Source organism: Sminthopsis crassicaudata, chromosome 1 (assembly GCF_048593235.1).
Source record: "Sminthopsis crassicaudata isolate SCR6 chromosome 1, ASM4859323v1, whole genome shotgun sequence".
Classification (NCBI taxonomy): domain Eukaryota; kingdom Metazoa; phylum Chordata; class Mammalia; order Dasyuromorphia; family Dasyuridae; genus Sminthopsis; species Sminthopsis crassicaudata.
The window spans coordinates 435,323,399-436,356,327 of NC_133617.1; the positions used below are offsets into that span (position 1 = coordinate 435,323,399).

The following is a 1,032,929-nucleotide window of genomic DNA, read 5'->3' on the forward strand; positions in this document are numbered from 1 at the left end:
GCACTTGGAATACAAAGGCAAAACCAAAGAGACCCTCATATTATATCTTACATTTTACAAGGACACAAATACACAGGTAAGACACGTATAAATCATTTAGAAAAGGAGAGAATATTAACAATTAAAACTATAGAAGGCTTTGTGGAATAGATATCTTCTAACCTAGACCTTGAATGTAAATATTGAGAGGAATGAATATATAAGGAATACATTCCAGGGATGGGGGATAGCTTGTGGAAATACTCTGACAGGTATGTAGTGAACTCAGGAAAGAGTTAAGAGTCTAGTTTTGATTTAAATGTAAAACATGAAAAGGAATAATGAGAGATAATTAAGGCTGGAAAGGTAAAAGAGAGCCAGATTGTCAAGGACTTTAAATTCAAGAATAAAGAATATGCATTTTAATCTACAGGCAGTAGAAAACCACTATAGGAGTGACAGTTATATCTATACTCTCAGAAAATTATTTTGGTAGCTGTGGGTAAGAGAAATAGGAGAAAAAGAGAGACTAGACTGGAAGATTAAAAAGTTGTTACAATGGGCCAGGAAGGTGACAAGAGCCTGAAATAGGGTGATAGCCTTGTAACTACACATAACAAGTGGGGAGAAGAGAGATTATGGAGGAAGAAATCATTAAGACTCGGGAACTTATTTGAAAATGGGTATGTAAGGGAAAAGTCAAGAATGACTCAGAATTTATGAAGAATTATTAGGAAGATTGTAGAATTTACCCTTGACACAAATAACAAAATTTGGAGGATAGGTGAATTTAGGAATGAGAGAGGAGGAGAAATATTGAATTTGAATTTAGATATGATGAGTTTGAGATAGATCATTCAGATAAAGACTAGGTATCCAACTGTGAGAATGCCCCATAAAGACATCAATCTATTCTAATTTTAGCATTTTTATTCCATCATGTAAAAAAGATGTATGGATTATATGAATAAGTAATATAAAAATAAGTAAATGAGAGATCCTAAATATTAGTTTCTTGTGAACTGCTTAGTAAAGACTAAATCTGCATGTCTTTATAGAATTCTAATGTTTAATGAGTAATGTTCCATAAAAAGTATTAAATTTGAAAGATAACAGGGTCTTTCAGAAACCAAAGTGAAAAATTTAAACCCTTTAAATTATTCATGAAACTACATTCTCACTGTTCAGACTTGGAAAATGAGAATCAGAAAATGAGAAAATTGGAGCACCTATAACTAATCCAAAAGAATTTTTTCAGGAAACAAGAAAATGTTAAGAGGAAAGGGGACATAAAAATGGATATATTAAAAAGTTATTAAAGAAATGAAATTCAAATTTGTGAATTTTCAAATAAAAAGAAAATGAGCATTAATTTTAAAAAATAATTTAAAGGCTAAGTTTAAGTTTACAAAGCAAAGGAAATTTCAGGTTAGGGACATCAGTAAATCCATATATATCTCTTCCCCCAAAAGAATAGTATATTATAGAATAAAATTTAGGAGTAAACACAATTCTTTATGTATGTGACATTCTGAAGGAAGATTTTTAAACCAATAAGTATACACTAGGTAACCAAAAGTGAATTTTAAGAAATCACTGTCCTTTTCTTTTCAGGGATTCAAAATGCTTTATTTTAGATTCCATATTCAAATTACTTAAGTGAATAGGGAGTGAAAATCTTTTTTGTGACTTATACAAAACCATATAGTGGCCTTTGATTGTAGTTCCAAATGTTTAATTCTCCGTAGGCTTTTTATTTTTAAGATCAAAACTGAAGCATAAATTAAAATTCAGCAGACTGCAACAATTCTTTTTAGATAGACCTACAGATTACAAAAAGAAAAAAAAATTAACCTTAAATGATATTAAAGTACCTAAAGAGTTGCAGTGACCCCTAAAGGGCTTAAAGAAAATAAATTGATTACCATATGGAAAAAATGGAACAAGATACATTGAAAATTTGAGGAATTGTTAATATTTTCACAAGAAACAGGAAAATATTTGGTGACAGTTTAGCTTGTTTTTTTTTTTTTTTATCACACATGTGATGTTACTAGTGAGTTAGATGGAATTAAAGTAATAACTCTATTCTTTGGGTCCAGTTAGCAATTTCAAACATCTAAACCATAGCCATGAACCCAGGAATAGAGAAGAAAAATCTTATAAATGATAAAAGTTACACTATCAATACTTTACTTTGTAGATTAAGACCTACAGGTTTTTATTTTAGTATTTTTTTTTGACAAATTGTTTGAATCCATTTTATACACATTCTAATAAGCTTATTAAGTTATACTATTTCCAGGTCCATAACAAATATGAAGGAACATATTAGTGGGGCACTAAGGTAACCTGTAGAGGTAGAAACATTGACTGCAGTAAGAAGTAACAGCTGACAAACAGAGGGAGAGAAACAATAAAAATTAACAAAAAAGTTAGAAAATCACAGCAGTTTGTGGCTATGGAATACAAGGGCAAAATAGTCTTTTATAAAGTGATAGTCACAAAGATAATTCAGGTATCATGAAAAAGATTAAACTCTTATCCAGTGGAATTATATAATAAGCTTAACTCTCATGCCAACTGTTACAAATGATAAAAGATACTTTTTATTTTTTTAAACTGTTAGAAGTAGGCAGCTTATGTACCAATTGCTATAGATTGCCAACTTCCCTGTTAGGCCTCACTATGTCAATGCCATTTATTTTACCTAAAAATTACCCACACGTTCATTGCCTTTCCCAGTTCTCTGTAATATGCATGGTGGTTGCTGAATATTCTAATTCAAAAAAGATTCAAGACTATTATGTGTTCTTGTTACTGAAGAAAATATGGATAAATAGGACATGATGCCTGCCTTCAAGAAGTTTGCCCTATACACACAAATATTAAGCTAAATGGAGTCCTCCACTAAAACCTTTCCTGAATACTGAATCATAGCAAAGTGCCGATGGGTTTTCAAAGCTGTAACAGAGAAATTCAAGCTCTGAAAGCGAGGAAGATTATGTATTCAAGCCCAACTGTATGTTTCACAAAGGGACCATGGAACATAATTTCAGAGAACTATATGTGACATTCATTTTAGCCACATTCATTCATTAAATCAGTTAGGACATGGAGTTTCAATATGCACCAGATAGAAGCAGAGCATGCAATGATTCTGGTCAGGAAGTGATATTTCATGATCCAACCATTCTGGATGGGCTACCAAACTGTCCATACCCTTTGACCCAGCAGTGTCATAAAAGAGAGAAAAGGAGCCACATGTGCAGAAATGTTTGAAGCGGTTTTTTGTGGTACCAAAGAATTGGAAAACGAGTGGATGCCCTTCAATTGGGGAATGGCTGAATAAATTATGGTATATGAAAGTCATGGAATATTATTGTTTTATAAAAAATGGACAAGCTGACTTTAGAAAGGCCTAGAAAGATTTATATTACATGAACAAGAACCAGAAAAACATTGCACGCAGCAACAGTAAGACTACTATGATCAACTATGACAGACTTGGTTCTTCTCAGCTATTCAGTAATTCAATCTGACTAAACTTTGGATGGAAAACACCATCCGCATGCAGAGAGAGAACTTCAAAGACTGAATGTAAATAGACACATGCTATGTTGACTTTTTTTTTCCTTTTTTTTTTTCTCTTGTGGTTTTTCCTTTTTGTTTTTCTTTCCCAACATATGGAAATATGTAAAAAAAAAAAAAATGAATGTACATGTATGACCCCACAAAAGTGTTTTCACATGTAACTAGGGAAATTTTTAAAAATTAACAGAAAAGATATTTCAAACTATAACTCACTTTCTGTGAGAACTACGGCAAGTAAATGAACCTTACTTGGTCTCAGTTCCCTTAATTCATAAAATGAGGCTATTGGACTAGAGATAGCCTCTATTGAGTCCTTTCCAAATCTAAATTAAGACAATTTAATTTATAGATAATACTCAAGATAAGTAATAGTTATGAGGCCTCGGAAGCAAAGAGCATTTACAAATGAAGGCAGGATCGGGGTAATTACTAAAATTGCTGTATTTAAACCAAGCTTCAGAGAAGTCCACGCTTCCATTAATTAGGCAGACATGGTCTTACTTTGTACAAAAAAAAGGGAAGGTATATTCCGGGAAAGGCCAGACCAGAAAATTCTCTCCTCCGAGGTTGGTCTCATCAAGTCCAGCCGGTTAATTTTACAAACGGGAAAACTTCGGTCCCCAATCCCAATCCCTGGGCCTCTGCATTTTACATGCTGTTGGAGTGCTTTCCTATGGGTTACGTGTCAGGGAAGGTGGTATAGTGGGAAGGAACCTCTGATATCTTGGACTAGCAGTGGTCCTCAAACTTTTTAAATAGGGGGCCACTTCACTGTCCCTCAGACTGTTGGAGGGCCGGACTCAGTAAAAACACAAACTCACACTCTGTCTCCGCCCCTCAGCCCATTTGCCATAACCCGGGGTTTCCAATCTCTAGGTCGCCTTTTTATTGGGGAAGGGGAATGTGTGTGTGTGGAGGGGTTTGAAGTATCCTTCTCAAGGCCACAGAGAGTGGGAAGGCAAGTTTGAACAAGACTCTCAGTCCTCCGCCTCAAAGGCCTCAGTTCTGACAGTACCACGAAGGCCCTTATCATAGTGGGCTCCTCACGCAGCAACCAGTTTCTTCTCCAAGCGTATAAAATGCCCCAAATCCCGCAGGGATTCAGCGTGGGAAAGGAGATGTCGATTTGAAAAGCCCGGTGCTTTCCAAACTCCTTTCAGCCCGCCCGCAAACATCTCCCATCCAGGCCCCGAGATAGAGCTCGGAAAGATCGATGTTCAGCAGTCTAGACCCTACAGACGAGACTAGTGGCACCTGGAGCTGATGACTCCTTCGCCCAGTCCCGCCCAGTCCCGCCCACCCCGTCCCGAGCAAAGGGCTCCGAGACCGTTTACTTCACTTCTAGGCTTTTCCCTTCAGGTGCTAGCGACATGTCCGAGATACAGAGGGACGTTTTCTCCCAAGCGCGGGGCAGGACGCTGAGCGCTTTCTCTGAAGGTATGCTCATCCCCGGCGGGGTCTTTCTCTCGCCCTGGGATGGGGGACGGGGAGGAGCCGAGGCCGCGAGTGGACGGAACGTTCGGAGCGAGGCACGGAGGCGGAGGGGGGAGAACGGCTAGCCTGCCCTCTTTGGCTGATGCTTGAGGTTGCTCTTGGGAGGCGAAAGTATCCGGCGCACTGGTCCCCTCCTTGTGGCGTCGCCGGGGTCCCCTGAGCTTTAAGCTTCCTGAGCGCCTGCCTCGGATCCCTTCTTTCCCCCGACCCCTTCCCCGGCTGCATCTCTCCGCCTTCTTTCTACCCAGAAAATCTACGCGGGGCAGAGGAGGATCGGCGCGGTCAGAGGGAGACCGCTTTCTCTGGTCCTTCCGGTTTTAGGGGAAATTCCCGTGTCTAATGCTGCGTAAAAAAGTTCCGAAAAGCCACACGCCTGGCTGTGGACAGTGTCCGCGTGGGAGAGAGCTGGGCCGCCCTTTTATACTGGCCTGGGGGGAAGGTGGTAAGAGAGGCAGCTCCAGATCCCAAGGATCCTACCGTTGTGCTCTATTAATAATTACTTGTACCCTGTGTTTATTTTTCTCTTTTTTCAACCCTGAGAATACCTTCCATCTATAATATTCTCTTAAACTGCAAAAGAGGAAGTTAGTTTTAAAGCTGGATTGGGAGAGAAAGAGTATTTTGTTCTGTGTTGACTGCAAAATAAAACTTTATTGAGAGTAGAATTGAATTGTTAAAGAGGCCCAGCCGCATTTCTAAGGTTAAGCAAAGTTTCGTTCGGTAGTCTTTAGGTATGAAACACCTGCTGGGTGCGGGCACTGGAGCAAAAAAAAAATAAAACTGTCTTCCAGTGCTTAGATTCTGGGGGGAGGAGGATACAAGTTATTCGTTGATAAAAATGGTTATGATTCCTGGGTAATTGGAACCGTGGGTTCCGCCATAGCATTAGGGTATAAGTTAATGAGTTGCCCTTTGGAAATGGTCGTTTGAGATGTTGACCGTCCATCCAAGTGAAGATTCCAGCAGACAGTCGTTGAGATGAGACCGGACAGGAAAGATATGTTAAAGGATTTTGGATCGGAAGGGACCCTAGATATCTATGTCAATCCCCTCCGGGCTACCCCTCCTCTAACTTGGAACGAACTCTTGACTTGGGTCCCCTAAGGGGACCTCCTAAAACTATTGCTTATAAGCTCCCAATAGCATTTATCTTTAAAAGTCAATTAGCTAAAATGCAATTTACTAAGAAGGCATAATAAAAATTGTCATCCCATAAATAAATGTTAGTAAGAAGCGTGAGAACACATTTATTTTTGCTCCTCTTTTGACTTGCAAGTGAAATGGACATAAGTGAGACAGCTGAGTAAATTCATCGATTACTCTTTCCTCCAGAATCAGGAGCTATGTGATAAAACGAAGTATTGATGATTGTTAATGGCCAGATGGCATGTCACCCTGGCCTTTTAAAGTTAGGACTCTCTTTTTCTGAGGGACTACCCATTCAGTGATTAAGGACTAGATAAAAATTGAAACCAAAGTTGCTGTCCCAAAAGAATCTTTCTATGAGGAGAAAGATCCTGCTAGTTTCTGGACTGACCAAAAATGGTCTGCTGTAAACACTCTGCCTACGGAACCGAGCTAGAGGTGGGGAGGCTTGGACTAGGTGTGGCCTTTCAATGAAAGCCCTTAATCCAATTTGAATTGCAGTGGGATTTTTCAGTCTTTTTTTCTACCCGAGCTACATTTTTGTAACTACAAAATGAAACTTTGCTACACCTAGGGAAGGTGATTAGCATTGGGAAGGTAAGGAGAAGGATTGGCATTTATATCACAGCTACATTTTTATAGCTAAATTTAAAAAAAAAATACAAATAAGTACTTCAATAGTAATATACCCGCTTCTACACATCTTATATCTCTTGTCACTTCAGATTCAGAATTTCATTTTCTTCTTGAGCTGTTCTCTTGCTGCTTCCTTCAGGAATATCATCTCTGCTGGGAAATCATCTGACTTCCTGAATTTGCCTTTCTCCATGAAGATCTGCCAGACAGACTTATCCCTCAAATCTATTGTTATTTATCTTTTCTACTGCTAGGGGTTACTCTTAGCCAGGACGTTTGGTGAGAAAGTATGCAGAAGGGTCACACTCCTTAAAATTATTTTCTGCATTGATGTCAACTCTGGTAAGCTTGCTTTTTAAAGATCACCAGGGATGTGGCCAGTTTGCATGTGTCAACCTTTTTTTCCTCCCCAGAGTTTAATCCACAAAAAACAAAATAGATTGTATCCGTGATTTTATTCCTTCTAAGTAGGCAGACACACATATATGAGAGCACAATTAGAACTGAGCTCAATGTAGACAGAGTCAGGAGGGGTTATAAAAATAAAAAAAATCACAGTTGGGGTGTAATCATGCAGTTTTCTTACGAGGTCACCTCTGGACTAGATTGTTTTTCAGAACTGAGAGTTGATGTGACTCAGTCAAGGTTCAGTATGCCAGTACTGCAAGAAAATTCCTAAATGCTCAGTTTTATCTGATTCCTAAGTTAGTCAGGTCTCTTCTGGATAATAAGGGAGTTTGAGCAAATCAAGGTGATTAGTAAAGTCATTAACTATTCCGTTTTCACAGATGTTAGCAAATTGTCTCATTCCATCAGGGAGAATTCCTTCACATTTTATAGGGGCATAATGATGCAACATTATTCCATTCAATTGACACATTAATAGTTCGGCTTTCTGCTACTTTCCATCTTCTTTGATTTCAATAGGGTTTGGGTAAAATCAATCAGTTTCTACTTTGCCTCCTAAAAGTAAATGCTGAAGTCACTTAAGGTAGTACATAATCAAGGTAGGTTTTCAGGATACCTAGTCAAGTATCATTTTACAATCTTTCAATTTGAATATTATCTTCCTAGAGATGATAATTGAACCCCTAGGAACTGATAGGTTCACTGTGGGAAAGGCTTTGGAGAAGAAAAAAAAACCCTAAGAATAGAGACTTGGGAGACTGGTATATTTGGAGATGAGAGACAGATGATAATTCATCAAGGGAGACTGGGAAGGAAAAGTTTGGCAGGTAGTAGAATGAAGACAAAGCATGGTTTGTGGAAGCCAAATAAGGAGAGTCAGGTTTTGTGTGTAATACAGTTCTGTAGCTCTATATAAATCAGTAGAAAAGATGGAACTCACTGTTGTGATCTTGATTATAAAAAGGGTCTGCTTAAGAGTGGGGTGTGTGTGTGTCTCTGTGTATGTGTAGGTAGTGTAAAAGGTTTTTGCAGTGAATGGGATAAACTGAGTGAAGACCTCTTATAAGAATATGGCTTTGATCTGATCCCTAATTGTGACCTGAGATTGCAATAACAAATTGTGCTACAGCCCAAAGCTGCAGGTGTTTGATTATCTTAGATAAACTCCTCCTGCCCTCCCCCACACTTTTCATTAGCATTCATTTCTTTAAGCATTACCTAATATGGTAAAGAGTGTATTATTGACTAGTACTCTTTGTAGATTTCTACTGGAGTAGATTTCCCAGTTACTATCTAAACCTGGACTCCCCTAACCAATGGTAGAAAAGGTCAAAAGGGTGTCAGGGTTCTGTGTTGGGGTCTATATAATCTTGTGTTTTGTAGTTTATGCTTTGCACTCATTTCCTGAGGACACCTTATCTGTTGTGAGTTTCCCTTTCTCTTGTGATCATAATAAATTCTTTTTTGCTCTTCTGTTTTGAGAGTCTGATTTTAATTTGGATAGGGGTCATAGCTGTCCCACATAGTAGAAAGTAAAAGGTTTGGAATAGCTTCTTGAAAGTATGAGTCAGAGAAAAATAAGGATTTTTGTGTAACAATGAGTGCCCAATTGAAATTATCATGAACAGATATTGGACCCAATTCTGCAGATAGAGAAGAACGTAGACAAGGTTGATAATGTAGATAATGGGGGAAAGGGAGATGTTTGTGGTTTGCTAAAGTGTCAGTGAAAATAGGATTAGAGACCAAAGGTGGACATCTGGATATAATTGCTTACTATGTTTAGTAGAATTAAATTGTGAAGGAAGGAAGTGGAACTCCAAAGGGAGACTGATTAATTAAGAATATGGAATAGGAGAGACTAGAACAAAGAATTAGGAAAAATGAGGCAGAGAAAGAGATGGAAGATTAAGGAATGTTATCAGAGAAAAAAATTTCACAATTTCCTCTATCATGGAGGGAATACAGTTATGTGTGAAAGATAGCAAAATCTAGGGTTTGGCCATCCATGTGTTTACTAAGTTAAAGAGAGAAAGGAGGTTGATGAACTGAAAAATCACTGAGTTCCCAAGTGACATCAGTTTTTGTACATCAGCTCTTGAGTTTGAAAGAAGCCACTGGAGTAGAGAGAAGATACTGCCAATCAGTTACTGAACTCTTTAAAAAAGGGAGGAGAGTGAGCTGAAGGTTTATGGAAACTTCTCTTGTATACCATAAAGAAATGTAAATATTGGCACATGAAGTCAATTTTGTAGGATTTCATGCCAAAACTTGATAACTGCTAATGATGCTAATAATCAGCGCAGGGAAGAGAGTTGTGGGAACCCCTTCTGGTCGGCACAGGCCCTTTGTAAAAGAATTTACAAACTCAAAAAGTTAGACTGGCAAAAAGAAGTTTATTGGCACTGGGAAGTCAGTTTTTGCTAGGAGGCAAGGTCCTAATAGAAAAATAAAAGTCTAGCAGAGGAATCCTGGCAGAGAGATAAAGAGGGGTTAATGCTAAGAAGAGAATGTCTTTTCAGCGGGCAGAGTCCTCACAGGCAGCTATGCCAAGGAGAGAGAGAGATTCCTTGGCATGGCATATCCTGCTTTTAGCCCTTTGCAAAGAAGTGCCCCAAGTTGCCCCTTTTTATAATTTGAAACTTGACTAGAGGCTGGGGGCAGTTTGAGTTGAAATCAGATCAAAATCTTCAAATTGAATAGAAATTTTCCAATTGAATGAGTGTCCCTGGACTAATCTCCAACTCAATAGAGGTCAATAGAAATCTAGATCTCCAGCTCAGTCTAAGTAGGAGTGGTCCTGGACTCCCACCAAGATAACAGAATGAAACCACATTACCTTTATTCCCTGGGCCCGGTCTCTCAGGGGATAGTTTCTCTGAGGGGTTTAAGGAGTTTCTCCCCTTCAAGGAGTTCTCAAGCATTTGCTCTAAAGTCAGGACAGTTTCAGGCTTCCCCATATCACTAATGCAAAAGTGTATATATAAAGAATTGAGTAGTCTCATTAGGGAAATAGGCCATGCTTTCTTTTCCCCAGATCTGTCCTATATGAAATCTAAGTGCAACCTGTCATAGGATCATAGATTTATAGGAGAAAGGCATGTTAAAGATAATCTAACACAACTTCATTCTACAGATGAAGAAAATGAGACAGAAAGGGAATGTAGTTTGTTGAAGGTCACAGGTTATAAGAAGCAGATCTTTATGACCCAAACCCAGATTCTACTATGTAAAACTTCCTAGAATAGGTCATGGTAGTAAGTGATGGTTAGTATTATTGTTATTCTAAGCCTCTCTATATTTTTTCCTTTGGAGAGATTTTTTTAGGCATATCACCAATCTTCAGATCATTACTATGTTGATGGATCCTATGTGCCTAGCACACTCAAGTATTTTAGGGTACCAAAAAGTGGTCTATCTACAAGGGTCATATAGTCTGCAATTTGGAAAAGGGAGACTTATTATGTAAAGTAGTTACTGAACAAGATTGTGATATAATATGCAATTTTTTTACTTTATTTCATTAATTTGAGAAGGACATTCCTCAAAAGGAAATTACCTTAGCCAATGCATAGAAGCAAATTGTAGTCTTGATGTAGGTTGAGGTCCCTTTAAGATTCCTTTCTGATTTCCAACCCCGCCATGGCTGAAGAAGCTAGGATCTTTTGATTCACAAATCCTGGTCAAAAAAGCACCCTTTTGAATGATATCTGGGCTTTCCCAACCCCTACCAGATCTGAGCTGGCTTGGGCTTTCCCAGCCCCCCACTATCTGCTCAGGTTTCCCCAACCCCCACAAACAGCTTCTTCCTTATCTAAAAACCCATTGAATTCTATTCAATGCTAACCCTGGCCTAAACCAGCCAGGAGCCCGGGACTCCACCCACCTTCTAGATTATAAAAAGGGAACTCTGGAGCCCAGTCTCTTTGCAGGAGCCCCCCCAAACATGGTATCCTTCCGGCCATGTTAGGGTTACTGTCCGCCCAGCGACCACCTCTGGCCCTGGCGTCTTTCTACCTTTGCTCTTACTTCTAAATCCCTACAATAAACCTTTTTTATCAATCTAGGTTTTCAGGCCTGTAAATTCCTTTACAGAGCTCTGGACTATCACTGGACTATCCTTGCGCCGACCCAAAAGGGGTTCCCCCTGTCATAACTCTCATCAGTCTTAGATTCTGGGATAGGTTAACTGACTTCTCCAAGGTCACACAGTCATCATTTGTCTGCCTTTTCTCCCATTATTTGGGGGAATCTGGACTTATATTCTAATGTTTTATTAATTTTTTTAGTTTTATTAATTCAATAGTTTTTTTACTTTCAATTTTATTAATCTCTCCTTTTATTTTTAGAATTTCAAGTTTCGTGTTTGGAGGTTTTTAATTTGTTACTTTTCAAGCATTTTTAGTTGCAAGCCCAATTCATTGACCTTCTTTTTCTCTATTTCATGCAAGTAGGTCTCTAGAGATATAAAATGTCTCCTTATTACTGCTTTGGCTGCATCCCACACATTTTGGTATGATGTTTCATTATTGTCATTTTCTTGGGTGAAGTTATTAATTATGTTTATGATTTGGTGTTTCACCCAATCATTCTTTAGGATGAGATTATTTAGTTTCTAATTATTTTTTTGGTCTATTTTCCCCTGGCTTTTTATTGAATGTAATTTTCATTACATTCATTACATTACATTCATGGTCTGAAAAGGATGCATTTATTATTTCTGCCTTACTGCATTTGAGTTTGGGGTTTTTATGCCCTAATATAATTATGGTCAATTTTTATATAGATTCCATGAACTGCTGAGAAGAAAGTATACTCCTTTCTGTCTCCATTTAGTTTTCTCTAAAGATCTATCATATCTAACTTTTCTAATATTCTATTTATCTCTTTGACTTTTTTAAAATTTATTTTGTGGTTTGATTTATCTAATTCTGAGAGTGCAAGGTTGAAATCTCCCACTATTATAGTTTTGCTGTCTATTTCTTCTTGCAGCTCTCTTAATTTGTCTTTTAAGAATTTAGATGCTATATCACTTGGTGCATATATGTTTAATATTGGTACTGCTTCATTATCTGTGCTATCCTTTAGGAAGATATGGTATCCTTCCTTATCTCTTTTAATTAAATAAATTTTTGCTTTTGCTTGATCAGAGATGAGGATGGCTATCCCTGCTTTTTTGGCTTCACCTGAAGCATAGTAGATTCTGCTCCAACCTTTTATCTTTATTCTGTATGTATCACCCTGTTTCAGGTGTGTTTCCTGTAAACAACATATTGTAGGATTCTGGCTTTTAATCCAGCTGCTAACCAGCTTCCTCTTTCCTTTCCTGGAAATGTAACCCAAAAACAAAAACAACAACAACAAAAATTGCCTTTAAAAGAGGTACTTAAATGCTATACCTCTACTTGTTATTATAAAGAGTCAAGTCATAATTAAGGAATAGTTTAAGGCTATATTCCTATGAGAGTATATTCACTCAGTTAATCCCACACAATCCCTCCTTTTATTTATTAACTTTTGAAGACCTCTTACACCCTTCTTGATACATTTCCTCAACCATCTTGTTCTCAGTTTCTAATTCCTCTTTAAAGATAAAATATGAAAGAAAGGAGAAACATTTCTAAGCATTAAAGAAATAAAGATGTTTTTATGTATATCCAATTTTTTTTTTGTCCTAAGCTATCAATTTTCCTTTTCTAGCATGCTTTATCATTTTGATTGCCATCTTGATGTAGATTGAGGTCCCTTTTCTTAAGAAAAAGACTTGAGTGCTTTAAAAAAAAATAATTTTCAAACATCTTAAACCTTTCCAGCTTCTTCAGGTGCACAGAGCATGTTTAGTATCCCTGAAGACATTCCTTTGATTCTTTCTGGGGAAATCCTCCCATGTAATACTGAATAAATACTGCTCCATTAAAATGAGTCACTGCATCTTTTAGGATTTGCCATTATCATTGTATCTTTGTTTCCTCACAAACTAAAGGTATTGAATTAAATGAACTCTAAAATCTCTTTCATTATCAGCATATTTCATAAATATATTTCATATCTCTTAAATCTAGAAAATTCTGCGGCCACAGAAGTAATAGAACACTATATTTTAAAATGTTTCTTAAAAACATAAAAGAGATTATGAATAGTATTGAAAATATAATTCCATGATTTTTTTTTTTTTAAATCTTTAAAGGCGATGAATACATGTTTTAAATAATCAGCTACATTGGCGGAATCATTACTAAATCAAGTATGAGAGAACTACTAGTGTTGTATAAAATCTAAGTTTTATCTCTTGATTATCTGAAATCTTTCAAAATTTAAGCTATGACTTTTATGTAGGCTTTAAATTTATAAAGAACTTTTATCATCATACCCTATGAAGTAGACAGTGACAGGTAAAGGAGATGTGACCAGACATATGCTTGAGCAACTTAACAGAGTTAAAGGATGAAGTTTTTTATTGTATTGGGTCTTTGAAAGGTAAAATGCCCTCACTGATCATATTGGAGGTAGAAAGTACCTGGAGGTAGAAAGCTTCTCTTATATCTTAATTGGTGACTCCCATGAGTTCAATTATCATTTCTGTGCAGATGACTTCCAGAAAATATATCCAATCCTAGTATCTTGAGCTCTAATATCCTATCATCAGTCATTACATATTTCAAACTGAATGTCCTTTTGGCATCTTGAAGGGAGCTTAGTGGCCATCTAATGTTGTTCTTAGTTCTTTCTTTCTTTATTTATATCACTGAATGATGTCATAAAATCATCAGCCTCATTTTCTCTTCCAAAGTTAGTGAAGTCTAGTGACAAGGCAGAAGATAGGAAGATGGATGATAGCCCAGGATGCAGTGAATGGCATCTTCAATGTCTGGCCAAGCTCTAAGCACTTCTTAATGCCTGCTTCAGGTGCTCATGAGCAAATTGTTTTTATGTACCGGTTCTACTGAGGAAGTCTTCACATGCTTGGGGTAGACACTTCCCTAATTCACCAATGGATTTGTGGGCTGTTGGTTATTCTCAACCTGGTTTAGTCTGTCTGCTGAGAGTTTATTGGGGTGTAATTACTGTCTGTGCATGCTACAACTTTTTGGAACCATAGGTGAGAGTTGCGTGAAGATAGACACCCAAGGTAGAGAAGCAGCCCTCACACCAGAGATGCTAATCCTCCCTGAATACCTTATTCACCTCCCATCTAGTTCTGTCTGTATGAAAAAGTAATCCTTACTATAATGTGCCCAGCAATTGGTCGTCCATCCTGTTTGAAGATTTCCAAAGCAGGAAGGTGAGGAATTGCCAGTTTTTCTCTGTTCTTCAGCAGCCCCATTCCATCCAGTCCTTTAGATATCTCTGATCTTCAATAAGTTCTTGACATCAAAGCTAAATTGTTTTCTTTCTACCCATGCCCTCTGAGGCCAAAGAGAACAAGTCTTATTTCCTCTTCCACTTGAAGACAGCTATTATTATCCTCCACTGATCCCCCCAGCCTTCTCTTCTTCAGGATAAATATCCTTAGTTTGTTCAACAAATCTTCATATGTCTTAGACTCAGGGCCCTTCAGTATTCTGGTTGCATTGAACACATTCAAGTTTATCAATGCTTTTTTAAAACTGTGGTGCTAAGAACAAAACAGAGTAAACTACTGTCTGTGCCTCTCCTGTCATATTAATGAGGCATACATTTTCTTTTTTGGATATCCAAGTGTAAGATTTTACATGTATCCCTATTGAATTTCATCTCATTAGACTCAGCTCAATTTTTTCACTTATGAAGATCCTTTTGGATCCTGATCCTGTCAGATACCATGTTAGCTATCTCTTTGTATTTGATGTCATTTGCAAATTGATATGCAGATCATCTATGCCTTCATCCAAGTTATTAATGAAAATATAAATCAACGCAGGAGAAGCACAGATTCTGTGCTAATAACTTCCTTCTCTTTGTCATCCTGTTTTGTAGATGTAGAGACCTTGGGAAGTTTAGTGATTTGTTTTGTTATTTAATTACTTACTATCAGAGCCATTAAGATTTCACCACTGTTTGTACTTTGTGGTGTACTCCCTGGCTTCCTTTGTCCTAACTAAATCTAACCTTTTACAAGAAACTTTCTCCAACCCTTCTTAATTCTAGTGGCTTTCCTCTTTTAATTATTTCCTATTTATCTTATATGCAGTTTGGTTTGTTTATTTGCATGTTATCCTCTTCCTCTCATTAGACTATAAGTGCCTTGAGAGTAGAGATTGTCTTTTTTAACTCATTTTCTATCCCCAGGGCTTAGTGCCATGTCTGGTACATTATAGGAGTTTAAGAAATATTGATTGATTAATTGATTGGTTGATAAAGCTGATTTTTAGATAAATCATAATTTTTCTGAGCAGCTAGCAAAGTGAAAAAGACTTAATTAGTTGGTAGATCCAGGAAAGGTGAAAATTTTTGAAAAGGTGCTAACTGCTTTTAGTTATCACTTGCCTTTAGAGACTTTAGAGAGGTATTAGAAATAGTTGTTTCATAATATGAACCAATAATATTGAAAGCTACTCAGTAGGCAGAAGTGTGATTTGTCTATTTGGCTTTACTGCTTCCTTGAAGAGCTGGTACTTCTGGATTTTAATAGGGCCCCATTATTGGATTTCAGAATTTTATGTGACCACAGAAAATGCCTGATTATATTTGTTACATTACATTCTCACTGGTTCTTGAGGCATATAATTTAGAGAATGTTTTTCGTGGCATATATATCACAATAAATTCTAGGCCACCTATATATAACTATTATATTTAATTTGAGGCAGGGACCTATTTCATAATAAGATTTGATTTGTTTTACCTAAAAGAACTCAAGATTAGTGAATAATGTTAAAGGCAATATTTCTACTACAAAAATGGGATTAAACCCAAGATAAGATTAGAAGTATTGTTGAATACATTTTGGTTGTGATTCCTTACAGAGTACAACTGTGACAAATTGCAAAAATTTCATTTTATTGGCATTTGTTATCAAGCTAAAACCTTTTCCATTTCTCTATTAAGATACTCATCATTCCCATTTCTAAGCAACTGAAACAACAATGTATTATATAAAAGAAGTTTATGTCTAGCCAAAGTATTTTTTAAAAAAGAAAAACAAATATAAAGTGACTTTAGCCAGCCTCAACAGTCAGTTCTTAGTTAAGTATGCAATAACATTGATTTCTAATGGATATGTGTGGCTCCTCTAGGACTGATGTCAACGTCTCCTTGAGAATGAAGAATTAACAACCAGTAGATTAGATTCCTATCACTTCTTTAAAATTGAGTACATATGAGGAGTAGACACCTAAAACAGTAATGTCATTATTTTTACTTTACTCCTTAAAATAGTTATATGATTAAAGAAATTACTTAAAGAAATAGTATAGAATTTCCTTTTTTTTTAAAAAGCCTTGCTTTCAATAATGAAGCACTTCAGATTGTTGATCACTTGCAGTTTTACTAGATAATAAGAGCATAAAGTTAGGCAGTATTTACATAGTCCCAGAAGAATGATTAAAAACTTGATTAATTTGCTTTTATTGCACTTTTATTATGGTATGGCACTGATTAATTGATAATACCAAATAAATACATAATAGTTGATAATAAACAAATAAATAATAACCAAAAGTGTTTAATTTATTGTGTGCAAAAAAAAATCTACTTCATTAACATTTAATAAGCATGTCTAAAAGGTAAAATAAAAATGAAGGAAAAATATACTTGCACAGAAAAATTCAGGGAAAGTATATAATAAATATTAGATATTAAAAGTTAAAATGATTGGTTTTAGTTTTGTTTGTCTTTTAAATAGGATATTGTATTATAAATTGAATGATTTATAGATATGAAAAACAATCTTAAGCTAGTTTAGAAATTAATATTATAACAAGCCAAAATTTAGGAAAAAAGTTGTTGAAGCCTTACTTTTAGTGTAATCTATTTCACAAATTATGTGTAGTCTGTTTATATTTGGGATATAATTCATGCAGCCTTTCCTTATGTCAGTCTAGCATGAACCATTATAAAGGGGAAGGACTAGGGTTGGAAGGATGAAGACACCAAATATTATGCTAGCCTAAGACCAGGCCAGTTAACAGATTAACTTGTGGAATACATAATATCCAAAGAGCTAAACAAAAGTACTGATTAGAGATTCCAAGGGAAAGGAAGAATTAAGGAGCCATAGCAGAAGACATAGTAGAAAATTAATAGTTGGTTTTTTTCAATACAAACTGTTAATTGGAAGCCTGCTGCCATTTACATTGTGGACTTACTTTCCCCACCTCATTCATCATCCATCATCCACACTTCTTGCCATATCTACCTTTTTTCATTTGGCACACCATCCCTTCCCCTATAATACTTCTCCACACCTGGAGATCCTAGCTTGATGAAGTAACTTCCTTCAGTAGAAGACCTCTAAGGTCTAAGGTATTCTAAGGTATGCATTCAGTATACTGACATCCATGTCCTTTTTTTGGACTCCTAGACATGTCAGTCTAATAGGTATTAGAAACAATGATACTAAAGAATATTTTGTGAACTTCCTTTCTTGCATATCTACTATTACTCATAGAGGGTGGGGACTTGGAGGGAGGGTATAGGTCTAGATCTATCTGTGATATCAAAGATCACTTCAGCACTGAATAAATATGCAGCAAAGTGACTAGAATCAGTTGAATCAGCAAATTTACATCCTGAGTGATAGGAGGGGCCTATCCACATTTAAGATAATTTCCAAGAATTGCTGCTGGTTACCCATACTTGGTAACTTGTGCTCCAGCTTCCTTTTGAATTTAGTTCAATTCATTTCTATAAGCATTACCTACTATGTACAAGGCCTTATGCTTGGCACTGGTAGTACAAACGAAAATTAAGTAGGGTCTCTGTATCAAAAAAAAAAAGGGGGTTTTTTGGCTAATACTGTCTAGACAAGTTAACAGGAAAGATATGAGAAAGCATTAGCTACTGGTAAGATGCTTAGAAGAATGGAGGAGAGGGTAGGAATCAGGAAATAGAACTTGATCTGAGTCTGAAGAGGAACTAGGGATTCTAAGAGATAGAGGTGAAGAGGAAAAAACTTGCACACCTAGGGGGACAGTCTATTCGAAAGGTGGAATGTTCTGTACAAAAATCACAAGTAGGTGAGTTTGGCTGGATTGTAGAATGCAGAAGGAGAAGGGAGTAATATGAACTAGTGTGGAAAGATAATTTGTAGCCAGGTTGTGGAGGGTATTAAAGTTTAAGAGAATAGTTTGTATTTTATCCTTAAAATAGGGAGCCACTGAATTTTCTTAACAAGAAGTGATACTCAAACTAGTGTTTTAATTATATAATTTGTAGCTGGGTGGAAGATGGATTGGAGAGAGGGAGAGACTAGAAGCAGGAAAATCAGTTTGGAGCTTATGTTAGTCTAAGAAGAAGTGATCTATCACTATGGTAGTGGCATGTGAAAAAAGAAAAGGCAATGGATTTAAAAGATGTCTCACACACACATATAAAATCAACAATACTTGGCAACTGATTGGGTATGAGGAGTAAGAGAAAAGGAATAGTCATGGGTGACTCCAAGATTGAAAATATGAGAATTTTTTTAAAGAATAAGAAAAGGGAAGAGGGTTTGGTAGGGGGAGTAGAATGACAGAAGGGAAAATAACAATGTTTTGGGCATGATAACCTATCTGTAAAGCATCAAGGTGGAGATGTCAGGAAGGTAAAATGAAGTAGGGCTTAGCAATCCATATTCTACTTCAGATACTTATGTGGTATGTCAAAGATCAGCTTAAGTAATTTCTAGTTTCTACATGTAATCTGTGACTATAAGGACTGGGTGAGCAGGTAGGGAATGTGGAATGAAACTAGTTCATCTAGAAGGTCATGTTTAGGGTGAACAGGTGGGCTGACTTTTTATAACAAATCTAAAATGTGCTATAGAATCATTATGGTAGACATTATGACAACAGAGATATTAAGTACTCTGTGCTTCAAACAGAAGTTGTATGCTATATAAAAAGGAACAACCTTTACCTGAAGGGTTATTAATAGTTCGGGTCAGAAATATTAGCTGCGATGGGGTTTCTATTTGAAGGCAATCATCATATCATCAGGACTTTGAACTTGAAAGGTGTAATGTCCTGTTGGGTTTTCTTGAGGTCTCTGGACCAGCCTTCTTTTCAGTAGAGTGATCACCACAAGAACAGCTCTCTCTCTAGTGGCCTTCAGAGGGGACTTGGTTTCACTGGAGAAAATGCATGAAGACAGGCTAGCCACCCACACAAGACTGAAGAAGATGGAAATGAATCTATCTCTCCTTGGCTCCAAGAGCTTGAGCTCCAGCCTCCAGTCTGCTTGTGACTCTGGCTCTCTCTCTGGCTGAGGCTCCCAGCTTATATGCTCTCTTATAATTACATTATTATAAGTGTGAATCTTGTAGAACTGTATTAAGTACTAAGTACATGTGTTGAACTAGAGAACTGTTAAGCACCATTGTCTTTATCAATTCCACTGACTTAATACCTTGTAAGAATCCTTGTTTCAGAGTTCTGGCCCATAACAGAAAAGAACTTAACATCTTAACCTATTCACTTTACACATGAAAAAATTAAGACCTGATGTAGTTATTTGACTGTTGAAGGTTACACAGGAACAAAGCTGATATTTGAATGTGAATTCTCTGACTCTATATACTTGGACTTTTTAGAGAAAAGGCTATGGAAAACTTAAGATTTCTTTCAGGAGTAGGCAGACAGGAATCCTCTAAGTTAGAAGATTTGTGAGCCATTTTAAGTTTAATCCATCATTACCATGTGACATCATGTTCTTTGAATCAGGAAAAGTCAGTAAAGAAATATAACATCATCTTGCACAGTTACTTGAGGGAGCAAAGAAAGTATGTTTGGGGGGGAGGTAAGATTGTACAAACTTGCTAGATATTTTTTGGGTCCATAGACATAACAATAACAATGGCTGCCTTTGAACATCCACTTCCCCATTTTATGCTTGGACTTAGTGTTCATGATCAAAGCTTTTTTTTTTTTTTTTTTTTTTTTTTAAACAGACTTATTTTAGCTTAAAAAATCAGAACCTATTCTACGTAATTATACAACAACAAAACTGAAAGTTTGAGGGAAATTGATGAGGCAATATAAAATAACCAAACTAAGAAAATAAGAAGTAGAGATAGTAAAGGACCCTGTTGCAGGAAAAAAAATTAGCAAGCCATAAACTACCAAAGGAAAACATCCATTCCACACAGATCAGGTCAATTAATAAGTAAATTTCTTAAACATTAAGGAACAATTAGTTATGCTACAAAAACTATTCTCAGAAATAGAGACAAAAAATTAGAGACATAGCATACTATCATACTTTTATGAAACAACTTTTGCCTTTTTCTTACCTGTGTATTTTGTCATGGATTGAGAAATTCTAATATTTCATCTTATTTTAGACTTATTTTACAGTTATGCATTTGTGCTGTTCTATTATATCAAATTTCTATTTTGATGTAATTATAAACTTCCTTTTTTGCATTTTATTGTTAAGGACTTTTTAAAAAAATAAAATAACTGTTGGCAATATGGTATGCAACAATAGGCATGTTAAACAAACCTAGCAGGATAGCTCTTATCCATTGAACTATTTTATAGTTCATTCAATCAAATTTCACATTATTCAAACTCATATTAATTGTGTCCCAGTTATACTTTATATAACCTGATTAGGATGGAATATAGTGGAACTATAACTTCCCTCTTTGTGAACAGTCTGCCTTTTTTGAAGCTGCCTAAGATCACATTAATATTTTTCATGAATATAGTGTATCATTGAATTTTGGTCCCCCAGAAACCCCAGATCTTTTTCTTATGAACTATTTCCATGTCTTTTCTATTTTGTGGTTGTAAAACTCATTTTTAAAATTTGAGTATAAGATTTTATATTATGTCTATTAAATTTCATCTTTTTTAATTCTTCCCAGACTCTAGGCTATCAAGATTTTTTTTTTTTTTTTTTTGATCTTCACATTGTTAGAAGTAGCTAATGGTACTAGGTTTTTGCATCTCCTAATTTGACAAAATGCCATTAATGTCCTTATATAAGTCATTGGATAAAAATGTTGAATAGGACAGAATCAACCAACATAGATCCCTGAGGTACTTCATTGCACATCTTCCAAGTTGGCATTAAACTATTGATAACTACTTCAGACCTTCAACCAGTTCTGAATACACTCATCTATGAAATTGTCTACCCCATATATCTCAATATCTTGTCCATGAGAAGAGGATAATAGACTTTATAGCATGTTTTGCTAAATACATGTATTTATATATATATACATATATATATATATACACATATATAGCTATGTAACACATGTATATGTGTGTGCACATACATATAGATAAATACACACATATATACATACACACACACTTATCTGTAGCATTCTACTTATTTACTAATCTATCAGTCCTTATCAAAAAAGTAAATTGATGTTAGTCTGGTATGGACTGTTTTTTGTTTTTTAATTGAGTCATGCTAGGTTTTCATAATTGCTATTTCTATATATATCTTCTAATTGTATCTTTAATAATGTATTCAGGAATTTCACAAGGAGCCAAAGACAGCTTCTCAAATATATGATTTGCAAATTCCACTTTCTCCAAGTTTTTTTTTTTTTTTTTTAATGGAGACATTAGACATTTTTCTGTCCTATACTAACTTTATCATTTAAACAAACAAAACAACAACAAAAAAAAAACAGTGACTAGCTCAACAATAACCTCTGCTAATTCAGTATTCTTAAGTGTAGTTTATCTGTCCTACCAACTTGAGGTAGGTTGAGGTAGATAGTCTTTTACTTATCTGTCTATATTTATATTGGGTTTGAACTTGTTTTTAACCATTTTTGTTCTGTCATTTGAAGACCAAAGATTATTTTGGGCAGAAAGAATAAAACCAAAACAAATTGATTAGATCTACCTTCTATCTTCTGGTACCTGATAAATCTATCTGGTATCTTTAAGATCTGGTATCTTGCAGCAGTGATCATTAGGATCATATAATCAAAGATCAAGAAGGAATCTTAGAAATTATGAGTATCTTGCCTTCTCCTTGATTTCCATTAATTCCCTTTCAACAGACATTTCTTCTTGGTGGTGAAATCAGATCCAGATGAAAGCTCTGCTTCTTGGTTCTTGAAGGATTTTGGATTTAGGATTTTTTGAAGGATTAAATTATCACTAAGGCAAAGTAAGAAACTTAACTGCTCTGTTTTGAACAAAGAAAAACTTTCAACATATATCTAGATAAGGGAAATTCACCATCATTTTTATATATAGCTGTGGCAGGCTGTAATATATTCCTCAAACTCCTCATTTCTTTCTTTTTTGTATTTTGTAATATGCTTTAATAACAATATCATCTCTGCTGATCTTCATTCAAACTCTCTCTACCATGATTCCCTACTCTGGTCCCTGGATTTCATATACATGCATGCATATACAAATACATGCGTGTGCATATGTGCATACACATACCTACATATATACATGCATATATTTGTGTATATGTATATACGTATATATGTGTAGACATACACATAGTCACACATGAACATGAAAAGGAAGGAGAGAGAACTTCAAATGTACACATAGAGTGTAGTCAATGGTATCTGTCTATATATACCTATATACACACACACATGAAATTTTCCCTCTCTTTCCTTTTCAATTTAAAATCCTTTTGATTAGATATGCTCTTCTCTAGGGAAGTGCATTCTTACTAGTCCTTATTAGGCATATTCATCTTTGGCTAGGAGCATGTTGTTGTTACATTGTAAACCATAATTTGGATTGATATAAAGAGTAATTTATTAGAAATTGTGGCTTTCCCCCAGTTTTTAAACTATAACATTCTTCTGATTTTTTTTTTTTTTTCTTTAATGTTCTTGAGATCATTGTTTAACTGGTGCATTTTTTTTCCATCTACCACATCTCTCTGTTTAATGAGGCAATACTACTCATTTTCTTCTACCTTATTCCTCTTTAAGAGCCTAGAAATGAGTTTATCCTTTAAACTGTTGTTCTTGGCTGCCATGTTCTCTGCTTGGCAAGGATATTAAGTGCTTACCAATCAAAATGGTTTCTAGGTTTGTTATTTCTCCTTGGTGTGCTAGTTAATTTACATTCATCAACTCATGTAAGAAATGGTTCATATTGATGTATTTTCCTTCATCCAGTTCTCATCTTATAGTGTCAGTAGCTCACTTATATAGTTCGAAGTTCGAACTATTCTATTTGCAAATCATATAGTCTCAACTTTATTTTAATTTGTTGTTATTTTAATCTTTGCTGTACCCATTTTCAGTCATTTCTTATTTGTTAAAATTTAGTTAAGTTTTTAAATTTTTATGATATTACTTTGTGTTAGCTATGCTCAATGAAATTCTTTTCTTGGGAAAAATTAAATATATGTAGACATATTTTCTTTTTCTATATCCACCTTTGCATTGAAACATTGTATTTGTAGGGTCTTACTGAATTTTTATAGAAATTTATTTTAGAATTTTAATTTATTTATGATTTCTTTTCTTATTTTCTGCACCAGATATAATTTTCTTCATAATGTTCTTTTTGGTTAAACTCATAATGAATACTGCAAGACAAGAAGACTTAAGTATGCTATGAAATGATGTTTGAATATATGATATATGATAAAAGTAACTGGCAATTGTTTTATTTGTGTTAGAGTTGGTTGTGACAGCCCTTTTCAAATTACAGTTCCTCACTGTTCTCCCTTTTGTTATTTAGTAGGCAAATAAAAGTAGAGAATAGAAAACTCTAGTATCATAATAAGCTACTATAAAGATTGCAGTAGATTTGTCCCATAAGTGTTATTATAAGGATTGCAATAGATAGTAAAGCTCCATGATTCTTAAAAAGAGAACAGTGGTTTTTGCTTTACCTATGGAGACTCATGAGCATTTGTGGGTTAGACAAGCAAGTGTGTCCTTTGTAGGGACACCAGGTAAAAGTCCTGGAGAATATGGGCCCCCCCAACTGTATTCCCTGATCAGCTGGCTTACATATTCAATGACTGTCACTTAGCCCTAAGAAATTTATTGTTCAATTGTTTTAGTCATGTCCACCTCTTTTTATGACCCCATTTGGAGTTTCCTTGGTAAAGATACTGGAGTGGTTTGCCATTTCCTTCTCCACCACTAGGAAGTCAGAACAGACTACTGAGAATCAGAAAGCTTTGGTCTGACTAGGAACAAGATATTCCTGAGACAGATACCCTTCTTCTCCTATGAGACTTTAGGAACAAAATGTGCAAAGTGCTTACCCAAAAATCATTCAGATATGGACACAAAACCCATTGCAGAAAATAAGATGTGATAATCCATGATACCACCCTTACTGGCTATACTTAGTTACTCAGTTTTAATGTCATATTTCACTTTGGATTTCATTCCATAAATGTACCTATATGTAAATGAAGAAATCTTTTCAAGTTATGCAAGTTTGTATCAAGATAAGAATTGCAAGGCTAATAAGAGTCAAAAAAAAAAACACAAACAAAAACAAAAACAGTGAATTATTGTTGGGAAAGTAGCTATACTGCTAGACTTGGCTAACCCAGGACCTTAGCAGACCTTTGTGCAAAAAAGCTTAGGACTTGGAATGATTAGGCCATATTCACTTCTGTTTATACTTATATCTGTGCAGAAGGAAGTTTGAAATCAAAGCCCTTTCTGGTAGGTTATTGCCCCTCTGAATAATCTAATCCTGCTTCTGTCTCTGAATGTCAAAGTAATACAAGTGATCTTCGGGATATACCCCCACTATCTGCCCTTTACATATGCTGACTCATCTAGAATCTTTCACTGAGGAGATCAGAACTCAATTAAAGTCTTTTTTTTTTTTTTTTTTTAATTTTGTTTTGTTTCTTCCTGCCATATTCAGTTGCCAGACCAAAAAAGAGACATGATTTTGACCTAAGCCATTTAATTTCAAAGAAGTTGTTTAAAATCATTCTAATATCACACTGTTAGGGAAAGTTTTTAAAAAGAGAAAATCTTTCATGGGAGAAAAAAAAAAAGATGAGAAGATGATCAGAGAAAGAAGCATGAGACTTGAAGGACACTTGTGCCTGACTATGTGCCCTCTGGTGGCCATCTGGAGGGTGTGCAGCAGGTCTCAGTCTAACTACTGTTCTCAAATGGGCAATGAAGAAATTCAAGTGTCAGTGGTTACAGGCCAGCTAATAGAAGGTGTAATGCAGTAATCTGAGACAGATATTGTCTTATAGACTTAATTTCTGAAACTAAAATGTTTATGGGGAAATTCCCTATCAATGTGATCTGTAGGTACAGCTAGAAAATACCAGTTGTAAAGAAAAGTGGCTGGGGTAAATTGGGATTTTGGGATTTTATATTGAGTGAAGACAGATCCATTTAGGAGTTTTTAGACTATATGTCATTTTCCCTATAGAAATACAGAAAAATTGAAGTTTCAGATACTATCCAGGAACAGCCCTGTGTCTTATACTTTGTTCATTTCAATTCTGCTTTAACTAAATATTTTTAAATCACTCTTACAAATGAGTAATCCTTTGGAGTCAGATTGTTGAGAAAGATCAGAATATCTAGGAGATGTGTTGAGAAAGAGATCAAAATATCTAGGAGATGAGGGCTGAGTTATTTTGTTAAATGATAAATTATTGAAAGAAATCTTTCTTAACCTTTGACAGAACCTGGGCTGAAGAGCTGAAGGGAAGAATTGCTGCAGGACCTATTCCAAGTTCTAATATATACATACACAAAGACACTTAGAACCTAGAGTGTAGTGAGGCTCTAATGAGAAAATGGATTTAAAACACTTTGCAAACCTTAAAGCAATATGCAAATATCAATTATGTTTAACACTACTTTTAAAAGGTTGGCTGGTGATTACTTCATTTCCCCTGAGGCTCGGAGAACTAGGGAGGGGAAAAGAGAGGAGTGAATACACAGATTCTTAAGTTTAATGTGCAATATTATTAACACTTTTCCAAGTCTAGACAAAATAAACCAAGACCATATTTTTAGCTTTTATCAATCTGAGGTATAAATGCTTGCACTCCCAAATGGTTAAGAAATGTCTTCAAGCACATCCCTGCTTAGGACTTAGCTTCTTGGGTCAAGTTCTGCTAGAAGTTACTTGATCTGGTTCAGGGTTTGACATTTCATGTGTATTTGTATGTTTACACACATACATGTACATGTGTGTAATATATACATTAATTTATCAAATTTCTCAGGCTTAGCCTTGAGTTGTATTTCTTAATAAAGCAAATACTCTTATAGACAATAGCACCCACTTTATATTTTTCTCTCCAAAAAAAAAGTTTGTAGGTCATACTTCCCTTTAGTTACAATTTCTTTATAGCCTTTGGTTTTATTTGTTGTGTTATTGAAAAGACCTGCATTTTATTTGTAGCGACATTGTCAATATTGCTATAATTCACTTCCTCTAGTGTGATTTTAACTCAGTCAACAGTTATCTTTTGTTTTGTTTTGAGGTAACTGGCGTTAAGTGACTTGCTCAGGATTTTACAAGTAGGACATATTAAGTGTCTGAGGCCAGATTTGAATTGAAGTCTTCCTGAATTCAGGGCCAGCACTCCACTGTGGCTTTCTGACAGCCTCACCAGTTAATCTTTATAGATGGACAATGACACCTTTATGCCCTATTGTCATTTCAAATTCAGTATTCTCAAAGTGAAATATTTTCCCCCTAAACCTACCTCTCTTCCAAACATCCCTTTTTTTGTGGAGAGTGCTGCTACACTTTAAAGTCACTCAGGTTAGTAAACTTGAAATAATACTTTATTTTCTCGTCTACCTTATTCCTCATACTGAATCAGTTACCATGTCTTATAGGTTCTGCCCCCATGTTTTTCTCTTTCTTTTCACTTAGCTTTATTACAGGCCCTCATCACTTCTCGCTTGAACTATTATAACAACCTTCTAATTGCTCTCCCTCTTTCATCGTTTTCTGCTCTTTAATCCATTCTCCACATCACTATCAAATAGTCTTCCAAAGTCACAGTTTGATTATATCATTTTCTGCTCATAAATCTTGGTGGCTTCCTCTTGCCTCCATAACTTAACTTTTTGTGTGTGTCCCCTTTATCAATCTGATGAAGCCTATGGATTGACTTCCTCTCAAAATAGTGTTTTTATATAATAAAACAAAATATATAGGATTACAGATGTAAATGAGTTATAAAATAGAGTTATCAAAATTTTTTTAAAGTTCACAAGCCTCAGGTTTAGATCTTTCTGGATCTAGGGCAAAGTTTAAGCTGTCAATTAAAGCCTCTCATCCACAACCTTGAACTAGTCTGCTTTTTCATTTTAACTTAACAGACATTTTTTTAATCATATGCAAGAAACTCTGACTTAATACTGTGGATAAAATTTTAAAAATGAATTTATTTTTTTTTTGCCTTTAAGGGGACTTCCATATCTGGGAACTTCCTTTTGTCTTCTCAGCTTGAGTTCAAAATTATAAACTTTCAGTATAAATTATCAAACGACTTGGCTCCTGTTTTCAAATGCTACAGAGCTCAAGAAAGAAGACATTTGAGAAAAAGCCATTCAGTTTGCCAATTAGAGATAATTGTTGACTTTGTTTCAGTCGAAGGGTAGAGACAGAAACAAAATTGCAGGGAACTGGATAATGAGCAGGTAATGAACAAATAGAAGGAACAAGTGTAGATTACTTTTCTGGAAGTTCAGAAATAAAGAGGAAGAAAAATATTGAAAGTGCTTGAGATTGTAAGGGTTTTCTTCCAGAGTACACATGATGGATAATTTTGCAATTCATTAGAACATCAGCTATTTTTATCTCATTTTCCTAAGCTAATTATTTTTATAAAACCTGTTCATATATTGTATCAGTATATTAAGTACTTGTTCTTCAAAAAGTTGAATTTTGATGACATTATAGAGACCTTGAGTTTTCAAAGGCCAGGCTAGCAGAGCATAAATGTTATTAGAAAATCTTAAGAGTGTGTTCCCTAAAACAGACTGTCTACTGTTTAAAGACCAACCTAGTTAAGAGCTTATCCTTTAATCCTTTAATGATAATAATTAATCGTTTCAACAAGGTATCCAAGATCCTATTCAGATCAGAGACAATAATCACAAGCGATTATTTACTCTCAATCTTCTAGTCAGTATTGCCTTCTCTCCCACTTTCTCTTCTCAGCTAGACACCAACTTATGTCTGTCCCTAACAGAGTCTGAGAGAACTCAAGATCCCTAGCCCATTCAGACCACCTTCTTCCTAATGATGGGAATGAGGGCAGGCTCCTCCAGGCTCCTTGTCTTGAAGGATGAACATGAGTGCTCACTTTTACTGCTTATGATCTGGAAGTCAGCAACTATATTGCTTTAGATACGAAAAAGGACCATATGGCCTTGCTATGTGACTTCCTAAATATCTTTAAGGTCCTCTAGGCCTACAGTTTTGCTAGGGTACTTAAATCTGATCTATTAGTCTACTTTAGTCATTTTTGAGCATAGTGTGTGAGTATCTCATATATAGAAGTTGTTAAGTTGTTAAGTTTGTATCCCCAGTATAGGGCACAAAGTAAGCAATTAAAAGAATTTTTTTTTTAATTCATTGATTCATAAACAAAAGAAAATTAGATATTCTTTAGCATTTGTAAAAGAAAAATCATAACAGAAGACTACTTATGATTCTGAAATAAGTTTTTATGGCAGAGTGGTGAGAAAGGAGTAAGCTGAAGGTACCAATAGTCTCACAATTTTCAGGTAGTCTTTTTGATTTAATTCATTAAACCTTAAATTCAAGGCATTGAGCTAGCTTGTGGGCATATTGGAAGAAAAAGAAAAGAGTCCTTACCTGCAAAGAATTTACTTTGGGGGGCAGATAGCTTGTACAGGGGGACCTGAGTACAAATCTGACCTCAGATACTTAATACTTCCTGCCTGTGTGACCCTGGGCATGTCACTTAATCCCAATTGCCTCAGCAAAAACAATAAATAAAGAAATAAAGAATTGCTTTGCCCTGAGAAAGACATTCAGTAATCATCAATAGAGGCAAGGTAATTTGTGTTTAGTTTAATGCCTGCCACACAATAGGTGCTTCTTTCCTCCTCTACTGAATGCTTTTCTACTGCTCACAAAAACCCTCCCTTGATAATCTACCCATACTGTCATTCTGTATTTCTTCTGCTGTTTATAACTAAACTCCTTGAGAAAGTAGTCTATACACTGCATTTCCATTTCCTCTCTTCTTAACTATCTGTAGTCTATTTTTTCTCATCATTTTTTAGTTGAAACTCCCTGATGCTACCAGTGATCTTTTAATTGCCAATTTTGATTAACTTTTTTCAGACTTTATCCTTCTTGATTTTTACTGCAGCCTTTGATACTTTCAATCATCTTCTTGATAATATTCTCTTCTCTAGGTTTTTTGGGACACCACTCTCTTCTTGTTCTCTTCCTGCATAGGCTATCCACCTGTTCCTACATTCCTTCATCCAGCTCATACCTGTAAACCATGCATATCCCTTATCTATGGAATTTTTTATCTTGGACCCTCTTCTCTTTTCTCTCTATATTTCTGTACTTGGTGATCCCACTAATTCCCATGGACTCAGTTGTCATGTCTCTGCAAATGATTCTCAGATTTGCTTATCCATTCTCACATTTCCAAATGCCTATTAGACATCTTAAACTGGATGTCCAAGAGAGGATTGGGGGAAGAAATGGGGAAGGAGAGGGGTTGGCAGAAGGAAAGGGAGGGAAAGAAAGACAGAAAGAGAGAGAGTGACACACACAGAGACGTCTAGAGATAGAGAATTTTAAGGTTATTGTTGTTTGTCCTTAATTCTTGAAGAGGATCTTACCATCAGAGAGAAGATGCCGTGACATGCAAGTAAAATGGATTTAACTGAGAGAGCTGTGCAGAGTTACCACCCCACTTTCTCCTCTGGAGTAATATGAGTCCAGTAATAAGATAAAGATCAGGATGACTGGAAAATGTCTTCAGAAGAGATAGTACAGATAAACAGTGAATTTGACTTTTATCAAGAAGAATAAAGATTTAAGAAACTGAAAGGCTCTATTACTGTTCTTAATATTTCCCCTATTTTGAAGGTAACTTTCTGAGAAATGACTTGATATAATCATCAAACTAGTAAAGGCCTAAGACTAGGTTTCTTGACTCCAAATCCAGCATTCTACCTAATCTGTCTACCAACCAGCTTTGGGAACTCTCTTGGAAAGCCTTAAGAGAGGTTATAAATTTAGCCCTAGAAAGTACCTTAAGCTTTAATTTCTATCTTAAGAAATGCAAACAATACATATGGAAATTTTTATCTTTTGACATTTTAACCTTGTAGAACCTTAGCTAAATAATATTTAGGCAAAATTACAGTTTTTATAATCGTTACTAAATATAAATAATGAAAACACCACAATTTATCTACCTTCAGAAACTAAAGCCAAAAAAGAAATAGACATAGCATTTTAAAAAAATTACTATTTATCCAGGATTCAACTAGGTTAAATAGAAAAAAACATTTAAATAATAACTCCTTTCTATATTTCCTCTTAAGGCTTTAGTTTCTAAAGGTAGATATTAATGACTCACAAAATTCATTTAAACAGAATAAGGATTCAATAATGAAGTATCATTACCCCCATGCGTAATCACATTAAACTTGCAGTCTTCAAAATGTTAACATTTTCCATGTTGACTAATTTCAAGATTTCATTATGGCACTATATATTCAACCAGATAGTCAAATTTCCAAGTTCCATATTTTATAATTAAAATGCTGGCTCACCCTCAATAGTGCAAACAGTGACATTATGGCAAGAATAGGAAATTTTGAAGTATTAATATATTTCAGAGAGTTGATGTTCATGGTATTTTTAAATCTGGCTTTAAAATTTGCTATTGAAAACTAATATCCTGTGTATAATATTATGTTAATGTTCTTTAATTCATTTTGATTCTATAATTTTGAAACAAAAAAGCTTGGTTTCATTTGCTTATACAATTTATAGATATATATTGCTTATACAATTATATGTTTGAATAATGAATTCTGTGAAGTGGACATACATATTAGAGTTCACTATTCAAAATTAAAATTACATAAAATATAGTCATTGGTTCTAACTATCTCGGAGATTCTTAAATTGGGGCTTGCAACTTTTATTTATTTAATTTAATTTTTGGTGGGTGCATTGTAATACAATTAATTTCCTTAGTAATACTGTATATTTTGTTTTGTCCATTTAAGAACATTCTGAGAAGTGATCTGTAGACTTTCAAAGGGGTCTAGGACAAAAACAAAGGTTTAGGAAAGTTTGTGATAGAAAAATGGTTTATTTGAACAATAGCTTGTTAAAATAACCTACTTAATTTAAGAAAATGCTATGTTTTAACCTGGCTGCTTTCCCTGAAAGATTTTGTATTTCTTTAATTTTCCATTTAAGAAAAAGAGCTTCAGTGGAAATCCCCATTCTACTTCATCCAAGGAGCAGATCCACAGTTTGGACTTATAAAAGCCTGGGATAATTGTGGTGATGATTGGGAAGAGGAGATCAGATTAACAGAACAAGCTGTTCAAGCTATTAACAAGCTCAACCCCAAGCCTAAATTCTTTGTCCTGTGTGGTGACCTCATACATGCTTTGCCCGGTAAGACATAAATAATTAATGGTAATTTTTCTTTTTTTAACTAGTAGCATATATTTAATATATAAATGAAATGATTGATCAAAAAAATAAATCTTTATTCAGCAAGTGTTCTTTGTTTCTCCTTGTGAACATATCAGCATTATGAAACATGTGAAAATTTATTTAATTGGGTAGGGTGACAGTTTTCATAAGTTTTGTTAAATGTGAATAATTGAAAGAATCATAGATTATTCTCTTTCTTTCATTTCCAAAAATAAACACATGAATGCTCTTAGGTGTCCATGTCTATAAATGAGATTTTTTATTGCTTTCCTCCCTCTCATTTTCTGTGAGCCTTTTTTTTTTTCTTTTCTTCTTCTTCTTCTTTTTTTTTTTTTTTTGAATCATTTTCTGCATTCCTATCCCTCTATCTCCCTTCTCTTTGTTTTTTTTTTTCACTTTCAGAAGGGTCACTTCTGCTCTTCATAGCAAACACTATCCTTGGACTTCACTTCTTTGTCCTTTGTTAGAGCCCCCTCCAAGTGGTAGCCCAGTATCAAATCCCTTCTCTTTACCCACATTGTTTTCTTCTTCATCAGGAACTGGATTGTAGAAGGGATGGGCCATGCTTTATCTATTGTAGTCTGACTGTCCACAGCATTGCCTTCCTCCCCAAATCCCACTAATTTTTGCCTTGACTCAAAAAATTCCTAGCTATAGTTTTGGTTGTAGACAGTGTCTATTGTATTACTGCTACTTCAACAACTGTCTTTGACTTTTGTGCCTTTCAGTTTAATAAAGAAAAGGGGAGAGGGAAGGCAGGGAAAGGAAGAGAATAATGAGGGAAAGGAAAGGGGGAACCCCATTTGTCGGCGCATTGATAATCCCATGAGGCACAGTGTCCCCTGTAAATGAATTTACAGGCCCGAAAACCTAGATTGATAAATAAAAAATTTATTGTAGTAATTTGGAAGTAAAGTTCAGTTAGAAAGACGCTAGGGCCAAAGGTGGCCTCTAGGCGGAACCCTTACATGGCCGGAAGGATACTATTTGTTGGGAGGAAGGGGTCCTGCAAGGAGAGAGCTCCAACTCGTCTCTTTTATACTTAGAAGGGAATTGTGGGCGGTACCCCCAAGTTCTTGGCAGGCTATTCAGATAGCTCAGATCCGGTGGGGGCTGGGGGAAGCTGAGCTGATGGTGGGGGTTGGGCAATTAGAAAGGAATCTTAAAGGGACCTCAACCCCCATCAAGAAGAGGCCTTTATTAAGGGAATGAGCATTATTTATTTATTTATTAAGCACCTCCTGTGTACCAGGTACTATGCTAAACATTTTTACAAATATTAACTCATTTAACTCTCACAGTGACTCCATGAGGCATATGAGGCAAAAAGAGATTAAGAGATATGCCAGTAAGTAACTGAGGCTAGATTTGAAACCAGAACTTTTTCACTTTAGGCCCAGGACATTATCACTTTGCAAAATAATTTAAAGAATACAATTTGAAAAACTAGTAGCAAGGGCTCTATATCACCTACTGAATTTAGTTTCTATAGTAGGACCCTAGGTCCAACAATTCTGCTAAAAATTCTTACTATTTTGAAAGCTACTTTAAAACTTGATAATTTAAATATCCTATTTAGAGATATAGTTCTGAGATTAAAATGGAAGTCCTTTGTAAATATGATAATAGCGGCATAGAGCCTGTGAGAAAAGGTTTATTACTAAGATTATTTTCCCATTTTTACTAAGATTATTTTCCCATTTTACGAATAAGAAACTAAATCCAGAGACATTAAAGAACTTGCCTGTGGTTCTTGGCCCTCTAATGTCCTGCCTGAAAGGCTCTGTTTCCATATTTGGTGACATAGACTCCATTAAAACTCTTTTACTCAGTTACTTTTCAGAGACTTTTTCCTCATACTGCATAAAATTCTAACAAGCCTACTGCATTGATCATCTTAATTAGAAATTCAGAATTTTGACATGTTTGATTTCCATTCAATTCATTTCAGTCCAACAAGCAATTATTGTATGCCAACTGTATTCAAGATTTTTTTTAAAATAAAATTTATTTTTTTTATTAATTTGTATAATTATAACTTTTTTTGACAGTACATATGCATAGGTAATTTTTTTTTTTTTTTTACAACATTATCCCTTGTACTCCCTTCTGTTCAGAATTTTTCCCCTCCTTCCCTCCACCTCCTCCCCTAGATGGCAGGCATTCCCATACATATTAAATATCTTACAGTATGTCTTAGGTACAATATATATGTGCAGAACTGAATTTTGTTGTTGTTGTTGTTGTTGTTGCAAAGGAAAAATTGTATTCGGAAGGTAAAAATAATCTGGGAAGAAAAACAAAACAAAAAAAAAATTCTTATAGTTTACACTCATTTCCCAGTGTTTCTTTTCTGGGTGTAGCTGATTCTGTCCATCATTGATCAATTGGAATTGGATTAGCTCTTCTCTATGTTGAAGATATCCACTTCCATCAGAATACATCCTCATACAGTATCATTGTTGAAGTGTGTAATGATTTCCTAGTTCTGCTTGTTTCACGCAGCATCAGTTGATGTAAGTCTCTCCAAGCCTCTCTGTAATTCCTCCTGTTGGTCATTTCTTACAGAACAATAATATTCCATAACATTCATATACCATAGTTTACCCAACCATTCTCCAATTGATGGGCATCCGTTCATTTTCCAGTTTCTAGCCACTACAAAAAGGGCTGCTACAAACATTTTGGCACATACAGGTCCCTTTCCCTTCTTTAGTATTTCTTTGGGATATAAGCCCAGTAGTAGCACTGCTACGTCAAAGGATATACACATTTTGATAACTTTTGGGGCATAATTCCAGGTTGTTCTCCAGAATGGTTGGATTCTTTCACAACTCCACCAATAAATGCATCAGTGTCCCAGTTTTCCCACAGCCCCTCCAACATTCATCATTATTTGTTCCTGTCATCTTAGCCAATCTGACAGGTGTGTAGTGGTATCTCAAAGTTGTCTTAATTTGCATTTCTCTGATCAATAGTGATTTGGAACATTCTTTCATATGAGTGGAAATAGTTTCAATTTCATCATCTGAAAATTGTTCATGTCCTTTGACCATTTTTCAATTGGAGAATGGCTTGATTTCTTATAAATTAGAGTCAATTCTCTGTATATTTTGGAGATGAGGCCTTTATCAAAATCTTTAACTGTAAAAATGTTTTCCCAATTTGTTACTTCCCTTCTAATCTTGTTTGCATTAGTTTTGTTTGTGCAGAAACTTTTTAATTTGGTGTAATCAATTTTCTATTTTGTGATCAATAATGATCTCTAGTTCTCCTTTGGTCACAAATTCCTTCCTCCTCCACAAGTCTGAGAGGTAAACTATCCTATGTTGCTCTAATTTATTTATGATCTCTTTCTTTATGCCTAAATCATGGACCCATTTTGATCTTATCTTAGTATGTGGTGTTAAATGTGGGTCCATGCCTAGTTTCTGCCATATTAATTTCCAGTTTTCCCAGCAGTTTTTGTCAAATAATGAATTCTTATCTCAAAAGTTGGGATCTTTGGGTTTGTCAAACACTAGATTGCTATTTTTAGTCACTATCTTGCCCTGTGAACCTAACCTATGCCACTGATCAACTAGTCTATTTCTTAGCCACTACCAAATGGTTTTGGTGACTGTTGCTTTATAATATAGTTCTAGATCAGGTACAGCTAGACCACCTTCATTTATTTTTTTTTTTCATTACTTCCCTTGAAATTCTCAAGCTTTTGTTGTTCCATATGAATTCTGTTGTTATTTTTTCTAGGTCATTAAAATAGTTTCTTGGGAGTCTGATTGGTATAGCACTAAATAAATAGATTAGTTTTAGGGAGTATTGTCATCTTAATTATATTTGCTTGGCCTATCCAAGAACACTCAATGTCTTTCCAATTATTTAAATCTTTATTTTTTGTGGCAAGTATTTCGTAATTTTGCTCATATAATTACTGACTCTCCTTTGGTAGATATATTCCAAAATATTTTATGCTATCAACAGTTATTTTGAATGGAATTTTTCTTTGTATCTCGTGCTCTTAGATTGTGTTGGTAATGTATAAAAATGCTGAGGACTTATGTGGATTTATTTTGTATCCTGCAACTTTGCTAAAGTTCTGAATTATTTCTAATAGCTTTTTAGCAGAGTCTTTGGGGTTCTCTAAGTATACCATCATGTCATCTGCAAAGAGTGAGAGTTTGATTTCCTCATTTCCTACTCTGATTCCTTGAATCTCTTTCTCGGCTCTTATTGCCGAGGCCAGCGTTTCTAGTACTTTATTGAATAGTAATGGTGATAGTGGGCAACCTTGTTTCACTCCTGATCTTAACAGGGAAAGGTTCCAGTTTATCGCCATTACATATGATGTTTACTGATGGTTTTAAATATATGCTCGTTATTATTTTAAAGAATAGTCCATTTATTCCTATACTCTCAAGCGTTTTTAGTAGGAATGGATGTTGGATTTTATCAAATGCTTTTTCTGCATCTATTGAGATAATCATGTTTTTTATTAATTTGATTATTAATATGGTCAATTATACTAATAGTTTTCTAATATTGAACCAGCCCTGCATTACTGGTATAAATCCCACTTGGTCATAGTGTATTATCCTGGGGATGATTTTCTGTAGTCTTTTTGTTAATATCTTATTTAAGATTTTAGCATCAATATTCATTAAGGAGATTGGTCTATAGTTTTCTTTCTCAGTTTTCAATCTACCTGGTTTAGGTATCATTACCATGTCTGTGTCATAAAAGGAATTTGGTAGGACTCCTTCAATCCCTATTTTTTCAAATTGTTTTATATAGCATTGGAATTAGTTGTTCTTTAAATGTTTGATAGAATTCACATGTAAATCCATCTGGTCCTGGGGATTTTTTTCTTAGGAAGTTGGTTAATAGCTTGTTCTATTTCTTTTTCTGAGATGGGATTATTTAGCCTATTTACTTCTTACTCTAATCTGGGCAAGCTATATTTTTGAAGGTATTCTTCCATTTCCTTTAAGTTATCCAATTGATTGGCATAAAGTTGAGCAAAGTAGCTCCTAACTATTGTTCTAATTTCCTCTCATTAGTGGTGAGTTCTCCCTTTTCATTTTCAAGACTAACAATTTGCTTTTTCTCTTTCCTTTTTTAAATCAGGTTTACTAAGGGTTTGTCAATTTTGTTGGTTTTTTCATAGAACCAACTCTTAGTTTTATTAATTAATTCAATAGGTTTTTTTTTTACTTTCAATTTTATTAATCTCACCTTTTATTTTTAGAATTTCAAGTTTTGTGTTTGTCTGGAGGTTTTTAATTTGTTCCTTTTCTAGCAATTTTAGTTGTAGCCCAATTCGTTGACCCTCTCTTTCTCTATTTTATGCAAGTAGGCCTCTAGAGATATAAAACTTCCCCTTATTGCTGCTTTGGCTGTATCCCGCACATTTTGGTATGATGTCTCATTATTGTCATTTTCTTGAGTGAAGTTATTAATTATGTCTATGATTTGCTGTTTCGCCCAATCATTCTTTAGTATAAGATTATTTAGTTTCCAATCATTTTTTGGTCTATTTTCCCCTGGCTTTTTATTAAATGTAATTTTCATTGCATTGTGTTCTGAAAAGGATGCATTTACTATTTCTGCCTTACTGCATTTGATTTTGAGGTTTTTATGCCCTAATATAATTATGATCAATTTTTGTATAGGTTCCATGAACTGCTGAGAAGAAAGTATACTCCTTTCTGTCTCCATTTAGCTTTCACCAAAGATCTATCATATCAAACTTTTCTAGTATTCTATTTACCTCTTTGACTTTTTTCTTATTTATTTTGTGGTTTGATTTATCTAATTCTGAGAGTGGAAGGTTGAGATCTCCCACTATTATAGTTTTGCTGTCTATTTCTTCTTGCAGCTCTCTTAATTTCTCTTTTAAGAATTTAGATGCCGCACCACTTGGTGCGTATGTGTTTAATATTGATACTGCTTCATTATTGATGCTACCCTTTAGCAGGATATAATGCCCTTCGTTATCTCTTTTAATTAGATCAATTTTTGTTTTTGCTTCATCTGAGATCAGGATGGCTACCCCTGGTTTTTTGGCTTTACCTGAAGCATAGTAGATTCTGCTCACCCTTTTACTTTTAGTTTGAATGTATCACCCTGTTTCAGGTGTGTTTCCTGTAAAAAACATATAGTAGGATTCTGACTTTTAATCTAGTCTGCTAACTGCTTCCTCTTTATGAGGCAGTTTGCCCCATTCACATTTATGATTAGAATGACTAATTCTATATTGCTTGCCATCCTGTTAACCTCTGCTTATGCTTTTCTCCTTTCCTTCCCTCTTACCCCCCCTACCCAGTATTAAACTTGTGAACACCACTTGCTTTTCATAGCCCTCCCTTTTTAATATTCCTCCCGCACCTTAAAGTTTCTCCCCTTATTTTACCCCTTTTCCTCACAATTTCTGTATTCCCTTCCCCTTAGCTTACTCCTTCCCTCTCACTTTTCAATGAAGTGGAAGAAGTTTCACCATAAATCGAATATGTCTATTGATACACAGTATCCTCCTTTCTTTTTCTCAGATATAATAGGTTACCTTTGCCTCTTCATGAGATGTTGTACCACCACTTTACCTTTTTTATGATATAATTTCCTTTCCTCCTCTAGTTTCTAGGACAAATTATACCTGTGTTCTTTACCTATCTTTATGGCAGAAATATAGTTCTTAAGATTTCTTTTTAACTTTTTAGAAATCTCTTGAGTTCTGTATTTGAAGATCAAACATTTTGTGTAGGTCTGGTTTTTTCATCAAGAATAGATGGAATTCATTTATTTTGTTAAATGTCCACCTTCTTCCCTGGAAAACAATGTTCATTTTTGCTGGGTAAGTTATTCTTGGCTGTATACCAAGTTCCTTAGCCTTTCAGAATATCATGTTCCAGGCCCTTCGTTCTTTTAATGTGGACGCTGCTAGATCCTGGGTTATCCTTATTGTGGCTCCTCCATGTCTGAATTGCTTTTTTCTAGCAGCTTCCAGTATTTTTTCCTTTGTCTGATGGTTCTTGAACTTGGCCAATATATTTTTTGGCATTTTGATTTTAGGGCCCCTTTCAGTAGGTGATCGATGAATTTTTTTCAATGTCTATTTTACCCTCTGTTTCCAAAATGTTTGGGCAGTTCTCTTTGATAATTTCCTCAAAAATAGTGTCCAAGCCCTTTTTTCCCTCACATTTTTCAGGGAGTCCAATTATTCTCAAATTGTCTCTCCTGGATCTCTTTTCCAGGTCTGTTGTCTTTCCAATAAGATACTTGACATTCTTTTAAATTGTTTCATTTTTCTGGTTTTGCTTGACTATTTCTTGGTTTCTCCTTGAGTCATCCATTTCTACTTGTTCAAGTCTAATTTTCAATGATGTATTTTCTTCACTCACTTTTTTATATCTTTTTGTAATTGTCCAATTGTGTTTTTAAGTGATTTTTTTTCTTCTATGGAATTTTTTTCCTTTTCATCCATTTTATTTTTTAGAGAGCTGTTTTCTTTTTCCAGCTCACTAATTTTGTTTCTCAGTGATTTGTTTTCTTTATCCACTCTGTCTTTAAATGCGTAGAATGACTTCTCCAGGCTCTCTTGCCTTCAAGTTTCCCTTTCCTTTTCCCATTTCTTTTCTAGCTCTCTTGTGAGAGCCTTTTTGATTTCCTCTCTGAGAGTCTTATGTATTGAGGAGTAGCTCATATCCCCCTTAGGGGATTCCTCTGGAGACAGTCTGCTTTTAGTCTGTTTAGTGTTTTAAGTCTGCTCTCTCTCTATATAGAAGCTGTCGATGATTAGAGCCCTTTTGAATTTTTTGTTCATTTTGTCAGAGCAGGATTCAAAGAAAACAAATTGACAAGAGAAACAATTGGTCTGTTTTTGGGGGGAATGGGGCTGGGTGGTATTACTGGGCTTACTCTACAGACTGGGGGGGAGGGCAGCAGCAAAGTACTAACAGGACAGGGATGGCTGTGCTGCATCTGCACTCTGAGGCTCTGAGAACTCTCTGAGTCACTCTGGGTGGAGGTGGGGATGGGGGTGGCCAGGTTCCTATTCAAGATGTTTTTAAGAAGTGTGATACAAAGATTAAAAATCAAATGTCTTCTACCCTCATGGAGTTTACAATCTAAAATGACTTTACACAATTTGGCTTATAAAAATAAAGCTAATTTTTTTTGTTAAGGGTTTTTAGAACAAAGAATTCCATAGATTTCCAAGCCTTCCTCAGATTAGAAGTTTCAAACTATATATAAATAAAAAAAGACTCCAGTAGCTAGTATTCTGATGTAGCTGTAAAACAGGAAGAAAGAAAGAAAAATTGTTTTTTTTTTTTTTTGTTTTTTTTTTTAAAGGAGGAATTCAAAGAAGCACAGCAACATGGAGCTGTTGTTACTGTAACAGGTCCCAATGATGATATGTTACAGTGTATTACATGACATTTTATTTTTCAAATGATAATTGGGAATCATCAAAAATAAAGTTTTGTTGTATACAGAGCTAAAATTTTAAGTAATTAGGAAGAATCCTGTTAGTCAAAATTGCTTATCCACTGAGATTTCCAGAAAACTGAAATTTAACTACATTGTAAAGGCAGATTATGTAGGACAAAAATATCTAGAAAACTTAATACTGGTTCCAAGTAATCTCTTTTGACTTGGGTAATTTCTTTAAACCTTGGTGGGATCTAGCTTATTATTTTCTTCAATACCAAGCAGGATAGTTCACTCAAAAACACATTATGAGTTTACTTTGGACTTAGCATTTCTCTATCCAATGGTTTTCTTGTTTAAAAAAAAAAAATCATTGTGAAGAAGGGACCCTGAAATTCTAAAAATCCTTGAAGGAGAAAATCTCCTTCAACTCTGCCTCTGTGAGGGACCCCACCAGAGGGAAAACAAACAAGGCAGTTTCATTCTGTTATCTAGGTGGGGTCAGTTCAGTCCTGAAACTCAATGAATTCTTTTCTTTTTCTTTTTTTTTTTTTTTTTTTCTTTTCCTGAGGCTAGGGTTAAGTGACTTGCCCAGGGTCACACAGCTAGGAAGTGTTAAGTGTCTGAGACAAAATTTGAACTCAGATCCTCTTGAATTCAGGGCTGGTGCTCTATCCACTGCGCCACCTAGCTGCCCCAAATTCTTTTCAAATTCAGCCCAAGCTGAATCCCAGATTGTAGAACTTTACCCACTAGCCCCCTTCAGCTTTTAGCCAAAGCTCCTATTATAAAAGAGCCAATCTAAAATCCTCTCTTTGCAGAGGTTCCAAACATGCCATGCTAGGCCATGCTACGTCATGCTAGGCTAAGCCATGCCAAGGAGCCTCTGCCCACTGAATAATATTCTTTTCCAGTGTTACCCTCTCTTTATCCTCACCTTAAGCAGACTTTATGCCTCTCTGTCAGGATTTCTAATCTTACTCCCCAATTCCTATAATACGTTTCTTTTATCAATCTAGGTTTTTGGGTCTGTAAATTCCTTTACAGAGAATCTCTGTGCCACCAGAAGGGAGTTACCCAAAACTCCCTATCCTTGTGCCAAATCCCAAGGAGGTGTAGGAGAGCCGAACCTCCCCATTTGGTTTCCTGAACCCCAAACCTGCCACTAGACCTTATCGTTTAACTTCCTGACCACCAGAAACCCTAATCTCATTTTGGTTTCCTACCAAAGGGAACCCCCAAACCTAAACCTCATCAATTGTAATACCTTTTCCAGGATGATCACATAAAATGTTCTTATGAGTGTTAATATAGTTCGTCCTAGATTATGTTAATGTATTCTGGTATATTATTTCAAAGTGGGAATTTATTAAAAGCTTTCCATAAAATAACATTGCCTCTTTAATACAATATACTAAGTAAATGGCAAAATGTATTTGCTGTGGTTAAGAGACCACATGTCAAACTATTTCCCAAATTGCACCTAGAAAGTTTTGAACTTCTGTCTTGTATAAGAACACAGTGTTATATGAGTGAAATCAATGTGAAGATACAATTTTCTGTTTTAAAAGTTTGTACTTGTAATATTATAAGAATAGGTGAAAGACCCATAATATTTTGAATATTTTAGTTTGAGATTAAATATAAAGTTTTAAAACTAGTCATTCATCTTTTAATACATATCCACCAAGAAAGATTGAGGATGCTAGGCAGGCATGGTAAAGCTCTGCTTTATTTATTGATTTATGTAATATCAGTAATGAAATGCTAGTTGTTAATTATTTTAAGAGCAAACTATGCAAATTTTAATACCCTGTAAATAACATTATTTCACTGTAAAATGTTTCAAGTTCAAAATAAATAAAAATAGCCTTAGTAATAATAATGTTTATTATTAGTTAGCATTCTTTCCATAAATATAGTCAATAAAATGAAGAGTTGGACCAGAGAATTCCCAAAGTTCTTATAGGTCCAAGCGTAAATGAGTCTTAAGTAAGATTTCTTTCCCACATTGTCTTTATTTGGGACATTTTTATTTCATTGTGCAACAGTTATAATAATTCATTACATTTTGTGGGATATGCCAACATTTTCAAACATCTGTAAGATAAAACAGATAATAATAAGTGAAAATTACCAAAATTTTGAGGCTATGGTTTTAATCTTTGTCTCTTGAGCCCAGTGTTACTTTTTAAAACACTTGAAGTTGAAGCCTTGACCTACTTATTATGCTCAGGAGCTTTATTAAATTTAAACAAAGACAGACATATGATAGTCACTGATAAAATTTGAACATAAGCTTTTTCATTGAGCCCTAATATTTTTGGATAATATTACAGATATTTTTTTTCATATGTCCAAATACATGCTTTAATTTGTCCACCTAATTCTTGTTTTATGTTTTAAAGTGTAATTCATTTCTTTTTTATTATTTTTTTATTATTATAATTTATTATAATTTTATATTTATATATAAATTCTCTTGGATAAGTTATAATTTTATATTTATATATATATATTTATATATTATAAATTATAATTTTATTATTATTAATATAACTTTCTTTTTACAAGATATATGCATAGGTAATTTTTCAGCATTAGCCCTTGCAAAACCTACTGTTCCAACTTTTTCCCTCCTCCCCTCACTCCGTCCCCCAGATGGCAGGGAGATCAATACATGTTAAATATGTTAAAGTATATGTTAAATACAATATATGTATACATATCCATACAGTTATTTTTCTGCATAAGAAAAATCGGACTTAGAAATAAGGTAAAATTAACCTGAGAAGGAAATAAAAAATGCAAGCGGACAAAACCGGAGGGATTGGAAATGCTATGTGGTGATTCACACACATTTCCCAGAGTTCTTTTGTTGGGTAGAGCTGGTTCTTTTCATTATTGAACAAATGGAACTGATTTAGTTCATCTCATTGTTGAAGAAAGTCACATCCATCAGAATTGATCATCATGTAGTATTGTTGTTGAAGTATATAATGATCTCCTGGTCCTGCTCATTTCACTCAGCATCAGTTCATATAAGTCTCTCCAGGCCTTTCTGAAATCATCCTGCTGGTCATTTCTTACAGAACAATAGTATTCCATAACATATACCACAGTTTATTCAGCTATTCTCCCATTGATGAGCATCCACTCAGTTTCCAGTTTGCCACTACAAAGAGGCTGCCACAAACATTTTTGCACATACGGGTCCCTTTCCCTTCTTTAATATCTCTTTGGGATATAAGCCTAGTAGTAACACTGCTGGATCAAAGGGTATATACATTTTGATAACTTTTTGAGCATAGTTCCAAATCGCTCTACAGAATGGCTGGATGTATTAACAATCCCACCAGCAATGTATAAGTGTCCCAGTTTTCCCACATTCCCTCCAACATTCAGCATTATCTTTTCCTGTCATCCTAACCAATTTGAGAGGTGTGAAGTGATATCTCAGAGTTGTTTTAATTTGCATTTTTCTGATTAATGATGATTTGGAGCATTTTTTCCTATGGCTACAAAGTTTCAATTTCTTTATCTGAAAATTGTCCGTTCATATCCTTTGATCATTTATCAATTGGAGAATGGCTTGATTTCTTAAAAATTACAGTCAGTTCTCTATATGTTTTGCAAATGAGGCCTTTAATCTCATTCTTTATGCCTAGATCGTGAATCCATTTTGACCTTATCTTGGTGTACTGTGTTAAGTGTGGGTTAATGCCTAGTTTCTGCCATACTAATTTCCAATTTTCCCAGCAGTTTTTGTCAAATAGTGAATGCTTGTCCCAAAAGCTGGGGTGTTTGGGTTTGTCAAACACTAGATTATTAAAGTTATTGACTATTTTGTCCTGTGAACCTAACCTATTCCACTGATCAACTAATCTATTTCTTAATCGATACCAAATGGTTTTGGTACCTTCTGCTTTATAATATAGTTTTAGATCTGGTATAGCTATGCCACCTTCATTTGTTTTTTTGTTTTTTTTTTTTTTTTCCATTAATTGAAAGTCTTGACCTTTTGTTTTTCCATATGAATTTTGTTGTTATTTTTTCTAGATCATTAAAATAGTTTTTTGGGAGTCTGATTGGTATAACACTAAATAAATAAATTAGTTTAGGGAGTATTGTCATTTTTATTATATTTGCTCACCCTATCCAAGAGAATTTGATATTTTTCCATTTGGTTAGATCTGAATTTATTTGTGTGAAAAGTGTTTTGTAGTTTTTCTCATATAGTTCCTGACTTTCCCTTGGCAGATAGATTCCCAAATATTTTATACTATCGGCATTTACTTTAAATGGAATTTCTCTTTGTATCTCTTGCTGTTGGATTTTGTTAGTGATATATAAGAATGCTGATGATTTAAGTGGGTTTATTTTCTATCCTGCAACTTTGCTTAAAGTTGTGGATTATTTCTAATAGCTTTTTAGTAGAATCTCTGGGGTTCTCTAAGTATACCATCATGTCATCTGCAAAGAGTGATAATTTGGTTTCCTCATTACCTACTCTAATTCTTTTAATTTCTTTCTCAACTCTTTTTGCCAAAGCTAGCATTTCTAATACAATATTGACTAGTAATGGTGATAGTGGGCAACCTTGTTTCATTCCTGATCTTATTGGGAATGGTTCTAGTTTATCCCCATTACATATGATACTTACTGATGGTTTTAAATATATGCTACTGACTATTTTAAGGAAAAGTCCATTTATTCCTGTACTCTCAAGTGTTTTTAATAGGAATGGATGTTGGATTTTATCAAATGCTTTTTCTGCATCTATTGAGATGATCATATGGTTTTTGTTAATTTGGTTATTGATATAGTTAATTATGCTAATAGTTTTCTTATTATTGAACTAGCCTTGCATTCCTGGTATAAATCCTAATTGGTCATGGTGTATTATTCTGGTGATAATTTTCTGTAATCTTTTTGCTAATATTTTATTTAAGATTTTAGCATCAATATTCATTAGGGAGATTGGTCTATAATTTTCTTTCTGTTTTTGTCCTACTTGGTTTAGGTATCAGTAACATGTCTGTGCCATAAAAGGAAATTTGGTGGGAGTCCTTCGTTCCCTATTTTTTCAAATAGTTTATATAACATTGGAGTTAATTTTCTTTAAATAGTTGGTAGAATTCACATGTAAATCCATTTGGTCCTGGAGATTTTTTCTTAGGGAGTTTATTAATAGCTTCTATTTTTTTTCCCCTAAAATGGGACTATTTAAGCAATTTACTTTCTCTTCTGTTAATCTGGTAAGCCTATGTTTTTGAAGATAATTATCTGTTTTACTTAGGTTATCAAATTTATTGGCTTAAAGTTGGGCAAAGTAACTCCTAATTATTGCTCTAATTTCCTCTTCATTGGTGGAAAGTTCTCTCTTTTCATTTTTAAGACTAACAATTTGATTTTCCTCTTTCCTTTTTTGAATCAAATTTACCAAAGGTTTATCTATTTTGTTGGGTTTTTTTTTTTTTTTTTTCATAAAACCAACTCTTAGTTTTATTTATTAATTCAATAGTTTTTTTACTTTCAGTTTTATTAATTTCTCCTTTTAATTTTAGAATTTCAAGTTTAGATGGGAGGGGTTTAATTTGCTCTTTTTCTAGTTTTTTTAAGTTACAAGCCCAATTCATTGATCTTCTCTTTCTCTATTTTATTCAAGTAAACCTCTACAAATATAAAATTTCCCCTTATTACCGCTTTGGCTGAATCCCACAAATTTTGGTATGTTGTCTCATTGTTGTCATTCTCTTGGGCGAAGTTATTAATTGTGTCTATGATTTGCTGTTTCACCCATTCATTCTTTAGGATGAGATTATTTAGGTTAGCTTTTTTTAAAATGTAGTTTTTATTGCATTGTGATCTGAAAAAAATGTATTTATTATTTCTGTCTTACTGCATTTAATTTTGAGGTCTTTATGTCCTAGTATATGGTCAATTTTTGCATAGGTCCATGAAATGCTGAGAAGAAAGTGTACTCCTTTCTGTCTCCATTCAGTGTTCTCCAAAATCTATCATACCTAACTTTTCTAATATTCTATTTACCTCTTTAAGTTCTTTCTTATTTGTTTTGTGATTTATCTAATTTTGAGAGTGAAAGTTTGAGATTATAGTTTTGCTGTCTCAAGTAGTTGAGATTATACTTTTGCTGTCTATTTCTTACAGCTCTCTTTACTTCTCCTTTAGGAATTTAGATGCTATACCACTTGGTGCATATATGTTTAGTATTGATATTGCTTCATTGTCTATGCTACCCTTTCACAAGATATAGTTTCCTTCCTTATCTCTTTTAATTAGATCAAATTTTTGCTTTTGCTTGATCTGAGACCAGGATAACTACCCCTGCTTTTTTAAATTTCACCTGAAGCATAATAGATTCTGCTCCAGCCTTTTACCTTTACTCTGTATGTATCACCCTACTTTAAATGTGTTTCCTATAAACAACATATTGTAGGGTTCAGGCTTTTAATTCATTCTGCTGTCCATCTCTGCTTTATGGGAGAGTTTATCCCATTCACATTTATGGTTAAAACTAATTCTGTATTTCCTGCCATCTTATTATCCCTTGATTATGCTTTTCTTTTTCTTTGCCCCCTTATCTCCCTCCTCAGTATTAAACTTATGGGTACCACTTGCCTAACACAGATCTCTCTTTTTAGAATCCCTCCCACCCCCTTTGAGTCCCTTTCTCTTTCTTATACCTTCCCTTTATTATTCTTTTCCTTTTCTCATTTCCTCTCCCACTTTTTAATGAAGTGAGAGAAGTTTCTTTGTAAGCCAAATATGTCTAATATTTCCGCTTTGAGCCAAATCTGATGAGAATAAGATTCACACAATGTTTTTTCCCCTCCCTATATTCCCTCAGATAATGATAGTAATTTCTCTTTTTATCTCCCCCTTTCCCTTTTTCAGATACTATCCCCTTTCCACTTCTGCTTCTCTCTCTCTTTTTTTTTTGTATTATGACAGTAAAATCAAATTATACACATGCTCTTTATGTATGCCCATAACAGAAATACAGTTCTCAAGAGTTCTTTTTATCTTTTTTGCTTCTCTTGAGTCCTATATTTGGAGGTCAAATTTTTTGTTTAGTTCTGGTTTTTTCCATTAGGAATAAATTAAATTCACCTGTTCCATTGAATGTCCATCATTTTCTCTGGAAGAAAATGCTCAGCTTAGCTGGGTAGTTTATTCTTGGATGCATTCCGAGTACCTTTGCCTTTTGGAATATCAGATTCCAGGCCCTTCGATCCTTTAATGTGGAAGCCACTAAATTCTGAGTGATTCTTCTTATGGCTCCTTGGCATTTGAATTTTTTTTTTTTTTTCTGGCTGCTTGTAATATTTTTTCCTGAGTCTGATAGTTCTGAAATTTAGCCATGATGATCCTTGGAGTTTTTATTTTTGGGGTCTCTTTCAGAAGGTGTTTGAGGAATTCTTTCATTGCCTATTTTACCTTCTGATTCTATTATATCTGGGCAGTTCTCTTTGATGATTTCCTGTAAAATAGTGTCTAGCCTTTTTTTTTTTTCATCATAATGTTCAAGAAGTCTAATAATTCTCAGATTATCTCTCCCAGATATATTTTCCAGGTCTGTTGTTTTTCTAAGTAGATACGTAACATTTTTTTCCCTTTTTTGGGGGGGGGGGTTTGCTTGACTGATTCTTGATGTCTCAATGAATCATTCATTTCTATTTGTTCAGTTCTGATTTTTAATGAGTTATTTTCTTCATTAGCTTTTTAAACATATTTTTGTATATGTTCAATTGAGTTTTTAAATGAGTTGTTTTGCTCTATGGAACTTTTTTTCCATTTCACTATTTTTTTTTTTTTTTTTTTTTAACTGAGTTTATTTCTTTTTCCAATTCACAAATCCTTTTTCCTTGGGAGTTCTTTATCTTTCATAAATTCTCCTTCCCTGCACTCCTTGGGAGTTTTCTACCTTTTCCAATTCACATTTCAGGAAGTTGTTTTCTTTTTCCACTCTATCAATTTTTTCTTTTAATGAGTTATATATCTTTTCCATACTCTCTTGCAGAGCTTCTCTTTCCTTTCCCCATTTTTCTTGTAGCTGCCTTTTAAAATCTTTTATAATTTATTCTAGGAGAACTTTATGTGAAGGGGGCCAGGACATATCCCCCTTTGGGGTTTTGTCTGGAGACTGTGATTAGTCTCCTCAGGGTTGGAAATCTGCTCTCTCTCTCTCTGTATAGAAGTTATCTATAGTTAAGTGTTCTCTTTGCTTTTTTACTCATTTGTTTTAAAACCCTTGAGGTCTGCCTTCAGGGCAAGGAGGTTACCAGCTTCCTCTACAGAACAGGGATAGATGGACAATAGCTGTCCTGCAAATGGGCTGCAAATAGAAGTGTGACTGCCCTGGGCAAAGCCCTGTGCAGCAGAAGTTCCTCTGCCCCAGACAGAGAACACCCTCTCAGCAGAAGTGTGGCCGCCCCAATAGCAGACTGTGGTCATACTGAGTCACCCCTGGTGTTGAGAGAGTTTAGCCAAATCCTGTTAAATTCTGGCGTTTTTTGTTTTTTTTTTTGGGGGGGGGTACACTCTACCTTTGGTGTTTGTGTAACTTCTCTGCTGATCTACTGCTTTGCAACCAAAGCAGTGCAACCAACCTGTGGTAGAGTCCTCCCAGCAAATTCTCCACCCACGGAGAACACGCCTGCCCCAGGTGTGCTTAATGTGCTAGCCTCTGTGTTCTGCCTCCCTGCCTGTGATGGCTTCCTCCCGACCGATCAGGACAAACCTTTTCTGGAGTCTTCCAGATTATCTTTTGCTGGTAATTTGTTGTACTCCCAATAGTAGTGGATTCTACCAGTCAAGCACTATTTGAGAGGCTGAATTTGGTAATCACTAGTGAGGATAGAAGGGGAAGTTAGAGTAAAGCATGTGTCCTCTCCTCTATCTTGACTCCGCCCCTCACAGATATGTTTTTTAATAAAACTTTATGTTTGACATCTACACTTAACAGAAAAACTAGGAAAAATTCATGTTTTTTAGAAAATCATTGAAGAATTTCTCTTATGTAACTCTAATATGATTTGATCTGTAAAGTTACAATTTAATATACAGCTTTCATGAACATAACAAATTTATATGTAAAACAAAGTACAATGATTAATTTATGTTACTAGGACTTGTTTGTATTGAATTTTGTTTTGTTTTGTTTTTTGTTTGTTTTTGTTTTGTTTTTTTTTGTTGTTGTTTTTGGGTTTTTTTATGGAGATGTTTTGTTATTGTTGTTGTTGTTTGCTAAATTCAGTGTTAAAATTGTTCTCATTTGTTAACAACTATAGCATTATTTGATCCAGCAGTGTCTCTACTAGGTCTATATCTCAAAGAGATCATATACAAGGGGATAGGATTCATATATGCAAAAAGTGTTTGTGGCAGCCCTTTTTGAACTGACAGGGAACTGGAAATTGATGGATACCCATCGGCTGGGAGATGACTGGATAAATTATGGTATATGAATGGTTCTGTAAGAAATGATCCACAAGATGATTTCAGAAAGAGCTGGAGAGACTTACATGAACTGATGCTTAATGAAGTGAGTAGAACCAAGAGAACATTGTATCTAGCAATTATTTATGTGATGATCAACTGTGATGGACTTGGCTCTTTTCAGCAATGAGGTGATTGCGGCCAATTCCAATAAACTGAAAGAGAATTGAGGACTGAATGTGAATCACAATATAGTATTTTCACTTTTTTTGTTTTTTGTTGTTTGCTTACTTGTTTTTTTCTTTCTCATTCTTTTTCTTTTTTGATCTGATTTTTCTTGAGGAGGATGATAAATGTGGAAATATGTTTAGAAGAATTGTATATGTTTAACCTAGACTTGCTGTCTCGGAGAGGAGTAGGAGAAGGAGGGAGAAAAGTTTGCAAAAAAATTGCAAGGTATTGCAAGAATGAATGCTGAAAATTATCTTTGCATTTATTTTGAAAAATAAAAAGGATTTTTTTTTTGTTTTGTTTTAAGCATAGTATTAGAGAGCAGAGCTAAGATGGCAAAGTAAAGACAGGGAATTACCTAAGTTCTCCCAAATTCCTCTCTAAACAACATAAAAATAACGACTCAAAATGATTTCTGGAGCAGCAGAGCCAGTAAAAGGACAGGATGAAACAATTTCTCAGCCTCATACTACTTAGAAGGTCAATAAAAAAGGTTCGTTTCTCTGGATTAAGAGTGGAGGGCAGTCTAGCTCAAGCCATCACCACCCCACAGCTCTGTAAGCCAACATCAACCTGATTCAAACCCCATGCCTCAGTGCAAGACAATAGTAAGTCTTGGGGGCAACTGAATTAGCAGCAAAACTTCTGTGACTCTCATTTCCTGGGCAATAAAGAGGTTGGATAACTGGCCAAAAGGAAATTACGGGAGATCCTCTGCTGGCACTGGGTTCAAGACTGTTGTTACATAGCCCATATGTGATTCTTGGTTATAATCTCAGGGCAAGAAGGAGAACTAGCAGGAATAGGGTCACTAACAGGCAAGAGTTATAGAACAGGAGAGATTAACCATATCTCTCTTTACATCATACTACCCTGGAAGAACTGAAACTCACTAACCCCTAGAACTACCTCTGAACCCAGCACCAGAAAAAACCTGAAGCTTGGGACAGTACCCCTTTCATTCTGGGAGCAGAGTTCAACTTTAACATAAAGTTAAAGTCAAGAAAAAAAGCTGGGAAAATTTATACTGACTTTATTTTTGTGGCAAGTCCCTTGTAATTTTGCTCATATAATTCCTGACTTTTCATTGATAGATGGATTCCCAAATATTTTATGCTCTCGACATTTGTTTGGAATGGAATTTCTCTTTGTATCTCTTGCTGTTGCAATTTATTGGTGATGTATAAAAATGCTGAGGATTTGTGTGGATTTATTTTGTACCCAGCAACTTTGCTAAAGTTGTGAATTATTTCTAATAACTTTTTATTAGAATCTCTGGGGTTTTCCAAGTATACCATCATATCATCTGCAAAGAGTGATAGTTTGATTTCCTCATTATCTACTCTTATTCCTTCAATCTCTTTCTCGACTCATTGCCGAGGCTAGCATTTCTAATACAATATTGACTAGTAATGGTGATAGTGGACAATCTTGTTTCACTACTGATCTTACTGGGAAAGGTTCCACTTTATTTCCATTACATATTATGCTTATTGACGGTCTTAAATATATGCTCCTGACTATTCCTTAGAATATTCTAAGGAATAGTCCATTTATTCCTATACTCTTAAGAGTTTTTAATAGGAATAGATGTTGGATTTTATCAAATGCTTTTTCTGCATCTATTAAGATGATCATATGGTTTTTATTAATTTGATTATTAATATGGTCAATTATACTAATAGTTTTCCTAATATTAAACCAGCCCTGCATTCCTGGTATAAATCCTACTTGATCATAGTGTATTATCCTGGGGATGATTTTCTGAAGTCTTTTTGCTAATATCTTATTTAAGATTTTAGCATCAATATTCATTAAGGAAATTGGTCTATAGTTTTCTTTCTCAATTTTCGATCTACCTGGTTTAGGTATCAGTATCATGTCTGTGTCATAAAAGGAGTTTGGCAGGACTCCTTCATCCCCATTTTCTCAAATAGTTTATATAACATTGGGGCTAGTTGTTCTTTAAATGTTTGGTAGAATTCACATGTAAGTCCATCTGGTCCTGGGGAGTTGATTAATAGCTTGTTCTATTTCTTTTTCTGAAATGGGACTATTGAAGTAATTTATCTCCTCCTTTGTTAATCTAGGAAGCCTATGTTTTTGGAGGAAGTCATCCATTTCACTTAAGTTATCAAATTTATTGGCATAAAGTTGGGCAAAGTAACTCCTTATTATTTCTCTAATTTCCTCTTCATTGGTAGAAAGATCCCCCTTTTCATTTGTAAGACTAACAATTTGATTTTCCTCTTTCCTTTTTCTGTCTATCAAACTTGTAAAGAACAATTAATTCCAATACTATGTAAACTATTTGGAGAAAAACTATGTAAAATATTTGGGAAAAAATAGCAAAGGAGTCCTTTCAATTCTTTTTTATGACACATATATAGTACTGATACCAAAGAACAAATGTAGTAACTAAATATAGGCCCATTTCCCAAAAAAATTAAATAAAATACTAGCAAGGAGATTATAGCAATACAGCACAAAGAGCCTACGTTATGACCATATGAGATTTATAGTAGATGCAGTATTAGAAAAACTGTCAGCATAATTTATCACATTGATAGCAAAACCAACTGAAATCATATGATTATCTCAATAGATGCAGGAAAAAAGTTTTTAGAATATGCCAATGTGGCATAGATGTTATGGATAGGCAGAGAGCACATTTAACCTCCCAAATACTGTACTGTATTCATCAAAATGCATTTTATATAGGTTATCAGAATTTATAGTACATATAATACATTGATGAAGACCTGTTCCAACCCAGGCAAATAGATCAAAAAAATAATAATGGGAGTGGGGAGAGAAATAGCAAGTAAAAGGAGAAGAAAAAAAAAAGAGTTTTTCCTCTTCAAAGAAATTCTAATTCTGAGGATAAGCTCTCCCCCAGAGATAAAAAGCCTGGGATTGCCCAGAAATCATTGCCTTCTTATCCTCACAGGAAAAAGACAAATTGTTCATAATTCTTCCATGATTCCTTTCAGCAAAGTGTAATCTAACTGGAGAAGTGGACAACTCTCTCCAGCTGTCCTTTTCTATTCAGACTAAATTCTGAAGATTCAGGATAAAACAACTTCTGGATACTTGGAGTACAATTGAAATGTCTCCAGTGGATCCTTGCCACTAAAAAGGCAATCCCTAAGGGAATTCCCAACTTATCCCAAATAGGACCAGCAAACTTAAGTAAAAAGAAGTAAAACAGAATCTGGTAAACTTCAGCTTCAGGTGACACTCCTAAAAAGCATTTGGTACTCCGGTTCTCTTGGAATCAGCTCTTGAAACCCCAACAAGTGCTCTGATAACCTGGTTCAGTTTACAACATCCCTTTGGAGGCTGTATCAGAGACTACAGGTCTAAATTACATGCATAACAAATTACATAATAGCAAAAAATAACAATCAACAAAAATGAAAAGCAATTTAGAGAATTCACTTGGAAGTAGAGAAGAATTGGGGATCATAGCAGGAGAATGAACAAGGGTTGTCTCTAGTGGTAGACCTTAATATAGGTACTGGGAAAGGCCACTATCCTTTACTGCATTATGTCCTTCTCTGCACTCTCTTGTCCTCCACTTTCCATAGAAGATTCTTAATGTTATTTGAATAAAATGTCTACAAAGAAAATATTTACATATATCATTTTATGAAAAGTATGAAAAAAAATTTTTGTTTAAAAAAAAAGGAGTTAATGTCATAACATTAAGCCAAACATAAAGTTTGGAAATCAGTCTCCTAATAAGAATTCTGGATTCTTACTCTCTTCTTTTCATTTAAATATCTCTTTTTTATAGTGTTATTGGTGTGAACTTTCATCTACCTGGATCTATGAATTATGAGTTAAAATCTTTAGGCTCTTCATATTGCTGCCAAGTAAAATTTAGACTTATTGGCCTGGTGTTACTGGATCTCCATCATCTGATGGTGGAGATCATTTTACTTCCCTCTATGTACACTGAGCATTCCCTAAGCAAACTGTACTCTTGTCAGTCTGCTTTCAAAATTTGGGTGTGTATTCGAATCTCCTCTTCTTTATCTACTTTTTTTCTTCCTCAGTGAGATGTCAGGACAGACATTGGGGCTAGACATATAGGTCTGGGAATCCTACCTCTGTCTAGAACTAATTATGGAGTCCAGTAGAACTGATGAGATTACCAAGGGACAAAGTATAGAAAGAGACGAGACCCTTGGTATAGACCCATACCTAGGGATAAAATAAGATCCTGCAAAGGAGTCTGAGAAGGATTAGCCAATAAGGGGGAAGAGAACCAAGTAGGTTAGTAGCATCATTGAAGTTAAGGGAAGAGACTCTGTGTCTGATAGTGTTAACTGTTAACAGTTTCAAAAAGTTTACCTAAAGCAATAGTAATTGCTAACATCTTATGGCATCTGCTATGTGCCAGGTATTATGCTAATACAGATATTCTCTCTTGATCCTCACAACTGTGTGACTTCTGCATTTTACAGATGAGAAAGTTTAAAACAATTAGAGTGACTTGTCCAGATTCTATGTTTGAGGCTAATTTTGAATCTAGGTTTTTCTGACACCAGACCTTGAATTTGTTGCACCATCTGTTGATAACTATAAGTATTGCTAGATTTTAGAAGGAGATTTACATGGTACATTATTTCTTTAAAGATCCCTTCTACTGTTAATACCCTAATATTTTACTTTTATTCATATTTGGAACTTGTAGATCATTGCAAATAAATGCATTTTATTAAGTGTTCACTATCTTTCAGGCAGTATGGTACTAAAAACAGTGGGAATACAAATATAAAAATATAACATTCTTTGATCTCAAGAAACTTATATTCTAACAGGGATTGTATTCCATATAATGCAGTGGTCACCAGGAAATAGAGGGTCTGGAGCCATTGGGACAGGGAATTATTCAGTAGGGCAATCAAAGGGAAAGAAGGTGGATGGCAAGACAGTAGAGGTAGACAGGCATATAAGATATGAAACAAGGCCTGGTCTAATGGTCTGGATTGTTTTAAAACATGCACTTTGAAAAGCAGAAACCATTATTTCATATTGCGATTTCCCATAGAACAGAACTTTTGCTAGAGCTGAGCACTCTTTATAGATTTTCGTTGTCTTGGTTGCAGTTTTCATTTTATATACCATCATCATTCAAGTGATAAAATAATATAGAAATGCTTTTGTAAATATTACAGTCTGAACTTTGCTTTGAAAAATATTCTTTTGGTCTACATTTATCACTCCAACAATATAATTAACCTTAGCCTCTTAATTCTGTGTTTTGTGGCAAGGGTCCTTCCCAAATTTAAATATAACCTATTTCCTTTTTGATATATAGAAACAAGATTTTATAAATGAAGTATGTTACTTGAACTAAAAAAGTTCTTTCAAATGGGGGCTGTCAGAAAAGACAGATAATATGCAGAATAAAGGGCAGATAACCTAGGAAGCAATCAGATGAAATGCCTGGATTTGTTACCACTTCATATCCATTACAAATGCTATTGAGGTAGCTAAGTAATCAGTGACAATGCCTCCATAGACTGATGCTGATTAAAAGTGATTTGAACTAATTTACCTAATATTACTAATTAGGAAACTCAGAATATTACTTGAAAAGTTGTTTTGATTGGGTATGTGACCAGAAATAGTATTTTTGTGAAGTTATTACTGTGTATGGAAATTTTTCCTGTTCTTTCCTCTGAATCCTTGCTATTGATTTCCAGTGTTTGGATTAGGAAGAAGAAAACTGAAAATTGATTATTTCGAGTTTGAGAGAGAAAAGAGTTTTTGGTAAGGAATCATTATCCAGAAGGCTTTATTTTCTATTTACCATTGCCTTCCCCTTTGTGTCATACTCTTGATTCCTGTCATAGATGAAATAGAACCAAAGAAATCTCTTGTCCATCTTTACTTGTAGATTCTTTAGAAAAAATTATAATTGAGAAATAATCAAATTTACCAGAGGATTGCATAGAATAGACCAGACATATACATCCTCTCTTTTAACTTATTAAAATATGCAAACCTCCTTGCTTCTCTTCTAGTTTTTACTCTAAATACTCATTTTCTGGAAATGGTACACTTTATCTCCTTGATAGGCCAGTTTTCTGGTACTAAGTGGAAACACTAAAAAGAATCATGATCCCAAAAGGTTTGAATTACCAGGTAATTGGTCATATGATCAGAACGTATAATAAAAAAGGTAAGAGGTTAGAACATACATTTCTATAGAATGTAGAATTTAGAAACCCATTTAACTAACTTGTTTATTCTCTTCCTAAGGAGTTTATCAATAACTGGTAAGCGCTCTCTCTCTTTCTCTCTCTCTCTCTGTATATGTGTGTGTATACTTTGAGTTGCATTATAAATCAGTTATGTCTTTTTTTTTTGCAAACCATTTGTTATGTACATAATGCACACAAAGGGCTTTAACAGTTAGGTGACTACATATTGCACAGAGTACTGGGCCTGGAGTATTGAAGACTCAATAGCTCAAACTGCTCAAACATTTTAGTTTATAAATAAAGTAACTTTACGTTAACTACAATAACAATTCAATTCAATACAATAACAATTCAAATAACAATTAAATTCATTTGTAGTATACATTGACCTTTCTTTAAAATGTATTATACTGTGCCCTGCCAGGTAGGTAAATCTAGTTAACTAACTATAAAGCTTGAAATAGTTGGGTAATAGAACAACTATAACAATAAATTAATTGAAAGAAAAAAAAAAACTTCTAGAAGCTCTTGTTCTAATAAGCTATAGCTGTTAGAAGTTCATTGAAATGAATCTTGCCTAATAATGTGCATAATTGAAAAAACTGCAGAATCTGGTTAAGCTAAATCTGTTAGTAATGTGATAATGGTAAGGTTTATGCTTGTGAAGTTTCAGATCAATGAATTTATATACAGATGCTAATTAGGAAAGATAAAAAAATCAAAAATGAGATTGTTATAGCACTGAAAATTCACTATTTTCATTATTCACTATATGAAAATTCATTATTTACTATAAGAGTAATCTGTTTAAATGAAGAAATAAATCATACAATTCAGTTCAACAGTTACTTATTAAAATGTTGCTGAAGTTCAAGGCGCTATGCTAGACACTCAGAATACAAAGATAAATTTTAAACAATGCTTTCTTACTGTGATGGTAGTTATAATATTTTGCATTTTAATCCCATCTATCTTTAACCATCTAATACACTTTTCAAATTTTGATGACATTTTTTTTTCTTTTTAATTTCTTGATTTCCCTGGATTCAGTTGATCTTGAAGTTGTGGTTATTTTAAGAAGTAGTAGCAGGAGGGAGAACTTTTTTAGTTTAGAGAAACCTTTTAGTTAAATAACCTTATCTGGAACAATAAATAATATACCTAGTTGAATAAAAGGTCTATTCTTTCAAAGTAAAAATTTTAAGTTACATGTAAATTAAAGTTATTATGTTGTAATCCCAAAATGAGAAATCCAAAGAGCTAGTTTAGTCTATCTCCTTTTTTTTGAATAGTTAATACTCAAATACAACTGAAATAATCTATATTTTTAAACCTCCACAAAGAAAAAGATTGTAATTATGTTATTAGACTGCTATTACTTCTTTTTTTGTCGAAGTATTACTCCCATGCCTCATCATGGCATGGATATGAATGTGCCTAGGTTTTTTAACTTTCTAAACATCTAAAACACAGCTTTTGTCAGGTCCAGTCAAATTGAAAAGGCTTTGAATGCATCACAGCAATAAGGCTATTTCTTTTTTTTTTCTTATTAATTTTATAATTATAACATTTTTTTGACAGTACATATGCATAGGTAATTTTTTACCACATTATCCCTTCTACTCCCTTCTGTTCCAAATTTTTCCCCTCCTTCCCTCCACCCCTTCCCCTAGATGGCAGGCATTCCCATACATATTAAATATGTTATAGTATATCCTAGGTACAATATATGTGTGCAGAACCGAATTTTGTTGTTGTTGTTGTTGTTGTTGCAAAGGAAGAATTGGATTCAAAAGGTAAAAATAATCTGGGGAGAAAAACAAAAAGTGCTAACAGTTTACACTCATTTCCCAGTGTTTCTTTTCTGGGTGTAGCTGATTCTGTCCATCATTGATCAATTGGAATTGGATTAGCTCTTCTTTATGTTGAAGATATCCACTTCCATCAGAATACATCCTCATACAGTATCATTGTTGAAGTGTATAATGATCTCCTAGTTCTGCTCATTTCACTCAGCATCAGTTGATGTAAGTCTCTCCAAGCCTCTCTGTAATTCCTCCTGTTGGTCATTTCTTACAGAACAATAATATTCCATAACATTCATATACCATAGTTTACCCAACCATTCTCCAATTGATGGGCATCCGTTCATTTTCCAGCTTCTAGCCACTATGAAAAGGACTGCTACAAACATTTTGGCATATACAGGTCCCTTTCCCTTCTTTATAGTATTTCCTTGGGATATAAGCCCAGTAGAAGCACTGCTGGATCAAAAGGTATTCACATTTTGATAACTTTTGGGGCATAATTCCAGATTGCTCTCCAGAATGGTTGGGTTCTTTCACAACTCCACCAACAATGCATCAGTGTCCCAGTTTTCCCACAGCCCCTCCAACATTCATCATTATTTGTTCCTGTCATCTTAGCCAATCTGACAGGTGTATAGTGGTATCTCAGAGTTGTCTTAATTTGCATTTCTCTGATCAATAGTGATTTGGAACATTCTTTCATATGAGTGGAAATAGTTTCAATTTCATCATCTGAAAATTGTCTGTTCATATCCTTTGACCATTTATTAATTGGAGAATGGCTTGATTTCTTATAAATTAAAGTAAATTCTCTGTATATTTTAGAGATGAGGCCTTTATCAGAACCTTTAACTGTAAAAATGTTTTCCCAATTTGTTACTTCCCTTCTAATCTTGTTTGCATTAGTTTTGTTTGTGCAGAAACTTTTTAATTTGGTGTAATCAAAATTTTCTATTTTGTGATCAATAATGATCTCTAGTTCTCCTTTGGTCACAAATTCCTTCCTCCTCCACAAGTCTGAGAGGTAAACTATCTTATGTTGCTCTAATTTATTTATGATCTCGTTCTTTATGCCTAAATCATGGACCCATTTTGATCTTATCTTAGTATGTGGTGTTAAATGTGGGTCCATGCCTAGTTTCTGCCATATTAATTTCCAGTTTTCCCAGCAGTTTTTGTCAAATAATGAATTCTTATCCCAAAAGTTGGAATCTTTGGGTTTGTCAAACACTAGATTGCTATTTTTATTCACTATCTTACTTTTTAAATTTCTTGTTGTATTTGTCCAATTGAGTTTTTAAATGAATTGTTTTGTTCTATGTTTTTTCCATTTCACAATTTTTTTTTATTTTTTTTAAGGAGTTATTTTCTTTTTCCGATTCACAAATTCTGTTTTCCTGGGTGTTCTTTATCTTTTCTATTTCAAATTTCAGGGAATTGTTTTCTTTTTCTGCTTTATCAAATATTTCTTTTAATGAGTTATATACCTTTTCCAAACTCTCTTGCAGAGTTTTCCTTTCCTTTCCCCATTCTTATTATAGCTCTCCTTTAAGATCTTTGAAAATTTCATCCGGAGAGCCTTGTGTGGTGGAGACCAGGTTATATCCCTCTTTGGTGCTTCTTCTGGACACAATCTGCTTTTAGTCTCCTCAGGGTTTGAAATCTGTTCTCTTTCACTATAGAAGCTATCTATAGTTAGAGCTCTTTGCCTTTTTACTCTTTTTTTTTTTTTTTTTTTTTTTTTTTTTAAACAAGTTGGGATGAAGTGGAACAGCTGCTCTGGGATATAGCACTGAATCAGTCCCATTGCTGTGTGGGTGTGGCCAGGTCCTATAAGATTCTGGTAATTTGGGGTACACTCTTTACCCTCTGTATTTGTGTTGGATGCTTTATAGCTTCTCTGCTGATCTATTGGCTTACAACCAGGGCAGAGTAGCCAACACTGTGGTAGAGTCCTCTCCATAGATTCTCTGCTTTGAGGAGACTCCTGCCCCCCACCCCCAGTCTGCTCAGCATGCACTGGTCTCTGTGCCTATCTTTCTGCCTGTGCCTAGTCACTTCCTCCCGTGCCTACACTGGATCAAAACAGACCTTTACTGATGATGTTTGGGAATTATCTTCTGCTGGTAATTTGTTGTACTCCCAATATTTGTGGATTCTGCCACTCTAGCATTAATTCAGAAGCTGAATGGCATAATTTGTGTGAGGGTAGCAGGAGATCTCAGAAAGAAGCATGTGTCCTCTCCACCATCTTGGCCAAAAATCCAAAGCAAAGATGTCATATGGCATGGGAGAAGGGATAGGGGAAAGACATGAGGCAGAGTGCTGTGATATATTATAACCCCAAGAGGGAGTCAGGAAAGATGATGTGAAACATAGACAAATTTATGGGGAAATTTAACTTCTGGGATGTGGCATTCCTTGGATTTCTTGGCTGGACACAAGAAGATGGGACAATAAGGTTAAACTGATCCCCATCAGTGTCCTTCCTGCTTGCCTCAGTGAGCAATTCCATCAATATTTCATTCTTTCTCTGCCAACTGCATCCAATTATTGAGGACTTCCTCATAGATATATGTTCATATATATGTACATAGATGTGTTTTGTGTGTGTGTGTATATATGTATGTATATAGCATATGTGTTTACATATGTGGATTTATACATACATAGATATAAAGCTTTGAAGTCAGTGTTTGTGCAGTTTTGATTTTGCTTTTTTACCTATCACCAGAAAGGCAGCATGATACAATAGAACAAGAATTGGTTGGATTTGGAATCAAAGCATATTTGGTCCAAAACCTTGAGAATGGATTGTCTCTAGAATCCTTTCCAACTCTAAATTTGATCCTATTATCACTTTATTTGTCTATATATATATATATATATATATATATATATATATATATATATATATATATAATATATATATATATATATATATATATATTATGTCAATATGCCACAACTTATTCATCTAGTCTCCTGTTTGGATTTTTTTTTTTTTTTGACATGTGAGTGTGTCTAAGGTTGTTTTTTGCTCTTGCAAATACAAAAAAATTTTTTTTTCCTTTTTTTCCCCCTTGAAAAATAAGTATATGTTTATGCATGTATGATTTTGTAATATTTTTGTATAAGCAAGCTCATTTTTCCTCTTCATGATATTTTTTTAATTTTAATTTTTAATTTTAATTTTATTTTAATTTTCCTCTCATGATATTTTTGGAAGAATCCTAGAAAATGGAATCTTTGAGTTAAAAGGTAGATTCTCCAAAATATTAGCACCTGAATGTACTGCCAGCCACAGTATCTGTTTTCTGTCTTACTAACATTGGACTTTACAATTTTTCTTATTTCTTCTGCTCTAATGGATAAAGTAGTCTATTGAGGTCATTTTTATTTTCATTTCTCTGATTATTAGAAAGTTTGACTATCTTTTCATATGTCAATTAAGTTTATGATTCCTCCAGCCTAAATTGACTTTTCATGATTTTTTACCTTTGTTCCTTTGAGGATTATGAAGAACTTGTTTTATAGCTTTTGTTAAATTTAAAATTCCTGTGTACTGTTAAAATGGAAGAAACCTCAAGTCCAAAATGGGGAACCTGGAATAAACCAAAGTCAGATCACAATTTTTATAAAAGTTACTAATGCATTTATTGCCTGAGAAGGAGTTATAAACTGGAACAATGAGATAAAATCATTAAACATCTGTTCCAAAACCTAGTTGGAAAGGGTTTTTAAACTTTTCAAACCAAAAAAATGCAGGGAATTGGGCAGGTCCTAGAAAGGAATGAGGCAGGGAACACCCTTCTCAAAGAGAGGGGGAGATCTAGGAAACCTGGAGGAGTGAGGAATTCCAGGTTTCTAACTTTGACTCTTTGAGATACAAATTAGAAGGCATTCTTGGTAATAAGTAGTTCTAGGCTTCAGCATAAATAATAAAATAAGGGAATGTCTCCAAAAAACTAAAAATGGGGATGTGTTCAAGAGCCCTATAACCAATAGCTCAGGGTAAACCCTGAAGCAAACTTCAAAGCTGGTATGAGCTTAATTGGCTTCAAAGTTCATGATTTTCTTCATGTTGAGCTGATTTATTCTAAATCATAGCAAAGGATTATTGGTATCTCAAGCTACTCTGTATCTTATCTAATATATCTACTCCTTATATAGCCATTCTCAGTTACTTGAATAATTGGGGAGGCTCATGTTAGCCTACCCTTTTTCATACTATGCATCAGTTCCCTATAGTCTTAATGTCAACTTTGTCATATGTTTGACAAATATTTTTCTATTCTGTTTCTTTTTATTTCACTTAAAACATTATTTTATGTTTATTTAATCAAAGAATTGATTTTTGTCTCCAATGATTTCTTTTTGTTTGATAAAAAAGGTATATTATTTCACTTGTTTTGGGTTTTGAAATCATAATTTAGTGCATGATGTATGCTCTAGATCCATACTTTTTTTTTTCTTCATATCATTTAAGATTTATTTTTTTAAAAAAAATTTTTGTGAATGATTTATATATATATATATATATATTTATATATACATATGTGTATATATATATATATATATACACACATACATATATATAGCTTTTTATTGACAAAACATATGCATGGGTAATTTTTCAACATTGATCCTTGCAAAAACTTCTGTTCCAACTTTTCCCTTCCTTCCACCCTCTACCCTATATGGCAGGTAGTCCCATACACGTTAAATATGTTAAAAGTATATGTTAAATACAATATATGTATACATATTTATACAGTTATTTTGCTTCACAAGAAAAAATAGATTTATAAAGAAGAACAATATCTTGGGAAGAAAAACAAAAATGCAAGCAAACAATAACAGAAAGTGTAAATGCTATGTTGTGGTCCACACTATTTCCCAAGTGTTCTTTTGCTGGGTGTAGCTGATTCTCTTTATCACTGATCAATTGGAACTGATTTGGATCCTCTCATTGTGAAGGGGGCCACTTCCATCATCATATAGTATTATTGTTGAAGTGTATAATGATCTCCTGGTTCTGCTCATTTCACTTAGCATCAGTTCATGTAAGTTTCTCCAAACCTCTCTGTATTCATCCTGCTGGTCATTTCTTACAGAACAATATTATTCCATAACATTCATATACCATAATTTGCTCAGCCATTCTCCAATTATTGGGCATCTATTCAATTTCCAGTTTCTAGCTACTACAAAAAGGGCTGCCACAAAACGTTTTTGCACATACAGGTACCTTTCCCTTCTTTAATATCTCTTTGGAATATAAGCCCAGTAGTAACACTGCTGGATCGAAGGGTATGCACAGCTTGATAGCTTTTTGAGTATAGTTCCAATATGCTCTGCAGAATGATTTGGATCCAAACTTTTCTTTGTTTTTTTGTTTTGTTTTGTTTTGTTTTTTATTTTTTTGCATATTTCCCATGATGTTTTTACTGAAGAGAGGTTCCTTTCTCAGTTTATTAAAGTACAGATACAGCAAATACTAATTTTTCATATTTAGTTGATTGTTTCTCAATTTTCTATTCTATTCTACTGGTCCATTTTTCTATTTTTTTATCAATAGCTTTTTAAAAAAATAATTATTCAATTAAAGTACATTTTGATATTTGCTCATTCTTGTCTTTTTCACTTATTTTCATAGTTCTTTATGTTCTTGTTAATGTTTTTTTCCATATGTTTTCTGTTATAATTAATTCTATCCTCTTGGTATTTTGATTGACATTTTATGAAATCTCTGTATTCAGGAAATTTTGCCATTTTTACCGTATTTTCTTAACCTAGCACACCAACATTTTCTTTTAACAGTTTAGCTAACATTTTATTTTGGCAATATCTGTCAACACATGTATGAATCTAATATATTTTTTCAAAAGTTAGCAGCAAGAAAAGTTTGGCAAGTCAGCTAGAAAGAATTTAACTTTACTATAGGTCTGAATTATCAAGCATGTGTGACACCATTGCTGCTGTGGTACAGGAGAAAGTGCTAGAATTATTTGCTGGTAATAGTCCCCAGTATCAGTTGTCATAGATCTTATGATTGATTAGTAATTTTTAGCCTTTGATAGCAAATATATGTGCAGAGTGTTTAGAAAAATATCAGTACTCTATGTTTGCATAATTGCAAACAGAGGAAAACCAATAAATGTTTTCACTTATATACATTTTCAAAAACCATGAAATTCTTTTATACTTCTGCTTTTGGGGAAACCCAAATATTTTTATGTTTTATAAATTTTGATTTTTATTTGTTTTTAACTTTTTTTTTTTTTCTTCATCTGTTTTAAGTGGGCTTACCTGTATGTAATGTTCTGATTAGCTTTCAGGAAGTCTCTTAGACCAGATTTGGTTTCTGCAGAGTAATCACCACAAGAATAGTCAGGAATAAAGTTCAAAGTCTTTATCTTTTTCACAATCTGTCAGTCTGTCTCCTTCTCCTGGGACCTGGCTAGCTTTCTGAAGGCCTTCTGGAATGGGTCTTGGTTTCAGTGGAGGAATGCAGGAGGCAAGAGAGCCACTAGAGGCTGGTCAAGTCTTCTTTCTCAAAGTGCAGGAGGCAAGAGAGCCACCATAATACTGAGCTAAGATGGAATGGCTCTCATCTCAGTGGAGAAGTGAAAGAGACAGGACAGCCACCAAGAGGGTCTTTGAGTCTTTGTTCCTCCCAGATCTCTTAGCTCATCATCATAGATATCAATCTTGTAGAATAGGTGTCAACTTGCAGAACTATACTAAGTGCTAAGTACATGTAAAATAGAGAATCATTATCTTAATGTCATTGAGTTAACACCTTGTTGGAAGATTAAATTATACTGAACTAGAGAACTATTAATCACCATGCTAAACTAGATAACCATTGTCAGTTCTACTGAGTTAACACCTTGTTTCAAGTATACTTCTCCCAAGTTCTGGTTCTCTGTATTTATCTACCTAAAAGAAGAAACTCAAAAAGAATTATTGATGTAATAATTTCATTATATTCTCCTTGTGATTGTTTAATTGAAACAATATCCCTAACCAGTAAATAAGTGCTATGGTATTCACCATCAGAAAAAGGGCTTCATCAGTTTTTTCCTTTGTATTTGTCCATTTTACTAAAACAATCAGAGAAAAATTTTTAGAATCAATATTTATTATTTCACTAGTAGTGAATAATGCCCCACAAAGGAGGCAGCAAGGTGGTAGAATGGGTAGAGTACAAGGCTTGGTTCGAGTCAGAAAGACTCATTTTTCTGAGTTTCAATTCATCCTTATAGACATTTACTACCATTATTGCCCCAAGCAAGTAACTTAACCCCATTTTCCACCATTTCCTCATCAGTGAAATGAGATGGAAAAGAAAATGGCAAACCAATCTAGTATCTTTCCCTAGAAAGCCACAAATGCCATCACAGGGTCTGACATAACTGAAAAACAACTGAACAATAACAAGATTCCTACAAAAGCCATAAATTCTAAAATAGGGTTCAAAGACTTTAGGTTTTGGTTTTTTCCATGAAGAAGGAAGAAATGGCTAGATCTGTGATTTAACTTAGCTTAAGTCCATTTATCCTTTTCTAAAATATAGTTTTGAACCATTTCAAGAAATATTGTTTACATTTCTTTACATTTAAAAAAGGAAGTATTTGTCTTATTTATTTAATTAATTAATTTGCTACAGAGCAGTGTGAAAAATAAGATCCAATTCCATAGAAAACTAGAAAAAGCAACAATAAAGCTAAAAGCAGAAACAAAAAGAAAAGGGAAAAAAATATTCTTCCTACTAAGGGCATAAGTTGTAATGAAACAAATTAAAATTTTCCCCTAACCAAAATGCACTGTTAACTAGTTATTAAATATCACCTTCAAAAAGACTCTTGAAACCATCAGACTAGCCTCCTAGAGTCAGGGCTCTGACACCTCTGGGAGAACACAAAACTAAGATAGTACAGAAACAGAAAGATTCTTCTTGAGATCCTGGTATTCTGACCAACCAAGAGGACCACAGGTCTTCAGATTTATGAGCCCTAGCTTTTATATCTAGGTTAATTATATTCAAAAAAGGCAAGTTAACATGTAAGATGCTTGCTAAATAGCATAAATAAATATTCATTTAATAAATACACAATGAATTGAACAAAATTTCTCTATTGGAAATAATTAATAATTATTATCCATCCCTCCCCTTTTTGAATACTACATTTTAATACAAATTCTTTTATAGAATACTAAGCAATTCAGTGGCCTTTCAAAGACATTTTCATTTCTTAATTTAATTATTAATTTAACTCAATTTTAATTTCTTAACAGGGAAAATAAGGAAAGATAGTTGTTTTTTGTGACAAAGTACTAAGTAGTACATTGGAATTTAAAGCCTTTCAGACAGGTTTTACTTAACTTACTTATTCATACTTTACTTTGCTTAGACTACAATACTACTTCATTAGTATTCCTACAAAGAGAGGAGCAAGGTGACATTCCTTTGCTTACATCTAAAAATTAAGATCACATCTATACCTATAGCAACATCCAAACACAAAAAATGCAATTTTGACTTTTCACGCATCCATTCTCCCCTTTTTGTTCATTTGTTTGCCTGCCAAAGCTGGCATGCCACTTACTAATTTTCAAATCTTAACAAAGTAGTGCATCCTGACAAAAATAATATATACTGATTTCTTTTCCCTGACATTTAAACTAGAGTTTAAAGAACAGCAGGCATTATGGGAAATTTTAAGTGGAAGCTGTCAAACAGAGCTGCCTATTCTGGACAGTAAAGGGTCATAGAGAACATGAAGGTTGGTTATCAAGCGTGGTAAATCATTAATACTTGAAAAAAGCTGCTTCACATGTAGAAATAATATACATGTCCCACACAAGGTAAATTTTTGAGTTCTAGAAGGCTCTTCTCCCCAAATCCAGTCACATTCTATAGTGTTCATTTACAAGATTTTTTCCATTGAAATGACATTTAGAAAGTCTTTCATATCTAACTTAACAGCTTCTAATTCTAATGTTATTTTAAATAATAGACTGTTATAAAGAATCCTTCAGTGCTTTCATGAAGACATTATGGTATTGAATTGACAGTAATCAATTTTAGGGGATTTCTTCTTATTTCTGTTTTTGTTTTCTACACTCATTTTAGGTTTTAACATTTTTAAATTAAATTTTGTTTAATGTATACAAACAACTGCATTAAAATTTCACTTTCAATTATATCACTTCCTTTTAATATCTTCAACTGATGAAATTGTTACAACTTTTCTAATCCTTCTTGAGAATTATGAATCCCAAGGTTATTTAACATGCTTCATTGTCTTGCCTCTAAATCTTTGTGTAATGTGCTAAGCCATCAGGCTAGTTAATCAAGCAGTTGGAATTATTCTCCTAATGCTTCTTCAAGTATTAACTAATTCACTGATTAAATTATAAAATGAAAACAATTTGGGAAATAAATGTAGGTTACCTTTGGATTTTTTCTGCAAATATCATAGCTATTTCTGTATATGATTTCTGTATTAATTTGTTTAGAGAAATCAATCTGTTTCATAATGTATTAAGCATTTTAGCTCAAAACTGAAATGTTATCATCTTTGTACATTAGCAACTATTGTGTAAACATGCATACAAATAGCCATAATAGGAATTATAATAATGTCAATACACTTCCTTTCAGATATTTCTCAGATGTCTTGCTCATCTAGAACAGAGGTTTCCAACACTTAGCAACTTCGTTGCTATGAAGATTTTTTAAGTCAGTATATGGCTGCAGGGATCCTTTTTGTGGTTTAGTGGCCCCTATTACTTTTTTTTCCCAATTTTTTTATTATAACTTTTTATTGACAGAACATATATGCCTGTGTAATTTTTTACAACATTAACCCTTGCACTCACTTCTGTTACAACTTTTCCCTTCCCTTCCTCTACTCCCTCTCCTAGATGGCAGGCAGTCTTATACATGCTAAATATGTTATAGTATATCCTAGATAAAATATATGTGTGCAGAACTATATAGTTCTCTTGTTGCACAAGAAGAATTGGATTAAGAAGGTAAAAATAACCTGGGAAGAAAAACAAAAATGCAAGTAGTCCACATTCATTTCCCAGTGTTCCTTCTGTGCATGTAGCTGATTCTGTCCATCATTGATCTATTGGTACTGAACTAGATCTTCTCTTTGTTGAAAATATCCACTTCCATCAGAATACATCCTTATACAGTATTGTCGTTGAAGTATATAATGATCTCCTGGTTCTACTCATTTCACTCAGCATCAGTTCATGTAAGTTTTTCCAAGCCTCTCTATATTCATCCTGCTGGGCATTTCTTACAGAACAATAAATAACATTCATATACCATAATTTACCCAACCATTCTCTCAATTGATGGGCATCCATTCATTTTCCAATTTCTAGAGTGGCCCCCATTTCTATTTGAGTTTGTCATTACTAGCCTGGCACAAATCTCTTAACCTGGATTTGCCTCAGTTTCCTCATCTGTAAAATGAAGGTAATAACATCTGCCTCACAGGATTGTTGTGAGAATCAAATAAGATATTTATAAAAGCATTTAGTACAGTGCCTGACATCGAAGGCTTATTCTCTTCCCTTTCCCTTACTTCTTATTATAGAAGTATACCTTTATCAATTTATCTTTGTAGTTTCTCTGATAATAGTCATGGTAGCATTGTGCTTAGTATATTTCAACTTTTTAAAAACAGATCAAGAGTAAAACAACTAATTGCTCTGTCACAAAGGAAGCAAACAGTTCTGGATATTTAAAAACTTCTCCTTTTCCAAAATTGAGCCTAAAGTTTTAAATCACCAGTACAATGAATAGAATTTATTTAGTTCTCCTAATGCTAATACAAGTATCCATTTGTAGTCACGTCTGAATATTCTTAGTGATTTGTAAATATGCATTTCACATAGTTTATCAAAAGACATTTGAACAGTGATTAGTGTTTTTGCTTGTTCTTAAAACATGATATGAAATCATTCTGAGTGTCTCAGAAACCATTTATGAAGTAAAATTGCCCTTTCTAATGATTTACCACCTTCTGCCCACAGTATGAAATTCTAAGTACTAGTTGACTAGTTGGCTCAGAGTGACTGTCATATTTTGTCATAATTGCTACCTATTACATTGCTACAATAGGCAATTTGCCCAGTACAGAAATGGGAATATTACATAGTACAATACTTTATTCATGACCATAGCTTGTCATTCCCGTTTTTGTAAATTGAGCTGGAATGAGAAACTTAATCTTTGCTACGTAGTTTTAAAAATGTATACATTGGATTATCAATAATCTAACACTTCAAATTAGTATTAGCAAATACTGTATCTACTCTCATATTTTGTTTTTTTGGAGGAAGCCCAAACAATTCCATGTACATAATTTGCCTTTTTTGGACTCTTGTCAAAAATTTTATCCAACTTCATTTCATCTATTTCGGCTTCTATATCTGAGCCTACCTGGTCCAGAATTTAAATTCTTCTCATTCTCTTTGCCTTAAACCTACCTCAATGAAATAATATGAAGATTAGCCAAGTCACCTCAGGTTTGGCAAGAGAGGTCTTCAAAGCCAAAAGTCCAAATCATTAACTTAAATTTTTTTCTATACTATTCTTCCTATAGAACCACTAGTTCTATTAAGTATCAGGCCTGAATAGGAGATCTAAAGTTCAAAAAAAGGGGGGGGGTGCATTCTTCTGGAATTCTCTCTAAGGCTGGCAAGAAAGTTCAAAAATGAGTATTACATCTTGCTACCATCCCATATATTGATTTCAAGTTTTCAGAATCTGTCTTCCTCTTCCTAACCCAGTTTTCCCCCAGTTTACTCAACTTTGAATTGGAAAAAAAAAAAAAAGTAAGGTGGAAGAAAAAATGTTTATAAAACAATTCCAAAATGAAAAATCCTTTGATTCCTGTTATCTTATATTTTATCTAAATTGTTCAATGATTTTGCCTTGCTAACGGACTTCATGGGAATTTTAGACTACAAGAGGATTTTGATCATAGACAGTTTCTTTCCTGACATGTCTTATAATTTATTAATACAACTATCATACTAGATCATATTATAATAATTTAAAAATGTTTATCTCACAAAACATAACTATTCTATAGGTTTCTTTCAGGTTATATTGTGATACTAGCACAGAAGGGAGATGACCTCTGGAAGCAAATGGATACTGAACTTTAATGAGAGTGGAGAAAGAACAGAGGGAAGCAGTGCCTAAGAGATATGAATTTAGATATTTATTAAAATTTAGATGAAGACTAGAGAAAACAAAGAAAATTGTTAGAAGGAAAACAAGCCTGGCAAGTCAGACAACACACTTTAAAAAAAAAAAAAAACAGTTATTAGTGATCCATTCACTTTATACAGAAATCTTATTTATCTTAACTATGAAATTATATTTATAAATTTTGAACCACCCCAAATTTAAAAGATACATTTGGAAACTATAGCAAATTCAGTAATTTCAAAATAAAATGGGAAGGAGGAAAATGTAATGTACAAATAGCAAGATAATGTAACTAGTTAGGATTTGAGAATTTTTTTAAGCTTAAAATTAAATCATTTCATGTCATAGTTAACATAAACAATACATATATATTAAATAAAAACAAAATCATATTGTAACCAGAAGAAAATTTGAATATTTTTTGTTACACAGAACATGACTACCCCTTATAGCCTCTGAGTCATCTACTTAATGACTTAATAAAATGTGTTTTTTATTACACTCAGCATTTTGGAGCTACTAAAGAACTGGATGCATCATTTTTTGTAGCCTGCATTACCCACAAATTTACCAGACACATTATAATCCGATACCTTTATTAGTCTTGATGGTTAACGATGAAGGACAAACATGAGCACAATGTGTGCTTTTTAAAAATGTCACTCTGCACTCTACAGTATAGTCTAAATCTTTAAATTGGCAATATTATAACAAGGTACAGGCAGTCTCTGAAATATGAACATTTGACTTACGAGCTTTTTATGCATGAAAATGGCTATCCCTATTACCAGAGCCCATGCTACCAAACTTGTTACTGCCTACCATGTCAGTTCAGTGTGCTGTGATATGAATCCACTGTATTCCAAGGCCCAATATTCCCTCAAGGGAAATTGGTTTCACATGCATCCAAGTTCAAAACTGGTCAGCCTAACCCCAAAGAGGGTTAGGTTCTCCCTCTATATTGTTAATGTTCCCATTAAGGGATTCTTCCTGGACAATCCTTAAAACAAAGTTCATGTCTAGAGTCTCTTCAGGTCTGGGTCATAGTATCCTTTCTCATAAAGGCAACATGGACGTGAATTATGGAAAAGCTTTTATTGTTTTCACTACATAAATTGTATAATAGACAAGAGATTTAAAGGACTTCATAAACAAATAAAGGAAACAGGTCATTTTAAAACAATAGATCATTTTAGTGATTATATTTCCCCTAGAAGGGAAAGCCATTTTGTGGAACTATCAAAGAAATAGTTTACATTCCCTTTGAAGTTTTACTGTCTGAACAATTCACAATAATTATTGAGAAGGACTGACAAGATCCCAGTCTCCTAGTCCTTTATCACATGTCTTTAGATGTCTAGCTTCATGGCAGTCCTACTGACTGTCCTCTGAGATATTTGGTTTATTATTCTTTCCTTTTCTTTTTAATTCTTTTTTGGAATACAAACTTAGAAGGGGTATTGCTTAGTCAAAGGATATACACTGTATTATAGGCCTTTGAGCATAGTTCCAAATTGCTTTCTCCAGAATGATTGAATCAGAATACAACTTCACCAACAATACATTAATTACTGTTTTATTTCCACATCCTTTCAAAAAATCGTCATTTTCTTTTTCTATCACGTGTGAGATGGTAGTTAAAAGGGGTTTTAATTTGCATTTTTCTCATTAGTAATGATTTAGATCATGTTTAGTGAGTATAGTTTTGATTGCTTTGTCTAAAAACTATATTTAACTGTTTACTGAGAAATGACTCTTATTTCTATAAATTTGACTCCATTTTCTATGTTTAATATAAGAGAAATTCACTGTAAAATTTTTTTCTTTCACAATAATTGTTACTCTCCCCCATTGCTCATGATGTTGTAAAGCTAGAAACATCTTTTTATCATTGTTGACCTATGTGCAGAAAAAGAAAAGCAGGTATCCACAAATTAGGGCATCTTTGGGTCCCCATTTTCTAGTTATTTAGACAAGTATGTTTCCCAGTTTAATATGCTTTCATTGCTAGATTCAGTTGCCACTGAGAGAAGAATAGAAATCTCTTACTCCCTTCTTGAAAGACAAAGAGAGAATGGTTCAAAAGAGCCAAAATGACTTCTTCAGATCACTTCTCTAGGATAATGGAAAGTTCCTTCATGAAGACTCCTCTCACCCTTCTCACTTTCCCCCATTCTCAGTTATCAGTCATTTTTAGTATCTTCTGCATATCAGAAATTCCTTGTCATGTCAGCAAAAATTACCCTCATTACCTGAACCCCCTACCACCATATGTGGTGTCAACTTGATTTTTAATGTACAGACAATGTTCAATTATGGTTAAGATCCTAGACTTACATATTTTTATCATTTGGTAATACATGGTAGACATAGCCAAAGGCTTTTGATTGTATATGGTGTCATTCACAATGATTGTTTATTGCACATTAGTTGAAAACAGCTCAGAAATTTATCAGTCATTAAAAGTATTATTATTTTCTTGTACTGCTTAATTATGTTAGAAAACAAATGAGAGTTACAATTAATATTATTTAAATATACAAAATAAAAATTTTATATTTCCCCCCCCCCAAAAAAAAAAGATCCTAGACTTAGGCAATTAATTTTTTTTTTAAGAGGAGGGGCACCTCTTATGTGCTAGATAATAAGATTCAAAGGTAAAAACCCCTAAATTCAAGGAACTTATATTTAAGAGAAGAAGGAGTAAGAGAGGGAGGGACAGATAATGTAAAACATATAAAACATTTATATTTAACCTGGGGATAGGGGGATAAGGCTTCATGCAAAAAAATGGTACTTGAGTCTCAAAAGAAACCAGACCTAAGGAGATAGACTATTCCAGGCAAAAGTGTCAACCAAGGATGGATATGTGTGTGTGTATCTTTATATAAATCTATGAATCATTTACAATGAAAATTGAATTCATGGAATAAGATGAGGTTATCAAGTGATAGTAGAAATAGAAAAGAGAGGAGGACTCGGAACTGATCCTTAATGTACACTGACAGTTAGTAGAATTAATGTAAGTTATCTAGCAAAGGAGACCAAGAGCGAAAATCCAGAGAGAAAAGCACATCCAGGAATTTCTAAAACAGGGGGGAAATATTTTTTTTTTTAATCTTGTTACCTTTACTTTTTAATTTTTATTTTCAGTTCTAAATTCCCTTCTTCTCTCCATCCTCCCTGCCTTATTGAGAAATAATGAAATAAAATACTCATCATACATATGAAGTCATGCAAAACATATTTGCCCATTAGCCATGTTTGGAGTGGCGGAAGGAACCAAGAGTAAAGAAACAAAGAAAAATATTTCAGTCTGCATTCAGAGTCCATAAGTTCTCTATCTGGAAGAAGATAGCATTTTTCATCATGAATTGTATTTATACAAATAAGTCCTTTTCCTTATTCCAAATTGTTCTCCACAATGGCTGAACTAGCTTATCAGCAATGCATGAGTAATTCCTATTTTCCCTCCAACATTTGTCATTTTCTCTTTTTGTTAGCCAATCTGATAGATATGAAGTAGTACAACAGAATTGTTTTAATTTAATTCTCTAATTATTAGTGGTTTTGAGCATATTTTCATATAATTATTGATGGCTTTGATTTCTTCTGAAAATTGCTTATAGAACAGTTCTTAATTTTTCATTGTCATGATTCCTTTTGATAATGGATCCCTTCTCTGAGTAATGCTTTTAGATTGATAAAATAAAATACATGAGACTCAAAAGAAACTAAATTGAAATAAGTATGTAATTTTTTTCCCATCCAACTTCATAAACCATCTGAAATCTAAACAAAGAACACTTAGGGATCTGTGGGCCCCAGATAAAGAACACTTTTTCTAGAAGGAAATTATCAGAGTAAAATCTTACACAGCCAAAGAGAACGTTACAAATTGAGATATATCCATTAAAATAATTAGTAATTTTGTAGAAAATAATTTCATTTGAATGATAATGTTAAAAGCCAGATTTCAGAGATTTTAGGAAAAATGAGAAGGAGAGACCACACAAAACAGTTTTTTCAAGGAAGAGATGGTAACATCTAATAAACAAATAATAAAATTGGAGGAGAAAGGGATTTCTCTATGAACAATGCAGAAAAATAATGGAATCCTTACAGTTAGGAAATTCCATCGAACCATAAACTATAATTTCATCTTTCTTTCCCTTAGCTCGTGTCATCTGCGAGAATAATTTGGCTTTCAAAGATCAGTCTACTCACTCCAACATCATATTGATTTTGTTGTTCCCTGACTATTATTGAATTGGGAAGTCTAGTTCCAATTTCAGAAAATAAATGAAAGGCTCTATTAGCAGCTCCTTACATTGTTTCACTGCACTTAACAGTTTTTAAGGTTGCCTTGCCATTTAATATAAATTTTTCTTTTCAAAGTTGTTCTTTCATGCTTGAAATCTGTCAAGAAGCATTTAAGTATTTACACTATGGTAGGCAGTGTTTATGAAGTAATATCTTAGAATTCTAGGAATTGGGAATTGGAAAGATATTACATCCCTGTGGTATTCGTGGATAAGGAATCTTCCCTTGTGTAGACTCTTTTTTGTAAAATGGATTCTCTGCTTCTTTCTAGAAATTATTTGTTGGAAATTTTCATATCTCTGCTTGTAAGCAGCAGCTGTTTCCCCAGCTAGCCCCTTCCATACCTTGATATGTGATATTGAAGATGAGTGAACATCTAAATATATCTTAGCAAGATTTCATCGTCTCCTCTGATTCACAGGTGTGGAAGTGATAAAGCACTTGACTGTGCCATCATCAGCTAGGAAGAATAACTAGAGCTTAGGATATGGTTTATCACTTGAGGTAGTAAGTAGGAATATCTAACAGAATCTGCCACCCAAAGCAATAAGCTTGTTCTTTTCCTTAAAAGGCACTGAAATTGTCCTTGAGACTTAATTGGTTTAGGAAACTAAATCTTAGAGGTTGACTTAACTTCCTGATTCCCTGACAACAGAGATTCAAGAGGAGTTCCACTGAGCAAAAACTGTTAATGATATCTTAATGAGATATGATATAAAACAATTGATCATCTTTTTCTATTTTTTATTTAGTTGATTTAATACATATTCATTTCCCCTTTCAATGAATATTTAAGTTTCTATTATGTTCAAGGTATCACTCTAGGTACTGTGAAGAATTTAGGTAGAAGCCTTGGTCTTCAAACTTTTAGTGGTAAAGGTGAGGCGTTTTTTAAAAAGTCATAGCATTAATGAAATATTTACTAAGTGCTTTCTAGGTGCAAGTCTGTGTTGGGCTTTAAGGATAAGAATGAAATGAAATAGACCTTGGCATTCAGGACCCTACTAGACTGGAGAATACCACATACACAGATAAATCAATAAGATAAGACTACTTCAGAAAGAAGAGATCACTAACACATAGGAAAATCCTTATGGGGGGCGGGGAGGAATGTAGGACCTGAGCTTAGTTCTGTATGAAGAATAAAATGAAGAGATAGATGGGTGATGTGGGGAAAGAATGTGCATTTTAGTAGTTGGCCAGACCATGAATGGCCATAAATGCTAGCCTGGGAGATTTTATTTTTGGCTTAAGTGTGATGTTGGTATTGGTTTGCCACTACAAAAGGGCTGCTACAAACATTTTTGCACATGTGAGTCCCTTTCCCTCCTTTATAATATCTCTGGGATATAAGCCCAATAGAAACACAGTGCTGGATTAAAGAGTATGAACAGTTTGATAGCCTTTTGGGCATAGTTCCAAATTGCTCTCCAGAATGGCTGAATCAGTTCCCAAGTCCACCAATGTATTAGTATACCAATTTTCCTACATCCCCTCCAACATTCATCATTATCTTTTCCTGTCATCTTAGCAAATCTGAGAGATGTATGTATCTGAGATGGTACCTCAGAGTTGTCTTTCTTAATTTGTATTTCTTCGATCAGTAGTAATTTAGAGCACCTTTTTGTAAGACTAGAAATGGTTTCAATTTCTTCGATTGAAAATTGTCTGTTCATATCCTTTGATCAACTGGAGAATAGCTTGAATTCTTATAAATTGAGTCAATTCTATATATATTTTAGAAATGAGGGAAAACTTACTTTCTTATTCTTGCTAAATTGGTTTTTTGTGCAATTTATTTTCCATTTTATATAGTTGATGATGTCTTTTAATCTCAATTTCCCCCATTCCTGTAGTTTTGAACAATTTTTTTCATGCTGTGGACTGCTTTTGCAGTCTTATGAAGCTCAGAACTTTTAAATGCATAAAATGAGATAAAAAGGGACCAATTATATTGAAATACATTATCAAATTTTATTTTAAAATTCATGAAACCTAAGTTGAGAATGCCTGCCTAAGACAAAGCAATCCTTTAATTTTCTCTAATTTTTTAATGGTGTGACCTTTTCTTGGCTAGCAACCTCGCAAATGTTGCCATTGTTACAGTGTGAACCGGACAGCAGCTTTAATGGCTCCACAAAAAAATAAATAAATAAAAATAACTGACATTTATATAGAGTTTTAAGATTTGGAAAGCACTCTACATATACTGTCTCATTTAATTCTCACAACAACACTGTGGAATGGCAAGTATAGACTGAGCCTCTGAGAAAGAGACTTATTTGGTCACAAGGCTACCATGCAGTAGGCATAGGATTTGAACTCAGGTCATCCTGTCTCCAATATTCTGTCCATTATGAAATTCTGCCTTTCCACAATTAAAAACAAAAGTTCTACTGCTGATCAATTTTAGACCCATCTTCATATACAAATAATACGGGAAATAATCCAAGTGTTAGTTAAGTCTTAGTCTTTCTAATTGAGCAGCAGGTAGATGGAAAGCAATTCTTGAATAAAAATTTAAAGTTCATTCATTCAGCAAACATTTATGGGGGTCTAATATGTGCAAGGCACTGAAGTATCAACTTATTTGTTTTCCTTGGGGCCATACTCAGAAGAAGCATTAAAACTTAAGCTTCCTCTTTCATTATTGATGAATGATTCTGTTCAAAGAGTTTTAAAGCAAACTATTTGTGGAAATCTCATGCAGTGACTTGTCTTAGTCAATGTACTGTGTTTTTTTCTTCAGCTTTTTTTTTTTTCAATTGGACAATTCTCCAACATATGGTATATTTAAATCTTGATTTAGATCAAGCATACTAAAATGCAATTAAATCAAATGATATACTTCATGATGATGCAAATGCTTTATGTAATTATTGCATCCCACAATTAAACATTTCATGGTATGGTAAATTAATATAATGGCAGTTAATAAAAGATTGCTCTAATACTTCAGCCACCATAGTAAAATCCCAAATGGATGAGGTGACCTTTCAGGAGTGTAGTTATTCCCAAAGCTTTAATGCATTACATTACATTACATTGGTTATTGTGAACCCAGGCTGCTTTTCTTTTTTTTTTCAACTACACAGGTGTCCACTTAACTACCCATTTCTTCAGATTATGGTTCTACCTTCTGCTGTGAAAATAATCACTATGCTTCATTTAAGCATATCTCACCCAGGACTCCAAATATATATCTCAGTGATTTAGTCCTTCCCTGTCAACTACAAACTGTCACAGTTTAAAAAAAAAAATGTTTTTTGTTACTTTGAGAAGTAGGGGAGTCTATGCTAATTTTAGAAAAGTTTGAATAATAAAAGTAAAATCTCTAGCTACATTTTTCTAATTTTTCTGTTTAAAGACTTTCTCCTCTTCCCCTCCTCCCATTCATGGAAACTTTTTTTTCTCACATATAAACAACTGTTCAAAACCATATTCTGGCTTCCACCTTTGAGGCCTTCAAAATATTTTCCCTTTCCCACTGAGGAGCTACCAGATTGGCTAAATAATGGATACTGCAAATAGTTTTTTTTTTAAAGCACATAAAAAAAAACTAGGAATCTATTTTCACTTGTAGTTCAAAGTCTCTTTTTATGAAAAGTAGTGGCAATGATTTCCATAGCAAATAGATGAATAAAGGAGGGCAAGTAGAAGGAAGTACTGACATGAGAGTCAAAAGGTTTTAATGTTAATTTCAATGATTCTACTGACCAGTTATTAGAACTCGTGACAAGTTTTTCACCAGTTCAAAGTTACAGTGCATAAATGTTATAGAATATTATTGTCCTATAAGAAATGATCAGGAGGATGATTTTAGAAAGTCGTGGGAAGACTTACATGAACTGAGGCTAAGTGAAATGAGCAGAACCAGGAGATGACTATACATGACATCAATATTATACAATGATCAATTCTGATGAATGTGACTCCAACAATGAGATGACTGATGCCAATTCCAATGATCTTGTGATGAAAAGAGCCATCTACACCCAGAGAAAGGACTGTAGGAACTGAATATGAATCACAACATAACAGAATATTTTTGCTATTGTTTGCTCGCATTTTGTTTTCTTACTCATTTACTTTCTTTTTTTGATCTGATTTCTCTTGTGCAGCAAGAGAACTATATAAATATGTTTATACATTTTGGATTTAACATATATCTTAACATGTTTAACATATATTGAATAGCTTGCCATCTAGGGGCGGGGGTAGGGGGAAGCAGGAGAAAATGTGAAACACAAGATTATGCAAGGGTCAATGTGTCAAATTATCCATGCATATGTTTTGAAAATTAAAAGGTTTATTTAAAAATAACAACAACAATATAGGCTACACCATGTTGTGATAACCATTTATTACTTCATTGGCATCATTTCAAAAATAAGTCCAGTAAAAATTCAGTCAAACTAGTGGTTTAATATCACTTCAGTAAACAAGTCAGTTGACAGAATTGTTCTATTTTCAACTGTTAGCCATAGATAAAAACAGGGGATGGTGTGATAGCACCTGACAGGATTGGTAAGTAAATGGTAGGTATTCAATAAATAATTTTTAATGGAGTCAATGAAAATGGATCTTAGGAAAACCTGACAACTCATTTCTATGCTCAGACACCCTCCAATTAATTCTAGATAGGCCCCCTACTAAATAGACTTTTTTAAGGATTTATTTCTTGTAATTCCACCATTGATTTACAGTTTTGTGAATCTAACAGCATGCTAGAATCTTAACAGGATAAGATGTGCCAAAAAGTATTACTGGACTTTATCCATGAAGAAGCTTTCAGTTCCTTTTACCTCTAAATCTCTTTAAAATTCTCTCTTCCTTTATTTCTTCATTTCTTCTTTTTTTTTTTTTTAATTAAAGCTTTTTTTATTTACAAAATATATGTATGGGCAATTTTTCAACATTGACCCTTGCAAAACTTTTTGTTCCAGATTTTCCCCGCCTTCTCTCCATCCCCTCCCCTAGATGGCAGAAAGTCTAATACATGTTAAATGTATTATTATATGTTAAATCCAATATATGTATACATATTTATACAGTTGTCTTGCTGCACATGAAAAATCATATCAAGAAGGAAAAAAAAACTGAGAAAGAAAACAAAATGCAAGCAAATAACAACAGAAAGAGTGCAAATGCTATGATGTAGTCTACACTCAGTTCCCATAGTCTTCTCTCTGGGTATAGATAGCTCTCTTCATCTAAAGATGAGCTGAAAAATTAGAACTGGTTTGAATCATCTCATTGTTGAAGAGAGCCATGTCCATCAGAATTGAACATTATATGTTGTCTTGTTGTTGCCATAATGATCTCCTGGTTCTGCTCCTTTCAATCAGCATCAGTTCATGTAAGTCTCTCAGGACTCTCTGAAATCATCCTGCTGGAGTGCTACTACTAGGCTTATATCCCAAGGAAATACTAAAGAAGGGAAAGGGACCTGTATGTTTCAAAATATTTGTGGCAGCCCTTTTGTAGTGGCTAGAAACTGGAAAATGAATGGATGTCCATCAATTCGGAGAATGGTTGGGTAAATTATGTTATATGAATGTTATGGAATATTATTATTCTGTAAGAAATGACCAGCAGGATGAATACAAAGTGGCTTGGAGAGACTTATATCAACTGATGCTGAGTGAAATGAGCAGAACTAGGATATCATTATACACTTCAATAACAATACTGTATGAGGATGTATTCTGATGGAAATGGATATCTTCAACATAGAGAAGATTTAATCCAGTTCCAAATGATCAATGATGAACAGAATCAGCTACACCCAGAGAAGGAACACTGGGAAATGAATGTAAACTGTTTGCATTTTTTGTTTTTCTTCCCAGATTATTTTTATCTTCTGAATCCAATTCTTCCTTTGCAACAACAACAACAAAAAAAATCAGTTCTGCACATATATATTGTACCTAAGATATACTGTAAGATATTTAATATGTATGGGAATGCCTGCCATCTAGGGGAGGGGTGGAGGGAAGGAAGAGAAAATTTGGAATAGAAGGGAGTACAAGAGATAAATGTTGTAAAAAAAAATTACCTATGCATATGTGCTGTCAAAAAAAATGTTATAATTATAAAATTAATTTTAAAAAACTAAAAAAAAGAAATCATCCTGCTGGAACAATACTATTTCATAACATTCATATACTATAATTTATTTAACCATTCTCCAATTGATGGACATCCATTCATTTTCCAGTTTCTGGCCACTACAGAAAGGGCTGCCACAAACATTTTTAAACATGTGGGTCCCTTTCTTTCTTTTAAGATCTCTTTGGGAGAGATTTTAAAGAAGGGAAAGGAACCTGTATGTGCAAGAATGTATGTGGCAGCCCTCTTTGTAGTAGCCAGAAACTGGAAACTTAATGTATGCCCATCAATTGGAGAATGGCTGAATAAATTGTGGTATATGAATATTATGGAATATTATTGTTCTGTAAGAAACGACCAGCAGGATGATTTCAGAAAGGCCTGGGGAGAGTTACATGAATTGATACTGAGTGAAATGAGCAGGACCAGGAGATCATTATATACTTCAACAACAATACTATATAATGATCAATTCTATGGACGTGGTCCTCTTCAAAAATGAGATGAACCAAATTAGTTCCAATAGAGCAGTAATGAATTGAATCAGCTACACCCAGTGAAAGAACTCAGAGAGATGACTATGAACCACTACAGAGAAATTCCCAATGCCTCTATTTTTGTCCGCCTGCATTTTTGATTTCCTTCATAGGTTAATTGTACACTATTTCAAAGTCCGATTCTTTTAATATAGCAAAATAACTGTATGGACATGTAAACATATATTGTATTTAACTTATACTTTTACATATTTAACATGTATTGGTCAACCTGCCATCTGAGGGAGGGGATGAGGAAAAGGAGGGGAAAAATTGGAACAAAAGGTTTTGCAATTGTCAGTGCTAAAAAATTATCCGTTTATATATTTTGTAAATAAAAAGCTATAACAAATAAAATATTTATCTGATAATCACATAAAAGAAAAAAGATCTCTTTGGGATATAAGCCTAGTAGAAACACTGCTGGGTAAAAGGGTATATATACTTTGATAACTTTTTGAGCATAGTTCCAGATTGCTCTCCAGAATGGTTGGATCTGTCACAGTTCCACCAGTTTTCCCACATCCCCTCCAACATTCGTCATTATCTTTTTCTGTCATCTAAGCCAATCTGAGAGGTGTGTAGTGGTATCTCAGAGTTCTCTTAATTTGCATTTCTCTGATCAATACTGATTTGGAGCATCTTTTTATATGACTAAAAATAGTTTCCATTTTTCATCTGAAAATTGTCTATTCATATCCTTTGACCTGAATTCTTATAAATTTGAGTCAATTCTCTATATATTTTAGAAATAAAGCTTTTTTTTTTCTTTTATTTTATTTTAATAGTTTTTATTTACTAGATATTTGCATGGGTAATTTTACAACATTGACAATTGCCAAACCTTTTGTTCTAATTTTTCCACTCCTTCCCTCCCCAGATGGCAGGTTGACCAATATATGTGAAATATGTTAAAGTATAAATTAAATACAATATATGTATACATGTTTGCTGTGCAAAAAGAATCAGACTTTGAAATAGTGTACACTTAGCCTGTGAAGGAAATCCAAAATGCAGGCGGACAAAATTAGAGGGATTGAGAATTCTGTGTAGCTGGTTCAGTTCATTACTGCTCTATTGGAACTGATTTGGTTCATCTCATTGTTGAAAATGGCAACAACCATCAGAATTGATCATCATATAGTAGTATTGTTGAAGTATACAATGATCTTCTGGTCCTACTCATTTCACTCAGCATCAGTTCATGTAAGTCTCTCCTGGCCTTTCTGAAATCATCCTGTTGGTCATATCTTACAGAACAATAATATTCCATAATATTCATATGCCACAATTTATTCAGCCAGTCCCCAATTGATGGGCATCCATGTAGTTTCCAGTTTCTGGCCACCACAAAGAGGGCTGCCATAAACCTTCTTGCACATACAGGTCCCCTTCCCTTCTCCTTGAGATATAAGACTGCTGGTCAAAGGGTATACAGAGTTTGATAACTTTTTGAGCATAGTTCCAAATTGCTCTCAGAGAAATGAAGTCTTTATCAGAACCTTTGAATATAAAAACAGTTTCCCAATTTATTGCTTCCCTTCTAATCTTGTCTGCATTCATTTTGTTTGTACAAAAACTTTTTAACTTAATATAATCAAAATTATCTATTTTGTGATCAGTAATGATCTTCTTTGGTCACAAATTCTTTCTTCCTTCACAGATCTGAGAGGCAAACTATCTATGTTCTTCGAATTTGTTTATAATATCATTTTTTATGTCTAGATCATAAACCCATTTCGACCTTATCTTGATATATGGTGTTATGTATGGGTCAGTGCCTAGTTTCTGACATACTAGTTAACAATTTTCCTAGCAGTTTTTATCAAATAGTGAATTCCTGTCCCAAAAGCTTGGGTCTTTGGGTTTGTCAAACACTAGATTGCTATAGTCATTGACTATTTTGTTCTGTGAACATAACCTCTTCCACTGGTCAGCTACTCTTATTTCTTAGCCAGTAGTAAATGGTTTTGATGACTGCTGTTGTGTAATATAGTTTTAGATCTGGTATAGCTGGGCCACTTTCATTTGCTTTTTTTTTTTTTTTTTTTTTCCATTAATTCCCTTGAAATTCTTGACCTTTTGTTCTTCCAGATTAATTTTGTTATTATTTTTCCTAGGTCAGTAAAATAGTTTCTTGGGAGTTTGATTGTTATAGATTGCATTGAATAAATAGATAAGTTTAGGTTATATGGTCATCTTTATTATATTCTCTCAACCTGTCTAAGAGCATTTGATAGTTTTCCAATTGTTTAGATCTTACTTTATTTGTGTGGAAGATGTTTTGTACTTTTGCTCATATAATTCCTGACTTTCCCTTTGTAGATAGATTCCCAAATATTTTATCCTATCGACAACTAGTTATTTTAAATGGAATTTCTCTTTTTATCTCTTGCTGTTGGATTTTGTTACTGATGTACTGATGTTTTATTTTTATGTGGATTTTGTTTTATATCCTGCAACTTTGCTAAGATTGTGGATTATTTCTAATAGTTTTTTAGTTGCTTCTTTAGGGTTCTTTAAGTATACCATCATATTATCTGCAAAAAGTATAATTTGGTTTCCTCATTACCTACTCTAATTCTTTTAATCTCTTTTTCTTCTCTAATTGCCAAGGCTTGCATTTCTAATACAATATTGAACAGCAGTGGTGATAGTGAGCAACCTTGTTTCACCTGATCTTATTGGAAATGTCCACTTTATCCACATCATATATGATACTTGCTGATGGCTTTAAATAAATGCTACTGACTGGACTTTTCCTTAAAATAGTCAGTATTCCTTTATTCTCTAGTGTTGTTAATAGGAATGAATGTTGGATTTTATCAAATGCTTTTCTGCATCTGTTGAGATTTTGGTTAATTTGGTTATTGCTATAATCAATTATGCTAATAGTTTTCTTCATTGAACCAGCCTTGTATTCCTGGTATAAAATCCTACTTGGTCATGGTGTTTTATCCAGGGGATGATTTTCTGTAATCTCTTTGCTAATATTTTATTTAATATTTTTGCATCAATATTAATTAGGAAAATTAGTCTATAATTTTCTTTCTCTGTTTTTGTCTTACTTGGTATCAGTACCATGTCTGTGCCATAAAAAGAATTTGATGGGAGTCCTTCGTTCTCTATTTTTTCAAATAGTTTATATAGCATTGGAGTTAATTTTTCTTTAAATATTTAGTAGAATTCACATGTAAATCCATGTGGTGCTGGGGATTTTTTTCTTAGGGAGTTGATTAATAGCTTATAGGCACATCTGCCAAACCACCTGCTTGCAACCAGGATAGAAGAGGCTCAGAGAAGATTCCCAGGTGCCTGGAAGCTACAATGCTCTGACTCCAAGCCCCAGCTTCTTGCCCCACTCTCCCTGTGCTGTGGTCTGGGCTCAGCAGACTGTCTTCCTGCCCACTTGAAACAGACTTGTTCTGAAGTTCTTCCAAGGTATCTTCTGCTGGGAATGTGTTGTACTCCAAATATTTGTTGACTGCAGAATCAGTTTAGAGCCTTAATCTGCTGTTGGTTTGAGAGAAGGTCAGAGGAAGTCACAGAGAGTCATGCCTACTGTCTGTCATCTTGGCTCTGCCCCATCTCTCCCTGCCCCCCCATATCCTGACTTCTTGAACTCACATGGCTGTCATGGTTAGGAATTTCCAGCTCTGATTCATCTATTTATGAGTGAGGAGGGACACAAGAAACAAAAAGACAGCCAAAAAATGTGTCAATTTTGTGTCATTAATGCAAAGCTGGAGAAGGTATCTAGAGGCCCCTCACTGAAGTCTAAGAGAGACAAATGTAGTGAGAAGGAGGAGAAATAGAGAAAGTGACAGACACAGACACAGAAAGTACAAGGAGTGAAAATGGAAGCTACCTCTTTTTTGAACCTTATGCAATCCCTCTAGGCTCTTGGAGAAGACCAAGCACTATCCTCTCAAGAGCCCCTGCAATACCTCTCTAACACCATATAAAAAACCTAAGTTGTTCTTTAGCACAGCTTTTAGACAAACTCAAAATTTCTACCTGAAGGAGAGAGTGCTGCTGATGGGTCTGGGAAATCTCCATTATCCTCAATTTTTTAAATGATTCATCTGAAAGATGACTCTGGAGTGGAAAGTTGCACAACCTTCTCTCACTTAAATCCAATTTACTTGCAAGTCATGGCATTACTTTCCTGATGTCATGGTTCTCTTCAAGAACAAAGGACAAACAACAACTTGTGAATAGCTGTAGTTGTCCCACTGGGGACCCAGTTGGCCAGTTCCAGATGGGCCAAGTCAGCTCTTTCCCCTTCCCCTCTGCTTCAGGCACTGAAGGGAAATCATATCCCTCTGCTCAGCTAGAACATCTTCCACTTTCAATAAGGTCCATTCCAAACCAATTGGGCAGAGATCAAGTTGAGCTAGTGTGTAAGTTTTGATATTAAAATAAAACACTCATAGCACATTTTACAGCTTGTAGGTAGTCTAATTATTCTTATATTTTCTCTTCTTGATCTGTTCTCCAGATCTGTTGTTTTTCTTATTTCACATTCTGTTCCATTTTTTCATTCTTTCTTTAAACTTTTTTTTGTGTTTTTTGGTGTTTTTGTTTTGGTTTGGTTTGGTTTTTTGGTCTCTTTTAGTTTCACAGGCTTCCCCTTGCCTAATTCTAATTTTCAAAAGATTATTTTCATCATTAATACTCAGTATCTTGAAGAAGGATTCTGGGAAGGTGGTGGAACAGGTTGATAAATTTGAAGCTTTCCAGATTTCTCCTACAAATAGAATAAATTTGCATCTCAAGGCCAACATAGACTGATGAAAAATCTAGAAGACTTGGGATCAAATAGGTGATCCTCCTGATATAACCCAAAAAGATTTGAAGAAAGACTTGGGGCTGGGAATTAACCTATGTGAAGTACAAACGTCTCTACACTACTTCCACAAAAACACCTAGTGAGGAGCCCTGGGGTGATCTGTGTGTGGCTGGATCCTCAGCCGGAACCACAGAAACTTTTACCTCTTGGACTGCATGTGGAGTCCAGGTCTGAGTTCAAGAAAGACTGAGTAAATCTCAGCTGATGAGGAGCACCAAGCCCAGTTGTGCTGCAAAAATGCAGGTCTGGAAGGGAAGGAATCAGTACACCTATTGAATGTAGAAGCAGTGTGAGAGGGACACTGCTTGCTGAGGGCATTTGCTGGAGGGTGTTCCAGATCAGAAAGAAGAACTGAAGTAAAGCCACAGGCATCATCCCTACCCCACCCCAGAATTAGAGGTGAAACTGAAGAGAAAAAAAAAAATCTTAGACATTTACTATGGGAACAGGGAAGAGCCAGATTCATCTTCAGGGGAAGACAGTGAAGTAAAAAAGCTTCTACTCCAAAGAGTAACATGAAATGGCTCCCTGCCCAGAGAGAATTTATAGAAGAATTCAAAAATCAAATGAGAGACAATAAGAAAAACTACAAATAAAAACAAGATTATGAAAAAAAGTTAACCAATTAGAAAAGGAGATATAGATTTTCAAAGAGGAAATTTTCAAAAAGGATTTTCCTCAAAGAGGAAAATAATTCTTTGAAATTTAGAATAAGGTAAGGGGAAACTAGTGAAGGAAGATTTGAGAGACCAAGAAATAACAAAACAGATTCTAAAGAATGAAAAAGTAGAACAGAATGTGAAATATAATAAAAATAAGGACAGATCTGGAGAATAGATCAAGAAGAGAAAATAAAAGAATAATTGGGCTACCTGAAAAAGAATCTTGTCATAATAATGCAAGAAATAATCAAAGAAAATTGTCCTGTGTTGATAGAACATGAGGGGGGTAGTAGAAATAGAAAAAATCCACCTATCACCACCTCAATGAGAACCTTTGTGGAAAACATACAGGAACATTATTGCCAAATTTCAAAAATTGCAGATCAAAGAGAAAATTTTGCAAGAAACAAGAAAAAAAATTCAAATAAGGTGGAGCGACAATTAAAATAGTACAGGGACTTAGCAGCAGCCACAATAAAAGACTGCAGGTCTTGGAATTACATCTACCAACAATCAAAAGAACTTGGTTTGTGGTCAAAAATATCATATCCATCAAAATTATCTATAATATTGAATGAGAAAAAATCAACAGTCAGTGAACTTGCAGATTTTCAAAACTATGTCAACCAAATCCTAATTTAATATAATATTTAACATATAAGAGCCAATATCAAAGATCAATGTTGAGGAACTCAACATAGGCAATTTTTTTTTTTTAACATGGGAAATATATACCATATTTCAAGATTGACATCAACAATAGGGTGGCTGAAAAAAAAGATTGGGGCAGAGTTAAGGTAAAAATAGTATTATTATACAAATGAGGTACAGAGGAAGAATAGATACAGAAGCATTAGAGGGGGAAGGAGGGCTTGTAGTTCTGAAAGCCTACTCACATCAAGAATGGGTTAAATAGGCAATATTACACACACACACACACACACACACACACACACACACACACACACACACACCATGAAGGTATAATATCCTCCAAAATATATTAAAAAAATAAGAGGGCAGGGATGGGTGGATGGGGAAGTAAAGGGTGAGGGTAAAAGAGAAGGGAAAGATCCATGGGTGAGAGGAGGTGAAGTAATAAAAAGACAAATTAGGAGCAGAATTAAAGCAAAGGGTCTGGAGGGATAGGAAAGGTGTGTGTGTGTGTGTGTGTGTGTGTGTGTGTGTGTGTGTGTGTGTGTGTGTGTGTGTGTATGCACATATGTATATGTGGTGGGGTGGGGTGTGTATGTATATGTAAGTATATGTCTACATAAACATATCCTTTCTTAACTATAACTGCTTGGGAGTAGAAGGGGGTAGAAGTAAGCACTTTTAACTATGGGATGAGGAGATGCCTCTAGCTTCACTTTAACTCCAGACCCTCAGACCTGGAACCCCCAAACAAGAGTTCATCCGTTCTCCTTCAGTTGCTCATGGCCAGCAGCTTCCCTGTCCCATTGTCTCTGCACTCACAGATGTGCTGGTTCCCTCTCGCCCAGGGCAGCATTTCAGCAGCACAGCTGATCCTGGTGTTCCTAATCAGCCAAGATTCCCTTGTGTCTTCCTGGAGTCAGGCCCTAACTCCTCAGGCATTCAGGAAATGAAAGTTTTTGGAGTTTTCTCCTGAAACCCCAGCCAAACCCAGCTCCCCACTTGCTGTTTCTGCAGAGTTAGCCTGTGGCTGGGGTCTTTCTTTAGGTCTTCTTGGGTTGTACCCAGAGGACTCCTGTTCTGCCCCAGGTCTTCTTGATTTTTCTCTAGTCTGTATTTGCTCTGAGGAGCAAATTTGTCCTCTTTGTGAGGGAAATCTGGAGAGCTTGAAATTTACTGACCTACACTGATATCCCAGAATCCTCCCCTGTTAGCATCTTTAAGACAGCCATGATGGGAATCCAGGCTTTCTCATTCTGGCTTGTTTTTTTTTTTTTTTTTAATTTTTTTTAATTTTTATTTTATTTTATAATTATAACATTTTTTTGACAGTACGTATGCATGGGTATTTTTACAACATTATCCCTTGCACTTACTTCTATTCAGATTTTTTCCCTTCCTCCCCCAACCCCCTCCCCCAGATGGCAAGCAGTCTTATATATGTTAAATATATTACAGTATATTCTAGATACAATATATGTGTGTAGAACCGAATTTTTTGTTTCACAGGAAGAATTGGATTCAGAAGGTAAAAATAACAGTTTACATTCATTTCCCAGTGTTCCTTTTCTGGATGTAGCTGGTTCTGTCCATCATTAATCAATTGGAATTGGATTAGCTCTTCTCTATGTTGAAGAAATCCACTTCCATCAGCATACATCCTCATACAGTATCATTGTTGAAGTGTATAATGATCTTCTGGTTCTGCTCGTTTCACTCAGTATCAGTTGATGTAAGTCTCTCCAAGCCTCTCTGTATTTCTCCTGTTGGTCATTTCTTATAGAACAATAATATTCCATAACATTCATATACCATAGTTTACCCAACCATTCTCCAATTGATGGACATCCATTCATCTTCCAGCTTCTAGCCACTATGAAAAGGGCTGCCACAAACATTTTGGCACATACAGGTCCCTTTCCCTTCTTTAGTAGTTCCTTGGGGTATAAGCCCAGTAGTAGTATGGCTGGGTCAAAGGGTATGCACATTTTGATAACTTTTTGGGCATAATTCCAGATTGCTCTCCAGAATGGTTGGATTCTTTCACAACTCCACCAACAATGCATCAGTGTCCCAGTTTTCCCACAGCCCCTCCAACATTCATCGTTATTTGTTCCTGTCATCTTAGCCAATCTGACAGGTGTGTAATGATACCTCAGAGTTGTCTTAATTTGCATTTCTCTGATCAATAGTGATTTGGAACACTCTTTCATATGAGTGGAAATAGTTTTAATTTCATCATCTGAAAATTGTCTGTTCATATCCTTTGACCATTTATCAATTGGAGAATGGCTTGATTTCTTATAAATTAAAGTCAATTCTCTGTATATTTTGGAGATGAGGCCTTTATCAGAACCTTTAACTGTAAAAATGTTTTCCCAATTTGTTACTTCCCTTCTAATCTTGTTTGCATTAGTTTTGTTTGTGCAGAAACTTTTTAATTTGGTGTAATCAAAATGTTCTATTTTGTGATCAATAATGGTCTCTAGTTCTCCCTTGGACACAAACTCCTTCCTCCTCCACAAGTCTGAGAGGTAAACCATCCCATGTTCCTCCAATTTATTTATGATTTCGTTCTTTATGCCTAAATCTTGGACCCATTTTGATCTAATCTTAGTATGTGGTGTTAAATGTGGGTCCATTCCTAGTTTCTGCCATACTAATTTCCAGTTTTCCCAGCAGTTTTTGTCAAATAATGAATTCTTATCCCAAAATTTGGGATCTTTGGGTTTGTCAAAGATTAGATTGCTATTTTTATTCACTATTTTGCCCTGTGAACCTAACCTATGCCACTGATCAACTAGTCTATTTCTTAGCCAATACCAAATGGTTTTGGTGACTGTTGCTTTATAATATAGCTTTAAATCAGGTACACTTAGACCACCTTCCTCTGACTTTTTTTTCATTAGTTCCCTTGCAATTCTCGACCTTTTATTCTTCCATATGAATTTTGTTGTTATTTTTTCTAGGTCATTAAAATAGTTTCTTGGGAGTCTGATTGGTATAGCACTAAATAAATAGATTAGTTTGGGGAGTATTGTCATCTTTATTATATTCGCTCGGCCTATCCAAGAACACTGAATATCTTTCCAATTATTTAAATCTGACTTTATTTTTGTGGCAAGTGTTTTGTAATTTTGCTCATATAATTCCTGACTCTCCTTTGGTAAATATATTCCCAAATATTTTATACTATTGACTGTTATTTTGAATGGAATTTCTCTTTGTATCTCTTGCTGTTGGATTGTGTTGGTAATGTATAAAAATGCTGAGGATTTATGTGGATTTATTTTGTATCCTGCGACTTTGCTAAAATTCTGAATTATTTCTAATAGCTTTTTAGCAGAGTCTTTGGGGTTCTCTAAGTATACCATCATGTCATCTGCGAAAAGTGACAATTTGATTTCTTCATTTCCTCCTCTAATTCCTTGGATCTCTTTCTCGGCTCTTATTGCCAAGGCTAGAGTTTCTAGTACTATATTGAATAGTAATGGTGATAGTGGGCAACCTTGTTTCACTCCTGATCTTACAGGGAAAGGTTCTAGTTTATCACCATTACATATGATGTTTACTGAAGGTTTTAAATATATGCTCCTTATTATTTTAAGGAATAGTCCGTTTATTCCTATACTCTCAAGCGTTTTTAGTAGGAATGGATGTTGGATTTTATCAAATGCCTTTTCTGCATCTATTGAGATGATCATATGGTTTTTATTAATTTGATTATTAATATGGTCAATTATACTAATAGTTTTCCTAATATTAAACCAGCCCTGCATTCCTGGTATAAATCCCACTTGGTCATAGTGTATTATCCTGGGGATGATTTTCTGAAGTCTATTTGCTAATATCTTATTTAAGATTTTAGCATCAATATTCATTAAGGAAATTGGTCTATAGTTTTCTTTCTCAGTTTTCGATCTACCTGGTTTAGGTATCAGTACCATGTCTGTGTCATAGAAGGAATTTGGTAGGACTCCTTCAATCCCTATTTTTTCAAATAGTTTACATAGCATTGGAGTTAGTTGTTCTTTAAATGTTTGGTAGAATTCACCTGTAAATCCATCTGGTCCTGGGGACTTTTTCTTAGGAAGTTGGTTAATAGCTTGGTCTATTTCTTTTTCTGAGATGGGACTATTTAGACTACTTACTTCTTCTTCTGTTAATCTGGGCAAGCTATATTTTTGAAGGTATTCTTCCATTTCATTTAAGTTATCGAATTTATCGGCATAAAGTTGAGCAAAGTAGCTCCTAACTATTGTTATAATTTCCTCTTCATTAGTGGTGAGTTCACCCTTTTCATTTTCAAGATTATCAATTTGCTTTTTCTCTTTCCTTTTTTTAATCAGGTTTACTAAGGGTTTGTCTATTTTGTTGGTTTTTTCATAAAACCAACTCTTAGTTTTATTAATTAATTCAATAGTTTTTTTACTTTCAATTTTATTAATCTCACCTTTTATTTTTTGAATTTCAAGTTTTGTGTTTGTCTGGGGGTTTTTAATTTGTTCCTTTTCTAGCAATTTTAGTTGTAAGCCCAATTCGTTGGCCCTCTCTTTCTCTATTTTATGCAAGTAGGCCTGTAGAGATATAAAACTTCCCCTTATTACTGCTTTGGCTGTATCCCACACATTTTGGTATGATGTCTCATTATTGTCATTTTCTTGGGTGAAGTTATTAATTATGTCTATGATTTGCTGTTTTACCCAATCATTCTTTAGTATAAGATTATTTAGTTTCCAATTATTTTTTGGTCTCTTTTCCCCTGGCTTTTTATTAAATGTTATTTTGATTGCATTATGGTCTGAAAAGGATGCATTTACTATTTCTGCCTTACTGCATTTGATTTTGAGGTTTTTATGCCCTAGTATATGATCAATTTTTGTATAGGTTCCATGAACTGCTGAGAAGAAAGTATATTCCTTTCTGTCTCCATTTAGCTTTCGCCAAAGATCTATCATATCAAACTTTTCTAGTATTCTATTTACCTCTTTGACTTCTTTCTTATTTATTTTGTGGTTTGATTTATCTACTTCTGAGAGTGCAAGGTTGAGATCTCCCACAATTATAGTTTTGCTATCTATTTCCTCTTGCAGCTCTCTTAATTTCTCTTTTAAGAATTTAGATGCTGCACCACTTGATGCATACATGTTTAATATTGATACTGCTTCACTATTGATGCTTCCCTTTAGCAGGATATAATGCCCTTCCTTATCTCTTTTAATTAGATCAATTTTTGTTTTTGCTTGATCTGAGATGAGGATGGCTACTCCTGCTTTTTTGGTTTTGCCTGAAGCATAATAGATTCTGCTCCACCCTTTTACTTTTAGTTTGAATGTCTCATCCTGTTTCAGGTGTGTTTCCTGTAAACAACATATAGTAGGATTCTGACTTTTAATCCAGTCTGCTAACTGCTTCCTCTTTATGAGGCAGTTTGCCCCATTCACATTTATGGTTAGAAGGACTAATTCTATATTGCTTGCCATCCTATTAACCCCTGCTTATGCTTTTCCCCTTTCCTTCCCTCTTACCCTCCTATCCAGTATTAAACTGGTGAACACCACTTGGTTTTCACAGCCCTCCCTTTTTAGGATCCCTCCCCCACCTTAAAGATCCTCCCCTTATTTTACCCCTTTTCCTCGAAATTACTGTATTCCCTTCCCCTTAGCTTACTCCTTCCCTTTCACTTTTCAATGAAGTGGAAGAAGTTTCACCATAAATCGAATATGTCTATTGATACACGCTGTGTTCATCTCCCTCCTTTCTTTCTCTCAGATATAATAGGTTACCTTTGCCTCTTCATGAGATGTAGTACCACCACTTTACACTTTTTTATGATATAATCTCCTTTCCACCTCTAGTTTCAAAGACAAATTGTACATATGTTCTTTACATATTTTTTTGACAGAAGTATAGTTCTTAAGATTTCTTTTTACCTTTTTAGAAATCTCTTGAGTTCTGTATTTGAAGATCAAGCCTTTTATGTAGGTCTGGTTTTTTCATCAAAAATAGATGGAATTCATTTATTTCATTAAATGTCCATCTTCTTCCCTGGAAAACGATGCTCATTCTTGCTGGGTAAGTTATTCTTGGCTGCATACCAAGTTCCTTAGCCTTTCGGCATATCATGTTCCAGGCCCTGCGTTCTTTTAATGTGGACGCTGCTAGATCCTGGGTTATCATTCTGGCTTGTTAACAACTTTAAGACAGTCCCAATATTTCAGTACACATTCTTGTCACTCCCAAGATCCTACCTTTACTTCCCTTTCCTTTATAGCTGCCTCTGAGTTATAAAAGTAGGCCCCTTCCAAAATCATGTCACAAAATCATCTTTAGATTTTGTGCATGACCTTTTCTTATGAATAAAGGCACCTTTTGATAAAGAGAATGCCATTGTGATTTCATTATCTGCTCCTTGCACCTTGTGCCTCACTTTTTGAATAAGAATTGCTTTCTTGACCTTCATCAGTATCACCAGGCCGTAGCAATAATGTCTGGCACATAGTAGGAACTTAATAAATATGTGATTCCCACAGTTGAAAAACAAGAATTGTACATTTAAAATTTTTATACATCTATTATTATGCATTTTTATTATTTACTAATATATGTCCATGTGTGCTTTTCTAGCCTAATTATCTTTTTCTTTTAATTTTTGTTAAGATGATACATTTAGGCATTTTTAAGTGCTGAGCAATATTTATTACAAATCTAATTTATCTTGCAATCAAGGGCACATCATTGACTTTATATGCAGTGGCACTATTCCTGCCCATCACTAAAAATGACAATGTTTAAGTGTTTATTAACTGGGAATTCTTTTCTCTTAGCATGTCTCTTCTACATGTGTATGTGGCAGAACATTTTCAAGAACATCTTGCATATAACACAGGTGGATAAGGCAGATAGGGCAGTGCTATTTCTCTAGATCCAAAAGACTTTTTTTCTTAAAACTAAAAAAAAGGGAAAACTAAAAGGGAAAGTTATTCTTTCTATTTCAGTTCCTATATATGATAATAAATGTCAATCCAGTGAGTAATGTAAGTGGTAAATCAGCATCCAAATTAGATAAAAATCCAAAATAAAGTCTACAAAACAAAACTTAGTTATCCAAATGATTTGCTAAATTATATTCTTTAGTTATGGGAGCTGGAGATGGAGAATGCTGCAAGTCTCCAGGTCTGTTTTTCATGGCAGGCCTCCATTAGCTGTAGCTATCTGAATGATCATGTGTCAGGGAGTTGGAGTAAATTGAAATGGATAATAAAAAAAATGTGTTATCAGATTTTTTTTTAATAGAAAAAGTCCCAGCTCTGTTGCAAATCAGAGATATTTCACCAATTTTCCTTACTTCTCAAGAGTTCTGGAACAGTGATTGGTAGTATTTTTTTCTGCAGCTAGATCTGTACTATATTTTGGCAAGAACATTGTGTGATTCAAGAGACCGAGGTCTGTCTTAATCCCATTTCTGTTCTGATAACTATATGGCAATAGGAAATATACAGCTATGTGCACCTCAACTTTCTTATCTATAAATGGGTTGAACTAAATGCCCTAGGGTTCTAAGAGTTATTTAGTAACCAGAAAAACCTACTTCATGGAATTATGCTTTCTGTGTTTCAGTTTCTATTTTTAGTAGTTCTTTGATTTACTAATTTCTTCCATTTCCTAAGTACCTCATTTCACATTTCTTAAAAATATAATTACAATCTTAGAGGTAGTTTGATAAAAACTATTTGAATCTAAGCAAAATTGGTATTGTGATCCTAAACAGACTTTGAAAAGTGAGGCAATGGAAAAAGTTTAAAATAATTTAAATATTTTCATTAAGCTTGACTTGTGATGTATTCTAGAATTGAGTTATTCATCGAGTTGTAGTTCCTCTGTGAGAACTCCTAAATTCTAATCTAAGAACACTTTTCACATTTTGTATTTGACACATTAGTTTTTTTTTTAAATACCAAATTATTGGTGAATGTTCCCCTTCCGATATCTTCAACATTAAGAAGATCCAACTCACTTCCAGCTGATCAATGATGGACAGAAACAACTACACCCAGAGAAGGAACACTGGGAATTGAATGTAAAATATTAGCACTACTGTCTATCTACCCAGGTTACTTATACCTTCGGAATCCAATACTTAACGTGCAACAAGAAAATTGGATTTACACACATATATTATATCTAGGTTATACTGTAACACATGTAAAATGTATGGGATTGCCTGTCATCTAGGGGAAGGAATAGAGGGAGGGAGGGGAAAATCTGGAAAAATGAATACAAGGGATAATGTTATAAAAAAATTACTCATGTATATATACTGTCAAAAAAAATTATAATTATAAAATTAATAAAAAAAGAAATGTTCCCCTTCCTCCTGAACAGTTCTCTCTAAACAATTGACATGTTAATCTGTGCACTATAACTGCTTTCATTTTAAATTGCTTTAATTAGTTTTTTCCAAGTTTTGAATAGTCCTTTATATTTAAATACCAGTTCTGTTTGTAGTTATTAACTATGCAATACCAGTTAATGATTTCTCTAACTCCACGTAGGTTTGTGAAACACCTTTATTTATGTCCCTTTAAAATAGAAAAATATAGATGTATAGATAATTTCAAAGCACATTATGGAATAAATTTCCTTTTTTGATTTTTCTTAAAAAGATTGTTTCCTGAGCAAAATCAAAGGAGAAAAAATTTAATAGGAATAAATGGAAAGTTTCTGCATGGGTTAAAAAAAATAACCTGTAGAAATATAGGATAAGGAAATTATCAGTATCAGGAGAAAAAAAGAGATCTGGGCTCTTGTTGACTACCTGCTAAATCTGACTCAACAGTGATATCATAGTTTTTTTGGTTTGTTTTAAAAAAGCTAATAAAATCTTATACCACATTAAGTTGAGAACGTGGGATATTCTCCTGTACTCTGGAATATGGTACTGATACTGAGTTCCATATTATGGAGAATTAAGGTCTTCACAGATGAATAGAAAAGTTTCCCATTAAGATAAGGGTTGGGCTAGAACCTCTTTCTAAAAGCTCTGAGTTTTCTTTAATTCTGTGAAGTGGTGGTTTATTTGTGACTTATAATGGCTAAGATGAATGTGAAAGGCAAACCTTAAAATGGAAGAGTATTATGTATCTAATGAAATGAAGAAAATTTATCATCCTTAATATGTTTTTTTTTTATTTATTTGTTTCTTTTGTTATTGACAGAGATTATTCCCATACCTAAGATATATACTTGAGGAGTAAAATGCACTTTTGGAAGCCACACTAAAACATGTTAGAAAGGTCATAGAAGCAATGAGTTACTATACTAAAGCTCCAAAAGGACTTAATTTATTCACTGGGAATAATTAGCCTCATAATGTAATATTCCACAACTACACCAGTTACATAGTTCTCCCTTTAGGGTTTAATCTCTTAAGAAAATCCCAGATAAATGTAGGCTTTTGATCTTTTACAAAGTCAGACAAAAAAAAGAAACTAGCTATATTGAGTAGAAAATCCAAATTAACCTTAGTACAAGGAAAATCATGTCACCCTTGAGATTTTTGTCAGTCCTGAGAAAACAAAGGGGTTTTAATTAAGATAATGTATCATCTCCATAGCCAAAAACATTCTTGACTAAGAATAAATAAATTGTCATAAAAACCACCAATTCAGCAAAGAGAAACAGTCTTATTAGAAAATCACTTCCCTCCAATGGATGGAAACTAACTCTTTCTCACTACCAAAACAAACAGAGGTTGACTACCTTAGATCTTTATTAGTCTAAGGCAGAACATAAAAGTTTAGAATCACTTCCTGAACCATATTTTATTTTTCTTGTCAGGATGTAGATTATTTCAAAATTAAATGAACCTTAAGATTATTAGCAGTCAGTTCCTATGGACTTTACAAAAGGGGAAACCAACCAGTTACTAAATTTCTAGTCATATTAGTTTTAATATTAATTCCTTAAAAATTAGATTATGCTATTAACTTCAGTCAATTAGTATTTATTAAGCACCTACTATGTGGCAGCAGCTATTGTGCAAAGTACAGGTATGAACAATCTATTAGCTTCCTATCTTAATGACATAAAGTATTCTTTACAATAAATGCTTTCTGGGGGTGGTTCAGAAGGCAAAAAGTTAAAAAGTTAATACAATTTAAAGCCTTTTGTGACTGTTAACTCTTATTCTTCTAGGAACTCCATGGAGAGCAGATCAAACAAAGGATTTAAAGAAAGTTCTTAAGGATATTGATAAAGAAATCCCATTGGTATTTGTCAGTGGAAACCATGACATTGGTAATGTTCCTACATCAGAAGCTATAGATGAATATTGCCAGACTTGGGGAGATGACTATTTCAGCTTCTGGGTTGGAGGAGTGCTTTTTCTTGTCCTGAATTCACAACTATATGTTGATTCTTCTAAGTGCCTCAACTTGAAACAGGCCCAAGACAAATGGCTTGACACCCAACTAGCTATGGCAAAAGAGAAGATGTGCAAGCATGCTATTGTATTCCAGCACATTCCTCTTTTCCTCAAAAATGCTGATGAAGAAGATGATTACTTCAACATAAATAAGCCAGTACGCCTAGAGTTAATGAACAAGTTCACCAATGCAGGTTGGTGGGTTTTGTACTTTTACAATTCTTTTTCTTTATTTTTCATTTTATTTTTGGAAAGTTATTCCTATCTTTTGTAGAAATTAAACTGCCCCAGGTTTTGAGGTAATGAAATTTACATCATTGCTGTCCATTTTCAAAAATTACCTAAGTAAGGAGGAAGTATAGTATCAATTGGAATGGAAACCTGGGATGTTTCTGAGGAAAAATGTTGTCATGTTAAGAACACTAGACTTAAAGTTAAAACATCTAGTTTTCAGTCCTGATTCTATTACTTGGACAATTCCTTTCCTTTCCGAGGCTATCCTCTTGCTAAAAATGAAGGTAGCCGATGTAGAAGATCTCTAAAAGTCTACCAGTTTTTTGATTCTCTTAGATTTAAGCAATAAAGGTAAGCTTGAATGGAGACATGCAAGATCCCATCAGTCAATCACCAACTTAGCTTTATTCTCTGAGAAAGAAGTTGTAATAACTTTCATAATCTGTACAAAGAACAAGTTCAATCAATGCAAGAATATACATTCCTGTTTCCACAGATTGCATATGCTTCTGTAAGGAGGCTACATGAATAGGTGAGCATTAAGAGTAAAACTTTAGTACCTAGGTAACATAGAATAATGACCTGTGGACAAAGAAGATATTTAATTGTTTTGCTTCAGTGAGATGAGTTAAGTTCTTCTCATAATTAAAAATATATTTGGTCTTAATCCTTACTTACCTTAATTACCTATATTAATGTCCCAGTCACAATTGGGTATTTATTTGATAGGAATAGCAGGTAATGGGCTAGCCTTACCAAAAGATTTTGGAAATAATAAAGTAAACAGATTTTAGTTGCAAAAGGTTGTTCTAAATATTAGGAAAGTAATTACTATTAAAAGTATATGAAAAAAAAAAACCTTAACAGAGTCCTTGTAATCTTTATTCATTAGTGTAGTATTTACTTGTGAAGAGTAATAAGCACTTCTCTGAGAAGATTTTCACATAAAGCAAGCATAATAGAAGATATTTTTCAACTGTAGCATGGTTATGTAGTTGGACAACTTCACTTAAGGTCTTTGAATTTTACTCCATGCTTGAAGTATTGAAGAAAACCAATTTATTAACAAGTAAGTTAAGTATTAAGATAGCATCAAAGCCTCTTTGTTTCATTTTCATAGAGACTGTTTTGCAGCAGCAAATAATGTCAGGGAGAACATTTAATTCCACTGAAATTATTTCTTTCAAATCAAATGTTAAACCATGTAAATGCCATCAGTGTGACTGGTATTTGTTAATGCTATATTTACTTCTGTTCCCTATTCTCTGTTTTTGTGGAATTCCTTTATGATAAGATAGAAAACCAAATTTCCCTGCATAGTTAATTATCGTTTGTAAGCATAAACGTAATAACTCATCTCACTTTATGAGATTGAAATTTAAGTCTGAGAAAGGCTATCTCTTTCTGTATGCTTTCATATTGTGATGAATTCTTAATAATCCTGAGAATTTAGAAAGAAGACATCCTTCAAACAGATTCCACATTAACCCTTGATTCTAATTTTGTTAGCTTAACAGATCTCCCCTTTTAATTACTTCCTAAACATCACTTCCCTGCCCCCAAAAAGAAAAAGACAATTGTGGGAAAAAGAATTAGGGTTTCATTTTGACACTACTGTGTCCAATAGGCAAAGTACATGTTTGGTTTAGAAATGTAATTAGGTGGGTTATAATGGTGCATGTAAGCATCTATGAGTAATTTTTTTTTAAATTTGGTTCGTAGCAAATTAATTTCAACCCATTTTAGAAAACTAGAAGTTTGTGATATTTTATAAAAACTTATTAACTTGAAGACCATGATAAAATTATAGGTGATGATAGCAGATTGTATTTAATATATTGCCTCAGACTTTTTCTAAGTAGTATTTTTTTTCTAATACTATTTCAGTCTCATTTTTCTAGTTGTGCTGAAATGCCAGTACTCAAAAATATGTCAAAAGCTCATCAGAATATTAGGATAGCTTTTAATTATGATAATTGTGTTGTGATAAAACAGCCTTTTAAAGAACAAATCCCTCCCCAAACGACCATGGAGGCCAAACCCAAATCCTTTATAGCTATCTTAATGAATAATTCTGAATCATTGTGTGGGATGAATAAATGATTTAATAAGGAATACCAATAATCTTCTCACATTGTTGTATTAATTTTTTTTTTTAAATAAGAGGAGATCTGTGAAGAGAAGGAGGAAGAAGCATACAATAGGGCAATTGAAGAATGCTGAGATGAGTTCTCTTTATCAAATAGTGTGAGCTCTTCATGTCTGCAGGTTTCCCTAGTAACAGATACGTTTGGTTCCTACATTTTGGGCTCATGAAAAATGTTCTTTATATGTGTATTAAATGTTGTCAAATAGATAGTATAAATAAACAGTTATCATGGCAGGACAGATATATGGTTATAAAATTGCACCAGTTAGATTGTATCTTTCTGCCTTGCTCAGAAATAATCAATTTCACTGAATTCACAATTATGAAAATTAGTTTTCCTTTTAAATCATTTTTTTGAGTTTTGAGTTCTAAGAAACAGGTAATAGACAATGATGCCCTAATTGTAACCTTTGTATTTTATTTAGCCATTGTATTTTTTTCAGCATGAAGTTACTATCTTGAGCAATTAATATGTATATCAATTTTTAAAAACTTAATCCCCCAAAATTATTTAGCTTTTAATGAACATTTTCCTCCAGTATCCTTTGTGCCTCTTTCTCTTTTCAACATAGTAATTAGAACCATGTTTTGAAGTACCTCAAGAAAATTTAATAATTATTTCCTGCTAAAAGTTATGTCTTTTCTTAAGTAGAAGTGGAAAGTTGTGATTTAGTGATGGTTTTAGAATCATCAAAATTTGGAAAACAAAATATATAGTTTACAGAGTCTAAAAGGTCAAGTCTTCAAAGTCATTTTAAGCCACAAAAACAGGGCCCAGACCTGGTCACCAAGATAGACTGAGGAAATATTTTCTACTGACCTTCAGAAGGTGAAACCTCCATTACCTCTGGGAATATTCCCCTTGCCAAGTTTCAAAAGACTTAATTGAAATCATTTAGTTCTATGCCAATTAGTAAAGATGCTGAAGAACTACCATAAAGCAGTTCCTAGAAATATTTCAGAGGAAGCCCTTTCTCCTTCCCTCCTTCAAAATATTCATTGTAATTTATAGAAGCATCACTATCAAGTTGCATTGACATAACTCTGCATGGACTGTGTAGAAAAACCTCTTAACAAGATCTGTTTATTATTTATATTCTGTCTGCTCTGAAGGAATTCCTCTGGAATTCATTCATATATGGCACTAAACTTACATAAACTTACTAAACTTACAAAGCTGACTTATTGGCAAACAAGCTTATTTACAAACTTTATACTGTATCCCCTACATGATGTTTAAAAAGTTGCTTACCTAAAAGCCATGAAGCAAAGTTAGCAACTGTATATTATTGCCATTAGTTTCAAATTCATTCCTCAAGAAAATATTTCATTGTAATATTTATCAATCATCAGATTAAAAAACAGGGAAAGAATAACAAACAGTCCTTTTTATTAACATTTTCACAATACAAAGATTCTAGGAGTAAATCCACTTCAGAAATTTTAGCCTTTTGATTTCATTTTCCAAGTTTAGATCTCATTTTCATGTGGTTAGCTACATTTTTATGTTTCAATCAATTTTGTGTAAACATCATGTTTTAATCATTTGATGGCTGTATTTCATTCACTATAAACCTACATAAAAGACCAACTGCAGAAGCTACATCTGGTGTGAAATGATGAATTGCATTTCTCACATTGGAGGTATCCTTAACAGTTGGGCTAATTAAACTTAAAATCATGTCCTTATGATAAATATTTATAAATTGAGAATCTGGTGTTTGTAAATATGTACTATTATGTTTTGAAGTTAAATAGACAACTCTTCCATTGAAAATAAATTATTTTCTTTATTATTTTATTGTTTTCTTCCTACCTACCTTCCTCTCCCCCTAAAAAACCAATGACTTTTGAAAAGTGATGTTTTTGTTTCAGTTGTTGCAAAGAACAAAGGACATAAAAGTACCGATCACTTCTAACTAGATCAAAACTTAACGAAATGAGAATACAAGAATTATTGCTTTTAGTTCATATTAGCAAGAATCAACATATTTTTGCAATTATCTAGTTTGTCATTTGAATAAACATTTTCATATATCAGAAACAAATTTTTTCACTTACCAAAAATTAAATGTTCATCATAAGAAGAGATTTGTTGCTCTCTTATTTTGTGAGTGGGTGGGGCCTGAGAGGGAAAAGACTTCTTTATCAAAATGATCTGGGTTCCATTGCTAATTCTGACACATATTATCTCTATGACTTTAAGCAAATAATTTAACCTCTATGTTTCCTAGGAAACTAACTCTCTAATACTTTCAATTGCGTCTCTTAATTCTCAATGCCTAGCAAAGTGCTTCACATAGTCTCTGAGGCATAATAGAAAAAAAAAAGCTATCAAATTGTTCTTTCACTACATATATTTGCCTCTGTGTTTGTGTGTGTAGTATATGCATTTATATATCCAGTACATGTAGGATTATATATAACAAAAACATTCAAATCCTTTGAACTGACTTAAATTACCCAAAAGGAATCAATTTTGAGAATAATTTACACAATAGTGTCCACTTTTAATTTCACAGTTTAGTCTCATTAGTCAAATATCTTGTGGTACCCTAGATTTACTTAGATCCTGAAACTTTATAACAGCAGCTCCCTCAGTATCATGTGAAGAGCAGTTTGGGGATACATTAGTGTAGCTAAAAATTAGGTTTCTGAGAATGGTAGTTATAATTATCAGTCAATAAGCCATCATTTAGTAAGTATACCCAGTACCAGACTATGCAGATGCTCTGCTAAGCTTTGAATGTATAAAGAAAGCTTAAGAAAAAGTCCCTTTTCTCAAGTTATTCACAGAATTCTTCTGAACTATTTTCTTTTTTTTTTAATTAAATTTTTATTTTATTTTATAATTATAACTTTTTTTTTTTGACAGTACGTATGCATGGGTAATTTTTTATAACATTATCCCTTGCACTTACTTCTGTTCAGATTTTTTCCCTTCCTCCCCCAACCCCCTCCCTCAGATGGCAGGCAGTCCCATACATGTTAAATATATTACAATATATTCTAGATACAATATATGTGTGTAGAATCAAATTTCTTGTTGCATAGGAAGAAGTGGATTCAGAAGGTAAAAATAACAGTTTACACTCATTTCCCAGTGTTCCTTTTCTGGGTGTAGCTGATTCTGTCCATCATTAATCAATTGGAACTGGATTAGCTCTTCTATATGTTGAAGATATCCACTTCCATCAGAATACATCCTCATACAGTATCATTGTTGAAGTGTATAATGATCTTCTGGTTCTGCTCGTTTCACTCAGCATCAGTTGATGTAAGTCTCTCCAATCCTCTCTGTATTTCTCCTGTTGGTCATTTCTTACAGAACAATAATATTCCATAACATTCATATACCATAATTTACCCAACCATTCTCCAATTGATGGACATCCATTCATCTTCCAGCTTCTAGCCACTATGAAAAGGGCTGCCACAAACATTCTGGCACATATAGGTCCCTTTCCCTTCTTTAGTATTTCCTTGGGATATAAGCCCAGTAGTAGTATGGCTGGGTCAAAGGGTATGCACATTTTGATAACTTTTGGGGCATAATTCCAGATTGCTCTCCAGAATGGTTGGGTTCTTTCACAACTCCACCAACAATGCATCAGTGTCCCAGTTTTCCCACAGCCCCTCCAACATTCATAATTATTTGTTCCTGTCATCTTAGCCAATCTGACAGGTGTGTAATGATATCTCAGAGTTGTCTTAATTTGCATTTCTCTGATCAATAGTGATTTGGAATACTCTTTCATATGAGTGGAAATAGTTTTAATTTCATCATCTGAAAATTGTCTGTTCATATCCTTTGACCATTTATCAATTGGAGAATGGCTTGATTTCTTATAAATTAAAGTCAATTCTCTGTATATTTTGGAGATGAGGCCTTTATCAGAACCTTTAACTGTAAAAATGTTTTCCCAATTTGTTACTTCCCTTCTAATCTTGTTTGCATTAGTTTTGTTTGTACAGAAACTTTTTAATTTGGTGTAATCAAAATTTTCTATTTTGTGATCAATAATAGTCTCTAGTTCTCCCTTGGAAACAAACTCCTTCCTCCTCCACAAGTCTGAGAGGTAAACCATCCCCTGTTCCTCCAATTTATTTATGATTTCGTTCTTTATGCCTAAATCTTGGACCCATTTTGATCTAATCTTAGTATGTGGTGTTAAATGTGGGTCCATGCCTAGTTTCTGCCATACTAATTTCCAGTTTTCCCAGCAGTTTTTGTCAAATAATGAATTCTTATCCCAAAATTTGGGACTTTGGGTTTGTCAAACACTAGATTGCTATTTTTATTCACTATCTTGCCCTGTGAACCTAACCTATGCCACTGATCAACTAGTCTATTTCTTAGCCACTACCAAATGGTTTTGGTGACTGTTGCTTTATAATACAGTTCTAGATCAGGTACCGATAGACCACCTTCACTTAATTTTTTTTTCATTACTTCCCTTGAAATTCTCGACCTTTTGTTGTTCCATATGAATTCTGTTGTTATTTTTTCTAGGTTATTAAAATAGTTTCTTGGAAGTCTGATTGGTATAGCACTAAATAAATAGATTAGTTTAGGTCTTCTGAACTATTTTCAAGGTTTCGTATTGTAAATACATGTAACACAATAGAATCAGAATTTGATAAGAATATAACTTGTGGGGGGTGGAGCCAAGATGGCGGAGAAGGCACATGTGACTTTCTGAGCCTCTCTCATACCCTCACTACCAATTATTAAATTCAGCCTCAAAAATAGCACTGAACTGGTAAAATTCACGAAGATTGGAAGTGCAGCAACTCACCAACCAAAGATAATCTAGAAGATCTCCAGAAAAAGTTTGTCCTGAGCCGCAGGAACAGACCAGTTCAGGCAGGGATAGAACCAGAGGCTAGCATTTGGAGCAAACTAGGAGTGGGGGCGGTCTCCGTGATTGGAAGGTTTACAGAAAACTCTCTGCCATAGGCTGATTAGTTTGCTTTGGTTGTGGAGTAGTGGACCACCAAAGAAATTAGAGCCTAGGTTAGAGGTACTCTGAAGGATGCCAGAGCCTAACAGGATCTGGCTGTGCCCACCCAGGACTGGAAGTGACTCAACACAGACCATAATACTGCTCTGCAGTGGCATTCTGCAGCTAGGGATTTTTGCAGGGCAGTCACAAATCTGCCTGGCAGGGGCCACAGCCCAGGGCAGCCTCTAATCTGCACAGTGTGGGGCTCAGCCTGGGGCAATAGAATCCCCAGCTTGACTATGTTCCCCAGGCAGAGACACTTCCAGTGCCGTGAGGGATAGGGCAACTACTAGCTTTGGGAGGAGGGGAGGCGGAGTGATGCTTTTGCTGCTCAGCCTCTAGCCCCAAGGAAGTCACTAATCCTCACAGTGGGACTCCTTGCAGGGCACTTCCACAGCTTGGTTTGTGGGACCCAGGCCTGAGTCACTTTCGGTGGGGAACTTTTTCCCAGAGCACTTCCATAGCTCGGATACTCTTTGCAGCCCATTGACAAGATAACTACTGTCCATATACCAGAGAAAGCTGGTAACCTCCTTGCCCTGAAGGCAGACCCTAAAGGCTTTTTAAAAAATGAGCAAAAAAATCAAAAGGACAATCAATAGCTTCTATACAGAAAGAGAGCAGGTTTTCAACCCTGAGGATACTAATAGCAAACAGTCTCCAGACAAAACCCTGAAGGGGGATATAACCTGGTCTCCATCACACAAGGCTCTCTTAGAAGAAATTATAAAAGATCTTAAAAGATAGCTAGAAGAAAAATGGGGAAAGGAAAGAGAAGCCCTGCAAGAGAGTATAGAAAAGGCATATAACTCATCAAAAGAAAGAGCTGATAAAGTGGAAAAAGAAAATAACTTACTGAAATGTGAAATGGAAAAGGTAAAGAACTCCTAGGGAAACAGAATTTGTGAATTGGGAAAGATAAAGAACTCCCAGTAAAGTAGGATTTGTGAATTGGAAAAAGAAAATAACTCATTAAAGAAATTATTGAAATGGAAAAAAATTCCATAGAGCAAAACAACTCATTTAAAAACTCAATTGGACATATACAGAAAGAAGTTAAAAAAAAAAAAAAAAGGTAATGAAGAAAATAACTCATTAAAAATCAGAACTGAACAAATAGAAATGAATGAAATGAAAAACTAGAAAAAATGTTAAATATCTACTTGGAAAAACAACAGACCTGGAAAATAGATCTAGGAGAGATAATCTGAGGATCATTGGAGTTCCTGAAAATTATGATGAAAAAAAGAGCCTAGATACTATTTTACAGGAAATCATCAAAGAGAACAGCCCAGATATAATAGAATTAGAAGGTAAAATAGGCATCAAAAGAATTCCTCCAACACCTTCTGAAAAAGATCCTAAAATAAAAACTCGAAGGAATATTGTGGCTAAATTACAGAACTATCAAGCTAAGGAAAAAATATTACAAGCAGCCAGAAAAAAAATAATTCAAATACCGAGGTGCCACAATAAGGATCACTCAAGATCTGGTTGCTTCCACATTAAAGGATCAAAGGGCATGGAATCTGATATTCTGAAAGGCAAAGGAACGTGGAATGCAGCGAAGAATAAATTACCCAGTTAAGCTAAGCATTTTCTTCCATGGAAGAAGATGGACATTTAATGAAATAGATGAATTCCATTTGTTTCTAAAGAAAACACCAGATCTAAATAAAAAATTTGATCTCCAACCATAGGATGCAAGAGAAGCAGAAAAAGGTAAAAAAGAACTCTTGAGAACTGTATTTCTGTGGTTGATATACATAAAGAGTACATGTATAATTTGATTTTACTGATGTAAAAAAAGGAAGAAGAAATGGAAAGGGGATAGTGTCAGAAAAAGGGAAAAGGGGAGATAAAAAGAGGGAAACTACATCCCATGAAGAGGCAAAGGAAACCTATCATATCTGAGGGAATTTAGAGAGGGGGAGGAACATTGTGTGAATCTTACTCTCATCAGAGTTGGCTCAAAGAGAAAATAATTAACATATTTGTTTTACAGAGAAACTTCTCTCACCCCATTAAAAAGTGGGAGAGAAAAAGGGAAAAGGAACAAAGTAATAAGGGAAGGGATTCAAAGCGGGGAGGGAGGAATCCTAAAGAGGGAGAGCTATGTAATGCAAGTGATGCCTATAAGTTTAATACTGGGAAAGGGGGGGGGGCAAGAAAAAGAATAGAATCAGAATTTTGTCTCTGAGAGAAGTGACAAGTAGGTTGTTTGATCAATGAATTTTTCACTATTCAGTAATTCAACTATAGGATTGTTCTTTACTCAAATAATTACTTCAACCTTCAACTTCAAATTGCATATATAAAATGTACTTTCGTATACATAAATAGTACTGCTAATTTGTCCAGTAGAATATACACTTTTAAGTTGTTTTTCTTATAGAGACAATAATGAATTTGTCATGTTCTGCCATATTGTCTTGTTCTGTTTCCTTTTTGATTATTTGCATTCATATCAAAGAATTCTGGCTAAAGTTAAGAGATTACCTTTGATCATGGATCAGAATAAAAATTAGCTGGTTCAGTCAGTAATTTAGACCATGTGCTCATTGGCATGAAACTGCAGTCAGCTAGCCTAAAAGTATGAGTCATATTTTGGTAGAATAGGATTCCTAGGTAGGTACTTTGCTAAGTATTTATTACTTAATTTTAAAACATGTCATGCCTATCATTTTTCAGTAGCAAAATTAATCATTCCTACTGTTAAGTCGTATTAGAGCAAAGTTCTTGGAATAAAAATGCTTAAATTTTAAGGAATAAGTTCACAATTGGATTTGATGTCAACTGATTTGACTGTGTTTCATATTTTGCTGTGATAGAAAGTATAGTTTGTAATATAGTTTGGATTTATTTTGCTTATTATTACTGCATCTCTCCATTGAAGCCCTACTTCAGTGACTCGTTGTGGTGGGAGGCAACCCTGTGTTTCCAAAGGCTATACCAGAAAAGCAGAAGGTCTCACTCAACTTCTTTATCAGGTTGGAAGGGCTTAAGGTTTAAGCCCAGCATTTATTTTAAGAGGCTCCTTGCCTAACCATGTACAGATGAGCATTCCCCCAGAAAACTAACTGCTATAAAAGCTAGTATTCATATGTGCCTAGTATGTGCCAGACATTTAAGTGCTGAGCAAATATTGACTCAGCTAATCCTTGTAATAGTCCTGAGAGATAGATATTACCCTCAGGTCACAGCTAGCAAGTACGTTAGGTCAAGTTTTCCTGGCTCCAGACCCAACATTTGCTCTTCTGTGCTGCTTCACTGAACAAAGGGGCTGTGGCAAATCTTGAAAATGATTACTAAGGGGAAAAAATTGGGACCAGCTAGGTGGCATAGTAGATAGAGCAATAGTCCTAGACTCAGAGAGAGCCAAGTTCAAATCTAGCCTTAGACATTTAATAACCATGTGACCCTGGTCAAGTCACTTAAATTCCTTCTAAAAGAAAAAAAAATTCTTACTGAGGCAAGTAAAGATTAGAATTTCCATTAAAGTAACAAGAAGCAATACTCAAGAAATTATAAATCTTTTGAAGTATTGTGTATCCCCCTGGTTTTTTTTTTTTTTTTTTTTACATAGAATTTTATGTCATTAAACCATATTTGTATATATGTGAATAATTCACTTACTGCATATAGAATTCTTCTGCCCAGCTGATAGTATTCTTATTTTCATAAATATGCATAACCATCTGTCATCAATGAATACTCTTATACAAATTTAATTTCAAAATGAGATAATTTACTACTTTTAACTCAGTTCTTTAAAAAAAAAATCACAACGAACTCTAACCATCCATTTTTCTTTATGGCTTTGTCTATACAGAGCCAATAGCGCAAATGTTTTTAAAAAAAAAAAAAAAAAACTTCCTTTGGCACCCTTATACATAACAGCAGCAATGACATTTCCAGGACCATTAAAACACTTTTATGAGTGGGCCCACCTGCCTCCTGTAAATAACTAGTTCAGTGGTTCTACTCATCTGAGTAAGTTGTGGAAGCCTGACTGCTTAAAATTAATTATAGAAAGTTCAAAAATGTTCATATTTAAACATTTAATTCTTTTCACAAAGAACATCTCAAGAATTAGCCAGCTGTCATTAGAGTGTATGCAGCCAGTTACAAGGGAAACCAAGAAAAAGTATTGAAGGATTGGAGAACAGTACAAAGAAAAGCTTTCCATAAAAGGAATTGATAGTTATAAATAACATTATTTCATATATATCCCAGTTGTTTTGCAAATATGGAAGCATATATCAGAGGAAATGAAAACAGTGATCAAACTTTTTCATGTTTTTCATTTGGTTTTTAGTGTCGTTAATTTTATTTTGTTTTGTTTTCACAATAGTCCTGCATTTTCAGTGATAGTATTTTGGATGCTTTCATAAGTAGAACCTCACTGTGCTGGAGAGGTGGGAAAAGGGTTCCAAAATGTTGCATAGTTGTTTATCCATGGTTACTATGCTTTCTCTCGCCATCCAAGTAATCCCTATTTATTGGCAAAGAGCACAATATCAGAACAGAGAAATTATAAACCGATTGTATTTTTGTCAACTTTTAGAAACTTTTCAATTTATGCTACTGTCACATTGCCATCTGGTTTGTAGATTGCTTTTATTGCATATATACCATCTATAATAAAAAGAAAATCAGTTTCACGAAAGATGGAAATGATGTCAAGGAGGTGACTAAACACTGTCATTTACTGAATACTACAACTGTGAAGATTGCTATAGAATTCTGGCTTAAAGGAAAGAGAATTGTGTCAAACTTTTCAAATGGCATGTGAACTCCATCACCCTTTAGGAGCTTCATGAATTAAGTTTTAACATGATTCAGAAGCTGATGATTACCTGTCATTGGTTACCCTTACTATGGCAGGCATGCCATTGTGATATCCTTTACCTAGTTACCAGGTATGAATTTAAATGAGAAGGAAAGGATCACTTTCATACATTTTTTTTTTCCCTAGAGAAATTGCTCAAAAGCATTTCATCCCTAGCTTGGAAGTCATTTTATGACAGCTTTTATAACAGCCACTTGTAATTCTTTTCTTTACTAGAATTATATTAAATCTTGAAACTCTCTTTCCCTTAGAGAACACGAAAAGTAGAAGGAAAGGTACACAAAATATAAAACTGTAGCCACAGATACCTTCATTAATATGCTAAAAACTTTATTTTGTTATTCACACAGTACTAAGTTCTGTGTCAGGTGTCGTATTATGCCTCACAAGCCTTTTTGCCTTTCATTTTGGGAGAGAAATATTCATATCTATGAAATCATATTTATATGAAATTTCATTTCTACAAAGTTCATAATATGTACCCCTTGAGCCTATATGGATTTCTTGTCATTTATGCTAAAATTTATCTTATCAGTTTGATACCAAAGTTATTTCCAAGAGACTTAAGGAAATAAGTCCTTAAAGGAATATCTGTCACTTTGGGATTTCTTTTCCTAGTTATTAAGACTGACGTTAACTTATTTAAAGAGTCCACATTTTGGTAGCTTCAGAGCTCTTCTGTTAAGAAACATTTAACTATTCAGAGGTAAAATGCTTTGTCCCAACAAGCTCCATCTTTAACATTTTAAAGAACATTTGTTTTCTGTGGCCATATAAACTGTATCTTTCTAGACCTCCCTCAAGTATTTTCGGCCCTTAATTCAGATTTCCAGTTTGATACGTGAACATTCCATCAGTCAAAACAAATTTTTAATGAGCCACTTGTCTTGACAGCTGTGTTTAGAATAGAACTTGGAATCTGTGTATACCCTGTAATGTAAATCTAGAAAATTGTAGATTTTGGACTTCCAATGGGTTCCAAACTACACTTTATATAGCTATCTTCTTTTAGAAATGAAGATTAATTCTAACCTCTAAAAGACCTAATATCTAACAATAAAGAAAAGATATTATGATCTACCTAGTCATTCACTTTTTTTATGGCAACTAGAAGCTGATTTTAGTGTAATAAAACCACGTCCTTTCACATTCACAAACAAGGGACAAAATAAAAATCCAAAGAGATTTTGCATAACTTGACTTAGCATTAAAATAAGTTAAGCCTGAAAATTACAAGAGCATAATTAAGCAAGGCAGTATAAAGGTATAGTTATTATGTATAATCATGCTCCTGGGAATTTTGATGCATGAGTAGAGCAAGGTACTTCTATTCTGTCAGAGTGTAATTATTTCATAAGAATGCTGTCCATTTCCCTGGAGTTTGAGAAGTGGTAGACTCACAAGAAATAAAAAGACAGAATTTTTTAAAAATTTAAAAAAATTTTTAAAAAGTAGATGAGGTATTTTTGAGGTTTAAAATATTATAATTTTTTTTTCCTTTCAGGAGTAACTAAAAAAAAAAAAAGGAATCCTCTGCTTCAGGATATCCATTGTATAAATGGAACTCCCTCCCCTCACTTCATTGCTAGTTATTTTTTCAGGTTCTTCAATTTTCACTTTTAAATTAAACTGAAAATAAATAACTTAATATTCTCTTTTCTGTTTTGGCACCATGAAGAATTTGTGATTTCCACTTCTCCCCCATTCTCTGATACTTAAATTGGGGAAAGCATTTAAAACTATTTGAATAATAATATTTTTCATCATTACTGCTTGGCATAGAAAAAATCATTATACAAGTTAGTTCTTAAGCAAGAAACTTGCAAAGTTTGACAACTTTGTGCTGATGCACAAAAAGAGAATATCTCCAAGGTTATAAAATACACCAAACAAGCATCTGTACTCTGGAAGGACCTCAGGTAAAACCTCATTTCAACAACTGCTTGATTTTCTTCTAAAAAAAAAAAAAAGAAAGAAAGAAAAATACAAGAAATGAGAGCAGAAACCATCATGCCTTTAGGCAGTCTGAATATTTAGTGTCACATAGACCAAATAATCTGGACAAGTGACTGAATTCACTATCTGAATATTACAGAGTTCCAACAAAGGGTGTGAATGTAAGATACCCTAAAATGACAGTTTAGGAAAAATCTGTTCCCATCAAAATTATGCATTTTTTCTTTTTTCTTCTTCTTCTTTTTTTTTTTTTTTCTTCTTTTTATTATTATAGCTTTTTATTTACAAGATATATGCATGGGTAATTTTTCACCATTGACAATTGCAAAACTTTTTGTTCCAAATTTTCCCCTCCTCCCCCAGGTGTCAGGTAGACCAATACATGTTAAATATGTTAAAGTATATGTTAAATACTATATGTATACATATCCATACAGTTATTTTTTTAATTATGCATTTTTTTTCATACCAACAGGGAAGCCTTACATGTCTTCTCCACTCTCAGATTTTTCAAAAATCAGTGATTCAGTTTTTGATATGAGGTTGTGTTTCATAAGTTGTTGTTTAACAACCTACATATTTGGTTGGTACACTATAATCCAAGAAATTTTGGGTTTAATATTATTGAAATGCAATTACTGGATTCCCCTCACCTGAAAATCGTGCAATAAATAATTCATTGAAGAGCAAACATTTTTTCTCAGGGTGTGATCTCTTCCTTTGAAATACCTTTAGCACAGAGGAAAATTATATTCTTTTTAAGATTAAGTAGGAAATTTAAGTTTATTAATGCTCTAGGATACTTCCTAGTCATTTACAGACTTAAAGTAGTCCTAAAGTATTTTACTTCCTAGGTCTAAATGTTTTGTTCAAATATTTCTTCATAATTCATGAAGCCTTGACATATAGCACAACCCTATTACCACCAAATAGGCCACATTCAACAATTACTGTGGCCCAAAAGGTTCAAATATCTTGCAGCCTGCTTGATGACTCTCACAGAACTTGGGCTGGTCCTTGGGGACATATTTTCCAAAAGTTGGCCTGCAGACCTAGCCTTTCATTGTAGTAGAACCTATCAACACTTGTGGCATTATAGCCATAGAGAATTCATAGTTAATTTCAATGATTCAATGAACCAGCAGAGTAGCACATTGTTAGGAGTTTTTAAAATAATCATAAAGTTCCAAATTTCATGCATTTGGAATTTGGTTTTCAATATTTCAGACTGCAGTGGTCAACTAGCTGAAGATCCATTTGAAATTTTTAAAAAACATTTGTTGTCTCATATGTTAATGAAAGAGAGGAAAATGTGCAAGAGAAGGAAAGTTATTCATAAATTCTAGACTAAACTGAGTTTATTCCATGTTGTCTTAGATGACTCATACTTCCTTTTACTCTCTTAAAATCCTTGAGAAATCAAAGGGCAGAGATTTATACTTGTAAATCACCTATGCTTGTGAGACACATTTTTCCCCAGTAAAGTAAATAAGCATTCTAGCAATCCAAGTCTACTCTAACCCCAATATAGTATTACAGTGTTATTAGTAGATTCAGCCCAATTCCAGGTACTTGATTGAAGATTTCTATTGAGGAATATCAAGCAAGCTACTTTTGTTTCAGGAGCTTTGATATTGGTAAAGTGCCAAGGAGCACAATTTCTTCTATACTTTACCTTTTCACTGTTTATCAAGGTTATATTTCTTTTCCCTTGAACACTACTGGAAAAAGCATATTGTTGTTCCCTAGCTTTTGATTGCCCTTGAAATGATTACTGAATATTCAGAAGTGTCCACTGATGTGTCATTTTCTCCTACTATTTTTCTGACCTCCTAATGAGGAAAACTGTTTTGATTCATATTTTAAAGCATGCTATAGAGATCAATTTCTTCAGTGAGTTTGTTAGAAAAGCATATTGCAATGCAGTTCACTGGAGAAACAATATAGGCTACACCGGCCTAGCTTTGCTAGAGTTAAAAGTATATAATAAAGTAGCAGTCATCAAAACCATTTGATACTGGCTAAGGAATAAAGTAGTAGATCAGTGGAACAGATTGGGTTCATAAGACGAAATAGGCAATAATTATAGTAATATAGTGTTAGACAAACCCAAAGATCCCAACTTTTGGGATAAGAACTCATTATTTCACAAAAACTGATGGGTAAATTGGAAACTAGTATGGAAGAAATTAAGGCTCAATCCATATCTAACATCACTACCAAGATAAGATCTAAATGGATTCATGATTTAGACATAAAGACTGTTATTATAAGCAAATTAGAGGAACATGGATAGTTTACCTCTTAGATCTGTGGAGAAGGAATTGAATACCAGATAGATAATTTTGATTGTATTAAATTAAAAAGTTTTTGTACAAACAAAATTAATTCAGGCAACATCAGAAGAGAAACAATAAACTGGGAAATAATTGTTACATTTAAGGGTTTTGATAAATATTTTCTAAAATATATAGAGAATTGACTCAAATTTATAAGAATCTAAACCATTCTCCAATTGATAAATGGTCAAAGCATATGAACAATTTTCAGATGAAGAAATTGAAACCATTTGTAGTCATATGAAAGGGTGTTCCAAATCACTGTTGATCAGAGAAATGAAAATTAAGACAACTCTGAGATACTACTACACACCTTTCAGATTGGCTAAGATGATAGGAAAAAACAAGAACAAATGTTGGAAGGAATGTGGGAAAACTGGAACATTAATACATTGTTGGTGGAGTTGTGAATGGATCCAGCCATTCTGGAGAGACATTTGGAACTATGTTCAAAAAGTTATCAAACTGTGCATCCCAAAGAGATCTTAAAGGAGGGAAAGGGACCCACATATGCATAAATGTGGCAGCCTTTTTTTGTACTGGCAAGAAACTGGAAACTGAGTGGATGCCCATCAGTTGGAAAATGGCTGAATAAGTTATGGTATATGAATGTTATGGAATATAATTGTTCTTTAAGAAATGATTAAGAGGATGATTTTTAAAAGGCCTGCATAGACTTACATGAACTGATGCTAAATGAAATGAGCAGAACCAGGAAGTCATTGTACATGACAACATCAATATTATACAGCAGTCAATTCTGATGAACATGACTCTTTACTATAATGAGATGACTGATGCCAGTTCCAATGATCTTGTGATGAAAAGAGTCACCTACACCAAGAGAGAGGACTGTAGGAACTGAATATGGATCACAATATAACATTCTCACTCTTTTTGCTGTTGTTCACTTGCATTTTTTCTTCTTGCTCATTTACTTTCTTTTTTTGATCTCTTGTTTTTTTTTTTTTATCTTTTTTGATTTCTCTTGTACAGCAAGAGAATTGTATAAGTATATATATATGTGTATATATATATATATGTTTATATTTATATGTGATTTAACATACATTTTAACATGTTTAACATATATTGAATTGCTTGCCATCTAGGGTAGGGGGTAGGGGGAAGCAGGAGAAAATCTGAAACACAAGTCTATGCAAGGGTCAACGATGTTAAATTATCCATGCATGTGTTTTGAAAATAAAAAGCTTTAAAGTGAAATGAACAGAACCAGGAGATCATTATACACTTCAACAGCAATACTGTGTGAGAATGTATTTTGATGAAAGTGGATATCCCCGACAAAGAGAAGATCCAATTTAGTTCCAATTGATCAATGATGGACAGAATCAGCTACACCCAAAGAAGGAATACTGGGAAATGAATATGGGCTACTTTTTTTGGGGGGGGGGTTTCCCAGGTTATTTTTATCTTTTGAATCCAATTGTTCTTATGCAACAAGAAAACTTTACAGATCTGCACACATATATTGTATCTAAGATATATTTAACATGTTTAACATGTATGAGACTGCCTGCCATCTAGGGAAGGGGGTGAAGGGAAAAGTTGGAGCAGAAGTGAGTGCAAGGGACAATGTTGAAAAGTTACCCATGCATATGTTCTGTCAATAAAAAGTTATAATAAAAAAAAAGAAAAGAAAAATCTTTATTAAATAACAACAATATAGGCTACACCATGTTGTGAAAATCTATTACTTCATTGTTATCATTTCAAAAATAAAGTCCAGTAAAAAATTCAGTCAAACTAGTGGTTTAATTTCACTTCAGTAAACAGTCAGTTGACAGTTTCAACTGTTAGCATTGAGGGACAGCCATAGATAAAAACTGGGGATGGTGTGATAGCATCTGACATGAGTGGTAAGCAAATGGTAGATATTCAATAAATAATTTTTTAATGAAGTCAATGAAAATGGATCTTAGGAAAACCTAACAGCTCATTTCTATGCTCAGACATCATCCAATTAATTCTAGATAGGTCCCCCTACTGAATAGACTTTTAAAAGTATTTATTTCTTTTAATTCCACCGTTGATTTACAGTTTTATGAATCTAACAGCATGCTAGAATCTTAACAGGATAAGATGTGCCCAAACCTATTACTGGACAAAGTTTTCAGTTCCTTTTAGTCTAAAATCTCTTTAAAATTCTCTCTTCCTTGTTTTCTCCATTTCTTTTTAAAAGTTTTTTATTAAAGCTTTTTATTTACAAAATATATGCATGGGTAATTTTTCAGTATGGACCCTTGTAAAACCTTTTATTCCAGATTTTCCTCTCCTTTTCTCCATCCCCTCCCCTAGATGACAGGTAGTCCATCTCAACACAGTAGTACAAACACAGATAACTAAAAAACACATTAATACATGAAACATAAATAGCAGGAATACAAAACAAAATGCTGAATGATCTCCAAGGTGAGAATTCTAACTGGGGGGGGGGGGGGGCTGGATCAGGAAAGTCTTCATAGAGGTGGTAGAATTTGCTAGGGATTTCATAGGTAATTAATGTTGTAAAAGAAAGACCTCTGCTTCCCCATTGCATCTTTTAAAATGGCAAGAAAAATGAAGTTTAAAAAAAGGATTCTTCAGTTTATATTCAAACTCCATCAGTTCTTTTTCTGGAGGTGAATATCATTTTTTCATCATAAGTCCTTTGGAATTGTCTGAGATCATTGTATTGCTGAGAATAGCCTGCAATATGGCTGTTACTATGTATACTATTGTCCTAGTTCTGCTCACTTTGCTTTGTGTCAATTCATGTAAATCTTTCCAGGCTTTTCTAAAGCTTCTTGCTCATTTTTTATAGCACAATAGTATTATATCACAATCATATAGCACAAGGCTTAGGATGAAAGGAGAGAGCACATAGAATAAACAAGAGGGAAATGCAGTTAGCAATAGTAATTAGGAAAATAATTTTGAAATAAGTTTCTCTGAAGAAGGCCTCATTTCTCAAATACATAGGGAATTGAGTCAAATTTATTATTTCTTCTAAGAGCCATTGCTCAATTGATAAATGATTTAAAAGATATGAACTATGTCCAAAGGGCTATAAAATCATATATATATACTTTGATATACTACTACTACTCGGTATGAATCCTTAGTTTTTTTTATAAAAAGGAAAAGATTCTATATGTACAAAAATGTTTATAGGAGCTTTCTTCTCAAGGCAAATAATTAGAATTTATGAGGAGATACCCATCAAATGGGGAGTGGCTGAATAAATTGTTGTATGTGATTATGAGGGAATATTGTTTTGTAGGAAATGATAAGCAAATTCTGTTAGGATTACAAGGTGAGTTCTCACCTTGTAATCCTAACAAAATTCCTTTCAGGAAAAATCTGGAAAGTCCTCCATGAATTTAAGCAAGTAAAATGTACTGTGCACAATGTAATAGCAATGTTGTGGGATAATCATCTGTAATTGACTTTATAATTCTCAGCAATACAATAATTCAAGACTACTCTGAAGGACTTATGATGAAAAATTATATCCATACACAGAGAAAGAACTGATTGTGTCTGAATACAGATTGACGCATACTCTTTTTTTTTTTTAAACTTTTTTTTTTTTTTGAGGGTTTTTTTAGGGAGAATGGTCTGTTTTCTTTCACAACATGACTTCTTTGAAAATGTTTTGCATAACTTCACATGTGCCATCTTAATGGAGGGTAAGGATAGGGGTGAGGGTGTGAAAAAGGCAAAGAATCCAGTACTTAGTTTTAAAAATAAATATGAAAAAAAAAGTTTTATATATAATTGGGGGAAATTAAAATTTAAAAAGAAAAATCACATACCACACACAGCTTGTTCAGCCATTTCCCAATTGATTGGCATCCCCTCAATGTCCAGTTCTTTACCAACACAACAAGAACTGTTATAAGCTGTGAGCATTTTTGTACAATGCTTTTGTATAAGCATTTTGCTTTTTGCTTTTTTATCTGTGGTTTACAGACTTACAGACTTAGTAGTTGTATTGCTGGGTCAAAGGGTATGCATAGTTTTATAGATCTTTTGGATATAGATACAAATTGTTGTCCAGAATGGTTGAATCAGTTAACAACAGTCCTTTAGTGAAACTTTGTTTTTCCACAGCCCCTCCAACATTTGTCATTTTTCTTTTCTGTCTGAGATTTGTTTTAATTTGCATTTCTCTAATAAGTAGTGATTTAAAGGTTGTTTTTTTTTTTCTTTTTTTTTCCTATAGGTAGCTTTGATTTCTTCATCTGAAATGTATATATCTTTTGACCATTTATCAATTGGGGAATGACTTATATGCATATGTTTGACTTAAGTTTTCTATATGTTTGAGAAATGAGGCCTTTATCAGAAAATGTTTTTAAAATTTTTTTTACTGTTATGATTACTGTGTATTTCCCCCTATTCTATTTTTCCTCATTCTCCTTCTCAAAAGTGTTTTGCTTATGACCATGGCCTTCCCCAATCTGCCTGCCTTCCCCCTTCTTCTGCTATTCCTTCCTCCTCCTACTTATGGGTATAAGACTCAGATTTCTATACCTAACTGAGACTGTATTGGCTCTTTGAACTAATCCTGTTAAGACTAAGATTCAATTTTTATCTGCCACCATTATTATCTTCCCCATCACTATAAAAACTTTTTTCACAGATCTTTTATGTGAGATGATTTATCTCATTCGACTTCTCCTTTTTTCCTTCTCCAAATATATCCCTTCATCTCACCCCTCAGTTTTAATTTTTTTAGATATCATCCTATCCTAGTCAACTTCATATCCATGCTTTTTTTGTTTCTTCCTTTCTGCTTAATAGTGGTTTACTAATCGTTAACAATCCTGATTTAATGATAAAGTTCTTGTAAATTATAAGTATCATCTTCATTTAGCCTTATTAAATCTTTTCTGATTTCTTTTTCCTATTTACTTTTGTATGTGACTCTTGAGTCTTATTATTTGAAAATCAGATTTTCTATTTAGCTCTGGTGTTTTCATCAAGAATGCTTCAAAATCCCTTATATCATTTTTTTTTTTCACTCTTGAAGTATTTTACTCAGTTTTTCTAGGTAGGTGTTTCTTGGTTGTAATTCTACTTCTTTACTCTCAAGAGTATCATATTCCAAGCCCTCCAGTCTTTTAATGTAGTTGCTATTAATCTTATGTTATCCTGACTTGGTTCCATGATATTTGAATCTTTTTTTGTTCATTTTGTTTTGGTTTTTTTTCTGGCTGCTTGAAATATTTTCATTTTGACCTGGGAGCTTTGAAATTTGGCTTTAAAATTCTTGGAAGTTCTCATTTTGGGATCTTTCAAAAGGTGATTGATAGAGTCTTTCGTTTCCTTTTTAATCCTCTGAATCTAAGATATCATGAGAGTTTTCCTTGATAATTTTTGAAAGAAATTTTTTTTTGTTTGGTCATGGCTTTCAGATAGCCCAACAGTTCTTACATTATCTCTCCTGGATCTATTTGCCAGGTCACTTGTTTTTCCAATGAGATATTTTACACTGTCTTCTTTTTTGTTTGTTTTATTGTTTCTTTCATTCATTTCTGTTTGCCCAATTTCCAGTTTTAAGGCGTTCTTTTCTTCAATCAATTTTTCTATATCTTTTGGCCAATTCTCCTCTTTAAGAAGGTCTTTTGGACTTTTGTTCCTCCTTTATCATTTGGTCTATTATGTTAAGTTTTTTGTTTTCTTTAATATTTTTATGCCTCCTGTACCAAGCTGTTGACTTTTTTTTTTCATGATTCACTTGCATCACTCTCATTTATTGTCCCAGTTTTTTTTTTTCTTTTTTACTTAAGTAACTTTTAAAGTCCTTTTTGAGGGCTTCCATGAATTATTTTGTGGTCTAAGATCAGTTTATGTTTTTTGAGGCTTTGGATATAACAGCTTTGACTTTTGTTGTCTTTTTCTGAATTTGTGTTTTGATCTTCCCTCTCATCATAGTAACTTTTTTTGAGGTAGAGATGGTATATGACTTGAAGACCACACAGGACAGTTGACTGGAAGTATAGAGAAAGAACATTTTTTGATCAGCTCTTTTTTTGTTGTTTGCTCATATTTTTTCAGTCTATTTCAGTCACCTACCCCAGGGTAGGTTTCAGGAGGTTTTGTGCTACTGTTTTCAAAGCTAGTTCTGATGGTCTGTAAGTTTTCAGTCCCTCCAAGGTGGCAAAGGTCACTGCTCTTCTGACCTGTTATCTGGTCTGTGAGCCCTGGAGCTGAGATCAGGTTCTCTGCTATCCTGTTGCCATATGCTCCTCCTTGCCCTGGGACTGCAGCCTGGAACCACATATGGGCAATATAACAGAGCCCTCAACAGAATCCTAGAAAAGGGTCCCTTGATTAATTGCCCAACCCCCTTATGTCTGTGGGCTGAGAACCCTCAAGTTGCCACTGCCCATTCAGTTTTCTCCAAAAAGCATGCTGCCTGCCTGCTGGATATGATCTGCTCTGAATTGGGCTCTGTTCTCACCCCAATAAGATAGATCTTGCTTACTGATGTACTTAAGTTGTTTCAGATTAGAAGATTGTTTCACCCTGTTTGTTTGATGGTTCTGCAACTTCAGAATTTGTTTTGAAGCATTATATTCTCTGGAAGGAATTTGGAAGAGCTTAGGCAAATCCCTGCCTTTACTCTGCCATTTTCCATTTTTCTTATAATATCCCACTTCTGTCCAGTTCTTTGGTAATAAGCTGCAGCTTTCTCACACTCATCATGTATCTTTCCCATGCCCTGTTAGGTAACCAACAGCTTTGATCATTTAAACACTGTGATATTCCCTGCTTCTCAGTTATATAGTTATATAGCATTAGCAGAATAATATTTGTGGTTAAAAAAAAATGGTACTTTTTTCAAGGGGAAAACTTACGGGGTAATCAAAAGTACTACCACAGTTTCCCAAATGCAATCCAATCTCCTCTCAACCTCTAGGCCCATAACATCTGTTCCAAATATGCTTATTCTTCAACCAACTCAATGAGCTATATACCTCATTGTATATCATACTCCAGATTAAGAATTTGCATATGGACCACATCTACCCTGCTGCCTGTTTTTGTACCAACCTGTGAGCTGGTAATAGCCTTTGTCATTGTTTTCTATCATTATCATTTTGCTATCAAAAATGCAAAAATAATTTTTAGCTCATAGACTACAAAAACACAGGATTAAACAGTACAGAATTAGACATTGGACTAGATTTGACCTTTGTATAGACAATAGGCATTCTTTATTTGTCTAGTTCCTCCTAACACAGTAAGTTAAACAAGTTTCAGGTTATTAATATAAGATAATAGTTCTTATTTAAAAGACTTGCAGCATCCTCAGACTTGATGCAATTGCCAATGTATTTTGCAATATCTAGAGGTTCTCACCATAAGAAATTCTTTTTGGACTCAAAAGTGAACATTTAAGAAGGCCTTTGAACTGTACAAAAGATCATCTATTCTTTGCCACTTTTTGGGCACTATGCTGCTAAACTTGGGACTGAGGGCCATTTTGTATTTTTCTTTATTTTCTGGGTTGTCATTGCCAAATCACCCAATCATCAGCCTACTCATGATTAGCCTCTTTAAATTTAGCTGCCCCTAAGATTACAGACATGCTTATCATTGGAATTATGATCAATCAATTGATAAGCATTTATTAAACATTTGCTGTGTGCTAGGTGTTGTAGTAGGCATTGGGAACATAAACACAAAGATGAAATATTCTCTGCCCTCAAGGATCTTAAATTCTATCAGGGAAGCAACATGTACACATCTAAGCAAATATAAGATTAATTTCATATATGTTTTTTTTTTGTATATGGGCATAGTAAATGTGTGATGGTTTGATGGTTATGAGGAGGCATCAATAATCAGGGGGAAATCAGGAAAGGCCTTTTGTAAGATATGGCACTCAAACTAAGCTTTAAAAGGGATTTTTTGAAGCCTTTCCAGAATTAATAGCACCTGTCATAGTTTGTACATCACTGGTACCACCTCCCAGGACCTAGAGTCACTTCCACATTTCAAGAAGGCATCAGAGCAGGTTCACATATGGAGCTAGTATAGCATAAGTGCTTAATAAAACTTTATGGGAATGAACAGTACTGTACCAGCCTATTATGAGTAGTAACTACAGAAATTCTACAATTGTCAATGACTAAGGCAAAACATGGCAGCCCTCTTAATTGTTTCTTATCTGAATTACTTTCTAAAAGTACAAGGATAAGAATATCGATGCCTAAGAAAATGAAATCTTGAACCTCAGAGCAGAAGCATTTCCATTTGATATTAAAATAATTGTTCTCTATTCAGTCACATATAGTCTCACCTAACTATTCTAGTCTACTATTGACACCTATAACTTAAATATACTAAATGTCAAACATCTGATTTTTTTTTTTTATTTATCACTTAAACTTCTGTTTCAGTTCTATTATTGAATTTCTGAGTACAAAGCCCTAGAGTATTATGTAAAACAGAATGGGCAGAATTAAGAATGTATCTTTCAAAGAAAGACATTCAATGAAATTGCATTTATAGACCTTCATAATATATGCACTTTTTAGTTGTTACTTAATAAAGAAGAGGAAAAGCCTTTTATTTATTACCAATCCACATAGAATAAATCATCTAAGTTCTCTGAGCTGTGTAAATAGAAAAAAACCCAGCCCAACATCATATTCATACTACCTTCAAACAGTCTTACCACACCCAGGATGGTGGAAATGATAGATTTGAGGTTTGAGAGTAACAGGTACAGGGAATTGGGTCTGATAAATCAAACCCTAAAAATTATAGACATTGATCATTGGGAGCTGGATGCCATCTGGTCTGGTCTCTGGTGAGGTAAAAGCTGACCCTCTCCGAACTCCAAAATTTAGGAAGCCCACAGTACAATATCTTCTCAAATATTATGTATGTCCTTACAGGAATAACTTTTCTTTGCTTAGGCTTAGGTTTCTAAGCCATGAGTTAGAGTTGCAACTTAAGTCCACTGCAACTCATTTTCAAAGAGAAATCAAACAATCTGCTTTTTACTAATGTAATCTGTGGCCCAAGTTCTTTATATCAATATTCAAATGTATTAATAAACATTTAATAGTAACTCATAATAAATAGATCTGGCCATCCTAACCAGTATAAACAATTATTTGGTCAATGTAACCAGGCATGTTTCTCATAACTGTATAAGTCCTATTCAAGCTATTGCTCGCATTTTTAAGAGTTTTGAGTATTTATTTCAAATTCAGAATATTACTCACTCACCCTACTTATGTGACTCTTATGAAACCTTCCAGAACAAAAAAGTTTAAAGCGGTGGGTAGAGCTGATAGACGAGAAAGCAGTTTGGGGGATGTAAAAATCAGAATCAAAGCACCTTAAGAATGGGCAAAATGAGAAAGTAGAATAAATAGTAGAAACACAATGGAGAGAAAATACATAGTTGGTAATCATTACTGTGAGGAAAAAATTTATTGTAAATTCCTCTTATAATATTTCAGTTTTCAAACAAAGAAAACGGAATCAAATTTTTAAAAATAAGAACCATTCCTCATTTAATAAATGATCAAAGGGTATGAACAAGCAGTTTTCAGACAAAGTAATCAAAGCTATCTATAGTCCATTTGAACTACTATCTCATATCTACTTGGCTAATATGACCAAAAAAGGAAACAGGGCTGTGGTAAAATTAAAGCACTAATTAAGGTACTATTGTTGAAGTTGTACACTAATTCACCCTTTCTGGAGAGCAATTTGGAATTATATCTAAAAGGTTTTAAAATCACACATATCCTTTGACCAAGCAATACCATTACTAGGTAATCCCAAAAACATAAAAAAACTAAAAAGGATCTGTGTGTACAAAAAATATTTATAGCAACTGTTTTAGTGGTGGCAAAGAATTAGAAGTTGTGGGGATGTCTAAAGAAGTTATTGTTTATGATTGTGATGGAATTCTACCCTGTTTTAAGAAATGATAAACAGAGGGGCAGCTAGGTGGTGCAGTGGTGGAACACAGCCCTGAAGTCAGAAAGACCTGAGTTCAAATTTGACATTTAACACTTCCTAACTGTGTGACCCTGGGCAAGTCACTTAATCCTAATTGCCTCAGCCAAAAAAAAAAAAAAAAAAAAAAAAAAAGAAAAAGAAAGAAAGAAAAGAAATGATAAGCAGAATATTCTCACAAAAACATGGAAAGACATTATGGATTTATGCAAAGTGAAATGAGCAGAACCAGGAGAACATTGTACAAAGTAGCAACAGCCTTATATGATGATTTACTATGAATAACTTAAGTATCCTCTGAATAATTTAAGTATCCTTAGCAATTCAGTGATCCAAGGCAATTTCTGTAAGGTTTATGATGAAATGTACTGCCAGTCTCCAGAGAAAGAACTGGTAGAATTTGAGTGCAGATCAAAGATAACTGTTTTCTTTACTTTATTTTGGGGGAAGGAAATGTTGTGGTGTTTTCTTTCACAGACTGACTTATATAGAAATGTGTTTTGTACAACTACAGATGTAAAACCTATATCAAATTGCTTGCCTTATCAATAAGATGGAGAGGGGAGGGAAGGCAAGAGAGAATTTGGAACTCAAAATTTGAAGGAAAAAAGGAATGTTAAAATTGGTTTTACCTATAATTAAGGGGAAATATAATATTTAAGAAATTAATCAAAATAATGAAAAAATAACCCCAAAATTCTAAAAAAAATAAGAAATTTAAGTACTTCAGAATTTATAGAGTAAGAGATAAGTTTTTTAAAGTATTATGTAAATTAGTCCCTGACTATTTTAATGGAATTGTTCTTCCAGAAATAGTTTGAAAAATGTTTTCTGAAGGCCCAGTTCTATTGTACTTAATTTCAAAATTTCTGACTGATATTAGTAGGAAAGATGAGATTTTTTTTATTTTTATTTGTATCATTTTATACTGTGGTTTGAATAGTGAAAACTAGAAGAGGGTTGTCTCAGTGTGAAATGGGAGCATTTTCAATTTTCAATTTATATATTTTCAGAGGCAAAAAGATGAAAAAATAGTTCATATATTTTCAAAACCCTGGGACAAGTTACACTCAACAGTGATGGAGTAAGTGACTATGAGCTGTTCCAGCAGTAGGAATTCTTTTGTCTAGACTAGAAGAATAAAAGATAAACACCCTTGAGGAGAAAACAGGAACCAGATCATCTTTTTATTTTAATTTGTCATGCTATAGTTCCAGAAATCTTGCTATGTACAAAAGTGAATTTGTTTTCGTACTTTTCTTTTGTTAATGAAAAATAAAATTAGGAGATTCCTTTATAACCACATTTCCTCCATAATATAGAACCTCTTCAGGGGAAGTTCACTCTCCTATACATACACAGGGAATCATTCATTGCTCACTTAGAATCTCTGCTAAAATTTAGCCTGCATAGTGGGCTTCCTAGCCAGTAGTCTCCTCATTTGTATGTACAGTGGAATTTCAGTTTATAGAATCATATCATGAAATTAGAATTTAGATCTGATGTTTTAAGAAGGTTGAGAGCCTTATGGTCATCTCCTATAATTGCTTTGCATCTAGAATTATAGAAATGCCAAAGGTTTGATCAGCCAAGCCACTAGAGCACAGATCTTTGAGTTTCTCTATAATACACTGCGGGTCTTGGATAACAGATGTTTTGTTTTATTTTGTTTTTAAATGCTTATTTATGAAATTCTGGTGAGAGTAATTATACTGGAATTCAAAGTTCCTAAGTTGGCAACCAAAGTATGTTAACTTAATAAAGAGCCTCTTACTGAAAGTATTAATTGGTATTTGAACAAGATTTCATATTAGCAGTTTGTACCTCCAAAGCCCACTTCTTAAAAATCTGTCACTTCTTTTTGGTCCCTTTGATATAAAAGTGATTACTTATATCTGATTAGGTAACATTCCCAATCAGGCCAGACTTCATCTGCATCTCTTTCTGTGAATGTTTTATACCCAAAGTATACTTTAGTTACTTCTCTTTTTCTGTAGGTTTCTATTTGTTGTTAAATGAATTTCTTATCAATGAATTTATGCTTTGTATGTGACTAATGATATCTATGTAGAACTTTATAGAATTTTAAGATATGCAAAGAGCTTTTACAAATATTATCTCATTAACTTCGTTTAGTTCTATTATTATTCCACTTTTAAAGATGAGAAATCTGAGGCAGACAGGTTATCCCAGGGTCATATAGCCAGAAGGTATCTGAGACTAGATTTGAACTCATACCTTCCTGACAGGTCTGACACTCTACTATGCTACCTGCCTGCCACATTTACAACATTTTCTCAATGATTGCTCTGGCTGACTATGCAAAGATCTATGTTGTTATGTTAAGTAGATGTGCATATGGTAGGTGTGTGTGTGTGTGTGTGTGTGTGTGTGTGTGTGTGTGTGTGTGTGTGTAATATATATTCAAGTAGAATAAAAATTAATGTGAGATTAAAAGAAAATAAATTACTTATATTCTTAGTACTTCCAGCATAACTTTCATGAAATGGCTATTTCTAAAGATAGCTTTTATATTAGACCATGGTGTTAAACTGTGAATTCTACTATTTGAAGTGGAGCCAAGATACAGAATAGAGGGAGCATTCTAACTCTCCCAAAATCCCTTTCCAAACATCTTTAATGTATCAAATTAAATTCTGGAATGGCATGACCAACAAAAAGTTGGGATGAGATATTTCTTAAAGTGTTCTCTAGCACTTTTGTGTAGGGACTGGTCAAGAGCATGTGTTAACATCATCTATGGGTCTTGGAGGCAACAGAGTGACAGCAGCAGCAACAATATTAGGAGTTTTCACAAGTAGACCCCTGTGCTGTCACTGGGTTCACAACTGGATACTATTTGACAACCCCGTTGCCCTAATTTTATGTCACAGTTCCAGGACAGAGGAGCATTTATAGTTACAAAAAGGCAAGGACCCTCATTTTAGTTCACAATTCCAGGACTCAGAAGGAGCAGGGTCCTTCCATAGGCATTGCTTCCAGGGAGGAAGAGTTGTGGAATAAGACAGCAGAGTCCATAGACCAGAAGAGAGCTGTGATTATACCTCTCACACCACCTGGGAAGCATCAAAAACCTACTAGACCTTCTAGAATTAGTTGTGAACATAACAGGGCAGAAAAGCGTGAAGCTTGGTACAGTGATTGCACTCCCCAAGAGGTGAGCTGGGCACAACTCTAATAAAGAATTCAAAATTAAGATATAAACTAGAAAAAAAATAAGCAAAAAAAAAAAAAAAAGAAGAAGAAGAAGAAAAAGAAGAACCAATTATAAAAAGTATTATACTGGTTAGTTAGTTGTCCTTCCTTCTTGAAAAGGACCAAAATGACATCACTATGTTGGGATCAAGGTAAAGTGTATTCGACTTGGATCAGACCAATACAAGGTCAGACACAAATAATTCATTTAAACATTTGGAGTAGAGATGTCTACATTTATGCATCTCACATTTCTTTTGTGCTATTGCAATTCTGCTTTGTTCCTAGAATACAACACCATCTTTGATGAGGACATACCATGCTAGGTATGGTCTCCCATGACTCACAATTCCTGAGAGTGATCTTGTATTGATGTTTCTGATCATCACGTGAGCATTTGCCTTGTGAGTTCTCCATAAAATAGAGTTTTCAGCAAACATGCTTTTGGCATTCAAACAACATGGTCAGCCCATCAAAATTGTATTCTCTGTAATAGAATTAGCTATTTGCTCGAGAAAGGACCTCAGGTGTCCAGAACCTCATCTTGCCAGGTGATCTTCAGAATCTTCCTCAGACAATTCCAATAGAAGCTTCCTATCATGTTTCCTCTCATGGTGCTGTTGGACTGTCCAATCTTAACTATATAACAATGTGATCAGCACAATAATTCTGCAGACCTTCAGGTTGGTAAGCAGTCTCATAATGCTTCTCTCCCACACTTTCCTTTAGAGCCTCCCAAACATCGAGCTAATCTATATAGTAGTAAAGAACTTCTTGGGCAACCAAATTTTGCCATACTTTCCCATAAATCCTCATGATTAATAATATTAAATATTATATAGCATTTAATATATAATAATTAATATAATAGTTAATTCAACAATATAAATAGTATTAAATTCTAATGATTAAAAATATTTTTGAATAGTATTAAAAAGTTCATTAGAGCAATGAAAATGGTATCCAGACCTATATTCTGCTGCTGGCATTTCTCCTGAAGTTGCCGAGCAACAAACATTATATTAACCATTCCTCAACTCTTTCTGAAGCCACACTGTCTCTCAAGTAGGTGACCATATTCTAGGGAAAGGACCAACTTTGTTAAATTAAGGAGGACTCTGGAAAGAATCTTGCCAGCAATGACTTAAGAAAGTCATAGAACAACCTATATTTCTTTTCTTTATAAAGATGGACAATGGAGGCATCTTTAAATTCCTGGGAGATCACCTCTTCTTACCATATAACCCAGAAAATTTCTGTCAACTTTTGTATGAACAGTGGACTCCCTTCCTTGTCTGGAATAGAGTCAATGTCTGCTGTCACATTCAATCACATTCAGAACTTCTCATTTAGTTGGAAGTTTGCCTAGAGAAGGATTGACTTCAATCTGAGTTATAAAGTCAAAGGCTTCAGCAATGATTAACTTATGAGGGTCTTTTGAGGATACTATGGAAATGTTCAGCCCTGAAAACAGCTTAGCTTCTTTTGTACCTGAGGTACGAATCTTCCCTGAGCATTCTATGTCTGAAAAGAAGGAATAAGGGAGTCAGTATTCAAAAGCAAAATAGACTTTTGAGGAAAGAGTTGGGGAAAATGAGGGAGAGGAAGAAAGGAAGAAGAAACAAATAACAGTGAATGGGATGGACTCATCCATAAAATGGAAGTAGAGAGCAGAATGATTTAGAAACCACAATCCTACAATTTGTAGTTTACAAAAAACATACTTGGAATAGAAAGACTCTCACAAAAGGGGTTTGAATGCTTTTATGCTTTAACAGAAGTCCAAAAAGTCAGTGGTAATAATCATCTCAAACAAAAGCAAAATTAGACCTAATTAAAAGAGATAATCAGGATAACTAAATTTTCCTAATTAATTTTGTTAAGACATTGAAGTAATATGAATATAAGCATATATATATATATATATATATATATATATATATTAAAGGACAGAGCATCCAACTTCTTAAAGGAAAAATTAAATAATTATAGGAGAAAATAGACAATAAAACTGTACTAGTGGGAGACCTCAATTTTCCTATTTCAGAACTAAATGAATCTAATCATAAAAATAAATTTTAAAGTTAAGAAAAAAAATAGATATAATTCTGGAGAAAATTGGGAATAGAAAGTAATATGTCTTTTTCTCACTTGCACGTTGTACCACAAACATTGGCCATATAATAAGGTATTAAAAACTTCATAAACAAATAAAGAAAAGCAGTAATATTAAATGCACCCTTTTCAAACCACAATACAATAAAAATTATATTCAAGAAAGAGCTATCAAAGCAAATATTAAAACTTATTTGGAAATTTAAATTATAGTGATAAAGAATGAGTGGGTCAAAGAACAAATACCAGAAATAATAATTTCATTAAAAATAATGACACCAATGAGACAACATAAAATCTGTAAGCTGGAGCCCAAGTAGAAATTATAAGAAAATGTATATCTTCATATACATCAGTTTTAAAAAAGAGAGAACGAGCAGATCAATGCAATTTAAAAAAGAAAAAACCCAAATTGAAAACCCCAATTAAAATCCAAATTGGAAAACCTGAAAATTAAAAGGAGAAATTAATAAAATTGAAAGTAAAAAAAATTTGAACAAATAATACTATGAACTGGTCTAATAAGAAAAACAATAAAATAGATAAACCACTGCTTAATTTTTAGGAAGGAAGGAAAGAAATCAGGAACTGGCTACAAATGAAGATGAAATTAAAGCAATCTATATTAGGCATTTTGTCCAAATGTCCAAAAAAAACCAAAACCCAACCTAATGCATTAAGTAAAATGGTTGAATATTTATAAAAATATACATTCCCTACATTAACAGAATAGGAAAGAGAATAACTTTCTCTAAACTAACCCTATTTTAAACTGAACAAGCCATAAAAGAGGTTTCTAAGAATAATCTCCATGATCAGATGGATTTATAAGTACATTTTACCAAATTTTGTTTTAAAACAATAATCAATTCTATGAATAAGGTATTTGAAAAATGAGTAAAAGATTCCTAAAAAACTTCTATGGCACAAATATTCTTTTGATAACTAAACTAAGGAGAACAAAAGAGGAGAAAATTTCTCATTTCCAAAATATATAGAGAACTGACCCTAATTTATAAGAAACCGAACCATTCTCCAATTGATAAATGGTCAAGGGATATGAACAGACAATTCTCAGAGGAAGAAATTGAAACTATATCCACTCACATGAAAGAGTGTTCCAAATCACTACTGATCAGAGAAATGCAAATTAAGACCACTCTGAGATACCACTACACACCTGTCAGATTGGCTAAGATGACAGGAACAAATAATGATGAATGTTGGAGGGGATGTGGGGAAACTGGGACACTAATACATTGCTGGTGGAGTTGCGAAAGAATCCAGCCATTCTGGAGAGCAATCTGGAATTATGCCCAAAAAGTTATCAAACTGTGCATACCCTTTGACCCAGCAGCGCTACTACTGGGATTATATCCCAAAGAAATACTAAAGAGCGGAAAGAGACATATATGTGCCAAAATGTTTGTGGCAGCTCTTTTTGTTGTAGCTAGAAACTGGAAGATGAATGGATGTCCATCAGTTGGAGAATGGTTGGGTAAATTGTGGTATATGAAGGTTATGGAATATTATTGCTCTGTAAGAAATGACCAGCAGGAGGAATACAGAGAGGCCTGGAGAGACTTAAATCAACTGATGCTGAGTGAAATGAGCAGAACCAGAAGATCACTGTACACTTCAACAACAATACTGTATGAAGATGTATTCTGATGGAAGTGGATATCTTCAACATAAAGAAGATCCAACTCACTTCCAGTTGATCAATGATGGACAGAGGTAGCTACACCCAGAGAAGAAACACTGGGAAGTGAATGTAAATTGTTAGCACTAATATCTGTCTGCCCAGGTTGCATGTACCTTCGGATTCTAATGTTTATTGTGCAACAAGAAAATGATATTCACACACATGTATTGTACCTAGACTATATTGTAACACATGTAAAATGTATGGGATTGCCTGTCATCGGGGGGAGGGAATAGAGGGAGGGGGGGATAATTTGGAAAAATGACTACAAGGGATAATATTATAAATATATATATATATATATATAATAAAAAATTAAAAAAAAAAGAGGAGAAAATTATTGACCAATTTCCCTAGTGAATATTGATGCAAAAAAATTAATAAAATACTAGCAAGCAGACCACAGTAATATATCACAAAGATCATATATTATGATCAAGTGAGATCGTCCATATCAGGAATGCAAGGCTGGTGCAATATCAAGAGAATTGTAAATACAATTAACAACTTAATATATCAATAGAAAAAGTTATTATAATTAATGGTTCAGAAAAGACTTTTTAAAAAATACAACACTGATTTCTATTAAAAACATTAGAAATCATGGGAAAAGTGGAACTATTCTTAAAATGATAAGTAGTATCTATTTAAAACCAAGAGCAAGCATTATCTATAATGGGGATAAACTAAAAACTTTCCCAGTAAGTTCAGGGAGTGAAGCAAGAAGGTTCATTATCACAATTATTTTTCACTATTGTAGTAGAAAGACTAGCTGTAGCAATAAGATAAGAAATTGAAAGAAGAAAAATTGATAAGTAGGAAACAAAACTATCATTATTGGTAAATGAGATGAAATGATTGCATCCTTAGAGAACTTAAGAAAATCAACTAAAAAAAAACCAGCTGAAATAGTTAACAACTTTAGCAAAGTTACATGATTTAAAATAAACTCACATAAATCATCACTATTTCTATCTATTACCAATCCATTTAAAATAACTGCAGACAGTATAAAGTACTTGAAAATCAACTTGCCAAGTCACACACAGGAATTATATGGATACAATGACAAAACACTTTTTCCACAAATAAAAATAGGTCTAAACAGTTGGAGAGATAGTAAACATTCATGAATAGATTAAGCCAATATAATTTACACATGCATATGTATGTGTATATGTAATATAATAAATTGTGATTTGTTTTTGTTATACTTATTTATATTTATATATAATCATGTCAAATAAATGTATTGTATAAAATATATAATTTATTATTATATGTGATATAATAAAATTAAGGAAATATGGAAAAATCTTATTGTTAGAGAAAGGAAGAGTTTATGACCAACAAGAGATATTCGGCCTAGTTTTCTGGAGGACCTTGGGATCAGCCCAAGTCCTTGGTTTTTAGGTGGAGAAGTGATGAAGGAAGGAGAGCCACCATAAGGCTGGTCAGAGATAGAATGTCTCTCTTCCAGTCCTTCTTAGCCCTTATATACCCTATTACAATTACATCATTACAGCATACTATGTATGTGTGGACTAGAGAACCATTACATCACCATACTAAGTACTAAGTATATATGTGAACTAGACAATTATTATTTATCTTATCAGTCACACTGAGTAAACATCCTGCTGTAAGTGTCTTTGCTTCAAGTATATTTTTCCAGGGTTCCCCAATAAGATATATCCTCTATAAGATAGGATGCATTAGTGAGTTTTCCCACATCCCTTCCAACAATTACCATTATCTTTTCCTGTCATGTTAGCCAATCTGAGAGGTGTGAAATGGTAATCATTATCATATTCTGACATGTGTTTGGATCCTTACACTATAATTTGAGATGACTATCCCTCCTATCATCTTCAAATGTGATAATAAGCACAGTGTCTATACATTTATCAGTCATTGGCAAAAAAAAAATAAAACAGTCCCAAAAACAAATCCCTGAGATATTCCACTAGAGGGGTATCCTCAAAGGTGACTTTTGACTACCCTTACGTCAACTGTGCAACCAATTCTTAATATTACCTAACTTTACTATCATCTAATCCACATAATTCCATTTTCAAGAGTTGTAGAAACTGTTTACTTAGACTGTATGGTAGAAACTGTTTACTTAGATGTCAGGAAAGCATTTAGCTAAACAGTTTCTACAATATTCCCTTTAACTAATTTAGCCATCTTTTTTTTTTTTTTTAATGTAGGAAATATACTTAGATATGATCTAATCTTGGTAAAGCCATGTAACTCTAAGACATCCCTCCTTTCCTTTCCAGATCTTTAAAAATCATATCCTCCAGAATACATCATACCGTTTAGTCAGGAATTGGAGTCAGACTTATTGCCCAATAGTATTCTCACCTCTGATCCTACTCTGTTCCAAACATTTGTGCTCCTTCAGTCCTATAGCATCTCTTCTGTTCTCCAGTCTTTCAAAGACTGTATCCTTATCAATTTCTTTTACCTGTTCTTTCTATATGCTTACATTCAGTTTGTCTTAGCTTAGTCATTCAAACTCATTGAGCTGACATCTTATTATCTTCCTACTTAAGGGCTTTAATTCTTGATGATCAATTTTTGTACTCTCATTAAAACATCATTTACCCTATGCTAGGGGCTCTATTTTTTCATTTAAAAAATGCTCCCCTTGCCCCCACCACCAATATAATTAAGAAAGTCCTTTTTGTTAACCTTAGTCTTTAGCAACAGCATCATCTCATTCCAAAAGTTAATTCTTTTGGCTACAACTTCTTTATATGATTCTATTTAATAAAGAAGAATGTAATAGTGAACTGATTCATTTTTCTACTAATTTTGTTTTTTTTAACTCACTAGTCATTGTACAAACACTTCATATTTCAAGTACAAAATGATAAATTAATTTTTGCATATTGTCTAAAAACTGTAATTCTTAGCCTCTTTTTATCCACTCCACTAGCATCACTGTGGAAACAAGGATACAGTACAGAAGATTTTTACATTTTCATCTGTTTCATAGGTCTTTGTAACCAAATAATTCATTACCTAATATAACCAGCCTCTAGCTGCTGAACTTCTTTGTCCTTAACTAAGTTAATCTTCAGGCTACCTGACCCTTACCAAGAGTCAACTTACCAAGACCCTGCTCAAAGTCCTTCCAAGAGAATATAACCTTGCAGAACTTAAGCTTAGATGGCATATTCTTCAAGAACCTCAGGGTACTTCCATGCAAAGATGAGGCATTAAAGTGTATGATATGAGTGGTAGTAAACTATGAATACTATATAAACTATGAAGACTAGACTATCAACTCAATTATATGTCAGGCACTGTGCTAAGCTTTAGGGATACAAAGAAGTAAGGTCCCTATTCTAAAGAGCTTAAAGATGGGGAGATAACATGCAAGCAATTATGTACAATCAAGATATATATATATATATATATATATATGAGAAATATTGAGATAATCTCATAAGAAAGGCACTAAAATTGAGGAAAAGCAGGAAAGCTTGTAGAAAGCAGGACTTTTAAGATTTAAAGAAAACCAGGAGGTTCCAGGCATGAGACACAGCCATTGAAAATGCTGGAATCAGGAGATGGAGAGTGATATTCAGTGAACAGCAAAGACACCAGCATCACTGGCTCTCAGAGTGTTTTGGGGTGGGGGCCGAGGCTGGGAAGATGTCAGGAAGTAAGTCATAAGAAGTCTGGCAGAACAGGAGGAGGCCGAGTTACAAAGAGCTGTAAAAACCAATCAGGATTCTGTATTTGATCTTGATATGATAAGAATCCACTGGAATTTATCCAATAGGGGGTAACATGATCAGACCCGTACTTTAGGGAGATCAGGTTGACAGCTAAGTAGAAGATGAACTGGAGTTGGGGGAAGAGACTTGAGGCCCTCCCATGGTAATCTGGACAGGAGGCGGCGACCTGCACCAGGGGTCAGAGATGTTAGAAAAGTAGCTTAGAACATTTAGAAGGAGCTCAGTAAATGCTTAGTGGTTGGCTTAAGTAAAAAAGAAGAGAAACCAATTGGGGTGATGAAGGTGAATGGTAAGAGAATATGTGCGGGCCTACGGATGGCCCCTGAGTTGGGAGTGTGGGTAACTGGGGTGGGGGGTAACCTCCAAAGGAATAAATGAAGGTAGGAACAAGGAGTGTTAAATTTTAAGATGTCTGAACTGTCCATGTGAGATGTTCAATATTCAGAGATACAAGAGTGGAGGTTGGGAGATAAATTATAAGATAGTTATTTACAGCAGGAGTTCATAGAGGAAAATGTTTTATCTATTTGAAGGGAACAAAAGGCTTCAGGAAGATCACATTCAAGTTGGGCCTTCTAAGATGAGTGTGATGATTTTTTTTTTTTTTTAAATTTGATCTTGATATTTTGAAGCACAGGTGGCGGGCATTCCAAATGGAAGAAACAAGCAAAAATCTAGAAGCAAGAAAGCATTTCACATGTAAAAAGAAGAAATAAACTTGACAAAAGAATAAAATAAGCTATGGTATTGAAGGGAAAGCATGGCAGAGTGAGGAATACAGAGAAACATTAAAATAAAAAAAGATTCGAAAGCAGGGGAGTACTTGGGGTAGTTAAGTGATGCAGTGAATAATGCTGGGTGTGGAGTGAGGGAAGACTTAAAAATAAAAGTTTGTCTTAGCTTTTTAAGCAAGAGACCATTTAGGAATATCTATCACATTGACAGCTACAAGAAAGATGGAGACACTCAAGGGAGGGAAACCAATAAAGAAGCTATTTCAGTAGTCTAGGAAGGTGATAAAGACCTGAACTAACCTTGTATATGAAGAGAAAGATTACTGCAAGAAATGGAGAACCAACAACACTCCAGCTGATGGCTATGGAAGGCAAGATAAAGGACAAGGAGGAACTAAGTGTCTCTGAGGTTTGCAGATCTCTGTGGAAGAACAGTGGCACCTAATAGAAATAAGTGATAATTGCTCTACTCTGAACATAAAGAATTCTAAGCTCTTACCACTACTCTTTTAACTTGGACAGTTCACTTCATATCTCTGAGTCTTAGTCTGTAAAAATCAGAAGGATTGGACTAAAATTAATCTTTAGAATTCCTTCTGTTCTGACTTTTTATAATTCTCTAATTGGTTCCCTTTATCCCAATTGTACATGGAGTTAAGTGGAGCCAAGACTAGACATAGCTGAAAACACATTTTCAGTTTCCATTCTCTGGTATTAGGGCCAAAATGCTCATGTTTCAAAGTATCAGTGGCCCAAAAAAAAAAAAAAAAAAAAAAATCATTGTCAAGAGCCCTAAAGATAAGGGGAAATAAGACAGTTGTTTATTTGTTGTTTTTCTTAAGGTTAGATGATAAAGTTTGACAATTAGGTAAGGACTAAATTCTAAAAGAATAACAACAGGTTGAAGAATGTAGACTTTATACAATAAAAACTGGAACTGGGAGAGTTGTTGGATCATAACTGTCTTGAGAAGATTCTACAAGCAGTCATATGTAGAATATATTGAAATGCACCAATAGTGCCACAAAAAGGTGCATGGTTTATTTTTTATTTTATTAAGCAGGCAGGCTTCTTTGTAAGGAAAGGAACAGGTTATGAACAGAACTGATTAGTTCACAAGTAGTCTCTTTCAAATATATCCCTAGAGTTTTTAAGCACTGTGACCAATCTGAGAATGCTTCTATGATTATATTTGCTGTTATTTACTATAAGCAGGACAGTTCAAAACAACATAATTTTTTTAAAGTATCATATTGTTAAAACCTAAAATATCCAATTGGATTCTTGGTTTAAAAAAAAAAAAAAGCTTTGCTGTTCACATGAAAAATAACCATTAATGTACTTTTCTTTGAGAATGCCAACAAAAATGGCATGAAATTTAAACATAAAAAATGACTTGGAAGTTCTGCCTAAGAATTCTATCAAAGTCATATTGAATTGCAAAGTTCTTAGCATGCATATGATTAATGCATGTTTAATTCTCTACATATAGAATGACCCATTCAATCACGGTATGTATATTCTGTGCACAGTAGAGTGTGCACAGTAGAGCATGTGTGTATGTGTGTGTGTGTGTGTGTGTGTATATATATATATATATATATATATATATATACGTTTGTATATATTTGTCTCTTGACTTTCTTTGGAATCAGAAAACTACTGGTGTTATTTTCTGGAAATGAGTTGGGCTAACAAAACCAAAAATGTCACTTAAGTAGTCTGATCTCTTATTATTTATTATACCATACTTTCGTGTTTCACAATTATAAAGATTTTTTTTTTTAATTAATAGGCATTAAGGCTGTATTCTCTGGACACTACCATAGGAATGCTGGTGGATTCTACAACAACCTTGACATGGTGGTATCCTCTGCAATTGGCTGCCAATTAGGTGAAGATACCCATGGACTTCGTGTTGTGGTGGTCACAGCTGAGAAAATTGTGCATCGCTACTACAGCTTAAATAAACTAACTAATGAAGGAATAGAGGAAGATCTGATGGACATGATTAAGCAAGAATAACAACTTTATAAGTGCCATTTATTTTGCACTTCAGTGCAAAATGTTTTTGTACTAAACAATATTTCAAAGGAGTACTTCACTAAAGAACAATAGCAGAACTTTGAATGTTTGGGAATACATTATACATAAAATTGAGCATTATTCTCTCCTAAGTTAAAAAAAAAAATGAAAGGCTTCCCTCTTTATGGAATTGAACTCAATGACTGATCATTGTGATTAGAATCCCTCTTGCTTGCTGTTGAAGAAACTATTCTGAGGATATGTTTATTGAGTCTTTTATGATAGCATATTGTCAATGATTTCCCATTGTCTTTAATTCCAATCAGATTAATATCTAATCTTTGAAAACACCTCAGTCAGACTACAACTTTGACTCTCAAGGCGTCAACTGTAATAAAATGTACTTGGTTCTGTTAGTCTTTTTGTTGCTTTCTTTTCTGGAGAAAATAACGGCCTCTACTTATTAATGCAAAGAAACATGTATACCTACTAAAATACACCTAGATAACCAACCTGAAATAAGTTCTGATTATTTTATTTTCAGTGATGATATATGAAGTAGAACATAGTTTACACAAATCAGATGTTGAGTATGTTGACTTGAAGCTAGGAAAGTTATATTTCTTCATATAAATTGGCTTGTCATTAAAGGAAACACTAGGAAAAAGTAGATGCAAAGTCATTGAACAGACTATCATATAGTTGATCAAATAGTTTCATAAGTATGAATAGCCCTATTGGATTTTGACTCTGCCTACCATAGTTCAACAAAAAGATTTTAGGCAGTAACCAAGAAATCAGAGGAAAATTATTATTAGGGAAAAAAAGTATTACTTGTGTACTATCATTCTCCACATTGATTATTTGTACTTGTTAATTGTTCGAATTTCTATTGGCAAAATGATTTGTATTATTCAAAATAAGCAATTTTTTATATAGGGAAGTTTCCAAATATATGAACTAAAATTCCTGATCCATATGTTAATTTCCTCCATTTATTCCATTCTTCTATTATTATTGCTTATCTGATTACTCTGGTACTGAAAGGCAACCTCAGATTGCCACTAAAAGTGACTGTCAATGCCATTAGATAGTGCAATGGATAGAATACTGACCAAGTAGATCCAAGCTTCAGAACCTTGGATGGAAACCTAATTCAAGTATGTATTTGTTCTAGGGCCCAAAAAGCAATTATTGGGAAGACCCCTTACTATTTTGTGGTATGACAGCTCTTTGGGAAACTGTAATAATGAAAATAAGTCCCCTGTTCACTCTCTTTGTCTAGGGAAGAAGACACTAATTAAACTGAGATTGAAAAATCATTCTGAAGCATTTGGCCATGGGTGACAGAATTCTCCTTTCAATCAGTACTTTATAGGATCAAATTCCTCACTCAGTTTTCTGAAACTTCAAACTATATTCTGTTTTCTAGCCAACCTGACCTACTGTCTTGACCACTCATGTATTTCCTATATTTTCCTATTTCTCCAATTTTGCCTACGTTCCTGCCTCTTGGAATATCTTTTCTCTGTACCTCTACCTATCTTGAGCAGTGTCTTGAACCAAAATTAATTTTAATTTAAAAGTAAATATGTCACATAATATTTTTATTTGGTGGGGGAAGAAGGACAAGATAGTGCCAAAAAATTATTTTTAATACAATTATAGCATGTCAAAATTCCAGAGTTTGTGGAATAAATTATTTATCTTAATGTTGTCTTCTTGACAATAATGTCACTATGGTAATATTATAGAGACCAGAAAATATCATTTTCTAAAGATATTTCATTGGCATTAAAAAGTAGATAGAAAATAGTCATGTTAAGATTTTACTTTAAATTTTTCAATTATAGGACTACCCACTTCTGAGAGAAAGTAGGTTAAGAGAAAAAGTGTTGACTTCAAACATAAATATTATGACAGTTTTGGAAAAAATACATTATTTTTCATAGAAAGATGCCTAGTTACAAATCATATAATTGGATTTAGACATAAACACAAACACACACACACACACACACACACACATCTTTGTTCAGACCTGAGATTTCATTAGCATGGGAAATTTTTGATTTGGAAATTTACAATAATGTAAAACAATCTTTACAACAATGTAGATCAGCAATATATCTAAAAATTGTTGTCTTGAAAACCTATCTAAGTAATCAGTTACTTGTGGTTCATAACAAGTAGATATGACTTTCTGAATTTCAGCATATTGTACCTTTTTATTGTTTGTCTGGGGAACTAAGTGGCTAAACTGCTTACCCACAGTCACATAACTCATGTGTGTCAGACAGGACAGGAACTCAATTATTCCAAAGCTAGTCCCTTATTTAATTCATAGTGTTGTCACCCTTATATAGACACATATATGTAGTGTAAGCTGTATTGCTTATATAAAAATTTATGGGAAAGGCAACAGGAATACTAGTCACATATAGTAGTAATAAATTTGATTGTTTTAAAGTATAGATATTTTATTGAACTTTTCAAAAATTTTTAGAAATAAAATACAATATGCATCTTTGTAAAACATACCATTTTTCTTCATATAAGATTTTAAATTTTACTGCATTAGAAGAGATCCTTTGTTATCTATTTTTATTCATACTTTCATTTGACTTATATTAACCTACTATGTGTAATACACATAATCTTTAAAAATGCTACCTTATGACATTATAGATGTGCTTGGCATTCATTTTTTGTTTTGTAGGAAATGAAGAGAATATAATTTTATTAGATATATTTTCTTACAATAAAGACTTTTGTCATCTTGCTAAAAGTCTTTAAAAGAATGAATTATCTTTTCCTATTGATGGATTTTTGTTTTCTTTGCTTTCTTTAGTCCAGATGGCATAGTTGTTGATTTTTAAAGTTTTTGCTTCAAGGCTTAATCTGGATAGATAAAATTAATAGCATATAATCAAAACTTTCACATGTAATCCTACTATAATATTTGAATAATAAACAGTGATTTTTTTTTGATGAAGCACATTTATTTTCATACATAGCAATGTTATTTTCACACAAAGTAAAATAAAGAATACCAAAACTGTGTAAACTTGAATTCAACTTTCATATTCCTTGATGCGATTAGTAAATTCTACTAAGGTAGGATAAAATAAATGTGATATTATTGGAGCTCATTTCATTCTGAAATATATTCCCAGTTATTGATTATTAATTTTTCAGTAAAACTATAGACTTAATTGATAAATATGCTATAATGCATTTTAACCAAAGTAATCAGTTACTTGAGGTTCATAACAAAATAGACATAACTTTCTGAATGTCAGTATATTGTACCTTTTTATTGTTTGGCAAAATACAATGGCATTCCCACCATCTGTTTAGAATTTAGAACCATCTGCCTCTCACTAGAGACACTTATTGAATGAATGTATCCAAGTCTTAAAGGTCACAGGCAGTCATAAAAATCACAAAATTTTAGAATTGGAAGGGACTTTACAGGTTAGCTAATCCACATACTAGTTTTTCTAGATAAGGGGACTGGACGTTAGATTTGCCCAAGGTCATAAGAGTAGATAATAGAAAAACTTGAACCCTAAATCTGATACCTAATTTTTTCCATTACACTACAGTATATTTGAAAGATAGCATAATTTAAAAACAAAACCCACAACTGACAAATTAATTCCATTATACAATACTAATTTCACTCTATGCTGTTGTATATGTGTATGACATATACACTTATAACATGTATATATTATTATTAATATATGTATACATGCACTCCTACAGATTTCTTGAAAGTTGCCTAAATAAGAGAAATTAATAATGTCTCTGTCATCATTGAACTAAGTTTTAAAATCTCAATTCCAATTTGTGGAAATTACCATAAAATAAGCCACATAAATAATAGTGGTAACTATTTCTCAAATAACCAATACCTTTAAAAAAATTTTTGGAAGGATTTAAAGAATTTTTTTTTGTCTCTAATATGCTCAGAAAATCAAGTTAGATTACAAAAATTTGAGTGTAAAATTATAATGTGTTGCATTAATTTTTGAGAATGTCACTTAACACAATTGACTTGGAAATGTCTGTAAACAATCATTTGTGTGACAATGTAAACAATTTCATTTTCCATAATATGAAATGCTTTTCATGTCCATCATTCTCTTTTAGAAGAAAATATTCATATTGTACTGGCATTGGATTTTTGAGTAGTCTACAGCTTTTGTTCTCTCTTCCTCTCCTTGCCTCCCCTTGCCTCCCTTCTTCCCTCCCTTCTTCCCTCCCCCCCTTCCTTTCCTCTCTCTTCCCTTTCTCTCTCTCCCTCTTTCTTAACAAAAAATGTTGGGTCAGATGGGATAAAAACTGATTTTAAAAAAGTTAAAACTATTCATATTTTGTGTCTAAAAGAATGACCTTTGGGCTAGAAAGATCAAAGGAAATAAAAATGGTGTATGAAATCCAAGGTGTATGGTAAGAGAGGACTTTGATGAATTCAAAACATCAGAATCAGGTTACACTTCAGTGCAACTCCACTATAAAATAAAGTGGTCACTTTTCTAAAAGCTCATGGAGAATGGGAATGGCAAATAATTTCCAATTTTCACCAAACAGAAAGTGAAGTTTCTAGTAAAATAAAACAATGAGATTGACATATACCTTGCAAAAGTCAAGAACATTTTTAGTCAAATGTTAGTCAATTAACTACTTAACCGATTACAATTAAAATTAATCAACAGATAGAAAAGAAAGAAGTGATATCACAGACTACCAGCATAACTTCATCAAGAACAAGTCATATAAGACTAATCTCAATTGTTTTTTTCAGAGAGTTACTATGGATGAAAGAAATATTATAGATGTTATTTATCTAGATTGGTTTTTTTGGGGGGTTTGGTTTTGTTTTGTTTTAGCAATACATCTGACAACTTTTCATGCTACTTTTGCGTATAAAACAGAAAGATTTAGAATAGATCATACTATCAGTATGAATATTCAGAACAAGTTGGATGGCCAGACTACAAATAGTTGTTAATGATTCAATATAAACTTGAAAAGAGGGTTCCATTGTGATGTCCTCCAAGAAAAATTCTTGGCTGTATGCTGTTCAAAACTTTTATCAATGACTTACCAGTTTCACAGATTACATAACAGATGAAAAAAATCAAAATCCAAGAAAAATGCAACAGGATAGAAATGTGGGACTAGATCTAAGTAAAATAAAATTTAACATGTAAAAATGTAAAGTATTATAAAGTGGGGCTCAAATAATAAATTTCACAGTCAAGAATGGGACATTGCATCTGAAAAAAAGGGAGTTGTTTGTTTTGTTTTGTTTTGTTTGTTTTTTCCAAGGCAATTGGGGTTAAGTGACTTGTCCAAGATCACATAGCCAGAAAGTGTTATGTGTCTGAGGCCACATTTGAACTCAGGTCCTCCTGACTTCAGGGCTGGTTCTCTAACCACTGGTCCACTTAGCTGCCCAAAAAAGGGAGTTTTAAAGGACTACAAGTTCAATATAACCAAGAAAAAATTGAATATGATCATAACAATCATACTTTAATTATACTTTCCATGAAAAAGGGTATGGTAGAACTTTGTGCTGAACAAATATTTTCTAGATTTTTACTCAATTCTGGAATAAGCCAGAGAGCATTTAGATGGTAGCCACCAGGATGGTAAAGGCATCAAGTCCATTTCATAGAAGAATTAATGGAAGGAACTGGGAATATTTAGTCTGAAAAAGAGAAGACAGGAAATATGAAAGCTGCCTTTGCATGGAATAAAAAATAAATTTGTTCTGCTTTGCCCAGTAGACCACAACTAATTGTAGTTGTATTATAAAGAAAAACCCAATAATTTGAGCTATGCAAAAGTAGAATGAGCTGCCTTCCGGGATAGTGAATTACCTTTGCCTGGAGGTCCTTAAGCAGAAGAAAATTATTTATTGGGGATGTTATAGAATTAAGAATTAGGTATAAGTTGGATTAAATGGAGAGTGAACTCCTAACTATTCTCCAGATTTTTTTCCCTCTTCCACCAACTTCCTGCCTCCTGAAACCCACTCTAGTGGTTGGTGTCTGCCTGCCTGTTTATTTCAGAAGAGACCCCCAAGAATCCTTCTAACTTGATTCTCCAGAGTTCATTTCATTTCTTCCTTTTTGCCAGTGAGTTTTAGTGTATGTACCCTTCTTTTTCCTCCTATTTTCTACTCCTCCTTTATATGTTTGTCTTTTCCCATTAGAACATAAGCTCTTTGAGGGGATGGACAGTCTTGTGTGTGTGTGTGTGTGTATGTATATGTAGATATTTATGTATGTATGTATGTATAGATGTAGACATATAAGTAGATATGGACATATATCCACATCACTTAGCATAGTAGTAGCTGGTACACAATAAGCACTTCACAAAAAGTTTTATCAATCTGTGTTAGATGGCCTCTATGATCTTCTGAAACTAAGATATATCATATAAGATTCCAAGATAAATGCAACTATAGGTACAACTTTATTCAATGATCCTTTAATTCATACCAGATCTTAAACCACTCCAAAATAGTAATCACCAAAACAGTTTGATTAAGATCAGTCAAGGGAGATTAGGTATATAATTTATAGAAGCACATGAGCACGGTAGCCTTGTTTCGACCCCAGCTATTCTGGATAGAAAGAATTTTCTATTTTACTAGAACTGCTGGGAAAAGGGAAAGCAGTTTGGTAGAAATTATGTATACACTTCACTGTATAGTAAGATAAGTTCTAAATGCACATAAAGTTAAGACAAAAAAAAAAACCCACATAATTTAAATTGGAGAAGTAAGGAAGAAATTGCCTTTCAGATATATGCATAGAAAAAGAATTCATGACCACAGGAGATGGAATCTGAACTGAAAATGAACAATTTTATGTATAAAATTAAAAAGATTTTTGTACAAGCGAAACCTACACAGCTAAAATTAGAAGGGAAACCAATAATTGGGAAACATCTTCTTAATAAGTTTCTCTAAGTATCTCATTTCTGAGTTATATAAGGAATTGATTCAAATTTATAAACATAAAAGCCATTCCCCAATTGATAAGTCCTAAAAAGATCAGAACAGTTTTACTAAGTACTCCAGGTTTGTCAATAGTAACATTAAAAAAAAAAAAAAAAAAACCTGCTTCAAATCACTAGTAATTAGAAAAATGCAAATTACAACATCTCTCAACCATCATTGACCAAAAAAGGAAAAGGAAAAATGTCAGCAAAACTGCAGGAAAATAGACACATATATACTATTGACAGAGTTCTGAATTGGTCTAGTCCTTTTGAAAAGCAATTTGGTACTATACCCAAAAGTTACTTTGTTTCTTTCCCTCAGCTATACAATTTCTAACCTTATGCTCCAAAGAGTTCAAAGAAGAAAAATATAAACTAATATACAAAAATATTCTCTGTGATATTGTGGGACTTGAGAGCAATGTGATTCAAGCCCTTCATTTGTTCAAGGTCATATAGTTAAGGAAGTAGTGGAGCCAGGCTTTATATCCATATCCTCTGACTTGAGATTCCCAAGATTCGAATATTCTTCTTTTGTCTATTCTCCTAGGATGTTATCGACAGAAACAGGAGCTTTAATACATATATTTTTAAATTTCCTCTTAAACGTTATATCCTCCATGAAAAAGATAACTTTGTCTAGCATGGATTTTCTTATTTCATGCCTCACCTGGTACTATGTGCACGTTGTTATTTATTCTGTTGTATCTTTCAAAGAAGTTTATATGATTTTAAGATGCATAAAATATCCATTTTATGTGGAAGTAAAGACCTTAAGGCATCATTTTGCTATATGGAATCATGTTTTCCCCCAATCAATAAATAATGAGTAGGGAAATCGTGTATCCCCTTCACATTTTAGTTCACTGTGTGTGACTAAAGAATAGTGTTTGCCTGGTGCTAAGTGAAATGAGCAGTACCAGAAGATCATTGTACATGGCCACAGCAAGAGTATACCATGATCAATTCTGATGGGCATGGCTCTCTCATCAACAATGAGGTGATTCAGACCAGTTCCAATGATCTTGTGATGAAGAAAAGAGAGGACAGTGGGAACTGAATGTAGACCACAACATTGTACTTTCACTCTTTTTATTGTTGTTTGCTTGCATTTTGTTTTCTTTCTCATTTTTTTTTCCTTTTGGATCTGATTTTTCTTGTGCAGCATGATATTTGTGGAAATATATATAAAGGAATTGCACATATTTACCATATTGGATCACTTGCTGACTGGGGGGAAGGGGGACAAGGGGGGGGGAAATTTAGAACACGGGGTTTTGTAGGGGTAAATGTTGAAAATTAACCATGTACATATTTTTTAAAATAAAAAAAACTATAATTAAAAAAAGAATAGCATTTGCAAAAGTTTGCTATTAATATGTAGTCATTTTTCAGTTGTGTTTGTTTCTTTCTGATTCTATTTGGGATTTTCTTGGCAAAGATACTGGACTGCTTTTGCATTTCCTTCTTCAGCTCATTTTACATCTATAAGGGACTAAGGCATACAGGGTTAAGCGATTTGCACAGGGTGACACATCTAGGAAGTGTCTGAGTCACATTTGAACTCAGGAAGAAGAAATTGGACAACCTTTTCGATGCTCCTAAACTGCTCCCTGCCTTAACTTGTTTTTTTAATACCAATATTTTCCTGGTGATAATGAATGACTACAAATCATAAACCATCATATTCCTCTCCACTGCCCTGTTAGTAAATTATAATTATGATTCTTTAGAGACTGGTGTTCTGTAAGCAGACTGCAGCACATTAGCAATGATATACACAAGAAATGTTAGTATAAGGTTTGAGGGTGTAATTTTTGAGGCAATATGTCTATTCACAAATCCAAGTTTCTAGCTACATAGTGCTATCTACTAGATCGTGAAGGATATTTATGGGATAATGAGTTATTAATTGAAAAGTCATACTGCATAACCAAAATGGTGAAGTACAGAGTGGGACACAGCTGAATTTTCCCAATATTCCCCTCCAAACAATTTTAAAATAATACCTCAAAATTTTTGAGAGTGTCAGAACCAACAAAAAGTCAGAACGAAAACACAACTGAAAAGGGTTCATATGCAAGGACTGTAACACTAGGGTGAGCATCGGCACACCTGGAGCACCAGTGGTGGTACATCCACAACAGCAATAGGGATCAAACACCTGGTCAGAAAGAGATTACACTGGATCCTTTGCTGGAACGAGTTGCAGCTGGTTGGCAAGTCTATTGACCATAAGCAGTTCTGGCTTGCAGTTCCAGGATAGAGCGGAGTACTTAGATCATTAACAAGAGAGCAGGGATCCTGGTCACAATTCTAGAGTCAAAAGGAGCATAAGCATATGCAGTTGCAGCAGAACAGGGCACCTGGTCACATCACTCCAAAGCCAAAAGGAGCACTAGTATTTGTGTCTGCAAGGGAGTAAGAGCTCTTCCTGGATATAGACCAAGAGAGCAGTGATCACACCTCTCCCAGGATAATCCCTGAAATAGTTCTGAAAATAGCAGCACAAAAAAAGTTTGAAGCTTGGTAGACTGCTTCCCCATCCTCAAGTGAACAGAGTCCAACTTTGATATAAAGTTCAAAGTGAAGAAATAGGCTGGGTGAGCAAACAACAACAACAACAACAATAGCAAAAAATAACTTGTTGCAGGGAAGACCAAAACAAACTCAGGAGAAAACAGCATTGTGAAAATGTCTATAAGCAAAGCCTCAAAGAAAACTGCTAATTGAACCAAATGCCAGCAAAAATTCCTGGAAGTGTTGAAGAGATAAGAATGGTAGGGGGGAAATTGGGGAAATAAAAGAAAATTTGGTAAAAGTGGCACAAAAGAATAAGAAAATAAAACTCAAAAACAGAATTGACAATATTAAGAGAAAAATTCACTGATTAAAAAGAATTCCTTTGGGGCAGCTAGGTGGCACAGTGTATAGAGCACCAGCCCTGAAGTCAAGAGGAGATGAGTTCAAATATGGCCTCAGACACTTTAACACTTCCTAGCTGTGTGACCCTGGGCAAGTCACTTAGCCCCAATTGCCTCAGGGGGGAAAAACCCTCCTTTAAAAACAGAATAGACCAAATGAAAAAAAGTATTTCTTTTTTTGTATTTTGTATTTCAAAAGCTCAGTGAAGAAAATAATTTCTTTAATTTTATTTATTTAAATTAATTTGGACAATAAAATGGAATTGGACAACTGAAAGCTAATAAATCCCGAGACTTCAAGAGTCAACAAAACAAACTCAAAATACTAGGAGAAAAGGTAGAAGAAAATGTGAAATATCTCCTTGGAAAATTGTTTGAGGAAAGATAATTTTAAAATTATTGAACTACCTAAAAGTTGTGATCAAAAAAGGACCTACATCATCTTTCAAGAAATTATCAAGGAATAAAGTAAATAAACTAAATTAAAGCACAGCAGAGAACAAAAGAATAATCTACATGGAAACAAAGAAAATGGACAGTGAATATATAATCTCTTCTATTATTATATATTCTTTCTTGAAATGGAAATCTATTATTACATATTTTGAATCCTCTGTGATGTTTTTCTGGGGGAAGTGACAATATTTGGTTTAGTTTTTTTATTTTATTTTTCTGTCTTTTTTCTATTTTCTCTTATTTTGTATATAAGTTTAAATAAAGAAAAAAGAAAAAAAAAGAAATTGTCAAGGAAAATTGCCCTTTTGTCTTATATCTAGAGGGTAAAATAGAAATTGAAAGAATCTACCAATCCCTCTTGAAAGAGATCCCAAAATAAAAACTCCCAGGAATATTTTATACCAATTTCAGAGTTCTCAAGTCAAATTGAAGATATTGCTAGCAATCAGAAAGAAACATTGATATATGCAGCCTCAGTCAGGGTCACATGAGAGTTAGCTTTTTCCATGTTACAGAAGTGAAGGATTTTAAATATGATATTCTAGAAGTCAAAGGAGCTAGGATTACAACCAAGAATAACCTATTCAGAAAAAAATTGAGTATAATCCTTCAGGGAAGAAATAGATAATTAATAAAAAAGAGGACTTCCAAGTGAAAAATAGAACTCAATAGAAAGTTTGACATTCAAACACAAGACTCAAAAGAAGCATTAAAAGGAAAACATAAAGAGTAATCCTAAGGGACTTGATGGAACTAAACTGTTAATGGAGTTTAACTTACATTCTTGTGTGGGAAGATGACACATGTAATTGACTCCTAAGAATTTTATCACTATTTGGATACATAGAAAGAGGCTGCATAGATAGGGGGCATGGGTGTGAATTGATAATGCTAGACTAGTCTCCAAAAAAAAAAAAAAAAAAAAAAAGTAGGAATGAAAAAGAAGGATGCACTGGGAGAAGAGAGAATAGAATGGGACAAATTTTTTTTCACATAAAGGAGTCATGCAAGGAAGAGCTTTTGTAGTAAAGAGGAAAAATGGAAGGTGGCAAGCAATTGGTTCAAAGAGGGAAGAATATATATACACATTCAGTTGGGTATAGAAATCTTTCTTATCCAATAGGGAGATAGGAGGGGAAGGGATAAGAGATGTGGAAGAGGGAGAACAATAAAAGGAAAGGTAGATTAGGAGAGCTGAATTCTAGTTTCCAATCCATTCTGTTATTTACTTCTGTTCTATGTACGAGAAACATATTTGAGACAGAATGACACATACAGTTGAAATGACACACTGGAGCAAAATCTATTGTACTTCATCTGAAGGGAAGAGAGCAAGGGGTAACAATCATGATCTTAGAAAAAAGCAAAAATTAATTCAATTTAAAGAGATAATCAGGGAAACTACATGTTGCTAAAAGGTACCAGAGACAATATAATAACATAAATTTTACAGCAAGTTTCTCTGAAAAGGCCTCATTTCTCAAATATTTAAAACCTGAATCAAATTTATTTTTTTAAAAATAGGACTATTCCCCCAACTAATAAATGGTCAAAACAAGTTTTCAGAAATAAAAGCTAACCATAGTCATATAGAAATGTTCTAAATCAATATTGATTAGAGAAATGCAAACTAAAACATTCCTGAGATACCACCCCAGACCTATCAGAAATGACAAATGATGGAAAGGATGAGAGAAAGTAGGTACATTTTATATAATTGGTGAAGTAGTGTGAGCTGGCCCAATCATTCTGGAGAACACTCTGCAACTATGTCCAAAGAGCTATAAAACTGTTCTTCCTCTTTGATCCAGAACTACTAAGTCTATACTTGAAAGAGATCAAAGAAAAGGAAAAGGCCCTATATGTACTTGAATATTTACAATAGCTTTTTTGTGATGGCAAAGAATTAGAAATTGAAGGGATGCTCACTGGTTAGAGGATAGCTGAACAAATTGTGGCATAATGATTGTGATGGAGTATTATTGTGTTATAAGAAATTATGAGGGGAGTAATTTGAGAAAAAAAGATTAGTCTTAAATAAAATGATGTAATGTAACGTGAGAAGAATCAGGTGATCATCATACACATTAACAGCCATGTTGTAAAAATGATCAAGTTTGAAAGACTTGGTTACCCTAATCAATACAGCAATGATCCAAGACAATTCCAAAGGACTCATGATGAAAAAAAAAAAAAGTGATCCTCCTGTAGAAAGAAAATTAATGAATTCTGCATATAATTTTCTCTATTTATTTGTTGTGATATGGCTAATATGGAAATGTTTTGCATGATTTCACAAGTATAATTGGTATCATATTGTTTGTCTTCTCAAAAAATAAGGGAGTAGTTGGAGGGAGGAAGAGATCATGGAACTCAAAATTTTAAAAGAGAAGTATATTATAAACATAAAAATATTTTAAAATCATCCTTTACCTTATAGTGGCTGTTCAATTGTATTTTAATTTTCGATTTTCCATCTCTATTCTTTCCTTTTTATTTCCTAATAGATGGTTGGCAATTTTTTCTTATTAGGAAAAAATAGTCTGAATATATAGATCAAGATATACTGCTCTTAATTTAATTGGAACATAATAATATCTATATTTTTTATAATTCTTGTTATATGCCAGGGACCATGCTTTGTAATTATTATCTCATTTGATCCACATAACAATCCTCCTGGTACTATTATTATCCCCATTTTTCAGATGAAGTAGGGGCAGGTACAGTGGGTAGAGTGTTGAAGCTGAAGTCAAGAAGCCCTGAGTTCAAATCCAGTCACAGACACTAACTAGCTGCATGATCCTGGGCAGGTCATTTATCCTTGTTGTCCTCAGTTTTGACATCTATAAAATTAGCTGGAGAAAGAATAACAAAGAAATAAACCATTCTAAGATCTTTGCCAAGTAAATCCCAAAAGGGGTCATAAAGAATCATACTCAACTGAAAGGACTTCACAATCACAAAAACAAATGGGGAAACGAGACAAAATAGATTTTAAGTAACTTGCTCAAGATAACACAACTAGTAAATGTTTGAGGCCAGATTTTATCTGAGTCCTTTCTAACTCTAGGCCCAGCATTCTCTCTACAAAATCATTTAATATGAAAGGAATATAGTATTCCATTTTCTAAGTATTTAGACATTTGGTCAGTTTTCTTGCTTTTTAAAAATCTTGTATCTTCTTTTTAATCTAAGCCTTATTCCTGATGTCAATAGAAGCCTGTGCATTATTCTTTTTATTGTTATTTTATTTAAGATGCTTATTGTTTTCAGGGCTTGTTCTTTTTAATTAAATGTGGTGAATAACATTTTTAAAAATACAGAAAGGGAATTTGGGCATTATTATAGACATTCCCTAAAGATCTGTTGATCTAAAATAATGCTGTAACCAAAAAGTCTAGTAAAATGCCAGACCTTATTATGAAGGAAAGGGGGGGGGAAAGCAATAGAAAATGTTATTTTAAAATTGTATCTCCCAGCTTAAAAATCCCAATAAATCCTTGTATCTTGCTATCATTTCTTACCCAATGGCAACCACAGTCTTCTTTATGTCTACACACACACACACACACACACACACACACACACACACACACACACACACAATCATACATAAACACATTTTTAAAGTTTTTAAATTTTCTTACTACCTTTTATTTTGACAGTATTTTACACCATTTTTCAGAGTCAATCATCAGTTGTCATCCTTTTGAGGCCTTCCTTCAACAACATTCTCCAGGAGAATCCCTGGCTTTCACTTTCTCAACGCCTCCAGTCTATCCTGACAGAGAGAGAGAGAGAGAGAGACACAGAAAGAGAGAGAGAGAGAGAGAGAGAGAGAGAGAGAGAGAGAGAGAGAGAGAGAGAGAGACAGAAAGAGACAGAAAGAGAGAGAGAGAGAGAGACAGAAAGAGACAGAAAGAGAGAGAGACAGAAAGAGAGAGAAAGAGAGAGAGAGAGAGAGAGAGAGAGAGAGAGAGAGAGAGAGAGAGAGAGAGAGAGAGAGAGAGAGAGAGAGAGACTGGTAGACTGATATTCAAAAACAACATTTGTATCATATTACTCTCATGGCATATTGGATAAACTTGGCCTAGAAGCCAGAAAGACCTGGACACAAGTCCAGTCTCTGGTCCATAAAGGTTTTGTGGGAATTCTGCATGTTGGAGTTCCCTATTCCACTGAAATCACAGGTCCCATTCATATCCCTATACTTCCATGTTCAAAACCATCATTGGTCCTCAGTTCTATATGATATCAAGACCAAATAATTTAGCACAGTCTGGTAGTCAAGATCTTCCATGAACTTCTATGTATTGATCAAACTTTTCTCTCACTATTCTCAATAAATCTTTTCTTCTAACTAGTTTCTCCCCCTTCCCTAATCTCTTCATCTATGTTTAGACTGTTCCCTAGACTCAAATACTCTCCCCACTACAAATGCAAATATGGCATTTCTTTAAGGACTCACCACCACCACCATGAGGGTTTCCATGACTACTCTAACCCTTGCTGATCTCTCCTTACTCCGACATCCTACACAAACTTGCTCTTGATGATGTGTGTATGTTTGTGCAGGTGGCTGTGTGGATGGAACAGAGAAGTTGTTTGTGTGGATATATTGTCCTCTTGCAGATAATTATCAGCAGTTTTCTAGAAAGCAGTTTCCTGGAAAGCCAAGGAAACGATCCTATTAGCCAGATCTAACTGCACGCAATTGAATGAACAACCTTTAACATTCATCCACTGGTGGTATATCTGTGACAGACATTGCAGAGAACAAATAATGGACAGCTTTCATGATTCACTGGTTGGTACTAGTCCTGAGGACTAGTAAGGAAGCCCCCACCAGTAGATGGGGAAAAGTGCCTGTGGAGATTTCTGAGAGGATGGAGAAAAGAACTTCAGAGAATGGATAGGGATGGTAGGTTGTCTTCTGTGTCATAGGAAGGAGTTCACTGTGTTGGAGTGTGTGTATGTGTGTGCGAGAGAGAGAGAAAGACAGAGAAAGGGAAACAGAGACAGAAAAAGAGGGAGACAGAGAGAAAGAGAGAGAGAGAGAGAGAGAGAGAGAGAGAGAGAGAGAGAGAGAGAGAGAGAGAGAGAGAAGGGAAGGGAAGGGAAGGAGAGAGATAGAGATAAAGACAGAGAGAGAGTGGGCATGCTTGTAATCATATGTAATAGTATAATGTGTAATTAGAGTAGAAAAACCTTTTGTGGAAATTTCATCCAATAGTGCCAATGTTTCTTATTTATTCCTGGGTCCACTGAGACACTGGGAGGTAAAAGACATGTCCCTGATCTGTAGAGCTAGTAAGTGTCTGAAGTAGAACTTGATCTAGGGATCCAAAAGCTAGTTTTCTAACTGCTACACCTCAATACCTCTCTAGATATCTTCTATACAAGTACACGACCAATCAAATAAGACCATACATATATAGTCTTTTTCCTCTCTCTTTTTTTCCTTCCTATAATAAGCGCCTCCAGGGCAAAAACAGAAGACTTTTATCATCTGCTTTAAATATATGTGGGAAAATGTTTTATTATTTATCATTTATTAGTGTATTGGACCTAGCTTTATGCAGCTAGAAAATTGTCAAACCAACAAGTTTATTGACCTGAACTGTAGAGGTCAGTTGATCTGAGACACTCCAAGAAGAATGGTTGTAAGGAGTACTCAAATTCCACTCAGATTTTGTTTTAGATCCACCCATAACTTATATTTTGGAGTCCCCAAATTAGATCAATGTACCTGTTAAGATACATCTCAAACTGCCCTATTCTGGGGATTCAGTAATGATGCAAATTAGCCTAATGCCCTTATGCTTTTATTTAAATTCTAATGATGTAGACTTCACAGAGTCTAGATGAGGGAGCCACCTCTCTTTCCTGGCTCTCTCCTCTATCAAATAACCAAATAAATTTCTTTCTAAAACTATTTCATTTTCTTTCTCATGTTTTTTCCCTTTTGATCTTATTTTTCTTGCATGGTATGATGAATATGGAAATATGTTTAGAAGCCTTGCATATTTTACTTATGTCAGACTGCTTGCTGTCTTGGGGAGGGGAAAGAGGAGAGCAAAGAGAAAAATTTGGAACACAAGGTTTTGCAAAGATGAATGTTGAAAACTATCTCTGCATATATTTGGAAAAATAATATACTATTTTTTTAAATGTTTAAAAATCATTTCAGATTTGGGAGTGTTTTCATGACTAAATATACATGTGTGTTTGTGTATGTGTGTATATAGATATAGAGATATATGCAGTCTCTGAAGCTGAGATGCAACAAAGTACGGGTCAGTTCTCTGCTGTTTGTGCTAATGTTGGCCTAACAATTAACACCAAGAAAACACATACTCCATCAGCCAGCACCACACCATCCATATGTGGAACCATCAGTTACAATAAATGGTGAATTCTGTGGATAAGTTCTCTTACTTTGCAGTATACTTCCCAGGAATGCCCACAATGATAGGATTGACACACTCATTACCACAGGTAGCTCAGTTTTTGGGAGGTTCTGAAGGAAAGTGTGAGAGAGAAGAGGTATTAGATTGACTACCACATTGAAGTTTCACAGAGCCATTGTGCTGATTTCATTGCTGTATGTCTGTGAAACCTGAATAGCGTGCCAGTTCTATGCCAGGAAACTGAATCACTTCCATGTGAACTGTCTTAGGAAGATTCTGAAGATCACCTGGAAGCCTAAGATACCAGTCACTGAGATTCTTTCTCAGACTAAACTGCCAAGCATTCCAGCTCTACTGCAGAAAGCACAACTCTCTTGGGCTGGCTACATTGTTCAAACACCTAATATATGCTTGCCAATAAAATTATTTTATAGAAAACTCACACAGGGCAAGGCTCACGAGGTGGTCAGAAAAAAAGTGATACAAAGACATTCTCAAGGTCTGTCATAAGAACTTAAGAATCAACTGTATGACACGAGAGATATTGGCACAGAACCACCCAGCATGTTGTGCCCTCATCAAAGAAGGTCCTGCACTCTATGAGCAAAGAAGAGTTGAATTAGCCCAAAGGAAATGTAAGATGCACAAAATTAGAGAAGCTACCCCAAATGTTCATATGGACTATTTGTGTCCAATCTGTGACAGAGCACTCCAAGCTCATTTTAATCTGATTAGCTACAGTAGGACACATTGTAACTTGACTTTAACATAGTGATGTCATTTTTGGTCCTCTTCAAAAATGGACAACAACCAATATAGATATATGTGTTTATTCATACACATATATATATTGTGTGTGTATGTATCCTCATCTAGCACCTACTAGTGTCCAGGCTCATAGTACCATAGTTGTTGCTCGGTATATACCTAAGCATCAGTCATCCTCAGAATTCAAGCCCATGGTGGTCCATCTGTAGTGTGAATCCATCTCACAGTATCTCACAAATTGCTTTTCCAGTGTCATAATATCTTCAATTAGGTTTTTATTAAGTTTCACCTTAGAATTTCTAGAACATTTTTTTTCACTGATCCTCTGAAAAACAAATTCCAAAATCTAGTCAGTCTTTACTTGCAAAGTGAAAGTTTTTATTTATTTATTTGTTTGTTTGTTTAATTATTCCATTTAGTTAAGCCTTTTTCTTCTAAGGAGTTCTGGTAATGAACAAGGCAACCAAAAATATCTATAACAATAAGATTTCTGGGCAGCCTTAACTAGTTATTTAATGGGAATGAGAAGTTCCTAGCACAGATTGGAGGTGGGCAAGAGGGGGGCTGGTTTGATTTACTTCAGCAGAGGTAATTAGCCAATGGACTATTAATACTGCTGCCATGTCTAATTAGCAGTGGCCTGTACTATGTTGGTCACAACATTTCATCTTGTTTGTTTACATAGAAGAAGAGACTTCATATTGAAGCTCCCTTATGAAACAGTCCACCCATGGAGACACTCTAATTATCATTTAAGAAAACAAGCTATTTGATATTGTGTAGACATTTTGGCAGTGTCCCTCCAACAGGGCTGATAATTGTAACTCCTGTCAGGGGATGGTTGGCTTTTCCAAGTGTGATACTGCTGGATGCTCACACTGCTGGGGGATGAGAACAACTACAAACTCTCCCTTGGTTTTGTCTGCTCTGGACAATTTGGTAAAATGTACAATAGAGAATTCACCGCCAACTGCTAAGTTTTTGAATTCTGGGAAGGTAAGAAGTTATCTTTACATGAATATGCTGTGAATCAATAATTCACATTTCAACAATAATTGTACAGCTAACAGGTGAGATCTAATTCCAGTTAATCAAACATAACAGAAAGAAAGGATTCAATAACTGGTGAATTATAGAGAAATTGGGAAATATTAATTGATGCCAATGATAAATTTCTACAATGTCTTTGGCTTTAAAAATCAACATAGAACATATTAATTTGAATTCCCTTATGACAGAATTCTATTTAGTTTTTGACAAGCAAAGATTTTCAACAGTTAATTATGCTCTGAAAATGTCAGCCTCATGGCAACAATGACTTCTCCTCTTACTAAATTATTGGGGCCCAGAAAAATTGCTGAGATGACAGAGAAGGTAAAGAGAAGGCTAAAATCCAGATTTTGTTACCATAATAAGGCCCACCTGCATTTCTAACTGAGGGTCACCTGAAACTTAATGTTCTAGGTTTTCTAGCTCATATGTTGCTCATTATAAGTAGAATAGTAAACAATAATTCTTTCTTACTTTTATTCTACTGAATTTGTCACTTTAGTCAATTGTAATCCATGATATGGGCCAAACGACACTGTTGAAATGTACACACACCTGAAAAGTAATTTGATGCTATGACAAGACTTGCCTCCTTCTGGTGTAATCAGAATGCTATGATACGGACACATCTTCCTTCTCCTTCTCCTCTCCTCCAGAAAGATGGAATTGATACCCAGCCTTGTCTGTAGGTCTTATAGGGGCTTCTCAGAAACCAGAAAAATTTCCTTTTAGCTGCTTTTACTCCTTAATAGAAAAATGAGACATTTATCTCTTAGTAAAAACTTTAATGTCCTTAGGCTACAAGCCTTCTATAAGACCAGGTAAGAGTCACCGCTTACCTGGGGAATGAAGTCAGATTAACAAATACCTTTGAAGCACCTACTCTATGCCAGACACTAAGATAAGCACTAGAGATACAAAGAAAGACAAAAATAGTTCCTGTCCTTAAGGAGCTTACAGTCTAAGGGATAGACAACATGCAATCATAAACTATATGGGATAAATTAGAGATAATCTCAGAGGGAAGGCACTTGTCAGTAAGGAGTATTAGGAAGTTCCTTCCACTTTGGACAACTTGGCAAAATGACTGATATGGTAAAGGTCTCTGATTAATGAGACAGCTTGGGAAAGTGACATGAGCACTGACTGGTTCTGGAGGACTTGTGTTCAAACCTACCTGACACTTATGAGACTTGGTCTTTCTGGCTTCATTTTTCTCCTCCCTGTAATAACGGAAGAACAAATGGATGAGGTAAGTACTCAATGTTCTCTGAGGTCTTTTCCAGCTCCTTAAGTTTCTATGAAGCATTTGAGCTTTCTAACACCAAGGAAGAGAGACAGAAATGGAAAGGAACCAGGGAGGGAATCTCTGCAAGTCATCTATACATAAACAAATAGATAAAAGAAAAATCAAGAAAAAAATGTCATTGAAAATGAAAGAGGAGTACCCAGGAGGAAAGGATAGTGCCAAAGTGTCAAACATTGCAGAGAAACCAAGAATAAGAATTTGTATTCATTTAGCTCTTTGAGGTTTATAAAGTACTTTATATTCATTATCTAGATAGCATAGTGGATAGAGAGCTGGGCCTAAAGTCAAAAAGACCTGAGATCCTGGGGAAGTAATCTCTGCTTCAGGGTCTTCATCTGTAAAATGGGGATAATAATAACATCTATCTCACAGAGTTGTTGCAAGAATCAAATGAAATAATATTGACAGATAAAGGGCTCAGGACAGTACCCGGAATATTGTAGGTATTTATATTTTTATAATATAATATTTACATTATATTATATCATTATATAACATAACTTTATATAATAATACATTTGTATTATGTTATTATATAACATGTTATATAATAATATACTATTTATATAGATAAATATTAACTATTATTTAATCCTGTTTTACAGATGAAAAAAATTGAGCATCAGAGAGCTTCAATGATTTATCCAATATTACATAGAAGTATTATCTAAGATAGGATTTGAACTCATATTTACCTAATTTTCTGGGCCACAGTCATTTAGTAAGAAGAGAATTCATTGTTGCCATGAGACCAACATTTTCAGATCATAATTAACTATTGAAAATCTTTACTCATCAAAATTTACCTGATTTACCAGATGTAACAATTAAGAGATTATTCATAATTTTGGACAGATCAGTTTCAAACTACTTGTAGAGCTAGAAGTCAGGTTGTAAAAGGTTAAGAAAACAATGGAGTGAGAGATGAGCCACCAAAAACAATTGAGCTTTAAACCATGTCTAGGTAATAAACTAATTCTAGTCACAGAAATTTATCTGAATATTTTTCACTCGTAATTACTTTAGTTCCATGGTGAAATTAGCATAAAACTGTCTTTGGTTTTCCGAACTCTTTTGGGCAAAGAAGACTATATAATCTATATTACAGGAAGACTTGAAAGGAACCTTAGAGAAATCCAAAAATAGAATCATGGATCTAAAGTTGAAAGGAACTTTAGTGGTCATCTGCTCCAACCCCCATAATCTAATAGTTGAGGAAACTGAGTCCCAGAGAAGTTAACTAATGTGTCTGAGATTACACAGTTTAGGTAAGTGGCAGAGATAGGATTTAAAACCGGTCCTAAGACATCAAATTCAGCACTCTTTTCACTGTCAGCTATATCTTTGTTTTACAGATGAAGAATCTAAGACCCATAAGAGTGTGCTGTGGTAGAAACAGTACTGTCTGTAGACTCAGAAAACTTCAGTGTGGGTCCAATTTGTACTTTTCACTAGTTCTGTGATTATGGACAAGTTACTTTCCTCATCTGAAAAATGGGAGTCATTGATGGATTGATCTCCTGCCTTACAGTTAGTATGAGGAAAGAAAACTAAAGCTCTTTACTAATTGACTTGCTTTTAATGCACTGAGAAATATTTGAAGAGAGAAAAAAACATCAGGTTGGATCTGAACAGTCAAATTATCAAGAATTTGGCTCATATCCAAATGACAAACATAATTAGAAAAGAAAAAAAAAAGATTATAAAGGTACCAGATTAAAACAAGAGACATATGTTGAGGGCGGTAGCCCTTTGATATTCCTTGTTTGATCTCCTACTTCCTTTGGGACTTGGACCTTTGATACAAGATCTGGTCAAACTAGTTTGGGCTACCTGAGATGGCTGGGGTTTTACAGCCCCCATTCTAATCTGCTCAGATAGACCAAATGCCAGCAGGAAATTCCTTTTTGGGAAGAGACTTCTGTCTGTCCCCAAAAGATAACAAGAGAATCCTTATGTTATTTACATCACTCTCTGGAACCTCCTTACATCACTGCATCTGAATGATTGTGCTCTTGTATAAAACAGAGCCCTCAAAAATCTACTCTTTGCAAAATTGGCCTTGTACCATGCATACATTTTGCCCACCGGCTCTCCGGTGTTTCCATTCTAATCAATAAAGACTTTGTTTCCATACAGCATTAAGTAGCAAATTACTTTGCTGCTGAACCCGCCCTTGGTTACTTTGGGGAAGGAAGGAGAGAGAGAAAAGGAACTGACCCATCTCAGTTTAGACCTCAGTTTACTCCTCATCAACATATATATATCAAGTATCTGTGTGTGTGTGTGTGTGTGTGTGTGTGTGTGTGTGTGTGTGTTTGTGTAAAAAGTCTAAAAGGGTACCAGATGGTTGAAAATTATTATTGTAATTATTGGAGTATCAGAAATGTCAGGCTAAGTCAGACCCATATCTATCCAACCCAATATTCTGTGTATAACATGGACATCAAAAAGATAAGTTGTAGAACAAAGAATACACTTAATCCTCTAGTAACATTATATTTCTAAAGGTTAGTAAGACATCCCTAGTTTCTTTGATGATTCCATGATGAGGACATCATGGATCTGCCATCCATTAATTCACCTAGAATCCCTTTTAAACCTACATTCAGTCTTATCATCCTGTAGGGGGGTCTATATTTTTAAAAGTAATTTTCATCATCATAATCTAGTCACATATTAAACAGAAGGCATTTCTCTGCTTTTCCACAAGTCCTCCTGACTCCAAGGAAATGGCCTTAACAGTGTTTTCACAAAAAAAGGAAAGAGTAAGTCATTTACCACAAATCATTAGTTTAGGATAGCTGCACTTAGATATGCCAAATCATTTAAAGTTAATCTCTCTAATCAATCACCTCAAAGTTTGGGGAGATAGAAGGAGAGATAGAGAATACTGGAAAATAGTAGAAAAGAATAAAATAGCAGTTACAAACCAGAAAAATCTCAACATTCCTGCATGAGTCAGACTCTTGTCACAAAAAAGGACATTGAGAGATCATATACTCAAAACCATAATTTTATAGAAGAAGAAACTGAGGTTTGGAGAGACAAAATAGAGAAATCATCAGACTTCAAGTCAGAAAACCAAAAAACATTGGGGACTTAATTCTGACAAGATTTAGAGAGAGCCTTTTTGAGTTCTCAGAGGAATGGTTAGTAACACTGTTAGTCTAAATTTGATGATGGGTGGGATTAAATGAATCACTTGCAAGTTGGTGAAAGTAGAGTGGCTGATTTTGCCCCATCACAACAAAGATATAAAACAAGGATCCAGAAATATACCTAGTCCATTGAGTTCCACATGACTAGAACTTTGTATGCCCTTAGACCTTTTAGATGACTTGGAAACTATCAGGGAAGGCAGGGCCAAAGACAGTTAGTTATTCTAGACCTTTTCAATGTTGTCTGGGGGTTTGGGGTGAGGAAACTGAATTTAGGTTAATTAGGTCCAGGGAGCAGCTTTGTTTTCAAATAGGTGTAGCTGGAGCTGGTTCTAATGAATGTTAGATTTTCAGTATGAACCTAGAAATCAACCACAATAAATCAGGGCTTGATTTATTTTTTTCGTTTGTGTGTGTGTGTGTGTGTGTGTGTATGTGTGTGTGTGTGTGTGTGTGTGTGTGTGTGTGTGTGTGTGTGTGTGTGTGTGTGTGGCTATGGTGTAGATTGAAGAAAATATTAATAATGCAGACTGATACTTTTTTTTAGAGAGTCCTGTTATTAAACATTTACCAGCACACCCCTGGGCAAAACCTCCCACATTGTGAGGGAGAGGAAAATAGCTGAATCAGGGAAATGCTGGTACTGTTACAAAAGTAGAAAATAGGTCTTCTAAAGGAAGTTTAAAAGACTGAAGTCTATTCAGTGGCAGAATAAGGAGTAGTTTCTATTCTTGTCTTCTAAGGTCTGATCAGACTGCCACTCCCTTTGCTGAATAAACTCCCGAGTCTCCCTTTAGGCCCAAACAAACAAAAACTCATCTATTTGACATTTAAATCTCTTCACCACAGGAATCTGTTCCTTTCTTTCCAAACTTTGGATGTTTTATTACTCACTGTTCTGTATGATGGACACTCACTCTATTCCCCTTTTCTCTGCACCTTTGCACCTGCCTGAAATTCCTTTGGCCTCTTGGAATCCTATAAGCCTCAGCTCACCTTCTGTATGAAACCTTTCCTGATCCCCAGTACTTGGTGCCCTCAGTATCAAAACTACCTTATATTTATTTTGTATAAATTATGTATGTACTTGCTTAATTGTTTTAATTGTACTTAATTGTTGTTTTTGTCTTTGTATTACCAGCACTTAACACTAGGTTTAGCAACATAGTAAATGTTCAATTAGGCTTTTTGATCAGTTGAATTTATAAGGAGTTTGTTTTTTAAAAGATTTCAGTTTAAGAAAATTCAGTACAAGAACCCATTATTAAGCACCTACTCTTTGGACAGCACTGCATTGGTAGTCTAAGGACTCTACTATGTAAATTTAAAGTAGAGGAAAAGGGTCTAGACATAAACAACAGAGAGATCTAAAGCTCATTATATAGAACAGCTTCCTGGCTGTCATGTTGGTAAATCCCCCGGAATGAGCTAGCAAAGAATATGAAGAGTCTGTAGTTCCCAGAACAGAACAACCACATTCACCTTTATGGAAGCAGGAGCCTGTAATAAACATTTTAATTCTATAACAGAGCTTCTTTGGTCAGCCTCACTGGGCATCTATCTACAAGAACTCTCTCGCCCTTGCTTTCTGGCACACCTGGGCAGAGCCAGGAGCTCTGGCTATCGAAAACCACAGGAACTTTTCAATGTTTTTTAATTTACCCAGCTGCACTCAGGCTCTCTGGGGCTTGCCTTAGGCTACCAAAGCCTTGCTCAGAGACATTCGCCTCTCTTGCTTTCTCATCTGGGTGTCTGCTGCTGTTGCGACCACTGTCATCTCCTTGATCCACTTCCTCACCTAAGGTCCTCAAGGCAAAGTACCTGTGGTTGTGGGAGAGATCACTGCCCAAGATCCACTGCCCACTACCTGATTCCTCCTGCAGCTGCTGCCTTTCAGCTTAAGGGCCACACGATTCTATGAGGAAAACTTCCAGGAACATCATTGGTCAATTTTGAAATTTCCAGATCAAAAAGAAAAATTTGCAAGTGACAACAATTCAAATATTCTAGAAGCACAAGACCCAGTGGCAGCTACAACCAAAGAATGCAGGTCTTAGAATACTAAATATGTAAGATAAAAAAACTAGGGTTTCAGCCAAAAATATCATAACCAACAAAATAATTAAATGAATGAAAAAAGGGAATATTAAACAAATTGCCAGATTTTCTGGATATTGTTATCAAAAACAAAAACTCCAGAACTTAATAGAAAATCTGACTTAAAAGAACCGAGAAAAATAAGTAAAGATCAAATACTAAGTTCACAGGACTCAATAAGGACAAACTGCTTATGTTTTATATGTGAAAATATAACCCGTATGTCTAAGATTGTCATTAATAATTGGGTAGTACAAAAGAAAAATTGGGATAGAGCTGAGCATGATGTGATTTTTAAAGGAAAAGGCAAAAACAGTAATTATGTTATAGAAATGTGGGTGTGAGAGCAAGAATCAACACAGAGGAATTAAATGGTAGTGGAGGATTGATAGTTCTGAAATCCTACTCAAATCAAGAATGGGTTAAACAGATAACAATACAAATATATCTAGAAGGGAATAAAACTCTTCAAAATTTATAAAGAAATAAGAGAGAAAAAAAAAGAAATGAGAGGTAGGAAATAGGATGAGATGAGGGATAAAAATCTGAGTAGATTAATAAGAATGGGATAAGGTGTGTAGATTAATGGGATAAAGAGGAAAGGAAGAGGGAGGAAGGAGATAAGGGAAGAGATCCATGGGTGGGTAGAGACAAGCTTGTAGGGAGAAGTAAAGTTAGAAGAGCCAGCAGATATAGGAAATGACTTACACACAAATAACAAAGATCAGGAGTAGAATTTATTAGGAAAAAGATTATAGGGATAGCAATCATTGAACTCAAAATTAAAATCAAAATAAATTCAATCAAAAAAAAAATAGGGAAACTACATTATATGTTGGCAATAATAACTTCATATTATAGTATGTAATGTCTGGGCTAGCTTTTTGAAGAGCCTTGGGACCACCCTTGGTTTCAAGCAGAATAATCACCAAGAGAATAGGAATAAAATCTAAATTCTTTCTTTGCCTCCTTCAGTCTCCCAGTCTAAACCAGTCTGCTCCACAATCTTTTCCAGCTGTCCCCAGTTCCTTTCAGCAATTTGCCAGTCTCCCCCATAGTGCAGGAGACAAAGGATAGTCAAAGATAGAATGCCTATAGCTGACTTTGTCCTCAGTTTAAATACCCTATTATAATTACATCAATTGTAGAATTATTACATCACCACGTTAAGTAAAGTTTCTCTCTATATATTTCCCATTTTCTGTTGTTTTAGAAACACAAGTGGTCACTCCCTCCCTGACTTCTCAGGAAGGTGAGAACACCAAATCAGATATTGTTAGCAGATTTCCTCTGGGCTGAAGAGTCTTACTTGGAAGAGGTATACATAAATCCATCAGCATGGGAGGTATTATACAAGCACATAGTAATATAACTCAGGCTAGTAGTGATGTAACAAACATCATGAATCAACATAGTAATATAACAAACAATATGAATATACATGTCCATAAGTCCTAGGAGGGTATATAAATAACAAATCACACATACACCTCCTTTAGCAGCTAAAAGATAGTCTAAAACCAATCTATTGTCCGTTACTTCATGTGTCAGGGAATCCAATGATTCCTGCAAGTTTTGAAATCATGCAATAGTCTCATCATGTGTCAGGGAATCCAATGATTCCTGTAGATTTTGAAGTCCTGTAGTACTCTCATCAACAATTTTTGATGTTCATGAGTCAATTGTCATCTGATGTTTCTTGGGTCTTCTCCTTTTCTTTGATGGTCTTCTTTTTCTGTCTCTCTCTCTAATGGACAAGGCTTGTTGGCACCCATCTGATTCCTTCTCCGTCTGTAGAGATACAAGCAAACCCTTTCCCCCAAGCAGTTAATATATCTGGTCCTTCCATTCACCATTTTCTGGATTTTTCCACATCACCTGGCAACTATATTGGAGCTGCTCGAACTGGATACTGCCTTCTGTCAGGGTATAAAACCTGTATTCTCCTCAATTGTAATTGCTTTCTCCCATCAGATTGCTTCTCGACTGATTGATCATGTAAACCCTTTCTCCCATCAGATTGCTCCTTGGCTGATTGATCATGTATGAGTACCAAACTTTTAAAGATTCTTTGGGTGTAATATCAGCTGCCATCATGCTTCAAGTGTTTTTTGCCTGGGCCCCTAGAGAGAGCCCCGCTTCCTGTTTTCCTGAGTCTATCTACATTCTGATATCCAATGGAAGCCTCTGTTGCATTTTGGACATAGGGTTTGAGTCTTGTTCTCCCACCCTGTCTTCTATGCCAACAATGAGCTTTCAGATGCCCTACTTTACCACATTGAAAGCATTGATGAGTCTCTCTGGAAGTCCTTTGCCAAAAGAGATCCTGTCTTCCCATGTTGAGATCTTGAAAAGTCTGCATCATAGTCTGGATATAAAAGGTATTTGTACCCATTGTGGCACAGGGTCTTATGATCTCTAAAGGAGCATCCTTGTGTGACTATATTAATAGTGTGCTATGCACTAGTATAAATTCTTCTACAAATCTCATTAGCATTTTCCTTAGCAAGTTGTCTTATAATTTCTGTTGTTACATTTTCACTAATAGTTCATATGACAGCTGTCTTCAGACATCCCATGAAATCAGCAAAGGGTTCATTTGGACCTTGCTCTATGTTTGTGAAGGCTTCCCCTCTATCTTGCCTTCCTGGGAGTGCCCCATGCTTTGATATTAGCAGCAACAATTTTCTCATATGCTGCTATAGGGTAATTAATCTGTGCTAAAGTGTCTGCATAATGACACACACCTGTTAGTTGGTCAGAAGTTATTGGTATATTAACTCCAGGTTGCCTATTTCATTGGGCTTGTATTCTACAGAGTTCACTATACTCAGAAAGCCACAGCCAGTTCTGTCTAGGTTCTAAACATGTCCTTGCTATAAATTTCCAATCATTAGGGGTTAAAATTTCAAAAGCCAAATTCTCTAATATCATCTTAACATGAGATGATGTAGACCCATAAAGAGTGCAAGCCTTTTTCAGATCTTTAATGATTTCCAAATTAAATGGAGTGTATTTCTTTTTTCTTGATCTAAAGAGTCAAATTCTTCAATCACAGGGTATGCTTCTATTTTTAAATCAGATATATCCTGTCCTTCATTTTTAGCTTTAATTAATGCCTTTTGTAATTGTATCATGGGGGTGGACAAAGCTGCTGCATGGATGGTGCTGATTGAGAAGTACCACACTTAATCTTATGCCACTACTTGTTTGGCCATTCCCCAATTAATGGGCATCTCCTCAATTTCCAGTTCTTTGTCACCACAAAAAGAACTACTATAAATATTTTATATGTATAGGTCCTTTTCCTTTAATCTCTTTGGATTATAGACCTAATAGTGGTATTGCTGGGTCAAAAGGCATATACAGTTTTATTAGCCCTTTGGGCATAGTTCCAAATTGTTTTCTAGAATGGTTGGACCAGTTTACAACTGGAGTTATTTTCTTCATATAGCTTTTTTACCTCCTTTTCCATTTGGCCAATTCTAATTTTTGTAGAATTTTTTTTTTCTTTTCCTAAGTTCTTAAGGTTTGTTTGTTTGTTTGTTTGTTTTCTCATGATTCTCTTGCATCACTCTCATTTCTTTCCCCAGTTTTTCTTCTACCTCTCTTTTTTATTTTCAAACTCCCAAATTCTTTCTTGGGAATTCTTTTTGGGCTTAAATTCAATTCATTTTTAGGAGGAGGGTACAGTTTGCACTTAGGCATTTTGATATTATTGTCCTCTTCTGAGTTTGTGTCTTGATCTTCCCTGTCACCATAATAACTTTGTATGGTCAGATTCTTTTTGTTTGTTTTTGTTTTTTGGTTCATCTTTTTCAGTCTTTTCCCTTACTTTTGAATTTGAGTTCTGCTTCTAAGGCACAAGGGACACTGTTTCAAGCTTCTTATGTATGTGTTTGGGGTGGGGGTTATAGACACTGGCTGCTGCTGTATTGATGCTGCTGTGGGGCCCACAGGAAACCCCCATGCTGCAAGAGTATAAGGGTCCACCAAGTGATGTGCTAAATGAGTGAGGTGGGTTAAGGGTGACTGGTGATGTTCAGTGCCACAGGGGTCTGGCAGCTCACATTGTATTGTGTTGAGATACATGTGGATCCTGGTGCTATCTACCTGTTTGCTTAGTTTATTATGCTAAGGCATAATAAAGAGAAACTGGTCACAATACAGCTTAATAATCATAATGGTCATTTGATCTAGATAAGGTTCCCCAAGGAACATTTTCTATGTCCAAAAGGTCAATGTAACTATGCATATCTTTTCATCTATGTCTAGTCTATAACCCAAAAAAGTCATAAAAAGTGAAGGGGACCTACATGCACAAAAATATTAGTTTTTTTGTGTGGCAAAATATTGGAAATTGAGAAGATACCCATGATCTGGGGAATGATTGAAGAAGCTATGATATATGAATGTAATGGAATACCATTGTGCTATAAGAAATGATGAACAGGTGGATTTAAGGAAAACCTGGAAAGTGAAATGTACAGAACCAAGATAACATTGTAAACAGTAACAACAACATTGTATGATGATCAAACTATTAATAACCTAGCTTTTCTCAGCAATACAATGATCCAAGACAATTACAAAGAACTCAAGATGGAAAATACTATTCACATGCAGAGAAAAAAATGATGGACTCTGAATTCAGATCAAAGTATACTATTTTAATTTTTTTGTGTGTATGTGTGTTTCTTTTGGCCTGTTTCTTCTTTTACAACATGACTAAAATGAAAATATTTTACATTATTGCACATATATCATCTGTATGAAATTGCTTAGTGTTTTGGGAAGAGGAGAGGGGAGATGAGAGAGAAAAATCTGAATTCAAAATTTTATAAAAATAAATGTTACAAATTATCTTTGCATATAATTGGAAATAATAGAGTACTATTTTTAAAAGTATACAATAATTAGTGACAGCTATAATTACCTTTCATTGTCCAAGAGGGAGAAAAATAATTTCTCTCATTTTGAAGGAACAAGTATATTTGTGCCATTAAATTAGCAGAAAGATCTTCACTTCAAATCTTAGCAAAATATGGGACCAAACTTGAGATACACTGTACATGAAATGAGACCACATGAATTTTAAAGTATTTTCTCTAACAAGTTTTAAATGATATGTCCACCATAAGACCTGTTTGCAACATAATACCAAGAAATTTCTAGTTTTGGGTGCAGAGCAAATGGAGTGGATTTATTTTGAAATTAGGTTATCCTGCAAAAAGCAGTGTAGTTTTCTGAGTTCAACCTATATCTGAGATCTTCTGAGATCAACCTATATCTTTTTTACTGCCATTGTTAGAAGTTGCCAATCAGCACCAGTTTCACCCAGTGCCAGCAAAGGGTCCTTTATAATCTCTTTCTGACTAGTTATCAAATATCAGCACCCATCCTTTCCCCTGATCCTGGAACTCATGCATCTTTGGGCTTTCCATTTCTGAGCTAAGAGCTCCTCAAGTTGCTACTGCTCTTATCACAGCTGCCTCCAAAGCCTGACTTTGATGATGCTACCATGGGTGCTCTGGGCTAGTCCCAACTCTGGTGTCACAGATCTTTCCTAACCTCATAAATTGTTTTAGGCTAGAAAAGTGTTTTACCCTTTCATTGACTTTGTCACTCCAAAATTCAATTTGAGGCATTATTTTAAAATTGTTTAATACAGAATACAAAGGAAATTTGAATTAATGCCTCTAATTGGCCATTTTAGCTTTGCTGATTCAAAGGACTGATTTAAATAGTATTATACCATTTTATGTGTCCAAATGAATTAAAATATAAATTGCCACTAAGCAAGTTTAGTTGTTCGGATTGATTTTTACTGTTAAGTTTTAAATAAAAGTTTTATTACATTATTATAATTATTTTATTTAAATTTTTCCACTTGATTTTATTTTTATTGATACCATGTTCTAACATTATATTTACTTCTGATTACAACTCTCCTTAATCCCCTACCCAGAAAGACATTTCTTGTAAAAAAATTTTGAAAGAGGGCAAAAACTGTTCAGTAAAACTGAGCATAGTCCTAGACTTACATAAGCTCTAGACTTATTCTCCTTAACTCTGCTTGTTCTAAAGGCCTAGGTTCCTATAGCTTAGCTACATTTCTTTTCTAGGGGAACCTTTGAAGAATTAGAATATTTTTCTAATGTCATTATTCAATTTCCCCATTCCAACATATTCCTCTAAATCATCAAAAGTGATTACTGCTCCAATATTGGTTAACTAATTTATATTCCAATTTAATTAGAAAGAAATTAACATTTATTAGACTTTAAAAAGAATATTTATTGAAAAGATACAGCATGAACAGAAATATAAACACTAATTCCCCAAACTAGAACTCATTCTTTCCTCTTCTGCCTCAAGAGGTTCCTGAGAATTATAGTGACTATTAAACTTTTCCCACTAAATAACATTCCAATTGGTTATGGAACCATTTCTTTCTTGCTGTGGGACTTACCTTCTGGACTTATAGGTCAACTCATTCCCTGGGCTGAATCTCACAAGTCACTTCTGGAGACTACATTTTTCATCTAGGCTTCACAACTGACAAACTGATAGGGTCTCCTGTTCCTGAACCTCTGGTAACTCTTCAAACTTTTCCAAGTTCACATAGTCACTTTATATCCAATACTCCTTAGTTTAAGATCAGAAATGTTTGCAACAAGTATTTCTAATAAATGTCTGTTCTCAAATATATAGGGAATCAAATTTATAAGAATACAACTTATTCTCCAATAAATGGTCAAAAGATATGAACAGGCAGTTTTCAGACGAGAAATCAAAGCAAATCATATGCTCTAAACCTATCAGATTGACTAGTAATATGACAAAAAAGGAAATTGTGATGTACTATTATTATGCTATAAGAAATTACAAGTAGGATAATTTCAGGGGAAAAAATGTAAAAACTTACATGAACTAATGTCTAGTGAAGTGAGCAGACTCAGGAGAACTTTGTATATAGTAATATTGTATGATAAAGAACTATGAATTACTTTACTATTATCAGCAATACAATGATCCAAAAGACTTATAATATGAATGTTATGTAATATTATTATTCACTAAGAAATGATCAGCAGAATGATTCAGAGGGGCCTGGAGAGACTTACATGAACTGATGCTAAGTGAAATGAGCAGAACCAGGAGATCATTATACACTGCAACAAGATTATGATGATCACTTCTGATGGACGTGGCTCTTTTCAGCAGTGAGATGATCCAAGCCATTTCCAATGATCTTGTGATGAAGAGAGCCATTTACATCCAGAGAGAGAACTATAGGAACTGGGTGTGGATCACAACATAGCATTTTCACTCTTTTTGTTGTTGTTTGCTTGAATTTTATTTTTTTCCTTTCTGATTTGATTTTTCTTGTGTATCAGAATAGTTGTATGAATATGTATACATATATTGGATTTAACATTTGTTTTTACCATGTTTAACATATATTGGATTACTTGCCATATTAGGGAGGAGATGCAGGAAGAAGGGTAAAATTGGAATACAAGGTTTTGCAAGGGTTAATGTTGAAAGATTATCCATGCATATGTTTTGAAAATTAAACATCTTTAATAAAAAAAAGAAAAAGAAAAAAAGAAAAGGAACATCACAAAAAGATTCATAATGAAGCATGTTATTTACTGCCAAAGAATGAACTGATATTGTCCAAATATAGACCTAATCATGTTGTTTTCCATGTCTCCTCCCCCTTCTTCTTCCCCTTCCCTCTCCTTCCTGTCTCTTCCTTTTTCTTCTCTTCCCTTTCCCTCCCTCTTTTCTGTTCTAGTTTTCTTGTACAAAATGACTTATATGTCTGCACATGTATAAACTATATCAAATTGCTTGCAATTTCAAGGATTGGGGTATGAGGAGGATAGAATTTGGAACTCAAATGGGGGTTATTCAATTTTATTTCTAAAAAAAAATTAAGACCAAAAAAAAAAAAAAACCCAAAACATAAGAGAGGAAGAAAAATACCAGCATCATATGTTTCAGGCTTCATGGCAACCAGGAAAGAGAAGGGCTGATATTCCTCTTCTATCCAATGGCTCATCATTATTTACATTTTGTATCTCCCATATGATTTGTCTAGTAAGTAAACACCTTTCATAAACACATTTAGTTCTGATCTGGCAGTCAGTTAAAAGGTTTACTTTACCATTTAATAAATGGAGAGAAAATAGTCACAGAATACCAGTGTACATCTGGAATCTGAGGCAGATACCTCGCTATTACACATTTCCAGAAAGAGGTTTCCAAGACTCCAAGGAGGTCATCATCAGGAAGAATAGATTGTGCTTGTTCAGAGGACTGGGACCCTGTTAACAAATACCTCCCAAAAATGCGCTATCCACATTTGACAATGTAAGTAATATTCTATACCCCTGCTCCCCAATTTTTCTAATGAAAGGTAGTGCATCATTTCTTCTCAGAAAAAAATCTTGGTCATTATAAAGGATTCCATTTTAAGTATATATACTTAATCTTCTTGGAATAAGAGAAGTTGTAGCTATAGTTTTGAAAATCTTTTTTGAACATCTGTGATTATCACTAACCAGATTCTTATGGAGGAGTACATGTCAGACTCATCTCCCCAACAGAGGAGGATTGTTGAAAAGCATAAGAATATCTTATAACCTGCCCAATGTGGAACAATTCTAAGTATTCTCATATTCTCAGGTATGGGTTTTGGGATAGTCTGCTATATTAGTCAACACTCACAGAGAAATCTCCACTAAAATCTGGCATGCCTTTCCCAAGAAGATCTTTCGGGAAATAATTGGTAAATAATCTATAGAATCCTATTTAGGGAACAGAGGAGGTGAACTTTCCCCAGAGAATAAAGATAAAATTAGCTTCCAGAATAATAGTAATCTAAACTTGAGGCAAAATGCTTGCACAAGGAATTTTCACCCTTTTCCAATGAAATTTCATTCTTCATTTGGAAAATGGAATTTTTCTTCCACACCACCCCCAGAATATCCAGTTTAGGAAAGTCATGCCTTTGAACTCCAAACTTGAGAGCAATGACAAATTTCTTTTTAAAGTAAGCATAGACTATATAGAATCTAGAGTTACTCTCAACCCACTCATACTGGCAGCCTGCAACCCCAGAATTCAGCACTTTCTTGTCCCTAAGAGTCATGGGATAGCCCTGAAGGGTTGGTGGTTGTCTTTCTAATTTTATATATAGTTCATTTTTTTTCTTGTGGTTTTTCTTTTTTGTTCTGATTTTTCTCTCCCAAGAAGATTCATATAGAAATGTGTATTTGAAAAATTAATATACATGTATAATCATAAAAGATAAAAATTAGTTTAAAATAATAATGTTATAGCTGATGTGTTCCCATTGTTAAACTTCTCCCTATGTTATCAGTTGACATTGGCCAAACTTAAACAGCTTTTAGAAATGGGTATTTATTATAATGTCATAGATGATACCAAACCTCTCAGAGTTCAGGGGAAGGAAAAGCTCAGTCTTAGAGTACATAACAGTGAAAAGGGTAATTTTTATGAATTTCTCTTTGGTCATTCCATCTTTTGCTGATATCTTTGTAAGATCCTGAAATTATCTTACTACAGTTCCCGATGCAAAGATACTATTGCCAGTTATTGAAACTGCTAGAATGCCAATGCAAAGTACAAATCCTTCAATTTTCCAAACTTCACAAGGTCTTCCTACAATCAGGGTGCGGGGAGAAGACCACGACCAAGATAAGATTTGCATTCTTTTCTGTGCCCCTGCAAGTAATTTCTTCTCAGGGGTTACTGAGTTAAATTTTTAATTGGGTTTCCTACTTCAAGTTCTCTCTACTCTATTATAGCCAGATTAGTCTTCCTGAAACATGCCTTTACATCATCCCTTTGCTCAAGAGGAGGGACTTGCCAGACTGGAAGCAAGGAAGATATCCTATATTTTGATTTACTCTATTACTCCGAAAAAGTCTCTTAACTTTTCAGTATTTAGACAACTTTCAGATTATAAATAGCAGGAAAAATGCCAACCTACATTGATAGAGGGGATTTATCATTGGGATTTCCTTATACCAATGAAAGGACAAGCCTGATCCATAAGTATGTGAATATGTGCGTGTTTGTATGTATGTATATATAAATATATATATATAGGTTCTCTATATGTATTATATGTATGTGTATATGTGTGTATATATACAAATATTCTATGACTCAGAGAACAGCTAGGTAGCACAATAGATAGAGCTCTGGGTTTGAAACCAGAAAGACTCATCTTCATAAATTCAAATCTGGCTTCAAACATTTAATACCTGTGTGATTCTGGGCAAGTCACTTAACCCTTTTGCTTCAGTCTTCATCTGTAAAATGAGCTGTAGAAGGAAATGGCAAATCACTATAGTATCTTAATCAAGAAAACGCCAAATAAGATTACACAGGTAATGACATGGCAGAAACAAATCTGCAGAAATAACTCTGTAATAACAACAGCATTCTCTAACTACTCCTTGCATATACATAGAAATGATTTTCAGAGTTACAGAGTAAATCAAATTGATGAATTTGATGAGCTTACAGCATAGAAAGTCTTTGTTGGGGGAGGGGGGGAGGCAGAGCCAACATGGCAGAGAGGACACACACTTCATTCTGAGCTACCTTCTACCCTCAGCTACTGATTACCTAATTCAGCCTCAGAAAGAGTGCTTGACTGGTAGGATCCACGAATATTGGGAATACAACAAACTACCAGATGAAGATAATCTGGAAGATCATCAGAAAAGGTCTGTCTTGACTGGGAGGGAGGAGCCCAGTGCAGGTAAGAAGGCAGAACACAGAGGCTAGCTCATACTAAGCGAACCTGGGGTGGAGTGCAGTCTCTGCAGGTGGAGAATTTTCAGGGAGGACTCTACCACAGATTGGTGGCTCTGCTTTGGTTGCAAAGCAGTAGATCAGCAGAGAAGTTACACAACCACCAAAGGTAGAGTGAACCACAAAATGCCAGAGTTTCACAGGACCTGGCCACACCTACCCAGCACCAGGAGTGACTCAGCACAACCACAGCACAGCTGCAGAGCTTCAGTCCTCAGTCTTGCAGTCTGCAGTGCAGGACTCTGCCCAGAGCGGTGACACTTCTGCTGCTCAGCCACTTATCCCAGAGCAGCCTTGTTCCACACAGCAGGGTTCTGCCCAGGGAAGTAACACTTCTGAAGCAGTGTGGCCACTCTTAGCAGCTACTATCTATCTAACCCTGTTCTATAGAGGAAGCTGAGAACCTCCTTGCCTGAAGGCAGACCTTAAGGGCTTTTTTTAAAAAATGAGTAAAAAATCAAGCAAACTCTAACTATAGATAGCTTCTATACAGAAAGAGAGCAGATTTCCAACCCTGAGGAGACTAATAGCAGACAGTCTCCAGACAAAACCCTGAAGGGGGATATAACCTGGTCCCCTTCACACAGTGCTCTCCTAGAAGAAATTATAAAAGATCTTAAAAGAGAGCTAGAAGAAAAATGGGGAAAGAGAATCTCTGCAAGAGAGTATGGAAAAGGCATATAACTCACTTAAAGAAAAATTTGATCAAGTGGAAAAAGAAAACAACTTCTTGAAATGTGAATTGGAAAAGGTAAAGAACTCCCAGGGAAACAGAATTTGTGAATTGGGAAAGATAAAGAACTCCCAAGAAAGTAAGATTTGTGAATTGTAAAAACAAAATAACTCATTAAAAATTATTGAAATAGAAAAAAAAATCCATAGAGCAAAACAACTCATTTAAAGACGCAAATGGACATATACAAAAATAATTTTAAAAAAAGTTAATGAAGAAAATAACTCATTAAAAATAAGAACTGAACAAATAGAAATGAATGATTCATTGAGACATCAAGAATCAGTCAAGCAAAACCAAGTAGGATTTATACCAGTAAGGCAGGGCTGGTTCAATATTAGGAAAACTATTAGCATAACTGACTATATCAATAACCAAATTAACAAAAAAAATATGATCATCTCAATAGATGCAGAAAAAGCATTTGATAAAATTCATCATCCATTCCTATTAAAAACACTTGAGAGTATAGGAATAAATGGGCTTTTCCTTAAAATAGTCAGTAGTATCTATTTAAAATCATCATATGTAATGGGGATGAACTGGAACCATTCCCAATAAGATCAGGAGTGAAACAAGATTGCCCACTATCGCCATTACTATTCAATATTGTATTAGAAATGCGAGCTTCAGTAATAAGAGTTGAGAAAGAGATTAAAGGAATTAGAGTAGGTAATGAGGAAACCAAATGATCACTCTTTGCAGATGATATGATGCTATACTTAGAGAACTCCAGAGATTCTACTAAAAAGCTGTTAGAAATAATCCACACCTTTAGCAAAGTTGCAAAATACAAAATAAACCCACATTAAGTCATCAGCATTCTTATATATCACTAACAAAATCCAACAGTTAGAGTTACAAAGAGAAATCCCATTTAAACTAACTACTGATAGGATAAAATGTTTAGGAATCTATCTATCTGCCAAGGGAAAGTCAGGAACTATACGAGCAAAACTACAAAATACTTTCCACACAAATAAAGTCAAATCTAACCAATCGGAAAAACAGTAAGTACTCTTGGATAGGGCGAGCAAATATGATAAAGATGACAGTGCTACTAAACATCTATTTTTTTAGTGCTATACCAATCAGACACCCAAAAAAACTATTGTAGTGACCTAGAAAAAAATATCAACAAAATTCATCTGGAAGAACAAAATGTCAAGACTTTCAAGGGAACTAATGAAAAAAAAATCAAATGAAGGTGGCCTAGCTATACCAGATCTAAAATTATATTATAAAGCAGTGGTTACCAAAACCATTTGGTATTGGCTAAGAAATAGACTAATTGATCAATGGAATAGGTTAGGTTTAAAAGACAAAATAGTCAATAACTTTAATAATCTAGTGTTTGACAAACCCAAAGACTCCAGTTTTTGGTATAAGAATTCATTGTTTGACAAAAACTGCTGGGAAAATTGGAAATTAGTGTGGCAGAAACTAGGCATTGACTCACATTTAACACCATACACCAAGGTAAAGTCAAAATGGGTTCATGACCTAGGCATAAAGAATGAGATTATAAATAAATTAGAAGAACATAGGACAGTTTTCCTCTCAGACCTGTGGAGGAAGAAGGTATTTGTGACCAAAGAAGAACTAGAGATGATTATTGATCACAAAATAGAAAATTTTGATTATATCAAATTGAAAAGCTTTTGTGCAAACAAAACTAATGCAAGACAAGATTAGAAGGGAAGCAATAAATTGGGAAAACATTTTTACAGTCAAAGGTTCTGATAAAGGCCTCATTTCCAAAATATATAGAGAATTGACTCTAATTTATAAGAAATCAAGCCATTCTCCAATTGATAAATGGTCAAAGCATATGAACAGACAATTCTCAGACAAAGAAATTGAAACTATTTCTATCCATTTGAAAAGATGCTCCAAGTCATTATTAATCAGAGAAATGCAAATTAAGACATTTCTGAGACACCACTACACACCTGTCAGATTGGCTAGAATAACAGAGAAAGATAATGTAAAATGTTGGAGGAGATGTGGGAAAACTGGGACACTGATACATGGTTGGTAGAATTGTGAATACATCCAGCCATTCTGGAAAACATTTTGGAACTATGCTCAAAAAGTTATAAGACTGTGCCTACCCTTTGATCCAGCAGTGTTATTTATTACTGGGTTTATATCCCAAAGAGATTTTAAAGAAGGGAAAGAGATCTGTATGTGCAAGAATGTTTATGGCAGCTCTCTTTGTAGAGGCCAGAAACTGGAAACTGAGTAGATGCCCATCAATTGGAGAATGGCTGAATAAATTGTGGCATATGAATGTTATGGAATATTATTGTTCTGTAAGAAATGACTAGCAGGATGATTTCAGAAAGGCCTGGAGAGACTTACATGAACTGATGCTGAGTGAAATGAGCAGGACCATCATTATATACTTCAATCACAATACTATATGAAGATCAATTCTGATGGACATGGCTCTCTTCAACAATGAGATGAACCAAATCAGTTCCATTTGTTCAATAATGAAGAGAACCAGCTACACCCAGCAAAAGAACTATGGGAAATGAGTATGAACCACCACATGGCATTTCCACTCCCTTTGTTTTTGTCCCTTTACATTTTTGATTTCCTTCTCAGATTATTTTTACCTTATTTCTAAATCCGATTTTTCTTATGCAGCAAAATAACTATGGATATGTATACATATATTGTATTTAACATATACTTAAACATATTCAACATTTGTTGATCTACCTGCCATCTAGGGAAGGCAGTGGGGGGAAGGAGGGGAAAAGTTGGAACAGAAGTTTTTGCAAGGGTCAGTGTTGAAAAATTACCCATGCATATATCTTGTAAATAAAAAGTTATAATAAAAATACATTTTTTACAAATGAGATACAAAATACCAATTAAAAAACATTTTTGCACATATAAAAAAAGAAAGCCTTTATTTCTGTCTTACTTCGGGGAAGTAGGAAGGAGAATTTTGGATCTGTGGAGTTCCAGGTCCCAACTATGGCGAGGCATCCAAAGCTTCTAGCTCTATTTCCAATCCAAATATTAGTTCCAATCTAAGACAGAACTCCCCACTGCATGGTTCTCTGTATATGCTATGTGCATTCCAGCCTCTTTACTTTTACTTATACTGTTTCCTACCCAGCAGAAAGTTTTCAAAGAGAAGGATGAACAATAACAGCTGGAAATTGTGAAAAAGTATGAGAGCCAGTGGTTGCCAGTAGTCATGCGCATTGCATGACAGGACGTGACTAAGGCTACTTGAACCACCAGGAAAGAGTTACTTATTGTGGCATGTTATTGAGTTCTGTTACAATATTGTTTTCTTTGACACAGCTTCTTAAACTTTTTCCACTCACAACACCCTTTTCACCTGAGAAGTTTTTACATGACCTTGGATACATAGGTATATAAAATAGGTAAACAAATCAAACATTTACTAATAATAAATCATAAAAAAATTTATTTTAAAACAATTCTTTGGTATGCATATAATTTTACCATTTATTAAAAATGAAAGCAAATTTACATTTTAATGAGATGATGTGCCTGTTTATTTTTATATAAACAATTAGATCTTGGTAGAATATTTGATACCTTTTACTGTTACAATTTTTTTTTTCCTGGAACACTGATGCATTGTCTGGGACACTGATGCATTGTTGGTGGAATTGTGAACAAATCCAATCATTCTGGAGAGCAATCTGGAATTATGCCCAAAAAGTTATCAAACTTTCATCCAACAGTGCTACTACTGGGCTTACATCCCAAAGAAATACTAAAGAAGGGAAAGGGACCAAGATGTTTGTGGCAGCCCTTTTTGTAGTGGCTAGAAACTGGAAAATGAATGGATGCCCATCAATTGGAGAATGGTTGCATAAATTGTGGTATATGAATGTTATGGAATATTATTGTTTTGTAAGAAATGACCAGCAGGATGAATACTGAGAGGCTTGGAGAACTAATACTGAGTAAAAGTGGAAGAACCAGGAGATCATTATACACTTCAAAACAATACTGTATGAGGATGTATTCTGATGGAAGTGGCTATCTTGGAAAAGGAGAAGATCTAATTCAGTTCCAATTGATCAATGATGGACAGAATCAGCAACACCCAGAGAAGGAACACTGGGAAATGAATGTAAACTGTTTTCAATTTTGCTTTTCTTCCCAGGTTATTTTTACCTTCTGAATCCAATTCTTCCTGTGCAACAAGAAATTCGGTTCTGCACACATATATTGTATCTAGGATATACTATAATATATCTACATGTATGGGACTGCCTGCCATCTAGGGGGAGAGGGTGGAGGGAAGGAAGGGAAAAATTGGAACAGAAGTGAGTGCAAGGGATGTTGTAAAAAAAATTACCCATGCAATGTACTGTCAAAAAAGTTATAATTATAAAATTTAAAAAATTTAAGTAAAAATAAAATTAAAATTTTAAAAATAAAAAAATAATAAAAACTTTTTCAACTGCCATATTCAGGTATGCAGCCCCACATGGGGTTTCAACCCACAGTTTAAGAAGCTTTGCTGTAAAAGATATCTTCTTTATTTTTTGAGTCTAATATTAGAAACATAGATTAGGTGGTGTTAAATAATTAATTTCCCAGATTGTTTGAGTCAGACATTCTAGGGGGTATCCAGGCCCTTTGGAGACAAGACCTATACAAAGAGTTCCAACATTCCAAGGGCTAAATTGTTAAGATGTGGATAGAAACATGTCTCTAGAGGAAATGCTGTGTTTTAGGGAAAATGTGAGACCTACAATCAGGAGGTCCCAGGATTTGAATCCCAGCACTTAATATTTGTGTACCTCATCTTAAAAATTAGCATTTCTAGTCATTTGTAAGAATGCTCTAAATCACTATTACTTAGAGAAATGCAAATTAAGACAGCTTTGAGATACTACTACACACTGAGATTGACTAACATGATAGGAAAAGATAATGATAAATGTTGGAGGAGATATGGGAAAACTAAGACACTAATACATTGTTGGTGGAGTTGTAAACTAATTCAAACATTCTGGAAAGCAATTAAGAACTATCCAAAGGGCTATTAAACTGTGCATAACCTTTGATCCAACAATATCTCTACTAAATCTGCATCCCAAGGAGATCATAAAAAAGGGAAAAACCCACATGTGCAAAAATGTATATGCCATCGCTTTCTGTAGTGGCAAGGGACTGGAAACTGAGTGGATGTCTATCAGTTGGGGAATGGCTGAATAAGTTATGGTATATGAATATAATGGAATATAATTTTCCTATAAGAAATGATGAGCAAGCTGATTTCAGAAAAGCCTGGAGAGACTTACATGAAATAATGCTAAGTGAAGTGAGTAGAACCAAGAGAACATTGTACACAGCAACAACAAGATTAGGTGATGAACAAGTATGATGGACATGGTTTTTTCTACAATGAGGTGATTCAAGCCAGTTTCAATGAACTTGTGATGGAGAGTCATATACATCCAGAAAAAGGACTATGGGACCAAAAGTGGATCACAACATAGTATTTTCACCTTTTTGTTGTTGTTTGTTTGCCTTTTTTTTTTCTTTCTTATTTTTTTCCCTTTGTGATTTTATTTTATCTTTTTTTTTTTTTTTTTTTTGTGCAGCATGGTAAATGTAGAAACATGTTTCAAAAAAGGGCATATATTTAAGGTATATTGGATAATTTGCTGTGGGGGGGAGAAGGGAAGGAGAAAACTTTGGAACACAAGATTTGCAAGGGTGAATAATGAAAACAACCTTTGCATGTATTTTGAAAATAAAAAGCTATTTTTATGAAAAAAAAATTTAAAAGAATTATTCTCTTTTGAAAAAATGAGCATAATAATGCCTGCAGCATTTACCTCACAGGGTGTTATGAATATCACATGAAATAATGAATGCACAATGTTTTGTAAATCTTCAAGTGCTGTGTGACAGGATGTTGTTGTTAATAGTACTACGCAACCCATAGGACTGGGCTTTCAAGATTCACATGTACTAGGGTCAAATTTTTAGCATTATGTACTCATACAATAATGACATCTTGGTCTCAGACTTTAAGTCAAGAATGATTAGGAGCACCTTTAAACATTATATTTGAGTTTCAGTGATATTGTCAATCTTCCATAGTAAAAAGAATAGTGGCATTCTCCCCCCGCCACTCCCTCTGATTTTAGATGCTTTAAAACAGGTTGCCTCAATGCATCATCTAAGAATAAATTATTAAGATTTGTTTTAATTTTTTCTATTCAGAATTATAATCCTGGCACATGCTTCTGAAAACATTATAGTCTATTTCCATTTAGGCCCACCTTCAATATCATTTAATGAACTATGACCTAACCTTTTCCCTAAAATATTCTGAGATCATATCTTTATAACCGTTTCTGGGCAAATAGCTTAATGGACATTTAGGTGAAGCTCAAACAGAAAGAGCAAGTGAGCAGAAAGTGAAAAACAGAGGGAGAAGATGTAGAGAACAGTATAATAGAGTTAAAAGAATTCAAAGGACCTGGATTCAAATCTTGCTTCTGATACTAGCCTTGTGTAGCCTGGAGTAAGCTTGCTTTAGGCCTCAGGTTACTCTGTAAATGAAAAGGTTAGACTAAATGACCTCTAAAGTCTTTATCCAGCTCCATATCTGGGATCCTTTGGAATTGGAAAGGTTGAGACAGGGAAGGGAGAGAGAAAAAAGAAAATAAGAAGAATGAGGGGACAAAGAGTAGAGAGTGAAAAGGAATGTGTATGTGGGTATATAGAGAAAGAAATAGAGTTAAGATTCAGAGACAGAGACAGAGACGGAAAGATAAGGGAGAAGAAGCCCCAGAAAGAACAGATCCTGCCCAGTGGGTGAGTGAGTGAGTGAGCTAAGACAGCGAACTAGCAGAGCTTGAGCTGCCTGAGTTAGCAGTCCAGGGTGCAAGAAGAGAAGAAAGAGAAGGGGAAGAGGAGGATAAGAACACTCTGTTGACTGCTGTGACCCATTTTTGAAAGTAGACTAATTACTTTTCTGAGAGTATTATCCAAATCCCCAGGTATCCATTCAGCTGAGGAAACAAAAGTTTATTCAACTCTCCGTTTCATTATAATAGCAATTTCCTCACCTTTCCCATGTTGTTAAAGGACCAGTTTTTGTCCTCCTTTAAACCTTGGAGCCTCCATGAAGAAAGCTTGAGTTGAAGTTAATTAGACGGATAATTTATTTTTCATTATCTCTGTTTGTGAGGACCAAAAATAATTGATGATAAAAGTTTGACTACTTTAATGTGAACTCTGAGCTAGGAAGGCAGGGAACTTGATGGTGTTCATTTTTGTGTCTTCAGTACCTAACATGGTCCTGTCATTATTATTTTCCTTTTTAAGTTGAGGACTGTGATTTCATTGGTGTAGGGAACTCTCCATGTGGAAAAACCCTTCACTGATGCAGAGTAGCAATTCATCTGTAATTTACAAGTTTTAGGACACTGAGAGGTAAAGCCATATGGCAACTGAGGCAGGAGCTGAACCCAGGGATGTTCCTTGATGATAGGTACTTTCTTTCTTTTTTTTTTTTAAACTCAATAATAGTGGAGGAGGAAGGAGTTTGTGTCCAAGGGAGAACTAGAGACCATTATTGATCACAAAATTAAACTCAATAATATTTTATTTTTCCAAATACATGCAAAGATGATTTTCAATATTGACCTTTGGAAAACTTAAGATAGCATGGATACCAAAGAAGCACATGAGATGCTCTGACTATGTAAGACCAGTCCTCCTTTTCCCTTTCTACATCTTCCTTAATGATTATCCTTCATGTCATTTCTCTTGTACAGTTCTCATCATATATTCCCCTCCACTATGTGAACTATCATTGCTGCATTACTGGGTGACTTCCAAAGGCAATTTTGAGAGTCCTTTGCCATTTTGTCTTCCAGTCTGTATGCATTTAAGAAATGTTTGTTGGATTAGAGACTGTAGTATTTCAACCATATATCATCACTGGATAAATATTATTGTCAAGAAGATGAGTTTTTGTGTTTGTTTTTTTCTGGTGCATTTTCCCCAGGGAAAATCAGAATTATCTTCCTAAGAATCTAATCTAAATTAAGCACATTTTTAGCTACACACATTTTATTAATTCCACATCAATGCTAAGTGTATAGCCATAACCCTTAGGCAATCCAACTTGCATGACTTTCTTTACAAGTTGCCTTTTGAAGGAATAAGCACAAAAAATCATATTACTTTAGAACAAAGCCAGGACTTTAGGAAGAGAGCGATGCACCAATAACCTGTAGCCTCAATCATAACATGACTAATTTTTTTTCAGTTAACTCATAGGAATTCAGGCAAGAGAAACCCTAGGTTTACTGGGAGTTTTATTAAGAGATTTTAAGAGGAAAGCCAATTATTTATATGTTACTAAAGCCTGAACTGAACCACAATATGTCATATTGCATCCTATGACATTTCCTTAAATATTCCATTCATAAAATTCTCTGCAAAATTGACAATGAACATATAAAATAGACGTTCCTCTGTCTAAGGAAACTTAGCATGTAAAAAATCTGCGTTTATAAAAACAGATTCCACCATATAAGATTAAACCACTGGGTTCTTTTGTATAGTCAGATCTGCTAGAAAATTAAAAATATGATTAGATTGAGTAAGTAGGAAACCAAATTATCACTCTTTGCAAATGATATGATAGTATATTTAAAGAAACCTAAAAAATTGAATAAAAAACTATTAGAAGTAATCCACAATTTTAGCAAAGTTGCAGGATACAAAATAAACCCACATAAATCATCAGCATTTTTATACATCACTAACAAAATCCAACAGCAAGAGATACAAAGAGAAATTCCATTTAAAATAACTGTTGATAGTATAAAATATTTGGGAATCCATCTGCAAAAAGAAAGTCAGGAACTTTATTAGCAAAACTACAAAACACTTTCCACACAAATAAAGTCATATCTAAGCAATTGGAAAAATATCAAGTGCTCTTGGATAGGTCGAGCATATATAATAAAGATGACGATACTACCTAAATTAATCTATTTATTTAGTGCTATAACAAACTCCCAATAAACTATTTTACTGACCTAAAAAAATAACAAAATTCATATGGAAGAACAAAAGGTCAAGAATTTCAAGAGAACTAATGAAAAGAAAAGCAAATGAAGGTGACTTAGCTATATCAGATCTAAAACTATATTATAAAGCATTTGTCATCAAAACCATTTGGTATTAGCTAAGAAATAGACTAGTTGATCAGTGGAATAGGTTAAGTTCACAGAACAAAATAGCCAATGACTATAGCAATCTAGTATTTGACAAACCCAAAGACCCCAGTTTTGGGGATAGGAATTCACTATTTGACAAAAACTGCTGGGAAAATTGGAAACTAGTATGGCAGAAACTAGGCATTGACCCACATCTAACACCTTATACTAAGATAAGGTCGAAATGGGTTTATGATCTGGACATAAAGAATGATGTTAAAAACAAATTAGTAGAACATAGGATAGTTTACCTCTCAGATCTATTGAGGAAGGAATTTGTGACCAAAGAAGAACTAGAGATCATTATTTATCACAAAATAGGTAACTTTGATTATATTAAGTTAAAAAAGTGTTGTACAAACAAAAGTAATGCAGACAAGATTAGAAGGGAAACAATAAAGTGGGAAAACATTTTTACATTTAAAAATTATGATAAAGGCCTCAATTCTAAAATATATAGAGAATTGACTCAAATTTATAAGAATTCAAGACATTCTCCAATTGATAAATGTAAAGGGCTAGAACTGAGCAAATGCACTTGGATAATGGAGCACGTGAGACTAATTGCCAATTGGATAATTCTCTATTAACATGTTTGAAGGTTGATTCCCGCCCCCCCCCCCCAACTATTCTGTGCTGACTTGATTGGTGGGACAAAGAAGGGGAAGTGACTTGTGTGGGTGGACTAAGAGGAGGAAATTGAGGCATTCTCCTGGTGGTGGAGAAAGAAGAAGGTGGTGTGGAGATTACTAGATCTAATCCCCTGACGGCAAACTCAAAAGAGCAAGAATAAAGACTTTTGATCAGCCTGACTCCAGCTGATTTCTGGGAAGACAGAGTTCCAGCATTTGGCGTCCTACGTGGGCCAGGCACCCTGAAGTGCCTCCACTGAAGTCCTCCAGTGACCAGGAGATTAGGTGAGTATTCTAATAGACAAATAAGGAACTTACCTTGTTAAGGACTAAATCAGCAATCTCTTATAGCTGAAATGGGGCAGATGTTAGTTAAAGACATTCCCTCAAACTCAGCCGACCCAGTCCCAGCCCCTGCTCCAACCCCAGCTCCAGCCCCACCCAGGAGTGGTGCTATAGAGAGTATAATTAAGATAATTGAGAAGAGTTTACTTGTAACCTGGGTAAAGATTGATAAACTCTTGGGTACATTAAAATGCACATCCCCTTGATTCTTAGAGGAAGAAAAACTAAATTAGATAACTGGAAGCTAGTGGGACTTCAACTGAAAGAATTTCACACAAAAAATGGGCCTTATTCAATTTCTGCAGAGGTATTTTATATATACAATGTAGTTCAATTGGACTTAAACTATCAAGTTGTAGGAGAAGGAAAACTTTTTAAAATGAACAGAGGAGGAAGTGTGAGGAAAAAAAAGAAAGATCAAGACCTTGCTAGAGGGCAAGGGGATTTAAATGAGGATGTGATGACTCTGATTCTCTTGAAGAAGCTTCAACCCTGCCTAGAGAGCAGATTACTGACAGGCCCACATCAACTCCACCTTCAGGGACAGAGGGAGGAGGAGTAGTGGGAGGGGCGGTGATATCATGAGCACCTCTTCCCCAGCAATCACCAATTCCTATAACTAGATTACAAAAAGGGATTTTTCAAGCTGCCCAAAATGGAAAAGAAATAGATAGTGATTTCAAACTTCAAATTTTTCCCGTGATTCAATAGTATAATTCTGCAGGCCAAGAAAGTAGAAGATATGCTCCTTTTGATATGGACATCCTCAAACACCTGAAAAAAGCTTGCACTCTCTATGGGGCTACATCAGCTTATGTTAAGATGTTACTACAGAATTGCTTATGAAGTTTTAACCCCTAGTGACTGGAAAGCCATTGCAAGGGTGTGCTTAGAACCTGGACAAAATTTATTGTGGTTTTCTGAATATAGTGAGCTCTGTAGGATTCAAGCCCAACAAAATAATCAAAATGGAGTTAATACTTCAATCACCTATGACCTACTAACAGGTGTAGGTTCTTATGCAGAAGCTTCAGTACAGATTAATTACTCCATAACAACATTTGAGCAAATTGCTGCTGCTGCTGCTATCAAAGCATGGGCTTTCTCTCCCCAGTAAAAACGACAAGGGTGAGACCTTCACAAAAATTGTACAAGGACCAAATGAACCCTTTGCTGATTTTGTGGCATATTTGCAGACAGCTGTCATACGGACTAATGGTGAAAATATAGTAACAAATACTTTGGTAAGGCAATTTGCTAAAGAAAATGCCAATGAGGTTGTAGAAGGATTATACTAGGACTACATAAGGATGCTCCTTTAGAGGAGATCATAAGATGCTGTGCCACAGTGGACACAAATACCTTTTATAGCCAGGCTATGGTGCAGACTTCCCAAGATCCCAACATGGGAAGACAGGGTCCCTTTTGGCAAGGGACTTTCAGAGAGACTCATCAATGCTTTCAGTATGGTAAAGTAGGGCATCTGAAAGCTCAATGTTGGCATAGAGATAGAGTGAGAAAACAGGGTGGGAGAACAAGAACCAATACCCCATGTCCAAAATGTAACAAAGGACTCCATTGGGCATCAGAATGTAGACTGATTCAGTGAAATGGGATAAGGGGCCCAGCTCCAGGGCTTAGAGAAAAAAACACTTGGAGCATGATGGCAGCCGATGCGACACCCAGAGAGTGCCCACAAGTTCAATACCCAGACATGACCAATCAGCCAGGAAGCCATCTGATGAGAGAAAGGGATTACATAATCAATCAGTCAGGAAGCAACATAATGGGGAAAAGGGACTACAATTAGGGAGGATAGAGTTGTATGCAGCTGGGACAACTGAGATACCCCCTGGAGAGGTGAAATCTGTTCCTCTCCAGCCTATGGATCCCTTGCCTCCAGGCACAGGAGGCTTGACCATTTCACCTCCTGAGAGTATTTACAAAACAGTGTCCATCCATACACTGATGTGGGAAACTGGGGAATGTGTAGATAACATCAGTCTCTAACACAGGTAGACGATGTGTGACTTATCAACCAGGAGAAGTAGTAGCATCAGGTTTATTGATACAGACCCCTAATAAGCAATCTGGTGACAGTCACCCATGTTCTGACTCCAAGCAGCAAAACCCAGGAATATACTGGACAGCAGCTGTGACAGCTGACCTACCTATGCTCACCATCTATATAAATGGCATACCATTAGAAGGACTGGTGGACACAGGTGCAGATCGCATAGTCATTAGAGGTGCCAACTGGCCCAGTCACTGGCCAAAGATTAAGGCAGACACCTACATGTCTGGGGTAGGAGGATCAATAGCAGCTGAACTTAGTGTTACCCCTTTAAGATGGATATTTGAAGGTGAAACAAGAGTTTTTAACTCCTTTTATAGTTGAAAAAATCCCCATCAATCTATGGGGAAGAGACATTTTACAACAATTAGGGTTAAAAATGAGTACTTTGGTTTTTTAGGCAGGGCTGCTGTTGAAGACCTGCCACTACTTTCACCTGTTCCTATCCAATGGAAAATTGATACACCAGTGTGGATAGAACAGTGGATCTTAAGTAGTGATAAAATTCAGGCCTTATTAGACACAGTACAGGAGCAACATACAACCTTCTCTAAGTCTTTGGAATTCCCCAATATTTGTTGGGGAATGGAATAAAAAAGAAATCTGGAAAATGGAGAATGTTGATTGATTTAAGAAAGGTAAATGAACAGATGGAAACTATGGGAACTCTTCAACCTGGACTTCCATCTCCTATTCAGTTGCCTAGAGAATGGCCTCTGTGGGTTATAGACATTAAGGATTGTGTCTATTCTATCCCTCTAGATAAGGAGGATATGAAAAGATTTGCCTTTTCAGTGCCCAATGTTAACTTAGCTGAGCCTTATAAAAGATATGAATGGACAGTTTTGCAACAGGGAATGAAAAACAGCCCTACTATATGTCAAATATATGTTGCTGCTGCTCTTACTCCAGTAAGAAAAGCATTTCCAAAAGTAATGTTATTACATTACATGGATGACATATTGGGATGTGCACCTGAGGAACAAATATTAGAAGCATGTCTACAAAAAAACCATAGAAACACTAAGGAATTATAAATTGCACATAGCTTCAGAAAAGATTCAAAGACATTCTCCTTTTCAATATTTAGGATATGAAGTATATCCTAAGGTGCTTACAGTTCAGAAACTGTCCTTAAGAACAGAGAAGCTAAACACCTTGAATGACTTCCAGAAATTGATAGGAGATATCCAATGGATGCGTCCCATGCTAGGCTTGACTACCTGTCAATTGCAAACATTATATGACATTTTAAGGGGAGACAGTGCTTTAGATTCACCACACCAGCTCACAAAAGAAGCTCAAGAGGCTTTGAGACAAGTTGAACTGGCTTTATCCAATGTGGTTGAAAGAGTCACTCAAAAACCCTTGGAAATATCAGTTTTTGGTACACAAGAGGCACCCACAGCAGTCCTTCATCAAGGAGACAGTGTGATAGAGTGGGTGAACCTCCCAGCACAACCAGAACAAAGCCTTATTCCTTACCCAGTGCTTGTGGATAGAATTTTATTAAAGGCCATTAAGCAAGCAGCACAATTGTATGGGATAAGACCTGACAAGACATAAACCTTTTATACTAATGCACAAGTTAATGTGTGCTGTGAAACCATCCCAGAGTGGCAAATTTTATTAGCCATGGCTCCAAATTTTACACATGGGTCTCCATTAAAGATAACCAGACTGTTACATAATTGGCGATGGATTCTTGAAGAAAAGGTTTCTAAAGTTCCTCTTAAAGGACCAACTATCTTTACAGATGCATCCAAACATAATATTTGTGCTGTATATTCTCGTGACTTAACTATAAAGAGAGTAATCAGAACTCCTTTTCAGTCCACTCAACAGAATGAATTGTATACAATCATGCTAGCTCTTGCTTATTATCCAGGAGACATAAATATAATATCTGATTCAGCCTATTCAGTAGGTGTGGTACAAAGAATTGCCACAGCCCAAATAAAATTTGTAACCTCCAATATATATCATCTCTTTAAGGAACTTCAAGAGCAAGTGAGAAAGCATCCAGGTAAGATTTATATTTTGCATGTCCACTCCCATAGTGGACTTCCAGGTCCTATTTTTGACGGAAATTCAAAGGCAGATAGCCTTCTAACTATGTTGGCCAACACTCCTTTATTTCAAGGAGCCCAAGAATCTCATTCTAAATATCATCAGGCTGCCTGAGCTTTACATTTACAATTTGGAATAACAAGAGAAGAAGCTAGGAGCATAGTAAAAGCCTGTACAGCTTGTCTTCCTTTCCATGCTCCTACACTCCCTCCAGGGAAGAACCCTTGTGGTTTGAGACCTAATGAAATTTGGCAAATGGATGTGACCCATTATAAATCTTTTGGTTGTCTATCTTTTATCCACATCATGGTAGACACTTTTTCAGGATTCACTTTTACAATGCCAGAAGCAAAAGAGACAGCCCGAGTGGTCACTGAATTCCTCATACAAGCATTTGCGATTATGGGTGTGCCACAAGCAATAAAAACAGACAATGGACCTGCATATACTTCTAAACATTTTGTACACTTTTGTGCACAGTATGATTTTACATACCACTGGCATACCATTTAATCCTCAAGGGCAGACAATAGTAGAGAGAAGAAACAGAGATATTAAGACACTCCTCCAAAAACAATAGAAAGGGGAAGCCACGGGTAACCCTAGAAAACTTCTAAATTTAGTTCTCTATACCATTAATTTTTAAATTTTTGACAAAAATGCACTGGCTTTGGCAGACGAGTTTTATAACCCACCAGAAAGACAGTGTCTAGTGCGAGCAGCTCCACTGTCTTTAGATAATCACCAGGTCATGTGGAGAGACCCAGAAAGTGGTGAATGGAAGGGACCAGATAGGTTAACTGCTTGGGGGAGAGGGTTTGCTTATATATCTCTTTTTTTTTTCAAAATGAATTTTTATTGATTTATTTCATTTTAATAACACCTACATTTCCCAGCATTTCCTTCTTTTTTTCCCATCCCAGAAATTCACCCCTTCTACTAAAGAATTAAAAAGAAGAGGAAAATACAGTTTAGCAAAACCAAGATTACCATCATGAACAAAACATTAAAAAAAAGTTTATATGTAGAAATTATATGTAGAAATGATGAGGTCCTCAGAAACTGGGTATGGTTGGCAGACAGGGACTGGAGTATTCATGAAATTGCTTACTGGAGAGCTGTTTAGCCTTATGGTCCCACTCTCTGTGGAGGTCCCCTCTGCTATGGGTAGTACTTATATCTCCACAGATGGAGAAGGAATCAGATGGATGCCAATGAGCCATATTCACCTTGTCCATCAGAGTGAGACAGAACAGACCCTTGAAACAAAGGAGAAGACCCAAGAAACATCAGGTGGTTCCGTTGCTGACTGTGCCCACCACTGAAAGAACCTGGCTGTTATGGCGTTTGACTCATGGACATCAAAAACTGTTGGACTTGAAAATCCTCAGGAATCATTGGATTCTCTGAGACATCATAAGACTGTTGCAGGACTTCAAAACCTGTAGGAATCATTGGATTCCCTACCATACAAAAAGACTGTTGCAGGACTTCAAAAACTTGTGGGGATCATTAGATTCCCTAACACGTGAAGCAATGGATAATAGATTGGTTTTGGACTATCTCTTGGTTGCTGAAGAAGGCATATGTGTGATTGATGTTTACATACCCTCCTTCTAGGACTTCTGGAAATCTTTTACAAAACCATGTTGATTTATATTGTTTGTTATATCACTACTTACATGTACAATTCATGTTTGTTACACCTCATCGAGCTGTGGGGAGAGTCATCACTAATAGCCTCTGCATTATTGCTGTGTGCTTGTGTAATAACTCCCATGCTGATGGGTTTGTGCATACTTTTCTCTAATAAGACCCTTCAACCCAGAAACCCGCTAGCAATCCCCACTTCCCTTTGGTGCTTTTCATCTCCCTTCCTGAGAAGTCAGGGGGAACATGATCACTTCCTTTTTGGGGTTCTCACCTCCCTGAGAAGTTAGGGATGACGTGACCACCTGTGTTCTAAAACAAAAGAAAGTGGGAGATGTAAAGGGCTAGAACTGAGCAAATGCACTTGGATAATGGAGCACGTGAAACTAATTGCCAATTGGACAATTCTCTATTAATATGTTTGAAGGTTAACCCTCCCCAACTACTCTGTGCTGACTTGATTGGTGGGACAAAGAAGGGGAAGTGACTTGTGTGAGTGGAGTAGGAAAAGGAAATTGAGTTCTTCTCCTGGTGGAGGAGAGAGAGGAAGGTGGTGTGGAGATTATTAGATCTAATCCCCTGACAGTGAGCTCAAAAGACCAAGCCGGCTGATTTCTGGGAAGACAGAGTTCCAGCAATGGTCAAAGGATATGAACAATTTTTAGATGAAGAAATTGAAACTATTTGTAGCCACATGAAAAGATGCTCCAAATGATTATTGATCAGAGAAATGCAAATTAAGACAATTCTGAGATACCACTACATACCTGTCAGATTGGCTAAGATTGACAGGAAAAGATGGTGGCGGATCTTGGAGGGAATGTAGGAGGACTCGGACACTGATACATTGTTGGTGGAGTTAAGCAGATCCGGCCATTCTGGAGAGCTGTTTGGAACTGTGCTCGAGAAGTTATCAAACTGTTCATAACTTTGGTCCAGCAGTCTTTCTATTGAAATTATGTCCCAAAGAGATCTTAAAGGAGGGAAAGGGACCTACATGTACAAAAATGTTTGTGGCAGCCCTTTTTGTAGTGGCTAGAAACTGGAAACTGAGTGGATACCCATCAATTGGAGAATGGCTGAATAAATTATCCATATGAATGTTATGGAATATTATATTCTGTAAGAAATGACCAGCAGGATGATTTCAGAGAGGCCTAGAGAGAGTTATATGAACTGATGCTGCGTGAAATAAGCAGAACCAGGAGATCATTATATACTTCAACAACAATACTATATGATGATCAATTCTGATGGACGTGGCTGTCTTCAACAATGAGATGATTCAAACCAGTTCTACTTGTTCAGTGATGAAGAGAGCCATCTACAACCAGAGAGAAGACTATTGGAACTGAGTGTATATCACAACATAGTATTCTCACTCTCTCTGTTGTTTTTTTTTCCTTCCTTCTTGATCTGATTTTTCTTCTGCAGCAAGATAATTGTATATATATATATATATATATATATATATATATATATATATATATTGAATTTAACATATATTTTAACATATTGAACTACCTACCAGCTAGGGGAGGAGGTGGGGAGAAGGGGAAAATTTGAAATAAAAGGTTTTGCAAGGGTCAGTGTTAAAAAATTACCCATGCATATGTTTTGTAAATAATAAGCTTTCATAAAAATATGATTAGATTTATGCTTCCCTCTCCATTTCTTAAACAAGTAACTTTCATGGAACATTTATTATTTAAGGTTTATTTCTCTTTATGAGAAGCAAAAGGCAAGATTATCTAAATTAACACCACTAAAGGGACTGTTGTTCAAATAACATTTGAATAACTATCATTTTTAAAATTTTTTTTAGTTAAAAAGATAATTGATTCCTTTTTTTGATCAGTCTTAATTTAGTATATTTGGTAGCAAGTGTATCTCCAAATAAGAGATATGGGAGCAAATGAGCCACTATTCAAAGAAAGGAATAGGAAAAAATTCATGTCCAAAACTTAGGTTTCCAAATGAGATCTACTGAAGGATGTTCTATGTAAGACCACACAGGCTGCAAAAGAGGTGAAAAAGGGAGAGTGAAAGTGCTCTTCATCTCCAAATTTGTGTCCATCAAGTTGAGTTGAAATGAGACAGGGAAGAAAGGGGAAAAACAGTGTAAAATTTTCAAAAATGGTTTCCTAGCTTTCTCTTTTTGTACAGGAAAAGTCCTATCTATGATGTATGTTAAGGATGCTCCCTCTCTTCAGTTAGTTCCTAGTACACTGAAATCATAATGATATAAAAGGAATCATTTTCAGTTAGATTTGAAGGTATTATGCAATTAATACTTTATAGATGTGCAGGAGAATAAACATTGGGATGGGCAAAGCATCCCCAGGGAGCTTTCTCTGCCTCTAAATCTCTCAGTTGATGCTGGGAGAAGGGCTATTTTCTCAAGTGAGAGAACAAAGACTTTTTAATTAAAGTGTTTCCCCTAGATAAACTATTGGGGATAGAGAAAAAATTCCCATGGATTTCAATATTAGAAAAACAGGGGTCTCCATTACCAATAAATCCATGTATAAATATGTGTATGAATATACTCTCAAGTATAATTTCACAATATCATATAATATCAATTTATTTATATTCCTAGAGGATGAATGGAACATACTTAAAATACTTCTAAATAGCAAAAATATCCTCCTACATCTAAAGTATAACAATTAGTATTTATAGTATTTATAAAGTTAGCTACATGGTCCAATGGATAAAGCCCTGGGCCAGGAGTCAGGAAGATCTGAATTCAAATGTGGCTTCAGATACTTAATAATTGTGCCACTTACCCTCTGTTTGTCTTGGAGCCAGCTTGATTGCAAGGGTAGAAGAGCACTGGGCCTGGAGGCAGTTCCTCCTGACTTCAAATTTCTTGACTTGGCTTAAAGAAATGAGTAGGATTTGGATAATTATAACAACAACAGTATTTATAGTAGTAGTTAGCATTTACATGCTAACTTGACTTGCTATGAAGGAATGCATAGGATTTAATATAACAACACAACAGCAATAATGATAATAGAAGTTAGGATTTATATAGTCCTTTAAAGTTTACAAATATGATTTCATTTAATTACTCTATGAGACAAATACTATTATCATCCCCACTTTATAAACAAACTGAAGCAAACAGAGGTTAAGTGATCTGGAGTCACACAATTAGGCCAGATTTGAAATTAGGTTTTCTTGATTTTAGGCCCATCTTACTATTCACATGGGGAGAGGAGTAATCAGCCATATGTCTTCAGAGTTGACCTGCTGAAGTACCACTAGATTTGGCATATTTATATTTAGTAAGGATTTAAAAGTCTGTGATGGACACTGGTAGGTGATGACTCTCTAGCTGAATTTAACTCATTTTCCCTTAATTAAACAAATTTCAATTTATATATATGGAAATGAGAATGCAATATATGTAAAGCAAATACATAGATGAGCATTTTATCCAGAGACCTGATCTTGATGCTTTAAAAAATAATTTTCCTTCCTCTAGAAGAAGATGTGGTTTTTTAGGCCATTAAGACTTTATCTTTCTGAATCTTCCTAAGGCTGCGCCAATCTCATTTTAAAATCAGGCAAAGTTATGCATGGAACTCTAATCTCCAAAAATGGATTGTGTAGGGAAGTAGCTACATGAATTTAATGCATGAATCCAAACAGGTCCTGGATGTAGGATTATAAAGATTTAAGTCACCTTATGAAAGAAAGATAAATAAAGGAAATTTACAATGGTTATATTGATCAATTTTGCTGATGACTTTTTTTGTTGTTGGTGGTGGTGGTGAAAAATATTGTTCATTGTATAGGATCGTTCTCTGGTAAGGAGATTGAAAAAAACATAGGGAATTTACAATGCATGTTTACAATGTCAGTTAATCTTAGGAACTTTCCAAGACACTCAAGCTTGGAGTAGGGGAAAAACACAAAAGAAAATCTACAGGTATGTAGGCAATGAAGAGGCTCTGGGGAGACTCCCAGCTCCAGAGAAAAGCTTAGTGGAAAGAAGCCAGGATGGATTATGCTGCTCATTCAACATGGGGCTTCAGAAAAGTCACTTTACCTTGCATCCTAGCCAAACTGAAAGATTTCTGGGGAGAAAACAACAACAACAACAAAAACTACTTACTCTCTGTAAGGTCTTGAGATACTTCCCCTTTTTGGGCTTTTCCCCTTTTATTCTCCTGAAAATTGAGGAAGTTGAACTGTATGTTTTACAAGATCCCACCTAACCCTAAAGTCTATGATCTGTATAAAATCGAAATCAATTGGTGGCCACTGTATGTGGGAGAGGATAAACACTTAATAAATAGCACCTACTTCCTGTCAGGCACTATGCTAAATGCTATTTACAATTATCCCATTTATCACAACAGCTCTGAAAGGTAGATGCCGTTATTATCTGCATTTCATAGATAAAGAAATTGAGGTAAACAGAAATTAAATGATTTGCTCAGGATCACATGCTGGTAAGCAAAGTCATATTTGAACTTAGATCTTTCTGAAGCCATTTAGCTGTCTAATGATAAGAACTGTAATAATAGTGCTGCTGTTATTAGTTCCTGGAAAAACCCTCATGGGCTTTTTGTTAATTAATTTTTGTCAAAAATTAATAGCTCCTACAAAAACCAAGAAATAGCATATTGATTAATATTGATATTAGTAGTAGCAAGAATAATCATATGTTCTCTATTTCTAAGAGTCAAATTGTATGGTTAGAAGAATAGTGGACTTCAAAACCACTTGAAAAAAAAGCTTGACTTAAATTTCATTTTCAACTCTTCCACTGATTTGGAGTCAGGAATCCTTGTGTTAAAATCCAGCCTTGGGTATTATCTCCCTATGTTTTTCTCAATCTCCTTACCAGGGAATGAGCCTATACAATGAAAAATATTTCAGCAACAAAAAAAAGAAAAAATCATCAGCAAAATTGATCAATACAGCCAAAAATCTCTCTCATCCTCTCTGTCTCTTCTCATCTGTAAAATAAAGATTATAGTAACATCTATTTTATAGTATTGTATTATGATTAAATGAGATTAAATGTGAATGATGCCTTGTATATTAAAGCTCTATTAGTGATAGCTTTTATGATCTATTTAAAGTTTAGCCAGGCATGGTGGTGCATGCCTAAAATCCCTCTACTGGGAAAACAGTGGCTTGGTAGATTACTTCTGCTCAGGAGTTCTGAGCTAAAGTCGAACAGCAACTGATTGGATATTAGTGCTAAATCAAACTCCAATAATGATGCAATCCCAAGAAGAGGGAAGTACCAGGCTACCTAAGGGGAAGCAAATTAACCCAGATTATAAATAGATCAGATCAAACTTCTATGTCAATCAGCAGTGAGATCTGACTTTTGAGTAGCCACTGAATTTCCAGCCTAGATGAGATAAACAAGACTTAAACTCAAAAAAATTAGAAATAAACTTAAAATATTGAAGATCTTTAATGACCAAATTCTTTTTCTGATAAAAAGCTATTAGCCTTTTGAATTAACAACCAGATTTTTTTCTTTCTTTAAAAAATTATTCTCAACCATCTGGAACAACAGCCATAGGAAAGGACTCTCCCTCAAAGAGGGGAAGTATCTCAAAGCCTCACTGAGAGTAAAAGATGTCTTAAGAGAGAAATCTACAGAGGTAGACCTTCTGCCCTCATGCTTCTATTCTATTCCTGTATGACCCGAGGAATAAGTGGCAGTTCAATTTTGTTTAGAGCTAATGTATCTTACCTTAGCTAGGAGTTTCTCAGTGCCATGATTCATTTTCTCTTCAGCTTTTTCCTCCATATTATGATTTCAACATCTCCTTACAAATGAGAGGTTTTTTCCTGCTTTGAATGCCTGCCTTATTAACCTGGCCATGCGCCCACCAATTCACTTTCTATCTCTAAGAGATCTAATTAGGTCCCTGAATGAAAAAAAAAAAAAAAAAAGTCTGTCTGATTCTCAACTGAGGGTATTACTGTCTTGGGCAGAAGCAATACCGAGGCTTTAGGAAGGACAAAGAGTGAACACCAATTATTTGGGGAGTACAGACTTCTTCAGTGGTCCTGTGAATGAGGAAGCATAGCACAACAGAAAGGGCTCTGGCTATGGAGTCAGAGGAACTGGGTTAAAATAATTCACTATTTTAAAAATAAATTTTTATTGATACTTTTTATTTTCACATTGTCTAAATTTTTCCCTATAGCCTTCTCAATCTATACAATTCTATAAAATAAAGAATATGCATATATATAAAGCTTTTTATTTTCAAAACATATGCATAGATAGTTTTCAACATTCATCTTTGCAAAACTTTGTTCCAATTCTTTTTACTCCCTCCCTTCTGCTTACTCCCTCCCTAGATAGAGTAATCCAATATATGTTAAACATGTGCAATTCTTATGTACATATTTCCACAATTATCATGCTGCACAAGAAAAATCAGATCAAAAAGGAAGAAATAGAGAAAGAAAACAAAATGTAAGCAAACAACAACAAAAAAGTAAAAAAAAAAAAAAAAAAAAAAAAAAAAACTATGTTGTGATCCACACTCAGTTCCCATACTCCTCTCTCTGGGTGTAGATGGCTCTCTCCATCACAGGATCATTGGAACTGTCCTGGATCATCTCATTGTTGAAAAGAGCCATGTCTGTCAGAATGGATCAACATATAATCTTACTATTGCTGTGTACAATATTCTCTTGATTCTATTTACTTTACTTAACATCAGTAATGAAGAATATTTGTCATCAACACAAAAAGAAAAAAAGCAATCAGCAAAATTGATCAATCCAGCCACAGGTTCTACCCCCTTGGACTCCTCATTTCTGCAAAGAAGTGTGTTTTTGTCTGGGAGAAGGAGAACAGGATAACTTCATCTATCTCTTCTCTGTGGCTAGGCTTATTTTTTGTCATTTTGCAACATTCACTAGGATTGTTTTGTGTTTATTCGCACTATTCATACTGTGATTGTCACTATATGCAATGTTTTCTTGGTCTTGTGTACTTCACTCTGCATCAGTTCATGAAAGCCTCTCCAGACTTTGTCATATTCATCATTTCTTACAGCATAGCAATAATCCATTATATTCAGATACCACAATTTAGCCCTTCTCCAAGCAACAGCATCTACTTTGTTTCTAGACTTCCATTACCACCAAAAAAAAAAAAAGTATTGGACTAAATATTTTGTTATACTTGAGGATTTTCTCTTTTTCAATTCCACCTCTGTTAATTACTGCCTCTAAACCTGGGAAAAGTCACGTTAATTACTCTATGTGTCATTTCCTCATCTGAAAAGTGAGGAAGGTTGTGCTTGATGGCCTCTGAGGTCTATGGGGCCAGCTAAGAGGATGTGCTGGGATCTTTGTCAACCCATCGGCATGTGGTTCGATGACTCTCTTCTTATCTATTATAGACTATATATAACTGTGCTATTGCACTCAACTATCAATAGCCAATTGGGGAATGTTCAGCTTCCAAGACCCACTTTGGGACATTCAAGATGTATCTAAGCATCAACACACTTGCAACACAGGCTAACAGAAGCAAGTTAACAATTGCATTATTGACTCCAGGTGAACACATCAACAAACTCATTAGCAGAACCTATTAACATAAATGGGACTTGAAAACTTTGCTATAATAAAACTACCAGTTTACAGAGAATTTTCATATCACATTATGTAACAAAAATTTAGATATTGCATATTATGTATAAATTTTATATATTACATAACAACTTTTTTTTTTTTTTTAATTTAAGGAGAAAGGGAATATCAGGAAAGAGGAAGTGGGAAGAACTGTACACTCCTGAAGTGGGTGATGTAGACATCAAGAGAGATACAACAAGGCACAGTGGGAGGGGTAAAGGAGAAGACACCACGAAACTGAGTGCTGTGACAGGCTGGCCCAAAGGAAGGTAGCAGCAAAGCCATGACCTATAGTAGGTTTTATAGGGAAATTTTAATTTCAGGGTTGTATCTGGGATTTCTGACAGGGTATGAAAAGATGAGACTGCCCAAGAGCTCTGCAGAGAGTAGACCTAAGGGATTTAACATAACTTGAATTGTCATGGAGCTGAACAGATCTCTATCAAGGCCTTCTCTCTGCTTACTTCAGGGATCAATTCTTTAGTTTCTCTTTGTCCAACACACCATTTAGGACCTAATCACTTTGAGGCAGGAGTTCTACTGTGTTCCAGAAATTGCATTCTTACAATTGTTAGCTCATTTGTTCCTTGTTCAGACATTTTTCTGTTGTTTTATATCTCTCTTTCTCTCTCTTTTTTTTTTTTTTTTTTTTTTTTTTTTTTGAGGCTGGGGTTAAGTGACTTGCCCAGGGTCACACAGCTAGGAAGTGTTAAATGTCTGAGATCAGATTTGAACTCAGCTCCTCCTGAATTCAGGGCTAGTGCTCTATCCACTGCACCACCTAGCTGCCCCCCTGTTGTTTTATCTCAATTATTTTATTTGTAAAATGAGAAACATAAGACTCTAACTTGAAGAAAGAAGTTGGTACAGAACCAGATGATCACTTGTAGTTCTTAGATGTAGGATTTTTTTTAACCTTAAAAATCAGAAATAGATAACAGGAGATGGTACTTGATACCTGGATGGTGATAGAAGAGAAAGTAATAAGCTAGTCAAAAACGAGGATGGTCTGGCAAGGGTGGCAAAATAGATATATTCTGTAATGTTAGCTTTTATTCTCCTTTAAAGGAAATCTTAGTAGAGTGGAAATACCATTGGGTTTGAAATCAGGAGACTGTCAGAAGCCTTAGATTCAAATCCAAGCTCTCTCCCCTCTTACCTATTATTCCTTTGATAAAGGGATGGAATTATGGAGAAGTGATAACGAAGCACTTCCTCTTAGAAGAGCAGTGGAGAAGGTGGTTACAAATCGTGGTAGATTCTGGCATATATGACTGTTCTGTCAATGTATTTTACTTAACTGTTGTTCTTCGTTACAACAAAGATTGGTTTGGAATGAGGATTGGATGAGCTTAGGGAAAAAATATAACTGGTATAAAAACAAAATGCATTAATAAAGCTCTAAAAAATAATGAATTAATTGCACTAGAGAGACAGTGCAGTTTAGTGGAAAAGTTCAAAGCCCTTCTTGATAATTATGTTCTATGTACCCTGGGAAAATCATTTAATTTCTCTAGGCCTCAGTTTTCTCATCTGTAAAATGAGAGATTAAACTAGATGACCTCTAATTGTTCTTCAGCAATAAAATCTTATAATTCTATATAAAGAAAAAAACACAGTTTAGAAAAGAATTAGAAGAGTGGCATTTGGCCCATAAATCCATAATTAATATTTTTTCATCCATGTGTTTCAGTGTCTCCCACATTCACATCTCAGGTGAGCTATAAAAAGATGCTTTACATAATTCATGTGTAAAACAAAAGACTAAATCATGAAAATTAATGTAAAATAAAGAGTTCATCATCCTGTAGCAAAGTGAACTCATGGTTAGCCATGAAATCTGTGCCATATGCCTGAAAAAGCTGGGGTGACCGAACCCCAGATGCTGGTAAACATTGTTAAATAGTCATTAAACTCCAGGATCAGAGTGCTGTGTAAATTCAAATTAAAAAGAGCTATTACCAAGCCTTCTTAACAACGTTTGAATATTCCTGAGAAGAAAAATAAATGTGAAAATTGTCAGTATATCTAGTTCTAGTACATTCTTTGTGCCTCTACTCTAGAGAGCTAGAGAGATAAAATGAATGGCAATAGTTATCATTTCTTTGAGGTTTACAAGTATTATTTCATTTTATCCTCAAAGCAGTTCTGGGAGGTAAGTGCTATTAACATCATTCCCATTTTACCGATGAAGAAATTGAGGCACACATCAAAATCAAATGACTTTAGGGAAAAGCTGAGACCAGATTTGAACTCAGATTTTCCTAACTTCCAGCCTAGTCCTCCATCTACTGCACCACCTAGCTGCCTCTGGGTTGATGTACCAGACTTGAAGTCAAGAAGAATAAGCTCAAGTCCTATTTTCGCTACTTTCTATTGGTGCAACCACAGCAGTCAGACTCTCTGAATTTTAGTTTCTTCATCTGCAAAATGAGACAGTTGGACTATATTACCTCTAAGGTCCCTTCAAATTCTAAATAAGGCCTCTTGGATTTAAAATAAGATAATATGTACATAAAATTTCTTGTAAACCTTAAAATGTCATAGAAATGCTATCGTTATCAATAATAATTATTATTGACATAATATATAAATAAAATAATATTTAATTATTTCTGATTAAATATATAATTATTTTATTATAACTAATTATATTTATTTAAATCTGTTATATATTATAATTACAATAAATATACAATATATTATACATAAGTATATAATTGTAATAATTATAATTAATTATAACATGACTCTTGATTCTACTTTGATAAAGAATTGATTATACAGAAGTCATTCTAAGGACATTTGGGGAAAGAGAACTATCAAGGATCCCTGCCCTTAAATCTCATGCCAGCAGTCTAAAGAGTATTCCCTATAATCTGTTTCATATTCTCAAGGGATATGGCTTTCCTGCTTCGTCTTTCTAGTTATTTTCCTTTCCTTGTCTGGGAGTTTGTTTTTCTTGTAATTTTTAATATGAATCATAGAATCACAGAGAATTAAGTTGGAAGAGGACCTTAGAAATCACATACTCATCACAATGGAGATTTGAAACCTGAAAGGAAACCTAGCTGTCAGTTAGTCCAATCTCATTATTTGACAGATAAAGAAATTGAGGTTACAACCATGCATGTAAAGGGCAGAGTTCCCTCAAGTCCAGGTTCCCTGGTTTCCAGCCAGGTCTTTTCTCATTATAAGGGACAGAATAGAACTTCTTTTTTCAAAGAAATGCTCCTGTTGCTATGCTGTTTAAAAGTGGAATTTGGGGGAATGGATACCTTCCTGTTATCACAGGAACAATAAAGAGACTGTGTAAAATGGAAACTGGTTTGTGAACAGGAAGTTCACAGCACTACTTGAGGCATCATTCACTACTGAAGAAAGAACACTTGGTCTAAAGTTAGGGAGAGTGGGGATAGAGTGCAAGTCCTACCAATTAAAAATAATGTTAATAATAATAACAAGAATTTAGATAGGTATACAAAGCATTGTGTTGAAGTCTTAATGGAGTTTTAAGCTTTAATAGCTCCTCCTTCTTCCTCTTCCTCCTCTTATCTCTCCTTTTCCTTCTCTCCTTCCTCCTGCTCCCCTTCTTATTGTTCTCCCCCTTCTCCCATATATTCAGGCAGTTATGGTGGTACAGAGTTCTGGCCCTAGAATCAGGAAGGGCTGAGTTCAAAGCCAGTTTCAGATTCTAGCTGTGTGACCTTGAGTAAGCTTCTTGACCCATTCTTCAGTTTCTTATATTTAAGTAGGATGACCACCTATCTCTCAAGATGGTTGTAAGGATAAAATGAGATATTTGTAAGGTACTTTGCAAATCTTAAAGCACTATAAAATGTTATTATCACTAATTGATAATTGCAGATGAGGAGACTGAGGCTGAGGCAAGTATATTGGTCTGAGTTTTCTTAGCTATAAAATGATATCAAAACTGATGATCTCTAAAGTCCCTTTCTTTCAACTCCAGTCTATAGCCAAATCAGCAGGGAAAAGAGAAGAAACCAGACTCTGGTTGATAAAGAGCTGATTACCAGCTTTGACTGTACCCTCAGCACACCTTTGCTGGAAACACACAGATGATGTTCAATTACGATTGAATGACTACAGACTTCCTGCTGCTAAAGGTGATCAAGTTCTGTTGGGGAAAGCTGAGAGGCCATTTCCCAGGCCTGAGTTGCAAAGACCTTTATTCCTCTGCTGAAGTAGTCATCAAGGACACGTCTCTCTCTTTAGTTTGGACCTGAAGGCTGCTTCGCATCAAACCAAATTGAGGTCATCAACTCAATCTCCCCTTTCCATCTCCCCTCCCTTGCTCCAAAGAGCTAATGGCAGATGGTAACTGTTTTCAATCACTACCCTCTATCTTCATCCTAATTAAGATGCCTATTCTTTTACTGGGGACTTTTTCAGCAGATGGCAAATTGTGACCTGAGTTAGTTGTCAAATAATCCTCAAAGGATAATGGAAAACAGGCTTCAAAAGGGTGTGGTCTTTTCCACTTTCTGTGCCAGGGCTGAACACTTAAGACAAAGGATATTGGAAAAAATATTCTGTTGGGCTGACTTGGATGGAGAGCCTAAAATAGTCCTTTTTTTAAAAATGAAAAACAAACTAATAGCAAAGGACCTCTCCCACACTCAATGCTCACACTTCAGTCTGGGTATGTAGCTAGCCACACACCCATCTGACATTCAAATTGCTATTGATTCATAAGATGGCTCTAGGATTCTGGGCCCATCTGGTTGGGGATAAATAATAACAAAAATCAATTGATAAATAATTATTAAACACCTGCGACATGCCAGGCACTGTTCTTGGCACTAAGGATACAAAGCCTAAATGAAACAGGCCTAGCTCACAATGAGCTTACATTCAAACAGGGAAGACAACATCTACATATATAAGTATAAATCCAATATATTCAAAATAAACCCAAGTTAATGGAAGAGGGGGGAAAGAGGCACCAGTACCTGGTAAATGTATCAAGAAAGTCCCAACAGAGCACTACATAGAAAGGACATTGACTGGCATCTGGGTTCACCTTTGACATTTCCAACTGACTTCACTTCCCTAGGTCTCCATTTCCTAATCTGCTAAAAGAAAGGTAAAACTAACTCCTTTACAATTCTAGTTCTAAGATCCCAGGTAAAAAGAATGTTTAAACTTATTTTTGAAGGAAATCAGGGACTCCTTATATCTTTTGCAAAAGGTCCCCTTCCCACCACTAGTCTGTTAATCCTTTTCATCTTCTCTTCTTAGCAGAATAGGCTGTAGTCTCCACTCACCCAACCCCCACAAATACACACTGATTTGTAGAGGCTCATAGATACCAAACATAGATCCTCACACTTCTCCCATGTTGTAGGGTTCTAGTCTTACCATTAAACTTTGGGGAGAAGGAAGGATAGAGGGCATTTTCATTGTTCCTCTATATTTTCAACTCAAATAAATGCTTCTTGCTTTTACTTTTTTTTTTCTGGGGTTTCTGGCAGATTTTTGTAAGTTTATCTAAATATAGGCTAATGGAGCAATGGATGATTAGGAAGATTTGGGTTCAAGTTTTACCTTTGATACATAATGAATGTGTGACCATGGGAGAACCATTAACTTCTCAATACCCCTCAGGCAACTCCCTACTTAGGGTACACCCTACTTTGCAAAAAAGATGCTCATTTGTATTACCAGAGGGAGTAATTCTCCAAGAACTCTCAATATTAATGAAACTTTTTTTTAAAGGCAAATATGTATAGTCAACTCTCAGCTAATTTATAGGGCCAATAAATGTCAACCAAATTCTAATGTTAGAAAGAAACTTGACCTAGAAAGATAAGATTACTTTTCCAACGTCATAGATCTAGTTCCAAAATAAAAGAATCCAACAGTCATTTAAACTTGGATTTGAATCACACCATATTAATCTTCTTTTTATTTTCTTTGGTTTAGTCTGACATTAAAGTGAATTTGCTTTCCCTGAACATACACCAGCTGTTGTTAGGGAAAAGCAGCCCAATTGTGTATTAGATGGCAGGGAGAATCCACCAGCCTGGGACTAAACAATTTTGAATAGCAGCAACATTTGGTTGACTTAGTCTGTGCTACAGTATAATAGAAAAGGGGGAAAGAAAGCTTTCTCTAGGATACCATAAGGATCCAAAAACCATATAAGGGCCAAATCTTCCCCTGTCCTGGCCAGGTGTAATGTGGAATGTTTTCTTTTGCTCCCATTAGAGATCATACTTTGAAGAGTTGAGTGCATCCTTCAAGTAAAAAGATCATACAGCCCTTAGCTTAGGTACACTCCCTAAGATTCAAGCCACCGAACCTGCTGTATGCTTCATTTTCTACAAATTGCCTTCCTTAGACTGAATTCCATCATGATCATCTCCCAGGAAATCTCATCACCAGAAAACTCATTATACTTTGGTCATCAGACTTCATCAGTATCCACAGTACCCTTAGTCCTCAACTATGGTTCCAAGAAGCTGTGATATGCCCAGCAGCCACACCCAGGTAAAACCAACATGGCAGATGGGTTAAACCAGGTTGAGGGAAACGAATGTTGGTGAGTTAGGGGGATATCTACCCCAAGCACCAGAAGACTTTCCCCTGCATAACAGGCAGATGAGCACAATTTGTATCAATGGCCATGAAAGTGGCTGAAGCAGGCACTGTGGAGTTCTCAGAGCTTGGTTAGACATTGAAAATGCCCAAGACTTCTGCTACAGCTTGATTCATCACCTGTAAAAGTGACTTTTGTCGTTCTAGTAGCCTCTGATGACTCTGACATCTGGCAGAAGCTGACAAGTGGGCAACTCTATATCACTCAAATTCAATCCCTGCACCAGTCAAGATGTCACCCTAGGTTGTCATTGGTCCTCTTTGAAAGGAAAGATGAACAATCTAATCTATCTCTCTAATTGAAGGAATAGAAAATGGAGCAAAGAACTCCTTCCAATGATTTCATTTACAAAGTATTCCTGGACCAATTAACTCTCCCTTTCTCATCAGCTACACTCCTCAGACTGAACTGCTGGGTATCTTCTTCCCCTTCCCTTTTTAACTTCTCCCACTAGATTGTAAGCTACTAGAGGGCAAAGACTCTTTCTTATTCTTATTTGTATTGATAACACTTAGCACAGTGTCTGAATCAGAGAATATAACTGGATATTGGAAGATCAAAGGAATGCTATAGATAGGACTTTCTTGGACTTTAACAAATTGAATTGAAAAACAGGTCTCAAAGCCAGGAAGACCTGGCTGTAAGACCTCCCTCTGACACATACTGGCTAGATGATCTAGGGCAAGTGACTCAATCTCTCATTGCTCCAGGTAACTATAATTTACAAGACCATAAGGTGCCAACCAGCATTGGTAAAGTGTAAAGGGCTAGAATTGAGCAAATGCACTTGGATAATGGAGCACGTGAGACTAATTGCCAATTGGACAATTCTCTATTAACATGTTTGAAGGATGACCCTCCTCAACTATTCTGTGCTGACTTGATTGGTGGGACAAAGGGGAAGTGACATGTGTGGGTGGAGTAGGAGGAGGAAATTGAGGCATTCTCTTGGCAGTGAAGAGAGAGGAAGGTGGTGTGGAGATTGCTAGATTTAATCCCCTGACTGAGACCCCAAAAAAAAGACCAAGAATAAAGAGTTTTGGTGATCCTGACTCTGGCTGATTTCTGGGAAGATAGAGTTCCATCATTTGGCGCCCAATGTGGGGCAGGCATCCTACCTCTACTGAAGTCCTCCAGTGACCAGGAGATTAGGTGAGTATTCTAATAGACAAATAAGGAACTTACCTTGATAAGGGCTAAACCAGCAATCTCTTATAGCTGAAATGGGGCAGATGTTAGCTAAAGACATTCCCCCTCCCCCCATTCCTGAACACTCAAACCCAGCCTCTGAAGGAAGCTGGAAGCCTATTTCTTCCCCTGAGGCAATTGGGGTTAAGTGACTTGCCCAGGGTCACACAGCCAGAGCAGTGTTAAGTGTCTGAGGTTGGATTTGAACTCGGTCCTCCTGACTTCAGGGCTGGTGCTCTATCCACTGCACTACCCAGCCCACACTAGCTTACAAAAGAAGATCAAGAGGCTTTGAGACAAGTTGAACTGGCTTTATCCAATGTGGTTGAAAGAGTCACTCAAAAACCCTTGGAAATATCAGTTGTTGCTATACAAGAGGCACCCACAGCAGTCCTTCATCAAGGAGACAGTGTGATAGAGTGGGTGAACCTCCCAGCACAACCAGAACAAAGCCTTATTCCTTACCCAGTGCTTGTGGATAGAATTTTATTAAAGGCCATTAAGCAAGCAGCACAATTATCTGGGATAAGACCTGACAAGACATAAACCTTTTATACTAATGCACAAGTTAATGTGTGCTGTGAAACCATCCCAGAGTGGCAAATTTTATTAGCCATGGCTCCAAATTTTACACATGGGTCTCCATTAAAGATAACCAGACTGTTACATAATTGGCGATGGATTCTTGAAGAAAAGGTTTCTAAAGTTCCTCTTAAAGGACCAACTATCTTTACAGATGCATCCAAACATAATATTTGTGCTGTATATTCTCGTGACTTAACTATAAAGAGAGTAATCAGAACTCCTTTTCAGTCCACTCAACAGAATGAATTGTATACAATCATGCTAGCTCTTGCTTATTATCCAGGAGACATAAATATAATATCTGATTCAGCCTATTCAGTAGGTGTGGTACAAAGAATTGCCACAGCCCAAATAAAATTTGTAACCTCCAATATATATCATCTCTTTAAGGAACTTCAAGAGCAAGTGAGAAAGCATCCAGGTAAGATTTATATTTTGCATGTCCACTCCCATACTGGACTTCCAGGTCCTATTTTTGACAGAAATTCAAAGGCAGATAGCCTTCTAACCATGTTGGCCAACACTCCTTTATTTCAAGGAGCCCAAGAATCTCATTCTAAATATCATCAGGCTGCCTGAGCTTTACATTTACAATTTGGAATAACAAGAGAAGAAGCTAGGAGCATAGTAAAAAGCTGTACAGCTTGTCTTCCTTTCCATGCTCCTACACTCCCTCCAGGGAAGAACCCTCGTGGTTTGAGACCTAATGAAATTTGGCAAATGGATGTGACCCATTATAATTCTTTTGGTTGTCTATCTTTTATCCACATCATGGTAGATACCTTTTCAGTATTCACTTTTGCAATGCCAGCAGCAAAAGAGACAGCCCGAGTGGTCACTGAATTCCTCATACAAGCATTTGCAATTATGGGTGTGCCACAAGCAATAAAAACAGACAATGGACCTGCATATACTTCTAAACATTTTGCATACTTTTGTGCACAGTATAAGATTTTACATACCACTGGCATACCATTTAATCCTCAAGGGCAGACAATAGTAGAGAGAAGAAACAGAGATATTAAGACACTCCTCCAAAAACAATAGAAAGGGGAAGCCACGGGTAACCCTAGAAAACTTCTAAATTTAGTTCTCTATACCATTAATTTTTAAATTTTTGACAAAAATGCACTGGCTTTGGCAGACGAGTTTTATAACCCACCAGAAAGACAGTGTCTAGTGCGAGCAGCTCCACTGTCTTTAGATAATCACCAGGTCATGTGGAGAGACCCAGAAAGTGGTGAATGGAAGGGACCAGATAGATTAACTGCTTGGGGGAGAGGGTTTGCTTGTATCTCCACAGATGGAAAAGGAATCAGATGGGTGCCAATGAGCCATATTTGCCTTGTCCATTGGAGAGAGACGGAGCAGACCCGTGAAACGAAGAAGACCCAAGAAACATTGGATGGTTCCGTTGCTGATTGTGCCCACCACTAAAAGAACCTAGCAGTTATGTCATTTGACTCATGGACATCAAAAATTGTTGGACTTGAAAACCCTCAGGAATCATTGGATTCTCTGAGACATCATAAGACTATTGTAGAAATGGAAAGTCCTCAGGAATCATTAGATTCTTGGAGGCATCATAAGACTGTTGCAGGACTTCAAAACCTGGGATCATTGGATTCCCTAACACGTGAAGCAATGGACAATAGATTGGTTTTGGACTATGTCTTGGTTGCTGAAGAAGGCATATGTGTGATTGATGTTTACATACCCTCCTTCTAGGACTTCTGGAAATCTTTTACAAAACCGTGTTGATTTATATTGTTTGTTATATCACTACTTGCATGTACAATTCATGTTTGTTACACCTCATCAAGCCTGCACTGACTGTGGGGAGAGTCATCACTAATAGCCTCTGCATTATTGCTATGTGCTTGTGTAATAACTCTCATGCTGATGGATTTGTGCACACTTGTCTCTAATAAGACTCTTCAACCCAAAAACCCGCAAGCAATCCCCACTTCCCTTTGGTGCTTTTCATCTCCCTTCCTGAGATGTCAGGGAGGGCATGATTATCTCCTTTTTAGTGCTTTCATCTCCCCTCCTAAGAAGTCAGGGAGGGTGTGATCACCTCCTTTTTGGGGTTCTCACCTTCCTGAGAGGTCAGGGATGGCATGACCACCTGTATTCTAAAACAGAAGAAACCGAGAGATGTAAAGGGCTAGAACTGAGCAAATGCACTTGGATAATGGAGCACGTGAGACTAATTGCCAATTGGACAATTCTCTATTAACATGTTTGAAAGTTGACCCTCCCCAACTATTCTGTGCTAACTTGATTGTGGGACAAAGAAGGGGAAGTGACGTGTGTGGATAGAGTAGGAGGAGGAAATTGAGGCATTCTCCTGGTGGTGGAGAGAGAGGAAGGTAGTGTGGAGATTGCTAGATTTAATCCCCTGACTGCGACCCCAAAAGACCAAGAATAAAGATTTTTGGTGATCCTGACTCTGGCTGATTTCTGGGAAGACAGAGTTTCAGCAGTAAAGGGACTTTCCTCACTTGGAAATTTATTCAGTATCTAATCCTATCCTTTCACATTATTATTAAAGAGAAAAAAAGTCAGGCCAGAATGGCATACAATTAAGTAGATTTAGAATTAATTGATTGGCCAAACTCAAATACCTTGTCCAAAGGTTGGGTTTGTTTTGTTTTTTGGTTTTTTTTGGCTGATCTAATATATGTTGAATTAAGAGATATAAATAAAAAGCTTCTCTTGTACTTATTAATGATTCAGTGTCAACTTGGAAAAAGCTATCCAATGAAGCACCCCAGGGGTCTATCACTGGCTTTGTGTTGTTTAGTAAATTCAGTAAATCAATGACTTGAATAAAATCCTTGGAAGCCTCCCTCAACCTATCTTTCTAGCCTTGTTTCATATCACTGCTCTCTATATATTACAGTGTGTCTACATCCAGTCAACATGACCTTCTTGATCTTCCTCATTCATAATTTCTCTTCTCTTATCTCTATTTCTTTGCACTGACTGTCTCCACTCTCCATTCCTGAAATGCCTCTTCAATTCTTCCCTTTAGATATTTAGTTTCCTTCAAGGCTCAACTGAAGGACCAACTACTTTCTTTTTACCTGAGGACTTTGCTGATCCTACCAGCTGCTAGTGCCTTCCCCTTCCCAACCACATACCCCAAAATCATCTCGTAAATAGTTTTCATCTCCTCTGAGAAGACTAAGTTCCTTGAGGGTATTTTCATTTTGATTTTTGTATCTTCAGTGCCTGGTAGGACACCTGGTATGTGGTAACATTTTCCAAATGTTTATTGATTTAAAAATTGAAAAACAGCATTTGTATAGCTCTTAAAAGTTTGATATAACACTTAATAAATATTTTCTGCATTTATTGTCACAACTACTCTGGGAGATAAGTGCTATCATTATCTCCATTTTACTGAAACTGAGACATGAAGAGGTTAAGTGACCTGTCCAGAATCACACAGCTAATAAGTGGCTGAGGTCAAAATTTGAACTCAGGTCTTTTTGAGTTCAAATACCGCATTCTATCTGCTATAGGTTTTATGGACAGGAGAGATTTTATTTTATTTATTTTTTGCTCTTCCCTTTTCCTCCTTCCCCTTCCCTTTCTCTCCCCTTCTCTTCCCTCTCCTTCTTTCCTTTCTCTTCCCTTCCTTCTCTTTTCTTTTCTCCCCTTCCATTATCTTCCTTTGGCTTGCAATGCATTGCTTTCCCTTCTCTTTAATTTCCTTCCTTTTTCTTCCCTTCCTTTCTATTCCCTTCCTTTCTCTTTTCTTCCCTTCTCTTCCTTTCCCTTGCTTTCCCTTGCATTCCCTTGCATTGCATTGCCTTTACTTCTCTTCTCTTTCCCACTCCTCTTCTCTCCTTCCTTTCTTTTTCCTCTATTCTGAACTTACCAAATACCAAATAAAATGAGAATTTCCATATACATAGTAAAACAGAAAAAGACAATTAGACCCATAACTATGGGTCTCTACCATGAGAGCTTGCTTTTCCTGTTAAGTGTATCATAAGTTCAGTTTGTGGCTTTCAAATCTATTTATCTATGGTTCTTTCTAGGCTTCTTGCATTTTTAAAAATTGCAACTGAGTGGTATAATAGATAACCAATGAACTGTGTAACCCTGGACAAGTTATTTGGTTTTATTTTCTAGTATTTAGAGCTTTTCTTTACAATATATATTTTTTAAAAATTTTTATTTTATTTTTTTTATTCATTTTTCCAAATTATCCCCTCCCTCCCTCCACTCCCTCCCCCCGATGGCAGGTAATCCCATACATTTTACATGTGTTACAATATAACCTAGATACAATATATGTGTGTAAATACCATTTTCTTGTTGCACATTAATTATTAGCTTCCGAAGGTATAAGTAACCTGGGTAGATAGACAGTAGTGCTAACAATTTACATTTGCTTCCCAGTGTTCCTTCTCTGGGTGTAGTTATTTCTGTCCATCATTGATCAACTGGAAGTGAGTTGGATCTTCTTTATGTTGAAGATTTCCACTTCCATCAGAATACATCCTCATACAGTATTGTTGTTGAAGTGTATAGTGATCTTCTGGTTCTGCTCATTTCACTCAGCAACAGTTGATGTAAGTCTCTCCAAGCCTCTCTGTATTCCTCCTGCTGATCATTTTTTACAGAGCAATAATATTCCATAACCTTCATATACCACAATTTACCCAACCATTCTCCAATTGATGGACATCCATTCAACTTCCAGTTTCTAGCTACAACAAAAAGAGCTGCCACAAACATTTTGGCACATACAGGTCCCTTTCCGTTCTTTAGTATTTCTTTGGGATATAATCCCAATAACAGCAATGCTGGGTCAAAGGGTATGCACAGTTTGACAACTTTTTGGGCATTACAATATATGTTTTTACAAATTTCTTTACAATTATTATGCTATGCTGTCCTTACAGCCCTGGTTAGTAACTGGCATTATTGCATTTTACAGATGAGGAAACCAAGGTTAAAAGATTTGTTAGATTCATACAGCAAAGTTTGAACTCAGCCACATTTGAACTTAAGTCTTCCAGACTCCAGATCCAGCACTCTATCCACTATACTATCAAGTTCAGCCTCAGTTTCCTCATCTATACAATGGAGATATCACCTACCTGATCTTGTAAGGATCAAATAAGAAAACATATGTAAAGCACTTTGCAGATCTTAAATGGACAATATTTACTTGACAGAATTGTTGTGGGGATCAAACAATTTAACATATTTAAGGTATTTTATATATTTGAAAGTCATATATACATGTTAGTAATTATTATTATTATATGGAAAGTTGCCTTGGAGAAGTAATGGGAAAGCTCAGAAAGTGCTGAGTTTGAGTGTAACCTCCCTGAGAATAGAAGCTGAACTGACCTTCATCCAAAGGTAGGTTCTATGACACATTATCCTTCTTTTTTCTGCTGTGACCTACAGACCTGTCTCCCCAGAGATTCAGGTTCTATCCAGGTTATATGCTCCTTGTTATCTTCATTCCCTGTTGCTCCTGCTCCCAATGGTTTAGTTTTTGCCTTTGAGTAATGCACAATAGGCCTTTATTAGAATATATTTTATCTCATGCATACAATATTATAATAAAGGCTTATTGCCTTATGCAGGGCTAATCTGCCTGATTCTTTTGTGAAACCGCCTCTGACTTTAACTGACAACCACAAAACTCCAAAATCCTCCTAAGAAAATTCTTCTGTCTGTTTAAAAATAAATCAGGCTGGAAAAGTAGTCATCAGTAATTTTTCCTTGGACACAAAGTCAACATCTTTTCCTCATTTATCCTTGCACAACCCTTCTCCAACAGAATGGACTGGACCTGTTTTTCTTGTATGATATTAGTCAGTTTGTCAATTATCTCCCTGGGGATTATTTCCTTTATCTATTACCTGTGGTCTATTTAAAAATCAGAGGCTGATTTCTCTCCTATCACACAGCAGGAGCCCAGGCTACCTTTCCCTAATGGCAGTTGGTTGCATTTCCAGGAAAAACAAATTAGTCTGCTTTTTCTGGGAGAAAAATAAGTACCACATAATGCATTCCAAAATTAAATAGGTAGATTTGAGATTATCCATCAGTGTTTTGAATTATCAATGCTGGTGCTCGTCTGTGTTGACATGAATCAGAGTTACTGTATATTTTTTATTCCAATTATAACACAACCTATTTTGAATGGAGACATATAAAGGACCTGAGATTTCATCAGTATAAGAACTCGCTTCACTCAAAATCCATCTATAATTCATAGTTTTTGAGAATTGTCTGAAGCTCAGATAATTTAAGCTACTTGTTTATTGTTACATAGATAGTAAGGGTCACAGATAAGAGGGCTTGACTCTTGACCCCCAAACTAGGGCTCTATCAATTCTACCACACTATCTTTTTCCAAACAGATAGGATCACTGCTGTTGTTCAATCATTTTAATTGTGTCTGACTCTTTATCACCTCCTTGGGGGTTTTCTAGACAAAGATATTGTAGTGTTTTACCATTTCTTTCTCCAGCACATTTTACAGAGGATGAAACTGAGGCAAACAGGTTTAAGTGACTTCCCTAGAGTCACACAGCTATTAAGTATTAAGACATCTTGATTCTAGAACCAGCACTCTGTCCATTACATCATCTAGCTGTCCTATGACCAAATATACTTAAAACCAAATCAAATATAATTAAAATCAAATTATCTTCCCATCCCCTCAAACATGGTTAAATGGAATAAGTCCATAAGATCACCTGTAGAGCAAGTTTAGTGTTATCTTAATACCAGCATCATGAATCAGGGATCACTGGTGTGTTTAGAGCAGAGGGAAGTTTCAGTGAGCATTTGCTAATCATTAAATCTCACCTTTAGAAAACAAATATAATAGAAAAGGGACAAAACAGAGTGCGGGAGAAAGTACTCAATTGGGAGTTAAAGTAACTAAAAGCCCCATGACCCCCAAGGTCATTAGTCCAGTAATTTAAAACTGGAATAAGAAGTAACAACTGAAAGTAAGAAGTAGTCAGAATCCAGATAGCAACTTCTACTCTCAGTTTTCAGAATTATAGGTCCCTGGGAGTTGCCTCTGCCAGAGGTCAAGCCCAGCAGGAAGAAACTGGCCTTTCATGAGGTCCAGGTAGAATACGGGGCCTTAACCTGATCCCGTATCTCCATTTCCCCCATGGCTCTAGGAGTGGAGTGGAGGAGTTAGACAAGTTTTCCAAGGTACCAAAAGTTTCCAGATAAGGTTCAGGTTATTTTCACCATCACATTGAGGACCTCACTCCACCCATTTCTCCCCCTTTTACCTAAGAATTGTGAATGTATTAAATGGCATCCCTCACTTTGAGCATATTCTTCAACCCCCAAACCCAGATTTGCACAATATAAATTAACCGAGGATTATTCACTTTATAAAAGTATTTAACATAGGATATTCTTAAAAGAATACAGTCTCTAAGATATAAAAAATTATTTCATTTACAAAATCATGTGTTTCTGAAAAACTGGAGCAACACAGTGTTCAATAAAAACTTGTTAATTGATTGAATCATCTACTCAAAATAGTAATATAGAAATAATCATAGATATCCTTTACATAAGATCTCAAAGTTTGTAAAATACTTTATATATAGTGGGTTGAACCTTACAACAACCTTGTGAAGTGATGTCTTTTTTTGACTCATGCATAAATTGAATTTGTGAAGCAGAATTACTCAAAACTGTCAGCCTCACTTTCTCTTCCAGAATCACTGAAGTCCAGTGGCAAGACAAAAGACAAGATAGCCTGGCTATGCCTCAAAATATAATAGATGACCTTGGCTTCTTCAATGGATAACAAGCTCTAACACCTGCTTCTGTCACTTCATGGGCTGTTGGAATGCATTTTTCATATCCACCTAATCCTCTAGGGAAGTCTTCACCTGCTTAGGGTAGCCACCCCCTAAATTACTGGCAGATTTGAGATCTATTGGTTATCCTCAACCTGATTTAACTTGTCTTTCGAAACAGTTGTATCATGTATAGCTGCTATGCTTGCTATAGCATCTTGGAGCCAGTGAGAATTGGGTGGCAGGTAGACAATGAAGGTGGGTGAGTAGTAATGAAAGAGGCTCAATAAGCCTTCACACAAGAGGTGTTAGTTTTCCTTTAATCCCCCTTTTGTGAGGCAAATTCTAGGGATGTTATCACCCCCCTTTTACAGAGGAGAAAGGTAGGATTCAGAAATGATGTCAGGTGATTTGCCCAAGATCACACAGGAAATAAATGTCAGAATAGGGATTTGAATCCAAGCTTTTTTGCTTCCAAATGAAAATCATTTATCTCAGAGCCATTGAATAAAGCAAAGCACTCATACAGAATGAGTGTTCCTTAAACTGTTTCTATGGCACATAGGCTAATGCCATTGTGCAAGCACAGAACATTAAAAATCAGACATTATGAGGTGATCGAGCTTTGTGCTTCATTTAGGGGTAAGGTACAGAGAAATTTCTGTTGTCTCCCTCAATATATTGTTAACTTCATAAGGGCAGGAACCAACTTTTGCCACTTTTTTTGGTATCCCCAGCACTTAGCACAATGCCTAACTCATAGTAGGTGCTTATGTTTACTAACTGATCAGCTTCAACTTATTTTGATTAAATAGCTACTATGACTAAAATATTTTAAAGTGATTTCTGCCCTATGGTGCAGTGACTCTGTTGTCAGTTGATGTGAGTTTGAACCCAGCTCTGACATATATGGTCTGTGTGATCATGGGCAAATACCATGACATCATTAAATTTAAGGAAAGTCATTTCCAGAGGGGAAGAGTGTAAATAACTGGTGGGAGTGGGGGTAGGGGCAGGAAAGGCCTTTTGTAGAAGAAAACACCTGGTCTGTCATGGAAGGCAGCTTTGCACTGGCTCTCCCTCATTCCTGGAATTCACTCCCTCCTCTTTCCAATTTTTAGGAATGCAGAGTTTAGGAATCCTAGCTTAAGTACCACCTTCTTTATGAGATCATTCCTGGTCCCACAAGCTGTTCTTGTCTTCCCTCCTAAGATAGAGTGTATCTGTTTTATACTATCGAGAATTAGCTGATTCTTTTTAGCTGGTTCCCGGGTCCTGTTTCACATCCCATCTAGCCATCAATTTAGGCCACTCCCTTTTCTGACTCTTGCTCTGGCCCCAATAATCAAATCAAATTTAAAACAAAACTATGTTTTTATAATGGGCATGTGAATGATTATCACATGCATGGTCAATTCACCATCCTGTGATTCCCCAGACTAAAATGTCCTTTCTTGACCACCATTGCCATATATTGTCATCCCCTTTAGAATGAATGCTCCTTAATGCATTGCATCTCTTTGTTTCTGTATTCCCAGAGATGGCACAGAACTTAGAATATAAGTCCTTAACAAATGCTTTTTTATTCATTCATTTACCAAATATGACCTTCAGATCCTATTCACAATTATCACATTGATTAGTACTTTATTTGGTTCATAGTCTCCCTATCCCATGAATCTTCATTCATGTTCATAGTTCCTTTAATAACCTGATCATACAATTCCTCAACCTTCTGGATTCTAGCAATTCCTCTCCTGCTCTACTTTAGCTATATACTAATGTGGGTGTATCTCAGACATCATCATCTTCTGGAATCACATATCTTTTCAATAACAACCTCTTATTCTCTAATTTATTCACTGTTCTTATTCATAATAAATTTATTCTTCACCCTTATTATCTCCTGATTCCTTGGCTGATTCCTGTTTATCTGGTCTGTTTTCCCTCATTCTAGCATCACTTGCCTTCATACCCATTTCTGTACACATGATCTAGTCCTTTCAAAATTTCCCTAGCCACTATTCCAGAATTTCTGAGCCCCTTATCTTTTCCTCTTCTTAACGCATAAATATTTACCTCTAAGTAATTCCCATCATTTCATTTCTTCATTGCTGCTTTAAGGCTGAGCATCCCTGAAAAAAAAAAGGTGATGAAATAGAACTGATTTTATTCATTAGAAATTCACTATACATAACTTTTTTTTGGTACCATAGTTGACCATGATACTAATTAAAATAGAAAGTATAAATTAATTTTAAGGAATAGAAAAGCTTTGCATTTAATATCTGCCTCATCAGGCAGAGGTATTGAGAAGGGTTGTATTGAGAAGAGGGAGAAAAAACAACATATTGATAGCTTTCATGAGATCTCCCAAAGAGAAGACTTAGAAGAAAAGAAAAGAAAAGAAAATGGGGCAGCTAAATGATGCAGTGGATAGAGTCCCTGAAGTCAGGACCTGAGTTCAAATTTGATCTCAGAGTCTTAGCATGGCTAGCTATAAAGGAAATAAGAAAGACCACACTTTTCCCAGTCCTAAAAAGGCCTTTGTATAAATCCACTAAATTCAATTTGGATCACAAGCAGAAGAGATTATTGGCATAGGACACAGTGGAGAGAAGATTTATAATAGCTTTGTAAAAGGCTTTCAGAAGACAGACTGAATTAAACCCACAGCTAGTTTCAAGCTTCCCTGTATTTTGCCTCCTGATCAAGGTCAGAGCACTAGTCTCAGTCTAAGCTTAGCCATGAGTTTTCCTACTTGCCCAGCCCCTTGGATTCTCTGGAGCCAACTTGTCCTGGCTTTTTAGTTTACACCTGACTCAAACCTCACCACCTCAACTCCCAGGCAGTCTTGTTCCATCTGGATGTTTGCTTAATCACCCATATGTTCCATTTCAGCCTGTATCCTGATACAGCAATGTAACTTGACTACCAAACTGATAGTCTGCATCTGACATTGGCAGCTCATACTTGTCACTCTAAAGGCAGCAAATTAAAGCAACATTTGGGTTGCTTCTGTCCCCGGGTAGCACCCAAAATCCCAATCCTACTCTCTTGTTGAGCCAACAGCTTCCCAAGGCTGCTAAGTACAAGGGATTTTTGAACTTTTACATACAAGAATTTTCCCATGGATCAGACCTGGGTGGTCCTTATAATGTACTATGTAGTGGGACAAATTTTCCTCCACTTCATCTTTACTTTACTGAAAATAACCTACTATTAGATAACGTGAAACTCTTTCATTAGAAGTGTAGGGGAACTGGAAAGATTGCTAACCACCAAGTTCCTTGACTCCATTAGAGCCAAGACACCATGATGTGATATGGCGGGTTCCTGACCCTAAGTCAGGAAATGATAAAGAATAATCTTCCTCTGGTGGTTCTTTTTTTTTTTTTGGAGGGGGTGGCTTGGCTTTAGGATAAATGAATTTGGGAGGACATTGTGACTGACTATCTATTTATCCTACATTGTGTTTGTGTCAAGTCCCATCTTTAGCTGAAATAAAAAATTTAATGGAAACTCCAACACTCTTCCAGGCAGCCTTGGAAGCTGATTGCATGACATAACAAGGGAGGAGCCAGTTTCACTCAGAGAAGACTGTTCTCAGTTCATTACCACTGCTAAATGCAGAACCCTATCCAATCAGGGACTTAGCTAACCATAGACTAGCCATTACAAACAAGGGAATCCTTAGGTTTTCTATTTCTTTTTTCTAATTTCCCACTTAATGGCTCACCTACTTATGACCTTTGAGATAGAGCTGCCATATCCCCACAAATGAAGTATAACAAAGTACAAAACCTGTCTCCACAATAATTTTGGTTGGTGTGGTTAATAGGGCTTTATTCCTTAGCAAATCCAAAGAGGATGTCTTTTTGAGAATTCTTGGAGCAAGACCAGAGGAAAAGGTTCATGTGGCATTCAACTTCTTTGAGCTCTATTATATCTTGTTAATGAATGAAAATAATAGAATGAAAATATTAAGTGCTACTATATGCTAAACATTATGAATATAAATTAAAAATAAAAGTCTTTGCTCTCAATAACTCAAATTCTAAGTTGGAGAGAGAACACATATAGCATCCAGGTAGATGGCAAAGCATGGTATTCCCCCTGTAGGGGGAATGTAGGATAGATGACAGGCTTAAGGGTCACTAAAATGGCTTAGCAAGTTTCTTCAACTGTAAAACATGGATAATAGCAGTACATTCTTTAAAGGGTTGTGAGTACCATATAAGATGATTTGCATAAAGCACTTAGTGAAATGGATGAATATTTACAAAAAAAAAATGCATTATCCAGATTAACAAAAGAGGAAATAAAATACTTAAATACTCCCATTTTAGAAAAAGACATTGAACAAGCCACCAATGAACTTCCTAAAATACATGTACACCACTCAGCACAGTATTTGGCACTCAACAAATATTTAATAAGTACTTATTCTCTTTCCTATCCTTATCTCTGACAAATAGTACTATGTATCCTGGACAAATCATTTAACTCTTTAATGTTCTGGGACAAGGCTTCTTAAAGTTTTTCTTCTCATAATCTATTTTTGCCCAATAAATTTTACACAACCCTAGGTATACAGGCATATAAATCAAATACTGGTAATATATCATAATTTTGTGACCCCCCCCACATTCACTTGTGAGACCCCATATGGGGATATGACCCATACCTTAAGAAGTTTTGCTCTAAGCAACTCCCTAGGGCTCTAAGTGGCAGAGAAGATGAATAAAATCATAGTTCTTTCTCTATTACCTATATTTTCAGACAGTGCAATTAGCTGGCAGATGAATTATTACCAAAGCCTGAATTTGGACAGTTGACAGATGAATCATCCTAACATGCTCTTCTGTGGATTTTGCAAACACTAATCCTTAAGCAGATCTATTAGAATTCATCTGCCAACAGCAGATGCAGACTCCCTATGTTTAGACTCCAATTGTCTATCATCCAAGGGAGCAAAATGCCTATTTCTGAGCATTGGGTTCTCTCACCTGGGTTCAAGTCCTGCACATTCTGTCTAGATGGTTTGAGTCATTTAACCTCTCTGGATTTCAATATTCTTAGTAATAAAAAATGTTAGAATAGATTATGTTTTAGGCTCTTTCTTCACCTAAATCCTATGATCCCAGGACCTCTGCATATATCTATGCTTCCTTCCAAGCCAATGCTTATCCTTTTCATTATGAACTAACAATTGTCCACTAGGCTTATTAAAAACTTTTGTGCTCCATCATCTGTAATTCTTATAGGCTGGGAGTGCAATATAATGCTTATAAATATCTAATGATATGGAGTATATGATCTGTCTACTATCAACTGGGACAATAAATCAATAATAAACATTTACTAAGTACCTACTATTTGCCAGCCACTGAGCTAAGCACAGGGAAGACAAAAATAGGCAAAAGAGTCTCTGTCCCCAAGCACTGCACAATCTAATGGGAGAGAGAAGAAACATGTACACAAACCATAGGAAATAATTAACAATGGGAAGGCTCTGTAATTAAGAGGGATTGGGAAGACTTCTAGTAAAAGACAGGATTTTAGTTTAGGCTTGAAGGAAAACAGAGAAGCCTGGCAGCACATATGAAGAACGAGAACATTCCAGGTATAAGGGACAACCTGAGAAAATGCTGAGAGCTAAGAGATGGAATGTCTCTGCAACAGTCAGGAGGCCAGTGACATTGGATCTAAGAGTATGTATCAGCCACATGAGCAAAAATTTTTGTAGTAGTTCTTTTTGTAGTGGCAAGAAACTGGAAACTGAGTGGTATGTATACAATGTACACATTATGGTATATGAATGTAATGGAATATTATTGTTCCAAAAGAAATGATCAGCAGGATGATTTCATAAAGTCCTGGAGAAACTTAAATTAACTGATGATAAATAAAGTGAGTAGAACCAAGAGAACTTTGTACACAACAACAAAAAGATTATGTGACAATCAATTCTGGATGTGGCTTTTTTTCAACAATGAGATGATTCAGATCAGTTCTAATAGGCTTATGGATGAAGAGAGCCATCCAAAAAGAGGCCTCTAGAGACTGAATATGGATCACAACATAGTATTTTCACTTTTTTATTGTTTTTTTGCTTGCTTTTTTTTCCCCTTTCTTTTTCATTTTTTTTTGATCTGATTTTTCTTGTGCAGCATTATGAATGTAGAAATATATATAGAAGAATTGCACATGTTTCACATATATTGGATTACTTGCCATCTAGGGGAGGGGGTAGAGAGAAGAAAAGGAGAAAAAAAATTGGAACAAAAGGTTTTTCAAGGGTTACTGTTGAAAACTATCTTTGCATGTATTTTATTTTTTTTAATAGTTTTTATTTATCAGATATGCATGGGTGTTAGGTGATTACTAAGTGCTAAGTCGGTACTTAACAATTCTCTAGTTCACACCTTTGGTTCTGAAAAGGAGTTTACACAACCTTTAAAAAGATCAAGTTTATTGGTTGAAGTAATTTTCCCACAAGCCTTTGAGTTCTCACATACCCATTCTCTGGGAGGATAAAAGAGGGCAGCATTGGGTCTGGAAAGTGAGTCTACTCTAGGACAGAGTTGGGACAGTACTCTAGAGGAAGAAGAGTCCGGCTGGGAGAGTGAGTTGAGATGGCGACATGGAAGGATAATTTAGAGACAACTGGACCTTTATACATGGGTAATTTTACAACATTGACAATTGCCAAACCTTTCGTTCTAATTTTTCCCCTCCTTCCCTGCCCCAGATAGCAAGTGACCAATATATATTCAATATATTAAAGTATAAATTAAATACAATATATGTATACATGACCAAACAGTTGTTGTGCTGCACAAGAAGAATCAGACTTTGAAATAGTATACAATTAGCCTGTGAAGGAAATCCAAAATGCAGGTGGACAAAAACAGAGAGATTGGGAATTCTATGTAGTGGTTCATACTCATCTCCCAGAGTTCTTTCGCTGGGTGTAGCTGGTTCAGTTCATTACTGCTCTATTGCAACTGATTTGGTTCATCTCATTATTGAAAATGGCCACATCCATCAGAATTGGTCATCTTATAATATTGTTGTTGAAGTATACAACGATCTCCTGGTCCTGCTCATTTCACTCAGCATCAGTTCATGTAAGACTCTCCAGACCTTTCTGAAATCATCCTGCTGGTCATTTCTTACAGAACAATAATATTCCATAACATTCATATACCACAATTTATTTAGCCATTCTCCAATTGATGGGCATCCACGTAGTTTCCAGTTTCTGGCCACTACAAAGAGGGCTGCCACAAACATTCTTGCACATATAGGTCCCTTTCCCTTCTTTAAGATCTCTTTGGGATATAAGCCCAGTAGTAACACTGCTGGGTCAAAGGGTATGCACGGTTTGATAACTTTTTGAGCATAGTTCCAAATTGCTCTCCAGAATGGCTTGGTGTATTCACAATTCCACCAACAATGTTATCAGTGTCCCTGTTTTCTCACATCCCCTCCAACATTCTGCATTACTTTTCCCTATCATTCTAGCCAATCTGACAGGTATGTAGTGGTATCTCAGAGTTATCTTAATTTGTGTGATTAATAATGCCTTGGAGCATCTTTTCATATAGTTAGATATAGTTTCAATTTCTTCATCTGAAAATTGTCTGTTCATATCCTTTGACCATTTATCAATTGGAGAATGGCTTGATTTCTTATAACTTTGTGTGTATTTTAAAAATAAAAAACTATTTTTAAAAAAAGAGTACATGTCTGGGAATAAACTTTAAAAGTGCTGTGAGAAGATTAAGATTGATTCTGCATCATTTTCTTATTGATCCTGTTTACAAGTAATTAATTTTGCCCTATATCTGTTTAAGTCATGGCTCCTTGTTTCTGAATTTAATTCAAAGTTCAAGTGGCCTGTAATGGGTTAAGTTAAATTAATGGATTAAGTAAATCTATCTCTCTATTCTTGTCTCAAGCAATTTTGCTAACTTTAGGGAATATGTGAAAGAAAGGGATATCTACTCCACCAAGCTATCCTTCAAGCATATTTGGTTTGCTGTACAAAAGTCTGAGCTACTATCTTCCATTTTGACTCAAACAGTGAATACTTCTTAATCTCATGAAAGAAGAAAAGGGTCGGTGGTAGTCCCTATTACTAAATTTCCAACCAATCACCTTGTTCCTTGAACCTCAGCTCTATAAACAGTCATGCTGTCCAGGGTCCCCTGTTATGATCTGTCCTGTTGTGTTCTTTGTTCTGGAATCCCTCAAACCTATAAAAGTAGAGCTATCCTTTTACTTGAGGTTCTTGGCATAAAGGGAGGCAATGTTTAAATCCATTCATTGACAGATAGTATGCCCCTCCTGATAAATGTTATTTTGCTCAGAGACTTGCCTCATTTTTCCCTTTTGTTAAAATCTCAAACAAGACAAGTGAAAATATCCACTATGCCACCTTGCTGCTCATAAGACAACCTATATGCAGAAAATACAGAGAGATCTAATATTCTTTATGGGCTAATATTCTTAAATGGACCCTAATACTATGAATATAAACATGATTATATTTAATTCAGTGAACATTTATCCAAGTTCTAAGGTGTACAAAACATTGCATTAGATCTTGAGGGAGATAGAAAAATTGAATCTTTGTCTTCATGGAGTTTAGAGATAGTTTTTGAAGGGCTTTGAATTCCAAACAGAGGATTTCATTTTTATTCTGGAGATGATCAAAAGGCATTAAAGTTTAACAAGCAACCCCTTTCAAATTCCTCCAATTCTAGGTAATGGTAACTATTTGCTCTCTTCCTAGGGGGACAATGCCATCTTGGTAGTAGTCGATAGCCTGACCAGATGATTCATTTTTCCCCCTACATAGAACTTTTCACGATGGCTGAGGACATACATCCAGTTCTCCAGTTCCTAAGCCTTCCCTTTTACTTAATTTCTGATGAGAGCCTTAAATCCATCACCTCTTACATGCAGCCAATTGTCAAGTCTAATAGATACTAGTTCTACACTAATCTAGTACAAGCCTTCATCACCATTTGCCTGGACTATTCCAGTAGATCTAGCTATCTGATCTTTCCACTTCAATCCTTCCTTGTCATGTTCATCCCTCATATTGCTGATGGAATAAGCTTTCTTCTGCATAGATCTGACCGGCCACTACTCTGCTCAAAAATTTTTAGTGACTCTTTATTATCTACAAAGAAAAACAATGAAATTCTTTACTTTGATTTCAAGAACATTTTAGTCTCTCTGGACTCTGAACTTAAGCTCTTATGTTACCTCCTGGTACCATCCTACCTTTCCAACGATTATCCCAGATTATTCCTCTGCTGCATACCAGTCAAACTCAACTACTCTCTCCTCATCCCTGAACATGCCTTGTACTTTCCAAACTATGCTCACACTGGTTTATTTTGTTTTTATATTTGTCTTTCCTGTCCTTTTTTACCCTTTGAATACTTTTGTACCCTTTAAATAGCAACATGCACATCACTTCCTTCATGAAGCTTTCTCTGAACTCTCTCTTAGTAACAATCTTCCCTCCATAGTACTTTGTAGTAAAACTGTATGATGTGCTGGACTTGTAACAAACGGTGCCTGACATAGCTATTTGTATTCATGTTTTATCCTATTTTAGACTACAAACTCTATGAAGACAAAGACTCAATTTTGTATCTCTCTCAGGATCTAATACAATGTTCTTGTGCACCTTAGAACTTGGATAAATGGTCACTGAATTAAATATGATCATTTTTGTATTCATAGTGTTAAGGTCCATTTAAGAATACTAGCCCAGAGGTATCGGATCTCTCTGTATTTTCTGCATATATGTAGCCTTATGAGCAGCAATGTGGCAAAGTGGATAGAGCAATGGACCTGGAGGCTAAGAGACTCATCTTCCTGAGTTCAAATCCAGCCTCAGATACTTACTAGTTATGTCAGCCTGGGCAAGTCATTTCACACTCTTTGCTTCAGTTTCTTAAGCTGTAAAATGAGCTGGAGAAAGAAATGACAAATGACTCCAGTATCTCTGTCAAGAAAACCTCGAATGAGATCACAAAGAGTTGAACACAACTGAAATGAGTAAACGATAACAGCAAAGATAGCCTTACAATCAAAGCAAAGCTCTGCCCTTAGTGGATGTATGACCACAGTCCCTGAGTCCCACTTTTCTCACATGTGAAGTGAGGATATTGAAATTGATAGTCCCTTCTAATTCAAAACTTGTGATCATATGATCTCATGATCATGCCATTATTAAGGTTATTAATAGCATCTACTCCTTGTTTCCATTCCTCAGCTACCTAGACTCCTTGATTGTAGACATCATCACTTCCCATAGACTTTGTAATTTAAAGGAAGTGAGGTGATAATGAGGACCTCAAGCCACCACAGGAATGAAGTAGTTTTAAAAAGGGAATCCTCTTGCTCTATTTCCAATCACATTTTTGGATAACTCCCTCTAGATCCTCAGGACCAATCAGAATCAGGGTTAATCAAAGTTCTTGGCCTTTAGGGGGAGAAGTGAAGGAGGCAAGCAAGCCAAAGATGTATCCTCAATTCTGGAGTCCGGAGTCTCCAGCTTCTCTCCTTGTCCTGTAGCCAAATGACACTGACTTCTCTCCCCCAGCCCTTCAATCCTAGCCTACAATTATCTCACCACCAAAACATTCAGCAAGCACCAATGGTGAGGAGAGCCATCACATCACCATCTCATTTAAATATGTATATAGAACCATTATCTCACATTGAATAGGTAATTAGCCTTAAGTAGTCTGCTGTCTGATTAAAAAATACCTTTTCAAAGTTTCAGCTCTCTACAAGTAGGATACTGTTTCTTCCATCAGATGAGATAAAGATAATATATACTCTGCTTTGCAAATTTGGATGACCAATTTCAAGCTGGACAGAACCTCAGAGGCCATCTCATCCAATTCTTATTTTATAAACAAGGCAATAAAGGTACAGATTTAAAAAAAAAAAAAAAAAAAAAAAAGAGAACTAATTTGCCCAGGATCACAGAGATGGTAAGTGACAGTGTCAGCTCCTCTAAATCCAAAGTCAGAATTTTCTCTATTGTTTCATATCACCTCCTTGATAAATAGGTTTATCTATTCTCCCTATTAATGGCTTGATTATAGAATGTTCACATTTAGAACCTTCCAGATTAATTTCTCTCACATTTACTGAACATCTCATGCTCACATTGGCTGCTCATTTATTTGGATGTTTTCCTTTCTCAAAGTAATTTCATTGAGGGAAGGAAGGGAGGGTGTAATTTGGGCCTGCTTATCTACTTTCCTGATTTTAATGTACTTTTTGGCAGCTTCTAAGGAGAGGGAAAAAGAGGGAGGGAAAAAAAAGTAGCCAAGAGATTTAATTACTAGAATATTAGCACCAGCTTGATTAGAATCCTCTCAAGTTAAGGTCCCTTAAAAAAAAAAAAAGAATAGAAAGCAATAGAACATATATATATATATATATACATATATATATTTATTTATATTTATATATGTATTTATATTTATATATATATATATATATATATATAATAGAAAGAATAGAACACAAACACAAAGTATTCAGAGCTCAGTTTTCAATTAGCAAATTATATAGTCTCTCATGTAATTACCTTAGTAATCCAATTCAGCACCACCTAGAGCTAGTTGACTGCATGGAAATAGCAAAAAGTTGAAATTAACAGACCCATTAAGGTAACCTTCCCCCTAGATTTAAGAAAATAACAAAAATAGTCCACAGATAACAGGGGCATCTAGCAAGTGAAGGAAAGAGAGTGGAGGTTTCAAACTCAGAACACCTGGATTCAAATTTCTTCCTCACGTTTTTTCCCTCAGTACTGCTTCCAGATAGATCTCTTAGATCTCTAAGATTTAAAATTACAGAAAAGGTGCAAACCTGTTTTGGTAAGGGAAGTTTTATATCATTGAAATCATAGGTCTCCTCCCTCCCTCCCTCAAAAAATCCTCAGTTATTTAGATGTATTCAGTTGTTTCCTTCCAAGGGAATATAAACTCCTTGGAGTTGGGAGGAAGAGGAACAGACTATTTCTTTTTCCTTTTTCTTTTTCTTTTCTTTCCTTTTGTCTCCAGCATCTATCAGAATGTCTGGCATATCTGCAGAGCCTTATCACAAGGCTCTGCTGTAATGTAATGAGTAAATGTAATCCCCTCTAATGGGGGATTACATTCATTCACCTTTCAGTAGAAATAATAATAATAATCAGCATTTTACAAAGCAGTTTGATATTTATAATACTTTACAAATATCTAATTTTATCTTCACAATAACTCTGTGAAATAGATTCTGTTATTATCCTCATTTTACAAATAAGCAAACTGAGGCTGACAAAGTTAAATGATGTCACACAAGTATTGCAGAACATCATAGAAAAATGGAATATTTACATAAAATATATTTCCTGTCTTTGGGGATATAAAATTCAAATATAGATAGCTCTAAAGCATAATAATGCATGATGAGTGAACTAGACAAGTCCAAAATAAAAGAGTTATAAAAGAAATAAGAGTTCTGAAGGTTAAAGTTTTAACCAAAGCTAGAAAGAGAAGGTGGTTAAAACTGGCAAGGGCTTTATGAAGATGACATTTGTGTTGGAATTTAAAAGGTAGTTTAAAGTTTAGTTAAAGATAAATTTAAAAGATAGCTAAAATTTAACAAGCCAAGACAGAAAGGACTTTCATTCCAAATCAAAGAAAGAATGACAGAAAAAAAGAAAAGAAATAGTCTACCTCCAAAGAATTCCCATTCCTTTGAGAAGGAAACAACCTAAACATATATAAATAAATACAACATATATTAATAAACACAAAAGAACACAGATACAGAATAATTTAGTGAATAGGTCACTGGAAACTAAGGGACCCAGAAAGGCCTGAGAAGGAATCAGCATCTGAACTTAGCCTTGAAGGAAACTAGAGATTCTATGAGGCAGAGATGAGGAAGAGGATTCCTTATTTAAGGCTTTCAAGATGGGAAAATGGATTATTGTGAAATGGAAATAGCAAGCAGGCCAATTTGGCTAGAATATAGGTAGAATAAAGGAAGGTAATAATAGATAGTGAGATAATCTAATGACAAGGAATAGCATAAGCAAGGCACAAGGATGGGGCATATCTGAAAGACAGAGTATACTCTAAGTTTGAATGGAAAAAATAAGCCCATATAAATCAATATCATTTCTTTAAGTTATCAACAAAACCCATCTTCAAGAGAAAAAGGGAAATACATTTAAAATAACTAAAGGTAATATAAAATATTTGGGATTCCACTTGCTAAGACAAACCAGGTACTTTATGAACTTTTTACACAAATAAAATCACATATAAACAATTGGGGAAAAAATAAGTTTGCTCATGGGTAGGCTGAGATAATATAGTAAAAATGACAATTCTCCCTAAATTAGTTTATATTTTGGGGCCATACCAATCAAACTGCTGAAAAAATATATTTTTCAGAGCTAGAAAAAAATAACATAATTCATCTACAAGAACAAAAGGTCGAGAACATTAGGAAATTAATGGAAAAAAAATTGCAAAGGGAGGTGACCTAGCCCTATCAGACCTATAATTATATTATAAAGCGACAGTCATCAAATCCATTTAGTACTGGCTAAGAAATTTAGTGGCAGATCAGTAAGTACACAAGACCCAATAATCAATGACTGTAGTAAGCTTTTGATCAACTCAAAGACTCTAACTTCTGGGATAAGAACTCACTATTTAACAAAAATCAATGGGAAAACTGGAAAATAATAGAAATAATAGAACAGAAATTCTAAAGTAGAATAGAAATAATAGAATAAAAATAATAGAAATTAAAGCATAGGCCAATATATCATCCCTTATACCAACTTCAAAATGAGTTTGTGATTTAGATGTAAAGGGTTAACAAATTAGGAGAGCAAGGGGCAGTTTACTTGCCAGATCTTTGGAGAAACTAGGAGCTTTGTGCCCAAAGAAGAACTAGAAAACATTATAAAATGCAAAATGGATAATATTGATTACATTAAATTAAAAAGTTTTTACACAAACAAAACCAATGCAACCAAGATTAGAAGGAAAACTGAAATCTAGGAAACAAATTTTAAAGACAACATTTCAGATAAAAGTCTCATTTCTAAAATATATAGAGAATTCAGTCAAAATTATAAGAATATAAGTTATGGTCATCAAAGGATATAAATAGGTAATTTTCAGATGAAGAAATTAAATCTATATATAGTCATATGAAAAAATATTCTAAATTACTATTGATTAGACAAATGCAAATTAAAACAACTCTGAGGTTCTACCACACAGCTCTCAGATAGGCTAAGATGACAAGAAAAGATAACTACAAATGTTGGAGAGAGTGTGGGAAAACTGGGACATTAATGCATTGTTGGTGGAGTTGTGAACTGATTCAGCTATTCTGGAGAGCAATTTGGAACTGTCCAAAGGATTTTAAAACTGTGCATATTCTTTGATTCATCAGTGTTACTACTGGATCTATGTCTCAAAGAGATCAAAAAAAGGGGAAAAGGACTCATATGTGCAAAAATGTTTGTAGCCGTTGTTTTTTGTGGTGGCAAGGAATTGGAAACTGAGTGGATGCTCATCAATTGAGAAATATTTGAATAAATTATGGTATATGAATGAAATGAAACATTATTATTCTGTAAGAAATGGTGAGCACATTGATTTCAGAAAAGCCTGGAAAGATTACATGAACTGATGCTAAGTGAAATGAATACAATCAGAACATTGTACACAGTAATAGCAAAATTTTGTGATGATCAACTATGACAAACTTGCCTCTTTTTAGCAATACAATAATCCAAGATAATTCCAAGACTTGGGATGGAAAATGCCATGAATGTGGATCGCAGCACACTATTTTCATCTTTTGTTGTTGTTTGATTTTCCTTTCTTGTGATTTTTCCTTTTGTTCTGATTTTTTCTTTCACAACATGACTAGTATGGAAATACATTTAAAATGATTGCACATGTATAACCTGTATCAGACTGCTTTGGGGAGGAGGAAGAGAGGGAGAAAGAAATCTGGAACTCAAAATCTTAGAAAAATGGATGTTGAAAACTATCTTAACATGTAAGTGGAAAAATAAAATACGATTGAGAACAAAAAATAAGTATAATATCTTTTTTAAAAAATAGTGATAGTTCTTGGCTTTAAAAAAATACTGCTTACCATATTAGGAAAGTTTCATTTATTTCTATGATTTTTATTGCTTTTTAAAAATGTAAATGAATGCTACGTTTTGTCAAGGTTTTTCCCTAGCTATTGATATAATCATGTGATTTTATTGTCTTTTTTGTTGATATGTTATATTTTTATTTGTTCTAATATTAAAACATCCCTCTTCCTGAAATAAACTCAAACTGGTCATAGGCTTGTAAACTGTTTTTAAAAAAAGAAAGAATGGAAGACATCATGCAAGGAAAGGGGTTTGAACTTTACTTGGGAAGCAATGAGGAGCCAATAATATTTTTTGAATCAAAGAGTGAGTGATATGCTTAAAGATTGTTCTTGCCATATGAAGAATGGATTGGAAGGAACGTGAAGAAAGCAGGTGTAAGAAGACCTTTTAGATGTCTCCTTCAATATTTCAGGAATGTTATAGTGAGGACTAGTAGATTGTTAGTAGAGAGCATATATTGTATGTGAAAAAAGCATAAAGGGGGAATAAATAGGACTTAAAATGTCTGTTGTGTACTCCCCACCCCCACCATAACCCACACTCACACCCACCTCCATCTCTCTAGTTATATTTTCTAGCACAAGAATTCCTAATTCTAGCTTTGTAATTTGTAATTTGTAAATCCATTTTGTAATGGCAAATATTTGGGGAGGGGTGAGTCAAATGACTGAGTGGATTCCACCAGAACTATTTGTTCTCTGTGAAAAATCTTAATCAGGTTGACATTTACAAGCTGATCATATTTCTCTCTGTCTTTGCCTTTCAGAAACCAGACAACTTTTTCTCTCACTGACTTTTTAATTGCATGGTGGTACCTTAAGTGAATTACACTATTTATGTATGAGCTCTTCTGTATCCACAGACTTGATTTCCCTCATTACCAACACAGCACAGTGCAAACCTTAGCCACTCTAATGCTCCTGATGAATTGACTTCCCCTGACAGATGATAGTGATTGGGGAAGCCTGGAATACTGATGCTGGAATATTGCAGTCAAGCATATAAAACCTGTGAAGAGACATCATTATCTTCTGGATTCTTTAATGTAAACTCTGTTCTCTTTGCCCAGCTACTTCTTCTCTTATGTACCAGGTTCTAGGAAGGATGCAACTACTCCCAGAAGGTAACAGGATATTGCCTGTGGGATAGGTGGAATATCTAGCATTTGTGGAGGAAAGGGAGATTGTGAGGGAGCATATTTGCAAATATATCTCAATTGACAAATACTGCATGAGATGGATTCTATAATGATAATAATATATTGTTCTTTTTCTTTACAGATTAGGATTCTGAGGCTGAGAAATTAGAAATTCGGCTGTGTAAATATAAGTAAATATGAACCCAGCATTCAATCCACTACAATACACTTCATATCTTTCTGAGTCCTCTGGGTATATAACTCACCTGTTTAATAACAATAACCAAACTCTATCTTTGTATCCTCTACATAGCCTTACAAAAAGAAACTAAGACTGAATGGATATGGTAGAAAGAATCAATCAGTCAATGACTCAGTCAACAAACATTTAAGTGCAACTAAGTAACCAAGTATCATATTAAGTACTGGGGATATAAAGAAAGGTAAAAGATAGTCCCTGACCTCAAGAAGTTCACAGTCTGCAAAAAGTGAGAATTTTATTTGTTCATTACCATGTGTGTTGTCTAAATATTTTTCTTGTATTTTAACATAGCTCACTTGAAAAATTACATTAAATAATGGTGTTGACAGTGAATATTTTTGCTTTATTCCTTATTTTATTGAAAAAAGACACAAGTATTTCTTTGTTATAGATGCTGCTGCTGACTTTAGATTAAATATTACTTGCCATGTTAAGAAAAAGCCAACCTATCCTTATGATTTTGAATGTTTTTTTTCATAGAATTGTGCATCATACTTTGTCAAAAAAGATTTTCAGAATTTATTTATAAGGTATAATATTTATGTTGTTATTAATTTGATCTGTTATAGTTTTCCTAATACAGAACCAACCTTGCATTTTCCATATGACTCCAATCTGGTCAATAGTGGTCATAACATTTTTTAAAATATTGCTGAAAACTCTGCTAATATTTTTTTTATTTAATATTTTTGCATAGATATAAATTAGAAACAATGGTCTCTTCTTTTTTTCATTGTTTTATCTCTCTCTGCTTTATGAAACAAAAATGTATTTGTCTCATAGAAAAAATTTAATAGGCCTTCTTTCTCTATCTTTGTAAATAATTTATATATTATTAGAATTGCTCTGGATGTTTTATAGAATTCTTTTGAACATTTATTTGGTGCCTTGGGTGTTTTTATTTTGTTTTTGAGGGGAGAAATTATCTTTATTATTAGTTAAATTTCTTTTTTCTAAACTTTCTCCAATTTTTGTTTTTGTAATCTAAATATTTATATTATTTATTTACATTATTAATGTTCCCACATAATTGAACAAACTTGTTTTAATACTTTCCTTTATTTCTTTTCTATTTTGAATTCTCATTTTATATTTTTATATAATGGTAATATGCTCTCCCTTTTTTCTTTTTTAATATCAAAATAGCTAAAATTGTGTCTCCCAGTTTACTTTATTGACTAGAGTTTTTATTTTCAACCTCTTTATGCTTTGTTTTTTAGAATTTATATTTTTGCATTGAATTAGACTTTGTTACTCTTCTAGTTTCTCTAGTTACAAATCCACTTTGCTTATGTTTTAGTTTTTTCTCTACATCCAAGATTGCTTTGATATGTTATCTTACTGTCTTTTTCTTTTTTTTTTCTTTTTTTAATTATAGCTTTTTATTTACAAGATATATGCATGGGTAATTTTTCAGCATTGACAATTGCAAAACTCTTTGTCCAACCTTTCCCTTCCTTCCCTCCCCTCCCTCCCCCAGATGGCAGGTTGACCAATACATCTTAAATATGTTAAAGTATAAATTAAATACAATATATGTATACATGTCCATATAATTATTTTACTGTACAAAAAAGAATCGGACTTTGAAATAGTGTACAATTAGCCTGTGAAGGAAATCCAAAATGCAGGTGGTCAAAAACAGAGGGATTGGGAATTCTATGTAGTGGTTCATAATTATCTCCCAGAGTTCTTTTGCTGGGTGTAGCTGGTTCAGTTCATTACTGCTCTATTGGAACTGATTTGGTTCATCTCATTATTGAAAATGGCCACATCCATCAGAATTGGTCATCTTATAATATTGTTGATGAAGTATACAACGATCTCCTGATCCTGCTCATTTCACTCAGCATCAGTTCATGTAAGACTCTCCAGACCTTTCTGAAATCATCCTGCTGGTCATTTCTTACAGAACAATAATATTCCATAACATTCATATACCACAACTTATTTAGCCATTCTCCAATTGATGGGCATCCACGTAGTTTCCAGTTTCTGGCCACTACAAAGAGGGCTGCCACAAACATTCTTGCACATACAGGTCCCTTTCTCTTCTTTAAAATCTTTTTGGGATATAAGCCCAGTAGTAACACTGCTGGATCAAAGGATATGCACAGTCTGATAACTTTTTGAGCATAGACTTCTGGCCAAGATGGTGGAGAGGAGTCACACAGCTGCTTGAGCTCCACGTTTTCTCTCAGAATTTACTTCATGACAAACCTCAGAATTAATGCTTGACCAGAAAAAAATCCACAAATAATTACCGACAGAAGACATCCTTGAAATTCTCCAGACAAGGTCTGTTTTTGCTTGGGGGAGGGAACAAACAGACTAGGTGCAGGCTGAAGGCAAGTAGGGAGAGCAAGGCAGGCAGCTCACACTGCTCAGACTGGAGGGGGGAGGGGTACAATCTCTGCTGTTTCGGTGGAACAACCTTTACCCCAGTGTGGATATTCCATCTTGGCAACAAGCCAGGATAAGCAAAGAAGGTGTAAATACTGGAGGTAAAGAATAAAACCTGGGAAAGCTAACATCTCTTGGGACTTGGCCACCCCCATTCCCACCCGGAGTGACTCAGCCTGTTCTTAGAGCCTCAGAGTCTCAGAGCCCAGACACAGCATAGCCATCGCTATCCTATTAGTACCTCACTATTGTCTCCTGCAGTCTGTAGAGGACGCCCTGTAACGCCATCCAGCCCCATCCCCCCCCAAGCAGACCAATTCTTTCTCTTGTCAGTTTGTTTTCTTTGCTCTAACAAAATGAACAAAAAATTTTAAAAGGGCTCTAAACATTTATAGCTTCTATATGTATAGAGAGCAAACTTTAAACCCTGAAGAGACTAAAAACAGACTGTCCCCAGAGGAATCCCCAAAGGGGGATATGATCTGCTCCTCAATACACAAGACTCTCATAGAGGAAATCAAAAAGGCTCTCACAAGAGAGGTAAAAGGGAAATGGGAAAAGGTAAGGGAAGCTTAGCAAGAGAATCTTTAACGCGTTTAAAGACAAGAGTGGATAAAGAAATCAAATCATTGAGAAACAAAATTAGTGAATTGGAAAAGGTAAACAACTCCAAGGAAAACAGGATTAGTGAGTTGGAAAAAGAAAATAACTCTCTAAAAAATAAAATTGATAAATGGGGAAAAATTCCACAGAAGAAAAAAACTCACTTAAAAACTCATTTGGACAATTACAAAAAGATATAAAAAAAGTGAGTGAAGAAAACACATCATTGAAAATCAGAATTGAACAATTAGAATTGAATGACTCGAGGAGACACCAAGAATCAATCAAGCAAAACCAGAAAAATGAAACAATTGAAAAGAATGTCAAGTACCTTATTGGGAAGACAACAGACCTGGAAAATAAATCCAGGAGAGACAATCTGAGAATAATTGGACTCCCTGAAAAATATGAGGAAAAAAAGAGCCTGGACACTGTTTTCCAGGAAATTATCAAAGAGAACTGCCCAGACATTTTAGAAACAGAGGGTAAAATAGACATTGAAAAAATTCATCAATCGCCTACTGAAAGGGACCCTAAAATCAAAATGCCAAGAAATATAGTGGCCAAGTTCAAGAACCATCAGACAAAGGAAAAAATTTTGCAAGCTGCTAGAAAAAACCAATTCAGATATGGAGGAGCTACAATCAGGATAACCCAGGATCTAGCAGCATCCACATTAAAGAAATGAAGGGCCTGGAATATGATATTCCAAAAGGCTAAGGAACTTGGTATGCAACCAAGAATAACTTACCTGGCAAAAATTAGCATCTTTTACCAGGGAAGAAGATGGACATTTAATGAAACAAATGAATTCCATCTATTCTTGATGAAAAACCCAGATCTACACAAAAAGTTTGATTTCCAAATACAGAAACTCAAGAGATTTCTAAAAAGGTAAAAAGAAATCTTGAGAACTATATTTCTGCCATAAAGATATATAAAGAACACATGTATAATTTGTTCTAGAAACTAGAGGTGGAAAGGAAATTATATATAAAAAAGGGTAAAGTGGGGGTACTACATCTTACGAAGAGGCAAAGGTAACCTATTATATCTGAGAAAAAGAAAGGATGGACATAGTGTGTATCAATAGACATATTCGATTTATGGTGAAACTCCTTCCACTTCATTAAAAAGTGGAAGGGGAAAAGTGAAAAGGGAAAGAGTAAGCTAAGGGGCAGGGAATATAGAAATTGTGAGGAAAAGGGGTAAAATAGGGGGAGGAACTTTAAGATGGGGGAGGGATACTAAAAAGGGAGGGCTGTGAAAAGCAAGTGGTGCTCACAAGTTTAATACTGGGGAGGGGAGTAAGGAAGAAGGAAAGGAGAAAAGCATAAGCAGGGATTAACAGGATGGTAAGCAATATAGAATTAGTCATTTTAGCCATAAATGTGAATGGGGTAAACTCCCCCATAAAGAGGAAGCACTTAGCAGATTGGATTAAAAGCCAGAATCCTACAATATGTTGTTTACAGGAAACACACCTGAAACATTCAAACTAAAAGTAAAAGGGTGGAGCAGAATCTACTATGCTTCAGGTAAAGCCAAAAAAGTAGGGGTAGCCATCCTCATCTCAGATCAAGCAAAAGCAAAAATTGATCTAATTAAAAGAGATAAGAAAGGGCACTATATCTTGCTAAAGGGTAGCATAGATAATGAAGCAGTATCAATATTAAGCATATATGCACCAAGTGGTGCAACATCTAAATTCTTAAAAGAGAAATTAAGAGAGTTGCAAGAAGAAATAGACAGCAAAACCATAATAGTGGGAGATCTCAACCTTGCACTCTCAGAATTAGATAGATCAAACCACAAAATAAATAAGAAAGAAGTCAAAGAGGTAAACAGAATACTAGAAAAGTTTGATATGATAGATCTTTGGAGAAAGCTAAATGGAGACAGAAAGGAGTACACTTTCTTCTCAGCAGTTCATGGAACCTATACAAAAATTGACCATATACTAGGACATAAAACCCTCAAAATCAAATGCAATAAGGCAGAAATAGTAAATGCATCCTTTTTAGACCACGATGAAATGAAAATTACATTCAATAAAAAGCTAGGGGGAAAAAGACCAAAAAATAATTGGAAACTAAATAATCTTATACTTAAGAATGATTGGGTGAAACAGCAAATCATAGACATAATTAATAATTTCACCCAAGAAAATTACAATAATGAGACATCATACTAAAATGTGTGGAATACAGCCAAAGTGGTAATAAGGGGAAATTTTATATCTCTAGATGCCTACTTGCATAAAATAGAGAAAGAGAAGGTCAATGAATTGGGCTTACAACTAAAAATACTAGAAAAGGAGCAAATTAAAAACCCCCAGACAAACGCGAAACTTGAAATTCTAAAAATAAAAGGAGAGATTAATAAAATTGAAAGTAAAAAAAAACTATTGAATTAATTAATAAAACTAAGAGTTGGTTCTATGAAAAAACCAACAAAATAGACAAACTCTTAGTAAATCTGATTTAAAAAAGGAAAGAGGAAAAGCAAATTGTTAGTCTTAAAAATGAAAAGGGAGAACTCACCACTAATGAAGAGGAAATTAGAACAATAATTAGGAGCTACTTTGCTCAACTTTATGCCAATAAATTTGATAACTTAAATGAAATGGAAGAATACCTTCAAAAATATAGCTTGCCCAGATTAACAGAGGAAGAAGTAAATAGTCTAAATAGTCCCATTTCAGAAAAAGAAGTAGAACAAGCTATTAACCAACTCCCTAAGAAAAAATCCCCAGAACCATATGGATTTACATGTGAATTCTACCAAACATTTAAAGAACAATTAATTCCAATGCTATATAAACTATTTGAAAAAATAGGGATTGAAGGAGTCCTACCAAATTTCTTTTATGACACAGACATGGTACTGATACCTAAACCAGGTAGGCTGAAAACAGAGAAAGAAAATTATAGACCAATCTCCCTAATGAATATTGATGCTAAAATCTTAAATAAAATATTATCAAAAAGACTACAGAAAATCATCCCCAGGATAATACACTATGACCGAGTGGGATTTATACCAGGACTGCAGGGCTGGTTCAATATTAGGAAAACTATTAGTGTAATCGACTATATCAATAACCAAATTAACAAAAACCATATGATCATCTCAATAGATGCAGAAAAAGCATTTGATAAAATCCAACATCCATTCCTACTAAAAACACTTGAGAGTATAGTAATAAATGGACTATTCCTTAAAATAATCAGGAGCATATATTTAAAACCACCAGTAAATATCATATGTAATGGTGATAAACTGGAACCTTTCCCAGTAAATCAGGAGTGAAACAAGGTTGCCCACTATCACCATTACTATTCAATATTGAAACTAGAAACGAGAAATGCTAGCCTGGGCAATAAGAACCAAGAAAGAGATTCAAGGAATTAGAGTAGGTAATGAGGAAACCAAACTATCACTTTTTGCAGATGATACGATGGTATACTTAGAGAACCCCAAAGATTCTGCTAAAAAGCTATTAGAAATAATTCATAACTTTAGCAAAGTTGCAGGAAACAAAATAAATCCACATAAATCCTCAGGATTGTTTTGTTTTCCTAATACATCTAGATTGGGGCAGTAGTAAAAGCATAACACCCACATTATTCAATGGATGACAAATATGGCAATACAAACTTTTTTTTTCATGCACAATGTGCTCAGCTACAACTCATCGATGTTCCCCAGGGTCTTTAACTCTATTCCCTGATTCATCCTTACTTATTTCATACTCCCACATTTCTAGGAAGGAATAGTGTATAGTCAGAGATGCAAATTTGTTGGAGGTTTTGGTTGGTGATTTTGTTATTTTCACACAAATCATTTTCATTGAAGCTCAGTGACCCAAGCTAAAGTTATTTTCTTGTGTTTATATTTGGGGATAACTGTGCATCTTAATTATAAGGAAAGAAGGTTTATATACTCACCTGGCTCCCTACCCCCAAATGCTTCCACCTTGAACAGCTCTGGAATCGAAGCATATTGTATGCAATAGAAAGAGAAAGACTCTTGGTTTCAATTTGTTTCAATTCAATGACTTTTTTTTTTTTTTTTTTTTAAACACCTACCTTGTGTCAGGCACCAGGCTAGATGCTGGAGATGATACAAAGATGGTTCCTGCCCTTGAGAAGTTTTACATTCTACTTGGTTGCATAGAATGAGTTTTAGAGTTGGAAATTTTCTAAGAATTATATACTCTAGGTGCCCCATTTTAAAAATGAGAAAGCTAAAGTCCCAGTAGGATTGACTTGTCTAAATTGCATAGGCCAAAACTAGGTTTTGAATTTTCTTCCTCTAACTCCAAACCTTGTGTTTATCTTTTGTACTATGCTTAATAGTTCAGTTTTTGTTATCTAGTTTTTTTGTTTTTTTCTAACTCCTTGCATTGGCCCAGACTAGAACCTGGCCTGGAGTCTGGTATGGATCAAGGACCTTTATGCTGATTGAGCCTATCCCTTCTATAGTCTTTGGAGAGAAAACTAATAGGGAGTTCTGATCCAGATAGAAGTGGGAATATGATACAACCCATTGATTCCAATGATAACAAGACTTTATTGAATGTTGCTTATAAATGGTTACATTAGCAGGACCTTAAAAGAACTTTTCCGCTCTAAATCTACAGTCCCATAATCTATATACCAGGCATTGTGCTAGTCATTTGAAGACAAAAGATACAATTCAAACAGTCTCTGCCCCAATTTTATCCAACTGGGACAGGACTTTCATTCTTCTGGGGTCACAAGTTGACTTACTGAAAAGAATCATTGTTAGCAGATGAAATCAGGCCCAGATGCAGGATATAAAGTAGAAGAGAAAAAGAAGAGAGATTCTGAGAGGCAAATGCGAGTTCCAGGCTTTAAAAATTCTACTCTTATAGACAAACAAGGGGTCAAACTAGAGAAGAAAAGAATAAGAGTTTGATTGGATTCAAAGGTTGCAGATTAAGCAAGTTTTACGCCTTGACATTTATTGATAGGCAATCTCAAATGCAATAAAGTTCTGTTTGCCCTTATTTCCTTTGTTAATTTCCCAGGCATCTACAATCTCTGTCACAAAAGGAAGCCTTGGATAAAACAACAGTCTCAAGCAGGAACATGTTGCAGCCAACTCAAACCAAGTCCCAAAGTCTATTGTAAAATTTTCAATTTGATCACTATTGAGCAGAGAAATGCAAATTAAGACAACTCTGAGATACCACTACACACCTGTGAGGTTGGCTAAAATGACAGGAACAAATAATGATGAATGTTGGAGGGGCTGTGGGAAAACTGGGATACATTGTTGATGGAATTGTAAAATGATCCAACCATTTTGGAGAGCAATCTGGAATTATGCCCCAAAAGTTATCAAAATGTGCATACCCTTTGACCCAGCAGTGTTTCTATTGGGTTTATATCCTAGAGAGATCTTAAAGAAGGGAAAGGGACCCACATTAGCAAAAATGTTTGTGGCAGCCCTTTTTGTAGTGGTTAGAAAACTGGAAAATAAATGGATGTCCATCAATTGGAGAATGGTTGGGTAAATTATGATTTATGAATGTTATGGAATATTATTGTTCTTTAAGAAATGACCAACAGGTTGATTTCAGAAGGCCTTGGAGAAACTTACAGGAACTGATGCTGAGTGAAATGAGCAGGACCAGAAGATCATTATACATGACAGCAACAAGATTATACAATGATTGATGGATTTGGCTCTCTTAAATGAAATGATTCAGACCAGTTCCAACGATCTCATGATAAAGAGAGCCATCTACACCCAGAGAGAGTGCTGTGGAAACTGAGTGTGGGTCACTGTAAAGTCCGGGCTAGCTCCCTGAAGGCCTCAGGAACAGCTGGAATCAGGATAAATTAAAGTCCTTGGTCTTTAGGGGGAGAAATGAAGAAGACAGAAAAAACTGCCACAAGGCTCTCCAAACTGCCACCAACCTCTCTCCACGTCCTGTGGCCAAGTGAGTCTGGCTTGTCTCACCCCACCCTTTAATCCTTGCCTTATCAGTATACACCAAACATTGAGCCAGCACTGAAGAACAGTAAGAAGGGCCATTTTTCCAAATATATGCTAATAGAGTCATTGTCAAATAATAGGTAATTAGCCTTAAGTGCTCTGTTGTATGATTCAAGCACACTTTTTAAGAGTTTCAGACCTTTACAAGGCACAACATAGCATTTTCGCTCTTTTTGTTGTTATTTGTTAGCTTGCATTTTGTTTTCTTTCTCATTTTTTTCCAGTTTGATTTGATTTTTCTTGTGCAGCAAGATAATTATATAAATATGTATACATATATTAAATTTAAAATATATTTCTACCATGTTTAACATATTGGACTACTTGCCATCTAGAGGAGGGGGGAGAGGAGGGGAAAAAATGGAGCACAAGGTTTTGCAAGAGTTAATGTTGAAGAATTATCCATGCATATGTTTTGAAAATAAAAAGCTTTATTAAAAAAAATAAATTTTCAATTTGAGAATTTGTATCTTGGAAATAAGTAATTGTTACACATCTAGGCACAATTTATTGCATTGTTGCCTTCTAACATGAAAAAAATGATAGAGAAAATGTTAATAATGAAGTTTAAACTTAAAAGTGTTTTGTGGATACTTTTTTTTTGAGATCCAAATGTTAAGCATTAATTAGGACACCCATGTCTACAAGTCACTCTTGACTTCTTCAGTAAAACTACTTCAAAAAACAGTATTTGTTGATTTTTAGTTTTATTGACTATTTTTGTTTTTACTTTTTGTTTATTCATTTTTAATTATGTCCTTTCCCCCATGACCCTTTCCTTGTAACATTTAAGAAGAGAAGAAAAAATTAGTTCAGCAAAATTAAACAATGCATTAATCCTGTTTGACAGTACATGCGGTATTACATGACCCTAATTCCTTACTTCTACAATATATATAAGGAGGTGTATTTTCTCAACCCTTCTTTGAAACCAATCTTGGCCAATACAATAAATGTGTTCAGTTTTGGTTTCTTATTATTTATATTTACAGTATTGTCATTTGGTACATTGTTTTCTAGGTTCTGCTTACTTCACCGTACATCAGTTCATTTAAGTTTTCCAAACTCTTTTGCTTTCTTCATCTCCATTAAAGAACAATAATATCTCTTATAGATAGTAGTGTTCCACTATATTTATGTACCACAACTTGTTCATCATTTCCTAATTACTGTTTCTATTTAATTGGTACTATAAAAGGCATTGCTGTAAACATTTTGGTATTTATAGGATCTTTCTGTCTTTCTTTAACCTCTTTGGGGTAGAAGCCTAAATAGTAGGACCTTTAGGTCAAAGAATAGGGACATTTTAGTCATTTTTAAGCATAATGCCAAGATTTCTTTTGTTATTATACCACAGTCAATTTTTAATTTACCACTCTCTTCATTGAAACTTCCATTGTAATAAAAATAAAACCAACCAATACAGTGACTGTATCTGACAATATACACCACATTTTGCACCCATTAAAATCACTGTTCTATGCCCAGGAAAGAGAAACATTTCATCATCTCTTTTCTGAGAATTAGATATCTGAGAATCTGTCTGTCACCAACCACCTACCTGCCTAAATTTCTGTCTTTTGCCTGTGAAATTTGGTACCACCTCAATTATGCTACTCCCACATCCAAGGCACACTTTAGGTCAGTATCTAGTCAAAACCACAGTTTACAAGTGCTTGCTGATGCTTCTCTTATATGAATAACAAAACAAACAAACCTAGAAAACATGGCATTTAGTTAAACAGAATAAGAAAGGAAAATTCTACAGAGTGAACTTTCCCAAAGACTTCTGATTCTGAGCATTTTCACTGCCTACACCACATATTTTCCCTCCTACCTTCCCTTGATTCCTACAAGTCTCAGCTCAAATCCCACACCCTTCCAAAAAAAAGCCTTTTTCAGTCCTCCTTAATCTTAGTGCCTTTCCTTTTAGACTACCCTCAATCTCTGCTGCACTTATCTTGTTTATATTAATTGTTTGCATGTTATCTTCCCTATTAGACTATGAACTTCTTGAGAGCAGAGACTGTTTTTGCCTTTTTTTATATGCCCAACACTTAGCATAGTTCTTGGCACATATTAGGTGCTTAATAAATATATGCTAATTGATGTATGACTGACTGAGAAGGAATATGCATAAGGAATATATAAACATAAAAAAGTATAAAACAAAAATAAAGAAAGTACAGACATAGTCAGGGAACATACATAAAAGAAAGAACATATGTAGGAAACATGAATATCCAGAGTAACTTACATTCTTGAGGCTTCTGCCTCTGAAGTTACTGTAGATCTTGTTATATCCATTTGGTAATTTATCTAGTAAGCTACTATCTCAAAAGAGCTTAAACTATTTTTTTTCACTAGTTTTCTGATGATGTTTACCTGCAAAACCACTGTCATCTGTTTCTGCTCTTACCACCTCTTTGCAATGAGAAGTGGTCACAGTGGATTAAGGCAAGCAGCTTATATGACTTGTTAAACAACTAGTAAGATAATGTGAATGTATATTTGAACTCAGGTCTTCCTGATTCTGAGCCCAATATTGTATTCACTAGCTGCCTAATCTAACACTTTTGTGACTCATGAGTCTCAGCCAGCCAGCCAGTAAACATTTTTTATGCCATTAAGTCTTTTCTTTTGAACTTTTTGCCTCTTCCTCAGAGAATACTCTGTAGATGAGTATTGTTTGTTGGAATTTTAAAAAAATAACTAATTTCTATCATGTCCCTAATATTGTTTGGATCTTTAATGAATAAAATTGGATAAGTAAATACAGCTCTGTTCTGTTTTCCAGAGGCATCAAAAATTACTACTCTCTCATCAACTGCCTCCAATAAAAATGTACAGTCTGGTTCAGTTTGAAGAGGGACATCATAAGCATTTACCAAGTAATGGCACTTGCCTCTTAGAGTTATTATAAGTATCAAATGAGTTAACAATTATAAAGTACAAGGGGTCTGTATCTCAAAGAGATCATAAAGGAGAGGAAAGGCTCCGCATGTGCAAAAATGTTTATAACAGCTCTTTTTGTGGTGGCAAAGAATTGGAAATTCCCATTGGGAAATGGCTGAATAAGCTATGATATATGAATGTAATGAAATATTATTCTATAAGAAATAAGAAGTGGGCTGATTTCAGAAAAGCATGAAAAGATTTACATGAACTGATCCTGAGTGAAGCAAGCAGAACCAGGAGCATTGTATACCATAACAGAAAAATTGTGTGATGATCAACTATAATAGACTTAGCTCTTCTCAGCAATGTAGTGATTGAAGACAATTCCAATAGACTTAGGATGGAAAATGCCATCTGTATCCAGAAAATGAACTATGGAGTCTGAATGTTGATCAAAGCATACTATTTTCACCATTTCTTTTTTAGTTTGCTTTTCCTTTCCTGTGGTTTTTCCCTTTTGTTCTGATTTTTCTTTCACAACATGACTAATATAAAAATATGTTTAAAATGACTGCAAGTATAACTTATACCAAATTGCTTTGGGGAGAGGAGAGGTAAGGGAGGAAGGGAGAAAAAAACTTGGAACTCAAAATCTTACAAATATGATTGTTAAAAACCATCTTTACATGTAATTGGAAAATAATAAAATACTACTGAGGGAAAAAAAAATTTATTAAGTACTTAGCATAGTACCTGCCACAGAATAGGCATGCTTATTTCTTTGACTCACTATGCCATGTTGTCTCTCTTTGTTCATCTGCCAAAAATATCTCTAAGCATATTAGCTGCTAGACTTCACTGATTTCATAGATTTTCCTGATTTAGAGATGTGTGTGTTTTCCTCTATGACTAAAACCTACCCCTGCCCAGTAATTTTGGCTTATTTCTTCATCACGATTCCCTTGGTCAGGCTCATCCTGCTGGCAACTGATCTTCAGTTCTGAGGGGAAAAGGGAAAGGGAAAAGGAGGTGATTAAGTTTTTTCTTTTGTTTCAAATTAAAATTTTAAAGTCTATTGATAAAGGACATTGGCTTTGAGAAATACTGACTTGGAGGATAAAGAAAGCGAGAGCTCATGTCATGGTAGAAAGCCCTGTTGTACAAGGAAGATATCATCCCAGTAGAAGTATACTAGTTTTCAGTTTTCAGCTGCCTTATTTTTCCAGTATTGTAGAAATCCCTTATACTTTGGTTTATTTTCCTTAAGTTTATATTGATATTTTTTATTTCTACATTATCCTTATTTCTACTTATAATTCTCTCCTCTGACTTTCCCAGAAGGCCATCCTTTGTAACAAAGAATTAAAACACAAAAGAAAAAAAAGCAGTTCAAAATAACTACCCCATAAATTAAGTCTGATAATAAATGTAATGTTCATATCCATAATTACCCGACTCTACAAAAAAAGAGGAGATAACATTTTGTCTGCTATTCTTCAAGATCAGGCTCAATCATTATAATTACCCAGCATATTCACTTTTACTGATTTTATTTCCATTTCCATTGTTGTTGGCATTGTCTATATGTTTCCTTGTTTTGATTATTTTTGATTAGCATTGTATCAGTTCATTTAAGTCTTTGCACACTTTTCTGAATTTTTCACATTCAATAATTTTTAGTGGCTCAAAGATATTCCATTACATTTATGAATTGTTTAGCCACTTTGCAATCATTAGACATCTGCAACTACAAAAAAAATTAGTGAGATAAATATTTAGATGAATATAAAGTCATTCTTTCTTTGAGATAATCACGTAATAAATGCTTATTGACTGACAGTTAATTTCCAAAGAGGCAACATAGCATTCAAAAAGGCAACTACCAGGCCTGGTATCAGGAAGACTCATCTTGAGCTCAAATCTGACCACAGGTACTTTTCTAGCTCTGTGACCCTGGGCAAGTCACTTGATCCTGTTTGCTTCAGTTTCCTCCTATGTAAAATGAGCTAGAGAAGGAAATGGCAAACCACTCTAGTATGTATGCCAACAAAATACCAAATGGGATCAACAAAGCATTGGACACAACTGAAACAACTGTAAAAGGATGATATAATCATTGCAGTGCCTATCTCACAGAGTTTTAGAAAGCATTTTCTAAAACTTAAAGCAATGCATAAATTATTATTATTACTATATGTTTTTGTTTAAATCATATGTCAAATATCATAATCTCCATAAAGCCTAACACAGATGTAATACTACTATTGCCAAAGGCTGGATCCTTATATATTTTCATTTTAAATAGCAAGATTTCATATTACTTTTATGTATAACCTACACTGCATTTGTGGGATCACAAAAGCTAAGTTCTCACACAAACTATCTGGTTCATCTTTCTAGCAAATGTTGTCCCTGGAAATTAGAAGTTTGCTTATTATCGTTACATATATAAGGATCATAAGGAAAAAATTGGGCAAGTAGAGTCTAGAAAATTACATATATAATCTATATTTATATATATATATATATGTATATATATATATATATGTGTGTGTGTGTGTGTGTGTGTGTGTGTTAATATATATATATATATATATATGTTAATTACTCATTAATTACTACAATGCAAATGGAAAGAACAACTACACGCCAACAAATCAAAAGTAAATGTAATAAAATTATAAAGGTCAAGCAGGAAGAGATATGAGAATGACAGGGGACCCGAAACTCTAAAAATCCTTGAAGGAGAAAATCTCCTTCAATCCCACCTCAGTAAGAGACTGCCCCAGGGAATCAGATAAAGTGGTTTACCTAGGTGGGGCTGGTTGAATCTTGAGCTAGAGAATTCCAACTCTATACAATTCTTCCATTCAATTCAATTCAAGCTGTACCCAGCCCCATCAAGAGCAATCCCCAGCTCCTAGCCAACTTGAGCTGTCCCAGCCCCCACTAAGACATTCAATATAAAAGAGCCAAAATATGCCCTCTCTTTGCAGAGGTTCCAAACATGCCAGCTATGCCATGCTTGGGATGCCAAGGGCCTATACCCACTGGAATATTTTTTCCAGTGTTACTGATGAGGTCTAGATTTGGGGTACCCAAATGAAATTGAGGTCTAGTGGCAGATTTGGGGTACAGGGAGTCAAATAGAGCTCCCCTGCGACCCCTTTGGATTTGGCACAAGGATAGGGAGTTAAATGAGGTCTAGTAGCAGTGCAAGAATTCCCTGTAAAGGAATTTACCGGCCCGAAAACCTAGATTGATAAAAGAGGTTTATTATGGGGTTTGGAAGTAAAGTTAAAATCTAATTAGTAAAGACTGTTAAGTAAAGAGATGAGGGCACCAGAAACAGTGTTCCAGTGAGCAGAGACCCTTGGCATGCCAGGCGTAAGGCTGGCATATTTCTACCCTCTGCTAAGAGAAGACTCCAGCTTGGCTCTTTTATAATGAGAGATTTAGCTAAAGGGGCCTGTGAGTGAAGTCCCAAGTTGGCTCAGATCCCATGGTGTCTGGGACAGGCCCGCATCTCCTATTGGAATTCAAAAGGATGCTTTTGACCTGAATTTGTGAATCAAAGGTCTTAGCTTCTTGAATTAATAATGCATCAGCTAGGAGGGGCTGGGAATCAGAAAGGAATAAATCAATCTGAAAGAACTAGTTTTTTAAAGGGACCACAACTCGCATCATTGCCCTCTCTTTATCCTCACCTATTTCCCTCACCTATTTCCCTAACCAGACTTTATGCTTCCCTTCCAGGATATCTAACCTTACTTCCAATCCCCATAATAAACCTCTTTTACCAATCTTTTACCAATACCAATCTCTTTTACCAATAAATATCTTTTACCAGACCTTTCGGGTCTGTAAATTCCTTTACAAAGAACCTCTGCGCTGCCAGAAGGGGATTCCCCAAAACTCCCCATCCTTGCACCAAATCCCAAGGGGTTACAGGGGAGCCTAACCTCTCCATTTGGTTCCCTGAACCCCAAACCTGCCACTAGACCTTATCATTTAACTCCCTGACCACCAGAAACCCTAATCTCATTTTGGTTCCCTCAATCTAGACCTTATCAAGAAGATATTTCCAACCCACCCTTTCATGTATGTAAGAAATCCACAAGTATTATACACCACACATATTTTTATTCTTTTTCAAAATATTAATCATTTGTGCTGATTTTTCTTTCTTTTCAAAATAATAATATTTGCCATCTGGGATGGCTCTCTGGGTTATGGGGGATGGCATAGAGGGATACTTGAGATAACTATGATGATGTGAAAAATAGAAAATATCAAATAAAAAAGTTTTTTAAAATGGATTTTTCATTTAATCTATTTTCCTATCAATTCCTAAAATATATAAGGCATTTTAATGAGTGGCTAACTCTTTTTATTGAGTTCAAAGGAAAGATAATAAGTAAAAATACTTGCAAGGAGCTTTATCAGGAATTGTTCCAAATAAACCTGACTCAAGTTCTCCTGAAATAGAAATGCTTATACAGTGGTTTCTCTGATTGGATCAAGACTATAAATGGTAAAGGAGGTATCAACCTGCATCAATAAACATAGTTTCTTCATCTGGGAGTTCCTTATACCAATAAAAACACAGGTACAATCCCTATCTCTATTCAGTTAACTTCAGGTAAATTGGAACCATATGTTCTTGAGAGGCATTATTCTCTCTCCAACCCATTAATTATATAATTGAATCACTACAGTTAGATGCAATTATATAATTAGATAATTAGATGTCCCGAAAAAAAAATAACTAAAGTATAATGTTCTAAAGCTTTTTGGGAGCTAATGGCAGAAATAACAAGGACAAATGAGAAGTCTGAAAAATATGGGCTACAGAAGTCAAAAATGTAGGTTTTCCTTTTTTGAGGGAATCTAAGGGATCTTGAAAAAAATATATAATAAAGATAGAAAACTCCAGCTCAGGGCAGTTAGGTGGTGCAGTGGATACTCTATGGAGCACCAGCCCTGAAGTCAGGAGTACCTAAGATCAAATCTGACCTCAGATACTTAATACTTCCTAGCTATGTGACCCTGAACAAGTCACTTCACTCCAATTGCCTCAGCAAAAAAGAAAGAAAGAAAGAAAGAAAGAAAGAAAGAAAGAAAGAAAGAAAGAAAGAAAGAAAGAAAGAAAGAAAGAAAGAAAGAAAGAAAGAAAGAAAGAAAGAAAGAAAGAAAGAAAGAAAGAAAGAAAGAAAGAAAGAAAGAAAGAAAGAAAGAAAGAAAGAAAGAAAGAAAGAAAGGAAGGAAGGAAGGAAGGAAGGAAGGAAGGAAGGAAGGAAGGAAGGAAGGAAGGAAGGAAGGAAGGAAGGAAGAAAGGAAGAAAGAAAGAAAGTCCTAGCTGAAAATTCTATTTTGACATTACCTAATAAATTTCTTAAATAGCATTTGATAATTTGATTATCAAATCAAATCACTGGGTGTGAGTTGGGGGATACTTCTAGAGAAGTAGTCTAAATTAAAGATAATTTAAAATTATTTTAAATCATATTGGTTTTTACTGAAATTTTGTTTAAAGTTAGGCAATACAGAGAACTGAATAAATAATATAAATAAAACTGAATAAATAAATAAAGCATTTATTAAGCACTGATATATGCAAAGCACAGTGGTAAGCATTGGGAATATAAATAGAAAGGTTAGATAGTCCCTTTGTCAAGAAGTTCATATTCTAGGTGGCGCAGTGGATAGAGCACCAGCCCTGAATTCAGGAGGACCTGAGTTCAAATCTGGTCTCAGACACTTAACACTTCCTAGCTGTGTGACCCTGGGCAAGTCACTTAACCCCAGCCTCAGAAAAAGAAAAAAAACAAAAGTTCATATTCTAATGGGAGAGACAACACATAAGGAAGATTTCAGTTGCAATTCAGATGGGAAAATCCTATGGTCCTCAGGGTGCAGCTGCAAAGCAGTTAGTCAAAAGCATTTATTAAGTTCTTACTGTGTGATACTAAATTATATCAATCTGTGATGTTAAACAATGTCAAGGATTTGGGAGGCAAAAACTTCCATTTCTGAGTATTCAATGTAGCTACAAACCTGTAGGTGGACTCCTGCCATTCAACATCCACCAGTTACTTGTTCAATAAACTAAAAAAAAAAAAAAAAAAAAAAATCACTTTTACTTTCTAAACCTCCCTCAGTTTTCTCATTTGTAAAACATTAGATTAAACTGCTACATCCCTTCCAGCTCTGACATTCTATGGTCCAATTAAAGGCTTATAATCAGATTCTGTGAAGGCAATACCAAGACTGATAAAATCATTGATCTTTTAACATGTTAAAGTAACTAGTTATGAAATTACATAAAAATATAAGTTGATTTAAAGAAATATTATTTATCTCTAAATTTTAAAATGACCATGCCATCTAATCATACCACCTTGCCTTTTGCCCTTCAGCTTTCTCTCCCTTTTTCCCTCCCAATCTTCAATCAACTTTTGGCTTCCATTTAAACTAGACAACTGAGTAGCACAGTGAATAGTGTGCTGAATTGGGAATCAGGAAGAACTGAGTTAAAATCCTAGCTCATATACTTACTAGCTGTGTGACATGGGCAAGTCATTTAACTGCTGTCTGCTTCAGTTTCTTTATCTGTAAAAATGGTGATAATAATAGCACCTATCTTCCAAGGTTGTTGTGAGGACAAAATTATATAATATTTATAAAGTACTTTATGATATATAGTTATATAATATCTAGCCATTATCATCATCATTGTTATTAATAAGACAGAGGAGAAAAGATCATAGACACCTGTCACAGATACTCCATTTTGTGAGGATAAAATGATATGACTTGTAAAGTAATTTGCAGATCTTAAAGTATTATATAAATGCTAGTTATTATTATTCATTATGTTACAGGAAAAAAGAGCAACTACATGTCATAGGTATCCCTCTAGTGACAAAACAGAGTTACTGCCCTTCCACTGAATCACAAGTTAACAACCATATTACAAGTGCTTCTATATATGACTTCTATTTCATTAGTAGTGAGAACATCAAGACACAGGAAGTATATTAGAGCCTCTCATCCAACTCTCTTAGTTTTTGTGTGCTTGAGGCCAGATAAGGAGTAAGCAGCAAAGCAGGTATTCCAACCTAGGACTTCTGATTCTGATATTGTTCTTTTCATGACATCCTGTGAATATGTGGCAATTTGACAGTGGAATAGCACACTTCTTCACATGAAGAATTGAGGTAGATGGAAGACATTTTCAAAGATAGCCTTCCCCATATAATAAGGCTTATCAAATCCAATTTGGGGAATTGGCTATTTTTGCTACTCCTAAATTTTAAATTTGTAAATCAGAGCAAACACTTGACCTATTATTTTGCTTCTTCCAGGATCAGGCTGATTGTATGATGACAAAGAGTATAGAGTGATAAATACCTTATTTTTTTAAGAAAGAAAAGGAAAAAGTACAAGAAAATGGCAGATTACTAGATAATAATGAAATCAGAATACTCTCAGAACAACAAAGGGAAATAAAGGTAAATTAATTTTTCTGAAAATAGCATGTCTTTGAAGAATCGGGTATTTTTCATACATACTAAATACATTACTTTCTCATGCTTGAGCTAGTTTATTCTGGTACTTAGGAACTAAGGAAGTAGAAAGTAGAGGAAACTAAGTTAAGGGTGTCCCAAAAGTTGAAAGTCTGGGAAGTTAATAGAATAGTGATATGCTTGATAGAAAGAGAGAAATTTGGAAGAGGAAGAGTGTTTGTGAAAAAAGATAACTAGTTCTATTTTGGATAGGCTGAGTTTGAGATAACTCTGAAACATTTGGTCAAACTGGCAAAAGACTTGTTGAAGTGGGACTAGAACTCAAGAAAGAGAAACTAGGATTAGATATAAATATTTGGGAATGTATCCAGGAGGAGAAGGTTTGATAAATTGTGTTATATTGTGCAGAAGTCAAAAATGATGAGAATTAAGAAAGGGCCATTAGATTTGGCAATCAAGAGTCGAGGTCAGAAATCATACTGAAGAGGATTTAAAAGAGGATGAGGCTGTTAGCTCTATACTCCAAAGACATCCAAAAAAGGGAAAAGGGCCTATTTGTACAAAAAATATTTATAGCAGCTATTTTTGAGGTAGCTAAAAATTGAAAATCAAAGGGATGCTCATCAATTAGGGAATGGCTAAACAAACTGTGGTATATTATTGTATTGCGATATTATTGTCCTATAAGAAATGACAAGCAGAATGATTTCACAAAAAACCTGGAAAGACTTACAAGAACTGATGCAGGAACAGAACCAAGAAAATGTACACAGAAACAACTATTATTCGATGAACTGTGAATAACTTATTTTCAACAATACGATGATCCAAGACAATCGCATAGGACTAATAATGAAGCGTACTATCCACCTCCAGAGAAACAATTGAATATAGACTGAAGAATGCAATTTTTCATTTAAAATTTTTTCTTTTATTCAAATGTTTTTAACAAAATGACTAATATGGAAATGTTTTAATAATTGTACATATATATTTGATTGCCTACCCCTCTAAGGCAAAAGGGAGGTGAGGGGAGGAAGAGATAGAACTTGGAATTCAAAACTTCAAATAAAAATATTTTTTAAAGTTTTTATTAAAAAGTGTGAGAGGAAAAGGGCTATAAAACTGATCCAGCAATGTCTCTACTGGATCTATATCCCAAAGAGATTATAAAAGAGGGGAAAGGATCCACATGTGCAAAAATGTTTATAGCTTCTTTTGGTAGTGGCAAGGAACTGGAAACTGAGCGAATGCCCTTCAATGCCTTGTTCTATAAGGAAGATGAGCAGGCTTATTTAGGAAAAGCCTGGAAAGAATTACATGAACTGATGCTGAGTGAAGCAGAACCGAGAGAACATAATACACAGCAACAAGAAGATTATGTGATCATCAATTGTGATGAAGTTGGCTCTTTTCAACAATTCAGGCCAATTCCAATAGAGAGTCATCTGCATTGAAAGAGAGAACTCACCTTTCTATTGTTTGTTTGCTTCTTCACCTGAGACTAGAGTAAAGGAGGAGAGGAAAGATGTCTGAGTGAAGTTAAATGAGGAAGAGGAGAGATGAGGGAACACTATGAAATTTCATTGTATAAAGTGATGGTTTGGGGCTGATGCTAAGAGCCTTTGGGAAAGATGAGTTCTGGAACAGCTGCTATAGCAAGAGAAATGATGAATGGATTGAGGAAAAGAGAATGAATATTTTGCTGCAATGAGGAACCAGTTGAGATTAGTAACATAAATTTGTAGAGGACCCAATCTGCATGCATACTTTTGTGATTTCCTCTACCTCTATACTGCAACACATGAAGAGGGATGAAGGAGGTAGATAGGCAGTGGGAATAATTTAGAAATAGAGAATAGTGTAAAATTCAACCAGTTCATCAAGTGATCAAAATAGGAAAGGGAGTAGAGTTCAACTAATGTATTGGAAGTAGCCTGGGAAAGAACCAGAGAGGGAGGGAATAAAAGTTATGGTGAGGATGAAGAAAAGGATTAGGAGTTATAAAGCAAAGGAAAAGATAGAATGGCAATAGAATATGGTGAAATAAAAAGAGAATTTCAGAATTTGGTACATGAAAATGGAATATGTGTAGGTGATGGCAAGATCAAGGGCATGACCATTTCTGCAATAGATTAGGGGACCTTAGTAGACTGATAACCTATTAAGCTTTAGGGTATTTAAGAATACATTAATATTTTGCTGGAATCCTCTAGTATAAGGGCAAGAGTTGAGGATCCTTAACTTCATTGAGGAAGAAAAAGGAAATGTTCAAGATATTGATAGATAATGGCCACCAGGGTTTGGATTAGTTCATAAATTTGGGTAATATAAATCTCACAGGAGGAAAGGTTTCTATGTGAAGGTGATGAAAGATCAATTTCAAAATAGCAATGGAGAAAAAAATTGGCCATAATGAGGCAGTCAGAATACTACTAGCTGTGTGTGTGAATAAGGAGTGTGAGAGGAAGGGGAGCCACTTCTAGAAAAGGGAAGTGAAGGAAGAGCCAGGTCTTAATGAGTGCCAGAGGATGGAAGGAGTAAAAAAAGAAAAAGTTTAAAATTAAAGCCATTACTTAAGATGCAGGTATTCCAGAGGACACAGTGAACAGAGCTGCAGGATGGACTTGTGAAGGAATCAGTAGTTGGGGAGGGGGAATGGGGTTTGCAATTCAGCAGCCTAGGGTTTAGAACCACTGAGATCGAAAGGGAATGAAAGAGTGGGAAAATTCTAATTTGAGAAATGAGTTCAAGCAGAATATTGATGGTTATTAAGAAGTCCTTTGAGAGAGACACAGGGGTTAGACCACGTAAAGGTTGATCCTCATGACAGGAAAGGGTACCCTCCTACCAGGATGGAGGAGCTGGAGGAGGTATGGGATACCAGTCAGGAAGATGTAAAGGATAGCTGGAGGGGCAAGAGGCAAGGTCTGGGTCTCAGCTAAGGAAGTTAGAAGGCAGAGCAGGGTCTTATTTCTATGCTAATTACCTATCTCAGGCTCTAGAGAAGGGCCAGGTCTAAGTTGGATTGCACACAAATTTGAAGTCTAGAAAAGGCAGGGTGAGGTCAGGAAACAGCTGATTGAAAGTCTAGTTTCAATTTGGCGTATATGAAGAAAAATAATATGAAATAAAGATGGGAAAGTATAATGCAGACAGACTGTAGTGGGTTTTGACTATGAGAGGCTAAGGAGTTTGTATTAAGAAGTCATTTTCGTTTGAGCAGGTTGATAGGGGCTGTCTTTCAGGGACACAGAACACCTTTCCAGACCCAGCTTGCAGGCAGCTTATTTATAGAATAATCAACCACATTGAGCCAGTGCTTAGCCTTTAATGGGAGTGGTTTTATTCTTCATAATAAAGATTTACTAGACTCAGGGAAAATCATTAGGGATAAGGTTGTAAATTCAAGTCCACACTAGGTGTGCTATTTGTCAATGCTCACAAAAGCCCAAATTAAAACACACTGATTACTAATTGGGAAAACATCAAGAGCCTTCATTTAGTTTGAACCAAAAAACTCCCAAATCCCACTAATGAAGTAGTCTCTCTCTTTTCCCCTTCCAACACATAAAAGCTAACATTAATAACATTTGGTTTCTACTCACTTTCATGATCAGCTTCTATGACAGGTCTTATTAGCTACAGTAGTTGATTTAAGAGCTCTTTTTTTGTATTTCTGAAATCTCTTTAAAACACAATGTTGTATGTATATGTATATGTGTGTATGGAGATATATAGATATGGATATAGATATAGATATATAGATATCTATAGATATATATAGAGAGGGGGAAAAGATATAACTCTCTCTACATATACTATCTATATATGTATATGAATATATATGTGTATATGTGTGTATGTGTGTGCATGCTTAATTGGCAGGGAAAAGAAGGAGAAAAAATAAAGTAAAAATTACACAGGAGAGAACCAAAGAAAACCTACAGAAAAGCAAAGATGGACAGCTCTGAACACAATATATTAATATTTGTTATATTGCTGTTGTTGCTATTTGTTTTTCTAGATAGATGATGACATGACTTGAAAGTGAATTGGATGTAAGGGAGGAAGGGCTATGCAAAGTCACCAGCCTTACTTTCTCCTCCACAGCCATCTGGGTCCAGTGGCTAGATACAGATCAGGATGATAGGAGATGGCCCTGGATGCAGATTTATTATATAGGCTGGAAATTTATTGCTTTATATTTGAATTCTCTGTTATGTTCTGCTGTGCAGATGACAATTTTTTTCTTTTCTTATTTTGTATTTAAGTTTAAAATAAATTAAAAACAATACTGACTTTTCCCCCCTGAATTTTAAATTGAAGTCCACAGAGGGCCTTCAACTGATGCCAGAATGAAGGAATGTCACATGGGTACTTTCCAACATTCAGGAGATTTAAGGAAGCAATGGCACATACCTCCCTTGATAAGAAAATTCCTGCCTATCAATCACTGAGGCGCATTGGTTAGTCCTGATAAGTCATCAGTGACCCAGTCAGTAAGTCAGGACAATCAAAAGGAGACAAAACCCAACTACAGCAACAAGAGCACTCCCTACAGAATCAGAGGGTGTAGGCTCCACCCTGCCTCTGAAGCTTACATACCTTGAGCAAATCATTTAATTTTTCTGAGCCTCAGTTTCTTCACTTGTAGAATGAAGGGATTGGACCAGATGGCCTCTGAAGCCGCTTTCACCTCTAGATCTGTGAAATGAGGCCTTTGTCATAGAATTTTGCTATAAATTCTTCTTTTGCTTTTTGCTTCCCTTCTAATCTTGGCTACATTGGGGAGTTTTGTGCAAAATCTTTTAAATTTAATGTAGTCAAAATTATTCATTTTATATTCTATGATGTTCCTTATGTTAAATTCTTCTCTTATCCATAGATCTGACAAGTTAACTATTCCAGGTTCCCCTAATTTATGTATGTCTAAATCATTTTATGTCTAAATCATTACTCACCATGATGCTATCTTGGTTTGGTGTTAAATGTTAGTTTATGCCAAGCTGCTTTTCAGTTTTTCCAGCAGCTTTTGTCAAATGGTGAATTTTTTTTCCAAAAAGTTTGGGCCTTTGCATTTATCAAACACTAGGTTACTATAATTACTTATTAATTAATGTGTATTGTATACCCACCACTTTATTTCTTAGCCAGCACCAGATTATTTTGATGATTATCACTTTCAACAAACATTTATAAATATTTACTGTCACTGTGCCAAGAAAGGCAAAAACAGTTTCTACCCTCAAAAATCTTATATTCTAATGGGAAAAAAATAACATATATATAAATAAATATATACAAAGTACATAGTATGTGTGGAGCATGATAAATATATGCCAGAAGAGAATGGAGTGCCATGGGAATGAAATTCTGAAGACACAAAGAGAAATAATTCTGATGTGGAGGAAAAAGGGAAATTAAGACAGATCTTATGAATATACAAGGAACTCATCAACCTATTGAAACATTTAAAAGATGAAGAAAAGATAGAAGAAAGAATGAATAAAGATGAATACATATGCATGACATTGCTATAAGAATAGTGTGAGAGACACTTAACAATTCTTAAATATAGAAAGAAAATCTAGAACACAAAAAGTTTTCTTAAGTTGTATTATAGCAAAGAGAAAGCACCAAAAAAAAGACAAGTCTTCTCCTTTGGGTGGACAGGATGATGAAAAGGACCCAGTAATTCATTACTATTGTTTTTGTTGTAAGGTTTATATTTTATAGGATTTAGATAAGAGTGGGCAATTAAACAATTTTGACAAGACAGCAACTTGACCAAAAGACAAGGAACATAAGGTTGGGTACTCCCATTATAAATTCTTGGATATGATAACAAGAATGCTCTGAGTAGATCCAGAACCTGGAGGAACCCAAAATACCTTGTAGACTTCTCCAGCATTCCTAGAGAATTATTGGGGTCAGTTGATATTCTGGGTATGGACAACCTTTATATAAGGTTGGATTTAATCAGTGCAATGATTTCTTCCTATAATAAAAAATCATTTTTCCTACAACTGTAAACTGAAAATGGCTCAACCTTGAAGATCATGCCAAAAATAGACCTATTAGAAGAAGTGGATAGAGTGCTGAGTCTGGAATCAGAAAGACTTCTCTTCGTGAATTCAAAACCAGTCTCATTTACTAGATGTGTGACCTTGGGATAGACATTAACCTTATTTGCCTCCATTTCCTCATCTATAAAATAATCTGGAGAAGGAAATGGTAAACCATTTTGTATTTTTTCCAAGAAAACTCTAAATAGGATCCATCATAAAGAACTGGACATGACTGAAAATTAGCCTGAAGAAGGAAAGACTTTGGGACAAGGTGGTGGAACACAAACCTATTTTCAAGTATTTCAAGGGCTGATACAAGAATGAGAAATTAGATTTATTCTGTTTAGCTTCAGAGAGTAGAATATGAAGTATTAAATGTAAGCTGCAAAGAGGCAAATTTGAGTTTGATATAAGGAAAATCCAATTGTTAGTGCTGTCTGAATGTGTAATTGGCAGATTGTAGACTCTCTTGCTCTAGTCATTTTCAGAAAATGGCTAAATGGTTACGTTTAAGTGGGGAAAAGTCTTTTTTGGGTATAAGTTGCACTAGATGACCACTGAGATAGATCCCTTCCAATTCTGAAATATTCTAAAAATGATTACTTCACAAGGCATCCTGCTCTATTTTGGCACTTTTACTTCCTTTCCCTTTCCTTTCTTTCCCTTCCCTTCCAGTTCATTCCCTTTTCCCTTCCCTCCTCTTCCCTTCCCTCTTCCTTTCTCTTTTTCTTCCTTTCCTCACATTAAAGCAAGAAAACTAGTCAACTGAGAATCACATATTGTAATTACATTTCCCCAAAGGAGCCCTAGTGCCACCCTTCTTCCCACCCTGCTTCTGAAAAACAAACACCTCTGATAGAACCATTGGAGCCCTTCTGGTCTAGATTATAAGCCACATATAATATAAAATCCATACAGGTAATGAAGATAATCAGGGTGATAAAAGGCTATCATTAGTCACCATCAGCAGTTACAAAACTATCCTTCCAGTAAGAATTATATGTTTTCTTCACTTCTAAATGTGATAGATAATCTACATCCAAGGATACAATGAGCTTGTTGTATCTTTTTGAATAATTGGGGTCACTGAAAGAGGATGAGATGTCTAATTAAGAGCTGATTAGATGAAAACCATGGAAACCAAGGGCTCCCACAGAATAGCAGACAAAATGTAATGAGGCAATAGGTACCAGAGCTGCCCCAAACAACTCCCACTGATCCTGTAGTCATTAAATGAGATTATTTAGGACAAAACATTCCTAATATTTTGTTTTTCTCTTTCTGGACTCGTAAATAGGATAATTACAGGTATTTTTGTGAATAATAACTTCTTAAGAGAACATGAACCCATGCAAAGAACCTTCCTTCTTGCCCATTCAATTCAACTAGCATTTATTAGCCATCTATTATGTGTCAGGCAATGCTAGGTTCTAGGAATACAAAGTTAAAAAAAAAAAAAGTTCCTTCCTTCAGGGAACTCATATCCTACTGTTTCATCATTAAACTATTGAGCCTATGGTAGGCACAATCACTAATCAAACCAAGGATCTGAGCTGACAGGCTAGTTGAGTGATTAAAATACCAAGTCCTAATAGAAAGCAAGTGCAAGACCTAGCAACCATCAGCAATCTTCAGGTAGGACTGGTATTGATGTTGAGTCCACCAGGTCTTTGTTACTCTGTCTTACCCAACCTGGGCTGCTGGATCAATTTAGAAAGGGAAAGTACAGAGCAGCAAAATGGAGGTGTGTGACATTCATTTTAGTTGTGGTTAAGATGTCAGTAGGGCATCAAGGGGGGAGGGAGTTGTCCATCAAGCAGTTGAAGATGATTATAGTTCCTTGAGAACTGTTTAATTTTTTAAACTGTGTATTTTCAATGCCAAGATGCTTAATAAATATGTTGTGATTGGTTGGTTAATTGATGAAGGACTAAAGTCTAAGAGAGAGATTAAAGTGGGATGAATAGATCTGGTACTCATCTTCAAAAATAGTTGAATCTTTGTAAAAGAGAGGATGAGGCTACTGCTAGGTGATACAATGTATAGAACACTGGGCTGGGAATCAGGAAGACTCATTTTCCTGAATTCAAATTGAGCCTTTGACACTTACTAGTGATATGATCTTGGGGCAAATCATTTAGCCTTGTTTGCCTCAATTTCTCATTTGTAAAATGAACTGAAGAAAAAAATGGCAAACCACTCTGGTATCTTTGCCTAGTAAACTTCAAATGGAGTCATGAAGAGCAGGATGTGTGAAAAATTATTAAACAATAACCAAAAAAGAAAGAAATAATGAAAGAAGAGACTATGGCTTAGAAAGGAGGGCATCCACTATTAGGAGGAGGGACAAGGATGATGAATTATGTTGCACAGCAAATAGAGCACTGAACTTGGAGTCTAAAGGTACTGAGTGTAAATTATGAGCTATAGGATTCAGGATAAGTCATTTAATCTCTGCAAGCCTCCGTTTCTTTATCTGTAAAATAGGGATAATGTTAACATGTACCTTTTACAGTTGTGAAAATCAAGTGAAACATCTATAACATGATTCCTATACTTTACATCAAAAGAGACATCATCATTGTTAATAATATTTTATAGTACATTAAGTTTTACAAAGCATTTTTCTTACAATAATAATCCTGTGTGAAAGGTAGTATATTATACTTATCTTATAGTTCTAGAAACTGAGGCCCATAGTCCCTAATTTTGTTTTGTTCAATCATTTCATTCTTGCCTGACTCTTTATGACCACATTTAAGGTTTTCTTGACAAAGATTCTGAAATGGCTTTCCATTTCTTTTCTCTCTTCTTTCCCTTTACAGATGAAGAAACTCAAGAAAAGAGGGTTAAGTGACTTGCCCATAGTCACAGCTAGAAAGACTCTGGAGTCAGATTTGAACTCAAGAAGATGAATCTTCCAGACTCCACAATCAGCACTCTATCCACCACACCACTGATCCGCTCCTACATTCCCCAACAAATGTGGTCAAAAGATAGGAATAGGAAGTTATTTAATAAAGAAATAAAAGCTATCAACAATATGAGAAAATTCTCTAAGTCACTAAAATTAAGCAAAATACAAATCAAAACAGCTCTGAGATGCTATCTCACAATCAAGAGATTGGCATAGATGAGAAAAGAAAAAATGGCAATTGTTGTAGGGGCTGGGGAAGAACAGGCACATATGTTTATGAATTCTGAATAACAGTTTGAAACTTTGGCCAAAAATTAAAACTATACATACCTTTGATTCAGTAATTAGGTATGTACCACCTCTACTGCAGTTCAAGGAGAAAAGGAAAAGACCCATCAGTACAAGAACATTTATAGTAATACTTTATTAGTATTATTATTGTGGCAAAAAACTGAAAACAAAATGTGTCCATATACTGGAAAATGATTGGACATATTATGGTATGTGAATACAATGGAATTTTTTTTACACACCAAGAAATGACGATTATGACAAATTCAGAGAAATAGAAAGTGTATGAATTAATGAAGAGTGAAATGAGTTAGCAGAATTAAAATAATTTATATGATGAACCCCAGTAATGTGAGAAAAAACAACAAAATTTAGCTAAAGTAGCAACGGATCAAGACTTCAAAAGACTGGTGATGAAACCTTGCTGTACTAGAGGTACAGAACCAGATGCATATTCTCATATGGTCTATCTCTTGATTTGTTTTGCTTGCACTGGGTGTCAGAATCCTTGAAGTCTTCGCTCTATCATTGACTAGCCATGTGGCCTTGGGGAAATCACAACTACAACTTTATATCTAAAATGGGGTAGTAATACCTATACTATAAATCTCATGGGGATTTGAGGAAAACACTTTGTGAATCTTGAAGTACATTTAATATGAGTATTATTAATGCTATGGATTCTATGTGGAGAAAGGAAGCATGCCCACTTCTCATAGACCTGTTAAAGAAATGAGTGAAATTATGAGTCTCCCCTACTAGTTCCTAAGCTTCAATTAGACCATTTACAAATTAGTTGATGTATTCATTTACTAATATAACAAATCTTATGTCTCATTGTATAATGATTCTTAATGAGATACAAAATGACTTTTTCAGTGGAAAATATGATTGATTTAAATCAGTGCTGCTACTTGGTCATATGGTCTTGCTTGCTGACTAGTAAAGGTGTCAGGTCACAAAATAAATATTTGATGGCGCAAACAGATGGATGGCACCCAGAAAAACAGGAACAAATTGAAATATGTTAACTCTTTGATGCCAGTAATCACACACAACATTAATTTTTTTCAAAAGTCTGTAGACAGATTCCATTTTAAAATGGTTAATGGTTACTTCAGGGAATTGGCAACCTCCGAGTCAGTTGTTGCTTGTGAAAGACACAGAAGAGAGGTTGTCTATTTATACAAACTAATCCTACAGTGACTATGTGCTAAGAGGCACTCTGCCTTGTACATACCCCTGGCTTTAGGAAGTCCATAAGCCTTGGTTTTGATTTGTTTGTGTTTCTTTTAAAATCCAAGATTCAGTCATTCTCTGTTACCCTCTCCATGTTGATTGCTCTGCAGTATATTAAACTCCTTGAAATTAATAACTTGAAGTCTGACACCACTATCTCTTCCTACAAAGATCTTGCTGTATTTTCATATAAAGTAAGAAAGTCCTTTTGAGGGTCTGAATTACTCCAAGGCAAAATTAACTAAAAATGTACAAGAGTTGGAGTGTACACAACAGTAAGTTCAACTCGCATGTTAAGGAAGTGGTATCAGAAGATCTTCAAACAGCTTAGATTTTAAAGGAAGTTCAGATACAGAGGAATTTTTTTTTTCTCTTCAACCTTGCACTTATTCCTCATGGTAAATCAATAAGTCCATGTGACATGTATACCAAGAGATTCTAGTCATTCAGGATTATCTTGACTTTACCAAGATGTTAGTTTATAGATAACTTATCAGGACAGGACATTAAATATTCCCATTGTGCTATCAGTAAAAAGATATTGTGTCCTTGTTAAGACTCTTTATTGTGTCCCAAAGAAAAGTGAGATAGAAGTCCACTCAGTAACTAAGATTAGAGGAGGGATATTGATGATGATGATGATGAAATCATTTAACTTCCAAAAGCCTAATTCTATGTAAATGTAAATGTAAAAATGGAGAAAAATACCTGTAGAACCTATGTTGTGAGGCTCAAATAAAACCAAAGGGGCAAAACATCTTACAAACCTTAAAATACATATTTTTTATTATTTAAAAAAATACCAATCCCAGGTATGCATTTCCTTTTGGGTCTAAGATAGAAAAGGAAAAGAAGGCATCCTTAATTAATGATAACAACTCATATATCTCAGACGCTTTATAATACACATTGCTTTGTACTCCAAAGTGCTTTATATACAATATTCTCATTTGATTCAATAACCCTTTGAGGTAGGTATTAAAAATGTTCTCACTTTATAGATTAAGAAACTAGGTCTAGAAAGATGTAGTGACTTGTCCAAAGGCACATGGCTACAAACTGAGTTCCAAGATTGGAACTTTGATTATCCAATAATAATTAGGAAATTCCTGATGAGGAACTTTATCAATAGAGATCTGGGGCACTGAGAAATTAAGGGACTTCCATAGTATTACTTAGCAAGCACAAGGTAGTGCTTTAGTGTACTTTTTGTTATATTTTGCTGCTTCTCCAACAGCACCAGACCATCATTACATCATTTGTGATTGGCTTTACTGGAAGGAAATGATCTGAAATGATAAATAAATGAGGTCTGAGTTGGCCCACCTGGCATTTGCCCTTATGGTACTTTTTATACAAAAGTCTCAAAATCATGATGAGATTTTAAATTTAATCAGTCAAAGAAAGGATCTTAGGGCCTCAAATTAGAGGGAGTATAAGATACCTTTTCTTAAATAAAAGCTTTAATATCTTCCCTCCTCTCAATTTGTTTTAAATGAATCATAACATCTGAGTCACTAACCATTCAAGGTATGTGAAGGTCTAGGAATCAGGCTTCAGAAATCAGGATAGAGATGTTCCATTGCTAAAGTAGATTAATAAAATCAGTATCTTTAAAACACTTTTTATGGATTTGATACCCTATTATATATAGCAGATGAAACAGATGATATGATACCTTCAAAGAGCTTGTGACCTAGTTAGGGAAGTAAAACTAACATAGAGGAAGACAGAAAATATTAGAAAAAAGATAGCATATAATTAGTGCAACCAACAAATGCTCTAAGAGTTTGATGGAAAGTGAGTTCAATGAAAGCTGGAATTATTGGAGAAAGTTTCACACATATCTGAGGGGGGAAGAGATGAAGAGCCATTCTAGGTGAAGGAATCCACTTAAGTGGAGGTACACTAAGTTTGTAAGACAGTGGGATCTATATGGGAAACAGAGGAAAACAGGAAATAATTTTGGATACCAGATAAGTGAAGAAATATTATGGAAGAACTTGAAAATCAAGCTGAATGTATAGTAAATATAATAAATAGGAAATCGAGAGACTTTGAACTTTAATCTTAACGTTATTAGCAAAGCCAATTCTCTTGCCCATTATCTGAGATCACAAAGATTGATTCAAGGGTTTCTTGATGATGTCAGTAAATCTATTTAAAAGTCAACCATTCTTTTAGTTATTCCCCACTTCTGCTCCAAACAATATAGCAGAAGGGGAAATGAATTCCAAAAGATAAATTCAAAAAACCAAATTGAATCATTAAAATTTTCTGAGGATGGAAACACAGACAAAACCAAGTTGACATGCTCTTTGGTATATTTGGAAATCTATATTCCAAACAATAGTTTGGTTTAATGTCTGCACTATTCCCATTTATAGTAGTGTTTTAATTAAGCTTTTCCTTCACCCTCTTGAAACCTGATTTTTGAGTGCCAAGATTTCATTCTGCTTTTAAATTATTTTTGCAAGAAGGTATTTGTAGATTCATTACAAGGACATATATTCCCAATTGTGACATCAAGAACTTCTGGCAAAAACAATTGAAAGGTCCTTATGTTTTATTTTGAAAATACATGTGTGGTAGAGTTATTAAATAATCCAACCATTCTGGAGAACAATTTGGAACTATGCCCAAAAGGCTATAAAACTGTGCAAATCCTTTGACCCAGCAGTGCCATTACTGAGTCTGTAATCCAAGAAAATCATAAAGGAGGGAAAAGGACCTATAGGTGCAAAAATGTTTGCAGCAGCGTATTTGGCAAAGAATTGGAAAATTAAGAGATGCCCATCAATTGAAGAATGGCTGAACAAATTGTAGTATTGTTCTATAAAAATGACGAACAAGCTGATTTTAGAAAGGTCTAGAAAGATTTACATGAACTGATGTTGAGTGAAACAAGAAGAACCAGGATACATTGTATACAATAACAGCAAGCATGTGCAATGGTCAATTATGAAAGACTTGGTTCTTCTCAACCGTTGAGTGGATCCGAAGTAATCCCAATAGACTTTGGGCAGAAAATGCCATGCAGAAAAAGAGCTAAGGAGATAGAATGTAAATCATCATATACTATATTCAATTCTGTTTTGTTTTTTCATCTCTCCCATGGCTCTCGCTTTCTGCTCTGATTTTTTTCTCCCAACATGATTCATAAAGCAATGTGTAGTAAAAATAAATAAATTTATCAGGAAAAAAAAGAAAATACATATGTGACCGACTGCTACTTTATCTTCTATACCCTTCGTGATATGGGATTGTGTAATATAATGGATAGAAAACCTGGATTGAATATTGTCTTTGTCACTAGTTATGTGACTTAGGACAAATCACATAATTTTTCTGGCCCTTGAATTTCTCATCTGTAAAATGAAGAAACTGGATTCAGTGACTTCTAAGGACCTTCCCAGCTCTAAAACTATTATTCTATGAACATTTATCTATCTGAATTAAATAATTTCTACAAACTTCTCTCATAAAATCAACACAATGGGCATTTTTTTTTTGATAATGTAGGATTAACCTCTACATATCATTAAACTATGATATATCAATCATATATTATGTGTAATTATGATTAGGAGATAAGAATTGATGTTAAATAATCTTCAAGATGACATGCCTTGTGGTATAACAGAGTTCTACTACAGTTCACATCAAATAAAATTAATGATAACATTATTCTCAATCAAAACCAGGAGTCTAATATAACTTATGGGAAATTTAAGCAAGACCTGTGGATGTTAACAATGTCCATTTAAAAAGTGAACATAAAATAGACAATCATAATAGAACTGAGAATTATTAATAGGCTATAAACAGTATCTTCTAATTTATAAAATGTCACTATTTTTATTTTATTATCATAAAGAGGCATATTTTCAACTGGATTATAACAAAATTACCACAGCTTATTTCAAAAGAAATATTTAATACAAGTTTTTTTTTTTTAGAAAATTAAATACATTTGTTTAAAAATTCTATCATGTAAACCGTAACAGAAGATGGGTTAAAATAATACTACACATTCCAGAACATAAATGCATATCTGTATGCCTTATATACATACACATTACTTTAGAATAAAAATGATCGTTCTTTCCAATATCATTCAGGTAACAAGAGCTCAATCAACAGATAATCCTGATTTGGCCAACTGCCTGCAGGTTTGGGTCCAGACCAATGATGATCTTCTCCTATTGCACTCAACAATCAACACTTCTTGGGACTTATCCTTTTCAGACTGGTGTTTTTTAAGAGTACCCTCTTTGATATGCCTGTCTGAGAAGTTAGGCAGTATTTACTATTCAAAGGGATAATTCCAGTGATGGCTAATATATTGATACGTAGATGAATAAATTCCTTCCAAGAAGAATTCGAGCTAATGAGAATACATTTTATTTTGCAGAAATGCATGTAAGAGCTTTCACTTTTCTTTAACTGGCAGCAACTCTGATGGCCTCTCTATAAGTTGTCATTTTTGACTGTATGTCATCCTGATTATCCTGAGTGCTTCATGTTCATGAATTCTCCCCCATCTCGAATTTAACTTTTCCAAGTTGAACCTGGAGCAATGGTATTTTCCATTCTTTTCATGCAGATAGGAAGTAGGACTAATGAAAAACAAAGAAAATCTGCTCCAAGGTGACTGGATATGATCAAGATAGTGGTTTTCCAAACATGATATAATAACATTAAAATTCTAGTGCTTCTCCTTGAGTATCTAGATCAGTTGAAAAGATTAAATACAGGATCTTTAAAGACTACTAAGCTAACCTTTTCAGACAATAACTGTTCATACAAGCTAGTAGAGCAATCATTTGTTATTATATTTAATTATTGCTTTTAAAAAAATATTTTAAAAGTGACTGGATTGGTTGGGAAGTTGTTCCTTTTGGATGTTTATGGGTCAAATCCCCAAACTTCCATTTTTGGCATTATTAAAAAATAAGCCCATGTGTCAGAATTTAGAGATGTCAGAGACTGACATTTGTCCATAATAAAGCACTTATTGTGGGGTAAATAACTGCTAAAATCACATGTATTTAAATAAGATTGGGAAGAATATAACTTACTATTAGCTCACATCACTTTTAACTCTTCAAAAAAAAAAAAAAAAGAGCATCAGCTCTACACTTTATACATTCGTTCCGATTGATACATTAACTGATGTTTTGTTTTAGAGATATAATCACAATCATATGCTATGGAAACATAAAATGAACTTTTTTGGCACAGAAAGTTCAGATAAAATATACAGTGCTACAATTGTGCAAAAATAGAACAGAGCAAAATTTGGAAAAGCAAACATTTAATGTTAAGTTTAATGAAACAATACACAATATTTTGAAAAGTGTTAATTACAATGGATTTTGTTGAGTATGAAAATGCTTATTTTCCTGGAAGGATCTTTAGCTCTAAGACCATGAAGATAGCTGAAAGATGTAAACACGGGGAAGAGAATAATGAGAAACAGGATCCTATAATTCAAAAAGAAACAAGAGGTAGCCCCTTAGCTCTGGCGGCTGAACAACTTTCAATGTGGGTAGAATATAGTGAAGGAAGCTTTGTCAATATTTTAAGAAGCCATATAGTGTGACCCAGTTTCACAGGTTTTTCACAGATTTCTGACTAGCTATTCCAATTGCTAAGTCACATGACATTAATAGTTTGTTTTATGGCAGGTGAGGAAATAATGGATACAGAGGCAAAAAATTCCCTTCCCTGAAAAGTGGGGACCAAAATCATTGCTACTGAATAAAGGCCTTAATATTTGCCCAAGAATGAGTGGGGGATGGGGTGGGGTTTCAATGATGGATTGAAAGTCATTCTCATAGGAGCATTCTCTAGGCTTCCACTATTGACTTCAAGTTTGCAGTAACTTTTTAAAAGATCACAGAAAGGGAACTGCATTAATATGCTAAAAGAAATGACTGAAAAGCTGAGCAAATTCACCAAAAGTTGTTAGTCAATGAGAAAATCAAGCAAACGAATCTGGGAGACTGTTGCTATACTGTTCTAGAATATGGCTGATTTATATGAAGAATTTCTTTATCTTTTACCTAACCTCTGAAATGTGTCCCATCTATAGTTGAGGGCAGAAGGGCTGAGGAAAGGAGAATGTAACAAGTCATATTGGCTGATTCCTAAATATAAAGCGTGATAGGATGGAAAACGACATGGGATAAGCCTGGGACTAACTAGTTAAAACTAGCCTTTATCTTTCATCGATACCTTGAAGATGATGACAGAACTCTGTCCTACCAAAGTTGAAGACTGAACCAAACCCCAGCCCTTTGACACTTCAAAGGTACCATACATTAATTTTTAGGCCTCTCTGTAACTAACCCCCCAGGTCTCCCTTTTGCTTTGTACATGGTCATCTGTGTAAAGAAATAGGACTTTTCAAGAAAGAATTTTTTTTCATTTAGTTTTGTTAGTGAATATCCATCTGTGTCCATAGTATTTACTCTTGTCCTAAGGCCAGGTAACTAACTATGGCTCCTTCTGAATCATAATAATAGCCTATTTATAAATTTGACCTGTGTAAACCAATAAGAAGTGAGACAGCCCCCCTTTCCAAGTAAAATTTGCTCTAATGTTATAATTGGCCATGGATAAGAACTCATTTGAATGAAGTTGCAGTCTATGGAATTATGCCAAGTTTCCTATAATCATGACTTTTAAATACTTGCCAATATTAATTCCTTCTCCTTGATTTACGACTTTCATTAGATTGTATAAGACCATATAATTTGTTTACAACATGTTTTGACAATCTTTGTGTAAATAAAAACCTAAATTTGACTGGTCTAGTTATTGTCAAACTATGTAATAACATAAAAATTACTTAGTAATCTTAACTTTCTTTACCAATTTATTCTCTTATTATGGACCAAGGTGGTATTATTTTATATGTATGTGTGTGCGTGCTTTCCTAAATAGTAGACTTGTTTTATATTCATGCAGAGAATATGTGCTTGGCAATGACAATTAGAATCATCTCCCCATAGATGATATTCTTATAAACTGTGGCCAAGGATGCCTGTTAGTATTGATGATAATAGTATTGATAATATCAGCTACATAGGTTCAGTTAAGCTATGCTACATAGCTTGTTCATTTAAGTGAACACCCAACAAGACTGACAATAACTGACCCTGATTTCACTAAATCAAACAACTCATAAACCATATTTTCCTTATTGAGAATGAATAAAATATGCTTTTCAACATAGTATTGAGATTTTTTTTTCACAGTCTTGAATTCTTTTGAATTAAAGATCAATACTAGAAGACTAATCTTGAAGAGTCCATAATCTCTCTACTGAATCCAAGGTAATCATAGCCAAGGAAATACCTTTAATTATCTCTTTTTGGTATATCTCTAACTTAAAAACAGAGAAAACATCCTTTTCAAAAAGGAACTTGTTCTTAAAAAGTCAACTGGATGCTTGGCTAAGGCCACCTATAACAATCCTTATGCAATTAGTAGTTTTTCATCTCTATTGTTCTTGAACAAAGAGTTGTAAAGATGGCTGCCTTTTGAAGAGCGGGGAGAACTGAAGTGGGAGATCGTCCTTTAAAAAAAAAACAAAAAACTTTTTTCTTTTTCAATTAATAAGCACTTATTTTCTCTCCCACCTTCTTCCCTGAGTTGAAAGAGATAATACTCTTAATGGCCTATATGTTCTATAGATTTTGACAAGGCAAAATTTAAAATATTCTTGGAGTGATTTTATCCATCTGTCCAATAGATTTGATGTGATCATATGGATCAGTGAAGAGCAAAACGAATATTAATTCTCCAGAACTGGTCAACACTTTTCTAAACTCTTCCTTCCTTCCTCTTCTACTTCCCTCCTTTTTCTCTCTGTCTCTCTTCCTTTCATCCATCATTATAAGCTACTTACAATACAGACCAGAACATCAGAGAAAGATGATATGGGAAGGAGTGAACCTATTGGCTCTAACATTAGGGCTGTGTCCTGGGAGGGAAGGACACAGCTTTATGATCTTAGGTTCAAAAGTGCCATTAGTATTCTTATGATCTGTGACCAGTGTGCATAAACTTATATTTTAGCTCTGTTTCTAAAGAAATCTATTGATTTGTTTCCTATTTGCTTCATTTTCTTACAATTCACCCAACCTCATATGAGGCAATGGGTGAGAGAATTCTGAAGTGTTAAGTGGATTGATATTTGCAGTGAATTATACATGATTCCAAAGTTAAGACTGTCTGTAGTTGCTGTAATTTTTGTGTCATGTGTTCCTTTGAGCTAAAATTAGCAGAAAATGATCTGTACATTAAAGATGATTCCAGAATTTCTACACAATCTTGAAACAGGGAGTTGGATGCTAATAGACAGAACAAGTGCAGTTTGGAACCCTAATGTTTTCCTTTGGGTCATCATGAACTGAATGATTTAAAAAAAAAAAATCTAAATATGGGAAAAGCAGGGAAAAAAATCACCCAGTGAAGATTGAAGCTAAAAAAGAACAGTGGTTTCAAAAATATGGACAACATGCGTAATTCTTTCCCTGTTTAGCATTTGTCTGCCTTGGCTGCTTGACGATGGGCAGACTTTTTTAGTGGGGGAGAATTATGATGAGATGTTTGAAGATGAACACAGATTTACACTGTAAGCAAATTTTAAGTCAACCACTCCCCCAAAAACAAGGGGAAAAAAGACTTGTCAATCAACATTTGGGTTTTTATATGTATCTTAACCACTAGAAATAAAATATTTTCTCTACCTAACAAGATATGGGAGCTATCCAAAGATATTTAAAATGACCCTTCCTGTTGGCACCTGGCTTTTTCTGAGATGTTATTCTTTACCACTTCAAAGTGGGGTTTGTAAACAGAGCCACCAAATTGTTAACAAGAAAACCTTCAAAATAACCAATATATAATAAACCAAAAACAAGATACAGGATCAAACTGAAATACAGGGTTACTTTGGCTTTTAAACTATCTCTGTTTATGTAACTTACAGATACGTTCAACCCTAGATGTTCAAAGCAATCTTCCATGGAGTACTAGGGACAAATGTTCCTATGACTGATAATTCAATGTTCCTGATAAATGGCCCCTGGGATTCTCCTGCTATGATGGAGTATGCATATTGCCAGGGAAGATAATTTGGTGGAGAACCAAAATAATATTTTGTTTCAAGGGTAGGGCTTGATCACTCTGTCTCTGTCTCTGTCTGTCTCTCTCCTGTTGCTCCCCCAGCATTAACCCCTCCCTTACATTCTGTCTATTCTTGACACATTCTAAAATCCCAGAAAGCCAACAATAAGGTGATCTATTGATACTTGGGTTTTGGGGTTGTTGTTGTTTTGATCTATTAATTAAATCTAAGTCCTAATTTCTTCTATATAATTTAACCTTGTGTGAATCACTTGAATGGAGGGTTCCTATAATAATTATTTAAGTCTTAGGCTTTACCTCCTTCCAGGGCAACAATCAAAATATCCCCAGTGACTTTTTTTTTTTTTTTTTTTAAGTTACAGAAGAAAGAAGTCCTAACTATCTCTTGGGAAATACCTGGTAGTGACAAAGAAAGAACTTCTTTTAAGAGATGGAAGTTTCTCCTAAATCTTTGCCTCCTGACACATACTAGATGCTTAATAAAAGTTTACTGACTATATTTCAAATTGTCTGCAGACTGAGTGCAGTGCTAGTCTTTTAATAATTACCATTCCCATATTTTTACATGATTATGACACTTCCTGTTGGTGTCTTCTATCTCAGAACCACAAACTCATTCACCTTTCTTCACAAATCTGCTTTCCAGCCCATTCTGTACTTCTGGACCAGCTTTAATTTCTGAAGCTTCCAGCTTAAAACTGATCTCCATGGCTATGGAGGGTAGTGGGAGGATTATCTCATGATTTTTTTAGGATGTATTGATTTATTCTTTGTGTATTTTGGCATCATATTGACTCACAGCATTATGAGACTGTCATTTAAATACAGAGCACCATGAAAATAAAGTTATATTTGGTTGATGGAGGTTACATTTCTTTGTTTTTGGTCCTTTTTCCCCAACTGTTGAGGCCATACATGAAATTCTTTTCTTTTTCCCCCAAGTTCCAGGTAGGTGATACCACTTTGGAGTTAATGTTCTCTTTCCCTAATTTGATATCTAAACCAAATGTGTTTTCAATGATGGGAAAACAAGGAAGGGTCTCCAAATGAAAATATGGCAGGGGAAAATCTACCAAAAACACCTACTTTTAGAAAAAGAGGGGGAAAAACAAATCATGATTTTGTGGGAAGGGAAGAAAGGTGAATAATGAGGGCCAAAAATATTTAGGTCCTAAATAGCTAGTGAGATGAGCAGTATGGTATAGAAGCCCAGGAACTCAACTCCTAACTGATTTTTTCAGCCTCTGAGTTACCCTAAGGCACAAGATATATTTTTTTCTACAAAGATCGAGTCTTTTTTGCCATTTCTAACCTATCTCATATGTTGAATGACAAAAGAATGCCCAAAAAGGCTTCAGTTTTAATGCTATAGAGGATTTCTGTAACAGCCAAGTTGACAACCTGTCATGGGACCCAACAAAAGGCTCAAAACTCCATTCAAGGTTGGATTACCTTGGTATTAACTTTCTTATTAAACTGTTCAGTCTTATTTGGGGAAAGACCTATATTTAGGGCTGTTCCCCAATCTGTGGCAAAAACAAAGGAATTATTTTAAAAACAAAAAGCCAACAAAATCTTGGACTTACTGGGCTCTTCCCCAAAGGAGTCATAAGAAATATACCATTAGAAAAGAGATGCCTGGAAAAAGCTATTTAGGTCACTTGTACTATTCTGCGTGATGTATTTTTAACATACATAGAGAGCCCCCAAATGATAGCAAAGAGCCTATGGGTAGTAGTTACATAGAAAAAACAAAATAACAGTCATCCTATTTCCCCCCAAAGGAAAAAAGTCAAAGGTTGTTTTCAATCATAGCTTTCTGACAAAGTGAAAAAAATCTCAGTTGTGCACCTCAGAAACAAAAGCATTTGGTCTCTTGACCTGGTGCTCCTTGCACCTCCCACCTGCTGCATCATGTTCTCCTGCAAGAGGCCAAGGGCAGTGAATTTCAGATTGCCTGGGACAGGCACAGCTGGGAAAATTTGAATGCAAATAGGCAGCAGTCAAGGGGAAATCAGTTACAATGCTACTGCATCTCCAGGTGAGGAACCTTTTTCTTAAGAACAATGAGCACGTGCTGCCTTCTGGGTGACCTATTTAATCAGAGTGAGAAACCACGGTGTGGATGGTGTCCTTTTTCCAGGATTAATGTAGCATGACTGATTTTTCCTCTGAGGCTAAGGAGCCAGCTGCCTCAGAGAGGTCAGAAGCACTGGGCCAGTTTGAAAAGTACACAGCACCAGCATCTGGAAGCCTACAAAAGGATCAGAGGTCACCACTCTGTGGTTCCACATTGCGGGGCTCTCTCGGATGATTCCGGGATAACTTAGGGAAGCGTGAAGCCACTCTGGTCCGATTGTTTTTGCTCACTTGATCTCCAGGAGGTGTAATGTCACTGCAATACAGAAAGAGAATGGTTATATATTTACAGAGAATTAGTCATTCATTCCAGGTCTTCATATGCAAAGAGTATACCATGATTCCGACTGCCTGATATAGAAATATGTTATAATCTAAAACCAGCTATCAAGACAATAATAGTAACTTTTATCTGAATAGGTCTTTAAAGATCTTCAAAAACAACTTCCTCACAAAAACCTTAGGAAGTACGCAATTTAAGTATGGTTCCCATTTATAGATGACAAAACATTCTCAGAAAGGTAAGACCCCTTGCTGGTAATATCTCACAGATAGAAGAGTATACTAGAATTCAGATTCAAGTCACTTTGGAATAAGTCTAATCCTTTCTTCACTGTTCCATACTGTCTCTCTACTTACCAGTCCAACTATACCTTAACCTTTATCTAAAGTACATTCAAAGTATTTGTGAAGTACATTATTTTATTTGCAAAACAAGCTTTGTACAAATGGAGCTTCAAGAAAATGTATCCAATCCCTGGAGAGACTTACATGAACTGATGCTAAGAGAAGTTGATGTGGGTTGAGGTCCCTTTAAGATTCCTTTCTGATTCCCAACCCCCCATGGCTGAAGAAGCTAGGATCTTTGATTCACAAATCCTGGTCAAAAAGCACCCTTTTGAATTCCAATAATATCCGGGCTTTCTCAGCCCCCACCAGATTTGAGCTAACTTGGGCTTTCCCAGTCCCCCACTATCTGCTCAGGTTTCCCCAACCCCCACAAACAGCTTCTTCCTTATCTAAAAACCCATTGAATTCTATTCAATGCTAACCCTGGCCAAAACCAGCCAGGAGCCTGGGACTGCCCTCACCTTCTAGATCACCAAGAGCTCCCATTATAAAAAGGGGCAACTCTGGAGTTCACTCTTTGCAGGAGCCCTAAAACATGGTATCCTTCTGGCCATGTAAGGGTCCGCCCAGCAACCAACTCTGGCCCTGGCATCTTTCTACCTTTACCCTTACTTCCAAACCCCAAATAAACATTTTTTTTTTATCAATCTAGGTTTTCGGGCCTGTAAATTCCTTTACTGTCACTATTCCATTTTGCTGTCACTAAGCTATCTTTGCGCCAAACCAAAAGCGGATCCCCCTTTCCTAACTCTCATCAAAGTGAGTAGAACCAAAAGAACATTGTATATAGTAACAAGAAGATATGATGATCAACTATGATGGACTTGGTTCTTTGATTGTGATGGTGATCCTGGTCAATTCCAACAGACTTGTGATTGAGAGACCCATATTCACATGTTACACCCTATGGACTACTCTAACCTGGTAGATCCCCTCTGAGCTACTCTTAATGCCCGTCCGTTGATGGCGCAGCTAGACCACACTTACCCATCTTTGGGCATCAACCCGGATCCCATAGAGACAGACCACCAGAAGGTAAAGATGAAGTGAAAGAGAACTTTATTCTGAGATAGCACATATTTATACCCCACTGATGATATGGGGGAAGGGGGAAGTCCTCTAGGAACCTGGCATAATGGGATAGGCCCGAGAAGGAGAGAGGCGTGCTAGGCTTTGAGAGCACTAAGGAGGGAGGCGTGGTACCTGGAATCTGACACCGCCTCATGGGGTTGTGCCCCACCTCCACATAGGACTCGCCTGCGCCTCAGAACCTCTCATCCCTCAGGTCCTCCCACATGCCTTGAACTGCATTCCTTGCTTCTAGAGGCTTTTTAACCCTTACATTCACACACATACATACTCCTACATGCATCCATAGATACATAACACACATTTATACATACACATTATTTACACATAGACAGCATCTAAAACAATATTAATATGGCTGATATATAAATTTCTCTCTTGATTGAAACTTTTAACTTTGAGATCAATAGTTACTTGCTCTATTTTTTCCTAATAAATTCTATTTCTTATCCTTGTTAATGTGTTTGTACATATCTCTCATTTCCTATCCCTGATGACTTTTCTACATTAGTAATGTGTGCATGTGCATACTTGTTTCACAATTAACCCATTCCCAATGTGAATAGGTTTTCAAAACTACCAACTCTCCTCCCACATCTAAGGCCTCTGTGGTCAATTTTTCCTCTGTACTTAATTCACATAGCATAATTACTATTTTTACTTTTTCCTAAATAGTTTTGCTTTTGAGAATTCTTATTCATCTCTGCCCTAATCTTTCTTAGGAACCCCCCAATTATTATCAATTTTAGACATATGATTTACATTTACATATAAAACATAAACAGATTGTTCTTGTTGAGTTACTTGAAATTAGTCTTTGATTTTTGGTTCTTAATGTTAAATTTTCTATTAAGTTCAGGTTTGAGACAATGCTGAAAATATGTGAGTTCAATGAATGTCCATTTTTTTTCATTCAATATTATGCTTAATTTTGCTGGATATTTTTGGCAGCAGGCTAGTTTTTTTAGACTGTTGATATATCATATTCCTGGGCCTGCAGTCTTTTATTGTATCTGCTGATAAATCCTGTTCAATTCTAATTGTAACTCCAGCATATTTGAATTGGGTTTGTTTGTTTCTTGTAAAATTTTCTCTTTGATCTGAGGGAGTTGAAATTTAGCAACAATGTTGCTATGTGCTTTCTTGGTAGAATCTCTTTGAGGTGGTGATGAGTGGTTTTTTTTTTTCTATTTTTCCCTCTTGTCCTACTATTTTAGGACATTTTTCTTTGATTATTTCTTAGATTATTGTATCAATGTTCTTTTTTTTTTTTTGCCATAGCTTTCAGATGATCCAATTATTCTTATATTTCTCTTTTTCTCTTCTCCAGATTTGCTGTTTTCCTTATATTTCACATTTTCCTACTTTTTTTATTCTTTATATTTTGCTTTGTTATTTCTTGATCTCTTATAGCTTCACTGGCTTCCCCTTGCCCAATTCTAATTTTCAAAGAATTATTTTCTTCTTTAAGAATCTAGTATTCCATTTCTAGTTCGTTGACTTTCCTTTCATAATGTTCTTATTTTATTATTATTTTTTTTTCCCTCAATCTCTCTCATTTGATTTTTAAAGTCTTTTTTTTGGCTACTTCCCCAAAAATAATTTATAGAACTCAATTAACATTCTTCTTTAGAGAAGGAGAAGTTTGTTTGTTTTTTAACTTCAAGGTCTTCCTCTGAAGATGAATCCCAGTTTTCCCTATTCCCATAGTAACTTATTATGGTTGGGTTCTTTCCCCTTTGCCTCCTCATTTTTGTTTTTTAATGAAAACTTATTAGTGTAACCATCTCTAATCTTAGGGTGGGGGAGATGCTGCCTCTGACTTGCCGTCAGCTTTCCTCCCTGACTTGAAACGGCAAACTAAAGCTCTACTTTCCTGCAAATGCCCACAGCCCAAAATGTCACTGCCCCCACTGCTTTTGCATTCCCCATGTATACTAGCTCCTTCTCATTCAATGCCGTGTCTCCACAGCACAGCTGGGCCTGGTGTTCTTTATCAGCAAAGGTTCCTTCCATCTTCTTGGGCTCAGACTTATGATTCCCCACATTGTCTAAGAGGTTCCTGTGGTTGAGTTGAGACTACTTCAAAACCCTGCTAGCTCCAGAGCTTCCAACTTGCTTGAATTAATGTGATACAATTTCTTAAATCTAATTTATGCACAATTCTTCAGATGAACAGTCAATGTTTACACTGCTGTGCTTCAGGTCATAAGACACAAGTTCAAGGCTATTCTCTTAAACATATGGTGACTGCTACTGGGGAAAAGTTGTTTAACCTAAGTCTCAGGGTCTTCATCTGTACTACCTACCCCACAGAATCTATTCAAGAAAAAATGCTTTGTAAATCATGAATCATGCTAAATTATTAATACTATTATCATTCTATTTTAAGTTTTATTATAGATTGGCAGAAAAAACCAACCCTGCTGAAGACGTAGTCCCCTAGAAGGAGAGGAAGTAGTCACTCTTACTAGTACCTTTCCTCTCACTCTAATGGAAGCCCAAAACCCTGAATCCAAGTTTAAGAGCAGTAGCAACCTCTAGCCACAGAAATTACTTCAAGAAAAACATTTGCAGTCCTCATTGAGAGAATGCAACTCTTGTGATATAAAGTACCTGTCATTTTTGCCATTACCAACAATAATAATCTACCAATTGCCACTAATGGGCATGTAAGCCCAAGAGCTTTGGAAGCAGCAGAATTTCCTAGACTGCTGCCCTGGGTTCTAGACTGTTTTTGTTTTTGTGTTCCTTTCATTAAGCAGATGCTTGTGATAAGTATTCATTAATTGATGACTGTAGGTTTTAAAAAATTATCCCCTTTGATAAGTTTTATCCCGTTTTCTAAGTTATACATACCTGACCCAAGTGTAGGGACTCTTTCCTGAAGAAGACTGCTGTAAATCCTAGAATCAATATCACTGCATCCCAATATCCCAGGGTAGAGGTTTTTTAGAAGCAAAGATATTAGAGAAAGGATTTGGAATTGCAGAAGGCAAAATGACACTGGGACTAAAACAGCAATTTACAATAATGTATGGGCAGCTAAGTGAAATAACATAGGTTTTCTTGATTTCAAGTCAGGTGCTCTAAGTTCAAATCTGCCACAGATAGTTACTAGCTATATGAGCATGGGCATGTCACTTAACCCTGTTTGCTTCAGTATCCTCATCTAGAAAATGATCAGGAGAAAGAAATGGCAAACCATTTCAGTATCTTTGCCAAGGAAATGTGATGGACAGTGATATCCAGCTCTGAAAAGTCTGAATGATAACAAAAGGAACAATCTGTGGGGCAAGGGAGATGGGAGAAGAAAAGAGGCACTACAAGTCCCTGGATTGTCTTCAGAAGACCATAACTATTAATACCCAGACTATAACTTTCTAAAGGTCTATTCTTATTCTTTGTTCTTGAAAGATGTCTTTATTACCAGCTGAAATCCAGGGAATTTAAATTCAATAATTATCTTCTCCCTCAAATCCGGTTTATTATATAGGGTTTCCTATGTTCAGGATTTCTTTTTCTCAAGATGTAAGGAAAGGTGATTAAGAATTCTATCTTTAGGTTCCTACTCTCACAAACCCAACCATCAATGAAATTAAGAGGCTGGAGAAGATGAGCTTTTAGAACTAGGTTATTAGGTGCCAATATTTTATCACTCTATGAGAACAGCGTGCCTTTTGGAGTCTGAATATATAACAATGAAGGGATACTTCAGTAGCCAGTGTTTTGGTCTCCACTAGGGCTGTGCTACAGTTAAAATCCAAAGTTAATAAAACCTGGATGCTTGCCTCTTAAGAGGCTGCTTTCAAAAGAAAGCAAATTTGGTGGGGGGTTTTGCCTACAGTCACCATTAGCTCTAAAACATCGAAATAATTATGGCTTCTTCTACTTCTAAAACCAAAGGTAGGAAGGTGAGGAAGCATGTTGACAACATCATTCTAAACAGCATTTATATACTTAAAATGTTGGCAGTAAAGAAAATGCTTTGCTGGAGGCATTGCGGAGTTTGGTAGCTATGTGGCTCTTTTTGCAGAGTAGTGCCTCATTTAAAATGACAGCTTTAAATAAGAGATATTGATTTTTAGCTAAGGTTCACTAAAGGCCTCAATACATCACTAACTCTTCCATATTTAAGTAGAGCACGTATGTCCTCTGTATGAAATTCTTATCCTTCACAATACTTGTTAGATGCAGCTGTGCACCAGTGAGACTTTAAAATGACAATGTCATTTCGTAGCTCACTTTATCAATACAAATCAAGCCACCATAAAAAAGCTCCTAACCATGGTTGTGTGCCAGTGCTCTCAGAGTCGATTTCTGAGGCTTCTTCAGTATTTTCTTAAGAACAGTTTTGTAGTCCAAACCCCTTTGGAGGAGGATTAACAAGGTTAAATAATAAAAAGTTCCAAACATTGGTTTCAATTAAATTTCAGCTCTGCATTTTGTCCTGATAGCGTGGATTTCTTCTTCATGAAAAGGGAATAATTATCAATAGTGGCATAATCCCCACAAGGAATGTTTTCTGTTTCTACAAATCTACCTCCAATAAGCTTCAAGCTCTGATTGGAGTCAACACTGTTGCTGGATGGAGAGGAACATAGGGAGGAAGGGGGAAAGAGAAATTAACTGTTTGTCATATTAAAGTCCCAGAAGGTAAATGTCCATCCTTTTTCTCCCCAATGAGAGTGGCAGTGCTGCTAAAAACCAGTCTTTCTGGTTCAGGCTTGACCTTGCAATTATGCAAGATTCCCAGAGTGGTATGGTCTGAGTCCCGCCCCATAGTTCCATCTGAAAACATCCCTCCATTTAGGTCAGAAAATCCCAACACCACTGACTCAAAGGGTCACAGAATCTTAAAAATCACATTGCCTAACCTTCTCCCCATTTTATAAACAAGAACATTAGGATTTTATATATGACTTCTTAAAGAAAATGCAAGTTAACCAAATAATCAAGACTAGAATCCAAATTTTATGATCCTAATTCGACTCCTTTCAGCTCTCCTTTTTGTGGAGCACTGATTTCCTTGAATATGTAAATAATTGAGACTCATAATACTTTAAATTCCAAATTCTAGAGTAGGAATGAGTTTTTGATCATTTTTTCTCTAAGAGGAGAAACTAGAGTAATAAGAAAACACCAAGTGCTTTATATGAGGGAGTGATGAAAGTGATGTTGTTGGGAAATGTGTAGAGGATGGTTGAATATAAACTGTCTAGCAAATAGTTGTGCCAAAGGATATTGCCTATTTGGCTGGTTTCACTCACAAAAAATTGTCCTTAAGATGAAGTCCCAAGTAATTCATTCTTTGTATTTATTGTCAGCACCTAGCACAGTGTGTGGTACACAGTAGGCTACTGATAAATAAGTTCCTACTGTAAAAATGGGTTCCAGAGGATCCAAACAAACAACAAAGTCTAAGGTAAGGATAATTCTTGGCTTGTTGGTTTTGGCTATTACCTTCTGAGCCAAAAACCTGTTGTGAAAAAAAATCTTTTTACTAATACAACTTCTTGAATGTGTCCCCTAAATGTCAAGAATTTGTCACCTGTTGCACTTAACTCCTAGATCTCTGAATCTATGGGAGTTGCAATATTAAAGTACAATGTCTGGTCCTAAGTAAATGTTTATTGATTGGTTAGAGATGCCCAAGATGTTTCTTACTTCTTTGGTATGCATCTTGCACTTAAGTCTCCCATTCTCTTTGGAATTTCTTTAAAAAGCTTGTCTGGCAGGTAGTTTCTGGGAGCATCCCTAGCATCCATGCTCACTAGGAGCCTATTCGAATGTCACTCTTCTAACGTCCTTTTCTTTTCTCTTGCCATAGGTTGAATGAAGCAAGCTGTGGCAATCAATTTTTTGTTCCTATCAGGTCAGTGCTCAGTCTGTAAACATTCTTGCATTACTTGGCCCTGCATCCTTTTTAGAAAGCTATTCAGTTTTATTGATCTTTTTCTCCTCCTTGCAACCACCAGGGTCTCACAGTGTCAATGTCTGTCTGAGTGGCAACTGCAGAGAGTACTTGAAAGTAATTGCTCTTTTTAATAAGCTTTGGGTCTTTACTCCCTGTCATTGGCATGTATATGAAATTGATCCAAATGATCTAAATTGTCTGACAGTGAGACTACTACTCAAGAAAAGAAGTTTGCTTTCCATTTCACTTATGAACTGGGATTTGAGAGGTAGTCAAATTTTCCATTCAACAGAAGAGTTTTCTTATTTTCAGGGCTACTGTTTATCATGTGAAATCATTATTTTTCCTTCACTGAAATCTGATCTCTCTTCTGAAGAAAAGACTTAAGCAAAACCCTATAACTTCCATCACTGACTCAACTGAATTCCACATGTTTGTAAATACTTTTTACAAGTCAAATATTTTGGCAAGTGAAAGGCAAAAAGAAATCCTGAATTGAGTCTTTTTAGGGAAAAAAATAGACCTTATTTATGGCTTAGCAGTAATTGGGAAGCCTCTGGAACTGCAGGTATGGTATTCAATCAACCCAAAAAAAAAAAAAAAAAAAAAGGTATTGCTTACTATTAAGCATACTATGAATGTATAGTTGGCCAAGGTGCACAACTTATTTGGGAAATAGGAGTAAACAATATATACCCAAATGGCAACTGGAGAATTAGAAAAGGCATCCCCAAGAGATAGTACTTGTTAAATTTTGGATAGTTAAATTTTGGAAAAAAAGTCATTAATATCAAAAGGCAGGAGAAGAGAGGGTATATTTCAGGTTTGATTGACAGCCTGTACAAAGACACAGAGATGGAATGTTATACATAAGGGAAAGCAAATGGGCTTGTTTGGCCTTAAGTATAAGGTATGTGAAGAGGAGTCACATGTAATCTGCTGAAAAGGTAAGCTGGAGCCAGATGGTAAAGAGCTTTAAATGCTAATCAGAGAATAATATAGTATTTTATTCTCACTAAAGCCTCTCAAGTTCTATGAGGTAGGGCATGACTATGGTCAGCCCTGTGCTTTAGGGTAAGACGCTGGTAAGAAACAGATTCCTACTAATGAGAAACCGACCTAGCAAATCACAAATTAACATTATCTATGTTGTGTTTTTATTTATTTTGGTTTTTTATTAATTTTAATTTGGTTCCAGCTGTACTCAGGAATTTTGCAGTTTGCTGCTGCCAGTTTAATATCTTTGCTTTCAGGATATTAATTTAACCAGCCATGAGGAAGGAAAAACTGGAGAGCAGAAAGGTTGGATCAGAGGCCATTCAAGAGACTGCTGAAAGTCTAGGGAAGAGTTGAGGAAGGTGTGAACTTGGGTGGTGGCCACTTAATTGGGGAGAGAGAGAAGCACAATGATTTCATTGCTCCTTGAGCATTTGTCCTATGAAGAATTAGAGCACCTATATGATATGGTGACTTATAGTTTTGTGACCCTTAATGATAATTCAGGAGAGATGACGTTCTCAGGGGCTCCCCACAGAGGAGGGCTTATTTTTGTCTAGGATTCACCTCCTTTTCTTTTTCTTTTTAGATTATATATGTATATTCTTTTTTTTTTTTTTTTTTTTTTTTTTTTTAACATATTTCTATATGAAGTCATGTTGGGAGAGAAAAACCAGGACAAAAGGAAAAAACAGATGGAAAAAAAAAATAGTAAAGAAAAATGAAAATGGTATGCTTTGATCCACATGCAATCTCTATAATTCTCTCTCTCTGGATGCAGATGGCATTTTCTATTACAATTCTATTAGAATTGCTTTGGAAGAGCTAAGTCCATCACAGTTGAGCATCACATAATCTTGTTGTTACTGTGTATAATGTTCCTTGCTTCTGGTCTCTTCACCCAGCATCAGTTCATGTAAGTCTTTCCAGGCTTTTCTGAAATCAGTCTTTATAGATCATTTCTTATAGAACAATAATATTCCATAACATTCATATACCATAACTTATTCAGCCATTTTCAAAGTGATGGGCATCTACTCAGTTTCCAATTTCTTGGCACTACAAAAAGGGCTGCCACAAACATTTTTGTATAGGTGGGTCCTTTTCCCTCTTATGATCTCTTTGGGATATAGTCCCAGTAGTGCTATTTCAGTTCCTTTTCTTTATAGGCAGAAATCTTCATTTTGACATGGAGGTTGAAACTAATAGCTCATAATGAGATTGGGGATTACCTGGAAATTCACTTCATAAAGAGTCACCAGCTCTTTATGAGTCTCTGTTTCCTCATATACAAAATGATGTGAATAGACAAAGATTTTTCTAAGCTTTAAATCCTAATATACTATTTTGTTTTTCCTAAAACTGAATATCAGAGAGAGTAGGACTAGCCAAACAACACAGAATTTGGGCAGGATGCCTGTTCACAGCTGGTTATTATATAAAGTGTGCTTTGAGGCTGGCCACAAGTAAAAACAACAAAAACAAAAACAAAAAACAACTTAGCTAGGTGTTCTGCTCAGAGCCTTTTTTTTTTTTCTGGTGACCCTAGTAATGCCTACCTCCCCAGGCTAATCAGTAATCTTTTTAATAGTTTCTACAATGGCTTTAAAAAAAAAAAAAAAAAAAAAAAAAAAAAGTTTTATTCCACAAATGGCTGTTGCCTTTGGAAATATTTATCTTTAGTGCCACTTTGGAGTTCCATGGGTCATTTCATAAATACACACAGAGGGAACACAGCAATATTCTGCAGCCACCCATCAAAGATTAATAGCCAGTGAGGAAGAAAACAGCAACATGGAAACTGGAAAGAAATATTGGAGTGCCTTAATGGCTCTCCTATTTAAAACAAATCTTATGTCAGATTGTTCTAATCTGTCTTGTTGAGTATTTTGAGGTTCAGAAGTTTAACACATACTTGCCTTCCATAACCTGCCAAGACTTTATACTGATTGTGTAACTGTGACAAGCAGAGTTTCCACTGGCCTTGTAACCTGTCTCAATTGTTTATTAAAGATATTTGATAATTTGCTTCAAAATCCTGCTATCTATAAAGAGAGGTTCAGTGTTGACAAAAAACAGGATTACATTAAACTCAGGATGGGAGTCATAATTCTTGTTTCTTCTGTATTGCTGCTAAAAACAAAACAAAACAAAAACCTCAAACCATAGCTCCAATAAATTTTCTGCAATTTGGCAATGTATTTACTTGTATTCCACCAATAAAATGATAATTGATATTTATAATAATAATGACCATGAACCCATAGCAAGGATTTTAGGTGACTTCTGAATTACTGAAGGGAAATTAAATGATCTTTAGTCTATTTTAGTTTTAATTAAATATTTTGTTGTATTTAAATTATTTGTAAATTTGTAATCTATTGTAGACTATCTATGGTAACTTCATCATGAAGAAGATTTGAATAAAATCTGAATTCCTTAGCATACCAGTAAAGATCCTCCATAATTTAGCTGTAACCTCATATAAAATATTGTGTGTGTGTGTGTGTGTGTGTGTGTGTTTCCTATTAATCTTAGTATTTAAAGCAAGAATTCTTAATGTAGGATTCACATCCCCTCAAGGGGATCCTGAATAGATTTTAGGAGCTCCATGAAACTGGATGGTGTTTAAAAAACAAACAAACAAAAAACCCTTATTTTTTACTAATCTATAACTGAAATTTACAAATTCCTTCAATTATGAGTCTTTTTTTAAAAAAGCTATTCTAAGAAAATTCGGAGGCTTTACCAGAATGCTAAAAAGGTCTATCACAAAAAAAGTTAAAACCCCTAGTCCAAAAGAAATCATTAACTAATTTTTTTCAATAAATGCTGCATATCTTAAAGTGAATGGCATATACACAGCAATGGACTGATCCAAGACAATTCCAAGACTCATAATAGAAAATGCTATCCACATCCAGAGATGGGAAATCTGAATGCAGGTCAAAGCATACTATTTTCACCCTTCCCCCTCCCCCAGGTTTTCTCTTTTGTTCTGTCTTCTTTCATAACATGACTAATATGAAAATATGTTTAATATGATTGCACATGTATAACCTATTCAGATTGCTTGCTGCCTTGGGGAAAGGGAAGGGAGAAAAATCTGGAACATAAATCTTACACAAAAAATTAATACTGAAAGCTATCTATATGTAATTAGGAAAAATAAAATACTATTAACAAAAATTAATAAAGTAACCATGCTACAACCCAACATGAGTGATTTAGTTTACATACATGAAAGTAAAAATAGTGGACAAATTACACAGAACAAAAGGAAAAAGAAAAAGGATGGAAGGAAGAGATCTAATGGAGATACTTAGGAGATAAACTTGAAAATGTTCATTTTTATGGCCTTTTGTTTTTATTCCACAGTCCTTCACTTAATGATAACATTAACACTTCAATTTAACAAAGCCAATCAATACAGAAATTCATTTTATATCTGACAACACAGACCCCATTCTATACTTGTAACACCCATATCTTTTGAGATGAAGCAAGTATGTTTCCTTAACAAACTGAGGAAATAGAATTTCAGTCTATGATAAAATACTGGTTTTATTTATGACAGATTCAAAGTTCAAAATACTAATATTTATCTGATAAATATTTAAATATTTAAAAGAAATATCTAATATTTCTTTCTTCTCTCATTTCAACAATTTTAGCCACACCTAAGAACCATTTTTTAAAAATCTACAACCAAATAATTGTTTGGTTGACTTGTTGTTAAATGTTGACTTAATTTTTTTGTAGTTATAAAGCACTTCACTTACATTTTCTCATTTGATGTTCTCAACAATCCTATGAGTTTAGCAATAGCAAAATTCTTATCCCCAGTTTGCAAATATACAAACTGAGGCTATGTATCTTTTCCAATATTGTTATGTATTCAGTGGCTGAATTAGAACTCAACTTTTGATCTTCCAACTTTTAAATTCAGTGTTCTTTCTACTGTTCCAGATTGTCTCCTGTGATAGCAAGGAAGCTATGATTCCATAGACTACTCTGCTCCTCCTCCCCAGTCCCTACTCCCATCATCCCCACCAGCATTCCTGAAACAACACTGACCTCAGTAAAGCAGAGGTTTTTATTACAAAGGGAGAGAAGTTTCCTACTCAACAAAAATAGGGATCAGCATATGAGCAAAAGAGTGCCACCAAATCTGAGGCATTCTGATGAAGCCCCATTTGGTTTTCACAGAAAACAGATTCCAGAATATTTTCTCATATGGGTCTGGAGATAAGAAATATATTCTTCTTTTGCTAAGCTCATCAGTAAAGTTTAAACCAAGTTTTCTTTGTCCATGTACTCACGCGCACACATACATACATACATACATATACACACAACCTATTTTTCAAAAACAGCATTAGCCTAGTTATGGGGGAATGCCCAGATGCTTAAGTGCCACACAACCATATAGATATTCAATAATGGCTAGAGTCAAACAGGCAGAATCTATTTGTGTGATTGATTTAGGGACCAAAAAGATCAGCAGTTCAAAAAATTCTCTCTATCCCTTCACTGGTCCAGTCATAGGTTGCTATTATTTTTTTAATTTCACACACATTTGGGTGAGAGATCCCGTTAAAATACAGTTAGATTCTGGGAAGGTCAACACATTGAACAATTACCAGATAGTAATTATTCTAATAATTAATTTGTGAGATTAATTCTGTCAAAGACACTGAAATATGTCTGATGGAGTTAGAGCAAATTATAAGGGAAACATCAAATAAAGGGTACCTTTGCCAGCATGACAAATGCAGTATGAAAGTTGTGTTTGTGGGAAAGGGAAAAAATTAGAAGATGACAGGATGGAAGAGCTTATAAGACACAGTTACTCTATTTCACCAATTTTGCCTATGTCTAACTACCTACACATAAATTTTAGAAAAATTATAAGTAATGCTTTATAATATATCTGTATATACAATGTGAATATGTTTATTTCTGAATGTATTAAGAGGCTTGGCCTGGATTCAAAACTTTCTAGATCTCAACACATTTTTTACACTACTGGTTTTAAGAATTATCTTCTAACCAGAAGAAATTAAAACTTTTAGAAATACAAGTATAAATGAAAGGACAGCGAGGTGGCACAGAGTGCTGGGCCTAATGTCAGGAAGACTCATCTTCGTGAGTTCAAATCTGGCCTCAGATAGTTATTGGCTGTATGATTCTGGGTAAGTCAATTAACCTTGTTTGCCTCAGTTTCCTCATTTGTAAAATGAGCTAAAGAAGGAAATGACAAGCCACTCCTGTATCTTTGCCAAGAAAACCCCAATTGGGGTCATGAAGTCAGACATGTCTAAAAGACTGAATAATAAGGATGAGTGAGAAGGTAAAAGGAATGAATAAATTCATCCTTCAGAAGCTGGTGGAAATGGCAAGTGGAATTTAACTAGACCTGATTCTGACTTCCATGAGAATGTTATTGCTGAAGTATAAAGGAAGAAACCCTTAGATATATAAGACAATCTAATGATAGGGTTTGTGTTCTAAGAGAAGAAAGCCAAGCAGAACTTAATATGCACACTGGATTTTTTGTGAGAATATGGCTCTTTACAAATAACCGAAATTCTCATGTGGAAGAAGGATTAGATTTTTTTACTTGGCTTCAGAAGGCATGGAAGATAGAGAAGGAAATCTAGTTTTGAAATAAAGAAAGATGTCCTAATAATTAGAGCTATTCAAAAGTGGAAGGGGCTACTTAAAAGTAGAATGAACAGCCAGTTAGGAGGTAATCTCTTTTCTTTTACTTAAAGTTCTTAAAAACAGTCTGGATTTTAACTTGTTGAAATGCTGTAAAAAGTACTACTGAACTCTTGGCTTCTGAGATACAATCTTGTTGTTAGAGTCCAAAATTTCTCGAAATCTATATGACCTTTATGTCTTCTATTGTCTCTGCCTTTTCTCTCTGGGGGTGTCACACCACTCCTCTTACTGATAGCATGAATGTTCTATGATTTACTATTATGCATTAAGTGTTTTTTCCTCCCGGTTAAAACATTTAAAAGAGAATTTTAATGAAGCACTTCTCTAGAGTGTGGAGGGGATATCTGAAAACTTTCAATCTGCAACAGTCTCAACTCTGAGGGGTAAGAGGAATTTGGTATGAAATTCATTAGGGGTATGGAATCTGAAGTTGGATAGTAGATGATAGTATAGGCCAATCAACAAAAAAGTCAACTTTTCCATAAAAGCCAAACCTGCCTTGGCTAGGGAATTTGTATTCAGGAAATCAATCAGGTCAAGGTCAAAAGAATACTTTCAGACAACCTCAGAGAAATGAAAGGTAATTTCCAGATTGGTCTCTTCTGAGGAAAGATATTTTTAAAAGCTAGATATGAAATGATCTCTGCCATCTACAAAATAAAGAAAAGCTTCCACATAGTTAAAAAGTGAATGCAAGTTAACTAACTTGCAAAGACTTGAAAAGTACGGTCCAGGACTCACCGAAGGAAGTCTTGAGCCTGAGGCTCCCACACCCACTGCTGGAATTACAGAAACACATTCTTTTTTTGTAGTGGCAAGGAACTGCAAACTGGATGCCCTTCAGTTGGGGAATGGTTGAATAATAAGTTATTATATATGAATGTAATAGAATATTAGTATTCTAAAAGAAATGATGAGCAGGCTGGTTTTAAAAAAAGCCTAGAAAGACTTACATATACTGATGCTAAGCAAAGTGAGTAGAATCAGGAAAACATATACTGCAACAAGATTATAAGATGCTCAACTATAATGGATTTTGCTCTTTTCAACAACTATAATGGATTTTGCTCTTTTCAACAATGAGGTGAATCAGGCCAATTCCAATAAACTTGTGATGGAAAGAACCATCGACATCCAGACAGAAAATTATGGACACTGAATATGGATCAAAATATACTATTTTCACCTTTTTTTTTGGTGCTGGTGTTTGTTTACTTGTGGGTTTTTTCTTTCTTTCTCATGTTTCTTTCTTTTCCCCCTCTGATCATGTTTTTTTTGAGCAACATGATGAATATGAAAATGTTATAAAAAATTTCACATATTTAACCTATAGTGGATTGCTTGGAGAAAAAGTTGGTACACCAGGTTTTACAAAAGGGAATGTTGAAAACTATCTTTGCATATTATTTCAAAAAAATTTTAAAAATTATTAAACATTAATATTTACAATATTTATCTAGACATTTGTGTGTAGGACATTTGTATGTAGGGACAAATATAATTTTAAAGCCTTATAAACAGTCTCTATTATTTATAATTTTAACTCTTTGTATTCCCCATACAATATTTTATGGTAAAACACAAGATTAACAAAGAAAGATTTATATGTTGCTGACAGGAAACAGTTTAAGAAATGAGGTAAAAGACTTTGGAGATTCAACATAAATTAATACATGCTATGTTCCTTTTTCTTCTGTTTCTTTATTTTTCTATTGAGGTCTTTCCCTTTTGTTCTGATTTTTCTCTCCCAGCATGATTCACAAGGAAATATGTTTTTTAAAATGTATATATACATGTATGACCAAAAAAAGAGTTATTTTACATTTAACTGAGGGGAAAGAAAAAGGAAAAAAAAAAAAAAAAAAGACATAAAAGCCATCACATCCCCCCCGCAAGGCTGGTGGGGAAGAAAAGAGAATAAGGAGTGGTAAGAATAAGAAATCAGTAGAGGGCATCAACAAGTTAGGTTCTGGACCTTGATGATCAAAATGTGGTTGTCACAATCCATTCTACTCTGCTGCAACAGTAATTAAAAGAAGTTATAAAATTGTGGCAAGTTAAATGCTCCTAAACAATAATTATTCATTCAGAATATATTTACAATCAATTTATCCACTTTTTTTTTGAGCAGTTACTATGTAGTCCCCTGAACTGGACACTTAAAAGAGCATCTAAAATAAATCCAGAAAATTTCTACCCTAGAAAAGCTTTCCATTTGCAGAGGGAGATAAAACACAGAAAGATTCTTAGGAGTGTAATAAAAAGCACATATCTACAAAAAAAGTAAATGTAAAATGGTAAACGGTGACTGGATACAGAACAAACATAACTACCTATCTTTATCTCTTTATCTAGCTCATCTAACTCCATCCTTTTCTCTATAGCTGGAAAGGATTTGTTCATTCAGAAAATATTAAGTACTTCATATAAATAATGAATATATCGTTCCAAGCACTGGGAATGTAGGAGGTAGAGGTTAACTATGTTAGGTCCATCCATTAGGTCCTCTCTATTTTATTAATAATTGTTTGAGTTCTGTAAAACATAAGAGAAATACTATAATGATAATTCAAATTTCCATAACTTTGAATTTTACAATATATACTTTCTTCACTACAACTCTATGAAATAAACCGTACAACATTAATATACATGTTATGAATGAGTTAATAAAAAAAAAAAGACTTGCCCAGATAATTCTAGTAAACATCAATCAGGATTTAAACCCAGGTTGTTCTTGACTCCAAGTGTACTATTTTTTTTTTATTATGTATATATCCCAGAATTCTGACCATTGAATCCCCAGTGTTTTTTCATTTCCAAGTAAAAAGAAACAACAACAAAGTAAACAAAACACAAATGTCTGTTGTCCAGAGTGATTAGGGCATGCACACAAATTTATTGAATGTTCTCATATGAATCTACATCTTTTGAATCCAAAACCAGTATTCTTTCTCCTCTACCATGACATCTGTCCAGAGATACTCCTCATGTGATTTCAGTTTTCTAAATTTAATAGTACAAAGGGAAAGACACAGAACTACTAATTAAGAGATTCTCTGGGCCATAGTGTTGAATTTAATAAGTAGAAAAGTAAATAAGTCTTTTGGTTTGATTTTCCAAGAAAAAACTCATAATTAAACTTATTCCAGGAAACATTGCCCTGTTAATATTCAAGACAGACTTTAATGGTATAATGAATTTCACCTATTAATTATTATATAAAGATCACTTTAAGAGAGATGCTGATAATTACAAATGTTATCAATCCTGAATGGTTGATGGAGATGTACCACTTAACTCACTCTAAGCCACTTCAATTAAAATCTCTCATTACAAGCCATATGCATATTTCTTAAGGGCACATGAATTATGTCACTGACATTTTGGAAGTTCAGTAGCAAATTAACTCAGGGTGGGGGGCTTTGGAGGAATTTTCTGAGGATAGATAAGTCCACAAGGGTTAAACTTCTTCATAATCAAATTGTAGGTATTTCCCAGCTACTTCTTTGCCAAAGCTTTTAGACAAACTACACCACTTCCTAATAACTCAATCAATAATCAATAAGCATTTATAGAGTGCCAAGTAAGTTCTAGAAACTGTGCTAGGTTCAGGGAACACAATGTTAAAAAAATAAATAAAAAAAATTTCTGACCTCAAGAAAGAAATTCTAGAAAATGAAATAATGCATATGTCAAAAATAAGCAGTTATAAAGCCTCTACCATGTGCAAGGCATGTACTAAGCCCTGGGGATACAGAAATAAGCAAAAAGAAAGGTAGTCTTACTTTATGACTTGCTCAAAAGCAGAGGAGCTGAAATTTTAATCCAATGCTCTCTCCTAGCTGCTTACTTCTCTCCCCCCAATAAGAATCAGAATGAATCAGAATCAGAACTCATCTGATTTTAATAGGGAAAGACAACACATAAAAAGGAGCTGAAAAGTCGGGACTGAAAGTATGGTGACACTGCTGAGTCCGATGTGGAGTAAGAAAGGAACGAAGTGGCAGTCTTATGCCCTTCCTTAAAATTAAGGGTTGGGCAAGAATTTACTGATGAGTGAAAATGGTCAGAAAGACATGTTCAAGAGAAGACAAATGAGACCTGGTGGTAAAATCAGTCAGAAGCAAAGCCCAGAGATGAAGTGATTTGGTAAAGGATAGAAAATGACTTTCAATGGATGGAAGTCACTAATAGGTAAGAAAATCAGGAAAGGTTTCATGTAAAAGTGTGACTTGAAGGAAACTAGGCATTTTAAGAAAGTTGAGGAAGCAGTATATTCCAGACATAGTGGATAGCCAGTGCAAATTCATGAAGATAGGAGATAGAATACTGAATATGAAGAACATTAAGAAAACCAGTTTGGCTTTATTACATTGTACATAAATGTGCATAATGTGAAACAAAGCTGAAAAGATAGACAAGGTCTAAGTCATCAAAGGCTTTAAATACCAAATGTAGAAGTTTCCATTTTCAATCTTAGAGGGCATCCTAGAAGTCCAGGGAAGAGACAGGTCAGGATAAAAGAACTGGGTTTCACTTCAGGTTCTCTGACAAGCCAATTTTACCTCAGTCTCGTCAAGCTGCCTCCTTTTTTCCCCCAACACTTTCTATCAGCCATTGGTCAGAATTCTTTGATTCTGCAGTATTAATGTCAAAAAGTAATCAACAGAGAATTACATTTCTGGCTCTCCTTTTGAAAAGTATCATGTTCCTAATTGCATAAAGCTCTGTTTAGAGGTCACAGTGACGAAGGTCCAAAGTGCTCGCTGATGATATGGTCCCTGGTTGATCTTACGCATGTTCTTAGAGATGATGACTTTTTTTTTCTTCTTCTCTTCAAGGATGAAAAGAACTTTCCGAGTTTTATCATTTTATGGTGGTAGTATATAGAAGAAAAACTTAGCCTTCAGAAAAATGTCTTTTTATCAATGTTGGAGGAAATCTAGCCTTCAAAAATGCCATAGCACTGAATTGGCCTATTTTTCCAGAAGAACCAATTAGCTTCCTCTATTTTCTTAGAAGTGAGATGCTTCTGTAGGATGTTAAGGAAGGCAGTTTTCTTGATCAAGAATTTAGTTCTGTTGGCTAGATTGGTGGGATGGGGATGGCAGGGTTGTGTTTCAAAATTGACTTCTTTGATGACAGAACATAAAATGGTGTGATACTATCTATCCTTGGGATGAAAAGGCTTGGATCCTAGCGAGAAGGCATGCATATGCAAATAATCCCTTATTTGATCAGAAGGAACAGGTAGGACTGCAGACATCTGATTTTATACCAACCTTGTCTTCTGATGGACAAAATAAGTAGAATATTGGGACTCTTCAATTCTTCTGCAGGTAGAGGCAAATAAATGATACTCTTTCTGGCAGTTAGAAGTGTGAGCAGCAAGTTTAAATTTTTTTTTGTTTCTTTTTTCCCATCTCTCTGTGGCAGGAACTGGGAATATAGGCTCACATATTGTGTGAACCCCTAGGATAAGCATTAATGAGTAATCTGTGATCACCCTCTTTTTAAAAATAAATAATTATCTGTCATATTTTTATCAGAATAGAAGTCTGAATAATTATAACTGAATTTATATATTATTTAGATTTGCAACTCATTTTACATACTCCCATCTGACCCTCTAAACTCTCTATCCATGATGTCATGCTACTTCTCTAGTGAATCATATTAACTAGAGATCTTATCCATCTAGTTTATGACTGCTTAATTTATGAAACCAATAACCAATATAGGCCAGTAAAGGAATTTTTTGTTGGCTCAATGTGCCTTCTCTAAGGCCCATGATTCAGGCAACTGACATAGTTTGACAAAACAAATGAAATCTACAGGTAGGGTGTTTGCTTAGAAAACAATCTGAGTATTTAGCAGGGAAATAGATCTGGGAGTTATCAAGTATATAAAGGATAAGAGAAAATAAAAGGAATTAGGAAAGGAGAAAAAGGAAATTAGACATTCCACTAAGACTAAAAGAGACACACTTCACTGGCTGGGAATTAACTGCATTTTAATTCCATAGAATTTTCACTGAATTTTAAAACCAGGTAGATTTCATTTGCTTCTGGGTAACAGAGGATTAACGTGACTTCTGTCTCTATTTTGTAGTTCTTGTCATAGATGAGAACACCCGAAGATATCCCAGTGGTCTTACAAAAAGGCCCAACATAAAAACTAGCTTTTGTTTCCTCATCTGTAAAATGAGAGGACTGGACAAGATGATCCAAAATTCCCTTCCACCTTTGAATCTATAATCCTTAAGAACCAATTTTTAGAAAACTACCAGTATAATGTTATAATATTTAATAAGTACATAATTTGTTCCTTGGACTTCTCAAACTCCAAAGAATTTTGCCATGGGAATCATAAAATTTAGAAGAAGGAACTCTGGAAATTATTTAATCTTAATCCCTCATTTTACCAATGGAAGAGAAGGGGAATTTATTTCTTACTCCTTCCATTAATTTTCTCAACTCTTAGTTCTTGTTTTTATCTCAAAATAATTTCTATATTTAATTTGGCAAATTCATCATTTTTCATCAAAAATTAGGGAAAAAAACATCCCTCTCATCATATACAAATCTTATACATTGACTCTCTAATAACAATTCATTTCCATGGCATAAAAGGTTTATAAAATGTTTTGCTATTTTTCAATCAAACACCTTGTTTAGTTCACCAATTTATACCCTGAGTTAATGACAGTCCTTTGGCCAATGAACATATAAAAGAGTTTATATCAGAGAACTTTTCTTTCTTTCTTTCTAAACCAGACCTCATATCTGAGATAAAAATGACCAAAGAAATTAGTTCTTGCTTCCCATGACTTAAGTGCTTCCAATAGAGAGGAAAGTGTGTGTAGCAGAAAGACTACTGTCAAAAGATCTATATGTAAATCCTATCTTTTCTATTTATTAACTGTATATCAATTCTAGGAATACAGCAATATGATCCTCTGCACCTCAGATTTGTCCATCTATAAAATGGGAATAAAGATAATACTTCATAGCGCTGTGAGCAATGCTATTTTAGTACAAAGCATTTACTAGAAGATGACATTTCTCCTATTTAATTTTACTAGCCTTCTATGACTATGATAAAGAGAGAGTGGGGCTGATGACTTTGTGCAACTCTGCCTCACTAAAATCCAAGTCATGTACATGTCAAGACTTCACACTTATGATGTTGTTAGTTTACTTTGAAAATGAAGCATGAATAGCAACAAATTAATAATAATTTTGCATGTACACACTGTGACTGTTGATTGATCTGGATCCTACTCTTTTTCTGATTTACTAAAGTTTGATTTCTTTTGCATGGTATTGTGGCAAGATTCAACTTGACATCAGAAAACCTAATTTTGAGGACTCACTTTACTACTTACAAAGTATATGTGTCAATTATTTAACTTCTCAAATCTCAGATTCTTCAATCTGTAAAATGGCAATAATGATCATTGCACTAGCAACCTGAAGAAGTTATTGTGCAGGAAATACTTTGTTAACTGTAGGATATGCTCTTTTGTAGACAAGTGGATGAAGTAGAATTAGTCCTGGATTTAGAGAAAGAGGACTTAGGTTTAGATTCTGGCTCTGAGAGATTTTTCATCAGTTCAGTGATCTTGAATAAATCATTGAAATCTACTTACTAAATCTGTGACCTTGTGTTAGATCAGTTTCTTCATCTGTAAAATGAAAAGATTGTACTAAATGACCTCTAAATTCCCTTCCAATTCCAAGTCTCTGATTCTAATAAGACACTATTAGAAAAGTGTTTTAACATCAGGGAAGTGGGCTTTTTGGTTCTGATCTAACCTTTCCTTCAGAGAATTTTTACAGGACGAGGCCTAGCATGCCCATTCTCTGAGCACACTTACATTTAGAATGTTGAGTTGTCAATATTGCCAACCACTAAATGAAAAGTTAAACACAGAACCACAATGCATGCTTCCCAGCCATTCAGATTCATTATAAGTTTGGACAAGTGGCTATCAAATAGAATTTTTTGATGAATGTATGGAAGCAACAACATATAGAAAGAAAGGACTATTTCATCCAAAATTTTTTGGTGTTTATTTTGCAAATGGAGAACATCTCTGAAGTGATTATGTACTATGTTGGGAAATTATGCAACTTTAAATACTAGATAAAAGGAAAATTAGATAATTCCTATGATGATTTTATGCATCTCTGAAGTCAAAAATAGCTTTTGGGTTGGAGAACAAGTTGGCCTAAGCATATAAAACCACTGTGAACTCTGAAGAAGCAAATTTAAACCACTGAAACATCATATTTGAAAAAAATACTACAGACCTAAGTACATTCTGTTCACAATACTTTAACCCTGAGGTCCTTTAGAGATTATCTTTGAGTATATACTCTATAGTTTTCCATAGTTTAAGACCTTCAGTGACTGTGAGTCATTGTTTCAGTCTTCTAAATTAAGGCTCATTGCAACTGTCAGGTAGGAAAATTCACAGGTAATATTAAAATTCTTCAATTTTCTTACCAAAAGAATGCCTCAATTGGAGACAAGATGTATTATATGAGTAGAATTACAAAGTACTTAGGTCAAAAATAATTTTTTTATTATGTCCCAAATCTTTTCTATATATGCTATAAATTTATTTTCAATTAAACATAATCTGCAATTTTGTGTTCTCCTCATGGGCTTCTGCCTAAGGAAAAAAACAACTTTCTTCTTAAGAAAAGTCTCAAGATAAAATAAAACTTAAAAGAATAATTATAAAAGCAATCTCAAAAATACATAGAGCTCTTAAAATTAAGGGACTACAGGATAATAGATTTAGAGGATGCCAGCAGGAATTTGATTTGTCACTATCTTTACTGATTAAAAACGAGAAGCTTTAATGCCTTGCCAATGTCATTCGGGTATTAACCCAGGTCTTCTGACTCCAAATCCTGTGCCCTTTCCACTATTCTTTTTTTAAGAAGGAATAACGGAAAGAAAGATAATTTGAGAAAAGATTTCTTTCTTTTGAAACGTTTAGATTTCCCAACAAATATTTTACTCTCAACTGATTCCAGCTGTATGATCCCAATTATATTTTTAATGACTATGACAATAACAAAGAGGCATCAATAATGCTCTTGAAGTGTGAGGGCCATTAACTAGTCTTTCCTCTGGGAAAAGTACCAGTACATTCCTGCAATTTCCAATATCAATCTGTTTGGGACATAGCAGACTTTAGGAGAAATGCTGGAATAGCTCTTGCTCATTGACTAAACTGACCCCCTGAGAGTTGTACATGAATATCAGCATGCCACACCAGGAGAAAGCTTTAAGCTAGTCCAGTTAGCACTGCTCTCTTTTAAAAAATTAATTCTGAAGTTGAAAGTATCCAAGAGGTATCTGGTACAATGGAAATACTGATAGTTTTGAAGACAAAGGACCTAAGTTTGAATCATCACTCCAATACTTACTACCTGTCGTTTAGCCCCCTTAGGTCTCAGGTTCTAGTAAAATGAAGGGGATGGACTAAATACACCCTGACTTTCTTTCTTGACTTTCCTTCTATCAGTGGATAAAGTGCTGAACCTAGGGTCAGGAAGACTCATCTTTGGTAGTTCAAATCTGGCCTCAGAGTAACTCTCTGTTTTAGTTTCTTCATCTATAGAAATAATCTGGAGAAGAAATTGACAAACCACTGCAATAAGTTTTGCCAAGAAAACCATAAATGGGGTTGAACAGTTGAAGACAACTGAAAAATACTAAATAAAATTCCAGAAAAGCTCCTAAACATCTTGTTAATTTTGAAGGGAAGAAAAAGGGGAAGAGGACAGTTAATGGAAGTAATTTCTTTCCCATAATCCCAAAATAGGTCCATAAAATCTAGAATTGGAAGGCACTTCAGAAATTATCTAGTCCAGATTTAGTTGGGGATATTAAAGAAGGCTTCATAAAAGAGGTGTATCTAAGCTGCATCTTAAAAGAAGAAATAGATTAACAGACACAATTGTTTTAGAAGTATGTTCTAGGAATAGGGAACAGCTTATAGAAATGCATGAAAATAAGAAAAGCGAAGATGAGACCAGAGAATGTATCATAGTCCAAGTTGGATGGAATAGAAAATGCTCAAAAGATAAATGCAGTAGGGGCCAGCGAGGTGGAGGGAGGTGGCACAGTGGTTAGAGCACCAGCCTTGAATTCAGGAGGACCCGAGTTCAAATCTGGTCTCAGACCCTTAATACTTCCTAGCCGTGTGACCCTGGGCAAGTCACTTAACCCCAATAACTGCCTCAGAAAATAAATAAATAAAAGACAAGTGCAGTAACATATATCTTGAAAGATATGACAACACGAGACTAAGGAAATCCTCAATTGGTGAATATTTATTAATGGCCTGCTCTATATAAGCAACATTCTGCTCATATATGGAAATACAAAGACAGAAGTGAAACTCCTTACCCTCAAATAGGTCACATTCTAATGAGGGAGACACAATGATTGATAGGAAAAAGAACAAACAATGGAAACACTTCTGACCAGAGATTGTGGAGACCATCTTAGTTAGCTATTCAGTTGTTTGATCGTAAAAATAGACCATTTACCTTTAGTCAGATCACCTCAAAACAACTGGTCAGCAACTTATCCCTTCATGCATGTTTCAGACACTCATGAAATAGTCTTTTTTCCTCTTCATGGAGTTTATGTAAAAATAACCCCTACTTCTTTAACTTTTTTTCAAGTATGTTCTCATACACCTTTGTGATCACTCCTATTACTCTTCCCTAGATCTTCAGTCTCCCTTCTTTGTTCTCCAACAATTAGGAGGAAGTTTCCTAGAAGACTTTGACTAGTTCTTTGTATATAAAAGACAGTTTACTTTCAAACTTTTGAGTTTTGCTAATAAGAATAGAAGAAACAATATATTAATTTATTCAAGCTGTTTTCCTACTCCTGAAAATGCATTCCTCTATCATATTGGAGGGAAAAAATATGTTGGAGTGATAGCTGATTAATTCACCTAATATCTAACTCCTAAGTTTTTCCAGTCATACTTACAATGGTCCTATCTTTTGTGTCTTTAATTTTACTGCCTTTTGAAGAGTCATTTGTTATTAAAGGTCACTGATCCTTTTTTTTTTTTCTTCTATGCTATTAGTGATCTCACATAAGTAATCATAATAACTAGAATATATTGACCAACTTATGCTTGTTCTCAATTTCATCAACTAGGAAGCCTAAAAATCGCTTAAAACTTTATCAGGAATAACTTTAAGATTTGATAATGCCCCACAAGCTAGCACTAAATTGTCAGTCAGCAAGACTCTCAGTGTGGCTCTGACCATCCTTTTATTTCCCCTTTAATATCTATACATAAAACAGTATTAAAGGACATGATTATTCTTCAGGGATCAGAGTGATCACTAATTTATAGCTGACTACCTAGTTCTTGTATGTATGAAAAGCACTGAACCACTGCAAGTAGCTTTAAGAACAACTGGACAGATGTTGAAATGGACTAGTTATACACTGTGGGCCAGAGAAAATGCCAGCCATTTGACAAAGAACCCCACACAGGTTTCATTGAGGGAAAAGTAATATCATATCAGAGATGATACATCTATGACAGAAATATATCCACTCTCACACTAATGCGGCTACCAGAATTCTTAAGCCATTCTTGGACAAAGAAGAGCCTTTGAGCGATTCTTGGTTTACTGTAACTTCTTGGATTTTAGTCAAGTTAGTACTCAGAGGTACAAGAATAGAATGACCCAGATATCTATTTCATATGACTCTGAGAATATTTTTCTTTTATAGGAGTTTTTTCTTTCATATTGGCATATTTCATGTGTTTTTCATATTTCATATGTTCTAAATAATATACCCTAGAGGAACAATACTTCAGGGTAGAATCATGACCCAACTCTTAAGTGTTTGAAAAAAGGTCGGGGAAACAAGCCTCACAAGTCTTGGCTAAACTTGGGAGAAAGTTAAAGCATGGGTTTCAAGAAAAAAGCCCAAGTTACCAACTGCTCTGGTTAGTTCTCTAGAACTGTTCAGATATCAGCTCATCTTTATCCCCTTGAAGTTCTTTATCCCTCTTGGAGAAGTATTCCAATAGATGCCCTAACTAGCAGAAGCCACAGATGCTTTGTCTGGAGGCTTTCTGAGATTCAGTAATCCTGATAAGTTCATGCTTCATCCTAAATCTAAAATTGTGATAGTAAGCAATATGAATACTGGTTCCAGGTATGGATAATTTCTCTGCATAGGGGATCTTGCCACCCTGGTCATGAAAAGCCAGAGTTTGAAAATCACAAACACTAAAGTGGGTGCCGTTTGAGCTACAACCCATGATTGTGTCCACACTACTGCTCTCTCCCTGGTACATCAGCTGCTCTATCACATTTCCTCACCTTCACTCTCTCCATCCCTTCCACCCCCATGGAACAAACCAACACTGAGCACTTCTCTGTGCATCCTCATTCCCAGAGACCTTGCCTTTTCTTTTATGATTCATTTGCCTCCCCATCACTCAAGCATCCCAGATTGTGTGTGCTGCTATTTCTGCCTAGCTTGGGAATGCATTTGTCAATATTCTTGGTTGTGGGATTGCATTCTTGGCAATATACTTCATTACTATAGCAGAGCATCACAAACAGGGAGAAAGAGAATATATCCCCATTGGAAGCTAAGAATAGGAGAATCAAAAGCAGAGGGGAGAGGGGAATGGCAGCCACAGTCTAAAGATAGCCCTTGAGCTAGTGAGAGATTCAAGTTTCTTTAAGTTATGTTCATAATCACATCACTTTCTCTCCTGTTGCAATCTCTTTCTCTTCCCTTCTCTTCCTCTTCCCCTATTCCCCAGGCATATCTTCTCTCTCCTTCCTTTACAGGTAACACAGCCAACTCCCAATTTAGTAGTATAATTCAGAGACACCTGCAGCAGCACAAGCATGACTAACTGTCTGAAGAGTGCCTCTACCAATGAGAAGAGTATGTGTCAGTCCCTTGTTACCTAGGAGACAGGAACACTGCTGTAATGACCCCAAACTTTAACTGGTTGCATGTTCTATTTTTGAGAAGAGTATTAATCTGTTCCTCAGCTATCGGAGAGCTGACCAGGGTGGCTCCAAGAAACTGTTTTCATTGCCCAGGATGGGATGTGTGGTCCTGGTACACTTGGCAGTGTAGGGGAAAGTACAAAGAGGAAGAAACAAATTTGATTGTGGGGGTGGGTAGCATCCCTCAGCCTTTCATCACTAAGGTTGGATACCCAGGAGGCAGAGTACACTAAGGAAATGACCAGTGTGCATGGAGCTTCTGTAGAGAGAGAGACATACACAGACACATACAAGTAAAGAACAATTTAATCATGTGGACTGGTCTTATATAATGACTTCAACAGTTCTGCACGAGCTTGTAGGAGGAAAAGTGTCATGGGGAGCAAGATACTGACACTAGAGAAACTAGTAGGCAGGCTTGTTAAGCAGCCCACCCAGAGTGTCATTAAGCAGTTCTGTATGTCGTTCATTAAAGGGGGAGGGAAATTTAGGTGATTAATTGCGGCTTGTTTTCCCTCCCTGCAGACAAGTACTTTCCTGATGGCTTCAAAGTACAGCAGGCAGCAGAATTTAAACACACACACACACACACACACTGAGAAAAGCTTACTACTTCCAAGAATCCTGTTACCTCTTTTTTTACTCCTGTATCCCCTTACACTCCTCAAAAATTAGAAGTAAAAATATCTGATGTTTCCAAATTTTCATCTGCTCTTTGGAGATCTCTGTAAGAAACTTGTAGTAGAATGATCTCATATCTTGTGATCATTAGGGGACAGCAATAATAGAAAACAAACCATAGAAGGGAGTCTTGCTTTAAATGTGTCTCTTTCAACAGGTCTTTGCATGGAACAACAGGTATAGCTTTGTTTTGGGGGGAAGAGGTGGAGGCATCTGCCCTTCTACCCGTCCAGCCCAGACTAAATGTGACTTACATAGGTTCAGAATACATACACCCTCCAAAATAACATGGCTTATTTCATGATTCAGCAATAACTCCACAATCTTGACCAACCTCTGTGGGTCTGCTGCTCTCTCTGACTATAGTTCATTGTTCCAAGGTTGCTGAAATTAAGCACAATGTTATGTGATAACTTGTGAGGCCAGAAAAGTCTCATATATAGAGCTTCATTATAAACACAGCATGTTAGGATAAAAGTGTTTTAGCAGATGGCTTTGCTTTCATACAGATGTGAAATTGTGAGGCCGTGGAATCACAGCAATTTGTGTTCAGATTCCAGCTCTGTCCTATAGATTCTGTGTGTTTCTGGGCCTCAGTTTCCTCATGTGTAAAAGATGCTGAACTAGATTATCTTTGAGGTTCCTTCCAGATCTAAATCCCCACATCTGTAAATCTAATTTTACCTCTTCCATGAAACCTTGCTTAACTCCTGTATCCCTGTCAGAAGTGATTTCTTCTTCCTCTGATTTAGCACAACACTCTATAATAAACTACAATTACATTTTCCACACTTTTCCTCATTGTGAAAGTTCTTTCCAAGATCTTAAACTTCCAGAAAGTAGAAAACATGGCTTAAGCTTCCTTGTGTTATCCTCAATGCTGAGAACAGTATTAGAAATATCTATTTAAAGGAATTGAATATCTCTTTGAAGGAAGGAATGGAATCTTATATACGTCCTGAATTGGCACTGAAAAAAAGCCTTGATTCAAACCCTTTTTCTTCCATTTACTGTGTAATCTTGACCATGCAATTTAACCTCCTTATGTTTCAATTTCTTCATCTATAAAATCTAAGGTGAGTTTAGATGGTTTTAAAGATATCTTCAAAGTCTAAATCTATGACCATGATTTTTCTTTTTTCCAGTAATCTTTTAAGCAAAGTATTACTTACTTCAGGGGCAAAATAACCTTTCCTATTACATACACAGCACTAATGATCTTGAGTGTTAAATTCACTAGGGAACAGAAAAATCACTTCTTCAACATAATAAAAATAAGGGGTCCATCATTTGCCTGGAAAAGTTTCCTTTCATTTGTTAAAAAGACAAATTAACAAAACTAAATCATGATTCAGCAGAGTTAGGATGCTTCCAAAGCTAGTTTCTTCCACTGAAAAGGTTTGGATGATCAGAGGATTTTTGGCTTAGGAATTTTTGGCATTGGAAACATTAAAAACATTAAAAACAACAACAACAACAACCCAAATCTACCCAAGATAAGCAACTTTCCTAAGAGGAGGAAAGGAAAAATGACAGGTTATTTTTGATACCTTTTGTATTAAGTACCTGATATTCAAACAGTTTCTAGGTCAGTGATAATATAACTGGATTTATTTGCTAGAATTTATCTACACTCATGTCTTATAAATAGAACACATATAATAGGCTGCAGTAAGAATGCTACTTTTAGCCTTGTTAAAGAAAGGAAGTGAAGCCTCAAATAAAAGAGTATAGTTCCACCACACTTTTTAGGAGTGTTCCTATTATTCTAGCTGGTAAATAATCAGAAATTTAGGATTTTGTCTGGAACCTCCAAATTGATCCAGAATGAGTTATGGTAACTGCAAATATTTCTAGTGCTGCAAAATGTCATACACTATAGAGAAATGACCATTCTGGGCACCTTCCCAGAATCCCTAGGAAGGGTTAGTTAAAGTGATAAAAACATGGAAAAGATGGAACAAACCTCTTCCTCTTCCTTCTTCCCACTCTTTCCTCCCTCTATTATGCATACATTTTCTAGACAGAAAAACAGAACTATCAGAAAATTGTTTCACCCAGGAGTTCAGAATAGTAAGCAGAATAGTGAACCACCAGTAATAGGGCATAAAACATACTGGTCTAGAAGCTGGAAAACTTCAGCCATAGTTACAGTTCTGTCACTAACTAGCTGTATAAACTTAAGCAAATCACTTACTGTCTTTGAGTCTCTCTTTCCTGAACAGTACAATGGGGAGCTTGAACTAAATGGCTTTTGTGATCTCTCAGAACTCTAAGCTACTAATTCTAAGCTATTCTAATTGCCAATTTCTCATCTCTTCAAATGAGATAACTTTTTCAAGTTTGAGTTCCAACTGCAGATATTTTACATCCTAGTTTCCTCCTACTCCTTTGCTGTCTATTGGACCTTAGATCTCTAATCTATGTTAGGAATGCTTTCCTTTGCCTCTAACTGTGAAGGTATATACTGAAAATGGTATAAGGGTGTGTGTGTGTGTGTGTGTGTGTGTGTGTGTGTGTGTGTGTATATATATATATATATACAGAGAGAGAGAGAGAGAGAGAGAGAGAGAGACACTAGAATGTTGACATGTAGCCTTTACAATGATACTATGCAGTATCCATGCAGATTTGCTGCATGTCACCTTATGTTGTGCTTACCTCATCCCTTCTAGCAACTGACAGAGTTTTGGTGAGGGGCTGATTCTGTTTCCTGCAGTCATGGTTATATTCTATAAGGCATACTTTTTAATATGGAGCTGCCTTTTCCCCTTCTTTCCTTTCTTCTCATCCCACAAACCACAGAGGCTATAAAGCCTCAGCCAAAAGGGCGTGGGGGCCAAATATAATGAGGAAAGGACCAGATATAGACAGAGAATGAAGATAGTAATCTTTGTCTCTGGCTATGCTCAATAAACAAAGAGATTAAAAACACCAAATGCTACTCAGCAGCAGGAGCTGAGCAAAGTCATCAGTGGTATTAGTGAGCTGGTTAGTGACTAGATATTTCCAGGGGGCCAGCCCACTCATGGAAAAGTGAGCATTGAGAATCATTAAAATGAATTGCCTATAAACATCCCCATAACTGCTAGGACCAGGCAAAGAGCATTTATTATATGAATGTGGAAGCATTAGTCTGGTTTGTAACTATTCTGGACTCTTATCTCCTTCCTCAACATAAACTTCTTAGAGTAAGTTCAATGTAGTATATTGGCCAAATGCATTATGGTGCAGAAACTAAGGGATATACTATTTGTAGTTATTTTTTTTTTTAATCTATAAACAGTATTTGTTTCCTGTGACTCATTTTCTTTCAAGGAATCGTTTCAGGAGTTTTTGGGTTTTTGCCTTAATTTGCCTTAAATGATAGAGTCAGAATACTTGATAAGTAGCAATTATTCTACACACATAAAGTCTACACTTGCAGAGTCCCTTTCTTCTATGCCAAACTTTCTTCCCAAACACACCTTCTTTATTACTTCACCTAATTCTTGATAAGTAGATAGCTAGATAGCATAGTGGATAAAGCCGGGAGTCAGGAAGTCTTCTCTTTACCTGGCCTCAAACACTTTCTAGCTGTGTGTCCCTGGATAAGTCATTTAATTCTGTTTGTCTCATCTGTAAAATAGACTAGAGAGAGAAATGGAAAAACCACTTAAGTGTCTCAACCAAAAAACAAACAAACAAACAAACAAACTCAAATGGGATCGCCAATAGTTAGATATGACTGAAAAACAGCTGAACAACAAAAATCCCTGAGAAGTAGGGAAGGAAAAGATACTATTGTTCTATAGAAGAAGGGAAAATCTGGCATGAATACAAAATAATTAATATGAATTAATATACGTGACAAAAGTAGAACCTGAACCCACATTTCCTGACTCTTAAGCAGGATGTCCTTTTAATAATTAGAATACATGGCTTTCTCCTATAATATTTGTTCTTAAGGCTAAAGGCCAATAGATTAAATAATAAAGAGAGGAAAAGGAAAGCTCTAGCAGGCCTAAGAACACTGAAGAGAAACCTTTTTGGTGAATTGTGGATGTAAAAATGGTGTAAAATAAGGTGTGAGACTCTTCAGGAATTGAACAGCAAAAGAGAAAAGTAGTAGTGTCTCTACTGACTTTTTTCCTAAATGGGAAGTTAACATATCCTCATCCAAGTAGCCATATTACTAATCATCTGAGTGACTTGATTTCCTTTTAAACTCAAAATGGTTTTTTAAATTAAATTCAGTAAATATATATTAAGTACTAAATTCAAGGCATTGTGGTAGGTATTGAAAATATAAAGAAGTTATAATTCCTGCTCTTAAGGAAATTACAAATACCTAAAATAATTAGAATCATATTCAAAATTATAATTTCAAAGTGCTATAAGAAAAATGAGGAGGGTGGGATTGCAAAAAGCTGAGGAAGGATGAGGGTAATTCAAGGAATGCTTCATGTATAAAAGAGTAGTTGTGAATAGGCTGAGACAATAACATATCTTATCATATGTAACTTATCAAACTACTCAAGAATTACTTTCTAGAGCCAGAAAAAAAATCAGTAGGAATATCAAAAGGTCAAGAATCTAAAAGGAAATAATGAAAAAAAAAAAATGGAAGAAAGAAGACCTAACAGATCTCAAATGATATCACAAAGCAATACAGTAATCATTAAGCTCCTCTGCATGGTTAAAAACCAGAGGCTGATCAGTGGTAGAGATTAGGTAAACAAGATAATAGCAAACAAATACTAGCATAGATTTTCAGAAACACAAAGACCTCAGCTGCTAAAGTAAGGAGTCACTATTTAACAAAAACTTCTAAGAAAATTGAAAAGCTTTCAAGAAGAAATTACTTATAGATCAATATTTCATATCATATATACATAAAATAAATTGCAGATGTAGACATGACTTAGGAATAAAAAATGACATAAATTAGAGGAGCAAGGAATAAAATAAATTTTCTAAGGTATGGTTGGGGAAGAATTCATGACCAAACAAAGGATAGAGAGGATCAAAGAAGATAAAATAGATAATTTTGATTAAATAAAAATTTAAAAGTATTTGTGCAAATTAATATACTTGAAATTAGAAGAAAAACAATTAACTAGAAAAAGCTGCAATAAATTTTTCTGATAAAGACCTTACATATGTACAAAAATGTATGTATGTGTACATATATAGGTAGGTAGATATACATTTATATGGAATTTATTCAAATTTATAGGAACAAAAGCCATTCCCTAATAGAAATTTGGTCAAAGCACAAGAATAGGAAATTTTCAAAGGAAGAAATTCTACTTATCAGTAGCAAGATGAAAAATGAATGCTCCAAATTACTAATAGATAAATTCAAAAGAAAGTAATTCTGAAGTTCTAAGTCACAACCATCTGATTGGTAAAAATCACAAAAAGGGGGAAGATAAACGTGTTGAAATGGCTGCAGGAAAGCATGAATAGTAATGCACTTTTAGTGAATTTGTGTGGCCATTCCAGAAAGCAGTTTAGAATTATTCTTCCTAAATCACTAAATTGTTGCATACCCTTTGACTCACTAATATCAGTATTTGACCTTTACCCTAAAGAGCTTTTTGACAAGGCTCATCTATGCATGAACATTGCTATAATCAGTCAATAGGAATTATTAAATACTAACCACTATGTAAGGGCTGGGATTACAAAATAAAAGATAGTCTTGTACTCAAGGAATTCCCAATTTATTGTGGGAGACAATATTTTTTTTCATTAGAACTTTTATTAAGAAAATACCCAATTTTGTGTCCTTATTTCAGTCATGTCTGACTCTTCATGACTCCATTTGGACCTTAATTATTATTTTTAATATAAATTTTATTTTAGTGAGGCAATTAGGATTAAGTGACTTGCTTGGGGGTCATACAGCTAAAAAATGTTAAGTGACTGAGGTTGGATTTGAACTCAGGTCCTTCTGCTTCCAGAGCCTGTATTCTATCCATTGCACAGCGAGCTGCCTTTCCATTTGGAGTTTTTTTTTGGGGGGGGGCAAAGATACTAGAATGGTTTGTCATTTCCTTCTCCAACTCATTTTATAGATGAGGAAACTGAGGCAAACAATGTTAAGTGATTTGCTCATGGTCACAGAGTTAATAAGTATCTGAGGTTGGACTTGAACTTAGAAAGTGGAGTCCTCTTTAACTCTAGATCTGATATCACCTAGCTGTCCTAGAATACATGACAAAGATCTTTTTTTAAAAACTGTACTATATGTTTTTATTAACTCTTCAATGGTATTTTATTTTTCAAATAATATATATAAGTTTTGAACATTCATTTTTTTTGTGAGTTCCAGTTTTTTCCTCCCTCCCTCCTTTACTTCCTCCTCCCCAAAACAGCAAGCAAACCCATCCTGATACAGATTATACATGTACAATCAATTTCTATATTAGTCATGTTGTAAAAGAAAAAATGACAAAAGAAAAAACTTATGAGAAAGAAAAAACCAGCAAAATAAAAGGTGAGGTAAAAAATAGTATCCTTCAATTTGCCCTTAGTCTCCAGAGTTCTCTTACCGGATGCACATAGCATTTTCCATCCAAAGTCAATTGGAATTGCCTTGAATCATCTCAATTGTTGAAAAGAGTCAAGTCCATCTCATCTGATCATCCTATACTGTTGTGCTGTGTACAATGTACTCCTCGTTCTGCTCACTTCACTCAGCACCAGTTCATATACCTAAACGTATTCAGCCATTTCTCAGCTGATGGATATCTATTCAATTTCCAATTCCTTGATATCACAAAAGAGAGCTGCTATAAACATTTTTGTACATATGAGGTTGTTTTTTTTTTCCCTCTCTCTTTTTATAATCTCTTTGGTATATAAATCCAGTAGAGGCACTGCTGGAACAGTTTTAGAGCACTTTGGGCATAGTTCCAAATTATTCTCCAGAATGGCTGAATGAATTCACAACCCCACCCACAATGAATTAAAAGCCAGCTTTTCTACATCCTCTCCAAAATTTACCATTATCTTTTCCTGTCCTCTTAGTCAATCTGAGAGATGTGAGGTAGAACTTGATAGTTCCTCTAATTTTCATTTCTCTAATCAATAATGATTTAGGGCATTTTTTTAATATGACTAGAAATGGCTTTAACTTCTTCATCTGAAAATTGCTCATATCCTTATATCAATAGAAGAATGACTTGTATTCTTATAAATTTGAGTCAATTCTCTATATATTTTAGAAATGAGGCCTATATTAGAAACACTGGCTGTAAAAATTATTTCCCAGCTTTTTGCTTGTAGGAAAACAACATGTAAACAACCATATATAAACAAACTATATATAGGACATTTTCCTCTCTGTTGTTTAAACAGGGAGAAAATATTAAAAGAAGTAGAGAAAGGCATCCTTTGGAAGGTGAGAATGGGATTTGAAGGAAGCCAAGGAAACTAAAAGGCAGAAATGAGAAGGGAATACATTCCAGGCAAAGAGAATAGTAAGTAAAAATGCCCAGATTGAAGAGAAATAGGGTGCCTTATTTAAGTAACAGTAAGAAATCCGGAGTCACTGAACTGAATTGTATTTGGAGAGGGGAGAAAAAAAAAAGGAAGTGGTCAAGTAATGAGTAAAAAGACTGGGAAAATGTGAAAATGATGAAGCATGATGCACACTTCTGAAAAAAAAAAGGACAACAAGCTACAATTTGGAGAATGACATACATATTCAGATATAGTAAATGTGGGAATTTGTTTTGTGAGGCTATGCATATGTTAAAAGAATTATCTTTATTCTGATAGGGGAGATAAGTAGAGTTGGTAGAGAGATAACTAGGATTAGGAATAAAATTTCCCCCACAAAAGAGTAAAGAGCAGAAGGAAAGCCAGTATTAACCACCGACAAACAAGATCCCTTTGAAAGTCACATGCTGACTTTTCTATAAGCTTAAATAGAAAAGCAAGTTCTATACAATAGAGATGCACATTTTCATATGTAATATTTTTCTATCTGATGTATATATATATATGTATATATATATATATACACATATATATATATATATATATATATTTTTTTTTTTTTTTTAATTTAGAGTAAAAGACAATTGGAAAAAGTATTGAGAGAGGGGTGAGGAAGGGAAAGAGGAAGAAGACATCTGAATTTCCTGCGAAAGAAGGACATGAAGGCAAGCAAAGTGGGTTTGAAGGAGAAGCCAAGACATCACAATAGGAGAAAGAAGAATGAGAATGAAGCATATACAATAGGTCTGTTTGGTTGGAAAATACCATGCATGAAATGGTGAAGTATAGAGTAAAGTTAAAAATAAAGGTTAACAATATATAGGGCTTTTAATACAGGATAAGAGATTTATATGGCATTTGGTAAATAATGGTGAATTTTTCAAGCTTTCTGAACAAAGGAGTGATATAATGAGATTGTTATATTATAAATATTAATTCTAGCCTCTGGACCCAGCAGAACAAATTTAATCCCTCTTCCACGGGATAACCCTCTGAAGACTTGAGTACAGCAATCATGTTCCCTCTAAGCATTTGCTTCTTGAAGCTAAACATACCCAGTTCCTCCAACTGATCCTCATATGATATCATTTCAAGATACTTCATGATTGTTACCTTATCCTGAACATTTGATAATGTCCTTCCTAAAATGTGGAGCCCATAATTCAACCTAGTACTCCAAATGTAGTCTAACAATGGAAAAGCATGATAGAATTATAAATTCCCATAGTTTCTTCTAATGCAGCTTAAGATTATATTTGTTTTCTGGAAGCCATATCATGCTACTAATTTATTTTGAATCTGCGGCTCATTAAAATCTACAAGTCTTTTTCAAATTAGCTGCTCTTTAATCTACTCTTGTCCCTCCTATTTGATTCATCCTTCTAAACTTATATAGCTGATTTTTTTTGGGGGGGAGGCACAAGTATTCCATTAAATTTTACATTAGTAGATTCAGTTCAATATAATTTTTAAACTTTTTTGATTCCTATTTTCTAGCGTGTTAATGATTCCTTCCAGTTCTGTAACATCTGCATTTATAATAAACACCAAGTTTTCAAGTCACTGATAAAAATGTTAAGCATTACAGGGTCAAGCAATAAATCCCTGCCTAACATCCACCTTTCTCTCCTTTTTTTCCCAAAAAAACATGATGTGAGAAAATATGCCAAATGCGTTTTTAAAATCTAGGTAAACTATACTTAAAGTCTAATTTTCTCCAAAGAAGAAAAAAAGCTTAGTACTTGATAAAGCCCTAATATTAAATCTCTGTGATCACTTTTCCTTTTTCATGTTTTCCTTTACCATTCCTTTAAAAATTCATTTAAGAATTTTGTCAAGAATCTAAGTCAAATTTCACTCATCTAAAATTTTATTCTCTTTCTTCTTTCATTTCTTTTTTTCCTGAAAATTACAGTTGCCGAAGTCTAATTTCCTGTTTCTATTTCTTAAATTCTTTCCCTGGTTTTCAAAATGAGATTTCCCCTTTTATTCATTGATTACTGTTGGAATTTCATGCTGAAATAACTTCATGCTAAGTTGAAATTCTGACATATACTAAAAAGATGCAGTTTAATTTTATCTTACATTTTAGTGTTTTAACTAATTTTAAATCCTTTTATTTTCAAGTATTTTGAAAGCAATCTAAAACATTTTCATTTAAAATTTTCTTTAATAATTGTGCTTCCACATGTGAAAGCTGCTTGAACTTCATTGCAATTTTCTCCTCATGCTTTCTTAGTTTAATAGTTAAAACAACGGTCTGATAGTAGAAAGCTCTATAGATATTAAGAAATTGGGGGGTGGGGTTGGGTTCTTTGTCATTGTGTATAATTATTGATCTAGTATTTTAATCTACTTCTGATTATCATGCTAGTGTTAGCTAACACTGCACAGTTAACTACACAGCCAAAAGATAAGAAGATAAAATGAAGTTATTTTAACTTTTTTTTTTTTTTTTAAAAGACATTCAACTATTAAAACTGCAATACTGATTGAGATCCAAGTTCTGGTTTTAGAATAAATACCAAATATTTGATTAATAAACTGAAGCAAAACCTCCAATTTTATTTTTCTCTCAAATGACTCTTATAGAGAATATCACAATGCTTTATGGTCTCCCTCTAATTATATGACTTTTGTGGTAACAGAGGATGAGAGGTGATTTCCCAAGGCCATTGAACTGAAGGCTTTGTAATGAAAACCCAGACCAAATGAAACCTGTCTGGCTTTGATACTAGTAATAATCTAAGATTTGGGCTAGGGCCATAGTTCAAATGAGATTTGCAAGAAATCCAAATGACATCTTCAAAGTAGATTTGTAAATTGAGATCAAATTCCTACAAAAGCTGCATAATTTGTAATAATGTGCTAAGTAATAATTCAAATAAAGACCCAAGAATTTACATTTAGAATTTTTCATTTTCAACATTTTTGTAAAATATATTTTAAGAATTTCTTTAAATATTTTCAGTTGCATATAAGTTATTTTAATAATCATTTTTTTTAAATGTTGAATTCCAAATTCTCTCACTCCATCCCATCTATCCTCCATTCTTGAGAAGGCAATTTGATATCAATTATACATAACAAGTGATACGAAATATATTTCCATATTAGTCAAACAGCAAAAGCAAACACAGACAAAAAATAAAACAAAAAAATATATAAAAGGTTTTTAAAAAGTATATTTCAACCTGCATTCAGAGTTTATCAGTTTTCTCTGTAGGCATGGACAGAATTTTTCATCATGAATTCTTTGGACTGTCTTGGATCACTGAATTGATCAGAGTATATGAGTCATTTGTAGCTGATCATCTTAAAATATTGGTATTATTGTATACAGTGTTCACTGGGTTCTATCTTCCCAGGATTTTCTGAAAGCAATCCTGCTCACTCATCATTTCTTAAAGCACAGTAGTAGTCCATCGCAATCATATGCCACAAAATGTTCCGCCATTCCCAAATGAAAGACATCCCTGTGATTTCCAATTTATTGCCACTATAAAAAAAAAAAATTCTATAAATTTTTTTATACAAATAGGTCCTTTTTCCTTTTGGGATACAAACTTAGTAGTGGTAAGGCTGGGTCAAAGGATATCCATAGTTTTACAGCTCTTTGGGCTTGGTTTGAAATTGTTCTCCAGAATGCTTGGACTCAAGACTTCAACAGCACATTAGTATACCAATTTTTCTACATCCCATCAAACATCTGTCATGTTACTTTTCTATCATGTTAGCCAATTTGAGAGTTTTCAGGTGGCATCTCAGAGTTGTTTTAATTTACATTTCGCTAATCAATGCAGATTTGGAGCAATTTTTCATGTTTTCCCCTGAAAACTGCCTGTTCATATTCTTTGACTATTTATCAACTGAGGAATGGCTCCTATTTTTATAAATTTGGCTCAGTTTTCTATCTTTGAGAAATTAAGCTTTTATTAAAGAAACTTGCTGTAAGAATTCTTGTTTCCTTTTAATTTTGACTCTATTAGTTCTGTTTCTGCAAAAACTATTTTCATTATCTATTTTACTTATGATTTTCTCTATTTCTTGGCTGGTCATGAATTCTTTCCTTATCCATATATCTGATAGATTTTTTTTTCATGCTCTCTAATTTACTCATGATGTCACTTTTTATGGCTATATCATTTATCCATTTTGATCTGAATTTGGTATTTGGGGTGAGATGTTAATCTATGTCTAATTTCTGCCAAGCTGCTTTCCAGTTTCCCAATAATTTTTGTTAATTTTTGAGTTTTATGCCCAAACTTTAGATCTTTGGATATATCATATACTAGATTACTATGGAAATTTTCTAATATGTATTATTATGCTTTTAATCAAATTATTTTGAATATATTTGTGTAATATAGTTTAAAATCTGGATCCTCTAAGCTGTCTTTTTAAACATTTTTTTCATTAATTTTTTGATATTCTTTATTTTTATTCTTCCAGATGAATTTTGTTATTATTTTTCCAGCTCTATAAAATAATTTTTTGATAACATGATTGGTATGGCACTAAATAAGTAAATCAACTTAGGTAGAATTGTCATTTTTATAATATTGGCTTGGCCTACCCATAAGTAATTAATATTTCTCCAATTGTTTATAGGGTTGTTTTTGCATTTAAATTGTTTTGTGATCTCATTTATAAAATTGTCTTGACAGGAACACTACCAAATATTTGATACTGTCTGCACTTATTTTTAATGAAATTTTTCTATCTCTTGCTGCTGGGTTTTGTTGGTAATATATAGGAATGCTGAAGACTTATTTTATATCTCATAACATTGCTAAAGTTGCTAATTGTTTTAATTATTTTTTTAGCTGATTCTCTAGGGTTCTCCAAATATACCATCATGTCCTCTGAAAAGGATGTTTCCTCACTGCCTGTTTTTTTATCCTTTCAATTTCTTTTTCTTGTCTTACTGCTATAGCAAGAATTTCTAGCACAATATCAAATAACACTAATGATAATAGACATATTTTTTTCACTCCTGGACCATATTGGGAAGGCTTCATTCAAGTTTGTCTCCATTAGAGATAATGCGTCTTCTTGGTTTATTTATTGGTATTACTTATTTAAAGAAGGCTCTATTGATCCTATGCTTTCTAGTGTTGTTAACAGAAATCAGTGTGGTATTTTGTTAATCTTTTTCTATATCTATTGATATAATCATATGATTCTTTTTTTAATAACATGCTGATCAATTATCCTGATAGTTTCCCTAATGTTGAACCTTCATTCCTGGTATAAATTTCATCTGAACATAGTGAATGATTTTTATAATATATTGCTGCAATTTCTTTTCTAGTATTTATTTAACATTTTTGCTTCAATATCATTAAAACAAATCAGTCTACAGTTTTCATTCCCTTTTTTCTCTCATTTGTTTAGATATCAAAACAATATTTGTACCCTAGAAGGAATTTGGTAGAACTCCTTCTTTACCTATTTTTTCAGGCAGTTTATATAGTATTGGAATTAATTTTTCCTTAAATTTTGGTAGTTTATTTGTAAATCCATCCAATCTTGAGGATTTTTTTCTTAGGCAGTTTATTAATGGCTTGTTAACTTAGGATAGTATTATCAAATATTCTATTTCCTTTCTATTAATATGGACAGTTTATATTTTTCAACTAGTTATCCATTTCATTTATATTGCCAGTTTTAGTGATCTATGACTGGGGGCAGGGAAACAATCTCCTAATAATTAATTTTATCTTAATTGGTGATGCATTTTCCCTTTTCATTTTTGATAATGATAAATTGGTTTTCCTCTTTCTTTTAAAAACCAAACTAATCAATGGTTTGTCTATTTTATTGTGTTTTCCCCCCTATGAAGCCAGCTCCTACTTTTATTTATTAGTACTTTTTAATTTTCAATTTTATTAATCTCTCCTTTGATTTTCAGGATTTTCATTTTGATATTTAATAGGCAGTTTTTAATTAATTCTTTTTCTAGCTTTTTTTTAAGTTGCATGCCCAAGATCTGCTCTTCCTTTCTTCTACTGATGTATGTATTCAAAGATATAAAATTTCCCCTAAGTATTGTTATTATTGTGCATCCCACAAATTTTGGAATGTTGTCTCATCATTGTCATTATCTTTAATGAAATGATTCATTGTTTCTATAATTTGTTCATTAATCCATTCTTTTTTTTTAGGATTAGATTATTTACTTTCTAAATAATTTTTAATTTATGCTTTCATGGCCCTTTATTAAATGTAATTTTTGTTGCATTATGGTCTGGAAAAAGTATATTTCCATATAAAGAAATGAGCTTCTGCATTTGCCATCCCTCCTAAATAATACTGTTTTAATTTTCCTTTTAATCTAAAACAGCATCTGCATTTCCCATTTACAGGTTTAATAGTCTAACTATTGTAAAAGATTTAGGTTGTAAAGCTACAATCAATAAATGACATATGTTCTGTATGTAGCTTATTTACATATTTTATACATTTTTAATCTGATTTTGTTGATGAGTTCTACATGCACATCCATTAGTCTTTTTAAAAAGCAATTCTTTCTTTTCACCAAACAGGCATATTTCTGTTTATGCATTCAGAATTTCAGTCTTAAGAGCTACCTATCTCTCTTGAATATACTTCCTGTTTCACAATATTTAGCAAATGGAATCCACCATCTATCCTCTCCTCAAACACTATTGAAATATGATATTCCAAAATGTAATTGTTGTGTTATATTATTTTTCTTTCTTCTTTTCTATGGTCAAATAGTCATTTGTCCCTAAGAATCCTAGTCTTTCTATTTCAGCAACCAGTTCTTCTCTATCAGAGTCAACTTTAGATTATAATAGCAATAAAGCAAGTCAAAAAAAAACATCAGATGCTGATGTACTTGCAGATGATGATATAGCTAATGTTTTCCATCACTACAATATCATGCTTCCATGGCAATACATTTCCTGTTTCCTTCATTTTTTCTTTTGGCAAGGCATAAAGATAAGACTTGAAATATTTCTGACTGCATCTGATGGAAGCAGCATAAATTACTGTGACTATGGAAAGAAAAAAGAGCTGGATTCTAATTCTATATTGGTAACAAAATAATTGTGAAATTATGCAAAAACACTGAATTTCTCTGGTTCACTTTGTTTTAACGTATAAAATAATGGGATATAATTAGATTATCATTCTATATTCAACAGCTCGAACAGCTTTTTGTTCAGCTCAAAATTAATAATCAATGAGTGTTCGTCATTAAAGTTTTTGTGTATACCAGGAAATGAAATCGCTTCCATCTGAATTGTTTTAGGAAGATTCTGAAGATCAACTGGCAGAAAAAGATCCCAGACACTGAACTCCTTTCTCAAACAAAAGTGCTTATCAATTACATAGTCATGGGAAAGATTAAGTCCTGGAAATATCTTATTCTTTCAGAATGATATGGGAATAAATATACAAAGATAAGAATATTCTAATTTATGAAGTTAGTCAAAAACTTCTACTTTAAAACAATTACAGTACCACAGTTGAGAGACATAAATGCCTAGTCCATAATTTTAGATATTGATGCTATGGCTTATACATATTATATATTGTTGTATGTACATTATAAGTACAATTATATGTACATAATTATGATTGCTCACTCTTGTTATTCATAAAATAAATTGTCAGAAAATGTAAAAGTTTTTTCTGACATTTTGCCTGAACTCTTCCTTTGTGCTTGCTATATTCTCTCCTCTAGCATAATTGCGTATGTCTATATATGTGTTTGTGTGTGTTTGTATGTGTGTAAGTATAGATATAATTTTCCTCATTAGGCTCCTAACATCTCAAAAATAGAATCCATATCATAAAAGTCTTCGTAGACCCAGAACTTGGGACAATGCCTTATACCAAGCAGGTGCTAAATAGATGTTTATTGAGTTGAACTAAATTGAATGATGCTTCCTTATGAACAGAAAAAGGAAGCAAATTCTCTAAATAGAACACTGAGATGCTTATTTCTGTCCTGGGAATTTTATCTTCCAAGTCCAAACATGGTCCTTGCTGCTTTCATGAAATTTTTCAGCAGAAACTCTTAGATACAATGACAATTTATGGGAAATTTATGAAAGACTCAATCAAAGTATATATATTATAGCAACCTCACCACTACATTGGTTTGTCATAGTTAATACTTTACAATAAACTTGCCTTACCAAAAATAGACTGAAAATACATTTCTAAAAATAAATGATGACTATGAGCAAGTGCTCATGTTAAGAAAACTGGTTGGGGATGTGAATATAATTCCTACACATAAATGTAATCTATGGAATAAGTAGAGTAGATGATTTGATCACAAAGTTATAAGCTACTTGTACAAAGAATTACCGTTGATAGCTGGCTTCTTAGTGTTGGAGTGCTGATTTTGAAGTAGCAAAACAGGTTTCTAAATTTTTTAAAATAAAATAGGACAGTGCAATTATATATATGTATACACATATTCACTCACATACACTCACTCTGAATTTACTTGTGTCTAAGCCTTTGCTTATCCAAATGAAAACCAGTCAGAAAGAAGCAAAACCTAAGGACTGAGTCTTCCTAAAAGGATATGAGCATCTCCTCTTCTCAAACCAATCAGAGGCCCTATGTGTGAGAGGCATTTATTTCATAAATGTTTCATATATATTTGATCTAAAAGGGGATTTAGAGGTCATATAGGGCAGCTAATCATTTTGTAAAGGAAGAATCTGAACCCAGTGAGGCAACAAGCTTTTATTAAATGCTTACTATGTGTCAGGCTCTATGTGGTAAGTGCTGAAAATCCAGAGAAAGGCAAAAATAATCCCTGCCCAAAAGAAGTTCACATTCTAATCAAAGAGACAATATGCAAACAGCTACATATAATATTGATCTAAAAAGCAAACTGCATAATCTCACAGGGAAAATACTAGCATTAAAGGAGACTGGGAATGGCTTCTGGCAGAAGATCAGATTTTTGGAGAGATATGAAGGAAGTAAGGGAAAACTAGAGAAAGTAATGAAGAAGGAAAACATTCTAAGTATGGAGGACAGGCAGTGGAAATGCATGAAGCTGGGAAAGTATCTTGTTCTATGAACTGCAGAGACTAGTGTTACTGAATTTGTAGCATACATACAATCAGTCAGTGGCTACTACATGCCAGGGACTAGACTACGGTAAATATTGGGGATACCCAAAAATAAATAAATAAATAAATAAATAAATAAATAAATAAATAAATAAATAAATAAATAAATAAGACAAAAGAAAGTCCCTTATCTCAAGGAGATGATGATCTGATGAGGAAAAAATATCTAGCATTTATATTAATGCCTACTATGTGCCCAATACTGTACTAAGTGTTTTACAAAAAATTATCTCATTTGATCCTCAGTTGAAGAAATTGGGCCAGAGAGGTTAAGTGACTGGCTGGAATTGCATTCAAATCTTCCTGACTCCAGGTTCAGTGCTCTATCTATTATGCCACCTAAGCCTGTAAAGGGAAATAAGACTGGAAAGATAGAAACGGAGCGACATGCCTAGAACTTGAAAGATGAAAGACAGATTTTACAATTGACTTTGGAGACATGGTCAGACTTGTGTTTTGGAAAAATCATATATTATGAAATGGAGTAGAAAAAGGAGGCAAGTAGACCAACCAGGTTATGATAAAAATGAGATATCATATAATTAGGATATGTAACTGTGTGGAAACAGTATGAGAAGAAAGTAGAGGCATAAATGAGAAATATTATGAAGGTAGAACTGACAAGACAACAACAAATTATGGAAGAGTAGTGATCTTGGCACCTAATTTTAAACCTATCTATAATAAGATGTTTCAGCAGTAAACGTTAAATTAGGAGAAGGGGATGATTTGAGGTTTAAAAAAAAAAAAAAAAAAAGTAAGTTCCATTTTGGACATGTTGACTTTAGCTGTCTATAAGGCATCTATTTTGAGATGTCCAAGAAGAAAATGAGACCCTTGAAGTCAGAATAAAAACTGAATGAAGTGAGGTTAAATCAACTTGGCTGAGATCACAAAGATTCTAAGTAGCAAAGATGGTATTTAAATTTCTGACACCATGATTAGTGGTGTTGCCATTATAATCCACTGCTTTGCCAGAAGTATGAAATGCAAAACAGGCCTGTAGTTACATGTACAAAGCATCCAAAAGAAAGTCCTAGAGGGCCAGAGGTAACACACTATTTAGGTGTGTTACTTTATGACACATCTATACATTTTTATCTATTATATACATAAAAAATTCTTGGGTTCTAGAAACCCGAAGGATTTCTATTCTTAAACATAAGGACCCAGGCCTATGAAGAGAAATTTCAGTAGGAAAATTCCCTTTACCAACTGCTATGGAAGTTATAGGCTTAGAGAACAGACAGGGCTAACTGAGTGAGAGGTCACATAAGGAACTGAACATCACAGAACCAATAAAAGTCAGAAGTTGAATCTAAGTCTTCCTAATTTTTTTTTTTGGCTTCATAGAATCTCTAGGCATAATATCTGAAAGGTTTAATGTAAAAAAGAATGGTGACTGAAAACTGTAGATGTTTTATTTTATTTTAGAATTTGTAACAACTCATTATTACAAATTTAGAACTAAAAAATATCCCAGAGGTAATCTAGTCCAAGGCATTTTACCGATGACTATAGACTCAAAAGTTAAATGACCAAAGTCATAAGGGCAATGAAAATCAAATATAGGAATTGAACCCAGAACCTCTGACTTAAAATGTAGTGCTCATCTCACTATACCACATTTCCTCAAACCATCATTTTAAAGAATGGCACTGGAAGGCTGTTAGGTTCTTACTAAGTGCTAATGAGATAATGACAATTTTCTAGTTCCGGCCCTTCCTGCAGGGAGCCTTGTCAAAGGAGGTCTAAAGCAGAGACTATCTCTGGAGTGCTGCCCTCTTTATCCTCCTAAAGAATGGGCGTGGGATAATGCAAGGGCTTCTGGGAAGAACCACTTCAACTTGCTTCTCCCAAGAACGCAAGCTCTTCCCCAGGAATTCACAAGTCAAACTACAAGGAAAGGCCGGAACTAGAAAATTGTTAAGTACCGACTTAGCACTTAGTAAAAAACCCAATATCTCATTATCTCATTAGCACTTAGTGAGAACCTAACAGAAGGCAGATAATATATAATGTTTGTGAAATGACTAAGAACCCTTTGGAGAAAAAGTATCATTAAAAAGTATATTTCTGTCTAAAACATTATACTTCTTTACTTAAAAGTGTACTGAATGCTCTTGTCAAAACTGGAATATTTTTTTCTTTTACAAGCAAAAAATAAACAAGGCTCTTGGGCAAAAAGTCTAATATATCTTTGTATCTTATTTGTGTATCCTTATTTTTTACAAGCCTATTACTCCACATATGTAAAATTAAATAATTTTTAAATCAAATACAAAATATAAAATATGCATTTTATATATTGCTGAATTACATCTTATCCCTAAGTTAAGTTCAACTAGAATTAACATTCCTTAAGTAATACTTTAACCCACCCAGCTTGAAAAATAACTGTTAAAGGAATGTTCTGAATTTGATTTGCCTCCACTTCAGTCAGTGGCTGAGGAATACCTTTTTATTTCAGAGTTGCATACTCACAACTCCACTTGACTAAAGGAAAAGAAATAACTATCATGTAAAGATATTCCATATCTCTATCTTCTACAAATAGTCTTTAAAATTCATGGTGTTTGGGGTTTTTTTAGAAGCAACAGTTTTCCACTGAATTCTTTTTTCCCTCTATCTTTGTCTTCATAATCCAAGCTCCTGATATGATCCCAAGAAATTTAGAAGTCATTTTGGCAGTTTTGAGGATTTGTCCCTTCAATATACCACACACAAAATAAACAGAGTCTGTTCCTCCAATACACAATTCATCAGATAAAGCTTAGCACAAAGCACTGAGGGAATGATCTACTTCTTGTCAAGGAAGTAGTTTCTCTACCTAAATTACTAGAATACCCTGGAAAGGAAAAACACACAAAACACACACACACACACACACACACACACACACACACACACACAAACACACACACACACACACAATTTTATCACAGAACATATCCCTATTTAAAAATTTTAAAAGGTAAAAATATGGATTCTTATTCATTAATTCATTAGCTATTTTTTCTCTGAATAATATTTTCTAAGACAATTCCCAGCTAAGTATCTTATTTACTCTATTTTAAACATAGTTTAAACTCCCATAGAACTCCAATACTCTTTTATAGAACTGGTCACATTGGTTTCACATCAATTATATGGGATTATCTTAAATTTCCTACTAGCCTTAATATTCTGAAGGATAGGTTCATGTGCTATATCCTTCATAGCAATGGGCCTTGCATAGGGTAGGTTCTCAATAAATGTCTGTAGAACATATTTTTAAAGTATCAATAGAGAAATTAAATTAGAAAGGTTCTAAGTTTTATGCGTTAAAATGACAGAAATATATGGCTGAATGCTCAATACTCTTTTACTAAAGCAAATTTAATCCTGCTGAATTGCCAAAGCTTTAAAACTTTGTTCAGACTCATTTTATAGCCTTTCTGCAATTACTAAGCTTCAGTTTTTGAGTTGTAAAGCAAAAGAGTTGAATTGGACAATCTCTAAGGTTCCCTATAACTCTAACATTCTATGATTCTTTGAGAATATTATAAACAAGAATGTTGCAGTGAGGCCTGGAGAGACTTGCATGAACTGATGCTGAGTGTAATGAACAGGACCAGGAGATCATTGTATACTTCAACAACAATACTGTATGATGATCAATTCTGATGGATGTGGCCATTTTCAATGGTGAGATGAACCAAATCAATTCTGTTGGAACTATAGAACAGTAATAAACTGAATCAGCTACACCCAGCAAAAGAACTCTAGGATTATGAACCACTACATAGAATTCCCAATCCCTCTAATCTTGTCCACTTGCATTTTGGATTTCTTTCACAGGCTAATTGTACACTATGTCAAAGTCTGATTCTTTTTTGTACAGCAAAACAATTGTTTGGACATGTATACATATATTGTATTTAATTTATACTCTAACATGTTTAACATGTATTAGTCAACCTGCCATGGGGGGAGGGGAAAAATTAGAACAAAAGGTTTGGTAATTATCAATGTTGTAAAATTACCCATGCATATATCTGGTAAATAAAAACTATTAAAATTAAAAAAAAAATGTTGCAGTGATTTAAGAGTTTTGGACAGGACCTAAGACAGCAACCTATAAAATTTAGGTTTTAAAAGGCACAATTCCACTTTATATAAAATGTAGTTACACTTTCACAACCAGACAAGAGACATATATAGAAAAATGTGTGTGTGTGTGTGTGTGTGTGTGTGTGTGTGTGTGTGTGTGTATGAGTGAGAGAGAGAGAGAAAGAAAGAGAGAGACAGACAGACAGACATAGAGAGAATATTGCTGCTTGTGTGTATTTATAGATAAAGATATATAACAAAGTTGATGATGCATTCTGGGGAGCAAGAAAGACTTGAGTACCAAATTCCAAAAAATCACAATTTAATCCAGCCTTACAGTTACCTAGACCTAGCCTGAGACTTCATATAAGACATTCCCTGCATTATGGGGCAAAGTAGAGATGAGAGAGCATGTCTGGGAAAGTGTGAATTCACTTTTTGATAGTTATTGCTTCTGGATTTAAAAATTAACTTGTGGGCAGAGTTTTTGGTTTTAAATAGGACCAGGAAGGAAGAGCATATTTATTTTAAATGTTTGATATCTTCAGCTGAACTTCCTTAAAAATGAATTAAGTTCTAAGGTCAGCTTACAATTTATATAAAAAAATTGGTAAACAGACTCAAAAACTTGGGGTTGTTGGTGGTTGTTTTTTCATTTTTGTTTTTGGTAACAGAATGGCTAAGCTTTTCTCAATGGCTAGCATAAATGACAAAAGAAAAAAATCAAAAGAATAAAAAGAAATCCTAGAAACATTCTTATTCTATAGAAAGGCAATAAGAATTTCTGAACAAAGGAAAGATTTTGGCCAAAAAACCTTTACAAAATTTTTCCCCACAGGAAAACTATATCAAATGTTTCTAACAATATGCTACATGGAAACAATGAGGATCTCCTTGAATTCCAAAAGGCATCAATTGGGTGATGTGTTTTCTAATAGTCTTTGCTCATTGGACCAGCAACACAATTGCCAGTTTGTCTGCTAATCAAGCTGCACTACCTCTGACCTTCTAGAACAGAAGCCCCAAATTGCATGAAATACTAATCAGCAGAATGAATGAAACATTCCACAATGAAATAATCCCTATTAGAACCAATAAACAATCCGCTTTGGCTTCAGCAAGCTGCCAAGCCTTTTAAACCCAATTACTTCTGAGAGAGACATTTCCTACCCAACATGAACTATTGATTCATGTTTCTATGCAGAGCACCATATCTTATCAAGTTACATCTTAAATACATGACAAATTTTTATTTGGTGCTTGTTAGGATGCAGCTTCCCCTTTGCTGCCATCAATAACTTGTTCTCAGCAGTTTTCCCACTGACAAGGTTAAACCTGACTGTCATAGCAGCTGTGTTTTGCCACCTGTTCAGCTGATCTCCAGCCAACTTGGTTTGCTATTCTTAATACTCTGGGATTAGGTGTTAATTTCTCAGTTTCTTCAAGCTGATAAAGGTTTCCAAATAGTCTATACTTTCCACCATTGTTAAACAAGGGGTAGCTTTATTCACTTTCTCATAAGGATGTACAAAAAACACAAAGCAGTACTGTATCATGTTCCAAGATACTGTCTTTTCGCTGTGACACTGGTCAGACCAAAGGGCAGGGCCAGATGCTTGCAGCTTTGTAATGATCACTGCACATATGTTTAGGAAGAGTATATTCCTGTGATTAAAATCTCCTTCTGCTCCTGACACTCTAGGCTAGTATATTTAATTTCATTTGCAATCCATAGGCTCATTATTAATAATGTGCACTGCTTCCAAATGTGGTTCAATTTGAAGAAAAAAATATAACCACAGTCCCTCCTAGGTAGAGGATGCTGCAAAAGCACTAATTTGACAATTCAATTAATAATATTGCATAAAGGGCTGAAACTCTTGAGTTAATGCACTGAGATCTGACAATCAAGCACTTGAGGCTAATTACTGATTGGACAATACTCTATAAGAATATGTTTGGAAAATGCCCCTTCCCACTATCTTGTGCTGGCCCAATCATCTGGTGTATATAGAGAATTGTGAGAGGGACTAGGGGATAGAGTGAGATTAGCCAGGGTCACTTCTCGGTGGGAGATGAAGAGGTGAGGTCATGGAGATCCTGCATGTCCATTCCCTTCACATCTATTGCTAAAGACCAAGAATAAAGACTAAGGACTTTTGCTTATCCTGATTCAGGCTGATTCTAAGGTATCCAGGGTGCTAAGGCAGTCGTCACAATATTATGTACCTTATTCTCTGTGAAAAACTATAATAGACACCATAGAGCTATACAAGGAAGTATAAAGGTACATACAGTCCCTGACTTCTGGGAATACACAATCTATTTGGAAAAATCACACACACACACACACACACACACACACACACACACACACGCACACACATACACATAATGACCAAAAAAAAGAGTGCTTATTTCTCAAATGAATAGTATAGAAAATAAGGGCTATAGAAGTTTACCACATGTATTTCTAAGAACATCAATAAGTGTGCTTCTGTACAGAATCTATACATTTTGCATGTCATGCAACTAGATAGTACAGGACCTAGAATCAGGAAGACCTGAGCTCAAATCCAGACTTGAATATTAATAAGCTATAAGACCTCTAAGCAAGTCATTCAACCTCTGCCTCAGTTTTCTTATCTGTAAAAGGAAGATAATAATAGCATCTACCTTCCAAAGCAATAATAATTGTAAAGGGCTTTGTAAACCTTAAAGTGCTATATAAATATTACTACTTTTATTATTTATTGCTGTGGATGTTCATTTCACCAAAATGCATAAGTTATAATACCAATAGTCAATTTACAAATTTCCTAGTATCTTGAATATTTATAATATTTTGTGTTTCATTTTTCTTTTAAAAATAGTACTTTGGGGAGCAGCCAGGTGACGCAGTGTATAGAGCATCAGCCCTGAAGTCAGGAGGACCTGAGTTCAAGTCTGGCCTCAGACATACTTCCTAACTGTGTGACCCTGGGCAAGTCACTTAACCCCAATTGCCTTAGCAAAGAAACAAAACCAAAAAAAAAAAAAAATAGTATTTTTTCCAATTATATGTAAAGATAGTTTTTAAAATTCTTTTTTATACAATTTTGAGTTCTAATTTTTGTCTTCTTCCTTCCCTTCTACATCCCCCTTCAAGATGGCAAGTAATCTGATAAAGGTTATTTGTGTGCAATCATATAAATATATTTCTACATTAGTCATGTTGTGAAAAAAAATAAACAAAAACAAAAGGAAACAGCCACAAGGAACAAAACACAAAGAGAAAAAGAGGGAGGGAGGGAGGGAGGGAGTGAAGAAGAAATGGAAGGATGGAGGAAGGGAAGAAGAGAGGAAAGGAGAGAGGGAGGGAGGGAAGAAGGGAGGAAGAGAGGAAGGGAGGAAGGAAGGAAAGAAGTAAAGAAGGAAAGGAAGGAGGGAGGGAGGGAGGGGAGGGGAGGAGGGAAGAAGGAAGGGAAGGAGGACTCTAGCAAATTGGTTCTTTGGGGAACAGTGGAATTTTTGTGTAGGGAAAGGCTCGGGTTTGACTATTCTTCATATGATCCTTTCATTTGAGATATAGTGGACCAAACAAATCTAAACATTTTCTGAAAGAGTTTTAACAATCATCAATATTCCTATTCAAGCAATACACAGAAAAACATTAGCATAACCAAGAGAGTTTAGAAGTTGGGGGAACCAGTATTTCAAAATTCCAATCATAGAAATTATATAATGAAAAAGATAGAAAAATAAAGCTATATTTCCAGAATGGTTAAATGAACAATGCCAAAAACTTCAATGCCTATCAGGTTTCTGCCCTCCAGATAGTAAACATTCATCTCCTGATACAGAAACACTGTAGCCCAGGACTTGAGTACTGAGTTCTGCATCCAATTCAGATAGCAGTGACAACACCAAGGTCAGATTGTTACTCCAAATCAATCACTCACCTCATATTATAGTTTAAGATGGTACACATTATAGTATAGCTAAGTAACATATTGGTAAAATATATTTAACAACTTAAAGAATAAATGTGGCAGCAGAAGTGGAAAAAAAATCAACTTAGTTTTCTGCAGAAAAACTCAGTTGGGAATTTGTGCTGTGACCTACATTATTCTTTCTTCCATCCGAACTTTTTTTCCCTCAAGGAACAGCATAACATGATACATTTCCTAAGGATGAATTAGTTTGCTTAAAAACATTTTAATAACCTGCTAAATGATGGAGCAAAAAAAATCATTCAAGACTTTATCATTTGTAATCCAGTGCCACAAAATGAATTCTTATAAGTTCTTCATTAAGGCAATTTCAAAACATGTGACACTTCTTTCATTCTATGACAGCAACCTCAGTGTATTAGGTCACAGTTCCTCTAATTTAAAAAAGGTAGGAACAATTAAAAGCATAAGATGCTCAGCATAAGGGAGCACTACAGGATGAGACCACCTTTCATGCAGACTGCTTCATAAAGAAAGCAAAATTCAAAGTAATTGGGACTAGTACACTTTTTTGTCATCTTATTTTTCAGTAAGAGCTATTTTTCTTGTTAACATGGATAAGACTTGAACAACAATTTTTATGAGTAATATTTATTTTGCTAAATTTTTAATTAATGTGCTGAGTTAATATGGTATGTTTGGTCATTAATGATTAATTTTTTTTCTTTAACAAAAAATAGTCATAGTAACCTTGGATTAACCTAAAAAAATAACAGAGGGAATTTGCCAAGATTTACAATAATAATAAAGTCCTTGGGAGGTAGTTTTCTTAGGCAAGATTTCTATACTGCTTGATTTCTTCAATGAGAGATGGTTAACTTTTCAGCCCTGACTAAATAACACCCATAACAGTTTGTAGGAACACAGAGTTCCTTTCAGGTAGAAAACTCCTGTATTCAGAAAACACCGATATGCCAAGGAACCTGGCTGCAAATCTAGCTTTATTATGCCAATAAGAATATTTCAATTTCTAAATTTCTTCTTCCTCAAAAAAAAATACATTATGACTTGAGAGAATAAGTAAAGTCAAAGAAAAAAAAAATGCTTTACTGTAGCAATTGAAATATAGACCAATATTTAGTTAAAATTCTGACATCAATATTATGTCATTTGTTAGTCTCCCACAGAATTTCTTTTTTAAATAAGCCCATGAAATTGAACCTTATGTTCACTATGTTAATCAGGCACAAAATGGTTTTTTCCTCAGCTCTGATTAATGGCAACCAGTGCAACTGAAATTACACAACGTGCAGAGATATTCACATTAACATAAAATTTTTATAATTCAACTGAGTGATGTTTGGTAAACAGGTACTAGAAATTACTAGAGTTGCTTTAATCAGAAACATTAACACCTACAATTTTCCCAACTTTTTTTTTTTTTTTTTTTTTTAAATATCAGAAAGCTTGAGAACATGCTTTATAATGGCCTAGCTCTTGGACTGACACAGAATTTTACTGACTGTTCCCATTACTGTATTTCACCAAAATATAAAGAGGGGAGAAAAAAGTCAGATTATTTAAAAGGTGATTCACATATTAATTTTGTGCCTTTAAAAAAATAACTGCCAAAAGAGGTTCGGTTAAAAAAATTTTTTTCTTTTTAAAGGAAAATGACCTGTATGTACAAAAATGTTCATAGTAACTTTCTACTCAAGGCTAAAAATTTGGAAATTGAGGGGGGCCCAATTGGAAAATGGCTCAACAAACTATGGTGTATGTTTATGATGGAACATTACTGCTCTATGAGAATTGATGAGCAGGATGCTGTCAGGAAAAAAAAACAAAAACAAAAACAAAAACAAAAAACACTTAGAAAATTCTCCATCAACTCAAGAAAAGTAAAATGTACCATATACAAAGTTATAGCAATGTTCTGGGATGAACAGCTGTCAATAACTTTGCTATTCTCAATAGTACAATCTTCCACAACTACTCTGAAGGACATATAATAAAAAGTCCTATCCATAACCAGAGAAGGAACTGGTTGCATCCAAATACAGATTGGAGGATTCTCTCTTCCTTTCTCTGTCTTGCTCTCTTTATTTTTAATTTAATTTTTCTTGAGGGTTTTTATTTTCATTAGGGTGGGAGATCTATAGTTTATTTTTACAGCTTGACTTTTATAGAAATGTTTTGTACAACTTAATTGTGATTAAGGATAAAGGAGAGAACTTAGAACTCAAAAAATTTAAAAACAAATGTAAAAATGGGGAGAGACAATTTTAAATTGGGGGCAATATCAAATAAATAAATAAAATTTAAAAGAATGACTGAGAGTGCTTTATGTTTGTAATGTTTGATCCTAAGGAAACATAAAAATAAGGCATTTATGTCACAAATAATTTGCGACAAAACACAATCTTATTCATGTAAGCAAACTCATCCACTGCCTCCTATGGAATAAGGACTTCAATGAAAGACAATAAAATAAAGTATAAAGACAATAATAAAGTATAAAATATAAAATATATAATATAAGTATAAAGTATAAAGACAATAAAATAAAGTATAATTCCACAACAGGCTAAATTGGGCATTTAATTAATAGTATATCTTGTTAAAAATTAGTGATAATTAGTAATAATTAAATAGCACAATCTAGTGAATAAAGACCAGGAGATACTTCTGATATATACTGACCACCTGTGACTCTAGTTGGGCCACCTGACCTTTAGTGCTCCAAGTACTCCAAAGCACTTTTTAGTCTCCAAGTCTAAAATCTGAACAAAAGATGCCAACCAACTTTTGTAGAATGCTCTTCACCTGATAATTCCCTCTGCAGATGAAATCCTAAGTCCAGTAGTGTTATAATGTAGTATAGTAGTACAATGAATCTTAGGTTATTTAAGACTATAGTTTAGGATCTTAAAACCACATTGCTAAAATTCTCATAGCAGAGAAAGTTTGGTAAACACTATACCAATTGCAAAGGTCCAATTAACAATAATAATTATTATTATAATAACAAGCAATACAGTAATTTAAAGTTTACAAAGCACTTTAACTATTAACTTCTTTTATTCTTATAAGAGCCTTAGTAGGTAACTGCTATTATTATTCCCATTTTACAAAAGACAAAACCAAGGCACAAGTTAAATGATTTGACCAGGGGAGTAAAAGTCTGAAGTTGGATTTGAACTTAAGCGTTCCTGACTTCTGGCCCAGTGCTCTATCCACTGTGTAACCTATCTATTATTACCATACCTCTGCCATTTTCTGTGAAAAGCAGCACTAGTTAGGTGAAGCATGAGATTCTAAATATCTGAACAAACTTAAAGGAGGAGAACCTGGCCATAGAACATGTACACATTGATTATGTGTGCACCAGCTCTAGGTGTGCCTAGACTCATCACCAAGAGCAACTCAAGAAAACTGTCTTACTATAAGCATGAAATAGTACTCACACAAAGAAAACATTCATTTTTTGAGTACTGAAAGGAAGTAACACTATACTTTAATGTCAGTGCGTCCCAAAAGTAATTTTGGAATGAGAATAATCAAATCTGTGGAGAGAAATTCTTATCATTAATTGTATGGAGTTTCAATGATACTTTTGAAAATGTGCAAACATGAACTTTGTGGTTCAGTTTTATTTTGCAAATCAAATACAAATTTTAATTGTACACTGGCTATTTGAAAATTTGGTGCTAAGTGTAATTAAGGTAAATTCATAATTGGATAAAAACACACACACACACACACAATAAGGAATGTATTCTCTGTTTCATGTGGTATTTTAAGTTTTTTAAAATCCATCACACGGATACAGTGTTTGAAGAAATTAAATGGTACTTCATTCTGTGGGAGGGAGGGGGGAAGGTTATTTGTTGTTGTTGTTCTTTAAAGACCACATAGTCATTTGTCATATACTCACATGAAAAATGGTATCAACTGAATAAGAGTCTCTTTTTTGGGATTGGCTGCAAACTCAGGGACAGCCTGGATTATTTTGTTCATAACATTTCTTAAGTAATTCTGTAGTTGTTTTCTTCTCTCCTCTACAAACTTGGCATCCTGGGGGGGGAAAAAAAAAAAAAAAAGATTGGTCTACTGAATTGTATGTAATATTTTGATAAGCATGACAGATATTCATGGATCACCTACAAGTGGACTCTACTTGGCTTTTGCCTACCTCACACAGTAATCAGGTCTATACCCTCTCAGCAATCAGTATACATTTTTGTTATTAAAAACTTTTAGTTTTTCTTTTTATCATCAATTATATCAGACAAAGAATAATATATGCAAAATCAGAGGGCTATATAATTAGAACTCTAAACCCTACAACTTCATTTTTGAGTATTTGAAATATAATTGTCATAACTAACATAACTAACTCCCATAGAAAAAATAGCAATTAATAAAGTAGTGTGGGGGCAGCTAGGTGGCGCAATGAATAGAGCACCAGCCTTGAATTCAGGAGGACCCCAGTTCAAATCTAATCTCAAACACTTAACACTTCCTAGCTGTGTGACCCTGGGCAAGTCACTTACCCCCAGTCTCAGGGGAAAAAAAAAGAAAGAAAGAAAGAAAAGAAAACCACACCAAAAAAAAAAAAAAATGTGCTGTATATATGTAATTACAGTGGATAAACATGGAATATTGGCTTTATTAAAGTCGTTAGCAATTACAAATAAATGTAGTGATATTCACAAATATGTATGGATTTCACAGGGCTAGGAATAGGGAATTGGAAATGTGATTTAATTGGTATGGAGAACTCCCATATGACGAATCACCCCCTTATCAACATATGATTGCAACTTCTCTGCAATTTATAGTGTTAGAAAGCTGAATTTTATTCATTTTGCATTTCATCTTGGGAACCCAGAATCAACTAACTCTTTCAATGGTAACACTTTCAAATGCTAAAATCAATAATCAGTGAATGAGGTTTTATGCTGACCTATCTTAATTTCTCCACAGAAGTATAAATAGAATCTCCTTTCTTAACTTTATAAATAGTCCTCCATGATGTACACATTAGCTTATATTCCATTTTCAATTATACATAATATATCAATTATAAAAACTATCAAAAGGAAACACTTTTGGATCCCACATCAGATTCACTATAAGTTATGTCTTGGATCTAGATTTCCAAGTCTAGAGTTATTCAAAACAGTCTTTGGAGCTTTCAAGAAAGAAATTTAGCACCAGATATAGATAATATAAAGCTGCTAAAATGGTTTCAGAAACTTAATATTTTATTAGCTGGTACCTATGAAAAGACATATTTTTGTGTAGGTCAAAATGATAGTGCAAGAAAAGCTTCTTGCAAACAGTGAAGGCAGGGGAGAATCTGTACTGAAGAGGAAACAACTCTACCTGGGATCCAGAAAGAATCTGAGTTTTAGGGCACCAAAGGAAACAGAGAGCTTACACATTTGGGGACTCAAAGACCAAGAGCTTCTAAGATGTTCCTCAGGACCTTACATTTACTTCTATTTATCTGAGTATATTCTTCCTCTTCAACTCCCTACTCCCCACACCCAACTAGAAGAGCAGATGCTTAGAAGCTAGGAGCTTTTCATTTTTGTTTTTATCTCCTCAGCATCTAGAACAATATTCTTGCACACAGTAGACATATGATAAATATATGCTGAATTGTATTGAGCCATCTCAAATGATTTAGGGTATCCTAAAATAATTTTTCCTAGATTCTTCCATAACTGGCTCTTTGCAGGCGCAGAACAACTCAAAGGTTAAAAAAAAAAAACAAGTGCGTTTAAGTAGCAATATCATATAGAGTTTCTAAAGCCCTGTTAATAAAAGTTCATTATTTGAAATAAAAGAGACTGTCCTAGCAGAGTACCCACAAATTCTCAAATACTATTAACTAATCAGAAATTAGGTATTTGCCAGCTTTAGACAAATTTGCTTGTAAACCAACTCTATAAGGAGGCCTTGCCTAGAAAGAAACTGTATCTTACTGTTAGATGCCAATTATAAAAATTTTAGGGATAGGGACTGGGTCTGGGATATCATTGGTACAAGGAACTTCCAAGTGAAGAAACTCCATTTGCAAGTCAACATTTCTCTGAAGTAAATTTATTATCTTTGAGGGTTATTGTCTCAGTGTCAAATCAAATAGAAACAGATTCCTGCTTGTTACATATTGATTTAGAAAACCACAAATTAACATTATTTAAGTTATACTGTGTTTGTATGTTTTTTAAACATTTTCCAATTATGTTATAATCTAGTTCTGGCTGGACTCTGATGATAGTTTTGCTCCAGTACGAATTTGACATTTCTTGGCTCTAAATCATTGGCAGGTTAAGTGAGTTGCCCAAAATCATAAAGACAGTTTGTGTTGGAGATGAAACTTAAATCAGGGTTTTCCTGGCAGTAACACCAGTCCTCCATTAAATCCTGATTTAGAGTCCCTTCCCTCTGTTTTAGATCTGAGAGGTCTTTAGTTAGATTTCAGAGGCTCTGAAAACTTGAATGGGGGGAAAATATATCTTTATTTTCAATAAACTCTAAATGAAATTAACAATTCCTCCAATTATTTAAAAAGTATTTCAAAATGTTTTGAGAAGGAATTCATAGGTTTCAAAGAGTTCCATGACAGGGTGAAGGACCCTTATTTTAGATAGTTCCTTCTAAAGATCTCAGAGAACCATCTCCGATATTTTTTTCACTGACAAAAGAAAGAAATTCTATAACATCTCATACTTCCATCTTAGAACTTTTTGAAAAATTCTTTTTCATTTAGTAATTGAGAGGGAGTAAAGATTATGAGGCAATATGGTATAATGGAAGCTCATGGGACTTCCAGTCAAGAAAGAATTGGATTTCAATCTTACAGAAATGGGGGTCAGCTACATGGCCCAGTGTATAGAGTGCTGTGCTGGCCCTGAAGTCAGGAGGACCCGAGTTCAAATCCAGCCTCATACACTTAACACTTCTTAGCTGTGTGATCCTGGGCAAGTCACTTAACCCCAACTGCCTCAGAAAAAAATTAAACATTAAAAAAAAAAAAAAAAAAGATCAAACTAGAAATACTTAGTTCATTCAGGTTGCTGTGAGGCTCAACTGAAGTAATTTATGAAAAGTATTTTGCAAACTTTATAAAAAATGTACAAATGTCAGTTTGTTAACATCATAACTGATTTTCCTAGACATTTTGAGAGATAAAGAAGTCCATAACAATTGTTTTCAGAGAAGGGATTCTTATATTTTCATGCAGTTTAAGTTCTCCATTTATGTAGGCCCTGGAAATAACATCACTGCTGGCACAACTGAATGAGTGTTGTCTCCTCTGCCTTATCCCATGGTGTGTCTTATAGGCAGAGTACATGACAATGGGCCCAGCTGCTAATATTCTGTAATTTTAATAGCAGCATAATCCCCTTCTGTAGGATACACAATGCTCATGGGCTAAAATACAATACAATTTGTCAGTAAATGTAGCACATTAGATGAGACTAGAATGGCTATTTAGAGAGACTGAAATATCCTTTGTTCAAGAGCCAACCATTTCTATCTCTTTTATTCAGATATTTGGCTTACCTGATTTGAATGTCAAGATATGTTCGGTGGTCTCAAAGTCTCAACCCATTATTAAGCAATTAGAAGGCTCTCAATGGAAAGGTGGTTAATATTCTAAGTTTATGCAGAACTTTTCTAATCAGCCCATGTTTTTAATCTGTACAGGAAATTCCTCAAGGGCTGTACAAGTGCCATTGCTTTTGACAAAATAGCTAATCAACAAAGTAAAGTGTGTGAAATTCTTTTAAAATAATTTTTTTAATGTCATAAAGAAAGAAAGGAAAATTTAAGGTGGCATTTTATTTGCCTTGTAATCAATTCTGCTTTTGAAAAGGAATAGGATTTAGTTCTACATCTGATTTAGAATTGAAAGCCATAGGAAAACCAAGGTCAAAGATTAGCAAAAGGACCTGCCAATTCCTTTAATGTTAGTTCTTTTAATTCCACTTAAAAAATATTTATTCAGTATGTATTATGTGCAGAATGATATGCTTGTAAAAGATAATTTTAAATCCTCACTTTAGGAACTGAGTTTTGTAAAAATGCCTGAAGTTGAGAGATGTTAAGTAATGTATGAACCCAGTCACACAGTTAGCAAACTGTAAGAGGTAGAATCTGTAGACTCCATGCTTAGCACTCTAGCCACTTTTCCAAGAGTGGCTCCAGAAAAGATATAAAGATATATGATGCTGGTAAAACTCATAATATATCTAGCAAAGCCTTCAGAAGACAGAGTGGGCATAGGAGAATTATAATTAATTTTGGAGGATATCTAAATAACTGTCATATATACATGAAAAGATATAAATGAAAACCACAGGGAAAAAACAACTGGCCCCTATTTTAAGATGATGTGATTTTAAAAATATGAATTTACACAAAAGATATGGGGAATGATTATGTGTATTACAAAAGAATTTTAAAATTTATCTTTGGATTCAACAGAGAATTCCTTAAATATTAAGCTGTAGTTAAATAATTTGATAATTTATCAAGGTGATAAAGTAGATAATCCTTTCAATAGTACATATCAAAACCTAGCCAAACTTTTTCATTTTGCGGGACTTTATTTTTCTCTATGTCCTCCCATAAATCATCTACCAAAGTCTACATGCTGGAGATTTTTCCCAAGGTCTCTTTGACAGTAGAGTGGTTTGTATTAGCCATTTCTTATTCTTGTTTTGCAATCAGTTCATATCAATCTGGCTATATATCTCTAATTCTATTTAAAATAGGATACAATTTACCAAAAAAAAACCTTATTTATAAAAAACTGTACAAAATGAAAGACACTAAAATGGATTTGTAATCTTGATGGGGGTGACATCCCCACTGATATTCCTTGTCTGATTTTTGATTACAAGATCTTGTAAAACCAATTTGGGCTATCTGAGCTGGCTTGGATATTCAGCCCCCATTCCAATGATCTGCTCAGATAAGCCAACACCCAACTATCTGCTCAGGTTTCTCCAAAATAGTTTCTTCCTTATCTGAAAAGCCCGCCAAGAATTCGGCCACTGCACTAGGCTTCTTGAAGCAGATAAAAGAACTGAGGTGGAATCATCCATGGTCAGAGAGTTGAAAGATGCCAGCCGAGATGCTTTGCATCAGAGACTCTCTGTCCGGCCGCTTTTGGCATATATCTTCCTCTATCTAATGCCTTTTACTAACCAGACCTTAACCTTGCTTCCATACCTTGCAATAAACATCTTTTTACCTATCTAGGTTTTCGGGCCTGTAAATTCATTTACAGGGGACTCTCACCGCCACTAGACCTGATTTTACTTTGTATCCTTGCGCTGAATCCTAAGGGGTTGCAGGGGAGCTCCATGTGACTCCTTGTACCCCAATCCTGCCACTAGACCTCAATTAATCTTAATCTTAATCCTATTGAGGTATATACCTCACCATTAGGTATTTACCTCAATTATTTGTTCCCTGTTACCTCTTCAATCTCATTGATAGCTCTCTCCAGTGAGGCAGACAGGAACTCATGCCTGCCTGCCTCATGCTATGTAATTCTTGTCTGTCTTCTTAGGAGTTGAAATAGTATTGCAAGGTAGAAGCACTGACAGTTGAGTCAGAGGACCAGTGTTTGAATTTTACCTCTGATGTTTACTACCTGTTTAACTTTAAGCAAGTACTTATCACCTATAGTTTGCTGTATTAGTTTGCTAATTTGTAAAATGAGGAAACTGGATGCAATAATCTGAGAGGTCTCTTCCAGTTCTAGCTTGATAGTCCTATTACACTTGTAAAACCTTTCTGGTAATGAAAATATATTCTTAATACACTCAATCCAATTATGAACAAATTATTTGGAAGGCATTGTGTTATGATAGAACAACAACAATGACAAAAAACTTGGCTTCTTATATTGGCTCTACCACTTACCAGCTAGCTATTTGACATTGGACAGGTCACTACTTCAAAAGGTCTTCATCTTTTCATATGCATAGTAGGTGGTTTAGATTTTATTGAATGTCCTTTCTTATTCAAATATTTTGTGATTCTGTCCATTTTAGATCCATGCCTTCAGTTTAATAGGACATACATTTTATTTTTCTCTCTGAATAAGGAAGATTTCAGAAGTGTATATCTTTTTACCCATGCCCATATTTAAATATGGGGTGTGAGTCCCTAAAACCATCCAGTGAAATGTTATATACTGGTGCTTCCTTTTCATAAGAGTGATATAAAATAATATATATCCTTTGACCATAATTTGATCTAACAAATATATTGTCTCAGCATGATTACATTATTAAACTAAATGACCAGATTCTTCTACTGCAAGTTTAAGTGAACTTATAAATCAGAAACCACTATGGAAAAGCTCACTTGCCTCTGCCATGCCATGGTACCATTTGTTAAAAGAGAATCTTTTTTAATAATTTAATAAAATTTAATTAATTTAATTTTTAAAATTAATGAAATCAAAAAACACTGTACAAAAAAGTCCAAGAAATGCGTTTATAAGTGACTCTTTTTAACATATTAATATCTCTTTAATACATTTGCTAGCTAAAATAGAACAAAAAATCTATTTTAAAGTTCTTTTTTAACAGGTGATCAGTAGCTCTCAAATTAATCAGTGACTACTGATTAATGGTAAGGATGTTCATGGAGTGTGTTTATCATCAGTGGTTACTGAGCACCACTGATAGTTCCTGGGATGAAAACGACTGTTTAAGAATAACACTTAACTGCACAAATAACCAAGGTTTTCTAAATCAACATTATTTATTTGTGAGTTTTCTAGTTTGGCTCCTTGGGTCCCCAATCAAAAAACAGCATCAGAAGCAAGGAAACTGGATGAAAGCCTAGTTTGTATAAAGTGCCAAACAGTTCGGGTAGCCATTTATGAGATCTAACAGCTTGTCTTCTCTGTCTTTCAGTTGCTGTTTTCCTTTCATAATACTATTGTCAATTACACTTTAAACTATTAATAGGGAACATTGGGAATTAGGGCTGACTTTTAAAAAGAGCAGTCAGGACTATTTCAATTGATTCCCCCCCCCAAAGGTTAATTTTATTTTGAACTTAAAAAGGATAAAGATAATCAAATTAAGCATAGCTATTTTAAAAACTATTGAATGTTATGAATAAGGTTGAATTATAAATTCATATAAGACAAGGCTTTCCCTCTCATCCTTTAGTGTGGAGCTGTAGTTTTCTAGGGCATTCCAGGCAATGCCCTACCTACTATATTTCTATTTTGCAAAGAGGCAATTAATTTCTCAGACTAACTTTTGTATGTAGAAGTTTCAAATAACTATTAAGTTAAATCTTGTTAGTTAGCAGATACTTTATACTTGTGTAGTTGTGAATCTAAGAATTTCAAAGAAATCACAAAGGATGCTGAGTGAAATGAGCAGAACTAGGAGATCATTATACACTTCAACAATGATACTGTATGAGGATGTATTCTGATGGAAGTGGATATCTTCAATATAGAGAAGAGCTAATCCAATTCCAATTGATTAATGATGGACAGAACCAGCTACATCCAGAAAAGGAACACTGGGAAATGAGTGTAAACTGTTAGCATTTTTTGTTTTTCTCCCCAGGTTATTTTTACCTTCCAAATCCAATTCTTCCTTTTCAACAACAACAACAACAAAATTCGGTTCTGCACATATATGTTATACCTAGGATATACTATAGCATATTTAACATGTATGGGAATGCCTGCCATCTAGGGGAGGGGGTGGAGGGAAGGAGGGGAAAATTCGGAACAGAAGGGAGTTCAAGGGATAATGTTGTAAAAAATTACTTATGCATATGTACTGTCAAAAAATGTTATAATTATAAAATTAATAAATTAAATTAAATTAAATTAAAAAAAAAAAAGAAATCGCAAAGGAGAAAAAAAGAGAAACCAATCCATTAAGTATAATATCTCAACAACAGGAAAATGTAAAGCCTTTTTTGGATACGTCAGAATGGCACAAATCAATGTCCTCCCAAAAATAGCAGATGTTGCAGGGACTAAAGGAAGATACACTGATGCACTGCTGTTGAAGCTGTGATATTCTGTAAAACAACTTGGAACTATGCCACCAAATTTACTAAAGTATCACCACTTTGATAGTGGTTTAAAAAAAAAAAAATTGACCCAACACAACCACAACTTTATTCCCCAAAGAGAATAAAGAAAAAAAAAAGGTCTTCTATGTTTAAAAATATTTTAAGCAGCTCTTTTTATAATGGCAAAGAATTGCTAGAGAGTATATTTCTGTGTGATAAAAATTTATAAAAGATGGTTTTAGAGAAGCCAGAGAAGATTTGAAGGACCTGATACACAGTGAAATGAGAAGAATCAGGATAATAATTTATACAGTAATAAGGTAAAAGTGACCAATTTTCAAAGTCTTAAAGAACTCTGATAAACCATGGTTCCAGACAACTGATAAAGAATCCTACGCTTCTGACAGATGACGTATATTTAAATATGGATGCTACCAATATGGGAATCTATTCTGTTTCACCATGCACATTTGTTTGAATGTTTTGTTTTGTTTTGTTTTGTTTTGTTTTCTTTCATTGAGGCCGGAGAGGGAAAAAAACATTTGATAATTTAAAATTTTAAATTAAATTTAAAAAAAAGAAAAGTAGGAATATTGAAGAGAGACCTAGGGCTTCCAGGTTTTGCTATTGTACTCAATGATGTTTCTTTCACATGGTTTTTACCTATAGAGCCTCAGCTTAAAAAAGAAAAGTTCCTTAAGCCTTTCAACATTTCTTTTCCTCTTGTTTCAAATTACATAAAAGGTATGTATGTAGCTATCCTAAATTGAAGATTAAATAACTAGGATATGGATAATGAGTCACAATATAAAACTATGCAAACATGGAGTGATGTTTCTTTCACATGGTTTTTACCTACAGCACATCAGCTTAAAAAGAAAAGTGACATATTTTGGTCCTTAAGCCTTTCAACAATTCTTTTCCTCTTGTTTCAAATTACATAAAAGGTATGTATGTAGCTATCCTAAATTGAAGATTAAATAACTAGGATATGGATAATGTCATAATATAAAACTATGCAAACATGTGGAATTATTTTTTTATTACAAATGTAATGCCTAGATTCAATGTCACTATCTTAACAATTGTTTCTTGAGAAAACAATGTGTAATTGCTAATTGAGAAAATAGAGGAAGAACTTCCTTTTATCGGCAATTTAAAAATTCTCCAAGGGGATCTTACAGTTCAATGAATAGTCAATCATTATGGACCATTTTAAGAGTCTCACTGAATGAGATGAGGTGAGATCTTTCAAGACAGTTGTGAAAATCGAGTAAGGCTTCATCTACTTCAGAGTTCGAGTAGGCCTGAAGGACTCTTAAGTTCGAGCAAAGGGCATTGCCTTCCCCTCCTATGACATCTCCCTATTTCATCCAAATATGGGCAACTATGTACTTATTGGTCAAGTTCAATTTCATGGGTAGATCTCGCGTTTAGAATGTAAGACTCTCAGCCAATGAGGATGAGGGTCAGTGGTGGGAGGGGGCGTTTTGCGTTAGGGATTAAAGGTGCTGTCCAGCCCACAGGAGGCGCTTCCTCTCTTCGATAGTCTACTCGAAGGGTGGGACGCCCTTCTCGCGAGAATGTACAATAAACTTTGCTTTTCTCTAGAGCTCTCTCCAGCTTTTTTTATTAAATGGTGACCCCTCACCATTTCCGTACCACACATCCCAAATATTACTAAGTCACTTATATAAGGTTCTGGTATGGTGGTTGTACAAAGCTGCATAAAATATATTCGCCCAATAAACTCAGAGAAATAATAAAATCAAGAGCATAGAGAAAAAAATTGTATTTCTTAATTTTGTTTGGGGAATGAGTTCTAAATGTTCACATTGACTGGTTTAACTGGGCCAGCTGTCTGGATGAGGGAGGTGGGACAGAGGTTTTTGCTGTTCTATTTTCTTTTAAGTCTCTCCTCTTTCCTGGGTCACTTTCCCAAGTGTAGAATCTGCTTCAGGTGATGGTGAATGAGAAAAGATGCAGTGACTACTGGGAGAAGAGTTATTATGGGAAAAGATTCAATCCAAGAGGCAGCGAGGTGAATATTGGTTGCTCTCCCTCTCCCCTTCCCCCCCCTGCACTCTTTCAGAATGCCCATTTCAAGGCTACGATTATCTTTTACTCCAACAAGTAGATAAAAGGGGCAGCCAATGCAAGGGTACAGAAACAGAAGATAAAATATGGAGTCTAGATTGACTGCAACTGAATGAAGGGGAGTAATGAGAACTAAAAAAGGAAAATGGAAGCCAGATGGTGGAGGTCTTTAAATGTCAGGCTGAAGAATTTACATTTTATCTTAAAAGCACCAGAAAGATACTGAAAATTCCTGAACAGGGGAATGATAAAATCAGAACTTGGGAAGATGGCTGTGTGGAGGATGGAATAGAGAGGAGAAAATGAAAGCAGTAAGATTAATTAGGAACATTTTGTAACAGACCAGCACAAAGTAATGAGGGCTCCTGGGTATTGTTTTATGAGCAGAGAGGAGGGTGAATATGATATTATGGACACAGATCTGATAAATGATGAGCTATTGGTGGGACTGGGAGAAGAGGTAGGAAAGAAAAATAAATCTAAGATTATGAACCTGGATGATTGAAAGGATGATGATTCTTTAAACATATAGGGAAGGTCGAAGCATGATCTAATTGGGGTAGGATAACAAGTTCCTTGGAACATGTTGAGCATCTCTATGGAGAAGGCAGGCAGGGAGATGTTGGCCCAGAATAGTAGTGCAAAAGAGATTAGGGAGGCATATGTTTGAGATTTATCTGGGAGTTATCTGAATAGAATATTCAAATCCTTAGGAGCTAAAAGAAATACCGAATTGAGGAAGTATATAGAAATAAGAGAGCTTACAAGAGTGTCTTAGGGAAAACCTATGTGGCCAGACAGATAGAAGAACAAAGAGTAAACTATGTCAAGGAAATCAAGGAAAGGGAGCATCTAGGAGAAAGGGTAGAATGTTCAGAGATGTTTAAAAAAATGGGGACTGCAAAAATAACTTTGGACTTAGCAGTTAAAAGTTAATTGGTAACCTTGGAGAAAAGAATTTCAGTCAACTGACATCATAAGAAGCTAATATTAGAAGGGAAGAAATATGAATGGAAAGTGAAGAAATTGTATAAACTCAGATAGACCATATCATTCCCTTACTTGAGTCTAGAGTATCTTGGATTGCCTCTTGGATAAAACAGAACTCCTCAAACTGGCATTTAAAATCCTTCACAATCTAACTCCAGGCTATACTTTGAGATATTCCACATAGTTTCCTTTTAGACATTCCATGTTCCAACCAAAATGAACAATTAGCTATTTGGTCAAATTTAACATACTCTATTCCTGCATTTGTATAATAAACTATCCCTCTACTTTAGAATGCACACTCTCCTCAGTTTGTAATCTCTTAAAATTCCTTGTTTCCTTCAAGGTTAAACTAAAGAAATATGTATGCCATTTCTGGGTGGAGATTTGTAAATAAGAAAGGAGGAGAACCTTTGCTTTGTTGGAAGTATTCAGCAAAGAGCCTCATGACCCTCAGTGAACCTCAATCCCCTGCCAGGGAACAGAAGCTGAGAGCCCACTGCCAAGAGTTTTTTCTAAGATAGGTCTCTGGTAGTTGTTAATCTTCATATATGTAGGTGGATTACTCTATGTAGGTATTGACTGACACAAGGAGAAGAGATACAAGAAAATAGTTTAAGGGGATTGAAGGGTAAAGTGAAGGCTTTGTAAAGATTGGATAGAATTGAGTCTGTTAGTGGGAAGCAGGAAAGGGATCAGTGAATTAAGAAGATGGATATGAGAAAGGAAATAACTGGGAACAAGTTTTAGGAGGAGAGAGAAGAATCCTATCAATAGAGGAATTGGTATTTCTGGCTCAGTTTTTGCATTAATTTTTATATTCTACTTTTAGGGTCAGGTGAAAACACTTGCCCAGTTTACCATGATTTTCAGCCAACACTGCCCATTAACTCTAGGGATTAATTATTGCCAGTTATCAAAAAGTAGAGAACAAAAGAGGCCAATAAGATCAGCCTATTGTGACATATCTGACATCAATATCTATTTCACTACTTTTCTCTGACAAAATGCATTGATGATTCATGTATTATTGCCTTATAACTGAAGACTTATTCAAGTTAATGTAATAAAAAATGCATCTGGAAAACCATTAGGGATGACGGCTGAGCTTTTTAGCTTCCTTATTGTTATGAAGACCATTATGGATGCATTTGGTAGGAGAAAAAGCAGCTAGAGGGAGGGGAAAAACCTTTACTCAGTTGAGGCTCATAAGCAGATCACCCTCTAAAATTTGGGGGCCTACAAAGGGTGTCTAACAAAACTCCATTTACTTTTTCCTATGTCTCCCTATCCTCAATATGCCCTAGTATCTACTAGATAAGATGTGTAGTTGCAAAAATGATCTGTTTAGCTGTTGTAGTCAAGGCAAAGTTCCTATACAAAAATAAGGAAAACAGATGTATAAGGGAAGACAAAATGGGATGGGAGCATGGAAGGTGGGGACAGAAGTATGATACATTTTCAAGAAAGAGATGGCAATATGACTATACAGGAACTAGGAAAATGCTGAGGACCTGGAAAAATGCCGAGTTATATGATATGGACAGATATAAGATGTGGTGGTAGTGGTTTGGGGAGGTGATAGATTCCTGGTGAAAGTGAAGGAATTTGAAATAATCTCAAAGAATCTTAATTCAACTTAGATCTGAGCAAAAATATCTTCTACAACATATCAAAAAAGCTGCCAAGCAGGCTTTTTTAAAAAGATTTCCAAAGAAGAGGAACTCATTATCTCCATCTCCTTTCTACTTTTCAGTAGCTTTCCTTCTAGAAGAAATCTACCTCTTTGTAATTTCCATCTATTGTACTTAGATGTACCCTTGGAGGCAAAGCAGAATAAATCTACCCCATCTTCTACCTTAAAACCTTTTTGAGTATTTGAAAATAACTATCAGGTTCTCCCTAAATCTCCCTAGCATCTGTTAAGGTTATGTACGATGATCTAGAAAACCATAACTATCCCAGTTGTCCTCCTCTGGAGGCTTCAAGTGTATTAATGCATGTAATATTCATAACTGAACACAAAATTACAAAGTGGGCCTGATCACAATTATGGCAGAACAATTTTGACAAATTTTCCACTTTTGCAAGTTTTCATATACAAGATTTGATGTTGTTCTTAAGTGAGAAAAATCTAGCTAAGTAAATGGAATCCTTTCACTTAGCTAAAACATAATGTCAGGATGAATACCAAGTCACTTACCATGAAGCCTTGAAGATAAACTAGATTTTTCATAGGTAACATCTGGAAAATTGCTATGGCTCATCATACATCACATCTGGCCAAACTTATGAGAAAGAAGTCTTCCCCCCCCCTATAGGAAAATATCTTGGCTGTTTACCTACTAGAAAGAGGCTTAAGATTTTCCACAAAACCTTCCATTTCATGCATCTGTGGGCACCACACAATAAAGCTAGAAAGAAGACTCTGGTTCAGTTAAGTAACCAGTGATCACAGATGAGAGCTGAATGCCAGGCATCTGAAGCTCTATGTGTGTGCAGTGATAAAATTGAATGCAGCTGCATAGAATGACATTTTCCCTTAGAGTTATTACAAAAAATCATTTCTCCAATTACACCAGTTTGTACATGTACACTACAGCTGAGGAAATGATTGTCTAAGCCTGGTGCATTTTTTTATTGCTAACTTTTAACTAGAAATCATAAACCTTGACCTTATTGATTATAGAGAATAATCTCAACATCTGAAAAATAATTCTTTTGTAAAACAAAGTAGTTGTTACAAAATTCTATGCAATTCTATTTTGAAAAATGCTTTCAGGAATATAGGCAACCATAACAGTATTACCTCAACCTCAGTCAGAATCTGGGAGAAATCAACCTCATTTCTAAAATCATTTTAAGCTTCCAGACCCAAAATGCCTGGGGTTAAGGCCAAATCCTTAAAAGCCCTCTAGGTCCCTAATCCAATTCAATTCCCTGACAACAAAAGTTGGGCAAGAAAAGGAGAAAAGGCAGATCAAGTTCTAGTCTCCTTAGGAACAGAAAGTTTTTTTCTGTGTACTTCAGCCTCCCAAGACATCACATTTCTCTCAGTTCCTACAGCTCTTGCTGTATCAATTGCACAATTCAACACTAATTGTATAACACTGAGTAATAATATTATTTAATTATCTTATGTGCGTCTACTTTCCGTTTCCCATTAGACTGTAAGCTCTTTGACGCCAGATCTTATACTGCTGGATCTCTCAGAAACCTATGGCAGAGTTAAGCAGAGAGAAAACCTCAATAAGAGATTTATTATTTACTGGCTAGGTAAATGCATGGACTATTTGTTTGTCCAGTGCCTTATCATACTAGGAAAGCTGGGTCCTCTACTCTTTTCCTGCTCTCCTTATATATAGCTCAGGGGATAAGATTCTTAAACAGAGAAACAATCCTATGATATGGAAAAGTGAGTATCCTTTTGCTGATGAATTAAAATACAAATCAGCTAATCAGTAATCTATGGGATTAGTAGAACTATTGTGAAATCTTAAAATCTTAAACTTGTTCTGCAGGTAATAGATTGCCATTGAAGGTAAAGCTTTGGGATAGCTTGAAAATTTTGATACTCATTTGCCTTCCCTGGCAATGTCCGAAGCTACCATCACTGCAACATAAGACTGGGGAGACCTAACATCAGACTACAAATCAAGCTTCATTTAAACAGATGCATAGAGGGATTGTAATTTATTAAAAAAAACAAAAACAAAAACAAAAACAAAGCATTAGGACTCCAATCAGAAGAGTATTCTCTCTAATCAAAGATAATGGAGGTGACCATCATCTGTAAAGATGGTGTAACAATAGAATCATGGGAACCATGGGGAACAGTGAAGTTCCTTTGCACATAAGAGCTGCTTTCTTGCCAAGGACACTTGCACTCTAAATCCTGATAGGAAATGAGTATACCCAGGAAAGTGAGGACTTCTCACTTGATAATTCCAGACCCAATTTCAAGGGTCTGTTAATCATTAAGGCTCTGGGAAGGAGAACAAAAGACCTGTTCTTCTAGTAGAAATATCTGATCTCCTGCACCTTAACTGCTTAGAGAAGAATCTAACATTATTCAATTACCTGGAGATATTCTAAGAGATGTATAAACAGCTAATTTCTATTTGTTGAGGAAGCCTTAAGTAAACCAAGTCTCCTTGGTTATTCTAGTTTAATGGATTGATTAATTACCTCTAAACAAATCTCTTTGTGAGGGGATTATATGGTTTCTTATAAAATCATTAACTAAGGTAGATTGAATTTATAACTTGGATTCAGTTTACTGAGGAATTTGGGAGATAGGATGCTCATATTGGATAAAGTAAGATAAATGTAAAACTTGTGAAACTTACTATCATAAAATTCAGGTCAAAATTTAACAAGTCCATGCTACTTCCAGGCATAAGATGAAGGGTTGTCATGATTTCTTATGGCTTGTGACTATATAATTTCCTCTGACTTCTGAAGGGGTGACCTCCCTTAAACTGGGGACCCTGCTTTATTGGATGTTCAGTTCTCATGAGATTCTTGAATAAAGCTTCTATTTTTCACTTTGAGAGACCCCTTTTTGAGAGAAGTCATTTGGAGTTGGGATTTGCCATACCACATAGAAAGCCAGGGCTCCTGAATGTCCTGAAATGCCACTTCTCCTCTTTCCCCACTCTTAGCCTTCTTTCTACTATTATACTATGACCACAGAAAATAAGACATCACCTCAGTTTTCTATAAAGTAACAGATCTTTCTTTTGTTTATTGCCTTAGAGATAGGACTACTATTCTTGAAGGTCCTAGGCTTATAACTTGAGTGTACTCTTGGAACTCCTTATTCCACACATCCACTTGGTTCCAAATTCTGTCATTTTTTACTACTACAAGATCTTTCATAGTCAGGCCCTCATCTCTATTCAGACTGTATTTTTGTTTGTTTGTTTGTCAGATAATCAATTTGAATTATTTGCCTAAGATCACATAGGTAGTATGTCTCAAGTAAGGGTCTGAATTTGAACTCAGATCCTCCTGACTCCAGGACTGGCATTCTATCTACTGTGCTACTTAGCTGCTCCCTATTTATTTATTTATTTATTTATTTTTGTTTGTTTGTTTGTTTATTTCTTCTAGACCAGATGTGCCTAAAATGAAACACAAAACAGTGTCCAGAGGACAGCAATATCGACTCAGAAAACCACAAATTATCTATGCTATATTCTATTAAATATTTCCTAATATCATTTCAATCTGGTTTGGGCTTCAGTAACTTTGTCTGCTATATGATATGGCAGTAAATCTGATACCTCTATTCTTTTAAGAGCTCTATAACAGTTTTCTGGTATTATCATTTCAACTCTTTTCAGTTTGCCTTTAAACTATTGCCCTCATTCTCTTTCTAATATGCTGCTAGGACTGATCCCACCATTCTCATTACAATGCTCTTTTACTAAAAATTCTTCCATGTTAGAAGTGAAGGATTCCTTGTGAATCTAAATAGATTCTGAGTGGCTCACTGCCTTGTACTTCAACATGCCAATAGACTGACGGTCTTATCATTGTGGATAATATGTACCCCAACCTGTCCATGTCTTCTCTTTCTGTGTGAGTCTTGTCCATGCTTTCCCACAAATCCCTGCTAGATGATTGGTACACCCAATGTAATAGAGGCCTTCTTCAAGGTCTTAAAAAACAAAACAAAAAAAAAAAAAACCACCTTTTTTTGGGCATCAGAGAAACACTGGGGCAATCTGTCTGTTATCTCCTAATCTTAATACATTTCTGACTCATTTCCTTTTCTGATTATATATTTACTTAACAATATATCTTATGTCCCTTGCTGACCACAGAGCTGTAGAAAAATGAATCATCCTACTTAGGCCTCTTTTTTTATGCCTTGTTTGATAATAAGCAGGTGATCATTGCACAATAATCCCTATAGCTGTAATCATTAAGTAATCTTGTATGATTTTAATATATGGATAAGACTCCTTTTTGGAAAAGAGCCTGTAGGATTTTATTTTCCTCTGTTTTGCTCTGAATTTCCATAATTAAAAATTTAAGTAACTTCTCTGCATTTTTTTCAATGTATAAGTATATAGATTTCAATTGCACTAAAGTTTGTATACCAACTTACAGATCTTTGGTGTTTCTAACCTGAAAAAGCTCCCGGTAGAATGATATCAGACCAAATTTAGGTTGCAAAATAGAAATGCACAGCTTAAAGTGTTGTCATAGATTTTATTTTTCAACTTCCATTGGGGCCCATTGGTCTCTGTCCTTCTGAGCTGGCACTTAAGACCACTATTGGCCAAGATTGCCAGCCAGATGGTTAATATTGGTATTCTAACATTACTGACGAGCTAGTTCACTGTGAATTATTTCACAGTCTGTTGAAAATGTCATAACCATAAATGGCATGATTCAGAAATGCTTCTAATGCCTGTAGTCAAAGGTTTAACAACCCCATAATCAACATTTTGGAGGACATTTTTGACTGCCTAATAGGACCTTCTATGATCAGTGTAAATTCTTTACTACTTATGCCAGAAGGAAAAAAAAAAAAATCACATGCTCAAATGGCACATAGAGAAAAATTTTACAGATTTCCTCATAGCTATCAGATAACATTTCAAATATCTATTTCTTAGCTCACCAATAGCTACAAGGGAAGTAATTCAAATGTTGTCTTTCCTTCAGAGTCTAAGTGACTATCCATTAGGTCTGTTCAATAAAAGCCATGGTCAGCTAAACTAAACAAAGTGATCACCATTAATTTATGTTGCTTAAAAGAATGCTTTAATCTATTTCTTTGGAAATTCACATTCATTTTATAGGGAAGGAGAAATAAAGGGGCATCATAGTTTAATGAAAAAAGTAACAGACTCTTATCTAAGACTATCTAATTGATTCCTAAACCCTAGATTACAGACCAAAGTTTGATACTAATGAGCTGCATTATCTTAAGCTAGTCACTTAAACTCTTCCAATTTGAGTTTCCCTAACTAGAGTTTCTTCCTCTGGAAAGGAGAGGGCGTAATTAGTTGCTCCCTAAGGTATCTTTGCATACAAAATGTCCTTTTATTTAATGACATGCTGTGCTGGTATCAATCTTAGATGACTCCTCATTCTCCATTTCACTCCTGCCATCTACTTATTCCTTATGAATAATAATAAGAGTATTACTATCCCCTAAGTATTATTTCCACAACATGCATAACTATTTCTTCAACTATAGTGAGGATGACAGGAATCTTTTTGCTCTAATCCCCATCCCTCTTCCCACACACATACCCTTCAATTCCAGAAATCCTGAGGGCAGAAAATAAAAGGGTTGAAAAAAGGAAAGCAAAACTTTCTCCCTTATAAAATCTATATTCACATAGAGAGATCTATGGATTAGTATTTTACATCTGTTGTAAAGGCATATTCAAATTCAATGTATCTTTCAAGATATTTTGTGGTCTTCTGAAATTAAATGTTTACACAAATACAAAGCAGTTCAATATGGAATCCAATAGATTTGTAGTAAATGAATGGTTATGATGGTATCCTTGTTACAGGAACATGGGAAATCAGAAGATCTGTGGTATTTTATGTCACATTCTCTTTGTAGCATATATATGACACTCCATATCTCACAACCCAGACTCTTTTAGATACTGTATACTCCACTGAGTTTATTTAGCAGACTTGGATGCTGTAAGGAGAAAATCAATTTGAGGATATAAACAAAGATAAATTTCAGTTCTTGAACTGATGAAAAATGGCCTTTGGAAAGCTAAAAAAAAAAGAGGCCTCACTTGTTTAAATATATTCTCCAAGGTTCCCTGAATTTCACTCTCCACATTCTGAAAGACAGTTCAATAAGTACTACTCAATTCTCTCTGTACACTCACCTAACAAGAGTCAAAAATGGAAAAAGGATAATTGTAGAAGCAACTGAGATTCAAGGTCTGATTCCAATGCCAAGAAGGACCCTCAAAAACTAGCTCATATTTTATTTTCTTTAGAAATGAGCAATACTACTGTAGAAGGACCAGCACATATGACCCAATATACAAACCACTGGTTAGATAGGAAAATCACTAAGGATGCTATTATACCACTGCTGAATACAAATAACGAAGCAGATACTAAAATGGATGAAACAATTTTAAAAAATTGAGAAAACTTTAATATGGAAGAATAGTTCAGATACTGGTACTTTTTGAAAAAAATGAAATATTTTTATATTCTTCCCAGCAATTAAAATTTTCAGTGTGATATAACTGAAGATTGCAATGGTAAGAGAAATCGTCCTTCTACATTTGGTACCTAAAGTATCTGGGAATATTTCTGTATAAAAAGACCCTATTATCCTTTTTTCATTTTCATATTAGTAAGGATTTCTTGCCTTTAATTTTGATGAAAATGACACTGATTATAAATGGGGAAAAATAATGGAAATTCAATAATAAAACCAGATCAGTTTAATTATCAATGGGAGATGTATCATGCTGTTATACCAAATGAAGAAGAATGAATATGCCTAAGGCTCTGGATCACTGTCATTCTATACTGAGGAGCCTGTAAGTGCTTTGAAACTTTTCAGCCTGATTTGGTTTCACTGATAAAGTTTGGAGATGGAGCATTGTTAGGATTCTTACAAGGTGCTAAGTCACTGGAATGAATAGAGACAATAATTATCTAATTTAGCATGGTTGATCTGATCCTACAAGGAGATGTTATGGGCCAGAACTTGAAACAAGGTACTGAGTGGAATTGAGGAGACAATAGTTAAATCTAGTTTAGCATAGATTTAATCCTAGAACAAATAATGGTTTCCTAGTAGTAAAATGATTGGTGTATACTCAGTGGACAACATATAAACAGGAAGTTCTCAGCGCTCTCAGGACTTTGGGAGATTCAGAACTAGGACTGACTTCCAGGAGATTCACAGGGCAGAAACCCACAATCCCACACTCTTGGAGGCAGAATCTGATTCATTCCCATTTCCATGTTTGTGCTGGCTGGAGACATTAGGACAAGACCTTTTGGGAACTAAAGAGAGAGATAGGCCTCTAAGAAAGCTAACTGGGCCCAGAAAAAGATTCAGGATTTTGAAGGACACAATAATGGGTCTCGACTTTAACTCCTGGCTGCATTTGGTGATTATTGGAACTGAAGTGAAACTAAAGCTGCCTCTAGAAGCTCCCCCAAGAAACCTGCTTGCAGAGAGAACGATTATGATTTAGAGAATAAGAACATTACAGAGCATGAGAAAAGAGAATGGACACTAAGAGGACAAACCTGGGGTGGGTAGGGCTCTTTGTGTGTTTGTGTATGAAAGTTAATTTGAGAAAGCACATTTGAAGCTATGCAAAACTACATTTCTAAGATTATCATTAGTAATTGGATAGATAGCCCAAAAGAAAGAGTAAGGGAGAGCTGAATATGATGTGATTCTAAAAAGCAAACCCATGTTGCAAAAATTAAAAACAGTAATTATATATGTGAATAATATGTAGGACCAAGAATTGACACAGATGAATTAAATAGGAGAGGAGGACTGGAAATTCTGAAATCTATGAGGGAATGGGTTAAAGAGAGGGTGTTTGTGTGTGTGTGTGTGTGTGTGTGTGTGTGTGTGTGTGTGTGTGTGTCCCAAGAAGCTTACAGGACCCTCCAAAATCCATAAAGAAATAAGAGATTAAGATTAGGTGAGGTATTGAAAAGTGTATAGATTAAGGAAAGTGGGTTAAGGTGTGTAGATTAATAGGAATGGGATTAAACAAGGAGGTAAAGGGTGGGAGGAGAAGTTAAGGGAGTGATCCTTTGGGTGTGGGCAGTGGGAGTAATAGTAAGGCAAATTAACAGATAGAAATCAAATGGAAGAGTTAGCAGAGATAGGAAACAAGAGATACAAAAACACAATAACAGTGATCAGGAATAGAACTTATTAGGGAAAAAAAATAAAAGTAGATGTGGTAATCATTGATTGCAGACAAAGTTGGACTTTTAAAAGATTTAATCAAGAACTGAATCTACATTATATGTCAGTCATATGAATAGTGTTTTAGATGTATGTGTATGTGCACATCTATATATGTGTGGAGATGAGTGTATAGATACATACATAAATATATTCGTGCTTAACAGCAACCTGCTTAGGGGAAGTGGGGAAAAGGGGAAAAAATAATAAAATTAAAAATACACAGCAGAAAACAAAAGAAAACCTTCAAGGAAGAAAATAAAAAATGGTCACTCATGAATACAAATATCTACTACATACGCTTTCTTGAAATGGAAATTTATTGTTATATTTTTTTAAATCCTCCCTCATGCTTTGCTGGACATATGACAATTTTTTTTTTCTGTTTTTGTTTTTCTAATTTTTTCTTATTTTGCATTTAAGTTTTAAAATAAATATACACATTAAAAATTAAATTAAACGGGAATATAACCTGTATCTTTCTAACTGAACTCAAGACTATCCACTGTCACAGTATTTCCTCTCATTATATGTTGACTATTTCATTTCATAGACACTTTCTACTTTATAGAATTTTTTTAATGCCTTAGTTCTCTTACAAGATCTTTAATCACCATGAAGGTAAGAAATAATTTACTGAGCTTTCTAACTTTCTGAGCATAGTGCTTTACATGTAGTTATGTTAGACACCCAATAAAGATTTGATGGATAAATGGTCACACAAATAACGAATGACCAAGGAAAAAAGACAAATCATAAAACAGAAATTAGTTCAAACTTAATAAGTGATATGATAAAGCAGAATGGAGAAGAATGAACAATCCTTCTCTCATGTGAGAAATACTAATTTCTGCACAATATTTAAAGAGAACATTAAACATGCTTAGGAGAAAAGAAAAATAAGTTATAATTTGTCTCAATGTAAGTTTGGCACATATATAGGGAAATTCCCAATCAAGCTATGACATAAGCCAAGACTCTGAGTCAGCAGCTTAACATCACAATGACAAATAAGAGAAACCAATATGCCAGGCACTGCAACATTTCTCCTACAGTTTAATATCACAAACTTTTATGATTTAAGTAAATAATTAGAAATGATACCTTTGGAAATGATCAGTATTAATGTTAAAAAGAGCACAAATGGATAGGGCCTATCCTTGGTAATTACCCATGTTTAACTGTTCCAATCAGGTATATAAATTAATATTGGCTTAGTAATAATAATACACATTACATGTACATGGTACTTTAATTACAGAGCATTATCACATTCCTCATTTCAACTCTGGTCATCACAACAATTTGTCTTGTGTTTTCAATTTATCATATAATATCATACATTAAAATTATTTACATTTTTCTTTTTCCTAACTAATATGCCTATATGAAAGCATGCATTATTTAATTATTTATATGTTATTTAACCCCTTTCCTCCAAAACGAACACAATCTAGAAATAATAAATTCTTGCTAAATGTTCTTTGAATGAATTACTGAATGAAACCCAAGTGTTCCAGGAACAATATACTCTGCATTGAAATATCAGTAACTTTGAAAAAACCACACCAATTCCATAGGAATGTCTTAGCCCTATAAGCAACAAGCCTTAATGATTATGTCTTCTAAGTTGGCTCTCTAATCACAATATTACTTAAATTACCTTACCCAAAAGGTAATGCCCAAAAGGGCATTTTATAATCAATTCTTATTCTTTAATGAGAGAATTTATAATGGCCTATTCCAGTGCTTGTTCAGATACCTGTATTTATTCAGTTGGCTGTTAAAGTGAAATATTTATAATTTCATAACTATACCAAAGATTTTTTCCAAGCTTAAATGGATTATGATCTGTTTATTAAATATGATATGGGTTATGATCTGTTTATTAAATAAAGTGCTGCATATATGAGTTATTTAGTGAAAAATCTTTGAGAATCACGAGATTTCAGAGTTGGAAGCAACTTTAGGGAACTTTTATTCACCTCATTTTGCAGATAATGAGACTGGAGACTTGGTGATAAGAAATGATTTGTCCAAGTTCATACAACTAGAAAATGGCAGAAATAGTGAAGTGCCCAACTGGCCAATTCCCAGTTTACATGATCTTTTTCAGGTCTCTGTTCATGTTTCCTCATATTATTTTAGTTACCCTTTAATGAAATTTATCCATTTTTGTTGCTTTTAAACAGAGAAACAAATAATAATCTAAACAAAATTATCATATTTTCCAAAACTTGAAAATAATTTTATAGCTATATCTATAAACTTACACTTTTATTTATATTTCAAATGATTTGGGCAGGAGGGATGGAGAGAGGAAGGGATGATATAATTCATACTGAAGGTTAGATTCCAATTGGCCTCCAAATCTCTTCCCTCCTTGGATATTTAACAGCCCACCCTTCCTTTAGGTAACAAACAACTCCCAGACACTGTGTGCCTCATTCACACAATGAAAATATTTTAATGCATATGTTCATCTAAAAATATTCTTTTCTGAGCAGCAGTCTCCCAACGACAACACAGAACCTTAATTTAGATAAAGATACTTCTCTCACACCTGCACTGCACCTAGAGATATGTAATTCTGCTGCCTTAAAAAAAAAAAAAAAAAAAAAAAAAAAAAGTTACTGTATCATTTCCAGCAAGTTTTTTCTAAACCATTATTTATCTACCACTTGCCACACAGACAGAGACCCAGCCATATGCTGGTTGCAGAAAAGGCACTGCTAATGGGGCAAGGGACATAGAATAGGTAAGGTTCAGAAAGAAGTTCTTCACAGAATGCAACAGGTCTGATCTGACTCACAGCAGATACAATTACTTCTATTGAATCCAAAATGAATAGGCTGAACACAAACTACTTATATGCACAAAAAATCAAATACAAAAAGAATGTCTGACATAAAATTCTTCTTTTCCCACTATACTGATATTACATAAAATTATGAACATGGTGGAGTAGTCAAGTCATATCAGTCCATTTTTCTTAAAGGGATGCTACTCAGACCAAGGAAATGATTTACTGCTTTATCTCTAAGTCATTAAAATACAAGGAACACACGTCCATTATTTACCATCTTGGATACCACAATTATTGACTAGCCATCTATCATCTTTAGCACTGCAGAGAAGATCATACTACCAAAAAAGAAAAATAGTTAAATTCAATTATGTACCAAATTAATGCATTATTGTTATTGGCAGTAATCCCTAAAGCAACAGTGAAAGCATGATTTACAATTCTGTAGATCTGTTAAGACACAAATGACATTTCTAAGGGAAATGTCCCTGAAACTGAACATTTTTATTGATTGTATTCTTTTTTGTATTTGAAAAATGACTTCCACTGCCCAGTTGGTGATTTCCACTGGGATTTCCTGTTCTAGCAAAAGGGAAAAACAGAGGGCCTAGGGGGAAAATTTTTTTTAAAGGGGAAAATGGAGATTAAGAAAAAATAACCTATTTATCTTACTAAGTTCTGATTTCCCTCCACACATTCACACACAATTCAAGTATGGCGTATTACAATAAACTATATATCCATTATAAAAGCATACAATGTTATTGTTTATTCTCAGAAGCAAGAGATCAAACCCAAAGATATCTTACTGAAAACTTTAGCACTTGCCTGTTTTTAACAATTGGTATAGCTAACTTTTTGTTCAATACTTGCAGGCAAAAAGCTGATAGGATCACTGTAATTGATGAATCAAGAACTTTTCCTAAATCAGATTTTGAAATGGAAACCTCTCTAGTCTCAGTTTTACTGCTCAATCACCTGTGATGTTATTTTTTCTGTGCCCAATAAAAGTAAGGACAAGTGAAAGATGAAGAGTAATACCATCAGTGGATTTACTCATGATTCTTTGTAAAATTGTACTCAAACTTTCATAGTGACTCTTAGCCACTCTTCCTCTTCCTGCTACTATATTTCTCTTGTTGGTTTTACCCTCTCTCCATGACTTAGATCTTAGGAAAAATAAAGGAAGGAAATACTATTCCAGGAGAAAAAGTCTGGCAGGAAATGTGTCCTCTGACATTCCTTCCTAGTTCAAAGATTTTATATCACTATATTCTACACTTGCCATCATGCTTCTCCTTCCCATAGTATGTCTATATGTATCTAGATTAATCTAAGAACAAGCAAGACTCAGATCTATCCAAACCTGGGTGATATATAGAAATATTCCCTCGTATGGAAATGGCATGGGAGTTAAGTCATAGTTAGAGAACAGCATAGAGTAGAGGGAAGAAAAGTGAGTTTAGACAGAAGACTAGAATTTCTCACTGTGATTCTTACTAGTGTTAATTTAGGCAAGTCATAGTTGTTTTTTTTTTTTTTTTTAATCTGTTTTCACCACAGTTTTGTTTTTTTTTTAATTGGTTATATAGGAATATTAATACCTACACTCAATTCTTCAAAGAGTTATTTCAAGTAAAGAACTACAGAATAGTATGTAAACATAAACAATTATGTTGTATAAGCCAATAGAACAGACTCTTCAGTGTCACTAACAGGTTTTATCTATTATGTGTAAAGCACAGGCAAATAAGTTTAAGATGATACAAAAGGAGGAAAGGGAGAAAGAACTTCTGTAGAGGGCTGGAACTCTGGAGAAGTATATTTGAAACAAGGTGTTAATTCAATGGAATTGATGATATAATGGTTCTCTAGTTCACATATATACTCAGTACTTAGTATGGTGATATAATGGTTTTCTAGTTCACACATATTCGGTCTGCTGTAATGATGTAATTGTACTAAGGTATGTAAAGGCTGAGAAGGACTGGGAGTGACACATTCTATCTTTGACCATCTGGTGGCTCTCTTGCACTCTTCCACTAAGATCAAAGACTGGGCCAGAATAAAGGCTCTAGCCTATATTCTTGACCATTCTCGTTGTGTTTATCCTACTGAGACCAAGGCCTGTCTAAAAGACCACTAGAAAGCTAGCCCGAACGTTACAAACTTCCATTATACAAATGAAAGAATTAAAAAAAAAAAAAAAAGTATAAAACAAAAGAGGCCAAAGGAAAGAAGTAACACTGATTTTAATGTTTACTCATATACCTAAACAGCTTTGCCCTTTTTGATTCCCCCATTTCCTAGATACATTGACATTTATAAGAATTTATTTGGCATGTGTAATACAGGGCACAGGTGACCTACAGAATGATTAACTGTCAGCAATTCTTTGCTTAATCTGCCAATATTCTTAATAAATCAAAAGCAAAATCCTACTTCAAGTCTAACTGATATACCATTATGCTGTGGATAATTTTTTTTATTCTTGTCTTGCAGAAGCTCTCTAATGTAAGAAGTAATGTTACAAATGTTACTATTTATCCTTTTCCCCCCTATTCCATGATGTTTTTATCCAAAGAAACTCACTTCCTTGAGTTTCCAAAGATGATGAAAAATTCATAGATAATTGGAAATAGATGCATAGTTCAACTCTTAGGTTCTTTTTTTCATTGTGACATCAAGTCATTGAGTTCATTGAATCAAAATCTAAACCAAGGATGCCTAAAGTTCACCATTAATAATTTAAAGTCTCAGAGAATCTTTGTTTCTAGACTTAACAAAGAAAACCTGAAAATTTACAGAAAGCCTCATTTCAAAATAGAAGGAAATATAAGTGTGTAACACCTAATAGAAAGTTACTTGTAATAACTTCTCTGTTTTCTGTCTTCAATATGGACTGGCATGTTCAGGTTAATCTAATATTCTGGATGAGAGAGTTAACATATAAACTACAATTGGATTGTAACATCATCAATCAAAATACAATAAGTTAATTTAAACCTTAAAATTATCATTTAGTTTTATTGGATTTTGGGAAAAAAGAAAAAGACTTGCAAACTACTTCAGTATTTTACAATGAGCCATCATTCTGAGCATAGATTATCAACTTATCTATAGCATTGTTGCAGTGCTGACTGATAGGATACAACTACCAGAGGACAAGCTGTTGAACTCTCTTAGTCAATTTGCCAATAACAAAATCCCATCCAACAGAAAAAGCCTAATTTCACTTAATGAAAGGAACCAAACCACTGGAATTTCAGTAGATTATTGGTTAATGACTACTACTTTGTCTTTTAGTGCTTCGTGGGAGGATTCTCTAAGCTTGTGTAAAGATTTTGGTTTACCCAAGAAACTGGCACAGTTGAAAAATTAAATGAACAGAAAATTCCACAGGGGTAATGGTCCTAAAATGAAGAATCAAGCACTAGAAAATTTTGTATTCTCATCAAAAGCAAAGAAAATCTTAATACTGCCCATTTACTGCAAAACTTTATGGACCCCTAGACCTTATCTATATGACAGATGCATTTGAGCAATAAATACATAATGTTACTTACTTTGTGTCCATGTTGAGGAATTTGACCCAGTTCCCAAGCAATTTAATCTCTCTGCCAATAAGAGAGGATGAGAATTTTCATGTGTGACCCAGGGAAAATGTCCCATTATAAAGTAGTATTTTGAGATGTAGGTGAAATTAATTTTGTTGCTGTCTATTTGTTTGTTTTTAAAGCAATATGGTATGGTATAATGAAGAAAACAATGGAAACATGAGTTCAAATCCAAGTCATACAATTAATTTCCTCTATGATTTTGAGTAACTCATTTTATCTAGTTGATAATCAGTTTCTTCATAAATAAAATGAGGGTATCGGAAATGATGTAGTCTATGGATCTTTCTTTGTAGATATAAATCTATGATCCTAAACCTTAAAAAAAAAAAAAAAGAAAAGAAAAGAAAAAGAAAAAAGGTTTTTTTTGCTAAGGTAATTTGAGGTTATGTGACTTGCCCAGGGTCACATAGCTAGAAAGTAAGAAGTATCTGAGGCCTGATTTGAACTCAGGTCTTCCTGACTTAAGAGAAAAAATTACTTGAATTCCCAATGAAATAACTGTTCTTTGATAGTATAACAAGAAAACTTAACATCAGAAACAAAGTTGAATTTCTCTCCATTCCCTCCGGCAGTCACAGGTGTAAAACGCTAAGTAAAATCTTAAGATAATTTTTTTATTAATTACTGATGCAGAATATTAATATCCTGGTCCTATCTGAATGCTTTTAGTTGAGCTGACAGGATTATTATAATTTTCACATCTAATTACAGTTTCTATAAGCAGACTTGCTGCCAAATTTCAACATGTGCATCCAGTAATGCCAAACTGATGAAAATCAATATGTTCAAAATGGATTGTGGGCTGGCATTGGTTATTTGCTTCAAGCAGATTTCTGGCCCAAACCAGCCTTCTCTGCCTTAGCCCATCAGCGCAATACTACAAAAGCTCACTAATAAAAGTATAAACTAGGGCAGCATCTGCAGAACATACCAATCACCCAAAGCTGGATCTGTTCTGTTTTCCTCATCTTTAAGCTTTGCTGAGAGAAGAAAAATTGGCTTTTGGAACAACTTTGCTCCAAATACAAACTATACATCTCTGGTAGAGTGGAAAGGGCAAGAAAGCATAAGACTTCAAATGTAACCTTAGGCAGATCAGCTCAATTTGCTTATCTATAAAATGAAAGGGAAAATATTAGATTCTTTAACAGTCCATGATTTTCTCAGTGACCTTCTAGGCATCTATCGATTTCTATACTGATTTACTGGAAGTAAAGGACCTTAATGAGCTTGGTAAAACTAGAATAATAGGAAAGACTAAAAGAATGCAACTCATTTGGGCTAAAAAACAATACTCACTTTATCTACAATTTCTCCTAGGTATAATGAGAAGAGAAATTATAAAATACTTTGATCTTAAATTTTTCAATAATTATGTGAAAACTCAGGATATATATTAATTTTTCCTATGTAAATTTTCCAATAATTTCAGAGTCTTATGAGAAAAGAAATGCAGTTTAAAAACTATAGTCTCTTTACACAAAAGATTTCTTTCAAGGAAACCCCATTTTCTGAGATCTAATAATTTATTTTTGACTGGTTAGGACTCTAAGTTTACAATACATTCTTATTCAATTTAGATCTATTGCAATTTGCCATTTTCTCCATTATCTTACCTAATTTTATTATTAGTACCCATTATAATATTTATTAGAATTTTAAATAAATGAAAAGTTTAAAAAACACTCCATTAATTCAGAACTTGCACTCAGCTAGAAGCCTTTCATTATACTTTTCCTACCCCATCCACTTTACATTAAACTTTCTTAGTGTAAATAATCCATAATTAGAGATCCTCAACAAATATTCAGGAAAGATCACACATGCTTACCTAATTCTATAGGGATAGCCCTTAATATTTAATTATTATAATCATTAAAATATTATGTCATCATTGAAGGATTCAGGGAAGATGGCAGGTTGGGTTGGTAAATTTCAAGCTCTCCAGATTTTCCCCACAAATAGAACAAATTTGCACCTCAGGAAGAACATAGCCTGGTGAAAATCAAGATGATGGGGTAGAACTGGAATCCTCCAGCTACAACCAGAAAAGATCTGAAGAAAGACCTCAAACTGAGAATTAATTTGTCTGAGTGCAAACACCTTGGGATAGCTCCTCAGAAGCATCAAGTGGGGACCCCTCAGGGTTAGCTAGATATGGCTAGAGCCTCAACGGGGAAACTTGTCAAGTAGGGGTTTGAGTCCTAGAAGGGACATGAACCTTGGTTGATTGAACACACAGCTTTGCTGCTGAGATGTGGCTCTGGGAGAAAAGAAACCAGCATCCAACGAGTGAAGAAGCATGGAGCAGGTATGCGGCTAGCTATGAGAACTTGCTGGAGAGTTGAGCTCATGGTTTGGGGTTCCTGGTCAGAGTGGAGCTGACAGGAAGCTTGAGGCACCCGCCCTCCATGATTAGATGTACTTAATATCAATACTAATACCTTTTATTAAAAAAAAAAAAATTGAACCAGCAAAGAAGAAAAAACGCCACCATTAAAGCATATTATGGGAATAAGGAAGACCGGGGTTCATCTTCAGGGGAGGACACTTTAGATTAAAAAAAAAAAAAAAAAAAAAAAAAAGCTTCTACCTCAAAGAGCAATGTGAAATGGCTCCCTGCCCAGAGATAATTTATAGAACTCAAAAAAAAAATTTTAAAAGTCAATGAAAGACATTAAAGAAAAACTAAAAACAAAAAAAAATCCAAGAAAAGCAAGATCATGAAAAAAATTAACCAACTAGAAAAGGAAGTACAGTGTCAAAGATGAAAATAATTCTTTGAAAATTAGAATTGGGCAAGAGGAAGCTAGTGAAGCTATGAGAGACTAAGACTTAATAAAACAGATTATAAAGAATGAAAAAATAGAATAGAATGTGAAACATCTTGTAATGTCCGGGGTAGCTCTCTAGTGTGCCTCGGGATCAGCCTGAGGCCTTGAGCTTAGTGGAGGAGTGAAGTGAAGGAGGCAGGAGAGCAGCCACCATGTGGCTGATCAAAGATGGAGTCTGGACTCTGGAGTCTGGAGCCTGAAGTCTTCTCTGTGGCTGAAAGCCCCACTGAGAGAACCCTCTGTCTCTGGGATTCCCTTAAATACCCCAGCATGACTACCTCACCACACCACATTGGGCATACACAGCTGTGAACATCACATCACTATTTTACCCTAAGTATACCCAAACTAGATTGACCACCTCATTACATTACATCAAGTATTTGCTTAGAGAACCACCATCTTACACTCAGTAGGTACTTAACTATAAGTACCCTGCTGTCTTAGAGTCAAGTACACCCTTTCAGAGTTCCTCTACAACACTTTATAAGAAAAATGACAGATATGGAACAGATCAAGAAGAGAAAATATAAGAATAATTGAATTGACTGAAAGTTGTGACCAAAAAAGTTGGTATAAGAAAAGAGAACCAGGACACAAGAAAAGTGTCCTGGAGTGATAGAACATGAGAGGAAAGTAGGAGAAAAAAAAAAGTCACCACTTCAAAGGGATCCTTTGTAGAAAACACCCAGAAATATTATTGCCAAATTTCAAAAACTCCAGATTAAAGAGAAAATTTTGCAAGTGACAAGAAAAAAATAATTAAAATAAGCAGGGGCTACAATTAGAATTGTACAAGACTTATCAATTACTAGAATAAAAGACCACAGGTGCTGGAATCATATCTACCAACAATCAAAAAAACTAGGCCTGCAACCAAAAAGTAGTCTCCAGCAAAATTATCTATATTTCTGAATGAGAAAAAAATGGACATTCAATGAACTCCATTGAATTCCAATGAATTCCAGGACTTTCTATCAACCAAACTCAAACTTAACAGAAAAGTTAACATATAAAAGCTAATTTCAGAGATCAATTTTAAGGAACTCAACATGAACAAATTATTTACATGGGAAAGTATACTAAATGTTTAAGATTCACATCAGCAATAGAATAGCTTAAACTGGCAGAGTTAAGGTAAAAATAGTAATCATACAAATGAGGTGCAAAGGAAGAATAGCTACAGAGGCATTAGAAGGCAGGGGAGGACTCGTAGTTCTGAAAATCTCCTCACATCAATAGGTTCAATAGGTAACACTACATATATACGATAAAGGGTATAGTACCCTCTAAAATCTATTAAAAAACAAGGGTGGTGGGGATGAGCAGCTGGAGAAATAAAGGGTGAGGGAAGAAGACAAGGGAGGGATCCTTGGTTTGGGGGAGGTTAAGTAGCAGCAAGACAAATTATACAGCAGAATTTAATTAAAGAATCATCAGGGATAGAAAAGACCTGTGTATGGGGAGGGGGGGGGGTGAGTGTGTATATGTTCATATGTATACACAAACATATCTTTTGTTAATTTGATAACAGAATAGCTTACCAATTTTATTTGCTAAATAGTAAAGGTATATTCCAAAAGAAGGAAAGTGAAAAGCAATTTTAAAGGCAAATATCAGCAATTCTTAATCAATATCAAATGCGAATGACACTTTTGTTATGAAAGTGGCATCTACTGGGCTTTTTTTTTGGTGGGGGGAGAGAATATTTATAGTTCAAAAAACATCAAGAGGATAAAACGCATTACAACTAGGATTTCTGGAACTAAATCATTAATTGAATAAAGCAGGGGAAGAGAGGAAGGAAGGGAGGGAGGGAGGAAGGAAGGAAAGAAGGAACAAAGGAAGGAAAGAAGGAAGGGAGGGAAGAAGGGAGGGAAGGAAGAAGGAAAAAAGGAAGGGAGGAAAGAAGAAAGGAAGGAAGGGAGAGAGGGAGGAAAGAAGGGAGGGAGGGAGGGAGGGAGGGGGGAGGGAGGGAAGGAGGGAAGGAGGAAAGAAGGGAGAAGGGGAAGAAGTATAGAGGGCTGAAACTCTGAGTCGATGCACTGAAGGCTAATTACTGCTTGGACAATACTCTATTAGCATATGCTTAGAAAATGGCCCTTCCCACTATTTTATGTTGGTTCAATCTTTTGGTGTATACAGAGAATTGTGGGAAGGATTAGGGGGTGGAGACAGAGTCACTTGGGGCAGTAGAGAAAGAGAGGAGGGGTAGTGCAGATCCTTCATCCATCCAATTCACTTCTACCCCAAAGACCAAGAATAAAGACCAAGGACTTTTGCTTATCCTGACTCCATCTGATTCTAAGGTATCCAGGGTGCTAACTCGGTCTTCACAAGGAAGGAAGGAAGGGAGAAAGGAGTAGGAGGGGAAGGAAGGGAGGAAGGGGAGGGAGGAGGGAAGGAAGTACAGAAGGGAGGGAAGGAGGCAACAGAAGGAAGGAAAGGAATGAGGGAGGAAAAGATACAAATAAAAGTAAAAAGAAAGCAACTCCTGTTTTCAAGAAGCTTTCATTTCAATAGTGGAAGACAAAACATAATAAAGAGGTGTGAGAAATGGGAAACAAAGAATTTTTAAAGTCCTGCTGATTTCAGTCCAAAATTCTTGAAGAACAGTAAGTTTTGAGAGGTTAGTCACCATGTTGATTTGAAATTTTTGCTCCTGATAACTCTCAAAGATGGCCTACTAAGACAGTGACTGGGACTGAATCTGTGATTCGCACTGGAATGAGAAACTCCCAGATGAAGAAATTCCCTTTATCAATGAAAATCTCTTCAAGTTTTGTCTTAAGGAATTGCCTGGAGCACTAAGAGATTAAATGGTTTTACTTTGGATCCCAAAGCTATTATGTGGGTAAGAACTGATTTGTAGGGAAATGATCAAGAGTGGGTTAGTTGAAACAGAATTAGCAAAAGCACAGAAGTAATGAAACATAAATGAGGACATCAATACCAACTTTTCAATAAGAATCCACAACAGGTCAGAAAAGAAAGAAAGAGAAGGCAAGCAAACAAGAAAATAAAGCAAATCAGTTGAAATTAGGGAGAGAATTAACAGTTCAAAGCCAAAAAAAGGACTAGTAATTCCATTAATAAATAAATTTAATAATAATAATAAATTAAGCAGGCTAAAGAAATCAGGACAATGTAAGGATTACTGCATCTTGATAAGTTCAGTTGATAATACCTGGAAGTGTTACATGGAATTAGTCCTGTTCACATCATCTCCAAAATGTGTAAGTCTGTTGGAAACTCATCTGCAGCTGGGTTGAGAATAATCAGAAACACTATGATCAAGAGCTTGGTATATCAGTATATGGGGTAGATTTTGTGGGGGTTGGTACCAAATTCTATCCACCTACTCCCACTTTAAAAATGAGCCTTATGTGCTTCAGTTACAATAGTCAAGAAAAAAGAACATTTAGACCAGCTAAGATGAAAAGCATGGTCACTAAAAGTCTTCATAGGCACCTTGGGAATTTATCAAAGATGTCTGCTCTATATTTTACCTAACTATGCACCTCAAATCACATTTTCAGCTACTGGGGTAAAAAAAAAAAAAAAAGACCTTAGAAACAGGAAGAATGGAAGGTCATCAATCACCTCAAAGTCTGTGTCAAATACTAATTATGTACAATAGCTACCTTCCTATCGCCTCAAAACTATAATAGTAAACTGTGGAGCCAAGAAAACTAAAACTAACTACAAATGGAATAAATAATGACCAAGGATTTTTGTTAGATACCTCTGATGGCATCTCCTTCATCAATGATTCACACATCACTAGATATTATAATTCAAAAGAGGAAAGAGAGAGTCCTGCTCTGCCTGTATGTTTTGTATGTGTGTTTTGGGACTGTAGAAGTGGAGTAAGAATGGAACCAGGAGAAAGGAGGATATGACCAAACAATGAACGAAAAAAATCTTAATATTATGAAGAAATATAAGTTAAGAGAAGCCTGGATCAATATTCTATATTCAATATATATTCTATATTCAACAACTATAACTAAAACTCCAGAAAAGAATGGGAAATATATGAAAAGACTCTAAGATTATTTGGAAGAACCAATAAAAGAAGTGAAGAAAGAGATAAGAAGTAGAAGACAGATTAGAAGAGAAACTGGAAAACTTTTTTTTTTAATTAAAAAAATTTTTTTTTAAATTAAAGCTCCCCCCTCTTCCCCCCCTCCCCCCACCAAAAACAGTGGACACTTTTTCAACATTAGCCCTTGCAAAATCCTGTACTCAATTTCCCACCTCTTACCCCACCCCCTCCCCTAGATGGCAAGTAGTCCATTATGTGTTAAACATTGTAGAAATATGTTAAATCTAATATATGCATGCATTTTTATATAATTATGCCCCACAAGAAAAAAAAGCAAGAAGCAAAACAAAATGCAAGTAAACAACAACAAATAGAGTGAAAGTGCTATGTTGTGAACCACACTCAGTTCCCTCAATCTTTTCTCTGTGTGTAGATGGCTCTCTTCATCACTGAACAATTGTAACTGGTTTGAATCATCTCAGTGTTGAAAAGAGGTATGTCTATCAGAATCGATTATTATATAATCTTGTTGCCATGTATAATGTGGTTCTGCTCATTTCACTCAGCATCAATTCATGTCTCTCCAGGCCTTTCTGAAATCATTCTGTTGGTCATTTCTTATAGAACAATAATATTCCATAACATTCATATACCATAATTTATTTAGCCATTCCCCAATTGATGGGTATCCACTCAGTTTCCAGTTTCTGGCCACTATAAAAAGGGCTGCCACAAACATTTTTGCACATACAGGTCCCTTTCTCTCCTTTAAGATCTCTTTGGGACATAAGCCCAGTAGAAATACTGCTGGGTTAAAGGGTATGGACAGTTTGATAACTTTTTGGGCACAGTTCCAGATTGCTCTCCAGAATGGCTGGATCCATTCACAATTCCACCAACAATATATCAGTGTCCCAGTTTTTCCACATAGCCTCCAACATTTGTCATTGTCTTTTTCTGTCATTCTAGACAATCTGAGAAGTGTATAGTGGTATCTTAGATTTGTAGAACTAGAATTTCTAAGAATTATCTTATTCTGCTCCCAGAATGGAAAGCCTACTTAATGAGACAATATGACTGATGATTAAAAAAAGTATGTGTGTGTATATATATACACACAATATATAAATTACAATATATATTTTAATATACTTTATATATATATGTGTGTGTGTATATATATAAAGTATATTAAAATATATATTGTAATTTATATATTTGTTTTATGTTATTTTTTGTTATATGTTATTTAACATATATTAAAATAGAGAAATGATTATATATTTCATATATATAAAATACATATATAAGTTATGTTTATAACATATGAATCAATCACTGAATTCACAAGTATATTAGAAGTAATATCTCCTTTTAAAGAAACAAACACTGCTGTTAAAAAGATATAATAGCAACACAACATGTTGGAAAAAATACTGCATTTGGAATCAGAAAATCTGGGGCCTGAATATCATTTTTGCTCCAACTGTGACTTTGGACAATGCATTTACTTTTTCTGGGCCATGGTTTTCTTACCTTTAAAAATGGGAAGTGAGCTGTGGACTAGATGATCTCCTAAGACCCCTTCTGACTGCAAATTTTACTCAACAATGACTTTTTTCAACAACAACAAAAAAAAGTTAGGGAAGGATGTGTGTATGTTTGTGTGTGTTTTTTGAAAGAGAACTATTATCTTTTAACTATGAAATGAAAAGGAAAATAATTGAACAATTCTGGGGGGAAATGAGGATAAAAGCACTGTTCTATGGGTAATATCGGTATCAATTAGTTGACAAACATTAATTCCAACAATTTAGATAAAATAATCCTAATACTGAAATTCAGCTTCTCCATTCAAATAATATTCATACTTAAGTTTCCAAAGAACTTCCATCCTCTTCTGTTTAAGGAAGGAACTCTCAATAAGTCCATAAAGAATTTAGTTTTGGGCTATTTATTGACATCATTCATGATATTTCAGGATCAGGATTCAGATTAGATCTTTCCTGAGTGTGAATTTGGATATAAAAGAAATTTTTTTTTTCCAATTTTAACTTACAAGTAACATGTTCAAATTTGGGAGTCTACTTATACATCTCTTCGGATATAATTTTTTAGGCAAGAAGTGTTTGGCATCTAATTTCTGAAAAAAGACATTAAAAAGAATGTGAATGTACTCATATATAATAAAAATTATTTTTCCTAACTTGTAGAAATCTGTGACTTTCTGCACTAGTAGTTCTTAGCTAGAATTTATTTCCTGGTCTTTTGCACAGTAACACCAATGGGCAGTTTTTCTAAATTCACAAGGTAAGACAAACACATTGTATAAGTGAAAAATCAAAGAACACTAAGACCTTGAGAGAAAAGAAATGAATGCTTCTCTCTCAACCTAGTCCCTGCCCTTCTATGCCCATTGACATTTGAAAATTTCTTAATGTACAAGAGAGGAAAAATCTTTTGTGTGCTCTATATGCAGGCACCAATGGGACTCAACATAGATAACAAATGATTAGAGAAATGGAAAGGAGCCCACAATTTTGTATGGCACTCTATATTTAACCTTGACTTCTACAGGCTAACCCTCCCCTGCCTTTCCTCCTCATAAGTACACAAAGAAACAGTGGGATTCCATAAGTCTAAACCTTTTCTAAGGTTAACTTAATTCCTGCTCTAAATTCTACTCAAGTCACTGTACTTTTTTCTATGGGGATATTTTAAAATGCATGAATCTAAAAGTGCAAAAGGAGCTTTCCTCAATTTAATGAAGTCCAGCCTGATCTTCTATCACACATTGGTATATGTACTTTTAATGAGGATTTAAATGCATAATTTCTACACTAAGTCAAACACTTGAAGCATATATGAAACAGATTTGCCTTGCCTTAATTCTAGGAAAGCAGGTAGTGCAGCCGGATGAACTTTCAGTGAATTAATCTATTAACCCTGTGAAAAATGATAGTTTCTTAAATCTTATTTAGGCTTAATAAATGAATCTTTACTGAACCTAGGCTTTTGATGATGCAAAATTTAGTTTTTTGCTGAGGTAATATTGGCAAACTCTATTCAGATAAGAAACACATCAGTAAGTAGTCCATAATAGTATCTCAGATGTGTAATTTTAAAATACTATTTTTAAAGTTTCCAAGTACTTTCTTGATCTGGAACTCTCTGTGAGATGACGTAGAAATAGAAGAGAAATGAGAAAAAAGAGAAAACAACTTATTAAAGTTGTGAAATAGTTTTTGATCCCAGAATCACAGGATTGTAAGATTCAGATATGGAAAAGACACTGGAGATGATCTAGTCCAAACTTCTCATTTAATAGTTGAGAAAAATGAAGCACAATGAGGTATTAAGTGACTTGTCCAAAATCACACAGATAGTAAGTTAAAAAGCAAGGATTTGAACCCCAGTTCTCTCACTCCAAAGCTGGTGCTTATTACATGATACCTTCTTAGGCCTTATTTAAATCTACCTGCCAAACTTCTCTGCTATGAATAAAGAAGAAAAATCTCATTTATACTTGTTGTTGTTGTTAGCAATCTCCTCTTAGAATTCCAGTCCCTTAAAATCTCAAGATTCCCAGATGAATGGGAAAAAAGATTTTTTAACAAGTATATTACATAATTAATAGAAACACCTCGGAGTAAAAGACACTGCCCAGTAAATAATTTGTTAAGGGCCATAAAAAAGAATCAGTTTTGAAAAGAATTATAAACTATTAACAGAAATAGTTACAAATGCTCCAAATTACATATAAGAAAAAAAGCAAATTTTACTAAAGTTTCACCTTCCATTTAGTAAGCTGACAAAGATGATAAAAGATGGGAACAGTCAATATTGGAGAGGATGAAGAAAGACAGGAACACAAACCCATTGTTCATGAGGCTCTACATTAGTATAACCATTCAGAAAAACAATATGGAATTGTGCAAATAAATTAGTATATATGTCTATACTTTTTGACCCAGATAATGCACTCATGTATGTGTATGCCTCATGAAAGCCATTGAAAAAAAAAAAAGGAAGACTTCATATTCACCAAAATATTCATTGCAGGACTTTCTGTGGTAGCAAAGAATTGGAAAAAAGTAGAGGCTATCAATTAGAGAATGACCACACAAAATACTACAACAAGGCATTGGAATTAGAGAACTGTAAGAAATGATGAATACAATAAAGATAGAGAAGACTGAACATGGAACTGATACAAAATAAAACAAGCAAGAAAACAACATATACAGTAACTAAAATAATGTAAATGGAAAGAGCAGCTACTACAAAACAATAATAGAACATATGTTGCAAAATTATAAAGAACAATTTTGTCTCAAAGAAAAGATATGAGAAAATAGTTAAACATTCCTTTGTAGAGATAGGGGAAGAAAGGAAATTCTACAAGGGTGGAACATTGAAAATGATGTCAGAATTTTTGGATGTATTGCTTGATTTTCTGACTTTCTTCTTCTGCTGCTTCTTTTTCCTTTAGGAGAAAATTCTTTTCAATAACAGATGATTTTCCCGAAGAGGAGATGGAGGAACACAGAGAAATGCAAAAAAATTATCAAAAACCCTATTAAAAATAATCTCAAATTTCTCTATAAGGTTAAACTTGAAGCTTTCTTTTTAATCCCAAGTCTGCGATATTCAAAATTAATTATCAGTTTTAATGCCCATATACTACAGATACAAATATGGAATTTCAGATTTGGAAAAGATCTTAAAAGTAATCTAAACCATTTCTTTCATTTTACAAATGAAAAAACAGAGTCACTCAATCAAAAAGAAGAGTTTTGAATTTCCCTAACCCCCAAACAGATCCTACAGATCTCCTAGAAGTGTCTCTAGAACATCTAGCAGCAGTGTCTGCTTTAGGAGTCAAGGATAAACTAGACACAATGAGGAAAGGAAATTTTAGGGGCCTATACCAAAAAACCAAAACAAAAAAAAAAAAAACCCAACCCAGGTTAACTCTTGATTAGTATTGTTCACAGTATGTCTTGACTTCAAGAGTCAGGTATCAAATTCTCTGAGATTAAACTTCATCATCTGAACTTCCAGATTGTAGCTGATATGAAAGAAAATTATGTTCTAATGCAAACTGCTTGGTATAGATAAATTCTATACTTACAAAAGATAATGAATATATTTGTTAACCAAATATTCTTTAGTTTAAAAAAGCAAGTTCATTAACAAATTGCTCATTACTTAAGAGGATATTTTAATACTTGAATACTTTGAATATAGATGATTACTATCAATGGTTACTGATAAAAAGTTAGTCTTCAAAATAGATATCTAGACAATGAGAGCTGAAATGCATTTAATAAAAGGATAAACTTTGTAGAATATTTGCTTGAATGATATTCTAAAATATATATTCCAGATGTATATTAATTTAACAGTTCTACGGGTTAAGGTAACACAAGATTATTATTCAATCAACCCAAATACATCATAGGATCAAGCTTGGATATTTCTTCATGATTCTATACCCATTATAAGAAAAGACACGTTTTTTGGTCCCAATGATTTTTCTTTGCCAAGCAATAACCAAAAATATTTAGAGAATAAGCCCCTTATGTTATCAAAGCAGTTAAGTGGCCATGTACCAAAACTCACTAGGCTACCAGAATCATTTGGAAGCACTGAGTTATGCAGTTTTACCAATGAACCTATTAGTCTTCTGAGCGTATTGAGAATTCTATGTCCTGAACTCAATCTGTCCTTAAAAATAAGGAAAATCATAAGAATTCTCCAGATCTGTCCTGAGTAGCAGCCAAAGCTTACTTACAGAAAGCAATTATGTCTTACTTAGCCAAAAGGAAAAGAAAAAAAAGGAGTCAAAGTACAATTACTATTGGACAGGCCAATTAAAAGGTTGAGGTGACAGGAGGGCAGGAAAAGAAGATCCTCATTCTAGTACTTCTTAATAAACTAGCAACTATCATATACCTGAATAGCAACATAAGGCCCTAACTCCTAACTTTTGCCCACTTAAAGTAGAGGGGAATAAGATATTTAGTCAGAAATGAAAGCCTTTATCTACAAGTATCACTAAGCATACTTTCTAAGAGTTAAGAGATAGGATGCATAAGTAATGTCACCTTTCAAGGCAAAATTCAAATATTTATATAAAGGATCAGGAGCAAAAAAATAAATAGCAGTATCTTCCTTATATAAACTTAGCTTGAAAACTCATTCTGAGGATTGACAGAGATGGATCTTTCCTATTATATATGTGGTCACAATTAGTTAACTTCCTAAAAAGCAAGGTGGCAATCTACCTAGAAAGTTGTATAGTCAACAACACATAATATACTTTCTGACAATTCATAAACCTTGTATTATTTGGGATTAATTGTGTCCAATCTGTGGCAAAGCATTCTTGAGTTCATATTGGTCCGATCAATCATAATCAGATACACTACAATTCAACTCTAACAGTGATATCATTTTGGTCCTCTTCAAGAACAAAGGACAACTATCATCAATTCTGTGGAAACAATCCTGTTACCAAAATTATTTTATACTGATAGGCACAATGAACTAAATGGGAATTCTTGCAAGATTTGTTCAATGTGATTTTTTTTTTTAAAGAACTGTCTTAAAATAATTACTTTTAAAAACAGATATGTGATTTCATCAGTACAGGGAATTCTAATTGAGGAACAAAACCACTACCAGTAGAGATTAGAATTTTCTTAGAAATTTAGCCTTAGAAGACTTCCAGGGGTGGAGCCAGGATGGCACAATAAAGCCAGGAAGCTGCTGAAGCTCTCTCAGATTCCCTGGAAAACCACATGAAACCAAACTTCTGAACAGAGTTTGACTGAATGAAATCATTTTCAGCTCAAGATAGACTGGAAAAACTTCAAGAATGGTCAGTCTCACTAGGATGAAAAAGCTGCTTAACCAAGGTCAGAGAGACTCTAGGAAAGCTGGTGAGAAGGTTATAACCACGGCAAATCAGCAATCAAGACCCTCATTCCTGGCTCAGTAGAGGAGCAAATTAGTACTTTCATTAGAAAAAACAGCCCACTTGGAAAATAGATCCAGAAGAGATAATTTAAAAATCATTGGCCTACCTGAAGGCCATGACCAAAGAAAGAGAATGGCTAGATAGCATTATTCAAGAGATCATCAAAGAAAACTGCCCTGATATAATAGAAACAGACATAGAAATACTCATTGAAAGAAACCATAAATCACCTTCAGAAAGAGATCCCCAAGGACAACCTCCAAGGAACATTGTTGTGAAACTCCAACAATCTCAAGGAAAAAATATTGCAAGCTGCCAGACAAAACAATTCAAATATCAAGGAGCAACAGAGTCAGGATTACCCAAGATCTGGCAGCTTCTATGATAAAAAATCAGAGGGCCTGGAACACCATATCCAGAAGGCAAAGGATTTAGTGTTACAACCAAGAATTAACTACCCAGAGAGAATCAGCATTATCAGGGGAGGCAATAGATCTTCAATGAAGTAAGAGACTTTCAATCATTTCTATTGAAAAAAACAGAACTAGGGCAACTAGATGTCACAGTGGATAGAGCATAGGCCCTTAAGTCAGGAGGACCTGAGATCAAATATGACCTCAGATACTTAAGACTTCCTAACACTTGCCCTGGGCAAGTCACTTAACCCCAGTGACTTCAGAAAAAAAGAAAAGAAATAAAAAAACAGAACCAAACAAAATTTAATCTATGAACACAGGACTCAAGGGAAGCCTAGAAAGGTAAACAGGGGAATTTTTTAATATATATTATTTAAAAGTTAAATTGTTTATATCCTTAGATAGGAAAATTATATCTGTAACTCTTGAAAACTGCATCTGTTACTGGGACAGCTAGAAGAGGGCATCACATGGACTGAAGATATGGTTGTGAATGAACTCTGATGTAATGAAATTAAAGGAAAAAACAAAACAAAACAAAAAGACATTAAGGGGTGGGAAAAGGTCAATAGTAGGAAAAGAGTAAAGGGGAGTTATAACGGGACAAAGTCAATCACATAAAAAAGGTGCAAAAGACCTATTACAATCCAGGGAAAAAAAGAGTAAAGAAATTTATCTAACCCTATAAAGAAGTAAGAGTAGAAAGAGGAAAGAAAAGGAAAGGGCAGGGTAAAAGAGAGTGCAGAAACATAAGGAAAAAAAGTAAGAGAAGGGGGAAAGGAGTGATAGAAGATAAAATAATGGGTAGGTAGGATGGGTAAAAAAAATACTCATAAGGACAGGGGGGAACTACAGAACCAAAGTATATACAGGGGACAAAATAGGATGGAGGGAAATACAGACAAAGTAGAATTTACACCAGTAATGCAGGGTTGGTTCAATATCAGGAAAACTATCACCAAAATCAACCATATCAATAACAAAACCAACAGAAATCATATGATAATCTCAACAGAAGCAGAAAAACCTTTTTAACAAAATATATCACCCATTCCTATTAAAAAACACTAGAGATCATAGGGATAAAGGGAGCTTTCCTTAAAATAATAAGCAGTATCTATCTAAAACTAACAGCAAACATTATTTGTAATGGACAGAAGCTGGATGCATTCCCAAAAAGATTAGGGGTAAAACAAGGATGCCCATAATCACCACTATTATAAAGCAGTATACTACTAGAAAGGTTGCTTTAGCAATAAGAAAAAGAAATTAAAGGAATTAGAAAAGAAAATGAAGAGATTCTTTGCAGATGATATCATGATATACTTAAAGAATCCTAGAAAATCATCCAAAAACCTACTGGAAACAATTCACAGCTTTAGAAAAGTTGCAGGATATAAAATAAACCCACCTAAATCATCAGCATTTCAGTATATTACTGACAAAGCCCATCAGCAAAAGATAAATTACAATTAAAATAACTGTAGACAGAATAAAATATTTGGGAATCTAACTATAAAGACAAACCCAAGAACTATATGGATAGAATTACTTTTTTTTTTCTTTATTAAAGCTTTTTATTTTTCAAAACCTATGCATGGACAATTCTTCAACATTAGTGTAGAAGGATGGAACTCTGAAAAAGTGTACTTAAATCTAGGTCAACAAGGTATTTATAGCTAAGCATATGCTTAGTACTTAGTATGTAATGGTTGTAGTAATGTTATCTTACTGAAGTATTTAAAGGCTAGGACAACTGGCTCTCTCAGCCACAAACACAAGAGAAGATGCCAGACTTCAGACTCTGGGAATCACCTTTGACTAGCTCCATGGTGGCTGTTCTGCCTCCTTCACTCTTCCACTAAAACCAAGGACTCAGGTTGATCCCGAGGTTCTCCAGAGAGCCAGTCTGGATATTACACATGAACCCTTGAAAAGCGCTATGTTCCAATTCCCCCCTCCCCCTTACCTCAATCCCTTCCCTAGATGCCAAGTACTCCAATATATGTTAAACATGGTAGAAATATATTGAACACAATTACAAAACCCTTCCCACACAAATAAAGTTAGAGCTAAATACCTGGAAAAATATCAATTCCTTCTGGGTAGGCTGAGCTAATATAATAAAAAGGACAATTCTGTCTAAATTGGTCATCTAGTTGTTCAGTGCCATACTGAACAAACTGATAAAAATTTATTTTATATAACTAGAAAAAATAACAAAATTCATCTGGAAGAACAAAAGGTCAAGAATATTAAGGAAATTAGTGAAAAAAACACAAAGGATGGCTTATAACTATAACTATAAACTATATTATGAAGCAGCAGTCAAGCAGTCATCAAAACCTTTTGGTACTGGTTAAGAAGTAGAGTGGTGGATTGGTGGAACAAATTAGATATACAAAATACAATAATCAAGGCCTATAGTAATCTGGTATTTGATAAACCCCCATACTCCGGCTTTGGAATAAAATATTTGATTAAATTTTTTTTTTTTTTTATAAAATTTGCTGGGAAAATTAGAAAATACTATTTCAGAAGCTCAGCATAAACCTACATCTCACACCCCATGCCAAAATAAGGTCAAAATGGGTACACAATTTGAGCATAAAGGATAATACCAATTAAAAAAAAAAAAAAAAAAAAAAGCTAGAAGAACAAGGGATAATTTGCCTATCAGATCTTTGCAGAAGGAAGGAGTTTAACACTAAAGAACTAGAGAACATTATAAAAGGTAAAATGGACAATTCTGATAACATTAAATTAAAAAGTTTCTGCACAAACAAAACCAACAGAAACAAGATTAACAGGGAAGTACAAAGCTGGAAAAAAAATCTTTATAGCCAGTGTTTCTGATAAAGGTCTCTTTTCTAAACTATATAAAGAAATGTGTCAAATTTATAAAAAAAAATAAGTCATTCCTCAATTGATAAATGGTCAAAGATATGAACAGATAACTTTTAGATGACAAAATTAAAGCCATCTATAGTCATATGAAAAAATGCTCTAAATCACTATTAATTAGAGAAATGTAAATTAAAACAACTCTGAGGTATCACCTCACACCTTTCAGATTGGCTAAGATGACAGGAAAAGATAATGATAATGTGGGATGTGGGAAAATTGGGACACTGATGCATTGTTGGTGGAGTTGTGAAATGATCCACCCATTTGGCAGAGCAATCTGGAACTATGCCCAAAAAGTTATCAAACTGTGCATATCCTTTGACTCACCAGTGCGCGAATTTAGGGTTACTGGGTCTATAATCCAAGGAAATCATAAAGAAGGGAAAAAGACCAACATGTGCAAAAATGTTTGTAGCAGCTCTTTTTGTGGTGGCAAAGAATTGGAAAAGGAATGGATGTCCATCAATTGGGGAGTGGTTGAATAAGCTGTGGTATATGAAGATAATGAATATTATTGTTCTATGATGAATAATTCAATTTCAAAAAGACCGGGAAAGACTGACATGAATTGATGCTGAGCAAAACAAATAGAACTAGGAATACACTGTATATAATTACAGCAAGAATATGCAATGATCAATTATAAAAGACTTGATTCTTCTCAGTGATTCAGTAATCCAAAATAATCCCAATAGACTTTGGACAGAAAATGCCATTTGGATTCAGAAAAAGAACTATGGAAATTGAATGTAAATCAATATATACTATGTTCACTTCTTTTTTCTGTTTTCTTTTTTCTCTCATAGTTTTTTTTTTCTTTGATTTTGCTGTGATATTTCTCTCCCAACATGATTCATAAAAAGCAATGTATATTAAGAAGAAATAATTTTTAAAAAAATAAAAGGAAAAAAATCATCATTAAATTGGGTATGGAAACATATTTTATTCTACAGGAAAGTAGGAAGGGAAGGAGATAAGAGAAGGGGAAGAGATCAATAGAGAAAGAAGGGAAGATTAGAGGTGGTGTTTGTCACAAGCAAAGAATTTTTGAGAAGTAACAAGAAGAGAAGATAGAGTACAACTAAGAAGGAGGGAAAGACTTAATAAGCATAACTGTGAAGTTCTTTGATAAAGGCCTCATTTTTTAAATATACAGAAAACTGAGTCAAACTTGTAGGAATATTAGCCCCTCCCCAGTTAATAGATGATCAAAGTATATGAACCAGCAGTTTTCAGATGAAAAAATACAAATTATTTATACTCATTAAAAGGGGAATCACTACTGACTAAGGAAATGCTGAATTAAAACAACTCTAAGATACCACTTCACACACAAAAAATATTGGCTAATATGACATGAAATCAAAATTGCTTATGTTGGAGAGGGTGTGGGAAAATTGGGATAATGATAACACTGTTGGTGGACTTGTAAACTAAGCCACTCTGGACAATCTGGAACTAAGTCCAAAGGGCTTTTAAAACTATGTTATATCCTTGCACCCAGCAATGACACTATTTGTTTTATATCTCAAAGAAATTAACAAAAAAAGGAAAAGCATTCAATATATGCAAAAAATTTACAACAATACGGTTTTATAGTGACAAAGAATTAGTAATTGAGGACATTACCATCAATTGACTGACCACATTGTATTATATTATTGTGATGGAATAATGTGTTGAAAATAAAGATTAAGATGCTTTCAGAACAAAAATAAAACCTAGAAATATTTACAAAAAATTTAAAAATAGAAATTCTGTCTTAGAAAGTTGACCGTAGCATTGAAAGGTTAAGTATCAGGCCTAGGGACACACAGACATTACATATGTATAAGATGTAGTTTGTGAATACAGGTCTTCCTGACTTTGAGGCTAGTTCTGTATCTACTAAGACAGTCTGCCTCTCTAATAGTTACAGAATAATAATCTTATTTTTAATAAATATAACATATAATAGATTTGTCTTATTACTGGTTAAGTAGGTTGCAGTTTTAAAGCATTTGGAGAAAATTTGGAAGGATCCCAAGATTTGTCATAGTCTAAAAATGAAGTTTATATAATTTTTTTTCTCTTTTTAAAGAAAGAGTTTACTCTTTCATAGTGTTGGCAAATCAAAATTATTTTACAGAATTTTCAAATTTCACATTTTTATGGGTCTAATTCCATATTTTCTTAACAGGGGACAGCTAGGTGGTGCAGTAAATAGAGCACCAACCCTGAAGTCAGGAGGACCTGAGTTCAAATCTAGCCTCAGATACTTCACATTTCCTAGTTGTATGACCCTGGGCAAGTCACTTAACCCCAACTGCCTCAGCAAAAAAAAAAAAAAAAGCATACTTTCTTAGATAAAAATGATTTATTTGATCAGAGACTAAAAAGTATTTGATATAGAAATATGCTTTCTTTCTTTGGTATTTGCTATATTATAATTTAATTAGCTTTCTAATCTAATTTTAATATGTGAAATACTGACAAAACACATTTTAATATTAGATGCAAATCAGCTAACACTGTTATCTTCAGTCATTTCTTGAATTTCAATCAATCAATTGTTGTACTGTAATGCATATAACAAATTCTATATTAAACATGAAAGAACTGAATTATGATTAACTCTAATCATAGATTGCCACGATAAATTTGGTAAAGAAGTATCTACAGATTAATTCCCAAAATGGAAAAAAAAAATCAGAACTTACCAAAACTATTTTCTTCCTAGGTTTGACAAACTTCATCTCTTAAAGTCAGAATACAGTATTAAAATGTAGGTTAGTTGAATCACACAAACAAAAATGGCAATTTGCTCTTCCTGATAGGGTACCTTATTTCCAATGGCCTTTTTGGGTGGAAAACTGTAGGCTCTCACTTGAGGATATTTGTTCTGCAACTTGTGATGCAAACTCCTGAATTCTGCATATCTTCTATATACGTTCCATTCATCATCCTTTATCCTGATATAGACCTGTCAGGAAAAGATAGAAAAACATTAAACACTAGGTAGAAAAAGCACATTGAGAGTGCTTCTTAAAACACTTTTGATAGAAGAGCATTCAGGGTCTTCATCCACAGGGATTTGCTATCATAGGATCACAGAACTATAAGTAGTCATTGAAAGTAATATAGTTCAGAACTCCCAAATGCAGCCTGAATCAGATTAAAATGTAATAGGCAAAAGCTTTAAAAAATAAGTAAATAAAAATATGGCACAAGGTAGATAATATTAATTTGTGGTTTTCTAATTCAATATGCAGGGATTTATTTCTAGTTGACTTTTACACAACTGATGTAGTCCATATCCTCCTTTTATATATTTAAATATCTATTATGGTGGTTGATACTGTGTTAGATACTGAGTCTACAAAGACAAAAAAATTAAGTCACTGGTCCTCAAATTCTTACATTCTTATGAGGGAAGAAAGAAGCAACAATATGAACACAGAAAATGAAATACAAAGAAATTGAAGAGGAGAAAAATTGTAGATGGGTAGAAAAGGAGAGTGTTCCAACAGGACTTAGTACTTGAGTTGAACTTTGAGGTAAACTAGGGATTATATGAGGCAGAGGTGAAAAAGGAGGTCATGTCTGGCAAGACAAATAAGCTCTACAAAGGTAAGAAGATGGAAGATGGAGTATCCAGAATTTAAACACAAATCCTCTGCCTTCCTCAGTGCTTTTTTCACTATACCACATGGCTTAAAGATATCCATAGTTAATCAATATAGAACATGCTCACTATTTTCAAACAGGAAGATAAATATATCACCCAAAGTTCAATGGTTGACTGACTTGCTCAAAATGGAAAACAAACTACACGTGTAATTTATCCTCATTCAATATAAATATTTTCAAAACTTCTTTCTTTTTTATGTTTATTTTTTTAAAAGCTTTTTATTTACAGGATATATGCATGGGTAACTTTTCAGCATTGACCCTTGTAAAACCTTGTTCCAACTTTTCCCATTCTTCCTCCCACCCACTCCCTTAGATGGCAGGTAGACCAATACATGTTAAATATGTTAAAGTGTATACAATATATGTATACATATCCGTACAGTTATCAGAATTGATCATCATATAGTATTATTAATGAAGTACATATTGATCTCCTGGTCCTGTTCATTTAACTTAGCATTAGTCCATGTAAGTCTCTCTAGGCCTTTCTAAAATCATAGGTAATTTCTTACAGAACAATAATATTCCATATATTCATATACCACAACTTATTCAGCCATTTTCCAATGGATGGGCATCCATTTAATTTCCAGTTTCTAGCTACTACAAAAAGGGCTGCCACAAACATTTTTGCACATATGGGTCCCTTTCCCTTCTTTAAGATCTCTTTGGGATATAAGCCAAATAATAACACTGCTGGATCAAAGGATATGTACAGTTTGATAATTGCTTTCCAGAATGATTAGATGCATTCACAATTTCACCAACAAAGTATCAGTGTCCCAGGTTTCCCACATCCCCTATGACATTCAGCATTATCTTTTCCTGTCATCCTAGCCAATCTGATAGGTATCTCAGAGTTGTCTTAATTTGCACTTCTCTAATAATGATTTAGAGCATCTTTTCATATAGCTAGAAATAGTTTCAATTTCTTCATCTGAAAATTGTCTGTTCATATCCTTTGACCATTTATCAATTGGACAATGACTTGATTTCTTATAGAGTCAATTCTTTCTATATTTTGGAAATGAGGCCTTTATCAGAACCTTTGGCTATAAAAAATGTTTCCTCAGTTTATTGCTTCTCTTCTAATCTTGTCTGCATTAGTTTTGTTTGTTTAAAAGCTTTTTAATTTGATATAGTCAAAATTTTCTACTTTGTGATCAATAATGATCTCTAGTTCTTCTTTGGTCACAAATTCCTTTCTCCTCCACAAGTCTGAGAGGTAAACTATTCTATGTTCTTCTAATTTATTTATTATCTCTTTGTGCCTAAATCATGAACTCATTTTGATCTTATCTTGGTGTACAGTGTTAAGTGTGGGTCAATGCCTAGTTTCTGCCATACTAATTTCCAATTATCCCAGCAGTTTTTATCAGTGAATTCTTATCCCCAAAACTGAGATCTTTGGGTTTGTCAAACACTAGATTATTAAAGTTATTGACTATTTTATCCTTTGAACCTAACATATTCCACTGATCAACTAGTCTATTTCTTAGCCAATACCAAATGGTTTTGGTGACCGCTGCTTTATAATATAGTTTTAGATCAGGTACAGCCTTCATTTGATTTTTTTTTTTTTTATTAGTTCCCTTGAAAATCTTGACCTTTTATTCTTCCAAATTCTTTCTAGGTCATTAAAATAGTTTTTTGGGAGTCTGATTGGTATAGCACTAAATAAATTGATTAGTTTAGGTAGTATTATCATCTTTATTATATTTGCTCACCCTATCTAAGAGGACTTAATATTTTTCCAATTGGTTAGATCTGACTTTATTTCTGTGGAAAGTGTTTTGTAGTTTGCTGACTTTCCCTTGGCAAATAGATTGCCAAATATTTTATACTATCAGTAGTTACATTAAATGGAATTTCTCTTTGTAACTGTGTTGGATTTTGTTAGTGATATATAAGAATGCTGATGATTTATGTGGGTTGATTTTGTATGGTGCAACTTTGCTAAAGTTGTGGATTATTTCTAATAGCTTTTTAGTAGAATCTCTGGGGTTCTCTAAGTATACCATCATATAATTCACGAAGAGTGATCATTTGATTTCCTCATTACCTAATCTAATTCCTTTAATCTCTTTCTCAAATCTTATCACCAAAGCTAGCATTTCTAATACAATATTGAATAGTAATGGTGATAGTGGGCAACCTTGTTTCACTTCTGATCTTAATGGGAATGATTCCAGTTTATCCCCATTGCATATGTAGCTTACTAATGGTTTTAAATAGATGTTACTGACTATTTTAAGGAAAAGTCCATTTATTCCTATACTCAAGTGTTTTTAATAGGAATGGATGTTGAATTTTATCAAATGCTTTTTCTGCATCTATTGAAATGATCATATGTTTTTTGTTAATTTGGTTATTGATATAGTCAATTATGTTAATAGTTTTCCTAATATTGAACCAGCCCTGCATCCTACTTGATCGTGGTGTATTATCCTAGGGATGATTTTCTGTAATCTTTTTGCTAATATTTTATTTAAGATTTTTGCATCAATATTCATTAGGGAGATTGGTCTATAATTTTCTTTCTCTGTTTTCAACCTACCTGGTTTAGTTATTACTACCATGTCTGCATCATAAAAAAAATTTGGTAGAAGTCCTTCATTCCCTATTTTTTCAAATAGTTTATATAACATTGCAGTTAATTGTTCTTTAAATGTATGGTAGAATTCACATGTAAATCCATCTAGTCCTGGGGATTTTTTCTTAGGGAGTTGATTAACAGCTTATTCTTTTTCTTTTTTCTAAAATGGGACTATTTAAGCAATTTACTTCCTCCTCTATTAATCTGGGAAGCCTATATTTTTGGAGGTTGTCATCCATTTCACTTAGATTATAAAATTTATTGGCATAAAATTGGGCAAAGTAACTCCTAATTATTGCCCTAATTTCCTCTTCATTGGTGGAAAGTTCTCCCTTTTCATTTTTAAGGCTAACAATTTGATTTTCCTTTCTTTTTTCTAATCAAATTTACCAAAGATTTATCTATTTTGTTGGGTTTTTTTTTTTTTTTCATAAAACCAACTCTTAGTTTTATTTATTAATTTAATAGTTTTTTCCTTTCAATTTTATTTTCTCCTTTTGTTTTTAGAATTAAGTTTAATATTTGATTGGAGGTTTTAAATTTGCTCTTTTTCTAGCTTTTTAAGTTGTAAGCCCAATTCATTGATTTTCTCTTTCTCTATTTTATTCAAGTAGGCCTCTAAAGATAAAAAAATTTCCCTTATTAACACTTTGGCTGCATCCCACAATTTTTAATATGTTGTCTCATTCTTGTCATTCTCTTGGGTGAAATTATTAATTGTGTCTATTAATTGTGAATTAATTAATTCATTCATTCACCCATTCATTCTTTAGGATGAGAATATTTAGTTCCCAATTACTTTTTGGTCTATTTACCCCTAGCTTTTTGTCAAATGTAGTTTTTATTGCATCGTGATCTGAAAAGAATGCATTTACTATTTCTGCCTTTCTGCATTTAATTTTGAGGTCTTTATGTCCTAATATATGGTCAGTTTTTGTAAAGGTTCCATGAACTGCTGAGAAGAAAGTGGACTCCTTTTTGTCTCCATTCAGTTTTCTCCAAAAATTTATCATATCTAGTTTTTCTAGCATTCTATTTATCTCTTTAACTTCTTTCTTATTTGTTTTGTGGTTTGATTTATCTAATTCTGAGACTGCAAGGTTGAGATCTTCCACTATTATAGTTTTGCTATTTCTTCTTGCAACTTTCTTAACTTCTTTAGGAATTTAGATGCTATACCACTTGTTTAGTATTGATCGTGCTTCCTTGTCTATGCTACTCTTTAGCAAGATATATTTCCTTCCTTATCTCTTTTAATTAGATCAATTTTTGCTTTACTTGATCTGAGATCAGGATGGTTACCCTTGCTTTTCTGACTTCACCTGAAGCATAATAGATTCTGCTCCAGCCTTTTTACCTTTACACTGTATATATCACCCTGCTTTAAATGTGTTTCCTGTAAACAACATACTGTAGGATTCTTGCTTTTGATCCAGTCTGCTATCTGCCTCTGTTTTATGGGAGAGTTTATGCCACTCACATTTACAGTTAAAACTACTAATTCTGTATTTCCTGCCATCTTATTATCCCCAGATTATACTTTTTTTCCCCCCTTATTTCCCTCCCCAGTATTAAATTTATGGACACCACATGCCTCATGCAGCTCTCCCTCTTTAGAATCCCTCTCACCCCCTTTGAATTCCAGGTCCTGTGAAACTCTGGCATTTTGTGGTTCACTCTACCTTTGGCAGTTGTGTAACTTCTGAGCCACCAACCTGTGGTAAAGTCCTTCCTGCAAATTCTCCACCCTCGGAGACAGCACCCTGCCCCCAATGTGCTCAGCGTGGGCTACCCTTTGTGTTCTGCCTCCTTGCCTGCACTGGCCTCCTCCCACCTGAGCAAGATAGACCTTTTCTGGAGATCTTCCAGATTATCTTCCGCTGGTAATTTGTTGTATTCCCGATATTCATGGATTCTACCAGTCAAGAAGTAGTATTTCAGAGGCTGAATTTGGTAATTAGTAAGTGAGGGTAGAAGGGAGCTCAGAATGAAGTGTGTGTCCTCTCTGCCATCTTGACTCCGCACCCCCCCCAAAAAAACCAAACAAACAAACTTCTTTCTTATTTACAGAGAAGTTATCTTGGATTGCAGACTTCTGAGATGCTTTCATTTATTCCCAACCAGTTCTATGCAAACATTCTGACATAAGCCATGAAAAACCATGTAAACCATATAAGCTTTTCCAACTGAGCTAAGTAATTTGCTCAGTTGGAAAAGATTAAAATAGGAACTAGGTATTTACAGAATGTCACATTGCCTAGGTATGAGCTATTTAGGGCTTTGCATCTGATGAGGTTAATGGTGATGAAGTTAGTGGCAAGTTAGTTGTTAAAATCCCCTTATGGTCACCACACAGGTTCTTCATGAAGGAATTCACAATCCCAAATTAATAACTGGCAAAAATGAAAGTTTATTGTTGGATAGGAAGCCAGTTGGATAGAGACTGACTTCTTCAGTGGCAAAGTCCTATTAGGGAAATGGAAGCTGATACTGAGAAGAGAATGCCTTCTCAGCAGGTAGGGTCCTAGTGAGCTGCTTTGGGCCTTTGCAAAGTCCTGTTAGGGAAATTGCCCTTTAAAAAGAGCCTTGAGACTTCAGATTTCAGAAAGCCAAAGTTCCCAGGCCTAGATGCTTATCAGTATCTGACCCAGATCTTCTAGTGAAATTAACAACAGATCAAAGGGGTACTTTTTGACCAAAATTTCTAATTGAATCAAAGAGTCTGGCATCCCTGAAAGATAACTTATCTGTGGGGAGACTCCAAAAGGGATCACAAATCAAAAGGGAACACAATTTCAGAAAGATAATCTTAAAGGGAACACAGTATCAGCAAAAGATACAGTTTCCCTCCCCTTTCATATCTATTTAGCTAGAAATGTAGCAATAAAAGTTAAAAGGACATAATGTCGAAGCTTCTAGATGAAAAATGATAAATTTAACAAATCATCAGATTTCTTAGTCTAAGTGATATGAAATATCTGAGTATTTAGCCAAACCCATTTTGTCGTTGTTTTTCATCTATAATGTTTTAAGTATAGTCTACAGGTACAGAAGAAATGAGTTTTGGATCTGGTCTCACACTTTAGGAGAAAATGAAAGTAAGGTGTAATAGGTATATTTTGGATATAAAACCTCACTGCTTTCATCAAGATGTTCTGACTTTCAGAAACATGCCTTGTGGGCAAGAATGTCAATGGTATTTTATACTGCACTGAAAGACCTTGAAGCTTCCCTACAGCAACTTCAGCCAAAGGAAAATAGGGAAGGGAGGAGAATGTATTAAAAATATATTTACATGAATTAATAACAGCCTAGAGAATAAAATATCAATGACAAAGTCTAACATGGTTTGCAATTGCTTCATGTCAATAAACTTCTAAAAATCTCTTTGTCATTGCTATAACAATAGGCTTTTCTGCTTTAAGTGGGTTGAAAAACAGCTGAAATGCTTAATAGACAACAATACATTTTGATTTTGCATTTTTTTCACAAAACATTTTGGAGTCAAGAATTTCACAATACAAAGATTCCTTTACAACAGAAGACATAAGTAAAAATCCTAATATGACTCTACAGATAGTCAAAGAATAATATTTTACTCCTTATCACAGAAGAAGCCATTTTCAGCTATATTGAGTTTTTAGGAATATCTATATATACAATGTCAGGTCTCCAGATGAACCCCATTACTTAAAATTTCTTGCTAAAAATCCTAAGGACTCCCTTTAAATGATTATATATGTTTTCCCAACTTTTATAAACCATTCAGGTTTTGCTATTATAGCTCTATATCTCTTTCAAATGAAAACTGACAACCTAAGATTCTTAACCCAGAGTAGGGAAATGGTGAGATCCCTTATGTGCTATACACTTTACCATTGCCTGCTGGTCCACTATGTTCTCAAGTTGACCAGTCAGTAGATATCCCTGACTAAACATCAACATCGATATGGTCCAAAAATTAACTGTGTTCAATAACAGCAAGAAAGAGAAAACAATCACTTCTAGTCATAAGGCCATAAGGCTAATGGGAAATATAAATTTTATCTCTAAGACAACTAGGTAAATCAATCTATTTTTGAAAGGGGGTTATTGATAAAAATTGCATATTACTTGCCAAAACCCAAATGGAAATAAATTTTGAATTATCTTATTTGTTGAGATGGCATTTCATATCTGCCCCTATCCTTTGGCATGAATAATTAACTATAGCTGAAAATCTGGGCATTCACAATTTGAGTTATTGGCTCAGATGACATACTAAGAATGTAAACAAATACTCAAAATCAGAAGCAATTATTTTTCAGAACCATATAATGAAAAAGTCACCACCTCATTACTTTTCTCTTCCCTGTGAGTACTATAATAGCTTATTAAACAGCTTTGCCACTAGTATCTCATTGCCAAATCTATCATATTCACCCATGCCAGATTAAAGCTATAATCATGTCACTCCATTCCTCAAAACCTTTCTATAGATTTCCATTATCTAATGGATTGTATTTATGGCTCTTCACAATCAGGCTTCCTTTGTAACCTTACCTTACAATCTACCTCTTAAAGTATTCAATATTATATTCATACCAAATCCCTTAGTTCCCAATACACAATGCAGCTTTCCCACCTCCCTAACCATTTCTTACATTCTCCCATGTGTCAGGAATACCCCCTCCTTACCTTTCTATGCTTATGGAATCATAAAGTCAAATTCAAATGGCATCTATTTTATTCTAATTCACTATTGCCTCACTCTTGTCCCCCAATCCGGAAATGATCTTTGCTTAACAGCATTTTCTTCTTCCTTTTTAAAATTCTATTTTGTATTGTTGAGAAAGAGCATGGCCAGTATATAAAGTACAGGGCCTGGAGTCAAGAAGAGATATGCGTTCATACCCTGTCTGTATTTACTGCTTGTGTGATGACAGGCTACTCATTTAATCTCTCTAAACCTCTTGTTACTTTAAGATTTAACTACAAAATTATTGATTGGTTACTTCAAGGAAGATCTTACAACTTCCTTTTTTGACTTATTGTTATATTTAATCTCCCTCACTAGAATGTAAGCTAATGAAAACAAGTAGGTGCTACTTTTATAACTCTACCACATCCTGTACTTAATCATTGTCCCATTGTTATTTATTTCAAATTGAGTCCGACATAAAATAATGATCAGGAGTGGAATTTATTTGTTTTTTTTTTTTTTTTTTTTTTAAAAAGCAGGGATAGTAATCATGATCTCAGACAAAATTAAAGCAAAAGTATATTTAATCAAAAGAGAAACTATTTGTCAATAATATTAATCAATATTGTTTTAACTATTCAAAATAACTAAAGAGCAAAAGGTTAAAATGTTGCTGTGGTGTAGGAAATGATGAGTTGAGTGGATTTGGAAAAATATGGAAAACTTGGACTTATGAAGTTAGCCATCTTCAGAGAAATAGAGGACAAGCATAATATAGTACTATATAAATGCATATGAATGCAAATATATGTGATTATAAATGTATGTATATTATGTATGTGCATTGGTATGTTTATATGTATATGACCATGCTTAATTATAACTTTATGGGGTTAGGGGAGAGGAAGGGGAAAAAATAATAAAATAAAAAGTATATTAACAGAGCAAAAGAAAATCTAGGAGGAAGCAAAGAAAAGATGGAATGCTCTGAACACAATGTATTTTATTTATCATTTATTATATAGCTTACTTGAAATGGAAATTTACTGCTTTATATTTTGAATCCTCTCATGCTGTTCTGCACATAGTAATTTTTTTCTTTTTCTATTTTGTATTTAAGCTTAAGAGAAATTAAAAAAAAAAATCTGAAAAAGTCTTTGTGGATAAATACTGCTCTTAATGATTTTCTTACCCCCAGGGAACTAGAAACTAGGAAACCTGGGTTGTAATTCTGGTTTTGATATAATTAACCATCAGTGCATGACAAGGGAGAGCCCCGAAACTCTCACTCTCTCTTGGACTTTGGGGGGAATGCTAAGCTCTTCCCTGAGAGACCTGCCCCAGGGATTAAGATAAAGTGGTTTCATTCTGTTATCCAGGTAGGACTAGTTGAGTCCAGGACCACTCCTACTTAACCAGAGTTGGAGATGGAGATTTCTATCCAGGGAGATTAGTTGGCGATTAGTCCTTCAATTCCTTTATTCTGACTCCAACTCAAACTGTTCCCTGCCCCCACCATATAACAAGCTTCCTTCAGCTCAATTCCTTGTAGAGGACCCAAAAGCAGGAATAATGCCAAGGAACCTCTCTCTCTCCCCCTTGATATAGCTGCGGATCTCTGCCTGCTGAAAAAACATTCTCTTTTCAGCATTACTCCCTCTTTATCTCTCTCACCTATTTCCCTAATAGGATCTTGTAAGGATGCGGTTCCCGGAAAACAAGAGAAGGGAATTGTAAGGGTCCTTTAAATGGGCGGCGCCACAGCACAACAGGAGATTTGAGTGGCACAGAAGTAATCTCTGTGGATAAACAACTGCCTTGTGGATGGGATCCTGGCCATATTGAGATAGCTTTGTAATGGGTGATGGCTCTCTCGCTGGTTGGCTGTGTGTGTGACCTCACAGGCCCTTTATAAGCTCACTGCAGACAGCAAGTCGCTCTCTTTAACCTGGCTCCCTAACCTGGGGTAGCCAAGCCAAGCTGATGGATAGTTGGGAGGTAAGGAGTTTGGTAGTGAACACGTGGGTCTTCAGACCAGGTGTTCACTAGGGAGCTAACAAGTCAGGGTATTATGTGAGTAGGTATGATAAAGGCTTTTAAGTTTACATGTGGCTGTTCTTGAGCGCGCTACCGGTTATTAAACTATAGATTCAAGAGATTGTGGCCAGAGATCTTTTGAAGGCTTCAGAGGAGGCGAGCCGGGTAGAGTTGACACTGCAAAGGTCAGTGGTCAAAGTACTCTGTTGGGCCTTGGACAGACTGGAAATAGTAACTGCCAGGAGGGCATGTTACAGGATCTTATTTACTTCTCTGTTGGGATTTCTCTGCTCGATCTTTATTTCTCTGTGGGGTCCTTGCCACTAAGGAAGTCAGCCTGCAAAAGCTGACTTCTCAGTTCTAATAATAAACTTCTTTTGCCAGTTTAAGCTTTAAGGTTCATAAATAAATTAACAAAGGACCTGTGCCAACCATAAGGGGATTCCTACAACTCCCTGCCCTGCACTGAACCTCATCAGTGAGAAATTGAAAAAGTTACTTTTTCTTGCTTGGTTTCGGCTGTATTCATCTGTAGAATAAAGAGGCTAGATTACCTTCATTCCAACTCTAAAATTCTATGTTTTGGGGGATGAGAGGGAGGAAAGGAGAAAAATCCAACTACTAGAGGCTTAAAGCTTTTTTACATTTTACCTGATATGATTTTCCATTCATAATCTATAGTTTATTTTATAAGAAATAAAGTATTTTTACTTTATGAGGATAGACTTACAGATTCAGTTTGATTTGGGATTTGATTTGGCAGAATTGATTTCCAAGTAAAAAAAAAAAAAAAGAAAAAAATTGTTTGGTTTTTTTCTTTAGGCTACATTCAAGTGAATGTGGTGGTTAAAAGGATATTAGAGCAGCCTCCTATGAATACTGAGCAAAGAGAATGGAATCAAATGACTGAATTAGACAGTAGAAGAATGCAATCACATTTCTGGGGACCATTCTTACATGCTGCACTATTAGCCTCCGTTATTTGAAGCACTGTTAGAGCCTTGAAACATTCCAACACTACAGATGAAAATTCTAGGAATATTACTTTTCCTTGCTTGTAAAGTCTTTTTAAATGCAGAAAATTTTCATATGAAGAATTATTTGTATATGTTGTAATATTTTTACTAGATTTTTCAGAAAATTAAAATAGGATAACTAGACTCACTATTGTGAATGGCTCAGAAAAGCTAAGTTACAAAATTACAAAACATGAAGATATATTTGCTGATATTGGCAAATAATTACAATCCTATGACTGTTTTAAAAGTACCTTTAGAGTATGCTATATTTAAACCAACCTACAGATGGAAAGACAATGTGTTGAGGTATAAAGAATGTTATTCCTACCTCCACTAGGGAAATTAAGAATCAAGAGAAATTCTTTTGAATTCTGACTGTAGCTAGAAACATTTTCTAGCAGTATGACCTAGCTCAAAATTGTTTAACCGCTCTCAGGATCAGGTTCCTCATCATAAAAATAAGGATGATAAATCCAACACTACACCTCATGAGGCAATTACAAAGCTAGTATATTGCCATTTATAAACCCCAAAATGCTGTATAAATGTGAATTATTTTCATAATCAATACCATCATGTAGGCCTCTATCTTTTGCTGCTCAGGCAGACAGGCACAGTGGAAAGAACACTGGCTCTACAGTCAGGGAAGCAGGACTCAAATTTCACTTGGGATGCCTCTGATTATCTCTATGATTTAACGTCCAGGTCCCTCAGTTTTGTCTGTTAAATAAAACTATTTGACTCAATAGCATCTGAGGTCCCTTTCAGCTCTAAATTTATAAACCTATGCCCCGAATCATGTATTTAATCACCAAATACTTGATGTAAGGCAAAATAACACTATGGGGGCAGTTTTTTTTTTATGTCATTTTAAAAAATAAGTCTCTAATAAGTTTAAAATAGGGTTTACGCTTTGAAAGGAATTCATACTAAGGAACAGACTAAAGTGAGGACATATCATGCAAAGATTATTTGGAGAAAATGTATTTACACAGTCACATCTTACTGATCTGTATATTCTCTAGTTTCTAATATAAAGTTTATACTACTTAACTGTTGGCTGAAATGAATTAAACTGAAGTAAGGAATGGCACAAGTGTTCCCTGAGGTTAGTGTCTGACTATGGACCACAAATTCTTAGCTTTGGGCTGCTCTGACTTTCCAGCAAGTGGCTTTAAAAAAAAAAAAAAAAAAAAATTTAAGTAAAAAATGTTAGGAGTTATGAGTTCTTAGAAGGATCTGTTAGCCTGTGATTGGAATGACATGTTCTGTTTACTGTAAAATAAAGAGCAATAAACTTGCTGTAGATAATCTGTATAAATTCTTATTCTTCAGCTCACTAGTTATGTAACTTTGGGCAAGTCAACTTCTCTGAACCTGTTTCTTCATCTGCAAAATAGGAATAATGATGAGGGTTCATGGTACTGTGGAGAAAACATTAACTCTGGAACAAGAGGATCTGGGGTCAAATCCTACGTCTAATGATAATTATCTCTGCATATAGTGGTGGCAACTTTACCTTCTCGGTGTAAAATGAAGGATTTAAGGCAGAATAGATGGTCCTATTTATTTTAGAACTATGATCTTAAGTGCACTTCCAATTTCACAAGGTTGCTGAGAAAATTAAATAAGATATGTATTATAAAGCTACTTTTTTACAAAGGGTAAAAGTTTATTTGGTTTATTTATTCATTTATTTTTTATGACTACTTCAGGATTAGTAATATATCTGCCAGTTTGACCTGGATAAGAATCTCTAAAGTTTATTTGTTTACTACATAAAACACTAAGGCTAAATAAACATGGAGGTAGGAACAGGATGACAATAGAGACTACCTAGAATTTAGCTAAAATGTATATTCCCACAACTAAGTTTACTTTTTTAAAATATATTCAGTCAAACAGTAAATGAATCTAGAGGAAACTAGAAAACAAAAGACAAAATCTAAAGTTTTCTAGTAGCCATTTGCACTGTATTTGAGAAAATTACAATGGGCTGGCTAGACAATTGAATTATTATAAATGAAGAAGAGGGAGGAGAAGAAAATGGAAGAGGAAGGGAACAAGCCTATCTATAACACCTACTATGTGCCAGGTACTAGACTAAGTTCCTTTTACAAATCATATCTCATTTTTTCTTTACAACAACCCTTCAAGATAGATGTCACTATAATCCTCATTTATAGCTGAGGAAACTGAAGCAAAAGGCTAAGTGACTTGTTCAGGGTTAAACAGTAAGGAGGGTCTGAGGTCATATTTGAACTCAGGTCTTCCTGATTCCAGGCCCAAGACTCTTTCCACTGAACCACTAGCTGCCTAGGTAAGATATAAGCCAAAAATCTTGAGAAGGAAATAGAATAAAATTACCAACTTTACAGGGATACATTTGTTATTTGGGTCATATCTAACTCTTCATGACCCCATTTGGTGTTTTCTTGGCAAAGATATTGGAGTGGTTTGCCATTTTCTTCTCAGCTCATTTTATAGATGAGGAAAGAAAAGATAAACATGGTTTAGATGATTTACCCTGAGTCAAATGCTAGTAAGCATTTGCAGACAAATTTGAACATAGGAAGATGAGTCTTTCTGATTCTAGGTCCGGCACTATATCCACTGCACCATTTACATCCATCAGGGAAACAGGGAAGCACCTCCCAATAAAAGATTATTTTCTATGACAGTTAAAATAACTGGCCTAGATAGTTGACTGGTCTTTGAAAAAACAACAACAACAACAACAACACATAACTCATTTAGCACTATTTCTCAATAACTTAGAGATTATTGCTCTGTAACTTTTTCACACTATATGTACTATTATTACCTGTTGTGTCCTATCAAGAGAATTGTGATTTAAATACCCCTAATCCAGTAACAAGTTGGATAGCACATTCACATTTAGAGAACTGCCAATAAATGCAATATATCAAGGGTTTTTAATTTTTCCTCCCTTATAATCGTCTTCAACTGTACAGGAATCAATATCTAGTGTTTTAATACGGGGAAAAGGCTTGTTGGCCTTATATGTGGTTTTTAAAAGCAACAGATCACCTTATGGGCATTCAACAAAAATTTAGAATGAGAAAACACTCTACCATATATATTAGCATGTAAGATAGGTCAAATAAATACCCAACAAGACAGAAGACTAGACAATTTCTCTAATCCCAAATATCAACAAATGAAATTCCTCACAGAGGAATCCTTACAACTATCTACAAGACAAGAAACTAAAAAGTTCAATAAGGCAATAGCCTTTGTAATTAATTAACAGCAAAGAAGAGGAATGCAAACATTTCTTACCTTTGTCTCACCAATCTCTGAGCTCTAGCAAGGTCCAGGACCCTATAACTTATTAGGTATTCTATTTTCTGTTGTGAGGTTCTGTGTGCTCATCTTTTCCTAGCACCCTGTTGCAACTAATAGTGTACTTTGATGTACAATTACTTGTGGAGGCAAGAGTAAAGGAAGGAAAGACTTGATCTCAGCCTGTGGTAAGCCTCTTAAGTTAGAAAAACCCACAACAATAGAAATTGTCCAAATATCTACTAGACTCTCTCCCAACCCTATAAAAAATATAAAATACTGACATCCCAAAAAGAGAACCAAAAAAGGGAGGAAAATGGCATAAGGCATTAATATGTGGCACTTCAGTGGGCCTGAAAAAATGGGGATTAGTATCTAGTTGGAGCCAGGCCTATTTTCATGTTAGGATTCTTACAAGGTACTAAGTTAGTTATCCAATTTAGCATGGTACTTAACAGTTCTCTAGTTCACTAATGTACTTAGTACTTATTAGAGTTCTACTACAAGATTCACACCTTTAAGAGAGCATATATAAGCTAGGAGCCTCAACCAGGATTCAGTTGAGGAGATTCACAAGCCAGAGAAGACAGCTTAAGCTCTCAGAACCAAGACTACAGAAGGCCTCTAAGAAAAACTAGCCAAGCCCCAAGTGAAGGAGACATTAAAGGATTTGGGCTTTAACTCCTGGCTGTATTTGGGGTGATTACTCTGAACCAAAACTAAGGCTGCCTCCAGAAGCCCTCCAAGAAATCTTCTCCCAGAGAACATTACACTTTAGAGAAGAACATTACATTTTCACAGACTGATTAACCATTGTTTAAAGAGTCTGAGACAGATATGAAGTCAATCCTCATGAATAAATCTATTATGAAAGGGTCATAAAATGAGTCACAAAGAAATATAAGGAAAAAGGACTATAACCACCAAAGATATCAGAAGATTAAAATTGAATTTAAAAAACTAGGAGACAAATAGATCAACAGGGAAGGTGCTCAAATCAAAAAGAAAAATGAGCAATAGATTTTTAAAAAGATTGAAAAAAGTTTTAAATGAATATTGCAAGAAAAAAAAAGAAATTGAATCAACATCTCAACATTTCAATAGGACATGGAACCATAAAGAGATGATGCAAAATGATTCAAGATACAAATCAAGATACAAATTTGACAGAATTCTTAAAAGAAGAAATGGCAGAATTTATTGCCTTTACAAAAGAATTAATTAGCATAACAAAAACTTGAATCCACAGTGGTCTTTCCAAAGAAATGTGAGAGAAAACAACAGATTCAGAATATAAATTTACTGAAATGAACAACTGGAAGAGGAGAAGCAAAGTGTAATAACATTAAAAAAACATAATTTGTACATAAGTAAAACATTCATCTCAAAGCCATGATACATAGAGGAGCAAAGGTTTCTTAAAAGAACATGGCAAATCAAACCATAATGTACCATAATGCAGGAAATAATGCAAGAAGCTGCACAGAACTTCTAAATTTAAAAAAAAAAAAATACCCATTATAAAAATCCATGAATTGTCTTTACAAAATAAACATGTTAAAGATCTCCAAACCAAATAATGATTACATTTAATTATTGCAATGACAAAAAATTCTGCAAACTACCCAAAGAAAGACCTTCAGATATAAAGAAAAGAAAGAATGAATAAGACAAAACTATTCTGTGTCCACTAGAAACTATAAAATGGAATGAAATAACATATTTCAAGAAGCAAATGTTCTCCAGTTATAGGCCAAAATGATGTACCCTAAAAACCTAAGCCTCAGCAACAATGAAAAAGATGAATATCCAATAAGAGATATTTGAAACACACATCAAAAAAAAAAAACAAAAAAACCAACCCTATATGATTTTTTTCAAATTTCATCTCTGTTGTTATGCTATGCTACAAATCACAGTCTAAAATAATGCAATAACTTCTCTATTTTTAAAAACAGGAAAAGATGTTATAAAAGAACATAGTAGTCAAAAAGTAATTATGCCAGACTAGATTTGTAATTTGACAGAAAATAAGGTAATATTTACTTCTGTATCCCTTGCAGTGTCTAGTGATACTTCACTAGATCTGTATTTTCATAATTGGAAATATTCCTTCCATTGATACAACTCACAACCCACTCATAAAAGAGAAATTCTATATCCATGTTCTCAATTAAGTAACCTTCACAAGGAAAGGGGCTTTCCTCCAAATGTGAAATTTACATGAATATCAACAGAGCACAATGACTGTCCATTTGTTACTCCCTAGTATTGTAAAAGGCCTCGTACATATCCTTTTCTAGTCATAGGACTCTCTTTATACTCTTGCCACTTTTCCTGTATAATACTTTTTGGTATTATCATATAGTTTGTGAATGTTCACCATGTGACTGTCGCCTTTTGAGTAGTCGAAAACTGGAATTATTTGGAACCTGTGATATTCTCTGACTTCTATGAACACTAAAAGAATACTGATGCTAAAAATATAGGACTTGGTTTCAGAGAAGCTAGGGAGGTGAAAAACATTGGTAATTTCACAAAGGCAATCAGTGTGACCCACGCTCTTCCTATTCTAATCTAAGTTCAATTCCTTGTACACACACAGAATTGGTCCAAGGCCTATGTATGCACTCATAGGCCAATTCCATCCATCCAAATGCCTATCAAAACTATCAAATCTGGACATTTTGGAGATAGTGTTTTGAGTAGTTTCAGACTTATTTTAGAAAGCCCTGAAATGCAATTAATATAATGTCCATATCCTCCCAAGCTATAGGAGAATTCCTCTGAATACAGTAGTAAACAAATAACAGATAAGCAAATGAATGGTAGTAAAATGAAATTCACAGTAACATTATACTAAATAATATTTAATGTTTATTTGATTATTTTGGAGCTTTCAGTACTCCAAGATTTATTATTATAGACTTCAATTATCAGACTATGACTCAACAAAATTTTACCTTTGCAAACTCACATAATATTTGTTTTATGTATACCACTCATCTGAAAAAAAGAGCACATTGTACTCCACACCAAACAACTATTTTCCAGAACAGCTCATTAAGTAGTGAACTCTTGACCAAAGAGGTTTGTTTTTTTTGTTTTTTTGGTTATAGTTTTGTCAGAAACTATATCTGGTGTGCCCTTCTCCTTCAGAACCTTTATAGGAGATTCTTTAAAGCCAAAAAGTCAGGCAGGAATTAAGTTTAGATCAATAACTATACCATTACAATAAGCTTAAAATTAATTATGTAGTTTGAATATTAAAGACTATGTCACTAAAACATTAGAAGATAAGCAGATCAGCTTCACAGCTATGACTGTGGGAAGAAAGAAACAGATATTTAACCAAACAAGGGTTAAAGGTGACTAAAAAAGAGAAAAAGAGATAATTTGAGTACATGAAGTTAAAAAACTTTTCTGCAAACAAAATTAATGCAATTAGGTAATAGAAGTGGAAATTTTTTTATCTAATAACTTTGATAACAGTTTTGTATCTTGACATAGAGACAACTAACAAAAATGTAAAAGAACAAAAGTTATTCCTCAATAAATAATCAATGGATAGAAACAAACAGCAATCAAGAGAAAAAATATATACTATTAGTAATTATATCAAAAAATGTGCCAAATCACTAATAAAGAAAATGTCCATCAAAACAGTTCACAAGGATTCATCATCAAACTAGCAAAGATTTTTTAAAAGATGGGTACAGTGAACAACTGAGGAGTTTTGCAAAGACAGGTACATTAATGCATTGGTGGAGCTATAAATTTTGGAAAATAATGTGGACTTGTGCTAAGAAAAGTGATTAAAAGATCTATGTAGTCATTGACCCAGAGATTCCATACACCCCAAGGAGATCAGTGACAAGAAGGGCAGCTTCATATGCACATATAGCAGAATCTTTTGTAGTAACAAACAACTAGAACCAAAGTAGATATACATAAATAATGGTACATAAATGAAACAAAATATTACTGTAACTACTGGGTTTTAAAAAACAGTGATACTATGACCACAGAGAAACATGAAAAACTTCCATGAACTGATGCAAAATGAAATAAGTAGAAACAATTACACACACATAAACAATACAAAAGGAAAATTTGTCAACAACAAAGTGGAAACTGCATATTATAAAATTATAATGACAAAATTTAGTCACAAAGAAGAGGTATATAATAAGTAATGTCTCTTTTTAAATTATTTTTTTAAAATTTTAGTGAAAAGGAGTATTTAATCTAAAGTTTGGTATCTCAAATAATGGGCTTATGAAACTAAAGATTCCTTTTTCTGTATCCTATAATTAGTTTTTATTTATGAATATTATCATGTAACATATAGCTAGTGTTACTTCATTTTTACATGGCAGTATTTATTCATCTTACTTTTCCATGTGCCATTCTTGACAATATAGATTTCTTTGAAATATTGTTTTAATTTAAACTTTCACTAAATCATAGTGGCCCTTCTGTTACTTTTCCAAATGGGAGAGATTTTACAATCTTTTTGAGACAAACAACAATAGTCCAGAACTAACATGTAAGAAATGATATTTGAAATTCATTCACTCATTCAGCCAACAATAAATAAAATACATATTATATTTACAACACTATACTGGGAGTTAAGATTCTTATTGTTAGCTTCATTAAGAGCAATAATGGATTTAAAGTTTTAAGTCATTATAGCTTAGGAAAGAAAAGAAAGTTTATAATGCGTAGTGTTGCTAAGTGACAATGATTATTAGTTTCTGGTGGTTCATTGAGACTATATAAAAATTTATTTGCTACTATGCTTAGAGATAGTGTTAGGATACATGAAGCAAACATGTACCTTCTCTTTTTTAAAATGAATGATTCCATCTTAGAAAAAAGTTTCCTTTCCATTCAAGATGAGAAGCAAAATATTCCTCTTTGTCCTACTATTTAAAACCTTTTCCTATCTTTGACCTCACAGCCTTTATTTGTAGGCTAAATAGTGATAAAGCTGCATCAAAGCTGAAAACGGGGATAAGTCTAATTGCAAGGGGAATGCAGATAAAAACTATATACTTAAGGTAAATGAGACCTCTTTAAGGCACATGAGACTTCTACATTAACTTATACAAAGAAGTTTATAAAAGGAATTTTCCTTCTCTTCCCCAATAGCTATAGTACTCCTAAATCCAGCTTCTACTGACCTAAGTCAAAATTGCAAGATGTGACTTTTGCCATGACAGATAAAACAGACAAGAAGTATGAGAAAGATGAAGTTTTTTATTACATCCTCTGGGAAAGGTAAAATACGATTTAGGACCTGTTCAGCTGACTTAGCACTAGATTCCTGATACTATCTTTTTTATCAGTTAATATAAGCAAAGCTTTTCCTTTCTGACACCAAATGTTATTAAAATATGGTGCACTGCACTTTGCTCTATTCAATGACAATGCTGTTGGCATCAAAAATTGGAATTTTTCTTCTAAAAATTGAGTTATCCTTAAGATACTCTGAACCAAAAATTCCTTCTTAAAAAAAAAAATTTTAAGTAATTGTTTTTGTGATCAAAGTCACAATAAAATAAATCCCATAAAAATTAGCTACTTTCTGGTTTCCTTTTAAATTAGCTAATTTTATTTTTACTTTTAATTAGCTGTTTAAAAGAATGTGTTGTTATGATTTTTAGCCCTTTCCTGAAGTGTCCAAACAAGGGTTTATATAATAATAAATTTGCTTTTTTGGTTAACTTTGATTAACTTTTACCTATGGAGCTTGATTTCAAGAAATGTTTCACTTTTTCTCCAACTTTTCTTTGATCTTCCAATCTTTAAATTTTCAATGATTCTTTTATTAGTTATTGATTAAAATGTACAAGAGACATCATCTCCTTAAAGCAAGTAATCACCTAGTCTTTTGCTAATTTCTTGCTTTCAGGTTTAGATTCATTTACCAATCTATCTGTTTTTGGTCTATTTGCACATCCAAGATCTTGCTCAGTAAAAGATTTCTCAGATAGAAATGTTCTAAATTCATTTAAGAACCCATTTTTTTCTCTTGACAAGAGTACTCCCATTTATGAACAACAGGTAATTTTAGAGTACAAGATAATTTTCCTTACTTTCCCATATATCATATTCTAATCTCTCTTTTTTAAAAATTTCTTAGATCCTTTGAATTTTCTTATGCAATCTGAACGGCTATGTTATGTTATGTGAAGTGCATTTAACCAGATTGTCTTCTTCATACTGAAACTGAAGTCTGGAAAGTACAATTCTAGGAGTTTTTAAATATTGGTAATCTGAGAACTAGTAACCTGAATATTTTACTAATTTAAATTATCCTGTTTCTGATATTACCAGGCAAATTTCTTGAATGATAGCTTGGAAATGCAGACTCTTTCTTAGTATATTTTTCTGGAAGTTCAATAATTCTCATATTGTATCACTAGCTTCTATTCCCTAACTGTTCTAGTTTGTAGAACTCTCAAGCTTTGGGTTTTTTTTTCTTTCCCGTTTTGTCATTTTTAAATTTTTATCCTATTTTTTTTTCCATCACTGATTTCAACTTGCCTGCTCTTAAATGTGTCCATTTCACTGAGATTTTAGACTGTTTTCTACACGATTCATAGTCATGCTTGTCATCCTATAATTTCACCATCAATGACCTTATTAAAACTTAACAGATGCTAGATTTTTCCTGATATTTCTTATTGTGATTCTAAGCCATTTTGGAAATGAGTTTGTTATGTTCATTTCCTTTTCTAGATAAGTGGTACTTGTTGATATGGACCTCTTCCTTAATCATATAATTTCTTTTTGTGTTATTTTATCCCATAGCATTTATTCATTGTCCTTAGACCTCATTTTTAGATTAATTTATTTATTTTCCTCTGTTGGTTTCTTACTCTTTTTTTGTTATTGTTGTTATTTTACATTTGTCTGGGGTTTTGGAAGGTATGTGAGTTACTCTTCATCAAAATCAATTGCATTGTCTTGTTGGAACTCTCCTTCAGTGACCTTAGAAAGTAAATGCGACAAGGAGACCAAAAAACACTTAGAATCTATCTTAGCCAGCAAAAACTTAATTTCCTGATCAAGAGGTGAGGCAGTCAAGTTTAACACCAATTTAGAATGCAAAATTGTTTGCAAAGTGGTAGGAAGAAATATGGTGGAAGATCATGAATATAACTGCCTCATAACACAGTGACAATCAGCTGAGTTGAAAATGGGACAGCAAAGAATTTGATATGAGATTTAAGTAAACCAGCTAAACTAGAGAATATTTGCAGATGAAACTAGAAATAAGGTAATAGATGTGAAATGAAATGTAGTGCTCATGAGCAACCATAATGAAACTACTACATTTGCAATCTATTATCTTGAAACTCAATGATTTATATGAAGACAAGGTCAAGAGAATAAAGTGAATAAAACTGTCTAGATATGACCCAAATGTGTGTGAAAGGAAGAGAGGTAATACAATTTTTAGATTCAAAGTCAGGAGACTGGAATCTGGGAATCTTACAGTAAATAGCTTTGTGATCCTCATTAAATCACTTAAATTCTCTGAGCTTGAAAGTAGGACCAGATTTCAAATACTACTACAAAATATTGAAGATCAAAATCATTTGGTATTGATTTAAAAACAGAAAAGTCAATCACTGGAAAACTTTTAAATAAACAACAAATAGAAGCAAATGAACCTAGAATTGTGACATTTTATATACCCAAAGATCCCAGAATAATGGGTTAAGGACCCGGTATTAGAAAAAGTATGCTGGAAAACATGGAAACCATTCTGCAGGAATTAGGGTGAGATTAACAGCAGAAATTGTAACCAGAAAATTCAAATGGATATATAACTTAGATTTTTTTAAAGTTAACATAAAAAATAGGTGTAGGTAAGTGACAGAGTAGACAGAGTATTAAGCCTAAAGTTAGAAAGGCCTAAGTTCAAATAGGGCTTCAGATATTTGATAGCTGTATAGTTTTGGGAGAGTCATTTAATTTCTATTTACTTCAGTTTCCTCAAATGTAAAATGGGTATAATATTATTACCTATCTTCTGGTTAAGAAAATCAAATGAAATAATTTTTGTAAAGTGCTTTTAGTGCAGTGTCTAGAACATAATAGTTGTCATATGAAAGATTATTATTATTATTATTATTATTATTATTATATGAATTAGAAGAGCAAAAAAGAAATTTCTTTACAGATTTATGAATAAGGGAAAAAATTCAAGGTCAAACAAGGAATGGAGAGGATCATAAAAGATAAGAAAAATATTTTAACTAAATAAAATTGGAAAGTTTTTTTTGCAGAATACAATAATTTTAGCTGTTGATAAAATAGAAGGGAAAGGAGCAGCTAGGTGATGCAGTGGATAGAGCACCAGCCCTGAAGTCAGGAAGACCTGAGTTCAAATCTGGTCTCAGACACTTAACACTGCCTAGCTGTGTAACCCCTGGGCAAGTCACTTAATCCCAATTGCCTCAGGAAAAAAAAAAAAAGGCAGGGAAAACTCTGCAAAAAAAAAAAAAAAATAATAATAATATATATATATATATATACATATACATATATATATTTAAGGAAGTTCTCATTTCTTATATAAGAAACTAATTAAAATTTCTCCAATTGAGAAATATTCAAAAGATATGAACAGAAGGAAAATATTGAAGCTATGGCTATATTTCAAAAGCCAAATGCAAAAAAAAAATTGGTAATTAATAATTAGAAAAATAGGAATTAACATAACTCTGGTATTTCCCTTTACATCCATAAGGCCAGCAAAGTTGACTAAGAAGGGAAATGACAAATATTAAAGTAGCTCTAAGAAAATAGACGTTGTTTTATTTTTTGATATACTCCTGATGGATCTGTTAAGTGGTCCAGTGATTCTGGAAGCAATTTGGAACTAAGCAAAAAAAGTCACTAAACTCAGTCAATAAACATTTGTTAAGTGCCAATTATGTACCAGAAACTGTGCTAAATTCAGAGAATACCAAAAAAGGAAAAAGGGAGTAATACCTGCCTTTAAGGAGATCACAATCTCAAGAATAATACAACAAGCAAACAAATATGAATAAATAAACTATATATGGGATAATTAAATATATATGAAATAATTAAAAGAGGAAGGGACTACAATTCCTGTAGAATATGTTACAGTTGGGGCTTGAAGGAAGACAGGGAAACTAGTAGCTGAAGATGTGGAAGAAAAGCATTCCAAATTATAGGAGTCATCCAGAGAAGATGTCCAGAGCTACCAGATGAAGTATTTGTTTATGGAACAGCAAAGATATTAGTGTTTCTGGATAGAAGAAAATGCTACTGGGAATAAAGTGTGAGAAGATTAGGAAGAAGATAACTGCTAAACTATGAAGTTCTTTCACTGCTAAATAGAACAATCCTGTAGCCTTGGGATTGTGGTTGGAGTGTAACATAAATGGAATACCCTTTGACCTAGTGAACTCCCGAACCATTTAATATACCACAGTTTAAAAAAAAAAACAAAAAAACTTTTTAACATCAATATGTACTTTAAGATGTTATATTCCTATGAAATATGACATGATTTTAGAAGAACCAGAACTGTATCCAAAAGGTAACAGAAAGAGGGATATAAGCAGGCTGTAGTATATTACCATTGATGACTTGCATGAGATTCAGTATGGAAGATATTTATGTACATAAAGAAGAGTGGGGCTGTTGTCATGTAACATAAAAAAGATAATATACAGATAATCTGAGAATTTCACTGATAAGCATAAAATATTAAAGTTGACAAAGGAAAGCCTAGCACAAAGATAGAATCCTCTACTGAAGAATCACATAAATATATGGCCAACATTTTATATAGGATGAGAAGAATGAGATGGCAAGTCTATCTCCTTTAGTGGACACATAAATCACATGGAAGAGGTCACATATCCATCAAGTATCTGAAAATATGCACCAGTTAGTAAATTGATCATGCAATATCAATATCAGAAGGTGACTATATGATTGATTTTATTATGTGCACTGTAGATGCTGAATATAAAATCAATGATTAATTTTTCACAGATTGATAATATAATATATATATATTATCTTGTCCTCTCTTTTATCCTTTCTGATTCAGTCATTTTACTGAAAATTATCATATTCACTAAAACATAGTAAAAGAAAATAAATGTGATATATCCTATGTGCAGATAAGATGGCTTACTTAGAAAACCCCAGAAAATAAACAAGCAAAGAAAACAAAAAAGAAAGCAAATTAAATAATAGTTTCAGTAAGGTAGAACAAAGACTAAATCTACAAAAATTATCTGCAATTCTATGTATTACTAACAAAAGCTAGAAGGAAAGAAATTCCACTTAAGAATCAAAATACTGGATTTTAATGCACAAAGATACAATGAGGACCAGTATAACTACAAATGAAAAAAAAAAAAAAAGGTCATTACAGAAATAAAGCAAGATAAATACTTGGAGAACCATTCATTGTTCATGGTTGGGTTGTGTCAATATTCCAACAAAGATAATACTATTTATTAATTTAGAGATTGTGTTATGCCACTCAAATGATCAGTGGAATTACTGTCTAAAATTAAGACAAAATAATAGATCTAAAATGCTAAAAGAAACAATGTGAGGAAAGTAAGAATGAAGGGAGCATATTATTATCATAGCAAGCCATATTCTAAAATAGCAAAAAGCCTGAAATATTTGGTACTAATTAAAAATTTTTGAAGACAAATTAGTGGAACAAATTAAATAAAGCAAAAGAAGATAAAAGAGGTATCAAAATACAAAGAAGGTATTTTTTCTACTTCTAAAAAAATGTAGAAAGAAGGCAAAATCAATACCAGTAATAGGGGTTCTTGAATAAATTATAGATTTTGTTTATCCAGGCTACCATTATCTTTCACAAGAACAGATACTGGAGAATCCTTTGAATTGTTAAAATTTCAAGATTATCCAATTAGGTAAGACTGAAACTTTCAGTCCTAATTCAAGAAAAAAGGAAAAATTAAAATTTACTTTCATTGGTGGAAAGAAGTATGTTATTTGGATAAAATATAGTATTAGGTTACTAATTTCATTTTGTCAATGCAAAATTGGTACATAGAATAGAAACAAAGGAAAACTAATGGTTTGTTTAGAGTAAATCAAAATACAGATCTGATCTTTCTGAAATGTAAAGTCATAGTCCTTTATCCTAAATACCAGTTGGTTTTAACTATATATATATATATATATATATATATATATATATATATATATATATATATATATGTATGTATATGGTTTATTTCTATTACCTTACTATTCATTAGCTTTTGTATTTGTGAACTTTGCTATTACAGAATTAGGGTAATTAAAGTACATGCAATCATGAAATTAAAGCAGGTAATTATCATGCTTAATGAACTGTCAAATGCTATGCAGTATTATAAACAAAAACAAAATATACAACATGTGAATTGGGCAGTTGTGCAAAAAAGGTTTTGGCTGTTTCCAAAAAACTATCATTAAGTAGTAGTATTTCTGTATACTTTATGTTATAAGCCTCAAGGGGTTTTTAAGGCCTTGAAATGAAAACTGAGAAATGTGACTTGGACTTCCTACTCAGAAAGATATAAGTACATCTCTTCTCTACTCTTAAAAAAATTAGTCTACCAATGTATTTTTACAGTACCTGTAACTGGCATTACAGTGTACTGTGACGATATGCTTTTCTAGAATAAAAAAAAAAAGAGAGAGAGAGAGAAGACCCAATAAAAGATATTGGGTACCTATAAATGATCATGTGAACTTATTCAAATTAATATAGTAGCAGACATGAAGTAACTTCTTGTCTCTTTACTTGCCTTGGACTTAGAAAGGTACTTCTGGGACTTTCAATTTCTGGGAGCCAATTGGTGAAAGTGCTGTAACTTTCCCATATTCATCTCTAAGCAACTATAAAATAGCACCCCAAAACAAATCTGTTTTGCAACAGAACCAGCAAAAAGAAAGGATGAAACGATCTTTAAGTCCAAGAAACTTAGAAAATACAGGAAAGGTCTTTCCTCAGGTAAAATGTCTAGGAAAGGAAGCATCCTAGAAAGCCAGCACCAGGACCTCTCCTTCCCTCATATGCCTCAGCAGATCAAAGGGACAGCGTAGACTCCAGCTTTGAGAACTGCCATATGCTTCAGTGTGGCCCCAGGCAAACAGCAACCTTTAAGTCCCTAACCAAACATGCAGCTCCCAGTGGCCAGACCACCATGAGCTTCAGTGTGTTATAGCTGGGGCAACAGAAATACCTACCAGCTTCAGCACAACCCAGACATTAGCACTAGGACTCCTGTTCAGCATCAGGTAAGGTGCCAGATCCCTACAGCCTCCAGCAATTCTAGCCACAGCTCAATACGACATCAATGCAGCACCAGATAAATAGCCAAGGCCTGCAGCCCCTGGCACAAGAAACCTGAGACAGTGCCCCTTCTACCCTAGGAGAAGAGCTCCAAATTAAAAGAAAAGGGTCAAAGATGATGAGCAAAAAATAACAACAACAATAACAAAAAGAATCAGACCATATTAAATTATTATGGTGCCAGGAAGATCAAGACACAAACTCAGAAGAAGGCACCAATGTCAAAAGATCTATGGGCAAAGCCCAAACAAATACAGGAAGTGGTCTCAAAGATCAAAAAGAACTCATGGAAGAATTCAAAAGGGGGCTTAAAAATCATTTAACAGAGGTAGAAGAAAAATTGGGAAAAGAAATGAGAGTAATGAAAGAGAATTATGAAAAAAAGTTCCACAAGCTGAAAAAAAGAAAACTTCAAAAGCAGAATTGACCAAATGGAAAAGGGAAATACAAAAATTCACTGAAGAAACCAATTCCTTAAAAAAGTATAACTGACCACATAAGAAAAAAAAAAATACAAAAGCTAATTGAGGACAATAATTCCTGAAAAGTTACAATTGGGCAAATGGAAGCTAATGACTTTTTGAGACATCAAAAATGAATCAAACAAATTCAAAAGAATCAAGAAAATGTAAAATATCTCAGGGGAAAAAAAACTGACTTGGAAAATAAGTCCAAGAGAGACAAAATCAGACATAATTAAAAGGAATTAGATATGGCATATTAGCTGAGATTAGATAAAAAATAGGAATTCTAACAGGTGGAGTCACCCTCACCTATTGAAAGAAAAATATATCTAAGAAACCTAAGTAGCAAAGTTCTATTTGGTTCTTCTCTTCTCCATCAATACAATCTTCAGAATGGAAAAGGAACAATAAACTTAGGGAAGAAGAAATTTTTCCAGAGATAACATCTTATAAAATTCTCTAAGTGAACTAATTTCAACTGGAAGAGATAGATGATAAGTTGGACCACAGAATTAAGATCTGAAAGCAAAATCAAAAAACCCAGCATGCTAGAATTATGAGATAAATTTAATGAAGTGAAATTCAATAAGGTAAGGTATAAAATGTTACATGTGGATTCCAAAAATCAATAGCATAAACATGGTGTGAAGGACACATGGGTACAGAAAAGCAGTTAGGGAGAACAGTAGATAAACCGAAAGCAGAAAGACTTTACTTCAAATAAAGCCACAGCCATTTACTAGTTATGTAACACTGGACAAGTCATTTAATCTGTGTGTCTCAATACTCTCATCTGTAAAATGTGAAAATAATAGCACCTAAGGTTGTTGAAAAGATAAAATGAGCCAATAATTATAAAGTTCCTAGCATGTAGAAGGTTCTATTAGCTATTAGTGGTTAGTTAGCTATTATGGTGATAGTGGTGAAAGGAAAATAAAGTATAATAAAGGCCAGCTTATTTAGGATTTTAAAAGCCAAACAGAGCAAGGTAAAAGGGAATTACTAGAATTTATTAAATGTGGACAAAGGATAATGACATAGTTTAAAAACTGCACTTTAGAATGATCAATTTGACAGCTGAGTGGAAGATAGACTGGAATGGGGAGAGACTTGAGGTACCAAACCACCAATAAGTTGTTACAAGGGCCTGCATGCCAATGGAAGTAGCATCAGAGGAAAGAAGCATAAATAAGAAATATTAACAAAGTAGAAAAATCAGGACTTGATAACTGATTTTATATGGGCAGAGGTGAAATGAGGAGATGGTGAAGAGAGGGATAGCATCTTGGTTATAAGTCTGGGTGACTGAGAAGATGGTGCTCATGGTAGGAATTGGAAAGTTGGGAAGAGGAGGGATTTTGTGGGGAAAGGTAATGACTTCAATTTGAGGCATTCTAAGTTTAAATTCTCCATAAGACATTCAGTTTGAGATGCCTAATAGACAGTTAAATCTCAAAGATTGGAAGTGAGGAAAGAAATAAGACCTAGATAAGTAGAGAATCTGAGAATAATCTGAGATAATTTAAACAGTGGAAACTGTTTATTACCAAGTGAAACAATACCGACAAGAAGAGAAAAAGGGGCCAGGACAGAGTCCTAGAGAACACTCATAAATAGCAGATGCAACCTGGATGAAGACACAGCTATTGAGACTAAGAAGGGGCAGTCAGACAGCTTAGAGGAAAAGCAGGAGAACTAGGAGAAGGTCAAGAAAAGCTAAAAAGAAAAGAATATCAAGGAAAAGAGAGGCTCAGGAGAAGTCAAAAAGGATGAGGATTAAGAAAAGGACAACTTGGCAATTAAAAGTTCCTGAATAATTTTGGAGAAAGTAATTTCTATTGAATAATAACAATAGAAGTCAGACTTCAGAGTTAAGATAATGAGGGAGAGGAAATGAAGTGTGTGTGTAGGGGGCCTTCTCAATGAATTTAGTCACAAAAGGAAAATAAGAAATGAGACAATAACTAGAAAAGATGGATGAGTTAAGTGACAGGTTCTTGAGAATAGGAAAGATATGAAAATGTTTTTGGATAAAAGAAAAGTAGCAAATGAAACAAATGAAAATTAGTAATAAAGAAGTGATGATAGGGGAGGATAGGATCACCTAGACACATACAAAAATTTGTCTGGGCAAAAAGGAGGGCCAACTCCTCATAGGAGATGGGTGAAGGGGTGAATATTTTGAAATATTCATAAAAGGTATATGTGTGTTTATGTATGTATGTGTGTGTTTATACAAATATATATATATAAAAATCATTTTTACAGTACTCGTTAATGTAAAAAAAGACCTGAGGGTTTTAATGGACTGCTGTTTCAAATGGAACAAGGCATCCAAAAAATCCCTGGAGTATCAGGTTATATTAAAAGAGGCACAGTATCTAGAATAATGGTAATGATAGCTATTATTATAATCAACTTTAGTCAGACTATATTTGAGGTATTATAATTAGTTCTGGGCATAATACTATAAGAGGGACACTAAATAAACTGGCATGCATTCTGAGGAAGGTAACCAGAATGATGAGAATCGATGAAATACTGCATATGAAAATTATTTATAAAATTCAAAATGCTACATTAATATAAGATTGTTAAGGGACAGGTCAATTCTCCGAGAGCCTTCATAGCTGTGAATCATAACATTTGAAGAAGTTGCAAGGCAGCCTTTGCTGACACAGGTGTTGCAGACTGAGAATGAGATAAATTGGAGGCAGAGGGAAGAGGAGAGAGGTCAGACAATCCAACAGTCTTAGTCAGAGAGGTCAAAGAGCAGCAACTGCCCTTTCAATCTCGTATCATCTTCTCACAAGAGGTGATCCACTCTGTAGGCCTGGGTTGGATCTCCAACAGCTATGGTCAGGTGACTCCCATGTTACAACATAAATAAGATTTTTTATTATTACTACTATACTATAATGCAATTTTATGCCAAAGAATTTTTTAAAAAGAAAATCATGGCTTATCCCCCAAAATTTATTCTACTTCCTTAACAGCATAAGGAACAAAATGATTTGTGTTTTGGTTAGTGGTCTGTGTTAGTGTATCCTAAGAAAATTTTTCTTTTAATAAAATGTCTTCATGTGCTATTAACTATAAGTACCCTCACTGCTACAACAAAATGACTGAATTACTGTAAGTTCATGCTGATAGTAATAGCATTAATGTCAAATGTTGAAAGTAAGATGAATAACTTAGCATAAAAGAGATGACTTTTCAGTTCAATGGATTATGTAAATGTGGCCACCTAACAAAACATTAAATGTATTATTTACTAGGAAACTTCAGCAAATATACACAATGAAAAACAGTTATAGTATAAAGATTTCAAATTAAAACTTTGGAAATTGGGCAGTAAGGACTCTGTTTATTATTTATTCCAATTTTAAAAATCATCTTTGTAATGACAATTCTAAAATCCTAAAATATCACTTATTAAGACTATTAAATTCAGTAAGAGGTTGACAGAGCATAAACCCAAGTTTAAAACAATATAATAAAAGTTGTGTTGTCTGGAGCTTTATGCCAATCAGAAAGAAAGCTCATAACCTGTCTCATAAATTTTCAGGTTGGAGCAGACCTTCATTGGTGATTAAATATAGTTTGGAGTTAAGTTCTTTATATAGAGATAGATATTTAGATATTTTACAAAACCTGCTAATTTATAAGAGTAAATTTCTTTCACTTAGATGCTAAGGTTTCTAAACCTTTAGAAAAAAGACAACCTAAAAGCAAAATGAATTAACTTCCTTGCCTTGAATTTTAGACTAATTAGTTGCTCAAATCTTTCCACACATATTAAGAATTTTATGGTTCCCCAATAGTTTACTGAAAGACTTACTTCAAAATGAAATTAGACCGGGTCTGCCACTTAGTAGATATGTAATTTTGAATAACTCATTTTCCCTTTTCTGGGCTCTTATTTCCCTTACTCATATTATAAACAGATGGTCTAAATAGTTTTTAGGATTCCTCCAAGATATCCTTTTCAATAATAGGATTGGATTGATGAGTGCCTCTCCATGTACTTCAAACACATTAAGTAAAAGGAACTTTCAGCATAAAAGGCACTGAAAAGTACATCAAGGATCAATTCTTGGTCCCTTGCTGTTTCACATTTTTATGAACGACTTAGAAGATAGCAAAGATGTAATTTATAAATCACACAATTTGTAAATGACATGAAGTGAAAGAAGAGAGTTTACATATTGGACAACAGAAAATTAGGATCCAAAAAGATCTTGGCATAGAAAAATAGACCAGGGGCAGCTAGGTGATGCAGTGGATAGAGCACCAGCCCTGAATTCAGGAGCACCAGAGTTCAGATCTGGTCTCAGACACTTAATACTTCCTAGCTGTGTGACCCTGCGCAAGTCACTTAACCCCAGCCTCAGGGAAAAAAAAAGAAAAAAAAAAGAAAAATAGACCAAATCTCTCTATTAAAATAGTTCATTTCAAAGTTACCAATGATCCCTTTAAAGGCCTTTTCCCAATCTCAATCCATATTGAACTCTCAATTGTACTATGCCTTTCAGAGAATACAAAAGGTAAGCCTTGGTAGCCCATAAAGAAAGCACCATCTATTATAAATTATAGATTTATATATTTATGTATAATTATAAATTTAGAACTGGGAAGGCCTTTGAAGGTCACAGAGTCCAAACATGCTCTACTGGAATTATTGATCAAGAGGTATGGCTTTACATTGCCTAAAAACATGATTTCCTAAAAGACATAATGGCTCTCTGTACCTCAATTTTGTCAACTATAAAATAATTTTGGTGATAATGCCATACATATCAAAAAGATATGCATTAGAAAATCATACAATTAGATGGATTTGGAACCATTTAAAAGGTTAAACCCATAGAATTATTATTAATGATTTAATGTCAGTAAGAAGGTGATCTTTACTGGAGTTCTCCAAGCAACTAAACACTCTTATCAATGATTTAGATCAGAAATGGCATATGTCCAATATGCAGCCTGAATAAGGCCTAAGAAATTATATACTCTAATCCTGACAAAGCAACCACAAGTGACAAAAACCTCCCGTTGTTTAAATTCTTTAAGTTGATATTTTTTTTATTCGGTCCCCAAATGATGTTATAAATATCTAAATGCACAGTAGAGAAAAAAAGAATGACCTCCAGGAAGCAAAGAAAAGATGGACAGTCATGAATATATCTTCTATTATTATATATGCTTTTTTGAACTGGAAATGTTACATATTTTATATCCTCCCTGATATTCTGCTAGGCACATGACAATGTTTTAATTTTGTTTTATTTTTTCCTTTTTGCCCCTTTTTAATTTTTTAATTTTTGCTTTTTCTTATTTTGTATTTAGTTTTAAATAATTTTTTTAAACAACCAAATGACCCTTGGCAGAAAAAAAGATTCCTTACCCTCAATTTAAATAAAGGAGTGGCCAACATGTTTATTAAAATTTGCAGATGTAACAAAGCTGGGAGAAGTAGCACATACACTGATGATGAAATCAGTATTTTAAAATGGTGAGCAATCTAGAACTGTAAAGGGCTAGAACTGAGCAAATGCATTTGGATAATGAAGGACATGAGACTAATTGCCAATTGGACAATTCTCTATTAATATGTTTGAAGGTTGACCCTCCCCAGCTGTTCTGCGCTGACTTGATTGCTGGGACAAAGAGAGGGAAGTGACGTGTGTGGGAGGGGTAGGAGGAGGAAGTGAGACACTGACTCTGAGTCAGTCTTTCCTGGCATTTGAGGGAGGAAGGTGTGTGTGAGATTGATAGACCTAATCCCCTGACCTTGACCATAAAAGATCAAGAACAAAGACCTTCAGTGATCCTGACTCCAGCTGATTTCGGGGAAGACAGAGTTCCAACATTTTGGCACACTACTTCCACTGGAGGCCTCCAGTGACCAAGAGATTAGGTGAGTATTCTAATAGAGATAAGGAACTTACCTTGTTAAAGACTAAACCAGCAATCTCTAATAGCTGAGATGGGGCAGATGTTAGGTATAGACATTCCCTCGGCCTCAGCCAACCTTGCTCCAACCCCAGCCCCTGCTTCAGCCTCATCTAGAAATGCTATAGAGGATATAATTAAGATAATTGACAAGAAGAGTTTACTTGTAACCAGCCCACAAATGGATAATCTTTTAAACTCATTGAATTGCACGTCCCCTAGATTCTTAAAGGAAGAAAAACTAACTGTAGATAACTGGAAGCTAGTAGGACTTGAAATGAAAGAATTTTATTCAAAAAATGGGTCTCATTCTATTTCCCCAGAGGTATTTTATCTATACAACGTGATTCTATTAGACTTAAACTATCACGCAAGTTATAAGAGAAGGAAAAGTTCTAAAAATGAACAGAGGAGGAAGTGTGAGGAACAAAAGATAGAAGATAAGCAAACTCAAGACCTTGCCAGAGGGCAAGGGGATTTGAATGAGGAATTAGGGTGTGATGACTCTTATTATCCTGAAGAAATTTCAACCCCTCCCACAGAGCAGATTATTGATCAGCCCACATCAATTCCACCTTCAGGGCAGAGGGAGGAGGAATAGTGGGAGGGGCGGTGATATCATCAGCACCTCCCCCCAGCAATCACCAACCTCCATAACCAGATTACAGAAAGGGCTTATTGAAGGATTAAAAATGGAAAAGAAATAGATAATGATTTCAAACTTCAAATTTTTCCCATGATTCAACAGCATAATTCTGCAGGTCAAGAAAGTAGAAGATACACTCCTTTTAATATGGATGTCCTTAAAGACCTGAAAAAAGCTTGCACTCTTTATGGGGCTACATCAGCTTATGTTAAGATGTTACTACAGAATTTGGCTTATGAAGTCTTAACCCCTAGTGACTGGAAAGCCATTGCAAGGGTGTGCTTAGAACCTGGACAAAACTTATTGTGGTTTTCTGAATATAGTGAGCTCTGTAGGATTCAAGCCCAACAAAATAATCAAAATGGAGTTAATACTTCAATCACCTGTGACCTACTAACAGGTGTAGGTTCTTATGCAGATGCTTCAGTACAGATTAATTACTCCATAACAACATTTGAGCAAATTGCTGCTGCTGCTATCAAAGCATGGGCTTCTCTCCCCAGTAAAAACGACAAGGGTGAGACCTACACAAAAACTGTACAAGAACCAAATGAACCCTGCTGATTTTGTGGCACGTTTGCAGACAGCTGTTATACAGACTAATGGTGAAAATGAAGTAACAGACACTTGAATAAGGCAACTTGCTAGAGAAAATGCCAATGAAGTTTGTAGAAGGATTATACTAGGACTACACAAGGATGCTCCTTTAGAGGAGATCATAAGATGCTATGCCACAGTGGACACAAATACCTTTTATAGCCAGGCTATGGTGCAGACTTCCCAAGATCCCAACATAGGAAGACAGGGTCCCTTTTGGCAAGGGACTTCCAGAGAGACTTGTCAATGCTTTCAATGCGGTAAAGTAGGGCATCTGAAAGCTCAATGTTGGCATAGAGACAGAGTGAGAAAACAGGGGGGGAGAACAAGACCCAAAACCCCATGTCCTAAACAGAGGACTCCATTGGGCATCAGAGTGTACACTGATTCAGGGAAACGGGATGAGGGGCCCCAGGCAAAAAACACTTCGGGCATGATGGTAGCCAATGCGACACCCAGAGAGTGCCTACAAGTCCAATACCCAGACATGACCAATCAGCCAGGAAGCCATCTGAGGGGAGAAAGGGATTACACAGTCAATCAGCCAGGAAGCAACATGATTGGAGAAAGGGACTACAATTAGGGAGGATAGAGTTGTATGCAGCTGGGACAACTGAGATACCTCCTAAAGAGGTGAAATCTGTTCCTCTAGAGCCTATGGATCCCTTGCCTTCAGGGACAGTAGGCTTGACCATTTCACCTCCTGAGGGTACTTACAAAACAGTGTTCATTCATACACTGATGTGGGAAACTGGGCAATGTGTAGATAATATCCCAGTCACTAACACAGGTAGACAATGTGTGACTTATCAATCAGGGGAAGTAGTAGCATCGGGTTTATTGATACAGACTCCTAATAAGCAATCTGGTGACAGTCACCCATGTTCTGACTCCAAGCAGCAAAACCCAGGAATATACTGGACAGCAGCTGTGACAGCTGACCGACCTATGCTCACCATCTATATAAATGGTATTTCATTGGAAAGACTGGAGGACACAGGTGCAGATCGCACAGTCATTAGAGGTGCCAACTGGCCCAGTCATTGGCCAAAGACTAAGGCAGACACCTATATGTCTGGGGTAGAAGGATCAATAGCAGCTGAAGTTAAAGCTACTCCTTTAAGATGGATATTTGAAGGTGAAACAGGGATTTTTTTCAACTACAAAAGGAGTAAAAACTCAACCATGGGGAAGAGACATTTTACAACAATTAGGGTTAAAAATGAGTACTTTGGTTTTTTTAGGCAGGGCTGCTATTGAAGGCCTGCCAACACTTTCACCTGTTTCTATCCAATGGAAAACTGATACACCAGTGTGGATAGAACAGTGGCCCTTGCTAGCGATAAAATTCAGGCCTTACTAGACATAGTACAGGAACAACTTGACCAAGGACACTTACAAACTTCTCTAAGTCCTTGGAAATCCCCAGTATATGTTGTAAAAAAGAAATCTGGAAAATGGAGGATGTTGATTTATTTAAGAAAGGTAAATGAACAGATGGAAACTATGGGAACTCTTCAACCTGGACTTCCATCTCCTACTTAATTGCCTAGAGAATGGCTTCTGTGGGTTATAGACATTAAGGATTGTTTCTATTCTATCCCTCTAGATATAGAGGATATGAAAAGATTTGCCTTTTCAGTGCCCAATGTTAATTTAGCTGAGCCTTATAAAAGATATGAATGGACAGTTTTGCAACAGGGAATGAAAAACAGCCCTACTATGTGTCAAATGTATGTTGCTGCTGCTCTTACTCCATAGAAAAGCATTTCCAAAAGTAATGTTATTACATTACATGGATGATATATTGGGATATGCACCTGAGGAACAAATGTTAGAAGCATGTCTACAAAAAACCATAGAAACACTAAGGAATTATAAATTGCACATAGCTTCAGAAAAGATTCAAAGACATACTCCTTTTCAATATTTAGGATATGAAGTATATCCTAAGGTGCTTACAGTACAGAAACTCTCCTTAAGAACAGAGAAGCTAAACACCTTAAATGACTTCCAGAAATTGATAGGAAATATCCAATGGATGCATCCTATGCTAGGCTTGACTATCTGTCAATTGCAAACATTATATGACATTTTAAGGGGAGACAGTGCTTTAAATACACCACACTAGCTCACAAAAGAAGCTCAAGAGGCTTTGAGACAAGTTGAACTGGCTTTATCCAATGTGGTTGAAAGTCACTCAAAAACCCTTGGAAATATCAGTTTTTGCTACACAAATGGCACCCACAGCAGTCCTTCATCAAGGAGACAGTGTGATAGAGTGGGTGAACTTCCCAGCACAACCAGAACAAAGCCTTATTCCTTACCCAGTGCTTGTGGATAGAATTTTATTAAAGGCCATTAAGCAAGCAGCACAATTGTCTGGGATAAGACCTAACAAGACATACACCTTTTATACTAATGCACAAGTTAATGTGTACTGTGAAACCATCCCAGAGTGGCAAATTTTATTAGCCATGGCTCCAAATTTTACACACAGGTCTCCATTAAAGATAACCAGACTGTTACATAATTGGCGATGGATTCTTGAAGAAAAGGTTTCTAAAGTTCCTCTTAAAGGACCAACTATCTTTACAGATGCATCCAAACATAATATTTGTGCTGTATATTCTCGTGACTTAACTATAAAGAGAGTAATCAGAACTCCTTTTCAGTCCACTCAACAGAATGAATTGTATACAATCATGCTAGCTCTTGCTTATTATCCAGGAGACATAAAAATAATATCTGATTTGGCCTATTCAGTAGGTGTAGTACAAAGAATTGCCACAGCCCAAATAAAATTTGTAACCTCCAATATATATCATCAGCTCTTTAAGGAACTTCAAGAGCAAGTGAGAAAGCATCCAGGTAAGATTTATATTTTGCATGTCCACTCCCATAGTGGACTTCCAGGTCCTATTTTTGACAGAAATTCAAAGGCAGATAGCCTTCTAACCATGTTGGCCAACACTCCTTTATTTCAAGAAGCCCAAGAAACTCATTCTAAATATCATCAGGCTGCCTGAGCTTTACATTTACAATTTTGAATAACAAGAGAAGAAGCTAGGAGCATAGTAAAAAGCTGTACAGCTTGTCTTCCTTTCCATGCTCCTACACTCCCTCCAGGGAAGAACCCTCGTGGTTTGAGACCTAATGAAATTTGGCAAATGGATGTGACCCATTATAAATCTATATCGTCTATCTTTTATCCACATCATGGTAGACACTTTTTCAGGATTCACTTTTACAATGCCAGCAGCAAAAGAGACAGCCTGAGTGGTCACTGAATTCCTCATACAAGCATTTGCAATTATGGGTGTGCCACAAGCAATAAAAATAGACAATGGACCTGCATATACTTCTAAACATTTTGCACACTTTTGTGCACAGTATAAGATTTTACATACCACCAGCATACCCTTTAATCCTCAAGGGCAGGCAATAGTAGAGAGAAGAAACAGATATATTAAGACACTCCTCCAAAAACAAAAGAAAGGGGGAGCCATGGGTAATCCTAGAGAACTTCCAAATTTAGTTCTCTATACCATTCATTTTTAAATTTTTGACAAAGATGCACTGGCTCCGGCACACAGGTTTTATAACCCACCAGAAGGACAGTGTCCAGTGTGAGCAGCTCCACTGTCTTTAGATAATCGCCAGGTGATGTGGAGAGACCCAGAAAGTGGTGAATGGAAGGGACCAGATAGGTTAACTGCTTGGGGGAGAGGGTTTGCTTGTATCTCCATAGATGGAGAAGGAATCAGATGGGAGCCATATTCACCTTGTCCATTGGAGAGAGATGGAGCATACCCTTGAAACAAAGAAGACCCAAGAAACATTGGGTGGTTCTGTTGCTGACTGTGCCCACCACTGAAAGAACCTGGCAGTTATGGCGTTTGACTCATGGACATCAAAAATTGTTGGACTTGAAAGCCTTCAGGAATCATTAGATTCTCTGAGACTGAAAGTCCTCAGGAATCATTGGATTTTCTGAGCCATCATAAGACTGTTGCAGGACTTCAAAACCTGGGATCATTGGATTCCCTAACATACAAAAAGACTGATATGGGACTTCAAAAACTTGTGGGGAATCATTAGATTCCCTAACACGTGAAGCAATGGACAATTGGTTTTGGACTATCCCTTGGTTGCTGAAGAAGGCATATGTGTGATTGATGTTTACATACCCTCCTTCTAGGACTTCTGGAAATCTTTTACAAAACTGTGTTGATTTATATTGTTTGTTATATCACTACCTGCATGTATTATTCATGTTTGTTACACCACATGACTGTGTGGAGAGTCATCACTAATAGCCTCTGCGTTATTGCTATATGCTTGTATAATAACTTCCATGCTGATGGGTTTGTGCCTACTTGTCTCTAATAAGGCCCTTCAACCCAGAAATCTGCTAGCAATCCCCACTTCCCTTTGGTGCTTTTCATCTCCTTTCCTGTGATGTCAGGGAGGGCATGATTATCAACTTTTTAGTGCTCTCCCCTCTTGAGAAGTCATGATTACCTCTTTTTTGGGGTTCTCACCTCCCTGAAAAGTCAGGAATGGCGCAACCACCTGTGGTCTAAAACAAAAGAAAGCAGGAGATGTAAAGGGCTAGAACTGAGCAAATGCATTTGGATAATGGAGCACATGCCAATTGGAGGTTCCCTATTAACTTATTTGAAGGTTGACCCTCCCCAGCTATTCTGTGCTGACTTGATTGGTGGGACAAAGAGGGGGAAGTGACGTGTGTGGGAGGAGTAGGAGGAAGAAGAGGAAATTGAGACACTCACGCTCAGTCTCTCATGGTGTTTGAGGAAGGAAGGTGTGTGTGAGATTGCTAGACCTAATACCCTGACCTTGACGATAAAAGATCAAGAATAAAGACGTTTAGTGATCCTAACTCCGGCTGATTTCTGGTTAGACAGAGTTCCAGAATAGAACATTCGGTTAGAGCTAGTTATATGAAATTTCATAGAAAAAATTAAATATGGCTTAAAAGTTTTAAAGCTGGATTAAAAAATCAACTTCCCAAGTTCAAGGTGGAACAAAGCTGGCTAGAAAGTACTTGATCTGAAAATGATCTGAGGCTTTAGATGACTGTAAACTCATTGTGAAATAAGCAGTGTGACATGAGTCAAGAAAGCTAATAAAGAATGAAGAGGTAATAATCACATTATCCTAGGTCCTAATCAACACACATCTAAAGTACTGTGATCATTTCTGAATACAAATTTGAAGAAATATATTGATAATCTGAAAAGTATCCAGAGGAATGAAAACAGAATTGTGAAAGGCATCAAGTTCATGCCATAGGACTGGTTAAATGACATTGGAGCTGGGGAAGAAGTAGCCTGGAGAAGAAAAGACTAAAGAGGAGCTGTAGCAATTGTCTTCAAGTATCTAAAGGGCCATCATGTGGTTTACCTATTATGCTTGCTTGCTCCCAGTATGCAGAACTAAGAGCAATAGGTAGAGGAAACTAGACTGTATAGTGACTAAAGGATTGGGCCATATAGAAGTTCAAATCTTGCACTGGACACTAAATAGCTGAGCAATGACTGGACAAGTCATTTAATGTCTTGACTGCCTCACTTTTCTCTTCTGTAAAATGGAAGTGTTAATAATTCCCATGATTGTTCTGATTGTGAGGAGAAAATAAGATAATACATGAACAGCACTTTGTAAGCCAGAAAGCTACATACACATTAGCTGTTATTGTTGTTGGACTTTGAAAAGAGGTACATTTAGACTCAATTTAAGGAAAAACTTCCTAACAATTAAAGCTATCTAAAAGTAGAATGGGTTATTTTCCATTCTTGAAATTTTTCAAGCACAGGGTAAGTGATCACTTGTCCAATTAGACCAGAAGAGAATTTTTTTAGATCCCCTTCCACTCCTAAAATCTATGTGATTTTGTGCTGCCAGAAGAAGAAGCATAGCATCCTAGAGCTGGAAGGAATACTAAAGATGATTTAGTTCAGTCCTTTCAGTTTACAGATGAGGAAATTGAGGCCCAAAGAGGGAAAATGATTTCTTTAATTAACATGACAAAGAGAGAATAGAACCTGGTCTGGATACTTTCCACAATGAAACCAGGTTTTCTGATGCCAAATTCAGTGCTCTTTCCCTTTTTTCACATTGCCTTTTTAGTGTTAGCCACAAAATACTAACCCCTTTTTAAAAATGAAGATTCTAAGGACAAGGGCCAAGAAATGATTTTTTAAAAACAGGTTGTAACTGTAAGTGAAAGAACCTGGTCTCAAACCCATCTACTGCTCTTTAACCTATTCCATACTAACTTACAATTGTGTAAAACTTTTACAGTTGTGAGCTATTATATACATCTTTTAGATGTTAGATATTAGAGATTCACCAGTAAGTGATAAAAATGGGACTAGGCTCCAGATCACAGTTGCCTTCCCCCTCAAATAAGATAAGGGCCATGAAAATGTTTTGAAAAGTTAAAAAGCTCTAACAAATTTGTGATAAATATATTGTAGACTCTGGCCCAGACTATCAAAATAGTGTTAACAACCCATCTTTCATAATCTGTTCAGTAAAAAGTGGTAAGTTGGGTTTCAGGAGCCAAAGGGAACCCCTGCTGTAGTTTATTTTACATTTTGCATCGATATAAGCCAAAACAGCAAGGAAGGTTTACAGTTTCATGATACTACTTTTAATAATAGTATAAGTTTCTATTTCCCTCTGTGCTGATATTCCACAGTCTGAACTTGCACTTTGAGAGTACAACTCCAAATGAGTGGGAGGCAAAATCTGTTTCAAACTCTATAATCACAGGATGAAAAAAATGGGAACACCGTCCTTTTAAATGTTATGGGCTGCACATCTTTTTGTACATAAACAAAAGTATAAGGCTAAGAGAGTGATAAAAGAAAGCAACTCATATCAAAGAATAATTTTCGAATAATTAAAGGGTTTTCAATACCAGAAAACTAACATTAATGTAGAATTTTTTTTTAAGTGATTTGGACTCCCAGAAGACTATTCCCATCTTTTAGAGGATATCTCACATTTCTAAAGACATCAGAGGCTTTTCTAGTAGTTTTACATTGGAAACTAGGTGGCCTAGTGGATAGAGTGCCTAGTCTGGAGTTAGGAAAATTCATCTTCTTGAGTTCTAAGTTGCCTTAGACACATTACTGCTTAGGAAGCAGTAATCTAGCAATGCTATTCAGCAGGACATTATTTTAATGTCATAAAAATTATATTCTTATTCAGTCACAATCACTAATCACCTTTTGAAGAATTGATATCATCTCTCTTCAAATATTTAATCCAAATTGGACTGTACTTCTATTCCACTAGGACATTCATTCCATTTTTCTACCCTCCTACTCATACTGTGAGGCTTTTTTTTTCTAGAAAATAAAATGAATCTTTCTAAACTGATCATATAAATACCATCATTTTCCGCTACAGGTAAAAACTGCAACCATTATCTAGAACATTAACACATAGAGATTTAAATGTATCAATAATTTATTCCAATAACCTCCTTCTTTCATCCCACCTGAGAAGTGTCTGTTTACAGGTGGCTGTGGCAGCCCTACCGGTCAGACTGTTGCCTACTGAAAGAGATTTAAGAATAACTGATACTATGAATATAATACCAGAGCAGCAGAACAAATAATTCTGCACTTCAGCTTAGAAATCTGACTAGTGCTAACTCTGAATATAAATAAAGTATATGATGTCAGACAGCCCTCTCCAACACACACATATCCAAAATGGAAAAGATGCCTCATCAAATAGCCTCTAACTTTCATGTGACCAAATAATAAGAGGGTACTTCTTGTAATGTTCTGATCATCAAGAATATTGTGGATAAAATAAGAATATATTTTTCTTTCACAATCACAGACCATTAGGGCTAGAAAGAGGCTTGGAGATCTAGTGGAAATCTTCTTTTAAACACATTAACATTCATAAATTTTTATTGCCATTCAAGAGACAAGTCATATATGGAAATACATTAGGGAGAGCTTTTACTATAATGGATGAATTGTTCATGAACAACAGGAGAGGATAGTGAAGGATCATTGTAGAAACCTTTGCAAGTTTTTAATTCTGTTCCAATCAATGCAGTAGCATGAATGTTGTAGATTTATTTTATGACTGGTCTTATGGTTTCTTTATGTGATATCATTAGCCCAAGGTGAATTTTCTAAAGTTAAGTCTCCCAAAGTGTTACAAATAAACACAGATGTAAATTGTTTTTGACACAGCTGCAAGATTATGCTCATGGTCTTTAATTTTCCTCTTTGAAAAGCATCCAATTTAAGAATTTCTGCAGTAATCATTTCAGAGTAATGAAAAACCGATGAACAATAGACATTTCAGCTGTGATAAGAGCAGTATTTTGTCCTTTCTTTCTAATGTACATTTTACCAAGATTCATTAGTAATTATAAAGAACCCTCTTATCTTTCCACAAAACCAGATTCTTCTTTGCTTGCAGACCACAAACATCATAATACACCTAATTTACACAATACACTCATTTTTTCTCCATAATGATAAACATAGAAAATTTTCGAGCAATTTATCTCCAAAGAAATAGCCCCACTTGAAGAGTCAAAAAATCTACCTTGCCAACATTTGATCTCAGCTATCTCTTGACTTCCTGGAAGCCACAGACCAAGAGAAAGATTCACCACTTATACTCTGGCTCCATGATAAGAGGAAAATTAGTTTTCAAAGAGTTTATAAATGGGTAAAGGCCGATTTAAGGTAACTAACCCTAAATTCGCGCTAGAAAGAGAATTATCTGCCATAGTAAAAGAAGGGGGATCCCACTACTCAGTACTATTTCTCCAGTTTCTCCATTAGTCAAACTCAAAAAATAGTAATCATAAGTAGCTGTTTTATGTAGTATTCCTGAAGTAGGCACTTAGGGAAGGAGTGATTCAGAAGAAATGGGAAGCACTTTTCTAGTTTAGAGAAAAAAAACAACTTAAGCTCCAAGAAATTATTTTTAATCAACCAGCTACACCATTAAAGCCCTTCAAACTCAGTGACCTACAAGGAACAAAAAAAAAAATGTCGCTCTTTGTAAATATATGTGTATGTAACCTTAGCTGTTAGTAGATAAAGCAAAAATATGACACAATAATAGGAGTATATATGTACAAACTAAAAATTCTTATTGACCATTGATACTTTCTGGTGTTAACTCAGGAGTTTTATCAGGAGTTTTATAATAATTTGAGTCTGTTTTATTGATGTGGCCATAATTCTCTGGGCAAATAAATCTGAGTTTTCTCTGTCAGAGGGAAGTGTGAATTGTAGAAATAGGTCCATAACAAATAAAATAAAATTCTGTGGCCATATATGCAAAAGCAATTTGGTTCAGAGGAAGATAGAGTCTGATCTCGGAATCCAAGATCTGAGTTCTACTTCAGGATTGGCTACTGATTCACTATGAAACCTTGAATCTCCACAGTCCTAATCATAATAGAGAAAGAAAATACTCCGTTTTCCCAAGTCACTTATACTCACTATATTTCTTCTCCATTTCCTCGCAGAGACTCACCAATAAATCTTCTTGAATATTTAGAAAGTCTCTTCTAGAACTAAAATTTTGATTTTAACTCTGAAAGGCTCAACTCCGAGGATCTTTTTTTTTTTTAATTAAAGAATTAAAAAGAAGAAAAAATTTCAGCAAAATTAAGTAAGAACTGGAAAAAGTCTAACATTATATTCAGTGCCCTATACTATGGCATTTCACTTTTTCCAAAAAATGGCAGAGTTTCTTCTCATGTGTTTTTCTTTGGAGACAAACATTTTAATTTTTTTTTTATTTTATTTTTCAATTATTAAAAAGCAGTCTTCTCTCTTCACCTCTTTCCATTCCAAAACTTAACAAAAAAAAAAAAAAAACCAAAATCCTCATAACAAATGTGCATGATCAAGCTATTTGCAATAGCTGTGTTCAAAGAGTCTCACATCTGAACCCTAAGTTCATCATCCCTCTGTTATGGAACAAGATATTAAGTTTTAGCTTAAGTCCTCTGGAATTATGGCTGGCCACTGCAGTGATCAGAGTTCTTAGTTTTTAAAAGTAGTTTCTCTTTACAATGTTGACTGTCCTTGCTCACTTCACTGTTCATCAGTTCATATGAATTTTCCCAGGTTTCCCATTAAGCTTATAACATAAGCAATTTAGCACAGAATCAGATCTATAGATAACAAAGGCATTATGAAATATAAAATGGGTCAATTTGATTATATTAAATTAAAAAGATTTTGCACAAACAAAACTAATGTAGCCAAGATGAGAGGCAGATTTACTCTTGATAAAGTCTCATTTTTCAAATGAATAGAGAACTAAGTCAAATGTATAAGAATACAGATCATTCTCCAATTGATAAATTAGCCAAAGAATATGAACAGGCAGTTTTCAGATAAAGAAATCAAAGCTATCTATTAAGTCATGTGACTTGATGGGCAATTGCCCTTAGTTTCCACAAAAAGAGCCTTTAAGATTTTTGAACGAGAGGGTCTTTTTCCTCTTTCTTTGGTTTATTTAAGATATGTTTCATTTCCTTCCACAGAAAACTCCATTTAAGGGTTCAGCTTATATTCAGTAGCAATATATGTGCTTCTATATTTATGTCTGACAGAATGCCTCAGACTGTTAAGTTTCTAACAAGCAGAAAAAGAAAGTCTACATATATACGTTTCACTATATAGCACCTAGAGTACAATGTATAAGTAAGCATTTAATATATAGTAGATGATGTTAATGAGTATTTATAGCTGTGAAAATAGGGCAAGCATCAGAATACTTTATTAGGCTGAGAGAGAGAAAGAGAAAGGAAATTGATAGATAAATAATCAGCACCCAAAATATGAGTTTTAGGAAATAAAATACACTATGACTAAGAGGAAAAAATGATTTCTCTGCTACCACCAGATTCTTCATAAAGAGGTGGCAGGGTACTATCACCACCTAGAGGTCATATGTAAGTATAACTGTTTCTAAATCATTAACCAGAGTTTGTATGTTGTAGAGCAAGAAGCAAGAGATGTTTCAGAACCTACAGAACTGTGGTATGAGAATCAGCCAGATCTTGTATTCACAAGCACAGTTTGTTGTTCACCTGTAGGTATTTTAAAAAGCAGGTTGTAGAATTGCAGACCAAAGCCAAGGAGTCATCTCACTCTTGCTTAACATTACTCAAGTGCTCTATTTTGGTGACTATTCTATAAATCTCAGGAAAATCATGAAAAAAATTTCCAGTCAAATAACATTTATGTCGTATCAGGAAATTATAGCACAGTCTATTAAATGAATTAAGCAACGAGTATAAATTAAATTAACTTGCAGTATAACTTGAGAAAGTTGTTTAAGCTTTTCTTGCCGTTATTAAAGTAGATATAAAAGGATATAAAAAGAAAATAATGACATCAAACTGGCCTATTTACTGAGAGAAATGTTAAAAGATGGACAGACTCAAGCTTCAATTCTGACACATGATCACTAAATCAAGAATTAAATAAACAGCCACAAATAGAAAGACAGGCTATTCTCCTATTCTCAATCTCTCCTTATCTACTGGGCTCCTTTCTCTACTTTTTACAATATGTCCCCCACAAACTGTCTTTAAAAAACAAAGCAAAACACACACACACACACACACACACACACACACAAATCATCCAATTAACCCAGTTACTTCCTTCAGCTTTTGTACAGTATCTTTCCCTCCATCAAAGTACACTGCAAAGTACACTTCCTAAACCATAGGTATTACTTTTGTGACTTCAATATTTAAGAATTTTTAATGAATATCTATGGCCCCTAGTCCAAGAATTCTTAACTATTTTTGTGTTATGGTCCCTTTCGACCATTTGGAAAAGTTTAAAGATGTCTTTGCAGAACAAGATGAAATATGTAAATTAACTGAGATACAATTGCTAAAAGGATAATTTTTTTAAGTTCACATGTTGAGGGCGGTAGCCCCTTCGTATTCCTTGTTTGATCTCTAATTGCATTTGGGACTTGGACTTTGATGTAGTCAAACTAGTTTGGGCTATCTGAGCTTGGGGTTTTACAGCCCCCCATTCTAATCTGCTCAAACAGACCAAATGTCACAGCAGGGGAAGAGACTTCTGTCTCTACTCAAAAGATAACAAGAGAATCCTTATCTTATTTACATCACTCTCAGGCTGAATGATTGTGCTCTGGTATAAAAGAGAGAACTCAAAAAATCTGCTCTTTGCAAAATGGGCCTTGTACCATGCAGCCATTTTGCCCACCGGCTCTCCGGTGTTTCCAATCTAATCAATACAGACTATGTTTCCATACAGCATTAAGTAGCAAATTCCTTTGCTGCCAAACCCGCCATTGGTTCTTTGGGGAAGGAAGGAGAGAGAAAAAAGGAACTGACCCATCTGGGTTTAGATCACAGTTTACTCCTCATCACACAGATCCTCAAGTTAAGAATTCAGTCTTATTCCAGACCACCTTTCTAGCCTTATTTCATTATTACTATTCCTTTTTTACACATTCTACATTCCAGCAAAATTGGTTACCGGATGTATGTAAACTTAGTAATGTTATCTCTCACCTTTGTACATATAACTCTGTATCTCAGGACAGCATAGGCTATTCTTTCATATATTCTTTTTTCTCTTAGAATCTTTGGCTCCCTTCATGATTCAATTTGGGAGTCATCTCCTTTATATTGTCTTTCTGCCTCTCCTCCCAGTTATTGTTCTTTCTTTCCTTGAATTATCTTGTACTTATCTGCTTCACTGATGTTTAATCCCAATAAATTCTTTGAGAAAAGGAAGTGTTCTTTGTTTTGCCTAGGACCTATCACAAATCGGATGTTTAAAAATATTTGTTGTAGGTCCAATAAGCTTGTTCTATTTTACAAGGTCTTTGGTGTGCTTTAAATTCTTCCAACTAAATAGTTAAATAGTTTCATCTTGAATTTATTTTTGAGGATTTGAAACCTGCAGCAAATCCTATCCTGTCCTGTCCTGTCCTGTCCTGTCCTGTCCTGTCCTATCCTATCCTATCCTATCCTATCCTATCCTATCCTATCCTATCCTATCCTATCCTATCCTATTTGGCTCTTTTATTAAGGGTAGTAGGGTTGGGGAAAGGGACTAGTATGAAATTGTCAAAGTTGTCTCTGAATGAACCTTAGAAGATCAAACAAATATTTGTTGGTCCAACACACTGGGCAGAAAGAAATAACATAACATAATAAAACATAGGGAAATTCATTTAGAGTTGAAAAGGTCTTAATAGTTATCTAGTCCAATATCTTTACTTTTACAGATGAAGAAACTGAGGTCCATCTCTTACTAGAGATGTGTTGAAAGTCCAAATGGTAATAGATGACAGAAATGAACTTCAAATCTGGGTTCTCTTCCACGGGACCTACATTAGCTTGTATTCCCAGAATTTATAATCTAGTTGAAGAGTGAAACAAACATGTAGCCCAAAGGGAGAAATAATTTATTTTTCTTTGCATTATCTGCAATACTTAATGCAGTCTTACATTTTGTAGGTACTTGATAATTTCTGGCATATAAATAGAGTGAATGAGACTTGCCAAATTAGTAGCATACTACATGACTAAATTCTTCTAAACAGTCCATTTCATCAACAAAAACCTAACACTCTGACTTTCAAATAGTATGAGTTGGGCAGATTGGGGGAAAGAAGTCATGATGTGGACCTTTTGCTCAACAGAGATCCATTTTTAACTGACAGGATGAATTTTGTGCACTGGGGGGGGGGGGGGATGGGAGGGGGAAGGGAGCTTAGCAATTCATTTAAATAAACATCACCTCCAGCCTTGAAATAACCCCTTATTACTAATAAGGTAATAAAAGGTAATTACTAATAAGGTAATAAATTACCTAAGGTATAACAAAGGGCACTGACAGCTATAGTCAGAACATGGTGAAATTTTATTTTAAAACACAACTTAAAAAGGACAAAACTGAGGTAAGTGTTAAGTGTGAAATCAACAATTGAAGCTCAGGAATGCAATTCCTACTTTGTCACCCTTCTTTCCTCTCTTTCCTCCTCAGTCCCTAATACTAAATCTTACACATAAGGCTAGCCTTAACTATAATCCTTCCATGAACATGCTGCCATCATTTGATGTTCAATGGCATTTATCTAGGAAAGAACAAGGTCTTATCTAAGCTAATGAGCTCAACCAATATGCAAAAATAGTTATTTCTTATCACTGAAGTGAATTTATGATTATTATGTCTCAGCTTCCACATTTATTCTACTCTAGAGATGCTATAACATAAATATAATTAAATTCTGTACAGCTATAGTAACTTAACTAACATGGAAGGTTAGAAGCTCACAGATTTAGAGTTGTAGAAACTGAAGTCAAAGGGATAAAGGGGGAACTTCCTCAAGACTACAACAGAAATAAGTGGCAAAATCAGGAATAAAACCTAAGGTATCTTACACCAGTTCCAGAATTCTTTATATTATAACATAGATAAACAAGAGCTTTTAAATCTCATAGACATTTCCTTGAAATATAAGCCCAGTAGTAGCACTGCTGGATCAAAGGGTATGCAAAGTTTGATAACTTTTGGGGCATAATTCCAGATTGTTCTCCAGAATGGCCAGATTCTTTCACAACTCCACCAACAATGCATCAGTGTCCCAGTTTTCCCACATCCCCTCCAATATTCATCATTATTTGTTCCTGTCATCTTAGCCAATCTGACAGATGTGTAGTGGTATCTCAGAGTTGTCTTAATTTGCATTTCTCTGATCAGTAGTGATTTGGAACACTCTTTCATATGAGGGGAAATAGTTTCAATTTCATTCATCTGAAAATTGTCTGTTCATATCCTTTGACCATTTATCAATTGGAGAATGGCTTGATTTCTTATAAATTAGTCAATTCTATTTTTTTTAATTTTTATTTTATTTTATAATTATAACATTTTTTTGACAGTACATATGCATGGGTAATTTTTTACAACATTATCCCTTGCACTTATTTCTATTCAGATTTTTTCCCTTCCTCCCCCAACCCCCTCCCCCAGATGGCAAGCAGTCTTATATATGTTAAATATATTACAGTATATTCTAAATACAATATATGTGTATAGAACCGAATTTTTTGTTGCACAGGAAGAATTGGATTCAGAAGGTAAAAATAACAGTTTACATTCATTTCCCAGTGTTCCTTTTCTGGATGTAGCTGGTTCTGTCCATCATTAATCAATTGGAATTGGATTAGCTCTTCTCTATGTTGAAGAAATCCACTTCCATCAGCATACATCCTCGTACAGTATCATTGTTGAAGTGTATAATGATCTTCTGGTTCTGCTCGTTTCACTCAGCATCAGTTGATGTAAGTCTCTCCAAGCCTCTCTGTATTTCTCCTGTTGGTCATTTCTTATAGAACAATAATATTCCATAACATTCATATACCATAGTTTACCCAACCATTCTCCAATTGATGGACATCCATTCATCTTCCAGCTTCTAGCCACTATGAAAAGGGCTGCCACAAACATTTTGGCACATACAGGTCCCTTTCCCTTCTTTAGTAGTTCCTTGGGGTATAAGCCCAGTAGTAGTATGGCTGGGTCAAAGGGTATGCACATTTTGATAACTTTTTGGGCATAATTCCAGATTGCTCTCCAGAATGGTTGGATTCTTTCACAACTCCACCAACAATGCATCAGGGTCCCAGTTTTCCCACAGCCCCTCCAACATTCATTGTTATTTGTTCCTGTCATCTTAGCCAATCTGACAGGTGTGTAATTAAATTAGTCAATTCTGTCTATATTTTGGAGATGAGGCCTTTATCAGAACCTTTAACTATAAAAATGTTTTCCCAATTTGTTACTTCCCTTCTAATCTTGTTTGTAAAAAAGCTTTTTAATTTGATGTAATCAAATTTTTCTATTTTGTGATCAATAATGATCCCTAGTTCTCCTTTGGTCACAAATTCCTTCCTCCTTAACAAGTCTGAGAGGTAAACTATCCTATGTTTCTCTAATTTATTTATGATCTCATTCTTTATGCCTAAATCTTGGACTCCTTTTGATCTTTTCTTAATATGTGGTGTTAAATGTGGGTCCATGCCTAGTTTCTGCCATACTAATTTCCAGTTTTCCCAGCAGTTTTTGTCAAATAATGAATTCTTATCCCCAAAGTTGGGATCTTTGGGTTGGTCAAACACTAGATTGCTGTTTTTATTCACTATCTTGCCCTGTGAACCTAACCTATTCCATTGATCAACTAGTCTATTTCTTAGCCAATACCAAATGGTTTTGGTGACTGCTGCTTTATAATATAGTTCTAGATCAGGTATAGCTAGGCTACCTTCATTTGATTTTTTTTTTCATTGCTTCCCTTGAAATTCTCAATCTTTTGTTCTTCCATATGAATTTTGTTGTTATTTTTTCTAGGTCATTAAAATAGTTTCTTGGGAGTCTGATTGGCATAGCACTAAATAAATAGATTAGTTTAGGGAGTAGGGAAGTATTTTAGTACTTTAGTAGAAGGAAAAGGGACCTGTATGTGCCAAAATGTTTGTGGCAGCCCTTTTTGTAGTGGCTAGAAAGTGGAAAGTGAATGGATGTCCATCAATTGGAGAATGGTTGGGTAAACTATGGTATATGAATGTTATGGAATATTATTGTTCTGTAAGAAATGACCAACAGGATGAATACAAAGAGGCTTGGAGAGACTTACATCAACTGATGCTGAGTGAAATGAGCAGAACTAGGAGTTCATTATACACTTCAACAATGATACTGTATGAGGATGTATTCTGATGGAAGTGGATATCTTCAACATAGAGAAGAGCTAACCCAATTACAATTGATCAATGATGGACAGAATCAGCTACATCCAGAAAAGGAACACTGGGAAATGAGTGTAAACTGTTAACATTTTTTGTTTTTCTTCCCAGGTTATTTTTACCTTCCGAATCCAATCCTACCTTTGCAACAACAACAACAACAAAAAAAAAAAAATTCGGTTCTGCACATATATATTGTACCTAGGAATGCCTGCTTACAGAGAAAAGGATTTCCAGAAAAGAAACCTCCTCCCAGAAAGAAGGATTATAATTGAGAGACAACAGACCTTTACATTTTGGCGCCCAATGTGGGGCAAGGACTTTTGCTTATCCTGACTCTGACTGATTCTGAGCGCTTCAGAGGAGCTAGCCAGGACATAACACAACATGCATTTACAAAGTTGTCTAGCTTGTCTGTGACTCTTTATAGCTTCCTTTTGTCCTTTTTTTTTTTTTTTTTTGCATTTCCTTTAAATGTTTAAAAGACATTTTCCCCCCTTTTCTGTCAATACAATAGTACTGATTATTCCCAAGAAAGCCTCATTCAATTATAAAAGACAAAGGGGAAAAAGCTTATATAGCAAACATAATCCAGCAAAACAAATCTCTGCATTGGTCATGACCAAAAAGTAAATTTGTACTTTAAATCCAACAACACATGGATAGATAATATTGTGTTTAGTCCTTAACAATGATAAGTAAGAGTTCTTTTTTAAAAAAAAAAAATGCATCCTTTTAAATTTTGCAAAGTAATTAGTAAACATTAAGTATTATGATATTTTAAAGGTAGATCATAAAGGAATTATTTTCCCCCTTTGGCAGATATTACCTGTAAAATGTTTAGTACACTGTCTGGAATATAGTAGCCACTTAATAAATTATTTTTTTCTAATTATAGCTTTTTATTTCCAAAATATGTACATGGATAATTTTCAACACTCACCCTTACCAAATCCTGTATTCATAATTTTTCCCCTCCCTTCCACCTCCCTCACCCAGTCAGCAAGTGATCTAATATAAACATGTGCAATTCATCTACATATATTTCCATAAATATCATCAGCAAGAGTTCTTACGTCTTTCAAAATTATTTTTCTTTACAATATTGTTAGAGTGTAAATTATTCTTCTAGTTATTCTCATTTCACTTTGTATCAGTTCACAGAAGTCTTTTTGATTTTCTCTCTTTCAATATTTCTATCAATAAACTATCCCAGTATTTCTTATAGCACAGTAATATTCTATTATGTTAATATGCCATGAAATGTTCAAATATTCCCTAATTGATGGGCACCTCTTTTGTTTCTAATTTTTCATTACAACAAAAATAAGATATTTTCTTGTTGGTTCTTTACTATTTTTGTACATTACCTTTTTCTTTATTCCTTTCTAGGTACAGGCCTAGTAGTAAGTAGTATCTCTGGATCACAGTTTTCTGATTTTTTTTTTAAGTATAATTCTAAATCACTTTGTAAAATGGCTGTAACAATTCACAGATTTACCTCCGGTGTATTAATGTGTCTCATTTCTCACAGCCTCTCTGGTTAATTTTCTTTTATGTCACCTTTGCCAATCTAATAGGTATGACATAGAAACTTAAATATCTTAATTTGCATTTTTCTACTTATTAGTGACTTAGGACATTTTTCTCATATTGCTACATATGGATTTTTCCCTTCAGAAATGCCTATTTGTATCTGTTAGCCACTTATCTATTAAGGAATGGCTCTTGTTCTTCTTTATACATTTAAATGAGTTTCTTATATATCATGGATAGCAAATCTTTTCAGAGAACCTTTCTTGAAAGATTGTTTTCTACGTTAACTCTTTTCCTTCTTTTAAATATTTTTTTTTGTGCAAAACCTTTTCAATGTTAAGCTATAAAAGTTTAGTTAATGGTCTGTGATTTTCTCTTTCCCTTGTTAAGTCACAAGCTCTTCCATCATCCATAGTAATTTGTCTGTTTATGATATATAACAAAATATGTAACCACATACCAATGACATTATTTGGAATTAAGTCTGTATATTTATAAAAAAGTAATTTATAATTGCAAATTTTAGTTCATTTTTTGCTTCTCTAATTTGATTATGATTGGACCCTTTATATCTAAGTCAGGTATCCATTTCACTCTTAACTTAGAATGAAATGTTCTAGTTTTCCAAAAGATTTTCTTCTTTATCCTAATAATTGGGATCTTGAGATTTATCAAATCTCATGCAACTATGTTTCTTTGCATTTGTACCTCGTGTACCTAATCTGCTTCACGTGCACACATTTAAACACATTTAAAGCAGAGTAGTACACAGAGAATAAAGGTAAAAAGCTGGAGCAGAATCTATTACGCTTCAGATAAAATAAAAAAAGCAAGGGTAGCCATTCTGATCTCAGATCAAGCAAAAGCAAAAATTGATCTAATTAAAAGAGATAAGGAAGGAAACTTGCCAAAGGGTACCATAGATAATGAAGCAATATCAATATTAAACATATATGCACCAAGTGGTGTAGCATCTAAATTTCTAAGGGAGAAGTTAAGAGAGTTGCAAATAGACAAAAAAACCATAATAGTGGGAGATCTCAACCTTGTTCTTTTAGAACTAGATAAATCAAAACACAAAATAAATAAGAAAGAAGTTAAAGAGGTAAATAGAATACTAGAAAAACAACATATGATAAATCTTTGGAGAAAACTTAATGGAGACAGAAAGGAATACGCTTTCTTCTTGGCAGTTCATGGAACCTATACAAAACTGGCCATATATTAGGATATAAAGACCTCAAAATCAAATGCAGAAAGTCAGAAATAGTAAGTGCATTTTTTTCAGATCACAATGCAAAAAAAATGGAGAAAAAGAAGGTCAATGAACTGGGTTTGCAACTGAAAAAGCTAGAAAAAGAACAAATTTTAAAACTGAAATCAAATATCAAACTTGAAATTCTAAAAACAAAAGGAGAGATTAATAAAATTGAAAGTAAAAAAAAAAAGATTAAGTAAATAAAACTAAGAGTTGTTTTGTTTGTTTGTTTGTTTTTTGGAGGCTGGGATTAAGTGACTTGCCCAGGGTCACACAGCTAGGAAGTGTTAAGTGTCTGAGACCAGATTTGAACTTAGGTTCTCCTGAATTCAGGGCTGGTGCTCTATCCACTGCGCCACCTAGCTGCCCCTTTTTTTCAGTATTTTTTTTTAAGAGTTGTTTTTATGAAAAAAAAAAAAAAAAAAAAAAAAAAGATAAACCTTTAATTTGATTAGAATAAGGAAAGAGGAAAATCAAATTGTTAGTCTCAAAAATGAAAAGGGAAAACTATCCACCAATGAAGAAGAAACTAGAGCAATTATCAGGAATTACTTTGTCCAACAACTTTATGCCAATAAATTTGACAACTTAAGTGAAATGGAGGAATACCTAAAAAATATAGAATGCCCAGATTAACAGAAGAGGAAATAAATTACATAAATAGTCCCATTTTTAAAAAAGAAACAGAATAAGCTATTAATTAACTCCCTAAGAAAAAATCTTCAGGACCAGATGGATTTCCATGTGAATTCTACCAAACATTTAAAGAACAATTAACTCCAATACTATATAAACTATTGGGGGGGGGGAAGGGAATAAAGGAGTCCTATCAAATTCCTTTTATGACACAGATATGGTACTGATACTTAAACCAGGTGGGACAAAAACAGAAAAAGAAAACTATAGACTAATCTTCCTAATGAATATTGATGCAAAAATCTTAAATAAAATATTAGCAAAGAGATTACAGATAATCAAGCCCAGAATAATATACCACGACCAAGTAGGATTGATACAGGGCTGGTTCAATATTAGGAAAATTATTAGCATAATTGACTATATCATTAACCAAATTAACAAAAAACATATGATCATCTCAATAGATGCAGAAAAAGCATTTGATAAAATCCAACATCCATTCCTATTGAAAACACTTGAGAGTATAAGAATAAATAGACTTTTCCTTAAAATAGTCAGTAGCATCAATTTAAAACCATGTAATGGGGATAAAATAGAACCATTCCCAATAAGATCAGGTATAAAATAAGGTTGCCCACTATCACCATTACTATTCAATATTGTATTAGAAATGGCTAGCCTTTGCAATAAGAGAAGTAGGTAATGAGGAAACCAAATTATTACTCTTTGCAGATGATATGACGCTATACTTAGAGAAATGCAGAAAGTCAACTAAAAATCTATTAGAAATAATCCACAACTTTAGCAAAGTTGCAAGATACAAAATAAATCCATATAAATCATCAGCATTCTTATACATCACTAACAAAATCAAAAAACAAGAGAAACAAAGAGAAATTCCATTTAAAATAACTGTTGATAATATAAAATATTTAAAATTTAAATTTAAATTTAAAATTTAAAATATAAAATTTAAAATTTAAAATATAAAATATAAAATAAGCAAAACCACAAAACACTTTCCACACAAATAAAGTCAGATCTAAGCTACTGGAATCAAGTGCTCATAGTGAATATAATAAAGATGACAATACTCCCTAAACTAATCTATTTATTTAGTGCTATACTAATCAAACTCCGGAGAAACTATTTTACTGACCTAGAAAAAATAACAAAATTCATCTGGAAGAACAAAAAAGGTCAAGAATTTCAAGGGAATTAATGAAGAGAAAAGCAAATGAAGGTGGCCTACCTGTACCATATCTAAAACTATATTATAAAATAGTGGTCATCAAAATCAAAGAAACAGAGAAGTTGATCAGTGAAATGGGTTAGGTTTATAGAACAAAATAGCCAATGGCTATAACAATCTAATATTTCACAAACCCAAAGGCCCTACACCTTTTGGGATAAGAATTTACTATTTGACAAAAACTGCTAGGAAAATTGGAAACTAGTATGGCAAAAACTAGGCACTGACCCACATCTAACACCATATACCATGATAAGGTTGAAATGGGTTCATGATCTAAACATAAAGAATGCTATTACGAACAAATTAGAACAACACAGGATAGTTTACCTTTCAGATTTACGGAGAAGGAAAGAATTTGTGACCAAAGAACTAGAGACCATTACTGATCATAAAATAGATAATTTTGATTATATTAAGTTAAAAAAAATTTGTACAAACAAAATGAATGCAGAGAACATTAGAAGAAAAGCAAGAAACTGGGAAAACATTTTTATATCCAAAGGATCTAAAGGCCTCATTTCTTTTTTTTTTTTTTTTTTTTTTTGAGGCTGGGGTTAAGTGACTTGCCCAGGGTCACACAGCTAGGAAGTGTTGGTGTCTGAGATCACATTTGAACTCGGGTCCTCCTGAATTCAAGGCTGGTGCTCTATCCACTGCGCCACCTAGCTGCCCCCCAAAGGCCTCATTTCTAAAATATAGAGAGAATGGACTCAAATTTATAATAGTTCAAGCCATTCTCCAATTGATAAATGATCAAAGGATATGAACAAACAATTTTCAGATGAAGAAACTGAAACTATTTGTAGCCACATGAAAAGGTGCTCCAAATCACTATTGATCAGAGAAATGCAAATTAAGGCAACTCTGAGATACCATTACATACTTGTCAGATTGGCTAAAATGACAGGAAAAGATAAAGATAAATGATGGAAGGGATGTAGGAAAACTGGGATACTGATATATTGTTGGTGGAACTGTTAACGGATCCAACCATTCTGGAGAGTTTGAAACTATGCTCAAAAAGTTATCAAACTGAGCATATCCTTTGATCCAGCAGTGTTTCTACTGGGCTTATATCCCAAAGAGATCTTAAAAAATATGGTATATGAATGCTATGGAATACTATTGTTCTGTAAGAAATGACCAGCAGGATGATTTCAGAGAGGCTTGGAAAGACCTACATGAACTGATGCTAAGTGAAATGAGCAGAATCAGGAGATCATTATACATGGCAATAACAAAATTATATGACAGTCAATTTTGATGGACATGACTCTCTTCAACATTGAGATGATTCAAACCAGTTCCACTTGTGGAGTGAAGACGAGAGCCATCTGCACCCAGAGAGAGAACCATGGGAACAGAGTATGGAACAAAACATAGCATTCTCACACTCTCTGTTGTTATTTGCTTGCATTTTGCTTTCTTTCTCAGTTTTTCTTTTTCTTCCTTCTTGATCTGATTAATGTTATGCAACAAGATAACTATAAATATGTAGATCCAAAAGGATCTAACATGCATTTCAACATATTTAACATGTATTGGACTATCTGCCAGTTAAGGGAGAGGATGGAGGGAAGGAGGGTAAAATTTGGAACAAATTGTTATACAAGTATCAATGTTGGAAAAATTACCCATGCATATGCTTTGTAAATAAAAAGCTTTCATAATAATTTTTTTTTATTTACTGCTTTTCTAGTTTATTAGCACTGGGTTTCTATAAAATCTATAAAATTTCCTAGCAACAAATTTAGATGAAATATTAAAAAAAAAAAACAGAAAAAAGATCCAATAGTTATAATTCACCTCTTTTCCCCTCACCCAAAGTATTCGATCAATTGTCATGTTTTGTCAAGTCTACCTCCACATTTCTTGTTCTCCATCTGTTGCTCTCTATATTTGACCACCTCATCACCTCTTCGTGTACTATTGTTAAAAGCCTCCTAACTGGTTTTTCTGCTTCCAGCATCTCCTTCTTCCATTCAATTTTAACACAGTGTCAAGATGTTCCAAAGTAAGGCACGTAGGACTGACTATATCAGTTCTCTGTTCAAAAAGCATTAGTGGCTTCCCCACTGACTTCAAGAAAAAGTACTTTATAAAATCCTCATTAATTTGACTCAAGACTTCCTTTCCTGATTTATTCTATATCATTCTCTTTCACATACTCAATATTTTAGTCAAATTAAATCTACTAGTTGTGTTCCACACTTAGCAATTCACCTCCCATATCTGAGTCTTTACACAAGTCATCCTCCATACTTGGAAGGAACTCTTCTTCACCTCTACCTTTGTTTGCCTTTGAGACTCAGCTTATATAATATCTATTGAAGTCTTCTGCATTCACCAAATGTTCTAGTGCTTTCTCCTTTTTCAAAATACCTTCTGTATCTCCAATAGAAGGGAAACTCCTCAAAGACAGGAACTCTATTATAATTTTTAGATTTGTATTCCAAAAGTCTATTACAGTGTCTTCCAGAAATGAAGGTTTTTTTCCTAAATTAAAATTTGTTTCATCAAAAATCCTTTCATGATTTATAGTTCAGAAATAAATTCTACCCATACATACACCCAAACACACACACACACCACACACACACACACACACACACACACACACACACAAGTGTGAATAGCATATTCATATCTTGGTTTATTCATTGTCTTTCTCCATGATGATAAGATAGCCTAATGAGGAACTTTAGGTTATTAACAACTCACTCCCCCTGACACCATGCCCTTTTCTACTGTTTCAATTACATCTAATTAATAATGTATTCCCTTGAGGTAATGAGAAAAATCACTTTGTTTATTTATAGTATTACCAAGAATATTTGTTCACCAGAAGCAATTTTAAGAAAAACCATAAAGTATTTTGCACATGGGAGTTTGCACAGGTTATTTTCTTTTCCATGACCAAAAGTACAGGCATTGATAATCTTGTACATATTTGCGCATAGTATATATATACACATATATACATATACATATACATATACATATATATACACGCAAACACATGTATGTGTGTTTATGTATGTTTATCAATTTTTCTTCAAAATTTTATCATCCAATCAAATGGCAATGACATTCTCTTGGAACTAGTTCAAAGTAAGACTCTAGGCTGTGGTACTATTTTATTATCTAGCAGTCATTAGAATATTTATTTTTGATACTCTCAATCCTGGAAGGATTACTTTTTAAATTAAATTTTTTATTTATTTGTAACACAGTGCTCTATGAATCATGTTGGAAGAGAAAAATCAGAGCAAAAGGGAAAAGCCATGGGAGACATTAAAAAAAAAAAAAAAAAAAAAAAAAAAAGAAGTGAACACTAGTATGTGTCTATTTACATTCTATCTCCATAGTTCTTTTTCTGGATGCAAATAACATTTTCTATCCAGTGTCTATTAGGATTGCTTTAGATAAGTGAATAACTAAGAAAAATCAAGTTTTTCATAAGTGATTATCACATATTCTTGCTATTACTGTATACAATGGTATTCCTGGTTCTACTTGTTTCGCTCAGCTTCACTTCAGGTAAGTCTTTCCAGTCCTTTCTAAAATCAGCTTGTTCATCATTTTTTATAGAACAATAATATTCTATTACCTTTGTATACCACAACAGGTTCAGCTATTCCTCAGCTGATGAGCATCTATTCATTTTCCAATTCTTTGCTATCACGAAAGATCTGCTACAAACATTTTTGTACATGTGGATCCTTTTCCCTCCTTTATGCTTTCCTTGAGATACACACACAGTAATGGCAGTGCTGGGACAAAGAGTATGCATAGTTTGAACATAGTCCTTGATTGCTCTCCAGAATCGTTGCATCATTTCATAACTCCATCAACAATGCATTAGTGCCCCAATTTTCCCACATCCTCTCCAATATTTATCATTATCTTTTCCTGTCATCTTAGTCAACCTAAGAGGTATAGGGTGATATTTCAGCATTGTTTTAATTTGCATTCCTCTAATCAATCATGATTTAGAACATTTTTTCATATATCTTTAGATGACTTTAATTTCTTTATCTGAAAATTGTCTATTCATATCCTTTGACCATTTATCAACTGGGGAATGACTTGTATTCTTACAAATTTGACACATTTTTTAATATATTTTAGAAATGAGACATTTATCAGAAATACTACCTGTGAAGATTTTTTCCTAGCTTTGCACTTCCCTTTTAATCTTGTTTCTGTTGGTTTTCTTTGTGTAGAAACTTTTTAATTTAATGTAATCAAAGTTGTCTATTTTATCTTTCATAATGTTCTCTACTTCTTCTTTGGTCATAAATATCTCCCTTCTCCAAAGATCTGATAGGTAAATTATCTCTTATTCTCTTAATCTGTTTATGGTGTCAACCTTTATGCCCAAATCATGTATCCATTTTGACCTTGTTTTGGTATGGGTTGTAAAATGCAGGTCTATGCCAAGTTTCTGACATATCATTTTCCTGAAAAGATTATTTATGTGATTTCTGAAATCATCATTTTGAGTGAATAAAATTAACAAATTAATTTAAGTTTCATTAAGTTAGTGTCAGTGACTCATTTTTGGCCATGCAGACTCTGAAACAAGCTCACTCACAACTGTATCTTTAGTCATGGGAAGAAAAAGTACTTGTGTAATTACCACATTGTAAAGTAAATCTTCTGAAATTGCTTCAGGTAAATAAATATTCTAGAATATAATATGACTACTATAAATAAACCGAATTATTTTTCTCACTAAGTCAAGGGAAGACATTATTATTAATTAGCAGTAGCCCAAATGGTAAAAGAGAGCACATGGGGGAATATTGTGCTAATATCTTTAAATTAATCATTAGATTGCTTAATTATCATCATGGAGAGGGTCAATGAATAAATCAAGAACTTTAAGGAAAATATTAAAATGTGTCTTCTGGACCTAGAAAAAGATTGTCACAAATAATAAAATTGATCAAAGCCAGATCTATCATCTTATAATATAGAATAATATCCTACACAGTCACATCTTGTTAGCTAATAAAAAAGTAATATAGAAGCATTTAGACAAAAACAATAGCATCTATACACCATAATCATCTAATATGTTTTCACAAACATACTCTGAATAAATATGGATGCTTCTTATGTCATATAATAGATCACAGGATCATATCATAATAGTTTTAGGGTTCAAAAGAATCTTAAAAGTTACTTATGTCCAGTCTTACTTTTTAGATGAGGAAATAGCAGCCAGAGTAATTGCTCACGATCAAAGTAAATGAAAGGGAGGAGAGAAGGGAACAAACATTTATTATAATGCTTACTATGTGCCAGACACTATCTCATTTGATCTTCATTATAGCACTGAGAGGTAGGTATTATTATTATCATCCTTGTTTTACAACTGTGAAACTAAGGTAGAAAAAAGTATTATTATAATCCATGTAATATAGCTCATTAAGTATCTGAGCTTGAGTTTAAATTTACATCTTTCTGATTTCAATCCCAGCACCATATTCATTCTGATACTAGTTATAGCAAATGAAATTCAAACTCAGATCCCTGATTCCAATTAAAGACTTCTTTTATGTGTCATATATGGGAAAACTGCAAAGAAATAGAAAATCCATCCCAAATTAAAGTAAATACCAATGGCAATGAACAATCTAGTTCTATTTTACAGGTTTTTCAGAAACTTTAAAAAATGATGATACAATATATTCACAAGTGAACATGTAAAAATGACAAGACAGTTGTAGTACCAAGAAAATATTGCAACTTTGTGACTTGCCAAAAAGGTCAATAGGTGTTTACCATTTCCTAACTGGAAAGGAATTCAATGGAAAAAGTAATATTCATAGTATCTATCTCAGAATTTACACTAAGGATTATATGAGACAATGTATATAAGTAATAAGTAAAAAGAAAAGCATTATAAAAACAACTGTCACTGTTACTAAACAATAACAAAACTGAGTAAACATTTCCATCTAAGGTGCAATGCAGAGTTTCCTGGAAAAGATGATAACTTTCTAAGAAGTAGTTATTGTTTACTCTGTTTAGAGACATCATTCAGTAGAAGGTAACAATGTGTGCAAAAAGTCTTAAAAGCATAAATCTTTCAAAGGACTGAGCTAAAAGCCTGTGTCAATAACAGAAATTCTGAAATGTCAGACAGGCAAGAAGATAGAAGAGAGAAATGTTATCGAAGTATAGAAATCAGCTTTTAGTTAGTGAAATGAAAAGCTGAACAAGGAAAATAACACTTTATGGTGGAGAGTCTTTTTAAATAATACATGGGGTTTATGCCTTAGACCACAATCTAATTTCTAGTTGAGGGATTTTTAAAATGCATCCAATTAGATAGTTCAATCAACTGGTTTCCATGGTCTCTACTGCAGTGCCAGAAAGAACCTGATTTTGCTCAAGGAATTAAGGATTGGTGGAGTTGTGAAATGATCCAATAATTCTGGAAAACAATTTGGAATTTAACCCAACGGGTTATAAAACTGTGAGACCCTTTGACCTAGCAGTGACACTGGGCCTGCATCCCAAAGGAAAAAGAGGGAACAGGACCCACATGTATAAAAATGTTTGTAGCAACTCTTTTTGTGTTAGCAAAGAATTGGAAAATGAGAAGCCCATCAATTGGAGAAAGACTTAACAAAGTGTGGTATATGAAGATAATGGAATATTACTGTTCTATTAAAAAAAAAAATGATGGACAAACTGATTTTTAAAAGGCCTGGAAAGATTTACATTAATTGATATTGAGTGAAACAAACAGAACCAGGAATACCATTGTATACAATAACAGCAAGAATGTGTGATGATCAACCATGAAAAACTTGGTTCTTCTCAGTGCTTCAGTGATCCAAAATAATCCCAATAGATTTTGGATAGAAAATACCAAGTGCACAAAAAGAACTATGGAGATTGAATGTAAATCAACACGTGCTATGTTCACTTCTTTTTTCTGTTTTATTTTTTCCCTCTCCCATGATTTTTCTCTTTTGTTCTGATTTTTTTCTTCTAACAAGATTCATAAAGCAATGTGTATTAAAAATAAAAAAAAATTTTTTAAAAAGAAGGGACCGACCTCAGGATTATAGTTTTATATCTAAAGGGACATTAGAGGTTACCTAGTCCCTCTTCACTTTATAGATAAGAAAACAGGCCCAGAGGAACACAGTGACCTGCCCAATGTTCTACATCTAGTAAATGTCAAGGTTGATTATTAAATCCAGATTAAAGGAATCCAAATCTAGCATTCTTTTCATTGCATTACAATGTATGCCAAAAAACATATTTACTATTATACATGGCACAATTCCCACATGGTGAAATCTTCAGAGTTCCTTTCCAAGGTTATTTATGCTTACTTTTTTTACCACAAAACTAAGAATTTTTGTGATCCTATAACAAGGTCCCCAGCTGAATGGAAAAAACAAATTTAATGAAAGATGGGGTACACTTTGACCAGAGCTTCAATGGAGAGGACAGAAAAACTGTAAAAGTAAAAACCAAAACTCAAAACCCCACACAAATGACAGTAGGATGAAACCATCAACCCCCTCAGGGCACGAGGACATTACAATGTGGTATGATAATTGATAGTGATGATGATAAATTTTCTTATCTGAAAAGAGACTAGTTTAAATACTCTGCATATCTCAGTATATGCCTGCTCAATAGAATGTAGGCTTCTTGAAGGAAAGAACTATCTTTTTTTTTTTTTTTTTTACTTTTGTATCTGTAATTTCATCAATACCTTAAACAATTAAATGACTGTTGAGTTAATGAATGAATGATTTAAGGGGGAAAAATTCACATAGTACATTTTAGAAATTTATTTCCAAAATGGCTGAAATCACAATATTAAGGAAAAAGTATTTGGTATTTCAATGAGTTTGTCTTCAATATCAAGAGAACAGCTTATACAGAACAGTTCATTCCTTAAAGGAATGGAACAATGGCAGAAATTAGATATGGATCCACACTTAACATCATATACCAAAATAAGATCAAAATGGGTCCATGATTTAGGCATAAAGAATGAGATCATAAATAGATTAGAGGAACAGAGAATAGTTTACCTCTCAGACTTGTGGAGGAGGAAGGAATTTATGACCAGAGGAGAACTAGAGATCATTATCGATCACAAAATAGAAGATTTTGATTACATCAAACAAAAAAGTTTCTGTACAAACAACACTAATGCAAACAAGATTAGAAGGGAAGTAACAAATTGGGAAAATATTTTTACAGTTAAAGGTTCTGATAAAGGTCTCATTTCCAAAATATATAGAGAACTGACTAATTTATAAGAAATCAAACCATTCTCCAATTGATAAATGGTCAAAGGATATGAACAGACAATCTCAGATGATGAAATTAAAACTATATCCACTCATATGAAAGAGTGTTCCAAATCACTACTGATCAGAGAAATGCAAATTAAGACAACTCTGAGATACCACTACATACCAATCAGATAGGCTAAGACGACAGGAAATAATAATGATGAATGTTGGAGGGGATGTGGGAAAACTGGGACACTAATGCATTGTTAGTGGAGCTGTGAAAGAATCCGGCCATTCTGGAGAGTAATTTGGAACTATGCCCAAAAAGTTATCAAACTGTGCATACCCTTTGATCCAGCAGTACTGCTATTGGGCTTATATCCCAAAGAGATACTAAAGAGGGGAAAGGGACCTGCATGTGCCAAAATGTTTGTGGCAGCCCTTTTTGTAATGGCTAGAAACTGGAAGATGAATGGATGTCCATCTATTGGAGAATGGTTGGGTAAATTATGGTATATGAAGGTTATGGAATATTATTGTTCTGTAAGAAATGACCAGCAGGATGAATTCAGAAAGGTTTGGAGAGACTTACATGAACTGATGCTGAGTGAAATGAACAGAACCAGAAGATCGCTGTACACTTCAACAACAATGCTGTATGAAGATGTATTCTGATGGAAGTGGATATCTTCAACATAAAGAAGATCTAACTCACTTCCAGCTGATCAATGATGGACAGAAACAACTACACCCAGAGAAGGAAACTAGGAAGTGAATGTAAATTGTTAGCACTACTGTCTATCTACCCAGGTTACTTATACCTCCAGAATCTAATACTTAAGGTGCAACAAGAAAGTTGGATTTACACACATATATTATATCTAGGTTATACTGTAACACATGTAAAATGTATGGGATTGCTTGTCATCTAGGGGAGGGAGTAAGTAGAGGGAAGGAGGGGAAATTTTGGAAAAATAAATACAAGGGATAATGTTATAAAAAAATTTACTCATGCAAAAAAAAAAAAAGGAAGGGAACAGTTTTGAGTTTTACTGTGATAAAGATAGAGACACTTAAAAAAAATCTAGAAATTGTGAAATCATTAAATGAAAAGGGATCGGAGACTCTACAAATGAAAATTTGGAGAAATTGTGAAACACATTAATTATTTTAGCTCCTTTTATAAAATAAAGTAACCAATGGTTTAGGGAAACTGCAAATTAATTTTGCATAGCATAGTTTGCTCAGAAAATTGAACTTCAAACATAAAAGAAAGTAGAAGAGAAATGTTATTTTATGTTCCCTTGAACAAGAGATTGAAAAATATTCTTAAAATATTCTTCACCAATATTATTTCTTTTTTCATTCTTACTGCCTCACGCCCAGGAGTGAAATAAAGACAAAACAGGGTTCTTCTTTTATTTGTTGTCTTAAAACTTAATTTAAGCATTTATAAAGTTTTTAAACCTTTTATATTCATTATATAGAATGATAAAATATTTAAAAATAATAATCATAAGCCACATGTATGTAGCACTTTAAGGTTTGCAAAATACTTCATTTGATCCTTGGAAGAATCCTAGAAGATAGGTGATATTATTATTATTATCATTTTGTAGGTGAGGAAGATCATGCTTAAAGAGATTAAATGACTTGCCAAGAACACATAATTAGTGAATATATAAAGCAAGATTTGAGCTGAGGTCTCCCTGACTTCAAGTCTAGCATTCTAGACACTACTACCACCTTGTTGTTTCTTAATAAGGGATCAGAAAACTAATTAATTCTAAACTATTACTTTCTTAATATTATGAAAATCAATCCTTAAATTTCTTATGATAGAAGTACTAAAAAAAATCATCAGAATTCAATCTGTCATTAAAGTTAAAGCAAAAGATATTAAATATTGTTAAATTATTTTCAGTCATGTCTGACTCTTCAAGACTCCTTTTTGAAGTTTTCTTGGCGAAGTCATTGAAATGGTTTACCATTTCTTACTCTACTTCATTTTATAGAAGAGGGTCAGATGGATATTTAATGTCTGAGGGCCAGATTTGAACTCAAATCTTCCTTGAACTCTAACCCTGGCCCTTAGATATACTGTACCAGTATATCTAACTTAAAAGTATTGGACATCCTTTGATTTATATGTATTTTATATACTCACATATCTATTTCTAATATAATAAACTGATAATTAAAAAATGTAAGACATTTTCAATTCCGAAGGTCATTTAGAATAATAGAATAATCTGGAAGGGAATCTAAAATAATTTAGTCCACTCCTATCAATTGCTATATAAGGGAATTGATGCCCAGAGAGATTTCTATCCTTTCTAAAACTGCACAACTTAGTCAAAGAGCTGGAACTAATTTCCTCCCAGACCAGTCGTCTTGTGAAAAAACAAAACAATTCCCTTTTTTATTGTATGTGAAATTAATATCTCTAGAGTAATGGTCTTCTATAGCCACTTTCCCAAATATTATTTTGTATATATTTATAATATATTAAAGGGAAGCTAGCTGGAACTGTGCATAGAATTCTGGGCCTGAAGGAAGACTTATCTTCCTGAATTCAAATCTGGTCAGAAGTTAAACTAATTTGCCTGTCAATACAGTTTGTATTAGAACTGGGATTTCTTTAAAAGATTTAGACAGTAAATAAATGCTTGACTCAATATTTTAGAGCTTATAAAGCTCATTATTTCTTTTGATGCACACAACAATATTATGATAAATTCAGGTAATTATTATTTTACATTTAGACAGATGGGAGACAACATCAAAGCTCACTGGGATTAATTGCCTTGCCCAAAGTAGGTTGGAATCCAAATCCAAAACTTCTAACTCTAAAACTAGTATATTTATCATGAATCAATAAGTAAATAAAGCATTTATTAAGCACTTATTATGTGCAAAGCATTGCACTAAGTGGGAAACTTAGTAAATAAGTAATTTGCTTAGTAAGTAATAAGAAAAGTAAGACAATTCTTTCTAGAATCTCACATCTGCCAAATTGGGAAGCAATTTGCTTCCCAAAATCATGACAGTTCCCGAAGAACATTCTAACTATTCCTCTATTATACCATATGTGCAATATGACATATATTATGTGTACCCATTAGACTGAAAGCTCCTAAAGAGCTCTGTGATCGTCTTCCTATGTAATTTTTCATAGTGTCTACTTTATGTTTATTTATAGGTAACTTTTCTCTCTCTTCAAATGTTTTCAGGCTTGAATATCTAGGAAGGGAGAAAAAAAGGCAATTTTGTGGTTGGTTAAGTTTTTCTATCTCCAGAATTTATCTCCAAAGTATCAAGTTTTGAAACTCAGACAAACACTAGGTTCTCGATGAAGGAAAAGATAGGAAACAAAAAACCCAAAAGATTCTAAGTATTTCTCCAAAAAAAAAGCATAGTTAGCAACTTTTTCTCTAAAAATGACTAAAGGTTGTTGCTAAGAAATCTTATGAGGGAAATTCCTTACATAGAGCCAACAGTTTCCAATCTAAACTAGTAAAATATTTATAGGAGCATTCTATAAAGTAAAATAGCATGTGGCATAATTTCTTTCTCTGACCTTTTCAGGATAGAAAATACAATGTTATTCCTCCTAGCAATAGAAGATCAAACCAAAAGCACTATTTAACAAAGCAAAATACATTAAATATGGTATACGATGAAAAGCTGTTTTGCTTTTTTCAATCTGAAGCTGAAAGGCTTCATAGTGGAAACTTTACTGCTATGAAACAAATGAAAGGAAGAAAAGAAGCTTTACAAATTTTCCCAGGTTGTAAGTGATATGATAAAGGACAAGAAGGAATTCTTAATCCAAAGGCTGCCTCGCTGGGGGGAAAAAAAAAAAGGATATTACTGTAGGGAGAGTAAAAATTAAAAAATAAAACTAAAATGGGGGAGCACATTAGATATTATTGTATTTAAATGCAATGGTTATATAATAAATTACATGATAGAATATTTTCTTACCACTAAATTCAGTGATATTAAAACATAAAAAAGAATTTTAATATATTGTTTTCATGAGGGTCTCCCTAAGCATAACAATGTAATTGAGGAATAAGATTTCAAATGGAAATATTTATAGTTTTTTTTTTTTTGTTTTTTTTTTTACTAGAACTGACAACTCCAGGCCTATTGCAATTTAAACCTAATGCTGGTGGCAGCTAGGTGGCATGGTGGACAGAGCTCCAGCCCTTAAGTCAGGGGGACCTGAGTTCAAATCTGACCTCAGATACTTAACACTTCCTAGCTGGGGGGCTCTGGGCAATTGCCTCAGCAAATAATAATAATAATAATAATAATAACAATAATAATAATAATAAAATAAACTTAATGCTGAAACAAACTGAACTGAACTTAAATGAACAAAGAAAACAGAAGTTTCATGGTTCTCACTGAAAGTGAGGTTATCTCTTTCCCTAGAAGAAATGTTGAAGGGGTGGGAAGGCAGGGGCACACCCGGTCTTATGATGATCCAAATAATGATCCAAACTTATGAATAGTCAGTTGACAAGGTCATATGATTTAAGAGAGCACTTAGAACTAATTCATATCTGACTCAATATCTCCATAAAAAAACTAATTTCATTTCTCCCCAAATAGCTCCCTATTTCTACCAAGGATTACATTCTTATTTTTTTTTTTCTGATTTTTTTTTTTATTATATATATATATATATATATATATATATATTTTATAATATTATCCCTTGTATTCATTTTTCCAATTTACCCCCCCTCCCTCTATTCCCTCCCCCCGACGACAGGCAATACCATACATTTTACATGTGTTACAATATAGTCTAGGTACAATACATGTGTGCGAATATCATTTTCTTGTTGCACAATAAACATTAGAATCCGAAGGTACATGCAACCTGGGCAGACAGATATTAGTGCTAACAATTTTCATTCCCCTCCCAGTGTTTCTTCTCTGGGTGCAGCTACCTCTGTCCATCATTGATCAACTGGAAGTGAGTTGGATCTTCTTTATGTTGAAGATTTCCACTTCCATCAGAATACATCCTCATACAGTATTGTTGTTGAAGTGTACAGTGATCTTCTGGTTCTGCTCATTTCACTCAGCATCAGTTGATTTAAGTCTCTCCAGGCCTCTCTATATTCCTCCTGCTGGTCATTTCTTACCGAGCAATAATATTCCATAACCTTCATATACCACAATTTACCCAACCATTCTCCAACTGATGGACATCCATTCATCCTCCAGTTTCTAGCTACAACAAAAAGAGCTGCCACAAACATTTTGGCACATATATGTCTCTTTCCGCTCTTTAGTATTTCTTTGGGATATAATCCCAGTAGTAGCGCTGCTGGGTCAAAGGGTATGCACAGTTTGATAAATTTTTGGGCATAATTCCAGATTGCTCTCCAGAATGGCTGGATTCTTTCACAACTCCACCAGCAATGTATTAGTGTCCCAGTTTCCCCACATCCCCTCCAACATTTGTCATTATTTGTTCCTGTCATCTTAGCCAATCTGACAGGTGTGTAGTGGTATCTCAGAGTGGTCTTAATCTGCATTTCTCTGATCAGTAGTGATTTGGAACACTCTTTCATGTGAGTGGATATAGTTTCAATTTCTTCCTCTGAGAATTGTCTGTTCATATCCCTTGACCATTTATCAATTGGAGAATGGTTCGGTTTCTTATAAATTAGGGTCAGTTCTCTATATATTTTGGAAATGAGACCTTTGTCAGAACCTTTGTTTTTAAAAATATTTTCCCAATTTGTTACTTCCCTTCTAATCTTGTTTGCATTAGTATTATTTGTACAGAAACTTTTTAGTTTGATGTGGATTACATTCTTATAGTCACCCTTCTTACAGCCTTCAGGGTCATCTTTCATTCTTTACTCTTCTTCATTCATCAGATCTAATAAATCTGACATTCAAGTGGTGTAGGGACCCATTAGACCTGGAGTCAGGAAGATGTGAGTTCAAATCTGAACTTAAAACACTTACTGATTATATGACTTCTAATTTGCTGAATGCAAAAAATACATTTCATCATCATTCAATTAGTAAATAAGAATTTATTAAATACTTATAATGTGATAAACACTCTGAGAAGTACTGGGGATACAAAAACAAACATTTAAAAAAAAAAAACCTCTTTGGTCTGAAGGGTGAGACAATCTCTAGCAAGTGTGGAGTCAGGAAGACCTAGATTCAAATTCTACCTTAAAGACACTTAACTTTTCTTGTTCTCTGGTCAGTCATCATTTGTAAAGGAGGAGTATGTATTTTCATCACATAATCACAAACTTAGAATTAACAAAAACCTGAAAGATTTCCTGGATCAAAGTTTGTGATTATGTGATGAAAATACATACATCTATACAAAAACCACATAATATAAATACAAGGTAATTTAGGGAAAGGGGCATTAGAAAATGAGAATGGAGATAAGAATGGCCTCGGATGACAGTAAAGGCCTTTAGTGAATATTCTTTTCCTTTCTTCATGACTTATTTGGTACTAATGAATGAAAGAAGATAGAATAAAATTATTTATATTCTTAAGTTTTTAAGGAATATTGGATGATTTTGACAAGTCTGGAAGACACCTTATTAAAGAAAGTCTTTAACATAGTGTTCTGCTCTACCAGATAAAGTTGTTTATTGAAAGCAATAAACAATAAACACATTAGAATTTTGTATTTTTTACTCCTTTCACTTAGTTGTAAGACTGTAAAGACACCTATGGCTGCAAATATGATTTTTCAAAGCTTCCTGGCTTACTTCTCATATCTTCATCAAAGATGTTCTTAATGTCCATTCATCAGTCTTATATAAGTGTTTTGTAGGGCTAAGAAGGAGTTTATAGACAATGGTATCCTCTGTCATCTTTAAAATACATCTTAGTACGATCTAATACTTTTTCTGTGCCTTTGGAATTCTCCCATGTTGCAGATACTTTGAAAATGCAGCCTTCTGTGACGCCACAATTATGTTTTCTCTAGCACAGATCCCCTAAATGGCTCTTGTTCTAGATTAGTTCCTGTTAGTTTTCCATTGTCAATTCTACTTCTTCATGAAGCACATCTATGGCTGTGAGATTAGAATCTAAATGTGGAGATCCCACTGACCTGGATTTTGAAAACACTTTGTTACAAAAATTTTAAGATCTTTTCTACTTTTTTTCTTTCAATTTGTTTTCCTCCTTTCAGTTTCATACTTAAAAGCTAAGTGGACTAAGGATAATTTTGTTTAAATGAGATCTTCACCAGATTTTATGGATAAGTTTGCTTAATTGGCAAAGAGAATAATTATTTGTTCAAAGGATATAATGGGAAAAAAGTAGGAATGAAGGGATACTAGCATTACCAGATCTGAAATTATATCAGAAAGCACTAATCTTTTTTTTTTTTTTTTTTTTTTTTTTAAGAGTGAAAATGCTGTTATGAACCACACTCATTCCCCACAGTCCTCTTTCTGGGTATAAATGGCTCCCTTCATCACAAGATCACTGAAACTGGTCTGAATTACCTCATTGTTGAAGAGAGCCACGTCCATCAGAATTGATCATCATATAATCTTGTTGTTGCCAGGTACAATGATCACTTGGTTCTGCTCATTTCACTTAGCATCAGTTCATGTAAGTCTCTCCAGGCTTCTCTGAAATCATCCTGCTGATCATTTCTTACAGAATAATAATATTTCATAACATTTATATACCATAACTTGTTCAACCATTCTCCAACTGATGGGCATCCACTCAGTTTTCAATTTCTTGCCACTACAAAAAGTGCTGCCACAAACATTTTTGCACATCTGGGTCCCAGAAAGCACTAATCTTTAAAACCATTTGGCATGACTTTAAAAAATAGAAAAGAGTAGATAAATGAGATCCAGGAACAATTAAAATTTATAAATATAAAACAACTAAGAATATTGTTCAAACAAATAAATAAACAAAGGACACCTAGTACTCACGTTAAGAACTCACTAGTCAACAAAAACAGCTGGGAAAATTGGAAAGCAATGAGACAGAAATTAGGTTTAGACCAACATTTCACAAATATATCACAATAAACCCTAAATAAAAATGTGATTTAAATAGTAAAGGTCATAATTTTTTCAAAAGTATAGATGGGATAATAATTCTTAATTAAATAAGGGACAAAGACAATCACAGAAGATACAATGAACAATTTTAGTTAAATAAAATGAAAATCTTCTAATGTAGTTTGAAATAGAAGAAAAACAATAAAGGGAAAATCTTCACAGCAAATTTTTCTTAGAATTGTCTAATGTCCGGGACATGATACAAGAACAAGCTAAAATTATAAGAAGAGCTACTGTGCAATAGAAAGTTAAAGGATACTTGTAGATAATTTCCAAAAGAAGAAAGATAACTATATGAAAAAATGTTCAAAGTCACTACTAATAAAAAAATGCAAATTAAAGTAGCAGGCTCTACTTGACACTTATCAGATTGGCAAAGATAAGAGGAAAGTGACAACTGTTGGGCAGATTGTGAAAAGAAAAGATACTAATTCGTTCTTGTTGTTGCACCATGGAGCATTTACAAAATGATTAGCTATTTTGGAAATGTGCATCCAAATAAAAAAAAAAATCAGTAAATTGTATATACCTTTTCATACAATAAAACCACTACTAGTCATATATCCCAAAGACATCAAAGACAAAGGAAAAGAACCACTATGTACAAATGTATTTATAATAGTACTTTTTGTTGTGGCAAAGAAATGGGGAGGGGGGGAATGTTTGTCCATCAATTAGATAATGGATGAACAACTTATGTCATATCAATATAATGGAATATTATTATTCTCTAACAAAGGATGAATATGACAAATGCAGAGAAATTTGGGAAGACTTGTGTGTATTAATACTGAAGGAAGAAAAAATAATTTACACACTGAATAATACGAAGGAAAACAATTTTGATAGATTGCTCTGATCAAAGCAGTGATCACCCATAATTTTAGAAGACTGACAATGAAGCAATTTTTCTTTCCACATCTTGGAAGAAAATTGATGGGCAAGAAATACAATATTAAAGCATACACTTTCAGACACTGTCAATATATTGATTCCTTTTGCTTGAATATAGTCATTTATTATAAGGGATGGCTTCTATTTGGGAGATGGAGATGTGTGAATTGGCAGACAGTGATAATAAGTTTGAAAAGAAAGAAAATAGCATAATTTTAACAAATCTTTTTAAATACCAGAAGAGATCAGAAGGAAATTCAAAAGTAGGTACAGATAAAAAGAGTTGCATTATTTTATATAATAAACATTTTTAAAACTTTATTAAAAGTTTCATCTAAAATCTCCTTTTCTGTTTCTCTTTGCATGCTAAAATGTAAAGCTTTGCTCATTTTAAAGCTCCTAATAAAAATACAACTTTATTTGTAAAAACAGAGTGATTGGGGCAGCTAGATAGATGAAATCAAGAAGACCTGAATTCAAATCTAGCCTCAGACACATAGTATTTCCCTGGGCAAGTCATTAACCCCTAGTGCCTCACACACAAAAATAAATTTAAATATTAAATTAAAATTAAGAAAATTTAAAACAGAATGATTGCTGACAGTTTTTAATTTTTATTAATAGCAGTTGTTAGGTTGTCTCCTTACTGTAATAGTTGATTTTATATTGGTTAAACTTTTAAAGAAATGGTCATAATCTGTATCAATGACCATTTCCCCACTTACTTTCCATTTGTGGGTATCTGTTTTTGCGGCTCTTAGAACTTATGATTTCATAGGCTTAGTAAATTCCCAGTAAGGAAACTCCTCCCCTCTATACAGTTCAGCAATTGCTCAGCAATTTGTAATCTTAGCAAGTTTCCTTGGGCACACTGAAAAGTTAAATAGCCCAGCATTACATGTAACAGAGGTAAGACTCAGACTGAGATCATAATCAGTAGCCTGACATCAATAGCCCATTTAAATAGAGTTGGATAGGAGGCCCATTTATCAGAGAAATTTAATACAAATAATTTTTCCATTCCAAAGTTCTTTTGTTCTTAGTTATATCATTGTTATTTGTGTAAAATCTTTTACATCTTACATAAAAAGGTATATTTTCTTTGTTATAAATTTCCTTCCATTTATAATTATAAAAGTTAAAACCTTTCATTCTCCTCTAATTTTTAAATGGTGGTATATTTATATTTAAATCATTTATTCATTTGACATTTATTGTAGTATATGATGTTGATCTAAGCCTTCTTTTTATCAGACTGCTTTTTAGTTTTCTTAACAATTTTTCACATAGAAGGTGGGTACATTAGCTGAGCTTTGATAGAAATTAAGGCATAGATTGTGAGGAATAGTCAGTATAAAAATATAATGATGGAAGATAGATAATAGGTAGGCTGTAGAATTTATTAAAGAGGAGTGACATTGTCAAACCTGCACTTTAGGAAAATAACTTTGGCAGCTGTGATGGAGACAGTTTGCAAGGCAGGGGGGGGGGGGGAGACTTCAGACAAAGAGCATTACAAGAAGGCAACATGAGCTCAAGTAAAATCTAAATAAGCATCAATCAGGAAGAATAAAGAGAAGAATATTGCACCGGATAGAATGCTGTACAATAATACCTCTACACCTGAATTGTCCTATTCCAAACAGAAAAACAGACTTCTTACCCTCAAAAGAGTGTATCTTCTAAATGGAAAAATACAAGATACATAAAATCCAACCAGCATTTGCTATTAAAGGAGGTCCAAAGTGGCATTAATTCAAATTAAAAGCCACCAAGCAAATTTTGTAGAATGTTTTTCTTCCTCCCTCTACCCGTCAGGCAGTTATCATTCATGCTATAGATGAAGAGGAGAAAATAAGGGACAGGAAGCTCTCCTTTTTCATCATTCTCAAGTAATAATACTTGCAGATTAATACAGGGTAAATAGGGTATACAGCTACAGAAGGGATCTGACATAAATAATTCAAATAAGGAAAGATTAATTTGGAATTTAAAGAGATAAAAAATGGAAAAAATCATTTTTAAAATACAAAAGGAGGTAAGAATGAAGAAAAATAGAGGATACACATTTAATACATCTAGGCCACAGAAATAAGCCAGAGAAAGAGATAACCTTAGCAAGGGAGCAAGGACAAAACTACTCTTGTTACCCCAAGAGAATATGGATTTGTGATTTCATTAATATAATCCAATGTAATCAAGAGAGGTAAAATGCCCTCCTCTCTTTGAGTGCCAGCCATAGTCATCATTTAAAAATCTTAAAAATGATTCATCAACACTTTTCTGAAAGGCCTGTTGTAAATTTGCCAATTATTGAGGCTTTTAACTTTTAGAATGTCCAATGTATTGCTAAACTGGAGTTTGCATTCATCCTTAGACAAGTGTCACAGCACTCAGTATTTCAAATAAGCATTTAAGACCTAGACCATAGAGAAATATGTAGTTCCAGATCAAGCAAGTCAATTAGCTTATGTTAACAAATAATTTCTCTTCTTTTCAATATAGTTTGAAAGTATACAATCCTATTTTGCTTACATTCTTAACAGATGAATATGTGTAACTAAACTGTAATTTTAAATGTTACCAACTAATAATAGGAGCCAATCCCCACCCCCTCCCACCACCAACCTTCATGCTGGATTTGTGGTATACTACATTACCTTGTGAACAACTTTCTTCTCAATGGTAGATGTGTATAAAAAAATCCAACAGAAGCAAATGGAGCAAAAGAAAATATAAGCAAAATCACTTGCTCAAAAGATTCAGAAAAAAAAAAAAAAAGTGGGTCTTTCTTGAATCTTTCTATTCTCAAGTTTGGCTATGGATGTACAACCTAAGATAACTGGGTAGGTTTGCTATTAATACAGACTGGCTATGTGATTCTGTGTGCCCTTCCGTACTCTAGGCAGCTGATAACTTGCAAAGCAAATTCTGATTTATCTGCATTGGTAGAGTGTGAAATTACTGACTCCGTCCAAATCTTCCTAATCTCCCCCATGACAAAAAAAATAAAAATCAAATACACATACCATAGAATCTTCCTTCCATCCTTCCTTTACATATTCCTTTCTTATTTCTTTTTGAATTGGAGCTAAATAATCTTTTGGGATATCACACCTTGTTGTTTATATTTGCTTAATGCAAGGTCATACATACTATCATCATCATAGTTGTCTTTAACCTGTTCCTCACAATTCTGTGAATTGCAAGCATTCTTATTCCTTTACAGGATGAGCAAGAGATCTCTACCATAACCCTTAACCTGGAAAAATGATACTGTTGAAGTTTGTTTAGCTATACTAAAGGCTATCTTAAATAATCCAAAGAAAAGAAAAACAAAGAAATATCTATGAGTTTGCAAAGCTGAAGCATCCTCTTGAAATAGTGTCTGGCAGCAAGGCAATCAATAACAGACGTTTGCTATCTGCACCAATAAGTGTGAAGCACACCTTATATTCTCGAATATCACAAGACATACTCCAAGCTGTCACCAACTCTTTGTACTAAAACTAAGACTCACTTTTGCTATTGTTTGATCTATTTTGTCCCTTCTAGAGGGTGCTTACTCAAATACAGCAGACAACAAACTGTCCTCACTTTTGATAATCCAGTTATCTGAAGATAAATCATTGATACATCAAATCATAATAAGTTCAGAGAAAATGGCTCAAAATCCCAAGACTGCAGAATTGGAAGTTCTCTGACATGTCATCTAGTCAAACACCTAACAAAAGCATGACAATAAATGAGTTTCCCAGAATTTCTGCATAAGTTTAAGAATCACTTTGGTATAATACTTTATGGATTTCAAAGCACCCTCATATAAATCATTTTAGTTGACTCTCATCCTGTGAAGTAGGTAAGATGGTTTAATTATTATATCCATTTTATAAGTGAGGAAATGATAGTGACTTGGCCAAAGTCACAGTATGCAGCAAAGAGAAACTATTATCCAATATTTTTAGCTCCTTATCCATATTCTCTGTGTCCCCTTGTGATCAACCCTCAAAAGAATAAGGAACATGAAAGTTACTGGGGTGATAAGGAGCAAATTCACCATTAAAAACTCAGAAGAGAAGCAGAACAATGTCATATAGTAAAAATAGCTGCTAATTGGAATGTAAGAGCCCATGACTCAGAACTCTCTTCCTATTGTTCTTCCTCTAAACACCCCACATACTAGGGTTGTTTTCATTAAAAAAAAAAAAAAGAAAGAAAAAAAAAAGCCAAATTGGACCTTTAATCTGCATAATTCCAATTATTTTCTTTTCAGATAATTTTCTAAATTGTGCATTATAGCAAAAAAGATGGAAGATTTATTATTTAGTCTGTTGTTTCCATTCATAGAGCTAAATAAAATTAGTGTCAAAAGTCCTAAGCTATGCTCACCAAGATACAAGGTGTACACAATTAATTTAGTATGTCATTGTTCTTCAGGTTCTGATAAACTATATAAGTTGGGAATTATAAAATCATAAATTCTGTACTTACAAAGCCTCCAACTTTTAATCTATGAAAGTACTTGAAAAACAAAGATTGGATAACTACTTGTCATTTCTTTTTAAATCGCTTTCATGTATGGATTGGACTAAATGACCACTGACATCCCTTCCAACACTCCAGTTATAAAACTCTTCGATATTACATATGAACCCTGGAAGAACAGACTAATTTTGGGAAATAAATTGCTCAGTCCTATTAAAAAAAAAAAAAAAAGACTCTTTCAAGCATAAAATATGTTTATATAAAAAAGACCTATTCAAGAAATGTGAGCAATTGCTTAGAAGGAATCTACACTTGTTCCTTATGAAAAAATTCTTCTTTCACATTCTATTCATTTAAGTGCTGTGTGAATAGTCATTCATATTCATAATCATGGCAAATGAGTAGCAGAGACAAAAAAGAGTGAGAATTCCATTCCTTCAGCTTAAAGGAATATTCCTTTAAGACAATAAAGAAGTCCTTAAAATCATCAGTTGCCAAGTCTGCCTTCACAATTTCACATCCATGCTCTCCTCAACTGCAACTATAACCAGCCTTATTCAAGCTCTTGCTTTATCTTACCTAGTCTATTTCAATATCCCTTAATTGCTTTCCCATTCTCAGGGCTAACTTTCTCCAATTTATCCTACACACCACTCCCTGAGTAACCCTTTCTAAAGCTCTATGTAAGAAAGAGCTTTATCTTTCTAAAGCTATCTAAGATAGCTATACATAAAATACCTTTAGTGCAACCAAAAAAACTACAAACAAATGATTCTGGCATTCAAGGCAATCCATAATCAAGTTCCAGAATACCTTTCCACATTTATCTTACACTATGCTCTTTCACATTCTTTGTATTTCAGCCTAAATGAACTTCTCTGGCCTTCATTTCTTCCATGCAAAACACATTGTCCCTCAAACCTGGAATGTACTCCTACCTATATCTATTGAATATTCCCTGTTCCTTCAAGGCTCAACTAAGCAGCAGGCACTTCTTTCATGAAGTCTTCTTGACACTAGTCTCCCCACCCCCACCCCAGCTGAACATGAACTTTTCCCTCCTTGAATTTCTCAAAGTACTTTTTCTTGGACCTTTATTTGCATTTTTTCATGCTTTCTTACACTAATGCTATTTATTAGGGGCTCAGCACTACTGCTTTTGTGAAAGAACTAGGACCTCAGACATCCTCCACATGAATTAGAAGTGATCAAAAACTTGAAGTTCTGAGAGGAAATACAATTTCAAGAAACTTCCACTTTACTTTCTACTCTCAGTACTGCAATCAAGAAATTTAGATCAAATCAATTCTATCATAGTTTCTAGATGGAGTATATCTATCTAAACTTCTCTAAGGTTATCCTAGGAATTTTCTAAAATCAAAGCAACCCTCCCTGGCCACAAGAGTAAATGTCCTTGAGCAGAGGGAATGCTTTTGTATTTGCATCCCTTACGCTTATTATCACACTGTGCTGGGCACATTCTAACAAATGCCTTTCAATTTATTCATTCTAGTCCTCCTGCTATAATCATCTCTCTTAGATTCCATCTCCTTCAAAGCACAGGTTTTCTCTTACTCTGAAATATTCCATATTTTTTTACTGACTGCCTACTGAACACTATCTCCACCTAAGATAGTTCATACATATCTAAAACTCAATGTATCAAAAACAGAACTCATGATTCTCTTTGCCCACTTTAAATATGCCCCTCTGCCAAACTTTGTTTTTTCTACTGAGAGCACATACTTCCAGTCAATGAGGTTCCAAATCTCATCCAGAATCAGAGTTAATCTTGACTCTTCCTTCTCCTTTCTCTCTTATATTCACCTAGTTCTCACCTCTCCTTGATTCTACTTCTATAAGATCTATCACATCTGTCCACCTTACACTCCTATAAACTCATATCCCTACTTCTGACTCTAATCACTTCTATTGTTGTAATAGCATACCAAATGAGATCTCAGCCTTCTGTTGCTTTTCTAATACATTATCTAAATAACTGCCAAACTGATATATTGTTAAAGCACAAGTTTGACCATATAACTTCCCTGCTCAAGAAAGCTCAATTATTACCTATTGCCTCTAGGAAAACAAACAAAAAGATCTCTTCTTTTCATCATGTGAGGCCATTCATAATCAACCTTTCTTTTCAAAAACCTTTGACATTCTTAACAAAAAAATGAGCCAATAATGATTGCTGATGTACATTTTAAAAAGTATGCACCAATAAAAACAAATTACAACAAATCATCCCACTAGCTTCTGTAGCTTCCCTCATTCTCTCATTAATTCATAAAAAAATTGAACCATGGTCATCATCAGTTTCATCAATTATTCTTCCTTTAGCCTAAAAGGAAATTAATCCTTTAAGGATTCTTAAATCCCTAAATTTAAAATTAAAATTCCCAAAAAGAAATTAAAGCAGACCTTCTATGACTTAAATGTACTCATTTCCAGAATACTTTTATTAATATGAAATCTATTTTATTTGTTTACTTATTTAGATGACACAACTCTCATTTTTTTTCCTGTTGTCTACCAAAAGCAAGAGTTTGATTACAAAACTTGTAGAATATATCACTGACAAGGTATGGGGATCAATTGTTCAAATATCAAAACAAAAAAATCACTTCCCTCTTTGAGATTAAACTGGCAAGAAGAAAATTGAAATCTGAAAATCATCTTTTCCCACAACCTTCTGTTCTTTGGTCAATTCCTGACTCAGCACTTCTTTCAAACCCACATTGTGCTCATTTCAAAAATGCAGGAACCTCCTATCTTGCTCTCTGAATTGGCTCAGCACATAGTTCCTGGCCAGCACTCAAATCACCCTTCCCCTATGCAATTAAATATCGATTACACAACTGCAGCTGAGTGTTTTCTTATTTTAATCCATAGAATGGACATCACTCTCAGCTTTGATTATGGGTAATTTAAGCCTTTCATATATCCAAATTGTCCCGGTTGATTTGGAGAGTACAATAATAGCATTTTGTACTAAACTTATTTGCAGCTCAAATACTGTTCTAAACTTGTTTTGATTGCTTGTTTGCTGAGAGGGTAACAGTATAAACTCAACAGAATCACATTTGCATTAAGGATAGTGAACATGGGAAGTTGGAGGTGGATGAAAAAATTAAGGAAAACTGAATATTCAATCACATCTACTGAGCCTAAAAACTACTCCTGTGTTCTCATTTAGGCCCAACAAATTTTCCTTCTTTAATCCATATGATTTTCATCATATTTAAAGTAAAAATTCAACTGACACAAACAGCTGTTCAACATAATTCATCTTAGGAAAAAAAGCACTTCATCTAACTTTAAGTATTTGATCTGATTTTATTTCATAACTTATGTGCTGTTTCTTTTAGGGCCCATGCAGTGAGCTTCCTGGCCTCCTTAGCAACAGCATCATTTCCAATAAAATTCCAACAGTTCTGTTTTTAATTTCACCAAAAGACAATCAACACAGTAGCTTGTGGTTTTTCAAAGTTGGAGAGATATGAAACAACCACCTTTATATTTTACTACTGGATTCATTCCAAGTTTCCTTCTTCATTTATCATAATTTTTTTGGTTTACTGTTCACCATTAAACAACAAATCAAACAGTGCCGATTGTTATGACTCATGTCGAAACTGTTTTTAATGGCCAGTATGAGCCAGTTCCATGACAAATGAAGAAAATAATGACTTTGCCCAAAGTCAGAGCTTGAATTTGCAACAAAACCATGTCTTATACCCCGTTATTCTGTGTAGTATTCTTTATACAATGCAATGTTGTTTTGTTTCTAGAAATGGCAGCCTTGACAATGCACACCAAGATCTCTTCCCACTGCCCCCTGCCTAGTTTACACATTATTACTTCATGTCTACATTTCTAAAATAGCATCCTACTGAAACACTCTCTGACTTGTTTTCCTGACAGATTAATCATTCTACAACATTGTATCCATTATTTTAATGGCTTGCCAAAAAAAACTGTCCATACCACTTTCACAACATACAAAATAAAATCCAAATTTCTTGACTTGATATTCAAGGTCTACCACAAAATGGCATCAATCTATTTTTTCTGCCCTATCACCCACTGCTTCCCAAGAACCCCTCATTCCAAAAAGTAAAATGCAATAAAGGCAGCATGGATGGTGTTATAGAAAAGAGACAAGATTCAGATTTAGAATCTAAAGATCCAAGTTCCAATCTTAGTTCTGCCATAACCTATGTGGTATGGGGTAAAGCATTAAATCTCTTGTTGTGCTACAGTTCCCTAAGTTGTTCTGCCTCAGTTTCCCTAATTGTCCTGCCTCACTTTCCCTAATTGTTCTGCCTCGATTTCCATGGTTGCAACCCCCTCTTCTGCTTATTATAATTGAGATAGTTAGGGCTGTGGAGATCTGGCATTCCAAAAGATAAAACTCCAGATGTCCTATCTCAGATATCTAATTGGTATCCTCTAACTCCAGACTTCCAGCTCTAGTTGAACACCTCCTTAACTCCCAATTTGTAAGAATGTATGGTCCTACCCCCAACCTGTCAGAACTGGATTGGTGGTCCCTGCCAGGAGAGAACCGCTCACCAGGGTTTGGACTCCACCCCACTTTGTGGACCCGAATCATATATGTCACTGAGAACTCACATTTGCTGCTAGATGCTTTGGATATCAGTCCTGAGGGTTAACATGCCCCCAGCACAATTGCTCCCTCTCAGAAATCCAAACAATATATTAAAAATTCTCTAATTTCTATCTTGCCTCAGTTTCTCCATCATTACAAAAGCAGATATTCAAAACAGACATAAAGAGGGAGGGTATTTTAAACCTGAGTGAGATGTGAAAAGGCATGCATATATATAGGACACCAGCAAGGGGGGAGGAAGGAATAAACATTTATTACCCATATATTTGCATCATTGCACAAAACTATGTACAAATGTTTTCATCTGATCCTCAAAAAAACCCTGAGAAATAGATGGTAGTATGAAGTCCATTTGATAATTGAGGAAATTGAGGCAGATTGAGTTTAATTGACTTGCCCAGGGTTACACAGTTAGTAGGTGACAGAGGTAGTATTTGAACTCTGATCTTCCTGAATCCAGATCCCATACTTTATCCACCACCCAGATGCCTCTTTGGGGGTACCTGCATGAGGAAGAGCAAATAGGTTGTTATGTCAGACCAAAGGGTATATGAAATGAAGTATGGAACAGTGGATGGAGCCTTACTTAGACTTGAAGTTAAGCCAAGCTAAGTTCAAATCCTGTGAGAGGATGGTAGTTGGATGAACTAGAACCAAGTCACTTGGTACCCACTAGTCAATAAACTCCACTGGCTTCCTATAAGTCCAGGATCAAATAGAAAATCCTCTGTTTGAAATTCAAAGCCCTTCAAAATCTGGTTCCCTCCTACCTTTCTAGTTTTACATCATACCCTTACCCACATGCTCTTTAGTTCAGGATCACCAAGCTCTTTTTTTATTCCTCAAATAAAACCCCATATTTTCACTTGCTAATACCTGATCTGAAATTTTTCTTAATGTTAGTGCCTTTTCTTGTTGTTGTTGTTGTTGATTGTCTCCAATTTGCCCTGTACATATCATTAGATTGTAAGCTTCTTGAAGTCTAACATGTACCTGGGCATACAGGTAGTTTAAAATAATGCTTATTTACTGCTTTCTAACTAACCTTTTTTTGAGTTGGATTCCTATCTGTAAAATGAGGGGATTTAAGCCTGGTATCATCTAAGGCACTTTCCAGTTCTAAATCTATGATCTTATGAATACGGTCAGGGGTTAGGTTATAAAAAGCTTTCAATGCCATAGAGTTTCTGTGTTATGTCAGAGCTAATAAGGAACCACTGGAGTTTATTTATCAAATAATGAAATGAAATCATCAGAACTGGGTTTTAAGAAAATCACTTTCTTCCTAAAAAATATATTTTATACATGATAAGTCATGAATGGGACCAGGTGAAGATTTCTCAAGTCTGAATCTAGGCCTAAGTCCCATGAACCCTATTCCCAGAGTTGGAAGATGGAGCCTTGGACCTCCTGTTGGAAGAAGTCACACAATCTCTGGGCCTAGAGGTCTCTAAAACCTTAGGTCAGCTACAGGAAGTGGCAGGAGTGACATAATCCACAGGAAGCAGACAACATTGGTGATCATTGGTCAAGAATGGTTACTTCCTTTTAGTCTCTCCAATGAAAAGGTTTGGGTCTTTTGCTATTAAACTATTGACAAACACATAGTGGGAGCTGGGATATCTTCGAGGTGTGTCTGGGCCTCTCCCTGCAGGGACTAAATAAATGCTTTATCTTTGTACCTGAAGATGTCTCTGATTAGTTAATTTGGGGAAAGGGGTCTAGTACCCGTCCTACACAGTCAGAGTAGGAGGGAGAGTTGAGACAGAAAGAGTAATTAAGAGGCAAGGAGAAATGAGATGTCTACCAAGATTCTGGAATTTACAAGGGGAAACACTGAGATAGTAATTATTATTGTCAAAAGACAAGACTATTCTAGTCATACTATAACAGTCATTTCAAAATTATCCATAAGATATTCAAAGACAATATCAAAACATGATTATTAAATCCTATTAGACTGCATACTTTCTAGACAGGAGTTTCTATAAACTATAATCATCATTCACTACATAGGCCAGTTCCCAGATAGCTAACCTGAGCAAAAACCAACAAGCATGCCCCATCCATATAAGGCAGTTTGGCAAAATAAAGGGCAGGCCTCAAAACAGGGGTCAGGTCCCAAGACATACACACCCCTGCCCTGTACCAGCTATAGGCCCTGGATAAGGCATAACCTCTCAGCGTACTAGGCAACTCTCTAAGAATTTAAATTACTGACATATCAGTTGAAAAAATTTCTACTCACCTGGAAATTCCCAATACTAGTAAAATCATAAAACCAATCTCTATATTTTATGTCAGATATAAGACAAGAGTCACAGAGAACAAGTTATTCAATGAAACTACATCACAGAAGAAACCATATTTATATTTCAGATACCTGAAATTAATCTTTCCCTAACTTTGGAAGGAGGATATAATAGGATACACATAAACATTTGTGTGTAAATGAAATATAAACAGGATAAACTCTTAGTAACCTCAAAGGGAAGGCACCAAAATTAAAACTGGCATCTGATTGGCATGTCATAATTGATATAACAAAATATTGAATAAAAAAAAAGATGTCATATAACAGTAAACCACTAGGAAGAACCAAGTCTTTCACAGATGATCATCACACATTCTTGCTATTATTGTGTACAATGTAGTCCTGGTTCTGCTTGTTTCACTCAGCATCAGTTCGTGTAAATCTTTCCAGGACTTTCTAAAATCAGCTTGTTTATTTTTTAATAGAAAATAATTTTCCATTACCCTCATATACCACAACTTATTCAGCCATTCTCCAATTGATGGGCATCTACTCATTTTCCAATTCTTTGCTACCACAAAAAGGGCTGCTATAAACATTTTTGCACATCTGGGGTCATAAGCAAGTCTTTTCAAAACATCAGGAATAAATCCCTCTATGTTTGTCTGTCTGCATTTTTTTATTTCCTTCATGGGCTAATTGTACACTATTTCAAAATCCGATTCTTTTTGAACAACAAGACAACTGTTTGGACATGTATACATATATTGTATTTAACTTATACTTTAACATTTAACATGTATTGGTCAGCCTGCCATCTGGTGGAAGAGGAGGGGGAGAAGGAGGGGAAAAGTTGGAACAAAAGTTTTTGCAATTGTCAATGCTGAAAAATTACCTTTTTATATATCTTGTAAATAAAAAGCTATAATTAAAAAAAAAAAAAGAAACATTATCCTTACATATGTTTTGAAAAAAGCTTTTAAAAAAAAGAAGCAGAATGTTATATATTTGCTTGCCATCGAGGAGAAGGGGTGGGAGAAGGGAAGGAAAAATCTGAAACACAAAGTTTTGTAAGGGTGAATGTTAAAAATTATCCATGCTTATGTTTCGTAAATAAAAAGGTGTAATAAAAAAAAAAAAAATCACCTTTGTGAACATAAAAAAAAAAAAAAAAAAAAAAAAAAACCAAAACAAAACACCATCTCAGGAATAAAAATGACAGGAAGGCCTGATGGAGGCCTTTTTTCTTTTTTTTTCTTCTATTTTGTGGAATTTTTAAACTGATCTAACTAAATCAAACCAAACAATAAATTAACAGTCATTCATTCTATTCTTGTGGAAAAGTTGGATGGACTATGAAAACTGGTTAAAGACCAAACTCAAAGAAGCCATTAAAACTTCAATATCAGTTTGTGTCTAAAGGAGCATTTTAGGCATCTGTGTTTGGTCCTGATATATACAACAGTTTTAAGAATGACTTGAATGAATACATAAATGGCATAGTTACCAATCCTCATAAATGACATATGCATGAAGCAGACCCAGACAGCACAGCTCTGATTTCTTCTGTTTTGTTCAGACATACCTGAGGACATACAGGATTGGGGTGTCTCAAAGTTGTTTTGGGTTTAATGAAGAAAAAACTTGCTAATCATTAGAGCTATCCAAAAGTAAAATGGGAGATTTTCAAGCAAAGATTAAATTGTGTCTCATCAGACAGAGGGGATTTTTTTATCCATGTACTGTTGGAAAAGATGATCATTTAGGACCCTTTTGATTCCAAGATGTAGTGGTTCTGTGATCCTCTGTTTTCACACCACCACCAATTTACATCTACTTCTCTCTCATACCAACATTAAAAGCTTAGATGGGAACCAGACAGGTCTCTAAAAATAGAAGAGAAATAACAATAAAAACAAATAGCATTTATAAAGCACTTTGAGGTTTGCAAAGCATTTTATGTTTATCTTATAAGGGAGATGTTTGAGTCACTATTTGCATTTTCCTGAGATTTATCTCTTTTGAAAATGGCCTTTTTATTATAAAGCAGCAGTCACCAAAACAATTTAGTATTGGCTAAGAAATAGACTAGTTGATCAGTGGAATAGGTTAGGTTCACAGGGCAAGATAGTAAATAAAAACAGCAATCTAGTGTTTGACCAACCCAAAGATCCCAACTTTTGGGATAAGAATTCATTATTTGACAAAAATTGCTGGGAAAACAGGAAATTAGTATGGCAGAAACTAGGCATGGACCCACATTTAACACCACATACTAAGATAAGATCAAAATGGGTCCAAGATTTAGGCATAAAGAATGAGATCATAAATAAATTAGAGAAACATAGGATAGTGTATCTCTCAGACTTGTGGAGGAGGAAGGAATTTGTGTCCAAAGGAGAACTAGAGATCATTATTGATCACAAAATAGAAAAATTTGATTACATCAAATTAAAAACCTTTTTTACAAACAAAATTAGAAGGGAAGTAACAAATTGGGAAAACATTTTTATAGTTAAAGGTTCTGATAAAGGTCTCATCTCCAAAATATACAGAGAATTGACTTTAATTTATAAGAAATCAAGCCATTCTCCAATTGATAAATGGTCAAAAGATATGAACAGACAATTTTCAGATGATAAAATTGAAACTATTTCCACTCATATGAAAGAGTGTTCCAAATCACTACTGATCAGAGAAATGCAAATTAAGACCACTCTGAGATACCACTACACACCTGTCAGATTGGTTAAGATGATGACAGGAACAAATAACGATGAATGTTGGAGGGGATGTGGAAAAACTGGGACATTGATGCATTGTTGGTGGAGTTGTGAAAGAATCCAACCATTCTGGAGAGCAATCTGGAATTATGCCCAAAAAGTTATCAAACTGTGCATACCTTTTGATCCAGCAGTGTTACTACTGGGCTTATATCCCAAGCAAATACTAAAGAAGGGAAAGGGACCTGTATGTACCAAAATGTTTGTGGCAGCCCTTTTTGTAGTGGTTAGAAACTGGAAAATGAACGGATGCCCAAAAATTGGAGAATGGTTGGGTAAACTTTGGTATATGAATGTTATGGAATATTATTGTTCTGTAAGAAATAACCAACAGGATGAATACAGAGAGGCTTGGAGGGACTTACATCAACTGATGCTGAGTGAAACGAGCAGAATTAGGAGATCATTATACACTTCAACAACGATACTGTATGAGGATGTAGTCTGATGGAAGTGGATATCTTCAACATAGAGAAAAGCTAATCCAATTCCAATCGATCAATGATGGACAGAATTAGCTACACCCAGAAAAGGAACACTGGGAAATGAGTGTAAACTGATAGCATTTTTTGTTTTTCTCCCCAGGTTATTTTTACCTTCCAAATCCAATTCTTCCTTTACAACAACAACAACAACAAAATTCGGTTCTGCACATATATATTGTACCTATGATATACTATAACATATTTAATATATGGGAATGCCTGCCATCTAGGGGAGGGGGTGGAGGGAAGTAGGGGAAAATTCGGAACAGAAGGGAGTACAAGGGATAATGTTGTAAAAAATGTTATAATTATAAAATTAATTTAAAAAGAAAAAGAAAATGGCCTTTTGGGGAAAGGTAATATAGCAAGGCTAATTGCTTAAAAATACAATTCAGTCTGCTTCTATCTTGACAACTTTTATACAATGATTTAACTATAGTGATAATCTGAATTCATACTTGTAGAAGGAGATGACTATTCCTGAAGAGGTATTTTAAAACAATAAATAAAGCAACTAGATAAATACAATAGATGGTGTAAATAAACTTTTAAAACAAAGATATCTAGTCATATGTACATTTCTTGCACACACACATACAAAACATAATTAATCATGCTAGAGTTATGAAATTATTTCATTTTAAATCCTTCTTTTTCCAGGACTGTGAATGTTTCCAGAATTGGGCAATATACCATTGCTTACCAGGATGGCAAACTGGAATATTTTCTTTCAGGTTTTAAACCATAACCCCAGAGCTCAGCATAGTTATTCATCAGGTCTGACTGCATCTTTCAAACAATGCAGTACTTACTAAGACTGGATCACTGACTGCTGCAAGACAAAGATAAGGGAGGCTCTGAAACCAAACAGGCTGCTTAGCTACTTTACTGCTACAAATCTCTAAGGTAAAGCTTGATAATCAAATTAGTCTATAGCCAGGGTCTAAAGAAAACAATTTCACAACCAGCATCACAAAGAAAACTTAACTCATGACATCAGCTAGATTTTTTGACTCAATTTTTAGCAAATTATGGAAGGTGGAGGTGACATGACAATACAAAATGTGCCAAATAATCAAAAACAAAAACAAAAAACAGAAAGAAATCTCCCTTAAAGCAATAAGAGGGGAGAATGTATAAAAATAAGTCTCCAGTTCACCCCACTGGTAGGCCTGTCTCATGGCCCATTCCCCAATTAAAAGAGTACCTGTGGTGGGTTCAGATATAATAATGCCAGGACTATCATTAAGTGTGACAATAAGCTATCAAGAGCCTTCATTAGTATATCCCTGCTTCTCAGACTATCTTCTTGGCTGCAAACCAACCTCACTCCTTCAGTGAGAAAAATAAATGAAAGAAACAGCAAATAATCATATTAAAAAGAATAATCATGATAATAATAAAGGAAATAAGCACTTTTAAAACATCTACTATATGCCAGGGCACACATGTACTAAGCGCTTTTGTTTTTTATCTTTTAATAAATATTTGATCTCACAAAAACACTGTGGGATTGTGCCTCAGTTTCCTTAACTGTCCTACCTTGGTTTCCCTAAACTGTTCTGCCTCAGTTCCTTGAATTGTTCTGCATCAATCCCCCTGGTTGCAACCCCCCTTCTGACAATTAGGACTGAGATAATTAGGGCTGTAGCTGGCCACTCTGACTTTCCAAAAGATAAAATTCCAGATGTCCTATCTTAGATACCTAATTGGCATCCTCTATTCTAAGTTCAGACTTCCTGGCTCCTAAGTTCTCCTAAGTTATGAAGAATTTATGGTCCTCACCCCCAACACTGAGAGAACTAGATTAATGGTCAGTCCCTGGAAATTCCCACCGCTTACCAATGTTCAGACTCTACCCCCTTGCCTTTGTCTACCTTGATTGTTCAGAGCCATATATATTTCATTGGAATCTACATTCAATGTTGAATGCTTTGAGACTTCAGTCTTGGGACCAAAATGAATCCTTTGGTCCCAGAAAATCTCTCCCTCTCAGAAATCCAAATAAAACATTAAAAACTTTCTATTCTCTATCTTAATTCAGTTTCTCCAGCATTACAATAGCTATTATTATTATGCTCATTTTACAATTAATAAAACTGGGTCAGGAAGAGATTAAATGACTTGCTTAAAAATCACATAACTAGTAAATATTTGAGGCTAGATTTGAACCCAGATCTTCCTGACTCCAAACCTAGTCATCTATCCACTATCCCAGTTACCGCTAATGCTATCTAATGAAATATTACACACAAATTAAGCAATTCTTAAGAAGAAATTTATAACCCTAAAAGATATTAACAAAAGAAAAAAGAGAAAAATGATGAATTGAGTATTCAAACAAAGCAAAGTTACAAATGAATAAGCACAAAGACTGATGTGCTAAATGAAATAGATAAAGATTTAACTATACACATACACAAAACACCTATATGGTGACAAGAAAGGGGAAGAGAGGAGGAGGAAGAGGGAAAAGAGAATTAAAGATTAAATAACCTAACAGAAAACTAAACAATTTTCTCTCCAAAAGAGAAATCATTAAACTCCCAGAGGTGAGGAAAAAAAAAAAAAAATTCTTGTTATAAATGGATTTACAAGTTAATTTTATTAAACTTATTTCTTTAAAAGGTAACTCATAGTATATACATTGCTTAGGAAAATAACGTTTCCTTATCAAAATTCATCGTCATTCATAAAATATATTCCCACTATTTAAACTAGGAAAAGAGTTGGATTTATACAAAAGTATAAGGATACTTGAATATTAAGAAAATTATAAAGATACATCAATTTAATAATAAAAAGTTAAAAATATATGGTCATTTGATAAAATACAGTACTTATTTATGCTTAAAATTTTTTAAGTATTTAAAAGTCCTTATGTGACAAAAAATTTTCTAATGAAAAACTAAGATTTAGCATTATTTAAAACAGAAACTTTTCCAATATGATCAGAGATAAAACAGGGATGCTTATTATCTTTCCACTTCTATCTGATAAGTAAATATAGCAATAAAACAAGAAAAAGGAAATGAACTTATAAATACAGGCAAAATGAGAAAAAATTATAATTTAATGCTCTCAATAAAAAAATTAAGCAAGAAAATAACTAGGAAAGTAGATTACAAAATCAAAAGATATTCTTTAAAAAAAAAAAAAAAGACAGGAAGAAAAAATATATTTAAAATAACAAAATATATTAAATGTCTCTGAGCTAACCTATCACATTACATCCAAGACATATAAATATATGCAGAAACATTTTATAGAAATAAAATAGGTCATAAATATTTTTCACATACTATGAAAAGAAACATTATAGAAAGATTAAAAAACTTAATGAAAAAATTCATAACTAGAGACAAAAAGAAATCATAAAAAGCAGAAAGTGACATCAACTTCAATTAATCAATAAGCATTTATTAAGTACTTATTATGTCCCAAGCACCATGCTAAGTCCTGGGATACAAAAAGAGACAAAAAAGACCAAAAGTCCCTTAAGGAGTTTAAAACCTTTACAAATATACAAAAATACAAAGCAAGGACAAATAAGAAATAATTAACAAAGGGAAGGCACTAGAATTAATAGAGGTTGTGGAAAGCTTCCTGTAGATGGGATTTTAGTTGGCAACTGATAGAAGTCAGAGAGATCAGTAGTTAGAATAAAGGAGGGAGAGCATTCCAGACATAACCAGACATAATACATAGAACTGAGAAATGGAATAATATTTTTGTGGAACAGCCAGGAAGCTATAATCACTGTAGTGAAGAGTATGTGTTAGGAAGTAAGATACAAGAAAACTGGAAAGGCATACATATGTAATTTACTAGCGTTCACATAAATAAAATTATTAAAGATAGAACCTAAAGGGGAAAAACAGAATGGGGAAAATAACTTCTATTACATTTCTATGATAAAAGCTGACATCCACATTAGGAACTGATAGAAATATGACTGAGATCTATTCATCTAATAAAGAAATGTTTAACAGATATGCATAATTTTCAAAAGAAATACAAACTATCAATAATCACCTTCAAAATTCACAATTATTGACAACAGTACTTTATAACTGAGATATGTCAGGATCATAAAGAGGTCTTTATGGACATTACAGGTCATATTGAAGAGGTAAAATAGGCACCAGGAGTGGTAAATAAAATAGATTCAGGAGAACAATAGATTGTAGAAGAATATTATATTAAAATAACATAATAGTGATTCAGTTCATGACGTAAATTATATTATAAGCATCCATCTCATTGCTTTGCTATTTTAGTATGTGAATAGCACACTGAAGTTAGCAAGGAAAGGGGTTTTAACAATTAACAAGGGGAAAGAATTCCCTACTAGAACTCACAATTTAATCAGGAAGTAGCCATTAAAGGGAAGATGTTATGACATGGGAGAGAATGAATACCCTAGGGTTAGTCCTGAATAGGAGTTAGAAAGATCTACACCACTCTTGGATCTTTTATAGGGTAAATTTAAGTGCTGAGATTTGGCAACATAACTTAGCTTTCTAATTGGTGGAGTTTCTAGAGGTCCCCACTAGGAGTGGAACTGTAACAGAAAGTCCACTAGAACAAAATACCCTAATTAAGAACAAAAGGATCACTAAGGCTAAAATGACCCCTTCATTGTCCTTCCCTACTTATCTCAGGGAATATTATAGTCTTATCAGTACTTCTGGGTTTTCGTAGCTAATCAGTTAACTAGGCTAACAAGGACTTCATCAATATGGTCCAACCACCTTATTTTACAGATGATGAAATTGAAGCTCTAAGGAATTAGCAAACTAACAGATGTTTAAAGTTGGAAAAGCTCATTGTTAGGTTAAAAACATCCACATTTACTGCTGGTACTGATGTAAACTGAGATCTTTTTGGGAAAAATGATGCAACCTTTGGGAGGGGCTGGGATACTCCCAAACCCTGGGAAAAATATACCTTTCCCAGACCAGCCTTTCCCAAGTTAAGTGGCTTCATTCAATTGGAGATCTTAGTCTAGTGGTCCTCAAATTTTTTAAATAGGAAGCCAGTTCACTGTCCCTCAGACTGTGGGAGGGCCAGACTATAGTAAAAACAAAAACTGTCTCTGTCTCTGCCCCTCAGCCCATTTGCCATAACTCGGCGGGCCACATAAACATATTCAGTGGCTGCATCTGGCCCAAAGGCCATAGTTTGAGAACCCCTGTCTTAGTCATATCACCCTGCATTGAAACAGATCTTTTGTTTCATTGAAACAGATCTTTTTGCCTGCTCCCTTCAGGAAGTTCCCAGACTCTGGGAAAAGGCCTTCAAATTCCCAGTTAAGTGACTTTATTCAACTGGAGATCTCTGTCTGATTGTCCTTTGTTGATTAGCCCAGACAGCTCCACCCAGGCCAACATTTGCCCATATAATTAGTTGTCTGTTAACATACCTGTGCCCAGTTCTGATTGAGGAGTTTTTGCCCACTAAGAGAGCTTCTTCTTCAACAATAAAATTCCCTTTTCTTGCCACATATTTCGGGTTTGGGAATTCTTTCACGTTGGACCTGTGCTGACCAGAGGGGATTCCCCACCCCAACTCTCAACCACTAGCTTCATCATTTGTACCCCATCAGTACAGCTATGAAATGGAACAACTGTTCTGGAAAATAATTTTAAATTATACAAGAAAAATTTCTAAATATTTCATGTCCTTTAACATGGGTTAGCAAGAAATATTTATCTGTATAAAAATCTTTCATGGTAGCATTATTTTACAACACAAAAAAATGAAGCCAAATATGTGCCCAACAATTATGAATCAGTGGACAAATCTTGGTATAGAGCCTTACTAAGCTCAAAGGAGTAACAAATATGAAAAATGCAGAGAAATATGGAGATCCGTATGGAGAGATGCAAAGCAACGTAAATAGTCAAAAGAAGGCTATAAAACAATGACTATAATCGTGTAAATAAAGTCAATGTGAAAAGATAATAATTTGATTCTGACTAAATCTAACTATCGGTAGTGTCAAATTGAAAGAAAACCTTCTTCACTTGTGTTAATAATAGGTAATAAAAACTCTTTTCTCAAAAAATATATTTTATAATATATAGTATAAATATATACTATAAATATGTTAAATTAAAGGGAGACTGGCCAGGTGTCTTTGGAGGAAATATTTATTGCATCAAATAAAAGTAGCAATTTTAAAAATTCAAACTAGTGCATTTTATCTCGTTTCACTAAATCTACTCCTCTCCATGAAGCGGGTTGGGGTCCCTTTAAGAAACTGTATTTCCTATTGATCTGATTCCTTTCAGATTCCCAGCCCCTCCTGGCTGAGGCATATCCTCCCCAGACAAGTTGTCTTTCCAGGATGCCAGAGCCTTTGATTCAATTACAAATTCTGGTCAAAAAGAATCCCTTTGAATTCCAATAGGAGATCTGGGCTTATCCCAGCCCCCACTGGGTCTGAACCAACTTAGGCTCTTCCAGTACCCACTAGGACACCTATTATAAAAGAGTCAAACTAAAACTTTCTCTTTGCAAAGATTCCAAACATGCCAGCTATGCCATGCTTAATGATGCCAAGGGCCTCTGTCCACTGGAATATTTTTTTCCAGTGCCACCTTCTCTTTACCCTTATCTAGTTCCCTAACCAGACTTTATGCTTCTCTATCAGGATTTCTAATCTTACTTCCAACCCCCATAATAAATCTCTTATCAATCTAAGCTTTGGGGTCTGTAAATTCCTTTAGAGAGAACCTCTGCACTGCCAGAAGGGAGTCCCCAAAACTCCCTATCCTTGCGCTGAATCCCAAGGGGGTGCAGGGGAACCAAAACTCTCCATTTGGTTCCCTGAACCCCAAACCTGCCACTAAACCTTATCATTTAACTCCTTGACCACCAGAAACCCTAATCTCATTTTGGTTCCCTAAATCTAAACCTTATCATTCACAAACTTTTATGAGTGAATTAAGCTTCAGCTACATGGCAGCATGAAAACAGAACTGAACTTGGAATCAGGAAGATTTGAGTTCAAATCTTGCCTAAGGCACTTACTGCCTTGGGCTTCTCGGTATCCTCATTTGTAAACTTGGGATATTGGGTTCCAAAGTCAATGGGCTCCAAAGTTACTACTAAATCCATGATTCTAGTCATTCCCCAAACATGATACTCTACACTCATATATTCACATGAAATACTTCCAAGGCCAAAAGCAAAGTTCCTCTTCATGTCAGCTTCTTGGAATCTTCACATTAAAGACACAGTTCAGGGGCTGTCTCTCCATGAAGAAAATTTTTACCCAATTATCCCCATTCTTACAGTTCTTTCTCTCTTCTGTTCTTAGTCTATTCCTCCTGTTTGCCACAGTTCTCTTTTAATTGTTCTGCCTCAGTTTCCCTAATTGGTCCTGCCTCAGTTTCCCTAATTGTTCTGCCTCAATCCCCTTAGTTTCAAACCCCGCTCTGGTTCATGAAGACTGATATAACTCAGGGCTATTTGCTCTAAGGTTATAAATTGTCAATGTGTAAACTGAGAAAGGGGGACTCCAGACATACTGTCTCTTGCCAGATACTTTCTTAACTCCCAGTTACTAAGAATTTATGGTTCTACCCCCCAACCTGTCAGAGCCAAGTTGATGGTTCCTGCCTGGAGATTCTCTCTCACCAGAGTTTGGACTCCACCCCCCCTCCCTTTGTTTAGTTACTGTGTATAAATATGTCATTGAGAACTCACATTGGCTGCTGGATACTGGCTGGGTGCTGGATTCTTGGAGACGATAGTCTCATTCAGCACTGGAACCAAACCATAGATCCATTTGGTCCTAGTAAATCTTTCCCTTCCAAATAAAATATTAAAAACTCTCTAATTTCTATCTTGCTTCAGTTTCTCCAGAATTACACTCCCTTCCAAATGAATGTATCTTGCGGTTATAGACTATTTCATTTTTATCCTTGTGTACAAGGTTGGACACAAAGCAGCTGCTTAATACACTTTGATGATTTGATGAATTTATTTCTTCATTTAGGTCAGGTAAAATATGTGGTCAGAGAATGATTTTTAAATTAGTAACTAAAATGAAGTCTGAAGATAATCTGTGGTTTTGGTTATTATGCTTATGCCATGTCTATAATAGACAAATATTTATAATTTCTTAAAAGTCTCAATATAGAAAAATAAATTGTTAAATGTTCACAATACACTAACAAAAGCATTAAATTTTCAAGATATATTTTTGTTTAACAGAGATGGATAATTTAAGAGAAACACTAGCATACTTTTATTTCTAATGCTACAGCTTTCTCTCTCTCCTTTTCTCTTAAATATAGAAAACTTAAATCTGGTATATAAGTGTTAGGTTCCTGAACAGATTGAACTAAAGTATAAATGCAACAGACCCAACTATTGGTTAGCAGAGTACCCTCATCCAAACACTATAGCTTTCAAAATGTGGTTCTATTTCTCATCTTCAATCCTATACTCAGAAATTAAAGTACCGCAATGTTTCCCTCCAAATCTTTACTCTTTTGGTTCTCAACTAATACACCTATCTACAATCTGCCTCACAAGTAGGTCAAATGAGTCTAATATTTTAACCCTACATTTTGTAATGTTCATTTATACTTTCATATTCTTTTATTTTGACAGCTGTATCCTTTAATACTTGCTTAGACTCTAATCTGTAAATTACACATTTTTCATAAACTTATCTTTGTCATCCCCTGACAACATCCTCCAAACCTTCCCTGACTGGCTGCTTCTTCCAAACCCAAACACTCAAAGGCAGTCTGACAGCATTTTGCTTGGTGTTGTACTTTCACATGAAGCTGGGATTCACAGTCACTCATGATGCTGCTGTATTCAGCATAAGGAGATAACCTTTAAAGGTTGAAATTAAAATGGCTTTCTTTATCTACAGGGTTTGAATTCACTGTTTTAAGCAGTATCCCTTGCCTAAATAATTCATTATATCATTTTCGATGCTTCTCAAAGCTCAATGAAGAGAACCCTATTCCTTATTAATGTGTATATGAGTTGTTCAAGACAAATTTCAAAATAACAACATATTAAAGCTTATGAATAGTTAGGGGAAAATAGATTGTGATTTATAACGAGACAAATGTTTAGCAGAGAAAAATTCTTTATGCTATAAACAAGAAGGAGACATATGTATATATTACATGTGTATGTAAACACATACCATATACCTTGGAAAAAAACACACAAATGCCAAAATGGACTAAAATGCATAAAGAGTAAGAAGGAAAAGTCAGAAGGAATTTTATAGTGCCAAGAGAGTCAGTTTATAGAATCAAAGAATTAAAAAGAAACTTCATGGGTATAAATAAGTAAAGGAAAAGATACACTCATATAACAGACATTTCCCACCCAATCAAAAATCTCTTCTACAACATCCTTGGATGTTGATCATCTAACAAATAGATCTGGAGCAGCCAAAGAAAATCACAAGAATACATGCTTGTAAGAGATCAGGAAAAGGTAAAAAGTCAATAATAGATCAAATGAGTGATTTATCAGGTCATGAACAAAAAGACAGAAGGAACTTTAAAGATCATCTAATCCAACCCTCTCATTTAAAAACATAGGACCACAAAGGGGAATGGTTATTCAAGTGGTAAAATAATAGAAGCAAAATACTGACTCCAGAATCCAGTGACCATTAAGTACATTGTGATACCTCAAAACAACTACATTTCCCCATAAAAGGAAAACAAACATTTCAAACATCATTAAACTGTCAAGACTATTACATATGCATAGTGTCCACTTAAAATAAAGGTAAAGAGAAGAAAGACTATTAAGTGATTTGGGACAGGAGAGAATAGTGCAAAGATCAAAATATCTGGATGAAATCTCTATGCTAAGAACAATTTATTCTCTTAATTTTCCATAAACATATAAAAGAACACATTGTTATGGATGGCTGCATAGATTACTGTCTATTTAGTAAACTGTGTTTTATATTGCAGGGTTCTGGCACTGAGATAAACCTGTTATGCTAGTAAAACTTGCTGTGTTAATATTCAATATACAGAGAATAAGGTATATTACCTCAGTTTTTAGGGTTTTATGGCTTTGAGCTTGAGGGAATCCATGATGATGAATTCTTCACTCCAGGCATTAGTTTCCATTTCATTGCATGGATTCAAAGGGCTGAGGAATAAAGATTAAGGCAAGGAACAGAATTTGGATGGCCTAGTGAAACTGGAACAGGGTAGAGCCTAGAAAGTATTGATAAAGGGAAATATCTTCAATCAGTGTTCTTTGAGTTTCTTGTTCCCCTGCCTTGCAATATCTTTGTTATTATTCACCTTTGTGAATAATCAATTGTATTGAGTATTTTTTCACAGGAAAGATGCAGGTGGGGTAAGAAGGAAAAGTTAGAGGGAATTTTTTTGGTGCCAAGAGTCCAAGTCAATTTAGAATCAAAGAATTAAGAGTTGAAAAGAAATTTCATGGTCTGAATAAGCAAAGGGAAAGATACACTTATAGAACTTAGTCATCTCTCACTCAATCAGAAATCTCCTCCAAAACATCCTTGGCATATAATCATCTAACTGATAGATTTAGAACAGCCAAATAAAAGCACAGGAGCACATACTTGTAAGGGATCAGGAAAAGGCAAGATATCAATAATAAATTTCAAAAAGTGAGAAAAGACAACTTATGGAGGTCAAAGTAAACAAATAACCCCAAATTTAGGCAAACAGGAAACTGAGTTTAAGACATTGCAAGTCAAAACCTTGAGGCTGAAATCAAGCCAAAGGTTACAACCACGAGTTTCTGAAATGCTTTTTATTTACTTTGTCAAAATAAGCATTACTGGAAAGCAAAGCTAGTTTAGAACCCTCGGCTTACTTGACTAGAGCAAAAGAATATGATTGAGAGGCCTAATAGGACATCAAATGTGGGTATTTCAATACTTATCTTCCTGGAATCTGGGACTAGATCCTTAGAGAATCTTCCAGTCCAACCTGCCCACCCACCGTGGTTCACAACTTCTCAAAACTAGATACTTTTTACATAGTATATCCTGACTCCCTGACATGTGACCATTGTCAAGGTTCCTGTAATCCCTGGGCATCCTATAACTGAATCTCCATTTCCCCTCAGAACTAAAGTCAGAAACATGAAGAAAACTCAATAAAACCATAGATAAGTGCTGAAAGAAATGCTCAAAATAAGTCTTGAAGTAAAGCAATCAATAAGAAAATCTTGTTGACTTTTTTTTAGGAAACAAGCTTGTAGGCATTGGAGCCCCAATAGAGTAGAAGAATCAATAGATCAGGAGTCAAGAGAACTGATATCTAGTCGCCCCAATTAATTGTGTGATCCTAAATAAGCCATGTCTCTTCTTGGGCCTGAGATTTCTCATCCATACATATGAAGGCTGGAAGAGAGGATCTCTAAGTTTTTTGTTTTTGTTTTTGTTTTTTTTTTTTTCCTGTTACTTCCTATGAGTAAGCATTCACTGTTGATTTTTCATTTGGAAGATATTTTGTTTTTTAAAAGTCTGATGGTTTTAATTTAAGGAAAATTAACATGATTTTATAACAATTAATGAAAAAAAAACATTAATAATGCCAATTCTTTAGCACAAAAATATCACCAGCCATTGTTAAATTTATTTTGAATTCTTAGAGTAACAATTATTGGCCATTAGAAAGTTGCTTGTTTGTGAATGTTATTAGTAGAAACAATGTAATTACAACAGAGGGAAAATTTTGTATTTTCAAAAAAAAATGTACTGTCAAATTTAAAAGTTCTCTTATAGATTGTCAAATTTGAGTGTAGATTGGACATCTTCGAGAAAAAAGGGTATCACATACATTCTCATGGTTTAGACTCATCTGATTTCCCAAGCAAAAGGAAGTCTAGAGAGAGGAAAAAGTCAAGGAGACTGATGAGAAAAAAATAGAATTCTTATACTTAGTATATTAAGCCCACCAGCTCATGTAGTTGCAACATACATACATACATACTGAAATGGACAGACACTGTCCTCTGTCCTGTACTCCTGAGACTGAGAATGTTACCCCTATTTGAACTCTGCCTGAAGTCAGAACTATGTTGCCAGCTCTTCACTCCCTAAAGCAGGTGTGTACTGTGCTGTTGTCTCCAGAAACTGCCGATCGCTCTCTGGGAGGAGATCTGCTGTCTCAACTCAAATCTCTGGGACAGATTCTTCTTCCTGTAGAGAGCCCTTGTCTCCAGACAGTTGCCACCAACTCTGGTCCAGAGTACTGACTTCTTCTTCCTCCGGAGAGCCGCCTCAAGTCTGGCCCAGAAAAGACTCTCCATCTCTGGAGTGCCACCCTCTTTTCTCCTCCCAGAGAATGGGCGGGGGATAACGCAAGGGCTTCTAAGAAAAATTACTTCAACCAATGAACTTGCTCCTCCTAAACATGCAAGCTCCTCCCCAGGAGTTCACAAGTAAAACTCCCAGGAAAGGCCGGAACTAGAGAATTGTTAAGACTTAGCACTTAGTAAGAACTTATCATCTCATTATCTCATTAGCACTTAGTAAGAACCTAACTTAATAGGTGGTATCTCCTGTTTCCAATTACAGCCACATATGGCCCCCAGATGTACTGCTCTAACTTTATCAATAACCAAACCTTGTTAACCTTTGCCACCTGTCTGAGAATGGAATTTTAGTGTGATAAATGTTTCATAACATTCTTGTGGTTTTCTCCTATAAATATGTATCCCTGAAACTGTACAGGGCTGATTCCCCAGTCTTGTATTAGGGCAACTCAAGTTGCTGGCCAGCAATAAACATTCTAAACTACATTATTTTGGCTGTCCCTTTCCCTGGAGGTCAAAGAGGGTTACCATCTCTAGAGGGTGGCCACCAAGAAGATGTTCCTTGGCCCCTGTTTTGTGATTTTAGAGAAAAGTTTGGATCCGCTCCTATAAATGATGCTCTTGGACTCAATTAAAGTGAAAGTAAAAAAAAAAATTTTTTTGGAGGCTGGGGTTAAGTGACTTGCCCAGGGTCACACAGCTAGGAAGTGTCTGAGGCCGGATTTGAACTTGGGTCCTCCTGAATTCAGGGCTGGTGCTCTATCCACTGTGCCACCTAGCTGCCCCAAAGTGAAAGTAAAATTTAATTATACAATGCACAGAATACATAAAAGACAAAGCAGAGAAGGGAAGAGAATACATCACCAATTCGAAGAAGCACCAACACTAGATCAAAAGGAAGAATGTGGGAGAAGGCAGGGCTCCAACTGCCGAATCATCCCATGTACTACCATCTTCATGGGTGAAACTCCGAATAGAAAATGCATTACCCACTTTTTAAAGGGATTGGAACAAAGAAGGTTTTGAGCCAAGTAAAGACATCATATAAGTAATGTACCAACAAGGGCTCCAGATGGTTATAGTCAAGTGTTGTTTTGACAAGGGGGCCAGTCCTTATCAACAGCAACTGTTCCAAGGAGTGGCGAGTTCCCTGAATCACATATTTGGAGCCAAAACACAGGTGGTACGTTCCCATCTTATAGGCTAAAAAATGGTCAAGTTCTCATGGGAAAAGGTGCTAAAACAAATGTTGTTATGGGTTAAGGAACGGTCAGGTTCCCATGAAGAAAGTTATATCTTACATTAATTGGGTTTGGATGGTTCAAATGGAAATCAAGTTATTAGGCTCACGTGGAAAGAGTCATGTTCTTTCAATGATTTGAAATGAACTTACTAATAATATAGAAATTTCTGATTCAGCCCCTGACCTTGGTAACCTCCTGCAGACCAGGAGAGTGAGACCTAAATTGATTCGATTTTGCTTCGAGTGTTCTGGAAACTAGTTCAATTTTGGGTGAGTACTCTGGGATAATCGTAAGTGGCTATGCTGGACACAGCATCAATCATCCCCACTGGCCTCCATGGGATGCTGTTGGAGTGCCCTGGTTAGATTGTCTGTCTTTTATGTTCCAGAATTGTTTTTCTACTGTCTCTTTGTGTTTAAATATACTTGTGTCTAAAATGGGAAATTTTGAGTCCAGGGCTCTCCAAGAAGAAGGACCCCTGAAGTATTTCTTGAAAAACTTTAAAGAATTTCAGAAAAATGCTAATGATTATGGCTATAAAGTTATTATCAAGGGGAAACTAATTGAGAATTGTCAAAGTGGCCTACTGTGGAAACCAGGTGGCCACCAGAGGGAACCTTTAATCCCCAACTAATTGAAAAAAATGAAACAAAGTTAGCGATCCTGGAAGGGCAGATCAGATCTCAAATATATTCTTGTCTAATTAGATGGGGTCCCTCTGAAAGCTCTAGTTGATAATACTTCCTCAGAGATCCCCACAAAGACTGAATTTGCTTATGATTTTAAACTTTTTAACTTGTTATACTAATTTGTAAGTAAATGGAACAAGAAAAAAAAAAGCAGCTTGCTTTAGTTAGAGAAGAGGGGAAAAGCAATAAAATTCAAGCTTAGCCTCCTAAAGGGCAAAAATAAAACCTTATTGATTGAAGCCACCTGGGGAAAAGAAGTTTATGCTAATTTCTTTGAAACTCAGGCAGGAGAAAACATTTGATTAGGAATTTTAGGATGATTCTGAAATTGTGGGAAATAATTTTATTATTGCCTGTGCATGCCAGATTTGTTATTTTGAGTATAAGATCTTAAAGCATTTGTTTGAATACTGAAACATCTGATACTGAAGAGGAAACTTTTAAAGTTATATTTGATTTGGTTCAATTTAACTTGCCTGAAACAGGTCACATGCCTCTAATTAGGTAAAGTATGTTGCCTTCTCATGCTTTAAATCCAGCTCTGCTAGATATGTGGGTATTATAGAATTATTTAGCTATTCACTGTATTGGGAATCTTAAAAGTTTTGAAAGAAAAGGACAGGAGAATGAAAGTGATTTAAGAAAGGAGAGAAAAAGTATTGGGAATGTATTTACATGTTGAAAAAAAAGTTGGGTGAGGGAGGGAGATACTGGATCTTTTGTCTTCAAAGGTAAAGATTCAACTCACCCTCCCCCCCCCAACTGCTTCTGCTACTTTAGCATTGAAGCACCTAGTTAGAAAGGTTGTTAGAATTTGTTTAAAGTATGTAGCTTAGAGAAAGAGAAGAGTTAAGTAGGAAGAGGCAAGTTTTTAATGGAAGGACTTCTGTGTGGGGAAATTTGAGTGGGGAACAGGAGGGAATCTTTTGTGCAGATTTAGCTCCCCTTCCCTTCCCTTTCCTTTCCTATCCCCCACCCCCACTAAGTGTGTTCAAGTTGTGGCCACTTGGACGTCTGCTGAAAAGGGCAATCTGTGATTTTAAAAGGATAGGCCTACTTTTAAGTTACTTGACTTGTTTGTTTCTTTGGATACATAATGGTTTCCTTGTTTAAGGAATAGGGTCATAAATGTGATCTATAATTTGGTAGGGTTATTTCTAAAAATTTAATTGATTTTATTTAGAATCTTTCTTTATGTGGAATTGGATATTCTGTATAAGTTTTAATTGATTATACTGATTATATCCTGAGGTTATGCTCATCATTTCAAAGGTCTCTGAACATAATAGTTTTTCCTCTGTCCTTTTGAAAATGCTATGGACAATATACAATTTGGAATTTTTCTATGAATTTTTATGAATTGGGTATTTTAAAGCAAAACGATTTGTATAATGTTCAACTTATGAAATTGTCTACTTAGATATGAAAGATAAGTTGTGAATTTACTGGGATAAATTGTTTACTGTTATCAATGTAAGATCATGGTAAATACCTGTTTGGGATTTATCTGAAATTTTGGTTAATGGGATGTTATTGGAGGTAAATTTTCTTGGGTTTGTAGTTAATATTATTTGAAAGTTCTAAAGCTCCATTGGGACAATTACTGGTGTAAAACTGAGTCAAGGTTATTTAGTCCTTTATGTCCTGAAGGATCAGTTTTTAAATTATTATTTTTTTAATTTTTTTATTTTTTTAATTTTTTTATTTTTTAAATTATTATAGTCATATCCCTGCATTTTTTTCCTCCTGTTTCTAATCAGAGCCAACAGTCAAAAGGAATTGTTAATTCAATTCAATTATGTCATAACTTGCTATTTCCAATCTGGTTATATGTAATCATTATATCCAAATACTTATGAAAATAAGTATTTAGGCTGGTCATCCGTCTGTTACTGGATATTGTGTCTGTGGATATTCAGGTTTTTAAAGGTTTCTAACTAATGAGAGGACAATTAGCATAGTGGTCTGTGAAAACTAATTGTTTTTATTAGGACTATAACCTTTTGTCTGTCCTATGAAGCAAACTTGTTCCTTCACATAAGAGCTGCTGGGCCTCTTCACATTTTGCAGCAATCTCGTGAACCACGTCTTTCTATCTCAGACTATTCTAACCTTTATTGTTAGAATTGTTTTTTGTTCTAGAATTTTGGTTAAATTACAGCTATATTGATCTGCTTCTGGATCAGCCTATTGATGGATTTCAGCACACCATACTCATCCCCCTGCTTGGACTGAGAGTCTGTTCTTCACCCATTCTCAGCATGTAGTTTTTAAATGAGAGATCATAGCCCCTTCTCCTAGTGTACTCTGGACTGATATGGGGAATTTGGGAATGTTTGATGAATGACTGTTAAACCCTGACTGGGTCATCTATTACTTTAAGATTAAGGATGCAACTATATTACTGTGTGTTTACTATTTGGGATGGAAATTGTTACAATTGTGTAACTATATGGGAATTTTAATTCAGTCTTGGGATTTATATGTGTGATGGTTATTTGACAATTTATTGGCTTTTCTTTGGATAATTCCAATTGCTTCAAAAAAAAAAAAAAAAGGAGGAAGAGATAGAAAATTGGAGAAATATGGATTTTTCTTAAAAACACCTGAAAGAATGGGAACCCCTAGTTTCCTGTTCACTTTGCCCTAGGCACTTCTGCCCCAAACCCTATCTCACTAGTTCAGATTGAATTGGAAGTCCTTTAAGCAGTCCTTTTTTGTTTTTACTCCTTGCTCATACCTTCTGAGATGTGGCTGCTGGTTGTGCTTTAATTTTGAAACCCCTTATTCCGTTAGAATTGCCCTGGCAGACTCAGTTTTGGGGACTATTGTTTTAGAAACAACCAAAAATCAGGCACTTTGGGACTTGGCAGTCACCAGTCCTGTAATGCCAGTTTCTTAATTAGGATTTCAGCATTCTCAAAGGACTTTGCAGTTTGATATCAGGCCTCTAAAGTTGGGGGTTTACTTGCCTTGATGGTCTAACTTGCATACTCTGATAACTCTCTCAGAAATCTGGATCCTTCCGGTATCCTAGTAGCAGCCTTGTTTGTTCCTCTGGGTGGGGAAGGTGTAACAACTCTTAAGCCTCACCTTTCTCCCCTAGAGTCTCTGATAACCCATGGGGTTGCCCCTCCTAAAACGTCTTGAGCACTACTGCTGCTCTATAAGCAGAGGCTGAGTTAAATGCACAAATGACTGTAGACCACTTAACTCGCAGTGAATTATCCATCTCAAACTGGATTCTCTGGCTGAGATGGTGCTCCAACTGCAGAGGACCTGACATGTGCAACAGGAAGCCTTTGTACTGCTGTTAACTCTGGGGTTAGACTTATCCTTGCCATAAATCCTTGCATTTTTCTAGTTTTATTTTAGTTTGTTTGCCTCAAATAAGGTTGGTCAAAATTATGGTGCTGAGACCTTCCAAGTATCTAGAGGAAGGTAATTCAATGATTTGAATATTTAGAAGAGAGTGTGGAATGTTGTGCTACAATTCCCTTTTATTGTTCTGACTCAGTTTCCCTGAACTGTTCTGCCTCAATCCCCCTGCTTGCAAACCCCCTTTCTGCTACTTTAACACTGAGATAATTAGGGCTCTGGAGAAGATAATTAAGGTTGTGGAGATCTGACATTCCAGAAGATAAAACTCCAAATGACCTATCTCATTCATACTCAAGTGATATCTCTAAGTCCCAGATTTCCTAGCTCTAGTTGGATACCTCATTAACTCCCAGTCAAAAAGAGGCTTTTAAACTCACTTTCAGGCAGCCTCTGGAAGTGGTGGCTGAACATCATTTAGACCAACTCCTTCATTCTCTCCTGTAATGCTGGATTTCTAATTCCTGCCTCACCCACTATCAAGTTCTGTTGCTTGATAAAACCAGAGTTACATTTGCTCCTCCAAATTCCCTGAATCCTGCCACCCTCTTCGCCTCTGACCTGCCTGAAATTCCCTACACTTCTCGCCCAGACTTGTGAGACACCCCACTCCTGCAGTTGGACTTAACTCTGTTCACAGAAGGGAGTAGCATGGTCATTGATGGACAGCACTAGACTAATGCCGCAGTGGTCTCTTTGTCTGCCACTCTATGGACAGAAAACCTCCCGCCTGGCACCTCAGCACAGCGAGCTAAGCTCATTGCTCTGACCAAAGCCTTATAGCTGGCAGAGGGTAAGAGAATAAATATTTATACCGACAGCCAATACGCCTTTGCAACTGTCCACATATACAGCTACGTTTACAACAGCGTAGTCTGCTCACTGTTGAAAGCAAAAAGTCAGGAAAAAGGAGTACATCCAAACACTCCTAGATTCTGCTTGGTGCCCCAGAGAGGTGGCTATCACCCATGTTCCAACCCACAAGACCGGGAACAACACAGTGACTTGTAGAAATGCTGCTGCTGCTGAGGCCTCCAAAGGTGCAACCAAGCAAATGGGTGAGCTCCCTGACGTGATGGACACCTGTCCCAGATATCCTACGTACGGACCTCAAGATCCTCCTGTCCCAGCTAATGGCCAGTGCTGGGCACCTCAGATGGACATGCGATTCCTCCAAAAGCCTTGGGCTATCCCTTCATTTCGAAGATGCATTCTCTAACTCACTTAGGAGGGACTCACTTATATGATCTCCTTGCCTGTTTCTTTTTTTTTGCCTCAAATGAAATCCCTCACTGAGACCTGTGCCAAGGTGAACCCTACCCATCCCCCCACTGTGCCTACTCTGCACCTCAGAAGACTCACGCCTGGTGAACGCTGGGAAGTCAATTTCATGGATATGGAAACCCAGATTCAAGGAAATTGTTTTCTTTTAGGTTTCATTGACACCTTCTCTGGTTGGCTCAAAGCTTTTCCCGTCAAGTTGGACGTAACTAAGAAACTTGTGAATGCAATTATCTCCTAGTTCAGCCTCCTTTTCTCCCTCAGTCTGACAATGGCCTGGCTTTTGTTTCTAATGTTGTTCAGTCCCTGGCACAGGCCCTTGGGTTCAAGTGTCGCCTTCACTGTGCCTATGGACCACAGAGTTCGGGTCAGATAGAAGGAATAAACAGGACTCTTCAGGAGCACATTTCTGAGCTCCAGTTGGGAACTGGCGAGACCTGGGTAGGACTCCTTCCCTTTGCCCTCTTTAGGGCCAGGTATACTCCAAATCCTTCTGTTCTCTTCCTCTCACCTTTTGAAATCCTATTTAGTGTTTTACCTACTATCCTTCCCCGCATGGGGCAGCATGGCTCTTATGATGTTACTAATGATTCCCTTTTCAAGTCCCTACAGGCTCTCCAGGACACCCAGGCAGCAGTGAGAACTCTCTATCATGGTTCTGCCCAGTCTCCCCCGTCCCAGCCTGCTGGACCAGGCCTCCAATCAGGTGATTGGATCCTGGCCAGAAAATGGGAACCACTACCTGATCTAAGGTGACAGCCAGTTGTTAGCTCTGGGTTCCCAGGTAGGCCAGGACATAAAGGACCTAGAAAATCAGGTCCTTTATCAAATATCCTTCCTGGAAAACTCCTTAAACTCCTTAGCAGAGGTAGTCCTACAAAATTGCCGCACCTTGGATTTGCTCTATCTTAAATAAGGAGGACTATGTACGGCTCTTGGAAAAGCTTGCTGTTTTTATGCTAACAACTTGGGGGTGGTAAGGAAGTCCCTAGCTACAGTCAGAAGATGCACCGAGGAGCAGGAGACTGCCCAACAACAATCAGTGTCCTGGTATCAGTCACTTTTTAACTAGTCCACTTGGATATGACCTCCCTTCTAAACCTTCCTGATAGGCCCCTTACTCTATTTCTGCTAGCTCTACTAATTGCCCCTTGTTTGATTAACTGTTTAACCATATAAATCAGGAAAAGAATCCAGGCAGTTAAGTTGTTTGTTGCCAGGATTGCTTACTCCCCCTGGCCTCTGGCGAGTTCAGCTTCTAAACAGTCACAAGTAAAAGGGGAGAGTGAATTGGATGGACACTGTCCCCTGTCCTGCACTCTTGAGACCATGAAAACATTATTCCAGTTTCAGCTCTGTCTGCAGTCAGAACTATGTTGCCAGCTCTTCACTCCCTAATACAGGTGGTATCTCCTGTTTCCAATTACAGCCACATATGGCCCCCAGATGTACCACTCTAACCTCATAATAACCAAAGACCTTGACAACTTGACAAGCATAAAACTTAAAGAAATATTGTTTCCTTGTTAACCTTTGCCACCTATCTGAGAATGGAATTTTAGTGTGATAAATGTTTTCAGAACATTCTTGTGGTTTTCTCCTATAAATATGTGTTCCTGAAACTGCTCAGGGCTGACTCCCCTAGTCTTGTACTAGGGCGACTCAGTTGCTGGCCAGCAATAAATGCTCTTAAATTTACATTATTTTGGCTCTCCTGTATTTTCTCTCACCCAGGTATTTCAATACATATACACAGGGTCACATAACACTTGTTCATCACAAGAATAAAAGCTGTAAAAATGACAAAGAAAAGAAAACTGTGATTTTTCTCTGCAAGTCCAAGACACAAAAATACACAGGGAACTTAATGCTTCCTAACTGTGTGACCCTAGGCAAGTCATTTAATCCCAATTGCCTCAACAACAACAAAAAACACACAGAGAAAGAAGGTGCTTATAAACTAGAAAGGAAGTAAGATAAATGGCTCAAAAGTATCAATGGATTTTATAAATGCATCATCAAAGTCCCTCAAAAGATACCCAGACAACATTGTTTACATGCTACAGAAACATCTTTAGGAGAAACAAGGAAGCAGTTTAGAAATGTCAGTGGAAATTTTAAACAAAACCATATAAATATTCTATTGTAACAGACCTTTGGGATCTAAGAAACAGACAGAGGCAGTTCATGCTCACAGAGAGCTTATCTAATTATAATATATTGCTGTCAATACAACATATACAATAAAAGATACATGCTAACTTGTGATATAGACACTAAATCCAGAATAACAAAAACTAAGGTATCTTTAAACATATCAATCACAATAACCAGATCCTTACCTGTTGAATTCATGACTTATTACACTTTCTTTAGTCCTCAAGTACTACATTTTCTATCTTCATGTCATAGTTCCTGTGTTTGAGAGATGGGACTAGTCTAAACAGATTTCTTATATCACTTAACCTCTTTTTGTTTCAGTTTCCTCAACTATAAAATGGGGATAATAGCCCCTATGTCTGGGGAGTGTTATCAGGATCAAATGAAATAATATTTGTAAAGTTTTTAGCACAGTGCCTGACACATAGTCGGTGCTGGGTAAAAGCTAACTGCTATAATCATCAATGAGAAATAGGTTTTTTTTCATTGGAGGAAAAAAATGTCAGAAACCAGAGAAAACTCAATTCTCTTCTTCTGAAATTTTGCAAACAATGGTAGATCTAGATGAGAAGAATTTTTTAGTTATCCTTTTACTTATAATATCCACAATCCAAAATAGAGGAAAATGGATCTCTTAGTCAGCCAGCATAAAAGGAATTATATTCTTTGGAATCATTATGTGTACTTGGTTTAAAAGAAAAAGAAAGGGTTTTTGGGTTTTTTTTTGGAGAATATTTGGGTTGAATAAACAAAAAAAAAAAAAAAAAAAAAGATTAGAGGAAGAGGTCAAAGGGCAAGGAAACTAGAGACAGAATGACAATGAGAAAAATCTTGCAGAAATACCTTGATTGTAAAGAACTTCTATGATGAACATCTTAGGCAACTGAAAATTTAGAGTTTAAAAAAATTATCTTATTTTCTTCATATTATTCTTATTATTTTAGAAATGGTAAATTTCCTTAGGTGATTCTCAATTCACTTAAAAGCATATTCTAGAGTTGCCCAGCCAAAAGGTAAGACTATAAACCTTTCCAATTTTTGTTTACCAATTTATGAATAGAACATTAGGCTAAATGTTCTATTCATAAACCAAGTACTCTGAAAGGAATAGCTCCTTCTATGAGGATATGTATGCACACACCTTTCAAGATTTTCTGTATTCATCTACTCTAGAAAGTAGAGAGGTCAGTGCAAAAGAACATTTTTTTTTTTATTCTACAGACTCAAGAACAAGTTACCCCAAAGCCATACTCTCAAAATACACCAAACATTTCCTTTTTCTAACAATGCAATAGGCTATTAAAAGCTCTTCTGAACCTATCCATCAAGATGGACACAGATATCAGAAAAGAATGTAAATGACTGAAACTCTGAGTTGATGCACTGGGGTCAACCAAGCACTTATGGCTAATTACCTATTGGACAATGCTCTATTGGCATATGCTTGGAAAATGGTTCTTCCCACTATTCTGTGCAGGTTCGATCTTTTGGTGTATACAGAGAATTGTGGGAGGGATTAGGGGGTGGAGTAAAATAAGCCAGAGTCACTTTGGTGGTAGACAAGGTGAAAGAAGGTCTTGGAGATCCTGCGTCCATCCCTTTCACTTCTACCCCTAAAGACCAAGAATAAAGACCAAGAACTTTTGCTTATCCTGACTCCTGCTGATTCTAAGGCATCCAGGGTGCTAACTCGGTCTTCACAAGAAGTTAAAAAAAATGTACTTCTTGGATATCTACAACATAAAGAAGATCCAACTCACTTCCAGTTGATCAATGATGGACAGAAACAACTACACCCAGAGAAGGAACACTGGGAAGTGAATGTGTTAGAACTACTGCCTATCTACCCAGGTTACTTATACCTTTGGAATCTAATACTTAATTTGCAATAAGAAAATGGTATTTACACACATATATTGTATCTAGGTTATATTATAACATATGTAAAATGTATGGGATTGCCTGTCATTAAGGGGAAGGAGTAGAGAGAGGGAGGGGATAATTTGGAAAAATGAATACAAGGGATAATGTTATAAAAAAAAATTACTCATGCATAATATCAAAAAATAATAAATAATAAAAAAATTTTGATACACTAAAAAAAATGTACTTCTTTCCTATATTCAGAAAGCATGATTGAATTAAATAATTCTTCTCCATGAAGGGATTTACAAATAAGATTTTCTTTTAAGTTAACTAGTACAATATCTATTCTCCAAAGATGATATCTACTTAGTAACCAACCACTTGCCACCATGGAAAAAAAAAAAAACCACAAAACCAAACAATTTTTAGATAAAGAATATTAAGAAAGATAGACTGTGGAGTTTCATAACCACATTACAGAGAACAGGCATACACTATAGGATTGCAATCAATCTATCAGCTCATCTTTTCTACTGAGATTTCTTAATCGATAATCACTGACCTCTTCTGTTTACATGCCTTAGACTATCTTCTAGCAGTGTGAAATAATGTCCTATTAGATTTCAAATTTAATTCTTCATCCTGAAAATCAGGGCAGAAAGAAGTAAAGGCAGGATTAAATTTCAATGGTAAACCAAAAATCAGACTAGTATTCCAAATGAGAGACTTGTCAGATGACTGAGAATGTCCTGTCCATCCTCTGAACAGACAGCACTAGAGATACACATGACCATATTCTCTGTGGGGTTTTCCTATATGGTTAAATCTCCATCCAAAGTTCTTGTTCAAATTTCATTTTAGAGATAACTTATTTCATGAAAATTATCAAAGAATCCTTAATGAGATAACTTATGAAAATTCCATGATACTAAATGTTCCTAGGGCAACTTAGCATAGACTTTACCATCTGATTAAGCATTATATACATATATGTACATATATGTATTGGTGAACAAAATACATCAGAGTTTTGACACCTTCAATGCAGATCCTTGTGTGTGTGTGTGTGTGTGTGTGTGTGTGTAGAAAGAAGTGTGACCCCCATCCAAAAATGACAACTCAGAGATTTGAGGTTTTAGATTAGAAGTTTTAGAATTAGAATCTTACTATTCTAATTGGTCTGTTCCCAAGTGCTCAAAGAAAGAAGGCCAATTTTACAGAGGCTAATCATGATTTAAATAGTCAAGAAATAAAAATAACAAATTATTAGCCCACCCATCTCCTGTTAGTCATCCCAAAATCATTGGCAAACTCGATCTTTATTCCTTTATTTGTCTTTGGAATACAGATAGGTTTTTGTGGTACTAGGTCTTGGTTAAGCAATAAATGTTTCCAAAAGGGTCTGTTCTGCTTCAAAGGCTAATAATCAATTAAGCCAGAGGGGTTAAAGGTTTCTAAAATAACTAAGGAGATTTGGTTTACCTTTTCTCAATCAACAAATAGAGACAGCCAGTTTGGAAACTTCTCTAATATCTCCAGGCCAGGTGGTTCTCTAAGCAGTTATGTCTTAAATGTTTTCTGCTGGAAGAGCACAGAGCCTAATGATTACACAGGCCCTTGGTGCTGAGTCTTATTATTCTGAAAAGTCTTGTTTCCTGTTCACCCATGGTTAAAGTGTTACAAAGTCAATATGCTTGACTTATTACAAATGTTTGCTCAAGCTTAGCTAGTCACAATACTTAAACTATTTTAAGTTCTTCATCATGATACTTATAGAATTTCATTTTCCAAACTCATCAATTCACTTCATATATTAAAATCTAAATGGTAGGTTTAATCTACCTTAGTTAATGATTCTTATGAGAAACCACACTTATTCCTTACATTTTTGATACATAAAAGATAGACTAAAAACAGGAAACCAAAGAGGAGTCAGTCTCTCTAAGTGATTCTCTAACAATTTTTCTTCAGGTTAGTGAAAAGGGATGATGAGGTCCTTGGTACTTGATAGCTAAGTAGGTCATAGGGAGGAGGATTATCAAGAAAGGACCAAATTAATTCCTAAGGCAAGGTGGGAGGAGCACTGACAGAATAATATCCTTGTGTGGGCCTTATTCTTGTCCTTAAGTGGGCCTTTGTTGAATTCAGGACATTCTTTGTATTGACCAAATTGCCAACATCCCACAGTCACTCATCCAATTAGAAGGCCAAGTTAGGATGTCAACCCTGAAGTTATTTTTCTCCTATAGCAGAAGCTACTATAGCCCTACTTCTTCACTAACTTCTAGAAGAACTGAGCCCATTTTATGGCATTACTAGTTCATTAGGAATTTAGGCATTTTCCCCTTTGTTAACAGCAAGTTCTGCTAGGAAACTTAGCCTGAGCCTTTCTCTTTGTTAACTGCTAACTCCTTTTTAGAGTTAACCCACTTACTAAATGGTTAGTCACATTAAACATCATGATGGTTAATTCCATTTAGGAATTAGCCAGCTTACTAAACATCACAATGACTAGTTCATTAGGAACTTAACCTGCCTTAGTAGTCTCCCTTGCTATGGCATGTTTCTCCTTAGTTCCACTAGGAAATTCCTCTTATTAATAGCTAAAATTCTCTTTTGGAATATAACCAGTGGAATATAAGCAGTGTAATAAAATCTTTGCCTCTTGATTTGAAGATGATCTAAGCCTACAAATTCTTTTGAGACATCACTCAACAGCCAGAAATTCCAATATGGTTTTGGAGGTCCAACTCCCACAGAGTCCTGGGGTTCATTGCTACTGGATCCTCATCAGGGAGTCTAGAAAATACTACTTTGGAAGCATTCTGATACTGAATCAAACTGAAGGTTGAAGACCAACTTCCACGAAGGGTTTCTGATTCCTTGTAATAATCAAACAGTAACAAATCAACGAAGATCTATGTGCAAGAATAGGCTTAGAACAAAGAGGTAAATATTATTAATGACAAATATGAAATTGAATCAAACTAATTATTTTCAACTTCCTTAAAGCAACACAATCAAATATACCTAAGTGCTTCTAGGATCCATGATTTCACTGTTTCTACCAGTTCAAATTGTAACTCTTACACACCCAACTCACTATGGCTTTAAAAAAATCATTATTGGGTAGCTAACAGTCTGATGATATATATCTGCAAAATGATCTAGCAGGCTGCATGGCAGAGTGGAAAAAAAAGGTGGATTTGAAGTCAAAGGGGGCTAGTTTAAATCTTAAAGAGAATTGAACCAGATGACCTTTATATCTAAATTGTCATGATCCAAGAAGGACACCTCACTCAAAATTCTCCTAGGTAGAGAGGAATAATGCAAGATTAAACTTTATTGATGGGACCCTTGTTATTTATCTTTTATTCTCCAAGAGGATCAATGACATCATAAGGGTAATGTCTTGACTTGCAGGTGAACTGGATTTGAGTGAAACAGAACTGCACAGAGACCTCACTCTCTCCTCAAGAGTAATTGAAGTCCTGTGGAAAGATAAAAGTCAAGATTACTGGTGATGGCCCATTAATGTGGCCATTAAGGAGTTATGGTAATCTCTATTATTATAAGATATACATAGGATTTTATTTTAATTTAAATACTTGGAGAGCTGGCAGAGATTGAGAATAAGATTTCATCTTACATAGGGAATTTTCATGTGGCAATTCCCTTCAGTAATGTATATTAATAATTATATTGTAATTTATAATGTTAAAAAGATGTGAAATTTAGTATGATAATATTGTTCAAGTTTAGCTGTTCATAGTTATGTTTTTATTTTTTAAATAAAGTGTAAAAAAATTCAAGGTCATAAAGAATGTCAGCCAAATGTCTTTGATCTTAGATGACTGAACTCTTTTACCTCCTACTCCTACCTCTGAAATCCTTTTGCATTTGCTTATCTATGTACATGCTTTCTCCAGGAAAATATAAGCTTACTGAGGATAAGACTATTTTCATTTTTGTCTTTTTATCCACAGCAATGAGGATAGTGCCTGGTAAACACTAAAAGTGTTAGTAAAGAATTTTTTTAACTTTTATTGAATTGCTGATCATGTATTCCTGTCCTCTAGTGACAACATCCTTAAGTGGCAGATTGTTTACTTGAATTGTATATGTGTGTTTATTTGTGTGTGTATATATTTTTAAAGATTGACTACAAACTGTATTCCTGTGCTTAGCACAATGCCTGACTGACACGTAGTATGCAATTAATAATTTCTTGTTTATTTGACCTGAGAAAATTTGACCTAATAAAGCTTTATCTTCCCATTTGGTACTCCATGTGGTGAACTAGATTTACCTGCAAAGTAGTGTAATAATCATAAATTAAAGGTAAATAATTCCTGTTCATGCCTTTGTTAAGAGAGAATTACAACTAAACTAGATATTAGTTTTATCAACACCCACACTAACAATGAATCATTTCTGTATATAAAAGTGTGGTCTCAGTGACAAGCAAGAGAAAAGTCCGTTTCCTTAAGTAATCTATCAATAATAAAGTATTTATTAGGCATCTCTAATAAAAAGGTTTGCCAAAGCTATCAGTGATCCATAAATTTAACTCTCTATTGATGTTAGTTTCTCTCTTTGGAATCTCAAAATAGTTCCAGTTACTGCCAATTTACTTCTAGGGCTGCCATTGAAGTTTGAGTTCATCAGAAAAAAAAAAAAAAAAAAAAAAAAAAAAAAGGCAATAGAAGTAGTTTCTCACTGGAATCTACTCTGTTCAAGATCATTATATATTTAAATTAATAATGTGTGTGTGTGTATGTATACTTTTTTTTTTTTTTTTTTTTGCTGAGGCAATTGGGATTAAGTGACTTGCCCAGGGTCATACAACTACGAAATGTTGTGTCAATAATATATTTATAATGATGATGTCATAACAGACAGATTAAAAACCTGTTACTACTATATAGTTGGTAAAGGTATTTACTATAGGAGATAAAAGATTTCTATAACACATCTAAATACAAGCAGCTTTGTGGATGTTTATTAAAATCATCAAAAAAGCCTAATATACTGCATTGAAATAAACATAGGCTCCTAATATTCCTTTTAGGCTAAAAATTTCTTTAACCTGTTCAAACATGCAGAGAAACAAATATGCAAATTTATATCAGAAAAAAGCAAATGAAAAAGTCAGGTTTTTTAAAAAGCCTATTTCCATTAGTTTTTTGCTGAATACATGATGCTAGCAATTCCATATGAATAGTCATCTTTATAAACAGTAACCCATTCATCCTACTATGTATAGATAAATTTCCTGAATAAAAAAAGGAAAATTATGTTTATAAGTTTCCTAGATTTAGCCTTATAGATTTCTTTTTTTTGTTGATGACAACATCTTTCTTTCTAGTCCTTGGAATTGGGCTGATACAGAGATCCTCCAGAGAACTAGTCCGGACACAACCGTCCAGGAGCTTATTACCCTTCAAGTGTTTTATTATAATAGCCTCTTTCACCCTGTGTTAATCCATCCTTCATACAGCTACAAAAATAGTCTTTATAACAGTTAGATCTATCTGTTACTTTTCTACTTTAAAATTCTGTGGGTTTTTTTTTTCATTATGAATAAAAAATAAAATAACCTATTTTTACATTTAAGGACATTAGCAATCTGGCTTCAATCTACGATTACTATCTCCATCTTATTATGAATTATTTCCTTTTCATTGACTCCATTCTAGCCTATTATGTAGCTTTACCTGGGTGCTATTTTATTTTATTTCATTTTTTTTGTCCTTATGACCTAGAATTCACTGTCCACTTAGCTGTGCCATATCCACATCCTATCATGCCATCATTTTCCTTCAGGACCTAGCTCAAGTACTATCTGACACTAGAAGTCTTTTCTAATCCCCCAAAGCTGAAAGACCTCCTGGAAACATTTTGGATCTCTCCTACATTCTTAGCTTATATTACTTTGCAAACATAACATATTTGTGTAAGTATATTATCTACCTATTAGAGGATAGCTCTAGAATACCAGAGACTATGAAATTTTTCATCTCTGAAGCATCTATGTCTAGCACAATACCTTTCACATAGCAGACAATTTTTAAATGTTGGTTAAAATGGATTGGATAATTTTTTTTTTTTTAATGATTAGTTATTCTATAAGCAAATGCCAAGTGATTAACATGAACATCTTCCCCAACATCCTTCTTTTTCATTCACCTTCCATCAAATCTTTGGATTCTGTTCCCAGAAGGCTGGCTCTAGAAGGTGATCTTTCAACTTCTTTTGCCCAAAAGCAAACCTTTGAGGCCATCTCTTAACCCAAATCAACTGAATCCCACTTTTCAGGTTACCTAATATGTTATCTTCCTCCATTAGAATATAAACTCTTTGACAGCATGGGCTTTCTTCCTTTCTAATATTTAAATTCATGATGCTTAACACTGCTGTGACTTATTCTCTTCCCCTGCTAGGAAGAAGCTATTATCAGATAATTGTATTATTACATAAATCCCAGTAAATTAGGGAAGTTTAGAAAAAATATACCTGTTGGATCTGGGGGAAAGGGAAGAATTTATGACCAAACAAAGAGACAGAAAACATCACATAAAATAATATGGAAAATTTTGTTTGCATGAAATTAAAAAGCTTGAGCACAAACAAAATAATGCAGTCAAAATGTGAAGGAAAACAGGATACCCGGAGGGAAAATTCATGGCAAATATCTCTGATAAAGGCCTCATTTCTCAAATATATAGGCAACTAAACCAAATACATGAAAATATGAGTCCTTCCCCTCTTGATAAATGATCAAAGGATATGATTAACCTGTTTTCAGAAAAAGAAATCACACCTATCAATGATCACACAAAAAAATATTCTGAATCACTTCTACTTAGAGATCACAAATTTTAAAAACAACACCTGATGCCTACTGGATAGCTAGAAAAGGAAAATCACAAACGATGGAGGTAAAGTAGAACAACTGGGACACTAATGCATTGTTAGTAGTAAATTAGTCTAATCATTCTGAAGAACAATATGAAATTATGCTCAAAGAGCTATAAAACTATATAACATTTATCCAGTGATATCACTAGATTATATCCCAAAGAGATCAAAGAAAAAGGAAAAGGACTTATTTATATGACAATAATTATAGCCATTCTTTTTGTGATGGCAAAGAACTGGAAATCAAGGGGAGATTCATCAACTGGGAAAGGACTACACAAGTTATATATAGTGATTGTGATAGAATTAAAATCTGCAAGGAATTGTACTACAAGGAATGATGAACAGGATACTTTCAGGAAAAAAATTGGGAAGACTTATATGAACTTATGCAAAATGAAATGAATATAACCTGGAAAATAACATGCACAATAACAGCTACTCTGATCAAAACAATCACCCAATTCCTGATTTAGACATAAAAGGTGAGACTAAAGAGAACAAGGGATAGTTTACCTCTCAGATATGTAGAGAAAGAAGGAATTTATGATCAAAGAAGAAAGAGATGTGCAGCATGATAAATGTGGAAAAATATTTAGAAGAATTGTACATGTTTAACACATATTGGATTACTTGCTGTCTAGAGAAGGGGTTGGGAAGGAGGAAGAGAGAAAAATTTAGAACACAAGGTCTTGCAAGGGTGGATGTTGAAAACTATTCATTTACAAGATAGTCTTCAATTATGGTATATTCTGGTAAGCAAAGGCATTGGAACAGAGAGATGTCTTAACAAAGTAATTGATAGTATTATATTTGTATATATTACAGGCAAGAAAAATATAAAAGCTTGTGGAATGTGGGAAATTAAGAAAAGTTTGTGCACATCCAAGCCTGCCTGTTCCTGAGCCAAAGTCAAGGCAACTAAAACAACAAACAAAAAGTTTCAGATGCATCGTTGGAATTCTTGTTCATTAAGTTTTCTTTAATCTCACCTCCTGTAAGACAAGGTAGAGGGAAACCATGACCAAAATCCTTATCTAAGAACTAATAAGGATATGGGAGATAGAAACAGAAACATAGAATTAAGATTAGAGCACTTCTTGCACAAGACATTCTGGGTAATTTTATATTTTAGATAGAGTTGTCTCAAAATCTCAAAAGCTTTTAGAATTAATTTCTGTCTGCATGTTTTGGAAGCTTCTCAAATTTTGTAAGTGCTATGATTCATGATCAACAAAGAGACAAATATAAAATATTTAACACTGTCATGTAGGATGTCCTAATAAGAATTCCAGAATTTAAGAGTTGAGAAGGGCTTTAGAGGTCCTCTAGTTCAAACTGTACCTAAAGAAGAAGTCAGTCTACAATAGATCCAACCATGAGGCATCTAACTTTGGCATGAAAAACTCAAATAAGGAACAGCTCACTACTTCCAGAAACAGGCAATTCTAATTTGGAAGAGTTCTTGATTGCTAAGTCTTCCTCTTTGCAATTTATATCTACTTTCCCTTTCTGTTTCTAGAGCAAAACAGAACAAGTGTAATCTCTCTTCCATATTACACCCTTCAGACATTGGGAAATCTCTCTCCTAAGTCTCTTCCCATTTCAGTAGACTTAGTTCCTTCAGTTGCTCGTAGTCTTTGATCATACTGTTTTTCATCTCTTCAAAAAAATGTCCTGCCCAGAAACAAATATAATACTCCACATGTGGTCTGAATGTCACCTTCCTCTTTTTTGGAAACTCTGTCATTAACGCAAGTTAGGACCATATTGGTTAGCATTTTTGGCTGCCAGATTACACTACTGGTTTATATTAAGCTTATAGTCCACTAGAACTCCCAGATTTTTTTCAGATAAACTATCTAACCTTGCTTCCCTCATTTTGTACTTAAGAAGCTGGTTTTTGAGAGAGCTTTTATGTGTATTCCTATTATGTTATTAGATTTCAGCTTAGCATTTAGTCTCTTGAGAGAGATCTCAGTTTTGTGTCAATTGAAAGTTTAATAAATGCACTTAGGGGTTGAGTTGGCTCCATATACTCCTGGAGTTTCAAGTGAACTTCCCAGTCCTGTTCATCTTTGTAGGGTGATCTATCTGGTTCTAGCTCTGTTCCCTGTTTCAGCTCCAAGTTTCAGAGATGAATTCAGAATGGCTTCATACAACACTGGTACATGCCAGATAAGAGCTCCTGTGGGCCTGAGGTCCCATTTATTAGTGATCAATCAAGCTTCCAAACCTACGTATGTGATTCTATTTAGAGCTCCTATAGGCTTATGCCCTGTTTAATGGAATGTTTTTTATCTCCTCAACCTGTCCCCTCCTTTTCCAAGAACTAACAGGCTTTTGGCTACCATCTATGAAGTCCTGAATTAGTGAAAGAGTTACTGTTTTTATTAATTTGGTCTTCTCTATCACTTTTACATTTGCTGCCCCTGTAGATCTTTGTTAGCCAGAGGAACTCCAATAGTATTTCTTCATGTTGTTATTTTCACCAGAATGTCCCATCTCCCATGGACTTACTTTTCCTGTAGAATTTTGTCAATAGATTGTCATCTAATCTTTCTGTGAACCCTGCATAATTTGTTCTACCAACATGTATGTAGCACATCAGACTATCCACAGCTGTTCTCTGTTTCCTAACATATTCTAAGTTGGAATAATTACAGATTCCCAAACTACCCATTATTTCTCCTTTAGTAATTATAGCTTTTTTTTTTCCCCTGAGGCTGGGGTTAAGTGAATTGCCCAGGGTCAAACAGCTAGGAAGTGTTAAGTGTCTGAGATCACATTTGAACTCGGATCCTCCTGAATTCAAGGCTGCTGCTCTATCCACTGTGCCACCTAGCTGCCCCAATTATAGCTTTTGTTGATGGCATGGATCTCTGCATTTAGTGAGTGGTAAAAGAGGTTAAAGGACAGTGCTACAACTGGGCCTTCAGCTTTTAAAAAAAAGCTAAGGAAGATCAGCAAGAGCTTTGGGTTCATTCTCTAAGAAAGATTTGTGAGATTACATGGATTAAAACCATGCAGGATACAGAAGCTTGGAAATTCTGTGATCGGAACCAAGAGAGGGAGCACCCACACTGATAAAGCCCAGGGGCCATCAAAGTACTATTTATATATATAGCTACCATCACTGTAGAATGACTTTTTCTAAAGCCCACTCTTGCTAATATTTAAGAAAAGGTTGTCTCAGTGAGCAATGAGAAGAAAGATTCTATGTAAACTGTAAGTCAAGACTATGAAAATGATTTAAGACATTTTTCCTTTTAGAAAAATAGAGAAAACTATGGCTTGTCTTGAATTCTCTCATTATTTCATTAAAATTCCTTTGTTTTGTTAAAACTTCTAATTAAATTACAAGGTGACTATATTCTCTGTGATTAATTAAGGAAATATGTAAATATGACTATGAAAACTGTTGGATCTATCCTCCCATTGGTAGATACCATGCATATGCAATGTCCACCAGCTGCTTCTCTGAATGGTGACTGGGGATTGCCTATTGTTCACGTGCTGATCATGCTTTCAAAAATGTATGGCAACAAGGCTCCATGGCATAATAAACGGGAGCTCTTTAGGCACTTTATGAGTCTTCCACATCATTCATCTTGCCTCTGAGATCAAAGGGCTCATATGCCATGAGCTCTCAAAAGACGGCCACAATAACTGGCTCCTGGGGAACAGGGATAGCTACCTGGAAGGGTACCGGAGCGACCACTTCACAGTCAAACACTACTACATGGTCAAGACAAACTCTACGAGGATTCCAGAGGGAGAACCTGCCGAACTGCAGACTCTGGACCAGGCAGAGTGCAGCAGAGATGGTTAGTAACCTAATGGGGCAGAAAGTAGACACCCTACTCCCTTCAGACAGGGAAGTATATGTCAAGACTATATATAAATGCAGGGGTGCACAGTTTAATTAAGAGATATTAGAAATTTCCTGGACATTGTTTACAAAACTTCTCCATGGTTACTTGAGGAGGGCTATTATAATTGTGACAGATGGATTGTTTTTGGTGAACAGCTCACTGCTTTTGATAAACAATGCCCAAGAAAAATACAGAAAAGTTATTTTACTATATATAATCTCATTAAACACAGTCTGAAATCAGAATTAGAAAAGGAGTTCAGGAAATTTACACTTGGAGCACAGACAGAAGAGCCTCTCTTCCTCTCCTGAGCAAGATGATTTTGAATGGCTTCTCCTCTTCTCCACCACCTTCAACCCCACCTTATCCAGACCTACAACCTTTCAAAGAATCTCCTAATATAAAAAAATGAAATAAGAACTGAGGAAAAGCAGGATGAGAAATATAAAACAAAAACCACAGTGACACTTAGCGGACAAAAAGCAAAAGGTAATCAGTTATATTCTTTATCTTCACTTCAAAAAGTTTTGCAGCTGGGTAGAGATCAAGAAAAAGACATGGAGGGGTGGAAAGAATCATATCCTGTTATAGAAGAGGATGACCCTTTTAACCCAGGGCAGAGAAGCAGCAAACATGAACCACTTCCCTTTAAAATTCTAACCCAACTTAAAAACTCAGTTCATAAATATGGACCCATTGTACCTTTTGTTATGTTATGTTACAATTTGAAACAATGTCATGGGCAGTTTTGTCCACCAGTGATTGGAAAGCACTCACATATGCAGTGTTGACTCCAAGCCAGGCAGTGTTCTGGATGACGGAATTTTTAGAACAGATTTGGTTGACTGCTGCTCAGTTTGCTCCTGGAGCAAACATGAAGTTATATTTTGAGAAACTTAGCAGCACTGGGGCCCCAAAACCAACTTGGGGAATGACAACTCAAGTAGGGACAGATATAAATCAGGAATGGAGGAACAGGTATGCAGCTTTAGATGCCAAGAGACAATCAGAGTACTAAAACTCAAGAGCAATGATTATTATCACCTATCCCCTCATGCTGTTTGTGAAGTGTCCATTCAACAGTACCAGAGATTCATTAGCTATCCTAATCATACAAATATATGAGGAAGTGCTATGTCTGTACTATGATTGACACTGACAATATTGAAATATATCTTAACAAGAGATAATGTATAGTTCAAGGAATAGTCATTCCATTTGAATTTACAGTTAAAACAGAAGATAATAAATGCCAGTTAGCCCCACAGATGAATCCAAAGTCAAAGGCCATTGTACATACATATTTTACAAAGGCTATCACACTCACTCAGGCAATACGAACCCTTACTTTTAATAACCAATAGGTTGAAGGATTAATAAGACACTAGAGCTGACAGAACTGTTGTGGCTGCTTCTCAATGGTGTCTTATGACTTCAGCTAACAATAGAGTCACAGGGATAGAGGCAATAAGGAGGCTTTAATGTCTGCTGAACTGGTAAATTGGCAAAAAGATGGAAAGACAAAAACCATTTTTCCTTTAATAATAGTTGGCTTACATATTAACTTTTGGGGTAGGGATATATTGCATCAATTAGGGATGAAAATTACCACAGATTTTTAGGAGGGGTCAGTGCTACTGCAGCTTCCATCACTCTAAAAATGACTACCTGCTAGGATTACAAGGTGAGAACTCAGGTTGTCTAAACAATTCTCTAGCTCAGAATTCACACCTTTGGTTCAGGCCTTTGAAAGGAGTTTGCACCTTTGGACTTCTGGGGGAGAATTTACATGTTTAAAAGAGTTCGTATCTTTAAGAGGAGCAAGTTCATTGGTTGAAGTATTTCTCACAAGCCCTGTTGACTTCTCACTAGCCCATTCTCTGCTAGGATAAAAGAGGAGGGCAGTAGGGGGCAAGGAATTAGTCGGGCTGAGAGATTCAGTTGAGACGGCGGTCTCAACTTAAGAGATGACCGGACCTTTACAACTACCAACACACTGGTATGGGTGGAGCAATGGATCCTGTTCAAAGAGAAAAAAGCCATTCTACATCAATTAGTACAAGAACAATTAAAATTGGGATATATTGAGGAAAGAAATAGCCAGTGGAACTCCTCTGGATTTGTTATAAAGAAAAAAATCTGGTAAATGGAGAATGTTGACAGATTTGATACAAGTTAAACCAGTTTTGAAAGACATGGGTTCTTTACAGGCAGGTTTACCATCCCCAAACATGATCCCCAGGGAATGGTCCTTATGGATAATAAATATTAAGGATTGCTTTTACTCTATCCCTCTTCACCCTGAGGATATAGATAAATTTGCTTTCTTAGTACCAACATATAATTCTCAATGACCTGTAGGGCTGGGGACTAACCCCAGAGATAATAATAGGCCAAATGATATATGGCAAATTGATGTTACACATATGGGAAAAACATGCATTCATGTTACAGTTGATAGTTATTCAGGCTTTGTATCTGCATCCTTTCAATGAGGGGAAACTGCTTCACATGTAATAACTCACCTATTTCACTGTTTTGCCTCTATAGGTATCCCACACACCATAAAGACTGATAATGGACCCTCATATACCTCAAAAATATTAAAATAGTTCTTACAGAGAAATGACCAGCAGGAGGAATACAGAGAGGCTTGGAGAGACTTAAATCAACTGTTGCTGAGTGAAATGAGCAGAACCAGAAGATCAATACACTTCAACAACAATACTGTATGAGGATGTATTCTGATGGAAGTGGAAATCTTCAACATAAAGAAGATCCAACTCACTTCCAGTTGATCAATGATGGACAGAAATAACTACACCCAGAGAAGGAACACTGGGAAGTGAATGTAAATTGTTAGCACTACTGTCTATCTACCCAGGTTACTTATACCTTCAGAAGCTAATAATTAATATGCAACAAGAAAATGGTATTTACACACATATATTGTATCTAGGTTATATTGTAACACATGTAAAATGTATGGGATTACCTGCCATCGGGGGGAGGGAGTGGAGGGAGGGAGGGGATAATTTGGAAAAATGAATTAAAAAAAAAAATAAATAAATAAATAAAATTTAACTTTCACTTTTGAAAGATAAAAAGAAGGAAGAAGAGGCGTTCATCCAACAGGAGGAGAAGACGTGCCCAAAGACCACTAGATAGATGTTTTCTGTATATATGGGATTGCGCTACACACAATCAGGACTGGCAAAAGAGGCCAAAATATGGGCTGGACCCACCATGGCCTAGAATTGTCTCATGGGGAGCAGGGTGTCATGTGACATGTGCTGAGCAGGCAGGGGACGCCCTGTCAAAGCGACACCCTCATCCATGGGACCGTGGCAGTGATGTGTCTCTCTAAATAATGGATCATCAGGTTGGCCCCACACAAGCCTCCATAGGACACATTTTTTTCACATAAGAATTGGGCCGGCAGTTTGGCACAGGGAAAAACATGTTGGGACCTGGTCTTTGGAGAAATGGCAGGAGAACTGAATACCAGCTTTATACAACCAGCCTGTCTGGGAGGGAAATATTATTATGTTGGGAGACTGTAACTATTACCAAAGAAACATTAGATTTTTACAATGTTACCTGTTGGAATTGTATACTGAAATTGAAAATCCTACTGTATTTGTGATCCCTAGAGCTCATGTATCAATGCTTCCTGTCAAAAGTGAGAAAGAGGACTTCTGGCCAAGATGGCGGAGAGGAGGCAAACAGCTTTAAAGATAGAGTGGATAAAGAAATAAAAACTTGAAAAACAGAATTAGTGAGTTGGAAAAAGAAAATAGTTCTTTAAAAAATAAAATTGGTGAAATGGAAAAAAAAAATTCCATAGAACAAAACAACTCACTTAAAAATTAAATTGGACAATTAGAAAAAAATTATTTAAAAATTAAGTGAAGAAAATAATTCAGTGAAAATCAGAAATGGACTTCCGGCCAATATGGTAGAGAGGAGGCCGACAGCTGCTTGAGCTCTTGACTAGCAGACAGCTGCTTGAGCTTCTCTCTCAGGACTTACTTCATGACAAGCCTCGGAGTTAATGCTTGACCAGAAAAGAAACAAACAAATAATCACCAACAGAAGACATCCTTGAAATTCACCAGAGAAGGTCTGTGTTTGCTCCAGGGAGGGGAAGAACAAACCAGGGACAGCCTGTGGGCAAACATCAAGAGCAAGGCAGGCAGCTCATACTGTGCAGACCTGAGGGGGAAGGAGGGAGATCTTTTCCATTTCTGGAAAACGAACTTTACCCCAGTGTGGAAATTCCGTCTCAGCAGCAAGCTAGAATCAGCAGAGAAGGTGTAAACACCTGAAGTAAAGAATAAAACCCCGGAAAACTAGGGTCTCTTAGGACCGGCCACCCCCACCCAGAGTGACTCAGCGCGTTCTCAGAGCAGCACAGCCATCTCTGTCCTGCTAGTACCTCGCTGCTGTCTCCCACAGTCTGTAGAGAAAGCTCGTAAACACCATCCAGCCCCATCCCCTCAAACAGAGCAATTGTTTCTCTTATCAATTTGTTTTCTTCGATTCCCTCTCTGACAAAATGAACAAAAAATTTAAAAGGGCTCTAACCAATGACAGCTTCTGTATGGATAAAGAGCAGACTTCAAACTCTGAGGAGATTAAAAGCAGATTGTCTCCGGAGGAATCCCCTAAGGGGGATATGATCTGCTCCTCAATACAAAAAAATCTCATAGAGGAAATCAAAAAGCCTCTCACAAGAGAGCTAGAAGAGAAATGGGAAAAGGAAAGGGAAGCTTAGCAAGAGAGCCTGGAGAAGTCATTCCATGCATTCAAAGACAGAGTGGATAAAGAAATCATTGAAAAACAAAATTAGCAAGTTGGAAAAGGTAAACAGCTCCAAGGAAAACAGGATTAGTGAGCTGGAAAAACAAAGCAGCTCTCTAAAAAATAAAATGGATGAAATAAAAAAAAATTCCGCAGAAGAAAAAAAAAACTCACGTAAAAACTCAATTGGACAATTACAAAAAGATATAAAAAAGTGAGTGAAGAAAATACATCATTGAAAATTAGACTCAAACAAGTAGAAATGAATGATTCAAGGAGAAACCAAGAAGTAGCCAAGCAAAACCAGAAAATGAAACAAGTGAAAAGAATGTCAAGTACATTATTGCAAACTCAACAGACCTGGAAAACAGATCCAGGAGAGACAATTTGAGAATAATAGGACTCCCTGAAAAATGTGAGGAAAAAAAGAGCCTGGACACTATTTTCCTAGAAATTATCAAAGAGAACTGCCCAGATGTTTTGGAAACAGAGGGTTAAAATAGACATTGAAAAAATTAATCGATCACCTAAAAGGGACCCTAAAATCAAAACGCCAAGAAATATAGTGGCCAAGTTCAAGAACCAACAGACAAAGGAAAAAATATTGGAAGCTGCTAGAAAAAAGCAATTCAGATATAGAGGAGCCACAATAAGGATAACCCAGGATCTAGCAGCGTCCACATTAAAGGAACGAAGGGCCTGGAATATGATATTCCAAAAGGCTAAGGAACTTGGTATGCAGCAAAGAATAGCAAAATTCCCAGCAAAAAATGAGCCTCGTTTTCCAGGGAAGAAAATGGACATTTAATGAAATAAATGAATTCCATCTATTCTCAATGAAAAAACCAGACCTACACAAAATGTTTGATCTTCAAATAGAGAACTCAAGAGATTTCTAAAAAGGTAAAATATGTAAAGAACACATGTATAATTTGTCCTATAAACCAGAGGTGGAAAGGAAATTATATCATAAAAAACCAGTAAAGTGGTGGTACTATATCTCAAGAAGAGGCAAAGGCAACATTATATATGAGAGAAAGAAAGGAGCGGGATGAACATAGTATCAATTGACATATTCAATTTATGGTGAAACTTCTTCCACTTCATTGAAAAGTGGGTGGGAAGGAGTAAGCTAAGGGAAAGGAAATACAGAAATTGTGAGGAAAAGGGGCAAAATAGGGGGAGGAACTTTAAGATGGGAGAGGGATACTAAAAAGGGAGGGCTGTGAAAAGGAAGAGGTGCTCACAAGTTTAATACTGGGGAGGGGGGTAAGATGGAAGGAAAGGAGAAAAGCATAAGCAGGGGTTAACAGAATGGTAAGAAAGCATAAGCAGGGGTTAACAAGATGGTAAGCAATATAGAATTAGTCATTCTAACCATAAATGTGAATGGGGTAAAATCCCCCATAAAGAGGAAACAAGTTAGTAGACTGGATTAAAAGCCAGAATCCTTCTATATGTTGTTTACAGGAAACACACCTGAAACAGGGTGATACATTCAGAATAAAAGTAAAAGGGTGGAGCAGAATCTGCTATGCTTCAGATGAAGCCAAAAAAGCAGGGGCAGCCATCCTCATCTCAGATCAAGCAAAAACAAAAATTGATCTAATTAAAAGAGATAAGGAAGGGCATTATATCTTGCTAAAGGGTAGCATAGATAATGAAGCAGTATCAATATATATTTCCCCCCCCCTGAGGCTAGGGTTAAGTGACTTGCCCAGGGTCACACAGCTAGGAAGTGTTAAGTGTCTGAGACCAGATTTGAATTCAGGTCCTTCTGAATTCAGGGCTGGTGCTATATCCACTGCGCCACCTCGCTGCCCCGGCAGTATCAATATTAAACATATACACACCAAGTGGTGCAGCATCTAAATTCTTAAAAGAGAAATTAAGAGAGCTGCAAAAAGAAATAGACAGCAAAATTATAATAGTGGGAGATCTCAACCTTGCACTCTTAGAATTTGATAAATCAAACCACAAAATAAATAAGAAAGAAGTCAAAGAGGTAAATAGAATACTAGAAAAGTTAGATATGATAGATCTTTGGAGAAAACTAAATGGAGACAGAAAGGAATATACTTTCTTCTCAGCAGTTCATGGAACCTATATAAAAATTGACCATATATTAGGACATAAAAACCTCAAATCAAATGCAGTAAGGCAGAAATAGTAAATGCATCCTTTTCAGACCACAATGCAATGAAAATTACATTCAATAAAAAGCCAGGGGAAAAAGACCAGAAAATAATTGGAAACTAAATAATCTTATACTAAAGAATGATTGGGTAAAACAGCAAATCATAGACATAATTAATAACTTCACCCAAGAAAATGACAATAATGAGACATCATACCAAAATGTGTAGGATACAGCCAAAGCAGTAATAAGGGGAAGTTTTATATCTCTAGAGACCTACTTGCATAAAATAGAGAAAGAGAAGGTCAACAAATTGGGCTTACAACTAAAAATGCTAGAAAAGGAACAAATTAAAAAACCCCAGACAAACATGAAACTTGAAATTCTAAAAATAAAAGGTGAGATTAATAAAATTGAAAGTAAAAAAAACTATTGAATTAATTAATAAAACTAAGAGTTGGTTCTATGAAAAAACCAACAAAATAAACAAACCCTTAGTAAACCTGATTTAAAAAAGGAAAGAGGAAAAGCAAATTGTTATTTTTAAAAATGAAAAGGGAGAACTCACCACTAATGAAGAAGAAATTAGAACAATAGTTAGGAGCTACTTTGCCCAACTTTATTTATGCCAATAAATTCAATAACTTAAATGAAATGGAAAAATACCTTCAAAAATATAGCTTGCCCAGATTAACAGAGGAAGAAGTAAATAGTTTAAATAGTCCCATTTCAGAAAAAGAAACACAATAAGTTATTAACCAACTCCCTAAGAAAAAATCCCCAGGACCAGATGGATTTACATGTGAATTCTACCAAACATTTAAAGAACAACTAACTCCAATGCTATATAAACCATTTGAAAAAATAGGGATTGAAGGAGTCCTACCAAATTTCTTTTATGACACAGACATGGTACTGATACCTAAACCAAGTAGGTTGAAAACAGAGAAAGAAAATTATAGACCAATCTCCCTAATGAATATTGATGCTAAAATCTTAAATAAAATATTAGCAAAAGCAGAAAATCATCCCCAGGATAATACACTATGACCAAGTGGGATTTATACCAGGAATGGAGGGCTGGTTCAATATTAGGAAAACTATTAGCATAATTGACTATATCAATAACCAAATTAACAAAAACCATATGATCATCTCAATAGATGTAGAAAAAGCATTTGATAAAATCCAACATCCATTCCTACTAAAAACACTTGAGAGTATAGGAATAAATGGACTATTCTTTAAAATAATAAGGAGCATATATTTAAAACCGTCAGTAAACATCGTATGTAATGGCAATAAACTAGAATCTTTCCCAGTAAGATCAAGAGTGAAACAAGGTTGTGCACTATCACCATTATTATTCAATATTGTACTATAAATGCTAGCCTCGGCAATAAGAGCCGAGAAAGAGATGAAAGGAAATAGAGTAGTAGGTAATGAGGAAATCAAACTATCACTCTTTGCAGATAACATGATGGTATACTTAAGAGAATCCCAAAGACTCTGCTAAAAAGCTATTAGAAATAATTCACAACTTTAGCAAAGTTGCAGGATACAAAATAAATCCACATAAATCCTCTGCATTTTTATACATTATCAACACAATCCAACAGCAAGAGATACAAAGAGAAATTCCATTCAAAATAATGGTCGATAGCATAAAATATTTGGGAATATAAGTACCAAAGGAAAGTCAGGAATTATATGAGCAAAATTACAAAACACTTGCCACAAAAATAAAGTCCGATTTAAATAAATGGAAAGACATTAAGTGCTCTTGGATAGGGTGAGCAAATATAATCAAGATGACACTTCCTAAACTATTTATTTAGTGCTATACCAATCAGACTCCCAAGAAAATATTTTAATGACCTAGAAAAAATAACAAAATTCATAATAGAAGAACAAATGATAGAGAATTTCAATGGAAGTAATGAAAAAAAAATCAAATGAAGGTGGCCTAGCTGTACCTGATCTAGAATTATATTATAAATCAGCAGTCACCAAAACCATTTGGTATTGGCTAAGAAATAGACTAGTTGATCAGTGGAATAGGTTAGGTTCACAGGACAAGATAGTGAATAAAAATAGCAATCTAGTGTTTGACAAACCCAAAGATCCCAACTTTTGGGATAAGAATTCATTATTTGACAAAAACTGCTGGGAAAACTAGAAATTAGTATGTCAGAAATTAGGCATGAACCCACACTTAAGACCACATACTAAGATAAGATCAAAATGGGTCCATGATAGGCATAAAGAACGAGATCATAAAAAAATTGGAGTAACATAGGATAGTTTACCTATCGGACTTGTGGAGGAGGAAGGAATTTGTTACCAAAGGAGAACTAGAGATCATTATTGGTCACAAAATAGAAAATTTTGATTACATCAAATTAAAAAGCTTTTGTACAAACAAAACAAAATTAGAAGGGAGTAACAAATTGGGAAAACATTTTTACAGTTAAAGATTCTGATAAAGGCCTCATCTCCAAAATAAAAAGAGAATTGACTCTAATTTATAAGAAATCAAGCCATTCTCCAATTGATAAATGGTCAAAGGATATGAACAATTTTCAGATGATGAAATTGAAACAATTTCCTCTCATATGAAAGAGTGTTCCAAATCACTATTGATCAGAGAAATGCAAATTAAGACAACTCTGAGATACCACTACACACCTGTCAGATTGGCTAAGATGACAGGAACAAATAATGATGAATGTTGGAGGGGCTGTGGGAAAACTGGGACACTGATGCATTGTTGGTGGAGTTGTGAAAGAATCTAACCATTCTGGAGAGCAATCTGGAATTATGCCCAAAAAGTTATCAAACTGTGCATACCCTTTGATCCAGCAGTGTTACTACTGGGCTTATGTCCCAAGGAAATACTAAAGAAGGGAAAGGGACCTGTATGTGCCAAAATGTTTGTGGCAGCCCTTTTTGTAGTGGCTAGAAATTGGAAAATGAATGGATGCCCATCAATTGGAGAATGGTTGGGTAAACTATGGTATATGAATGTTATGGAATATTATTGTTCGTAAGAAATGACCACCAGGATGAATACAGAGAGGCTTGGAGAGACTTACATCAACTGATGTTGAGTGAAATGAGCAGAACTAGGAGATCATTATACACTTCAATAACAATACTATATGAGGATATATTCTGATGGAAGTGGATATCTTCAACATAAAGAAGAGCTAATCCAATTCCAATTGATCAGTGATGGACAGAATCAGCTACACCCAGAGAGGGAACACTGGGAAATGAGTGTAAACTGATAGCATTTTTTTGTTTTTCTCCCCAGCTGATTTTTTACCTTCCGAATCCAATTCTTCCTTTGCAACAATAACAACAACAAAAAAATTCGGTTCTGCACATATATATTATACCTTGGATATACTATAACATATTTAATATGTATGGGAATGCCTGCCATCTAGGGGAGGGGATGGAGGGAAGGAGGGGAAAAATTCAGAACACAAAGAGTACAAGGGATAATGTTGTAAAAAATTATCTATGCATATGTACTGTCAAAAAATGTTATAATTATAAAATTAATTTAAAACTTTTTTTTAAAAAGTGAGAAGCAGACCTTAATCCCATTAGAAAAAAGAGAAGTATCATTGAAATAGGATTAGAAATAGAGTTATTGAAACTCCGGGCTCAATTACAATGTGAATTCAGTTGCTGAAAAATCAAACATTGGTTTTATAATACCTCTTTCTTGGTGGTTAAAATTAGAATCATGGATTGCCCTGTGTGTTCTTACATTGTTACTGCTTTGTTGTTGCCCTGTAATATTAGGATGCTTTTATAGATCTTTCTCTGCCATCCTTTCAGAGGTTGTAGCTCAAGTAAGGATTTTTTATCTAAAAGATAAAAAGGGGAAATTGCTAAGGCCACCTCGACCTTTGATGCACAATAAGTTGTCTGCCATATTGCAGAAATGCCCTTGTTGAGCAAGGAGCATTGATTTGTGATCATGGGAAGGAATGTAAGCCGAGGGTCACAGCCAGTGGCTACGTGAACAGGGATGCCTGAACAGGACTTCTCATCTGTGAGCGAGCTGCTGAATTGCTGGATTGGCTCTCCTCCCATTGGCAGATACCATGCATACTCAAAGCCCATGAACTGCTTCTCTGAATGGTGACTGGGGATTGCCTGTTGTCCATGTACTGATTATGCTTGCAAAAATGTATATCAGTAAGTAAGTATATCAGCAAAATAAACTGGAGCTCTTTTCACACTCTATGAGTCTCCCACCTCATTCATCTCATCTCTGAGATCAAAGGGCTCATATATCATGAGATCTTAAAAGGCGGCCACATCAGAAAACAATATTTGTTCTATTTACATTGCTCAGTGAAAGTGTAACATAGGAAAAGCTGAGTGTATCACTAACCTAAGCTACATACAGGGGTGGAGAAGATAGGATCAGAAGTGTACTTTAGGAAAATCACTTTGGCAGCTGTATAGAGATCAAATGAGAGATAGGAAAGACAAGATAGAGAGGTTAATTAAGAGACTAATGAAATAATTCAAGTGAAAGTTAATGAGAGCCTGCACTAGAGTAATAGTGGCTGTGTGAGATGAGAAGAAACAGATGTGAGAAATGTAGCAGAAAAATGACTGATTGACAGAAGCAGAACAAAATTAATCTGGAAATTCAGGTTGAAGCCAAATTTTGGAAGATTTTGCATGATGGGCTAAATAGTTTACATATAATTTAATAGGCAAAAGTCAATGGTTCCTTAAAGCACAGTCAATACAGTGTATGGTATAAAGAAGAAGGAATGAATGCAAGGGATATTGGGTAACTTAGACCAATTGATAATGAATAACAATAATGATTCACATTTGTAAAAGGCTCTGAAGTTGACAAAGTGCTTTCTGCACCACATTCCTGAAAGATAGTAACTACAATGATTATCCCCAATTTACAAGCTGGATATGGAGGTCTAAAGAAGAAAGGGGAATCAATACCACAGAACTAATATATACCACAGAAAACATGCAATTATTTCACAAATAACTATTTCTATTTGATCAGGCTTAATGGTTTCCCCAATTCCTAATCAGTTAAGCACAAAATAATTGCTTTTCATGATTAAGTTTGCTACTTAAAATAAAAGCGGCAGAGACTTTTTGTAATTCCCCATTAGTTAAGGAAAGAAAATAAGACTCTTTAGACCTGTTCCATTATGCCTTCCAAGCCCAGGAGCTATAAAAAGAGCAAAAATGGACTAGAGATTTATTGGCTGTAATCCACTAAATGTGCCAGAATTGTATGAATGACCAAGTTTTACTACATGTCAAGTTCTTGAGGGGAGAGGGAGTAATAGGAAGAACAAAGATGGATTTTGCCCTAGTTTATCTTATCATAACAGCACACAAACCAACCAATGCTGGCTAAAAAACAACAGAAAAATCAAAGACTCAAATGGTAAATTAAATCCAGAGTTGGATTTAGGACTCCTGTGAAACACAAAAGTCACATCACAAGGGACCCAACACAAAAAAAGAAAGAGATTTGGTAAAGCCTCAATCAAGTTCCTGTTTTTAAAAAGTTGGAATGGAATCTATCTGAAAAGAAAAATTTATGCCAACTCCTAGAGATACCATTAATTTTCACATTTCTGCATCAAATTTAATTTCATATTTTTCTGCTTAATGAATTTTTTATCTTCCTAGCTACAGACCTACAAAGTATAAAAAGAGAGACATCTAGGTAAAATAAAAAACAAGTGTCTATGGGGGAAATCTTTGATCTTGGAAAGGAAGACAAAAAGCAATATTTGAGAAAAACCAAAATGTAATGTCCAAAAGCATAATCAATTGACCCAAAAAATGTATCCTGCTTATATACTCTAAGATTTACTATTAAAAGAGAGAGGAAAGATATCATTTTCCTTAGCCCCATAAATATGTTGAGCTAGGACAATTTTTATTTCTTTTTTTTTTTATAATAGTTTTTTTTTAATTTTCAAAATATATGCAAAGAGAGTTTTCAAACTTTACCCTTGCAAAACCTTGTGTTTTAAATTTTTCTCCCTCCTTTCCTCCTACCCTGCCTTTCCTAGATAGCAAATAATCCAATATGCAATTCTTCTATACGTTTCCATATTTATCATGTTGCACAAGAAAAATAGATCAAAAAAGAAAAAAAAAAGCAAGCAAATAATAACCAAAATGATAAAAATATTATGTTATGATCCACATTCAATCCCTACAGTCCTCTTTCTGAAAGCAGATGGCTCTCTCCATCACAAGTCTATTGAAACTGGCCCCATCCATCAGAATTGATCATCACATACAATGTTCTCTTGGTTATACCCCCCCCTTCACATAGCATCCATCAATTCATATAAGTCTCTCCAGGTCTTTCTGAAATCAGCTTGCTGATTGTTTCTTATAAATAATAATATTCCATAACATTCATATACCATAACTTATTCAGCCATCTCACAACTGATGGACAACTACTAGGACAATTATTTCAAGAGCAATGTTGACTTTTTTTTTTTTTTTACAAAATTTAAATACTGAGTAGGTCTTCTTTACTTTAAGTAACATTTAACAAAGATTTTCTGTTCTCTACAGGGAAAGAAGCTAATGCTGAAAGAGATGCTTTTCAGAAATCATGACTACTCATTTTTTTAAAGTAAACTGAGTTTAAATGAAAACAACAGAAGTTAACATTCCTTACAGCCACATTAAAATATTGAAGCATATCATACAAAGAGGCAGATGATTCCAACTGCCCCATATACAATGTAAAATGGAATATAAGTTTCAAACAACATTTACTTCTATACCATCTTGACAAACATAATATTTGCTTCTAAAAGGTATCCATTTCTTTCAGGGACAAAATTAAAAACAATCAGCATTGTCAATGGCAGTACACTTTGGCATAATATATGTCAGCACTGATATTTTGATGTCATTTCCTTTTCACTTCAGATAGGGCCATTTTCAAAAACATAATGACACATAGGCAAAGTTTTCCAAAATACTTCTAAATATATATTGAGTAGCCTTGTCAATTACTAATCAGACACAATGATCGGTAACTGTGTTACTGATGTTAGTAACTATGTTGATAACGTTAGAAAATGGGCAAAAGTAATACTGAAAAAAAAGTATTGTGACAACACTTAGCAACCTCAAAAAAAAGATATCAAAATCTCAAAAGGGCAATTTTTCCAATAATAAAAGCCATTTAGTAAGCACCATTTCTTTTCTTTTCTTAAATCTGAGTTGCATACTCAAATCTCTGGAAGGATGGACAAATCTCTAAAAAGCTCTGAATATAGAAAAGAGAAGTGAGGTAACTTTAATGCTATTAAGTGCTGTAGAAACCATCTCCCTGGCAACTACGTATTTTCTGTATCCATTTCATTCTTGATCTGACTTTCAAAGACTGAAAATTTCCAAATATCTTCTAGACAAAGAAAAATTAATGAAAGAACACTTATTTGTACTTAAAGGTTGCAGAAATCTCTCAGGTGATGGAACATTCTAATTTCATTTTAAAATAGAAGTGTTTGCTTTCTTTTTTCATTTTTCAAGCAACACCTTGCTGCTTTCTCATGATCTCAAAACAGAACAGGAAAACATCCAGACAGCAGGAAATTCGGGAATTTGTGTTTCTTTTGTTATGTTTTCAGGATTTAGGTGAGAAGAGAAATGAATGGAAGAGGTTATTTGGAAATCTGCTTTCTCTAATTTTCTTTTTCTTTTTTTTTTTTTTAAATCAGGTTTCAGATTTTTTCCAATCTTTATTATAGTGATATTATTGCCTAGCTTAACATGAAAGATAAAATAACTTTCCTCTGCAGAAGAAAAAAAATCATTTCTATAAGCAGGATCTCAAATAAATATATATGCAGCTGCATCTAAACCTGCTATTCATACAATTTATTTATTTAACATCCAGGTAAGAAAAATATTACACATTAACATTTTTCACATAGTTCATAAAAAATTAAGTATGGAACTCTTGAAAGGCACCATAAAAAGATAACATTGGAAGTTTGAATCATCCAATTTACAACTCCAAAAGTAAAGAATCAACCAATCTCTACTGTGGATCACTAATAATACATTCCCAAAACAAATCAATCCTGAAAGATGAGAACTCCAAGTATTAACTAGTCTCAATGTATAAAAGGGAAAATAATATAAGTATGTAGGACAATCTAAAACATACAAAATATGGAATAATTCTACTCTATCACCATTACTAGAACCTATTGGCATTTCCATTCATCTCTTTATTTACCACTGATAATAGTGGAAGACTGATGTTCTAATATGTCAACAAGAGCATGGTTTCAAGCAGGCTCCAGTAGTGGCAGAATATTTCTTCCTTATGTTTAATTAACATAAGGAATTTTTTTTAATTTTTAATATTTTTAATTTTTAATAATTTTTGCCTGAACTATCTGACTAAAAAATTAAAAGGCAAAAGATTTCCTGCAGTGGGTTTGATATGAAGAATACAGGGAGTTGGTATACAGAGAAAAGAGAGAAGAAAGCCAAGGAAGGAATTGGATCTGATTTATATATATTTAATGTTCTGACTTTAAGACAGACTGTGTATGATAGCAATAAAATACTATTAGAGACATTTTGATTTTTCTTAATTACGTTTATGAAGTTTGCCTAAGAATAACGGTACTCACCTGATATACATGGAATGCATTTGCAGCCTTCCCTCGAAGAAAAACAGAGGGAATCCAGACATTTATCAGAGCTCGGTTTGATCTAACCAAAATAAAGGGAGAGAAAATGGTCATAATGGGTCACTGTCACTCACTGTTTTAAAATTCTGAAACTAAATGATTTCACTTGAACTTAAAACGAGGGAAAAATAATTTACAAAAAGATGTGTTTTTCTTTAAAGTAAGAGCTATTTCAGTTTAATGTGTCAGTCTATAAACTGTCTTCATGGGAAAGTTGGCTTAAAAGTATTTTTTTCTTCACTAATGGCTAGATCCAAATTACAGCAGAGCAGACAGCATTATAAGCAATGGGAACAATTCAAAATCAACTGTGTCCTAACTATAAAAACAGGATTGCATGGTTGTGGGGGTATCAGACCCTTCTGCTCATTAAAGCTGTTGTAGTGGTAAATGCATTTTCAAGAGTGTTCTCTCTAAAGAGCAGTCATAAAAATTCTCTAACTCTTGCACTTAGAGTATAATTTGAGATGTTTAACATGGAAGCAGTTGTGATGCAATGTTCTCTCAACCTCTAGAGTAAAAAGCATTTTATTTTAACCAGGAAAACAACACTCCAACTTATAGTTATCTCCTGAGGCAGGATTTCATCTAAGCTCAGCTCTACAGTAGTGACCCACTTCAAGAAGAAAATAAGACTTATTGATCACATCCACTCAAACATACACAAACACTCAAAATACAGCCTGCATTTTGAAGCTTCCAATTCAGGTTGAATGCCTAATGAAATTTCTTTTGTAAAAGTACAAGTTCCCAGAGCTAAGGTCTTTAATTTTCCCATGTAGATGTTTCAGGACAAAACTAATCAAGGTATTTTATTAATAAAGATAGCTGCAGTTAGAAAGTCATTCCAGTATCTTCTTTAAAGACCCTCTTAAGGGTCAAAATTTACTATAAATGATACAGATTTCAGGACAAATAGTCTCAATTCTTACTACAGAATTGCCTACCACTCATGGATTCTGTTTCAGGAAACAACAGCTCCCAGAAGGAAAAAAAAAAAAAAAAAAAAAAAAAAATATATATATATATATATATATATACACACATATAAATGATGAGAGAGTTTTCATTTAGCCTAAATTCTCTAAAATCACCAGAATCTAGTTATCAGCTTTTAGGAAAGCTGATACCCATAGAATCTGCTATTTGGTTTTAAACTTCACTCATTTTTAGCCACTCCCACTTTACCTTCTTTAGGATATTAACTTGTTTGGCTCCATTAAATTGTAAGCCTTCACCAAGAAATCCCCAAATGGAAATCAGTCAGACATGACTAAAATAAGTCAATAACATCAACAAAGTCTTGACTACATGGTTAAAACTCAGTACTGCCCTGATACCATAAGATTCTTTCATTTTCTTAATATTCCATTCTTTCTTTCTTACTATTGGATTACTTGCGTCTTCTACTCCTTTCAATCTTGCTTCTTTAAATGCAAGCCATAAGAGGTCTGTTAAAGAAAGTCTCAGAGATGTGAACAACTGGCCTAGAACAAATACATGTTGTTTATCCTTAAATGGGTCATTTATTGTACTCTCTAAGGATCTTGCTTGTGGAGAACAACATTTTCCTTAACCAGTTTTAAACCTACCCTTTACGGGTAACAATCCCTCTTAATATCTTCAATGGATACTAATCATATGCCTTCAGATATACATAAAAAGCCTTCCCCTACAGGGGATATGGAAGGAGGGGAGAAGCATTTTATTTTCTACCTCATTTTATTCCTTAATTTTTTTAAAAATTTACTCAGCATGTCTTTTGGACTTTTTTCCTGATTTCTATCATTTAGTACAAACAATAAGTCTATAATCTACATCAAAATAAAACTTTTTCTTCCTTTTGACTCTACAAATATTCTGCATTAATTTCTGATTGATTCTTTGGGAATACTTTTCTTCTTGTCTACCACTAACTACAAGCATTCTCACAGGATTCACACAGCAACTTTTTGCTCTTTTTCTCCCTCCCATGGTTCTCATGACTTCAATTATATCTCATTAAGATGATTTTTCCAATTAATATTTCAATCCCTCACATTTTCCCTACCTAGTTCCATATCATCAATTTCTCACTTGAAGTACCATCATATCATTTCTTTCTTTTTTTTCTTTTTTTTTTTTCCCCTGAGGCTGGGATTAAGTGACTTGCACAGGGTCACACAGCTAGGAAGTGTTAAGGGTCTGAGACCAGATTTGAACTCGGGTCCTCCTGAATTCAGGGCTGCTGTTCTATCCACTGCACCACCTAGCTGCCCCACCATCATATCATTTCAAACTCATCATGTAAGCCAAGCTTAACCTTTCTGCCTCCCTGCCTCTTCTCCAAAGCTTTCTGTATATACTGTCATAATGATTTCCCTAAAATACCATTTTTATCGTATAACTTCCTGGTTAGAAAACCTTCAACCACAATCTTCTTATGGCTATGTTTTTATTAGTAGAATAATTTTATTGATCATTGGGTCAGAGATTTAGAAAAGTAAAAGAACTTAGATATTATCTGGAAACGGTCCCAGATCAATATCAAAAGTTTCTGTGCTCTATGCATACAAATGCAAAAATTCATTCATTCCTTTCTTCTAGGTTATACACTCTGGGGAAGATAAAGAAGTACTAATTGCCAATATCCTTCCCAAGTCTCAAAATACTATCCCTTGAAATTTTGAAGAAATTATACTTCTAAAGAAATATTCATGCAAATAACACCAAAGTTCAAGGCCAATCCTCTTACACAAAACAAAATCACTACAATTCTATTTGTAAACACTTAAATTATAGCCTTTCATAGGTAATACAGAGTGCCTAAAAGATGGTCCTTGATATAAGTCAACCAGAGATTAATAGGAAATGATGAAACTCTTGCTTTAGTCTCTGGCTATTATTTTTCTTAAATCTTGAAACAAGTCAAAGCTAAGTCAGCTTCTCAAACCCAAGTCATGTAAATAAAAAAAGGACAAGCGCATATACACAAACACATTCAAAATACCATTATTATGTTTGTCATAAGCAACTCAGATTGGAAGGATAATTTCTTTTCTTCTTATGGTATAATAGCTCAGATATAAACCTGGCACTGGGTGCTGATCAAATCAAACAATTTCCATTGTAAAGTACCTCTTTAAGACTTACATTTCAAAATCTGACAAACTTTGGTCTTCAGATGTTTGACTCAAATCTCCAGGCACCTGCCATCATAAGAGAGAAAGAAAAAGCATAACTATTACCATGGTATATGCATCATGATGGTAGAATTCTTCATCTGAATGATTCCTGAACATTTTGCTTTAAGAATGCAACTAAAAAGCCATTCCTGAAAAACAATAAAGGATTTGGGGGATAATGGGAAGGGGGCAAATTGTAGTATTAAAAATATGCCACCAGTAAAAGATCTCAATTATCTTTAAAGAGGGAAATGGTTCTAATCCTATTGCTGAAATCATAGGCATTAAGAGAGTAATTTTGAAACTATAACAGGCTAATTATAATCCCAGGTAGATGGGGTTCAGATGTGTGAATGAAAAATACACCTGGCACAGTATCATATACACAGTGTGCAGAAATAAGATATCAATGTCTACCTTAATCACAGCCCTATTTTCCCCAAATGATAAGTGAGCTTATGTTTATGAAAAGGAATATACAGAAAATCCTCTGTTTGAAGATTCAGAGAGAGGAAGGGATAAAAGAAACTACTTGCCATTTACACACAGGAATCCATTAAGTACAAAGACAATGATAAGTCCCAGGATCATCAGGGGAATAATCATATGTTAAAGTGAAACTACCAATTAATCAATAAACAGTGATTTAATAAGTGCCTACCATGTGCCAGACACAGTGCTGGATAAAGAGAACACAAAAGCAGAAAAGGAAACTTTCCAGTCCTAAAGAAACTGTATTTTACTAACAAAGCCCTGATGTCAATACAAAAACCCAGAATCAGGTACTGGATATATCTCTGGATTGAGCTTCCTAATTTGGTTTGGCCAAGTCAAACTTTGCTGAATTTTCAAGAAGAAAAACAGAATGATGGAGTTGTTGATTAAATAAGAGAAGAAATAAAAACTGTTAACTTATTTCTATTTCCACTGAGAACAGATTAAAAGGAAATAGGCAAAACTGGAATGTGAAGTATTTGGGTTAGAAAAGCAGATTATCTTTCTACCAAAATGGATATTATATACCTGGATGCATTACTGTGATAACAATAATAGTAGCTATTACTGATGCTGCTACTATCCCTACTACTACTTACAATCACAAAGTGCTTTTAATTTATAATAATTTTGAGGGATGTAATATAAGCATGATTAATCCCATTTTGTCAATGAGAAAACTTAGCTTAGAGTCTAAATGACTTTTCCATGTGACATAACTAAAATGAAAGAGCCAGAATTAAATGAAGTCCCTCTTGACTCCAATTCTAAAATTCTTTCTACTATATCAGATAATTTCACTCTCACTATGGTCTCTCCTTCATGGAAATCTAAAAATAGGACTAGTATAGTCATTCGATAATAGTACTAATACAATCTCTGTAGATCCATTCAGATATCCTAAATTAAATTCTCAAGGATCTTTGTTCTCCTAAGATTCATTTGTCTTAAGTGGTTAAACTGAGCTTACTCAAAATAAAATGCCCTATAAAGGGATGTTACTGGGGTGGGTCTTCTTAACTTTTGAACTTTAAACAATTAAGGTTCAATTATACATATATACTCCCTCTATAACTATGCCAATTCTACTCACAACACAGACATAGTTAATATCCTTGTTTCAAAAGATCAGTATTATGATAGAATCCTGCCAGGTTAAACATTAGGAACAGGGACATAACTCCAAAATTACATTTGAAATCAACTCCTAGAAATCATTGAGAAGAGGAGTAAGAGTTTAAAAGACATAATTGGAAATCAAGTCTCTAGACTTATATCTGGATTACACTGGAAAGGAAGCCTTGAGCAATTTCTTTCCTCTCTTAGCTTCTACTTCATGATCCAGGAAATCAGGAGACATTTCTCTCAGGGATACTATGAGGATTAAGTAAATAGATTTGAAGATATATATACATACATATATATATATATATATATATGTATACATACATACACACATATATATATATATATATATATATATAAAAGGCACCAATATGATTATATTGCTACAAATTTTTAATTCTATCTTATTTCATACATAAATTGAAAAGTATTGTGGGACTGAACTTGAAACAAGGCTCTTAAGTCAGTGGAATTGATAGAGACAATGGTTGTTTAGCATGGTGCTTAACAGTTCTCTAGTTCAGTACCACAGTTCTCTAGTTCAGTACCTGCACTTAGTACTTACTATAGTTCCACAAGATTTACACCTATGATGAGACAGGATATAAGCTCGGACAAACTCATCCAGAAGGAGAACTAGGGAAGATCAGAGAACTGGTGGCAGGCTGTCGTCCTTCACTTCTCCAAGATCCGAAAGGCCTCCAGAAAAATTAGCCAAGCCCCAAGTGAAGGAGACAAGACTTTGAAGGAGATAATAAAGGATTTGGACTTTTAACTCTTGGCTGCACTTGTGGTGATTACTGAACTGAAACGAAAGCTGCTCCCAGAAGCCCCCCAAAAAACCTGCTCCCAGAGCACATTACATTTTAGAGAAGAATATTACAGAAAAGATTACTCTTCTGACTAAGCAATTTATAATAAAATACAATTCCTGCCACATCAAGAAAGGCAGAGGTGATGACATGATGGTATACTTAGAGAACCCCAAAGACTCTGCTAAAAAGCTATTAGAAATAATTCAGAATTTTAGCAAAGTCGCAGGATACAAAATAAATCCACATAAATCCTCAGGATTTTTATACATTACCAACACAATCCAACAGCAAGAGATACAAAGAGAAATTCCATTCAAAATAACAGTCGATAGTATCAAATATTTGGGAATATATCTACCAAAGGAGAGTCAGGAATTATATGAGCAAAATTACAAAACACTTGCCACAAAAATAAAGTCAGATTTAAATAATTGGAAAGACATTCAAGTGTTCTTGGATAGGCCGAGCGAATATAATAAAGATGACAATACTCCCCAAACTAATCTATTTATTTAGTGCTATACCAATCAGACTCCCAAGAAACTATTTTAATGACCTAGAAAAAATAACAACAAAATTCATATGGAAGAATAAAGGTCGAGAATTGCAAGGGAACTAATGAAAAAAAAGTCAGAGGAAGGTGGTCTAAGTGTACCTGATTTAAAGCTATATTATAAAGCAACAATCACCAAAACCATTTGGTATTGGCTAAGAAATAGACTAGTTGATCAGTGGCATAGGTTAGGTTTACAGGGCAAGATATATAGCAATCTAATCTTTGACAAACCCAAAGATCCCAAATTTTGGGATAAGAATTCATTATTTGACAAAAACTGCTGGGAAAACTGGAAATTAGTATGGCAGAGACTAGGCATGGACCCACATTTAACACCACATACTAAGATTAGATCAAAATGGGTCCAAGATTTAGGCATAAAGAATGAAATCATAAATAAATTGGAGGAACATGGGATGGTTTACCTCTCAGACTTGTGGAGGAGGAAGGAGTTTGTGTCCAAGGGAGAACTAGAGACCATTATTGATCACAAAATAGAACATTTTGATTACACCAAATTAAAAAGTTTCTGCACAAACAAAACTAATGCAAACAAGATTAGGAAGGAAGTAACAAATTGGGAAAAAATTTTTACAGTTAAAGGTTCTGATAAAGGCCTCATCTCCAAAATATACAGAGAATTGACTTTAATTTATAAGAAATCAAGCCATTCTCCAATTGATAAATGGTCAAAGGATATGAACAGACAATTTTCAGATGATGAAATTAAAACTATTTCCACTCATATGAAAGAGTGTTCCAAATCACTATTGATCAGAGAAATGCAAATTAAGACAACTCTGAGGTATCATTACACACCTGTCAGATTGGCTAAGATGACAGGAACAAATAACGATGAATGTTGGAGGGGCTGTGGGAAAACTGGGACACTGATGCATTGTTGGTGGAGTTGTGAAAGAATCCAACCATTCTGGAGAGCAATCTGGAATTATGCCCAAAAAGTTATCAAAATGTGCATACCCTTTGACCCAGCCATACTACTACTGGGCTTATGTCCCAAGGAACTACTAGAGAAGGGAAAGGGTCCTGTATGTGCCAAAATGTTTGTGGCAGCCCTTTTCATAGTGGCTAGAAGCTGGAAGATGAATGGATGTCCATCAATTGGAGAATGGTTGGGTAAACTATGGTATATGAATGTTATGGAATATTATTGTTCTATAAGAAATGACCAACAGGAAAAATACAGAGAGGCTTGGAGAGACTTACATCAACTGATGCTGAGTGAAACGAGCAGAACCAGAAGATCATTATACACTTCAACAATGATACTGTACGAGGATGTATGCTGATGGAAGTGGATTTCTTCAACATAGAGAAGAGCTAATCCAATTCCAATTGATTAATGATGGACAGAACCAGCTACATCCAGAAAAGGAACACTGGGAAATGAATGTAAACTGTTATTTTTACCTTCTGAATCCAATTCTTCCTGTGCAACAAAAAATTCGGTTCTACACACATATATTGTATTTAGAATATACTGTAATATATTTAACATATATAAGACTGCTTGCCATCTGGGGGAGGGGGTTGGGGGAGGAAGGGAAAAAATCTGAATAGAAGTAAGTGCAAGGGATAATGTTGTAAAAAATTACCCAAGCATATGTACTGTCAAAAAATGTTATAATTATAAAATAAAATAAAAAATTAAAAAAAAAAAAAAAAAAAAAAAAAAAGAAAGGCAGAGGTGAAGAAACAAAGATATGGTAGCATTATTGACAATGTGCTGTTTTTAATGACAGATATTAATTTGTAATTATAGAAATGATTAGCAATGATGGCTTAATCTTAAAAAGGCATAAAAATTCTCTTGATTAAAATATTTTTCTCTCATTATTTTTAGTCACATTCTGGACAGATTAATGTAGTGAATTTCTTTTTTTTTTTTAATTATAGCTTTTTATTTACTATATGCATAGGTAATTTTTCAGCATTGACCCTTGCAAAACCTTCTGTTCCAACTTTTCCTCTCCTTCCTCCTACCCCTTCCCCTAGAGGGCAGGTAGACCAATACATGTTAAATATGTTGAAGTATATGTTAAACACAACATATATATACATATCCATACAGTTATAAAATTCCATATTTCTATTAAAATATGTATCTCTTAGATTCTGGATATCTTACACTTACTAGGGAAACCATATTCTTTGTGCTATATGCCTGTCTTCTGATTCACCTTTCATATCAATCATAATTTAATGATTATAAACTTGAAATTATCACTTAATTATTATAAATGAAAACATTCACTATTTTTTGGGTTCTAATTTATAATCTTATAAAACGCACTATGAAAGCAGATTTCAAGGCAAAAGGTAGGAATGATATGAAGAAAAGAAGTGAAATATTAAAAATATGTATATAGTAACATCCAAGTTCATGTGAAAGCCTGGTCCTCTGAGGCATTAGAAAGAATATTCATATAGGTCTCTTATAAAGCCACCAGTGCTAACTGCACAATAATATTTTATAGGCACTCTTCCTATTCTGTCACAAGCCTAACTGCTCCTTATACTCTGTTCTCCCTGAAGCCACTTAGTTTAGGAATTCACCAAATAGCTCGCTTCTCTTTGCCATGTGCATGGTCTTCCCTTGTGATCTCATCCTGTCTTTCCTGGTGATCTCATCCTCTAGGATCACTTTGATTATCAAGTCTCTGTAGATGATTCCCAAATCTACTTTTTGAGTCATAATGAATATCCAGAACTACAGTCCTGATGGACATTTCTACATGGGTGTCTTGCTGACATCTCAAACAAAAATCAACTGATCTCATCTACTTCACAAACACTCTACCCAACTTCTGTTTTTCTGTTGATGGCAGTTTGAAAGTCTAGTCCCCTTTGTTTTTCTTTTTTCTTCAGCAGCATACATCTAATGAAGTTGTTAGATCCTACCAATATCACTTTATAATATTTCATAATATTTATAATATTATAATAATCACAGAAGATACCAGGATTTTTAAAAATCCAACTTTCTTATTTTACATATGAAGAAATTGAAATCCAGAGAGTACAAATCATATTCTTTCCAATTATGCTGCTATCACCCCAGTTTAGGTCTTTATCCTTCTCACTTTGACTATTATAGTGCCCAACCCCCAACAAAGCTCCTGTCTTATTAGTTTTTCCTCTTTTCCAACAAATCCTCCAAAATTAATAGCAAAATCATCCACTTAACATGTCTTTCTCCTGCCTCAAGACTACATTAAAAACAAACAACAAAAAATCAACTCGTTGTTAATTATAGGAAATAAAACAATCAATCAATCCTGGCACATAAGCTAATGCATAATAGAACTTCAACCTAGTATTAATTACCTCTATTCATCCTACTAGCCCCTTCACATAGTCTACATACCAATCAAATTGAACTTCTAACTGTACCCCAGTTGTGTTCTACATTTTCATCTGTGCAGGCCACCCTTGTGACTAGAAAGCATGACATATATCTTCCTTCTGATATCTTGACACTGCCTTGGGTGACTTTGGTTAACATAACTTCCCTGGAATTCGTATGTAATATAACATAAGGGAATCTAGAATAAAGGCCTTTTTCTACTTTAAATCTGTGATCCTATAGTTTTTTCTCTTCCTTTTCATTAGGATGGGAGATCTATGTATCCTTTCTTGACTTTTATGAAAATGTTTTGCATAACTTTACATATGATTTCTTAATTGTGAGTGGGGATGAGAGAGGACCTAGAACTCAAAAATCTTAAAAACAAATGTAAAAAATGTAAAAAATGTTTTGAATGTAACTGGAGGAAAATATTAAATAGATTGATTTAAAAAAAAAAAAAGTAAAAAGAAAATATTATGTTTTGATCAGTCTCCTTAGTTTTTTCTTTGGCATTAGCTGGCACTTTTCATCATAAGTCTATTAAAATTAAATGTTCTCTCTTATTAGAAAAATTTAACATCTACCTTTTCCATCATTAGTTATATTTAAGGTAATTGGAGGTAACAAATTAACTGTGGCTTGAAAATCATAACCACCCGAGAGCCAACTACAATTTTTACTAAAACTAATTTTTCTGCATCGTGCTTTATTTATTTATTTGTTTCTTTACTTACTTATTTACATAAATAAATATTCATGTTTATATGCTTATAAATAAAAATAAACAAAATTTTAGGCCTAGGTTTATCTCAATCCGGTTAGGGACCTGAGAAACCATTCTGACGTACATAACTAATCTAGTCTAAGGAGTCTGCAATCTAAAAACACTCATATCTTTATCTATCTCTAATCAATCAACCCCTTCACAACCATAAAGTATGTAGGACCTAGTGTGGCACTTAGTAGTAATAGTCATCAAATCCCACTAAGTTCAGCTTCTTCATCTATAAAATGGGACAATACTTATACTACTGTATTAAAAGGTTGTTATAGCTGTAATGTAAATCACATTAGTCAAGTAACCAACTTGTGGTAGTAATAGTAACAGTAGTAGTAGTAGTAGTAGTAGTAGTAGTAGTAGTAGTAGTAGTAGTGATAATGATGATAGAAAATTCACACATTCCAGCCTTCTATTATTTAATTATGAGAAATAATGGGAAAAATTCTGAATTTTCTGCTAAAATGATCAATTGCTCATAGACAAGACAGTGAAGGAATCTATGAATACTTTAAAAAAAATTTCCCTTCCTTTCGAAGGCCTGCTCCATTTTCCCCTTTCATTTCTTATTATAAAATCAGGGGCATTCATTCTATTGGGTTTTAAAATAAAATAAAAAGCAGAGATGACAAGGCTCCCAAATTCAAGTTAAATCCTAGAGAATATGGTGTTCAATATTAGAAATGTGCTCCATAGAAGGTTAAACTCAATCTGCTAAATATGGAAATCAAGTCCTCCTCATAAAGAACAGTTTCTGGGCGAAGAGGGAGGTTAGAGCATTCTATATATTTTCCTTTTAAATGGAGAAAAAGATGAAGTACTAAAGAGAGTGGTTTTTAAATTGCTACCTAGACATTAGGTACAATATACCTTACAGTCTGGAAATGTTGCTTTGAAAATTCCAGCAGTGAACATACTAGCTTCAACTAATCACAAAGTAGTAGCTTCATCTAACTATATCCAAAAGGCCAAAAAGCATTGTAGCATATTCAAAGGCATAATAATCAAAACACTTAGGATCAAGAGCCAAGTCTAAAACGTGCTAACTGTGTAACTCTAGGAAAGTCATTAAGTCCCACTGAAGTTCAGATCTTCTTTTGCATCCCAGATTCAGTGCTCTTTTGATTAGTTTTAGATTTCACAGCATCAATATGAAATATCAAAGAAACTAACATTTAGCATTCTAAGAAACTGAGGCTCTGCATGACTGGCTCAGTCACAAGGTAACTCCAGCATAGTGTTAGGAATAAATGATAAATTTCTTAGTGCTTCCTATATAGGAATGAAAAGTCATTAAGTTTTTTTTTTTCTTTTCATTAAGTTGAGACTCAACATTTAATAATATTAAAAGACAATAAAAATACTTATAGAAAATTAATAATGTAAACAAAAGCTTATTAGAATCTGCTGTCTGATATATGTCTTCCTTATGAAAAGCTGGAGAATGTTCACTATATCCTATAAATTACTGTCTTTTTTTTTTGCTGTTTTTGTAGTAATTTTATTTATTTTTAATACACATTGCTTTATGAATCATGTTGACAAAGAAAAATCTGAACAAAACAGAAAAACCATGGGAGATTAAAAAAAAAAACAGAAAAAAGAAATGAACATAGAAATCAATTCATATTGATTTACCTTCAGTCTCTTTAGATCTTTTTCTGGATACAGATGGCATTTTCTGTCTATTGGAATTGCTTTGGATCACTGAACTACTGAGAAGAACCAACTCTTTCACAGTTAATCATCACATATTCTTGCTGTTATCATGTACAATGAATGTATTCCTGGTTTTGCTTGTTTCGCTCAGCATCAGTTCATCTAAACCTTTTCAGGCCTTTCTATAATCACCTTATTCATCATTTTTTTTTAAGAACAATAATATTCTATTACCTTCATATACCATTACCTGTTCAGCCATTCCTCAGCTGATGAGCAGCCACTCTTTCTCAAATTTCAAAATTTTTGATACCACAAAAAGAGCTGCTACAAACATTTTTCCTTTAAGATTTCCTTCGAATACAGATTCAGTCATGGTATCAAAGGATATGCACAGTTTTATAGCCCTTTGGGCATTGTTCCAGATTGCTCTCCAGAATGATTGGATCATTTCACAACCCCACCAACAATGCATTAGTGTCCAGTTTTCCCACATCCCCTCCAACATTTATCATTATCTTTTCCTGTTGTCTTAGCCAATATGAGAGGTATGAAGTGGTACCTCAGAGTTGTTTTAATTTTCATTTCTCTAATCAATAGTGATTTAGAGCATTTTTTCATATAAGTATAAATAACTTTAATTTCATCATCTGAAAATTGTTTATTCGTATCCTTTGACCATTTATCAATTGGGGAAAATTACTGTCTTCTTGAAAACAAGATGTAATATACCAGCATCCCAGGGAATTATCTCTGTGAAGAACAATTTTAGTGCAAAGAATAAGTACTGTATTAGCAACACCATAGAGAAATAAGTCTTCAAGCACACCAGTCTCTTGAAATGACCCTATCAGTGTCTCTAAAAGAGCTAATGAATGGAAATGAATGTCCAGACACTGACAAAGATGAAATATTAAAGAAATAAAATTTTGAACCTTGTGGCTGATCAGCCTTCAGGCTGATTTATAAGGAGGAATCTATCTATAAAGGCTAGCAAGTGAGTGAAAATACTTGCTTTAATGAGAAACTATGATAAGGCAATCAGAGCATGTGCATATGGGCAATTTATTGCTAATTACATGTATACACTATATTTTTAACATTACAAGTGCTATGATTACATCTGCAGCTGATGAAGCTCAATGTTCACTGTTAATTTGCAGATAAAAGCAAAATGACTCCAGAATCTTTCCTCCCAGAATTCTTCCAGGGGATTTAACTTCTACCACTTAAAAACAATATCTGCAGCCTAGATCTTGCTTCACGTGCACTGATGATACATTTTAAATTAAGCTTCTTAGTTAGTAACCCTGTTTACCAATGTAAAAGATGGTATGTTAGGGTCAATACATTTACAGTTACTGCCAGGGACTAAATGTAGTAGATTTCTTCCATGAAACGTATGGCTAAGTGATAAGATAATTCAGTATATTTCTAAAGCTAGAATCTGATAGCTCTCACTGATACCTCACATTTTCCAATCCTATAGCTTTCTTTGAAATTCCTTGCTGAAATTAGTAATAAGAAGAATAAGAATAATATACTTTCATAGTTGTTTATGACAGATATATAGATATATAAAAAGAGATATTCATGTATGTTATTTCACCTAATCCATACAATAATTCAATGAAGTATAAACTATTCTTAGACCTATTTTACAGATAAGGAAAAAGAAAACTATAATAAGAAACATAAGGAGAGACCAAATTAATATTTTTCGTTTTTCCTTTCTTTTCATTTTTTTCCAAAATGTTTCTTCCATTATTTTCTCCTTAGTTCAACCTCCACTTTCACTCAGTAACTATTTTCTGCCTTTCAGAAACCAAAATCCCTTTGAATTTGTCCCAAGTGCGTCTCGCCTAAAGTTACAAATATGATAAAACAACACTGAAAAATGTATTGGCCATTAGAGAAAGATAATATGCTTCACTGGACTGGCATATTTTCTAACCCCATTAAATGGTTCAGTAAGAAGAGAAGGGAAAAAAAACCCTGAAAAAGCCCAGTTTCTCTTCCAACATATTTTATGACAGGGAAGTTAGGGGCTGCTATTTATATATCAGTAGATAAAATCTGAAAACTGAGCTCTTTTGTTTGTTCTGTTCTATTTCCTGGAACAATGTATCTCTTTTTCCTGGAACAATGTTTTTCCTTCTCAGTTACTTTATCACTATAGTTAAATGTGGCTTTTTCATTTGCAACAGGTTTTAAAATCAGCAATTGGCTGTGTTACAGAGCAGACTGGTTTCTGAATTCCAATATCACAAATAAGGAGAAGGCAAGGTTAGGAGATAGTCCAAGGATACAATGAGTCAAAGAGGAAGGAATGCTCCAAAGTACAATTCCACTTTCACTCTTCCAACATGACCAGAGTCACCTGACCTTTCTCCCAGACCACTTGCTCTGAGACACTGGCAGACTCTTGATGCCTTCAAAATTCAGCCTTTTGGATAAAGTGCACAAGAACACTTCACTGACACAAACGTGCTGTGACCAATTAAACAATGATTCATCACTGCTCAGCAGCGCCTACTATTTGAGATTGATGACTTCTGAAACCAATCACTGAAACCTTCAATTAGAGACAGAAAACATCCCTAATGAAAATCAGAAGCACAGACATCCCTGCCAGAGATAAATCTCCCTAATTTTAAATGTCTGTAGTCAATAAGCGATAAATGATGAAGAACAGCTAATTAAAGATATGAACCATTCTGCAATTTTCAATCCCCTTTATAATCACATGTTCTTCAGCTTGATGCTTCTCTCCCCGTCCCTTCCCTATTTGCAACCTGATTGCTCTTTATACTGATGTTACTCAAGATTGGGTTAAAGCAATTAAAAGTTACTCAATCCTGACCATATAGTACTTCTGTGCAAAGTTTCTGGGAGTTCTAGTGACTCAACTAACATTTAAAAGGAAAATCAGTCATACTTTCTAAGATTTATAAAAATGCATCTGGCCATGACATAAAGAGCTCTCATAGTCTCAGTCTTCTACTAAAGACGCAAAATGTACAGGATTATAAGCTACAAAAAGCAATAACTGCTATTCTTCCTGTTTTGGGGAGTAAGGGTATCATTTCCAATCCGGCCATTTATTTTAAGATATTAAATGCCAACCCTGTCCATATGCTCCTGAAGAAAGAAACACTAGAAGCCCTCTTTCCCTGCACAAAGTAAAAAACCTTCAAAGTGCAAAAGCTGAGCCAATCAAAAGGATGGCCCCCTTCACACTCTCTTAAGAATTGAGTCAAGATCTATACATATTGTAGAGGCAGACATCCAAAAAATAAATAAAAGTGGAGTTTCATCCACACCATACTTCACAAAAAAGAGCACTCTGGCTAAGTTGAGAGCCACTAAAATAAAATGCAAGCATCCTGCTTATAAACAGAAAATGAAATAGACTTGTTCAAATTTCTAAGTGGTACAAAGCCCAAATCATAACACAAGCTGGAGCTAATAATCTACATCACAATGTTGTATATTTAGCTTTTCAGGTAATTAGAACTTTTTTTCATCCATTAGAATGGTAGCCCTGAAATCCATATCTTTTACTTCCCCGTATTTTCAGTAGTATACTCAACATCATGAATATGGGCAGCTAGGTGATACAGTGGATACAGCATGTGACTGGAATGATAAAAACTTCATCTTCCCGAGTTCAAATTCTTTTGCAGTCACTTACTAGCTGTGTGAACCCTAGGCAAGACACTTAACCCTGTTTGATTCAATTCTTCATCTGTAAAATGAGCTGGAGAAGAAAATGGCAAACCACTTCAGTATCTCTGCCAAGAAAAATTCAAATGGGGTCACAAAGAGTGAGAAAACAACTAAAAAACATCTGAACAACAAACCATGAGCAACAAATATGTGTAAAATAGTGAATAATTGAAGGTGGTTGAAGAAAAGAATTTAAGTCGTTTCTCTTGTTTTGTTTTTTCCAAAGTCCTTCATAAAAGTTTTATCTGTGAGATTGGAACTTTCCTTGATCAGTCTCAAAACTTCACATCACACTTAAGGAAAAACAAATGAACAAACAAAAGTCTCTTTAATGTATTTATCATGTAACAGTGACTATTCTAATCTTCTCCTAGATGATAAAGACAAGAGTAGAAAGCATGTCTTCTCCAAATTCTGCAACTCCATAGTACTTAGTACAATAATAGGTACGTGATATATATTTTGTTCTGTTGGGGATGATAGACAGTCTCTGCTGCTAGTCTCTCCCTATTTTAGTGCAATGTTCATTCACACAGCTACCAAATTAATTTTCCTAACCTACAAGTCTGATCATATTACTCCTTCACTCAAGAAATATCAGAGACTCTCTAATACCACAAGGATCAAATGAAACTCCCCAATCTAGTTCTAATCAATATTTCAATGGGTTACTTGTCTTTTCACACTTTCCATAAGTAAGACTTGACTGCTGCACTTCCTCTTACCTCATTCTGTCGTCTCCTCAGAGCTTTAGTGAATGTCTTCTCTTATACCTGGAATGCATTACCTTCTAATCTTTGTCTATCAAAATTCTTTTCTTCCAAGATCTAGGTCCTTTCCTATGACATCTTTCCTCATTTTCCCAGCTTAAAGCACTACTTTCCTCACCAAGTTTTCCTATTAGTATTATATCATTTGTACACTTAAGAGTATTCTCCTACCACAATAGACTCTTAATATCTCATGAAGGACAATAACTATGTGGGTTATATTTTTGTATGCTCAGAATCTAGCACACCACCTTCTAAACAATTTAAGTGTTTTACAAATAGTTCTTAAATTAATGGTTTTAACATGATTTCTTCATCTCTTTATTCTGCTATGTGCTGTAGCACTTTCTAGGAAATCATAAAAGCAGGTGAGCAATAAATGTCTGGTGTGTAGAAAAACATCTACATTGGCCTCTGAGACAATGAAAAGAAGTATATAGCAGGTAATAAGGACAAATACAGGTTTCAATAGATTAACAATCTTAATCTAACATTTCAACAATGATAATGATAAGAATCTTAACATCTTATGACTCACAAAAATATGGTATTCAGATATGATTTCAAGCTTCTGAAGAAATTCAAAATCAAAAGTGAAATACTTCTATTCCCTTGGTTGGTAATGGCCTTCTTCCATCTTTAAGTACAATTTTGTGTTACAAATCTTTAATGCATTTATCATGTAATACTGTATTATCTGTGTTATCCCCCTACAATATTGCCAATGTTTATAGAAAAGAAAATTTATATCAAAAAAATAAACTATAGTAATTCTTGTAAACCGGTAAAGCTGATGAAATGTCATCAACCACAAATTTCTCCCATGTCCCTCCTCCTCTCTAGCATCTAAGATCTTTGTAAATATTATAAAATCTTACAGCTATATTAATTTGCATTTGTTTGTAAAATTTCATTGGGGGGCATATCATCTTCATTATTGTTCCTTGACAGAGGACTATGATCTATTCCAAGGAAATTTCCCCCCAAGAGTGAAGGCTCTTCATGAATGGGCATTTAATGTAAATTACCAATCCACTAAAAAAATCTACCTTTAGTAGCCAACAGAGAATCTTGGTTTGGTGAGAAAGTACATGACTGGAATCATTTATTCTCACCAATATCCAAATAAATCATTAGTTGCACAGAATCAAAAGGCCATGATCTAACTATGGCCCTCATCACTCTTCACCTATACTACTATAACAGTCTTCCTTTTTCAATTCTGCCTTTCCCTTATTCAAATCAATCTCTACACATTTGCCAAACTGATATTCCTAAAATATATGTCTTATCAGGACAACACTCTGCTCAATAAACTTTAGGTATCCATTATTGTTTCTAGGATAAAATAGGAACTTCTCTGTTTGATATTTAAAGACCTTCACAAGCAAGTTCCACATTACATTTCAGTGTGATTTCACATCATTCCTCCTCATTCACACTATTTATGGTCCAGCCAAACTGACCTACTTGTTATTTATTTCTCAAATTTCACCTTCTAAATCAGTAGTTTTGCACATAACTCTTATGCCAGAAATGCTCTCTCTCCTGACCACCTCTCAGAATCTTTAACCTTATTCAAAGCTCAGCTCCAGTATTAAATGGTGCAGTGGAGTGTGTTGGACTTTAAGTCAAAAGGCTCTAACTTTGAATCCTATATCAGAATCTAGGCAAGTCACTTTAGCTCTTATAGCTTTAGGGCCCTCAACTATAAAATAGAAAGAATAAAAACAGAATCTAGGCCACATTATTGTTGTATGAATAATATAAACAAAATGTTTTGCAAATCTAAGTACTTTGTAAATGTTTTAGCTATTATATCACTTCACTATCCAGAGCTCCCTAGCTTTTTATTTACTTACATGTGTGCACATGACTTCTGAGATCCTTCAGTGAAGCTCTAATTCTATGCAATCATGCTATTTACCCTCAATGAATTGTAGTAAGAAGGTAAACACCTTGAGGGCTGGGATTGTTTTCTGTTTTTGTCTTTGTTTTCCCAATATTTACTCTATACATGACAAAATACATTTTGATACATTTTTTAAAAACTTATGGGATTAAAGTGTCTGAAGATATTCTATGAGCATTCCCTAATTGATGAAAGATGCTGAACCACTGACCATTACAAAATGGGAGTCACTTTATTTTTTTTGTTTCTATTTATGCCCTTATAAACAGGGAAAACTACTTCCCTTCTTCTTCCTCCCCAATTCACATATTAAGACAATAATTTAGCTAATATGTGAAGTGCTTTTGATTTTTAGTACTCTTCATATCACCTTCTTTGCCTCAAGTTTCTATCTTCCAAGACAAGACATAAGTCCTCAAAAACCTCCTTGATTAGTGAACATTCACCTTTATCTCTGCCCCAGATGCAACACACTACTTCTCAAACATTCCCATGCCCCTATAATACACTGCCTCCCTTCTTCCCCAGCTTTGCTTCCATCTTCCAGATCTAGTTCTGAGAGCTAGATCAATGATCAATGATAATTTGTTCAAATGGCATTTCTGAGTCCAACCTATCTAAGTTTGGAAAACTTACTACTAACATCCTCACTACTGTAAGGATGGCTACCAGATGATGATGATCTTTTTTTCAGTCATAATAATTCCTCAAATTGTCCACAAATTTATAAAAGATTTATAATATGTTTTAGTGAAAGATTATCCACATGGATATATTCTAGATTCTTGACATATTGAAGAAGTTCTCCAAAAGGAAAAAAAAAGTATAATTTTTTGTAAGGTGCTTAAAGTGGTTGAGGTAACCACAGAACAAACCAGAAAAATTTATATGATACTATGCTGCTAGGCACAGCTATTTCTTCTAGAGGCCAGAGTCTTGACACTTTTTTCTCCCTACTCAAAAAATAAATAAACAAACAAATAAATAAATAATGATTATCCTAGCAACCACTTGGAAGAATTACAGGTGTTTGTTTGGTACAATAATTCAGTACTTTCAGCATTTCCTAATTCAGATGCAACTGAAAAGAGGCTCCCATTAGCTACAGAATCAAATATAAAATTTTCAATTTACTTCAATGTTTTCACAACACAATTCCAACCTATCTTTCCAGTATATGACTCTCCTCCATAAAGCCAAAGTAGTCTTCTTGCTGTTTCTGAGCCAAGACATTCCATCTTTGCTCTCTAGGATTTTGAATATGCTGTTCTCCATTTGAAATCCACTTCTTTCATATCTTTATCTCTCAGAATTCCTTGGATCCTTCCAATTTAAAATAAATCTCCTCCCCTTTTTATTAACTTCTTTAAGATTCCCATACACCCAGATACGAGCACCTTCTTCCCCCCAAAAAAATTTCCTGTCTTTGATTTTTTTTTAAGGCAATTGGGGTTAAATGACTTGCCCAGGGGTTACACAGCTAGGAAGAGTTAAGTGTTTGAGACCAGATTTGAACTCAGGTCCTTCTGACTTTAGGGCTGGTGCTCTATCCAGTGCACCACCTAGCTGCCCTGTCTTTGATTTTGTATGCATTTTGAATATACTTTTCTTTGTACAGGTTGTACCCCCTGGAATTTAAACTCTTTTGAGGTAGGGACCAGTTCAGGGACATCCTTCTAAGCCAAACCTTGATTTTCTATCATATTGTTCTTTCCATATATATTCTAGCTCTGCTGACAACCACCATTGATGGGATAGCTTATCTTTCTAACTGATGGGTAATTTCATTATCACAAGTGTTTAAGTTTAAGTCAAATTTAAAATTGAGCTATCAAAAAAACTCAAGTGCAGCAGAGGTGTGATAGTTACTTATATATGACATATAAAAGCAAACAAACATCCTGGACAAACAAATACACTGTTATCTCTATGTACTTTCAGAGTATGATCCTGTTTCACTACAATTTGACCTAACAAATATCTACATGTTCAACTTTGAGCTAGAAATAGGGAACAGACAGAAGAAGACACGTTCCCTGCCTTCAGACAGGGGAGTCCCATTCAGAAAGATTTTAAAAATACACATGAAATGGTGACAAAGTGAGTGGTACAGACATAAAGATATTGTGTGGGGTCTGCATGGGGAGTTCTAAAATATGAGTGATGTATGCTTGGAATGTTGAAGAAGACTTCGCAGATTTAAACTCATTACATTTAAGCTGGATCTAGAGAATAAGTAGATTTTGGAAAAGCAGAAAAGGGAAAGGAAAAGGACAATGGAAATATAGCAAATATAACAAAGCTAAAAAATAAGAAATGGAAGTGAGTCAATCATTCAGGGAATCTAGAGACAGAGGCACTAAACTTAGGTTTCAGGTACCTGAAACTCCCTGTGTAATTGGGAAATGTTTAACAAAATAAATGAATCACAATACAACACAGATAGTGTTAATTTATGCTTTACAGAATCAGAATATGAGCACCCTTAGGATTCATTTTTTATTTGAGTTTGACATTGTCATTCTAGGTTAGTTACCACCAAACTGGCAGGAACAAGGGAAGTAGCGAAATGTTGTTCATGCTTCATTTTGAAGGGGGACCAATAACATGACAGCTAATGTTTTGATTTGCAGGCAAACTGGATTTAAGTGAGGCAGAGTTGCACAAAGTTCTCAGGCGTATTCTCCCACAGTGTTCAAAGTCCAGTGGCAGGAAAAAAGTCAAGATGACTAGTGATAGACCAGTATGCAGTGGATCATCTTGGCATCTTCAAAGTCTGACCAAGCTCTAAGAATTCCTTGTTTCAGCCACCCTTATGGTCTTTGGAACAAAATGTTCTTATCTCTCCTTTCTGCCAAAAGAAATCTTCACATGCTTGGTGTAGAAGTCCCTCTAATCACCCATGGGTTTGAGACCTGTCAATTTATACTCAACCTGGTTTAGTCCATTTGTCAAGAAAATTTACTGGTGTGTGGCCACTGCACTATTTCTTGAAAACAGTGAATTAGTGAAATAGTTATATAGTGTATAATATTATTTCAGGGCTTATTGTTGGTATCATTCTAATTTTAAATGTAAGCTTTATGCTGCAAAGGAGGATGCATCAGAAGAGGTAGCAGCCAAGTCAAAAGGATTTTCAGTCATTCCACACAATTAGGATCATGGAATCTTGACTGAAAAAGCCATTCTGAACAAAGCTCTTACCAGGTATATTTTTTTATTGATCCTCAAAAATAAAGAAACTTTCAAGAGGGGAAAGGGAACAGGAGGCTTTTTCTACTTCATCAGAATTTAGAGTTGGAATTTCTCTCTTGGACTGATGATCAGCAGTTTCCTAAACATATCACATACCACAGTTGACACTACTAATATTCATAAGTCATAGGAAAAAAGGTCATTGGAATCAAGATTGCAAACTCTAATATAAGAAAATTGTTGTTGTTATTGTTGGAGACCACTGAGATGAATATAAGAACCCTTGAGCTGTGCTTGTCTGCTCCTTGATATTGAAAATTTCTGGTATCTCTGGCTCCTAACAACAAAAGGAAGCAAGGTCTAAGACATTTAGCACTGGGTAGACAGAATTTCAAATAATCATAGGATCTGAAAGATGAAACATTGAGATAGTCCACCGAATCAAGGTAATACTTTTCAAAGTGTATTTGATCCAATATAATCAACTGAATCACTACCTTCAGAGAAAAGTGATACAGATATCAATCAAGATATCAAATGCTTTGAAAACTATATGCAACTCATTAAGCACTTGTGTATCAATTAAAAAACCCATACATTAAATATGGTGTTGGTGATATCTAATTTTTACATTATAGAAAATCATTAGTAGATAAATAACTGAAAACCTAATTTTTACCTAATGGTAAAAAACATGAAACAATCATCTAGCACAAAATGGAAACTCACACTAGGCTATACTATTAAATTGGACTTAACCTTAGATTTCTATTTTATGATTTCAGATTTGGGTTTCTCACGAATTCTATGACTGAAAAAAATCATTTTAGACTGAATCTCCAGAGGAGGAGAAAGAAAGAGGAGAAGAAAGAGAAGGAGAAGAAAATTGGAGTGAGCTAGATTATTTCAGAATTCTCTTTTAATTCTGAAATTAAGTGATTCCTAAAAAGTTACCATGTATGTTCCCCTCACATTCAGACAGGATAACATTTGAATCATCTCAGATAAGTGAAGTCACTTCAAATTAGTGTCCTTATTCTAACAGACTTGCTATTCTCATTTACATTGTTCAATATTTTCACTATCTCTCTGAGAATAAGAGAAAGGGGAGTTGACATTATAATTTACCTTTACAAATTCATATACTCATTCAACAAACATTAAATTCCAAGATGCAATGAGTACTACAGTAATCACGGGGGGAAGATACAAAGGTTTGATTAGACACAATCATTAACTACATGGAGGTTATGCTTTAACAGGGAAAAAGACAAAAATACATATATTTATACATGCAATAAGACCTAAAATAGAGCTGAAAAACAAGGATGTAATTAAGAAGAAGGGAATTATTAACAGAGTAGATCAAAATAAATCAATACTTTGAAATGTGCTTTTTTTTTTCTTTTTTTTTGAGGCTATTGTGGTTAAGTGTCTTGTCCAGGTTCACATAGCTAGTAAGTGTCCAAAGTCACATTTGAATTCTGGTTTTTCTGATTCCATAGTCTGTGCTCTATCTACTGTACTATCTGATTACCCCTGAAATGTATTTCAAATGCTAAATAAGAAAACAAGAAGTAAAGAATGACTGAAAGCATTGTAAGCATGAGCAAAAGCAAGAACAAGGTAGAAATAAGGGAGAGTACCTGAAATGTTCTGAGGACAAAAAGTAATCCAATCTGGCTGGAACTTAAGAGCATATAACTGGCATAAACAGACTAGAAAGATAGAAGCAGAGAATCGTAGCAGACTTTTAATGTCAACTAAAAGCACTTAAATTAGATTTAATAGATGATAAGAAACCAATAATATAGCCAGCTAGATCTGTATGTAAAAATACTATTTGGCCAGTATGGATGCATAGAAGGTTTAAATAAAAAAGAAGAGAATGGCAGTAAAAACCTATGAAATATATTTATAACATAAAAGAGGAAGAAAAGACAGAATATTTTTTTATTTGAGAAGGAAGAATAACATATGATCTCTCAAATTACAAATATATGAGTAAATGGTAGTGTCAAATAAAAATCAAGAAATCAGAAAGAGAAACTAGCTCCATATGAACCATTCACATTAAACAATTGGGAAAGGACCAGAATTAGAAGGGATTCTTAAGAGTTCACCTTAGTCTTTTCAGAGATGTAAAAAACAAACCAAAACAACAACAAGGTTACCCAACTGGTCACTAGCAGAGCTGGGAATCAGAACTAAATTTTTTTCCACTGTACCACAAAAAGATAAAGACAGAAAAGGAGAAATGAAAGTGGCAGAGAAGAATACAAAGAATGTAGTATCTCACAAACCAAGAGGAAAAAAAAGTATAAAGTATAGAAATTAAAGGTCAATCATGTCAAAAGCTGCAGAGAAGTCAAAGAAGGTAAGAACTGAGAAGCAATTACATATGGAGATTAAGAAGTCTTTGACAACATTTATGTAAGAAGATTTAATAGCTGGGAGTCAAACTGCAGAAGATTAAGGAAAGAGATCAATTTTTCAGGCACTTTTAATACTAAGAATAGGAAATGGGATGAAAGATAGAAAAGTTAATAGAGTAAGAGAAGGGTTTTTTTCCCTAGAATTGGGAAGATCTAAGCATTTGGATTTTTTGAGATTAGATTGGCCACAATCTCTCATCTAAGCAGCATAGGAGCTTTGGCTTGCTCTAATTCTGACTTGGGCCATTTTGCCACTCCTCACTAATTTCTTGATCTCTTGTTTCCAGGGCTCATGATGCTGACAATAAATTATTCAATCAATTTAATACACTAAAGCACTGAAAGCCCAGACTTAAATAATCTTATCAACTTCAGCCTCCCTTATAGAAAAAATTACAAATAGGTACTATCATGCCCAGATTAATATTTTATTTTTTAAGTATTGAGGAGATAGAGGAAGAAGAAGAAGGAAAAGCTATAAGAGAAAATTATTGCTGTGGCAAATTCTGGAGGCGGGACTAGGGAATTGGGATTAAAGGTATAAGGATGACACTTAATAAGGAGCAGAAACACTTCTATGATCTGAGGAAAGAAAATTAGAGTGGGCTGTGATGTTAAGAAGTTTGGAAGAACAGAATAAGTGGGCTGATGGAGCTCAGCTCAGATGGCTTTCATTGTCTCAGTCAAGTAGGAGGCTAGCTCATCTGCTTTAAACATGAGAACCTTTTTTAAAGGGTTCTATTAAAAGGTGTGATTTTAGGAGGGATAGAAGTAGTTTGGAACACTGTGGGCAATGAAATTCAGAATTGATAAGAATAGAGTAAGATTGGCCAAGAGCAGAGCAGCAAGAGTTGTATTTTTAGTGTTATATTTGTAATAACATGTTTACCCTGGGCTACAATCAGATCAGTTACATGATTTTTCTCTATCAAAACTGAAGAGAAATGGAGCAGAAGCAAAAATACTGTGATGTGAAGGATGAAAGGAAGGATGTGAAGACAATGTGATATGAAGGAAAACAGGGACAAAGAAAAGTGAATAGACAAGTTCAGGGTCACAAAGTGATTTATCAAAGAAATGGATTTTAACCTGAGCTTCCAAACAAGATCAACTGATTTGTCTTCTAGACACTGCATTTGTAGAACACCAGTTAATAAACATCACATCTTTCTCTCTGCTTTTAAGAACATTAAGCATGACATAATAGAAATACTGTATTTGGAATCAAAAGAAATGCTTGAATTTCAAACCCATCATTTAGTTATATGACATGGAGCAAGTCAATTCATCTCTCTGGGAGTCAGTCTCTTCAAATGAAAAAATAGGAATAATAATAACTATACAACTTGCCTTAGAAAACTGATGAGAACAGAATAAGATAAAGTATAAAAATTACTCTACAACCATAAAGTATTATGTAAGTGACCTATTATTATGACATTTCTAATATATTCTGATATATTGAGTTTTTAACTTACTGGCATTTTGTACAATCCTCATCTTATATATGGATATACATAAGGTGTTCTATTTCCATCCTTATACTCTAGCTTCTTTCAAAGCAGATAACTTTACCACCTTCTAAGTCTTTTTTCCCTTTCCTTTAGCTGCCTAGAAGACTGTTCTATGTAACATGCACACAAACTCTCACTGATTAGCATCATACAAGAATACTTAAAATACTTCTTTTAACCAACAACTTAAATTATTACAAAACACCAATATTAGAACATGATTACTTTGTGCCTTATTAGTGCATATTTATATAAATATGGAACAAATGTGAAAATAAAACTTAACTATGCTATATTTGCCAGTAGATATGAAAAAACCTTACATTTCTAGGAAATTAGAATTTAAACTTCTGTGCCTAGATCTGTCTTATAAAGATAGGCAGCCAGATCTAACCCATTTATATTTTGGAATTTCAGGACAGTGTAAAATTTCTCATTATGATAAGCATTCCAAGAAGAAAGCAGCATCGAAAGCATAAATAACTTTTGGCATTATAAAATATTTCGGACATATTATATATCAATTATTCAAATGAAGAAACCTCAAGGAATGTGTGATCAAGCTTAGGGAATTGGCTAGTCTAAAGAGAAATATGTTTATAGGAGGAAATTCTACTATTCTGTGGCTCTAGTGCAGCACTTATCTTTTTAAAAGGATTCCATATGCATCAGATACTTTTATGTAAAAAATTAATGCTTGAGAGTTACTTTTGTGAAGTGCAGATTTTGCTCATAATCTTTTTCCCCCCCAGAGGAAATTGGGGTTAAGTGACTTGCCCAGGGTCACACAGTAGGAAGTGTTAAATGTCTGAGGGCACATCTGAACTCAGGTCCTCCTGACTTCAGGGCTGGTGCTCTATCCACTGCACCACCTAGATGCCCCCCATAATCTCTTTAAAAATAGCATTTTAAAAAATATCTTCTTCAAGAAGGGAGACAAGTGAAACTTATGATGTCCAAAGTGCATTCAAAAAAAATTTTTTTTTGGAATTTGGAATGCAATATTTTAGAGCTTCTGTGGGACTCCAGATAACTTGGTATTTGAACATTTAATATTCTTAAAGTGCTATTCAGATAAAAGATATATTAAGCTTCCTGCTTAATAAGCACTATGTACTATATGGTTTCAGAAGCACTAAGAAAGTTCCAAGAAGAGTTTTTATTTTATTGTGAAGTTTGTTATAAAACTTCAGATAAGTACTTTTATCCCAATTTAGTAATTTCTGAAACTTGTGTTAGGTGCTTGGATAGACACTTCAGCTAGTTTACAAGAATAATTATGTCAAACTCTTATCCTACAAGTTTTAGAAAAGATTATTCAAATCAAATATCCTAAGTACTTTGGACAATAGAGAGATGAGTTTGAATTCTTGGTATTTCAGAGGTTAAAATGTCTACCTTAAAAATGGACATGTTGAGCAGAGATCAGGAAAGTAATTTGAGCTAGATATATAGATTTAGAATCATCTCCCTAGAGATAATTGAATCTAAAAGACTGGATAAATAACTTGCCTGCAAGAACCTTACTTCTATAGGGAAGATCGCATATACTATACAGTAATATATAATAACACTATGATATATAATAGGGTATTAATATATAACACTGTACTATATGTTATATAATAATATTATGGCATGATATATAGCATATAATAAGCATACAGCATACAAAATAAATATAAAGTAATGTGTAAAGGGATTAGTAACTGGAAAACAATGATCTCTATGTAGGAAGTAATGTTTAAGGAGAGCTTTAAGGGAAACCAAGGATTCTAAGAAGCAGAGTTAAGAAAGGATGTACAAGGTTGCACAATGAATAGAGCACTAGCCCTGAAGTTAGGAGGACCTGAGTTCAAATGTGACCTAAGATACTTAATACTTCCATAGCTGTGTGACCCTGGTCAAGTTGCTTAACTCCTATTGCCTCAGCAAAAAAAGAAAAAAAAAAAAAAAAAAAAAAAAAAAAAAAGAAAGAAAGAAAGAAAAACAAAACAAAAAAAAAGATGTGCAATAAATAATGGATGATAGGCATGGGAGATAGTGTGAGCAAAGAGAAAATAAAATATTGGTGGTAAGGAATATCAAGATGTTCAGCTTTGCTGTAATAAAGAGTTCACAAAGGGGAGTAATGTGGGTCTTGAGCTTTCTCCGTGCCTTTGCTTACTGTCCTTTATCCTTAGAATGTCTTCCATTCCCCTATACACCTGTGGGATTTTTACCCATTCTTTATAGCTTAACTCAAAGGCCATGTCTCTTATGAAGTTTTTCTGTGCTCTACTTTACTTTTGCCTTGGACGTCACATATCACTTTGTTTTACTCTCTAGAAGAGATATCATATAATTCATTTTAATTTAAATAAACAAATATTTAAATATGTAAAGCACCAGGTTAGATACTAGAGATACAAATGGACACAAGTATTTCCAATAAAAAGATATCAGCTCTCAATTATTCCTCTTTTCTCTCTAGCCTGGGGTTATCTTGCCCACCCAACCTGAACTTGCAGGCTGGGGAAACAAGGAAGGTCTTCATAGAGGCAAGAATCAAAATGCTATCATTCAATATCAGAGGGTTAACTATGGTGGAAGAAATATACTACTATTCATAACTACAGCGCCTCATCTCCCATTGGTGTATTTCACATTTAACTAATCATCATCCATAATTACTGATCAGAATTATTTAGCAAATAGAAGGCAAAGCAAGAATAATGAAAATTCAGCATTCTATTTATAAACCTGAGATACACCTTCTCCCTAATGTACACAGTATCTGTAAGGGACAGTATACACAAACTTTGGAAAACACAATGATTAAAGCAATGATGTCAAATTCAAATAGAAATGGGGGCACTAATCCATACATAAGAATCTTTGCAGGCCATACGCTGATTTAGTATAAAAAAGTATAATATAATCTACATGTTATAGAATTTTTATTTATTTTATTAAATATTTCCAAATTATATTTTAATCTGGTTTGGGTATACTCAAGAGTATACACATATGTGCCATATGTGCTCCATAGGCTGCATGTATGATACCTCTGGACATAGATGTCTAGGTTAATTCACAAGTCTTGAATTATGTGTCTCAATCAGTCCTTAGATTCCTCTCAGAAACAGTATGAACCCACAATTTACTGATGAGTGGATCTGCATTTTCACTCTCCTGCTGGGAAAAATCAAGTGTCTTCTTAACTTCTAAGATTTTCTAGTAGCTTCTACTCCTCCTTCTGGGTATCCAAGGCAGTTCTATACTCTATTAGTCAATATAGCAACCATAAGTCTTGGTTAACTGTGGAGCTTCTTTACTTCAGTCTATTATATTATCATAGCACCATTATATTCTTTACAACAAAAGTAACTCCCCAAAGCCTGGAATCTGCATAGCTTTGCCACGTCAGCTCCTTTGGCTAGATTGAGGGAGTTCCACCTCTCAGAGAGTAGATGCCAAAGCAAAGTAGAGTCCTTTTCTTTTAGTCAATTTTCTTAGCAACAATACTTTTCTTCTAATTTTCTCTTCTAAGCAGCTTATCTGCTCTTTTTAGCAACAAGTTTTTTCTCCATTCCGCTTTTTGCAATAAAAGTTTATTGTTCAATTAATTCTTCCTAACAGCAGGTAGTAGTCCAGCCTCTGAGGTTTTGCTATACCTAAGCCCCAAGGATTCTTCAAAGACAGACTAATTTTAAGTAGACTAGTCTACTTTTAAATCAACCATTCCCAGTTCCAAAGTAGGGTCTGTTACATGAAATGATTGGTCTATATCTTATCAATAGGAAAAAAAAATCCACATTTTGGTCAACAACCCTCAACTAGACAATACAACTGTCCCACATAAGAAATAATCCGGTATTAGCAATTTTTAACTATGCATCTCAAAGTCCTCATTTCAGTCATAAGAAGATCAGAACTGGAAAATAGGTCATTACTTTGTCTTTACTCTAAAGCTATGCTTTTATTTGTAGGGCTGGGTTTTTTGTTTTGTTTTTTGCTGAGGCAATTGGGGTTAAGTGACTTGTCCAGAGTCACAGAGCTAGGAAGTGTTAAGTGTCTGAGACCAGATTTGAACTCGGGTTCTCTTGACTTCAGGGCTGGTGCTCTATCCACTGTATCACCTAGCTACTCCTGTGGGGCTGCTTTTTTTTTTTTTTTTTTTAATTATTTTGACAACTATTTTGCTCCTTTCTCTTTATAAAATTATCAAAAATCAGAAGAGGACACCTCTTTATACAGATAAAAACAAAATTGTCATTGGCTCAAGGAAATTACATTCATGAAACCAATGCTTATGTCTTGTCCCTATGCTACACTTAAAAGTCCTTGCTAGATGGCTCAGTGGATAGAGTTACTAAGCCTACTAAGTACTGGTTAGGAAGGCCTGAAGTCAAATTTGGTCTTAGAATTTACTGCCTGTAAAGTATCCCGGATCAAATCACTTAACCTCTCTATTCACTTTCATCCACTGCAAAAGTAAATGGCAAAACGTGTGGATATTATGGCCCAAAGGGTCATGAAGAGTCAGAGATAACTGAAAAGCGACAAAACTCCATAAAATTAGGGACTTTGTCTTACCTATCATTTGTACCACTCCTGGAATCTAACATACATTTAATACATAGAAGGTACTTGATACATGCTTGTATAAATTAATGAATGAAAGAATGAAGGGACTGAGTTATGTTTGCAGCCTAAAAGAACATTAGACTTAGAGGAAATGGGCTCTAGACTTGAGACAAAGAACAGATTTCTTCACCTGTGAAAGCATCAATTTCTTTCTATATAAAACAGGGTTAATCATATTTGCACCAGATGACTCACATAAAAAATACTTTGTGATATATAAAGTACCATATAAGTATATACACATAAGTATACTATATAAGTATATATATATATATATATATATATATATATATATATATATATATATATATATGGATAAATTATTTATAAATTATTGCTAATTGTTAAAAAAAAAAAAAATGAAAACACACCTGAACAGGTTAATTTGGAGGAGCCTGGGAATCCTTTACAATGACCCTTTAACTACACATACACACACACACACACACACACACACTCATTACACAGAAAAGACAGTGGTTTATTGCCAATAGTAAATGAGATCTGTTTCTTTCCTGAATAGCTCCCAAGGGCATCAGGGAGTAATTTAACAAAGACTGAAGCTGGACACAGCTGGTATATGGACAGGGTAGGTATGAAAATATGATTAGTTATCACCACACAGATGTGAGCAAACTACCTAAGAAAAAGATGTCTGTGTCAGGGAGTATGATGTTTTCCTTCATTTTTAGTTTACTTTCCAGTTTATGTTCCTTACTATCCAACAATAAATCCCATTTGTGGTTATGGATCACAATCATCCTGTGAACTTTTTTAATGAACTCCCTTTAATTGTAATAAATAGTTTAACAACACAAAAGTGTATTCAAAATCTGCAAATTAATTGGATGTCCTTCTAAGGGAATAAAAGTAGAACATATATGCCAATATCTGCCAAAATGTTTATTGCAGCCCTTTTTGTAGTGGCTAGAAACTGGAAAATGAATGGATGCCATCAATTGGAGAATGGTTGGGTAAATTATGGTATATGAATGTTATGGAATAACTAGCAGGATGAATACAGAGAGGCTTGGAGAGACTTACATGAACTGATGCTGAGTGAAATGAGCAGAACCAGGAGATTATTATACACTTCAACAACGATACTGTATGAAGATGTAGTCTGACTGAAGTGAATATCTTCAACATAGAGAAGATCTAATTCAGTTCCAGTTGATCAATGATGGACAGAATCAGTTACACCCAGAGAAGGAACACTGGGAATTGAGTGTAAACTGTTAGCACTACTGTCTTTCTACCCAAGTTACTTATACCTTCTGAATCCAATTCTTACTGTGCAACAAGAAATTCGGTTTTACACACATATATTGTATCTAGGATATACTGTAACACATTTAACATGTATGGGGTTGCCTGTCATCTAGGGGAGAGGGTAGAAGGAGGGAGGGGAAAATTCGGAAAAGAAGTGAGTACAAGGGATAATGTTGTAAAAAAAAAAAAAAAATTATCCATGCATATGTACTTGTCAAAAAAAATTATAATTATAAAGTTAATTTTTAAAAAGTAGAACATATCTTGGTAATGCAAAATGGTGTAAGAAGTCTTCAAGAAGCCTACTCCTCCAATTTTTTATTTCCCATCTTCTTTCTAGTGGGAAGCTGTTTAACTCAGTTCCTCATCTATAAAATGAGTTAGAGAAGAAAATGGAAAACCCACTCTGGTATTTTTGCCAAGAAAACCCTAACTGTGGTCACAAAGAAGGGAATACAACCGAAATGATTCAGCAGCAACAAGAAAAAGAGGAAGGGTGTGGAAGAAAAAAATACCAAACTGAAAATAAAATATAGCTGAATTAAAAAAAAAAAAGACAAATAGAAATAATTTAGATAATCATTATAATTCATGAAAAGGAAAGAATGTAAATATATTTAACTTCATAAAGGAAAAGATAAAATGGGCAACAATATCAAATGAGACTGAATTCAAACCAGAAAAACTCAAAAAAGATTTGAACATTTTATTTACTATTCTTTGTGTTATTGTAAAACAAATATGTATTTCAATAATTCATGGGTTTATGATCTAATTTAGTTGGGTAATCTTCAACATTATTGATCATGTACAGCCATATTTGCTTTCGAGAATGGTTATACTAATTTACTGCTCAATCAACAATGTATAAGTATTCCTATCTTTCCACAACCCCGCTAACATTGATTATTCCATCCTTTTCAACTTTTCTATTTTCTTGATTTAGTTCAAACCTGAGGCTTGCTTTTATTATTAGTAATTTAGACTATTTTCTCAAATAGTTTGAAATTCAACTGAGAACTTTATTCATTTATAGAAGCTTAAATTCCGAGACAAGAAAACAATACATATAAATAACTGGTGGCCAGGGAGAGTTATCTTGGTAATGATCTGATTTTTTAAGAGTCATAGTTGGAAAAGGAATTGAGGAAGGATTATGAAGAAATGGCCAGAGGTGAATCTGGATCTGACCTTGATATTGTAAGTAATCTCTAATTAGAAGCCAGGGGAAGAATACTACTAGATGGATTTGGGTCTTGGCTAGTCAGGTACATGCTCATCAGTTAGAAGCTAAGGATTCCAGACCAGGAGGTTGAAAGTAGAGTCTGCAGCATAGAAGAATGAGTAGGAAATGTAGAATGTAGAGGGATGAGCAACTTACTACTAGAAGGTTGGTCATTAAATGGTTAATGGGCCAGAGATCCACATAAAATCATGTTCTAATATGTGACAAATTTATAATCTAGATTTGTAGAGACATGCTCTAAAGAGGTATTGAAGTAACAGAATTAACAAAGAGATAATTACATATCTTTTAAACTGAAAATAACAGTTATGAACTAAATGAAAACAGAGAATATTTTTTTAGTGAACAAAGAGTTTTTACAAAAAAATTGATTGTACTTAAGCAAATTAAAAAAGCAAGAAATTATATACATTCTAAAACACCAGAGCTTAGTAAAATTAAAAACAAATAATAAATAAAATATATGATGCTACATGGTATTAAATAGCAACTAAGTTAAGAGGAAATTTTTTAAAATACCATGCTTTTGAATATAATTCTAAGAACAGCATTTAACAAAATGTATGCTATGCACTCAAGCAAACAATGCCAATTTAGAGCACCAAGTATCTGTAGTAAACAGGGGGAACAAGGAGGAGAGCGGGAAGTAAAGAATCTGAACGAAATCTATATCACAGAAAAATATGTAAAAGAATAATGCGTAAATCTAAAAGAAAGTAGAAAAAAGGAAGATCAGAAATAAATAAAATAGAAAATGCCAAAACCTCAACTGAATTAATAAGTTAAATCAAAAGCTGGGCTTGAAGAGCAATGAAATGAAACTAAGAAAACATTAGTAAATTTATTTTAAAAATGTAAAAAGAAAACACATATCATCAAAATTAGACATGAAAACAGTAACACATAATTATGAAAAACAATGAAACTATCAAGGAACATTACACACACCCTTTTCCTGAAAAATTTTACAACTTAAAAATGAAACAATTCAATAGTCAAAACAGATGTAAATTACCAAAATTAATGAAAAGTAGGAAATGAGGAACGTAAATAGCCTACCTTCAGAAAAAAATTAAAAAATAAAAGTCAAGAATAAATTACCTAGCAAAAAAGACTCAGCTGACTCAAAAGGATTTATGAATGTAAGTTTCCAAATCTTCAAAAGAACAAACCAATTCTGATATTATAAATTTTATAAAAAAGTGAAAGATGGACTGCTACCCAATTATCATTATTAGGGAACTATGGCACTGATTCAAAAGATCCAAAACACACAATAGTTTTGTTTTTTTTTTAAATTATAGGCTAATTGTTATGATTCTTACAAGGTACTAAGACAGTAGAATTGATAAAGACAATAATTATCTAATTTAGCATGGTTCAGTATGATTGATCTGATTCTACAAGGAGATGTTATGGGCCAGAACTTGAAACAAGGTACTGAGTGGAATTGAGGAGACAATGGTTAAATCTAATTTAGCATTGATTTAATCCTACAACAAATAATGGTTTCCTAGTGATATAATGATTGATTGGAGGCTGAAGCTGGCAGAGGCAAAGGACTAGCAGCAAGAGCTCTCGGAACCAAGGAGAGAGACAGGCCTCTAAGAAAGTTAACCAGGTCCAAGGAAAGAGATAATACTTGGAAAGAGAAAATAAAGGATTTGGACTTTAACTCTAGGCTGCATTCAGGGTGATTATACTGAACTGAAACTAAGGCTGCCTCCAGAAGCTCCCCAAGAAACCTGCTCCCAGAGAACATTACCTTTAGAGAAGAATATCACAGCTGATCTCATTAATAAACAAAAAATTCTAAATTATACATACATATATATACATATATATATCTGTGTGTGTATATATATATAAAAATACATACATACACATATATAGGATATATTTTAAAAATAATTTTGCTTAAGGGCATAAATCAGGAAGACAAAGTATGATTTAGTATTAGAAATATTACTACAATTATGAAAATATCATAAACATGCCAAATATGATAAGCATCAATGAAGGGAACTTCAGTGTGTAAACTATCTCTTCTAAAGTAGATAACTATTATGATTAAGTCCTAAAAAGGTGGCTGAGGCACACAAAGATTTATTATCCATTCATGATAGAGAAAAAAAAAACTACATATACAAAAAGAATAGAAAAAGAGGAATTTTCCCCCACAAAAATAATATAAACAATATAAAATACCCACTTCAAACCCAAACCTCTCTCAGAAAATTACTACTTATATGATTTTGGGCAAATTACATTCCTGATTTGGAAAATGATAGTGTAAGGTGAGATAGCTTAAGTCTCTTCTCATTCTAATTCAATAAATTATAATCCTAAAGAATATACAAGGCAAAATGTTCTGATTAAATCTAAATTTTAAAACGATTTCCCAATTTTCATAATATTAAGAATTCTAGTAACCATAGTTAAAAGAGGAAAAAAAGACATCAGCAGAAATAATTTAGGAAACTATTTCGTTTAGTTATTAGTAGTAATAGCTTACTCTGGTCTCAATAAAAAACAGTAACTGAGAAATGAATATATGAAATAAAACTAATAAATTCACTTGAATTTCAGTATTACAGAAATGACAAACCACTCTAGTATCTTTGCCAAGAAAACTTCAAATGGGGTCAAGAAGAATTGGACACAATTAAAACTACTGAAAAACATCATCACCATACCAACAACGTCAGAAAAAGCACTGTTTTTAAAAATCATGTCCAATAATGAAAAAGCAAAAACTATCTATGAAATACAATATTTTTATATAAACATACATATTTTAGTAAAGATGACTGTAAACCATTGACAAGAATAATAGAAGATGTAAATAATATACTCACATATACTTATGACATTAAAATTTCAAACTAAACCCTACAAAATTAAAGCCAAACTTGATCAGTCCCAGAAGAGAGGAGACAATAGACTCCTTTGCAGAGTGGAGAGTTATGGATGTGGATCAATGTATATACACTATCATGCTCTTATTGAACTGTTTTTCTTTCTCTTTTTAAATTATTTTTTATATGGAATAGTTCACAGGGGATAGTGAGGAGTATATTCTGGAAAAAGGAAATGTAAAAATAAAAGATATTGATATGATCATTTTAAATAAAATCCAAGATTGATAGATGAGTCAAAGCACTATAATTAAAAATGACAATCCCTAAATTAAATTAGAAATTTGAGATCATATTAAAGAAGAAAACCCAAAACTCTGAACAATCCTTAAAGGAGAAAATCTTCTTTGATTCTGTCTCAGTGAGGGGATTCCACCCCAAGCACAAACAGTTTTATCTTTGTTATCTGGGTGGGATGGCTCAGTCCCAAAATCCATTGAATTCAATTCAAATTCTAACCCTGACTGAAACCCAGCCAGGAGCCAACCTGGGACTTCACCCTTTGTAGCCAAAAGCTCCATATAGCCCCCCAGAGCCAAACTGGAGCTCTCTCTTTGCAGAGGGTCTAAACATGCCAGCACCATGCCTGGCACCCCGCCTGGCAACCCAAAGGCTCTCTGCCCACTGGAATGTTTCCAGTGTCCTCCTTTCTTTATCCTCACTATTTCCTTTAACTAGGCTTTAACATTACTTCCTCTAAACCCCTCAATATCAATCAAAAAACTATGATGTCCATAATAGAATTGAAAAATACTGCATCAAAATTTATAAATCAGTTTATAATTTAAATTGCATATTATATATGTAATATTATATATATAACAAATCAATTTACAAAAATTATATGTTATATATTTTTTAATTATATATATTATAAATCGATTTATTAAAAAATTAGCATGAGAGGGAGGGAAGCTGATACAGATAAACATTAGCTTCTTTTAGGCTAAGGGATTAAATAAAACAATTATAATCAGAACTATCCGATATTGGGCAAAATTTTTTTTAAAAAACTAAAAACCAGGTGAAAATGATAAAAGTTCAAAAATAGAAACAAAATACCAGATATAAAAATATTAATTCTCAAAAAAAAAAATCAGCAAAAATAAACACTAAGCAAATGATTCCTTATTAAATAACTATTTGCTGGAAATGGGCAAAAAGCTGGATAGATATATCAAAAAACAAACAAACCACACACTTGAGAAAAGTAGGTCACAGAACAAACATACAGTTCTAGTTTTAAAAATCTGTGAAAAAAAATTTAAAAGTAAACACATTTTTATCATCTAATCACATTGAAGAAATTATAAGAGATGAAATACAAAAGAGTTGATTATTAAAATTATGAAATTCTGCATGACAAATAACTATATATTTAAACATTTAAAAATAAGAAACATTTAGGGCAAATAGAATTAAATGGAAATTAACATTTAAAATATATAAGGATTTACTAAAAGAAAAAATTCAAGGGCAATATGTAGTTCCCACTAGCTAGATGTGCAAAGGACATGAAAGATAAACACCTTAAAACAGAATATGCATACACACTTAAACTATTACTTAAAGTAATTCAATTTCAAAACAACAAAAATAACCAAAAGCCATGAAACTCAATTCTAGCAAGGTTGTAGAAAAAAAAGGATGCATATTCAGTAAAAATTTAAATTAACAACAATCTTTTTTTTAGCTATATCTGGAAATATATGAGTCAGAAAATATATGTATTGAGCCAATACTTCCATTGTAAGGTAAACAAGCTAAGAAGTATTCTTAAAAAAAAAAAAAAAAAAGAAAAAAGAAAGAAAAAAGAAATATGATGACAGAAAATAGCATTATTTAGAAACAGAAAGAATGATCAATAAATATAGACCTGATCTATCCATTAAGTGGGGTAATATAACCAATTCAAAAAAAAAAAAAAAATTTAGGGACATAACAAGAAATTTGGAAAGACATATAAAGTAATGTGAAATGAAGAAAACACAGGCAGAGAGTAGATACACTGACTATAACTAACAAGAACAATAAAAGTACAAATATAGAAAAAAATAGATAAAAAAGAGAATATTACAGAGGAAGCAATTACTAAGCTGTTACAGCTATTTTCTGTTTAACTTAATCTTTAAAATGTAAATTGAAAATAAAGCTAAAATGCTTGTTGACTTATTTTTACTATTAAAATAAGTAAATAATAAATTCTCTAAATTCATCAAGAAAATTTCATTTATTAGGAAGATCAGTCTATAAGTTATAGAAGTCAGGTGACTTGCTCATAGTTACATAGCTTATAGGTATCAAAGGCAAGACTTAACCCCACTTCTTTCTTTCACTACTTCATGATACTTTTCCAGTCACAGAAAATGCTAAACATAAGAAAGAAATGGTGACTAAATGCTTTCTCTCCAATGTAATCAAAAGGACCGAAAGGGCAATGAAAATGGGGAGCCATAAGCTTTGAACACATACAGACTGAATGGATTGATAAATATTCTAATCACAACTCTTGGGAGTTTCACAAATAAAGTACTTACTGGTCCTCGAAGATCAATGAGTTCCTGTCTCATTTGGGATACAAGAGCTTCCTTAGCAATCAGAGCTCGGTGAAGTCGTTCATTGAATTCGATAAGTTCTCCATGCATTTCTGCCACCTAAAAAATATACAACCCCAACCAATCAATTAACAAGTGTTTCTCTATTCCAGGCATTAAACTAAGCACTATATATGCAAAAACAAAGGGAAAAAACAAAAGAAAACAAAACAAAGTTAACAAGACTTAAGAAATCAAAACCTCCAAATCAAATGATGACTTTAGTTTCAAGACTACTGCATCACAAATTTATAGATTTAAAGTTGCAAACATTAGCAACACTGAATACAATCCACTCATTTTACACTGAAGGAAACTGAGGCCAAATGAGGTAAAGTGATTTAAGATCATACTGACAATAACTAGTAGAGCCAGAATTTAGACCCAGGTCTTCCCACTGCAAATCTAACACATTTTTCTAAAATTTAAATTTCTTCTTTCTACAGAAGTTAATTCAGAAAATAGAACATGGTTGCTTTTTTGATAAACAAAAAGAAGCTACCTTTTAAGTATACATTGTAATCTTAGTTACATCTAATAATAATTAGATTATTATTGTGATTATAATGTAATAATACAGAAAAGCCTCTGTTTTTGGAGCCTAACATCTCTAGGAATAAGCTCCTTCATAGCTCCTTTTCCAACTGGGTTCTTGTCACCTTTTGATATTTTTATGCCTGAAAACTTTCATGCTTGTTTCTCCAAGCTCTAGCCTTCTAGTGGGATGATATCCTTCCCTCTTTCTAAAATCCCTAGTTCTCTTCTACATTCCTGAATTATTCTAATGAGTGATAGTAGAACCAGGAGTCCATCCACTGCACCTAGAAGAATAGCGACAATTGATATAACAATGTGTCAGATCAGAGGGACAGCACCACAGGCAATTCTCTCCTCTTGTTCTAGTGATATTCTTACTTGTATACTTCTTCCCAGTAACTCTGGAAGTGTCCTCATATTACTTTCTACTACCTAGTAATAGATATTGCCCTGTTGTCCTCTTTTTCTCATTTCCTTCTCCATACTCCTGGGCTTGGGTGTTTCCAGTTAAATTTCACTGCCTTTCCTTGAACACATCAGGGAAAGATATATAGCTTTTCATTTAATGGGATAATCTCATTATACTATAAAGCAATCTTCATGTCCCAGAAGAGTAATCCCTATATTGAACTGGAAAAGAAAATGGGACATTTTTTAAAATGACAAGACTAAAAGAGAATAAGCACATAAATTATTTGATTAAAACTTGATCTGTTATACCACATTTCCTATATGGACCAATATTCCTTTAAAGGATAATTTTATGTAATAATAGCTATAATAACTAACATTTATAGAGTGCTAATGTCAGGCCTTAGGTAAAGCATTTGACAATTACATCATTTGATTAACACAAAAAGTCTGGAAGGTAGGTGCTTTTTATCTCCATTTTATAGATGAGAAAACTGAGGCAAGTAAAATTAAGTGACTTGCCCAAGGTCATATAGCTAGAAAGTGACTGAAGCTGCATTTGAATTTAGGTCTGCCTGATTCCAGCCCCACCACTTAACTACCCAAAGATATCTTCTAATAGGCCTGATGATTTGCACTAACAATTAATATTTTATTATATTTTTATAGACAAAAGCTTTGTGCATAGTGTTCATAGTGTTAAATAAATAGAAATAGAAAACTAATTCATAAATTATTTCCCTATTGTTATAATTAAGCAAAGAGCTTTAATTCAATGCAAGCCTACAGTTAAAGTATAAAATTGATATAATAAAATTAGTATATCTAAGAGAAATTAAATGCTGCTACTTTTGAGATATATTTAGGAAATGGACTTCAGCAGCTCCAGATGAAATTGGACCTGGAAAACAGCTTAAGGAAGGAGGCAAAAATCTTCTGTGGTATAGAATGATAAAAGTCTAACTTTGAATATGGGAAGGAAAAAAGCTTTTAAATACATATCTTTCTAAATGATCACCGGAATTGATTTCAAGTCCAAGATAGTATCCTATGTCAAGAAGTAGGTAACTCCAATTTTAACAATGACTTCATTATTGTTCAATAAAGAGTTAAAAAGAATCATAATATTTTAAACTAAGTATTGAGTTAGTGAAATAAATGGTATCTTAGAGCAGTTATGGGAGAAAAAGGGTAAGTTATAATGGGCCTTTTTCCTATGGAATACAAGTTTAAGAAGATTTTGCTTTCACAAGATACACAACCAAGTTGATTGTATATATTATTTCCTCCCTTAATTACTAGTCCCGTATATCCATCTTGTAGAGGCTAGTATACCAATAAATTGTATTTATAAGATCAATCTAAATACTAGTATTAGTCTCCTTTACGTTAATTGGTGTCCCTTCCTTCCTACACAGAATAGCTGCTTTATATGTTCTAAGTGTATGGCAGGTCTTTATTTCCAACATTTAAAATCTGCCAGGGGAACACTGCAGAGCCAGATGAGGTAAAGAAAGGCAAAACATAAGCAAGCAAGAGCTGCAAGCATAGATCTGGAAGAGAGTGATACCTCTTCACTGGTGTTTGAGTTAAGTCTCTTTCCCCAGTCTTACCCCTAACCTAGTCTCATGGCAAAAAAAGCTGATTTTCATAACTATTATGCTAACAACCATAGAAACTACCATTGCCTAAATGTACCTGCCTAGGACCAGAGTACCAGATGTCAGGCTGTTCATCTCTAGGTCTCTGGTCCCAATTCAGAAATTCTCTGGTCCCAAGCTATGGTCCAGAATGAGAGACTTCATATATTCAGGACTCTGAGCAGAAGTGAATTCGCATACGCCAGGCCAAATTAAGAACATCTCCCATAGACAAGGAATCTTCTGATTGTGCATCATTCACCATTATCTTTAAATGAAACAAAGGAAATAGTACAACTGAATATGCCACTAAGGTTTTTCCAAAAGGACCTAATCATCAAGTATTTACAGACCTTTATGTTCAACACAATCTCCCCTACTCACAGGTCCTAAATTTAGTAGAAAGATTCCTAAAGAACACCCAGACTACTCCTCTTGTTTTATAAATAAATTTAATCTCAAAGAATTTAAGTGTGTGCCACACAAGGTGGCTGAGCAGAAAATTCAAACCCAAATTTAATACTTAATAAAAAATTAACTTTTTCCATTTTTTTTCATTACTATCTCTTGATCATTAAAACAAAAAAAAATGTTATGATCCCTATTCAATGAATCGTTTTTTGAGAGTAAGAGTCTCAGCAGGTGTTATTCCACATTCTGTAGCTAGGAAATTTCCATCTCTTCTTTTTATCCCTATCATGCAAAGTCTCCTAGTCTCCTACTACTACTTTGCTCATTCATTATTATCCTTTAATATTAATTGCACCCTACCCTCATGTCCTTGTCAGGAGGAAGAAAAGGCTTAGTACTTGCTCCTCAGAACTACATCCAGGTCCTCTACTCAGCCTCTACCACTAGGCAACCTCTATTCTTTGGTTCTTTATTACAGTTTTTGATGAAGTGGTGACTCTCTTCCTTGTCAAGATTAAGGCTTTATGCCCTTGATCTTTTTTTTTTGTTTGTTTTTTTTTTTGTTTTTTTTTTTTTTTTTAATTTTTTATTTTATTTTATAATTATAACATTTTTTGACAGTACATATGCATGGGTAATTTTTTACAACATTATCCCTTGCACTTACTTCTATTCAGATTTTTTCCCTTCCTCCCCCAACCCCCTCCCCCTGATGGCAAGCAGTCTTATATATGTTAAATATATTACAGTATAATTTAGATACAATATATGTGTGTAGAACCGAATTTTTTGTTGCACAGGAAGAATTGGATTCAGAAGGTAAAAATAACAGTTTACATTCATTTCCCAGTCCTTTTCTGGATGTAGCTGGTTCTGTCCATCATTAATCAATTGGAATTGGATTAGCTCTTCTCTATGTTGAAGAAATCCACTTCCATCAGCATACATCCTCGTACAGTATCATTGTTGAAGTGTATAATGATCTTCTGGTTCTGCTCATTTCACTCAGCATCAGTTGATGTAAGTCTCTCCAAGCCTCTCTGTATTTCTCCTGTTGGTCATTTCTTATAGAACAGTAATATTCCATAACATTCATATACCATAGTTTACCCAACCATTCTCCAATTGATGGACATCCATTCATCTTCCAGCTTCTAGCCACTATGAAAAGGTATGCCCTTGATCTTATTCCTTTTCAGTTTTCTCTAGGAACTTAGCCCCTGTTTCATTTTCCCCTTTCCCTGTCTTCATTCTTTATCACCAGGCCACTTCTAAAAGAGACTTGACCATACTTAAAAAAAAAAAAAAAAAAAAAAAAAAAAAAAAAAAAAAACCCTCAATTCTTCCACTCCCTCAAGCAATGATCCATATCTTTGATCACTTTCACACCCAAATTATAAAAAACTAAGGACTTTGCCTCTAAATGCCTTGCTTTCTAAGATCCTAATCCCATCATTCCTTTAAAAGTGTTCTCTACAAAATTGTCCCCCCAAAATTCTTAATTCTCGATTGCAAATTTTAATAGTTTCTTCTTTGTTTTACTTCTCATTTTACTTGACTTTTAGACTCAGTTAAATAACCTCTTTTGGCTGCTCTATTGTTCTGGCTTTCAAGACCCAGTTCTCTCCTAGTTCTCCTAACTCTGACCACTCATAGTCTCATTTATCGCATAATCATAAGCACTGATTCAGTATTTGAGGGAATATTTGGTACACATAAATTTTTTTATGATCTCTATATAACCTATGCACAGCAAGCCCCTTGTTGGAAAAGAATACTTAAGGCTGCCTATTAATAATTTTGCAATCAGTAATTAATAAAGAATATATTGGTCAACTGTATGACTAAACATACAAAATTTCCCTAAGAAGTTACTTCTGAAATCTAGTACTATTTCATACCATTGAGCTTGGGGTAGGGGGAAATGAGAAAACATAATTCATTATTGGGCTATGGGAATAAAGACATACTAATTCTCTATTGTTAGAACTATAGATTGGTTCAACCTGAACTGGGGAATTACGTAGGAAAAGTTACTAATTTTTTCATATCCTTAGCCCTAGAGATTCTACTCTCCAGGGAGCTTATGAACAGAAAAGAAAAAAAAAAAAAAGCTACACATACAAAAATGTTCATGGTAATGTTTTAATAAAGAGTTGGAAATAAAATATGTGCCCAATAATTGGGAATAAATGAACAATATATACATACATATTAGTAAATCACAATGGATGAAGAATATGAACTATTTGGGAGGGAATGGAAGACCAATAATGAAGGATAAAAAAAATAATCAAAAACCTCACACATAATACCTAAAACAAACACTAAAATATATAATTATTGGAAAGTAACAAAACTCTGATCAAATAAAACGGTCATTATTAGTTTTGTCCTTTCAAAGCTAAAGGCCACAGTCTTCTTTCCAAAAAGAAATGAATAAACAAAGTGGAGGGAGTGTAACTTTGTATGTGATTTTACTTGAGTATCTGGTGATTGAAAAGTGTCAGTTTTTTAAAACCAGGTCTGAAAGCTTATTTATTATACGTAGATCATTCTCAAAGATTTTAAAGACATGAAAAAACACATATTATTATTTGCTACTGTACAGTATAATATTAATGCTATCCTCTTTGGATCTTTTCCAATTATTTGATGTCTTCCTTTATTTGAAAGATTGATTCCTTTATTTTGAAAATAGTGATGCAGGAATTTATTCTGCTCATACTTGTTTAAATATAGCCATTTTCCAAATTTCACTAATTTTTAGTGCCATATCAATCTTCTTATATAACACATGTGGTACTGAGGTGTCATTTTTCATATTTAATGATTCCACAATTTTCAGTGCTGAGAAATTATCACTATGGAAAGTTCTATCAATTTCATTTTCCTCCAGATGATCAGTGAAGAACTTCCTACACTGAGATTCCCCATAGTAATGAAATCACCCAGGTCTAAGTTTAAAAAAAAAAAAAAAAAAAAAAAAAAAAAAAGATAACCCTTTCCACTTAAAAAAAAAAAAAAACCACAAACAAAAAACTGTATAGTACTTTCTTTCAAGGGCTATTGTGAGGATCAAATGAAATAATTAAAATAAAGTACTACCTAAACATTACCAACTATTATTTAAATCTTTTAACCATATAAATATATAGCAATAATCAAAATCAATATTATACCTTAGTCCAATTCTCAATTTTCAGAATCAGTAGCTTTTATTTGAATAGCTAGAGATCATCAGAATCCATTTTAGCTCCAAATATGTGGTTTTTTTCTTTATTTTTTCCTTTAATCTGGTGTTAATTTTTATCTTTGTGCTAATTAAATAATGGTCTAAGAGAACACAGGTTCAAAAATGATTGCAATGTCTGTAAACAAAGGTTTCACATCTGTCAAGATAAAATCACTTTTATTCTTCATTGAGTTGTTTGTTCCTCATCATTTCCAAAATGTTAAATCACTTTTTTTTCATATAAAGTTTTTAAATTTTCAAAATACATGCATATAGTTTTCACCATTCACCCTTGAAAAACTATGTGTTCCACATTTTTTTTTCCTCCCTTCTCTGCACCCTCTCCCCCAGATGGCAAAAAATCCAATATATGTTAAACAAGTATAATTCTTCCAAACATATTTCCACATTTATCATGCTGTACAAGAATTGAGAAAGAAAACTAAATACAAGCAAACAACAACAAAAGTTGTGAACCATACTCAGTCCCCACAGTCCTGTCTCTGGGTGCAGATGGCTCTAGACTATTAGACCTGGCCTAAATCACTTTGCTATTGAAAAGAATCATGTCCCTCACAACTGATGATAATATAATCTTGTTCTGTGTACAATGTTTTTTTTGGTTCTACTCACTTCACTCAGCATTAATTCATGTAAGTCTCTCCAGGACTTTCTGAAATCATCCTGCTAGTTGTTTCTTATACAACAATAAGATTCTATAACATTCATATACTATAACTTATTCACCCATTCTGATGGGCATCCCACTCAGTTTGCCACTACAAAAGGGTGGCTACAAACATTTTTGCACATGTGGGTCCTTTTCCCTTTTTTATGATCTCTTTTGGGATACAGACCCAGTAGAGACACTATTAGATTGAAGAGCATGCACAGTTGGATAATCCTTTGTTCTCCAGAATGGTTGGATCAGGAGAATCTTTCTTCTTAAAATATTTATGACATATATAATTCATTTATTCATATTAATAGGAACTTTCTGAGTAAGCTTTTGTTAGTTGATATTTCTTAATTTTTCCCTCTGCCTAGCCTGGCACTGAAGTCATCAAGCATCAAGGTTGAGTTGGAAAGAATGACATAGCCCAATCAGAGCTTTTATATTTCTAAATTTTCTATGACAGATGTTAATGTACAAAGTGAAATTATGCAATTTTTTTCATAGTGGTCAGTTTATTTACATTCACTGTGCATATTGTCAAAACAGGTGATCAGTGTTCCCATGAAATGATATTTCTTCAATCAGCAGGATGATTTCAGAGAAGGCTGGAGAAACCTACATGAACAGATACGAATTGAAATGAGTTGAACCAACAGAATATTGCTCCCAGCAACCAGACTTGGCTCTTTTCAGAAATAAAATGATTCAGACAAGTTCAAATATATTTGTGATGGAAAGAGCCATCTGCATCCAGAAAGAGAATTTGTGGACTGAATGTGGATCACAACACAGAAAAAAAAACTATTTTTTTTTGTTGTTTGTTTGCTTTTTGGGTTTTTTTTCACTAATTTTTTCCCTTTTTGATTTGATCTTTCTTGTGCAGCATAATAAATATGGAAATTTTTAACATATATTGGATTACTTGCTTTCTAGGGGACGGAATAGGGGAAAGGAAGGAGAAAATTTGAACACAAGATTTTGCAAGGGTAAATGTTAAAAACTATTTTTACATGTATTTTTGAAAATAAAAAAGCTATTATTTAAAATAAATAAATAAAAGGAAAAAATATTTCTTACTGATTTAGAATGCAGAATGAAACTTATTTTATCAAATCCTGTATGTTTTCTTTTTAAGAAAAATCTATGAGCCATTATTCCATTTGTCTTTTGTTTATATCTTCTACTTTTGTTTATAATAAGAATGCCAATAATAGAATGGTTCAACAACAATATAACAACAGGCTATATTTTAATTTAATAAATATTTTAACATATTCATGTATTTTTTCAATATTTGTGTTGTCATTTTCATGCCTTTTCTTATTGAATTCAATCTGGAAACTTCTGAAGGGAAGGAACCAAGTTAATTTAAATTTAATTAATATGGTTCTTGGCATAGGCCCTATGTGTGTTATCATTAATAAATGGTTTTTGATTGGGCAATTCAGACAAGGAAATTAGTAGTTAGATAGCCTGTCTTATAAAATGTCATATCTCCTATATAGGTCAAGTGTCTTAAAAGAAGGACCTGTATCATATTTCTCTGCATCCATTCAAAGTAACTTTTATACTTTATGTGCTCAATAAATAATAATGATGATGACTAGAGGAGATCAGTTACCAAAACATGAAATTTAAAATACTAGAGAAGTTCTATGTTTCTTCCTTGGGGGAAAAAAAAAAAATTCAATATAGCATTCTCACTCTGTTTGCTTGCATTTTGTTTTCTTTCACAGTTTTTTCTCCTTCCTTTTTGATCTGATTTTTCTTATGCTGCAAGCTAACACTATAAATATATATACATATATTGAATTTAACATATATTTTAACATATTTAACATGTATTGGACTACCTGCCATCTAGAGAAGGGAGTGGAGGAAGGAAGGGAAAATTTGGAACAAAAGGCTTTGCAAAGGTCAATGTTGAAAAATTACCCATGTATATGTTTTGTAAATAAAAAGCTTTAATAAAAAAAAAAAATTGCTCAGGATAAGCAACAAATTTAACACTATGCTCTAAACTTAAATCATAATTCTTCTATTAATTTGTGGGACTTCATACCCCCAGCAATGACCCTATTTCCACAGTCCTCATTTCTCTAAAAAAAGGTTTTAACTACAGTGTAAAACTGATGAAGCATGTAGTATGAACAATATAATTTAAAAATGAAAAATTATTCACTCCCATTTAATCACTTTTTTCTTTATATAGATCTTAAATTAATAAATCAAATTGTCCTTTTTTTTTTTTTGCCTCTAATAAACACAGTATCTCTAATATTACTTTTGTGAACATTTCCAAATTGAAATCACATCAGTCCTTTAGGAGCCTACTAAAGTCTGTGAACTAATCTACCACATGGTAAGCAGGAAATATACAACTGCCAATATTGCTACTAAATACCTACAAATATGCACCACCAAATGGGATCTTTAAATAAACACCACAGCCATTTACAAAGCTAGTATTTTACAATGGGAGGAATCGTGTTAAAACAATTTTCCATAAATGCATTAAACATGGAAACATCCCAGTTCCCTGTGTTTTTCCTATGCTGCCAAAATCCAGTTTCTCTCTTGCAGCTAGAAAATTATCTGGATCATATCAAACAATGATCCAATCTGTAATAATAACTTCCAGTATCCAATAGAATTGCCATTTTTATGGAGCATTGTAACTAAGTGGACCATTAAATCTATGAATTTTATCAGTGGAATAGGTTAGGTTCACAGGGCAAGATGGTGAATAAAAATAGCAATCTAATCTTTGACAAACCCAAAGATCCCACCTTCTGGGATAAGAATTCATTATTTGACAAAAACCTGCTGGGAAAATTGGAAATTAGTATGGCAGAAACTAGGCATGGACCCACATTTAACACCACATACTAAGATTAAATCAAAATGGGTCCAAGATTTAGGCATAAAGAACGAAATCATAAATAAATTGGAGGAACATGGGATGATTTACCTCTCAGATTTGTGGAGGAGGAAGGAGTTTGTGTCCAAAACTAGAGATCATTATTGATCACAAAACAGAAAATTTTGATTACATCAAATTTAAAAGTTTTTGCACAAAACTAATGCAAACAAGATTAGAAGGGAAGTAACAAATTGGGAAAACATTTTTAAAATTAAAGGTTCTGATAAAGGCCTCATCTCCAAAATATATAGAGAATTGACTCTAATTTATAAGAAATCAAGCCATTCTCCAATTGATAAATGGTCAAAGGATATGATCAGACAATTTTCAGATGATGAAATTAAAACTATTTCCACTCATATGAAAGAATGTTCCAAATCATTATTGATCAGAGAAATGCAAATTAACTCTGAGATACCACTACACACCTGTCAGATTGGCTAAGATGACAGGAACAAAGCTATGAATTTTAATGATATTTCCATACATGGACCATAGTCATATAAAAGTAGGAATCCTTGAATGTTTTACACATTCAGAGTAAAAGAAGTAAAATTTTAAGACTAAGAAATACCTTTTAAAGAGAAGATTGCAAATATAAATTATTTCCACCATTTTAAAAAAGAGCTACACAAGATCTGGATGTCAGAATTCCTGTTTGTCTTTGAGAATACTCACAAATTTAGTTTGTTTTATGTTTTTAAACACCTAAGCAAATCGTCACTGGTGTAGCAAAAAAAAATATATATATATATATGTATGTATATATGTATATATATATATATATATATATATATATATATATATAGTATGGCTTATATAATAATGTGTGAGTCATGTAGCTAACCTGAACAACACTAAGTAGCTGTATGACCTAGGGCAAGTCAATTTACTTCTAGGGGCCTCAGTCTTCTCATCTGCAAAATAAGTACTTTAGGTGAAGTATAAAATGTGTATATGTCTTCTGGCTCTAAAAGTACATGACAGTAGCATCATTTCTCCTTAACTAAGCCAAATATACCCACATACACTCATGCATTCATTCATAAGTGTATGCATTTATCTTCTCACACTTTGCTGGTAAAAATGAAAATGCAAAATAATGAAAATATTTCTTAGTTTCACTCAACAGTGATATGAACTCTCTTAGGCATAAAAGGAAGGCAGCTAATGGGGATGAATAACACAAACGTCACATGATATATATATATTCATTTAAAAATAAATATTTTCTTAGTACTCAACCCAAACTGTCTCAATTAACCTGGTCTCATACCTCAATACAAAGGTTACCTCTTAACTGTTTTAAAAACCTTTCCAGATTCTAAAATTTCTAAATTCAATATTTTAAAAGTAGACTAGCAAATAGATGATATAATACTTCAAAAATGGTCACTATCAGTGTAATCTCAAACATGGGATTCCTCAGTAAATCACAAATCATCTATAATTCCTCATCCTATGGAATTCTCATGCATTGTCTCCCATGATCTACATGAAAACCTCTACAATGTGCTGAAATATTTCCTCTATGTTTTATTCTATTGTCTAAGTTACTTTGTTGGACAACAATAAAGGTCCTGTTCACTTTTGGAAAGACTAGAGCAGCTGCTCTGTACTCTCTAATCCTCCAAGATCTTGAAAAGCCAATTGTTACTTTAATTATCAATGGAGACTTCCTGCAACTCTATTTCACTTAAATCCAAGTCAATATATCATCCTGTGATGTCTTTGGTCCTCTTCAAAAAAATGATGAACCAACAACATCAACAATGGACATAGATTATTATTCAAGTGAAGAGACTTGAAGTCATGAGGTGTTAAAAATGTGTGTTCTATCTCTCCCAATCCCAAAATTATTCTCTATTCAAAAAAGAAGTAAATTAAGGATGGAATAATTCAGCCTTCTCATAACTATTCATCCTGATAGCATTCACCTACAACAATGGAAGGAAGATAAAGTGGCCAGAGCTAGCAGGAGAGGCAGAAAGATCTGGGACAAGATTTCACTTCAGGCAGCCATGCGATTGGGAAAAGTGACTACCTCGAAGTATCCTCAGACAATTCTGTAAGACTCTAAGATTAATCCTGCAAGACTACCTCTTCTTTAATCTTCTTCAAGCCACAACTTTTCTAAAAAGTCCTTTTTTGCTCTTAGCAATTACCATCAACCTCTGCTCATTCTAAGCTACGTAGCACTTGATACCATTCTTAAATCACTAAGCTAAAATTGTATTGATCCATAGTTACCTGCCTTTCTTTATCTTCTATATGTTTCTTTTAAAATTGTTAGTTTATCTAACCAAAAACTGGAAACACAGAGTGGATCCCCCCAATTGGAGAATGGCTGAATAAATCGTGGCATGTGAATATTATGGAATGTTATTGTTCTGTAACAAATAACTAGCAGGATGATTTCAGAAAGGGCTGGAGAGATTTACATGAACTGATGCTGAGTGAAATGAGCAGGACCAGGAGATCATTATATACTTCAACAACAATACTATATGATGATCAATTCTGATGGATGTGGCTCTCTTCAACAATAAGATGAACCAAATCAGTTCCAAAAGAGCAGTAATGAACTGAACCAGCTACACCCAGCAAAAAAACTCTGGGAAATGACTATGAATCACTACATAGAATTCCCAATCCCTCTATTTTTATCTCCCTGCACTTTTTATTTCCTTCACAGATTAAATAAATGTACACTATTTCAAAGTCCAATTCTTTTTGTACAGCAAAATAACTATATGGACATGCATACATATATTGTATTTAACTTATACTTTAACATATTTAATATATATTGGTCAACCTACCATCTGGGGGAGGAGGGGAAAGGATGGATAAAATTGGAACGAAAGGTTTTGCAATTGTCAATGCTGAAAAATTACCCATACATATAGCTATAATAAAAAAATAAAATAAAATAAAATTGTGAGTTTATGTTCTCTAAAACACTGAAATGATTATTTTAGATAATCCTTTTCCTTTTCTAATGTTGGAATCATTTCTGGTTCTGAATTCAGAAATTGATCTTTGAGAAGTCCCTACTCGTCTCAGATAGACTTTAACTGAAGAACGAAATACCACTGGATTCTACTTAGACTTTATATGAATCTTCAACATTCTGCTTTCCTAATATCTAATGTACATATTGGCTGATATACTCTCCTTTCTTTTTTCACAAGTTTTAAGTTATTTAAACCAAGTCATAATTACATCTGTGTGTATGTATGTATGTCAACAGCCAATTCTTTGTTGACCAGAATCCTAAAATTTCATCACTTCTGCAACTTTTAAAGGATAAAGGATAAAATTACCATTAAAATAAGTAAGTTCTAAAAAATGAAATTATCATTTCATTTCATTCCCAAGAATTCTGTGATGTTGTCTTTATCATCAAGTCATCTAATTTCACCTTTTAATGAGCTAATCGCTAGCTGACAACTCTGCTTCTGTTTCTCCCTTCACTGATCCTTACCCAAATGCTCCATTATTCTTCCCTCATGAAATCATTTTCTGGATACAAAATGCTACTACCTCTTCTCTGAGGTCATTCTAGGAAAACAGGCATTTGCTTAGACTCTATCCCCATCCAAAAATAAAAATTTTACAAGGAGATGAGGGTAGTATTTAACTATTCAAAAATATTCACAGTTGTTCAATTTGTACTATCAAAAGAGGGGGAGGGGAAGGAAGGGATGGAGGGAGAGGAAAAGGGAGAGAGAAGGAGAGAGAAGGAGAGAAAGGAGAGGAAGGAGAGAGAGACAGAGAGAGAGAGAGACAGAGAGAGAGAGAGAGAGAGAGAGAGAGAGAGAGAGAGAGAGAGAGAGAGAGAGAGAGAATGCAGTTGAGAGAGAAACAACCTTTAAGAACTGAACAATAGCTGAATAAATTTTGTTAAGCCAATATATACCTAATACACAAGAAGATATAGCATAACAAAGTAAATAGAGGAGGCTTGGGAAGCACAAAGACCTAAACTAAATTTGTCATGTAAATGAATAATTCAAATAACATCTCAGTAGCTCCAGACAAGTCTGTAAGACTACAAACTATAGATAGGCTAATTGCTATCTTGTATTAGTGGAAAGATTTTTCTTAGTGAAATTACCTTCTATCAGAAATTCTTTTCATGGGATAAGAAAACATTCAATATAGCAACAACATCAACTGTGACGGATTTGCTTCTTTTCCACAATGAAGTGATTCAGGCCAATACCAACAGACTTGTAATGGAGAGAGTCATCTGCATCCAAAGAGAGGATTATGGGGACTGAATGTGGATCACAACATAGTATTTTCACCATTTTTGTTGTTGTTTGTTTGGGTTTTTTTTTCTTTTCTTCTTTCTTTCCCTTTTTGATATGATTTTTCCTGTGCAGCATGATAATTGTGGAAAAATATATAGTAGAATTGCATATGTTTAACCTATATTGCATTACTTGTTGCCAAGGGAAAGGAAGATGGAAGGAGAAAAATTTGGAACATAACATTTTTCAAGGGTGAATGTTAAAAACTATCTTTGCATATATTTGGAAAATAAAAAGCTATTATTTTAAAAAAAGACAAGGAGTTTGGGGTTGCCTCTTATATCATATGGCTGATAGAATTCATTGCTAGTTATTAAGTTATAAAAAATGTTGTTCACCTCAAATCATTTTCCTTAGAGAACTTATTTGTCCTATACTTAGGCAAATTAAATTTTAAAACACCAGATGTTTTTTGACATTCTTGTTTGCACTAGTGGCATGCAGGTGTCAGAAATGTCTTTGTTGTAATTACTGTACTATATTACAACTGTCCTATAAAGAATCCTGTGTCCCATATGCTCTAAATTATCTTTTTTTTTTTTTTTTAATCTAGCTAAACTCATAAATACAGTGCTGAGATGGGTTGGCAAGAGAAATGTTAACTTGAATTTTCCTACATAGACTTCTGTAGAAATTAATGCTTGCTCTGCAGTGGAATTTTCTGCTTATACTATATCATTCTACTGAGGTAAGGGTGTGGGTGGGAAGTGGAACTGGTAGAAGAGCCAAACATTTTAAGCCAATTGAATAGCAATAAATTGTTTGTTATCTTTCTCCTCCCTTCCATTTTGTTACTTTTCTAACTTGGCCAATCCTGGAATCAGGAAGACTCATCTTACTGAGTGCAAATCAAGTCTCAGACACTTACCTCAAATACATCACTTAACCCTTTTTGCTTCAGTTTCTTCATTTGTAAAATGGACTGAAGAAGGAAATGGCAAACCATTCTAGTATCTTTGCCAGGAAACCTCAAATGGGATCACAAAAAATTGAATGTAACTTAAAATAACTGAAATGGCTACATTTGTTGGATTAGCCTTATTCACTCAATACAAGTTTTTATGGTCAAGGACCTCACAGACAGGGAAATATAAACAACATCGAGGACATGTAGTAGCAAATACCCTAAAACTATAGGACTCTCTAAAACTCATAGAAAATTTCTAGGCACTCCTATCAAGGTTGCCTGCCTGATATATATCATAAGCATACAAAAGGCCTTGACATCAAAAAACCACATTAATTTAAAAAATTAAAATAATACTTCAAAACAAATTCTGGAATGGCAGAATTCACAAAAGGATAGGATGAAACAATTTTCCAGTTCAAGATTGTCCTATCAGAATGATAGACCACAATCCGGATAGACAATGCCCTGGCAAGATGGTGGCAGGTAATACTTCCAGAGTTCCCAGACCAAAGACAATATGGAAGTCAGAAAATTTGTCAGAAGGAGATTACAGGAATCCCTTTGGTACCATTGATGTACTACTCTGTTGCATTGTAAATACAAGAATTCAGGTCACAGTCCTGAGACAAGTAGAAGCACTAGTATATTAGAGCTTAGCTGCAGAGTAGCAGGAACCCTCTCCAGTTTTGGAACAGAAAAAAAGAGTGTTTGTGGATACTCACAGGCCAGACTACATACCAAGATAGGAGTTAATACATCTCTCCTTAGATCATACCACCTTGGAAGAACCCAAAATTTACACAACCCTGGAACTAGTTTTGAAAACAGCTACACAAACAATCTGCAACTTGAGACAATGCCCCATATACCCCAGTAGCAGAGTTCAACAAGAAGTAGGCTGAAAAAATGAGCAAACAAAAAAAAGAAACTAACAAAAAAAAAGTACTATGGTGAATGAGAAGATCAAAATAAAAACTCGGAACAAAACAACAAAGTCAAAACCATTATATCTAAAGCCTCAACGAAAAATGTGAATTTGTTTCAGGCCCAAATAGAATCTTTTACGAAAAATCTCCACACCTATGTAACAATGACTGAACTTTTCCCCAAAATATGTGTTCTAGCCATGAACATCCAAAAAATTAAATGATTGTCAAACAACTCAAATTTAAAACAAAATTAAAGTCATCAGAGGAAATATAATTGATAGATTCCTAAGATTCAGACCTGAAAAGGAAGTGAAGATGTACCAGATCTTAATATATCTTAGGTACCTAATTTTTTTTTTTTCTGTCAGATTATGATAATTTTAAGGAAACTCCAGAGGTGGGAGGCCAATCTGATATTAGACTATATTTTTGCTGTTGTTGCATTAGATGAAAATTATTCCTATATTACTGACACTTCTCTTCTAGAGAAAAGCTGCCAGGTAGATATTCTTCATTCACTCTTGTAATAGTCTAAGAATTATAATACTTAAGAAGCAGCTATGAACCTGGTGTGAGTCATAAAGAATCACCTTCTTGCCTATTATCAAGATAATTATTACAGTCAAAGGAACACTGGATATGAAGTGAAGAGATCTGGGTCAAATTATAATGCCAGCCTTTTACTAAGTATATGACCAACATCAAATCACATATCCTTCAGCTTTTTTCATCTGTAAAATGACACAGATGAATTAGAAGATCTCTTTAGTAGAGGTCTTCTACTATCTCCTGAAATCTATCCGAGATCATACTCATTGATCATTGGTCACTAGCTATCATCTTGTCCTCTGACTTTTCCTTCTCCTTTTCTTTTCAAATGAGACCTATCTTCTCATGTGGCCAAAGTATTTGAGCTTCAGCTTCAATATTTGTCATCCTAATGAGTAGTCTAAATAAATTTCTTTAAGTATTGACTGATTTGATCTCCTTGCTGTCCAAGGGACTCTCAAAAGTCTTATAAAGCATCATAATCTGGATTTCTGGCCAAGATGGCAGAGAGGAGGCACACATCTGCATAAGCTCCACATTTTCTCTCAGAATTTATTTTATGAAAAGCCTTGGAATTAATGCTTGATTGGAAAAAAAACCCACAAATGATTACCAACAAAAGACATCCTTGAAATTCTCCAGAAAAGGTCTGTTTTTCTTCGGGGGAGGGGACCAACAGATCAGGCGCAGGCTGAGTGCAAGCAGTGAGAACATGGCAGGCAACTCACACTGTGCAGACCAGAGGGGGGAGGGGAGTGATCTCTGCCTTTTCTGGGGAAAGACCTTTACCACAGTGTGGATATTCTGTCTTGGCAGCAAGTCAGGAGCAGCAAAGAAGGTGTAAACATGGGTGTTAAAGAATAAAACCCCGAAAAGCTAGGGTCTCTCGGGACCTGGCCACCTCTACTCCCACCCCGGGTGACTCAGCTCTTTCTTAGAGCCTCAGAGCACAGACCCAACACAGCCATCGCTGCTGTCTCCCACAGTCTATAGAGGAAGCCCAGTAACACCATCCAGCCCCATCCCTCACTCCACCACCCAAAAGAAGCTGACTGCATTTGTTTGTTTTTTTGTTAGTTTGTTTTCTTTGATTCTTCTCTGACAAAATGAGCAAAAAATTAAAGCACACTCTAACCAGTGACAGCTTCTATATGGATAGAGAACAGACTCTAAACCCTGAGGAGACTAAAAACAGACTGTCTCCAGATGAATCCCCAAAGGGGTAAATCATCTAGTCCTCAGCACACAAGACTCTCATAGAAGAAATCAAAAAGGCTCTCACAAGAGAGCTAGAAGAGAAATGGGAAAAGGAAAGGGAAGCTTGGCAAGAGAGTCTGATTAAGTCATCCCACACATTTAAATACAGAGTGGATAAAAAAATTAAATCCCTAAAAAACAGAATTAGTGAGTTAGAAAAAGAAAACAGCTCTCTAAAAAATAAAATTGGTGAACTGGAAAAAAATTCCATAAAACAAAACAACTCACTTAAAAACTCAATTGGACAATTAGAAAAAGATATTAAAAAAGTGAGTGAAGAAAATACATCATTGAAAATCAGAATCGAACAAATAGAATTGAATGACTCGAGGAGACACCAAGAATCAATCAAGCAAAACCAGAAAAATGAAACAATGGGAAAAAATGTCAAATACCTTCTTGGGAAGACAACAGACTTAGGAAATAGATCCAGGAGAGACAATCTGAGAATTATTGGACTCCCTGAAAAATATGATGAAAAAAAGAGCCTGGACACTATCTTCCAGGAGATTATCAAAGAGAACTGCCCAGAAGTTTTAGAAACAGAGGGTAAAATAAACATTGAAAGAATTCATCGATCACCTACTGAAAGGGACCCTAAAATCAAAACATCAAAAAATATAGTGGCTAAATTTCAGAACTATCAAACCAAGGAAAAAATACTGCAAGCTGCTAGAAAAAAATCAATTCAAATATGGAGGAGCCACAATAAAGATTACCCAGGATCTAGCAGCATCCACATTAAAGGATCGAAGGACCTGGAATCTGATATTCTGAAAGGTATACAGCCAAAAATAACTTACCCAGCCAAAATTAGCATTTTTCCCCCCACGGAAGAAGATGAACATTCAACGAAATAAGTGAATTTCATCTATTTCTGATGAAAAAACTAGAACTAAACAAAAAGTTTGATCTACAAATATAGAACTTAAGAGAAACCCAAAAAGGCAAAAAGAAATCTTGGGAACTATATTTCTATTTTAAAGATATATAAAGAACACATGTTTAATTTGTTCTAGAAACTAGAGGTTGAAAGGAAATTGTACCAGGAAAAGGGTAAAGTGGGGGTACTACATCTCACAAAGAGACAAAGGAAACCTATTATATCCGAGAAAAAGAATGAAGGGGGATGAACATAGTGTGTTCCTTAGACATATTCAATTTATGGTGAAACTTCTCCCACCTTGTTGAAAAGTGGGAGGGGAAAAGTGAAAAGGGAAGGAGTAAGCTAAACAGAAGGGAATACAGAAATTGTGAGGAAAAGGGATAAAATAGGGGAAGGAACTCTAAGGTAGGGGAGGGATACCAAAAAGGGAGGGCTATGAGAAGCAAGTGGTAGTCACAAGTTTAATACTGAGGAGGGGGGTAAGGGCAAAGGAAAGGAGAAAAGCATAAGCAGAGGTTAACAGGATGGCAAGCAATATAGAATTAGTCATTTTAACCATAAATGTGAATGGGGTAAACTCCTCCATAAAGAGGAAGCAGTTAGCAGACTGGATTAAAAGCCAGAATCCTACAATATCTTGTTTACAGGAAACACACCTGAAGCAGGGTGATACATACAGAATAAAGGTAAAAGGTTGGAGCAGAATCTACTATGTTTCAAGTGAAGCCAAAAATACAGGTAGACAATCCTCTTCTCAGATCAAGCAAAAGCAAAAATTGATCTAATTAAAATAGATAAGGAAGGGCACTATATCTTGCTAAAAGGTAGCATAGATAATGGAAAACTAAATAATCTTATACTAAAGAATGATTGGGTAAAACAGCAAATCATAGACATAATTAATAACTTCACCCAAGAAAATGGCAAGACGTCATATCAAAATGTGTGGGATGAAGCCAAAGCAGTAATAAGGGAAAACTTTCTATCTCTAGAGACCTACTTGCATAAAATAGAAAAAGAGAAGGTCAATGAATTGGGCTTGCAACTAAAAATGCTAGAAAAGGAACAAATTAAAACCCCCCAGACAAACAAAAACTTGAAATTCTAAAAATAAAAAGAGAGATTAATAAAATTGAAAGTAAAACAACTATTGAATTAATTAATAATAAAACTAAGAGTTGTTTCTATGAAAAAAAACTAACAAAATATTCAAACCCTTAGTAAATCTGATTTTGGAAAAATAGGGATTGAAGGAGTCCTACCAAATTCCTTTTATGAAACAGACATGGTATTGATACCTACACAAGGTAGGTTGAAAACAGAGAAAGAAAATTATAGACAAATCTCCATAATGAATATTGATGCTAAAATCTTAAATAAAATATTAGCAAAAAGATTACAGAAAATCATCCCCAGGATAACACACTATGACCAAGTAGGATTTATTCCAGGAATGCAGGGCTGGTTCAATATTAGGAAAACTAATATTAGGAAAACTATTAGCATAATCAACTATATCAATAACCAAATTAACAAAAACCATATAGATCTGCATCTCAATAGATTCAGAAAAAGCATTTGATAAAAGCCAACATCCATTCCTACTAAAACCATTTGAATAAATGGACTATTCCTTAAAATAATCAGGAGCATATATTTAAAACTGTCAGTAAGCATCTTATGTAATGGGGATAAACTGGATCTTTTCCCAGTAAGATGAGGAGTGAAACAAGGTTGCCCACTATCACCATTACTATTCAATATTATATTAGAAACATTAGCAATAAGAGTTGAGAAAGACATTAAAGGAATTAGAGTAGGTAATGAGGAAACCAAACTATCACTCTTTGCAGATGATATGATGGTATACTTAGAGAATCCCAGAGATTCTACTAAAAAGCTAATAGAAATAATTCACAACTTTAGCAAAGTTGCTGGATACAAAATAAATCCACATAAATCCTCAGCATTTTTATACATCACCAACAAAATTCAACAGCAAGAGATAAAATGAGAAATTCCATTCAAAATAACTGCCCATAGTATAAAATATTTCAGAATCTATCTACCAAAGGTAGATGCCTTGCCACATCTTGCCACAAAAATAAAGTCAGGTTTAAATAATTAGAAAAACAAGTGCTCTTGGATAGGGCGAGCGAATATAATAAAGATGACAATACTCTCTAAACTAATCTATTTACTTAGTGCTATACCAATCAGACTCCCAAGAAACTATTTTAATGACCTAGAAAAAATAACAACAAAATTCATATGGAAGAACAAAAGATTGAGAATTTCAAGGGAATTAATGAAAAAAAAAATCAAATGAAGATGGCCTAGCTATATCTGACCTAAAACTATAATATAAAGCAGCAGTCACTAAAACCATTTGGTATTGGCTAAGAAATAGACTAGTTGATCAGTGGAATAGATTAGGTTCACAAGAAAAAATAGTTAATATCTATAGCAATCTAGTGTTTGACAAACCCAAAGATCCCAACTTTTGGGATAAGAATTTATTATTTGACAAAAACTGCTGGGAAAACTGGAAATTAGTATGGTAGAAATTAGGCATGGACCCATATTTTTTTAAATTTTTTTATTTATAATTTTTTTTCACAGTATATATGCATGAGTAATTTTTTTTTTATAATATTATCCCTTGTATTCATTTTTCCAAATTATCCCCTCGCTCCCTCTACTCCCTCCCCTTGATAGCAGGCAATCCCATACATTTTACGTATGTTATAATATAACCTAGATACAATATATGTGTGTAAATACCATTTTCTTGTTGCACATTAAGTATTAGATTCCAAAGGTATAAGTAACCTGGATAGATAGACAGTAATGCTAACAATTTACATTCACTTCCCAGTGTTCCTTCTCTGGGTGTAGTTATTTCTGTCCATCATTGATCAAGTGGAAGTGAGTTGGATCTTCTTTATATTGAAGATATCCACTTCCATCAGAATACATCTTCATACAACATTGAAGTGTACAGCGATCTTCTAGTTCTGCTCATTTCACTCAGCATCAGTTGATGTAAGTCTCTCCAAGCCTCTCTGTATTCCTCCTGCTGGTCATTTCTTACAGAGCAATAATATTCCATAACCTTCATATACCATAATTTACCCAACCATTCTCCAATTGATGGACATCCATTCATCTTCCAGTTTCTAGCTACTACAAAAAGAGCTGCCACAAACATTTTGGCACATATATGTCTCTTTCCGCTCTTTAGTATTTCTTTGGGATATAAGCCCAGTAGTAGCACTGCTGGGTCAAAGGTTATGCACAGTTTGATAACTTTTTGGGCATAGTTCCAAATTGCTCTCCAGAATGGCTGGATTCTTTCACAACCCCACCAACAATGTATTAGTGTCCCAGTTTTCCCACATCCCCTCCAACATTCACCATTATTTTTTCCTGTCATCTTAGCCAATCTGACAGGTGTGTAGTGGTATCTCAGAGTTGTCTTAATTTACATTTCTCTGATCAGTAGTGATTTGGAACACTCTTTCATATGAGTGGATATAGTTTCAATTTCATCATCTGAGAATTGTCTGTTCATATCCTTTGACCATTTATCAATTGGAAAATGGTTTGATTTCTTATAAATTAGGGTCAATTTTCTATATATTTTGGAAATGAGACCTTTATCAGAACCTTTAACTTTAAAAACATTTTCCCAATTTGTTACTTCCCTTCTAAACTTGTTTGCATTAGTATTGTTTGTACAGAAACTTTTTAGTTTGATGTAATCAAAATCTTCTATTTTGTGATCAATAATGATCTCTAGTTTTCCTCTGGTCATAAATTCCTTCTTCCTCCACAGGTCTGAGAGGTAAATCATCCTCTGTTCCTCTAATCTATTTATTATCTCATTCTTTATGCCTAAGTCATGGACCCATTTTGATCTTATCTTGGTATATGGTGTTAAGTGTGGATCCATATCTGCCATACTAATTTCCAGTTTTTTCCAAATAATGAATTTTTATCCCTAATGTTGGTATCTTTGGGTTTGTCAAAGACTAGATTGCTATAGATATACCCTTTTTTGATGGACCCATATTTAACACCACATACCAAGATAAAATCAAAATGGGTCCATGATTTAGGTGTAAAGAACAAGATCATAAAAAAATTAGAGTAATGTAGGATAGTTTACCTCTCAGACTTGTGGAGGAGGAAGGAATTCGTGATCAAAGAAGAACTAGAGATCATTATTGATCACAAAATAGAAAATTTTGATTACATCAAATTAAAAAGCTTTTGTATAAACAAAACTAATACAAACAAGATTAGAAGGGAAGTAACAAACTAGGGAAACATTTTTACAGTTTAAAGATTCTGATAAAGGCCTCATCTCCAAAATATATAGAGAACTGACTGATTTATAAGAAATCAAGCCATTCTCTAATTGATAAATGATAAATTGATAAATGGTCAAAGGATATGAACAGACAATTCTCAGATGATGAAATTGAAACTATATCCACTCATATGAAAGAGTGTTCCAAATTACTATTGATCAGAGAAATGCAAATTAAGACAACTCTGAGATGACCACTACACACCTGTCAGATTGGCTAAGATGACAGGAAAAAATAATGATGAATGTTGGAGGGGATGTGGGAAAACTGGGACACTGATGCATTGTTGGTGGAGTTGTGAAAGAATCCAACCATTCTGGAGAACAATCTGGAATTATGCCCAAAAATTATCAAATGGTGCCTATCCTTTGATCCAGCAGTGCTATTACTGGGCTTATATCTTAAAGAGATCTTAAAAAGGGAAAGGGACCTGTGTGTGCCAAAATGTTTGCAGCAGCCTTTTCTGAAAGTGGCTAGAAACTGGAAAATGAATGGATGCCCATCAATTGGAGAATGGTTGGGTAAATTGTGGTACATGAATGTTATGAAATATTATTGTTCTGTAAGAAATGACCAGCAAGATGAATACAGAGAGGCTTGGAGAGACTTATATGAACTAATGCTGAGTGAAATGAGTAGAACCAGGAGATCATTATACACTTCAACAACAATACTGTATGAGGATATATTCTGATGGAATACATCTTCGACAAAGAGAAGATCTAATTCAGTTCCAATTGATCAATGATGGACAGACTCAGCTACACCCAGAGAAGGAACACTGGGAAATAAGTGTAAACTGTTTGTATTTTTGTTTTTCTTCCCAGGTTAATTTTACCTTCTGAATCCAATTCTTTTTGTGCAACATGAAATTCGGTTCTGCACACATATATTGTATCTAAGATATACTATAACATATCTAACATGTATAAGACTGCTTGCCATCTAGGGGAAGGAGTGGAGCGAAACAAAGGAAAAATCGGAACAGAAGTGAGTGCAAGGGTAATCTTGTAAAAAAAATTACCCATGTAATGTACTGTCAAAAAAAGTTATAATTATAAAATTAAAAAAAAAATTAAAGCATCATAATCTGAAAATGTCAATTCTGTAATTCTCAGCTTTTCCTTATATTTCTATTCTTACAGCCATACATTGCTGCCAGAAAAACCAGAGTTTTGACTATACAGACTTTTGTCTTGATGTCTATGCTGTGAAGACTGGCCATAGCTTTCTCTGCAAGGAACAAGTCTTTTAATTTTATGACTGTAGTTGTTTTTGTATTAATTTTTGAGCCCCAAAATATAAAACCTAACACTACTTCCATTTCTTTCTCACAGTAGTTTTCAAAAAAAGACTTATAAATTATCAACAATCATATGAAAATATTCCAAATCACCAAAAAAATTTTTACAAGGTAAAAAGAGTGTTTGAGAGGTTATGGAAGGACAAACATACACTTGATAGAGCTGTGGACTGGTCTACAGGTGAAAAATTATTTGGAAATAATTTGAGAGAAGTAACTGAGATGTTCAAAGGTTTTAACCTAGTGATTCCATTGCCAGTCCCTCAAGGAGATAAAAAACAGAAAAAAACAGGAAACATATGGACATATATTCATAACAGCATTTGTTTGTTTGCAAAAACTGTAAACAAAGTAGGTATCCAAAAATTACTGGTACAACTGAACAAATGATAGAATATGAATGTAATCTTACAGTACCACAAGAAAAATAAATTCGATGAACTCATACATGGGAAAACTCATATGAACTAATCCAAATTAAAATTAGCAGAATCAGAATAGAACAAAGTATAACATTGTAAATGAAAACAATTAAAAAGCAAATCTAACTAACAATAATGAACAATCAGCATCCCTAGAACTAATGGTAAAACATTCTTTCCCTTGTCTAATTCCTTAGTTGTATTTTTAAAGATTTAAAGTACCCTGTTCAAGATCATGGTACATATATATTCATGGTAAAACCAAGAGTTGCACCTGCATTTTAATGTTATTCCATTAGGGAAAATTGGCAAAAAGATATGTCTACTTTTTAAAGCACAGAATATTGATCTCTCATGAAAAAGAGGTGAAGTATTTAGTACTATGTTGCCACAGTACCCCACTAAAAAACACCATTATCATAGTTACACTAAGGGGTTATCCCTATTATACAAAATGGGAGAACAAAGATAAGTGCCTTTCCATTAATAGTACAAAGGTCAAGAAAAAAAATCAGAAAAGTTTCAGATTTATATTACTCTTATCAAAATTTTCTAGGTAAGAATAGTAAAGATTAAAGTATGAAGAAGGAAATAAACTGAGAAAATATAAGACCATAGCAAGACATTGGCTAGGACACAAGAAATTCACCTGATGAATTTCTTTGGGCCTTTTAGGACATGGACCTCTCCCTTGAAAAATGATTCCTATCACATGAATGGATTGTTTTCTAATTCTGATTAAATACATGAAGCAGCATCAGAAACTAAGCAGTAACAGTTTATACTTTATAGGACCTTCATAGTTACAAATACTTTACATTTTCTCATTTGATTCTGACAATTCTATGAAGGGGTTATCACAAATATTATGATCCCATTTTAACGAAAAGAAAAATGCAGTTCAGAAATACTAAATGATTTGTGCAAGATCATACAAATAGGAAGGAAGCTAAGGATTCACGGTCAGATCTGCTGATTAAAAATCCAGTCCCCTTTCCACTACAGCATGCCTTGCAAAATATTAACATAGCTATGACATACCAATATAAAAAATGTCAAATAAATGTTTAAATAAAAATCAAAAGTTCTCATGTCACCTATTACTCTATAATGTCCAACCATAACTAAGGTTCAAATCAAAGAATAAAAATCAAATTAATTATTTAATCATTTCAATTTAATTATTCAAAATTCAATTTTCAGTATCACAATTATTATTTACCTGCTACACTTCCAGAATTTGGCATTATAATGATGACTTATGAGTGCTATATTCCAGAGCTGACATTGCTGAATTGCATTCTCAAATAGTCAGAGAACTGTGCTTACAGGACTAATGATAGGTAGATTTCTTACTGAATGTACCACAGACAAGTAATGATGAATGTGATTTGACTACTAGGCAGAGAAGCTTATGTGAAAACTTGAAAGCAAACCTGTAAAAACATAATGTTTAAAAAATAGCTTCTAAGTCTACTATATAACATTTTATCTTGAATTCTGTTTGAGATTAGTGATACATAAAACAGTCTGCTCATATTATACAAGTTTAGGATCTTTTCCTCTCATCCAGCCCAATTAGCAGCAGCATATTTCTATGAAAGAGAAGTTTAGATAACTGCAAAATTTCTTCCACCAAGCCGATATGTCCCATTTTGTAAAATGAGAAGTCATTTCCTCTGACACATAACCTTTCAAATAGTGCATTCCACAAGCCATAGAAAAAGGTCATGGATAGCTAGAACCAATAGTGAAAATAACATATCTCCTCATCTGCCATCTGCTAATAGCCCCTTAATAGCAGAAGAAACATACAGAAGCTGAATGGCTAAATTATTGGCAAATTCCTTCACTTGAGGTCATTCTAGGCAAATGAATATTTGCTGAGGATCTGAGAATAGAAAGATATGACTTTATTGTTTTTAGCAGACAGATACTGCTGTATTATTGCAGGAAAGCAGATTACCTATATTGGAAAAACTTTCATCTTTAAAAGAAGTTAGGAAGGACATAGAATTGTACCTTAAGTCAATAAGACCTGAATTCAAATTATGCCTTAGATACTGACTGCATGTAAGCCACACAGTCTTCATTAGTCTCAGTTTTCTCATTTACAAAATTGGAATAACAGCGCTTATTGCTCATGGCTGTAGTAAGGTCTATATGAGATAATGTTTCTAGAACACATATGCTTTACATATGCTAGTAACATCACCACCTCACCTTTTCCTAAAAGAGGAAATAAGAAAAGAATAAACATTTATAAAATGCCTACTCTGTGACAAGTACTATGCTAAGGACATTACAGATATTATCTTATTTGATTCTTACACCAATCTTTGAGAAGTAAATTCTCTTTTATCTCATTTTACATCAAGCAAATTTAAGGCAAACAAGGTTGCTTGGTTTATATAGCTAGTTAGTGTCTAAAGTTGAATGTGAACTTGAGTCTTCCTGATTCTAAGCCTAGCACTTTAGCTACTTTGCCACTTTGCTGCCTGAAGACCATTCCTGCCCAAAGGAGGCCATGTATTGCAGTGAACTGTTCTACAAGCAAAAAAGTTCTTACTGAACCTTAAGTGCATTATGAGGATATAATAAACAAGAGATCATCACTGTCCTTAAAGGGAACATAAAAAGGTGATATAAAGGAGTAAATAACAAATGACAGCGATGATGTTATAAGGATCACTGTGGGTCACAGAAGTCAAGAAAGAAACCATCACAAAAGAGATACCAAAAGGAGGCAGAGAAGATGAGAGTGGGGCAGAGCAGATGATGAAGAAAAGAGAGACTTGCAAAAGCCCTTCAAAGACTTTTAAGTAATGCCATAAAACAGTTTCTGATACAGCAGAACCCACAAAAGGTTAGGGTTAAATAACTTTCCAGTCAAAGACAACTTAGAATGTCAGTTGAAAAGGACTGTTGCCTTGGATGTGAGCAGAGCACAGTCTAGCACAGGCTGTAGCAGCACAGAAACAACCTTAGCAAACCAGGAGTCTTAGGAGGTGCTTCTAGAGCTCTCCAGCCACAGATGTTAAAGGGATCAAACAACTCGTCAGGAGATTGCAGGGTCTAGCACCTGTGGCAGGACTCTTGTTGTTTTGCTCATATGCAGATCCAGGTTGTAGTCCTGGGTGGCAGTCCCAGGGCAAGGAGAAGAATCGGTTATCACACCAGAGCTTGAAACCATAGTGGAGTGGAGACGCTTCCTCACAGTTGTAGTAGAGAAAAAAATGCTTGGGCTCACTCACAGGCCAGAGCACAGGCCAGGAGAATAGTAAACACACCTCCCCTTAAAACCCCTTGGAAGAACTGAAAAATTAGAGGTTTCTCTAAGAAGGATCTTTGAAAACAGCTGCATAAAACCTCTGAAGCTTGGAACATTGTGTCTTCCCTCTCCAATTCTCCCTCACCCCAAAAAAGAAAGGCTTAAAAAAAAACCTTAAAGAATTAAAAGAGATTCAGATGGAAGTAAAAAGAAATCCAGAAGCACAGAAAAAAGTCAGCAGAAATAAAAAAAAAGAAATAAGGAGAGAGAGTGAATAGACTGATCTCGTTGTTAATCAGTAAGAAATAAGATCAAAGGTTTATATTAGGACTAGAAAGCAGAAAGACTAATATGCCAGGCTTAGAATTTTAGAGTTATTCTGTAAGCAATAAGAAAGTAATAAAAGTTTTTGAGCACATAAGTGACTTAATGAAAGTATTGTTTTAATATTAATCTGAAAGTGAAACATTGAATTTGGGAAGGGGAAAGAGGAAGCTTAGTTATGAGACCACTTGAAATGATTCAGGTATGATGACAGGAGTAATAAAAAGAAATGGATGTTCATTTTCCAATATCTAAGTGGTCAGAGGATATAAAAACACATTCTCAAAAAAATTGCAAAGATTTTAAAATCACATGAAAGGATGCTCTCAAAAAACAAATAATAATGGAAATGAAAATCAAAAACACTTTTACTTCACATCCTAAAAATTGGAAAAATGACCAAAAGTAACAAGTCAATGTCAGAAGGATTGTGGAATTATAAGCACACTAATGCACTGCACAGGCCTGGAGTATTTCCTCTTTTCAAAGGGCACAATAGTATTCCATCATATTCTTATACAGAAGATCCCCACAGTAAGATGTAAATTTTCTTTATTAAAACTTTTTAATTTTCAAATTTTTAATTTTCAAAACATATACAATGGATAATTTTTCAACATTAAGCTTTGCAAAACCTTGTATTCCAATTTTTCCCTGCCTTCCCCCCATTCCCACTTCCTTAAAGTAATCCAAGTAATCCAATATATGTTAAATCCAATATATACATACATATTTATACAATTATCTTGCTGCACTAATGCACAGTCTTGGAGTTAAGAAGACCTGAATTCAAATCTGGCCTCAGATACATACTAGCTATATGACCTTGGGTAAATATTTAATTCCATTTTCCTCCATTTCCTCATCTGAAAAATGAAGTAGAGAAAGAAATGGCAAACCATTCTAGTATTTTCCCAAGAAAACTCCAAATAAGGCCATGAAAAATTGAACACAACTAACATAAGTGAAAATTAACAAGAAAAAAGTGTTGGTAGTGAAATGGTACCAGCATTTTTAAAAGCAATTTGGAATTAGGCAAGTAAAGTGACTAAAATTGGACCGAAGACTACATTATTAGGTTTAAACCCCAAGAAAACTATAGATAAGTCTTCATATATACAAAAATATTCATAGTCACTCTAAAAAGTCATATTTATCATATAGTTCGGTTCCTAGGAGAAATATTAGGGTAATGCAAGAAACAAAATATCAATTAAAACATATTTTTTTTAAATAACAAATTAAAAGAGAGAGAGGGAAGAGCCAACAGACAGAGACTGAAATAGAGACATGATAACAGGTTTTGGGTTTTTTTTAAACTTCTTTTTTTTTTTTTTTTAATTTTTAAAATCTTTTTTTGTTTTGTTGGGTTTTTTTAAAACAGGTTTTTTTCAAAGGAAAAAATTCCAATACTAGAATGTTTTCTCTCTACTCCAAACTGACCTATGATCCAGGTTGATCTACCAGGTATTTAATCCTACCAACAAGACTCAACTCATATCTCAACTCTTCAGGAAGCTTTCCCGAAGCAGACCAGTTTAAAGTATTTCCTTTGAATTATTTCTTTTAATATGTATGATCTATATGAATGACTTTGACTTTAGTATATATTGCCTTATATCATTAATCAATCATGTTCTGGAGTTTTTCTACCTAATTTCCATTCCTCTAGCTGTGACTCCAATAGGTGACTCCAACAGGTGACTCCAACAATTTGACTCCAACATTTTCCTATCACAAGTAACTGAGTATACCTGGAATGCCCTCCTTCCTCACATATAGCTAGTAGAATCCCTGGTTTCTTTCAAAGCATAACATGGATGCCAACTTCAAAACAAAGCTTTTTTTGTCTATTTGTACTCCATAGGCATTAGCATTCTCTCAATTATAATTATTTTGTAATTGGGAAATGTTTAATAAAATAAATAAAAACAATATGATGGAGTTACAGTTTATTTATGATTTCCTAACTCAATGTATAGCTAGGAAGAATCTATTTTTATTTGAGTTTGATGCCACTGGCTTACCTTGCCCTCTACTCTCTATGGAATGTATGTATAGACTTCTATTTTTTTATCTTTGTATTGTATAAGGAATTATTATTTCTCTCTTATATTTAATACCTAATTATTGTATTAAGACCAAGGTTTCTTGGACCTAATTTCTTGACCTTTTTCTACTAATTTAATGTAATGTGGTAGGAGATTACAAGGAATATATAATTAAAATACAAAAAAGGAAGAGATAACGAAAGCAGTGAATTTCTATTAGGAAACCATTATGATACTCTATAAGTTATTAAGGATCTTTGAAGGTTTATTCATGCTCTATATCCTTCCATATTCTATTTTGTGATTATTGCTCAACCAGATTATACTTTTAAAGACAGAGTCATAGTTTATGGATTTTTATATTTAGAAAGTACTTACCAAGATAATCTAATCCAATACACTTATTTTTAAAAAACAAGAATAATGAAGATCAATAAGGTAAAAAAACAAACAAAAAAAAAAACATACATATGTTTGGTTAATTACAGAGTTAAGACTTAGAATACAAATTTCTTAATTTAGTACTTTTTTCTTCATCACACCATTTTGGACCCTATATGATATAATTTTTTTTTTGTTAATTGCATTTTATTTTTCCAAACACATGTAAAATATAGTATTCAACATTCATCTTTGCAAACCTTTGTGTTCCAAATTTTTTTCCATCCCTACCTATATGTCCCTTCTTCTAGACAGCAAACAATCTAATATAGGTTAACAGGTGCAATTCTTCTAATATATTTCCAAATTTATCATGCTGTACAAGAAAAATCAGATCAAAAGAAAAAACAAGCAAATAAACAACAATGATGAAAAAAGGTAAATATACTATGCTTTGATCCAGTCTCCATAGTTCTCTCTAGATGAGGATGATACTTTTACCACAAGTCTTGAATTGCCTTGAATCACTTCATTATTGAAAAGAGCTAAGTTCATCACAGTTGATCAAATATGATAAAATTTAAAGACACATATAAGAAAACTGTATCTGTGTCTTGCCCTCTTTCTCCTCCATACTCTCACCCTTGCCCCTGCCAAATACAGCAGAGAAAGGATCAAGAAAATTCAACTTGAAAAATAAAGTCCACAGCCATCAAAGAACTTATTGAACAGAACTGCAAAAAAGATTGGCCTTGGCTCCAAGTTTATTTATGCCTTTTCTCAATATTCATTTAGTGTCTTCTATATGCAGGGCACTGGAAAACAAAAGGATACAAAGAAGTATAAAATGACATAGCCCCTATCCAAAGAAGCTCACAACCTAGTAAGGTGAACAAACGTACACAAATTCAGGCACAACATGAAATTACTAAAATCAGAATATGTCAGACCAGAAATCCAATTTTTAAATTCTTGAATATATTATTGATATTCATGCTCTTCACTGCTAATTACATAAGATACATTCTTGTATTATAGGGATTCTTTTTATTTAGTTGGATGATAAAATAGGATTAGGTATCAAAGTGGTCTTTCAAAGTTAAAGGAAGAAACTAACAAAGGATTAAATTTAATAGAACTTAATAGTTCTCTTCAAGAACTCCATAAGAAGATCCAGAAAATAAAAGGGATTAACAATGTAAATCTGTTGCTAGTAGTATCTCTAGAGTACTTAAAAATAAAGCATGGTACCAAGATATAACAATAGGACCTATAACCATTTTGAGAATTTTGACAACTAAATTCTAAATTGAAAAGCAACCAATGGAAAAAATGAAAGCATTTTAATGTTTGGATAATAAGCCTTGTGAAGAAAGACCAAAGTAACTAGAGTTGTTTTACTGAAGAAGAAAAACCTCAAGAGTGACTTTATTGTCTTAAACTTTTTGAAAGGATATTAAACTTTCATTTTCAAAAAGGACTAAGTAAATATGCTAAAAAATTACAAAAGTTAGAAAATACTAGAAAGGATCTTACAAATCATTTCATTTGAAAGACAAAGAAATTGAAGAAAAGTGAATTGTGCCCAGCCATATAACTAGTTAAAAGCAAAGCTGAAGTATAGACCCATGTCATCTGTGTTCAATGCTAGTAAGATTATATATTGCAAAAACAGTTCTACTTTTGAATAGCTCTAGTATTTCAAAAGTACTTACTGTCTATAAATTCTAGCTAGATTCTTCATCTGTAAAACAAGTGGGCTGAACAAGTCTTCCATAAAATGTCCTTCCCAGTTGCATATGCTGGGATCCTTTGGAGGTAATTACTAGAATGCCAAAAAACACTTCTGATCCAATAAAGGCCCAAACTACTACATTCCAGGGCTTTTTCCCCTCTCCTCACCTCAGGCTTAGACACTAGCCATAAGGAAGATTCTCCTTCCTAAAAACAGACAAGATAAAAATGCAATTCTGGTGTAAGCCAGGATCCCTTTTCAGGTCTAGGGCAAATCTTTTCATTCTCTAGTCATAGCTACACAAAGTAAGATATTTCCCAGCATTAAACAAGACTTATCTTTATTTATAATAATTCTGTAGCCTTTAAAAAAGACAAGTTAGGAGCTATTGGGAATTACTGCTGTTTTCCAGATCATCATGAAACAAATTTACAGAGCAAAACTTTGACATAGTTATTAAGCTGCAAAAACAAAAAACAGGTATTCACTAGGCTTGCTAATTTACAAATTCTCCAGAAAACATTTCATTCCCAAGTGTTGTTTTTTACATTTATTGCTCTGTTTACCATAAAGCACAGAATTCATGTACAAATATATAAATCCTGAAATGATTTAGTTCTTCATCACATTCTAATGTTTTCATAGAATCCAAGAGAACCTATGGCCCATTTTTAATCATATTCCTTCTGAAGGGAATATCAAATAGGCCTACTAAATATTTCAAACTGAATTTAGAAAATTGTATCTGAGTTTTAAATGAAAAACATTAAATTTCATGAACTTTTAAAAATATTGGCTCCCTAAACCTTCAGCTTTTCATATCAAGCAGTATTTCACTACATTTAGGGTCAACTTGACAACTGTAGAGTTTTGAAAGATAAAAGGAGTCTGCAAACTCTCCCAAACTTAATTTCTTTTCAATTTGCCTGGGAAAGTTGAGAGTTAGAAATAAAAACAGCTGTTTGCAGGAAAAGATTCCAAACATAGGGCAGTCTTACCACAAGCTGCCTTAATTTTTCCCTTCCACTACAGTAAAAAATACATATAAGACAGGTAACTGTATGCCACTCAACCCCTATTATACATGATGGAGATGAACATACTGATATTATAATGCTCTCTTTTATAGAATGCAATACTTCTCTTTTATATTGCTTGGCAATCAGTTATCACTGGGGGAAAAAACCCACCTACCACCTGAAATCTAAAGAGATACATTTGAGTTCACATCAATTCTTACTAACTTAACATTTAACAACCTGAACAAATTTTTGAGACATGTTTATTTTCTTCTTGAAGAAAAGCATTCAACTCAAAATCTTTCCTCCAATTACCTTGCCAAAAAAAAAAAAAAAAAAAAAAAAGGAATGCTATTAGGACAATAGCCAATCTACAGACTTTCCTAATATGACTTAGAACATGAATAATATGTCAAAAGCACAAGTTGAAAAGCTCCAGTAACTAGTGGATATTTCTTCACTCTATTGCAATCCACACCCAGGATGGTTATTATACAATACAAATCCCACCATATTTGCAAAGGCCATGGGAAAAATATACTAGTGAGTATAGAGAGTCACAAAAATGTAGATATCAAAGTCATATCAAAAAATTAATAAAATATGGCCACAATCTACAGACCAATAAAAAAAATACTGCTTTCTAAGGAAATAATCCATAAGACCTGAGTAAAGGCAAATTCTAGAGGGAAGATATACAGGTTCTGAATTCCATTCAATTCTGCAAATATTTGTGAGGTACAAAAGTGCTAGAAATAGAAAAGGGAAGTATACCTTGTCCTCTACAAGCATAGAATCTATGCAGCCCTAATCTCCTTCTAGAATTCTATCTAGTTCTACATCACCATCACCTACTGAAGATCCCCACTTTCTTTGACTTGTAGGCATCTAGAACTCAATATTATCAGAAGATAATCCATTCAATTCTCTTCTAAACTTCTTGCTTCAGAATCACCTTTGATTCCCTTCTCACTCTTCTCCCATATTCTGTCAGTTGCCAAATATTACTAGTTCCATCTTCAGAATCTCAGATTTGTTTCTTGTTAGTGCTAGCACAGGTACCAACCTGTTTCTTGCCCTCTTAACACTTCTCATTATGACTATTGCAAAAAATTCCTAGTTGTTTTCCCTGTTTTTAGGCTCTCTTCTCCCCTTTCAAAATCACTCCATAAAGGATCTCCAAAATAATCTTCTTAAAAGATAGCTCTGACTATATCACTCCCTCGTTCAAAAATATTCATATATCTTTCCTATTACTTCCCCCTACCTTTCGGATAAAATGATCTATTATTCCTAGAGGGTTGCAGAACCCTGTCTTTACAAATGCTAATCTTAGTGCCTGGAATGCATCCCTCCTTCACTTCTACTTTTTAGAATCCCTAACTTATGTCAATCTTCATTCTCTTCCATCACAAAATCGTTTTCTCACTTATTTAGGTAAGTGGTATGCCATCCCAATAGAATGTTAACTCAAGAAAACATACTGATATTTGTTGTCACCTCAAAACCTACCACAATAGGTTGCCTAGAGCAGATATCTAATAAATATTTGTTTAGTTGAATTGAACTGAAAATCATCTAAACAAGAAAACAACAAGCTAGCACTTCCTTGTAAGCTAAAAGTACAGAAATATTCATCGTCAGAGAAAAAGTTTTATTAATATATATGTCCATTAATTAGAACAATACTTGTTTCATTCACAAATATTTAATGAGTACCTAACATATGGAAGGGATTTTGCTGGATACTGGGGGATATACAAAAATGAGTCTCTGCTCCCTCAAAGAGTTATAAGTATATAAGGGTTATACTGATATTACTAAGAAAGATGCTTTTATTTCTTTCCTTTAGAGATCCTCAGGGTGAAACTGACAAAAAAGGACAAGTTAACATTGAAAATCATAAATGAAAGGTACCAACTTCAAACAATGTGCTCTTTGGGAGTGAAATTTTCTCATCCCAGGACCAAGAATGCCCAGACCACCACTGGATAAATTAAAAGCTAAGTCAAAGAAGAGAATCTTTTACCATATCTAATTCTACAAAAAGTTCAAGTACTAGTTATAAGAAAGGTATAACTGGGATAATCTTTTTTTTTTTTTTTTTCCCTTTCCTTCAGCAAAATGGTGGCTTAGGGTTGCTTCCTAGGCAACTGGGTAGCATAATGGCCAGGCCTGAAATCAGAAATCTTCCTGAATTCAAATCTAGCTTCAGACACTTAATGGTAGTTTGACTCTGGACAAGTCCTTTAACCCTGTATGCCTCAGTTTCTTATCTTTAAATGGGAAAAGAAACAGCAAACCACTCCCGAATCTTTACCAAGAAAGCCTATATGGGGTCACAAAGTGTCTGAAATGACTGAAACAAAGAACAAGAAGAATAAAAGTTTGCCCCTCACACTGCCTATGAAAATGAATAATCTCAAACAATTCCTTTCTCCAGAAAAACAAAAGTTTTGCCATCAGCAAGTTAAAAATTGAATTTTTTTACCAAAACAAATGATCAACATCCCACCTCTCTAATGACTCAGCTTTGAAAACATAGATGAGACATTTAGGTGGATATACATAATGTTAAGGAATAAAAATTCATTATATCCCCATTCTACATATTCAATATTCACCAACTGGAGATGATTCATACATTCATTTGTAAGTGGCTGCCAAAAATCTAAACTTTTGCTACAGGGAGGACTGGAGCACATTAAACTTTTAAAAGTCGAAGGTGGGCTATTAAAGTGTTACTCAACTGTTACTCAATCCTGAAAACTTTTATTTCTGACCAAATTTAAAGCTAAAAATCCCTCTTACACAGGTAATTCTTATTACAGATCCCCAAAATGATCAGTTTTGACCTCCTAAGCAAAATTGTTTATGGAAAACCAACAGGACAGTACTATGGCAGATTGTTCACAGACTTTTCAGATCAAAAGACTTCAGCTAACTAATGCTCCTAAATTGCTTTTTTTAAAGTTGATAACATTTTGTTTTGACACAAAAAACATGTCCCAACAAATAATAAAATACACCTTAAATGTATACTCCCTCAATCAAACCAAATTACTTAATACCATGACTGCAATTATTAATACATATCACTTTGAACTTTTGTAATATGTCAATTGTTTGCAGAAAAAAATGGAAATGTGATATAAATTTGGCAGCATCATAGTATCAACCACCACAGTTAGTTATAGGGGATATGATTTTCTTAGTCTTTTACTGATAAAGAGTTGTCTTTATTTGCATTACTGTCATCATTGTGCATGTTGGTTTTTGCCTCTCTTTTTTCACTCTGCATCACATCAACATAAATATCTTTCTTATATTTCTCTGAATTTTGGTTGTCTTTCATTGAATTACCATAAAAAACTATTAATCCATTAACTAGCTTTTTTTAAAAAAATAACAACAACAACATAGCCATTCTAGGAGAAAGGTAGGCAAAGACAAAAATCAAACAGTCTGTGCCTTCAAGGAGTTTATATTCCACTGATGGAAATGTACAAACAAATAAAACGACTAAGTAAATGCAAGGAGTATGAAGAAAGTGGCATATCAGGAAATAGCTCAAATAGGAAACAGTACTTTACCTGATCTTTAAAGGGATCACAAGGATCTAAAGGATGTGAAGAGAAAGTTCATTCCAGGAACAAGTTAGGACAAGGCACATATAGGATATAAGATATGTTCAATATAAGAAAATGCAACAGTTTGAATGAAACAAAATGCATGTGAAGGTTAGTAAATGCTTGAAAAGGTAGGTTGAAGTCAGGCTAAAAAAGACTTTACATGCAAAACAGAGGCGTCTACATTTTATCTTCAGGACAAAAAGAAGTCACTAGAGTTTTTGGAGAAAAGTAATACAATTAGATGTTTGCTTTAGAAATATCATTTAGTCAGCTATGTGAAAATTGGAGATGGAAAACTTTAGGCAGAATAATAACCTATTAGAAGACTAAGACTAAGAAAGAGGTAATAAAGATAATGCATTTTGAGTAGAGGAAAAAAAGTACAAATAGGAGAACTATTGTGGAAATAACATCAAGAAGATATGAGGACTCATTTGAATATAGAAATAAGAAAAAATAGAGAGTAAAAAATGATTCTTGTTTTGCAAATCTGTGTGACTGGAAGGAATCAGGGAAGTTAGGAAAGGGAATGAATATTTAAGAAGAAAGATAATGGGAGCTTTTTCAGACATACCAAGTTTCAGATGCCAAGGGAATATCTAATATACAATATCTCATTGGCAGTTGTTGATAAAAGACTGAAGCTTGAGAGAGAAAGAAGACCTGTATACTTAGATATAGGAGTCAGCTGCATACATAACTGAAACCATAAATGCCAATGATATCATTCAGAAAAAAGAGAAGAAAAAGGAACCCAGCAAAGAACATGGAGGTAAGATACAGATGATAATCTAGCAAAGTAAGACAGAAGATATCACCAAAAAGTCAGGAAAGAAGAATGAACAGTCTCACAGAAATTTGGTGAGGAAAGGTTAAAATTGTCAAAATCTATACAGAAATAAAGAAAGAGAAGGAAAGAGAAAAGTTTATGGTCCATTAGATTTGAAAATTGAGAATTCAATAGTCTATATACAAAATATTTATACCACTATTTCAATGACCTAGAAAAAATAACAACAAAATTCATATGGAAGAATAAAAGGTCGAGAATTGCAAGGGAACTAATGAAAAAAAACTCAGAGGAAGGTGGTCTAAGTGTACCTGATCTAAAGCTATATTATATAGCAGCAGTCACCAAAACCATTTGGTATTGGCTAAGAAATAGACCGGTAGATCAGTGGAACAGATTAGATACAAAGGACAAAAAAGGATACAGCAACCTAATCTTTGACAAACCCAAAGATACCAACATTAGGGATAAAAATTCATTATTCGGAAAAAACTGTTGGGAAAACTGGAAATTAGTATGGCAGAAATTAGATATGGATCCACACTTAACACCATATACCAAGATAAGATCAAAATGGGTCCATGATTTAGGCATAAAGAGGGAGATAATAAATAGATTAGAGGAACTGAGGATAATCTACCTCTCAGACTTGTGGAGGAGGAAGGAATTTATGACCAGAGGAGAACTAGAGATCATTATTGATCACAAAATAGAAGATTTTGATTACATCAAACTAAAAAGTTTCTGTACAAATAATACTAATGCAAACAAGATTAGAAGGGAAGTAACAAATTGGGAAAATATTTTTAAAAACAAAGGTTCCGACAAAGGTCTCATTTCCAAAATATATAGAGAACTGACCCTAATTTATAAGAAACCGAACCATTCTCCAATTGATAAATGGTCAAAGGATATGAACAGACAATTCTCAGAGGAAGAAATTGAAACTATATCCACTCACATGAAAGAGTGTTCCAAATCACTACTGATCAGAGAAATGCAAATTAAGACCACTCTGAGATACCACTACACACCTGTCAGATTGGCTAAGATGAGAGGAACAAATAATGATGAATGTTGGAGGGGATGTGGGGAAACTGGGACACTAATACATTGCTGGTGGAGTTGCGAAAGAATCCAACCATTCTGGAGAGCAATCTGGAATTATGCCCAAAAAGTTATCAAACTGTGCATACCCTTTGACCCAGCAGCGCTACTACTGGGATTATATCCCAAAGAAATACTAAAGAGCGGAAAGAGACATATATGTGCCAAAATGTTTGTGGCAGCTCTTTTTGTTGTAGCTAGAAACTGGAAGATGAATGGATATCCATCAGTTGGAGAATGGTTGGGTAAATTGTGGTATATGAAGGTTATGGAATATTATTGCTCTGTAAGAAATGACTAGCAGGAGGAATACAGAGAGGCTTGGAGAGACTTAAATCAACTGATGCTGAGTGAAATGAGCAGAACCAGAAGATCACTGTACACTTCAACAACAATACTGTATGAGGATGTATTCTGATGGAGGTGGAAATCTTCAACATAAAGAAGATACTCACTTCCAGTTGATCAATGATGGACAGAGGTAGCTACACCCAGAGAAGAAACACTGGGAAGTGAATGTAAATTGTTAGCACTAATATCTGTCTGCCCAGGTTGCATGTACCTTCGGATTCTAATGTTTATTGTGCAACAAGAAAATGATATTCACACACATGTATTGTACCTAGACTATATTGTAACACATGTAAAATGTATGGGATTGCCTGTCATCGGGGGGAGGGAATAGAGGGAGGGAGGGGATAATTTGGAAAAATGAATACAAGGGATAATATAAAAATATATATATAATAAAAAATTAAAAAAAAAATATTTCTACCAGCTCTTTTCATGACAGCAAAGAACTGGAAACAAAGAAGATTCCTATCATCTGATGAATAGCTAAACAAACTGTGACACATAATTATGATAACTACCACTATGCTATAAAAAATGATGAAGGGGATGGTTTTAGAATGTAATGCTGGAGAAACTGAGGCAAGATAGAGATTAGAGAGTATTTAATAATTTATTAAATGGGAAAGATTTACTGGAACCAAATGGATCCATGGTTTGGTCCCAGGGCTGAAAGAAACTATCATCTCCAAGAATCCAGCCAACAATGAGAGTTCTCATGACCTATATACATACGGCTCAGACTCAAGGAGTAGAGCTGAAAGGGACTCTGATAGGGTAGGGTGAGCCTCCAGAGAGGGGGCTGACATAATAGAGGGAGGCACCAGGGACATGAGGAGAGGCATCTTGATAAGACGGTATCTGATATTCTGATACCTTGGGATGGGGAGAGGCATTCTGATATTCTAAAACATAAGATCTTTTATCCTTATCAAATATTCTGATAAAGAGGGAGGGGAGGTTTTGCAGGACTGAGCTTTGAACTGACAATTATAAACTGAAGCAGAACAATTAGAGAAACTGAGTCAGGACTGGGTAAGGATTATTAGGGAAACTGAATCAGAACAATAAAAGAGAACTGTGGCATAACAAGAAAAGCCTAGGAAGACTTATATGAAATGATGTGAAACAAAGTGATCAGAATTAGAATATTATGAATATATAATATAGAATATTGTGAAAGAAGTTACTTTGATCAATACGATGTTCCATGACAATTCTCAAGGATTCATGATTTAAAAAAAAAAAAAAAAAAATTATATCCATCTCCAAAGAAAAAAACTGATGGAGGCACATATTTTTATTTACTTTTTCTTGCTCTCCTCCACACACAACATATTTAATAAAGAAATGTTGGACATGACTTCATATGTATAATGAGTATCATATTTCTTGTCTTCTCAATGGATGAAGGAGGTATAAGAGGAGAAAATTTGGTACTAAAATTTTTTGCAAAAATTAAACTAAAAATATATCATCAAGTACAAATTAAATCAAGAAATGAGTGTACTCTCCTCCCAAGGAGGTTGGAGAACTATAGTTGTTTCACATAAAACAGGTTTGCAGACCTTTTCAATGAATTGAATATTGTGTTGACTTTTTTCCTTCTTTAAAAAAAAATGCTTTAGTTATGTGGAAAGGCTTCAAGAGAGAGGCTAAAGGAAGGATATCAACGAAGACTATGACAATGTTAAACAGCACACAATCAAAGATATCAAAACTTATTTTATCAAAAAAGATATAGAAACTTACTTTTAGAAAATCATTGGTAACTTTCAAGAGAGAAATTTCAATTAAAATTCAATTAAAGCAGAACTCATACATAATGAGAATGGCCGAGATTTCTCCATCATTCCCCAGGAACTCCTTTATCCTGCAAAGACCACTTCAGCCTTCAACTCAGATTTCATTATTCTCCTCTGCACTTGGACTTCCTCCCCCTCTGACTGAAAAGCATAAAGACAAGTATCTTCCAGAACCTCCATTTCAGGAAGGCACCCAGCTCTTTATTTCCCACCCAGTTGTACTCTTTCCTCCTCTCCCCCCATTCTCATATTTATAGACAGGCACCTCTCCCTAAACACAGACTTTGAGGTTTCATTTTGTGTTTTGCTCTTCACCATTAGATTATAAACTCCTTGAGATTAAGGACTGTCTTTTTTTGTATTTGTACCTGTAGTAACTTTAGCACAGTGCCTGGAATACAGAATTATTACCAATTGATTGAAAATGGAGAAATAATGTGCCATACAATTTTTGTTATGAGTTTGACTTCAAAAGGGGAGTTATAGGACAAGAGTTAAAGTAGAGAGTAGGATAAAGGGAAAACTTTTTAAAGATGGAAGAAACCTGGACATATTGTAGCCATATGTTCATTTTTTCAGTATTTCTCCAATTCCTGGACATGTTTTTCATTAGATTTTTATTACCATAAATAATGCCATCATAAATGTTTTTATACATTGGTCTTTTAGTGTCATTATCTTAGGATGTAATTATAAGAGGTCAAAGGTATAAACAAATTTCCAACATATTTACAAATTATTTCTAAAACAGCTCCATAAGCAATAAAAGTCCCTCCCAAAAATGGATTTTCTAATCTTTTACTATTTTTGCCAAGCTGATGAATGTGAAACAATTACTCAAAATTGTTTTATAATTTGTATTTATCTCATCAACAACAATTCTGAACAAATTTTCAGACACTTTTGATAGCAGACATTTCTTTGACAATCTTTTGCCATATTCTTTAATCACAGTTCTCTTGGGAAATAGCTCTTAATATTACCAGATTTGCTATGCTTTTGATTTTATTTTACTTTTAGATTTTCAGGACTTTCTTTCAACCAACCTGAACTCAATTGGAAAATTTAACATATAAGAACCAATACTAAAGATCAATTTAAAGGTACTTAAACATGGACAAATTATTATTTTTTTAAACAAGGACACATATACCATATATTTCAGATTGACATCAGCAATTGGGTAACTCATAAGAAATATTGGGGCAGCGTTAAAGTAAAAATAGTAATTATGTTACACAAATAAAGTGCAGAGGAAGAAGAGACAGAAGCACTTGAGGGAGGAAAAGGGCTTGTCATTCAGAAAACATATAGGCAACACTACATAAACCCCACGAAGGATATAGCACCCTCAAAAAGTCATAAAGAAATAAGGGGCTAGGGATGAATGGAGTGAGAAACAAAGGGTAGGGGAAGAAGACAAGGGAGGAACCCATGGGTTGGGGAGGTTAAATATTTGCTATGCTTTTTTAAAAAGGAGTTCACTTTCAACAATGGCACGACCATTTAGCTTTTTTTAACACCGACAATTTCAAATAAAGATATACAGAGAAATAGGCTAGGGACATCATAGCCATTGCCCCTTCTAAGTGATAATAAACAAAGAGCTCACAGCCATATGAAGATCAGGTGAAAGAATGAAAACTGAGTAGTTTAGAAAATACAAGATTTAGGTAGGATATGACACATATTTAAGTACCTGAATGTCATGCAGAAGATGAATTTGATTTATTCTACTTGGACTTTGGTTTTGAGGTGGGCTTTTCTAAAATCTACATTAATTCTTCCCATTAACTAGAGGCAACTTGGTAAATTGTTGCTTTATTGTAGGAAATGGAATCCCAGGTATTCCTGTAGTTTCTCGTGACTTAGCTGAAACAAGAGACAAATTTAACTTGTGATCTAACTTAATATGTATATGCACACACACATATACTTACCTATGCATGTATATAAATACATGAATATATGTGTAGATATAAGAAAATCCAACTAAAATGACAGAGCTAAAACTGAAAAATATCGGAATACAGTGGTTTTTTTAAAAAATCATATAAATCGAAAAAGATAGACATTTCAGCTGAACTACATCATTGAGAAGTAAAAGAAAGGGAGAGGGGAGAAAAAGGTATTAAGCAGACAAAGCTACCAATTTTATAAGTTAATATCTCCAGCTTAAGTCAAAGCTGTTGCCTAAAGGAAAAAACATTTTACTCGACAAGTAAAATGCAGGGGAGATTAGCTGTCCATTTCCCCTAGCAAATGTGAACAAAGATGAAAGTGGGAAGCATTAGTTTTCCTCATCTTATTTGACATGTGCCTGGAGGGACACAATTGCAGTAAAAGAAAATGGCTTGTTAAAAAGTACAAACCCTTAGAGAAAAGTCACTGCCACACCCACTTTTTTTTTTTTAATCAGTGACTTCCACAATTAAATTTATAGCAACAAGGGAAGATGGATGGATGAATGGTTAAGTTGGTAAGTAGTGTTTGATCATTTTTAAGTGATTATTATGTGCCAGGGATACAAATACAAGCAGCAAGATATATTATATTGAATGTTAAAACCTCTCATTCTATCTTAAAATAGGACTCCAATTTTACAGATAATCCAATCTACAATTTTTTCCCCTGAGGCAATTGGGGTTAAGTGACTAGCCCAGGTCACACAGCTAGAAGTGTTAAGTATCTGAGATCACATTTGAACTCAGGTCCTCCTGACTTCAGGGCTGGTGCTCTATCCACTGCGCCACCTAGCTGCCCCTCCAATTGATAATATTTAACCCTGTTTACCTCAGTTTCTTCATCTGTAAAATAAGCTAGAGAAGAAAATGGCAAACTGTTAGGATTCCTACAGAACTTGAGACAAGGTAATATGCTTTGGGGGAGTCAAGGGGAGAACTTCGGGGAAGCTCGAGGAGATTCAGAGCTAGGATTCAGTGGATTGGCAAATCCAGCAGATTCACAAGTCTAAAGGAAAAGCCTGCTCATGGACTTCTGGGAGATTCATAACTAGGATTGAATTCTGGGAAACTCACAATCCCACACTTGGAGACAGAGTCTGATTCATTCCCACATCTACCTTCTTGCCGGCTGGAGGTTTCGGATTTAGAGGAAGCTAGAGACTGAAGCTGGCTGGAGACATTTGGACAAGAGCTCTCGGGAACCAAAGAGAGAGAGAGAGAGCTAGCTGAGCCCCAAGTGAAGGAGACAAGGCTTGAAGGAGAAAATAAAGGATCTGGAGATAAGTTTTGGAAAGATACAGTAAAGGACTTTAACTCCTGGCTGCATTTGGAGTGACTGAACTGAACTGAAAGGAAGGCTGCCTCCAGAAGCTCCCCAAGAAACCTGCTCGCAGAAAACAATCACAATCTAGAGACAACAGAACAGCACAGCAAACCACTCCAACTACATTTGCCAAGAAAACACCAAATAAGGCCACAAAATGCGGGACATGACTGCAAACACAACAACAAAAGTACTTAGGGAGTCAGGTAAGAGAAAAGCATCAAACAGCTTGTAAATATCTGAGGTTGGCTTCCAACTCAGTTTTTTTTTTTTTTTTTTTATTTCAAATCTATTGTTCTATCCATTAAATCACCAAGCTGTTTCCAGGGATTAGTGGGTCACAAATACTAAAGATCTCTACAACCTTTTCAACATTCACTGCTTTATAGACAACAGAAAGCTCAGCAGGTTTCACAGAGAAAGGAAAAGTCCCTTCTCCTCAGTTCAGACTGAATGTCTTGTGAAAGATCAAATGCTTCAGTTTGCAAAGTCAGGACTAAATTCCTAATATCCAGATGTTAAGGGAAGAAGTTCTTACCAAATTGGCATCTGGGCTCTGAATCTGCCAAGCTCTCACCAGCTATTGGCTCAGAGAAGCATTACATTCCCTGCCGAAAGGGGGAATATGCTAGGCATCAAGTTAAAAACTTTAAACTGGATTCACACTAAAATGCTTTAACACTAAGTTGTTTTTTTAAGTACAAGCTGAGACAAAAGAGAAGTTAAAAGTCAAAAGAAGTAAATACATGAAACATAATATCTATTGCCAGATTCGGCAAAGAATGAAGGATGACATTTTCTTACAAAGATATTTCCCTATACCAATGAATGAGATGAGGTGAGATCTTTCAAGACAGTTGTGAAAATCGAGTAAGGCTTCATCTACTTCAGAGTTCGAGTAGGCCTGAAGGACTCTGAAGTTCGAGCAAAGGGCATTGCCTTCCCCTCCTATGACATCTCCCTATTTCATCCAAATATGGGCAACTATGTACTTATTGGTCAAGTTCAATTTCATGGGCAGATCTCGTGTTTAGAATGTAAGACTCTCAGCCAATGAGGATGAGAGTCAGTGGTGGGAGGGGGTGTTTTGCCTTAGGGATTAAAGGGGCTGTCCTGCCCACAGGAGGTGCTTCCTCTCTTCGATTGTCTACACGAAGGGTGGGAAGCCCTTCTCTCGAGAATGTACAATAAACTTTGCTTTTCTCTAGAGCTCTCTCCAGCTTTTTTATTAAATGGTGTTCCCTCACCATTTCCATACCACACACCAAGAATTTCTGCTATATAGAGAAAATTATTTTTCTTTCAAACATTATATCAACCAAAAGTAATGCAACTAGTTTTAAGTCAAGTAGGAAAAGAATTAGAAATGTAATGACAATTTTAAAATTAAATCTGATGCTTACCCAACCATGTAATAATTTTAAATTATTTAACAGGATTATGGATTTTAGATTGATTTTGATTTTAAGTTGAATTTGACATTCTCTTTATTTTGGCCAAAAAGAAACAAAACAAAAAAAGGAAAAGTGACTTAGGATACTACAGAGAATCCATAGTAGATACAGGGCCTCTGATTCATGGAGGGGAAATTGACAATTTATAAATAGCCTATATAGAATATAACCTATATAGAATATATATAAATAGCCTATATATATATATATATAGGTCTGGATCTCATTGTCAAATCTTTTCTTATTTTTTTTTTTTTTTTATTTTTAATTCATACTGCTTTATGAATCAGGTTGGGAGAGAAATATCAGAACAAAAGGGAAAAACCATTAATACCTTTCTGCATGACAAAATGAATAAAAAATCTACAAGCACCCTTTTATTCCCCAGTTTTCCTTGAACGAAGGCTCATCTTGAAAAACATACTTTAGAATGAATATGTTTCCAATGTGGCCAAGGGAGCAATTTCAAAATTAGTTTAAGATGTATCTTTTTGGGAGAACTTTAAGCTCTAGCAGAAGTCTGTATGATAAAGAAACCTGTACATTAGAAAAAATTGGAGGCATCTATATCTGCAATTCCCAAGGAGCTATTCATCGTTCCATATAAAAACAAGACAGTACAGTAGAAAGAGAATAAAACATTGTTTTTAATGAAGCCCTTTTTAACTATTGCAAAATAAGAATTCCTCTTGCCTTCCTCTGAATGGAAGCCAGCTCCAGAAGCATCTCAAAAGAATAACAATGATAATGATTCATAGTTTGATAGCATAAAAGGAAAATACAACAAGTTTCAGACAAAAACTTCACTTCCAGTGTGATACAGAGGAAAGAGAAGTGGACTTGAAATCAGGAAGACCCCAGTCTTTGACACCCACTGACTGAGGGAACCCGGATAAATCCCTTAGACTGGCATTGCTCTAGGCAACTCTAAGACTAAATTACAGAGAAGGCAAATATCTGAATCGATAAAGAATCTTAGCTGGGAATTTTATATATCAGTGAAATCACACATTTATTCCCTATCCATAGAGAACTACTAAATTGGGGCCAGAAGTCTTGGATTCAAATCTCAACTCTGATACTTACTATCTTAGTTGGCCTATCATTTCATCAGAAAAGGAGTACTTTTACGAAATAATATCTAATAGTTCCCATTCAGTCCTAAAATCCAATGTTTCTGGTAATACTATATTAAAAACAGTTCATTCATGTCAGTACAATTGTTGAGATTGCTTATCCTGACCTATTCTATGTCTGCAATGTTGCAGGTGGATTACTGTGGATATTATCATAACAAATTTAGAATAAGTTTAATCAATTTTATCATTGCAGGTAATAAATAGTAAATTAAGATAGTAAATTCCACAGCACTTTTCTCTCACACCTCTCTGTAAAAGTAAGGAGCTTATTGTGACTCCTATAAAATAAAAGCTCCTTCCCTCAAATTTCAAGGTTTGGAAACAATTAAAAAGCTTGAAAATTTTTCCAACAATTACTTTTCCGCAACTTTATTTAATCATCAAAAAAACCTCAGTACTCTTCCCAAGAAAACTACAATGGGTTAATATGAAAAGGAGTACAAATAGCTAACAAAATCCAAAGTTTTAAACTTCTCTATTTCTTTCTAAGGCACTATCATTCTTCCATGTGCTCAGAGTCATAACATAACATCCTCAACTCCTCTATCTCACCAAGGATATCCAATAAGTTGAAAAGTCTTCTCAATGATACCTCCATAACTCTATCCCTTTCATTCACTCACTCAAATACTTACAACCCTAAAAAAGCCTTTTATCTTCTCTCATCTAACCTATTACAACAACCAAAATGGACTTCCATAAAGATGCCAAAATAATGCATCTGGAGAATGCCATCACAGCATTCAAAAACCTTAAGGGACTCCCTACTCATTCCATAATAAAACATAAACTCCTCAACTTGGCATTTAAGTCTTCACAATGTTACTCTGTGCTAAATTTCCAATTTTTTTCAGGATTATTCGGTCTCTATTTTTGCTGTGTATTCAACAATGATAATCAGCCACAAACATTTCAAAACAGGAAGGACAGAGATGTGAACTATGGAAGGCAAAAAGAGAGGGAGGGAGGGAGGAAGGAAGGGAAGAAAAGAAGAAGGAAAGAAAGAAGAGAAAAAGGGAGGGAGGAAAGAAGGATTTGCCTGTAACAAGGAAAGAGTTTTCAATTAGAAGTCAGATCTAACCAAGAACTCAGATCTGGCTCCTAGTTTTACATCTTTCACCTGGAGCATGCTTCATTCCATAAATGGAGTTGCTCAATTCATTTCTAACCCCATTCCATTCAATATCTAAACATATTCTCTTTTTCACTGCTAAAAATCACAACAGACACTGCCATTTATAGGTTCTTTTATTCTCAAAAATTACCAAGATATCAAATGAGAACTATAATAATTACACAGGTTTTCTCAAATATTTAATTAATATATTTTATCTGTTTCACTACCTGGGAACAATGGGACACAAATTAGAAGATAAAGGCTGAACTGTAATCTTGACATTTTGGATATTTTTTCTTAATAATACTGAAATGTAGTTTTTAATGTTATTATAAATTAGATTTTCCATAATCACCAGGATCACAATTAACCTGCAAAGATCAGCTGCCAAAATGTATTTAGCAATTTTTTGAAAAGCAAACCTATTCAGAACTTTATTTCAATGGCCTCTTGATTCTTCATTTAGGCAAATGTTCAATGTTAGTCTCCAAAAAGCAATATATAAACAACTCTACCAAATATTTTTTAACAGTAACTAATTTTTTAAACTATATGACAGAAGACCAAAATTAGGAGGCAAAGTTCAAATATTTCAATGTCAATTTTTAAAATAATTGCATTGATTTGTGAGTATGCAAAATTTTACAAATATTATAATGTACAATAAAGCTGGCAGAGTATGTAGTTGGTAAGCAATACATATTTTATTACTATTGCAACATTCCTTTTGCATACAACATGCTACTAGAAATTATGAGAAAGATCAATCAAGAAAAAAAAATTCTCACTAGAATACAATTTCCTACAGAGATCTCACTACTTTACTTTGGTTTTATATCCAACCTCCTCCCCCCAAACCTATTCCCAGACCTCAGAAGTTATTTAAAAATTCTGTCCCTACACTCAAAAAAAGTCTATTACAACTCAAACTTTCTTTGCAAAAACAAATATAATCATAACAGCTAGCTTTTATATGGTAACTTAAGGTTTACAAAGCACTTTAAATGTTATTTTATTCAATTCTTAAAACAGCCCTGTGAATAAGAAATTTCTATATTATTAGTAAGTTCATTTCAAATCATTGTAAGGACTGACTTTCCCCATGTGAACCCAATCTCCATTTGACTGACTTTCCCCATGTGAACCTAATTCCCACGTAAACCGTGTGAACCTAATCTAGGTAGGACGTGACTTCCCCTATGAGAACTTGACCATTCCTTAACCCATAACAACATACCATTTTTAATCTATAAGATGGGAACGTACCACCTGTGTTTTGGCTCCAAATATGTGATTCCGGGAACTCGCCACTCCATGGAATAGTTGCCGTTGATAAGGACTGGCCCCCTAGTCAAAACAACACTTGACTATAACCATCTGGAGCCCTTGTTGGTACGTTACTTATATGATGTCTTTACTTGGCTCAAAGCCTTCTTTGTCTCAATCCTTATAAAACATGGGTAATACATTCTCTATTCGGAGTTTCAGTATATGGGATGATAATTCGGCAGTTGGAGCCCTGCCTTCTCCCACATTCTTACAATCTGTCTGGGACCATCTTTTCCCATTCGGAACCTAGAGGCTGTAGAAATTGAAACTCCCCAGCCGGTTAACCTAGTGTTGGTGCTCTTCCGAATTGGTGATGTACTCTCTTCCCTTCTCTGCTATCTTAATCATAATTCTCATTATTCTTTGTCTTTTATGTATTATTTGCTGTATTAGTTGTTATTGTAAGCAATCTATTCCATGCATTGTATAATTAAATCTTACTTTCACTTTAATTGAGTCTGAGAGCCTCATTTATAGGAGCAGATCCGAACTTTTCTCTAAAATCACATAACACCCTGTGAGATTATTAACCTTTTTACAGATTAGGAAACCAAGTTTGGCTGTCTGGCTTTAGACACTTCACCTTTCTTGGACTCAGTTTTTTCATCTACAATGTGGGGTAATAGCACCTTCTTCACAGAATTATTTATAAGGTTATATAAGTCAACATATTTAAAGCACTCTGAATGCTAGAGGTGTTGGTGGTGGTGGTATGACTTGCCTGAGGTCACACAGCTAGAATTTGAACTCAGATCTTCCTGACTGCAAATCTAGTACTACATCCAAGCTGCCAAAAACACCTTTAGAGGGTAAGAGTCTTAAATCCAATCCAAAGGCAATTCATTAGCTTACCATATCTCCATGGTTCTCATCCTGCAAATCTGACTTTCTCTTTATATATACACTCATGCATGTGCACATACAAATAGGCACACGCACTGTGGAATGCATGCATTCATACACATGACACATTCACCAAAAAAAAAAAAAAAAAATGGAATAGCTACCCTGAATTTGGTTTTTAATATTTTGTCTTGCCTTTGTCATTTTTTTTAAAAAGAACTAGATCTTTGATCCTGAGAAAATGTCCTGTTCTAAGATATTTCTTCTTCACATGGACTTCATTACTTACCCTAAATGTTATCAGTCTGACTGAGTCACTTTCTCACGGTCTCTCCCTACATTCAGTCAACCTCCATTCAATCTTGTCTCCTTATATCAAGACCACCTGCCCCTTTAATTTAGCAGTGCTACTATTGGGCTTATATCCTGTTAGGTTCTTACTAAGTGCTAAATGAGATGAGATATTAGGTTCTTACTAAGTGCTAAGTCGGTACTTGACAATTCTCTAGTTCCGGCCTTTACTGGGAGTTTTTACTTGTGAATTCCTGGGGAAGAGCTTGCATGCTTAGGAGGAGCAAGTTCTTTGGTTGAAGTAATTTTTCCCAGAAGCCCTTGCATTATCCCACGCCCATTCTCTGGGAGGATAAAAGAGGGCAGCTCTGGAGGAAAGAGTTTTGTCTGGATGAGACTTGAGGCTGCTCTCTGCAGGAAGGGAAGTCAGCTCTCTACAGGAAGAAGAATCTGTCCGAGAGATTTGAGTTGACACAGCAGATCTCCTCCCAGAGAGCGATCGGCTGTCTCTGGAGACAGCAGCATGTTACAATATCCCAAAGAAATACTAAAGATGGGAAAGGGACCTGTATGTGCCAAAATGTTTGTGGCAGCCCTTTTTGTAGTGGCTAGAAACTGGAAAATGAACGGATGCCCAACAATTGGAGAATGGTTGGGTAAATTGTGGTATATGAATGTTATGCAATATTATTGTTCTGTAAGAAATGACCAGCAGGATGATTTCAGAAAGACCTGGAGAGACTTACATGAACTGATGTTCGGCGAAATGAGCAGGACCAGGAGATCATTGTATACTTCAATAACAATACTATATGAGGATGTATTCTGATGGAAGTGGATATCTTCAACATAGAGAAGAGCTAATCCAATTCCAATTGATCAGTGATGGACAGAATCAGCTACACCCAGAGAAGGAACACTGGGAAATGAGTGTAAACTGTTAGCATTACTGTCTTTCTATGCAGGTTACTTATACCTTTGGAATCCAATTCTTACCATGCAACAAGAAATTTGGTTTTACACACATATATTGTATCTAGGATGTACTGTAACACATTTAATACATATGGGATTGCCTGTCATCTAGGGGAGGGAGTAGAGGGAGGGAGGGGAAAATTTGGTAAAGTGAATACAAGGGATAATGTTGTAAAAAGTTACACATGCATATGAACTGTTAAAAAAAATTATAATTATAAAATTAATAAATTATTTTTTAAAAAAAGACCACCTGCACAGCCACAAAGGATGTAATATTTTTCCAAATTGCCTTTTTGCTTTAAAAATCTCTAATGAAAGAAAATGAATTGTTGACAAAAGACATAGCACTTCACATAACACTATTCATTTCCTGCCGTGTCCTGCCCCCTTGCTACCAGTCTCCTGCCACTCAATCTCCATTGCATCATCATAGCAAAACTGGAGAGCCCAAACTCCAGATACAGATACATTCTTAAGTTTCAGGGGATCACCTAAATTCTAATGCTAGAAATAAATGCTATTTCCTAACTCAATCATTAAGACAGTGATTTTTTTTTTTTTTTTTTTTTTTTTTTTTTTTTTTTGCACTGAGGCTGGGGTTAAGTGACTTGCCCAGGGTCACACAGCTAGGAAGTGTTAAGTATCTGAGATCACATTTGAACTCGGGTGCTCCTGACTTCAGGACTGGTGCTCTATCCACTGTGCCACCTAGCTGCCCCTTAGGTCATATTTTCCAGTTGCAGAAGGTTTCAATGCTACAGAAAGCTTGTAGAAGTGGGTAAGAATGGCTCCCACATTTGACATAGGGAAGAAGAGAACACAATTTTTCTATGCCTGTCTTCATAATTTTTAAATTTTTTTTCATTATTTAGTCCTAATTTCAAGGAGAAACTATTCTGCTTGAATTTAAATCCCATCACAAGGTATGAACAAACACATTTGTTCCTTAACAAGTAAAATATCTTCTATCCTGGTTTCTGAAATCCAAAATAGTGCTATCTATTATTCAAACATAAAGTTGGTTATTCAGATTCAAGGACTTTTTAAGGTCACTGAAAGGCCTCTTATAATATGAAATCTGTAGCAGTTCATAAAGAAGATGGTCCAATTTATACTTTTATCACTATCTTTTTCTACTTGAAAAAGCCCAACCCTGAAGATAATGGACCCTAAATTAACTGGGACATTGTTTAAAAGCATTGCATGTTCACAAGTAATCCCTCCTCTTGCAGTGCTCTCCCATCTCCTGTATGCTTTCTGGAACATTTAATCCATTTCAAGACTCAAGTATCAGCTCCTAGAGGCCTTTCCTGACACGACCAGGTTAGAATTTCTACAACACTCTCTCTACATTTTTTTTTTCTGTTTATCTTCTAAATTGTTTGCATTTCTAAAGCAGTTGTGACATAAAAGTCAGAGAGCCAGGCTCACACTCAGAAAAACCTGTTGGCCTCTAACACACACTGTAAGAATCACCCTATAGAGGTGATCAAATAAGCTCTCAATGTCTAGGGAATTCTTCAAAATAATAAAATGGGGGTCAATTTCTGATCTTTCTTGATTTGAGGAGTGGTTTCCTCATGTAGGGTTGCTAGTAGATTGAAGGCAAAAGAAAATGGGGATGGCAAAGGATGAGATGCATAGATAATGTCACAGAAACAATGAATATGAATTTGAATAGACTTTGAGAGATAATAGAAGAGAGAAGGGCCTATCATGCTAAGATCAGTAGGGTCACAGAGTCAAGCATAAGTGAACAACTGAACCCCGACAGCTACCCTAGTTCTTGTGGAAATATTTTGTATTTTTGGTCTAGGCACATTTTGTTCATATGCCTAGTTTATTAGAATGTAAAAGGCAATTATTTGTTAATCTTTATATTCCAGTGCCTAGCATAATTCCTGGAGCATAAATTTTTAATAAATATTTGTTGAATTAAATTGGATTGACTTTTCTTACTTAAAAACAATTCCAACATTAAATGTGAGTGAGTATGGATCATAAGTCTTAAAACTAGAACTAGAAAGAAACTTCAGAGGTCATCTATTCCAATTCTTTCATTTTTCAGATAAGAAAATTGAAGTATATGACTTTAGACAAGTCATTAAATTTCAATTGCCTCAGCAAAAAAAAAAAAAAAAAAAAAAAAAAAAAAATTAAGTATAGATAAGTAACTTAAAGAGCTAGGATTTTATTCCAAATCTATCACTTTTTCTAATGATAGAAGAGTGAGTCTCAGGGCTGCAAAGACTCTTCTAAGATGCCCTGGTAGAATTCAGTGTTCTTAACATTATCATCAAAAGTTATGTTAGATATAATTTTAGGAAAATAGCCATTCCTATGAGATTACAATTTTGACACAAAAACCCCCCCACTAAAATAAACCACATGAAATTAAACTACAATTAGAGAAAAACAATCTTCCCAGATTTACTCATTATTTACTGGTATCTTAAAAATTACCATATATTCAAATCCCCCATAAAAAAATGAATTAAAGAAAAGAGATAAGCATGTCATCAAAGACGCCAACTCTACTGAACTAGAAATTTTTCTGAATGATAAAAATATACTCTTATCAAATTTCCACTAGCACTGAATTATGGGTGTTGTTTCATTGTGTTAATTCAAGTAGGGGGACTGAAAAAAATATTGAAACTCTTACATAGCATCTGAAAAGAGTTTCATCAAGAGAACAAACAATTATCAAGTATAAAAAATTATGTAAATATCCTTGAAAAGTGTGATAACAAGAATGGGAAATAATTCTTGAAAATAAAATTTAATGTTAACTCTATTATTACCTCATAAATACAATCTTAAAGCTGTAATGCATGAGGTAACACACTTCAAAAAATTTTTGGTTTTGGTATTTCAATAAATGAGATTGTAATAATTTGAATCTATGTCCTATGTGTTTGTCCCCAAAATGTATCATATTGTCAGTATATGCACAATTGATTTATGCTAATTAATATGTCTTGTTTAGAACTAAATACCTTCTATTAACATTATAATTATTTGCAAAAAAGCACCTCAAGTGCTAAAAATCATATATAAATATCCATTTTAATATAATCAAAGTCATGAAAGAATAATAAAATAATTTGGTGGGGAAAAAATGAAGCAACAAGTTCTATTAAATATTTATGACATGCCTAATAGGTAAGCACTGGGTTAGTTTATGATGGATAAAAAAAAATTAGAATGGTTTCAAATAAGTTTACAAAGTAGTTCAGAGGAGAGAGGGAGAGAAGGCTATACAATCATAAGAAGCACTTATATACAAGGTCTATAACGGAGAAGACACTGTACTTAGCCCTAGACTTTCAAAGTACAAAAAAAAGTAGATCAGTCTATTAAAACAAAGTAAAACAGGAGGTTAAAAAGGAGCAATGATTATTTCATAAGCACTTTGGGGGCTCCCACCTTTTACTACATATAAAAATTTAAGCCACAAACTAAACTCATTGAAGGGGCAAAAATTAGATCTAACTCTTTTTTTATTTTCTCCACAACTCCCTAGCACAATGCTTTGGGTTACATGGTTAGCACTTAGTCAACAATCATTCACTATGTGCCAAGCACTAAGCTAAGTGATGGTGATATAAAGGTAAAGATAGATAGATAGATAAGCCTGTCCCTCAGAATGATCTTTCGCTCAACTTGATTCATTGTCACTTTTCTTCTGCCTCAAGAACATTAGTTGTTGAATTAAGATTCTTGTGAGATTTTTTTTTAAACACAGAAAACTTATTCTGAATATATTAAGAAGTAAGTCTGTCGGGAAACTCTCTAATGATTACAAAATATTAAAGCAGTGATTTAAAAGAAAGAAAAAAAAAAGAAAAAAAAAAAAAGGAACAAGCACCAAATAGTAATAACTAAGATAAGCCGAGAAAATTAGGAAACTGAATTACCTGTCAAATACATGCACCAGAGCAATTTGGCAGGACATGTTGTTTGCTAACATTATATCAATTAATAATTCACAAACCACTCAAGTACTGTTCAGACAATAAGGGAATTCTACATTTTCTAGAATTAAAATGAATTACTTTTATTGTGTATATTTTAACATGTATATATGTTCCAAAAATATTAATTTTTATTCCTCCTTTTTTTCCTTTTTCCTCCACTAGTTTAATTACTGTAAAATAACTGATATATAAAAACTAATTCTATGGCATAGTATATTGGAAGGAGCAAAAGACTTTGCATTGAATATCTATATTAGCGTCCTAGGGTTTTCACTTGCTAAAGATTCATAACTTGAAGCCCATAACCTCTAATCTCTCTCAGTTTTAGTTCTTTATCTGTTTTTTTAAAAAAGGGAATAATGGTACTTCTACTACCTAACTCATGAAGTAAAGTGAGGATAAACTGAGTAATGTATTTATCCTTAAAGTATTATATAAATTTTAGCTACTCAATACAAAATATGCTACATGTATTCAGCCAGATTCTATGAGCATATAAATTATCACCTGAAAATAGCCTGTAAAAGTGACTTTTGGTACAGTGAAAATGTTTATAATCTTTACTAAACTCTATTTCAAAATTGTTCAAAAAATAAAGTCTTTTTTTCTAAAATGGCTAACTAACTAACTGGAAAATAATTGAGGTAATTGTAGAATCTAGATGGCTGAAGGGAAAAAAAATTGGATCAGAGTATCACTGATATAAAGCCAAAAGAGATCTTAAAGATTATCTAAAGCACTGGTTCTCTAAAGGTGATATAAGGACCTCTGGATGTCTCCAAGCCCTTTCATGGGGTCCATAAAGTTAGAACTATGTTCATAATAAAATTAAGATATTTTAATTTCGAATATAGTCAATATTAATAGAAATAATCCAAGTAAACAAAATCCTGCTCTTTTCAGGAAGAGGGAGGTCCACAATGATTTTTTTAAAATACTAAAGGATCCTAAAACCAAAAAGCTTAAGAACCTCTGAACTAATCCAGCCTCTCTCTTTCAGACTAAGAAATAGACACAGATTTGCCCAAGACAACTCAAAAAGTAACTAAGCCAGGATTTAAACAAATAGGTTAAAAAGGTAGTAAATAAGAAAATCAAAATTTGAAGCAGATTCTCTGATTCTAACTCCAACACATTCCATTAAACTATTCTAAAACAATTCCTCTTCCTGGAATCGAACATTCAAAAAGAAAAAAAATTTAGCCCTGGCAAACAGCAGCAAAAACTGGAGCAGGGAAATAAAGATATCCTATACAAACAGTACAACTTCCAGTTTAATTTAAATATCCTATCAATTAGTTAAGGGCTACCTCTAAAGTGATGAGGATCATATCTAAAACATACTAGGTGCTATATAAATGTTAACTATTATTATTATTGCTATCTGAGACACTCAATTCTGAGCCACAAATGAAGTATCAAAATTATATATATTTTCATTATAAAGGGTATACTCAAGGTAATGGAAATTTTTCTCACTCTCTCCTTCATCAAAGATACATGTGGAACACTCTTGTCACCTTTGTTTCCAGTACATAACTAATTCAATCTTTCTTCTTATCTATTTCCTTGATAACATCTTTAACTCTTCTTTTTGTTCTTTTCTTTATTAATTATATATTGTGGAAAGCTCACATTCACCATGTGTTTCTCCCATGACTCCTTGTATGACATTCATTTTCACTACAACAAATATTGCTGAGTTCCATGTCTTACAGCCATATAGCAACACTGGTAGAATGTTGCTTTTAAAAAGATAAATCTTTGTTTCCAGGAGGAGCTTAGGGTCTTTAAAGAAGTACTGTAATTTTGTTCAGTTTTTGGCCCAATTCACTATCCACTGAAGTGTCTGACTCTGATATACATACTGATATCTACTGCATCTTGCTTCAATATCATGATGTCATTAGTCCTCATCAAGTACGAAGGACAAACAATATACTGATAGACAAGCTCTATAGATCATACATTCAAATACATACGATAATATACACAACAGATAACCTTTATCCATTTGGTCTTTTCTATATAAAAATCATTGATCATTAATCATGAATACATGATCCTTAGGCCTATAGCATAACAAGCATTTTACATAGCACTTTAAGGTTTGTAAAGCACTTTACAAATATCTTATTTTAACCTAGGAAGTAGGTATTTTTTATTCCCATTTTATAGAGGAGAAAACCGAGGCAGACAGAGATTGAGTTGCATGACCTGTTAAGTGTCTGAGGCAAGATTTGAACTCATGTCTTCCTGATTACAAGTCCTGGGCTTTAAACATTGTTCCATTTAGCAGACAAGATAATTATTCCAATATAATATGCTTCTTTCTGACAAGATTTCAAATGAAAAATATTATTTCTCTGCAATATTTCTCTCTTATGTGAAATAGATTATAAATGACCACTCCATGTTTATAACTTTCTTTTTAAAAACAACTCAATTTTTTTTAATACAATTTATAATTTTGTTGTATTCTCTCCAAGGGAAGTCTTGTTTCATCATACATTCCTTCATTCATTCTACACAGAGTGTTTATAAACTTACCCTACAGCAAAGAGCCACTTTCTCTGTTATTTTTTATCATAATGATATGTTTTCAAGCAATGTTTTCAACCCTAAAGTGTAAGCCTTCTAAACATGTTTAGGTATCAAATATAATTTCAACTTTAATTATTAATGCTATATTTCACCATCTCTTTGTACATCATATTTCTCTACCACTACCCCTCAATCATATGTCAAAATCAGCTGCTGGATTTTTCAGACCTGTTAGCAAAAGCTGTTTTGTACTTGAACATCCTATGCTGATACTACCTGAAATATTCATTTCCGAAACAAATTACACTTTCAACTACTTTGGCTCCTTCCTATCCTATCTCAGAGATGCCCAGAACACTAATATAACATTTCCAACTTTAAACAGAACAAAATTCACTTTGATTCCTAGCTCTTCTACTTACTGCCTATAACATGGAAGACTGGTCCTACAATCCTAACCTTCTCTCTGAGACCTTGAAACCTGTTCAACTCCAAGACTTGGAAACTTAAGAAAAGCAACCCAGTTACAGACTAAATCCAAGATCAAAAACTTCTTGATTTTAACTTGTTTTAATATTTTTACAACTGTATATAATTATTTTCATTTGTAATCCTGTGTATTTTATTTAACATGTTTCCAAACATAATTCTGAGATACCTATAGGCTTCTCCAGCCTATTAAATAGGTCTCTGACTTAAAAATCATTAAAAACCTTGAATTTAGATGAACTCAACCTTTCCTATGGTTTCTGGTGAATCAGGGCCCAAATTCTTAAACTGTGGTTTGCAATCACATATGGGATTTTGTAACTGAATATGGGAGTTACAAAATTATGATTTATTATCAGTAAATGTTATATTTATATACCTATTTTATATACACATATATCCAGGATCACATAAAAATTTCTCAGTTGCAAAGGGGTTGTAAATGGAAAAAGCCTGAAGAAGTCCTAATTTAGGAGATGAGAAAAGTTCAAAAGGGAAGATTAATTCTTCAAATGGGGATCACATTTTTATTTTTCACCTTCCCAAAAACAATGATCAGAGCTCAGAATTTCAATTAAGTACAATTCAGTTCAAATCAAGGGTTAACAAGAAACAAATAAAAAGGATATAAATTGTCCAGATCACAAAAACATTGGGTAGTTAGATAATCATATCTTTGACCAGTTTCAACTAAGCAATTTAATCTTCTAAGTAAAAAGGAAATATTCCAAATACCTCTTTTACAGAAATAGACTTCTTTTAAAATAGTCTCACAGTGTTTGCCAGTCATGAATTTTATTCAACTTGAAGAAAGAAACTTATTTCCCCAAAAGGTTTTTCTCATACAATTCCATCCCAAAATCAAGTAAGATGGTATGGAGAGGGAAAAAAAAAGAAGAGGACCAAAGACAGTCTGTAAAATCACCCAATTTGTGTGGGAGTACCCTTAATGAAGTAAAGTCAGACAGGAAGAAAGAGAATGAGAAGAGCATGGTATCACAAAAAGAGAGAGAAAAAGATCTAGAAGAGGTTGATAAAGAGTGTTAACAGTAACAGATAAAGATTAAGAAATGTCAATTAGATCCTTGGTAACTACTTATTCACCAATACCACCACCACCACACCCACACCTTGTATGTGTGAAAGTCTGTTTTTGTCTTTCAGTTTGTCTGTCTTTGTCTCTATCTCTATTTCTCTCTTTCCTTAGCCTCTCCATCACACATGTACATACCCTTCTTTTATACCTATACCCTCATATATCCCAATCTACACAAGCTTTACTTGCCAGTCCTAATTATATCTGTGTCTATATATATATGTATATATATATAAATTGATCATATATATGTTCTACCTCTGTCAAAGGAAATATCCTACCCTCCAGCATCTAGCAGTTTCTTGCTCAGAATAGGACTGGAATCAGGAACACTTGAGTTCAAATCCAGTCACAGACTCTTGATATTAGTTGTCCTACTCTACATATGTCTTCTAAACATCTTTTTGTCTCAATTTCTTCATATCAAAAAAGGAATAATAATAGCACCTTCCTCCCAAGGCTGTTTGTGAGGATCAAATGAGTTAACTTGTAAAGCATATAGCACAGTGACTAGTACATAGTAAATGTGACATAATGTGCTATTATTATTAATGATTAAATACTGGTATAAATAGTAGTTGATACTTGTAGAGTACTTAAATGTTAATACTCTAGCATGAACATTTTATTTCATTTTCATAAATTTTTGAGATGAGTTACACAGGTGTCATTCTCCCCAATTTAATGATAATGATAATGCTGAAAAGCAGCTTTGCATAGAGGAAATAGGACTAAGATAAGTTACAGACATGATAGTTCACAAATTCACAATACCTTCTGGAGTCTTTTGCTATGAAAGATATGTGATTTTTCTCTTGAGCTAACAAGTATGCCATGATTTTTAAGTAGCAGCATGGAGAAGCCAACTGGACTTGGAGACAAAAAACTGGATTGCCACTTCCTATCTATGTGATCTTAGGCAAGTAACTTTAACCTTCTGAGGATCAATTTTGTCATATTTAAAATGAGAGAATTTTAAATGAGAGATATGAGAGATTAGAGCACTTATAAGACACTTTGCATCTATAAATTCCATAATATATTCTTATCTGTTTAAAAAGAAAAAGGAAAAAAGAAAAAATTCCAAATATCAATCACCAACAACACCCAGTACATAATCAAGTTCTTCCATTTATAAAGAGAGAGTTGATTCTCAGAGAGAAAGGAACTCGATAAAGCACTTGTTTTATGGCATTATTTGTTGTCCACAATTAGTTGTAGCCAAATCAATAACCCATTGTTTCCATGGTCTATCTACAGGGACATGGAAATAGCTTTGTTACATAAAACCTCTGTAATGATATGCTTGTAATTGGGATGTTACCCAGAGCTTTCAAATATCACAAGGCTGCCAATATTCCATTTTAATTAGCCCCACTTTTATTTCCCTGTGTCATACTTATTCCATTTTACTCTACAGCTCTCCATATCACTAAACCACAACAATACATGTGATCCTGCGGAAAAAACATAATAATCTTATAATAGATAGTGATGAAGATATCATGCCCATTTTACAAATAGGTTACAAATAGGAAATAGATTCAGAGAGGATAAGTTGCAAGGCAAAGTTTCCAACTCATTTTTCTCATAGCCCAATATGTTGGGGTTTTTTTTTGCTGTTATTATTATTATTATTTCCAACTCCACTCCAGAACACTGATGACTATCTAAATATCCCAGGCAAAGGGATCTACACTATGTAACTGACAGAAATCAGAGGGGAAAACCTCATGTTGATGAGAAAATGTTTATGATCTTCTTTTATATTTGAATGAGCTTCTATCTGTGCAAATATATAGAACTGTCAAAGAAAGATTATAGTTTTTGTAGAAACATTAGTCAAACCATGCATTTCAATTTCACATTATGATTACTTCATCAATATCTTTTATCTTTTACATTTATACAACTAGAGTGCATGAAGCCTTGCCACAGGAGCCAATGCCTGGCTTGTTCATCTTGCCTTTATTAATTCCAAATGCTGTGGTAAGGGACTCATTCTAATAGTTAGTTCAGCAGGTTTGAGTCTTTTGGCTTTGGACAAATTATTATTTTACTGAAATTAACTAATATATATATATATATATATATATATATATATATATATATATATATATATATATATATATATATATATATAATTTTATATATAATAGTCATATAATAATAAAATCTAAGGAAATTTTTTTCACTATTCCATTACAGAAGAACTATCTTCCTGAGACTTTCAATTAACTTAATTTGACATTTTTTCAGCCCCATCACATATGCAATTAAAGTGAGATAGAAAGAAAAGGACTAAAGAACTTCTACTTTTCTTTTTTTTCTTTTTCCATCTTTTTCCTTTAGGATTTTTCCCTGATTCATAACAACAGGCAAGAAATAAGAGCCAAGTAAACTAAGATAAAAGACAAAAGTGAAAAGAATAAGCAAGAATTAAGAGTGAAACCACAATAAGTAAAAGAACCAAAAAAAGTGTTCTTTCCTCTTCAAAAAAAAAAAAAAAAAAAAAAAAAAAGAAACCGCTAATAATTGCTAACATTTATGTAGCTTTTAAAAGCATTTTATAAGATTAGATTATCTTATTTGGTCCTCCCTAAAACCCTCTGAGGTAACTCTGACAAATATTATTGACCTATTTTATAAAGAAGAAGAAATTCTGCTTCACCATTTGGGGTGAAATGATCCTGTTTAAATATTTAAAACCTCTTCTTAAAACCTTCTAACTACCTTAATAAGAGGGAGGGGGTGAAATCTCATATCAATATTCTCCCTCAGTTAAACATTTAATCATTAAGAGAGCATAGGGAAAAGTCCTTGGTCCCAAAAGCTGAAGTGTTCTCTAGTAATGAGAGGAAGTTCAAACACTGTCTTTTCAGAATACTTCCCCCCAGGGCCTTGTATTAAATAGTCTCAGAAAAGATAGTCATAAAAGATATTATCAAATATGGGATAAATAAAATAATATTTGAGTATCAAATCAGAAAATGCTTTTAAAGAATTTTATTAATGTTAAGATACTTTTTAAATCTTAATTTTTATTATGTTGGAGAACAAAGATGACTCAAATTTTCTATCTTAGAATATAGATAATATAGTAATAAAATGGTCAATATGATTTTACTAATCAACTTTAATGGGTATATTAATGCTGGCAGAAATTTGGTCAGCCCAGAAGAAAGCTTAAGTAGTTTTAAGAAAATAAAATATTTAGGAGAAATTATTTTCATGATATTTCTTTTAAAATACATACACCTTATAAACAAATTGAGCAAAACATTTAAACATTTCAAGAGATCATCACATACTAACATAAACAACAATAAACTATAAATAAAAATAATAAAAATAAATAAAATTTTAAAATAAATTTTAAAATATAAATAAAAATAATAGACAAAGATGATAAATTTGTAGAATTTATGTTGCTTTTACCAGTTGAGCCTGTTTTGTTTTTAACTATGCTATTTCTCTATTTGGCTTAACTATGATCTAAATGTTAATGAAAAATGTCAAATTTCGATCCATTAATATTGTCAGTTCTAACAATTAAGTTATTTGGTTTATTGTCTCTCTGAGAATTATTATGTACTATGCTTCTAAATAAATATTGGCTTTCAATGTCTTTGATAACTGTTTAAATCCTGAGGTCAAGATATCTTATTTATTCTCAAAGGAACTCAATATTTCATCTGCTTAACTCTAGAAAGGTTATGCCTTTGGTGGGGTTGATTAATAACAGAAATGTTTAACTCAAAAAGGTTTAATTTATACAAAATTCCTTAAGCTTTGAAAAAAAAATGTTAAAAGCATGTAAGAGCAAAGGAATGGCAACACTGTCAGATTGAGGCATTTGAGAAACAGCTTACATCAGAAAGAGATGAACAAAAATCTTTAAAGAATGCTGGAAGGAGCAGGCATGGCTAGAGCTAGGAAACAGATATGGATGGTAGACAAGGAAAAAACAAATGTCTAAGATGATGAAAAAAGAAATTATAAGAGTCAGAGAAAGTAGTGGAGAAAAGGCCACGGACAAAATTTTTGCTTGGCAAAGTTCCTGAATTTTTAATGAATAATTTAAGTGAATTTAATGTGCTATAAGAACAGAGGGGAGATCATCATGAATCGGTGAACATCTTTACAAGTAAAAATTCTTTAGTCTTCCCCTATATCTTGATGTGATTCAAAACTTAAAGCAATAGATTAGGAACTTTGGACATACAGGTCCCTTTGAATGACTTTGAGCAGATCAAATTTCTCTCTAGGTCTCAATTTTCTCATCTGTTAAATGAGTTAGACTAGATTATTTCTAAACCCACTTCTAGCTATAAACTTTAAAAAGTAACAAATGCCCATTTGATTTATTTGGTTTTTATAAACTTTCAACCAAACTGACCGCAATGCTTTGCTTCAAAATTTATACCAACAAAGCAATTCATACCTCAGACACTGTAAAAACTAGTTGGCAAGTCATTTACCGCTAAATTGATTATTTTCTCTATTCCCCTGAGCCAAAGAGAAAGGGGGAAATACATATTCTCCAGTAATTTAAAAAGCCTTTACCACTGAATGCAGAAAAGATATTTCAAGAAGACAAAAAGGCAATATTTTAGCATTTAAATCCAGTTTCCTCCACAAAGGGAAGAAAAAATTGTACTGTTACTGTATAATACGTTTCATTTGTGGAAGAACTTAATTTAAAACACTCATTTTCAATAGCATTAATCTCAATCTTCTGGAAATGAAAGAATTGAGTGTAAAAAAGTGGCCTTTGTGATGAAAAAGCCTAAAAGTTTTTGTAGGATTTCCCTACCATATATGAACTTATATATTATTAAAATTTGAGTTTTAAGCTTCCTACAGAAAATTTAACCATGAAGCAACTTATATAGTCCCAGGTGAAGAGATGCCATTTTTCAACTGGAGCATGGCAAAAAGAATATTAAGTTTGGATGTTTGTGAATTGGGACTTTTTAAAGATTTTCTTTTTTTTTATACTTTTTTTTTTTTTTTTTTTTTTGAAAGCTTTTTATTTTCTTTTTTTTTTTTTTTTTAATTTTTTTTTTATTATATATATATATATATTTTATAATATTATCCCTTGTATTCATTTTTCCAAATTACCCCCCCTCCCTTATTCCCTCCCCCCGACGACAGGCAATACCATACATTTTACATGTGTTACAATATAGTCTAAGTAAAATACATGTGTGTGAATATCATTTTCTTGTTGCACAATAAACATTAGAATCCGAAGGTATATGCAACCTGGGCAGACAGATATTAGTGCTAACAATTTACATTCCCCTCCCAGTGTTTCTTCTCTGGGTGTATCTACCTCTGTCCATCATTGATCAACTGGAAGTGAGTTGGATCTTCTTTATGTTGAAGATTTCCACTTCCATCAGAATACATCCTCATACAGTATCGTTGTTGAAGTATACAGTGATCTTCTGGTTCTGCTCATTTCACTCAGCATCAGTTGATTTAAGTCTCTCCAACCCTCTCTGTATTCCTCCTGCTGGTCATTTCTTACTGAGCAATAATATTCCATAACTTTCATATACCACAATTTACCCAACCATTCTCCAACTGATGGACATCCATTCATCTTCCAGTTTCTAGCTACAACAAAAAGAGCTGCCACAAACATTTTGGCACATATATGTCTCTTTCCGCTCTTTAGTATTTCTTTGGGATATAATCCCAGTAGTAGCGCTGCTGGGTCAAAGGGTATGCACAGTTTGATAACTTTTTGGGCATAATTCCAGATTGCTCTCCAGAATGGCTGGATTCTTTCACAACTCCACCAGCAATGTATTAGTGTCCCAATTTCCCCACATCCCCTCCAACATTTGTCATTATTTGTTCCTGTCATCTTAGCCAATCTGACAGGTGTGTAGTGGTATCTCAGAGTTGTCTTAATTTGCATTTCTCTGATCAGTAGTGATTTGGAACACTCTTTCATGTGAGTGGATATAGTTTCAATTTCTTCCTCTGAGAATTGTCTGTTCATATCCTTTGACCATTTATCAATTGGAGAATGGTTCGGTTTCTTATAAATTATGGTCAGTTCTCTATATATTTTGGAAATGAGACCTTTGTCAGAACCTTTGTTTTTAAAAATATTTTCCCAATTTGTTACTTCCCTTCTAATCTTGTTTGCATTAGTATTATTTGTACAGAAACTTTTTAGTTTGATGTAATCAAAATCTTCTATTTTGTGATCAATAATGATCTCTAGTTCTCCTCTGGTCATAAATTCCTTCCTCCTCCACAAGTCTGAGAGGTAGATTATCCTCTGTTCCTCTAATCTATTTATTATCTCCCTCTTTATGCCTAAATCATGGACCCATTTTGATCTTATCTTGGTATATGGTGTTAAGTGTGGATCCATATCTAATTTCTGCCATACTAATTTCCAGTTTTCCCAACAGTTTTTTCCGAATAATGAATTTTTATCCCTAATGTTGGAATCTTTGGGTTTGTCAAAGATTAGATTGCTATAGATGTACCCTTTTTTGTCCTTTGTATCTAATCTGTTCCACTGATCTACCGGTCTATTTCGTAGCCAATACCAAATGGTTTTGGTGACTGCTGCTATATAATATAGCTTTAGATCAGGTACACTTAGACCACCTTCCTCTGAGTTTTTTTTCATTAGTTCCCTTGCAATTCTTGACCTTTTATTCTTCCATATGAATTTTGTTGTTATTTTTTCTAGGTCATTAAAATAGTTTCTTGGGAGTCTGATTGGTATAGCACTAAATAAATAGATTAGTTTGGGGAGTATTGTCATCTTTATTATATTCGCTCGGCCTATCCAAGAGCACTGAATGTCTTTCCAATTATTTAAATCTGATTTTATTTTTGTGGCAAGTGTTTTGTAATTTTTCTCATATAATTCCTGACTTTTCTTTGGTAGATGGATTCCCAAATATTTTATACTATCAACATTTGTTTGGAATGGAATTTCTCTTTGTATCTCTTGCTGTTGCATTTTGTTAGTGATATATAAAAATGCCGAGGATTTATGTGGATTTATTTTGTATCCTGCCACTTTGCTGAAATTTTGAATTATTTCTAGTAGCTTTTTAGCAGAGTCTTTGGGGTTCTCTAAGTATACCATCATGTCATCTGCAAAAAGTGTTTTTATACTTTTTAAAAGTACTTGTCATAATATGTGAAAAGCTGACAGTTTGCCTTAACAGAGACTGGTATTCATGTACTAGAAATGGAAGGTGTGAGTCATAATGAGTAGGCCTAAGGAAATGAGGTATATTCAGCCTTGTGTTTTACCGGATCTTGAGTCAAATTTTACCTTCAACAGAAGCTACCAAAAGGAAGAAAACTGATGGAGAGAAATCAGTCACAGAGGAAGTTACAAAGGGTAGTTTTTCAAATAACAAAATCAAAAAAGACAGGGAAAAGTTGGCAAAAGAAAGTTCTCAAGTTAGTGGGAAGAACTGGAATTAAAGATTCAATTATCCTTTCTAAAAAAGTCTTCACTAAATAGAAAGCCCCCTAGACAGAATATATATTTGACAAGGGGGTTGAAGGTACAGTGGGAAAAGTTATTTAGGTGCTCAAAAATAAGTGATATTAATCAAAATCTACTATAATATATGGTAAGAAAAATGTTTAGGGAGAGAATTAAATAGAATTCATTTTAGTCTTTGCATCTGCTCTTATTTGGCAAGATGGAGATCCAGGTCTTACTTTTCCTTCATTGTTCTTTTTCCATTTTATATGTGGACACTATCAGATGAATCACTTGACAAGTTATTATCATATACAGTATCTCGCGAAACAATGAAATGGCTCAGAATTACTTAAAGAGGGGAGAATTCAATGCTTTAAAAAGCCAAACACACCACCAAAATGGATAAAACAATGTTTAATTTATTCTTTTTACATAGCTATTTCAAATGACTTTAATAGTAACATAATATAATTAATTTGTTAAATTAATACTAAAATAAATAAGACTACAATTTCAGAAAAGATATCCAAAATTCCAAGTTCTGGTATATGTAATACTTTAGAAGATGAAAAATTTCAGGCCAAAGAAAGCCTCCAAGTTTCATTTTCAAGAAAACTCAACCTCTGCTAAATATGTCAGTGGATACACAATTCCTTAAGTACATCTTCTGAATCAAAACACAAAACAATAATAGATTACTTAAAGTAATAATTACCTCTAGAAAATCACAAACAATGCTTCATAATAAATAATAAATTAAATAATTAGGTATAATAATATTTCAAGGCATGCTGGGTTATAAAACTGTTTATCATAATATTGCTAAAAGGGAATAATAATAGCTAACATTTTTATGGCACCTACTACATGACAATTCTACTATAACTTAGTTCTAATGATGGTATACTAGCATGGGTTCTGAATAATAGAGGATATCACAATTTCCTAGTCACCACCAATTGAATCAAGCTGGGCTACATGCTTGCACCCTTGCTTTTTAGCATAGTATTTTCAGCAATATTGTCAGATGCTTTCAATGAGGATGAAAATAGCATCAAAATTATCTACCACACTGACATTTAGTTACTTAACTTGAAAACTCAAAACTACAGTTGAGGAAAAGTTGGTGCACAACTTTTTGTTCAGAGATGAAAAAAAGATCAATCCTCTATTGCTTCTGCTACTTTTTGGCTAACAATTAACACTAAAAAAAATAAGAGATTCTCCATAAGACAGTTCCACAACATCCGTACTCAGAACCATCAGTCACAGCAAATGGAGAGTGTTTCAATACTACTGATAAGTTCCCTTACCATGGCTATATACTTTCCAGGGATGTACACACATAAACAATGAGGTTGATGCCAGAGCTAACTCATTATTTTGGAAGCTCCAAAGGAAAGTGTAGGAGAAAAGAGGTATCAAATTGAAGGTCTGTAGATCTGACCTGCATGCCATGTAACAATATATCAGCAGCACTGCCTTAGGAAGATTCCAAGACCATCAGGCAAGATAAAATACCAGATAGTGATGTGAAGGTAAAAAGTGATATAAGGATATTCTCAAGGTCTGTCTGAAGAACAATAGTGACAAGAGGAAATGCTGGCACAAGACCACCTACCATGTCATGTCAATATCAAAGAAGGTACTAGTGCTCTATGGGCAGAGCAGAATTTCTTCAGTAGTTCAAAAGAAACATTAGAAACATCTCTACTTCAAATGTTCATATGGACTTTTTGTGCCAGATATATGGGAGAGCCAAATTCATACTGATCTGACCAACCACTGTCAGACACAATGTACCTTGAACCCCAACATAATGATGTCATTTTGATCCTCTTTGAGAATGAAGGATGACAACCAATCAGCTACATGTCAGGCACTGTACTAAATGCAGAAATATTATCTCACTTGATATATTGAGATCATATTATAACAAAGTATTTCAACTTAGTCTTAGGCTGCTAACTGTGCTAACTACACAGAATTATATTAGGCTACTTGGATATGTATGGAATATGTCAATGGATATGTCGATTGAAATGTCAATGAAAAACAAGAATATCAATTAGTGAATAGGCATTTATTAAATGTGCCAGCTAAATGCTAAGAATATTAAAAGAGGCAAAAAGGCAGTTCCTGCTCTCAAGAAATACATACTCTAATGGGGAAAAAAACAAATAAATGAAAATGTACAAGCAAGTTGTGTCTGGGGTAATTTTTTTTAAAAAGTTAACAAAAGGAAGGCACTAGAATTAAGAGTGGTTAGAAAAGGCTTCCCATAGAAGATATGGTTTTAGTTGGGACACAAAGCAAATGTAGGGAAGCCAGGAATCAAAGATGAGAAGGAAGAACATTCCAGGCACAGGGGACAGACAGCTAGTTTGGTCTAAAGGTGGAATGCCTTTTTGGAGGAACAACAAAGATACTAATGGCAATGGACTGAAGAATTTGTAGAGGGCATTAAGGTATAAAAAGTTTTGAAAGTTAGGGATGATTGTCTGGGGAGGGGGGAAGGAGAAGAGAAGGAGAGATAAGTTGTTAAAGCCTTTAAATAGTCAAACAAAGGACTTTGTTTTTGATCCAGGGGTTGCCTGGGAGCCAATGCTTTCTGTTGAGTAGGAAGATGATTTGGTTGGATCTTCAATTTTAAAAAATCACTTAGGCAATGGAATGGAGGATGGATTGGAATGAGAAACATTAAAGGCAAGAAGACCCACCAGTAGGCAATTGCAATAATCCAATCATAAGAGAATGCGTACCTATTGGTATAGGTGATACCAGTGTCAGATGAGAGAAGGGGACATATTTAAGTAACTCATCAGAAAGAAGGCTGCTTATAAGTCAGAGGAAGTTAGAGAGAGAGTAGAGGGATACAAATAAGCTATCTAGATAACAAAAAGCAGTTTTAGCGAAATGGAGGTCAAGGACTGAGTTCAAATCTCTACTCTGATAATTACCATTTGTATGATCTTAGGCAAGTCATTCAAACTTCTTGGGACTCATTTTCTTCATCAGTAAAATGAAGATTTTTAGACCACATGTCCTTTAACTTGCTTTCTAGGCAATAAGATGAGTGTTCTGCAAAAAGAATGGAAGATCCTTCCAAAAAGACCCTTTCTGATTATGGATTTCCTAACTACAGTTTAATTCCCTCATCTTATAGATGAAGAAACAGAAGGCAGGGAAATTAAGTGACCTAAGGTCACACTTGGTTGATAGAGGTACAACAGGCGTGAAGAAATAAATGAATAATAAATTCTGAAATCAGATCTCAAAGTTTTCCAGAGGAACTAAAGGAAAAGTCTTCAACTATCTTGATTTCTGCTTGAAATAATCATTCCTTGGGTAGATCTCATAGGCTACTTCTAAATCACCACTGCAAAAAGCTCTTCACTGTGTTAAAAGTTAGTTTATTTTGCCAAAAATTGCATGCCTTCCTAGATAGAAGCAGTAACAAAGACACCAGATTCTAAGCAGTAAAAAATACAAGTTACCATAGTGACCATGTTAATAATTATAAATAATGAGGGAAAATGTCTGGAATTACCTGACAAGTACTCTACACTTTGGGAAGAGAAAATTTCACAGCACTGAATAAAGAATGAATATAAATCCATAGCCCAATATTCATAAAGTTGGCTTAAAAAAATTTAAGTCTATCAAAAATGAAATTCTGACAACACAAATTATTTTTTGGAGATTATTTTGAAGATTAACTTGAAGATTTTTTTTTTTTTGAAGAAAAAGTAGTTATCTAAAGAAACAAATGAATTCATTGGCAAACTCAGGCTTAAAAGTTCAGCAAAGAAAATGAAAGCAATAATTGAAAAAGATGGGGAGAAAGAAAAGAAAAGAGTTAGAATCTTAGTGGTGCCTTGGATTGGGGAATGGTTAAATAAATTGTGGTGTAATGAGAAATAATTGTGTCATAAGAAAAATAGCAAGACACAATTTCAGAAAATCCTAGTAATATAAACTGATGTAGAGTGAAGTGAGCAGAACCAGAAAAAAAACAAAGATTGAAGAAACAATAAAACAGTATAGATGAGAAGATGCCAACGAATGACAGAAGGAAAAATTGCTTAATTCTCATTTGCTTGCTTGCTTTTGCTTCCATAGGTAATATTTAATTCTTCCATATGCCCATGTCATTTAAAAATAACATATACAATTTTTTAAAATATTTAAGATGGAGATGGTATAACCATGCTTAGTGATTTGAAATGATTGAAAGCGCTTACAAGCTTTTCTATCATCTCAATTATCTTGTTTCTATTCTTTGCTAAGCATTTTTATTCTTTATTTTCCATTGAAGAAACTGGGGCAGTATACCTTGAAAGGAGAGATGGAGAGGAGGAATATGATAAAATGATAACTTCAGAGAATAGAAATAGAAAAAATAGAACCTACAGGAAACAACAACAACAACAACACTTTTACTCAATATATGGAAAAACTTCCAAACATATCTATCCCAAAGTGGAATGAACTCTCTCAGGAGGTACTGAGTTCTCCCAATCAGACTTCAACAAGAGGTTGGATAGGAGGTAGTTAAGACAGCAGAGTGAGAGGAAGGAGAACACCCTGGCTCCTAACTAAACTTCCTCTATAAAAATCTAGAAAATGCACCCATTGCATTCTAATTAGAAAAGTTAGTAATTTTTTCCAATTCAGGGAGTCTTAGACAAACAGAGACATTTGTGGACAGTGGGAAAAGGATTTGTCCCAGAACACATTCCAGCACCCACAGGTTGAAAGAGGGCTGAGAAAGGGCAAGAATCAATGTGGCAGAAAGATATCTTAGAAGATTCTTTAACTAGAGTTGGGTACTCAAATGGATGCTATCTGGTGGCTCTGTTACCTACTACACAATTGCAAGTCACAAATCCAGAATAGAGAGAAATGATTGGAAACATGAGCCCTAGCTCTGCAAAGAATGAGTGTGAGAAGCAAAACTTCTGCGTGGCTCTGATGCTATTAACAGAGCAACGACTAAGATTTAGCCTCCAGGCCAGCATGGACGACCATTATGGAATAATCTGCATACGAATAACCAAAGGAAAACCTGAGGTTCAGTCCCTGTACATCTGCACAGTCTCTCAGTGGGCAAATTTTGGTGGCTGAGTCTAGCAGCAATTTATGCAACTCCCAACCAGGGACAAGCTAACAGACCAAAACCCAAAACAAGAACAAAGCAGAATTCAGACCAGGAAGCTAAGAATAGACCTTCCCTTTGATTCACATCACCACTATGCAAGCATTAAAAAACAGCCTGAGTTGTAAAAACAATAGAACGATATAAGAGGACAGATGATCAGAAAAGATATCTCTCCACACACCAGAAGTATATAGAGCCCAGCATTAACAAAAGACCAAGGTTAAGAAGCTGGAAGAATGAGCAAATAAAAAAAAAAAAAAAAAAAAAAAAATCCAGCTCTAAAAAGCTACTGTGGTGACAGGAACGCTCAAAACATACACAAAAGAAGAGCATGACTTTAAAACAAAACAAAACAAAACAAAACAAAACAAAAACCCTACAACCAAAGCCCAAAGGAAAACCCAAAGCTGGTACACAAATCCAACAAAAATTCTTCAAAGACAGACAATATGAAAACAAAGGGGATATACATATACAGTTAGCAAGAGTAATTACGAAAAGAATTTTAAAGCAAGTTTCTCTGATGAAGGCCTTATTTCTCAAATGTATAGGGATCTGAGTAAATTTATTTAAAAAAAAAAAAAAAAAAGAGCCATTCCCCAATTGATCAAAAGATATGATCTATGCCCAAAGGGTTATAAATAACTATTATCCTTTCACCTAGCAATGCCCAGTAGTAGGCATGAATCCCAAATGGCCTAAAAGAGCTTTTTTTTTTTTAATGTAAAAGAACCTATAGGCATAAAAGCATTTATAGCAGCTCTTTTCTCAGGGCAAAGAACTGAAAACTGAGGGAATATGCATCATAGAGACTAAAGCAAAAAAAAAATTTTTTTTAGTTTATTTAACTCCTTGAGAGTTTTGGGGGGAGGAAGGAAATATCTATGTTTTCTTTTGCAACATAACTTTTAAAAATAATAATAGCCTTTTATTTTTCAAAATAAATGCAAAGACAGTTTTCAGCATTCACCCTTGCAAAAACTTCTGTTCCAAATTTTCTTCCCTCTCTCTCCACTTCCTGCTTCTTTTAGACAAACAAGTAATCCAATATAGGTTAAATATCAGCAACTCTTCTAAACATTTCCACATTTATCATGTTGCTCACGAAAAATCAGATCAAAAGAAGACAAAATCAGAAAGGAAAAAACCAAACAAACAAGCAAACAACAACAACAAGGTGAAAATACTATATTCTGATCCATATTAAGTCCCTATAGTCCTCTTTCTAAATACAGATGTACATCATAAGTCTATTGGAATTGGCCTGAAACACCTCATTATTGAAGAGAGTCAAGATGATCATCACATAATCTTGTTTTTGCTGTGTACAGTGTTCTCTTGGTTCTCCTCACTTCACTTTGCATCAGTTCATGTAAGTCTTTCCAGATCTTTCTGAAATCAGTCTACTGATCATTTCTTACAGAACAATAATATATCATCACATTCATAACTTACTCATCAATTGTTCAAATGATGGGCATCCACTTAATTTCCAGTTTCTTGACACTACAAAAAGGTCTACTACAAACATTTTTGCATATGTGGGTCGTTTTCTCACCTATCCTTTGACTTTTATCAATTGGAGAATGTTTTATATTCTCATAAATTTGATCCAATTCTCTATATGTTTTAGAAATCAGATCTTTATCAGAAATCTTGGCTGTAAAAAAAATTTTTCCCAGTTTTCTACTTCCCTTCTAATCTTGGTTACATTGGGTTTGTTTGTACAAAAACTTTTTAAATTTAATATAATCAAACTATTCATTTTGCATTTCATAATGTTTTCTAGTTCTTTGGCCATAAATTCATTCCTTCTCCACAGATCTGAGAGGTAGACTATTCCTTGTTCTCCTAATTTGCTTATAGTATTAACCTTTATGTCTACATCATGAACCCATTTAGAACTTATCTTGGTACATAGGGTGTCAGGTGTTGGTCAATGTCATACAATTGGTTTCTGTCATGCTGTTTGCAACATGATTTTATGGAAATGTTTTGCACAGCTTTTCATGGGCCCTCTCAATGAGGGGGTGTATGGTGGAAAGGGGAAAATCTGGAAGTCAAAAAAGTCAAAAGTCAAAAAGAATTTATTGCTTTATGAATCATGTTGAGAGAGAAAAGCAAAAAGGAAAAACCATGGGAGAGAAAAAAAAAAAAAAAGAAGTGAATATAGCATGTGTTGATTTACATTCAATCTCCATAATTCTTTTTCAGGATGCAGATAGCATTTTCTGTCCAAAAACTACTGGGATTGCTTTGGATCACCAAATTACTGAGTTTTTCATAGTTGATCACTACACATTCTTGCTGTTATTATGTACATCATATTCCTGGTTCTGTTTATTTCACTCAGCATCAGTTCATGTAAATCTTTCCAGGACTTTCTAAAATCAGCTTGTTCATGATTTTTATAGAACAATAAAATTCCATTATCTTCATATACTACAATTTATTTTGCTGTTCCCCAATTGATAAGCATCTACTCACTTTCCATTTCTTTGCTACCACAGAAAAGAGCTGCTACAAACATTTTTGCACATGTGGATGCTTTTCGCTTCTTCTAGTTTCCCTGGGATATAGACCCAGTAATGGGATCGCTGGATCACAGTTTGATAGCCCTTTGGGCATTGATTGAAAGTCAATTTTTTTAAACAAATATAAAAAAAATTGTTTTATATGTAACTGGGAAAAATAAAAATATTTAAAATTTTCTCAAAGAGAACACAAGAACTTGTTTTGTTTTTTTAAAGCTAAAAGAAATTTTAAAGCCAAATGAGAGTGATAGAAGAAAAAATAAGAACAGAAACAAGATAAGATATGAAAAGAGAATTGACAGCCTAGGAAAAGAGATAGAAAACTAGACTAAACAAGAAAAGATAACTTCATGGATGATATAGAAGAGGAACTTGGTTCTAGAAGGGGCTAAATTTGTGGATCTATGAGGTTTCTTCTAACTTTATGACTCAAGGAGTGAGAGTAATAAGAAATATGCCCCTTATAGAAATATACATTTCTTTCTCTATAACTTTTTTCACAGACATCTTGTCCAACCCACTCACCTCTCTGATGGCAGATTATCATCATTTCCCTTGCTGTCCCCCATTCCCCCTTTCAGTCTTCTTTCATCTGATTCCCTATAATCCAGCCATACTGACCCATTTGCTGTACCTAACACATAATGACCCATCTAGGCCTTTGCCTTGGCAGGCTAACTCTCTTCCAATCTTTGACTCTTAGAATCCCAGCTCTTTGTTAAGGTCAACTCATGGGCCATCTTCTGCATGGCCTCTCCTGCTCTCTTCCCTGACATGATGCTGCTAATGCCAATCCCTCTCAAGTTACCTTCTATCTTCTGTGTATTTTTCTTACGTTCTACTTTAGAAAGTAAGCTCTTTGAAGGCAGGAATTTTTCTGCTTTTCTGTTATATCCTTACGTCCTTTGTACAAAGCCTAGTAGATGACAGTAAGACTATAAAAGCTCAGTAATTGATTCTATTTACTTCCCCTAACTTCATTATATCCTCTAATTTTCTTTTCAACTGCTTCTTCTTGAATTCTGCTTCTGGCCTTCCAATTGATCCTTCCCACTTTTGGAAGAGTATTCTATTTGATTAGCAGCAAAAATTTTTCACAACAATTTTCACTGACACCACATATACTATCTACTACTGACCCAAACCAATTCAATTATCTCACTTCCTAGATTTAGCCATTTCATACATTTCCTATGTATGCCTTAAGAGTTGAGCTCCACCCAGAGGAAACTGTGATTCTTACCTTTTATCCTACAATCCCTTCTCTTCCTAGGAACACTGAAGTGGCTTTGATAGAAGCCACTTTCTGCCTCAAAGAGGAAAGTAATTATGAAAAGGACCCAAAATAGTGTAAGCCTGAAAAGCTGAATCCCAGCCACTATAATTATAGGCATTTTTATCCCCCCCAAAAAAGGGAACTAGATTATTTCCCAAGTGTTTCTCTGAGGGCATTTATCTATTCTTTCTCAAGAAATTCAGACTTCTAGTCCACACACACCACCAAAAATAAGGCCTTTAATAGTACTGGTATTCCTACGCATGGCAGCATTCACAATGGGGTACTATCCCAAAAACCAAAACCATGTCTCCTTTCAAAATCTCAAGGAAGAATGAAACGTTCAAAGCCACTGAATTTCTAATATGTAACTGAAGTCTAAAATTTATGCCCTATTGATCTGCCATGCTCACTATTTGATTACCAGTCCCAGCCCAAAAGCAGGTTTTTTTCTACATATAAAATATGTATAAAAACAATGCCCATTCAAATTATATCTTGCCTGACTGCTGATGTACACACAAAGAAAAAACAGGTATGAAAACAGGTATGAAGAGATAATAAATAGCTGGCTCCTTTTACCTATACTGGAAATTTAATACATCATATAAAGCCATATCTGAAAGCTAGGAAACCTCAGCATAACTGCAAAATTGTATTATTCTTCCCATTTATTGGCCAACCTATGCAAATATTTCAAAGCCATAGTTTTGGCCTCCTTATTTTTAAAATAAAAATTGCAGTCAATATACAAACAAGAATAATCCCTTAGCAGAAATGGCCTAAACCAAATGTATCTTACATAAATGGGGTGCCAAGGTGAAAAATGAATGCTGTTACTCTGGTGTCACGAGAGGGACAATAGGCAAGCTGCACAGAGACAGAACCACCTACTGAAAATTTTTCATCCCGTAGCTCTGCAAATTAAATATTAATTTAGGCTAATATGGTCCTATTTTAAAATGCATAATAGTGATGAAAATAAAATAATTATTTATGAAAAGCCTTAGGGCTACCAAGTACTATAAATATATCATATCTCATATAAGCCTCATAGTGTCATGGTTCCCATATAATAGATAAGCATAATGAGGCTCTAAAGAATTAAGGGCCCTACTCAACATTATAATGATAATAAGTGGTTGAGTTGGGACAAAGATATGAAATCTCCTCACTCCAATTTCAGAGCTCTCTATACCACACAATATCTAGCTATCAAATACTCTTTAGAAGAGTTACAAATCATTTCCATCTCACTGTCAAGAGCTGCCACCTAAGAGTCAATCAATATTTGGATGAATTCAATTGATATAATGGTCTATCCAAGACAACAAATTACAGAAGGTCTGCCTCCCTGCAAATATCTAAGCAAATACAAAAACAATTGAAGTACAAGATTTTGTGTCTTCTGCTATGACTAATGAGTAGATACTGTCTGGAGAGAACTGGTTTATCTTTTACCCCCTGTTCCATGATCACCAGACACTCAGTTAGTTCCCTGATGCCCGTAACACTGCTGCTAATAAATGCTGCCATAACTTCTGATCTCTGTCACTTTTTTTTTTCCTCATCCTTTTTTCTCTTTTGCCCCATCTTTACTTCTCTCTTCTGGGTTTTCTCCCATGTTTCTTGGTTTTCATGAGAAAAAGGCAGCCTTTTGATTAAGCATAATAATTAAGACTTTGGCTCTTTTCCCACATTTTTCGCTGTTGCTTGTCAGCAAGTAACACAGCCCCAAAGTGGCTTTGCTTCCCTCCCATTTGGGGAAAAGGAGATGTGATATACCTCTGGGCTCTTGGTTGAATGGACTTAAATTCATAAAAGCTTAAGTGTATTTAAATCCAAACATTTAGAGTAGAGATTCTTCACATACCCCACTCTCCAACCCAGATTAATATTGATCATATACAAGTAATTTAAATGTTTAGGGTTCTTTTAAGAGCCATGTCATTTAAAATTAAATGTTTTCAATTCTTTTACCTTTCTAATACATTCAGAACTTAATAAATACTTGGCATGTGTTTAAATAGTTTGTTGTTATATCCACTCATATGAAAGAGTGTTCCAAATCACTACTGTTCAGAGAAATGCAAATTAAGACAACTCTGAGATACCACTACCCACCTGTCAGATTGGCTAAGATGACAGGAACAAATAATAATGAATGTTGGAGGGGATGCGGGAAAACTGGGACACGGATGCATTGTTGGTGGAGTTGTGAAAGAATCCAACCATTCTGGAGAACAATCTGGAATTATGCCCAAAAAGTTATCAAACTGTGCATACCCTTTGATCCAGCATTGCTGCTATTGGGCTTATATCCCAAAGAAATACTAAAGAAGGGAAAGGGACCTATATGTGCCAAAATGTTTATGGCAGCCCTTTTTGTAGTGGCCAGAAACTGGAAAATTAATGGATGCCCGTCAATTGGAGAATGGTTGGGTAAATTATGGTATATGAAGGCTATGGAATATTATTGTTCTGTAAGAAATGACCAGCAGAATGAATACAGAGAGGCTTGGAGTGACTTGCATGAACTGTTGCTGAGTGAAATGAGCAGAACCAGAAGATCACTATACACTTCAACAACAATACTGTATGAGGATGTATTCTGATGGAAGTGGAAATCTTCAACATAAAGAAGATCCAACTCACTTCCAGCTGATCCATGATGGACAGAAATAACTATACCCAGAGAAGGAACACTGGGAATTGAATGTAAAATATTAGCACTACTGTCTATCTACCTAGGTTACTTATACCTTCGGAATCCAATACTTAACGTGCAACAAGAAAATTGGATTTACACACATATATTGTATCTAGGTTATACTGTAACACATGTAAAATGTATGAGATTGCCTGTCATCTAGGGGAGGGAGTAGAGGGAGGGAGGGGAAAATCTGGAAAAATGAATACAAGGGATAATGTTATAAAAAAAATTACTCATGCATATATACTGTCAAAAAATGTATAATTATAAAATTAATATATATATATAAATAAATATAATAAAATAGCTTGTTGTTTCAATCAACCCATTAATAAAACCACACAAAACAGAAATTTAAAAAATACATAAAAACAACAATAAAAGATACAGGCATAAGTCTATTGTGCTGAAGACTCTTACACCTCCAAAACAGTCTTACCTCTATGAGCTTTCTTTCATAGGAGCTTGCTAATTCCTCATTAACTTCTACAGGTTTTTGCTCAGGGACTGTAACATCTCCATCAATGTTCCAAAGATTTGGCACAACTTTAGAAAAAGAAAGACACTATATGAATATTTTAACAGTACTAGAAAATTATATTCTCAGGAAAACATTTTATCTCTTTCCAAACTGCTTCTCCAAAGAGAGTGCTCTTTTTACAATGACAATTGCTAATTACTGTAACAGCAAATTTTTCACACAAGTACAATAATATGAATAACAAGATGTAAAAAATACTTTAAGTGTTGTCATGAGGACAAATGCAAGAATCCTGAGGATAATCTTTACACCACTTGCTTTTCCCAGTGAAAAATATCACCTTGATAAAATTTATGTAAAATCACTTTTATCCTTTAAATCTCATGAATGTTCTCATTATTTAATCAAAAAACAGTTACCCATTGATGTAATTAATTACTACATGCATAAATCATGTGATCTGATAAGGATGAAAGAGAGAGAGAAGGTAGGCAGAACAGAGAGGATAAGGAAGATGGGTTTCATAAAGATATCTAGAAATGATTTAAACCATAAACATCTCAAAATTAAAACTGCCAGAACTACAATTTTTAAAATAAAGACCAAAAAAATCATGAAAATCAATTTCAATTTTTTAATCACATTTTCTCAAGCTGTAGTTAGAAAATAGCTTCCATTTTAAAAAGAAACTATCAATAATAAAGTTTGTTCAAATATTGTGCCTTACAATTACAAAACAAACAAAACAAACTAACAACTTAATATGTTCCCTATCATCTTATCCTTATACCTGCCCTGCTATTCACCTGCCTCATTCTATCAAGGGAGTCATGTACCTGGAGTACCTGGAGAAACACTTAAGGGGTGGGATAAAGATGATGATCCAAGGACACTGAGGAGTAGTCAGTAGATAGAATGAAAACCAAGAGAGAACAAAACCGCAAAAAGGAGAGCACATCCAGGAAGAAAAGGTGTTCAGTTATGTCAAATGACACAGAGAATTTGAGAAGGATAAGGATTAAGGAAAAAAGCTATCAAATTTGGTTAAGAGATGACTGATAACTTTGGGGGGAAAAAAGTTTCAATCAAGGTTGAAAGGTAGATCAAAGTTTCAGAAAAACGAAAGAGTAGATCAAGTGGAGGCAAAAAGCTTTCTCGAAGTGAGTTTGGTTGAGAAAAGGGGCAGAGACACTTGATGATACCCAATGGGGATGGCAGGATCTACTCAAGGTGTTGCCCCTACCCCCACTTCAAGAATTGCAGAGATTAGGAGTTTGTTAGCATCAGAGAAAAAAAGGGTAGAAACAGAGAGATTAAAGACTGAGGGAAGTGATAATGAGAACAGGTCATTGGAGAGGATAGAAAGGGACAGTATCCCTTTGGTATCAAAGACATATGTAAAGTGGTTAGCCTTGGCATGGAGAATATCTTGCTTTTCATCAGAGATTAGAGGAAAAGATAAAGTGGAGGATGATGTCAGGATATTCTGAAATGAAGAGGAGGGGAGAAGAGGAAGTTCAAGGCTAAAGACCTTTATTTGGTAAAGTAGAAGGTCCACAGCTTTTGAGGGGTAGGGATGTGCAGAATTATTCTAAGGAGGGAAGAGAAGCTGCTAAATAAATATTCCTAAAACAGTTTGCACTATTATCAATTTCTTGATCAAAAATTAGGTAATCTTATTCAGTGAATAAAAAGAGATATTATTTTTTAAAAATCTTCAGTGGCTCACTACAAAATATTCAGTCTGGCACTAAAACTCTTCTACAATATGGATTCTACCTACTTTAGTTCACATTTCACTTCACATACAGCCAAAAAAAAAAAAATTTCACATACATACATACATGGCATACCTTTGCACAGTTAAGTGATCCTCTGGAATGTATTCTTTCCTCACTCTACCATCCTTTAAAGCATAACTCAAAAATCACTCACTAATAAGAATTCTCCTAATCCCTTTCTCTCTCAAATTGTTAGTGTCTTCTCTATCACTTTAAGGGACTTAATATTAAGTAGTAGATAAACCACTAGCTAAATCTGAATTAATAAAGTTCTGAGTGCAAAGGCAGCCTGGACACTTATTAGCTATATGTCTGGGAATGTCACAACTTCATCTGGACTAGTTTTCTAAACTGTAAATAAGGATCATAATAGCACCTACCAGTGAGTAGCATACAATGAGTTATCTTTGAAAAACAAAGCATATGAGTGAAATGAGCAGAACTAGGAGATCATTATACACTTCAACAATGATACTGTATGAGGATGTTTTCTGATGGAAGTGGATATCTTCAACATAGAGAAGATCTAATTCAGTTCCAATTGATCAATGATGAACAGAATCAGCTACACCCAGAAAAGGAACACTGAGAAATGAGTGTAAACTGTGAGCATTTTTTTGTTGTTGTTTTTCTTCCCAGATTATTTTTACCTTCCGAATACAATTCTTCCTTTGCAACAACAACAACAAAAAAATTCGGTTCTGCACATATATATTCTACCTAGGATATACTATAACATTTAATATGTATAGGAATGCCTGCCACCTAGGGGAAGGGGTGGAAGGAAAGAGGGGAAAAATTCAGAACAGAAGGGAGTACAAGGGATAATGTTGTAAATAATTACCTATGCATATGTACTGTCAAAAAATGTTATAATTATAAAATTAATTTTAAAAAAAGAAAGAAAAAAAAGAAAGAAAAACAAAGCATAGTGACTGGCACACAGTCAACATTTAATTTTTTAAAATTCCCTCCTTCTAGAAAAATATAAGCACCATGAGAAGAGGGATTATTTCAATTTTTTTTTCTTTCAATACTATACTATGAGAATAGCTGTTTAGTAAATGTTTAGTGAATTATATTGAAATAAAAGAAATGGGATTCCAACCCAGTTTCTTTTTTTCCAAATCTAAGGCTCATTTCTATTATGCTAAAAAGAGATTTAGAATCTCTTGCTCAATACATATAAGTTACTAGTATTAGGAGCTAAGAGCAATTGTTGCTAAATTAGAATATGTCCACTTCTACTTCCCACTTCATCCCCTATATGATTACAAATCAAAAATTATATTTTCCAGATACCTAAATTTATACACCTGTAGGTACATACCAATGGCTTGTCATTTTTCTAATTAGAAGATTCCATTTTATCTCTGAAGTTAACAAAAATGTTACTAGTAACTTAAGCTGAAAGTAAATAAGAAAAATTCTCAGAAACCTTAATCTCTCAGAGTTCACAAATAAACAAGAAGTATATTCAGCATTCCATAGTTTTGCTACCTATATCAACATGTACTGAGTGAAGTGCAGTATCACAGAAACAGTATATAAACAATAAGCACAAATAATATCTAATTGATCAAATAGAAAAGGAAAAAAAATATAGCAACTTTTTTGAGGGAAAGACATTAATTCTGAAATCAAATGAGTGACAATTTAGTACCCTACAAGAAAAATCATGCTTCTCTACTATCAATAAATACAATCTCTGAATTTAAGAAAAATGACGTTTCAAAATATTTACTAACAAAATTTTAACTACTAACAATTTTGGCCTATTTTCAGAATTGCTTTGACATCACAAATTAAAAACTAGCCTTTGTCCAAAATAACAGGGAAAAGTAGAACTGTCTATTTTTAATAGTGATATTGCAGAGGAAAGGACTTTGGGAATCACTGAGTGAAAAAGGACCTTGGAAAATATCTAGTCCAAACCTCTCAATATACAGATAAAAAAAAACCTGAGGTCCTGAAGGGTGAATTGAGGCGCTAGATGGCGCTGTAGACCAGACCTGGAGTCAGGAGGACTTAAATTCAAATATGGCCTCAGACACAACTCTTTATAGACTGTGACTTGAGCAAGTCACTTAACTCCAAGTAACTCACCTAAATAAAACAAACAAACAAACAAAAAACAACAGCAACAACAACAACAAGAAAACAGAAGCATCAGAAGGGTGGATTGATTTGTTCCATGGTCCCACTGAAAGACTATGCTATCTCTTTCTGTGGTAGGAAGGAATTGGAAATTGAGTGGATACCAATTAATTATGGTATATGCCAAGGAAGTTAAGGGAAAAAAATAAAGTCTACATATACCAATATATTTATAACAGCTTTTTGTGGCAGTAAAAAAAAATTATCAATAAGGTAGATGTACATTAGTTGAGGAAAAGGTAAAGTGCAGTACATGAATGCCATGAAATATGACTACACCGTAAATAATTATATCAATCCAGAAAACTATGAAAAGACTTATATGAACTGATATTAACTGAAGTTGATAGGGAAAACAAAATACATAAAGAACAATAGTAATGACACCAATGGATCTTCACAGAATTATTATAATGACCAAGCTTGGTCCCCAAAAAGATATATGCCTCCCCATATTTCTTTACAGAGGTAGGGAACTATATGTTCTATGGAAAAGTATAGGTCATATCTTTTTTTCAATAAATTGATAAATTTTGCTGAATTTTTAGTGCTCTTTTTAAATTTTTTCTTCTAAAAGAATTCGTTCCACTGTGAGACACTGAGATGAGAGATTAGGTGATGCAAAAAATAAAATAAAAATTTTTTGAAAAAAATTATTGTATATGAATATAATGGAAAATTATTGTTTCATAAAAATGATAAGCAGGTTGGTTTCAGAAAAACCTGGAAAGACTTACATGAACTGATGCTGAGTGAAGTGAGCAGAATCAGGACTGTACACAGTAACCACAAAATTATGTGATGATCAACTGTGACAGATTTAGCTCTTCTAAGATTTATCTCTGTATAAGCATTCTCAGCAAGACAATTCCAACAAACTTGGGATGAAAAATGTCATCCACATCTATGGAGAGAACTATGGAGACTGAATGTGGATCAAAACATAAATTATTTTCTTCACCTTTGCTGTTGTTTACTTTTTCTTTCTTGCGATTTATCTCTTTTGGTCTGATTTCTCTTTTACATCATGACTATTTTGGAAATGTTTAAAATGATTGTACATGTATAACATATGATCAAGTTGCATACTGTCTGGTGAGTGGGAGAGGCAAGAGAGGGATAGAGAAAAAAATAAGAACTCAAAATCTTTAAAAAAATAAATGTTGAAAACTATCTTTACATGTAATTAGAAAAATAAAATACTATTAAGGGGAGAAGAAAAAAAAAGAAAGAAAGCCTGTGCTAGCTATATTCAAGGAAATCTAGGTTTCCCAAGCCCACTGCTTTTTATGCTACTACAACATAGATAAATATGTCTCTTGAAGAAATTATTTCCTAGTATCCTGAAAAAGTTAGTATCTGAAGATGATAAAATAGTTTACCTTCAGACAGTGGCTTTAAAATTTACAAAGTACTTCAGAATGTAATCCTCTAGATAGTAGACATTATTATTTAGACTTCACAGGTAAAGAAAGGGAAATGTAAAGAGTTAAAGTGATTGGCACAGGTTCAGAGATAGTTAGCAGCATAGCCAAGACTAGGACCCAAGTTTTCCTAACTTCAAATAAACTGCTCTTTCTAATTCAACTTATCTTGAAGACAATAAAAAAAAAATAGTGTGGTCATCCTACAGCACCACCACAAATTCTGAAAAATATTTTCTCACATATAAGGGAGCAAATTAACTTGATGGGTAAGTATCCTTTCTCAGCAGGTACTAACCCCATCAAAGTCTTATTCTAATGCTTCACCATAAGATAAAAAGAGAGGTTGTTCTGGCCATAAGATCTACAAGAGCTTTAGAAGTAAAGGAGACTTAGAGAGCATCTAATCCAACATTCTCGTTTTTACATCAAGATGACTTGTCCAAGTTCATTTAGAAGGATATCACATTATCTAGGTCTCCTGGTTACATTTTATATATTTCTGGCTATATTTTATATATATGTATAATAGATATGTAATATAATATATATTGTTATATAATATATATTTTATACATTTTGTATATGGAAAAATGGCTTTCCATTTTACCCATTTGCCTCTACTAGGCCAAAGGAACACCATTTCTAGAAGACCAATCTACAAAGTATCTGAATAAAAGCACAACATTATACTATGTCTTTTGTTGAAAAAAGTTTGACGAGAATCGGCACCAGAAAGTTAGCTACCTAATGATAAATGTTTTAAAGTTAATTTTAAAAAGCATAATATGTAAATTTTAAAAATGTATGAACATATAAAAATGTATAGAACATATGAAGAGAGATATCTATATCCAGAGAAAAAACTGATAATTTGAAGTTGGTATAGAATAATTTTATAAATATAAACCTATTTGTCTATAATGATAGCCATCTTCAAGGCAGATATGACCTGGGCAGGGGGGAAAGGGGAAGAGTGGGAGGCAGGGAAGAAAATAAAGAGAAAAAAAAAAAAAGAAATCTACATGATAACTTTGCTAGATATTTAAAGGGAATAGCAAGTTGTACATGGTAAATATGCAGTTTCATATGTAATCATCTTTTTTTATTGTACTATTGTATTATAGAAATGCTACCTTTCTTCCCTGAATTAAATGCATATTTTTAAAAAGAAAAAAAAACATTAAGTTTTGCAAAGAACTTTACATATATTATCACATGTGAGTCTCATAATTACTATGCAAGGTACATAGTATTGGTATTTATTTTACAGATGAGAAAAATGAAACTGGGGTTTAATGACTTTTCCAAGTAAGTTATCCTAAGTCCAGAATTCTATTTTGAAGACCCTTTACTAAGACACAAGACGGTGTCTACTATATCAGTAGGAAGAGTATTCATATTATTGAAGTGATGCCTAAATTATTAATGTTTTATGCCCATTAATAGTATTGATGCTGGTAATATTCTAATTATTTCTAATAAAATCAATGCTGTGTGCATTAAATATACTCAGAATAGTCAAAGTCAATTTTCTCCCACATTTCCCTGATGATATAATTACAGAAATTAGAATGCACATTGAAAGGACTGGGGGGGGGGGGGGAGAGAGAGAATGTAGAAAAAAATAACAAATCTCTTCTTTAAGCTTTATCATCAGAACCCAAATTGTATTTTGTTAAAAACCTAGAAAATAACATATCCTTTGTTTCAGAAAGCTTTTTGTTATTGTTTCTCAAAAAGCTGCCAAATTTGGTGAAAACATTTAAATTCTTTTAAACTTATAAACCACTTTCTAGTTCATAGTCATTTCGGACTGTTTGGAAGTATTTCTAATTGAGAATTTTGAAATTAAGTGGTTATTTTGTGGTTGTTTTATTTTTGTGACCCAGAAAGCAAACAAGCTTTTCTGTCTAAATAATAACTGAATAAATTTCCAGGTTCTATAGAGATTCTCCCTCTATAAAAAGGGAAAATCTATGCAGTATAACAAGGTTATTTTTAATTTTCTTTTTTCGTCCCTCTTTCTTTGCATCCCCAGACCTGTGCCTGAAACACAGTAGGTACTTAAATGGAACTGAATGTGGATCACAACACAGCATTTTCACTTCTTTTGTTACTTTTTGCTTGAATTTTATTTTCTTTTTCATTTTTTCCTTTTTTATCTGATTCTTCTTGTGCAGCAAGACAATTGAATAAATACATATGCCTATATTGGATTTGACTTGGGTTGAGGTCCCTTTAAGATTCTTTTCTGATTCCCAACCCCCACAAACAGCTACCTCCTTATCTAAAAAGCCACGGATTTCTATTCAATTCTAACCCAGGCTGAAGTTCCAGCCAGAGGCCAATCTGGGACTCCACCCACCTTCAAGATCATCAAAAGCACCCTTTTGAATTCCAATGATATCCAGGCTTTCCCAGCCCCCACTCTAATGATCTGCTCAGGTTTCCCCAACCCCATAACCCCATTATAAAAAAGGGGAACCCTGGAGTACACTCTTTGCAGGAGCCCCAAACATGGTATCCTTCAGGCCATGTAAGGGTTCCTGTCCGCCCGGCAACCAGCTCTGGCCCTGGCGTCTTTCTACCTTTACCCTTACTTCCAAGTCCCTACACTAAACCGTTTTTATCAATCTAGGTTTGGGGGCCTGTAAATTCCTTTACAGGGGACTCTGTGCCATCACTAGACTGCATTTCACTATGTATCCTTGCACTGAATCAAAAGGCGTTAGCCCTTACCTAACCCTCATCAGATTTACATACATTTTTTACCATGTTTAACATATACTGGATTACTTGTCGTCTAGGAGAGAGGCAGGATATGGAACACAAGGTGTTTGTAAAAGTCAATGTTGAAAAATTATCCTTGCATGTGTTTTGAAAATAAAAGGCTTCCATTTTCAACAATGAGATGAACTAAATCAGTTCCTATAGAGCAGTAATGAACTGAACCAGCTAAAGAACTCTGGGAGATGATTATGAACCACTACATAGAATTCCCAATCCCTCTATTTTTGTCCAACTGCATTTTGGATTTCCTTCACAGGCTAAATGTCCACTATTTCAAAGTCTGATTCTTTTTGTCCAGCAAAACAACTATTTGGTCATGTATACATATATTGTATTTAATTTATACTTTAACATATTTAACATGTATTGGTCAACCTGCCATCTGGGGTGGGGGTGGGGGAGAAGAGGAGGGGAAAAATTAGAACAAAAGGTTTGGCAATTGTCAATGTTGTAAAATTACCCGTGCATATATCTGGTAAATAAAAACTATTAAAATATTTAAAAAAAAAAAAAAAAAAGGCTTCAATAAAAAATAAATAAATAAGAATACAGCATCTTCAAACCTCTAGAAATAAAGAAAATTAGTACATTCAACAGACCAAACTTCTTCCTTCAGTGAAAAAGAATTTACTGATTGTATAAACCTAAGCAAGCAAGGGAAAGCTAAATAGGTCCAGGATTTAAATTCTTTGTAATGCGTCTTTGCACTACACATGATGAGGTATCATGATGAGGTAACATGATGAGGTAAATACCTAATGGTTAGGTATATACCTCAATAGGATTAATTAAAGTCTAGTGGCAGGATTCGGGGTACAGGGAGTCACATGGAGCTCCCCTGCAGCCCCTCGGCGCAAGGATACAAAGTTAAATCAGGTCTAGTGGCGGTGAAAGTCCCCTGTAAATGAATTTACAGGCCGAAAACCTAGATGGGTAAAAAGATGTTTATTGCCAAGTTTGGAAGCAAGGCCAAGGTCTGGTTGGTAAAAGGCATTAGATAGAGGAAGATATACACCGAAAGCAGCAGCAGGGACAGAGAGTCTCGGATGCCAGCATCTTGGCTAGCATCTTTCAAATCTCTGACCCAAGAATGACTCCACCTTTGCTGCTTTTATCTGCTTGAAGAAGTAATGGGCAGAGCTCAGGTTGATTCCTGATTTTTGGAGGGCTTTTCAGATAGTTGGGGGTTGGGTTATCCAAGCTAGCTCAGATCTGGTGGTGGGGCTGGGTACAAGCCCAAAATGGCTCAGATACGTATCTTTTTCCTTAGGAATACAAAAGGGTAATTTTGACCAGATCTTGTCCCAAAGGTAGATCAGACAAGGAATCTTAAAGGGGGCTACACCCGCAACATACAGAGGGTAAAAAAATCGATGCCATCAAATGCCCACTTCTGCTCTGTATCAATTAAGCTTTATTAAGCTTCTATTGTTTGGTAGGCACTGTACTAAAGTAACAAATAAAGAATGGAACAATCCCAGCCCTCAAGAAGCTTATTCAAGTGTAAATGTTTGTAAACAATAAATTCAAAAGAAATACAAAGTTATAATGGAAGGGAGAGCATTAACAGCAGGAATGATTTTTTTTAAATCTTGATATACAAGGTGACATTGGAAGACTTGAAGGAAGAGAAGGAATTTAAAATATGGAAGTGCCCAGGGAGGGCATTTTAAGCACAGAAGTGAGAACTGTAGTACTTATAGGAACAACAAGAAGGGCAATTAACAGGATCACAGAGTAAAGAAAGATGAATGAAATGTCTAATGCTCCAAATACCACTATACCAGCTAACAACCTGAACCTCAGTGTTATCCTTGACTCTTCTCATTCACTGCATATATCTAATTTGTTGCCACACTTTGTCATTCTCTACTTGTATAATTTCTCTCTATGTGTGTATCTTTCATTAAACATATAGACACCAGCCTAGAGCAGCCTTTGTCACCTCACTCCTAGACTACTCCCTATAGTACTCCTACACTACAGGATAGTACACTGTAGTACTCCAAGACTAAATAGCCCGATACCTTGTTCTTCTTGCCTCAAATATCTCCCCACTTCAATCTATTCTCCACTAAGCTATCAAAGTATGGTTCAAAAGCAAATCTGATCATGATACTTCCACACACATACAGGATCAAACAGAAAATCCTTTGTTTAGCATTTAAAGCCCCTTCTACTTTTCCAAATTTTACTCGCATTTGTGCACTCTACCATCCAAAAATACTGGCTTTCTTGCTGTTCCTCATATAAAATGTTCCATCTTCCAACCCTGTGTCTGCAGGCCTAGAATTCTCTCCTTCCTTCTCTTAGCCTTCTAGTAACTCTTGCTTCATTCAAGAGCTCGAATTCTTCTAGCTGTGCATAGTAAAATATGGTGAAGAACTTACAGTTTAAGCACTTATTGATCAAAGACTGCTAGCTAACATAAACCAGATCTATAGGCCCCAGTCATGTGAAGACATAGGCTGCATTCCATTGTCCAAATAGGGCATCAAGTGACCAAAGATTGTAACCCACCTGGTCGGCTGCATTCCATTGACCAAATATGACCGATCACAACTATGGAGGGTGGGATTTTGGAAATTCTTGGTCTGAAATGTATAAAAACTGTGAACATTTTCAAGGGAGTGCCTCTGTCCTGCTGTGAATTTGGCTCACAGACCAGGATGGGGTCTGCTTCTCAAGATTCTAATAAATAATTCTGCTTTTCTATGAGTGATCTCTGAGTAGACATTTTTGCATAGGATTTTCTATCCCTCACAGTTTTGGGGCATTGATCCGGGATGAGTCTTTGGGGGAGATGGCTGCACATCCCGAATGGGGATAGGCACACCCACGGCTAGTTTTTTCCCATGGTCTCTGGCTCTGAGGTGTAGCCTCCCTCCCTCTCTGACAAAAGACCCAAGGCAGAGATATTCAGTGAAAAGCAGAACTGAAGACAAAAAGGAGAAATAGAGTCCTGATGGGCCAGCAAGGCAGTCTGAAAAAGAACACTGTGCTCTCAAGGTGAGGTTGGAAAGGTATGGGGGTCTATTGCCTGGGTTGAGGGAGACGCAAGGGATTAGCCCTCCTAAAAATTGCTTTGGTGGACTGCTATTGACTCCAACGATAAAGGACTTTCTAAGGAGATTCTCTCTCTTGGGTGACTGTGTGGCATGAGAGTAACGAAGGACCTCCACTGACAATTTGGTTTGAGACCAAGTTGTAAAAATGGTATAGAAGCAGTCCAAAGAATTTGTCAGGACGGTAGCTAGGTATAAAAAGAAATGTAAAAGGTGAAAATAAGAGCTCTACTTGTGTATGTGTATGTATGTTTGTGTTCTTTGTATTGTTTTTGTCCCGTGTTAAAAGTTAGCAAGTTCGTAAGAGACAAGCCTCTGTGATGCAGGCTTAGAAAAATATCAGGCTGAATTGCTGGGAGTTGGGATTCAGTCAGAGTAGTAATTCTTTCAGAGTGGCTCAGAATGTATTGGTCTTAAATCATGGAATATCTAGCATTCTCTGGGAAAGCAAAGAGATGCACTAAATGGGCTTGGAAGTTTAGAGAAACTTGGGATTCTGGGAAGGATGATAAAGGGCAGCATCAATAATGAAGCAGTATCAATATTAAACATATATGCACCAAGTGGTGCAGCATCTAAATTCTTAAAAGAGAAATTAAGAGAGCTGCAAGAGGAAATAGATAGCAAAACTATAATAGTGGGAGATCTCAACCTTGCACTCTCAGAATTAGATAAATCAAACCACAAAATAAATAAGAAAGAAGTCAAAGAGGTAAATAGAATACTAGAAAAGTTTGATATGATAGATCTTTGGCGAAAGCTAAATGGAGACAGAAAGGAGTATACTTTCTTCTCAGCAGTTCATGGAACCTATACAAAAATTGATCATATACTAGGGCATAAAAACCTCAAAATCAAATGCAGTAAGGCAGAAATAGTAAATGCATCCTTTTCAGACCATAATGCAATCAAAATTACATTTAATAAAAAGCCAGGGGAAAATAGACCAAAAAAAATTGGAAACTAAATAATCTTATACTAAAGAATGATTGGGTAAAACAGCAAATCATAGACATAATTAATAACTTCACCCAAGAAAATGACAATAATGAGACATCATACCAAAATGTGTGGGATACAGCCAAAGCAGTAATAAGGGGAAGTTTTATATCTCTACAGGCCTACTTGCATAAAATAGAGAAAGAGAGGGCCAACGAATTGGGCTTACAACTAAAATTGCTAGAAAAGGAACAAATTAAAAACCCCCAGACAAACACAAAACTTGAAATTCAAAAAATAAAAGGTGAGATTAATAAAATTGAAAGTAAAAAAACTATTGAATTAATTAATAAAACTAAGAGTTGGTTCTATGAAAAAACCAACAAAATAGACAAACCCTAGTAAACCTGATTAAAAAAAGGAAAGAGAAAAAGCATATTGTTAGTCTTGAAAATGAAAAGGGTGAACTCACCACTAATGAAGAGGAAATTAGAACAATAGTTAGGAGCTACTTTGCTCAACTTTATGCCGATAAATTTGATAACTTAAATGAAATGGAAGAATACCTTCAAAAATATAGCTTGCTCAGATTAACAGAGGAAGAAGTAAGTAGTCTAAATAGTCCCATCTCAGAAAAAGAAATAGACCAAGCTATTAACCAACTTCCTAAGAAAAAGTCCACAGGACCAGATGGATTTACATGTGAATTCTACCAAACATTTAAAGAACAACTAACTCCAATGCTATGTAAACTATTTGAAAAAATAGGGATTGAAGGAGTCCTACCAAATTCCTTCTATGACACAGACATGGTACTGATACCTAAACCAGGTAGATCGAAAACTGAGAGAGAAAACTATAGACCAATTTCCTTAATGAATATTGATGCTAAAATCTTAAATAAGATATTAGCAAAAAGACTTCAGAAAATCATCCCCAGGATAATACACTATGACCAAGTGGGATTTATACCAGGAATCCAGGGCTGGTTTAATATTAGGAAAACTATTAATATAATTGACCATATTAATAATCAAATTAATAAAAACCATATGATCATCTCAATAGATGCAGAAAAAGCATTTGATAAAATCCAACATTCATTCCTACTAAAAACGCTTGAGAGTATAGGAATAAATGGACTATTCCTTAAAATAATAAGGAGCATATATTTAAAACCTTCAGTAAACATCATATGTAATGGTGATAAACTAGAACCTTTCCCTATAAGATCAGGAGTGAAACAAGGTTGCCCACTATCACCATTACTTTTCAATATAGTACTAGAAACTCTAGCCTTGGCAATAAGAGCCGAGAAAGAAATTCAAGGAATTAGAGTAGGAAATGAGGAAATCAAATTATCACTTTTCGCAGATGATATGATGGTATACTTAGAGAACCCCAAAGGCTCTGCTAAAAAGCTATTAGAAATAATTCAGAATTTTAGCAAAGTTGCAGGATACAAAATAAATCCACATTAATCCTCAGCATTTTTATACATTACCAACACAATCCAACAGCAAGACATACAAAGAGAAATTCCATTCAAAATAAATATTTTGATAGTATAAAATATTTGGGAATATATCTACCAAAGGAGAGTCAGGAATTATATGAGCAAAATTACAAAACACTTGCCACAAAAATAAAGTCAGATTTAAATAATTGGAAAGACATTCGGTGTTCTTGGATAGGCCGAGCGAATATAATAAAGACAATACTCCCCAAACTAATCTATTTATTAAGTGCTAATCCAATCAGACTTCCAAGAAACTATTTTAATAACCTAGAAAAAATAACAACAGAATTCATATGGAATAACAAAAGGTCGAGAATTTCAAGGGAAGTAACGAAAAAAAAATTAAGTGAAGGTGGTCTAGCTGTACCTGATCTAGAACTGTATTATAAAGCAACAGTCACCAAAACCATTTGGTATTGGCTAAGAAATAGACTAGTTGATCAGTGGCATAGGTTAGGTTCACAGGGCAAGATAGTGAATAAAAATAGCAATCTAGTGTTTGACAAACCCAAAGATCCCAAATTTTGGGATAAGAATTCATTATTTGACAAAAACTGCTGGGAAAACTGGAAATTAGTATGGCAGAAACTAGGCATGGACCCACATTTAACACCACATACTAAGATTAGATCAAAATGGGTCCAAGATTTAGGCATAAAGAACGAAATCATAAATAAATTGGAGGAACATGGGATGGTTTTACCTCTCAGACTTGTGGAGGAGGAAGGAGTTTGTGTCCAAGGGAGAACTAGAGACCATTATTGATCACAAAATAGAACATTTTGATTACACCAAATTAAAAAGTTTCTGCACAAACAAAACTAATGCAAACAAGATTAGAAGGGAAGTAACAAATTGGGAAAACATTTTTACAGTTAAAGGTTCTGATAAAGGCCTCATCTCCAAAATATACAGAGAATTGACTTTAATTTATAAGAAATCAAACCATTCTCCAATTGATAAATGGTCAAAGGATATGAACAATTTTCAGATGATGAAATTAAAACTATTTCCACTCATATGAAAGAATGTTCCAAATCACTATTGATCAGAGAAATGCAAATTAAGACAACTCTGAGATATCACTACCCACCTGTCAGATTGGCTAGGATAACAGGAAAAAATAACGATGAATGTTGGAGGGGCTGTGGGAAAACTGGGACACTGATGCATTGTTGGTGGAGTTGTGAAAGAATCCAACCATTTCTGAAGAGCAATCTGGAATTATGCCCAAAAAGTTATCAAAATGTGCATACCCTTTGACCCAGCCATACTACTACTGGGCTTATATCCCAAGGAAATACTAAAGAAGGGAAAGGGACCTGTATGTGCCAAAATGTTTGTGGCAGCCCTTTTCATAGTGGCTAGAAGCTGGAAGATGAATGGATGTCCATCAATTGGAGAATGGTTGGGTAAATTATGGTATATGAATGTTATGGAATATTATTGTTCTGTAAGAAATGACCAGCAGGATGAATACAGAGAGGCTTGAAGAGACTTACATCAACTGATGCTGAGTGAAACGAGCAGAACCAGAAGATTATTATACACTTCAACAATGATACTGTACGAGGATGTATTCTGATGGAAGTGGATATCTTCAACATAGAGAAGAGCTAATCCAATTCCAATTGATTAATGATGGACAGAATCAGCTACATCCAGAAAAGGAACACTGGGAAATGAGTGTAAACTGTTATTTTTACCTTCTGAATCCAATTCTTCCTGTGCAACAAGAAATTCGGTTCTACACACATATATTGTATCTAGAATATACTGTAATATATTTAACATATATAAGACTGCCTGCCATCTGGGGGAGGGGGTTGGGGGAGGAAGGGAAAAAATCTGAACAGAAGTAAGTGCAAGGGATAATGTTGTAAAAAAAAATTACCCATGCATATGTACTGTCAAAAAAAAAAAAAAAGTTATAATTATAAAATAAAATAAAAATCAAATTTAAAAAAAAAAAAAAAAAAAAAAAGGTGAAACATTCTCTTCAGGGGTGGGAATTTCCTGGAAAAGCCCCTAGTCTGTTTTGCTGATTTAAAAGCTCTGTTAAGTTTTAAGAACAATGATTAAGGAATTTGGGAATTGGTTATTTGAAAATTTGCTTGTGATTTTTAATTTTTTAACCTGATGTACTAATTTGTAAGTAAGTGGAACTTGGCTATTTTAAACTGACAGGAAAATTTTTCCCTTAAAGCAGTTTTCAGAGCCTGCTAGAGTAAAGGACAATAAAACCTTATCTGATGGAAACTCAGACAGTAGAAAAACATTTGATTAGATGATTCTAATTGGGATGATTCTAAAATTATGGGAAATATAATTTTGCTATTACCTTTGCATGCTAGATTTGTTTATTCTGAGTATAAGATCTTAGAATTTGTTTGAATATTGATACATTTATTACTAAAAAAGGGAAAGAACAATGAAATTCAAATTTAGCCTGGGTTGGGCCATAAAAGCTGCCTGGACAGTTAAGAGAGAGATGCTAATTGCTGTCAGACAACACTCAGGCAGAAAAGAAAAAAAGAAAAAAAAAAAAAAAAAACCTGTTTGGTTTGATTCAGTTTATTTGTTAACATTGTAAGTTATGTTTTATGGGAGTTCTAAGCTATTCACTATATTGTGAATCTTAAAAGTTCTGAAGTGAACTGGAGAGGAGAATGCAGGAGATTTATGAAGGATTGATTTATAGGAGTAAATTGGAAATTTGAATGATATCAAGAAGGAATCAGTTGGAAAAAGAAAGGAAATTAACTGATTGCCTAAATCTTGAGCAGAATCCCTGTGTAGGAAGCTGAGTGGGGGGAAAAGCAGCAGTAGAAAGGGGCCTTTGTTCGTGCTGCTGAAGAGAAGCAGGCTAATCATTTAAAGGGACAGGCTGCTCTTACAAGGTGTTAATTGATCGAATATTTGTTTCTTTGAAACATAATGGTTTTCTTGTTTAAGAAATATGATCAGAAATGTGATCTATAGTTTGAAAGGGGTTATTTCAAAAAGTTTAAATGATGTTTTTAAGAACTTTTCAGGTTCTTTTATGTGAAAATTGGAAGTTTTAATTAACTGTATTGATGTCAATTATTTAAAGGGACTCCAAGAATAATAGTTTTTGCCTTTGTCCTTTTGAAAATGTTTTTGTTATGGCAATATGTAGTTTTGATTTTTCTGTGTATTGGGTATTTTAAAAGCAAAATAATTGGTATAATGTTCAACTTATGAAACATCTATCTACTTGGGTATGTAAGAATTGTGTGAACCTTCTGGGATAGATTTCTTACTGTTAAAAGTATTACAATATGTAGATGATCTTCTTGTGGCAGGGAGGAAAAAGAGTGACCTTGCCCAAGTTACTATCAGTCTGTTAAGTAATCTAGGGGCACAGGGATTAAAAGTTTCCCAAGACAAATGGCAATTTGTGAAATGTGAGGAAAAATATTTAGGCCATTTTATAAGCTTAGGGAAAAAGAAATTAGACCCTATATGGGTGGAGGGGATTCTTCAAATTACCAAGCCTAGGACGAAAAAGAGTCTCCAGAGATTTCTAGGATTGGTGGGGAATTGTAGAACCTGGATTGATGAATATGCATTATCATACTCATTTGTTGGAAGAGAAGCCTGATATAGTGCAATGGGATTCAAAAAGGGAATAAAGTTTTGAAATGCCAGCCCCTGTATTACTTTTGCCATCATTGGAAAAGGCTTTTCATTTATATGTAAATACAGTAAAGGATGTGGCTTTAGGAGTATTAGCACAATTAAGGGGAGGGCAGCCACAGCACTTTTGGTAGAAGAAAAGTCAGAAATTAACTTTTGGGGGTAGTTTAATAGTGAGTGTCCTGCACCAGGTTTGATCAATTCTGAATCAAAGGGGCCGGGAGGTGGCTAACTGATTCAAGAATTTTAAAATATGAAGCAATATTATTGGAAAGAGATGATTTGGCACTCTCACCAGACCATAACTTTAATCCAGCCATGTTCTTATCTGCTTCCCCTGGGGAACATGTGTCCCTTGAACATGATTGTCCAAATGTGCTTAATTACCAAACTAAGATTGGGGAAGATTTGTAGGAAGTCCCTTTGTTGAAAGGCACTGAATAGTTCATAGATGGTTCCTCACGAATAGTTAATGGGAAAAAGAAAAATGGATATGCTATTGTTAATGGGGAAGATTTGACTCTAGTTCAAGCTGGATTCTTGCCAAAAGAGTGGTCAGCTCAAAATTTGTGGATTATATGCAGTAAATCAAGCCCTAAAATTGCTTGAAGGACGGATTCAAAATATGCTTGGGGAATTGTTCATATATTTGGGAAATATGGGAAGAAAGAGGAATGGTAAATAGCAAAGGAAAGGGATTGGCACACAGGGCATTGGTCACTGAAATTTTAACTAATCTTATGTTGCCTAAGAATATTGCAGTGATTCATGTGCAGGAGCACCAAAGAGGAGATTCATTTGAGATAAGGAGAAACTGCTTTGCAGATGAGGAGGTGAAACGGCCTGGAGAAAAGGAATCTGTAAGTACGGAGGAGATGATGGTGCTAATTCTGGCATTTCTGCTTCCAATGCCTCCACCTTCCCTTACCCCAGAAGAGAAGCAGGAAACCCAAAGCCTTGGTGCTCAGGAGGATAAAGAGGGCACTGGCTCCTCCCTGATGGCAGAGAGGTACTGACTGCAGCAGGTATGAGACATGTACTCCAACATTTACATCAAGGCAGTCATTGGGGTGTCCAAGGCCTGTGTGATATCGTGCTAAGTTTGTGGCACTGGCTTGTACATAATAGCAGGCAACTGGTCAGTGAGTATCCTGTTTGTCAGAGGATGAATAGGGCGGCCCAATGACAAGTCCAAAAAGGAGGAAGGCCCCCTGGTATCAGACCTTTCCAAAGCATACAGGTAGACTTTCCCGAGCTGCCATCATTGGGGTGTCTCAAATATCTGCTGGTCGTAGTGGACCATCTGACCTTATGGGTGGAGGCCTTTCCCCTTGCCTGGGTAACTGCCTCAGCAGTTGTAAAAGTACCCCTTGAGCATATCATTCCGGGGTATGGGATGGTGAAGCAGGTAGATACGGACCAAGGCACCCATTTCGCGGCTAAGATCCTCCAATCTGTGGCCCAATCATGGGACTTATATATCCTAGGGCATCTGCCCTCATCAGGTAAAGTGGAAAGGATGGATAAGGAAATTAAATAGCAACTGACTAAATTGGAGTTAGAGACACAATTGCCCTGGACCAAGTGCCTTCCCCTTGCCTTATTAAGAATTAGAACAAAACCTCAAAGGGATGTGGGATTATCACCTTATGAATTATTGTATGGTCACCCTTATCTAAAAGGGATTCAAAATTCCTCTTTGGATCCAATGTTTGAGACCAAGGATTTGTTTTTAGGAAAATATGTCATGTCTTTATTGCAACATCTAAAAACTTTACACCTAAAAGGGCTTATTGCTCAGACTCCTCCCTTAGGATTCACAGTACATAAGTTCTAGCTTGGAGATGGGGTCCTGGTTCAGACATGGAAGGAGGACAAGCTGACCTTGAGCTGGAAAGGACGTTCCAGATCCTGTTGACTTCAGATATGGCAATACGCGCCAGAAAGAAAGGTTGGACACATCATACTCGAGTCAAAGGTCCCGTGGATGCGCCAAAGAAGTGGGCAGTAGGGGCTGATCCAGAAACATTGAAAGTGCGGCTGAGCAAAGACTGATGTATTGTGCATGTAAAATCTTTTTGACTTGTCTCATTTGGGGAACTGTCTTGGAACTTTTCTTGTTTGTACTAGATATTACAATTTGTTGAACTGTATTATTAGGAATTAGGGGTATTATATACTAGTAAGGAGAATGGGGTGTGAACCAAACCCAAAGGGTTGGAGACTGTGCCTTGTATATACATGTATGATTTTATGTGGGTACACCCTTTGTACTGGTACCTCGAGAGCAGTGGGGTATGAAAATATCTTTCAAACCCTGATCCAAACAATAGCCACTATCTTTAAATTGACTGGCTGTTGGTTATGTGGGGGACCTGATCAACTTACACAGTGTCCCCTGTCTCTGACCTGGAGCTTGAGCAACAGGTCAGTAATACACAATGGAACAAGTTTCTAGTCAGCAGAAGAAAAGCATCACTGGACCCTGACCAGTACAGTTTTAAGGAGATATTGCCTACGTCAGACTGGTACAGGGCCATGGACGGAGAAAGTGAATGTACTTGGACATTTACTTGCAGATCAGAGAAGGAAGCTATCATAGACTACAGTATGTGAATAGATGGAATAAACCAGTATAATTTGTTATGATGGATCAGTAATTCGCTGTATCCAAAATTCTAATAGGAGTGAGGGGTATGCGAGGAAATGCTACCTGCCTGTTTAATCCCTGATCCAGAGGGACTCCAGATATGGACATGCATAACCTTGAATAGCATAGCACCAAGTTCAACTTACACTTCAATGGAATGGAAGTGGGAGAATAGAGAAGGCACTGTTAGGAAAATGTTTAATAGTTTCTGGAGCCGTCAGGATCTAACTGGGGAAAATGGTTGCATCTGCCAGTGGGTAGTTGAAAGTCATCTTTGGAGATGTAATTCTAATATGGGGGGTAGAGGGGAACCCTTAGGTCCCTGGGATGTGAGGTATTTTCCACCTTCAAGTGGACCCTTCATATTTTAGTATGAAAATAATCCTGCCCTGAAGGGGCATTATTGGATCTGTGGTCAGACAACTTATACCCATTTACCCAAAAATGGGACTGGGGTTTGTTATATAGGTATAATTAGACCTAAATTTTTCTTTCTCTCATCAAGCACTGGCAGGTAATTGGGGATACGATTATACAAAGATTTGGAAAGGGAAACACGAAGTGTGGACCGCTCTCTAACCTGCATTAATTCTTCTTTGACCCAAACAAATGATGCCAATGGGTAGGGAGATGCCTGGCCTCCAGAGAGAATTATAAAAGAACACGGACTGGCAACATGGGCCCAGGATGGTAGTTGGGGGGGTATCGAACACTGATGTATGTGTTAAATTGGTTGATTAGGCTACAGGCAATTCTTGAGTTAATAATTAATAATTAACCAAACTGCTCAGGCCCTTGATCTATTAGTCGATCAGGCCACCTAGACAAGGGAAGCTGTTTTATAACATATGTTATATGTTTTATATATATATACCAGGTTCTCCTGGTTATTCCTTTCTCTCTGAGATTATCTTCCATTAACATTATAAATATCTTGAATCTACTTTTTTTTGGTTTCCCCCTATTAGAATGTGAGCTCCCATAAGAGAGGAACCAAGGTTTTGCTTTTCTTTATTTATGTTCCCAGCACTTAGCATAGAGCTGACACACCATATGTACTTAAAATGTTTGTTGACCAGTAAATCTGTATTCAAATCCTGCCTCAGTCACTAGTTATTGATGTGACCTTGAGCAGGTCATTTTCTTTTACTAAAACCTTATCTGCAAAATGAGGAGATTAGACTATATGGTTCTTTCTAGCTTTATATCTAACATCCTGTGATCATTTGAAAGATAATTCATAACCTTTGATGGGAGACAAAGGAGAGAGAGGAAAATAATTAAGAGACCAGAACCTAAATGCAGACTGAACTACACCATACAGGATCAGGCAGGCTGTACGTGCCAGAGAGTCTCAGACTGTTCAGCTGGAAATGAGTCTCACGCTTATCACATTCTTATTTTACTGATGTATGTAAATAAGATTTTTGAAACATCTTGACCAGAAGCACTGTGGTTATATGATGATAAACATAAAGAGCCCACGAATTATACTTCTCCAGTTTTGCACATCAGCCACTCTCACACATTAACCTTTCAGCTTTCTTCTCATGAGTTTTTCCAGAAAGATCTGCTCACCTGCTTAAATGCCTCATCTTCTTGCAAGATATATTATCTAAATTTATAACACATGCAGAAATACAGCTGGGAATGACTATATTATAAAATCAGAACTGTCATCACACCCTTCACAAACCACATTTTCACCTGCTCATGTGAAGCAGAATAGCAGAATCTTTGATACAAATTTTTAAATTGTGCTGAGTGAAAAGCAGTTTGATAGTGAAAACTACTTTTGAGCCGAAATAAAATATTCAGACAGCCATGCCAGACAAAGTCATTTTTCTCATGTTTATCCAAAGGACAGAAAAGTATTTGTTGTATAAAACTCTGGATGTCCAGAGTGTCCAATCTAACCAATCAAGGTCACAGAAAAAGCAACTATAATGACAAAAATGCATGGTGGGAGATAGAGGTACAAAAGAACATTTGGTCTCCACAAGAGTTTTGAATATCATTTAAAAAACAGCATATCCTATGTTTACCTCAAAAACTGGGTGAAAATAGCATCTTTATAATATAATATGGTCCCAATAATGGCAATAGAACTGTTAAAATGATGTGTGTGTGTGTGTGTGTGTGTGTGTGTGTGTGTATATATCAAGGCATTCTTATCCAGTAACAATCTCTGATGAAAAATTCACATATTTTCTTCGTAATGCAGAATGTTTGAGTTTTTTAAGGCCACACAGAAAAAAAAAGAAATAAACACTACCTATTGCCTCTTTTATAACAAAGAATTTCTACCATATATTTTTAATCTATAAATCATCTACAATTTTGTTGATTATTTCAAGTAGGTTCATCTTCTTTCTATAACTGTAAACTTCTGAACCAGGACGAGGATTATGTGTATGATTTCTTTTGTTTCCCCTGCAGCTACTAAAATAGGGAAGGTCATTATTTATTAAGGCAATCAAGCTACTGTATTAATTTATTGATCAACAACTGTTGCTTCAGAAGGCTGTCTAAATGTATAAAAGTTGCAATAGAGACTGATCAAACCAGAAGCTGGCATTTTATTTGAGAAACCCAATCTAATCACCAGAGTATGACTGATATGAATTCTCAGATCTAGTAGTCAAATCATGACATTATCTTTGTTATAAACTTGTTTACTACTCTAATGAAGAAATCTTTTTAAAGTGCAGTATAAAAGTCTAGAATACAACAGTCGATCTAAAATGGATAATCATTTTTACACTTGCCAAAGAACTTATTTGCACATTTATTATCTTACTTAATACACAAAAAATGGCACTGTGAAATTAGGGAGGATAAATAACAAGAAATCATAGAAACAACACTTCCATAATATTAGCTTTGTCCAAAATGGGCAGACTGAATAACTTATACTATAAAGGCAAAGCTGAAACAAACTAAAGTCACAAATTATAGGGATTAAATTCATGAAACATATGGTAGTGAAAAGAATACAAGACTAAAAAATCAGGAAAGCTGATTTCTGATTCCAGCTCTGCCACAAATTAGCTATGTGACTTGAAAAAGTCACTTAACCCTTTGGGACATTAGTTTGCTAAATTATAAAAGGACTAGACTTAACAATTTCTAAGGAAATGTCCAGCACTGACAATTCTATCATTCTAACAAAGCCAGACATAAAAAGAGAAAGAAACAGAGCCAAAAAAAGATGATTGAAGAAGAAATAGATTTAGAATATGTGCTCTTCTATTTACGCTGGCAACAATCATTTAGTCCAAATCCTCATTTTACAGATGAGGGAAATAAGGCCCAGAGTTATCACATGACTTGCCTAACTTGACAAGGTCATGCAGTTTTCAAGGTGGAGAACTATAATATGAACCCAAATTTTTTTAACTCCACATTTACTGCTCTTTCCACTAAATCAAATTGCTCATAGCAAACAAAACTACCCTCCAAAAAAAAGTCTAACTGAAGAAGACAAACCAAGAAAACTAAAATAATGAGAGCAGTTTCTCAACAAAACATACATTCTCAACAAAAATGGAAGGTTGTAGGACTGAGACACAGAGTAGGAGAATGCTTGGACATGAACATAAAATATACGGGGAAATGTGCTAACAAAGGCTAGTTATATAAAATGATCATCATCCATGGAAATGATGTGCCCTACTATGAATAATTATTTCAAAAGATATAGGAATCCAATAAAACATATTATAAGTTAGTCAAGAAGGGAAACAATAATTACAAAAATGCCAGGACCAAGAAAGTTGGAAGGAAGGAAGACTAAAATTAATGATAAAACAAACAAGCAAATAAATTAAAAAATACTAAATTATATCCACACTAAGGATGCACCAGGAAAGAACAATGACAAGTCTAAAAAAGAGAAAATTTGCAGTATAAGAAAAAACATCAATTGTGAAACTCAAGATCATAAAAAAGTCATTTTTACAGAGAAAATTATGATGGAGTATAAAAGAACATAACATTGATAGCCAAATGTTTATGAATTCTAAAAAGTACCATGATGAAGAAGGTCATGGTGAAAAGAAAAAGGCCATGATAATGGGTCAGCTGGTTTACACATGTGCATACAATATAGATTTAGATACTGGCATCTCAGGGAAAGACAAAAGAAATACAAAGAAAAATAGATATACATCTTCAAAAGATAGTCATAAAAATCCTATTCATACTAGGCAGAAACAGTTCAAGGACAGGATGACAAAGTCTGTTAATGTTCTAGGAAAATGGAAATTTGGAAATCAAGATAAATAGAAATCTGAATTAAATGATTTGGATTGAAATGTAAAGATCCAACAATAAATATAAAACCAAGAAAATAGGGAAAACATACAACTTCCCTAAACTGCATGGGAGCCAAAATAAAATTACAGAAAACAATAATTCTTGTCATTTGATGTGTGAATCACACAAAAATAACATAGGTCAAGAATCCACAATAGGAGAAATGCTATAGTAAATAGTCAAGAGTTCAAGTCCATTCAAGTCTTACAGCTAACACATATATGAAAGTTGGGTGACCTTAAAGTTATGTGTCCCTGAGCAAATCACTTCTCCATGACTCAGGAAATAATATCCATCTATAAAATGCAAGGGAGTTGCTGAACATTAGACTTGGAGTGATAAAGATAAGACAATCCTCCCTCAGGTATTTATTAACTGCATGTCCTATAATAATGAATATTCTCCAAGATTTTGAACTGGGCCTTCTTCTCTTCTTTTATCAGCTCCAATTAATTTAATCTTCTCTATGCTAAAATGACTCTCAAATCAATTTGTCTTCTAACTTCTCTTCAAACTTCAGTACTACCTGCTGGAAATCTCAAATGTGAATGTTATAAATATCTTAAAAGTCAACATGTCTAAAATTCAACACATTATCTTTCTCCCCAAATCTCCTGTCTTTATAATTTTCCTATTATTGTTGAGGAAATTAGATGTCATCCTTAACTGCTAGGTGTCTAATTCTCTACATCCAATCAAAAGTCAAGCCCTATCACGAGCTTGTCATGTCCATCTTTGTTAACATCTCTCATACATCCCACCTTCTCTCCTTTAACATGGCTACCAGCCTGATACAGGCCTTTATTTACTACTCACAATTAGGCAACTACACTAGCCTCTTATTTGTTCTCTCTGCCTTGAGTCTTCCCTGGCAATCACAATGTCTCCTCCACTCAGCTGTCAAATTAAATTTACACAACTTAAGCTGTTCCTTGTATAGGGAATATTCTCCCAACAGGCTTTTATTTTCTTGAAGTCCCAATCAAAAATCATACCTTCTAAAAAAGTGTTCTCCTAATCCTTATTAATGCTATCTTCCTTCTCTTGATTATCTCTAATTATTTATATATATATATATATAATCCACTATAAGACATGTTCATATCCTTTGACCATTTATCAGTTGGAGAATGGCTTGATTTCTTATAAATTAGAGTCAGTTCTCTATATATTTTGGAGATGAGGCCTTTATCAGAACCTTTAACTGTAAAAATGTTTTCCCAATTTGTTACTTCCCTTCTAATCTTGTTTGTATTAGTTTTGTTTGTGCAGAAACTTTTTAATTTGGTGTAATCAATATTTTCTATTTTGTGATCAATAATGTGCTCTAGTTCTCCTTTGGACACAAATTCCTTCCTCCTCCTAGAGTGTGAGTTTTTGTTTTCACTATAGTCCTGACCTCCAGCAGTCTGAGGGACAGTGAACTGGCCCCCTATATATATAAACACCCACACTATATGTTCATAATGTCTTTACCTGAGCATATCCAAAATGCATCTAAGCCCTTACTTTTAAAATCTGAAATTTTATGTGACAGATGAGAAGTATTTATTTCCACTTAAGCTAATGAGAAGACTGAGAGAGAGAAAAAATTAAATTACTTCACCAAAAGACACCCCAGAGCTCTCATGATTCCAGAGTACTGTTTATCTTCTCCTAAAGTAACATACATCAGAATAAAAAGTATCATTTATTACCCTCCCTATAGAACAGGACTTCCTAGCAATTGGTCTACAGATCCCTAAGAAGAACATGAAATGATTTCAGAGGGTACATGAAATTTGATGGGAAGAAAAATTAAATCTTCATTGTAATTACCCTTTACCTGAAATTTAGAATTTCCTTGAACTAAAAAAAAAGTTTTATGAGAGGATTCATAAGTTTTACCAGAAAACTCTGTAAGTTAAGAACTTTGCCTTGTTTCCCAACTGGTAGAAATGACCAAGAAGTTAAAGTACCAAAAAGCACTTACTTGATGTGGACTTGAAGACTTCCCCAATTAAATGTAACATCCTCAGCACCTCCACCAAAAAAAATGTGTGTGTGTGTGTGTGTGTGTGTGTGTGTGTGTGTGTGTGTGTGTGTGTGTGTGTGTATGTAGCAATCCAACAATTTTTTTAAAAAAATGGCTTCGGGTGAAGAAGCTAATGCACTTAAGGAATTAAAAAAACAATATTAAATCTGATGAGCAATTAGACAGCTGGAAGAGGCAGCTGCTCTCTCAGTTATTGCAGGCAAAATGTACAATCTGTAGAATCAGCTGGTGCAGGTGCTGCATGGCAAGGTACCCAAAGCCCCCTTAAATTGAGTACTGCCTTTTAAGTTTGCTTTTACAGATTTGAGCAAAGTGAACAATATATTGTTCATTAGGTTCCTCATTTGTAAAAAGGAATTGTTTAGGATCATCTCTAAAATCCTTTCCAGCTCTAAATTTGATCACACACGATAACTAAGGAAAAATTGGGATATTTAAAGGATAGTTCTAATATTTTGAGCCTAAGGTCCGAGGACATAGGTAGGACCTCTTTCAATAAATATACCTTAGGTTAATTGGCTGTTGTCTTTTGTTCTTGAAGAGAACTAAAATGACATCACTATGTTAGAGTTGAGTTTACAGTTTGTCCAACTGTGGCTGATCAGACCAATACAAACTTCAAATGATCTGCCGCATGTTAGACACAAATAGTTCATATGAACAGTTAGGGTAGTTTCTCTAATTTTGCATATCTCACATTTCTTTTGGACTAATTCAAATCTGCTTAGTTTATAGAGCACAGCACCTTCTCTGATGAGGGCACAACATTCTAGATGGTCCTGGGCCAGTGTCTCCCATATCATACAATAGATTCTAAGATTCTTAAGAGATACCTTGAGAGCACCTTTGAATCACTTTTTCTGACCACCTTGTGAGTCTTGCCCTGTGTGAGGGTTCTCTATAAAATAATTTTTTGGCAAGCATACATTTGGCATTCAATGTGTCCAGCCTAAAGGAATTGTGCTCTCTGCAATAGAGTTGGAATGCCTGGCAGTTTAATTTCAGAAAAAACCTCAGTGTCTAGTATCTTATTCTGCCAGGTGATCTTTAGAATCTTCTTAAGACAATTCAAATGGAAGTGATTCCGTTTCCTGGCATGGATCTAGTATACTATGGTCCAGGTTTCACAGTCATACAACAATGTGTAGTCTACAGCTACACAACAGCTCTGTAAACTTTCAATTTGGTAGTCAGTCTAATACCATCCTCTCACATTTTCCTTCGAGACTCTCAAACATTGAACTAGCTCTGGCAATGAGTATGTCAATGTGGACATCCATGGAAAGTACACTGCAAGGTATGAACTTTTCTAAAGAATGCAAAACTTCATCATTCATTGTAACTGATGGTTGCAATATGGATGGTATGGCATTTACTGATGGAGAACATACGTTTTCTTGGTGTTGAACAGCTTTGGTGATGAAATTTAATTGGTATCCTAAGTAATAACTTCTAAAAAGTTAAACTTATTCATCTTCCTCATATAAATCATAGCCCCAGAGTTGTGTACTTAGCCACCAATATAGCCAAAAAAATTCTAGCTGACTTTTTTCCTGACCCAACTATATCCACCTAGAATCTCAGGTTTTCTGGGAAGGGAAGAAAAACTCACACAACCCACCCAGTGAAGAGTTGATGAAGTCTTCAGTGTTGTATGTGGTTATCAGAGAGATACTGAAGAACTGATAAAAATTAATCCCTGAGGCAGACAGGGAGAAGGTACCTACAGAGATCAGTTTAGTTCCATGGTCCCACTCTTTGGAGGAGATCTCCAGTCAGAAATCCTAGTTACATCAAATCCCTGAGACACACCCTCTGTAAGGATCTTGGGTAGTCTCACCTAGCCATGTCATGTCTCTGAGGTAAAACTCTCCCTGTAAATTTACTTATGGACCCATCCCATGAAGGCCCTTGACTTCCTTTGGGTTAGTCCTTCACAGAATTCCTGGTTTCCTGGTATCTTTCCTCTTCCCCCCCATGCCTCATGATACCTCTCCAAATCCACCATGCCTTATGGTGTTTCTCCAAACCCTACTTCTCCTTACAGCTAATTCCTTTAAAGGGCTAAGTTCCTTTCAGAAGTTAGCCTGCTAGCTAAGGGCATGCCCCAACCTCATGGGGTACTCCCTTTCTGCTGAATAATTTTGAGTTCTGCCGAGGAACTTGTCTTTCTATATGCTCTCCCACCTCTATTTCATATTTAACATTCCTGGTGTCTCTTGTATCTCTTCATTTTATCTGTAATCTCTTCCCTAAATAAATCTACCTTTTGCCAAAGAAAAAGAACATTGTAAATTCTGCTCATGATCAATCCCAACTTTTGGTGCCTGCCATCTAGCTGTCTCAAAGTAGAAAGATATACATTCAATAACGACTACTAAAATTTAGAAAACTAGAGGATAATAAGCATCTAAAGAGAAAATTTTGGCTAATAAATGTAACAGCCAGGAAAGTTGTTATCCTTAATTGTATTTTCAACAAATGAACTGTATTTAAGAGGTAGAAAGGGTTTAGGTGGAAGGATTTCTTTCAGAAGCTGTTTCAAAATTCTCTTTTTTTGTCTTGTAATTCCCCACAATTGATATTCACCAATATGACATTCAAAATAAGAAAAGATTAAGAGTTTGGAACTCCATTCCTTAGACAACTGTTAATCCCTGAAAATTTCTGAATGGTATAATTAGCTAGGTGATATAGGAGATAAGAGAGGACCAGAATTCAAATTTGGATTCAGACAATTTATTAGCTATGTGTCCCGGGACAAATAATACAACCCTGTTTGCCTCTGTTTCCTCACATATAAAATGATCTTGAGAAGAAAATGGCAAACCCCAGTATCTTTATCAAGAAAATCCCAAATAGAGTCATGAAGAGTTGGACACAAATCAACTAAACAACAGCAAAGTGAGAAATTAGTAGAACTAAAAGATCGTTGTATATATTAACAATCATAATATACAATGATCAACTGTAAAAGGCTTAATTATTCCCAGCAATACAATGATCCAAGATAATTCTGAAGAACTTTATGGTGACTTGCCTAGCATCACATAGTAATTAGTGTGAAAGTCTAAATTTGAACTCATATCCTCTGACTCGAGGCTTGGTACTCTATCTACAATGCTACCTATCTATCTATATATCATATAAAAGGAGAATTTGGAAGGCTCTCCAATTTCTTGGAAAGAAACTGATCTAACAGCTAAAAGTTCTCTTCTATATGTCAAGTTTTAATTTTTTTTGTGTGTGTGATTATATTAGCTAATTGCTTGATCTTCTATTGAGCATTTTAGGTGATATATGATGCTCTTCAAATAACCCAGAGTTTTAAAAATTCTAATAATGTGACTACAAATAACAAAGGAGATGGTTGAGAATATCTTGAATGGATGGTGACTACTGCATAGCATTACAGATCTTTCCATTCCTAAGAGTCATAAGCATGTGGGGCTTGTTTTCTATTGCTAATCAGGACATACCAATTACACTTAAGTCTATCAAAAGCCAAACTTCTCTCTCTTTACAGTATATAAAGAAACAATCATATGAATGTATTTTTTATTTGAGTTTTATTTGAATTTTTCTTGAGAAGAGATAAAACAAACTATAAAAAACATAAAATATAATATATTCATATAAAAATAAAATATATCAATTAAAAATATATATCTCCTAATTGATGGAGTTAAATAAAAACATGATCCCAATATAATTCTATTACAATGATCAGGGGAACAAAGGTCTGAAGCCCAATATGGAATACAAAAACCAGCATCAAGCTGATTACAAAGACAAACAAAAGAGTGTAGTTTCTTATAGATGCTTTTGAATTACATAGGTTGCCCTTGATAGAACTTTTTGCAAATACTCTAAATAAAATAAATAAAAGCAAATGCAATACAATACACAGACTGAAGTGGTAAGAAAGCAATAGTGTAATTGTTTCAATAGATCAAATCTGTCAAGAAGCATTCATTAAGCAATCTACTACAGTACAGAACTGTGCTAAGTGTGGGGCATACAAAGAAGATTACTTATTCAATGCTATGTGGGCTGTATTAAACATAATCAAACATACTGAAAAAAAGAATTAAATAGTAAATTATTATATGCCAAATGCAACACACCTGAAAAAAATTAATATAGTGGAAGTATTTTTAATATCATTGGACTACTGAAGACCAGTGACCAAATGAAAAGCTGTATTTCAAGAAATAATAATGGAAAGTACCCAAATTTACTAGAAATTTACTAGAATCAGAAGCAGTAAAAATAGGAAGAAATTCACAAGTCAAAACTCCTGAAAGAAAACCCAAATTTGGGAACTTCCAAAGTTTGAAGGTTAAATGTTGCAAGCTTCCAAAAAGAATTCATGTCTCAAGGGATCATAATTTAGATCTTATAAAACTTGGCAGCCACTACAATAAACTACAAAAAAAAAAAAAAAAAAAAAAAAAAAAAGTCATAATATAATATTGCAAAATGTAAGCTATAAGAATTTACCCTTAAGAATAACTTATTTTACAAGGGAAAAACAAACCTTTAATGAAACAGAAGACTTCCAAGTACCCCTAATCAAAAGAGACCACTAAGTATAAACAATAAGTGGCAAGTAATAGAATCAGTGGAAAGCTAGAATGGTATATATTAAATAGAAGAGACTGAATAATTAAGTAGGAGGCAGCTTGGTAGCTCAATGGACACCTTGAGTCAAGAAGACCTGAGTTCATATCTAGCCTCACAAACTTATTAGTTGAGGGCTCATGGACAACTCACTTACCTCTGTTTGCCTGGAGAAGGAAATGGCAAACCATTCCAATATCTTTGCCAAGAAAACCATAAGAACAATATTGATTTCCACAGGATCCCAAAGAGTCAGACATGACTGAATAACAATAAGTAATGATAAAGTACTTAGGCTCATTATTGAGAGATAAGTGCAATGTCCCATCAAAAATCCTTGTCTTTATGGGTTACAAAGTAGATTAGACATAACCAACAGGGGGAATTAGAAGTGCTTTTGTTTATGGAATATTATTGCTCTGTAAGAAATGACCAACAGGAGGAATACAGAGAGGCTTGGAGAGACTTACATCAACTGATGCTGAGTGAAATGAGCAGAATTAGGAGATTATTATACACTTCAACAACAGTACTGTATGAGGATGTATTCTGATGGAAGTGGATATCTTCAACAAAGAGAAGATCTAATTCAGTTCCAATTGATCAATGATGGACAGAATCAGCTACACCCAGAGAAGGAACACTGGGAAATGAGTGTAAACTGTTAGCATTTTTTGGTTTTCTCCCCAGATTATTTTTGCCTTCTGAATACAATTCTTCCTTTGCAACAACAACAACAACAAAATTTGGTTCTGCACATATATATTGTACCTAGGATATACTATAAGATATTTAATATATATGGGAATGCCTGCCATCTAGGGCAGGGGGTGGAGGGAAGGAGGGGAAAAATTCAGAACAGAAGGGAGTACAAGGGATAATGTTGTAAAAAAAAAAAAAAATTCCTATGCATATGTAGTCACAAAAAAGTTATAATTGTAAAATTAATTTAAAAAATAAAATTTAAAAAAAAAGAAGTGCTTTTGTTCTATTTCGAAGGTCTAAAGAAAGAAAAAAAAAAGGGAGGGGGGAAGGGAGATGTGAATAGACTATGGTAGAAATAAAAGGGAGATATAACTTCTTGTGCCTCATTATTGAATTAGTGGGATAAAGATATATCATGAACTTCTTAAAGAGGACAAAACAGGGATAACTCACACACCGACCCAAACACATATATGCCCAGTTTGATATAGTAACATGTTACATTCAAAGCAGAACAAAAAGCAAGCAAGAGATTTAAAGGGGATGTGTGAGTGAGAGAGAGAGAGAGGAGGGGGGGGAGGAGAGGGGGGAAAAGGGGAAGGAAGAGATGGAGAGAGAGAGAGAGAGAGAGAGAGGAAGAAAGGGAGAGAAAACAGTCACATGCAAAACCAATTTCAAATATAGAGAGAATAGAACAAAAGGAAAAAATGTAAACCTCTATGATTGGGGTCTGGCCAAGACAGAGAGAGCAAAGTGAATGGAATCAAGAGAACAATATATGCAATAGCATTACAAAGAAAAATAACTTTGAACAGCTAAAGAACTCAGATCAATGGAATGACCAACCATCACAACAGACAACTACTGATAAGCTTCTACCCCTTGATACAAAAGTGATGATCTAGAGGTACAATACATGATAAATATTTTTTTGACATGTCCATTGAATCCAATTGTTTATTTGGCTTGCCTATGCTATTGTTATAATGTAGATTTTTTTGCTTACTTTTCAGGAAGGGGGGAAATTGGAGAAGACGAATAGAGTAATAGTGATGCCAAAAGAAAGAAAAGAGCAACAATAAAGGATCTGAAGAAAATGCATGGAAAATAACAGAAGATAGTTCAGAAGGCAACACAAGCAAGAAAGCTTTGGAATTAATGTGCTAAACTGAATACATACTTTTTAAAAAGTTGTATTAAATGGGATTCAATTTCATGTGTAATCCTCACACTTATTTTTTAATATGAAAATGTCTGAATTTGTTGGATTTGCAAAATCAAGAATAACAAAAAAAAATTTAATTAGACTGTACAATGGTGTCATAACATAAATGTATTTAAATGGTATGGATTCAACCATGTAGATTTGATAGAGGGAGTTGCAGAAAGGGAAAAAGGGACAGGGAAAAGAGAGAGACAGAGACAGAACTATATAAATAGTTCAGATTGATTCAATCTATTCAGTTAATATATGCCCCAGAATAAGTCCAAAGCTTCTTAAACTGTGGGTAACTGAATATGGAGGTTGCAAAATATTTGGCAACAGTAATTGGTTTCTGAATACAACAACCAAAAATTAATTCAAAATCAAATGTGTAATGAATCCAAGGTACTTCTGGCAGTATTTGCTTGTGTTGCATCCCTGACTTCACTGCAGCCTTGGTTCTGAATGTTTATATGCACAAACACTGCCAGAAAAATGTTGGCAAAAATTTGAGAAGGAGGAGCATAACAATTTCTCAGGGGAAAAGAGGTCACGAGTGATAAAAGTTTACCAAATTGGAAATTTCCTGCCTCCTACCAAGCTAGATGATATAATGGAGAGATCATTGAGTCTTAGAGTTATGAAGTCCTAAGTTCAAATTTGATCTTAGACATTTACTGCGTAACTCTGGGCAAGTCACTTTTTCTGTTTGCTTCAGTTTTCCCAACTGTAAAATGGGAAGCACCTACCTCCTAAAGTTTTTTGTTAAAAAGCAACAGTGCTTAGTTTAGTAGCTGGTACATAGGAGATACTTAATACATGTTTATTTTTTTCCTTCCTTCCTAAGTTTTCATCTGTTTTTGTTCTGATTTATTTGAGCCATATTGGTTCCAACATTTATCCTGATCAATAATTTATGTAGATGTAATGAAAAATAAAATTTACATTCAGCGTTTTTCACAAACACTACCTCTAATCCGTTTGCTCTCTGATACAGATTGCCTTCTTTTAAAGTGATGTTAGACCCTTTGCAATCATGACTTTTAAAATGCTGTACTATATTTTATGGTCAATTTAGTGGATTACCAAAAGTAATTCTGATAATATGGAATTTTTAACATAATGTGCTTATTTATGTTAAAATTTAAACCTCATACATTAAAAGCATACATTTTCTCCATCCCTCAAAATGATGCCTTTTAAAAAGAAGGGAACAAGAATTTATTAAAACACTAAGTGCTCATTTGACCAAAATTTAGTGATGGAAAGAACTATATATACCAGCAAGTGCATCCACCCTCATAATACAGGAGGAAATTGAGGCACAGAGTGGTGACTTGTCTAGGATCATGAAATTAATAAGACAAGAATTTCTTGCCTAAATTTTTGATAAATTTATATTAAACTTCCTAAATAGTAGCTTGGGCACCTAGATTATGCAATGGATAGAGAGCCAGGGCTGGAGTCAGGAAGACTCCTCTTTGTGAGTTCAGAATCAGCCTCAGGTACTTCTTACCTGGGTGAACCTGGGTCATTTAACCTTGTTTACCTCAGTTTCCTCATCTGTAAAATAAGCTGGAGAAGGAAATGGCAAACCATTCCAGTAGCTCTACCAAGAAAATGCTAAAAGGGGTTAAGAAGAATTGTACACATCTGAAAGAACTGAACAATAACAAACACTAACCCTTAGGTGATTAATTTCAACTTTCTTCATCTTTAATGAAAAGACTTAAGAAGCAAACACACATCATTTCTGTCAGGGCAACATGTGATTTAGATAAGGTAAAAAGAAATAATAAAGCCTGGCAAATCAAATATAATGATCCACATCCTTATTCACTATCCCAAAGATAGTGGGTATAAAGAAGAAATAAGATTAACAGTGGAGAAAATTTCAAGATAAAATGATCAAAAAAGATATCAGAAATAAAATCCAGGTCCCCATATTTCTATAAACTAACATGCAACATATGATAGAAAAGAGAGGTGAACTAATGATTCTGATAAAAATAGACAGATTTCCCTGACAACACAGCAATGAAATATATGATTGAAATGTAGCTGTGTTAGGGTAAACTTCATTCAGGAGGAAGAGAACAGATGTGAGGCAGGAGGTGAGAGAGAAAATGTGGATTTTCATTTGGGAAAAAAAAAATGCAAAATAAAAAAATAATCCAGGTGAGGAAATCCAAGAAGCAAAGATAAAATGCATAACAGAAAGCTTTTGATTGAGAATCAACAAAAGTAAAAACAGAAGTGGCATTGTTTTTGAGATACAATGAAGACTATGAAAAAGATGAGAAATTAGAAAAAGGTGCCACAAGTTGTTACTTTCTCTTGCATCACAACATTGATATCCATTTGATCAATGAATGTTTTTTTGAGAACTAATAGGGCATACTACTAAAAAGAATTAGAACATTTTTTCATATACTATGCTGGTTAAAAAAAGGGAGGAGTGAGGGATAAAAGGCAAAAAAAAAAAAAAAAAGACATTTCATAGGATCAAAATTTTAGAGAAAGAAGGGACCATAGAGGTGACTGCCCAGGATTAAAAAAGTCAAAATGGGAAAACAAGTTTTCCTGATTCATAGTCCAGAACTCTATTTACTATATTATCCTGACTCTTACGAATCATTTCTTTAAACCTTTTGAAATCTGTTTTCCCAAAATTTAGGATGCATGTAAAATTGTGCTTTACCACAAGATTTAAGATGGAGTGATCTTTTATCTTTGGATCCATTGCATCTAGAACAGTGCCTGACATAAGACTTAATGAATTTTTGCTGAATTGAATTCCCAAGACAAAAATTCTATAGACAGTCAACACAGGAAAGATGAATAAAAAGGACAGGATAAATTCCATTATGGTCATGTTGAGATACCAATTGTGGGATAACCAGATCTAGAATTGGAGCTCAGGAGAAAGATTAGAACTGGATATACAAATGACTATTAAATATAAGGGAACAAGACAAAAATTACCAAGACAGATGATGTAGAGAAAAGCTTCTTAAATTATGGGTTGCATGTGATCTCACATGAGGTTAAATATGTTAAAATATATGTTAAATCTAATATATGTATACATATTTATACAGTTATCTTGCTGCACAAGAAAAATCAGATCAAGAAGGAAAAAAATGCAAGCAAACAACAACAGAGAAAGTGAGAATGCTATGTTGTGGTCTATACTCAGTAAGGACAAGGAAATTTAACAATTAAGAAATTATTGGTAAAATTGGAGACAAAATTTTCAATTGCATCCTGAAATACAATAGCCAGACCACAAGTTGAGTAAATATGAAAAAGATACAGTTTAGAAAAGAAGATACTGATAAATATGGAAATATGTTTAGAAGTACTGGACATGTTTAATCTATATTGGATTGCTTGCTGTCCAAAGGAGTAAAGGAGAAGAGTAGCACTAAAGGGGAATGTAAAGGACTGAAACTCTTCAAAGGTAGGCTAGAATCAGACAACAGAGCACTTAAGGCTAATTATCTATTAGACAATGAGTCTATTAGCATATATTTGGAAAAATGGCCCTTCTTACTGTTCTATGAGGACTCAATGTTTGGCTTATACAGATAATTATAGGCAAGGATTTGAGGGTGGGGTGAGATAAGCCAGACTTATGGAGGCAGGAAGAGGAGGAGAAAGGTGGAGATTCTGGACTCCAGAATCCAGAAGAGATCTTTGGCTAAACTCCTGGCAATTTGCCTGCTTCTCCCCTTAAAGACCAAAGACTTTTATTTATCCTGACTCTGGCTGATCCTGAGGCCTCCAGGGAGCTAGCCCAGACATTACAGGGGAAGGAAAAAAATTTAGAACACAAGGTTTTGCAGAGGTAAATAGTGAAAACTATCTTTGCATGTTTTTGGAAAAATAAAAAGATGCTTTTCCTAGTTTATTGGCAGAAAGAGGCCAAATTGGACAAAAACCTTAGGAAAAGGCAAGGAAAAGTTTTGTGTTTTTTTTCAATTGTTTTTTTGGGGGCAGTTGCATGCATGCATGTGTGTGTGTGTGTGTCTGTGTCTGTGTTTTAAATAGAGAGAGAGAAAAGGACAGATAGGAAAGAGTAGAGAGAGACTAAGGATTAGGAAAGAGGAAAGAATGATTAGGGAAGATGAACAAGGGGAATGCCAGGAAATTTGGGGTCAAAACTATAAGAGGCTAGCCATCACCATAATAAGGGCCACTCTTTAATAGAGACTAGAGTAAAGAATGAGAGGATGAAAGATGATATCAAAGAATTCTGATATGTAGAATAGAAGAAAAAAGGAAGTTCAGGGTGAAATGACCACCATTTTTTCAGTGAAGTATAAGACAATGTCTTCTGTTTAAAGAAAGGAAAAGTATAGTGAGAAGCTTAGGAAGAAAGTAAATAATAGTTATTTGGGTTTTTTTGAAATAGAAGTGAAATCAAGGTAACTACATCAGTGTTATGATGGCCAAACCTCATAACAAGATCACTGCTTAGGTTGAAACTTGATATAATTCAATTTAACTCATTTGTTCCTATTGAGTTGGAGTAGAAAGTATGTTGGGAGTAGATTCTTTTCTGATATTGTTATATAGGCAGAGATATCAATATTGGAAAAAAACCTGAGAAAACAGAAAAGCAGAAATAGTGATTTCTATAATAAATCTCCTAAGAGTATTCAAGAAATAGCTTACCTATAGTGTATTCATCTACCATTCAGAAAATTTACTTCTCATTCTTAAATTTTATTGCTATAGATAATTTCACAGAGGCCTAGAGAGACTTACATGAACTGATGCTAAGTGAAGTGAGCAGAACCAGATCATTGTACACAGCACAGCAAGATTATACGATGATCAATTCTGATGGACTTGGCTCTTTTCAACAATGAGATGATTCAGGCTGGTTCCAATGGTCTTGTGATGAAGAAAGCCATCTACACCCAAAGAGAGAGGACTGTGGGAGCTGAGTGTAGATCACAACATAGCATTTTCACTCTTTTTGTTGTTGTTTGCTTGCACTTTGTTTTCTTTCTCATTTTTTTTCCTTTTTGATCTGATTTTTCTTGTGCAGCATGATAATTGTGGAAATATGTATAGAAGAATTGCATATGTTTAACATATATTGGATTATTTGCCATCTAGGGGAGAGGGAAAGGGGAAAAGAGGGGAAAAAAATTGGAACACAAGGTTTTGCAAGAGTGAATGATGAAAATTATCCATGCATATGTTTTGAAAATAAAAAGCTTTAATAAAAACAAGAAAGAAAAAATTCTTTAAAAATTTATTTTATTTAAAAATAAAAAAATAAGATTTATTGCCATAATATCTTAACTAAATCTAAAAAATAAACATGAATGATCCTGGGGGAAAAAGGAAATTAAATACAGAAAGAATAATGTGTCACAGTGCTCATCAACAACTGGTCAAAGAATGACTTTTGTAAACTCAATGGGCATAATACTAAAAAGAAAAAGAATGTTTTAATGCCTTCTTATATTGATCAAAAATGAGGAAAGAGAACAAGAGGTAGAAAAGAAAAATAGGAAGCAGGACAGTCAACAAATACTTTTTAAGCACTTATTATATACCTGACACTATCCATGTCCTAAATTATCTAATTCTAATGATGAAGAAGACACATAAAAAGAAAACTAAGAAGTAGCAGGGTATGCTAGATAAGATTAGTGAATAAAAAATGACAGCATAATTGCTAATGTAAAGAGAATACTTAACCACTCCTATCTAGTAAAGTAATAAGCATATTCACAGGTAAATCTAATACAACTTAGAATATGAGAGGTGTTCAGAAAGGATCCAAAAGGGAAGATTAGAGAACTGGAGGGGAGAGAAGGGAGAAGTAGTAGTGAAAATTTCAAAAAATGTGTCTGTACAAATATATAGAAAAAGAGACAGAATCAAATCAAGAAATAGTTAGTGTACATAGGAATAGACCAAAATAAAAATGAAAAACTAAGTTCAAACTATCTGATGGAGGATTTTAAAAACAAGGATGAGGAGCTTACTTACATTTTGTCCTGTAAGCACTACAGTGTCACTGACAGTTGGAGAAAGGAGGATGGCATCATTGTACCTACAGATTATAATTACTTTGACCAGACTTTGAAAGATGAGAGCAAAAAGAGTAGCAGCAGTTCATGTTCAGAGAGAAAAATCAATTCAATTGGAAACATACACATTTGAGGTACCAGTAGTACATAAATGAAGAGATGTCTAATAGAAATACTAGAGAGCAAAAGTTCAGAAGACAGAGCAGGATTTACAATAAAAATTTGTATGTCTTGGGTTATATTTGCATGTCTGTGGGAGAATTTGGGAAAGGAGAAGATCTGAGGGCAAAGGGCAAAATCTTGGCATATGACCAAACTCAAGAAATGAAAAAAAGATCCAATAAGAATATTGAAAAGCACTGGATTGAGATGGACATAAAGAGGAAAATATGTTTAGAACAACATCAAGTAAACTAAGGGAGGGAAAAATTTCAAGAAGGGAGGTGTTCAACATAACAAGTGAAGTAGTAAGGCTGAGGAAGATGAAATGCAAGAAGCCACATGAGGTAGGAAAAAGGGAGTGCCTGAAAGACATCATCAGGTATCAGTTCACATAGAATTCATGGACAACAAGTAAAAGGAGCATTATAGGACCATTGTAAAATATCAGTTTCTTGACTGGGACCTGAAGATAGTACACACATCATCATAAAGAGTTCAAGACCTTTCTGCTTCAGTTCAAAAAAATTCACATATATTAACTTTTTAAGAACTGTGAAAAAGCCCATCTGTTTAATGAGACTTTTGTCGGGTGAATGGGGGAGGACCAGCAGAAAAGAGAACAAAGATTTAAGAACTACAAAATAAATATTAAAGAATATATTTGGCTTTATCCAAATACCTGGTGACATATTTTCAAAGAAAAGAAGATGACAATGTTATATGTTCCTTGACTTAACTTCAAATGCAGAAATGTATTATAAAAAAGCAACACTGCTGACTTCTAAATCCTTAATTTGAAGCTAAATCCTGAACAATACTCCTATTGTTTTGTTTTCTAATATTTCTAGGTACTGCCAAAAGAAACTGATTATATAAGCTGAACCCATTCTCCTAATTCAAGTACTAAGATCAAATTGATGATCTGTTTTTTTCATCTATATTTTATTAAATTTTCTGTTCAAAACACTGATTAATTTTCCTTTCATCACATATAATGTTGAACACAAATCATCTTAACCTAGGAAATTTTTTTCTATTTCTTTCATATGTTTTAGTTTGAGTTAGTTGAGTTAGTTTAGTGAGTTTAGTTGAGTTGAAGTGAAAAGGATATTGGGAGCAGATTCTTTTCTAATATTGTTATATGGGCAAAGACGTCAATGTTGGAAAATAACCTGGAAAAACATTAAAGCAGAAATAGTGATTTCTATAATAAAGCTCCTAAAAACTTGTTAACAAGAGTACTCAGGGAATAGCTTACCTATAGTATTTTTATCTATCATTTAGAAAATTCACTTCTCATTCTTAAAATATATTGCTATAATACCTTAATTAAATCTCAAAATAAACATGAATGATCTTAGGGGAAAAAGCAACTAAATACAGCAAGAATAATGTGCCACAATACTCATCAACAACAGTCCAAAGTTCCGGGCTAGAACTCTGAACTTGAAACAAAGGATTCTTATAAGGTTCTAAGTCAGTGGAATTGAGAGAGACAATAGTTATCTAATTTAGCATGGTTCAGTATGATAGATTTAATCCTAAAGGGAGATGTTATGGGGCAGAACTTGAAACAAGGTACTAAGTGAAATTGAGGAGACAATGGTTAAATCTAGTTTAGCATTGATTTAATCCTTCAACAAATAATGGTTTCCTAGTGATGATTGGTTTGTTCTCAATGTGGAGCTTATAAACTAGAAGCCTCACCCAGGGAGATTCAGGACCAGCAGACAGAAGGCTAGAGACTGAAGGCTGGAGCACAAGCCCATCTCACACCACCTTAGTGGCAAGCTCTCCTCCTTGGCTTCTCCACTGAAACCAAGACTCAGGAAGACCTCCAGAAAAACTAGCTGAGCCCCAAGTGAAGGAGATAGGACTTTGAAAGAGATAATAGGATTTGGACTTTAACACCTGGCTGCATTTGTGGTGATTACAGTAAAGTGTAACTTTTTTTTACTGTGTACAGTAAAACTAAAAGGAAGGCTGCCTCCAGAGACCCCAAGAAAACCTCAACAGAGAACAGTACATTTTAGAGAGAACACTGCACAAAGAGTGACTTTTTGTGAACTTAATGAATGTAATACTAAAAAGAAAAAATATATTCATTAAAATCTCTTTATCTTATCTCCTTGATTAGTATCTTGATAATCTCCTTATCTTGATATACCCTTATACTAATTAAAAATAGCTGTAAGACTTGACATCTAGGGGAGAGAATAGGGAGAAGGAAGGAAAATATGCAAGGTTTTGCAAGGTTCAATGCTGAAAAATTATCCATGCATATGTTATAAAGCTTTAATTTTTAAAAAGTTTTTTTTAAAAAATGGCAATAAGAGATAAACAAGAAGATAGGAAGCAGGTATCCAGATAGTCAACAAACATTTTTTAAACACTTATGTGTCCAAAACTATCCTTATCCTAAAGTGGCTAATTCTAATGATAAGAAGACAGGTAAAAGAAAACTAAGGAGCGAAGAGTAGGGGAAAAGAGGAAACTGGGCACAGAGACATGACAGAAAAGGTCTGAAGTGCAGAGTAGAGAGGAATGAAGCAACACTTGTCATCCTCTTTAAATGGAGCTTCTGAATTAAGATATCCAATCAAAAGGGAGCGGTCACTGGAACAAAAAGTGCTACCAATGCGTGACTCTACTCATGGGATCATAGAGGAAGAACTGGAAGGGACTTTGGAGGCACTAAATCTAAGGTCTTCATTTTATAAAGTTAAGCTCAGAATGGCTAAAGGATATGCCCATGTCCCACAGCTAGTTAGTATCTGAGGTTGGATCTATTACCACAGGGCCTCTCAATGTTTTGTAACATCACATGATAGGATAAACATCTCAAAAGAAAGTGAGACAAAAATGAGATGGATAAGAGAAGGAAAATGAAGTAAGGCAGGGTAAGAAGAAATGTTTTCCATAAAAATCTCAAAATTTAGATTACATGATTAATACATTTGAAAGGATATTAAATTCCTAAGAGATCAGGGAATCACAGCTACAATCACAATCACAGCAGTGATTTCCTATCAAAAGCCTAAAAAGAAATGAAAGCTCACCTCCTTTCATTATGCCCTACCTCCTATTCTAAACTCCATACCTGAGCATTTGGCAGTTCTTTGTAGTCTCTTTGTAGTCGTAAGAAATAGGAGACTGGGGCTAAGATACAGAAACAGAAGGTTTCTCATCATTATACCAAGCCACTTGAAGCAAAAATCTCAACTGATGTTTAATAAAGAATTGGAATATGGCTAAGAGAGAAAAGAGATACTTAAGAATAAAAGGCATCTATGTGAAAGAGAGATTCAAGGGATACAAAAAACAGAAGTAGAACAATGGGTTTAAGAGTTGGAACTTTAAGAGTCAGGAACTTCAGAGAGCAGCTAATCTACCCACTGTATTTTATGATTATAGGGAATTATGAGGGTGAGAAGAAAAGAAGTAGAAGGGTCTACTATAGACAGCCTTCTCAAGAAGATTAGCCACAACGGACAGAAGAGATGTAGGATGGTAGTCAAAATGGATACATGATTTTCTCAACCACTTTCATTGAATATCATGTGTGTAGGAGTGAAGGCAGAGGAACATGAGAGTAAGTCAAGGCTAAGACTTGGCAAGGCATAACTGCTGATATGTTAAGGGAGATGGGGGTGGGGAAAAAAGGATAATTGATCACTAAGGGATTCACAAAAGAATCAAGATGGGGAAGGAGGAGAGAATGGCTACTAATCTCAGATGAGGGCCTGGGAGCAATCTAAGAAGTCAAGGAATTAGAAATCGGGCGTGGATAAAGAGAAGGATTTGGTATGGGAAGTAGAGAGATGAAAGTCAATAGATTGTCTTCAAATATAGAATTTCAGAGTTCTTATGCATGGAAATGGAACAGGAGGGATAGAAGAAGAAGGATAGAAAGGAAATCAGGAGGATATAGGAAATTAATGTCTCTTAGAATTTGAACTAATTTCTTCTTTCTTTCACTGAGGCAATTGGGGTTAAGTGACTTGCCGAGGGTCACACAGTTAGAAGTGTTGTGTCTAAGGCCAGATTTGAATTCAGGTCTTCCTGACTTCAGGGCTGCTGCTCTATCCACTGCACCATCTAGCTGCCCCTGATTTCTTTTTTATTTCATTCTTGACATAGTAAACAATGTGATCACACCCCAGTAAGTCAGTCTCTGAATTTACAAATGAAGTGAGGAGTGAACAGGGAGAGTAGAACTCAGATGAGGTAGGGACTTTGAGAAAGGTATGGAAAAGCAAATTTCAAATTCCATTTTGTTGAACAATGTACCATTTTATTCCTGAGATCAGAGATTCTTAACCTGGAACCCAGGAACTTAGGTGATGGGGGAAAAAAAATGCTTCTTTATTTTCACTAATCATTTTCTATTATTTTTTAAATTAATCATAATTTACCACTACTTTCAATTATTTTAAAGCATTATTCTGAGAAGAGGTCCATAAGCTTCAAAAGATTGTCAAAGAGATCTGTGACATGACTTAATTGAGACATATGAGGGATTAAAATCTGCTTTATTATTCCCTCTTCCCCGACAAACTCAGAAGTGGGCAGACAAGAGGGCATACTTCTACTTATCAGAAAAGCACTATATTCATAGCACTGTCAAGGCTGGGCTGGTCACTCAAGCAGACCACCACCTGGTGGAAAACTCAGATACTGCATTTTACAGAAGACAGCACATTAGTTGCAGTACCACATATCTAAAGAAATTCCAGCCCACTGGTATTTTTTAAAAAAAAAAAAGAAGAAATACTTAGCAAGACAATATTTGAGCCTCAATTCAAATTTGACTGTGAATTTGACATTAGATTCAGTATACCTGACAACCTATTAGGACATGTTATGGAAAGAGTTCTAAACTAAAAGACCTTTAGAGTTTTTTTTAGTCCAAAGCCCTCATTTTATAGATGCAGAACCAGAATATCACAGAAACTAAAGCTACTTGCCTGCGGTCACATAGGAATTAAATCACAGGGATGGGATTCAAATTTAGGTCCAGTGACAACTTCCATGACATTTCTATTATATCACACTGCCTCCTATTTCAGCTTTTAGTTTATCATTGTGACATGAGATTTTAATATCGACTATTATATATTGTCACAAATGCTAACATAGAATAACTAACAAAAATCTAGGTGGAATTTGTCCAATTCAGCTTAATCTGCAAGCCATTTCTATTCTTAATTATAACTAGTTTTTAAAGTAAAATGACTATGAAGAAAAATGAGCCAAGATAATCAGGAAAGAAAATATTTAAATTCAAAACTAACAATTTATAAATACCTTGACTGTTTTGTCTCTAATTTACTGTAATTTCCTCAAAGACAGGGAATGTGTCCAGTATGTCTTTTACATTTCTTCCAAGCACTCACTATTGGGCTAAAAGTAAACCAGGTATTTCATGATATTAACAACTATCAAAATGTCCTTAACCACAATTATAAACTCCTGCTTAATGTTCACTATAGTCGGCAATACAGAGATTCAACTCCAAAAGTTTTTGATGCATTCTCAAGAGGTGCCAGATTACCTGGAGTTTCAACTATCCTGCTGTTAAATTCTTTGGGAGGTGAAAAAAGGAATGTTGTTCTCTTGTTTACTAGTGGAAATTTAAATATAGTGTTCAATCTTCTGAATCATAGACTAGTAAAGCAATTATCCTGAAGCAGAGATCATAGGGAGATTATAGCAAGGTTTACTACCCATGCTGGGGTTTTTCCTAATGATCACAAATACTGTGGAGCACACTACAAAGAAAATGCTTAAAATGCTTATAGGACTCTCCTCGGGAATTCTGACTTTTTGTTTTTATTTCCCATTATGTAGAAACTGTCCTATTTATAGATTGGCTGCATCCATCTGAAAATAGATTGATGGATCCCACCTGAACACAGAAGAACATTTAGCACAATTACATTCAAAGCCATGAAAATTGTTGCATAAACATCCTCCAAACAAGGCCTCATAAGTATGACCTAGCTTTGTGTATTTTCTCTGGAAAACTAATCAGTATTTGGAACCTAAAAGTCTCACCAATATTCCCTAATGGGTTTCTTTTTTTTTTCTGAGGCTGGGGTTAAGTGACTTGCCCAGGGTCACACAACTAGGAAGTGTTAAGTGTCTGAGACCAGATTTGAACTCGGGTCCTCCTGAATTCAAGGCTGGTGCTCTATCCACTGCGCCACTTAGCTGCCCCCCCTAATGGGTTTCAATTTTTAAATAAAAAATTCCTATTAATAAAATGTCTTCTTTTCAAAGTGTGTTGATATTTCATTTGTTTTTAAATGGATGCTATTTTCCATTGAACAAAGCTCCCCAGAGAAGTTAGAAGCAGAGAAGCTAGTATGCAAAATGGTTAATTTCTATTTTTGAACCTTATTTCAATAATATTCTATCATGATTTCCAATTTTTCCTAGTCCATTTGAAAAACCACTACAATAGAATTAAACATGTAAAGAATATTTTAGACAAGAGACAAGGCATTGACACTGATAAGAATAATTTCATAAGGAAATTTAACCAATGTAAATGAATTGCCATAAGGAAGAAAGCAAGAGAGGCCAGAAAATACCTCAGCCAATAAACAGCTGCCCAAAGATGACTACCAAGTTAGAAAATAAACTCATTTATAAAATCTCACAAAGACGGATAATTAGGAGTCATATAGTCTTAGAAATAGAAAGAAGCAATAAGACAAGATATTCAACTATGCAAAGTAATGACATTTAAAGACAAATGTGGAAGGAAAACAATAAACAGAAATAAAATGGAAAAAATTGCTAGAACCATAAACTTGAAACCTACAAAACAGGTAAAATGATACGAAAAAAGACAAGACTGGAAAAGTAGCTGGATTGGACAAAGTATATAGACAAGATCTATACTGAAGGTGATACAACAGTGAGGGTATTGAAGAATCCCTACAGGTGGTATTGATGTAAACTGTGTCCCCCCCATCTTTGGGGGGTGGGGTGGATCTAGGTTAGAGAAACCATAAAATCTCAACCTCTCCTGGCCACAGGGAGGGCCACACCCCCACAGCAATCTCCATCTACATTCAATTGGAGATCTTGGCCTGGGGCATAATCATCACCCTTTACTGAATTGAAAATTCATCCCTAAATTCATCTGGAGATCACTCCCTAGCTTCAGGCCATAAAAACCCAATATAATCAAAAGCGGAGCCCCAAACCTTTGCTAAAAATTCTAACAGGATTTGGCCCACTGAGAAGTTATTTCTTCTCAGTGTAATAAACCTATTTTTTGCCACAAACCTCACAGAATGGGGACTGTGAATTCTCTTGCAAGAACCTAAGACACTAGCCCAGGGATCTCCCACTCTCATTTCTCATACCTTAATAGTATGCAAAAGTATGGGGAAAAAAATCTGACATTTTATTTATTTCTCTTTTAAAAAAAGTCAAATAATTTAAGCAATTTAAGCAAAATCTTTATGAGTAATTTACATAGAAAATTAGGAAAAACCTGATAAGAGAATAAGTAGGAACACTAAGACTATCAGGATTACTACACCACAATGGACCACATCTTGATCATTTCACAACTATCTGAAAAATGTAGAGAATACAAGATCCCATAGTACTTATTGTTTGTTGGTAAGAAAAAAGCATCTGGTTCAATAAATATGCCACCTTACAAACTTTCTTTTCACAAAATGTTTCCTATCCAGTTATTTAAGTTTCACTCAAAGATAAAAGAAGAGAAAAATACCTGTCTTCTGATCATAAAGAGTAGGAAAGGCCTAAAAAAGGGAGACATAAGCTCACTAAACAGACGTGCCATATAATCAAGAGTATCAGCATAGAATGCAAATAAAAGGAGCTCCTATTAGCTTCACAGATGGTTAAGTTCTCTAAATATGGATGACAACGTATGATTATATCAACTACAATAATTCAGAGTAATTTGGCATGACTATCAATATAGTAAGGGTCAAGCTGATAAAGAATGTTGTCCAAATTACATCATACATTTGGATAAAGAATTATGATCTATTTGTTTATATATTTAGGACAGATAGTACAAATATATAAAGAAGCAGGATCAGAATTGAGCAAAAAAGGACAAAAGTAGAATGCAAAACCCATTTAATGATCCCACAATTTCCTTCAATAAAAGCAAAGGCCCATATTTAATACTAATATTCAACTAATGTTCCTATATCAATGGATCAAAAAAGTATTTTTAAATATCCATTATGCATCATGTTAGACAAACAAAATACAAAACAATAAAACAATCCCAACTCTTAAGGAGTTTATAGTATGCTAATGAAGAAAAGAACAAGTATATTCAAAATATAAGGAAAATAAACTAAACGAATAGAGTCATAAAATCCAACACAGTTTGCAAAGGAAAATATTAGCAATTGAAGAGAAGAAGAAAGACTTCAGGAAGAAAATGCTACTAGAACTGAATTTAAAAGAAAGGAATTGTATGAGATGTAAATGAGGAGAAAGTACATTCCAGGGAGAAAGGAAAATAAGTGAAAAAGAATGGAAACAGAAGATAGAATGTTTTAAGTGAGGAACAAAGGTCAGTCTAGCTGGACAAATCTCAGAGTGCATAAAGGGATATAAATCATGTGAAATGAAACGAAAAAGAGGTTGATAGCTTGTGGTAAACGGCTTTAAAAGCTATACAGGAATTTTTATTTTATCCTGTGGCAAATTTATTAAGTAAGGGAGTGTCATTTAGTCTGTATCCCTTTGTTGTGGCAAAAAAAAGTGGAAATTGAGGGGATGCCTATCAATGGGCTAAACAAGATGTGGTAAATGATTTTAATGGATACTAATATGCCATAAGAAGTGATGAGCAGTATAGTTTCCAAAAAATCTAGAAAGACTTACATGAACTGATGCAAAGTTAAGTTAGCAGAACCAGAAGAACATTGTAGACATTAACAGCAATATTATAGGATGATCAGCTATGAATGACTTAGCTATTCTCAAATGAGATAGTTCCAAAGGATTCATAATGAAAAATACTATCCACTTTCAGAGAAAGAATTGATGGAGTCTGAATGCAGATCAAACCATATGGTTTTTCACTTTCTTGAATTTTTTTTTCATTTTTTTCCCTTTGAGTATGTGTCTTATTTCATAACATGACTAATATAATATGTCTTGCATGATTAAACGTATATAAATCTATATCAAATTGCTTACTGTCTCAGGAAAGAGAGAGAAGATGGAAGGAGAGAAAAAACTGGAACTCAAAAGTTTTTGAAAATGAATATTAATGAACTAATGCCAAGTGAAGTGAGTAGAACCAAGAGAACACTAAACAGCAACAAAAAGATTATGTGATGATCAGTTGTAATGGAATTGGCTTTTTTCAACAATGAGGTGATTCAAGCCAGTTTCAACATATTTGTGATGGATGTGATCTGCATCCAGAAAGAGGGCTTTGGGGACTGAGTATGGATCATTCCATAGTGTTTTCACCTTTTCTGTTGTTGTTGTTTGCTTGCTTGTTTTTTTCTTTCTCATTTTTTTTCTTTTTGATCTGATTTTTCTTGTACAGAATGATAAATGTGTTTAGGAGGACTACACATGTTTAACCTATTTTGGATTATTTGTTATCTAGAGGAAGGTTAAATGGGAAGGAAGAGAGAAAAATTTGGAACACAAGGTTTGTAAGGGTGAATGTTAAAAACGATCTTTGCATGTACCTTGAAAAGTAAAAATCTATTACTAGAAAAAGAAAATGAATGTTAAAAATTGTCTTTACATATAATTAGGCAATTTTTTCTTAATGTAAGAAAGTGTCATGATCAAATTTGACATTAAAAAAAGCATTTTGGTAGCAGTGTAGAGGAACAAATGAGTTGGGAGAGCCCTCTAAGTAAACAAAAAAATCTAGGCAACAGGTGATGGAAATTTGAAAAAAAACTCTGAGTTCTGAGAATGAGTCACATGTGAGATATGTTTGTCAACTGGTTGGTTGTTTAGGGTAAATGAGATTGAGGAATGGAGGATAATGCTAGTTGATGAACTTATGAAAACTTGAAGAATTTCAACAGAAATAAAGTACTTTGAAAGAAGGGTAGATTTGAGGAAAAAAGATAAAGAGCTGTTTTGGATATGTTGAGATTAAAATGTATAAAAGATATCCAGTCAAAAGTATCTAATAGACAATTAGTAATTTAGGATTAAAGCTTAAGGGAGGAAGTTATGCCAGATATAGAGATTTGGTGATTATCTGTATAGAGAGATGATAAAAAAATCTAGAAGAACTAGTAAGGTCATCAAGTGAGAGTGCAAGCTTGGAGAAGTTCAGAATACATTCTTGTATTGGCATGATAGTTAAATAGCTAGCTTTTGATAGAACAAAAGAAATGACTGAGGAATCATTAGACAGGTAAGAGAAGATTAAAAGGATTAGGAGTATAAAAATATAGCAGACAGAACAAGAAGGATGAGTATAAAGAAAAATATCAGATTTTACAATTAAGAAAGCAATGATACCTTGGAGACAGCAATTTCAGTTAAATAATGAAGTTAGAAGCCAAATTACAAAGGGTGAGGAATGAATATGAGAAAAAAAAGTGGAAACAATGAGAACAAATAGTTTTTTTTCAAGGATTCTTGCTAAGAAAGGGAGTAAAGCTGTAAAATGATAACCTGCTGGAAATTATGAACATTTTTTTAAGACTGAAAAAATTTGAAGTTAAAAAAAAAAAGGAGTCAGTAAATAGGGAGAGGTTAAGACTTGGGGAGGAGAGATATAATCTGACTGAAAGAAAGAAGATAAGATGGAGGGTACATAGAGGGGTTGGTTTTGGCAGTAAGAAAGAACACAGAAGAGAAATGAAAAGATGTCATTGCAACATAAAATAAGCTTTGAGGGGAAAAAAAAGAGTAAAAATGATAGATCAAAGAAGTCTACAATAAGAAACAGATGATGGGTTGGTCATATGATAAGGACAAGGAATGACATTTGGACAGCAAGAGTGTGTCTCTAGTATCTTCATGAAGTCAAATAAAGGCAAGGAAGACTTCCAGCACACTAAATGGACAACATATGAAAACTTCATGGAAGGAAATGGACAAGAGTCACAAAGGGGAGGTATGGGTGGGATGCAATCTGCATCATGGGAGGAAATTCCCAAATCAAAGAAATACTAGTAAATATGAAAGTAATTATCAAGGAATTACTTTAGCATGTTATTTTGTTAACTAAGAACAAGCAACAATATAGAAAATAGAACATTAATCAATAATGAAGAAACATAACTCTTGAAAAGTTAAAACTATTATTTTGTAGATGATATAGTATGATGTGAATCCCAAGTAAAAAGCCAAATACAAGGGTGTTTCTTCAAACCTAAGAATCACTGTGCTTCAAAATGGTTTCAATGCCATGCTTTCTCAGTGTACTGTACATTTTCATTGAGTAACAAAAATACATTTCTATGAAGAAAAAACAAACCTAATAATCATAAATTCAAGGAAGTAATTTGTATCCAAGGTTATAGGCAAGACATGCAGTGATCCACAGAGGAAGAGGGAGGGAGGGAGGGAGGAAAGAAGAGAGGAAGGAATGGAGGAAGGGAGGGAGGAAGGGAGGAAAGAAGAGAGGAAGGATTGGAGGAAGGGAGGGAGGAAGGGAGGAAAGAAGAGAGGAAGGAAGGGAGCAAGGGAGGGAGAAAAGGAGAGAGGAAGGAAAGGAGGGAAGGAGGGAAAGAGGAAGGGAGGAAAGGAGGGAGGGAAGAAAGGAGGGAAAGGAGGGAAGGAGGGAGGAAAGGAAGGAGGAAGGAAGTGAAATTTAGCAATGACAGTGGGATTTCAAAGGAAACCAGAAGTAAAAATATTTGACTTCATAAGTTGTCTTTATCTCCCCTATACTAACTACAAATCCACCAAATTTCAATTTGTAATTCTCTGAAATTTCCATATATACAAAGTAGGTATTTCATAAATGATTATGAATAAATAAATACAATATAAAGGAAAATATGGAACTTCCATGGAGAAGGAAAGGTGCATGTTACCTTCTGTTAATATTATATTCAAAAATTATTTTCAAAAATAAGGAATTATAAATTTTTATTTGGAAAGCTGTAGTCATTTACAAATGGCTCAACTCCTCATGCATATTGCAATTATCTCATGTACAATACTTAAGCAGCATTAATACAATCTGGTAATATAATACTACTCAATTTATAGAGACATCTAAAGAAAGATTTTTTTTTTTTTTAAATTCATGTTGGATTACTCCTTCTTAGCATATGAGCCCTGGGTGGAATTAAGAAAAACATCCAGAAAAATGAAGACTTAATGAATAGAGGGAAAGGTCAACATCTTCACTCTACTATGAGATAATTTAGTTTTATTTTAGGTTTTAGAAGTTATATATCTCATCATCTTGATTTATGACATCATTTTGTATTCAAAAAAGACACAAATTTTTTGAATGGCCCTGATTTTACCAATAGGGGCTTTATCTTTACAGTAAGGCCGGTAAAAAAGATAGAAATGAGTCAGGATAAACAAAAAGAAAAAGTTTTCAGGGTCTTTCTAACCAAGTTGCATTATGAGCACATTTGCACTTTCAAACACTCCCTATGAATTCTCATTGGTAGCTGGGTCACTCTATGATTATTTAACCACAAACACAGCTATTCAAAAGCAAACAAGTCCAAATTTTACTCACAGCTACTGAATCTTATCAGGTCTAAATAATGGAACAGAGCCAACCCCTGCTGCCTACAGGCAGAATCAGAAGCCCAGTGTACTCAATATTCAGTAAACCATGCCAAAACTCCAACTGTTCAGACTGGGGCAATAAGCTTCCCTTGAGCAGGAAGCCACTGACAAATTGTAAACAGAGAGCCTGGGACAGAACTCTGACAAAAGCTTGAGTACTGTCTTCATATCCATCATTTATGCTATAAATCTTTTTTTTTTTTAAATCAACAGTAGGAATTTTAAAGAGTTAATGCTACACATTAATTATGGACGTCATTAAAAAAAGTATGGGCATACTGACATACAACACATTTATTTAATTCACGCTTTCAACTAACATACACTCTTTGAGGCTTATGCTAGTTACTATGTCACAAATTCCCAGTGAATATTAATTCAACTTATTCAGCATCTCTCAAAGCAGTTAAAAATTAACATTAAACACACATATCATGTTCTCAGCTTCCCATATTTAACAAGGCTTTTCTTTAGATAATGATGGAGCATAAAGAATATTAATCATCACTGAGATTAATTGTTGTAATAGGAAGTGGCAACAAAGAAATCATTTCTAGCATAAATTCAGTAACACTTCTGATAAATTCAGCTTTTGCAAAAGTAAGATTTCTGGGTACTTTCCAATATAAAATACAAAACAATTATTTCACCTGCCTAATCCAGGCAGAAAACTCACATTATTAAATTTAATTTATAGTATGAAATTAAGTATATTAAGAAAGATGATGAAGGAAATGTGAGGCTTTCATTGAATAATTCATAATAATAACAAAAAAAAACCCACTTCTAATTAATGTACTCCTACAGAACAAAAATCATGTTTGGAGACATCTTGGTGTTATCAAAGAAAAAAATTAACTTACTAAAATCTAAAATCTGTTCCTTAAATTTTCAAACAATAGAAGAAGAAATCTCCCTTCCTTCCTCTACAGATATTTCTGCTTTATAGCAGAAATTTTATAATTTGCTTTCTGACCAACTCATATTCAATCTTTGTTAAATACCTTGAATATTTCAGTCTGCCACAGAATCTTTAATTTTATTAATAAGGACATTCTCAACATCTATTCAAATTATATTCTATCCATACTTTGTTACCCTTGATGATTCTTATCATTTGTCTTTTACAGATCAGTCCAATAAGCTGGAAGTCTTGAAATCTTATTACATTTTATCGAATACTGTATCTTCAATGCATCACTTTCACTTAGACTTAGGCCATCTCACCTTTTCCAGTCAAACATTTACTCATTGACATACAGTGAAAGTACTTTTTCAACATTAGTCATCACTGGAAATATACATGCAACCATCATGTGTCTCTCCATAGCTCTCTGGGTCACTCACAAATTTGATTCCTTGAGATTATGATTTTCAGAAAGTCGGTCACATAGTATACTCAAGAGAACAGTTAAGTTAAAAAAAAAAAAGTCTTGAAAAGTCAAGAGTATCATTCAAATTTCTCAAATGCAATTTAGCCTAATTCCTTCTGTTCAACTGTGAATTTAGCTCATTGTCTATCTTCAGTACTGGTCCCAAATAAATAAATTGATGAAAACTAATTTACTGATGGATTTCTCTCCATAAAGTTAACATCTCATCTAATAATTAAGGTGATGGTGTTTTTTATTTAATTTTTTTTCACTTAGAAGTTAAAATAATTTTTAAGGTTTTTTTTTGTTTTTGTCTTTTTAAATTTTGGGGTCTAAATTCTCTCCTTACCTTCCTCCCATCCCTACTCAAGAAGGTAAACAATTTGACATGGATCATATACGTACAATGATAAAAGCATATGTCGTATTATGAAAGAAAACATGAGATTCCCCCCCCCAAAAAAAAACCAAGATATATAAAGAAAGTTTTTCATAAATACTCTTTGTTCACATTCAGTCTCCATCAATTCTTTCTCTGAAAAAAAGAGAGCATTTTCATCATGAGTCCTTTGGAATTACCTTAGACCATAACATTGCTGAGAGTAGCTACATTACTTACAATTGATCATCATTGTGTACAATGTTCTCCTGATTCTAATCATTTTACTTTGTGTTAGTTCATATAAGACTTTCCAGGTTTTTTGAAACGTTCCTTCTCAACATTTCTTATAGCATAATAGTCTTGAAATGGGTTAATGATATTTATTGATAAATCACAATCATATATCACAACTTATTCAGCCATTCCCTAACTGATAGGTATTCTCTCCATTTCCAAGTCTTTCCTATCACAGAAAGAGCTATTTTTTAAAAATTGGTTTTTTTTAACATATAGATGACTTTTCTCTTAAAAAAAAAATCTTTTTAGGATACAAACATAGTAATGCTATTTCTAAGTAAAAAGATTTTATAAGCCTTTGGAGATAATCCCAAATATTTCTTCACAATGGTTGGATCAGTTCACAACCCCAACAAATGCATCAGTGTCCCTAATTTTTCCATATATCCAACATTTATTATTTGCCTTTTATATCATGTTAACCAATCTTAAAAGTGAGAAATGGCATCTCAGAGTTTTAATTTACATTTCTCTAATCATTAATAATTCAGATATTTTTTATATGGCTATAGTTTTGATTTCTTCTGAAAACTATTGATGCTCTTTAACCATTTCTCAATGGGGCAAAGATGTATTTTTATATAATAGAGAAACCTGCTTTAACAAATTCCAAGTTTTATGCTTCCCTTCTAATTTTGCTGCATTAATTTTGTTTGTGCAAAAATTTTAATTTAATATAATCAAAATCATCCATTTTACTTTGCATCAAGGTATCTATCTCATGATCATAAATTCTTTACTTATCTTTAGAACTGAAAGATAAGCTATTCCACATTCCCCTAATTTGCTGATGGCATCATTTTTATGTTTAAATCATATATTCATTTTGACCTTATCTTAGTATACAGTGTAAGATAATGCTCTGTACCTAGTTTCTGCCAAATGACTTTCCAGTTTTCCAGCAATTTCTACTGTGAAATATGTACATAATCTATTCCACTGGTCCACCACATTATTTCTTCCTTTTTTTTTTTCCATGCTAAGGCAATTGGGGTTAAGTGACTTGCCCTGGGTCACACGGCTAGGAAGTGTTAAGTGTCTGAGACCAGATTTGACCTCAGGTCCTCCTGACTTCAGGGCTGATGCTCTATCTACTGTACCACCTAGCTGCCCCACACCTCTATATTTCTTAGCCAGTAATGGATTGTTTTAATAATTACCTCTCTGTCAAACAATTTGATCTGGTATGGCTAGGCCACCTTCATTCACATTTTTTTTCATTGATTCCCTTAATATTCTTTTTTTTTTTTGAGGCTGGTGTTAAGTGCCCAGGGTCACACAGCTAGGAAGATTCCCTTAATATTCTTGACCTTTTAATTCTCTTAGATAAAAATTTGTTGTTTTATTTATTTCTAACTCTATAAAGTAACTTTTTAGTAATATGATTGGCATGGTATTGAAAATGTAAATTAACTTAGATAGAATTGCTATTTTCATTATATTGGTTCAGCCTATGCATGAGTAATTAGTATTTTCCAATTATTTAAATATGGTCTTAATTATATGAAAATTGTTTTGTAATTGTATTCATTTACTTCCTGGATTTGTCTTGGTAGGTAGATTTTCAAGTATTTTTTTGTGGTATGCAGTTACTTTAAATGGAATTCCTCTATGTTTTCCTATAGAATGTGGGAAACACCCAGAAATTTTGATGACTTATATAAGTTTATTTTACATCTTGCAACTTTGCTTTAGTTAAAAATTATTTCAACTAGTTTTTTAGTTGATTCTCTAAAATTCTCTAAGTGTACTAATATACCATCTGCAAAGAGCAATAGTTTTTGTTTTCCTGTTGCCAATTCTCATTTTTCTTCTCTTATTGCTACAATTAACTTTTCTAGTACAGTATTGAATAATAGTGGTAATAATGGACTTCCTTGCTTCATATCTGATCTTATTGAGAAAGCTTGTAGCTTATTCTTATTAGAGATCATGTTTGATGAGAACAAAAGAAAACATACAAGAAAGCAAAAGAAAGACAGCAAGTATTCTATTATTACATGTTTCTTTGAAATGAAAATGTATTGTAACACATTCTAAATATTCTCTTATGTATACCTCTTATGTATAGATCTATATACATGATAATCTTTTTTTTTCTTTTTCTGTTTTATTTGGATTTTGCACTTAAGTTTTAAATTCAAATTTATGTAGAAGTTCTTACCTAATCCCTACCAATGTTATGGGCCAGAACAGTTGTGGCAAGCTCTCTTCCTTCACTTCTCCACTGAAACCAAGAGCCGGAAGGCCTCCAGAAAAACTAGCAGAGCCCCAAGTGAAGGAGACAAGATACCAATATTTATTTCTTTCCTTTGAGAATTCTTTCCATAATCATGAAAGAGGAAAAAGGACTCACGTGTGCAAAAATGTATGTAGTAACCCTTTTCCAGTGGCAAGGAAATGGAAATTGAGAATGCATGGATAAGTTATGGTATATGAATGTAATGGAATATTATTGTTCTATAAGAAATGACCAGCAGGATAATTTCAGAAAAGTCTGGGAAGACTTCTATGAACTGAAGTGCAGAATCAAGAGAACACAGGCTACAATAACAACAAACTTATATGATGATCAATTGTGTTGGACTTGATTCTTTTCAACAATGAAGCAATTTCAGTTGACTTAGTATGGAAAATCTTATTTATATACAAAGAGAATTAGGGAGACTAAATATAGATCAAAGCACAGTATTTTCATCTTTTGGGGTTTTTTTTGTTTTGTTTTGTTTTTTGGGTTTTTGTTCTTGTGGCTTTTTTCTCTTTTGGATCTGATTTTCTTGTATAGTATGACAAACATGGAAATATGTTTAAAAGAATGGCATATGCTTAACCTATATCAGATTTCTTGCTGTCTTGAAGATGAGAGAGGGAAAAGAGAGAAAGAGAAAAAAATTTGAAATACAAAGTTTTACAAAGGTGAATTCTGGAAACTATCTTGGCATGCAATTTCAAAAATAAAATACTATTAAATATAAAAGAGATTGTCTTCTTTTTACACTCTATAAATTTTGTATGCACATATAAATGTTCATTTATATGTTTTCACCATTAGGATGTAGGCTTTTGTGATACAATGTGCTGAAGAAACATGAGTAAATTGATTTTTTTTTAATTTAATAAAAAAATTTTTTAATTCTTGCATGAAAATAACAAAGAGTGAAATGAGCATAATCAAGAGAATGTTGTATACAGTAGCAGCAATATTATTAACAGCAATATTGTTTGAAGAATAACTGAGAATGAGTAGTTATTCTTTTTTTATTTATTAATTTTATAATTATAACATTTTTTGACAGTACATATGCATAGGTAATTTTTTACATTATCCCTTGTACTCTGAATTATTTCCCCCTCCTTCCCTCCACCCCCTCCCCTAGATGGCAGGCATTCCCATACATATTAAATATCTTATAGTATATACTAGGTACAATATATATGTGCAGAACTGAATTTTGTTGTTGTTGTTGTTGCAAAGGAAGAATTGGATTTGGAAGGTAAAAATAACTTGGGGAGAAAAACAAAAAATGCTAACAGTTTATACTCATTTAACAGTGTTCCTTTTCTGGGTGTAGATGATTCTGTCCATCATTGATCAATTGGAATTGGGTTAGCTCTTCTCTATGTTGAAGATATCCACTTCCATTAGAATACATCCTCATACAGTATCATTGTTGAAGTGTATGATGATCTCCTAGTTCTGCTCATTTCACTCAGCATCAGTTGATGTAAGTTTCTCCAAACCTCTCTGTATTCATCCTGTTGGTCATTTCTTACAGAATAATAATATTCCATAACATTCATATACCACAATTTACCCAACCATTCTCCAATTGATGGGCATCCATTCATTTTCCAGTTTCTAGCCACTACAAAAAGGGCTGCCACAAACATTTTGGCACATACAGGTCCCTTTCCCTTCTTTAGTAATTCCTTGGGATATAAGCCCAGTAGTAGCACTGCTAGATCAAAGTGTATACACAGTTTGATAACTTTTGGGGCATAATTCCAGATGGCTCTCCAGATGAGTAGTTATTCTGAGTATTATAAACACTCAGATCAACTGCAAAAGATCTATGAAGGAATATGTTATTCACCTCCAGAGAAAGACTAATAAATAGAAATGTTGTTTTATGTGTAAATGTTCATTTGTACATGTATGTGTACATATCTGAATATATGCATGTGTCCCTATACATACATGCCCATAATATACTCACATTTACATGTCTATACGTGTGTGTGTGTGTGTGTGTGTGTGTGTGTGTGTGTGTGTGTGTGTGTGAGTGAAATGGTGGCCTTTTCTGGTATAGGATAAAGAAGAAGGGAGGGAAACAGATCAGGAACTTAACATGTAACCTAAAATATAAATAAATAAGAGACTGATCTTGAAAAAAAAATTTTTAAACAAATGAATAATTTTAAAGAGTTATGAATATATTATCTTGCCACATAGAAATACAAACAGTTTAACCTTGGTGAATTTCATATATTTTCTCCTTCTTGGTTTTTTTTTTTTTTTTAATTTTCTTAAGGAACATTTGGAGGTCAAAATTTTTTTTCACTGTTTGTCTTTTTATTAGGAATGAATGAATTCCTCTATTTCCTTAAATGTCCAATTTTTCCCCTGAAAGATGATATTCAGTTTTCTTGGGTAGTTGATTCTTGGTTGTAATTCTAACTCTTTTGCCTTTCAGAATATCCTATCTTAAGCCCTTTGGTTTTTCTTTTTTTTTTTTTTTTTTTTTTTCTTCCAAACTTTTTTTTATTTTATATATATATATATATATATATATTTTATAATATTATCCCTTGTATTCATTTTTCCAAATTACCCCCCCTCCCTCTATTCCCTCCCCCCGACGACAGGCAATACCATACATTTTACATGTGTTACAATATAGTCTAAGTACAATACATGTGTGTGAATATCATTTTCTTGTTGCACAATAAACATTAGAATCCGAAGGTACATGCAACCTGAAGCCCTTTGGTTTTTCAATGTGGAAACTGTGAAACTCTGATTAAGGAATTTATGAACTGTTTCTTTTTGGCTGCTTGCAATATTTTATCTGTGATATTTGAACTCTGGAGTATTTTAATATTTTTTGTTCCTCCTTCACAAACCTGACTTTCTTTTCAGAATTTTCTTCCATCACTTTCACTTCTTTTTCCCATTTTTTTCTTAGTCTTATGTCATTTTTTAAAATTCTCTTTGAGCTCTTCCAGGAATTCTTTGGGGGTAAGGACAGAGGTTGTAACCAATTCACATTTGTCTTTGATGCTTGGCATGTGGCTATTTTTGCTTCATTGCCTTCTTCTGAGTTTGTGTCTTGAACTTCTCTGTCACCAGAGAAACTTTCTATAGTCAAATTCTTTTTTTTTTTTTTTCTGGTTCTTTATTTGATTTTCTATGCTATTTATCGACTTACAACTTTATGTCAAAATTGTACTAGAAAGGCTTCATATTCCTGAAAGTGCATCAGCCTGGTTTGTTTGATAGGGAAGAGATGTAAAGAACATTAGTGAAAAAAATAAATGATAAAGAGAAGTTTGTTTGCTGGCATAAGAGCAGGGATTTCAAGACATAGAGAACAATGGGAAAACTGAGCAGAAATGGGACTGAGGAAGAGTAGCTATGATTAGAATAGGAAAGAAGTTCTTAAAGAGAAAAAAAAGTGAACATTCCTACCATTTAATTTAATCATTAATAAAAATTTATTATTAGGCAATGACAATTTTGCCTAGATCCCTAGACAAAAGCTGGAAATACAAAGACAAAAGGATCTACCCTCAAAGAGCTTACAAACCAACAGTAGCAACAATACCACACACACACACACACACACACACACACACACACACACACACAAGAATATAAGGAACATACAAAATGAACATAAAGTAATTCTGGAGGGGATTACATAACAGCTGGTAAGAAAAGTAAGGTTTCATGAAGAAAGTAGCCCTAGAATACAGTCTTGGGAGAAATAAGAGATTGCAGTGAGGCAGGTAATTCATCTAACAGGGCAAAGGCCCCATCCATGCTTTCCTATCCTGTGAGTATCTTGTCCGGGTCTTCTAATAAACATTTCACAGTGGGTTTGGGTACTACCCTAAGGACTTTCTACATCTTTTAATATCAACTAATTCCAATGGTGCAAATAGTCTATTCCTCACTCTCACTACATGACAACAATACCTCCTCTAGTCAAATACTAAGATGGTAAAACCTGCTCATACCCACCATACTCACTCTACTGCCAAGTGATTTTCAATTTTTTGGAAACTGTAATACTCTATTACTTACTATTATAAACACCAATAAAGGAATATTGGTTTTTAAAAGATGGACAAGGAGAAGCTTACGGTTATTAAAAGCATTGTACAATTACCCAAATGCAATGAAACCCAATATATTCCCCTATTCATTTTTAATGCTCTTAATGATATTCTGATTTGTGTGAAGTTATTTACATAAATTAGGAGTATATGTGTTCTATTCCCATCTAAATTATAAACTCACTGAGGGCATGATCATCTGTATATTTTTAAGATACTTAGATGGCTGAGCGTAAAGAGTGAAGGCTGTGGACTCAGAAAGATCTGAGTTTGAACCCTGTCTCAGATATTTTCTAGTCAAAAAGTAACGGAGTCTGGATTGACCTTGAGCAAGTCAACTAATTTCTCAGTCTCATTTTCTTCATCTATACAATGAGAATAATAACAACACTGGTCTACACACTAGGAATACCTAGATGCAATAAACAGTCCTTGCTTTCAAAGAGGGTGTAATCTAACAGAAAATCCAAGAAAAATAAACAAATAACAAGCACAAAATTAAGGGATTCTGGACTGTCAAAATGAATTTTAAAGCCCAAAAGTTATCTTTGCCCCTTATAATCTTGAGCAAACAACTTCCTATCTCTCAGTTTCTTCATTTGTAAAATAAGATGACTGCACAATAAAATCACAATGGTACTTTCCAGGCTCTAAAGCTAATGTCCAAAACTGAACTCATTTTTTTCACTAAACCTATTTATCTTCTTTATTTCTATTAACAGCATCACTATTAGTCCAGGTATTCATTCAAATGATCCTAAAATCACCTTTGACCCTTTCCTACTCTCGTCTCCCACAATCATTCAATTGCAAAATTCCATGATTTCTGCCTCCATAGCTTTTTTCACAAGCAGTCATTTTCTTTCCATTCCCCCTTCAATCTAAGCCCCCAATTCTTTTTATTATTATTATTATAGCTTGTTATTTACAAGATAAATGCATAGGTAATTTTTCAGCACTGACAATTGCAAAACTCTTTGTTCCAACCTTTCCCTTCCTTCTTCTCACCCCCTCCCCCAGATGGCAGGTTGACTAATACATGTTAAACATGTTAAAGTATAAGTTAAATAAAATATATGTATACATGTCCAAAGAATTATTTTGCTGTACAAAAATAATCAGACTTTGAAATAGTGTACAATTAGACTGTAAAGGAAATAAAAAATGCAGGCAAACAAAAATAGAGGGATTGGGAATTCTATGTAGTGGTTTATAGTCATCTCCCAGAGTTCTTTTGCTAGGTATAGCTGGTTCAGTTCATTACTGCTCTCTATTGGAACTGATATGGTTCATGTCATTGTTGAAGAGAGCCACATCCATCAGAATTGATCATCATACAGTCCTGCTCATTTCACTCAGCATCGGTTCATGTAAGTTTCTCCAGGCCTTTATGAAATTATCCTGTTGGTCATTTCTTACAGAACAATAATATTCCATAACATTCGTATGCCACAATTTATTCAGCCATTCTCCAATTGATGGGCATCCACTCAGTTTCCAGTTTCTGGTCACTACAAAGAGAGCTACCACAAACATTCTTACACATTCAGGTCCCTTTCCCTTCTTTAAAATCTCTTTGGGATATAAGCCCAGTAGTAACACTGCTGTATCAAAGGATATACACAGTTTGATAACTTTTTGAGCATAGTCCCAAATCGTTCTCCAGGATGGCTGGATGTATTCACAATTCCACCAACAATGTATCAGTGTCCCAGTTTTCCCACATCCCCTCCAACATTCTGCATTATCTTTCCCTGTCATTCTAGCCAACCTGACAGGTGTTGTAGTGGTATCTCAGAATTGTCTTAATTTGCATTTCTGATTAATAATGACTTGGAGCATCTTTTCATATGTAAGCCTCTAATTCTTAAGAGTAATCTAAGTCTCCAAATATGTTTTCTCATTTGTATTTTATCTCCTGTCTAATGCATTATGTCTAAGTAATCTCTGCTTATGATCTCTTCTACTCAACAGGGAATCATTGGAATGCTTCCCTGTTAATAACCAGATAAAACATAAATACTTCAACGCAGACATTCAAGTAAGTTTTTCCATAGTCTTGTTCTAATCTGTCTAGCCTTAGTTCATACTATTACATATTTTATATTCCAACTACCCTGGACTATGTTTTCCTTTCATCTATGCTCAATCTGCTCTCTATTATTACAGTGGGTTCACCTATATATAAACATATCCTCTTTGCCTAAAGTTCCTCCTTCCTTTAAGATCAAATTCAAATGCAGTCTCTTCTGGGAAGCATCCTATAATTTTTAAATCACCATATGAGTGTTCTTTTAAATGTAAAAGCATTCTCTATCTTTCCCATGTTTGCATGATGCCTTTCCTGTTCCTTTTCTTCTTTCTATCTATTTTTGGACAACTCCTTCCTCCCACTAGTCTGTATAGTCATTGAACAGTTGTGTTTTGAATATCTTGACATTCCCAGAACCTGCCATAGTAATTTGCACATTGTAGGTATGTATAATAAATGGAATAATACACCCTTTTCTGAATTTATGGCTGTAATTTTCTTATTTGTAGCATTTTCTCCATAGGTTTCTAAACTTGAATGACAGGAAAACTTGAAAGCCAAATGGTCAAAAAGCAAATACCATGTGGTGGTGGTGACAGTGGTGATCTTTTTCCTCATTCTCAATTAAACAGGCAGAGAGATTCATGTTTAACTGTGTCTTACCTTCTTCCTACTGCCATGCCTTCTCATATAACTCCCTTTTGCCTTGCCTATATTAGTGACAGAGATGTCAAATTTTACACAGCACAGGAGATTACTATAAAGTGCCTAGCATAAAATGCTGACTGGAGAGAGGGAAAAAAAGAAACCTTTGCCTTTCTTAAACTCACATATGGAAAGGAGCTACAAACAATTCACTGTAAAATTAATTCTCCCTTCTGCCAACAAGAGGGTATGCCTTAGTGTAGACTGTAATAAAGCCCACTTAATGTGTAACAGCACATATTTATTCATTTTTAGAAATTTTGCTACTTTTCCACCCCCCTTTTCTCTTATAAAATCTGACCATCCTACTCAGTTTCTATTCTTATCTTTCTCTCATTTGCGTAATTTTAACACTGAAAAAGATAGTGAAGCCTAAGAATATTTTTTTTATAATTACACCCATCACAGAAACTGTCAGTTTCTAATGAAGGATAATTTCAGCTATTATAAGAAGCTTAAAAGATCATTTTCATGAATAATTCTTAATATGAATCATTAAATTCAAACAATGCCAGATTTTTTTTTTTAATTTAGGTATCTAAAAACAACATTTCCTTATAAAGATAGAATGTAGTTTCTGATATATTCAATGCCTAGAGCACTGAAAGAAACTTACACTGTAGGCAAAATTAGTAAATAGGATGTCACATAACTAGAGTGGGGGAAATGAGGAAGTACAACTGTATGTAAATGTAACTAAATTGACTATTGCCACAAATGCAGTTTCCCGTGTTCATGACTCCAAAAAAAAATTTTATTTTTCCTCAAAGCACACATGAGGTCAAAATAAGGCAATTTCTCACAAAATGAAAAGGATGATGAGATAAGTTTTAATTATACAGCCCTTGCTTTTGAAATTACTTATAAAAGGCAAGGAAAATTCTTTTACTGTCATGTTCTTGTCCTGAAGGAGAAAAGAACACGTTTAGTAATTCAAGCTGATATTTAATCAACAAGCATATCTTAAATGCATACTATCTGCCAGGTATTCTACTGAGTGCTAATGGCATAAAGAAAAGCAATAACAAGGTCCTTGCCTCAAGAGGATCCCATTCTAATAAGAAGATGATTTGTTTAAAAAAAAAAAAAAAAAAAAGATGTATCCTGTATGACTGGAAAGTAATCTCAAAAGGAAGGCGTTGGGGAGGGAAGAGAAAACACCTCCTATAGAAGAAATTATTTGAGCTGAGTGTTGAAGGAAGCCAGTCAGAAAACTGAGGAGAAAAAGAGTTTCAGCATCAACAATAGTCAATAAAAAGTTAAGGAATCAGGAGATAGAGTGTCATGTGAGAGGAACAGAAAAAAGGCCAATGTAAACATTTATTAAGAGTCTACATGTCAGGCACTGTGCTAAGGACTGGAGATATATAGAGGCAAAAGAGTCCCTGACCTCAAGAAGCTCAGTGATGGCAGGAAAAACACACACACACACACACACACACACACACACACACACAGAGCCAATACTTCTGCCAAGGATCATCAACTTATTTGTCAAGGCAGCTTTCTCCCCTTTTAAAAACCGGAACATTTTTCCACTATCACATATCTGTTATTTCTATGACTTTTCAAATATTGCTGATTGTGTTTCTGAGAACAGATATGCAAGCTTTTCTAATATCTGGCGGTATCTATCTAGGCCTAAAAACATAAAGTTATTTAAATCAGCTAAGTGTTTTCCTACTACTTACACAATGATCATTAGCTTCAAAAACCTTATTAATGATGCTTTCTTTATACCTTATGATTGCAACGCTGGTTCATCTTAGTAGGAAAAAAAAATTGGTGAATTATATTGCCTCCTCTCTATCATATGTGATATTCTTATCATTTATCCCCAAGAAATGGTTCTGTGTTTGTCATTTCATGCTAAACTGCTTTAAAATAATTTGATTAAATATGTCTGATTAGTTTCCCAAGTGTGATAACATAGACATGGTGCATATAACAATGTAACTAAAAATTCCAGCAAACCAATTCCAAATAGAGTTCCACAAACTCTGGGTAGTGCAGGGGTGTCAGGGAGAAGAAGATGACAAATATAGATTAGAGCCATTTGGATGTCAGAAAGGAGGAAGATAAATGGAAGGGGACAGGGCTACTATAATTTCAAAGTCACTTTCAATAATGCTTTTGATTCCATAATGATTCTGTGTTACTTCATAATTCATATCCCATTGTTCTCCTTAATAACAAGTTTTTAATCATATATCCAAATAGCAACAGTCAAAAATAGAACAATAATGAACTAGGACAACAAAATAACATGTTGAGTAATGAGTAATTCAATATCAAATATAAAAAAGAAAAGTCTCTCTTCTACTTTTGTTAAATTACCATTTAGTCTTTAAATGTTTACATTAAAAATCCCTACATGGAAGGAACAACTCCAGCAAAATATTCAAATATCATGAAGTATTCAGCATATAGTTCTCATTTAAGATTTAAAAAAGAAAAAATAAAAGGTAAAAAGCCATATGATACTGATGAAGTTGACTTTATCCTGAATCTAAACACAAACTAATAGTTTCAACTAAAACTTCTAAGATAGTAAAAGAGAGAAAAATTAGGAAATTATCTCTCAACTATAATGTATATAAATGCAAAGGATTAAAATGTTGCTGTTTAACTGAACAACTTCTTATTACTAAGAAACATCAGAACTAGACTTTATTCCAAAATGTTAAAATGGGTGTCTAAAGACTAATTTCATGGCTTTTCTATGGGGTTTTTTGGGTGTGGCATAAATAGTAAATCACTGAATAAACTACGATGAGAAAATTTTACAAGGCAATGATGATAACAATGATAATAACTTATATTTGTACCTCATTTACCAATTACAAAGCATTTTATCTCATCAGATATCCATAACCACATAAAGAAGGCAAAGCAGGCATCATTATCTTACTGTTCAAGATGAAGAAACTAAACATAAAAGGTTAACTCACAGTCACATAGAAAATACAGGATTGAATTGAAACTCAAATACAATTCAGATAATTAAGTTTAGTGCTCTTTCTACAATGCTACTGAGACCAATCCTAAGTCGTTGGTGTTAGAATATTGTTAAGGCAGTGTGGTTCTCTGCATACTTTCATCCTTTTAGAAAAGATCCCTTTCATTCAGGGATCTTCTGCATACCTTTTCTACCGTTTTCTTTTATCCCTGAAGCTATCTAGAAACACCCAGTAGGCGAGAAATACTGAAATAAATCCTTCAGCAATATGTATTAAGCTATTGAAAATTATTCCTTGGTTATAAAGTTTAAAAAGAGTCAGGACACATGTTGGCCCTTACCTAGTACACATGTTTTTGAGGCCAGAAGCAAATGAGGCACTACATGTTTTATTATTTCCCCATAAATCTCTATTAAAAAGGCTACTTATCACTCTAAAATTATGAATTGCTCCACTGTGGAAAAACAGGAACCCAAATATATCTCCCACACTAGAAGGAAAGAAGGATGAGTTGGCCAAACTTGGTATGCCAACATCTAAGGGACATACCTAGTTCTTTCTTCTCTTATCATGACCTAACAGCACCATATCCAAGACTTTAGTAACAGATCCAAGCGAACTTTTTGCCTCAAATCCCATTTCATTTATTGTTCTTTTTTCCCCTATCTCCCTATCCCTGAGTGTTTCTTTTTAGGCCTTAGATGAGTTAAACATGTTTTGATAAAGTTCCATTTTAAACATTTTGTACTTATTTAGTTCTTTGTGAAAAGCTCTTACTCCCTGAGGGAATTAGGTCCTTTCTACATTACATAAAAATGCTAATTATATACTATTCAAAATAAAAGGTATTGTTGAATGCAAAACAAAAAGTTTCCCAATAAGAATCTTCATCCAATTCAATTTCTCCAACTAAAATGAACTATATATGATATATATAATTGCATAGTCATCCACAATCGACAATGTCTTTATCATTATCATCCTCACTTTATCATTATCATGCTTCCTTTAGGATACTGCAGTGTAAAGTGATTATGGATTAATGTTCAAACTCAGCTTACTTCTAAACCTGCCCTTTCACTTTTATGCCCTATTATTATTTTCATATACTCTATGGTCCTGCCACACTAGACTAATGGCTTTTCACCTTTTGACTGAGATTGTATAGTTGTTCAGTCATATTTGACTCTTCATGATCTCACAGACCATGCTTTCCATAGGGTTTTACTTGCAAAAATAATGGAGCTGTTTATCATAAACAGAGGATAAGTGGTCACATAGGTACAATAGATTAATGACCCACAAAACTCAAACCCAGCCTGAGACTGGGTACAGTGCTCTATATACTTGGCTACTTAGCTGTTTCCTGTATTCTTTTACATCTTTGCTATCATGCCCACCTCTAAGCATTTCTTCAGGCTAATACCTCTATGTTTTTCCTTTTTCTCCACACCAAATTTCTAAATGTTGAATGCCATGTTTTCCAAGAAGCTTTCTCAAACTTAATGCACAAAAATGTATTCATCTTTGAAGCTCTTATGGCATCTTGCACTCATTTATGTACTGTTTCTTATCACTTATATTGATACTACGTAGTATCTATAAACTATTCATTCACAGAAGGCAAAGGCCTGATATTATAATAATGATAATAATAATAACATATATACAAGTTTGCAAATCATTTTGCTAATAAGAAGGGGAGTAGGTACTATTACTATCCCCATTTTACAGATGAGGAAATATAGAGATTAAATGCTTTTCCAAGAATCCCACTACTAAATGTCTGAGGTCATGTTTGAACTCAGATGTTTCTGGCTACAGGTCCAACACTCTATTTACTGCCATCATCCTCCTACCGATCTTGGCATCTTCCATGATCTATAACATCTTTCATAACCTAGAACAGTATTTAAACATACCTTAATACTGACTTTTATCAACATAACTAACTCATGCAATGAGAAGACTTTTCCTTCCACAGTACTGAAGTTAGTTTCATGAATTGCATTGATCAAAAAAAGAAAGAAAGAAAAATCATCTGACAACCTAAAAATGAGCTGCTTGGAATTTCCATGGAATTCATCACAAGCTGAAACTTAAAAATATTTTTATCTTGGTAGAATCTGTTATAGCTTTTATTCCATTGGCAAAGTCTTTGAGAACAAAGTTACTTCTGTATTGAAATCAGTATGATTCATTTCACTATGACTTTTGTGGAGGAATAGATAGATAGATAGATAGATAGACAGATAAATGTCATTTAAGAAATGTTTCCTGAAATGAGTTTACTTCTCTATAGTACTTTAAGGTTTATGTAGTCTTTTTTTCTACCACAGAACACTAAGTTATGCATTGTAGTCGGAATCAGAGTGAATAAACATTTATGAAGAGCCCAAGTGCTAGTCATTTGTGCTAAGGGCAGAGGGAACAGAGGGGATTAAAACAATCCCAGTCCTCAAGGAGCTCACAATCTAATCAATATTTAAAAGAAAAAAAAAATTGGAAAATGAAGGGACAAGAAAAGGAACCTAAGTACTTTCAGAAGTGGGAAATAATGTAAGGAGGTATGAAGTTAACTTCATCTTCAGAATGATGAGTTTCTAAAGATCATAAAGTCCAGGGTAAGCAGCAAGGAGAGAAATACACTGGTATAACATGTTATTGCCAACTTTGCCATTTTACAAATAAGGAAAACAAGTTTCAGAGAAACTGAGTGACCTGGAACCAAGAGACAGATCCTGATCTCTTGATTCCTGCTTTACCATATAGATCTCCATGTCAGATTAAAAAAAAATAGAAAGAAGCTAGAGAGGCAAGGGTGCTCATATTTTTTCAAGAAATAAAAATTCCATCAATAGACACACACACACACACACACACACACACACACACACACACACACACACACACACTCACACAAACACACATACATACACACACAAAGAAAATCACCTGGAAGAAAATCAATATTGTTATTACAGCTGCTGCCCATTACACTCCCCAAAGCAGCCTAAGTCAGTCTGACAAGAACTACCTCCCTACGTCACTGCCAGTTTGAGTCATGAAATTATCCTATTCCATTTGATTCTAGGCTAATCAACTCCATAAAACACACCCAATGTGGTCTCAATCTACCATGCATGCCTCAAAAAACTGGAAATCAGTCATTCTTCTTTCTATTATATTCTCTATATATAAAAGCTTAGTTCCTCTAGTCCTTTCATCCAAATACTTATCCTTAAATGAAAAGAGACCCTAAATCCTCTGTCCAAAGAGATCTATCTTCAAACTGGTATCCTAATGGAACAATGAAGCCTACTACTAAATGGTCTCCATGGCATCCCAAGCTTAACTGAGCAAAAGGGGAATTCCTTTTCCTCCTCCATCTAATATAGTCAATCTAAATTCAGGATTTCTTCAAAAGTCATTCTGCTGAAAATAAAAGAAACTTTCTCACTCTTCCTAGGCTAAATTTTGTCATATTTCTCAGCTGTTCAACCCTGATCCTCCAAATGAGAGGACATAACTGCCCACATTTAGTCAAAAGATTCAGGGATATAAAAGTTTAGTCTAAAATATATCAGGTTAACTGCCAGTTCAAAAATTCAAAATTGAAATTCAAAAGAAAGAGATTGATAAGACATTGGAGAAAGGAGAGAATAAATATTTAGATCTCTGATTTTACTACTTCAGGGAAATTCTGGTGTAAAAAAATTCCTCCACTGATGCAAATCATCAATTCATATGTTACTTATTATGCTAGAAAATTATCAGGAACACTGAGAATATTACATATCCAAAGTTATATCTATCATAAGTCAGAAGATGAATCTTAATCCATGCCTCCCTGATTCTAAAGAATGCTATTTCTACTCCACCATGGTGATATCATCTCTGTTATTTAAATAACTTACTACATAATTAATGGTACTTTCCATCCATTTTCAAAACATAATTTAGAAAAGTTTTAGTGACATAATTGGCTACATGTATTGACTACCTAAACCATTTAACTCTAAACTATTATTTGAAAATATGTAATATTTATTGAAAAATGTAAAACTTGGGCAGCTAGGTGGCGCAGTGGATAGAGCATCAGCCTTGAATTCAGGAGGACCAGGGTTCAAATCTGGCCTCAGACACTTAACACTTCCTAGCTGTGTGACCCTGGGCAAGTCACTTAATCCCAGTCTCAAAAAAAAAAAAAAAAAAAAAGAAGAAGAAAAATGTAAAACTTTAAAAAATGACTAGGGGGAAAAAAAAGTAGCATTCTTATATGATAGTGACAGAGAGGTGCAGGAGAATGGGTATTGGAAGGTCTTCCCCCTTGATGTTCCTTACACATAATAAATCATTACTCTTTGTCTTGGATGATTCTTATTCCTGGAATGCTCTCCCCTCTTTGGTTTCCTTTAGGAAAATGCCCTAATACTGCCTTTTGGGGGAAGAAGAAAAGGGGAGGGAATTTTCTAAATTGCATATTTCCCCCCACTTATTAGTATTTTATTTTTCCAATTACATAAAAATAGTTTTCAACATTTATTTTAATAAGATTTTGATTTCCAATTTTCTTCTCTCTCCTCTTCTCTCCTCAATCTCACCTAATACTGCCTTTGCAGGAACTCTTTCCTACCCCAAATGTCAGCATGTTCCTCTTCATATTACCTTGATGTAGTCGCTATATATATATTATATATACCTACATATTTACATCGTGTAAGAAGACCCGGATTCCATTTATTTATTTATTTATTTATTGGCCACTAACAGTGGCAACAACTGGAAAAAAACAGTGATTTGTGGACTGTTAAGATTTTTTTGCCATTACTCTCATATGAGTCCAAACTCAAGTCACAACCTGTAAGTCTCATAATCTTTATCTGTAAAATGGAGATAAAAATTTTTGTATTGGGGCAGCTAGGTGGCACAGTGGATAAAGCACCAGCCTTGAATTCAGGAGGACCCAAGTTCAAACCTGATCTCAGACACCTAACACTTCCTAGCTGTGTGACCCTGGGCAAGTCATTTAATCCCAGCCTCAGGGGAAAAAAAATTATATTACCTATTTCCCAAAACTACACATAGTACATAAATGTGAACTATTATAATTTTTACTCCTGGACTATCAGTAAAATCATTTTTGAGTTATTTTTCATATTGCAATGCTGAACAATTCAAATATCCTCAACCATCTCATACTACTTGTGACTAATGCTATGTATATATCAATAATGGAATGTACTGGAAAAGTATTTAATAAGCACTGTAATATGCCAACCACTATGTTAAGCACTGAGGACACAAAAGGAAACTAGATAGTCCTCCCAATGCTCAAGAAGCTCATATTTTCATTAAGAGACAAAACATATAAAAGAATTCAGCTTCAAGGCAGAGGGAAAAAAGTAGAATTACAGCAGATATGAACCAGTTTTAAAATCCAGAACAAAACAATTTTCTTACTGAAATTCAATTTACAGATAAAGAAACTGAGGCAAACAGGACTAAGTGACTTGCCCAAGGTAATAACTAGGAAGTGTCTGAGGACTCAGGAAGATCAATCTTCCTGACTGTAGGCCAAGAACTCTATCTATTGCTCTACCTAGCTGCTCACTAGACTTCTGGACTTCATGAAATAACAGTTATTTTAAAATTTACATAAACACATATGTAAATGAAATACTATTATGGACAAAAGCATTTGCAGTCACAAGGACTGATATAAGTAAAGATAGAAACAAAAAAATACAAGATACATTTAATTCACATAGAAGTTATCCCAGTATAGCTAAAATTAGATATAGCATGGAAGGGAAAAAGATGAAATAAACCCAAAGAATGGAGAGATAATCAAGTAATGAGTGTACTAATATATCTTATACTCCTGTAGGGTTTACTCTTGAAACAATCACATACTAAACACAAATTTCCCAAAGTAATACAACACTTTTATTTATATTCAATGTCTGTGTAAAAGATCACTGCTCAAGTGGTTTTTCTATGATGCCTTTTAATCTCAAATTATTATCAACTTTCAACACAAGTAAAACTGACTAACATATATGAATTCAGAGATATACAATGGTATTTTCACAGTATAAGAGAATGAAGCTAGTTAAATGTTTCTCCTCATTACTATGTGTAAGGGAATTGTGCCCTTTCACATTTCAAAGATTAAAAAAAAAAAAAAAGCCCTCAAAATCTCTAGTCTCTAGGGGAATATATTTTACTGGAAGAGACAAAATATAAATATCTAGGCACATACAAAATATATACAGAATACATGATAACAATTTGAAAGGGAAACACTTTGGTAACTAGGGTAGGAAAAAGTGCCTGCAAAAGGAAGTATTAGGGCTGAGTAAAGGAACCTGTAATGTTCTGGTTAGCTTTGTGGAGGTCTCAGGATCAGCTTTGGTTTCAGCAGAATAATCACTTCGAGAATAGTGAGGGATAAAGTTTTATTGTCTCCTTCAGTCTCCCAGTCTCCATCAGCCAGCCAGTAACCAGCCAGTAACCAGCCAGTAAGCAGTCTGCACATCCAAATGTAATGCTCTGCTTTCTAGAGCCCCCAAGTTGATGATAAAACATACCGTTGCTTTCTAGAGCCTCCACACTGGAATGGATTAAAATATAGTGTCCAGACTAGCTTTCTAGAGGATCTTGGGACCGGCCTGAGTCCTTGGTCTTAGTGGAGAAATGATGAAGGCAAGAGGGCCACCAAGAGGCTGGGCAAATCTCTTCTGTGGCTGAGTTAGTCCCTAGTTTATATACTCTATTACAATTAAATCAATTCACCATACTGAACTAGAATCATTATATCACTAGGGAACCATTATTAGTTGTAAGATTAAATCAATCATACTGAACTAGAGAACTATTAATCACCATGCTAAACTAGATAACCATTGTCTTATCAACTGAGTTAACACCTTGTTTTAAGAATCCTTGCTTCAAGTATATTTCTCCAGAGTTCTGGCCCATTACAGGAACCCAGGGAAACAAAGGCAGGGAGGTGAGTGGGCAGAGCATTTCAGGAATAGAGAACTTTAGGACAGATTTCAACATTCATTTCTGTAAGACTTCATGTTCCAAAATTTTCACCTTCCCTCCTTTACCTCTACCCTTCCCAAGACAGCAAGCAATTTGATATTGGTTAAACATGTGCATCCTTTTAAACATATTTCCAATATTTGTCATGTACAAGAAAAATCAGACCAAAAGAAAACAAAGAGAAAGGAAAAGTAAACAAACTAACAAAAGCAAAAATAATATGCTTCAATCTATATTCAGGCTCCAAGGTTTCTTTTTTCTGGAAGCAGATGGAATTTTTCCATCTAAAGTCTATCAGAATTGCCTTGAATCACCTCATTGCAGAAAAGAGTCCATCACAGTTTATCATCACATGATCTTATTGTTACTGTGTACAATGTATTTTTGTTTCTATTCACTTCACTTAGTTCATGTAAGTCTTTCCAAGCTTTTCTGAAATCAGGCAGCTCATCATTTCTTATAAAATATTGGATTCATTACATTCCTATATCATTTCTTGCTGTACAAAAAGAGCAGCTGCAAAAAAATTTTGCACATGTGGGTCCTTTTCCCTCTTTTATGATTTCTTTGGGATACAGGCACAATAGACACTGCTGGATCGAAAGATATGCATAATTTTGTAGCCCTGTAGGTATAGTTTCAAACTACTCTCCGAGAATGGCTGGATCAGTACACAATTCCACCAACAATGCATTAGTGGCCAAGTTTTCCAACACACCCTCCAACATTTCTCATTATCATCTTAGTCAATTAGATAGATATGAAGTCATACTACTGAGTTATCTTAATTTACATTTCTTTCATCAACACTAATGTATTTTTATGTGATTTTTAAATGGCTTTAATTTCTTTATCTGATTGTGGTATATGAAGGTTATGGAATATTATTGCTCTGTAAGAAATGACCAGCAGGAGGAATACAGAGAGGCCTGGAGAGACTTAAATCAACTGATGCTGAGTGAAATGAGCAGAACCAGAAGATCACTGTACACTTCAACAACAATACTGTATGAGGATGTATTCTGATGGAAGTGGAAATCTTCAACATAAAGAAGATCCAACTCACTTCCAGTTGATCAATGATGGACAGAGGTAGCTACACCCAGAGAAGAAACACTGGGAAGTGAATGTAAATTGTTAGCACTAATATCTGTCTGCCCAGGTTGCATGTACCTTCGGATTCTAATGTTTATTGTGCAACAAGAAAATGATATTCACACACATGTATTGTACCTAGACTATACTGTAACACATGTAAAATGTATGGGATTGCCTGTCATCAGGGGGAGGGAATAGAGGGAGGGGGGGTAATTTGGAAAAATGAATACAAAAATAAAAAAAATTAAAAAAAAAATATTTCTTTATCTGAAAACTGTTATGTCTTTTAACCATTTATCAATTGACGAGTGACTCATATTTGACTCAGTTCTTACCATATACTTTAGAAATGAAGCTTTTATCAGAAAAATTGGCTGTAAAAATTGATTCCTATCTTTCTGTTTCCCTTCCAATGTTGGCTGCATTGTTTTTCTTTGTGCAAAAACTTTTTAATTTAATGTAATCAAAATGATCCATTTTGTATTTCATAATGTTCTTTAGTCTCCCCTTCTCCACAGATCTTGCTCTCCTAATCTGCTTATAGGATCACCCTTTATGTCTAAATCAGAAACCACTTAGACTTTATATGTGTACAGGGTATTCGTCTATGCCTAGCTTCTGCCATAGTATTTTTCCAAGTTTTATCCCAGGAGCTGGAGTCTTTGAGTTTATCAAAGAGTAGATTATTATGTTCATTGATTATTGTATCTTATATGTCTAACTTATTCCACTGATCTACTATTCTATTTCTTAATCAGTACCAAAGAGTTTTGATCACTACTACTTTGCAATATAGTTTTAGGTCTGGTAAGGAGAAGCCATCTTTGTACTTTTTTCATTATTTCCCTTTACCATTTTGCTCTTCAGATGAATTTTGTTATTTTTTTCTATCTCCATAAAGTAATTTTTTGGCAGTTTGATTGACTTGGCACCAAATAAGTACATTAATTTAGGAAGAATACTACAGATATAACCTGAAAGAAACTAGGAATTCAAAGAAAAGGAGGTAAACAAGAAGTACATTTCCAGAAGAGGGGACAAACATTTAAATGCAAGGGATAAAATATGTAGTATCACATACAGGGAATAACTAGCAAGCCAACTAGAGTGAAACAAATAGGAGATAAAGGAGAATAACATGAAATAACATGAAGGGAGACAAGTCTTTAAATGTGGGGTTGTGAATCTCATATTTTATCTAAGAAGAGAGATCCAGTAAGGATATTTCAGTAGAGGAATATTATAACTATATTTATATTTTAATAATATTAACTTATGAATTTATGAGAGACAACTGCAGAGGAAAGAAACTAAAAGCAAGGAAACTAAATAGGAGGTTGCTGTTGTTCAAATGAAAGGAGATAAGGCTCTGAACTGCTTAAAGTATGTCACTTAAGTAGAAATAACAAGTGCTGGTAAATGAATGGGGAGTGATAGAGAAGGTAGAACCAAGGATGGCTCCAAGGCTAGCATAATATAAGGAATAATTAATAAGCACATTTGAAAATTCAAATTTTCAGAAATTTTCAGAAAATCTGCAATTTAACCTTCTTGACTTTAGTCATACTTTTCCTCCTTGACTTTAGTACTTTTTCTCTCACTGGTATACCTTCCCTTTTTCTGGTCATCAACCAAATCCTAGATTCAGCTTCTGTTATCCCTCTTCCATGAAGTTTTCTCAGGTCTTATTAATCTTGCTCATCTAGGAACATTTATTATTTTTTTGGTTACACATGTAAATTTATTTTTTACACTTTTTAACATATTTCCTTATGAATGAGAATGAGAATGAATCAGAAAATCAGAACAAAAGGGAAAAACCACAAGAGAAAAATAAAATAAGAAAAAAAAATGAAGTTTGTATGGTTTATGAAAGTAATGGAATATTATTATTCTATAAAAAATGATGAACAGGCTGATTTTAGATTTACACAAACTGATATGAAGCAAAACAAGCAGAGCCAGGAATACACTGTGCACAACGTGCAAAGTAAGATTGTGGGATGATCAAATCTCTAGGCTTGGTTCTTCTCAGCAGTTCAGTGATCAAAAGCAATCCTAACAGACTTTAGATGGAAAACACTATGTACATCCAGTGAGAGAACTATAGAGACTGAATGTAAATCACCATTATCTCCTCACTGCCTACTCTAATTTGTTTAATTCCTTTTTCTTTTCTTATTACTAAAGCTAACATATCTAAGACAGTATTGAATAATAGTGGTGATAAGGATTATCCTTATTTCATCCCTGAAGCATTAGGAATGCTTCTAGTTTGTTTCCATTATATATAATGCTTCCTGATGATCTTATTGAGAATGCTTCTAGCATCTCCCCATTACAAATGCTTGTCAATGGTTTTAGATAGGTGATGCTTATCATTTTAAGGAAAACTCCATTTATTCCTATGCTGTCTAGTGTTTTTCATAGGAATGGGTGCTATATTTTATCAAAAGCTTTTTTTTTTTTTTTTGGCAACTATTGAGATTATCATACGATTTCTGTTAGTTTATTCTGTTAGTTTAAGATGGTCGTTTATGCCAATAGTTTTCCTTATATTGAACCATCCCTGCATTCCTGGTATAAATCTCACTTGCAATGCATTATCTTGCTGACAAATTGTTATAATCTTTTTGCTAATATTTTATTTAAATTTTTTTCATCAATATTCATTAGGGAGATTGGTCTGTAACTTTGTTTGTTTGTTTTGATCCTTCCTAATTTAGGTATTAGCCACCATATTTGTGTCATAGGAGGAATTTGGCAGGATTCCTTTTTTGCCTATTTTTCCAAATAGTTGATATACTATTAAAATTAATTATTCTTTAAATGTTTGAAAGAATTCACTTGTAAATCCATCCAGTTCTGATGATTTTTTCTTGGTTCATTGATGGCTTGTTCAAATTTTTTTTTCTAAAATGAGGTTATTTCAAAGATCCCAACTTTTGGGATAAGAATTCATTATTTGACAAAAACTGCTGGGAAAATTGGAAATTAGTAAATAAATTAGAGGAACACAGGATAGTTTACCTCTCAGACTTGTGGAGGAGAAAGGAATTTGTGACCAAAGGAGAACCAGAGATTATTATTGATCACAAAATAGAAAATTTTGATTACACCAAATTAAAAAGCTTTTGCACAAACAAAACTAATACAAACAAGATTAGAAGGGAAATAACAAATTGGGAAAACATTTTTACAGTTAAAGGTTCTGATAAAGGCCTCATCTTTAAAATATACAGAGAATTGACTGTAATTTATAAGAAATCAAGCCATTCTCCAATTGATAAATGGTCAAAGGATATGAACAGACAATTTTCAGATGATGAAATTAAAACTATTTCCGCTCATATGAAAGAATGTTCCAAATCACTATTGATCAGAGAAATGCAAATTAAGACAACTCTGAGATACCACTACACACCTGTCAGATTGGCTAAGATGACAGGAACAAATAATGATGAATGTTAGAGGGGATGTGGGATTTAATCCTATAACAAATAATGGTTTCCTGGTGATGTAATGATTGGTGTATACTCAGTGGGCAGCATATAAGCAAGAAGCTCTCAAGGAAGTCTTCGGGAGATTCAGAGTCAGGATTCAGTCAAGGAGATTCACAAATTGTGCAGAACGAAGAAAGACAGAGAAGTGGTGGCAAGCTATCCTGTGGAGAACACTGAAACCAAGATCCGGAAGGCCTCCAGAAAACTAGCTGAGCTCCAAGTGAAGGAGATAAGATTTGGAAAGAGACAGTAAAGGATTTGGACTCCTGGCTGCATTTGGAATTATTGAACTGAAATGAAACTAAGGCTGCCTCCAGAAGCTCCCCAAGAAATCTGCTCCCAGAGAATGATTATACATTTAGAGAAGAGAACACTACATGTTAAAACATTCTTTATAGAAAGTCATATTCCTTTTGTATACATTTACTATTTTTACCAGGAAAAAAATATGTTTGAGTTATCTTAGATTCCAATGGCAGCTAAGCAGTTCAGCAGGTAAGAGTTGTAGGCCTGGAGATGGAAAGACTTGGGTACAAATTCGGCCTGAGACACTCACTAGCCATGTGATCCTAGACAAATCACTTAACCTCTGGCTGCCTCTGTTCCCTCAACTGGAAGATGGAGATAATAGTATCTACCTTGCACAGCTATTGTAAGGATCAGATATTTGTGAAGTGTTTATCATATGGTAGGTGCCACAGAAATAATAACTTTTGCTACTCATAATAAATTCAAATTCAAGACTCCCTTTCTTGATGATTTTTTTTTGAGAAACACCTAATAAAAATCATCATGGTTAACTTAGGACGAAAAATAGAAGTAAAAAATTTTTCTTTCTGCTCTCTGTGAGTTTGGATTTGTGTCTACCATATTTTCTGGTTTTGGAATATGAGTATTGATAATCAGTTGCCTTTTCATCATCATTTTCCTAGGTTTTTTCATTTTTAAATTCTTCAGTTATGTTAATATCTCATACTAGTTAATTATCTCAGAAAATGAATATCCCTCTCTGATTAACAGAATTTAAGAGCTAGAAATCCTTATAAGGTAAAAAGCCCACATTTTACAAGACAGAAACATGAAGTTTATAGGATTAAGTGAATTTTCTAAGATTAACAATGAGGCAGGCTAGGTCTAAAATTAACCAATCCAATGGTCTTATTACATCAATAACATCTTGTAAGAACTTCTAAAAGCAATTTTCATGAAATTAATTTGCCCAAATTTGTGTTCAGGTTGTCCCCTCTTTTTTCTCACCTTCAGTGGTTTGTCCTTCTCTTTTTAGCATCTGGACAGCTCCTACATACTTCTTCAGTTGTACTTTCAGCACTTCATTTTCTCTTAAAAAAAAAAATTATTATTATTATTATATATATATATATATATAAACACATGAGCAAATTAGAAGCAGAAAAACCTATATAATTTATAGAAAAACATGTGCTGTTCTTCCTATAAATACCAATGTCCAATCTGTCTTAAAAAATTACTATCACTGGGAAAATACAGAAATGAATTTGTTAACAGAAGATAAGGTATGTATAAATCAAGAGATATTTTCAAAGGGCAAATATTAAGCTAAATGACTCTAGAAAGCAGTAATTCAATACGTTAATTCTTCAGTCAGGTTGTTTTATTTTATAAATGAATAATGTGGCTGCTAGAATCTTTAAGGTTTTTAACACCATTTTCATGTTATCTCATTTAATCCTCATAACAACTCAGTGAGATAGGCATACTTTTATCCCATTTTACATATGTGAAAACAGAGACAAAGAAAGGTAAAGTGGCTAGTTTACATCATTTAACTAAAAAGTAAAGAGAAACATGCATTCATCTAACAAATAAGTAGGGTCTGCTTTGCTTCATGAGCTATGCTTGGTTTTACCTGGAGAAAGCTGTTAAGTTCCTATTATCTACTGTTTTAACTTCCTCTAGTGGTGTCATAAGCCTAGATTTCCAGTTTTGGTGAAGACAGGAAAAAATTCATTTATTAGGCCTCAAAACCTGATTTCAAGAAAATATTATGTATAACCATTGAACAAAATGGCTTCTCTAAGCCTAAATTTCCTCATTTAATAAATAAGGAACAATAACACTTGCATCAATAAGTTCACAGGTTTTTGAGGAAGATTCTTTCTCAATATAGTTATTTTATTTTGTCTCTGATCTTTTACACACTCTGTCATTAAAGGATTATAATAGTCATAACAGCATAGATTCTCTATCAGAAGAAGCCTCAAAGATTTTTATGTACCACTTTAAAGTTTACAAAGCATGTGATAGGCATTATCATTAGATTCTCAGAATACTGTGAGGCATGTGCTATATGATTAAGCCTTTCCTAAGGTCTCTAAATTCAATATGAATGCTCTGAAAACTACAAATAGCAAGCTTTCCTTTAATAAATAAATCAATTATATTCTTCAGTGGTGCTTTCTAGAGGTATATTGATTTGCTGTATCTGTAATAGGAATTAGTATTAGCAAGCTAATTGATTAAGTATATAAAACTACAAAGGTTGAAAAAACATGCCTCAAAAAAACCTTTTATTTTATGTTCTTCTTTAGAAACTTCTTCTCTCCATTCCCAAGCTCTAAATTTGAATTCAAGTCACAGATATTTTTTTAAAGAAAATGGTAAAGTGAAAAATACAATTTAGATATATTCCCATATTATGGAAATTTAACAAAATCAGTACATAGAAGCACATTATACACATAACTGAATAGATAGGTTATCTGTTTATATTTGTTGAAATCCCCAAACTGTTACTCAGCTCATTTATTTGTCAGACACCCTTCCAGCATCTTTGTTTAGCTCAATTTATCTCTCCATACTAAAGTATTTTAAGGATACTTCCTTTTTTCTGGTCTTGATCAATCTTTTTTTTTTCTTCAAAATATCATAAGAATCTATTTAAAATGCAATAGGATTTCTAATAAAAGTATAATTCCAAACAAAACGATGGAGAAACTGAAAGTAAAATATCAACCACCACATGAAGATGTTTCAGACTTGTAAAGACAAAAGAAAAGTTTACATTGAAAAAATAGCTAAAGATTGAACTGATCACTTCAGGGGTGGGGGTAGGAGGATTGCTAAGTTGACTTTTCTGGCCATTTATTAATGTAAAACATAAATTCTGTAAGTGAATGATATCCAAAATACAATTCTCATGCTTAGAAAGGTATTATAAATGGTATTCAACTCTAAATCTACGATCCTTCATAATCCTCATAAGCAATTAACTCCTGGACAAAAAACAAGTCTGAGAACATTTATTTTCCAATGAACCAAAAGAGCAGGTCATTTAAATTGGTTAAAAATGAGATGGGAAAAAAAAAAAATCCTTAATATAAATAGGTTGATTTGGGAGCAAAGTTTCCCTTTCCAAATTTACCCAACTATCTCAGCAATTCTTAGAACTATTTATTCATCTCCTAACCACACATTTCAATAGGGAAATTATATGAAAGACAAACTTTTGATTGGAAAAGATATAGTAGGGACAACTATCTACTGACATAAGGGTTTAGGAACTTAGATCTGCTCACATGTTCCCTCAGAATTCAGATCACAGCCTGACTCCAGGGTCATTCTTGGGGCTGCTCTTTAATGAAACTAACAAGTCATTTATTTGTTGGCAACTAAGCTACCACCAATGGTTGCTTCTTTCAAATTAGCTTTATTAACAATAACCTGTTAAAAATCAAGTAATTCACTTTTCTGAAGACTGTCCCACAATGTAACAGAATAGCAATAATGTAAAAGGCAAAAGTAGACAGAAAAGAAATAAATATCTCAGGAAGGCCATAATAATTTTTAATAAGTTCCTAAGACTTAAAGAAATGTTCTGCCTACTATTTAAGGTGTACTCATTCAGTGTTCATAGATTTCACTTGTTCAGTAAAGCAATTTTAACTATCAGCATTAGGTAAATGTAGAGGATAAAACTATCACAAGGAGGAAAATTTCAATTCATTTAATAAATATGCATTGAATTGCTATTGTGTCAAGCCATTTGCTAAATCTAAAATAAGATCAATTTTGTAAAAAAGTGTATTTAAGAGATAGTCCCTCCTTATATAGAACTTATACAATTGAGTAGGAAACAAAACAAAACAAAAAACAGTATTAAACATTATATGAAGTCAAAGCAGGTTGGATCCTGACTAATGAAAATAGGAGGGTTTTTTTGTTTTTTCTTAAAGGAGGAGGTTGAATTTAAGTTGGACTTTTTCTTACTTTTAGGTAAGAAGTGAGAGAAGAAACAAGCAGATAAGTTGAGTAGTATGTATGGAGGAGAGTTATCCTCAGAGTTACAGCCAGAAGGGATATTAGAAATCATTTGGCCTAATTAACTCATATTTAAAGGTGTAGAAGTTAAGTGACATGCCCAGAGTGCAAGACAACACAGAATTTAAACCCACGTGAACTAATTATAAACCCAAAATTCTTTCTACAACATGTGCTGATTTTCTTTGGTCTGATATCATGAGACTAATAACATTATAACAACTTCCAAGGAAAGTACAGATGCATGTGAAATTATATATCCAACACTGCTTTAAGTAGATGAACAATTAAGATTTTGGGGAAAATATTTTATGTTTACACTATAATGAGATCACTTATGGAATTTTAATTCCCACTATCAATCAGGATTCCTAATAAAAATTTATATACTACTCCAAGATAATTCTTTATTTTAGATCTAGTAATTTTAAATGCTACATTTACTATTTTTGGAAGTTAGATCCTATACCTAGTATTTTTTATTTAACTCTTCTAAAGAGATTGTTTTTAATAAACAAGAATAGAATACACAATAACAAATTATGAAGGGCCTTGAATGTCAGTAAAAGAAATCTGAACTTTATTCAATGAGGATTCAAATTCAGATTTCTGAAAAAAAGAATGACATAGCCAGAGAAAATAAAATATTTTCTTGTTTTGAAGGAAATAAACTGAATAATAATAGCTTATATTTCCATATTTATTATTTCCTTCAGTAGAATGCAAGTTCTCACTGTCTTACCTTTCTATTATTTCCTATATATTATTTGTACTTAGCACAGTACTCTGCATTTAGTTAAGTGTTTAATAACTGTCTTATTCATTTATTACTAGAGCACTTTGTTATCTCATTTGATCCATACAATAACACTGTGTGGTAATGAAGAAGGAAACCCGAAACCCTAAAAATCCTTGAAGGAGAAAATCTCCTTCAATTCTGCCTCAGTGAGGGACCCCATCCAAGGACAGTTTCATTCTTGTTATTTAGGTAGGGTCAGTTCAGTCCTAAAATTCATTGAATTCTATTCAAATTCAGCTCAAGCTGAATCCCAGATTATAGAACTCCACTTCAGCTAGTAGTCAAAGCTCCTATTATAAAAAAGCCAATCTAAAATCCTTTCTTTGTAGAGGTTCCAAACATGTCAGCTATTCCATGCTTGCTATGCCAAGGGTCTCTGTCCACTGGAATATTCTTTTCTAGTGTCATCTTCTCTTTACCCTCACCTATTTCCTTAACCAGACTTTATGCCTCTCTGTCAGGATTTCTAACCTTACTTCCCAATCTCTATGATAAACCTCTTGTCAATCTAGGTTTTTGGGTCTGTAAATTTCTTTACAAAGAATCTCTGCGTTGTCAGAAGAGTGTTTCCCAAAACTCCCTACCCTTCCATCGGATTCCCAAGGGGGTGCAGGGGAGCCAAACCTCTCCATTTGGTTCCCTGAAACCCAAACTTTCCAATACACTTTATCATTTAACTCCCTGATCACCAGAAACAATCTCATTTTGGTTCCTTAAATCTAGACCTTATCAGTAGGTTCCATTATCATCCTGATTTTATAAATGGGTTATCATCCTGATTTTATAAATAGGAAATATAAATCTGGAAGAATAATTCAACCCCGATTATATGGCTACTAAGTATTATAAGTATTATACTCTGTCTACTCTTCTTTCCCATCTAATTTAAGAACTTGATGGTGAAGCACCAAAAAAAAGTTTCTTTTTACAGTACAGGAACTGAATTTTTAGCTTACTTCAGGGATCCTTAAATTTGTTCTATTTTCTCACCCCCCAAAATTTTATACAATCCCAGGTATACAGGTATGTAAAATAGAAAAACAAATAAAAAATTTACTGATAATAAATCATACAGAAACTTATTTTAAGACAATGATTTGATATGCATATAATTTTCCCATTTATTAAAGATGAAAGCAAATCTGCATGCTAATGAGATAGATGTGTTTGTTTATTACATTAAGGATTAAATCTTGGTGGAGAATAAGATGCCTTTTACAGTGGACAATTTTTTTTGCCACCTCCATATTCAGTTATATACCCCCATATGGTATTGTAAGCCACAGTTTAAGAAGCTTTGGCTTACTCCACTTTCTATCTGCAACTCTTCTTGATTTCAACTCCACAGAATAAGATCCCAAAGTACCCTTTGTGTATCCCACTCCTCCCACCTTTCTAGCTTCTTTTTGTTTGTTCCCTCACCCCATTAGATTGAAAGATCTAAAAGGACAGAAACTCACTTTCTTTTTCTTCTTTGCATTCCCTATATTTAGTGGTATCTGACATAGTAAGCACTTAAAAAATATTTATTATATTAAATTTTCAAACTTTTTAGTATCAGGATCCCTTTGTACTCTTAAACATTATTGAGCATCCCAAAGAGCTTTTGTTTATATGGATTGTAACTATTTATATTAGCCAAAATAGACATTAAAATTGGTCATTTTAATGTATTAATTCATGTAAAATGATAGTAAACCCATTTTATGTTAATATAAATATTATTAAAAATATTTTCCAACATAAAAGAATTTAGTAAGAATGTATAGCTTAATAGAAGACCAGATTCTCATTTCGGTTTCTGCATTCAGTCTGTTACAAAATACAATATCAACTGAAGTATAAAGTATAAGAAGAAAATCCAATCTCACATAGACTTGTAGTTGGAAAATGATATAAGTATTTTTTTTTTTAATGCTGAGGCAATTGGGGTTAAGTGACTTATCCAGGGTCACATAGATAGGAAGTCTTAAATGTCTGAAATAATATTTGAACTCAGGTACTCCTGACTTCAGGGCTGGTGCTCTATCCACTGTAGCATCTAGCTGCTTTGAGAAGTAATTATTTTAATAGGCAAATATAGTCTTAGTGGTATCTTTAAAATAATTTTGACCTCATGAACCCCTGATACAGCCTCAGGAACCACCAGGATGCATTATTTACATAGACACACACACACACACACACACACACACACCCCACACACACACACACACACACACACACACACACACACACACACACACTAAAAGCATCACGACCTCTCAGCTAGAACACAATAAAGCCACTTAAATGGCTGTGTGTCCTCCCTGGAATTAGATAAATTAATTCCAGGTAGAATACTGCAAAACTGAATGGTTAAGGCATAACTGAAACTGTAAGGAAATACCAGAGCAGAAGTTCTTAATCTTTTCTGTGTCATACAACTTTTGAAAATGTGTTGGTATCTACAGATCCCTTCTCGAATAATGTGTGTTGTCAACATTATTTGACAGAAATGCTAACTCACAGTTTGGTGAAAATAAAGATGCATTATTTTTTCCCATTCAAGTTCAAAGATCCCTTGAAATCTAGCTACGAAAGCTTTGGCATGTATAGACTGAAGGTTAAGAATCTCTGTAATAGGGGGCACAAGTCTTTGGAATGATAAATTCTATCTTGCTAATTGCAGAACACGCTATATGGAAATATGGAAATATCCTCATAGGCAGATGAAATAATTAAAATACATTCTTTACATACATTTGTCTCCATGTTTTATTCTTACAATTGATAGCATGTCATTTTTTTTCTCTTCTGCTTTCTATATGGAAATGAGGAAAGTGGATAAAATTCTTTGATTCCTTTCAAAAATAGATTTTAAAATTATCAAAAAAATCAGCACTATATCAACACTGCTTAATATTCAACACTATATATAAGGATGGTAATTTTCAAAAAAAAAAAATTCCTTATTGTCAGTCAACAAGTTTCTTAATTACTTATTTTTTATATAATTTATAGTAGCATTATATAATTATTTATTAAGGGATTACTATGTGCTAAGCCCTGGGTAGACAAGAATAAGCAGAAAGATATAGGATCTTATGTACAATGTACTTACTTTTAAAATACACAAGGATAAGTATTGTTTCTAGACTTTGATCATTAAAAAAAAAAAAAATGCCACATACTTTCAAAAGGAAATACATACAAACACACAAGATCATAAAAATACAAAATAAAGCCTAATGATCCGAGGTGGAAAAATGATGGCCCTAGAAATATCACCTTGAAAAAAATATATATTTTTTACACATGAGCAAATACAAGATCAAATCTCCTGTTGGCAAGATAGCTTTGCTCTGCAACATAGACACAGATCATATCCCAGTCTACAACCAGCTGCTTCATAAATATGAATGACTGGTCACAGGTAAAACAGAGAAAGTGATAGCTAAATAACCAAAAGTCTATTACTAGTGCTGGAGAAGAAAATACATGTTCAACTAAGAAGGATCAATAGTAACATCTTCAAATATAAAGAATTATATAATCTGATATATGGGATGAAAAAAAAAAAGGTCTAATACATGCTTTTAAACTTAAAATAAAACAAAATTATCTGACTACTAAGAATAATCTGTAACCAGATGGCTCCATTATTTTTGGTTTCCTTCTAAAGCATCTTTTTGCTTTCCCATTTTTATGCAGAAAATAACAGTAACAAAATAAGCTTCTGATAGAACAGATTTATCTTCCAAAATTCTTTTCCTTTTAAGAGAAATAATTAGAAAAATGTTAGTTTACAGCAGTCTGGAAGTGTCAGAATTGAATGTGACATTGATGGAGAAGTGTAGGGACTTTTCTTTAACTAATATTCAAGAGTGAAATCTGAAGTATAAGGGAATAAAACTAAATAAATAAATTCTCACCAAGGTTCTGTTCTTCTACACAAGGATCTCCATTACATAATGTGTCCACATATATCAAGGGCAGTGGCTGATATGCATAATAATGAACCTGAGACCTGAAATGTCCTGATGTTTTCAACTCACCAAAGAGAAGACAGATAAAAATTTCTCAGGGAGAATTTCATATTAAATGCTTTTTATATACTCTATATGCCAGAATAAGTGATTAAGGAATATTCCATTCTTCATATCATACTTGATTATGAATAATTTACAATAAGACATTTTTAATTTAATATATTTGTATACTTTAGACATATTCCATGAAGATTATTTTCTTCTTTCTATTAAATGTGGGAGAGTTCAAATGATATAAAACAGATTCATCAAAAGGATTTTATAATTATATTTAATTTTCGTTTCATCCACCATACTAAAATAACTACTGGATTTGACAACCAGCAAATCTTATTCTTTGATTGCAGTATACTTACATCATCATCAAAACCAAAAAAAATCATGAAGTATCTGCTCTAAATATAACACTACAAAGAATGATGGGAATTTTTCAAAAAAATATATTCTTTATTCTCAGTCAACTAACATTTTATTAAGAGCTTATTATGTACCTGACACTGTGCTAAGCTCTGGGTATAAAAATATAATCAAAAAGACAATCACTGCCATCAAAGAATTTATGTCCTAAAGTAAATTCTAATTATTCTCCAGTGACTTACTTTTAATATATATGAATAAAAGTATTACATAAAGACTATTGTCAAAAAATGTTACATACTGCCGATGACATTGAAGAGGGGACCCTGAAACTGAAAATCCTTGAAGAAGAAAATCTCTTTTAACTCTGCCTCAATAAGGGACCCTACCCCAAGGGACAAACAGTTCAGTTTCACCTAGTTATCTGAGTGGGGTCGGCTCACTTCTGAAACTCAATTCAAATTCTAGCTCAAGCTGAAACCCACCAAGGAGCCAATTTGGGACTCCACCCATGGGCCCCCTCTGCTAAAGCTCTCATAAAAAGAGCCAAACTAATCTCTTGACAGAGATTCCAAATATGCCAACTCCATGCTTGGCATGTCAAGGGACTCTGTCCACTGCAATACTCTTTCCCGTGCCATCCTCTCTTTACCCTCACCTATTTCCCTAACCAGACTTTATTTCTAACCTTACTTCCAATCCCCATAATAAACCCTTTTATCAATCTAGGTTTTCAGGTCTGTAAATTCTTTTACAGATAACCTCTGTACCACCAGAAGGGAGTCCCCAAAACTCCCTACCCTTGCGCCGAATCCCAAGGGGTTGTAGGGGAGCCAAACCTTTCCATTTGGTTCCATGAACCCTGAACCTGCCACTAGACCACCAGAAACCCTAATTTTATTTTGGTTCCTGTTAGGATTACAAGGTGATAACTCAAGTTGTCTAAACAATTCTCTGGCTCAGAATTCACACCTTTGGCTCAGGCCTTTGAAGGGAATTTACACCTTTGGACTTCTGAGGTAGAGTTTACATGTTTAAAGGAGTTTGCACCTTTAGAGGGAGCAAGTTCATTGGTTGAAGTGTTTCTCACTAGCCCATTCACTGCTAGGATAAAAGAGAAGGGCAGTAGGGGGCAAGGAGTCTAGTCTGGCTGGGAGAAGTGAGTTGATACAGCAGTCTGGAAGGATAACTTAGAGACAACAGGACCTTCACAATTTGGCGCCCACAACATGGGGCAAGGACTTTTGCTTATCCTAACAAGGACTTATTCTGAGCCCTTCAGAGGAACTAGACCAGACCTTCACAGGTTCCCTAAATCTAAACCTCATCAACATCATAGCCATTTATGAATCCTAAAGGCAGTAAAAATGATCACTCATATTTATATAGTACTTTCCATACATTATTCAAAAAATAGAGAACAAAGATGACAAAATAATATGAACCTCTCTAACCACTTGATCATATGATCAGAGACCATTAAAAAAATTAAAGTAACAGTAACAATACCAATACTCTTCCACAAAAGAAAAACTGCACTGGGGACAAATGCATATTAATTAACCTTGACTATCAGATAAATTTTACATAAATATATACTTTGAACAACTATTGCTGGTTGCTTTGAAACAGCAGGAAGATAAAACAAAACATCAGGTAAATTGCAAATGCCTGTGAAATCTTTGCAAATTACTTCAATAATTAAAGTTTCTAAGTTGAGAGAATTATTACTGCCCTAGTGTCAAGATAAACAGCTAAGTACCAAAGACAACTCTGCTCTGCAAGAATAATTACTTGAAACAAAACTTTAAAACTTGAAAGCATCACAACTGCACAACAAAAAGCTATAAAAGCATCCGCCCCTATTCACCAGCAAGAATAAATTTGGCGTCATATGTCTCGGATCGAGAACATGACACTACACATGAATGAGCAACAATCAGACATTTTAACCAAAAAAAGGAAATGATCTCAGGTACCAAGATTATGATTCAAAGGAATAGTAAAAATCAATAAATTGTAAAAATGCTCAACTATAATGGTTCTACAAAAGCAGAGAAAGAGAAAGGGGGAGGAAGGGAAGAAAAGAGTGAAGGAAGGGAAAGAAGGAAGGGAAACAGAAAAAAAGATTCTGGAGGGAAGAAAAGTTTGTGAATTGAAAGAAAGGGATATAAAAGAGAGATCCTATAAAGGTTGTAATGGGGATATATACAAAAGATATTTTGTGAGCAATAGACATGTGAGGTGAATGTAAATGAACAGTGAAGGATAATACTGAGGTTGAGGGTTTGTGAAACTAGGAGGGTAATAGTTCTCTTGCCAATAAAATTGATCATCCTTAGTTTTCAGAGACCAGTGATAACTGATAAGGTCAAAAAAGAGATAACCCAAGATAAAAATAATTAACAGGAAAATTCTTGTCTTGAGAGAGGTTAAAGGAGATAATTTGAGATACAAATGATTAAGAGAAATTCCTGTCTTATTTACAAATATCTCCGGAACCTCTTGGATAACATCTCTGTGCAAATGTTGTTTTATGATCCTAGTTATGTATAAAATGAAGTTCTAAAAATGGTTTTCCTTGCACTCAGTTTATACTTGCCTTGTGCCCGCCAACTGGCATCCCCTTGCCAGGCAGTTTGGCCTTTCTGGAGGCCAAATGCCTGTCTATCCCTTTACTATCAATAAAGACCTTGTTTTAAGTACAGCATTAATAGCGAATTCATTCGCTACCTGCCCTGATCTTGGGTTATTTTGGGGAAGGAGAAAGAGGTAATCAGGCCACAAGGAAAAGAGCTGATCTATGTCAGCTTAGAGCCTCAATTTCTCCTCATCAATACCACAGGTATCTTGACTTCCATGTGAACTGGATTCAAGCAACAAAGAGTTGCATAGTCATCAGCTTCACTTTCTTCCAGAGACTCAGACTCTTCCAAAGTCATCACAGTCCAATGACAAAAGTCAAGATAAGGAGTGATGGTCTGGGATACAGTAAGTGACTCCAAGATCTCACCAAACTCTCAGCACCTGCTCTGACTGCCTTCCTAGCCTTTGGAATCAATTATCATCTGCCATTCAGCCAAGAGAAGTCTTCCCATGTTTGGGGCAGACATTCCCTTAGCTCACCCACAAGTCTGAGGATTGCCAAGAATTTGAACAGGGTGTGGCTGCTGCAAACGTCACAATTTCTTGGAGCCACAGCTAAGATTGAATAGACAACAAAGATTGGTAGATTGGTAGACAAGAAAGGTGGAAGGGCAGCCTGGAAAGGGCTCAGCAATTCTTCACACCAAAGGGGTTAGTTCTCCCCAACAACCTCATACATCTCTCTTGAAGATGGGTGATGACATTAAAAGGGAAGTTCTGAAGGGGGGGCATGTTTTGGAGAGAAAATATGAGTACGTTTTGGGACATGTTGAATATCTATTTTTATATATCTATATCTAATATCTATAAGACATCTAGTTATATATGTCAAATAAGCAATTGGTAATTCAAAGACAATAACAAGACAAAATGGAAAGTTTGAGATTTTTTTAAGGTTAGTAGAGACACGGGTAGGTAAGGGAGCAGCCAGATGATAGAACAAAAATGAAAATTAGTAAAAGAAGAGACATAACAGAGGACAAAATCTCATGGAGAAGACGGGATGGAATGAGATTTGGATGGCTAAGGAGGAACTGCCACTTAATGCTGATTAGGATAACATCATTGTCCCAAAAAACTAAGTCATTCAGAAGAAAAATTTGAATTAAGTTCCCTCCTCTATAAAGTAAGGACGATGCTACTCAAAGCACTAACCTCATAGTATATGGAAATACTGTGATCACCTGAGTACTTAACATCTTTCCTTTCTGATCAACTCTATTCTTTTTCTTCCTTTATAATTCTTTCTCAAATTCTAACTCTTTTCCAATTCCAAAAAAGACCTCTTTCCATTGTTTTCTTAGGACTCCTAACTGCCAGCTAGGGAGCAGCATGATGAGTTCCATTGGGCCAGATAATCAGTATCTGACTGCTCTGAGAGTCACAAGTCATAATCATCACCAGAATGCAAATGTGCGGAGTCTAAATCTATACAGAAAAATTGAGAAAATTCAGCAAATTAAGTAACAGCTTTTTTCCTCTATCAATCACAAGGAATAAATATTGTTTAACTCTCCTTTGCATTTTTTCTCTTATAAAGGTGGGAGAACTAAGCAGATAAAAAATGCAGTTGCTTAAATTGCTCCTTGACCTTTCGCTATATTTTTCTGTGCAATTTTTAATTTCTGCTACTCAGAAAGAGAAATACATAAGAAGTTTCTCTGGTTTTTAGTGCACTCTCCTATTTCTATCATTATACTATTTCTTTTATAAACTCCATCTGATTAGCCACCTGGTAAATTCAGCTACAAAGCAACCTGTTTTTCTCATTTCATAGCCAAGGCCAGGAAAATAATGCAAACATATCAAATCACTCATGAAAATAATTAATTATAGGTGATAAACCCCTCCCCAAAGGCATTAAATGCAACATGTAATAACTGTAATGTTTTAATCTTAGAACCCCATTTTGCATTCTGTTCTTATTTCACAAACACTGTGCATCCAAACATTCTCAGAGCACATGAGGCAAGATTACAGCACAAAATTTTCACAAATTAGTACTACATTACTACTCTATCTCACAAAAGGAATGTTTTCTTGAAGAACAAAAGGAAAAAGAGCACCTCTGAAAAAATCTTTAGGACTCCAGGAGAGTAGACAGCATTTCTAGGGTGGAAATCCACTATCATTTCCTTCAGTTCTAGATAGCTGTGTAAACCTGTAGGTTCCACTTATCTGTGTGAATTGTAGAGCAAAGGTAACTTCTTTAAAATGTTCTAGTCAGAGACTGTGAAATCAAAGTCCTCTCACTCTAAGAGTATTGCTTTCACAATTAAAAAAAAAAAAAAAAGACATTCATGCAGAATAGGTAAATGGTCCTTATCCTCTAAAAGCTTAGAATTTACAATAGTAAAAGAAAAATAATAACATTTACAGCCCAATATACAAGAAATGGAAAATAAGAAAAATCTCTTATCATAGAGCTACTAGCCCAAAAAGCAATATTAGGACAAGAGTTTCAATTATAAAATACACTAAAAATTAAAATTATACTAAATAACCACTAAGAAGACTAAAGAATTGGGAAGAAGGTAAATTGAAATTATTGGTCAAGAATACAGGTCCCCATTAAGAATAACTCAGAATGAATTTGACAATGAAGCAGAGATTACCAGATTCCTTTTGGAAGGCATTACCAACACCATCTTTGCTGCCTGAATGACTTTGTGGAAGCCCAGATGATTTACTATGCTCAGTGCATGCTAGACCTGCAAAAACAATTTGGGAATTTTCCATCTGCCTTCATATCTATCAACAATAAGTCTTCCACAACTTCTGTATTAATTATCTTCACTTCCTCATCATTTGCAGTTACCACCTTTTGCTTTCCTTCTACAAGTAACACAGATGTTATTCCTGCCTTCAGTGACTTGAAGGAATACAGTGGAAAGTAGGAAAGTCAGAGTTTGTCATATGATTATGATGCTGCAAACAATAATGAATTATCACTACTTGCAGATGAGCACAGATTCAGACTGACTAATGGATGAAAAGGGAAATCAAAAGGGCAAAGGACCAATTGCTACCTTACAACTACTCAATTAAGTGGAAGGCATTTAGATAAACTACCAGTTATGATAATTATATTAATATATGATTAACTATATAAAGCAGTTTTAAGTGTCTTCCATGTTAATGTCTTAAGACACTCAGAAACTACCAGCCATCAGAAATGGTCTTTTCTGCCAATAATGTTGCATGGTAAATTTTTCTTGCTTCAGATCTGGTGTTAAGAGCTTTTTACTTTTGTTTTCTTAAGAATGTTTTCTTAAAGGATTCTGTTTCTACAAACATTTTTACTAACAAGTAGATTCTACTTTTGAGTAAAATAAATCAAAAGCAGATCTGTTTTCTACTGAATTTTTCACTAAAAGAAAGCCTCCTTAATTTATGTAAAATGAATTTATTATGCTTTTTATTAAAAAATAATATGGGTCTCCTCTATCCTCTTTGTCCAAATATTTTTAGCTCTTCACCTTGATTTTCCCATCTGCAATGTGGACAGCATGCTTGAAAGCTATCCACTGTCAGAACACAAGCAGAAAGGAGACACTATTTATAAATATACACTCACTATTCAAGCTGGATACTTGAAAGCATTCATAATAAAAGAATATTTACTTTGAAAATATATACAACATATTAAATATAAAATAACATTTAGGAATAACAACATACATGTTTGTTATTATTACCATAACAGAGATCAAACCTACTTCATGGATATGTTGTAAAAATTACTGTGGGAGGAAAAATCTATGAAGTCCTTCAAGAAATGACAGATAAAAACAAAATATAATTACTATTATTATTTAGCAGACTATTTTGATGGAAAGGAAAAGTACTCCCAGAATATGAGAGGTATCTTTTTAAGGCAGATATAGCTACAGATAGATATAGATATTAACAAGTATATTGCTAATTCAAAATTATTTTATGACCAGAAGAAAAAGAAATATCTAAATTTAAGAAGAGTCAGTACTGGACTTATGGATCCCAGCATGGTACAGTCACTAAATACAAAAAAGTCATTAAATAACTCCTAGAAATCTAATTTTAAAAACTTTATAAAAGCCAGGCTGAAAAATAAAACTCATTCCAAAGGATTACAAGACTCTCACTAGGCAGAGTAGGCTTAGAGACCACTGGGGAAATAGAAATCCAATAGCAAAACCTTATCAATAGTAATATTTTATTATGTTAACCCAAAGAAGTAAAGGTTTATAAGATGGGGACAAAATAAATATTTTATCAGAAATAGCCATCTTAATTAGTTTCGAGCTGGCAATAAATTCTGACCCATTACAATTCAGCTTGTGCTATTATTAACAAATTATCTTCACTTGTTACAATCATGATTCCTTGATTGGTGTTATAATTGCTAAGGAGGTAAATTCATTCCTGCAAAAGGTATCCTGTATACTCCTATTTATACAAGAATTTATACAAGAATGAGGATTGAGATGTTCTGGGGTTAATGCTATAATTGGAAGTACTTAATTGTTACCATATATAACTTACATAAATTATCAATTTTCAAAAAACCCAATTCAACAAATACAATTCAATCCAATGAACACAAGCCTGAATCTTCATATATCTTTGGATCTGACTAATTTTTTTTTTATTACATAACCCTTTTTTCAACAGTTTAGGAAATGTTTCCATCAAAACACATCACAACTAGTTTTTTTTAAGTGTTGGTTGATTCTCAGAGAAGTTAGTGTCTTACCCAACACATACAAGAATCACAGATGATCTCCCAATTAGTTCAGTATTCCTATCCATTAAACAATGCAAACACTTACAGCAAAATATAACTACAGAAATGAAGAAATATTGATAGCCCAAAAGACCAGATGCAATAATTCACTGCATCTGATGGACTTTGAACAAGAGTTGCTATAATGTTTCGACTTACTATAGCTCCTAGTTTCTGAAAATTGTGTATACAAGACATCTGAAATGAGAATAAATAAGTAACGAGACAAGGAGCAAAGGAGCTCTCAAGACAAACCACTAAAAAGGAATTTTAGTAATTCACCAGTAGTCAAGTAAGCCTTTATGAAGAGATGCCTTTTGAATTGTACCCTGCAGGAATGAAGGAGTTTCACTAGACCTAGAAATTATTTGGGGAATGGAGTCCATTACAAATATGTAAAACAGTATGAACAATGACACTGAAAGAGGACTAAATTAGAAGATAATGGAAGGTAGGGATTAGTACAATCTGACTGAAGAAAAAAGGATGCCATTATCTAACACAGCACTGGATTAGCATAGATCTGATCAAGTTTTCACATTCCAAGTCCAGTGTTCTTTTTTTTTTTTTTTTTTTTTTTGAGGCTGGGGTTAAGTGACTTGCCCAGGGTCATACAGCTAGGAATTGCTAAGTGTCTGAGACCAGATTTGAACTCGGGTCCTCCTGAATTCAGGGCTGGTGCTCTATCCACTGCGCCACCTAGCTGCCCCCTAAGTCCAGTGTTCTTTGCATTTCTCCACCTCTAGAAATAATTTAGATAAAAACATGAAAACGAGAATTAAAACCTGATCAGTACACACAATTTTTTTCCTCAAATCAATAATTCTCCTGAAGTTACACAAGAAAAAAATTAAAATAAAATCAGCATTCTCTTCTACTATCCTAATTATTCACTTTGGGGAAGGTAGACAAGAAATTATTTACTTACTCATAAACATCTGGGACAAAGGAATTGTGTTTTAAATATATTTTAAATGACTTTGAATTTGTAAAGTACCTTTCTTTGAAAAGTCCCAGATCTAAAATAAACAAAGAGGAAAAAAAAATTTTAAATATGTTGATATTTATAATTAAGAACTGGGAACTTGGCAGCTTTAAAACCTAACCCTAACTCAAGATGGAAATTTTATTTTCATGTATTCCATAAACACCTAACCTATTTATTATTCATTATTTGTGAAGCAGCAACAGTATAATCTTGTGTAAAGTAAATCTATTCCTTCTGTTTTTAAATGAGCTTTTGTTTGTACTGGTTCAGATCCTTCCTTGAAAGTCAGTAGGTGCCACACAAGGTGGTCTGCCTGTTATCATTAATTCTCCACTTATCCTCAAGTAGGTCAATTGAAAAGCCTATATGTTAGCATGGCTGGTTGAAACTCATTGTTGGAGCCGTCCACCTTCCCTCTGCTGAGCCACAAATATTCCTGGCTACTGATGGGAATGATGAAAATGAGGCGCTAAAGTACTTTTCTTTTTACAAAGGTCACAGAAGAAAACCCAGAGTTACTTATTTTGTCAAGATGAGGATTTCTTTTTTTTTTTTGCCATCTTTACACAAAGACATGGCAGTTTTCTAGGTTTGCTAAGGTCAAAAGGAAAACTGAGGCCATTTGCTACCTGGCAGAACTGTATTCTACAATTTGCTTATTTAACTTCCTTTAAGTAACCTGAGCCATGGAAAGGAAATGCCCTGGTTATTTCCTGACAGAAGGAGCATTTAGGTAATTGGTAGTACCAACAAGATAGCAAGGAAAGCTTTTAATCTCTATACTCCTTAGGATACTTAATAAACAGAATCATGTCAATTCAGATAATTGCTATGAGTTATTCAGACTTACTTTTTCTGCATTGTCAAGAAACAACAAAGATGTGGACACCATATTTAGAAGATGGGTCAAGTGAAGGTAAAAATAAGTTTAAACATAAAATATTAAATGCATTTACAAATATTTGTAATAAGTTTTTTATTTTAAAATTACATACAAAGATAGTTTTCAACATTCACTCTTGCAAAACTTTGTGTTCCAATTTTTTCTCATTCCCTTCTTCCTACTCCTTCCCCTTGACAGCAAGCAATCCAATATAGGTTAAATATGTGCAATCCTTTCTAAGTATTTTATATATGTAATGCTAGCAGATCTCCCATGCCACAAAGGTAGATAATGTTCTGCTGATCACAGGAATCCCTACTTAGCCTGGTTAGAATGGCACCAATATTTGAAACTTACATGAACACAGGCATTACATGGCCAATCATTTAATTATTTTAGCCCATGATAGTATTTAAACAAAAGAAATGTTTTGACTCTTTGGGCTCTATCTAGCCACATTTATATAATTTTTGCTTGAATCTTGCCCCTAAGCTGAATGTGAATCACAATACATTATTTTCACCCTTTTTGTTATTTGCTTGCTTTTTATTTTCTTCCTCATTTTTTTTCCTTTTTGATCTGATTTTCATCACACATTAAGTGTGGAAATATGTATAGAAGAATTATACATGTTTAACAAATATTGAATTACTTGTCATGGGGAAGAGGTGGGGGAAAGGAAGGGAGAAAAATCTGAAACACAAGATTTTGCAAGGGTGAATGTTGAAAACTCTTTGCATATATTTTGAAAATAAAAATATATTATTTAAAAATAAAGTAAAATAAAATAGTCTTTTTTGATCCCCCCCCCAAAATCTTGTCCCTATTCTTTTTTAATTTTTTGTCTCCCCCTCCTCTTAATTACCATGTACACACCCCCTCCCACTTTGCTCCCTTTCAATAATTATCTAGATTATTCAATATGGGAATAAAAGAGATTAATATAAAATTTTCAACAATCAGCAATCAAGAATCTCAAATCCCCTTTTTCCAGAATGAATTGAACTCATTTTAGCAACATCTATTTTATTTCCTGTTTTGGTTAAAAAAAAATTTAAACATGGCTGTTGGAAGGTCTAATCTTAGTCTTTTATAAATGTCTAATTGCTAGTGACTGTTAACAGATGTAACTATTGATACAGCTAAGAAAGTTCTTCTTTGCCTCCTAAGATTCTAAGATATAACATTAAAGTATGAATGCCCTGAATTAAAAAAAGCTCTATCCTTCATACCCAGGACTAGCCAGTAACAAAGGCAATTTTTTCATTCCCCAATTCAAAACACAGAAACTTTTATAAATATAAATTGCCATTACTATTATTACCATGTTACTACTATTCTCCAATTTTCTTTTTGCATTAACTTTCTTTTTGCATTTGATATTGTGACATATGCCCATGGTATAACATAAATTTCTAATGTTAGGTTAAATTCTCAGGGATTACATTTTATGATGAATGGTTTCAAATATCAAAGATAAAACTTTATCTCATCATTAAGTTACCTCCACATCATTTCAGAAGAATTCCCTTTGTTCAGGGTTCCCACAGACCATTTGTCCATTATGTGTAAATTTTAGCTAGTTTCAAATAGAAAAAAATTATGCTTTGCTGACTTGGTATCTAGATTTTGGGGTATATTTTGCTTTTTCAGTCCTGGAGCTTTGAATGCTTAAACTAATAATACATCATTTTCCTAAAGCATCTTTTATTTTGTCAATTCTGGATATGTGGAGCTATCAAGTATTTCATCTTCTTATGCTACCATTAAGTCTAAAGCATCTTTTTCTTGAGTTCTACTTACATTGCTCTTGAGCACAAAACATCTCCTAGATTAATATTTCATTAGGATCATAAGACAGATGCTGCAAGTACAATTTAATGCAGAATTCTGATAATTTTCAAACAAACTATTTTGTTCAATTTTTTTACCTTTTCAAATTTCTTCCCAAAATCAGAAAGCAATTTGCCAAAACATATTTGATATGAATTTATTTAACAATTTCATACAAATTGAGAAGCTACAGATAGCAGATAGCTATACCAGATAGCAGAAAGAAAAAAGGGATAGGAAAATGTAGTCTAATAGCTTCATTATAATTAAGTAATGAGAACTAACAAACATGAAATATGGTAACTTTAAAGAAATTCCAAGTTCCAAAACTTTCAATTTCTCTAGACTTCAGTCTACTCTCTGTTATTTAGAGCAGCAAGAGATATCAATCACCTTTGCTATTACAATAACCTCAGTCTTTATCTTATAAAATACTTCTTTTCTGTTACTTCTAATCTACCCTTCCTAGAGTTGTTGCTGTTTAGTCATCTTCGTCATGTACAACTTTTCATAACTTTATCAGGGATTTTCTTCAATTCAAAGATATAAAAGTTTGCCATTTCCTCCTCCAGTTCATTTTACAGATGAAGAAATTGAGGCAAACAAGATGGAATGACTTGCCAAGATCATAGCTAATAAGTATGGAAGGTTGGATTTAGTCAGTGCTTTCTAGCTCTAGGCTTAGTGCGCCACTCAGTGCTACATCTAGCTGCTAGAGCAGGGAGTAAATTTTTCTTCCTCTCTCCTCTTGGAATAATTTTTGCTCTTTTCCTATGCACTTAAGTCATATTCAAATTCATCCTGTATTTGTGTCACTATATTATATTCATTTTTAGATTATAAACTACTTAAAAGATATGAACCATATTTTATTGAGAAGTACATTTGTGTAGTAGATCTAATACTACACTTTTATGTAGTAGAAAGCCCTGGGTTTAAGTGTGTGACCCAGGGAAAGTCACTAAACCCAAGCCTCTATTTCCTTAGTATTAAAATGGGAATAAGTGAACCTAACTCAAGGAATTGTTATAAGGACAAAATAAGATAACATTCCTTGAAATAAGTTCAGTTATTCCCATTCCCATAAATCTTAAAGTACCATATTGGTTATGATAATTCATTTTTGGAGGACTTCCGGCCAAGATGGCACCATGGAGGCAGACAGCTGTTTGACCTGAGCATTTTCTCTCAGAACTTACTTCATGACAAGCCTCGGAATTAATGCTTGACCAGAAAAGAAACCCACAAATAATCACCAACAGAAGGCATCCTTGAAATTTGCCAGAGAAGGTCTGTGTTTGCTTGAGGGAGGGTCGAACAGACTGGGCACAGACTGAGGGCAGGCAGCTTACACTGCTCAGACCAGAGGGGGGAGGGGTGCGATCTCTTCCCATTCTGCAAAAACACTTTTACCCCAGTGTGGATACTCCATTTTGGCAGCAAGTCAGGAGCACCAGAGAAGGTTAAAGAATAAAACCCTGGAAAGCTAGTCTCTCGGGACAGGCCACCCCTAACCCCACCCCCACCCCCAGAAGAGCTAATCCAATTCCAATTGATCAATGATGGACAGAATCAGCTACACCCAGAGAAGGAACACTGGGAAATGAGTGTAAAATGTTAGCATTTTTTGTTTTTCTCCCCAGGTGATTATTACCTTCTGAATCCAATTCTTCCTTTACAACAACAACAACAACAACCACCAAATTCGGTTCTGCACATATATATTGTACCTAGGATATATTATAACGTATTTAATATGTATGGGAATGCCTGCCATCTAGGGGAGGGAGTGAAGGGAAGTAGGGGAAAATTCTCAACAGAAGGGAGTACAAGGGATAATGTTGTAAAAAATGTTATAATTATAAAATTAATTTAAAAAAGAAGTATACTTCTTTGAAATATTTTTGAGAGGAGGACTTCAGAGTTGAATTGGTATAAGACATAACTGGGGGAAAAGTCAAGACAGAAGAATATACTGACACAGCCTTGTTCCTGGCCACAGAACACAAATGACCTGTGTTAGCTTAGCAAGCCAAAATGGACACAGGCAGCCTCCTATTTCCTGCAGTACGTAGATATTCTGGAGTAGACAAAGGCCACTGGAATAAAGGAAAAGAAGAAAAAATATATATAGTATATTCATTTCAAAAGTTAAATAAGGACAGTAACTGAACTGGACAGCATTCAATGCTTGCAAACCTACTCTCCTTAAGTCATACTATTCCATTCCCCTTAACTTGGCCCACAGAGATGGTCCAAAATCATTTTTATCTCATAAAAAGATATGACTGGAAACTACATGAATGCATTTTGCTGGACAATAATGGGCAAGAAAGGATAAGACAGAAAAAATCATAACCAACACATTTTTATTTCCACTATAAACCATTATCCAATTCCAACTATTGTAGAGGGCCGGAAAAGGTATGCTTAAATCAAGGACAGCATGGTGCTTATGGTGATGTAATGATTGTACATGCTCAGGTTGCTATAGTGCAGTGAGGTAATCATACAGAGGTATTTAAGGGAGTCTCAGACACAGAAGGCTCTCTCAGCCACAGCTCTCAGCCACAGACACAGAGAAGACTTCAGGCTCCAGACTCCAGATTCCAGATTTCATCTTTGACCAGCCACATGGTAGCTCTCCTGCCTCCTTCAGTTCTCCACCTAAAGACCAAGGACTTGGGCTGATCCCAAGGTCCTCCAGAGAGCTAGCCCGGAAATTGCAAAGAAACACACACATGAAGAACAACTAAAAGTTACTGTCACTGGTTTAAAAAACAACAACAACAACATATTTTGGATGAATAAATTCAGAAAGCAGCAACAAAGCAGACTAAGGCATCTCCTGAATCACTTACCTCCCCTCCCCCCAAAAAAAGTGTAACATATTCCAATCAAAGTGTCTGCACTTAATTATATTTCACATTTCAAACACATATTACTCACCTATGGAAATATATTTCTAGGAAAATAATTTTCAAGTAGCAGTGAGATCCAAGAGCTCTAACCTAAGAATTCTCTTTGTGAAAAAAAAGTAGTGTAGGTATTTATTTACTTTCACAAAACTAAGCTGCAACATTCCATGCATGATGGAGGCCAAAAGTGACTGTATATTTGAGATAAGAGACGAGATGGTTGGAAAATTGCAACTAAAATTGAAATCTATCAGGCTTGGCCAATAAACCCTTTTTAAAAAATCTTCCTTTTTTAAGTCCAAATGAGGAATAACTCTCTCTGCTCTATACAAATATCAGAAATGTTTAGCTTTTTATTTTCCTTTTAACTCCCTCACTTCTTCTTCCCCTATCAAGAACTATACAATCTCTTCTCAAGTACCAAATAACTTCACATCCAACTTTAATTCAATAATTCAATACAACAGACCTTTATTTAACACTATTTAGTTCCTAGACATCATGGTAGATGATGAGGACACAAAGTCAAAAATCAAACAAGTCCCTGACCTTAAGACATTCACATTCTACTGAGAAATTAAAAATCAGGCTATTTACTATGAATTTCTTCATTGTCTAATTCCCTACCCCAAAGACTCTCTATATTTGTACCCATCCTATCTTTCTTATCTCCCACATGTGAAGTTGACATTCCTTGACAAGATCCCCCCTCCACTTGTGCCCTTGACTCCTTCCATTCCTAGGCTTAGAATCTCTCATTTCCTGTCTCTTTTATCTTCAAACTCAGTCTTCTGTAGATTCTTTCCCCTACCTATAAATATATACTGTATACCACCCTGCCTTCCTTCCTACTCTTTTCCCTTAGCTTGCTCAGCCTAGCTTTCTCCTTAATTCAATTCAAAAAACACTTAAGTTGTTACTATGAACAAGAACTGCAAAAAAAAAAATACTGAAATATAAAGACAAACAAAGGGTAAGAAACTTCAAAGAAACCAGGGGAAAAAGATATAAAGGAAGCAAATATCAGATCATAAACTATAGTATAAAACCAGAGTACTGTTGAAATATAAAATGGATAATTTTGATTATTTTAAATTGAATTTTTCTTATATTAATAAAACCTATGCAACCGAGAATACTAGAAATGTAGAAAATTGAGGGGAAACTTTCATAGACAATCTTTCAGATAAGATATGATTGGGTTAGAATACTACTGTGGTATGGAAAATGATGAACTAATTTAGAAAAACATGGAAAGACTTGGACTTATGAAGGAAAATGCTAACTAACTTCAAAGAAAAAAATGGGCAAGTATTAGAAATAAGCATAGTACAGTTTTATACATATCACATGGGTGTATATGTTTAATATGTATAATTCCCAAAAAATATGTTTATAGACATCCATGTAGATATACACATATGTGTGTTTATATAAATATACATTTAACTGTAGCCGCCTTTGGAAGGAGGAAGGGAGATGGGAAAAATAAAGTAAAAAGTACACAGCAAAGAAAAAGAAAGCTACAAAGCTGAGCAGCTTTGAAAACAATGTGTAGTGTTTAATATATAGGCTTTTTTGAAATGGAAAGTTATTGTTTTATACTGAATCTTCTCTTACATTCTGCTGTGCACATGGTAATTTTTTTTTCATTTTGTATCACTTATTTAACATGATTGGGCATTGATTTTGCAAAATTTTGAAACATTTCATCACAAATTTATACTTTTAGAGAATTGTGTATTAACAAGTTTACCTTTGACAGACAATCCATTTTTTCTAAATTCAGCCTTGATAATAAGCCACAGATTTTCTTTCTTTTTTTTTTTTTAATTTTTATTTTATTTTATAATTATAACTTTTTTTTTTTGACAGTACATATGCATGGGTAATTTTTTTTACAACATTATCCCTTGCACTTACTTCTATTCAGATTTTTTCCCTTCCTCCCCCAACCCCCTCCCCCAGATGGCAAGCAGTCTTATACATGTTAAATATATTACAGTATATTCTAGATACAATATATGTGTGTAGAACCGAATTTCTTGTTGCACAGGAAGAATTGGATTCAGAAGGTAAAAATAACAGTTTACACTCATTTCCCAGTGTTCCTTTTCTGGATGCAGCTGGTTCTGTCCATCATTAATCAATTGGAATTGGATTAGCTCTTCTCTATGTTGAAGATATCCACTTCCATCAGAATACATCCTCGTACAGTATCATTGTTGAAGTGTATAATGATCTTCTGGTTCTGCTCATTTCACTCAGCATCAGTTGATGTAAGTCTCTCCAAGCCTCTCTGTATTTCTCCTGTTGGTCATTTCTTATAGAACAATAATATTCCATAACATTCATATACCATAGTTTACCCAACCATTCTCCAATTGATGGACATCCATTCATCTTCCAGCTTCTAGACACTATGAAAAGGGCTGCCACAAACATTTTGGCACATACAGGTCCCTTTCCCTTCTTTAGTATTTCCTTGGGATATAAGCCCAGTAGTAGTATGGCTGGGTCAAAGGGTATGCATATTTTGATAACTTTTTGGGCATAATTCCAGATTGCTCTCCAGAATGGCTGGATTCTTTCACAACTCCACCAACAATGCATCAGTGTCCCAGTTTTCCCACAGCCCCTCCAACATTCATCATTATTTGTTCCTGTCATCTTAGCCAATCTGACAGGTGTGTAGTGGTATCTCAAAGTTGTCTTAATTTGCATTTCTCTGATCAATAGTGATTTGGAACACTCTTTCATATGAGTGGAAATAGTTTTAATTTCATCATCTGAAAATTATCTGTTCATATCCTTTGACCATTTATCAATTGGAGAATGGCTTGATTTCTTATAAATTAAAGTCAATTCTCTGTATATTTTGGAGATGAGTAAGCCACAGATTTTCAATGGAATTTAAATCAAATGAGTTCCCAGGCCATTGAAACATATTAATGTTTGTGACATGTAACATGGTGCAAGGTTATATATTATAGTGTTCCATTACCACTTTTTCTATGCATAGTTAACACACACTGGATTTCATCATTTCTCATAAGTGTTCTATTTTCTGAAATAGAAATGCTGATACTCTTCTATCTGATCACAATCTATTATTTGACCTTTCCTTCTACTTAATCACATCAAGATCCCCAAACTCTACATTCTTTTTTTTCCCCCTGAGGCTGGGGTTAAGTGATTTGCCCAGGGTCACGCAACTAGAAAGTGTTAAAGTTTCTGAGACCACATTTGAACTCAGGTCCTCCTGAATTCAGGGCTGGTGCTCTATCCACTGCGCCACCTAGCTGCCCCCTATCTCTCCATTCTTAAATAATTCTTAAGCCTTTACCTCAATTTTGTCTTGAATTAACTTTTTTTCTAATCTTGATCTTATAAGTGATCATTTCAACTCCTATCGTGCTAGGCTCTTGAATTCTTTGATGCCTTGTCCTACTACCACTCATTTCTTGCCAAATCTCAGAAAGAATTACTTCTTCCATCTGTAAAAATTATTCTGTCCTCTTGTAATACAGATTTTTGCCTGCTTTCTATGTGTGCTCACCTTGTGCACACTGAAATGGACATTCCCTTTTTAGCTCTGAAAGAAATGTAAATCATGTCAGTAATTGACATGACTCTTCTCTAAAATGTTAAGTTTTTTGGGAGCATGTTTCTTGGGGGGCTTCTGGGAGCAGCCTTTGTTTCAGTTCAGTGTAATCATCCCAAATGCAGCCAGCCAGGAGTTGAAGTCCAAATCCTTTACTGTCTCCTTCAAAGTCTCCTTCACTTCACTTCACTATTTGCTCAACACCTGACCCTAGAGTATCTTAAAGTGTACTGGGGTCCTATTAGCCAGGAAGACTTGTGGTTAAATCTTCCTGTTGACACTCACTAACTATGTGACTACTAGTCAGGTGACTCACTTCTCTGAGCCTCATCTGTCACATAAGAAAACTGAATCAAAGAATTTCTAAATTTAGGGGGTTAAACTATAATGCTCCTAGCATTAAATTCATGATTCTATCATCCAAAACTTATGACCAAAGGCAGATATTTGAAAAATGGTGTTGCTGGAATTATGAATATAGCTCTCATAATAAGAAATTCCATATATCACTGATACCACTTTTTAGCCCAATTGAAAATTCTAATTCTTTTTACCTGACCAGAAAATCTAGATTCTCAAAGTGACACATTTTACCTATTATGTATTAGCTTTTCTTTAAAATATAATTTACTTTAATCAACAATACATATGTTTATATAATCTTCCCATCTCAGAGTCACTTGCTCAGTGACCCATTCAGATGAATAGATTGGGTTCTCGCAATTACTACTACTCTCAGGGCTTAGCCAGATTTGCTTCTTGTAGGATACTGTAAGCTGGACGATAGGAATGACTCATATTTATATGCAGTTTTAGATTTTATAAAGGATTTTCCTCACAACAAACTGTTGAAGTAGGAATATCTAAAAGATCTATGGTTTTTGGTCAAGTTGGAGACCTTCTTATCTATGAATGAGTAGATAAGTTTCTTTTTGCTTTTCTTTTTCAATCACATTTGACTTTTCATAACCACAATTCAGGTTTTCTGGGCAAAGACAATGGAGTGTTTTGCCATTTCTTTCTTCAAGTCATTTTATGGAGGAAGAACTGAGGCAAACAGGGTTATATGGTTTGCCCAGGATCACACAGCTAATAAATGTCTGAGGACAGATTTGCATTTATAAAGATAAATCTTATTGAATCCAACCAGTGCTCTATCCACTGTATCACTGAGCTGCCCAGACTTAAATAACTAATATCAGAGACAAGACTGGACTTGACAATTGATTGTGCCCAGCATTTCATTCACTAATTCACCCTACTTTAGACAAGGTGGTATTAAGTATGAGATAAATAATGTAAATATTAATATTCTCGCTTAAAGACAGAGAAACTGGAGCAAAGAGAAGTTAGGTGACTTGCTCATGTGACAAAGTATTAAAGTCAGTGCTAAAGAACTAGAAACCCCAGTTTTTCTTATTACAAATCCTATGTTAAGTATAGTTTTATTGATTTTTTTCATATCACTAAAAGGTATTAAGCAATAATTTTATAATATTGCATTTTTATACTCAGTTACATTTATTACTTCTATTTATTAAGTTATTACAGTTAGAAAAATGTCTGAGAATCTCAAATCACAGAGAAGTAAAAATGATTGTCTTCAGTTAAAAGAGATGTTTGCAGGCATTAAAAATGAAGTTTCACAAAAAGTAAAATATTCTACATGATGATTTAATGAAGTATTTAATCATATAAAGCTAAGAATACAAAATAAAAATTGCATGTCTATGCTAAACATATTTATACTAATTTTTTCATGTAATAGAAGTAAACATCTCTTCTAAGGTTCTCACAAAAATATTCATTATCAGTTCCTCAAAAGACTTGTGAGCACGACAAATGTCTGATTCACTCAAGTGATGTCAATGCAAACTGAAATACAACTATGTGAGAAATGAGTCAAAAATATGAATAAACAAATTCCGTGCAAATTTCATTGCCTAAAACAAGAAAATTCAATGACAAAAACAACCCAAATGTTCAAACTGTTGGGAAGCTGTGGAATGCCAGGTTCTTTTAAAATGAGAAAGTTTTTAGAACCCAACTAAAAAGAAGCACAAAGAAGAAAACAAAGTTATATGCTCTCTGAATGGTGCAAAGTCAGAAGCTGAGCTTCTAAAAACACAAAACCCCCCTAATCCAGAATTTCCAAGAAAATACTACAGAACCCCATTAACTAACTAGTCCCCTGCCCCATAGATTTAATTCCACTGATTGTCCAATCATTTCCTTATATCAACTAGAATATGCTATGAAACTAAAGGTCTCCATGTTAGAGCATAGATGATCACAGATTTGGAAGAGGAAAGGACCTGTCTCAGAGGTCACATAGTCCAATCTTGCCATTTTACAGATGAGTAAACTAGCACAAAAAGGGTAAGTGGCTTTTTCAATGTCACACAGCTAGTAAATGTCAGAAGTTGGATTTGAACCTACATCCACTGAGTCCAGAGTCAGTGTTCTTATTCATATAACACAGCATAATATATGATACAATATAATATATCCTTTTAACATATTTAATGAGAAACTGACTCTCAAAGTAACATCCTTAATACAAAAATACTTTATCTATCAGAAAGAGATTAAATTATGCTCAGCATAATCTCATAGTAAGTGCTTTTTGCCCAATTCTTCAGACAACTGGCAATCCATGAATATGAGGAATTCTTTAGTAAATAATCAAAACACTACCTCTCCTAACAACCTGAGGAAAAAGAAAGTTCACTGTAAAGGGTTCATTACATTTTTTAAAAAGTGTTAAGAGTATTCCTATTTCCTAAAGTGTTATATTTCAATAACTGACAATTTATTATGTTCATTTTGAAATATCTAAAACACTCTCAAGATCCAAACTCCTCACAAATAAAAACTCACTGACCCATAATAGTTTGTAATTACACTTCCACAGTAACCTATGAGTGGACATCTGGACAAGTGCAAAGTGCAAGTGCAAAGAGAAAAGTTTGAGAGTTAAAAGAACTGTTACAAAGTTCTAGTCTTAGCTCAGTCATTAACTAATGGTGTGACCTTAGACAAATCACTTGCATTTCAAATTAGGAGGTGAGATTTCATCAATCAACAAGTATTTGTTAAGCAACTACTATATGTCAGGTACTGTGCTAGGAGCTGGAAATGTAAGTACAATAAATGAAATAATCATTTTACAAAACATCTACATTATAATGGGAAAGAAAACAAGTACATATAAAAATATATAATGAAAAATATCATGTTAATAAATGTCCCTAAGGTTAAATTTTCTCTATAAAATCTACTTATGGGCCATCCCACAGCTGCTGCTCTCCTTTGGGTCAGTCCACCATAGCACTCTACTTCATGGAGTCTTTCCCCTTACCCTTTTCCCATGCTACAAGGGAAAAATCCCACCATGCTTTGTGATGTCTCTCCTTATCCCACTTCTCCTCCTTATAGATAATTAACGCTTTTAGAGTGCTAATGTCCCTTTCATGAATTAGCCTGCCAGTTAAGGACATGCCTCAACCTCATGCAATGTTCCTTTTCAGCTGAATTGTGAATTCCATTGAGGAAATTGCTTTTCATATGTTCTCCCACTCTATTTCATATTTATTATTCCTGGTGTCTATTGTATTCCTTCATTTTATCTGTAATCTTCCCCAAATAAATCTGTCTTTTCCCATTGTGAATTCTTCAGAGGACCAAACCCCAACTTTTGGTGCCCACCATCACCTAATATCTATATCACCCACACATCAAAAGTAGTGAAATAATAATAATGATGATATTTTCAAATTTGCAAAACATTATAACACCGAGATTAGATTATGATTATGAACAAGTAACTTCACCTTCCTAGTTTCAGGTTCCTCATCTTTAAAATTGGATTAACAACAGCATATACTTCACAGTGTATATAATGAAATGATATAATGTATATAAAGTCCTTAAACTTTAAAGCACTATAAAAATGTGAGACTAATTTACTTTTTTTAGTCTCATAACAACCCTAAAAAGATATATGTTTTATTTCTACTTTGGAGAAGAGGAAACTCTGATTAGGAGTTTACATGACATGCCCATTTTTCAGCATTTTTTTTAAAAAGAGTTTTAGACTCTCATCATTTTTTTTTTAACACTTAAGATGAAAAATTCAGTCTTACAAATTCCAGAGCATCCTATACCCATATATAATGGCCTGAGTTTTCCAAAATCTTCTTGGACTTGCTATCTATGATATCACAGATATATATATATTCCCACAAGACTTTGCAAAGTAAAAAATTTTTGTAAAAATACTGTCTTTAGTTAAGATCATATTTCTGGTTTTGCACTATATGAGAACATGAAGTTCCTGTTAAGAACCTATACTAAAAAAAGATGGACTTTAAATCAGATATACATTACAACTCTTATTTCTGAAGCTTAAGGAAAGGAAAAGGTCATACACACTAAGAGTTTCTATATGAGAAAGAGAAAGAGAACATATCCCTATTCCCCATACCTGACCTAAACCTAAAACTCCTCTGGACCCCATCTGAACTTATGCATTTCTCACCTCATTAAACTTGGAGAAAGGAGTGCATGTGTTAATTTGGGAACCTAATGGAGTGGAGAGGTCTCTAAATTTCCTGACTGAGGCAAAGTTCCTCTCAGCTCAGGCTACTTAAACCTCCAAGTCAACATTTTACCATGGGGTTGCTGAAGGAATTTGTATTTCACAGACTTGTACAGACTACTTTTCAAGAAACAATCTATACTGCCATCTATAGACAAAGTAGATTACAAATTCAAATTTTCTTTTCTGTCTTTTTTTTTTTTTTTTGACAGTTTAACCAATAAAGAGGACTTGCAAATGAGGGATAGCTTCCAAGTTTTTAAGGAGCAAATTAGATAATATGTAAAGTGCTTTGCAAATCTTAAAGTGTTGCATAAGTGTATAAGTGTTGGTTTTAGGTATTGTTATTAATGTAATATTATTATCAGTGTTAAATAGTAAATTCAAAACTTGAATATGGTAGGAATCAAAATAAAAACCTTAAGAACTCTAAAAACCAAAACCAGAATTAAGAGCCACAATAGGTCACTAGTAGTAGACAAATCTAAAGAACTTACAAGACTATGTACTCAACCCTGTAGTGGCCCACCAGGCAGATCACCAACCAGGCAATTTCTACTTTTTGAATCCCCTGGCCAGAGGTCCTTCTACAAATGTTGATTTATTCTAGGTAATATGAAAATCTGGAGGTTTCAAAATCTAGACCTCCGCTCAACAGCATCAAGATCTTTCTCAATATGTAGACCTAAATAGAATTTATTTCACTTATCTATTTGAATCAGCCAGATTACTCCTACAATATACAAAACAATTCTCCAGAGACCATACCCAGAAGGAACTAAGATTCTAAACTTTGCAAATCCTGCCCTGAAGGCACATCATCCTCCCTAAAGAGAGTCCACAGTATTAAGCTACCTCCAAACCCAATGGTACTTCAAACCTAGCCCATCTTCTCTACTGCCCTACTACCAGCAAAATACCATTCCCTGGCCAGTACTCCCCTATTTTTGTCTTTCATTATTGGATATCTGAGGGATTGAAAATCCTATCCAAAAATGACTACTCAGAGATCACTCATAGAAAAGCAAAATTATTTATTAGAATCTCGAGAAGCGGACCCCATCCTGGTCTGTGAGCCAGATTCACAGCAGGAGAGAGCCACTCCCTTGAAGAAGCTCACGACTTTTATACATTTCAGACAAAGAACCTTCAAAATCCCACCCTCCATAGATTGTGATTGGTCATATTTGGTCAGTGGAATGCAGCTGGCAAAGTGATTTATAGCTTCTTTGGCCTCGTATAGGTTAATCCCTATTTGGGCAAAGGAATGCAGCCTAGGCCTTCATGTGACTGGGGCTTATAGGCCTGATTTTACCTTAACTAGCAGTCTCTGATCAATATGTGATTAATCTGTAAGTTCTTCACCATACCTTAGTCCACACAGATACATTAGACACAATTAGAATATATGGTCCTTCAAGCTGGGAATGCCTTATTCTTGTATTTATATTCCCTAGTCTAGGACATAATAGGTATATAATAAATGCCTTTTCATTCTCTTATTCAATTCTCTTCTTTATGGATATAGTAATAGCAACATACAACACTCAAGTAGGCAATTACCAAAATTTATGTTTGGTTTTTATTGTTGTTGTTGTTAAATTATTGTTAGTCTTGTCTAACTCTATGTCTCATTTGGTGTCTTCTTGGAAAAGATACTAGTGTGATTTGCCATTTCCTTCTTCAGCTCACTTTAAAGATGAGGAAACTGAGGCAGAGTTAAATGACTTACAGCCATTTATACAACTTACAGTAAAGTGTCGGAGGTCAAATTTGAGCTCAGATCTTCCAGATTCCAGGACTCTATCCTATTATGCTGCATTGATTTCAATGCTTAATAATTTCTCCTTTAAAAAAAAAATTTATACAAAACACTTGCCACAAAAATAAAGTCAGATTTAAATAATTGGAAAGACATTCAGTGCTCTTGGATAGACCGAGCGAATATAATAAAGATGACAATACTCCCCAAACTAATCTATTTATTTAGTGCTATACCAATCAGACTCCCAAGAAACTATTTTAATGACCTAGAAAAAATAACAACAAAATTCATATGGAAGAATAAAAGGTCGAGAATTGCAAGGGAATTAATGAAAAAAAAGTCAGAGGAAGGTGGTCTAAGTGTACCTGATCTAAAGCTATATTATATAGCAGCAGTCACCAAAACCATTTGGTACTGGCTAAGAAATAGAATGGTAGATCAGTGGAACAGATTAGATACAAAGGACAAAAAAGGGTACATCTATAGCAATCTATTCTTTGACAAACCCAAAGATACCAACATTAGGGACAAAAATTCATTATTCAGAAGAAACTGTTGGGAAAACTGGAAATTAGTATGGCAGAAATTAGATATGGACCCACACTTAACACCATATACCAAGATAAGATCAAAATGGGTCCATGATTTAGGCATAAAAAGGGAGATAATAAATAGATCAGAGGAACAGAGAATAGTCTACCTCTCAGACCTGTGGAGGAGGAAGGAATTTATGACCAGAGGAGAATTAGAGATCATTATTGATCACAAAATAGAAGATTTTGATTACATCAAACTAAAAAGTTTCTGTACAAACAATACTAATGCAAACAAGATTAGAAGGGAAGTAACAAATTGGGAAAATATTTTTAAAAGTAAAGGTTCTGACAAAGGTCTCATTTCCAAAATATATAGAGAACTGACCCTGATTTATAGGAAACCAAACCATTCTCCAATTGATAAATGGTCAAGGGATATGAACAGACAATTCTCAGATGATGAAATTGAAACTATTTCCACTCATATGAAAGAGTGTTCCAAATCACTACTGATCAGAGAAATGCAAATTAAGACAACTCTGAGATACCACTACACACCTGTCAGATTGGCTAAGATGACAGGAACAAATAATGATGAATGTTGGAGGGGATGTGGGAAAACTGGTTATGAAGGTTATGGAATATTATTGCTCTGTAAGAAATGACCAGCAGGAGGAATACAGAGAGGCTTGCAGAGACTTAAATCAACTGTTGCTGAGTGAAATGAGCAGAACGAGGAGATCACTATACACTTCAACAACAATACTGTATGAGGATGTATTCTGATGGAAGTGGAAATCTTCAACATAAAGAAGATCCAACTCACTTCCCGTTGATCAATGATGGACAGAAACAACTACACCCAGAGAAGGAACACTGGGAAGTGAATGTAAATTGTTAGCACTACTGTCTCTCTACCCAGGTTACTTATACCTTCGGAAGCTAATAATTAATGTGCAACAAGAAAATGGTATTTACATACATATATTGTATCTAGGTTATATTGTAACACATGTAAAATGTATGGGATTACCTGCCATTGGGGGGAGGGAGTGGAGGGAGGGAGGGGATAATTTGGAAAAAAGAATTAAATAAATAAATGAATGAATGAATGAATGAATGAACGAATAAATAAATAAATAAATAAATTTAACTTTCACTTTTGAAAGATAAAAAGTAATACTTTAGATATAACTAATATCTATTTGTAATATAAAGGTTTCTGATGAAGCAGAGTCTAACATTTCCATATTCTATGCACTAGATCATGCTTGTAATTTAGAGCTTAAGTAAAAAGGTAAAAGAACATAACTAGAACACAGACAAATTATTTTGTGTTTTTCTTCAATTTAAAAGTAAACTATTTGTCTCCTTGCCACAATGCAGACATACATTAAATTTTCTGAACAAAATACCAAAGAATTTGGCATAAGGATTTGATTTAAGCAAAGAGAAGAACAAATAGCCAAAGGGTGGGTGGGCATACTGCTCAATAATATCATGGCACAGTTGTGCAAATTAACAGGTTATCTCTAAGTCCTAGAGACAGGAGAGGGTGAGGCAGAAAAGTTCTGAGAATAAGAAAATTTTATTTTAGAAGATGATATATCATTACCATAGACATAAGCATTGGATCAGGACTTGAAAAAGAAATATAACTTTCCTAATTACCACAAGAGTTCCTCAGGTCCACCTAGAAAAGACACTAAGATATAAGAAAAGCACAGTAAATATCTGAAAGGATATTCAAGTAAAAAAGACGCAGGATGACAGCAGGAAAAAATAAACTATTTTTTAATAAGACATAGTGCTAGAAAAGGAACCAAAGAAAGAAAATTGAAATTGTTAAGGAATCATTTGTCCTTGCTTTTTAGAGGCCTATTTCAGGCAAGTGCTTTAACCTAGCAGTAACTCAACCAGCCATTCAGCAGATATTACCCTTCCTTTGTTACTTCAAGGCTTAATTTCTATTGTGAGTGAAAAGAAGAGAAGGAAAGGGAAACTGAATTAGCAAAAGGGCTGTCCTTGAGAATAAAAGCACAGGAAAGATAAGGCCCCAAATTCTGAGCTGCTATACCTGTCACATTTTTTTATTTAAATGAATAGGAAAAAAAAATTTGTTTCAATATTTCCTCTGGTTTTGGTTGAGAAATTTCATTTGAAAATACTAGTGAGCACCTGCAAAGCACAAAAAACCACAAAAAAAAAAGTTTGCCAAGGTTTAAAAAAATTCTTAATGAGCCATGACATGTGCCTACTACAAAAATGAACAAGTATAGGCACAAGGATAAGAAATGGCCATCTTGCAATTTAAATGAGCTGAAAAGGGGCTGGAAAAGGCTAGGAGTTTGATGTCCAGAAAGGATGATCTCTAAGGTCAATCACTCCACTGTTGCCACATTCCATACTTCTTACATAATATGGCCACCAATGATATATGCTGAAGATGCAAACAAATACGCTTAGAATAAAGAGAAAGAATTTAAAGGATGCCGATGCACTCTAGCCTTTAACTTAAATTTTTAGTTAATTTATTTAATTTATTTAAATTTAAATTTAAATTTTTAATCTTTAAAATGGAATAAATACTACATCAAAGAAATATGGAGGAAGGATAATTCAAGAAAGTGAAGAGTCAGAAAATTTGTTAGGGAAAGAACGTGACACAGAAGGAAAAAAAAAGACTAGTCCCCTCACAACAGAAGTTAACTTAAAAGTTCTCCTCTTCATGGAAGGGAAGATTGGGAATGCAGAACTGGAACTTCTAAAGAATCACAGAATTGGGGCAGCTAGGTGGCGCAGTGGATAGTGCACCAGCCTTGAATTCAAATGTGGTCTCAGACACTTAGCACTTCCTAGCTGTGTGACACTGGGCAAGTCACTTAACCCCAGCCTGGGGGAGGGGGGGAGGGGAGAGAAAAAGAATCACAGAATCTCAGAGATGAAGGGCCTTGTTAGCATAAAAATAACAATAATAAAACAAGGACTACAAGAATCTCTCAGTATTCCTAGCTTCTTAGCATGACAGTCTTTTGTAGCTCCCTTTGAGAACTCCCCCTGAAAATTTCTAGATGGTAACAATCTATAAAAGAACAAAAATTTTCTCTACAACTGAAAAGGGACCATTCAACTTTTGTCTGAAAATAGTGGTAAGGGGGAAACCTTGGCTTTTAATAGTAGTTCATTCTACTTTTGGAGAGATCTAATCATTATGAAGCTTTTCCATAGACCAAAACAAAATTTGCCCCTTTGAAATTTTGACCGGGCCCTTTCAAGCAAAGTGGTATTTCAGATATCCTCCATATGATAGTCCTTCAAATACTTCAGGTAGCTACTGTGTTCCCCCTAAGTCTGCTCTTTTCTGGGTTAATCAAAACCAGTTCTTTCCTTATACAGCATGATCTTAAGTATGGTCCGTTACCAACACTATCCAATTTATCAGTACTCTGCCTAAAAGATGACTCAGCCACGATATTCCAGATACATGGAGACTGCCATATGTAGATATGTTATTGCCAATCATGAGGTGTACTAAGCAACAAAGAGACATGATTAAAATAAAAGTCTACTAAAACTCATTAAATCTACACCAAGAACACCCTGCTGACTCATGTAGAAACAAATGATATAGTAAGAAGAAAGTTGGAATGAATCTTTAATGACTTTAGATAACCAAATATTGTCCTTGGGAAATTAAGAAAACATGGGGGATTATTTCAATCTTTCTTCAAATCGAAGATCTTTAGAAGGAAAAAAAAAAAAAAAAAAAGGAAAAAAAAGCTTCTTAAGAAGTTAACATTTGGTTTAAAAAAATGATATTTGTCCCCTATTTCCTATTTGTCTGTTCCTATTTCACAGGGCCATTCCAATGACAGACTTTTAGCAAGAGTTAGAAAGCACAGTTCATTAAGACAAAGAATATATTCCTCAGGAAATTAATATTTTCTTAACTTTTCAAGGTAATTTTTGTTTGAAGCTCTCAAACTCTGTGATATTATTATTTTATGGTAAATACAATTTCCAAAACCATCCTGCCTGAAGGAAGCCATAAGAAATGGAAGCAAATGGTCTAGCCAACAAGCCAATTGTATCATTTCATTCAGTAACGCTGAGCTCACAAACAATACCAGAATACCTACTTATAAAGAGCTGATTTAAGAAAAAGAAAAGAAACTCAACCATAAAATGCCAAATGAGTTTGAGCACAAAACAAAAATTACATTTTAACTGTCATACTGGGGGGGGGGGGGGAAGGAGAAAGGAAATGTCACAAGAAAATATCTCTGAATTAAAAAGAAGGAAGGAAAAAAGAATCATTTTCCCTCCAATAGAGGGTCAGGTCACAGAGAAACAAATCAGAAAAAAATTATCATGAGAATACAAAACTACAACACACTTGAAAAGATGAAGTATCTTGTAAAATATGATCCATTGCTCTATATTTAATGGAGAAAAAAAGGTTCTACCACTTGCTAGTATACAGCTTTTGAAAAAAAGTCCTTTTCTCTTAAGGCCCAAGCCTGTGCTCCAGTCCAAGCTCTGACAATTACCAATTATGTGGCCATAAGCAACTGTTCCAGTTGCTGATTCACTCTAATTTATCCTGCATATCCATCAAATCATGACAATTTGATCTATAACATGAATCTGACCATATCACACCATGACTCCTAAAAACAATCTTCACAACCTTTCTAATGACCCAAAATTCAAAGTCTGACATTTAGTCTCATATAATCTAATGTACACCTATATTTCCAGTCTTCTTTCAAATCAATTACCTTCACACAGTCTTTTTTCTCTTTTTTATTATTATTTTTAATTTTATTTATATTTTTGACAGTATATATGCATGAGTAATTTTTTATAACATTATCCCTTGTATTCATTTTTCCAAATTATCCCCTTCCTCCCTCTACTCCCTCCCCTTGATGACAGACAATCCCATACATTTTACATATGTTACAATATAATCTAGATACAATATATGTTTGTAAATACCATTTTCTTGTTGCACATTAGTATTAGATTCCAAAGGTATAAGTAACCTGGGTAGATAGACAGTAGTGCTAACAATTTACATTCACTTCCCAGTGTTCCTTCTCTGGGTGTAGTTAGTTCTGTCCATCATTGATCAACTGTAAGTGAGTTGGATCTTCTTTATGTTGAAGATATCCACTTCCATCAGAATACATCTTCATACAACATTGAAGTGTACAGCGATCTTCTGGTTCTGTTCATTTCACTCAGCATCAATTGATGTAAGTCTCTCCAAGCCTCCTGCTGGTCATTTCTTACAGAGCAATAATATTCCATAACCTTCATATACCATAATTTACCCAACCATTCTCCAATTGATGGACATCCATTCATCTTCCAGTTTCTGGCCACTACAAAAAGAGCTGCCACAAACATTTTGGCACATACAGGTCCCTTTCCGCTCTTTAGTATTTCTTTGGGATATAATCCCAATAACAGCAATGCTGGGTCAAAGGGTATGCACCGTTTGACAACTTTTTGGGCATAGTTCCAAATTGCTCTCCAGAATGGCTGGATTCTTTCACAGCTCCACCAACAATGCATCAGTGTCCCAGTTTTCCCACATCATCATTATTTGTTCCTGTCATCTTAGCCAATCTGACAGGTGTGTAGTGGTATCTCAGAGTTGTCTTAATTTGCATTTCTCTGATCAGTAGTGATTTGGAACACTTTCATATGAGTGGATAAAATGGTTTGATACACAGTCTTTTTTCAATCAAACTGTCATATGTCATATAGGCTTTTCCTGTTATTCCTGATTTTGTAAAAAGTAGTCACATACAGCATATCTGGGAACCATTTCATCTCTACTTCTAACTTCCATGCATATATATATATATATATATATATATATATATATACTACCTAAGGCTTTCCTCAAGGGCTTGGTTATGAGTACTCTAAAAGTTACAGAAAAGGTGCCGACCTGAATAGGTAGAGGGAGTTTTCTTACCCAGTAGTTCTCTATACAAATGATATCACCAGGGCAATTTCAATACCTATTATCTACTTCACAGAGTTGTCAGGAAAGTGGTTTTCAAATAATACAATGAAGAAGAAATATGAGTTTTTATTCTGTTGTTAACAATTACAGAAAAGCACAGTTCACATTCCACCTGTGAAAAATACCAGTGATGTATCTCTGGCAAGTGACTCCACAAACCCCTCAAAATCCTTAGGACAATAAAAGTTGCATAAACAGTTGCTAAATTGTTGGCAAAACTATGAACTAGTTCAACTATACTGGAAAATAACTAGGAATTTTTCCAAAGAAGCTATTAAGTTGTGCATTGACCTATAAATACCAGGAGGGACAGGGTGGAAAGAGAGAAAAAAAGGGGAGAAAATACAGAGCTGATAATCATAACTATGAAGATAAATGGGATAAACACTCCAATAAAACAAATGAATAGTAGAGTGGATTAAAAAATAAAATCCGACTAGTTCCTGTAATGTTCTGATTGTCTCTCATTTGTAATCCTTCTCTGGGAGGAGGTTTCTTTTCTGTATAATCTTTTCCTCTATGAGCAGGTTTCTTGGGAGACTTCTGGAGCCTCCAGCCAGCCTCTTCTTCCTGAATCCTGGCTCTGAATCTCCTCCAGCTCTTATTCTTCCCCAGTCCAGACTGCTCTCCAAGCTCAATGTTGCCTCTTTTTATCCTCCCAGAGAATGGGCGTGGGATCATACAAGGGCTTCTGGGAAGAACCACTTCAACCAATGAGCTTGCTCCTCCTAGAATTCCTAAGGTGTAAACTCCCTTTAAAGGCCCAAACCAAAGGTCTGAGCCAGAGAACTGTCAAGTCAACCTGAGTTCTCACCTTGTAATTGTCCAGACAACCTGAATTCTCACCTTGTCACTGTCCAGACAACCTGAGTTCTCACCTAGTAATCCTAACAAGTTCCACTTGTACAGTGATGAAGAGAACCATCTACACCCAGAGAGAGAACCATTGGAACAGAGGGTAGAACACAACATAGTATTCTCACTCTCTCTGTTGCTATTTCCTTGCATTTTTTTTCTGTTTTTCTTTTTCTTCCTTCTTGATCTGATTTTTGTTATGCAACCAGGTAACTGCATAAGTATGTATATACATATTGGATCTAACATGTATTTCAACATATTTAACCTGTATTGGATTACCTGCCAGCTACGGGAGAGGGTGGGGGGAAGGAAAGGAAAATTTGGAACAAAAAATTATGGAAGGATCAATGTTGGAAAAATTATCCATGCATATGCTTTGTAAATAAAAAGCTTTAATAAAAAATATTGCAAACTTCTGTATGGATTATGAATTGTTGGGTTCTGCATACACATTCATTTCTCTTGTAATAAATCTAGTGTTCACATTAAAAAATAATAAAAATAAAATAAAATCCGACAATCCTTTCTATAAACAATATATTTGAAACAGACAGATACATCCAGCATAAAGGTAAAAGGCTGGAGCAGAATTTATTATGCTTCAACTGAAGCAAAAAAAAAAAAAAAAAAAAAAAAAAAAAAAAAAAAAAAAGCAGGGGGAACAATTCTGATGTCAGATAAAGCAAAAACAAAAACAGAGATAATTAAAAGAATTCCAGTTACAAGATAGACATCAAACTTCCCCTATCAGAAAGAGAGAAATCTAGTTACAAAATAAACAAGAAAGAAACTAGGGAGGTTAATAGAATTTTAGAAAACCTAGATAAGGCAGACTTCTGAAGAAAACCGAATAGGGACACAAATGAATACACTTTTTTCTCATAAGTACATGACACCTACACAAAAATTGACCGTGTATTAGAGCATAAAAATCTCACAATCAAATGCAGGAAGGCAGAAATAGTAAATGCTTCCTTTTCAGAACATGATGCAATAAAAATTATATTCACTAAAGGGAAAGGGAAAGATAGATTAAAAACCAGTTGGAAATTAAATAATCTAATTCTAAAGAATGAATGAAAGAATGAATGAACAATAAATCACAGAAACAATCCAAAATCCAAGAGTATAATAATAAGACGACATACCAAAACCTATGGGATGTAGCCAAAGTAGTTCTTAGGGAAAATTTTATATTTCTAAATAGTTACATGAATAAAATAGAGAAAGAAAAAAATCAATGAATTGGCCATGCAACTAAAAAAGCTAGAAAAATAACAAATTAAACTCCCCCCCCCCAACTAAATTCTAAATTAGAAATGCTGAAACTCAAAGGAGAGATTAATAAAATTAAAACAAAGAAAACTATTGACCTAATTAATAAGCCCTAAGAGCTGGTTTTATGAAAAAACCAACAAAATAGATAAACATTGAGTTAATTTAATTAGAAAAAGGAGAGGAAAAAAAACTAATCACTAGCAACAAAAATGAAAGAAATTAAAGCAATAATTAGGAGCTATTTTGTCCAACTGCATGCCGGCAAGACTGACAATCTAGTGAAAATGGATCCATATTTACAATCCTAGAAGAAGAAATTGAATAAGCCATCAGTGAAGTCCCTAAGAAAAAATCTCCAAGGCCATCATGGATTTACAAATAAATTCTACCAAACATTTAAAGAACAATTAAAATATGTAAACTATTTTGAAAAAAAGGCAAAGAAGTCCTACCAAACTCCATCTATGATACAAACACGGCACTGACACCTAAGTCAGGAAGAGCCAAAATAGATAAAGAAAATTATAGACCATTATCCCTAATGAATATTAATGCAAAAGTTTTAAATAAAATATTAGCAAAGAGATTACAGCAATTTATCGGCAGGATAATACACTATGACTAAGTGGGATTTATACCAGGAATACAGAGCTGGTTCAGTATCAGAAAAACTATTGCCAGAATCAATCATATCAATAACAAAACCAACAGAAATCATGTGATAATCTCAACAGAAACAGAAAAACCTTCTGACAAAATATATCATCCATTCCAATTAAAAAAAAAAAAAAAAAAAAAACAAATACTAGAGAACATAGGAATAAAGGGAACTTTCCTTAAAAAAAAATAAGCAGTATCTATCTAAAACTAACAGCAAGCATTATATGGATGCATTCCCAATAAGAACAAGGATGAATTAAAGATGTCCATTATCACCACTATTATTTAATATTGTACTGGAAATGTCAACTTTAGTATTAAGAAAAGGAAAAGAAAAATCAGAATAGCCAATAAGAAGATAAAACTATCACTCTTTGCAAATGATATGATGATATACTTAGATATACTAGAAAATCATCCAAAAACCTACTAGAAACAATTCACAGTTTTAGCAAAGTTGCAGGACATAAAATAAACCCACACAAATCATCAGCATTTCTATATATGACTGACAAAGCCAAGCAACAAGAGATAGAGAAATTCCATTTAAAATAACTATTAAATATTTGGATGTCTACCTGCCAAGACAAAACCAGAAAAACAATTACAAAACACTTCTCCCACAAAGTCAGATCTAAATAATTAGAAAAACTTGAATAGGCTCATGAGTAGGCCAAGCTAAAATAATAAAAATGACAATTCTACCAAAATGGTCTACTTGTTCAGTGCTACATCAAAGTGCCAAGAAATTATTTTATAGAGCTAGGAAAAATAATAAAATTCATCTGGAAGAGCAAAAGGTCAAGAATATCAAGGGAATCAATAAAAAAAAAAAAATTATAAAGGATGGTGGTCTAGTAGTACCAGACCTAAAACTATATTATTGAGCAATAGTCAAAAAGCATTTGATACTAGCTAAGATATAGAGCGATGGACTTGTGGAATAGGTTACGCATAAAAGACACAATAATTAATGACTATAGTAATATAGTATTTGATAATCCCATAAATTCCAGCTTTTCTAATAAGAACTCACAAACTCACAAAAAGTTCTGGGAAAAATGAAAAATATATGTCAGAAATTCGACATTCACCTGTATCTCAGATCCCATACCAAAATAAGGTCAAAATGGGTACATGATTTGGGCAAAAAGGATTATACCATAGGCAGATTAGGACAAGAGATGATTTACCTATCAAATCTTTGGAGAAGAGAAGAATTTATGACCAAAGACGAACTAGAGAACATTATAAAATGCAAAATAGACAACTTTGATTACATTAAATTAAAAAATTTCTCCACAAATTTTGAGATACGACCTAACACCTCTCAGACTGGCTAAGATGACAGGAAAAGATAATTATTTTAAAAAAAGAAAAGATAGGGGCAGCTAGGTGGCGCAGTGGATAGAGCACCAACCCTGAATTCAGGAGCACCTGAGTTCAAATCTGCTCTCAGACACTTAAGACTTCCTAGCTGTGTGACCCTGGGCAAGTCACTTAACCCCAGCCTCAAAAAAAAAAAAAAAAAGAAAAAGAAAAAGAAAAAGAAAAAAAAAAAAAGAAACGATAATGATAAATGTGGGAGCAAATATGTAAAAACTGTAACACTAATGCATTGCAATTGTGGAATTGTGAACTGATACACCATTCTGGAAAAAATTGGAACTATGCCCAAGAAGCATACCCTTTGACCCACCAATGCCATTACTGGGTCTGTTTCCTAAGGGAATCACAAAAGAGGAAAAGGATCCACAAGTACAAAAATATTTGTAGCAACTTTTTTGTAATAGCAAAGAATTGAAAAATGAATAGATGCTCATCAGTTGCAGAACGGCTGAATAAGGTGTGCTATATGAAGATAATGGAATATTACCGTTTCTATATAAAAAATGATGAAAACAACTTGATGTTAGAAAGGCCTGGAAAGATTTACATGAACTGATGCTGATCAAACAAGCAGAAGCAAGAATGCATTGTACACAGTAACAGCAAGACTGTGAGATGATCAACTATGAAAGACTTGGTTCTTCTCGGCAATTCAGTGATCCAAAACAATCCCAATAAACTTTGGAAAGAAAATGTCATCTGCATCCAGAAAGCAAATTATAGATATTGAATGTAAATCAACATATGCTATCTTCACTTTTTCTTCTTGCTGGTTTTTTTTTTCCCCCTCCCATGGTTTTTCCCTTTTTTTCTGATTTTTCTCTCCCAAGATGATTCATAAAGAAATGCATATTTTAAAAAGTTAAACCATATGTATAACCAGAAAAAAAAATAATTAAAAATATTTTAAAGGGAAAAAAAATTTCACCCACAATTCCAAATGACTAATGAAACATAATATCCACCTCCAGATAGAGAATTGATTGAGTCAGTACAAATTGAAGCATATTGTCTTGTTTTTTCTTTCTTTTTTTTTTTCTTTCTTGTTTTTGGGATTTTTTGGGGGGAGGAGAGAATAAACACAGGAATGTACTTTGCATAATTGTGACTATTTCTAATGGATTTTGTTCTTCTTGACTTCTCAAAAGGTAAGGTAAAGGGAGATAAATAATAAAGGGAGACAAATTAGTACCAAAAATAAAATAAAACTGAATTAAAAAAAGAAAAGAAACAATTACTGATTTGCCTTGGTAAAGAGAGGTTTCCTATGGGGAACTCCCCCCATAGAGATTAACTTGCACTTTTGACTCAAAAAAGCAGCACATATTTGTACACTATTTAACAAGTTTACAAAGTAAATATAGATTATGTGTGTGTATGTGTGTGTGTAAATGTAAATTGTGCATATAGTTTCACTCGATCTTATTAGTGATTTTTTTCTAACATGCAGTTTGTTGTCTGTTCATTTATAAAAATAAATCAATCTTATATCAAGCTATACAGTGTACCAGGGCATTGCCTCCATGTCTGGCACCACATTAATTTACCTGACCCTCAGCCTATTGGGTGGTAGGCCACCCTGGCCCTCCACCTCCTCCCCCACTCCCTACACACACACACACACACACACACACACACACACACACACTCTTACATTTTTCCCATGAGATCTGGGAATGCAGTCATTCATATAATATCAAACATTCTAGTTTTTAACTTTATTTCTTCACCACTATATGGTTATATAATAATAATTAAAAAGAAAAAAAATGAACATGCTTTTCCTAACAATAATTCATGGGAGATATTATTATTATTATGACTTTTTTTTTTTTTCTGAGGCTGGGGTTAAGTGACTTCCCCAGGGTCACACAGCTAGGAAGTGTTAAGTGTCTGAGACCAGATTTAAACTCGGATCCTCCTGAATTCAAGGTTGGTGCTCTATCCACTGCGCCACCTAGCTATCCCTATTATTATTTTTATCATCATCATCATCATCATCATCATCATCATCATCATCACTAATCATCATGATTTTCTACCAGCAGCTCCACTTGGTTCTCACTCCACAGAACACCATACTTCGGTACAGGATATCTCGGTTCATGCTTTTTCAGTTTCTTTTTCTGTGTTGTTTTCCTCCTTTAGATCATAAGTCTCTTGAATCAGTCTCTTGAAAGTAAGACCTATCCTGGAGAGACTTACATGAACTGATGCTGAGTGAAATGCGTACGGCCAGGAGATCGTTGTATACTTCAACAATACTACTATATGATGATCAATTCTGATGGATGTGGCCAATTTCAACAATGAGATGAACCAAATCAGTTCCAACAGAGCAGTAATGAACTGAACCAGCTACACCTAGGAAAGATCTCTGGGAAATGAGTGTGAACCACTACATAGAATTCCCAATCCCTCTAATTTTGTCCGCCTGCATTTTGGATTTCCTTCACAGGCTAATTGTACACTATTTCAAAATCCAATTCTTTTTGTACAGCAAAAAGCTGGTTGGACATGTATACATATATTGTATTTAATTTATATGTTAACATATTTAACATATTTTGGTCAACCTGCCATCTGGGGGGGGGGGGGCGGGGAAGGAGGGGAAAAATTAGAACAAAAGGTTTGGCAATTGTCAATGTTGTAAAATTACCCATGCATATATCTGGTAAATAAAAACTATTAAAAAAAAGAAAAAAAGAAAGTAAGGCCTATCTATTTTTCTTGTTTGTATCTACAGCACTTAATGCCTCGAACATAGTAGGCATTTAATGTTTTTTTGTTGTTGTTTTTTGTTTTTTTTATTGAATTTTGGTAGAGGTATAACTTCCCACATATGCTGTTTCATAATTTTTTTTTTAAAATGCACTGTTGGAATTTCTGATCCAAACATTCTGGTGAGCAATTTGGAACTCTGACTAAAAGGCAATAAAACTGCATCATTTGATACAGCAATACTACTAATAGGTCTATATCCCAAAAGGATAAAAAAAATGGAGAAAAGTGTCTACTGGTATAAAAAATATTTATAGCAGCTTTTTTTGTGATGAGAAAAAACTGGAAATTGAGGGGCTGCCCATTAATTGGAAAATGGTTGAAGAATTTGTGATATATGATTGAAATTGAATACTACTGTGCTTTAATAAATAAAGAACAGGATAATTGAAAAAAAAAATGAAAAGGGAAGGGAAATCAAGAAAATGGTGAGAATTCAGAAAGTTGCTTGAGATGTCCCCAGTTCCCCTCAGAAAGAATATGATACCATGTCTTTGAACAGATTCTGGAACAACAGATTCTAAAAAGAGATGGAGTGAAACAATTTCCCCACTCAAGACAGATTGAGAGGACTTAAATAAAAGTCAGTTTTACTTGGGTGAAAGGGAAATACAACCCATGTCAGACAATGCCCAGGCAAGTCAACAAGAGGTCCTTAGCCATATTACAGATTAGCAACTAACAGTCCTCTGTCCTAACTCAATAGAAGATAGAACAGCAGACCAGTAGTGGAGCCTCAGTCACAATGCAAAAGGCAAACTGCCAAGCCTAGTAAACCAGGAAGAGAAGGAAAGAAGGAGGAAGAAAGGGAGGGAGGGAGGAATGAAAAGAGGGAGGAAAAAAGAAACAAAAAAGAATCTAGACCATAGAAAGCTACTATGGTGCCTGGAAGATCAAAATACAAATTCAGCAGGTTAGAAAAGGAAGAACAAAAATTGATTGAAGAAAACACCACTTTCAAAAATGAGTACCCAATTGGAAAAGGAGACACAAATGCCAACTGAAGAAAATCATGCATCAAAAACTAGAATTAGATAAATGGAAGCTATGAGACATCAAGAATCAGTCAAAAAAACTAAAAAGAATGGAAAAAAAAAAAAAGAAAGAAAGAAAAAGCTGAAAAAACATGACCTGATGGAAAGGAAAATGATTATAATGAGAACGTTGTACATATTAACAGCAATGTTGTACAATGATCAGCTTAAATAACTATTCTCAGCAATATAATGATACAAAACCATTCCAAAGTAGTCGTGATGATAACTATCAATCTCCAGAGAAAGAATTTATGGAGTCTTAACCAACATTGAATCATATTATTTTTTACCTTTTGGGGAGCATGGGGGTATGGGGGTTTAGGTCTGTGGTTTTTTTCCCAAAAAACAAGACTAATATGCAAATTTTTTTATTAATTTTATAATTAAAACATTTTTTGACAGTACATATGCATAGGTAATTTTTTACAACATTATCCCTTGTACTCCCTTCTGTTCTGAATTTTTCCCGTCCTTCCTTCCACCCCCTGCCCTAGATGGCAGGCATTCCCAAATATATTAAATATGTTATAGTATATCCTAGGTACAATATATATGTGCAGAACCTAATTTTGTTGTTGTTGTTGCAAAGGAAGAATTGGATTCAGAAGGTAAAAATCACCTGGGGAGAAAAACAAAAAATGCTAACAGTTTACACTCATTTCCCAGTGTTCCTTTTCTGGGTATAGCTGATTCTGTCCATCATTGATCAATTGGAATTAGATTAGCTCTTCTCTATGTTGAAGATATCCACTTCCATCAGAATACATCCTCATACAGTATCATTGCTGAAATGTATAATGATCTCCTAGTTCTGCTCGTTTCACTCAGCATCAGTTGATGTAAGTCTCTCCAAGCCTCTCTGTATTCATCCTGTTGGTCATTTCTTACAGAACAATAATATTCCATAGCCTTCATATACCATAATTTACCCAACCATTCTCCAATTGATGGGCATCTGTTTATTTTCCAGTTTCTAGCCACTACAAAAAGAGATGCCACAAACATTTTGGCACATACAGGTCCCTTTCCCTTCTTTAGTATTTCCTTGGGATATAAGCCCAGTAGTAGCACTGCTGGTTCAAAGGATATGCACAGTTTGATAACTTTTTGGGCATAATTCCAGACTGCTCTTCAGAATGGTTGGATTCTTTCACAACTCCACCAACAATGCATCAGTGTCCCAGTTTTCTCACATCTCCTCCAACATTCATCATTATTTGTTCCTGTCATCTTAGCCAATCTGACAGGTGTGTAGTGGTATCTCAGAGTTGTCTTAATTTGCATTTCTCTGATCAGTAGTGATTTGGAACACTCTTTCATATGAGTGGAAACAGTTTCAATTTCCTCCTCTGATAATTGTCTGTTCATATCCTTTGACCATTTATCAATTGGAGAATGGCTTGATTTCTTATAGAGTCAATTCTCTGTATATTTTGGAGATGAGGCCTTTATCAGAACCTTTAACTGTAAAAATGTTTTCCCAATTTGTTACTTCCCTTCTAATCTTGTTTGCATTAGTTTTGTTTGTGCAAAAGCTTTTTAATTTGATGTAATCAAAATTTTCTATTTTGTGATCAATAATGATCTCTAGTTCTCCTTTGGTCACAAATTCCTTCCTCCTCCACAAGTCTGAGAGGTAAACTATCCTGTGTTCCTCTAATTTATTTATGATCTCGTTCTTTATGCCTAAATCATGGACCCATTTTGATCTTATCTTAGTATGTGGTGTTAAATGTGGGTCCATGCCTAGTTTCTGCCATACTAATTTCCAGTTTTCCTAGCAGTTTTTGTCAAATAATGAATTCTTATCCCAGAAGTTGGGATCTTCGGGTTTGTCAAACACTAGATTGCTATTTTTATTCACTATCTTGCCCTGTGAACCTAACCTATTCCACTGATCAACTAGTCTATTTCTTAGCCAATACCAAATGGTTTTGGTGACTGCTGCTTTATAATATAGTTCTAGATCAGGTATAGCTAGACCACCTTCATTTGATTTTTTTTTCATTACTTCCCTTGAAATTCTTGACCTTTTGTTCTTCCATATGAATTTTGTTATTTTTTCTAGGTCATTAAAATAGTTTCTTGGCAATCTGATTGGTATAGCACTAAATAAATAGATTAGTTTAGGGAGTATTGTCATCTTGATTATATTCCCTTGGCCCATCCAAGAGCACTTAATGTCTTTCCAATTATGTAAATCTGACTTTATTTTTGTAGCAAGTGTTTTGTAATTTTGCTCATATAATTCCTGACTTTCCTTTGGTAGATATATTCCCATATATTTTATACTATTGACTATTATTTCGAATGGAATTTCTCTTTGTATCTCTTGCTGTTGGATTGTGTTGGTAATGTATAAAAATGCTGAGGATTTATGTGGATTTATTTTGTATCCTGCAACTTTGCTAAAGTTCTGAATTGTTTCTAATAGCTTTTTAGCAGAGTCTTTGGGGTTCTCTAAGTATACCATCATGTAATCTGCAAAGAGTGATAGTTTGGTTTCCTCATTACCTATTCTAATTCCTTGAATCTCTTTCTCAGCTCTTATTGCCGAGGCTAGCGTTTCTAGTACAATATTGAATAGTAATGGTGATAGTAGGCAACCTTGTTTCACTCCTGATCTTACTGGGAAAGGTTCCAGTTTATCACCATTACATATGATGTTTACTGATGGTTTTAAATATATGCTCCTTATTATTTTAAGGAATAGTCCATTTATTCCTATACTCTCAAGTGTTTTTAGTAGGAATGGATGTTGGATTTTATCAAATGCTTTTTCTGCATCTATTGAGATGATCATATGGTTTTTGTTAATTTGATTATTGATATAGTCTATTATGCTAATAGTTTTCCTAATATTGAACCAGCCTGCATTCCTGGTATAAACCCCACATGGTCATAATGTATTATCCTGGGGATGATTTTCTGTAGTCTTTTTGTTAATATTTTATTTAAGATTTTAGCATCAATATTCATTAGAGATATGCAAATATTTTGCATGATTGCACATGTATAATGTTTATCAAATTGTTTACGACTTCAGGGAGGCAAGAAGGAAAACACAGAAGAGGAGAATTTAGAAATCAAAAATTTTTTTGTTTTTACATGGAATTAGGGAAGCTAAAATATATATATATGTATATATATATTATTAAAAAAAAAAAAAAAGGAAATAACATGAGCAGTTACTAGTTTCCAAGATGGTAAGATTCCTGCTGGGTCTTATGCAGATCAGGAATAGGCATGGTATTTTTTTAGAAGAGAATGTTTAAGAATTCAGCAATTATATCCAAAAAATCAACAAAAGAATTCCTGGAAATAAGCTTTCTTCTCAAAGTAACTCTCAATTAAAGGGAGCTTGGCTTGGTGAAGAAAGATTTGTGCTAAGCTGTGGGATCTCCATCTGCTACCAAATGACCATATAATCTTCAGAAAATAATATACTCTTTTCTTTATTTTAATTTCCCCATTTTTTAAAAGCAGCTCAGCATATAAGAGGAAATGGTATGAGATTTAAAACTGAGCTCCTTTGACTTCCCTAGAATAAAAAAGGTGCTAGAGAAATTAGAAGCTAAGAGTTAATCTGGCTGACATTGGTCACTTTCTTAGAATAAGAATTTCTTTTTACTAAAGGTTCTGAAATGTTTTACTATGCATTTTCTAGATGCCTATTTTATAGGAAATACTCTGCTAAATAATATAGAAGAAATAAGGACAAAAATCATCCCTTCAGGGAGCATCTATATCATGTCTACAAATAAATTACAAGAGGGAATGGTGTTGCTATATAAGGTGCAAAAAATTTCAGGCCAGAAAACTTTGTTTCAAATTCTAACTTTAACATTTATCATTTACTACGCTTGACAGCAAAGTCTCATAGTGGATGGAGTGGTGGACTTAAGAGTTAAGATCTTGATTTGTTGTCCTCCTGTGGACATTTATTACCTAGGTGATTCTGGGGAAGTCACTTAATATCTTTTTCTAGGACTCTTATCTCATCTGCAAAACTAGATCACAAAATCATGAGAGAGCTAGTGTCTTACCAAAGAGGTTATCTAGTCCAACTCCTTCATTTTATGAATGAAGAAAGTAAGACCCAGAAATGTTGGTGACTGGTCCAAGGTCACAAAAATTAAGTGTCAGGACTTGAATTTAGGTCCCAGGAGTATAGGATCATAGACTGAAAGCTAGAAGAGGGCACCAGGGATCATATATAGTCCTACCTCATTTTACAAGGAATTCAGGCACAGAGGGATTAAGTCACTGACAAAAGTCACACAGCTAACAAATGGTTTTATACTTAGAACTCTCTCTTTAAAACTAATCTTTGGTGCAGGTACTACACTGCCACCCTTCTACTTTGTTTTGATTCTAAGAGAAAATTTGGTAGGTATCATAAGAGAGACACAAAATGCTTCAGCATTTCAAAGTTGAAAAAGACTATTTTCAGGCATGGGAAGTAGGGAAAACTCCAAAGAGGAAGCAATAATTATACTAGCTTTGAAGGCAAAGCTCATGGGACAGAAGAACTGAACTGTTTCAAACAGGAGGAAAGAGATTGGATAATAACAAATAGTTCAATTTGGTTTAGAAAGAGAATGTCTAAAGAGATGTTCTGAGAGAAAAGGTTACAAAAGTAAACTAGTTTCTGTATTATTATATGTTAGTTTTATAATAGTAAAACATCTTAAAGATTAGTTTTTTGTTGTTTTTTTTTTAAATCAAGAGCTGTTCTCATTCAGGGTTCTATATATATCTTTCCAAAAGAGCAAAGAATCACCATGTTATTTTCAATTTACCCATGAGAAATCTATTCTCTAGATAGGTTAAATAATTCAGAAAGCCAATGTGCCATTACTGGCAATAAAGAATCTATAAACGTTCAGCCTACCCCCAACCCAGTGTTCTGGCTACTAAATGACACCATCTCTTCACACTAAGCTACCTCCAGCAAGAATAAGAAAGACATGCAAGACCAATTAACTCTAACCAGGGCAGTGAAGAGAAATCATTCTTTGTGACCAGTCAAGTCCAACAGGGAAAAACATCTCATGCTCATGGGCTGCAACTGCAGTAATTAAGAAGAAAATTTAGATTCTCAAATAAAATCTGGCTCAAGGTAAAAAGGAATTAGTTCATTACTAATCAAAAACTATAGCTATTAAAACATTTTTTATTATTAAAATACTTCATAATCCTCTCTCTTCCAGTCTTCTTATGTTTACTTTTTTTTGACACATTTTAAGATTCAGTAATACTGCCTTACCTATCCTCATACAGCATTCCCTCTCTATTTCTGAACAATCTTCCTACCATACCTAGAATATTCTCTCCCTTTACCTCTGATTTCTGGATTCCTTAAAACCAAAACTCAAATCCCACCTTCTGCAGGAATCCTTCCTGCTTCCCCAGTTTCCCTAGGAAAATACTTTCAATTTACAATGGGTACATAACTTGCATCTACATTTTTTTGGCATGTTGTCTCCCCCACTATAATGCAAAGTCCTTGGTGAATCCCCATTGTTTAGCCCAGTGCCTAAGACAGAATAAATAATAGATGCTTTATATATCTATACTTCAATACCCACTGTTTTGGGTAGTCTCTTCAAAGGTAGAGGATGCTTTCAACAAATGTATAAACTTTTCACAGAGATTTTGTAGAGAAGAGAAAGTGGCCACTTTAGTTAGGAATTGTTGACTTCTTCTCTGTGACTTTTTTCAACTCTTAATAAAGACTTTCCAGGTTTTCATTATCCCTTCAGACGATTTAAGAAGTGACACTTCAATGTCCTCAAAACTGTGATACCTCCAACAGTCTCCAAGGAGATTCTTCTGAGTCTCTAGTCTTGTTCACATATTCTTCTCAACTATGTTTATTGTGTCAATTATACTTTAAAATGTGATATGCATCCTGGATTCTTGCAGTGCAGATTTCAAAGAGTTCAGTGGGAGAATAGGAAAGTTGCTTAATATCAACTAAAATTTTATGGACAGTAAGCCCAAGAACTAAATTTCAAACACATAATTCTAATGAGTAAAATTCTGAAATGCCTGAGACCACAGAGAACAGAACAACCAACTTGAGTTTTTCAAAGTGACATACAAAAGATGAAAGCAAATGCAGATATCAAAAATTGATTACAAAAGCATGCCTTGGTACCGTATGAATAGTGTCAGTGACAGTAATGCTCAGAAGAGGCTTAGATGAAATAGAACACTTCAGGACCAAAAAAAAAAAAAAAAAAAAAAAAAAGAAAGAAAGAAAAAAGAAAAAAACACTCCCATATTGTTGAAAAAAGTTGAATTAAAACAAAACAAAACAAAACAAAAACAAAAACAAAAACAGCCAGAACAGCTACTAGGAAAACTTAATAAAGGACAAAAAACGCTTTCTTAGTTATACTGGTTAAAAAAAGCAAAAAAGAGTTAAGAGTGAAAAGAGTTAAAAGCAAAGTAGGGATAAGATTAGTGTTCAGATAAATGGGATGGTGATAAGAACAGAGAGAAATCCAGATTATTTCATTTTATCTTGCTTCTGTTTTCTCTACCAAAGCAATTGATGCTTGGAATGGAAATGGGAAAATAAGATATACAGCTATTTGGGAATTGATAACTAATCTGTATATAAGGAGAAAGTATAAGAGAGAACCTAACTTTTCTTGAAATCACCTGTCCCTTACGAACTACATCCTTGAATACTGCAAGAAATGGAAGATTTCCTGATGGAAAGAGATGGAAGAATCACCATCAATAAGGGAAGAGATAACGAAGCATCAGAGAAGGGCAAGTGTTGTACCCATTTCCAAAAGAGGGAGGGTGGCGTAAGAAAAGCATCTGAAATCTGTAGCCAATAAGTTTGAATTCAATTCCTGACAAAATTTCAAAATGTGTTAAAAGAGTAGCAATGAATGTCTAGAAAAAGAGTTGCAAAGAAGAGATCATACCAGACAGGCTTAAGCTTATTTCTTTTTATTAAACTGGTAATTCAGGAAAAAGCTATACATAAAGTTTGCCTAGGTTTCAGTAAAGGATGTGATAAAGTGCTATAAAGATCTATATCTCTAGATGATAAAACAATTAAATGGATTCAAAACTGGTAGAACAGCATAAAACAGTCATTAATTGTTCAATGTCAAATTGGCAGAAAAAATCCAGCTGCATATCCTAGGGGAACTATTCTTTTTAGCCTTCTACTGTTTCTGACTTTTATTAGAAACTTGGGAAAATAGATGGATGCTTATCAAATTTGTAGATGACAGAATCTGAAAGGGATAGCTAGAGAACGCAATGGATGATAAAAATAGGATTCAAAAATATCTTGACAGGGAAAATGCTGAGCTAATCTAATAAGAAAAAAATTAAATAGGGATTTAATTAATTAAATTAATAGGGATTAACTGGGTTAAAAAATAATTTCACAAGTAGATGAGGGAGGCATGATTATACAGAAGTTTCTATGAACTATGTGTAAGGGTTTTAGTGGACTAGTTTAGTTTGAGTTGAAAGTGACATGACAGCCCCCCCCCAAAAAAAAAAAAAAAACCCTAATTCAATCTTAGGCTTTAATAAGAGAGGATTAACGTTCAGGACTAGGAAAGTGATATTTCCCTTGCTCTCCATTTTAAGTAGAACACAAATATCCTGAATATAAAATGTACTCAGTTCTACACTTCACTATAATTGTGAACTATAGTTCAAAAAGAATATTGATAAAATGGAGAAAGGAGGTAGTTAAAAGATCAAGACCAAGCCATTTGAGGCCAAATTGACCGACATGGAAATACTTAGCCTGAAAAATAAAAGACATAAACATGATATTATTTTCAAGTACTAACAGGCAGTCAAGTGAAAGACAGATTAGATTTGTTCTATTTGGTCCCAAAGACAGAAACAGGAGAAATGCTAAAATTTCAAAGAAGCAAATTTGGACTCAATGTTAGAAAAAGTTTCTTAAAAATAAAAATCATCTCAAAATGGAATGGATTACCTGGGCAAATAGTCAGTTTTTAAGCAAGTGCTGAATGACTATTTGTCAATTATATTATAGTGGACAGGTATAGGTCTAACTAGAGAGACCCATCTTTTTAATCTGTCATTATTACTTGAAAATATTTAAACTTTCTTCTTTTTCCCATTTAATGCCCTTGATATTCTTGACCTTTTCTTTTTCCAGATGAATCTTAATTTTTTGGCAGTTTGATTGGTATGGCATTGAACAAATAACTAATTTGGGTAAAACTGCCATTTTAATTATATTAGCTCCTTTTCAACAATGAGATGATTCAGACCAGCTCTAATGATCTTGCAAAGAAGAGAACTAGCCACACCCATAGAGATTGTGGGAACTGACTGTGATTCACAACATAGCATTTTCACTCTCTTTGTTGTTGTTTGCTTGAATTTTATTTTCTTTCTTATATTTTTTCCAATTTGTTTGATTTCTCTTATACAGCAAAATAATTGAATAAAAACGTATGCATATATTGGATTTAATACATATTTCTACCATGTTTAACATATATTGGATAACTTACAATCTAGGGGAAGAGGTTGGGGGAAAGGGGGTTGGAACCCGAGGTTTTGTAAGGGTTAATTTTGAAGAATTATCCAAGCATATGTTTTGAAAAATAAAAAGCTTTAATAAAAAAAATTTTTTTAATTATATTAGCTCAGCCTACCCATGAACAACTGATACTTTTCCAATTGATTAGATCTGACTTTATTTGTGTAAAAAATGTTTTGTAATTGTATTCTTATAGTTCCATGGTTTGTCTTGCCAGGCAGACACCTATATAGTTTATTTTGTCTACAGTTATTTGAAATGGAATTTGAATTAAATTGAAATAAATTTAATTTAATAAAAATTCTCTTTCTATCTCTTGCTGCTAGGCTTCATTAGTAACATATAGAAATGCTGATGATTAGTGTAGATTTATTTTATATCCCGCAATTTTGCTAAAACTTAATTGTTTCAAGTACTTTTTTTGGCTGATTCTTTACGATTTTCTTGAGTATCATCCACAAAGAATGACAGTTTCATCTCATTTCCTAGCCTAATTCTTTTAATTTCTTTTTTTTATTACTAAAGCCAATACTTCTAGCACAATATTGTATAATAATGATAATAATAGGCATCCTTGTTTCACCCTGATCTTACTGAGAATGTGTCTAGCTTCTCCATAATTACAAATAACACTTGTTGAAAATTCCCTTTATAAGAATACAAAAGTTATTCCCCAATTGATAAAAGATCAAAGGATATGAACAATTTTCAGATGAAGAAATTACAGCCATCTATAGTCATTAAAAAATGCCCCGAATCATTATTGATTAGAGAAATGCAAATTAAAACAACAAATCTATCAGTTTGGCTAAAACGACAAGAATGGATAATGACAAATGTTAGAGGGAATGTGGGAAAATTGGGACGCATTAGTGAAAGATGATGAAGTGAAGTATGAAATGATCCAAACATTCTGGAAAGCAATTTGGAACTATGTCCAAAGGGCTATAAAATTGGGCATAGCTTTTGATTCAGCAGTGTTACTGAGTTTGTATGGCAAAGAGATCACAACACAGGGAAAAGGACCGACATGCACAAAAATGTTTGTAACAATTTTTTTGCAGTGGCAAAAAATTGGAAAATGAATGACAGTCCATCAATTGTACAATGGCTGAATAAGTTATGGTTTATGAAAGTATTAATATATGATAATATAATATGATAATAATATGAAAGTAATAAATGGAATGTTATTGTTCCATAAAAATGATGAACTAGCTGTTTTTAGAAAGGCCTAGACAGATGTACATGAACTTTTACTGAATGAAACAAGGCGAACCAGGAAATCATTGTACACAGTAACAGCAGGACTGTGGGATGATCAACTATGACAGATTTGGTTCTCTCAGCAGATCAGTGATCCAAAGCAATCCCAATAAACTTTGGATAGAAAACACAATCTGTATCCAGGGACAGAAATATGAAGACTGAATATAAACAAACACATACTGTGTTCATTTTTTTCTTCTGATTTTTTTTCCTCATGATTTTACTGGTTTTTTCCTGTTCTGATTCTCCCTGTTCTAATTCTCCCTGTTCTGATTTTCTTCTGCCAACAGGATTCATATGGAAATTAAAAAAAAAAAAAAAAAAAAAATGTTGCTGTACACATAACTAGGGAAAATTAAGATGTAAAAAAAAGTTTTTAAAACTTTTTCACTTAATGAGCAGAACCAGAAGATCACTGTACACTTCAACAACAATACTGTATGAGGATGTATTCTGATGGAAGTGGAAATCTTCAACATAAAGAAGAGCCAACTCACTTCCAGTTGATCAATGATGGACAGAGGTAGCTACACCAGAGAAGAAACACTGGGAAATGAATGTAAATTGTTAGCACTAATATCTGTCTGCCCAGGTTACATGTACCTTCGGAATCTAATGCTTATTGTGCAACAAGAAAATGGTATTTACACACATGTATTGTATCTAGGTTATATTGTAACACAAGTAAAATGTATGGGATTGCCTGTCATCGGGGGGAGGGAGTAGAGGGAGGGGAGGGATAATTTGGAAAAATGAATACAAGGGATAATATTATAAAAAAATATACAATAAAAAATTATTTAAAAAAAATAAAACTCTGATTGGAATACTAAAATAAAAAAAAAAAAAAGTTAACCCCAGAGCAGTTAAAAAAAACAAAAAAAAAACAAAAAAAACTTTTTCACTTATTAGATCAGTTTACATGCTGAATACTCTGCTCACCCACTGGGTTTTTTTGTTTTGTTTTTTTGAAAGCTTCCAAAGCTTGCCTTTTATCAAATAGTCTATTAATATTTTCTGTGAGTGAAATTTTTTAGCTTTGCAAAATATACAAAATATTTTTATTTTGCAAAATATATAACATCATATTTAAATTTTTCTTTTGAATTCTTGAAACCTCAGGATAATTTTGTACTTTTCTAATTAATCCTGCTTAGAAAGATATAGTGATCCCTCCTTCTTGACTAAAAAAGCAGAGCTTTGAACATAGTGTTTAATAAATGATTTTTCATTCATATGATTGTTCATCTACTAAGGTCTCTTCCAACTCTTAAATTTTTTGATTTGATAATAATGCCTCACGCAGCATCATCATGGACTATTAGTGGCTGATCTATATTAACTGATCAGCAAATATTTTGTTGTAATAATTTGAATAGATCTTTTAGCTTTTTTGTTTTATTTATTGTCTTTCTTCCAAGCTCATCCTTAAATGCTCCCAAGATGTTCTGATTTAATTGGATAACATAAGAAATTTTATATAAATTCATTTTTTCCTACTTTACTGCTACTTAAAAGTTTTGTGAAGTGATACTGCTTGTAATCTTCAATCATCCTTCTCTGTAATATTTTAAAAATGAGTTTATAATTTAAATAAGTGCTGCTTTTACTATAATATCTTTCCATGTGGCAAATGGATCGAGTGTTTTTGGCTGAAGACTTTTTCAATGTTCTACTGGCCTCCTCGCTGGGGTAATGAATTTGCAAACATTAAACTTCCTTTGAAAACAATGATAGTCTGTTGGTACCTGATCTTTTCTCCATTTATCACTTTTCTGTGCCAATAGTTATTTAAGCAGATCAAACTGTTTTATTTGCATGCCATTTTCCCTTTTTTACTATTAACATGATATTATTTTGATCATTGTTCTAACAATTAATCATCAAACGGTATACAAACAGTTGATTAGGAAATCATTTCCCCCCATTGTTTCAAACCTATTGATATATAGCCAATATCCCCACTATAGGTTTTAGATTATTCAATGAGATTAGATATGATATTCCTACTTTTCAAGAAATTGGGGGGGGGGGGAAAAAGGTATGGTGCAATTATAAATAACTTCAAAGTACAAAAAAAAAAAAAACAACAAGTTGAGATATACTGAACTGTGCTCTTTCTGTACTTATTCTCCAAAAATCTTAAAATTTTACAGTCGATTTCATTTTAATTGTGATTCCTTAATTCTAAAATTTTTTGGAAAACTGTGTAAAAGTAAACTCTAACACTTCTGACAAAGTCCAGTCTAATTAACAGAGAAGGCTATTAAAAGCTAAGAATAGTAGAGGAGAGAACAAGGATCTACATGACACATTAAAGCTAGATATTTAACCAAGGTAGCATCACATACATCACAACTTTAAGAACCAATGACAACTTAATATTAATATGATGTCATTGTGGGACATTACACTCAACGAAATAAATTACAAATAGTGATGATACTTGGAAACAAATTTATGAATTGTAAAATGAAATAAAAAACAACCCATCAATAAATCAAATAATATCTAACAAAGAAGAACTAATCACTTACAAGTGCTTACAAGCACTTAATGACTGTGATAGATGCTGAGGAGGACTCAAATAAATATAAAACAAGATTCTTGCTTTAAATCCAAGAGAAGAGATCAGAGTGAATTTATTAAGCCCCTACCAAGTGTATTACAATAATACTAGATGTTGAGAGGAAAAAGAAAAAAAGAAACAGTCCCTACCCTTAAGAAACTTATATTTTAGGTATTTTGAGGAAGAAAAAAATGCTAAATCATACAACACAGTGGAAAGAGAGGCAGGAAAAGCAAGTCATCCTTTAGAAAGATGCCCAACTGAGATTATAATGAAGGCATGATTCTGAAAGGCAGATAATACTTTCTAGGGGTAATGTTTGGCTAGCTTTCTGCAAGTCATTTGGACGAGCCTTGGTCTCAGCAGGATAGACACCCCGAGAATGGTCAAGAATAGAATCAAGAGTATTCTGACTAGTCTTGATCTTAATGGAGAAAGCAGGAGAGCCACCATGATAGAATGTCTGTGGCTGACTTTGTCCTGAGTTTAAATACCCTATTACAATTATATCAATTATAGAACTATTAAATCATCATTCTAAGAGCTAAGTATATGTAAAGTAGATAACCATTTGTCTCATCAATTCAACTGAATTAACACCTTGTTTCAAGTATACTTCTCCAGAGTTAAGCCCTCTATATATAGGCATCCAAGAGAAAAACTAACAAAGGCACAGATTCAAGGAATCAAATGCTGATGTTGGGGATCAATTTGGCTGGAATTGAGTATGTGAGAGGGAATAATAAGAACTAAACCATGCAATCTTTTTCCAAGACTCAGCTGAAGCATCTCCTTTTATTATAAAGCATTCCCTCCTTCCCCCAATTATGTCCCTTCAAAAAGTATCTTATACCTAAGTTGTATATGCCTCTATCCCCACCCTCTAATAAAACCAAAAACTTTCTTGAGGGAAAGGTCTGTTTCACTTTTATCTCTATAGCTCAATAGTTCCAAATTCTGTCACAATGTAGGCACTTAATAAAGTACATTAGAGGAGGCTTTAGATACTAAAGTATTAAGCTTATATTTACCCCCAAAAGCAAGAAAAGCAGTGAAGATTTCTTGAGAGAATGAAAAATAGAGTTAGGTAGATGCATTAAGATTATTTTGGCAGTGATAGGAAAGTAGAGAAATGTGAGCAGGGAAATCAACTGCAGAATGCCAAATCAAAAATGATAAAAGCAAGACCCAGAGTATTAGCTATGTAAGTGAAGAAAATGGGGAAAGGAGAAAAGAGAAGGAAAAAAATTAAGGGATGTCATGATTGACAGAAGTAACAACAAGCCTTTGCACATGATTAGACATTGTTGCAAAGGGAGGTGAGAAAGAAGGAAAAATCAAGGATGACTCTGATTTTAAAGCAGAGAGAAGGAAAAAGAAATGGGAGAGTTGAGACAAAGAGAAGATTTTGGTTTTTTGGGTTTTTCTGCAAGGCAATTGAGGTGAAGTGACTTGCCCAGGATCACCCAGTTAGTAAAGTGTTAAGTGTCTGAGGTAGGATTTGAACTCAGGTACTCCTGACTCCAAGACCAGTACTCTAACCACTGTACTATCTAGCTCCCCTGAAGATTACTTTTAGAGAGGAAAATAATAAGATGTGTTTTGGATATTTTGAGTTTGAGATGCCAATGGAATATCTAAATAGAGAATTACAAGAGCATCAAAAGAGTTAGAGCTAAGACATAAGACATCCTTTAAAACACCTCTTCCAATTTTTAAAAACAAAGAAACTTAGGTCCAAAAGTGTTAAGTTATCTTAAGCATATTATATTAAGCATAAGAGCAGCTATTGGAACCCAGATCACACAAATCCTAGTTTACAGCTCTTTCTACACCACATTCCTGTGATATATATATATATATATATAATGAATGGCAGAAATAAAGTCATGAAGATGGAGTAGTTGGAGATCGATGAGTAATACAGTTTTCCAAAATGTCTGAAACAAATAATTGACTGTTGTAAGGTCACAAAGTGCTGTATATACATATTCTATCTGAGTCTCACAAAAATGGATCCTATAAGACAGGTACTAGTGTCCCAATTTTACAGATGATTAAACTGAATTTTGGAGAGACTGAATGAGCTCCATATTAGAGCAGCTAAGAAGGAGGGGCAGAATTTGAATCTATTGAATACTGACTTCTTCATTTTCTCGGTCTTTAAGTTTGAGCCAAAAAGAGAAAAGCCTTGAATGCCAAGTTTAAAAAAATAAGTAATCTTTATAGGCAACAAGAAAATGGCAATGAGAAATCTGTGAGTTTTTATGTAATAAATGGGGAGGGTGCAGGGGGTAGGGAGAAATGAAATTAGTCCAATTATATAACTCTGGTTTCATTGTCCTTTTTTTATTTCATAGAAGTGTTCCATTAGGGAATAATCATTATAACACTTTGGAGCACAGCACAGAACTGCAGTTGTTTCCTAATTCCTAAGCACCCTCACAAATAAAATTCCCACTCTTTCAACAGGGGTGACTCTGCCACCTCTGCAGCTCCATATCAGATTGGTTGTTAGACACATACTGCTATGTCCATTAGTAACAGGTTCTTCTAGGCCACTGCAAAAGACATAGAGATTATCTATGAACTTGGCAGAGACTATCATAAAGAACAAAATGCCAAGTTATATCTTAGCTGCTCTGGCAAGCCATCATGAAGAAGTAATTTTAAAAAAAAAAAAAAAGAAAGAAAGAGAGAGAGAGAGAGAGAGAGAGAGAGAGAGAGAGAGAGAGAGAGAGAGAGAGAGAGAGAATGAAAAAAACAATAGTCTCCCTCTACTACAAAAAAAACCAAAACAAAACAAAACAAAAAACATTAAGTTTGTACAACTTTGAAACTATGGTCCTCTGGAAAAAAAATCTTAATCCCCTTTCTATCACTAAGAAGCTGATTATCCAGTCTGTGGATCATTCAGATCTCTCAGTACTCTTTCTGGCCCTTGATTTTTGGGTAGCACACTACACTTTCATAAAGAGCATAAGGAGGAAACAATGAAGATGAAATTAGTCTCAGTCAGTTTTGTTCCTTGTTAACAGTCACTGAAAGGTCTTGTGGGAGGAATTGTGGAAATAATGTAATGATTACATTAAATGAAAATGAGTTTTTTAGATTATCAGTGTATTTCAATTACCCATTCTACCCCCTTTATTTTCCATTACCATAATCAAATATGACTGGGCCCCTAGAGCAATCATTCCCCTAACTTTCAAAAGCCACGTGGACTTGGCAGTTGTCTTTCTTTGTCCTGAATTGTTGATGTTGCCAAGAATATCTCCTCTGCTCAGCTTCCTGCTGCTTCCCTCACTAGCACTGAAATAACAAGAACTTGCTTGTCAGTGATGTCATCAAAACTGTTACCGCCTGCAGGGCACTCACATGTTGGCTTATTTAAGATCCAGTCTTTATATTCAGTGACTTGGAAATTGCCACCTTGTGAGTTACCAGAAAAGAAGATTCAAAAAATTATCTTCTAGGAATAAGCAGGTTATATTATTGCCTGCCTCAAAGTGGAGAAGAAAAATAGAGGGTTTAAATTGAACACCATGATCTCAAACTATTGAGCTCAGCAAAGGACAGATATGTGATTTCAATAATTTCTTTCAATGAATGCAAAAAGTATCATTCACCTGGCCTCATTACCCATCTCCTATGTTCTGTAGTCCTGTATTGCTCACAACTGCTCTGTGCTTTGTGTTTCTTCAAACAGATTTTTCAGACACTTCAACTTGCACAAGACAAGCAAATTTAACATTAATATATGTAAATGCATTACTATCCCCAGTGGATAATTATACTTACCTTTAGAATTATATCATATTTATTGATTTCTGTAAATTTTTATCTCTTCTTGTTTGTTCCTTTTGATGAGAAAAGAGGAAGACTCGAAAATAATGGGCTAAAACAATGACTCAGACTTAGGCTTCTTTCTTCCTCCTTAACAGTTGCACATTTTCAGCATTCTGATGAACCACCCAAGTCCACATTTGATGCAGGTTTTTTAGTGAACATCTGGTGTGGGTGCTAATGGTTCTAACACTTTGCTAATTCTATACCAACGCATGCTTCAAATACAGCTGTTCCTTCAAATACCTTTCTGTTTATCCCCTAAAAAATTTAACTCATCAATTTAAATAAACAGATCCTGTGCTCTTGATTGGAATGTAGAGTTAGCAGAGAAAATAAATATGTTCATTTCTTTTTAATCTGGTACATCAGGAAAAGATGCTCACTTCTGCATCTTCTCTTCCACAACTTTCACGTGACTAACCATTGAAAAAGCTGCCTGCTATCTATATATACCTCGCTTGCCTCATATTTCTGATAGAGGCCATGGTTAAAATATGCTGAAATTGTAAAAAGAAAAACCTGAGTTCATATCCCACATCTGATGCTTATTTTTTTGTTTGACCTTGGACAAGTCATTATTCTCCTATTGGCCCTCAGTTTACTCATTTGAAAAAATAAAAGAGTTAAAGAAGATAGCCTATGAAAGTCACTTTCTACCTTTGTAAGTACAGGAAATCATTTAATGTCTCAAAATCATACCTCTTCATCTTTATCTCCCCCCCTCAGGCTGGGGTTAAGTGACTTGCCCAGGGTCACACAGCTAGGAAGTGTTAAGTGTCTGAGATCAAATTTGAACTCCGGTCCTCCTGAATTCAAGGCTGGTGCTCTATCCCCTGCGCCACCTAGCTGCCCCTATCTCTTCATCTTTAAGATAAGGGGGTTGGACTGGATGGCCTCCAAGATCCTGTCCATTTTTAAATATGTCATCCTCTGAATTTAATGATCCTATGAACATTTCCCACTTGGAACCAAAAGGAAATGGCACTGGAAGTTCACAGGCTCTCCTGAGGAAGTGGCTCCCAAGTCAATTCCCCACTAGTTACCTAAGAACTTTGATTTTTCTCTTTAGACTAGAATTCCATTAATCTCTTAAAAGAAATTGACTCTAACTCACTGAATGGCTTTTCTCTTTAAAACTTGGGGGAAAGAGTCTGTGAGCAGAAGTACAGCTTTAGAGTTTTCATAGAAGGCCAATACCTGACTAATCATAACGCAGAAGAGAGTAATTCATTCTACCTGTCTCTTTCAAATATGAGGTAACACTCTCCATGAATAAATCACAAGCCTCATCAGTCAGCAATTCACAAAGGATAGATATACCAAGAAGAAAGCTTGCAAGGCATTCAAGGCCTGAAAAACAATAGTAGTACAATGTCAAATAAAGCTTAGAAGCCCGAGTACTAAATGAATTCTGTGGTTCCCTGGAAGGAAACAAGGAAAAGATACTTTTATGCCTGGCATAAGAATCACCATCCCACAAAATTGTGGCATGGAGACCAATGAAGGACTAAACAGCAGCGACTTTTAGGAAGAATGACCCAGAGAAAACAGGAAGGTATGTTTATGATATCTTAACATGTCTTCAATGATGGGCCTATTAAAAATAATAACTGACATTCACATAATATTGTAAAGTTTATAAAACTCATATTTATGTAAAACATCTCATAATTTATCTCAGTCCTACTCAATACACTACTCATTCATTACTCCAAAATTTTATCTATTTCTTGATATATACCAAATTATTATCTCTGAAGTTGCTCCCAACTCTATCTCCGTGTTTGAACTCACCCTGGCTTGATTCAGAAGACTATCACCTAATTACTTCCTCTTTTTATGTGCAAGGGTGATCTATTAGATATACAAAATTTGTAGTCATAGGTAGGCATGCAAGCGTTCAAGCTAAACTAAATATTAGGGTATCTAATAAGGCTTTTGTTGATACAGGAACATTGCTTTGTGACACAGTGGTCACACTGATCGAATGAGGACAAAAGCAAAGGAGCTTTGTCACAGAATTTAGCTGCAGTTGGAAAAAAATAAACATTGTATTGCGTAATAAATACCACAACCACCTAACTATTCCATTTTAGTACTTGCTGTTTCTTCATTTCAAGTAACTGTTTGTTTTATAGACAGCCTGAAATGTTAGAAATTTTTGAATGTAGTAAACTGAGTTCTTGAGCTGATTTAGCAAAGCTGGAGGGAAATAATGGTTAATCAACTAAACTGCTTAAGAAATAATTACATTAAATTACCAAACAAAGTTTGCTGATTTTCAAAAAAGCTAGAATAATAGAATCAGACTTTCAGAAAGAGCAAAAGTAATCATCTAGTACCTACTCATTTTAGAGATGAGGAAACTGAAATCTCAAAGAGTTAAGCTCTCTTGCTCCAAGTCATAAAGTTAATTTCATCTTTCTCTGATGAGTCCGAAAGTATTTCATAAACTTGCAGGGCCACAGGGTTATCATTATGAATATCTAATTCCTGCACACTATAGGTGTGCACGATGGTTAGTTGAAACAAAAAATTGCGGAATTACAGAATCTCAGAGTTAGAAGGTGACTGATATCATTTACTCAAAACCCTCTCCCCTAATGTCCTTTGCAACATCCCAACAGTGCCAATCAATCTCTGTTTAAATATCTCCAGTAATAGAAAAGTCTATTACCTAAATTTGCAGCACATTCTACTATGGGAGAGTTCCAATTGTTTAAAGAAAGAAAAAAGTACTCCCTCACGCTGAGATAAAAATCTGCTTCTGTTAACTTCAAAACCTATTCCTAATTCTGAAGCATGGAACTACACATAGTAAATTTAATTCATCTCAAATGCCTGAACAAGAGTTTATAATCCTATATGCAATAGGTTTTCTCTGTTCGCTAAGTCATATATGTCCATTCCTTTCAAGTTCTTTTCATATAATATGGCTTTAAGTTTTCTAACTTATGTGTTTCAAAGTGACACTGTCCTTTTTTAAAGTATTGTGCCAAGAACTGAACACAATGAAGCAAATGAGTTCTAACCAATAGGGGTGGAAAAGAATAATCAACTCCTTCCTTTTTGACTTTTTTTTAATCTCTACACCTCTACCAGTACATAATGCTACTTCTCTATCTCTTTAAGAAAGTTTTCAAAAATTATTATAAGTTAAAAAAAATTTAATCATCTAATGTTCAGTCAACGTCTGATGATAAAAGTTCTTCAAATTAGTTAAGACTTAGTCCTTGAATAAAAGTCATGTGATCCACTCAAAAAAGCTACCATAAATCATAGGGTTTGGAACTGGACAGGCTTTTAGAGATTACTTTATGCATTGATACTTAATCAATGAAGAAACCCAAACCAAGTAAGTAATTTGCCCCACATCACATCAACAACAAAAGAAAAAAAAAAAAAAAAAAAAAAAAAAAACTGAGACTCAAAGCCAGATCTTCTAAGTATATATATATATCTATTGCTTCTTTTATATTATATATACCATATATACGTATATACTACTATTATAAATTAGTAGAAACTGATGGACTGCATGCTTAATTGACATAACCCTTAAGGACCAATATCACTTTCATACCACAATAAGGAAATTAAGTAGCATTTTAGTGGGAGTTTTGGTACAAAACAACTATAAATATAGCATATATAATTTATAGTTTTTCAGTACTATTGTCTCTTTCCTTTCAGATTTTATTTTAAAACCCTAAAGTAATAAGGATAGGTTGGAGGAAGGGAAAGATAACAAGAGAAAAATATGGAGGAGAAAAAAAATGAGGATGAAGAGATTTGAGGATTTCTGTTTTTATAATAAAATGAAAGAATCGATGTTATCAAAACTCAGACAACAAACACTTGCTCAACATGAATACAGAATTCCATCAAAGTGGCAACTGTAGATACAGCAATATAATGTTATAAGTCTATTAAAGATTCACATCTTTATGCTTCACATGTATCCAGACTCCTAAGGACATATATTGAGAATCACTCAATTTTTATGTTTCTCTTGCTATTCTCCATGAAAGAGTTTTATACCCTGTTCTCTTCTAAAATGTGTTTCTAAAGAATATCAGGTTATTTATTCAGTGTCCTTACAGTCTATATTATACATTACATGCATCCATACAAAACCAACTTCTTGCTCTCAAGTTCATTTTACCCACCTTGCCAATGCCTGTATCTTTGCTACATGTCGTTCCTCCTGTTCTGACACTTTTCGTTTCAAGTTGTCAATTTCTTGCCTGAGCACTGCAGAATGTTCCATCTCTCCATCAAGCAGGTTCCGTAACGATCTAGGGGGTAAAGAAGACTTCATATATTTAGACATCAAAAGTAAAATGCCGGGGCAGCTGGGTGGTGCAGTGGATAGAGCACCAGCCTTGAATTCAGGAGGACCAGAGTTCAAATCTGGTCTCAGACACTTAACACTTCCTAGCTGTGTGACCCTGGGCAAGTCACTTAACCCCAGCCTCAAACCCCCCCCCCAAAAAAAAGTAAAATGCCCATAAAGTTTAAAACAGATCTACCATTAAAAATCCAGTTGATTTTTTTACTCTGCTCTAAAATAAAATTATATTTAAGCTCCTTCAGATAAAGTTATTTAAATAGTGTTCCAAAATATGTCCTGGAGTCTCAGGACAATAAGAACACTGAATGTTAAGGTTAATGAATGAGAATCAATAAGACTAAGAAAACTTATTCCAAAGTCCCCAAATTTGAGAGTTTCAGTGAAAAATAAAACAAATATTAGACTGTCTCTAATTATAAGAAGTGTCAAATAGGCCATATTTAAACTTTTACTGCATTAAATTAGCCTTATTATATTATTTTGCCTTTTTTTTTTTTTAATAAGGGTCATCTTATCAAAGTCTTACTGAAAAGAAGTTTAGCAAAGAAAATTAAAGCAGAGGTTGGAAAAATAATCAATGGCATGCAAACAAGCACAGAATGTGCAAATCATACAAAAGATGTTTTCTTTAAAAGATACCCATTATTATTTCCCATTAAAGACATTTTATGCTGACATTCTATCATTTCACAATCAATTATGTCTTGCCTTCCAAAGCTTATCAACCCACCAAAAGTTTTCTTGTGAACATAATTTCTGGTTTTAGAACAGCAGTTCTTTCCAAAGTTATTCAAATGTTACTGTTGAAAGACAAACCAAACATGACTTTACCAGCATTATACCCAAGCATAGAGCTTTTTTTTTTCTTAGAGAGGAAGCCTACTTACACACTAAATACCCTGAACAAATCTTGTTATATGATACCAAAGTATTAGGACATTTTTGAACCAAAATTTTAATTTGTTCTAAAGGCATATCACTTTCACAAATATAAACAAGGCCAAGTAGCACATTCTTATGTGCTAAAATCCAAAATGAGAATATAATACACTTTATGAAATTATGTCAGCAATGATTTTGGAAAGCTTTGCTAAGCATTTTTCGGAGATTTTTAAAGAAAAACATGCCCACTAATATAAGGCAATTTCTTATTTATTAGGTGAACCATGGGAAATGCATCAGGATACACATCCTTCTATTTTTCCAGAATCTGATGTCAAGAGACTTAATTTCTAGTCACTCCTCTAGCCTTGATTTAACCATTCTGGACTAAAAATGAGAAGAGAAAGGTAAAAGTATTTATGAAAAGTTTAAAGATCTCTACAATTTAAGGATCTCTTATTAACAAGAGTAATTCAGAAGACTAAGAATGTCCCCCTTGTTATTCTGAGAAGTAAACTTATGCAACAAAACATAGACACAGCAAGATTTTTTTAATGCTATTTTGTACATTTTGCATAAAATAGAGCAAATTTCATTTAATAGATAGACCGACAGTCACTTAGTCTAGGACATGTATTACTAAAAAGTGATTAGTGGAGAGTAAAAATTTCTAGCTGCAAGGCCACAAGATACCTGTTTTCTTCTTCCAATTCATCCTTTCTATTCATCATAGCCACAATAGCTTGACGCAGTTCATCTAAAAGGGAAAAAAAGCAAAGAAAAATTAAGTAGCAAGTCAAGCCTATTATATCACTTCATATCTCAGCATCCTATGTCATTAAAATAACTTGTCCGAAGAAGGCTCTTTATTCTATAGAGAAGTAACCCCCCCAACAGACTTATCTGAGAGAACAGAAAAGTTAATTTTTAAGGTGGCTAACATGAGTGGGATTTCAAATCAGCAAATATTTATTAATACTCAAAAATGAAATAATCTGATATTCATTTTCTAGTGTTTAAATTTTTTAAAACTTGTGGAAATATTGAAAACAGGTATCTGTGACAGATTCAAATGATTCAGTTTAAACCATGACACTTTGGCCATGATGGTCAGATTCAAACATCTTTATCTAACACAATATATTTTTGCAAAGAAGACAGGATCATTTGTCCTTAGTGTTTACCTCAATGAAACCTTGAAAACCCTACAAGATTTCAGTTGTGCACTGAGGGTTCAGGAAATAGGAAATTAGTTTGTTTAAGCCAAAGTCTCTTTAAGCCCTAAAAGGGACCAATAGAATCAGATAAGTCTCTGTGACAGATTCCTAGAAAATCTGAATAGTACACAATGTAGTTAATATGAAATTATTCAGATTTTCTACTTAAGATCCAGAAGAAAATAGGTTAAGTATACTCTCCTGAGAACTAAGTTGACCCATCTAAGACTTTTAGAAACAACAAAAAAAGTCATTTTGATAAGGTCTAGATTTAGGGAACCAAAATGAGATTAGGGTTTCTGGTGATCAGGGAGTTAAATGATAAGGTTTGGGGTTCAGGGAACCAAATGGGGAGGTTTGGCTTCCCTGTATGCTCTTGGGATTTGGCACAAGGGGAGGTGGCTCAGATTCTCTGTAAAGGAATTTACAGACCTGAAAACCTAGATTGAGATTTATTACAGAAATTTGGAAGTAAGGTTAAAAATCCTGACAGAGAGGCATGAAGTCTGGTTAAGGAAATAGGTGAGGGTAAAGAGGATGGCACTGGAAAAGAATATTTCAGTGGACAGAGGCTCCTTGGCATACCAAGCATGGCATAGTTGACATGTTTGGAACCTCTGCAAAGAGAAGATTTTAGTTTGGCTCTTTTATATTGAGTGTCTTAGTGGGGGCTCATCAGATTTTAATAGAATTCAATGAGTTTCAGGACTGAATTGACCCCACCTAGATAACAAGGATGAAATTGTCCCTCGGGGCAGGGTCCCTTACTAAGGCAGAGTTGGAGATTTTCTCCTTTAAGGATTTTTAGAGTTTCGGGGTCCCCTCTTCAACTTTACCTAATAAAAACACACATAAACCAGTAGTCCATTAAGAAAAAAGTACCTGAAATTTCTGACTATGACCAAATTCTGCAATATTTAGATTAACATGGTTCCGCTGATTTGGGAAGGGAGGGGGCAGGGAGAACCCTGAAACTGTCCCCTTTGACTTTGGCAGGGGAAGCCATGGAGTAAACTCTTGAGAACCTCTCCTCTGGGAGAGGCCAGCCTCAGGGAATCAAGAAAAAGTGGCTTCATTCACTCCCTATTGAGTTGAAAATTAGTCCAGAACCACTCCTACTTAGTTTGAACTTAAGTGGTCTCATTCAACTGGAAACCTGGGCCTGGGGGCAATGACAACATTGAAAGAAGCTATCTCTAATAAAAAAGGCCATTTTAAACTCATTTCCTAGTAGAATGTCCAAAGCAGGATTATATCTTATCAAGGAACCTTTCTCTCCTAGGCATAGCTGCCTGCCAGGACCCCTGTGATGACATTCTCTTCTCAGTGATAACTCCTTCTTATTTCTCTGCCAGGATTTCTCTGCTAGGACCTCTACTTCCCTACCAGGACTCTGCCACAGAGGAAGTCAGTCTTCTTAGCAAAAGCTGATTTCTGCAGTGCCAACAATAAAACTTCCCTTTTTTGCCACTAATATTTCGAGTTCGTGAATTCTTTCACATTGAACCTGTGCCAACCGGAAGGGGATTCTCATACCTCAACTCTCTGCACTGCACTAACCGCACCACCTTGAACACAATTTCCATCATGAAAACACTGAAATCAAAGCTGAGAGCTATGATGGTTTGCCCTGCTGCTGTCTAATATATTTCCCAACTACAACAGCACCCTCTGGACTGAACCTCCACACATCATGCCCTCATCCCTGGGGAAATTGACTCAATTTTGGAACTCTAATCATGAACCTGAGGTGTTTTTGTTTGGGAGTGAATGAAAACTCAATTATCCTATTATATCTAGTCAGCCTAGTCACAATCCTTCCAAGCCATCTTTCCAGGCCATCTTGCCATCTACTCAGCCACCAATCCCACTTTTCATTGTCTATTTTGGACATAGTAACCAAATCACTACTACCATTTCTTCGAGAAAGAGAATGTCAACTAGCAATCCTGTGGATTAATTCAACATCTCTGAACCTCCCAAAATTATGTTTTCTTTCCATATTAAGACCCTTGAGAGCAATGACTGGATCATGTTATTTTTGTGTTTCCAGTCCTATTAAGGATTGTATTAACAATGCCTAACATGTAAGTATTTAATATTTTCTTTCAATTCATTCTTTCATGTCTCCTAGAAGGAAGATAGAAATATACACTTAAAAAACTAACAATTCTCAAGAAGAATTTATCTAATAACAATAATTTTATCAACTTAATGAAAATTTATCATTGATCAGCATCAGGTCTACAACTCCATTTTTAACATATAAGGTTAAGTTGTTTTCTGATTTGCACTTGTACTATCCTAATACTCCTTTAACCCATCACTTGCCATATCTTTTTCACTCTACCAGTACACAAATCCATTCCCATTTCTCTATTCACATAACTACCACCTTTAGGTCTTTATCATATTTCACCGGACATGCTGCAACTGTCTGCTAACTGGATTTCTTGCTTTGAGTTTCTCCCCCTTTCCATTCTAGTCTCCAAACAGGTATCAAAACAATCTTCCCAAATGATATCATCATACCCCTGTATAAGAATCTTCAATGGCTACCCATTGCCTCTAAAATAAAAAACAAGTTCCTTGATTTGTCATTTAAAGCACTTCACAAACTAGATGTAGTCTACCTTTCCAAAATTATTTCACCTTAATACATTAAAATGTCCTAGCCAAACTGGCTTATTTGCTATTCCATAATTTTGATATCTGATCACTTATTTCCATGCCTCTGCAAAGGCTTATCCTGTTGTACGAAATGTATTCTCTTCACTTCCACACCTTGGAATTCTTACCTTTGGGACTCAATTTCACTTATATCCACTACTCAAAGCTATTATTATTAGCTTTAACTTATTATTAACTTATTAGCTGTAGTTACTTAACTTCTGGATCAGTTTCCTCATCTGTAAGATGAGGATGATAACTAAACTCACTCCCAGCACTGTTATGAGGAAAAAAATGAAATAATTGTGAAATGCTTTGCAAACCTTAAAAGCTCTATATAAATATCAACTATTATCATCATCATTATTATTATTCAAAAACATGAAAGATCCATAATTTTAGCAAAGTGGAGATCTAGCACAGTGGGACTCCCTCTGGAAATAAAGATCAATTCATGACATAAACACAGAATCAGAGAATCTGACAGTTTAAAGACACATTAAAAGTCATCTAGTCCTACCTGTACAGGTCCCTTCTTGTTCTATTTAAATCTTTCTGGACCCACTCTATTATCTAGGCAAAAATCACTCTAGCCTGTCCATAAGAAAAGTCCAAAAGAAAATTAAATATTTTGTTGAAAGCAAAAATATAACATCATCATAGTTGGGTTTGGCATAAGATAGATAGAAAAGAGAAGGTACAAGAAATGGAAACATCAATCAGGAGGATATCAGTGATTGTTCAAGAGATAATGGAGCCTAGAACCAGAGATGTGATACGAGAAATGGTGAAAAGGGATGGATATGGAGACATATCTTTAGTGACAGAACTGAAAGGATTCTATAAATAACTGGATGCAGGAGGAAAATAAAAGGGAGCAAATTAAAGATCACTTATTGTTTCAGCTTAAGGAATTGATAAATTGGTGATATTGAAAAGGGAAGGGAACTGTTCCCTTTAAAATTAAGCTGTGTTCCCTTTAAGATTATCACTCTTAGAGATTATGTCCTCTTTTCTGATCTCTGATCTCAGAGATCAGCATCTCCCAGGCTCCAAGGAGTGGAACCAGAGCCCATCCTTTCAAGATGAGAGAAATAACACTATTCAGGGGTAAATCAACTCCCATAAAAATTCTAAATTCTAATTCAATTGATCAGCTCCAGCTGTCCTATCTCCCACCAAGATACCCAACATAACAGCTTCCTTCAACTAAGGTCTTTGCAGATTGCCCTAGGTAGCTTGCTCAGCTGCCAGGACCCTTCTGCCTGCTGAGAAAGCATTCTCAGCGCCAAAACTCCATTTCCCAATGGCCACTATAAAAAGTCATTGCCACATTTCCCTTAGCAAACCGATTTCTGTACAACAATAAACTTTTATTTTGCAACTAATAATTCGGAAATGAGTGAATTCTTTCACTCTAAACCTGCAGCTGATTGTAACAGCTCACTTACTGCTACTAACCTCTTGACCACCAGGGATTAAGAGCATTCAAACCACACCAATACCATTTACAAAGTCAAGAGAACAAGTGATTTTTTTTTTTTTTAACTGTAGGTGAGGAAAGGGAAAAAAAATAGTTCAGTTCTAGATATATTTTATTAAAGGTCCATTCAGATGGGAAAGTCCTATGGAGTTCCTTAACACAGGCAGAGGCTAAGTAATAAAGGTAGAATTTAATTCTATTTTTTTATTGAGTTCATGTCCAACATTTTATAGAGTATACCATGCTGCCTTTCTTATTCATTTCAGGTCTTGATTAAATATGATAATTGATTAATTCAGTAAAATCTCTGCTATCCATTATTTTATGACTGAAGCTTTTTATTAACTAGCACTTTACAGCTATAGTACCATGGTATCTCTTATTGATAACAATGAAAATTAATATGTTCAGTATATCTTTTTTTTTTTTTTCCCCTGAGGCTGGGGTTAAGTGACTTGCCCAGGGTCACACAGCTAGGAAGTGTTAAGTGTCTGAGACCAGATTTGAACTCGGGTCCTCCTGAATTCAGGGCTGGTGCTCTATCCACTGCGCCACCTAGCTGCCCCTATCTTTATATTTATAATTTACTTATCCTAATTCTAAGAAAATTGATATACACAAATAGCATATAGAATAACTTTTTACAAAGTATAATATTTCCTTCTACAAGTATAGGCACTCACCAACTAATAAACAGGTTATAATTATAAAATTTCAATTTTTAAGTTAATTATTTTGGAATTATTTTCATATAGAAATATTATACATAACAGCAAATCATACCATGCTTAAAGGTACTTAAATAATAACAGTAGCCCTGAATTTCCATATCTCCTTGAAATCTTATCAGCCCCAATTCCCTCTTCCCTCTTACCACAGACCTGAGAAAAATAAGACGTAAAACAAGGGGCACGAAAATGATATGGAAGGTCTAGAAAGGGATCTGTATAGGTTGAAAACTACAGTAGCAAAAAGGTGGGAAGGGGGCTAGAAGGGACTTCTAAAAATTCCTACCTTAATAGCCATGAGTTTCCACAGACAGGAACCTCCAGAAAAGTATGCTAACAAAAATAGAGGACAGTAACAAAAACTCTTTCTCTGTAGGGCTTATTGACTTATTTCTGAGTGGAGTAATTATAAGACAGGGTTACTATTTCAAACCATGCAGAGAAGAGAATATTTAGGTAAACATTGTAAATACAGAAAAGTAGATTCAGTCTCCCGAGAATCTACAAACTTTTAAGGCAAATGAATTTTCTAATTTTTCATAATATTAGTACAATTTCAGGTTAAAATTGTTATTTGTTCTAAGGACAAGCCACTTTCACAAGTATAAACAAAGTCAAATGGAACCTCCTTAAGTGCCTAGGATAGAAAGTGAAAATAAATTATATTTCATGCAACTAGGTCAGAAAATGATTTTGGAAAAGCTTGGCAAAACATTTTTTCAGAGAATTCTAAAAGGAAATATGAGCAAACCCAGGAAGCAATTTTTTAACATAGTAAATGCAAAAAAGTAGTCTTTGCCTCCAGAATATTTGCAGCTTATCTGAGAAAATGGATTTTTCTGCCACTTCAAACATAATCACCAGATTCATTGTGTGAAATAAGAACTGGAGTATGATCTCCAACTATGGGACACAGTAGAACTGGAGTATGATCTCCAACTATGGCACACATAGACTATGACATATCTATGAGTCATCCAACTAAGCACAAAGCCAAGCATTAAGAACAAAGAGCAAAATATAGGAATTCCAAATAATTATTACAAATACTGCAAGTCCAGATCCCATATGAAAAAACTTAAGAGAGGAAGGGGGGAAGGGAGAGAAGAAGGAAGGGAAGAAGGGAAAAAGGAAGGCAAGGAGGGAGGAAGGGAAGAAGAGAGAAGGAGAAATTTTTTAAAACCATCAGTGTGATAGGATTTAGAAAACATGCCCTCCCTCTTCCTAAAAAGAAAATGACACAATTCTTGGCAGACTCAGACACAAAAATGCCTTTGAATAGCACAAATTATATAGTCCCAAGCCACTCACCGGGATATAAAATATTTGACTAACACTGATGTGATATATGCCACAAGTGGTTAAACATTTACATTTTAATCTCCAGTATGTCTATATAGTTGTCATCATCAGAATGACTTGTAATAGAATTTACAAAGAGCAAGAAAAGTAGCATTTCAATATTCAGAATTTAAAAAAAAAAAATCAACTCCAGCAATAACCTCAGTGCTATTTCTGCAAAGGAATTTTTATAATAACTGATAACTGTAAACCTGGGAGAGGTCAAAATCTAAAATCCACTTTTCTGAGGGTTTTGCTATTTTTTTTAAACATGCATTCAAAGTTGATACTCATTCACATTCTGCCACAATGCTTTGCTGTCACTATCCTCAGACAAAAAAGCAGGTAACTTAGGGGTTTATTTTCATAGAACTAATAAATATTACACTTCACCAACCACAAGTGACATACAATAGCAGAACTACTGTCTATACTATGTAATTTTCTCTCTCATTATCAACATTGCACATTTCATTATTTGTTCAGTCTCTCTCATTGTGACCTCTTTTATCACCTGACATAGTACAAATCTCAAATGACAACTAATTATCTTTTATCCTCCAAAGCTTTGAAAATTTTGACCTAGAGGATTCCCCAATTCTCCTTTATATAATTCACTATTAATCAGATGTGGAAAAAATTATTTACTATTTCTTTCATATGACTAAAAGGTAAATTTTCATTTATTTCAAAGACTATCAGGGAGGTGACACTACTGACCCAAATGCAGCCAAATTTTTAATCCAGCAAAGATGAACATCAATTTCAAATGCAATTCTCAGACAGGATTTAGTCACACTGTCACATCACTAGTTTCTTCAAGATGATCAAATAAAAATTAAATGTGAGATTAATAAAACTGGATGTTAAGAAAACTCAAATTATAACATAATACAACTAGGAGTTGCTTTTATGAAAAAAACCCACAAAAAAAGACAAATCATAGGTTAATATAATTTTAAAAAAAACAAGAAGAAAACCAAATCATTAGTATGAAATTGAAAAGGGGAAACATACAACTAAAGAAGATTAAATCAAAGCAATTATAGGAGTTATTTTGCATCTACATGCCAAAAAATTTTTTGGGGGGGTTATTCTGGCAAGCACTCAGGGTTAAGTGACTTTCCCAGGGTCACAAAGCTGGCTAAGTGTCAAGTGTCTGAGACTGGATTTGAACTCTGGTCCTCCTACCTCCAGGATCAGAACTCTACTGACAGGGCCACCTAGCTACCCCTCCCAATAAATTTAACAATTTAAGTAAAATGGAATAATATTTACAAAAATGCAAACTGCTTACAATAGCAGAGCAAGAAAAAGAATATCTAAATAGACATTTTAGAAAAAGAAACTGAACAAGTCATAAATGAGTTTCCTAACAAAAAAGCATTAAGAACCAGAAGAAATTACAAGTTAATTCCATAAAAAATATAAAGATCAACTAATTACAATATCAAATAAATTATCTGAAATAAGAGGCAAAAAAGAGATTCTATCAAACTTCTTTTGTGAAAGAAAAATAATATTGATAGCTAACTCAGGAAGAATAAAAACAGAAAATTAAAGAACAATTTCATTAATATGGATGGAAAAGTCCAAAATAAAATATTAAGCAGAAGAATGCAACAATATATTACAAAGATTGTACAATATGACCAGGCAGAATTTATACCAGGAAGGCAAGACTGATTTAACATAAGGAAAACTATTAGCATAATTGATTGTATGAACAATAAAAGTAACAAAAATCATATGATTATAGCAATCATAGAAAAAGCTTTTGATAAAGTATAATATTCATTTCTATTAAAACCCTTGAAATGGATTTTTCCTTAAATTGACTTTAAAAACCCATTTCCCTAAACCATTAGCAAACATTATTTGTAATAGGGATAAGCTGGAACCCCCAGTAAAATCAGGTGTGAAACTAGGATAACCACTCACTGTCACCTACATTATTCAAAATTGTAATGGAAATCCTAACAACAGCAATTAGAGAAGAAAAAGAAGTGAAGGGAATCAGAATGGATAAGGAAATAATGAAAAAAAAAATTTTTTTTTAACAAGAAATACTATGATATACTTGGAAAATGCCAAAGATTCAACTTAAAAACTAATTGAAACAACTCATAACTTTAGCAAAGTAGCAAGATATGAAATAAATCTACATAAATCATCAGCTTTCAGCTATATCAAAAACAATAACCATAAGAAGAAATAGTAAAAGATACTATATTTAAAATAACTTTGAACTGTATATAATTCCTGGGAGTACATCTGTCACAACATACCCAGGAATTATATGAACAAAATTATTATTATCAAATTACTATTTAATTTATTAATTTAATTATCTATTATTAAATGTATTTATCATTAAATTTATTAAATTATTGAAATTATTAGTATATTAATACAAAATATTATTAATTTTAAAATTAAAAATTAAATTACTTATTAAATTAATTGATTTAATTATTTTAAAAACTTTATACAAATAAAATCTGATTTAAATAATTGTAGAAATATTCATGAATAGAAAGGTCCAAAATAATAAAAATTATAATTTTACCTAAACTAATTTACATATTCAGTGATATCTCAATAGTAACTTTGTGTTTGAAAAGAGTAAAGACTTTAGTTTTCAGGAAAATCATTATTCGGTAAAAAATTAAAAAAAAAAAACTGTTGAGAAAGCTGGAAAGCAGTCTGGCAGAAATTGGGCAAAGATCAATTACATTACACCACTTAGAAGACAAGGACAAAATAGACAACTTAAATATAAAGAAAGATATTACAAGAAAATTTGAAGAACATGGAACATACTACCTATTAGATTTATGGATAAGTAAAGAATTTATAAATAAAGGACAGCAACATAAGGTATAAAATAGGTAAAATTAAATTTTAAAAATTGTATACAAATAAGACGAATATAGGATCAAAATGAAAGTGGGGGGATTTTAAGGCAGTTTCTCAAATAAAGGCTTCATATCTCAAATATTAAAAAAAAAAGTCAAATCTATAAAAATACAAGTCATTCTATTTAATAAACAGCCAACAGATATGAATATGCAGTATTTAGATAAAGAAATCAAAGCAATTTCTAATCAAGTGAAAAAATGCTATGTCATTATTGATTAGAAAAATGAAAATTAAAACAACATTGATATTTTACACTTATTAGATTGGCTAAAATGACTAAAGGGAAAAGCAACAAATGTTGGAGGGGCTATGGAAAAATTGAGACACTAACCATTTTGGAATTATGCCAAAAGAATTATTAAACTATTTGTACCCTCTAATCCAGCAATACCACTATTAGATCTGTTTCCTAAGACAATTAGAAAAAAAGAAAAAGAACTGGTATGTTCTAAAATATTCATAAGTAGTTTTGTTTGTGGTAGCAAAGAACTAAAAATTACAAAGACGTGAATCAATTGGGAAATAGATAAACAAGTTGTGTTATATGGGCATGATGGAATATTACTGGTATAGGAAACAATTAACTTGATGGTCTTAGAAAAAAACTAAATAGAATTGTATGAAAAGAACTGATAAAAAGATATATATATATGTATATGTATTTAAAAGATGTATATATGTATACATAATCACATCTATATGTATATATGTATGTATGGTTATATATATGTGTATATCTAAAGGTAGCCATTTCATAAGTCAGGGAAGAGAAGAGGGAAAAGAAAGTTAAATAATTATATATATAAAAGGAAGAGCAAATTCTACATAATAGATTTGCACTTTCATGTGTGTAGCCCCTTTAAAATTCCTTGTCTGATCCACCTTTGGGACAAGATATTTCTAAGGGAAAAGATCTGTATCTGATCCAGTTTGGGCTGTACCCAGCCCCCAATTGGTTTGGGTGTTCAGCCCCCTTTGATACAAGATCTGGTCAAAACTAGTTTGGACTGTACCCAGCCCCACCACCGGATTTGAGCTGGCTTGGATAAAGCCCGCCAAAAATCTGGCCTTCAAGGAATTAACCTGAGCTCCGCCCATTGCTTCTTCAAGCAGATAAAAAAGAGCAAAGTTAGAATCATCTTGGGTTCAGAGATTTGAAAGATGCCAGCTAAGATGCTTGCATCAGAGATTCTCTGTCCCCGCCGCTTTTGGCGTATATCTTCCTCTAATGCCTTTTACTAACCAGACCTTAACCTTGCTTCCAAACCTGGCAATAAACATCTTTTTACCCATCTAGGTTTTCAGCCTGTAAATTCATTTACAGGGGACTCTCGCCGCCACTAGACCTGATTTAACTTTGTATCCTTGCGCCGAATCCTAAGGGGGTTGCAGGGGAGCTCCATGTGACTCCCTGTACCCCGAATCCTGCCACTAGACCTCACTTAATCCTATTGAGGTATATACCTCCTCATTAGGTATTTATCTCATGATTTGGTTCAAGTCACCTCATCATTTTGAGGTTCCCTATCACCTCATCAAAATAATCTTTTTTTCTATTCTATTATGTTGTGGCAATGCTTGTTTTATTTCTTAAGTTAAGTATGAAATAATTTCTTTTTTAAAAAGGAAAAAAATAACAACATGTTAAAAGGTGATCAAATAAACCCTCAACACTACTAAACAAATCTCTCCACTAGTGATCACCACTTACTCTTGTTAGGGACCTTTTTGAAGGCTTAGCCTGAGAAAATGAGAAAATACCAAGCTAGGTTAGTGCAGAGTCAATTTATCAGATGGATAGATAGTAGCATTAAATAAGAATGGGTACAAACAGGACAGCTGTAAATGTATTTACAGATTCCATTGTGTATGTAGTATGATTGTGAACCATTGCTAAGGACCTCAGGGTGTTTGCTGTCACACGAGAGAATACCTAAATGGTTTATGAATATGCAGGAATGAGCACAAAGATCTGAGGAGACCCTCCCCAGCTTTAACTTGGCTTATAATTCTTTAGGCTTATATGTGGCACTGAGAGCTATAGGGTATAAAAAAGAGGCTGGCGGAGAGAAGAGTTACTGAACATGTAACAAATTGGCAATAAAGCTGTCTTCTCTTTCCCACTCCTCTAGCTCCTGACTCTTCTTCTAAAGAACATGGCTGGCCAGGTCCAGAAGTACTCTAAAGACCAGTAATGGAAAGACCATTACTGCCTCCAGTGGTAGGATCCGGACAAGTGGCGCCCAAATTCAGAGACTCTAAAGTTGGCAGCAAGTTTAAAGGGGACCCTTCAGTAAGAAGGAAGGGGAGGGAGAATGGCCCATAGGTTAGTGAGTTCAAGACCAGGAAACACAATCTGGGTAATTAAGCAGAAAGAGCAGGAGATATGGGCTTTACATACAGCTTTACAAAGAAATAAAAAAACAAGGAGTAAATACTTTGCCCCTAAAAGACTGGAGAGGGTTTATACAGAAAGTATTAGTTGTTTCCCCTTGGATACATGATACAGTATTGGATAAAGAAAAATAGGAAGTGGTAGGAGAACAGAGCACAAGTTATGAGAGCATAACACCAGGGTTTATAGGGGATAAGGAATTTATGATATATGGGTTAGTGAAAGCTGCTTTTCTTGGGTCTGATCGCCCTACCCAGAGTTTGGCGGTAGACTACAGACTGATCAACAATTAGAAGGAAATAAAGATACAAGATGCAAAAAAGAGGATATATTCTCACAATATAAATCCACATATCTTGATCTTAATGATCTGACAAAAAGAGATACCGTGTTTCCCCGATAATAAGACACTGTCTTATTATTTTTTTGGGACTAAAAAACACCAGAGGGCTTATTTTCAGGGGAGGGCTTATTTTATCCTCCATCATGCCCCTTTTATCCTCCATCATGCCCATTTTAGCCTCCATCATGCCCCTTTTATCCTCCATCATGCCCATTTTAGCCTCCATCATGCCCCTTTTAGCCTCCATCATGCCCCCTGAGTGCTTATTTTATTCTCCATCGCTTACTGAACTTACCGAGTTTTTAGATGGTCCTGTCTCAGCTCTACTCCGCGGCGCTGCTCTCAGTAGCGCCAGCAAGCAAATCACCAGGGAAGAAGAGGATGACGCGCTCACTGCTGCAGCTCTGATTGGATGCAGCTCGGAGCGCGACGTGCGTTTCACCCGGGAGGGGAGGGCGGCGCTGCTTACTGAAGGTACCGCTACGCAGCATATAGCGCAGGGGATCACCATGATGACCGTTTTCATAGTAAGTTCGATAGGGCTTATTTTCGGGGGAGGGCTTATTTTAGCGGAATATTAAAGAGTATGTGGGTGTCTTATTTTCAGGATAGGTCTTATTATCGGGGAAACACGGTATATGTATACAAGAATACCCCATAGAAGTATATAAAGAAATAAGAACAAGCAGGGAAGAACAAAAATATAGTTTAGAAAAGGCATTAGAGGAGGTCAGGAAAAATGTTGAAGATATGTCAGGATGGTCTCTTTGTCCTGTGGAGGAAATAGATGACCCTAATGGCCCAGGAGGGAGAAGGAGGGTACAGGTCCCTATTTAAGGGGAAAAGATTAAGGAATTGAAAGATGCAGTAGTGAAATACGGACCCACTGCTCTTTATGTAATGATACAGAATGAGAACATTTCTGGGGATTTTATTTTTACTCCTGGAAGGCTCTTGCATGTGCCTGCTTGGTCCCTGGACAGTCTGCTGTACGGATGTCTGAATTTACTGAAATAAGTAAAGAAGAGGCTAAGAGACTAGGATATTCTAACTGTCAATGAGCCTGAATCAATTCTTTTTCTACTAAGTCTTTTTCAAGTAAGGATGCAAGCCTACTAAAGAATGTAAGACTAAATCCGGCAGAATGACACAGTAGAAAGACAAATAAATGTGATAAATCAAGAAATTTGCTCTTTCAAGAGCAATGACAAGTCTCTCTTTACCACTTCATTCATCTGTCAAACAAAGGAATTGAACTAGATTAACAATCCTTAACTTCAGGTCTGTGAAATTATTTTAAATGTTTTGGTAACTGTATTTCAATATGATTGCTTTCCTTTCTAATTCTATGTGTTATATTTAATTCATTTAAAACCTAGTATTCTAATAAGAGCTCCACAGGCTTCTCCAAACTGCCAAAGGATTAAATCTCATAAAAAAGGTTAAGAACCTCTGAACCAAATGACCTCTAAGTTTCTATCAAGTCTTAAAATTCCATTTTGCATCATCATTTTAAAAATATCATCTTAGAATCATGTGAATTAGCCACAAATAGAAGGCTATAATTTTCAAAATGACATAAACAAAGCAGGGAAGCAAGAAGTCTCCAATCATTTTAATTCTCTGGAGAGCGTAGTGTTGTAGAACTTCAAGCTACACAACAACACTAGAAGAATATTGGTATTTGAAAGATAGGACTTTGTTTCAGGAGAAGTCTGATGTCATTAAAGGAGCTCTACATTTTTCCTAGGGTATATGGCGTTCTCAGAAAGACTAGCAGCTCTGGTGTGAGGGCTTCTTAAGCCCTTTTCAGAGCTATTCATACAACTTTGGTGTCACCCTGATTCACCTGTAGCTCTCACCTGTAGCTCCAAGAAGCTGTACCATACATAGCAGCAACACCCTGGTGGTAAGGCCATCTTGGTTGATGATCTAAAGCAGGTTAAGGGTAACTGACAGGCCTCAAACCTGTGTAAATATATTTAACCTAAGTAGGTGAAAACTTCCTCTGGAAGAAAGGGCAGATGGGAACAATTTGTTTCCACAGCCAGGAAGGCATCGGAAGTAGGCACTATGACTTGGTTAGACACTAAAGACACCAAAGTCATTTACTACATCTCAGGCCATTACCAGTAATCTTGATTTTGTCTTGCCAATGGGCTTTGATGACTCAAGAAAAGAGTGTAAGACTGAAGACTTTGTGCCATTCTGCCTTACTTAAATTTAATTCATCCCTTATCATTGGTCCTCTTCAAAAACAAAGAACAAAGGAAGGATTTTGAGAAGATGATGGAGTAGGCTGGTAAATTTCAAGCTCTTTAGATTTCCCTCACAAAAAAATTTGTGCCTTAGGTGAAAAAATCAAAAAGACAGGGCAGAATAGGGGTCTTCTAGATATAACCCCAGAAGATCTGGGGCTAGGGATTTCCCAGTGTGAAGTGCAAATATTTCTAGATTAGCTCCACACAAAAAAACCAAGTGGGGAGCCCCTGGAGCTAGCTGGGTATGGCTGGAGCCTCAGCAGGAACCATAGAAATTTTCACCTTCTGAACTGTTTGTATAGTCTGGGGTCAAAGTCAGGAAGACTGAGTGAACTTTGGCTGACTAGGAATGCCAGGTTCAACTGTGCTGCAGAGATGCAGCCTTGGAAAGGAAGGAACCAGCACACCCAGTGAGTGCAGAAGCATCAGGGGAGGGACACTGCTGGCTGTGGGCACTTGCAGGAGAATGGAGTTCTAGGTTTGGGGTTCCAGGTCAGAGTGGAAAGCCAAAATGGAACTTGAACTACCATCCCACCAAGCCACACTAACACACTTACACTAATATCTCTTATTTAATTAATTACACTAATTTAATTAATTAATTAAAACTTATTTAATTAATTACACTAATATCTCTTATTAAAAAAAAAAAAAGTACCAGCAAAGAAGAAAGAACTCCATTACAGAAAAATTTTATGAAAACAAAGAAGAGGGGTTCATCTTCAGAAGAGTATGCTAAAATAAAAAAGTAAAATAAGCTTCTACTCCAAAGAGTAATATGAAATGGCTCCCTGCCCAGAAAATATTTATAGAACTCAAAAAAAGGATTTAAAAATTAGAGTGGGGCAGCTAGGTGGTGGAGTGGATAGAGCACCAGCCCTGAAGTCAGGAGGACTTGAGTTCAAATCTGGTCTCAGACACTTAACACTTCTTAGCTGTATGACCCTGGGCATGTCACTTAACCCCTCAGCAAAAAAAAAAAAAAAAAAAAAAAAATCAAATGAGAAATATTGAGGAAAACAATTTTTTTAAAGTCCAAGAAAAACAAAGTTATGAGGAAAAAATTAACCAACTAGAAAAGGAAATAAAGAATCTCAAAGATGAAAATAGCTCTTTGAAAATTAGAAGTGGGTAAAAGGAAGCCAGTGAAGCTATGAAAGACCAAGAATAAAAAAAGATATTCTAAAGAATTAAAAAAACAAAACAGAATGTGAAACATCTTATAAGAAAAACAACAGATCTGGAGAACAGATCAAAAAGAGAAAATATAAGAATAATTGGACTGCCTGAAAGTTGTTAAAAAAAAAAAAAAAAAAAAAAGAAAGAAAGAAAGAAAAAAAAGAACCCAGACAAAATAATGCAAGAAAATAATCCAAGAAAATAAGAAAATTGTCCTGGAGAGATAAAACAGAAGGGTCAAGAAGAAATAGGAAAAAAATCTACCAATAACCACTTCAACAAGATCCTTTGTGGAAAACACATAGGAATATTATTGCCAAATTTCAAAAACCCCAGACCAAAGAGAAAATTTTGCAAGAAAAAAGGGGGAAAAAACAATTCAAATATGCTGGAGTTACAATTAGAATTGTACGAGATTTATCAGCAGTCACAACAAAATGCCACAAATCCTGGAATCAAAGCTATAATGACAAGCAAAAGAACCTGAAACTGGAAACTGAATGGATGCCCATCAATTGAAGAATAGCTAAATAAATTGTGCTATATGAATGTTATGAAATATTATTTCAAAAAGGCCTGGAGAGACTTACATGAACTGATACTGAGTGAAATGAGCAGGACTGGGAGATCATTATATACTTCAATAATAATACTATATAATGATCAATTCTGATGGACATGGCCATCTTCAACAATGAGATGAACCAAATCAACTCCAATAGAGCAGTAATTAATTGAACCAGCTACAGTACCCAGCAAAAGAACTCTGGGAAATGAGTATGAATCACTATGTAGAATTCCCATCCGTTTATTTTTGTTTGCCTGCATTTTTTATTTCCTTCACAGGTACACTATTTCAAAGTCCGATTCTTTTTATGCAGCAAAATAACTGTATGGACATGTATACATATAATGTATTTAACATATACTTAAACATATTTAACATGTATTGGTCTACCTGCCATCTGGGGGAAAGGGTGGAGGGAAGGAGGGGAAAAATTGGAACAAAAGGTTTTGCAATTGTCAATGCTGAAAAATTACCCATGCATATATCTTGTAAATAAAAAGCTATATATATTTAAAAAAGAAAAAGAACCAGGCCTGCAGCCAAAAAATATCATACCCAACAAAATTATCTATACTATTGAATGAAAAAAGTGGACATTCAACAAACTTGCAGATTTTCAAGGCTTTCTATCAACCAAATCCAAATTTAATAGAAAATTTAACATATAAGAGCCAATATCAAAGATCAGTGTTAAGGAACTCAATATGAAAAAATTGTTGATTTTTTTTTTAACATGGGAAATCTATACTCTGTTTAAGATTGACATCAACAATAGGAAAGGTGAAAAGAAAAATTAGGGCACAGTTAAGATAAAATTAGTAATCATGTTATAAAAATGAGATGCAGAGGAAGAATAGACACAGAGAGGAAGAGAGGAAGGACTAATACTTCTGAAAACCTATTAACATTGAGAATGGGTTAAATAAGTAACACTACATGAATATCATAAAGGGTATAGCACCCTTCAAAATCTATAAACTAATAAGGGGGAAGGGGACGGTGAAAAGAGAAGCAAAGGGTGAGGGAAGAAGACAAGGGAGGGACTCATGGCTGGGGGGGTGTTAAGTAATAGCAAGGCAAATTAAGGAGCAGAATTAAAGGAAAGAGTCAGCAGGTATAGGAAAGATATGTGAGAGGGGAGGGGAAAAGGGAGGAAGTATGTGTATGTATGTATGTATGTATATATCTACATATATGCATAAATATGTCCTTTCAAAATTGTAACTTGCTTTGGGGAAGAAGCACTGAAAGGGGTGGAGAGAATAAAATTAAAAAGGCAGCAGAGAAAAAAGAACAATTTACAAAGTAAAAAAAAAAAAGAAAATGGACACTCAGGAATTTAATTTCTTCTATCAAGATACATACTTTCTTGAACTGTTGTTATATATAACAACTTTCTTGAATCTGTTGTTATATATTTTGAATCCTCCCTGTTGTTCAGGGATGATGCTCTCTTTTATTTTGTTTTGTATTCCTTTTCTGTTTTTCTTTTTTCTTACTCTGTGTTGTAAAACAAAATAAATTTAAAAAGAAACAAACAACAAATAACAACAATGTCCTGAAGGCAATTCAGCCAGTTTTCTTCCTATTTAAATCTGAGCCCAACTCACTGACCATCAGTATTATTTGTCAAAATACGTATTTAGTGATAGATTAACTCTATAAGCTGTCCAACCAACTATATGTCACAATCCAGACAACAGACATTTTTAATTCATTAAGTTTTTCTTTTGTGAATGGTTAGGCCAAAGTTTTTTTTTGAGTGGTTATGATTCTCTTCCATGAGTATCACAAAGAGATCAATAAAGAGATACACAATGTGAATAAGCACAATAAATAAGAAAGTCTGGGGAGGGAGGAGTTAAGTAAATGACATCACCATAGAAATACGTGAAATACTGTTGTTCTATAAGAAATGATGAGCAGGCTGATTTTCAGAAAAATCTGGAAAGACACTGAACTGATGCTGAGTGAAGTGAGCAGAAGTAGGAGAACATTGTACACAGTCAGGTCAATATTGTGTGATGATCAACTATGACACTGCTCTTCTCAGCAGTACAATCATCTAAGATAATTCCAAGAGACTCATGATGGAAAATGCTATCCATATCCAAAGAAAGAACTATGAAGTCCAAATGCAAATAAAGACATATTATTTTCCCCATTTTTTTCCCTCATGGCTTCTTTCACAACATGACATATGAAGAAACAAGGATGAGAGAGAGATAGAGAAATATGGGGGAGAAGAAGGACTAAGCAAAAGATAACTCAAGGGCTGCTCCGTTGTTATTATCCATACAATGTCAAAAGAAAGAGAGTAACACCTACCAGAATTCTAGGTGGATATCCCTTCTCTAAAACTTACAGACAAGACACACAGGTCAGATAGAACTGGAGAGGTTTAAATATTCATTACATTGATGAGATCACAGATCAATATGAATCCTTTGAGAAGGGGAACCTACAGTTTACAATGATTAATCAGTTAAATAATGACTTCACTATTACATTGGAAACAAGAATTAAGTTACAAAACATGGAGATTTGAACAAGTTTTTTTCAGGGAATAACTACTAAGTGAAGGCGAGTTACAATTTATTTTTTACATGATTCCTCAAATTCAGAGATAAGTATCTTCAGATTTTAAAAGTCTTAGCTAGCAGAACTCCAAGCTAGTTGGCACACTGTCATACCATCTATTCTATAAAATTTTTCAGTAATCATATCAAAGAGGTTTATACATCTATCAATGATACCTATTCTGACAGAATCTCAGAGTTGAAAGAGACCTCAGTTAGTAACCACCTGATCAAACCCATACCTCAGAATTTGCTCAACAAAATTACTAATAATTAATTATCCAACTAGGTCATCCACAGGTAACTAAGTCTACTTTTCTATCAATCAAATGATTAAAAACTTTTTCCTATGTCAAAGGAAAATTTATTTCTATCCAACTACCCCTTATTGTTCTAAACTATATCGTTTTTACAACCCCTTGTTGTTCTAAACTATGCCAAGTTTTATCCTTTTTTCACATGATCTACCTTCCAAAATTTGAAGGCAACTTCACATCCCCATCCTACCCTCCAAGTTTTCTCTTCTCCAGACCAAACAACCCCAATTTCTTCAACTGTTCCTGATATGGTATAATTTTGAAACCTTTCACCAGACTTGACAACCTCCTCTGGACATTTTTCAGTTTATTGATGTCTTTCCTAAAACACGGAACTATCTTTATGTTTTAAACCAATTATAATGACAACTACTGAAGAGACCAATGCTGAAAAAAGTACTCCACAAAACCACTGAACCAGGACATGGTAAAAACATGCATTTAAAGTGTGGGTCATTGGTATTTAAGACAGGTGTGTTATGACATAAGCAGAAAGAGAAATACTACTGTTATGAGTAAGGCATGTAATAAAAAAAATTTTGCTTTGTTAATTAGGAGGCTTTGGTAGCCCTGGTTTGACTAATAAGTCATCATTTGAGAATTTCTCTAGGCTTCCTTTATTCGTCTTTAAAATGCTGAATGAGTTCTAAGATACCCTTTAGTTCTGAGATGATCAGATTCTATTATCCAAAAAGAACTACAGAACTACCCAGTCACTGCCATCAACCTTTGTACAGTAAGTCCCCTTCATCTATTATGGTTCCACTTGGCTAGATGAAAAGCCTAATCCAACCTAAGGAAATCATGACCCTACTTTAGTTAGAAACTACAAATAAACATGTCCTCAAGGGTACTAGGTACCAACATCTGTTGCAATGGCCCCACATACCACCAAACCGGGGTTAACTGGTAGCAAGGAATATTAATTACATGTGAAATACTCCTAAATAATTAGAATATAAAGCTGCACAGATTCCCTGCCCTCTGGCCACAGTATCATATAAAGAGGCAATTTCCATACGGCCTCACACACATAATCTGCTCTAAATTAAAAAGTAAAGTTACCAAGAGGGCAAGGAGTTAATTCTCATGCCCAGACTGGTTTTCACATAGCTTCCAACTGTAAATAGGCATGTATGCAGTGTAATCTGCTATTATAAAATAATGGCAATAACTCTCTAATAGCTCTTTCCCAATGCTCTTAAGATATTTTTAGTTCAGACTACTAACCATCTATAGTGGAAAGGGAACTGGATTTTTTATCTGCTATTTTAAAGATAAGTGATTTAAGGTTTTTCAAGGTTAAACAAAAAATTCATGTCACTAACAATGGGGAAAGTAATACCTAAATCTCATAATAATCAGTTTGGAAAAACAATAAATTAAAACAATAATTGATATACCATCTATTAAGACAAGGAACTCCAAAGTATATCAAGATAATGCTATATAACAGGGGTTCTCAAACTACGGCCCACGGGCCAGATGAGGCCTGCCAGATTATGGCAAATGGGCTGAGGGGCAGAGACAGAGTGTGAATTTTTGTTTTTACTATAGTCTGGCCCTCCAACAAACTGAGGGACAGTGAACTGGCCCACTGAAGTATATAACATAGTATATCTTCAAGTACCAGAACACTTTGAAGTAGATAGCTTTTTAACTAGGTTCGATTGAGACTGTAGCCTTACACCAAGATTCTTCAACCCCAAGAGAATATGTCTTTTTCTAGTTCAGAAGATCTAGTAGGTATAACAATGTTGCCTTTATTATAATTCAGAGTTTTGAAACTTACTCACTTAGAAGGAAATACAGAATTACTTATACAGTAAATAGTTATGAACAATGTTCTATTCATCAATTCAGTAAACATTCTTAGTTATCTATTATGTATAGAGTTCTGTCCTGAATGGCGAATAAGACATAAAACTGTGAAAAGGCATTACCTAACGTCAGGGAGTTTATTGCTAATAAAGGGCAAGAAAAACATAATGAAAAATTACATGTAAATAAATTCAGGAGAGAAACACTAAGTGTTTAGAATATGTATAATACATTATACTATGTATATATACATATATAAAAAATATAATATGTATAACATAATATTTAAAATATGGTAAGATTCAAACTAAGGTCTTCTGACTGTGCTCAGCTCAGTGAGAAGCCATTTGACATTTGTAATCTGTAGCCTTGTTTCAAAGAATTCTGACCCTTGAGTTTTTATCTAATGCTCTAAAAAGATTTCAAAACCCTGAAATAAACATGCCAAAGGACTTCAATGTTTAAATAACTTTCATTATTTCATACTTAATTTATATATTTTAGCATACAAATGTTTGTGCTATGTATCTGTATATATATGTGTGTTTATATACATTTAATCAAGGAATCTTAATAAGCTTCTTACAAAAGTATTTAAAATAATTTGACTTCAATTTAGATTCTATTTAAAACTCATTGTTCCTGTTGGGCTTATTAATATGTCTTAAAAGTTATTTAGAATATAAAGTACATATTATTGAAGGGATGAAAGATTAAAAAAAAAAAAAAAAAGCATATCTTTTCAACCGGCTAAACAAAATGGCAAAGAATTTCACTGTGGAAAATGTTTTGACTATTTTTCTATCAAAAGACTTCAGGGAATACCTACTGTATATACAAGACCTACTGCACCTTTAAAAATAGTTCCCTCCTGACCATTTCCTATGACATTGGATGATGAAATAAATATCTGGCTTGGAGCTACATGTACTGATCAATCTAACTCAGTTTATTGTTGCATACCCAATTACGGCTCCTTAACTGAAGAAGATTTCAGGAGTCCTTAGAAGGCAGATTTCTTTACTATATTCTAATAAAATAAACTGCCTCCACCCTATCCAGAAAGAAGTTCGTTATGTGAATTTATATAAAGATGTTAATCAGATTTGAAAAAAAGAAATCATCTTCTCTCTTCTTCTAAGTCAGTGAAGGGCCACAAGGAAATACAGTTTCATCTAAGGAATGAAAAACAGTTTTATTTTCATTGAGTATCAATAGAGGATAAAGTTTAATTTTCTATAAGTTTATCCTGTTCTCTCTCCAACCCAATCCTATATTGTCAAATATGAAGCACTCCCTAGATCTGCTTTAATCCCCTTTATGCACATATGTTGCTAGGTAAGAAGCTTTTAAATATTATGAGTAGGAGAATAATTTAATTTTTCTTCTTCCAAAATTAGCAGCCCTATGGATTTCCCAGCTTCTAAGGCATGGATTAAGGTATCATTTATATATCATTACAAGGTTTTTTTTATATTTTTTATTTGTTTTTGTGGAATTTGGTCACTACCTAATGCTTTTTTTTTTAATCTTCACTATATATACAGAAATTGTATTCATCTATCTTTTCTAAATTCTCTTGACCCCATGAAGCTTCTGTCTAAAGCAATCAATAAAACAAGCTTTTTTGCTTTTCTTAAGTGACTTTTATAGCTTTCATATCTCCCTTACACAGTTTCTCTCTGAACACCCAAATGAGTTCTAGCAGTACAGAATAAAGTAAATGCTAATGAAACTATTCTCCTTAAAGCTCTTTGGAAGATATGGTCCAACAAAGCAGGCAGAAAAAGTAAGTCCTAGTACCAAGAGCCAGGCTCAGTCTCTCTCTGTTCTTCCCACTGAGATTGAGTTCTCCAGCTCAAAAGAGATAAAAAGTACTTGATCAAAGCCTTATTAATTGAAAGCCAGGCTTCCTCTATTTTATTAGGCTTCCTGATTTGAAAATGAAAAACTCTGTAGCAGATATAGAAGTAAGTAGAGAAGGACAGTACAATTGAAAGGTATTGTTGTGCTCTTCTTGAAAATAGTCTAAATGCTAATTAACCAAGCAAATGGGATTTCTGTAACATAACCTAAAATGCACACTGAGGTGAATATTCCTTTTGTTTTATAAAATATTCTGATTCTGACACAAAATATGAGAACTACTAAGATCTCACCTTCAGTAGCCATCCTAATATCAGATCAAGGAAAAACAAAAATTGATCTAATTAAAAGAGATAAGGAAGGAAACTCTTATCTTGCTAAAGGGTACCATAAATAATGAAGCAATCAATACTAAACATATATGAACCAAGTGATATAACATGAAAATTCCTAAAGGAAAAGTTAAGAGAGTTGCAAGAAGAAATAGACAGCAAAACTATAATAGTGGAAGATCTCAACCTTGCTCTCTCGGAACTAGATAAATCAAACCACAAAATAAATAAGGAAAAAGTTAAAAGGTATATAAAATACTAGAAAAGTTAGATATGAGAGATCTTTGGAGAAAATTGAATGGAGATACAAAATAGGACATAAAGACCTCAAAATCAAATGCAAAAAGGTAGAAATAGTAAATGAATTTTTTTCACATCATGATGCAATAAAAATTACATTCAATAAAAGGCCAGGGTAAAATAGACCAAAAAACAAATGGAAACTAAATAATCTCATCCTAAAGAATGAATGGATGAAACAGCAAATCATAGAAACAATCAATAATTCCATCCAAAAAGTGACAATAATGAGACAAACTTACTAGCTAACAAGGTAATAAGGGGAAATTTTATATCTCTAACATGCTTACTTGCATATAATAGAGAAAGAAAAGATCAATGAATTGGGATCGTAACTAAAAAAGCTAGTAAAAGAACAAATTAAACCCTCCACATCAAATACCAAACTTGAAATTATAAAAATAAAAGGAGGTATTAATAAAATTGAAAGCAAAAAAACTACTGAATAAATAAAACTAAGAGTTGGTTTTATGAAAAAACCAACAAAATAGATAAACCTTTACTTAACTTGGAAAGAGGAAAATCAAATTGTTAGTCTCAAAAATGAAAAGGAAGAACTATCCACCAATAGAGAGGAAATTAGGAGTTACTTTGCCCAGTTTTATGCCAATAAGTTTGATAACCCAATAAGTTTGATAACCTAAGTGAAATGGAAGAATACCTACAAAAATAAAGAGGAAATAAATTACTTAGTCAAATTTTAGAAAAAGAAACAGAACAGGCTATTAATCAACTCCCTAAGAAAAAATTCCCAAGACCAAATGGATTTACATGTGAATTCAACCAAATATTTAAAGAACAATTAACTCCAATACTATATAAACTATATCTAAAAATAGGGAATGAAGGACTCCTATCAAATTCCTTTTATGACACAGACATTGTACTGATACTTAAACCAGATAGGACAAAAACCGAGAAAGAAAATAATAGAACAGTCTCCCTAATGAATATTGATGCAAAAATCTTAAATAAAATATAGGAAATAGATTACAGAAAATTATCCCCAGGATAATACATCAAGACCAAGTAGGGTTTATACCAGGAATGCAGGGCTAGTTCAATATTAAGAAAACTATTAGCATAATTGACTATATCAATAATCAAATTAATCAAAACCATATGATTATCTCAATAAATGCAGAAAGTGCATTTGATAAAATCCAACATCCATTCAAACACTAGAGAGGATAGGAATCAATGGACTTTTCCCTAAAATAGTTAGTAAAATCCATTTTAAACCATCAGCAAGCAAAATATATAATGGGGATAAACAGTAACCATTTCCAATAAGATGGGTGAAACAAGGTTGCCCACTATCACCATTGCTATTCAATATTGCATTAGAAATGCTAGCTTTGGCAATAAGAAAAAAGAGATTAAAAGAATTGGAGTATGTAATGAAGAAACCAAATTGTCACTCTTTGCATATTATGATGGTATACTTAGAAAACCCTAGAGAATCAACTAAAATTGTGAACAAATCCAACCATTCTAGAGAGCAATTTGGAACTGTGCTCAAAAAGTTATCAAACTGTGCGTACCCTTTGATCCAGCAGTTTTTCTACTGGGATTATATCCCAAAGAGATTTTAAAGGTAGGAAAAGCACCTGTGCAAAAATGTTTGGAGCAGTCCTTGTTATAGTGGCAAGAAACTAGAAATTGAATGGATGCCCATCAAGTGGAGAATGGCTGAATAAATTATGACAAATGAATATTATGGAATATTATTGTTCTGTAAAAAATGACTAGCAGGATAATTTCAGAGAAGCCTGGAGAGATTTATATAAGCTGATGCTAAGTGAAATGAGCAGAACCAGGAGATCATTATACATGACAACAATAAGATTATACAATGATCAATCCTGATGGATGTGGCTCTCTTCAACCATGAGATGATTCAAACCAGTTCCCATTGTTCAGTAAAAGCCATCTACACCCAGAGAGAGGATTGTGGGAACTGAGTGTGGACCACAACATAGCATCCTCACTCTTTCTGTTGTTGTTTGCTTGCATTTTGTTTTCTTACTCAGTTATTTTTCTTCTTAATCTAATTTTTCTTGTATAGCAAGATAACTGTATAAATATGTATACATATGACATATGTATACATATGTATATATACATATATTATATATGTAACATATATTTTCACATATTTAAATATGTATTAAACTATCTGCCAGCTACAGGAGGGGGTGGGGGGAAGAAGGGGATAATTTGTAAGGTAATTATTGTAAGGTAAAACATGAAGAAAGATGGAATGTACTCTCCACTCTGTTCTCTAATCCCCATCTCTACCAAATCTAAATAAGTAAATAAATGAAACAACTATAAGATTCAAGTGGGTAAAAGAAGAAATCTATTTATCAGCCATCAGGGTATTAGGTCTCAAATAAATGGATAAAATTCAGTACATATAAGACTAAGGAAAGAATTTAGTCTTGGAAAAGTAGATAATATCTCACCTTTCTTAGATGAACAGAAGAAAGAAGGCAGAAGACCCTTCTCCCTTTCTACATAATCCAAATCTTGCTTAAGTCTCTCAACAATACTGTGTTAAAGTGAAAAGCATACAAAGGTCTGGGCTAGAGACCTTAGTTCAAATCTCAAGACTGTCATTTACACCCTGAGTGCACCAGTTTTACCTGTCTTTATCTCATAAAATTATGAGGTTGAGCTAAATGACTTCTCAAATCTTCTGAATCTAAATCTAAGATCCTTTCACTAAAATATTCTGGTAAAAGGGAAGCACCTTTTCTGCAGGAATTGAATAAACTGCTTTCTGCTCTGGCTCTGAGAAACATCTGTTTTTGGATTAGTGCTTGCAATCCGGCACACCACCACTTTTTTCTGAACTTTGCCACAGTTACAATCTGCACTATGCTTTTCCTTATCTTTTTTCCTATGATTTCCTATGATTCTATGGAATCAGGTTACAAGATTCTTGGAGATAAAGCTCATTTCTTATGTTTCTGTCCTCCCCAACAATGGGTACATAATAATAATTTTAAAAGCCTATTAGTTGGGGCAGCTAAGTGGTACAGTGGTTAGAGCACCAGCCGAAGTCAGGAGGACCTGAGTTTAAATCTGATCTTAGACACTTAATATTTCTTAGCTGTGTGACCCTAGGTAAGTCACTTAATCCCAATTGCTTCAGGGGGAAAAAAAGCTTATTAGTTAACTGACTGATTAAAAGAAACGAGGTGCTTGCTGAAAAAAGCTTGAACAAATAATGTTTCTGTTCTTCTAAGTCCCATTCTCAGATACCATTGAAGAAATCGCTGGCTTGAAGAGATGTTTTGTAAGTTTTAACCAGTTAATACTCCAAAGAAGGAAACTCAAATTTCCCATCCAGCTCTGCAAACCCACTTGTAATATAAAGTGGAGCAGTCAGCTCCTTTTGAATAGCAAACAATAGCAACTACACATCAGTAATCATCAGCTTGATATCACCTAGAATAGGTTGGATATCTCCTTTAAAAGGCAGTAGAAATTTAATTCCAACCTGAACATCGAAGATTGTTCTAAATCTAATGTTACAAAGTACTCACTGCCAAATCTGAAGGACTCCATGTTCTTTTCTGGTATGTTTTCAAAGATTCTCAATGAGGTCTTTTCTTGTCCTTGGAGTTAACAATAGAAAGCATGACTTCAGACTCTACATTCAATCTGTCATTCCAGGTAGAAAGGATGTTATCCTCTTTTAAACATGATATTCATAATTTACCTAAACATTAACATCAAGTAAAAATCTACTAGGAAAACTCTGCCAGCTCAAAACTGAACTTTCAAATTTATTTTTTCTAGTTTTCTCTGAAGTCTTAATGAATGCAAGATTTATTGCAGTCATATCAATCAAAACAGCAAAAAAATGTGATTAGCTTTATTTTCAAAGAAAATAATAAACATCACTGTGTTTTTCTCTCTGGTGTGTGTAGTTCTTAACACAATGACATTATCAGCATTCTCACCCACACATGACAGAAATAAGATAAAACTTTTAAATTCCCTAGTGAATCCCAATACTGATATGTGATGATCTAAGCTACTCATCTCATTACTGAAATAATGAAGAGCAATCAGTCCCTAAAGGAGAGACATTATAGAGCAAGGGAAACTTAGTGAAAATAGATGATGGTAGAATCCCTCCTGAAAGCAATAATTCTTAATCTCCTCCTACACTCACTAAGCACAAACAAAACATTACTGCCCACTATAGAGCTCTTTATATGCATGGGTACCCTTGGCTTTGACTCCTCAATTCAATCACTTTAACTAAATATTTATCAGGACAATCCTTTTGCAAAACTGTTTTAAACTGAGCATTCTCCCATTGAAGAACATTTTTTCTCTGTTTGACAGATTCTTAACTGAAACCCAAAGTTTCTGGGAGAAATGAGAAAATCTCTTTAAGATAAAGAACGTGTTATTAAAGTTTTGTGTTTCTAGTAAATCAAAGATTCTTAAATTGTGTCACAACCTGATATGAAGTCACATAACTGAATATGGAGATTGTGAAATCATGATTTGTCATCAAGAAGAGTGCAACCAACCTTTTTAAAAATCCTTAATATTTTCCAGATCAAAAGGAGTGTATCTTCTTTTTTTGACATGCAGAGTTAAGCTCTTCGATCACAGGGTATGCATGTATAAAATCAGATACATTCAGTGCTTCATTTTTTGCCTAGACCAGTGCTTTTTTTAATCTTGTCATAAGCTGCTTAATAGGTGATTTGTGTCACTGCCTCTCCCCCTTTTTTCTTCTCCCTTCATCCAGGAAGGATTAATTGAGGGAAGTAACTCAGAGGATTGGAAATGATCTAATTTCTCCTGAGGTGAATTCTTATCATATTCTTCATCCTTTTCACTTAGTTTATTTGGCACCCTCCCCTCCTGCTCTTTCTTCTTTTTCCTTATTCTATAACTTATATAATTTCCTAAAGTTATATGTATTAAGTGTATCTTTGGAAATTTAGTCAGGTCCATTTTTATTGTAGTATTGACAAAGTTGCTCTCCTACTAATTTCCACTCCTCTAGATCCAATTCTTTTTTCATAAAAAACCAAGGAGATGTGTACTGTACAGTTTCTAAAAGTTCAGTGATCTGCTCCCAAATTATAATTAAACCTTGACTTTTCATAACCCTGACAATACTCTCTACACATTTTCCTTGAAGAGAAACAGAAGGCTGGAATGAATTTTGATTCCACCTCCCAGAAAGTGGGCTGGTGGGTTTCTGTGGGCTTATGGCTCTGGCCCTGAGGGCTTCTTGTTTATATTTCTGTGACTTGTGAATCTCCTCCTAATATATGCTCTATAAAGGTGTGAAGTCTAATGTGTGAACTCTCTTTAAAGGTGTGAACTAAGCATCTTGTTTCAAGTTCTGGCCCATAACAGTTTTGAATACCTATTTTATATACGTATATATCCAGGGCTCATAAAAAAAGGTAATGAGTGGGAAAAAGTTTAAGAAGCCCTCCACTAGATCACCTGAAAAAAAAAAAATTACTATTTATGCTCCAACTTCAAAACTAAAACTAAGACCCCATTTGAACTTAAAAACTTAACTTGGTTAAGATCCCTGATCATTGTTGGATTTTTTTGGTTGTTTTGGTTTTGTTTTATTTTTTAATAGATGCAGTTTTCACAAATTAGATTTTTAATTCAGTTACATTTCATATTTTGATTAGCTATATCCCCAACTTACAGGAAAAAACACTGACCTGTCTCACTCTGAAGATTTAGACCCTTCAGTTTTTCTTCTTATGAGTAGAGAAATAATTTGCTATTACATAAAACACTTTTACATTAAACAAGTAATCTCACAAGATATTCTGTGGAATATTAAAACTCAAATGACATACTCTTTTTGATTCCCTTGTCTTTCATTGTAAATGTACCTATATTTTCTATCTGTGGAAAACCCAAAATAAGTTTAATACAATCCTAAGGCATGAGTTACAAAGGAGTCAAACTGCCTAAAAACATATTCTTAAACCAAATATTACAAGGTCATTGTAACCATGGTGTTCTATGCATCAACCTTAACCAATAAAATGGTATGGGCTGTCATATCAATGAATAAATAACTAACAGGAAATAACAACATGTAAAAAAAAAAAAAAGGGTAAGAAAAAAAAAAAAGAAAACCTCAACAAGAATTTAAAAGTATCCTTCAATAGTCCCATGCTAATAACCATCAAATGATAGCTTGACTGAAAAGCAAAGTAAACTCTCAGGATATGAATGTCAAACAGTCTGGGGGATTAAACAGGACAGGTCCAATTTAAAAAATCATAAGAGCTAGAAGGAACCTTAGAGTCTATCTAGTCCAACCCATACACAAAAGGAATACCCACTATAACATCTAAAAAGTACATTTTATCTCTGTTTAAATGCCAACAAGGAGGGCACCCCTTCTATCTCTGGCCAACTCCAATTCTTAGGTAGTTTTTCCTGACTAAATTTGCTCCCTTTCAGATAACATTTTCTATCACTGTCAGATTTATAAGCTTGAAAAGAAAAGGAAAACACTTTGCTTCCATTAGTATAGTAGGGTATTTAAAATAAAGTCAATTAAATAGTTCAGGGTTGGGTTATGGATTTGTTTTTCCTTAAAGACTCTTGATTTCAAAAGTAACACCCTAGTGCAGAATGTCAAGGAATGTCTCCCCAGTGAAGTAGGTAGATTTGTAAGAGAATGAAAGCAAAGTTCTTCCATTTACAGTAAACTGACATATCTACTATGACATACAGAACAGTACCAAAAAAACAGCATCGTTTCTATCTAAATAAAATACCTATTAGCTAGTCAATCCCAACATGCAATGTTTTTCTAATTTCAGTTTAAGAGAAACAGATTTCAGGAAGAACAATCAAGAATAGATCACAAAGACCGGAAGAGTAAAAAGTTCAAAGAAAACATGTCCCAAGCAAATTAATGAATAGTTAAAAAAAATTTTTTTCTTCCCAATTTAAGAACCAATTACTATATTTCCAAGAGGTAAATTTTTCTTTTGCCATCATCATTCTCCTTTACTGTCCTTACAATGAATAAAGTCATTCTCAGATTCTACACCAGGGTTGAATTTAATATTACCTTTTTATTTTCTACATTTCTCTAATACTGGTAAAACTTTAAAAAAGTAGAATCTACTCACAAATATCTTTTTGACTTAGAAAAAAAGATTGAGCAGGTTGGAATTTTTAGGTTTTTTGAAATTTTAAGGTTTATATCAGGCTTAAATTTTTGGAATGTATATAAATCATATAGCTAGAGACCTTCCATAATTTGGTCCGAAATAGCCATACATACTTCAGGATCTAAAAATTGTCAAAGGCTTATCTAGGCTATTTGAGCTCAATGGGACATTTTGTGAGAAAGTGATAGCTAGACTTCCAAGATATCATACTCAAAAACCAGAATAGGAACAGAACTTATTCACATTTGGCTAACTACCTTTTAATGACCTAGCAACAGAGGAGCAGAACTGATTCTAACAAATATCCTATGTAGCGTAAAAAGAGATCAAGAGGGGCAGCTAGGTGGCGCAGTGGATAGAGCACCAGCCCTGAATTCAGGAGGACCCAAGTTCTGGTCTCAGACACTTAACACGTCCTAGCTGTGTGACCGTGGGCAAGTCACTTAACCCCAGCTTCAGGAAAAAAAAAAAAGAGTTCAAGAGAAATAAAATCGTAGCTGTAAAAAAAAAAAAAAAAAAAAAAAAAAAAAAAAGGCAGGTGCAATCTAGAACAGGACGGACCTTTTTCATCATAAAAACCTGAAACTAGAGACTCTGTCATCCATATGTAGTGTTTTTCTTTAGCAAAGTCATTAGAATTAGACTTTTAAGAATAACAGAATTAGTGGGCCTTCAAGAAATATTAAAACATTTTCCCCATTACCAACCATTTGTATTTATTATAGAACTTAAGCTCATAAGAGAAGAAGAAATTGAAGGAATTGGAATAAGTAATGAAATAAAATTAACACTCTTTGCAGATGATATGATGGACTTATAGGATCCTAGATAATCAACTAAAAAAACTAGTAGAAGCAATTAACAACGTTAGCAAAGTTGCAGGATATAAAATAAATGCACAGGGGCAGCTAGGTGGAACAATGGATAGAGCACCAGCCCTGAACTCAGGAGGACCCAAGTTCAAATCTGGTCTCAGACACTTGACACTTCCTAGCTGTGTGACCCTGGGGAAGTCACTTAACCCCAGCCTCAACCCCCCCCCCCATTCGCGCCAGCCTCAAAAAATAAAATAAAATAAAACAAATGCACATAAATCATCAGCATGTATTCTATACATTAAAAAGTCTAGCAGCAAGTGATACAGAAATTCCATTTAAAATGACTGTAAATAATATAAAACATTTGACAGTCTACCTACCCAGATAAAATCAGGACTTATATGAATACAATTATAAAACACTTTTCACACAAATAAAGTTATAGCTAAACAACTGGAAGAATATCAAGTGCTCATGGGTAGAACAAGCTCATATAATAAAAATGATAATTTTACCGAAATTAATAAGTACCATACCAATCATACTGCAAAGAAAAATAATAACAAAATTAATCTGGAAGAACAAAAGGTCAAGAATTTCAAGAAAATTAATGAAGAAAAAAAAAAAGGGAAATGAAGGTGGCCTAGTTCTACCAGATCTAAAATTACATTATAAAGCATCAGTCATCACAACTGGGGCCTGGTTAAGAAAGAGAGTAGTAAATCAATGAAATAAGTTAGGTTCACTAGACACAGTAGTCAATAACTAGATGAGTAATGTAGTGTTTGATAAACCCAAAGATTTCAGCTTCTGGGGTAAGAACTCACTATTTGACAAAAATTGATGGGAAAATTGGAAAACAGTGTGGCAGAAAATAGCATTGAGCAACATCTTTTTTAGACATAAAAAGCAATACTATAAGCAAATTAAGGAGAAGGAAGGAATTTATGATCAAAGAAGAACTAGAGAACATTATAAAATCCAAAAGGGATAATTTTTACTATATTTATTTTAAAAGGTTTCGTACAAGTGGATATCTTCAACATAAAGAAGATCCAACTCACTTCCAGTTGATCAATGATGGACAGAAACAACTACATCCAGAGAAGGAACACTGGGAAGTGAATGTAAATTGTTAGCACTATTGTCTATCTATCTACCCAGGTTACTTATACCTTCGGAATCTAATACTTAACGTGCAACAAGAAAATTGGATTTACATACATATATTGTATCTAGGTTATACTGTAATACATGTAAAATGTATGGGATTGCCTGTCATCTAGGGGAGGGAGTAGAGGGAGGGAGGGGATAATTTGGAAAAATGATTACAAGGGATAATGTTATTAAAAAAAAAATTACTCATGCATATATACTGTCAAAAAAATTTTATAAAAAAATAAAAAAAATAAAAGGTTTCGCACAAATAAAACAAATGCAGGCAAGATTAGAAGGGAAGCAGGAAAAGTGGGGGATAATGTTTACATCCAAGGATTCTGATAATGGTCTAAATATAGAGAGAATTAAACATATAAGAATACAATCCATTCTCCAATTGATAAATGATCAAAGGATATAAATAGGCAATTTTCAGATGAAGAAATTAAAGCCATGTCTAGCTATATAAAAAGGTGCTCTAAATCACTATTGATTAGACAAATGAAAATTAAGACAATACCACTTCACACCTCTCAGACTGGCTAAAATGACAGGAATAATGGTAAATGCTGGAGAGGATGTGAGAAAACTGGGAGATTAATAAATTGTTGGTGATTCAACTATTTTAGTGCTACTGAATCCCAAGGAAATCAAAGGAAGGAAAAGGATCCACATATGGAAAAATATTTGTAGCAAGATTTTTTATAGTGGCAAGGAACTTGAATCTGAGTGGATGCCCATCAATTAGGAAATATGGAATACTATTGTTCTATAAGAAATGATAAGCAGAATAATTTCAGAAAGGCCTGGAGAGACTTACATGAATTGATGCTAAATGATGTGAGGAGAACAATGTACACAGCAATAAGATTATATGATGATTGATTGTGATGGACGTGGCTCTTTTCAAAAATGAGATGATTCAGGCCAATTCCAACAGACTTATGCTGAATAGAATCATTTGTATCCAGAGAGAGAACTATGAGCACTGAATGTGGATCACAACATAGTCTTTTCTTTTTGTTGTTGTTTACTTGCTTTTCGTTTTCTTTCTCACTTTTTTCCTTTCTGATCTGCTTTTTCTTATACAGGATATAAATGTGGAAATATATTTAGAAGAATTGCACATGTTTAACTATATTAGACTATCTGCTGTCTAGGGGAGGGGGGAGAAAATTTTGGAACACAAGGTTTTGCAAGGATAATGTTGAAAACTAACTTTGCATGTATTTTGAAAAATAAAAAGCTTTTTTTTTTTTTTAAAGAACTTAGGAGTCTAAGTTCTTATCTATATCTTATCAATATCTGGAACAAAGTACATAACTTATAAACAGACTTAATAAATTATGTGTTTTTTTTATGATGACAAAAGTTCGTTAAAAGGTTTCTCAGTCCTTGGACCCATCAAAAGCATCATCACAGAAGTGCAAGTAAAAATCAGTTAATCTAATCTATTACTCCTATCCCCAACATAAATAATTTAATAAAAAGATTTCCCTTTCATAAAACTTCTTAAACTTTACCAATAATCTTTGAGAATTTTTTAATGTTTATTTTATCAATTGTAATCAGTCTTTGTAATAAAGAAGAAAAAGTTCCAATGCAGCCAACAAAACAGCAGGTTCACTACTCTTTCCTGCTATGAAGGACAAACAACAACCTCTGTTAATCATGAAGTACACAACCAAAGAAAAACAAATATTTATTGCTCTTTGGCATCTCTTTATATTCCTTATTATAAAAGAATTCCCTTTCCTAAGCCATCTGAATGTTTGGAGTTATATTGCCATGCATCAAGTTAGAAATCTTCACTAGCAGCCAAAATACATTCTTCAGTTAATGGTTGACTAAAAACTTGAAATAAAACACCTCCACTACTTTTACTGCCCCACAAAACATTACTCCTATCAAAGAAAAATAAAAAGGAAAAAAATAAATAAATTGTGGCTTGAAAATTTGCAAAACTATCCATGAATAATCTGTCAATATCACATACAATACTGACACTTACTAATTAGATGAGCATCTCTTTTCAAATAAAAAAGTTATCTTTTTTTTACTACATCAATTTATTGTTTTTAATGGTAATCAGAATATCAGCATACAAAAATCTTTTTCTATATAGGTATTGTTATTAGGAGCTGAATCTACTGAAATAGGAAACACTAGTGTTGTTTTATTAAAAACTGAGTTAGGAACTGACAATACCAAAAGTAAAATAAGGAAAATTAAAACCTACTGCTCCCCCTACTGGCCCCTGATTCTGATCTGTACAACTAAGTAAATATTTATTTCCACTTCATATCACAAAATAAAAATATGCACTTTATTTAAATAGTATTTTGCCCAAAGTAAAAACAAAAATCTCTGGAAGACTTAACTCTGATCAATACAATAGGCAACCAGAATTTCAGAGACTTGTGACAAAGCAAGATATCCACCTCCCGTGTGTCAGAGAAAAAATAGTCATAATACAGATTGAGCTGAGCCTTTGAACATAGTGTTTTGCTTCATTTTTGTTTTATGAGGATTTTGTTTTTTTCTTTTTTGCAAGTTCAAAAGAATGAGAAAATAGTTTTTTATTCACTGAAAAATAAAATGTTATTTTAAAAAATAAAGAGGAAAAAAATTGAATAGCTAAAATTGAGAAATAAGATTCAAGAGAATGTGAAGTTAGCAAGAACACACATACAACATTAAGATGTCATTTTTATGTTCAAAAACTACGTTTGATGCCCCTCTTGATGTCCAATTTTGTTGTTGCTGTGTATAATGTTCTCTTGATTCTACTTACTTCATTTAACATTAGCTCATGTAAGTCTCTCTAGGCCTTTCTGAAATCATGGTGATTGTTCCTTATAGAATAATATTCTATAACATTCATATACTATAATTTATTCAGCCACTCTCCAACTGATGGGCATCCGCTCAGTTTCCAATTCTTTGCTACTACAAAAATTTTTGCATATATGGATCCTTTTCCCTCCTTTATAATTTCCTTGGATACGAGGACTCAGGAGAGATATTGCTGGATTGCAGTTTTATAGCCCCTAGGACATAGTTCCAAATCACTCTCCTGAATAGTTAGATCAGTTCACAACTCCAACAACAATGTATTAGTGTCCCAGTTTTCCCACATTCCGTCTAAGATTTTATCATTTTATTTTCCTGTCATCTTAGTCAATCTGAGATATGTACTGATACCTCAGAGTTGTCTTAATTTGCATTTCTCTAATCAATAGTGATTTAGACCATTTTTTGATACGACTAGAAATGGCTTTAATTTCTTCATCTGAAAATTGTTCATATCTTTTGACCATTATAAATTTATTTCTTTCTTTCCTTTTTTTTCCCTGAGGCTGGAGTTAAGTGACTTGCCCATGGTCACACAGCTAGGAAGTGTTAAGTGTCTGAGATCACATTTGAACTCGGGTCCTCTTGAATTCAAGGCTGGTGCTCTATACACTTCACCACCTAGCTGCCCCCTAAATTTATTTTCAAAAACTAACTGATCTGTGGAAAAAGGAAGGAAAGTACATTTGATGAGTCCCAATTAACAATGAGATTATAGGGTCTGTAACTTGTGACTTTGCTGAAAGAACACAAGCTACTCCTAATGGGAGGGAAGGGGAAGGAATTTCTCAAAGATAACTGGCATTAGAGAGTTGGGAGTATAGATTTTCACCTCTTCCCCACTGGTGCATAAAAGCAGACTGTGAACTAGTTTGGTATCCTTTTGTCAGGTTTTCTCCCCTCTGGACTCCCAGACCACAATTATCCACATTTGTAGAAATCTTGTCTCAAGTAATATTGTATCTAAAACGTATAATGTAAACTTCTACATATTAAAATCTGGAGGTGGGAACAAGAAACTAAAGAAATTAACTAAGGGTCATCCCCAAAGGTGGAATTTAGAATGCTTAATCAAACCTTCTACAATCCTGTGAGATCAAAGAGTTTCATGAGTCCTGAGATATAGATTATGTAATATATTTGTAGTATACTTGTTAAAACATAGATAGTTTTAACAATTGCTAATTTATTTAATACTTATATTTGTAATTTGTAATTTTAAGGCACTGACCACAATAAGCAGCTTTCCAAATCATACTGCAATGTTACTGACCAACTAATTCAATATCTAATAACCTAGAAATAAACCTCTTTGAATCTATACAAGTATTATGACTATAGACAGATGATCCATTAATGGATTTGAATTGAAAGTTTTTTAGCTGGGCAGGACATGTCAGACATTGTACTCACTAGGCACAATCTTCAAGAATTCAAAGTCATCTCCCTACAACTAGGAATAGGATTTTATTAGAAAGTTTTAACACTATCTAAAGAAAATTCTGAGTTTGTTCAGTTACTGTATTTCAGTTTCAATATTTTGTATTCCACAGCAAAAACAAAGCATTTTATTATTATCAATCAATGAAATAATGAGATCCAGCAAAGTATGATTCTTTACTCAGATAGAAAAGCATAAACAGAGACAACAGAACAACAGGACTGACTTTCAAACAAATACATCCAAACTTATCCATACAATTGGACACCATATTCTTTTGAAGTAGGCAACCACCCTGGAAGGCCACACCATTACTCCAAAAATCATGCCAATGCTCAAAATTTTATGAAAGCAGAATACACTGTCAAAAGTGAATTGAGTAGTAGATGACTGTTTAACTATTGAAATGAAAGGAAAGGAAAGGTTCAATTTGGGGCATGGGAGAAATAGGTTATGGAGAAATCAGTGGGATATTAAAAATAAAAGTTATCTGGGCAGTTAGGTGGTGCAGTGGATAAAGCACCAGCCCTGAAGTCAGGAGGACTGGAGTTCAAATCTGGTCTCAGACACTTAACATAAATCCCTAGCTGTGTGACCCTGGGCAAATCACTTAACACCAATTGTCTCAGCAAAAAATAAAATAAAATAAATGAAAGGTATCAATAAATTATTAAATAAAGAAAAGCAGTATAAAACTAAAGTAGAACACTCCATTCAGTGGAAGAAAGGAGGAGTATGCGTAATAGAATTTTTCTTCTTGGTGTCAAACCTCTCCAGAGGTAGTAACTGATTTCTAGAAAAAAACAAAAGTAATTAGGGCCAAGTCTAGCAAATATGGTGTGTGGATAAAGCAGAATGGCACCATTTCAGGTTGTTTAGGGAGGGAAAGGTGATAAGATATGTCTACAAATTAATTCTTTATTTTGGATTCTGGGAAGATGGAGTAGGTTGGTAAATTTCAACCTCTGAGGATTTCCCTTACAAACAGAGCAAATTTTCACCTTAAGGCAAATGGTGAAAAACCAAGACTTGAGTCCTCCAGATATAACCAAGAAGATCTGAAGAAAGACCCCAGGCTGGGATAAATCTATCTGAAGAACAAACACCTCTGGGCCAACTCCTCAGAAACATCAAATGAGGAGCCCTGGGACTACCCTGGGCCCAGCAAGAACCAGAGACTTTCACCCTCCCCCCAATTGTGGGGAGAGAAGGGGTTAAATCTAGGAAGACAGAGTGAACCTTGGTACAGGGCCCTGGGGGAGAAGGAACCAGCACCAGAAGCAGCAGGACAGAGATACTGCTTTGCTGGGGACACTTGCAGGAGGATAAAGAGCTCTTGGTTTGGGGTTTCTGGTCAAAATGGAGAACTGAAAACAAGCTTTAGGCATCATCCTCCCAACCCATGATTAGAGGTACTTACACTAATAGCTCTTGTTTAAAAAAAAAAAAAAAGAACCGGAAAAGAAGAAAGAACTCCACCATTGAAACATATTATGAGAATAGAGAAGACCAGAATTCATCTTCAGAGGATGACACTTCAGTTATTTAAAAAAAAAAAAAAAAAAAAAAAAAAAAAAAAAAATGCTTCTACCCAAAAGAGTAATGTGAAATAGCTCTCTGCCCAGAGAGATTTTATAGAACTCAAAAAAAAAAAAAAAAAAAAATTCAAAAATCAAATGAGAGATATTAAGGAAAAACTAAAGAAAATAAAATTAAAACCATCCAAGAAAAACAAGAAAATTATGTAAAAAAAAAAAGACTAATCAGAAAAAGAGGTATAGAGTCTCAAAGATGAAAATAACTCTTTGAAAATTAGAATCAGGAAAAATTAAGCCAGATAAGCTAAGGGAAGGCTGTGAAGGATGAGAGGCCAAGAAATAACACAACAGATTCTAAAGAATGAGAAAATAGAACAGAATGTGAAAAAAAATCTCAAAAGAAAAACAAAAGATCTGGAGAACAGATAAAGAAGAGAAAATTTAAGAATAATTAGACTGCCAGGAAGTTGTGACTAAAAGAGAATATTGATGAAGAGGGGGACCCAGAAACTGAAAATGCTTGAAGGAAAAAATCTCTTTCAACTCAGCTTCAATGAGGGACTCTGCCCAGAAGTACAGTTTCATCGTTGTTATCTGGGTGGAGTCAGCTCAGTCCTGAAACTCATTGAATTCAATTCAAATTCTTGCTCAAACTGAAACCCAGCTAGGAGCCAACTTGGGACTCAACCCTCTTCAGCTAAATCTCTCATTATAAAAAGACCCCAACTAAAATCTTCTCTTTGCAGAGTTTCCAAACATACAGTGCTCCATGCTTGGCATGTCAAGGGCCTCTGTCCACTGGAATACTCTTTCCAGTGCCATCCTCTCTTTACTCTCACCTATTTCCTTAACCAGATTTTATAGCCCCCTCTTACAGGATTTCTAACCTTATTTCCAATCTCCGTAATAAACCTCTTTTAACAATATAGGTTTTTAGGGTCTGTAAATTATTTTACAAAGAACCTCTGTGCCACCAGTAAGGAGTCCCCAAAACTCTCTACCTTTGCCCCAAATCCCAAGGGGGTGCAGGGGAGCCAAACCTCTCCATTTGGTTCCCTGAAGCCCAAACCTGGCACTAAACCTTATCATTTAACTCCCTGAACACAAGAAACCCTAATTTTTATTTTGGTTCCCTAAAATCTAAACCTCATCATTGACACAATAATGCAAGAAATAATTCTACAAAATTGTCCTACAGTGATAGAACATGAGGGGAAAATAGAAATTTTAAAAATCCACTGATCACCAGCTCAAAGAAATCCTTTGTAGAAAACACATAGGAATATTATTGCCAATTCAAAACCTCCAGGTCAAAGGGAAAATTTTGCAAGAAACAAGAAAACAATTCAAATATGCTGGAGCTACAATTAGAATTGTACAAGACTTATCAGTACCTATAATAAAAGACCATAGGTCTTAAAATCATATCTATATACAAGCAAAAGTACTAGGCCTAAGGCCAAAAATATCATATCCAGCAAAATAGCTATAATTTTCAATGAGAAAAAATAGACATTCAACAAACTTGCAGATTGTTGGGATTTTCTATCAACCAAACCCGAACTTAACAGAAAATTTAAGCTATAAAGTCTATAACAAAGAGCAATTTTAAGGACAAACTTTATGTTTTTTAACATGGGAAATATATAATTTATGTTTAAAATTTACGTCAACAACAAGGTAAGCTCAAAAGAAAAATTGGCAGAGTAAAGGCAAAAACAGTAATCGTACAAATAAGATACAGAGGAAGAACAGATACAGAGGTATTAGAAAGGGGAAGAAGGCTCATAGTTCTGAAAACCTACTCACATTGGGAATGGCTTAAATAGGCAACTATGCATATTCCATGAAGAGCAGAACATACTCCAAAATCTATAAATAAACAAAGATGGGAAAGATAGGTGGGTGGGCAAGCAAAGAGCGAGGGAAGAAGACAAGAGAAGGATCCCTGAGTGGGGGAAGGTTAAATAATAGTAAGCCAAGTTATGCAGCAGAATTTAATGAAAGAGTCAGAAGGAAAGATATGTGTCTATCAGGGTATGTATGTGTGAGTGTGTGTATGTATGTATAAATCTACAGATATGCATAAATATAGCTTTTCTTAACTATAGCTTGCTTGAGAGAGGAAAGGAATGAAAGGGAGATCTGAATCTGTCAATGTGTGTGTATGTATGTATATGTATATATAAATATATCCTTTCTTAACTATAGTCTGTTTGGGGATGGTGGGAGGGATGAAAGAGGGAAAAAAAGAATTAAGTAAACAAGATGGGTAGCAGAGAACAAAACAATTTACAAGAAAGTAAAGAAATAAAGAAAAGATGGACATCCATGAACATAATTTCTTCTACAATATATATATTTTCTTAAATTGGCATTTGTTGGCATATATTTTGAATCCTCCTTGATGTTCTGCTGAGTACATACACTTTTGTTTTGTTTCATTTTGTTTTGTATTGCTTTTTTGGTTTTCTTTTTGATTATTCTGTTTCTTCAAATAAAATAAATTTTGGGGAAAGTAAAATTTCAAAACTCTTTGGGACAGTAGAAGAAACCATAAGAGAAAGTAGACTATCTTCCCCTTCCCCTTCCCCTTTTTTCTCCCCTCCTGTCTCTCTCTCTAACACACACACACACACACACACACACACAAAATCACTTTAAGCATCAATTCTTATTTGGAGGTAGAATTCTGATATATTTATTGGAAAAAATTCAGTCCTGTAAACTTCATGATCTTACCTTCAATATGACTAAACATAGCCACATTGATACCCAAATTTCCTTTAATAAGGTATTCGAGATTTTCAAATTTTTTTGGCCTAAAATAGAAACTCTAGAATTCAATATAAATAAATGTAGGAATAGCAGTTTAGATTAAAAAACAACAACAACAACAACTGAATTCAACCATACAGAAATTCTACATACAGTGCCAGAAATTTTTCAGAAATAGCATATAAGCAAAAAAATTATATTTTGAAAAAATATCATTAAATATTTTTTTTCAGCTGGTATGTTTTTTAAATCATGCTTTATTTAGGCAATTAAGATTGATTTGTTTTCTGAGAATAGAAAATCAGTGGTGGGGCAGCTAGGCAGCGCAGTGGAAAGAGCACCAGTCCTGAAGTCAGGAGGACCTGAGTTCAAATCTGATCTCAGACACTTAACACTTCCTGTGTGACCCTGGGCAAGTCACTTAACCCCAATTGCCTCGACAAAAAAAAAAAGAAAAAGAAAATCAGTGGCAGGGAGAATTAGAGATAGGTTATGGATGGTCAAGGAAAATCCAGCATAGGATTAAAGATATATCAAAAATTTTTAAGCCAATTTAATTCAATAAATATTTATTATCATCTACTCTGTGCTAAGAGGGGTATTGATGATACAAAGACAAAATAAAAATAATAACATCCTTAAGTCCTCTAAGAATTTACATTCTACTAAGGGAGACAGGATATAATATGTACATAATGTGTGGAAAAAGGTGAAGAACTTACAGCACATATTGATCAGAGGCTGTTAACTAAAGTAGATCAAGCCTATTAGGCCTCAGTTTTGGCCTCTCTGGAGTCACGTGATTTTAGATAAGGCCTGGACTACATCCCATTGTCCAAGGTGGCTGAAGAAGCTATATATCACCTTACCTACTACATTCCACTGACCAACTAGGGGAACAGTAGACTTATGTGACCAATCACAACATATAGAGGGCAGGATTTTGGAAGTTCTTTGTTTGAAATGTATAAAAGCTGTAAGTATTTTCAAGGTTCTGGCTTTCTCCTGCTGTGAAATTTGGCTCGGAGACCAGGATGGGGTCCGCTTTTCGAAATTCTAATAAATAATTCTGCTTTCTATGAGTGATATCTGAGTAGTCAATTTGGATAGGTCTTCTTGTCCCAAACAATAGCTAAATAAATACAAAGAAATTTGTGGAAAAAAATAGTAGTAATAGGGTTAGGAAAGTGGAGGCAGAAAGGAAATCAGGAAAGATTTAAAAGAAAAGCAGGTGAGCAGCAGCTCTTTGAAGAGAACTTTGTTCAGTCATGTCCATCTTTTTGTAATCCAATTTGCTATTTAGTTGGCAAAGATACTGAAGTGATTTGCCATTTTCTTCTCTATTCATTTTACAGATGAGGAAACTAAGTCAAGCAGAGTTAAGGGACTTGTCCAGAGTCATCCAAATATTAAGAGTCTGAGCCTGAACTTGAACTCAGATCTTCCTGATTCCAGGTTTAGTACTCATCCCTGCCTAGCTGCACTGCCCACCTAGCATTCTACAAAAGACCATTCTAGGCATAACAATTATTTCTGTAAATGCTGAGAAGACACAAGAGAGGAACAGTTGAATTTATAGCTTCTAGTCCAAGCTAAAATATAGTGTGCATACAAAAGAAGTAATAGAAAGGTAACCTACAGCAATGCTACAGGGGGCTTTGGAGGCTGGGAAGTTTGTATTCCATCTTAAATGCCAGTGGCAATCACTCAAGGCTTTTAAGCTGGAGAATGCTAAGTAAGCCTATCCCTTAGGAAATTTATTTGGCTGGCTAAGTAGAATATAAATTGGAAATGAGAAAAAGGGGGAGAAAGAAGATGAATAAATTGTCACTGAGAAAGTCCAAGTAAGAAGTATTAAGAACCAGAACTAGGGTGAATAGAGAGAGAAGGAAACAAAAGAAGTTATGGTAATAGCATTTTCAAGACTTGGAAATTGATCAAATGTAAGTGATGAGGTTTTAATGCTCTCAATTCCTGGTGGTCAAGAGGTTAGTGGCAATAAGAGAATTGTTAAATATCCCCTTTAGATTGGCTGCAAGTTTAGAGTGAAAGAATTCACTTATTCCTGAATTATTAGCTGCAAAATGAAAGTTTATAGTTGGATAGAAATCAGTTTACCAAGGGACTGATTTCTATAGTGGCAGAGTTCTATTTGGAAATGGAGTTTTGGCACTCAAAATGCTCAGCGGGCAGCTCCTAGCAAAGTGCATGGGCCATCTGCAAAGAAACTGCCCTTTTTAGGGAGTCTTGGGGCTTCAGAAGCCGAGGTTCCCAGGCTTAAATTCTTATCAGTTTTCAGCCTGGATCTCCAATTGGAATTAACAACACTTCAAAGCACTGCTTTTGACCAGGATTTCTAACTGAATCTAAGGCATCCTAGAAAGATAACTTATCTGGGGGGAGAGGGACGAAGGGGGGAGGAATATGTCTTCCGCAGGAGGGGCTGAGACTCTCTCTGAAAGGGATCAGAGATCAAAAGGAAATACAGTTTCTTAAAGGGAACACAACTTTAGTAAAGGAAACAATTCCCTCCTGCTTCATCGGGAGTAAGAGAGGGAAGAGTCCAGAGTCATTGATTCCCTAAGTGAATTAAAGGATGGTAGCACTCCTACCAGGAAAAAGAGTTGTTAGGAGGAACATCACCATTAGCAGGAATGGTAATGAGTTCCATTTTGAACATAGTGGAGGGCCATGTCTTAAGCTCAGCTCGGATACAAGGAAGATGCAAGGTTTCTTTGTACAGACATATATCCTTAGACTCTCTCCCAGATATGTAGCAAATAATAACCAAAGTTCACAAGAACAGGTGCATACATTGTGACTGCCAGTGATGAGGTATAGATTTAGGGAATCAAAATGAAATTAGGGTTTCTGGTGGTCAGGGAATTAAATAAGGTCTAGTGGCATTTGTCTCCCCTGTAACCCTTTGGGATTCAGCACAAGGGTAGGGAGTTTTGGGGACTCCCTTCTGGAAGTGCAAGTAGTTCTCTGTAAAGAAATTTACAGACCTCAAAACCTAGACTGATAAAAGAGGCTTATTATGGGTATTGGAAGCATAAAGTCTGATTAGGGAAATAGGTGAGGGTAAAGAGAGAGAGGATGGCACTGGAAAAGAATATTATTCCAGCAAGCAGATCTATGGAAAATGGAGTTTTGCACTGAAAATGCAGTTCTCAGTGGGCAGAAAGACCTGGTAGCTGTGTAAGCCACTGCAAAGACCTTACTTGATGGAAGCTCATTATATTGCTTGTCTTGATGGGGATTGGGAAACCCAAGCAGATCATCAGAATGGGGCTAGGACAACCAGAGCAGATCAGAATCCATGGGAGCTGGGACAAGCCTGGATCTCCTATTAGAATTCAAAGGGATGCTTTTGACCAGGATTTGTGAATCAAAGGTCCTAGCATCCTGGACTGATAATGTGTCAGCCAGGAGGGGCTGGGAATCTGAAAGGAATCTGAAAAGAATCACAAATCAACAGGAAATACAGTTTTTTAAAGGGACCACAACCCACTTCACCAGCACTGGGAAAGTATAGGAACCAGTCACAATAATGATATGAAATGTTAACAAGATAATATGCTATCCTTGCATTACTGTTTTTCCCATGTGAACGAGCAAGACCTATAAGGACCTTACTTGCTTGAATAAACTAGTCAATTCTAGTATTGTATCTATCACAAGCTTTTACTTTTTCTTTTTGATTTCCTCACTGTCTCACCCTGCACCCCATGTCAGATGCTGGCAGGACATGATGAATTTGAAATGCCAATGGAACACCTAAAAAGAGGTATCCACCAGAAATCCGATGATATAAGATGAAAGTTCAGGAAATAATAAAGATTTGGGAGTCATCCTATTATATAAGGAAGGTGGTCCAGCAAAGATCTTTGACAGATACCTAATTAGAACAGGCGATGAACAATCCACCAAAAGAAAATAAGAAAAACAAGATAAGCAGATAAAGAATTAGAAGAGAGCAGAGAGAGGAAAAGCTCTGTTCTAATCAATCAACTAACCAACCAAAAGATATTTATTAAGCACTGGACCATATTACAGAGCATTTGGAAAAAAATAAGAGAGAAAGCAGAAGTGTAGGGAGGAGGGAGAAGACAGTCTAGGAAAGAATTGAAGGATAGATGAAGAAAAGTTACAGTGAAGACAAAGATCAAGGTAAGGGATGTTAAAGAATAGACAAAGATAGAACAATAAAAGATTGTATAATATTTAAGTAATTTTCATTTTGAACCTGAATTCCAAAAACTTCTCCCATAAGGAATAGAAACATCTCAAGTGCAACAATTTGACACAAAGCCTCGTGATTTCAATTACACAGTTAACAACAAGACTCAGATGCCATTTCAAAAATACTAAGTTATAGCATTTATTGATGGGGGTGGTAGCCCCTTTAAGATTCCTTTTCTGATCTCCAACCCGCTTTGGGACTGACCTTTGATTTACAATTTCTGGTCAAAACCACCCTTTTGTATTCCAAGGGGAGAGATCCCTATCTGAGCTAACTTGGGTTGTAACCAGCCCCCATTCTAATGATCTGCTCAGTTTTCCCAACCCCCACCTGGTGGGTTCTGGCCCTCGAGGAATCAATCTGGGATTCCACCCATAGGCCAAGCTGGAATCATCTCTTGGCAGATGGTGGAAACATGCAAGCACCATGCTTTGCATCACAGACTCTCTGTCTGTCACTTTTGGTGTATTTCTTCTTCTAATACTTTTTACTAACCAGACTTTAACTTTACTTCCAAACCCTACAATAAACCTTTTTTTTTTTTTAATCAATCTAGGTTTTTGGGCCTGTAAATTCCTTTACAAGGGACTCCTGCATCACCATTAGAACTCATTTAACTTTGTATCCTTGCGCCAAATCCAAAGAGATTGCAGGGGAGCTCCATTTGACTCCCTGTACCCCAAACCTGCCACTAGACCTCAATTAATCCTAATTTTATTTAGGTATACCTTATCTAGACCTCATCATTTATCACTTAAAATTCAGTCAGCTGGTATATGAATGTAATGAAATACTACCGTGCTATAAGAAATGATGAGCAGGTGGATTTCAGAAAAACCTGGAAATACTTATATGAACCGATGCTGAGTGAAGTTAGCAGTACCAGGAGAGTATACAATAACAGCAATACTATATAATAATCAACCAAGCTATATAAACTTAGCTCCTCTCAGCAATATAATGATCTAAGACAATTCCAAAAGACTCATGATGAAAAATGCTATCTACATCCAGACAAAGAACTATGGAGAATGAATGTAGAACTAAGCATACTATTTTTACTTTTTTTGTTTTTTGCTTTTTTTTTTCTTTCTGGTTGGTTGATTTTTTTCTTTGTTCTGATTCTTTCACAATATTGACTAATATGACTGTACATATATAACCTAAGTCAGATGTCTTGGGAAAGGGCAAAGGAATGGGAGAAAAATTTGGAGCTCAAAATCTTATTTAAAAAAATGAATGTTGTAAACTATCTTTACATGTAATTGGGAAAAAAATACTATTTATAGGAAAATTTAAAGAAAAAAAAGAGAAATTCAATGAGTTTCTAAAAACAAACCACATAATTTCCTTCAAATAAACCAACTAGAAAAGAAAAACCACAAGTTATATGAAAGAAGTAATAGGGGAAAAAAAAAAGATAAACCTATAGGGTATTAAACCTTAAAAAAAAAAATAATGAAAAGTCATATGTTTCCAGAGAACAAAGCAGGAAAGAAATTAAAGAGTATATGATGAGGATGAAACTGAGGCTCAAAGGGAAAGATGGTTCAATGCTCCCTTCTCCTCCTAAGTACCAAAGGCCAGGTTCGTTTAGCAAATGAATTTGCTACTCAATGCTGTGTTAAAACAAAGTTTATTGAGAGTAAAGGGATAGGCAGGCATTTGGCCTCCAGGGAGAAAGGCCAGACTGCCTGAAAAGGGAATGCCACAGCAAAATCGGCAGGCACAAGACAAGGAAAAACCAAGTGCAAGGAATAGAATTTTGGAGATTCATTTTATACACAATCAGGGTCATAAAACAAAATTTGCCCTTTGGATATTGAAATGTTATCAAAGACATTCCAGAGAGATTTGTAATTAATTTCTCTTAAGATGTCATTTGTGTCTCAGGTTATCTTCCTTAACCTCTTCTAAGACAGGAATTTCCTATTAATCATTTTTGTCTGGGGCTATCTCTTTTAAACTCATCAGTATATACATCTCCTCTCATAGGCCAAGATAGATAATTAGGGAATTTAGCTTAAGGAACAAACATTGTAGTGGCAGAATCAAAGCAGGGGATGTTTGCCAATGAATCGGCCTAGTCCTTGCTAGTCAAAGAAAACCTCTTATCCCAGAGACCTTGGCTGTCTTGGATCATTGTAAAATAGTATTATAGAAATAATTTAGAAAATTAATAATTCAGATTATTTGGGAGGGGTGACTACTATGAAAGAGAGTCAATGAATGTTAATGTTAAGTTATTAATTTTATTAGTGTTGAAAAGATTATTAAATGTTAAAAGAATATGTTAATAGAACATACTGAAATAGACAAGTTATCTCATTCCTTCCTGAGATCTATCACCAAATTATATAAAAGGTAAAGGCTGGAAATAAAATAAGGATACAAAGCCAATAAACCAATCACTAGTATAAAAAATGAAATACATGGAACCAATAAAACAGTAATTAATATTTAGACCAGAAACACCTAACTTGGAAAGCTTGATTTTTAAACTATTTTGAGAACTGCATTTCAATACAAATTTTTAATCTTATGTATATTATTTTATGTATTTTACAATATTCTGATAAGGGGTTTCACCAAACTGCTAAAGGATCCCATGACATAAAAAAAAGGGATAAGAAACCCTTTAGCCTAGACTAATAACATCAAACTTAAATAGGAATGGAAGCCACTAAACTGTACATAAGGATTTCACATTGACTTAGTTTTAAGATGTAACAATTGTTTTATTATATATTTATCTTATTAAATCTTTCTCCATTACATTTTAAGAGACAACCCTGTGATATCAGGCACTTTCTTTGACCAATAAGGACCAGAATTGCCTCTTAGCCTACTATTCAGGTTCTGCTGGTACCATGTCTTCAATTGGGGCTATACTCGGGGGCATTTGGGTCACACTGGGGCTGCAGGCCATGGTTTTGATTCTTGTAATCTAGTTTATAGACATTTTGTGAGAGAACAGCAGCTTGGAGAAGGTCCAAGGCCTACTGGCCTGGGAATCAAGAGTCCAAGGTCACAGTATAAGTTCTGCAATAAACCTGCTATACGACCTTGGAAAAGATGTCACATTTCTGGGCCTGTTTCTTCATTTATAAAAAGTGTTTAGATTATATTATCTCAAAGGTCCCTTCTAGCTCAAAAAATCCAGAAATCTATAAATATCAAGGAACATATAACGGCATTATACATCCAAAGGCATAATGTCACAATGTACAAAAATCCCTTTCAAAATTCAAGACAGAAATACCTGACATGTTTATATTTCCCTATGGCAATAGCAAAACACTCATGGAATAAACTCCCACTATCCTAGGGTCACTATAAATTCTTTTTCATTGCTTCTTCCTGCAAATTATCAGATTAAAAATCAACACCTCCATCACCTGTTTCCAGAATTTTACATAGCTTGTGCTAGGTAGATGGAAACTGTGATTAAAATCCTAAAAGCACTTTTAAGGGTTTTTAAGATTGATGGCACCACTTCCTTAGTACACATAATCTCATTTCAAAATTCATGGTTTCTCATTATTTAATATAAAATTCTTACTTCCAATCTTAAAGACATAATATATTTGATCCTAGAAGTAATATAGAGCCACCAAAGTTTATTGAACATGTTGTATAAGTAGTCTTCTATTTTAAGGAAAACACTTTGCCAGTTGAATAAAGAATCATTTAGAGTAGGTAAAGACTTAATGCAGAGAGACCAGCTAGGAGCAACTAGGTCCACACAGTAGATAGGGCACCAACCCTGAAGTCAGGAAGACCTGAATTCAAATCTGACCTCAGATACTTAACACTTTTTAGCTGTATGACTCTAAGCAAGTCACTTAACCCCAATTGCTTCAGAGGAAAAAAAAGACTATTGCAAAGACAACTTTGAAAGCTTTAAGATTTTTGAAACTAATAAAATTAAAAGACCTTTTTAATCTTGAATTATGAACCTTTAAGAAAATCAGATTTAAACCAGAAAAGGAAAATAATCTCCCTTTAGAATTGATAGTTTTCCTTTTATTTGAATAGATATATAGCTCATTCCTCTCATCAACCATGATTAGTCATTTTGAGGCACACAGTTTAAAAGGGGGAAAGTTAAAAAGTAAGGAAATATAGGTAGACATATGTTCCTGAAGTTAACAGAAACAGTTTAAAACAGAGAGGGGAAGAAGGGGATACATGCATCATTATAGTGATCACAGTTGCCCTCCAGGAAATAGCTGAAAAAACAAACTACTGTAGGGGCAGCTAGGTGGCCCAGTGGATAGAGCATCAGCCTTGAACTCAGGAGGACCCAAGTTCAAATCTGGTCTCAGACACTTAACGCTTCCTAGCTATGTGACCCTGGGCAAGTCACTTAACCCCAGCCTCAGGAAAAAAAAAAAAAAACCACTACTGTCTGTCTTTGTAGAAATAGAAAACAAAAGATATAGAATACTATACATACTACCAGAAACACCATTGGATTTTTGAGTTGCTGAAAACATTTTTTCCTCTTTCTTTTTGATCTCTGTTACAAGGAGTGGCTTTCTCAGTAAGAGAGGAAGGAAAAGTATATTTAGAAATGAGAATTGAAAGAAGACATCAGTTAATTTTTTTTTTTTTTTTTGCTAACGAATACCTGTCTGAAATGGAAATAATTGCCCTGGGCAATAATAAACAAATGCAAATGAGAAATACGGCATGTGTGTGATCCCCTTCAGAGGGAAAAGTCAGAGAGAAGCATAGGATCAGATGATCTCCAATGCCAGATACTAAGGTCAGAGTGGTTTCAGAATATTTGGGAGGAGGAAGAATAGGGGATGATGGCCACCCAAAGAATGGAATGTTTGTTTGCAAGCAGTGTTAAAAAGTAAAGGAGAACCTGAATTTTAAAAGCATGTTTATTGTATTTCTAGATTAACTGATATGCTTATTCCAAAATTTATGGACCATTTATATTTGTATGGTTATGCAATTTTGTTTTCAAGAAAATACAGAATATCCATGAGATCTAAATATCAAAAAAAAAAAAAAATGCTACTTTTTATTGCTGACTTTTAGTGGGCCATGTTTCTTTAGATAGGTGGAGAGGTATTTTTTGTTTTTATTTTTATACACAGATCAATCCAATTCAATAAATATGAGTTTTTTAGTACAAAGTACGTATTCAAAAAAGAGAAAAAACAAAACAGACTAAAGTGGAAAGTGTAGGAAAAGGGAAAAGGGACAATTTTCATTTCAACCAAAAAAAAAAAAAAAATCAATTTGTCTTTATTGAGACCTCTAGAAGTCTAGTTTCATTTGATAGAAAAAAAAAAAAGTATCAGTTTTCAAAACTTCTAATAGAAATAGACAACAGCATTAGCAGGTGTCTGTCATAGCCTGAACACAAGGGTGATCTCAGACAAAAAGGCTGTGTATAACTGGGAAAGAACAACCTTTGAACTTCAGATGGCAGAACAGGAAATGACAGAGGTTATCTCCCTCTATGTCCATGATAATAAAAAGGGGGAGGAGAATAAAAGGCAAGAAAAAATAAATAAATTTAATGCCTGAAGTTTGTGTTAGCTGTTACTTTCATCTTCCTCCCATATCCCACTTTCACCTAAAGGTCCCTATGAATGGCAAAGTTGTCTAAGATTCATCTCTATTTTCAGGCCTCTTGACACAAAAGGCAAGGTTTTCTAATGATCAGTAAAAGGGCATAAAAGGAAATAAGGAAGGAAAAAGCTTAAGTATCTACTATGTTCCAGGCACACACTAAGAGCTTTACAAATATCCCATCTGATACCCACAATGACCCTAGAAGGTGGATACTAATGTTATCTTCATTTTATTGTTGAAAAAGCTGAGGTAGACAGTTCTCAGTGACTTGCCCAGGATCACACAGTTGTTAAGTATCTGAGGCTGGGTTTGAACTCAGATTTCCTGATTTCAGGTCCATTGTTCTTTCAATTGGTCTACCTAGCTGTTTCTATAAAAGGGTACACAGCACAAGATAAAAGTAGCACAAAGAGGAATGGGCAATCTTTACTTGAAGAGAAACAAGGACTGTACCCCAAAAAAGTCCTAGAGAAGGAAAGTGATTTGATAGAGGCAAATAGGAGACATAGTAAAAAGATCTGGAGAAAGGAAAACCTGAGCTCAAATCTAGCTTCAGACACTTACTAGTTTTGGACAAGTCATTTAATCTCAGCTTGAATCGGTTTTCTTATCCATATAATGGGAATAGTATCTTTTAAAAAGAAAATCACAAACCCATGATATGTGTTTACATTTTATTTATTATGTAAGAGAATGTACATGCATGTGAAATTCCTATACCTAGGAAGGAGTTCACAATCCAGACAGAAGCTTCAATATTTATGAGCTATGAAAAGGGAGAAGTTTCATAAGAGATTTGTAGGGCAATATATTCTCAATGGGAAGTAGCATGGGAGAAGAAAGGCAACAGCAAGGGGAATAGGAGTAAGTAGGATGGCAAAAGCAATATTCTTTCCTTAAGGAACCACTAAACTCTAAAGATATGATGGTAAGCCTTTCTACAAAAGTCCCAGCTGCACAAACAGTTGACTGACTGGTAACATAGCTGGTTCCACCCTCAAGGACACACCAAGACGCTAACTAAAGGTGCAAATAGCAAAAGAGCAGCTGGGGGGGGAGGGGTGAAGGGGAGAGGGATTTGATCTTTGACTTGTTAAGGACCTTCTATATATCCTGAGATCCTATCTTTCAGAAAAATATGGCAATTCAAGAAAATAAGTTGGTTTCAAGAAAAAATGCCTACCTCCCAGAATAACTGAGAATTAAATGAAAAGGAGCAAGCTAAGTGGCTTTGTCAATTACAATGCAATTTTCTGTGCATGAAGAAACTAAATCTCAGGATTATTATGGCTTCATTTATGAATCAAAAGAATTTAAAGAAGTAACTCTTGAGAAGGACTGAAAAGATCTATCAAGATAGATCAATTCCTCTCTGTTGGATGGCTCTGTGGTTACTCTGAATTTCTGCCTAAACTGAAATTCCATGTCCTTTACATACTGGGATTGGATTCAAATCTGAATTTGGATCATTCTCAAGACACATCAGGCATTCAAATAGGTCTGTCTCATGTGGAATAGGAAGGAGATGTAGAAAATTAAGCCAAAACCAATCTGTACTCAAAATTTCTAAGAATCTGAATCTCTCAACAAATACATTCTATTCTGAAAAAAATAAGAGGTATAGTGGTTTATAAATCTACCTTGTCAAACTGGTCGAAACATACTAGCACCATGCCTAGCACCAATGACTCTATGTACACTGGAATTTATAGTTCTGGTGTCCTCCTCTCTTTACCAAACACCTTTTTATTAACTAGACTTTAACTTTACTTCCAAACTCCATAATAAACCTCTTTTATCAATCTAGGGTTTGGGGTCTATAAATTCCTTTAGAGGGGATTCTTGTGCCGCTACTAGACCTCACTTAACTCTGTATTATTGTGCCGATTCCAAAAGGGTTATAGGGGAGCTCCATTTGACGGCCTGTACCCCGAACCTGCCACTAGACCTCAATTAACCCCAATTTCATTTAGTTCTAGATCATCTAGATCTCATCACTAGAGCTAAGAGTTAAAAGTAACTTGAGTTTGAATTTTGGCACCATGACTTAGTAACTCTATAACCAGAAGAATTACACATATTTAGCATCTGTACTGCATGGGGATAAGAAAAGGAGAAAAATATGGAACACAAGGTTTTGCAAGGGTAAATGTTGAACATTATCTCTGCATATATTTTTAAAATGAAAACCTATTAATTAAAAAAAAAAACAACAATGGAAATTAGGAGCATGATGCACCTGTGATCTGGAAAATATAAGCAAAAATTTCTGGTCCTCCTTGCCAGTGAAGAAATCTGAATAATGATAGTATTAAAAGATAAAATATATTGATATTATGGAATATTATGCACATATTTTTTCTACATTTCTGAGATTCTAATTTTTTTGTGTCATTTGCTTGCCTTCATGTGTTACCTGCAGCTTCTACAAAACTCCCAAAAAATTCCAATTTAATTTTTTATGCCAATCCATGACATGGGGAAACCATGATAGGAAAAGTCATAATATGAAAGGGATAACTTCTTAATAATTAAATAAATAACAATTAAAGTAACCGCAAAGTTCTACCTTACATCCATTGTACTAGCAAAGTTTATGAAAGTGAAAAATATTGAGGAAGATACAGGATTAATGTGCTCTTGGTAGGGCTGTGAAAGCAATTTGGAACTATGCCCCAAAACTTATTAAAGTGGGCATCTCCTTTCACTCAACACTACTACTACTATGCCTATACCCCAAAGAAATCATACAAAAAGGAAAAAAACTCATATGTAAAAACACAATAAATAAATAAAGATATTCCAAAAGGCCTAGTACCATTTTAAACTATTAAAGCTTGAAGCAGCACTAAGACTTTTGGAATATCCAGAATTTATATTAGCTCTTTTTGTGGTGGCAAAGAACTGGAAACAAGAAAATACCCATCAGTTAAAGATTGACCAGATTATGGTACATGAATATAATACAATATTGTTGTTCTAAAAGAAATTATAAAGAAATAATTTCATAGGGACTATTTCAGGGAAATTTGAAAAGGCTTATATGAAATGATGAAGAATTAAATGAATAGAACCAGGAAAACAGTTTCTACAACAACAATGCAAAGACAAATACCTTTAAAACTCTCATCAACACAGTAACAAGTTATGCTTCTAGAGGATGGATAATGAAATATGCTACCTGTTTACTGACAAACAATGGAGTCAGGATACAGATGGAGACATTTATTTTCTGGACATGATCAATACAGGAATTTGTTTTGCTCAATTATTATATACTTGTTAATAAAGATTTTGTTTTATTCTTTTTTTTTCCCAATAGGAGGAGGCAGGAGTGAGATAAAATATAATTTTGTTGATTGAAAAAATTAAATTAGACTTTAAAAAACATATATTGATTGAAAAGGGAAAAAAAAGCACATTCCTTGCCAAACCTCAATCTTCTCCCTTCTCTGCTCTTGGCTTTTTTAAACTTAGCTAATACTGCTACACAAAGCTAGGTATCACACCACCACGCCTTTTGTTTGTTGCAAACTAATGCCATTGAATCTCATTTGGAATCTCACTGAAGTAAGGAAAATCCTCTCTCCTCAAGCATTCCACCCCCACCCCTGAATCCTTCTCAATTAAGGTATTTACCTTATACCTTATGAAGAACATAAAGCAATTTATGAAGAGCCATCCTTTTTCCCTTCCTTTTTATCACTCAATCCCTCTTCCTCTTCTTTCCTCCAGGTTCTAATACAGAAGGGAACCTTCTACTTTACTAGGCCAAAGATGCTACATTTGCCATTGACTCATTGTTTTCTACCTTCTCCAGGAAATATCCCTGTATTCTGCTTCCTCTCTTCCCAGTATGTATCTACTGGCTCTTTTCCTACTGCCTATAAGCACACCTGAGGGCCATCTGCAGTCGTCCTGACCTATATCTGGCCACTGGGCCCAAATGGCTTTGGAGAAGAGAGTGAGGCAGGTGACCTTGCACAGCTCTCCCTCACTCAAATCCAATACATTTGCATCATCTCCTGATGCCATGGTCCTTTTTAAGAAAGAAATACAATCAACAACAGCAATATAAACAGCATCCAAATCTCCCCATCTTTTAAAAAGTCCTTGCTAGATTAGATTACATCATCCCTGCAAACTATTTATCTTAAATCTTTCCTCCCTTTCCCAGTCAAACTACTTGAAAAATACACACCATATAGGATGCCTCCATTTCCCTTTCTCTTCTCTTCTCAATTAACTGTAATCTGAATTCAGCCTCATCCCTCAAATAAAACTGATATGTCTAAATTATTAATGATCTCTTAAATGCCAAAACAAATCATCTATTCTCAATGTTCATCCTTCCGGATCTCTCTTCAGGATTTGAAACTGTTGACCATTCTCTTCTATTGGACATTCTTTCCCCTCTGAGTTTCACTGACCTTACTCTCTCTTAGTTCTCCTCCAATCTGTTTGACTTGCTTCCCAGTTTCCTTTGTTTATTACTCATCCATGTGAGTAAACTCCAAAGTTCTGTCTTGGCTCTCTTGGTTCTATATAATGTCATTTGGTGACCTCATCAGCTCCCCCTGAATTCAATTACCCTCTCTTTGCAAATAATCCCCAGATCTACATATCTAGCCTCCACTACTCCTAAACTCCATTCTGGCAATACCACTTAATTATCAGATATTTCAAACTGGATTTCCATAGATATCTAACTCAACATACTAAAAAAGAACTATCTTTCATTTTAAATCCCATTCTCTTTCAAATTTCTCCATTACTGCACCATCATTTAAGCCACTCACATTTGCAACTTCAATGTAATCCTCATATCTTTACTCTTTACTGAGAGTAAAGTTACCCCATCTTATGGTTATTATCTCCACAATATCCTTTAGATAGGTACCTCACTTTCCATTCCAACATTAGAGCTTAGCTTGGACTCTAATCACCTGTCATTAACAATGGCTGCCTATTTAGCCTCTATCTCAAGCATTTCCTTTTCTTCAGTGTCTCCAAAGTGATTTTCCTAAAGAACAAATTTGATTGTCAACATCCTATGTAATAAATTGTATTTTTTCATTCAAAATGAATTTTCATTCATTCTCCCTATTACTATTAGGATAACTATCACCACCTCAGTTTGGCATTTAAAAATTACAACCTGGTGCAGTTTTATCTTTTTGGTATTTTTACATATTACTCCCCACCACACCTTCCATAATCCAGACATAATGGCCTATTCTTACTCTTTACACATATGCTTTTCCATTTCCAATCCCCACACTTCTCTTTGTATTAGCTATCTCTGATGTCTTAAAGGTACTACCTCTTCTAATTTCTGAAATAGCTGGTTTCCTTCAAGACTACATTCAAATCCACTTTCTATACTCTTTACTCTCTTGCTTTTATAACATAATAATAAGCACAGGATAAGTACTTAATAAATGCTTGTTGAATGACTGGACATATTAGTTCATATTAAGTATGAAAACTTAGAAAAAAGTATAAAAATAAGACAATTTGGTAGGAACTAATAGGCTATTAACTTCCAGTATAAATAATTCAGAAAATACTTACTAATTGTCATTGATTCTGGCACAGGTGTGGTAGACAAGAGGCTGCTTAAGGGACTTCCTTGGACTGGAGGACTGGCTTCTACACTGAATTTAAAAAAAGAGAGAGAGAGCAATGTTAAATTCCAATAATGTAGAATTCAATACAAAATCTAGATCTGGAAGACTATTAAAACGATGGAAATCTATTCAAATACCAAGTAACACATATTAGTTGAAGAAGATTCAGTTATACAAAAATATTTAATGATACCAATTCTAGTTAACATGGCATCAGTCAATAAAATGCAAATAAGTCCCTTGGGTCTAAAAAAAAATTTACAGTCTTTAGAATTAAGAATTAATAAAGACAATAATAATACTTTAGAGCTTGATGCCTATTAATCTATCTATGCCTAACTAGTGGAAAGATCACTAGACTTCTAAATCAGATTACCTGGATTTAAGACCTAGGCTCTATCATATATTAGCTATGTGACTTTGGGTGTAATGTTCGGTTGTCTCTCAATTATAATCCTTCTCTGGGAGGAGATTTCTTTTCTGTAAATCCTTTTCTCTGGGAGCAGGTTTCTTGGGAGGCTTCTGGAAGCTCCAGCCAGAGCGAAGGTAGACGTGGGAATGAATCAGACTCTGCCTGCAAGAGTGTGGGATTGTGGGCTTCCCAGAATTCAATCCTAGTTGTGAATCTCCATGAGCAGACTTTTTCTTTAGCTCTTGTGAATCTGCTCTTGTCCAAGTGTCCCCAGTAGAATCTTGAATTCCCTTCTTCTTGAATCCTGGCTCCTTAAATCCTCCCAGAGATTGGGCCTGTGGGAACTCCTTACAGAACCAATGAACTAACTCCTTAAAGGTGTAAACTAAAGGTGTGAATTCTGAGCTAGAGAATTGTTAAGTACCGATTTATCACCTAGTAAAAACCTAACATTTGGGCTTAACCTTGCAAAATTTCTGTTTCTTCCTCTATAAAATGGTGATAATATTACTTGCTCTACATACCACACAGGTTATGTGATATTCAAATAAAATAATGTACTTAAACTATTTTGTAATCTATATATTATCTCAATATTAGTTATTACTACTGTCATTATTGCTATTACATTTCTTTGAAGGAAATCCTCAAAAATATTATACTGATGGAGAAACTATAGACCAAAGGAGTTAGATAATTTAGGATAAAAAAAAAATCTTATCAATTAGAAATCAGGAATTAACACCAATATTTATTTCCCAACACAGAGTTCTATATTTCACCTATTCAAATATGCTGCCAACATACCATTTACGTAAGAGATGCCATGACTGATTAATATCCAAATCTATGCTACTCTATAATAATTCATATACAGGTCTCAGAAACTCCCTTCTATTCCATTATTTTTCTGACCCTGTCCACAATGATATCCATCATACAGTAAGACTCAAAGTAATCATGGAACCAAAAGTGGGTTATGTGTATAATATGATTCTTCACATGAACTTCAAACAGAAAAAAAGGTTTATATATTCCTTGAATGAAGAAAAAACCTATAGTGAAAGCAATCAAGGGAGGAAAAGGGAAAGAGCAAAGAGTAAGGGGAAGGAAAAACATCTTTTCACTTATATAAAAGACAAATGAATAAATCTTTAATCGCAGTAAAATAGAGTAACTTTCAAATAACTATATTAAGATTTTAATTCCAAAGAAAGTAATTTTCATATGTACCTGTATTGATGTTCAGGCCCAGTGAGAATGTTGCTCTGGGGTCCATTGCCATTTTCCAGATTATTTAGGGTGGCATCTGAAGAATCAATTAGGATGAGAAAACTCAAACAGTGCATGGAAGCAAAATAATCCTATGCTCATTTATTGAAATAGCTGGCTTATTTCTTGTTCCATTTACATACTGAATTTTATTTGCTGCCCTTCTTTTTTTCTTTTTTTTTAAGATCCATAAATCATCCTGACATGATGGAAAATGAACTCACTGGGAAAGGAAGACTTGGGTTCAAGTTGCACTTCTAATACATACAGACTGTGTATAACTCTAAACAGATCACTTAAACTCTCAGTACACTAGACAGTTCTTTAAAACTATAAATTACATTAACAGTTGGAAATTTTCTCACTAGAATTTTCCTATATCAATGATTTCACAGATCCAGGTTAAAAAAAAAATCCCTAATTTTAGAATCAACTGTAAGAACTGTGGAGTCATCATAGATTACAATAAAGCAGGCGGCAAATATGGCCCATCTGCAAGAATGTAAAATCAACACTGGAGGGCAGTACAGCCTAATTCATAAAATTACCTGGTCTATATATAAAATTCAATTAAAGCAACAAAGGCTTTGGGTTTGATTTTTTTTTGTTGTACATTCAACTTTGTCTTTAGGAAAGTGCCCCCAAATTAATTTGCATCTTGAGAAGGCATTCACAGGAAATGCTGCCATAAATAAATTCTAGATAACAGCAGTGAACTAACATTAATGATTTTCATAAATAGAAATGTGGCTACTAATTTCCAAGGAAAATTACCTGTGAATAAATCAGGCTCTGCATTTTTAATGCATAAACCATATGCCACAACTTTTACTGGTACTACAATTAATATATCTCCAAAGTATCTAAATAATAATTCAATTAAAAAGCAGCTATATGAAGACAACCTCACTACTTATTCTATCCATTCTTTCTCTCTTACTCTTTATAAGGTTCTTCTTATCTATTTGTTTTCTGTCAATTTCCCTATAATCTATGGCAATAATTAGGTCTACTCATACTTTAAAAATCCTCACTGACTCCTGTCATCTCTTTGAAGTACGAATCTCTTCCTTTTATTGACGAACACCTAAGAAGAAGGCTCTGAAAGAGATCAGTTTAGCTCCATGGTACCACCGTCAGCAGAGGTCTTGAGTCTGAAATGCAAATTATGTAAAACCCCTAAGACCCACACTCTGTAGAGGTCTCCAGCAGGCTCACCTTGCCATGCCCTACCAGAAATCCCAGTCATGTCCTTGAGATTAAATTTTTCCTATAAAATCTACTTAGAGGCCTTCCCATTGCTGCTGCCTTCCTTTGGGTCAGTTCCCCACAGCACTCTGCTTCATAGTGTCTTTCTCCTTACCTCTCTTATACCTAACTCCACTATGCTTCTCAACCTCACTTCTCCTTACAGTTAAATAATTCCTTTAGTGGGATTTTCAGGATTTAGCCTGCCAGCTAAGAACATGCCCCAACCTCATGGGTGCTCCCTTTCTACTGGGTAATTGTAAGTTCCACTGAGGAACTATTTTATATTTACCATTTCTGGTGTCTATTGTATACCTTCATTTTGTCTGTAACGTCTTCCCCTAAAATAAATCTATATTTTGCCAAAGAGAATCCTTCACATGACCGAACCCCAACTTTTGGTGCTTACCATTATCTGGTGATTACATCAACTAAATATCATGTTGGTCCTTGAACCACTAAGTATCATCCTCCTACCTATACCTCCAAGATCAAATAAGTCCTCTGGCATTTAAAATCCTTCCCAACCTGGCCCCTTCATACTTCTCCAAATATTCTATTATGCCTTATTCTCTTTCACATACACTAAGAAACAGCTACACTAGCTTTAGTTGATGTTTCCCATATACAACATATCATCTCCCATGTCCAAGTTTTTGCACTGACTATTTCTAAGGTCTGGAATGCTCACTCTCCTATCTTCTGACAATTTCCTTAGCTCCATTCAAGGAGCTAATCTCAAATTCCACCTTCTGCAGGAGGTCTTCCTGCTAGTGGTTTCCACTCTAAGATTACCTTCCTTCTACTCCACATATATGTAGCATATACCTGATTATATGTAAGCTTCTTGAAGACAGAGACTGTTTCTGCCTTTCTTTGCACCCCTAGTGCTTAGCTCAGAATCTGGAATGTGTTCACTGACTGACTAAGCAATCACTGAGCTACCAGAAGTAAGGTAAGAAATATTATCTATGTCTAAGCAGTTCTTCATATGATCATTACTTAGTGACTATGACTAGAAAATCCAGAGCCAGGTAATCCTTATACCACCAAATCAAGGATTTCTGCACAGCCTTAATCTGCACAGTAGATCGATATTCAAAACAGGTCTATGTTGAAGGTTTTTTTTTCTTTTTATCCGTTCAATTAACTGTAAATGTTTTATTATGGCTTAAAGAAAAGTTTATTCTTTTGGTTTTGTTTGGTCTGTTTTTATTTCTTAAGAATCACAATAGAATCTTAAACAATTCATAAATCTCAGCCTACAGAAAGTACAATTGATTTCCTTCTGAAGGAAAGAGAGAACAAAAGTAAGCCAAACTAAAATACCAGATTCTGATCTCTATTTGAACTTCCCTGGGTGACTTTGGAGGAGTACTTTGGCCTATTATTGCAATAATTTCCTGCTTTGGCAAAGGAAAAAGAGGACAGATAATGAGTCAAATCAGGAACAATTTTATAGTCCTTCACAAACAGCAAACGGACTGAAAAAGCTATGACAAAGTACAATAATAATGACAGAAATTATTCTAGCAGGACTGCTATTTCTCCAGAACTATACCCCTACTTTATATTTATTTCATTTATATTGATATTGATTCTGTATAAACATATACAAATTTGCTATCTCTTTTTAAAATGTAAGCTCCTTGTGAGCAGGATATGCTTTAGTTGGTACCTTTTTTCTCCAGTGCCTAGCAGACAGTAAGAGCTTACAAAATACTTGCTGATTGATTAAAGGATTGAGTTTTATTATACTAATTCAATGATGTTCTCCTCTTAGTATGAAGTACAAATGAACTATTATAAAAGGAGATGAATTCTGGCAGAGCCAGAATTTCAAAACTCAATGTTTTAATATCTAGCTCAGACTAATCTTAAAAAGCTCTGACACCCAAGTGGAGTCTCAGAATCATTTCTATTGCATCCTCTAAATAGGGAGGCTGCCCACTAGAAAAGAAGGCCATGTGCATCCCAATAATCAGTACCAAGTTTTATTGCTCAGGATGCTCACTGGCCTTCTTTCTTTCTTAAGACTGAGACATGTCAGAAAATAATATTCTCTCTCAAATCCAAAATTTCTGATGGAGGATGGGGTGGGGGTGGAGAGAGGATAAAAGGGACCCAAACCTGTGATTTTACTGATATAGTACTCCTAAGGAAGAAAATTACTTCAACCATATGAATCAACAACTATGCAGGGAGCTTCAAGTATTGACTAGGGCACTGACTGAGATATCAAAAGACTTGCCCAAGGATACACAGCCAGTATGAATCAGAGATGGGGGTTCAACAGGCAGTCTTCCTGACTTCCAGATCACCTAGCTCTCTAGAGCAATCACAGCACCTCTACAAAGAATCAAAAGCTTTACAGCTAACAAAGAGACAGGAAATAACCCACCTGTTGGGGAATAAGATCCCACTCCACTGAGAGGAAAAAGAACATCAGAATCACCATGAAGCACCTGCAAGGGAGCCCAGCTGTGCATTTGTGAAAGACAGGTGTTACCATCCAGGGGCCTAGGATTGTGAAAGAATGCAGATGTAAAACAGATCTCCTAGCTCTACAAAGGGCTTGAATGATAACCACATCTATTTATCAAGCTTTTCAGAAAGGTAGTCAGGACATGTCAAATAAATGTAACATGAAATAACAATTTCAAATGCAAAAAAAAATAGCAATGTGTAATAAATACATTACAAATGCCTCCAGAACATGGGCTGGGCCTTTTAAAAAAATTATTCATTATAGTATTCATAAGTACACATCATATAAATGAGCAACTAAGAAATGTTAATAATAACAGCATCATTCTTCCATTTTGATGACAAAAACTATTCTTGTTCCATGCCTATACAAATTCTCCACATAGAGTATTACTTATATATATAGCCTGAATAGTTATTACTCTCTTTGGGATGTGAACTCAAAAGATTATAAGATAATAATAATAATAACCTGAAGAAATATGAATGTCCATGGTCAAGAAATATTTTCCAACTTTGGGCCTTTTGTTGTAGTATGTTAAAAAGTAGACTCAGCATTTAAGAACTAGGCCTGCATAGTAAACAATAAGGGAAAAAACTGCCCTTCAATATCTTGGTAATCTACATGCATTCTTAATTACTGATCAACAGCTTACTTTCCTTTAGCAAAATAGTCATTATAAAGTCTTTAAAATGAACCTTAATAGCATTTCTTCTTCACTGAAGGTGTCTAACATCAAAGATGTTCAATTCATTTAGTCTATTTCTAGTCCTTTTACAAATATCCATCTAGCATGGCAACTAAACCACTAAACTTAAAGTAGCATATCTGTATTATGGGGCCATTCACTTGGCTTTTAGCTTATCAAAGGACATAACCAAAAACATCACTTGCTGAGCCATTACATTTTCCTCCCGTTCTTTTTCTAGGATGGTTGTGAAGGATTTTTCAAATGGTCAACCTGTGTCACTCTGAAAGAAGAGAAGTTAGTATTTTCTTCAAGCTGATGGACCACTGACACTACAGCCACTCTGAGGACATGTAAAGTCACACTGGCTTGTTTGTTTTGTGTTTCTACACATCATAATGCCAGTTAGCTTGACTTAAGGCTCAACCTCTTCAATCCTCCAGTCTCTCTCCTTAGCATAATACTGGAGATACTGGAGTACAAAAAGAACTTCTGAGTCAAGGGGGAAAAAATCTAATTGATTAGGATGCTATGTACATAGTGATGAAGCTAATTTTCTAGGCCATAGAATAGAAATGTTAGCTCCCAAATTAACGAAATTAAGAAATACAGGAAAAATTATGAGGCTTTGAAATAAAACAGAAATACAGTCTTAAACTTTGAGAAAAGTGGAAATGTAGTAATCCATCAATACAGTAGTGGTAAGAATACTGCCTTCAAATTTGGAGGGGTTGGGATCAAATCTCACTTTTGATACCATGTGACTTTCAAATCAGTTTCCTCATCTACAAAAGAAAAGAGTCCCTTCTAGCTCTAAATCTAGGATTTCCTGATTCTTATGCAGCAGACTGTTACATAAGACTGTGGCAATATGCTTTTCAGTGTGGATGAAGAGTGTGGATAAATGAACAGAAAAGCCAACTCGAGAATGAGAAAGATCTGGGTTCAAGTTCCACATCTGGTACTTTCTCATTGTTTAAATGGTTCCTTACTTAACTCTAAATGATCCTAAATAACTCTATAAAACTAATCAATTTAAGAACAGTAGGTACACTCAAGGGGTGAGGAATCGCTTCACCAAGACACATTAATTAAATAAAGTAACAATGGCATTAATAATAGCAACTTATAAAAAAATAATAATAATATCAACTTTTACAGTATAACTCTTTACAGTTAAAAAAAGACACTTTCTTGTATATTATTTTGTATGAATACAACTACCATCCTTGAGGAAAAAAAGTAAATTATTTTCATCTCCACATCACAAATGTTAAAACTAACACTCAAAACTGTTAAATAATGTTAAGGCTCACACAGCTAGAAAGTACTAGTGTGAAATCTAAAACCATATCTCTGAACTACAAGAGAAGTACTCTCTTGCAAAGTCCTATGATGGGCTATGTTGTTCTACACAATGAAAAGAATGATATACATTATCCCTATGTAGTGATGTAATGCACTAGGCTAAACAAGTGGAAGGGAAAAAAAAAAAAAAAAAAAGGCTAGGTTATGCATACCAGAACTCAAATAAATTTAAATTTGATTTCCTAAGCCTTCAGCATCTTGCACTAGTTTAGTGGTCCAAAACACAATGTATTAAACAAAAAGTTCATGAATTAACAACAAAGCCCAGGTGAAAATACCACTGCTCATACATTAGCTTGAAGAAACATAACACATGTACCAATCTACACCTTTTCCTTGGTACAAGCCTACCCTCTCCTTGAGTTTCCTTCCCAGGCTATCTAGCACTGACAGAAATATAAAACTGCATTAACTAGCATTAGAATTTTTTATAATGACAAAATTCTTTCCACACATAATAGTATTAATAATCACAATGTCCCTATAAAATAGGCAAGAAAGATATTTTTCTCATTTTACTAATTAGGGACAGACTTTTCACAATTCTACAGCTTCTAAGAGCCAAAACCAGTATATAAACATAAGTCTTCACTCCAAATAAACACAAAATTTTACTTCAAAGTCAAAGAAATTTGACCAAATAAGACAGCAGATAAAAAGTGGCACATTCCCCAAGAATGTCAAAGTATCCACCCATATTTTTTTAATAGTAACCTCAGAATATTCTCCTTTCATCTTATTAATTCCCATGATGTAGCAAGACCATTCCTGCTCTCCAAATAAAAATACTTGAAATTAATTGAGTAACACTCAAAGTACAGAAACAGCTTAGATTCCCTTCTCTACCAAATGTTTTAAAGAATGCAAATGAAGATGAACTCTGAAGTATTTACTGAAAATGGAACTCCTTTTAAAAATAAAATCAAACTTACTTCTCAGAAACTTCTGTGTGATCTTCCATGCTTTTTTGCCCAAGTGGTTTTCCATAAACTTCATCTTCATTTTCATCAATATCTTCGTCATCAATGCTCTTCACATCCAGCTTCTGGTATCCATATTCCCCATTACAAGACATAGAATCAATTTTCCAGGAGTTGCTACTCTGGCTTCCATTAGAATTTGGCCCAAAGGGACTTTCAAAAGTGGATATGATGTTAACAGATGATCGATCTGAATTTTCTTCTGAACTTTCTCCTGTTCCACCTGTCTTTTTTAAAATGTCCCCAAAGTTTTGCTCATCTTCCTCATCATCAAATGAAATTATATTTGTCACCTTCTTTTTCTTTTTTCTATCCTTTTTATATTTTGAATCTGTCAAAAGAAAAAAGTCTTTAAAACAAATAAAAAACTACCACAGCTCCATGGCTGAGGGCAATTCCCTAAATCTTCTGGAAAAAAAACATATAAAAACAATTTTTAAAAAAACTAGATGTTTCAAAATCAAAAAGTCCCTTAAAGCTTATTTAAGCTACCCTTCTAATTCCACAAGGTTGAATGTATAGCATAGTTATTAAATACTAAAGTATTCTTTAATAGAATATATGAGCATTGTCTTCTAAAATGATCATCCTAAAAAACTGTACACCAATCTATTAACAATACTATAATTACTCAAAATACCTGTGTAACTCCTCTTTTTAGGTTACCTTCTGGCCTAGCTCTAAGAGCTGTGAAAGAAAAATCAATGTTTGTTATATATTATCGTCAGAGCATGCAAGTTATATTCTTGTTTTTACCAAAAACCAGATTTAGTAGCTTTATCACCCACCTTATTCACTAGATTTGTCTACAATCAATGCTTGTTCCATTTCAAAAGGCAAAAAAAAATGTACTACTCCTAAAGACAGTTTTAAAATATGTCAAAGGTTCTAAAGGCAATTCCCAAAGAACTGTTCTAATGTTTTAAGAAATAACAACATATCTGAAATACATGCAGCACCTCCTAAAGGGACTAAAGAGTTAACCTTAATTGGATATATGATTCTAGTATGCTTGTTTAAAAAAAAAAATCAGTCATAATGCTTTGTGCCTCATACATCATTCAGAAAGATGGGTGTGGTTTTTTTTAATTCTTTTAAAATTTCCAGTAAAGAAAATTTTACATTCTGGCTTATCTAAGCCTGAGCATCAAATCTCAAAAAAAAAAAAAAAAAAAAAAAAAAAAAAAACAGAGAATAAATTATCCTTTAAAAAAGCCAGCACCAGAAAATAAGGGTTTTAGTCATCAGAAAGACAAGCCTATGACAAAACAAAACATGTTTTTAATACATTACTGGAAATTCCAATGTGGCTACAATTAAGTTTTAAAAACCCCAAAACATCATAAATAAAATCCTAAATACATGCTGAATTCTTCATCCTGATCATGTGATTACTACCCTCTCCAAAAGGAAGACCATAAAATCTTCAAAAAAAATAAAAAGCATAATTATAATATCAAGGGAAGGATGAGGAGGGCAGAGGCACATCTGAAAATTAATATAAAAATCAAAAGTGTCAATTTTTTTTTAAATGACATGCATGTATATGTAAAACACATACACTTTACAGAGAAAGTCTAGACATTATCAAACTAATAAGTCTAGACATTATCAAACTAATAAGAAGTGAATGGCAAAATTCCCACAGATTGGGAGCCAATGCCCATACACTCCACTTTTTACATACAATGATTTTCCAAATGATATTTCTAAAATAAACCATGGTAAAGTAGTTTTTTATGAGGATACCCTAGTACAATTTATGACCTTGATTTTCACTACAAAAATCATATTAATCTCTGATGCCTAACTTAACTAAGATACTTACCAGCATTGACATTTCTAGATACAACTGGTAAAGGGTCGAATTCCTGGTCTGGTTTGATTAGGATGGAGACAGCAGAAGATGCTGTGATCTCTCGAAGAAGGCTGCTCACACCTTGAGTGGATTCCTTCAGCAAGGAGGTCATATTTTGAGTAGACTCCTTTAGGAGGTCGGAGACAGTTGGCGTGTACTTATTCTGCCCATTCAGGTCCTTGTTGTCAATGTTGATTGCAAAGAGTATAGAATTCAGACCTGATGATGGAGAACAAAGGCTTGCTAACTGTAGTATTTATTCCTAAGAACACATCTCTAAATATAACAACAAAGTAAAGCAATAACTTCTACTCAGGTTACTCCTTGCATTACAATTATAGCACATGCACTTAACTTTAAAAGTTATTTTCAAAAAATTTTCCCCTAAAGTTGAATTAATAGCTGCTGAGCAAAGAAACAATTTAATCCCTTCTACCCTGGCTAACAGTAGCTATAACCAGTCCATTTCAGGTCTTACTTCCACCAGTATATTATTAAAATAATTGCAAAAAAGAAGCTGCTGATACTTGGGCTGAAATGATTTCTATCCATATGATTTTTGTGTGCAAGCAAATACTGAAGAAACACTGAAATTTTCTGGCTTTTATAATGGGATATCTTAAGACTTCATGATAAGTGCAACCGGTAAAGTTTTTCATGTATTATGAAAAGTAACAGTAATTAAAGAACTTGGAGTTCTTTTTTATTTTACTTGTATTAACTTCTGATTTTTTTTAAAAAGCAGTTCTAAAAAGTCAAAATGACAATTAAACCATAAAAAAGGAGTAAGAAAGCAAACTATATCTATTACAATATTGATTTTCTATGCTACTGAATTCTTGTTTAGCAAGCTAAAGAGTTGGATTTCATTATAGGAAGGCCAGTAACAAATGTATTCTAGGTCACTAAAGAACTGAGAAAAGTCTCAATATCCCTGCTAATTAAAAAGAATCTATTAATTACACATTCATAACTTAGTACAGGCTAATTGCTACCTTTCCTTTTTTTTAAAATTAATTTTATAATTATAAATGTTTTTGACAGTATATATGCATAAGTAATTTTTTTATAACAATATCCCTTATGTTCATTTTTCCAAATTTTCCCCTCCCTCCCGCTACTCCCTCCCCTAGATGACAGGCAATCCCATACATTTTGCATGTGTTACAGTATAACCTAGATACAATATATATGTGTAAATCCAATTTTCTTGTTGCACGTTAAGTATTGGATTCCGAAGGTATAAGTAACCTGGGTAGATAGACAGTAGTGCTAATATTTTACATTCACTTCCCAGTGTTCCTTCTCTGGGTGTAGTTGTTTCTGTCCATCATTAATCAGCTGGAAGTGAGTTGGATCTTCTTTATGTTGAAGATATCCACTTCCATCAGAATGCGTCCTCATACAGTATTATTGTTGAAGTGTATAGTGATCTTCTGGTTCTGCTCATTTCACTCAGCATCAGTTCATGAAAGTCTCTCCAAACCTCTCTGTATTCATCCTGCTGGTCATTTCTTACAGAGCAATAATATTCCATAACCTTCATTTACCCAACCATTCTCCAATTGATGGACATCCATTCATCTTCCAGTTTCTAGCCACTACAAAAAGAGCTGCCACAAACATTTTGGCACATACAGGTCCCTTTCCCCTCTTTAGTATTTCCTTGGGGTATAAGCCCAGTAGCAGTACTGCTGGATCAAAGGGTATGCACAGTTTGATAACTTTTTGGGCCTAGTTCCAAATTGCTCTCCAGAATGGCCGGATTCTTTCACAGCTCCACCAATAAATGCATCAGTGTCCCAGTTTCCCCACATCCCCTCCAACATTCATCATTATTTGTTCCTGTCATCTTAGCCAATCTGACAGATGTGTAGTGGTATCTCAGAGTTGTCTTAATTTGCATTTCTCTGATCAGTAGTGATTTGGAACACTCTTTCATATGAGTGGATATAGTTTCAATTTCATTATCTGAAAATTGTCTGTTCATATCCTTTGACCATTTATCAATTGGAGAATGATTTGATTTCTTATAAATTAGGGTCAGTTCTCTATATATTTTGGAAATGAGACCTTTATCAGAACCTTTACTTTTAAAAATATTTTCCCAATTTGTTACTTCCCTTCTAATCTTGTTTGCATTAGTTTTGTTTGTACAGAAACTTTTTAGTTTGATGTAATCAAAATCTTCTATTTTGTGATCAATAATGATCTCTAGTTCTCCTCTGGTCATAAATTCCTTCCTCCTCCACTGGTCTGAGAGGTAGACTATCCTCTGTTCCTCTAATCTATTTATGATCTCATTCTTTATGCCTAAATCATGGACCCATTTTGATCTTATCTTGGTATATGGTGTTAAGTGTGGATCCATATCTAATTTCTGCCATACTAATTTCCAGTTTTCCCAAAAGTTTTTTTTCAAATAATGAATTTTTATCCCTAATGTTGGTATCTTTGGGTTTGTCAAACACTAGATTGCTATAGTTGTACCCTTTTTTGTCCTTTGTACCTAATCTGTTCCACTGATCAACTCGTTTATTTCTTAGCCAATGCCAAATGGTTTTGGTGACTGCTGCTATATAATATAGCTTTAGATCAGGTACACCTAGACCACCTTTATCTGACCTTTTTTTCATTAATTCCCTTGAAATTCTCGATCTTTTATTCTTCCATATGAACTTTGTTGTTATTTTTTCTAGGTCACTAAAATAGTTTCTTGGGAGTCTGATTGGTATAGCACTAAATAAGTAGATTACTTTGGGCAGTATTGTCATCTTTATTATATTCGCTCGGCCTATCCATGAGCACTGGATGTCTTTCCAAATATTTAAATCTGACTTTATTTTTGTGGCAAGTGTTTTGTAATTTTGCTCATATAATTCCTTTCTTTCTTTGGTAGATAAATTCTGAAATATTTTATGCTCTCAACATTTGTTTGGAATGGAATTTCTCTTTGTATCTCTTGCTGTTGGATTGTGTTGGTGATGTATAAAAATGCTGAGGATTTATGTGGATTTATTTTGTATCCAGCAACTTTGCTAAAGTTGTGAATTATTTCTAATAGCTTTTTAGCAGAGTCTTTGGGGTTCTCTAAGTATACAATCATGTCATCTGCAAAGAGTGATAGTTTCATTTCCTCATTTCCTACTCTAGTTCCTTTAATCTCTTTCTCGACTCTTATTATTGCTACCTTTCCTATGCAAATAATTACAAGTACAGAAAAGCCTTTAAATCAGGATCTATTCACTATAGGTTTTACGACTCTAAGGCTTACCAGCTGCCATAGTAGGGAGCATACTAGACCGTTCTTCATCCATCACAAAGGCCCAATCTTCATAGAAAATGCTGCCAAACGAAGAAATACAAAACAATCTATGGTACACTGCCTGTTTTGGAAGCACTTTAAGAAATTGCTATTTGACTCTATTAACCAATTGATTGAATTAAAAGAAAACCTAGAAAACTCATCTTAGAAGTTCTAATGTAGCATTATACTTGCTGAAATGGATATTATATAGAGACAGAGAGATATCTGAAGGGCTGTAGGTACTACTAATTTACCAAAGGATAATTACAGAATCTGTAACCCAAAGGTCCTGTGACTTCCTGGATGATCTCTTGGGAGGTCAAACCATAAAGAACTAAAATAGGTATTATATGTAAATGCAGTGCTTATGGAACTTAGACTGAGAGTCCCAGACAAAAGGGTAATCACCATACAAAAATTCCCTCAGAAAGACAGACCCCAAAAGCGTGGTAGAACTACCAAATAGACCTACTGGCTCAGTTAATTGAAAAGAGAGAGAGAAAAACAGAAAAAGCTATCAGAGTCCTCTCTAGGCTCTTTAAGCCATTTGATAAACGTTGGGGGGGAGGGGGAAGGGGAGAAAGAGGGAAAAGACAGACCAGTGATTTCTTGGTGATGAAGGCCAAGTGAGGAACTCCCTCTAACAAAGAAGATGAAAAAACAAGTTTTTCTGAAATTTATTTTCTACATCTTATACTCATGGAGAGTATAAAGAAGGGATATATCTAGAGTCATATAGTAAGTATCAGAGGTGAGACTTGAAGCCAGGGGTGTTCTTACTCAAAGGTCAGCTCCAGTTCTATTATACCAATCTGAGGTATGCTCTCTCTCCCTCTTTGTTTCTCTCTCCATATATATGTGTGTATGTATGCAAATATTCACACATACATATTATAATGCATATTCATAAACAATATTTTAGAGCAAAGTATGAGCACCAAGTAATCACGACAAGAGTCTATGAGGAAAATGTAACTCGCAGGAGGATGTATGAGAGCTATACAAGGCAAGTTAATTTAATTTAGTTCCAAGAGTCATAATGAGCTTAGATAAGACACCTTCATGGAACTTTCAGTCAAGTATCATGATAGATACAAATACAGTAACTATACTACACAATATTTCACAATAAGGATATTGTTGTTGTTCTCATTCAGTCATTTCACTTGTGTCTGACTCTTCATGACTCCATTTGGAGTTTTCTTGGCGAAGATACTGATGAGGGTTGGGGTCCCTTTAAGATTCCTAATTGCCCAACCCATAACTGACCTTGATTCACAAATTCTGGTCAAAGGCACCCTTAGAATATCTGGGCCCAGCCCCCCACTCTCAGCTCAGCTTCTCCCAGCCCTCACTGGATCTGGGCTAACTGAAAAGCCTGCCAGAACTGGGTCCCGCCCATCATCTTTTGGGTATAAAAGAAACAAGCTGGAACGCCCTCATTGCAGGAGCCCTCCCAGCCAACACATGGTATCCTTCCAGCCACGTAAGGTCACTGCCTGCCAACGGCCACCTTTGGCCCTGGCGTCTTTCTAACTGAGCTTTACTTCCAAAATCCTACAATAAACCTTTTATTTATCAACCTAGGTTTTCGGGCCTGTAAATTCATTTTACAGGGGACACTGCGCCTCATGGGATCTATGCGCCCAGAAATGGGGTTCCCCCTTTCCTTTCCCTCATTAGTTGGTGGCCCTCACGGGGACCCTGAAAATTGTTACCCTGAAAACTAACCTTAACCTTTTCAGGTCTCTCAGAACCAATTTTCTTCCTTAGCAGTTTTGAGCAGCTTCCAGGAAGAATATCTGTGTTCCTGCCCTCGTCTCACTCTATCTCTAAAACATAGGGCACTCAGACCAGGTTTGGGGTGTGAGCAAAGTCTAAGGTGGACACTTCTCTTTTCATCTCACTCTGTCTCTAGAGGCTGCTTCTAGAGCCTAGACATTTCTAATCCCTTTATCTCGCCAGAAAAGCCTGCCCTCAGGCAGTAGAGTGTCTCTTCTTCACCCCTCCCCCACCATATGGCCAACCCTCTAGGGTCCCAGGCCAGCAGTCTCCTTGATCTCTTCTGGGGGAGAAATCTGTGTTTGAGCCCCTCTCGCACTCCACCTTAATGGTCAGGCTGTAGCCACGAGGGGACGGTCAATGGATCAGGGCGAACTTGGAGATATGTCTCTACCCAACTGCGTGAGCCTTTACCTTCGCCACCTGAGAAGCACTGGATAAGATAACATCTCTCCCTTCCCCCATTCTCTCTCTTTTCCAACCTCTCCCATGTGGCTTAACCTGCCATTTAAATGCTCCCATCCTGTCCCCTTCTTGGGGTACAGTGGGGAGATTTGGGGACTCTTTTCAAGATCTCTAGAAACGTCTCTCTCATAGCTTTTACCTGGCTCTTAAAGGAGCCAGAGAACTAGCTTGTCCCATACCTTTTAAAATGGGGCTTTTAAAATGGTTTCCTGACCATGCTCTCTAGGCTGGATTTTAAAACTGCCCATTTTCTTTCTGAGCCTCAGGGCATATTTACCTGCTTTCTAAAGCCTAGACAGAATTTAAACTAGCTGCTCAAGCCTTTCTCTGTCTCAGTAACCTTGCAGATGGGAGCTCCTGACTTTTCTCTTGGGCCGGGACTTTCTCTAGATTGGATGCCCCCTCATACAATTAAAAGATGCCCTTTCGAAGTTCTGGTCCTGGCCAGCCTAGAACTTCAGAAAGGACATCTTTGTAATTTGGGCTGGGGAACAAAATTCTGAATCCAGGCAAATTAATTGTTAAGAGAGTGAAAATAGTTTCTTTTGATTTCTCCTTTTTTCCCCCATCCTGACTGCAGGCAGGCAGGGGTGAATTAAAGTGATTGAAACTATTTAAATGCTCCTTAACTACTTTCAATTTGGCTTCTCGCTAGAATCTTTCAATGTTCTGGTGTACAACAGTTCTTTTTTACTGCCTCAGTTTCCTTAAACTGTCTCTTTCTTGACTGAACTTCTCAGGCTTCAGTCCAGGAAGTTAGGGATATAGAATTAAGAATAGATTCTCCCTCAAGCTGCCCTTTAGAGAATGGCTAGATTAACACCTGAATTCTATATGCAGAGTTCCAATCTCTCTCATTGACTCAACAATACTATATTGATTAACCATTTCTTTCTTTAGCTCATTTTACAGATGGAAACTGAGGCAAACATGATTAAGTGACTTGCCCATGGTCATACAGCTAGTAAGAGGTCAGATAGGAACTCAAGAAAATTAATCTTTCTGACTCTAGACCTGGTACTCTATCCACTGTACCATGCAAGAATACAGGAAGTATAAAAGAAAATGTTTCTCAAGATTCATAGAAAAAGATTGTAAAGTCATAATAGACTTCAAGAAAAGTTTCAAGGAAGAGGCAGAATCCAAAATAAGCTTTAAAGGACAGGTAGTAGTTCAACAGAATAAGAAAGAAAGACAAATATTCTAGCCACAAAGGTAGAAAAGGACAAGGTGTGCACAGGAATAAAGAAAATCCAATTTGACTAAATGATCACAATAGTGAATAACTACAGAAAGCTGGAAAGGCAGGATGGCACCAGATCTTGGAGGACCTTGAATGCCAGGCAAGAACTTTGAACATATAGTTCCACAATAGAACCAATGAAGATTTAACAGTGGGGTGATTGGATTTGTAAGGAAAATGAAAAAGGTCTACTTTGTGTCTAGTTGAATCAGTGGCCTGGCAATTTGGAAATTAAAAGATATCTCTTCTCTTTTCCAAAGCTAACCTTTCTATATGAAATCCAGTCTCTTTCTATTGCCTATGAGCATTTGTTTCTTAGCCCCCTTGCAATTTTGATATCATCTTTTCCATTGACTTTCTTTTGCTTACACACATACTCTGACCTACCTTTTCCTTAAGTAAAGCTCCTCCTCTCTGTTGTGCACTCACCAATTCTATTTCCCAAGCTTCTTTAGAGAGAATCTTGTGGAATATGCCACATCATGAAGTACTAAGGTCCACTCCCACTGGAAGTGAAGTATTTAAAAAAGTTAAGTAACTTGGGGATATCGTTAAGACATTATTATGAAAAGGAGGACTGGTCTAATGAACCTGTAAGATTCCTTCCAAATCTAAGATATGATATCATAGTTATTCTTCATTTGCTGCTTTCCACTACCACTTTGTCCTTACTGCTGCCCCAATTAGTATACTATTCTTTCAAAGAAAAATTTATTTTTTATCAGTTCACATATAAAGTTTTCATCTTTATAGCATTTGATCCTACTAACAACTTACTTCTTCTCCTCTCTCAAAATCCACAACAGTGGACTCTCCTGATTATCTTACTTCTTTTCTAGTTTCTCTAGTTTCCCTTCTTCCTGCCCCCTAACCTAACTCCTATCTTCATTGCTTTTCTCAGATTTCTTCTTTAAACATCTGCTCCAACATCTCCCTTTGCATCTAAAGCCATGTCTACTGGTCCTGATCTATGTCTGGCCAGTGGACCCAGATAGCTCTAGAGAAAAAAGTAAGGCAATGTGACCTTGCCCATCTCTCTTTCTTCAAATTCAATTCACCTGCATGTCACAGTATCACCTCCCAGATATCATGATGCTCTTCAAGAATAAAGTACAAACTACAACAACTCACTAGACTATGTATTTTGAACTCCGGTGCCTCTCCTGAATTCTAGATCCACACTTCCAACTGCCTGATCACCTAAAAAATGATTTTAGAGCTTGAAAAAACTTTGGAGATAATCTTATCTAACCTTCTTGTCTGAGAAAACAAAGGCCCAGAGAAAGTAAGTAATTTAATCAAAACTATAAAGCTTATAAAAAGCAGAGGTAAAATTCAAAGCTAAGTTCTCTGATTTTAAGTCTATTATTCTTTCTATACTGCCTCTTATCAGTACCTAAAATTGAACATGTCCAAGCTGAACATCATAATTTACACACACACACACACACACACACACACACAAAACTAGTAATATTCCTCCTGAAAATTCTGTTTTTAATAATGGCACAACCACCATTCTCCCAATTACTCATGTTCAATACCTTAATGTCTTTAATGTCTCTTCCTTACCACAATCAACTAAAAACCCCTGTGTATTCTACTTCCAAAATCTCTCCCATTGCCTTCTTTCTATTCTGCTGCCATTTCATTTTGGACCTTGGTTACCCCTCAACAGAGATATTAGAACCTCCTGGCCTTCCTAGCTCTAATTTTTCCTACAAATTATAAATAATTAAGCTTCCTAAAATATAGCTCTGAGTATTCCACCCATTCCAATAGCTCCCCTATTCCACCCCTATCAACTTGAAAATTTTCAGTCACATTCCACTATTTAATAAATATATTCCAAATCCCTGAACCTAACTTAAAATTAAGTATTTATTTTAAGAAATTATCCCACTATATGAAATTGAATTTAAGCCTACAACTCTGCCAACTTGTAATAACACTAAGGGATAGTAAAAGATTAAGATATTCCCCCTTGTGAGAACAAAAGATGGGAGCTTACTAGCTCACCAATCTTAAATCCAATTTATTTATTATATTATTATGTTATATTTATTAAATTCTATCAAATTTAAACTAAAATCAAAAATTATATAATGGAAAGAGCCCTGGACAAACAGCCTGGATTTGAATCCAGGCTTAACCATTTTCTCTATTATATAATTTTGGATAATTCAACTTCTCTGAAACCTCACTTTCCACCTCAGCAAAAATGGGATAAAAATGTCAGACTGTCTACCACACAGGAGGGTTAAAGGGATTAAAGAAAATTATGTAAAAAGTCCTTTTGGATGATAAAACATAAGACATATGTTAGCTGCTATTGCTAGCAAAAATATTAGGGATGTTAATAATGCACACAACCTGTCTCTTACTCTTTAATTTCTGACTAGAGTAGGAAACTGTCAAGGAAATAAAAGCCATTCTCACTTTTAAAGAAAATAGCTTCCTGACCTAAAAGCCTTTGAGGTGTGTCCAAAGAGCCAGACCTGCAAAGCACCTCCTGAGAGTGTGCTTCAAAAGTTCTTGGCTACCCAGTTACCTCAGTCTAATTTTGTCTGCCAACAGCATGTGGATGTAGCGCTCCAAGGAGTGTTCGTTGAGGGCACAACGCAGCCAAGCTCGCCCTCTTCCCACATCTGTGCTGATGTTTCTCAGGGAGTAGAAGCGTTGCAGTTCATGCTTATTCAGGACTTCCTTCACATAGTACCAAAACACAGGTTCTGCAAAAGGTAAAGGACCAAAGGTAAAGGTAAAGGACCATCAACACTAATGATGCCTAGAAACATGTCAGGTATATTCATCCTCCTGTGGGACTTGGGTCATTTCAACTACATATTAACATCAACTGTATAATTAGCCCAATCACACCTAGGGGAATTATTTCCACAGAATGCTTCTCTTTAAGGAGAAGACTGGTCAGAAGGAATTTGTCATGTATAATACCCAGACTACTCAGCCAAAAAGTTGTTTTTAAATACACCTGATAAACCATCTGTTCATCCATCAAATGATTCCATCCAGCATAGCCAGTCTTTCTAGAAATTGTAATCACCCACTCTTGACCTTGAATGCAGGTAAAACATTTCCCAGTATGTTCTCACCCTTCAATTTAAGAAATTGCTTACTGCTACACAATTTTTCTATAGTTTGTCATCACCAGTGCTTGAGATAATAACAATTATCCCAAGAGGATTCCTTTGCCACTGCCAAATATATGCAGTATATTCAAAGTTCAGTTCACCCACCACTTAAATTCATGTAGAATCCAAAATTTTCTTTAGAAACTATGATATCATACACATTGCTGTATCTTGTATTTAAAAGTTGAATTAATTCCAAAGTGGGCAAAGATTTATTGACGACCAGGACCTCTGAAATTTCACTTCCAAGGAATAAAATGAGAAAGACAGAAAGAGGGAAGGAGAAAGAAAGGGAGAAAAAGAGACAGTTTCAGAGACAGAAGCATTTTTAATGCAGTTTGGTTGACAGTGAAGGTCTTTCCAAAGCAGATAATACTCTCCAAGTTAGTTTAATTAAAAACATATGATATCTGAAAAACTGAAAGAGTGACTCTAAGTCTGGTATAGATAGTAATCTATTAGTGGAGTACCTCCAACATGTCCACCACTCTCAAAGCTACAAAAGAAAGAAAACCCCACCACTCATCATTCCCATAAAGGGAAGTAAATCAGATACTCCCACTTCAAAGGAAATATACTGAGAACAAGTTTATAACACTATATCATAATATACTATAGTGTCAGCAGTTAATGAGTCCAATGATCAAATTCTAATCCAAATACAAAGGGCTGAAATGCACAGAAAGATTGACAAAATAGACCTTCCTCTGAGGGTTCATAGATATTATCTTAAAATATATGGTATTCTACAAAAAGAAAATAGTTTCAACCCCCATGCCAGACTTAGGGGGCAGAAATGAGATCACATACATTTAATTTCTGCATTGTCCATAGTACACTGTCTTGTACATGGTATGAGCTCAGTCAAAACAAATCACTTTTTAAAGTTCATTTTATAATTTTATAGTTTCATTTTACAGTTACAATATAAGTGTCATTTTATTTGATTTCATTTTTTGAAATTTAGGTGACTATTTACTTTAGTGGATACTGATTTATACAGTTTATTCTGTTTACATAGAGAATACAAAACTGTTCCTCCTTTCTGATTGACCATTCAACAAAAAACCATACCTAGTAATTATAAAAACTTAAGCATATTACATATTCATAGATAGATAGATATGCCTCAATATAAAAAGAACATAATATCAAGGAAAATATGAAGAAATATGAAGAAAATATGAACAGCACAATTGAAATCCCTACCAACATCTTACCAATCCTTAATAAAACTCAAGATCAAGATATACAGCAGAACATTTCCCAAATTAACAAATATGGGATGTTTTTAATCTTTGTATATGTTTTCTCCTTCATTAAAAAATAATAATAATCTTTCCTTACTACAAATTACTTACTTGTTTCTTTCTATCCATTCAGTTTTGGTAACCTTCCAAAAAGTTATTTTTCATTCAAATTAGCATGTATATATCCTTTTAAAAATGTGATTTTTAGGGAAATGATTAATGGGAAAAGCTTTTAAAAGCTATGTTTGAGGGGAAAAAAATAAGAATTTTGTCCACTAAAAAGTCAATCAGTGATCTGAGAAGTAGCTTCATAGGGTGCAGATACCCTGAATAAGAGCTAACCCAGTGAAGCCTGAAGTTCATGAGTTTTCCTCTCCCATGAACTTCTTGACAGGTTCCCAAAAAGTGAATGCCCATAGTTATTGAGTATGCAGTAGTCAAGGAACCAAATCTATTTTAATGTATATTACATTATTTATTTGTTTGCTACTAGAACTAATATTTTAATATTATTAGTATATACTTTTCATATTCATATTAATATTAGCACAGTAATTATTGATATAATAACATTATCTTGTATTTTATGATTGAATAAAAATTATTTTAAGATAAAAAAAAATTAGCATGCATACTTTACAATTATTGACCCTTTTTTCCCCCATTTTAATATAATTTTTTGAGAAAACAGAGAATAGAATTCCTTTCTTCTTGTTAGCAACTTTATTTCCAAGTTAAAAAAAGGATTAAAAGAAACATAAATTCTTAAATGCCAATTTAAATGTCCTTGTCTTCATTGATCTAGATATTTGCTTTCCTGTATACCTAGAGAATAGTTATTAGCTTTCATCTCTTGGGCACCTCTGGGTTTTATCACTGACTCCCAGCTCCATCTGTTCAAGGTTGCTATTCAAAGAAAATGCATTTATTAATTTTTCTTACCAAAGCTATTCTAGGCTTCTGTCCCATGAGTAATATCCTTCTATCATATGACTTTGAAATGTCTTCTTCTATATTATTATTCTGTAAGAAATGACCAATAGGAGGAATACAGAGAGGCTTGGAGAGACTTACATCAACTGATGCTGAGTGAAATGAGCAGAACTAGGAGATCATTATACACTTCAACAATGATACTGTATGAGGATATATTCTGATGGAAGTGGATATCTTCAACATAGAGAAGAGCTAATCTAATTCCAATTAATTGATCAATGATGGACAGAATCAGCTACACCCAGAAAAGGAACATTGGGAAATGTGTGTAAACTGTGAGCATTTTTTTGTTGTTGTTGTTTTTCTTCCCAGATTATTTTTACCTTCCGAATACAATTCTTCCTTTGCAACAACAACAACAAAATTTGGTTCTGCACATATATATTGTACCTAGGATATACTATAAGATATTTAATATGTATGGGAATGCCTGCCATCTAGGGGAGGGGGTAGAGGGAAGGAGGGGAAAAATTCAGAACAGAAGGGAGTACAAGGGATAATGTTGTAAAAAAAAAAAAAAAAAAAAAAAAAAAATTACCTATGCATATGTACTGTCAAAAAAAATGTTATAATTATAAAATTAATAAAAAAGAAAGAAAGAAAGAAAGAAATGTCTTCCTCTAATGTATTTGCATTTCATTCTTAGCTATTTATTCAATTTGTTCCTTCTCCCCCTTAGTAAATGATTACTCCAATTTCAAGTAGATTTTTCAAAATGCTTTATAGGCATTTTTTTATATAACAATCAGTTTCAAATAAACTCTTCCCCATATGTTCATCATTATTAAAAAAAAAAAAAAGTTCTCAATCATTTTATATAGCAACATCAAAAACATAAGTGTGTAACACTCTGCATCTATAATATATTACTTCCTCAAGAAAAGGAATTAAGTTCCAAAATCAGTCCTTTGGAACCAATACAAGTCATTACATTTGAACAATACTGTAGTCATTGTGTATTTAGTTTTCTTGATTTTACTTTTCTTTCACTATGCAATAGTTGATACAAGTCTTCCCATATTTCTCTAAATTCTTTATATCTGTCATTCCTTATACCATAATAATGTACCACAATAGTCATATATCACAATTTGTTCAACTATTCTCCAATAAATGGGCACTTGGCCTACTTATACTTTTTTGCAAGTATAAAAAGTATAATTTTAAATTTATTTTCAAATAACATTTTACTTGTATCTCCTCGTATTATATCTCTACTACTGAGATCATAGAGTTTGAAGGATGAAGAGTTTGAAAACTTTCTTCACAAGATTCTAAAATATTTTAAATAACTATAGGGTTAATTTATAGCTTCAAAAAAAAATGTACATCCTACAGCTACTCTAATGTTAACTCTATTTTTTACTAACATTCCCAGTTTGATATATATGATACCACCTCGTAATTATTTTAATTTTCATTTCTCTTATAATTAATGCTTTGGAGCATTTTTTCATTCTGTTGTTTATAATTTATACATTTTATTTTTAAAACTATTTACTAATATACCGAGACCATTTATTAGATAATGAATGGCTCTAAAAATATTTTTATGCCAATTCCCTACAGATTCTGGACTTTTGTCAATATTGTTTGATGGAAAAATTGTTCCCCAATCTTTAAATTTTTCTATTTTTTTCTAGCTGCATTTGATTCTGTTCATGGAAAAACTTTTAATAAATAAAAATAACTAATTTTTTATAATGTGATCATATGGAGCTTATTGTGGAATATCAGTAGGATAAGATACTAGTCTAAAACTCACCTTCCACCAAACTACCTTCCAGTTTTTCCAGCAAGAGGGCTGAATGAATCCTCTCTCTCCATTAGAACTGATTTTTGGTTTACTATTTTTCTTATATCGCATTAAGTGCCAACTATGAACAGAGCTCTGTGACTAGGTGAGAGGCAAGATAAAAAAAAATTCAATATACAACCTTTGCAACAATGAAATTTATATTACCAAAATATTATATATAAATATTATAAAATCTTATAATTAATATATATATATATATAAAATATTTCAAACTGCCATATATCAGTTAATAAGCATGTTTAAGTTCCTATTAACTATGTGCCAGACACTATGGTAAGTTCTGGGGATATAAGAAAGGCATAAGATAGTCTCTTTCTCTCAAAAAGCTCCCAATTGATTGGATATTATTATCTTCATTTTACAGGTAAAGAAATTGAAGTCATCAAAGGATATGAACAGACAATTTTCAGATGATGAAATTAAAACTATTTCCACTCATATGAAAGAGTGTTCCAAATCACTATTGATCAGAGAAATGCAAATTAAGACAACTCTGAGGTATCATTACACACCTGTCAGATTGGCTAAGATGACAGGAACAAATAACAATGAATGTTGGAGGGGCTGTGGGAAAACTGGGACACTGATGCATTGTTGGTGGAGTTGTGAAAGAATCCGGCCATTCTGGAGAGCAATTTGGAATTATGCCCAAAAAGTTATCAAAATGTGCATACCCATTGACCCAGCCATACTACTACTGGGCTTATACCCCAAGGAACTACTAAAGAAGGGAAAGGGACCTGTATGTGCCAAAATGTTTGTGGCAGCCCTTTTCATAGTGGCTAGAAGCTGGAAGATGAATGGATGTCCATCAATTGGAGAATGGTTGGGTAAACTATGGTATATGAATGTTATGGAATATTATTATTCTATAAGAAATGACCAACAGGAGAAATACAGAGAGGCTTGGAGAGACTTACATCAACTGATGCTGAGTGAAACGAGCAGAACCAGAAGATCATTATACACTTCAACAATGATACTGTACGAGGATGTATGCTGATGGAAGAGGATTTCTTCAACATAGAGAAGAGCTAATCCAATTCCAATTGATTAATGATGGACAGAACCAGCTACATCCAGAAAAGGAACACTGGGAAATGAATGTAAACTGTTATTTTTACCTTCTGAATCCAATTCTTCCTGTGCAACAAAAAATTCGGTTCTACACACATATATTGTATCTAGAATATACTGTAATATATTTAACATATATAAGACTGCTTGCCATCTGGGGGAGGGGGTTGGGGGAGGAAGGGAAAAAATCTGAATAGAAGTAAGTGCAAGGGATAATGTTGTAAAAAATTACCCATGCATATGTACTGTCAAAAAAATGTTATAATTATAAAATAAAATTAAAATTAAAAAAGAAAAAAAAAAAAAAGAAATTGAAGTCCAGAGTGGCCTTGTAACTTGGCCATGTTCACACAACTAATAAATATCAATGTAGGATTTAAACCAAAGTCTCGCTTTATTTAATTTTTACTTAACTTTATTTATTTATTTATTTAATGAAAAATTTTTATGCAATTAATTAATTAATTAATTTAGTGTTTATTTAATAAATTTACTTTTTTTATTTATTTATTTAATAAATAAACATTTTTTAACTCTGGGAATTAAAAAAAAAAAAAAAAAAAAAACAAAAGGCAGTCCCTGCCCTTAAGAGCTGACAACTTAATTAGGGAAACAACATTCAAGTTATATAAAAGATAAACTGGATATAACTAACAGAAATTTAGAGGGGTTGGGGAAGGCTTCCTGGAGAAGAAGAGGTTGGGGATTTGAGGTCACAGTAGGCAGAAAGCAGAGAAGATGAAAGAGAATTATAAGCACAGGCAACAGCTAGAAAAAATGTTCAAAGCCCCAGAGATGGAGTGTCTTAATGGTAAAATAGTGAGAAGCCACTGTCACAAGACAGAAGAGTACATATTAGAGAAGAAGGTATAAGAAGACTGGAAAGGTAAGATGGGGCTAAATTATGAAGGGCTTTGAATGCCCAACTGAGCATTTTGTCTCTACCTAGAGGCAAGAGGGAGCCATGAAAGTTTACTAAGTAAAAGGGTGAAATGATAAGGCTTTCCTTTTAGTTTTTTAATTTTTTATTGAAGCTCTTTATTTTTGAAACATATGCAAGAATAAATTTTTACCACTGACCCTTGTAAAACCTTTGCTCCAATTTCCTCCCCTTCCCCCTTCCCCTAGATGGCAAGTCATGAAATATATGTTAAACGTGATATATTGATATATATATATATATACATATATATATATATATATATATATATATCCAATATAGCCATAAATATTTATACAATTGTCAGATTTTCCTTTAAGGAAAATGACTTTAATAACTAAATGAAGGATGGACCTATCAGCAGACTACTCCCATAGTCCAGGTGTGAGGTGATAAGGCCTGAAATTGACAGGACTTGGAAATACACTGGATATGGGGAGTGAGAGAGAGTGAAAGTCTAGGGTCACCCCCAGGTTGTGAACTGAAAGACTGGGAAGATGGTCTTACCCTCTATGGCAATTGGGAAAGCAGAGGGAGGGAAAAGGTTGACGAGGAAAAATAATGACTTCAGTTTGGTGCACAATGACCTTAACATATCTACTGCATGGTAGAATTGTAAACTGATTTGACCCCATAATACCACTACTAGGTCTATAACCCAAAAACATCCCAAAAAATGGAGAAAAAGACCTATATATACAAAAATATTTATAATAGCTCCTTTTGTGGTTGCAAAGAATTAGAAACTGAGGTAATACTCATAAATTAGAAAATGGCTGAACAAATTATGGTATATGATTATGAGGAAAAACTATTGCACTATTAAAAAAAAACAAGGAGGATGCTATTGGGAAAACTGGGGGGAAAAAGCAAATTAACTTGATGCAAATTAAAGTGTGCAGATTCAAGAAATCAGAGTATAAAGTAACAGTAATAATATACAATAATAAATTGTAAATGACTTAGATATCCTCAGCAATACAATGATCAAAGACAACTCCTTAAGGACTTATGATGAAAAATGCTATTCACTTCCTGAGAAAGAACTAATGAGAGTCTGAATAGAGATCAAAGCAAACTTTTTTTTTTTAATGTTCTTTACTTTTCTTGCATATTTTTGGTCTGTGTTGTCTTTTGCAACATGGCTAATATGAAAATGTTTTTCAGGATAGCACATTTATAAATCTATGTCAAATTGCCTGCCTTTTCAATTAAAGGAAGAAGGAACAGAAGGAAGAAAAGAACAAATTGGATGCTCAATTTTTTTAAACTAATGTTAAAAGTTGTTTATTATATGTAATTGGAAAAAGATTTTTGAAAATTTAAAAGCCTGTCTAATAAATATCCAGAGAGAGACTGGAGCAAGATAGGGAAGAATTGAGAATCATTAGCATAGAGATAGTAACTAAATTCATGGAAGCTGATTAAGATAACCAAGTGAAGCAGTGCAGAAAGCAAAGAAAAGAGGGCCCAGGAGAGAATCCTGAGAGTCACCTAAGACTCTCTAAGGCACATGAAACTTGGGTTTTATGATGTGTTGTTTCTATGGAATAGGGACAGAGGCAGGGTGTAAGGGAAAGAAAACTTTACCTGTAGTCTGAAGGCCCAAATCTGAATATTGATATTGCTATATCTTCCCTATGTAATCTAAGTCATTTCATTCATTTAGACTTTTTCCTCATCTGTAATATATGAAAAGTGAGCTAAGTAATCTCTAAAATCACTTCCAACACATGATACAAGATACCAACTCCCCATTAGATTTCATAAGTTCTACCACACCAGGGATTTTGCCTTACTTTATTAACTTAAATTCACATTAAATTCAACAGTTCCTAGCACAGTGCTTAAATGAATTAGGCACTGAATAAATACTGAATGAATATATTAGTTTAACATGGCATAAACAATCATCAAACAAAATGGCATAGAGGGACATTAAGGGGAAGCAAAACAAGTGACAGGAGGACCAACATGGAAAATTTTATTACCAATTGGGAAGATGAAATGAGGAAACATGTTCAAAGAGTTTAAATAATTAGCAAATGGTGGGCAGTATTAGTAGGACTAGAATCCAAGTTTCCTGACTCCAAGGCAAAGGTTCTTTCTACAACACCATTCTACTTCTCATTAAACCTTGATCAAACAAATAAATATACAGTAATTTCAAATTCTGATAGAACTCTAAAATATTGAAGCGCTAATATATATAACCAAAATTTATATTCATATTAAACATATTAGAACCCTGTTGTAGTATGGGCACCTTTATTAAGTAGAATAGATATTGATTCATCCACTGGATTTTAAATATGGGAAAAATCACTAAGATGATATAATCTGAGCTTCTTATTTTATATGATCAGAAAGTGAAATCTAGAATGGGTATGAAGTTTATGAAACTAGAAGGGTTTAAACCTTAGGTTTAAATCTAGTCTTTTGCATATTGTATTAGCTGAACTGAACCAAAGGTTCCAATATTCTTTCCATTACACCATAAAACTACACTATACTTCTATAACTGCATTAGTAAAAAGCCCAACAAAAGTTAATTCTTCTTTTAGTAACCTTATAAATGGATACCATTTTGCCTCATTTTAAGAAAAAGTTGAAATCTCCCCTACCACAAACTCTTAAAAACAAGCAAAAATTGCTCATTTGAGTTTCATTTCCCTTTATTGTCCCCAATTCACCATCTGCTAACAATAACAAGTCTAAAATGTCCAAACTACTACAGCAAAGTAAGTGGCCTAAAGAGTTCCTGGATGAATTACTAAATCCTAAGCAATCCTACACTTGTGATGGAATTTGTATCTTGAATTCATCTTTTACACATTTAAAGATTTTCATTATAGTTCCAATAGCCATACTTTCAAGATTATTCCCCAAGAATTTTTTGTGTTTTCAAAACAGAAATTTTAAAAGAGAACTGAAATTATTAAGGGAACAGGGTACAACAGCAACAAAAAAGGAGACTTCCTCTTTCGATCAAAAAAGATCTACTGATCTAACTTTCCAACATAAGCAGATTATCCAGAACTTAGCATGTTTTCTTTTTTTTTAAATTGAAAAAAATTTTTTTTTAAAAATCTCTAAAAGGGGGCAGCTAGGTGGCGCAGTGGGATAGAGCACCAGCCCTGAATTCAGGAGAACCTGAGTTCAAATCTGATCTCAGACACTTAACACTTCCTGGCTGTGTTACCCTATACAAGTCACTTAACCCCAGACTCAGGGGGAAAAAAAAAAAAAAAAAAGTATATATATATAAAATAAACAATATTTTACCTGGGGTTTTTTTTTTCCTGTCATTCTTTTGCTAATCCATTTGAATGTATTGATGTTTGTCTCTGTTCTTGTATCTGAAACCCCATCAAATAAAATATGCTATAAAAACCACATCTGACATCCTAGATAAGACCCAAGGAACAGAGAGGACTTAAACCTTCTAAAGAAGCTAAATATCAAAAAATAAGGCTAAAATTAAGAACTTGCTCAATTAAGGTCAAATTTACACTTTATTGATCTAAAATCTAAAAACAAAAGTAAAAAAGTCCTCTATGTACAAAAATATTTATGGTAGCTCTTTTTGTATTGGCAAATAAAAGGACACTAAGTAAAGGTCCATCAACTGGGAATGGCTAAACAAATTATGGTATACGAATGTAAAGGAATGTTATTATTTTATAAGAAATGAAGAAAAACAGTTTTAGGAAAACTTGGGAAGATTGAAATGTTGAAGAGAGAAAATGAAGAAAAAAAAATGACAATTGAAATTTTTAAGTTTTTATAACAATTTTAATATAAACAAACATAAAGTTTACCCTCAAAAATAGATCTCCAATTTATCTATCTTTTAGATTTACTAATATTACTCTCCTTCATGATTATTATATTCTGATCAAAGTGGCCGGCTAGCTATTCCCTGCAGTCTGCATTCCACCTCATTGCCTTTGCCCAGACCTCTCCTATGCCAAGAATGCATTCCTTCTTCACGTTTGGCTTTCAAAATTGTGGGTTTCCTTCAAAGCTCAACTCAGGAGCTTTTTTCGTATGTTGTCTCCATTCTCTCTTTCCTGCCCTCTCTCACTCAGAATTATTAATAATCTTTTCCTCCTTAAACTGTCTTGTACATACTTATCTGTGTTTATGTTGTAACTCTCAATATGTAATCAAAGTCCCAGAAAACTAGACTGCTTCATATTCCATTGTCTAGCTTAAAAGCTTGAACATAGTAGATTGATAAATATGTGTTAAGGTGTATCAATGGACCAAGTAGATCAGTTTCTATAATTTTATGATTTAATAAAATAAAATAAGTATGTAAATAAAAATAAAATAAAATTTTAAATATTGCTAAACATATTTAGACTATGGAGTTCAAGAAAGAATAAAAGCTACTGGCATTTTAGAAAATAGTTACAAGTGCTTTCATATCGATCATCTCATTTAATCTTCACAAGAATGTATTATCTCCATCTAACTAATGACAAAACTGGAGATTCAGAAGGGATGATTAATTTGCCCCAGATCACACAGCCAAAAAAAGAGCTAGCCTCTAGCCCTGATGTTTTCCATATCACCACAGTAACTTTCAGAAGCCAGCATCTAAGAAACATGTTCTTCTCATCAAAAAAGGGTCCACACTCTACAACTATTTAGCCACTTTGCTTTTTCGTCTGCATTTATAGCTCTTTAAAAACTTACTTGAATGTGGTTCTAAACTATTGTACTTAAAATGCATTTCATCAGGGTCAAAAATAATTTCTTTGATATGTTCTTAACATTATTAATATTAATAATTAATTTTAATATGACCTTTGAAAATGATATCAATGTTTTGAATTGCAGCTAATAATGAACAACCATAAACAATATGAAATAAAAGAACACTCAATTCTCAGGAGTGCTAACATAATACTCGATTTTAGCATTGTTTTTATTTTCTCAAATTGTATCCTATTCTCCTTTCAGCAGAACTGAAAAGGCTTTGTTTTTCCAACCCAGTCTCTGCTGAGTGATCTTAGTACAAAGAAATATCTTGTGTAAAGAATCACAATGTTCCAACTTCTGCTTTCCTCAGAATAGCCTTAGAACATCCTCTATTTATCGTGTAGATCTTACTAACAGAAATTTCTCCTTTAACAATTAATACAATTTCAGGACCTATCTTATCTCAACAACTGCACCCACCTCCTGGTAAAAGTTAAAGCAGATGATATGTCTAACCGATAAGAATTTACCAAGGAAAACCCAGTCATACTGTGAAACCTCTGGGTCTTTAGTAATGGAAAACTCCTAATTATTTCATCTCCTTGGTTGAATCAAAATCATCTATGACTATTATTCCAAAGACATGTGCCTTTAAAAACTACTTTTTCTTTAAGTATGTCACCTACTTTTTTACTGCTAACACCAATGCTATATAAGAGAAAGAATGGGATAGTATCTATCGCTGAATTATGGAGAAGTAACCTTATATTTCACCAGCAAATAAATAATTCTGAGAGTAATCAAATCATTCATCGGTGAAGGCTCCACTCAACACAAAAGTCCTCCATTTCTAGAGACATAGCTTAAATCCTAACAAGGTTCCAAATTACAATAAATTGGGTGAACTTGAGCTGGTCCTTAAAAAGAATATGGTGCAATATACCTGCCCAATCTATTCCAGAAGGCTTTAAAGGAGATATGATGTATATCTTTTGGGTAAATGCTTTACTTCACAAAAGCCAAATATGACATATCCTAATTTGTGGTGTCTCTAGCTGAGATTTCCTCACTGGGGAAGTTTCAAACACTCCAATAAACTGTAAAATCCCACTAGAGAATATTTCCTCCAGCAATGAAGACTGCAATTTGCCTACACCTGTCCATCCTATGAGAATTGTTCATGTAATTCCACAAATCTTATTCAAGGGGACTTGCTTGGCATATTGGGAGTTCTCTTTTAGTCTCTTAACACTGTCCAGATAACAGTGGTGCACATGGGATGTCCTTTGCTTATCCTATGTGACTTGTCTGTGTTTTTTCTAGTCATACTTTCCTCTGAAATCCTTTACATCATTTCTCCTGAATAATTTCTCATAAGTGATGTGATGTAACCTCTTTACACTAACCACTTCATTGCCCTTTGAGTGATAAGCAACTTTAATTTCTCAGTCTGTAGTACACTTGTGATTTCAAATTTTACATCATCAGAAGAATAATGTTAGGGGGGAAAAAAAAGATAGTGCTTTATTTCAGGAAGAAGCTTGCTATCATTAAAAGAGCTGTGCAAATTATCAAAGACAATTTAGGGAGCAGAGCCAAGATGGTGGAGGGGAGACAAGACTTTACCTGAGCTCTCCCCATGACCCTCAAATTAATAGCAAATCCAGCCTCTGAACTGGTTTTGGAGTGACAGAATCCACAAATATTTGGAGTGTAACAAATTTCTAGCAGAAGATATTTTGGAAGAATTTTAGAAAAGGCATGTTTCAATCAGGCAGGGCCCGAGCACAGGCACAGCGCAGAGATTTGGGGCAAAACGGGCCCCTGGGGAATCTGTGGAGAGGAATCTACAGCAGTGTTGGCTACTCTGCTCTGGTTGCAAGCCAGTGGATCAGCAGACTAGTTATAATACATTTAAAACAAACACAAAAGGCAAATAGCAAGCCCCTAACAGCCAGAGTTCCACTGGACCTGGCCATACCCACCCAGCAGAAGAAATTAGTGCTGACGCAGTGCAGCCACTGTTGCCTACCGAAGAAGCTGGGACAATCTCCCCTTTGCCCTAAAAGCAGATCCCAACCTTTTAAAAAAAAATGAGTCAAAAATCAAAAAAAGCTTCCATCATAGATAATTTTTATGCAGAAAAAGAATAACAGATATCAAACCCTGAGGAGACTAAAAGCAGATCATCTCTAGATGAAGTCCAAAGGGTGTTGTGAGTTGGTTCCCATCTCACAAGGCTCTCTTATAAGAATTCAAAAAGGATCTTAAAAGAGAGTTAGAAGAAAAATAAGGAAAGGAAATGAGAACTGTGCAAGAGGATTTAGAAAAAGAAACACAGAAATTATCTGAAGAAAACTCTTTACAAACTCTTTACTTAGTGAAATGGAAAAAGCATATAACTCCTTACAAAATAGATTTGACAAAATGGAAAAAGAAAACAATACCTTGAAAAAGAGAATTTGTGAAATGGAAAAAAAAATCCATTGAACAAAACAACTCATTTAAAAATTTAACTGATGGGGCAGCTAAGGGGTTCAAGTGAATAGAACACTGGCCATGAAGTCAGGAAGACATGAGTTCAAATCCAGCCTCAGACACTTAACACTTCCTAGCAGTGTAATCCTAAGCAAGTTGCTTAGCTCCAATTGCCTCAGAAAAAAATTCAATTGTCCAAATATAAAAGGGAGCTAAAAAAGGTAACTGAAGAAAATAATTCACTAAAAATTAGAACTGAACAAATGGAAATGAATGATTCAATGAAACAGCAAAAATAAGTCAAACAAAACCAAAAAAATGGATAGAAGAAAATATAAAATGCCTCATTGGAAAAACAATTGACCTGGAAAATAATAGGAGAGACAATCTAAGGATTATTGGACTTCCTGAAAACCATAATGAAAAAAAAAAAAAAGAGCCTAGACATCATCTGTCAGAAAATCATTAAGGAAAATTTCCCTGATGTCCTAGAACCAGAAGATAAAATAGCCATTGAAAGAATTCACCAATTACCTCCTGAAAGAGACCCCAAAATGAAAAATCTAAGGAATATCAGAGCTAAATATCAGAATTATCGGGTCAAGGTGAAAATATTGCAAGCCGCCAGAAAGAAACAATCCAAATATTGAGGAGCCACAGTGAGGATTACCCAGGACCTAGCAGCTTCCACCTTAAAAGATAAAAGGGCCTGGAATCCAATATTACAAAATGCAAAGGAACTTGGATTGCTGCCAAGAATCAACTATTCAGCTAAGTTGAGCATTATCTTTCAGGGAAAAAGATCAACATTCAATGATTCAAATGAATTTCATTATTTCTGATTAAAAGACCAGAGCTAAACAAAAAGACAATCTAGAATCACCTGCTCCTCCTGATAAATTCTGAGCTCAGGTCATGATCCTTTTGCAGAGTCTATCTCAGAGACACATCTAACTAACATGTGCAGAGTCTCACTATGCCAAAAAATACATACTACTTGACATATACAAAGTCTTGAACATAGAAATAAACAAACAAAAAAAAATTAAAGATAAGACACAAAAGCAAAATAAACTAAAATATGAAACTAATATGAGCTAAAATGAAAATGAAAGAAAAAGGAACTGTGGATGATTCTAATCAAAAACATTATGTCTGTTTATTTTAGTTTTATTTTTGTTTTAAAGGCAAACTTGTTCGCTGAGTTGGTTAAATACAAACACATTCCCTTATAAAGGAAATATACTCAGCAGCTGACAAAGAAATTAGATAAAATTCAATGCATAACTCATTCAATGCAACACTGGCAGAAAATGAAAAGTCAAAATTTGAATTCACTTGTTCTAAGTACATGAATTTATAAGACAGCATGCCCTTTCTTTACCTCTATTCCTATCCCACAGAAACTAGCTAGTGATATGGATTCTATATTGTCAAGAGTAATCTTTTCAAATCAACATTCATCTGTAAAACAAAGAAGTGAGATTTGAGAGATTCCTCAGGTATGTTCCAAGCTACCATTATATAACTTACTCAGGTTTTCTATCTTCAGAACTTACTATTAAAAGACACAGAGCATCCTCTTTTCTTGATCAAAATAATAATTCATTATTATCACTTCCAATCTAGCAAATTTAATTGAAACTGTATAGAAGAGACTAAGCACTAATATATTTTAATGCTACTTTATTGAACCCTGTTTGGTTCACATGTCAGTCTTCTCTTCCTATCTAAAATTCACATTCAGTAAGTGTAGAGACCACTATTCCTATTTCTCTCATATTTTTAATGCATCTCACATTAGACACAAAACAGATCCTCAATAAATATTAGTCAGTAAATTTTGGAGAATAATTTTAAATTACAAACTTCTAGAGAATAAGGATTCTTCTCTGTCTCATCCTTATTGTTGTTCATTCTTCATACTCAAAGAAGACTGATAACATCAGAATACTGAGGTGAAGATATAGTATATTCAACTGTGGTTCATTAATCCAATATGAGCTTGGAAGGCTCTTCAATAGGTCAGGATCAAATAGTCCACATGACCATTTGGGATAGAGATGTCTCTAGATTTGTGCTTCTCATGTTTCTTTACGGCTACTGCAATTCTGCTTTGCTCACCAAGCACTGCAATTTCTTTGATGTGGGATGCCACACTGGGCAGTCCTGTGCTATTGTCATCCATGTCTCACACATGTCTCACAGAGAAACCTTGAGAGTGTCTTTGTACCACATCTTCCAACCATGTTCCATGTGAACACTTGCCTTGTTTCCATAAAACAGTCTTTTAGGTAAATGTATATAGAACATTTAGACTAAGTGCCTATCCTAATACTCTGCCTACAAGCTTAATAAATATCCATTATTTACTACACAAGATCATAAATATATACATAATACATAATCACTTAAGTATCTCCAAAACTACATTTCTGTTCACTTTTTCCTACCTGTATGTTCATAATATACAATGTGTTCTATATACAATCCCTGTTCAACAGGAACTTTATTGTAAAAACACAAAATATGGCTATGGGATAAAGCAAAAGACAACAGAGTCCCATAAATTTACGTACTTCAGAAAAGCTTAATTTCTAAATTTGTTACTTTCTACAGAAGTACTATGATGAATGTGCAGTTAGTGATGTTTTATTGAAGAACTTTCTTAGTTCCTGACCTTAACTATCATAAATAAATGTACTGTATCTCACTCACCAAAAAACAAACAAAGCACCTATGTAGCAAAGCTTTATTAATTCAAAGACCATTATTCAGAATTTGTGTTCCTTTGAACACAGATTAGGCTAAGTTTACCTTGGCTTATTTAATTAATCCTTTCTTAAAAGATAATAGAAACTTTATAATTATCAAGAAAAATTTAAAGTAATTTAAAACTTCAAGTACTTCAGAAGTACTATTTATATACAATTGACATGGTAATGTAAAGTCATTCTATTTCCTATAATAGGTCTGCTAAGGCCTTCAATGTATACTAATTGTCCAAAACAATTTTATTCAAATCTTTGGATTTGAATAACTAATGAAAGATAAACAGCATTTCTTTTTAAATTTTTTATAATTAATATATTTCATTAATTCAGACTGCTTTTGATCATAAGAAAGTTTGAATAATACTCAAGAAAAACATTAAGTTAATGCTATTTACTTCTCTGTATCTCTGTACCTCTCTGGCATAGTCAGATGAAGTCTAAAGATTGCCTTTTAATTATGTAAAATCAGACAAAGTAGATACTTAGACAACAAATATGCTGCTCAGTTGGCACAGTTATCTTTCTCCTCATAAGAGAAAAAAAAAAATCACCTTTCTTCTTTACCAACCTTCCCATTATTTAATTTCTCTTCAAGATTTCCTTCAATAACTTAATATATCCATGCAGTTTTTCTGACTGTATCTAAAAATACTTCAAAAAGTCTTCCCTTGATTGTTTCTATGACAGTCCCTGATACTACTATTTAGTGAAAACAATAAGTTTTCAAACTGTTTCTAATCACAGTTCTGATTCTACCTACTTCAATTACTCCATGAGTATAAATTAGTGAGGTTTTATTGAATGAACAATAGAAGAGATCAGATTTTATGCCCTGCATAGATAAATAACATTTAGCATATCCTGAATGTTTGATTAATATTCATTAAAGACAAGAATCATAAAAAGCATGTTGGCAAACTATCAAAAATATTTTCCTTTTTTCTAATTTGTTACAAAGCTACCAACATATGCTTATCAGAATAAAACAAAGATTACAACTTTGATAATTAATTAATCTATTTTTAATTAATGCATACAATACAGCTAGACTTTGATGGGCAAAGAGGAGAGATAAAATAGGGGTCAGAAATAGCTTTCAGAAATTGAACTCAGACTCTAATAGAATTAGGTAACTTCCCACATCCTGGTATAAAAATAAATGGTTGCATATGAATAGTGACTATGGTTGCATATGAATAGTGACTAGGTTCCTGCCCTGTTCCTGTAAACCCCTTTGCATTCATGTTTATTTTACCAAAAACTTTGCCTCAGAAATTCTGGTGCAAATAATCACAAGGTTGTTTCTTCTATTCCCAAGAATAAAAGGAAGAAAGGAGGAAGGGGGAAAGAGGTAGAGAAGGTTGGGGAATTATCATATTCCTCCAAAACAATATAAAGTCTTAAATTAGATGTTCTCTTATAACAAGAAACCTGGTGTTGGAAGTACTTATTCTTTATTATAAAAATCATAGACTTCTAGAGGTAGATAAAATAATATGAAAGAGCAAATATAGGATCAATCAAAAATTTAACTATGTGTTAAACAATGGGATACAAATACAAAATTATTCTGTTATTGCATTCCACCTACCCACATTCAATCAGTGCTACAAGTAGACTTCTTATCAGACTGAATCAAGAATATAACATGACTAAGAGTCTCCTGTAAAAAGTCCTAAAAAAATTATTTTGATCCCTCAAATCAACCAGTATCCACGCTACCCCCATCTACTCAGAGTTGCATCTCATGGCCTCATAAAAATAACACAAAAAATGGGAAAGGGGGATAGGAAACACCTATATAATATCTTGTTATTATTGTTCGTCCTTCATTTTTAAAAAAGGAGCAGTAACACCATGAAGTGATGCTTTGACTTGCTTGGAAATGGATTTAAGTGAGGCAAAGCTGCACAAAGCTATCAGCCTTACTCTCCTCCCTTCCTGAATCCAGTGGCAGGATAAAAGTCAAAATGACTGAAAATTGCCAAGGATCCAATGGATAACCATGATGTATTAGATATCTGACCAAGCTCCACAATTTCTACTTTAGCTGCCTTTATGGACATTGGAACAAATTGTTCTCATTTACCCATTCACCAGAGAAAGTCGTCATATGCTTTGGGTGGAGGTTCCCCTAATTCACCAATGAGTTTAAGGCCTCTCCTTTATCCTCAATCTGGTTAAGCCCATCTACCAAGACAGTTTTCCTAGAATGTAGCTGCTCTCAGTGCTGCAGATTCTTGAGCCACAGCTGAAAAGTGAATACCAGGTAGATATCAAAGATGATAAGCAGCCTTAAAAAGGGCTCAGTAAGCCCTCACAACAGAGGTACTAGTCCTATTTGACACCACATATGTCCTACCCATAGAATATATGCTATTCTCTGAGGAACTAGTTGGGTTTTTTTGCTAGGAAAAAAAAAAAAAGTCATCAAGGCACATACCTAAGAATACTCCTAATTAGAGGAGGCAAAAGAAAGGAAAAAATAAGAAAAAGGAAAGAAATGAGAAACAAGTGTTTAGAAATCTCTCTAAACTTTCAATTCAGTTTAAAGTGAATTAAGCATTTACAATATGGAGAACACTTGGAGGACTACAAAAATAAATAAGCACTGTCACTATTCTCATAAAAAATTACTATCAAATAGAGGAAAATGGCAGTAATACAAATAACAGTAAAAAATAGAAAAAAATAAGTATGTAAGAGAAGCACAGTGCCATGCCAAGTATAAGGAATAAAAAATCATTTCTAACTATTATGAGAAAATCATAGAAAACTTCATAGAGAATGTGATAAATGGGCTGGACATTAAAGGGTAATTTAATTTTAATTTAATTGAAGGATTATAAATTAGCAGAAAAATCCAAAGACATTATAAGGTTAAGAAATAGTATGTACTAAGCAGCCCAGGACATGTATAGGTAGTCCACTTTCACTATAGTGTAAAGAAAGTGGTAATGATTTAACAAAAACTTGTTCAGATGAGGTGGTAAAAGTTTGTAAATGATCCTGACTATGGCCAAGGAGGCTGGACTTTATCAAATTCAATTCAACTCAACAAACATTTCTGAAATATTTACTGTGCATAAGGTGCTGAAGATAAAAAAGACAAAAAAGAAATCACTCCTGCCTTCAAGGAACTTACATTCTCCAGATGTTATTAGGTAAGCTCTGGAGAGTCATTAATTTCTAAAACTGAGAAATCAGTCAACAAGCATCTATTAAGCCCTTACCATGTGCCAAGTTCTATGATAGATAAGCAATAGTGACACAGTGCCTAATCTCAAGAACTCTGAATTCTGTCAAAATAAAAAGGTAATCTCTGTGTTTCAGTGAAGAGTAGCCAAAATAGAAGAAAAATAAAACTACAATAAGAAGAGGCAGAATCTAAAAAAAAAAAAACATATAGCAGAAAGAATATGACCTGGGAGCCAGAAATCCTGGGTTCTAATAAAAGTTCTGCCATGAACTGGCTTTATGACCTTGGACTGGACATTTTCTTTCTCTGGGCATCAGCAACCTGATCTATAAACTGAGAGTTGGATTCAATAATCTCCCAGGCTTCTTCCAGCCTGATGCTAAATATTTAAAAGTCTGGGTATAAACTCTCAACAGAAATTGGTCACAATGAGCTCTCATTTCCATTATGAAATGATGGCAATCATAAAACACTTTAATTAATAACAACACAAATATTACCATGATGCTGAGAAAGATTCCAAAATCTTGAACTATATTGGGAAGCACAGACATGACCTGAAATACAAAATACTTTTAAACCATAGCTTCTTCCCTAGAACTGATGTAATTATAAATGACAATTTCAAAGTAAATACAGTCAAAATAAGTTATACAGACTGGAGTATGGCACACATGGATGATCTTCTTTAGCAACAGAAATTTAAAATATAGCACACAAAAACAACTGCAAACTGGGGCCTTAGTTTTTAAAAGACAAAATTATGAAATATGTTGTTCACATGCATAATATTAAAGCAAAGAAAAAATTTCCCTGCCAACTGCCACGCCACATTTATGAAATAAATACGTTTTAAAACAATATCCTACTGCAGGATCCTGGATTGTTCAGAACCTAATGTGGCTTTGAGAATTCTGCATCAAGAATAGAGATGAATGAAAACATTCATTTAGCACTGAATTATTTGCTGAAGTTAAAAAATAAAGTCTTGAGATTCAAGTTATTCTCTTTCTCACACCCTTCCATGTACCAAATACCTAGACAATTGTAAGATAGGAATAAAATGTCAAACCTCTGCTCAAAAGTGCAGTCAGTACCTGTCTCTGTCTTGCTAGAGAATCCTGCTGCTTGTTTGATTGCTGCCGCAGTTAATGCTAATCCACGACTCCTCTTCAAGCCATGCTGTAACACAGATTCAAACTGGGCACACAGACAAGTCACTCTGCAACAGAATAAATGATTAATCAAACCATCATGTGAAAAGAATAACAAATATAATGAGAAGAGAATAACAAACACATCAGCAGCAACATCCTGATGCACTTGTTTCAGACACTAGGCAGGAAAGCATAACATTAAGGTAGACATGGGCACTAGCACACTAAAGGAAACACTTGGTAATTTGCTTCTGTGGGACACATCAGAAACAACTTTTTTATGTTAATTTTATTTAATACATGGAAGCACCAGAAAGTTTAACCATATTCATTGTACTTATTAAAATTCAGTAACAATTCATATAATAAGGGAAATGAAATTTGTACAAGCAGGAAGAGAAGAAAAAGCCAATTTAGAAACAAATTAGTTCATGTGGGAGTGTTAATCATTTCTTATTCACGAGTTACAAATTTGGCCTTAATTCACTTCACACTTTTGCAGTAACAAGATTATATTTTCACAGATTGGATTTACAATGTTCTCAACAATGCACAGATTCAAGACAATTCCAATAGATCTAGGAGGAAAAATGCCATCAATATCCAGAGAGAAAACTATGAAGACTGAATATGGATTGAACTTCTTTGTTTATTATTTTTTTCTCATGGGTTTTTTTTTTCCCCCTTTTGGTCTGATTTTTCTTGCACAACATAAAAAAATATGGAAATATGTTTAAAAGGATTGCACATGTTTAACCTATATCAGATTGCTTGCTGTCTTGGAGAGAAAGAAAATTTTCAAACCGAAGTCTTACAGAAATGAATGTTGAAAACTATCTTTACATGTATTTGGAAAAATAAAACACTAAACTGAGGGGAAAAAAACAACAATGTACCAAGTTAGAGATTATATGGAACTTTATGCCACGTTCCATCCACTGACATACAAGAGAACTTCCAAATTCTTGTTCCTTGCTCTGTTAGGCAAATGATTGATGTTTTGCCATAGATTCAGTTTTATAAATTAATGCCAGGATTAGTAAAAATCCTCAACTAAAAATAGTTGGTAACCAGGATACAAAACTAACTAGAATAATGATGAATGATAATGGTATGGCATTGTAATGTCCGGGCTAGCTTTCTGGAGGACCTTGGGATCAGACTTGGTCTCAGCAGAATAAGAATATTCATGAGAATAGTCAGGAATAAAGTCCAAAATCTTTATTGTCTCCTTCAGTCTTCCAGTCTGAACCAGTCTCCCCCATAGTGCAGGAAACAGGAGAGCCACCACTAGGCTGATCAAAGATAGAATGTCTGTGGCTGACTTTGTCCTCCTACATCAATTGTAGAACTATTACATCATCATACTAAGCATATGTAAACTAGATAACCATAGTCTCATCAATTCTACTGAGTAAACATCTTGTTTCAAGTACACTTCTTTCAAGTATACTTTTCCAAAGTTCTCTAGCTCTCTTTTACATGGCATATTAGGAAAAGGCCCTGGACTCAGAATCTGGAAAATCTAAATTCAAATCCTGCTTCACAAAGTAGGTTACTTTGAGCAAATCACTTAAACTTTCTGGATATCGATTTCTTCATCTGTAAAAAGAAAGTTGGGCTATAATGCCTTCAAGCTCTCTTCTAGCTCTAAATTTATGACCCTGTGATAGTATTAACAAAATGAACTGAAAAAACATAAAAATCACATTTTTCCACAAATTCTTTCAATTCTTGCTGATCACCAATTCAAAGAATCATAAATTGAGAGCTGAAAGATCGTGAAGTCCAACTTTCTCATTTTTCAGATGAGACAATGGAAATCCAGAGCTTTGTTTAAGATCATATATTTGGTAAGTCTGAGGGGGTCAAGAATTCCATGCTTGTTGATAGAGGGGCTAAGTCCACCACTTGGCACAAACAACCTAATTTCCTTTCTTATTCCACTTCTCCTTATATACTTGGCTCCAGCTATGGAAAATAAACCTACGTATCCCTGATGGAGAAGAGTCCATTTCATTTTCCCCTCTATCAAGGCAAAAGGAGAAGAAGGAAGTAATAGAGCTTGGAGTCGGAAGACCATGGTTCAAATCAGCCCTCGATAACTTATAAACTATGTGACTCTGGGCAACTGACTTAGCCTCTGTCTGTCTCCATTTCCTCATCTGTTAAATGGAGATAATAAGAGTATCTTACCTCCCAAGCTTGTTATGAGGATAAAAGGACATGACATCTTTAAGGTGCTATTTGTCAAGTGCTATACAAAAGCTAGCCATGTTTATGCTGGGTCCTAAACTACATCTTCTCTAAACTCTTTTCTGTGTATCACTGTATATCATATTCAGTTACTCAGATCTATATTTAAATCATTGGAAACCATGAGCTATATGGCTTCAGAGTTGTCTACTCAAATCATCTCACACAAACACTGAAATTCCTCTAAAAGGAACTCAAAAATTTTTTGACAATTTCAGATAAGTTTAATGAAATAAAAATTTCTGGGTCTATGTTTCAAGAAAACAGAAAAGGAGAAAGAGTATATAAACTGGGACAAACTCAGCCAGAGAAACTTCAAGACAGACTCTCCTGCCTCCTGTACTTTGAGAGAAAAGATTTAATTCTGGTGGCTCTCCTGCATTCCTCCTCTGAAACCAAGATTCATTCCTGAGGGTCTCCAGAAAGCTAACCAGAATCTTACATTGATTAATCTAATATCAACAAAAGATTGATCAGAAGGATGAGATACTAAAAGCAGACCAGTGAAAATCGCAGTGCAAAAGCCTCAGCAAAAAGCAATGAAAGCCTGAATGGGAATGGTGGGAGTGGGAATGGGGAAAAGATGAAAGCAAAATTTTAAGGTATATTGTTGCTTCAAATCCAAGCAATTGTCATATTTATAAAGTAGTTGCAGATGTTAACAGCTATAACTTGCTACTGAAGCTAGCTAGAAAGCCAGATGAGATCATGGCTCATGACCATGGTAGGTTAGCAAATAAACACTGTCCTGGAGACATCACTTTGGGAGAACTAAAAACTAATAGGTACTGAAGCTGAATTGCCCCTGGAATCCCAAAATAACCCAATACTCAATAACCCAAAAAAGCAACAGGAGTAGCTCAAATATTCCCCATAGAAGTACACTAAAGCCTAGTCTAGATATCATATTTTAAGAAACTGTCAATTAGACCAGAGTGCAAAGTAAAAACAGAAGAGTTGACCCACCAATTAAAATTTAAGACAACACTAAACACAGAAACAGAGGCAATCTGTACACAGTAGATTTAAACTTAAAATAAAAGTTCTAAAAGGAGTACTTATCTTTAAAAAAAAAAATGGAAAGAGAAGGGAAAAAATATATGGGGGTAAGGGAAAGCAGAAAAGAAGATTAAGAAAAATTCTTACATATTTGGGATATATAAACGGAAATCTATACAAACAATAAGAAAGGGGAATAATGACTAATATTTAAACTTCACTCACTCTCATCTTAACTGGTCAAAGGAGGACCTCCTCCCCACATACACATATAACGACAAAGAACTGGGAAATTAGGATATATCACAATAGATTATAAGCTCCCTGAAGGCAAAGATATATCTTGCATGCTTGGCATCTAATACGTGTGTAATAAATGCTTATGGAGGGGGGGGAAGATGATGAAGGAAATGATTTAAAAGAAAGCTAGTAAGAGTTGTATAAACTGACAGACTAAAATGAAGAGAAAAATTTATGCAATGACAATACTCTAAGGACAAACAACTTTGAAACACACAGAAACGCTGATCAACATACTACCAGAATGCCAGAGGACTCGTGATGAAACATGCTACCTACCTTCTAACAGAAACATGAAAAACTCCGTGCAGTATGAAACATATTTTAGATATAGCTAATACAGAAACTTGTTTTGCTTAACTAAACATGTTTGTAACAGGGTTCTATTTTGTATTTATTTTTTCTTTTTCAACTTGAAATGGGAATAGGTGAGGAGGGGGAAAAGGTAGATTTTTTTCTTATAAATGTATTTTAATTTAAAATTTAAAACTACATTAAAATTAAATTAGATTAAAATAACTTTTGAACTGTTTTAAACTTTCTTATATGTCTTATCTCATCTTCTTGCAAAGAAAAAACTTCACATTCCATTAAGACAAAAGACACAAAATATACCTATTCATTAATACCAATCGTAGGAAGCTTAAAAATTGTGTAAGCCAACTTTAGTCCTAAATTCCAAAAGCTCAGATGAACATTCAAATCATTTAAACAAAAATGTGGATTGGTTTGTTGATCCATAGCTGAAAAACTTGTTATAATTTGCTGTCTAGTTGAATAAATAGGACTAAAAACGAGTAGGGTAAATTTATAAAAATATGAGTCATTCTTCAATTGATAAATAGTTAAAGGATATGAACAGGCAATTTTCAGAAGAAATAAAAACAATCTAAAGTCATAAAAAATTGCTGCAAGTCACTATTGATTAGAGAAATATATATTAAAACAATTCTGAGGTACAATCTGATGATACCCATCAAATTGGCTAATATGACAGAAAAGAAAAATGACAAATGTTGGAAAGAATGTAGAAAAACTGAGACATTAATACGCTGTTAGCAGACTTGTAAATTGATCCAACCTTTCTGAAAAACAATTTGGAACTCTGTCAAAAGGGTTCTATTAAACTGAGCATACAAAACTTCTGAAACCCAACAATACCATTCACTAAGTGTATTACAAACCATTAGTAAGCGTATTCCAACAAGAGCAATATAAATGGAAAATATGTACAAATGTGTACCAATATATACAAAAATATTTATAATACCTCCTTTTGTAGTGGCAAAGGATAAGACATTTAAGGGATGTCCAACAGTTGGTGATTAACTAAACAAGTTGTGGTATATGATTGTAATGGAAAGACGAGCAGGATGGTTTCAGAAAAATCTGGGAGGTTCTATGTGAACTGATGCAAAGTGAAGTGAACCAAGATAACAGTGTACCCAGGAACAGCAATATTATAACTACAAATATATCAACGAACATAACAGTTCCAAAGGGCTTGAGATTGAAACACCATACACCTGAAGGAAAATTGAAGCATATTTTTTTTACTTTATTTTTCTTGGAGTTTTTTGATCTGTGTTTTGTGAGCTTTTTGTTCACACTTTTTTTTTGTCCTATTACCCTCATAATTAGTAGTTTTTAAGTCTGACATTTGTTTTCAAGTTTTTAATAATCATTTCTCTAGGTTGAAACTGTTCACAAACTTATTATCTCTACAATGATTAATGACAACCAGCTTATTTTGAGGACTCAGCAAATATTTGTTTTAATGAGCCCTATCCTGTATGGCTAGGTCTACTTAATCTGCCATGTTAATCTATACTAAGATTACAAGGAATGTTATACTTTCTATAGCAATTGTTAAAAAGCAAACACTGTTTTAGCAAAAAGTTAAGAAAAGAACTGTTTTCCCAAGTTGTAACCAGATAACCTAATTTAACTTTGTAGGGTCATATCAAAAGGATCATTTAACATAGCATGGCTTTCAGCAGGCGTATTTGAGAAAAGCAAGTACATAAGTTAAATACGATATAAAAATGGGTCAGATTTTCCTTACTCAAGTAATTCTATAATCATCTGATACTCTCATAAGAATGATTACTCTTGCAAGAGTCAATTGAGTCACACTATATCACAAAAGGAGAGCTTTGTGCATTTTTAAAAACATTACTATACCACAGATTTTACAAGAGGTTTGTTTGAAATAAGTTACTCCATAAAGTCTTGGATTAATTATTTAATTCTTAAGAGTTAGAAGATAAAGCTAGCTTAATCTTCAGATTAAATATAGAATTTTTAAAGACTATAGTAAGTGTTATTTTCTTTATCACATTAATTGACTATGAGAAATTTTGGGAATTTAAAACTAAAAGTGTAAAAGAAGAGACATACCTAAAGGAACTCTTTGTATACCAATAATATCTCTTGCAACAATCTTCCTACACTGTGCACACAATGGACAAGGAAATTGACAGAATTCTTCCAACAGAAATTAGGATGATCAATCTGAGGCACATCCAGGAGATAGAGATGGAGTAAAGTAAATGGAAAGTGGAGAAAGGTACACAATATGGTTTAAAAAAAAAAAGAAAAGAAAAGAAAAGAGAAACCTATCAATAAATGAAATGCTTATAATTTTATATTTTTACAACAATGACTCAAGTGGCAACATGGAGCTATATCATTCTAACAGCAAAAGTATACATTAGTGTTGGTAGTGGTGTACATAGGGACAAGGCAATTATATTAACCTACTCCTAAGAAATACGACTACTGTTTTCCTACAAATTGGTCAATTATATTATAAACTCTCCATAGATTTTTCCTATAAAGGTTCCCCCAAAAAGAAAATTACTTATTTAATAAATTAAAAAATAATCAAAAAATATAAGCCATAAAATTATTTACAAATTAAAGTGCTACAAACTATGAGTAAAAATGATTTGTCCCAGTTGGAAGTTGGGGGAAGATAGGAATGAATATTATTAAAGTATACAAAATTCTAATAGAGATGACAGTTATAAAATTCCTTTTGATGTCCCCTTGCCTTGAAGCATAGTCCAACATGTGAATTCTTTGCTAAGGAAAAAAATAAAAACCATATGATTAATATCTAGAGACATTTAGAAGGAGGAATAGAAATGCCTCAGGAAACCATTACATTACTTAAGTTCCAAAGTGAATACATATGACATGTCTCAACTGCACTAAGATACTTTTTCCACAGGAGATAAAAAGAAACAAATAACAGCAACTTTGGGGGAGAGGATAGTGGGTCAATGAGGATGAAGAAACTAAGTGAATCTCACCTATAAAGTTCAAAAAAGTCTTCCATTTCAAAAAATCAAAAAAGTTTACACCAAAACTTACACTTAATACACCATATTGCATGGTGAATTTCCTTAAATTTAATTCAATATCATATTTGCACATGATATTAATTTTTATAGAGGACATGCTTTTTCCTCAGCTAAGCAACTCTAAAATTCTAACAAATGTATCTTTCAAAAAAAAAACATATTTGTAACATGCCCTCCTAGCAATTACAATTACTAACTAGTCTGTCCTAGGCCCCACAGAGTACCTTTGACCATTGACCTTTGCAGTGTCAACTTTATCCAGCTCACCTCCTCTGAAGCCTTCAAAGGTCTCTGGCCACGATTTCTTGAATAGTAATTTAATAACCAATAACACGCTCAAGAACAGCCATGTGTAAACTTAAAAGCCTTTATTATACCTACTCACATAATGCCCTGACTTAACATATGGTGCTATTTATAAAGTAAGGATTTCTGTCAAAAAGTCACAATGATGGTTTTTCTTACTGAAGGTTCTGAACTATTTAGAGGATGTCCATATCCTGCTATAATACTCAAGGGATATTAGAAAGTCTCTATAAGTCCCTTTTTTGCAGCAGCCAAAATCTGACTGACAAACCAGGGAATCATTTTCACTAAAAATTAGCAAACATTTTTCTTCTTGGGGAAAGAAAATAAATAAAGCTAGGAAAAGGTACCAGTGAAAACAGAATCTGAAGTAATTCTACCAAACAATGGAGCCACATCAATGTCGACCACTTTTTCCCAAGGACACTTCCAAGAACATAAACTTGAAATAAATAAATAAATAAACCCTGTGATTTCCTTTGATATAAACATCTCTTTAAGGGTTTAATTGAATGACCCGCTATATATGGTGACACAACTGAAAATGAAAAAAAAAAAAAAAAAGTAAATGTTAGCAAAACTATTTGGATAATGAAATAAGCATTTCTTAGTTCTTATCACTTTATCAACTTTCTAAACAACATTATGCTAGGAACTAAAAGGAATGTAAAGAATGACAATTACTCTCTACCCTCATGGAGCTGACTCTCCAAGTAAAGAAGCTTAGTAAAGGAAATAAGATATATATAAACAAAAATAGAATGTAGAATGTAATTATGGATAATAAAGGCACATGCAAAGCACCTTGAAAGCACAAAGGATGGAGGAATTTTGTGTAAAAATAAAAGCTTTGAATTAGTACTTTCAATAGGCAGAAGCAGGAACAAGGACATTTCAAATGAGAGGAATGCTGAACAAAGCTGCACAAAGTAATAAATGTTAGACATAGATAAGAAATCCACAGAATATATTTAATTCAATATATGTCTACATTGTGCAACTCTAGTAAGATTACAAAGAGGAAATAAAACATAATCCCCACTCACAAGTAGCTTATAATTTTATGAGAGATATCTTTAAGAAAAGGAAGAAAAATGAGTGAGACAAATGGCTTAAATATATTGAGTAGGATTTAGATGTGGGAGAAGGTACAAAGATAAAAGTCATAATAAAAGAACTGACAAATACAAGTTTGTATAGAATAATTTTATATATATACATGAACACATATATGTACATGGAGATACATACATACACACATCTATTCATGACTAATAGTAGCTATCTCTAAGACAGAGGAGGAGGAAGAGAAAGAAAAAAGAGAATTTTACATGATAATTTTCTTATATATTTGAAAAAAATAGCAAAATGTGCATTAGTAGATTGATAACTTCATGTACAATTATCCTTTTAATGTACTGTTATGAAAAATATTTATTTTATTCCATTAATTAAAAATAAAATAAATTAAAAGAAAAAAAGAGAAGATATCTTATTTTTAAGATTTCAACAGGGAATGACTGGAAAATGGTAGCATTAATTGACATTGAGAAAGTCAAGGAAGATAAAAAAAGTGACAAATTCAGTTTGGGACAAAATAATTGTAAAAGTTTGAATTTTTCAGTGCTTTAAAGTTTTAAAATATTAATATTAATACTTGTGCTATAAGTCAGATAACAAATATCTCCCTTTTATAGATGAGCAAACAGAGGTTTACAGAAACAATAATTTGTACAAAGTCACCCAGTAATAAGAAATAGGATAAGTTTTGACCCTGATCTCATTAATATAAACTGAGTTCTCTTTATACTACACCATGCTGTTATACATTCAGTTGGATTAGACCAAAAGGACTTGGAAATGTGACTCTGGGCCTCAGGAGGCAGGTATATTTAATAAAAAATAAAAAGAAATAAATAAAAAAATAAAAAAAAGATTTGGGTTTCATCCTCATAATATCAAAGATTAAGGCTGTGAGAGTAAATGAGAAGACAAAGAGAGACTAGAAAAAAAGAGGATTAAGAACAAAGGTCTACTATAAACTCATTCATGACCTTTTGACCCATCCCAGAGATAAGCACTTCTTTTTGTGGTAGCAAAGAATTAGAAATTGAGGGGATACCTACCAACTGGGAATGGATAAACAAGTTGTAGTATGGGATAATGATGGAATACTACTGGGCCATAAGAAGCAATGAGCAGAGTGTTTCAGAAAAACCTGGGAAGTCTTCATTTGAAATGATGCAAATTCAAGGAAGCAGAACCAGAGTTACATAACAGCAATACTGTACTAATGATCAACTGTGAAAGACCTAGTTACTCTGACCAAGCCAAAACTATTCCAAAGTACCAACTATGCAAAATGCTACTCACCTCCAAGAGAGCACAGATGAACTCTACAGATTTAAGCTTATTTTTTTTCACTTTCTTCATTTTTCTTGGTTTGTGTGTTTTTTAATGGCAATACAGCTAATATAGAATTATGTTTTGCATGTCTTTACATGTATAATTAAGTGCATCATATTATTTGTCTGAGGGAAGGACAGGAAGGAGGTAGAGAACATAACATTCAAAATTTTAAAAGATTAAAGTTTGGGGCAGCTAGGTGGCGCAGTGGATAGAGCACCAGCCTTGAATTCAGGAGGACCTGAGTTCAAATCTGGTCTCAGACACTTAACACTTCCTAGCTGTGTGACCCTGGGCAAGTCACTTAACCCCAGAAAAAGAGGGGGGGGGGGGAGAAATTAAAGTTTTTTTTAAAATTTAATTGGGAAATATTTAAGAATTTTTTTTTAATTTAAAGAGATATAAAATTTTCCCTAACAACTGCTTTGGCTACATTCCATACAATTTGGTATATTGTCTCATTATTATCATTCTCTTGGATAAAATGATTGTTTCTATGATTTGTTGTTTCATTCATTCATTTTTTAGAATTAGATTGTTTAAAATTTCCAATTGCTTTTCAGTCTATCATACCTTGGCTCTTTAATTAATGTAATTTTTATTGTATCATGATATGAAAAGGATGCATTTAATATTTCTGCCTTTCTGCATTTGATTGTGAGGTTTTTATGCCCTAAAATTGGTTGATTTTTGTATAGATGCTATGTATCCCTGAGAAATGGTATATTTCTTTCTATCCCCATTCAAATTTCTCCAGAATTCTATCATATCTAAGTTATCTAAGATTCTATTAACCTCCCTAATTTCTGTGTTTATTTTGTGTTTAGATTTATCGAATTATGAGAAGGGAAGATTGAGATCCCACATTAGTATAGTTTTTCTGTAGATTGCTTCTTATTAACTGGCTTAACTTCTCTAAGAATGTGGATGCTGTACCATTTGGGAAACGTATGTTTAGTATTAATATTACTTTATTATCTATGGTACCCTTTACTAAGATGCAGTTTCCTTCCTTATCTCTTTTAATTAAATCTGGTTTTGTTCTTCCTTTTTCTGAGATCAGAACTGATACCCCAGATTTTTTTTTGCTTCAGCTGAAGCCAAAATAGATTCTCTTCCAGACTTTTACCTTTAATCTGTTTCAAATGTGTTTCTTGTGAACACAGAGTAGGATTCTAGTTTTTAATCCACTCTGCTATCTGCTTCCTTTTTTAGGGGAAACTTCATCCCAATCACATTAGCAGTTATTTAACTTGTCATATTTCTCTCCATCCTATTTTCTCCCCTATATATACTTTCTATTCTCTTTCCACCCCATCCCTCCTTAGTAGTGTTTGTTTCAGACCAACTCCTCACTCAGTCTGCCCTCCCTATCACCCCTCTTCCCTTTTCTTATTATTTCTCCAAGTGTTTCTACCCTCCCTTCTAGTTAGCCCCTTCCTTTTCTTTCTCTTATACTTAATAGATTATGTTATTGCTTTTTTGAGCCAAAACTGATGAGATTAAGATCATAGTATAGTTTTGCTGTCTATTGCCTGCCAAATTTCTTCTATGACAAAAATGTGGTAATGATATCTAAACTAATCTAGCAGAGAAAGAACATTATAGACCAATCTTGCTAATGAATATTGATGCAAATTTTTTAAATAAAATATTAACAGAGTACAACTTATCAGCAGAATAATACAATGCAAACTCATGGGACTTATGCCAAGAATGCAAGATTTGCTCAATATCTGGAAAATTATTGGCATAATTGACCATAACAAAACTAACAGAAATCATATAATTTCAATAGATATTAAAAAAGGTTTTATAAAATATAGCACCCATTCCTATTAAAAAACACTAGAGAACATAAAAATAAATGAAGTTTTCCTTAAAATAAGTATCATCTATTGGAAACCAAGAGCAAGCATTATTTGTAATAAGGAGAAATTATCAGCATTCCCAATAAGCAGGGGTGAATCAAGGATGCCCTCTATCACCACAATTATTCGATATTATACTAGAAATGTTGGCTCTAACAATAAAGAAAAGAGAAAGAAATAGAAGAACCCAGAATAGGCAATGAGGAAACAAAATAATCATTCTTTGCAGATGATATGATGGCACGTTTAGAGAACTCTAAAAAAATCAATCAAAAACTACTCACGATGATTTTTAGAGAGGCCTAGAGAGCCTTACATGAACTGATGCAAAGTGAAATGAGCAGAACCAGGAGATCATTATACACAGCAACATCAATATTATATGACAATCAATTCTAATGAATGTGACTTGTCCCAACAAAAAGATGATTGATGCCAGTTCTGATGAATTTGTGATGAAGAGAGCCATCTACACGCAGAGAGAGGGCTTTGGGAACGGAATGTGAAGCACAACATAACATTCTCACTTTTTTTGATGTTGTTCCCTTGCATTTTCTTTTCTTTTCTTTTTTTTTTTAATTTTTTTTAATAATAGTTTTTATTTACCAGATATATGCATGGGTAATTTTACAACATTGACAACTGCCAAACCTTTTGTTCTAATTTTTCCCTTCTTCCCCCCCCCCAGATGGCAGGTTGACCAACACATGCCAATATGTTAAAGTATAAATTAAATACAATATATGTGTACATGTCCAAACAGTTGCTTTTGCATTTTATTTTCTTCCTCATTTTCTTTCCTTTTTGATCTGATTTTTCTTGTGCACAAGAGAATTTGTATAAATATGTTTACACATATTGGATTTAATATTTTAATATGTATAACATATATCAGATTGCTTGCCATCTAGGGGAAGAGGTAGGGAGAAGGAGGGAAAAATCTGAAACACAAGGCAATGCAACATCAATGCTGAAAAATTATCCGTGCATATGTTTTGAAAATGAAAAGTTTTTAAAAAAGAAAGAAAGAAAAGAAATCCATACTATCAATATTAATATGGGAAAAGAGTCAGTAAATTTATATGTTGCTAAGGAAGCCTAGCAGCAAGAGATAAAAAGAGAAATTCCATTTAAAATAAATGTAGACAAAATAAAATATTTAGGTGTCTATCTGCCAAGACAAACCCAAGAGCTATGTGAACACAATTACATTGTGTTCACTTTTCATACAAATAAAGTCAGACCTAAACAAACATACTAATCAAACTGCCAAAAAAATTATTTTACAGAGCTAGAAAACAAAATAACAAAACTCACCTGGAAAAACAAAAGGGCAAGAATAGCAAGGGAAATAACAAAAAAAATGAAAGGATGATGGCCTAGCAGTATCAGACCTAAAATTCTATTGTAAAGCAACAGTCATCAAAACCATATGGTAATAGCCAAGAAATACAGTGGTAGATCAGTGGAATTTGTTAGATACACATAACATAATAACCAATGACTATAAATATCTACTGTTTAATAATCCCAAAACCTCCAGCTTCTCGGATAAGAACTCACTATTTGACCAAAAAGAAATTGCTAGAAACACTGAAAAATAATATGTTATTAGACCTACATCTCACACCCCATATCAAAATAAGGTCAAAATGGATATATAATTTAGGCATAAAGGGTGATACTATAAGCAAATTAGGAGAGTAAGGGCTAGTTTACCTATGAGATTTTTGGAGAAGGGAGGAATTGGTGGCCAAAGGAGAACATTATGAAATGTAAAATGGACAACTTGGATTATATTAAATTAAAAAGTTTTTATATATATAGCCAAGATTAAAAGGGAAGCAGAAAGCTGGGGGAGGAGGAAGGATTTATAGCCATATAGTATTTATAGATCTCATTTCTTTTTTTTCCCATAATTTTTTTTCATTAATTTTTTTTATTTTCAAAACATATGAATGGATAAATTTTCAACATTGATCCTTACAAAACCTTGTGTTCCAAATTTTCCCCTCCTTCCTCCCACCCCCTCCCTAGATGGCAAATAATCCAATAGATATTAGACATGTTAAAATATATGTTAAATCCAATATATGTATACATATTTATACAATTATCTTTCTGCACAAGAAAAATCAGATCAAAAAGGGAAAAACATGAGAAAGAAAACAAAATGTGATCAAACAATAACAAAAAGAGTAAAAATGCTATGTTGTGATCCACAATCAGTTCCCACAGTCCTCTCTCTGGGGTAGATGGCTCTCTTTACAAGATCATTGGAACTTTACAGGCCTCATTTCTAAAATATATGGAGAAAACAAGCTATCCCCCCATTGATAGATGATCAAAGTATATGAAAAGACAATTTTCAGATGCAGAAATTAAGAACACCTATAGTGATGAAAAAATGCTATTGATTAGAGAAATGCAAATTCAAAAAAAAAAAAAAAAAAAAAGAGGCCTAAAGAATTTAGAACAGGAGGGCAGAGGCAAGATGGCAGAGAGCAGACAGGTCTTTGTCTGAACTCTTCCTGGCTTCCCTCAGATCAACACCAGATCAAGTCTCTGAATGGGTTTTGAAGCAACAGATACCACAAATATTTAGAGTATAACAAATTTCCAGCAGAAGATATTTTGGAAGAACTTCACACAAGATCTGTTTCCATTGGGCAGAAGGGTGTTACAACCTCACAAAGGCACAATGAATTTCAAGGAGACTCAAGGCAAAGAAGCTTTCATGACAGGGTATGTAGTAGGAGTCTTAGCTACTCTCTCCTGGATCAGAAGCTAATGAATCATTAGACTAGCTGTGAGGCATCCAACACAACTATAGAAGACGAATAGTAGCCCTTTAACCCCAGTATAACCCCAGCATGTGTAGGACTTGATCATACCCACCCAGCATGAGAAAGAAGCCAGCCACACAGAGTAAAGCCCCTGCTAGCTTTATAAGAATGGAACAATCTCCTCTTTGCCTTAAGAGCAAACCTCAACCTTTAAAAATAACCAAGAGTTCTGTCGAGACATAGCTTTTACAGAGACAGGGAAGAACAGACTTCAAATCCTGAGGACACTAAAGCCTCAAAGGGTGATGTAAATTGGTCTTCATCTTATAAGGCTCTTAAAAGAATTCAAAAAGAGAGAAGAAAAATGAGGAAAGGAAATGAGAGCTTTGGGAAAGGAAACATAGAAATTGTCTGAAGAAAATCACTCATTAGAAAATTGTTAGGTTCTAACTAGGTGGAAGCCCAAGAATCTCATTCTAAATAAGATCAAGCTGCTTGAGCTTTACATTTACAATTTGGAATAACAAGAGAGGAAGCTAGGAACATAGTAAAAAGCTGTACAGCTTGCCTTCCTTTCCATGCTCCTACACTCCCTCCAGGGAAGAATCCTCATGGTTTGAAACCCAATGAAATCTGGCAAATGGATGTAACCCATTATAAATCTTTTGGTCATCTGTCTTTTATCCACATGGTAGTAGATACCTTTTCAGGATTCACTTTTGCAGTGCCAATAGCAAAAGAGACAGCCCAAGTGGTCACTGAATTCCTTATCCAAGCATTTGCACTTATGGGTGTGCCACAAGCAATAAAAACAGATAATGGACTTGCATATACTTCTAAACATTTTGCACACCTTTGTGCACAGTATAAGATTTTACACACTACTGGCATACCTTTTAATCCTCAAGGTCAGGCAATAGTAGAGAGAAGAAACAGAGACATTAAGACACTCCTCCAAAAACAAAAGAAAGGGGGAGCCACAGGTAACCCTAGAGAACTTCTAAATTTAGTTCTCTATACCATTAATTTTTTAAATTTTTGACAAAGACGCACTGGCTCCGGCAGACAGGTTTTATAACCCACCAGAAGGGCAGTGTCTAGTACAAGCAACTCCACTACCTTTAGATAATCGCCAGGTGATGTGGAGAGTCCTAAAAAGTGGTGAATGGAAAGGACCAGATAGGTTAACTGCTTGGGGAAGAGAGTTTGCTTGTATTTCTTCAGATGGAGAAGGAATCAGATGGGTGCCAATGAGTCGTATTTGCCTTGTCCATCAGAGAGAGACAGAAAAAGAAAGACCTCAAAACAAAGGAGAAGATCTAAGAAACATCTGACACTGAAAGAGCATGGCTGATAAGGAGACTGTTAAAGAACTTTAAAACCAGCAGGAATCATTGGATTTCCTAACACAAGATGAGACTATTGCAGGACTTTAAAACTTGCAAGAATTATTGGATTTCTGGCATATGAACTAATAGACAATGAACTTATGGACATGTATAAATTCTCAATTTATGATTATTTGATCATGTTATTTGTTACATCACTTCTAGCATGTGTTATGTTACTATGTATTTATGTAATTTATATAATTATGTGAACTACCTCCCATATTGATGGATTTATGTATACCTGTTTCAAGGGCATGACCACACTATGTTCTAAATCATAAGAAAGAGGGAGATATTAGGTTCTAACTAGGTGGTAAGTCAGTACTTAACAATTCTCTAGCTTAAAATTCACCCCTTTAGTTCAAACCTTTAATAAAGTTTACACCTTTGAAGAAATACTTTAAAGGAGCTTGCTCATTGGTTGTAAGTATTTCCCATAAGCCCCTGGAGTACCCACAAGCCCATTCTCTGGGAGGATAAAAGGAGAAGTTACAATCTGGAAGAGGGATTCTGGTGAAGGTCAAGGAGAAGACTTCCCACATTCTTGGAGGCAGAGTCTGATTCCCACACTCTAGGAGATTCTGAGTCAAGATTTTATTCTCACATCTACCCTCGTTCTGGCTGGAGGCTCCTGAAGCCTCCCAAGAAACTTGCTCACAGAGGAAAAGATTATACAGAAAAGAAGCCTCCTCCCAGAGAAGGATTACAATTGAGAGACAACATGGAAAAAAAAATAACTCCTTGAAAATAGAATTAGTGGAATGAAAAAAAAATCCAATAAACAAAACAAATCTTTTAAAAGTTTAATTGGTCAAATGCAAAAGGAAATAAAAAAGCTAACTGAAGAAAATAACTCATTAAAAATTAGAATAAAACAAATGACTCAATGAGACATCAAGAATCAAACTAAACCAAAAAAAAAAAAAAAATGAAAAAATAGGTTATTAAAAAAAAACAAAAAAAAAAAAACTTATCTTCCTGAGTTAAACTCTGGACTTAATACATTTAAAGCTATGGGCAAGTCATTTAATCCTATTTGCCTTAGTTTCTTTTAAATGCGCCAAAGAAGGAAATGGCAAATCACTCCAGTATCTCTGCCAAGAAAATTCCACATAGAGTCAGAGTCAGACACAACTCAAAAACAACTGAACAACAACAGAAGAAAATAAGGATCAAAATCACTGGTAGAGGTCCATGTAGTCCTCTGAGACAGGAGGGTCATAATAGAAAATAAGCAAAGATTTAGATGAACTGAAACTCTATCGCTTTGTAGCTGTGTGACCCTGGATCACCTAATAAATCACTTAGTTAGACTTGGATAGAGATTAACTCCTGCCTCCAAATTAGAATCTGTTTGACTAAACTTCCCTGAGTTTTGGATTTATCACTAGCAAAATGGGTATAATGCTAAATCTAATACCATATTTTAAAATGCCTTTTAAAAACATCCAAATGCTATATAAATGTAACCTATTTATATCTTTTCTTTTTCTTATACTATGCTTAACACAGAATGGGTACTTAATAAAATGTTCAGGGGGCAGCTAGGTGGCGCAGTGGATAGAGCACCAGCCTTGAATTCAGGAGGACCCGAGTTCAAATCTGGTCTCAGACACTTAACACTTCCTAGTTGTGTGACCCTGGGCAAGTCACTTAACCTCAGCCTAAAAAAAAAAAAAAAAATGTTCATCAACATTCACTGAAAATGTAAATATCTTGGTCAAGTTAGTAAAGTCTCCAGACTCAGTTTCTCCATGTATAAAATGAGGGACTGGATTGATGGCCTTTAAAGTTTCCATTCAGCTCTAAATCCATGATCCTAAGAACCGAGTAAACAGAAGCAAGAAAACAACATATACAATGGAAATGGAAATGACAACAGAGCAACGGAAACGGATTATTGTGAAATTATAGTAACCAAGTTTAGTTCTAAAAAAGAGATATGAGAAAGCATTAGTTGTCCCTAGCTTTGCAGAGGGGATAGAATGGGTGTGGAGTACTTCACATAATGCCAATTTTTTTTTTAAAATATGTTAGTTAGTTTTGCTGAACTATTTTTTTTTTTTATCTTCTTTGTCATAGGGTTAACTTTTTGGGAGGGGAAAGAAAGGACATGTATTGGATATGTAGAGGATGTTAAAACAAAAACTGTCAAAAAATCTTATGAAAATGAAGTGTCTCATTCTCAGAGGAAGAAATTGAAACTATATCCACTCACATGAAAGAGTGTTCCAAATCACTATTGATCAGAGAAATGCAAATTAAGACAACTCTGAGATACCACTACACACCTGTCAGATTGACTAAGATGACAGGAACAAATAATGATGAATGTTGGAGGGGATGTGGGGAAACTGGGACACTGATACATTGTTGGTGAAGTTGCGAAAGAATCCAGCCATTCTGGAGAGCAATTTGGAACTATGCCCAAAAAGTTATCAAACTGTGCATACCCTTTGACCCAGCAGTGCTACTACTGGGCTTATATCCCAAAGAAATACTAAAGAGCGGAAAGAGACATATATGTGCCAAAATGTTTGTGGCAGCTCTTTTTGTAGTAGCTAGAAACTGGAAGATGAATGGATATCCATCATTTGGAGAATGGTTGGGTAAATTATGGTATATGAAGGTTATGGAATATTATTGCTCTGTAAGAAATGACCAGCAGGAGGAATACAGAGAGGCCTGGAGAGACTTAAATCAACTGATGCTGAGTGAAATGAGCAGAACCAGAAGATCACTGTACACTTCAACAACAATACTGTATGAGGATGTATTCTGATGGAAGTGGAAATCTTCAACATAAAGAAAAGCCAATTCACTTCCAATTGATCAATGATGGACAGAGGTAGCTACACCCAGAGAAGAAACACTGGGAAGTGAATGTAAATTGTTAGCACTAATATCTGTCTGCCCAGGTTGCATGTACCTTTGGAATCTAATGTTTATTGTGCAACAAGAAAATGATATTCACACACATGTATTGTATCTAGACTATATTGTAACACATGTAAAATGTATGGGATTGCCTGTCATCGGGGGGAGGGAATAGAGGGAGGAGGGGATAATTTGGAAAAATGAATACAAGGGATAATATTATAAAAAATATATATATAATAAAAAATTATTAAGTTAAAAAAAAAAAAAAAAGAAAAAAAGAAAATGAAGTGTCTCCAAAAAAAAAAAAAAAAGAAAGAAAGAAGCAAAGGAACATTCATAAAACAGGAACAGAGAGATGCCAGTTTATCAGTAATTAAAAAGACACATATGGACATACAGTGGCCTGATGAACTACTAAATAAAGTAGCAAACTTTTCTACAAAGTAAGCGGAATAACATCAGGGATTAAAGATGATAACAATAATCTACTCTAAAGAAAAGCTACCAAAAAGAATGTAGTCACTTTGGGCTTTTTGTACAAACTGTGTATTCAATTCAATTCACCTGAACAAGCATTTAATATGTACCTAACAATGAAATGAATAATAGGTAACAGTCATATAAAGCTTTACAAATTTCAAAGCACTTTCCACATATAATGTCTTATGTGTCTCACAATCATCTTGTGGAAGTAGGTGCTGTTATTATCCATTTTGAACAGATGAAGAAATGGGTTATAAGTGGTGACTTATTCAAGCCATTCTTCAATTGATAAATGGTCAAAGGATATGAACAGACAATTTTGAAATGAAGAAATTGAACCTATTTGTAGCCTGCTCCAAATCACTATTGATCAGAGTAATGCAAATCAAGACAACTCTGAGATACCACTACACACTTGTCAGATTGGCTAAGATGACAGGAAAATATAATGACGAATGATGGAGGGGATGTGGGAAACTGGAACACTGATGCATTGTTGGTGGAACTGTGAACGGATCCAACCATTCTGTAGAGCAGTTTGGAACTATGCTCAAAAAGTTATCAAACTGCGTATTCTTTGATCCAGCAGTGTCACTACTGGGCTTATATCCCAAAGAGATCTATAAAGAAGGAAAGGGACCCATGTGTGTAAAAATATTTGTGGCAGCCCTTTTTGTAGTGGCAAGAAATTGGAAACTGAGTGGGTGCCCATCAATTGGAGAATGGCTAAATAAATTATAGTATATGAATGCTAAGGAATATTATTGTTCTGTAAGAAATGACCGACAGGATGATTTCAGAAAGGCCTGGAGAAACTTACATGAACTGATGCTAAGTGAAATGAGCAGAACCAGGAGATCATTATACATGGCAACAAGAAGATTATATGATGATCAATTTTGACTGACATGGTTCTCTTCAACATTGAGATGATTCAAACCAGTTCCACTTGTGCAGTGATGAAGAGAACCATCTACACCCAGAGAGAAAACCATGGGAACAGAGGGTGGAACACAGCACAGCATTCTCATTCTCTCTGTTATTATTTGCTTACATCTTTTTTTTCTCAGTTTTAACTTTTCTTCCTTCTTGATCTGATTTTTCTTTTGCAACCGGATGGCTGTGTGAATATGTACACACATGTTGGACCGCATGTATTTAGGCATATTTGACATGTATTGGACTGTTTGCAGGGTTGGGGAGGGGATGAGGGGAAGAAGGGGAAAATTTGCAGCAGGGGATTAAGCAAGGGTTAATGTTGGAAAAGTTATCCCTGTATATGCTTTGTGAATAAAAAGTTTTAATAAAAATAAATAAATCAATAAAAATAAGTGACTTATTCAAGATTACACAGCTAGTAAAAAACTAAGAAAGGATTCCAACTCAGATCTTTCTGATTCCAAGGCCAATGCTTCATTTATGATGTGCCAGATACTGTGCTAAGTGCCAGATATACCAAAAAAAAAAAAAAATAATAAATAAATCCCTAAACCATTCCTGCCCTTAAGCAGCTTACCCTCTACAGGAAGCAACTAACATGTACATAAAAGAGGCACAAGAGGCACAGATAGAAGAAGTTAAGAAGCCCAGAACTGGAATCCTGCCTCAGATACTCTGAGGCTAGGCAGGTCACTTAACTTCTCACAAACTCAGTTTCTTCATCTATAATATGAGATTGTATTGAGGGTTAAAAGAGATAAAATGTGTAAAATGATTTGCAAACCTTTAAGCTTCAGATAAATGTGAGCTATTAAAATACAAAGTAAATGCAAAAATCATTGCAGCTAGAGTCAATATGACTAAATCAGTTTTCTTAAATCATATATGTGAAAGCTTAATCTAAAAAAACCTTTACAAAAGTTTGTTTTCATGCTCTTTTATCTCTAATAACTTCATTTATATGAAAAATACCTTTTATTTATGCTGCTAAACTGATTTTCCCAAAGTTCTCTTTTCTAATAAGGAAAAAAATTTTTTGAAATTAGAAAAATCTAATTTAAAAGTTAATACCAAGTTGCAGTCAAGAAAAGGGGACAAATATGTAAAATCTACCTCCAAGATCTATTGAGAACAAAGTAACTTCTCACAAATATGTTCACATCAACCAGAAGCACAGAAAAGCATTAGCAATAAGTAGTATTTCAAAATAGTAAAATCACCTACAAAAGGAAGTCATCTCTTGGTCTTTAACTTATGGTCTTAAGGAGTTGCCTAGACTACCAAAACGTTAAATGACTTACCCAAGGCCACACACAGTATGTGTGTGAGAGAGAGAGAAAAAAGAGAAAAAAAGAGAGAGAGAGAGAGAGAGAGAGAGAGAGAGAGAGAGAGAGAGAAAGAGAGAGAGAGAGAGAGAGAGAGAGAGAGAAGGAGTGGGGCAGAACTCCAACCTAATTCTTCATTGCTTTAAGCATTATTTGAAATTTCAAATAAATGATAAATTATATAAGATACAGTAAATAAACCAAATCTGATTATAACACCTGTTAGCTTTCAGGTAAGAAGCATTTCAACTTCTCTTTATAATTTCAAAATTGGCTTACAATAGTTTTTTTAAAGAAATCTTTTACCTGCTATCAGAATCTGACGCTATTTCCTTTCTTCCTCCAAAGCGGATTTGGCACTGCACCAAAAAAAAAAGTCATTAATAGTTGAGAATGGGATATTTTAAATCAATCCATCATTAAAATTTAATAAGTACATATTATGTGCTGGAAATTATACTAAGCTAATATAAAGAAAGACAAAAGGCAGTCCCTGCTCTCAAAGAACTCACAGTCTAATGGAGGAGAAAACATAAAAACAACTGTGGACAACAAGTTCTGAGGGGGAAATGAAAAGAGGCCATAGGAAGGACAAATTCAAGATGCTGAGTCAAAATCTTGCTGTACTTTGACTATTATCACAGGACTAAAAAGTCAACAAACAAACTGGCCCTCCAATTATTTTTTTAAAAAGTAAGGAAAAGGGGCAGCTAGGTGGCGCAGTGGATAGAGCACCAGCCTTGAATTCAGGAGGACCCGAGTTCAAATTTGGTCTCAGACACTTAACACTTCCTAGCTGTGTGACCCTGGCCTGGAAAAGTCACTTAAACCCAGCCTTAAAAAAAAAAAAAAAAAAAAAAAAAAAAAAAAAAAGTAAGGAAAAGTAAGTTCATGTTTAAAAAAGAACAAGGGAAACACTTATCAACAATTTATTGTCAAAGGGTTACTTGAAAATTATGAAAAAACTGGATAATGAACCTTGTAGATCTCTATAACCATAAAGGCTGTCTACTATTAAGGGCTGAGTCAGTGGAAGAAAACCTACCTACACACACCAACAAAAGGAGAATTCCTTGACATTGAAGACAAAATAACTGCACAATCTCACTAATGTAGCAAGTTTTTTTTTTCTTACCTGTTTAACTGCATCCAGTAGCCGTTCTAGTAGAAACTGTCTTTTGGTATCATTAGTCTGTGGTCCTAAAATTCAACAAAATTATACTAATTTTATTTATCAGACATGTATTATGACTTGAGATATCACACAAATGATTTTTCCTATTGAAGTGATCATCTCTAAAAACAATGTTAAACTATAATCCAAGTTACTCTTACTAAGGAAAACAAATATTAACTAAACTTCCTAAATATTACTAAGATTAATTCCTAAAGGAACAAGTCATGCATTTATTAAACACCTATTTATGCTTCAGGCAGAATTGACATAAATGTTAAAAATGCAATGTTACATTGAAAAAGTTACATAAAAAACATTAGCCTTTTTTCACACACTACTATCTGCAACTTACCAAAGAGGGATATGTATTCACAGACTTTCACTCTAACTTGATATGTTCCCTACTGGGTTTCTCACTCATGATATTGAAACACCTTTTGAACATCTGTTTCTATAAATAAATTCTGCTCTTTAATTAGCTGAAAGTTTACTTTGTGCTATTCTTTACCCAAAAGAAATAATAAGTTTTTCTTTCTTTTCTGTGTTACATACTCAGGTCAGTTTGCCCTTTAAGCAGTGCCAGTTTGAAACCCAGCATGGTAGTCTGGGTTTTCTTATTAGTTAAGACAAATGGGAGCTAATTCAAGTGCACAATTAAATTTACTAGAGTATGATAGAATTTGGGTGTACAAACTATTTGAAGTTTAAATAAATTATGTATATTTATCCAAGAACTGATAAAATAAATTATATCATCCTTTCTAGGGGCTCTCCGACATTATTTCCCTTTTACTTTTTCAGATTGTTAAACCCTTAAGTTCTAACTAGACTCGTTTCCTCCCTTCAGGACAAAGACAAATAACTGCCTTTAAAAAGTAATCATGATCTCTAAACAAAGTCCTTTTCATTTGAGACAAGTTTTTCTTCTAATGATGAGGTCCTGAATAGCCAGATAGGCATTTGCAGGGAAAGCCTGAAGCTCTGTACAAAAACAATCTGGAAAAGAGCAACTCCCAGAATCAGGCAGAGAGGAGTACAGATAGAAAAAAGAGTAAAATTTTTTGATTTTGATCAGGCCTTTTGTCTTTAGATAGGCCTTTTGTTGAAATGAAGTGAAGATCTCTAGTAATTTTATTTACTGTGTCAAATCAGAAAGGCAAGTTATTTTTTTTTGTTCAAAAATATTTTATTAATTTTATAATTATAAATTTTTGACTATATATGCATGAGTAATTTTTTTATAACATTATCCCTTGTATTCATTTTTCCAAATTTTCCCCTCCCTCCCTCTACTCCCTCCCCTAGATGACAGGCAATCCCATACACTTTACATGTGTTACAGTATAACCTAGATACAATATATGTGTGTAAATCCAATTTTCTTGTTGTACGTTAAGTATTAGATTCCAAAGGTATAAGTAACCTGGGTAGATAGACAGTAGTGCTAATATTTTACATTCAATTCCCAGTGTTCCTTCTCTGAGTGTAGTTGTTTCTGTCCATCATTGATCAGCTGGAAGTGAGTTGGATCTTCTTTATGTTTAAGATATCCACTTCTATCAGAATACATCTTCACACAGTATTGTTGTTGAAGTGTATAATGATCTTCGGCTTCTGCTCATTTCACTCAGCATCAGTTCATGCAAGTTTCTCCAAGCCAGAAAGGCAAGTTATGATGTCATCACCACCACTCTCCAGGTTATATTTCCCCTAAAGAAGATATGCTTATAATGTACAAATTTGCTAATTCTTTTTAAGGTGCCAAGGGATAATCATCCAGTCAATGGCTACTCCTTATTACAGGAAAGGATGTGACCATCAACAATAATGGATATGGCTCTTTGCAACAATGAGATGACTGAGGACAGTTCCAATAATCTTGTGATGAAGAGATCCAACTACACCCAGAGATAAGACTGTGGGAACTGAATGTGGATCACAACATAACATTCTCACTCTTTTTGTTGTTATTTGCTTGCATTTTGTTTTCTTTTTCATTTTTTTTTCCTTTTTGGTCTGATTTTTGTTGTGCTGCAAGATAACTATAAATATATATATATATATACTGGATTTAACATACATTTTAACATGTTTAACATATATTAGATTACTTGCCATCTAGGGGAGGGTGTGGGGGGGAAGGAGGAAAAATTAGGAACAAAAGGTTTTGCAAGGGTCGATGATGAAAAATTATCAATGCATATGTTTAAAAAAAAAAAAAAGCTTTAATTAAAAAAAAAAAAAGTTAATGAGGTGATTCATGCCAATTTGAATAATCTGATAATGGAGAAAACCACTCACATCCAGATAGAGGACTATCAATACTGAATGTGAAATGCTACAACATAGTATTTTCACCTTTTTTTGTTGTTTCCTTGCTTGTTTTTTCCTTCTCATTTTTCCCCCTTTTGATCTGATTTTTCTCATACAGAATGACAAATGTAGAAATATTTAGAAGAATTGCACATGTTTAACCTGTTTTGGATTGTTTGCTGTCTAGGGGAAGGGAGACGTAGGGAGGGAAGGAGAAAACTTTGAAACACAAAGTTTTGCAGGGATGAATATTAAAAACTATCTATGTATGTATTTTGAAAAATAAAAATCTATTATTAAAAAAAAAGAAAAAGAAAAAAACACCTTTATGAAAGAATAGGCCAAATGGTAAAAAAAAAATACATAAAAATCTAATGAAAAGAATGCCTTGAAAATCAAAGTTGATCAAATGGAAAAAGATATACAAAATATCACTGAAGAGAGCTCCTTAAAAAATGGAATTGGTCAAATGAAAAAGGAGGTACAAAAGTTCACTGAAAAAAAAATAATTCCTTAAAAGTTAAAATTGGGCAAATGGAAGCTAATAACTTTATGACACATCAAAAAACAAAATCAAAAGGATGAAAAAATAGAAGAAATATCTCATTATTAAAAAAAACCTATAAAATAGATTCAGGACAGATAATTTAAGAATTATTGGAATACTTGAATGTTCTGATCCAAAAAGAATTTAGATATCCTCTTCCAAGAAATTATCAAAAAAAAACTTCCCTGCAGAAACTAGGCATTGACTACATCTAACACTGTATACCAAGATAAGGTCGAAATGGGTTCATGATCTAGACATAAAGAATGACATTATAAATAAATTAGAAGGACATAGGATAGTTTACCTCTCAGATCTGTGGAGGAGGAAGAAATTTGTGACTCAAAAAAGAACTGGAGATCATTATTAATCAGAAAATAGATCATTTTGATTATATTAAGTTAAAAAATTTTATACAAACAAAACTAATGCAGACAAGATTAGAAGGGAAATTAGAAAAAAAATTTACATTCAAAGGTTCTGATAAAGGTCTCATTTCTAAAATATATAGGGAATTGACTTAAATTTATAAGAATTCAAGCCATTCTCCAATTGATAAATGGTCAAAGGATATGAACAATTTTCAGATAAAGAAATTGAAACTATTTCTAGTCATAGAAAAAGTGCTCTAAATCACTATTGGATCAGAGAAAAGCAAATTAAGACATCTCTGAGATACACCTCTGTTAGGATTACTAAGTGAGAACTGAGGTTGTCTGGACAGTTACAAGGTGAGAACTCAGGTTGACTTGATAGAGGGGGCAAGCTCATTGGCTGGGGTGGTTCTTCCCAGAAGCCCTTGCATTATCCCACGCCCATTCTCTGGGAGAATAAAAGAGAGGACTCTCAGAGAAAGAAGAAGACTCTCTGCATTACATCAGGCCTGACGGGGCTCTCTGCAGGAAGGGAAGTCACTTCTAAGGACAAGAGTTAACAGCAACTGCCTGGAGACAACGGTTCATTACAGGAAGAAGAATCTGTCTGAAAGATTTGAGTAGACACAGCAGATCTCTTCCCAGAGAGCGATCCAGCAGCTTCTGGAGACGACAGCTCGTTACAATTGGCGCCCAACGTGGGGCAAGGACTTTTGCTTATCCTGACAAGAGGAGCTAGACCAGACCTTCGCAATTTGGCACCCGAACAGGGACAGACACAGTCCTGATTCCAGTAGAAAAGCCTCCCATCCAGATCTCAGTCTCTCTGACCCAGAACCGTGAGTAAAGAGGAAACTTTGTTAAAGATTAAGTGAGTGTGCTAATAGATAAATAAGGAACTTAACTTGTTAAGGGCTAAACCAGGAATCTCTTATAGTGAAATGGGGCAAACACCTTCTGTTCAAGGAAAATGTTTAGAGAGCATCATCAAGGTTATGAAAAGCCAAGGATTGATTATAATTTTAGAGGAGATTACTGAACTTTTAAGAACTGTGAAGGTCATATGTCCTTCTTTTTCTCTGGAAGAAGAATTGGATCCAGATGAGTGGAAATTAGTAGGAGAGCAATTAGGTGAACAGTACAATTACCTTTGTGACATTTTACCCTTTGGTTCCAGACCAAACTCAGTTTCCAAAGATACAATTCATACCTACAATTTAATCCAAATGGCTTTAAAAAATGTTATTCTAAAGGAAGAGATGAAGGAGCAAAATGGGGAGGTGTCAACTAAACTAGGTGAAAAGGATGAATCAGATAACAATGAAGTTAAGTACAATTCTGAGCAACAGCAACAGGAGCACCTCCCATCTCCTCCCTCAATTAGCCCTTCAGGGGTGGAGCAAGAAGGAGGAGAGGAAGAGGCAGAAACACAAACAGAATTGTCTGTGAAGCAGTCTAAGCCTATGACAAGATTAGAAAAAGCATTGGTTAAAGCTAAGAGAGAAGGACAGGATATAAGTGATTTTATACATGCATATCCTGTGCTTGAAGATATTGACTCTGTAGGCCATAAAAGGAGAAAATATGCACCTTTAGATTTGAATAAAATTAAGGATTTGAAAAAAGGTTGTACCCTTTATGGGGCTACATCAGCTTATGTCAAAATGTTACTAGATGGTTTGTCTTATGAAGTCCTAACCCCGAATGATTGGAAATCCATAGCAAGGACATGTCTGGAACCTGGAGAAAATTTATTATGGCTTGCGGAATTTCATGAATTATGTAAAATTCAAGTCAGATGCAATTTGGAAATAGGAGTTAACACACAATTCACTTTTGAGCACTTGGCTGGTGAAGGTCGGTATGGAGAGAATTCGGAACAGATTAATTATACCATGACAATATATGAGCAAATTGCTAAGGCTGCAATAAAAGCTTGGGGTGTCCTTCCTGGACAGAAAGATCGTGGAGAGGCTTTCACTAAAATACAGCAAGGTCCCAATGAACCTTTTGCAGATTTTGTGGGACGTTTGCAAACTGCTGTCAAAAGAACTATTGGAGAAAATTCAGCTACAGAAATAATGACCAGACATCTGGCTAAGGAAAATGCCAACGAGATTTGCAAAAGAATTATATGGGGATTAGACAAAGATGCTCCTTTAGAGGAGATCATAAGACGCTGTGCTACAGTGGGAACAAATGATTTTTACACCCGGACAATGATGAACATGGAAAGACAGGGTCCCTCCTGGCAAGGGATTTCTAGAGAAACTCGGCGATGTTTTCAATGTGGAAAAATTGGACATCTAAGAGCTCAATGTAGGCATGGAGATATAGTGAGAAGACAGGGTGAAAGAAGACCTAAAACCCCATGTCCAAAATGCAACAGAGGACTCCATTGGGCATCAGAGTGTAGAATAATTCAGAGAAATGGGATGAGGGGCCCAGGTCCAGGGCCCCAGGCAAAAAAGACTTGGGGCATGATGGCAGCTGATGTTACACCCAAAGAACCTTTAGAAGGCCAGGACTCTGATTTGATCAACCAGCAGAAAAGCAATCACATGGCAGAAAGGGATTACCCAATCAGTGAGCCAAAAGGCAATCAGATAGCAAGAATGGATTACACTTGGGGAGAATACAGGCCTTTTAAACCAATAGGGGTGTGTCCAGTGCAAACAGCTCCAATGTAATTGCCAGATGATGAGAAGATATTCAGAAAGTGGTAAATAGAAGGTAATTAGATAGGTTAAATGCCTGGGAGAGAGGGTTTGCTTGTATTTCTTCAGCAGGAGAAGGAATCAGATGGGTGCCAACGAGTCATATTCGCCTTGTCCATCAGAGAGAGACAGAAAAAGAGAAAGACCTCAAAATAAAGGAGAAGATCTAAGAAACATCTGACACTGAAAGAGCATGGATAATAAGAAGACTGTTAAAGAACTTTAAAACCAGCAGGAATCATTGGACTTCCTCACACAAGATGAGACTAATGGACAATGGACTTATGGACATTTATAAATTTTCAATTTATGATTATGTTATATACTTCTAGCATGTGTTATGTTACTATGTTACTATGTGCTTATGTAATTTATGTAATTATCTGTAATACTTCCCATATTGATGGATTTATGTTTCAAGGTCATTTATGTAATTATCTGTAATACTTCCCATATTGATGGATTTATGTTTCAAGGTCATGACTGTCCTATGTTCTAAATCAAAAGAAAGGGGGAGATGTTAGGATTACTAAGTGAGAACTGAGGTTGTCTGGACAGTTACAAGGTGAGAACTCAGGTTGACTTGATAGAGGGGGCAAGCTCATTGGCTGGGGTGGTTCTTCCCAGAAGCCCTTGCATTATCCCACGCCCATTCTCTGGGAGAATAAAAGAGAGGACTCTCAGAGAAAGAAGAAGACTCTCTGCATTACATCAGGCCTGACGGGGCTCTCTGCAGGAAGGGAAGTCACTTCTAAGGACAAGAGTTAACAGCAACTGCCTGGAGACAACGGTTCACTACAGGAAGAAGAATCTGTCTGAAAGATTTGAGTAGACACAGCAGATCTCTTCCCAGAGAGCGATCCAGCAGCTTCTGGAGACGACAGCTCGTTACACACCTCTCTCAGATTGGCTAAGATGACAAGAAAGGATGGTGATAAATGTTGGAAGAAGTGTGGGAAAACTAGGACACTGGTACATTGTTGGTGGAACTGTAAACAGATCCAACCAGTCTGGAAAGCAATTTGGAACTATGCTCAAAAAGTTATAAAGCTGTACATACCCTTTGATCCAGCAGTGTTACTACTGGGCTTATATCCCAAGATCTTAAGGGAGGAAGGGGATCCACATGTGCAAAGGTGTTTGTAGCAGACCTTTTTGTAGTGGTAGGAGTCTGGGGACTGAGTGGATACTCATCAGTTGGAGAATGGATGAATGGAGTATAGGATATGGGTGTTATGGAATATTATTGTTCTGTGGGAAACGACCAGCAGGATGATTTCAGAGAGGTCTGGAGAAACTTTCATGAACAGATGCTAAGTGAGATGAGCAGAACCAAAAGCTCATTATACACAACAACAAGAAGATTGTACAATGATCAATTCTGATGGGCATGACTCTCTTCAACAATGAGATGATTCAAACCAGTTCCAATTGTTCAGTGTTGAAGAGAGCCATCTACACCCAGAGAGACGACTATAGGAATTGAGTGTGGTTCACAATTTAGCATATTTTGACTCTTTTTGTTTCTCTCCTTTTTTTTACTGGTTTGATTTTATATTTCTTGTGCAGCACGATAATTGTATAAATATATATGCATATATTGGATTTAACATATATTTCTACCATGTTTAACATATATTGGAGTACTTGCCATGTAGGGGAGGGCATGGAGGAAGGAGGGGGAACTTGGAACATAAGATTTTACAAGGGCTAATGTTGAAGAATTGTTCATACATATGTTTTGAAAAATAAAAAGCTTTAATAAAAAAAAAAAAAAAAAAAAAAAAAAAAAAAAAGAAAAAGAAAAGAAAAAGAAAAACTGCCCAGAGAAAAATAGGAATTTAAAGAATCCACCTGGCACCTTCTAAAAGAAATCCTCAAATGAAAACTCCCAGGATTATTATAGCACAATTCCAGAGCTCCCAGAACAAGGAGAAAATATTGCAAGGAGCTTGGAAAAAACAATTTAAATATTGTACAGCTACAGTCAGGATAACACAAGAATTAGCAGTTTCTATAAAAAAGGACTGGAGGTCTTAGAATATGATATTCCAGAGAATAAAATAGAAAGATCAAAGAAAGTATAAACACTTCCACACTAGTGCCACTGAAACAGCAAGCCGTGGAGCGAGCTGGGTTGTAGCCTCAACCGCAGTCACAGGAATTTCACCTCTCTAACATGTTGAGCAGTCCTGAGTTTGAGCTCAGGAATTGATAAGGGACACCAGGCTCAGCTATGCTATCAAAACATGGATGAGAAGGAACCAAGACACTCCAGTTGAGTACAGAAGTGGTAGGGTACAAATGCTGCTGCCTATGGGCACCCACAGGAGAGTGAAATTCTTAGATTCGGTTCCAGGCCAGAGGGTAAACTGAAGGAGGACCTGAGGCCAAAGGTATCATCCCACATACACAAAATGACTGCACTAACAATATGCAGAGAGAGAGTAGGCAAAGGAGAAAGAACCCAACCATAGAAAATTACTATGGAAATAGAGAAGACAATGGTTCGTCATAGGAGGATACTTTAGTATAAAAAAAAAAAAAAAAAAAAAAGCTCTCCTACCCAAAAAAGTAATATCAAATGATCATCAGCCCAAAAAGAATTTATAGAAAAACTCAAAAAAGATTTTAAAAATCAAATGAGAGAGAATGAGGAAAAATTAAAATTAAATACAAATATATAAAATTAATATAAAATAAAATAAATTTTAAAAAAAGAACAATTCAAGAAAATAAAAAGATCACATTTCATTTCTCCTCCTCTTACAGATTGCCTCCTATCTTCTCCACTCTTTCACTTATTTTCAATCTCTGCTATCTACTGTCTCATTTCCTACTGCCTACATGTCTCCTTGATCCTTTCGTCCTTACTATTATCCTCTCTCTCTCTTTGGCCCTTTGTATCCAAATGTCTATGATAGGTGCTTCTACTTTCCCTCTTCTCTTTCTCTTTTTAACTTCTTACAATCTGGCTTTTGACCTAATTATTCAACTGAAATTGTTCTCTACAACGTTATTAAAGATTGCTTGGTTGCCAATTTCAATGGCCTTTTCTCAATTCTCACTCTCTTTGATCTCCCTGCACTCTTTGACATCATTGATCACTCTCTTCTTTGACATTCTTCTTTCGAGATTTTCAGGACATCACTGTGCTGGGTTTTCCTACTTATCTGATCCCTCTTTCTTTGTCTCCTTTCCAGGATATTCTAGATCACACACTCTCTAACAGGTGTCCCTGAGGGTTCTGGCCTAAATCCTCCTCTTTTGTCCATCAATACAAAGGCTTCTTTAACTTTTTCTACTTGAGAGCCCTTTTTGCATGAGATATTTTTGCACAGACCCCATCTCAAATCTGAGCTAAGGTGTTTCTGGCTGCTCCTGCATGTACAGTGCAAAGTGCTCATGTTATGTGTCCAGAACCAAGAATGCAGTGAAGTCAACTGAAGCAGCATGGGCAAGTGCTGTCAGAAACATGTTGGATTAATTTCATGTTTGATTTTGAATTAATTTTTGGTTGTGTCAGAACCTTTTACTGCTGCCAAATTTTTTACAACTCCAAAATTCAGTTTATGAAACCCTATATTGGGTCATAACTCTATCTGACCCAGTATATAAAGTTTTGATCCATACTACTTGGTCATGTCCCATCAGTTCCCATGGATTAAATTACCATCTTTATGCTGATGACTCTCAATCTCTCTGCAAGTACCAATCTTACATCACCAACTGCCTTTCAGACATCTCAAATTGAAAGAACAATAGACATTTTAAACTTAGTATATTCAAAATAGAACTCATTATCCTTCCCAAAAAACACTTCTTTCTGTCCACCACACATACACATCCCTTCTCTTTTACTACAGAAGGCAACACCATTCTCCTAGTCCTGAAGGCCTGAAACTTAGGATCATGCTGGATTTCTCACTATCTCAACTCCCATATCTAGTAAGGCCTGTCAATTTTGCCTTTGAAAAATCTCTTGAATATGCCCCCCCTTCTCTCTTCAAACATTGCTGCCATGATGATATCAAGAATCATATCACTCTTGAACTATTACAACAGCCTGATAGTGGGTCTGACTGCCTTCCGTCTCTCCCCTCTTCAATCCATCCTCAATTCAGCTACTCTTCCCAAAGTGTAGGTATAATCATGTCATCTCCCCCTTCACTCTCAACTACACCCACAACAATAACCTTCAGTGGTTTTCTATTACTTTTAGGAGCAAATGCAAAATGCTGTTTGGCATTTAACCTAACCCCTTGTTACCTTTTTAGTCTTCTTACAATTTATTCCCCTCCACATACTTTAGTAACACTGGTCTTCTGGCTATTCCACAAAGGATATCTATCTCATAATACTGGACATTTTCTTTGGCTGTCCCCCCAAATCTAGAACACTCTCCTCCACTCCAACTACTGACTTACCCCGACTTTCTTTAAGCCCAACAAAGACTCCTCCTTCTAAAGAAAGCCTTCCCCAATCCCTCTTCCTCCTCCTACCCCCCACACTTTGTACATTTCCTTTTTATGCTGTTGATATATAGTTTGCTTTGTGTGTTATCTCTATCAGATTGTAAGCTCCTTGGAGGCAGGAAGTGACTTTTGCCTCTTTTTTGTATACTCAGAACTTAGCCTAGTACCCGGCATATGACATGCACTTAATTTTTTTTGATTGATTGATTAAAACAAATCAATCTTTGTTCTGAAGATAACTCAAACTCTAATCACCCATATTCTCTTACACCATAATGAGCTTCTCTAGCTGTTACTACTACAGGGTTACTAAAGAGGAAGACTAACACTCTCAGCTTATTCCCAAGAATAACAATTTTTTAGCTGACATATGGACAGAAAAAAAATTCTCCAGCTGCTTAATTTTTATTTATCCTTTACTCAGTGACAGACAAAATTAATAGGGCCAAACTGTAAACCACACTGAACTCTGCCCTTTGCTCACTCTTCACTAGTTTCTGAGTGAAAAGGCACATGAAAATGAGTTTCCTGTACTTTTAAAACAAAGCCCCACAAGGAGGATTATGTCTATGTGAGGTCAACACAAGCTTCATGGGGTTCTTAGCTCTATATAGTACTGCCATATTATTCTTATAAGTCCAGCCCCATGAAGTAATCTATACCTGTTCTGTTATATCAAATGAAATAGTGGTTCTCTGCTGTTAGACAAGCAACCATTTAAACTACTGAGACGAGCACTATTCTATCTAAATCCACAGTGTGTGCTTAAAGTTTGTTGAATTGAACCCAACCATTTTTAAAATACAAACATAATCAAGAAAGAAGCTTAAAATATAACCAAAGGTCAATAATATGCTCAAAGCAGTTAAAATGGGTTCAAAGTTTAAAATATAGTATTTTTAAATGCCTTCATCAAAGCAAGAATTTATTGTGTTATCTAGACATAGTTTTAAACATGATTCCTGCTTAAAATTCTCCCCCAAATCTAACCCAGTATATAAGTATCTTTGTTCTTTGGGGCTTTGCCAATAAAGCACAAGCTCTAATAGGTTCTAATATTCTGGGAAGGCACTAAATACAGTCCAGGAAAGGATTGTATCTGGCTTCTGAGGACCAACCTGTCTGAGATATTCAACACCAGCATGTACCCACTAGGTAGTACAGTCCGGGTCCTCAGCAACCCTTGGAATAAAGATAAATAAATGCAAATGACCCTGAAAAAGAGGAGATCCTTTCCTATAGTGCCAGTTTCAAAATGGCAGAAAGAAAAGAATTCCACAGTTTTTAGACAATTTATAAATATTAATTTATTTACTGAGAGTTGACAGTGCAGTAGACATAATTCTTCATGTCAATCTTGTCATTCTTACCATTTAAAGATAAAAAGTTGTAGCTAAATGAAAAGATGAATAGAGGGTATAATTATCGTTAATTACATGTCCAACATCAACAAAAAATATCATTTCATGCTCATCTTATATTCCAATGCTCATATTTATAAAAAAGGACACTATGAAGATGACACCTTATGTGGTAACATCTACTGCAAAGGATAAGAAGGTAGAAAAGTTCTACAAAGATCGTCCAAAGCAAGCCACTATTTGCTTTAATACCAAGACATTTAAATGCAAAAATGGATGCAAAAGAAGACAAAAAAAAGTCAGAAAATGTGGTTTGGAAATAAATTATGACAGAGCTCAAAGACTTATAGAATGTAATAGAATGTAATTATAATAATTTACATAGCACTTTAAGATTTACAAAGCCCTATACAAACATACATGTATGTATATATGCATAACAGGACGTGGCAAAAATTTTAAGTTTTGAGGATGACTTTTGGAATTAGAATTGTGTGTGTGTGTGTGTGTGTGTGTGTGTGTGTGTGTGTGTGTGTGTGTGTGTTGGTGATGGTGTATATGGTGATATAAACTTTATTGTCCCCTCTTTACATAGTAGAGAGGTTAGATGACTTGCCCAGAGTCACTTGGCTCATCAGTGTCTGGAATGGGATTCAGATTCAGGTTTTCCAAACTACAGACCCAGTTGGCTCTAATCACTACATCACTCAGTTGCTTCAATAAATACAAAGCTCTAAATGCACACTTTTTTTCGATTTGTCACTCAGATTTGCTAACAAGATTTCCTGGTTTCATGTTTTTCATGAGAGTGTGTGTGTGTGTGTGTGTGTGTGTGTGTGTGTGTGTGTGTGTGTGTGAGAGAGAGAGAGAGACAGAAAGACAGACAGACAGACAGACAGACAGAGACAGAGAGACAAAGCCTGCTTTTCCTGTCATACCTTCAAGAATGTGGCCTCAATACCTGCACAGATTGTGCTCCAAACGATTTTATGAGGGATGAAAAAAAAAAGAAAGGATAGGAATACAGTAGCAAGATAAAAAAGAAAAGTACTTTGAATATACAGAAGAACATAGAAAGCCAGAAATAAATGTAAAAAAACAAGATATCTGAAAATTATATGATGAATTTGCTATTTTGGAAAAAAAAAAAAAAAGTCAACTTACATCTAATAGAGATTTGCAGTTTCTTGTATATTTCTTTTCATGTTCAACTATATTTATATGTATGTGAAAAAAGTTCCTCTTATTTGGAGTTTACATTCAGATTTTAAAAATAAATCCTAAAGCTAGGTATACAGAGGCGTGTATGTCCATCATTAACATATCCTTCAAGAACTCAAAAGTATTTGATATGACTAACCTCAAATCTCACCACAAAAACAAACTAAACTAAACTAACAAACAGGAAATGACTCTTAATGTAAAAGTGACTTCCAAGCTGGGCATCCAAATTACAGATAAGTCATTATCTTATAAAAGCAAAAGTCAAATTCAAAACTGAATTAAGAGAAACAACAAATAAGGGCTACATCTGAAAATGAGGAAACTCAAACATATTCTCCAACAAATATGGAAGGAAAATGAGTCAAAAATTTAAAAAAACAAAAAACAAAAAACTAGATATTGTGAGTATCATCATTTCCTAAGGAAGTTCAAATTATATATAATCCACTACCACGCCAGAAAATCTAAAAGAATCTATTTAAAAACTACCTCAATAAAACATCTGACCTTCTCAACAGACATGGAGAAAGGGCAACCAAAGGCAATCTAAGTTTAATATATAAACACATCTATAAAATCTTACAGAGAAGGATAAGGGTCACAACATGAGCAATGTCACTTTAGAAAAGAATGAGAAGCAAAATAAACTAAGAACCTGGCATGGAACCCAATTAAGCAAAATTATGTTAAAGGCCTTTTAAGGATTAAACTAGCAGGACAATCAACATACAAACAAACAAACAAAAATAATGTCAAAGATCTATAAGGATTATTTTAACAAATCCTCCCTCCACCACTGACAACAGAACTACCACATTTGAACTGTTCCCAATATAGAGAATCGAGAGATATAGAAAATGTAGAAAAGGAGACAATAGACAGTTCTTGGGGTTTTTTTTTAATTCTCTCTAAATCCAATAGAATCAGAAGCCTTATAATCAAAAAACGATTGTTTCAAAAATAATTACCAACCCATAAATTTACTTTCCCATATCTGTAACATCTTTTATGAATATAACTTTAACAAGTATTAAGGACATCCCCAGACAAGACATATATAGTAAACAACATCTTGGTGTGTACTGGCTATGAAAAAAATTTTTCATTCTATAGAGTAAAATTCTGCCTTAAAATATCTCCTCTGATAAATTGCCTACCATGCATATGTTAAAAACCATACAAGCTTTTACTTAACTACAAAAATACTATTTGACAACCCTCTAATTATTAATTTTCATATAATATGAAAATATATATTGGCAAAGGTATTTGCAACTGCCATGAATGATGTCTGGCACAGAATCCAAATTAAAGGGAGTCCTCTATAGACAAAGGTAAATTCTTTTTTTTTTTTTTTTTAAGATGACATTGTGCTCCTTGCCCAGGAACACTGCAAAGTCTCCTAAATCAAAGTTATAATCATTTGGAACAATATAGTCTTACTGTCCACAGATGAAAAACCAAGTTAATAATGTCTATTGTCCAGATTATAATATTGTTTTAAATAAACAATCAACAGAATTGTTTATCAGAAAGTCTTTAACTAGCAAGGAACAACAAAGGCTTTGAAAACTCAAGGTGTGAAATATAGCAAAAAAAAAAAAAAAAAAAAGTTTTTTGCTTCCTTCAATAGAGAGGAAAAAAGATACAGAAAGCTTGGGCTCAGATATTAGCTGAAAAGCAGCAGAGATTTGGGTTTTGGATGGCTATGGAAACTGTGAACTCAAGATTCTCCATACAAACCAAAATAAGAAAAAAAATATATATAAACTTTCAGATTAAGAAAAAAAAAAAAAAAAAAAACACATGGTCTGGTTTGGTTTTGCATTTTTTAAAACTACCTATGCTATCATGGCCAAACTAACTCTATTGGGAAATTATTTGAATACAAACGTAAAATTTCTAAGATTGATTATGAATATAAACAGCCTGTACTTATTTTTAGAATGTGGATATGTAATGGCCCTTCCAGCTTTAAGATTCCTTTACTGATATTTATTACACAAGAAAAAAGCATCACATGGAGTAGATTTTTCTTTACATTAGGTCTTCAATGAAAAGTCACAATACCAAAAGTTCTTTAGCTAATTCCCAGGGCTAACACTACTTTAAATATCGGTTCTCTAGAAAAGAGCTGAGAGCAGTAAGTGACTTTGTCTTTCTCATCTGTTACCTGAGGAAGATCGATGAAATAACCTCTTAGAGCCTCTTAAATATCTAAGTCTACAATCTCTGCTCCTTAATGGCACTGACAGCCAAAATGATGGCATTTCAAGGCTTATCAGTAATAGAGTCAGGTAGTGAATTGAAAGCTCCTTAACTCTGCTCTGTTGAGTCCATGCAAGAAAACTAGCTAAAAGTATTATGATTTTAAGCACTATAGAAGTGTCAAGACAATGAGAAAGACTGCTCCCCATAACACAGCAGAGAAGAGCACAATACATCACCACCTGGTTTGTGAACACAAAGTTCTATTGAAGAAACGATTCTGAAGTTGTCTAGGGCCTTATGGTCATTACAGGATTATAGATTTAAAGAAAGAAAAGTGATTTTAGAAAGTGAAGTCAAAGGACCTAAATTCAAAACCTACCTGCGACAATAATCACCTTTGCAACCCTGAGTAAGCCATTCATTGTCTCCAGCCTCCCAATTTCCCTAATTTAAACTGAGAGGTCTGAATGAAATGGCCTCTAAGGTTTCTTCCAACTATGGATCTATGATTCTACGATTCTATACTTTACAAATAGGAATCTGAGGCCCAGAAAGGAGTAATTTAGCCAAGGTCACACAGGAAAATGGCAAAGGTCAAATACAAACCCAGTGTCTGATTATAAATTCATTATTCTTATCCATGTATCACAGTTCAGATAGACTGGGTTATCTCCTGATGTGAAAAATGCCCCAAAGAACTGCAAGCAATTGCCCCCTGTGATTTGTCAAAAGCACCATCTCTCTCTTTCCCTTTTTCCTCTCACATCGTCTTTCCTCATAAGACTCATATTTAAACCCTTGATGAAGAGTTTGATAGACATGTTTGTCTTTGGTCTAAAAGAAATAGCCTTTTAAATTTAATAAAATGATTAAATTGTCCTTACCCCAAAAAAGAAAACTGCAAGCAATGCCAAAAATCAATCTTCTAAAATGCCTAAAAATCTTACGACCTAAGAATACTTAAAAAGTGATGAAATGGGGACAGCTAAGGGAGGCAACAGATAGAGCACCAGCCCTGAAGTCAGAAGAACTTGAGTTCAAATCTGGTCTGAGATATTTAACACTTCCTAGCTATGTGACCTCGGGCAAGTCACTTCAGCAAAAAGAAAAAAAGTGATGAAATGTCAAATAAAACACAGTAATAGACAACAGCAAATAAATCATTTCAACACTTTTCTGCCCTGAAAAGCTTGGTCCTTTAATATTTATCCTATCTTCAAGTAATTGAGGTGAACAACTATAATCATTAGGATTTCAGTGTCCAAATCCACTTTTGCTGATCAATATTTAATTCTTATTTTCTACCCTAATATGTCAGGTACTATTTTTATTTTTGTAAATTACTGATGTACTTTCCACTTTCCTTGCTTTTTATGAAAGCATACACCATTAAGGACAAAATCTTGCGTTAGAAGATTATCTTGGCTAATTTCAGATCCCTTTCCATTAATTCTTCATTCATATCATAATGCTCTTACTGAATTTCACAATAAATGACAAAGAGAAAATAAAAATGTTTGAAAAGTTCATAACTTCCACTGGAATGCACAAATGCTTTTAAAATGTGTACAAAAGGGAAGAGCAGAACAGGACAATAAATTAACTCAAGTTCAAATTTCAGGAAATGAAAACTAATTTTTTTACCTAGTGAACTTCCTAAGTTATTTCACCTGTATTTTTACCTCCTCAGTCAATGAAATGAATAATAGCCACCTATTCCCTGAGGGTTTATGCAAAATAATTATTAATTAAATGTGTGAAGTTTACTAAAATATTATTTGAAGATTCAAAGAATTATTTGATGATATGGGGCTACCAATTTCTTTATATTATCTTACTTGTTGATCTTATCATCTCCCATGGGTTCAATTATTATTGATGAGTACAAAATGATGAGGCTCTAAAGCCGAGATGGGTCAGTACTTCCTTTTCCTGGCTGTCTGATTATCTCTCTCCCTCCTCCTTCCCAAAGTACCAAGGCCAAACTGCCTGAAAGGGGACGCCGAAGCAAAGCCCGAGGGCACAAAGCAGAGAAAAGCCTAGTGCAAGGAATAGAATTTTGGAGATTGATTTTATACATGAAACAGGATCATAAGACAAAGTTTGTATTTGCAAAGGACTTTTCTGCTTCCTTTGAATATAGAAATGTTTGTATATCAAAAAGGTTCCTGAAGACACTAGTAAATTCTTTGAAGTTTGCATGAAAGGAATTTCTCTTAAGGATGTTAAATTCTATTAATCATTTGTGTCTCAGGTTATCTCCTTTGACCTCTTCTAAGACAGGAACTTCTCTGTTAATCATTTGTGTCTTGGGCAATCTCCTTTTAACCTCTTCAATTATCTCTAAGCAGATAATTCTTAGATTTTATTTTAAAAGATCCCATCTCTCTCCTGATCTCCAGTCTTGATCCACCAAAAAGTGTACAGGACATCTTGAACTAATTTGTTCTATAACCAACTCATGTCCAAAATAAAACATGTTGAAAACAGAATTCATTTTCTTTCCCACAAAACCCTCTCTTCAACTTTCCTGTAACTCTATCTACTACTATCTTCTCAGTCTCCTAAACTCAGTGTTATCCTTAACTTTTCATTTGCTCTAACTCTCCATATTCAATTTGTGGACAAATTTTGTTTTTTCTAACTTCATAATATCACTCCCATATATCACTTTCTGATTCAAACAGCTACCACTCTTGTGCAGGTTCTCAATAATGGACAACTGCAAAAAAAAAAAAAAAAAAAAAAAAAAAGGACAATTGCAAAAGCCTTCAGAATGATCTCCAGCCTCAAGTTTCTCCCCACTTAAAGCAAATCCTCCATGCAAACCAAATGATTTTCCTAAAATATATATCTGACCAAGTCACCCTATTCCTCACTAGGAACTGTGGCTCACTATTACTTCCAGAATCAAATATATCTTTTTTCTTTTAAATACCTTCACAACCTGATCCCCTTTTATTTTCCAGTTTTATACTCCTCCTTTTACTCTATTTTCCTATACTCTATATTTCTTACTGTTCCCCAAATATGCTATTTTCTCTCTCAATTCCATGCCTTTTCAGTGGGTATGCCTCAAGCTTGTAATGCTTCCTTCTTCATTTTTGCCTCTAGATTTCTCTGGCTTCAAAACACAACTCAAATCCTACATTTTAAAGAGGCCTCCCCCAATATCCCCATTTCTGAAGCCTTTCCTCCCATTTACCCTATGTTTTCTAGTTGTTTATATATTGTTTTCCCACTAGAATGTGAGCTTCTTGAGGGCAGAGACCATGTTTTTGGCTTTCTTTGTACTCCCAGTATTTGCTCAATGTCTGGCACATAGTGATACTTAATAAATACTTATTAGAAGACATGAGAAATAAATAACCTTAAGAGAAAAATTCAGATTCTTAAAAATAAGTTTTATTTTATGCAACATAGATTATATCAAGGCCTTTTCCACCGGAGTAGAAAGGGCAATAGATTTGGAGGGTTTGCAGGTCCCCCATTCACCATTTGCACATTGTCACAAGTCACACTGCATAAGTCACTTAAGTTTTCTGAGCCTGTTTCCTGTCCTATAACTGTAATATACAACTCACAAAGATATTTTGAAGAAGTACTTTTAAAATATGAAATATTACTAATATAGAAACTTGGCTCATCATAATCTTCAGTTCAAAATGAGTTTCACCAATATTGGTCAGGAGGGAAGACGAAGCTCTTCATCTTTAATTTTGCAATCTTGAATCCTTGATTTACATTGTTACCGATGCCGATTATTGTTTCTGGTATTCTGTTCCCAATAAAGTCTGAAAAGCATCATAGGTTTCCCCTTACAACAATATCAGTGTTCTCTTTCCAAATTTCAGTCATAGTCTATAGAAAAGTACACTTTCAGTCTCCAATTTTTTCAAAAAACTTTTTGTTTGGGGTCTTGGGGGAATTCTTTGCTTTATATTTGGAATGATCAGATCGATTTAATCAATTTATTTTTTCTCTAATACTGCTTTATGGTGAGTTTTGTTTACCAATGTCAAATAAGTATTAAAGGTCTAAATGTTTAGATATATATTACCAAAATCTCTTGCCTGAATGAAAGCAATGGAAATTTTCATTAGTATAAAAAATTTATACACATCTTAATTGATACTCAACACAAAAAGAAAAATATTACCAACCCTATTCTATACATAATAAAAGGGAGATGAGTGTATATATGTCATTGAGCAAACCATAGATCCATTTGATCCCAGTATATCTCTACATATAATAAACTATTAAATACTCTTTAATTTCTATCTTGCTCAGTTTCTCCGGCATTACATGCATATGTTTTGAAAATAAAAAGCTTTTAAAAAAAAAGTCACCTTCATATGTAAGAATGGCAAATGGGTCACTATGGCTGGACCACAGGTAGGATATATGAAGGGACAATATTGTATAATAATTCCAGAAAGAAAAGGCACCAGATGGAAGGGGAGAATATTAAATATCAAACAAAGGAGTTTATATTTTATCTTAAAAAGAGAGTCAAAACAGAGAAAGAAAATTATAGACAAATTTCCTTAATAAATATTGATACAAAAATTTTAAATAAAATCTATTTTATGCTAGAAATAATAAGAAGCTTTGTAGTATACTATGTGAAAGGGTAGGGTGACAGACTCAGACCAGAACAAAGGAAAATATCCATAAAGATTGTTATCTTTACCTTCCTCCAATTCAGAGCTCAAGTGCTATCTCTTCCACAAAGTCTGGTAGGAGGTTTCCTAGTTAAAAGTGATCTCTCCTTCTTCAATTTTTTTCCCCCATTCTTTGCATTTATGAGAAGGTTGACTTAGATGATTTCTTACATTGCTTCCAGGTCTATGATCATATCTCTCCCTTTTATTTCTGTAGATATGTTTTCTCCATTAGAATTACAAACTCCATGAAATATAATGTCTCTGTATAATATCTGTCTTGTGTCTTAAGTGTAGCATAGAGAATGCACTAAATCAATTCTTGTTGACATCAATCAAAATCATCTCAAGTACTTTTGCCAGATGAGGCCTGGTAAACTCCAATTCACTCAAATCTGTCTTCTCTGAATTATTTTCTCTCAACAACTTGACATGTAGTATACTGTCTTAATGCTAAAAGGCAACAAATCCAAATCATATGAGTAATATTGGTATCATACTGTCCAAATTAAAGTACCTAGCTGTCTTTTCTGTTAAAGTCTGATGAACTACAGAAAATAGAAAAGGGTATAGAATCATGCTATTAGGTAAGCAATGTATTTTGGAGGATAGGGTATTTTGTTGGGAAATTGTCTAAAAATAACAAAATATATCAAAAAAAGGAAATTATATCTTCTCATTTTTATTGCTTAAAATATGTATATCTTATTCATGGAAATCTATAATAATAACATAGTAACTGACCAAGCTTTTCAAAATTTACAAAATTTACTTCTCTCAGAACTCCATTCCTGACTCTACTGACTTTTTCCACCATGATGGAGCAGCCTTCTTACCCTGGAAATTCACTTTAACCCCGTAGTCCCATCTTCTGATTAGTCACTATGTCCCAGATCCTCTATTTTAAGGAAAGTGTCTAGACTAGCTATACTTTATATCCCTCTCCACTCTTTTTTTCCACTGCTGATTCTTCTTAGTGACCTTTTATGTGCTATCTTCCTCCATTAGATGGGAAGTTCTTATAGGGCAGAAACTTTTATATGTAGTCCCAATGCTTAGCACAGTGTCTGGCATACAGTAAGCCCTTAATAAATACTTGTGGGCTTGACTTCACAAAGCATAGTATATCTCATTTGCAAACCACAACCTTGTGAGGTAGGAAAGAGAAGTATTATTATCTGTATTATGAATAAGGAATCTGAAGATGGGACAGGTTAAGTAATTTCTTCCGGTAATTTAGAGCTGGAATAAACCAATAAGGTCATCATGCTCTCATTTTACAATAATGAGATAATAATTTTACAATAAGAAAAATGAGGCCAAGAGAGGCTAAATGACTTGTCCAAGATGCCAGAACTCCCATGTGGGATTCAAACCCATGTCATCTTGTGCAAGGACACACAGCCCAAAGTATCATATGTAGGGTTTGAACCTGCTGTCCCAACTGTACTATATGCTACTGATGTAAACTAAGATTTTTCAGGGGAAAATGATGTAAATTATGTCCCCTTTAACCTTTGGGAGGGGCCCCTGAAACTTGATCTTCCTTTTGGGGGGAAGGTTGTTCCTGAGCCTCAAACACCTTTCCCAGACAACACCCTTCCCAAATCCAGTGGTCTCATTAGTCCCTCAAACTGCTGGGGGAAAGGGGGGACCTGGGAAAATCCCATAAGGCCTTAGAAGGCTGATAAAAGACAAGTCTGAAACCCAAATCTTTGCAGGAGTTCTAAAGGGATTTTGCCTACTGATGAAGTTATTTTCTTCTCAGTGTTAAACCCACTTTTGTCAAATTTCTAATCAGGAGTTTTGCCTGATAAGAAAGCTGTCTTAGCATACTGTTTTCTTAACCCATCTTTGCTAATTCCTAATCAGGAGCTATTTGCCTTTCTGGACTTGGCCCACTGATGAAGGATATTTGCTTCTCAGTGTAAACACACCTTTGCCATATTCTTAACAGAACTTTGCTCATCACTAAGAAGGCTGTTTTCCTAATGTAAATAATTTCTTTTTTGCCACACAGACTTCAGGTACCGAATTCTTTCACAAGCGATCTGTGGCATTGACCAGAGGGGATCTCTTACCCTCAACTCTCATCCCTCATCACTACTTCTAGCATACAGCACTGGGATACCTATGCAGTGAATACTCTGAAATGCCACCATATAAACTACAAAGTAGTTTACAAAGGGTTTTCATATTTATTATACCATTTGCTTCCACCAATCTCTATTAAAAAGATAGCATAAGAAGCAAAACTCAGGATCTGAATGCAAGATTGCAGAGTAAGTAAGACTCAACTCCAGATCCTACCAGTTCTAGAATCAAGAACCATGATCAAATTACTTCTGCCATTGTCCTTGAATGAAGTATATTAATCTACTCACCTGTGGCTATACTCAACATCCCTATAATTTTCTAAATCCAAAATCCCCCTCCTGAGCTGCCATTCTTTTATATGTGTTGTCTACCCCATGAGAATATAAATTCCTTGAGGTCAGGAACGGTTGATTTTATGTTTGTATTTCCAATGTTCAGGACAGTGCTTGACACATAGTAATATTATCAAATGATATTTATAATATTTTAAAACTCTTAGCACAGTGCTTGTGGCACACAGTAGATACTTAAATGAGTACCTACTAAGTCTCTTTAACAAATACTTAATAAATATTTTTTCATTCATTCAGAACAAGGTCTTTTAATCTCAAACACAATATTCTTCCAGTACTCCACATAACCTAGTTAGTATATACATTTGACACAAAGTCTCCATGTCCTTTCTAATGCTGCTAGGTAATGAAACAGTAGTTCCTTTGAATGTCCACTTCCTTTGAAAATGTAATCCTCAATCTCACACACACAAAAAGTTTTCTCCAAAATACTGTCAATTATGAAACTATACCTTGATGACAAAGCTTATAAAAATAAAGCTGTTTACATTGTGCCTCAGTTTCCCTAAATTGTCCTGTTTCAATTCCCTTAATTGTTCTGCCTGAATCCCCTGGTTGCAACCGCCCTTTTCTGTTCATTAGGGCTGAGATAATTAGGGCTGTAGAAATCTGGCCACTCTGGCATTCCAAAAGCTAAAACTCCAGATGTCCTATCTCAGATACCTAATTGGCATCCTCTATCTTTAAATTCCAGACTTAATTCTGCCTTTAGTGACTACCTCTTCCACTCCAAATTTATCAGAATTTATGGTCCTCACCCTGTTAGAACCAGATTGATGGAAATTCCAGAGTTCACCAGAGTTCAGGATTCCACCCCTTGCCTTTGTCTCCCCTCCCTGATTGCTTAGAGCCACATGTAAAAATCATTGGAATCTCAAATCTGATCCTGGATTCTTTGAGATGAAAATCCAATTCAGCTCTGGAGGCAGAATGGATTCTGCTCTGCCTCCAGATTATCTTTCCCTCTCAGAAACCCAAATAAAATATTAAAAACTCTCTAATCTCTATCTTGCCTCAGATTCTCCGGGATTACAACATTTTAAAGTATTTTTAACTTTACACTTATATTTCATATCAGACAGTTAGGTTCATTAAATAATTTTCTGTAAGTATATAACAAGTATGAAAGTTTAATCATGATGTGACTAATAAAAAAGTAGATACAGAAACAAAATCAATCTATAATTATTCAGCTCAATCTAGGACATTAATTAACAACTAAAATTGGTTCTAAAAGAATATATCTCTCACAGTTATCACTAATTTCACAAGTACTATTCTTAAAAAAAGAACAATGAAATGCAAGTAAACTTAAGAAAAAAACACTTCACTTAGGAAATTAAACAGTCCTTAAAATGGTCCCATTAGAAAAAAAAAAAAAAAGAAATGTATGGATTTTACAATATTAATCCTATACTTAGCTTCTCAATGCATAGCAATAGTAATCAATAAACTTCTTTAAGAAAGCTAAAGAAAGTAAATAGATGTCATTATCCTTAAAGACAAATGTTAAGAAGAAATAAATATATACACAAGGCAAAGAAATACTTAAAAAAGAAAAAGATCCAATCCCAGGTCAACTGGAGTAAATTGGTGACAGATACACAATTGTTTTCCTGAGTCACTCCCAACTCTTGCACAAACATTCAGGAATGACTTAGCAACAAAACAAGAGCAGCAAACTTCACAGAATAGTAGAGGGTGGCCAACCAACCCAAGGAACCAAAACCTAAAGCCAGGACAAAAACAAAACAAATCTTGTCTCTCAAATTCTCCACACAAGCCAAGACCCTTATGGCAGAAGACCCCAGAAGTCAATCCTAGATAATGGGTATGACAGGAATGGGGAGGAAATGAAGGTGATAAATCAAGCCAAACCCTGGACAAGAAATGAAGGATAATTATGCTAAGTGGTCACTTGAACAACTAGATTGCCCAAAGAGCAATAACTTCAGAGAAGAGGGGACAAAAGAGCAAACAGAAAAACCATGAGGTAACCAATTAAGAAACTGTAAAATTCGGAGTTATTGGGAAGAAGGGAGTGAAACAAGGATGTACTGGGCAGCTGGAGTGTCAGACACCAGGAAGAGACTAAAGAACAAGGAAGCAGACAACCAGTGAGGACTAGAAAGCAGAGGAAACAACAAACAGGGAAAGACTTGAGAAACAGTGGCAAAAGCCTGGAAAGCAGGGGGAGGCCAACAATTGGTAGGGAAGTAGGACTAGAACTAAGCAGGGAATATGAAAATTTGGAGGAAGAGACACAGAAGCATGGGGACAGATGATATGGTGGAAGGCCTGGAAATCACTAAGTAAGAAGACAGTAAGGAAAGGATAGCTGAGAAGTAGGAAGGAAACCTGTGGGGGGCATGGGACAAAAAAGATAAAACTGTGTTTGGAAAGCAAAGGTGCTAGTTACCTAAGGGAATTGAGGAGAAGTCAGATAATTTAGAAGACACCAAAGATTTGAAAGATCAGACAAATGGGACTGGGAAGCTAGGGGAGGGAGGGGTCAGATAATACAGGGGTTCTGGAGAGCAGAGGTCATACATGGGGATCATGAGGAAGAGAGGAGTGAGAAGTCAGATGACTGGGAGGAAACTAGAGAGTAGGAGAGTCAGACAACTAGAGGGACTGGGAAACTGAAGGTCAGATAAGTGAGGGCCTGGGAAGGAGCAGGTAAACACCGGACAGGTCAAGGAAAGCAGACAGTCTAGGAAGCTGGGAATCAAATGACTGAGGATGCTAGGGAGTGGGAGGGTCAGATAAGGACCAGGAAGTCAGGGAGTAGGAGGGTCAGACTATGGAAGAACTGGAAAACTGGGGGCCACACCACTGGAGAGTCTGGACAAGTGGGGGTAAGATAAGGTTTGAGAAGCAGAGGGTAAACACATGGGCATTATGGGCAACAAGTGGTTCAAACATGTGGCTGGTCTGGGAAGCAGAAGGTCAGATGACTAGGGATGATAGAGGAAGTGGGAGGGTCAGAGAAGACTTGGGGGGTTTGGAAAAGCAGGGAATGAACATGTGGAGACCATGGGGAGCAGGAGTGGGGACAAACAGCAAGACTGGAAACCTGGAGATGAGACAAAGGGATGGGGAAGATGGGGGCGTGGGAAGCAAGGAACACATAGGGATCGTGTATAGCTAAGGGGGTCCACAAGGAGAAGGGGATGCCCAAGATTCTGGAGGGTCAGATCAGTAGGATGGGAATCTAGGTTGGAAAGGAGGGAGTCTGGGAAGACAGGGCTTATGACTAGGAGGATGCCAGTGAGTAGTAAGTAGGGTCAGGGAAGTAGGACTGGCAGGCTGGACCCCAGGGGCTATGGAGCAGGGATCAGGCTCGGGGGGAGGGCGTGGGCGTCCTGGGGACAGACACCAGGGTCCCGAAGAGCAGGGGTCAGACATGTAGGAGGCCCCCGAGAAGCAGTCAGACCTTTCGGGGGCCCAGGGAGCAAGAACTGAGCTGCCCAAGAACCCGGGAAGCAGGTGACAGGTACAGGAGGAGCGAGAGTCAGGAGCCAGTGACAGCGGAGGGGCCGCAAGGGGTTGTCCCCACGGGGACTGGCCCCGCGACCCCCTCGCTCCAGGTTCAGGTGGAAGGGCAGCACGGGGCGGGCCCCGCCACTCACCGCTCATCCTGCCGGTGCCGCCTCCACCGCCGCCTCTGCTGCTCGGGCCGGCCCGGGTGGGGGGGAGGGGGGGAAAGGGGAAGGCGGGGGAGAGACAGAAACACACTCCGCGCGCCGGCCCCGCCCCGGAAGTTGAAGAGCCGCCGGTCGCCCTCTGACCCGGAATGTAAATATCCGATTCAGGACTCCAGGTAGCTAAATGGGCTTAGCCCCTTGAGTTTAGCCTCTTCCTCTTCTCTGGGTTGCCGGAGTCAAGTAAAAAGGGGACTCGGGGGCAGAGAGTGGTGAAAAGATCTCTAAGCACGGAAGAAGGGGAGAGGGCCTTGAAGGAGGAGAAGGGGAGGGTAGAAAAAATCTCCTGTGGGGAAACCTGGGGAAGCAGCTTTGGGGAGGTGGGATTAGAGAAAGAAGAGATGACCTCCGAGGAATACGAGGCTCGAGGAAACAGTTAATTGCCCTAATTAACTTCTACATTAATGGAGCCCCGAAAGGACTGAAAACTTGGGGGTAGTGGACTAGCTGAAATTTACATTGCGATACATTTCGATTCAGCATCTTGTAGTGTACGCTTCCTATTTGCAGAGCCCTGAGTTAGACACCTTCAGTTCCCAGGGAGACACTTAGACGCTAGCAAGGATCCTCCTTCAGTGTTAGAGATCGCCACCTCCCTCGTTCTCATTTTAAATCTTCATTGGAGTCTCCCACTTTGATGGCAGCTCTAATGATAGAGGTCTTGTAACATTGCATGGATACAAATGTTGCAAGCAAAGGAGCCGGTCTTTGTCCCCTTTGCTGTATGACTGTATGCAGTTCTTTGGTGGCGTGTTAAACTATTCGTACCCACCACGTATTTTGTTAATTACCCTTTCCACTTTAATTCTTTGGTATCTTGGGAGGTTTGGAGTCATTAAAGGAACTAATTGATTTCCTAAAAACAATTCAACCCGCTTTTTTTTTTTCTCAGAGCTCATTGTATGCAGCGCCAGTCCAAGATATGTATAGTAATGGACCTATCCTAGGTTATCCTTCCAGTTACATATAATAGTCGACAATAGGCATTCTTTATAATAATATAATTCTTTATAATAGTCTGGACAATAGGCATACTTTTTGTGTCCAGTTATGATAGAGTGAACTCTTTTGAGAAATTGTGAATTTCATTTGGGAGCTACAAATAGGGTAATAAAATTTTAGATGTGATATCATCCTTGTCCTAATAAATCTTACAGTCCAGGAATTAAGAGAACTGCCCTGAGATAGAGCCTTGGTCTAGAAAGGAAATTCTAGCATCTCCGCATATCCAGTGTCTCTTACACATTTCTGCCACATTAAGCTAGTTAAAACAGTTCTGATTATGTCACTCCCTTTCTAAAAAAGTTTTTTTAAAATGTTTAATCAAAGGCAGAGTGAAAACATAGTTGATCAACTCTACCAGCACACCTCCTCAACTTAGAAAGTGTACTATTCCAAATTATAATCAGGAGAGCCAGGGAAAATGCTCAATGACTCATTTTTCTAGGCTAGAATAGGTTAAGAAAATAGATCTGTGAACCCTGGGTGGGGGCTGGCTGGGAGCACAATGCAGGGACAGCTGGAGCAGCAGGGGAGAATATGCTACAGCTCAGGTCTAGTCAAGGGACTAAGATTGAATACCAGAGTCAGATGCACTAGGGCAGAAAGATCCTAGAAGTCCCCCTGATCTAGGCCTGGGAACAGGATCAAATGCCAGCTGGCAGCTCTGTCACCCATGTTCCAGGTCACAACTTCAGGGAAAAGAAGAATGATCACAAGTAGTGATCTGAGATATGTAACAAGCAAAAGGGCCATGTTTTTAAAACCTTGGGCCCTGAACTCACGAACAAATTAGCTAATTTCTAAACTAACCTTTAACCCCATACAAAAGCCTACAGTGAAATAACCAGGGCAGAAAACTAATAAGAAAGGGCAATTCTCTCACTCTGAATCTGCCAGAACTTACCAGAGGATTGTTAACAGTAACTGAGTCCAGGAAGCAATCTATTGAAAGAAGCACACCGATTTAAATCTGTGTTAGAAACTTCCACATCATAAGATTTTGAAAACACTAAGCACCAGATTTGGAAACTCCAAGACTAAATTGTGAAAACAATAGAAAGTCATAAAAAGACAGAAATTTAGGTTCCCCGATCCACTCCCCATGACCAGCCAAATGAACAATTAGCTTTATGTTAATTGGGACTTTTTTCTTAACAATAATCATAGAGTTTATACCTAGTAATAAAATCTCTATCAAAGAGTATAGCATGTAAATGAAGTCTCCACTTCTAGTATCTTCTACTTTATATATACAAAGCCCCTCATCAGACTATGAGCTTCTTGAGAGCAAGGACTGGGTTTTTTATTGTTGGATTTTGGAAAATCTAAGGGAGACTTAGTGCTTGACTTAGTAGGTTATTAAATAAATGCTTGTTGACTAACCGATTTTTAGTTACTTTTTAATTTTATAATTCAGACTTTTCCAATGTGTTTTTTCCTGATTAACTGCTCACCAACAGAGCACTAATGGGTTCATCTTCATACATTTTCATTGTTGACTACTCCCATCCTTTATTATTTTTGCCAATTTGCTGTCCATGAAACTCCTGAAAAGTTGTTTTGGTTTGCATTTATCTATTTTGTGTGTGTGTGATTTGGAGCATTCTTTAATATTATTATTAACAATTTGTAAGTGCTTTCTCAAAGATTTTCAGTGGCTTTGTTTCTTGCACAAAGAACTCCAGGCTAAAGAATCTGAAAACCTGCCACTAACTTACCATGTAATAATTTGCCTTCCCTGGGCCTCAGTTTCCTATTATTAGGAAGCAGTTCAAATAAAAGATTTTAAAGATCCATTCCAATTCTAAGATTCTATGAATCTTTAAATACAAATCTTTAGCCAATCTCTAAAGGATGTCCTTCTCTGGTTCCAATCTACCTCTCCAACCTTATTTCCTACTATTCAGCTATATATATATATATATATATATATATATATATATATATAAAATTGAAAAGTTTTTATACAAACAAAACTAATGCAGATAAGATTAGAAGGGAAGCAATAAACTGGGAAACCATTTTTACAGTCAAAGATTCTGATAATGGCCTAATTTCCACAATATATAAAGAATTGACTCTATAAGAAATCAAACCATTCTCTAATTAATAAATTATCAAAGGATATGAACAGAAATAAATGGAAACTATTTCTATCCATATGAAGAGATGCTCCAAGTCATTATTAATCAGAGAAATGCAAATTAAGAAAACTCTGAGATACTACTACACACCTGTCAGATTGGCCAGAATGACAGGAAAAGATAATGTGGAATTTTGGAAGGGATGTGGGAAAACTGGGACACTGATACATTGATGGTGGAATTGTGAATGCATCCAGCCATTTTGGAGAGCGATTTGGAAAGAAGGGAAAGGGACCTGTATGTGCAAGAATGTTTGTGGCAGCCCTCTTTGTAGTGGCCAAAAACTGGAAACTGAGTGGATGCCCATCAATTGGAGAATGACTGAATAAATTGTGGTATATGAATATTATGGAATATTATTGTTCTAAGAAATGACCAGCAGGATGATTTCAGAAAGGCCTGGAGAGACTTACATGAACTGATTCTGAGTGAAATGTGCAGGACCAGGAGATCATTAACATTCAACAACAATACTATATGATGATCAATTCTGATGGACATGGCCCTCTTCAACAATGAGGTGAACCAAATCAGTTCCAATAGACCAATAATGAACTGAACCATCTACACGCAGTAAAAGAACTCTAGGAGATGCCTATGAACCACTACATAGAATTCCCAATCCCTCTATTTTTGTCTGTCTGCATTTTTAATTTTTATTTTTATTTCCTTCACAGGTTAATTGTACACTATCTCAAAGTCTGATTCTTTTTGTACAGCAAAATAACTGTATGGACATGTATACATATATTTAATTAACTTATACTTTAACATATTTAACATGTATTAGTCAACCTGCTATCTGGGTGAGGGGTGGGGAGAAAGGGGAAAAGTTGGAACAAAAGGTTTAGCAGCTGTCAATGCTGAAAAATTACCCATGCATATATCTTGTAAATAAAAATCTATTTTTAAAAAATGACTGTAATGTTCAGTTCTCTCTAAATTATAATTGTTCTCTGGGAGCAGGTTTCTTAAGGAGCTTCTTTCTGGAGGCAGCCTTGGTTTTAGTTCAGTTCAATAATCCCAAAATGCAGCCAGGAGATAAAGTCCAGATCTTTTATTGTGTCCTTCAAAATCCTGAATCTTTTCCTGGGCCCGGTTAGCTTTCTTAGAGGCCTATCTCTCTCTTTGGTTCCCCTGAAAGCTCTTGTCCAGCCAGTATGAAGGTTGAAGTGGGAATGAATCTGACTCTGTCTCCAAGACTGTGGGATTGTGGGTTTCTGCCTTGTGACTTGTGAATCTCCCGGAAGTCAATCCTAGTTTTGAATCTCCCAGAAGTCCATGAGCAGACTTTTTCTTTAGACTTGTGAATCTACTGAATCCTGGCTCTGAATCTTCTTGAGCTTCCCTGAAGTTCTCCCCTTCACTGAATCCTGACTTTGAATCTTCCTCCCAGAGCTTGTACTTTTATATGCTCTCTAAAGGTGTGAAGTCTAATGTGTGAACCAACGAGGGAACTCCTTTAAAGGTGTGAACTAAGTTCATAAATACCTTGTAAGAATCCTAACAAATGACCAGCAGGATGATTTCAGAAAGGCCTGGAGAGACTTATATGAACTGATGCTGAGTGAAATGAGCAGGACCAAAAGATCATTATTTACTTCAACAACAATACCATATGATGATCAATTCTGATGGACGTGGAACTCTTCAACAATGAGATGAATCAAATCAGTTCCAATAGAGCAGTAATGAACTGAATCAGTTACATCCAGGGAAAGAACTCTGGGAGATGACTATGACCCACTATATAGAATTCCCAATCCCTCTATTTTTGTCTGCCTGCATTTTTTATTTCCTTCATAGGCTAATTGTACACTATATCAAAGTCCAATTCTTTTTGTACAGCAAAATAACTGCTTGGACATGTATACATATATTGTATTTAACTTATACTTTAACATATTTAGCATGTATTAGTCAACCTGCCATCTGGGGGAGGGGTGAGGGGGAAAGGAGGGGAAAAGTTGGAACAAAAGGTTTTGCAATTGTCAATGCTGAAAAATTACCCATGCATATATCTTGTAAATAAAAAGGTATAAAAAAACAAAAACAATATACTCTTCATAATCTGGTTTCTTCTGAAAAAGTTTTTCCAGTTTGTTGCTCCTATTCCATGGCTTTCATTAACTGTCCTTTCCTGCCCCCCCTAACTCTCCTCCTGTCCTCTCAGTATTCCATCCCCTTATTTCTTCCTCTTAGTTTGCCCAGCTTCTTTCAAGACTAAGTTCAGATCTTAAACTTTTGCAGGAGACCTTTACTAGTAGTCTACTGCCTTGCTTTCTCAAATTACTTGCCACATATTTTTAAGTATATGTCATATACTGAATTTTTCATATTTCCTCCATTAGAATCTATGCCCCTTGAGGGCAAAGACTAATTTTGCCCAGCACTTAGTACAATAGCCTAAACATAGTAAATAATATATAAATGACTGTTTATTAACTGACCAACTGATAGTACTATCTTTTGTAATTACCTTCATTTATCAACTCTTGTTTATTATCAATATATAGAACTATAAACTCAATGAGATCAGGGACTGAGTCTGAATTTTAAGTTTTTCAAGCCTAGCACAGTGTGCTGCACCTAGTAGATGCTTATTAAGTGTTTACTAAATTACTAATAAGTCAACAGTATTTGATAAATGAATAATTATTTTAATTAATTTACTCCCATTTTATAAAATCTGAAAGTCTGACAAATTAATTCCAAAGAACTTAAGTTGCTGTTAGGTATCAAAAATTGTCCTAAAATTCAGGCATATGTCATAACATGAACCACTAGAAACTGTAAAGTAAGCACACTGATATAGACAAACATTTAGAGCACAGGTTGACAAACTATAGCTTATATAAAAGCAGGAGACAGGACCAGATTTGATCTTTGGGATATACATTTTTACAAAAATGGAGGTGAACCTAAATTCTCAAAAAATCTTTTGTAAATAGATCCTTTCCAGCTAGAAAGGGCTTTAAAGTGCCACCCTCAAAATAAAAGGTCATTACAGGGTAATGAATTTAACCACAGCCATTCACAGACCATCCACTAAGGTACTGATGCTTAACTTGGAGTCCATGAACTTGCATGAGCTTGGAGTTTAGAAAATCTAAGTTCAAATTTGAATTCAAATACTTACTAGATCTGTGAATCTGAGCAAGTCTATTTGCCTCAGTGTCTTCCACTGTAAGGATAATAAGGATAATAGTGTTGAGGTGTGAGAAATGAGGGTTGAGAGATTCCCCTAAGTCCAATGGAGTCCCCCTTTGGCCATTCAGTAGCAGGTTTTGCAAAAGAATTCGCAAACCAGAATGAATACAGACTCAAAGTTTGTGATAAAAATGGGTGTATTTATGCTAAGAAGACACCTTTCTTAGTGGGCAAAACTCTGTTAGGATATTTTTGCTAAAATGGGTTTACACTGAGAAGAAAATGTCTTCATCAATCAGTGTGCAAAAATCCTGGTAGGATTTCTACAAAGGTTTACACTGAGAAAGACCCAGCAGACTAAGTCCTGAAGGGCATTAGCAAAGATTTGGGGTTCAGAATAGTATCTTATTAGCTTGAAGAGGTTTGAGGCCAAGTTTAGAGGCTGGGAGATTAAGGGCTAATTTTCAATTCAATACAGGGCAGTGGTTATGCCCCAGGCCAAGATTTCCAACTGAATGAGATTATTTATCTGTGAGTTTCCCCAATGGACGGAAGGGTGTGCCCCTCCCAGAGGCCTAGAAAGTTTGAGACTCAGGACCATCCTTCCCTCACAGTTTACATCAGGGCCTCCCCAAAGATGAAAGGGTTCACAGTATCAATAGCACCTATCTTGCTGTGAAGATCAAATGAGATAATGTAATGCTGGAGAAACTGAGCAAGATAGAGATTAGAGAGTATTCAATACAGAATTATTAAATGTAGAGATTTACTGGGAGGTACCTGGATGGGGATGGCCTAATGGGGGGAGGCACTTAGGATGACATAATGGGAGGTACTGGAGAGGCTCCTGATATTCTAATGACATCTAAAATGGATAAAGACCTTTATCCCATCAAACATTAAGAGGGAATGACTATAGCCTAACATCTAAGACATAAGACCTTTATCCTAACATTAAGAGGGAATGGTTATAAGCTGAGGCAGAGTAACTGAGTAGGACAATTAGGGAAACTGGTTCAAGACCTTAAAAGAGAACTGTGGCACAACAATAATAATTGTAAAGCACTTAGCTCAGTGCAAGGCACATAATATGTACTATATAAATACTTATTATTTTCCCATTTCCATTTATACTTTCTGGAAGCCAAACATTTGGTAGGAATAATCACAAATCTATGTTATTTGGATTCAGCTGGACTCTTAATAATGTTACAACTTATTCTGAATTCCTTTTCACATTTCCCAAACAACTTTTCCAAAACTTTTTCCATCTTTTCAAGCCCTTAACTCAACTTCCACTCTTAACAAATAAATTCAGCTTCCTATTTCACTGATAGCTAGGCTGTTGTTACACAAGTATTGATTTAGCTTCATTCCTCCCTACATATTCTCCCCTTTTTTTGTGTGTCTCAGGATCAAGTACCCTTCCTTTGTGCCAAGGGATAGTCTTTATCTCATTCTCTCCTTTCTTCTGAAACTTTTTTTCTATCAAGTATATTTATCTTCTTTCCCTGCCCCTCCCTCAATGTACTGTTTTGTCCAAGTAAAGCTGTCTGTCATAGTTGATCATCTCACAGTTTTCCTGTTACTGTTCTACAGATGATTCTTAAATATTTATATCTAGGTGTATTTTCTCTCCTTAATTTGATTTCTATTATTTCCAATTGTGTATTGAACATCTCCATCTGCATGAACTTCAAATGAAATTTGTCCAATACTGACCCCCTCTTAATTCCCTTCTTATAGACATTCTTCCAAAATTATCTTGCTGACAAAAAACTATTAATGATGTCACTATTTTCCCAAGAACTCAGGGCAAAACATAAGTCAACTAATTCCTTCCTTCTTTACCTCCTTTCAGAGATGGAAATTTATACTACTTTTTAAAGGTATTGTTGTGCCACAGTTCCTTTTTAATGTCCTGACCCAGTTTCCCTAATTTCAGTTATTCTGCCTCAGGTTATAACCATTCCCTCTTAAATGTTTGATGGAATAAAGGTCTTATATCTTAGACCTTAAGCTATAGTCATTCTCTCTTAATGTTAGATGTCATTAGAATGCCAGGAGCTTCTCCAGTATCTCCCTCCATTATGCCTGCCTCCATTATGTCATCCTCATCCAGGTACCTCCCCCATTGTTTTTGTTACCCTATAAAAGAATCTTGTATCCGACATTCACTGATGGATTCTTGGAGACCATAGTCTCATTCAGTCCTGGGACCAAACCATGGATCCATTTGGTCCCAGTAAATCTCTCACTTTCAAATAAAATACTGAAAAATCTCTAACCTCTGTCTTGCTTAGTTTCTCCCATTACAGTATATAAAGAGTACCCACAAGTATAAGTTACATACCCATTCTTTCAAGGTACCTAGGGGTTTAGAGTTTGGAACTGAGCTTAAACCCAAATCACTTTGGCTCTTACTAACAATAAGTCTGTGAGTAAGCCCCACTGAGTCACTGTTTGGATCCTGATTAACTTAAAATGAATGCAAATAACAACTGTTTCTGTTTTGACCAGAAAATCTGAGGATTTTCTTCTAGATTTTTTTTTTGGACTAGGTATAAAAGGCAAATCTTAATTAGACTTTATTACTCAATGGGCATTGCCTCAGATTTGTTCAAACGTCTAGCTTAAAAAGATCAAGATCTCCCGAAGCACTAAGTCATCTCCAGTCTTTCTGACCTATGTCTTGCCAGTGGATTCACAAGGCACCAGAGGAGAAAGTGATACTGCTAACTTTGCATAGACCTCCCTGAAGTTTTAATCTTCTTGGAGAACAAAAAGCAAACAGCTTTACCTCCTATACACAGGCAGTTAGAGTCTTTTCAGTTCAAAAGCTGAAATGATTGTCTTCCAAATCTGTTGTTCCTAGCTATTGTTGGGTTGTTTCATTTGGGCCTGGTTCTCTGGGACCCCATTTGAGTTATTCTTGGCAAAAAAACAATTGTAATATGCCACAGTTTCCCTTGATTGTTCTGCCTGAATCCTCCTGGTTGCAACACTACCCTTCCCTCCTAATCATTAGAACTGATATAATTTAGGACTGGCTAAGCTAAGATTATAAACTGTAAATGTTTGACCCAAATAAGGAGAAAGACCTTCTAACCCTTCCCTATTTATAGAATGTCCAGTGCCTCCCCATACCCTGTATGTTCTTGTTCTCAGTGCTCTGATTCCGCCCCTGCCTCAGTCTATGCTGGTCGCTTGAAGCCACATGTGTGTGTGTGTGTGTGTGTGTGTGTGTGTGTGTGTGTGTGTGTGTGTGTGTGTGTGTGTATCACAGAAAGCACACATTGGTGGCTGGCTGCTGGATTCTTGGAGACAATTGTCTCATTCAGCCCTTAGACCAAACCATGGATCCATTTGGTCCCAGTAAATATCTCTCTTTCAAATAAAATATTAAAAACTCTCTAATCTCTATCTTATTGAGTTTCTCTGGCATTACAGTAATAGCTTTTTAAGCAGGCTCCACAATTCTAGTAACTCACATTTCCATTTACTACTTATTTAAAGAAGATATTCCAGAAAAACCTTCCTAGCTCTGATCATGTCATTTCCTTATTTTCAACAAAACATTGGACAGAGTTTCAACTAACCATTTGTCATACAAGTCACTGGTTCCCAATATTTTTATTCCATGCATCCCTTTTCAAGAAAAGCCAAAAAAATGTGTTGTGACCCTGCTACTCATTCCTTTATATTTATTCATAAATGCTTACAATAACTGTAATGATAGCATTTGTCCTTAAAAGCTCCAAAATAAATTTTATGTATTTATAACTATAAAAGATTAAATGTATTTTATCTATAATTATGAAAATTCCAAATGTTAAATTCTAATACTCTACATTGATGTGTGTGGATTTTGTGCTCACTTTCTTCCCTTGTCACAAAGAAGCCCAACCTGCTATTATCAGACATAACCCAGTCCCAGACTATCCTGTTGTATAAAGTGATTATAAGCATAGAACTCTTTATCTTTCCATTGACTATCCCTCAAATTTCTGGGCATCTTTAAACAACCGTCGAGATATTGCCTAACGTATCTTTAGACAGGTGTAGGACCTGGTTTCCAGGTACATTTTATCTTGTCCTTTTTTGATCCCTCTGAACTACCAAATACTTTCCTGGTACTTTTCCTCCTCTCCTGAGAAAACACCACGGTTGTATTTAAAAAATCTGCTCATGATCAAGATCTTTGCTAAATCCTTTTCAGGACTAAACCTTCCAGGAGGTTCTCTCTCTCTTCCTCATCATACCTTTCCTTTAGTGATCTTTTTCCTTAATATAGATAACTCTTGATTACTCTGCTAAATTCCTCTATGGATTTAGGATTCCAGTCAATCTCATATTCATGGCAAATTCCTTGAATGCATTCTTCCAAACTCCTTTATTGCTCTCCCAACTCTTATTTCATATTTGCCACTCCCATTTTACCTCTTCATTTTGTCTCTTGTCCTAAATAAACCTACTTTTTAGCAAAAAAAAAAAAAAAAAAAAAAAAAAAAAAAATAACATTATGAATGTCACATATTTATTTTGAATTAGTAATTACTATCCTTTCTTCATCATATTTAATTGTTAATATTTTATGTAGAAGTTTTTAAGAATGAAAAATAATCCAATGAAATTTAATATTCTTCCAATTATCTGAAAGACTTCATAATCTATTTTACAAATTTAACATAAATCACATTTTATAAAAAACTGAGCTGATTCCAGAATAAGAGGAATAAAGGAGCTAATCTTGTACAGGGTAAAGAATGCTAATTAAGGTTTATAGATAATTCACCATCCTTTTGAAATCAGCTTGCACTCAAATGTCAAATCCTTATGGCAGTTTGGAAACAATTTGATAACAAATTGAAAAATTGCAAAAATACAAGTCAGAAGTGATCAGAGTTCACTGCAGAAACAATAAAATCATTGTTTGCATAATCATGATAAAATAAATAGAACAAATGTACAAAAACAAACCTATAGTGCTTCAAACATGTATATGCTTGTTACAAAGGGAAAATATATTAGTAATTTCATGTATAAGGCACCATTAAACAAGTTTTAGTGTGAACCAATTGAATCAACATCACAAATGTCCAGTGGGAACCACTGGGCTAGAAGAAAGTAAGAATTAAAAGGATTGAGAATTTATTCATGTGGTCATACCATACTACCCAATTAGATAATTATGGCACAGTATCTCTAATGGAGGATCGAAGCTTGGTCAGTGACTCAGATGAATTTATACAAGATTATATTGTGTATGTGTTTGTTAAATCCAAAGATGAAATAAAACTAACATGTCAGATGACAAAGCCAAGATCCCAAAAGATCCTAATATTGGTTATATATAATAGGAAAAAAAATTGGTATAATGTAAAGTTAATCAATCTGATAAGAAACTATAACTTCACAAATACAAGGTGGAGGTAGGGAACTGTGGCTACTTCAACTGAAAAGAGATCTGAAATCTATAAACTGTACTGTCAACTCAATGAAAGTCGCGTCACATGGAAACCAAAAGTAATTTTATCCTACTTGACATGGAGAGGCCTAGTGTCCACAATAAAGGAATTAGGAGCTCCTGCCCTGATTGGGGCATAATGAGTTTAATTCACTGCATCACATTTTAATAGTGACACAAAATAGATGGAGATGACTTAGAAGAGGACAATGGTGAGAGCACAGGATAATACATCATGTGATGAACCATTGAAGGAAATAGAGTTATTGATCTGAAGTAGAAAAACTTAAGAGAACTTGATAGCAATCTTCAAGTATTTGAAGGATTGTCATTTAGAGCAGGAATTAGACTTTGGCTTCATTCTAAAGGATACAATTAAGACAAGTAAGTGGAAGTTACAGAGAGATGGATTTATCTTGAGATAAAAAAGAAATTTCCTAACAATTAGAGCAACCCAAAGTAGATACCTGTTAGGATTACAAGGTGAGAACTCAGGTTGTCTGGACAGTGACAAGGTGAGAACTCAGGTTGACTTGACAGTTCTCTGGCTCAGACCTTTGGTTCGGGCCTTTAAAGGAGTTTACACCTTAGGAATTCTAAGAGGAGCAAGTTCATTGGTGGAAGTATTTCCCCACGCCCCACTGAGTTCTCACATGCCTATTCTCTGGGAGGATAAAAGAAGGGCAGCATTCGGTCTGAGAGAATTGACTCTGGGCTAAAAGGACAAGAGCTAGAGGAGATTCAGAGCTCCCAAGAAACCTGTGCACAGAGGAAAAGATTTTACAGATCTCCTCCCAGAGAAGGATTATAATCGAGTAGACCACCAGACCCTCACAATTCAAGAACTTTACAGATACTACAAATCAAGACTTGATTATTGTTTTGTTGAAAAGAAAGAGTAAACTTTAAATTACTTTTGTTTTTTTCCTGGGGAATTGGTTGCTACATTTATCAACACACCCCTTCTTACTACTCTTAGGTACTGTGATTCTTTGCTTCAAAAATTCAATGATATAAAATAATTCAGTGGTCAGCTGAGCATTCAAGGTCATCTGCAAGATTTATATTTTTAAACTTTTCTCACACTACTTGATTATATATATTTGTTCTTTATCAAAACTAGATTCCCATCTGTTTCCCAAATATGCTTGGTGCTTATCTGCAAGTATAATTTTATTCATGCTATTCTTTGTGTCTCTACCACTAAATGTCTGCTGATTGGAATGCTACTCATACTTCAAGGCTCAATTCAGATATCACCTCCTTCTTGAAACCAACCAGATATAATACTTCAACCAGATGTAATCTTTCCAACTTATAAATCCTCAGCACATGCTTTGCACTGCAAAAGATGCTTAATCAATATTTGTTAAATTGAATTGAATTGCAATGCTACATCTTCTAAAGTAGGGGTTCTTCACTATTTTTTCTATCATAGATTACATAGACTAAATCCATGTTTGTTTCCTACATGCAAATAGAAGAAAATGCTACATTACATTTCAGCTAAATGCTAGTAATATATATATTTCCTATTGAAGTTAATAGATTCCCTAAAATTTAACCATAGATTTCTGGGGTTCATTGACCCCCAGGTTAAGAATCCTTGCTCCAAAGTTTTGCTATATACTGTTTAAGTAAAGACTTCAATCTAAGTTTTCCATGAAAACCAATATGCATTAGGCTACATAGAAGGTCAGTGAACATGATTGGGAAAACAATTCCATCTTTATTTTTTAAAAAAATCTATTTCAGGTGATTCAAGGTGATTCCAATAGCCTTGTGAAGGAAAGTGCCAACCACATGTAGAAAGAGAACTATGAAGATTAAATGTGGATCAAAGCATAATATTTTCACCTCTTTTATTGTTGTATACTGGGTTTTATTTCCCCCCATATCGCTCTGATTTTTCTTGTGCAGCATGATGAAATGGAAATATGTTTAGAAGAACTGCATATTTTTAACCTATATCAAATTGCTTACTGTCTTAAGGAGGAGAGGAGGGAGAAAAATTTGAAACACCATGTTTTGCAAAAGTGAATATTAAAAATTATCTTTGCATGTATATGGAAAAATAAAATACTAAAAAAAAACCCACATTAAAAAAATCAATTTTTGTAGTACTTTGTATCTTATTATACATTTTAAAATTATATTCTGAGAAGAGATCCATACATTTCATTATATCCAATGGGATCCATCATACACAAAAATGTTGAGAAGCCCTAGTCTAGTTTATATCCCAAAGAGATTTTAAAGAAGGGAAAGGGACCTGTATGTGTAAGAATGTTTGTGGCAGCCCTCTTTGTAGTGGCCAGAAACTGGAAACTGAGTGGATGCCCATCAATTGGAGAATGGCTGAATAAATTGTGATATATGAATATTATGGAATATTATTGTTCTGTGAGAAATGACCAGCAGGATGATTTCAGAAAGGCCTGGAGAGACTTACATGAACTGATGCTGAGTGAAATGAGCAGGACCAGGAGATCATTATATACTTCAACAACAATACTGTATGATGATCAGTTCTGATGGACATGGCACTCTTCAACAATGAGATGAACCAAATCAGTTCCAATAGAGCTGTACTGAATTGAACCAGCCACCCAGTGAAAGAACTCTTGAAAGATGACTATAAACCACTACATAGAATTCCCAATTCCTCTATTTTTGTCCGCCTGCATTTTTTATTTCCTTCACAGGCTAATTGTACACTATTCAAAGTCCAATTCTTTTTGTACAGCAAAATAACTGTATGGACATGTATGCATATATTGTACTTAACTTATACTTTAACATATTTAACATGTATTGGTCAACCTGCTGTCTGGAGGAGGGGGTGGAAGAAAGGAGGGGGAAAATTGGAACAAAAGGTTTTGCAGCTGTCAATGCTGAAAAATTACCCATGCATATATCTTGTAAATAAAAAGCTATTTTAAAAAAAGAGAGAGAGAGAATCCCTAGTCTCGTGGAAAATGAATATGAACCACAACATAGCATTTCCACTCTTTCTGTTATTGTTTGCTTGCATTTTTGTTTTTCTTCTCAGGTTATTTTTACCTTCTTCCTAAATCTTATTTTTCCTGTGCATCAAGATAACTGTATAAATATGTATACATATATTGTATTTGGCATATACTTTAGCATATTTAACATGTATAGGATTACCTGCCATGTAGGGGAGGCAATGGAGAGAAGGAGGGAAAAGTTGGACCACAAGTTTTTGCAAGGCTTAATGTTGAAAAATTACCCATGCATATGTTTTTCAATAAAAAGCTATAATAAAAAAATAATAATTTAAGGTTTCCCACCATATTACTTTTCTTCACACCAAGCCTACCTGGTTCCCTAATTTATCATCTCTCAGATTCATGTGTTATTATCTCCCTACTTTTCTTTGTATCTTTTAAAATATTTTTTTCCACATGCAAGCTCCTCTAAAGACCTAGGAGCACTTGTTTTTTCTAGTTGCTCTGTTTCTTCTAGTTTTGAAGCTTTAGAATACTTATTTATTCATCACATCAGACAAGGCCAACTCTCAACAAATAAAGAATTGGGAAATGTTCTTTTTTTTTTTAATTAAAGCTTTTTAATTTTCAAAAGATATGCATGAATAATTTTCAACCTTAATTCTTCCAAAATCTTGAGTTGCAATCCTCCCCCTTTTCCCCACTCTCTCCCCTAGATAGCAAATAATCCTATATATATATATATATATGTTAAATATGGTAAAAATATATGTTAAATGCAATATATGCATATATATTTATACAGTTATCTTGCTGCACAATAAAAATCAGTTCAAAAAGGAAAAAAATGAGAAGGAAAGTAAAATGCAAGCAAACAACAACAAAAAGAGTGAGAATGCTATGTTGTGATCCATACTCCCACGGTCCTCTCTCTGGATACAGATGGCTCTCTTCATCACAAGATCATTGTAACTGATCTGAATCATCACATTTTTGGAAAGAGTCATATCCATCAGAATTTATCACTGTTTAATCTTACTGTTGCTATAGATTTCTCTTAGCATCAGTTCATGTAAGTCTCTCCAGGCCTCTCTAAAAGTATCATTTCTTATAGAACAATAATATTTCATAATATTCATATACCATAACTTATTCAGCCATTTTCCAACTGATGGGCATCCAACTCAGTTTCCAATTACTTGCCACTACAAAAAGGGTGGTGTAACGTGCTGTGGTCTCCAGAAGCTGCTGATCGCTCTCTGGGAGGAGATCTGCTGTGTCAACTCAAATCTCTCAGACAGATTCTTCTTCCTGTAGAGAACTGTTGTCTCCAGACAGTTGCCGTTAACTCTTGTCCAGAGAAGTGACTTCCCTTCCTGCAGAGAGCCGCGTTAAGCCTGATGTAGAGCAGAGACTTCTCCTCTCTGGAGTGCTGTCCTCTTTTATCCTCCCAGAGAATGGGCATGGGATAATGCAAGGGCTTCCGGGAAGAAGTACTCCAACCAATGAACTTGCTCCTCTTAGGATTCCTAAGGTGTAAACTACCTTTAAAGGCCTAAACCAAAGGTCTGAGCCAGAGAACTATCAAGTCAACCTGAGTTCTCACCTTGTAATTGTCCAGACAACCTGAATTCTCACCTTGTCACTGTCCAGACAACCTGAGTTCTCACCTAGTAATCCTAACAGAGTGGCACAAACGTTTTTGCACATGCGGGTCCCTTTCAATGGGAAAATATTCTTTGGAAATAATGACAGTTTATTCTTCCTCCTCAAACTTTTGAAGAGCACTTTGAATTTTTCCATTGTCTCATCACACTCTACCTTGAATCATTCTTATCTGTGTACATGTGTTCTTTAGTTCTTTAATGACAGACTTACTATCTTTGGATCCACCCTAGTATGCACATAGTAAATATTTAATGAATGTTCACTGAATTGAATCATTGATGTATTTATATCAGGCTCCAAAAGAGATAAATACTATATCTGTTAAACATAAATATCTGCTCAAATAAATGTGTACTCTATCAGTAGCAAAACAATAGCTTAGGTGAATTATTCCTCAAGACAATAACCAAGGATGGGGAAGCAAATCATATTATCTGATACTTGCTACCTATGTGACTTTAGGTAAGTCATTTAACTTCTCTAGCATTTATTTTCTGGATCTATGTAATAGGAGTCAACTGAATTTGATCAATTGTTTTCCACCTAATCTAATTGACATTATCACAGAAAATATGTGACAAATAAAAAACACAACAAGGTATTAAGCTCCTAAATGAATTATGCCATCTTAGTCTGCTTTGAGTTAATTGTGTCTAATGTCTGAAAGTTAAAAGTAAGCTCATTTCACTTAGCATCAGTTCATGTAAGTCTCTCCAAGCCTTTCTGAAATCATCCTGCTGGTCATTTCTCACAGAAGCTTGCTAAGTACAGTTGTAGGAATGCAAAAACACAGAATACCTTGAACCCAAGACCTATTCCCTAGAAATACCCAATCTGAGTACAAGTTTATAAGTACAAGTTTTGAATAAAAGTTTAGAAGTAACTCTAGTAGGAATATTTCATCTATAAAATGAAATTTTAAATTAAAAGGTCTTTGAGATCCCATACACATTTATATACATATATACATGTATACACATACAACTTTAAATCCAATTCAGGCTTTCATTTATTTTCAATAATTACTAGGCAAAATTCTAGCTAATAATTAGTTTATCACTTAAAAAGACCTATCCCCCACAAAAATAATCAATTATTTTGGCTTATAAATTACTCTTTTTTACTCTTGTTTAATAGAGAAACAGCTCCTCACAACCTGAGTAGGCTGATAAAGTAAAATTCCTGAGCCTATTGATCTGACCAGAAGTGACCACTTTATAGCCAGTATAAGAGGCTCAGCTTGAGCAATCTGCTAGCCAGCCAGCCCCTCTCTTCTAATCCTCTTTCTTATCTTCAATAGGTCTATAAAAGGCTACCAAGAAATTTGTTTGTTTGTAAATTTTAAACTATATTTGTCAATTTACTTGTGATAGTTCACTTTTTCAAAATACATTACTGACATATGATGAAAAGCAATTCTATTCTTTCATTTTTCCTTGTTAATGTGTGTATGGACTGCTCATCTAAAGGGAGAATTCATTGGAACTGTTTTTTTTTTTTAAGTTATTTCCTCTTATAGTGTAAATTGTAGTCATTTCCTAATTTTTCTCTCATTTCTTTAGCAATAAATGAAACTTTAAACCTGTTCTGAGATGTTCAATTTATTTGTCTATGTAAGTAAATAGTGAGTAAATATACAAATATGAAAACAAACAACTTTAAAACTGACATATTATTCCTTTTTCTTAGTGAATACAGAATACAACAGTGACATGAAGCTTTTTGTAGTTGGCTCCCAAACAAAAAAGATAGAGAAATAAATCAAGAAAGAGACTTTAAAATGAAAAAACATTAGAGTTATATTGATGACAGATTGATTGCAACTATAATAAAGGGATAAGATGTATCATTCTGTTCACTGGCATAAGCTTTGCAAGTGACACTATTCCATTCAAACTGGATCATTATGTTGTGAAAATAGATTTCCATATTCCCATGAAAGCGTCATTCATGGGACCTGGTGAACTCTTACAAAAGTCATTTGTTTTTGTGGTGACAAGGACAGTTGCTCCTTCTTCCATGGCTGGGAGTGGGAAACATATATCTGAGGCACTATCTGCTTTGCCTAGATTACAATCTTTACACTTGCATTCTTCTACTATGTATGACATAGTTGTACTATTTTTAGGAAGGATTCCAGCTTCATCATTTTTACTCCTATCAAGATCAAATTTAGTAATCTCCTGTACCTCAGTTTTTGGCTCTGCAAAGACATAAACAAGTATAGCATTATCTATATGTTGCTCTAAAAGTTTTACCTTAAATCTAAATATAAAGGTCATAAGCTTTAATACTGAGGCTTCATGAGAGGCATATTTTTTCACAAAGTGGTCCTTGCAGTACAGTAAACTTTTTTTTAAATTAATTTTATAATTATAAAATTTTTTGACAGTATATATGCATGAGTAATTTTTTTTTTTATAGTATTATCCCTTGTATTCATTTTTCCAAATTTTCCCCTCCCTCCCTCTACTTCCTCCCCTAGATGACAGGCAATCCCATACATTTTACATGCAACACAGTAATCCTTAAGCTCTTAACAAAGATAGAATACTCTGTATTGACATATTACATTGTGTAATGATTATCCTACATGGGGACTTCAAAATTTGGAGCTAGACACAAAACAATTTTTATTTGGTCTATATTTTTTTAACTTAATTTTTTTAAAGGAATTGGAATTGAGAATGTAATGAATGTCTGTTCAGTAGACACATTTGAAGAAAAGTCTTAATATTTTCCATGACATTTCCCGGGAGTGATTCTATGTTTAAAATAAATTAAAAAAAAAAATCTCATAAAGCCTCATCACCTGTCCAAAAGACTTCTCAGCAATGAAGGTAAAAGAAATGGAACAAATGTTTCACTTCCCTAATTCTATTATAAATAGATATGCAGTTTATTAATTGGGCACTAAATAGAAAAGCTGGAAAACTGGCTGATGTATTTAGGGATAAGGTCATGAGTAGAAGTAGCATTTCTTTCATAAAAAGTTTTTAAGTGGGACATTATAGGCTATCGCCACTTCTTCACTAGAAAATTTTAGGTGCCTGATGCCTAAAAGAATTGAATTAATAATTCTTCCTCAATAATAATTAAATACTTAATGCTTTCATGCAAGTGAATCACTCAAATTTGTATTAAAAATATGCCCACAGATACAGCCAGATACCCTTTTCTTGATAGTGAGAGGTAAGATTGGCCATTTCTTCTAGTTAGCATTAATCAGTCTGTCAATTTTTGCCAAAGATACCCATGTTTACTGAAAAATATTTCTATTCTTTGATAGTCATTCCTTATGGAAAATTTTGGGGAGAAGGAAGGATACTATCAGCATTATAATGAATAGAGTAGAAATGAATGTTGTCCTGCAGAATTTGAACTAATTAACTCATTCCTCAATGCACTCAAAAGATTTATGACTTACTACAGTTCTACACAAAAGAAAAAACTGAAAGTCACAACTGCCATCCCATGAAGATATATTTCAAAGATTTCAAATTAAATTCATCACACTTTGTACCTGTATTTTCCAATTCATCCTTTGATCTCTTGGGATTCTTCTTCTTCAGGAGAAGTATTAGCAAGAAAATTGTCAAAGATGAAATTATTCCCACACCTATGCAGATCCAAAGACTCACATCTGTGATTTTAAGGGAACTGGTATTACCTTTATCCATAGAAAATGGCAGAAATAATGAAGACAAGACAAAATACAAACACCATTTAAATTTAGCATAATTTGTCAAATTTCTTTTGTTAATTAATACTTTCTGTGACCTAAATAGCACTCTGTTTTAATAACTAATAAATTACATTGTTCTGATAAGATTGAACAAGTGCATTCAGTTCTATTTTGACTAATTTCTGTCCATTTTAATCATTGCAATCTGTCATTATCATGTATTATCTAGAAAATGTCACTATCTTTCTAATGTTATTTTACTTGGAACAAATATAGAACCTGCACAGCAAGGTAATAAATACACGCAAGAGAAACATTCCATTACTTACTTGCATAACAGTAACTCTGACACACCAAAGGTGGTGTCTTGGAACACCGAAGGTGACAGGGTTTACAAACATACAGCAAATTGTCAAAATATTCATTTTGGAAGCACCTTTGAGTCATCTGTATCACTAACCCCCAAAACTACAGAACCATAAAAAAGAATAGTAAGAATGGATGAGAAAATTCTTTTCCTGTTGCCCTTAGCAAATGTAGTTAACAACAGCAGCTAAATATCAAATAGCAATTGTGTTCTGAGGGTTTTTCATAAGCCAGGGTTTCCCTTTCTGAGTAAGGTTTAGTGGCTAAGGATTTGAATATCAACTAAATTCAAATTTCTAGGCAACTTAACCTGTTGTGGCTTAGCTAAAAGATCAAGGTAATGTAAATAGGAAGAGTAAGTCATTTATGAAACAGAAACTATTTATTTATAGAAGCAATTTCCCAAGCAGGTAAATTAAGTAGAACTTGTACAGTGTAGATAAGCCTAAGAGACATCAGCATGAGGAAGACCTTCAGCTTAAAGGTTTCATTCATTTATTCAATAAACATTAATTAATCACCTAGTGTGTGCCCAAAAAATTGATAAAGAGATATAAATGTATATTATATATTTGGCATTTGGGAAAGAAAAAAATATATATATATATGCAAACATACATACATGACAGACCTCTTGCCCTGAGAGAGCTTGCAATTTATTAGTTGACACAAAGCACATACACAGATATTTCAATACATTGCAATTAAATACAATATATGATAAAAGTGATATTCTGGTTGAGTCTAAAGAGGATGTGACATTGGAGTTGGATATTGTTGTTGGGTTTATTTTGAAAATAATAACTAACCTTTATGTCTTATTTAGTCTTTACACTTCTAAAACTATTTAAAGATCACTAAGAACTTATATGGGTTAATTCTATCAACATTTACCTTGTTAAAAATTAAAAATGATCATTTTAAATTTTTATTCATTCCTTCAAAATAACATTAACAAATGAAATTTTTATGAAAATATTTTCTAAAGCAAAAGAAAACAAATGAGAATGATATTGTTTTATAAATTTTTGTAAATTTTGTGATCTCCTTCCTATGTGACAATAGAAATCAGATTCTTATATCTACTTTTGTATTCAATCTGTCATGTTTCATTGTTTTGAAGCATATGAAGAAAATCCAGTCTTACACAGATACTGTAATTGGGAAAGAAAGGAATATTTTAGTAGGCAAACAATGTCTTGGTATTTTTTTTTTCCCTGAGGCTGGGGTTAAGTGACTTGCCCAGGGTCACACAGCAAGGAAGTGTTAAGTGTCTGAGTTCAGATTTGAAATTGGGTCCTCCTGAATTCAAGGCTGGTCCTCTATCCACTGTGCCACCTAGCTGCCCCTGTCTTGGTATTTGTTATGGATCCATAGACTACACTTTGAAAAACACTGGTCAATATTTAATAGTTCTGTGTTCAGAAAAAAGCTATTTAAATTCCCTAATATTCTAATTCCCCACCTTTAATATGAGTAATAGTAATATTTCTATTACCAAAGGAAATATTTGTAAATCACTTTTTAAGCTTTAAAATGCCATATAAATGTCAGCTATTATTATTATAGATTTAAACTCGGAACAAAACTGGGAGTAGAAGAGGCATTGAAAAATGTCTGAGGATAATTATAACCTACATTTTTATAATGCTTGACAATTTATAAAGCACTAAACCTCATCTGTGAAGAAGGTAGTCCAAGAGTTATTACCCCCATTTTACAGATTAGGAAACAGAAGCCTAAGACTAAATGATATATCCACCAGCACACAGTTAAGCCCAGTATTAGAGCCAGAGTTGGACCCCAGGCTTCTTTATTCCCAATCAGCCTTCAGAGACTGATTGAATATGGACATTGAAGGAGAGGGAAGAGTAAAAGTGATTCTGAAGGCCAATGACTTAAAGAGCAAAAAAAGGCATCTCCCCTTCATAGAAATTCATTTGTGTGATGGAAAATAACCAGAATCACTAACAAGTTATGAAAGCCACACTTGCAGGGAAGTATATAAGAAAACGAATAACAGCTGTAAGACTGCAGAAGAAACATGTTCTCTTCACTGAAAACTGACAAGCTAGCGTCTCAAAGGCAACAGCAACAAACCATTTGCTGCTTGTGAACTGGTCTAACTCTGGAGTGAGTTAAGGACCCTCCCATAGAGTCTATGGAGTCCTCAGAAAAGAAAGAATCTTGGTGAGAAACCCTACTGGTTCCTGCATATTTGTGGTTTAGGGATAAAAACTCAGGATTAGGCCTGAATTTGTCAGATTGTTTAAGCAAGGAGACAAGGATAAACCTTGGCAACTAAGTAGAGATTTTTGACCTTGTGTCTCAAAGTTTCTGAGACCCTTGTCTTTGTTTCTAAGAAATTATTTCAATGTAAAACATTTTAAATTAAAAAAGTAATTGAATTTAGAGGTGGTGAAATTAAACCATTCCCAAGAAAAGATAAAATAAAGCTTCAATTGTTATTCAGTTGTGCCCAACTCTTGATGAGCCCATTTGGGGTTTTCTTGGAAAAGATAGAAAAGTGGTTTGCCATTCTTTTTCCAGCTCATTTTACAGATGAGGAAACTAAGGCAGAGAGAATTAAGTGACTGCCCAGCATCAAGGTCCGGGCTAGCTCCTCTGAAGGGCTCAGAATAAGTCCTTGCCCCACGTTTGGGCACCAAAATGTAATGTCCTGTCATTTCTAAGTTATAATCCTTCTCTGAGAGGAGATTTCTTTTCTGTATAATCTTTTCCTCTGTGAGCAGGTTTCTTGGGAGGCTTCCCCTCCAAAAGTGTGGGATTGCTGGACTTGCAAATGCCCCAGACGTCTTCTCTTTGACTCAATCCAGATTCTTCTTCAGACTCAATGTTGCCTCTTTTTATCCTCCCAGAGAATGGGCTTATGAGTACTGCAGGGGCTTGTGGGAACTACTTACAACCAATGAACTTGCTTCTTTAAAGTATTCCTTTCAAAGGTGAAAACTCCCTTAAAGGTTTGAACTAAAGGTATGAATTCTGAGCTAGAGAATTGTTAAGAACCAACTTAGTATTTAGTAAGAACCTAACAGCCCAGGGTAACATAGCTAATAATGGCTGAGGCCAGATTTGAACTTAGGAAAATAAGAAATTTTCCTGACTTCAAGCCCAGCACTCTATCTAGATGACCTCAATAGAGTTTTACCCTTAAGTTTTTTGCTTTTTTTTTTTAATCAATTTAATAATTTATGTAACTGTGAATGCATATGACATTCTAGAGCATTTTAATACAATATAATCTTTAAACACTTAAACAAAAATAACTTGTCACGTCTTATTCTGCCTAAACTATAATATTTTTAATAGAGAATGGCATTTTCAGTATTCTTGGATAGGTCAAACAAATATAATAGAGATGGCAATACCACCTAAACTAATATATTTATTTACTTCTATACCAATCAAACTCCCAAGAATCTATTTACTTTATTAGAAAAAATAACCACAAAATCTATCTGGAAGAACAAAAGGTCAAGAATTTCAAGGGAATTAATGAAAAAAATAAAATAAAAGCAAATGAAGGTGACCTAGCTGTACCAGTTCTAAAACTATATTATAAAATAGCAGTTATCAAAACCATTTGGCATTGGCTAAGAAACATAACAGTTGATCAATGGAATAGGTTAGGTTCACAGGACACAATAGTCAATGATTATAGTAATCTAATATTTGAAAAACCAAAAGACCCCAGATTTTGGGATAAGAATTCACTATTTGAAAAAAAGTGCTGGAAAAATTGGAAGCTAGTATGATAGAAACTAGGCATTGGTCCATACCTAACACCATATACCAAGAAAAGGTCGAAATGGGTTTATGATTTAAATATAAAGAGTGATATTATGAACAAATTAGAAGAACAAAGGATAGTTTACCTCTCAGATCTGTGGAGAAGGAAGGAATTGTGGCCAAAGAACTGGAGATCATTATTGAACACAAAGTTGATAATTTTGATGATATTAAATTAAAAAGTTTTTATACAAACAAAACTAATACAGGCAAGATTAGAAGGGAAACAGTAAACTGGGGAAAAAATTACATTCAAGGGTTCTGATAAAGGACTCATTTCTAAAATATATAGAGAATTAATTCAAATTTATAAGATTTCAAGCCATTCTCCAATTGATAAATGCTCAAAGATATGAACAGACAATTGAAATTGAAACTATTTGTAGCCACCTGAAAAGGTGCTCCAAATCATTATTGATCAGAGAAATGCAAATAAAGACAACTCTGAGATATCACTACACATCTGTCAGCATTGTCTAAGATTGATAAGGTCAAAAAAAGAGATAGTTCAAGATAAAAATAATTAACAGGAAATTCTTGTCTGAGGAGGGGTAAAAGGAGATAATTTGAGATACAAATGATTAAGAGAAATTCCTGCCTTATTTACAAATATCTCCAGAACCTCTTGAATAACATCTCTATGCAAATGTGGTTTGATGACCCTAGTTATGTATAAAAGGAAGTTCTAAAATTGTTTTCCTTGCACTCAGTTTATACCATCCTTGTGCCTGCCAACTGGCGTCCCCTTGCCAGGCAGTTTGGCCTTCCTGGAGGCCAAATGTCTGTCTATCCCTTTACTATTTGTTTTGATACAGCATTGAGTAGAGAATTCATTCACTTTGAACCTGCTCTTGGTTACTTTGGGGAAGGAGAAAGAGATTAATCAGACCCAAGAGGAGAAGAACTGATCCTTCTCAGCTTAGAGCCTCTAATTTATTCCTCATCAAGATGACAGGAAAAGGGGCAGTGGATAGAGCACCAGCCCTGGATTCAGGAGGACCCGAGTTCAAATATGGTCTAGGACACTTAACACTTCCTAGCTGTGTGACCCTGGGCAAGTCACTTAACCCCAGCCTCAGGGGAAAAAAAAAAAAAAAAGATGACAGGAAAAGATAATGATGAATGTTGGAGGAGATGTGGGAAAAGTGGGACACTAATACATTCTTGGTGGAGTTGTGAGTGAATCCAACCATTCTGGAGAGCAATTTGGAACTATGCTCAAAAAGTTATCAAATTATGCATACCCTTTGACCCAGAAGTGATTCTATTGGGCTTATATCAAAGAGATCTTAAAGGAGAGAAAGGGACCCACATGTGCAGAAATGTTTGGGGCAGCCCTTTTTGTAGTGGCAAGAAACTGGAAATGGAATGGATGCCCATCAATTGGAGAATGACTGAATAGATTATGGTATACGAATTCTATGGAACATTATTGTTCTGTAAGAAAAGACCAAAAGGATGATTTCAGAGAGGCCTATAGAGACCTACATGAACCCATACTAAGTGAAATAAACAGAACCAGGAGATCATTATACACGGCAACAAGAAGACTATAAGGACAATCAATTCTGATGGACATGGCTCTCTTCAACAATGAGATGATTCAAACCAGTTCTAATAGTTCAGTGATCAAGAGAGCCAACTACACTCAGAGAAAAGACTGGGAAATGAGTATGGACCACAACAGCATTTTCACTCTTTCTATTGATGTTCGATTGCATTTTATTTTCTCTCAGGTTTTTTTTTTCTTTTTTCTTCTTGATCTGATTTTTCTTGTGCAGCAAGATAACTGCATGAATATGTATGTATATATTGAATTTAACATAGATTTTAACATATTTAACATGTATTGGACTATCTACCCTCTAAATGAGGAAGTGGGGAGAAGAGGGAAAATTTTAGAACAGAAAGTTTTGTAAGGGTTAGCGTTGAAAAATTACCTATGCATATATTTTGTAAATAAAAAGCTTTAAAAGAGAAAGAGAGAATGACGTTTTCAGAAATAAAGCATTATTATGACCCTCAGTTGTTATGAATACCTTTTTTGAATCTCATGAAGTTTCCATGTTACCTCTGTTAATGTGTTTTAACATTTATTTAACAAAATAAATTTAACATAACTAGTGTACTGTTGTCCACTGTAGGATAGTATGATTTTTTTTGATGTTGAGTTTGTTTTATTTATAAATTAAAATGATATTACTATTTCAATAGAATATAACATGCAACTTTTTAAATATAAAAATACATCTTATTGATACCCTCTGTTTTTACATCATGCTATCTTTCTCTTCTAAATTTAACTTTAACTTGCAAAATAAATAAAGCTACTCATCTCTTATTTTGTTTCTATTGTATGCATTAAAGAAAATTATCTTCAGTTTAGAAACATTAGAAGAAAAGTAATTAATAAAAGGAGAATTGAAATTCCTCCAAAAACATACTAAAAACATACTTTCCTTAAGTTCAAATCACCAAACATGTTTGAAATAATGAAAATAATGGCAAATGTAATTGCAAACCCATTGTTGCTGATACATGAATAATCATAAAGAGCAAATATGAGAGGTGCTATGGGCCTAAATGCAAGCAAATGCTTCAATGATGGGGATGAATGAGAAGTAGGGAATGAATGGAAGAAATCTATAAACTTACATTGGTTCTCAATAATTTTTTTTCTTAATTGGTAAAGTAAAAATTTCAAAATATTTCTCTACTTAATATAAGAAAAACTGTTAGAGCCATGTAAGAATAAAAGGATTCTACTTAGGATATAGTAGGTTGCACATCATTGAAAATCTTGATTAGTATGATTATTTCTTATGGATGATGTGAAGGTGATTACTGATATTATATAAAATGATCTATAGAACCTCCATAACTGTCTTGGGGAGAGGTGAAGTGAGGGAAAAAAGAAAAATGGAAATCAAAATCTTGTAAAAATAAATATTAATGTATACATATATTGTATTTAACTTATACTTTAACATATTTAACATGTTTTAGTCAACCTGCCATCTGGGGGAGGGGGTGGGGGAAAGAAGGGGAAAAATGGGAACAAAAGGTTTTGCAATTGTCAATGCTGAAAAATTACCCATTCATGTATCTTGTAAATAAAAAGAAAAAAAAAACATTTTAAATTTTGCAACATAAAAAAATAAATAAATTTCAAAAACTAATAAATAAATTTTAAAAAGCATCTCTTAATATTCCATTATCCTGGGTGACCAGCAAATGATGATGACTTTAACCAGTTATATGGAATTTTGGGATAAGAGCAGATCTGGTAGAAGAATGATTTAAAAAAATAATAATAATAGCTTGCATTTATATAGCAATTTACAATTTAAAAGTTCTCTACATATATGCTCATTTTAATGATGATGAGTTTATATACATAATTTAGAGTTGCTAGTTCAGGGCCTTATCATCTCTTACATAGACTAGTTCATATTAATTTGACTCCCTAATTACAGAATCTCTTTTCACTAATCCATTGTTCACATAGCTATAAAACTGGTAAATCCAAAATACAGACTGATTATTCATCCCTCTACTCAAATATCATGTTAGCTCTAGAACAAAATGAAAACTTCTTTTTATTAGAATTTTTTAACAAAGACTTTTTTTTTTTCTTCCTCCCATCTCCTTCTACTGCTTATAGAATGCAAGGAAAGAGGAGAAGGGGAGAAGCTCAGATACATATATAGCAAGTATATCTTTGGGGAGTATATGCCTAGTACAGTATTGCTGAATCAACAGTTATACAAGTTTAATAATAGCTCTTTGGACATAGTTCCAAAATTCTTTACAGATTGTCTAGATCAGTTCATAGCTCTACCAATAGTGTATTGATGGACCTGTTTTCCCACAGCTTCTATACCATTTGTAATTTTTTTTTCTTAAGTTTGGCTATCTGCTGGATATGAGTTGTTTTAATTTTCAATTCTTTAAATACTAATGATTTAGAAAATTTTTATATAGTTATGGATAGTCTGGATTTCTTTTTCTGAAATTGCTGTTTATTTTCTTTGACATTTGTCCCTTGATGGAATCACTATTACTCTTACAAATTTGAATTCATTTCTTGTATTTTAGAAATGAGACCTTTATCTGCAAAACTTGTTTCAAAGATTTTACCCTATTTCCCTCCTCTTCTGATTTTAGTTGCATTAACTTTATAGAAAAATGTTTTAGCTTTATGTAACCAAAATTGTCCATTTTGCCTTCTATGATCTATATCTCTATTTTGATCATATAATTTTCCCCAATCTCTAGACCAGAGAGGTCTAGATGTATTTGTGATACCATTCTTTATATATCTTTCATGCCTAGTATAGGGCACTTAGAGATTATTGTATGTGGTATGAAAAGTTATTTTATACCTAATTATTTCTAGACTGTCTTTGATTTTCCTCAATATTTATTGAATACTGAGTTTTCATGGGATCTTTTGGTTTATCAAACACTAGGCTATTGTTTGCCTCTATATATTCTGAATCTACTCTGTTTTAATAACTAACCTGTCAAATTCTTTCTTAATTCTAAATTATTATTTAATTTATAATCTAAATTATAATATAGTTTGATATCTGGTACTATTTGGCCATCTTCCTTCTTCTTTTTTTTCTAATTAATTCCCTTGATATCTATTACCTTTTATTCTTCCAAATTAATTTTATTAATTTTTCTACATCTATAAATGAATCCGCTGGTAGTTTGATTTGTAGGGCACTCAATAAGTAAACTAATTTAAGCTATATTGTCATTTTACTATATTTGCTTACCCTATCTATGAGAAATGAATATTTCTCCAAATATTTTGATGTCTTTATTTGTATAGTTTTTTTTAATAATTGTTCCTGTGTATGTTCCATATAGTTCCTCTATATGTTCAAACATTTTATATTTTCTGTAGTTATTTTAAGTAAAGTTTCTTTTTATTTTTTTTTTTTCCTTGATAAAGTTGTTGATAATACAGAGAAATGTGGATGATTTGTTTGGACTTATTTTGTGTTCTTATCTTTGTTGAAATTGTTCATTATTTTTATTTGACTTTCTGGGGCTTTGTAAGGAAGCCAAAATGTCATATGCAAAAAGCAATAATTTTGTTTCCTCTTTGCCTATATTTATTACCTCAGTTGTTTTTTTTTCCTTGTCTTATTGATGAGGTTTGTATCCCCTCAATTCCCAGTGGTGATGAGGTTAGTGGCAATAAGAGAGTTGTTAAACTCCCCTTTTGGTTGGCCTGCGGGTTCAAAGTGAAAGAATTTACTTATTCCGAAATATTAATGGCAAAAATGAAAGTTTATTGTTGGATAGAAACCAGTGGCAAAGTCCTGTTAGGGAAATGGAGTCTGGCACTGAAAAGAGAAGGCCTTTTCAGCGGGCAAATTGCTTGGGCCTCTGTAAGAAGTGAGTCTGGAAACTGCCCTTTAAAAGGAGTCTTGATGCTCCAGGAAGCCAATGTTCCCAGGTTTAGATGCTTATCAGTATCCAGCCCAGATCTCCTATTGGAATTAATAACACTTCAAAGATATGCTTTTTGACCAGGATTTCTAATCAAATCAAATGGTCTGGCATCCCCCAAAGATAACTTATCTGAGGGGATATGCCTACCCCAGGAAGGGCTGAGACTCCAAAAGGAATCACAGATCAAAAGAGAACACAGTTTCAGAAAGATAATCTTAAAGGGAACACATCTTCAGTAAAGGGAACAGCTTCCCTCCTTCTTCATTATCACTATAGCAAGCAGTTCTAACACTATATTGAATAATAATAGTAATGAAAGACATCTTAGCTTTACCTATCTCTAGTCTTATTTGATAGGCATCTTGTTTGCCAATATTGTCATTATCAATAATGTCACTGTTAGTTTTGCCACTTAATAAAATATCGTTATTCCTATGGTGTTTAGAGTTCTGTTTTGTTTCTTAAACAGGAATGAGTAATTTATTTTCTTTAAAAGATCCTGTATTCATTATTTAACAAAAACTGCTGGGAAAACTGGAAATTAGTATGGCAGAAACTAGGCATGGACCCACATTTAACACCACATACTAAGATTAGATCAAAATGGGTCCAAGATTTAGGCATAAAGAACGAAATCATAAATAAATTGGAGGAACATGGGATGGTTTACCTCTCAGACTTGTGGAGGAGGAAGGAGTTTGTATCCAAGGGAGAACTAGAGACCATTATTGATCACAAAATAGAACATTTTGATTACACCAAATTAAAAAGTTTCTGCACAAACAAAACTAATGCAAACAAGATTAGAAGGGAAGTAACAAATTGGGAAAAAATTTTTACAGTTAAAGGTTCTGATAAAGGCCTCATCTCCAAAATATACAGAGAATTGACTTTAATTTATAAGAAATCAAGCCATTCTCCAATTGATAAATGGTCAAAGGATATGAACAGACAATTTTCAGATGATGAAATTAAAACTATTTCCACTCATATGAAAGAGTGTTCCAAATCACTATTGATCAGAGAAATGCAAATTAAGACAACTCTGAGGTATCATTACACACCTGTCAGATTGGCTAAAATGACAGGAACAAATAACGATGAATGTTGGAGGGGCTGTGGGAAAACTGGGACACTGATGCATTGTTGGTGGAGTTGTGAAAGAATCCAACCATTCTGGAGAGCAATCTGGAATTATGCCCAAAAAGTTATCAAAATGTGCATACCCTTTGACCCAGCCATACTACTACTGGGCTTATACCCCAAGGAACTACTAGAGAAGGGAAAGGGTCCTGTATGTGCCAAAATGTTTGTGGCAGCCCTTTTCATAGTGGCTAGAAGCTGGAAGATGAATGGATGTCCATCAATTGGAGAATGGTTGGGTAAACTATGGTATATGAATGTTATGGAATATTACTGTTCTATAAGAAATGACCAACAGGAGAAATACAGAGAGGCTTGGAGAGACTTACATCAACTGATGCTGAGTGAAACGAGCAGAACCAGAAGATCATTATACACTTCAACAATGATACTGTACGAGGATGTATGCTGATGGAAGTGGATTTCTTCAACATAGAGAAGAGCTAATCCAATTCCAATTGATTAATGATGGACAGAACCAGCTACATCCAGAAAAGGACTGGGAAATGAATGTAAACTGTTATTTTTACCTTCTGAATCCAATTCTTCCTGTGCAACAAAAAATTCGGTTCTACACACATATATTGTATCTAAATTATACTGTAATATATTTAACATATATAAGACTGCTTGCCATCAGGGGGAGGGGGTTGGGGGAGGAAGGGAAAAAATCTGAATAGAAGTAAGTGCAAGGGATAATGTTGTAAAAAATTACCCATGCATATGTACTCTCAAAAAATGTTATAATTATAAAATAAAATAAAAAAATTAAAAAAAAAAAAAAAAAAAAAAATAAAAGATCCTGTATTTATTCCTTAAATCATAAAATTAACCCAGCCTGATATTCAAAGCATTTTATAAAATGACTTTTACCTACTTTTTCTTTTACTTTATATTATTCCTCTCCATGTACTCTCTACTCAATCAAACTAGCTTACTAGGTATTTCTTATAGGAATATTCCATCTACCATCTCCATTCCTTGGCACACATTCTACAATGTCTAGAATGTGATCCTTTCACATCTCTACCAGTAGAATCCAGTGCTTAGCCCAATGCCTAGAACATTAATAAATGTTTATTGACTACTGAGAATCCCTACCTTCCTTCCAGCAGGTCTTACTTCCTAGATGAGACCTTTCTTGATCTGCCTAGTCATTACCATTCTTTTCTTCTTGAAATCTTGAAACTTTATTTATGGTTAAGTTAATAGAATGAAGAAGAGTGGAATAGCCTAATTACTACACATGTACTACACTGAAAAGATAAAATTGAATAATAATTAAGGAATAAAGAAAGAAACTATGGTATGTGCCTTGATACAGCTTAGATTAACAAAAAAGAATACCCAGAAGTATGAAAGCATTAAGGAAGGAGGCCCAGAAAGAAGTAAAAGATGCATAAGAATAACAACTCAGAGTGTTCCATTAAGGACATTCCAGAGATGTCAAATATATATCAGGGTCAAAGTACTGTAGAGGGGAACATTTGAAGCCTCTTTCTGGAGAGTGAAAAACAAACCAAGGTGATAAAGATTATTTTGCCTACTTTAGTAGGCAACAAGCCTTTAACAAGAGAAAAGGACTCTGCATTCTGTATTGAATATATAGATAAGGAGCACTTAGCAAACACTGCTGAAAGAGAAGATAAACAACCTGACCTCAGACAATGCAAATGGAGGCCAAAAAAAGCCAATTATCCAGTCCAAGAGTTCAAGAGCATCAAAACTTGACTTTGAAAAAAAGAGAAAATTCTAATTCAGGAAAAAGCTGTAAATATTGATGTAAATTTAGATCTTTTGGGGGGCCAGGAAACTGGATCCCCTTCAGGGAGTTCCCAGACCCTGGAAAAGCCTGCAAACTCCCAGTTATTCAATTGGAGATTTGTCACAAACAATTCTCAGTAGTTCAAACTTCTAGTTATTCAAGTGGAGATCTCTGTCTGATGGCCCTCTGTTGAGTAGCTCAGACATCTCCCAGCCCCAGGCCAAGATGTATCCCTTATAATCACAATTTATCAATCCATCTCTGTCAAATTCCTAAACAGGCGTTTTGTCCTCTAAGAAAGCTTCTTTCTTAGTGAACAATAAAAATCCCTTTTTGCCACACAGATTTCAGGTTTGTGAATTCTTTCTTATTGGACCTGTGCCAACCAGAGGAGATTCCCCACCACAGTTCTTACACCTCATCACCACTACCATTAACCTCATCATTTGCACCTCATCAATATGAATAAACAAAAGATATCAATGATAAATAAAAAAAGTCAGATAACTGTTTAGGGATCTACTGACATCCAGGACACAAGTCTAGTGGAAGAGGATATTCCTACAGCAATTAGACGGGGAAAGGAAAAAAAAAATAAGAGGATAGAATAGAGGGAAAGAATTAACAATTATTACCTTGAACATGAATAGAATAAATTTACCTAAAACAGAAAAGGATAGCAATATCCTGCTAGTGGTACACCTGCCTCAAGTTTCTCCCTGCTTCAATCCATCATTCAGCTATGTAGGTGATTTTAAAAAAAAATTCAGGTCCTTTAGTGTTTTACACACACACACATACACACACACACACACACACACACACATACACACATACACACTTATACATACACTCATACACACCTCAAATGTCAAACTTTTTATTACCTCCAGGAGCATATACAAAATGCTTTGTTTAGCCTTCAAAGCCCTTCATAACCTAGTCCTCTTCTACTTTTTCAGTTTTTTTTACAACTTACTCCTTTTCATATTCTCTTAGATATAGTGACTGACCTCCTGGCTGTTCTATAAACAAGATACTCCATCTCTCAATAATGGTCATATCCTCTGCCCCATGTTTGGAATACTCTCTTTCTTCCATTCCAATTTCTGATTGAAACTTCTGTCTCAGATTTCCTTGTAAAAAGGACGATTTTAAAGTCATTTCTTTGCAGAGGACCTAATATGCCAAGCCAAGGAAGCTCTCTTTCCCTGGCATAGCAATAAGCCACTGGCAACTGAAATGATATTCTCTTTCAGCGGTACCCTCTCTTTATCTTTCTGACCTAATTCCTTAACAAGATTTTATACCTCTTTGCTGTGATTTCTCTTCTAGAAACTTTACTTCTATGCCGGGATCTTGCCACTAAGGAATTCATGCATAGCAAAGGCTGACTTCCCAATGCCAATTATAAACTTCTTTTTACCATCCAGCTTTACGAAGAACCTCTGTGCCACCAGAAGGGGGTTCCTACAAATCCCTGCCATGTGCTGAATCCTAAGGGGATTTAGGGGCGTCAAACCTCTTCATTTGGTTCTCTAAATCCTGAACTTGCCACTAACCTCATCATTTAATTCCCTGACCACCAGGAACCCTAATCTCATCACAATGAGTTTACTGGCTGATTATTAAGAGAAAACACATGGGTTGGAGCTCAGTTACCTCTCTAGGGATTCTACCTAGCCATTATCTACAGGGATTGGGAGAGCAAGACAGGATTTTTGCTACAAAATAATTGTTAAAGCACTTGCTTAAGTCCTCTTTGTAGTGGCCAGAAACTGGAAACTATGAGGATGCCCATCAATTGGAGAATGGCTGAATAAATAGTGGTATATGAAATATTATTGTTCTGTAAGAAATGACCAGCAGGATGATTTCAGAAAGGCCTGGAGAGACTTATATGAACTGATGCTGAGTGAAATGAGCAGGACCAGGAGATCATTATATACTTCTACAACAATACTGTATGATGATCAATTCTGATGGATGTGGCCATTTTCAACAATGAGATGAACCAAATCAGTTCCAATAAAGCAGTAATGAACTGAACCAGCTACACTCAGCGAAAGAACTCTGGGAGATGAATGACTATGAACCATTGCATAGAATTCCCAATGCCTATTTTTTTGTCCACCTACATCTTGGATTTCCTTTACAGGATAATTGTACACTATTTCAAAATCCGATTCTTTTTGTACAACAAAACAACTGTTTGGTCATGTACACATATATTGTATTTAATTTATACTTTAACATATTTAACATGTATTGGTCAACCTGCCATCTGGGGGGGGGGGAAGGAGGGGAAAAATTAGAACAAAAGGTTTGGCAATTGTCAATGTTGTAAAATTACCCATGCATATATCTGGTAAATAAAAACTATTTAAAAAAAAAAAAAAAAAAAAAAAAAGCTTTGCTTAAGTCATTCTTAACTGCCTCACAGTAACAGTGAAATACCAACCCTATAAACAGTAGCAATAGGATATTTGCATAAAGAAATTTTACTAATATTTTCTCATATAAGAAATATTTCCCTTCATTATAAACCATTCCATTGTAAATAAAATCATTACTTGGTTAAACCTTTGTTTGCTCCAAATAACAAATAAGAGGTTCTTCAACTAAGAAACAAAAGCTTAACAAACTTAACTGTTGATCTCAAGTAAGATAGAGTTCTATTTAGTTAAGATCTTTTTTTTTTTTTTTTTTAGGCTGGGTTTTTTTGCCCAGGGTCACACAGCTAGGAAGTGTTAAGTGTCAGAGACCAGATTTGAACTGGTCTTCCTGAATTCAGGGCTGGTGTTAAGATCTAATGAAATAAGATTCACATAACTCCCAAGAAGAGACCCACAACAGGATTTTATGTTAATTTTTCTTTTGATTGGATCTTATGCATTTCCTTCATTTACATATTGAAGAAGTCATGGAAAAACAAATAAACTAATATAGTGGGTGGAGCTATGACTTGGTCAACAATTCCGGAATTAATTTTTTTTTTCTTTTTTTGAGGCTGGGGTTAAGTGACTTGCCCAGGATCACACAACTAGTAAGTGTTAAGTGTCTGAGACCAGATTTGAACTCAGGTCCTCCTGAATTCAGGGCTGGTGCTCTATCCACTGAGCCACCTAGCTGCCCCTTAGAATTAAATTTTTAATTAGGCTAAGAAAATGACTCAAATTCTATTTACTTTTTGTCTCCAGAGGTCCACCAGTAAGTTCAATAATGAAAAGAATCAGTCTACAAACATTTGTTAAGTCTTACTAATAATATGTGCCAAGAGCTGAGGTAGACAATGAGGTTACAAAACAATGAGCTATTTGTGAGAAATTTGTGGGAATAAAAGAAAACTATGTGGAAAAGGTGGTGCTTAAGCTGCATATTAGAGGAAAAAGAGGATTCTCTGAGATAGAGATAAGGACAGAAAATGTCCAATACAAAGTCAAAGAGATGGGGGATGGAATGTTGTGTTTGAGAAACAGATAGAGGGTCAGTTTGGCTAGAACATAGTGTTTAGGAAAGGAGGAAATGTTTGAGGAAATGTTTAAGGAAGCAGGAAAGGCAGCCTTAGGCTAGGTTATAAAGGGCTTTAAAACTTAGAGGTTTTTGATTTGCATTTTTATCCCATATGTGCCAAAATAATTATAGCAGCATTTTTTTTATAGTAGCAAAGACCTAGATTCAAAGATGTCCATCCAGAAGAGAAAGGCAAACAAATAGTGCTACATGAATGCAATGAATTATTCTATTTTGTAAGAAATGCTGAACTTCCTCTTGTCCTACCAAATCACTGTCTTGTCCTGGCAGAGGACCTGGTATAACTCATAAGCTATACCATGCAGAGTTATCAAATATGCACAGGTCATAATGGAGAGTTCTAACAAAAGGTGATCTATTGGAGAAATAGCAAACCATTTTAGTACCTTTTATCAAGAAAACTCTTTGGAAAGTACTAAAATGATGAAAGAGATGACACTAGAAAATAAGCCCCTCGAGTTGGAAGGTATCTAATATGTTACTGGGGAAGAGTGGAGGACAACTGTAAATATTTCTACTACCAATGAAGTGGCTGGGCCAAAATCCAAAGGAAGCTCAACTGCAAATGTATCTGGTTGACAAAAAGAAAATCCAATATTGTGAAAATCCAATATTAAATAGGAACCTGTAAGCTGGATGTGGTCAAATAGGAGATGGATAGATTAAACTTTGACCTTTTGGGTGTCAGTGAACTTAAATGAATAGATTGGGCAAATTTAATTCAAATGATCACTACATATTCTACTATGGACTAGAATCTTTTGGAAGAAATTAAATAGTGTTTATAGTAAAAGGGTAAAAAAAAAAAGTAATGGTGAGTATAATCTCAAAAGTGATAGAATTCAAGGCAACCTGTTCAGCATCATAAAAATACAAATCTATGCCCCAACTACGAATGCCAAAAAGGTCAAAGTTGATCCGTCCTATGAAGATCTTCAATATCTTCTAGAGATAACAACAAAATAAGATGTCATGTGCATCATAGGAGATTTAAATGCTAAAGTAGAAAATTAAAAAATAATTGGAATAGCAGACAAGTTTGGCCTTAGAATACAAAATTAGTCAGGGCAGAAATTAATATAGTTTTGATGTAAACTGTTCCCCTGATCAGGGTCAGAAAGGCCCTGATATAAACTGTGGCAATAAAAGAAAACTATGTGGAAAAGGTGGTGCTTATGGTTTAATCTTTGGGGGATGTGTGGTCCTGAGTCTCAAATCCAGCCTCTGGGAGGGGCCCAACCCTCCATCCAGTTCAGAGAGAAAACTCCCAGGTAGTAATCTCCCTCTGTTCAATTGAAAATCTTGGCCAGGGGCATAATCACTGCCCTCTACTTAAAGGTCCCCCAGCGAAGGTCAACAAACCCAATAAAACCAAAGGCCTATCATTCCTCCTCTGCTGATTCCTAATCAACAATGCCTGCTGAGTTGCTTCTCAGTGTAAACCCATCTTTGCAAAAAAGTCCTAACGGGAGTTTGCCCACTAAGAAAGCTGTTTCTTAGCCTATTAAACCCATTCTTGCCACAAACCTACAAACCTCAAGCCAGTATTCCTTGGGGTTTGTGAATTCTGTCACAAAGCCTGCAGACCATCCAGGGAATCTAATTGCTGTCAGGGGATCCCTCAACACTCATTTCTCACACCTCAACAGTTTTGTCAAGATAATTCACTGGTCTTAGCAACTCTTTTTCAATATATCAAAAGGCAATTATACACATGGACATCACCAGATGCTCAATATAGATGAAATATCCAGTTAAATGCAGAATTCTAGAGGAAAGCAAGGAAAGCTAAGAAGAATCTTTTTTTTTTGTTGTTCTTATGAACTTGATAAACATCAACAAACATGGATATTTCCTTGTGTTAAAAACAGAAAAAGCAGATTACACATAAGACATAAATTTCTCTTTTGGACAGCCCTTCTAAAATTTCTACCTTACATTTAGCTAAGTGGATCCAATACTGCTCTGTTTGTCTATGTCACCTTCTGAACTTTTTTCCCATGTATGTTAAGATGTGTTATATGCTTTTTGTTATAACCATCATCAGTTATTCATTGTCTTCTATAACTCTCCCCCCCAAAAAAAAATTAATATAAGAATGATCATGGAAAAAAATAATACAAACTGAATCCTTTAAAGACTAAGCATAAAGCCAAAAAAGAGATGTGAGAATGTACCTTTCTTACTTCTTTGGAAAGACAGACTCCTGAGTATGGAATTTTATATATAATATCAAATTCGGTTAATGTGTAGGTTAGTTTTGCTAAATTATTTTTTGTTCAAGGTACACATGTTTCCCAGGGGAAGCAGATAAGAACATGGCTGGATTAAAGTTATGATCTGGTGAGAGTGCCAAATCATCTCTTTCCAATAGTATTGCTTCATATTTTAAAATCCTTGAATCAGTTAGCCACCTCCTGGCCTCTTTGATTCAGAATTGATTGAACCTGGTGCAGGACATTCACTATTAAACTATTCCCAAAGGTTAATTTCTGACTTTTCTTGTACCAAAAGTGCTTCATTTAAACTATTAATTGCTTTTGTAAATCAATCTCTCTTGTCCCTTTTCTTTAATCACCCCCCCTTTTTTTTTTTTTTTAAACTTTAAACTTTATGATTCATAACCCATAATGATAACAGAAATTTGACATCACTTGGCATATGTTTCTTACTGGATGCTGGTTCAGCATGTGTAAGGATTTGGAGCATTTTTTCATATAATTATAAATGGCTTTAATTTCATCATCTGAAAATTGTCTTTTCATATCCTTTGACCATTTATCAAGTGGGAAATGTTTAAGGCTTTAAATACATTTTTACATAATCTGGGACAGGTTTTGGTAAGGTGAGGTTAATAATAAGGCAGACTTTGAGGGATATGCCTGAATTTTAGATAATAAAATGAAAAATAAAAAATTCCTATTACAAAAGTTTAAGTATGTGTTAAATTTAACAAGATGCTAACAAAATTTCTGTCCCATCCTGCACTTCTTTTTGCTTTCCTTCCAAATATTTTTTCAGTGTTTTATTGATATTCTCTTTTTTTCCCATTTATATCTCTATCCAACTCATCACGCACTCCAGTTGCCAAAATAGAAGTCCTCCTTTATAATAAATATGCACTATCAAGCAAAACAAATCAATACATTAGTCATGTCCCAATTGCATTTCTCATTTTACAGTGATAATAGCAAGCATTTTCTCTTGCATTTTAAGATTTGCAAAATATTTTATAAATTTTATCTCATTTTGTTCTCACAACAACCCTCAGAGGAAGGTATTGTTATTATTATCCCTATTTTACAAATGAGGAAACTAAGGCAAATAGCTATTCAGTCATTTGCCAAGGTTCACATCTGAGGCAAGATTTAAACTCAGGTCTTCCTGATTTCTATGTCCAGTACTTTATCCACTGAGCCACCTTACAGCCTTTAATCCACCACCAAGGAGAATTCTTAAATAAATAAGAAATAGAAGAGACCATGAAAAATGAAATGGACAATTTTAAATACAAAAAAGAAAAAAAAAAGAAAAAGAAAGAAAGAAAGAAAGAAAGAAAGAAAGAAAGAAAGAAAGAAAGAAAGAAAGAAAGAAAGAAAGAAAGAAAGAAAGAAAGAAAGAAAGAAAGAAAGAAAGAAAGAAAGAAAGAAAGAAAGAAAGAAAGAAAGAAAGAAAGAAAGAAAGAAAGAAAGGAAAGAAAGAAAGAAAGAAAGAAAGAAAGAAAGAAAGAAAGAAAGAAAGAAAGAAAGAAAGAAAGAAAGAAAGAAAGAAAGAAAGAAAGAAAGAAAGGAAAGAAAGAAAGAAAAAAAGAAAGAAAGAAAGAAAGAAAGAAAGAAAGAAAGAAAGAAAGAAAGAAAGAAAGAAAGTTAACTTGATTTAGAGCTGCAAAAGATCTTAAGACCATCTAATTCAAATTATTCATCTTTTCTAGGGGGTGGAGAGAGTAGACTTGTAATTGTGTTGTTCTGAGGAATTCCCAAAGAGAAAATTGATTCTACTGGTATTGATCAGTAACTGCATTCTCTACTATAAAAATATATATACCATTTCTTTTCATAGTTGCCAAAAATTTGAAATAAAGGGAATGTCCATCTATTGGGGAATGGCTAAGCAAATTGAAGAATAGCAATATAGTGAAATATTATTATACAATAAGATCCAATGACACTTCCAGAGGACACTGGGAATATCTCTATAAACAGATACAGAGTAAAGTGAGCAGAACTAGAACAATTTACAAGGATAACATTACCCAAAAAAAAACCAATTTTGAAAGACTTTAGAACTCTGATCAAGGCAATGGTAAATTACAAATCCAAAGGAACATTGTAGTAGAGAACTTTGGCTAACCAGAAGTTTGTCTAAGGGTGCTGGGAAGAAGGATACCAAAATAGGTTGGGAGAGTGTAGAAGGCAGTGAAAACATATTTGTTTTTGACAATTTTGCTTAGACTAAGATATAAATAAAAGGAAAATTAAAAATAAATTGTGACTAAGCTAAATTAAACTATGATCCAATTAATTATACCATGTTCAAGATAATCTCAACATTTACATACAAGATCAAAGAAAATTTGACAGTATTTGATGCAGGTATAGCCCCCTTTAAGATTCCTTGTACCTTTGATTTACAAGATCTGTATCTGAGCCAGTTTGGGCTGTACCCAGCCCCCAGCTGACTTGGGTTTTCAGCCCCCATTCTAATGATCTGAAATTCCTTTTTTGGGAGAGGTGGAAGGAGATAACAACAAGAGAATTCCCATCTAATTAACAAATATCTCCAGAACCTCTTGGATAACATCTCTGTGAAAACATTGTTTTGATGACTCTAGTTATGTATATAAGGAAGGTTGAAAAATGGAATCTTTGCACTTGGTGTATACCAGCCAGTGCCTGCCAAATGGCGTCCTCCTGCAGGCAGTTTGGTCTTCCTGAAGGCCAAATGCTTGAATATCCCTTTACTATCAATAAAGACTTTGTTTCCATACAGCATTGAGTAGCAAATTCATTTGCTACCGAACCAGCCCTTGATTGCTTTGGGGAAAGACAGAGGTTAATCAGACCCAGGAGAAAAGGAACTGTCCCATCTCGGTTTACTCCTCATCATATTTATTTACATGCTTAGTAGGGTGTATTAGGCACTATCTTGGAACACAAAGAATATGGTAATCTATATGGTACTGAACTTGGAGTCCAGGCTTTGAATTTCACCTTTGACACTTAACTAGTTTTATGACTGGGATATGTAAGATTATTGTGAATCCCAAATGATATAATATATGTAAAATTAAAAGATTGGTTATTATTCTATAATGAAGTAAATTAACCAGAGTCTAGCAACCTAAATTAAAATATCCCACAAAACTATCTTGCCCTTATTGGTGTTTATATTTTCACAAGAGATTCTTAGAGAATCAAGTCCTCAACCCAGAGGAATAAATGCCCAATAATGTAATTCTAGGCAAGATACTAGATCAACAAGACACATCTTGTAAAATAGGATAAGGCCCTTGGAAAATTTTTTTTGTTCAGATTCCATGTTGTTAGTGTACCCTGTAGTTGTTAATGTATTCTGGACATTAAAATTCTTATCACCCATTGTATACTTGTAAATTGTCATACTAGCTTAAAATCCACTTACTTATAAGTTTAGTTATTCAGTCCCATGATGACATTCAAGGATGACTCCTTGAATGAATTGATAAAAATCAAGTTCCTGTGCCTAACAGGCAGGATACCATACATTGTCCCATGATGATCCCATTAAAAGGCTAGCATAATTTATACTGTCCTTTTCCTTTCTGGAGCAAGCTTTTTTGGGGGGGGAGTGGAGGGGAACCAAAAGAAGGATATCAGTATGTTCCATATTATCTCCAGGATCAAATACAAATTCTCCATTTCGCAATCTTAACCTCCCCCTTCCAGATGTCTTATATCTTACACACCCCTACGTACTTTTTGATCTGATAACATTGACCTACTTGCTCTTCTACAAATAAGATACTCCATCTCTCAGTTCTGGACATTTTCTCTGGCTATCCCCATACCTGAAATACACTTCCTCTTCACCTCTATTTTCTATTAACTCCCAACTAAAATCCCATATTCTATAAGAAACTTTTCCAAACACCTCTTAATTTTAGTGCTTGCCATCTGTCAATTACTTCCTATATATAACTTGTTTATATATACTGTGTAACTTCTAAATTATTCCCTCCCCCATGTGCATCAAGAAGACTCATCTTCCAAGAGTTCAAATCCAGCCTCAGATACTTACCAGACATGACCTTGGACAGGTCCCTTAATTCTATTTTTCTCTATTATCTCATCTGCAAAATGAACTAAAGAAGATGGCAAACTCCAGTATCTTCTGCAAGAAAATCCCAAATGGTATCATAAAAAGGAGGATACAAAAAAATCTCCCTCATCAGATTGTAAGTTCCAAGAAGGCAGAAACTGTTTTTGCTTTTCTTTGTATTATTTGCTTAGCAAAGGATTGGTATTTAATAAATGCTTATTGATAGAATGACTGATTGGTTATTGGCATAAAAGAACCTATTTTATCTTTCTGAGTCTCAGTTTCCTTATTTATAAAATGGAGATAATAATAGTACTTACCACTCAGATTTGTTGTAAGGAACAAATAAGATAATGTATTTTTAAAAGCTTGGCAGATCTTACAGTGTTATATAAATATCAGCTATTATTATAATTGTCTCCAGCTAATTTATTGGAATTGGGAACAATCATAATAGAGGGAAACTAAAAAGGACATTGCCCTTCTCCAAATGCTTTACTTCATTTTCACCCCTTTCCAGAAAGAAAAAAAAAAATTGGGAGAAAGAATTTTTACATCATCTCAGAGTTATTATCTGAGTCCCTTGGAGTTATTCCCTCCCTCCTCCAAAATTCCTGCTTGTAACAGAATCACACTGACAACTCATTATTTTCCTTTTTTTTTTTTTTTTAATTTAGAATTTTTTTTTCACAGTATATATGCATGAGTAATTTTTTTAAATAATATTATCCCTTGTATTCATTTTTCCAAATTATTCCCCCCTCCCTCCATTCCCTCCCCCCAATGACAGGCAATCCCATACATTTTACATGTGTTACAATAAAACCTAGATACAATATATGTGTGTAAATACCATTTTCTTGTTGCACGTTAAGTATTAGATTCCGAAGGTATAAGAAACCTGGGTAGATAGACAGTAGTGCTAACAATTTACGTTCACTTCCCAGTGTTCCTTCTCTGGGTGTAGTTATTTCTGTCCATCATTGATCAACTGGAAGTGAGTAACTCATTATTTTCCAAGCAGACAGCAGCAATACCAAGGCACAATGAGGATTGAGGAGCTCTGCTGCATCTCTGTTGACATGCTGTATCCAAAAACATTAGGGGGCACTTAACCATTTTTGACAGTAATTGGTGCTGGCTAATGAGAAAAGTTATACCACATTTTAAAAACTTCTTGGGAATACAAACTGCAAAGCCCTTAGGGCTAGGGCTGGGGCTGGGATTGGAAGAAGGAAAGGAGCTAAAGAACTGAATCCAATATTCCAGGGGCAAAGTACTAGACAGATGAGAAATACAAGCAGTGATGAGCTAATAATAGAAAAACTATTGCTGCCCCTAGCCATACTCATCTACTGAGATAGAGTTCATAAGCCACTGTAACAATGTGCTCACATATTTTCACCATGTTGCCAAGAAATCTCCAGTAGAAAAATCTCCAGATGAAGCAAGGTCTGAACATTTTGCCCACATCCCCATTCTCCCATGCCTAGTGCTTCAGTGCACCAGAAGGACACACCTTTTTGTAACACACAAATTGAGATGGAGCTCTGCTAAATGCTGTGGAAGCTCTCAAACAACAAATGGAAAATTCCCAGAACTTTCCTGAAAGAGTAGAGATAATGTCCACTGAAACATATAGGAATTTTGCTCTCAATTGAACTGGTGGCCAAACAAGAACAGGACTGGAATTCAGCTGACTGATTTTCTGATTACATCTTACAGCCCAGCCTTTTAAGGTTGGAAAAACAAATGAGGTTTCTGATCAGATCAGTGCCTTTGGGTCAGGCCACGGCTTTATCACTCATCAAAAGTCACTACAAAAAGGCTGATTCATGTAGACAAAAACATAATTTTTCCCATCTGTAAAATTAGAACATGGTTCTTTAGGCTGTATAAACTAATAGGCTAGTGATAAGAAGAAATCCACAGGAAAGTCCCAGGGGGAAAAAAATGTTCCTTTTAGCCAACTTTTCCTTCAGCCCCAACTTTTAGTTACTACTGGCTAGTAATAGAAAAATTACTGCTGCTGCCCCTAGCTCACTCTCATCCATTGAGGTAGAGCTCACAAGCCACTTTAAAGTGTTTTCACTGTTTTGCAAGAAATTTCCATTAGAATCCAGATGAAGCATTCATGTACTCTAGACAAGATTTGAAAAATTTACCCATACCCTCATGCCCCTGCCCAGTGCTACAGTGTACCAGAAGGACACACCTCTTTATAACATAAAAACCTTCTCTGATTTAGATTCAAATCTCACCTCTGATGCTTATTCTTCATGTAATTACTTAATTTCCCTATTCTCATCTGAAAACAAGAAGGTTGGACTAGTTGGCTGATGAGGTCTCTTCCAACTGAAGAACAACAATGCTATGATCTGTGTACTATGTAGCATATCCTTCCCTTAAAATTCTTGATTACTTTCACAAGGTTCAGGTACTATATAATAATCCACACCTTCTTTCTCAATGCTGGCCTCTCTCTCCCTACTTCATATATTAATGCTTAACTTTCAGAGTTTACTTTTAATCTCTTTTGTATTTACTTTTAGGTAACTATATTGTATTTAGTAGATACAGTAGCATATAAACTTTCTGAAAGCAGGAGCTTTCTCCTTTTTTGTGTTTTTATTTCCTCATGTCTACCACAGTATGGGGAACACAGGAAATGTGTGATAAATCTTCATTGGTTAAAAAAAAAAAAAAAGAGTGCATTTATTTTTAAAAATTCTTTTTTAAAGGTTCCCTTCATGGTCTCCTATATAATCAGATTACAATCCAGCCATCTGTCTTCCTTGCCTACCCATAGCTCTCCTTCTGATTTCAGGATACAAAATGTATCCAGTTTAAGAGCAATTGGAGATACAAATTTTGATTTTAACTGTTATCTTGGTAAAATTTCGAAGCTACAGAGTTTCTTTCAGGATCTTGTTTTGGAACATATCCTTTTCTAATTACTCCTTTATTGTTCATTTATCATACTCTCTAATCTGAGACCAAACAATTCCCTTTAACATAGTGCTAATCTTTAGGGAAGCAGTCTTTTTCTGTCTGTGGTCCTGTCAATCTGTAATGCTGGAGAAACTGAGCTAGACAGAGATTAGAGAGTATTTAATAATTTATTAAATAGGAGAGATTTACTGGGACTAAATGGATCCATGGTTTGGCCCCAGGGCTGAATAAGACTATCATCTCCAAGAATCCAACAGTGAATGTTGGATACCGGATTCGTTTATAGGGTAACAAGAACAATGACATAATCTGGATGGGGATGACCTAATGGGGGAGGAACCTAGGATGAGGATGACATAATGGAGGCTGGCGTAATGGAGGGAGGTACTGGAGAGGCTCCGGATATTCTAATGATGTCTAAAATGGATAAAGACCTTTATCCCATCAAACATTAAGAGGGAATAAGTATAGCCTGTGGTCTAAGATATAAGACCTTTATTCCATCAAACATTTAAGAGGGAATGGTTATAACCTGAGGCAGAGTAACTGAATTGGACAATTGGGGAAACTGGGTCAGAACATTAAAAGAGAACTGTGGCACAACAAATCAATCCTCTTGTTTTTTGCCTGAATTTGCACTATTCTATGCTCCAAGTCACTTAAAGCCCAATTTATGCATTGTCTCCTAGTTATTACTGGGTCAGAACTCAATTCACCATAGAGCTTCCCTGAACTCATTCTTTAATTTCAACTGGAACATCTGGATAGTTTCCATTTTACCAGTGCTGGCTTTGAATACTTTGTTAATGGATTCATCTCCCTAGGTGCCTCACTTTCCAGCCATTTCCCCTGGGTTCTCTGCTCCTGCTGAACAAGCAATTTGCCTAAAAATTCAAAATTCCTCCACAACTTACCTCTCTAAACCCCACTAAAAATTCTGAGGAAACTTCTTTGGGGGTATTTTAAGCTCTCTTCTAGAATATCCATTTCTTATCAAATATAAACATAGTAAAATAACAGCATATTTGCAGTTAATTAAATTCTTCTGTCTCCACCTAAACTAGAATTGCTACTAAATTCATGATAATTTAGGCTGGAGTGAGGGGAGTTAAGAAAGGAGATGATTTAGGAGGGCAAAGATTTATATTTGTTGAAATGTGTTATTCTGATGCAAATTGTGTCCCCCTTGACTTTTTAGAGGGGGGGAGGAAAATTCTCCTCTAGGAGAGGCCTGCCTTGGGAAATCAAGTTAAGTGATTTCATTAAGATTAACCCAGGACCACTCCCAGTAGCTTGAATTTAAGTGATTTCATTCAGCTGGAGATCTCGACCAGATATTTCTATTGAGTGGATTAACCCAGGACCACTCCCAGCAGTTCAATCTCCCAGTTATTGAGGCTTGAAACTCCCAAGATATGTACTCTCTTTTTAACTGGAAATCTAGGCCTGGGGGCATTGACAATAGAATCCCCAGTCTTGGTCTTCTTATAAAAAGACAACTCTTTGCAGAAGTCTGAAGTAGGATTATACTTTGCCTAGGGACCTCTCTTCTTGGCACAGCTGTCTACCAGGACTCTTGCCCACTGTGAAGACATTCTCTTCTCAGTGATAACCTTTGTTATTTCTCTGATAGGACCTCTTGCCACTGAGAAGTCTCTTCCTAGCAAAGCTAGGAATAAAAATAAAATCCTTTTTGCCATCCAGACTTTTCGGGTTCATGAATTCTTTCACATTGAACCTGCATCTCCACCCAGAGGGGATTCTCACATCAATTTTCTACCATTACACCTGCAACAATTTTATTTTCTTTTATGTGTAGTCCACACACTGTAGAGATACAGGAGTTCTAGACAAACCCAACTAAGTTCCTAATATGACACATCATATAACAATCTCTCTTCAATTCAGTTTTCTCCATCTGCAAAATGAGGGTGAGAATCTTCAAGAGATATTGATGTAGGTGTCTGTAAATGAGCTATTGCCTACAAAATGTTCTGGGTCACTCTTGAATGAGATGAGGTGAGATCTTTCAAGATAGTTGTGAAAATTGAGTAAGGTTTCATCTACTTCAGAGTTCGAGTAGGCCTGAAGGACTCTGAAGTTCGAGCAAAGGGCATTGCCTTCCCCTCCTATGACATCTCATTTCATCCAAATATGGGCAACTGTGTACTTATTGGTCAAGTTCAATTTCATGGGTAGATCTCGCCTTTAGAATGTAAGACTCTCAGCCAATGAGGATGAGGGTCAGTGGTGGGAGGAGGTGTTTTGCGTTAGGGATTAAAGGTGCTGTCCTGCCCACAGGAGGTGCTTCCTCTCTTCGATAGTCTACTCGAAGAGTGGGACGCCCTTCTCGCAAGAATGTACAATAAACTTTGCTTTTCTCTAGAGCTCTCTCCAGCTTTTTTTTTATTAAATGGTGACCCCTCACCATTTCCGTACCACACACTCTGAAGAGGAACAACAGGCAAATACAAAACAATTACTAACAAGATGCTCAAAATATCAGTTTCACTGCCACTTCAAAGTCATCATTCCAGAATCAAGAATAAATTCCAATGAAAACGGATTAGAAATGCTGTCATTTGTTTCATGCTAGTTACTCAATGGAACTTTTGCCTTTTTTTTTTAAACAAATACATGAGTTCATACAAACCATTGGCCTGTTTGTATTTTGCCTGTATTGTCTTTTCTGCATTTTTCTCCAGAGTCCCCATCCCTTTGGAATCTGATTACAGCTTTTAGAGTCATGAATGACAAATCATTACTTGATATCAGACACTCTGTCCTCACCCTGTTCTTAGAAAACTGTAAGAATATCCTTTAAGTATGTTTTTAGCAGCTTTGGATTCTTGTTCTTTGGAAACAGGAACAGACTTTATTTGTGTCTTAATTGTTAATTAGTTATCAAAGACAAACTTCACATTTGACTACTTAAAAATTTTTCCTGGAACTGAGTCTCATACATCAGGATGCTGTCAAATATTCACTGACATGATTCTATTCATTTAATTTTTTAAAATTATTATTTTAAATGTTATTTTCTTTTTAAATTTTGAGTTCTAGATTCCCTCTCTTCCCTCTTATAAGGTACTAAGACAGTGGAATTGATAGAGACAATAATTATCTAATTTAGCATGGTTCAGTATGATTGATCTGATCCTATAAGGAGATGTTATGGGCCAGAACTTGAAACAAGGAACTAAGTGGAATTGATGAGATAATGATCCTCTAATTACTCATGTACAATGTACTCAATTAGAAAATACATGTACCTAGTACTATAGTACCTAGTACTATAATTCCACAAGAGTCACACCTTTAAGAGAGCATATATAAGGAGGAGCTCTCAGGGCCAAAAAGGACAAGCCCATTAGAGGAGAAGCCCACTAGAGGACAAACCCACTCTCAGAGGAGGAGACAGATTCATTCCATCTTCCACCTTTGTGCTGGATGGAGACTGAAGTACAAACTTTTGGATTCGGAGACATTCGGAGGGAGCTAGAGACTGAAGCCGGCAGAGACAAAAGACTATCGGCAAGAGCTCTTGGAACTAAGGAGAGAGATAGGCCTCTAAGAAAGCTCCAGGAAGGAGACAAGACTTTGAAGGAGACAATAAAGGATTTGGACCTTAACTCCTGGCTGCATTTGGGGTGATTACACTGAACTGAAAGGAAGGCTGCTCCCAGAGAATAATATATTTTAGAGAACAACACCTCCTCTTCTTACCTTTCCCCCACCTACTGAGAAGGCAAACAGTCTCTCAATTATACAAAACATATTTCCACACTTAAAAAAAAAAAAGGCAAGAAAAACAATGTGAAAAAAAATTGTACTTCAGTTTGTGCTCAGAGTTCCATCAGCTCTTTCTCTAAAGTTAAATAGTATTTTTTTCATCCTGAGCCCTTTTGAAATTGTCTTGGATAAGAGAATTGATCAGAGTAACCAAGTCCTTCACAGCTGATCATCATTACAAGATTGCTGTTAGTGTACACAATTATCTCCTTGTTCTTCTCACTTTACTTTCTTTTTTTATTTCTAAATTCAGTCTCCATAGTTTTCTCTCTGGTTGAAGATGGCATATTCTATCCCAAATTTATTGAAATTGCCTTGGATCACTAAATTGCTGAGAAGAACTAAGTCTATCATAGTTGATCATCACACCATTGTTGCTGTGAAAATGATTTCCTGATTTTGATCATTTCACTCAGCATCAGTTCATATAAATTCATTCTATTCTAATTCACATTTTCCTCTGTTTATCCTTCTTTCTTTTTTTCCTGTCCCTTCTCAAAAGTCTCCCCAATGTAGCATCTTCCTTTTTAAATTGCCCCCCATCTTCCTATTGGGGAAGATGCACTTTTACACTCAACTGAATGTGTGTGTATATTCTTTCCTCTTTGAATCATTTCCAATGAGAGTGAGGATTAAGCATTTCCTGTCATCCCCTTCATCTTATTTCCCCCCTTCACTATAAAAGCTCTTTCTTATGTATTTCCTTTATGTGAGAAAATTTGTCCCATTCTACCTTTTTCTTCCCTGTTCTCCCAATATTTTCCTTTTTTTAAATCTCTACATTCTTCTTTTGAAGCTCAAACCAACATTTCAACATAAATGACTCACATCCATGCTCTCTATGCAGACTTATTCTATATGCTATAATAATAACTTGGGAATTATATTTATCATCTTCTGAAATAATAATGCAAATATTTTAACCTTATTGATTCCATTATGAGTTTTCTTTCATGTTTATTTTTTTATGCTTCTCTTAAATCTTGAATTTTAATGTCAAATTTTCTATTCAAATTTCTATTCTGGTCTTTTTATCAGGAATGCTTGAAAGTCTTAAATATTCATTCTTTTTTTCCTCCTGAAGAATTATACTCTTTTGCTGAATAGGTGATTCTTGATTGTAATCCTAGCTTCTTTACCCCTGAGAGTATCATATTACAAGCCCTCTGATCTTTTAATATAGAAGCCACTAAATCTTGTGTGATTCTGACTGTGACTCCATGATATTTAAGTGGTTTCTTTCTGAATGCTTGTAATATTTTCTCCTTGAGCTAAGAAGTGTTGAATTCGGCTATAATATTCCTGGAAATTGTCATTTGGGGATCTCTTTAATGAGGTGATTAATGGAGTCTTTCAATTTCCTTCTTACCTAAATTCTGAGATAGCTTTCCCAAAATATGGTAATGTCTAATCTGTTTCTTTGACCATGGCAGTCAGGTAGTGCAAGTAATTTTTTTTTTTTTTAAGCTTTTTATTTGTAAAACATATGCTTGGGTAATTTTTCTTTTCTTTCTTTTTTTTTTTTTTCATTTTTTCATTTTTTTATTATAGTTTTTTATTTACAAGATATATGCATGGGTAATTTTTCAGCATTGACAATTGCAAGACCTTTTGTTCCAACTTTTCCCCTCCTTTCCCCCCCCCCCAGATGGCAGGTTGACTAATATATGTTAAATATGTTAAAATATAAGTTAAATACAATATACGTATACATGCCCATATAGTTATTTTGCTGTACAAAAAGAATTGGACTTTGAAATAGTGTACAATTAGCCTGTGAAGGAAATAAAAAATGCAGGTGAACAAAAATAGAGGGATTGGGAATTCTATGTAGTGGTTCATAGTCATCTCCCAGAGTTCCTTCTCTGGGTGTAGCTGGTTCAGTTCATTACTGCTCTATTGGAACTGATTTGGTTCATCTCATTGTTGAAGAGGGCCTCATCCATCAGAATTGATCATCATATAGGGTTGTTGTTGAAGTATATAATGATCTCCTGGTCCTTCTCAATTCACTCAGCATCAGTCTCTCCAGGCCTTTCTGAAATCATTCTGCTGGTCATTTCTTACAGAACAATAATATTCCATAATATTTAAATAACCCAATTTATTCAGTCATTCTCCATTTGATGGGCACCCACTCAGTTTCCAGTTCCTGGCCACTACAAAGAGGGCTGACACAAACATTCTTGCACATACAAGTCCCTTTCCCTTCTTTAAAATCTCTTTAGGATATAAACCCAGTAGTAAATACAAATAATTCTTAAATAATTTCTCCTTGAAATTTTTTTTTCCAGATTAGTTGTTTTTCCAATGAGATATTTCACATTTTCTTTTATTTTTTTTTCATTCTTTTGACTTGGTTTTGAAGCAGGTTGTGGTCCCTTTAAGAAACTGTATCCTATTGATTTGTGATTCCTTTCAGATTCCTTTCACATTCCCAGACCCTAGTGGCTGACACATTATCAGTCCAGGATGCCAGGGCCTTTGATTCACAAATCCTGGTCCAAAGCACCCCTTTGAATTCCAATATAAGATCCGGGCTTGTACCAGCCCCCATCAGATCTGAGCCAACTTGGGCTCTCCTAGTCCCCACTAGTTCTGATCTGCTCCAGTTGTCCCAGCCCCCATCCTGATTATCTGCTCAGGTTTCCCAACCCCCCTCCCCCAAGACAAGCAAAATAAATCAACTAAGGTTTTTGCAGATGGACCTTGGTAGCTCCCTTTACTGCCAGGACCTTCTGCCCACTGAGAACTGCATTCTCAGTGCAAAACTCCATTTTCCATAGATCTCTCCACTGGAATACTCTTTCCAGTGCTATCCCCTCTTTACCCTCACCTATTTTCCTAACCAGACTTTAACCTTACTTCCAATCCCCATAATAAACCTCTTTTATCAATTTAGGTTTTCGGGTCTGTAAATTAATTTACAGAGAACTTCTTGCACCACCAGAAGGGAGTCCCCAAAACTCCCTACTTTTGCACCCAATCCCAAGGGATTCCCTGAACCCCAAACCTGCCACTAGACCTCATTTAACTCCCTGACCACCAGAAACTCTAATTTCATTTGGGTTCCCTAAATCCAAACCTCATCAGTTTTATTGTTTTTTGGTGCCTCATTATCATTAGCTTCCACTATCCCAATTCTAACTTTTAAGGAATTATTTTCTTCAATGACTTTTTATAATTCTTTTCACATTTGTTCTATCCTGCTTTTAAAAGAGTCCTTTTCTGTAGGGAATTTTTGTGCCTCTTTCATCTTTAGACAACTCCTGGTTTCTTTAAGGTGATATTTTCTTCAGTACTTTTTTATTTTTTCATGATTTTCTCGCTTCACTTTCATTTCTTTCCTAAAAATTTCCTCTATCACTCTTATCTCTTTCTTTAACTTTTCTACATCTCTTTGTTTGACTTAGATCCAATTGACATTTTTCTTTAAGGCTTTGTTTATTGCTGTTTTCATCTTCTTGTCTAAGTTTGCTTGTCTTTCCCCACCATTATAGTTGCTTTTTATGGTCAAATTCTTTGTTGTTGTTGTTGTTGTTGTTGTTGTTGCTTGCTTGCTCATTTTTCTAAACTATTTCCTGACTTTGAACTTTATGTTAAAATTGGTTCTGCTTACCTATGAGGGGGGTGCATTGTGCCAAACTTTAGACTTTTCTGATCTGCTGTTCTCAGAGCTAGTTTGGGGGTTTACAAGTTTTCAATGGTTCCAAGAAATCCAGATGTGATTCTGTAAAAAGTATGATTTCTGCTCTTCTGGTCTGCTATTTACTCAGGAAGAGCCCTTGGAGTCCTGCAGCCCCAAGTACTAGCATTCCTCTTGGCCCTGTAAATGTGACCAGGATTCCTGCTCTGTTGTAACCCATCACAACCATTCCTCTCTGTCCTAGAACTGTGACCCAAAACTATATATGGACTAATCAATACCAGTGCCAGAAGAGTCCCCAATAATTTTCTGACAGTCATCTAACCCCCTTACCATCTCAAAGTAGTGGCTCACACTGTCTTAATGGAACACAGCTCTCTTGACTTCTGGGTTTTTGGTTTTCTTAAATGATTATTTATTTAGTATTTTATTTTTCCCAGTTAGATGTGAAGATGATTTAAATATTCCTATTTTAAAATTTTGAGTTCCCACTTAACACTACATACTAAGATAAGATCAAAATGGGTCCATGATTTAGGCATAAAGAATGAGATCATAAATAAATTAGAGGAACATAGGATAGTTTACCTCTCAGACTTATGGAGGAAGAAGGAATTTGTGTCCAAGGGAGAACTAGAGACCATTATTGATCACAAAATAGAAAATTTTGATTACATCAAATTAAAAAGCTTTTTTACAAACAAAACTAATGCAAACAAGATTAGAAGGGAAGTAACAAATTGGGGAAACATTTTTACAGTTAAAGGTTCTGATAAAGGCCTCATCTCCAAAATATACAGAGAATTGACTCTAATTTATAAGAAATCAAGCCATTCTCCAATTGATAAATGGTCAAAGGATATGAACAGACAATTTTCAGATGAATGAAATTGAAACTATTTCCACTCATATGAAAGAGTTCCAAATCACTATTGATCAGAGAAATGCAAATTAAGACAACTCTGAGATACCACTACACACCTGTCAAATTGGCTAAAATGACAGGAACAAATAATGATGAATGTTGGAGGGGATGTGGGAAACCTGGGGCACTGATGCATTGTTGGTGGAGTTGTGAAAGAATCCAACCATTCTGGAGAGCAATCTGGAATTATGCCCAAAAAAGTTATCAAAATGAGCATACTCTTTGACCCAGCAGTGCTACTACTGGGCTTATATCCCAAGGAAATACTAAAGAAGGGAAAGGGACCTGTATGTGCCAAAATGTTTGTGGCAGCCCTTTTTGTAGTGGCTAGAAACTGGAAAATGAATGGATGCCCATCAATTGGAGAATAGTTGGGTAATTTATGTTACAATAATGTTATGGAATATTATTGTTCTGTAAGAAATGACCAGCAGGATGAATACAGAGAGGCTTGGAGAGACTTACATCAACTGATGCTGAGTGAGATGAGCAGAACTAGGGGATCATTATACCCTTCAACAATGATACTGTATGAGGATGTATTCTGATGTAAGTGGATATCTTCAACATAGAAAAGATCTAACTCAGTTCCAATTGATCAATGATGGACAGAATCAGCTACACCCAGAGAAGGAACACTGGGAAATCAGTGTAAACTGTTAGCATTTTTTGTTTTTCTCCCCAGGTGATTTTTACCTTCTGAATCCAACTCTTCCTTTGCAACAACAACAACAACAAAATTCGGTTCTGCACATATATATTGTACCTAGGATATATTATAACATATTTAATATGTATGGGAATGCCTGCCATCTAGGGGAGGGAGTGGAGGGAAGGAGGGAAAAATTCGGAACAGAAGGGAGTACAAGGGATAATGTTGTAAAAAATTACCTATGCATATGTACTGTCAAAAAATGTTATAATTATAAAATTAATTTTAAAAAAATAAAAAAAATTTTTGAGTTCCAAATTCTCTCCCTCCTTCTCCACTCCTCCTAGAGAAGGCAAGCAATTTGATATACGTTATTCATGTGTATTTATGCAAAACATTTCACTATTAGTCATGTTGTAAAAGAAAACATAGACAAAAAAAAAAACAAGAAAAATAAAGAAATTTTTTTAAAAATGTGCTTCAATCTGTATTCCAACTCCATCAAGTTCTTTTTTTGAGGATGAATAGCATTTTTAATCAAATGTTTTTCAGCATTGTCTTGGATCATTGTATTGCTTAGAAGAGTTGTTATTGACAGTTGATCATCTTATAATTTTGCTGTTATGATATACAAAGTTATGAGAGTAATTTGTTGTTTTTAAATTTTATTTAATTTTTTTTTGGTTATATTTGTACATTTTAAACAAATTTCCATATGAGTCATGTTGGGGAAGAAAAATCAGAACAAAATGTAAAAACCATGAGAAAAAAAAAAAGAAGGGGAAAAAAGGTGAAAATAGTATGCTTCGATCCTAATTCAGTCTCTAGGAGAGCACTTTGTTAAAAATTAAAATGATATACAAATATCAGTTGATTTTCTCTAGCCTGATTTTGGAAACTCCTATTTGTTTTTTTGTTTGTTTTTACTGCACTTCTAATTTTGTTGTATTTCATGACTTGAACTAGGAAGCCTACTGAGAAAAGATCATCCATTTGCCCAAAGACAGCCTGCTTTTTGCTTTTCATTAGACAGTTAAGGATTGAGTTTCCAAACTGGTACCCATAGTCTCCCTCCTAATCATTGGTATTTCTGGGAAAGATGTTTTTCTGACAGAAAGTGACATATGGGGTGATTTTTATGGAGGGTCAACACTGATTGAATCTGGAAGAGTTTTAATTTGTCTTCATCAGGGGGGATCCATGGGGTAGCAATAAAAGGCAATTTGGAAGACTTCTGAAGAGTTTTATAGTTATCCATTTTAATATCCACATAACTTATATCTTTGGTTGAGGAACAGTAGATGATGGAATTGTACATGGTGGAGCTCATGGTGAGCCAGAAGAGAACCAGATAGACCAACTAGATAAACTTGCAACAATAGATGTCCTAATGGAAGATGGGCAGAAAGAAGTAGAGGTAATAGGGCAACCAGCAGATGGCAAAAGTCACCACTGCCCACCATCATGGTGTGCACAAACCCTCCCACCCTCCCTCTACTCCCTCCCCTAGATGACAGGCAATCCCATACATTTTACATGTGTTACAGTATAACCTAGATAGACAATATAAGTGTGTAAATACCATTTTCTTGTTGCTTTTTTTTTTTTTTTTTTTTTTTTTTTTTTTTGCTGCAATGTGTCTTCGTCTCTTCTGGATCCTCACCAGCTGATTCCTAGGGATGATCAGTCTTCAGAGGGTGACACTCATGATGCTGTACATCTAGAAGCAAGAGTAAATAAGGATGATCACAGTGAGATGGTATCTGTGCCTCAAGTTCTTGCTCATTGTCTATTCTTCCTTCTCAATAAGTGATCCCAGCACTGATCCCTCTCCTTCCTCTCCCCTTCCCCAATATAACATGAGGGAAGGGAGACAGCCAGTTCTAGACTTTTAGTTTAATGTTCTTTCCACTACTACACCAAAAAACCTGGAAAGTGCTTAAAGAGGATGTTTGGTAAAAATTAGGCCACAATAGTTACAAAATCTCTTCCAAATATTTCCTAAAAATTCTGAGATCATGGAGAGAAAAAAAGAAAAAAGAAATAAAGAGCATTGAAAGGAGTGAAAACAAGTTTAAGGCTTTGCTCTGTGACTTTACAAATTGTAACTTCTTTAGGTCTCATTTTCCTCACCTATTGAGAAAGTTGAACTACAGCAGAATGTCAAACATGCAGCTTGCCAAATTAAAATTTGTTTATTTATTTATTTAATAATTATAAATTTTTTTGACAGTATATATGCATGAGTAATTTTTTTTAATAACATTATCCCTTGTATTCATTTTTCCAAATTATCCCTTCCCTCCCTCTACTCCCTCCCCTAGATGACAGGCAATCCCATACATTTTACATGTGTTACAGTATAACCTAGATACAGTATATGTGTGTAAATCCAATTTTCTTGTTGCACGTTAAGTATTAGATTCCAAAGGTATAAGTAACCTGGGTAGATAGACAGTAGTGCTAACAATTTACATTCACTTCCCAGTGTTCCTTCTCTGGGTATAGTTGTTTCTGTCCATCATCGATCAACTGGAAGTGAGTTGGACCTTCTTTATGTTGAAGATATCCACTTCCATCAGAATACATCTTCATACAGCATTGTTGTATCTTCTGGTTCTGTTCATTTCACTCAGCATCAGTTCATGTAAGTCTCTCCAAGCCTCTCTGTATTCCTCCTGCTGGTCATTTCTTACAGAGCAATAATATTCCATAACCTTCATATACCATAATTTACCCAACCATTCTCCAATTGATGGACATCCATTCATCTTCCAGTTTCTAGCCACTACGAAAAGAGCTGCCACAAACATTTTGGCACATACAGGTCCCTTTCCCCTCTTTAGTATTTCTTTGGGATATAAGCCCAATAGCAGCAATGCTGTATCAAAGGGTATACACAGTTTGATAACTTTTTGGGCATAGTTCCAAATTGCTCTCCAGAATGGTTGGATTCTTTCACAACTCCACCAACAATGTATTAATGTCCCAGTTTTCCCCACAACCCTTCAAACATTCATCATTACCAAATTAAAATTTAAATGTGAAATCCTTATTTTATTTTTTCCATTTTAAAAATTAATTTTTATAATCATAACTTTTTTTTTGAAAGTACATAGCCATAGGTAATTTTTTTTTTTTTTACAACATTATCCCTTGTACTCCCTTCTGTTCCAGTTTTTCCCCTCCTTCCCTCCACCCCCTCTCCTAGATGGCAGGCATTCCCATACTTATTAACTATCTTACAGTATATCCTAGGTACAATATATATGTGCAGAACCAAATTTTGTTGTTGTTGTTGCAAAGGAAGAATTGTATTCGGAAGGTAAAAATAATCTGGGAAGAAAAACAAAAAAAAATGCTCACAGTTTACACTCATTTCCCAGTATTCTTTTTCTGGATGTAGCTGTCCATCATTGATCCATTGGAATTGGATCATGTCCATCATGTATTCTGTCCATCATTGATCAATTGGCATTGGATTAGCTCTTCTCTATGTTGAAGATATCCATTTCCATCAGAATACATCCTCTTACAGTATCATTGTTGAAGTGTATAATGATCTCCTAGTTCTGCTCGTTTCAATGTGAAATTTTTAACAAAATAAATAAAAAGACTAGCATGTAGGTAATGTTAATTTTTAATTTAGTGCATGATCAATAGGGATTCATATAGATGGTTTAGTAGCTTCCATTTCTATTTGAATTCAATACCACTTAATAAGATGACCTCAGAGATTACTTACATGAAACCCAGCAAAAGGCTAGGATAGGGGAACTTTCCTTGATCTAGCCAAGAATCCAATCTGAAATGTGCCACAGTTTAACAAATATAGCAAGGGAGGTTATTCTCAACTGCCACCCCAGTCATAGATAAGGATCATTGTCTTTAAAAGAATGTTTACCCAAAATTAGGGTGCCAGAAAATCAATGAGGAAGTTAATAGGGTGATGCAAATTTTATTAAGGCAACATTTTCTTAGAAAGAGACCTCCTCCCATGCCTTAGGTTAGGGAAATTATGTTTTCTTTCAACTTGACAATTTATGGAAGTCTCTAAACGTCCCAGATCTTAAGGAAAATGACTTAGGTCGTTCTCCTCTCGGCAGGGATGGGACCTAAAGGAGTACTCTGGTAGCTGACCAGGTGGAAAGGGAGCTTCAAGCTCTCATAGTCAAAACCTACATTTCTAATTCTAAAGAGTTTAGCCAAATCTTCAGTCTAGATGATTTTTTAAAAAAAGATAGATAAAGGTATTTGAAGACTATTTGCTATTTCATTGTTAGCTAAATTTGCTATAGGAGGGAGAGTCCACCTCCCAAAATTGATTGATTATGCTATAGATTCCAGTTTCCTTTAAACCCATATATCTCTGGGCAAAATTGTCTTAAATCTGGGAACTTCTCTTTCAGGATATTCATTTCTATGGGTCTAGTTCAAGGAAGCTTCTTTAAGTTCACTTTTGAGTGATAATTAGCCAAAATTGGGCTAATGTTGTAGGCATAGAATACTAAATACTTGAAAAAATATTTTTTAAGTTAACCCCCTGGGAAAAACTGTTTAGATGACTCAAGAATGACACCTAGTGTAACTATGATGAATTGGCCAAAAATCTTGAGTTAGATTTAGTTAGATTTAGATTTAGCCCATTTTATCTAATTATCCCAGTCTCTTAAAATAAAATTAATTTCATTTTTTTTTGGTAAATTTATCCTCTATTTCACCATTTATAGAACTTTCTTATTCCTTTCTTAAAGAAAATATTTATGATTTATAAGCATCGAGACTTCTGTGAATCTACATCTCTCAAGTCTCCCTATTTTTTTATTCCTGACCCATATTTTCCAGTAGTTTTCCACCATCCTTATCTATTATCATTTTGGCATTAAAGTCAAGAGTATCTACGTGTATATTAATTTAACATGGAGGATTTTGTTGAGTTCTTCATAGAATTTCTCTCTTTACCCTCTGTAGAGGATAAATACTATAGGGGTGTGCTGGAACTCATAAGCATATATACATTGGAAATTCACAGATATTACAAACCAAGACTTGATTTATTGTCATCTTAAATATCAAGAAAATTTTAATATTACAGCATAAACTTAAAAATATGTGTAAACTTTTTTGTTGTTGTTGTTTAGAAAGCTAGTTGTGAAACATTTATCAGCATATTACTATTGCATAACCAGCAATTGTTTTCATGATAATCTTGTTACAAAAACTAACTATGAGCACTTCAAAATTAAATGAGGTTTAACCCATACCCACATCCCCTAAAATAGAGATAGAAGCACTCACATGGGAGATGTTAGGGATGTGCTTCTTGAAGCCAGGAGGACTGGCTCATATTTTGTCCTTCTGCATCAGCTTATCACATGACTGGAAAGCCTCTTTCATAACTGGGACTCACTGTACTTTTAAAACTACCAAACCAGGACAGACTTTGTTTGCTAACCCGAAGTAAAAAGAATCTATTCATTCACAGCTGGTGGCAAAAAGCTAAGTGTCTGAGGACCACCTCCCTCTCCCTTTGGGTCATGTGGCCACATGTGTAGAAAAAGACTTGGGGTTTTGGTATATTTCAATGTATACTTTGTAATTTTAGGTACAAACAAAACCACTGCAGGTAATATTATAAGAGAAGCAGGAAATTGCTGCCCTAAAGGAAGTTACTTTCCTTTGGAATGATCCTTATCCACATCTCTACCTGCCCTCAGGTAAGGAGCATTGGTTTGTGGACTCAGCAAGCATGGTTGTATTCTTCCACTGATGGTTTTTTCTGTGTGTGTGTGTTGGGTTGTTTTTTTTTTTTTTTTTTTTTTTCATTCTAAGTATGCTCAAGACCTTGTGCAGCTGCAGATTGGAAGGTTAAAGGCTCTCTTACAAACAGCCAAAGGGAATGGTCCAAACTGGGCACCATGACTATGACTGCACCAGCCAGAGAATGACCTGAGAAGTACATCAGAAGGTACTGATGGTGTTATGGACTTTTCTCAAGGAAATAAATACTTCCTGCAGGAATATGGAGGAGGCAATCAGTACAATTAAACCCTATTAACTTTGGAATCTCTGGCTTTGGATGCCTTGTATCCTACTGGACTTTCAAACCCTGGTTGGGACAAAGCATTTAGTACAAAGAAGTGTTTGAAATAGATGAAAAATTATGGGGGAGGGAAGAGGGAGAGAAGGTATTTCAATCCTCTAACCATCCTCTAACCATGATGGAAAGCTATTTGGAATTGTGCCAAATTAACCCAGCAAAAGTGATGAATCTAAACCCCACAGAAATCCAAGAAACTAGAAAAATACTCATATACACAAAAATATAAAAATTCTAAGTTCAGGGAGACAAATTCTTTCATCTATAGGTTTAAGCCATGTGGATCTTAGAGCCCAGTATTCCAGGCTGGATTTTGTAATCAGGCCAGCAGGAAAGCCCTAAGAAATCAAGATTCCAGACTTCTAGGTGGGCTTGAGATTGGTGGGATAAATGTTATATAGAGATTTAGTTAAATTATGAACCTAATCCCCTTTTACTCCCCAGAGGCTGAGATTGCATTAAAAGACTATCTTTTGCAGTATTGGGGAAAATAATTTCTTTGTAAAATATAATATGACTATTAAGTGGTTAAATGGAAGTGGAATTCTTGGGCTCCTAAAGTTTGGATAATATGATCAGATTATATTTCAAAAAGCATATGGGAGATCTCTGGGAATAAAACATAATATACCTGGCCTTCTGATAGTGAATCTATAGTAAATAATGGTATGTATGTATGTGTGTATGTTTGTATGTGTTTTTGTGTATTATATATAAGTATATATAAATCTAAGTGTATTTTGAGCATATAAGTATATAATGACCAAATTGCTATGGAAAAATATTTCTAGTTATCTTTGGACATATAAGATTACCTCTAACAATTATTTCTTTTGGTTCTCTAAGGAAAAGCTGTAAGCCAACTTTCTTCTGTTTTTTTGGATTCATTTACAGAAAGAATGTCAAGATCTCTGTCAAGAATGTCAAGATTCACTGTCTCCAATAATATTCACTAGTCATTGGACAAAGATCTTACATTGGAAGTAACAATATCTAAGTTAAAGTTTATAGATGGTCTGTTTAATACTATGATTTTTAAAAAAAATTTTTATTAATTTTTATAATTATAACATTTTCTTTGACAGTACATATGCATAGGTAATTTTTTTTTTTTTTTTACAACATAATCCCTTGTACTCCCTTCTGTTCTGAATTTTTCCCCTCCTTCCCTCCACCCCCTCCTCTAGATGGCAGGCATTCCCATTCATATTAAATATCTTATGTATATCCTAGGTACAATATATATGTGAGAACCGAATTTTGTTGTTGTTGTTGCAAAGGAAGGCTTGTATTCAGAAGGTATAATATTATGATTTTTCAGCACTCTACCCCTTTTTCCATTAGCTCTGCCACCATCACTGAAGAAATGAAAATGAACTAAAGAGAGTTGAGAGCCATTTTATATTTTTCTTTCTTTCATGGGTTAACATAGCCAAAAGATTCATCAGTAAGTTATTAGTCTATTGGCAGAGTCTTTTTGTAATTATCTAAGTTCATCCTCAGAAAAGAAAATGTTTCTGGGATTATCTTCAAAATCTTTCCAGAATGATAATGTAATAACATTTCTCTGGGTCTACTCTGTCAGGGTTAGCCTGTTATTTTTGTTCCTCTATTCCTACATATTCTTTGGTACCCTGAAAGTTTGAAGAGACTCTTTTTCCTGCCATTAGTTCATGCTTTCATTAATTGTTCCACACATTTTGAGTAGCCCAGTTCCTTTAAACCACTTAACATCAGATTATATTTTACAGAGATATTTTCTTTTAAAAAAACAAAACAAAACAAAACCCTATACAAACACTTTCTCCAATACTTTAAGGACATAATCATTCCAGAGGATCAGTCTCATAGCTTAACTTAGTGAGCAGTCTTTAACATAATATTACATTAGTCCCACTAAGTTCTAGTCCTGCTGAATTAGCTCTCCAGGATCATTCCCCTCAAAATATTGTTTCTGAGATCTCTATTACTTAACCTTTATTTCTGGTTTCTCTAATCCCCATGGCTCATGCTCCCAGGAAAGATTAGAGATGCTTCTTTGCACTTGCATTGAAAAAGAATAAATTAAAAGATCAAAGATCTCTACCCATTTTTCAGGGCCACATCACCTAACTAGCGGGAAAAGAAGAAAGATGTAACCCTCTTTATTTTCCATATCTTGTGAGTGAAGGAGTCCTTTCCTCTAACCCTGAAGGCATCACTCTGTTGCTGCTGCTCAGTCAATCGTTTTTAAGAATGTTAACAATTCTGGCTGTGCAGTCAATGGAAAAGTCTGTGTTTCTAATTTCTAATTACATGGTAGACCAAGACAGATTATCTATACAGACACCAGTCCTCTAGCGTCATGGAAATAGTTACCTAGAATCTTCCTTGTTATCCATCATAGGTATTCTGAGCATATGTCAACTCCCCTCAACATTGTTCAAGTTTATTGAGCTATGGTAGTCTTAAGTTTGATAAACTACAAACACAAAGTTTGCAGTAATTTTGTCTTTGGAAGGGTAATTATGAAATGGATCATGATTATGATCCAATTTAGAGATCAAAAATTCTCTTCCAATGGACTAGGAGGTTGAGAATCCTACCTAGTCCTATGAAAAGTCACTCTCCTATGTGGCTCCTAAGAAAGAAAAAACAGAGGAAGTTAGCAATAGTGATATTTTTTAAAAAAGTGTTGAAAAGAATTTAAGAAGAAAACAGATGTAACATCTGAAAGAAGTAAAAACAAGTATGACAGTTTTGAAAGCAACATATACAATTTTTTATTTAAAAAAAAAAAAAAAAGCAAAGGCATGAAAGGAAGATTCCATTTTATAAAGAATCTTACCTCTCATCTTCTGCTCCTTGTTTGTGTGTCTGTATGTGTGTGTGCGCACGTGTACATATGGTTCTTTTTTAGTTAAATGAAGAATAAAAAAATAAAAATTTTAAAACAAAAGACTCTATTCCATAATAAGGCACTGGAGTAGGACTTTATGAAGGAGGTGAGAGTTATTCCTGAATCAAGAATTTATATATAATCAAGCCATTGCTTCATTAGAACAAAGATCAAAATTTGCACAAAGCTAGACTGACTAAAAAGTCCAATCTGATCTATTTATATGAATTAATATTGCTAGAAAATGGTGCATAGATAGAAGGAAAAACACTGACATCAATTAGACAATTGTATATGGAAATTTAACCATTGTAAATCAATTATTATAAGGGAGAAGCCAAAAAACCCTAAAAATACCTTAGTCCACAAATGCTTGGCTTACTTGTCAAGCATAAAGATGTAGCTACCAAGGTCAATAAAGGTTTAAAAAATAAATTTATTAATTCTTATTCTTAACATGGAAAGCTGGTATGAGATTGGGTGTTGTATCTCCTAACAAAATAGAAATAAACAGTTTAAAGAAAGTTTGGAGAAAGAGGAAAGATTTAATTAAGCCAAGTTATTCCAAGGACGTTTATGGATGAAAAAGGAAAACAAACAGAAGAAAGATAAAAAAGATTTGTACAAATTTTTCTTACAGAATTTTTTTCACCACCTAAGACAATGAAGTTACCATGTATGGGTTCCAAAATCACAATCTCCAATGAAAACATATTGGATTAAGTAAAATTATTACTATGGAAACAGAGATGGAAAAAAACAAGTGAATTAAGTAAAGTATATCTTAAAGAGATTGCTGCAGGTGAAAGAAAAGTGCAGATGCTATGTAATCAATTAGCAAGATATCTTAAGTAGGAAAGAATGAATGAAAAAATTCCAGAATTGATAAAAACAAAAAAAACTGACAAATAACACCTATATCCCTATTTCCCCAGAAATATTAAATTATCATTAGAATAATATATCTGTGCATTTTAGAGCATCCTTAAATAGGATATCAATAGGGAATCGATAAGCTCTCACAAGCTATATAATAATATTCTAGACAACATCTTTACCATCACATAATTGACTGAAAGATATTGAGAATTTAAAATCTCACTTCATTCTGTAGTTTTTGACACTAAAATAATTGGTTTAGTAGGCTCTCTTCCAAAAAAGTTCCCCCCTGAAGTATTAATCAAAATTATACAAGATTCTTACAAAGATATAGCAACAGAGATAAATAATCTTGCTGAATTATCCTCTGATCATTAATATTAAGAGGGGTTTCATCAAGTTATGCTAGGGAAATATATACTCTCTGAAGGTCATGGGAGAGCTACAGCACAGAATCCAAACTGAAGAGAAAGATTCTCATTAAATGAGGAGGTCTTCTATAGGCTGTAGTTTGCAGATGACATTGTTCTGGTTGTTATCAATACTGTAATATTACAGAATCCCCCGGACAAAATTATGACTCAAAAAATTTGACCTAATCATGCATACAGAAAATAATCATGGGAATGAAGAATGCTGAATGTCCTAGTTATAATTTACAATTAGATGGACAATTTGTTGTATTCATTCATCAATAAGGGTATTTTGGATAGACTTTGCAAGTTGGGCCAAGGCTTAAAGAGCAAGAAAATTAGTTATATTGTCTATTTGGGAGTTATATTGTCTTTGGAAAATTGTAAAGCTGCTTTATTGAACCCAAACTTTTCCCTGTAATGAAGCCCCTTTTTTTTATACTAATAATTTTTTATTGTTGTATGTCTGAGTCATATCCGCATTGAGGACATCATGGTTCTTGAGTATTTGAATATCTAGTTCTTTAAAAGCTAAGATTCTCTCCTCTGACTAGGGAATATCTCCTTGGCTTAAATATATTATGTCATCAAAAATCATTGAGCTAACTCCTTGCAAATTAATGTGTTCTTAACATTATTTTTTTTTTACTTTGAGTTTTAAGGGACATCATGAAAAACACATTTCCATATTAGCCATGATAAAAAAAAAAAGCAAGAAAAATAAAGAAAGTGGGGAAAATATACTTCAATCTATACTCAGAATTTATCAATTGTCTCTCAGGAGGTGAATAGAATTTTTCATCATGAATCCTTCAGAATGGATCATTGTATTATTCAGAGAAGACAAGTCTTTCATAGTTGATCATCATTATAATACTGCCCTTATTTTTTTGGATCTGTTCACTTTGCTCTGCATCAATCCATATACATCTTCCCAGGTTTTTCTGTATCTATTCCCTTCACCATTTCTGATGGCACAATAGTATTCCAACACAATTATATACCACAACTTGTCCAGCCATTCCCTAAATGATGGACATTTCCTTAGTTTCCAATTCTTTGCCACCACAAAGAGACCTTGCAAATTATTGTCAATACTTACTCCCTTTACATCCATCTGAACTTTATAATATGCTGACTTCTTTATATTTTACTTGTTTAAATAGTGTGCTCTATCTCACTAACTAGACTATAAACTTCTAGAAAACAGCAACTGCATCTTAAACTTTCTTGTTTATTTAGTTAAATGAAAGTATATTAAAAAATCTTTTCAGTTTCTCTGGAAATAAAATATATTTCTCGGTCTAAAAGCTCTTTCTAGACTTGCCTTCTTCCTTTTAGAAAGGTGGATTAGGTAAAGGCAAAAAAACTTTTTTGGGGGGGAAGTAAATTAGGGGATAATCAACTTTAGATAAAAGTCTATCTAGTCTTCTACTCTTCCCCATCCATTAAGTAACTGACCTATGAATTCATCAAAGAGCAATTTCCTCTTTTCCTGCATTCCCTAAACCTTTCCTCTTAGGCATTCTCTCTTATTTCAACAGGATTTTGATTTTGAAATGAAGATAGTTGGTCCTTTTGTTTACTCCCAGTGAAGTTCTAGTGGGGAGTGGCCTAGAAAGGAATCAGTACTGACTTGCTCTGGAAAGTTGATCTAAAATTGTATTTGAATTAGAACACAAGATTTTGTAAGGGTGAATGTTAAAAATTATCCATGTATATATTTTGAAAATAAAAAGCTTTCTCCCCCCCCCTGAGGCTGGGGTTAAGTGACTTGCCCAGGGTCACACAGCTAGGAAGTGTTAAGTGTCTGAGGCCAGATTTGAACTCAGGTCCTCCTGAATTCAAGGCTGGTTCTCTATCCACTGCACTACCTAACTGCCCCAATAAAAAGCTTTAAATTAAAAAAAAACTGTATTTGAATTTTATTCCATACTCAAACACATTTGTGTAGCATTGTCCTTTTGATATGAATGATTCTTGTCTGAGGCAGAGCTGAAAATGGGAGAAATCCTTGATTCTTCTGGCTTATTGTCTTCCAGAGAGGAGATGTGATTCCAGCCTCTTTTTAGGGAGAAATTGTTATTGTTGTTTAGTCCTTTTGATGAGGTTTAGGTTTTAGTTTTGGGGTTCTCTTTAGTAGAGAACCAAATGATAAGGTCTAGATTTAGGGAACCAAAATGAGATTAGGGTTTCTGGTGGTCAGGGAGTTAAATGATAAGGTCTGAGTGTCCATCAATAGGTGATATATAGATTACATAGATGAGAGAAGACTAAAATAGTAAATCCTCAAGAGAAGAGAGGCAGAGAGAAATTGGAAGGCTTGTGAATTGGTCCAGCTGTTATTATTATTATTATAGTGATGCAGTCAGACTCTCCCCATGTAAGGCTACCAAAATGATGGAGTTAGCCACCAAATGATGGGGTGTGGGTGATACCCCCATATTATGTTGGTTTTATAGACTGGTGTCACGAATTGTCAGAAGAATTTGTTGGTTTAGACATCTTCCAAATAAAGGGGCAAAGATTAAGCAATCTAAATTCATAGAGAAGTTAGCAAGGAAAAGGGTTTTAGCAATTAACAAGAAGAAAGACAAGTTCCCTAGTGGAAATCACAATTAATTGGAAGAAAATATCATTAAAGCATGGCAAATGGGGGATTATGGGGCTGATTCTAAAAGGAGTTTAGGGTCCTGATAGGCTTTAGTTATTGTGACTCTTAGCAAAAGGACTAATCCCAGAAAGCTAGGGAGTACATCATTGACTGAAAGCTAACACAAAAAGGAGTTAGCAAGTTAGAGAGCTTCAATTAAGTTCTTTTAAAGGGGAAATGTAACCATGAGGGTTTGACATCATAACTTGGCTTTTTAATTGGATACAATAAAGGTAGGGTTTCCAGAAACTTCTCTCTGGGGTGGGACCTTAATCAAAGTCAATTTGAACAAAATACCTCTTTAAGAACAAAATGGGGAGAGTGAGGAAAATGGGGTTGCAATTAGATAGAGCAGAGGATACAGCACCAACTCTGAAGTTAAGAGAACCTGAGTTCAAATCCAGCCTCAGACACTTAACACTAGTTGGGGATCCCAACAAGTCATTTAACCCCCAGTTGCCTCACCAAAAAGAAAAAGAAAAAATACCCATCTAGCTACCAAGGACTTCACAAACATTCTGAGGAACAATTTGGAATAATATAAAAAAGTCACTAAAGTATTCATATCTTTTCATACAATAAAACCATACTGGGTTTTTTAACTCCAATGAGGTCAAAAGCCTCAAGATTCCACCCATATACAAAAATACTTTTGTATCTATGTTTTTTTGGTGTAGCAAAAACTGATAACAAAATGGTATACAAAAATAATGGAATTAAAATCTGATATCTCTATTATCTGAAGAATATATGAAAGAGTTAGTACAATAAAAATGACAGCAATAATGAAAATGAGAACACACTAAAGGCTGCCAAAAGCAGATTAAAAGCAAAGACTAATACTGATCTCTATCAAATATAGGACAGAATGCTGAACCTGTAGTTAGGAAGACTTGAGTTCAAATCTAACTTTAATTTTCTCTGAGAGCAGGTTTCTTGGGGGGCTTCTGGAGGCAGCCTTAGTTTCAGTTCAGTGTAATCACGCTGAATGCAGCCAGGAATTAAAGTCCAAATCCTTTATTGTGTCCTTCAAAGTCTTGTCTCTTTTCCTTCGGCCCAGTTAGCTTTAATCTCTTTCCTTAGTTCCAAGAGCTCCCTCCAAATGTCTCTAGCCAGCACAAAGGTGGAAAATGGAATGAATCTGTCTCAGCCTCTGAGAGTGGGCTTGTGTTTTTGTGGGCTTGTCCTTTAGTGGGCTCCTCCTTATATATGTTCTCTTAAAGGTGTGAATCTTGTGGAACTCATTAGAGTAATGTACTAAGTACATTAGTGAATTAGAGAACTGTTATGAACCATGCTAAATTAGATAATTATTGTTTCTATCAGTTCCGGTGATTTAGCACCTTGTAAGAATCCTAACAACCTTGGACAAGTCATTTATCTCTGTCTGGTTTAGCTTTCTCACTTGTAAAAAAAAAAATAAAAAAAAAAAGAGGTAATAATGTTACCTACTTTTCAGAGTAAAATGAGATCATATTTATAAAGTATTTTGCACACAATAAAGCATTATACTTAGTTACTTAAGCAAGTATATACTTACTAAAATATAATTAGGAAGACTTAATTCTATATATCCTGAAAGCAGATCCTAATATTTCTCTCTTTTCCCCTCTTTTTAGTTGTTTTCTTTACTTTTCTGGTTATACATGTACATTAATTTATTAAATACATATTTCTTTATGAATCATGTTGGGAGAGAAAAATCAGGACAAAAAGGAAAAACCACAAGAAAAAAAAAAACAGAAGAAAAAGGAAAAAAGTGAACATAACTTGTGTTGTTTTACATTGTCTCCAATTTCTCTTATTTTTTTCTCTTGTTGCCAATAGAGTTTAAAAGCAAAACTTTTCATTTTCATTAACACTCACCAGCTAATTCTGAGTTTCAGAGCCCCTGTAAAGTACTATTGGAGCGTATTAAATATAGAACAATACTAAACTCTATTTTGTCTTTATTTTCAGTTACTTCCATTAATCTCTGTCTACCTCAGTTTTTTCAGTTGTAAAGGGAGATCATAATATCTAAAAGACTGTATTACTATCATGAAGATTAAGTGAGATAATATTTGTTAAGTGCTTAGCACAATGCATGGCCCATAACAGGATTTTAATAAATGCTTGTTGTTGTTTGTTTTGTTTTATTTTATCCCAGAGAATTTGATAAGTCATATTTCTCTATTTTGGGTAGAAAAGTAAGAGACTGTGGGTACAGAGTGTTGAATATTTGTCAGATAAAGTCATTAGTGACTTCAATGATCAGTTTTGTTAGAAAGGAAGATTTTCTTAGAGATATAGGGAGAAATGATTTTGTTGTAAAATACCAAAAGACATCAAAAATTTTATTTAAAAACAAATATAGGGGCAGCTGGTGCTGCTTTCAGAGCACCAGCCCTGAAGTCAGGAGGACCTGAGTTCAAATCTGATCTCAGACACTTAACACTTCCTAGCTGTGTGACCCTGAGCAAGTCACTTAACCTCATTGCCTCAGGGAAAACAAACAAGTAAATAAATAAATAAATATGGGGGAAAGGAACTAACAAACAGTAAGCAGTCCTTGAAGAATATACAGATATCCCTTGGCTGGTTTCACTCCTTGAAATTTCACTAATACTCTGCTCATTTTTCACTAATACTCTGCTCATTTTTAGTCTTGGAAACTTGGCTGATTTTAATCCTTGAAGCATGTATAAGCTATTTACTGCCTGTTTCAGTTTGGGGGGGGGGGAATATTTTGTACCAACTAGTCTTACTATACATTCTCAGTAAATTACTTTTTAAAAAGTTAATAGAAAGAGCACCAGCCCTGAAGTCAGGAGAACCTGAGTTCAAATCTGATTTCAGGCACATAATATTTCCTAGGTGTGGGACCCTGGGCAAGTACTTTGCCTCAGCAAAAAAAAAAAAAAAAAAAAAAGCTAATGGAGAATATAATTTATTTGTTGATAATGGGGATCATACAATTGAGTTTCTAGGGATTTCAAAGCTGATAATCTTCACGATATTGTTGTTACTATAGAAATTGTTCTCTTGGTATTGCTCATTTCACTTTGTATCAGTTCATACCAAGTCTCTGAAACCATCCTCTTCATTATTTTTTACCATATACTATTTATAGTCTGTAGTCTAATCATATACCATAATTTGTTTCATCATTCCTCAGCTGATATGTATCCTCTCAGTTTCCAGTTCTTTACTATAGCAAAAAGAGTTGCTCTGAATATTTTTGTTCATATGGCTCATTTTTCTTTCTTTGATATCTTTGGAATATAGACTTTATAAGGGCATCACTGGGTCAAGAGATACATATACCTTGTAATAGCTTTTTGAGCATATTTCTATCACTAAAATTCTATAATTCTATGAAAGCATTATAGAGCTTATTAACACTATTAAAGTTTTAGATTATGAAGGGACAAATTATTGGCATCCTGACCACAGAAATTCATGAACAAACACCCAAGTCTTCAAAATACTTTTATTTTTAATGGGTCCTTGCTTTTGTTTCCATTGAAGCTTTTTGCAACTATAAAATGGGAATCCTATATTTGTTCCTTAAAGAGACAAAGTCCTGGGTCAAGATACAGCTGCATAGCTCAAGAGATGTAAAATGTTCCTCAGGTCCAGGTTGAAAAATAAGTCACAGGTTTTCTCAAATAAATCTGGGATGGTGGGAAAAGTCCAAAAATCTGATGGAAGAAAATCATGGTATCATAGATCTAGAAGGAACCTTAGAAGCATCTGGTCCAACTTCATTTTACAGATGAGAAAATTAAGTACCAGAGAGGTTAACTCAGTTGCACAAAATCTCACAGGTAGAAAGAAGTGGAGGCAGGAATAGAACCTTCTGATTCTAAATCTAGTACTTAAATTATGTGATGATTAACTGTGATAGACTTGGTTTTTCTCAATGGTTCAGTGATCCAAGGCAAATCCCAATAAACTTTGAGTGGACAAACTATCCACATCCAGAAAGAGAATTATGGATACTGAATGTAAATCAACACATGCTAAATTCACTTTTTTCTTTCTTATGATTTTTCCTGTGAAGGGCTGAAACTCTTGAGTCAATGCACTGAGGTTGGACAATCAAGCACTTGAGGCTAATTACTGATTGGACAATACTCTATAAGAAAATGGAAAATGGCCCTTCCCACTATCCTGTGCTGGCTTAATCATTTGGTGTATACAGAGAATTGTGGGAGGGACTAGGAGGTGCAGGGAGACTAGCCAGAGTCACTTCGGCAAGAGAGAGACGAGCTGAGGTCACAGAGATCCTACACGTCCACTCTCTTCACTTCTACAGCTAAAGACCAAGAATAAAGACTTTTGGTTATCCTGACTCTGGCTGATTCTAAGGTATCCAGGGTGCTAATGTGGTCGTCACATTTTCCCTTTTTGTTTGGCTTTCTCTCCCAACAAGATTCATATATAAATATGTTAAAAAAAAAATGAATGTACATGTATAACCAAAAAAAAAATGTTGTTTTACATATAACTGGGGAAATTTTTTTTAATTGAGAAAAAAATAAATCTGGTCTTTACTAAACACTATACATGATAGTAGAGTCTAGCTAATACATTGTTGGTGGAGTTGTGAACTGATCCAACCATTCTGAAGAGCAATTTGGGACTATGCCCAAAGGACTATCAAATTGTGCATACATCCAGCAGTGTTTCTATTGAGCTTACATTCCAAAAAAATCTTAAAGGAGGGAAAGGTACTCACATGTGCAAAAATGTTTGTGGCAGCCCTCTTTGTGGTGGCTAGAAACTGGAAACTGAATGGATGCCCATCAGTTGGGGAATGACTGAATAAGTTATGGTATATATGGTATATGTTATGTAACACTGTTATATGTATGTTGTTTTTTTGTTGTTGTTTGGTTGCATTTTATTTTCTTTTTCATGTTTTTTCCTTTTTGATTTGATTTTTCTTGTGCAGCAAGATAATTGTATAAATATGTATGCATATATTGGGCTTAACATATATTCTTTACCATATTTAACATATATTGGATTACTTGTTATCTAGGGGAAAGAATGGGGAGAAGGGGGGAATTGGAACACAAGATTTTTCAAGGGTTAATGTTATTATATTACATAAATATATGCATATATATTATTATATATAATAAATATATGTAAATAAATAATATATAAATTATCCATGCACATCTTTTGAAAATTAAAAAGCTTTAATTATTAAAAAAAAAAGACAGTAGAGTCCAATGGATATGGCCATTATTGAGGAGAGAAAGGAGAAGAGAAGGTACTGAATACCTTAACTTTCCATAACACAAATTGATGCCTTTGTTCCAAGGGTCCAATTAGATACCATTAGAAACTTAGTTTGCTCAACTATGAATATTTGTTAGAAAGGTTTTGTTTTGTTTTTTTTTTTTTTTTCTATTGGAGGGATAGATGGGAAAAGGATAAGAGAAAGAATAAAGGCTTGATAATTAAAAGATAACTTAATTAAAAGGGTATCTGCCCTGCTATTTCATAAGTGTAATTTGAATGAGCTAAAAGTCAGCATTATTTGTATTACAGTCTAAGATTTACTAATAACTAGATGTGATCAATGAGCAAGTCATTTAATTTGGATCTCAAATTTCACATTTACCAAATGAGGAGGTTGAATTCAAGAGTTTTTCTAAGGCCTTTTTTCAGTGCAATAATCCCATGGTTCCATGTCATTAAAGTTTCCAGACCAAGGAGAAGCCCAGTGATAAGCTGCTAATTTATCCCTTTGAATGATAGAAGAGGAAAATCCCCCAAATATGATCCTTACTTTTGTGGTCTAAAAAGTGATTACATTTTCTTATACACAGGGTAGCTAGAAAGTAGGAGTGAGAAAGCATATCCAGGAGCTCCTCAATTCTCAAGGGTATGTACAATTGGCCAATTAATGCTCACACCAGATGCTGCTCTCCTTTGATCTCAGAGGAGTCCTCAGTTTCAGCAGAATAAGAAAGCAAAGGCCCTTGCTGCCCTAGGTACAGTGAGTTAGATACCTTTGCTGTTTTCCATCTTGGTAAATGTCACTATCTTTCAATGCCTGCCACTCTACATCCCTTCCTGATGTACACGGATCTCCCAGCAGGAGCACCTTTTCCCAAGGCAAATAGCAGATTTTGATCTCCTCCTAGAGGGTTCCACGGCAAAGGAGGGTATCCAAGGAAGGGATAGGGCAAAAAAAGATGTGTGAAGGAATGAATCTATGTACCCAAGAGAAGGAGGGGGATTCTGTTTCAGGGGAGAGAGCTGTTTTTCTTTATAAAGGATTATAATTTTGTAGTTATTGAATACCATGGAAATTCTTACAGAGCCCCCAAGTCCTTTCCTCTGTCAGGAAAACAAAAATATAACTAGTATATGTGTAGTTGGACCTTTTCTCATGCACTAATATGAGGAGCTGGGGTAAGGGAGAAAGAAGACACACTCCCTCCCAGACACAATCTAGCCTCTTGTTTTAATGTTATAGTCTCACATACTCAAGAATTGGGAGGGAAGATAGGTATTAAGAGAAGATGAGAGAGGGAGTTCTTAATCCAGTGGAAGATGGGAAATGATATGAGGAAAAAGATCCCTTTTGTAATGCAACTTGTATCCACAATTAGACTGTGGTTTCACATGCTGTCCTATTCCCTTTGTTATCTACTGCATGGTCTCCCTCAGCTCCACCTTAACTATTTCCAACTGTCCTCAGCACTGTTCTCCCTTTCCCTCCCCAACCCAAATGAAAAACCATCTCCTCCAGGGAGAAATCAGTCAATTCCCCAAAGCTTCCTACTTTTCCACAGAGAGCAAAATGGTAACTGAATGTTTTTTCTGTAGGATCTGTCTTCTCTCTCTAGAATATGATAATCACTGTTCTGGCATTGTATCAAGGGCAAAACAACTGGTAACTCTTTACTGGAACGCCTCTCACAGATAACTTTGCCATAACATTTGCTGAGACAGAGGGCTGCTGAGACACAGGACTGCTGAGTTGTGGAGGGTACTTGAGACCCAGATGAAAAATAAATTCAACTTATTCTTAAGCCAGGGAGAGTGCTGGGCTTGAATTCAGAAAAGTGTGACTTCAAATCCTACCTCAGATAATCATTCTTGTAGGATCCTGCACATGTCATTTAAGGTCTCCACTTCTGTTTTTTCTCCTATAAAATGGAGCAGTAAATAATAACAATAAATAATAATAACATAAGGTTGTGGTGAGGTGCTAATGAAAACATATGCAAAGCATTGGCTTATTGATTTCCATAAGGAATTTGGTTCCAGTCAGAATTATAGACTTCTTTGCCCAGTTGGCAGAGAAGCCAAGTTTGTATACATGGCTTATATAACTCAGTACACAGTATGGAAGACACACAGTGTTCCCTACTGAGAGCTAAGCTCCCTGAGTCTGTTCTGCATTCTGGGAAGAACACTCTGCTCAAGTCTCCCAGAGTGGGCAGCAAACTTGGGCAAAACCCCTAGATAAAATCTTCTCTCTCTTAAGGATAAACTCTCTGGACTTTATCTTGCCCTAGACAGGAATTTTTTCACTGGCTGTCCTTCAAGCCTAGAATTCTCTTCCTCAACTTTTTGGCCTCCTAATTTCCCAGGCTTTCTTCAGATCTCAGCTAAAATCCCTCCTCCTAAAATCCCTTCCAATCCCACCTAATTCTAGTGCTTTCCCTAGCTAATTATTGTAAATTTATCCTCTGTACAGCTTGTATATACATAGCTGTGTTCATGTTTCACTATAGCTTTTTGAGGACAGACTGACATACTTTTCTTTGTATTCCCAACACTTACACAACTGCATTTAATACATTTTTTGACAGATTATTTGCTTGCATATCAAGGCCATCAGTTTGCCCCAGCTAGGCAGGCTAATTTACATCGCAGATGCCTATTTATTTGCTTAGCAAATTATTTATTTATATGGTCCCAAGACTAGTGCAAGGAGATAGTTAATGGGAATAGTACTCCCCACAGGATGATAGCACTAGGGACATCTTTTCTTGATGTCGATTCCATAAACCAAAGCATTGGGAAGCAAAATATTCCCCTTAGCATATTAGAGAAAGATCTTTTAAACTGAGCGAGAGGGAGGAGGGAAAGGGGAAAGTAAAAAGAGTAGTGATGGGGGAGGTATACATGGATTGATTCCAGGAGTGAATTTGAATGGAAAATAAATTATATCTTTATTTTCATGAAGCCTATGTGAAATCTAGTATTTCTTTCAATTACTTAAAAACATTATTCTGAGAAAGGATCCATAGGGCCCATCAATTTGTCAAAAGAAATAAAAAAGTTAAATTCCTTCTGTTAGAAAGAACTGTTCCATCTAAGTAAGGGCAAAGATGTAACTGCCAGGAACTGTTAGCTGAGAAAGGGCTCTATACCTACTTCTCTCCTCCGACACTGACAACTATATATATTTTATAAGGTTGAGTGATATTTTATCCCAAAGGCCATAAACATTCATACCATGGCATATAATAGTTCCTTGTGTCCTAGTCTTAATGTTGGTGTTTCCACATTTAGAGTAGTCTAAACCCCACTCCCAAATTAGCTTCTATGTTCAAGGATGAAAATATATTTCCCTCCAGTAGACAAGTTCACCTCTATTTGTGTAGAAGATTGAACATTTTTTCAGATGGTTGCAGAGTCGGTAGCTTTTGCTTACCTGTTTTTTATTATAGCAAGGAAGAATTCTATGAAAGCAGTTACATTTGGGAAAGACTGGTATACAAACAAAAGTATTGGGAAAAATATTGGGGACTTAAAAAGATCAACTAAAATTTATTTTTTAAAAAATTATAAAAGTAGGGTGTTAGCTCTGTGGGACAAAAGATAACAATGAAACTAAAAGGAGGGGGGAGAAATTATCTATAATACTGAACAACAGTATTGACATTCTTATTTGTTCTTTTATTGGAATCCTGTGGTTCCATCTACCATCTCTGAATTCCCAGCCAAAAACATACTTTTCAAGCCAACACTCCCATATTAGAATATAAAGTCCTTAAGAAGGGATTACCTGGCTTTTGTGTTTTTATCTATAGCACTTGGGTGAAAGTAAGAGTTGGGTGAAAAATGGATCTATCAGAGTTGGATGAGTATCTCTAAAATGCTCAGTAAATCCTCACACCAGAGATACTAGTCCTGCTTAAACAACCTATATGTCTTTGGTGTAACCCAATTTTTACCTGTGGCTCCAAGAAATTGTAGCATGCCCAGTGGCCACATCTTGGCAGTTGGTTAAACCAGGTTGAGGCTAAACCAAAAGACCTCAAACTTATTAGTAAATTAAAGGAATTTCTACCCCAAGTATGCAAAGACTTCCAGCAGAATGGAGAGATAAAAACAATTTGTTCAACAAAAGCAATGCAGCCAAGATCAGAAGAGAAGTAGTAAACTGGGGAAATTTTTTTACATTCAAGAGTTCTTATAAAGCCTCATTTCTAATAAATAGAGAGAATTGATTCAACTTTATAAGAATATAAGGCATTCTCCAATTGATAAATGGTCAAAGGATATGAACAGACAATTTTCAATTGAAGAAATTAAGGCCATTTCTAGTCATACATACCTACCCCATACCATGATGAATTATCTTACTAATACTTTGTGGAAAGTCTCTACTACATAAGGTATATGAAGTCACAGGTTAACTTAAGCAGTAAATAAATAGGACTGAGGAAGGAAATAAAAGAGGTCACAGAAAAGGCCTCATTTAAGTTAAGTTCCTACTGAAGTCATGCGCTAACTGGGCATCCAGGTCTTTTTGTGTGTACATATGATTAAAAATAGAATTTTTTTTCTGCTAGTTTGTATAGTTTGAGACTAGTAAGTATAGTTGGTTTCAAATACTGTGCTAATTAGGGCAGGGTCATGGAGCATGAGGATTATTTTTCATAATGTCTTATTAATAGATAATTTTCAGATGACAAAATTAAAGCCAATTATAGTTAGGTGAAAAAATGCTCTAAATCACTATTGATTAGAGAAATGCAAATTAAAATAAATCTGAGGTACCACCTTACACCTCTTAGATTGGCTAAAATGACAGGAAAAGATAATGATAAATATTGAAGGAGATGTAGGAATCATTGTTGGTAGAATTGTGAAATGATCCAACCATTCTGGAGAGCAATCTGGAACTATCCCCATAGGGCTATCAAACTGTGCATACCCTTTCTTTTACTCTTTTTTTTCCCTCTCCCAATATGATTCATAAAGCAATGTGTATTAAAAATAAACTTTTACAAAAGATAGCTTTTCAGTTTCAAACTGGATCTTTAAACTTAGACATCTTTCACTTAGAGACATAGATAAGCGACTGTTACTGAATCACTTCAGACCCCTAAGTGTGGTGCAGTTGTCAAGAATTGCCAGTTCCTCTATGACTATAGGCAAGGTTTTTTGTTTTGTTTTTTTTTTTTTTTAATAAAATCTTGATCTATTTGGATTATAGGGAAGGGGAAAGAAGGGAAGCATTTATTAAGCATCTATTATGTGCCAGGCACACACTTAGCACTTTACAAATAATAATATTTACAAATATTATCTCATTTGATCAACACAACAACTCTGTGAAGTAGGTGATATTATTATCACCTTTTTACATTGAGGGAACTGATGGAGCCCAACCATAGGTCCCACATCCTAGTAAGTATCTGAGGCTAAATTTGTACTCAAGTCTCCCTAACTACAATCCTAATAATCTTTCCACTTCTGGTTTGCTGTTAGCTATTTTTTAATCCTTAGAGTTCATAGTATGAACTATGATCAGCAGTATAGAGATCCACTCAGTATGAAATATATATTTTATTGATGGTGAGACAATAAATAGTGCCATTTCAATAAACTAAAGGATTTTAACTTTAATGGGAGAGTAATTAAATGTGGTAATCTAAGATAGGAAAATAAATATGAAGAAAAGGAAAATTTTTTGCATTCAGACATGCAAAGATTTTTATCAATGGAAAAAAAATCTATTGGCATGCATTCCTTTAACAATCATTGATCAAGGAAGCAGCTATGTAGCATCAATCCCCTTAGATTCTTGAGAATATGGCTCTATAGGTCTTTGCTACTTTTCCCAAGTTTAGTGGGGACTGTTTGTAAATCATGACTCAAGCCATCAACAAGTCAACATTCCCTTTACATAAGAGAAAAATCCAGTAACATACCAATTTTTTATTGTTCACTTGTATCCCACTCTTCAGTGTTTTTGGGGTTTTCTCAACAGATATTGGAGTGGTTTGCCATTTCCATCTTTAGTTCATTTTACAGTTGAGAAAACTGGGCAAACTGACTTGTCCAGGATCACACAGCTAAGCTACTGTCTGAGGTCAGATTTGAACTCCGGAAGAGGAGTCTTCTTAATTCCAGGCCTGACATTCTAGCCAATGTGCCACCTTAGCTGCTCTAAGAAAAACAAAAACATAAAAGCATTTTAAGGAAAACAACAAAGGAAAATTATAGTTATTTTCATGTCATATCCCTTGATAAATTCTGAGCTCTTTTGAGGTCAGGGACTTTTTTTATGTTTCTTTAAAGGAAAATTTGAAAGGGACTTAAATAGGACTTATTTACAAACTCAGACAAAACTATTTACTAAAAGCATGAGAGACTTTAGAGAAGAAACTTGTTATATTCACTATTACTTTGATCTATTCTCCTTGCGCCCTAAACTTTTTCCATGGGCAAGAGGAGATAATACTCAGGATTTTTTAGGATTGGACATATGCTAAATCCCACAAAATAAATATATTTTTTTTCTTGAGGAAAAGAGATTTAATGAGGACTGTAAGTCAAATAAAACTATAGGAAAAAAAATCATTAGATGAATTATGAAAAAAAGCCTAGAATATTTGATCCGCCAATTACAGGGACTTCTAAGGGAATATCTCTAGCTCAACCCAAAAGCAAAACTCTTTTAAAAAGTCACTTTTATTTGATGAAAACAAAATCCCTAATAATAAGAATATAAAATTGATTGATGATGGAAAAAGGATAGCAGTCAACTAGCAATTGATACCTATCCTACATCAAGTAAAAACTAATTAGATATAAGATTATAAAAATATTTCAAACACTATGAGACAGAGAGAGAGAGGAGGGAGAGAGAGAGAGAGAGAGAGAGAGAGAGAGAGAGAGAGAGAGAGAGAGAGAGAGAGAGAGAGAGAGCAGGGAAAGAGAAGGGATGGGGGCGAGGATAGGGGTAGAGTGGAATGTCAGAGGCAAAGACTTCAGCCAATTTCTTTGAAGCCATATTTATGTGTGGGACAGTGACCCTTACCCAATTAAAATCAGAGATTTTTAAGGTTAAAAAAAAGAAAGGCAAAAAGGGATTTATTATGATCTTGTCAGAAAGTGCAACTCCCTTATTTTGCCCAGCTTTATGCCAACAAATTTGATAACTTACATGAAATGGAAGAATACCTTCAAAAATATAGCTTGCCCAGATTAACAAAGGAAGAAGTAAATTGGTTAAACAGTTCCATCTTCAAAAAAGAAATAGTACAAGTTATTAATCAACTCCCTAAGAAAAAATCCCCAGGACCAGATGGATTTACATGTGAATTCTACCAAACATTTAAAGAACAATTAACTCCAATTCGATAAACTATTTGAAAAAAATAGGGATTGAAGGAGTCCTACCAAATTCCTTTTATGATACAGACGTGGTTCTGATACCTAAACCAGGTAGATTGAAAACAGAGAAAGAAAATAATAGACCAATCTCCCTAATGAATATTGATGCTAAAATCTTAAATAAAATATTAGCAAAAAGATTGAAGAAAATCATCAATCAATCACTAAAGAAATTAGTATAGCAGAAAATACACTATGACCAAATAGGATTTATACCAGGAATGCAGGGCTGGTTCAATATTCCTAATATTAGCATAATTGACTATATCAATAGCCAAATTAACAAAAAACATAAGATTATCTCAATAGATGCAGAAAAAGCACTTGATAAAATCCAACATCCATTCCTACTAAAAACATTTGAGAGTATAGGAATAAATGGGCTTTTCCTTAAAATAGTCAGGAGCATATATTTAAAACCATCAGTATCATATGTAATGGGGAAAAACTGGAACCTTTCCCAGTAAGATCAGGAGTGAAACAAGGTTGCCCACTATCATCATTATCATTTAATATTGTATTAGAAACTCTAGCCTCGGCAATAAGAGTTGAGAAAGAGTAATCTCTCTAAGGAATTAGAATAGGTAATGAGGAAATCAAATTATTACTCTTTGCAGATGATATGATGGTATATTTAGAGAACCCAGAGATTCTATTAAAAAAACTATTAGAAATAATTCACAACTTTCACAAAGTTGCAGGATACAAAATAAATGCACATAAATCCTCAGCATTTTTATATATCACCAGCAAAATCCAACAGCAAGAGATACAGAGAAATTCCATTTAGAATAACTGATGATAGCATAAAATATTTCGGAATCTATCTACCAAAGAAAAGTCAGGAATTATATGAACAAAATTACAAAACACTTTCCACACAAATAAAGTCAGATTTAAATAATTGGAAAAATATTAAGTGTTCTTGGATAGGCTGAGTGAATATAATAAAAATGACAATACTCCCTAAACAAATCTATTTATTTAGTGATATGCCAATCAGACTCCCAAGAAACTATTTTGATGACCTAGAAAAAAATAACAACAAAATTCATATGGAAGAACAAAAGGTCAAGAATTTCAAGGGAAGTAATGAAAAAAAAAAAATCAAATGAAGATGGCCTAGCTGTACCTAATCTAAAATTATATTAGAAGCCATGGTCATCAAAACCATTTGGTATTGGCAAAGAAGTAGATCAGTTGATCAGTGGAATAGATTAGGTTCACAGGACAAAATAGTCAATAATTATAGCAATCTAGTGTTTGACAAACCCAAACATCCCAACTTTTGGGATAAGAATTCATTATTTGATAAAAACTGCTGGGAAAACTGGAAATTAGTATGGCAGAAATTAGGCATGGACCCACCCTTAACACCATACACCAAGATAAGATCAAAATGGGTCCATGATTTAGGAATAAAGAACGAGATTATAAATAAATTAAAGGAACATAGGATAGTTTACCTCTCAGACTTGTGGAGGAGGAAGGAATTTGTAACCAAAGAAGAACTTGAGATCATTATTGATCACAAAATAGAAAATTTTGATTATATCAAATTTAAAAGTCTTTGCACAAATAAAACTAATGCAAACAAGATTAGAAAGGAAGCAACAACTACTGGGCTTACATCCCAAAGAAATACTAAAGAAGGGAAAGGGACCTATATGTGCCAAAATGTTTGTGGCAGCTCTTTTCGTAGTGACTAGAAACTGGAAAATGAATGGATGCCCATCAATTGGAGAATGGTTGGGTAAATTATGGTATATGAATGTTATGGAATATTATTGCTCTGTAAGAAATGACCAGCAGGATGAATACAGAGGGCTTGGAGAGACTTACATGAACTGATGCTGAGTGAAATGAGCAGAATCAGGAGATCACTATATACTTCAAAAACGATATTGTATGAAGATATATTCTGATTGAAGTGGATATCTTCAACATAAAGAAGATCCAATTCAGTTCCAGTTGATCAATGATGGACAGAAACAGCTACACCCAGAGAAGGAACACTGGGAAATGAGTGTGAACTATTTATATTTTTGTTTTTCTTACCAGGTTAGTTTTACCTTTTGAATCCAATTCTTCCTATGCAAAAAGAAATTTGGTTTTACACGCATATATTGTATCTAGGATATACTGTAACACATTTAATATGTATGGGATTGCCTGTCATCTATGGGAGGGAGTAGAGGAAGGGAGGGGAAATTTTGGAAAAGTGAATACAAGGGATAATGTTGTAAAAAAAAAAATTACCCATGCATATGTACTGTCAAAAAAAATTATAATTATAAAATTAATAAAAAAAAAAAAGAAGGGAAGCAACAAACTGGGAAAACATTTTTGCAATTAAAGGTTCTGACAAAGGCCTCATTTCCAAAATATATAGAAAATTTATTCTAATTTATAAGAAATCAAACCATTCTCCAATTGATAAATGGTCAAAAGATATGAACAATTTTCAGATGATGAAATTGAAATTATTTCCATTCATATGAAAGTGTTCCATATCACTATTGATCAGAGAAATATAAATTAAGACAACTCAGAGAAATATAAATTAAGATCAGTACACACTTGTCAGATTGGCTAAGATGACAAGAAAAAATAATGATGAATGTTGGAGGGGATGCAGGAAAACTGAGACACTGATGCATTGTTGTTGGAGTTGTGAATGAATCCAACCATTCTGGAGAGCAATCTGGAATTATCAAAATGTGCATACCCTTTGATCCAGCAGTGTTACTATTGGGCTTATGTCCCAAAGAGATACTAAAGAAGGGAAAGGGACTTGTATGTGCCAAAATGTTTGTGGCAACCCTTTTTGTGGTGGCTAGAAACTGGAAAATGAACGGATGCCCATCAATTGGAGAATGATTGGGTAAATTGTGGTATATGAATGTTATGGAATATTATTGTTCTGTAAGAAATGACCAGCGGGATGAATACAAAGGGCTTGGAGATACTTTCATAAACTGATGCTGAGTGAAATGAGCAGAACCAGGGGATCATTATACACTTTAACAACAATACTGTATGAGGATGTAATCTGATAGAAGTGGATAATTTCGACAAAGAGAAGATCTAATTCAGTTCCAATTGATCAATGATGGACAGAATCAGCTACACCCAGAGAAGGAACACTGGGAAATGAGTGTGAACTATTTATATTTTTGTTTTTCTTACCAGGTTAGTTTTACCTTTTGAATCCAATTCTTCCTGTGCAAAAAGAAATTCAGTTCTGCACACATATATTGTATCTAGGATATACTATAACATATTTAATATGTATGGGACTGCCTGCCATCTAGGGGAGGGAGTGGAGGGAAGGAAGGGAAAATTTGGAACAGAAGTAAGTGCAAGGGATAATGTTGTAAAAAATTACCCATGCATATGTACTGTCAAAAAAAAAAAAAAAGTTACAATTATAAAATTAATTTTAAAAATGTAAAAAAAAATGTCCACACTGAAAATTTAACAATCTATTTTGTGTGGGGGGGGGGGACAGGGACTCTTACCCAAATTAAAATCAAAGATACTCAAAAAAAAAAAAAAAAAAAAAGGATTTATTAAGATCTCATGAGAAAGAACAAGAGAACTATTCAGTTATGCACACATATATTAGATCTAGGCTATACTATAACATATTTAAAATATATAAGACTGCCTGCCATCTAGGGGAGGGGGTGAAGGGAGGGAAGGGAAAAGTCAGAACAGAAGTGAATGCAAGGGATAATGTTGTAAAAAATTACCCAGCATATGTAATGAAGGAAAGGAAAGGGAGAACCCCATTTCTCGGAGCATAGATAGTAAGATAATCCCATGAGGCGCAGTCCCCTGTAAATGAAGTTACAGGCCTGAAAACCTAGATTAATAAATAAAAGGTTTATTGTAGAAATTTAGAAGTAAAGCTTAGTTAGAAAGGCACCAGGGTCAGAGGTGGCCACTGGGCAGGCAGGAACCCCTATATGGCTGGAAGGATACCATGTGTTGGCTGGGAGGGCTCCTGCAAAGAGAGCGCCTGGGCTCGTTTCTTTTATACCTAGATGATGGGCAGTACCCCCCAAGTTCTTGGCGGGCTTTTCAGTTAGCTCGGATCAGGTGAGGGCTGGGGGAAGTTGAGCTGATGGTGGGGCTGGGCCCGAATATTCAAAGGGTGCCTTTGAACAGGATTTGTGAATCAAGGTCAACCATGGGTTGGGCAATTAGAAAGGAATCTTAAAGGGATCTCAACCCCCATCATATGTACTGTCAATAAAAAGTTATAATAATAAAAAAAAATTAAAAAAGAAAGGGCAACTCCCAACAGACAAGGTGTCAGTAGAGGAGTGCAAAGCACAAAATGCAAAACACAAGATTAAATAGATCAGAAGTCCCCCTCCCCAACATTCTAAACATGGAAGTCTATCTTAGATACAAAAGAATATTAGTAAATAACAAACTCTTAATTTAAATTTCCCTAGAGAACAACTATACAAGTGAATATTCTTGGCTGAGAGAATTCTATTGCCTGAATTCCCAAAGCCACCATCGATTTTAAAGAAGTATGTAAATGCTAATTAAGAGTTGGAGGAATCAAGAGAATAATGTTCAAGACAATTGTACACCTGCAGCTTCTTAGCTGTAGATTTACTTAAAAGTCTCAAGACCATATTCCCATAAGAAGACTTCACTCAATTTATCCCATACACTTGCTACTTTGGACAAATAAGATCACATGCTTCCATTTAGGTATCTTTCTGCTGAAACATATCTCAGCTCCTCCCCTTTTTTTAGAGAGTGACATAGCACATTCCAAGCTCTTTCAGGGAGATAGTCAGGTTTTGCTCCCATTAAGGAATAGAAAACCTCTTTCTTAAACAGTTCAAAGAACTCATTAAGGACTATAATTCAGAATCAAGGAATCCTATGCTACTGAAAATAGAAAGCCACTCTTTTTATCCATTAACCCTTTTGGAGACCATTCTTATAATGATGAGTGAACTAGGTAAGGGAAAATTAGGCTCTTTCATAAGCTTTGATCACATTAAAGCAGCCAGAAGATGTCAATTGCTAATCATGATATTGATATGCAGGGAAGAAGTTGGCATCCTATAACAAAGGAGTTTAATTCTGTTCCAGATGTATTGTTCTTTGCCAATTAATTTAAGAAGGTTCATCTTTGCTACATTTTACTCCTAAAAATTCTTTATAGTCATATAAAAAGCTGGATAGAAATGGAAATATAGAAGAATTTTCACAATAACTTTTTTGGTATTATTTTGAAAGTTGTTTTCAGAAATTACATTTTGTTTATTTCCTGCTTGTTTTGCTAAACCCCATTATCAATTATGAAAACAAGAACTGATTCACTAAGCAAAAATTTGAACTAGATAATCCCTTAATTCCTTACAATTCTGAAAATTTTTATAATACCAATAATTCATATAGCATTGTAAGGTTTGTACATTATTATTCTGTATTCTTTCTTTTATCTGAATGAGACTCAGAACACAATATGAACCTTTGAGATTTATTAAGCTCAAAGTGCTTCTTTATGAGTTCATGTATTTCATGATATGTTTAAAGTTTCTTCACTCTGTTAAAAAAACAAAGAGAATGTAATTAATTTGCATCCCTGATTTGCAAAATTAAGTCCTAGACAAATGTTAAGGAAAATAATTCATATTTCAATCCTTACATAGTTCTTCATCTGCAAATGAGGTGGTTGAACGAAATAGCAGTCAAGGTCTCTTCTAGGCAATTATATAGATAAAGAGCTGGACTTAAGTCAAGAAGTCAAGAAGACTCATCTTTATTTAAATCTAGCCTCAGACACTTGTGTGACCCTGGGAGATGGAAATGGCAAATTACTCTAATATCTGCTAAGAAAACCCCACAATAGCATTACAAAGAGTCAGACATGACTGAATACAACAACAACAATAACAACAGAGTCTCTTCTAGCCTAAATCCAATTGATTTTGTAATCTAATTCAGAAACTTCAGGGAAAAAATATTGTAGAGGGAGAGATGTGCTAAAAGAATGTAAATTATGTTCATTGTTAGTTAATGAGTTCAGTAGGCATTGGGGAAAAGAAGAAAAAAATTGAGAGAAATCCTAGAAGATGGAAATTTTTGTTGGATAGAACAAAAAAATTCTGTGTCAGTGTCTCTGCTGAGACAATTGACATGGTTAATGTTGTGACTTTCACTTTATCAGCCTTCCAACATTCCCATGAAGCACAAAAGTCTTTGGCCAAAGCAGAAGGAGAACAGAGCTGGTCTTGGGATCCAGGGTGCTTATCTGGCACATGGCCTTTCAGGAACAAAGCCAGGAAGTGATTGGCAACCAACTGTTCCCAGACCACATGAGGCTCTTCAAGTACATATGTGGGGCCAGAGTAAATAAATGAGTCAGTACCTGCAAATTGACTCATCTCATTAATGTGCAAACACATAAACAATGGAAAGCTACCCTTGGCGTGCAGTAGAGAGCTCTGAACATGCTCTTTATTTTCCTCTCTCTCCTGCTTGAAGCATAGAATTTCCTTGGGGTTTCCCCCCTGCAATGTCAGCTTAATAACAGCTAGCATTTATATAATGCTTCAAGATTTGCAAAGCACTTTACAAATATTATTGCATTCTAGCCTCATATGAGGTAAGTACTGTTATCATCCCCATTTTATAGATGAGGAAATGGTAAGGAGATTAGAGTGACTCCCAGCATCACATAGCTAGTGTCTGAAATTTCTTAGTTCTTACCCTACTCCCCAGAGCATGCTACCATTCTTATCTTGCCTTTTCTACCAACCTCTTTTATTGTCTCAGCGTCTCAAAGTGAGGCTTTCTCTGTCTTCCAAGGTAATAATTAGTTGATCTGATATGCTTGCACTAATGTCCCAGTGGGAGCAGTCTATTGAAATTCTCTAGATCATTCCTCTAATTTCTAAAACACATACACACACACACACACACACACACACACACACACACACACACACATACACGCATTATAAAATAAAGTCATTTTTGTCATAATTTTGTTATGTTTTGTCCTAATTTTCTTATATTAACTTGCACAAATAAAATGCATCAATAAACTATACAAATCTTTTTTTTTTTTTTTTTTTAAATTAGGTAGCACAATTGAAAAAGAACTGAACTTGGAATCAAGATCTGAGTGCAAATATAACCTCAGACACTTAGTGGATTTTCTCAACTATGAAATGGGGATAATAACAGCCCTTATCTGCCAGGGTTGTTTATTAGGATCAAATGAGATTTTTAAAAAATTAATTAATCAATCAATTAATTTTTACAAAAAGTTTTATGCATAGGTAATTTTCCAGCATTGACAATTGCAAAACCTTTTGTTTCAACTTTTCCCCTCCTTCCCCCCACCTCTTCCCCCAGATGGCAGGTTGAGCAAAACATGTTAAATATGTTAAAGTATAAGTTAAATAGAATATATGTATACATGTCCAAACAGTTATTTTGCTGTACAAAAAGAATCTCACTTTGAAACAGTGTACAATTAGCTTGTGAAGGAAATAAAAAATGTAGGCAGACAAAAATATAGGGATTGGGAATTCTATGTAGTGGTTCCAAATGAGATATTTATGAAGTGATGTGCAAAATTTAAAGCATTATTATCTTATTAAAAGTAATAATAATAATAAATCATTACAGATGATATCCATTGAATGCCATGTATTCAATTAAATTAACTGATATTTACATAGTGTTTGAAAGGTATCCTGGCAGAGTGAATAGAATATTGGCTTTTGGAAAAATTAAGAAAATCTAGGTGCAAGACCTATATTAGCCTCTGACCTGTATTAGCAATCTATCTCCCTCTACAAATCAAAACAGATAATTCTTTACAACAGCAAAGATCACAAGTTGACTTATCTGTATAAACTGAGGGAATTTCCCCAAAGAATTCTCCACATACTAAGAATTATAAGTTTAGACTAAATATATGTAAATATATTTATTAAAAGGACATATACTACATACATATGCACTTTATATTTATCAAATACTTTCCTCTAAATTGTTATCCCCAATCTAGTTTTGAAAAACAGAGCCTTGTTAGAGAGATAAAATGACTTGCCCAAAATTACATTGTCAGTTAATTAATGAATGAACATAGATTAAGTCTGCTATGTGCCAGGCACTGGCCATACAAAAAGAGAAAAATCCCTGCCTTCAAAGAGTTTATGCTCTAATTAAAGAGATGACAAGCAAATATGTAGGAACAAGCTACATACAAGATAAATAGGAAATAATTAAGAAAAAATGGGAAGGCACTAGGATTAAGTGGGGTTGGACAAGGTATCTTTCAAGAAGTGGAATTTAGTTGAGAAGCCAGAAATGTCAATAGTTTAGAGTGAAAGAGGGAGAATGTTCCATTTATGGAAAGCCAGAGAAAATGTCCAAATTCAAGAGATGGTCAATCTTGTTCACAGAACATCTAGGAGGTCCAATGCCACCAGATAGAAGAGTACTTGTTGGGCAGTAAAGTCCAACAAGACTGGAAAATAAGGAGAGGGCTAGATTATGAAAGGTTTGAATGCCAAATAGTAAATTTCATAGCTGAGATTTTAAAAAATCTCTCACCAGGACATACTATCTTACATCCCAAATGGATATAAACTCTTTCTAAGGCATCAGGGAAGACCATCAAAAATATAGTCTCTTGATCCAGCAGTGTCTCTACTGGGTCAGTATCCCAAAGAGATCATAAAAAATCGGAAAAGGACCCACATGTGCAAAAATGTTTGTGGCAACCCTTTTTGTAATGGCAAGAAACTGGAAACTAAGTGGATGCCCATCAATTGGAGAATGACCGAATAAGTTATTGTATATGAATGTTATGAAATATTATTGTTCTATAAGATACAATCACCAAGATGATTTCAGAAGGGCCTAGAGAGACTTGCATGAACTGATGCTAAGTGAAGTGAGCAGAACCAAGAGAACACTGTACACAGCAACAAGACAATGAAATGATCAACTCTTATGGGCACAACTTTTTCAACAATGAAATGCTTCAGGTCAGTTCCAATAAACTTGTGATGGAGAGAGTCATCTTTGTCCAGAAAAAGGACTTTGGGGAGTGAATGTGAATAACAAGATTGTTTTGCAAGGGTGAATGTTGAAAACTATCTTTGCATGAATTTTAATAATAAAAAGCTATTATTATTATTTTAAATATTGTCTCCTCTATATTCAATATTCAATTCATTTTAGTGTTATTTGTAATTAGGGGGGAAAAAAAACCCGAACAAGTCATATCCAGTGGTAGTGATATGATTAAAAAAGTGTAGTGCATTAAGTACATTATAATGCAATTAAAATGAATAAGAGAAGAAAAAAATCTAGAAAAACCTTTATGAAATAATACAAACAAAAAAGCAGAGCTAGAAATATAGAGTACACATTAACTACAACCATGTAAGAGGAAAAGTAAATCAAGATAAAACAAAGTCTTAGGAGTGACTAAAAAGTGATTCTTTTGGGAAAACCCCAGAGAACTTGGTGTACAAGAACTGAATACTATATAAACTGTCATATGTGTGTGGAGGACAGGTGCTAAACTTCCTCCCCCAAATTAATTAATCAGAGACATCTTCAAGTGCAAAGAGAAAGCATTCATTTAGTCCCAGCAAGGAGAGGCCCAAGCACACCCAGAGGATAGAAAGCTATTTCATAATGCTGTCTGTTTGTCTGTCTGGGCAAGTCACTTATACTTTCTCATCATCAGTTTCCCCATCTGTTAAATAGAGAGAATAGCTTAATATAATGTTTGGTAAGCCTAAAAACACTATATAAATATGAGATAGTAACATTAAAAGGAAGCAAACACATATACTGGAGATTCAGCTGGATCTAGAAACTAAACCAAAGGCATGAATATTGGAATGGCCTTCAGGCATACCAACCTAGCCCTAGCCCCAGAAATAGCAACCTTGGAGCAGCAAAGAATGAGCTGTCCTCTTAACTTGAATCTATGCTTTTGTTGTTGTTATTCAGTTCTAACAATTCCATTTAGGATCTTCTTGGCAGAGATTTTGGAGTGATTTACCTTTTTCTTCTCCAGTACGTTTTACAGAGGAGGTACTGAAGCAAACAAAGTTATTTACCGAGGATCACACACTTAAGTGTCTCAGGCCAGAAATGAGTCTTCCCGCCTCCATGCCCACCACTCTATACACTGAACCATATAACTGACCTCCTCAGTCACTTACTGACTGAGTGACCCTGGTGCTTAATAAATGTTTATTGATATTTTGCAGACTGCTTATCTTCTTTCCATAGATTTTATAATCTAGTCATATTGGGAAACTCTATCTTTGTCATAGCACTTCATTTACTGTTTCCTTGATTGCATGGCCAAGTTTCCCTGCTTAGAATGTTCACTTTTTTTTGATCTTTGGTTTCTTTCATGAAAATTCAAATATAAATATTTTAAAATATTTTATTTTAATAGTACATTATTTTTCCAATTACATGCAAATACGGTTTTCAACATTCATTTTTCTAAGATTTTGAGTTCCAGTTTTTTTCTCCCTCTTTTCCTTATCTTCTTCTCCATACTAGCAAGCCATCTGATAAAGGTTATATATATATATATGTATATATATATATATATATATATATATATATATATATATATATATATATATATATATATATATATAGTAATTTTAAACATATTCTCATATGAGTCATGTTCAGAAAGAAAAATCAGAATTATAGAGAAAAACCACAAGAAGGAAACAAAACAAAAGGAAAAAAAGTGAAAAGAGTATACTCCAATCCAATTCAGTCAGTCCCCATAGCTCTTTCTCTGGATGCAGATGGTAATTTCCTCCCAAAGTTTATTGTTATTGTCTTGGATCTGTGAATTGCTGAAAAAAAAAAAAAAACTAAGCCAATCACAGTTGATCATTACACAGTCTTGCTGTTGCTGTGTACAATGTCAAACATCTTTCTACTAGAAGCCTTTCCAAGTACTCTTGGATACTAGTGCCTTCACATCAAAGGTTACTTTCTTCACTTTCTATCAATTTAAATGTACCCCATTAGAATGTGACCCCTTCCCAGCCAACTGTTATATCCTATCCTGGGATGCAATTTAGAATTATGTAAATAAAGCAATTAAAATGTCCATATACTTTGACTTACAGGCAATGCTTCTAGGAATATGCCACAAGGAAGCTTTTGACAAAAAGAAAGGCTACATATTCACCTAAGTGTTTACTACATTGCTTTTTGCTGTTGCAAAGAATTAACTGGAAACAAAGTAGATGACTGTGCTAAACAAACAGTGGTAGAAGAATATACTGAATATTACTGTTTTAAGAAATATGTGGAAGCATAGAAAGACTTATGTTTCTTGGTACAAAATGAAGTGAGCAAAACCAAGAAAATAATTTTCAAAATTACCACAGCAATGTAAATGAAAAGCATACAACCACAAAACAATTGAAATTGAATGTTGCAAAATTATAAAGACTTAACCAGGAGTCAAAGAAGAGATATGAGAAAACATTTCCTTCTGTTCCTTTGCAAAGATATGGATTCCCAAGGCTATCAACTTTTACATAGTGTCAGATTTTTTAAATGTGTTGATTGGTTCTTCTTTTATTATTAAGGATAACTAACTGGGAAATAAGGAAGAAACAACAGAGTAGGAATCTAGGAGATATAAAAGATATTAATAAAAAGTCTTTTTAAAAGAACACTATTATATGTCAAATATTATGCTATGTGTGAGGATACACAGAAAAAGCAAAAATAGTTCCTGTCCTGAGGATATAGTGTTCTTTTAAAAACTTACTATACTATACTTTTCTATATTTATTCTAGATATTTTTCTATATTTACTGGCTGGCCCCAGATCCTATATTGTATTTCACTTTCACATTCCATACAACCATGCAGCTATTGTCATAGGCTGCCTTGCTATCTGCCTAACATAAGATACACACCTTTGATCTTCTTTCAATATTTTGCTTGGGTCACAATAATCATATCATGAGAACATGCCAATAAACTACATTTCTACTCGATTTCTGTGATTCCTTCCTTGTCTTCTGCAATTAGAATGTAAGCTCTCTGAGGGCAGAATTTTTGTATTTATGTCCCTGACATGAACCATAATGTCTGGCACATACTAAATAATTAATCATTTTTTATTAATTCTATCACCTAAACTACTACTGCCAAGTCTTTTCAATTATTTTCCCCCATCAGTTCTTGAAATAATTTCTTTCTGTCCGTTTATATAGCCACTAGGTTTTGGCCACAATCACCTTTCCCCTGAACAATTGCAATGGATTCTTAATTGTTCGCCATCTTCATTTTCTCTTCCCTCTCAAATCCATCATAGCTGCGAAATAGATATTTCCAACCACAGATCTGATCATATTTCTACTAATCAAGAAGAATCTTTAGTAAATACCAATCCTAGAGGTACTAAAATAAGTTACAAACTCTTCTATTTGGCATATAAATGCCATCACAATTTGGCTTCAGTCTATATTCCTGACATGATTTCACATTACTCTCTTTCATTCACTCTTTCATTAATTCAAACTGGCTGAAATGCTTCTCATTCTAACCTTTACCTCTTGGCCCAATACCCTTCAAAGTTTAACACAAATGCTACTTTCTACATGATGTCTTTCTTTTCTTTTTTTAATGATTTTTAAAAGTTTTTGTTTTCAAAACATATGCACACATAATTTGGTAACATTGATCCTTGCATAGCCTTCTATTTCAGATTTTCCCCTATTTCCCTCCACCCCCTCCCCTAGATGGCAAGCAATCCAATATATGTTAAACATGTTAAAATATTTCTCTTGCTGCACAAGAAAAATCAGATCAACTTTCTTGTGCAACAAGATAACTGCATAAATATGTATACATATATTTTATTTAACATATACTTTAACATATCTAACATGTATGGAACTACCTGCCATCTAGGGGAGGGGGTGAAGGGAAGAAGGGGAAAAGTTGAAAGAGAAGTTTTTGCAAGGGTCAGAGTTGAAAAATTACCCATGCATATGTTTTGTATATAAAAAGCTATAATAAAAAAAAAAAAAGAAAAATCAGATAAAAAAAAAAGAAAGTAAATGAATAAGGAAACAAAATGCAAGCGAATAACAAAAAGAGTGAGAACGTTATGTGGTAATACACATTCAGTTCCCACAGTCCTCTCTCTGGGTGTAGAGGGCTCTCTTCATCACAATTGACCTGGAACTGGTCTGAATCATCTCATTGTTGAAAAGAGTCACATTAATCAGAATTGATTATTATTTTTAATATATAATATATATTATGTATATATATATATATATATATAATATAATATTGATGTTGCCATGTACAATAATCTCCTGATTCTGTTCATTTCACTTTGCATCAGTTCATGTAAGTCTCTCCAGGACTCTCTAAAATCATCCTCCTGATGATTTCTTATAGAACAACAATATTCCATAACATTCATATACCATAATTTATTCAGCCATTCTCCAATTGATGGGCATCCATTCATTTTCCAGTTTCTAGCCACTACAAAGAGGGCTGCCACAAACATTTTTGTACATGTGGGTATTTGATGTCTTTCGTGATTCCCTGAATTGCTATCACTTCCCAATTCCTGAAATGTGTATGTATGCAAGGTTATGGGATTCTGCTAAAAGGGAGTACTGAAGCCACTTTGGCTTTGATGCACAATAAGTTTTCTGCCACATTGCAGAAACACCTTTGTTGAGCAAGGACCATTGATTTGTCATCATGGGGACGAGTGTAAGCCAAGGGTTACAGCCAGTGGCTACTTAAACAGGAATGCCTGAACAGGGCCTGTTGCCTGTAAGTGAGCTGCTGAATTGCTGAATCGGCTCTCCTCCCATTGGCAGATACTATGCATACAACAAAGCCCAGGAGTTGTTTCTCTGAATTGAGGAATGCTTACTATTCATGGGCTGATCATGCTTGCTAAAATGTATATCAACAAAGCTGCATGGCATAATAAACTGGAACTCTTTTCACACTCTATAGTCTCCCGCCTCATTCATCTCCCCTCTGAGATCAAAGCTCATATACCATGAGCTCTTAAAAGACAGCTGGAATGTGTGTGTGTTGTATTTGAGAAACAGTATGATATGAAGCATAGAGATTTGGCTGTTGCAAAGACCTGGGTAGAAGGCCCACTTCTAATTACTGCTAGCTATGTGACTCTGGTCAAGTGACTTGACTTGTCTCAGGGTACTGAGAGTGGGAAAGGGACTCTGACAGGGCAGGGTGAACCTCTTGAGAGAGATGACATAATAGGGTAAGGAACCCTGGACATGGGGAGAGGCATCTTGATAAGATGGTATCTGACATTCAGATAGCTTGGGATGGGGAAAGACATTCTGATATTCTAAAACATAAGATCTTTTATCCTTATCAAATATTCTGATAAGGGGGGGGGGAGGTTTTGCAGAACTGAGTTTTGAGCTGATTATAAACTGAAGCAGAGAAACTGAGTCAGGACTGGGTCAGGATAATTAGGGAAACTGATTTGGGACAATAAAAGAGAACTATGGCATAACAATGTCAGTCTGGATATTTCTCTCTTAACAGAACAATTCTTGGCTAAGATTAATATTAAATTAACAGAAATTTATCTCTAACTGGTTTGTGTTTGTAATGCAGACCACAATTCTTTTTTTTTTTTTTTTTTATGATACGTTGTTAATATATGTTTCTTGAAATTATATAGATAGATCAATTTCTTGAGTATGGTCTCTAAAAGTATACAAACATTAGGAACAAAGGGAAAAGAATCCTATACTCATGGAATATCAACCCTGTTTTACAGATGAGATTTAATTATCATTTCATGTTACAAAATTCAACAAATCTAACAAATTTTTATTAAGTACCTATGTATAAGATACTGTATCAAAATACTGGGAAAACAAAGATGAACACACCCACATACACTGTTCTTGCAATCAAGAAGAATATACTTTGCTGGGAGAGAGGAGAAACAAATACAATATAGAGCCAGATAAATAATTATAAGGCAACTTGAGAAGGGAGTTTTTGTAACTTGCTTACTCTAGGCTATACTATGAATCAATTGGCAAAATAGAACTAGTACTCAATTTCATTCAATGTCATTCATTTATTTAGCTTTCCTGAACTTGATCAAGATAAAGTAAAGAAAAGAGCTAGATTTGTCATCAGAGTAATCTGGTCTCAAATCCTTGCTCTGGTCCTTATTTGTGTGATCATGGGCAAGTTATTCGCTTCCCTTTGCTTCAGTTTTCTTGTCTGTAAAAATTATGGGGGTGAACTAGTTAATTCTAAATCACTTCCTGCTTTAAACCTATGATCTTCTGAATTGGGACAGCCAGTCTTAGTTTCAATCTTTCTCAGATTACAAAAGAGAAGACAAAGTCTTGAATACACCCAATCTCTACTGCCAAAGGGCTCATTCCTATACCTTTTAAAACCTTCTGGAGCAAACTTTTATGAAGTCCTGAAAAGCATCATCCATTCATGGAATATAGTGCCAGATGTTAGTTGCCATGTAGGAATGAAGAGAAGAAAATCTTTGTGATGCTTCACAGCAGTTTTAATGAGAGCATTCCTTTCCAAGATGTACATTCTATTGCCTGTACATCTGGTATTTCAGGCAATGAAAGACTAAGGCAAAAGGAGACAGAAATAGTCTTTTTAAATAGTAATTAAAATAACAATAGTGCAAACATTTGTCAACTAAACATCAGAAAATTTCAGCAATTATCATTTTCCAAGTTTATGTTTAATTAAGAATTGAATTATGGAAACACTAAGTGTATTGTGTGCAAGTACAATTTTTATATAAATAGTATTTGGCAGCTAATAGATTTGATCTACTAATTGGAAAATAGCCAGTTTTCTCCCTAGGCAATTAAAAATAGACTTTAATCGCCTAAATGAGAATGAAAGACAAACCTGCTATATTATTGCTGCTGATTTAAAAAAAAAAACAACTTTAGTAACACTAATAACATTTAATAATAGATATGGAAATAAGTGCAGGTCTGAAGGTCCATATTTTGAAAAAAAGGTCAACTCAGATATGAAAATAACAGGCTAGCATCAAGAAAGAGTTTAAATTAAAATGTCATTGTGATCCAAGAGACTGATACTGATGTGCCTTTCTCTATATAGCATGTGTTGATGCATGCAAATCACATCCTATTTTAAAGGCATAAGGACGTGATTTCATAACCTAAGGGAAACACATAATAAAAAGTTTCTCAAAGTAAAAAATCCATTAGGATGAACAAAAATGAACTCCTTATTCATTTCACAATTTAGTTAGTTTCATAAATTGAGATGTTGGTTGTTGTCTTAAAGTATGATGCATTTGTTTTTATGCTTAATTGTCACCATTATCTTAATTATTAATATTTATGAATAAATTAAAAAATATTTATTAAATTAATACTATATGCCAAATACTGTGTTAAGCTCCCAAGATCCAAGGGATAGTACCTGAGCTCAAAAAACTTATTTCCTAATAGAAGAAGATAATACATATGAAATCATGGGTGTGTTGGAACCAGCTTGAACCACCTCTCAGGAGTTGATAACTTTTCAGTGTAAACATGTACACCTCAGAAGTTAGTAAATGCTACAAAGCAGGGTTTGATTTTTTGTTCTATTGTTTGTTGATTTAAGAAAGTGATGGTGAAAAGGTTAATAATGCAGATTAGTCTTAAAAGTGGGTCATTTAAACATTTACCAGCACACCACTAAATACAAGGCAGTTGTAGACAATAAAGATTATTTAGTTTTGGAAAGGTACAAAGATATTGGAGTAAAGACTTAAAGGAGTGGATTGACATACCATTACTAGCAGCAAAGACAAAATTAATTTGATTATGATTTCAAAACCGGAAAGTATAAGTGAAGAGGAAGAGTGGCAAGGTAGCTGGTGGGAGAATAATGATACAATAAAGCATGGCTATAAGTAGCCTGGATATATTGCGTTTTATGAGGTACTCATCAAAATGGATAGGAGGCCACCAAAGATGGGAGTAATGGATCTGAAAGGGTTAAATGTTCCAGGAAATGATTTCTGTTTTGACAGAAAGGAGGCTGGTGAAAAGATGGAGAAAAATAATGGTAAGCTTTTTAGCTATTAAGCTGATTCATAATAGTACATTAACCTTTGTGTCACAAGATTCCTAGTGTAGGTGTCCATGCTGAGGGAAATAAATCTATCCTGATATTCGCAGTTCACATTACAGGTATAAATGAGGATTATTAATACAATGAGTGGTTTGATTCAGCAAACTTGTAAGGTTATTAGGTTAAAGTATACCAATAAGTTATATTTTAAGATTTACATATGTAACATGTGGAAAGCTATTTAAAAACATAGCCTTATTAGGCTTTATATTTTCATAGCAAAATACATACTCTTCCTGAGAAAAATGATTATGATATGATCTGCATCTGTAATAATTAAGGAAGAAAAAACTGAAATACAAAAGGTCACAAGATTAGAATCATTCTCTGGTTTTGGCTCTACTTTGCTATCTGCTCTCACATTTAAGAATTACACATATATCTTTTTCTTGCCAAGGAGTTAGTTCTCCACTGGAGCCATGGTCAGAAGACACTGGGACACCAGATGAAATCTGAATACATAAATTTTTGTAAATCTTAGGAAACTCAAGTTGTGAGGAGATAATTTGATAAGTTATAATATCGTTTTGTTACTCTAGCTAAAATTGGGGATTAGGGCATTCTATATCCTATATTCTTTCAAAAGTTGCAGAAGAGCTCTAGCTGTATGTGGGTTGATGAGTTGCAAATTATAAACTATGACATAACTAGCAAGTTTCATGAATGATATAAACTAAATAAATTATTCTACTTTCTAGATTTTTCAACTTTCCTCCCTCTTAACAGTTTATAAGAATTTTTGTCTTGTGTCTATGAACTATTACAAAACAAAGTAATTCTGAACCAGGAAAACAATAAACACGATGACCTCAGCAATATAACTGGAATGAGCAAATAAAGGTCAAAACTGAAAGGTTGGCTCTAGAGAAAAGATATGTGAATTCCTTCCTTCCTTCCTTATTTTGTAGAAATGGGATGGGGGAGTTTTTTCAAGCCAGTTTGGGCCTAGGCACATTTGGATATCACTGATAACTTGCTGAACTTCCCAAACAAGTACCAGAATCTTTTTTGCCAGCTAGCAAGGACTTATGTTTACAAGATAGCATTCAGCCCATGCTCAGACTATTCTGGATTTCACTTCCTTCCTTATCTTTTCCTGGGACTAGAGTATACCCAATGGTCAGTGCAGAATCCTGTTTCCCACCTTTCTCCAGCATTGTGTTGATTACAATGGTCTTGAAATCAGTTAATCTTTTGATTAGGAAAAAGTTATTGTGTCTCCCCTCCTTTGCTGTTAGGTGTGGCTACAATTGGTACTATTTATTTAAAGAGGAGAATGGATTAAGAAATGGGAGAGAAAAAGCAGATAAATGTACAACACACACTTCCTCTTCTCTTTTCCACAAAAACTCTTACATATTCTCTCTATGATTATACAAGTAAAGTCCTTACATCAGAGATACTGTGCAATTTTGTTCAATTTAAAACCCTGCCTACCTCATATATATTACAACAAATGCATCTTATCCTTCAATATCACCTTGAACAATCAGGAGCTGTAATTTAACTCTCCACAACAAATTCTAAAGGATTCTCAGCCTGACCCCTTCTTTCCCCAAAGGCCCATCTTCTTGCTACACTAAATACTGGGCCAGGCTTCCTGAATGCCTGGGAAGTAAGAGTAGGTCAGAAGACAGATACCCTACCTTGGATTATTCCAAACTAATTTTCCACCAGTAATGAACCATAAGTTATTTAAATTGCCTGTAAATTACATGCATTGCAGATTGTCATTTCCTTCTCTGAAAATTAAGTACAACATAAGATTATAAATTGCACTGACCCTTTGAAAGTAATCACAAATGAGTCCTGACTATTTGGGGCTACGCACCTGGGCCTATGTCAGCTAGAGGAAAGAAACTAATGTTCGAATCAGATTTCAATTTACGTAATTGTATTCTGTCTCCTTAAATTCCCCGTGTAGCTTTCCACAGCACAAGATATTCTTTCTCACTATTTAGAAGTAGAGTTCATAGAAACAGAGAACTGAAAAAAGATCACAAATATCTAAAGTGACTTTTGTCATAATAAAATATTACAAGTAAACCACCTTTAGAAAAAGAGCTGACCAACTGTTCTTTTTCTAATTTGTGTTCTAGTATCTCACAAAGGTTAAAATCAGAAAGATCTTCCTCTTATATAGCCTAAATCCATCTTTACTACAAGTTGAATTAGTTTCCTGCTGTTTTGTTTTCAGTGGAAACATAGAAACTTACTAATAGATTTGGTCTATTAATTGGAAAATAGCCAGTTTTCTCCCTAGGCAATTAAAAACAGACTTTAATCGTCTAAATGTGAATGAAAGACAAACTGCTATAATATTATTGCTGCTGATTTTATTAGTAAGAATGTGGATTAAGAGAAATGGTCCCATAAGGACTAATAACATATTGCTTCACATATATGAAGTTCCTCTCCAGAAGCAATATGACATAAAAATTTATAGCAATTATTTTTTATTCACTCTCCATAAGTGGACCAAATTACATCATACCTTTGGGATTCTAGAGATATTCATGAAGAGTTAGAATATCTTTTCCTAAAATTGGCTTGAGCCTCCATTCTGGTATCATTTTTTACAACAGTTAGCTGCCAACAAATAGCACTGCAGTTCTATTTAACCAACTAAGATTACTTAGTTTTTACAAAAGGATATACTTTCAAAATATAGTATTAAAAAAAAGTACAGATATTTTCCCCACAAATCAGAGATACAGTCTCCCATATACTACCTCAATTCCTGGGGACATTCAGCTCAGACTTAACAAAGTTTCTATATAGATTCAATGATCCCATCAACTTTTCATACAAATGTGGCAGTTATCAGTTAAATTCTCTCAGCTACCACTGAACTAATTCCAGAAGGTGACTCATTAATCATTGGGGCATTTATGCTGAACTGGCTGACTGCAAATTTTCATGTACTTCATTCCCAGATATCCTGATAGTTTGTTCTCTATCAATCTTTTTATCAATCAAAATTTACAAGGTGATAGTCTTCAATTTCTTTCACTTAAAACAAAAGAACAAGCATTGAACCAAAGAACCAAAAACCACATGCACAGACTACTTATTGGCCTTAGATAAATATTATCTGTCTACTATCACCATTATGATGCCAGACAGGAAGAAAACAGATCAAAGAAAAGGAAGAGATTCTGGAAGACTGATGTCTGAAATGAATATCCATTTCTAATTATGTCATCAATCAAAGATACTTCTCTTTATCACTTGGTTAGCAGACAAGAACCAGTTATAGAATGTGTTATTGTTGATATTTGTCTTTTTTTGAAGAGGACCATTGACATCATAGATGATGTCTTGAATTGTGCTTCACAAAGTCATCAACTTCACTCGGTCTTGAGTCATCAAAATCCAGTGGCAAGACAAAAGCCAGGATGACTGGTGGTGATCTGGGATGTAGTGGATGACCAAGCATCTTCAGTGTCTGCTTCAGGTTCATGGATGTTGGAACAAATTATTCTTATCCATCTATTCCACCAAGGAAAGTCTTTACATTTTATAGAATGTGTATACGTGGTCTAAAGTCCATATGGTGAATATATTAGCTGGGGATTCAGTGTATGCTCATAAGAATTAGATTCATTAGTCAGTTTCATCAACTCCTAATTATAAATGAAAAATTTTAGACATAAAATTAGGAAGACTTGGATTTAAATCTTGTGCCAGATATGTACTAGTTTTATAATTATGGACAAGTCATATAATTTCTAGTCTTCTTATCTGTAAAATGGGGATAATAACAACTATCTCAGGGATAATTATAAGAATCAAATGAGATCATGTATATAAAGTGCTTCGCAAATCTTAATGTGCTAAATAAATGTCAGCTATTATTATTCAACCTTACCAGTTTTCCATAAACTCTCATCATAATTCTCATCTTCTTAATCAATTCCATTCCATTTTTTCCCTTTGAACTTCTATAAATTTTTCATCTAATGTTTAAAGTGAAATGTCCAACCACTGGTTTTAAATAGTATTGTCTAAATTAGCTGCTGCATTTTCTGCAAAAGTGACTGAATTATATGGAGTAAAATGACAAATATGGTCAAACCCTTTGTGATTTTTGCCCTAAATAAGAAAGTGTCATTTATGTTACAATACCATAGTTCCTTCATATTGAGTTTCTCTTTGTGCTTTCTTATTATGTTCATGGAATCAAAAAATATCAAAAATAGAGGGGACCTTAATGATCCCAACCCCCTCATTTTACAAATGGGCAAGCTGAGATAGAGAATGCACTTAAAAGTAATAGAGGCAGGACTAGATCTTGTACCATCTTAACAAATGTTCAAAAATTGGTTAAAAAAAAAATCCCAAGGGAGCATATCTATTACATTATCTAAACAAGAAAGAGCAAATTCTTTTCTAAAATATTCATATCTATTTAATATTTGCATTTAATACTATGCAATATAATGAGATTACTATGAAAATTGTTGGTAACCATGAAAAGTGTTCTAGGTGCAGGTACTGCTGAATTGGAGGCAGCAGACCTACAATAATGGGAGTTATTAGGTGACAAGATCTATTGCTACAGAAAAGTAATTTTTTTAAACTTTATTATGCCTTGAAGTTCATAATTTGATTTCCTTTTTCACTGAGAAAATATTCTGAGGAATATATGTTATTTGTGAAATGTTTGGCTGTCTCTAAGAGGGAATAATGGAAAAGTATGCATGGTGTTGATGACAGACTTCCCATATGACATTACAGAATAGTATTGTTTCCCAGGTTAGATCATTCTTAGCAGGCAGAGCCATCTGTAGGGTATGAAAAATTTCATGGTCTCTGCTTTCTCTCTACTCTTTTAAAGTGACTACAGTTGTACAGTGACTCAAAAAGGCATCTTGTGGGGGTGCCCAGTTTCTCATTTGTTGCTAAAAATGGCCTAAAATTTATATATTTAAAAACAATCTGTATTTTTCCCCTTCACTAAAGAAGGGAAATGAAAGGACTAAAGGACTCAACACTTAGCAGCATTCCTAAAACTAATATGTTTTTGAAATTTCTTTTCATGATAAGCTGATTTCACCCATACTCTGTAGGAGCATCCAATATGACTTGTTCTTCTCCCCACCCCTATTCTTAACTTTGGGGACAGTCTTGTTTATGAGATTTTACAAAATTTTGTCGATAGTTCAACCTATATCATTCTATATATAACATTTGCTAAGCTCATAGTTCAAAAGAAGCAAAATGGATTCAATATAATCCAAAGAATATTAATATTCTCTACTTCTAGAAGCCTCAAAGCACAATCCTTACACTGTCCCTGATAGATGATTAGAGAGGATGCAGGATTATATTGTCTTTGCTTTGCTGAGATAGATTGGGCTACTAGCAAAGATTATTCCAAAACTCAAATCTCCTGATTCATGGATCATAGGATTTAGAACTGGATGGGATATTAAAAGGTCATTTAGTGCCCAGCTTCTTAAACTGTGGTTTGTGATCCTATATGGGAGCTTGTAACTGAATGTGTGTGGGGGGGTCATAAAATTATGATTTAGTATCAGTAAATGTTTGATTTGTATACCTATTTTACATAACTATAAACACAGGGTCCTGTAAAAATTTCTCAGGCAAAAAAGGGGTCAAGAGTAGAAAATGTTTAAGAACCCTTAATCTATAGAAGGGAAGCAGCAAGCTGGGAAAAATTTCTTATATCCAATGTTTCTGAAATAAAGGCCTCATCTCTAAAATATATAAAGAATTGACTCAAATTTGTAAGAATACCAGCTATTCCCCAGTTGATAAATGGTCAAAAGATATGAAGAGAAAATTTTCAGAAGATGAAATAAAAACCATTTTAGTCATATAAAGAATGCTCTAAACCACTATTTATTAGAGAAATGCAAATTAAAATTAAAAAAAAAAAGTGAGTAGAACCAAGAAAATATTGTGCACATCAACAAGATCAATTGTGATGGACTTGGCTCTTTTCAACATTGAGGTAGTTCAAGGCAATTTCAATAGACTTGTGATGAAAAGAACCATCCACATCCAGAGAGAGAACTATGGAGACTGAATGCAGATCAAAGCATAGCATTTTTAGAAATCATTCCTCAATTGAAAATAGTAGAAGGATATGAACAATTTTCAGATGATGAAATTAAAACTATTTATAATCATATTTTTAAAATGCTCTAAATCACTATTGATTAGAGAATGCAAATTCAAACAACTCTGAGATATCATCTCAAACCTCTCAGATTGGCTAAGATGACAAGGAAAGATGATAAATACTGCAGGGGAAGTGGAAAAACAGGGACAATAATGCATTGTTGGTGGAGTTGTGAACTGATCCAACCATTCTGGAGAGCGATTTGGAACAATGCCCAAAGGGCTATAAAACTGTGTATACTTTTTAACCCAGCAGTCTGTATCCAAGGAAATCATAAAGGAGGGAAAAGGACTCACATGTGCCAAAGTATTTGTAGCAGCTCTTTTTGTGGTGGCAAAGAATTGGAAAATGAGTAGATATCTATCAGTTGGAGAATGGCTGAATAAGTAATGGTATATGAAAATGATATTCTATAGGAGGCAGCTAGGTGGTAGCTAGGTGGCGCAGTGGATAGAGCACCAGCCTTGAATTCAGGAGGACCCGAGTTCAAATCTGGTTTCAGACACTTAACACTTCCTAGCTGTGTAACCCTGGGCAAGTTACTTAACCCCAGCCTAAAAAAAAAAAAAAAAAAAAAAAGAAAAGAAATTATATTCTATAAAAAATGAAGAACAAGGGAACAAGTTGATTTTTAAAAGGCCTGGAGAGATTTACATGAACATAGGCTAAGTGAAACAAGAAGAACCAGGAATACATTGACATAGTAACAGCAAGATTGTATGATGACCAACTATAAAAGACTTGGTTCTTCTCAGCAATTTAGTGATCAGAGGCTGATCCCTGAATACCACTAAATTTTGGATACAAAATGCCATCCAGAAAAAGATCTAAGGAGACTGAATGTAAATCAACATATGCTATATTCGTTTTTTTTTCTTCTTCCACTTTTTTTTTCTCTTTTAAAAGGTTTTCCCCTTTTGTTCTGATTCATAATTGTATATTAAAAATTTTAATGTACATGTACAATCAGAAAAAATATTTTTAAAAATTTCTTTATATGTAATTGGGAAACAATAAAACTATTTTTTAATGGCTACAGCACAGAAGATTTGATGGAGTGCCTCATTGTTACCAAAGTGTCTCTCTATTATGTATACTTTATAGCACTATATAAATTTAAATTATTATTTAAAAAAAATTTTTTTTTAAAAAGATAGTATTTTTGATGCTTTTTATCTGCTTGTTGGATTATTCCTACTCTGGAGGATAAGTATTATTGGATAAGTTACACCAGAGGGACAGTGAAGGGAATAGCAAAGTAGTTAGATGCCACTAGCAAAATGGCATGGGGGAAAAGAATGACTCTGGACAAGTTATTGACGGGTAAAGAAGGAACATATGTTACAATTGGAAGTAATTTCACTCCTAGTACAACCCTATAAGAAGAATTAGCAGAGAATTCAGGAATTAATTATCCATCCTGTATAAGGAGATCTGTGCTGACATTAATAGACTTTTATGAAGTGGAATGTAAAAAGTATTAGCCAAATTTGAGGAGTTAGAAAATAATGTGAAATAGTCAGTGACTATAATAATCTAGTGTTTGATGAACCCAAGGACCCCAGCTTCTGAGATAAGAATTCACTATTTGACAAAAATGGCTGGGAAAATTGGAAATTACCAAGATAAGGTCAAAATGTGTTCATAAAGACATAAAGAGCAATACTATAAGCAAATTAGAAGAGCAAAGCAAACTCTACCTCTCAGATCTGTGGAGAAGGAAGGAATTTGTGGCCAAAGAATTAGAATACATTGTGGCATGCAAGATGGATAATTTTGATTATAATGACTAAAAAGTTTTTGTATAAACAAAACCAACATAGACAAGTTTATAAGGGAAGTAGTTTATATCCAAGGATTCTAAAAAAGGTTTCATTTCTAAAATATATAGAGAACTGACTCATATTTATAAGATTACAAATCATTCTTCATTTGGTAAATGGTCAAAGGAAATGAATAGACAATTTTCAGATGAAGAAATTAAAATCATTTCTAGTCATATGAAAAAATGCTCTAAATCACTATTATCATAGAAATGCAAATTAAGACAATTTCTCAAGTACCACTACAAAGCTCTCTGGTTAAGATGACAGGAAAATATAATGATGAATGTTGGAGGGGATGTGGGAAAACTGGAGACTAATACATTATTGGTGGAGTTGTGAACTAATTCAACCATTCTGGAGAGTAATAGGGAACTATGCCCAAAGGGCTATCAAAATGTGCATGCCCTTTGATCCAGCAGTGTCTCTACTGGGCCTGTATCCCAAAGAAATCATAAAAAAGGGAAAAGGATCTATGTGTACAAAAATGTTTGTAGCAGCCCTTTTTTAGTGGCAAGGAACTGGAAACTGAGTGGATGCCCATCAGTTGAGAAATGGCTGAATAAGTTATGGTATATGGTATATAGTATAAGATATGGTATATGGATGTTTAGAATATTATTGTTCTTTAAGAAATGATTAGCAGGATGATTTTAGAGAGGTCTGGAGAGATTTAAATGAACTCATGTTAAGTGAAATGAGTAGAACCAGGAGAACATTGTACAAGACAAGAAGATTATATGATGATCAAATCTGATGGACATGGCTCTTTTCAACAATTAGGATTCAAGCCAGCTCCAGTGGTATTGTGATGAAGAGAGCCATTTGCACACAGAGAGTTCTATGGAGACTAAGAATGTATCACAACATAGTATTTTTTTGTGGTTGTTTGCTTGAATTTTATTTTCTTTCTCATTTTTTCCCTTTTTGATCTGATTTTTCTTGTGCAGCATGTTAAATGAAGAAATATGTATAGAAGAATTGCATATGTGTAACCTATGGTGATTACTTGCTATCCAGCTGAGTAGAGGAAAGGGAGAAAAAATTTGGAATATAAGCTTTTACACAGATGAATATTGAAAACTATTTACACATTTGTTTTTGAAAATAAAAACCTTTGGGGTAGCTAATTGGTGTAGTGGATAGAGCACCAGTTCTGAAGTCAGGAGTTCAAATCTGACCTCAGATATTTAAAACTTCCTGCTGTGTGACCCTGAGCAAATCTCTTAATCCCAATTGCCTCAGCAAAATAAATAGATAAGAACTTAAAAAAAAAAAAAAAAAAAAAAAAGCTTTAATTAAAAAAAAAAAAAAAAAAACTGACCAGAAAAAAAAAAGAAGAAGAAGAAGAAGAATGTGGAAGCCAAGTTTTTTTTAAAAGGGGATTAGGAATTACAAGAAATGGATGGGCATTTAGGCATTTATTTGGTTTCTACAGTTATGAAAATTAAATTGAAGAAATGAAACAAATTAGAAAATTGAAATCTACAAGGACATCAAGGAATAATCAACACTGGAGGTTATCTTTTCCCAAAAGAATTATAAGCTTCTTGTGGGCAGGGACTGACTTTTGTAATCAGGAATGTTGATCTGAGATTTGAAAAGAATCCCTAATCCTCCTCTGTTAGCTTCCTTCTTCTGGAATGTAAGCTGTTTAGGGGTAGGAACTGGTTATGTAATGAAGGGTGGAGATTTAGGTCTTGTAAGTTTCATTATATCCAAATAATGGGGAATCTGGGAAGGAAC

At 34.4% G+C, this 1,032,929-nt stretch overlaps 3 protein-coding genes, 1 long non-coding RNA gene and 1 pseudogene across 8 annotated transcripts; 2 read left to right on the plus strand and 3 right to left on the minus strand.

Moving 5' to 3' along the window:
* Positions 1-4,818: 4,818 nt before the first annotated feature.
* Positions 4,819-138,603, plus strand: CPPED1 (calcineurin like phosphoesterase domain containing 1). Of its 2 annotated transcripts, none has more exons than XM_074280585.1 (4): positions 4,819-5,010; positions 31,800-32,003; positions 97,774-98,196; positions 137,855-138,603. In XM_074280585.1, exons 1-4 carry the CDS (start codon positions 4,944-4,946, stop codon positions 138,082-138,084), a joined length of 924 nt encoding a protein of 307 aa, XP_074136686.1. In that variant the 5' UTR covers positions 4,819-4,943; the 3' UTR covers positions 138,085-138,603. The 2 variants fall into 2 exon arrangements, with proteins under 2 accessions (XP_074136686.1, XP_074136685.1); XM_074280584.1 differs by lacking the exon at positions 4,819-5,010 and adding an exon at positions 5,064-5,509.
* Positions 138,604-272,624: 134,021 nt separating this feature from the next.
* Positions 272,625-925,986, minus strand: SNX29 (sorting nexin 29). Of its 4 annotated transcripts, XM_074280586.1 has the most exons (21): positions 925,887-925,986; positions 899,874-899,938; positions 899,045-899,097; positions 877,369-877,493; positions 856,428-856,608; positions 850,354-850,424; positions 847,050-847,298; positions 845,174-845,552; positions 842,099-842,217; positions 838,411-838,486; positions 836,710-836,792; positions 779,872-779,935; positions 778,112-778,240; positions 710,877-710,959; positions 631,987-632,093; positions 552,523-552,639; positions 517,536-517,591; positions 514,344-514,425; positions 376,981-377,121; positions 329,349-329,488; positions 272,625-272,941 (listed from the first exon to the last, which is right to left on the minus strand). In XM_074280586.1, exons 1-21 carry the CDS (start codon positions 925,891-925,893, stop codon positions 272,812-272,814), a joined length of 2,457 nt encoding a protein of 818 aa, XP_074136687.1. In that variant the 5' UTR covers positions 925,894-925,986; the 3' UTR covers positions 272,625-272,811. The 4 variants fall into 4 exon arrangements, with proteins under 4 accessions (XP_074136687.1, XP_074136688.1, XP_074136689.1 ...); XM_074280587.1 differs by lacking the exons at positions 272,625-272,941; positions 329,349-329,488; positions 376,981-377,121 and adding an exon at positions 491,248-491,399; XM_074280588.1 differs by lacking the exons at positions 272,625-272,941; positions 329,349-329,488; positions 376,981-377,121; ... (1 more) ...; positions 517,536-517,591; positions 552,523-552,639 and adding an exon at positions 630,874-631,082.
* On the minus strand, positions 582,799-585,331 carry LOC141550204 (uncharacterized). Its single transcript, XR_012484542.1, has 3 exons — positions 585,106-585,331; positions 583,729-584,205; positions 582,799-583,677 (listed from the first exon to the last, which is right to left on the minus strand). It is a non-coding gene; the product is annotated as an uncharacterized LOC141550204 (long non-coding RNA).
* On the plus strand, positions 712,587-724,799 carry LOC141552228 (endophilin-B1 pseudogene; annotated as a pseudogene).
* Positions 925,987-943,979: 17,993 nt separating the features above from the next.
* TNFRSF17 (TNF receptor superfamily member 17) lies at positions 943,980-946,640 on the minus strand. Its single transcript, XM_074287288.1, has 3 exons — positions 946,376-946,640; positions 945,885-946,031; positions 943,980-944,564 (listed from the first exon to the last, which is right to left on the minus strand). Exons 1-3 carry the CDS (start codon positions 946,491-946,493, stop codon positions 944,266-944,268), a joined length of 564 nt encoding a protein of 187 aa, XP_074143389.1. The 5' UTR covers positions 946,494-946,640; the 3' UTR covers positions 943,980-944,265.
* Between the last annotated feature and the right edge of the window lie 86,289 nt (positions 946,641-1,032,929).

Coding starts and splice junctions, on each gene's coding strand:
- CPPED1 (XM_074280584.1), top strand. CDS start 5,407: ATGCTGCGTAAAAAAGTTCCGAAAAGCCACACGCCTGGCTGTGGACAG. Junction 5,510..31,799: donor ACTGGCCTGGGGGGAAGGTG/GTAAGAGAGGCA, acceptor TTTCCATTTAAG/AAAAAGAGCTTCAGTGGAAA. Junction 98,197..137,854: donor GAACAAGTTCACCAATGCAG/GTTGGTGGGTTT, acceptor TTTAATTAATAG/GCATTAAGGCTGTATTCTCT.
- SNX29 (XM_074280586.1), bottom strand. Junction 856,609..877,368: donor CTCTAGCAAGACAGAGACAG/GTACTGACTGCA, acceptor TACCTTTTGCAG/AACCTGTGTTTTGGTACTAT. Junction 377,122..514,343: donor ATGCATTCCATGTATATCAG/GTGAGTACCGTT, acceptor TTTTCCTGACAG/GTCTATATCAGGATAAAGGA.
- TNFRSF17 (XM_074287288.1), bottom strand. CDS start 946,493: ATGACTCAAAGGTGCTTCCAAAATGAATATTTTGACAATTTGCTGTAT. Junction 946,032..946,375: donor TCAGAGTTACTGTTATGCAA/GTAAGTAATGGA, acceptor CTATGGATAAAG/GTAATACCAGTTCCCTTAAA. Junction 944,565..945,884: donor GGATGAATTGGAAAATACAG/GTACAAAGTGTG, acceptor ATGTCTTTGCAG/AGCCAAAAACTGAGGTACAG.